This window comes from Helicoverpa armigera, chromosome 19 (genome assembly GCF_030705265.1).
Source record: "Helicoverpa armigera isolate CAAS_96S chromosome 19, ASM3070526v1, whole genome shotgun sequence".
In the NCBI taxonomy this organism is placed as follows: Eukaryota; Metazoa; Arthropoda; class Insecta; order Lepidoptera; family Noctuidae; genus Helicoverpa; species Helicoverpa armigera.
The window spans coordinates 3,994,262-5,147,694 of NC_087138.1; the positions used below are offsets into that span (position 1 = coordinate 3,994,262).

Below are 1,153,433 nucleotides of genomic sequence, written 5' to 3' on the forward strand. Positions count from 1 at the left end.
GATAAGGAGGCTAATGAAGGTCTAGTAGTAGACAAAACGGCTAAAGAATCACCGGCTGATGACAAACAGGCTAAAAAAGAACCGGCTGATGATAAAACTGCTAGAGAAGAGACGGCTGATGATAAAACGGCTAAAAAAGAGACGGCTGATAATAAAACAACTAAGAAAGAATTATCACCAGAGAAAAGAGCTAAGAAAGAACCAGTAGCCGAAGAAGAGGCTGAATCTAAAACAACTGAGGCTGAAATTACAGAAAATTCTAGTAAAAGTGCTAAAACAACGCCTGGCCCAGCCAGTTCTGCAAAACCTATGGGTTTCGCTGGCAATATCCTTGCACCAGTTATGGGTACGTTAATTTTTCGAGTTCCGAACCTAAAAGGAAAGACGGAACCCTATCACTGTCCGTCTGTCATTGGACTCGATTGTATCTCATGGACCCGATAGTTAAAATTTCCACTTATGAAGTATTGTTGTTATTGCTATAGCAATAATACTGAAAAAAACGTACGATTTTTCGGACTATTACTATTCGAATTCAGTACATGCTAGGTTTTACCAATGTGGACTTGTAAATATTGGTTTTAGGAATAAAACAATGATGAATCAATTTATCGTCATTTGTTTTAAGTAACCATTAGTCAAAAACATTTACTAACTTTTTAACATTTCTTAACATTGTAACAATTTAAATGATTTTTTATTTCGAAGTTGTATTAATAAAAGTATTGGGGATGTAGATGTGGAGGTAAAACCTAGCTTGTATTGAATTGAAATGGTAGAAGTCCGAAAAAATCGTAACTTTTTAATACATTCTTGCATTTACTAACTCATGTCGGTAAATCTTAGGATTAACCATAGTTCGGGTTTTTACAGTAACATATACATATAATATGCCGAGCAGCCGAAAATCGATCTCAGTGGCGTGCACTTGGAGAGGCCTATGTCCAGCAGTGGACTGCGATAGGCTGATGATGATGATGATGATGATGATACATATAATAGACTAGCTTCTGCCAGCGGTTTCACCCGCATCCCGTGGGAACTACTTCCCGTACCGGGATAAAAAGTAGCCTATAGCCTTCCTCGATAAATGGGCTATCTAACACTGAAATAAATTTTCAAATCGGACCAGTAGTTCCATTAGCGCGTTCAAACAAACAAACAAACTCTTCAGCTTTATATTAGTATAGATAAACAGTAGGTACCGATCCCTTCGTGGACGAACCAGACTCGCACTTGGCCAGTTTTTTTTTGTGTCGGTTTGAGCATCATGTCAGTGAATTATATAAAATAAATATAAATATACAGGTAATAATTTGTTTATCGTGCATATTTTGAGTACATTTTAATGGTAGCTATTGCTCAATCACGTTTCGATAAAAAATCAAGTAGGCAGGTTATCGCTGAAATTGAGTTGTTACAGGATAGTATGTAGCTATACATTTTTTACAGTAAATAGCCTCCGTTTATATACTTTTTATTTATTTTTATATACTACATTTATTTCCATTTATTGGAATGTAACCTTTTTCAATATTTTCTTTTACTATAGTTATCGGCACGAATCTTGAGCTCTCACCTTCACCTGCGCAGAAGTAATTTATTGGGTCCCTTTTGTGGTATGAAGTGAGGCGCGGGGGCGGGCTAAAGCGATGATTGGCCCGCAGTGCATCGCGTCATAGCCGTCACTCGGGATTGGTTCTTTGCTAATAAATCACTTCTGCGCAGATGTAGGTCAGAGCTCAAGATTCGTGCCGATAACTATACTGCTGTACCAACAACAGGTTTGATGTACCTGTTATTAGAAATGCAACAGAAATAAAAATCACATGTAGGTAGGTACTTACTTATTAGTATTTAGTATCTCTATGTATGTTTGTGTGTGAGCGATTATCTCAAGTTAGGCATAACTCATTTTGGTGCGGTTTTCAGAATAGTATTTGTCAGACTTTGGAGAAGGATGTAGGTATATTTAATTACCTTAATATTAATTACCGAAGTGGATTTTAACTTTTTACTTTCGGATTTTTTACATGCATATTGCATTTATTAACCGACTTCCCAAAAAGGAGGAGGTTCTCAATTCGTCTTGATTTTGTTTTATTATTTTTTATTTTATGTATGTTCATTGATTACTCGAAGACGCGTGGACTGAATTGCAAAATTCTTTTTTTGTTTTTTGATTTGATGATTCATTTTATTTTTTATAGAAAAATAAGGTGTATGTGATTTCATGCGTCGTATGTTAAACCGTATTTTATTATCTTATATTGTATATTTTTCCTGCAGCCGCTCGAGCAAGAATTGAAGAAATCATGCACAGAGGCGTAAATGGAGCCAAAGGTTTTGCTGATGGAACCTACACCCTTTTTAAGGATTCCGTCCAAAACTTCTTCTAATCATAATTTTCTTTAAAATATTATTAAGTTTTTTAGAAGCTATCTATCTGTAATAAAAAATCAAAGGATTTTTTGAAAAATAAAAAAAAAATATTTGATGTTGAATTAAAGGAGATGTTTCAAATCCAGCCCACTATATATATAGTTCCTCGAAAAACCAGAAAAATCGAAGGAATTCGGGAAAAATACATATAAAATGCTAAAATGCACACTTTTCTTGTAATATTCAATTTGTTATTTAGTATATAATGAGTTTTATTGACTTTGGTTATGGCGTCTCAACAGTTTAGATACTCACTTGTCAAAAAAATTACACTAAACAATCGATTTGACAATGAAACAAATAAATATGTCAAGTGTCATTAATCAACAGCTTACGACGAACTGCTCACGGGCACCTATGTGAAATCTTGGTTTTAACGACTTTATGTGTGTTTCAAAAGGTTTTAATGACTACAGTATGTTAGTATCACCAAAAGGGTAGGTCAAGCAAGCGTAAGATTGTATTCTTAATTTGAATTTTGGAGAATTGCTAAGAAACTGTTTAAAGACTCTTCATGACCAATTCCTGCTAGAAAGTTCGTCGATGTATTAAAGAGTTTTGGATGTGTTTTTCAGAAAACTAAGAATGCAGTTTTAATAAGTGATTAATGCACGTTTCTGTTACATTAACACATTTTTGAAAAACTGTGCACCTTTGATAAAATTTTCATCTGTACCTACTAGTAGGTCTACATATGTATATTGATGATTCATGGCAATGTCAAGAGCTCCGGTATTTTGGTGTAAACTGTTTAGATATCGGACCCGATCGGTTTAAAATATCCCGATTGCATAAATGAACACGATTTAAAGGAGTATCGGTACTTTGGGCTGCGACAAAAAACAATTTTTCAGTTGGTGATGCCGATCACAACTCGTCTCCTATGTCTGCAAATTTACCTGATGATGATGATGTCCTCCTAGCCGATTATCGGCTACGGCGGCTGTTCTCATATAAGGAGATTAGCCAACTACGCAAGACATATTATAGTGCACGAGCATTTGCGCAGACACAGGTGCACTCCCTATTCCTTCACTCTCATAACCCGATGGGACGGCAATCCGACACGACCGGTAAGAGATCAGGCACAGGACCGACATTTACGTGCTCTCCGATGCACGGGTGTATCAATCACCAGCTTCCAGGCTCCGGGCTGCTTTGTGAAAGTCTTCTAAAACCCACAAAGCGATTTCGGCCCGACTCGGGAATCGAACCCGAGACCTCGTGCTCAGCAGCCGCACTTGCGACAGCTAGACCAACGAGGCAGTACTTACCTAATTGTGTCATTGAAAACTGTTTTAAATATTTTTCTCCATTTTGTACAAAGAGCAGGCCGGGCCTCCATACACAAACTGAAGAAATTTGACAGATTGCAATAGCTTGATTTGCTGGCGTTTGTACAATGAGAAACAAGTTACTTGAAAAAAATAAATATTATAATGAATAATGGCAATGATTTGAACTAAGGTTTAATTGCAAGTAGGTAAACCTACACTCCAAACTTTTCCAACTTTTCTATGTTAGGTTAAAAAAATATTCAACATATTCGGTTAGATATTATTTGTACCAAAAATAAATACATTTTTAACTGTCAGTTTATTCGTTTTCACACCTATCCTGGCAATTTAGGTTAGTTTATGTTAGGGCATGCAATTTCGGTAAAACAAAAATTACCGGTAAAAATTCGGTAATAAAAATATTTTTACCGGTAAACCGGTAAAACGGTAATTTTTGTATTTTTTTTAAAATGCGATATTATAACAATAAGATTGGGTAGTCTTAAAGCAAAAACGAATTAAATATGCAAAGTATAAGGTGCTAAACGTTTTTTGTGACGTGGGCCGTAACAAAAAACATGTCAGTACCATCCGCACGCGATGTCGCCGACAAAATGCGATGGTATGGTACGGACATGTAAAAAGGAGTGACACCTGAGGACATCGGCAGTGGGAATGTGATACTCAATCTCAATATACCCGGTCAAAGGCGCAAAGGCAGGCCGAAACCATGGTGGTTGAGTGTCGTAATGAATGACATAAAAATCTGCGAACTCGAAGAGGAAGATATCTATTCAGGAGGATAGAGCGTAGTGGAAGAAGGAAGATACGGAAAGCCGACCCCGTCACAAGACGGGATAAACGCTAAGAATTACCGTAAAAAATATATTTTTCATTGAAGTGAAAGCCCTTTTTTATGGTAAATCATCAAATGACAGACTCTTTCTGTCTAAAACCTATGTTTTTTAGTAGGCGTTTTATGGACCAGGGTCGCGGTAACACTTTCGAACAATCCCGCGGCCCCGGCAGGCCTTGGCCCTGCTGGGCCCCACTGGGTTTGCTGACATCTCCCTGAGGAGCCCGTGGAACAACGTGCGCCGCTGACACGGGTCTGTTGTCTATGCAGACGGTGGAACCATGAGCCACCCGAACTCACCGCCCACAGACCGACGCCTATGGTGGCCGGGAGTCGTCTCTCGACCCTTGGCGCCCGTGGTGTCTTCCTGGTCCACTACAGCGGCTGGGATGAGAGGTGCTACTCGCCGTCTCCTTCTCAAGCATGACTGCTTCGCAGAAGGAGGCGACGGCTTCCCATTCCCTCTAGCTCCGGAGCATGGCTTGAACCAGGGAAGGACGCGAAAGGTCGCCGCTGCCTATTCCCTCGACGACAACACGGCGGTACCCTTCCCAAGCAGTGCACACCTTGACTGTGTGCTCCACCGTGTCCTCAGAGCTGTCCGCATAGTGGTAAAGTAAAAGCCCTTGATCAGTAAGGTCATAGAGTAGGTAACATAAGCATTAACTACATTTGTACCCAGTATGAGCTGACAGCTACAGGAAAAACAGAATAACCGAATGAATACAATTTGTTTAGATTTTATAAATTAAGATGAGAATGAAGATTTGTATCTAACCTAGAGATAGTTAAGGAGCCACATAAGTTTACTTTCCTAAAAAACAGCAACTTTAACACTCTTACAATACGTAATGTATGCAACATTACATTATATTCAGGCTACATAACAAAGATTTGACGTTAAATGAAAAATTGCTATATTTTATCAGAAAAACGTAAAAACCGGTAAATTACCGGTTTCATATTATTTTTACCGGTAATTTAAAACTCGCAAAAATGGGCGATTTACCGGTAAAAACGAAACCGGTTAACCGGTATTGCATGCCCTAGTTTATGTTGAATAATCATCGGCACGAATGTTGAGCGCTGACCTTCACCTGCGCAGAAGTAATTTGTTGGGTCCCTTTTGTGATGAAGTGAGGCGCGGGGGCGGGCTAAAGCGGTGATTGGCCCGCAGCGCATTTTTGCTAATAAATCACTTCTGCGCAGGTGAAGATCAGCGCTCAAGATTCGTGCCGATGTTTCTATGCAATAATTATTTTCTCACGTTATGTTCGTAACAGTCTGATATGATAGAACTTTGATAGAAATTGTAAGTAACCCGACGCTTACTTACATCGTTATTTTACGCAATTATATATTTTGTTTTTTATTATTATTATTATTTTCGTTTATTTACATATTGGTTACATTTTTAAATATTAAATAAAAATATAATGAAATAGGGGGCCACCGATTTCGGGCACAGGGTCCAAGGTTAGGGACCCAGAGACAGAAACTTCCCCACAATACGCGCCATATCTATTCTGAACCAATTCCAAGGGATTGATGAGCCTCATGAGGTATTCGTCGAGGCTTTTGGCTATTAAACCATTGGCCATAACGACAATCGGCACAATAACAGCCGTGTCGACATTCCACATGGCGACAACCTCGTGCGCTAAATCGAGATACTTCATTTGTTTCTCATTCTCAGCTTTCACGAAGTTCTCGTCATGCGAAACGGCGACATCGACCATCGGCTAATCGATCTATCACCACTACATCAGGCTTACTAGCTACAATAGTCCTGTCAGTGCTATTTCACCGTTAGCCAAACGAGTAGACCAGATATAACATGTCTGATAGATTCACCCGGATGGTGACATGCCCGACATAAATATGTCAACCGTTCCGAAGTTAGTCAGGATAACTTCATCCATTAATTACACATACAAACCCTTCGGTTTCTCCAAATAGGTCACCAAATCGTAGCCAGGATACGGACGCTCTGAAGTCTACATCGGCACACATTTTAGCAGCAATAGTCCAATAGCAGAAGGAAGAAGAAGAGTCCAAAACCTGTCGTCCTGGCAAACGAGAGATCAGAGCAGTATAGACGTGGACCCACTCCAGAACCTTTATATTAAGCTTACTTTGAGAACTTAATAAGACCATTATTTGTACTGTGAGACACCTATTCCTACTGACGCATCTTAAAAAAAAATGAAATTCAATTAAGTATCAAGCCCATCATGGTTATCCCAAAGCATTAGGGCCACCATAAAACGTTAATAAATATCATAAAATGTGCATGGTGTTGAACGAATATTTTTCGTTTAACATCCCCCTATCTTATCTCAGCCACCATTTTAGCGCAAGTGTGAGTATCTCGAAACACGATCACTATGAACAGGGGTGCAAAACTTTAGGACGTGTGATGGTTAAATATAAGGTAGTAAGTGGTTATTTGAACCGATAAACAATATCAATAGATCATCATCTACCTAGACTTTTCTCAACTACGAGTCGGCTTCCAGTCTGTTTGTTGAGCGCTTTCATTGAGCGCCTGTCCGTCTGACGTCCTCAACCCAGTTACCCGGACAACCCAATACCCTGTAGTAAGACTAGTTGACAGACTTTCTGGCTTCTAGTTAACCGTAACGACTGCCAAAAGCGTTCAAATGTTGTCGGCACCAACCAACTTACTGTGCCTTTCGAAACATGAAATACATAGTGATAGCGACAAATCGCGACTTATTGCTCACATTCAGTAAATTATGACTATGTTTTACTAACCATTTTTCGTAGCAATATCATTGAAATGAAAAGCCCTGGCCCAGAGCGAAGGTTATGATGTCAAGTATCCAGAGATAGAAAATAACCATGAAAGTTTTTTTTTATAAGTCTAGTTCATTTTGAAATATAATTTACAGGTTTAAAATTAAATAAAAATTTTCACTGAATCTGAAAGGCTAACAATGTGTTCATCGATTTTACTTTAGTAATAAACATGTGTTCATTAAACGACTTCCCCCCTTACTTATAAAAATCTCTAATCACCTTCTAAGCAACATTTTAACTAATCACTACTTAAAGCCTCAAGTAGTGATTAAATGTTAGTTAAGACATGCTTAAGCAACGTTTATAAGTAAGAATTTTCTTAAACAGCCCTTAAGTATTACTTATTATTTAATTCACGTTTATAAGTAAGGCTGATAGTCTTTAAATTACATACATTATTTTGAGGTTAAAAAATAGTAAAAGTTAATTAGTTACAGCCTTTTTATCGTCCCACTGCTGGGCCGCGGCCTCCTCTCACACGGAGAAGGATTGGGTATTAATCACCACTCTTGCTATCCAGGTTTGCTCGAGATGTTTTCCTTCACCTTTTTATCAGCCATTGGTGTTCAAAACATAGGTACTTAGAAAGTACATTAAAACTTAGAAAAGTTGTATTGGTACTTGACTGGAATCGAACCCACACACTCATCGTGAGACCGTGAGACTACAAAAAGCTTCAAAATCTATGTAAAGTGAGATTACCTGTACTTAGGGCTGCCATCTCGAATTTCGCCAAACCCGGACAAAGATTTAAAAAACCCGGACATTTGACGTAAATCGCATTTTTCCCCGGACGTAAGCGTTTTGTATCATAATGCCGATAAGTACGGAAATACAGTAAGGTGCTTTCTTACATGAAAAGTGTCCTAGTTTTCCCCGGACGCTTCTTGAAAACCCGCCCGGACGTCCCCCGGACGGGGTCAAAACGAGGACAAATCCGGGGAAACCCGGACGGATGGCAGCCCTACCTGTACTGAAAATACGAAAAGATCTTTGTCTGCCTGCTTGTCGGTTAACAAAATAAAAAATGTGGTAAATAAAAACGTTAACTGGAAAAGGTAAGTACTTACCTAATAAAATCCACACAATGACCCCCAAATGATGTAATCAAGACCGATTAGATGCAAAATTCTCTTCCATCCAATCCGTGTCCATCAAAATCCGTTTTTCTCAAAACTTAAAAGTCGAACGTTAAGTTTAGTGTTATTAGAATCATCTAAGTTGGAACATCCGAGAATCACCGACTCCAAAATATATATCTAAACATAGCACAAATACCTACATGTACATTGAGTATTGAAGCTTCCTTGCATTGTATCAAAGGCAAGTAATATCTCTAACAGCTTCCCCATTATATTATTGAAGCTAATATTAGCAATGTCGATTCAGTAATCGTAATCGTGATTATAGACCGTAATGTGTCAATTGATGCTTCTGAACTATCTTTGGGTCAAAACTACTCAAATATATACTAGTTATTTGTCAGTGTTTCAATCGAGTCCCGCGGAAATATTATCCCGTAGCTGGACATACCTCTACTTCTATCTGTACCTGGACTAAAGATAATGCCTTTATTTTTGCATTTGTTTACTTACAAAAGGTTGTAGGTACAGTTTGGGCAACATTTCGAGTACATATCTAACACCTTTTCGAGTCTTACTTATTAGCAAAAAGTCGCGTAAATTAAAAAAAACGGATAATAGTCTATTTAAGGATTAGCAGCCTAAGGGAAAATATTGCTTAGAGCATCAAGTTACATTTACGTAAACTTAACAGTTAAAGTTTGTAAATTAAACATTGAATGAGCGCTAGAGCCCAGACTTTTTCTAAGGGCACAGGCTTATTCTCATATAGAGAAGTGATGAGCGTTAAGTGTCTCTCTGAACGCGAATTTCAGACTGAATAAGGTTTTATCATGACGCTTTCCTTCACCGTCACTATAAAACAATATAATACTCCACAACTGAAGATAATTTTAAAAAAATCTACTCAATGGTAGCTTCAACTACGCCGTACCATCATAGGAAAAAGTTTAAACCTATCTACAGATAAGATACTTAAAATAACAAAGAATTTGTAAACTTGAATGTAATTAAAATTAGAAAGAACTCAGATCCCGCAGTCAAACAGTATAAACGGTTTTGTAGGGCAAAAGAGAATGAGTGTTTTGGGTTACCTCTCCTCTAGCATTAAGTGATACATCAATGGAAATATTATTTTTTGTAGAGTACTTTCTTTAATTGAGGCTAATGTCATTTGTTAGTTTTAAGGGAGACATGTTTAATGAAATAATAACTACGTCTAAAATCTGCACGAAGTTCAGTGGGAGGTATATTAATAAGAAATGTTACATTTGGAAAGTCCTTTCGAACGATATGACTCATTCATTACTACAGAAGTGATTTATTACCTTGAAAGCACCTATCGGTAATATAATCTCACTTAAACTCTAGCTTCTAAAATACAAAAAAAAAAACAACAACATGAAATGTTGCGCTTAATAAGACCTTACGAATGATATATAGGAGAGTTGCCTATATTGTAGCAGTTAACAAACTTCATAAGCTGTCACAAAAACTATTTAATTTTGAAGGAATATATAACTAGAAATAAAATATTAGCAATAATTTCGTATTGAAAGAAAATGAGGAATTTCAAATAAAATATTAAAATTGAAGTTTTTAAAAAAAGTCTCAAAAAGTACAATTTAGGAAACCGGTTTCTTTAATTGTACCATAGGTTTCCTAAATTGTTCTCAATATTCTAAATGAGATTAAAGTGATTCTTATTAACTAAAAGTAAAAACACGTTTATGAAAACTATTATTCAAATAGATGTAGATTCAACTGACAACACCGCCATCTACACATTCGAAGACGCAACTTTCATCAACTATCCTGCATCGCACATGCAGTGTTCGCGCGCACTGTGAACACAGATAGATCACCCCGACAATAACTGCCGGGCAGTAGCCCACCGGACAAAAACACCTGTCCGGTCGGAGGATCCTCCCTTTACTGCGAGGTGTGATGAGCTTTACTCTCTGCTCTCATACCTCCACATAGATTTGAATATTCATTATGTAGTTAATAAAATAAAATATTAAAAAGTGTTTGGAATGAAATTATTATTTTTCGATTTATTTTTCAAACAATCTAAGGCCTTTTTTAAGTCATCTTGTGTCTTCTTATAGTACTTTTTATCTTCTCCAGACGTCCGAAAACATTTCAATCTAGTACACGTAAATAGTTCATACATATGTTACAGCCAAAGTAACAAATCACGATATTAAATATATATTATCTAGCTATTATTTACAATGTCTACTCAATTTAGATAAAGTGATAATCACCCATAATTAATCACATTACATAGCAATTTTATATAAAAGGTATCTTCAAAGACTTGGATAATGTAATAAAACAAGCAGGTAAAGATTATATTTTTCATGTTAACTAACTAAAGTGTCTGGTTGCCGACCTTAATATACTTCGAAAAAGGCTAGCCCAGTTATAGTTAGCCCAGTGCAGGGCACGCCACAATACCGGCGAAAAGTCCCCTTTTTGGGTTGTATCTCGAGCCACAGTACGGGCGCCTCGGAGGACACGGTGAACCACACAGTCCAGGTATGCCCTGCCTGGGGTGCACCGCCATGTCCTCGTCGAGGCAATCGGCAGCGGTGACATCTCGTGCCCGGCCCTGGTTCAAGCCATGGTCCGGGGTGAGAGGTAATTTGAGAAAGGTAATGGGATGCCGTCGTGTCCTTCTACGAAGCAGACATGTTAGCGAAGTGCGAAGTTCACACCTCTCATCCCAGCTACTGCCATGGATGTGGAAGACACCACAGGCGCCGGGTGTCGAGAGACGACTCCCGGCCACCGTAGACGTGGGCCTGTGGGTGGTGAGTGCGGGTGGCTTATCGTCCTTCCATCTCCGTTTCAGTCACACAGAGAGTCTAATAACACTCTCTCACGCTGCTAACCCGCAGCGAGAGGAGTCATTTGATGATTTATCATAAAAAATATATAATAAGAATTAGTTAGTAGTAAGTTAGTTATACCATATTTATTACTTTGGCTAACTTTGAACAGCTACCATGAATGATATCCAGATAAAGCAATTAATTTATCATATTGTCTAGTCAATTTGGGTATTATATATAATGACCAGTCATTATGTATAATATCTATTTAATCACTATAGCTGTTACACATACACAATAATTGTACCGGTGCATTTTATTGGTAGGTAAGGTCACTAATATGCCTACTTTCCAAAAACATACATTAGTTGCAGTGTACTTACCGTTGCTACAAGAAATCCTTAGGTAAACACCCATAAAATAATACTAGAAAAAAATATTCTTGTTTACTACAATTTACTCTGTTGTGTTATCGAATCCAAAATAACAGCGGTTGCGTCAGTTTGGAAGTACTGCTTTTTAGTGATACCAATTTAAAAATAAACATTACAGTTTAGTAGATTTTGAGGTGGTACAATTTACGAGCCGGTCCAATTTATGCAACTCGACCCTACTTACCACTAGAGGGAGAGCAGACCAACATCCAAACATTCTGCCTATTCTCCTTTAACTATTTGTGTGTAATATCATGTCAATATAAATAAATAAACTAGAAATACAGCGCAGTACCATAATTGCAACGCAAATTGAATGAGAATTGACATTATCTATTGAACAATGCAATAAGCCAAACATTTTGATTATTCGCTCCCAAATTTCGACGAAGCTTATCTAGAATATTAGGTGAGTATCTAAACTGCTAATAATACTGTGGATATTGTCTAAATATTTGAAAGTGTACCGGAGTTATCAGTTGGAAACGTGCCAACGTTAAACTACTGCAAAATCATCTTGCAGATATTAATGGAGTTTCAATAAACGTACAAGTCGATATTACAAGTTAAGTGCGAAATGAGAATACATTATGTTATTGTATTATAATTATTTATAAGAAACTCATAAAGTTGAGTAAGTCTTGAAGATATTACAAACTGCTTTCATAGTTTCAGCTTGTCTATATGAAAATTTTTACAGAAATATGTTCAGTACAATTTGAGGGTACTGGATTGCTGATTTTCACATTAGAACCAAAAGGCGGTCAGTTTGAAAAATCGTGACAAGAAATCGTCACATATTTTTATCTGATTCTGTCGGAAGGTGATTACAATTTTAAGCTTTGAAGAAACGAAAGCATACTACTTTACGTTACTGTTTCAGTAATTAATCAAGATTAATTTTTCTTTAATTAAATACATTTTGAACACCACAAACCAAAGAAAACAAGAATCATAATAAAATACCTACAAACAGTCTTAAAACGTGGTTTTTTATCAAAGCGAACGGCCAGACTGTCTCACTGAGCTTTGACGATACGTTCCGGCTTATTTTGCCGGACACACTTTAATTAGTTAAAAGCTACTCTCTGAAATTGTTGAGACATACACTAATACTGTTAAATATAAAGGAAACATTAGTAGGAAATGGAGAGAGCCGCGTTTGTGACTGCTTTCTGATCTTTAGCGATAAAGGGTGTTGCATTAACCAGTGATACACTCGTTTTTTTTTGTAATGAAACTTTATGTAGGATTTATATTAAGTACGTTTGGTTTAACAGATACTATTTTTAACCGACTTCCCAAAAAGTAGGAGGTTCTCAATTCGTCGAGATCTTTTTTTTAAATGTATGTTCACCGATTACTCGAAGACGCCTGTACCAATTTCAAAAATTATTTTTTGTGTGACAAGGTTTATCTTCCAAGTGGTCCCATAATCATCAGGTCAGGATCTGATGATGGAAACCCTGAGAAATCGAGGGCAATTTTCGAAAATTGTAGGCATACGCAGGGTAAACTTGTCACTGAGGCGTATGTCTGATAAAACTATGCAATGGTGAAAGTTTGGAGCTGATCTGATGATGGAGACCCGAGAAGGTCGAGGGAACTCGACAACTGAATGTGTAAACTACCTCGTGTTTGGGCTTATATTAATTATATTGATGAGAACGTTCTACTTATGCGGATAGTGACAACTATGCTTGTCACTGAAAAGCTAAAAATAAAAAACTTTTTACAAAAAAATAAAATAGACTCGACCCGAAAGAAAGCAAAAAAAAACTATTCTTAGGTGCATCGGACTAGAAGTCAGTGTCTAATGGACGTACCTAAAGTTTATTTCGCCACTAACTTCTAGGCCGATGCACCTAAGAATAGTTTTTTTTTGCTTTTCAGTGTTTTTGGGAGTCGGTTTTATGTTTTTGAAAAAAGTTTTTTATACTCTTGAGTATATATTTGGTTTAGTGGTACACACGCAAACAAGTATGGTTCATCCACTTTCTTGAAATAAAACATCAGTTACTGATGACGGGAATACTGATTGACATATGGCGTCACGTGGAAGTGCTCGTGGTTCAGTCAAAGCCGCGATCATAAAGCTTAGCAACGCTTAGCATGGTCGGTCCGTAGTAGGGTGACCATCTTGTCAAAACGAGATCTTCCGTGTTTTAGATAGCATGATAACTGTAGGTCGCGGCTGTCATTTAAACATATTTGGCAGTCGTTACGGGTTGTTAGAAGAAATAAAGTCTGACAACCAGTCTTAGCAAGGTTTATTGGGTTGCTCGGATAACTGAGTTGAGGAGGTCAGATAAGCAGTCACTCCTTGTAAAATACTGGTACCTAATCAACTGCATCTGGTTGGACTGAAAGCCAACCTCAAACCCAAAGCCAGTAGGAAAGGCTGGGCCGATGATGAGAATCTACAATTAGAGCTATACCTATGTCTATAGGTACCTAGTAGGTAGTATTCCAGTTACGCACGCTCAAAATTTGACTTGCACAAATTTGAAATATGACGCTCAAATGAAAAGAAAAACGTGTACAGAATTCAACGAATACGTAATACGTCACGAATAAATGATTTGATTTGATTTGATCGAAAATTACAAACAATATAATTAAGTACGAAAAATAGCTATCGTGTTCTCACATTTTATCAGCAAAACAAACCGTAAAAACAATTAAAGTTGACACGAAATTGAAAGTAAGAATAAATTGAGTTAGTTACATAGTTTACCATAACGTAATGTAAATTACTTACCTACTTCTGAACGCCCGTGACTTCGCCCCTATCAAGGAGATAAAAAAGTAGCTTATCTCCATCTCCTGTGTCCTATCTATCCCCGTGAGAAATTTTATCAAAATCTGTTATACCGTTAATGAGAATTTGTAAAAAACTAACGCACGTTCTTTAATATTGCTAGCTTTCAGGTGCGTTTTCACTCTCGTCTCAAGGGTTCTTTCTACGAGGGCACTTGAATCATATAAGTCTAGCTACAAAAGACTGTACATAAAAGCTATGTTCCTGCCAAGTTTTATCAACATCCGTTCAGTAGTTGTTTCACAGGATTTGTATACAGAGTAATAAATCCACACAGACATAGATACATATCACATACATAATAACGTAGAAGGATTAAAGAATTGTCTGAAACACACATGTGTTAGAGATTTACCCACAGATTAAAGTTGCTCTGGTACAAATTAGTTAGCCAAACCCGGTTATAAATGATATCCGGATAATTCCGCGATGATTATACCTAATGACGGATAAGGGAGAGGATTAGAATAAAATATTAATTGACTTATGTTAAATAACGACGACCTCTATGGCGCAATGGTCACCAAGCCGGACTGCCGGACCTGAGGTCCCGGGTTCGATTCCCGGTTCGGTCGACATTTGTGTGATGAGCATGCTTGTTGGCCGTGGTCTGGGTGTTACAATATGTATTCATAAATATGTATATATGTAACTATTTATGTAGTTTATCAGTTGTGTTAGCACCCATAACACAAGTTAATTAATAACTTACCATGGGGCTAACCGACCGTGTGTGAAAAGGTGTCACGACATATTAATGATGAAACTCGTTGGTTTCGTATATATTGTGTGTCATATTATGTATTTAGGTATATTGTACTTTATCAATTCTAATAATCAAACAAACATAAAATACGGGTGAGCGGGGGACGAAGAACGTTACTAGCTCCGCCCTCATACGCCATCTTTGGAACCAGTCCATTTTTTTATAACTAAAATAAAGACTAATCTTTAACAGATTCGTCTTGATTTGAAAAGTAACGCGAACGCCTTGTTAATTCTAATAACTGGTCATGCCTACCGTGCGTTAATTGACCTACAAGAAGGCGCCTGACCTACTGTCTTATGGCATCTCCATTCATCTTTCTATCTTCCGTGGTTACCTCCGTGGCAATCCATTTATTAGCTTGTAGCATGGAGTAGCTTGCCATGGGGCTAACCAAAGATCTGGTCCCGATATAAGAAAAATCTATAGGTATTTTAAAACGTATTTAAAAACATAAACATCCGCTTTTCTTGAAATAATCCTTTATTTTGAAAATGTTATATGAAAATTATTAATAAAAAGTAGAATACGAACGTAGTTACGTTTACGTTGTCGGATCACTATCATAGAAGTGGCAAAATTAATGTAGGTAGGTATCAATCATCAAAACAAGTAGGCACCAACTGATTTCGAAAACAAACAAACGGGCATCTATCCACTAGCACTCGGTTAATACCCACATCCAAACAATCAAAGGAAAGTTTCGCACAGAAGAAAGTAAATAGGCGACCTCATTGGAAAGTTAGCTAGTTAGCACCAAAATAGGGATCGCTGGCCAGCCAATATAACAAAGTTTCCACTTGTTATTTATCTAATTCTTGGTGGGCTAAAGCTTTGTGAGCATCGCTTTCAGTGTAACGACGGCCTAAACTGAGTTTGTTTTCCCATTTTGTGAAGAAAAATTAAATTGTGGGATTCTCGTTTGAGACGAACGTGTTAATGTTTGCTCTATAAATAATTGAGGATATTTAATTAATAGGTACGATTGTATATTTGCCCGCGACTTCGTTCGTATGGAATAGTGACTTCCGGCATATTTTTGGTTTGACCAATAGATGGCGCTATATGTCCGGAATATTTTTTTTTTTTTTTTTTAAATAAAAACTATCCTATGTCCTTTCTCAAGTTCCAAACTATGTCTGTACCAAATTTCACACAAATCGGTTCAGTAGTTTAGGCGTGAAGAAAAGACAGACAGACAGACAGACAGACAGAGTTACTTTCACATTTATAATATTAGTTAGGTTAATGTTGTGGACAAACACATTTAACGTTTAAACGTAGGTACCTATTAAACTAATTTGATAAAACTAATCAAACGTTAAATGTTTGTCTTTAATGAAGATTAAGGCACAAACAAAAAAATCGGCCAAGAGCATGTCTGGCCACGCTCAGTGTAGGGTTTCGTAGACTGCCTCGTTGGTCTAGTGGTCGCAAGCGCGGCTGCTGTGCTCGAGGTCTCGGGTTCGAAATCGCTTGGTGGGTTTTCTTAAACTTTCACAGAGCAGCCTTTAGTCTGGAAGTTGGTGATTAATGATGGGTTTTAGTCAGTAAGACTCTGACACGCCTTCATGTTGCTAACCCACACCGGAAGGGTCATTTGATAATTTCCCATCAAATAAAAAAAAGAAAGCGTTTGGGCCCCTCAGGTTGGGCAGGAGTTGCTTGAAGGCAGCGCCTGCCTCCTCCAGTTTGAGGCCGTAATGTGATGTTCAAACATTGTGTGATTTTTTCATATTTTCAAAGTCCAATAGCAGCCTGGAGGTTAATTGTAGAAGATTCTTGTAGTAGTAAAAAATCTTTAAGACATTATTCTCTACGAGAATCTACTATTTTTTTACTCTGGCCGGCACTTTAATTTTTGGGTACAAAATGTTCGAGACTTGAATGTTCTCCTTTTTAAGTTCAGTCTTGGTCCAACTAATAATGCCAAATGAGTAGGTCAAAACGGGAATAGCGTAGGTGTTGATTGCTTTAATAGTATGTCTGGCATGTAGTTGGGTATTAAGTACTGATTTAAGTCTATGTTTAAATTGTTGTATTAGTTTATTTTTAACTTCTTATTATTATATTTCAATAAATTATCCATCTGTTGATTTTTTTACTAGAAATAAGTAGAAACAAATAACCGAAATTTTATGTCAAATCTATCTCTAGCATGCAAAACAATAGATAGATACGTAGGTTATTGAAAAGCAGAGTTAGCGTTTATCAATAAAATCAAACAGCCATTCGATTATAACAAGATATACTTTACCCTCTAGTCTAGCCAGTCTGCCCAACATTTACCCTGGAATATTTCTAGACAAATAAGACTGTATTTTTCAAAAAGGCCGTGGTGTAGAGGCTACAGTTATTAGGTATGCTGTCGGCGGCCAGGAGGGCCCGCCATTTTTCCTCATAAAATATAAATTCCTCTTATATAAGTTTGAGTGATCTTCCTGTGGTAATACGTAATTTTACGACGAAAGTTTTCTTAGGTGCCGTGTTCTGACTTGGCTATTTCGTCTGCGTAGGAGGTTATTTGCTGGTTTTCTGAGTATGGTTGATAACCTTTTTTTTCTATGGGATTGTCAGTTTTGAGGCTGTTTGAATTTCATATACGCTCACTTCAGTTTGTATGTTTATTTGTTTGAACGCGGTAATCTCAGGAATTAGGAACTTACTGCACCGATTTGAAGAATATGTCAGTGTTAGATAATCCCATTTACGATAATTTTTATCCAGGTACGCGGAGTACCTAGTTGCCACGGGATGGGTGTGTATGCGCTGGTGGTAGCTGATTTTATTAGTAACGTTTTCCCGCGGTTTCACCCGCGTCCCGTGGGAGCTACTGCCCGTACCGGGATAAAATATAGCCTATGTTACTCGCAGATAATGTAGCTTTCTAATGGAGAAAGAATATTTAAAATCGGTTCAGTAATTTTTGAGTTTATGCATTACAACCAAACAAACAAACAAAGTTTACCTCTTTATAATATTAGTATAGATATAAATTAAAGTGAAAGATCCCTATGGATATGGACCTTACGGTAAAATTCGAAACCTTAATGGGTTCTGCTAAAAAAATACTAAGTACTATTAATTGTTTTTGTTTAATTATTATAAACACTTATTGCCCATAGTATCTCATTTTTATCCGGCTTCAGAATTACCTAAGCCTTTCAAGATACCCGGTTAAAGCAGCCTATTATGAACAGTCACTAAGCTGGCCCCAGTTCGCTAATATAGCATACTTACTAAGGTTCCGATGGGTTACTTCATAACTCGTGATTTGGTTCGCTTAATGGGCTTACTTCAATGTGTTTCGTGAAGTACGCGCATCAGTGAGTGACGTCGGTGGTCTTACCACCTAGTTGTAATATATAATAATTATTTGCTATATTTTTATCCCGGTGCGGGCAGTAGCTCCCACGGGACGCGGGTGAAACCGCGGGAAAACGGCTAGTAGGTATATTATAAAACGGTTATAAAAATCTGTAGCAAATAGCTCTTGGGGTAGACACCAACCATACATCAATACATAATTATGATTGTTACAGCCTAGCATCAAACTGAAAGCCTCCAAATTCCTGTCACGCTAACTTCCCGAACACTGCGATTAAAATAAAATAAAAATGTTTAAAAAATTCTAGAAGTTTCGCGTCGAGGATTTCAAGTTAATGCCCAACTTCTGCCATGGGAGGCTTACAGAGGTAAACTTGGAACGTTTCGAAAGCTCGACTTTATTCAATAGCATACTTTTGGACTATTTGATATTTAAAGGCTTAGGTAGGGAAGTGTAGGTAGGTGAGTTGTGGTTTTAGTTAATCGTCGTTTACATTGTAATTTTTCTCGACAATACACTTCGCGCGCGTGCACACTGCAGTCTTTTCAGGCTTTTGGAGGCCAGTGGAGTTGTTTATTTTTTTAGTTGTGAATTTGATCAAAGTTTTTGGTTTGACATCGGAAAAATGCCTGATCGTTGCTACGTGTTTACTTCCATTCATTTTTATACTGATTTATGAGCCCAAAACAACTATGGCCGACTAAAACTTTGTAGAGCGCGTGCGCTCTTGTAAGAAGCAGTCTATCGTCATCTTTTTAATGTGGAGGTTAACAACAATACTTCTGTTCAGCCTTTTTCTATTTTTTCAGTTAGAAAATTGCAACTTTGATAAGTATGAAAACCGGAAATAGGAACTACTTATGGGCCAAAAGAGTAAGTCTGAAGTTTAGCTAAAAGATCAAACATACGAGTTGCTAGTATTTTTTTAAAGAATAGTATTAAACATTTTTGACGACATATTACTGCATCGCCCATACTGTACCAGCCCACCAAAAGCCGAAACATCAATACATTTGTGAATACACAAGAGGTTTTTCCACTACTTTTTTATCGTTTTCCCCAGTAGGTTTTTTGTCGTTTTTCCCCGTATTTTTGGAGTATTTTCATGTTTTTCGTCGGTGCTAAGCATCGTGAGGCTGACAGCCGTTATCTGTGCCTTGTTCAGTATATTGCGCGACAGACTTGCCAACTTGTCATTTTGTAATAGTGTTGCAACTGAGTTTATAGTGTTAGTTTTCATTTGCTGTAAATAATTTTATTGGTCTGTTTATTTATCGGTTTGTCGTGTTTTGGTGTCAAGTTAGCGCAGGTAAATTATTTTATATTGCGATTGGAACCTGAGTACGGTAGCTAAAACTTAATCAATATTTTTTTAAGAGTGGAGAGGAGGAAAGTTTTATGGGTGGGTAATCCACGGTAGTCCGGTCAAATTAGGCAAAAAAATGAGTATGAAGTTACAACAAGCTGAAAATTGGTGAGATCGTTTAAAATATAATCTATACATATATTAAAATGATAGGAAAGTCAAAACTGTACATTGAATATTTTTTTTAAAGAATACTTGGGGGGTGATCTATTATCGATTCTGACCCCAAATATATAGTTTTTAGAATTTTTGTCTGTTTGTCTGTATGTTTGGTCTCACTGAACTCGAAAAGTACTGCATAGATTTAAATCAAATTTTGCATGAATATTACCTGGGGGCCGGTTCAACATATAGGGTATATATTATCACGCTATCACCTACGGGGGATGAGCAATGAACGATTACTTCTGTTAACATTTCTGTAGCAGCGTGCACAGTAATAACAAATATTTCAATATTGAACTTATACAAGTTGATCGACCTATTATCAATCTTTACACAGAAAATAACGCTTTTATAAGTAACTTGGGAGAAAAATTTAATTTTATGAAATTGTTTAGGCAAGGTTAAAGTGGTTCCATCTATGTTATATAATATAAAATACATACAATTTGACAAAGCAGCGAGGTGGAAAATAACATGTATTAATTACCATTTAAATTCATAGATGGAGTTGTACATTTTCCGTAATTCACCATATTGTAACTCTGGGTGTAATTTTTCCATAGATATTTTAATAGTATTTGTCAGTTTGCCGTGCCTCATCAAAATCTCGCTATAATTGTTATCTTGATGCAAGGAAAATTGATAATACTAAGCCAAATCTAAAACAATGCCATCTAAATGGCTTTTTGAATATTAACGTCAAAAATTTCACGGAACCATTAAAGTTATAGATGGAGTTGTGTATTTTTTAATAAATAAATTAAGCTGGGGTTTTGTTATTTTAGCTAATCTTCCAGAAATGTGGTGGCCTAAAAGCAACTTTATCTTTGAATGAGTACTTTTGAGTAGACTTTCAATAAATTGTATTGTGGTGAAAAACATGTAACGCATAAGGATCGTAGATGAAAGGAGGAAGATTGATCTCTCGCCAGGGCTGCTGAGTATGAAGCAAGGCTCCTGTAGCTTGAGAAACAAGCCCAGACAAAGGGCAGATTAAAGAAATGGACCTTCTCGATTTAATACCATACGCACGTTAAATACTTTATCGCCTTCGGAAACGTACAAAATAACGCGTCGCATGCCAGAGAAATATGTATATTTTCATTCAACTTCTGATTTATCAAAAAAACGCCTTTTAAATAACTATGTTGGATATCATTCAGTTACATAGACACAATTGCTGGCAAACGTGTTTTGGCCAATTGTGTCCCGCCTGGGTAGAGCGCCGCCGTGTCTCCGTGGCGGCAATTGGCGCGGCGACCTCGCGGTGGCCGGTAGTCGAGAGACGACTCCCGGCCACCGTTGACGTGGGTTCGTGGATGGTGAGTTTGGGTGGTTCGTCGTCCCCACCAGGGCCAAAACCTACTGGGGCTGCGACATTGTTTGAAAGAGTTACCGATGATCTGGTATCGGTGATACTAAGAACTTTAGAAGGAACATGGTGGGTTTTAGTCAGTGTGAGTCTGACACTCCTTCACGCTGCACCTACAGCCAGACCAGTCATCTTCAGTAAAGTGAATGTGGTCATCTTTATTACGTATTTACCAACTCATAGTGATCATCATGCTATGTCATAATGTTATGTCCGAAATTGAAATACGTAGTACAAAAATTTTGTTCAAGTACTTTCTTTCAGCCGTATTCTGAAAAAAATGCAAAGTGACGTTGTTTTACAGCACTTTCAAATGGCCCATACGAACCGAACCGATAATCTGCTAATAAGAAAGCGCTGTTAACCGTGCAAAAATTACCATTGATGACGTAGATATAACCAACCTATTAGCAAGATTTGAGTGGGTGACATTAAAACAAATGTTTGGCATAGTTTCAGCAATGTTTGCGAGTTCGATGGCAGCATTTGCAATAATTCAAACGACGGGCCTGACCTATCTCGGTGAGAACATTAGCTAATACAGTTATGTTAATGTGCTTGTCTGTGTGACTGATAGGCCATGGCTTTTGAGACCATTTGGGTAGCATTTCATGGGTATAGGGAACTAGCAAACTTTGGAGAAAAAGCAGGTGCTAACTAATTCGTTTTAGTTGACTTGTTGAGTTCTTCAGTATTTCGAAAGGTACGATCAATTGGTGGGTCCCGGTTGTCATTTGAACATCTTTGGCATTGGTTATGGGTAGCCAGAAGCCAGAAAAAATAACAACCAGTCTCTGGTTGCCTGGGCAACTTTATAGAAGAGGTCAGATAAACAGTCGCAAAACACTGGAACTCATCCGGTTAGACTGGAAGCCGCACCCAATGGGCAGAGGCACAAATTCATCTGCTTAGATGAACTTGTTTATTGTTAATTTTATCTTAAACTTAACTAACTAATGGCCCGATTTGAAAAATTCAGTGTGCGGAGTATTTCTGACGAGAGTAAAATACGCTGGGGGAAGCTGGTCGTAATATGACGTGTTTGTTAAGGTTTACAAGGTACAAACGAAACACAAACCCAGACCGGACTAGTATTTAGCTAGTGCTGCCGTCCGTCCGGGTTTCCCCGTATTGGTCCGAGTTTGCCGTCCGGGGGCCGTCCTTGCGGGGTTTCAAAACACGGACACTTTTCATACAGTTAAGGAAGCACCTCATTGCATTTAAGTATATGGTACCTAATAGCAAATGGATTAACAATAAGGTTTGTTTATTTTACATTTTTTCGGACTCGTAGGGGGAAAAAATGCAATTTATGCCAAATGTCCTGGTTTTTTATTGTTAGTCCGGGTTTGGCGAAATTCGAGATGTCAGCCCTATCTTCAGCTCAAGTCAAAATGGTCAGTTTAGACAAGTAAATGCAAATAGTGATTTAAATTGTTAACTTGTGGTTACTGCATTATTCAGTTGTCTGTCCAGCTAAATTTAACTTGTACTAACCTACGGTGGATTTCTATATCAGCTTTTCTATCTATCAATTGATTGCGACTAGATATTAACTTTTGACGTTGGTTTCGTATAAATTACGATAAATCGGCCTATTTAGACATAAAAATAGTGATCAATGTTTACAAATAAAGCATTCTGATTCAAATAACAATAATTCCCGGACTGCTAAATATTAGTGGAGAGCTTGGGTTTACCATTACAAATAAGGTTTTAAAAGTCCCCATCGATCCCATGTGTGCTTCAAAATTTATTCAAGGTCAAAAGTCAACATTTCAGGTTCTTTGTTTTTTTTTTTAAGTGTATTATAAGGGTATTTCTTCTTTTATACGAGCCCAGTCTTTACATATATACAAACTATTTTCTATTTTTTCAATCTCAATTCCGCATAGATATAAATCGAATACTTTTTAATAGAAAAAACACCCTGAAAATATCCACAACACGCACGCGCACCGAGGTGATTATGGGATAATTTCTTCAGCTGGCTTTGGTTCAGCAATGTACATTTGCCTATGACGACAACGCTAGCAGATCTTTTCAGTTGCAAGCTTCTCATCTGTATGCATTTTGTAGAAAACTTTCAGGATCCTCCGCTCTTATGCTGGTAATTATAAGACAATAGAAAATTGACTGTGGCATCAACTGTGTTAGCTTCTACTTCCATCTATGGAATTGTAATAAATATAGAACAAACACAATCAATAAATCGAAGCAAATGCGAGATATCGTCCACAGAAATACATGTACAACTGAGAACCTCCTTTTTGGACTTGCATCACAAAAACAACGAGTAGTAATAATATAACAATGCATATACGTTGGGAATGATTCAACAAAACTGTGCTACGAGGAAAATCACTTAGCTCATGACAAATAGTGGCGCACTGACATGCTTTTAAGATATATTATCATATGGCTCAGGATTGGGGTGGCGTGTTTAAATAATGATGCAGTGGAGAGGTTCGTTACTTATACTTCGTTCTACTACAGCTTTATAGCATTCCTAGATAAATGGACTATCAACAGTGAAGAGATATCACAGCGGTATAGTACTTCCTGGGATTAGCGCTATAATATTGGTACATGTACATTGACTAAATCGTAGGTTTTTCGTCCTAGACCCACCCATTTTTACCGGTAGTACAAATGTAAGTATGTCGTAAAATAACTGTTTACATTGAAAAGTGTACGAAAAACAATGTTTTAAAACAGTGTGCAAAATGATTTTTAAATTAAGTTGGTAAATATTTGTGTTTATTATTATTACCTTAACCTTAGCATCTCTAAAATAAACAATAGTATGCGACTTTACACAACAGTGCAACATAAATGTGTCAGTTGGTCAATGCGTCAGTGGACTTGTTTTTAATGCACCCATCTGTATTCTGATGTCATTACACTTGGTGCGCGTTAAATGTATCCGCTGTCGGTTATCATGTTCACCATTTAGAAAGACGCCTATGCTTGCATAGCACCATGTAGAACAAAATGTTGAGCGGAGATGTTACAACGAAAAATCTCCTAAGAAAGTATCGTCGCCGACATGCGGTTGTTCGGGGGATGAGGAATATTGCTGGCTCCGACGTTCTTCACTTTGTCCTATTCGTATCCGAAAATCGTTAGTTTACTTGTTTTGGTTACGGCCACAGTACGCATTCGACCTAGAAGAGGGTTCCTGACCTATGGCATCTCCGCTTCCTCCGTGCATTGCACTGTTTAGTGGCCATATCCTAATGGCGGAGGCTCGGATGGATGGATGGCCAATTTGCAATATTAATTTAATATTATTGCTTGAGTCGTCAGTATCCCTCTGGAAAGAGAATCCTTTTGGGTAGAGTGAATTTGTTTAGTTTATTAAATAGGTACGTATTTTGGAGTGATGACTTGCGCAAGACGGCTGGCAGGAGCTGGATGCGAGCAGCCGAAAATCGATCTCAGTGGCGTGCACTTGGAGAGGCCTATATCCAGCAGTGGACAGCGATAGGTTGATGATGGACGTATTTTGAGATTTAGCAGTCAAACTTAATATATGCCTAAATACTATGTCACCTCTGACCTCGATCTTTCATCATTTACTGTTCTATTCTTTTAACACACTTTCCAAAAAGGAGTAGTTTCTCAATTCGCATGTTTTTAGGGCTCCGTACCCAAAGAGTAAAACGGGACCCTATTGTTTTCGCTCCTCTATCCGTCCGTCCTCAGGCTGTATCTCATGAACCGTGATAGTTAGAGAGTTGAAATTTTCACAGATGTATTTCTGTTGCCGGTACAATAACAAACTGAAATCTAGAATAAAATAAATATTTTATGGGCCTCCCATACAAGAAACGTGATTTTTTTGCAAATTTTTGCTCGTAAAAATAATGGTACGGAACCCTTCGTGCGCGAATCCGACTCGCACTTGGCCGGTTTTTTATTCTTGTTGCCGCCAATGTAGCTTATCTACAAAACAAACAGACGAAAGCATTTCAATTAACCCTATCATTATAAGTTACTCTTAATATCTTGAATACCTTGTTAAAATTGAGTGCGAATAATTATCTTCTGCAGCCTAATAAAATTTACATATAGCACACACAATTACTTTAATGTCTACGAGGCCGCGGCCTAGCACCGAGCTCTGTATCGTAGACCGATCGTAGCCAATGTTTACGATATTGGTTTGCGTTTGCGACGCTTTGCTATGTGCATTACATCAGCTGTTATACGTATAAGCATAGTTATGTACTTTGTATTCAAAACCGTTTGAGATAAAGTTGTGGTAAGCCAATGAGAAGACAATTTCATCATGTCATGCCTTCCATATGAGGTCAAATTGTAAATCTATGATCTATAAGTACAGCCATTTTTTATCTCTCTTCTCCTACAGACGTCTCCTTAGAAAGTGTTTTTTAATTGAAAAATATATATTTAATAAAATTTTACTTACATCTTGATTATGATTGCCATGTCAGATTTAGGTATCGGATACGACGAATTGAGAGAAATTGTTAATTATTTTACAATAATGAAATCTGCAACGGTATTCAGCGTAAAAATTACTTTATTAATAGGACTTTATTAAAACTGGTTGACCTGCATGTATGTATGTAGCATCATGAAAATTGGTAGTTGTATATAGTTCTAATGATAATACAATAATATGCTACTATGTACCTGCTTCATCATTTAAGATGTGAACCAAGACTTACTTATTAAGCCGAGTCCAGACATGTATCATTTGCCCGATCCGATCACCGTATCGTATCAATCACTTGTATCATGTTGTGGACGCCTCCGATTTGCTACGTATGACGGACAAAAACCGACAAGACATGGGCCGTATCATAACGGCGTATCGAGATCGCGTATCATTAGGTACCCATCCACAAATGCGATCATGATAAGCGTCGACATGGTTGGTCGTCGTGAAATGCGGCTGTTCACATGTAGGGAGATCAGCCAGCTGCGCAGGACATTATAGTGCACGAGCATTTGCGCAGACACAGGTGCACTCTCTATTCCTTCACTCTCTTTGCCCAGTGGGACCGCAATCTAACACAACCAGAGAGAGATATATAGTCGGCGTACGATAATTATTTTGCCATATCCTACATTTAAATTACATAGATGATTAATATAAATTAGGAATAATGATGGACCAAGAATACTGCCTTGCGGTACTCAAAACCTTTTAGATTTTTCATCGTTACTGGTTAATTTCTTTTTGCAGCCAGATTGCCATCTATAGCCTAATTAATCTTCAAGAATTTCTAATGTGGAATGAACTTAATCAATAACTCAATTGTCTGTACCCACCCAAAAGAAAAGGCTTAGTAGAAATTTTAACAAAACAATTTAAAATACATTTACAATGCAACACTTTCAACAATTAAAAGTACGCGGGGGATACTGGGCAATTGGAACAAACTCAAAATATATGTGCTTTGGAAAACCATTGCAACTGTTCTGGAAAACCCTTCGTGTTTACAAGGAGTCCTTTCACGGGTCTTGCCACATCAAATGGGCACAAAATGTGTTAACGAATGCCCTTTGTGAGGTGTCTGAAATACGGGCGAATTCACGAAGTCTGTTTATCTTTTTCTTACAACAAAAGCGATCAGAATCACACGTACATATATTAGGTGACAAGGGAGTATATCTGTATTTTGCATGTTCACTCACGAACTGCTGAACCGATTCTGGTATAATTAGGCCGTAACTAGAATACGCAGTACCAATCTAGAATCTCTACTATGCGAAATTATTGAAATGATCGAGTTAGTCCAACGAACATACCTTCGTGCTATGCAATTTAGATGTTTTAGGAAGAAAAAGTCATACCAATCGCTTCTGAAACAATATGACCTGCTTACCGTTATAAAAATATAAAAGATTAGCTGATTTTGATATAATGTGATAGTTAAATATTAAGCGTAGGTAACTTTAATCGAGAGGCTAGTGCTTAAAATTTCAATTTTATATGAGTAACAAGTGAGTAGTGTTTTGGATGTTGCATTTTCTTTCTATTTGTCGTTATTGTGAAAGAGTATATAAAATATATTATTCGAATATATGTGAATCGTATTTATTCTCATTTTGACTGAGGTAATCCTTGTTTATGGATTGTGTGTTACCTTGAGTGATATAAATTAATATTTAAGTAACTTTATAGTAGTGTATATGGTCGCAAGTAGCTTTTGTATGTTGTTAAACTATTTAATAATTTTGTAACAACTTTTATACACTCTTTTTATTCTTCCCTAGCACCCTTAGAAAATTGATAAAAATACCAAAAATATATTTACGAATATTCGCTAACGGTAAGGGTTAATCCAAAGTTTGAATTGTATGATTCATTTCTAAGGAGATAGAGTTGCTGACGTCCTTCCACTTCCACCTATGTATTAATTTATTATGCAACTTAAGGAAATCTTATCTATTGTTCTAAATCTTGAAATGTTTATTTTACCTAAAATATTTACACTTAAAATTGTACCTATTAAATATTTTTCAATTTCTCTATTATGAGTAACATTAACTATGTACTTCAATACTATATTGCCTATCCAATAAGATTATTGATACTACAATAGTACAAGTTAGGTTTAAAACATTAGGTTTATAATTTTACTGATAAATAACACGCATTTATTGACTACCTACCTACTTTCTGCAGGGTTTGTGATCTGTGTTTGTAACTTTTACAGTTTACTAGTCCAATGTTAATTATATTTTAAGATTTTAAGACATCCCTCAAATCTTGTTTAAAAATGCTTGTACCTAGTGTAATGGCAGTTAAAATAATTTTACTATATGAATTGAGACCTAGTGATTATTGTTAATTCTTCCTCCTACTCCTAACATATAATCACATGTCACATTAGTGCTTAGTCGTCGAGGCGTAGCTGGATATTCTATGGGACCAAACTCTTTCGACTGGATGTGGTGGAACCCGGAGCGTAGAGCGAATATTTAATCCCTGGGAGTGTGTTTACGTCCCATTGGTTACGCCTTTGTCCTATTACATATTATCCACATGTTACCGACTCAATCGATACCTTCCTTCTGCGCCTTCAAAGTTTTATCTATTGACTGACATATGAGTGATAATTATTGTGCTTGTGCTTTTAATGTACCAAGTTACATGTTTTTAATTTAAGATTTATCAAGCAAAATAAAAAAAGAAACATTACACATTACATACAATGCTTCGGTATGGCTTAAAAAATGGAGTAACTGCTCCCGTTTTCCCAACATTTCCCTTCACTGCTCTGCTCCCATTGATTGAACCTGCCCAGGAGTATGAAGAATAAATGTACCAAGTTTCGTTAAAATCCGTCAAGTAGTTTTTGTTTCCATAACGAACATACAGACAGACTGACAAAAATTTTACTGATTGCATTTTTGGCATCAGTATTGATCACTAATCACCCCCTGATAGTTATTTTGGAAATATATTTAATGTTCAGAATGAGTTCATTATGATAGAGCAATTTCATATTATCACAAAAAAATAGGTTATGTTATGTATTACTAGCTTTTGCATGCGGCTTCACTCCCGTCAACTGACTTTTCTACTTTACCCTATTTTTTTTCATAAGAACCTTCTCCTGACAATAATATACACAACAAAAAAAGAATTAGCCAAATTGGTCCAGGCGTTGTTGAGTTATGCGCTTACCAACACATTTTGCGATTCATTTTTATATTATAGATTTACATCAAGAAACATAAAAAAACAAGGTACACCAACATTATACAAGCCAATAGTAATAACCCATAAATCCCAGTAGTTGGAGGGTTTGCCTGATGATAAAATTAAGTGGTGATAAAACTCCTGAGTTTGACCCCTACCCATTGCACTAGTGACATGAATGACTCCAAATACGATTAAGCACTGACTTTATCTACTTGAAGAGGCTTCCCAGTTATGTGCAACCTTTATAACTGGCAAAGATTAATAATAATAAAAACTATTTTTAGGTGCATTTTTCTTTTTTTTTTTCGGCCATGGCGACTGGTATTTGCGCATACATAGGCACGCATGTGTGTATCAATCACCAAATTCCAGACTACGGTCTGCTTTGTGAAAGTTTCTAAAACCTACAAAGCTATCTCGGCCCGGGAATCGAACTCGGGACCTCTTGCACAACGAGAGGGACCAACGAGGTATTTAGAATAATGATAATATGGATCTAAAATTCTAGACAACTGTCAAACTTTAGTTCATGACCGGCATATTCGGCAAGCCTGGACGCAGCCTTACATGGGGCGATTGCCTTCTAGACATTCTGGCTTTTTTTTTGACGTTTATGCCGCTTTGCGTTAAGTATCTATCAAGGATGAGCAAAATATTTTGAGACCAGTTTCATAAGATTTATTGACGTTGATATTCACAAAGAAACCACAGTTTAGCCGATCAAGTGGCTGATGCCTTGTTTGACACACTCGGCATCTGTGAAGCACATATTGTGGGACCCTGGATCGTTGCCGCCACAAAGACATATGCTGCAGGGCTGGTTCGGGTTGTGGATGAAGGTACCTTTGGGGCATGCGGCATTACCTGCAAAATGTAACGAGGCATCACTAATATAAAGATCAAGCAATCAATCATTTATTTATTTACGTACATTTCATCGTCATTATAATAAAAGTGTTTTTTTTTCCTATTTTATTAAGTTAGATATCAGTATATCTTCAGAAAGCCCTGGGGCCGTATGTTCCAAAACTTTGAAAATATTGGTAGTGCTTCAAATAGAACCACTTATATTTTCGCCATGTATGTCTGTCCATCCGTCCGTACGTCCGAGCTTGATCTCAGTGACCATTAGAACTAGACAGCTGTTTGCTACCAATATGCATATCAATAACGCCGGCAAATGGTAGGATACAAAATATGCAAAAGAATGTTTTATCAGGGTATCCGTATCATCCTTTTCTCGAAGCCTTTCGCGGCTATTTCACCCCTCTGTATCATCCATGTGGACAAAGCTAGGAGTTTAGGTTTTCGATGACCAAGAGTAAGTTGACGACCTCGATGGCGCAATGGTCACCATGCCGGACTGCCGAACTTGAGGTCCCGGGTTCGATCCCCGGTTCGGTCAACATTTGTGTGATGAGCATGCTTGTTGACCGTGGTCTGGGTGTTACAATATGTATTCATAAATATGTATATGTGTAGCTATATGTAGTTTATCAGTTGTGTTAGCACCCATAACACAAGTTAATTAATAACTTACCATGGGGCTAACCGACCGTGTGTGAAAAAGGTGTCCGACATAAAAAAAAAAAAGTAGTAAAACAAACTCAGTCTCAAAATTACGAGACATTTGAATAAATAGTTTACGAGTTTTGTCACTCACTGACTCACTCACTGATCATCGAAAATCTAAGCAAACCTAAAACCTTCGGCACCAAGGTAGGTACATCATCATCCTCCTCCGAGCCTTTTCCCAATCATGTTGGGGTCGGCTTCCAGTCTAACCGGATTCAGCTGAGTACCAGTGCTTTACAAGAAGCGGCTGCCTATCTGACCTCCTCAACCCAGTTACCCGGGCAACCCGGTACCCCTTGGTTAGACTGGTGTCAGACCTACTGGCTTCTGACTACCCGTAACGACTGCCAAGGATGTTCAATGACACACAGTTACTGGTGTCTAAGATATACCTTCTTAGAAAGTACATACAAAGTTAGAAAAGTTGTATTGGTACTTGCCCGACCTGGGATCGAACCCGCGCCCTCATACTTGAGAGGTTGGTTCTTTACCCACTAGGCCACCACGACTTTTTGGCACCAAGATAGGTACATAAAAAGGGAAAATTATAAAAACCTTAATAACTTGTATACTTTAGTAAATAATAGGAAACAAATTTATATTTGCGGTTTTTCAAGAACATTGTATATGAATGTTTGATTGCATTGATAAGTTTGTTCTTTATTTATGTTCAAAATGTTACTATTTGTTTTATTGTTATATAATGTGGTATATTGTTATTATGTATTAAATATACTGTTAGCTGCCAGTAGTTACAAAGAGGGCAGCAGAGACGAGCGACCATAGACACCTCGCCATTCAGCCCATTGACATATAATTCTAAGCTCGATGATTCAGCCGTGCATCTATGCTTGGAAGATTCTTTTTTCGAACGTCATTGTGACAAGACATGTTATCGTTTGACAGAATAAGATTTTGCCGCGTTCTTGACTAATCTTAGTTGATTTTCATGTTTAAACTATTTCTTGTAATTTCCTCGTTAAACAAACCTGCTTCTGGTTTTTAAGATCAGAAGTGGGATAGTCTCACTCCCACTATAAAGTTTTTGATTTCAGTTTCAGATTCATTGGCACTTTTACTAAGTACGACGCGGTGTAAGGATATCCGCCATTTCTGAAGTTTTTGCCGTTCTATTTTATTTTGTAATGGATTGCAGTGCTTTGCAATCTACGCAACGGTATATTCAAGATGCTTTGAGGTCAGGTGATCTGTTCTATTGTTTTGATTACACATCGGAAGTAATTATGCTCTTAGCTGTATTAAGTGGAAAAATGTGTAATAATGTACCAACCATTGGTATTGTCACCTATGAGTATTCTGTGTAGCAAAAGCTGAAGTTAACTACACGTAACTTATCAATCCGCAATGGCAGTTGTGTTTTCAGCGTTGCTAACACATGATTAGTAATAATGATATTTCTGAGACATAGTTTCAAAGTTATGCCTTGAATTTATTTCTTTGAGAGCGAAAAGCTTTCCAGATTTGACGAAAGATTTTGATGGTCAGAAGTGGCCGAACGAAATGTATGTCGTAAGTGCTTGTTCGCAGACTTATTCACGAGAATGTGTAACGGCCGTGTCGTGGCCCAAGCGCTTCTGTACTGGTGCTGCTGATTGCGGCACGAGTGCTGCTCTGCCGGTGCTCCTGGTCGCGGCACGAGCGCTGCTGTGCTGGTGCTCCTGCTGGTTCTATTGGCTTATGCCTTCCGAATAGTCTGAGCCTCTGGCTTATGGCTTCCGTATAGTCTGAGCCTCTGGCTTATGGCTTCCGTATAGTCTGAGCCTCTGGCTTATGGCTTCCGAATAGTCTGAGCCTCTGGCTTATGGCTTCCGTATAGTCTGAGCCTCTGGCTTATGGCTTCCGTATAGTCTGAGCCTCTGGCTTATGGCTTCCGAATAGTCTGAGCCTCTGGCTTATGGCTTCCGAATAGTCTGAGCCTCTGGCTTATGGCTTCCGTATAGTCTGAGCCTCTGGCTTATGGCTTCCGTATAGTCTGAACAACTGGCTTGACTATGACTTGCCTTGACCATGATTTCCGTATATTTTGAGCCCCTGGCTTGACTATGACTTGATTTGACTATGACTTCCGTATAGTTCGAGTATTTGTTCTTGATAACATATTTCTTGCGCTTGAGTGCACGCTTGCACCCACGGTATAACTAATAAGTAGAAGTAATCATATTTCTTCTTACAACTAGTATATGTTTCAGCCTTACACTCCAAACCAGGTTAATAATTTACATGATTTCTTTGTATGTTGTGTGTTTATATGTGTACAACTAATATGTGTTTCAGCCTTACACTCGACACACTTACACTGGGTGGTATGCCAGTGTTCTGTTATTAATTTTGTACCTGTTATTTGATTTAAAGTTGACGTTATTTATTTTCGAGTCACTGGGTGGTATACCAGTGTTCTGTTATTAATTTTGTATCTGTTATTTGATTTAAAGTTGATGTTATTTATTTGCGAGTCACTGATTGGTATACCAGTGTTCTGTTATTAATTTTGTACCTCTTATTTGATTTAAACTTGATGTTATTTATTTTTCTTTGTTTAAATGGATCAGTACTTTGTTTGAGGTTTGTAAAACCTCCAATAATTTTTATTCCGAAAGTGTCATGTGCTCAAAAAAACCGATGTTGACCACGAAAACCAATCAAGATTTAAATATGACGAAATTGAGCCAGATCCAACTCGCTTATTGAATGTGCAGGTGTTCCGAGACTCAACCAGGCTCACCCAGATCCTGCCGAGGACGTCAGGGTGTCAGGAGAGGCCGTGTTAGCTGCCAGTAGTTACAAAGAGGGCAGCAGAGACGAGCGACCATAGACACCTCGCCATTCAGCCCATTGACATATAATTCTAAGCTCGATGATTCAGCCGTGCATCTATGCTTGGAAGATTCTTTTTTCGAACGTCATTGTGACAAGACATGTTATCGTTTGACAGAATAAGATTTTGCCGCGTTCTTGACTAATCTTAGTTGATTTTCATGTTTAAACTATTTCTTGTAATTTCCTCGTTAAACAAACCTGCTTCTGGTTTTTAAGAATACATATATATAAATAAAAAAGGTAGGTTAAAATGAAATGAATAATGATAAAATCTTTCATATTAATGTTCCATGCTCGCTCGATAGATGGCGTTGTCCTGGTCTAAATCCCGCTATGGTTTCGTTAGTAAAGTAGTACTTTAAAAAGTTATAAATAGGTAAATGTTGTGAATTAAATGCGATTTATATAACGTACGAGTTTTGTATTGTATATCTGAAAAGGAAAGGATACCTAATGTTTATGTTTATCAGAAATTTAAAATTTACGTAAGTACCTATTCGTGTGTACACACACACAAAAGCACAACCTAAATTTGTCATTATTTACATATTCTTTTCTCATGTATTTGAACCAAACTGAAAACTCAATACCTACAAGCGAGTACTGGTGTAAGTCTTTTATATATTTTTGGTTATAAATCGACTTTTTCTATATTTTTGGTGTAACTCTTCCTAATGATTCCTAAAATGTGGAAATGCCAATAAATTATATTTTTCGTTACAAACCTACATAACATTGTCGTTTATGAAACTGGTGTAGGTAGATTCAGTTAAAACACGTGGCCTTAATGGTGTCCACATCCGATTTCGGCCACAGCGGCTGCTCCCATATAAGGAGATCAGCCAGCTGCGCAAGACATATTATAGTGCACAAGCAGCATTTGCACTTACACAAGTGAACTCATTATTCCTTCACTCTCATAGCCCGATGGGACGGAAAATCCGACACGACCGGAGAGAGATCAGGAGCTGGGCCGACATTAACGTTCTCTCCGATGCACGGGTGAATCAATCACCAACTTCCAGACTACGGGCTGCTTTTGTGAAGGTTCCTAAAATGCACAAAGCGATTTCGGTCCGGCCCGGGAATCGAACCCGAGACTTCAAGCACAGCAGTCTCGCTTGAGACCACTATACCAACGAGGTAGTTCACAGCACTTGGCCTTAGGATAAGATGAAATAAGTCGTTACGGTTGTGAGCAGCAGCAAGTCGGGTTGTCCAGTCTGCAGTACTGTCAGTGCAATGTGTCATAGTGCAGATCTTTCGGCCGTGCAGACATATGCAAGTGTTGCAAGCACCGCCGGAAGGGACTTCCTCATAATCAACGCAAGTCCCGAGTTGCCGCTCTGGACTCGCTACAGCACGTGAAGTTGACCCTCCTTGGAATTGTGCTGCGAAAATGACAAAATAACGTGAATGAAAAATTTTACTAAATTGTGGTCTCTAAATTCAAATTAAAATCAGCGGCAATAACTAACAAAGTCACTTTCGTTAGTAACGATATAGTAATCTGTGCTTTCGTAAGCAGAGCAAGCTTTTATGTACCGATTCCATGACCCCATGCACATTCCCTATTAGTGCAGAGCACTTCGCCGTGGTCACAAATGCATATATAGGGGCACCGGGGATCATTGTGCTCATTCTTATACATTTCCCCTTCTTGGCACTTTTTTTCTTTTTTAACCCTCAAGTCCGCAAAAGATTCAAACTTATCTGAAGACAGAAAATTATTAGTATTTTTTTAAATTGTAATTCAAAGTAGGCCTAGATGTCGTACCTGCAAACAAACACAAACCTACGTATCCAATCTAATGTTAAACATACTCTAGTATTTGTTTATTTATTTCACATTAGTTAATGTCATGGCGATAGGTTAAGTTACTGCCAAGTCCTATTCTAGAACAATATTATTCTAAATGAAGTTCATGTCGCCGCTACTTGAAGAAGTACTTACCTTCAGCATTGGGCAGGCAAGGTCTTGACGTGCAGAACTCCTGGCCGCCTTGACATATGCAGAAGTTACAACTATCAGCCAAGTAATATTTGTGTCCTTCGACACATCTGCCAGATCGTCCTTTAACTGAATATAAAAAAAAACACTCAAAAAAAATGAGTTTGTATGTTAAGATGACATTTTACTGGTGGTCCGGCCCGGCTGTACTTCTTTGTTTTGAACTGCAAAACCCTCAGATGACCACTATCGCTGCGGGTGAAACAGGGAATAGGAGTGTAAGACTTGTGCCCAACTTTGTTCCTTCTGGACCCTTTTGATTTCTAGATCATACAATATCTATCGGGAATTGTATAAGCGGTGAGCGCCGGTTGCATCTGGCAAAATAAACACAGCAGTAACCTCGAGATAACGAGCAACTGGTTTGACGTAGTTGAGGAGGTTATATAAACAGGAGCTCCATTCTTAACACCGATACTCAGATGCGCCTCAATATAATTGCAAAAAAAGACAGAAAAATTTGACTTACTTTTGAAAATGGAGCAATCAATGTCCGTACAAAAGTATCTCTTTTGAAAACAAATACAGTAATTGCATTCATCTAGTGTTAATCTATGTCCTAAATCGCAATATCTCGTTTCAAGAGCTGAAATTTGCAAAAAAATACCTCTGAAGTAGTGTCAAAATTATTTCAAAAATACGTGTGGCACTCGGGGACTGCCGCGGTAAAGCTATTGCATAGCATTCTGTATCAACTTATGCAATTATAATAATTTATTTTTTATTTTACAAGTACAGCCGTTTACTGTTGTAGATAAATACACCTATATACTTTCTCACAAACAGCTGATTATGTATTTGTCCGATTTCGGAGCGGCTCGTCTCGATTCGGGCGAGTTCCGTAAAGTCGTACAATACGTCTAATCGCACGACACACAGCGCCGTGTCGAAGTCTGCCGAACTGACACGACGTTAGACGATGCACGGCCTTCAAGCCACACCTCCGTGCCCGTCCGGAGTGGGGAGCGTGAGGTTTTTTCGTTACGGAATTTCTGGATTTGGTCCCCGCGCTCAAGACCTGCGATAGAAGCTATGCAATAGCTTAAAAGTGTGTAGGTACGTCTTTCAGTAATTTTTTACTTATCTTAAGAGTATCCCTCTTAATACCGACGTAAAGACGCACGCCGCAAACTAAACAGTCAACCGACGGTTGGTATGATGGTTGGAACAAAATATTTTTAGGGTGCGTCTACACGGTGCACGTAGCTGCAGCAAGTTAACATGCTCAAGTGACAAAAGCACGCGGCTGAGTATTTTGCTTTGGTACACGCGCGAGACGCTGGACCCGCACTTTTTAAAATGCATGTAACCTGTGCATTGTGTGCATGTGCCTAAACATGCACAAGCTACTTGTACCGTGTAGATACACCCTTAAAGAAAATTGATTTCAATCAAAGTCTTCAGTCGGTCTGATACCGGCCAAGTACCTGCCTGATCGCTGTGTTACTTGCGTAATATTATACTATTCATTTCCATACTGCTTTATGAGTCCCAACAAACTGTCGGCTGACTTAAAGTTTGCAATGTGCGGGTACTCTTTCTCCGACTTATAAATTGCATTGAAAAAAATACACACGTTAATACTAGTAATACCTACATACACTATTTGTACTCGTACACTGTACTCTAAAAAAATTAAAAAAAACCTGCCATTAGAAATAGATCAATATACAATTTGCTAAGATAACACCGTCCGTCGCGTGAAGGTATTATTCGGTATCTAAGCAAGGTTCCATTTTTGTAGGTGACGCCCGGACAAAAGTTACTAAAGTACCCCTCAAAAAAGATAATTGAATTAGAAAATCATATGGCCTACGGTTCAGGGGTTCTCGTCTTAAAGTTAATGAATAAACCAATACATATGCAGGATTGCATTTTATTCAGTGCGCTGGCAACTTATAGTTAAATAAGTTTTATAGATTTTTCAATAAAAACTGTACATTACATTTTAAAATAAACTAAACCTATATTTATCTACATAAAAAAAGGAAACTTAAAACTAATAAAGCGCCTCGAAAAATTTATCCTCATCGCTGATTATTAGTTTTTTAGATACTTATATGTTTATTTGTGTTCTAGTAGAAAATAAAAAAAAAATAAAAAACTAAAGAACACGCTAGTAATGTATTGTCATCAGAACTTAGTGCGGGTGCTTTCATCCTAATCCAAGACCGGGAAGTGGGTCAAACTAAAACATCAAGATTTTCTTACATACATAGTTACAAGTGAAGCTAATATAAACGTGTTAAAAATAGTTATTGATAGCAAAAGATAATTAATTTGTTACCGATTGTATGGCCACAGTCGTTGGCATCTTCGAAATTATACTAATGAATAAGCCAATACAATTACCTGGATAGGACCATAACAAAAAAGATAAATAAAAAGTTACAGATCAAAGTAAGCTAATCCGGGGCAAAAAAAAAGTGTTGATAGCGGAAACAGTATTAAAGGGAGAGAAAAAAAAATAAAACAAAAAAGTAATAATGGTTCTGTGAGGTGGGTGTGTGTGAGTGTGTGTGTGTGATAGATGGTGAGAATGTGGATTAAGTGAGGGTGTGTTTGTAAGTAAGAATGATTGTGAGCGTAGTATATAACAACTAAAATATGAATTATATATTACTGTCCATAATGAAAATTCAGTCCTTTAGATTGAAATAGCTTCCCATCAAAATATTTTCCGTCTTGCGATGGTCGAGTTTCAGAAGATATTCTCGTAAGGCAGATTTGAACTGATAATTAGTGGAATGAAATTTTTTTAAATTCTTTATTAAGCTGGTTGTACATTTTCGAACTGTTGAAATGGCAGCACCTTTTAGCGGAAAAAGTTTTACACGATTGTTGGGGAAAGACTATGTGTGACTCTGCCAGTAGGCTCTGATAGTGGGCGCACAGAGTGTTTGCGGATCATGGACTGGAAAATATACAACTGTCTTACTGTCAGAACTTTTGATTCAGCATAAAGCTGTATTGTTGAATATCTCCGCGGGCGATAGAGAAAAATCTTCAATACATCTTTTTGCGCTCGCTCTAGTCGTAAGAAGACGTTTTCCGTAGCACCACCACAGGCTTGAATGCACTACGCTAAAATCGATTGGCATAAAGCAAAAGACACGACTTTTAGTATGTCCGTATCAGTAGAATTACGTAGTTTTTTGAAAACGTAAATGAGCTTACGAGTTCTGCTCACAAGTGTGTCCGAGGTGTTTATACCAGTTTAGATATTGATCGATATGAACGCCTAAATACTTAACAGTTTGTGACTTAGCGATGGCAGGGCACTCACAGAAATTCGTGGACTAGCATGATTGAGCTTTAAGAGTATAGGATGCCGATGGACTAAGATTTGATTTAATGGCAAACGGTATGTAAAATGTTTAACTTACGTTCACCGTTAGTAAATTGTTACGCATCCATTCCATAACACACGTAAGCGCCTTTTCTGCGTTTTGGTAGCACTGGGCCCAGTCATTTCCGTCAACTGATAGGGAGGTGTCGTCTGCGTGAGAAGTTATTTTACAGCTATTGCAGCGTTGATATATATCAGGAAAAGTGTAGGGCCCAGATTACTACCTTGTGGAACGCCGTAGCCATAATAGGACGCACATCGCTTTCGTTCTGTTCGAGTCTAACGACTTGTGTTCGTCCTCTCAAGTAGTCACGAAACATTTCCAACACTAGACCCCGGATTCCAATGCTCTCCATTTTTTTCAGTAATTCAAGGCTCAGAGACGGTGTCGAAGGCCTTAGATAAATCAATAAAGATGCGTAGACATTTTTGTTTGTTATCAAGAGTCCTCACAGCATTTTCAGTCAATGCTAAAACTGCATCCTCAGTACTCATTCCTCTGCGAAACCCAAATTGGTTAGGATAATATCCAACATATTATGTTGAGGAAGGAGAGAAGACTCTTGTTTAGAACTCGTTCAAGGATCTTTGACATAGCGGGTAGAACCGAGATAGATCTATAATTGTTGACATCATCTCTGTGTCCGGATTTAGGAATAGGGTGAACCACTACTCGTTTAAAGACCGCTGGAAATAGACCTAATGAAATGGGCAGATTGCATACGTGCGTAATGATGGGGACCAGTACTGTCCTGGTGGCCCTAATCACGTTAAACGGGATGCCATCCCAGCCTGTAGCAGAATCGGGCTTCAGGGCGAAAATTAGGCCTTCGACGTCCATTTCTGTGGTTTCTAGGAGAACCATAGAATTGGTTGATTTTGAAGACATGACAGTGGGTGAAGGGGATGTAGTCTTTATTTTAGCTGCAAGATTTTTACCGATACCAACAAAGTAGTCATTAACTATGTTAAGCGAGAGACGTGGACAATCAGAAAGATGTAACAGTTCGACCGGGGGAGTGATGTTAGAACTGATATCAGCCACTTTTTTAATTATGTCCCAGGTTGCTTTTACATTAGTTTTAGCTTTAGAAAATTGTTCTTTCTCGTACGAGGGTTTTAGTTTTTTTAAATAATTTGTTGCAGTGATTGCGGTAGCGGTTATATGTGATTCCCAACATTTCGTTATTACTGCATTTTTTTTTTTAATTTGGCGTTCATGCGGTCACGGTTTCGTATAACCTTAATAGACCAGGCGTGATCCAGGGCTTAAGAGTTCTTTGTTTTTTGGGTATTTTATATTCGTATGTGTTGGCCTAAATTATGGTAGAGAGATTACCTACTAACTCTTCTGAGGCACTATCAGCATCTGTCCTACATATTTAGGATGGGGTCCAGTCAAAGCCTTTAATGGTTTCTTTAGCTGCATCATAATTTAATTTGTACTTGGTAAAAGGGAGGTTACGATCCTTGTTAGCTTGCAAAAATTGTAATAAGGGTTTATGGTCTGCGACGGACGATTCAATGACAATTGCTGAAAAGTTAGTTTTTAGAAGAATATGGTCAATACAGTTTGAAACACGCGTGGGTGTGCCGGAAGTAGACCATGTGCGGCGGCACAGGTGAGATACTCGTCTGAGTTGGTGTCATTGTTGTTGTTCTTGATGTCAATATTGATATCGCCGATCAAGACAACAGATTGGGTGGGGTGTGTGAGAATTTTATCCAAACGTTGGTTACGATTCTATAAGAAGGAGAACGATACATAGCAACGATTGAGATAAACTCTATGGTACAGATAAGACAGTTTGTGTAGGCGAAATTAGGTTCTTTTGCATCATGTTTTATAGAAGATTTGATATAAATAGCACATCCATCATTTTGTTTAAAAGTTTAATTAGTGTGGTAAGAGGTATAACCGTCCAGAGTAGGTAGTTGAGATATTTTGCTCAGCCAACACTCAGATAGGACAATAACGTTGCAGTTAAATCATCGAAATTTTTTTGAATGCTCCTGATATTTAGATGAAGTACCTTTAACCCTCTGATAGGGTGAGTGATATACCGCAAACACGCCTCGGGTGGACATTTATATGATTTGGCAACACTGAGTGAGTCTAGGTTATTGGGGATGCGCCTTTAGAGGGAGATTGGACATGAAAGGATAGATAAAACTAATAACAGTAAATTAATAAGAAATTCGCTATGTGTATAGTTATGAACCGCTCATGTGTTAGATAAGGAAAAGATTTACGTGAGTAGTTGTGTGTGAGATCTTGAACCTATTCTAAAAAGTACACAAAAATCATAAAATAAACTTAGTATTGTTATGACTTTACAAAGTCATTGATTCACTTCCATATGACGCAGCATTTGTTCCGATTTTACGAGTATCTGTTTGTCGCCTTAATTTTTTCGTAGAAAAACATTCTCATTAGTGGTCCAGCAGAAACTAAATTGTTTTAGAAGAATAGCTTTCTTGTACTCGGAGGAAGATACTCGGCAGCAGATTGGGCAGCGATCGCCAGCGATACCAAGGATATGCATACTTAGTCGTTCTTCTTTATTTGCTTTCTTATTGAAATTTCGAACTGATGTGAGGAGTTCGAGTTTAGTCTGTACGCTGAACTCAGTAACTATCGGTCTGGTAGATCCCGATTTTGCAGGGAGGCTGTAAATGTCCCGTATGTGCATGGAATTTGTGGGTAAGTTTACTGCAGTTCCAATTTTGCTAACGATATTAGTTAATTCTGACAAAGTTTCTTTTTCTTTTGAGGGAGGGACATTGCGGATCTCAATAGTGGATGAACGCGAAGATACCTGAAGATCTTGAATTTAAGCTTCCATTGTTTGAATGCTATCTTCAGAAGCGGTTCTATTTTTTTTTAACATCTCCATTTGTTTCTTACTGATAAAACTAACAGTCTTCTCAGTCTCCATATTTGATTTCTGAAAATGCCTCTACATTTTGAGATTTTAACTCAGCGATATCGGAAGCCAGTTTCATCATAGAAGAAGCCTGGCCATCCAGTATATTTTTAAAATGGGACTCCTGTTCACTTTTCCATTTATTAAGCAATAGCATCTTCCAGTGGTTTCACCCGCATCCCGTGGGAACCTCGGCACGAACCCGGATAAAAAGTAGCCGACAACGTCCATAAATGGGCTGTCTAACCTAGTAGTTCCTGAGATTAGCGCGTTCAAGCATGCAAAGAAACAAACAAACTCTTCAGCTTTACAATATTAGTATAGATTTGGAAAACCACATGTTTGAAGCCCTGTAGTTCGCTTAGAGATGGTGTCTCCGCTTGAGGCGATAATGACTCGTCTTGAGCACGTTTGTATCTGGAAGATATATTTTCATTTCCGTGTGGGCTACTGGATAGTGAATGCGTTATGTCTGAGTCCAAGGATACTTGCACTAAGTTCTTGTTAGTCGCCGGCGGGGATCGCTGCACGCGTGACATTATCTACGCTGAGACGTCGACCGTAAACTTTAGTGGATAGGTGCGAATACTATCTCGAGCGAGGCGTCCCAAGGTCACGGTCGGTGCAAGCGCAGATGTCCGAGCGCGATGGCAATTATGGCCACTCTCTTAGCCCGGCCGCAGACATTCGGTTTCCGGATTCAGTTTCCTGATCAGGAATTCTGATTCGGAAACCGAAATTTTTCATACAAAATGTTCACAAGAGTGCACACGTTCTTACTTTTTCCGGACGGAAAAAACCTGACATTCGGTTTAAAATTTTCTCCGTGCGTTCGGGTACTCAGAACGGAATAAAACCTAATGACGTCATTCCGAACGCAGCGCTTGCGAACAATTTGGTTCGACCGCCGCACACATACGGAAATTTTCATTCAGAATCAAGGTAGCCCTATTCCGAATAGACGTGTATCAGAGCATTCAGAGCCCGCCTGTGACTTGCTTTTTTATTTCTGTATCAAATATTATTTAAAAAAAATCCTTTATATTTAACAATTAACAAACGTATACATATTTGCATAAATAAACACCTTGTTGTCGCTCCTCTGTCCGTCCGTCTGTTGCTGTATCTCATGAACCGTGATAGTTAGAGAGCTGAAATTTTCACAGATGATGTATTTCTGTTGCCGTTATAACAAAAACAGAAAACTATAATAAAATAAATATTTCGAGGGGCTCCCATACAACTAACGTGCTTTTTTTGCTCGATATCTATAAATATATATATGTATAGAATATTACTTTTTACACGCTTTTTATTAGCTTCACCTGTATGTTTGTAGGTTTGTTTGTAACCGACTTCTTTGGGCGCGATTTTGACCCACTTTAAACGGCCAGATTTCTTTCAAACTTTGTAGATGTATTGAGGACCGACGACAATACACTAATTTGACATTTGAATAGCTGCCAGTTGGTCCCATAGTCATCAGGTCAGGATCTGATGATGGAAACCCTGAGAAATCGAGGGCAACCTTCAAAAGTTGTAGGCATATATAGGGTAAAAACTTGATACTCAGGTGTACGCCTAAAAGCACTATTCAACTGTGAAGATTTATAGCTGACCTGATGATGGAGACCAGAGAGGGTCGAGGGAACTCGACAACTGAATATGTAAAATACCTCATTTGGACTTATATTCTTTGTATTGATGAGAACTTCCCACTTGTATGGATAGTGACAACTATTCGTATCACTGAAAAGCTTTAAATAAAAAACTTTTTTACAAAAAAAATAAACCGACTTCCCAAAACACTAAAAAGCAAAAAAATACTAATTTTAGGTGCATCGGCCTAGAAGTAGGTGGCAAAATTAACTTAGTAACATCCTTCAGACACCGACTTCTAGGCTTTTCAATTTGCAAAATATGATTTTTGTTAATTTATATAATTTTCATCTATAGTCGATAAGGTAAGGAAATTAATTAAAATTTTCTAGAATTTTTCTCTACAGTCGATAAGGCAGGACTCGATGTTAATTTTTATTTCCAATAATTATCTTTAGCCGTTTTCTCTAATATTAATTTTTTTTTGTATACTAAAGATAATTTTAATTCTACAAAACAAATAATAGTTTTAAAACAAACTAAAAAGTAGAAAATAAAAAATAGTTAAAAAACACGCTTTTTAATAGAAAACCGAACTAAAAAATAGAAAATAAATTTTAATGAATTTAAATTAAGAAAATAGTGTTAAAAATTTCAATGAATATAAATTAATAATAGTGTGAATACAAAAAAAAAATATTTAAAAAAGCCAAGTCCGACTCGCACTTGGCCGTTTTTTTTTTATTTCTCTTTTACCTACGCCTTTATGAAGTTCAAAGTTCAAAGGATTTAATGGACTTTCTATAATACTTAAATAATTCTTCTGGGTATGCTCGTAATTTAGCTCTTTTAACATAGAATTGACTTTCGGATAATCTTTGAGCATTCGACGGGTGTACCTGTTTAGTGTGTTTTTGTTTAGCGCCAGTAAAAGTGCAACCGCAATCAATTCGTCATAGTCCATGATGTTGTGCTTTCAATATAGTTCCTCTTTACATACTGACCATGCAAATTCCGAATGAAAACCGGAACGTGTGCGCTAGTGTCACGGAATCCCGAATCTGAATTCCTGATCAGGAAACCGTATCCGGAAACCGAATGTGTGCTTCCAGGCTTAGTCTAGCACGGAGGCGTGGCCGGCCGGGCGAGCGCGACGGTATGGAAATTAAGATGACAAATATTACTTTATTGTTTATAGGGAAACTAAACTCAATAACTTTGCCCTGACGGTTTATAGTCGTGTGAGCACTTTTAACTTTTTATTAAAATCGGCGACACGTCCACTCTCGGCAACGATCACGGGCGAAGAAGCAATCAGAAAGAAGTTGATTTTAGGGCGGATAAAAATATGAAAAGAAAAATATTTATTAATGATGCAGATATGTTCTGTTATTGATTCTGAACTACCAGTTTTTTTTGCGCACTGCTTAAAATTCATTCTCAGTAATATTATAATATTATTATCTGTACCTTATTATAAATATTGTGCATGCTTGTAAGTGACATATTTACACTGTAAACACATACGTATGAAACTAAGCAACTATACTTTGTTTTGTAAATATTTTGTTGGTTTGCCTGAATAAATAAATTCGTGTATAAAACTTGGCAGTCGGGTGAAAAAATCTTACTTAATAATAAATTAGGCGATTTACTTGCCACTAGCTACTAAACGCGGTTTCGCCCGCATTCAGGGGCTATTTCTTCCCGTAACCGGACAAAGTAGTAGCTTTCCAAAAAATATGTAATTTTTATAAGTAGTTAAGTACTTTCGTAGCTTTTGGGGTACAAAGAAACCATCAAAAATGGTTCATTTTATCTAAAGAAGTATCGTACCTTGACAAGTTTTTGGATCCAAGTTTCTATCTTTTGGACAGTCTGAAAAAAAAACCAAAAAGACCATCATATAGAATTATAATATTATTGAACAGACTTGTAGTTTTTATTTCGATTGTATAGTTTCTGTTCTCTGTGGGGTGGTGCTGGCGGTGTCCTTAGACATCTCCAACGCATTCAACACCGTTCCCTGGAGTTGTATGCGAGAGGCTCTCAAATGGCATCGCGTGCCTCCCTGCCTCCGAAGTACGGTAGGTCGAAGGGGAAATTAGGGTTTAAAGTAATTGACCCTATAGACTTAATATCATTTAATTTAAACGTTTTATTACGCAATATTTTTAGTGTGTTACTGCGTAACTTAATCCTCAAGCCTGCCTCTCAAATTATGAAATACCAAGATATTTTGAGTTGACTTACCTGAGACGATGTTACACTTAATATCTGGGTTACAAAGATATTTTTTAAGTTTAAAAGGACGGCAATAACACCGATGACATGTACCCAATCTAAATTGATGTCCTAAAGGGCATTTTCTATCGACGGGAGCTGAAAGGAGCATAAAAAGTGTGGCTATATAGTATGACAGTGATCTTCCGCGGTTTTTAGCGTCAGCCATCCTCCTAGCCTTTTTCCCAAACTATGTTGGGGTCGGCTTCCAGCGGCGTCTCATACAAAATATATTATGTACATTTGAAATAAAAAATACAACTATTGGATCTGTATTAATGAAGCTTCAGTACACTTGTTTTATATTCAGAAATTCATTGCCGCATTAATGTGCATTTCACAAAGCGCATCACCCTTGGTCGTGGTCTCCCTGAATCAATATACGTAGTTTGTCGGTGACGGATCCCTCGTTACGACGCTCAGTCCTGGATTGCCAAGCTGATAACGCTCAATGTGGTCGTGTGGCTCTGTTACTGTCACGAAATTTGTCATAAGCCACACGACATGCGTCAACAGCTACGTAGTACAGGATCGAGTAACAATAGTAATGGCGTCCAAGGCCTATTTTGTCACGACGGCCATTCATTAGCTTGCTGCGTGGGACTATTTTAGTGCACAAGCATTTACACAGACACAGATGCACTACCAATTCTTTCGCTCTCATAGCCCGGCCTGAAGTAAAAATATTAACATCTTACTCTTCTTATACTTGTCAGGAACACAATGAATATTATCTGTACAAAACCAGACGTGGAGATGGCAGAAACAGCTGTTACATGAATCTATCATATGCCACCTTCCATTTTTACATCTTCGTGCATCTTTGATAACTGAAAACAAAGGGGATATAATAAAACGAGCGATTAAAAAAACGCTTTGCGACTGGTGATGACATACTGTATTAATAACTTGAGCGGTATGAATTTGAGTAAGGGAAAAATTAACTAAACTAACAACGAATATTGATTAATAATAAAATCCAGAACGAGCTTACAAAAAGTGAATTGTGATAAATCCATTTCATATATTAAAATTTTATCCGAGCGACTACATTATAAAGTGAGCGACTGGAAATACAGAGAGGGCGACTTCATTAAGATAAAATCGATTTTTCTAAGTGAGGTTATACATAACGTACTACTAAATAGTTCACTTTGAGCAAAGTTTTGTAAGCTGCTTTGTTAATGATTATTGGTTCCTGATATTCTGTTTTAAGATGGCAGAATTTTGAAAAAGAATCACTGCAAAACCGCCGAAGCTGCGGTGGTGAGCGTGAAAACCATCTGCGACGATAAGCTCGCATGGGACCGCCGGAGCCCCGCAGCGCCGGAGCCGTGACAGAAGCCATGCTTGCTGCATGTTGCATTGTGCTTCCATGCTGCATGCCTGCTTGCATGCTTTGCTTCAATCCCTTCCCTCGCTCCGCTATCCCCCGCTTACCCCTTGAAATCTTAATTATACATTTCCGATTACTATTTAGGAAATGTATAGATTTCCTAGGAAATTTGTCTAATGTAATTTATTTCACACATTTTGTATTCGAAACACTTCATTTAAGATGCCGCTTAGTATAAAAAATACATTTGCCAAATATTGAAAAAAATGCAGGACGTAACGTTGACACTCAAACAAATATTACGTCGCTCAAATATTATGAACCTGCTCATTTTGTATTTTAAGTAACTCAAATTAATGTTTGTAAGATACTATTCTGTTGATTTTTCGTCACTTACAGTCAGTCGCTCACTTAGTAATTATACAACCCAAATTAATTAATTTTGACACTTAAAATTGTAATTCACAGTCACTCGTTTAATTGCTATCCAAAAAAAAGGAGTTAAAACTGTCAGGTTTCAAATTCTTACGTTTAAAAAATAGCTGGAACTAAAAGACTAGAACTGTTTCCGTACTAATTATAAGTAATTATTTTTTCCAAAATCTCTGTCTCCTACAGAACATCTCGTACAGTGTTAAAATATAGCCAGCGCAAGCTGGCCCAATCTAACAAACTTTAATAGATTCTTAACTTTATCTCTAAAGGCTAAGGTTTAACCGTTTAATAATGGTGGTCTGTATATTGAACCCACCATCTTTTGCAATAATGATTTATCTCTATAGCAAATTCCATTCATTTACATTTGATTTACATTAGAATACACTCTCACCCATGCTCGGCTAACCCTTTTGATGCTAGAAACATACTATAATCATTAAAACCCTTTGGAATACACGTAAAGTCCAAAAAACTAGGATTTCGCATAGGTGCCCGCTTTTTTGCAAAAGAGTGTATATTCAATGTACAGAATTCACCACTCTACAGATTTATAATAAGTATAGATTTACTAAACAGTAGATAATACACGGTGTTGATTTGTATTTGTGCCATACTTCAGGAGGAGGACATAAAATCGTAAATAATCGATTGGAATTTCAGTAGACGGGAAATAGCTAATATGCACTGCTATTTTTGGCATTGTAATGTCGGAGTATTTCAGAAGTAATCCAATTTTATGAATGAAAATTGTGAATAATCGTTGCGTATGCTTTGTGTTTGCGTTTGTGCGAGGGCGCAGCACGGTTTTAAGGCCAGTAACACACGCGTCAAGTTTAAATACAGCTAGATGACATTGACGGAATTCCGAAAAAAAAAAAATTACGTACCAATTTTTTTGTTGATTTGGGTGGAGAATCATTAGCATAATTACGTCCTTGAATATGGCACGGATGCAAATCAACAGCTTGTATAAAAACAATTTATTATTAGTAGAGGTATTTTATTACGATTAAGGTATTGTAAAAATATCATTCCATAAAAAACCCTTCTTTCTTAGAAATCGGATAAAAAAAAATCTTACCTAAAAATACAGGATTTCCATTTTCATCATACTCTGGGGGTAGCTTCATTGATGTTTTGGACGTTGTTGATTTATATGGTCTAGTAGGTGGGTTCTTACATTTATGACATGGTGTCCTAGATGGTTTAGTAGATGGTGGAGTAGATGGTTTCTTAGGTGATTTTGTACATGGTTTAGTCGATGGTTGAGTAGTTGGTTTAGTAGATGGTTTCTTAGGTGATTTTGTACATGGTGGAGTACATGGTTTAGGAGTTGGTTTAGTAAATGGTTTTGTACATGGTGGAGTACATGGTTTAGGAGTTGGTTTAGTAGATCGTTTTGTACATGGTGGAGTACATGGTTTAGGAGTTGGTTTAGTAGATCGTTTTGTACATGGTGGAGTACATGGTTTAGGAGTTGGTTTAGTAAATGGTTTTGTACATGGTGGAGTACATGGTTTAGGAGTTGGTTTAGTAGATCGTTTTGTACATGGTGGAGTACATGGTTTAGGAGTTGGTTTAGTAAATGGTTTTGTACATGGTGGAGTACATGGTTTAGGAGTTGGTTTAGTAGATCGTTTTGTACATGGTGGAGTACATGGTTTAGGAGTTGGTTTAGTAGATCGTTTTGTACATGGTGGAGTACATGGTTTAGGAGTTGGTTTAGTAGATCGTTTTGTACATGGTGGAGTACATGGTTTAGGAGTTGGTTTAGTAGATGGTTTCTTAGATGGTTTTGTACATGGTGGAGTACATGGTTTAGGAGTTGGTTTAGTAGATGGTTTCTTAGGTGATTTTGTACATGGTGGAGTACATGGTTTAGGAGTTGGTTTAGTAGATGGTTTCTTAGGTGATTTTGTACATGGAGGAGTACATGGTGGAGTAGATGGGTCTGTACATGGTGGAGTACATGGTGGAGTTGATGGGTCTGTACATGGTGGCGTAGATTGTTCTGTACATGGTGGAGTTGATGGGTCTGTACATGGTGGCGAAGATGGCGTACAAGATGGTGGGATAGATGGTGGGTTATATGGTGGGATAGATGGTGGGATAGATGGTGGGATAGATGGTGGGATAGATGGTGGGATAGATGGTGGGATAGATGGTGGGATAGATGGTGGGATAGATGGTCGTTTAGTCGGTATCGTAGGTGGTAACTCAGGTTCCCTGGTTTCACAATATCTTAGACACGCCCACTTCGTGCAGCCGTGACAGAAGCAATGAGTGCACTCATCCAACCGAAGTTTGTCTCCTTCATTGCAATCTTTGATATATAATACTGAAAGAAAAAAAAAGTTATATCTATATAGGAGTACCGCTAAGTATAAAGTATCCTACTTTATATAGGGGTTTTATACCAATTTATTAATTATACCAATTAAAAGATTAAAGTAATTAAACGTAATATAAACTACATATTTTCAATGTTTTTTTTTTTTGTATTGGCCATTATTTTATTGACAGGTAACGAAAATCTTTCAGAGTCTCTGTTCAGTTCTTTGCTGTTGATTAAGAGACGAGCTACGTAGAACATTTATTTTATTACCATAACAATGTTTATGTACCTAGCTAAAACAACCTATATGGGTGCACTGTAGTACATAACCTTAAAAAACAAAACTGGTTATAACTTTTACTACCAAAGTTTAAGTAAGAATTTACAAAGGGCTTGTCTATCATATTAAATTACCCACCAATTAAAACAAAAAAATATCACAAAACACGAAATTTTATTAGCGGTAAGGAAGTTCCGTACGAGCCTGCCGTTCGCCTTTAAAATATGAATTATGTGAAGTTAGGTTTGACTTGATTACCCCAGTTTTTTAAATTTATAGTTTATTTAAGCACATGTTGCGTAAGAAAAACGCAATTTCTTTTACTTCTCACACTGGGGTACAATAAGTTACACGGAGGTATTCTTTTTACAATCTCATATCTTAATTGAGTGTAGGTAGTTATAAGGTTATGAAGGAAAGGCTTATACATACAGTCTTCATCTGTGACTTGGTAAGCTCCCCTAGCATTTTGAGGATCATGCAATTCTGGACACCGTCTTCCCATGCACATCCAGTAATGAGCTATGCATTTGCAACGTGCACATCTTTCATATTTTACAGCCCACAGGTCACATTTAGAATTTACTCTCAAAGAATCTGAAAATAAAAATATCATCATCTGCCTCGCTTGTTCCCAACTATGTTGGGGTCTACTGCCTACCTGACCTCCTCAACCCTGGGCGACCCGATACCCTTTCTTTATATTCCGATAATTTACCAATAGCATGGAATATAGCGCTTAAAAAGCCTTTTAATTGATATATGACTCATAAATAGAGGTGGGGTACATTATCTTTCAGACATATTACTTATATGTATATGGTAGTTTTCATTTGGCTAACGGTGAATATTTGCACAGACATAACCAAGTGGGCAAGATTATCCACCAGCAGCTTGCTCTGCAATACAACCTTGTAGACCTTGAGGTACTGTACTACAAGTATGCGCCCGACCCAGTTCTCGAAAAGAACCGTATCACGTTGTACTGGGATCGATCTATCATCACTGACAGCACTATTGTAGCCAATAAGCCTGATATAGCGGTGGTAGATCGATTAGCGCGCCGCGCGATGATAGTCGATGTCGCCGTTCCGCATGACGAGAACCTCGTGAAAGCTGAGAAAGAGAAACAAATAAAATATCTCGACTTAGCGCACGAGGTTGTCGCCATGTGGACACGGCCGTTATTGTGCCGATTGTCGTTACGGCCAATGGTCTAATAGCCAAGAGCCTCGATCAACACCTCATGAGGCTCTCGTTAGGCAGCTGGATCAAGGGACTGATTCAGAAGGTAGTACTCCTTGATACGGCGCGTATTGTGAGGAGGTTTCTGTCTCTGGGACCCTACCCACAGGTACCTTGGACCCTGTGCCCGGTATCGGTGGCAACATATATTTTGTATTTTTAAATGTTTTTTATTTTATATTAAATATTTAAAAATGTAATTTATATGTTTAACAATAATTAAATGATAATTAGAGATATAATGTGTTGTTTGAAAATAAGTTTATTTTTCAGTTTAGATCTAATATTTAAGTTATGCGCATCAGCGCACCAAAATGATGGACGTTTGTCAGTGATAACCCTATGTATGAAACCTAATAAATGCACATAACGTCTTGATTCCATATTAAGCAATCCTTTTGCATTTATGATAGGAGCTATATGTGAGACCTTCTCGGTTCTCTGTAGCAAAACCGAATGCAAGCAATTTGAATATTTTTAAGCTATTGCATAGCTTCTATCGCAGGCCTTGAGCGCGGGGACCAAATCCAGAAATTCCGTAACGAAAAAACCTCACGCTCCCCACTCCGACGGGCACGGAGGTGTGGCTTGAAGGCCGTGCATCGTCTAACGTCGTGTCAGTTCGGCAGTCTTCGACACGACGCTGTGTGTCACACGTTTCGAAATTTCAATTATGTTTCGACATTTTTATGTTTTTTTTTTCATTTCGTTGTAAAATAAATAATTATAATTGCATAAGTTGATACAGAATGCTATGCAATAGCTTTACCGCGGCAGTCCCCGAGTGCCACACGTATTTTTTTTTTTTGTCTCAAAAATCAAAAATCAAAAATCGTTTATTCAAACTTGGCTGCAAGACAGCACTTTTTGAACGTCAGGAATTAACAATAGACAGCCCCCAAAACGCCCACCCTTCACCACTTCCTATGTGTTTTTGCTGGGAAGAAGAAGTGGCGCAACAAACTCCCCAGCAACACATGTCTGTCTGTAGGTTAGAAGAACCTTAAACAATGTTTCATATGTACATTTGTATACAATGTAATTTGTATTCCACAATAGAGGACAATATGCAATATTGACACAAAATTACAGTAAAGTCTTTTGAAGTATCCTAGTATACATTCACAACATCACAGCAATTGAATGATGAGAGCACCAATAAATCAGATAGTAGTTTCCTTACGTCTTCAGAGAGGAATTCCCGAATAAAATGCATTCCGCACTAAGTTATTGAAATGGTCTGAAAAGCGGAGTTCATTGTCCATAAGCGGACCTAAGTTTTTAGTCATTCTTACCCTTTCGAGCTCCTCTCCGCTCACAAAAATTGGTTCGTATAGATTTTCAGCAGTATTTATTTGGTGTTTCGTGCCGATTATCATGCATTTGATTTTCGATGCTTTGAGTACCAGAGTGTTATTTTGAGACCAGTCGACGATTCCATCTAAATCTTTCGTGATATTTTCTATAGCATAATTTATTTCTGAAGGCATACATGATTTATATATTTGAGTATGGTCTGCATATATGTACCTCGGTGGACTTTACAGTATTGCAGGTTGCAGGGTCTTTGGTAAGTCTTTGTGAAGTTTCTAAAACCTACAAAGTGATTAGGGCCCGACCTGGGAATCGAACCCGAGACTTCGTGCCGCGCTTGCGAAATTTAGACCAATGGAGCAGTAAATTCAACTATAAGTAGATTAGTATTGTGGAGGTATGAGAGCAGAAAGTAAAGCTCATCGTACCTCGCAGTAAAGGGAGGATCCTCCGACCGGACAGGAGTTTTGTCCGGTGGTCTACTGCCCGATCTATGTGTATTCATTGTGCGCGCGAACACTGCATGTGCGATGCAGGTTAGTTGCGTCTCCGAATGTGTAGACGGCGGTGTTGTGAGTTGTAGTAGTTTTTAGATTCTAAGTTGTAGATGGCGGTGTGAGTTCTAGTACCGCTACAGTATATAAAGATAGAGAAATGAAAAAATATTTTTATAAAAAATAAAACCAACTCCCAAAAACATTGAAAAGAAAAAAAAATACTATTTTTAGGTGCACAGGCCTAGAACTCAGTGTCTTATAGATGTACTTAAGTTCATTTTGCCTATTTAGCTATTTTTTAACTCTCCAAAAGAAAACCTCCCATTCAAGTCTGAATAATAACGCGCTTGAAATATTTTATTTTCATAAAACTTCTCTCCTGGATTTATGCATCAAAAATTCACCTGTTACTTAATATTCATTAGTTTTACCTACCTGGTATATTTCGGTAGTTGTTTGCGAATTTTCTTAAATTGTCAGTAAAGTTGGATGCCCATATGTTTTCATCGTAGATAACCTCACTAACTGTAGCCTGAAATATTTTAGAAAACAATAGAAACATTGGTTCTTCATGTTTACGATTTGTCAATAATCGATACGAATACGAGTTGTAACTAAAAATATCAAGCTGTTGTAACTATATATATAATTATCTTACAGTGGTAAAAAAATATAATTATCTTACACATATTATCAGGCACAGTACTCTCAACATGATTACCAAAAGACCGAACGTTTACTGGTACTTAATATTCTTAGGATTGTGTTTTATATGGAACTGATTAAAAAGTTAAAAATTAATTGAAATACAATTTTGCTTGTCACATTATAATATCGTACTTTTGAAGGTGTTTATAATTTTTTTTTATGATTATTATTTTTATCGCATATTTCAGGAAGATTGGCGGTTTATGTATTGTTAGACGGGAAACTCAGGGAAAGTTTTGAAAATCATTTTTTCACTTAAAACACTGTATTGGGTTATTGAATTAGAATCATTACGCTGGACTTGGAATGAACTAGAAATTACAGACAGAGGCTAAAATTAGGAATCTGGAAGATGACTGAATGAAAGAGAGAGATTGCCTAGCTAGTGGCAAAAGTGCTGATGAGGCACTTTTGTCACTAAGAGGGGTTACTTAAATGCGGATTTTTAAAGAGTTTGACAATTTAAGGAAGCTCTGACTTGTCATCGTGGTGTAGCAGTCGTGCGTATTCCACCTGCGCAACAGAGAAGCGAGTCGAAGCCTTAACATCCAGTGGCGAGGTGTAGCTATCAGGCATTGCAAGCTACCAAAATATCTATTTTTTTGTAGGTTTGCTACTGGAAATTATCCATGGAAAAATGATTGGGTAAGAATAATAAGGAATTGTAGAGGTCAAGAAGGTTAGGGTTACCATACGATGTACTTATTTTAGTATTTTCTTTTGTGATGGTAAGTGGCCTCACTTAAGTGTAAAGGTCAATTTTCAATTTCATTTTCACCTGTATTTTAAATTAATTTTATTACTAGAGGTACTTTACATTTCATTTTTACTTTGAAATTAAATCACCCAAACGCGCATTGTTTTCTTTTTCTAAAATCTACCTCCATATTTATTGCACGTACTTTTCCATTCTGATAAAACAAAAAACTGAAACTACGCCGGCGCGGGCGTACCAGCCGTGTTAGAGCCTAATGGACTGGTACGTGACGATGGAAAGAGGCCTGATGGTATGACGTTGTTGCCATGGAAGTTGGGTAGGCCCTTGGTGTGGGATGCAACGTGCGTCGACACCCTGGCGCCATCGCATCTTCCCTGCACGGCAGGTCATGCTGGTGCGGCTGCTGCTTCTGCAGAGACCACCAAGCGGTGCAAGTATTGGGAACTATACTTTTGAGCCGTTTGGGGTCGAAACGCTCGGACCATGGGGCCCGAGTTCGCGGTTACTTTACAAGGACCGCAGTTATAATAAAGTAGCTATCTAAATTATATACTTCTTTCATGGGATATTGTGTCAAATGTTAGAATAAACTACCATACAATATTCTGGAACTGAATGACATGAGGTTTAGAACTCATATAAGAGCTACAAGATGCTTGGAAACATCCTGGTCCTGCTCTAGTAAGGACATACTGACATCGAATTAATTACCAAATTAAAATTACACCAGGCATCACCTGCACGACGAGAGAGACCAACGAGGCAGTAGCAGAGGCTTTTAGAATAATGATAGAACAGATCTAAACAACTGTCAAACTTTAGTTCACGACCGGCATATTCGGCAAGTCTGGACGCAGCCTTACATGGGGCGACTGCCTTCTAGACATTCTGGCTTCCATATTTTTTTGACATTTATGCCGCTTTGCATTAAGTATCTATCAGGGATGAGCAAAATATTTTGAGACCAGTTTCATAAGATTTATTGACGTTGATATTCACAAAGAAACCACAGTTTAGCCGATCAAGGGGCTGATGACTTGTTTGACACACTCGGCATCTGTGAAGCACATATTGTGGGACCCTGGATCGTTGCCGCCACAAAGACATATGCTGCAGGGCTGGTTCGGGTTGTGGATGAAGGTACCTTTGAGACATGCGGCATTACCTGCAAAATGTAACGTGGCATCATTAATATAAAGATCAAGCAATCAATCATTTATTTATTTACGTACATTTCATCGTCATTATAATAAAAGTGATTTTTTTCCTATTTTATTAAGTTAGATATCAGTATATCTTCAGAAAGCCCTGGGGCCGTATGTTCCAAAACTTTGAAAATATTGGTAGTGCTTCAAATAGAACCACTTATAGTTTCGCCATGTCTGTCTGTCCATCCGTCCGTACGTCCGAGCTTGATCTCAGTGACCATTAGAACTAGACAGCTGTTTGCCACCAATATGCATATCAATAACGCCGGCAAGTGGTAGGGTACAAAATAGGGTCTTTCGTCATCTCGACACACTTAACAAAACTCAAAATTTTAACATTTATGATAAATGTTAAAATTTTGAGTTTCACCAACTGAACATATGATATGATAAATGTTAAAATTTTGACATTTATCATATATGATAAATGTTAAAATTTTGAGTTTCACCAACTGAACACATTCGTGGTGAGTTAAGTGTGTCGAGATGACGAACGACCCCATAATATGGAAAAGAATGTTTTATCAAGGTACGTCCGCTAACTGGGGAATGTTTTTTTTTTTCATTCCAACCCTAAAGAGTGATATATGTATGTATTGTTGGACAGGTATTTAAAATAAATAGGAGTTTACTCAAATGTTGATCATGTTTATGTTTTCGGAAATAATGTAAGGCTTATAATTATTTTGGGCTACTTCGCGCTGTTAAGATTTTTCTGAGTTTATGGGGATGGAATAGGTATAAGTTATAATCGGGAAACTACGGAATCCTACACTGAGCGTGGCCCGACACGCTCTTGGCGTGTATTTTCATTATACTGAAGTTTTACTTAATGTGATCTGAAATAAAGTATAAATTGATCATAAGAAATACTCGCAGCGTGAGTGTGATATCGTACAACACTTTTAATTAAATCTTTAATTGCAAACAAGTCTTTGTATTAGTAGATATCGCCTTTTTCCCAAAAAGGCTATATATAGCTACATGTTGTGCATAACAAGAAAGAAAAATTAAATGTGATTTATATTACTTACGAGTTTAAAGGCAGAATTCCGTGGATAGCGGCTACGACAGCCGCGCGCGGCTTACGACAGTCGTCGGCCGCGCGCGACAATAGTCAACATATGAAAATGTATGGCGCCGCTGCCGAGGCCAGCGACAGTCGCGCGCGGCCGACGAATTTCGTGAGCCGCGCGCGGCCGTATGCATCTCAACATGGTCTAGCGCTTAATAACATCTATAGAATTTTAGTAAAACCAGAATTGAATTGTTTTTTATTTAGTCGGCAAAACTTCCTTTTGTTTTCATTACAATACAAATGCTTTTGAATCAGTATTGGGTAGTATCCTTCATCATTTCTACTTTTTAAAAATAGGGTCGATTGGTAACCTATTTTCATAATACAGCCACAGCAATACGTCATCCTCTTCTTCTTCAAGGATATCAATTAGCACTTCGACTAGAGGGAACGGACGAACAAAATCTACTAATCTCAACACAATGCCGCGCGCGGCTTACGAAATTCGTCGGCCGCGCGCGACTGTCGCTGACCTCGGCAGCGGCGCCATACATTTTCATATGTTGACTATTGTCGCGCGCGGCCGACGACTGTCGTCAGCCGCGCGCGGCTGCGTAAGCCGCGACCCACGGAATTCTACCTTTATATTGTATATCTGCAAAGGAAAGGATAATGTTTATATTTATCAGAAAACGTACCCACGTATGTGTACACACACACAACCACAACCTATATTTGTCATTATTTAGGGTGGAGTTTATTTATTATTAAGATATTGTAAAAAGTTTTTAGTAAATAAAAAGTATACAGGAATGAATTTTATCCAGTGCGCAAACTTTGTCAACTTATAGTTAAATAAGTTTTAAAGATACGTATATTTATATTTTGTCGTGGTTTAGTACAAAAAAGAAAAGTTATTGATATCGAAAGATGTTTATTTTGTAACCGATTGTACGTTCACCATTTTAATAGTTTAAATTGATTTAATACAAAAAATATAAACAAAATTTTTAATGCTGATTACGCGCCAAGAATGTTCAGGGTTACCGCTAGAAAATAAAAAAAGCAAAATAAAAAATTATTTATGTTGTTTATGTTTTAAGAATAAATTAATGCGATTGTTATTAATTTGTTGACTTACAATTGTTAAAATAAGATAAAAATATAACTGATTCAATAATATTTTATTTTTAGTTTTGTATAAAGATAAGTAGTTTAAGTTTGTATATATGTATAGTATGCACATAAAAGTGATTCAATTGTTTTTTTGGGAAGACAAAACTGTTGATCATAACATTTTTTTATGCTGGCAAGGTGTTAGAAAGAGACAAACGGCCTCCGTTCTAACTATCCATCTCGGCTCGGATTTGCCTCTGTGTATTATGCAACCAATTTAGTGCCTTTACCTTATTGCGTTGGAATAGAGTTCATTTTCGTAAATATATATTTTGAGCGTGCGCAATCTTGTTTAGTATATTACATCTATGAGTATTGCACACGATATTCTAAATTCAAATCACTTTGCCGCTCTAGAGGATAAAAACGGCTTTTGCGCTCAGATATCAAAGGGTAAAACTACTCTTTCCGAGATGGTGGGATGAAAAATATATTTCTCGCTTGCTTCGTTATAAACCTACATAACATTATCCTTTATGAAACTGGTATAGCCGATTTCGGCCACTGGAGATCAGCCAGCTGCTCAAGACATATTATAGTGCACAAGCAGCATTTGCGCTGATACAAGTGCACTCATTATTCCTTCACTCTCATAGCCCGATGGGACGGAAAATCCGACACGACCGGAGAGAGATCAGGTGCTGGGCCGACATTAACGTTCTCTCCGATGCACGGGTGAATCAATCACCAACTTCCAGACTACGGGCTGCTTTTGTGAAGGTTCCTAAAATGCACAAAGCGATTTCGGCCCGGCCCGGGAATCGAACCCCGGACTTCAAGCACAGCAGTCTCGCTTGCGACCACTATACCAACGAGGTAGTTCACAGCACTTGGCCTTAGGATATGATGAAATAAGTTGTTACGGTTGTGAGCAGCAGCAAGTCGGGTTGTCCAGTCTGCAGTACTGTCAGTGCAATGTGTCATAGTGCAGATCTTTCGGCCGTGCAGACATATGCAAGTGTTGCAAGCACCGCCGGAAGGGAGTTCCTCATAATCAATGCAAGTCTCGAGTTGCCGACTCGCTACAGCACGTGAAGTTGACCCTCCTTGGAGTTGTGCTGCGAAAATGACAAAATAACGTGAATGAAAAATTTTACTAAATTGTAGTCTCTAAATTCAAATTAAAATCAGCGGCAATAACTAACAAAGTCACTTTCGTTAGTAACGATTTAGTAATCAGTGCAAAGTCAAATCATTTATTTCATTTATTTTAGGCCTTCACAAGCACTTATGAACGTCAAAAAAAATATAAATAAAGTTGATTCTAGTTGCCCATTCCAAAAGTAGCTTCCTATGGAGAAGAACGGGCAAGAAACTCCATGGTTACTCTTTTAAAAATAATAGGTATTACAGTTTGTATGTATTGATACATACTATAATAACATGCGAAGATCATGCAGAATCACAATAGACAAAGAATATGAGAATAGAAAAAAGATTAAAATGCTGCATGGTGTTCACATTTACAAATGTTTATATTTTTGTACAAAGTTACAAACAAACAATCAAAAGAAGAACACAATTTTACTAGCGGGTGTAATTTTAAATTCGCAATTTGATACTGTCAGTGCGTCCTATGGAGCAGGACCAGCATGTTTCCAAGCATTTTTATCTTGAATATAATCTTCTAATTTATAATATGCTTTTTTACAGAGTGTGGCTTTTATATGAGTGCTTTCGTATGCAGAGCAAGCTTTTATGTACCTATTCCATGACCACCCCATGCTCATTCCCTATTAGTGCAGAGCACTTCGTCGTGATCTCAAATTCATATATAGGGGCACCGGGGATCATCATGCTCATTCTTATACATTTCCCCTTCTTTGCGCTTTTTCTCTTTTTTTTTTAATCCTCACGCAAAAGATTCGAAGTCATCTGAAAACAGTTTTTCAATGAAGTTCATGTCGCCGCTACTTGAAGAAGTACTTACCATCAGCATTGGGCAGGCAAGGTCTTGACGTGCAGAACTCCTGGCCGCCTTGACATATGCAGAAGTTACAACCATCAGCCAAGTAATATTTGTGTCCTTCGACACATCTGCCAGATCGTCCTGTAACTGAATATAAAAAGATACACAAGAAAATGAGCTTGCATGTTAAGATGACATTTTACTGGTGGTCCGCCCCGGCTGTAGGTACTTCTTTGGTTTGAGCTGCAAAACCCTCAGATGACCACTCTCGCTGCGGGTGCAGTGAATAGGAGTGTAAGACTTGTGCTCAACTTTGGTCATTCAGCTCCATACTTAACACCGATACTCAGATGTATCCGTTTAGACTCGAAGCTGACCTCAACAAAATTGCAAAAACCGGCCAAGTGCGAGTCGGACTCGCGCAGGTACGGTACTCGCCCGGTAAGGAACCCATTTATAAAAAAACGGGAAAAAAGTCACGTTTGCTGTATGGGAGTCTCCCGAAATATTTATTAATATTTTTATTTATTTATAATTAATATTTATCAACATGTGTGGTTATAGCGTCAACAAAAGTACATCATATGTAAAAATTTCAACTCCCTTACTGTCACGGTTCATGAGATACAGCCTGGTGACAGACGGACGGACGGGCGAAAGGACAGAGGAGCGAAAACAATAGGGTCCCGTTTTACCCTTTGGGTACGGAACTCTAAAAAGGGACAGAGGAATTAGACTTACTTTTGGCACTGGAGCATTCGATTTGCGTACATGTATATACTTTGCCAGAATTGCAAACGCAATAATTGCATGCATCTAGTCTTAATCTGTCTGCAAACTCGCAAGATTTCGTTTTGACAGCTGAAATTGGCAAAAAATACCTCTGAAGAAATGTCAAAATTATTTTAAAGGTGTACGTCTTTCAGACATATGTATTAACTTAGATTATGGGTCCGTTCAGACATAAGACTCCGGCTCGGAGAGGAGAGAAAATCGAGTACTTAGTATTTGTAGTAAGGTTTATTTTTGAATGTGCACTGAATGAATGAAATGAATGAAATTTATTTATTTGCTAGAATATAGGTACATTATGACATAGTTGATACAATAAAAAAAATTTAGTCTCACTATATTCGACTTCGAATATAGTTAAATATTTCGAATTTAGTCATGCAAATATTTTAAGTTTTATAATCTAGTAGCTAAGTTTAAAGTACAATAAATATATTTCTCCTCTTGGTAGGTGCTCTTTGACTGTATAAAAACATTTTTCAATAAGCCAATTTCTGAGGGACTTCTGAAATTTTCTCTGTGACTGTACTGTATGTGTGCGTCTTCTTAAAATGTTTGCACAGACAGACATGATCATACCCGACCGATTTGGTATCGTTAAGACTTTTGATGGCTTTAACTACTTCTGTCGGTGTGCAAGGTTTAAAAAATATGTAAGAGTTCATGTTTTCAACACTGTTTTTTTGTTGCATTGCATTTGGTACCGTTTTTTGAAGTATTAAGTGTAGTAAAGTACTCATTAAAGATATCTGATATATAATATGCATTTGGATCATTTAGGTACAATCTTATTATTTTCGTTTTTATAAAGGGGAAACAAAGAGAACATAAAAATGGTGTCATAAAAGACATTGAATGCATTATTACTATCGATCTCATCGTACACATCAGATCAATTGAGACAAACAGTTAATGAGTTTCCGAACATTTTCGTCGTGACAACATTTTTTTAGTACGTACCAGTATTTAAGTCTATTTGTTTCTGTTGAAGTTGAGAACTTTAGTACTTGACACGTGTTATGATCTGATAACCGATGATTATGAATTTTGTTTGAAGTGTTTTTAATATTACTATAAATGTGATCAATGCATGACTTCAGTCTGGTTGGGGAATCGATGTGTGATATGATATAAGATTGTAATTAGAAAGTATATTTTTAGTTATATTGTACCTATGTTGTATCAATATTTACATCATCATCATCAGTTTGTATCAATGTTTACATCGCCTGCTATAATGATTCTTTTCTTTTTATTTCTGTAGGTTAGTTTGTGTAAAAGTAGGTAAACAGTAAGCGATTAGTGGAGTCCACTCGTGACCAAAGGGCTGGCCTATACTTCGGCCAAAGGATATGCATTGCCGTCCAGCGTGGCTAGCAGCTAGCCTTTTGGGCACGATCCTAGCTGACAGCGATGCGGATGAATATTTTGATGCTTAGTTTTAATATTTCCCTATCAAAAGTAGGGTTAATTTTTCAAATAATTTAGTTGCGTTTACATTTGGGATTGTATAAACACAAATAATTTAACAATACAGCAAGGGTATATTATCAACCACGCAGCATCCGAAACAAATTTTAATTGGTGTCATATCCAAATTTTTACGCAGTAGGATGATACATACGTCTCCACGCTTTTGATTTCCCCTAGAAAAATTATTCTCTAATTTAAAGGTTTCAGAAACACAAATATTGTCAATTCTTCAATACTTCATTCTAGAAGGCTAAGTTTGTTCAGTACTCTGGCGATATCCTGATGAAAGACACTAATAACATCGAATTTTCTTTTTTTATTATTGCCGAAAAAATGTTTCTGTTTTGTTTTTGACTACGTTATTTACTGATTTAGCAGACAGGGGTCCTACCATTTGGCGCCGAGGATGTTAATAGTAGGTAATTATTTTATCCCATGACTAATAAATAAATACTTACTGATCAAATTAGTCATACAATAACCATAAAACTCAGAAACAGAGTTAAATAAAGTCAAAGCAAAGTGTAAAATGGAACGTTTTCAAGGATGATTTGGATGCGTTCAAAATATTATGTTATGCAATAGAAAAATAATATTTATTTATTTCATTTCTATACATAGTCAGGTCAAAAATTAACTTTAATTGTTCTTTGTATTGTTTTGTTTTAATCGATTTCAAAACATGACATTTGCCTAAACAACAGTATTTTATCGAAGTTGTTTGAAATGGTTTCGCATCACTACTACAACTATCAGTTGAAACGTCATAGGGATCATCATTCGGCATGCGAACTGTAGCTATTTCCCGCGGTTTCGCCCGCATCCAGGGGCTATTTCTTCTCTAGCCAACAAAAAATGATTTTTAAAAAGTAGTTCAATACTTTTGTAGTTTTAGGGTACAAAAAACCATCAAAAATGTTTCATTTTGTTTACAGAAGTATGCGTACCTTGACAAACTTTTGGAAACCAGTATTTATCTTTTGAACAGTCTGAAAAAAGAAAAAAAAACAAATTATTGAACAGACTTGTAGTTTTTATTTCAACTGTATACTTTCTGTTCTCTATTTATTTGAGGTCTGCACCGCGCCGGGCATGCGTGTTGGTGAGCGCAGCGTGGGAATGTTTTAGCTTCCAAGATGTTGCTGCTCAACTCCGAGCAAGGGACTTATTTTACTAAGTGTTGTTTGGTGTTTATACCGCTATCAGCACCCCGGGCAGGTAAGCTGGGTAACAAAAATCATCAAATGACCCCTCCCGCTGTGGGTTAGCAACGGTGAGGCAGTGTCAGACTTTTACGGACTAAAAACCATCCATTTATGTACCAGGGCCGCGGTATCTCTTTCGAACAATCCCGCATTGCCGGCAGGCCTTGGCTCTGCTGGGCCCGATGGGGTTTGCAGACGACACGGGTTTGTTGTTTAAGCAGACGGAGGCACGATGAGCCTCCCGAACTCACCGCTAACACACCCACTCCTGGCCGGGAGTAATCTCGCGACGCCCGGCGCCCGTCTACCTGATGGACGAGAAGAGGTGCGAACTCTCAGTCGTTCCGCCGTCTCCTTCTCAAGCATGACTGCTTCGCAGAAGGAGGCGACGGCATCCCATTCCTTCTCGCCCCAGATCATGGCCTGAACCAGGGCCGTCCGGCCAGAGGTCGCCGCTGCCAATTGCCTCGACGAGGACACGGCGGTGCCCCTCCCACGCAATGCGCATGCAGGTGCGCACAGTCCAGACTGTGTGGTCCACCGTGTCCTTAGGGCTGTCTGCTCAGCGGTGACACCCGGGCGCCACCTGCGTCCTGCGGCAGGTGAGGGCGCCGTAACTCCTCCCGAGCCACTCCTCAAAGAGGAGACTTTCCGCCACTATGGTGGCGTGCATTCCAAGGCCCATGAAAGCACATTGCCTCGGAATGTGCAAAGCCAACTCCAGCCCCAGCAGCTGGATCCTCTCTTTTACTGTCGCAGTCCCACGCGTTATTATGTCGGCCGCGTCCTGGTGCGACCTCCCTTGTGCCAGTACCAGCGTGTAGTCAGTGTAGCACAGTACGCTGACGCCGCTAGGGAGGTCGGCGCACAACACTCCGTAGCCGATGTTCGGTGCAAAAGCGGCCCCAGAACATTTCCCTGTTTTGACTGGGGTATATTATGACGAACCAATCCAACAGATAGACTGGTACACATTCAAACGTGACTATTCAAGCGCTAACTTACTAAAATTTAAAGTGTGCATGGAAGTGATCAAGTTTACAGATGTATTCGAAACAAAGAGTGCCGAACAAGCGTTTGCTTTATTCCACAACGAATTTAAATTGTTCTATGACCTGTGCTTTCTGTATATTATTCTGTATATTCCTGTGCTTTTATATATAATTGATAAATACCAAAGATATAAAAAATAAATAAATAGTCAATAAACGGAAAATAAAGATAAAAGAATAACAATATAACGATAGTAGTCAATGAGCCAGTCAGAGGCAGAGCTTGGGTTCTGGGCGGAGACGTCAAATCGGATGTACCGGTGATCAGAATAGACGCTCTCCTCGAAGCGCCAGACGATGACACAAAGAAGCAAAGCCGGGCTGGCGAACGATGTGAAGATGTCCACCACAGACCCGCCCTGCATCCGTACACATGTGGGGACGCCCACTTGACGTGTTATGCCCAGGGGAGCTCGCACAGGGAAGCGACGTTGATAGCCACGGCTGCTTCACAAGAAGAAGACCACAGTGTGTCATAGCACCCGAAGTGCGCCAGGATACCACATCATGGTCAGCGGCCCGGATAGCTGTCGAGTCCACCATTAAGTATCTAACGGATAAAGCGGGGTGCTACCCCGCACCGTGCACCTCACTACCCCGTGCATGTGATGAGGCCAGCACCAGTTGGGAATTTGGAAGCTCACGGCCCCGCGTTGTGCGATATTGCGCAACTTAATACCTAGTAATAGTAGCCTGCCTCTCAAATTATAAAATACCAAGATATTTGACTTACCTGTGACGGTAACACAGTTTATTTCCCGCTTACAGGTATATGAACCGTCAAGATGCATGCAATAACACCGATGACATGCACCCACTCTAAATTGTTGTCCTAAAGGGCATTCTGTTTCAATTTGAGCTGAAAGTAGGATAAAAAGTGTGGCTTTTAAAAATATGGTATGATCGTCTGGCAAAAAAAAACAGAAACCACAGTGAAAGACTAAAACATTATTTCAATTTTTTTTTTTCAAAAATTTTTTCATTAGTAAACAGAAGAAAAATGTTGGACTTCACATTTCTCCACACGCTTTTCCCTTTACCTCATGATTTTTTATTCAAGTTCGAAAAAATTATGTAGGTAAAACTAAATAAATGAACACGTGTTTCAGGATTTTTTTTTTATTGAAAATTGTAATAAAAAAATACACTTTTCATTTTTGGATCAAATTGAGCACAAAATTACTTTTTACATTTGGATCACATTTGGTTCATTAAGCAGAAAATCAACATTAAAAAATAAATAAAAAACCGGCTAAGTGCGAGTCAGACTCGCACACGAAGGGTTCCGTACCATTATTTAAAAAACGGACAAAAATCACGTTTATTGTATGGGAGCCCCCCATTTTATTCTACTTGTCAGATTTGTTTTTATAGCGGCAACAGAAATACATCTTCTGTGAAAATTTCAACTCTCTATCACGGTTCATGAGATACAGCCTGGTGACAGACGGACGGACAGAGGAGCGAAAATCCCCGCCATGGGACTTGGACGGGAAAGCCCTCGCGTCACTCTATATATGGTGCGAGGTTGCGGTGGGGCGGGGCGAGCGCCTCGTGCCTCGGCAAGTTGCGGAATGGGAGCAGCGACTTGCGCGACCCACGGCAGGGCACGCCGCTGAAGGAGTGGCTCGAGAGACGCCACGGCCTCAGCTTCCGGCTGACAGAGGTTCTTACCGGACATGGGTGTTTCGGAAGGTTCCTGTGTCGCATAGGCCGGGAAACCACGACCGAATGCCACCTTTGTGGCATCTGCAGCGAGGACTCGGCGCTGCACACGTTGGTGGAGTGCCCAGCATGGGCAACGCAGCGCCGTGACCTAGCGGCAGCAGTAGATGCTGCGGGAAGTCTTTCGCTGCCGGCTGTCGTGTCCTGCATGGTCGGCAGCGAAGAAGGGTGGAACGCCGTCTCCTCCTTTTGTGAGGATGTAATGGTTTTTTGTCTGCCAATTAGGACGACGCCTAACATAGGCTTTATTTTATCCCGGTACGGGTAGTAGTTACCACGGGACGCGGGTGAAACCGCGGGAAAACGGCTAGTACATATAAAAGAAAGTCGTGTTAGTTACTCCACTTATGACTCAAGAACGGCTAAACCGGTTTAGCTGAAAATTGGCAGGGAAGTAGATTAAAGCCAGGAGAAGGACATAGGAGTTTTTGTCACCATCCGGCTATGGGAAGCGGTTATCTCGGGACGCGGGTGAAGCTAGTAAAAAATATAACTATCGGATCTGTATTACTTTAGTTGTAGTTGTCAGTGAGGGTTAAAGCCCTAAAAGTAAATTTGTTTTATATTCAGAAATTCATTGCGACGTACATTCATGAGGTTAGATACCAGCCAGCATAAATATGCATTTCACAAGGCGTATCACCCGTGGCCGGGTATCGCCTTCCCTGAATACGTAGTTTGTCGGTAAGTACTCTGGATCCCTCGCTCAGTCCTGGATTGCCAAGCTGATAACGCTCACTTTGGTCGTGTGGCTCTGTCACCGTCACGAAATTTGACATAAGCCACACGACATGCGGCAACAGCTACGTAGTACAAGATCGAGTAACAATAGTAATGGCGTCCAAGGCCTATTTTGTCACGACGGCCATTCATTAGCTTGCTGCGTGGGACTGTTTTAGTGCACAAGCATTTACACAGACACAGATGCACTACCAATTCCTTCGCTCTCTTAGCCCGGTCTGAAGTAAAAATAGGAATATCTTACGCTTCTTATTCTTGTCAGGAACACAATGAATATTATCTGTACAATGCCAGAATTTCCGCGCGCAGAAACACGCGTTACATGAATCTTTTACATAATAGTCTTTATGTTTACATAGTTGTGAATTTTTGATAGCTGAAAACAAAGAAGTTAAAACTGTCAGGTTTCAAATTCTTACATAAAATAACTGGAACTAAAAGACTAGAACTGTTTCCGTAAGGATTAATAAGTTATTCTAAAAACTTCATTCTAAACTTCGCATCTGAATCCGCCGTGAGTTTCCTTCCGTGAGACTTCTGTATTTACTAAAAATTAGATATATAAAAACAATGTATTATTAATAGAGGTATTTTATTACGATTACTGTTACTGTTACAGCCTTTTTATCGTCCCACTGCTGGGCTCAGGCCTCCTCTCACACGGAGAAGGATTGAGCATTAATCACCACGCTTGCTCAATGCGGGTTGGTGATTTCAGACTTTATAGTCCAGGTTTCCTCAAGATGTTTTCCTTCACCTTTTTATCAGCCATTGGTGTCTAAGTATACTTAGAAAGTACATACAAACTTAGAAAAGTTGCATTGGTACTTGCCTGACCCTGGAATCGAACATACACCCTCATACTCGAAAGGTTGATTCTTTACCCACTAGGCCACCACGACTAAGGTACTGCAAAAATATAATTGCAGAAAAACCCCTTCTTTCTTAGCAGTCGGATAAAAAAATCTTACGTAAAAATACAGGATTTCCATTTTCATCATACTCTGGGGGTAGCTTCATTGGGTTCTTACATATATGACATGGTGTCCTAGATGGTTTAGTAGTTGGTTTAGTAGATGGTTTCTTAGGTGATTTTGTACATGGAGGAGTACATGGTGGAGTAGATGGGTCTGTACATGGTGGAGTACATGGTGGAGTTGATGGGTCTGTACATGGTGGCGTAGATTGTTCTGTACATGGTGGAGTTGATGGGTCTGTACATGGTGGCGTAGATGGCGTACAAGATGGTGGGATAGATGGTGGGATAGGTGGTGGGATAGATGGTGGGATAGATGGTGGGATAGATGGTGGGATAGATGGTGGGATAGATGGTGGGATAGATGGTGGGATAGATGGTCGTTTAGTCGGTATCGTAGGTGGTAACTCAGGTTCCCTGGTTTCACAATATCTTAGACACGCCCACTTCGTGCAGCCGTGACAGAAGCAATAAGTGCACTCATCCAACTGAAGTTTGTCTCCTTCATTGCAATCTTTGATATATAATACTGAAAGAAAAAAAAAGTTATATCTATATAGGAGTACCGCTAAGTATAAAGTATCCTACTTTATATAGGGGTTTTATACCAATTTATTAATTATACCAATTAAAAGATTAAAGTAATTAAACGTAATATAAACTACATATTTTCACCATCAATGTTTTTTTTTTGTATTGGCCATTATTTTATTGACAGGTAACGAAAATCTTTCAGAGTCTCTGTTCAGTTTTTTGCTGTTGATTAAGAGACCAGCTACGTAGAACATTTATTTTATTACCATAACAATGTTTATGTACCTAGCTAAAACAACCTATATGGGTGCACTGTAGTACATAACCTTAAGAAACAAAACTGGTTATAACTTTTACTACCAAAGTTTAAGTAAGAATTTACAAAGGGCTTGTCTATCATATTAAATTACCCACCAATTAAAACAAAAAAATATCACAAAACACGAAATTTTATTAGCGGTAAGGAAGTTCCATACGAGCCTGCCGTTCGCCTTTAAAATATGAATTATGTGAAGTTAGGTTTGATTTGATTACCCCAGTTTTTTAAATTTATAGTTTATTTAAGCACATGTTGCGTAAGAAAAACGCAATTTCTTTTACTTCTCACACTGGGGTACAATAACTTACACGGAGGTATTCTTTTTACAATCTCATATCTTAATTGAGTGTAGGTAGTTATAAGGTTATGAAGGAAAGGCTTATACATACAGTCTTCATCTGTGACTTGGTAAGCTCCCCTAGCATTTTGAGGATCATGCAATTCTGGACACCGTCTTCCCATGCACATCCAGTAATGAGCTATGCATTTGCAACGTGCACATCTTTCATATTTTACAGCCCACAGGTCACATTTAGAATTTACTCTCAAAGAATCTGAAAATAAAAATATTATCATCTGCCTCGCTTGTTCCCAACTATGTTGGGGTCTACTACCTACCTGACCTCCTCAACCCTGGGCGACCCGATACCCTTTCTTTATATTCCGATAATTTACCAATACACAACATATAATTTACCAATTGTTCTGTTCTCTTCTTAAGATGGAAAATAGCGCTTAAAAAGCCTTTTAATTGATATATGACTCATAAATGGAGGTGGGGTACATTATCTTTCAGACATATTACTTATATGTATATGGTAGTTTTCATTTGGCTAACGGTGAATATTTGCACAGACATAACCAAGTGGGCAAGATTATCCACCAGCAGCTTGCTCTGCAATACAACCTTGTAGACCTTGAGGTACTGTACTACAAGTATGCGCCCGACCCAGTTCTCGAAAAGAACCGTATCACGTTGTACTGGGATCGATCTATCATCACTGACAGCACTATTGTAGCCAATAAGCCTGATATAGCGGTGGTAGATCGATTAGCGCGCCGCGCGATGATAGTCGATGTCGCCGTTCCGCATGACGAGAACCTCGTGAAAGCTGAGAAAGAGAAACAAATAAAATATCTCGACTTAGCGCACGAGGTTGTCGCCATGTGGACACGGCCGTTATTGTGCCGATTGTCGTTACGGCCAATGGTCTAATAGCCAAGAGCCTCGATCAACACCTCATGAGGCTCTCGTTAGGCAGCTGGATCAAGGGACTGATTCAGAAGGCAGTACTCCTTGATACGGCGCGTATTGTGAGGAGGTTTCTGTCTCTGGGACCCTAACCACAGGTACCTTGGACCCTGTGCCCGGTATCGGTGGCAACATATATTTTGTATTTTTAAATGTTTTTTATTTTATATTAAATATTTAAAAATGTAATTTATATGTTTAACAATAATTAAATGATAATTAGAGATATAATGTGTTGTTTGAAAATACAGCTTATAATTGATATTTATCAAGTATTTTTCTGTCTTTCCAAAACCAAATGTTTACACTTGTTTTTAAAATTGAATGCGTTTTTAATATTTTTAAAAGGTGTGGCAATATTATTCCATATTTTCGATGCTGCATATTTGAAGCTACCCATTATCCCTGTGTTCTGTGGTATAATAAGTTTATTTTTCAGTTTAGATCTAATATTTAAGTTATGCGCATCAGCGCACCAAAATGATGGACGTTTATCAGTGATAACCCTATGTATGAAACCTAATAAATGCACATGACGTCTTGATTCCATATTAAGCAATCCTTTTGCATTTATGATAGGAGCTATATGTGAGACTTTCTTGGTTCTCTGTAGCAAAACCGAATGCAAGCAATTTGAATATTTTTAAGCTATTGCATAGCTTCTATCGCAGGCCTTGAGCGCGGGGACCAAATCCAGAAATTCCGTAACGAAAAAACCTCACGCTCCCCACTCCGACGGGCACGGAGGTGTGGCTTGAAGGCCGTGCATCGTCTAACGTCGTGTCAGTTCGGCAGTCTTCGACACGACGCTGTGTGTCACACGTTTCGAAATTTCAATTATGTTTCGACATTTTTATGTTTTTTTTTTTCATTTCGTTGTAAAATAAATAATTATAATTGCATAAGTTGATACAGAATGCTATGCAATAGCTTTACCGCGGCAGTCCCCGAGTGCCACACGTATTTTTTTTTTATCTTTTGAAGTATCCTAGTATACATTCACAACATCACAGCAATTGAATGATGAGAGCACCAATAAATCAGATAGTAGTTTCGTTACGTCTTCAGAGAGGAATTCCCGAATAAAATGCATTCCGCACTAAGTTATTGAAATGGTCTGAAAAGCGGAGTTCATTGTCCATAAGCGGACCTAAGTTTTTAGTAATTCTTACCCTTTCGAGCTCCTCTCCGCTCACAAAAATTGGTTCGTATAGATTTTCAGCAGTATTTATTTGGTGTTTCGTGCCGATTATCATGCATTTGATTTTCGATGCTTTGAGTACCAGAGTGTTATTTTGAGACCAGTCGACGATTCCATCTAAATCTTTCGTGATATTTTCTATAGCATAATTTATTTCTGAAGGCATACATGATTTATATATTTGAGTATGGTCTGCATATATGTACCTCGGTGGACTTTACAGTATTGCAGGTTGCAGGGTCTTTGGTAAGTCGGCTTTGTGAAGTTTCTAAAACCTACAAAGTGATTAGGGCCCGACCTGGGAATCGAACCCGAGACTTCGTGCCGCGCTTGCGAAATTTAGACCAATGGAGCAGTAAATTCAACTATAAGTAGATTAGTATTGTGGAGGTATGAGAGCAGAAAGTAAAGCTCATCGTACCTCGCGATAAAGGGAGGATCCTCCGACCGGACAGGAGTTTTGTCCGGTGGTCTACTGCCCGATCTATGTGTATTCATTGTGCGCGCGAACACTGCATGTGCGATGCAGGTTAGTTGCGTCTCCGAATGTGTAGACGGCGGTGTTGTGAGTTGTAGTAGTTTTTAGATTCTAAGTTGTAGATGGCGGTGTGAGTTCTAGTACCGCTACAGTATATAAAGATAGAGAAATGAAAAAATATTTTTATAAAAAATAAATCCAACTCCCAAAAACATTGAAAAGAAAAAAAAACTATTTTTAGGTGCACAGGCCTAGAATTCAGTGTCTTATAGATGTACTTAAGTTCATTTTGCCTATTTAGCTATTTTTTAATTCTCCAAAAGAAAACCTCCCATTCAAGTCTGAATAATAACGCGCTTGAAATATTTTATTTTCATAAAACTTTTAAAAATTAAAACTTCTCTCCTGGATTTATGCATCAAAAATTCACCTGTTACTTAATATTCATTAGTTTTACCTACCTGGTATATTTCGGTAGTTGTTTGCGAATTTTCTTAAATTGTCAGTAAAGTTGGATGCCCATATGTTTTCATCGTAGATAACCTCACTAACTGCAGCCTGAAATATTTTAGAAAACAATAGAAAAATTGGTTCTTCATGTTTACGATTTGTCAATAATCAACAAAATGTAGGGTAGCTGTTGTAACTAAAAATATCAAGACGAGCAATACCTTAGTCTGCCCGTGACCATGGATGCTGTAAAGGATCCGAAACGTCGGGTTTAAATAATATTAATATAACCGCGATAACATCCGCAAAAGAAGTTTATTTAAATGTCTAATATTCGTGTAAGTAGCAAAAATTCACTATAAACCAAGCCAAAAATACTCGTTTTGTTGTATGAGACCCTTAAAATGTAATTATAGTTATTTCGGTCAGTATTTGCTGTTAAAGCGGCAACAGAAGTACATCATATGAGATACAGTTTACTAGCAGGTGGAAGGACAGACAAGTGGCGGAATCTAGTAATACCTACCTAGTTATATCGCTAGTATATATTTACTGTAGTGATCCATATCGCAGTCCGAGTCTAAAGTTTCGGAGCGGCCAAGACGTTAAACTGCGTCTGCGCCTGTCTTTGTTTCAGTTTCACTGCTGTGAGCATTTTTGCCATACAGAAAGGGGTTTTCTCTTGAATTCCTTTTCATTCCTTAACCAATGAAACCGTTGAAAACACATTCTGGTAACCATTGATTTTGAAACTACCACTTGTAATGCTTCTTTAACTACCTATGTTATATATTAATGATGGCGTTTTAGTCGATCACCTGCCACAGCGGCTGTTCTCTTATAAGGAGGTCAGCCAGTTGCGCAGGACATATTATAGTGCACCAGCTTTGCGGATACACAAGGTCCACTCCCAATTATTTTACCTCATAGCCCGATAGCCTATATATATAATTATCTTACAGTGGTAAAAAAATATAATTATCTTACACATATTATCAGGCACAGTACTCTCAACATGATTACCAAAAGACCGAACGTTTACTGGTACTTAATATTCTTACGATTGACGTTTTATATGGAACTGATTAAAAAGTTAAAAATTAATTGAAATTCAATTTTGCTTGTCACATTATAATATCGTACTTTTGAAGGTGTTTATAATTATTTTTTTATGATTATTATTTTTATCGCATATTTCAGGAAGATTAGCGGTTTCTGTGTCTGTTAAGAGCGCTATTACAAAATCGAATTGCTCAGTTGTAGGTAAATTAGACGATAGCCGGCAGCACTTGCGCATGTGTGCGTCTAGTGAAATACGCAACGCACGCCTGCGGACCGCCACGCGGCACAAACAAACTTGAGACTTTGCCACTTTTTTCCGAAATAATTTATTGTTTTTATAGTTTATGAAATACTAGCTTTCCGCCCGCGGCTTCGCCCGCGTGGAATTCGGTTATATTGCGGTATAAATCACAACTATAAGAAAACTTCTCATTCCCACGGAAAAATCTAAGAAGCGCGATGTAACGCTGGATACGATTAGTTGTTAAACCAAAACTGAATGGTACACTATATTATACGTTTTCCCTTGTGGAGCAAAATCATGCAGATTTTGGGCACTGGAAACCCGGGAACACGCTAAATAGAGCTGACCATGCGAAAAACAATGTTTTTCTAAGTGTACTCCAGCAACCCTTAGAGTTTGGCCTTGTGCTTTATTAATGGTCATTGCTAATGAAACCCTTATAGGAAATTGTAGTCTTTTAAATTGAAATGGGAGGTCTGTTGGAATAATCGGAATCCGAGGAATGAGTACACTTTCACCCTTTGCTGCGCCAGTTAAAATAGTGGCTGTAATAATGTTCCGCCCAAGCTGAGTGACACGCAGCCTGGTACCATTACACAGTCTAGGGGCATCGAGATTACGCAAGAGCATCACCGGAACACCTACTTTTAGTTTTAATTTAAGAGAAGGCACCCCAGATAATTCCAAAGAATTTAAAAACTCCACAGGATATGAGGCACTATGTTCTGTTTCTATCACTGTGTCTACAAATAAATATTCAGTATTTTCTCCCATAACTTCATTCAAAATATTTTCATTTATTATTTTAGTGACCGTTTCATTTTTTGGTGCTAATATTGCGCGTTCGCAGAGCCATTGATCATCATTTATATGACCGTGTAAGTCAGTATAAACTTTTGCTACCAACTCCGATTCGCTGCCCACAACATTACAAAACTCTTCCGTTAAAGTTATCATTCCCTCTGCATCTACTGTCATTTTAAACGACACACAGCGCCATCTACAATCCATCCATCAAGCAAACAATATTTTTGTTTTCCCTCGGGAATATCTATTTTTTCGGGATAAAAAGTACCCTATTATTTAATCCGGACTTCTAGCTTTACGTCTGCAAAATTTCAAAGCAATCGGTTCAGTAGTTACGGCGTCAAAGCGGAACAAACAAGCAAACAAACAAACTCACTTTCCGATTTATAATATTAGTAAGGATTATTTGTACCGATGAATTTTATAACCTAGAATAGCTCGATTGAGTTACAATAAACAAGTAATCGTTTACAATTTTTAAATTATTTAATCGACAACCAAACTTTTCACCATGTTTATCAATTACAAGTAATTGATTTATAAAAAAACTAAAATCTATAATTCGTCTTCCATGTATTGTATCTTCATTTTCCTGCAACAATGAAAACTAGGAATGTAGATAGTTTATTAAAACAAATATGTCACGTATACCTTTTGCGGGTGACAAAAAATACTTACCATATTATTTGTACTGGTATTCAATTGAGTCTGATAGGTAGTCTGAATTAAATATGCTTTCATTATCCTGCAAGAATCAAAGAAGTCCAATTACATTATTATGCAACAGCGAAACTAACGACGATGACATTTACGTACATATTTCTTTATAACCAACATCAAAAAAAGAGAACCCAATCTATAACATTTTCAAATTAGAATATCATGGCCTAATACTTATGTATATTACATTTCAATCAGATCATTATAACTAATAAATAAAATAAAACTCACTAGTATCAAAACGTGTTAGATGCGTAGGTTGCGCTATATTTTTCGAACTCCGGCGAGTTTACGCGGCGCAACAGCGAGCGATACGTCCCTCCTCGGTAAGCGCCTGGCGCTGACTAAAGTTGAACACCGCGCGTCACAAGATTTATATTGATTTTTGCATTGCAAAAAAAAATTATTTTAAAATATTGTTTTACTTTTAAATAGACCAATTTTTTTTTTCAAGCTTTATAACAATACCACCTTAATTATTAAATGTTTTTTATTTGAATTTGGATTATACTTTCATAGATAAAAATATAGTTTCGTACGGAAAATTGTCAGTAACTCTCAGTTTTATAGAATTATTTTTGATGTAATACTGTATGAATTGTAATAAATTGATTTAAGCACTTCCAAGTACAAGATATAGTTGTATCTTGAACATTTTTGTAAATGGTTAAATTGCTATATCCTCGGAGTACCGAAGCATCAAAAGATACCCAAAAGCAACATTTTATGAAACATCCTTTGCAGAGACAAAGATTTTACTGATGTACGTGGACAAATTAAAATATTTATTTAATACACTTTCAAGATAAATGATCAAACTTTCTGAATCTTAATTTTGTTTTTTTATTGTGACTCTATCCAAAGCATCAAAACTCGTATAAAACGTTTAAATTCGCGAAAATTTGTGATAGCCCTCTTAAGGCGACGAATTGGTCAACAATAATTCCATAACCGGCACGCGCATCTAAGGCGCCAAAAGGGGTCGGAGCGTCTGAGCGGGGCGATCATAACAATACGCGCGCTAGCTTATAACTAAAAGTCGTAAGCGACAAAATGGTTTTGTAATTTTATTATTTAGAAATGATAATTTGATAAAAAATCCTTCTACAATTTTAAAGAGTACCTATGTATGTATACAGGGTTACTGGTAAGACTTTTGACTAATAATGAAAATTTATACGTGTACCTAGACGACTGATCTTGAAATTCGATTATCTTGAAACGGGTTAACTTTTGCCCAGTGTATCCCATGGTCAAATTTGTCCGTATTGACCTATAATATCACCTCATGAAAGGATGCGGTCTACTTACCAGTAACCCTGTATATAAAATATTAGTTTGTATGGTACCTACCCTACGTGCGCGAATCCGACTCGCACTTGGCCGGTTTTTTTTGGGAAGGCGGTTAAAGAATACGTTATGTATAAAAAAAAAAAACATTTCTAACATATTGTACGGTATACCAAAAATCCTCAGATCTGTCTGGGAATTTCCGGCATCAAATGATTAGATATAAGAATATGGTATCAAATGATAAGATTGCTGCAATAAAACCGTCGCAACTTTCAAGTCTTCACGTATCTATGTACGTAGCCTCGCCCTTATCGGCCCGAGGCTGAAACAGAAGCTGCCATGTTCGATAAAATATTCATAATACTTAACAAGATAATGATGCACGCCAGTCAGGAATTTATCGGAGAATTTGCTGCAGTTTAAAGATGCTCCGATTAATATTGATTGAAAAAGTCTAGTCAAGATTTTCAAGACTTCCTCAAGAATTTTGTAATAGAGGTATATATATATATAGTTTGCTGTTGGTTTTCATGTAAAACATTTAGTATGATATGAAGTTTTTCCCTATGCCTATCAAAATAACTATTGTCATAGATGGGTAATATCAAAAAATTTTGTACAGTCACTAAAATGAAACAAAATTGAATGTCATTACAAAAATGAAGAGTGTTATAAAAAGGAAACAAAAAGGAACTACTAATAAGACAATTTCAGAGTGAACAAACAAAACACATAAGGTTGCGTGATCAATCACAAGATTCTTTGATATAATTTTTTTAATCTTCTCCAGTCTCTTCTTTTGTTTTGTTGAGTTTCTGGTATCTTAAATCTATACTTATAATAAATCTGTGGAGAGGCCAATTCTGTACATTGAATATATTTCCAAAAAAAACTATCAGGGGGTGATTAGTGATTGATACTGATGCCAAAAATGCAATCAGTAAATTGTTAAAATTTAATAACAAAAATGACATAAATCTTGGACGAAGGTTTAATATTAAGTAATTTATATATTTCTTTATTATAATATGCTACGAATTTTATTTTATATATCTACAATAGTGTAGGTCTACATATCATAACTCGTTTTATATTATTTTTGCACAATTTTGACAGAACCTACCCGGGACATATTTTCTGGATGTACAAAAAATGTTGATATTACCCAATAACAAAAAAAATACTACATCTACCTAACGTACAATATCTAAGCTCTGTAATAGAAAATAATTACTAAAATCCAACTATGCCATACAAAGTTAGATCCTGAGCACTTGCGCCTACACGTAAATCAATTACGAAGAGCAATGTAAAATAGTTGACAATATTGCCTAGAACTATGTGGGGAAATTATATCAGGGCAATAACTGAGTATAACTCTGAAATAACGTGGATACCGAGTGTTGGAGAGGGGAACGCCGTATCGAATTGAGGACAGAAGGCCGGTCCCGATATTATACATAGATAGAGATGAGAATTTGATATTACTTGAATGGGGCTATTTTCAGCTGATGCCTAGATGCAAGGGATTCACAAGAATATTAAGAATCCAATAAATAACAAAAAAAAATATTTAGCTTTAAGTTTACTTTGTTAAAATTCAATGATATTTTTTTTTGCTGTGTGACCTCCTGGCACCGAAGCTTTATCCGCCCTTCCCTAGATGGCGCTGATCCAGGTATGCTGCGTCAAGGAACTGGGCGTCATATCTTATCAACGTCATATAATTTTGAGGTGGTATTACGAGACGTACCTACTTCACATCAACAAATAAAAAAAAGACGAAACAGGGAATCAAAATGAAATAAAAGCACAAAAGAAGTCATTCAGATTCTTATCCGTAAGTCCCAAGAAATTTTGAAATCTATTAATGCAGAAATCTGTGACTTTATTAAACCATGACAAAGATTGATAAATGGCTCGGCGCAATGTATTTTTCTAGCTTTTAGCTTTTTAGCTGTTTTTAGCATTTTAACAAAGGCCCAGTAACGTACCTAGTAGGTACCTACAACTTGTTTAATTCTCAGAACTGTTTTTTAGTTCTGAAAAAGAAAACCTCACATCTCAGAAAATCCTCCAATAGGGTAGTTTCCTAAAAAATTAGTCCGTCTTGTAGATTGTCCAAAATTAAGCGATACGTATTTTTTCTTTTTTAAATTGGATCAGAACTTGTTAAGATATAGCGTGTTAAAGTTGAGTGTGACGTCACAAGTTGCTACAATTTTCAGGACACTGTGACGTAAAAGGCCCCCACTCCTAATTTTTGAAGTGTATTATCTTTGTCATTTTATGTTTAATTAAAAAAAGAAAAAATACGTATCCAATATTTTTTGATTATCTAAAAAGCGGACTAAATATTATTTCATTATTTCGACCCTGGACACTACCCTATTTATAAGGATACTTTAAAAAACAAAGTTTTAAAGTTATCAGATTTGTGTACTATGATACTTCTGTTCAACTTATCTCGTGGCATGTGCTGACGATATTGCATATTTCCCCGTTACATTGCCTAATATCTACGTACGTTGATATCTGCGTTAGATAATAGTATTTTGGCTTTGGTTTAATTAGCTTTTGGGTAGTATGAATTTTGAAGGCATTTAAAAGTGAGCTCTCCATTTATGATAAGATTCCGATTGTAACACCATGTGGCAATAGGTACTCGTGTGTTTATGATATTGAATTTGTAGATCTTCTCTTCAGCACATTCAGAGTAATTTCTTGTCCAAGCAATTATTCTGTGGAATGCACTGCCTGTATCTATCAGGCCCGCTCAGTCTCTTGCTGTTTTCAACTCTCTCAACTTTGTTTAAATATATTTATATTCTTGTCTCCCATCCAACTTTCCTTAAATATGTGTATGTATTGTTTATTGGTTTATATTTGTACGCCCACTACCCGTAAACTATCTCTTTACAAATCAACCCCATCCATCTAAAGCTTGTCTGGAAGAGATTGCTTTAGGCGACAAGACCGCCTATTGTACTCACACATATACGTTTGTTACGTCCTTGTCCATATTTGGTGTACAATAAAGAATATTCTATTCTATTCTCTATCTGAAACATTAGAATCGATATCATTTCCCATAAAAGGACTTAACTTATATAAAGCGTCGCAATGACCTGTATATTTTCCTCACTTTTCTACTAGAGGTAAACGTAAAATCTTCTACCATCTTCCGTCACGCCATATTTTCTTCAAAAAAAACATTCAATCAACAAATTCCCTCAATCTGTGTTACTCAAAAAACTCTATCAATATCGTATCCATCTCGACTGAACGACGTGTTTCGTCCATCGATCAGGGGAAAGAGTAGAACTAACTTGTCAGATTGGAGCGTGATCACTCAATGCCCCCATTACATGGGACTATCAGTCAACTGGAGGGAAGGTTCCATTGAACCAAGTTACGGGATTTATTAGAAGCGTTTTCAATAACCTACATATATGATGGTTACTCAATGAGTAATCCCGACTGTTCTAATACAGCTTGTCGTTTTCATATGCCTTTTTTCCAATAGGTAAGTGCAATAGAAAAATCTGTGACACTATTACTATCTATTATAAAGCTGAAATTTTGTGTGTATGTCATGGCTGTATATTTGTAGATACCCCGACTGAGCGATGATGTATCAATTACGTATCATACATCAAAATAACATTATATAATGACCTGACCTACCTTTTTGAATACTCATTAATTGTGAATACTCATTGGCACCGGCCGGCTGGTTTGACAGCTACGTTCTAGAAGGCAAGGCTTGTCGAATTAGTCGGTTTTCGTTCGTAGTGAGATTATTGTATTATTTGTTTGTTTTAATATTTTGTTTCTCCTACACTACTTTCATCTGGGTGCGAGACGTAGTTCCCTATATAGGCTCAAGTTTAAAACCGCTTACTAAGCTTTTAAGTTTTTATACTGAAGAGTTTATCATTCAGTGGTCCTTTGGACCTGTGCGCATATTTATTAGTGTGAATGAATAGAAGTTAACTGCATAAGAAAATTATAAATTGTTGACTGCTTCATTGCTTGTAAGTTCAAAACTGGAGTAAAGTAACAAGACAGCTGCGTCTCACAATGGACACAGTCCCGCATAACTCAGTGCTCAGATGAAGATAGATCGCGACGAGACGCGTGGTCACCCTGTCCGCGCGCAGTTAGCCCTACTTCTACAGTGATCGATGTCTTCGCTGTTATGCTAGCCTGGTACTTTCGGCTCATCTGTGATCTGTTATAAATTTCAATCTCAAGATCACTTGAGATTGTATAACAGATCACAGAACACTTTATGGGCTGTTCGAAAAGTGCAGTTTTTTTCTTTTGTTCCCAAAAACCAATGAAAATTTTTAGTTATGCTTTTGTTATTCCTAATATAAGTTAAATCAATATGACTGTTAAGCTAACCTTTTTTATAGCGGATCCTATGAATATAGAAATACACTCTTCCAGGGCACTCATCCACATTCTGAAAACTGGTGCTAGTTTTGGGTTGAAAAAACGAAAATACTGACAAGAAACAGGTTCTGTAAGACTTGATTAACATTCTTAGAACACAATGTCTTTGGATACCTAAATTAAGTTATGACTTACACATATTTGTAACGTTATCTCGTTACCAATGGAATTATTCAGAGCACGGCCTCTTTGAGGCGTGATTTAATTTCAGTTCTGTTACATAGTTACAACCATAGAACGCATGCTAAAATGTTTATTCTAATTATTGATTTACTCATGTTTTGCGGGAAAACCATATTTTCTAGGCTATTGGAATATTCATAATATATTCTAGGTATCTATGTATTTCAAAATTTTCTTATTTATTTCATTTGCAAACAAATTGTCAATTGATCGAACACTTGTGTGTAAACACTTAATCGATTAGGATTGTGGCTACCTCAATCCTAACCGATTAAGTTCGTCATCAATCAACTTGTGACCAACGACTTAATGGGATAGAACAAATCAATAGTATCGTATAATAATGCCTGATTACGAAAGGCCCACGCAGAAATCATTTAAGTCATTTTGTTTGCTCGTTTTGAAAAGTAGGAGTGTCAGCAATAAATACTCAGAAATTCTCACCTTTCAAGCAACGCCACCTTTCGCACTAATGAGTACTTTTATTTTTCTTGAAATTGAACCTAATTAGCCTTAAACACAGCAAGTTATTTCAGAGTTGCAAAAAAAAAGAAATCATGTGCAATATTAGACACTTAAATTCGTTTAACTTTGGAAATACTTCAGAATAACTAGGTTTAACAAAACCAGGTCTTGTTGAAGTCAGATAGCATTCTCGATACACTTATACCCAGGCAGTTACTCTCAACCGTTAGTAGGAAAGTTAACCACAGCTTAGAGGATAAAAGGTTAGGCGGGATATAAAAGGCCATTGAGGGCTTACCTAAAAATAGATCAGTACTTTATTTCTACTTCGGATTATCTTTCGTATTTTAAAGAAATATTTTTACATTTATGTCATAGCGTATTTCAGTATTCGTATTTCATTTAAAAGTACCTACTTAGGTTTTTGTATTTTTTCCTGGCCAAGTTGATAAACTAATATGGCCTACAACTTTGACGGTAGGTATTTATGGGTAGGCAGAAACTAGAACGTCCAATCACACTACCAAGCAGATCAGATTTTTGAGCAAGTCTTTTTTTATATATTTATTTACTAGCTTCTGCCAGCGACTTCGTCCGCGTTAGATTCAGACTTTGTGCAAAGAGAGGAAGAAATAATAAATACCAGCTTATCCAATTATCTAAATATATGTATACTACTACTTCACCTAAAAAGAAATAAAATATAAACTATTAATAATTTGTAATTTGAACAAATATCTACCTAAACATTACCAAAATAACTAATAGGTAGTTTCTTTTTTGTAAAATATCAATAAAAGAAAGTTAAAAATAAATTATTTAAAACCTAAAAGTCGCTCTGATAAGCAAGGTTTGTTAATATAAATTATTGTCGGTCAATAAGGTTAAGCCAAATACCTATTGTATGAAGCTCGCGCAGCCAACGCGCCGCGAGCCGCGTCGAGCTCGGCGAACGTTGCACAAAAATGATCCTTATTTGATTCAGTATTTACGCGCGATGGCTTATTACCTTATTTCATGTATAACTTTGGTGTTTCTTTACCGATTTATATGATTCTTTTTGTATTGAATAGGTAATAATGTTAACTTTTTTTAATAAGTGTCAGTAAGAGTGTTATAAATGTAATACTAGACAAATGTAGTCAGAAAGCTCCGAACTTCTAAGCTATCGAGAGATAAACGTGTTATTCTGAGCCAACCATAAAAGATAGACATATACTGTCATAGTATATTTTTTACATAATTTTAAAGAGTACATTTCCGTCATACATGGTTTCTGTGTAGCTTTAACCATTAAGGCTGCACACGCGACGGAAGCTTGAAAAATGGAGTAACTTCTCCCGTTTTCTCAACATTTACCTTCACTGATCTGCTCCTTTTGATCGTAGCGTGATTAAAAGTGCCCAGGAGTACGAAGAATCATTGTACCAAGTTTTGTTGAAATCCGTCAAGTAGTTTTTGTTTCCATAACGAACATACAGACAGACAGACAGACAGACAAAAATTTTACTGATTGCATTTTTGGCATCAGTATCGATTACTAATCACCCCCTTATAGTTTTTTTGGAAATATATTCAATGTACAGAATTGACCTCTACAGATTTAGGTATTATAAGTAGGTACCTATAGATTTAAAAACATACACACTACCATTACAGTTAAATACCAATTCGATAGTGGTGTCCACAATACCTGAACATACAAAAATAACAAAATTTAACTTAAATCTAACACCAAAAACAAAACAAAACAAAACTGGAAATCAAAATAACTATACAAAAATCATAATAAATTAACACTAAATTTACAACAAAATAATACAATAAAACCTCCTAATAACTATAACTAATAATACCTATTTAACAATACTATTGCAAATTCCCTCAGATTGCACGAAAACAAATCTATCCTCGCATGCACCTCATTTATGTAAGTCTGATAGGTTGCATCCTGTTACACTAGAAGCTGACCACAATATAGTTGTAGCTAGGCAGATGGTAATCATTTGGGTTTAAGGGAACTACTTCCTATATCTTTTTAAGTAATCTAGAATATTGTTGTATAGCTATATCACATAACTTTTCCGAGGAAACCTCTATACTCATGCCGGCAAGCTACTACCCATGAAAATTAACAAAAAGAGATAACTTTTGCAACCACCTCTGATGGTTTGGTACTAAATTGGTACTTTCGAACAATCTATTTTGTTAATAATCCCACATCACTACAACCGCTAAAAGTTTTCGAAAGTTCGTTTTACAAAAGCATTCATTAATTTGGGATCCAATTAACAATATAAATTATCCGTTGGAGTTAGTCATTTTATTTAAGTTCGGCCTTTTCTTTTAAAATTTTTTATCCAAGTGTTTGTTTTAAATCACTAAATTCTTTCGAAATATGTTTGTAGGTACCATATTTCGAAAGAATTTAATAACAATAGCAATGTAGCATTTGCAATGTCACAAAATCAAATCCTATTCGAAAACAAACGAAAATCTCCGATAGGAACGCAAAAAATGCATAAAATATTCAAATAAAATTCCGTAGCAACATTTACAAAAAACCTTTGCGAAATATGATGTGCGAAAAACTATTGGTAGTACGAATATGGTGACAAAAGGCAACTTCTCATGAACAAATGTATTCAAGGGGACCATTTTAGAGGCAGTCCCCCACATATGTCATAGACAGTGGCCCCCGGGGGACAAGGTAGAAAAAGCTCAATGTTGCAGATATGTTCACATTATTGCTGTGAATCTCCATTAGTTCAGACGATACGGTTTTTATTGTTTATAAAATTTAACTAGCTTCTGCCAGTGACTTCGTCCGCGTTAGATTCGGACTTCGTGCAAAGAGAGGAAGGAATAATAAACACCAGACTATCCAATTATCTAAAACTATGCATAGGTACCTACTACTACTTTACCTAAATAGAAATAAAATGTAAACTATTAATAATTTGTAATTTGAACGAATATTTGAACCATGCCAAAATAACAAATGGTCTACCTATTTTATAAAATAACAATAAAAGAAAATAAATTATTTAAAGTCAACAATAAAATTATTGTCGGTCAATAATATTATAATCACGTAATAATGTAAACTTTTTTAAATTAGTGTGGGTGAGAGTATTATAAACGTAATTGTAGACAAAATATAATCAGAAAGCTCCGAGTGCTAAGCTATTGAGAGTTAAACGTGTTATTTCGAGCCAACCATAAAAGATAGACATAAATACAGTCACGGTATATTTTTTACATTACTTTAAGGAGAACATTTCCGTCATACATGGTTTCTGTGTAGCTTTAACCATTAAGGCTGCACACGCGACGAAAGCATAAAAAATGGAGTAACTTCTCCCGTTTTTCCAACATTTACCTTCACTGCTCTGCTCCTTTTGATCGTAGCGTGAGTATCCTATAACCTGCCCAGGAGTATGAAGAATCATTGTACCAAGTTTCGTTGAAATCCGTCAAGTAGTTTTTATTTCCATAACGAACGTACAGACAGACAGACAGACAAAAATTTTACTGATTGCATTTTTGGCATCAGTATCGATCACTAATCACCCCCTAATATTATTTTGGAAATGTATTCAATGTACAGAATTGACCTCTCTACAGATTTATTATTAGATTATATACCAGACAAAATTAAAGATGATGATAGAATGGGGCTCAATAGTACCTATAAACTAAACGTGTGGCTAAGGATATTATTACAAAGAAGCCTGCTTTATAATATCCTGAGTCTGAAACGATAAACGTTCCGATGGAACGTGAATGAAAAATACACAGACACGATTCAGAGGTAATTTTTATATTTTAACATGTTGATGCGTACTTAAGTTCAAATTTCGCAGAAACTAGCATGCTTTATAAAATGTGTGACTATGTAACAGTGACCAAACCGATTGTTGGCCAAAGCGGCTGGTCTCTCTAAGGAGATAAGCCACACACGTTTACAGAAATAAATGATCGTGACTATTATGATTATTCTATGACTATTTAAATGACAAAACCGTCCAATAGTGGACATGTATCACTCAAGTCCCTAATACATAATGGATAACGGGCCCGGCTAGTTTCAATAAAAGGATTTTTTGTATTCTCCGCTCGCGACGATATTGTAACATTTCTGCGCCAAATTTATTCCTTTTTTACACAAATCATATTTTTAAATGACATATTCATGATGTGAATTGAGTATTGTATGAAGACTCATACTTAGATGGACTTATGGACCGAAGTTAAGTGGGTGTTTGCTATTCGTACTCTGTAGTAACCTTTTTTATTTCATCAAAATGGGATGGGTATTATTATTTTAGCAGAACAGTATTCAATAGTCATATCTCGTTTTTTACGCAAAAAGTGAATATAAATGTCATCCTCATCCTCCGAGCCTTTTTCCCAACCATGTTGGGGTCGGCTTCCAGGTATTAGTGTACTTGTATAAAAAGTGCATTATATAATAGTGCATAGACTTAGCGCACTTACTTAGTTTTTTTTTTCTTTTTCTGGCTACATTTTTTTGTTCATCGTTTCAGTAGGTATCTAATTTTCCCTGTAAAATCTTAGGTATACGAAATACCAAATAAACAATTGACCTTTTATGAAAAAAGTATATAAACAAACCGTTCAGTATATTTTGATATCTGCTAACTAACTCAGCATATTCAAAAAACCCTACCAATCTCATAAAATGCGATTAGACACGAGATCGACCCTAATGGCCTTACTACCAAAACTTAAACCCCTGTTTTACACTTGTCTTAAAAAAAATTGGCTGCAAAATGAACCATATGTCAACGTCATAATTTGTCATTTTTTTAGACAAGTCTTAGACTGACGTTTAAAAGTTTTTGTGACGCATTATATTTTTTATTTCACCTTAAAGTTTAGCCACATTAAAATAATTGCCTAGAAGCTGAGTTAACATCCGACCACACTACTGGAGCGAGAGTTCAGTGGAACAAGTAGAACAGTCGGCGCCGCTACTGCCTGATCTGAAATGCAAACCGCGACCCAAAGAATCTCATTAGCAGACGGGACCACGCTACCTTGTCCAAAGGCGTATTCTGGATATCAACGCCTTACGCCCCACTGAACCGACAAAATAAACGTCAGTTTTCTTAAAACAACCGTTTAGGCTGAATTTTTGTAGGACAAACAATCGAACCGATTTCTTGTTGGACGTTATGACAAGGATTTTCTGACCGATTTGTTGTATATATTGTAAAATGTATGTCGTTGCACTATTTCTTATAAGTGTGTTAAATTTTTCTCCTACAAAAAATCTGTAACCGATTAATTTATCGGTCATGAGCGGGCATACTAACTATTAATTATCAGTTCGTATGAGATTGTGACTCAGTTAATTTAATAAGAAACTTATTAATAAAAACTCTCTCTATTTATCGTTTTTTTTTTATTTATTGTTGAATTTTCAGTTGAAAGTGGCTCCGTACACCTTAGAACGTTTGATGGGTGTTTAATTTAGTTCCATTTTTTGTTATATCATTTAAAACAATGAGCACTACAACTGTTATTGAACCATTTGTTTTTCACGTGCCCATAGTGTAATCATAAATATGCCAAAAAAAAGAAATAATCAAATCCAGAATAAGAGCTAGTTGTCCGCCGCACAGTGAAGACATGGCGTCTTTGCATTCGTACCAGCCAGCTCATTGGAAAATCACTCCCACCGACTGAATACTGAACAACCAGCACAATATCTGCGAATCTCTGTATTAAATCTCATATAGCCACATAGCACTTTGAGAATTTAACTCAGTGGATACGCCATTGCAGCTAAAGCGGGACGGAACAGAGAAGTTTTTATTTCTTCGTTCAGGGATACTACTGAGTAGAGGAGACGAGATCTTTGAATTACGAAATTCTATTGGTTGATTTACAAGTTCTGTTTTCCGCTCCATTTTGGTGAAATCTGGACCCAAGAGAGGCTTCTTACATACTCATACATAAATGTACCTAGACGTGTGCGTCGATGCCTAATTTTACTTACGTACTTGAGCAAATGACAAGATTAACACGAATTGAAATTGATACGATGTGCCTAATCGAAAATGCAAGCTACCAATAAGTTTTTGTTATGCTGCCTCGCTCAAATTATTAATTTTTCGCCGGTGATTTGCATCGTCTCTTCTGCCGAAAAACGTCCACTGCTGTACAAAGATCTCCCTCAAGATTCGTCACTTTGCTCGATCTTCAGTAATCCGCATTTACAGCTTCCGATTCGTAAGCCAAGATCGATCTTGGCTACATCGTCTGTCCGTCCAGTGCAGTGGGGGCCGTCGGTATCTCATGACCGTTCCATTTCTTTAAATGCTCTAGGACATAGCCGTATAGCCGCTAACATACTGTTCATATAGAGTGGGATTGTGTTCGCAATGCCATATGAATATTGGATATCTATGCAACTGGATATATCTAGGTACGTATTTATTGAATGGTTTAATATTCGGAATTTGGATTTCTTTGAAATCGTTTTTGTAGTGCTTTTTGTTTATTTTACAATGGTATTCTGATATCTGAAATTGGTATGGTATGCAACCAGTGGTAGAATTTTCTGACCTATTTTATTAATGTTGGACTATAATTTCATATTATACTAACTACTAAAAAGAACACACTCTGCTTCAATTCACTTGCTACAATTAATGAGTATCCATATAACTGGCATGTACTTATGTGAAAAAAACAATTATTTCTAGAAACTAGGTAGGTAAGTACCTACATAAGAAGGTAAATCGCATTTCTACTAAAAATGTGACGCAACGGAAAATCCTTTGTAGATCCGAATTTTATTCTCCATTCATACATCACATTTGTAGCACAAAAAATGTTTTCTAAAGCGTCCATCAAAATGATTTCCTTGTAACAACATTAATCGGACAAGCCATTCAAAAAACACGGACAATTTTGTACAGAGCCTGTCGGACCGTACCCACATCAAGAGCACAATAAGCGCGCGAAGCATTGTCGCCATTTTGGAAAAAAGCGCGCCAAATCGTATTGTAACAAACAATCAAATGTATTTCGAATTCGCTTTATAGGTGTATATTTTTAAATGTGTTAAATGATCATCATACATGATCATTCTAAATACGCACTTTAATTTTGCAAACACCCAAAACACAATAACGCTAGAAAATTTCAAAATATTACTGACTAACGAAGATACAAAGTAATGCAATGCACCTTGACCATGCACGTCTTTTAGGAGTTCCGGTGTAATTCTGGAAATTATTTTGACGCAAGTAAGCGAGAATCTGAAATGGAAAAAATACAAACAAATGAGAACTTACTTGATTGGTTACTCTAGGACAATGAACACGTGCTTGGTAAGGTTGGGCCTCAGTTGTTTGTCTGACTTCGACTGCATTATATCGTCAACAAACTGCATTCTGTTCATCATACTAAGTTCCAGCATGGCCCGAATATCCAAGTACTTAAAGTTCATCCTACACCTCTCTATTTTGACTCTCCTCAGCTATTTTATCAAGGACCAAAAACCTGCAAGAATTGTGAAGAAAATTGGAAGATACATTCCAGATATAAAACATATATTAATGTGGACTAGAGTTCCTGGGATAGAAGAAGATGGACAAAGATATTTCATAAGCCATGGATGTGAATATATTAACTGTTACTTTACGACAAACAGAAGTCTTTTTCCTGATCTTAGATACTTTGATGCTATTGTGTTCAATGTCCAAGATGTTAGTCGTGAAACTAAAGATCTGCCGAAAGTGAGGAGCATAGTTCAGAAGTTCATATTTGCAGCAAACGATTCTTCTGATAACTATCCAGTTTGTAGTCCTGTTTATGAAGAATATTTCAATTGGACGTGGACATACAAGTAAGATGTTTTAGTTTCCGTGGGTTTTTAAAAAGCTCTAAGTGCCAATTTTGTTATAAAATTATAATTTAAGATACTGATCAATATTATACATTAAGAAATGAACCTGTAAGTAAAGTGAAGGTGAAGAATGTTTGATTTTTACAGTAGGTAGATAGTCAGTTATCATACCGGCAAAATAAAGAATCATCATGTCTAAAAAAAATAACCACGAAACGTTATCTTCTTCTCCAGACCCGACTCTTCAATCCCGTACAAATTCATCACCGTCTACAACATCGACAATCACGAACTTGGCCATGACCTACACTGGAACTACAACATGGATCCAGTCACTAACCAGTTCAAGACTTCGCTATCTTCGAAATCTTTAGCTGCTGCCATTTACCTGGATAAATGCACCACGAACAGCAAAAGGGAATACTTTTTGTCAAACTTGCGACACTATCTTAATGCTTACAACCTAACCATCGATGTATATGGCCCTTGTGGTGATTTTAAATGTGGAAGAACCAGCTTGAAGCCCTGCTTCTATAGAATAAGGACCACTTACTACTTTTACTTGGCCCTAGAAGATTCTATAGCGACTGATTATATTACAAAGTCTGTGCTGTTTGCGTATGACAACAATGCTGTGCCTGTAGTGCTCGGTGGAGCTCAGTATCACAGGTATTTGATATTTTTTTTTCAATTCCTTACCTATCTAGGTACGTATGTAAAATTTGTAAGTTTGTATGTAGGGGGTAATTTTTGGAACCTCTGGTCGGATTTCCAAAATTCTTTCACTGATAGATAGCTGCAAAGGTCATGAGTGCCAAACGCTATATTTTATCCCGTTACGGGCAATGGTTCTCACGGGACGAGGGTAATACCGCGGGAAAACGCCTAGTTAGAAATATATTGAGATGCCTTCTTTGGAGTTTAGTATTCTTGTAATGTTCTTGTTACTCTTTATTTATTTTTTATTTTTATTTATTTATTTATTTATTATGTTAAAACGGTTTACACACCAATTACATTAACATAAAACCCTTAAGGCGTTCTTTTGAACTTTGTGGATTCTTGTTGATAAATGACTGATTGATGTTTGTAAATATAATCCTTTGTCTTCACAGATACCTACCCCCAGACTCCTACTTAGACGGCACACAACTTGGTGAAGAGATACTAGCGAAAGTAATGTACGAGGCCATTCATAACAAAACTAAATACTACGATTTCTTCAAATGGAAGAACCACTACAGCATCAAGGAATCTGAAGTACTTAACGCTTGTCCTCTATGTGAGTTCCTGAACAATGAAGGCTGGTTGAAAACAGGAGAAAGTTACCTGTACTTCAGAAAATGGTGGAACCCATTCTTTGCTGAAAGATGCGGCCTCGATAAAAGATATGTCGTACTGTAACGAGTAGAGCAGAGAATTCGATGCAAGATATTGTTGATATCTTGTGACAATTAAACTATTCTTTTATTTAGGCTTGGTCAACTGGGATTTGAACCCCCACGGCAACTTTCCGACCGTTGTTTGTAACCCAAGTGATGCTATTCAAATCAGTGTACGCTCCGGTGGTGAGAACATTGTGTACGTGCATCTATAGGCAAAATGTTCTGGAATTTGTAGCTCACATCACATCACATCATCAGCCTATCGCAGTCCACTGCTGGACATAGGCCTCTCCAAGTGCACGCCACTGAGATCGATTTTTGGCTTCTCGCATCCAGCTCCTGCCAGCCGTCTTGCGCAAGTCATCACTCCACCGTGCCTGAGGACGTCCTACACTACGTTTGCCGAGGCGCGGTCTCCACTCTAGAACTCGTTTACCCCAACGGTTATCGGTTCTTCGGCTAATATGGCCAGCCCACTGCCACTTCAGCTTGCTGATTCGGTAGGCTATGTCGATGACCTTGGTTCTCTGACGGATTACCTCATTTCTGATGCGATCCCTCAGAGAAACGCCGAGCATAGCTCTTTCCATAGCCCGCTGAGCGACTTTAAACTTGTGGACCAGCCGTACCGTCAGTGTCCACGTTTCGGCTCCGTAAGTCATGACAGGTAGGACGCACTGATTGAAGACTTTTGTCTTTAGGCACTGTGGAATCGACGATGTTAGGACTCGACGTAGCTTCCCAAATGCAGCCCAACCCAACTGAATTCTCCTATTCACCTCGTCCTCAAAGTTGTTTCTACCTAACTGCAATGTCTGCCCGAGGTATACATATTTCCGAACAACTTCGAGAACGGCGCCGTGTATCGCAATCGGTTCCGGTAGAACATGTTCATTGAACATGACCTTGGTTTTGTCCAAGTTCATCCGTAGGCCGATGCGTAGAAGATTCAGCCAGGTCGTTAAGCATCTGTTGTAGGTCCTGCAGCGTTTCCGCCATGATGACGATATCGTCAGCAAATCTCAAGTGAGAGATGTGTTCGCCATTGATGTTGATGCCGCGTCCTTTCCAGTTCAGCGTCTTGAACATATCCTCCATTGCATTAGTGAACAGTTTCGGGGAAATAACATCCCCTTGTCTCACTCCTCGATGCAACGGTATGGGCCTTGTTTGCTGATTCTGTACTTGGACGGACATTGTAGCGGCTTCGTAGAGACATCTCATCACTTGGATGTATCGCCAATCTACTTGACAACGCTGCAGGGACTCCAGAACAGACCAGATTTCAACCGAGTCAAAGGCCTTCTCATAGTCCACAAATGCTAGACACAGGGGCTGATTATACTCTTCGGTCTTCTGTATAATCTGCCGCACTGTGTGGATGTGGTCTATGGTGCCGTATCCGCTCCGAAACCCAGCCTGCTCCGGTGGTTGGAATTCGTCGAGTCTTCGCGCAAGTCGGTTCGTGATCACTCTTGAGAACAGCTTATAGACGTGGCTTAGGAGGGAAATGGGTCGATAGTTCTTCAACTGGGTTTTGTCTCCCTTTTGAAGAACAGGACGACAACACTCCTACTCCACGCCTCTGGAGTTCTCCTTCAAACAGGACGGCATTAAAAGCTTCTGGAGCTCCCCAGTACGGGCTTACCTCCTGCTTTTAAAAGCTCTGTTGTAATGCCATCCTCGCCAGGGCTTTTCCATTTTGAGCTGTCTCAGAGCGATCTCGATTTCGCCACTGCTGACTTCTGGCAGGTCTTCGGTGAAATGGCGTGTTAATGTGGCTCTAGAATCCTCATTTCCGGGATCAGGTCGAGATGCATGCGATGCGTATAACCGGCCATAGAAATTTTCCACTTCCGAAAGGACTGCCGGCACCGAAGAAACGACTTCTCCACTTGTTGTGGTCAGCTTCGTCAAGTGGCTTCTTCCAAGAGATTGTACGAACACCTTTGACCCCGATTTAGCTCAATTGCTCTTTCAATGGCAAGAGTATTGAGTACCGGAGGTCGCGTCGTACGTGCTTGTTGATCTCTTGGTTTAGAGCCCGCTGAGCTGACGAAGTGACAGGCGGGTTTTCACGTCGTTTCTTCATAAGCCCTAATGTCTCTTCCGAAAGCTTTGATTTCTTGCCCTTACGCTGCATGTTACAGAATCTCGAACCTTCCTCCCTGAGGATCCGAACCACATATTCGTGGTTCTGGTTAACGTCTGTTGTGGTTTCCACGGCGGCAAATCGGTTCTCCAAATTTGACTGGAACGTTTCGGATCCTGTCATGGTTTGGAGCAGTGTTAGTCGGAGCCTGGCCTTCATCAGACGGAAACGTTCGGCCTTGAAGTTGATATTCAGAGAGCCTCGGACAAGTCGGTGATCGCTACCGGTATTAAACCTATTGATCACGGAGACGTCTCTGAATATGTGCTTCTTGTTCGTCATGATGAAGTCAATCTCATTTTTAGTCATAGTGTCGGGGCTTTGCCACGTCCACTTCCTTTGGGGCTGCTTTTTGAAAAAGGAGTTCATCAAAAAGAGCCCCTCGCGTTCGAGGAAGTTGACGAGCATTTGCCCCCTATGATTCCTGCTTCCAAATCCATGGGATCCTACTGCCGATTCGCCGCAAGTCTGTACTCCCACTTTAGCGTTAAAGTCCCCCATGACAACGGTGTAATGGGTCTTTGTAGTGAAGTGGAGGGCCCTTGATATATCATCAAACATATCCTCCACTTCATCGTCTGAATGTGTCGAGGTCGGTGCGTACACTTGCACTACCTTGAGGCTATACCTGTCGGTGAGCTTTATGATAAGGTACGCTACCCTGTTCGACACACTAGACACCTCCACAACGTTATCAGCTAGGGACTTATTAACCAGAAACCCAACGCCACCTTGGGATTGGAATTTGTAGCTGCACATTACTTATTCTTAAGAGCGTGTACGCTCGGCGCGCGATGTCAACTTTAGGTAATTCAACGCAAAAAACCGCGCAGACTAGCGTCGCGGCTGTGTGCGTGCCTATCATACTTCACGTATAGTCACACAAACCATTTTGATCCTTTCGAGTGAAATTGGTAGAACAAAACTTATATTATTTAGTAAATAGTTAATAGCGGGAAAATAGTGTAAGTCTATGGATGTCTAAAATATAAAAGCATGAAAATAAGTCGTTAATACTTACACTCTTTTGCAAAAAAATCGGTCACCTATGAAAACCTTGGTTTTGAGGACTTTCTGTATATTACATACAATTTTCAACAGTACTAAATAGTCGACTGATGATTAATGACAATGTTAAGAGTTTCTGTATTTTAACCGATTTCAAAAAAAGAAAGGAGGAGGTTTCAATTAGATTGTTTTGTGATTGTTCTCGATTTCTCAAAGACGCCTGGACCGATTTGAAAAATTGATTGTTTATATGCATGGTCCAGTCCATCCAGACCGAAAAATTGTGGTCAAATAACAACAATTGCCGGAAAGCCAAATATTGGTGAAGAGCTTGGGTTTACCATTGCAAATAAAGTTTTAAGTTATCTATCCTATATGCTTCAAAAGTTATTCGAGATCAAAAGTCAAAATTTGGGTACATCCAAAATGAAAAAAAAAAGTTATCGTTCGATTGGTAACAGACATCTGCAATAAGTGATTTCTAGCCTAAGGAGTCCGCCATATTGGATATAGAATCATACATTGTCATTAAAACTGAACATTCAAACAAAATTTCAACTCAATCGATAAAAAAAATATGCTTCAAAATTGAGCTTTAAATAAAATAGTAATGTATCAAGATTTGTTGGTCGCGCTTGAAATGTACTCTATTCTCGGTATCCACGGCAGAGGTTATTCACCCTACGCGATGTGACGGAGCGACACGTCCTCTCTCTGTGAAGCCTTGCGGCGGTCTGGTTTGAGTTGACTCGCGTGCAGCGTTTTATAGTAGTTTTTAAATAATTTATAAAAAAATAAAAACGAGAGATTAAATTAAAATATAAAGTTTATGTTTTAAAGAAAGAGTTATATTACTATAGAAAATAATTGTTATATTAAATTAAGTAAGATAGATAGGTAAAAAAAGCATTTGAAATTCACAATTTTTCACATTGTTAAAATATTTTTTTCTGAAAGATAGAGACCTAAATCAAAAAATGTTTTCAACTAACTATAGGCATGGGGATTTCGTCTATGAGTAAAAAAATAAATATGATTAGGTTTGCCACTGTTTTCACATGAATTTAAGCTTCGAAATAGACGCTGAACGGGAATTTTATAAAACATCTGTTACGTTATAGGGGTTTTAAGTATTTAAACTACACAAATTGAAATTTATGTTCAATTAACTATATAGACAGTGAAATTACCTTGCGTTATTAAAAAATAACATAGTTATAGGATAAGTAGTTAGTGAGAAACAGTGGTTTGAAAAGTACCATTTTAGGCCAAATGGCGCGCGGTTGACGTACACGCTCTTAAGGCGCTTCCCCGAGCAAAACGCAGCGGAAGCCGTTTATTGTACTGGTTTTTGAAGTCAACTTTTGTCTAAAACAAATTCCAACTAATAAAAAATACATAAAATTTGTAGACATTCTTGACTCTTGAATGGTATTTTTTTTTTAGTTTTAAGCAGAATAATGTCTAATTATAGGGTCACAACAAAACCACTGAAATGAGAAATAATCACTAATAAGATGCATCTCTTCGTAAAGTAACTATTATTTTTATTTGCTACCTAAACTAATATATAGGTAATTTAATAACGAACATTATGGTAATTTTATTTTTTTCAAAACACGAACATTTTATTTTATAAACATTTTAATCCAAAATATGAGCGTTCTCGCTACTCGCTACGTATTTCTTGCGCCGAGTTTGTATGGCGCAGAGGCTCAAGGTCATTTGCTCAGGGTACCGTCTTAAGGCTGAAATTAGCTTCTCCATAAATCCTTCAGCTGAATCTGACTTCTGCAATCTACAAACACACAATATGAAAACTATCAAAACAAACACGTATGTATTTCAAAAAATAAAACCAGATCTCCTTTTACAACAGTACAAACGTACAAAATTATCGCCAACAATAACGACATCGAAAGCCGACCGGCCAAATTCACATACACAAACATGGATTAAAGAGTTTAAATTATTTTAAGAGATTAAAACGCATGATAAAACAGTGTACCCGTTGTCGACACTCCGGTCCAATGTTAATTTAACTTTAAATCCTGTTTTTAAGCAGATTGCTCTCGCACCCATATTGTATTTATCGTTCTTAACACATTAAACAGGTTCCCAGTTTGTTCGTAAATTATGTTTTGGTAAAGTTTTTGTTTTGTGGATTAAATAGTTAGGCAATTTTGATTGGATTTTCATATTTACTTGTGGATATAATGCTCTTGGGCGTGTTATTTTTTATAATTATAAGTGCATGAGGATATTGTATCTAGTCAAGCCATACTGACGCTACAGATAAGAAAATGTTCTCCAATTACCTATTTCCTACTAGCACCCTCACCAGGGCAATTAACTAATAACAAACACGTCTATGTATCTACTACAAAATCTTTCTATAAAAGTAACAACGTTAAAAGAAATATAATGTAGGTATATATTCTTTGTAAGAATTATTGAATAACAGACTATTTTTATCTACCTATTCATCCGTCGCCAAAGAACAAAATAAGCTAGGTATAAACACATTTCAAGTTCAAAATGACAAACGAGCAGACCATAAAACCCCATCAACAAAATAGTTTGAAACAAACCTGCAAATAAGTAACGGGGATCCAAAGCCGTCGGCAGACTTTATATTAAGTCTATAAGTCAGAAAAGTTGCCAGTTTACTTGAACCACCCTGAGATAAGCCAGTGGGGAATTCCACCACATTTTTAATGAACCGTCGGACTCTTTGGCACTAAGAAATTGTTTTCTGAACGCTTTGAAAGTAGTTGGTGTTTTGTTGGGGGTTTAAAAAGTTCGGTTCTATCTTGGAGCTTTGTTTTCGAAGTTTAAAAAGGCTTTATTAGGTATTTATTTGAGGGAGATAAAAAAAATGAAAAGGCACATTTATTCACAAAAATCAATTTTCATACAAACATTATTACTTCTACCAAACTGCATGACAGTTTGACGGTAGACGTAGCTCCCATGTCATCATGATTTTTAATATAATAAGATTTTACACTTTTTCACTTAATTATAAATATTAATAATAAATCATATAGCTAAACATGCAAATTAGATTCTGTTATATTTTGACGCACAATATCCAGAAGGTATTTAAACAGTTTATTTTTGAATGATGCTTTGGTAAGACAGCTCTTTTCTATGTCTGAAGGAAGGCTATTGATAAATGACGGACGGAACAAGGTACTTTCTACACCGGCCCCCTAAACTAATTATTACCCGTGATGAAAGGTGGTTGCAAAAATATTTTCGGTATGCGCTCTCTGACTCAAAATTCTACGTCCTCGATTAGATTTCGTCTTTGGCCTATCTGGTGGCATGCTAAGTTTCAAACTAACGCTACATATGACTATCCGTCAGTAGCACAAAGCTCCATTAAAGCTAATACTTCTTTAAATCTATTGCTGACTCTTTCTTTGTTGACCATATAAAAAGTGTTAGCAATATATAATGAAGCTTTAATTTTAATGGAGTTTTGTGCAACTGACGGTAAGCTAAGGGTCAATTCACACTGAAAGAGCAGCGGCCGGCAGCGGCCGTAAGAGCACGGAAAATGTAAGAGCGCGGCGCGATGCGGCGCCGCGCGGCGCCGCGCGGCCCGCCGCGCTCACGCTCAATCCCTTGCAATTACGGCCGCTGCCGGCCGCTGCCGGCCGCTGCTCTTTCAGTGTGAATTGACCCTTATGGTCTCTGCACACAGCGGGCGCGGCGCGGCGGGACGGGACGGCGACGCGACGCTGAGCAGTTGTAATGTACTAGATATTACGGAGGCCGCCACACAGAGCCGTCCCGCTCGACGAGACGCGACGCGACGATCTAGTACATTGTGTCCCGCCGCGCCGCGCCCGCTGTGTGCAGAGACCATAAGTCTATCCATACCTACAAACGTCATTCCTTCACCTTCATAACTGATTTCTCCTACATCTTTAAAACATATTCTCTAATCAAACTTATCCTTACAATATCAACTTCCGATCATTAAATCTCACTGAAGTCGACATAGGTAATTAATGAGAACATCTTAAATCGTTTTGGTTAAATCTGAGCTCACCCGAGATAATAACGCGAACGCATCCACATTATTAATTCCTGCACATCCAAAACACTTAATTACTATGCTAAACGCTTCCTCGGAACAGAGAAGAGTTTTTGTCCTCCACAATCTACATTTCTAATCACAGCACCCGAAGTGCTAATAAATTCAGCTATAGAGCATATTAAACCGGTTAAGATGTTATGTAAGATAGAAATAATTTAGCATTCAGCCTTTATAGTTATCTATGTATATTGAATTTCATAACACGCACTAAGACGACCCACTGACCCGTATGCCGAATTAAAAAAAGTCCGTCTTTTACTTAGATAAACCTAAAATAATTGACACGATTTTTTCTATAGGTACTTACAATAAATTTGTGACAAAAGAAGTGTGCGACTGCCTCGTTGGTCTAGTGGTCGCAAGCGCGGCTGCTGTGCCAGAGGTCTCAGGTTCGATTCCCGGCTCGGGCCGAAATCGATTTGTAGGTATCGCTTTCACAAAGCAGCCCGTAGTCTGGAAGTTGGTGTAGGAGTAAAGGAATAGGGAATGCACCTGTGTCTGCGCAAATGCTTGTGCACTATAATATGTCCTGCGCAGCTGGCTGATCTCCTTAGAACATCCTCCTTGAGAACAGCCGCCGTGGCCGAAATCGGCCGTGGACGCAATTAATAAATCTGTAGAGAGGTCAATTATGTACATAGAATATATTTCCAAAATAACTATTAGGGGGTGATTAGTGATCGATAGGTACTGATGCCAAAAATGCAATCAAAGTAAAATTTTTGTCTGTCTGTCTATATGTTCGTTATGGAAACGAAAACTACTTGACGGATTTCAACAAAACTTGGTACAATGATTCTTCGTACTCCTGGGCACTTTTAATCACGTAGCGTGATTAAAAGTGCCCAGGAGTCAGGAATCAATAGGAGCCAGAGCAGTGAAGGTAAATGTTAGGAAAACGGGAGAAATTACTCCATTTCTTATGCTTCAGTCGCGTGTGCAGCCTTAATGGTTAAAGCTACACAGAAACAATGTATGACGGAAATATTCTCCTTAAAATTATGTAAAAAATATACCATGACAGTATATATCTATCTTTTATGGTTGGCTCACAATAACACGTTTAACTCTCGATTCGTTTAGCCTCTCTTTGCACAAAGTCCAAAACTAACGCGGACGAAGTCGCTGAAAGAAGGTAGTCTCTAATAAAAAACATAATAACGAAGACGCAACATGATTATAGCTATCGGCACGAATCTGAGCTCTGACCTTCACCTGCGCAGAAGTAATTTATTGGGTCCCTTTTGTGGTATGAAGTGAGGCGCGGGGGCGGGCTAAAGCAGTGATTGGCCCGCAGTGCATCGCCTCATAGCCGTCACTCGGGATTGGTTCTTTGCTAATAAATCACTTTTGAGAGCTCAAGATTCGTGCCGATAACTATAATTTTTGTGTTACGACAATCATTGAAAGTCAATATTTTCCATAAAAGTGACGCCAAATTTTTAAGCAGTATCGTTATTAAATTGATAGGTATACCTGCTTAGGTAAGTTAGAATTTTCTGAGGCATAGAAAATTATCGAAATTTCAACGAAGCATAAGTGATTTTCGTAAAATAATATTTCATCCTAAAAAAAGCTTAATATTATTGGATCAAGTCGAATTGGTCTGTTGCTTGGCATAAAACGCTGCAAAATACATAGGCCTCGAACAAAGAACTTTTACTTATAACATCGAAGAACATGGAATTGAATGACATCACTCTCATTGTGATACGTTCCGATACGAATCAAATACGTGGCCCTTTACTCGAGATCAATTAAACATATGTAGGTATTCACATACCTCCTTCTACGTATAACTTTAAAAGCTGACAAGTATCGGCCACGGCTCAAACATTATTCTAATTACTGTGACAGCAAGAATTTTAAGTTTAAGTACAACTTACAACTTAAAGATAAGCAACGTTTGAGTATCGGACGGATGCGCCCAGCACACTTTTTTTGTGTTGGATCCGGTCTTGACCATATGGAACAAAAATTAATTTGGTAAACACTTAAACAGTCAACAATGATGGAATCCGCAAATACACAAACGGTTGTCCGTTCAGCACGAACACATACGTAATCTGAGTTATCTATGCGTACCTACATCCATTTAACACAATGCAATTGTAAAGCTGTTTAACTTCCTAACAAATGCACTAAACTCCGTTTAAGCCAACAACTTCAACATTCAAACTATAAGTAAATTCGCCGGGGTAATTCAACTGAATCGGATTGGAACGACCAACGATCATAAGTCCACACTTCCCGCTCCATACTCTCTATTAGTTAAATATTGTGGTTAACAATTAAAGCATTAGTGTTTCCGCAGATTTCGGAGTTTGAACCCGTTTGTTATTCAAGTTTGAATATAAAATCCAGTAGTTTAACATAGTAGAGAACTACCTCAATTGAGTCGGTTGGTGGTTGTTCATAAGTTCGTGATTAATAATAATAATCCAGTTGCCCCTTTCTTGCAAACGCGACTAGTTCCCGCTAATTGAGCTGACGAGAGTGGCGAGTCTCGTCTCGACCTGCCATTTTAGGAGTAGGCATGCCTTTTAACAGTTTAAACACATGTCAAAATAAATAATCATGTAGGTAGGTATCTAAGTAGCTAAATGAAATTCTGTAACTAAATGAAACTATACCTACTTACAAATAAGAAAATATAAGCGGATACCAAGGTGTAAATAGATGTTTCTTTATATGTTATGCCATATTCAAAATACCTCCTTAAGTATTTTGCTTATAGCCGTAAAACTTCATAAAAGGCGTTGTCAACTTGCCATAATTTTCAAAAATATCAAAAAGCAAAAATCAACGCAAAGATCTATTTCCGATAGACTCCTGTTCAGGAAAGGGTCATAAACAAACTTGGGTTTCAAAAATAAAAATAAAATCAAAGTCGTATTTTGTTTGGTTCGAATCAGCATTTATTTTGAGAAACATAAAATAATTATAATAAAAATATTCTCAGAGATCAAAGCTTTGATTTTAATTAGTTTTTCAATATTTTAATTTATAACTGTCCACAGAAAAGACTTCACAATCAACAGAAAAGACAAAAGTTGTAATTTGTCTAAATAATTCTAAACTAAATAAAAGAGTTTTATTAAAATTACAACAATCTGGCTGTATTAATCATCTTCACATAAAAAATGTCATAAAATAAACAATCCTCTCGTTTTGAAAAAATAATGAATTTATGTCCACAGAAGGGATTTATTTTCGGTTGACTTAAATCAAACATAATGTCAACCAAACTGAACGTAAAATAATATAGAAATAAACATAATGAGACATATCATATTGTTTTATTCGTCATCGCCACTATCAGTGTAGGGATCGACAAAAGGTTTTTGAGACTGCTTAGGTCGTACAATGAAGTCGCCTTCGCTGCTGCTGTCTGTGGGCAATGGATGACGATAGCGAGGTGTAAAAATAACATCAGAGTCATCAGAGTCTGAAAGGAACTTGGATCTCTCATCCTGCAGAGGTAAAGACACGTCTGAATCATCAGAGTCTGGCAGGAAACCAAATCTTTTACAGGGACGTGATGGGACATTATGAGAAGTACCTCCATCAGGTGTAATCTGATCTGACCTATAAGTTATTGTAGAAGCATTAGCCGTGTCTTCACTTCTCGGAGAAACGTTCCTTGCGTCAGCCATACTCAAGGGACTATGCGTTTGTGTATTATTGGACGGAACCTTTATCTGGCCAATTTCAAAATGCGGGCAAACAGCATTAGATGCACAAGACAGACAACTAAGCCTTCGGGCATGTAAAATATTTGGATCATTTTGATTCCAAGAAAGTTGATGTATCTTAAATGTCCCTTTATAAGCTTTCATCGCATTTTTATCTACTATTTCTTGAATGTCTTCAATATTTGGATCCCCAATTCCGTAGATCTCAATTCCTTTACAGTTCTCTTTAGACATAACATAAGTGAGTCATAGTCAGACACATCTTTGCCCATCGCAACCGAACTGTCGCACAGCCTTTTATGCAGCCACCTACTCCGTCTGGAGCACCTTTGCCATGCCCTTTTCGCTATAGTGCCAAACAATATCGGTCACGTCATTTAATTCTCGACTAATGAATTTAACAATTAAAAGAAACATAGTTTTGTTTCGGTATTGGGTCGTTGGGCCGTCACTCAAAATATGTAGTTCTGTTAAATTTGGACTGAGTTCTTTAATTCGCTGTAGAATTGGTTTAAGGTGGGCACAGATCATAACAGGATCATGGCGTAAATTTTTTGAAATAGAACACATGGATGTAGTTTGGAAACCATTATTCGGAAATTCTGCCGCGCTATAATAAACGCAAGTATGAAGAGACAATTGAGGCTTCGAGCCACCAAAATGAGCCGACTGAACCTCAGCACTATACTTACAATTATAGTTTTCGGAAAAGTCTACATGCAACAAGCCTTTGGTAGACGTTAATTGTTGTTTAAATGTTTGTATTGATCTCATTTGATGAATCATATTAGCTACATGTTGCATGAATACTGGTAAATTTAAATGTAATAACTTCACTAGCGCACCTATCGTAGTTTTAACAGTTTCTTTAACACATTTCTTGCACTTTTTCTGTACACCTTTGATAACTACATCCACGTCTTTTGTAACCCATCTATCATAAGTTATATAATCGTTTTCGGCAAAGTTATTAAAATCAATTTTCTTATAAAGACAGCTCTGACACTCTCTCTCTAAACATTTAGGAGTCAGTGTATTATTACAACACAATGCCTTAGCGGCATCGGATGCAGATCCGTAAGAAACAACTTTCGATTTTTGAAGTGATCGAATTATGTGATCATTATTTTCGTGTAACGTACAGAGACACGTGTTTCTTGAAGCTGCTTTTGGAAACAGAACCCAAAAAGGTCTATATCTCCTAAAAGTCTGATATGAAATATTAAATCCTGTTTTGAGTTTAAATATTATGTGTAAGTTTAAAAGTGTGTCATTTAGTAAACGAATTTGCCTTTTGCTTTTTCCTAGTTATTGTTTCATTTTACCTGCAGTTAATCTACTATATTCGTCATTTATTAAAAAATCATGCACAGCTTTTCTTATATCCGTTTTCAAGACTTTATTTCTAGAACTCGACTTCGATGCTTTCTGTTTTCTTTCTTCTAGTCTTCGTATTCTCATTCTATACTTTTTAATTACCTTCCCCATCTGAAACACCTTTTTCTTTAAAGCCTCATTTTCAGCTTTTCTTGCTCTTTTATTTCGGGCAGCTACTGCACGTCCAGATTCAACTCGCGAGTGAGGAAGACGGACTTGCCGGTGGAGTATTTTCTTGTATAAGTGATTCAGTAGCTTTTCGCATCTTTAATAATTGTCGCCGTTTCTTCGATTTTTCGCGCCACATTTTTCTTATTTGCCGCTGTTGCCTCGGTGTAAACTGATCAATTGTTTTAATATCTCCTCTATCCTTTTTCTTATGGTATCTTTCTCTATCTTGTTTGCGTATCTCTTCAACAGCAGCTTCAGTTAACTTAGCCCGAGCTCGACGCATACTTAATTTTTTTTGTTCACGCCGTCTCATCTTTTTTTCTTCATCAGTAAGATTCTTTAGTGTATTTTTTCTAGGCATTTTAATTTACTGAAACAATGACAATGAACCATGTACCCACACCAAGCCAAGCATTAAAAAAGACATAACACGTAAATGCAACACAATATTGGTAAAAAAGTCCCATAATAAACATGACAATAAATATATTATACATGGCATAATATCCTATGCAAAGTAACAAAAACAAATGCTCTAGCTGTTCAACACATAATTTGTTTGCAAAAAGCAAGTTTTAGTCTTAATAGATGTCACTTCTGTGGACACAGTCTTTTCCGTGTCAATGTCCACAGAAAAGTCTACGTCCACAGAAGTGACTGTCTACGGAAAAGTTTGTCCACGGATGAGAAAATCAATCAAATCAAGCGTAAAAACACGTCAAAATTTTAGGTTAGAATTTAAAAAGCAATGCTTGTAAAAATGGCGTCCCATAACAATTGATGTTAATAGATTTCCATAATATTTGATAAAACACTTACCGTGGTATCGAAGTCACAGAAAAGTCGCAATGATCTTTTATATTATACTGAAATAATCTTTGATTTAAGCAATTTTTGTTTTTTAATTGACGGAGCGCATGCAGACCGAAACCAAGGTATCTTAAACTGACAGCGATTGAAATGTTACCAGTTCAAATAAACAATTTAGGCTGCGTTCCAAATATTGAGAATTCAAACATTGTATATATTATGACCACGGAAAGAGTCGCGGACCTAATAACAAATTGTTCATGTATCATAATTTGAAGAAATTTTATTTAAATATTGTATAACAGTGGAAAAATGGATTTTGATTATATTAATAACGGTTAAAAGAGGTGATGTATTAGTATTTGTAAATTATTACATTTTAATTTTGATCATGAAGTTTGAAACCGCGTTTGGAAACGGTCCACGGAGGGGTACAAAAAGGATGTTTATATTTTAATATTTTTAAAACTAATAATTAAAATGTAAAAATTACCTGGTAAATTAATGGTGTACACTCATATTAAATAACTGTAAGTATAAATATGGTTGATTTACATTGTTTTAGTTAAGTTTGAGTCAACGCACACATAATTTTAATGTTCTGTTTATGACCCGAAAAAGCAATTTCAAATTACCTATGCAAAAACTCGCAATACTACTACTAAGTATATTTCAGAGAAAAATTAAAGAGCCGTACAAAGTCAAGGAGGCAATCTAACTTGCTCACAGACAGAACTGGCAACTAATTTACCTAGGCAAACGTAGCCTTGGCTTGCGTTAGCAAAGCGGATTGCTTTTTCACAACTATTTCATTTTAAACTCGAGAAAATTTACCTACGCTCATTCCTTTGCTTCTATCTTCAACTTGATAATAGGATTGATTTCGTTTTCTTTTTATATCTTTATTTAGGTAGTTCATTTTCCTGAGTATTAGAAACAGAGTTTTTCAAGATTTGAATAGGCTTTGACAATGTTTCGTGGCTAACCAATGCCTTTTTCATGCCAGCTGTTGTTTTTTTTTTTTAATCCTTTGCCATCGTTACCAATTTGAAAACTTTAGGTAGGTACTTCTGTAAAAGGGAAAATAGATTAAAATGATAGTTAGGTCAGGCGAAGGCGATCCGGCCAGTACTCGACGACTGGCTCGGGAGAAGGCACGGTTCCCTGTCATTCAGGGTGACGCAGGTACTGTCGGGGCATGGGTGCTTCGGCAAGTTCCTGTGTCGCTTAGACAGGGAGCCGGACGCTCGGTGTCACCACTGCGTCCATGGCGGGGAGGACACGGCGCAACACACGCTCGCTGAGTGTGTAGCTTGGGAGGAGCAGCGCCGTGTCCTCACAAACGAAATCGGAGACGATCTGTCGCTGCCGGCTGTGGTGCGGACGATGGTCGGCGGTGCAGAGTCGTGGGACGCGGTGTTTCGTTTTGCAAGGAAGTGATGTCGCAGAAGGAATCTGCGGAACGGGAGAGGGAAATTTTGACTCCCTTCCCCGGTCGCAGAAGGCGCACCGGGCGCAGGAGAAGGGCGGACAACGCCCTCTTCCGCCTCCCATGAATGGGTTCAAGGGCGAGGGACTTGGGGAAGTTCCCGCCCCTACTCAGTGGACCCGAGGCAGTGGCACGCGCGTGTGTCGGCGCGTGCCCCTGAGGCGATGCACGGGGTAGGCGAACACCTCACTTACCCCGTGCAAGAGACGAGGCCCTTGCGAGGGCCGGCACTAGTGTGGGGCTGCGGAAGAATCTGGATTCCCGCGGCCCCGCGCACACGTGCAAGGAGGACACAAGGGGGTTTTAGCCGGTATGAGTCCGGCATACCACTCCGCCTCTCCCCAGGCGGAGGAAGTCCATGAGGATTTCCCCCTCCCAAAAAAAAAGGCGAAGAACTATTATGTAATCTGTGGTTAGATGTTTTACTCGAACTTCTCCAAACAATGAATAGTCTAGTTATCTAAAAGTGATATCACAAAAGTTAATGACCTAATTTACCTAATACATAATATGTAAAATGCGCTAGTAATTGTTAAACTGATACTGGTACCCAGTTGCATCTGGCTAGATTGGAAGCCGACCCCAACATGGGAAAAGGCTCGGGAGATGATGAAATAATGCAAACGTAAAATGCGCTCTTTCTTGTCGACTTGTGTCGATAAAAGGAGATTCCGACAAATTGAGAACGTCCACCGTTAGTTAATTGGGTACCTAGTACGATTTACTATACCTACCTCTGTACCATAAGAAGATTTTTAGGAAGGCAAGGTTTGTACTTTGTACTCATTACTCACTGTACATATAAGGGCTTACCTCAGTACTAGCAATTAGTCTATCTGGTTTCATTCCTTTGCCCTTATCTCAAGCATGGTCTGAGCATGCCTTCCTGTGACATTCTATCTTTCCTATTTCTGGGTTCCATAAATATCTAATCTAAAATTATCGAAACTAAAATAATAATGGAAGTCATCAAAGCGTCCGTATCTTGGCTATGCTTCGGTGACTTATTTGGAGAAACCGAAGGGTTTGTATGTGCAATTATGGACGAAGTTATCCTTACGAATAACTACCGGAGAATATCATGAGAGACGGGACGGTTGACATATGTCGGGCATGTCACTATCCGGGGCCCCGATTCTCCTAATTTTACTTAAGCAACATACTATTCATGTTCGACTCGATTCGACTGAGATCCAATCCCGACTCGATTACGATTGAAGCGTATGTGGCATTCCGCTATTTTTTCTTTGAAATAAACGTTTTTATCCTTTTCTGTCATTCAATAATGAATCATTTTGTCTGCAAATGATTTACGATTGCAAAATGATTGTACAGCAAACTACCGTATAGACCAAAATCACCAAAATAGCAGACCAATCGCACACCAATCAAATGTCAATCGAATACGATTGGTCTTTTATTAGTAGCAGAATGCCCGATATGGTTAAAACGGCTATTGCGATCATATTGCGATTCGATTTCTATTAGATTTTGACATTATTAACTTAGGAGAATCGGGCCCCGGGTGAGTCTATCAGACATATTATTTCTGGTTGTTCTCGTTTGGCTAACGGTGAATATTTGCACAGACATAACCAAGTGGCCAAGATCATCCACCAGCAGCTTGCTCTGCAGTTCAAACTTGTAGATCTTGAGGTACCGTACTACAAGTATGCGCCCGACCCAGTTCTCGAAAACGACCATATCACGTTGTACTGGTGTACCATACATACACATACATGTCAGTACCATATAGATAGTAGATACCCAGTAGTTATTGGCTGCAATAGTCCTGTCAGTGATGATTCATCACTGACAGGACTATTGCAGCCAATAAGCCTGATATAGTGGTGATAGATCGATTAGCGCGCCGCGCGATGATAGTCGATGTCGCCGTTCTGCATGACGAGAACCTCGTGAAAGCTGAGAAAGAGAAACAAATAAAGTATCTTGACTTAGCGCACGAGGTTGTCGCCATGTGGAATGTCGACACGGCTGTCATTGTGCCGATTGTCGTTACGGCCAATGGTCTAATAGCCAAGAGCCTCGACCAACACCTCAGGAGGCTCTCGTTAGGCGGCTGGATCAAGGGACTGATTCAGAAGGCAGTAGGTACTCCTTGATACGGCGCGTATTGTGAGGAGGTTTCTGTCTCTGGGACCCTAACTACCGGTACCTTGGACCCTATCCATAAAATAGGTTGCCCGATATCGGTGGCAACCTATTTTTAATTTACATTTTTAAATGTTTTTTTTTTTATATTTAATATTTAAAAATGAAAAATAACAACATGGAAGTCAAACCAGAGGCTCTAGACTGCTCTTATTGGTTTTTATTAAGTTTCTGGGTTTCAAAATTTCTTTTTTGTTGTAGTATTTTTATTATGTGAGAAAAACTACAATAATTATGAACTTAAAAATTAAAGTCCATTGGTGTCCAAATGTATTCGATAATAAACGAGTAACGAAACGTGTTTATAAAGATTTTTTTGACAACCACCAAATTGACAAGTGAATGAAAACATCTGTTGAATTTCGTAAAAAAATAGCGAAAACATCGTAAATAGTCTAACAAAATAATAACAGCTAACATAAAAATCCTGATGCGCAGTTTTCGTTTGAAATATTCGCGTAGAAAATCGAAAATATCGTCGTACCTTTGTTGTAAAAGTTAGGTTATATGTTGTTATGACTCAAGGTGATTGTGTTCAATGATTTGGCCGTTTTTCATGCCGTGCCTTTGAGTAGGTAGCCTTATATGGGTTAAAGCAATTACTGCTTTTTGCCTCAGTCAGTTTGTGTTAAGATTTTGCCATGAGTGACCGCGAGGGACCTAGTGGCTCGGGCACCCAGGGATCTGATAAAGGAGAGAATAATACACGAACCTCGGCACAGCCGATGCCCACCGCTGCTTCAAGGTTTGTCCCTACTAGTCCCTAGTTTACCTCATACCAATTTAAATGGAACTTTAAGATATTTTATTCCTAAATTGTTTTTTTTTTCTTTCTTTCCTTATGTATACCAATCAAAAACGCTTGGAAAACGCTTTTGAGTTTTCGTTTCTGATAGGTAATATTATTTAAAACGCAATTGCTTTGTTCTAAAACATGTTTCAAGTCTAATGAAAAGTAAAGCCAATCCAAACTAATATTATAAATGCGAAAGTAACTCTGTCTGTCTGTCTGTCTGTCTGTCTGTCTTTCTGTCTGTCTGTCTGTCTGTCTTTTCTTCACGCCTAAACTAATGAACCGATTTATGTGAAATTTGGTACAGACATAGTTTGAAACTTGAGAAAGGACATAGGATAGTTTTTATTACAAAAAAAAAATACAAAAAAAATTATTCCGGACATATAGCGCCATCTATTGGTCAAATCAAAAATCTGCTGGTAGTCACTATTCCACGCGAACGAAGTTGCGGGCAAAAGCTAGTCCCTAATAAATATAATATAATCATTTTATATTGTGTATAATAAATTTACCATGACTCATGTATAACTGACAACACAATCAAAAATAGATTTTACATACTTCATTATATCAGGTTGTGTTATTGTTTACTTATAAAGTCAAATATTTTCTGATTAAACAAAGTTTCTTTGTTTGTATAAAAAATATCTATATTTCAAATATAGATCTTTCTCATATCCATTGGTTTTTAATATGTGCACACTAATCATTTAATCAAATTTATTAAGTAGTAATATGTATTTCAAACAAAAGAAAGAATATCAACTTCAAAATCCATAAACAAACCATAGATATATTTATTTTTCATGTAAGCTTATGAAAATGATGTATTAGACAGGTTTGTACACAATATCCATGGCTATAGTTTTAATACTTTTTTACAGTTACTATGCCAGTGAACCTATACAGTTTAGAGTTAGAGGTTCAACAATTACTGGGGCCTCTCCGCCCAAGTTTGTGACCCTGGAAGACATTATGAAGGCTGCCCATGGAATGCAGAACATGGCTTTGGCCCACGAAATCGCTGTTGACCAGGACTTTAAGTTGGAACCTTTTGAACCACCAGATAATAGGTAAACTTTATTTTGTTTAATATTAAAATGACTAAATTAGGATAGTTTGTTAAATTACTATAGAACTCTTTGTGTCAGAAAAAGATAAAAAATCTTTTCATTCTTTTTAAGTTGTAGTTGTTGATCATGGCACTGCACCATGACCTAAATGCAACAACAGTATTTCTGAATAACTATGATTATTTTAATCGAATCGAGAAGTTGTGGTGGCCTAGTGGTCAAAGAACCAACCTCTCGAGTATGAGGGCGCGGGTTTGATTCCAGGTCAGGCAAGTACCAATGCAACTTTTCTAAGTTTGTATGTACTTTCTAAGTATATCTTAGACACCATTGGCTGTGTTTCGGATGGCACGTTAAACTGTAGGTCCCGGCTGTCATTGAACATCCTTGGCAGTCGTTACGGGTAGTCAGAAGCCAGTAAGTCTGACACCAGTCTAACCAAAGGGTATCGGGTTGCCCAGGTAACTGGGTTGAGGAGGTCAGATAGGCAGTCGCTTCTTGTAAAGCACTGGTACTCAGCTGAATCCGGTTAGACTGGAAGCCGACCCCAACATAGTTTGGGAAAAGGCTCGGAGGATGATGATGATTTATTTATGTAAAATAAAATGTACCTAAGTCACAAAATGACTTGCACAATATTCACTACCTCATATGTAAACCTACTTTATCAGAAGGGCATCTATACTTCCTCTAGGCTGAGAAATAACTTCCTAATTATCTTTCTGCCTTTTTCATTAAATTGTTTACATGGAATAATGGAATAGTGAGCTGTTTAATAAATAGTATCTCAGATCTAACTTATCATCTATTTGCTATCTCACCAGAGTAAAAAGACAAGCTTCTTATATAATAATAAATAAACTATTATTATTAGCGTGAAGCGTTTATGGAATCTTTACTCTTTTTAGACAAATCGCTACCCGCTTTCTTTCATCAAACTAAATTTCCGAATTACTTTTTATTTTTTTGTGCCTCCTTAAAGCGTGTTTTTTAAACTATTATTTTTATTTCATACTTTTTAGTCATATTCAAACTTAAAATAAGCCGCCATTTTGAATTTAGGTCACTTGGTTATTTTTATCGTATTTTTGACATCAAACCCATATCATGGGGGTGCATTTCAAATAGCCGGTCCGCCATCTTGGACGTCTGCCGTATTGGATTTGAGACATGTGACTATTTTTATCGTATTCCTGACAGCCAACCTTTTCATTCGATACCCATATCATAGGGGTGCGTTCTAAACAGCAAGTCCGCCATATTGGATTTGTAATTACGTTTCTTAGTTAATCATGCATTGCCATCAGAACTCAGAATGTATGCAAAATTTCATTCTAATCGAAGACCGGGAAGTGGGTCAAATTAAGATTCAAAGATTTTCTTACTTAGTTGCATACATTATACAGGTCAACCTAAGAAAAGCGTGCTAAAAATTCTTCACATTGTTTAACGGTGCACTCCTTTTCCAGCTATCAGAAATTAGTAAAAGAGACAATGCACAAGGCATACTTTGATATACTGAGAGAGCAGCTCAACTCAGAGCCACCGGAGTATAAGCAGGCACTTGTACTACTGGAAGATGTTAAACAGGTATGGTTATATTGAACAAGAACAATAGAAGTCTTTAAGACTTGAACTACCAACATAAAAGTGCTTATGTGGCTTGTTGGATACCAGGATACCAATAAAAAAAGAATGGTCTATTCTATTAAATCTTGGGCAATTTTCTAGAAAGAAAAACTAAAATGGAAAGATACTCATAAATTCCCTAAGCAAAAAAACCACCGCAACTATAGGCTAAATTCAAGCTAAATATTATAAAACAAACAAAATAACATTACCGTTGTGCGACTATTACAGTTCTTCTTAATTATTGCATGTTCTGAAATCCAACCCACATTATGTAACATTTGGCATACATCCAGTGCATAGCAGTGAATTTTATTTTTGTTACATTCATATTTTTAAATGTTTTCATTCCTTGTTTTTTTTTATTATTTAGAAAAGAAATAGTTTCTGGAAATTCATTTTAGTTGTTATTTATTCGAATTCAAAGGCAATATAAAATAGAAACATGGTTAAGTATCAGAAGGCCACTATTTTAGGTTTTGGCATTTTAATAGAGATTCCTGAAAAACCTAATGTTTTGTCTTATTATGCCTAACTTTCATAAGCATTTATTTAGAATTTTGTACTGGAATTGTCCACCGAAAATTGTTTGAGTATTAACTGTTAAACTATAATATATTATAATTTATAAAACATATGTGCTAAATTTCATTGATATTTGATAAAATCTCTAGTTTTTCCAGTCTTTTTTTATCAGTCAAGTGTTCAACAGAAAGCAGATAATACCCCCACCCTTGACACTTACAAAAAATACTCGTCAATTTCTAATAGAGGTCAAAATTACAGGGTCTATTCGCAATCCTTCTCCCCCGGCACACAAGGATCCGCGAAATGATAGAAGAGGTACTAGACTCAGACTTTATCAGACAACAGGCTGAGAACAATAGCCTGGACTTCCATAAATACGCTAGCTTTGTTATCGATCTCATGGCAAAGTTGGCTGCGCCTGCCAGAGATGAAATTATACAAAATATAACTACGCTCACTGATACGGTAAGTTTTATGCATCTCTAGTATAGTCCCGGTACTGTATGACTCCCGCCACCGTACGGCGTACCGGCGTGGGTCTGTGGGCTGTGAGTCCGGGTGGCTCATCGTTCCTCCGTCTGTATAGACAGCAGACCCGTGTCGGCGGCGCGCGTTGTTCCACGCGCTCCTCAAAGAGATGTCAGCAACCCCAGCGGGGCCCAGTAGGTCCAAGGCCTACCTGGGCTGCGGGATTGTTCGAAAGTGTTACCGCGGCCCTGGTAGGTACATAAAAAGCCTACAAAAGAACACGATGGATTTTTAGTCAGTAAAAGTCTGACACTCCCTCACCGCTGCTTACCCACAGCTTGAGGGGTCATTTGATGATTTTTGCCATCGTTAAAAAGGGGGTATTTTGTTGCTCGGGTAACTGGGTTGAGGAGGTAAGGTAGGTAGTCTCTCCTTGTAAAACACTGGTACTGCATCCGGTTAGACTGGAAGCTGACCCCAACATAGTTGGGAAAAGGCTCGGGAGATGATTATGACTAAGTAATATTTTAAAGAGGTAAAATTTGTAAGTTCGTATGTAGGGGGTAATCTTTGGAACCGCTGGTCGGATTTCCAATATTCTTTCTCTGATAGATAGCTATAATGTTCCTGAGTGCCATAAGCTATATTTTATCCCGGTATCGGCACTAGTTGCCACGGGACGCGGGTAAATCCGCGGGAAAACGGCTAGTAATGTATAAAATACTTTCAATTCCAGGTGGATGTTTTCCGAGCCATACTAGAAACGCTAGAAATCTTGAAGTTGGACCTCGCAAACACACTTATCGCTATGATCAGACCTCACGTGCAACAGGAAAGCGTACAATATGAGAGAGCCAAGTTCGATGAGTTGCTTAAAGTTTCTGAAGGTATTTTTCATCATCATAATCACTTTATTGTCCCAAGGCAGAGGCCTCTTTTCATATAGATTAGGAACGAGCTTTAAACACCATACTCGACTAACCCGTTGTATGCCGGAGCACAGATATAATAGATTTTTACTGTCTTTGCGGCTAAGGCGGATTGGCGACTTGAGACTTTCACAAATGATGTTTGAACTAAGAATCCTTGTTACTTTCCCTCTATAATGTAAAAAGAAGTATATTATAACTTAATTCTTTCTACACAGATGGTCTTCAATACACCAGAGAGTGGCTGAAGCGCCACATAGACGTGGAAGGGTTAAGTCTTCCGGTCACTGACAAAAACATCATCAGAAATGTGACCGCTCAGACTTTAGCTAAGGCTTACCTCGAATTACTGGAGTGGGATACTTCTAAGAATTATCCGGAGGTAACGAATATAATATTTGTAGCTGTTCAATTAAACAGCTAGCCCTTTGACTGAACAACGACATTCAATCACACGTACATGCGTCGTTTAGCTGACTTGTTGAATGTAACGTCCAGCATTAAAACTAGATGGCGCCTACCCAATTGGTTTATTCAACACTAGCTTCTGCCAGCGGTTTCACCCGCATCCCGTGGAAACCTCTGCACGAACCCGGATAAAAAGTAGCTTATAGCCTTCCTCGATAAATGGGCTATCTAACACTGAAAGAATTTTTCAAATCGGTCCAGTTGTTCCTGAGATTAGCGCGTTCAAACAAACAAACAAACTCTTCAGCTTTATAATATTAGTATAGATTACACATAATGCAGCTGGTTACAAGGTTATTAAGGTTTTTTCAACCCAACTTCCCTTCGGTAACTCTACCGGACTAAACTTACGTTTAAAAACTATATTATATCTTGAAATAATCAACAACACCGGCTACTAGTAACAAAGGCCGATAGGTACGATAAAATGTTAAAATAAAATGTTTTATTCCATATAAAGTCTAATATTCTCATTCAATAAAAAAATATAGTCAACTAACTACCGGTCGCGGCTTCGCCCGCGTGGTCTGTTATTTTTTATCAGCCTATGTGTTAATCCAGGGTATCACCTATCTACATACTTCAACCAAAGCGCTGATTTTGCGTGAAAGAATAACAAAGATGCATACATTCTCACAAACTTTTACATGTATAATATTAGTAGGATAAAGATGTGGTATATGTGTTCCAGACAGTGTCCCTAGACGCGCCGCGGTTCGCGGAGCTGGGCACGCAGGTGTTCCGCGTGGGCTGCGGCGCCGCGCTGCTGCTGGCCAGCCCCGCCTGCGGCGACCACAGCACCGCCGCCGCCCACAAGCAGACCCTCAAAGACAAGATCCTCATCCTCATCGACAACACTACCAATGATATGTGAGATCCATTCTCTTAGCCATCATCCTCCGAGCCTTCTTCCAAACTATGTTGGGGTCGGCTTCCAGTCTAACCGGATGTAGCTCTGTACTAGTGTGCCACAAGGAGCGACTGCCTAACCCAATACCCCGTGGTTAGACTGGTGTCAGACTTACTGGCGTCAGTAACGACTGCCAAGGGTGTTCAATGATAGCCGGGACCCACAGATTAACGTGCCATCCAAAACACAGTCGTTGGTGTCTATGATATACTTAGAAAGTACATACAAACTTAGAAAAGTTGCATTGGTACTTGCCTGACCTGGAATTGAACCCGCGCACTCATACTTGAGAGGTTGGTTCTTTACCCACCAGGCCACCATCCCTACCTAAGTAAAACTTCGAGATCCATTCTCTTATCCTTTACCTAAGTAAAACTCGACCCTACTATTGAGACTTCGTTGTCCGTCCGTCCGTCAGTAGTAGGCTGTATTTTCTTATCGACTATTGTTTAGCTGTTTTTTTGAAGTGTTTTCGAGCTGGATTGGTGTTTTCTTTTTGTGACTCAGTAAAACTGTTTGACAAAACTTCTGCTTTTGACGTGACAACGTCTTATAAATTGGTTTGCCGGGTGACACTTCAAGAAACTGCGTTACGCTCCGCTCACGCTATGCGCTCACAATGAGAGCGAGTGGGAGGCACGCGTCTCTTCCACTCGGGCATGGTTAGCCCGCCTAAGAGCGAGAGAGACAGACATAAAAAGTGAAAGGCACGCGTCCCTTCCACTCGGGCATGGTTAGCCCGCCTAAGAGCGAGAGAGACAGACATAAAAAGTGAAAGGCACGCGTCCCTTCCACTCGGGCACAGTTAGCCCGCCTAAGAGCGAGAGAGACTCAAAGTCGTTGTCACGTAAAACTTTCGCCCGTATACCGACTTTACAGGCAACCAATTTTTTTTAACTTCCAGTAACGTTTGTCAAAATATAGCAAACTAGCTGTTTCACCCGTGTCTCGTACCTGGATAAAATCTAGCCTGTGGTCAGTGTCTACTGAACCGATTTGAAAAATTCTTTCAGTGTTAGATAGCCCATTTTTTGGGGAATACTATGGGCTACTTTACCGATACAACCTACCTTAGTTGCTAGTCCCAAATAACTACCCGGAAGTCATATTTTTCCTTTGTCATTACAGAGAACTGAAATCAGTATTGCCATCGGTAGCCGAAGAAATAATTCTGGTGACAGAACAACTGTTAGAGAAGCTCAGTCAGTCCCCTCTGACAGCTGAAACTAAGGAGATCATCAGGACTCAGATACTGTCGCTTGGTGACCCTGAACATAGGGTCCGGGAGATTGTTCGTGAGTATACTATTAAAATTACTCTTATGTACTTTTTATAGTTCTTATAAACTCAATGGCTGTCTTCAAATTAATTCCAAGCATAAGTACAATGGTGATATAAGTGGTTTCTGCGTAGCGACTAGCGCAATATTTTGTGACGACAAAAAGTTTAGCGAGAACTATAAGATTTTAAAAAGCCTAAAAAAATTCAAGTGCAAACAAAACAGTAGAAGTACCCAAGTGCACTCCATAAAATCTCGTCTCTTTATGTTAACAAAATATATTTTTCTTTACAGGCCAACGAGTGCTTGAATTTCTAAAAACAATCCTAGTTTGCGGTGGGGGTTCCCGACAAATTCCCGTTGGACTATCGGCTTTAGCAAGAGAGCTGACTGCAGTGTCTGGCACGTTACTACGTTACGTCATGCATAATAAGGCTGTGTTCACATCACACTACATGGATATTGTAGCTGAGGAGCTCAGTAGAAGCTAAGTTATCCCTTTTTAGTTAATAGTGTTAATGGTCAAAAATATCGATATTTTTTTTTTGGTATCCCCCTAGTTTTTTTTTCAGTGAAAGTATGTGTTAACAAAAATCTTTTTCGTGATTTGTACACTGAAGTAAATAAATGATTTAATTGATTACAATTTCTATGATGAATTTTAAAAAAATATATAAAGAAACGAGATTACTATTCGATAATTTAATTACAAGAAAAAAAATTGTGATGTGAATTACTTTGAAGATCAATTTTGTACTCATCTATGATAATGCATTTTAACCAACCATTAACATGCTTCCTAATATTTTTATAAGATTATAGGAACAGTATTTTGCTATTTAAAATTAACAATAATTGAACATAAAACGTAACAAAATGATTATATTTCAGATACTTCCTTATACTTCTTGATAATAATCTTTCAAAATGATCTTTTGTATTTCCAAAATAAAATTGTAGCATGTACTCTGATTATATTCTCGATGTATGAAGCTGTAGAAAGACGTTTACGTATTGGGTTTTATGATTATACAGAAGTGATGTGGCTTTGATCGATTGTAAAATCTTAATTTAATTTATTACCTCAGTACCCTACACAAGCTGTGTTTGCAACGAGTTTATAGCTTAATTTTATAAGAAAAAAACTATGCAAGCTTTTAACTTCAAAAAAAAAAGTGCGTGTGTGTTTTATTTGTGATATGAACACAGTACCCATATTTTCAAGAACAATTCACCATTCCCAAAATTTGATGTTTAGTCAGAAATTATTGCATCATTAATCGCTAAACATCATTATTTCTCGGTTCTACTTCTCTAGACTTCTAAAGAGACTGAATGAACCTTAGTTTAGAATGTACTGTTGAAATCAGATTGTTATAATAAAAAAAAATCATGATGACTGGTGTCCGCCTAAACCACATAATACAATTAAAATCAAATTTAAAAAAATGCAAATTCTTTAAACAATGATTTTAACGAATGATCACCTAGTCATTGTAAAGGTGCTTAAAATAAAATTTTAAAGTTTAAGACTTATACATAATAATAACTAGAACAAGTAGAATTTGAGCCCACTGGTAAACAATATACATACATATTTGGTACTAGCAGATGCCAGAGGTTACGGCCGTGTCCGACGGGAACATCTTCCCGTACTCGGATAAAGCCTACCAATAGCGCAGCTTTCTATAGATAAAACAGTTTTTGAATTGACTTTGCTATAGTTATCGGCACGGATATTGAGTCCTGACCTTCACCTGCGCAGAAGCGATTTATTGGTTTATTGCCTTATATGTATAGTGCGCAAACCGATCCCCACTCTTCCTCCGAGAGCCCAATATCCGTGCCGGTAACTATACATTTTATTCTGGCGCTTAGTTCCTTCGGGACGCAGCTGGAAGTTAGAAAGGTATTTCTTTTTCCTAGTTATATTTGACCGACAATCGGACTATATATGTAAGCAATGTTAATTACTACTGGGGTAGATGATCGAATATTGTGAAAATAAAGTTGAAATTTGAAATGGGATATCCCAAAATAATTATGTATACAAAATTGTAGTATTTTTGAATGCAATTAAATATTAAGATAGCAAATTGTGTATTTTCACGTGTTTTATTTTAATGGTATTTTTAAAGTTATGAAATTATCTTGAGTTTGCTTAAGATTTTACATACAGAAGAATACAGGTGGTCCTACTCAGGCAAGTGAAATAAAAAAAACGTTTATTTCAGGTAAGAAACCCATAATAACAAAAGAATTAAGAAAACAATTCAAATTAATTAACAGAATTACATTAATATAATAACAACACTGTTAATGTTCATTAGACAATTAAATTAATGTATTACTTTAAACTGCGAAAAATGTACTGTCAAGATGTCGGATTTGTTGTTCCGATATAATATACATATTTATTTGTTGTATTTTTATGTAATCAAGTGAATGTTGCACTAATAAAACTAAACATGAAGAAAATATTTGTTTGATTTTCGACTGTTTTCCCTACGTTAAGGTCAGTGGCGGATTTACCAATAGGCCAAGTAGGCCAGTGCCTAGAGCGGCAGATTTAGAGGGGCGGCAAAATTTAGCAAATTTTTGTTTTTTCAACAGATTTATTTTATATTTATTAATAGAATTATTATAGTGTACACAATCCATATTGTCTGTCACCATTAACTGATTGTTAACATGTTATATTTCGATAGAAATTGTTTGTACTGTTTTTAAACTGTTAAGTGTAAAAAAAAATATTTAACAAAAACAATGTTTACTGACCACTGATTATTTTGTCTGTGTTCATATAGTTAAGGTATTTTTAAGTCATGCCTTTCCCCACCTTATGATTAATACCTGCTGCTGTTTTGACCCCCGACGCAAAAAGAGGGGTGTTATAAGTTTGACATGTCTGATGAAAATCGATTGAGCCGTTTAAAAGTTACAGAGTTTTAAACAACACAACGCTTTAAAGTCGGGGGTTTTTTGTTTTGCCTGTCGAATAAACTTATTAGGCAATATTGTAGCGTGGGGGGGGGCAGGGGGCAAATGCCCCGGGACGCACGATTTAGGGGGCGGCAAAATTAAACCATAATTTTTACTTAAAATAGATAAGTAGATTAGCAATAAAATTTCAGAAAAAGCCGCCCGCTTTGGTCATGTCCTGTCAATTTTCGGGTTCACCCTTTGCATCCCAAAAAAAATTCGCGCTCGCTACGCTCGCGGCTCCATGTCAAATTTCTGGATTTAGCTTTGTTTAATTGTTGAGGCACTCAATACCGAAAAAAAAAATTTCGCTCTCGTCCCTTATGGCTTTTTCTTCAGTTTGGCTTTTTATGATGTTTACCTCATAATAACTCTAAGGAAAAAATCGCGCTCCCTTCGCTCGCGGCTTCTTTTGCACTTAATTTCTGTGCATATCTTACTTTTTGACTTTGCTTTGTTAATTTACAGTGGTTTTTATTTATTTCGTGTCCTTAGACCTTAGACTACAATATTTTCGCGCTCGCTTGGCTCGCGCTCCTTACATGGAATGTGTCTTCTACGTTGACTATCAACATCTTTTACTAAATTTAAACATTGTTATAGATATTTAAGTTCGTTAGTTTGGGTTACTCATAAACTTTTCTAAGCACTTTGATATACATATTAATCACAATCTTTCAATACATAGGCGCCACTTAGGTAATGAATGCACAAGGGCGCTACACAATCTTAAGCTACATAAGAGACGCCTTTGGCTCCAATTACTTTTTCAGACCATAAACTATAAAAATTTCGCGCTCGCTGCGCTTGCGCCTATTTACATTTGCTTATTTCCTCTATCATCGCGCCAGCGAGCGCACTAAAATATAAATCAAAATCTGTTCAGTTTATCGGTTGTAGTGGTATTGTTAATGACAATTGTTAACCTGAAAACCAGATTCCCACAGTAGCGGAGTAACGGGGGGGGGGGGTCCGCCCCGGGTGCCACATCTCGGGGGGTGCCATCTCGGTCGGCACATATCTGCATGACCAGGATGGCGCGGGCAGAAGGGACAAGTCACTGAGGGTGCCATTCTAATCTGGGAAGCCTAGGTTCACTACCATTTACTGCGCGATATTCAAATTTTAAACAAAACTACAACAGTGCGTGTGCGAGACATCGAGCTGGTCACCCCTCTCAGTTCGACTGTCACCCTTCTCTTTTTGCTTTAATCTTATTACTGAAATTAATTCCTCAAAGTTAGAAAAAAAAACCGCTCGCTTCGCTCGCGGATTTCTCTTCTTTTCTAATTTGTTCTGTGCTTACTTTTTGACTCCGCAATCTAGCAAAAAGAAAGCACCGAAGTGGCAAAAAAACTGACTTTTTAATTTGTGCTTAATTCTGAGTTAAATTAGAGAGTCCTCGAAAAAAAATACTTTACAGTGGATTTCCAAGCTATTTAGACGCTATTCGTAAGCGGACGTGGAGGACTTTTGTGTGTCAAATACTCAAAAATTTCGCGCTCTCTGCGCTCGCGCCTTACACTTTACAGTAGTTTCCTCTGAAGTCTATCTCATATCTTTTCGCGTTCCAAAAATCAAAAATTTCGAGCTCGCTTCGCTCGCGACTTCTTCACTTGACAATGCTCTTTTCAAACTTTTTTGGTTAATTTTTTGTTAAAAAAACTCAAAAATTTCGCGCTCGGTACTTTTGAAATGATTCTGTATATTTTTTACTACGTGATTATATATAATAAGATATATTTTAGCGTTTTTTTTTTTTTGGGGAGGGGAGGAGAGGGTGCTCAATAACTAGTTCGCCCCGGGTGCCACCCGATGCTACGCCGCCACTGGATTCCCACAACCAGGCCCGCCGTAAGCGGGCGTGCAGCGCGTGCACCGCACGCGGGCGGCACATCCTAGGGGGCGGCAAATCGAGCGACTTATCACGTCATATTAAAAAAAAAAAAACAATATCTTTTTACCAATTATTTGATTTCAATATTTCCGAACACAGCAATAGCGTTAAGAATATTACTTACACTGCCGGTTTCAGTTACATCTGTTGATCATTTTCAAAATTAAAAATTATTACAAACGATTTAAGATCAACAATTGGCGTAGCGTGGGGGGAGAGAGCAGGGGGGGCAAATGCCCTGGGCGGCACTATTTAGGGGGCGGCAAAATTAACCCATACGGCAAAATTAAAACATAATTACGTAATAAAAATATTTTTACTAAAAATAGATGAGTAGATTAGCAATAAAATTTCAGAAAAACCGCTTTGGTCGTCCCCTATCAATTTTGACGGGTTCATCCTTTGCATCCCCAAAAAAATTCGCGCTAGCTGCGCTCGCGCCTCCATGTCAGATATCGCAGTCAGTAGCGGTTTTAGGGTAGGGCGCGGTTGGGCGACGGCCCAGGGCGCCGGATATAAGGGGCGCCGCAGGCGCCCCCAACCAATCCTTGATCAGAATGTTACTCCTATTTTTGTTTTAAATTTCATCAAAGATTGCAATTTACAAGAACTGTATCCAAATGAATGGAGAGCATCAGGGCCATCTTAACCTATGGTGCAGCGTGTGCGAATAACCCGGGCGCCGCGGGCTCAGGGGCGCCCAAGGCGAATTTGTGTTTAATTCGGCGTTAAATTTGAGAAATTATCGAAGAAACACTACTTTTATGTCCCAAAACTCAAAAATTTTCGCGCTCGCTTCGCTCGCGGTTTCCTTACTTTACGCTTCAATTTTTTATCACATATAGCTACTTTTAATGTCCCAATACTCAAGAAAATTCGCGCTCCCTTCGCTCGTGGCTTCTTCAGTTCACAGTCGCTTTTAACTATATATGTTTAGGACTTTTAGTGATCCAAAACTCAAAAATTTTCGGGCTTGCTTCACTTTACAGTTGTTTTTATTTTTCAAGATTTTTTTAGTCTACCCTAGCAAAAAGGGAGCGTCGTTTTTAAGTTCTCTTATTAATAAGAAAGTAACTTCTAGTTTCCATATGAACTTTCTTATTTACGGTACTACTTTAAGTCCCAAAATTTTAATACATAGGCGCCATCATCAACAAAGTACGTTTGGGCAAAATTAAAATATATTAAATATAATTTAAGTAATTTTTGTTTTGAGTTCTAAAATATTACAAAAAATTTCGCGCTCGCTTCGCTCGCGCAATCAGAAGACACATTCACGTGTTTTTGCATTCACCAACCAGCAACCGCTGGTTGAGTTAAAACCGGCACTGATCGCAATTTATCTTTGTTTAATTGTTGAGGCCTTCAATTCCGAAAAATCATTTTTCGCGCACGTCCGTTATAGCTTTTTGTTCACTTTGGCTTTTTATGGTATGTTTACTTCATGAAAACTCTAAGGAAAAAATCGCGCTCGCTTCGCTCGCGGCTTCATGTACATTTGCACTTCATTTCTGTGCATATCTTACTTTTTGACTTTGCTTTGTTAATTTACAGTGGTTTTTATTTGTTTTGTGTCCTTAGACTAAATAAATTTCGCGCTCGCTTCGCTCGCGCTTCCTTACATATGAAATGTGTATCATGCGTTGATTTTTTCAACGGGAAACCCACAAAAAACCATTAATAACATATTTTACTGAAATTAAACATTGCTTATTGATGTTTAACATTGATAATTTAAGTTACCCATAATCTGTTCTAAGCACTTTGATATACATTATGTTGTTACCTACCCATTAATCACAATCTTTCAAAACATAGGGGCCACTTGGGTAATGATTGCACTGCATTGATGCCCTAAGCAATTGCTTAGTCTGCTTATGGGCTAACCCAGGACTTCTTAGGTTACTCTAATGCCCGGTTTACACTTTGTTAAGTTAACACTGCAGGTGATTAGTGCAGGTGTTTAGTAATCAAGGTGTGAACGGAAGCGTAAAGTGATTAGTGTTAAGTGATACGTGCGATTAGTACTTATTGATTAGTGCGAGTGAATAGAATCGAGGTCTATTTTTGTTGTTAAGTGACTACCCCCTCTCAACTTTTCTACTACCCTCTCTCGCAATTTGCCTGTACTAATCAGTGTGTAAATACGTGTGTGTTAAGTGCGCAGTGTCAAGTTCAAAGCGAAAATGGAGTGGACGGAACAACATACTTTAAAATTCGTACAAGAATACATAAAGTTTGAATGCCTATACAATGTAAAGTGCGCAGAATTTAAAAACAAAGAGAGATGCGGCCCTATTGAAACTGAGTGAAGCGATGGGAATTCCCGATTTCAAAATTGAGTTCATTTTCTATATCAGATACCACAACAGATACAATCTCCTTAATTATTTGTCTCAATATTAGGCTCTGTTCATCTTCCATTTCTAGAGACACTATGCACAACGGACAGTGCCACTATGAGCTTCTTCCTAAACACTGTGTAAACGGAGATGGAAAAGACTACTTAACACTTGAGACTTATCGCGTAAAGTTAACGCTTAACACTTATCACTTCACACTTCGCAAAGTGTAAACCGGCCTTAAGACTTGAGCATTTCAAGTAAATAAAAAGTTATGTGTAATATATGTTATGTACCTATTGCAATATTTATGTATCCAAAAGGAAGTGCGTTTTCTGCAATCAGAGCGGTGCATGTACATATTTTTTTCTGTTGGACAAGTAAAATGGATATGAATGGGCAGGTGGGTCCGGACCCCCTGGACCCCCCCCCCCCTATATATTTTTTGACAAAACCCAGTATAATATGTAGTCGTAGGGCGGCATAATCGGTTTTGCACGCGGGCGAACAAACAGCTAGCGGCGGGCCTGCCCACAACCTTTTAAGGGCTGCATGTGCCAATACATAATTGTACCCAAAACTTGGGGGCGCCAAAATTGTCTCCTGCCCCGGGTGGAGGATAGCCACGCTACGCCACTGTTGTTAGGTTTAGGTTTAGGTCAACATTAAACCCTTCAGTACATAGCGGGTTGCAAAAATAATCTAGTAACTGACAGAAATATCATTAAGTTTACAGTCATACTAATAACGGGATAAACTAACGTATTGAATTTCAAAAGTCAGTAGGGGCGGCATAAATTGAATGGCCTACTAGCGGCAAATTTGCAAATCCGCCACTGGTTAAGGTGATCTTCACACTGCCCCGCATCACGCTGCATCTTGCGTGTCGACGCACCTACGCGCGTTCCTGCGGGAGTGCAGATCTGCATCATCGTGCGGGTTTTTCGCGCACTCACGCGCGTAGGTGCGTTTAGTACATTAACGCACGGCGGCTTCTATTTTCAAATATACACGTCACGCCCATTCAAAATCACGCGCGACACTGCGGGATTCAGTGTGCCGTGTGCGTTCGCGCAGCGGAATGTTGTTGAATTTAAAGATTTTAATTATGCAGATAATTAGTGTAAGACGTCCTATAATTGTGTATGGTAAATAAAAATTTGTGTATGCAGCCATTGTGGAGAAATTCACCAAAAACAGATTCCGCTGGGCGAACGTTGGCGAACGTTGTCCTGGCGGAACTTTTTTTAACCCATAAACTTTAGAAGAAAAGAGATGTGTCCGAAAATTAGTGTGTATTTGTGTATAATTGATTATGTATGAATGAAATCAGTGCATGCATAAACTTCGAAGAAATTCAAGTTTCCGCTACGCGAACGTTTGGCCATTAGCTAGTTTTCATATAAAGCGCTTACATAGAGAGCTGTAGATTTTTACATACGTTGTTTTGAATTTGTTTATATTTGTTTAAAAAACAGATTTAGAAAAAGTCGTAGGGTTTAAAAGATAAAAATATAAACGTAAAATACACTTATTAGGTCTTAGTTCTTAAAGTATGCAGTTTGGGGTCTAGATTTTGACGTTTACACAAACCTTGTAAGTGTCTCCAACATGTTGCCAAGTATCAATGATGTTCCGTTAGTAATTAAAAAGTTATAGGATATTTTACCATGAACAGATCACTGTTTACAAAGCAGTCGAATATCACGACGTTCTAAAGGAATTGCATGGTAAAATGTATGCCAATAATTAGTTTAATCGTTCAACTATTCACTTGCAAAATTTCATGTCATTAAATTCAGTAATTAAAGAAAGACAATTATAATACTGACGGAGCATCGAAACCCTACATAATCCGACCAAGTTCGGATAGCTACAAAAAAGCGGCCGTGTCATTGTCTAAGCAACGTTCTTAACTTGGTAGGTTAGTATTTATTAATATGGTACAGTTGCGTACACAAGCGTTAGGAAAAAATAAAACAATTGTATTTCTGGATTGTAAATATTTTTTTAATAATAATGCCACTATCTACGATAGAAATAAATCTTCAATTAACAAGTACTTCTCTATTTATAATTGTCTTTCTTTAATTACTGAATTTAATGACATGAAATTTTGCAAGTGAATAGTTGAACGATTAAACTAATTATTGGCATACATTTTACCATGCAATTCCTTTAGAACGTCGTGATATTCGACTGCTTTGTAAACAGTGATCTATTCATGATAAAATATCCTATAACTTTTTAATTACTAACGGAACATCATTGATACTTGGCAACATGTTGGAGACACTTACAAGGTTTGTGTAAACGTGAAAATCTAGACCCCAAACTGCATACTTTAAGAACTAAGACCTAAAAAGTGTATTTTACGTTTATATTTTTATCTTTTAAACCCTACAACTTTTTCTAAATCTGTTTTTTAAACAAATATAAACAAATTCAAAACAACGTGTGTGAAAATCTACAGCTCTCTACGTAAGCGCTTTATATGAAAACTAGCTAATGGCCAAACGTTCGCGTAGCGGAAACCTGAATTTCTTCGAAGTTTATGCATGCACTGATTTCATTCATACATAATCAATTATACACAAATACACACTAATTTTCGGACACATCTCTTTTCTTCTAAAGTCTATGGGTTAAAAAAAGTTCCGCCAGGACAACGTTCGCCAACGTTCGCCCAGCGGAATCTGTTTTTGGTGAATTTCTCCACAATGGCTGCATACACAAATTTTTATTTACCATACACAATTATAGGACGTCTTACACTAATTATCTGCATAATTAAAATCTTTAAATTCAACAACATTCCGCTGCGCGAACGCACACCAGTGTGCCATACCTTGCGTCTCGCCCCGCACCTACGCGCGGGGGCGCGTGATCCGCATGAACGCGCGTGGATGCATTTTCAGTGTGTTGGACTATGCGTGTTTTCCATACAAACGGAGATATTTACAAGCAACGGAAGAAAACGCATCCACGCACTACGCTGCATCATGCGGGGCAGTGTGATAATCGCCTATGCCCTAAGCTTTAGTGCCGTGGGACCTTAAATTACTGCAGTTACATTTTTCTCAAAAACTGGCTATTGTAATATTTGCGCAAAATTCTGCGCAACATGAATGAATTAATGGGATCAACAAAAAAACTATAAATTTTATTCTTATATTTTTATTACACTTTACAGATAAGCAAGTGATCGTGGGAACACATAGTAGTGACAGATGTTGTGGGTTCAGTCTGAGCCGCTGTGCCGTGACGAAGCGCTCGACGCCGACCCGCTGCGGCTTCGGGAGCCCTGCAAATTACACGATAATTATATGAGAAATCATTGTAATATAATAACTAAAGGCCTTAAAGGTCCCTAAAGCCTTCGAAACTAAAGAACAGATTTAAAAATGAGAACAAAGGTTTCATTTATTTACATATTTACAATACATATAAAATACTTACTATCTTAAAACAAAAAAAACTGCGGAAAATTCAATTTTTAACCGACTTCCCAAAAAGCAGAGGTTCTCAATTCGACCGTATTTTTTTCTTGTTTTTTTTTTTTTAAATTTAGCAATGAACAATAAATTTGTCTTTTGCCAATGTTGATTTGATCACAAATCAAATCAAGAAGGTATCGTCTAGGAGCACGTTTGGCTATATCAGTTGCTAAAAACTCATTAAAAAATGGCATAATCAGGGAACCTGACTACTTAAATTGGCAAAACCGCGTAAAGAAAAAGAAAACAAATTGATTTATCTAACTCACCCTTCTAGATCCACTACCAGACCTACTCCTGGACCTATCAGAACCGCTTCCAGACCCTGACTTCCTTCTAGAGCTAGCTCGAGAGGATGCCTTGGAGCCTGAGGCTTTGGATGACGCCCTTGAAGCTCTCGACGAGGCCCTTGATGAGCGCTTGCTGGCTCGCGATGAAGCCCGTGAACTTGCCCTTGAACTGGCTCTGGAGCCCTGGAATTTAAAATCATCATATTTTACTGTAAAGAACAATACAAATATGAATGCGGTCTTATCGCTACAACCTAATTTCTTGTAGGCAATCTTTGGATGAAAATGTCTACTTGCCAATTAAAATAAATTATTCTGTTTGTTATGCGAGACGCATTATAATATCGTGCTTTTAGAGTTAGTGAGACTCTTGCGATATTTCAATAAATGGCATGATGATCATTTACGCCGTTAGTTAATCACTTTAAAATAATTGCGTTACAAAGTATTTAATCCCTACTAATATTATAAATGCGAAATTAACTGTCTGTCTGTATGTTGCGCTTTCACGTGTAAACCACTGAACTGATTTTAGAGTTGACCTTGAGAAAGAACAGGATAGTTGGTGTGCGTTCGCGCAGCGGAATGTTGTTGAATTTAAAGATTTTAATTATGCAGATAATTAGTGTAAGACTTTCTATAATTGTGTATGGTAAATAAAAATTTGTGTATGCAGCCATTGTGGAGAAATTCACCAAAAACAGATTCCGCTGGGCAACGTTGTCCTGGCGGAACTTTTTTTAATCCATAGACTTTAGAAGAAAAGAGATGTGTCCAAAAATTATACTTTATATATATATATATATACACTTTATAAAAGTATATACTATATACTTTTTTATAGCTATCCGAACTTGGTCGGATTATGTAGGTTTTCGATGCTTCGTCAGTATTATAATTGTCTTTCTTTAATGACATGAAATTTTGCAAGTGTATAGTTGAATGATTAAACTAATTATTGGCATACATTTTACCATGCAATTCCTTTAGTTAGAACGTCGTGATATTCGACTGCTTTGCAAACAGTGATCTATTCATGGTAAATTATCCTATAACTTTTTAATTACTAACAGAACATCATTGATACTTGGCAACATGTTGCAGACACTTACAAGGTTTGTGTAAACGTGAAAATCTAGACCCCAAACTGCATACTTTAAGAACTAAGACCTAATAAGTGTATTTTACATTTATATTTTTATCTTCTAAACCCTACGACTTTTTCTAATTCTGTTTTTTAAACAAATATAAACAAATTCAAAACAACGTATGTAAAAATCTACAGCTCTCTATGTAAGCGCTTTATATGAAAACTAGCTAATGACCAAACGTTCGCGTAGCGGAAACTTGAATTTCTCCGAAGTTTATGCATGCACTGATTTCATTCATACATAAATAATTATACACAAATATACACTAATTTTTGGACACATCTCTTGTCTTCTAAAGTCTATGGATTAAAAAAAGTTCTGCCAGGACAACGTTGCCCAGCGGAATCTGTTTTTGAATTTCTCCACAATGGCTGCATACACAATTTTTTATTTACCATACACAATTATAGAAAGTCTTACACTAATTATCTGCATAATTAAAATCTTTAAATTCAACAACATTCCGCTGCGCGAACGAACACGGATAGTTGTTATTCCGGACTTTTGAAGAATTCTGTTGGAAACGCGATATAACCGAACTCTACTGTATTTAATTTAAATACTAATAGCCTTACTACAAAAACTTAAATGCCTGTTTTACACTTGTCTAAAAATATTGTGGCTGGAAAATTAACCATATGTCAACGTCATCAGGGGTTTAAATTTTTGTAGTAAGGCCAAAAGTATTTAATTTTAAACATCATTTTTTTCGAATTGGTAGCAATTAACGTGACTGGGATCTTCCAGACAACGTTCGTTTTCTATCAAACTCTACATTCTTAAGCCATACAATCCGATACGTACCTTCCCACTGCCCTTAGAACTAGGTCTGGACCGTCCACTAGCCGAGCTGGCGCGGGAACCCTTCCCGCTGCGAGAACTGGCGCGGGAAGAAGCTCGCGATGACGCACGCGATCCAGACTTAGAGCGAGAACGAGATCTAGATCTGCCGGAACCGGATCTAATAATAAATAAAAGAAAATCATTTACTAAGTATTAAAAAAAATATGTAACAAACTAATTTTATAGTTCACACACTTATTAATATTCGCCCGGGCTGAATGCAATTTCATTGAACTGTTTTGGCAGTTTGTTACCTTGATTTTGAGTTAGGGCTCAAAATAATCACGTTTGTCTCCAAATATCACCATAATACATTTTAATATTTTAAAAGACGAAAGATTTGATCGCTTGTTTGAATCAAATCGGTGAAAAGTCTCGGAACAGCTAAACTGTTATAATCACTTACCTGGCTGATCCAGAGCGTGCAGATCCCGAACGTGATCTAGACTTCCTAGAGCCCGACCCAGACCGGGATCGACTTCTAGACTTCGACTTGGACTTCGATCTAGAGCGAGAACCGGATCTTGATCGCGACTTGGAACCCTTTGATCGGTCTGAGCCATGTGGCGATTTCGAACCAGACTTTGAACGAGATCGGGATCTGAAAAATCATAATTAAACATGAAATTAAATGACCTGAAATGAAATGAATGAGCTTAATGAGTTAATCGATTTATTAAAGACTTTCTGAGACTCGGCTTTCATTTGAGAGTGAAGGAATTGTGAGTGCACCTGTGTCTAAATGTTAGTGCACTATAATATGTCCTGCGCAGCTGGCTGATCTGTTTATAAATATTAGGAAAAATATCTAGCGTTAATTCTTCGAGACAATAAATCGAGGTTAGGCGGCTTTATGTTTGATTTATACCCTCGCTGCATACCTATGCATGAAAATAGTAGACCATCCTGCACAGGCCTAGATTCATTCTCTCGCGAAATTAACGCTATATATGTATTATGTATATTTCCTAAAATTTTATGTCATAGATTTCCACAAAGTTACGACCGATTCCAAAATTGATGTCCTTATACGAGAGCCGCCGTGGACGAAAATCAGTCCGGACTCCACAATAATTGTGGAGAATTCAAAGTTAGCCAATTGAATCACACAATAGAAAATTGTTTCTAAATGATCTACTGCATGCAAGAAATAACTATACTCTATCCACGGAAGCAAGAGCTAAAGGTAAACAAAGAATGACACTTTTTCAAGATGGCGGTATAACCCGACCGATGACAAAATCACAGATACTGCGGACATTTTACACAAAAATGAGACGTTTTGTCATCGGTCGGGTTATACCGCCATCTTGAAAAAGTGTCATTCTTTGTTTACCTTTTAACTCTTGCTTCCGTGGATAGAGTATAGCTCAGAGTGGGATCAAAGCTTCTGACTAACAAATAATACCATACCTTTCTTTATCACCATTCTGTTCTTGTTTATCATCATCATCGTCGTCATCATCTTCCTCTTCTTCTTCATCTTCCTCCTGAAAGAGAGACGGGTTTAATCACTACAAAGTAAAAAACAAAGTCCATTTGTACGCTTCAATCTTGAAAACTACGCAGCCGATTTTCATGCGTTTTTTTTATATCAGATAGTGTTTCAAGAGGATGGTTTATATGTATAATAACATCCATTAAATATCCCGAAGCCGGGCGGGTCGCTAGTTAACAATAATTTATGGAACAAGGTCAAGCAGTGTCATAAAATTGTAGGCCCAAAGATCTGTTCTTATTCCTTGATATAAACCATTTCATAATTTTATATTAATTCTGTATTATGGGTTAGTTTATAGTTGCACTTAAGACAAGTCCTTATCTTAAAAAATCTAATGGCGGATTTCCGTAACCTATTTAACTTGCTTGATTGCAATTAGACTTACTTGCAGCGGGCAAAATAACAGATATCCTAACTAATATTATAAATGTGAAAGTAACTCTGTCTGTCTGTCTGTCTGTCTTTTCTTCACGCCTAAACTACTGAACCGATTTGTGTGAAATTTGGTACAGACATAGTTTGGAACTTGAGAAAGGACATAGGATAGTTTTTATTTCAAAAAAAAAAAAAAAAAGTTTATTCCGGACATATAGCGCCATCTATTGGTCAAACCAAAAATATGCCGGAAGTCACTATATCATGCGAACGAAGTCGCGGGCAAAAGCTAGTTAGATTATATGTTATGGATATAAGCAGTAGGATGTGAAAGAGAGCAATTTAGTCAAAATCTATCACATAAAGGAGAGTACTTTTTACAAAAAACGTGGTGATAATCATGATTTGTCACCTGAGGCGGTTCAAGCTGCTTCTCTCTGAGCCTTAACATGCGATGTTCGGCCGCGCTGAGCGGGCGGTGCGTGACGACGAGCCGCGTCAGCGCCTGCGCGGCCGCCCCGGCGCGGGCGCGGCGCTTCGACAGCCGCACGCGAGTCTCCAGCTCGTTGTAGTACACGCAGTGGTTGCGGACAACCTGCAAACAAACAACCAGACAAATTAAACAAAGGAATGCCAATTGTTCGATTACAAATAGTTTGTAAAATGTGAAATGTTTAGAAGACCATACTACAGTCGACTCTCGTTAATTCAAACCTGCGATAATTCGAACCTCTCTTTAATTCAAAGTTATCACGAGTTCCCTACAAAATCTCTTTATATTTCGAACTAAATCAATACATTTTTATCCTCTTGGTAATTCAAAGAAAAAAATCATTGCTATATAACAAAATGACGCGTTATTTCGAATTCCTAGGCGTCCAATACTCGACAATTCAAAGTTGCAGAGAGAAAGAGGCGGAAAGATTCTAAGTCAGGAGTCAGAGAGCAGTCTGAGCAGCAGCAGTCTGCTTTGACGCAAATCAGTATGACAGAGTTGTTTCGAAAGATTAATTAATTCGCATTATGGATACATGTAGTTATGTATACCTTCCTACACAAATGTGTCTTGAAACTTTTGACATTGTTATAGAATATAACAATAATAAACATTACATTATTAAATAATAATGAATCAACACTTAATAATTCGAAGTTTTATTTATTTTCTCTCACAAATTTCAAACCATTTAATATTTCAAAAACTCGATAATTCGTAATATTTTAGGAGTACCTCCAGTTTCGAATTAACGAGAGTCGACTGTATATGTATACCTATATCACATTATGGGTTGACAGTGTGATTAACCTTTTTTTATTTTAGAGTAAATAACCCATGGAGAAAGGAAACATTGCGGAGAAATCGTAAAGAAGGTAGGTCAGGCGCCTTTTTGTAGGTCAATTCAACGGTGGGTGTGATCAGTTACTAGAACCCATGAGGCATTCGGGTTCCTCGTTAAATCAAAACGATTCTGACAAACAAAGATTGGTCTTGATTGATTGGTGACTCGATTTTGGAAATAATGGGCCAGTTTTAAAGGCTAGGCCACCGCATTACTCCGCACCCCACTGGCGACCACACGAGCAGTGCGTCGTCGCAATGTTCTTACGGCGCCGCTGCGGCACAGCTTGGCTTGGCTAGCCCAGTTGACGACAGTCTACAATTAACATCTGAGCGGCGCCGCTGCAGCACCGCACTGCTTGCACCCGTCTCCGCGTCTACCTCGCGCCTGCAGTGCGGCGCCCTATTTATTTAGTATTTTTGTGACCTGATTCTAAGGAAGGCCTGTAACTAGCTCTGTAGTAACGTTAACTGTCAACTCCGAACTCACAATTTGGCACGCTACTTTCTTAGGAATCTTTCGTTATTATATCTCCACAGAATAATGTAATAAAATTGAATAAACATAAAGTAAGATCAAACTTACCAAGAAATAGTTCTCCTCGTAACCCTTAGAAGCCTTACTCTTGACGTTCCAATTGTATTCTCTAGCCATCTTATACTCGTATGTATCTCCGTCCATATACAGTATGCTCTCTGCAATGTCCCGGCGACGTTTCTGTATAGTTTCCTCAGTGGGCAGACAGTAGGCCACAAACTGTTCTCCACTTTCGTCCATCACACCTCTGAAGGACGATAAATATGTGTTTGTTAATGTGATGGATAATAAAAATTTTTGAAATGTTTATAAATTGCGATTGCCCATGTTTAAACAAATCATACGAATCTGTAAATAGTGCTGTGAACTAATTCTCTTACCAGGCCTACTGCATAGATAATGTTAAAAAATATACATTTCAGAAACCTAAAATCTATTTAAGAGCTTAGCTTACAAAAAACCGGCCAAGTGCGAGTCGGACTCGTGCACAACGGGTTCCGTACCATTATTTATAAAACAGACAAAAAAATCACGTTTGTTGTATGGGAGCCCCCTCCAAAATATTTCTTTTAGGCTTATTATTTTCCGAGTGACTAATAACTTAAAAGTCGACAAATGTTGGCAACCAATAAAATAACTTGCCAGCGATTAAATATTTTCTATAATAATATTTAATAGTTCTTAAAAAGTTTTGATAGTTTGGGAATTTGAACCTGCCTTAGAAGTAATAAATCAATCGACGATTAATCAATCAACTATCAAGAAACTCACCGAATCATAGCCTGTGACATAGCTTCAATCTGTCCAGCAATATTCTTATCCGTAGGTGCGGGATCGGAGTCAAATATGACCTGAGCACACGGGTACTTCCACATGTCAAAGTCGGGGAATACTTCCATGATCTCCACGGGAGTAACTCCTGGTTTACTGTAGTGTTTCTCTATAGGTTTCTTATTGTCCTCGAATGTCTTTTCAATTGCCTTGATTTGACTTTCACGGTCCATGTAAAGTGTCTCCTCACTGAAGATTTTCTTGACATTGTAACCGACCTTTGCTTCAACCTGAAATTATCATTGTTGTTATAATATCTCTTAAATTAAATATATCTTAATTCTTGAATGATGTTCAGCTTTTGAAAGTTTTGAAAGCTGTTTGTTGTAGGGTGCTGTTACTACACTATTAACAACTAATGTCTTTTTTAATCCATTAGCTGATTAAAATTAGCTTTCCATTATAATTATGTACCTACTACCTGAAAATTACAAGAACAAATTATATTTATACATACTATAATACCATAATGCATTCATGTCATAAAGAAAATACTATCATGAAAATCATAATGAAGGCAACACAGCTTGTATGTACAAAGAATATGTTGTGTTTTGAAGTTGTCTTGATGTGACTTGATACAAACCTTCTCCATAGACTGAGGCTGGAACCTAGTCTGTTCCGTAGAGATATACTCGGAGCGGCGCAACCATGACACATTCTTAGCATGGTGCCGCGACCTCTTCGAGTCCTGGGGCGTGAGGATGTCATCTTCAAGTAATTTCTCGTCAGCCGGATCTAATATGGCATTACCATCGCCCTGGTATATATCCCGGTTAATTAGGTCTATGTGAACTCCCAAATCGTGCTCAGTAAGCACTTCATACCGGTAGTTCTTTTCCAAAGAGGTCGGATTATATTGAATGAATCGTGTCGATGGAAATGGATATGTTATAAATTTTAAGTCAAAGGGTATATCTGGAAGTGTGTTGCAGTACTTCACGCGTGTCACAAGCTCCGATCTACAAGGAATATCAGAATCAATAATTATTTGTAGTCTACAAAACGCTTTTTAATAGTAGAAACGTTAACGCACTAACCTTCTTTCCCCTGTCCTCTGTGGACGTTTTTCTCTTTCGGGCTCATTTGTTTGAACGGTAGGTGGCATTTTCACGACCTAATTATTCACTTAATTACTTTAGCATTTCAGAAACATTCGATTATCAAAAATATTAAAAATCTGGAACCATTTCAACTATAAAATTACAACAAACAACGCGACGACTTTATTTTCCCGTAATGACAGTTAACTGACTGAATGAATGAATGAACGATTCACACAAGTTGACAATGACAGTTATGTTTCCGGATTGCCATAAACAAAAATAGAATAGAATAGTTATGTTTTTCTTGTTGGCAAACCCAAAACATTTTTGGGTTCCACTACAAATACTATAATCCCTATCTCAATTGGTTCCACAGTGTTCAAGAAATGGTTCACAGGAATATCCGCCGTTCGGCAGTAATGCACGGGTAAATGGATCGCGCTGGCAACCGATACTGCCGTTGGCCACAGCCGGCTCTGGCAATCACGGCGCACGTTTTTCTTGGACTGAACTTGTAGGAGTATTTTTATACGTATGTTCGCATTAACCACTATCTCGTTTTTGGCCTCACTTGGAGCTTTGCGTGTTGCGTGGAAGTGATAGGTTAGTAAATCTTTTGCCTTTCAAACCAGGAATTTACAAAAAAAATCGCGCTCTCTCCACTCGTGCCTGGGGCACGATTCTGCTATTTTGCTTAAGCGATACACATCCGACTGAGATCCAATCCCGACTCAATTACGATTGAAGCGTATGTGGCATTCCACTATTTTTTCTTTTAAATAAACGTTTTTATCCGTTTCTGTAATTCAATAATAAATCATTATTATCTGCAAATGATTTACGATTGCAGCATGATTGTAGAGCAGATTACCGTATGAACCAAATGGGAGACCAATCGCAAACCAATCGTTGGAATACGATTGGTCTTATATACCTAAGTAGCAGAATGCCCGCTAAGTTTAAAACTGCTATTTCGATTACATTTTGACATTATTAACTCAGCAGAATCGGGCCCCTGCTACTTCACTTCATCTAAACCCATTTTTCAGTGTTTTCCACACTAATTCCTACTAAATTCATAGCGGCCACCAGCACTGGGTTTTAGTGCGAAAGCCTGCCTATCTGTAAGATTGTTTGAAAGAGTTTCCGCAGCCTCATCCTAGTAGACCTCGAACACGAAGGGTTCCATTCCATTCATTTAGAAAAGAATAGGTACTATCTTCATTCTTTAGCTTCGTCTACCTACGGCATCTTTCACACATTTGATCATTTCTAATAAAGTCAATTTTCTAAATGTCATTATTGCAAATACAGAACCCTAACCTCCGAAAAGAACTTGGCCAGTTTTTCTTTTTCGTCTGTAATCATTGTTGGTCACAACCACCCTGCTGATTAATTTAATTTATTAAAGTTTTACTGGAATAACTTACGAAAAAACTGTTTGAAAAGATTTTCGAAGTGAAAGTTGATGTCACAGTCATTTTTCTCCCGTTTTTATGTAAAAATGCATGGACGCATGAAAAAAAAACATCCGGAAGTGGTAAACTTCAACTTGCCAGTTTCATTCGTTTTCGTTCTTGATAACTTCATTTCATTCGCCGTCATTTCAAGTCACTGTGGTCACTCATTCGCCGTATTCCGTCGCCATCTTTCTTTTCGCAACTTTTGTCGGCAGTAAGGTACGTTATTGTATTGGAATATTTCGCTAAATAAAACGAAATTGTGATTAAAAAGTCGTCAGACCCCTACCGCATTGTTTTTGCGAATCGTTTTACGTTCCGTAAGTGGTAATATTTTTTTAAATGTGCAAGAACAAAGTCGGCCATGTGGTCGGCCAAAATGGTTTTTCAACGTACTACGCATTATGTTTTACATCGAAAATCATAAAGTATGCTTTGTAGAAAGGTCGTTTAAGTAGTTTAATGCTATTTGGTGCGATAGTGTTGTATTAGAATATTGATTGTAAAAGTATTTGTCGGAAGCCGGTACGGTAACCAACGTGGCGCGAACGGCGTTATGCTAACATAGTGGTTTTGTTTTAGATATAAACATGGGTACAGTGGAGCGCGCCGGAGATGACCACACTTCTGAAGTGGAGTCTGGAGAAGAGGAAGAAATTGTCGGGGGTGGTGAGCTGGCCCAGCACTTCATGAAAAGGTATGTCTATGTATAGGTTAGCCTTGCCCTCACTGTCAATGACAGCCACATGTTGACATTATCAATAGTTTTAACCTTTAGAAACGTTTAATCTCTATTTGCCATGCTACTATTTAATTTTAAATATGCTCATTATTCAAGAAATTTTAAACACAAGTTTTGCCCTTTCACATAATTTATGTGCTCATGTAGCAAGATTAATATAATCTGACATATTGACAAGACCAATGTCACATTTTCTAATTTATTCTAAAATAAATCAATCAGGAATATAGTCCAAACTAGTCAAGGAAAATATATTTTCAACATGTGTCAATTTTATATACCAAAATTATTACACAAGATTTTATTGATTTATTGGAGACCATGAGCTGTGTATAAATTGTCATGTCAATGTTCTCTGTCATGAAAGTTCCGGCATGCCATGTCCCATAATAGTTTAATTCTCATTAAAAATGTTCATTGCATGGTGGGACCTAAATTTATGGTTGATGAATCACCATGCTCAAATAGAACAGTCATAAACTGCTGGAAAAACCCATCAGTTTGATTAAAGTTTTTCTACACCAATTCAATAAAGAAGAGTCTTATTATTAATTAGTTTTTACTTCAATCATCATTCTCCGAGCCTTTTTCCCAAACTACGTTGAGGTCGGCTTCCAGTCTAACCGGATGTAGCTGAGTACCAGTGCTTTACAAGGAGCGACTGCCCTATCTGACCTCCTCAACCCAGTTACCCGGGCAACCCAATACCCCTTGGTTAGACTGGTGTCAGACTTCCTGGCTTCTGACTACCCGTAATGACTGCCAAGGATGTTCAATGACAGCCGGGACCTACAGTTTAACGTGCCATCCGAAACACAGTCATTGGCGTCTAAGATATACTTAGAAAGTACATACAAACTTAGAAAAGTTTTTACTTCAAATGCATGCAAACATTCCGTAATTTTGAGGTATCCGCTTCTACCTATTGTGGGTAGCACAGTACTCAAGGCCTTTTGGCTAGGTATTAGTACACAAATTAAATACACATGGGAATAAACCAAACAAAAACTTAAACAGGACCTTTCAAATCATTCCACCTAACCGCAACCATTATCTATGATTACCTACTTGGACTCAGATCTACTAATTCAAGGAGTATGTACAAAAAGGCGCGATTCGAGATTACGGTTCATTGAACTAATGAGTCATTTCACGCTCTACTTGATCAATAAATGTTCAGTCATAGCTGACGGAATTTATATACGCGGCGCGGTTAGGTTTAACCAAGCATAAATCTTAGTGCATCTGAAAGTCTACGGCAGGTGTATTATAGTTCTGCCAGGGCTACGGGACTGTTCGAAAGAGTCACCGCTTCCCTGGTACATAAAAGGCCTAAACCCACAGCGGGAGGGGTCTTTGATGATTTTTGCCGTCGTAAAAAAGAAACAACATAGGTGTATTATAGTAGTCTCCACACGTGGTTATGAATGTAAAACCAATCTACCATGGCCTACTTGAAATTCCCTATAATTGCTAATCTATCATTATTCATTATCTATTTATTTCAAACAGTGTAGCTTTCCAAAGGATTTTTTTTTTCAAGTTTATCATGGAGCCACTGGGGTTAGTACCCACAAAGAAGCAATAAAAATTCCCTTTATACCTAATATTAATTTCCGTCAAGAGAAGTCATGCATATGACACGAGAAAGCCTATGCCTAGATGTGACGATGATCTGCTGTCCCAAAATAACTGAGCGTGGGCTTCCCTTAAAAGCGTTACTATAATCAATTGTGCGAAATTTTTGTTTCCATAATTCTCACATACTAAACATGAGAAGCAACAGGATTTTTTTAAACAACTTTCAGATATTATTTCTATCTAATTAAATCTGTTTTTCATCGTATTTTGTTACACCACCTGAAATATTCTATTGAATAGAATAGAATCATTTATTTACCCAAAGATGTGTACACAGGCATGCGCGTAGGATAAATAATACGATTAAAGGTATAAAAGTTGTTTGCCACTTGTCATGGCATTTAATTTAACAATTTCGGAGATTCATATGTCGGCTGATTATTTTATGTTATAATCATCGGCAAGGATATTGAGCCCTGACCTTCACTTGCGCAGAAGTGATTTATTGCCTTAAGTGTACAGTGCGCAAAGCGATCCCCACCCTTCCGCCGAGAGCTCATTATCCGTGCCGATAACTATAGCATTTCAACAAATATGTTTTAATTAAATAATATTGATATTTCCCCTCACAAAATGTTTTATCATGACTAGGCACTACTTCCTTTTTTTCGGTTGCCTTACTATCATTTCATTTAATGCGAAAAAAATGCAATCGATCGGCTTAAAAGTAAAATTAATAGTTCTTCCATTGTAGTCTCGTCCATTAAAATATGTATTGTTAGTCAATTCAAAGACTCGTTTGTTCAGACTTCTTGGCCTTAGTAATATCGCCGTCCATTAGTTTGCCAATTTCGCACCCTTTTTGCACGAACACTTCCATTATAGAGAAACCTTCATTCCGAAGGGCATATTACAAGACAAATTGCTACTAACCAAGGTACCTACAATGTCTTTTAATGGCTACGACGCAGTACGAGTCATGTTCCAAACGAATACATTGCATTAATATGTTATGTGATGCGCACTTAATAAGCCATTTCCCTCCGTTCTTACGACTCGGGATGTTGGGCAGCTGTTACTTGTATTTCATTCTTTTATTTGCGCATAGGATGTCATTAAAGCAATTGTACCTTTTAAAACTTAAAAAAAAAAAAACTAAAAACTTGAGAATTTCCGCCGAATCTATTTTCTAATCGAATATTGAACGAATGTCAAGATTCGCAGATTGAATGAACAATGAACCCTCAATAGTTAATAAGTTTCGGACGGAAGTTAAACCGAACCTCCGTCGAATGTATCGATGAACGCAGGAAGCAGACTCATACGTATGAATATGCAAAAAGCCGGTTATTCTCTGCTCTCCGGTCCTTCACACTGACTCAGTAAAAGGTTTACAAAAACTAAAATAACTGCCTCTCGCTGACTTCCGTATAATGTAGATAGATAGGTTGGTATGCATCCGACGACTAATGTTTCTACACTAAATGATTTCATTATCAACTCGTTAGAAAATATTACGCACATCTACAAAACGTGTTCATTTTCCACTTGTTCAACTAGAAAACAAAGATACATTAAACCAGTTACAAAAAAATCGCACTATATAATAGGAAGCAGATATTTAATCTACTGATCTTAATGTCTAATTAATTTATTTTTGCACTCACATGAAGCAATCGCTACACGAAGATATTTTGCGAGATAACATCAATTGTAACGCCAAACGTGTCGGTTTTTACATCGACAAAAAATGAAATCACGACTGTGCTGCGCATAACATGCCTATATACAATGTCTACAGTAGCGAAAGTCTGTCTGCAGATCGAAAGCTTTTAAACTATAGCTGCGTACACTGTTATATCTTTGCGTAGATTTTGAATAAAAATATTACGGGCAGCAGAGGCCATGCCTTAAGGATATATTTTAATTGTGATATTCTCAGGTTTTTATCAAAAGGTCAAAAACGGAGATTTCTTGAAGTCGGAGAGCCCTGAGGGTGTGTTGACCGCTTAGTGGGTGGCTAATCGACCTTCTTGGACGATGCAACCGGTTTTTTTCTTTTCGCGCAGATTAATCACGGCACTTGTCATTTACAAGGCTTCATTTTATTCTAAAGCTAGGAATTACATCAACCAGCGTGATCTACATCGGTATTTTAATTGTTTTTGCTCTGAAATACTTTAAACGTTTTGCAGCTCAGTCGTCTCGGAGTAATTGAGCGCAATCATTTCATGTTTTCTTTTTAAACACGATCAAACAATGCTCTCGTAAAATAGAATAGATTAATGTTGAAGAGATTGTGGACATTTTTAAAAGAATTCGTCTATTGTGATAAAAATTTCCAAATACATACTTAGCCCACAACCAGCACATTGACATACCTATGCTGAAAGGCTGAACGTCATTGTCGTCGTTTAAATGATCAGAGAGGTCGTCATTTATCTCGAAGACATGTTTACATTATCACTGTTGGTGATAGTCGATTAATTGATTGGAAGATTATACTAAACGACCTCTGGTGATTGATGATACCACTGGTAGCAGATTAATGGTAACTGTAAGCTTTTAATTAAACATACAGTACTGATGTATGGTGGGTTAGCCCTATTAGTTAGCTACGCACGATGTAGAAATTATATCATCATTTTGCCATATTTTCCCTTAGAACCAAGAAATATTTTTCGGACAGAATTTCTATATTCGAACGGAGTACCAAACGCGTAGTATAGCAATAAAAAGCTGGCAGTAACAAGCGAAGGTCGTTCTTCTCGTATAAACTAATAAACCCTCGGATCAGGTACCTGTCTACATCACTGGAATATTTATACTTGGTACACTGATGCTCACAATCATGTTTATTTGGTTACGCAACGAGACTATTTCAGGAAATTTGGAACGCTACTGTAAATCTACTGCGTATCTTCACGCCGGTAACATGAAATCTGGTGTTTTTTTGTCGTCAAACGTAAATTAGGTTGTTCCTTGTTGAAACGATTAAGATTTTTCACGTGGGGGATAATAATTTCGTATCTTTTATTTATACTCTATTTATTACTGAATTCAATGCCGGTAAAGGCACCGTTAATGTATAGTAGGTCAATCAATTCTTTCATGACTATGCACAACTCAGTTTCCAAGAAATAGGCCAACTGAAGGATTTCCAACGTTTATATATTTGTATTTTAATCTGCATCAAGTTTATTATGCCATAGCTTCTCAGAATGACGTACCAATCTGTAAGTATTTGTAGGCAAGTTTACAGTATTATGAAAAAAAAAACCTGTGATAGTTTGTAAAGCGCGTCTAAGGCCGGCAATAGGCGAACCGTTTGAAGCAGTCACGGACGGACGGAAAGCTGACTCCTCCTTTTCGGGAAGTCTGTTACTAAGAAGTTGGTAAAATGTTATGAAATAGTTTCGATTGTCAACAGCGGCATCACCCGCAATGAGATGCTAGCAGCCATCACGAACCGCATCCACGTGGAGGCCATGGCGTCCCTGCCGCCCAACGTGCGCCGACGCATCCGCGCCCTGCGCACTCTGCAGAAGGAGTTCGTCGACATCGAGGCCAAGTTCTACAGCGAAGTGCATGCGCTTGAGTGCAAGTACGAGAAGCTGTATAAGCCTCTGTTTGAAAAGGTAGCACATGTTCTTGATAATACCCTTGCACTGCCTAGAACGGTCATTATAGTATACCAGCTTCACAGGCTTTAAGATGTAAGAAACTTGAAAGAAGTGTCTTCGTGCTGATACTGTCCACGAAACGTACACTAAATGTTTTTATGAGCCGGCTAAGGCTTATTAAAGTTTCTCTTTTAATTTACATAAGTGATAGTGTTCATTAAATTGTTCAATGGTGCATTGGACATTGCAAAAAGAATATGCCTCTAGTGACGAATACTCTATCACAATTTATTATAAGTACTTAACACAAGTACGCAATAACGTGAATGCGATGGTAATTTGATTACGTTAGTGATAAGGGAAATTCATTATGAAGAGGGTTCTAATAATATATCCCTAAATCGATATTTCGAAACGTCTCTACTGGAACGTATTTAAAGTTTAGCCAAATGGGACTACACCTACATTTATTAATAAAGTCGGCATTCAGACAAAAAATAATATTTTCCATACTGCAAGCGGAATTGAATCAAAACCTTGTCTTGGCGGTATTTCGCCAAAGTAATTTAATCTTATAACAAAAGCATATTTTTTACATATTTTGTTGACAGCGTGCTCTAGTTGTGAATGGTGGCTATGAACCCACTGACGAAGAGTGCTTGAACCCGTGGCGCGATGAAAATGAAGAGGAAGAGTTGGCACGAGCGGTACAGAGCGCGGCCATCACTGACGGCACGGATGATAAGAAACCGGCTGACGAGAAACCTGCCGAGTTAGTACTTTACTTTTCAAACACCAGCCATTTAACCATAACGATAATCAAGCCAATTTTACGACTGGTTATAGTTAAATGGTGCAGATTTCAGCTTGTAGAAGGAAAAAATACCAATGCTTTTAATGATGACTTATACACACCAAGAATTGAAGAATCATGATAAGATTTACATGCATCACCAACTGAGGATTTACAAAAATCTGTCTACACATATGCCTGTGTTCCTACTGTGTCTTACTAAGGTATGGTTTCAGACCACCGATGGACCCCAATGTTAAGGGCATCCCAGACTTCTGGTACACCATATTCAAGAATGTTTCAATGCTCTGCGAGATGATGCAGGAACATGATGAGCCTATTCTTAAGTGCTTGCAGGATATTAAAGGTAAGACAACATCACTATAATTTTTTACAGTTTTTTCTAAATATAAAATTTTATGATGACATTCCAACACCCAATAACTGAAGAAATCATGATTGATTTGTTTAACATGCATCACCAACTGAGGAAAACTCTTCAAAATCAAAAATATCTGTTTTCCAAACACACCTGACTTATGGGCCATTTTCCAGTGCAAATGCATGAGGACCCCATTGGTTTCACCCTGGAATTCCACTTCGCGCCTAACGACTACTTCACAAACACCATCCTGACCAAGGAGTACTCTATGAAGTGCAAGCCCGATGAGGAAAACCCACTCGAGTTTGAGGGACCAGAGATTTACTCTTGCAAGGTATGCATCATTTTTTAAAATTACGTGTTTGTTAACAATTGTCACCGTAAAAAGCTTGATAGTTATTTTTTCCCAGTTTTACTCTGGCACTGTGAGTATGAATTTGGTCGGAATTTGATTCCCATTATTATTATGTTCTGTTTTACGTGAATAAGTCCCAAGCATGAGGTGTCAGTTCATAAAGTGTGCGCTGCTTACGTTATTTAGTTGTTGTTTGATAACAAGTTCATCATCACTTATGCTCTGATTATGCAACAAGAAAATATCATGCACTCCTAGCACTGCCCAATATGGCTCAACCTAAGAAAGGCTTTACTTCAAGGATAATATTTCACGTGAAACAGAATGTGAATCTTTACCCCTACCATGATGTACTCTGCAAAAAATATTAACTTTCAGTCCTAGCTTGCAAAGATGTTGAAGCTTCTTCTTCGTCTTCTCGGTTCACGCTTCTCTGGTTAGGGGTAAGGTTAACAGCTAAATAGAAAACCGCTTTGTCCCGCTGCTTATTACGCTGGATCAGTACCGTCAGCAACGACTCCTCATGCTCATCACCTCGCAGGTATGCTCAACACAGGCCCAAACCATGCATCACGCTATTTTACTACTTTGCACTTGGTTTCTGCCAATTTCAAATTTTGGTGCAAAAGATTGCGCGTCTACACTATGTTAGACGTACTTACGCGAAGGTGACTTGTGGATGACTAGTAGTTTTGTTCCCAGAAAATCTAATATTTAGCCACACTGCGCTGATATGATATGCTGTAGTGAAGAAGTACTTGCTATAAATCTACTAGGTGAAGCGGAAGTTGAAGATGATTTTTACACAATGTATAAAATCTCGAATTATGCACCGTATTTTCGCGTCTCCGTCCTGGGCACCAAATAACTCATACCCATATTTGACAGGGTTGCGAGATCAACTGGAAGAAAGGCAAGAACGTGACAGTGAAAACGATAAAAAAGAAGCAGAAGCATAAGTCCCGCGGTTCCGTCCGCACCGTCACCAAGTCCGTGCAGGCGGACTCGTTCTTCAACTTCTTCTCCCCGCCCACCATGCCCGATGACCCCAACTCTACTCTCGCCTCTGATATTCAGGTAATTGCCATTTCATTTACTCACACACAAGTACTTTCCTGTGCAAAATCACTTCAGGTCCATATTATAATCTACACTCTGACATGATACCTTCTTGAAAACTGATAGGAGTTGATAAATGTGCAGCCTGAATACTAATAAGAAGTGAATAATATGAAGGTTGAAGATAGTGAAAACACAATATGTAACATAAAGTTAGTTTTGCGCTGTAACTATACTCTGTTTTTTAATCTCGTAGACTAAACTGACATTACGAGTGTTCTTAGTTTATTGCAAATTCTTAAATAGTGATGTGGCACGACCGAAACTTAGCGTTAATAAAATCAAGTATCGTTTTTTTACAATAAGTCATCCTGAAATAATAGGCTTATTCTTGATGATTACGCATGGCATTGCGTGGTCAGATGTCCCAGGCAGTTTGTAGCACGTCGTGCAGCCGTGTGTACGCGTACGTGACTTGCAAATATAAAACTTTGAATGAATCTTAAATTCTTCTATTATTATAGATAAAAAGTTACGATTCAACAAACCGGTATCGTAAGTACAATTAGTACAACACTGTACAAAAAAGCTAGCAACATTATTTGCAACAGACATTTTTCAAGTGTCAATTTAGTCTACAAGATTAAAAAACAGACTATAGATTTAATAAAAAATATGGCCTCAAAAGTCAACAATTTGGAAGTGGGGAAACCTTCTGTCATGTTTTAGGTGGTCTGTCATATTCTTCTTTAATTAAAGGAAGCCTTCATAAATGTACAAATATTTTGAAGATTTTGCAATTAGTTATCATGATAAGTTTATACCCCCAAGCTATATCTAAGATATTACTTCAAAATGTCTCTAACAAGCGTAAAAAATGTGTAATTTCGAGCAGGCGCTGCTAACAGCTGACTTCGAGATCGGTCACTATATTCGCGAGCGCGTGGTGTCTCGCGCCGTGCTGCTGTACACCGGCGAGGGGCTCGACGATGACGACGATGATGATTACGAAGAAGAGGTCAGTACGATGCCGCATTAACACACTCACGTCCTACGTGACAGATTGAAGCGATGCGAAAACAACAAATAGCCGATTTCTTTTGATATATCACGTAATTCGCTTAGAATCTTCGCATCGCGTCGATAGCTTACTAACACTTTGCAGTTACACTTGATTCTACATACTTACATTGATGTCGTGTGACGTTGTAGCAAAATAAAATCAATTGTTACTGCATCGTTGTTGGTTATTCGGATGCTGGTGTTTTACGGAAGTTCCACGCTAGAGGGCCGAATTTTTTAATGTATTGTCCTAAAAATGTACTCATTTGATAAGACAATTTTCAATACTGTTGACAGTTTGTTTTCCTCAAAAGGAGCGAGTGTAGCCTGAGTTTCACCAATGTCATAAATTGGACTCGCTTAAATCTCAATTTTAAATGTTCAAGGTATTATTTTTATTGTTTTAGGATGAAGACCATTTATTCCATATCTTCTTACGTTTATGTCATCAGTTCAATATGACCATGTTGTAATGGTTCCCATAGCTGTCATCTAATAACTTGCCATTTTACAATAAGTCTATAGGTTGTATTTTGTTTTTTATACTTGGTTTTTCGGGGTGTCATGTGGTTGAGTGCCCTGATATTCTAGCATTGTGCTTCCGTGAAAAGCCTTAAAAATGTCTCGAGATATGCTTGAAATCAGGCAGTTTAGTAGATAGTGATGTGCATCTCAATGTATGGGATGGATGGTTCCAGGGCAGTAGATCAATCAGAACTATGCAGTAACTTATTAAAAATAAGAAAACACTCACATAACAGGCTAACCGTTGCTTGTAAGTAGAATAAGATAATTTGAAGGTGTATTTCTGATTGAACTATGGCCAGAACAAACACGGCGATGAACAATTCGTCAGTACTCAACGCGCTTATCTGCATAACTTCAAGAACAGTGAATTCTACAGCCATCTAGCATTTCCACAAGGTGTTAGTTTGAATATATTGCATGGTAGAACCTTTTAATTGCTTGCTTAGCTAATGTAGCACCGGATGTGCTATGGGTTGATTTTTGCCTCCTCCCCACTCCCCGCATATCAGACGAAGGTACAGTATGTGTGAGTACCCCGCTCCCGAATGTATAGTTAGTAGTGGCGTCTGCATAAATCTTCCACGGGTAACAGAGTATACAGTATCTACGTCTGGTGGGTGTTGGCTGGTGGCTGCACAAACAAAAGCGATATATTTGTTTTCAGGAGGATTCTTCGTACTTTGACGAAGACTCGGGGACGGAGGAAGTGTCCGACGTGGAGGATTGATGCAAGTCGATTGTCCGACCGCCCCCTAGCGTTATATAATCCGTCAGTGGCAGCTGTTCGCGCGGCCGTGCCACGACCTCCGCGTGCTTTACTCTTGTCGCGACCATATCAGCCCATATCTCTTTTAAATTGTACCAAAAATCGATTCGCCAGGCGAACCGTGATACCACAATACTCCTGCGCCGCGTCGGGTTATTGTCCTATAAATCGGTAGTATTTGTACGCTAGAATATTGTTATTAATATAAACTTGTCGCTATCCACACGTCCGTTCTATGCATGGTTTATCCCTTGGCTAGATAAATATGTTTTAGAGTAGATTTTTGTACGGAGGCCCCGAGGGCCGCCGTAGTCTGATGCGAGAAGTGTGAGGTGCCTTCATTATCCATGTATAATGCATGTTAACTTGTTAGATGTCTGTTGCGACAACTATTTTGCATTTCTAGTTTAGTTATACATTACTCGTTTTTATTTATTATACAGTAATTATAGTGTGTATTTTTGTTTACGAATTTTACTTATTCGTTTGAGTACTTTGAAATTTCATGTGATATTACTATTCTCTAAGGCTATATTTAATGTTTCCTATTGATTGAAATTGAAGTACTGTCATTCCATTGAGACGCTAGTAGATCCTCGCACCGGGCGCAACACCGCTCTGCCCAGGAATTGAATTCGCTGAATCTCTTTTTAGTGCCAAAATGCATTTTTACATCATCACTTGAACATCGCCAGCTGTGATCTATCCGATATTTAAATAATATATATTTTAATACTGATTTGACAATAGTTAGGTCGGATAATAGATGTATATTTTTTATTTATGTAATCTTCTATTGAAGTTAGCATAATAATGTCAATGTATAGCAGCTCGTCAGGTAGTTTTTATATATCGGTAATGGCTTTATGTTTTTGGCATGATGTCGTAATGATGACATTAAAATTGTATGCTTTGTACTCGAGTGTGTTTTATTTATGTTATCCTTATTATTTGCATGCGAATTGTGCGAGTTTGTCGAGTATGCAGATGGTTGCAGAATTCACGTTCAATGTTATGTAAGGTAACGTCGCCGAGGCTGGTGTTTGTAATATGTGTTGACGTTGTTGGCGTTGCCAGGAGGAGGAGGAATGCTCCACGGAAGAAAGCGAAGACGAGGAGCCTGCGCCGCGGAGGCGAGGCAAGAAGCCCATCAAGGCTGGCATGGAGGACCCGGCCGAGTGCAAGCAGCAGTAACCGCGCCGCACGGCCTCCATACCGAGAGTATGTTTGGTGCTGAATATCTACTTACCCTTCACTACATTCGACCGCTCTAGCTGTTAACTTTGTTCTCGCGAGGACATTCACTAGCCAATAATTTAAACCATTTGTTTTGAAACTGGGTCTTTTGTAGTGAGAGGCAATGTTCCATCAGTTCTATACTAAGAATTGTATTTAAATATACCTTCATAATCAATTTCGTATACGTGTTCATTAAGAGGCAACACTGTCTTTTAACTAAATAAATTGATAAATTGATTTGTGTGATGTTGTGCTGCTTTTCCGAAGACATAATGCCGTAATAGCATAAATGATCAGTCGCGTCAGACTATAGCCGCACACAAATGCAGTAAATTATAAAGCAGTGACTGATATCTAGTATAGGATGCTTCTTAGAAAAAGGAACAAAATTTCGACTGAGTAACCTCGCAAGCCGTATCTTCCTTCACATTCCTTATTTCGTGTCAGAACACAACAAAAGTAATGGAATGTTTCTTGAGGCAGCCTTCGAAACGGTGACGATGAAATTTTATGCTTTCGTTAAACAATTTCAACTACAGTTTAAGCGCCGTGTAGTGACTAGAGCGCCCAATTTTTGTGTAGTTCTCTGTTGTCGCCCCCGCTTCGAAGCTTGGGCCCAATTGAATACTCCGCCTTGAGTTCACTGTCGTTTATTATTAATTTGTCCATTGTTTTAGCATGTTTAACAGTTGGTGCTTGAGGCACGATAGCTAGGCTAGTACGAGACTTGTGATTTGTTAACACGTGTTGGAATTAACGGTCTATGAGACAGTAATTAATTAATCTTAAAATAATGTTATTTTGTATTTGTGTAATGCGCCGAAAAGCGGCCGTGTTGCCAGGTTTATAAGGACTTCACAATGCAAATTATTATGTTATAGGTGTAATTGTTATGTTGTTACAATTAACTTCGGCGTGATTGTAAAGCTATTTGAAACAAGTGGTTATTTTTTATGAACGGTATAGCGTTATGCTCGCGTTGCGTACACCAGCTATAGGGTATTTGTACACATAACATTTTTAAATAAATTTCATAATGAAACTAGTTTTTTATTTTCTTCAGACCTTTCCTTTTGTGTGCGTTCGCGCAGCGGAATGTTGTTGAATTTAAAGATTTTAATTATGCAGATAATTAGTGTATGACGTCCTATAATTGTGTATGGTAAATAAAAATTTGTGTATGCAGCCATTGTGGAGAAATTCACCAAAAACGGATTCCGCTGGGCGAACGTTGGCGAACGTTGTCCTGGCGGAACTTTTTTTAATCCATAGACTTTAGAAGAAAAGAGATGTGTCCGAAAATTAGTGTGTATTTGTGTATAATTGATTATGTATGAATGAAATTAGTGCATGCATAAACTTCGGAGAAATTCAAGTTTCCGCTACGCGAACGTTTGGCCATTAGCTAGTTTTCATATAAAGCGCTTACATAGAGAGCTGTAGATTTTTCCATACGTTGTTTTGAATTTGTTTATATTTGTTCAAAAAACAGATTTAGAAAAAGTCGTAGGGTTTAAAAGATAAAAATATAAACGTAAAATACACTTATTAGGTCTTAGTTCTTAAAGTATGCAGTTTGGGGTCTAGATTTTCACGTTTACACAAACCTTGTAAGTGTCTCCAACATGTTGCCAAGTATCAATGATGTTCCATTAGTAATTAAAAAGTTATAGGATATTTTAACATGAACAGATCACTGTTAATAAAGCAGTCGAATATCACGACGTTCTAAAGGAATTGCATGGTAAAATGTATGCCAATAATTAGTTTAATCATTCAACTATTCACTTGCAAAATTTCATGTCATTAAATTCAGTAATTAAAGAAAAACAATTAAAATATCGAAACCCTATATAATCCGACCAAGTTCGGATTGCTACTAAAAAGCGGCCGTGCCATATGTCTAAGCAACGTTCTTTACTTGGTAGGTTAGTATTTATTAATATGTTACAGTTGCGAACACAAGCGTTAGGAAAAAATAAAACAATTGTATTTCTTGATTTAAAAATATTCTTTTAATAATAATGCCACTTCTACGATAAAAATAAATCTTCAATTAACAAGTACTTCTCTATTTAGATATCCGTGTACAAAAATATTTTTATTATTATTACTTACATAAATTACTTGACGTGATTAAAAATAACGTTAATAAACGTTACGTATTTTAACTAAAATGTCGTAGATAGTGGCATTATTATTTAAAAAATATTTTTCATTCAAGAAATGCAATTGTTTTATTTTTTCCTAACGCTTGTGTACGCAACTGTACCATATTAATAAATATACTAACCTTCCAAGTTAAGAACGTTGCTTAGACATATGGCACGGCCGCTTTTTTGTACCTATCCGAACTTGGTCGGATTATGTAGGGTTTCGATGCTCCGTCAGTATTATAATTGTCTTTCTTTAATTACTGAATTTAATGACATGAAATTTTGCAAGTGAATAGTTGAATGATTAAACTAATTATTGGCATACATTTTACCATGCAATTACTTTAGAACGTCGTGATACTCGACTGCTTTGTAAACAGTGATCTGTTCATGGTAAAATATCCTATAACTTTTTAATTACTAACGGAATATCATTGATACTTGGCAACATGTTGGAGACACTTACAAGGTTTGTGTAAACGTGAAAATCTAGACCCCAAACTGCATACTTTAAGAACTAAGACCTAATAAGTGTATTTTACGTTTATATTTTTATCTTTTAAACCCTACGACTTTTTCTAAATCTGTTTTTTAAACAAATATAAACAAATTCAAAACAACGTACGTAAAAATCTACAGCTCTCTACGTAAGCGCTTTATATGAAAACTAGCTAATGGCCAAACGTTCGCGTAGCGGAAACTTGAATTTCTCCGAAGTTTATGCATGCACTGATTTCATTCATACATAATCAATTATACACAAATACACACTAATTTTCGGACACATCTCTTTTCTTCTAAAGTGTATGGATTATAAAAAGTTCCGCCAGGACAACGTTTGCCAACGTTCGCCCAGCGGAATCTGTTTTTGGTAAATTTCTCCACAATGGCTGCATGCACAAATTTTTATTTACCATACACAATTATAGGACGTCTTACACTAATTATCTGCATAATTAAAATCTTTAAATTCAACAACATTCCGCTGCGCGAACGCACACTTCCTTTTCTATGGGACGATGTACACGCATGTAACATTTGGACCGATATTAGTATTAGGCGTGTTTTGGAACAAATGGAAGTGGTACCTCCACGTAAACCAAGGATTGTTCAAAACGTGAATGCTTTGCTAAGCCCAACTTCACAGAATGGCAACTCATCGAAACTATCGAACACTTATCGATGTCGACCGCGCCAAAGAGCATAGTACACTGGCTCTGATCGTAAGGGCCGGCGCCCACTGCCGGTGTGGCACAGCAGGTTGTGCAGTGGCATTCCGCGACATGCAGTGGTATCCCGCGGCGTGCAGTGGCACGCCGTGGCATCCACCTGAAAGCCCAGTCACTGGCATTCATCAGTCTTGCGCCCTGCGCCCCACCGAAATGCTATAGGTACAAGTTTCAACCTTATTTCAAACTAGCTTTTGCCCGCGACTTCGTTCGCGTGGAATAGTAACTTCCGGCATATTTGTGTGCGTTCGCGCAGCGGAATGTTGTTGAATTTAAAGATTTTAATTATGCAGATAATTAGTGTATGACGTCCTATAATTGTGTATGGTAAATAAAAATTTGTGTATGCAGCCATTGTGGAGAAATTCACCAAAAACAGATTCCGCTGGGCGAACGTTGGCGAACGTTGTCCTGGCGGAACTTTTTTTAATCCATAGACTTTAGAAGAAAAGAGATGTGTCCAAAAATTAGTGTGTATTTGTGTATAATTGATTATGTATGAATGAAATCAGTGCATGCATTAACTTCGGAGAAATTCAAGTTTCCGCTACGCGAACGTTTGGCCATTAGCTAGTTTTCATATAAAGCGCTTACATAGAGAGCTGTAGATTTTTACATACGTTGTTTTGAATTTGTTTATATTTGTTTAAAAAACAGATTTAGAAAAAGTCGTAGGGTTTAAAAGATAAAAATATAAACGTAAAATACACTTATTAGGTCTTAGTTCTTAAAGTATGCAGTTTGGGGTCTAGATTTTCACGTTTACACAAACCTTGTAAGTGTCTCCAACATGTTGCCAAGTATCAATGATGTTCCGTTCAGTGGCGGATTTACCAATAGGCCAAGTAGGCCAGTGCCTAGAGCGGCAGATTTAGAGGGGCGGCAAAATTAGCAATTTTTTTTACAGATTTTTTTTATAATTGAGTATATGAGTACACAATCCATATTTAAATAGACGATTAATAAACGCAAAATTAATAAACTGTAATATACATATACTTAGGTACTTACGTGATCATGAATTTTAAAATATTCTAATAGCGTTTCAATAAAAATAAAATAAAAAATCCGCTCGCTTCGCTCGTGGTTTCGCGGCTTTTTTCATCATTCCTGGTTTGTTCTGCGCTCTTTGAGTCCTCAATTTAACAAAAAGTTAAAGCACCGAAGTAGTAAAAACAACTGACGCGTGGAGGACTTTTGTGTCCAAAACTCGAAAAATTTCGCGCTCGCTGCGCTCTCAGTTTTTTCACTTTACACTGGTTTTTTTCAAACTTGTTTGAGTATTTTTGTGTTCCAAGACTCAAAAAATTTCGCGCTCGCTGCGCTCGCGCCTTTCACTTGACAGTGGCTGTTTTCTGATTTCTTTAGGTATTATTGCGTCCCAAACATCAAAAATTTCGCGCTCGCTACGCTCGCGGCTTCTTCTCTTTACAGTGCTTTTTTTCCACTCTTGTTTGGGTAGGTATTTTTGTGTACCAAAACTAAAAAAAAATTCGCGCTCGCTTCGCTCGCGACTTTTTCACTTTACAATGGGGGGCTGCACAATAGGTAGTCCGCCCCGGGTGGCACCCGATGCTACGTCGCCACTGCATCATAGCACCCGAACGAATGAACCGATTTCAATTTAGTTTTTTTTTAGTGTATGATGAAAATCGATTGAGCCGTTTAAAAGTTACAGAGGTTTTACGCTTCAAAGTCGCTGTCATATAAACTTGTTAACATTAAACTCTTCGGTACATACATAGAGGCTTGCAAAAATAATCTAGTAACTGACAGAAATATCATTAAGTTCACAATCATTAGAGGCGGCAAAAATTGAATGGCCTACTAGCGGCAAGTTTGTAAATCCGCCACTGGTTCCGTTAGTAATTAAAAAGTTATAGGATATTTTATCATGATATATGATGAATAGATCACTGTTTACAAAGCAGTCGAATATCACGACGTTCTAAAGGAATTGCATGGTAAAATGTATGCCAATAATTAGTTTAATCATTCAACTATTCACTTGCAAAATTTCATGTCATTAAATTCAGTAATTAAAGAAAGACAATTATAATACTGACGGAGCATCGAAAACCTACATAATCCGACCAAGTTCGGATAGCTACAAAAAAGCGGCCGTGCCATATGTCTAAGCAACGTTCTTAACTTGGAAGGTTAGTATAATTATTAATATGGTACAGTTGCGTACACAAGCGTTAGGAAAAAAATAAACAATGCTTCTTGAATGAAAAATATTTCTTTAATAATAATGCCACTATCTACGATAAAAATAAATCTTCAATTAACAAGTACTTCTCTATTTAAATATCCGTGTACAAAAATATTTTTACTATCGTTACTTACATAAATTACTTAACTAGGTGATTAAAAATAACTTTAATAAACGTTACGTATTTTAACTAAAATGTCGTAGCTAGTGGCGTTATTATTAAAAAAATATCATTTTTCATTCAAGAAATGCAATTGTTTTATTTGTTCCTAACGCTTGTGTACGCAACTGTACCATATTAATAATTATACTAACCTTCCAAGTTAAGAACGTTGCTTAGACATATGGCACGGCCGCTTTTTTGTAGCTATCCGAACTTGGTCGGATTATGTAGGTTTTCGATGCTCCGTCAGTATTATAATTGTCTTTCTTTAATTACTGAATTTAATGACATGAAATTTTGCAAGTGAATAGTTGAATGATTAAACTAATTATTGGCATACATTTTACCATGCAATTCCTTTAGAACGTCGTGATATTCGACTGCTTTGTAAACAGTGATCTATTCATCATATATCATGATAAAATATCCTATAACTTTTTAATTACTAACGGAACATCATTGATACTTGGCAACATGTTGGAGACACTTACAAGGTTTGTGTAAACGTGAAAATCTAGACCCCAAACTGCATACTTTAAGAACTAAGACCTAATAAGTGTATTTTACGTTTATATTTTTATCTTTTAAACCCTACGACTTTTTCTAAATCTGTTTTTTAAACAAATATAAACAAATTCAAAACAACGTATGTAAAAATCTACAGCTCTCTATGTAAGCGCTTTATATGAAAACTAGCTAATGGCCAAACGTTCGCGTAGCGGAAACTTGAATTTCTCCGAAGTTAATGCATGCACTGATTTCATTCATACATAATCAATTATACACAAATACACACTAATTTTTGGACACATCTCTTTTCTTCTAAAGTCTATGGATTAAAAAAAGTTCCGCCAGGACAACGTTCGCCAACGTTCGCCCAGCGCAATCTGTTTTTGGTGAATTTCTCCACAATGGCTGCATACACAAATTTTTATTTACCATACACAATTATAGGACGTCATACACTAATTATCTGCATAATTAAAATCTTTAAATTCAACAACATTCCGCTGCGCGAACGCACACGGCATATTTTTGGTTTGACCAATAGATGGCGCTATATGTCCGGAATATATTTTTTTTAATAAAAACTATCCTATGTCCTTTCTCAAGTTCCAAACTATGTATGTACCAAATTTCACACAAATCGGTTCAGTAGTTTAGGCGAGAAAAGACAGACAGAGTTACTTTCACATTTAGGGTCAATTCCCACTGAAAGAGCAGCGGCCCGTAAGAGCACGGAAAATGTAAGAGCGCCGCGCGGCCCGCCGCGCTCGCGCTCAATCCCTTGCAATTACGGCCGCTGCCGGCCGCTGCTCTTTCAGTGGGAATTGACCCTTATAATATTAGTTAGGATAACTAGCAATCATAATTCCTCGACCCCTTAGGGTCAATTCCCACTGAAAGAGCAGCGGCCGTAAGAGCACGGACAATGTAAGAGCCGCGCGCCGCGCTCGGCCGTGCCGCGCTCGCGCTCAATCACTTGCATTTACGGCCGCTGCCGGCCGCTGCTCTTTCAGTGGGGATTGACCCTAAGTGTCCCATACGTCTCGCGAGATGCACTGGAGCGCCGCGGCATCCCGTGGAATGAAAAGCAAGACACGTCATGCCACCGCATCCTGGGGTGTGCGTTCGCGCAGCGGAATGTTGTTGAATTTAAAGATTTTAATTATGCAGATAACACTAGTTTACAAAATCAAACTTTTTGCCTGTTGCCGTGGATTTAATGGCTGGTAAAATTCACTTATGTTTAGTTTTTATTAATTCTACCCGCAATTTTTTTTTTTAGCTCTACTTTACTTGTTATTGACTTTCTCATTTCTGAGAATTTTTTAGTCGCTTAATTACGTATTTTATTGTGTTTATACAAATATGTGAAGTTTTTACAACATGAGTAGTTCAAGGAGACGTTGTTTAAATAACCCAAACCATGTTTGTTACTTATGTGGAGAATATGTGTTTGAGATGTGTAGAAATGTCATATCAGAGATGCTTAAAAATACAAATTTTTATATTTTGGAATGTTGTTGGATAAAAATGACAAATCTTGGGCTCCTGATTGTGTTTGTAAATCGTGCGTTGAATACATAAGATTACGGACAAGTGGTAAAAGAAGTTCTTTTAAACTTAAAACACCAACTATTTGGAAAGGATCGAAAAATCATCTCGGCGACTCTTACTTTTGTAGCGTGAAAATAAACAGCTTAAACACCAAAAATCGAGCTAAATGGCAAAACCGAAGTAGTACATGTGTTCAGCGTCCAGTGCAGCATTCACCTGAACTTTCAGAGAATAAAAAATATATTGAATTTTGAAAATATATAATGAAAATTATGTTGAACTTGTCGAAGACCTGCTTTAACAATTAAGAGATATGGGATGCAATAAGAGCATAAAACTTTACTTCCTCTTCAGTCATCTGGACAGATTTCCGGAAAATTTAAGAGATATGAGCGAAGAGCAGGGGGAGCGTATGCATCAAGATTTACGTGTCATGGAAGAACGTTATCAGGGTTTCTGGGATGTAAATATGATGTCTGACTATTGCTGGTCTCTGATACGCCATTTCCCAAAGTCTACACATAAGAGAAGAGCTTTAAAGCGAAGTTTTTTGGGACTTAACAATTAATATAATTTTTAAACAAATATTCTTTAAGGTAAATACATGTTTTTTCTCTTTAAACCGCACTTAGCTGAAACTTAAAAACTAGAGCTGATAAAAAAAAACTACTAATAGTTTTAAATATGGTTAAATATGAGTAGTCAACCACAGCTTAAAAATCCCGGCAACAAATGTACTGTAAACTAGTGTAATTAGTGTATGACGTCCTATAATTGTGTATGGTAAAAAAAAAATTGTGTATGCAGCCATTGTGGAGAAATTCACCAAAAACTGATTCCGCTGGGCGAACGTTGTCCTGGCGGAACTTTTTTTAATCCATAGACTTTAGAAGAAAAGAGATGTGTCCAAAAATTTGTGTGTATTTGTGTATAATTATTTATGTATGAATGAAATCAGTGCATGCATAAACTTCGGAGAAATTAAATTTTCCGCTAGGCGAACGTTTGGCCATTAGCTAGTTTTCATATGAAGCGCTTACATAGAGAGCAGAGTGCCTAGTGCGAGTTTTGCAAGTTAACTTTCTCGATGCGTAAATTATCATACAACTTAATTACGTAGTATTCATTTTTGACTTATTTATTTCATGAAGGCTGTCATCGGCACTTGGTCGTACTATAAACGCGCTCACTTGCGAAATAGTAAACGTCATTATCCGGAAAAATGAATGAACGTTCTATATTCTAATCTTGTGATGTAGCATACGACTCTTTACTTCAGCCAAGTTATAATTACCTACGTATCGAGCGCGTAAACTTACAAAACTCGGAATCAGCACTCTGTAGATTTTTACATACGTTGTTTTGAACTTATTTATATTTGTTAAAAAACAGATTTAGAAAAAGTCGTAGGGTTTAGAAGATAAAAATATAAACGTAAAATACACTTATTAGGTCTTAGTAAGCAGTTTGGGGTCTAGATTTTCACGTTTACACAAACCTTGTAAGTGTCTGCAACATGTTGCCAAGTATCAATGATGTTCCGTTAGTAATCAAAAAGTTATAGGATAATTTACCATGAATAGATCACTGTTTACAAAGCAGTCGAATATCACGACGTTCTAAAGGAATTGCATGGTAAAATGTATGCCAATAATTAGTTTAATCATTCAACTATTCACTTGCAAAATTTCATGTCATTGAATTCAGTAATTAAAGAAAGACAATTATAATACTGACGAAGCATTGAAAACCTACACAATCCGACCAAATTCGGATAGCTACAAAAAAGCGGCCGTGCCATATATCTAAAAAACGTTCTTAACTTGGAAGGTTAGTATTTATTAATATGGTACAGTTGCGTACACAAGCGGATTCTAAATTGTCATTCTATCTAGAATCTAAAATCTGGACCCCAAACTGCTTACCTACTTTAAGAACTAAGACCTAATAAGTGTATTTTACGTGTATATTTTTATCTTTTAAACCCTACGACTTTTTCTAAATCTGTTTTTAAACAAATATAAACAAATTCAAAACAACGTATGTAAAGATCTACAGCTCTCTATGTAAGCGATTTATATGAAAATTAGCTAATAGCCAAACGTTCGCGTAGCGGAAAATTGATTTTCTCCTAAGTTTATGCATGCACTGATTTCATTCATTCATAAATAATTATACACAAATACACACTAATCTTTGGACACATCTCTTTTCTTCTAAAGTATATGGATTAAAAAAAGTTCCGCCAGGACAACGTTCGTCCAGCGGAATCAGTTTTTGGTGAATTTCTCCACAATGGCTGCATACACAATTTTTTTTTACCATACACAATTATAGGACCGTCATACTACACTAATTATCTGCATAATTAAAATCTTTAAATTCAACAACATTCCGCTGCGCGAACGCACACCACCCTGCGGCATGTCGCGGCATCGTGGTATTCAAATAAAGTAACATAAATTCTAAACTCATTGAAATAAGATTCAAAATAACTTAATTAGTATTAAAATCCTTTGCCGTGCCACGCCGCCTTGTGGCTCAATATACAATGAAGTTGTGAATGGTTCCTTAAAAAAATTGGTAGAAAATTATAGATGGCGTTGTACTGCGTGACTGGAACTGGACCTTTGCCAAAATGCCAAGGTAAAAAACATTGCGCCGAGCCCTTTAAGAAAGTTGGATTTCTGGACAAATTGTTTTCAAATTCTCTCAGAAATATTCGGTTAATAATCTGACTGACTTCTTTTCTCCTTTTATTCCCTATTTTCATTTCTTTAGTTTGTTGATGACAAGAGAGATTGTAACAACCTAAACGTATTTAAAAGGAAACTTAGGAATTATGTATGCACACTAATGTAAACCTAGATATTATAACTGAAGGTGTAGATAATTAATTTAATAGTAAGTACTTTGTATCTCATTATAAGTGAACTGTATGTAAGTTCTTATGAGAAATAAATATCTTTAAACCGAAGTACGTTACGGTATATTCCTTGTGCTGTGACAAATTTCACAACTTCCAATGGGTCGATTTAGTCCAGTCCAGTTTCCCAACGGTTTTTAGTCTGTGTAATCTGGGCTGCGGCCCTAGGGAGAGTTTCCCCCTAACCCGGAATAGAGAAAAATCTAAGGATAATTTTTAAGGTTTTTTATGGCAAACTCGGTAACGGAACCCCAGAAGAAAAACCCGCAACTTTTAAATTACACACAGAGCAGTTGTAAAGTGCTATAATTATTAAGGTAGAATATGCATTACTATATAAAATTGTTCTTATTTCGTAAGCCTTTTTTCTTTAATTTCGTTACACGAATGGGGTGAATAGACACAGCCATAATGGTGATTAGTTACGGAAGAGGGGTGATTAGCCATGATTATGTCAGGGCTATCACAGTTTATTTCCACCTGGTAAGTGCATGAATAAAACACAACTTTGTAATATCAATTTATTAACTTTCAATGATTGTAACAATTTATTTATCACGATTTGTCTTTACAACGCGATCAGATCTGGGGTCTACAAAATATACATTTCGTGAAAAATCTCATCCATTTTATGGCTTCCAACTTTATGTAAGGCAAGTTTGTGACCTAAAGAAAACCTATGGGCAGATATAATCATTACGCATTATCTAAATAGATATTCCTTCGTCATAAAGTTCAAAGCCATAAAACAAATCTTGAAAATTAACTAAATAATTAAAAATATGTCTAAAATTCATGCCGAAAACAAGTGTAACTAGGCGTTTCTGTAACCACTTGTTAATTACTCAACTTTTGTACTCAACATCTGCATTACACAATTAATTTCATTAAGTACGAATTTCTTAACATTTCACTACGGAGACAACTGGGAAATCACACTACAATATTTACGTATAGCCTTAGTTGAACTATGATACTGTTTTGTTGACTGTTATTGGCGTAAAATGGAGCGTATTATAGATTTACAGTAAAAGTTACAACTATTTTTATGTCTTAGAAATACGATTTTTATGTCTTAGATAGGCAATTACTGATCTTCATGATACTGAATTGTGGGCGTAACCATACATGAGACTGTATTTCCTATAGGCAAGGTTGCGTCATCTAAATTGCTGTTACACGTGTGAGAACATTTAACTAACATAAGGCTCTAAGACAATTTACGCCAATTTACTTTAAGGCCAGGAGCTTAACACGTTAACGATTTAGTACAAAACCACATAGAAACGAACAGAATATTAAAAATTCATACAAAAATTTGAGCCATGCGGTGATCAGTCTGAGAACTTTCATTTAGCACCAAGTTGCCTTACAAATAACTCTATACATATAGCTAAAGGTCGATAATATCGCTATCATAATTACGCAAAAAAAGGGAATGATGCGATATGGTAAAGTCGTGTTAATAGTAACTTATACTGCGATTAGTTATTTTATTCTAGCAAATGATTTACAAACGCGGCGTTTCGGGAAATTTTGACAGTTTTTAGGTTAAAACAACGAAGAGAATTAAGAAATTCTGCATAAATTACGTATATCTTCCCACTAGCTATGACAATTGTTAATAAATAAATAAAAACTAGTTATTTTCCGAAACGCCGCAACACTATAATAATCACAACATAACTGAGCGCTCATTTCACTAGTCGACAGGCCAAGTCAATTCAGATAAAACGAACATATAACTAACTTCTATATGTAAATGTGCATTATACAATGTATGTGGAAGACATGATCATGACACTGGTAATATTGTAAAAGTTCTAATTCACAACAAAGGATCAAAAAGCAAAGAAACACACATTAGGCAGTCATCAGTTTAAAAATAAACAATTTAATACGAAAACAATATAAAAATAAAGTGAAATTATATTGTAACACAATGATCTTTAAAAAATAAGTAGAATATGTTTGCACAAAATTCGGGCTCCCAGCCTGACTTCGTAATAACAAAAATAAAATAATTGGTTATTTACAACCTGTATTCGAAAATCGTTAAAAAAAAACAGGATTGGAGATTTGATGGAAGAAAATGATTGCAGAAGACAACATTCCAAAATTGGACAAAATATTAAACTGTCTTTACACAATATACTTGTAAATATGATTATAGAGAAAAAAAAACTAATCATTAGTGTATATGTCACGGGAAAATAACAAGATCCGTAAGTTTATAAATTTACTAGGACGTTTATAAACTTTCGTAAGATTCTAAACGGGAGATAAATTGTAATATTTTACGTCCACATTTTCGTAAATTTATAAACTTACTGAACTCACTCGTAAAATAATAAGTAAGCAGTAACCAAACGCTACGCGCGATCTGATTGGTAGCCAACCAATCAGATCGCGCGTAGCGTTTGGTTACTTCTCCTTCCTCGCGGCCGCCCTATGGAGACAAGCATTGCCACTATGAACATAGACCAATCAGAGAGCAGTGTGTTATTTTTCGTATTTCAAAGATCGTATATTTAAAAGAGTTTCTGTGATTGGTCGAACCATATAAAATCTTACGAATAGATAATCGTTAGTTTATAAATTTACCGTATGACGTCGGAAATTGATAAATTTACGAAAATGTGGACCTAATATATTACAATTTATCTCCCGTTTAGAATCTTACGAAAGTTTATAAACTTCCTAGTAAATTTATAAACTTACGGATCTTGTTATTTTCCGGCGACATATATATGAAAAGTGCGCAGTCGAAAATTAACATACGAAATTAATGTCTTTCATACCTCTTTACTATTATGATGAATAATTTAGATATATATCATATTATCAATATTTACTAACTTACATTATAGGCATAGTTTATTGTACAAACACGCAAAATTACAGATTTCATGTAATATCAGGCCATTTTTAATGAAATAATCTCTTTCTATAGAGTTGGGCAATACTGAAAATACTGGTATTAATTGTTGGCAACACTTTTGCAAAGAAATATAAAATCTATTGAAAATTGACACGTAAAATTATCAGTAGTTTCTGAATTACATTAAAATAAACATAATTACTACAATTCAATCTGATAGTCTACCAAAGGGTTGATAATTAATTTTAAGTACATACATATATAGATACAAAATTTATGTACGAATAAAAACTACTACTAAACGTGTAGTCACACTGGCAAACGTGCAAATTAATATTTTAGGGGGAAAATCAAACTGAATTACAACCGAGGTTTCATTCACAGCTGGGACGAAGCGCGCTGTCACACCATTTTACTCAAATAAACACCACAGATTAGGCCGGACTTAGATAATGCTGTAGTTATTTCATGTTTGAAGGTACTTGTACTTAAAACTGATTTTTCTAAGTGATTTCTTATAGAACGAGATAGATCGCCTGAGTAGCAAATGATTTAGACAAGTCTGATACAATTGTTATTTTTTATTGAGCTGTCATCAGTGGAAAAATAAAGGAAAAATCCTTTTCGATTTTAGTTGACATTTGTTTAAAACTTGCATTATCTAAGGGATAGCATATCTGTGATGGTGACTGTAATTGACATTATGAGGTAATTATTATATTATTTCATTATTTCTTACTGGCCTTTTCCACGTTTTTGGCTTTACAATTGACTTCGTACTAAAGTTACTTTTCACTAGGCCGAATAATAAATTAGTTTCCTATGCCATACAATAAGTTCATATTGTGTCAACATTTAAAAAATTGCAGTTTATGACATTTTATTCTGTTGTCTATGTTATAAAGTATGTAATGTTGCCACAATATGGAGCTGTCTTTTTCCTAATAATTTTATGGGAAGCCCAACTTATATTGTAATTTATTGCCAAAATAGTTACCATTTTTACACTCTTTTTCTATTAGTACATGTAGAAACTTCAATGAAGGTTTGTTTCGTTCCCTTACATTTTCCTTGCTCAAGAGACATCAGATTATATACCTTACCTTGTACATTTGTTGTACTAATGGCCAGTTTCAACGGTTACTGATAAAGTCTCTGATACTATAAGGAACTTATCTGACAGATATAACTTTAGTTTCACAGGTCTTGAATAGCTTACATCTGGCAGAAATTATAAGCAGGCGTTATCTGGGTGATATCATTAACTATCAGATAACCACGGAGGTAGAAAAGAGGAGCGGAGATACCATAAGGATAGTAGGCCTTCTTTTAGGTCAAGTAACGTACAGTAGCCGTTATTGGAACTAACGAGATATTCGGGTGCGTTGTCTAGTGAAAACGAATCTTTCAAAGACTGGTCTTTATTGACTGGTGATTTTATTTTGAATATAATGGTAGGTGCCAAAGAAGGTTTGTAAGCGTGGAGCTGGTAACGTTTCTCGTCCCCCGAACACCCGCATTTTGGCGCGCTACTTTCTTAGGAGATTATGCGTTATGACATCTCCGCTAGTCATTTCTAACTGACATTTTATCGGTAACGAATGAAACCGGGCCTAGATATTGAGACGCTTCGTTCAGCCGTGGCTAGTGTTGTCCGTTAGGGGGTCTCGTGGGGGTCACGCGGGGGTCTTCGCTTTCTTACCGAATGGGAGGTGGATGCGACGCTTGCGAGGCTTCGGGAGGCCTTCGTCGTCCATTAGTGACGAGTCTGTTGACTCTTCCTCGGGAGGTGTGTTGCTTGAAGGGGTTGGGGTGTCTGATAAACGACATTTGATTAATCAGTTTATTTATTTAATACTTCTGCACATTCTGTAGAAGGGCGGACTTAACGCCTTAGGCGTTTTCTCCCAGTTTACCTTTGGGTGGTGGAGAAATAGCAGTAGTAGGTGCAAAGGTTATATGATATTTAGTGTACAAAAAATATATATATAATAGACTTACATATAATAATACATAAACATAATGTACATACATACATATTACAATTGCCAGGAGAGACAAATAAATAATTAACAAAAAAAAATATCTACGGTAGCGACTCTGCCAATTTCCTGTGTTTATATTTTTGGGCAAAAATTTTGTGATGACCATTATTTTAAAACATTAATGAATTTGAATGTATTATTAATTTTCATATATTTTTTTTATGTTATTGAATTAAGAACATATATTATAGAAGTTTCAGTATTTATTTAAAGAATTGGTTTGTGAGAAAAAGGTTTGGTCTAAGCAGTGGCGAGCCTAGGGTTTCAAAATAACGCATGCCCAATAAAATGTTAACCGATTTCAAAAAAGAAAGTTCAGTTTTCGACTGAGTATGTACTATGCAGTATTTTTTCATAAACTACTGGTTAGGTTAGGTTCCAATAACAATCCAACTAGTTTTATACACTTATCTATTAAATTTTGGTTTACGCGATTTATTAGTCTGAGAAATACACAGATCAGGCGTCGGTTTTAATGAAGAAATTAACTGTTTTTTCTTAGCTAAGTATTTTACCTTATCTTCGCCAATCAAAACTTGGACGCATAATAAATCCTCACAAGGTACAATTACCTCCACTGTAAGTCACCAAAACGAATATTTCACTGAGCAAATCTAAGAATACACACAATTTTTTTTTAACACAAACAACTTTTCTCTATCAAAGAAATAAAAATGAAGTGAGTTGCACTCGGGTGTCAAAAACTTAACAGAGTGCTTAGTGCGAGTTTTCGTGAATTTATTTACGAGAGAGATTTAAGATTTGTATGGAACAAAAACAGCTCCGCCTGGTGTCAAAAATTGGAACCTAAAGTAGCGAGTGCCAGTTTACAAATTTTCGAAATCGAATCGCTCGGACTCTCAAGTGAACGTGACAGGCACGGGATTGGTTTATTTCTGCCGTGATGCGAGTGCGAGATTCAGATTTTGACAGATCGAATAGTAAATAAATACAAACGCGATCGAATTTAACCAAAAAGTTCTCACGAAGATTTTTGTGGTGAAAGTGAAGTGAGGAGATATTCGTATATCAACAATTAAGTTTTTATTTAGTGAAAATAATACAAAAAATATGGCAGGACGCTTTTTCTTTGCTCGGAGGATGTTTGCGGCCGCAAAGGCCCAAGATGAACGCAACAAAAGCGCCAGAATTGGGAAAAGGGCTTGCGCATTTTTTAATTCGTTAGTTCACCTCACGGAGACGCAATTTAGACATAGATGTAGATTGTCCAAGAAGATTTTTAAGTTCTTGTGCAGTTAACTGAGACAAAGCACAAATCTAAAATCCACTCTACGTGTTTCCTTGGAACATAAGGTACCTATTTATCAGTTCATATAAGTTACAATATCAATTTCCAAAACAAAACTAGGTATGTATACGATTGAAGACACTTTCTCCTTCTTTTATTTGCAGGTGCTTACCGCTTTATTCTTTTTTGCCACTGGATCCTATCAAAGGCCAATTAGAGAAGCAAAGCACGTATCCCAAAAAATGTGCAGTGTGTATTTAGAACAAGTAACTGAGGTTCTGACTCATAGAAATATATAAGCTTCACTAGCACTCCAGGTGCTAGACAAGAACTTGTCTTCATTTTAAATTAATTAATTTAAAACAACTGAAAACTTTTTTCGGGCGTCGCGTCAAACATAAACAAAACATCCAAACAATAACCCCACAAATTTTGAAAGACAGTCGTCCCATACGATTACATGCTAAAATGACGTCTTTCTAAATTTGGTAGGTTTATCCCACCAAGCGAACGGAACACCAACCTAACAAAAATGATCATCGCTATTCGCCGTGAGGAAACGTGATGCGAGTAATTTGCGAGATGGCAACTCGCACTCGCTTAAATATTGCATTCGGTTCGTTTGAAGTTGACTCGCTAAACTCGACAGTGAAGTCATTCGCAAAATTTTGTTCAACTCGCACTAGGCACTCAGTTGACAAAAGCTCACGACTCGCACCGACGTCACGCGCATGCACGACTTTAATCTGCCATACTGAGCGACTTGTAGTCTCGCGCAGCCGCGAACTCGTATACGGCACATCGCTTTAAGTGTGAAAGTGACGGAGATAGTATTTGAAAGCCCGGTAAAAGCCGGTGCGAGTAAGCGAGATAGCATTGATACAAATGCGAGTGTGTGTGTTGTGTCACTGTGTGGGTGACGTGGAATAGATAGATACTTTGTGTTGTTTTGATGAGAATTAAGCGCGCGAACTTTTAAATTGTTCGCGTTTGATATTGATTCTTTATTGAGTCTATTGAGCATTTTAGCAAGGCATGCCATGCTTTTGGGCTCGTATGATAGCGCCACTGGGTCTAAGACAAAAATATTTTTATATAGAATAGACCAAACTTCGTTTAAGCAACGAGACATAACATCGGCTGCCTAAAAACCCTATTTACACGCACAGGGGCGTACGCACTTAGATATAACTTCGCAGGGCAACAAAGATATTTACCTTCAGCAAGAGTTTTCTGCTTAGTGAAAGCGTTCCTGGGAGGCGGGCGGGGGTCGTCGCTCGCCAGCGCCACCACGTCCGAGCTGCGCGAGCGCGCCATGGCGGGCGGCGGCGCGCGGCGGGGCGGCGGCAGCGGGGCGCCCGCCCCACCCGCCCCACCCGCCCCGCGCAGCGACGCGCGCAGCTGCGGCTGCGACAGTGACGTCACCGCGCGGGGAAACTCCGTCGCGCGGGGGCTCTCCTCGCCGGTCCAGTTCACGCTACCACAAAACTTATTATATTGCCAAGGAAGAAAAAAAGTTTTTATGTACTTCGTTTTTTGCAATGTTTTTGTTTTTTTGTAAATTCAGTTATTAGTTAAGGTGTTGAATTTGTTGTATGTTTTGAATTTATGTCATTGAAGTGGATCTGTTGAAAAATAATAATCAAATTAAGAACAATTTCTTAAAAAAAACTTTACTTTCAAATGGTTTTGATAAAACTTCACCTAAATTGAAATAATATAAATCGATTTAAGGCAAGAGGTACCTATAATCTACTTATGTCAATCACCGATACCAAAATAAACTAATGGTCAAACAAAGTACCAAATACAATTATTTGTATTACATTGACACAACATGATGTAACGAAAACTCAACTTCTGTGAATGTTTTTTTGAGGCATAAAATTGTTGAAAGAATAGTTACTTATCCCCTCCTAATATAAAGTGGACTTGTTCCTTGGCCCTGTCGTCGGCAGTGCTGCGCAGGTCGGAGTACGAGGCCCTGGCGCCGCGTCGGTCGTCCTGTCTGCGTTCCCGCGCCTCTTGCGCTAAACGCTCCTCCAGTTGTAATCTACACATTTTGTACCACTTAGCATATTGGATTTGGGACATCCTCATTCTGTAACCTTAATATCCTTATTTTGTAACCTTTTCAACATGGAATGACCGGTTTTTTTTGGACTGATATATTTGTTAAGAATTGTTTTCTTAAAGAATATTTTTGAATTATTCGTACCTATAGATTTATTTATAAAAACAATATCATATTAGGGGCCGTTCAAATATTACGTAAGCAGATTTATTACAATTATTTACCCACCCATACCCGAAAATCCCCCCATCTAGCAAAAGTAAGCAATGCTTTTACCCCCTCCCCCCATGCTTACGTAAACATTTTTAATTTTTTTATATATTATAACTAGCCCGCAACTTCGTCTGCGTGGGCAATATAGAATTTTATATAGCCTATGGAATGTCACTTTCACAAAGGATCACCAAAGTAAAGAAAGTTCTCGCGCACGTAGCCACAAAGATAGAAAGATGCACTCATAGATATCGTAACTCGTAACACGTGCTCTGAAATGCGACAGGATGGATTGACATATTAGTTGGTTGTCAAATCTAATGTCAAATATTATTAACTTAAGATTTATAATTTAATTTCTGACAAAACTTGAGATTTATCTTTCGATTTCTATATAGTCTTATTAAAAAAATAATCGGACAGATTAACAACTGAAGTTAGTTAAAATTGAGTTACTCGAAGCCGACCACTATTTATGTACTATGTATTTTGAGACTATGCAATTTTGTCGCATTTGTTGAGTTTCAGAACGCGATATTAGATCCTCCAACGCGCACGCGAATTTGAACTTTATGCAGAGGTAATAAATTACAAATTAACTCTCCATTTTATTTGGAAAATGTTTGTATGGGAAAAATGCTGTTTTGAAGATTTTCCCGGCAATTATTAGAATTTTTCTCACCTTTTAAACCTTCCCTGGACCTCTACAAACATTTTAAAACCAAAATCAGCTCAATCGGCCCAGCCGTTCTCGAGTTTTAGTGAGACTAACGAACAGCAATTCATTTTTATATATAAGAAGAAGATTATAGGTAATGTATCCGAACAAAACAATAGGGTATTTTAGTCTAGATGAGAAAAAAAATAAAAGTGTATTACAATGATTGTTTAGAGGAAAAGCAATCGGGAAATGTTAGTTTCACTTCGTAAGGTACATAAATATATTTTTTATTGCAGTTTAAAGTTTTTAGGTTTTTTTATCTGTCTTTGAACACTACGAAATGTCGCCGCCATGCTAATGACGTCATTACGGTAGTAAACAAAAGTGTATAACCTCTAAATATTATCCACATTTCCCAAAGTATTGATTCTTGAAGTAGTTAACCTATCATTAAAGAGTATATTTCATTAGATAGGTAATGTTAATACAGTTACTTACATCAAAGTGATCTTCACAAAAGTATAAACGAGATTTATCTGATAACAGTCCGGGATCTCGTCTCGCAACTTTTAACCAAGTGTTTCTCATATTTATATCCACTGGTACTTGAATCCATAATTTGTCTGGTGTTTTTACACTAGTGTTCTCACATTCAGAAACAACACACCAACGATACGGAGCATAATTACTCATTATTAAAATGTTCAATACATATCAAAATATGTATTACTGACAGCTGTAGTTTGTTTTCTAACGTAATGACGTCATGACCAAAAAACAATCATGGCGTCCGTTGTGTGCCGCGTTTTCGCGAAATACGCGCGAAATTTGAAATTATGATAAAACAATTAATTTATATTCGTACATAACGTGAGAAAAAAAAATATTTTTAATTTTTTAGAGATATATTAAGACTAGAGAATTTATTTAAGATATATTTCAAAAATGCATGTAATACCCTATTCACTGACAGAAGAAATTCTGACAAGTGAACAGAGCGCGGTAATTCCCCGAATCGATTCTAAAGCGAGTGCCTAAACGTGTATATTTGCGGGAATCCCCGAAAATGCGCTACGATTTCAAGCATAGACAATGTGAGGGTTGCCATTCGTGTAAAAAAGTAAATAACTATCGATGACGTAATCATCATCTGTACTCCCCTACCCATGCCCATGTCATCCAAAATAAGCAAAACAAATACGCCCCCACCCCCTATAGTGAGTAATACTTGAACGGCCCCTGAAGTCCCGTGCTATTATCCAGTAAGACTTACAAATAAAAGAGGTACAAAATACACGTAGTAGTTACATTCGAGTTTTATAATGTAGTTAACTTTATAACTTACCTAGCCTCAGCGAGTCTAAGGTCTAGGGGGTAATGTGGGGCATCCGCTTCGCTGCCCGAGGAATCTTCCCGCCACATGAAGTTATCAGCCACTGAAACCATTAAACAATCCTAAAAAATAATTCCTTACAAAGCTATAAAGCAAGCAAATATTCACCCACTCGCCATTTTTCACCATGTTTTTTTTTATTCAAAGCATGATATATCGTTGAAAGCATGTATGAAATAATATAACGAAAAAATCTACTTTATAAAGCATATATTGATACATAACAATCTCTTACCTGTAAAGTGCCAAAGAATAAAAATGTTGCCATGAAAAACACTGATAAAGCGTAACTAGTATAATCTAAACTTTAAATCCTTGCAACACTGATGGAAGCCGGGAAGGGTTTGGCGGCAAAATAAAACAAAATCACAATCGTCAAAAGCTTTCAAACGTGCATAGAGTATCATGTCATTTGTTGAAAATCGACTAAAATAATCTACTAAATATGTCAAGCCGGGTTACAATACAAGCAGTATGTTTAAGCCAATTACAAATATTTTGTCACTAAAAAGCATATTCGATAAAATTTTTAATTGCCGTAACCGAAACCTTTTTAATTTTTCTTACATATTCAATTTTGTCGTCATTAAGTGACTTTTTTCTTGCGTGCGAAGAAGTTGCTGCAAGCTATAAACTATAATGATACTACATAATTTATGTGATATTAGTTAACAAACATGCATAGGGATAGAAAAGTGAAAGAAAAACCCACACCGATAGTTGAATATTATGTACAAAAATTATAACATCTATTACTTCATACATGCTTTACTTATCTGCGGAACTTTCTAGAAAAAACTTTTTTTTTATACAAGATTAAGTTGTTTTCTTCAGCCTGAAAGCTTCCTACCGATTGTGACGCAAAAATTTCAAAAAAATACGATTTATTAAATCAAATACATACATAAAACTGTTACTTAGAAACTAAGAATAATAAATAACAATGTTTTTTAAACTTATTATTAATGTCATCGTTATGAAACATTTAAGATCAATCAGGAACTCGACTAACAAATCGACTGTATATAACGATTTATCGTATAAACATATCCATAGAAGATGAACTAAGTTTTACTTTTATTAAATGGATCATTATTTTAACGAATTATGCTGTCTTTAATAGTTATTAATCTGCCTACGTTATACTACAATAAACATTTCGATGGGAGAATCGATGCTCATAATAAGTTAGTTTTTTATATAGTATTATATATTATTAATTTAAGTAAATTACAAAACGATATTTTATTACATTTGAAAATCGATACAAATAATCGTTTTGTTTAAGTACAACACTAACAATGTCTGCTAAGTTAAAAGGAATATAATTTGAGCACAGTATAGCTACTTCAATTTTAGGTAACTTCGAAGTTATTACTTTATAAGCAAGTTACTTGTTTATAACTAGTAAATATTATCACATCGCTTTATTATAAAAAAAACGCAGATTTTGAAAAATTCTCATTTTGTACATTTGTTTTGAACAAGCAAATTATAAGTAGCTCTATAATATTTTTACTATTATAAATGCATTTTGTTTAAGAAATGCTAACAGTTTGAATATTAGGAATAGTAAAAAAACGCCAAAAAAATGGTTAAAAATTGCTGCTGCCAAAGACGTTAAATAAATACTCTTTTCTATTCTACTGTCTATGATCTTCGCTTTTGAGGGGATACTGGCAACCCTAAGTTATCAAATGTGGACAGACGAAGACGTATCTTGGAACCAATCATTTTCCAGCTTAGATTTGTACTTTTTTGCATTGTAAGTCATTGTAAAAAAGCCATTCAGTAATACTGAGTTTAAAACATGAATTATTCTGAAATGATTAGTAAATAAAAACAATTTATTTGAGATTCAACCAGGACTATTTAAACATTTGTATTGGCTAAATAAAAAAAAACTTACAAAGCAAGATTTCTAAATTGTTGCTTAATTAATTAATGCAAAAGAAAATATTTATAAGATGCTCTTTTGTTACCTTTTGTAAATGAAAATGTACTCTACGTGACAGCGGGCTCGATCGATTCAATCGATTAAATTAAGAACTGATAATCGATACTTGTCTTTTTCGGTGATAAATTCGTAATTTTGTTGCGATAAGTCTTTTTTCGAAAGCAGAGCAAATGTAAAACCAATTACACATCGAAGTAGATGCATTTATATTGTTCAAAATGTGTTTTCAGTAAGGTTATTTATTATTATTTTTATCGCTGTCGCTTTTTAGATACAGGATACTGTAGGGTGGGTGTTACAGGTGTTGTTGTTATGTTATCGATAGATCACCACACTACGCGAAGACTATAGAAGCGATGAGCCATAAAGTAATAAAGAAATATAATATCTAGCTTCGATGTTAGACTGAAACTAGTGCTTAGATCAACTCGAATCTGCAGTATTCTATACACAGTAAAATACATTTATCAAGCATTATACCATTGTTTTATTTTTTTATGACAAGCTCCTATAGACCTACACTTAAATCTCCTGTACACTTAGATGTACTCCTGTACACGTACACTTAGATACAAAATTACCAACCATTATTAATAAACTGGGATTAAAATTACACCAAGGAATAAGAAAGGAATAACCGTAGATTTTCAGGCTGAACGCAGACGTCAGACTTTTTGTAGGACAAATAATCGGACCGATTTTTTGTAGCAAGTTTGTACTAGGATTTTCTGACCGACTTTTTGTATGACGTGTGCGTTGCTCTACCGATATCAGTGTTTTTATCTGCTCCTACAAAATATCGGTCACCGATTAGGTACCGGACGTGAGCGGGCATCCTAATCGGTTTAAACTTGGATTAACTTTACTGCGTGTTAATAATAAATGGGCGAGATTTGACAGATATAACAATATAAATGCACCTACTTTGAATCATTTAAGTAATTCACTCGACATGTTCGTGGAATAGCGACATTTCGTCGTAGTTCTTACCTGAGCCGCATATGGACGCATCGTCGCCGATACTCAGGTCATCCTGAGAACTGCTGATGCGACCTGCAAGTTAAGGGTTGGTTAATCACTACATGGTATAAAACAAAGTAGCCCTTTCTGTCCCTACGTCCCGTTCCCTTTGTACGCTTAAATCTTCAAAATTACGCAACCGATTTTCATGCGATTTTTTTGATAGATAGAGTTATGAAAGACGAAGGTTTATGTGTATAATAACAAACATTAAATTGTGGGGAAATACTGCTATCCCGTGCGAAGCCGGAGCGGGTTACCAATACACGTATAATTTAAGTACAGTCTTACTGTCTACAATAGTAAGTCATTTTGCAGTAAGCTTGTGTATATAAGCAAATACATAGTTCCATTACAAAAAGAAAGTCATGTACGCAGAATAAAAAAAAAACTATCTTCATTATTTCTACCCTCCATGTTTCGGAAGGTACAGGCCCTGTCCATCGTTTGAAAATCTTCGTTTGGCAGTTAATACGGGTAGTTAGAAGCCAGAAAATCTGACAACCAGTTGGCATACTTTATCCCAGCAAAAAGTCATAGGAAGTGGTGAAGGGGAGGGAGTGCTGATTTATCAGCCTATTTTGAATAAAGTTTGTGGAACACAGGTAGGCGGTTGCGCCATGTTAAACACTGGTACTGGTACATCAAGTTAGACTGGATGCCGACCAAAACATAATAGGCGCGAAGAGAGGGTCAAATTTTTTGATTAGTCAGCATTTTAGTTTGCCATTTTGTATTGGACTCGTATTTTTTATTTCAACAAAACTATAAATTCAATATTTATTAATATATAACACGAGCTCACCCCACACCCAAACTAACAGTTTGGCACGTCACGTCTTATAAAATTTGTACTTAGAAGTGACGTAATATGTGAGGTATCTTCGTTGTTATTTTTTTGTGAGAGAAAATAAATAATGTGTAACATATGTGTGCATTACAAAAAAAAAGTCGTGGTGGCCTAGTGGGCAAAGAACCAACCTCTCGAGCATGAGCATGTTCGATTCCAGCTCAGGCAAGTACCAATGCAACTTTTCTAAGTTTGTATGTACTTTCTAAGTATATCTTAGACGCCAATGACTGTGTTTCGGATGGCACGTTAAACTGTAGGTCCCGGCTGTCATTGAACATCCTTGGCAGTCGTTACGGGTAGTCAGAAGCCATTAAGTCTGACACCAGTCTAACCAAGGGGTATTGGGTTGCCCGGTTAACTGGGTTGAGGGGGTCAGATAGGGCAGTCGCTCCGTGTAAAGCACTGGTACTCAGCTACATCCGGTTAGACTGGAAGCCGACCCCAACGTAGTTTGGGAAAAAAGGCTCGGAGGATGATATGTGTGCATTACTTAAAGGTTATCTAAAAGACGGATTAATTACTTTTTTAACTCATCTTGCCTCCCGGGAAAAGGTTAGTTAGATGAGTCGTGGTATTAGGGGTTAAAGTATGAAATTGCCGTTTTATTCTAGTAGGTTTTTGAATTGCCATAGAGTCTTCATGGTTTGAGGTTTTCGAATGGAACTTTTTTCACGTGGTTTCTGTGATGTTCTTCTTTTAAAAAATGTGGAACATTTGATTATCGATGTTCAATTGTTTTTGTTATTCAACTTAAACAAGAAAGATGGATACTGCGAAAATTTGAGTAATTTTTGAATATGAGTTCCGACGCGGGATTGAACGGCAGAAACAGCCCGCAATATCAATGCTGCATTTGAAGAGGTGTCTGCTAAAGAACGCGCCGTGCGATTTTGGATTAAACGCTTTCGTGGTGGAAACTTCGACTTGAAGAACGAGCCATGAGAAAGACCGCCTGACAGGTGATTAACGAGAAATTAAGAGAGACGGTGAACGCCGATCCTAGTCAAACTACCCAGATACCCAGCCGAACACCGAATAATTTTGAAAAAATTAGCAGTAAAACAGCCACGACTCATGAATCGACCTTCACCGCTATTGCTCCATGACAACGCGAGGCCTCATACAGCAAAATAAACCGTTTTAACTCTTCAGGAACTGCAGTTGGAAACTATTCGTCTTCCTCCATATTCGCCAGACCTTGCTCTAACGGACGACCATTTTTTTTTTGTGATTTGGACAATTATCTACGTCACAACAAGTTTCTTCCCAGGAGGCGGAACAAAATTCTTTCACACTGTTTGTGCAGTCTAGATCCTCAGAGTTCTATCGTAAAGGCATAAATGACCTTCTTATTAGATGACCGCAATGTATAGATAATAATGGCAACTATTTTGATTAAACAAGTTTGTTAAAAATTTAAAAAAAATACAATTTAGGTTTTCAGTACAAATCGGCAATTTCATACTTTAACCCCTATTATTTACCTCGTCCCGTTGGTCGGCCATTAGCATTCCTATAGAGTGCAGTCTCTAGGTACTGAAGACCATTGTTATTGATGATATTGAAGCCGCATAAACGTTCAATCTGTTTCCATCTATGCATGCGTTCCTGGAACATAAGGCAAATATTACTGCAGGTTGTTCGAAAGAGATACCGCGGCCCTGGCACATAAAAGGCCTATGACGGAACACGACGGTTTTTAGTCAGTAAGAGTCTGACACTCCCTCTCCGCTGCTAACCCACAGCGGGAGGGGTCATTTGATGATTTTTGACGTCGTTAAAAAAAAGGCGCAAATATTAGTAAAATGGCAACACACATTTCATAATGAGAAGTTTTCTTTTTGAGAAGTTAAAAAAAGCATTGCACCCCTTTGAGCCGAGACCCAAGAAATTCAGACTTCTGGACAAATTGTGCCCAAAAATAAAAAACAGCTTTTGGGTCAGTTGACGGTTGTGGTGGCCCAGTGGGTAAAGAGCTGATCTCTCGAGTATCAGGACGCGGGTTCGATTCCAGGTCCGGCAAGTACCAATGCAACTTTTCTTAGTTTTTATATACCTTTATAAGTATATCTTAGACACCAATGACTGTGTTTCGGCCACCAATGACGTTAAACTGTAGGTCTCGGCTGTCATTGAAAATCCTTAGCAGTCGTTACGGGTAATCAGGAGCCAGTAAGTCTGACGCCAGTCTAAAGAAGGCGAATCGGGTTGCCAGGGTAACTGGGTTGAGGAGGTCAGATCGGCATTTGCTCCTTGTAAAACACTGGTACTCAGCTGAATCCAGTTAACTGGAAGCTGACCCCAAGTCCCCAATATGGTTGGGAATTGGTTCGGGAGATGATGATGATGGGTCAGTTGAAGCATTAAGTAAATATTACCTGTAACTCCTGGGTGACTTCGTTGAGCGCAGTCCTGGCCTCGACGATGGAGCGGTCCACGTCGTCGATGGACTTGCCGTGCGTCGACACAAACGCGCCCACCAGGCTAGACCGCTTCTTGCGGAGCTTCTCGCACTGTAGTTGTATACAAATAAAAATTATAATACTGATTAATCTATACTAGTCCTATAAATCTGAAGATTTTGTTTCTTTGTTTGTAATGGATGGTACAAACAAGCGTTTATCACTCAAAAACTACTGATACGATTTTAAAGATTCATTCACCATTAGGGCTACGTTTTCTGCGAGTAACAGACTATATCTTATCCCGTTACGGGCAGTAGTTCCCACGGAATGCGGGTGAAACCGCTGGCAGAAGGAAGCTAGCAGTAGATATAAACAAAAGAGAATTGATAGAATATCTCCTGCCTACACCAAGAGAAACTATTAATATTAGGTAGGTACATTATATTGTGGGTTTGATATGGACTGACAAAATATTCAAAATCTCAGCGGGCCACTATCTCAATTGCTGGTCCCAATGTACTATAGAATAGAATGTATTTATTTGTTAAACATAGGTATTGACGAAATAAAGATCTTATTGTACCTACATATGTAAAACTTATGTTTTGTCATTACGACGTACAAATGCAGTAGAGAAAAAAAAAACTTAACATTAAATTGACATAAAACAATTAAATCATCAGAAAACAAAATAAACAACAATAAATACAATTCACAGAGACATATCATTCACATATTATTCCATCTCATCACCATATATCTGTTAATTTGGTCGCTAGAGATAGGATTACATAAAGTATATGTGATAGGATTTAATGTCACACCCCATTAAATCCTATCACATATACGACGTAGGTACGACACACCCGATATAAAAGTCGTGTTAGTAACACATTTTATAACTGAAAAGAAAGGCCGTTTAAGTTGAAAATTAGAGGGGAGATCGCTTAGACCCGGGCAAAGGACATAGGATAGTTTTTGTCACCATCCGGCTACGGGAAACAGTCATATCGGGACGGGCAGAAGCTAGTATTAGTATAAATATTAAGGATAAGTATTTGTGCAGATACTGACTGCTTCTCTCGCCTGCTGTAACTGCAAGTCTGCCTGCTGTTTCTTGCGTAAATACGATCTGTTTTCCACTTCATGTGTCAGTTGCAACCATTGTTGTAAGCCGGGCGGGGGTGCCCAGCATCTGTCTTCCAACTCGCCCTCCGCGCGACGGAGCTCTGCTCGTAACATCTGACAAGGTAACAATATTTATGACAGTTGCTACAAAAGGACAAAAAAGTAATTAGTTCGTCTTTTAACCCTAAAATAATGAACACGTATTTATTCTTTTCTCTCAAAATAACAAAGAAGATAGAGCACGATTTAATTTTGTGTTATGTCACTTTTGAGTACAAATTTTAAATAGAGGTGACGTTACGAGCCCCCTCTGTCAATCTTTGTTGCGTTATATGTTAATAAATATTAAATGTGTTATAAATACTTGTCTATCTAAATGTGGACTACATGTCAATCTAAATGCGGACTAATTAGTAACTTTATTTTTAACATTATTTGGTACGCCGCTTCCGCTGATACTGTATACCTACAAAACAATGTTGAAAGGTTCTTCTAACCTACAGGCAGACATGTGTTGCTGGGGCGATTGTTACGTCACTTCTTCTTCCCAGTAAAAACTCATAGGAAGTGGTAAAAGGTGGGCGTTTTGGGTGTTGTCTTTTTAAAATGACGTTTAAAATATGCAGCTTTGTAGTCAGGTTTGAATAAATTAGTTTGAGTTTTGTGTAACCGTGCGAGTAAGATGTGCTATGATTACCCAATAACTAGAGACTTATTTGTCAATGCCTGGGGATTAATTAAGTCATGGACGGCACTCATTAAAGACAAACAGTGCAGACGACTTGAGTAGCAGACCACATCAGATCTTGGATATTTATCTTACCTTATAATGTCTAGTCAACACGAGCTTATTAAACAAAATGTCGGCTTGTTTTTCTTCAACTAGCTGAAACTTAGTCCAGTTGACTAACAAGAACCCGTTGAGCTTCTAGCCGAGTATTGAAAGCTAGATAAATATTTTGAGTTTAAAAGTGACATAAAAACATGTTTGTTAGGCAAACTGAAATCCTCAAGTCATCACATTAGCGCACTTACCACAATAATTGTACACCGTTTTGTGCGAAAATAACACTTAATGGTTGTATTTCTACAAATCAACAGCTTCTTGACAATAAATGCGGTATTTAGTTTTTATATTGAGGATTTATATTTATATTTTTTTTTGTTGCTGAAAACTTTTTACGGAGTTTTTAAATCTTAATGGATTTGATGTAAAAAAGGTGGTATTCGTCTCTGAAGGTGGTGTTATATGCGTTTTCATCTTTCATATTACAATAAACACTGCCACATCCATAATACAAACTAACTGTTACAAACGTTTTATTTCATGAAATAATACTATACTAATCGAGGAAATAAGCCTTCTCAGATTTTTGTTCAGGGTATAGCAGATTTTGAAAAACGTCCACCCCAATATGGATGATGAGAATTTCCCTGCAATAATATGGGTTACAAAATGTAAAGAATATAGTGACGTACCTCAATCTCAGCTTTGAGCTGTGTGACTTCAAGGTCTGATGATGCAGAGTTCAGTAGCGGCGTGTCACCTGCCTCTCTTAGCTTCTTCTCCAAATTCTTCTTTTCTGTCGTCACGTTCTCCTGGAAAATGTTTAAGCTTTCGTGGAATATTCAAATAGAAGCTATCTTAACAAACATGTAAGAAATAATGTAGGTAATTAAATAATGTAACTCTCAAAGAATCTTAAAAATCGTTTGTAGATGACATCATCTTATTGCAGAAAATTGTTTTTAAAATGCAGAGGACATTTTACGAATCATTATTACCTTCAAGTCAAACTCAAAAAATAATATATTTCAGTAAAGTTAACTCACACGTTGTTAGCGCCATATTTTTGCCAATTAGTAATTTCAAATGAGAGACAAATAAGGTTGTGGTAAAGAGATTAGTTAACGGTGTTACGTCACCCCGTTGTTAGAGCGCTAAGTGTTTAAGTTGTTGTGACTGAGATGGAATGAGTTCCGTACTGTCTCGGCATACGATATGATGCATCACGACGTAGAATTAGAAAAAAAACCTTTGTAATGTTGGAGAATATTTCAATAATTTTGTTTGTTTGTTTGAACGCGCTAATCTCAGGAACTAATGATGCAATTTAAAAAAATATTTCAGTGTTAGATAGCCCATTTATCGACGAAGGCTATAGGCTACTTTTTATCCGGGGTCATGCAGAGGTTCCCACGAGATGCGAGTGAAACCGCTGGCAGAAGCTAGTCATAAATAAAAATTGAGTTTCTAACCTGTTCCAAACGTGCTTTCTCTAATTCCTTCTGCATATCGTTGAGTGCCATCTCCGCCTTCCGAAGCTGTTCCATATCCCGCAGCATTCGCTGGACTTGGTGACGGCTGGCGCGACCGGCGCGCAGGGCCGCCCATCCGCCCACGACCGCCAGCAGGAGCAGGGATGCGAGGAGCCAGTCCTTCCATCTACTGCCTTCTGGAGATACAACCATGGGATTTAGAATTTGATAAGGGTAAGTGAAGTAATGGTTTCTCGTTGGCCAGAAATGAGGATAGATGGCAGAGATACCTAGCCTACTTACTTGCAGACATAATCATCATCTTCCGAGCCTTTTACCCAAGCATGTTGGGGTCGGATTCCAGTAATAAAGTCTAACCGGATTCAGCTGAGTACCAGTGCTATACAAGAAGCGACTGCCTATCTGACCTCCTCAACCCAGTTACCCGGGCAACCCGCCGGCGTCAGACTTACTGGCTTCTGACTACCCGTAACGACTGCCAAGGATGTTCAATGACAGCCGGGACCTACAGTTTAACGTGCCATCCGAAACACAGTCAATGGTGTCTAAGTTATACTTGCAAAGAGACATAATGATTGAAAAAAAATATATCTTCAAAAACACTGAAAGGGCATAAAATTACATGGTGTTAGAAGTCCGGTCTCCAAGTTGCTGATGCTGCGTTAATTTTGCCACGTAATTTTATTTCTGGTCATACCAATGATACTGCTTTGTTCTTAAAATTTTGATCCAGATAGATTCTTAAGAAATATAGGTCGATAACCGACCCTTTTTCAAGTTCGTCAAAACAAGGAAAGATATTCCTTATTTTTCTTTAGCAGAGCGACAAAACTGGAAACACGACGGCATAAATATATTGCGTTGTAGTTTCTGTAGCTACATAGCACAAAGTTTTAGACGAATGTAACTGATATGCGGTAACTTTATATTTATTATCAGGACCGGTAAATGAATTAACTTGTTATCTAGTACAATCAAGGTTTTATGCGCTAATAAAGACAATTGAGTGAGTATTTTAGTTCACAAAATTATTCATTGACGTGTCTGTAACCCGAGAATGAAAAGAGAAACTATCCGTAGGTAGTTTTTAAGGGTTCCATACTTAAAGGGTAAAACGGGACCCTAAACCCTATAGTACCCTATTGTTTTCGCTCCTCTATCCGTCCGTCCGTCTGTCACCAGGCTGTATCTCATGAACCGTGATATTTAGAGAGCTGAAATTTTTACAGATGATGTATTTTTGTTGCCGCTGTAACAACAAACACTGAAAACTAGAATCAAATAAATATTTTTTGGAGCTCTCATACAACAAACGTGATATTTTTGTCCGTTTTATAAATAACTAGCTTCTGCCAGCGGTTTCACCCGCATCCCGTGGGAACTACTTCCCGAACCGGGATATAAAGTAGCCTATAGTCTTCCTCGATAAATGGGCTATCTAACACTGAAAGAAATTTTTCAAATCGGAACAGTAGTTCCTGAGATTAGCGCGTTCAAACAAACAAACTCTTCAGCTTTATAATATTATAGTATAGATAGTACGGAGTCTTCGTGCGCGAGTCCGACTCGCACTTGGCCGGTTTTTATTTTTCTGCCTTTTACGATGAAGCGATTTGGATATGATCCTTTGTTACAGTTATTTACTACAGTTTTTATACGGGCATATCAAGGACCCCGAAACATTTAGTTTAAGCTGAAGTAAAGTTTTACGTTTATGTTCGTGTAGGTGTAGGATATGAAACCATTAAAAAGCCTTTGAAAAAAGGTCGTAACCACAAAAGTGGACAAACTTAGTTAATTCTGGTCCACAAGCAGCCGTATAAATGCGTCCGTGATGCAAGCTACAAATTAATCAACGCGATTGGAGATGACGCGTGACATCTTAACACTATCTAACTTACAAATCATGCGTAATTAACTAGAATTGAGTATTACGTGTGCGAATGACATTAGTGTAGAGTCCTTTTTTACCGGCTTCAGTAAAAAAGGCAAATACATACAAGAACAGACATTACATAATTTGTTCTTTGATGACGAAAGATCCGTTTTAGGGTTCTGTAGTTAAAAAAAGGGTTTCTATAAGAACACAAATAGACATTAAATGTTGTAGTTGATTTTTTTTTGCGAAATAGTATAAATTTTAGTTAATCTGTTGCAATTGATCCACAACTCTTCTATAACGGACATAGGTACTTATTAGGGTCATGTCCACAGGTGCTCGGTCAAAGTTATATTTTTACCAAACATTCGTAGGAACAACCTAATAAAATAAGGGTCATTACTAAAGTCGTGAGATGGCTACGTTATCAACGCCGGAGAATTACAGGCCAGAGGTCACCAGTTAATCTGAGGTAATCATAGTAAACATTCAACATTATTTTCCTGCGAGAAATACTGAAAAATGTTGAAATGAGGTAAATTGACAGCAATTTCAAAATGGAAAAAAAACTTCACGCTTATGAATTCGCTAGGATTCCCCGCATAAGATGTTTTTTTTACTTGCATACCGTTTTTTACGTACGATTATTTAAATTTTGGACAGATCAAACACGTATTTTTTGTTTTACAATTATGTAATTGCAATTTTATTTTATGAATTTATTTAAATCAGGCATCTAAGGCCTATAGAAAAATAAAAAAAAACCATAAATATTATAACATTAAATTAAACACGGCGTCGGTGTCAATGAATCGCATGAAGATTTTGAGATAGTAAACGAGACTATCTGAATACTATAGAGAGACGTTCAAAATATGTATGAAAATAAGGCAATTAACAAATGTAATTAACTTAATACATATCTTTACACGGTTACATCGACCTCGGTGACGAACCTTACTTGTGACCTCATGCCTAGTGCATACCTAACACTTTGACAGAACTAGCAATAATTTTTCATCATTGAAATCTGTATATTTGTTTGTGAGCTACGACGCCAAATACAAATGTCGATAGCTAACATATTTTCCATCAAGGATTAAAAAAGGCAATTATGACATTCAGTACAGATTATGTTAATATGTTTTGGAACCTACGGAACCCTATAACTTGTATTTTTTTTTATCGAGGACATTGACCTATTGGCCTTGAGTAATCTTGGTTGCTGATTTGCTTTTATTTTGACGAATAAATAATGTTAGCCATGTAAATAAAAGACGTACCTCCGAGTATAATAAATGCACTTGAATACCAATACTGTAAACGCAATTGTAGTTAATTTGCAACAGAAATGTGGTCATTGTTAAATTTCTTTTTTATTATACTCGGTACATAATACACAATGTCTACTTACTTGTTTCTGCTTATTTTTTTCATTGCTTACCTACATATGGTTTATATCTAGCGCCACTAGTTGACAAAGCGAGCTACTTAAGTTTTTTTACAGTGCTCAACATACTATTTGTTGTTTTGCTTCCTGAATGACAGAAATTTTACAGGACTTGTATGAGGCTAGTGTATAAATTCTATCACTAATAGGCAAGCAAATAGGTATAATAATGGGAACGGACTTTACAGGACCGTAATTTAAAATAATATATTAACTATCTCAGACTTCAAGTCACAGAACGAAATGAAAGTCATCACTGTCAGTACTAGAACCAATAATACTCAATCTGTTTGTCATAAAATCCATCATAATAATGGCATTGTATATTTTCAATTAGAGTTAAAAAAAGTAGAATAACAATTCAGTAATAAATTATCCTGTTAGAAAACCAATGCCAATAATATATTAAGAGGTTAAAAGCAGGTCAAGAATATTGATATTACATAGATATTTACGGTTTTACCATCATCATTTAAATCCACATAACGCCCACTAAACAACAAGTACACAGCATACGATGCACACACTGCAATCCAGGTCTCAAACATTTATTATCACATAACTGATAGCAATAACACCACTTTCTATCACAAATATATCATCATCATTCACTCACACTAGTGAAGTAAATCACACGATATTAGATTCCACAGTTCCGATATTATCACTAATAAAATAATAGTTATTTTTGCACGTGTCTGTGATTAAATACTCGTATTTATAAAACTGTTCCACTATGTCACAGCTACCGATCACAAAAGTCAAGTTTGAATGAAGCTAAATCGTTCTCGTAAACTGTGATGTAATGCGAGTGCCACCATAATTTCATTGAACGTGAGACATACACCTGTATCATCTACCTAGCCTTTTTTTCCAAATATTTGGTCGGTTTGTTTTACAAGGAGCGACTGTCTAGACAGTTACTCGGGAACCCAATACGCTAGGTAAGACTAGTAGTCAGACTTACTGGCTTCTGACAATCCGAATTCGAATTCTGACTATCGAATGTTACCTGTATATTAATAAAAAAAATATTCGTTTGTTATTTGACACGAATTTATAAGTAGATGCTTCTGGTTTTCCCATAAAGCAAATTTTGCAGAGCCGTCGCGATACGCTTGCCTTTTGGACACAAATGATATCATGGAAACTTGAACGACTAAATACGATAAAGTCATAGCATAAAATATTTAATTTTCACACTTCCCACATATTGTAGATTTTTAAACAATGCCGTGTTTTATAAACGCTTCTATGACGATGGTTCAGTAAGAGGTGCAAAATAGATTTGATTGATAAGCACATGTGTTTGTGTTGGAAGATGGTTATTTAAACCTACAAATCAAATTAAAAAAAGTATAGTAAAATATTACATTCATCCACGAATCTAGCATCAATTTCTAAGTATAAACAAAATGATTCAATTCGCCTTCCAAGAGGTTATTAATTATAAAAATAGAAATACAGTGTGCAAACATCGCAAAAAACAATACAACACTACTCCTCATAGACGAGTGGGCAGTAATCAAGGATACGACGAGGGCAAAGCTCAACATAATTTAGGCCGTCAGTTATGAGACAGTCTCAGTAGGAACTAAAGGTTTGGTGACTCTACTAATAACACGTTACAAGTAGTAATAACTTGCGGTCTGACATTACGTTTCATGCATACTAGTGATGTGAACCATGGGATGGCGTTCAATTTATTTTTATTGTTATGGTAGTGACAAAAGTGTAACTACTAACAGATGAGTGTTAGGAGATTACCGAGAATAACTATCGTATATTGAGTGGGAGATCGAAAATCATCAGTAATTTATTATTTGCATACGTTTTGTAATATTAACAAACAATTATCTGACTCGTCATCAATGGTATTCACAATTTTATTATGCAAAAGTCTATACATAGTACAAAATGTCCATTGTTAAAAGACAAGTGGTGTAAACCTCTAAGTTTTTTAAAAATGGCTACAAAAACATGTTCAGGTTGAATTTACGAGTCGCACGACTAAAGGTTCTATTCCAAACTGGGCTAATTCAATTTCATGGACACTCTACAGCATGAAACAAGGAAAATTATCATTAAAATATAATTAAATTAATTGCAAGTCGTAAATAACTGAACAAACCTAGTTTCTGCTAATCATCAGTTACTGTTAATTGAATAATTGAATAATTTTGGCATATACTATTAATAAGTACTGACATGAGTCGCATTCTATCAAAGTCAAAGCTCTTTAATCTGTGTTCATAGGTTACAAAGGTGTTAGTACAAAATATTGAGTTTTACTATGCCCTGCTCGTAGAGCATACAAATATAGTTAGTACCTAAACTAGGTAAAATCTGTGTAGTTACTTACATTAACCATTACAATATGTTGAGTAAACACTACAATTAACACTGCGTTCTGTAGTCCTAAAGCTATGAGGAAGATTTGAAGTAACTAAACCAATAAAAATGAATATTGACGGAATCTATTTTTATACAGACTATCAATTTTCAATGGCGAGGTTGAGGACATGTATGTTGTATACTTAAAGGGTTTGTATCACAGAATCTGCATTTTTGATCAAGGCAATATCAAGTCTCATTTTCGCAAGAAAAAGGACTTTAACAGCCAGTTTCTTCATCAAACGTTAAAGCCAAAGTAATGTCATAAAGTAAAAGTAACGGTCAAATTAGTTTTTTCAAGGCTAAAGTGACAGTAAAACTAATAGATAAAACAAATTTGACCGTTACTTTTACTTTATGACATCACTTTGGCTTTTACTTTTGATGAAGAAATTGGCTGTAAGTGATTAAATGTACCTAACTATTCACCTTACATACTGCAGGCCACGTCAATCTCATCATCAGAAAACATTTTGCACTCCACTAAAATGGTGTGCAAAATGTTGTTTGTCTCAACACAGCAAAATAGACCGAAACAGACAGTCTCAACACATTTAACTTATAAAATGCATAGAAAATAATCACTCGTCAATCGCGAAACGAATACGGCAGCTCATTGGAAATTTCAAAGGAAACCAACAAAAAGTACAAACAATAGTAATGATATTACGGAACAATACGTTGCAATCACACGACCCGTTCATGAACACGTAACAATTCGATTTTTAACTTACTGCATCATCCGTGAATTTATAATTTTATGGTACGCTTCCATTTTTATGTATTATCCACTTTATAACAAGACACACATTTATCGAGGTTTTAAATAAGAGAAAACAGGAAATTCCTGCATGTATCGAGGAAAGTTAGGTCGCCCTACTAGGATTGCTACGGTATTTTTTGTCATAATACTAGCTCGTATTGTGATAGATTTTATACCGAATGACTTTCAGTATGATGATGATGATTTCTATATAGGTATTTAGATTGCCCCAATTTTTTTAAGGAAAACTTGATGATTTACGTATAAAAAAACTTTTTACAAAAAAAATAAAACCGACTCCCAAAAACACTGAAAAGCAAAAAAAAAACTACTCTTACTAAACTATTCTTAGGTGCATCGGCCTATTAGTCAGTGTCTAATGGATGTTCCTGAGTTTATACGCCACCGACTTCCTTCATACACATCAGACGTACACCTCATTGTCAAGTTTTTAACCTATGTACTCCTACAATTTTCGAAAGTTGCCCTAGATTTCTCAAGGTTTCCATCATCAGATCCTGACCTGGTGATTATGGGACCACCTAGAAGGTATACCCTATCCAACAAAAAAAAATTGCAAATCGGTCCAGGCGTCTTCGAGTATTGGAAGTCGGTTAAAAATACAGATATACTGTCAAAATTATTAATGACTGAATTTAAATGAATTGATCATACTAATAACAGCAAGCAGCTGATTTCTATACACATTGAATATCAAAACGGTAAGCACTTAATGCAAATATAGTCGTCAAGTCGTCACGCGTGAACAAAACGTTATTAAAAGCCTACGGTAACAATGGAGAACCATTAGTTACACAATAAATCATTTCAGTTTTTCTGACGGGACAATAGTTACTAGATAAAAAATTATTAGCAGCGTAAATCCAAGATTAATAATGGAATATTGGGAACTGAAATTAGGTATTTTACTGAGAGGAAAAAAAATGTTAAAAACTATTCCATCTCTCTCAATAAATTCTCCTTGAAGATTAATTGCTAAGGATAGTCTTGGTGCTCATTCTCTCTGAATGAAAATTAAATACGACGATGAACATACTTCGAGGTAGCTTATACAATAAAATCCTTGATGATCAAAGAAACTTCAGACAGAGAAGAAAAAATAACGCAGACACACTGCGACAACCCCAAATGAAATAAGGATAAGGGCGGCAGAATGATGATAATAAATGAATCTCCTATCCATTTTGAACATCCAAATACTCTTGCGATCAGACACGAGACCAATCGTCACGTATGAACCAAACCTTATCAGTACCATAACAATAGCCGCAGATCTATTATCGGGCACATAATGAAACGTTTTTTGCACTATGCTCTATGCCTGACCTTCAACGAGCCAGTGGTGAGATCTCATTTATTTTTATGGTGGATTTATTAATGGTATGGGTCTGTGAGGTTTGTATTTCGAACTGTAATTTTTTATGTGGCTGTAGTACATGATTGGATCATTCAAATAACCCAACTATTGTTTGTTTGGTCAAATTAAGGACTGTGGAAGAAAAATAAGCTGACATGCTGCATAGTCCCAAAATAAAATGAAGAAGAATGAAGTAGAAGAATGATGAATTAAATATATCTCCACCTTGTATGTTCAAGGATTTATCTTTTGTGCAGGTGTTGTATTTCATGATTAAGAGCGTATTACACTCGGTGAGAATTGAACCACATATTTCGTGACTCAGCATGCTAGTATGCCGCCCTTTATCATAATATTATGTCCCTTGGACCTGGATGAAACTATCTAGTTCGCTGTATATTTTGCTAGTCAGAATGAGGTGAAGATGTGAAACAGTTCTTAGCATTTTTTTATACAGAATACTTCTACAACACACACGGAAGGAGGTTTTTCGTCTTCCCTAAAAAAATTTTTTTTTTTTGAGTTAACCCTCTTTAGATTTAGATGTGGGACTTGTTAAATCGTTTTCTAATACTCATCGAGTATTATCGAAAAGGTTCAAGATTCCAAGCTTTATTGTGTAATTAGCAAATAACGTACCTAAGCCCACATGCGAATGAATTCGTATATCTGTCATATCCAAAATTAAACTCTGTATCATAGTACAAACTAGCTATTATATGCGATCATTCTTTTCCTTTTTCACATTAAAAAACCATTAAGCAGAATCATTGCCAGTAAAAAAATCTCGAAGTGGAAAAACATTTTGTTGTACAAACACTGTCCGGCTAAATATTAATTTTGTTTTTATGATTCCCTCGTTACTAGAATTAAGTGGCTCAAGTAAATATGACGGTAAAAAAACTGCTTCCTACGCTTAAAATTGTCAAAACAGTACTGTAGCCTTATTCGCTAACTCCACTGACAGCTCGCAGATATCATCAATTGGTAAAGTGTACATTAGTAAATTGTCAAACGGCTATTTTCTTATTCGCTAACGCCAGTTACCAAATAAGATGACGTCATCAGGCTGATATCCACCATGACTCATTTTGACAGCTGTTTCTGTATCGATAAACGTTATATTGCGATTCCGTAAGCCCAGTGGACATAATGGATAATGGATAAAAAAATAGAGCTGTCAAATTGTCATCGTAGTTTTGGCGTCAGCAACCGTGTAACGATATCCACCGATATCCACTTCATGCTATACAGAATACCAATGTTTTGAACTTATCGGTTGACATCAAAGTTCCGATGACAACTGAGGCCAGTTGACATCTGAGAATTCGAAAGTTAGCGAATAAGCCAGCTGAATAGGTTCAAGCAAGTATCAACTGCGCGTTTGAATAAGCCTCTATACGCGTAACTGTTAATTAAAGATGAATGTTTAAAGTAGAAAAACGAGACAAAATATGTTGCCACATTGGGCAAAATAGAAACAGGCTTGCGATGAGTCATTGATTTTGAATATGATTACGTATAATTAAATTATATGAAACATGGTTCTATATATAACTTGGCGGGGCTTTTCTCAGTACTGCGAATGAAGGTATACAGGGTTAAGTTTTCTTGCTAGTTCCTTCCTAGTCGAGTGTTGTCAGGCTTTTTATGTACAGGGACTGCTAGGTTGTTCGAAAGAGTTACCTCGAAAGCTCTAGAGAGAACGCTGCGGGTGCAGAGTAAGGGACATTTGATGATTTCATATGCTAAGTACCCAAGCAAAAAAGATTGTGAAGGCCGATATATTGCTCAGAAATCACAGTAAGGCGAAACCAGGGTACATAACTAGTATAAACCATGTATACAACGTAATATAAGTCAAGCTCAACGGGTTCAAGTACTTACAAATGAAATAAATAAGAGGAGGCTACTAGTACAACCGGTTCCCATTATATCTAGTTTTAGCGATGTCTGAGATAAGATATACTTAACCGGTTTACTTGTAAACATTATTAAATGAGCGTGTCGAGTCCTAATTATGTTTTTGATTTTCTTAGGATGAGTTGCATCATTTTACACATTTTCAGTTGTCTAATCATCGATTTGACCAGTGGGCGGCTAGTATACGGTCATGATTTGGTTATTGTTATAGTTAAACTTCCACCCGCGGCTTCACCCGCGTCCCGAGATAACTGCTTCCCGTAGCCGGATGGTGACATAAACTATCATATGTCCTTCTTTCGGGTCTAAGCTATCTCCTCTAATTTTCAACTTAAGCGGTCAAGCCGTTCACGCGTGTTTTTTTTATACGTAAAGAGGTCTACACACCAAAGCCGCTGACCCGGCGGCACAGCCCGGCGGCTTCAGAATGTCCAAGCCGAACGACTTTGCCGGCGGCACGACTGCCGCGGCATGTGGTGTTCTAGTAATATATCAAATACTCTATGAAAGCCGGCGGGCAACTGACTGAGTGAGTGGAGAGGGATGCCGTCGGCATAGGCATGCTGCCCCGCCGGCTTGCCCGCGCGGGCGCAAGCCGGCGGCATGATTGTACAAAATACGGCCGGCTGGTTGGGCCGCCGGGCTGTGCCGCCGGCTACAGCGGCTTTGGTGTGTAGACACCATTATCTATATAGATGGTGCAACTGAGGTCTTAGTATCGGTTGAAACATCTGGTGGTGGTAAAAAGTCTCGGTTTCCTGGTGGTTTGCTTTAACTAGCCAAGTATGAGTGTTCGATCTGTTCTACTCCAGGTCAGGCAAGTACCAAGGAGCTTTTCCAAGTTATTTGTACTTTCGAAGTGTATCTTGGACACCGATGACTGAATAAAGATGAAGGAAAACGTCTCGATGTACTCTGGACTATACTGTCTGAAATCACCAATCCTTGTTAAGCAAACGTGGTGAATAACACTCAAATTCCTTTAAGTGTGAGAGGAGGTCTGTGCCCAGCAATGGAACAATCTTCTTCTTATCGAGTAAGCCGCAGGTTATCAACTAGCAAGCATTGGTGTCAGTCTACTTAAATCCGCCTGATGGCCTCTGACGTGGAATTGTAACAACGACTACTACTCATTACTTCATCGGGGACGCCAGCGCCGCGTGGTCTGCGTCAGGATCCCTGTCACAACTCTCCAATCCTCTCGAAATACATATAGAGAGTTGCTACCTAATTGCTACCAGCTACCATTAGTTGCTACCCTCGTGGTTTTGAAGATATTCAGCATCCAAAGGTGACAGCCATTCTGATATCAGGAACTCATTTTTTTAATATCTTTTTATCCACGTAATCGATGTGGTCCAAAATTTAATTCTGGAGGGTAGCAATTAGGTAGCAACTCTGGGTGAAAAAAAAACAATACTTTTGCGCCGTTTCTTCACACTGGGAAAAGTGACAGCCATCCTGATATCAGAATGGCTGTCACCTTTGGATGCTGAATATCTTCAGAACCACGAGGGTAGCAATTGGTAGCAACTAATGGTAGCTGGTAGCAATTAGGTAGCTCTATATGTATTTCAAGAATGAGTTGTGACGGCGGTCCTGATGCAAACGCCGCGTGTCCTCCCAGGTACGCGGGTGTAACACCGCCAACTTCCAGACTCCGGGATGCTTTGTGAAAGTTTCCTAGCCCACAAAGCGATTTTGCCCCGACCCGGGAATGGAATAATAAAAAGACTGTTGATGAGAGTAGATCTTATGAACATGTGACCTTGAGTTGACATTGGAAAGTTTCCTTGAATTTGGAACGTTGTCATGGTACATTTACATTGCCACCAATTTTTTTTCATACATATGCGTATGTTTACATCAAAGTAATTTGTTGATGTGAATCTTTTCAGAATGATAAAATGCTGGTTTATTCATCTTCGCTATTTCTATTAATTAATATCAACAAATTATTTTGATGTAAACATACGCAGATAATTTTTTCGTTGATTGGTTTTAATGCACCCACAGACTCGTTTAAGATGTTGTAATATCCTCTTCGGAGTAAAAAAATCTCAGTGCAATATTTGTCTAATTAGGTAGCTAATTTACATGAGGGCTAGAATTATAATTCCGTGTTCATACAATATGAAGTTTTATACTGTAACGACCGCAGAAGATTAACAGGTGTGGCAACACAGAAAGGAACTTTTTGTGTTGCCATATGTAGGTAAGTAAGTATGTAAATTAGAGCTGTTGTGATTACATATCGAGTCTAGCATAGACTTTCAAGTGACCCTAGCTAAAGTGATCACGTACCTTGGTGCATGTAGTAGATAGATATAGAAAGCGAAAAAGGCTGTCAACATTCAGTGTTAAAATATACATGACTAGCTGTTTCCCTACGGCTTCACTCGCGTCTCGGGGGAACGGCTCTCCGTACTCAGACAAAAAACCTCTAGTTTGTGTTACTCGGGGATACCATAGCTTTCTAATAATGAAGGATGTTTACAAATTGAAATGTTTGTTTATTTGAACACACTAATCTCAGGAACTACTGGACCGATTTGCAAAAACCTTTCAATGTTGGATTATTATCGTTAATGTTATCGAGGAAGGCTATACGCTACCTTTATCCGGATGGGCGGATCCCATGATACCCGGGTAAAACCGGAGCGGAAGCTATTAATTTTTTTTTATCTCAGTATACGAATATCCAAGAATTGCACATTACCTTTAGGGGGTCCGAAGAGGACGACATCCATTGCTTTGAGTGCCAACTTCTGTTTGTGGATAGGGTCTTTGATGCCCAACACGTTGCTAAGATACTGCATGTTGTTTACTGCCAATCTGTTGAATAAAACAATACATATATTAGTTACTAATTATTAGTCCGATGAAGTACTAATAAAATTAGTATTTTAAGGACTAATAATAATTAGTACTTCATAGGTCTCGAATAAGCTAATACATCCATTCTAAATCCTGCCTAGCCTTTTCCCAATTATGTTGGGTTCGGCTTCAAGTCTGATGCAGCTGAGTACCAGTGTTTTGGAGCCAATGTCCTCCTAAACCTAGTTTCTCGGGTATCCTGATTTCATTGGTAAGACTGGTTGTCAAACTTAGCTTCTCGACGTAACGACTGTCAAATGTTCAAACGATAGCCTGGACCAACTAATTTAATGGCTTCTGAAACACGGGGAAATTCGTCACGCAAGATAGTCACCAAAGGACTGACCGTACCAAGCGTAGCTTAATTTTATGATTGATCGATTTCATTTATCAGTACATATTATTTTAAATAGCGTTATATACAAGTTATATATGCATCCAGAAAGATGGGCCACTACTCGCCCAGTGGACACCACAGAATGGACGCCGCAGGCGGGATAGGCCCCGGAAGAGACGGCGTGACGAGCTAGACGCCTATCTTCGAGACTGGTGGACTCGGTCGAAAGATCGCGAAGTGTGGAAGCAAGATGGGGAGGCCTTTGCCCAGCAGTGGGACATTATAAATAATATATATAAGCCTGTATGGTTTATAGATAGACGCTTAGATTCTGATATTAGTATCGTCAAGCACTCGAGAGAGATTTGTTTCAAGTGCATAGTTTCACGAACGGCACTCCAGTACTCTGACTCAATAGGTATTGATAAGCGAATAAATATTGCTTGATCGAATTTTCGACACTGATTTATGGCTGATTAAAGTTTATATAAAAAAAAAACAAAACAAATGCAAATATGATTTTTTTAATATTTCTGAGGCAGAACACGTTAATGTGCCAGGGATAGAATACGGGTAGTCAAATGCCAGGTCTGACAACCAGTCTTACCAAAGGGAATCGGGTTGTCTGGTCCACTGGATTGTGGAATTCAGATAGCAGACGCTCCATCTCAACGACTGGTACTCAGCTGCATCCAGTTACACTGGAAGCGGATCCCAACATAGTTGGCAAAATGCTACGCAGATGATATTGTGACAACTCTGCACAGCATGATTTGAGCTGCCTTGGTGGAATTATCTCATAGTTATTACCGCGGAGCACAGAAAGATGAGCGGAGATGTCATAAGGCAGGTAGATCAGACGCCTTTTTGTAGGACGAATATTTACGGCGGGTATGACCAAAACTATAAGTTACAAATAAATAACGAGACGTTAATGTTCTTTGAGACATCAACAATATTTTGTTTTATAAAAAATGGGCGGGGTCTAAAGAAGGATTATAAGGGCAAAGATTGTAACGTTCCTCGCCCCCTGAACGCTCGCATTTTGGCGTGCTACTTTCTTAGGAGATTTTCTGTTATAGCATCTCCGTTAGTAATTTTGTTTTCCATGGTTATTACCTAGGCAAGGTAGCTCCAGTGACTTTGTGCTGCAGAAACAAGGTCTTGTATTGAGGCAGGTCTACGGACTGCGACAGCCATTCCACAGTCTGTTCTACTGTCCAGTTGTGCACCTGAAATAAAACATAAAACATTGAAAATAATATTAGCATGCTGGATAGCTATGAGCTGAGATTTCAATTTCTGAACCATAAAAGTGTTCAAGTGTTGCAGTATCCTATATGTGGGGGCTTGTTATTAGCAATGTGTTAAACTATTGTTACTATCTTTTCGTGTTATTAGACTGTAAGCCTTTCTAGAATAAATAAATGTTTGACGGTATGAACTATAACATTATATATATCTATAATTTCACGGATTTATATGAAACTTGTCAGTAATACATCAGAATAACATTACAACTTTTTCTCTAGGTTTGTGAAGTAGTTCCGCGGTGCGGTCGTGAAACAGCGGGAAACATCTCATCTTGGTATAAAAACCATCTGCTAAATTCTTGACTTTTTCAAACCCTACAGGTTCAACCTATTTCAATTTAGACACTGCAGGAATGTCATACTGACCTCAGATCGTAGCCAAGCTTCCCAAAGCTCCTTAACAGAAATGTGCATATCATCATTGTGGTGGAAGGCACGCTGACGCTTCTCGTACCCGCTGTCGTACTGCAACTCCTCACGGAGGAACTGGAAATGAGACAAATCTTGGTTAAAGTCTAGAGTTAAGTTTCTAAGAAAACTCAATGGTGATTCACAGATAAATCAGACCACAAGTAATGATCGTTTCACGAAGAAGTCCCACAGACGCAGCGCTAGTGTCTATGCGATAGCTCAGTAAATACGTACAAAAATATATGGTTCTACAATTTCCCGCGGGACTTCTATCGTAAAATGGACTTTACGCGGCCTACTTATACCCCAATCACACCTCTCAACATCCCCCGAGCTTTTTCCCAACTATGTTGGGGTGGGCTTCCAATCTAACCGGATTCCGCTGAGTACCAGTGTTTTAAAAGGAGCGACTGCCTATCTGACTACCTCAACCCAGTTAACCCAAGCAACCCTAGGATACCCCTTGGTTAGACTGGCGTCAGACTTGCTGGCTTCTGACTACCCGTAACGACTGCCAAGGATGTTAATTGACAGCCGGGACCTACAGTTTAACGTGCCATCCGAAACTCAGTCATTGGTGTTCAAGATTTACTTAGAAAGTTCATACAAAAGTTGCATTGGTGCTTGCCTGACCTAGAATGGAACCCACGCACTCGTCGTTGAGGTTGGTTCTTTACCCACTAGGCCACCATGACTTTTTAACACCAATCACACTTCTGCCGGCTTATTCCAATTCTCCCGTGACGACAAAAAGTTTGGTGAGAACTGTACCACATAGTAACAGTATAGATAGTCTTATCAATGCACAAAGCTGTATTACTGTTTTGATCGGTGGTCTGTTTATGTTCTAAAATTTTTTTGGTACTCCGACCAAAAGCCAAATTAACATCATTTATTTGTATTAGAGAACTTTTCAGGTAGAAGCATTTAGAGTACAGTCAGAAGTTATTGGCAAACTGTTTTACAGGTTCCACCTGGCATCTGATCTTTCATCGGTGCGAAAGGTAAGTAGGTACCTATATCCTTATCTCCGTACAGTGAACTTTGAAACGAATTAATATTACTATCCCTATTCTAGCACCACAGACCAGCATCTACCTAATCAAGTAGAAGGCAGGTCCTTTCTTCCATAATAGAAGCCCAATTCACATTCAATTATATTAACGCGAATATAAGACATATGTATAAATAAAACCACTTTTACGGATTTCTCGCGGTTAATGTTAAAAACATAATTTAATCCCGACGTTTCGGATCTTTTACAGCATCCTTGGTCACGGGTAGACTCGTGTTGAAAGAGTAGTTTTATTTAAAAGATGGATAGGTTATTGCAATCGGCATTTAAACCAAGTGAACTTACATCATCACTCTCGCTAAGGTCTACGTTTCCGTTGGCATCATCATCGAGCTGCCTGTGCAGCTGCGTGATGGCTTCGAGGCCGGCACGATCCTGCAGGCACGCGGGCTCATTGTGGCAAGCCTCGAACAGAACTGGAAACAAATATACGGAACTGTTAGAAAGCTGTGAATGTTCTAGCAGAAGATAGACGATAGAAATCATTGAAATGGGTTTTTGAAAGATTGCTTTTAGATGTTTTGTGATTATTCCCTCGGTTGGTAAAGCCATAGTTTCTTAGAAGTCTTATTTCGTCAGAAAATCGGTGGTCAAATTAAAACCTGTAATGATGGAAAACATAAAACTTCTCTAACAGGACACGTGAAGACGTGACAAGATCAGCCTTTGTAGATAAAATAATAGTCTACGTATTGTCAAGGAAAAGTTAGATATTTAGATAACGTAACAATAAACGAGGTGGCCTATTCTCTAGAATATTTCCTGTATTTAAATGTTGCTGAAGATTACAATGTATGAAGCAGTATCTAGCGAATTGAATGAGTCTCCTATAGTGTCTAGAGTTTTAAATGAACTGGCATATAATCAATAAAGAAGTATAATTTTCTAAAGATACAGATAAAAACAAAATTGAAAGCACAACATAATACCGATACTAATTAATCGATATCTATCAATAAAATCAAATAGATATTCAAGTTCAATAACTAAATTCCTATGCATTGACCATTACGTCTAGCCAACGACCTCATATTCCGGATCGAACGAATTACAAACGATGTTTGCAAGGTATTTCCCAAATCACCCATCGAATGTTCAGGCAGGGTAAGCACTAAAATTAGGTATCTAAATAATGATCAGATAATATAAGAAATCTGAGGTGTACAGGTAAGCAATGATATCATTATAATGCGTGCTAGAATACAATCTGTGCAAGTATTTACTAAATCAAAAGTGTAAAGTAAAAAAGTATAAAATTGTATAAAGGGTGGTTTTTAACCTAAAATAGCGAGTCAAATTTGGCGTAGCAGCCGGGCTTTGGGAAGCAGTGGATGTGGGTTGCTGAAGAGCGAGAAAAGTGGGGAACCTTAGGGCAGACCTTTGCCCAGCAGTGGACGTATTTCGGCTGACAAGGAGACGACGACGTTTTTGGTGTTCACCAACTGATACACATTTTTAATGAGATTCATATCCTTAATAGTTAATTATATATTTTCAAAAACCTACGCTGGTGACACAAACATCATTATCTTTTTCAAAACTAATCTTGCAATAATATTGGGACAAGAAAGTACAATTTCTTTAGTAAGATCAACGCCCCCAGAATTTCTGTTAACGGAATGTTTTGTTATTTACATAAATATTCCTACAAGAGCATTAGAATTTGATGCATAGAACTATTAGTATGTGGGTTAATTTAAGAAACTATTTACTAATTGCTATTTGATTATTTATTGGGATACTATACAAAAGCAAGTTTACCGACATAGGTACTGATTTATCTTATCTAGAAAAAATAAGATGATATAAAATTAAAGTAAATATGTTAGAGACTATTGCAATAATGAAACTATTCTTATCAACAAAATCGCAGACAGTGATACTAAATATAGAAGCTTTAAATAACATTGAACTCTTGCAATTCCTGAAACTTTTCTACTAGCATTTTAGGTATCGCACGAAAAGCAAACAAGAAAGTAGATCGTTGACGACAAAGAATTAGTTGTTGGGCAACAATTACAATTAAGAATAACCAGCATATAGGTCAACGTCATCTGCTGAATTAATAAAGAAGACTTTGAGAAACACGATGGTAAGCTTTTTTTGGCTTGCCGAAAGGCACAAGACACCCGAGTTGCTTTACGTTTTGATAGAAATATGCAGACAAATAATGATAAATATAACATGTGCAGATTAAGCACAGATGAAATAATCATTGTGATACAGTTATAGAGTCATAAATGTGCCGTGAGGGCTTAGATAACAATATACTACCTAACGATCATTTCGCTACGATATATAATAAGCTTGCCGTGAATAATTTGAACCATTCAGTTTAAATGCTCGTGCGACTATGGCGAAAACCGTGATATTATAAACGCGTTAGACACCATAGTGGGATAAAAACAGTAACCAGTAATAATAAACTGAACAAAAAGAGCATGTAGTTGAAACAAGCAATGTAAAGCGAGTACATCAGACCTGTACCTGTGAGAAAAAATAATTACTTCGAAGATGGTGACTTTGACCCGAAACCAGTCGTTTCCAAGGTATGGTCATAAAGTATGAATAAGAATCCTCTTTTTAGACTCGATACAGAATGGTTGCTATGCAAAATTGAGCTGCAGAGAAAATGAATCGAGTGATCGTAGTTGACGTACTAAACGAATTAAAAGGGGCAAAAACAGCCAAAAACGATGGAATTTTAATATCAAACCAAATAGAACAAAGTTTAATTCAGTAGCAATAAAAAAGGAAACATGTTTAAATATAGCCTTTTTATCAGTCAACGCGTAGGTTACGCTTATTCAATTATCTAGACCAGAGCCAGCCGGGGTCGCAAGCAATGGCTTCATCGCCAAACAGTAAACGCGATAAAACACGAACTATTTGATCGGCCTGAATGTGGAAATACTAGGAACGAAATAACAACTGGATCGTATTTACTAGGTTTAATTAAATTTATTTATTAAATAATAATAAAGTAGATAATTTTTGACATGGAAAAGTAGGTCTGAGCTCTTAAGTTCAATGACTGACTAACAGACACGTTAGACTTTAATACTGATGATAAGAAAATTAAAATTATTATTCCTATTTCTAGACATGAGAGAATCGAAAATAAAGAAAACTTTTTTTGGAAACTTAAATCATTCTAAAAAATAAACAACCGAAAATACAGTCGAGCTCCATTCTGAAACGATCAGATGTTAATGAAAGAAACTCAAATTAATTCAAATATCGTAAAATTAAAATACACGACCAGACACTTAATCAGTTCAGTAATCGTATTACAACTACGTATTATAATAAAGCTGTAATAAATGTTTCCGTCAACATCAATGGAAGCGATTCGGATCATTTATTTCTCATCATCTTGTACTATAGGCGTCAATCAACGATTTGATGGCACCACGTGGTTCGGCTAAGAATAGTCCACTCTACTTCCCATCACGGCTGTCGTAACAGCTGCTTATTAACGAGCTTAGGTGTTTCTTACGTAAACTGGACCGTGCTAGTAGGACAGGAAACCTTATAAGCGAAAATGGTGAAAGGGTCTTTCTTGGTTCAAAGGTCTCTGTTTCATTTAACGCTGAGACGAAACAAGCATAGAATATATTTTTTATTCATCAATCATCTACGGTCGGTAGAAAATACTAATACATAAATCATATATCACACCCAATGCCCATGACATTTGATTCCGGAAATTCGGAATATATTTCATTTGGATTACATTACAGACTGGTGTCGGTTTATTAATGCATTATAACATTTCCACATGATGAACTTGAATGTCGTTAAACAGTGTTATAATTCTTACTTTTTTTCATGTTATTTCCATATTGTCTTTCTGTAAGGTAAGACCCTCCTGTTTCTCTCAGGCACGCTATTCGTGCTCTGAATCAAACCAAAGCTAGAACAAATATGCCTTGTACATACAAGGCGCTAAGCACACACATCGTACTTACCTAAACAGTTAGTACTTATTTTAACGTCATTACGTCATCTCCGTTTAACTAGCACTTCGGCCACTTACAAGTACATGACCGGCCGTTAAATCTACCATTAACATTAGCATTGTTTTAACAGAAGCAGATTCAAAGTTGTTAAGCCGTTAATGATGACTTTATAGCTGAGATTACTACTGAAGTAAAACAAACAACGTTTTCTCACTAAGAACATCTTTGTCATGTTATGTTAGTAACACGAGTATAGATATGTCTACTTTAGTATCTTCCTAACAACACGTAATCTTTAAGGTATTAGAGGAAGGTTTTTTGCTATTACAAATACATATATCAAAACATATAAAAAAACGAATTACCTATTGACCTTTGTAACATTGGGAGTTAACAAAATTGGAATTTAACATTTTCCGCTAAGTTGACACGAAAATCTAAACAAACCTTGGAGCATATGAGGCCAACCGAGGTTAAAATTCTAGTCACAGTAATTTGGAGAAGACCAGGAAAATGCGAAATCATACTCAATGTAAAAACCCAAAACAAGGCTCTTTTGTTAGCTTTTTATTGATCGGTGTATTTATCAAAGTCCAACCACCGAGGATTGCTTCAGAAAATCTGAGGTTAAAATACATTTCCAAGAATTTCTTAACAGCAATGACAGCAACCATCGAATCAAATTAACTCCTAATGTTTAGGAGTTAAATTAGAAGATTCGATTATAACATCAAAATCTGCTGCATAGTATTCAAATATTGAAATTGCTTTATGTACGTGCGATGCCTACTCTAAAAACGAAGCCTACCGTAACAGAAATGTGATCCCCTGCATCTCAGTATAAAAACAATTTATATATCACGATGTCATAACAACAGAAGACGTGAATGAAGCAATCAATTCTACTAGCGATGTCCAACAAAGCAACGCATCCAGCCATTTAACTCCCCTTTTATTAAGATCAATTGATGTTGTGACGCAAACAGATCTTGTGCAAACACACAATTGTAAGCAATAGGAAAGGATTTAAAATGTAGTCACCGTTAGGGAAATTCCAATCGTACAAGCTAATATGCAGTTCTAGAAAGTTCTATGCATAGAATTCGGTTTTTTCTCTTCAATGTTCTTAGAGGTGGAGAGTGGAATAAATGGCTTTAATGAAGTTTTGCAAGTTTTTATGCTACAGTCCGAAATGCCTGAAAATGTTTGATCGATTTGAAGAACATTCTGGGTTTAATGATAAGATAAGAATTCTCCGTCTTTTCAAGTGGCTATGCAAAATATAAAAACTACGCTTAACAACATGTACTACAAGCAAAAATTGTTACGCTACGTTAAGAACGGTACCTAATAGTCATAAAACTTTAACTGCTTTACACAAAATAAGAAGCGAATCTAAATAAATGCATTAAAAATATTTTACGCTCATTAAACTCTTGAGGTATCCCTGGCATCTAAGGACTCTATTGTGTGGGTCATAAGGACCATACTGGTATCAAGAGATGTTCGTCATGATAAATAACAAAAGATATTGAGACATTGACCGTACGTTTTTACTGCAATATGTCTGTAAAGAGAATCTAGGTTGCATCTGTTGCAGTTAAGGTTGGCAAGTTATAATCAACAGAAGCGCTTGAGAGAAGAAAAATACAGGACAAAAGAATAAATATATTCTACACAAGCTACGATAGTTAGAAAAACTACGTAAGCAACAGCCGTTTGCCCGTACTTCGTTGCCTGGGATAAAAAAAAAACAAAAAGCCGATGGCTTCACTGCTAAGCCAAACTCCAGACGGATACATCCAATTAAAAAGGATTAAGACAATCTTGTTGAAATTGAAGCCCATATCAGATGGACGTGTCCGAAACCCTGGTGAGATTTCCAATAGGCCAAGATTAATCTTAAAGAAGCCAAAGCGGCTTACTATTGTTTATGAAACTTCTGACTTCATCTATTTTATACTTAATACATATTATAAAGCTAGTTTTTAATGCGCTAATCTCAGAAACCACTGGTCCGATTTGAAAAATTATTTCAGTGTTAGATAGCTCGTTTATCGAGGAAATATATAGGCTACTTTTTATAGCTCTAAAAAGCAACAAATTTGTAGTGATTTTGTTTATTTTACCTTTACTTTTATCTTATAATCCATGCCAGCTTATGGTGAAGCTAGCATTGTTGACGATTTCTCGAAATCGGCAAAAGCAAAAAAAATGATTATTTGGCAACTAATAGGGTAGTTTCCTAAAAAATAATAATTAGTCCGTCTTGTAGATTGTCCAAAATTAAGCGATACGTATTTTTTCTTTTTTAAATTGGATCAGAACTTGTTAAGATATAGCGTGTTAAAGTTGAGTGTGACGTCACAAGTTGCTACAATTTTCAGGAGACTGTGACGTAAAAGGCCCCCACTCCTAATTTTTGAAGCGTATTATCTTTGTCATTTTATGTTTAATTAAAAAAAGAAAAAATACGTATCCAATATTTTTTGATTATCTAAAAAGCGGACTAAATATTATTTCATTATTTCGACCCTGGAAACTACCCTAATTTTTGAGTTTTTTTTTTAATTTTTGCCCATTTTGTACTGCCAGCTTTTTAGAGCTACTTTTTATCAGGGTTCGTGCAGAAGTTCCCACGGGATGCGGGTGAAACCGCTGGCAGAAGCTAGTAATCAATATGATAAAGCACAATACTATCAATCAGGTCACATACCGTGACGTTTTCAATTGGGTGGTGAAAGACAGGCTAAATGGAGCTATGTATCGTCGTTAATAGATTCATAAACACAATGATAAACAACTGTAATATCTGAGCGATATAGAATTTATTGTAGTCTTGAACTTTATCTATTCTTGATGCGATTCTGACGATCTTTAATCTCTATCAAGTAAACTAGCAGTTTCATAAACATGAATGATTTAATGGATATCTATTTTCATGGATTGTTTATTTACTGTTACTTAGTATGTGTCTGATTTACGATCATTACCATATTGACGCGACGAGTATTCTCTAACTGACTTTCAGCTTCATATCTGCATGGAAACACAGTTACATTTATTTATGTCTCTAATTAAAATTCATGTTTTCTTGTGTGGTCTGTACCTAAGTATAGATGACCTTCGTGCCTCTTTTGTAAGTGTCGTTGGCAAGGATAATCTACGTTAACTGAATGTCATTCACCTATCGACTCATTTTAGCAGAACAATGAAAGGATTTCGAAGTATCAGATTACATCACATTATATCGTTATGATATACACATTTTCGTCATTCTGATGACCCTATATTACAAATAGTCAATGCAAAATGCAATAGCGTTCCCATAAGACGACCCACTGACCCATGATAATATGCAGGGTCTTTATTATAGCCAAATAAACAATCGCATATCAACGTCGATATAACTGTGTAAGTATCTATAGGTGCCTACTTTATATGTGTAAGAACACAGTCGCCCATTATTATTACCATCTCATTTCCTTTTCAGCACAAGATCATCGTTTGTTTAAAATATACAAGACCTCCTTGACTTACAGTAGATCTAATCGTGGGTTTGTCCTTATTATTTACACAATAATAACGTAAATAGATGCCCGAAAACGAGAGGCGAGAGCAATGTCATGTATGGCCGTTTATTTTTATTCTAAAACTGACTTCCCAAAACGGAGAAGGTTCTAAATTCGTCGGAATCTCTTTATATTTTTATTATGGAATGATCCGAAATTAGAAAAAGAAATTCACACAGACTTCGTCTTAGTTTTAAGCAGGTAATTTTCGCAAATCGCCGCCATCTCCATAAATCACGTACAAAGATACAATAACCGCATTAACATTTACGAGAAAATGAAACATCTCCGATGTAAACAAGGAATCCATATCACTTGGCACAATTCTAGCCGCTATGCTAATAAAATAAACAAGGTGGGCAATTCAAATACACGTACTGAGTTCAACAAACCGACACAATAAACGTTTGCACTGGAATATTATGATTTATAAATAGGATTCATTTCAGCGGATGATCAACGATTTTGAGCGTGTTCGTTTTGAGAGCCTGATTCTTATTTATTTTCCTACAACTTCAGAATTACGATGTTATATCTAAGTATAGTACAGATTTGTCCAATCAATGAACTCACCGCGTAGAAAATGTCTCTTCATCTGAATCTGGTCAACAAACGCTCCCAAATACACAACTTACAATTTTATGAACTTCGTATCCAAGCAGGATAACATTGTGAGGAAGATATAAAGAACAGTTACATCAAACATTGATATTGTTTAGAAAGTGTTCACGAGGCATGAATCTGACTCACAAGTTTTATCTTAGAACAATGACTCGCCTTCAGGCAGGAGGCAACTTTCGCCACGTGCACTGAGTAGTTATTGGATCCACGTAGGCATTGTACTTATTTTAAATTGTTCATTCTTTCGACCACACTCCGTTTGGCAACTAAGCAACTCCAATACCGCGTACCGTGGTGCCGCTTAATAACAAGGGAGCTTTTCATTTAATGTGCCAGTCATTTAAGAACCACAAATTAACAAGTCGAACCAAGTAGCCGTGAGATTGTGAAACTACTTTAAGGTAGGTAGGTAGGTAATTGTAAATTCACACCATACTCGTTGAAACCAATCTATAGATGTAAGATTCCTCCCCGCTTATATACGAATATCATCGTATAGTTCGCACCAGTTAACTTTGTCAATAGTAGCAACCTTCGGACCAGTAAAGCTTCTCGACAGATCGGCAAACGAATGCGCAAGGAATCAAATGGCCCACTTTAAATACGTATGCAAAGTTAAAATGCTGCAAGACTTTAAATGAGTTATGCCCAATTCGTCATTTTAGTGATTTGGCATCCATAAAAAACGTGTCTCAGTTTGTCATTCCATAAAATATTTTATTTTGCTTAGTCTCAATTCGTCATCCGTACTTTATTTTGTAAAAAGTACTGTCAACATGAAAAGCTTTACAATATTGTAATTATGTTTTTTTTTATTTATGTTGGTTATGTTTTTTCTGAATATGGACGCTATTAATAAAATCGCGATTTCAACGGCGTCACACAACACACGGCCAAAACCAAAATGCCAGGATCGCATAACTTACGGGAGTATAGCAGTCAAGAGTGTCAGGATTTTACGTTTTATAAATATATTTATTTTCTTGTTTGTGAATATGATATGAGGGCGCGGGTTCGATCCCAGGTCAGGCAAGTACCAATGCAACTTTTCTAAGTTTGTATGTACTTTCTAAGTATATCTTAGACACCATTGACTGTGTTTCGGATGGCACGTTAAACTGTAGGTCCCGGCTGTCATTGAACATCCTTGGCAGTCGTTACGGGTAGTCAGAAGCCAGTAAGTCTGACACCAGTCTAACCAAGGGGTATCGGGTTGCCCGGGTAACTGGGTTGAGGAGGTCAGATAGGCAGTCGCTTCTTGTAAAGCACTGGTACTCAGCTGAATCCGGTTAGACTGGAAGCCGACCCTAACATGATTGGGAAAAAGGCTCGGAGGATGAATATTTTTATGTATACAATCTCTTTGCTAGTTATGGGCTCCTGGTACTTTTGTTACCGGTACAAAAAGTATCGAGTCACATTTTGGGTTTATAAAATGCCCATGTTGTTTTACAGCCTTACTTATAAAAATCAACTAATCATCTTCTATAAGCATTGTTTTAACTAATTATTACTTAAAGCCTTAAGTAGTGATTACATTTTTAATACACAAACGTTGCTTAACATATCTTAACTTATGAACGGATAATGATATAAAACATACTAATTTCTCAGCACTACCTGAATGTTGGTAGCTTAAAAAAATATTTGTCATCAAAACGTTGTGTAATGGCAACAATGGCATCCGTAAAATATACAATTAAAAAGTTGAGCTGTCAATAAACCGGAAATGAAAAATCTGTCTGTCACTAGGCTGTATCTCATGAACTGTGATAGTTGGAAGAGTTGAAATTTTCACAGATGATGTATTTCTGTTGCCGCTATAACAACAAATACTGAAAACTAGAATAAAATAAATATTTTGGGGGGCTCCCACACAACAAACGTGTTTTTTTGCACGATAGGTATCGATAACGGCAACAGGTAGATAGATGCTTGAAATATTCACAGAATACCTATATGGAGTTTCAGTCCATTATGGTCTTCGATATATTCATTAAAAACAGGTGTGGTTGTATGTATGACGTATCTGTTAAACTTGTCTGGTCAAGGTCAGGTCATATTGAGTTCGGTCACTGATTTTAAAACTTTATTTGTTACGAAAAAATCTTGCTGATCATCACGATATCGATGCAAAATCGTTGCCCCTTTCTCAACTACTATAATAGAGAAAGGGGAAACGATTATTTACTATGTAATATTTATTTATTGGTTTGCCAACAGAAGCTACACAATTATATTATCTACCAATCTATTTATTTTATTTAAACAATGACTACCAATCTATTTTTATCCAGCTGAATTTAATGCAATTTCAGTAAAAGAACAATAGATCAGATACGTAAATAAGTACAATAATAAGCGATGGATTGTACGCGATAAAAATGAGGAAAAACCTGTTACATGGATATAAAAACATGTATTTGTTTCTATCATTAAGCTAGCAGTTATTTTAGCCTATCCATTTGTAGTCTGTTCATAAACAAATATGAAGGTGAAGGTCATGCTGAAAATCATGCAATTTTAAGCAAAAATAATGTAATTAGTACCTAACTAATCAAAAGATTTAATGAAACTAACCTTGAAGAATAAAAAACAAATTAATTAATTCATTTGTTATGGTTTTTTAGGTACTAGAGGTATTTAGAGTTGGTCTTATTCAAAAATTGCTCCTATTGCTCCTGTTTTGTTAGAAGTACCTAATAGACGAAGTAATTATTTGGTAATATATCTGTGCTTAGCTACTCAAAAATATATTAACTGTAACATGCTTTAATAAATATTACAGTTGACTTCACAATTTTGCGACTATAAGCATCAATTACCAGTCAGTCAACCAGACGGCTACGCTTCGCCACTTTTTGACTCCCGATGAAAAAATATGTGTTATGGGTTTTATAAGGAGTTATACACACGGTGTTATAAGTTTGACGTTTCTGCTTTATATTAAAACTACTTTACTTTAACTGCCACAATAATTTAGAATAATAATGTTGATGGATAATAGTATTGTATTATGTAAGTACATACAGGCATTAAATGCCTAATGTTCTTGTGTCCCAGTCCCAACATGTTCCACAATATTGTTCGTAGCTTTGAACCGTATACAATACATGTAGGTAGGTAACACCCGTAAAATCTTGTGGAAAGCAAATGAATGTTATGAATGCTTCCAAACAACGAGTTTAGCAATTACCCATCTGCATAAAACACAAACAAATATTCTGCAACTATACGAGTTATTTGTGTATTGTTTTTTTATTTGTGTATCGTCGTGATCAATTTCAGGCGATACAATCAAATCATGATTTAATAAAACGGAACTGGAAATAAATAAACATAGAGAGATGTTTTATTACATTGTAAACCAATAAAACAGCATCATAAACCACGTACATACTTTGTTTTTCTTATCGAAAAAAGTGTATTGCAGTCTCTTAATTGGGAGACGGCATAAAAATCCCGAGAGTTTTCCGCACCCACTCTTTCATTTCTACAATAAACATGAATAAAACACATTACACTTCCAAGGAACACCTGGAAAGTCCCCAAAAGACTAAGAAAGTTTTATCCAAGCCAAAATCTATAAACGAAAACTGTCGTACACAGAAAATACGTCAGAAAAAGTACGATTAGCATCGCAGTCGCAACTCGTAATGGGTAGACGGTAGATACTGATTTAGCAATGGAATTAATCAAGCAATCGGTCGCTCGGTGCCAACAGATGTTTACGTTCATGCTTGTGAACGCCCTTAAAACATTATTAATTTCGCCCGCACTTCCTAATGAGTTGGGCAGAGAAACAAATGAATGTGGCCTTTTCTGTACAATCTATTTTGGAGTGTATAGTGCAAGATATCAAAACAATAGGACTAGATAAGTACTGATGCAACATGAAACCACCTATTAGTGATCGTTAATTGATAGTCATTAGAGAATCTGTAAACGGTTATTGAAAGACATGAACAGATCGCAGAGCCAGAATATTCAACGATACTAGCTTCGTATTAATCGTGAACTTCAATCTGGAAAGATCGATTTATTAATCGCATTTGCTTAAATACATTTAAGATTAATGTGCCATTTCCTGTAAGTAGATACTACGTTACTGTTCTGACCGCAATTGATGCTTGAAGCAACACCTGCTTGAAACAATCGTTACAAAGTGCAATCCATAAAAGTAGGTACGTTAGGATTAAGCCATTATCATTATCTAGTTCATGGCTAATACATGATATGGCCTATGACTCAATAATAGGAGTAAGGACGTATTGCAGACTTATACGACCTTTAATTACAGATAGCAAACCATATACTTCCGATACGATAAAAGTTTAGATCGTGACAACATTATACCGCTTGACTTATTAATTCATGATCGTCATCAGCCTTTTTCGAAAAAGGCTCGGAGAATGATCAGCCTTTTTGTCGTCCTTCTGCTGGGCACAGGCCTCCTCTCACATGGAGAAGGATAAAATCCATGATGATCATCATCATCAAAATAATCCTCTCTATTGGATGCAAGCACATCTTCTTACAGACAATTGCCACTTGCCTGTGCATGCATTTACGATCAGCATCAGAAATGTTTTTTTTAAAAGCGGTTAATAGTCGATTGTTTTTATTATCTGTCTGTTCTGTTTAGATTGATTTATTCTTTATTTGATAAAGGCTGTTTTATCTTTTGGATTGGCCAAAATTTATTTTACGTCCGGTCCTTAAACCGGATCTCCAAAGGTGATGCATGGTATGGTCCCAGATTGAGGGATTTTTCCTTTCGAATTTGATGTTGACTAAACAAATTAGTTCTTACGGAATAGGTAGGCAATTGCCGTTTTTGGCCTACAAGTATAGTCATGGTAGTCACTCATATACTTTCTTAACAGTAAATACATAAAGCAACATTTCTACCAGTGACTCGAAGTGCCAAAGCAATTTCACCTAGGTTCTATTACGTATCATTTCGTAAGTCAGGTACAATCTATGGCACCGCGTGTACGCTGCTGTGTTCTAAAATAAGATGAAAACACGCATCGACCGATGTTCGTCTGCCATTGATATCGGAGTATTTTGATGACTCATGCAATGTCTGTTGGTAACTGTCTGGTCTCACGTGCTAAACAGTTTCAGATGACTACTAATCTTGGCTGGATACTGAATAATGCGAAAGTAACTATGTCTGTCTTCACGCCAAAACTATTTATGTAATTTGATACACAGATAGTGTATACCCTGAGAAAGGACATAGGCTACTTTCTATCTAGGTGCGGGAAGTAGTTTCCTCAGGACGCAGGTGGATCTCTATCTCTGGGAATCAGCTAGTAGGAGATTAAAACTATACTCATAAATATGTTGTAAAACACAGAAGCACCTAAAAATTATAAAATAATTGACCATAATAAGGTAAAACTTTTGTTAACACCATGTTTTCCTCCTTATCTCACAGTTCATGTGGTTCAACAAATAATGATACTTGCATGCAATCTGATAAGCCCACATAGATGTTTGCCTTTGGCGGCCAGATTATGAAAGTATTAAAGTATTAAGCTCCAGACTGGATTTAGGTAATGGCATGGGTAATTACTGCAGCTGTATTCTATTAAATGAAACTATTAGTGGAAAATTTAAATTTGAGTTTATTCCTTCAAGTTGATTGCATTGAAGCAAATTATAAAAACCTTAACTAGTTACTTTCCCTGTCACAGATCATACTTTAAATCACTGTCTGATTCTTGTCAACTTTATCACCAGCATTTAACTTAAACATATTAACATATAAGATCTCTATAGTAGCTCCTCCGTGTGAGAGGAGGCCTGTGCCCAGCAGTAGGATGATAAAAGGCTGTAACAAACTAACCTATAGCTCCATGGATACTAGATATTTTTGAATGAGCAGCCTGAACATTACAAATCATTACATGAACATCTATGGGACGTATTAGACTTCCTAAGATGGCAATGTGTGCAAACAAAAACAAATGACAATTAGTATAGTGAATCTTTATTTGTAATGGCCAGTTTGTGTGGTCCAAGTAACCTGATACCTTATTTCATACGTTGGTCAGCCACAAATATTTTGGTCTATATATTTCATCCTCTTTTATTTCAATAGAATGTTTTACCCAATATCATTTTGGTGAAACATTTATATATTTGGTGAGTATTATAGTAGTGGACAATGGAGATTGGGCAAGAATGTATGAAGTTTGGTCCAAATGTCCACCTCGAACGAGACCTATAATAGTCCACTTGATTTAGAGTAACTTTTACTAAGAAAGTAAAAAAAAACAATGCCAAAAAAAAGTTATAGCCAAAAATGTATTCTTAATTTTCGGTAGTTTTTGTATGTTATCATTATTATTTTTTATTTTATTCCACTTCCATTTCGGCACTTTATCTTAAACTAAGATGAGTAAGACACAATTGCATATAAACAGCCCATTTTTTTTGCCCGATTGATGTACGAATCACTAACCAATTGAGGCGCCAGAAGTGCTTGAATATACTCAGCGGTTCCTGGATCTAAGAAAGTTCGATGTAACTGGTGGTGTCTTCTCTCTGATAATTAACAATTCTATTTTGTCAGAAGTTACAAAAAGTACGAAAATCGAACATCACGAAAAGTAATTGAAAAAATCTATAAAATGTTTTATTTGATTTTGCTATAACTTTTTTCTGGCATTATATATTTTTTTTTACTTTCATAATAAAAAATGTTCTATACTTAACGGGCTATCTAGCTATATAGGTCTCGTTTGTGGTGGACATTTGGACCGGAGTCGCCCATTGTCCTTTGTATATGATTTATTAAAAGTTAATTATTAATTGAAACCAAGTTTAGCTACAAGTAAAATATTTCATTGATTTGTAACATTGTATTTCAATTTTGAACTTGTTTCAATTGTGCAGTCTGTATCTAACGAAAAAACAGCTGTTATGCTATTTAGTTTTCAGTACTTATTATTACATTAGTACACACAGGTGTTAATTTCTAATTTGAGGAAGGCATAATGTCACTAATTCTATTTCTACGTAAATCAAAAAATACCCCAGTCAAGTCAGTAAGTCAACAAGGAAAACCTACAATTTTTCTATTTTAAATTCTGTGGACCAATCTCATTAGCACCTGAATGATATAGAAACATCAGACGTCACAATGTAATTGAGGAATTTCCCACTTTCTGTATACATATATATGTTGATATAGACACAGTTTTTGCACAGCTTTGGTATCAAAAATTACAGGTTGTGTAATTAATTTGTACACTCATACTGAAAAAGCTGTGATTTCTATTAAAAGTACATATCCTTACAGATAACTACTTTATTTAAATTGTAATAAAAAAAAAAACTAGGTCATATGTTCATATAAAACAAGGGGTCTGTTGGAACTTAAGGAGAAATTATATTCTAGAATTTTCTCAAAAACCTTACATTTTAAGCTACTTGACAACAACATAGAAGACAATTTGTAATAATTTATTTCGTGTTATGACCTAAACACGCAAACATGTGGTCAGGCATTACTCTTGCGTCCACCATAACTGCCAAACTGCTTAACATTAAGTATGCACAATAAAAGTACAATACCAGCGGTCTACGGAAAACATCTGGTGTTGTCATACAACTGCTAGAGAAAATTAGACTGTAATACTGAGAGTTAAGGTTCAAATTGTTGTTTTAAAATCGTGGCTTGTATTTGGTAATGTAAACACATAGACAAGGATCTTAAATTAATTAATTTATGGTTACAGTATGGGTGAGATTGATGTTTTTGGTATAATTGTGATAAAATATTTTTTAATCTGTTTTGTTACATTTTATAATGTTCAAAAAATATTAGGTACATGTCAATGAAAAATAGAGTGAATAATTAATTATAAGTTTGCAGTATATTATCAAAGGCCTATTTATTGGGTCAATGATGGACACAGCTTTTTTGTATCATATAAAGTTTTAGAATTGTTTGTCCTATTGTTCTAGAACAGTCTAAAGATTCAAAATAATACTTCTTTGAAATTAATGTCTTATTGCCATAAATTCAAGTCATTATGTACAAAAAAAGAAAATATTATGGAATCAAGAGCTAATAATGTTCAAATGCATATTAAGAACTTCTGTGTTGGAAATAACTTTTTAATGTTCTTATTAACTTTTCATTGAAATAAATAAATAATCAGCTGCTATAGAACTAAAATTAATTATCACTGTCTCATAAAAGTCGAATTCAAGTAACAAAATACAGTCAATACATCTCGAATATCCTAATTCGAAATGTAAATTAAGCCGCGAATTGCTACTAGATTATAAATTACCAAGTTTTCTAACAGCAAATGCATAAAAATGAATTATTGGCATGTATTCTAGTAATTACGAATTGTTTCAGGCATGACTCGACTGAAGGACGTCAACAGGTGTCATGAGAAGTCAGAAAAAATGCTCGTATTCAGGGTCGACAGAACTTACTCTGTTCGTTTGATGCTGCGACCGCGGAGTCGCTCATAAACGACCCGCTGCGCACCACGGGGCCCCACTGCTGCCTTCTGCCACTATCCCTGGTCTCTGTCCTCTCCACATCATCCGCTTTACACAGATGAAAAGCAAATACGCACCAATATAACACGAAACCGATACGCATCGTGATCTCACAATGACACTAATGCATTAACCGCACATAAAAATACAAAACCACTTCAGTTACACCGCACTCTATACACATTCTAAAATAATATGCAGACAAAATGGTTTATAGTTTATAAGGCCACATCACAAGTTCAATGAAAAAAACATAAAAGCTAAGCTACGATTTTTTTATCACAGAAAGAAAAACTAGCGAGGTCGAAAAACTTTGACATATGTTTTTGATGTGTGGCAACATTTGCAGGAAACTATTTGTTTATGTCAAACTGTTAGTCGATTATTCTACTATTGTCAATGACTTTTGCACTAGTCCACACAAAAAATGAACGCACCCATATTATTTACCAAAATATGTCAAATGACCTTGCCAGTTTGTAAACAATACCTTGAAGAGCAACTTTTGATACAAATTATCTAATTTCCTTGTTGTTATTTCACATATCGTCATAGCATAATATTATACTCGTGTTTTAATTGAGTTATGTGCTAGAATTCGCAAATATGAACATCGATTTTGAAGCCATGGCTGTTTTGGAGGAGGAATCACAGAACGTGAGTATCTAATATTTTCCTTTGTTACGCTTGTTTACTACGCTATTATGTTCTATTTATGATCTCTGATCATATTTTATTCTCCAAACAAGTGGTGTTTGTGGCAGTGTGATGGTAATTAGAAAATTTTCTTAATATTTTATTTCCGTACATATTGGCGTGGTAGTGTTGTGACATGACAAGAATTTGTAAAATCAATTTTTGTGTAAGATTGTCTCTATTGCACAACAAGATGTTGGGTTTCGTCATGTGTGAGATGGCTATCATGATAAATGATGGTTGGTGTCACTATTTGATGCAAAAAAAACGGAGAAATCTAATGTAATGTAGGTAGAAAACAGCAATATGTTTTGTTATCAGCTGTTTACTATAAACATGTGGAGTGGGTTATTATGACATGTTACATGTCTACCACATAGCTGGCATTGTTGCTGTTAATACAGTACCAAGGTCACCATTTCATTTACACACACATTGGTAATATGATATCCAAAATATCATCAGTATAGACCAAACTCAATTTATTAATGATCCTATTATTAATTCTGAGAAACACTAGGTATATGAAATAAAGGTTGTTCCTACTTTTAGTGACACATTGTGTTTCCTATCAATTTGTATGAGTTGCTTGATAGTTAAAAATAGTTATCAGCATAATTAACATTTCATGCATTTGGCATTTGACCCAAAATGTCTGACACACTTAGATTATATTTGCACATGAAATTACTCTTAATTATCTTTAAATATTGCTATCTACAAATATTTTCCAATTTCTAGAAATATCAGTATCTAATGACCCCCATGTTTTCATGAAATAACTCAGAATATAGTAGAATATAGTAGAATATAGTCTAGCCATACCGCCGTCCACTAGCTAATCAATAAACAGTCTTCTCCTATTAAGTTGCCAAAATATGCAATGAGTACCTATCAATAGTGCAAGCTCAAATCAGACATATGACGGTCTACTAACCACCATGAATATAATATATAGATATTTGAATCAAAAAAGGTTTAGGCTGGATTTAGTTAAAAATGTGATAACAAAGAAATCAACAATTAAGATATGATTTTGGCACTAGTAACGCCATCTAGTATGGCATTTCGTAAGCTCATGTTGCCAGTTAATAGTTCGACTATGTGTTTGTAGATGGCGCTGTATGTCATTATAAATCAGTTTCGCCTCTCTGCAATTTATCAATCGGATGAGGCTTCAGTATGGCACAAACTGATAATATTTATGGATACTCTGTGAGAATTACTCTTATCCCATGAAATATTAACCACGGCCTTAATCGATCAGTCTAGTTCAGATTCAGAAGCCTGGGATATCTGCAGACTGCAATGTGGTTGGGTTACTCTTTGAATCTAAGTACCTATCCGCATGTTGGTCTTAGTGTTATTCTATGGAACTGAGATTTCTCTCTTGCAAGGGCTTTCCATCCTTAGTTGCTGTCCTAGTCACGATACATTCACTGTAAGCTAATCTTAATCATCGGATATAACTATTCATCATCATCCTCCGAGCCTTTTCCCAATCATGTTGAGGTCGGCTTCCAGTCTCATCGGATTCAGCTGAGTACCAGTGTTTTACAAGAAGCGACTGCCTATCTGACCTCCTCAACCCAGTTACCCGGGCAACCGGTTTTGAAATTCAGCAGTTTATTTTCCTTTGTAGGCACCTTGTGTGCTCACACACGCACCTTGTATACCTACTCGTCTTTTCTTACTTCGAGTAACTACGTATATGTGCAAGGGCTTACCAAGTTCTGGAGCTTTTGCCAAACCGGCTAGGTATTTTTTGCTGAATTTTATTTCAACTCTTGCGATGTACGATTACACCGAAAGTACTGCAGCTATTCTACTATTGTTTTGTTAACAATTTTGAATGTTTGCCCTAGTTATTTTGAAGTTAATCTGATACACCTCCATGAGTCAGCCTAATGTGGGTGATATTGATGCGTTAAGTGAAGAACACAACAAATTAATTATTTTGGCAATATCGAAACTTACTGAATCGAAAATTCCCGTCATGAGGTTAAAGCGGGTTTCTCCACAATTTCCCTTGAGCCTGCTGTCCAGTGGCCAAGTTTTTCGCTATGAAATTGCCATTCCAGGACGAGAATATGGTGCTTACCAGCTTGTTCTAATACAGAAAAGGTTGTACCCAAAGATTTACCGTCATATATCCATAATTTATTTGTATAGTTAAACTACCTCATTCTGAGAGTCTGGGTTTCGAATTTCTATCATTTCAAGGGCCTCATTCCAAGAGGGGATTCGTCATTCCCCTTTCATAGACGCACCTAAGCAAACAGGGTCCTGCGAAACACATTGTTTGTCACACATTGCGTCGTCTGTGTATCCCCTGCTTAACGTCAACGGCCTACCAGATAAGATAATAGTGTAATCTCTCTGCAGTACTGCATTACTTACCTACCTCTTTGCACTTAATAACGTTACTTGCATTACTGTCCTTGTGTTCTGAATTTTATTTTGCAAGCAATTGCAGTTTCTGTGGTTTGGAGAAATTTACCATATCTGTAAGTGTTCAAATGTGGTTTTGAAGCGTTTCGACCTATCAGTCTGGGGTATTAACTATAGGAGGTATGGGATTAAAAGAAATAATATACTAATTTGATATTGAAATATTTATTCTATACTTTAAATGGTACTTGGAAGCAATACGTCCGTCTAACAAGATCCCGTGACGCAGTGTGTGTAGAGTTAAATAAACAGTAGATTGTTCAGATAGAACAAAGAACAATGTTATCGAAAGTTAGGGGTATTAGTTTTTGCTTTATATAATCCAACACGCCCCCTCAAAAATTAATCCCTAACTTTTAGTCATTCGTTAGTTTACTATACAGTATCTAGTCTACAATTCAACATTACAAAGTGAATACCAACTTATAAATACGACGTAACATATTATACTTCCAAGTAAGGTCTGGGACAACTGTACAATAATGGTCCAACATTTGCTGCACAGGATCAGGGAAAACCCAGAAAAACCTGATCAGACCATTTCATAATGAAATTGTACTTAAATTAAAACTTATTCTATACCCAATCCTTTTCTCAGTCTTATAAAAGACACGACTGGTAAAGGTTTTGTCAACAAGTCTGCCAACTGGTTACCTGTGGAAATATAATTTAATTTTATTACATTTTTCTCAACTTGTTCTCTAGAGAAATGATATTTTATATCTATGTGTTTGGACCTTTTATGACTTGTTGGATTATTAGCTATGCTAATACATCCGTTATTATCTTCATATAAAATAATGGGCTTATTAATTTTAAGTTTATGCTTTCTGCCAGAGACTTAAGCCATAATGCTTCTTTAACAGCTTCATATAAAGCCATATATTCGGATTCAGTAGACGAGACCGCTACTGATGTTTGTCTCTTTGTACACCATGTAATTGTATTTTGATCAAATAATTTAAACACATATCCAGTAGTGCTTTTCCTATCATTACAATCGTGGCCACCCCAATCTGAGTCGACATATCCACTTAGGATGTTATTGTAATTATTTCTTGTATATGTTAACTTCAAATCAATTGTGCCTTTGATATATCTTAAAACTCGCTTTAAGCATAACCACAATTCTTTATTGTTCTTATTTGTGTACCGACTTAAAATATTTACGCATGTACTTAAGTCCGGACGCGTACAAAGCATAATGTACATTAAACAACCGATCAGGTGACGGCATGGTGCGTCACACTTCTTATCAGCGTTAAGAGCTTCATAGTTTAATTTAAGCTCCATCGGTGTGTTTATAGGATTGCAATCACTCATATTAAATTTATTCAAAACGGTTTTAATGTAAGCACTTTGGTCTAAAGTAATTTTATCATGGTGTCTCTCTATTTTAATGCCCAAAATAATTTGATATCGTGTAAGTCGGTCATTTCGAATTTAGTCATTAAATATGCTTTGAAATTATTCATTGTTTGCAAATCTGCACATGCTATAACTAAATCATCGACGTACAAGATTACGTAAATATTTTAGAAATGTCTCCTTTACCTTTCATATATATACACCTATCTACTGGGGAGTTCTGAAAACCTATTTCTTTGAGACATTGTTCAAATGTTTCGTACCAACATCTAGCTGATTGTTTTAAGCCATAAAGAGCTTTGTTTAATTTGCATACGTAATTATCTTTACATTTTACACCTTCAGGAACTTTCATGTAGATTTCTTCCTTTAGTGTACCATTTAGAAATGCTGTTTTACATCCATATGATGAATCAGTAAATTATATTGATTTGCGTAGCTAATTAAGAATCTAAAGCTTGCTATTCTAGCAACTGGTGCAAATGTTTCATTATAATCACTAAGATATTCTTGACTGAAACCTCTAGCGACAAGACGTGCCTTATATCTTGAAGGTTGACCTGAAACGTCATTTTAATAGTGAATATCCATTTACAGTCTACAATATTTTTATTTAATGGTTTTGGTACTAATGTCCATGTATTATTTTTCTTAAGAGAATTGAGTTCTTCTCTGACTGCTTTTTCCCACTGATTCCTATCGTTCAGAGATTTAATTTCATTTAATGATTTTGGTATATTACTTGTGATGGATAACGCACTATAGACATCATAGTCATTTTCATTATATGATTTACGCGAACATGTTTTCAGTCTTTCACTTCTTCGTAAATTTAAAAATTCATCAGGTTTATCCTGATTTTTGTGTTTCAAACTACTCTCAGATTCATTTTCAGGTTCATTCGGTATTTCATGACTACCGATTTTTCGAATTTTACTTGTACTGCATTCATCAGATTGAGAGCTATCTGATTTAGGGCCAGAACTATGAGACTTATAAGACACTGATTTTGTTACGGAGTCATTATCAGTTTCGTCTTGGGAATATGTATTATTACTCCGTTCAGGTCGTAATGAAGGCCTAGATTCGATAAAATTAGTCTCATCAATTACAACGTCCCTTACAGTTTCATATTTTCGAATTCTGTATTCCAAACTTTATAACCATTGGGTTCATAACCTACCAGTATTCCTTTCCACGACCTATTGTCAAATTTGTTTTACTGGTTTTATTATGAACATATACAGTTGAACCGAAAACTCTGAGATTTTTAACGCTTGGTTTCCTATCATGCCACATCTCGTATGGTGTCTTTGATTGACTTAAAGCTTTCGTAGGCGTAATATTTATTAAATAAACTGCAGTTAAAACTGCATTTCCCCAAAACGTTTTGATGCTTTAGTGCCATTTAACATAGCACGAGCTTTTTCTGTTATTGTGCGAACCATACGTTCTGCAACACCATTTAACTGTGGGGTCCTAGGAACTGTTAAATGATAGCTTATGCCTCTTTCTCTACAGTAGTTTTTCATTTCGGTGGATAAGTATTCACCACCGTTATCACTATAAAGATTTACTACTTTGAAATTGAATTTAGCCTCACTTTTAGCGACATAGTCTTTAAAAGCTGTAAACACTTCTGATTTGTAAGTTAACATATACACCACACAATAATGTGTGTATTCATCAACAAATAAAACAAAATAATTTCTGTTATCTATTGTTGGAGGTGTTATAGGACCACAAACATCTGAATGCACAATAAACAGAGGGCGTTTAATGTAACTTTTGTCTTTAACTTTATTAAAAGGCAGGCGAGTCTGCTTCCCATTTATGCATGCTTCACACAACTTATCATTTGGAGTTACGGTATTTATTTCATCTAAGTCATCAATCATATTATGACATTTTAACTGCAGGAATTTAGTTTTACTTATATGTCCTAGGCGTTGATGCCATAATTCATATTTATTTTCATTAACATAACATGCTTGGGAAGCGGATTCCCCTTTTATTACTGGTATTTTAAACTCTAGAACTATAAGATTATTCAATGTCTTACCTTTCATGATGATTTTACCTTCCTTTGTAATTTGTGTGCCTTTGTCATCAAATATTATGGTGAATCCTGCTTGCTGCATCTTTGATACCGATATTAAATTATATGGTACTTCGGCACAGAACAATACATTTGTAAGTATTCCTTGCACTCCTGTTTGACTGATAAGATTTATGTTTCCCCTTTTAGTTGCTGAAATAAATGTATTGTTTTTAGCTACTGAAATTTTTAAAGGAGGATTTAAACATTCAAACGATGTGAAGAGATCATCTCTATTTGTGATGTGATCAGACGCTCCTGAATCTAATAGGAATTTAATTGTCGAGTGGTCTTTTCATAATGGTATGCGCTTGTCATGAACGCAAATCCTGAAAAAGAAGAATTCGAGGTCGTTCCCTCTTGCAGGGCAATAGTTTGGACTTGTCTTGTCCTTTCTGGGGCATTGTTTTGTATATTTGTCTGTCTTTTGAAATAGAAACAATCCTGTTTCTTGTGTCCTTTGCGTCCACAGTAATGACATTTCACAAATTTTTGTTTGTTTGTTTTCTTGAATGTTGTATTCTTCAAATAGTTTTGTTTTGTGCGATTGTATCTGTTTTTATTATATTTTTCTTCAACATGGAGTATCTTTAAACTGGTATCACGACTCTCGTTTTTTAATTTTACTTCGTGATCTAATAGTCTAGTTTTTACAAAACCGAGAGTGATATTTTCTTCAGATAGTGTCTCAATTGCAGTGATAACGCCATCATATGTATTCGGGAGAGTAAGTAATAAATGAGCTACTTTGTCCGTTTCCTCTAATTTAGCTCCAGCAGCTGATAATTCTGTCAGCAGATCGTCAAATGTTGAGAAGTGTTTGATCAAGGGTATATCGGCTTTTAATTTTAATCCCAATAATTGTTTTCTCAGCGCTAATTGAGTTGCTACACTTTTCCTTTCATAGATCGCGTCAAAATGTTTAAAAACTGCTTGAGCAGTCCCATTTTCATTAATATAATTAAGATATGAGTCCGCCAAATATTCGACTATAATACTTTTGGCTGCCTTATTATTCTTTTCCCACTCAGCGGATCGCGTTCCAGGAATTTCTTCGTCAATAACACTGAGCAAGTTTAACTCTGAAAGCAGTGTACGAATTCTAAATTTCCATACACTGTACTTTTCTCCATTAAAAGGCTTAATGTTTCTTTTCACTTTTTCCATTGTCACAACTTTATTTTTATTTACAACTATGCACTTTACTGTCACTACGCACTACTGAATGTTCTCACTACTAAATGTCCTTTTTCGCACTGGGCCCATAACCTATAGGAGGTATGGGATTAAAAGAAATAATATACTAATTTGATATTGAAATATTTATTCTATACTTTAAATGGTACTTGGAAGCAATACGTCCGTCTAACAAGATCCCGTGACGCAGTGTGTGTAGAGTTAAATAAACAGTAGATTGTTCAGATAGAACAAAGAACAATGTTATCGAAAGTTAGGGGTATTAGTTTTTGCTTTATATAATCCAACATTAACTTTCTTTGCTGTGTTCTCAGTAGTAGTCACGAAATGCTCTGTTAGCAGGTTTTAAATACATACTTTGATGAGATAATGTACGGCAGTTTATTATTCGATTGCTTGGTTGTTATTGTTTAAACAGAAATCGATCCTCCACATCTGCGCAGATTGCAACTATTATTATTTCAGGGCCATGTGATGTGTGTGTTTACTATACCTTAAGGATAAAGGAATCGAGAGCGTTCCTCCAGATAACTCTATATAAACGCGATATTGTGAGTGCAAAATCGATAGTAAATAATTTTAAAAAATCGTATAAGTGCTTGGGATTTTTATGGGAGATCATCATATGATCCCTCCCGCTGTGGGTCAGCGTGGGAGTGTCAAGACTTACTGACTAAAACCGACCATGTTCCTTCTGAAGCCCTTTATGTACCAGGGTTATGGGTAACTCTGTTTGTGATGATGTAGCTTTAAGTCTAGACGAACCTAGGTAGGGCATACATCGTGCGTTACTTAGGTCTGTGTACACTCTAAAGTCTAGACTGACTCAATGCAATCTACTCAGTACTAATATTTATTAAATAAATTATATATATTAAATAATTATTATTATGGGACTCCCGACAGACTACTAAAAAGATCCAGAAAAATACTGTTTGAACTACCCTGTTAACCTAACATGAATTGATAAACCCAGTATGAATTTTTTTTTGCTAAATTATTATTATATCACAGTAAAAACCGCGTCTAAATATTGGCTTCTAGAAATAATGAAACTACCAAGCAAGAACATTACACTGTTTTCAACAAAAACTCGCATATTTCCTGCAAGTGTTTTTTGAAAGCAATTTCTTTCAGTGGCTTAGCCGTGAAAAAGTGATTGTTGCTTAGATTAATAGTTAAATAATTAAGGAGACAGCTGGAGCATCAGTTTCGATAGACAGGCCTTTTTGTTAAGAGAATAGCCTACTACCTACATACTAGTTATTGCCACTTATATACAGCTGAGAAATCCTTTAAGAAAAACCAAATGAGTGAACAAATGCACCTCTTAATCTTCAGCTGCATTTGCGCCCACAGAACTTATCGTTCAGATCTGAGTACAAGTATAATATACAGTATAGTACAGTAATATGTAGTTTAGAACGTTATTACATTGATCTAAAGGAAAATTGTATGCACCTGGATTGCGTTTTAGCTCATCGTCCTTCATGGTTGACCTAGGTTAGTTTCTGCGTAGTTACGATCAAGAAACGCAGTACTCATTACGCAGTAACGTTTTCTCAAGTCGCAATGGACCAACATAAATTTCTTTCGTAGGTGTTAATGATACGGTAAGAATTCGGGCTTTCTGTAAAATGTCTAGAAGTAAAAATAGTTCGTTCACGCTTCCGGCATGGCTCAAAATATTTATGTATGGATTAAAATAGGTTAAGTTTGAGACGTTAAAAATATTAGCTTGTGGTTTCTTACGTAATTGAAGTAATAAGGACTGAAGCAAATATGAAAGATGGAAGGGTGTGGCTGCCCTATGTGTAGGATGCACTTTTATGTTCGTGATATTGATCTGTACGCGAGAGATAAAATATTTCGTATTCAGTCCTACATCCAGAATAGAGTAGTTCGATATTCAAGCGCATGTCTGATGGAAATGGGTCTCCAATTAGTGCGCTGCGTTATTGAATCCTGCCTCGATGCACCTAGCCCGGCCAGTTCCCCTTCGGCTACCGGTGTAACTGCTTGTCAAAATGTTGCCTAAATTCCTTTGGTTTTTGCTAAATTATTAAACTTTCGGTTAATATCTATTGTTTTTGAATGAGAGAACGGGGACGAAAGCGGCTCAGGAAAAAAACTGTAAGTTGTTTTTTGAAATTTGATATCTTGTACGAGTAGCTAAGTCGAGCGTGGACAATGAAATTCTTCCAGAATGCATAGTCAGCAGTCAGCAGTATTATTGGAAGAAGCATTAATCTCTATTAGTGTCGCGACACAGCGCTGTAGTAAGTACGTCTTTATATTGCACTCACTGTTACCGAGTGCAGCCAAACGATAAGGTCACTTTGTCCAAGGTGGGGAGGGCTACAATACGAGCCGTTGCGACACGTCTCGTCCGCTGCTTGTGCGACTCGTTGTAGTCTGTCTGTCTGTACCGATACATTGGCGATTTAAAAAGTTATTTTTTAAAATAAGAAGAGTCAACCCGCTCGGTCGTTCCCACTGCGCAACGCGACGCGACGCAGCCAGTGTGCGTTGAGGCAGTCGCTAGGGCGGACACCGGCACTCCGACATTCACTATAAATCGTGAGTAACGAAACATTTCTTAACAGATTCTTGTGAGAAAAATTATCTAGATTATGTTTTTATTTACACCGGTATGATAAAATTGTGTGCATGTAGTGTTTAGAGTGGTTGATGATGTAGTATTTTAGGTTAGGATCTGACAGTTACTACGCCGCACAAAATGAACATCGTTTGACGCGAACGAACGACGCAGTTCGCTTGGTATCGGCCGGCCTTTTGTTGCTAACTGGGAAACAAAACTAACTGCGTATTATATATGTGCAATAAAGTTGCCGATAACTTATAACATGGTAATATTATAACTAATTGTTCAATTCTATATTCTGAGCTTCTAGGTCATGGTTTGTTTGAATGAATATAAACGACGAAGTTAGTACTTATGTGTTGAAGTGCGTGTAAATAGAAAGTTATCGGTATCACTTATAATATACAGCACAAAGTACTCCAAATTTTAGTGTTGTTTGTTTCGTGAAATGTACAAAATATTTATGCAATCATTTACATTTGTTTATCAACATTGTATAAATGAGATAACAAAACAAGTGGAGTAGTAACATTGACCAAGTTTAATCTATAGCCCCACAGATATATGTAGAAAATAGATAGATTTTTTGCCTTTATTTAATTCTGTAATTAATTAATGACACATATTGAAGAATTTAGCACTTATCGAATCCTCCCATTCCTCAATCAAAGACAAGTTATATCTGTTTGCAATGTTTAACCACATTGATTTTTAAAACGCAATAACTTCAACAAACTGTTTCTAATAATAGGTAGCAAGTACTTAGTGTTAAACTGCGATGGTTCTTGAGAATATTACAATTATTATTTAAACAACAATTCAATACAACATTATCTTCTAGTATTATTGTAAGGTGTAGGTCTTTCTTTGTTTTAAATGAATCACTTGGATATTTTGATAGTGGTAAGGTACTGGAGAAATGTAACACCATTCTGCCACATTTCTGCGACCACGTAGAGTTCTGGCACCTTATTTTATTTTTTTGGTGGGAAACCATCAAATGACCCCTGCTGCTGTGGGTTGGCAGCGCGAGGGAGTGTCAGACTCTTACTGACTAAAACCTACCATGTTCCTTCTTAAGCCCTTTATGCACCAGGACCGCTGTAATTATTTCGAACAATCCCGCAGCTCCGATTTCTGGTAGTCGAGGTTTCAGTTTAAAGGTATTTTGGAAGCCAGCATTCTATTCATAGGCATATTAGAGCTTTGTGCATTGTCTCCGGGATAGCAACGGGTCTGTTAAGGGTTTGTTATTTTAAATGCTTATAAGCCCTTACTGCTAACATGGTAGGTCTTGTTTCGTAGTTTCTTTCACCTAGCCTGTTTTTCCTGAACAAAGGCTCTGAATTTATCATTTTACTTTAAAGATTGTTTTCCATGTCTACCATTGAACTTCCTTCTCCTTTAAAGTAGGTACGCTATATTTTAACAAGAATAATACTCATTTGCGGGTTTGATTTTATCAGCTGTTAATGTGTGCGGAGTGCAGATGTTGTAAAGTTCCCGGGAATAGCATTTATTGTATTCTCACTTAGCAACAATCTGTAGTCATGTCAGTTAACGCGGGCACTCTCGTAATCTATTGCCCTTTATGCGCACATGTTTTATTATAACTATAATTTAACTGCAGTTTATTGTACCGCAATCTATCAAATTTCTTCAATACATTTTCAACCTTATCACAATAGCTGAAGATTAATGTTCGATTGGCAAAATTGGACAGATTCGGGTAGGTTGACCTGCTGGCGTCTGCACTTCAGAGGAGACTTTTACTGTCTTTGTGAAAGCTTCTTAAGTTGGTCTTGTATGAATAAACTCTTTTGTTTATACTTTGAAACATGAAATTAACAATTTAAAATATTAGGGCAAAGCAAAAGGCAAAGAATTAACATTTTAAATTACGACAATTAATTATAGTCATAAATACTTTGTTACCAGTTGGGGCAAGTTTCGAAAATGCTGTTTTTTGACATTTACTGCAACATACTTGCATTATGTATCATATGGTAAAAGTTACACCTTTGATTACAATTGTAGAATGTACATTGTATTCATAAATTACTACTGAATACACTTTAATAATTGTAATGTTTTATGTATTTTGGTACAGTCATAGTTTTTTTTACCTTCACTAAAATATTAATTGGTTCACACTCACACACTGATGCTACAGATTAGGTACCTTAATAGTTAGGTTCTTCTGACACCCGCAACTCCTATTAGGTCTAGTCTAAGAGCAGTGTCAGGCACTGGCTGTCAGGCATAATGCTGCACTGGACCTACATATTTGGCACACACATTTTTTTAATGTATTTTTCCCCCTTTTTGTGATTGTCATTTGATACAACACTAACGTTTTATCTTTCCTTCTTTCTGTCGTTATTCGGAATTGCACTTATTGCTTACTCTATTTACAGGTCATTTTCACATGATTTCAAAGTCTTTCAGGCCACAGAGCTATTAAGTTTACAACGCAAAAACAATAATTAATTTCAAAATGAAACCAATGTTTACAACAGTAAGTAGTTACGTAGACATATTTTTGACTCACCACTTTTAACTACCTCAAAAATCACCAAAGGCCCCTACTGCTGAGGGTTAGCGGCGGAGAGGGAGTGTCAGACTCTTACTGACTAAAAACCGTCGTGTTACGTCGTAGGCCTTTTATGTACCAGGGCCGCGGCAATCCCGACTCACCACTTTGACCTTTGCAGAGTTAATATAAATTTTACTTTAAAGTGCACTTACAATGTTATTTGTATGTTAAATTATAACATTGCAAAAAAAATCTCCCCGTTACGAAATGTTAATTTAAATGACCTTGAAACACCCTATTCGTAACGCTTTTTTGCCCTTGAATCATTTGTTTGTCGAGTCATCTAACGCCCAAGGGAATGCCCTTCCACGAGGGTTCGCAACAGTGTTGAACTTCGCGTTTTTATGTTTTCACGGTCACGTTTAGTTGAGGGTGACTTAAGTACACTGTTGGTATGGACTATTAATGTTATTTGCGCCAAAAAATGGCGAATACCTTGTTTTTCTGCTATTAGGTTTCAGTTGAAATATGACCGAAGTTGGTCTTCTATTATTGTTATGGGTGAGATAGCTATATCATAAATTCTATGAATGTAGTGTCACAAAACTGAACTTGCTCATTATTTAAACTTTACATTGGTTTGCTCTCTAATATAAATATCCCCTTTTAAATGCAGGTGTTACTTTCTCTCACCTTTAGCATAATGGACAGATAGTATGCAGTACCTGCATTTGCAAACTTTTACTGAGATCCTACGCATACATATTTTCAGTAGTCTTGTGTTTGTAATTAGTCAATTTGGTAGATTTTTCTGTTCTAGTAGCTCATTCAGTCAGTAACTCAGTATTGATGCTCCAGCATTTTGTTCATCATAACACAATTAATGGATCGTTTTCTTAATCTTCCCCTATTTTCACCTCAGACGTGAGTATAGAGCCTTGCTTGATGTTATGAAAACATTCTTGGAAAGGTAACTTTAAAGCGAAATGAATGTCCGCCATCAAAATCCCATTACACTGGCGCCGTTCTACCTGTGCATAGTACACGCAAGATGCATGGTGTCCGTGACAGTATTGATTTTCAATTTTCCAAATGGCTGCGACGCTCCATCGGCATCGTTAAATAAAAATGCGCGCAATTTCGACCTCAAAGTCCGATACAATGCTGCACTCAACCTCACACACGATACTCCCTTTAATTCCATCTCCATTGCGTTTTTGGTACACTATTGAATTAAAAAATTAAGTGCCAAAAAGACGATGGATGGAGATTTTAAGATTGTCAACATTTTTATTGTTTGTTAGTGTTCGAGTATTGCGATTGAGATCAGCGAGCCCACTGCGCAGTTAAAATATTTTCAATCTAGATGACGTCATTGATTTTTTCATAACTGCGACACACGTGGGTTTAGGCATTTTAGTTATTTGCTTACGTTTTAAAAAATGTGGAGTATTATTTTTCGAGGTAATGCTGCTTTATGTATGGAAGGTGTTACTTGCGATTTTTAAAACTGCAACAATTTGATCACGTGTTTTTTGGATAGACGCTAAGTTTTGTTTGCCAATATATTTATCGTGAGTCGTCTCTCTCGCGACATATGAAAGGTGCAGAATGCGTTTTATGATATGAACTGATAAGCAAGCAATCAATTGTCAGCCTATCGCATTCCACTGGTGGTCGAGGACCTCTTAGAAATCATATTTATTTACAGACGATATGCTAAGTCTTTTTTATTTACTTATAGTACGTCATGTCGTATTTAGAGCTTTCTGGAAACAAGGCTTTCTGAAGATTTTAAGACACGAAGTAAAGTGGAAATCTCAAATTCAGAGACTGATATTATATCTCTTAATTTTATTTGCTTAGTAGGTACGTATTCGCTAAAGATCACATTAAGTGCAGACTTTCCAACTCCCCTTCCAAACAAAGGAAACCAAACAAACAAACGAATTTGATCTCTATCTTTATACCAATTAAATGACTATTGCTGAGATCATATCCCCTTTTGAAAGACACCCCTGTCTAGACAGCAAAAATATTTAACAATATACCCATCTGGCGATCTAACCCTGCCTGCGCCGGTGTCTGCCTACAAACTCGTATAGGTAACCGGTTTTGCGCCAGACGTCTAGGGTACGCCTCATCCCCCTCTGCGTCCGAAATAGCATTTCAGGATGCAGTATTGATCGTCGGACCGGAGAGTCGGGCGGCTGCAGCGGGGGGGTTAGCCCGGGATCTGCGCCTGACAAAGAGAAATGCAGCCCCATTAAAATTATTAGTTTGATTTGAGCGCTCGTGTTGGCTGGATGTGTGGCTCTTAGTTTTTAGTTTAAAGTGTTTTATTTCTTTTTTTTTCATGTAGGTAAGTGCGTTTTTGATTTGATTTAGGTACTGGTAGCTTTTAATAATTTTCAAGTCCCCAAGATTACATTGATTGGTTTTTTAAACACGCGTTTTGTATTAAGAGCCTCATAGTTTGTTTTATAGTTTAAATATGATAACGGTCGATATATTTAGTTGCGGCTCTTTGATTAAAATGTATTTCATATCTCTTTTATCATGTTACCTGTGCCAAAATTATATTACTTTGTTGTAAAGGTGTATTCACATTTAACTCTCCGCTTTGAATGTGTATGCTACAGAACATTGCACTTATGCTCGTATATTTTATGATCAGTAACGTGAACTGCACTTATCCTCATAAATTCTCTAGTTCTTGTGATCTGCCAAGTGCAGTTGCATTTTGTACTAGCTTTAGCCCTCGGCTCTGCTTATGTTCGATTACTCGCGAATAGTGTGTACCTACTGTCACTGTAATATTTTTTTGAAGCAGTTTCGCACTTTCAGAGATTTTCGCCGAAACATACGCTTATTTAAAACGATTATTCGTCACGACGTCTTATAGCTGAGATGATGATGAAGACGTAACTTAACGAGGTACCTATCGGGTGATAATTTACATCAGAATACTCCGTTGCAAAAAAATAGAGTCACTTACAAACGTTATTCACGTCTATTTGCCTTAAGAAAATCCACTTTATTTTATAAAGTGATGGTCCAGCGGTGACGGCCTCGACTCTCGATGCGTAGTTCGTCGGTTCGAAGTAGGAACGACGCGAGAGAATTGCGCAATTTTGCGCAATTTCCGACTGCGTTGTGCACTTCTTCGTCGTTGCTTTAAACCGATAAAGGAAAACGTTGGAAACTGGAATATTCTAGAATATGAAAGGTCGTAAATAATTGAAGTTTAACTCGAGTTGTTGTTGATAGTTATTATGCTTGAATTCATCTGACTTCTTATTTTACCGAAGCGTCCGTTTATATTTCGTGTCCTTTATGAATCCTTAGTTAGACACATTAATAAATAGTTCCTATTCCTATAGGCATATTTTCAGCAATATGACTTAACATTATAACAAAATACTAACAAGAGTCCGTCTTATTTGTCCTTCGTTGCTGCTCACCGCTGACCTCATGCAACCCCCTTCTAGAATGTTCGGTGTCAAATGCATAAACTGCACTTACATCCTTATTGAAGATCATTCTAAATAACTTCCTACTATGTTTATAGGATGAAAATGATTCTAGGTTTTGTGTTGCCTTTATTGCCTGGCGGATAATTTATCTTATTCGTTTGTCTGTTTGTTTTCAAAGCTAAACTACTGATCTGATTTTGTCGGCTTGGGAGATAGATCGAAACCAATTGAAAGCTATGATAATCTATATCGTAAGTGCATGGATTAGTCAAGATAAGAGTAAAACCGAGCGGACCAACGAAGTTCTAACTTCTATATGTATTTGACAACTGATCAACAACTGATCAAAAATAACTCAACATAAACTGTTTTCCGTGCACTAAATTGCGTTTATGGCACCGCATCTCCCCGCACGCAGTGGAAACGTGCTTCTTAAAACAATTACCCCCATTCAGTACTGTCACGGTACTAAACAGTAAGGTTATTGTTTACTCCTTCACGCAAATTTGAGTCTTATCTCATTACTATACGACCTAAATTTACGGGGACACTGCAGCAATTGAAGTATGTGTTTCCTGTTGGATTATATAAAGCAAAAACTAATACCCCTAACTTTCGATAACATTGTTCTTTGTTCTATCTGAACAATCTACTGTTTATTTAACTCTACACACACTGCGTCACGGGATCTTGTTAGACGGACGTATTGCTTCCAAGTACCATTTAAAGTATAGAATAAATATTTCAATATCAAATTAGTATATTATTTCTTTTAATCCCATACCTCCTATAGGTTATGGGCCCAGTGCGAAAAAGGACATTTAGTAGTGAGAACATTCAGTAGTGCGTAGTGACAGTAAAGTGCATAGTTGTAAATAAAAATAAAGTTGTGACAATGGAAAAAGTGAAAAGAAACATTAAGCCTTTTAATGGAGAAAAGTACAGTGTATGGAAATTTAGAATTCGTACACTGCTTTCAGAGTTAAACTTGCTCAGTGTTATTGACGAAGAAATTCCTGGAACGCGATCCGCTGAGTGGGAAAAGAATAATAAGGCAGCCAAAAGTATTATAGTCGAATATTTGGCGGACTCATATCTTAATTATATTAATGAAAATGGGACTGCTCAAGCAGTTTTAAACATTTTGACGCGATCTATGAAAGGAAAAGTGTAGCAACTCAATTAGCGCTGAGAAAACAATTATTGGGATTAAAATTAAAAGCCGATATACCCTTGATCAAACACTTCTCAACATTTGACGATCTGCTGACAGAATTATCAGCTGCTGGAGCTAAATTAGAGGAAACGGACAAAGTAGCTCATTTATTACTTACTCTCCCGAATACATATGATGGCGTTATCACTGCAATTGAGACACTATCTGAAGAAAATATCACTCTCGGTTTTGTAAAACTAGACTATTAGATCACGAAGTAAAATTAAAAACGAGAGTCGTGATACCAGTTTAAAGATACTCCATGTTGAAGAAAAATATAATAAAACAGATACAATCGCACAAAACAAAACTATTTGAAGAATACAACATTCAAGAAAACAAACAAACAAAAATTTGTGAAATGTCATTACTGTGGACGCAAAGGACACAAGAAACAGGATTGTTTCTATTTCAAAAGACAGACAAATATACAAAACAATGCCCCAGAAAGGACAAGACAAGTCCAAACTATTGCCCTGCAAGAGGGAACGACCTCGAATTCTTCTTTTTCAGGATTTGCGTTCATGACAAGCGCATACCATTATGAAAAGACCACTCGACAATTAAATTCCTATTAGATTCAGGAGCGTCTGATCACATCACAAATAGAGATGATCTCTTCACATCGTTTGAATGTTTAAATCCTCCTTTAAAATTTCAGTAGCTAAAACAATACATTTATTTCAGCAACTAAAAGGGGAAACATAAATCTTATCAGTCAAACAGGAGTGCAAGGAATACTTACAAATGTATTGTTCTGTGCCGAAGTACCATATAATTTAATATCGGTATCAAAGATGCAGCAAGCAGGATTCACCATAATATTTGATGACAAAGGCACACAAATTACAAAGGAAGGTAAAATCATCATGAAAGGTAAGACATTGAATAATCTTATAGTTCTAGAGTTTAAAATACCAGTAATAAAAGGGGAATCCGCTTCCCAAGCATGTTATGTTAATGAAAATAAATATGAATTATGGCATCAACGCCTAGGACATATAAGTAAAACTAAATTCCTGCAGTTAAAATGTCATAATATGATTGATGACTTAGATGAAATAAATACCGTAACTCCAAATGATAAGTTGTGTGAAGCATGCATAAATGGGAAGCAGACTCGCCTGCCTTTTAATAAAGTTAAAGACAAAAGTTACATTAAACGCCCTCTGTTTATTGTGCATTCAGATGTTTGTGGTCCTATAACACCTCCAACAATAGATAACAGAAATTATTTTGTTTTATTTGTTGATGAATACACACATTATTGTGTGGTGTATATGTTAACTTACAAATCAGAAGTGTTTACAGCTTTTAAAGACTATGTCGCTAAAAGTGAGGCTAAATTCAATTTCAAAGTAGTAAATCTTTATAGTGATAACGGTGGTGAATACTTATCCACCGAAATGAAAAACTACTGTAGAGAAAGAGGCATAAGCTATCATTTAACAGTTCCTAGGACCCCACAGTTAAATGGTGTTGCAGAACGTATGGTTCGCACAATAACAGAAAAAGCTCGTGCTATGTTAAATGGCACTAAAGCATCAAAACGTTTTGGGGAAATGCAGTTTTAACTGCAGTTTATTTAATAAATATTACGCCTACGAAAGCTTTAAGTCAATCAAAGACACCATACGAGATGTGGCATGATAGGAAACCAAGCGTTAAAAATCTCAGAGTTTTCGGTTCAACTGTATATGTTCATAATAAAACCAGTAAAACAAATTTGACAATAGGTCGTGGAAAGGAATACTGGTAGGTTATGAACCCAATGGTTATAAAGTTTGGAATACAGAATTCGAAAAATATGAAACTGTAAGGGACGTTGTAATTGATGAGACTAATTTTATCGAATCTAGGCCTTCATTACGACCTGAACGGAGTAATAATACATATTCCCAAGACGAAACTGATAATGACTCCGTAACAAAATCAGTGTCTTATAAGTCTCATAGTTCTGGCCCTAAATCAGATAGCTCTCAATCTGATGAATGCAGTACAAGTAAAATTCGAAAAATCGGTAGTCATGAAATACCGAATGAACCTGAAAATGAATCTGAGAGTAGTTTGAAACACAAAAATCAGGATAAACCTGATGAATTTTTAAATTTACGAAGAAGTGAAAGACTGAAAACATGTTCGCGTAAATCATATAATGAAAATGACTATGATGTCTATAGTGCGTTATCCATCACAAGTAATATACCAAAATCATTAAATGAAATTAAATCTCTGAACGATAGGAATCAGTGGGAAAAAGCAGTCAGAGAAGAACTCAATTCTCTTAAGAAAAATAATACATGGACATTAGTACCAAAACCATTAAATAAAAATATTGTAGACTGTAAATGGATATTCACTATTAAAAATGACGTTTCAGGTCAACCTTCAAGATATAAGGCACGTCTTGTCGCTAGAGGTTTCAGTCAAGAATATCTTAGTGATTATAATGAAACATTTGCACCAGTTGCTAGAATAGCAAGCTTTAGATTCTTAATTAGCTACGCAAATCAATATAATTTACTGATTCATCATATGGATGTAAAACAGCATTTCTAAATGGTACACTAAAGGAAGAAATCTACATGAAAGTTCCTGAAGGTGTAAAATGTAAAGATAATTACGTATGCAAATTAAACAAAGCTCTTTATGGCTTAAAACAATCAGCTAGATGTTGGTACGAAACATTTGAACAATGTCTCAAAGAAATAGGTTTTCAGAACTCCCCAGTAGATAGGTGTATATATATGAAAGGTAAAGGAGACATTTCTAAAATATTTACGTAATCTTGTACGTCGATGATTTAGTTATAGCATGTGCAGATTTGCAAACAATGAATAATTTCAAAGCATATTTAATGACTAAATTCGAAATGACCGACTTACACGATATCAAATTATTTTGGGCATTAAAATAGAGAGACACCATGATAAAATTACTTTAGACCAAAGTGCTTACATTAAAACCGTTTTGAATAAATTTAATATGAGTGATTGCAATCCTATAAACACACCGATGGAGCTTAAATTAAACTATGAAGCTCTTAACGCTGATAAGAAGTGTGACGCACCATGCCGTCACCTGATCGGTTGTTTAATGTACATTATGCTTTGTACGCGTCCGGACTTAAGTACATGCGTAAATATTTTAAGTCGGTACACAAATAAGAACAATAAAGAATTGTGGTTATGCTTAAAGCGAGTTTTAAGATATATCAAAGGCACAATTGATTTGAAGTTAACATATACAAGAAATAATTACAATAACATCCTAAGTGGATATGTCGACTCAGATTGGGGTGGCCACGATTGTAATGATAGGAAAAGCACTACTGGATATGTGTTTAAATTATTTGATCAAAATACAATTACATGGTGTACAAAGAGACAAACATCAGTAGCGGTCTCGTCTACTGAATCCGAATATATGGCTTTATATGAAGCTGTTAAAGAAGCATTATGGCTTAAGTCTCTGGCAGAAAGCATAAACTTAAAATTAATAAGCCCATTATTTTATATGAAGATAATAACGGATGTATTAGCATAGCTAATAATCCAACAAGTCATAAAAGGTCCAAACACATAGATATAAAATATCATTTCTCTAGAGAACAAGTTGAGAAAAATGTAATAAAATTAAATTATATTTCCACAGGTAACCAGTTGGCAGACTTGTTGACAAAACCTTTACCAGTCGTGTCTTTTATAAGACTGAGAAAAGGATTGGGTATAGAATAAGTTTTAATTTAAGTACAATTTCATTATGAAATGGTCTGATCAGGTTTTTCTGGGTTTTCCCTGATCCTGTGCAGCAAATGTTGGACCATTATTGTACAGTTGTCCCAGACCTTACTTGGAAGTATAATATGTTACGTCGTATTTATAAGTTGGTATTCACTTTGTAATGTTGAATTGTAGACTAGATACTGTATAGTAAACTAACGAATGACTAAAAGTTAGGGATTAATTTTTGAGGGGGCGTGTTGGATTATATAAAGCAAAAACTAATACCCCTAACTTTCGATAACATTGTTCTTTGTTCTATCTGAACAATCTACTGTTTATTTAACTCTACACACACTGCGTCACGGGATCTTGTTAGACGGACGTATTGCTTCCAAGTACCATTTAAAGTATAGAATAAATATTTCAATATCAAATTAGTATATTATTTCTTTTAATCCCATACCTCCTATATTTCCAATGAGGTTTTAGTGTCAACGAACCGGCAGACATTGTGGATAGACGCTCGCCTTGGTTTTTTTCTTGTGTACAAAAGTTGTGCGAATTATTCGATACTACGCAGTTATGTCACGATTTCTGGAATTGTTTACGTTTTGCGCACATGTCGCTTACACTCCTTTAGTTTCCAGTTAAAAAGTTTTAAAAGTAAAGGGCCGTCAAGGTCTTCCTGCGCGTACGGCGTAATAACACTTATAACCAATGAATCCGGGTCGCATCTTAATTGCGGTAAAACGAATTTGTTTTTAAATAAAGTCCTAGCTGCTTTGAAATTGATTTTAATGAATTACCATAATAATCGGGATAATAATAATCGGGACACCTTTACACACACGGTCGGTTAGCCCCATGGTAAGTTATTAATTAACTTGTGTTATGGGTGCTAACACAACTGATAGACTACATATAGCTACATATATACATATTTATAAATACATATTGTAACACCCAGACCACGGCCAACAAACATGCTTATCACACAAATGTTGACCGAACCGGGAATCGAACCCGGGACCTCAGGTTCGGCTGTCCGGCATGGTGACCATTGCGCCACCGAGGTCGTCAAAACCATGGTATGACAATAATATTGATTATAAATTCACTTAAAGTGCGTGCATTTTCACTATTGAAAACAAATGTAAGAATTGATCGTCTCAAATAGATGTGGTATTTCTACGATAAGTGTCGAAATCAAGATTTATGAGATTCGAATAATTAAACTATATTTCACTTACCTCCCCACTCAGAGACATTTAATGATTACTTAAGCCATTCCTGACTGAAGGATTTGTATGACATTCCGTCACTAAGGAGTGACTTAAGTAATCATTGTCTCTGAGTGGGGAGGTGAGTCACAGTAAGAACCGACTGTAAGTTCGGCGCTACCTCTAAGTAACACGTTATATTTTCCATAGAGAAGTAGACAAACAAGCTTTGGCTTAGCTTTGGCTGTCATTACACTAAATGACTTGCCAAGCAAATTACGTATAATTTACCCATGAAATTATTATTTAAACATCCGCTCAGCTGTTGTTAACTAATTCGTGTTACGTGCACATTCAAATGAGAATGGTGTTTCGGTGTTTGTATTGTAATGAGATCTTTTTTGTACACTTTCGTGCAGGAACATGTACGTAGTTATTTTTTTTTTATATGGAAGTTACAAATTGTTGCATTATATCTGCTTTCTTTATGCAATACCAGATGAACGATACAAGGGAACTTCAGCTCGTACCCGGATAAAATATAGCCTAGGTTAGCTTTCGGGTATAGTGTAGCTTTTCAACAGTGAAATAATATTTCAAATCGGTTGTGGTTTCAGAACTTTTAGGGTACAAACAAACGAACAAAGTAATGCTTAATCTCTATTATACTTGTAAATAACATGTAGACCTACAGAAACAAAATTATAAATAGAACAAGTAAGATTCTCATAACACAAATTGTAACAAGAATCCAGTTAGTTTTCATTTCAAACAATAATGTACTAGGATTCTGGTGATTTATTTTATTAATTGAATCTTTAAAATACATTTATACACAAACTTACTATTCTGCCTCTAATACTATATTAAATACTAGCCGTTTTTCCCGCGTCCCGTGGGAGCTACTGCCCGCACCGGGATAAAATAAAGCCTATGTTACTCGCAGATAATATAGCTTTCTAATGGTGAAAGAATATTTAAAATCGGTCCAGTCGTTTTTGAGTTTATCCATTACAACCAAACAAACAAAGTTTTCCTCTTTATAATATTAGTATAGATACATATATACTATATTAACAATAATTATTTTGCTATATTGCCAAAACTACGCTTTGAAGAAACACATATTCACAAACCCGTGGCGTATAGTCTTAAACACACACATTGACATATCCACAAATTGTATGACACATGAGATGTCTTGTCACTGTAGAGGTAGACAAAACCACAATCCCACTATTCAAATCTACGTATCTAGCACGGGAAAATTTCAGCAATAGGTACTTACCCATCTATAAATAGTACTGGGTATATGAATGAGACATATTTAATTTAAACGTAATATGTACCTACTTACCTATACGTGTATCTAAAGCTGCCATTTGCTGTCTGTGATTTGAACATGTTTGGCAGTCGTTACGAGTAGTCAGAAGCCAGTAAGTCTAACGACCAGTCATACCTAGGAGTATTGGGTTGCCTGGGTTCTCTTGAGGAGGTCAGATAGGCAGTTGTTCCTTGTACAACATTGGTACGGTACACCACAGCTGCATTCGGTTCGACTGGCGGCCGACCCCAACATAGTTGCTTAGAAGGCTCGGCAAATGATGATGTTTCTAGTACGGAAAAAATTCAGCAATAGGTACCTACCTATCTATTAATAGTATTGGGTATGGGTATATGAATGGGACATATTTAGACGTAATGCTTGCCTATATGTGTTAGTGAAACCGAGATCATTGTCGCAGTCACTGCCAAGTTTAACGCAGTATGTCTGTTAACGAATGTTTTGTAATCGATTTGAACTCATTTATATTTTATCGATAGCTGTAATTGGTTGGTGTTTGTTGGTTGTTTTTTATGCTGGCTGAAAAAATAAAACAAAACTGATACTGATCATCTAGTTCGCAAACGAGTGTTGTTATTTCGCCTAGCCCTTTTGGTTTCTTGAAGTAAGTTTGTCTGGTTTTATTTCCAGGAGTCGCTGGGTGGCGGAGTGTACGGGTCGGTGGGCGCGTCGGGTGCGGAGGGAGGGGAGCGGCGCGAGGGAGGCAAGCGCGGGCGCAGGCCCGGCCGCAAGGCGCAGATCGACAAACAGGACATGAAGGCTAAGCTGGGTAAGGATCTATTGTTTACATGATTTAACGTTACGTTACAGCCTTTTTATCGTCCCACTGCTGGGCACAGGCCTCCTCTCACACGGAGAAGGATTGAGCGTTAATCACCACGCTTGCTCAATGCGGGTTGGTGATTTCAGACTTCATGGTCCAGGTTTCCTCAAGATGTTTTCCTTCGCCTTTTTATCAGCCACTGAAAGAAAAGTTGCATTGGTACTTGCCTGACCCGGAATCGAACCCGCGCCCTCATACTTGAGAGGTTGGTTCTTTGCCCACTAGGCCACCACGACTTTGCGTGTCTGATAATGGGATTAAAAACAGGGGATTTTCATCCTATAGTAGGTACTTGGATCTAGTCCATTTTCTCAATATCGCAAGTTATTAACCAACGCAATGCAGATTGTACGTATACATTATTTGTTAAAAGAATAGAAAAGAAATGAGGCACATAAATACATCTTTTTGCGAAATACAAAAATTATTTTGCGGCACTTAGGCTGCACAATAGGTAACACAAAAGTCGTCAGGTGGCTGACTTTGGACAGGCAAAAGAAACTAGACAAGAATTGAAAATAAGTTGTTCTACTGCTCTAAATTCGTTTCGTAATCCAAATGGGAATATCCAAAACAAAAATATCGAAATAACAAGTCATTATCTTAGTTAGTTATCTCGGCTTTGCTATCTATTGTAACGAGGTAGAGATTAATTTAATATGCTTTATGTTTTATAATTGCTAAGGAATCATAGTGTTTCTCCTTCGTATTACCATGTTGTGACATCATTTACACTTCTTATTATAAGCCCTCATTTAACAAATCTTTAGACAAATATGAAAAGTGTAATTTACCTCCAATTTGGTAAAACAGACCTTAGTAAATTAAAAAAAAATGTAATACTTATACAAGAAACTGCAATCCAAAGATTGCACATCTAACCATAGAAGCCGTTCCAAGTGTAGCATGACAGAGTGTCAGACTTACTGACAAAAACCGCCATATTGCTACAGCGATATAACTACAGTTTGTGTTCTAATATTTATAGAATAAATAAATAGAGTACATTTTAGGAATTATTCACGTACTCGAGCAGCTACATTAAATCCATATAAGCCTAACGTGTCCTCATCATGTTCAAGCAGAGCGCAGCAGACAGTCGGCGCGGGAATGTCGGGCGCGCAAGAAGCTGCGGTACCAATACCTGGAAGAGCTCGTAGCTGATCGGGAAAGGTCTGTCCTGGCGCTCAGAAAGGAATTGGATAAGGTTTGTACGTGATACTTGTTCTTTGTTCATGTTACACGAGTTGCTAAGCAGTTTTCGACCTCATGTGCTCTGGGTATGGACAAATCCCAGCTTGTCGTATGCCTTAGGCCAGCAATGCATGTTGTATTGGCTGTGACGACGAAAAAACTCTTGGTGTGATTAGGTAACTTGCGTGAGTGGAACTGAAACACACCATGCTTGTGAGAACAAGCCCTTTCCCAATGTTGAGGTCGGCTTCCAGCAACCGGTTGCTGAGTAGGCCAGTGTTTTTGAACAGACTACCTATCTGACCTCAACCTACTTTACTCCTTGGTAAGACTGGTCGTCCGAGTGTCTGACTTCTTACTATTAACGCCTGCCAAGGATGTTCAAATGACTGCCGGGCCCCCATGACTTCCGAAACACCAAGGAACTCATCATGACCGATGCACCACATAATAAACTAACTTCATAATCTGAAACATGTTTCCTCCATTTCCAGTATTACAAGTGGAATTTGGAGCTAGACCAGGGCAGGATGCCGGAAGGTCTGGAAGCCGTACTCCAAGAGATGGGGATCGTCAAGCAGGAGGAGAGTAAATCCTTTCTATCATAGCTTTTTTATGTAAATACCACGTAACTTAACTCTAAGGGATGAAGAAACGAAGATTCGCATTGTTCTGGTGTTCACCGTACGTTTCAGTTTAGTAATTCTTCAATATTATCAAGATGAAAGCAAAAATTGGATTCAAAACTTCAATAATTGTGGAAAAATTATACGGTCAAAAACTATATGAATAAGTCCGTTACAACGTTGATACAACCATTAAAACTCGAAAAGAAAAAAAAATTATCAAAACCAATCTCATCAAAATTTGAAAACTATGCCAGATTTAAAATCAGAAAAAAACTTCAAGCAATCAAGATAGGCATAACGAGGACAAGCCGCAATACTTCGACAATGGCGTTAGACCTAGTCTTATGGGTTTACTTGAGCTTTTAATACCATCGCATCCATCTCATAACTGTCTGAAGCGGTACACAGAATGCCTAAAAATTGAGCACTTATTCTTCTCAATACATTAAAAGTCAAACCAGTTCGAATACTAATTTTATCCCTTCTCTGTACCGCTCGACTTCAGGACTTAATCCAAAGAGATTAAAGCTCAATTTTGCTTGTTTAGACTCTGTTCTGCACCTGGTTTTTGCTACTACAACCCGCTGCATCTTGTCCACATTTTGCTTCGTCTACGCAGAGCTAGAATTTTCAATATTATATCTGTATGTAAAAAAATGTAAAATGTAACCTATCCAATAATAACGTTGAATATATAAACAGTAAATAAATGTTTTTTACAAGCAATCAAAGGATCAGCGTCATGGGGATAAAATGCAGAGTTTTTCTTTTAGTCTTTGCTGTCTGCAGAGCTAAGCTTAGCCATATATACCAACATATATAACTGGTTGAACGGAACAGTTGGGGCCTTGTTTGTTTTTCAAATTACAGTACTCTATCACCAGAACGTTTCAACTTTTCTACCGTTTTCTCATATCATAAACAGAAATTCAGCCATGGGGTTAAAATGCAAAGATTTCTAAAAAGATCATGGAGCTTTCTGCATAGTTTAACTGAAATAAGCAAACTTAATTATATTACTGATTGAACGGTATATTAAAAATCTTGAGCTGTTTCACATATAAGTACTTATAAAATACCTGTACGCCACGCTATCAAATTTTCTTTGTACCGATCAATCATCAGGACTTTTGAAAGATGGACAGTCAGTCAGGCAGACGTGGCTGATGTCTATGATATGTAAGAAAACAATTACTGTACATCTTCGGGATTGTAACTAGCGTCAAAGGGGGAAAAATGCAGAGTTTTCTACCAAGTTCTGGGAAATTGCTGCAGAGTTAAGCTGAGCTAGACAGTGTTATTTACTTAAATAACTGTTTAAATAGTACAGGAAGAGTTGTGAACATGTTTCTAAATAAAGTACAATGTTACCAGTACGCTACTGTTTAAACTTTTCTTTTTACCTTTTAATACAAGGGCTAATATTCATAATCTCTTTAGCTCAACTTGGCTCAGTTTGATTACCTTCCGCTTTTTCAGTTTGGGTGTAGGTCAGTGCCCCAGCCTAGTCTCTCTTAAATATTTTTTTTCTCCATGTCACTCATCCTTTTTGCATACATTTTGTCTTTTTACGTCCATACATTTTTACTGGAATTGAAAATATATTAGATGGCATATTTTTGTGTTTGGAATGCTTATAAAAGATACTTAGGTGAACATGATGATAGTGTGAATCGAAAGAAATTGGCTAATTAAGTATTTTGTTAAATTAGTAACGTAGGTTTCAAAAACACAATTTGATTTGTTGTTCGGCCAAAATAGTTTAACGATTATATTTTATTCGTTTGCAAAATTTCCAAAGTTTGAACGGTTATGTTTTTGGTTATTTTAGATTTTATAATATTTTCATATAGTTATAAACACTGCGTCATAGTTCGAAATCGAATTTATAAGGCATAAAATGTCGATTTAGTTTTTATTATGTCGTGATTATTTTGGTAAGAGCTAAGGAAAGGTGTGTTTGCGTAACTTTGAATATAATTATTTTTCTATAGATATTTTTAGGCGACTATTTTTATATGGCTGTATCCTAAATATTAACATTAAGGGGAGGTCCTTTTAAGAAGTGTATATATTAATCCTTTGCAATGTTGGAATTGTTTAAAAGTTGTTATATAAAGCGTGTTTGATTTATTTTTTTTGGTGATCTTGGTTTTAGGATGTACAATTCTTTTTAATAGTTTTTAGGTGTTGAAAGTTTGAACAATTATTTTTAATTTAAGTTTTATTGTCTTGCGTTTATAATAAAAAAAAACGAATACAGTCAACAACTTTCATAGTAAGCGAAGAAACCCAGGACATCTCTTGATCTAAGAAAAATATTATATTATTTTTTTACTTTAACTGAATGCATGAAACGTTTATTTTCCAAACATTTTAATTTAAAGTACGATTGTGATTAGGCTAGAAGCCTTAGTTAATAAGATAGGCTTATAATACGCGTTACGAATATAGTGTAAGGTCAAATAAATTGAGAGGAACTCGAACACAGGATATACCTATAGATGGGTTTTAATTGATAAGATGTTTTAGAATTAATAGGTTTATAATTAAGATATTTTGTTTGGAGTTAACGTAATTTTTATTTTTACCTTTTATGAATCCACGATCGATTACAATAATTACGTAGAATAAATAAATCAAAATAATGCCTGAAGAAGGTTTTAGCAATAAGGAATATATTAAGGTCTTAATTTTAACTCAACATTTTTCGTTTATTATTGAGGAACTCGCAGACAGGATATAAATAAAATATTCTTTTAAATATTAAGATAATTAATCAGGTTAAAAAAAACATACCGATCGTACAGACGTAATTAAATTTTTGTGTCCTAAAATCAGATTAGAATTAGGAGTTAAAATAATAAATTAGTACCTAACTAGAGTCGTGAGTGGGAATGTTGTGTGAAATAAAGTGAGTGAGTGAGAAGGAGAAAGAAAGAGAGTATGTGTGCGTTTGCAAAATTTAAGATTAAAATTCTAAATGTGAGTTTGCACTAAATAGGCTTGAACATACATTGTAACTGTTCAATCAGGGTTGAAAGTGGTGAAATCACGCTCCTATTTCCAAAAGGTTCAATATTTCGAATTGATTCACCTACATTGCTATTAACAGTACTTGGAGCATTCCAATTCTACCCGACTTTTGATTCGAACATAGGACCACTTTTTAAACAGTCAAGTATATAATTACCTACAAACACAGCAGGAACGTTTTATACCGCCATGAAAGAATTTAGAATAAGAAAAACATGTAAGAACCTGATAATTAATAATGTTTGTCTAAATTGAACGAAAAATGTTGCTAAATCAAAAAACAGCAACTTAATTACTCAAGAACGGATGAGCCCGTTTTGATGAAAGTGTAAGTATCTAAGTCATTAAATACCTTTGGCTAACAAGTTTTCAACTAAAAAAAAAACCGCATCCAAATCAGTTCATCCGTTTAAGAGCTATTCGGTATCACAGATAGACTCACGTAGCGGTGGAACCCATGTGTCAAATTAATAACACCCCACTTTTTCGTTGATGGTTAAAAATAATGATATAGCGTTTTTCTGTTTGCAAAAAATCAGACATACATTCTTTTTGAAAATCTTAGACACACACACAAAATAAAAAACTTTCTACAGACCAGTTTCAAGACATGTTGAGGTTTTTTGGTGCAAACTCACATCAACAGAGTATGATAAGTACCTAAATTCGAAAAAGTAATTTTGGCTGTGTGTATGAAATATATTCTAAAGCTTGTTTCAACAAAGAGTAAAATAAAAGGTTGTGCGTACTTTTATAGAAACAATAATTGTTTTAAAAATATATTTTATTCAAAATTAACCGTTCTATATAATATTTTCATAATTTTAATATAAATAATTAAAAAGCTGGTTTTCATTACCTACGTGTTAATGATAGTTTTGTGTTATGCCAACCTTTTTATGCAATTTTCTCATCGATTATCCTTGCTTTTTCATCTGCAAAGGTCAATTTATCATTATAAATTACGACTATGGTAAATATATCTATAAAAGTACGCACACTAACAAAATATGATTAGCACATAGAGCCTTATAATTTTACGGTCACTTTTACCTAGTAAATAGTTTGTTTAATCATTTTATTTAAGCATTATGGTTAAAGTCGTAAACGGCTACTCGTCAAGTGAGTGATAAAATCATAGAGTTTTTACTTTACACGCCAAAACAAGATGGCGTCTTATTATTACCCAGTCTTTACACTTTTAAGTGGCTTCCGTGAAAATTACGTAACTTACGTAAATTGTTCTAAGAAACTACTGTTAGCGACTAACGCAAGGGTGTTATAATTTTAAATTTATCGTAAGTTACGTGAGAAAAACTTACTAGTGTATAGCCGGCCTTATGTATGCTGAGAGTTGTACATAAATAACAGATTTAATACGTAGATGCTGTACAATTTAGGTTGAGTTCGCATTTTTATATAATTATAATTTTACAGTTAAAATTATACATTTTATTCGATTATTCGGAGTCCACGCACAGCTTAGAGCTCAATAAATAAAATATGTACATTTGAATAATTAAGTAAAATTAAGATTATAATATAAAAAATAGGAATCTGGTTAAAAAAAGCCGTAACTCAAATCACTGAAATAACACATGGAAATCTAAATTTTAGTTTATTACATATTTTATTTTTAGTGGGTATATAATACCATTTAAAATATTATATTTAGGTTTTGTTTATTTTTACGAAATCACACTCTTTACCGGTCAATTATTAGTTTTAATTTGATTTAGTTTTCGATAAATATAATTTGAAGTGGCTGAATAGTCTTATCCTAGTACGCTTTTATTTTATAATCTATGTATTCAATCAGGAATGGGCTCGACTTATATAAATTATTGTTGAAATGTAATTTACAGCTTTTTATGCCACAAAAAAGTACCGAGGATAGTGTGCACTAGATTTAGAACAATAACTTTGTGCTACACCATGGTTTATACCTAAGTACTAAAGCCGGTACTTTCTAGGACCACGTTTTGCAATAATGTGGATTCAGTTTTATCTCCCAAGTTGATGTCTAGTCTACACTGCTTCCAATAAAGTGGGGCTACTAACATTTACCTCTATATGAAAATCAAAACATGGAACTATTTTTAGACCCAAACAACATAAAAATATAGAATCACCGAGATAACTATAATAACTTCAAACTGAAATAAAACTTAACTGAAGTAAATAATAGTCGGTACTTAATAAAATTGCACTTTTTTTCAACAAGTTACATGCTTATTTTCTTATATTATTATGAGAAAAGTCAAAAGTTTTGGTGTCTTGACAAAGAGTATTTAATTTGATGCATTCTATTTCTCACATTTTCTTTTTGTATAAAAATAGGGATCTGAGCTCATTCCTGATGAATTGGTGAATAATTTAGTTTACTACTTTAATATGTCGGCAATCCGCCTTAGGTTTATATATTATATCTTAGTTTTCATAACACATACAAATTACTTCCATTGGTCATCTGCGAACAATTTAATTCGTTTCTTAGTTTTATGCATCCTAAGTAAGATTCTATTAAGAAAATATCTTTAAGTTCATACAACTATTAAAAAACGCAACAGATTCTAAAATAATTTTTAAATATCATAACGAAATATTTTAAGTTAGGTAAAACCGTTTTTTATTTAGGGTTGTGCAAAAACATTTTTATTTTATTTTACATATATCAAGATTCATTCTGTAGTTACTTTTAATCAAAACATTTCTGTCCAACAAAACGTTGCACTGTGGTTCAAACAGAGTGATTTGCAAAATCGAAATGAAAAAAAAAAATACTTCATACAACCAAAAGGAAATCCACCTCAATTAGGTTATAAGAATTCTCATACACGATATACAAAATACAGTCAAAAATTTCCAAAATAAAATGAAAATCCGATAGTACAGTTTCGACAAAATAAATTCTAAAAAAGTTTCAAAATTAGCAAAACAGCGATAATTGAGCGATGAACATATACATTATATGTTATGTTATATTATGTTTCTTCAAATAACAATTTGTTTATCAAAGTATTTATTGTAACTGGTGCAGAACCGTTTAACAATATATGCCATTCAAAACATTCAAAATCATCATCATATTATTATTTTATTTTTGTCAAAATTTTAGTTTATGTATTCATCATCATCATCAAATTATTATCAAGTGTATAAATCTTTATTTATTAAAAAAACTACATTATTACTCGATTTATAATTAAAATATGTTTTGATTCGTTTTAAGTATTGTGTTTTATTTTATTTTTCCACATGTTTATAATAATATGTTGCGCAATAACAGGCGGTAGATTATTTGTTATTTAAACTAGTTAGGTCCTTACTAATAAATTACTATTTTACAGAAACCCGGAGATAAATTAAAATTAATTTTTCCATCTAAAGAATAGGGTTGAATATTGTTCAACGGAGAACCTCTTAATGTAGCTAATACTATCTTTGAATTTGGACTCATTTCAAATAACACAACATGAAAACTGATATTTTCAAGGCTGTAGGAAGAATATCGTGTATGGGACTTACTAATAAGAATTATCATAAGCTAGCATAAGTACATACTATAAGTTTCATTATACAAAGTGTGTCAAACCCAATCAGATGACAATACTGGATTATATACCTACGTCGATTAACACAAAGAAAAACTTAAAGGAAATTCTTTTTCGAACAAAGTAAATCAAATAATAATACCTATGCGCTAAACCAATTTTAATGAGTCAATCATTCACACAACGGTATTTTCCTTTGAACACTGTCAGGTGCGCAGATCATTCGGTACCTATTATACTTTTTCTCTGCTTTACACATGATATAAGTAATAAATTATGAAAACAAAAAAAAATCTTCTGGCCACCGCTGAACGGATTAAGTCAAAATTTTTCCAATACGGTAGTTTCAAAGGAGTCAAATTCATTACTTTTACTGAACTGTCAAAAACGGTAACTTTCTATGCAATTTGCATAAAAAAGTGTATTATGCGGTCACAGATTTTTCACATCAAACTCGTACTTATTAAGATTATACCTAATATCAATATAAAAATAAATCAATTATTCTATCAAAACGATAAATGAAACAGTAGCGGCGTAAGGGGGGGGCGGAGGGGGCGGTCCGCCCCGGGTGCCACGTCTCGGGGGGTGCCATCTTGGTCGGCACTTATCTGCATGACCAGGATGGCGCGGGCAGAAGGGACAAGTCACTAAGGGTGCCATTCTAATCTGCGAAGCCTAGGCTCACTATCATTATCATTTACTGCGCGATATTCAAATTTAAACAGAACTACAACACTGCACGTGCGAGACATCGAGGTGGTCACCCCTCTCAGTCCGACTGTCACCCTTCTCTTGTATTTTTGCTTTTATCTGATTACTTAAATTATTTCCTCAAAGTATTGAAAAAATATTCTGCGCTTACTTTTTGAGTCCTCAATCTAACAAAAAGTTAGTTTCTTTTAATTAGTGCTCAATTCTGAGCTAAATTAGAAAGTCCTCAAAAATAACAATTAAAAAAATCACTTTACAGTAGATATTTCTAAGCTATTTAGACGCTATTTGTAAGCGAAGGTGGGACCCTTGTGACCCCAATCTCAAAAAATTTTGAGCTTGCTACGCTCGCAGCTGCTTCACTTTCCGGTCGTTTTTTCTTCAAACTTGCTTGAGTACTTTTGTGTTCCAAACCTCAAAAATTTCGCGCTCGCTGCGCTCGCGCCTTACACTTTGCAATACATTTCTTTACAAATCTTTTTGCGTCCCAAATTTCAAAAATTGCGCGCTCGCTACGCTCACGTCTTCTTTACTTTAAAGTGCTTTTTTCAAACAAGTTTGGCTACTTTTGTGTTAAAAATCTCAAAAATTTCGCGCTCGCTGCGCTCGCCCCTTACACTCTACAGTAGCCTTCCCTTCATTCTTTATTTACTTATCTTTTTACGTCCCAAAAATCTAAAATTTCACGCTCGCTGCGCTCGCAGCTTCCTCACACACTCGGTTATTCAGTGTTTTTTCAAACTTGTTTGGGTACTTTAGTGTTAATTCAGTATGATTTTTTTTACTACGTGATTATATTTTGTCGTTTTTTTGGGGTTTGCTCAATAAAAGTCGCCCCGGGTGCCACCCGATGCTACGCCGCCACTGAAATGAAAGTAATATTAACAAATGAATTTGACCACGTATTTTATGTTTGACCTAGGTAACTACCTACCCAATTCAATTTCATAGAATTCAATGTAATAGAACATCATCAATACTAATATTATAAAGTTGAACAGTTTGTTTGTTTGAACGCGCTAATCTCAGGAACTATTGGTTTGATTTGAAAAATTCTTTCAGTGGTAGATAGCCCTATGGAATAAGCTATAACTTTTTATCCGTGCAGAGGTTCCCACAGGAAACTGCTGGCAGAAGTTAGTAGAGTATACTTTATGTGATTAGGTTTGACACACCCGATATACGGCTGCATTATAACCAGGTAGATCTCATCAACTTCAAAACCAACCGCTAATATTATCTTACCTATAAAATAACTAATTAGAATTATCGAAGTATACCTGTATTTAATAAAAACTAAGGAGTTTGGGAATAATGAAATAAATGGGAACGTTTAGAGTAATTGGCGTAAAACACAAGCAATACTGTATATAAAAATGCTAAGATGTAACCGCCAAATTACAATAGATAGATGTAATAAATAAATAGCATATAAGACAGGCGTAAGTCATTAGGTACATAGGTGTTTGTCGTGTTCATTCATAAAATTCCATTAAATTCATGGTTTACCATTTTCAATTATCTTGTTAGAGCTACAAAACCGGCAATTAATATTGCGATTTAGCATTACCAGCTGTGAAAATTTTACATAAGCAAACAAAATAAACGCTATATCTGAAAATAAGTGAAAATCAAACAAAAAATATCTAATATTAATGAAAACTATATAGTTTCATTAAGTAGGTCCGCACCTTTAGACTATTGTATTAAAGCTACAAGCAATATTTGCAAGCAATCTAATTTCTTATTAAATAAATTAAAGATGATGTTTCATTTAATTAAAAAATGATTATGTAATACTTCTTATGAAAAAAAAAACAATACTAAACTTAATCTTCATCATCATAAGCAATTAATAACAGGGATCAAATCATCAAAAAAATGTAAAGCAAATCAATGTTACTTATATATTTAATTAAAACAATAGGAACTTTGGGCCTTTGTCGCTTACATCAATAGTGACTGAATTATGAACCAAATTAATAACTGATCAATATTTAACATAAGTATATAAGATCTACTGCTGTTTAACTAAATAAGTCCTTGTAGATTGAGGCATTAGTTTCTACCAATAATATAAATCATTTACTAAGAAAACAATTTTTTTTTTCTTAAAAATCGACTTCAATAATATACTTAAAACTTTCCCCTAAGTGTGACAAATACTATGCTGAAAATCACATTAAAATCGGCTCACCCAAACGTGAGATAATCGCGCACAGACTTACATACTTTGAGGTCAAACTGAGAACCTCCATTTGAAGTCGGTTAAACGTGTGTTATTGTGTTGAATTTTGTAGCTCCAACTCAACATTGAAAAACCATTGATCTCACCTTCGATTCGTATGAAATTCATGACTTTTTCATAATCATATTGACAATTAATTTCTTCATTAAAAATCTTCATAAAACTTCAAATCAGTTTAAAAGTAGATTAAGTAAGTCTGTAAATATAATAAGCGCGTTAAAACGACAAAATTGGGATGAAAGAAACTACATAGTGTAATATTTAAGTCCTTATATCTATGGTTAGTTTTAGAGAATAGTCTACCAAATTACATTTATTTAGATTTATAAGAAAACTGTTCCATCGTTGCCTATATGTTAGGATTATGTTAGTTTAAGTCAGACTTTCGTATATATTTCATAAATATCTATATTTTTAATTGGGCCACATAAAGGACTATAGAAGTAAAGACATGTGTCAAGATGTTACTTAATAGAAATGAAAGGTGCTAAATTTCGGATATATATATAATATCGTTTACAAACACAAAATTGCAATTATTATCAGACCTGATTATATAACCAGGTTTCATTTCAAAATTATGTAACTAACCACGCCAAATAAAATAAAAATTTGAATGGCTGAAATGATTTTTAAAATAAAAATTCCTTTCCTTTTATGCCATTCATTCTAAACAGCTCGTGAACACTCAAGGCAAAATCCTAACTAGTACATGTTTGCCACGATATAGCCAAGTGACTGAACATTTAAAGCCATTATCATATACCTAGGTACGTCATGAGAACTAATGAAATCAAATTAAATAGCATTTATTCAAAGTAACCAAAATTATATAGATAAACCCAAACCGCCCATCGTTCACCGTGTCCTATGTCTTGTTACTGGGAAGAATAAGTGATAACCTCTCTTTCCAAACCTAAATTAGTTCCTTAAGTTTGCATAGAGAACATAAGGCACTCGTTTTTAGGTTGACCGTTTCCTAAAGGGCAAATAAAACATATTTCCTGCGACAACATAGCGTTGCGATCTTTTGACACGCAAACGTATTGAAAAATAGCCACGACCAATTCGAGAACGTCAATTTTTTTAAGTCCCTTTAAAAACCGTATGTCCTTTTTGTAGCCCAAATATAAAAATAAGTTCCATTTTATTATTGAAATCTAGTTTTAAATTCATTCGTGCAAATTACAGTGGGAGTTGTCGTCAATTTGTTCCAATGCGCAGTATATTTTTTAAGTTTAATTTACCTAAATCAGCATAACTTAGGTTAGTTCGGATTAATAACGTAAGAGGTCGTCTAAAAATGTTCTACTAGTTTGTAAGTTTGTGTGTTAGTGATAAAACAGTCAACAGCATAGCCTTAATGTTTTTTGTTAGTACTTAAGTTCAGTTGAGTTATTGGTGAAGCAGTTTCTTCTTCTTAACATATTATTATTCTTCTAACTGCGTCCATAGGAATGTCAGAAATCTCTTTTTAATGCATAGGTATATCATTCAAGGAACTTTCACTAATTAGGAGTATCACAAGTATGAAACTTAATACCCCTTTAGTACACCCAATGATTGAGTTGATTTTCTATTGTTTCATAACTACCGACCATACGAGAAGTTAAGTTTTAAGTTACTTTATGTTTATGGGCAGACATTCAAATACACAACACCAATATGTATTTACAGGAAAAAGAAATGATGAATACCGTTTTAACTAGATGAAGTCGCGATGTAACCAAAACTAGGATGTTTGGTCTTCTGGGGAGGTCTTTATTCAGAAATGGACAACGTAAAAGGCATATGATGATGAAGAAATAAAAAACCAGGCATAAAAACGAATACAAGTACATATGCCATTACTGAAACATCGGATTATATGAATTTGCATATTACATATCAAATTTGCAACTGCATAACATGATTTTAATATTTAGAAACTGTGTTTGGAAAACCTCGTTAGTAGGCGGTATCGTTTCAATTGGACATTTGAAACTTTTCACTATTAATAGTTGGAATAATAGCTTAATCTATACAGTTAAAATACCGCATATTCACTTGGTTTTCGCTACCTATTCAGGCACTAAGTAACATCGATAATACCGATAGATAGGTTTTGTAACATCAGGTGAAATAATAAGTAGGTGTTTAAATAATAAGGAGAACGTGGGAGTATTTATAAAACGGACAAAAAAATCACGTTTGTTGCATGGGAGCCCCCAAAATATTTATTTAATTCCAGTTTTCAGTATTTGTTGTTATAGCGGCAGCAAAAATACATCATCTGTGAAAATTTCAACTCTCTAACTATCACGGTACATGAGATACAGCCTGATGACAGACGGACGGACGGACGAACAGAGGAGCGAAAACAATAGGGTCCCGTTTTTAATATTCAATATACTGACTGATAATCATCAACATGAAAATATATCTACTCAGGACATCAACATACCTCAATCCGTCAAATCTCTTCAATACATTTTTAACCTTATCACAATTGTGGAAGGTTAATGTTTGATTGCTTCAATTTGACATATTCGAAACAGAAATTTGATAGAATCAAAGTATATGGTTTATTTTTGAAATGTCAATAATTATGAATTAATAAACGCAAACAATAAAAAACAACAAATTAATAATGTTACCGGAAGTATCTTATACATATAAAAATGAATTGCTGGTCGTTAGTATCACTAAAACTCGAGAATGGCCGAACCGATTTGGCTTATTTTGGTTTTAAAATGTTTGTAGAGGTCTAGGGAAGGTTAAAGGATAAGAAGTTTGTTGGGTCAGCTATTCACTGATATTAAGTTTTTCGAAACTGCTTCACCTGCTTTTTGCTTTATTTTTGTAAACAATTGTTTGTACTCATACAAAAACGAGAGATTGCTGGTCCTATAAGAATTTATTTACGCCATATTCTTATCATTTCTCCAAATAATAACATAAAACATAATTACATATATTATTCCGTATGTATTGTATATGTATTCCGGGTATTTTTTCATTAATTAAGTGAAAGTTATTTATAGTTAACCCTTTGTAGGTCGGAGCGCAGATATACGCGAGACACAATTAATTTTCTATTATTTTATAATCAGCGATAAACAAGCAGCTAAATATGTAGCCAGAAAAAGTAATAAGTTTAAGTTATCGTTTGGAATAATTTTCCAAGATTATATGGATTGTGATTTTTAGGTCGTATTTTATTTAAGACTATTTTATAGCGAGTTAAACTAGGTGTCGCGTAAGGACAATCAATTTAATTAAGTAAATAGTAATCATACTTACCTTTATTAATACTAACTTTCAAATATAGATTAAGAAATAAGTCTTTTTGTATATGAATGTGCAAGATCAATAGTATTTTTTGCTTTGATTAATTGAACTTAATTACGAGTAGGTATTACATATTTATGTTGTGAAATCATTATGATATCATAGAAAATCAAAATCATTAAAGGTCACTTCAAAATCACATCATCTTTACATAAACATCTTCATTCTTAAATATATTTATAGCCAGAAAACCCGAGCAAATATTAAAAATAACATCAATATAAAAGTAGATACTTTTCGTTAAATCCTAAAACGTCCACTTTTGGACTAAGACCTCCCCCTAACTTTGAGGAGATTTGTCCATACTCACCGCACTGAGCAAGTTGGTTTAAAATGTTACTGATGAAATAAACAAAAGGGATTCTGTTCTTACTAGGCCACAACGAACACAATTTTAAACATATTTTATAATTTATCTATTCATTCTAATACATTGTCATTATATTATATTGTAAATTATTGTATACACTTCATAACTTGCACATTTCATGATCATAAACACATGTTCTTCCAAATATTAATTTTCATAACTCATACTTAGTAAATAAGTTATCATAAGAAAAATAAAACGGTTCAATGGCCGTCAAACATTATTAATTAAGTTAAGATTAAGTTAAAATAAGTTGGTGTAAATAACCGGGTATACCCGAATTGTGGTGAAAGAATTGAAATAGTTAAGTTGAGACGAAGCGTCTTAGGTTTAAGTTAATTTTAAGATTCATAAGTCATCCAAACCCAGTGATAGTTAAGGAAAATGATAAAATGAAAAATTAATAAGTAAGGTTAAAGTCTAACTTAAGCGACTAAAACTAAAATAAGTGTGTGAAACCGGCAATATGCAATTCAATAGAAATAGGTTAATTTACAAAAGAACAAATTAATATTAATTAAACTTAAGTTTATAAAGCTACAACTTGACGAGGCGGAACTTTTTCTACGAAAGATTCTTATATTATATTTTCATAGGATCTCTTTGTTTTTCCGACTATGAATCCAACATGGTAATGCGGTCAGCTATCCTCATTTTTCTTCTCCACTTTATCTTCGACATCGCTCTCGGAAACCACTCTTGACACTTCTTCACCACTACATCCTCCCATCTCGTTTTAGCGGCATTATCTATTTATTTTGTTTAAAAACAAAATTTAATGTTGCAAAAGATTATATAACGGAGTACCAGAAGTGGTTAGAATCTTTTGGTACGCTTGCATCTTGTCAGGATATTAAATAATACCACATTAGTCATTCACGTATGTCGTATACATATATAATATAATCGTTTCAGTACTTCAATAATCACAATGGTTACATTAAATCGGTTGATATCTTTTGAAGATCACACCGCTAAAGATAAGCCCCATCGACGTTGTTACCACACGTCACCATGACGACCACAAACAAGCAACCAGCTAGAATATACAAATACTCGACATAAACATAGTCGAGTCGATATCTAATACATAATCTTCACCCGGGTGATATAAAATTATCGAACGAAAAATTTATGATTTTTAACTAAGTAATATTTGAACAGTAAGCAGACAATCTTTGTCTATAGTTCTAACTAGTGGACATGATTCTAACTTTGAATCAAATTTGCAAAAAATAAAATTACCTACAGTTAATAACTTTTGAAACTAGTGTTTTGATCAAAGCTAAGAAAGGTGCCAGAAGTATTGCTTGAACCTAAGAATAATGTTTATATCCTAATGATATAACATGTAACATTTTGGCATAAAGTGCTAGATAATGTTCAATACTCTTAGTACTTCTTCTAACTTGGTTAAAACATTTAAAGGCCCTGAGGGTACGTATCAAATTTTGTGTTGTTTGATTCAGGCTTAGAACAATAACTTTAATCGTAAAACTACAACCAAAATAATGATTATTAACGGAGATTCATGTTCCCAATCAATTAATCTTATTTATTTCCCAATGAGGCGACCTTTTTATGATAACCATCCTTCTTAATAGACTCTCAACGCACTCTCTCCCTCTCACTCTCTCCCGCTGAAGGTGCAGCGAGAGGGAGTGTCAAACTCTTACTAACTAGAACAAGTCATTCCTTATATACCAGAAGTAACACCTGTTCACTTTTCACTTGAACGCTTCCAGGTTTTAGTTATCAGGAAATGCAAAACAGCGAATTATATTTTATTCACCCGCGTTTTAGATAAGTGCTTCCCGTAGCCGTATTTTAACCAAATAATATCCTTCTCGCGTGTTTAAGCTGACTCCTCTCTTACGCTCAGCTTAAACGGTTCAGCCATTCTTGAGTTAGAACAGTGTAAACTAACACGACTTTCTTTACCTACTTAGTTTTCTTGCGTTTGAGTAATGATGGTGACTTTCGATGTGTTTTCATAACTGTACGATGTATTTATTACACCCTTTGAAATGCATCACTCTATATGGTATGTTGTTGGCAATTACACCTAAGCATACACATAATTTTTCCATTCAAAACCTTTTTGGCAGTTTTACTTTTAAAGCGTGACAAACAAGCTAAAAATCAGCCTTTTTAATCGTCGTCATGTCAGCCGGAAGACATCCGCTCCTGGACATAGGCCTCCCCCGAGGTTCGCCACTTCGTTCTCTGTCTTCAGCAACCGCATCCACTTCTTCCCGGCCACCTTGGCCAAATCGCCCGCTTTTTAAATATACATGACAATACTCTTACAATATTGTAAATAGTAGTATAGTAATAGTCCCTCGCCTCGTTTCGTTGTAGCACTTTTTATTTTTATTTTTCAATTAAATTATCTATATTTCCGCCGATTGGAAAATATATTTATTCAATAGTGATGTTGATAATTTTGACTATTAATGCCAATGAGTAATAAACCGGGAATTGGTAAAGGTATCATGAATAAAATATAGTAAACCTTCAGTGCCAATTTGTAAAATTAATTATGTTAACTTGTAATGTAAAACCCAGAATGCTTTACTACCGTAACGACTGCCAAGGATATTCAATAACAGCCGGGACCTACAGTTTAATGTGCCCTCAGTAACACAGTCACTGGTGTCCAAGGTATACTAAGAAAGTACATACAAACGTAGAGAATTAACATTGGTACTTGCCTGACAAGGAATCGAACCCATACACTCGTACTGAGAGGTTGGTGCTTTACTCACTGGGCCACCACGACTTTTTTCAAGTGTGATTGTTATTTCGAATTTGAATCTTTATTCCTTTTATATTTTTGCTTTGAATAAATAGCCTGTGAGAAATGAGGTCCTGATTTAATGAAAGTCTATAATTTTACATGTACCTATGCAATGTTTCGAATGAATAATCATAGGCAAATCATTCGCCATGTGTTAATATCTTGTAGATTACTAATCAACACTTGTGATTATAATGCTAAATCATAATATTGTATAGTTATAGGCACGAATCTTGAGCCTTGACCTTCATTTGCGCAGAAGTGATTTATTACCAAAGAACCAATCCCGAGTGACGGCTATGACGCGATGCACTGCGGGCCAATCACCGCTTTAGCCCGCCCCACGCGCTTCACTTCATACCACAAAAGGGACCCAATAAATTACTTCTGCGCAGGTGAAGGTCAGCGCTCAAGATTCGTGCCGATGGTTATACTATTTCTTTTGATTTTCATAGGATAGACATTTTCCTTAATAATGATTTTGCTATCTACTTAATATTTATGTTGTCATTTTTATTTATAACATACTTAACTATATAGTTATGGTCCCAGACAATTTTATATCTCTTTTCATTTCAAAATATATGTCTTATATGGTTTTAAATATCGGCGGAAATATTGGTAAATTTATAAATGTTTTCTAAAATAGTTTTTTTTTTAATAATATAACACAACCTGGCGGGCTGAAAGTTCTAAATTAGGATAAGTGATAAAATTATTTAATGTGATAAGAAGCACTAGGAATTAAACGCACTGTGTATTTGATTAGTATTTAAATATTATTATTAGGTTTGGTTAGGAATAACAGCAATTCATGCAAGATTGGATGATTAGAGTTATAAGGAAATCGAGCACGCCTGAATTCAATGGAATCTTCTAAAGAAGTAAAATCATTCAGCAATTTATTTATGAAATATGGTCAAAAATGAACATCTTCAACGCCTTTCATTGAAAACATAAAACAGTTAAAATAACATTGAATATATTCCATAAAACATATTAATTTTTATGTGAAAAACACTCGTACTGAAAGATCTTATCACGTGAGCTGCAGGTTCAATGTCCTAACGAGCTCTAGTGCCATAGTTTACTCCATTCGGCATGACGGCCTCAGAAGCTGGCTTTGCGTGACAAAATCTAAAATTGTTTATTCAAATTAGGCTGAAAAACAACAGCAAGTTACACTGTCGTACAAAAAAAAACAACATCTCATCTCAATATTATCTCATAATAATATAGTCGCAATATAAATTGTAGACCCCAGGCTTGTTTGTGAAAGTTTCAAAAAATCCACATTGCGATTTAGGCCAGAGCCAGATATCGAACCCACAATTGCATACATTTACTGTAAAAATCTTGTTCATAGCGTTATTTCCTAATGTGGGAGATTTTATTGAATTCATAGATTAATTTAAGTTAGTACTACGTATTTTTGAATGGAGACGCGTTCGAGGCGAAAATGTAGGAATCTAATTAAGTTCCGTAAGATTAAGTACCTGTAGTTGATTACCTGAATAAGCGTATGTGAAAACCGGAGTTGGAAGTTATGCCATTAATGTAAGTTTCATTTAAGCAAGCTTGATTGAAATGTGTGTTTAGATGAATGAATAAAGGTGCGTTGAAGGAGCTAGCTGCCGACTGCAAATGCTGACTGCACTATTAGTATCAGAATGAAAATGTGTGTTAAAAATAAAAATAACTGTGTGTGTGTTTCGGATAGATTAGGATTTAAATTCGTTGTTCCATATTACTTGAATATCCGATGCCAGTATGTATATTTATGTATATAAATATCTACTACTATGTAAGTAATGTTTATACGTTTCACTCGTATGTACCTAAGGAACTAATTCACGCACCCGGATAAAAGTTCTCCGTATCCAGGGTCTTATGTAACAATCGCATCTAAATTGATACAACTGTTTGTCGTGTGTAAACGAACAATCAGAAAGTATCTATTAAATAAGTTAGATATATGCTTAGTATGTATGTAATTATATGCACGACAGAAAATAATCCTTTCATAAGTATGTGTTAATATTCATATAAAAATATTTAGTAATAATAAGTTTATTGAATGACGACACTAAAAACTGCATTTCTGTGGAAAAATCACACTTTATAGGAAAACAAATTTTGTTTTTATCTATGGTTTAATTAAATGCTGCATAGCACATCATTTAAAAAATGAAAATCATAAACTTTGTGTTGTAACGGTATATAAATGCACCTAACATACGAGGTGCAACATAAAATTGCTCAATCACTGCATACGCCACGCGTGCCGACAAATTAACAAAATATTTTAATGGTATAAACAAAATTAATATTGGTCAGTGGAAAACTTTCAAAGAAAAGGTCTTACTTTATCCGAGTATATATTTTCAGATAACTGCTATTTGATTAAAAATCTTAAAATATATTTTCAACTTCTAAAAGGGTCACTCCCCCCTAGTTTTAACAGCGATACTATAGGCTTTCTTTTAATGATTTTACTTAATAGACACCCCGTTGCCTGAGAAAGGCAAATTAATGTTAATATTAGGATAATATATTATTTTATGTCGAGGATACTTCCCAATAAACAGCCGAAATAAATTCTTTTATAAGAAACCTTATTTTAATTTTCATTGTCTATTGTATTTTTAGTCTATGTCGACGTTTTCCTATTTCAAACTATATAATTATTGGTCTGCCATTATGGCTCATGTCCCTTCATTATTGGCAGCCATATTGGAAAATCAATGATGCCCTTTTTCACGTATGTAATAAACTATAAGTATGTACGTACTTGTATTAATAAAAAGTAACTTTTAATTTCCAAACTATATTCTAAGAAACAATTTAATGGAACATGTTTAGCGAGTAAGTACAGATGTGAATTTAATTCAATAACAATTAATTTTGTAAACCTCTTACACTTTCGCGAAATTCAAAGTTTTCGGATGTTCAAAACTCCTCGAACTTATTTTGTTACTATGTTACATACTTTATAACTGTGTAAAATTACTAGATTTTACTAGACTATGATGTATTTTCGAATTTTACATATACATATAACGGTCTCCTGTAGTGATACTTTTTTAATTGAACCAAACCTATTAACCTTCGCGTTAAGTTTTATTACAAATTATATAATGTTTTGTGCCATGGGGAATCAATGTGTATTTTATGGTTTTGTACAACAAAATTGTGTGTTGGTGTTTTTTTGTCATTAAATTAATTTTAATTTAATGTGTTTTTTATTTAGTTTACCTATAGTCGTTAAAACCTTGCAAAGGAATTTCAGAGAAAGACCGTAAAGAGTTTTAACCAGATTTTTCCAGAAGATTCTGTTTTATGAAACCTTTGAAATGAATATATTTAATTTACGTTGATATTCTTAACTTTTGAAAAGTTTAATCATTTTTTTTCTTTTAGTACGAATGAAAGAATCTAACGAAATTTCTTCGTAGTTAAACTTGAATTTCTCAAGAATTCTTCAAATATGTATCGTTGTAGACCATTTTCTAAGAAAATGCTTTGTCCAGAGAATTGGAAATCAAATAACATAAAGGCGCAATTTAATTCAAATTCTCTTATTGGTAGAATTCTCGGAACAGACAGACATACTTCTATATTCCACGTGCGAGTTTCAAGGATTTCCCAACTTAACCGTCCTCAAGTGAACAAGAAGTGTACATATGAGTACCTATAGATTTTAACAAACTATATTAAAATCAATCTCAAGTTTTAACTTATATATACAAACCTACACATTTTATAGACTTATGTAACGTTTTGATTCCAAATACTATATCCTCTAAACCGCTTTTTGGATTCATCCCGCAACGAAGGTCATCATAAGGACATAAAACTTAGGTTTAAGATTAGGTCCATTCCAGTTTTTTGACTGAACCATATACTACTTACGTGATTATCTGTATAAAAATTGAGATTTGATAAAATTGTTATAACAATACATAATCTTAACAGCATTTAGAGTCTCGTTTATCGGCCAATTTTGGAAGTGGACGTAATTTCCCTTCAGTATTACCCGTCCTTAACGATCGACGATTGAAATACTTTCAGGTAGTTATGCAAGGGCCATTTATACTGTTGACTTGGTGAACATTTATCTATTCTTAATACTAGCCGTTTCACGCGGTTTCATCCGCGTCCCGTGGAAAGTACTACCCGTGCTGGGATGAAAGTATTACCCGTGCTGTGGGATGAAATACAGTCTACGTTACTCTGGTATAGTGTAGCTTTCCAACAGTGAAATAATTGTACAAATCGGTTCAGTAGTTTCGGAGCTTTTAGGATAAACAAGGAAATTATTCATCTTTATTAGTATAGCTGAAGAATTTGTTTATTTGTGGGCACTAATCTCTAAAAATTTGAAAGATTATTTCAGCAGTTATGTTCCGGCAATTTAATCAATAGAAAGCCGTCGTGAATTTCATGAAATATATACGTACTATACGCTCGTAATTCTAAATTTGCCTTGCCGAATAGTAAAGATAATTCTGTACTTCAACGTTTAGTTGGAATAACTTATACTCACTATTTCATATTACTTACCTACCTACGATATTTTAATCCTATCTACTAATATTATAAACTAGCGACCCGCTCCGGCTTCGCACGAGTTAACAGTATTTCGGCACTATTAAATGTATGTTATCTGTACTAATATTATAAAGCTGAAGAGTTTGTTTGTTTGTTTGAACGCGCTAATCTCCGAAACTACTGATCCGATTTGAAAATTTTTTTCGGTGTTAGATAGCTCATTTATTGAGGAAGGCGGCTACTTTTTATCCGGGTTCGTGCAGAGGTTCCCACGGGATGCGGGTGAAACCGCTGGCAGAAGCTAGTTATACATATAAACCTTCCTCTTTAATCACTCTATCTATTTAAAAAAACCGCATGAATATCGGTTGCGTAGTTTTGAAGATTTAAGCGTACAAAGAGACAAGGGGACAGAAGAACCGACTTTGTTTTATACCAAGTATGTAGTGATGCGTTAGTTTTTATATGAATGTTTATTCCTCTTTCACACGGAACGACTATTGAATGGATTTCGATCAAACTTCACGGCTTCTATATTTCTATATAGCTTAGGTACATAGAAAAGGCTCTGGTGCGTGAGTTCCCTCAGGAAGCGGGAGACATTGCAGACGAAAGCTAGTGTACTAATAACTTTTACTTGTCATATTAAGTTTATAGTTTAGGTTCCATGCGTAATAGCCTATTAAAATGTCATAATCCGATTACATTTTCTAATAAATTATATTTTCTAACAATCACGAACCCTTTCGAACGAAAATCCTTTTATCATAGGAACATATTTATTAAGCCTATGATGGCTCGTAAATTATTTATTGGCTTAAATAGAAGTTTTTAATTGCTTGCTTTGTCAACTTAATGGCTTTCAAACACTTTCAAAGCGAATTGATGGAGCTTCAATATTGGATCAATGATAATTTTGTCATAATTAAAATGTTAGGCTGTAATTTGGTCCTGCTTTTCTAGGAAATTAATTTTGTATTCACTTTCGAATCATTTTTTAAGTCCTGCTTATAACGTGTAGGTAAGTTAAGTAGGTATATATTTTATTACTTAATGGCACCTAATTAGCTGGTTTTATTGGTACCTTAAAAGGCGAAATATATGAAATATTCTTTATTTTTTTATGAATAAATCGATACCTCCCACGTAAGTTGTTGTAACCCACAATATGCATGTTTTACGTTTTTTAAACCAAACCGCCTATTTTTGCCTATATATGCGTTAAGAGTAAAAAAAAAAAATTAATTTTTTTTTTAAGTATATTTACCAGACGTATTAAGTTGTATCATTATTACAACGGCGGCGTGTAACATTGTATCTACCTCCGCAACGGTTTACGCGGGCGAGAGCGCGGGGTGCGTTGCGCGCTCGCGCCGCGTATGTATGACATGCGACAGTTCACGCCGGACTTCATAAAGCGTGGAGGTCGCGCGCCTATGATCGTCGATTTTTACGTAATTCATAATTTATAACGATATTTTAGAATTTTGTAGTTTTATAACGACAACAACCTAAACTGTTTTAAAGATTACTTACAACAACTTACGTCGCTTAGAAGATACCAAATCAGCGTTGTATAATCACATACAACACTTTACGTTGTTGAATAATAACAAATTATATGTGAAGTAATACATACAACAGTTTACGTCTGAATTACATGCACAAATAATTATTGGATGTTGACATAGTATATTTTACGTTGCGAAGATATTTCTTTTTTTAATGACATACAACAATATAGGTAAAGGGCTATTGAAGGACACCGTGGATTTTAGTCAGTACAAGTCTGACAGTCCCTCCCGCTCTGCTCTGGATGCTTTTGATGATTTTACCACGCTCTAAAAAGTTTTGATTTAAAGTTCTGATGATCATGGGCCGAATTTAGTTCACACATTTTATTACAGATTCTCCGTTGCCAGTTACTTTTAATGAATCTGAGATGAATGATATCAGATGTTGACATTTTTGAAAATCTGGAGATAACAAACACTACAAATTCTAATGACTCCGTAATTCTTGAAACAGCTCATCCTTCACCTACCTGTAGCATTAATCATTTGGACTATGATTGTGACAATAACTTCTGCCCGTACTACATAGAAAAAGAAAATTCATCAGTGTTGGATATTGTACCTCAACTATCACCAACATATGCAAGTAGCTGTTCAACTCCACAAGCAAATAGTCCACTGTCCGTAATATCAAATAGTCCGTAATCTATAAACTTGATGGATCTTTGTAACAGTGGGCTTATCCCAGCTACATATCATGACTTCTTCAGGAGTCTGCCAGTTGTGGTAGCAACGCATTCCGATAGTGAAACTTCTGATTCGGAGTAGTAGAGTTTCTTAAGTTTTGTATTATTCTACCAGACCTCGAGACTATAGAGTCCCGGATTTTTGGGAGGCGAACGTGGGGCCGAAGCCAACACGCTGAAGCCCTTTTGAGACAACTTTAATGAAATGGTGACACAAAACCGACGATTATCCCTGTATACACTATATAAATGTACCCAAGGACAATCCCCGGATCTATGCTAAACTATTGCTAACTATGGATGAAAACTACTTGGGCTATTGTGATGGGATGCTAATGGACTGGGAATGGGGATAACTATGGGAACTATGGCACCTGCCGATAACAATGCAATAAATACACGTAAAAATGTCAGGTGGAGACTCGCCACCTCACTTACTGGGCCCTCGGGAATCAGTCGCTAAATCGCAACAAGAGGGCAACAGGTATTATTATTATCTTGTATGTCTCTACTCGACCGCGGGACTACAGAGTCCCGGATTTTCGGAAGGCGAACGTGGGGCCGAAGCCAACACGCTGAAGCCCTTTTGAGACAACTTTAATGAAATGGCGACACAAAACCGACTATTATCCCTGTATACACTATAAGAACATACCCAAAGACAATCCCCGGTTCCGTGCTAAACTATTGCTGAATATGGAATAAAACTACTAGGGCTATTGCGATGGGATGCTAATGTAATGGACTGGGAATGGGGATAACTATGGGAACTATGGCACCTGCCGTTAACAATGTTTGTATACGTAAAAATGGCAGGTGGAGACTCGCCAACTCACTTACTGGGCCCCCGGGAATCAGTCGCTAAATCGCAACAAGAGGGCAAAAGGTACATGAGCGGCTGAAGGGTGAGGATACCTCGGCGGACTTTAAACGCAGATCACGCGCTCCCTGTGGGTCCAGCATCACCGGCCCACTCGCCACTTACCAAGAGGCACTTACCCTCCGAGCAGAGCTGCTAACCCTGCTCTAGCGACTCCACTCTGACCGGAAGATGAAGGCAAGCCAAGAGGCGGGAGGCCTATCCCCGTCATGCTTCACTCCGGCAGGCCGGAGATGGGGGACAGTATACTCTCCATGAAGCATTCGGATATATAGCCCCGCGGGGTCTTTAATACTTCGTTTTCAATTATTTTTTTACTGTTTAAAGACTGTTGTGACAGGAGGTATCACACAGTATTTCATCGATACCTTATTTCTTTTTATGCTTAAGTAACTTTAACGTAATATAGGTATCAAAGTTTTAATAAATAAAAGACTGGAATAATTAATCTTACTAATAATATAATTAACCTAGAACCTTGATTGTTATTTGATCTCAGAAGAAAGTGTTTTTTTTAGATTTTTTAATTATGTTGAATTGTTACTATTTCAGAGTTACTTTAGAGAATAATAATTTTTATTTTAATAATAAATAACATCCTATGTAAAAATGGTTTTTTACTAAGCCCTAATTATATGGAACTACACATACTGCCACAAAATATTAAATTTATATCAACGTACACTATAGTATTTAGCACATACAGTTAAATGCAAATATTGTTTTCCGCTGTAAATGGTTGTAAGTATCCTGTACAACATTTATGTAAGGTAACACTACAGTCTAGAATGTTGTATGAACAAAATCTCAAAAACTACAACTATTAAACAAAAAAATCGTAGGCAAACATTGAAAGCACTTTAAAATATATGTGTATGCAAAATTTGAAAAGAATATATTGAAGCAAGACTATTTGACGCGAGTGTCAATCTTTAAAACTCCGTAGTGTAAAATTACAATTTTGAAGATACAACAACTTACGTGGGAGGTATCGAAATATTGACAATAATACAATAAGACGGTAAAAACAACAATACATTAGCAGTATCTAGTGAATAAGGATCAAATACAGACAGGTATATGTACTTAACTGTACGTTTAAGACGTACTTAACTAAGTCTAGGTAATTTCGTGCTTGAAGTTATTTTATGTAGAAGGTAACATATTTATATTAGGAATAACATGCTTATCCTATCATAACATCGCTAAATATCTAGATACTTGTTAATAAAAAACGTGATATTAATTAAGAAATGGCGCTGTTAAAAGGAAAAGAAAGTACAGACAAAAAAAGAACAAGCAACAAAAAGACAAATGATTTGTCAGGACAGAAGAAATGAGAAAAAATATGCTTCACCCACGCGAAACTGTGACAGATTTCCAGCACTAATTCGCGCGCAAATTTTCCTGATAATGTGACTTCTATATTTATACGATAAATGATGATAAAGACTTTTTATTAGTAATGGATAAACTCAAAAACTACTGGACGGTTTTTTTTAATATTTCACTATTGGAAACCTACACTCTTCCCGGGTAACATGGGCTATATTTTATCCCGGTACGGGTAGTAGTTCCCACGGGATGCGGCTGAAACTGACGGAAAATGGCTAGTGTTCAATAAAAATACAAAGATACTTGTTGACTTAACGAGTTGTAGAAGTTGTATCAAGCTTATACCTTAAACATTTACGGTAACTACATTTATATAAAGCTAGGTCTACACCTCTTGGTTTCTACTGTTTACTTAACATCTCCTGAAAGGTGAAGCGCCTTTAAAGCCGGTCTTGTAGACAGTTAAAACAGATCTAAACGGGCTGTAAAGTTCTTTGAACTAGGATAGTTTAAGGTATGTTTATCTTAACTATCATTATTTTGAGAGTTATCTATCACAAAGTAAAACAGACTTTTGACTTGTTTTGTATTAGTTTTTTGTAATAAAATCAATTAGTTCTTCCTTTTTAGTGTACGTAATTACGTCTATTTACGACCTTTTTCAAGACAGTGTTAACTGGTGCCAACTACCAGATGTGCCCATAGAGAAAACTCAATTCAAAATCAGGAGCTTACTTCTACATACCCATAGACAAAATGAGTTTGCAATACGTCTTCTAAACAACCAAATTCTATTGCGTAGATAAATAGATACCTACAGCTTTACAAACAGAATTTATTGCAATTTTCCTGCTCCTGTTTCCAAAAAGGGTTAAGTACATATTAACCCTGACTTTACCCTCAAAGGTGAGCACTTGAACCTCATAACCCGAGGCTTCCAACGGCTTATTTTAAGGTGCCTTTTGTATCAACATTGTGAAAGCTACCGCAAACAAAAGAATTATCTAACGGCCCTTCCCAATATTCTATCTATGTGTTATTTTGCTTTTGAGAGATACCTACCTGCCTCGTTGGTCTAGCGGTCGCAAGCGCGGCTGCTGTGCTCGAGGTCTCGGGTTCGATTCCCGGGTCGGGCGGAAATCGCTTTGTGGGTTCTCTTAAATTTTCCTTGGACGCCATTGTTACTAGAGATAGGAATCTGACATTACTTGTATCTGGTACCTACTTAAGCAAAAGAACAGATAGTTGGACATAATGTTGGGGATTGTTAGTTATTAATTATTTTGAATATGCACAAAGCTTTGTCACAGACAAGTAAACATTTAAATATTCACACATAATATGAAACAATGCCTATATTCGTCGCCAAAATATACGCGTCGACAAAAGCGTAATTTTAAAGCATTTTGTGAAATTATTCGAGCGTTTAGGTAAATCCACTTGTTTTGCTGTGTTCTTTGATCTTAATAAATTCCTACGATCATTTTACTTTAAAATAGGGTCGTTTGGTAGGTACTTTTTGCAATAGGATTAATCTGGGGTATATAGGCAGGTTTTATATTAAGTTTTTCGTAGTTTAATAAGGGTTCAATAGATGCATGCCACCTTTACCTATCAAGTTAGGTACTAACGATTAATTGATTAAGAACACTTTTTGCTTAGGTTTAATTAAGTAACCGTGAAAGTGTTTTATTATTTTTCTCGTACGGATTCCATATAGCTTGGCTGCTCATCAAATTACATTTATTATTGAGTTTTACACACCCTTTGTATTTATATACTTAGCTATTGTAGCCTGTTTATATTTTATTGAGGTCGTCCTAGTCTTCGATCGACGCGGTTCCTAGCGCGCCACGCGCTACAGTACAAACAAATCAAAAAATGTTTTCTCGTTATTATACGAGTATAGATTTTTCAATATTTATTTAATTGAATTACCTAATTCTTTCTCAGCATCATTTACGACCTGGAAGGACCTAGTACGGAATTCTTCAAGAAAGTAAAGAATGTGGATGTCTCGGAATGTCATTATTAGTACTTCTAGTCAAGAGAAAATCAGACCCTACTCCGCGTTGAAATATTGGTATTTATCTTGTAATTCCGCTAGAAAACTGTATAAATGTACCTTAATAGGAAAAGGCGAGAACTTACGGTATTTACTGTTCCCAGTCTTTGAAAAAATAATTTTTCAAAGGTCTTCCAAGCTTTATACGGTTGTTGGAGACACAATGGGCCGAGGTGGAGGCAAATCATCCATCAGGTAGATGCAACCCTACTGCCGACCACGATCCTCAGGTGAGGCCGACCACCGCCGGAGCGTTGTAGAAGTTTATATATTTATTTTATGAAATCCGATAAAAACTTTTATACGAACATAGATCACGCTTTTAAATTAAATATTAATGATAGGATGCTTTCTGTCTAGTGATATATTATTTAGTTTATTATTTATAATTATTTAGTTTATTTCCTTCACCTTGCTTTTATGTAAATAAATAGGTATTAAATGGACACTAGCCAAACCTACCACACGATAAAATTTGGTTGCCATAAAAAATTAGGAATAAGCAGAAAGAACCAAATATCTCGTATTCACCGAAAATTAAATTATAAACGTGCGTGAAGCCTTGTTTTAAAATATGTATATTTACAGTCGGGCTATAAAACGCTATCAAATTCTTCAATAAAAGCCTAAACAAAACACAACAGGCAATTGGTAATCCTTTTTATTGCCTGTTTTCGCTACATACTAGAAATGGTGTCAAATAAAAATACTGTGTTAAATTGGAGGCACATTTTCTGAGCTATTCTCTTGAGCTTAGAAGAAAAATCTTGGCTAAGGTTTTATGTAACTGTTATTTTTTATCGCGATATGAACGATGAAGACAAATAATATTTCATGCCTCAATGATTTCGGGAAAATAATTTTTATGATTACTACAACTATGTTACTCATTGCAACCTGTGTTTTGTATTTATTTTGTTATATTGGTTAACTGTTCTTATTTTTATACTTTTATATGTATTCCATTTTTAAACTTAAGTTCTACGATTTCTGTAATTGACTTTTAAAATCGTATAAGGCCGCCTTCACATTACGTCGCAAACGGTGCACATCAGCGGATGCCTTCTCATTACAACTGAACTGAACTGTACTGAGAGTGCTATTGACATTACCAAATAAATCACTAGTTAAATTATCAAGCCCTGATTATAATGTATTATTAGGTCCTTTCAACCCACACGAGGGAAGGGTTTCATTCAAATTCAGTATAGACCTCAATAGGTTCTGAATATCGGGCTCAGATGTAGGGCCCTATCCCATAATGATAATATTATTATAATATTAAATGTATGAATGCCGGATATTTCTTCAATCAATCCGTTTTGTGAATAACACGTCTATATATAAGACTGGGGTGCAAAGCCTTTTGTCCGTCTTTGGGCTGGTTCGTCAAAATTCATTGTTTGAATTCCAATTTGAGGAAGGTTAGGATCAAAATAGAAATTCGTCGCTTACAATATACCTATCAACACACTGAAAGCTTGAAATTATCTCTATCAAGGTACTAAGATCGCTATATCTACAAAAATCTAATATTTTCTTACTTAGATGTCTACTTTTGTCAAAAGACCAGTAAGGAAATAAAGTTAAAGATAGGACATTGGTTAAAGTAATAAGTGTTATCCAATCGTTTAAAAAGAATATTATTTTCTGTAGGTAAATATGAGGTGTCATGGAGTAGCAAGGTTTGAGGTCAAGTTCCTAGTATGCAAAATAACAGATAGAAAGGACATTGGAACAGCCTTAATGCCTGTAGCACACCTCCGCTGCGAAACCCAAAGTGCGAAACCGCCATAGTTTCGCTGTGAGTTGTGAGTTGTTGGGCGGTGAAACAATAGCGAAATTCCCCGCTCTAACGTACAAAACTGACTATGACGTTGTCTCTTTCTAACATGATTTCGCTCATTTGCATCTACATCCGTCTACATCTCCGCCCGTTGTCCGCCAGGGCGGAGATGTAGACGGCGCAACAAATGAGCGAATCTCACGTTAACGTATTTCGGTATTCTTCACTGGCGGTTTCTGCAGCAGGTGTGCTACAGGCATAAGTGAATACTTGTCAAGTCTGATATAATATAAAAGTCAAGGTCACTATAATACATCATTTTTGCTGTCCTTGAAAAATGCCACAAAAAGTCATGAAATCTGCTTAAAAGGAAATTCAGTTATAAAACAAAAAGGCCTTGCCGTCACCTCGGCTCTGTGTTCCAAAGTGGAAGCGAAATACATTAGCCCAACTTTCTCGACCAAAACAGATCCTTTTGATATCAAGACTTTAAGTCCCTTTGCGTTTTTTTAAGGTTTAGAATAAATAAAATTACTATCTCTCATAGTTTTATGAGTACCTAGTAAATAATCTTAACAGGTGACCCTATAAGAAATGGCTGGTTTTGCTTTTGGATGGTACGTTTTTGACATAGCCTCATAGAAACGTCAGAGTTACTGCTCGTAAGTGAAACGAATCGTAGCATGTCTTTAGGTAGATAACGAGCATAGTGACAATCGTGGTGTGGTCAGTATTTTTAAATCTGAACGTAGCTTATTACTACATTATATTTACGTAGTCCGAACATAAAAAACATACAGAAACATAAGAACGACCGTTAAGTTTCAATTAAAAAAATATATTCACTGATACATGATTAAAGTTATCAAAGTTGCAATTCATATCGTACTTACTGTACCTCTTTAAGTCGTACTCGGTCAAATATACCTACTCTTAAGTTTTAAAATATTCAACATTTACGTTTAATATTTAAAATTGCACAAGTACTTACAGATTCAGTTGAAATCAAAGTTTTTATTTACACTTTATTTTATGATGGCTAAAGTACTTGAAGACAAATTGAAACACTTTAAATACAAATACAGAAAGCATAAAACATGATTATTGATTTCTTAGCATTGTTAAGTTGGTTTCAAATAATTTAACTTTTTGCAGGTACCTACTCAGATTATTTTATATTTTGTATGTCTCTACCAGACCTCGGGACTATAGAGTCCCGGATTTTTGGGAGGCGAACGTGGGGCCGAAGCCAACACGCTGAAGCCCTTTTGAGACAATTTTAATGAAATGGTGCCACAAAACCGACGATTATCCCTGTATACACTATAGAAAGGTACCCAAGGACAATCCTCGGTTCTGTGCTAAACTATTGCTAACTATGGATGAAAACTACTTGAGCTATTGTGATGGGATGCTAATGGACTAGGAATGGGGAAAGTACGGGAACTATGGCACCTGCCGATAACAATGTAATAAATACACGTAAAAATGGCAGGTGGAGACTCGCCACCTCACTTACTGGGCCCCCGGGAATCAGTCACTGAATAGCAACACGTGGGCAACAGGTACATGAGCGGCTGAAGGGTGAGGATACCTCGGCGGACTTTAAACGCAGATCACGCGCTCCCTGTGGGTCCAGCATCACCGGCCCACTCGCCACTTACCACGAGGTACCTACCCTCCGAGCGGGCTGCTAGCCCTACTCTAGCGACTCCACTCTGACCGGCCGATAAAGGCAAACCAAGAGGCGGAATACCTATCCCCCGTCATGCTTCACTCCGGCAGGCCGGAGATGGGGGACAGTATATTCTCCCTAGAGCACTCGGATATATGTATATAGCCCCGCGGGGTCGCTACTCCCCGTCATCCGCCTCAGATGCCCTGCGGGGCTTATTTTATATTATTATTATGAGAATATTTCATATAGCTTTTATTCATAGAATATTTCTTTATCATGGCCTCCCCAGGTTAGCGTCAACCATCCTGGTTGACTGCCCGCCTTCTTCAAATCCTTCGAAATCAAATTTCAAATCATGAGAATGGTTCGGTTATCATTAAGTATAGTAAATGGTGCAATTCACAGTAAGCCTTGTCTGCTCCGAATAAGGTAAAATAAACACCACAACTAACAACCTTCAATATCACGTACTTTTCTACTCAGTGTTGCCACCTTAAATAAATACTGTGTTTACCTAAAAGTTTTGAGGCTAAGAAAAGTTTTCTATGTGAGAAGAATAATTCGAATAAAGTTTTAGAATGCCTGACGTCATCCAACTTCTTTATTATGTTAGTGAAAGAAAGTTCAGTAGGTTTTTGCCAATAGATACGGATTTCCTGGGTGACTTCAGGTTTTAGTAAAACTTACGTTTCATTGAAAACTCAGGTTTGATTCAAAAGATACAATATTGAAAATGTGGGATCGTAGTCAATTCAAAATCCCTACTAATGTAATAGTTGCAAAATAATGTTTTTTTATAGTAAGCATGTATCTCACAGACGATTCAAGGCTTTTTTTCGGAGGGTATAAAGTAGTTCATATAATAATAAATAATCATTGTTTAAAACCTCCTTCTATTTCGAAGGTTTCGGAAGAAAGTTAGCATATTGCTTTCAAATTGTAATAAATTAATATTCATAATTACCCTAAATAATACCTACAGTTGTCATATTTACTTAAGTATAGAAATGGTGTGAGTGGAAGCGGTACTTATATTCGTTAAACTTTAAGTATACTTATGTATGTAATTCCGACAATTCAGATAGAGACATTTAATATTGAAATACTTTCGCGACTTTGCGAAACATTTTCGCAGAAATTCACTATAAGTATATTGTGATTGAATATGCTCGGAAACCATTTTTATGACTTCCATTCATGATTCTGGGTATTTTATTTTCTATTTTGGATCAATAGAGGCGCAGTTGTATCTTGAATATGAAAAAAATACAAAAATTGCTTTGGTTATAGAATAAATCTTTGTAGGTGGGGGCCATTAAGATTGGGTATTGAAATATAGTGTGGGCCGTAGGCGTAAGATAGACGTCATACGTAAGGTAGATATATTATTACGTACCTACAATTTGCGAAGTGCGAGCCATCTGTCAAGGCACTCGACTTATTCGGGCTCTAGTGCCAGCCTTGTAAAGTATGTACTAGGATGTAAATGATTTATGAGTTGTAATCACCGGATTTAATCTTAGCTGCTGCCCTTATCCCAATTTAATTTGGTGTACTGCTGAAACGTAATTTCTCCTTTTTCTACACTTCTGTGTCTGACTTTAGAGAAAGTCTGACAGAAAGAGAGAGGAGCCTGTTGACGCAACGTTCGTAACGTTCGTAACATACATATAAATTAATAGCTTTAAAATTAGTTGAGTAGTGAAAAATAAAAATTAACCAAGTTCTTATTTACATATGGACTTGTTAATGTTACAAATTTTATCAATGTATGTTGACAAGTTGTACAGATATTTTTGTTGAAAGATCATTTTAAGAGGCAAGTTTACAAATTTTTTGTATCGAGAAAAGTTTTCGAGAACGTGTTTTGAAATTTACAGGGTTCTCAGAAATATATTCAAGATTAATATATTTTTTTTTCGCCGCCAAAAACTGTGTAAGTAGATTTGGCCAAAAAATTGTCTGGGACAAGCTAATTTGGGCATGCAGCGCCTTAACACAGTCGTTTCATATTAAGCAACGGGGTTAAAAACTTCGATGGTCACTTCTATTGGTGTTACATACCTACTTGAAAAAATGTTTTACAAAAAACTAAACCCATCATCAATAAGTTAACCTATAACTTTCTGCTAACTCTGACAAATACCTTTTTTTTTTTTGTTGTCGCTGGGCTAAAAATGCTATTACGCATCCCCTTCCCGTCGGGGGACGGGAGAGGGGTATGTGGGACTCCCCGGTTAAATCGTTTCCGGTATACCCACTAAAAAGGCCCAGCGGCACTCCGACCTCGCCTGAGTGGAGGGGGTCTGGGAATCTATGGCGTCCAGTCCCCCACCGGCGATTGCCCGCCTTACGGCAGGCCCCTCATACCTCCCCCTAGTAGGGAAGGGTCCTTATAATGGCCGGAGCGCAGGGGTCGATCCTTGTGATGCAGGCGGTGGCACCCCCGTGCCTGTCGCCCGCTGATCACCCCCCGGGGCGGATGGGGACGGACATCGTGTTTGTCGTCTTCTGCCCCTTCTTCGTCTGCGAAGCGGCACCGCGAGAGGGTCGTTCTCCCGCATGCGCTCCGCCGCTTCCTTCTGTGACATAATGTCCTCACAGAAGGAGGCTACCGCTTCCCATGCCTCCTCACTTCCCAGCATGGCGGCAATCACGCTGGGAAGCGAGAGGTCGTTTCCGACCACTGTCATCAGGGCGCGGCGGGGTTCAGCCCACGATGAGCACACCTGAAGTGTGTGCTCTGCTGTATCCACCGTGGCTTCGCAGTGGTGACACTGTGGAGTCTCCTCCCTCCCAATCCGGTGCAGGTACGATCCGAAGCAGCCATGCCCGGACAGTACCTGCACCAGACGCATCGAAAGGCACCCATGCCGCCGATCGAGCCATCCGTTCAGGACAGGCCCAACGGCATCCAGCGTCCAGCGCCCGTACGTTGCCGAGGCAAGGTCTTCGGCCCAGTGCAGAGTTATTGCCTCCCTTGCCTCCTCACGCACCTCTTCCTTTTCTATCGGGTCTGGGCGCCGGTTTAGCGCCTTCTGCGCCACCGTCCAGTCGTACACTCTGGCGAGCACCCATGCCTCGAGCTCCCAGGGAGGGGTTCCCGCCAGAACGCACGCCGCCGCGAAGCTCACCGTGCGATACGCTCTCGCCACCCGCTGTGCAATGGCCCTTTGTGGCCTGCGGATGGCAGCGGCGTTCACTCGACTGGACAATGAGTCTGCCCAGATTGGGGCCCCGTACAGTGCCATACTTTTGAGTATGCCGGCGTATAGACGCCGGCATTGGTCGCCGGGCCTCCCGATGTTTGGGAGGAGCCATGAGAGGGCGCCCGCGGTCCTCATCAGGCGCGTCGACAAGCCGCTGAAGTGTGCTCTGAAGCGCCACCTACTGTCTAGGACTATGCCCAGATATTTCATCTGAGGCTGTACCTCAATGCGGACACCCTCCACATGGATATGAGCGTCGGGCGGTTGGTGCTGCCGAGACCCATGGAAGAACACGGCCTCGGTCTTGTGCAGCGCCACCGTCAGCCCTAGGCGGGAGATTCTGTCCACCACTTGAGAACCGCCCGCCGAGGCCAAGCTGGCCGCCTCTCCAAAATTTCTCCCTCGGGCAGTCAGAAGGGTGTCGTCTGCATAGCAGATGACAGAAGTGCCACGGGGGAGGATGCCCCTCAAAAGCCAGTCGAATCCGATGTTCCAAAGGAGTGGCCCTAGAACAGAACCCTGCGGGACACCGGACTCGACGACGTAACGTCGGAGCTGGCCCGTACTTGTCCACAAGGATGACTGTACGGTCCCTTAAGTAGTCAGCCAAAAGTCCCCGCAGATACGGGGGCACCCCATGGAAGCGGAGGGCCTCCAGTATGGTGGAGTGAGGAATTGAGTTGAAGGCGTTGGCTATGTCGAATGACACAGCCAGCAGTCCATCTCCTGCATCCATCGCCTCCCTCACCTGGCCCTTGAGTCGGGACAGGGCATCAATTGTCGAACGTTCAGCTCGAAAACCAAACTGAGCGTCCGCTAGATCTGGGCCAGTTGTGCTCAGATGCCTGGTGATACGGGCAGCGAGGATCCTCTCGAACATTTTACCGACCTCATCCAGTAAAACGATGGGTCGGTATGCCGATGGGGAGTCCACCGGCCGCCCTTCCTTCCGAAGAAGGCACAACTGGCCCTCCTTCCATGGCTTTGGGAACCTCTCACACGTCAGGCACGCACTGAAGAGGTCCCGAAACCTTTCTCCCATCTGGGAGGCGGTGATGGCCACCACCTTTGCGGGAACGCCGTCTGGACCTGGGGCCGTCTTTTTCCCCCTGAGGCAGAAAACTGCCTTCTCCACCTCGTCCTCCGTAACCGGCGGGACCTCCTCGGCCGATGGAGCCGCACCCTGCGGGGCGTTCATCACGGGTGGAGTGAAGTTGTCCCTGCGCGGAAACAGGGACTGAACAACCCCATCCAGTAACGACGGCTCGAGGGTCTCGGCAACTGGGGGACCGTACGGGCGCAATTTGTTGCGTGCCGCCTTGTAGGGCCTCCCAAAGGGATCCATGTCCAGACCCTCAAGCATCTCCGCCCTCGCGCGATCCTGGGCTGTGCCCATTTGAGCCGTCAATGTTGACTTGGCCTCTATGTAGGCTGCATAGAGGCGGTCCTCGTTGTCGAGGTCGCGAAGGCGCCGCCGCCTGCTTCTTGTGTAGGCCCGCCTGGCTGCCACACAGGCGGCCCGTAGATCCCCCAACTCCTCCGACCACCAATAGACGGCGCGCCTAGGAGGCGGATGATGAGACAGAGGCATGCTAGAGTTGCACACCTCGGTCAGGGAGACCCTTAAATGGGCCGCTGTGGCGTCCACATCCCGGACTACTACAGGAGGGGACAGCCAGTCCTGGACGAAAGCCGCCTCTGTAGCGGCCTCCCGATCTAGGCGGGAGAGCGCCCACCGTGGGAAGTGCGACCGACCCTCCTGGGTCCCCTGGGAGCCTGGGGTGGAAACATCAAACCGCACGTATCGGTGGTCTGACAGCGTCTCCACCAGCTCCACCCGCCAGTCCACTACACAGGCCGCCAAAGAAGGGGAGGCAAAGGCGAGGTCCACGATGGAGCCCCCCTGCTGCCGCACGCAGGTGTGAACTGTTCCCCTATTCAGCAGGGACAGACCGGACGACAAGGCCCAGGCTTCCACCTCTCGTCCTCGGGCATTTGTGGCTGGGTTACCCCATATCAAAGATTTCGCATTGAAGTCGCCCATGATCAACACCCGGCGCTGCACCACTCCACTTGCCACCCTGGCGAGGACCTCTAGAAAGTCCTCGAAGTCCGTGAGAGGGCGGTTTGGGGAGAAGTACACCCCTATAAGGGCTATGTCACCCCACGCGGCGGCCACGTATCCCGATCCCCTCTCTAAGAGCGAGAGGGGAGGGGAATCCGTAGAAGACCGCGCCACCAATGCAACCGAGCCGTTGTCGTCTCCCAGCCAGCTGCCAGGGACAGAGTACGGCTCAGCGACAACCGCCACATCCACCAACCACTCCGCAAAGGTTTGGACCAGCAGGCTCTGGGCTGCTCTGCAGTGGTTGATGTTGGCTTGAAGGACACGTCGTCGATGCCCAGCCATCAGTCGGTGTTCATCGCGCATCCCTCGGTGACCGGCACTGGAACTGAAGTTTCAGTGGCGGCGGCAGCGGCAGGCCGCACCGGTGCCTGCGGTTTGCCCTTCTTTGGTGGCGGTCGGCATTCCCTGCCCGCCATCACGTGGTTAGCTGGACGACCACTGGCAGCGCATACTGCGCAATGCGTGTTGGCAGCCTCGCAGGTGGCCACCCTGTGCCCCTCTTTTCCGCAGCGGAAGCATAGTTCCCCACGCTCGGCAGTGGACGGGCAGAGAGCCCGGGTGTGCCCGATGCCGAGGCACTTGAAACAGCGCATAGGTGCATCCTCAAGCACTCGGACCCCACCCGAGCTAAGCCCGACCGGGAGGCGACCCTTAGCCAGAACCGCCTTGGCAACTACGACCGGGCACTCTAATCTCATAGTGCCCATGCCCTTACGGCCTGGTCTAATGGCTCGGCCCTTGACGGATGCGACGGGGCAGCCCCCCGCCGCCGCAACCGCTGCCACCACCTCCTCTTGCGTGACCGAATCGTCGAGGTCGGTCACCTCAAGAGCCACACACTTGACGGCTCTCACGACCTTAGCCGTATCCGAGATAGCCTCTCGGAGCTTCGTCGCGAAGAGGTCCGCCTTGGTGCCGCGTTGGGCTCCCGAGAACTCGAAGATTCGGGCCCCTGTTTGGGTTTTTCGACACGTGACCCTGCCAGCTCCGAGTTCCGCAGGGTCGACGTTTGTACGAGCCCGCCGCAACACGGACTCATAAGTCTCCCCTAGTTCCGCTGCCTCTGGGGTCAATGTCACTAACACGGCTGCAGTTCTTGGAGGAGGAGCGAGCTTCCTCCTCTTGTCCGCTGAAACTGCAGGCTTGGCTGCAGGGGGCTCAGGAGCCGACTTTTTCCCTTTCTGTTTCCTTGGTACCACCTTGATCCAAGGCTGGTTGGAAGGGGTGGTGGAGGGCAGCATTGGGTCTTCCCTCACTGGTTCGGGAGGAACCGTCGGAGCAGTCGGGGCCGGTGACGTCTTCTTGCCCTTTCCTTTGCCCTTGGTGGTCTTTAGCACCTGGGGCATAGCCTGGGCTGGAGCCGTTGAGGGCCCTGGTGCGATGGGCATCCGTCCGGGTGCCTTATCTGCCGCGAGTGGAGGGCGTAGTCGCTTCTCCGGCAGGAGCCGGTCCTCGATGCCGGCGAGACAGGCCCTGGTGAAGGCCCTCTCCTCCATGACTACCTTGCGGATAATATCCTCAAGGATGGAGGAGGGAGGCATAGGTCCTGGACCTTCCGACATCCCCTCGGGCCGAGACGTGGGCTCAGCAACGCGCGCGTGCAGCGCGGACACCTCTTTCTGCAGGCGATCCACCTTCGCCTGCAGTTGCCGCGTCTCCTCGGAGGTGGTGCGCTGCGCCAATTCCTTAACAATGCCGAGCAAGCTCGCTGCCCGGCATTTCAGGGCCTTCTGTAAGGTCCCCTTCAAGTTGGAGGACTTGGAGGCCACCTCGTAGATCTCCATCTGATCTTCCAGAGCCATGCGCTCCATTTCCTCCACTGTGTGGTCCGCGTAGAGGACACTGGAGGCGCCGTGGCTGGCCTTGGCTCTGCATCTTCGCGCCGGCTGTTCCTCCAAGTCGGCTTGTAAAACCGCCCGCTTCGCCGGCTTCTCAGCTGCGTCTGATGAGCCTTCGGAGCCGCGCTTGAGGAAGGCCCTCTTCCTCGTCTGGCGGGTTGTAACGCCGCTCGTTTCACTTATATGTGACTCCGTGTCGGACAAATCGGTCGACACGATGTCACTATCCCTCAAGAGGCTGGCCGCGGATGTTGCGCGGCTGGTCTCTGATGCCGAAACATCTCGAGCCATGGTTTGGCCCTGAAAAGGGCCTTTGGGTTGGCCCTGAGAAGGGCCTTTGGGGAGACAGCGCCCGGAGGCGGCCCTCGAATGGCGTGGCATTGCCACCGACAATATCGAAACACAGGACAAATACCTACTATACTGAAAATCGCTACTGCTGAAAGAAGCAGGTTTTTATAACATCTAGCTCTATACAATAATTCATCATTTCCCGAGCCTTTTCCCAACTATGTTGAGGTCGGCTTCCATTCTAACCGGAAGCAGCTGAGTATCAGCGCTGTACAAGGAGCGACTGCCTATCTGACCTCTTCAACCCACTTATCAGGGCAACCCGATACCCCTTGGTTAGACTGGTGTCAGACTTACTGGCTTCTGACTACCCGTAACGACTGCCAAGGATGTTCAAATGACAGCCGGGACCTACGGATTAACGTGCCATCCGAACTACTTAAACAACTGTTTTCTTATAAAATAGAACTCGGCAGTTCATAGTAAACTGTCGTTTATGTCGTTGGTGAACTTTCGCCTCAAGCTTTTAAGGTTCAGCCTTGACACTAACATTTCCAGGCAGAAATTAAGGATGAAACAAAAAGCAGTATGATTGATAGAGATGAAGTATTATGTAAGTACATCATTCATAATGCAGGCTATTGGCAATTTGGCCTACTTACGTGATTGATGCCCGTATTTACCTACTTACTATTGCAAATAGGACGAGGTCGGGGTAATAAACTATAGGTTAGTGTATGTTCTGACGGATTGTCAACAAATATGGATACCCTTTGGGATGGGGTTGATTAAATTTCGATATTGCTTGGTAATATTGATATATGTAGGTGCATGTATGTACAGTGAATTCAATATAGAAACAGGATATCTATTATCTTTATATCTATAACTAGCTGTTTTCCCGCGGTTTCATAAAGTAAAATATGACCTATGTTAAGCGGGGAAAGTGTAGCTTCCCAACAGTGACAGAATATTTAAATTCGGTTGTCATATTAGTATAGAATATGGATGAGAATTAATGAGCACTATGTGCGAGTCCAACTAGCACTGGGCCGGTACTTTTTTTTTAGGGTTCCGTACCCAAAGGGTAAACAATATTTTGGGGGGCTCCCATACAACAAACGTGATTGTTTTGCTAATTTTTTTTCGATTTCGATAAATGTATAGGTATAGAATATTAGTTTGCATAATACGGAACCCTTCGTGAGCGAGTGCGACTTGCACTTGGCCGGTTTTTTTATAAAAAAATCTACAAAATATCTACTACTAATATTATCTACTACTAAATACTAATTTATCCTAAGAAAGTGTTACTGAAGAACTGTATAAATCTTAATCGGAACCTTTCAATTCCAGGGAGAACTCAGTTAGTCTCAGCAATTCAATTGAGACTAAATGTCGCATTTAAATCCAATTCCTACTATTTTAAACGCGAATGAAGTAGGTGGGAGGTTGATTTGTTTCTCTAACTAATATTTCCTGTATTATTTAAAAAACCCTAGTAGGTTAGTCATGGTGGCCTAGTGAGCAAAGAACCAACCTCTCGAGTATGAGGGCGCGGGTTCGATTCCAGGTCAGGCAAGTACCAATGCAACTTTTCTAAGTTTGCATGTACTTTCTTAGTTTATCTTAGACACCATTGGCTGTGTTTCGGATGGCACGTTAAACTGTAGGTCCCGGCTGTCATTGAACATCCTTGGCAGTCGTTACGGGTAGTTAGAAGCCAGTAAGTCTGACACCAGTCTAACCAAGGGGTATCGGGTTGCCCGGGTAACTGGGTTGAGGAGGTCAGATAGGCAGTCACTTCTTGTAAAGCACTGGTACTCAGCTGAATCCGGTTAGACTGGAAGCTGACCCCAACATAGTTGGGAAAAGGCTCGGAGGATGATGATATTTAAAAAACCCGCCAAGTGCGAGTCGGAATCGCGCACGAAGTGTTTCGAAAATTAGCAAAAAATCACGTTTTTTGTATGGGAGCCCCCCAAAATATTTATTTTATTCTAGTTTTCAGTATTTGTTGTTATAGCGGCAACAGAAATACATTTTCTGTGAAAAAATCAACTCTCTAACTATCACGGTCCATGAGATAGAGCCTGGTGACAAACGGACGGACAGATGAGCGAAAACAATAGGGTCCCGTGTTACCCTTCGGGTACGGAACCCTAAAAAATAGGCCTTATAAAGCTACATTTCCATAAGAAGGTAAATGACTAAGTATTGAAAAAAAAACAATCTAATAAAACCGTCTTAGATAAGGATTGAATAATATAATTTATTACCAAAATTAATTTAAGCAATTGAGTTCCACAAGGAAGGAATATTTTTATGTGATTTGTATTCTTGAAGGAGATCAGCTGCCAGAATTCGAAATTCTGAACCCCGTATACGACAGTCGCGCGCTTTAATATACCCAATGTGCTGAAATGTTTGTTTGAGCGCGCTAATCTCAGAAGCTACAGTATCGATTTGAAAAATTCTGTTATTGTCAGGTAGCCCATTAATTGAAGAAAGCTATAGGTAACTTAGTATTCGGATGCGCGTATTACTTCCCAAGGGATGCTTGTGAAGAGCTTGATGCTTGTGAATTTGTGAAACCGCGGGAAGATAGTCAAAGGCTGTTTTCAAAGCAAACTAAGTGTCAGCCGCCGTATGTGAGCGAAAGTTACGGAACTTCTGTATTTCCCTACATATTCACTTTTTCGTTCACATCTAACCGACGATACGTTACGAGTTATATGCATAGACGCTCCAGTCTGTAATACTAGGGTTGTCAGCGTCTCTATTGCCTACATTAAAATATCGCCTCCTAAAGGCTATATTACACAGTCCGTTGGACTTTTATCTCCGTTCCCAACTTTACGGACAAACAAAATGATGCCTAAATAAACGAAACCTTATGATGTATATTTAGGCTTCAAAGCATTAAATAGTTTCAGTTGGTACCTAACGTGCCCAGGAGTTCAAGAAGATATAACAAATAATAATGTAGGCGTAGCGACATGTTTATAATATTAGGTACATTTACATAGGTAGCTCTAGAAAGCTGGAAAACGGATTTTTGAGTTGATTGAAAAAATACTCTCAATTTCAGACAAAATAGGTAGCTACAAAATCAAAATCAAAATCAAAAGTCATTTATTCAAAGTAGGCTGAAAATCAGCACTTTTTGAACGTCAAATCTACAAAAGACAGCCCCCAAAACGCCCGCCCTTCACCACTTCCTATGTGTTTTTGCTGGGAAGAAGAAGTGGTGGAACAAACTCCCCAGCAACACAATTCTGTCTGTATGGTTTGAAGAACCGTATACAAAAAAATAAATAAAAATATCACTCAAAATTATACACATAAATTTGTATAAAAAAAAAGCAAGTAAACATGTAATCATGTTAGCTAGTACACACCTTACCCATACCTATTGCTCAAGCAGCTACAAAAAAAAAATAATATATATATAATGTGTAAAAAAAAACAAAAAAAAGAGAGTACATAAGGCCTCCATTCAGTGAAAATAGGTATAGTTTTTGGGCGTACCTACCGACATGTGAAACACGACGTGTTTTTATATAAATAAAAAAAATAAAAAAATTAAACAAATTTACAACATAAACAATGAAAACGGTGAACTAGGACTACTGTTCAAATCAAAAGTCATACACATTATATTACGGGTCAAGAAATATGTAGTCAGCAAGACGACCTGGTACCACAAGCAGCACCCGTTCACGAGCATAACGCGAGGATCAGCCATCGCCCCCCTCGCACATTTTTGAGGGAGGGAGGCAACCCGACCACCGACGCTACCGCAAGCAATACCGTCTAAGGGAGCATGACGACTTGCAACCACATAACAAGAAAACAGTTAATACTAATAGATTCACAGTCGCTAGTAAACCATTTACAAAATTGCGAAACAACCCATCGTGAAAACAGTACGATGGTGGTAATCTGTCAGAATACATACAAAAATGGAAAATGTCACGTATAAAATTAAAATAAATCACATCAACTATCAATGATAACTCTTGAAGCTGTCCGGTGTTTAACATGAGGACCAACTACTCTTATCGTTTAAGTAATCATTAACAGTATAGTAGGCTTTCTTCGACAGAATAGATTTGACTTGGACCTTAAATTTATCAAATGGCAATTCTAATAACGACTGAGGAAGTTTATTATAAAATCGTATACCTAGCCCCTTAAATGTTCCATGCACCTTGTGAAGCCTGTGAATGGGTACGCACAGTTTATGCTTGTTCCTAGTGTTGATACTGTGGACATCACTTTTCTTAGTGTACAGATGAATATTCTGTCTAATATATAGTATGTTGGCAAGGATGAATTGAGATGCCACAGTAAGGATACCTATTTCTTTGAAAAGCTCCCTTAAGGAATGCTTGCTACCTAGCTGATATATTGCACGAACGGCTCGTTTCTGTAGTACGAAAATGTTTTCGATATCTGCAGCTTTGCCCCACAGTAGAATACCATAGGACATAACGCAATGAAAGTAACTAAAATAGACTAGGCGAGCTGTATCTACGTCAGTGAATTGTCTTACTTTTCTGACGGCGTAGGCAGCAGAACTAAGCCTTCCCGCGAGGCTGGATATATGCGAGCCCCACTGTAGCTTTGCATCAACTGTTATTCCCAGAAACACTGTTGACTTCACAGTTTCAAGAACTTCATTATTTAGGATAATATTAGGTCCTAAGTGTTTCACATTAGGCAAAGTGAACTTAACACATTTAGTTTTTTTAGCATTAAGAACTAAATTATTTGTTGTAAACCAGTGCGTAACTAAGGAGAGTGCACTATTCACGTCATCAAATTGCTCTCTATTCCTATCAACTTTGAAAATGAGAGATGTATCGTCTGCAAATAATACTATATCACATATATTTTTCAAATGGAACGGTAAATCATTTATATATACTAAGAATAAGAAAGGACCTAAAATAGAACCCTGCGGCACGCCTAATTGAACTGGTAGGCCTGAAGATTTGACACCGTTGATGTCTACGCATTGCAATCTATTATTTAAATATGATTCTATGACGTTTAAAGCTCCGTTTTGAACGCCGTAATAACGTAACTTGCGTAAAAGTGTGTCATGTTGAACGCAATCAAAAGCTTTGGAGAGGTCGCAAAAGACCCCTATTGCGTTTTGAGAGTTTTCCCATGCATTAAAAATATGTTTTAAAAGAGCAACACCAGCATCAGTGGTCGAACGACCCCGAGTAAAGCCATATTGTTCACTATGGAGGAGGTAATTTACATTAAAATAACTGAGCAACTGCTTGAGTATTAACTTTTCAAATATTTTACTAAACGCAGGTAGAATTGAAATTGGTCTAAAATTACCAATATCCGACTTGGTTCCTGATTTAAACAAGGGAACGACTTTACTTTGTTTCATGAGGTCGGGAAATACACCAGCATCAACGCATTAGACACAACCATACTCGTAAATAGTTTTAGATACATAAAAGAAAGTCGTGTTAGTTACACTACTTATAACTCAATATTGGCTGAACCGTTAAAGCTGAAAATTAAAGGGGAAGTAGCTTGGACTCCGGAAAAAGGACACAGGATAGGATTTTTGTAACTCCGGTCACGGGAGTTATCTCGGGAGAACGCTGGTGAAACCGCAGGAGGAATCTAGTTTATGATACGAATACCTCTATTATTAGATGTGTGATCTCTCTGTGCCCAAAGTCAAGAAATAAAGGAAAATAACTACAAACATATGGAAATGTAACACAATATCGTAAAGGAATCTTGTTATATTTGACTACACGAGTCATAAGATATAAATGTAATAATAGCATGTCTGAAATACTTCCGTATCTGAATGAATATTTAATCAAATAAGGAATATTTAACTAATAGGCATATTTCCTTAAATGTTTCCTCTTTGTGATGGCAGACAACAGTTGCTCGCAACTCTTTATTTGATATCTCAAGCAATTTACCATCTCCACATAGGTACCTACGTAGCTTTTAAAGAAAAGCTTAAAAAAAGAATTAAAAGTATCCTAGAAAAAAAATGTCATTATTCAAACTACGAAATAGTTCCTAAGTATCTAAAGTAAAAAAATTGTGATAAGCAAAGTTTCGGAATACCTACTGTGTAAAATATATAAACGTACGTATTTTCTGATTTAAGGAAAGGTCGTTGAACTGACTGACTTATTGCCTATTCTGGTTCCTATAAAAACATATTGCTCTATTATATTGACATATGAGGTTATAAACAAAATTCTATCGAGGGAAAGTCGTTTGCAAAACTAAGTAAATGAAGAATATTTGGAAGTAAAAACGGTGAAAATAGCAAAGCTCATTTCTGGTATCCCTAAGGAATTATTTTAGGCATAGGTACGCACAAAATAATTTACCTTCATACCTTTTAATAAGTAGGTACCTATTTGAAAATATAGATGGTGAATATCAAAAACACGTTTTCCCAAACAAAAGGAAGACAGACTACTTTGAATTCCACTAAAGGTGATGCATATGTAAATGTTCTTGCACGTACGACAGTAGCTTTGTAGCTGTTAGCTCTAAGAAATGTCTGGAATACTATAACAACTTACCTCTTGTCGTCACCTGTCCAGACCGAAGGTTTCTTGATCCCAAAACACTTTAAAGTTAATTCCGTCTAAGAGTACGCCCACATTACAAAGTAAACACGGCAAGATGGTTGGCAATTTTTAAAAGAAAATTTTGATTCCAATCAAAGTAAAACGACTTACGGATGTTATCGCAATTATATTAATATTACGTTTCGGATCCTTTACAGAATCCATCGTCACGGGTAGACTAAGGTGTTGGTCGTCTTGATATTATAGAACAGTTACAAACAGCTACCCTACATTTTGTTGATTATTGACAATCCGATTCACGCAGAACGAGCTCACTGTATCCGCCATACCTATGTAGTCGACTAAATATCTGGTCGTTGTAATGTGCGTTTTACCATTAATCTTCAAACTGATTTATGTGCCCAAACAAACTCAGTCGACTAAAAGTTGCGTGTGCGGCTATTCTAACAATGTTTGAAAATGAAAAAACGGCATTATTTAACAGTGTATTGTACATATAAGAAAATTTACATTTATATATCAAAATTAGTAGCTAAGTTTAAGTTACAACTAAGTTTTACAGAGCGTTGTTAATTTATTTACTTCGCTAATTTTATTCAAGTGTATTTACAATGAGGAATTTTTTACATTTATATTTGAACATTATCATTTTCTAGGTGTACAACATTTAACATATCTATCAATTACCTATTTAGGTACCCAAAGGATAAAATATAACAACTATAGAAATTTAATATTAAAGTTTAAAGCTTCACATAAACAGATTTTTTTTTATAAAAATCACACCAGAGGAGTCTAATTATTATAATCTCTGGCCTTCCTCAAAAATAAATATAGATTCATCCTACTAATATTATAAACACGAAAGTTTGTATGTATGGATGTATGGATGTATGGATGTTTGTTACTCTTTCACGCAAAAACTACTGAATGGATTTTAATGAAACTTTACAATAATATAGCTTATACATCAGAATAACACATAGGCTACAATTTGTAAACATATTGTTCGAAATACTAAACCTGCGCAGACGAAGTCGCGGGCACCAGCTAGTATGATATAAAAAACACACAATATCACATCCAAAGTATTATTGTAGACTGAATTTCACTTTTTTTTTTAAATTTCAATGTTTCTCAAAAATTAATTGAAGATATCATTTTTTTAAATATTGGTGACAAAAGTTGTAGACAGATATATACACATGGACAATAAATTATGTAGGCATTACTATGTAGGTCGCTTCATTGTCTTAAGGCCAGAGACGAGACACGCAAAGAGCATTAAAACTAAGTAGTAAACCAACATCAAAAAGTGCTTATTAAAAGTTTTCCAACTAAAGTTACGCTACCAATGTAAGCACAAAATTTTCTAATGATAAGTAGGTTTGTTACTTAAGAGTAACACATTGCAGACTTTCAGTCGGCCGATAGTTTGATCGGGGGCTTGATAAGACCGGTATAAGACCGGCAAAAATCACGATTTTATCTTAAAAATAAAGTTCCTTGCATCGGGCCAACTGTTGGCCGACTATTTAGTCTGCAATGTGGCTAAATCTTATTTATTTATGTACTTTTTCAATATGTACGCAAAATATTGAAGAAATAAGACTCGGTTTTCGTAAAATAGGTTGTGGGCTCAGCTGTGCCTACATTCTATTTGGACCGTAATTTTTGAAAGAAAGCACTTTTTTTTTCGTTTTTTTTCTTATATTCCTCTCTACGTTCCTTTGTCACTGTTTATGTACTTAAGTAACATTTAAAAAAAAATTACATATTAATCTTATATTAACTTCAGCTTACTACGCACAAATTAGTTAGAAATACCGACATTAGCTTATAAGTTATGTTAAAATATCTATACAACACTGGATATACAAACGTAAAATACATCATCTTACTTATTACCATGGAGAACAAAATGACAAGCGGAGGTACCATAATGGAAATCTCCTTCTTACTTTCTTAAGTAGCGCGCCAAAATGCGGGTGTGCGGGGGACGAAGAACGTTACTGTCTTCGCCCCTACACATCTTCTTTGGACCCGCCAATTTACGTGTACCGAAAACCCGAACACTCATAACTGGTCAGATCCTTCCTACCTGCATTATGACGTCTTCGTTCATCTTTCCTTACTCCGTGCGTATTACTGCTACACGCGAAAAATAAATATATAAGCTTCTCATATTATTATACAAATCCCTGAATATATTTATCTGTAAGAAATACGTTTTATATATAAAACAGTCTTAAGGAAAGGTTAGGTTAGTTTAGTATATCTGCTTAAGATCTTAGCTTTAAATGTAATATTATTTTAACGTAATTCAGCTCAGTTATAAGTTACTCTTTCTGTAAGCTTATTCCACCATCTGCTACTGGCGTTTTATTTCTTAAGTTATTTAATTAAGTTGTATTTTCATTCAAGATCGTGATCATTTCGGCACTGTTGCAGTTTTTAACTGTAGTCTTATTTTGAACTCAATATAATTCATATCATATACTTACATTATGATAATGAATACTAGAAAGTAATTAATTTACGCATAACTTGGTTCAAATTTAACAATTCTACATACAGTTTTTTTAATAATTAATTTTCACGGCCGCTGTAATTTCAAGCAAAGTGATAGGATTAAACAAATAATTTCCATTATGTTGGAATCTTCTAAAGCTTTTGTGATTAATTAACAAGTTATCAATAATTTAGTAAGCAAACAAAAATGTTTATACAACGACTGAACAGTTATAAAAGTCTGAAGAAATATTTAATTAACATTGTTACAGAGTTCTTAATTGAAATGTTCTCAAAGGAATACCTATTTTTTGTAATTATAGCCTTCTCAAATAATTTACGAGACCAATCTATTATTAATCATAGGAATATATTTTACGACATATGGTAAAACCAGATATTTATCATCCTTACAAAACACTGGCATTAATTGACCTTTGCTGTTTTTACCAAAATATTTCGCAGCTGAAAATACTAAAGGAATACAGAATATACAGAAAGGACTCCTAACAAGCATAAATGAATCAGTTTCTCTCTGATTTAACTAGCTTATACTTACCTACAAATCCCAAAATTCGTTAAAACCTGCACACTTTTCTTTACGATAAACGTGTCTCAGCATTCGATACTGCATTCACCCAATGAAGAAATATGTCAATAGTTATTTATTTACACGCTAATACAAAAGTAGATTTTTCCTTACATTTTTCATCAACACCCAGAACCTGAGGATTTTTACAAAAACAGGTTCAAGTTTTCGAATAACTTTTGAAAACGGGTTCTTCGCAATCTCTGTCTTCACTAACACAGTAAGGTGATGGATCTTTTACGAAATCGACTTTGCTAATAAATGATATTCTCGATTCTCGTTTTATACTGGTCGAGTTGACGCTGGGTAGGGTCGTGACCTCCCGGCAGATCGTGTGATCCAAATTGATGATGCGTGAGTCTCTCCGACCACGGACCTTCCTGCAGAGTAGCGTCTCTTGGAAAGCGATGCGGTATCTGGAACAAATGGCTTTGCTTACTAAAATATTGTACAGATAAAATGATACACTTATTGTGTCGAGTCGTAATGTCTAATGGCTTTTAAAAGAATGGTTTAAACAGAGCACCAGTAAAAACAATACCTATTTTTCATATCTTTGTCTACGTTTCCAAAAAAATGAGAATAGCCATAACTATTTGACTATTGTATAAGTAAAAAAATAAGTAGCTCTTGTAGTCTTTTGCTCTGAAAACACAAAGGGTTCCAAACCATTTAATTTTTAAACGTTGACACAATGCCCCAGATTGCAACTAGCTGTAGTTAAAAAAAAAAACTTTTAAGTTATGTAGTAGTTTCACCACTAGGGCCCAGGTCCTGTTAGTTTTCATAACACCCTTCATTAATAAAATAGGAAGGAAAAAGGTTATGATTATGCGTGCAAAGTTTAATTAACACACTAATATTTTATTTAAACGCTATTAGACTGGCCAAAACACACATAGGGTTTCAGCAAACGTAATTAAACTTTATTGCAAAAGTGAATGTTTTCATTTCACACTTTCATGGAGTCCCAGTTTCAATTATGACAAGAAGTAGCTTTAACTTTAAGAGGATGTAATACAGTAGGTATCGTTTATGTTATTCATTAGTAGAATTTTGTATTTACTTGGAAGATAACATTTACTGTCTTTTTTCTCTTTCTTTACCTAACATTTTTTGTTGAACCTGAAAATGGTTAGAACTTTAGGCAGAGCTTTGCTTTAATAATATTTTCTTCAGATTTAAGTATATTTGTTAAGCCGGTGAAATCGTTCCGGATTATAATATTTAACTAACCGTACTTTAACAGATTCCGGTTACGTGGTGAATAAGAAATGTTTTTGATAATAATTTTACGAGACCTAGTTCCTTTTGCTTCTTCTAGTATAGTCTTAGTACATCCATATAAGTCAATGAAACCATGATGTCCGTAGGTACTTGTGCTCGGAATTTAGTTTCAGACGGCCAATAAGTTTGGCAAATGATTTAAATAGAACAAACTTCTATTTTTATTAACCAACTAGCTTCTGCCAGCGGTTTCACCCGCATCCCGTGGGAACTACTTCCCGTACCGGGATAAAAAGTAGCCTATAGTCTTCCTCGATAAATGGGCTATCTAACACTGAAATAAATTTTCAAATCGGACCAGTAGTTCCTGAGATTAGCGCACTCAAACAAACTCTTCAGCTTTATAATATTAGTATAGATTCCAGCTAATTCGTTTTGCGTATAACATAAAGGTGAATGTGGGAGTGAAGGATTTGAGAAACATTTTTATTTTATCCACGAAGCTCTGAAATGTAAAGATATGTTAATTAATATTGTTTAAGTAATTAATATTTCTTTGATGTACAAAATACAGTAGGTGAAAAAACCATAGTTTTAAGTAAATTAGTCACGTAGGTTTAAGAAACAAGGGCTCCTCGACCTTTGAACCAGCACCCCTTTGTCAGTTATCTTGTAATTCCTGAAGTCAAAAGGTCAGTTCAACCTTAACAATCCCGGCGCCCCAAATACTCTTTGTAAAGCTTTTTTTGTAAAGAAAACTATCGATTTGATTAAAACCATTTTTATTTTTGACCTAAGCCTGAAATTTATTGTTCCGTAACCTAAATTTTTTGGAGAAAAGAATACAATACATTGTAACCTTGATTTTTATTTTGGTCACACTTTAGACATGAAAAAAATGTTCTCGCTTGTTTCCCACACGGGTTTTTGTACTTCTATGCTACCTCTATAATATTTAAGAATATTTCTACGTAATATAAGAGGATTTTTTGTTTCTTTGTTAAAGTTTCAAAACTACAGAACCAATTTGAAACACTATTTCGCTGTAGAGAAGTTACATTTTCCCAGAGTGACATAAGACTTTACATTATCAAAGTTGGGGAAGTATTTTACACGGGACGTGCGTGAAACCAATACAAGGTGTTGATTTGCATCTGTGCAATATTTCAGGAGGATGACATAAAATACGTAAAAAATATGAATGATGTTGTGTATGCTTTGTGTTTGAGCATATGTGTGAGTGCGCAGCACGGTTTTAAGGCCAGTAACACACGCGCAGAGTTTAAATACGGCTAGGTGACATTGGCGGATTTTCGAAAAAAAATATTTAAAAAAATTACGTACCAATTTTTTATTGGTTTGGTTTAAGAATCATTAGCATAATTACGTCCTTGGATGCAAATCAACAGCTTTCATAATAGAGGTCGTATAATATTGGCTTCATGTAAGTTTTGAGCTTGACCACAAAAGGCGAATGTCGTGACGAGCTGTGACGTCAAATATCGTCACCCCTTTCTGCTTGACGGGGCGTTAACACCAAAAATAAACGAACTCTACCCACGCTTGTCTTGATTTTTCTAGCTTCGTTAAATCTCGTCAAGTCTGACAAGCATTTATTAAGGTAAACGCGGGTGAAGTCGTCATGCCCCAATAGTCGTCAATTAATCTTAAAACTTTTATTATTATTTTCTACTGAACTTAAAATGGGGCGGTTTATATATCAACATATTCTTGATAATATAATGCACAATTTAAATAACAATACGGGGTTTTAACAGTCACGGCTTCTAAGATATGTTATTTCAAACGTGTGTGCCCTAACAAAATCGTTTTTTCGTGAAGTTCAGCTGTCAAAAGTGAAACTCAGCACGTGGTTTTGTGTTTTGATTTACATAACTCCAGTGGGGTCTGTGGTATGTTTCTTTGTTCAATTAGATAGTTAAGTTTATTTGCTAGCGATGTAATATGCAATTTGGAATACTTTTAACATAGAAGATATATTTTTTTAATGTGACATCTATTGGTACTTCAAAACTCCCATTTGACCCAAAACCCGTCAATTTTACAATTATTATGACAACTACTGGGCCATGCTCAAAAGTTGCACCTAAACTCGTCATAATGAGGATATTTTGTGTTTTACAGTACAAAATGCGAATAAATGGCTAATATCGGGTTTTTACAAAATTGATAACTGTCTAGAACAAACATATTTAAGGTTAAGATTACATTTGTTCATAAAACTGCGTTTCTTTTAAGCTTTTTCTTAGGGGTAAATTTTACTCTGCTGGTTCTAGATGCACGTACACAGTTATGTTATTCGATTCAATTAATATGTTTCTTAATGGTTAAATCCCCTGTTTTCTATAAGTAAGCACTTTCTACGAGTGTTTTTTTAGGTATATATTGGCCGCTGTAGGCCTCCGCCATTCGATTAAGATCTACCGCTTTGGGTACAAGTAGGTCTAGCACTAGCCTTTGTTTCTACTACGCTTGGATTACAATTTGTGGCAAACAAAAATTGACTTTTCTTACACTATGCTTTTTGTTCGAAATAACTGCATTTCGTTATGCGTATTGTACCGCGTCTTCCTAGCGTGCCGTAATAGCGCCTGTATAAAAATTATGTCATTCAACTAGTTTTGACGCAAAAATATCAAAATCAGATTTAAAACTAAGATGACATAGCTTCCATCGCTGTCACTTCTTTGCTTGTCGTATTCGATATTGATGGGTAAAGGGTAATCTTAAGTAAGATTTTTTATTTAAAATTGTCTGTATTTAGTGATTGCATGATCGTAATTTTGATAGCAGATCATGACTGAAAGAAACTACAAACAAGAGGGCCTTTTAAAATTCATAAAAGCTGTAAATCAAGGGCCCACACACAACATCAGATGCAGCAAAAAAATTTAAAACGCCCTTTTAAGACAACTTTAATGAAATGGTGACACAAAACCGACGATTATCCCTGTATATACTATAGAAATGAACCCAAGGACAATCTCCGGTTCTGTGCTAAAGTATTGCTAACTATGGAGGAAAACTACTTGGGCTATTGCGTTGCGAGGGATGTTGATTGGATATAGGAAACTATAGGAACTATGGCACCTGGAAAAAAGTCGTGGTGGCCTGGTGGGCCAAGAATCAACCTCTCAAGTATGAGGGCGCGGGTTCGATTCCAGGTCAGGCAAGTACCAACGCAACTTTTCTAAGTTTGTATGTACTTTCTAAGTACATACAAACATACATTACATATTAGTTTTAAGTTGTACATATAAGTTTATTTTTAATTTTTAAAATTAATGTAAATATTATGTAAATGTTAAAATGAGGTTACTTTCTAAGTATATCCTGCAATGACACCAATGACTGTGTTTCGGATGGCACGTTAAACTGTAGGTCCCGGCTATCCTTGAACATCCTTGGCAGTCGTTACGGGTAGTCAAAAGTCAGTAAATCTCACACCAGTCTAACCAAGGGGTATTGGGTTGCCTGGGTAACTGGGTTGAGGAGGCTGGATAGGCAGTCGCTTCTTGTAAAGTACTGGTACTCGGCTGAATCCGGTTAGACTGGAAGCCGACCCCAACATAGTTGGGAAAAAAGGCTCGGAGGATGATGATGATGAGGAACTATGGCACCTGCCGATGACAATGTATAAAATACATGTTAAAATGGCAGGTGGAGACTCGCCACCTCACTTACTGGGCTCCCGGGAATCAGTTGCTAAATCGCAACAAGAGGGCAACAGGTACATGAGCGGCTGAAGGGTGAGGATACCTCGGCGGACTTTAAACGCAGATCACGCGCTCCCTGTGGGTCCAGCATGACCGGCCCACTCGCCACTTACCACGAGGCACCTACCCTCCGAGCAGGGCTGCTAACCCTGCTCTAGCGACTCCACTCTGGTCGGCCAATGAAGGCAAGCCAAGAGGCGGGAGACCTTCACTCCAGCAGGCCGGAGATGGGGGACAGTATACTCTCCCCGGAGCACTCGGATATATAGTCCCGCGGGGTCGCTACTCCCCGTCATCCACCTCAGATGCCCTGTGGGGCTTATTAGGTATTATTATTATTGACTGTGAACGGTTAGTTGTACCTAATCATATTTTATTTTTTGATTGATACCTTTAGACAGTAGACAGTTTAAACTGTTTATAGAGATTTTTGCAAATGGTACTTAGCATGCGCTAAGTAGTTCAGAAGTTTTGATGAATGACAACCTTACCTACATATCTATGAATGTTAGTAATTATTTCGCGATAAGCTATATAAATGAATGTGGCTTTTATTTTTTATGAATACTAATTATTTTATTTTACAATTTAAATATTTTAAAAGTAATTATTTTACTCGTGCTACATATGCACATGACTGCATCGTTATTATGATTAAAAAATATAACATACTAGCTTCTGCCAGCGGTTTCACCCGCATCCCGTGGGAACTACTTCCCGTACCGGGATAAAAATTAGCCTATAGCCTTCCTCGATACATGGGCTATCTAACACTGAAAGAAATATTCAAATCGGACCAGTAGTTCCTGAGATTAGCGCGTTCAAACAAACAAACTCTTCAGCTTTATAATATTAGTATAGTTATCGGCACGAATCTTGAGCTCTGACCTACTCCTGCGCAGAAATATTTATTGGGTCCCTTTTGTGGTATGAAGTGAGGCGCGAGGACGGGCTAAAGCGGTGATTGGCCCGCAGTGCACTGCGTCATAGCGGTCACTCGGGATTGGTTCTTTGCTAATAAATCACTTCTGCGCAGATGTAGGTCAGAGCTCAAAATTCGTGCCGATAACTATATAGATATTTTATACATAGACTGGTTTTGTGATTCCAAGCGTTTGATAGATAGGAATATAAATTAAAATGCAACCATGTATTGCCAACCTGCTATTCTAAATAGGAATTTGGTTTTTTATCTATCTACCTACCTGATGTTTCAAAAGCACAAGTATGCTTAACAAATTCAAGCACAAAAAAAATGTACATAACTTGAACCTTATGTTCAAGAGCAGAGAGTTTACATTAGCATTAAAAGTTGACGAGTACTGGGATAATTTGACGAGTATCCGTACAAATCAGACGACTATTGGTACAAATCGCCCTTTTTTTACTTTTGCCTTAATAAGTATATAAACCCATCAAAATGATTAAAAAAACATTAGTTAATTAGAATAATGAATAAATACTCTATCACGTCATGCAAAAATTGTCATTTTCTATTGAATATTTAACACACAGTAGCGCTTCAAAGTCAGTGATTTCCGAAATCCGACGACTATTGGTACGTTTACCTTATATGCTGGCATGCCTCTGATTTTCCCAGTTTTCATTGAAAGCCCTTTTGCATTAATTCAATTAACTAAGCTCGTCTCAGTCACTGATATTGCCTTTGTTAAAGTATTTAAAGTTATTCGTACAATTTTGGAACAATGCTCTGAATATTCTACCTCTATAATATTATCAATATTTTTAACATTTTTGGGTCTGTAGGTAACTGAATTTGCTTGAGTGAATACGCTTGTCTTTTGGAATTATGACGTAATTTGCAGGTAATGGAACAAAAAAAGGCTTGTAAAATGATTTTAGCATAATGTTTACGGGCTTAGTCTATAAGTAAAATTCCATCATCTATGATGTAACATAGTCGTAAATAAGTCTTTTTTCGTGAAACGAAGCGAAAAGTCGATTTGTTTACTACTCACGTGTGTGTCATTTTGAATATTTCAACCGAGGTTTTAAAAGCAAGACTACATTACGTACTTGCGTTTGCCGTACGTACATACCTATACTTAATATATACCTAACTTATAATTGTTTTTTATTTATTTTATACAATATACACACTATATTTACAAACTTAAACTACTTATCTTATACAATACTAAAAAAAAATATACTATATACAAAATATATATAAACATATACAAGCTGTTGATTTGCATCCGTGCCATATTCAAGGACGTAATTATGCTAATGATTCTCCACCCAAATCAACAAAAAAATTGGTACGTAATTTTTTTTTTCGGAATTCCGTCAATTTCATCTAGCTGTATTTAAACTAGGCGCGTGTGTTACTGGCCTTAAAACCGTGCTGCTCCCTCACACAAACGCAAACACAAAGCATACGCAACGATTATTCATCATTCATAAAATTGGATTACTTCTGAAATACTACGACATTACAATGACAAAAAAGCAGTGCATATTAGTTATTTCCCGTCAACTGTAATTCCAATCGATTATTTACGTATTTTATGTCCTCCTCCTGAAGTATGGCACAAATGCAAATCAACACCATGTATAAAAGAACATCGATCGGGCGTCGAAGGTACCGACATATCGGTAGATGAAGGGTAACATTTAAACATAAATCAGTCTAGACGCAGTGTTAATTACTAGGCCTAAATCATCCAATCTAGCTAAATCTCTAGCACTAACTTCATTAACATTGCCTGTCTCTGACTCGATTAACTCAGTATGCCGGTTAGGACGATTAAGTTTCTGTAGTTAATCACTCGTCAGTATTATAACTATAGGAATATGTTAAACTTAAATTCAACATTTAATATTCATTCATTAATTTCATTTGTTCGATTAAGTATGTCTTCCATAATTCCAAATCTATATTGAACATAATGGCGTCCAAGCCCGATTTCTGCCACGGGGTGCGGCTGTTCTCATATAAAGACATATTACTTATAGTGCACAAGCATTTGCGCAGACACAGGTGCACGCTCATAGCTCGAATTGACAGCAATCAGAGAGATCACTGAAACATTGAAAATATCGCTTAACTATGGCAATCTAATTCTGGGTGTAAGTATTCCTGGAAAGTGTAATACAAGTACACCCTTTTTGTGCGATGTATTAAAAACTTAAACTTGCAGAAAAAAAAGTTACTCTTGAGACCCTTGAGAGATTTACACGAAAATAGTAAGTAGGGAGTGACCTAATTTCCAAAAGTATGGTTCTTAAAGGAGGTATATTATTATATCAACATTTATGTGAATTTGTTACACACTTTATATAAATTCCGTGGACATCGAAGAGAAATATTACAATGAACAACATAATTTGATAGTTATTTAGTGTTGGTCTACCAAAGTCCTATTTAAACTTGTAGGCAAAGGAATTTGTTTGGTTTAATTGAAGAATTAGGTCCCATTTATAGAGATCACACGGACAGTTTGAGGTCAAAATTTATAACGTTAATTCAACATTGGAATACAGGCCAAGCACGTTTTTCGTTTGTGCTTCATATATTCATATTTTAAATATCAAGAAATCATTTATTGTTTGGTTTTATTATAAAGTACTTACTTTCGTCGTATACACATTACTTTATTTTAAGAAACGTTATTTGTTATGCATATGTACGTTATTTATATGTTGTAGGTATGTTCCGAAAACACACATGTTTCATTACCTAGATCATCTTCCCACTTTGGACAGACACTGAGACTATCTACTAAAGCGAACATTATGTCCAAAAAAGTTTCTCCTTGTTTTACACTTACTGACAGATTGTATCGTAAAAACTTATGCCCATAATGTCTCGAAAACCGGAACTTTTTTCTTTACGCAGCCGTCTAGCTAGTGAATGTATCATTTATCTTTGTTTTTGCCACAAAATTTCAAGGTAAACTGGCCGACAAAATATTGTGGTCCCCAAGTTACTCGTATTTCTCAAGGTTGAAAGAAAAACTGAATAACTTATGTAAACTATATGTAGTACATTTTGTACGAGAAAAGTGCGAAATATTCTTTTAGTCGAGAGTATGTAAATGTAAATATTTATCCTCGATATAGGCTTTATAATTCAATGTATTCAGCCTTGCAAACCCTTTAGCGTTATTTCTCGTATTCAATTTGAATTTTATTAATATTTCTACAAAGAAAAAAAGAACAAAGTGTAATTGACTCTCTCGAGGCGTAATTATTTTTGTGTTTTGTCATTTTATCTTATAGGTATGTTTACAAACATTCGTTATACGTGTCAGGAGAAGTCCGGAAAACTTCAATTGTCCCTTGTGGGAATAAAACTTGATAAGGATGCGTGATCAATTTGTCAGCCATTGCGAAAGTAATGCCGACTCAGTGTTTGTGAATCACAATGACCAGATTTAATCTATACTTGCCTAATATTTTTTTGCCTAAAGGCGCTTCAGGAACTATTGGATGGATTTGAAAAATAATATCAGTGTTGGAGTGAATATTTATTAATTTTTCAAGATAATGGTGATGTACCAATTTAGTGTTAGATGACTCATATGCGGTATGTATGTATAAACTGAATTTTTTACCTCTAATTGTAAAGAGTTATTTCAAAACACAAATTACAAAATACCGAAGCTCTCAAAAAATCAACATTGAGCCGACAGATATTACTAAATTGTTCAACTTTCATTAATATTCCTGTGACGTGAGTATTTTTAATTAAAATATTATTCGCGGTTTACTCGCCAGGTATTGTTGTTACTATGTAGATTTTGCGAAGTTATATTCAAATACATATTGCAATAACTATTGCTATGCCTTGAACTGAATCAGTGATTTGTTCTTGAGAACTTTCAACTACTACAAACATTATATTAATAAGTTGTTTTCCATGTTAAATATAATTTTTACCTTCTAAAAGTGTCTCATGTGGCTAAACCATTCCAGTACTTTATTAACCAAGTTACTAGGTTACTTCATAACTGTACTAGGTGCTACGAGATATGTAGCTACGCAGACTACTACGATAACGCTACGTGTCTCGTAGCCACTAAGTAGATGTAATGTAGCCTGCGTAACTAAAAAACTTTGCACTATATATTACGAAGTTCGTGTCAAGGTACCCTAGAATTACTGTACTGATTATAATAATACTTACGTAGTAAAAAGCTTTAGTAATTTACTATATTTTAAGAGTTCAGTGGACAGTTTCTAAGTTATTTTGTTTGCGGTTTATGCAGTTGAAAATAGTTGATATATCGCGGACAAAAAGTACTCAGACACCATAGTTCAGTGAACATATTAAGATTTTTTTACATTCAAATGACATAACTCCGCAGCTAAATGCGTTAAGTTTCAGAATTATAGATAAAGTTTCTCAATTTACGCTGGCTAGTTAGTATTATAGATGTTTTACTTATTTTATATTATGTCTTAGTTCTTGTATTAATGATACACGGTTCACTTTTTTCTGTTCAATTTGTAAGAAGCTAATAAATCGAGTCAATTGTCATTATGTCATAAAAGTCAATAATTTAATGTCTGTTTCCGTGAATAACTTCGTCATTCAGCAAAAGTTAATTGTTTTGGTCAATCGTCGAGTTACAAGCTTACAAAATATTAAGTAAGTACTTAATATTAATACATAGGTATATACTTTGTATATCTTTGTGAGCCAGCTAATTGTGTTTATTCAATTAGAAATTCAATAATAAAGTTATAAATTAAATAAAGTTATCATAATCAAGTGTATTCAATAAAAACTTTTTCGTCAATTTGTTATAAATAACTATTCGTTATTTGTTGTGTCTCTAAAATATGAGATATATAGATACAGAAAATATCTTGATTGGAAGCAACTACAAATCATAGAATAAAATAAAAAAAAGTTAAAGTTTCTTTGAAGGTTGATTACAATGCGAGTCAAGAAAGATTTAAAGTTATTTGCAATCAAAGTATCAATGAAAAATCTGTATTTGCTTTGTATTTATTTGAAGTATTGATTACAAAAGTATTGTATTTTTATTTACTTGCTAGATTTGTGACATGAATGTATTTGACTCTGATTACTTGATCAAACAACGTCTTATACACATACAATATGAAGCTTTTCGAAAAATGTTCAGCTATTGCTATTCTAAGCTAACATTTATCATCCAAGCTTTAATCGTGATGTAATAAAGGCTCTCAAATTATTTCTTGACAAAACGAGTTACGTAAAATCTTTTTAGTACATATTATGTTCAAAAAACAAAGGCAAGACGTCTACCGGCTTAAATCTAAAATAATTTAGTAATCCTTAAAATCCGTCAGCCTATTAGATGTAAAATGTATTCTTTAACCCGCTAAAGTTATTCTAGAAAAACATCAAAGTCCGCAATCTTTCTGTAAACTCAATAGGCTTAATAAATATTGGATGCTCGTGCTCTCAACTAACGTAACACAATTTATTATGAACAGTTACAAACTAAGTTTGTGCCGTTCTTGCTCAGATTTAGTTTTTCCAACTAGATCAGATTATGTCCATTCAAAGGGGAGTAATGAGGCTCAATAAGTAGGATAAGTTTGCCAATAGATAAGAATAGTTGATAACTGGGATTTTTTTTGTATCTTATGATGATATAAAATTAAGAGTTTATTCAGGAAACAAAAATTAGGCGTTTATCTCGAAAACTCAAACGTTACTTAACTTTAAGTGTTAGTTACTTACTTAAAAGTTTCTCAGAAGCTAAGTGTAACAGAGATAGGATAATGTTTCAGCCTCAATCACTAATGGGTGAGTCCATCATACACAAACGTTAGACTAAAACATATTTCACATAACGAATCAACCGACAACAAAGGTGACACGCATATTTCATTTTAATAACAGCTGAAAATGCTATTTTTTTCCAACAATTTGTCACAGATTATTATTATGAAATACTATTGCTACGCGAAATAAATGATGTTCGTGAAAATTCATTCTTTTGACGAAAACCCTCATAGTGGAGTCTATGTAATGCCGTAATAGTGTATCTTTTGATAGGTATAAAGGACCTAAGTAATGGTCGATCCTTTGATCTTCTTATCGTTTATATTTGGATTAAATTTTGGTAATGCTATATTTTTATTTTTTCAGGATTGAAATTCAATTGAATTGCTAAGTTTAGACATATATGTATGTTATCGATTTATTTATGACTAAACAGTAAACATGTATTCGTGGTTTCGTCTGTGTCAATATGGAACTTGGATCAAATAGAACCTACATATCTTTTTATTGCGTCTTTTTCCATGTAAAATTTCATTTACACTATAAAACAAAACAAACAAACGAATGTATTTGTGATATTAGTTATGCTAATATTGTGTGCAGACAATTTCTAAATACTAAAATACTTTTCAATGCGGGAGTTAATTAGTATTTTCATTTAATATAACTGGCACCGACATCTGGGCCTCGCAATTAAATTTAATTTGAAAAGCAATTATAAATATTGCCTTCTTAATTATTATTCAGAATTTAAGGTAAAAAGGTGTGAACAGCAATAGGTAATAAAATAATTTATAATATATTTTATTAACGAATCGTAAATTTACAGAATGTTCATTACAGTTCTTATGAGAAAGACAATCAAAGTTATATAAATAACTAACTGAAGTAAGAACATAGAAAGGTACCTAATACTTTGAGCTCCTCATTGTCAGTCTCAAAATCTAGTTTAAAATAATTTAAGCGTCGCGCTTCGAACTTTCGGAACTTACAATAGTACTAGGTTCTCGTTAAACTTTCATACTACTGTCCAAAAGTTATAATATTGAATATGAAATATGAAAACTACGTCAATGTGTCTTTATGTTATGAGAGCAAAATCGGATTGAAAACTGTTCATTTTTAACATTACAATATTTTTGGTTATTTACACCCGCTTAGACTAGAAGCCGACCGAAAAATATAGTTGGGAAAAGCCTCGGAGGATGATGAATATTTTCGGTTATTTAAAAGAATCTCTGATCTGAGTGCGTTTTTAACTTTGTAACGGTCGGTTATAGTTTACAACATCATAATGAAAGCATATTTATTGCTACTTAAAATCACAGTGAATAGGGTCTGTATTGATGTCGTCATTAAAATGAGTGTAGTAACATAGAAACCTCTTTTATGTAGAATGGTGGGGTTTGACAATAGATTTAAGCTTCAGACGCAAACAAATAACAAATGAATTAAGTGTAAGTGACAATAAAAAAGAAAATCAAACGTCTGCTCGAGTGACGACAGATTAACTGGACTTTTATCTTTAAACGGATTTCCAATATCCACGGGTACTTGATACTTTAATATCATTTCACCTTAGAGTAATAAAGGATAGATTAATACAGAAAATTCAATTATTTTCAAAATCTTCATCTACCGATTTACTGGCCAAAGTGATTTACATTATAATTGAACATCGTGATAAAAGGGAAAACAAAGCAAAAATCATTAGTAACTAAATAAATCTTTACGGCAAAATTGCCTTAAACTCTTCGTTGAACGCGAAAAGCAATCAACGGAACTAATTATAGGACAAATAGAATTAACAAATGCTATTGGAAACTGTGAAGTAAACAGAAACTTTAGCAATACAGAACTAGCTGTTTCAAGTGGTTTCACTCGCGCCCCGAGGTAATTCATAAAAAGTAGCCCATAGCTGCTGTCTTGTCATCTAGAGCTACAAACAAACTTTCGTATGTAATAAAAATATTATTAGCAAGCATAGTTGACCGACCTCTTTTCCTGATAATATTAAACTTGGAACTTAATCCGTACTTGAATGAAGGTTAACTATAAATATACGAGTACCACTGACCACTGGTCGTTAAGTTAAGCCTAAGTATTAGAATTGTTTACTTAATCCAGGGTTAAAACTTTCAAACGATTACATTACTATTTTCCGTGCTAACGTTAGGCTAGTTGAATATAAGGTAATCGCCTAAATTATGTCATAACTTTGGGAAATGGGCAGTTTAGGTCCGCCAAGCTCAGAGACTGATAGTTTAATGGTACTAAGTACCTTGGGATTTGTTTGCATAGTAAATTATGTATTCTACAAGCTTAAATTTAATTTTTGCCTAGATTTGCAAGAAGTGGGTTATATTCCTTTACCTAATTTAATTTTCATATAGATACATATTTAGCGCTTATTTTTTCTGTACATACTTATAAAGTAAGTCGCTCATAAGAATTGTTCAAAAAAGTCCAAACTGATTCAGAATAAAAACTTAATAATCCAAGATTGATGGCGTGCTCAGAAAAGGGATCAGATACTTTTTCACACAATAAGGGTCATATGTAACATCGGATTGTGGTTAGCTATCCAATAGGACAAGTTGGATAAATACGATATAATAAAAACTTGGAAAACTGCAATCGCTTTGAAATCAAATAAAATCTGTTTTGAAACCTACAGTTGGTTTAAAAGACAGCTAGATAGGATTAATTGCAGAGCCATAAATTCTTTAGTTAGAAATGGTTAGAAACTTGCTATTCTGTTCGACATTTAGTATGTTACAATGCCGCGCTGGCCCAATAACTTTACTGGAACATTTTATGTGACAGCAAATAAAGAAGAGTATTTTAACTTCGACCAATGTCATTAGTTAATGTGATACAGCTGCTATTGGTTTTCACTAAATTAAGAATTAAAGAATTTTATCCAATCTTCTTAGGAAATATATCCATCCGCTCCATGTAAAACACCGATAGCCGGCTGTATTGGAAATCAACTCTAATATGATTGGAAGTAGGCTATGCATATGATGTAATCCTCTTGGATAAGAGATAACCTTGGATAAGTTACCAGTTATCATAATCATCATTCATGAGGTTAGATTCAATAATCACATTCTGAAAAAACTAGGCATCAATATTTTCTAACACTATTTCTCACTTTTTTCGTGCGTTATAGATATATCATCGATATATGTACTTAGTTTTGCTGTGTAACTACCTACTTTGTAGACCAAAAAGTTGGATCTTTTATAGTCTTATCAAAAATATACGAGGAACTAACTCACTTACTTTATAACATGAAATATCACTTTGATACAAAAAGATTTATAAAAATGCTGGTTTATTAAACCTTATTCGTATTTCCGACTTTGTAAGATTTAAATATTCCGAGCGAAAAATAATTATATTTGACATTTTAGTAGACAATAAGGCGACCGAGCCAAATTAATCTGAGCCGAATTGTTTGTTCGTAGACTCAAATAAAATCAGATACCGTCAACAATATTACAGAATTCCGTTGATGAGAATTTTCAAAATGGAAATATTATGTCCGTTTTGAATAGTTTATTGTTAAACATTTCTAATTGAAACACGAAATAGACAAGATAGGGTATGTTTTTAGGCTAGGAAAAAAAGGTAACAAATTAAGGTGAACAAACACTGGCTTAGAGTCTAATTAACCTTACCTACTGTCGTAATTCAAGCGTTTCACAAACGTTTAGATTTACAACCAACAAAATCTGAGCTTACTTAATGTAAAATTCTAGTGAACTACATAAGTATTACATGTCTGCTTTTAGCAGAGCTGTTAGATGAAAGCATGTTAAACGCCTAATTTAGTGTGACTAACTAAACCACACCATTCGATGTAAGAACATAGCAACTGGCACGTATGCCTAGCTTTTCCACGCCATTAACAAAATGTGGAATTTTATGTACATAAATTGTACGTCGTTTGAAGTTTGTTAGTAACGGAAGATGGTGTTGATTTTTGTGAAACTTTGTTTAGTATAATGGCGAAATTGTTTCAAGTAAACAGTTAATAAATTCATAAGCTTTTAATGTTACAGAGGATCGTAAATTGTGAAGCGTAGCGTCGTTACGAGCGCACGTGTTTATAGAGTAGGTACCTTAAACAAATTATTGCCTGCTACAGCGTGTATGTATAATTTGTAACGTTTCATAGATTGCACGAATATTTTAGTTTAAAGGTGACGAATAAGCTTTCATAAAATGTTGGGTCTTTAAGATTGCAGATTATTATATAAAAAGTTTAATTAACAAAACCTCCTTAAGAAACCAACTACACAGACCAATTTATGGATTTATTGACGGTGTAGTGCCTCGGAAAAGAACTTGATGAATTTGAGTAGACTCGACCTAGTTTTAAAAGACTTAGACAGTGTCTAATGAAGTTGTAGAACTATTTCTTGAAGCAAACTCAGATCACAAGCTACCGACATCTTTGTCAAGCAAGCTGAGATAAGCTAAGAGATTGATTGAAGATAGTTTTTGTGAAGAGATAAGTCGGATTTCTTGGGACACAGATAAACTATCGTCTCGGTTTTTGTTCCCAGACTGTATAAGCTTGCTATGTCTAGGTAAATACTGTTAGCTATAGAACCAAGCATTTAAGTTCTTGTTTGCAAGAAGAGAACCTTTCGTTTGAAATGAGGTTAAAGTTGAAATTACGTAAATATCATTTCCCTTCATGCAATAGGTACTTTGTTTTTTTTTACGAATTTAAAATACTGCAATACACATGAAAATGTAGGTAATCAAATTGAGTAGCGGACAGTTGTCGTTGCATCTAAGTAGTGCTACATATTGAAAGAAAACGACTCCTCCATGACTTTCTTTGTCACAAAGTATTTGCCTGGACCATGTCGACTTGCCCATCGACTATTATTAGTTACTAGAAAGAGTCCACTTTTAAACGTAAACCTAGGTACAAAGGAAAATTTTCTGTGTGTAATTTATAAGTCGCATCTATCTTTCGTAAACGTTATTTGTTCTGATGTTAAAACCTTGGTGACGGATTGCGTCTAGAAATAATAAGGCTTATTCACTGTCTTCAGAGTAAATTCTCTGAGAGCCGAATAAATAAGTTGTGAAAATGATTCATTTTTGTGTACAAACAGCGAGAGAATCCACTCTAAGCTAGCTGTAAATCAACATCTCTACACTTGTATATAAGAGGCACTTACGTAGTATTGTGATAATATGTAATTATACTTACGTGCTCTTAGTTCTAAGTTTATTTCAAACATATTGCATATACATGTAGGTACAGACTGGGCAACTTTTGCAAGCATATCTTTACTTAAAAAGACGTAGGTACTTTACAAATACGTGGACTACGTAAGCAAAATAAATATAAAGTTTACAGCATCGGTAGTCCTACAAAATATAATACAGTTTCTACGTTTTTACCATAGATATTAGAAGAAAAGAGATAGTCAAGATCCTCTATGTATAACAATGGCAAAAATAACTTTCCATGCAAAGCTGTCATGTTTAAATCCACTGAACCGAAAATGATGTGTATGGAAATATCTATGAGGAAGCACATAATGTTAACAACTTAGCGCTCATTGCAGACTAAACAGTCAGCCGACAGTTGACAAGAAGGCTGTTTAAAAAAATTCAGTTGGTAAAACCAACGAAAAAAGTCATCTTCATCCTGATTTATGACCCTAGACCAATTATCGACCGACTAAAAGTGTGGGTACTCCTAAACTGTTTAACATACCGCTCCATTTAAAATAACATCACTTTTATTAGTCACTAGCTTCTGCCAGCGGTTTCACCCGCATCCCGTGGGAACTACTTCCCGTACCGGGATAAAAAGTAGCCTATAGCCATTCTCGATAAATGGGCTATCTAACACTGAAAGAAATTTTCAAATCGGACCAGTAGTTCCTGAGATTAGCGCGTTAAAACAAACAAACAAACTCTTCAGCTTTATAATATTAGTATAGATAATGCATTTCCCGGAAGCCATTTTATCAGTTTTAATGAAACTAAAGGGAACAAAGTGAATAACGCATGTTTTCAACTTGTAACTAGCATGAATTGTGTCGAAAGTTACGGCACTATTCGCTAATAAACGGTAACAACTCGTGTAACTAACACAGTTATTAGTTTTAATAAAAACAGTTTAGAACGCGCATACTGCCTGCAGGCTTTTCAGTCGGCCGCCTGGATGCCGGTGGTAGGGATTTTTTTTATTGATAGGGTAAAGGCGGGATAGATGCTGCAGTGGGATAGATGCCCCATTTTTAAAAAACCTAACTTCCCATGCTCGCGATTAAGAAACAACCGTTTAACTAGAAGCCACAAGCACCCCGCACCTAAATTAGCCAAGCGCCATCGAGGGGTGAGGTCGCGTTTCGCTCGTGTGTGAATTCATCTCCGCGGCGAACTTGCAGCGAGCGTAAAATTTTTAAAGGTGAGTATTTGCTGTTGTATAACTTTATAAGTAGATATTAATGTGGGAATGTATCCGAATATCTGATTGATTGAGTGAAAGTGTTTTAGATGTGTATCCGAACGATGAGAGTGAGATGATGAACGAGAGGGCATGAAAGGGAACGAACGAGAGAGTACTTTGCGTGCATTATGCTTTACGATGGTTTTTTACGACGACACGATTGATTGAAGACGATGTTAATTAAGATTAAGAATAGTTTTAAAGGATTTTGATTGTTGTAAAAGCTGCTAAATAAACGATAAGAAGATTTCCGAGCCGTTTCGCTGTTTTTATCCCTACAAATTGTGGGGGCTCGTCCGGGATACGCAAAATCGGCGAGCGGCGGCGTGCAGGAGCACGTGTCCGACGTTGGAGAAGAAGACCCGTTACAGGATAGCGCGAGCGCGGCAGCGGCGGAGCGCCTGCGGCGTTGAACGTGGAAAGTATAATACGTAGCCAGGAGTACGATTTTACGACGTTTATGATGCCAAGAAACCGAAGTAAGAGTCAATCGTATGACGACGAAGATTGCGGCGTACTCGATCGGCCAGCGCGTGCTACATTTAATTACGCGGAAGATGTTATAAGGAAGTTCGACGGCAGGGACAGGGCATATCCTGTAACAAAGTGGATTCAAGATATAGACGACAATGGTGATATCTTTGAATGGTCGCAGACACAAAGATTGCTGGTGGCGCGGCGTTCATTGACTGGAACGGCTGCGTTATGGCTGAGCTCAGAAAAAACTTTCAAGTGCTGGGAATCGCTCAAGCTAGCTATCTCCAAAGAATTTCCAGACGCGATCGACGCAAAAACTATCCATGAGATGATGAGTGCTAGAAAGAAGAGGCCGAATGAGTCATGCATCGATTATATGTTCGCCATGAAGGAGCTTGGGAAAAGAGGGAAAATGGCGGACTACGTAGCCATTAAATACATCATTGATGGTATACGGGACAACGAAATCAATAAAATAATGTTGTACGGCATTACCACATACTCAGAGTTGAAAGAGAAGCTTAAAATATATGAGATGATCAAGGAGAAGACCCGTTATACCGAAAAAGGAAAAGATAGTAGTAATATTCGCAAGGAAGAAGTTTCATCATACAGATACAGGTGCTACGACTGTGGGGAGAAAAATCATCGGAGTGAAAATTGTCCGCACAGAAATCTAGGGAAAAAGTGTTTCCGATGCAATGGGTTTGGACATATTTCCCCAAATTGCCCTGTGAACTCAAAATCATCATCACCGGCTGCACCGGTCACATCTTCCGGGTCCGGTACCAGTGCGGAAACATTACGAACACAGTCGAAGCGGACATTCGTCGCAACAGCTCTAGGCAGTGCAGAGATCGACGATCGAGATTATGAGGTTGGCAACACTGACCTTGCGGCGATTGGCCGACAACATGACATGGCGGACGGAAAGTGTCATGGCGGCGATGTTGACGTTTTGGATGTAAACAAACCTGGAATTTTTACAAAACCAGTGAAAAGTGTAAAAATGCTGTGCGGGAATATAACAGATGCGTTAGTCGATTCGGGGAGCGATGTAAATTTAATAAGATTGGACTTCTACAAAGAAATAGGGTCTCCCGCGTGTGATAGTGAGTGTGTAATAACTCTTACCGGCTTAGGACTTTCTAAAATCAAACCAATTGGACAATTCCGGACAAGTATTGAGATCGATGGATACACGTACCGTGATGTTATATTCTATGTTATACCCAATGAAACTATTCCATTCAAAGTGTTAATTGGTCACGAATTTCTACAAAATGTCATTACGGTTATGAAAGGCGGATCTGTATGGATGAAACCTAATGATTGGTTGCGTGATGTGGATTGTTGTGCGTGTTCTGTTGATGTTGTAGGTCATGTGATGGACCAGAACGTGAGAGAAGAAGTAGCCAGGTTAGTAGAATCTTACAAGCCACAGCAAACTAAGGAGGCGCCTATCGAGTTAAAGATCATACTGAAGGATGACATACCTGTCGCTCAACGTCCTCGGCGCATCGCACCCCGAGAGCAGGCAGAGGTAGACAAGCAGATTAGAGAATGGTTGGACCAGGGAATAATTCGGGTAAGTTTTTCCGAATATGCAAGCCCGCTTGTCTTAGTAAGAAAGAAAGATGGTAGTTTGCGAGTATGTGTTGACTATAGGTTGATTAACAAGAAGATGGTTAAAGATGAATACCCGCTACCCATCATAGATGAACATATTGATAAGCTGGCTGCTGCGAGGGTGTTTAGCGCCCTAGACCTTAAGAATGGATTTTTCCACCTGAGAGTTAGCGAGGAATCTATAAAGTATACCTCCTTTGTTACTATGACGGCTCAGTATGAATTTTTAAGAGCTCCGTTTGGCCTATCCATATGTCCCAAGGTTTTCACCCGTTTTATCTCAATAATATTCAGGGATCTGATTACTAGAGGTGTTGTTGTAATATTCATAGACGATTTGTTAATTCCAGCATTAACAGAGGCACAAGCTGTCGAGAGGTTGCAAGAGGTGTTGCAAGTTGCTATGGAGTATGGACTAGAAATAAACTGGTCAAAGTCACAGCTGCTGGTGCGGAAAGTGGAGTACCTTGGCCATGTAATCGAAGGTGGAGCAGTTACGCCATCGCCAGGAAAGACCGAGGCGGTCCTAAAATTTCCTGAGCCCAGAAATGAGAAGCAACTGCTCAGTTTCTTGGGACTTTGTTCATATTTTAGAAAGTATATTCAAAACTTTGCTACTATAGCCAAACCTCTCACAGATTTGTTAAGAAAAGACAGAAAATTTGAGTTTCATGATGAACATAGATTGGCATTCAACACTCTGAAGAATAAATTGGCAAGTAAACCTGTTTTAAAATTTATGATTCAAAAGCACCCACTGAGCTGCATACTGATGCATCTTGTGTGGCATATGCGGCTATACTACTACAGAAAGACGTTAAAGGTGATCTCCATCCTGTATATTATATGAGCAAGCGAACTACTGATGCTGAAAGCAGATACACAAGCTATGAGTTAGAAGCCTTGGCTATCATCGAAGGAATAAAAAAGTTCAGACACTACCTTTATGGAAACCATTTTAAAATAGTTACTGACTGCAAGGCATTTCAGATGACATTAAATAAAAAGGATTTGGCAACATCACCCAGGGTAGCAAGATGGATTTTATTTCTGCAAGATTATGATTTTACTATTGAGCATCGTGAGGGATCAAGAATGAAACATACAGATGCACTGAGCCGAAACCCATATATTGCAACCATATTTTCAGACTTGCATAGTTCATTGAGACGTGCACAAGAGACTGACACTGGACTGAAGGCCATTAAGAATATACTGGAAGAAGGAAAACCATATAATGATTTTTATTTGCATGATGGATTGTTATGTAGAGGAAAGGAAAGATGCTTGGTTATACCACAAAGGATGGAGGTGGAAATAATCAAGAGAGCACATGATAATGGTCATTTCTCAAAGAAAAAAACTATTGAATTGATAAGTAAGGACTATTTCATAACTCACCTGGATAAGAAAGTTGAAGAGTATATAGCTAACTGTATCCCATGTCTCCTTGCTTCACGAAAAGAAGGTAAACAAGAAGGATATTTGAACCCCATAGAAAAGGTGATACACCCTACATACTCTGCACATTGACCATATAGGACCACTTACCGAAACTCGCAAACAATATAATTACATACTCACAGTTGTTGATGGATTCACTAAGTTTGTGTGGCTGTTTCCCACAAAGAGTACAACCACTCAAGAAGTATTGAGGAAGCTGGAAATACATCAACAGGTGTTTGGTAATCCTGCAAGGATTATCTCTGACAGGGGTACTGCCTTTACGAGCAATGATTTCGCTGAGTATTGTAAGCAAGAGGGAATAGAGCATGTTAAAATAACCACCGGAGTTCAAGAGGGAATGGTCAAGTGGAGAGGGTGCATCGGACAATCATCGGGGTCTTGACAAAATTATCAGTGGAACAACCTACGTTGTGGTATAAGTTGGTGAGTAGGGTGCAAAGAGCACTCAACAGCACATATCACAGAAGTATCAATAATACACCTTTCCAATTGCTTCTTGGAACGAAGATGAGAAGGAAGGAAGATGTTGAAATATTAGATTTATTAAAACAAGAAGAAAGGGAAAGTTTCATTGAGGATAGGGAAGAATTAAGAAAGAGTGCCAAGCAACAGATTCTAAAGATTCAAGAGGAAAACAGAAGAAATTACAACAAGAAGAGAAAGCCAAGCAGAAAGTATGAAGAAGGTGGACTTGTTGCTGTGAAGAGAACTCAATTTGGAACAGGCCTTAAACTCAAGCCAAAGTTTTTGGGACCTTACAAGGTGGTGAAGGTAAAGAGAAATGATAGGTATGATGTAGAGAAGGCTGACTCACGAGCGGAGGGTCCTCACAGAACTACAGCATCAGCAGACCATATGAAACCATGGCCTGACTATATGAGTGACACAGAGTGAAATATAAGGGCATTACTTACCTTTGATTTCATAGTATGGAAGGATGAATGACCTATAACCGTAATGTTCTGTTACCAGTGTATGTACTTAGTATACTTACCATTCATGTTTGATTGTTGTAAACAACCTTGTACCTAGTGTGGTGTAAACAATATTGTTAGAAATGTATTGCTGTTATAATTGTAACCATTGGCACTGTCTCATGTCTCAGTAGTTATCATAAGGCTTAAACTATGTTCAAGCAGTAGTTAAAAGATTTAAAGTATGTAACTGTAACCTTTAAGATTTATTTTCATGTGCTTAGTCTGAGGACAGACTAAGAGCAGGACGGCCGGATGTGGGAATGTATCCGAATATCTGATTGATTGAGTGAAAGTGTTTTAGATGTGTATCCGAACGATGAGAGTGAGATGATGAACGAGAGGGCATGAAAGGGAACGAACGAGAGAGTACTTTGCGTGCATTATGCTTTACGATGGTTTTTTACGACGACACGATTGATTGAAGACGATGTTAATTAAGATTAAGAATAGTTTTAAAGGATTTTGATTGTTGTAAAAGCTGCTAAATAAACGATAAGAAGATTTCCGAGCCGTTTCGCTGTTTTTATCCCTACATTAATTCCATCAATTTTTTTATTACGTATGTATATTGTTTCATGAAGGTTTCATTTTGATGCAAATAGTTGCTCTATTTTATTTATTTATTTTAAAAAACTACTAGGGCATCTAACCCTGTCAAAAAGGATAGTTGCCCTGATTTTTTACGGTATAGGTGCCCCTAGGGCCATACACCACGTGTACCCTGAATGTATCATAAGTGCTTTGAATATATATTTTTTATATATTTTTCATGTGTTTATGTATAGGTATTTACACTTTTTATTGATTACGAATGATTTACAGTTCAAACAGTGAAGATGAAGACAATTCACCTGAGAACAAAGTTAAGGAATAGAAAACTAAAGGTTTGCCGGTGAAGAAGACTAAAAGAGATGGACAGGATGAGCCTAAAGATACAAATAAAAATAACTGCATAGAATGCTTTGAAAACTATGAACAAACAAAGTCTAAATCCGATTGGATTCAATGTGTAATGTGTCAGTGCTGGTTACATGAAACCTGTATACTTTTCAGAATTTTTTGCTCGAGATGTAGAAAACCCAAAGCACTGTCCGGTTAAATATTATGATGCTAAGTATATTGTGTTATTTTAGTTTTTAAGAAAGAATGATTTTTATGATTTTGCATGTTGAAACTAAATAATTAATATTTTATAATAAGGGTTTAAAATATAAAATACATCATTTTTGTTGAATAAATACTTTTATAATTTTATTGTGTTAATTTTAATTAATCTGATAATAAATATAAAAGATTTAAAAAACTGCAAAATACTTTTCATTTCAAATAAATTAAAGTAAAAAAATATATAAATATTATTAATATAATATGCTTAAACAGTATGAAGGGCATCTATCCCGCACCGTAGGCATCTATCCTCGCTAGTATTTTCAAGGTGGGGCAACTATCCATAGGGGTAGGCATCTATCCCCAAAAATGGAGGTCTACAAAAAGCTAAAATCTGCAAAACGTGTAGTATATAGGTCCAAAAAGACAAATCACAAATAAACATAAAGGATTAAACTAGTTACATTCATAGGTGTTATTAATGTAGAACCAATATTTATTAAATTATAAGCATTTTTCAAAAAGTGGGGCATCTATCCCGCCTTTACCCTACCGCAAAAATACCAGAGTGCTGATTCCGAGTTTTGTAAGTTTACGCGCTCGATACGTAATTATAACTTGGCTAAAGTAAAGAGTCGTATGCTACATCACATGATTAGAATATAGCACGTTCATTCATTTTTTTCGGATAATGACGTTTACTATTTCGCAAGTGAGCGCGTTTATAGTACGACCAAATGCCGATGACAGCCTTTATGAAATAAACATGTCAAAAATGAATACTACGTAATTAAGTTGTATGATAATTTACGCATCGAAAAAGTTTACTTGCAAAACTCGCACTAGGCACTGACCATTGTTACCTGTGTACTTCCATTCATCAACTATCCCAAATCAACTATCGGCCGACTAAAAGTTTGTAGTGTGCGCATGCTCTTAGTTTTAATAAAAACAGTTTAGTGAAACTATGAGAAAGCTTACATATTTCAGTAATATTCCATAACATACGTGGAACAATATTACCTAATTAAGTTGCCGGTATTCTGAGTGTTATTATTACGGAAGTTTGTTCATTCATCCTTATTTGGGTAGTAGTATAGAAAGTTTTAATGGAAGGTATTTTTTACTCTTTACAATCAACCGTGTGGTGACAGCTTATTATCACATTAGAAGCCGTTGCTTTTTTAAACAGTAAATATTATACATATAGGTGCTCTTGCTTATGTTTTGGCATTGTTTTGACGAGTATCAAGACCTAAGTCTCCACAAAATCATCATCATCTGCCCAGTCTTTTCCAGACTATGTTGGGGTCAGCTTTATCCACGGACCGACTGCGCCGGGCATTGTTTAGGGGTGCATCTACACAGAGCATGTAACTGGAGCAAGTGATAAGAGAATGCGAGTGGGTATTTTGCTTTGGTACCTGCACGAGTCGCTGGATCCACACGTTTTTAACATGCATGTGCCTCAACATGCGCGAGCTACTTGCACCGTGTAGATGCACCTTAATATAAAAAGAGACAGTGTGCAGCCTTCACAAGTACATACACAAGTTGCATAGGTGTACCCACGTAAAAGCAGTTTGCATGAAACGTACGTATTCTACGTTAGACACACCTTTGCTAGTTTACTCAAAGCGACGTTGATGTAGAACTAATATTTGCTTTGACATTTTATTTGTGTAGACTTCATCGATATGACGAAGAAAAACAGGGATCTATGTAGGTACGTATTTATTTCATAAAAAAATATTGAGAGCAGAAATCTAATGTTGTTTCTATAGTATTATCATCTTTAAAGATTAATGCTGAAAATTAAGTTTAAGTCAAGATTAAGTCTGACAAATACTACGCTGAAAAATGCATCAAAATCAAAACCGACGTGAGATGATCGCGTCTTAACACACATTGGTCAAACTGAAAACCTCCGTTTTTCAACTCGATTAAAAATTACGTGATTTACCTAATAACATTTTTGGAACAGTTTCTGTGCATCATTGTGAAAACAGAGTATTCGTAGGTTCATTATTAGATTTGTTGCATTGTTTTCATAGAACAATTGTGACAGAGTTAGGTACATATTCTTATACCGTGTTTTGTTTCTTTTGTACATTATTTATAGTGAGTATTTCTTGTGGTAACTTCGAAATAATTGACATTTACTGTCGGTGAGAACGGTAATAAAAGTCACGTTTTAGGTATTCTGTTTTAAGAAAAACAATAATAAAACCTAACCCGAGAGATAGCAAGTTTTATATTTTCTTCAAATGTAATAAAAGTAAAAAAAATACATAAACGATGATACACGTATGTACAATTTTGTCTGTTTATTTGTAATCGTGTATACTTATAATCTTTATTTCTTTTATATCTTTATAGCTTTTTGTCAACTACAAATCAATGAATACTTTTTCCTATTATCAGTTTCTTATCATGTCATTTTGAGCATGTCAATCAAAGATTAGATATATTTTAACGAAATAGGTAAGTACATTTAATTGCTATACGAAAATCACAAAAGCCTCGTAGTTGGTATTCAACTGACAAAAAGGAAATACGCTACATTTTTTCCGTCCGCGTAAATGTTCCCTAGGGACAAAAATATGGATATCGACCTATAAAGGAATAGTTATGTTTTAGTACAGAACATAGCTTTCCTTTTATTAAAGGTCGATGGCTGCTGTGCCCTGATAGACTGACAAGGATATACTCTGGGTGTCAAGTTAATGTGTGGCCCACTTGTCTATTAATGGTCTAGTGTCAGAGCATATTAGTCGCCTTGCTATAATGAAGGTAGGAAAGATTAAGTGTGTTTCTGTAAATGATATGGTTGGATTATCCTGTAGCTATATGTATCTATGAGCAATCGTGTGTTCAGAAAAACAGACAAGAGTTAAAAAGGTTGATAATGATGTGGTGGAAATAAGTTAATGTTCCTACTGTAGGTACTAAATAAAGCTTTTTGTTAAACATCTTGTCTATCCTGAAGTTAATAAAAGTAACGGCTGAATACTCAAACGTCACTCAACTATAATTAACTGCTCGAACATCTTTCTATTTCTGTCATTGTTTAAGGGATATTATAAATTGCATATCAAATAAATAATCGCCTATCAATAAATACTCATCATTTATATTCTTTTTTACATCAAATAACTTACTTCACTACAAATAAACTAAATGTTTAACAAAACTCAAACTGCAGATAATTCGAAATTATATATCAATATGACATTACTTTTTTCTTATAATGCAATACAGTTAAATTTATTCTTGTACAAAAATACTACATACAAGCATTAAATACTGACTGCACAGCAAATTTTCCATATTTCATAGCAAAATAACTATCCCAGTCGCATATTAACCAATAAGTACAACAAAACCTCTTCATCATATTTGTCTTAATTTTCAAGAAGCCATGCTCGGCAAATTTTATGATTATTATAACAAAAAAATCCTGTCACATTGCATTATTTCTAAAAGCAGAACAAATTAAGTGAAAAATTGAAGCTAGTAACGAAAACGAATCGCTGCAAAACCGACTCCACGTAGTCTTGTTTGCCCTACCCCTAGAGTGCAATTCAAAACCGCGTAGGCGCGGAGGGGCGAGGCGGCCTGCGAGCTGAGGCGCAGGTAGTTTTAACGCTCGCCGACGCGGCTGAGGCTGGCCGGCAGAGCCGGCCAGTAAGCCGAAGCCGAAGCCGAAACCATCTGCGACGATAAGCTCGCATGGGACCGCCGGAGCCCCGAAGCGCCGGAGCCGTGACAGAAGCCATGCTTGCATGCTGCATGTTGCATGCTTACTTCCATGTTGCATGTCTGCTTACATGCTGCATGCCTGCTTGCATGCTTCAGGCTTGTTTGCATGCTTCTTACAGGAAAATAAAAATTCCAAAACTATACCAAAAGATGATTCTGACTATAAACATTCTGAAATATGATAGTTCTGCCTTTTAATGACTACTTATATGAAATGTATGCCAAAAGGAAGTACTGACAATGACTAAAAAGTGCCTATTGGGCAAACAAGGAAGCGTGGACGCTTATTAATAATTCAATAAATGACAATTTTGTATTTAATTTTATATTTTTTTGCTGATCTCATTATGTGGTAATTAATAAAAAAAAGATGACTGTGACTAATAAAATGCTGTTTTATTCAGAAAAACTGCTGTAAGTAATATAAAAATAGAAGCTATATTTAAAAGAAAAAGAGTTTACATGTTTAATGTGCATTAAGATTGTTAGCTGTGCATTGATGAAAAAGCTTTTGCTTTTGGAAAAATCGCTGTACGCTGCGAAAATAAATTGTAGTGTGTTTAGTGATATTTTGAGTTGAATATTTTGCTGTGCAATCAGTAATTTTGATGGGAATTCGGAATCTTATTGCATGGAAAAAGGATATTTTTTGATTTGCGTTTAAATACTACCCATTGTTTAATAATTGCTGCGACAGACCGACTTTTTAGTACCTAGGATAGGACTTAGATTAGTAACATTTTAGTATTTCGAAGTTAATGATTCAGATGACATTTTCCATGGTGATTGAATAAACAGGATCTACTATAATCATCCTCCGAGCCTTTTTCCCAACTATGTTGGGGTCGGCTTCCAGTCTAACCGGATGTAGCTGGGTACCAGTGCTTTACAAGGAGCGACAGCCCTATCTGACCCCCTCAACCCAGTTACCCAGGCAACCCAATACCCCTAACTAGCTACCCATATTATTGTATACACCTATTTGAGCATTACTATCCCAATACCCAGGCTTTATGACATTATTATAGTAAAGCAAGGGAGCTATAACCACTTACGAGAAACATCAAATAGACTGCCAGACGTTCAATTAAATTTTCAATTAATATAATTGTTATTTGCTTGGCACAATCACGATAATACTCTGTTATTTGTTTCTGAAATTATGAGTATTGATATAGTATTTTCTATGCAGTAAACATTTGTATAACAACGCAACTAAAGTCTATTTGTCTTTTCTGATTTTACTTAAGAATTTCTAGAAATAAAAAATGCAATTGTAAGTACATACCTACATCAAGTTATATGCTCAAACATTTCATTGAAAAATACCATTCATACTGTAGGTATACCCACATAAGAAAGACGACGTAACTTTTGCGTTAAACTACCCGAGCAAATCCTTCTTTAAAAGGAAAATATTTATTTTTTTGAAGGAACACCATTTGCTTTAGATCCACGGCTACTTTTTCCTAAACTCACACTCGCTTGACGGCCCAATAGAGAAATGCCGCTCAATTTTGAGGACTGCTCCGATCTTATTCTATGTACGTTACACTAACATACGTTTTGTGTGATTCTGCATTCGAAAGTAAGGTTAGATCATTAGGTATTTACCTATGTAAAGTAATTGTGTTTTATAACTATCCATTTTCTCGCAGTTTCACCCCTATCCCGTGGAAACTACTGCCCGTTCCGGGATAAAAATATAGCCTATGGCACTCAGAAACATTGTAGCTATCTATCTGTGAAATATTTTTCTATATCCGAAAAGCGGTTCCAAAGATTACAACCTACATACAAACTTACAAAACCTCTTTATAATATTATAACGTATAGATAAAAGAAAACGGTCTCACCTGCCACTCATAACATTGTACAGTATAGGGTTGACGGTGGCCGACACGTAGTACAGGGCTCCAGCCACGTTAAACAGGTGCTCATTGATGACATGGAACTGCGGTAGACTGTACCCGTAGATGAAGAACAGGCGCTGAATGTGGAACGGCGCCCAGCATACGAAGAATGCTATCACTACTGCAGCTGTGAACAAATTCATATGTCAGATATAATATGTATGTATAGTATTTTAATACTAGCTTAATTTGGAGTTTGTTTTAGTCGCCTAAATTGTTGTCGAGTGACAGGGGAAAATGGAAGAGAATGACATATTGCGCCGACCCCAATTAAAATTGGGAACAGGGCAGGAGAAAGAAGAAGTTGTTGTCGCCTAAATACAATTTCTTCTTAATTTTTGTTCGGTATATGTTGTTCTTTTTAAGTATGATTTGGACACCAATGGCTGATAAAAAGGTGAAGGAAAACATCTTGAGGAAACCTGGACTATAAAGTCTGAAACCACCAACCCGCTTTGAGTAAGCGTGGTGATGAATGCTCAATCCTTCTCCGTGTGAGAGGAGGCCGCAGCCCAGCAGTGGGACGATAAAAGGGCTGTAACAATGTCGTTCGAAAAATGTAGTGTAAGGTTTTATACGATAACTTTTTCAGCGCGCCGTCATTTAGGCAAATGTCTTTTTCTCATGTCGGCTTTATAATATGTAAGTATAGCGACGATGATTACGTGAGTAAAGTTTCTGCAAAGTTTTATTATTTTAGTGTAGTTAATTATAACTCTTTCGGTTTTTTATACATGTGGTGATATTTATATTTTTATATGTACATGTGATTGTACAATAGGCACTTTCACCTTTAAACTTTTAGTTTCTATATTATCTAGACCGAACGAAAAGTTAATTCATAATAGAGGAATTTTATGCTGAAACTTTTTTTATACGTTAAATAAGAATCTTTTTTTTCATCTTTACTAACATAAAATACGAAATATTTCTTTGAATACTAAATACTTAACTATTAAACGTTAGTAGTAGTTAGTAGAGACTGATGATATTCCCTACCTAAGACCTACCTCAAATACCTTAGGGTCAAATATGTTGCAAAATTTGTTGCAAAAAATATGTTTTAAAAGTAGAGAATACTTATAGGTACTCGTAGCTTCAAAAATTAAATACCTACCCTTCGAGCATTTGGCTGGAACGTAACTTAGCAACCTGCTACATTTTTTACTATTACAAGCCTTTTACTCCTTAGATATACAGTCTTCAGTGTCATTTAACCATTACTTACGTAGGTAGATTTTGTACTAACATAACATTATTTTCGAATTTTATATTATTTTACATAACATAGAACTACAATGGTTACAAGGGTCAACGACCAGATGAATACTTGTCTCTGTGGCAACAACCGTTATTAAAAAGTGTCCCAAAACCGTTTAGTAAAATGAGGTTACTGAACTAGAAAAAATAAGAAAATAGAAAACTTTGTTTTTAGGTACAAAATTGTGTTAAAGTCAGCGTTGTCTTTAGAATTAATTAAACCCTTTAACCTAACCGCACACTACAGACTAAACAGTCAGCCGATTTTTGGCCGATTTTTTTTTTTTAAAGAAACTCCATGGGTACTTATATCAAATGAATTTAATCAAAGTTGTTAGTCGGTCTGCAACCGGACCTGATCTTAGTTACGTGACAACTTCCATACCATAGATTTATGAGCCCAAACCAACTATAAGCCGACTAATAGTTTGTAGATTACTTACAGATATATTGACTGTAAGGAAAAATATATCAATGTACTCAGTATGAAAGAGTAGAATAAGCAAAAGGGCAAAAGCAAAGTACTTGGTCAAAAAAATATGTTTACCTATGCACGACCATCCCAGGGTGTATGACGGGTGACATTGAGTTTCCTCATGTAAAATATAAATCCATGAATCTTAGGTGATTCTTGTCAAAATATCTATCATAGCACCTTTCTTTTTTCTGTGATAAAGTTTTGAAGTTTTTTACAAGAAAGTCGATGCATTAATACATATTTCTGTAAAAAAGCTTTTTTTAAAAGCTATTTTTTTAGTTTAAATCGCACGCGATCGATCGCAAGAGATTAATAAAGTGGCAGCTATCTTAGCAATTTTAATTAAAATTCGTTGTTTTAATAAAAGTAAAAAGTGCAAACTTCTAGCAATCACCGCAAATGTATTGTAAATCATTTGATCCATTTTATACGCTAAGCATTAGTAATTCTGTAAAAGTTGCTGAAACTTTGAGAGCTTAATCCGGGGGATTTCGTCCTACAACTTTATTTGAAAGCAATAAAAAAGGGTAAGGGTAGAATTTATTTGAAAATAACTTATTAATGAGTTTGGAAACTATTGGAAGGTAAATTAAGTAAAACATTTGAGTTCCTCTATTCACGTACGTACATTTTGTATAAAAAAACACAGTCAATTTGATTAGTCAGAATAAAATCGATAGTATTTTTGTCTATTTTTCGAAACATTACTTACATAAAAACAGCCTACATTTTCTATGGATACGAGTAGAGGAAAGTGTCCCAAATCTTTTGATTCTCTTCACAAATGCTATCACAGAGATATGAAACACAAAGGCTATGTGAAGCTGCGCATCTCAAAGCCCTTTGATCTCTCCTCTGCATTATGCTATCGGTGACGGTTCAAAGATCAATTTACACATCACTATGGCGTCTACCTGCCTGCCAATATTGGTTAATCTTGACACTAATATTATAAATAAATGAACAGTATAAAATAATAATGTGTATTTGTAAAATTATTTCAGTGTTAGATACACCTTACAGGCTACTTTTAATCTGGCTGCGCGAATTATTTGTCTTGAGACTCGAGTAAAACAGCATGTAGAAGCTAGTGTCCACATATTATGATTTAAAAAAATACTACAAGCTTATTGAAAACCTCTATCGTCGAACTCGGTTAAAATGCCCTGCGTCACGTCTGCTTATGTTTTATTTTATTTTATTTAAAAAAAAAGTACTGCCACATCACAAACTACTTTTTAGTTTATGGCATGTGACAATAATGTATGTTGCTTATGTTTGTATGTATCTTCGCGATAGACTGAAAATCTGTCAGAGCGGTTTTCCTTTATATATAGTGGGAAATGTGAGGAAAGTTCGAATATATAATTTATGGCCATACAAAGCCGGGACAGGAGCTAGTCAATATCAAACGATTGATATGTAATTAGTACAGCTATGGCATTACGGAGAACAATGTCTGCTATGGGGAGATTATGGCTGTCTATCCAAACTTGGGTAATCAATTAATGTCAGTCATTTAACGATGTAGGTTTAAAGTATCTTTAAATGCGGTAAGTATTTGAATAAACGTACTTTAATTAAAATCGGAATCTAAACAAAGTACTTATTAATATTAGTTTTTATGTGATTACATAAATACCTACCTAGTTTTAAAACTTTTTGTGATAGTTTCCTATCTATAAATAGACGAACATAGCCATTACATGCAATGAGTATAACAAACAGCATTGAAAACAAAGTTAAATCGACCCAGCAAACGGAACAAAATAATTAATCAGACAATTTCCAAATTCAATCATGCATTCACAAATTAAATTAGCAAAACAGATAATGGCAACAACGATTGCCCATCGAAGACAATATGTTTATAACAATTACATCCAACGTTTGCAAAGCTTTGGCCAATGTTGTACAATTGAGTGCCTTTGTATCGAATCAGTGAATTGTCTTTGATCTTTGCTCAATTACATCATGTAGATAGATATTCGTTGATTTTTCAATTATAACGCTTTTGATTAGATTGAATATAGGCCTTTCTAGTGAAGTGAAATCAATTATGTCGTTTGTAAATGATGAAAGTTGTATCAAATAAAATTTCTATTTTGTATGTTGAATTGTTGACTCCACATATTTTTGTAACATAAAAACAAAAGTTGGAATTCTGTTTGCTGTTTTAATACCTTTTGAATGCCCGGGATATTCGAGGCTGTTTATTCAAGTTAGGAGAAAGAGCTGGTTCTCTACTCCCTAGCTCCCTAGCGCCCTCACTAGCTTTTTTTTTTTTTTTTTTAACGACGTCAAAAATCATCAAATGACCCCTTCCGCTATGGGTTAGCAGCGGAGAGGGAGTGTCAGACTCTTACTGACTAAAAACCGTCGTGTTCCGTCATGGGCCTTTTATGTACCAGGGCCGCGGTATCTCTTTCGAACAACCCGCAGCCCCGGCAGGCCAGCCTGCTGGGCCGCTGGGGTTGCTGACATCTCTTTGAGGAGCGCGTGGAACAACGCGCGCCGTCGACACGGGTCTGTCGTCTAGAAAGACAGAGGGTCGATGAGCCACCCGAACTCACCGCCCACAGACCCACGCCTACGGTGGCCGGGAGTCATCTCGCGACACCCGGCGCCCATGGTGTCTACCTGGTCCAGCGCGGCGGCCGGGATGAGAGGTGCGAACTCTCTGGCGTTCCGCCTCCTCCTTCTCGAGCATGACCGCTTCGCAGAAGGAGGCGACGGCATCCCATTCCCTCTCGCCCCGGACCATGGGCCGGACGCGAGAGGTCGCCGCCGCCCAAAGCCTCGACGAGGACCCGGCGGTGCCCCTCCCATGCGGGGCACTCCTGGACTGTGTGGTCCACCGTGTCCTCGGGGGCGCCCTCACTAGCTTTCTGACGTGGTTTGATTGCCCTCAATGGAACACGAAAAAAATATTATATGAAAAAACGGCAAAAAAAGGAAACGCACAACGAAATGGAATTCGTAAAGAAAATCAGTATTGACTGAATCTCAAAATTCCTTGACCCAATTATGAGACCTTTTATTTTCTTAAAAACTGGGGAAGAATGCGGAACAAAATGTAAATAAAGAGTATTAAAGAGATTTTTTCTTTTAATGTATTTTGGGCTTACTAACTTACATATGTATTTAAATCATATTTTGGAACTCTGAAAGTAGCTGCAATTCGGTAATTCTTAAGTGGAAAATTAAACCGTTACCAATTTCTGCCTCTAAATCAGACTAGAATACACATACTGCATTCATTTTATAGCCAAATAGAAGAACCTTAATGTTGACCGATTGCTCCTCCCCTGATACACATTGAATGACGAAAGCATGAAAAGGAGAAACCTCTAACAACATTTGTTACCCTCACCATTGTCAGAATAACACCAAACTTATAGTGCAAGTCATTTGTGCAATCAACAAAGGGGATAGGTATGAAAGGAACATAAAACCTTTCATTATGTCAACGCCAAGAATATCCATTAGATATTAAGAGCGTGTACGTCAACCGCGCGCCATTTGGCCTAAAATGGTACTTTTCAAACCACTGTTTCTCAGTAACTACTTATCCTATAACTATGTTATTTTTTAATAACGCAAGGTAATTTCACTGTCTATATAGTTAATTGAACATAAATTTCAATTTGTGTAGTTTAAATACTTAAAACCCCTATAACGTAACAGATGTTTTATAAAATTCCCGTTCAGCGTCTATTTCGAAGCTTAAATTCATGTGAAAACAGTGGCAAATCTAATCATATTTATTTTTTTACTCATAGACGAAATCCCCATGCCTATAGTTAGTTGAAAACATTTTTTGATTTAGGTCTCTATCTTTCAGAAAAAAATATTTTAACAATGTGAAAAATTGTGAATTTCAAATGCTTTTTTTAACTATCTATCTTACTTAATTTAATATAACAATTATTTACTATAGTAATATAACTCTTTCTTTAAAACATAAACTTTATATTATAATTTAATCTCTCGTTTTTATTTTTTTATAAATTATTTAAAAACTACTATAAAACGCTGCACGCGAGTCAACTCAAACCAGACCGCCGCAAGGCTTCACAGAGAGAGGACGTGTCGCTCCGTCACATCGCGTAGGGTGAATAACCTCTGCCATGGCTACCGAGAATAGAGTACATTTCAAGCGCGACCAACAAATCTTGATACATTACTATTTTATTTAAAGCTCAATTTTGAAGCATATTTTTTTTATCGATTGAGTTTAAATTTTGTTTCAATGTTCAGTTTTAATGACAATGTATGATTCTATATCCAATATGGCAGTATACCCAAGATGGAGAAAAAAATGTTTTTAATGCATTCCTACGATATGGGTATCAAATGAAAGGGCTTGCTATGAATAACTCGAAAAAAAATGTGTCGCGAGTCTAAATCCAATATGGCGGACTTCTTAGGCTAGAAATCACTTATTGTCTGTTACCAATCGAGCTATAATATTTTTTTTTCATTTTGGACGCACCCAAATTTTGACTTTTGATCTCGAATAACTTTTGAAGCATATAGGATAGATAACTTAAAACTTTATTTGCAATGGTAAACCCAAGCTCTTCACCAACATTTGGCTTTCCGGCAATTGTTGTTATTTGACCACAATTTTTCGGTCTGGATGGACTGGACCATTCATATAAACAATCAATTTTTCAAATCGGTCCAGGCGTCTTTGAGAAATCGAGAACAATCACAAAACAATCTAATTGAAGCCTCCTCCTTTCTTTTTTTGAAATCGGTTAAAATACAGAAACTCTTAACATTGTCATTAATCATCAGTCGACTATTTAGTACTGTTGAAAATTGTATGTTTAATTATTAACCAAGGTTTTCATAGGTGCCCGATTTTTTTGCAAAAGAGTGTAAGTATTAACGACTTATTTTCATGCTTTTATATTTTAGACATCCATACACTTAGACTATTTTCCCGCTATTAACTATTTACTAAATAATATATTTTTTGTTCTACCAATTTCACTCGAAAGGATCAAAATGGTTTGTGTGACTATACGTGAAGTATGATAGGCACGCACACAGCCGCGACGCTAGTCTGCGCGGTTTTTTGCGTTGAATTACCTAAAGTTGACATCGCGCGCCGAGCGTACACGCTCTTAATGGCGTATATTTTGACAGCTCTCAGGCCGCGTGTTTTTGAAGATTTTAGATTTTCTTTGTGTTAAAAGTATATTTAAGACGAAATGTGAGCTTTAAATATATTATTAAACTACATTTTAGCAATGTATCTTTTTTAAAAGCTATATTAATTAAAGGCAGTGTTGAATATCTTGTTAGAACGACTCCTTAACGGCCAGTGTATTATATGATGTGTTGAGGTCAAATCATCTTGAAAGATAAGTCATGTAGCAGTGGCCATTTATAATAAATGAGTACGCTTTGTAAATCTTAGTAATTTGATGACAGAGGAAATAATAATAAGATTCCTTTATGTGCTTGTCATAAAGGAATATTATTTCCTCTACCTGCTTTTGACTAGACGTAAATATTTTATTCTATCGTCGGTAAGTTAAAATCATTGTACCTAAATTGCGATTTAGTGTGTATTTCTCGAGACAATTTTAAAAATGTCAGTAGAATTATTATCAAAGATGAAAAAAACCTAAATAATAATGAATTGCAGTTTAATAAAGGGATAATTTTGAAAAATGAAAATGAGCTATAATAGATAAGCATAACAATTAAAATATGCAATATTTACGATCGCTGAAATGTTCAGGGATTTCAATTTTATCAAAAAATTAATACTTTTCAGATACGAGCGTCATTCCCGTGAATTTTGTACACAGTTTAATTTTCTCCAGCGGCGATAAAAAGTGATATAATGACGGCAATATTTTACTGCACAAAAGAAAATAGCTAAACTGTGTATTCAGTTACGCTGTTTAGGAAAATTATAGGAGCCAATAATTAAATCTTTTATGCAAAGGTTTTTGGTAGATAACGTTTCGCTTTAGAAGTCTACAAAAAACAAAAACTTTTTAGATATTTCAAAGGTTTCCTCTTTTCACGGTTCAAAGTAAAGAATTACGAAAGTGTACATAGTATTTCAGCATTTTTGCACGACTGCTCACAAAGGGGAGGTTTATGTTTTTGGTAACCTATTTGGTAATTTAAGGAGTTCAGAATGGTTATAAATAATGTTATAAAAAAGTAACCTGAAAGTAATACAACGAATTCTCTGAAAAACAATGTTTTGGTGATATTTTCGCGAACAATCTGGGCTAAGGGTTTGTTTAACAATTTGATAAAAACACATAAATCAAAGTTCGGTCGAAACGTACCCACAAACTGAAAGTTTTCAATAGATTAAACTCTCTCTTATCTGGGTTTTGTGGAAGGCGACAGACATCGTATTTATATTGACATTTTGCAATTAGGTACCTATTACGGAAAATTCTTGTATATTTTTGTTTGCTCTCCTACTACCTACTCTTCAGGCTTTGTATTTTTACCTGACCCATTTTTTGGGAAAATATAAGATTACCTAGTGGGTTCATTAGCCCTTTTATACATTAGAACAAAAAATAAAGAATCCAATAATAAAGGGTTTCATTACATTAATTCAGGTAAATTATTATCTCAAAACGGTCTCGTCACCAAAATGAGGTCCCTATTATTTTACAAATATTTCCCTTGTGAAAATAAAATTGTTTCAAACTGCCCGTTGGTGTTCCTGAATTAAAAAGGTCAGTTATTCACCCTTTCAAAAATGTAATGGTCGTTGCGGATGAATATTTATTTGAATTGATATAAAAATACAGGCAGAATCATTTTAATGGGCGTAATAATTTATATACTGCGGATATCAAATATCAAAGAAAATGTATAACGAGTTATTGTAAACCAAAAGTAAACAGGTTTTATCGAAGAGAGAACTTTCATCGTAACATAAACAGAGGCATGAGTTATTCATTCATTTATTTTGAATTGGGAGTAAAAGCAGTGTAAAAGAACATTGGTAGTAAAAGCGATTTGTCCTAACAATAAAATATCTGACCAGCGGTACCTTGTGGTTCATCTGCTTCCCGAGGAAACTACATCCCGCATTTGGATAAAAAGTAGCCTGTCCATTCTAGACTATCTGTGTATCAAACATTTACATCGGTTCAAGAGTTTTGACTTGAAATATATGTCTGGACACCTTTTTCACACACGGTCGGTTAGCCCCATGGTAAGTTATTAATTAACTTGTGTTATGGGTGCTAACACAACTGATAAACTACATATAGCTACACATATACATATTTATAAATACATATTGTAACACCCAGACCACGGCCAACAAGCATGCTCATCACACAAATGTCGACCGAACCGGGAATCGAACCCGGGACCTCAGATTCGGCAGTCCGGCTTGGTGACCATTGCGCCATAGAGGTCGTCATATGCAGTTACTTTCGCATTTACAATATTAGGAAAGGATTGACACACCTTATTGCTGACAGTTCATAAAATTAGGTTGATAGTTAATAAATTGTAACTACAAACCTAAGATTTCCACCATATCGATGAACAGAAATAATTTGAACTGGTAATTGTGACGGGCCTCTACAATCGCTACAGAGATTTATAACTGGACGCCGTCGGCTGAAGATTTACGATCACCATTTCAGGCTTCACAGTGATTTTCTAATCTCGTTGGACATGAAACTAGATTACTCAAACCTAATTAAATACACTACTAAACTTTTAAAGGACGATTTTAGACTAGGGGCAGCTTGACTAGGGAACATATTTGTATGTCATTTAATTACGGATAACCTGAGCCTTTTATTAAATTAGTAACAAACTAGCCAGCTGATTGATCTGCGTCCCGTGGAAACTATTTTGCGCATCCAGGCCAAATTGAATTTAGGCTAATTTCGTTCGCCGTCCGTGACAATAAGGGTTACAATTTAACACTGGAATAATTTTTCATACCGAAGAAGTTGTTCAAACAAATAAAGTCAATAGCTATTTATTTGGTAAATGTATATAGGATAAGAAATGCGCAATTTCAACGTAAGTCTGAAATAAAAAGAAATTCTGTAGATTGTAATTGAACTAACTAAGCACATACTAGATTAATTTATGAACGTGTATCTTCTATTTGCCCTCTATTGGGCTGTATTTTATTTTCAAAGTTAGTACCTAGGGATTTTCTTAGATGTCTGTACTTTATTGTTAGCGCACGTAACTAATATTGTAAATTAACCAAAGCATAAATTATGTGGGTTAATGTAGGTCAGTATTTTTTACTATTTGTTACTTTTAACCAGGAACTTCTAGACTTTCATGTCTGCAGTATACACTAAGAATCCATCAATAGTTTGTTAAAAAAAATGCTAATAGAAATCATTATAAAAGTGTATAGGCATAATGTTTCTTAAAACAAAGTAAGTGCTTTAATTTCTGTATGTCTGATTAAAACACAAACAATACGGCAACCAATTAGGGAAGCTACTATGCGTAAAAAGAAATTTGCCTACTTGTTTATTAGGGCAAAGACATATTTTTAATAAACCAAGCTTCTAAAGCTTACCTTCGCATACTCGATGAAAGCAAAGTGAGAAATAGCTGCCTTAATAAGGTTTTGGTTACCGAACGTTAAAGTCAGGGATATAATTCGTGTGCAGAATATCAAGTCAAAGACATTTAATTAAATATTCTATTGACGCCCACTGTTCCTTTGTGTAATCTATATTTTATTCTTTGTAAAATATTTTCAAGATTAAGTCTGGTTACGGTTTGGTGAATAGATATTATAGTATCTTTAAAAACTTTAATTGAGTTACAATTTGGAATAAAAAATTATTTAAGTTTTCTATTATTATATTCTTTCGAATTTCTATAATTATTTCAAAGAAATCTTCCCCTCCGTGATTTTTTAGAACCTCATAATTATATTGAAATCAACGTTAACTAGCCTATATTAGAATGTTTCCAAAACGTATTTATTTGACAGTCATGTCACTTCCTACGCAGGAAACGTTGATTAAAACTTTTAAACCTTCATCAAAGTCAGTCAAAATCATCAAAGGGCAGCAAAGTCCAAATATTACCTGTTACCTCTAAACTATCAAAGTAGTTGATTGATGTATTTTCTACAATACACAGTCTTACCAACATTCGTAGGTATCACAACTTCAGCCGTCTTCGCTCTGTTAGTTTCTTTCAAGATCACCCAGCCTAAATACACGATACCCTTTCATTTGACGAAAGTTCCATCGAGCAAAACAATTATTATTACTTTAATTAAGTAATATATTCATTACAGCTTGATTGTATTGCTGAGATTAACGAAGCTTGTTATTATAATCCGCTTCACTTGTTTTATTTTATAACTTGATAACTAGATTTATTTTCTTACATTGATTACAATAAATATTTGCCAGTTTGCTATTAAATATCTGAAGATTTAGGTTTTAACATAAAATGGATTTATCATATAGTATATATAACTTTAACTATATACACAGTTTCAAAAGGTTGTATGTTGCTCAAATTCAAGTTAAATTTATTTTTGGTGTCCTTTGCTGAAGCACACCAACATTCTATCTACTAAAGATGAAAGAAGTCAGTAAGCAGCAAAGCTACAAAATCTTTAATATATAAAAAGTCCACAATCGTCTCAGTGTTTCAATTTTGGCCTCTAATACCTTCAACCTCAATTGCCATTGCAAGATGAAGATTTAAAAAGCCGAATTATAAGCCATTTTCCTCCCGCCTATCCACTAATATATACAAATAGTGTCTCCAGCAATTTATCTCATTTCAAACAGATAGAGATAAGCCTTATTACCCTTCTATTTCATCTACAGCAGTGCTCCAAGCTGTCTGTTGTCAAGTATTCTTTTTATCGTTGGTGAATATTCATTTATCACGTTTTTTTCTGTCAAGCCCGCCCTTTTCATTCAACAGAAACACCGCTTAACAATTGCTTCAGTAAATTGTATAGGAAGATAAATATTTTATTCTAGATTTTTTCAGCAAGTTATCATGCAAAAGTAAACCAGCATTTTTTTAGACGGCCGATAAGTAGTTTGATTGGGCTTTGAAATAAGTATGGAGATGAATGTTCGTACATAACAAAAAACAGGTAACCGACTGGTATGAAATAGACCAATTTTTTTTAGGTAACTGGTAATCAACCAGAGTCCTGCCTGTGAACTAAACTGTCCGACTGTAAATGTTAATAAATATTACTCTCTATTGTCTTCTAGATTTTTGCAGTACTAAAAACATGTCCCGTCTTGCAGTGACCTTGAGGCCCTATGAAGTGCCAGAGAAGTTATCATTTGCATAGTTTAGTATATAAAACCCTTTTAGAGAACGTTACGATGATAATGGGGTACTTGTGTTGTCGCTAAGATATCATTTTTAGAGACTTGTTTTTAGGCATACAATAGGTTTAGTAGTATCTATCTACATAAGATATCCTTGGGTACTTAGAATAGGATTTTTCTACGAAATCACGATATAGAATGTCACTATATCCACGAGTAACGATAAATATGGGCGTCCGGGCAGAAAGCTCTGATAGAAGGCTAAAAAATGGCCCATCTTTTAACGAAGTTATGATCTTCCAAAATAGAGCGTATATATTATATTGATATAAGCCTTACCCCTGGTCTCTCTGGCATCATGAAGACATGACTTATGTATTTCAGGGCACTTGATCGTGAGGTTATTCGTTTTTTAGAGCGTTACATAACAAATTGCAAGACACACTGTTAGACATCTTCCTGTGCCCATCAGGGTCCATAAATGAGACTGTCATTTTATATTTTCCACCTAATGTACTAACCTAACGCGAGTATGTACCAAACTATTTATTTCTTTGAAAACTTCTCGTTAAAGGGGTTATATGTCAATAAAGAATCATGACGATGGATCATGAGTCATGTGCACCTGTCGGTAGTTTTGACCATATAGTCTATCGAGGTCATGTCCACATGGAAGTGTCGCTAGTCTTTCAAAATTAGCCAACCACCCCGTAGGAATGTCATAAAGCCGTGTTCGATAACGAGAAATGAAACAATTCAATAAAAATACAGCATATATATACGTACATTATGTTATGTATTCTCATTTAAATAACAGATAGGATTGAACAAAACAAGTTACCGCTTACCGGTCAAATCGAGATTTACAATACCAATTTCTAAATTGAATACCGAATGAAATGGGTTCAATCAGTTAACACAAATATATGAGTGCTATGAGGTATAATGGGAATCCATACGGCATTATAATTGTCAATTTTCGAGAGACTATAAACTATTGTTTGTATGTTTGAATAGCATTGTAAACATTTGTAGAATATACGGGGATTTGGATGAGTAAGTCCTTTTTACATTGGTAATAAGATCCATGTTTGTTTTACATTCCATAGTTAATCATTTTTGTTATTGTTTAAGAAACTCATATCTAGAAAGTCAATAGTTACTTAACAACGTAAATACAAAGAAAATCTTTTACAGTTTATATTTAGAAGAATATTTATCTAATTAAAAAGTGATCCCTGACATTAGTCATATGCTGGTTTTTCGCGAAAGGTATTCAGATATTTTTAAGTCTGTAACTAGGCTGAGTACTATTTCCATCCACGGCCCGGTGACTATTAATACTGAGGCTGTTAGCAAATCCACATTATACTTAATGAGGTATAAAGCCCGGGGTGCGAGTGTCTAATTTTGAATTTCCATGTACAATAAACACATTATCCGACTTGAATCGAAATTGGGACGAAACGCTTTTCATCACCCTACAAAGGTGTCCAATTTTTTTGTTGCGAAAATTATGCTGCTCTTGGTATAACTAGAAAAGGCTAGATAGCAGTTACGTAAAAAATTGCCCCTATTAAGAGTAAATTAAAACGCAACGTAGATAGAAGTCACAAAGCCATACCCTTGGCAAATTTTCAAAATGCATAGTAGTTTCATTCTTTAAAGAAAAACCTATTTCCTCTCAGTAGGTAATTGATATCTCGTAAGTGTTCTAAGAGAGGAAACACAAGGAACAAGATGTTACACTGTGGGTTGTAAATGTCGGCACGGTTCAAGTAACGTCCGAAGTTTGCAACTGCTCGAACTTTCTCGAATATATTGGAAATGTCACCTAGAAGTTAACCCTGCCACTGGCGCTAGACTAGAAAACTAATATGGAAGAAAATCGACGAATGCTAAGATAGAATAGACAGGTGCTGGGAATATGAAAGTGCCTGTTTAAAATGATAGTCTAGTAAGGTAGAAACTTTTAACACTATTTCAGAGCCATTTTTCAAGCTAAGTAAAATTTCTTCGTTACTACATATAGGTAGGTACGTATGTCTTGTATGATATAATAATATAGCTATGTGATATGAGACACAATCTAAAATAGTGATATGAAGAGAACCGATGTACAAAAGTAAAATCGAGCGAATGAAAGAAAAACAAATTAGCACATAAGATGGCTACCTTTGTAAATTAAAATAAATACAAGTAGTATTCCTGAAGAAAACTTTAGGAACCGCTGCGTTCTAATGAACATATGATGAATAACGTGGGTACAGGGAAATTTTCCTGCATTTACAAGATGACTTGCGCTGTGAGCTTAAGTTACTTTTAAAGAGTTATGTTTCACCGTGATTTCGTGTGAATTTCAATCGTTTGCACGTACGATCGTTAGCCGATTCGAATAACTCAGATTGAATTATTATTTTGGCAAGGGCTTTCGCAAAAAGGCGAGCGAAACCATACGGAGTTTGTCACAAAACATATACGGAAATATATGGCCATTTGTTATGAATATTCGGAAGTTTAAAAAAAACAATAGGTAGGTACTGTGTACACATTGGCAACACGCTTTCACTAACTGACCCTCTCCGAAGAAAATTTTCAAACAATTGCCAAAGATTTTTTAGGTCACGAATGACAAAAAATAATATTTTGCGCGGAAGCTCGCAAAGTGGCTATAAATGTGCCAATTTTAAATTAAGGAGGTGGCCTTTTGTCGCTTTCAGATCATTAACTTTTTTACAGAAAACTTTGGCCTAAAGTATAAAGGTGAGGAAGCAAGATTAAGGTCCTGCAAAATATAAATTTAGGCTCAGAATATTACTCGGCAGAAATAGTACCCACTCAGTGGTGTTTCTAAATTCTAGCTTAGCGTCACAGTTAGTTTAATGTTACCAGTTAAGCGTGGTTTTATTCAGATAAAACATAAGTCATAGCACAGAGGGTTATTAAACTCTCCAGTAGTCTATTTTAATTAATTTTGAAATGGTTCAGTAACCCTGTAATTAATCCTTACAGAAAACTGAAGTTTATTTTTCTGTGGTAACGCACAAACAACTTAGGTGGTAATCCCAATAGATTCGTTCTGTACAGTTTTATAAATAACTTTCATTATAAGCTCTTGGTTTGTTTATTTCCGAAATCCCTTACTTACAACAGTCCCCTAACTCGGACTTCCAAGGTCCACAGTTACACGTGTTTAGTTCACGTAATTACCTACTTCTGTTTTATTATGTACGTATATTACACGCACATCCTGCTAATTGTTATAAATGAGACGCTTGGCGTGTCAGAATTTATTGATAAAACAATATAATAAATTGTTAGGCCAGGTGGAATATCTTAAGCCTACGTACTCTAGGGTATTTCGAAACCCTACCAAGTTGTAGGCGTACGCTAGATGTTTGTTAAATTTATTGTTTTCACAACAAGTATTTCGTCAAATAACAAGTCCTCATACGAATGTTACACTAGCAAAAATACTCCCGTAAGCGAGCAATCACCATGTTTCATAATAATCTTATTCTACAACAGCGGGAGCGTACTTCAAACTTTGGATTAGCATTTAAAAGTCTTTGCATATTTTCTTGCACAAATGAAGTTGCTAAGAATAGACTACATTGTTTCGCTAGCTGAGTTTAGTTATAGTCACAATAGTGTCAGATAATGTACAAAACCTAAGGCCGAATGTATCGACAAATTAAAATGTAACATTAGTCCACAAACATTAATTTAGTTTTTAAGATGCAGAAAAAATGGTGTCGAGAAATACTGAAAGATGCTTCAGTTAAAATGACCAAAAGAAAATGAAGAGCACTTTAAGATGAATGAGGTGTTTCTCTGAATCTTGGCATCGTAGAGAAATTCTGTGGCCAGATTTCGATTCAGTGTCAAAAAATAAAATGACAAGAAACAATGGGTCTTATCCGGGTAGCACAATGCTGTTGACTGGTAAATTTAAGGCTTCCTATAGCTAGACGCCGCATGAACTATAGGGGGTCATTTGAAGGTCGAGCACAATAGCATGCCATGAAGAAAGCATGACAAGCAATGGCCTGATGATGATGTTGAACTTACCAAGCATTCTGATGATAGCCTTCCTGGATTTCGCCTGTCGTGTCTCACCATGCACGTGTCCATTCAGCAAGCCAATCTTCGTTTTCTCCATAACTCGAGTCGACCTGTGTACAAAAGAATACGCAATTTTCAGTTTTAATCTAGCGCCATGTCATTCAACTAATCAACTTGGAATTTTCCAATTAATACTTCAAGATTAGTTCTGATTGTTTTTAACTAGCTTTGTAGTGTGACTGCACTCAAATACTGAAGCTTTTGATTTAAGTTTCTTTTTATTTGCGCAATTCTTTCAGAGATTCGGTACCTATAATGGATAAAGGTGCGTTTAGATCAATCGAACCAAGAACAAGAACATTTTGTTCATCATCCATCCATCCATCATCATCCTCTTTAAAAGAATTTGAGAACTGACGGTAACATTCAAACTTTATCTTTTCACAAGTCTCTACCGGCAGCCTTACGTTATCTTTTACACTAAATGAAAAGTATTTATGTAATTAAAATATATATCTGGAACACTTCCAGTATTTTGTTCTAGTTACAAGTAGGTACGTACAAAGTTTATTAATCCAATAAACGCCTTCATTCTCGTATATATGCATGTACGTGGTACCGGTTGTTTTCCTTCGTTATTGCCTCCTTCGCGCACCGAGATAAAAAGTAAAAACAAATCCCACAAATACATATACATAAGTATTATATACTATACCCAGAATTTGAATCTGGGTTAGCACAAAAGTCTTCATATAATCCATCAACAGTAAAAAGTAAAAATAAATCTTTATCTTTTCATTCTTCTTAACCGACGGTAAATAGTCCCATATCCCTTTCGTTTGTTGAGTGAATCATTTGAAAAGCGTAAACATCCTGTCTTCGATTGAACTAAAAAATCACTCAATAGAAACCTTTTATGAATAGTTCTATATTTATAAAATCAAACATTACATGCATGGCCGATAGGGCGATGGCCTAGGGCCCCCACAAGAAGGAGAATAAATGTAATAACTTGCTTAGAAATACGTTAAGTATTTAAAGTTAAAAATAGTAATTTTTCACACTTCTCAGCAAGATTAAAGCTTTATCACAGTTGATTTTTAACTTGTAAGTTCGAGGAAAATGCTATCACACATACATAATTTTCCTCCGTAAAAACACCTTTGCCTTGATGCCCCAGGCCCCCTGCTCCTCCAAATCCGTCTCTGGTTACATTGATTAATGCTTAAAAGAAAAAGTACGCGCCACCGATAAAGGGAAATATATTTTAAAAGAGGTTATATTAAAACCAGTTGAATGGGTTTCAATACCGTATACCTATTGGTATTTGAGTACGTTCAAAGCATGTTAAGTATGCAGTGAATAGGAAATACTTTTTATGATGTTTTGCTCACGTATTGCATTTACGTGATGTCTTCAGATATGGAAATAAATATAAGGTACGAAAACATAAATATTGGTAGGGAAAAAAAGAGTTTCCTTTTTAACAACCTGCTCAAAATGTGTGGTCTTTAAATTAGATATTTTTGCATACACAGACAGAAAATATTACGTGGTTAATGCAGCGTGCTTTCTACACTAATAACTGTAGAAATGCTTCATAAAAAGAAATGGTGTGTCAATAACATTGCTGTCGAAAAACGCGTTTAGTTTGAAAAATCCAAAAGATTATCGAGAGGGTTCAATCACAATAAAGAGTGACCATTAATAAAAGTTTTAGTGACATTCCTCGCCCGTCTAACGCCCACATACTCAGTGTATAAAAGAAAAACTCGCATCGATTTCGCTATCAGATATTTTAACAATCATGGTCACCCTTTGCTTTTTCTTTACAACTTTTTGCTCTCCATAGTTTTGCCCTTCTCGCACCCAGATATGCGTAAAAGAAATCTATAAGCTATGCTGATGTTTAAGCTATAATGATATTACTTTTCATAAAAATAGGTTCCTAAGTTTTTGCGTGAAAGAATAACCAAACAATCTATCAAAAATTTTACGTTTATAATAACGGTAACATTATTAGCCGATTTATTGCCCCAGTGCTAGGAGGTGCCTTCTTATTCAGAGAAGACACGAGCATTGACAATCACATATCTCGGCGTATTCGTGATATCAGTCATCTTTTACTGGTTTCCACCAGCCGGTCTACCCACGTTCCTACACCCGAAGAAACTGTAGCTTACAAGCCTTCTTCGATAAATGGGCTACCTATCGGTGGATGTATTTTTCAAATTGGAATCATACTTTCTGAGCTTCAAAATATAAGTAAGTATAGATGAGTCCTTTATGACTCAAGATATTTTCCTCCTCAGTTACTCAGTAAGCGACCTAGATCCTAAAACTTAGGTTCACACATTATGGCTGTCTGTCGCTTCTGAACAAAAGCTGGTTAAACAGAATTACTTGTCATCAATATAATTTGATTGATTGATTTACTATGATTGATGATATAGCTTCCTTTGTCATTCAAGGATGGAGGGTCAATAAGGGCCTAATATCAATGTGTTCGTGCTAAATGGAAATAGGTTTACATAGATATTAACTAGTGTGCTGGTTTGTTTTCAAGCCAGGCAAGTGATAATTTCAATTTTATAGGTCATATTTTTGAGGTGACCTGGCCTTTAAAGTCTGAAATCGCTAATCCGTCTTGAGGAACCTTGGGAACCATGTGACGAGGCTTGTGCCCTGCAGAATAAAATGGTGATTATCTACTCTGGTTTAACAGTTATTAATGTGTTTTTATAAGAGTAACATTGCTTCTAGTCTAGACTGCAGATGTAATTCAATGTCGATACAAAATTGGCGTAGGGAAATAAAGTTCCTTGCAAGGTCACAAAATATAATCCTGGTGATCTGTCAAAGCGACTTGCTGACACTTCAAGTGACCCAAAGGCTGGTTTTTATTTTGGTCAAAAATTAAGCATTGCCATCCAACGTGGCAATGCTGCCAGCCTCTTGGGTACACTCCCGGTGGGTAGCGATGAGGAGTTTTTTGATGCCATTTTATAATTGTTTTTAGTGTATATAAGTTAGTTGTATGTTGTATATATGTTTATTATTAAGATAAGATATTGTAAAAAGTTATTTGTAAATAAACATCCTGGTGACAGCTTCTTAACATTTAGGCATTTTCCTTTTTACCCATACTCCAATTTATAATTTATTCTTATTAATTGTATGTCCCTTTCGTCTAACGGTCACCGGAGCTTCCGGGCTACCTTCATAAAGATTTTTGGTTAACGCAATGTTATTGGGCTTTTCAATTACGATTTCGCAGTACTACTCTGGATTTGCGCCGTACCACGCCATAGGATCAACCCCCATTAAGTGGGTCTTAAAAGTAATTGGCTAAACGTTGTTGTAATACTTATGTAACTTGTAAACGTGACTGTCCTACCAAAACTTTTGTTGCTACGAATTTTTTTCACAATACAGATTCCATAATTTTCCAACTTTTTCTTCTTGTCCCAGCTCTTTTATATCGTTGCTCAGGAAATCGAGACGTTTCTGAAATTACTTTTGAAGCTTTGATTTAGGTTTGTGAAACGTGAAATTACTATGAAACGGTCCAGAAAATAACCACGGTCAATTCAGAACGAATAGAAGTTGGACATTTTTATATTCAATAGGGTCCTAAATCGTGATTTCTATGTATTCGTGTTGTGAAGAGACTTATTTTGTTACATTTGTATCTCAAATTCGTGCGAATATGAAAAATTATACCAAACGCTACTTCTACTCGACTTTTGCACTTACGTACTTAATATATCCAGAACTCATAAAAATACGCATTAGTAGAACTAAATATATCACACGCCTTTAACCTCACGCTGGTCTATAAATAGATCTTCATTACTGTTATTTGTACAAAAATATAAGGTTCAGCAAACAGTATATTTTCCGATAAAACACCTCATCACAATCTCCAATCTATCTCGTAATAACATGTGACCGGTCATTATGTCCCGACCCGATCGCCACAAAATATCGGATATTAATCACTATCTGACGATATTTTTCCATAAGGTCAATGAACTATGTCGTGGTGGCCTAGTGGGTAAATAGCTAACGTCTCTAGTATGAGGGTGTGGGTTCGATTCCAATTCAGGCAGGTAGCTATGCAACTTTTCTAAGTTTGTATAGTACATACAATTCTAAGTATATCTTGGACACCAATGGCTGATAAAAAGGTGAAGGAAATCATCTCGAGGAAACCTGGACTATTAAGTCTGAAATCACCAACCAGCATTGAGCAAGCGTGGTGATTAATGCTCAATCTTTCGCCGTGTGAGAGGAGGCCCGTGCCCAGCAGTGGAACGATAAAAAGGCAGACAGAACAGACAATGAACGATATTAAAGATATTTAAGCTCGTTATAAAAAGCTTCAGATTCATGAAAGGAATGAATGCACAAACAAGTGAATGATCTATTAGATTTAAATTGACATTTTATTTCTCATCGTAAAAAACTTGTTCTATTGTGTAGGAAACTTAACCTTGGTGGGCAGACTTTAGTTGCATTTAAGAAAACTTTAAAGGCACTTGAAGATATCTGGTATTGTTAACAGCACAGTTTTCAAGCAATGAGAAGGAAAGATAAGGTTAATTTCTGTTTTTAATTACATAGAACAATAGCATACACATCCGCCACATAAAAGTTGGTATATAGTCATTGTTTTAAAGCATTTAAGGTCTTATAGGTACATGTTTGTTATCCTTAGAAGGGTTCTTAAGCTAGGTTGTGTAGGTAGCTTAGTACCTGCGCGTATGAATTACGACACAAATCTCGGAGAAATTAGGTCTAGGGGACCTTTAAACATGTACCGGAGACTTGTCAAATTCTAACATAATTTTGGGTACCTGAATACGTAGACTCCGCCCGAGGTTAAATCTACAAAGTACCGCATATTCTACAACTGTGCATAGTTTATATGTTTTCATTTTCATTGTGAAACCAACCAATAATGTAGTTAGGCACAGTTAATTGTCTCGTGTAAACGTTAAATTGAGCGCTCTAACGCACCATCCATGCCTAAGCTATCATTATTATGCAATCCTACTTAGTAATGCATCTATCGGGAATAAACTTATTAAACTAATAAATTGAAAGTACCAATTTGTTGGACGGATTCTCCTTGATGTGTTCGATGAAATATAAGGTTTTCAAGAAGTTAATTTATCAAAAGTAAAATTATGCTTTTCATAGATGGTTTGTTATCGACTTTTCATAAATAATCTAGTACCTAAGTAGTAGGTTGTTGTGACCAAATTCGATTTAGGGACCATCACTCAATATGGTCATAAATAAGGAAAAAATCGAGCAATAAAAATGAGTTTCGATTGACAAGTATCGACAAAAAGTTCTTTAATTCAATAACCGAATGCGTGCGAGCGTTTTATTTTAATTATTGCAAATAATTCGGTCCCAATATGAGACTATTGTGTACAATCTCAATTTGCATCAGACTCAATTTAATTAGATAATCAGTGGAAATTCCCCAGCATACGATTAAGGCGACATTGACCTCCACAAAGGCATGAGATTACTTGAGGAATGTCTCAAAAGGATTTTGAAATGCATTTGGTTTAGAAGGGGAATCCGACTGTCTGTCATGCGAGTAGGTACAACGTATGTAGTGTTCTACAGACGACATCATATCAAGCTAATAAAACCTGTCAAATGTTAATAGATTTTCAACTTTATCCCCAAATTATAAGCTTCACTGTTGATTGGGAAAATTTTACAGTTTGTACTAGATTGATGTGCAAGTATCTATACGCAAGTGTTGCAAGTTACAAAATTGAATTGGTTAGGTCTCTCTACCTCGTGGGAGTTATCTGCCCACACGCGACTTTGCAAACTTTATTAATGAATTTGGTGTTAGCCACATATGTGCTTATCTTTGTTTGAATATAGTAAACAGAAACAGACTCATAATAAAAGTAATACGCAATTAAGCTTGCTTTTTATTAATTGCAATAATCCGCTTAAAATTATAGAGCCGTTTTATTTCAATACGGCAAAATTGAAAAAATTGCTTAGCCAAAGCTATTTTGATCCTAATTATCTTTTTATTGCAGGCTTTAATCTTTTATTAGGGTTCCTTTTCATAGTGCGGGACCTATCCTAATGACTTCTTACGTAAGGTGGAACGTCAAAAAAGGCCTGTTCCGCTAAGCACGGGGGGGTGTCGGAATCACTTACAAGAACATCAAGATCCCGCCTTACATAATAAACGTAAGTAACGAACTCTAATGGGATGACTCGACAAAGTGAACTTCGGAAAATCAGCCCTTAGCCTTGAAAAATCAGAAAATATAGTACGTGGAATTATAAATATCGTGTAATCTTTTTCTTTTAACACCTTCAACAGCTCCTGGGTTTATTAACAGGGTTACTTAATATATTTTTGGGGCAAAGGTTTTTGTTCCTGATCCGACCCTTCTTTGCACGAATTAATTAATGTTTTACCGATTCTAAGCGTTGGAGAACTTTACAAAATGTTTTGTTTGTATTTATGTAGAACAATCGTGGCACTTTTCAGTAATAACAAATTGTTTTAGAACCGCTGTATTCGATCTGAAAGTTCTGAAACGTAACGCTAAGGAAGTGTCTAGAAAGTTGATAATATACCTGGATTTTTTTTTTTTCGTACAGTTATGTTCCTTAGTTTTGCAAACCATTGTTACCGTTAATAGGTATTAACACTTTTGCACTACATATTTATATATTTATTTAGGTACACAAATCAGCGCTCTCTACAGTTATGGAAATAAAAATAGACTAGGTAAATAGAGTTACAAGCGGTGAAACCTTAATCAAAATACGAGTAAACAAGATCAATAATTCTTATTTTGGTTTAGTTGGTATAACTTCCCTGGAGATACCAAAAATAAATCCTTCCTTAGATTGAAATACAAATAACGAAAACTTTATTGATGACGTCTTCAAGAAATTTTTCCTTATTTACACATTATAAACTTTTTTATGTAATTTTTCCAATTTGGGAAATTGTCGGTATTAAATAAAGTTTGCGATTTACAAATCACATTTTATTACATTTTTAGCTATGTGCACCCGCTTGTTCAACTAACAGCTGCTTAAAACGACAAGTTAATAAGTTTTATTGCCACAACTTTGCCTGAATAAATAAATGTTCCAGTGTAATAAAAATGTTACTAACTTATTGGAATAAAATATAGATTATAAAACTGACAATTTAACTCATGGATTATTCAAATGGACTTTGAAAAGAATATTCTGTTAAGTTTTACTAAATGTACAGCTAAATGCTGACATTGTCTGCAATAGAAAAGAACTCGTTAGTTGGGTTTATTCAATTTAAATAATATCCCTAGAGCAAAAATACTAGCTATTCTACATTTAATTATACAATCCTTCTATTCTATGTTCAGATACAAAGTAAAAATCCATAGAAAAAAAAATTGCCACAATAAGAACCGCAAATGCAGTCAATTCAATGCAGTCAATTCAAAAAATCATTATTGATCATCACTTAATAATTCGAAGTTTTATTTATTTTCTCTCACAAACGAACCATTTAATATTTCAAAAACTCGATAATTCGTAATATTTTAAGAGTCCCTCGAGTTTCGAATTAACGAGAGTCGACTGTACAACCAACTTTACTGGTCAATAACTCAGACCATTCCAATCTTATTCCTTATTAATATCGTAGGTGGTAACAAATAAACACACCATCTGCAGGTCGCTAAATATATTGGCTTTTTCCGTTGCCCGAGAAATGTGCTATACAAAAATCTATATATATGCTGAAGTTATTTTTTGCTTGAACACGCTAATTTCAGGAAGTAATGTCTGATTTGATTTATTTCAGTGTTGGATAGCTCATTTATCGTGCGTGAAATAGTTCTCACTTTACATAGGTGAAACTGCTGGCAGCTTGTATACTTGTGAAAACGATTCCACAATTCGTGAATCTAGTGTTATCCGACAATGACAAATTATGAAATTCGTAGTACAATGACCTTTCTCTGAAGTGGTGTTTTGGTGGCTAACCTGTTATTCGCGTAATGGAAGAATGATGTTGAACTCCCAGTGTAAATGTTAGTGGGTCGTTAGTGATGAACTATGTTGTAATTATGTTCCTTTATTATGTGTTATAAGTTATAACTGCTTTAATTAAAAGCTCTCGTATATTGTAGGCTATAAGTCGGTGCCTCATAGTGTTCAATGTACAAAATAGTCTCAAGAAAACGTGCCATTTTTATTAATTAAGCTAAATAAAAATCGCAATCCCCATTGAGCCAGCGTAGACCCTCGTTCTACAGGCACTGTGCCAAGTAAAGAGTCTTTTAAAAATTATTTCACATTCAGGCTAAGAAAAAAAGGTTTGAATAGGTACCTATCTAAAATCTGAGCACAAACCATTGTAATTTTTTACCGGTTTTCGTAGCATAAATAAATAATGAAGCAGGTATGAGGTAAAAGAAATGTTCTTAAGTCTTTTCACGACCTGGTAATGAAGAATCATCTGTAGGGGTTTTACGGTAGCTCAAGTATCAACTAGGAATATAAGGAATGTTGTTTTGTATGTTATTTGTAACGGAGTTTGTATGTTTTATAGTGCTCGTAGATGTGACAAATGACGGTAAGATAAAATTCGGGTCCATTAGGAGGAAGGAGTTAAACAGGATTCGTTTGTTTAAAGTTGTGAGTGATCGTAAATAAAAAATAAATTAACTACTTTTCGTATTGTGACTGGATCAGTATCAAATAGGTTTTTTCAATATAATGTACAGTTACTAAAATAAAGATTTGGATAGAAAAAAGTTACGTAGTCCTTCGAATGCTTGATGATTTTTATTTCCCAAATCTTTACTTTTCTTAAGGAACCGTGAGGTACCTACAGTGGAAAACTATCTCTGTATATCTTTAGATTTTATTAAATACTAGCTGACCCCGCGAACTTCGTATCGTTTAAACCTTCCCTGCACCTTTACAAACATTTTAAAACCAAAATAAGCTAAATCGGTCCAGTCACTCTCGAGTTTTACTCAGACTAACGAACAGCAATTCAATATTATATATAAGATAGTTGGATTTAGGAACTACATCTACGATGATGATTTAGGAACATTCTACATTACATTCGTCGATGTCACGCAAATTGGACAAAGATTTGGGACTAGTCGTCATAGAAAACATTTTTTGTCTTCTCAAGACCTACACGATGGCACTATAATCAACACTGTTGGACAGGGTACCAAAAACCCCATCGTCCTTTGTGAAAAATATATGTAAAACTTTTTAATGTACATAAGGGAGCATTTGGAGTAAGTATATAAGGGAATCTAGGGGGTTAGTACATAAGGGTGTATATGGGGAACTAACATAACGGATTACTTATATGACGACAGTACATAAGAGGGAGTATATGAGGTAATACGGGGGGAATACGGGGTAAGTACATAAGGGAGTAGATAAGGGAGTATATGTACTTACTCCATAGACTCCCTTATGTACTTACAATTCATTTTAATTAGTATTCTCAAAAAACATAATAATAATTATATAGTTTAGCAATTTTAAGCAAATAAATGTTTCTTTTTTTCTTTCTATATAAGTGACGTATATATTAATGACGAAGATCTACTCACACGACAATTAAAATGTGCGAGAATTAGAACACCTTATGAGACAGTCATAACAAACAACGGAAATTCTCCCTTGAAAACTGACAGCTGTCAACTGGTCAAAACATTCGATAATATTGTATGAAAACGAAAAATGACTCGTGTCGCTAAACCTGCTTGGGCTGCGGGTTGTTCGAAAGAGGTACCGCGGCCCTAGCACATAAGGCCTACGACGGAACACGACGGCTTTTAGTCAGTAAGAGTCTGACACTCCCTCACCGCTGCTAACCCACAGCGGGAGGGGTCATTTGATGATTTTTTACGTCGTTAAAAAAAAAAAAAAACCTGCTCAATGGATTAGGTTATTTTTCTACAATTCGCTATAGAATATCACGACACACCCGATATAAGTACGTGCGTACTAGAAATTAAGGCTACATTAAATAGTGTAAAATGTATTAAATAAACTTTGCGTCAACAGTTTCCATTATTAAGCATTAATATCTGAATGTTTACTGTTCAGTTGACGTCATTAAAACTCATTAGGAACCGACAAATTATCTCACGGACAAATAAATAATATGGGTGGATAAACGCATTACCAACTTTCTTTATATGTATCTATATTCCACACATTTTCTATAAACAAAAGGTAGGTATGGCTTATCCACCTCAATTCGCAGCCTACCAAAGGATCAAAGATACTTATACCAAATTGAAAAAAGAGGAAAAATATGTAAAAAAATACTAACAATGTGTACCTTATATGATACCCCATCCTGGCGTATAGACAGAGTATGAGAACAGCTGGCACGAAGAAGAAGAAGATACTGCTAAGTTCTAGCAGAGGAGATGGTGCCATGAGAGCACAGAATGCAGACTCCAATGATATGTTGCCAGAATCTGCAAAAAGAAATGAAAATTTAAGTAACACAGCAGAAATTTGCAGTATCCTCTCTATATGTGTTCAGATTTTACCGATGTTCTAAGCTAAGGGGTAAATGAACTTCTATAGTTAGGACACAGGTCAAACGATGAACAGTAATTTACAAGCACAAGCTGTTAAAATTATATCCAGGGACACCTGTTTGCTCAATATGGTAGGTACGTTATATTAGCGCAAACTCAAAGAAACGAGTACTTATCTATTCTAATATTATAAAGAGGAAAACTTTGTTTGTTCGTTTGTTTGGTTGTAATTAATAAACTCAAAAACTACTGGACCGATTTTAAATATTCTTTCACCATTAGAAAGCCATTAGAGCTACTGCCCGTTGCGGGCATTTTAAATATTCTTTCACCATTAGAAAGCTATATTATCTGCGAGTAACATAGGTTATATTTTATCAAGGTGCGGGCAGTAGCTCCCATGGGACGCGGTAATTATAATTTACTAGCCGTTTTTTCCGCGGTTTCACCCGCGTCCCGTGGGAGCTACTGCCCGCACCTTGATAAAATATAACCTATGTTACTCGCAGATAATATAGCTTTCTAATGGTGAAAGAATATTTAAAATCGGTCCAGTAGTTTTTGAGTTTATCCATTACAACCAAACAAACAAACAAAGTTTTCCTCTTTATAATATTAGTACCTATAGAAGAAGTAAATTATAAATTCAGTGAGAACCAATTTAGAGTAAACCTTAATCCAAAGTAAAACATAGATGTATTTAAGTTTCTACTTTACGAACAAGTTACATTATGTGTGTCCAAGATACGTAGGTGAATGTAACTCGGTTATAGTTCGGTAACGTCCCACGTATATCGTGAATTTGTGTATCTAACGGAAACGTAGCTTTTTCGCAGTTATTTTTAGTTTTCGATTTATTCCTAGGTGCCTCGGAAAATATGGTGACAGAATCAAAACAGTGTAGTACGATGTATAAAATTGGAGAAGTTAGGTAACTACCTACTAATAATATTTTTTTTATATTAGGTATAAAGCTGAATAGTTTGTTTCCTATTTATACGAGTGTGAGCTTAGTCACATTAAGCTTCACAATAAAACACTTTATGACATCAAACGCACATCACACAGGTATGAATATGTACTTAAGAACTAAACGACACTTCATAAATATGTTCACATTTTTATATAGCATCACAGCTTCTATATTGCAACGTACTGAATAATATTTCACATTAATGCGACGCTTCTAACGATCTCGATGAAAATATATGATGTACAGTAAAATAAGGCGAGCTTTCAACTTTTTTCTTCAAAGCTCTGAACTCGTGTTGTGAAAAATGCAAAAGGAAGATTAAACGCGACACATAGAAGAAGAAAAGTTGTGCTCGAAATACTTTTGCTTCATGGAAAAAGCCAGTAGCATATAAAAGATTTTTTTATCAGTGGTCACACTTTTTAAAGGTTATTTTTTATGTTTGTCACGCGCTAACGGATGGATAAGGAAGGAAGCTGACAGCCTTAATTAACAAAAAAGCTTTTTATCCCGATAAAATGAAAGTCTTCCTAGAACGTGAGCAAATAGATCGCACGCGGACGAAATCACGGCCCGAAACTAACTAGTTCCAAATCCGAAGAAAAACTTTACGAAAATCATTTAGTCCGTTCTGCAGTAGTTCTATAGAAGTACCTCTATTCAATTCCAAAGCACCTAGAATACTTAATTAAACTGTCAACATGCTGACAAGCTGTAATTTTTAACCCAGCGTGTGACATGAAGTTATCCCGGATTTTCGTGACAATATTTCTCTTCACCAAGATTTCAAGACTGACGTATATTAGTGACGAAGATCTACTCACATGACATTTATTACATTACGGTACGGTTACATATATGTATACATATATATACCTACATAAGGTACATAAAATATAGTGTCTGTGGTTTTTCGTGATACACAGTGTCAGCTGTTCTTGTGCTTTCAACTTTTTATTCTGTATTTACGTTTACGATGATATTCCTAACTTTATACCCACATCAAATATTAACAACGCCACCGCTTGGGTAAGAAACAACGTTCTGCTGATTTAGCAACGGGCGCATTAGAATTACTTATTTCCCTTATTACAGCTACTAATATAAGCCATGACATGCCGTCATTGAACAGTCCTTGTCCATGGCATTGTCAGTGATTGTCTTTGGCAGTCGTTACGGGTAGTCAGAAGCCAGTAAGTCTGACACCAGTCTCACTAAGGGGTATTGGGTTGCCCTGGTAACTGGGTTGAGGAGGTAATATAAGCAGTCGCTCCTTGTAAAGCATTGGTACTCAGTTGCATCCGGTTAGACTGGAAGCCGACTCCAACATAGTTGGGAAAAGGCTCGGGAGATGATAAGCCATGACATTCTACATAAACTGCTGAGCAAATTAGTAAAGAGTTGTTTTCACCGTGTAACAGGCCCAAGTCAATAATATAGGTACATAAGTTAAGTTGTATCACTATTGCACCGCATTTTGATAATTAAGGGACAAGCTGTGCGACGAGCCCAGCGCTTGATTAATCCACCACTGGTTTATGGTTTAATCCATTCCTGTCACACCATACATCATGCTACAACTCGTGAAACATTATGAACAACTGTTTTAGCTTAGCTTAGCTTAGCATAGCATAATGTTCAGTCGTGTTGTGTACACTAATGTTTAGGTACTCTGGGACAAAGTTATTTTGCGTCCATTAGACTGAAGCTACTAAAAGAACAACAAAATTATGTTATTAGCAGGGTAGGCTTTATGTTGAACAACGTAAATTTTTAAGCCGACACTTTTGTTTGTAATGGTTAAGTGCCCTACGTTATATCGGGTTCAGCTTTTAGCGACCGATTTTGTAAAGTCAAAATGGGGTTTGGTTTTAATAAAATTGGGTTTCTTGAATTTACAATTATTAAAGTCGTTAAAATGTGATATGGTAATTTTTGTTTGTAAAAACAGTGAATATTTTTTGTGCAATTATATTTTATTCCTAGCTGTGATCTCGATTTTTTCAAAAGACCTTATTTCGACGCGATATTACGAGACAAGTATTTTTTGACGAGTATTTTAAAAAAAGAATTTAAGCTGGATAATTTGAAAAGGCTGAAAAAGGCTTATATGTATAGAACAGAAAATTACACTTTTTTACACGCTTTTTATTTCGTAAAAAATTTAGAAACATTTGAGTTAAATTCATGTCACTTTGTACGTCAAAGATTACACGTAAATAATTGTGCCTCCCTTGGAAACAAAGCTTAGTGGGCAGTACTTAAATACGGTGGATAACTGCGCCATACTAAGCTGCGTACCTTGATCTATTTGAGGGTTCCAGACATACCTAACATAACATTCAAATTAATGATGTTCAGGACGAGGAAATTAATAAAAGCCTATTAACAAAGAGCTCATCCGAAATTGCGGACAGAACGAATCATACATAATAATGTATGACCCCTTACGAAAACTATACCTATTTGGATCAAAACGGCTTCACGATTTCATCCAACTTAGGTACACTAGCTAGAGAACTACATTAACAATATAAATTATAACAAATGAATATCAAATTCCTGTTTAAAATTTCTTAGTTGAAATGGTTGTTGTTTATGCATAATGGTGATCGTTATAACTCAGATCCCGAGGCTGTTAGAGGCCAACTTTCAAGTTTGGAGGAACTAGCTATACTAATCGGATTTGCAGGGGCTTCTACTAGGGACCAAGGCTAATAAATTGTCTGTTTATATTTATTACACGGGTAGAATTTAAATTGATTTTCTTACAAGGATTTCGTAAGTTAAACTGAGGCTTAGGAAAGGTATAATCTTGAAAATAGCTGTATTTTTTATTTATTTAGGTATGCTTTAGTTTAGCCACATGCGTAGCTATTTGATAATAAATGTTACATGGGTCGTCACAAGAAAAAAGTATGCAATAAAAACAAACCTTTTCTGTCTCGCACAGGAATCTCAGTTCAAACGTCGGTTGAAATGTTATTGGGGCTTTTTCCTTTCTTTTTTTTTTTGCTTCTTCTTCTTTCGTGTTGATGACGTGTCATATATTGAGACTACACTACGCCAGCCCAATATGCCGCCACGACGAGAGCACGACCGGATGCGCTCATCAGGTCCAATGGCATTTTTTTTGCTGTACATCCTATTATGTTTTAGATACAAATGTTGGAATTTACCTACCTACAGTTTTCCACTTAAGGCCGGTAAGCAACATCTTAATTAATTCGTTGTTAAAGTTTTTGGAAGCTGTTCAGACAGTTTGAGCAAATGATTGATTGGTCATATGATATCGTAATTGACCCGGCTTGTTTGAAGTTAATTTAAATTCTAAGGCTGCAATCCTAAAATGGGGGGGTTAAATCATAGAATATATGTATAAATACTTAACCTTAGCAAGTTACGAATACCTTTATCTATATACTATCATTAAAAGCTGAAGAGTTTGTTCGCTTGAACTCGCTAATCTCAGAAACTACTCGCCCGATTTGAGGACTTTAGAATTTCGATTATTTTTTATGTAGTGTTAAGTAAACCCTAGTAATGTTAAAAAAATGGGTTTAATAAACACCTATCTTATTGCGTTTCATAACATTCACTTTACAAAATATTAAACGTTGGTATACCTACATAGCAAAGCATACATAACGAACCACATCAATAAGCTTTTTTGTCGCGAAATGACAGCTTTTCCCATAAAAAGGTAAATTACCTGTCAGGCTGTCCAAACCCCATTTTAAGTTAGTTTAGTTAAGGATGACGTTATATTTTGTATTCGAAAAAGCTATCGAAAGGACGGTTTTCATAAAAAAATGAAGTAAACATAATCATAGTCAACTGTTTAACAGTGTTTATACAAATTGACAGCCTATTTGTAAGTCCTCACGATAAAAAGCCTAATAAAACACTGAATATTTACCTAAATCGCGGCTGAAAAACGACGACTGAAGATCATTATGTTAAAATTGAAACTTTTTGGTGTCGAAATATTGTTGGTAAAAAATTACATTAGGCAACACATTACCATTAATTAACATTTGTAAAAAAAGAAATGTTTTCATGAATAACATTTTTCAAAGAAGATGCGAGTATCTTTTGTGTGAAGTCAGTGAAGAGTGACAGTCCCTTAGGATTTTATTGTGAAAGTCAAAACAGTCACACGCTCACTACCATTCGTTTTGGTTTGTAAACTTTCAGTTTACTAGTTACGCTTTACATTAACTTTGCAACTTTAAATAAAAGCACAACTTTCAGATAACAACGAAAGGCAATTTGTTTTAGTCACGCGATAAGGCATCGCATCGTAAATATGTATGTAAGAAATCTTGTTTCTTGAATGATAATAGTATTTATTTGTGTTAATGTAAGTAAGTATGCTCATGTCTCGAGGTAGTTATACTTTGTAAACCAAGGTAAAATATATCCAAGATGCTATTCTGGTGTACAAGTTACACATTGCTGCAGTTACCCGTAAAACTGCGTATACAACATGTAACTTAATTAACGCACATCCTGAAATTAGTTTGTTCAGAATCGTTTACTGAATCGATTTTTATCATTTTTAATATAGGTATTTTTTATCCCAAAAATAATTAAAACTACGGAAATTATTGTCATACTAACCCTGTACATTAAAAACAAATTCAAATAGACCGTAACTCAAAGTAATAAGACTTGTACCGTGTATTGTCGGCTTTTTCGTCGAGTCGCGGGGCGATATTTGCGTGCGTAGAAGTATGACCAAAAAGTTCTCCAAGAATTGGTATAACTAATTTAGTAAATAACAATGCATATACATGTTAAATTAAAAATTCAGTGTATGTATTATGATTATAACATAATATTCTAATTGGGGTGTTTGAGGGTGTGCGTTAATTACGTTACATGTTGTATATAATATTGGATAACCAAATACGTTATTTTTCAATTACCTGCCTAATCTCGTATAAGTATATCTTGTATCAACCATTGACGGTCGCACGGAATAAACTTTAACCCATTGTATGTCGGACCGCCGATTTATGCGAGAGACAATAAAATTGTTTTTCTATTGTTTTATAATAAGCGGCATACAAACAGTTAAACAAGATTAATCTACGAATACCAATAAGTTATTTAAACTATGAACTGATTATTTGTTATAACTTTTATACTAGTATCTCTGCCTCTAATCTAAATGTCGATGAATCTAATAGACTAATTTAAGTTATTCTAGTCTAAGCCGTGTCAAAGTCGATAACCTTATACGAACTTCGGTTGATTGATTGATTATAAACTTTTGTTTTTGACGCGAACAGCAATCAGTTTAAACAAAATTCAACTCTTAAGTTTATCAAATACTTAGCACCACAAAATAAACGGAAAAGTTCTATTGTGAAAAAATAATAAGAGGAAAGCATGTAGATGCCTATAGATTTGTTAATATCACCCTTGACATGTTAATTTTTTTTAAATTGGAACGTAGAGATCCTATGTCCGTATTTCATTTCCTATCATATTTAAAAAGTTCAGATAAAACTGTAATTTAGAAAAATGGAAGTTTAGTATTACAACTTAATTTTCAACATCAACTTTCAATTTTCAGATAAATGACTGTTGAATAAGCTAATAAATTTATTTGAACATGAGAACAATGAGGAACAATGTCTCAAATAGGGAGGAAAAGCTCGACATCCTTTATTCTATCCTACTCTAATGGCACCCTTGATAAATTCCAGTGACACGAAACTATTCATTTGGTCTGTCGTTAATTAAAATGTCGAGTAAGCTATTAATATTACAAAAGAGTGAAATGTTTGTTCAAAAGGTTAAAATATTACCCTTTAGATATTTTCATCTCATACGAGATGTTGTCTGTGGTTTGCGGTCACACCCGGATTAAAGTAGCCTGTCCTTTCTCAGGCCCTAGACTACCTATGGTACTAAAGTTCATTTAATATATAGATAGACAGTTACTTCTACATTTATAACGTATTTCAATAAAATCACTTCCCTATTTTTGTTACTGTTACGTAATAAATTGATATTCGTTTTCACGGAGCATGAAGTAGCAAGCATTGGTGCCAATCAAAAAGAGAGCCTATATATTCGAACTTTGGTGTGTCAACGCCTCAATTCTGACTTCGTGCGTGTTTGAAGCATGGCATACCTGTAGGTATGGGGTTGCGGCTAACCACAGCGTTTCACGACATGCTTCAGTATAAAGCCAGCTTAATAACCCTTATTACAGGAATGTGTGTCAAAGGGAGTCGGAATTGTCAGTTCTATGTACGAATGAATACTAAACACGTGTTTCTTAGCCCTGTCAATTTAGATAAAATGGTGCTCAAAATATAACATTAATTCGCATAGCTGAATGGTGGAGAAATTGAATTCACCATTATAAATAAAATAATCATCATCAGCCTTTTTATCGTCCCATTGCTGGGTACATGCCTATGTAAGGAAGACGACCCCAACATAGTTGGGAAAAAGGCTCGGAGGATGAGGATGGATCTGGGTACATTCCTCCTCTCACACGGAGAACGATTGAGTAATCACCACGCTCGCTCAATGCGGGTTGGTGATTTCAAACTTAATAGTCCAGGTTTCCTCGAGAGAGATCTTTAATCAGTCATTGGTGTCTAAGATATACTTAGAAAGTACATACAAACTTAGAAAAGTACATTGTAGAGAAGTCTATTGTATAGGTACCTAAATATAATATTGAATGAAAGTCAATTTTAACTGACTAAGCTATCTGTGTAAATGTACTTACATGTAGTCTTACAAACCCTGTGTTGATTACATTTATTTATCAAGTAACATACTTAATTTGTGTTTCATATTGCCTTTCACGAAATACGATTGGAGTACCAATTCTGTAAAGCAATCTAGAACTTGATTTAGATATAAATCAGAAACGCAACTAGCATTGCGTTTGTAATCTTCATTCAGATTTTCAAAATGGATTAATCACAGTATATGCTGAGTATCGATACGTGCTTATATTTTGAATCGAAATTGTGAACAATTTTTATCAGATAATTGATATAAAAATAAATATAGGTATTAAGAGGGGCGAGAAGCTTTCGAAAAAATTAAATCATTTTTATTATTAATCGTAAATTGAACCATATTCTTAACGAAAGCTTCTTGAGATAACCTTCAATTATAGATTTAGATTTAAGTTTAGACAGAGTATAATAAGATTACTTATAATCTCATAGAATTAAAATATTTTTTTTAAAAATAAGTAAAGTAAAAATAAGTGGTTAATGGCTAATCGTTTTCATTAACATTTTTTTGATATGATTAGATTAGCAAATGGCTTTTAACGCATTATCATTCATTGAATATATGAGTATTGTTTAATTAAAAAGTGCATACGACAACGCCAGGGAAAAGCGTTGACTGAGTCTTATCAAGTTGCAAACGTGAATTTGACCAATACTTATTTATTGTTTGTATTATTTATAGAACCGAATATATATGATTGGTGCTTGACGAAATAAATAATAAATGAGACAAATATTTAGACCCAAATCACATGACGTGTTAAATAGGTATACTATACAAAAGCCTGTCAAATAATATTGACAACTTGTATAATACGGTTCGTCTTATCGAGTTACACAAATTAACTTAGTATATTAAAGGCAATCTTGAATTCATATCTACTGTTTATTTCAATTTATGTGTTTGCCTGAAATTACATTTTATCTCCCTATCACAATCTATCAGCCCCCGTGGTGTACGATCGCGGCGTGAAATAAGAGCAAACTCGTAAACATTTATATATCACGTTTGCTTGGGAAATATTATATTAGAAAGTATGTGAATATTACAAATATTACGCAAGCTACATATATCGAATATCTAAATCTCTTTTGCAATCATATTCGTTCGGGCATTCACAAGTGAAAATAGGCATATAATTCAGTTTTATGAATTTTAGAAGTAATGAATTAGTAAGAAGTTCCACAAGTTTTCCTTGCTTAGTTCAAATGCGGTTGTGTGTCTTTTCAGTTTTCAATGAACCTTTTCAACGAGAATATAAACGAGTTTTGTCAAAATACAGATGCCTCTATAAGGCAAAGGATAAAGTAACAAATAAGACATAATAAACTTGTATTTGTGAAACAGTTGACGACACATTTGTATTCTTATCACATGTCCAAAACAAAGAAAGGTCACATTTGGACAAATCACTATAAGCTTTCCGATCCATTACTGGGATTATCTTCCCTTGACACAGTTCTACTAGGTATCGTCTCACATCGTAATTTTTCTAACCCAGACATTTGTTTTTTCGACTGTTATATGCAGATAAGTTGGTGTTCTTACAGTAAAATGTTGACAAACAAATGTACTGAAATGATAAATGTATGTGTTTATATGAAAAACACGTTCTCAAGTTATTCCTCTGTGTCAAATTTATGTGATAACCTCTTCAGTTCTCAGGCAATCTTATAGAAATAAACATTATTTATTTTTGCAAAACTATAGTTCGGCCGCTCAGAGAATGCGTTTCTGACACATCGCGATTGAACTGACGACGTAACTTTGTAATGGCGTTGCAGTACGATAAAAATATTTTTGCTGGTTGTTTATCGTTTTAACAATTGTTGAGCATTAAAACAACATTATTATATCAATAATAATCAATGAATGTTGTAATTTTGTGCCAAATTGAGTGTCAAATAACTTGGTAAACAATATTTTTCTAAATCTATACTGCGCTATTACAAGGTTATGTCAGCGCTTTATATTTGTAGTGCTGTGCTAAAAATAACAGGCAAGTAGCTGTTCTGGTTGATGGTTCTTATACAGTTATACTTATAATATAAAATAATACGTTTTGTTTTTCTTTTTAAGAATTTGAAAATAATGGACTATAGGATAACTTTTATGAAATATAAAAATAAAACTATGATCAAACTGAACGCGCGAAAGAAAGTAGCATTTTTATATTTAGGTTGAAAATGGTAACCCCAAATGGCATCATGGGCCGTCATTTTGTGACGCTAAATAGTCATTTGTTGTCGTTTCGTGCGCTAAGACTAAGTGCCCTGCCTCATTAGGACGCCAATGGCGACGTCGCCGGCTACGTATCCAAGCAGTTAGTATTGAAATGTATGGAACCTAACTCACTTGGCGACGGTTTGAAAACGTCGCCAAATTGGAGGCGTGGCCACGAGCTACAGTTCCCTATGTGGCTTCTGGCTACCGTGGCAACTTGGCGACGTGGCCACAGTAGCCACTATAATGTACACGGTAAAGCGCACCTCCCTCACACAGTCGCCAATGTGGTCGCCAGTCAGCTTGCAATTTCTTGAGCGACGACGTAAACAATTGACTGTCGAGACGCCATGGCCACTCGACTTGGCGACATTTGGATGCCAGAAGTAGCCAGACCTGTACCGCTGGCGACGTCGCCATGGCGTCCCAGTGAGGTAGAGCTCTAAAAACCTGATTTTGGAAGATTTTGACCGAGATATCAGGATTGATTCTGTTATTGATAATACCTAATATACACGTAATATACACGTAGGCGAAGATGATGATGAAGACACCACCTCCTCAAGCGAATCGGAGTCTGATTAACATTCTGTACGCACATTCAATTCAATGTACTTACTTTATTGCATAGAAATACAGATTGTAACTTTGTAACAAAGAATAAATAAAACGATTTTATTATATGAATATTACCTTTTTTTGGTTTCCACTTAAATAACTAAAATATAAATTTTAAATTATTTCGCCAATTTAAAACGAAAATAATCTTAAAATAATGCGGCGGTTTATTTTGGGGGAACGGTAACGAACTCAGTGTTATGTTGTGCCCATCACTAGTCCTGACTAACTGACAGGTGTCAGGAACGCATTCTCTGAACGGCCGAACTATAGATGTCATGAGAAATTGTAGTTTATTGTTGTTTTACAGATTTTTCGAAATTAGAATAATACTCAAACTGGCTGAATAAAATATTCAGTTATGCTAGAATTCGAGATAATTTGGTGGGCCATGTCTTATTATGTAGATAAATGTTAAGACATATATTTAAACTGTCGGTACCAAATTATGTAATGGCTTTACTTACACGAATTTCTACATTCTAAAGGCTAGAGGAATAATCTTGGAGTTGAAAATTTTGTTCTGTAAGTGTGCAGATATGTAAATTGTATGCTAATACATAATATGCAAAACCGTGCCGCTTAGAGTTTCAAAAGACAATTGTGGAAAACGGAAGCGATTTCCCTACACACTGAGTCTTTAAAAGTTATGCAAACCTTATACCTTTTACGTTTTAAGAGACTTTCCAAATGTATAATCTTTTTATTAATCTAAAAATAAAAATCGAAAAAGTTCAAACCGGCTTCTACAGTCGCCTAATCAGTATTTCTTCTTGTTTCAAGCTTAGAAGCTGTTTTTGACAATCACTCATATTTTTGTAACAACAAAACATATTTTTAGGTGTATTTGAAAGACAAATATTTGATATACTTCAGAAAATAAAAACAATACAATTGAACCATAAATACATTTTCGAAAAATAGGTTTTGTAAGTACAGAATAGGTACTAGCTCAAAATCAGTTAAATACAACCCGCTCTTTTTGTATAATGACAAACTACAGTTCGGTTTGTTTAATGGCTCTGGCTATTATGATTTCCTCACCTCCTGGCCTTCGAAGAAGATTTCATTCAATGTTCGTGCTTGAAAATATTTTCAAGAGATTAGGGGCAAATAATTTAAAGAGTTGACAATATGGCTGCGGTGAAAACTTTTGATGAAATACTTTTATTTTTTGTTATATAGGTATATTGTAATACCATTTCCTTTATGGGATTTTCGGCTTATTCCTCATTAATCATAAAAATAATAATTTGAATCAAGATACCTAATAAATAAAATATAAACAAAATTCAACATTTCAAGCGTAGGATGCAGCTAACTTTCCGGAACGCAAACTTTTGTTTGCACTTTGTTTCCAATTTATATTCGGCTTACATTCAGATTCTCGCCCACATTCGAAATGAAAGGTATATTATTAAGGTATATTATCGTTATCTCACCTCGTTACCTGAGGTTTTCGGATAAAACACAAGTTCGAGAACTCAAACTGAATTATGTTGTCCATTTTAGTTTATTCCGCAAGGAATTCCTTGAATATCTGGATAAAGCTGTTATTAAAGACCGTGAACAATCTCGGACTTTCAGTCCAACTTAATGATAAATTAGTAAAATTATGCTTTAATCCGCTGCGCTCATAGAGCACTGTTTATTATCTTTTTCATCAAATTTTAAAGTAGGTGATAAACTAATTAATATTAGAGACTAATCTCTTAGAGAAGTGTTACCTGTTAGATAAATTGGACCACTTTTTCAGGCATGATTTTCCTGAAGCTGTTACGGCGAACAATTACCTACATACGCAAATGCCAAATCAGGATTTTAGTTCCGCTACCAACGAGAAACTCAGTGAACCGTTAAAAATATGATTTTCCATACTTTATACTGAAATGCCAACACTACAGACAGTGTCACTTTGAGGTAACCTTAACTGTAAGCTCGTAATTAATGAGGACAATATTTCCAAGCGTAGGTAATTGTTGGGCACTTAGTTTAGTTTCAACGCTTACCGTATTACGAAATATTATGATAGAGAGACCTAGGGAAATTTTATGTACCTATTAAGTTTCATAATTTTGTTATTATATTTGCATACCAACGATTACTGGCTATTTGCCATGTGAGACGGTAAGTACTATAATTACGTCAGGATAAAAAGAAGGTACCATAGGTAGACATTGTTTTATGAAATAATAAAAAATCAATTAGAGTTACTTTCACATGCAAGGACTAGATTTCGCCAACGTCCTTTAAATACAAAATACTTCCTTGGCGCACCCCCGATAAAAGTATACCTACTTAATTGACAAATGGGCTATCTAACACTTAGGTATTATTTTTTCAGTTCAGACCTGTGGTTCCTGATATTAGTGTGTGTAAACAATTCTTCACCTTTATAAGTAATATTAGTGTTATCTGTCTTGTAAACATTAGGTATTACTTATATTTCAGAAAATACAAATCGTATTTTTTTTCTCATTGTTAGATTGATTATGTGTCATTGAAGATCGAGTGTCTAAACCGCCTTGATTAATATAATTTTGTAAAATCCACATCATAATAGCTACCACGATTTATCTTTGTCAAAACTTTCACCTTTTTCTTTGCTCCGTTTTTCAATACTAAATACGTGATACGTTTTACTGAGGTAATTTAGTTAATTAATTATATTATGCTGGTTTCTCCGTGGAATAAAGTCCCGGTCCTGAATACATTTTATTTCAAACAATGAGCTGTTATATTTTAACGCCGTTGTTACACAAGACTCGAATAAATCACCGGAGACATTAGAGCAGTTTGTTGTGCATTCTTTGTACTTTATAAGGCTCTCACAATATTTTTAAAGCGAAGATTTAAATAAAGCTTTAAGCCTTGTTTGTTGTGTAATTATACGATTAGGTCACTGTGGCTTGAATAAAATATGGAGAAATTATTGATGTTCATGACATTAGTAACACTTTTGTATTGTAATATTTTATCTCGATTATCATGATGACAACAATGCTTTCGGATCCGGTTACCGATGTATCGTAACATTATAATTATTGATTTTTCTTCAATAAATACGATATTTTCCGTCCAAAATAAATACGTTTATTGAAGAATCCCGTCGTATTTCAAGAAGAGTAGACCTAACATGCTTGTAAAGAGGACATCATTTAAAAAACACAGAAAGCTACCGATACTATCCATGGTAAATAAAATATAAGACACATATCCCATGAGGCAGTAACTACGGAACACCTGCGACGATCCCTACTTACTTGTTTCTCTTTCACTTCGTCCAGAAACAGATTCGTAAATCAGAAGCACGCACGGGTTACGAGCGTCTGACCTTTTAAAAGGACATATAGGCCGAAGTTTACCGCCTAACATAAACGTCAGTTTTCTTAAAACAAGTGTTAATATTCAGGTTAAAGAATCGTGCGTTAATTTATAAACATTTTTTATATTGCTTAACATGGCTGCCATAGAATGAAATAGAGTGCTCGTCAAGAGCTTTCATATGATACCTACAGGTTTTATCACTGTTGAGCGATTTTGAAGTGTGTAGATTCAGTGTTCATACAAAAGTGCCCATACTCGTTTTCGAAGTAAACAGTTGTTTTAAGAATAACGGACGTTTATGTTGTCGGTGAACTTTGGCCTAAAACGACACTAATAATCTCTGTGTATGTGCTTCTTGTGCGGTCCCCAGGGCTTTATAATAAAATATAGGTGTACTTTATGAAGCTGCTAGCTGTTTCTCTCAGTTTTACCAGGATCCTAAGGGAGCTATTTTACCCACCTGGTGTATCTGCATATGTAATTTAATTTCTTAATGGTTTAACTGTTTGGTCGACTCAAGTTACACGGAAACTAACGAATGAAGGGTATTTGGGATACTGTCCTATTGTTAACTTTGACGTAGGTGATATGGTAAGCCTATTTTTTTATTTTTGTTTGAACAAATTGATTTCCTGCATAAATTGTATCATTGTACCATACCTACAATTTATTGTCTACAAGTCAATCACCAGCTTTATTTGCTTTACAGATCGCAATAAAACCCATACAATTTCAGGATGCATTTATTTACAAGTGCATTTCATTGCTATATCCATCATCAGATTACATATAGATCGGACGTGTCGATTCTATTTCATTCATCGGTCTGTGCCGGCGCGTGTAATACAAACATCTCAAGTGAAAACATTAATTCTATCGCAATTATTATAGTTCTATAGTAATCTAGTTAACGGTTATTCTGATTTTGGGTGAAGGTCGGGTATCTTTGAAGGAACGTGCTGTAAAGTTTTAGTGAGGGCAACATTGTATTGAAGGTGTATCATCGGTTTAAGTATAAAGCTGGAGAGTTTGTTTGTTTGAATGCGCTGATATCAGAAAACACAGTGTAAGATCTGTCTTTGTTCTTTTCACCCGAGTTCGCCATGAAGCTCCCATGGTACGCGGGTAAAGGTAGCGTACAAAAAAAAATTGTGTCATCTTTTTCACAATTTTCTAGAATATACCGTTCGGATGACATATAGGCAGCTAATATTATTTACGATCGCTGGTTTTCTTAATATATTGTATATCTCGATGGTCTCAGCTTTCACACCAAATTAATGATCTCACCTAATAAGTTTGATCGAATGAAACTGCTTAACTCAATCCGAAAACAAAACCTCTTACAAGTTTTTTTTTTTTACTTTGACATTACAGGCTTCACTTTTCTTTCTTAATACTTTGAAGTTCTAAGAAGCGTTTAATTCAATATTTCGCTTTTTTCGCTTTAAGTTTTATCCACGAGACTTAATCCGCAGAAAAAAATATATATATACCTAAGTAGGTACCAATGGGTCAAATTACTTGAAAAAGTCTGGTGAATATCAATTCTTCATCTAAAGTCAACCGAGTAAATCAGTATTCAACCAAATCACTGACTAAGGTCAAAGTTAGGATGCGAACATTCTGTCTTGAAACACAATACTTACATAGAAACCTAACATATTGTTATATCCTAAAACAAACAGAACCAGAGAATATAACACATGTAGTTTATTTAGTTAGTAGCTATAATCTTATTTATATCCGTCACAATTAACACATATTGTCTAGACAAAGAAATTATTCGGGAGATCGCCTTTAGTGTCAATACAGTTCCAGAAAGTAAACATTTTAACGAAACAAATAGACAGATTACCTACAACAAATAAAAAAAACAATTAGTTCATCTCTTTTACTGTGTCTTTATAAAGATATTGTTGACTGTTTACCTAAACTTAAGGTTATACCTTGTCTGAAAATTATCAGTATCGAAGTTATGTCGCCTTGAGCAACTTATATCAAGTGTAAATCTATTAGACAAAAGGAAATTTCCAAAGCCTAGCCTACTCTCAGACCTCTTTTTCTGGAAAAGAGGATGTAACAATGTTTTAAAGTAATTATTGTCGTTTTCAGAAACTATAATTGCCTTAGGATGCATTCAGACCAAATGAACAGGGAAATAAATATAGGACACGGGTATTTTTTTCACAAAATTTTATATAAACATATTTTGATAAATTGATCATTCTTTCGTTATTATTTAGATTTTTAGAAGTGGAGATAGAATGAAAAACACAAAAAATATCCTAACGCTTGGTACGTTTCCTACAAGTAAATAAGAGCGGCCCAACGAGGTCTTATGAGACCTGGTACGTTTTCTACAAGTCGAAATCGGGACCTAACATAAAATCAGCAGCTGTTTTTCTTAATACATTCCACTCTTGAAAACGTGAAAGGAATATACTCAAATAACACACCCTCGTTTTTGTGGGCAGTCGTGTAAAAACCTCTTTGATTTTTCTACTTACGGTGCCTTTTCATCTGTGTATACAAATAGGAATACTCCTAAATATTGATAGGTAAACATGTACATAAACAGTTGGCGATGGACCGCTGGCCAGCAGCCAAAGTCGTGTGTGGTATTATATTAAACTCCTTTGTTAGACACAGAAAGGGTTTTGGCAAATATTCTCACTGTAATGATATTTCTCATTTTTATTTGGTACATTGTTGTGGGTTTATTTGTTAGGATTCGGCAATCGGACTGTCCGTCCATCTGCCAGTCTGTCATAGGGTTGTATCGTTTGAACCGTAATGATAGACTTGACATTTGCTTTGAGTGATGTGGATCAACTTATGTACTACTAGCTGTTGCCCGCGACTTCGTACGCGGATCCTGTCCCTTATGCCAGCGACTACGGGGTCAGCAAAATCAAAGATCTAAATAGTCTGATATTGAATTTTAAGGGACCGAAGAGAAACGTTCTATATACTTAATTTTTGTACTTTAACAGCAAAAGCACAGCAGACTAAACAAAACGCTGAGAACTGAACCGCAATAGACGTGACCATAGGGATAAAAGTAGTGATTCTAATTAGTCCGCATTTGTGTGTGGCAAAAATATTACACAAGTATTATTACGTAAAAAAACATTAAATAGATGACAAAGTCGTGGTGACTTAGTGGAAGTCGTGGTGGTTTAGTGGGTAGAGAACCAATCTCTCAAGTATGAGCGTGCGTCTTTGATTCCAGGTCTGGCAAGTGCCTGCCAATGCAACTTTTCTAAGTTCATTCATATGTACTTTCTACGTATATTTTGGATACCAATTACCGTCATTTGGAGGGGATGTTAAACTGTAGGTTCCGGCTGTCATTGAACATTCTTGGCATTCTATAGTCCCGAGGTCTGGAAGAGACATACAATATAATAATGAGATATAACGCAACAAAGTCAGAGAGTGGGGGCTCGTGACGCCACGTCTAGGTATGTAAAATTTGTACTAAGCAGTGAATTCAAGCGTTGTTGTATCTTCGTTATTATTTGTTTGTGAGAGAGAGAAAAGAAAAATACGTGTCTAAAAGACGGACTAATTACTTTTTTGATTCACCATACCTATTTCATAACATTCATTTCTATTCATTTCAAGTGTTGTATTGCTCCTGAAGTTCCACATCAGGTGTTCCAGATTTTCGATGTTTATGCGTCAATAGAGAGTGCATCAGATTGAACCACTTTTGCTAAAACGTCATATCTTCATATGCTATAGTCTAGCTGGGCTCCTGGAGTTCCACATCAGGTGTAGGTGTGGTTCAATTTTTATAAGTCAACAGAGAGTGCTTATCAGATTGAACAACTTTTGCTAAAACGTCATACCTCTATATGCTATAGTCTAGCTGGGCCCCTGGAGTTCCACATCAGGTGTTTTAGATCTTCAATTTGTGTAAGTCAATAGTAAGTGCTTATCAAATTGAACAACTTTTGCTAAAACGTCATACCTGTATATGGTATAGAGAAGCTGGGCTCTTGGGGTTCCACATCAGGTGTTCCAGATCTTAAAATTTATTATCTCAGCTGAAAATGCTCATCACATGAAACAATTTTTGCCATGGCACCATTTTTGTATCTCTAATAGTTTTGTTGGTCTGTAGGAGTTCTGCATCAGGTCTTCAAGTTTCGAAGATAAATTATAGCCTATATGTTGACCAGGCTTAATACTGATACAACAAAGAAAAAATCATTGAAATCCGTTCAGTAGTTCGGAAGATTAGCGTGTACAAATCTAAGAAGATGTATACAAACTTTCATCCCCTATTTTATCCCCTTAGGGATGGAATTTATCAAAATCCTTTCTTAAGGGTTGCCTACGCCATAGTAGCTTTATGCATGCAAAGTCTCAGTCCGATCGGTTTAAAATTGACAAAGTTTCATACAAACTTTCATCCCCTATTTTATCCCCTTGGGGGTAGAATTCAAAATCCTTTCTTAGCGGATGCCTACGTCATAACATCTACCTGCATGCCAAATTTCAGCCCGATCCATCCAGTGGTTTCAGCTGTGCGTTGATAGATCACTATGTCAGTCAGTCACCTTTGAGTTTTATATATTTAGATGTCAGTACCTAAATATATAAAAATATTGAAGTGTTAAATAAATACTGTTAAGAAATATTTTCCCAGCAAAGGATGACTTTACATAGGATAAACCTGTTCTCCAGAGAGAACTCCAAATTAGTTGGAAAATCTTCAGTAATTGAAAAGCATTTATTGAAAAGTGATCGAGAAGCATCGATATGCAATTACAAAGCTGTGCTGTGCTCGTATAAAACTTAAACTACAAAAATGCGAGTTCACACAATCTTGGGTATTCTATTCCAACTTGCAAGTGTCTGGACTAATTTTATACAATGTGTCGGAAAACGAGCACAAATAATAACTAGAAAAAAGGTATTCTTTATTAAGGCACAGTCGTCATCTTTTCTTAAAGAAAACCTTAATGTCTGATTTCCAGTAAAGGTTAATCCGGTCCTGAAATTCGGTATTCACTTACAACTAGATACAAATTGGGATTTACTAACTGAATCAAGCTACATAGGAATTTTTCCTTAGCTTTCTTTAGTGCCAGAAAAATGTGTAGGTCTATAAACGGTCCCTAAACAGACCAAATTACTTAACAGGGATCGGATTACAAGTTACTGGGTAGTCTATTTGCATTAAGATCATCTGTCTGTTTACTAGTCTAACCCATTTTCGGGACCTGTGCCAGCTTAGATATGTGCACACATGTATATTATTTACTCTAACAGCCAGTTTTTTCATCAAAAGTTAAAGCCAAAGTAAAAGTCAAAGTAATGTCTAAAGTAAAAGTAACGGTTAAATTCAATTTTTCTATGAATTTTGCTGTCACTTTAGCCTTGAAAAAACGAATTTGACCGTTACCTTTACTTTAGACATTACTTTAACTTTTGATGAAGAAACTGGCCGTAAGAGAGTATAAATTAGATTTGTCATATATTTTGAATGAAGTTCCAAATTCGTTAATTAATCTGAATGCCTCTGAACCTCTGAAGTTCTTGTAAAAAATGCATCTCAGATTAGACTCAAATATACTATACTTTTAATAGAATAACTTTGAGGCAGCAAGAATTTTCCAAACTCTTCACAAATTGTCAGCATATTTCAGTCGTTAACCAGGCGTGCAAAATTGGGTGTATAATGTATCTCACAAATAACCCACTTCAATTCTCTGTCACTTCTAGATAGCTGTTTTACCGCCTTAAGGCTTTCAGCCCCTTATTATGCCACTTCGTTGATTTTAAGTATGTGAATACGCGACTCGGAAATTACCCTTTATATGATAAAAAGCCTACTTTATGTCCGTCTCACAAAATGGACTGTAAAAAATATGTTAACATTACCATAGACTAATACATTACTCTACAAAATAATTTCTATATTCGTAAGTTACAATGTTATGATATCTACTTTATAACAATATACTTTTTCAATACTTTATTAAATAGTGTAAAATTGAATTTTTCTAACGAAATAATTGGCCACGTTCGTAGTTCTCATAGAATATTCCAGACCTATTTTAGAAAAATAAAATAGAAAAAGGACAGAGTGGTGTCTGGCTACTTATGCAAATGCTAATGTAGGCCTAGCTGAAACTAAAAGGTGCTAACTAAAGCCTATCTAAATAGATATAAACGGTAAATGGTTAAAGAACCCTAGTTGAATTTAGTGTAGACAAGATGGAATTTATCTCTGACTAGCAATTTTACAAGGTGGTTGTTCCATATTTATTTCATACAATATATCTTAACTCAAACTTAGATAATTAATGTAATTTACTTACACGTTCACACAGATCCCCTCTTTTTTCAACCCTTGGAATATAATTTGAAGTAGGCGTAAAAAAAAATTTGGAAGAAAATACAATCAATACGCAAAGAATTTCCCCATCAATACACACATACATATTCTATCAGAAAAAAAGGAAAAACAAGACAACTTTAGGGAAAATCCTTTCTTATTTCCGAAAAAAACCATTACGTTAGTATTGATATCCGACACCTGGTCTGATTGAATGAAAGTTCCACGGTCTGAAGTATACTGAATAGGGCTTTAAGATGTTCGATGTTTCAACGTATTTTCCTTCAAAGATAGAAAGTAAGTTCTTGAAAAACACAGTTCGTTTCTAGACTTATTCCTACAAGAATTATTTTATGTTAGTCAATGTTGCTGGGCTATTAAGCTAACACACAGAACACTGAGCTTAGGTAAGTACCAGATAAATTTTCTTCACTTATCTTAAACTTTACTGGCCAGAGCGGTTTCTCGTAGGAGATTAGGCTGCTACGCAGGACGTACCTACTATAGAACACAAGCGCACACGCAGATACAGGTGATCTTACTATTGGTGGGACAGCACATGGGGAGCACCCATCAACCTATAAGACTATGAGACCAACCGCCTAACGTGCTCTCCGAGGTACGGGTTTGTGAAAGCCCGAAAGAAAATACTACGGAAATCTATGCTCTTCTTCTCTCTCTCGGGTATCTAAATAAATAGGCCAAGAAGAATTTACAGGTCTTAATGAAGTCGTTCCTAAATAAACATTAAGGGCCTTACTACAAAAACTTTAAACCCTGTTTTACACTTGTCTAATAAAATTTTGGCAGCAAAATGAACCATATGTCAACGTCATAATTTGACATTTTTTTAGACAAGGCATAAACTGACGTTTAAAAGTTTTTGTGGTAAGACGGTAAATATTCGTAGTAAAAATCTGTGATAACATAATTACTGACACAAAATTAATATAGGCACACTTTTCAGTACAATTATTGTCTTAAGCTTAACAATTTACATTGAATATTTAACAAACTTTCTGCTTAAGGAACGTCGTTGGTCTTAAATTATCCTTTTCTCAGTTCATTTAACTATAACAACTTCTAAATTTATATGCGCATAAATAATTTTAATCCCGTTGTTGTATAGTTTAAATATGATTATAAAAGTATATTAAGTGAAAAAAATATTCTAATTAACACGTTCAAAGATATTAAGAGCCACGGTTTTTGTTTTAAGTTATAACTGGGGTTTATTTTTAAACATATGATTATCACGAAGGATTACAATATGGAACATATTATGGACTTATTTTATTGAAACTAAATGAGATAACTGTGCATTTGTGTGCCAGAACAATATCTAGCAAAACAAACAAAATACGTCCGAGCGCTGCGGGCAATATTTACATGAACCAATTTCAGCCATTTTACAGGCGTTTCGTGGAAATTAATAAAACCCTTTGTCGCTATCCCCTGTTGATCTTCTGAAAGCTGAAATGCATAAAACGGATATAATATGTCTCCCTAGATAAATATCAGTTTTAATAATGTAGGTAATGAACATTTCCACTATGCGGTATTTTGCAGTGGATTAAATTATGATTTTACGAAGAATGAAATGAATTTTCATTTTTATATGGTTACAAAATATCCATGTCATTGTTCAATATATCCGTCCGAAATATTCAGGTAATTAAACGCGAGAGAAACACATAGGAATTCCAATATCTCGGTCCACCGATAAAGCAATTTATGGCGGACCAATGAAATAACAGTAAACAAAAGAACAGCAAAAATGTGGCTTATGGAGGACCTCCATAAATTGTCCAATAATCTGTATTTTAAGGGGAAAAACTCGCTACATCCGCCGCGAGTAAAAACCTGGGATTTTGATTTAATCTGGCGTTTTCACCTGATATTACGTAAAATGGGTTTCAAAATCTACTGTATAAAAGGCGTTAATTAAATGGGGCTTTCAACAGCAACATTTTAGTGATAATAATAGATTTATGTCTGTAAGCAATTTTCCCCGGAGGCGAAAAACCTTTCCGGTCCGCTTTTTTCATATTCATATTTTGTGTTAAAAAAATACAACTGCTCATAATTAATTCGTTGCTTGCCATAATTTGACTGGTTTCATTTCCGTACCTTATAAAATTAGGACAACGGCCTGTGTTATGTACCTACTTAATTATTCATCTAATCTTAACAATTCAAATAATAAGAGGGAAATATTAAAACTAAGTAGGTATCAAAATATTCATCCGCATCGCTGTCAGCCGGGATCGTGCCCAAAAGACCTACCTACCTAAGTAAAGAAATAAAATAAACTCGTTATTGTTGTTAATATAGACTAAAATTAATGCCGAAACAGCTTTAGAGCAGATATATTACAGATAAACAATGAGATAACCTGATTTCTCACTGTAAACATCTTGAAACAAACAACCACAATACAAACTACTACATACAGTACGTAATCTTAACTTCTCAACTTACTTGGAGGATAATCCCTGTAGCTTATTTCGCTGTAAACAGCAAAGGGCGAAGCGCACACTATCGAAATGATCCACAGTATGAGAATAATCCTTGAAGCCCTGGTCAGGCCAGCCATGGTGTACAAGTGGAGAGGATGACATATAGCCAGGTATCTCTCCAGAGAAAACGCTGATATTGTCAACACTGAGACGTATGTGGCCCTGGAACAAAAAATATGTTAATAAATACATTTGCAGCACGTTATTCAAATTAAGGAGTGTTTAAATGAACCGAGTAAACGTTCGTTCAGTCTCCACCTATCATTTTTTGTTCTGAAATATTAACGAAAGAATTCGATAGGCAAAGATGAGAAAAATGCTAAAACAGCAAGGTAGTTTATTTGTTCAGTTAAAACACAACCTTATGACAAAATTCAGTATAGATTACTAAATTCAGAAAGATAAAACCAGTTCCAAAGAACGACAAAGCTTCTAGGATTGCGATATTTTTTCCGAGAAAAAAATACTCTAAGAAAAACATTTTCACAATAGGTACCCTTTTGGATCGATTTTGTGTCTCAAAATAAAGATAGATCAAAAAGTAGGTTAGCATATACCTAGTTAAATTATGCTATTATCGCGTCAAGGATGACACAGCCCTTGATGGAAGGTGAATAAGCTCTTTCATTTTTGGAGCCTGTTAGCTTCACGGTAAGTTTTATTTTTCTTGTTTACATTCTGTAGGTATTAATTTTCCACCTATCTACATTATTAGATTCTATCCGATTATTTTAGAAATTCGTCGTTCCTCTTAATGTGTCCTTTATGTCTGTCTATCTAAAACTATGGGACCGATTTAAATGAAATTATGTTTACAGATAGTTAAGATTTTGTGGATGTTTTTTTTTTCGAGTGCAGGAATGAGTTCCTTTAAGACGTGGGTGAAACGGCAAGGAAATGCTAGTTGTAATTAAAATTACTTTACACCTGTTGGTATTAGAATAATTTGGTATTAGAACGCTGACTGATCATCCCTGAAAAGAAATTCCAAGACTAATCCAGAGGTCTCTTATAAATACCCAAGATTAAACATTTGTACCCGTTGTCTTACTTCTTTTAGAACAATTACCATTATTTTCCATCATTGGAAAGGTCATTGTCACTGTCGCTTTATTGTCACAAAAATACGTCGTACTTTAAATTAATCTTGCGAATATATTCGTGGTATTATATACATTGTATTGAATTTGAAAAGGAGACATCATTAGATATATGTAGGTAAGTATCTCTCGGGCGGTAATGAAAAAACGCGTAGGTTTAATAATAGGTAGGTATGTCGACTTATATGTACAATTATATTTCTCATATTTGATAGAAGTGTCAGTAGCTTCGCTGTTGGAATGGTACGACTTAAACTTAATACTCTTTACTTATGTTTATGATGAACTCTAAATTCAAGATGCCTGAAACGAATTTTACAACCAGCTAAATAAACAGTCCGTTCCTCGTAAAAGCAAAAGATTAAGTTTCAAACAACACGTACCAAAGCTAAGATCTGAAACTGTCTCATTATATTCAGATTCCAAAGCAAAATATGCTATAAAGATATTATTTTAGATCGTTAAGCTCTGAATTTCATTTAGATTACGCTAACATTTTAGATGTCACAGCCACGTGCAAAATATTTGACTGTTTCGTATAAAACATTAAAAGATTTTGTTCAAACATGCCAAAGTCATCGACAACGTAGGTACGAGTTAATTATGCGTTTTAATCGAGGAATTGTGAAGAAAATTGCCCGTGAATTTGCGCAAAGTGGATACAGAATTTTGCACGTGAATGTAATTTTTCCTCTTTAGCCGTCCACGTCAGTCGGTTGCCCACATCACTCAGGGACGTAACACATTAGGGACGCATATAAATCCTCGGTACATAATGATGTATCACATAACGCCGGTCCTAATATTCTATCTATCTGTTGTTTTGTTTACCAGAGATAGGAATCACATGACATTAGTTCCATAAAACACTGGTACTCAGCTGCATCCGGTTAGACTGGAAGCCAACCCCAAACAAATTTGGAAAAGGCACGGGAGATAATGAGTTCCATATTTGTAATATTAAATTCCTATCTTTAGATAGAATATTGGGAAAGGTCGTTAAAGAACCCTACTTACCTACAGTTAGTTTGTGGAAGAGGAGAATTTATGATGCTAGGGTTAAAGTATTTATATTTTACTAAGTACGGTGACTGTCAGCATGTCGATTCTATAAAATATCACAACTCACTTCGACATCACTCTCACTTCGACTTCGATCTAAAGGTAGAATTCCGTGGACGCGACAATAGTCAACCTATGAAAATGTATGGCACCGTTGTCGAGGCCCGTGACAGTCGCGCGCGGCCGACGAATTTCGTAAGCTGCTCGCGGCATTGTCAAAAATTTAATTCTGGTTTTACTAAAATTCTATAGATGTTATTAAGCGCTAGACCATGTTGAGAAGCGTACGGCCGCGAGCGGCTCACGAAATTCATCGTCCGCGCGCGACTGTCGCAGCCCTCGGCAGCGGTGCCATACATTTTCATAGGTTGACTTTTGTCGCGCGCGGCTGCGACAATCGCGACCCACGGAATTCTACCTTAAAGTTTCGTGATTGACATTGTCAAACTACACTAGCGCTTCACTATCGAGCGTGTTGACAAGTTGAACTAAATCAAAGTCGAGATTTTGACAGATCTGTCAAAATCTGTCTATCTATAGGGAGGTAGGGAGAGATGGGCAGTTGGGAGACATGATCAAATCAGAATAAAGGGGGTCCTTTTATTCTGATTTCTGATCATAGTTTTGTTTTTATTGGGTAGTTTACGTTACCGACTGGTAACGGTGTTCATCCATAGACTATCTGTCATTTCTGTGAGTTGTCAAGAACAAACACTCGTAAAAGTACTTAAATATTTTGTTGCGGTTTCGGATCGTTATAAAGAGAAAACTAATGAAAGGTATGTGTATTTTCTATTATTAATTATTGATTGTCAAAATCTCCAGTTACAATTATAGTAAGTCGATGCAATCCACACCTATTATACCTTTAGAAGAGAGTACTACAGCAATAGTTAATGGGCCCCACGTTTTATTTTAGTCTAATATGACCGGGACCACCTACGTAGGTTGACAGGTAAGTAACTATTTTTATTTTCTAGTTTTCAGTGCACATAAGATAAAACCGTTTAACTTAAAAGTTTTTTACCGATTTTTTTCATAAACTAAGTCAAAGTGTCCAATGCTCCCTATGGTAGGGAGGCTTGGACATACCATGTAATGTATAATTTGTAAATTTTTGCTCTTCTTCGTCAGTGAAAATTTGTGAGGTTATAAATCTGCGCGAAAAATCCTTTATAGAATCTTGTTTCAGGTACCGTTGCCAACTTGATCTAGAGACTATTATATTTAAAATAGTGTTTAAATAAAGTTCTAAGTGTTTTAAAGTGATTAAGTGCCTACCTTTAACGATGGCTAGAATGTTTTGCTTAAATCTTTATTAGAAGAAGCTCATGCTTTAGATAATTTAGAAAAGCGTCAACAATCTGCTAGAATTCGTAGTTTATCTTTATTAACTCGCGATGATGACTATGTGAGCATATATAGATTGTCAAAGGAGCTAATTGACCAACTGGAGTCTGATTTACTGCCCTGATAAAGCCCACAAAACGTCGAGGCAAAGGACTTACAACTCGTGTAAAAGTAAGTATTGACACAGTTTATAGTTGAAAAATTGTAATCAAGCACACAAAATAAGAAAAACACTTAGTTCTTAATAAGGAGTATTCCCTTTATGTGGTTTCCGCCAGCTGATATGTTTTCAAAAGACTCTGTACTTCAGTTATAATATTGGTATTCTCTTAAGCATGAAAATAACCAAATTGGTCTCAATTTTGTTTTCACTAAATCCAGATAAAGTAGGTATTACATTTTTTATTGATTTATTGTTTCACAGATACTATGTACTTTATCATTCTTGGCTAGTGGCGGTTACCAGAAGGTTATTAAAGAGGGCATCAGAACTTATTTATCGCAACCGTCTGCATCTCGTTGCATAAATGAAGTAGTGGAAGCTCTGAACAATCCGGCCGTAGTAAAAAATATATAAGGTTTCCTCAAAATCAGCAAGAAAGGCAAATTGGCGCTGTCAGTATTTTTTCGTAGGGTAAGCATAGATTATATTCACAGCACGAATTTAGAGATTTCTGTTTATTTTATACTTAAAAGCTGCCTCAAATTCCTTACAATAACAAATTATAACTAAAACATCATATTTAGCTAAAATTCTGTGTCAAAACTGATAAAATTAAAACTGATTAATCTCGGTTGACATTTTGTCGAGTGGAGAAGTCACTAGCACAGCATTGGTCGATGTCGAGCTCACTTCACTTCGCAAGTGATTAGGTGATGTTTACAGAATGCAAAATCAAGGTCGTTCTGAATCGAATGCGAAGTGAGAGTGAATAGCGAAGTGAAATGCGAGTTGTTGTTCGAATTTTATAGAATCGACGTGCAGGCAGGCCTTGGCCCTGTTGCGCCCGCTGGGGTTGCTGACAGTATTCTACTTGTGTAGCCCTTTCATTTGATACCCATATTGAGGGGCTGTGCCATTTTGTGCCGGCGGCCATATTGGATTTAATTAAAGGTGTATACAAAATTTCAGACCAATCGGTTGACAGGAAGAGGGTGAAATTTGAATTACTAAATTTGATCCAAGAATAAATAATAAAACAAACGGGGTGAGCTAAATAAAACCGTTTAAATATCTCGTAATGTTGAAACTGATTGTAATTTTTAGGAAAGCTCTTTCATTATATCTAGCCGAATATAAGAAATGGCAATAAAAGTTGATAATGATCTGTAAAATCTGATTTTTTATGCAATAAATTGTGAAAAAGTGCCCATCCCTCCCCTACCTCCCCTAAAGTATGAAATGACATTACGAATCGAAGTGAAATGCGAGTTGTTGATCGAGTTTTATAGAATCCCAGTACAGAGTGCTTAGTGCGAGTTTTCGTGAATTTTTTTACGGACTCACATGAGAGCGCGTATACTAAGATTTGTATGGAACAAAAACAGCTCCACCTAGTGTCAAAAATTGGAACCTGTTTTTGTTCCATACAAACAGTGTTGCCAACAGTTGTAGAAGCTTACCACCAGAGTCAACTTTTAAAACCACCAGAAAACCACTAACAAAAATTTATCCCACACTTAAAATCACCAAATTCACCACTAAAAAAATATTGTTTATATTTTATTGTAACCTAAAACAATTTAATCATCCAAAGATGTAACTCGGCAACGATAGAAAATTAAAACAGACAAAGCATTACATCTGTTTAGCAATTCATCCGACCCGATCCGAATCCTTCACAAATTATAATCGGCGTAGTAGTTTCACAAATTGTTTAGTTACGCATTTGACCAATGAATGAGTACTTAATATAACCACCCAAAACAAAAATGTGAAAGACTGCCAAGTTCGATAATATGGGAATGCTTCGCCTATAAAAGAAGTGAGATCTGAATAAGTACCAAGTTCCATACACATACCTCAGTTAAAAATAGTTACTTTTTAATGATGTTACTTGGCAAGTTTTCATACACCTTGTTATAAACCTACTAAACGCAATGAATCAAGTATTTAATTTTCTATTAAAACTTGCCAAGTAATCATCATTAAAAAGTAACTATTTTTAACTGAGGTATGTGTATGGAACTTGGTACTTATTCAGATCTCACTTCTTTTATAGGCGAAGCATTCCCATATTATCGAACTTGGCAGTCTTTCACATTTTTGTTTTGGGTGGGATTTCATTTATTTTTATAAGGTTGTTTATTTTATTTTTTTCTTATGATGAAGTTAGTTAAAGAAATGTCTCATTTATACTATTTTTTAGATTTTTTAATATGCACTATGTTTCTTACAAAGAAATGAACTAGATTAACTAAATGGACTAGATTTACCAACTGACTGACATGACATGTTATCATATATTATGTTCGTGGATCAAAGTTACACATTCGTTATTTTCGAAACTGATTCACACTTGGCCGTTTTCAGATTTTTACTTTACTTTGACTAAATACAAACCTTTGTACCATTCGAAGATATATTATATAAATATAGATAAATTTAGTTCGTTTTAGTTCCTTACGGGTATAAATTTACACCGGGTATAAAACACCTTCATTATTTTGAAACCGACTCACACTTGGCCATTTTCAGATTTTTTCCTTTACCTTGACATAAAGACCTACCTCCATGCCAAATTTCAAGTCAATACGACCATTGGAAGTGGTCTAGGTTTTTGATGAGTGAGTCAGTGAATAAGTGAATCAGTGTATAGTAAAAATAGCGATTTTCTGACGTCAATATCTCAAGACCTACAATAGGTATATTAATGAAATTTTGTATTTTAGATAAGTGAGGGGGTCTCAACAGATGCTAGAAATTTGATATGCGTAAATAAAATAGATTTTGAGTTACAGGGGGGTCGAATTTGGCCCGAAATGGTTCGTGTAATATAACCCACGGCCGGTGTGTCGCTTTTTTTGCTCGAACTTGGCGGACACACTGCCGTGTGTCTAGATTATATAGTAGTCGTTCACCTTTTTGTTTTGTAGATGCTTTTTTGACATTCCGTGAGACTTCAAATCTCCATAGTAACTCCTTAAAGTTGTACCACAAAACTTACATTTCGCTACTTGACCCGCAGTACTTTCAACATTTCGCCACTAAATAGGGGACTTAAACCACCAGTATTAGTGGAAAATCCACTAAGTTGGCAACACTGCATACAAATCTTAGTATACGCGCTCTCATGTGAGTCCGTAAAAAAATTCACGAAAACTCGCACTAAGCACTCAGGTTAGGGTTTATCTTTATTGTTTAGGAAAGACACGTACGTAGGTAACGGATGGACAATGCTGGTTGCCCATAACCGAATGTACATTAAGATAAATATAGCTCTTTATTGTTATAACGTCTGCAAAATACGAGGAAATTCTCGCTACAGGACGGGATTTATAGAATATTTGGATGTTTTTATATGATAAGGGTTTGTAAAACAAAAGTAAGTCAGCTAAATTTTAACTTGATGATGGTAAAATTTACTTTAATAAGCTTCCCTGTATCTACAGGGAAGTATGCAGGAATAATATAAGTATAATTATACAAAATTCCCGGTATGGCGTAATGTGAAGTTTGTCACAGAAACTTGAAGAAATGTGGAACTGGAATTAAAGTTTTGAAATTGGGTCATTATTATATCCGTATAAAATAGTATAGGATAGGAACCTTACGTATTGAAATACATTCTGAAGCCAGTTGGATATATTTTGGCAGAAAATTATGTAATTTGTTCCAAAACAGCAAAAAAAAAACATTTTCTTGTTCACAAACTTAATTTTTCAGTCCCCGCGGAATAAAACGGGCTTGACATACGAAATGTAGCAAAAGTTCAGAGTAGGGTTTCCGAGAAATTGTACCGTTGAATTTTTGTACAAAATCCTCAATACTATTCTTAGTTTTTAAAATACTATCGTTGTTTTCGTAAAATATTGTCCAGTTTATATCGTTCTAGCTCCCAGCTTCGCTCTTACATCAATGTCAGCGATATGCAGAAATGTAATAAAGTCTGTGGGTTTTCATACTAAATAAGCATGTACTTACAGTAAATGTGGTGCATTATAATAACTATTTATCTTTAATATGGTATTAATTTCTAAAGTAAATATTAATTTAGTTACCTTAAATGTAGTGAGCACATCATTGTCTACCCAAAATAAAGCATGATCTGATCACCATATTGCTTTTCTATAACAATGAATTCGCAACGGTATTCAATCGACTTCAGGCTATGATTTTAACTTTAATTAAAATCGATTATTTTACCAAATAACTTCCAAGTTCTTTGGCAGTTCTTGGGTTGATTTGAACAAAACGTCTGTCCCACTGCGACGCTATTGAATCAGTAGAAAAACTTTCTTCGAACACAAATCGAACTTGATTTTGTTTCTTTTCAAATAAGAGAAACTTTCTTTTTACATTTCGTTTTGGCATTGGATTTAGCTATAAGTACATTTTTGTGCTATTAGGAATCGCACTTCGGAAAAATCTGTTTTGCCGAATTCGAGGTGGTTGTAAACAAAGGCAAAGTAAACACAGTCGCGATTTTTAATCAAAGGCTTTAGTAGAGGTCTGTGTGACATAACATACCCTATTTATTTATTGTTTTTGAACCTACGACTTCAGAGTTACATTAATTTTAGAAATGATGACAATGTTATTATTCCGCGTTACATCCAAATTTTCCTTAGATAATGTAATAGAAAATAATTTATTGTTATTTTCTGATTCAGAGACGCGTCTATTACGCTTTCATTCATTTGACCTTCTTATAGATATTAATTTCTTGCGACGAATTCTAAATGGGCAGTCATTTTTCCTTTGTAATAATCCGTGATAATAATATTATAAATACTACTAAATAAAAATATTATCCTAATGATCACAGCTCTCTCTATGAGATGAAGTCATTAATTTGTAGTCTAGACCTTAATTCATGAAGCAAATTAACGAGAGAAGGAACTATTATATGCGACGTCTAATTAGGCTCATTTTCACCTACGGCAAAAGCGACAATTTTTCGTAAAACAATTGTTTACTTTGAAAATTGGTCGTAAAAAGTCATAGTAAACAGTTGTTTTAAGAAAACTGACTTCTGTGTTATCAGTTGTTCCTAAATAAATTAAAAGAGGCCCGAGAGAACCGTGATTTGTCGTAATCATTAAAAAAAGAAGATTAGATATACAAAGTTGTACATTGTTTAATTATGATGTTATATATGTTTATATGTATATATATGTATATATATATATGTTTATAATTTTAATAAATGTATAATTTTTAGATTTGCAGCTGATGCTCAGGTAATAAATGAGAACAGACGAATGATTTACAATATGCCTGTCCAAACATCACTTATATCTTTTTTTTCTTGTTTCAGGCGCGAATCCTTTATTTCTCTGGGGAAGTAAGTGATATCGGTTCTGTCACTTTTACGTATTTTTCTAACAATTCGATTTTAGATGCGAAATAAAAAAAATGTGACGTAGGTAGGTGAAATACTTTTATTTATTTTTTGGATTCTAACAGCGTTTTCACACCAACGTATTTTTCGCTTGCTTGTTCCGAGTACCAAACACAGTTCAAACAGCAAACAATTGACAACTACCGATTCGAAAGATGACGCTTCTCGGAATGTGTCACAAGTAGAAAACCCGAGAGCGCGCGACATAATCCGCTAATATGAAAGCGCTCTTAAAGGCCTTATAGAATTGTTTCAGTAACAACTTTCAAGGTCATCTGGAAACCTAGGGTAGGTCACTCGGTTATTGTGGCCCTGGCAAAACACGAGCTTTCTAATAAGTACGAACTTTATATTAATTTTGTTACTAATGCATGTATAAAGTAAAGCAATCCTTGTGAAGTTTTGGAACTAGGTTATGCTGTAACTTTCAGGTTGCGACAAAAAAGGAGTTGGCTACAATTAATTAAAATCCGTCAACGGGTTTAAAAGTTATGAACGTTTTAAATGAAACGGTGAAAGATTTTGTTTTTTTACACTTTCCTTGATTCATTTCATTTCATCCGCATAACTTTTAAAAAATTACCCAACCACAGTTTTGTAGACCCAACCACAGTTTTGCAGATACATTTAGTATTCATGAAAATTTCAAATTTAATTGATATTACTATCAAATATTTACTTATCAGGAAACCAATGTGACATTGGTTAATTAAATTAATTTGTCAATTATTTGCGTTCGTTTTTAGGTCATATTCGTTTCTAGGTCATTATGTTAATTATAGAGGAAAAGCAAACATTTGCATATATTTTGGACGTTGTATAATGAGGGTAATAAATAAAATTATTTTCTAATTAAAGCCTAACGGTGCTCGTTAATTTCCTAATTAGGGATTTGAAACAGATAATGGAACATGTTGGTATTTATAGCCTGCCTACCTAACGCCAAATAAATAAAAAAATTGTAGTAGAATTTACACTGAATGAGGAATGAAAGTTTTTATAAGTATTTTAAATATTATTTTTAATTAATAATATTCCGTGATACGCGTAGGGGGACAAGGGTATCTACTCTATCTACATATCTACCTACACATAGGATTTATCTTTTAAAGTAGAAGTTTCACTCAGAATTGCTTCAAGAGAAACACTTAGTTTCTTTTTTATTTTTCTAGAGATATTATTCGTATCTAATAACATTAGTATAAGACCTATCTAAACATTTAAAACTTGAAAGAGAAATTTGGAAGCTTTATAAGAGTTGGTTACTTAAACAAAGTCCTGAAATTAATATCCCAAAGATTATCTTTGGAAATTAGAGTAAAGATTTTAAGTATTTCCAAGAATAAGAAATTATTACATCTTATAATATTTTTTGTATGTAAGACCTATCAAGATAGTTAAGAGTCTACTCAAAAGGGCTTACCGACCCTAAGCTAACCGACTTCAAGAAAAGGAGTTTCTCAGTTTGAACTATACGAATGTACGCTGTGATGGTTTTTTCAGCATTGTACTTGTCAGACAGACAAATGTTCTCCTAAAGATTTCAGGTAGGTACATTAAGCATCCTTCGTCATCTTAGAAACAATTTAGACGTTGTTAATACTTACGCTTCGGAGATAAGAGCCCTCAATTTGCAGAAGACGATCCCCAAACTGTACGGGTATTGATGCCAGTACACTGATAAATCATTTGGAAGACCTGGAACAAGAGATACATTACTGTTAGAAAGTTAAATTATCTGCGGCTTGGTGTAATTTTAATCTTAGAATAAGGTGCGTGACGGGGTCCCACATCAAAGAAAATTGCTAATGTATCATGAATGCAAAAGTAACTCTGCCTGTCCAAAACTACTGAAGCGATTTTAATAAGGTACACAGATATTCAAGAAGCCTGAGAAACGACATAGGCGCTTATTATCCGGGTAGGTACAGAAAGTAATTCCCTCGGAAAGTGATTAAACCTGTAAGACCAGCTAGTATTATAATGAAGAAAATATCGATAGCAGCTGGCACCGCGGTACCTTAGTTAAACTTAATTTCTGAGACTAAATTCAAAATTCAATCTAATCCTTACATCAGTCACAAAATAATTAGTTATTGACATACGCTCACGTTAGGTTACTCTCAAACTTAGCTTAACATCTTACATCTTAGGCTCAGCCAATAATAATTGGCTAAAAGACGCATCGCCCCTATAAGAATTTGCTTTAAAATCTTTAAATTTCAAAAACATTCTTCATTTTTCCATCTCACGAAGCTACCCAATTAGGACGAAGCCAGCTTTTAGATAAGTCTTAGCTTTTCAATGCTAGATAACAAAGTAGAACCTAACATACACCCCAATTACTCTTACAAAACATCATGAGTATAACAAGCTCTTTATAACATCTAATTTCAAAGAAAAAGGCCAGTACAAGGTCTAAAGTTAGCTAGCTAAATGCATCCTATATTTTCCCGGCAGAAACTGTTATTACGAGACACAGTAACGAGCATGTATAATATAATATTATGGTGTTTGTATGTGGTTATTGCTTTTGCACATGGTTTTAGTACACCATTTAGGAGCGGCTCCTAAAACGCCATAAATATAACGCAAGGTTAAATACGTTGTTAGGAACACTCGGTGTTATGCTGTTCGATTATTGTGCAACGACGCCAACTATTCGTTTTAGGGTTCCGTACACAAAGGGTAAATCGGAATATCAGACTTGCCTATCCGTATGTCTGTCTGCCGATCACAGAACGTATTTCTGTTGCTGGTATAACAAAATAATGCTGCAAACTAGAATAATATTTTAAGGTGCATGCTCCCATAAAACAAACGTGATTTTTTACAATTTTAATGGTAGGTACAGAACCAATCATATGCGAGTTCAACTCGCCCTTGGGCGGTTTTCTTTTTTAAAACATAAATAAAAACAGTGCAGGCCACTTGTGTCTTTTATCGACCACGTGCAGGAAAATATGCTTTAAATTTTATAAGTATATCGATTTTACTATAAACTGGACACCACTAATGTGAAACTTTTTGTTGTATCCGCAACGAAAAAGTGTTAATTTATAAGTAGAAACTAAGACTTTTCATAGTAAAAATAAAGTGACAAAAAGCCTAGTAAAACATGTAAGTATTTGCGTTCACGTTATTACCACTTAATTTCTTCCTGAGTATGTACTTACTTAAACTCCTGTGGTGATACATTATGTTACTACATCGTTACTACGATACTTAAACCACATTATAACTCCAATAGGTACGACAATATCCTACTAATTTTGGTCATGAAAAAGGATATTTATATTGTACGTATAGAAATGATAAATTAGATTTTTTCATCTCAAGAACTGATTCATCCCAATACTTAAGACAGTGAAAGCGAAACTGCTAATAAATTACTGAAAGTTCTAAAACATGAGGGTTCATCACTTGGACACTTAAACTCTGGTCACGTCACCTAACACTGAGGTTGCGAAACAATGGCAACAACACATTAAAATTACTTAACGCTACGAAATTCATCACTAGTGGTGTGCCAACTCCGTAAGTTATCACGATAAAATGTTCCATCGATTGTTAAAAACCTATCTGTCATAATTGAGATAGAATTTTGACATTATCGTCGTACAAATAAAAAAAAGGTAAGGTTACATGAATCCGCAGTCAGATATTCCAAATTCCAGTTATCATGTAAAAGCTTAAGTAAACCAAAAACAGCATAATAATTAAGTTTTAATTAGGAATATCTTGTTCTGTGGAAGTTCTTAACATGTTTTTCAATTCCAATGTCTATGTCAATATCAAACTTACTTCATCTCTAGAATATTATTTCTTAGTATTTCGTAAGCAAAAACTTTTAATTGCCTGCGTAAATTCCGAGGAATTTTAACCACACTACGAAATATCTTCGCTGTAAGTAATGTCTTCAACAATTAATTAATCTTAAACGAAAATTATAAATTAGCTACAGCTCACCTATTCCCTGAATTTCTATTGTTCTATAATTTATACTATAGTAAACCTTCTGAATTCTTAGGGGTAATTTCCAGATTTAGATCATTCTTTATAAATAGAAAGTCACGTTATTTGGATTGTCGTAGGTTATAGCTGATCCTAGTTACCTCGGAACTCGTGTAGTAGTGTATTTTACGAAACAGCTAGTATTTAACCTGCGACGCGAACAAGGAATGTGTCAAATTACAAAAAAAGATCATCGTTTCGAATATCGATAGACGTTCGCAACACGCCACATCCCTAGTGGCTAGTCAATAAAGATTACCGGACCCTACTAACAAATTGATTACCTCTAAGGGTTACACTTACCCTCTGCAACATCATACGGGTTGATAGTGATTCGAACATTTATACGGATCAATGAATAACAATTTATCCAAGACACTCATGAATGTCAGACAATTCTAACTCAAAGTCTAAATAAAATATCCAAATAGCATATCGAAACACTAGGTAAAATAAGATTTATTTAGGTCTGCTTTACTACTTTAATAAAATGTTATGGGTAACTTCAATTTCGTGGGTCCTTGGAAATCTCAAAAGGAGATCTAGGTATACACAATTTACACATGATGACACCGTGGTTTCTTAGCGAATTCCGTAGCGGAATCCCGTTCAGGCGGACGATTTTCGCATTGAAAGGTTCTCATGTATTTCAAAGAAGTTATAAAAACAAGAGATCAATCGATTAGTATGAATCGTCAAAGACAGACATAAGATACAATATCTTGGTTGGTAGAACCACTTCAATTTCACCAATACTTTAAAATATAACTTGCATTAGGTATGTTTTATACCTACGGCTCATTTCCATACACGATAAAATGTGAAAGTCATAACTTTACCAGTAAATTAGCCAGCACTCTTTCACCCCCGGTATCAAACAACGTCACAAACACAAGCTCAACAAGTTGTATGAGCAAAATTAAGCCCAAAAACAAACTTTATAGAATCAGACATTGTTTGTTGAAAACAACACGACTTTGAAGTACCTAACACGAGGATAAACGATGAAAAGATAAAAGATTAAAACTTAAATGGAAAAGAAATTCCATTGAGAAAAATAACGACTTTCAAACTTCGCAATAGACTGAAAACCTTTTACGAAATAAAGGTAAGGTAAGGTGTCGTAAATTGCTTATTATTGATTTCAAATTTTCAAACTATACAATAATAAATAGGTACCTAACTATTCAGGCCGGTTGGACTGCACCTTAACATAGTTAAAAAAAAACGCCTTTGTCATATTGACTTCTATTTTGTTCTGTAGCTGTACGTAAGTAGGTATTGCTAATTTTACATAATACTATATATAAATGTAACTCTGTCCTTTCGGAAACTACTAATGTACCTAAGGACACAACTGGCCTTGAGCCTGAGGCTACTTTGTATTCAGGTGCGAGAAGTAGGTAGTTCCTTTGGGAAGCAGATGGAACCACGAAACCTACTTTATAATTTACAATATTATACAATTAATTATCATCATCTAGCCGAGCCTTTTCGTAACTGTGTTGGGGTCGGCTTCCAGTCTAACTGGATGCAGATGAGTAGGTACCAGTATTTGACCCAATACCCATAGATGAGAGTGGAATATGTACCTCTATTATACAATTAAATTTACAGTACGTATTAGCTCCTATGAACAATATTGTTGAAAACTCCAATTTGCTCCAATTTTGTTGAAAACCGTACCTAATTAAAATCGGTTGGCATTCATAAAAATTCATTTTATCAAAAGAAGCCTGAAATACATAATTCAACCTGACCGCATGAAGTCAATTTTGATGTAAGATATTAATAAAATGAAGCCCACAGTAAGACGCTGGCAGTTTAAAAATAAATTCTTTCATAAGTAAAAGTACATCATTTCGTAGAGGTCCAAAAATAAAAATGTAAACCCAGTTTGTTCTATAAATAAAAAGCTGTACTGTAAGAAATGTTGTTTTTTTTTTCTGAAAGGACCTAAAATGTATAAGTTGGTTATTTAAAAAAAGTTAAACAAATTCATGTTCCTAAGCAGATTCATTATTACAGAGGTCAATTTTATTATATTTTACTAGTTATTTTAAACCGAAATTATAAGCTTAAATAATATTAGAAGATCTTAATTGGATCATTCATTTCGCAGCATCAAAGTTGATTAAAATTGCGGTCAAACTAATAGTGTTCAATTTATATTTCCTTTCTAAAAACTAAATTCATTAATCTCGGTTTTGGGCTGTTATGAATAAGTAACCAGACATTCGTTACTTATGAATATTACATAACGAAAATGGAAAGACAGATTTCGATGTTAGGTACCTACTTTAATGCAAATTAACTTGGATCTTCCCTACCCTAGTTACTTCGCTCATTATAATATGACATTCGATGAGTACTCGTTTAACCCTTCAAGCTGAGATTCCTCATTCCACGAATTCGACGAATTCCCAATATCCTAAAATATGAGTAATATTTTGTTGCTATAGTAATAATAGTTTTCTGAGTAATAACTTCAGAGTAATTCTGAAATCTCAAAAAATCATACCTATAATCTTCGACTGCCCAATTTCAAGAGCATTTTTTCTCAACTATGTTGGGGTCGGTTTCCAGTCTAATCGGTCGCAGCTGCGTACCAGCGTTTTACAAGGAGCGACTGCCTATCTGACCTACTCAACCCAGTTACTCGGCAACCCAACAAATACTCTTTAGTAAGACTGGTCCATCATATTCATCATTTTATGAAATGTGTTGCCATATCTAATTGCCTTCACTTATATGCTAGCACTATGGTCGTAATTACCTCGCTACGTATCAATCAGTAGAGCCTATAATCTTTTTTTTTTTGTCTTTTTTCGTTAGCCTGCCGAGCTTCTGTTAATTAATTGGATCGGATTTCTGAATTGGATTGCCTATCCATTCACTTATTACGTGTGATATGTTCTGAGCCATCTGTCAACTACATTTACGATACTTCACTTATGATAGTTATTTTATGACCTACACTTTACCAAAATTATTGTTTTTGTTTATGGACACACATCTGTGGCCACAAATATGTACACTAACAAGTAACAGGTATTAAGTCTCATTTTTAATAAATAATTTTGTATCAATTTAGATTTTATCCGGTTTTTGTATCAATATAACTTCAATACCGAAGCTGGACCATGTTTCAGCTTTCTTTTACGTCTACAACTTTAACACAAAAAACATCAATTGATCCATTCGATTTATATTAAATCCGATTAATAGTATTTTTGTTATACTTTCAAAAGAACATTGGCACTTTAATTTCAGAGTTTTGGACTTATCATGTACAACCGGACACCACAAATATATTTTATTAAACATTAATTGCTTGACCCCAACTAAGCTGGGAAAAGGCTAGACCAATAATTTTCTAGAAATCACACATGCGTATTATGTAAATAACTACATGTAGGTACCTAGAAATCTCATCTACAAACAACCCTTTATCTTTACCTGTACCCCACTTAACGTTTTACATTAATTACAAAGATTAGCCTACACCTGCGTAAAACATGACCGTTTTTGGGCGGTTGGTTAAAGTTAAGCTTGTTTAGACATTCCTAGAAAACATTATTGTATCTACCGTGAAGTTAAAGAAATGGCTTGCAAATACTGTCTCGTACGCGACAATTGAATTTGATGGAAAAGGAATAGGAATTGAAGGTCGGAGAGTAATTCGGTATATTTATATAGGGCATTATTTCGTTCGTAGCCTGGATTTTTGTTCTATTAATGGCGGTAAGCCTGTCCAGAGTATCCACTCTTATAAAATTACTGGTGAAAAATGGTTTATATAACTCTAGACGAGAAAAAACGTGATATTATGTTATAATGGAACTTGGAAATTGCGATAATCTCCCTTTAAATATTCCCTGCCTTTACCTATAATAAAACCTTATGCAAGAGGGGAGGTTTGTTTATGGTTACTACGCTCTATGTAAAAGAATAGTTAGTAATGAAGCTTTCTGGCGCCAGTGACGTTTCTAGACGCTACCTTCACTTGCGTATGGCATATAAACTGGGGCCCGATTCTGCTAATTTTACTCAAGCGACATACGATTCATATCCGACTGAGATCCAATCCCGACTCAATTACGATTGAAACGTATGTGGCATTCCGTTTTTTTTTCTTGCTGCCGCTGGTTTGATAAATGTCTAACTATCATGGTCCTAAAGATCTACTAGTTAGGTAAGCTATGTCATGAAAAATGATTTTCTAATACTCTGCAAGTACCTACATTCATACTTTTAGAAATCGCTCTTCGTCTTTATTTGAGTGTTAAATCTAAAAAAATCAAGAATTAATACCTCAAAAATCTATTGGTTAAAGTAGGAATTTATAATGGAGAAAAGAAATAAGTTACGTTAGTTTAACGGGTTCGATTACCACGTCGTTAAGCGAAGACATAACTCTGTACAATGGGCTAATTTATAGTTAGGTTCTAGGTATTGTTAATCAAACCCACTATCATTTTCAGGTATACAATATTTCTAGAGCGAGTTCAAAGACCTAACATAGGACCAAGTATCCCTAAATAGTATAAATCTTGACATATTTCAGGTATCCAAAACTAACGGGTTTGGGAAATGATCCATATTATAGCCCCTTGGGCGATGTTGACACGGATTTCTGCTACCCAGATCGGCACTTACATAGAACTATATATATATTCTATCTGAGCCGAATTTATGAATCCCCAATGAGTCCTTGTAAATGGGGGTGGATCGGTGTAATTTAAATTCATTAGCTCGGTTCACTTTATACATTGCTACCTTCCTTCTATGTCCTATACAATATTTCCTAGACACTTGAGTAGATACATACCTGCATCTACACTGGGCATGCCCAAAATGATCAGTTACGACTCAACCAACGAGGCGTTCTTTAGCACATCTCGAGTCGATTTTTGGTATACCTAAGAAAAATGGGCTTGTTCCATAGGAAGCGTATATCGATAAAGTAACGTTCCTCATTAATGCGATTAATGCTCAATCCTTCTCCGTGAGAGAGGAGGCCTGTGCCCAGCAGTGGGACGATAAATAGGCTGTAACTAACTAACGTTCCTCGTCCCCTGAACACCCGCAATTCGGTGCGCTACTTAGATTTTCCGTTATGGCATCTCCGCTAGTAATTTTGTTTTCTATGGTATGTACCTATCTACCTTACAAGCTACTGATCGTTCGCAAAAGGATTTGTTCAGGCTGCTATTGTACCTAACCTATTCACATTTAGGTAGAAATTGGAACCACCTGTCATCTGGCTGGCAATGTAACTTCAACGAATAAGAAGAAAATAGGTAATAACAGAACCTGAGAGGCACTTAACTAAAGCGGCATCCACGATTGTTACCAAGTCGCAGCCTTTGTTAAAAAAACACTAGAGGCAGTCAGGTGAAATTGAAAGAATCTTACGCAAAGATTCTTTACGTGATTTAAACCTTACTCGATAAAATAAAGAAAAAGTAATGGTAAAAGTAGGCGATATTCGTTTTTATACATGAAAAAAATGTAACAGCGTCTTCACACCAGCTTTCTTTTCGCTCGGATTGTACGGCCAGTACCTACATTATTGACAATTTAACTACCGATGATGTCTATATTGAAATCGCACGTAGGTATACGTTCGATTTCTTTTTCGGTGTGAAGTCACTGTAGAAAGCACTTGAAGATTACATTGCTTTACTCAATAAATTAAGAGAATGGTGGCTGTAGCAGTAATCAATCAAATCAAACAGATTCGAGGAAAATAAACACCTTCGTTCAAAATGGATGATAAAACTGATTTCAGTCATAAATCATACAATTTTGTATGTTTTGGTTCATGTTCCTGCGAAAAGATGTAGCGTAAGCAATATGCAACGTAGGTTAATTTTGATTTTAATGCAGTCATTATACATTTTCAAACGGACCAATCCGCATTGAGCAAGGGATTAACGCTCAATAATTCTGTGTAAGAGGAAATCTGTGCCCAGCAGTGGGACGAAAAAAGGCTAAAGACGGGTACCTACTTACCTATATAATTTCGCAGATTTTTAAACATGTGTCTTATGTCAAATTTACATTTCATCTTCATCAGTTAAGATGCAACCTTTTATAGTACATCGTTTAAATTAAAACATAGTCAGAAGTAGAAAAAAAATATTAATTAAAATTATAAAGAACAAAATATACATTCCATTTGCAATTTTTTACAATTCGAACATCTGTACTACTCTTCAAATTGACTACGGGCAAAACTCTTCAAAATGATTAACTATTTATTATAATTTAATCCATATAGGCACAGTTACTCACCAAACAAAAGAAGCAACAGATCACTAACAGCCAAACTGAAAAGATAATAATTAGTCGCCGTATGCAAGCCCGGGTGCTTCACTATCACCACACAAACGCACGCATTGCCGATCACACCAGTCAGGAATATTACCACTAAAATAACACTAATGGGTACTATTTCCTTCAAAGGTAAACGTCTAGACCCCATCAACCACCATAGCATTTCTTCCTCACTACAATCGAAATGCGACAAATTATTGCACCGATTAAAAAAATCGTCATAAGTCTCGTTCCCACGCAAAAATAATTTTGATTCCATTTTTGAAATCGCTCTTTATAAAAACTATTTTAGAAAAGAAAAAAAAACACTAATTGTCTACTTTTTATTCACTAAATATTGTTCTTATTTTATTTATTGTAATTTATAGTTATTTGTAAACATACGTTTACTATCATCGTAGGTACAGAATGATATTACGAAAAGTTGGTATTATTCTAACCCACAGAGAACATGTCCGATTCAACCGGATTCTCGCGCGCACTGATACAGCTGTACTGAAACTTCCAGGATAGAGAACCGTATCTAGAGAAGAATATATGCATTTATATTTTGCTTAGGTATCCAGATTTTGGATAGCATCTCGAAAAAAAAGAAAATAACGGAAAAGCTTAGGAAAAGTATAATTAATAATCGATTAATTATTATGATTGGTTTCCATTTTTATCAGCATTTTTCTTATATTTTTTATTATAATCCTGTAGAGGATTTGAATAGTATATAAGGTTAAGAGTAATTATTTTATAGTATTTTAAGCAATTTCCAATTTTATTTCTTTAAATAAAAAATTCTTTACGTTTTTTATTTCAAATCTCGCGCTTTTATTTTCCCGCTACACGTTCTCGACGTCACAAATAATAGAGGTGCGCCACCAGTTTAGTCGATTTATCTGCCATTTTAGTCTATGTCATCATTCCCAAGCCGATTTTTTTTTTTATCTGTGAAGTTTCCGCCGCGCCCGCAAACTTTCACAGATAACAAACGTCAAACATTAGGATTTTCGAGAAATAAAATCAATAAAATAGTGAAAATGAAATCCGTGGCAATGTTTTCGCTATAAATAACGTTAAAATCGTAACGGCCTTAGCAGGCATAAAGCCACGAAGCATTTATTATGTCTTCTCAACTCAACGACGAAATTGCGGACATAGCTATGACAAGCACTGAAGCAGATTCTTCGCAAACACACGGGCACGAAGGTAAATAAACAATTTGCAATTATATAATAACAACAAACAATTTCTTATATAGTAAATTACAGCCGGTAAGTAATAGTAATTTTTCGAATATCTCATGTTCAATTACGGTGTGCAACTTGTAGAAGCTTCATCTATCTACAATAACTTCTGGTAACATATTTGTAAATTTTAAAACAGGGTTTCTACATTTTGATTCTAAACTTAATCTTTAGAACCTTTCTGTAGCTACAGCAGTCATGTTGCTCCCTTAAAATACACTTAATTAGAACATTGTATACCAATTTACAGAGTTGTTAAAATTCTTATGTTTTAGCCACATCAAGTGTAAATGCCGACGATGCGTCCTCAAGCAATGCTGCCACTCCAGCTGGCAGTGAAGGCCAGGCCTCCAGGCAGTCAAACCTTCAACGCATACAACAGAGGAAGCAACAAGTCTACAACTGGCCGCATAATAAGAAGTTACTCAAACTGGCCATTTACTCGGAATGCCAGGTAACTTGTTGTTTGAAACCGATTGTTCTGGAAATCATACAATTTTGAAGTGCCTTTTGTCCTAGATTTCAAATTTAGTAAATGTATTTTTAAAAACATTTATATACTTATTGTTGTTGCAAATAAAACTACCAATGATTTACCTTTGACCCGGATTTGTTATGTTCTAAAAACCTAAATTAATTTTGCATAAATGAGCATAAACACTGTTGAAGTAACAATAACAAGTAACACATGTCACATGATTTAGTTAGTTACAGCCTATTTATCGTCACACGCTTTTTTGCTGCAATTCTCGTATTTTATCAATTTTACAATCCAACATTGATTGCAAGCTGTGATTAATTCTAATGAATTCAACAGAATTTTATTTTGTTTAAACTTCCAAAAATGAAATCTTACCCCATCCATTTCTCAATCAGACACCAGACTGCTCATGTAATGGCTGGAAGACACCTGCTCCTCAGCAGACAGTGAAAGGAAACCCCCGGGCAGACAACCAGCCTCTAGCCAGCTTCAATGATCCTTGTCGGAATTGCACCCATGTATTAGGTTTGTATTTTTAATAAATGTTTATTACTTGCAAAAGAAGTATGGCATGTTTTGTGTATAGGTTACTGTAAAAGCTCAAACTACAGTAAATCTTAATATTTAGAGTAAGTCTTAGTATTTACTGTCATGAGTTTGTTAAAGTAAGAATTTCTAAAAATGGGGCTATGGCTCCATTAGTCGTAAAAAGTAGAGTTCTTACTTACATATTGCTCGAATAGCAATTGCAAGTCTTGCTGTATGGTTAATACAGTGACCTTTTGCTATAAAGTTTGACTTTTGACAAAAAGGCCCAAATTAAATAAACTGATTTCACTTTGACTGTTTCCCAATTTCATGATCCATTAAAAGCAGTCACTACAATAATAATAGTAAGCCTTTATTTCAGATTTTTTACAAATTATTGTTTACAAAATGTTTGTTTTATTTCAATTTTAAATAGTATCGCTTAATTCAGAGTGCCTTCTAGCAAAGGCCTCCTCCAGCTCGATTCCCGGGTCAGCCCAAAATCGCTTTGTGGGTTTTCTTAAATCTTTCACAAAGTAGTCTGGAAGTTGGTGATTGATTCACCCGTGCATCGGAGAGCACGTAAATGTCGGTCCTGCGCCTGATCTCTTTCCGGTCGTGTCGGATTGCCATCCCATCGGGTTATGAGAGTGAAGGAATAGGGAGTGCATCTGTGTCTGCGCAAATGCTCGTGGACTATAATATGTCCTGCGCAGCTGGCTGATCTCCTTAAATGAGAACAGCCGCCGTGGGCGAAATCGGCCGTGGACGCCATTATCCATCCAGACAAGCTCTTCTCCAGAAAAGCAGTCACTATAAGAAATGTGAACATTTCCAGAGAAACATGTGACCCAACTGCAAGGGCTGCCAGTGGCGGAGGTGAACCGACTTCTCGGAGCAGTGGTCGATGTGGAGAACATCTTCATGTCCATGCACAGGGAGGATGACCATGATACCAAGCGGGTTTACTACTATTTGTTTAAGGTAATTACTGCTTTTATTAACCTTTACGTTACAATTTGTATGAAAAATATGAAATATGACGCCACTGATTTTTCATATCAACAGAAAAATACACTAATGTACAGTAAACTGTACAGTACAGTACAGTAAACTGTTCATTAGTTAAATTTAATATATTTTTTTCCATCAAAACATTAAATGAAAGTGTTATATTTTAAGATACTTTGCCAAATCAATATGGTAAAGTATTTTATTTTGGACCTAGTACTAATTGACCCAAGATTTGAAGACCCTATTGTTGGTTATTCAATAGACTAGTTGATTATTATTATTGTAAACAACAAGACTTGTTGATAATTGTAGACAACTATCACTTTTGTTTTGTTCTAAGATGTGAAAAGGGTCCAGGGGTAAAAAATTAAAAAATTGGTATTGGCAAAGAGGTATTGGGTTGCCCGGTTAACTGGGTCGAGGAGGTTAGGCAGGGCAGTCGCTTCTTGTAAAGCACTGGTACTCAGCTACATCCGGTTAGACTGGAAGCCGACCCCAACATAGTTGGGAAAAAGGGTTGGACGATGGATGATGTGAAAAAGGTCCAGCAAACACTGACATTTTTGTCAATGATCAATTATACAAGAAATCTATTTTACAATTGTTAAGAAAGAATAATACAACAACAAAAAACACCACACTAATATACTTGTTTCTTTCTAATTTTTTGTCAATTTAAAATATATTTACATGATAGGTCTTCCCCACAGATACTCCGCAAATGCATCCTCACTCGATCCCACCCCCGTATCGAGGGGCCCTTAGGCCAGCCTCCCTTCGAGCGTCCCTCCATAGCGAAGGCCATCACTAACTTCGTGCTGTACAAGTTTAACACCTTACCGCAGAGGGAATGGCAAACCATGTACGACTTGGCAAAGATGTTCCTCCATTGTTTCAACCATTGGAACTTTGAGACGCCCAGCGTTAGGAAGTTGGTAAGTTTGTTTAGAAATTGTATCTAAAGAAATGTTATAAAAAACATTGAAGGCTCCAAAAGTACTAAACTGATTTGAAAAATTATTATAATTAAATATTTTATCATATATTTAGAGGGGGGATTTATCTATACCTAATGTAATATTTGTTTTTAATTTAATTTCAGCAAGTATCAAATCCTGAAGACATATCTGCATATCAAATCAACTACACAAGGTACGATTTTGCATTTAGCGCTTTTAAGTATCAATCATTGATTTCTCCGGATATTCCTATTGGCAGTAAAAAGCGATTGATATCACAAAAATTCTCATGTCACCTGTCAAATTAAGTAAAACAAATTGTAAATCTATAAAAGTTGAACTTAGAGACTTTTCTCCTTATTATAGTAATCACCAGATCTCCGAGTCAATGAGAGTTTTCAAATGCCAAAATTTTTTCATACAAACTTGTAACAATTCCACTCCATTTATTCTTCTCTATCCAAGATATATATAAACAAGATAAAACCACTACGTTACTTACTTTAATTATTTCTTAGAACAAAAATGTGAAAATTGGTGTACCTAATAAAGTATATCATCTATCTACTATCTCTCTAAATCTGTTATACCAACTTCCAGATGGCTAGTATTCTGCCACGTGCCCGCGTTCTGCGATTCCCTCCCGCATTACGACACTTCCCTGGTCTTCGGGAGGACGTTACTCCGCGCAGTCTTCAAGTCTGTGTGCCGACAGCTCATGGACAAGTGCCATTCTGAGAGGGACAGGATGCCGCCTGAGAAGAGGGTATGTGGATAAGTTCTTGTAGAGTACACCATGTTAAACTTAACCTCTCATACTTAAAGTATGAGTGAGTATAACTTTTCTAAGTTTGTATTTACTTTCTAAGTATATGATCTTATTAACTGTGTTTAAGAGGGCATGCTAAACTGTAGGTCCTTGCTGTCATTTAACATTATAAAACGACGTTATGTGTAGTCAGAAGCTAGTAAGTCTGACAACCAGTCTTGCCAAGAGGTATTAGGTTACCCGGGTTGAGGAGACCTGACAGGCAGTCGCTCCGATAAAAACCTGGTACTCAACTGTATACGGTTAGACTGGAAGCTGACCCCAATATAGGTGGGAAAAGGGCTTGGGAAAGGGAATGTTAAACTTTGAGATTTATTTATTTGGATACTATGACTATTAAATGAAAGATGCGTCAACCAAGGAGTGTATAGGAGTTCAATCGAATAAGTACTATTTCCAGGTGCTAGTTCTGACACATTTCCCGCGGTTCCTGGCATTGCTTGAAGAGGAGATATTCAGCGCCAACTCTCCCATCTGGGATCCCGAGTTCAAGCAGATCCCGCCCAACCACCTGCAAGCCATATTCGATAATAAGAACCGTGAGTAAAAACATTATTGAACTAACCTAACCTAATCTTCGATAAATTATAGATTGCCGACTTATCGAGGAAATCTATTTTTATCCGGATGCATGAAACTGCAGACAGAAACTATGTAGTAATATATGTTCAATGATGAATTACGGTCTTGTTACATTTTATGACGTAACCACTAAAAAGCAGACCTAATCGCCGAATTCGTTTTTGCGATCATTTTTTTTATAAATTCAGAAAAAAACTACAACCCAATAATATTTATGATGTTTTTACATTTAACATTGTAACAGAATTAATATTTTTTATGTCAAGCATGTTGTTTATTTGTTATCAGCGGGTAGACGAGGCGAGTTCGAGCGTGTTACAGCTTCAGGCGATAGCAAAGATGGTTTCACTACAGTTACTCTGTCTTCAGGTAAGTTTCGTAATAAAATTGTGATAGTATGTTTTCTTTGTCGTCAAATGTTTCTCTATTCATTGATTGAACCTGATCTTTACCATCCTGACTCAAATAATAAATGCTAAAGTTATTCTTGTGACTGTCGAGCTTACACGCCCAAAACGACTATCTTGGGGATTCTCTAATTTGGAATGATTATTTAATAACTCAACTTTTCAGTCCATTAACGATATTGATTTTCGGAAGAGTCGAGTTTTTGAATAATACGAAATCCTAATAGGGATATAGCTAAAAATTTGTTGAGTTATAAAAGCTCCGAAATTGTACCTCAGTCTTTTGAACAGATTTGAAAAAAATGCTGCACTGTTAGGAAGCTAGCTACTCTATCCTCAAATGACAGCTAGTTTACGATATTTTATACTTAATTAACATCTTCTTTATTACAAATACAGGTACAATAAAAACGGAAGGTGGCAAGCGAAGTAACGAGTCGTCAATCGGCACAGCGGCTAAACGTCGACGTATCGCCGACGACAGCGCGGACGACGTGAGCGAGAGAACTGTGGCCGACATCGTGGCCACCATCACCGACCCTAACTATATGTGCGGACCTGATGTAAGCAGAGTACACAGATATATTGTAATATATCGGGTGTGTCGTTCATAATCACATTAAATGAAATGCGCTAATATACTGGTTTATATATGTCGATTAACACAAAGAAAAAAACTTAAAAATAAAAAAATGAATTTTTCAAACAGAGTAAGTAGAATTAAGATGTGCGAAAATTAGAACACCATATAAAATTCAGTCATTACAAACAAACAACTGAAATTCTCCCTTGAAAACTGACAGCTGTCAACTGATCAAAACTTTCGATACTCCTAGCTTTATCTCTATTTTACACATGATGTTGTAAATTATAAAAACGAAAAATGACTCCTGTGGCTAAACCACTGAATGGATTAGGTTATTTCTTTTACAATTCGCCATAGAATATCATAAAGTATATGCGACAGAATTTAATGTGATTGTGAACGACACATCCGATATACACTATACATATTGCTCGTGACCTTTTGGGCAAAGTAATACAAACATATTTAATTTCAATTTGTTTATTGTTATTGCCATTTAACTTAAATAAACTAAATATTAAACCACTTAACTTAACCACTAAACCAAAACATGATATAAAAACCAAAAATCAGTTCCTAAAACAGTATTTCGTCTTTTACCATCCAACTTCGATACAAATTTCTCTTCAAAACCTAACAATTGAAACATGTAATGGTTAAATTTCCTCAACATTACGATACACATAAATACATTCTCAAGTTGAAAACCTTTTTTCCAAACAGGTTGAAAACAGCGCCATGAAAAACGAGATCAGGCTTTAGTTATTTATAAATATAATTATTATGTACTGTACATTTCAGGCTTTATTCCAAATGCAAGCTCCCCGCGACGAGGCGGCCAAGTTGGAGGAACAACGCAAGCTGATCGAGTTCCATGTCATCGGCAACTCACTCACCGGACCTGTTAATAAACAGACCATGCTGTGGCTTATAGGTAACATCTATACTTATATTATAAAGAAGGAAATTTTGTATTTTTTGTAATGGATAAACTTAAAAACTCCTGGACCGATTTTAAACATTATTTCACTGTTAGCCTTTATTTTATCCCGGTCCGGGCAGTAGTTCCCACGGGACGCTGCTGAAACCGCGGGAAAAGGGCTAGTACTTAATAAATATCCATTTAACAAGTTAATAGTGTTGTAATAAAAACAATATGGCGTCGCCCCAACAACTCGTATAAAAAATCCGTCTTAATACGAATTTATTATTTCCAGGTCTTCACAACGTATTTTCTCATCAGTTGCCGGAGATGACCAAAGAGTATATTTCTCAACTAGTTTTCGATCCGTAAGTTTCAATGTTCTTAAATCACGACATCTTGCATTATTAATAAGCACCATGTTAAATTTGTACTTGTTTTTTTTTCAGTAAGCACAAAACGTTAGCTCTCATCAAGGAAGGCAGGCCTATTGGCGGGATTTGCTTCAGAACTTTCAGTGCACAGGTATGTTTCATATATTAAGCTTGCTGTATTTGGTTGCATACAAGATAGTGCAACTGTTTTATAAGATGATGATGAGTGAGATATTTTAGGGTTTCTGCGCGGTGGCTTTACAAGACAATTGTTTATTGATTACTGCTAAATTACGGCTCCTTAACACAAAAAAATATGTTATGCTGATGCAGAAGCTATATATTACTGTCAAGTTCTATCAAAATCCTTTCGTTCATTCAAGTACAATGGAGAAACATACATCCAAACCCACATTCATTCACTATTATAACATAAAAGTATGTCTATTTTTATTTCATTGAGCTGTGGTAATATTTTTTTTTTTTTAGTATTAATATATAATTGTTAGCAAATATTTACATTAATTTCAAAAAGTTAAAATAAACTTATATATACATATATACAACTTTAATAAATTAAATAAATGAATAATAAGCTTAACATAAAATAATTAAAATATGAACATTTCAGGGTTTCAGCGAGATAGTGTTCTGCGCGGTGACGTCTAACGAGCAGGTGAAGGGCTACGGCACCCACCTCATGAACCACCTGAAGGACTACCACATCCGCAACAACATACTGCACTTCTTGACCTTCGCTGACGAATTCGCCATCGGTTAGTATTCGCTGCTATCTATAATATAAAAATGAATCGCAAAATGTGTTGGTGAGCGCATAACTCAACAACGCCTAGACCAATTTGGCTAATTCTTTTTTTGTTGTGTTTTTTATTGTCAGGAGAAGGTTCTTATGAAAAAAGAAAATAGGGTAAAGTAGAGAAGTCAGTTGACGGGAGCGAAGCCGCGGGCAAAAGCTAGTTTAGAATAAGTATAGTTATCGGCACGGATATTGAGCTCTCGGCGGAAGAGTGGGGATCGCTTTGCGCACTGTACACACAAGGAAATAAACCAATAATCACTTCCGCGCAGGTGAAGGTCAGGGCTCAATATCCTTGCCTATGATTATATATTTCAATTGGTCAAAGTATTTTGATTGATATGATATTTGAATAATTTATCACATTAGACTACTTTTGAAATTAGCAATGTACATCGCGCAGAAATGTTTTTTGGAAAAGTTTTGTGATTCCTGAGCAGTTGAGTAGACCATTTTCTTATTCTGATGCTAATGAACAAAATAACATCAGCTTTTTGTATGTATTTTTTCGTTAAATACTTGCTCTGATAATGATGTTTCAACATATTTACTCGATAATTTTGCGTTGTGAGGAAAACTTTAGTCAAAAATTGGATGGATATAGCGAAAGATGACAGCGGAAACCATGCATGGCTTTTCTGAAAGTCGATGTAGTTATAAATAATGTTATTTGTGCGATGGCGGCAGATAAATATGGAAGTATATAAGTGCAGTAGATGAAAAAAAACCAAACTGAGTCCCTAGTGCGAGTTTTGCAAGTTAATTTTTTCGATGCGAAGATTATCATACCATTGAATCACGTAACACTTATCTTAGAATTGTTTATTTAATCAAGACTGTCATCGGTACTTGGTCGTTTTACACTTGAGCTCACTTTTGCGAGTGTAAGCATTATTAACCGGCAAAATGGATGACGATGTAATATCTAAACCATAGTATACGTCTTTTTATTTCAATAGACTTATAATTACGTATGAACAGTATAATGAGCAGTCTGTTCCCTCGCTCGGCAGGCTACTTCAAGAAGCAGGGCTTCAGCAAGGACATCAAGCTGCCGCGGGCGATGTTCCAGGGCTACATCAAGGACTACGAGGGCGCCACGCTCATGCACTGCGAGCTCAACCCGCGCATCGTCTACACCATGTTCACCAGCGTCATACGCAGGCAGAAGGAGGTATATCCCTACATACTATAAAACAAAGTCGCTTTATCTGTCTATGTCCCTTTGTACGCTTAAATGTTCAAAACTACGCAACCGATTTACATGCGGTTTTTTTATCAGATAGACGGTTTCAAGAGGAAGGTTTATATGTATAATAACACCCATTAAATAGTGAAGAAATATTGTTATCCCGCGCGAAGCTAGGGCGGGTCGCTAGTTCATAAATAAAATAAACTGCCTTACTACAAAAACTTAAACATATCTTCAACACTTGTCTTAAAAAAAGTGTGGCTGCAAAACGAACTTTATTTAAACGTCATCATCTGACATTTTTTAAGACAAGTGTTCAAACAGACGTTTAAAAGTTTTTGTGGTACGACGGTAAAAGTATAATTTAAATCATTGTGAGGAAACTAAGGCCCGAGTCACACCGGATGAATTACAATAATAACCGAAACATGCTCAGTTTTCAAATAGCCAATTTGACTCTGGTCGGCGATCACACCTAAATATGAGATTTTTGGTATTAGAAATATCTTTACAAAATTATTTCAATTGAAGTGAATCTATTGTTATCGTAAATTTATTTTTCTAATACTATAAATTCGTTTTCAGATTGTCAAAAAGCTGATTGATATGCGACAAAAAGACGTCAGAAAAATTCATCCTGGATTAACGTGTTTCAAAGAAGGCGTAAGTAATACATTAATTAAACTATTAACTTTTGCTTTTCATGCTTTTCACCATAATTACAAAGTATAATATAAGTATAGGCAATATCACTACATAATATTAAACAAGACTGTATCCCTATTTCCCGTTATAGGCAACCGATTTTCATGCGATTGTTTTATAGATAGAGTGATTAAAGAGGAAGGTTTATATGTACAACCAGATTCCGCCCGCGGCTTTGCTCGCGTCAAGTTCGGTTATATCGCGTTTCCAAGAGAACTCTTCAAAAGTCCGGGATAAAAACTATTCTATGTTCTTTCTCAATGTCAACACTATCTCTATACCAAATTTTATAACAGTCAGTTCAGTGGTTTAGAAGTCAAAGCGTAACAGACAGATAGAGTTACTTTTGCATTTATAATATTAGTAGAGATAACATACATTACATATGGGGAAGTTATCCCGTGCGAAGGCGGGGCCCTAGTAACCTATAATCTCAAGCGCAATATGTTATAGTGTTGAAGGCCTTTTTGTCAAAACATTCCCGATTATTATAGAGGGCGACGACCCGAAGGATATCTTATTCAACCAGAATTAATTTACATATATGACGGCGCCACCGTCGATGTGTCAACCGTCGATCTGTCACCGGTGGAGCTTATATAAAGCGGCGCGTGCACGACTCGGGTCATTCGTTCGCCGACCGTTGCCGAGTGCACACCGAACACAAATTCCTGATAAATAATTGTAGTGTAATACTGTGTTAATTGGAATAAACCAAGTGATTGTGTGAGAACCCCTTTGTTTTATTTAACGATGTCGGATCCTGACGCCGACATATACATTGTCGTGACGCCCTCAGGTCCGCAGCATCCCCATGGAGTGCATCCCGGGGCTCCGCGACACGGGCTGGCGCTCCGCCCCGCGCGGCGCCGAGCCCGAGCCGGAGCCCGACCCCGCCAGCCTCAGGAACATACTGCATGCGGTAACTATGCTCTTACATACGTCGCTACTATACTTCAATCTGGTAACTGTGCTGTTACAAAAAATACGCTTTTACGATATATCAAAGTTCTCGAAAACCTCGTTCCGTAACTAAATTCGTCACACAAATCCGCAAATATGGTTTTCCATAAACATTGAATATAACTTATGTTACTCTTAGATAATTTTGTAACCCCACAATGAAATATATTTTCAAATCTGAGCAGGATGATTGTATTGCGCAAGGTATACATTTTTTTTTTGTAAATTTTTAGGTAAAGAACCACGCAGCCGCTTGGCCTTTCTTGAAGCCAGTGGACAAATCTGAAGTACCAGATTACTATGATCACATCAAATATCCCATGGGTAAGTCACTATAAAATCTCGTAGTATGAAGTATAAGAAACATATTCTGCTTTTCTATCCTGGAATATAGTTCCTTTTATGAAAATAAATCATACCACAGTAAATTTATCATTTCTAGCTACTAGATATTAAGTTGTCTATTGTTATTATTCGTTTATGCATCATTGGATGATGTATTATTGTTGCCGATATAACAACAAATACTGAAAACTAGAATTAAATAAATATTTTGGGGGGCTCCCATACAACAAACGTATTTTTCTTGTCCGTTTTATAAATAATGGTACGGAACCCTTCGAACGCGAGTCCGACTCGCAATTGGCCGGTTTTTTTAAGTCTTAAGGAATTCAAGCAGACAAACAGTCTCTTCAAGCTTTTATAATATAAGTATAGAAAGAACATTTGACTTACAGTATATTTGTTGTTTCAGATCTGCGCACGATGGGCGAGCGTCTGAAGGCGCGGTACTACGTGTCCAAGCGACTGTTCATAGCCGACATGACCAGGATATTCACCAACTGTCGCCTCTACAACTCGCCTGATACTGATTATTACAGGTAAAACACAATCATCACTATATCATTTGATTATTCATTTGACCCGCGTCTCAGGGGGACTTCTTCCCGTGCCGAGAAAATACTGTTTTCAAAATAAGGATGGACGAGAAGTAGGCTTCATGAAAGTCCTAGATTCATTGCAAAAAAAGTTATCGTTGAAGTCAAAGTCAAAGTCAAAGTCAAAATCATTTATTAAAATAGGCTAATACGATTAGCACTTTTTAACGTCAAAATTTTACATGAATGACAGCACCCCCAAAACGCCCCCCTTTCACCACTTCCTAGTGTTATGGCTGGAAAGAAGAAGCGGTGAAGAACAAACTTCCCAGCAACACAGCTGTCTATTACAATTTAATTATTATTAATTTATTTTACAATTATACAATTCAATTTCAATTTCATCAATTATTAATTTAAAACACCGAAAAATACAAAATAAAATAAAGCACTTTTATTCCACTTCAGAGTTGAAATATCTGATAGTATAATCGACTATCGGTAAAATTGACCCTGAATGGGGAATATAATACTTAATAATACTTATCCATTTTCCGTCGAGTAATTGAAAATTTATCAAATTCTAGTACTCTTATTTTAAACCGACTTCAGGGCAAAGCAGGCTCTCTAACTAACGTGTATGTACGTTTGTCTCATGTGATTATCTCATATTTGTTGTACTGATTTTGATGCCGTTTTTCAGAACAGTATTTCTCAAACTTAGGAGAATGTTTTAGTATATTATTCCTAATGCAACTCTACTTTTGTTCCCATCAGATGCGCGAACACTTTAGAGAAGTACTTCCATACTAAGATGAAGGAGGCTGGCCTGTGGGACAAATGATCGGAGTTCAACTTCGACGCGTTCTTCGCGATCGAGGTCCACACCCCACGCACAGATACACAACTCGAGTAAATAACAACATTATATTTGGTCGTATACAGAAAGAAATCTGGGGCCCGATTCTCCTAAGTTAATAATGTCAAAATTGAATAGAAATTGAATCGCAATTAGCAGTTTTAACCATATCGGGCATACTAAACCAATCGTATTCCAACGACATTCGATTGGTCTGCTATTTTGGTGATTTTGGCCTGTACGGTAGTTTGCTCTACAATCATATTACAATCGTAAATCATTTGCAGGCAAAATAATATATTATCAATTGACAGAAAAGGATAAAAACGTTTATTTCAAAGAAAAAAATGCCGAATGCCACATACGCTTCAATCGTAATTGAGTCGTGATTGGATCTCAGTCTAATGTGAATTGTATGTCGCTTAAGCAAAATTAGGAGGATCGGGCGCCTGCTAGCCGTCGCCACCTACCCGCACTTATCGACGCTGGTCTATTCTGGCAACAGTTACATAAAGCAAGTAGATTAAAGCAACGTAAAGCAAATGTAACTGTTGCAGAATGGACCAGAGTCGATAAGCGCGGGTAGACCGGCTACCATTTTTTTTTTCTATATATGGCCTTTATCAAAAAAGAATATTTGCATATTCATACTATTTTATTTTATTGAAAAAGGAACTCCAACAAAGGACACACATTACATGCATTATTATAAAAAGTTATTTGAAGATTTCTGGTCCTTCAGTTATAGGAGAACTCTGGATTATTACATTCGATTGTATCGCTCGTATTTTTCTTCAAATAGTCGTCGCTCGTATAACCGAACGAATTATCGCGCCGAAAATGAAAGCGCTCTTGCAATATCGCAGAAATAACTTCGTCGAACCTGATGTTTACTTTATGGATACAATAGTAGAAGTATGTAGAATCAAAATTATCTATTGTGTAGCAAATCCAGCTATCTTTAATCTCAATGTCTGATGTTGATATAAGCATGCATGGTAATAATAAAATCTGGCAAAGGACAGAATAGTTTTTTGTCGTGTTGAGGAAAATAATCACCCAATAGTGAAACTTATATACTTACTGTGCACATTGTAGCATAATTTTAATTCTCTCGGTGTTTTACAGTAGTTATTGCTCTTGTAAACATATCTTTTCGAAACTAAATAAATGTCTAATAATACCATCTTTGCCTCAAAACATGTGTTTATTCAACCATTATTATTTGCTCAAATGTTAAAATACTTTTAATGGTAATGAGGAACGGTTATAATGAATTATTTTTGTATTGTAATAACTGGCTTAATGTAATTTTAAAAGTCGGTTTAATAAAATTTTATTACAGCTATTATCTCAATTTTCTAAGTGTTATATTATATATTAGTGGCTCTTCATTAAATGCTGTTAGAAATCACTAAAATATAAAATAAGGTGTTATCATCCAATTATAGTGTTTAGCAATATAAATTATGTTGAGCAAAGTAAATCCCGCCCTTACATTTATTATTTATAACTCTGATTGGTTATATAATATTTTGCAATAAATTCTATCACCTTTCCCAAAGTCCAATAATTAGGAAGTAAACAATCTTTTTATATTTTGCACAAAGAAATAGAGCGTAAAATAATTTACTTAGTTCACAAATTCACATGAATATGTTCATGTGCTACCGACCAATGTAATGTATCTATTTGATGAAAGACTTTCCTGCAGTGCTTTCAGTGAATGTCACTGAAAATTTGCTTATTATGTGGATCATAAATATCATTGGTTGATAGTACTACCTTTTCCTACTGATATGATATCATAGAATTTAGATAAGTTCCTTACTAAGTAAGATGTAGTAAATAATGAAAAGCTTTGTAAATAATAAGACTGATAAGTTTTTTGTTTAACGAAACAGCGAAATATCGCAATTATGTTATTTTAAACGAGTGTATATTGTATATAGTTGTTTGTATTTTATCTCAAAATGTTTTTTTTTTTGGCTTTTGTCTGGTTTCTGTCTAATTGTTATTTTAAAAATATTACAGTTGTGTTGTACCATTTAACTATGACGATCAAACCATAAGCAGCCGTATACTTGCCGAGCATTGGTCACATCGGCGATTTGACGACCGAAAATGGTTTGGTAATTTTTCTGGTTAAATTGTGCAATTCACAGTATAAATGTGATCAATAGCTAATATATTGGCAATGTTAAGATGAAGATTTTTATGTGGAAATCATAAACTTGTATGTTCAGTAGGAACATGTTTAGTTATTTTTGTGCAGCACTTTTGTTGCTTACGGTACCTTTAGTAAATTGTACTTTACTAGTTTCAAATTTATTTATTTTTTTTTTTTAAATGAGTCTTAATAATTTATTTATTCATATATACAAATAACTTTTTACAATAACTTAATAATAAATATATTATGTATTAAATATTTTTATTTATAGTAAGTGTATATATTAGGTAATAAGTTAGTTGTATGTTGTATATATATGTTTCAAATTAATTGTCTGTAGATAAATATTAAATGAACTTTTACCCCATAGGTATATTATTTAAAAAATGTGAAATAAGTGTAACCTTTTGAATTATAAGCCATTTTTAGGCGATATTAGCGTTCGAAGGATTCATATTCAAAGTGTATTTCAATTTTACGAATTCAGAATAGAAATTGTTTCCCGTTATGATACTATAATATCTGGTAAATCGGATTTATCGTTCATATAAAGCTATATAATAGTGAATTTTTAATAATCTAAGTTTTAAAAACTCTAAGTGTATTGTCAAATCAATAGAATAATGGTAATAGATAAAATGTCGATTTGAGATCTTTCTCCGTAGTTTTAAAGTCACATAATAAAGGTTTAAACAGTCGTTTGTGTGTTACAAAGTATCGTAGTTGTTGAATTCACTATTGATCTGGTTTAATACTTTCATGTTAATAATGTATTGGCGTTTCTGTGTCATTTTAGAAGTCAATAAAGTATTTTTTTTCTCTCATATCTTTGCTTTTTTTATAAAGGAATAATTCCTGCTTTCTAGTGAAGATTTAAGCAGACGTGCCATAGTCGTACGCCAGTTTTAAAATACAGTCATTGTTTCGTTTCCATAAAGAAAACAAAACGTAATTTAACAAAATCAATTTAGTTTCATACTTGTTGTTCTGGTATCCTGCGGGAGCAGTATCGAAACGCCAATCTGTTGGTTGTTCATGTACGCACATTGACCAATCAGAATCGGGCATGACTCGCGCGAAGCTCGTTCGAGTCACCGATGCCGGCAAGCGCTCAGTTACTAACTGACAGTTAGTCGTGAAAAAAAAAAAAAACAAAATCACGCGCGCGAACACGACAATATCGCTGCTCATCAACCTAAACCAACAAAACCGACTGCAACTCCTAGTTTTTGGTGTGAAATCATCTCAACCAGCAGACCAAAGCATCCCGGGATCAAACGGATTGGAAGCTCAACGGCCAGTGCAGGTCGCAGCCCGGATTCGCAAGGTATGTGCGTGCATTGTATCTTTGCTGTTACCTGTACAGGAATTACTCGAACAACAAGTGTTTTATCGTAAGACCAAGATCTGGTCTCCCCAGAGTAGTACCACGCACCGAAATTACATTTCGGCCGGTGCAAGTTGCTACAGTCATATACATACATATAGTCGTAAAGAAGTAATAAAAAGACAAATATCAATACTGTATTGGTTTTTATTTCAACACATTTATGTTGACACGTTGTTTGCGTCGAACACTCGAAATTGAACAAGAATGGGAATGTAAACATCTTTACACAAATTTCATCTGTTATTATTAAAAAGTACATACCAGTCTCCTTGTTGTATATAAAAATCCAATGGATTTAAGTACCTTCTGTCTACATACATAATGTTCGTACATAATAACTTAAATGCTTACTTAAAATACCTTAAAGTAAAATATTTTTTTCTTTAATTAAGATAAAGACAGTTTGAACGAATTAAGTCGCTTTTAAATACAATTTTGGGTGAACACAATACTTTTGATTACGAGAAATTGTCACGATACCATTCACCGAGCCTATCTCTCATTTATACAAGGTACTTTTAACTTGAAAAAAGTTTGGAACTTGCATAATATCTGAATTCTGAAATTCCTAGGTCATCAAGTTCACCAGAATTTCAGAATCTATAAAACAAACAGCTCCAATTCAAATTAAAACCTCGTATTTCTAATTATATCAAACTATTTAATCATAAATAACTGTATTTAAAAGCGAAATAGATTTAATTCAGACTAGATTTTATTAACTACATACTTTCGGAGTCACGAAATTAGTGTTTATATAATGTTAACAAAAGTTTCACAAACATTGCACCTGTGGGAAGTAGGCACGCCAAATATGTATATTATAACGTTCCGAAGAACTTTAGACAAGTAGTCCACGCGTTTAGTACAAATGGACATTAAGCTCTCTATGCACCAAACCCGGCGACCTATATATTGACACAATCCGGCGACCCTTGATATTATCATGATAATAGCGGTCGCTGACGCTGTCAAATCGCCACAATGTGTTGACAGGTCGCCGGCTTTAGCGTGTAGTAGGTTTTTTGCAAATTCGGTTGCGTTATGGCCCCCTTTACACATCAATATGATTATAAGTCTTTCATGTAAGTTACTGAACATTTATAGCTTAAAATATTATTCACATGGCCGACAAATGTGGAAAACTTACTTCTAAATCATAAACTTATAAGCAGCCCATACAATAGACGTTTTAGTAGAAAGTTAACACTGCTGTATTCTAACACTTGTCTACACGTATACTTGTTATGGCTCGATACAGTGTCACAATAGAGCAGGCGAGGCAGTACCAACTGTATTTGTTAGTTATTATCATATGGACGGATACCCTTAATCCCAAAACGCGAGTTACAATTACAAAACTAAGGGCCACCACAACGACTACATTAGTCACACTTGATGAAAGTTTCTGCACGGTTAACATAGGATACAATTAACTTATGAGATCACGAACCAATCAAAAACAATATTAAGTACAACGATTGATTGATTTAAAAAACAAATGTTTGTTTAATGATTTTACAAAAGTGTGGATAGGTCACAAGCGTTAGGAAGAACACTTATTTCGTTGACTAGGCGGAGTTGCGGTGAATATCCAAAAGTCCAAATATCCATATACGCTATGGTCCTTAATTACGAAAAATATCACTTGTCATCCACGTCACTGGAGGTTCGGATTGTCTAACAGTTGAGTATTTAGGGATATGAACACATACACTGAGCGTATCACTGACGTTCACTCGCGGGTAGTTGAGCTGGCGCCGCTCGTCTCCGCCCGCGACGACTCCGCGCGCGGGGAGCCCGACGCAGACGATGTGCACGATCTGGAACAAAAAATGTTAATAGTTAATCTTTGATATTTACTTCGTGTTCAAATCCAGAATACTTCATCCAAAATGCTCTCTCTAATATTTATATAGACTTCAGAAGCTTACTAAAATCCGAAGTGCGCGCTTTTATTTGTGTGTTTGTCTGCATACAGGCATGCCTAGTTTTAGTTCATTTTGGTCCTTGGTGGGAATAAATAATGATCTATCACTAACAACATTACCTGTTGTTGTGTGTGTGCCTGGGCGCGTCGCGGGCGAGTGACGGCACGAGCTCGTCGGGCGACGACGCGCGGCTGCTGCGCTCGCTGCCCGCCTCCTCGTACGAGTTGTCGCTCGTCAACTGAAACACAAGCATTGGGTTAAGGCCTTTATATAGTAGACGCAATTGTAGACAAGATGAACTTGAATTAACACGGTCAGGAAACTATGCATTATAAATGATTGCAAAGGTTTTAATATTACTTATAAATACGTTTCTATTTAACTAGAGTAAGCTATACTGGCTACAATTAAAAAACTAAGACATGTAATGTTTCAATGTATTTTATGATCACGTTGTAATATTCATTCAAAACAAACTGGGCGACCTTACTCGACGGAACCATGCTTGGGTCGCCGACTTTGGCAAATAGAAAACACAGAAAAAAAAATCCGTGTAGATGAAGAAAGGTTAATAAATGAATACATAAAGCTCTACAATATAGATCAGTGGTTCTTAACCGGTGGTCCGCGGACCACTGGTGGTCCCTGGAGGCATTCCAAGTGGTCCGCGAAGCTTAGATTCGCGACTTTCCTATACGTTATCTAACTTCATTTTTATCGACTTATAATTGCGAGCGGGGGTTTTCGCATTGACGTACATCGGATGTGTCGTACCTAGTCCCCCCATTCATGAAAATGTATGTTTGGGCTACATTTTACGTAATTTTGGTTTTGAGTCTTAAAAAATAATTAAAATTTCGCGCTCGCTTCGCTCGCGTATTCAGAAACTGTATACCCTTACTTTTGCATTTGTTAGCAAACAAAAAGTTAAGTACGTTTGGGCAAAATTTTACGTAATATTTGGTTGAAGTCCGATAAAAATTTCGCGCTCGCTTTGCTCGCGTATTCAGAAACTGTATGCCCTTATTTTGCCATTTGTCAACAAACAAAAAGTTAAGTACGTTTGGGCTACATTTCACGTAATATTTTCTTAAGTCCGATAAAAATTTCGCGCTCGCTTCGCTCGCGCATTTGGAAGCTACATAGGCAACTTTTTATTTATTTGCATTTGCATACTTACACAACTGCCGCCATGCGTTTAGCTTTGAGTAGAACTGACCCAAAAATTCAGATTTTTTTTTGATAAATAATAAAAAAATGAGTGCTAATTTAGGTAAACCGATGAGGTGGTCCCCGGCAAGACCAACTTTAGTTAAAGTGGTCCCTCATGTCAAAAAGGTTAAGAACCACTGATATAGATATTAGCCACGCATACACATATAAATACAAAGTATGTATAACATTTACGAGTGTGAGCGGGTGCCGGTTCCGCGCCGGCGACAGCGCGCGGCTGCGAGCCTCTTCCACCTCCAGCTGCAGGATGCTCTCCTGGCTGCCCGTGAACTGGGGACAAACATACAACATTATTAACTCCTATACATAACCTATAAATATGGAAAACATTATGGACAGTCAAAAAAGATTATTCAAGCTAGACACTAGGTATACGCATGCACACCTTAAGCATGCAAAACATTACATAATATGTAGGTATAAAAAACCAAGTGTATTCTCGTGAATAGTTTCAAAGTATCAATTAAAAACAAGCAAAGCCGTTTGTTGTATGGGACCATTCTAAAATGAACAACGACTATAGAAATATATCATCTGTAAAAATTTCAACCGTCTATCTGTCATTGATCATGAGATATAGCCTGGTGACAAATGGACGATCGATGCATTTAAAACAAAATGTAAACATATTTTTATTCGATTATTAAATCAATTGAAGCACAATACCTACTTCCTAATGAATTGGGCTTCAATGAATTGCAATATCTCAATCAATCGATATTACACTTTAGTTTTCATCGCAGACCGGCGCTTTTGACGTCATACCGATATGATAATGCCTTAATCTATGACTACTTACATCTGTGACAATTATATTGATTACTGTACCACAATGTTACAAGATAAAAATCTAAGCAGTCATTCAAGGAAAATATAAATGTAATGTCCTATTGAATGACAGTGTAGATACAAAAGCCCGTCATAATTCGAGCGTCATGTGACGGCGACTTTATTAAATGCACCATGGTAACATTCAACATCGGCGGCCCGGGGCGCCGGATTGGGCAAATAAGGTGGTCGCCGCGATTGTCAGATAAAGTTAGTACGCTAAAATACAATAGCAACCCTCGGTCTACAATACCCATATTCTACATCAAACGTAATATAATATCTAGCAGATTGCGTTAAGTCGTCCAGTGATTTTTTAAAGTTTTAAACATCGGCATCCTTCTATTACTATTGTTTATACGTTAATGTGTTTGTGACTCTTCGAAGTTAAAACGACTAGTACTGATCCAAGTGCAGTTCATGTCAATTATAAATAACATTTATATAAACTTACCACAAATCCGTAGTACTTGAGTATGTCCATCTTGCACATGGGACAAGTACGGTGCTCCAACAACCACGGATCTATGCAGTTCTTGTGGAAGTCGTGCCTGAAAACATACATTATATATTGTCCTATTTATTTTATTATTTATAGCTTCTGCCAGCGGTTTCACCCGCATCCCGTGGAAAGCTCTGCGCGAATCCGAATAAAAGTAGCCTATAGCCTTCCTTGATAAAGGGGTTATGTAACACTGAAATAATTTTTCAAATCGGACCAGTAGTTCCTGATTATCGCGTTCAAACAAACAAACAAATTCTTCAGCTTTATAATACATATAGTATAGATTTACGTCATATCATCTGCCTACCCTTTTCCCAACTATGTTGGCGTCGGCTTCCAGTCTAACCCGATGTAGCTGAGTTACCAGTTTTACATAAAGCGACTATAGTAACTATGGGCTTGAATATATACTATGCAGGTGCTAATTGGAATAATAACATTAACATTTATTTGTAAAAAAACTTCAAATTAATTATAATGCAAATCTAATCGGATTTTTATTTTAGTAGGTGTACATAATATTATAGTTAAGATATGCATCGTGTTACTTATCAGTGTTTGGCTAATATTACAATTATTATGCAATACTGAAATTTTAATTTATTTTTTCCCAGCGGTCCGGTACGTGCATCGCTACGTATAAATGAAGAACCGCTGAACAGATTTTTTAAAATTACAACGTTAAGTGATAGTAGTTATTATACAGTGTGTCGTACATCACAATAAATTAAATACTGGTTAATATATGTCGATTTGAACATAAAAAAAAAGAAAAAAATAGAATATGTAAAAAAAAGGTTTTTTTTAAACAAAGTAAATATAATAAAAATGTGCGAGAATTAGAACACCATATAAGAGTCAGTCAAACAACGAAAAATGACTCCTGTGGCTAAACCACTGAATGGATTAGGTAATTTTTTTACAATTCGCCGTAGAATATCAAAAAGTTTAAGTGATAGGATTTAATGTGATTAGGTACTACACACCCGATATACATAATATATAAATAGTTGTTTTACTAACCTACAAGGAAGAGATCTGAGTGTTTCAGACACTTTGTAAGGTTCTATACAGATGGCGCAACATTCGCCGTCGCCTTGCACTTCCTGAAAACAATAAAAATACATTTATTATTTATACAAAATATTACAACATAATACAAGAATAAACAAGCTATAAAATGTTGCAACTTCTTATTGTTTTATTTTTATGTTTGTCCCAGAATAACTTGCAAACATAATTTAATATATGTCGGTACATTAAAATGTTAATTCATTAGTGTTTTATAGGAAAATGTCTAATTGTAATTGTGTTTGAGTACATATATATTGGGCACCAATGACTGAAGGAAAAAATCTCGAGGAAACCTGGACTATAATGTCTGAAATCACAAAACCCGCATTGAGCAAGCGTGGTGATTAACGCTCAATCCTTCTCCGTGTGAGAGGAGGCCGCAGCCCAGCAGTGGGACGACAAAAAGGCTGATGATGATGGATACATATAACATATGGATACACGAGTATAAGTTGTTACATACCCTATCCTCAGTCTTTAAACTCTTAACAGGTATTTTGGACAACGCCTTCTTCGCTGCACAACATAGACGTTTCTGTAATTAAAAATAAGAAAATCAATTGAGTAATTTATCATAAAAATAGACTGACGTCTCACGATTCGAGGATCTAATTACGACCGTGAACAACGACTTTCTGAAAGTCAAAGTAAAAAGGACAAATCTAATTAGTAAATTGAACATCGTGACGTACATTCTTAAAAACCTATTGATTCATTTCAAACGTTATGATTTGTATCCCATACATCACGTATTTTCTAAAACTTCACTATTTTTACTGATATAAAGCTGATTTATAGTATTTTTATATAAAGTTGACTTTGTCCATTCTCGGGCTCTAACTACACTATCTCCGTGCCTTATTTAAATTTCTTGAAGGCCTGAAAAGCACAGTTCTTTCGCATTTATAATATAAGTAAGAATTGAAAATTATTTATGTTGAGTTTTCATTCTAAATTATTTATTTATTTAGGGTGCATCTTCACGGTGCATGGAGCTGGAGCAAGTCAAAATGCGCAAGTGACAAGAGCACGCGGGTGGGTATTTTGCTTTGGAGCGCGAGTCGCTGGACCCGCAGTTTTTAAAATGCATGTAACCTGCGCATATGCCTCAACATACGCAAGCGTAGATGCACCCTTAGTTTATGAGTGTAACTTACAGAGAGTCTGTCTTTGGCGTGTATGTATCGGAAGCGTTGTATGTAGTAGAAGACGAGCCACGCCAGCGAGATCACCATCAGCACTATGAAGGATATCGACACGAACAGCACAGACGTCCTGCGGGAACAGAGATAAACATTCATTAATATAGTGATTAATATGAATAATGAAGTCATTTGTATTGTTTTTTTTTTATGATACTGCAATGACAATATTTTTATATTTTTCGTCAAACCGACTCAAAATAAAAAATTACGGTGTCTTCGAAATCCTCTCGAGATACCATGCATCGATAAAAAACGAAAGAATAGCATACCATTTAAAAACTTGAACACTCAATATAATTAATCTACCATTTAAGTTTATAATATTTTTTCTTTTGTATAAAATCTTATGATATTTTATTTTAGTGCATGTGTCAAAATTATCATATTTTAGGTATTATTTTACTGTTTATACGACGTCACACTTCATGTATTCAGGTTGTAGTACATTACATAAGTTATTAATAAAGTAAAAGAAAAACTAGATTTGATGATGTAATGTTGAGAATTGCATGTGACATGCGAACATAACAATATCTTCGTGTAATTATAATTATTAATAACCTGTGCGTCAGTTAGTGGTACTTTTAAATGCTAAGTATGGTCATAAGTATAAGTGCATAAGCTACTTTAATACTTCTTTGTTCATCTGCCTACCAATTTTCCAACTATGTTGGGTCGGTTTCTTGTCTTGACGGATGCAACTGAGTACCTGTGGCTTCTTTGTTAACAAAGAATTATTAGCTACTCGTGTAAACTCGATTGACGGAAAGAACTCAAATTGAAGTAAGCAAAAAGCTATTAATATTGTTCAAAGAAATTGATGACATAAAATTCTAATTGTAGGTAACAAGTACTTATAATGATGAAAATAGAGACAAATTCAATAGAATACAGAAAGTCAAGCAAACCCTGTATTATACAGCTAGGCCATAAAATAGATTATCACTTCGATTCTACAGATATTTGGCTCCGAATGCCAAAAAAAAACACATTTTTTTAAAATAACGGACCTATAAGTAACACATCCTTTTTGGAACATCAAACCTTTTGCCATCAACCAATCTAGGACTTACATTGCTTTCATACCTGTCATTTATAATCTTTAAACAGGCAGCAGGGAACATGTAGGTAATAATTTATATTGTTCTAAATAAAGACTCAAATGTATGTTTGTTTATTTTGGAATTGGCAACCGCTTCTGTCATCACATGCATTCTACATACGAAATGCTATTACAGCTGACCAGTTTATCTTGACCTCTGATGCAGAATTGGTATAAATAAAACCTCCTTTTGATGACGAATTCAGTGGGTTTCTGAAGGTCATGTTAAACTGGATGGAATACGTTCCGAAACTGGACCAATTGGGATGATTGCTATTTATAAAGATGACTATGTATAAGATATTAATTATTCTGCTTTTACATATTATGAATATTGAATATCTGACGTCAAATAGATATGGTTTAAGTGCATCAACCTGCTAACTTACACGTGGCAATCATTGATTCTGATTGCAGAAGGCTGTCCGAGTATTTAAATACCTGACGATAGTCCGGTCAACATATTTGCGTAAATAGGTACTGAGTTACATTGTTGCAAAGATTTTTAATAGCGAACACAACGTTTTGGTACCTATAAATTCTTTGTGCCCCTTTTTTTATTTGCAAAATAACTTTTTTTCTGGAATGGAAGGTATGTTTTGTATGGAAAATATGTCAATCCGCCATATTTAGGTCTACTCTACAGGTCTATAGAAATTAGCTGATGATTGAAAAATTGGCGCTCAATTAAATAACATTATCTGAAAAATAATTTAATACATAATGTTACGTTTATGAAGTAATCTTTACATTAAGTAATTAGTAACTCGAATTTGGGAAATCCCCTATTAACCGAATTTATCTCTTAATAAATTTGACTTAGAGTCTAAAGTATGAAATGGCTGAAAAATAAATTTGATTATAGAAGACATGATAATCCGAATCATTGATAAAATAGATAGTTATAATCTGTTTATCTCTAAAGATATTATATTTATAGATAGTATACTATCTGTTGACGGATTATCATATTACGCAGCAAAATATTGGCAAAATCATACATTAAAACAACGTAAAACAAGACAGTCCTATCGTGATCAGCAATTTTTGTAGATGGATCGAAAAAATCCACGTAATACTTATTCAATGAGAAATTCTGCCTTGTTTCTCAACTGCGAAAATATGTACTGTCAATATCTATACCACATAGAAACGTTGGGCGTCAAGCGGTCTCAGTTTAACAATCAGTGTGCAACAGCATCAATTCTTTGCTTTATGTGATGAAGTATAAACTTCTTTAACAGCACAGTGCTGTAGAATAGACCTATAACCACCGCGATCTGTCTAGACTTCCCAACTACGTTGGGACCTCAACCCAGTTACCCACGCGACGCAATAACCCCTGGTAAGACTGGTTATCAAACTTACTAGCTTCTAGACTACCCGTGACAACTGCCCAAGATGTTGAAATATCTGCCGGGACCCATCGATTTAATACGCCTTCCGATTAACGGAAGAACTCTTCACGACAATAATATGACTAATAATTAAGTTGCTACGTACTTATTAATGTTGTTGCTGACGTGAGCGAAGGTCCTCCCCTTGATGATGCCAATCATGACCCTGGTGCCGTTGTCCACCAGGCGCACGATCTCCTCGCCTTTCCATTTGTATGTGAACACCGCGCTTATGTTACCTGGAAAAGGAAAATATGCCTTTAGAACGTAACACAGATATATTTATGTTTGAAGATATGGACAGGACATATCCGCGCAATCTAGTAAAGACTTCCTCATCGATAAATGGACTATTTAACAATGAAATATTCTTTCGATAAAGACGTTCCTGAGTTTAAATAAACTCAGCAGCTTTATAATATTCGTTTTTGGATCCCATTTTCTGGCTTTATTTAGGATGGAAAATCCTCATGTGCTCTTAAGTACGACGAAACTCGTCTTTGCTTTGCAGAGCAAGCGAAAAATAGTTGCATCGATAAAATTCGCATGCATCATGTCACCGAACCAAAATAAACAAATCTTGCTTATCATCATACAGTTGAAAAACCATTGTGCAATCTTCCGTTTTTTTAACAAAATAGCATCGTAAGCAAGATAGTACAGCTTTGTTATCTAATTTATCAGAAGATAGGTGATATAATTATACTGGCGTTCTGCATGATCATTGCTTGTCTGTCTGTCTTCCACCTTAGAAGTGAGATTTGTGTTCAAATTCACAAAGATACTCATGTTTTTTAACTGTGTACCTATTGATATTTCTAACTTTAATAATATTGTTTTTAAAACTTTCGAAAGACGAAGATTAAATACAATAGTTTGGCTTTGGAAGTACGAGAATGGGACATTTGCGGTAAGTGGATATTTTAAAATTAATATCGAGTTTTCAAGTGTAAGTGGTAAAAGGTAGCAAGAAAAATGTCTATAATTGTGAACGGATGTTTAAACAACTGTCGGATTATTGTATGCCAATGATTTTTACAATAACAAGCTATCAGACGACCTCACAACTGTTGTTCAAATAATTTTCATTTTATACCTACATTGTCTTAAATTCGTCAGTAGACAAGAAATATTTTTTTGAAGTGCAGACTGCTAACAAAAAGGGGTTATGTCAAATATGTTACGAAATATCACTTCTGAACCGTGGAAAAAACCGCCCACAATAAATAATCTACGCTAATAAAGTGATAACTATAAAGATTTTCTTGACATCATTTTGGTACTCCGAAGTAAGCCAAAAACAAATGACTACACAATGGGTCCAATTGCTAACTTCAGAGTTACAAAGTTATTTGAGGAGATATATAAGTTACTAGCCGTTTTCCCGCGGTTTCACCCGCGTCCCGTGGGAGCTACTGCCCGCACCGGGATAAAATATAGCCTATGTTATTCGCAGATAATATAGCTTTCTAATGGTGAAAGAATATTTAAAATCGGTCCAGTAGTTTTTGAGTTTATCCGTTACAACCAAACAAACAAAGTTTTCCACTTTATAATATTAGTATAGATTAGTATAAGTATAGATTTTTCAAGGGTAACGTAGGAACGTGTGCGTCCAAGCTAAGACGGTTACCAGGGGATCATAAACAAACAATAGTAGGTTCTTTCTAGGTAATACAGCTTTGCAACTTGCGCAGTGCACTAATGTGATCAAGTCGGGTTTCACAGTCAAGGCGAACACGTCACTTAGGATTATACAATAATACTCTTTACTGTAAAAATAGACATCTAAGCCGTTTAGGGTTGAAATTTATATGCTTAAGCGTGTTATTTCTTAACTATGTAGTTTAAACTCGCCGTTTTGCCTGGAACTTCTTCACGCATGATACAAACTAGCCTGCCATGGTAACTGAGTAATCTACCATTTAAAGATGATACAAACAATATTATTTAAATTATCATGCGTATAGGTCAAAACCCCCAAATCTGCCAGTCATAATAATTTGTTTAAAAAATTAACGCATAACGTTTTGTTTGTTTGCATACCTACGCGCTTGTTTTGTTTTGACATGATATGTCAAAGTGATAATAATTCAATTGGTGTAGGAAATAGAATTTGGAAAACTCGCTCGCACTTATGACCAGTCAAGCTCGTCATAATGATTCGTCATTGTAGGACATCGTACGCAAGGTAGATATACAATTATCATTGATAGAATAGAAGCCCAAGAAATTGTTTCTATTGCATTTACACCTGTCACCTCATCCAATATAATGACGTCATTCGAATTCATCTAGGATTTCTCGGGATCCTCCGATTCGAAAGCTTCGGTTAATTATGCGAACTCCTCATATGATTTCCTCAGAATAATTCCAAAATTCGTTTGTGTTGTGGTCGGATAAATATTCATCCACCTTAGTTGCCACTTATAAGATGCAATAATTACACTTAAATGAGTCAATGCAAGTCCTATTAAATTGTTTGACGTTAGTTATAATCACACTCGAGTCTAGCATTTGTTTACAAAACTATACTTCCTTCTAAGATGTTTCAAGTGCTAATTAAAAACAAGAAATATAAAGAAAACAAAGTGAGCTACTGAGTTACTTCTGTTAAATTAACGAACAAGAAACTTCGTTCTTTGAAAGACAATTAATTAAAAATAACTTTTACGGGATTTTCGTTTAGTTCCTTAATTAAAAGTTCAGTGTCATGGCGGGGTTTGAGATTCCAAGATTAAAATTAACATCAGCGGTTGTTTTTTCATTCATCATAATCCTTTTTTGAGATATTCGAAATTGTTTTTTATGCAATATCATAAAGATAAGGAATCGATAACGATAATTCGATGTAGGAATGAACAGGTGATAAAAATTTCGACTTCGATCTTACTAAACTTCCTCGAGAAACAATTTAAAAATATTAAAATAAACATAGGCTTTGTTCCGAAAAAGACCAGACAACTAATAAACCTAAACATATTATTATCATGGGAAATTATACTCTATTTCCTTACAATTTCGGTTCAAATTTGACTGATGACGAATTGTAAAATTCCAGGTGATTTGAGCTACACATAATGTTGCCACACCTTTGCACAAACTTGTTGAAATCTTATCAAAGTGCGATATAAAATTTATCGCCGCTAAATAAGCAATACTTATTGTATCCTGCGACAGTTCTTATCGTGGCCGTCTCTATTTGCAGAGTGGGTTTCACGAACCCACAAACCCATCGTAGACAGAAAACAGAAAAGTATATAATCTACTGGCTGTCCCCGCGGTTCCAGCTGCGTCGGGACGCACCACTTCCTGCATCCGGATACAAATAGCCTAAAATCCTAGATGTCCTTTCTCAGGCTCTAGGCTAGCACTGTACCAAATTTCATTGAAATTGGTTCCGTAGATAATTCTAGCGTGACAGTGCAAGAGACAGAGTTACTTTCGCGTTTACAGAATTAGTAGATTAGAATCGTATTGATCGTAATTTTATTATTGTCGTAGTAATCTAGTAAAGTTTACAATGACGAAAGAGGAACGATCAATACACCTTTCGACAATGGTCACTTCGTTAATTATGTATCACCATTTACCAGTACCGAATTCTGACTCGACATACAAATGCCATTTAGTTGCTAGTTCCCACCATCCAATACTTCCCTGTAATAATGTTAATTATATTAATAAACTCGCGTTTAATTAAATAAGACACGCATCTAAGGTCACGTTATGGTAGGACAAAAGTCAACTTGTATAAGGTATAACCTCGAAAAACCAGTAACTTAAGCCTTAAAGTAAAAAAAACTTTGGCATTTAAATATTCTAAGTATGTCTGTATGATAATTAATATCTGAAAATAATTTACCCAGTACCAAAAAAAAACAAATGTTCGTAAGTAATGACACAAATGACAAGCAACATTCATAACACGAAATGACTCATCCAATAGCCGTTAACACACATTCACAAATAAAAAAAATATTAAACTTAATCTAGAATTATCTAAATACATACTTCTTGTAAATATATTATGTAGATTGATTTTATTTTGTACCTATATCCAATCGATTTCATAATCTGTGCTACGTCACTAGTCGTCATTATGCTGGCAACATTGAACTTGGCTATCAAGTATTATCAAGGCTATCTTCCCGCGCGGTACCTGTTCTGTTAGTTAGAGAGAGACTTCGTGACAGTCTCACGTGCGCAGTTATGTGATATTCATTTGTTATTGTTTTTACGCGATTTCAAACACCTTAGGTACGTAATAGACTTATTAATTAGTAGATATTTCGTAAAAATTGTTCTTTTATATGTTGTTGCGTACAGATGTAAAAGCGAGTAGTTTTTTTTTTGCTGTGTAAATATATAATTACGGCGTGCCTATAAGTTGCCTTGAATGGGTGTATTCTCTTTTCCGACCGAGTGTTTTCCTGTTATTTTGAACTTTAAGTGAACAGTTTACATTTCTGGTGACAATGAAATATTATTGCTTAATTAATCAAGTGTTCTTCAATGAGACTGGATTAGTTGAAAACTCGTTTCCAAAATCTTATTCAAATATGTGCTTTAATAAGGCATAATACATTAAGTGAACATCTGTGCCACAGAAATTAAGTCGTTTGCGTCAAGCGTTAAGTTATAGCATTTATACATGTGTGCGAATGAACTATTTAGCTTCAATTTTTATGAATTAACACGAATTGATCACACAAAAGACTCATTCCATCGAATGATCACTCTCAATATGTATAAAAATATATACGACCTAGGAGACGTTAATAACTTTAACGTGTTCATAATTATTTACTCGACGTAAATAAGGTCAATCTATAATGAGACGTAACTTCGAACCCAACAAATCTAACAATATAAAAATAGAACATCGCCCACTTTGATTTTCTTTATGTTTTAATGGCATCCAACTGGTTTTGAGTCCGCATAACATTACCCGTTCACTGAACATTATAATTTGAACGTGGATGAAATTATTACTAACCTCTTTTTTTCTTCTTAGTTGTGATTACAAATCATAAAAGTGTGATGAACTTTATGTTCTGACGTCTTTGCCAGACGTCATAACATAAAACTGTAACAGTAACAGGTTTGTAATAATAATTCCCAGCTTACCACGGACTCATAGTAAATTGGTCTACTAACTTGATTTGACGCTTGGCCATCTACCATTTCACCAGTCTGATAAGAACTTTCTTTCAAAATATAAAAAAGAACGAAATTAAATAGTGTTACAAATGGTAGAAAAGCAGTACCTATTATGGGTAACTTTTTTGATTTTTTTGTTAATATTTTCAGGAGGGCAATAAAGATGGATGATATACCGGATATACCGGAAGAAGCGAAATGCATAGTGGAGACGAAAGAAGGTCCAGTTTGCGGATACTCAGAACCGACCGATGAAGGTATTTGTTATAGGTTTAAAAGTATACCTTACGCTAAACCTCCACTAGGCAACTTACGGTTCTTGGTAAGTTCTTCAGAATTGTTTAAAACTTATTAACTTAAATAATGCACCAATATTTACATTAATCTCAATACTGAGTCTGTACCATAAAGTTTGAAGAAATTGTCCTGGTATCTGGAATCAAAGCAATTATCAAATGTACGAAGTCTAGACCAGACGAAAACATTATTAATCAGCGCTATTTATACATTTAATATGTTATGTGTACTGAAATTTCATCATATTAAGTAATCAATTCTTAATCTGATAAAGTGCACTTTGCAAGCCATTTTCTTTAGTTGTATAAATAAACATTTTTATAGCTTGTTTCATTATTAATAATGTATTCTGGTTTAATTTCAGCCACCATCTCCAGTTTTACCATGGACCGAAGTTCTAGACTGCACGAAAGACGCACCCTTGCCTCCTACATTTTCAATGAGCCAAAATCGCGTAACGGGATCTGAAGACTGTCTATACATAGAACTTTCCACACCAAACTTAAAGCCTGATAAACCCATATCAGTAATGTTCTGGATCGGAGGTTTTGGCTACAGCTGTATTATAGATAACATTTTTGATACATCGCTAATAACGGACCAGAATATTGTATTCGTAAGATGTGGCTACAGAACCGGGGCATTAGGATTTCTATCTATTACCGACTACGCAGCGCCAGGGAACTGCGGACTTAAAGATATAGTCATGGCTCTGAAATGGGTGCAAAGGAATATTAGCTTCTTCGGCGGCGACCCACACAATGTCACAATTTTCGGAAGTTCATCAGGAGGAGCCGCCGCTAACTTCATGATGTTATCACCAATGGCCACAGGACTGTTCCACAAAACGATAATACAAAGCGCATGTGCATTAAATAATTGGTCTCTGTCTAAGAATCCATCAGCAACTGCTATAGAACTGGCTAAAAAATTCGGCATTGAGAAATCATCAAAAACAGAAGTAATTGAAGAGCTTCGACACGTAGCACTAGATGACCTATTAACAGGATTTCAGAACTGTCGGTTTGTTTTAACTGATGGAACTGATAAGGATATCATTGACACAGTGTTCAAGCCATGTATTGAAGTAGACTTAGAAGGACAAGCCTCATTCATCACAAAAAGTCCACTTGCAATTCTGAAATCTGGTAGGTTCAATAAAGTGCCCTGTATTATTGGTAGCAATAACGTAGAAGGAGCACTATTACAACACGTCGTAAAAGACTTTTATTCTAATTTCGAAACGTTTAATGCAAACGTCAGGCTACTTGTACCAAAGGAATTAGCGAGAACAGATAAACTATCAGAGAATATAGGACATCAGTTGTTAAAGTTTTACTTGGATGGTGAAACGCATTTGAGGGAGGATACGATGCCACAATTCTTACAAATAATAAGTGATTATTATTTTTCATATTATGTAAATAAGACTGTAAGACTGCTATGTGAGACAACGTCATCATGCCCGGTGTACTATTATATCATCAACTACGCTGGGGAGTGGTCAGTGCCGAAGCAGTACAATTTCTTCAACTCAACCGGCCATTCATCTGAACTGCCATTCTTATTCCGTATTAAAATGCCTGAATTATGCAAAGGCAGTCGAGATTCTAGGGTAACAAGAAGAAGAGTTATCAAAATGTGGACTAATTTCGCTAAATTCGGGTAAGCTCTTACAGCATATAAAAAACCACAACTGTATATTTGGATGTTTTCGATTTTAATGTTATCTTTTTCTGTTTACAGTAATCCGACACCTGATGAGGATGACCCACTATTGTCGATAACTTGGGACCCCGTCGAGAACAAAGATAGGCTGAATTACCTCAGTATAGGATCGGAATTAACGAAGGGCAGGAATCCCTTCCAAGCACGAATGAAGTTTTGGGATGATCTCCACAAAGAACACGCGTTTCTTAGAGCACTTGTGTATTTCAACGATTCTGGATACTCCAACTAACGTTATTTCTAAGTTAAGATAGTTAAGTTTTGTTTCTCGAACATCTTCGTGGACAGTGATGTAAACGAATTTATTGTTTTTATTGTGTCTCTTGAATTGGATCTTATAAGAAATTACGAGTACCTTCTTTGTTAGAATTAAATATCTTGTTAGAGAAAATTGTTTAATTTATTTCGGGCCAGTCCGAGTACTAAACTGATTAATGATCGATCTTTACATTATGCCATTCAGCTATAATCATATTGCAACTGAGACTAAGGTCTCTAATGTAGGTATAGTCTTTCTTTCGTCTTGATAAACCAATTCAATGTATCTTTAAAAAATCTTATTCCAATTCAGACATAAGCTAGAAGTACCCAATTAATAAAGGGCCAAGGGTTCCATACTATTGTTGAAGTGAGTTAAACTCTATCATCTAAGCCCAGATTGCAAAAGCATATAATAAACGGCAGATATAAAACAATCTCCTAGCCCTCAGTACATACAAGCAGCACACGTAAGAGGTATTAAAATAACTGATTGTTGTCGGTTAAGGCTGAACAATGCGAAGGGACTGACCCGTCGGCCTTGCGCCAACCATAACTGTAGCGATACTTGTGAACTGAGACGCTTCGACCAGCTATATGTATTGCAGCTAACAATACTGATGAAATATTATGGAAATAAGTATGAGAAAGTATGGGAAATCACAATTACATTCTTGATATACAAACTTATGAAGGAACAGTGGAGGTGCGATTTGAAAACATTAAGGTTTGGCATAAAGGTTAGACAATTATTATTGTCTTATCTAGGGATACTGGGTTGAGGAGACCAGATAGGCAGTTGTTGCAAAACACTGGTACTCAGCTGCATTCGGTTAGACTGGAAGCCGATCCCAACATGATTGTGCAAAGGGTAGACGGATGATGATGAAGGAGAATCAAACATACAGCGTGAATGATGGCCGCAATTCAATCAATGAAAGAACAAATATAGGCTATATTACTGATTGTGAGATTTTGTTTAAGTACTTTTACTTTTGCTTATTGTATTGATAACCATTTGGAAAATAAAAGTCCCTAAGACTTTTAGAATCTTGAATTATATTGCTTCTAGTTCAATAGGTTTTCTCTATCAATTTATTGATTTCGTCTAGCGTTGTTATTCATCTGGTTGTACTAGAATATGATTGACCAAGATATTTGGAACTAGCCGTTATTAATGGCACGTGTAGCGATTGAATTAATTTCGCACAAAGGGCGTTGGTTTCAATTGAATTGTTGTCTGGAGAACAAATTGTTGGAGTTATTGCACTCAGCAGATGGAATGGAACGATTAATATTATGAAGCATAAAGACTTTTATCTCGATCTTAATTCAGAGAAATATGGAAGAAGAAGACATTTTGAGACAAATATAAATTGAAGGGAAGGTTGATGACGACTTATATAAGGTTAATCTTCTATGTATCTTCTAAAAATATGTAGTTAGGACTCATATCAACTCTACTGTAGAGTAGTATTAGTTGACCTAGTTCATGTGTAGAAAAATGTACTTGGAAATTTCTAGAAGCTACAGAACAAAACGTTGTTGACTAATTTGGTAGCAATATCTATGACTGTATTGGTGGTTACCTACGTATCATGAAGTGTGGTCCTCGATGTAAAGGTCCATTTGGACTTACTGGATAAAATGGAAATAGATCGCTGAACCTAATTAATTACAAAAAAGCGAGGAATTCTGTAGAGCGTTGTGCGTAGGAGTTGATAGATTGAACTTCAATTGGTAAACGTTTAGCAATAAATTAATTTAACAGACTCCTACGATTTTAGTTAATAGTATTTATTTACTGAGCCGAGTGGGGCGATGCGGAGAAGTTTTTAGTCGTCATGTCACCTAGAGGTATAATCTAAAGAAGCAATTTAAGAATTTCCAATTTAGAAAGAAAATGTGACAAAATTAATGTTGGATCATTTAAGATCATGTAAGCTTCTAGTATTATTTTAATGGCTGAAAGAATAAACAGAAAAATAAGAACCATATAGAAAACAGGTAAGAGCAAAAGCTGGCGACTTCTCAGAGTTGCAAGTTTTATATAATAACGAAGGTCTGACTGACCTTTATGGACTTTTGGGCTAGATAAATTGATTAACTCGTAATAAAAAAATACTAGAAAATATCAAGATAAAAATAAAAAAAACAACCAGACATATGTCCAAAATGACACTGCCAATATCTATAACCAGAAATACAAAATAACAGAATTTATGACCATTGTCAGTACAACGTGAAGGGTACTCGATATACCGCATTCATTTCTTTTACAGCGCTATAAATTATACAAGTCGACAAAGTATGGCCGTGTAGGCATACACGTTGATCTCCTTGAGAAAATTATACGGATCCCGTAAAAGTTACGACTGACACGCATATGGCCCAAGTTCACCGACAAAATAAACGTTTACACAATGCATATCGTTTATTTTGTTAAATGATCAAATGTCATCGGAATATTTAATTTCCTATCCTAAATTATCTATTGTGAATAGGGCTGCCAGCTCAAATTTCGGCAAACCCGGACAAACATTTAAAAAACCCGAACATTTGGCGTAAATCGCATTTTTCCCCGAACGAGTACAATTTTTTTTTTTACAAAATAGTATTAGGTACTTTGTAATCCATTTACTATTAACATATACTTAAATTCAATGGGGTGTTTCCTTACATGAAAAGTGTCCGGGTTTTCCCCGGACACTTCTTGAAACCCCGCCCGGACGGCCCCCGGACGGCCTCCAAATGAGGACAAATCCGGGGAAACGGATGGCAGCCCTAATTGTGAACAACCAAGGTACGAGTATGTCAGCTGATTGTGTCAAACAAAGAGCCTTTACATTTGGTCCAGTAAATAGTTTTAGTTGGGTCTCCGTTAATATCCTTGATTAATTAAAAAATACAAAACTCTTATTATTTTTCATAAAAATAAAATTCATTTAAAAAATAGTTTCATATTTCATAACCGGCTAAGATACACTGGTCCTATTGAACGTAACTATACAATTCTTCCGGGGTTACATATGAATACAATAGTTCATGATAACATGAGGATAAATTAATTAAAATTATCTCTCGTGAAGTACTTTGTTGTTCACTTAATATTAATTAATTTACTAACTCATAATTTTCTCTTTAAACGTTATCATTGAATTGTTGAATAATCTCTTCAAGGAAGTTTCCTCGAGTGGTTTGACGGGTAGTTGCCTTTTTACTGCTTTTCTACCTAATATAATGAAGTTGAACAGTTTGTTTCGATTTGAAAAATTCTTGCAAGTTAAGTAGCCCATTTATCAAGAAAAGACATAGGTCAATTTCTATCCGGGTGCGCTGTGTTTTTTACCCGGGTGAAACCTTGTGCAGAAAGAAGCTAGTAGAAGTATATACAAGATGCAACTTGGCCCTCTAACGAGGTAATGCCGCCTGCCTCTTGGGTACGCTCACAGACGACAGCGATGAATAGAATAGGTCTTTATTTGGGGATGAATTTTTGACGCGTTTTAGTTATAGTATTTTTTTGTATTAATAATTAATATCTACATATGTAAAGATGCAACTTACGTCCATTATCAGTAGACAGTTTCATCTTCTCCAATAATGTGGTGTCGCGATCGTTGTAGATGAGGACAGCCGTCGCGTTTGCACGCCATGCATTTTGCACCTGAAACGGAACGAAAATGATTTATTAGTGAAATTTAAAAGTAGTTCAGAAAATTTTAAAGTATTTTGGGGGTTTTGAAACCGTTAAGAGAAGTTACGTAAAGAGATTAAAGAAAATTACGTGTGGTCCGTTGCACAACAAATAATGTGTGGTTGGTGTGTGGTTTCTAGAGAAACGCGGGCCGAGTTTTCCAAATCGCAAGGTCCCAATTATGAAACAACCATGACTTGAATCAAAGTTTTTTTTATTAGATGCAGTCAGATTATTAGGTCTCTTCAAGGAACTTGGTACTGGGTTCACAATATCAATAAATATCTAACAAAGCAAAGCCAATACGCAAATGTACCTACTGATTAGCGCTCATTCCTTCTCTGTGTGAGGAGCCCCGTGCCCAGTAGGTCAATAAAAAGGCTAATGATTAACAAAACACAATCAAGTACATACACTCCATTTACAAAACAATAATGTGACGACTTCCCAGTAGTCACAACACAAGAAAACCCTAACGAACATAGTTTATCATCTCGTACATTTACCCTATATTTTGTACAACTAATTGGATCATAGCTGGTCCGACCAGTTGATTTCCTGCAACCTTTCACTGGTAACCGGGACGAATTGATATTGTTGCTTCTAAACCTGTCTGTATTAATATAATGTAAAGCGTATTAGGTAATACTGCAAGTATTATGTTGGACAATCTCTTTAGTGTATCGAAACTATTTTCATACTTATATGAAGCTCTTAAATTGTAATGAATATTAGGATCATTTAGGATCATCATTTGAATCTGCTATCCCGAGTGTCCATAAAAGATTTCTAATTTCTTCTTATATTTGCCCTGTTCTCAATTTTTGCGCTTCCATTCCTCATTGCCTTCCTGGCTTAGTAAAATACATACATTAGGTTATTCCGAAGACCACCTACGGTAAGTAATAATGCTTATTTTTCTCAGTTATATTAAAACCATTCATATGGGATTTTGTTATTTCTCTTGATCTTAAACATATCCTTTAATATTTATGGCGTGTGTCTCCCAAGCAAAAAAAAAAAAACAATTCCGCTAATTTACAAAAACTCATGATTGACGTACTACTGAACTTTGGTCAAACGCAATTTGGCAGCAACATATTATATTATCATATGCCACCAAACAGAAACATTAATCTTAATTTAGCAAGGAAGTTATAAAGTTATCTCAACATTACAAAATGTTATCATTGTGTATGTTAGGTAATAAGAGATTTGATAACGAATACTTTAATTTTAATTAGTGCACGAAATTATTTGTTTCCTCTCTCCTGACGCAGGTGCTCTTTCCTTTTTATCAATTCGGTATTTCTCAGCACGTATATATTACTGTAAGCGGTGTTTCCCGTGCATTGGGTAGCACGTAAATGTTGGTCCTGCGCCTGATCTATCTCTGGTCGTGACGGATTGCCGTCCCATTGGGCTATCGAGAGTGAAGGAATAGTAAGTGCACCTGTGTCTGCGCAAATGCTTGTGCACTATAATAATATGTCCTGTGCAGTTGGCTGATCTCCTTATATGAGAACAGCCGCCGTGGCCGATTATAATCGGCTAGGAGGACATCATCATCATCATAATTTCTATGCATAGCAGCAGTAAGAAGACCCACGTACCTGGAAATAGGCTTGTTTCCTACAACATTCACCCCGCGAATGATCAGTTTGTATCCAATGGATACAGCTACTCACAATTAACTTTTTACTGCATGCTATCGGCGCATCTTAGCCGATGAGATAACTCTTAGAATTGAGCGGGATCCAATAATTATTACGGTACACCGACTTTTTATTTGCATTTTAATCATACATTGGTGCAACTATTGCAACAAGAAATTATCGCACTTTGAATTAAAGATAGTTATCTCTAACTAAGAGTACCCGCACATTGCAAACTTTTAGTAGGCCGATAGTTTGTTTGAGCTCATAAATGAGTATGAAGATGAATGGTTAGAACCACATTATATAGATCAGGTATCTATCTAGCCGGTATCAGACCGACTGAAAACTTTGGTTAGAATCAAGATTTACTAGTAAAAAAGTTTTGACAACCTTCGGATCAATTGTCGGCCGACTATTCTGTCTGCGGTAGGGTACATACAAGATAGTTATCTCTGAACTAGAACAATGAGACTTTCGAAGGCGAGGCGAAACGTCAAAGTTATGTGACGTCAACTAGAATTATTGTATCAAGGATCAAGGAAGCAACAACTTTATCTGACCCTACTTTCATATTACAAAGCCGTTTTCACACGCAATTCGCTATACTATGATAAAAATACAATAAAGGGTAATATCTATACTTAATAAATGCTATGTACTAGTTGACATTCATATAATAAGTCGAAATAATCCTCAAAAAATCCTGTTATCATTATATTAGGGTCTACAAGTCGCGACACTTCATATACAGCTATATTTTGCAGGCAATATCAAATGTTATCGTGCTGTCTATAGACCTTATCAGACAGATGTATGCGAAAATAATCCCACAACCTTATCCCCTGATAAAGGAGTTTATTTGTTTTTAGGGTTCCGTATATTCAAATGGTAAAACGGTACGGAAATTGCTAAAGGGGTCTACACACCAAAGCCGCTGACCCGGCGGCACAGCCCGGCGGCACGACTGCCGCGGCATGTGGTGTTCTAGTAATTGTCAAATACTCTATGAAAGCCGGCGGCATGATTGTACAAAATACGGTCGGCGGGTTGGGCCGCCGGGCTGTGCCGCCGGGTCAGCGGCTTTGGTGTGTAGATACCTTAAGACTTCGCCGTCTGTTTGTCGGTGACCAGGCGTTCTTGAAATGTGCTATAGGTAATTTGGATAGTTGAATTTTCACATCTGATGCATTTCCACCCAAACATGGCTTTTAGCTTATTTTGAAATATTCGCAAGATTTTGAGAATACTTTAAAAGTAAATAATTGTTTCAAAATAATATTTGGGGGCTTCTATTCTACCGACATGATTTATGGTCATTTTATAGAAATGGCACGGAACCCTTTGCACGGAAGACCGACTCGCCATTTTTAGCCGATTTTAAATTATTTATAGAGATTTCGTCATAATGCCTATAATATATTATTATATTCGACAATCCCTTAAAGTATTCGTCATCCAACTTAAAAATTTATCTTAAAGCGGATGATGAAACTGATTTATTTCTGCTATCTTTTGAGTCACACATATAATTTTAAACAGATCTCAAAGTGGTGCCATTTTGATAAAGTTAAGTAACATTCGATACGTCACTAAAATGAGACAAGCTGGTGTTCGTAAACTGATAAGGCTGGCTTATGTCAGATTCACTAAAATTAATCCATATGTTCTGAGAAAGTCTTAGCTACTTAATCGGTACCTAAATATTGCATGTTTGATTTTCCAAGCTTCAAGGTGACCGTCTTTTGTTTAGGGGATTAAGCTGCATACCGAATATTGTAAATAAGTCACATATCTGGAACTATACGATATACTAACAAGACTTTAAACATGACAACACCAAGGTACGAGCATTGTACGGTCCTTATACTTACAATGACGTATGAATGATGCCCTTACGAAAGCGGATGAGCCAAACTCGTGTGTACATAGGTATTGTCTTTGTATGCGTAAGCTCGGGAGCTCTCAGTAGTGGTCGAATCCCTGACTCATACGAGACAATGTACATGTACATACAGGGTGTGTCGTTCAAAATCACATTAAATCCTAGCGCATATACTTTATGATGTTCTATGGTGAATTGTAAAAAAAATTACCTAATCCATTCAGTGGTTTCTTTAACCACAGGAGTCATTTTTCGTTTTTATAATTTACAACATCATGTATAAGCAGAGATAAAGTTAGGAGTGTCGAATGTTTTGATCAGTTGACAGCTGACAGTTTTCAAGGGAGAATTTCAGTTGTTTGTAATGACTGACTTTTATATGGTGTTCTAATTTTCGTACATTTTTATTATATTTAAGTACTTTGTTAGATCTTTTTTATATTTACATATTTTTCTCTTTTCTTTGTGTTAATGTGTATTAACCAGTATAAAAAGTCGTGGTGGCCTAGTGGGTAAAGGACCAACCTCTCAAGTATGAGGGCGCGGGTTCGATCCCAGGTCAGGCAAGTACCAATGCAACTTTTCTAAGTTTGTATGTACTTTCTAAGTATATCTTAGACACCATTGACTGTGTTTCGGATGGCACGTTAAACTGTAGGTCCCGGCTGTCATTGAACATCCTTGGCAGTCGTTACGGGTAGTCAGAAGCCAGTAAGTCTGACACCAGTCTAACCAAGGGGTATCGGGTTGCCCGGGTAACTGGGTTGAGGAGGTCAGATAGGCAGTCGCTTCTTGTAAAGCACTGGTACTCAGCTGAATCCGGTTAGACTGGAAGCCGACCTCAGCATGATTGGGAAAAGGCTCGGAGGATGATGATGGTTAACCAGTATATTAACGCATTTCATTTAATGTGATTGTGAACGACACACCCGATATAAACACGCACACAAGTATTGCTCATCCGCTTACTTGAAATAACAGCTGTATATAACTACAACATCCTTCGTAAGTAAACACAAGTTGTCTCACATTACTAATGACTGTAAAGTCAATACCAGATCAAATGTAGGTACAATCAGTCTAGACTAGACTGTATTTGATACTCTACCTAGACGATATAATGAAGGTGTCACTACCAGGGGACCCGACTCAACGGTAACATAAGAACTAGAATATTAGTGATATACGCGACAACTTGGCAATAGTACATAAATCTAGTGTATTAACTAGCTTTTGTGCAAGGTGTTCCCCGGATTATGGCAACGTCAGTAACAGCCTTTTGCATTTGTTTAAGAATTTCCTACATCAGATCATGTATGTGGCTTAGGCGATAAACTTATATTTTAGTGCCTACACTCGTCTTGTTCAGTTCATTTTTGAGACATATACCTATGTACTGAATTTGTTTAGGATTAAAAATGAAGGAAATTATCTCAAGATTGACTCTTAAACATGAAATAATTTTAGTTCCTAACGAGCTTCAGTGATATTTGAAACTAATATGCATTACTGCATGGTACCTACAGCGCTAACGAGTACTGCAGCATTTCAACTAATTGCATTAGCATCAGTGAAGACCCGCCTTCCTTAGCCACCCATACATCTTTATTTATTATTAACACGCTTATATTACCTTCACTTGTGACTATGTACAATGTAAGAAAATCTTGGAATCTTAATTTGACCCACCCAGTCTCCGATTAGGATGAAAGCACACGCCCTGAATTCTGATGACAGTAAATGACTAGCTTAGGAACGTCATTAAAAATCCAATATGGCGGCCTCCCCAAGACGCCACTGGCTGAATCAAATTCAAAAACGTGTTTTTTTAACTATTATTTTATATCTACTGGCTACTAATTAATCTGCCATGCTTTTCCAAATATGGATTTTTGAAACTGTTAAGCCTTTCACTGCGATCGTCTAGTTATGTAAAAGTTATACTTCTTATGTAACTTCTAGACGTGATTTGACTTTTATTGCAGCAATAGAGCATCGACCAGATTTTGACATAAATAAAAACTAACATGACCTAAGATTTGCATAAGCGTAAGCAGATTGCCATGACTATAAGATCGACTACGCGAAAATCCGAAAACAAAGCAGGTCCAAGCTTTAGAAAATATGGTTTCTGTTTTTAATAGTAGATGGATTCAAAACATGATACCATAAGCCCGCTTAGCTTTGAAGAACAATCTTCAAGTATCCCACACAAAAATAAACTTCTTATAGGTGCGCCTAAAATCACATACGCCCTACACACTGACCACATTTTTTTTAAAGTTCCAGAAGAAAAAATATTGGCAAGGGAAAAGCAACCTCAAAATCATCTAACTTTGATTCTAAAATTGCAGCACACTGACCAGATTTTCTTTCAGGATTAAAACACCTAAAAAAAAATTGACAAAGGAAAAAGAACCTTAAAACCATCTTACCTTGATTTCAAAATTGCAGCTGCCTCTTCTAATGACCGCGACCCAAGGCTCGGTGGGCAGAGGGTCGTTTGGCGCAGAGGCTGATAGTAACGGCCAAGTGCACCCCGTGTGATCCCTCTCTCCTCCCGCACCTTTCGCGCGAACGTGAACTGCGATCCCGCGGGAAGACCCGATGAAACCCTCGCCGTATTTACCCGACTGTAAAGAAGGATACTGGTTTCATTATAATGCAGTTATAAGGTGTTAAATAATGGTGAAAAGTAAAGACTTTCGGAAGAAACGGCATGTCAATTCTAGACCCAGATTAAGAAACAGCCTTGATCAAACGGATCACTTAAAAATATCTGACTAGGTAAGTAATGTTGCTTAACAATTTAAGGACGTCATACGATACATTGGGCTGTATTTTTTTGCAAATAGGGCCTGATTTTAAGCTTCTACCAATACAATTCAAAATGGCGATGCATACCTGAATCGAATTGTTATTCATCGCCATTAATTAATACATAACCCAGCACATTAGGCTGCCTTGAGGCGCGGCCATCTGGCTGGCAGCAAGCCAAAGCTAGCCTATAAATTAGCCTAGCTCATGAGATCTTACGAGGCCCAGCAACTTACGTTTGTTTGTTTGTTTGCAAACATGACTGAAACATGGAGTTTGAGTTTTGCGTGCCTTTGTAGTGTGATATGTGGTGGCGTTTATGAAGTACAGTTACGGTAATTAACCGTATATCATTGTAACGTACTCCTGTGGTAAGAGCTAGGATAATATTTGTTCTTTTGACAAGCCACACAAAGTTACAGCTTTCCAAGAAGCGTTAGAGAGACAAAAATAATAACAGGAATGTTTCAGGTTGTATAATACCTTTCTTGAATCATAATTGAATTATTGCTATTATAAGCGGTTTATTTGTAGGTACTTTCAAGATTTACTTTGAAGAGGTACTCGGGACGTGTGTAGAACAATTTCATATCGAGACTTTTCCAAGAAAATAATATTGTTACAACTGTGAATCGACTAAAAATCAATCATTATGTGTGGGCGTGATGGATCGCTTACATTTCTTAGATTGCCATTTATTCCTGTAAGAAATTGGTATTTGGCATATTGAGTACACTTCACAAACTGTATCGAATTGGGTACTGTAGAGGTTTTATATGAATGTGTTTAAAGATGATACTGGTCGCACAGATGAATACTGAACAAAAAGGAAAGTAGGATTTTTACATTGACTTGCCATCGATGTGAGCACATAAACTTCAAGAAATTCCATATTAGAAGATTTAAGTAAAACCCCAAGGTGACAGAAGCAGAAGCATGCTACACGCTACAGTATAGTATAATAGTTACTAAATCTTGGAGAGGCCTATGTCCAGCAGTGGACTGCGATAGGCTGATGATGATGATGATGAAATCTCGACTGTCATATACTAAAAAGTGTGCTAAAATGTTTTCCTCAAGTTAATCCACGCTTTATTAATTATATTACTAAATTGTTTATTGTTTGAAGCTACTAGATTAGTTCTTTAAGTGCTCGTGCACTCTATGTTATTTAGATCATGATAACGTTAATTATCTGTACGTATAACTACTGAATGTTGTAGCGTCATGAAATTGTTTGTCAATTACAATAACATAGTTTTATCAAGTTTACTAACGAAACGATATTGTATGTACATGAATTATTCGGCCTTGTTTATTATTAATTTCTTTGCGATAAAGTCAGCTTATCTAGTTGATTGATATTGAACATTCATTGCATCTTTTGTGTCGATATTTTAATAGTTACATGATGTTATATATGTATGTATCTATGCTTAATGTAATTATATCCGGCATAATCGCATATACTAGAAACTTCGCCGGCGTGAAGTAGGTACATATGATAAAGCTGAAGATTGCTTGTATTTTTTCTTGAACGTCCAAACTCAGGGAATGAAGGACAAATTTGAAAAAAAAAACATACCGGCCGAATTTCTCAATTCGGCCGGTATGTTTTTTTTTGGGAAGTCGGTTAAAAAAAGAATCGGTGTTAGATAGCTCATTTATAAAACAAGGCTGTAGGCTCATTATCCGGGTGCATAGAGTAGCTCCTACGAGACGCGAGTGAAACCGCTGGCGGAAGCTGGTCAGCAAATATATAATTTTTTTTAACTAAATTTTTGGTACCATTTTTATTGTTCATTTTTCAAGTTCTTAGCGGTCGCATTAGGGTAAACCCTGTAATGAAAGTTTGAGGTGTTTTTAAATAAATAAAACAACCGGTTCCTAATTATTCTCCCATTAAGACCTATTACACATTCTGCGTCTAACGACAGTCGAAGTCAGTCAACTAGAACCGCATGTCTTCGATATCAGAAGCCAATTTACGGACTGCAGAACTTGTGCAGCGCATAGATAGTGGTTAATTACAAACTTGGCACTGGCACGGAAACTAATTAGCGCTAATTATACAGTTCTATAAAGGACAGGGTACCTTCGTGACTTGAATACTTCAAGTTGAAACTGTCTAGAAAAGGGAAATTGGTATTTTCTTTAGTTGGGGGAAAATATCAATCAATATACTGAAGGGTTTTCCCCGTCATGGTGAAGGTAGAATGTTAGGTATTATCGTCTTTAAGGCTGGTTGTGGGAAATTCTTATTTCTTTACTAATGTGTCTTTAACACTAATTAAACACCGATTATTATCTAACATCTCACGCTGAAATAGCCGAACAGTTTTTCAAACGGATGTGATGATGCTGTCGTTGTAATTGAACCTCCGAATCCGAATCTTAAGAGGACGAATTGGAATTTTTGGCGCCAAGGATGTCAATTTTTCTCAGTAAATACAAAACGGATCAAAATACAACTTGGTGACCTGAAAGTTCATGATATAAACCTTATTTTGTTAGTTGTAGAAACACGATTAGGTAACTTTTATAACAGAGAAAAATATATCAAACATACCTCTTTTTAAAAAGAGATTCACATATTATGGGCAAACGGCACCGATTAAAGCCTCTTAACTTTTTTAGTAGTTGAGTATATACATACTCTTTAAAATTGTAGAAGGATATTTTATCAAATTATCATTTCTAAATAATAAAATTACAAAACCATTTTGTCGCTTACGACTTTTAGTTATAAGCTAGCGCGCGTATTGTTATCCTCGCCCCGCTCAGACGCTCCGACCCCTTTTGGTGCCTTAGATGCGCGTGCCGGTTATGGAATTATTGTTGACCAATTCCTCGCCTTAAGCCATTTCAACATCGTTAACCAACTTTTTTCAGTACCTCCATAATTGCTAGTGCGGCTAAAAATAGATCAAAAACAAAACGAAACCTGATATTTATATCCGAAACCTTCGTTATGTAGATACGAGGATTATCAAATTAATTAACTGTAGCAAACGTGTATTGTAATTGGTATGACGTAAAACAAAAATTAATAACAACTGGTTAATTTTTTATCTTACATGAAAACCTTTTATTTATTTTTAGCAACGACCGTTTGGCAGTAATGTTTCCTTTGTTTATTTTGACGAAAATTAATAAAGTTTATGAAATTGTAATATCGTTACCTCACGACGCTGATATTAGGTACCTATTAGTATGCTAATTGCTTTTATCTTTTAAGTCTTAAGTTTTATATTGAATAATCACTTTAGTTTCAAGCTGGACAACAGAAAGGTACAATACTTATCTTCTTTTAGAACACGCTGATTACAAAGATGGGTATCTATCTTACCTATATCGATTATTATAAGTTGTCCGAGTCACTTTTATCGAATTATTATATATTCCCAAATATTCGACTTATCAATGAATATCTGGTGTGATTGAGTTACTAAAATTGCGAAAAATATAATTCATTAATATGTTGAAAAATATAAGCAAGCATTTTTCAAGTGACTTTGCCCAAATACATCGCAAATAGTGGCAGATGTAACATTTATTGCTATCCACGAAAACTAAATGAACTATTAGCTGGTCTTTTGAGGTCAAATCATACTAATTTCCTAATCAATTCACTCAAGCAAACTTGTACTATAAAAAGCAATAGTTTATACATGTTCTGACGGTTGCAATCAACTGACTGATACGCGTAGGCTGTACCAGTTGTACTAGTTTCCAGGATATCGTTGCAAAGGTGACCACGGTCCGAGTGGGTGTCGGGACTGATTGGACCGCATTCATTACGGAAGGTTCGAGAACTCGCCTTGATTGGCGGTTGTTTTGTTAATTGTTTCATTATTTTAGGGATGTATTCATAGATTGAATGGGTGCTAATTAGTACGATTCTGTAACTTTGATTAGATACATAGATGATTGGCATTTGTTGTTTTTTCATCACATAAAGCCGTATTTTTATTATTAACTGCTACCAATTTTAGCTTATTTATAAACATAGACTATAAGAAATTATTAGCTAATTAGCTATCATACGAATTTGAACTATGATATGTAAGGTTTAACTGCCTGAATATTATTCAATTCGATACACCGGATATGCTAGTGACGTAACCGATAGTCGCGTATTATGTCGATAACGATTATAGCAATATCGAATAGAAAATAGTAAGCGCACAAGTAGAGTATAAGCCATTGATTACGTTCGAGTAACTCGAGCGAGACGGAAAGGAAGTGTGAAATTAGATAAACTGCAAATGTGAGCATTAAGTAATAGTAAAAGTATCAATCTGCACCTAATCTACCAGTCTTTAAAATTTATCATGTTTGCTAGTTCTTAAAAATAATTTAACAAGAAAATTATTATCAACTCAATATTAATTCGTTCGCGACAGAAAATTAACAAAAAAAACGCAACGAAAAGTTACAGAGGCTAGGAATTCATAGATTATACACAGCCAGTTTAATATAATTTAATTTCAATAATAAATGAAAGATCTGATTCATATTAAATTACAAGTAAAATAAAGCGACAATATCAAACAAAACGAAACTGAAGGTTATTGACCTTGTAATCAGCTGCAATATTCAATTGATAAAATGAGATCAATCCTTATTACCTCGTGATTTTATATAACCTTAACTTTATAACTTAAACTTGAATTCTACTTCAAATTCGTGTTTCAGAAGGCACGTTAAGTTGGTAGATCCCGACTGTCATTTGAACATCTTTGGCATTCGTTACGGGCAGTCAGTAGCCAGAAAAACTGTATGGTTAAACTGGAAGCCTACCCCAACATAGATTGGAGTTGAGAAAAGGCTATTCTGATGAAGACTTCATCTCTATTTTCTGGAACAAATTACTCCATGTCAAAACCTACCATCACAGCCAAATATTAAAATCGGCTAAGGCACTTTCAGAACTAATCGAACAAACGAACAAGCCTACATTCACATTAATTATTAAGGATTCCTTTAACAGAACTGTCCTGTGTATCTCAAAGCTAGTTTATCGCGTGACATCGCCTGTCCTCTGGGACTAGAGACAATACTAAAAGCTACACGATTCCCTAGAGAGAAGCTTATTGTACAACTTCCTTGTTCCAGCTAAAAATACGTACTTTTTACACATAAAACAAAAGAGAATGTTCTAAATAAGGCCAGTTGTTTGGGGAATAAATAAATGAGTTTTTTTTTATATATAAAACTGTTTTGTTGGCCTTTTTTTATCTGGGCTAGTATGTTTGGAAGTATATTCTGGAATTCGAATTAGTTAGATAAAAACAGATTAAGTTATTTTTAAGTAAATTGAAATGTACTTACATTAAATTACAATAGAAGAATTTTTATTGGTTTGTTTATCGAATTCGTATAGGTATATATTTTTTTGGTTTGTTGTTGTTATAATATTTTTGCAACTTCATTGTATTTAATATTGCCGAGTTTAATATAATGTTCTGTGATTAACCTCATTTAACGATTTCCTCAAGGTGATTGACCTTTAAATGAATAATTCTGGCCCTATATAAATAACATTAACATTTCAACTCAAATCTTAACCAATTTCTATTGAACAACTGACGTTTCACGGTCCTACTTAATTAAGTCCATGACAAATCTATTATAAAATCGTTCAATACCTTAATACTTAGGTATCGATTGTAAACCGGTTTATAATCGAATACACAATTACTAATACAGATCAAGGCTATGTTTTTGTGTCAATCACATCACTATTGAGTCAGTGCGCTTAGCATTATAACAATAATATGTTATCGCGGCACGTATTGTGAGGAGGTTTCTGTCTCTGGGACCCTAACCACCGGTACCTTGGACCCTGTGCCCGATATCGCTGGCAACCTTTTTTTTATATTTTTAAATGTTTTTTTTTTTTATATTTAATATTTAAAAATGTAATAAATACGTGCAAGAATAAATAAATGAAAAAAAAATGTTATCGTAGTGAAACGAAAATAAGTAACAGTAAAGAAATAATTACAAATTAATTATCAGCGCGACTATTTTATTGTGACATTGAGATAATTAAATATGAATAAAAGTAATAGATAAACAAATAAAAATGTTTTTTATTTTTAATTTACAAGTACAATCAACAATACAATTAGTTATAATAAATAAATAATGTTTATTACGAGATTTATTCAAGATTGGGATGCTGACCCTAACATAGTCCGGAAAATCCTAGGCAAGTAAAGAATGAAACGGTTAAAGGGTTGAAAGGAAAGTAATGAAGAACCAAATACTAACCACCACTTCTATTGATCGCGTGAAGAAGAAAAATCTCAAAAACTAAGCAGTTGATGACGACTTATAACTACTGATAAGAGTCACGATTTAAGACTCCGATCAATGTTTTAATTGGTTAATCGATACGAAAATAACAATTAAGGATATTACCTTGTTAATTTGATAACACGATTTACGACTCTTTAATTGTATGTTGTTTTTTATTTCAATTCTTTTCTTTTTTCAGCTTTTACGATAAATTAATGGCTTAACTTCCGCGGTATGTAAAGTCCGGTTTTGGATAAGAACCAAAGATAAGTAAATAATAAAAGAGTATTAACAACCTATTTGTATTGAGAATTCATTCCAGGTAAAACATTATGTGCCAGCATGTCGTTTTAAATTAACTTTTGGCTACAAAGTGTTCTATTTTCAAACAATGTTTGTTCCTATCTGAAATGCATAGCAACGGTTTTTAAATAATCTTTGTTTTTGTTTATTTTAGATACAATTACCGACGATATTTCTTATTTTTCTATCCAAGGTAAGTTTTTATTAAAAAATAGATAAAATGGAAATTCACTCTTAAATAAAGTAACAGTTTTTTGATTACATTTATAATGAGTTACATAACTTAAATCCTTGTAAATCTATACAGGTTTTGTTATTCTTAGAGCTGGCATATTTATAGAATACATATTAGTTATATAATAATGCAAATATGTTATATAACAGAGTGACCTCTTGTAAATACGCATATTTATATACAAACTGATTAAATAGGCTACTTATATATGTTTATGATATTGTTGTAAATAAACTATTTTCAGATTCGTGACACTAGCGAAAAATACTGCAAAGAAAATGGTGTCTGACGCCATTACGAGTGAAAACGTCAAATATGCAACCATTTGTTTTGATCCGGACAATTCTTCGCGAAATTTCAGAGGAAATGACGTTATTTGGCTGAGATCTGAAGAAATTCTGTCGTAGGAATGTTGGCTGTGATTTTCACGTTATTATCGTTAAATCAACAAAGTGTAAACGTATAATTTTTCTACATTATTTTGCACTTATGTTATAGTTATCAGCTATAACATTTAAGTGCAATGTACATAATAATGTGCTCATTATGTTTTCATGACATAATTTTGTCTCATGGAACGTGGTGTATATAGGAGGTATGGGATTAAAAGAAATAATATACTAATTTGATATTGAAATATTTATTCTATACTTTAAATGGTACTTGGAAGCAATACGTCCGTCTAACAAGATCCCGTGACGCAGTGTGTGTAGAGTTAAATAAACAGTAGATTGTTCAGATAGAACAAAGAACAATGTTATCGAAAGTTAGGGGTATTAGTTTTTGCTTTATATAATCCAACACGCCCCCTCAAAAATTAATCCCTAACTTTTAGTCATTCGTTAGTTTACTATACAGTATCTAGTCTACAATTCAACATTACAAAGTGAATACCAACTTATAAATACGACGTAACATATTATACTTCCAAGTAAGGTCTGGGACAACTGTACAATAATGGTCCAACATTTGCTGCACAGGATCAGGGAAAACCCAGAAAAACCTGATCAGACCATTTCATAATGAAATTGTACTTAAATTAAAACTTATTCTATACCCAATCCTTTTCTCAGTCTTATAAAAGACACGACTGGTAAAGGTTTTGTCAACAAGTCTGCCAACTGGTTACCTGTGGAAATATAATTTAATTTTATTACATTTTTCTCAACTTGTTCTCTAGAGAAATGATATTTTATATCTATGTGTTTGGACCTTTTATGACTTGTTGGATTATTAGCTATGCTAATACATCCGTTATTATCTTCATATAAAATAATGGGCTTATTAATTTTTAAGTTTATGCTTTCTGCCAGAGACTTAAGCCATAATGCTTCTTTAACAGCTTCATATAAAGCCATATATTCGGATTCAGTAGACGAGACCGCTACTGATGTTTGTCTCTTTGTACACCATGTAATTGTATTTTGATCAAATAATTTAAACACATATCCAGTAGTGCTTTTCCTATCATTACAATCGTGGCCACCCCAATCTGAGTCGACATATCCACTTAGGATGTTATTGTAATTATTTCTTGTATATGTTAACTTCAAATCAATTGTGCCTTTGATATATCTTAAAACTCGCTTTAAGCATAACCACAATTCTTTATTGTTCTTATTTGTGTACCGACTTAAAATATTTACGTATGTACTTAAGTCCGGACGCGTACAAAGCATAATGTACATTAAACAACCGATCAGGTGACGGCATGGTGCGTCACACTTCTTATCAGCGTTAAGAGCTTCATAGTTTAATTTAAGCTCCATCGGTGTGTTTATAGGATTGCAATCACTCATATTAAATTTATTCAAAACGGTTTTAATGTAAGCACTTTGGTCTAAAGTAATTTTATCATGGTGTCTCTCTATTTTAATGCCCAAAATAATTTGATATCGTGTAAGTCGGTCATTTCGAATTTAGTCATTAAATATGCTTTGAAATTATTCATTGTTTGCAAATCTGCACATGCTATAACTAAATCATCGACGTACAAGATTACGTAAATATTTTTAGAAATGTCTCCTTTACCTTTCATATATATACACCTATCTACTGGGGAGTTCTGAAAACCTATTTCTTTGAGACATTGTTCAAATGTTTCGTACCAACATCTAGCTGATTGTTTTAAGCCATAAAGAGCTTTGTTTAATTTGCATACGTAATTATCTTTACATTTTACACCTTCAGGAACTTTCATGTAGATTTCTTCCTTTAGTGTACCATTTAGAAATGCTGTTTTTACATCCATATGATGAATCAGTAAATTATATTGATTTGCGTAGCTAATTAAGAATCTAAAGCTTGCTATTCTAGCAACTGGTGCAAATGTTTCATTATAATCACTAAGATATTCTTGACTGAAACCTCTAGCGACAAGACGTGCCTTATATCTTGAAGGTTGACCTGAAACGTCATTTTTAATAGTGAATATCCATTTACAGTCTACAATATTTTTATTTAATGGTTTTGGTACTAATGTCCATGTATTATTTTTCTTAAGAGAATTGAGTTCTTCTCTGACTGCTTTTTCCCACTGATTCCTATCGTTCAGAGATTTAATTTCATTTAATGATTTTGGTATATTACTTGTGATGGATAACGCACTATAAACATCATAGTCATTTTCATTATATGATTTACGCGAACATGTTTTCAGTCTTTCACTTCTTCGTAAATTTAAAAATTCATCAGGTTTATCCTGATTTTTGTGTTTCAAACTACTCTCAGATTCATTTTCAGGTTCATTCGGTATTTCATGACTACCGATTTTTCGAATTTTACTTGTACTGCATTCATCAGATTGAGAGCTATCTGATTTAGGGCCAGAACTATGAGACTTATAAGACACTGATTTTGTTACGGAGTCATTATCAGTTTCGTCTTGGGAATATGTATTATTACTCCGTTCAGGTCGTAATGAAGGCCTAGATTCGATAAAATTAGTCTCATCAATTACAACGTCCCTTACAGTTTCATATTTTTCGAATTCTGTATTCCAAACTTTATAACCATTGGGTTCATAACCTACCAGTATTCCTTTCCACGACCTATTGTCAAATTTGTTTTTACTGGTTTTATTATGAACATATACAGTTGAACCGAAAACTCTGAGATTTTTAACGCTTGGTTTCCTATCATGCCACATCTCGTATGGTGTCTTTGATTGACTTAAAGCTTTCGTAGGCGTAATATTTATTAAATAAACTGCAGTTAAAACTGCATTTCCCCAAAAACGTTTTGATGCTTTAGTGCCATTTAACATAGCACGAGCTTTTTCTGTTATTGTGCGAACCATACGTTCTGCAACACCATTTAACTGTGGGGTCCTAGGAACTGTTAAATGATAGCTTATGCCTCTTTCTCTACAGTAGTTTTTCATTTCGGTGGATAAGTATTCACCACCGTTATCACTATAAAGATTTACTACTTTGAAATTGAATTTAGCCTCACTTTTAGCGACATAGTCTTTAAAAGCTGTAAACACTTCTGATTTGTAAGTTAACATATACACCACACAATAATGTGTGTATTCATCAACAAATAAAACAAAATAATTTCTGTTATCTATTGTTGGAGGTGTTATAGGACCACAAACATCTGAATGCACAATAAACAGAGGGCGTTTAATGTAACTTTTGTCTTTAACTTTATTAAAAGGCAGGCGAGTCTGCTTCCCATTTATGCATGCTTCACACAACTTATCATTTGGAGTTACGGTATTTATTTCATCTAAGTCATCAATCATATTATGACATTTTAACTGCAGGAATTTAGTTTTACTTATATGTCCTAGGCGTTGATGCCATAATTCATATTTATTTTCATTAACATAACATGCTTGGGAAGCGGATTCCCCTTTATTACTGGTATTTTAAACTCTAGAACTATAAGATTATTCAATGTCTTACCTTTCATGATGATTTTACCTTCCTTTGTAATTTGTGTGCCTTTGTCATCAAATATTATGGTGAATCCTGCTTGCTGCATCTTTGATACCGATATTAAATTATATGGTACTTCGGCACAGAACAATACATTTGTAAGTATTCCTTGCACTCCTGTTTGACTGATAAGATTTATGTTTCCCCTTTTAGTTGCTGAAATAAATGTATTGTTTTTAGCTACTGAAATTTTTAAAGGAGGATTTAAACATTCAAACGATGTGAAGAGATCATCTCTATTTGTGATGTGATCAGACGCTCCTGAATCTAATAGGAATTTAATTGTCGAGTGGTCTTTTTCATAATGGTATGCGCTTGTCATGAACGCAAATCCTGAAAAAGAAGAATTCGAGGTCGTTCCCTCTTGCAGGGCAATAGTTTGGACTTGTCTTGTCCTTTCTGGGGCATTGTTTTGTATATTTGTCTGTCTTTTGAAATAGAAACAATCCTGTTTCTTGTGTCCTTTGCGTCCACAGTAATGACATTTCACAAATTTTTGTTTGTTTGTTTTCTTGAATGTTGTATTCTTCAAATAGTTTTGTTTTGTGCGATTGTATCTGTTTTTATTATATTTTTCTTCAACATGGAGTATCTTTAAACTGGTATCACGACTCTCGTTTTTTAATTTTACTTCGTGATCTAATAGTCTAGTTTTACAAAACCGAGAGTGATATTTTCTTCAGATAGTGTCTCAATTGCAGTGATAACGCCATCATATGTATTCGGGAGAGTAAGTAATAAATGAGCTACTTTGTCCGTTTCCTCTAATTTAGCTCCAGCAGCTGATAATTCTGTCAGCAGATCGTCAAATGTTGAGAAGTGTTTGATCAAGGGTATATCGGCTTTTAATTTTAATCCCAATAATTGTTTTCTCAGCGCTAATTGAGTTGCTACACTTTTCCTTTCATAGATCGCGTCAAAATGTTTAAAAACTGCTTGAGCAGTCCCATTTTCATTAATATAATTAAGATATGAGTCCGCCAAATATTCGACTATAATACTTTTGGCTGCCTTATTATTCTTTTCCCACTCAGCGGATCGCGTTCCAGGAATTTCTTCGTCAATAACACTGAGCAAGTTTAACTCTGAAAGCAGTGTACGAATTCTAAATTTCCATACACTGTACTTTTCTCCATTAAAAGGCTTAATGTTTCTTTTCACTTTTTCCATTGTCACAACTTTATTTTTATTTACAACTATGCACTTTACTGTCACTACGCACTACTGAATGTTCTCACTACTAAATGTCCTTTTTTCGCACTGGGCCCATAACCTATAGGAGGTATGGGATTAAAAGAAATAATATACTAATTTGATATTGAAATATTTATTCTATACTTTAAATGGTACTTGGAAGCAATACGTCCGTCTAACAAGATCCCGTGACGCAGTGTGTGTAGAGTTAAATAAACAGTAGATTGTTCAGATAGAACAAAGAACAATGTTATCGAAAGTTAGGGGTATTAGTTTTTGCTTTATATAATCCAACAGTGTAAAGGTCGACTGTTGATCGTCAACGCTTGAGTTTTAATTCCCAGGTAAGGAAAGTGAACTTCTGTGCCATAAATAATTTCTTACTAGCATGGACATCGAATTTCTTAGAAAAGACATGAAAGTTTGTACTATAGCTGGCTGGTACAAACGACAACACATCAAACTTTTTGTTTCAGCTGAGGAAAATGCCTGGCGCATACACACACCGCCCGGGGAGACGGTGAGGTTATGTGGGGCTTGCACCCACTAAAAACCTCAGCTTTTGTGCCGTCTTCTGCCTTTTATAGGGGGGCCACGAGGACCAAAGACGACTTTCGTGACCTCTCGGCTGTTCGCCTCCATCTACACAACACATCAACCTACCTCAACCTGTCAAATATTCTTCAATCAATTTTGAACTTTATCACAATAGTTGAAGGTTAATGTTCGATTACTAAAATTTGACAGATCCGGAAAGGTTGACCTGTTGGCGTCTGTTCATTTCTTACTTATGAAATAATGTACTGTGATATCAGGTAAGGTATGAGAAATGTGTAATTAACTCATAAACCTATTTACGAGCACATTATCTGCTGAATCATATTTATAAGATACTAAAACTAATATTTATGACAAATACTTAACTCTTTATTTAATGACGATTACTTGAGTAATGTTCCTCGAAAAAGGGAAATTACAAACTGATAACTTGTCCATGTTAGGACTTTTGTTTTTAAATAATTCCAAATTGCTCCACGTTTATGTAAACATAAATACATAAAAACTATTAAAATCTAGACATTTCCATTTCTCTTAAGTTTTTAATGAAATAAACTTAATTTTCATAACAAGATTATGACATTACACCAATTAAAGCATTCCAAACGTAATTAATTTGGCAAAGCAAATATTTACTGTTCAATTTATTAAGTAATTAGCTACATTGTAAAGCTAATGAATTTCACCTGAACCCGGCCGTACCGACCGTAATTATTAATTGCTGTCACAATTAACTGTTTTTGATCGTAATAAGTATTTCCTTGAACGAGAATTATGATTTAATCAGTTGTATCAGTAATTAAACGGTTACTAGGTAAACTCGTTTGTTTCTCTATACTAGTCTATACCGATAAAAAGATCAAATCTTTTTGAGAACATTTTTGGAATACTTTTACTGACACATAAAACTTGTACTCATGCACATAATTATACACGTATTTGATATTGAGGATATTTCTAAAGACACCCAGAAACTATCGTCCTTATGGATACCATGTGAAGTATGGATAAAAGTATTAGCTTATGTGGGTGATACCTGTTTACGGAAGCGCCAAGTATCATATTTCAATACGTATAATGTTCCACGTTACGAAGAAAGCGAAAATAGCCATCACCAACAGAGACTAGACACAAAATACAACGATATGAACTGATATTCTTTTTGATATAAATAACTTAATTCAGGTGTTTTCAGGTTCTTATGTGACTTAAATACGTCAATTTTTGCAAAACCGCTGAGAACTATGGGAGGACCTCAGATAGCCCTAAATCCTCAGTAGACAGGTTGTACCTCCATAACAAAGAAAAACAAGTGAAGTCTGTTTACTTCAATCAGAAGTGACACAGGTCTCACAAACCTTGGGTTCTGATGTTTATTCAACAGGCACCACGCCGCATCCGCGATACCATAACCAAATTTAAAATTCAGACGGACCCAGAATATCTTATGAAATATTGTAGCTGACTGTTAAATAAAGCAACAGCTGATTAAGTTTGATTACACATACAGATCCAAAGAACTATTGATGGGAAATCATCAAGTGACATCTCCCGCTGTGGGTTCAGCAGCGTGAGGGAGTGTCAGACTGTTACTGACTAAAACCCATCATGTTCCTTCTTAGGCCTTTTATGTACCAGGGCCGCGGTAACTCTTTCGAACAATCCCGCAGCCCCGGCAGGCCTTGGCCCTGCTGGGCCCCGCTGGGGTTGCTGACATCTCTTTGAGGAGCACGTGGAACAACGCGCGCCGCCGACACGGGTCTGCTGTCTATACAGACGGAGGAACGATGAGCCACCCGAAACCCTTCGGGTAAATCTCAAATGTATATTGGTATCAGTTGTTTGAATAGGCTGTCTACTCTATACATTTGCAGTAAGTATATTATTTAGTCATTAATATCTGAATCTATCTAACGAGTAATCAAATATCATAATACTTACATATGAAAGTGAGTCATACTTTATCTTTCCTTCGTCCGTGGTCATTGCTTCAACAGAGATATTTATCTAATGCGGAATCATGTATAGTAATAAACAATACTGTAAATTACAACTGGTTTTATGTTATTAATTTATTATTTTACCTAGTGAAGGTAGGTTAAGTCTTCTAGCACTAGATATTATGTACCTATCTGATTATGACTCCCTATTTCAGGAGGTTCAACATTAAAAAAATCGCAGAAAATCTAAACAAATCAAGAAGAAATACCGTCCATACCAACTTTAGATGGTCGGTCTTTAGAGTCTAGGAGACAGTTAATAAATAAAATATTTTGAAAGGTACAATATATCCCATTGTCACATAGACGTTTTATAACAGCAATACTGGTAAAACAGCACATAATGATAAACAGTCACTTAGATAAGCACTGTTGATTATAATCTGACTGGTGACATTAACTCGAATGACGATATTGAATATAGATTAGAAATTGCAACAGTTTTCGTGATAAATAGGATTGATTGCGTTTGAATATAAATACTTTAATCGTTCAGAAATCACTATCTATGTTAGAGGCTCAGAGGGCAACTTACTATGTTAGAGCACAAAATATTACTTAAAATAACAGACACTTCCTAATTTCAGTAATAGGACGTCGACTGTTAAACATAGATTTCTCCCACAAATTTTCAAAAGGGTTGGAAACCAGTGTCCAGTGTAATTTGCAGGTACTTATTTAGAGCATCTTAGAAGATGGTAATCCACTGGTCGATATAAACTTCCCAAGATTTGTAATTTATCGCCTAGTCCTCAGCTTGACAAACCAACTTTTGCCTGCAGCGTTTGGCAGATCGTCATTTGTTCCTCACACATACCATTTCACCTTAACGACTCTAATGACAAGATTATTATTTTAAGGGCTAACATCTTTATATTTCAAATTTCAATACGAGACGAAATAATCTTCCTATTTTTTAAGTAAAAGACATATGGGAAAATACTGGTTCTCGGTTATTTAAGATGCGCGTTGCACAAATGGAGATCAACCCCGTTGATAAGTAGCCCTACAAAGAAATACAGAAGAAACTTGTTTAACGGTTATTTATAAGGTCGAGGCTTATAATATATTCTGCACACGAAAACCATTAAAGCTATACTTTATCTCACTAATGGTGGAAACACTTTAGTTTGTATCATGGAAGTTTGTTGCTGTTTTTATCCTAGAAAGTTCTGAATGAATTTGATTGAATCTTAGCACTCAGGCTTGTAACACAGAACGATCTCAAAATTATGTCACGTTAACTATCTTGATTTCGTCTGTGACCTTGTATATGTATATCTTGAAGTAACTACGCCTCCAAGGTACCTCCGTCCTTGCATTCATAATTTCCTTGCCAAATTACATCTCAGTCGGTTCACCCGTTTTGATGGAAAGCATATCAAACAAAGTCACTCCACCTTTTATCGACACGGGATCTTCGATACCCTTTAAAGTTTAAAGAATGAACTTGTACCTTTTACAACGACGATCTATCAACTGTTTAGCTACGCATCAAAGATTTATAATGTAAAATTTATAAGCGTATGCTATCTAATTATCCTCAATATAACCTTAAAGGTAGAATTCCGTGGGTCGCGGCTTACGCAGCCGCGCGCGGCTTACGACAGTCGTCGGCCGCGCGCGACAATAGTCAACCTATGAAAATGTATGGCGCCGCTGCCGAGGCTCGCGACAGTCGCGCGCGGCCGACGAATTTCGTAAGCCGCGCGCGACATTGTGTTGAAATTAGTAGATTTTGTTCGTCCGTTCCCTCTAGTCGAAGTGCTAATTGATATCCTTGAAGAAGAAGAGAATGACGTATTGCTGTGGCTGTATTATGAAAATAGATTACCGATCGACCCTATTTTTAAAAAGTAGAAATGATGAAGGATACTACCCAATACTGATTCAAAAGCATTTGTATTGTAATGAAAACAAAAGGAAGTTTTGCCGACTAAATAAAAAACAATTCAATTCTGGTTTTACTAAAATTATATAGATGTTACTAAGCGCTAGACCATGTTGAGATGCATACGGCCGCGCGCGGCTTACGAAATTCGTCGGCCGCGCGCGACTGTCGCGGACCTCGGCAACGGTGCCATACATTTTCATAGGTTGAATATTGTCGCGCGCGGCCGACGACTGTCGTAAGCCACGCGCGGCTGTCGTAGCCGCTATCCACGGAATTCTACCTTTATAAGTAGTGACTTGCTCACACTGAATGCTAGATTATCTCACGACCTGAAAGTGAATCGATGTGTAATGCCCTTATCCGTCAATTTGTTTTATGCTCATTTATCGGACAAGCCTTTGTTTGCAGAATAATAATGTTGTATGAATTTATTGAAGGCCTTTAGGACTAATTCCGTATGAAAAATAAATAAATGTGAATATTGGTGTTTCTCAAGCTAAACAAAAGAAGGCATCTTCAGTAAAGAATTCCAGGACCTCATATGACACATATGACAATCACCTGCCTAGCCTTTTCGCAGGTTAAGATCTAAAGTCTAACCCAAAAACTATAAAACTATGTACGTAGCTTATGATCTAACCAATTGCAGGACCAGCGTTTTTTGTTCCTCTATAGGCACGGCTAACAAAATTTTTAAATGGTTCTCACGATAGAATAAACGTGATAGATTGATTTTATCGATATGAACCATCTCAACAGAAAACATTTGTTCAATATAAAAACCTAAATGAAATAATAATAATGTAAGTACCTACTCTTAATTAAGGAACAATCTTTATATGCTGTTCAGAAATATTCTTCTCAAAGTGCTGTCAGTTTTCAGTAAACGTTTCCTTTTACAATAATAAACGCATACGACCTAAGACAAAATAACGTTCCAACATATTCAGTTAAACTGTTGGTCATCTCGGCCATACATTACGTATTGTCTTGCCGTACGAACGTTCACCGTGATCGTAATGTCAAATAGACAATGTTTCTGCTTCCTTATTTGGTCTATGGATAGACAAACGTATAGTTAATAAACTTGTCTATGCTTTGTTTAAACTAAAATTCTGATTTAAGGACATAAAAATATGATGGGTATAATCATCAGCACGAATCTTGAGCGCTCACCTTCACCTGCGCAGAAGTAATTTCTTGGGTCTCTTTTGTGGTATGAAGTGAGGCGCGGGGGCGGGCTAAAGCTGTGATTGGCCCGCAGCGCATCGCGTCATAGCCGTCACTCGGGATTGGTTCTTTGTTAATAAATCACGTCTGCGCAGATGAAGGTCAGCGCTCAAGATTCGTGCCGATGATTCTAAAGTTTGTTGACTTGTATGATGATTTGTAACTCATCATTTGGATATAATTTTATTTCATCAACAGGGGAGAAAAACACTAAAGAAATAGGACCTTCCATAACCTCTTGTGGAAATGGGTCAAGAAAATCATTTACTCGCAAGGCAAATTCTGACAGCTCTATGCCAATAAATAGGTAGATATTAATAGGTACCATGTCTTGACAAGATATAAAGTTAGAACGTTAAGATATTATTAACTGTGATTGATAAATGCGTATAAATTAGAGAAAAAAAATGTCCTCGATAGATAAAGTGGTATTTATTTGATAAAAAATATAATATCTAACGACTGTGTGCAATAGTGAAAGTCAGTGTCTTTCAAGTTCTTATTGGAGTATTTATTTTTTGCACATTCAAGCAATTTATCAAAGCATATTTCACCTTTAAGGTTTCTATCATATTTCCTAATGCTAAACCGAGTACATTGCTACTAACTATTGCAGACAAAATACTTTTGTCCTTAGGTACTTGGCAGAAATGAGTACTAGGTATATCCGGAAATGCTTCTGACCTAAATGATATATTCAAAGAAAATGCTTCATATTCTTGAAAGTACTTACCTAAGTTATTTTTGTAACACAATAAGGATACTTTATGATTAGTAAGTACTGCACATTTAATCAGTATGAATCATAAACCAAAGATGTATGTCTAAGTAGCGACAACTGTGGCATGCACTCCAAAAGGACCACGCATGCAATTTTGGGACCTAAATTACGCTAAATAAGGTTCACATTACCATCACATGTAACTTTGTTATGAAATGCGTATGAGACGCTACGTATGAATCAGGTACCCGTTTGTTATTTTTAATGGGAACAATACAAATTTTGGTATTTGGTGAGCAATAAATACGCCGGTTTTAAATTCGTAGCTACTAAAGAATGTCTCGAAGACCTCAAAGGATCTTTAAGTCTCACTTTAAAAGTCTTCTGATGCAGTAATTTACGTAAGTATATAGAAGAATGTTTCAGCTATTTTTAAAATTGAGCATAATTGAGCATTTCGGTATTCCGCCGTTAGGTACATAAATCTTTGATTTAAACAAATGAAAGCGTAACCTTTACAGTAACAGCGTTTTCACATTAGCTGATTTTCCTCTTGATTTTTCCAACAGACATCGTTTCGTACGGGCTCTATATGGCTAATATGAGCCACAAAAACAATTGACGACTGCTTTGCCGCTCCAAAAGTCTGCTAGTTTTCCTAAGCGCTCCAAAAGTCTGCCAGTCTGAAAGCGCTGTGAAAGCCATAGGATAGTTTATCCTGGTGCTTGTAACAGTTTCAAAGCAAAATAACCGGCCATGTAACCAAACGTGCCAAACTGCTGGTTACGGCATAAACAACCGTGATATAACCTTACCGTTCGATATAGCGGTGTTTTCAGAAAGTCTTTGTTCAGCGGCTATTATGTATTTATTGTTTGACTGAAACCGTCGCCATTATGACTAATAGCAGGTACTTTTCGGACCTTTTTCTTAAACAATACGAAAGCAAGTACTTTGATAATTGAACAGTTTAGTAAGGTAGCTTCCGTCCGCATCCCATCAGAACAATTTCGCAGATCCAAATGAAACCCAAGCCATATTTAATATATATGATCTATCCACAAGCTATCCAACACTGAATTATTTTTTCAAAAATGACCTGAGATAAATGTTCAAACAAACTATTCATTCAGCAATATTCAGCATTTAGCACAGATTTTACGTTAGCTAACATTAAATATGCAGCTAAGTATTAATAAATGGAGTGAAAACGGAATAATTAAATTAAGTGTTAAGTCCTTTCCAAATGAAGACGAATGTAATTGGATTACAAGGTCTCAAATTAATTTTAATTAGTGCGTTTTAAATGTAATCTACTGAAGACCTTAGCTGTCGTTATAGAATTTTCTGGAACTGCATTAAAATTTAACTTCATGAAGGTCCAATATTTATATAAATTGAAGTTCAAATGACTCATAAAAATATAATAACGCCTACATTCCGATTCGATTGCAATCCAATCTTGCAAAAGGGCAAAAAAAATACTGCCGAAGAAAATTGATTTACGACCTACCCCTTTATTTCCCTAAGGAAGCGTACTAAATTAGAATTTCGATTTAATACTGAAAATAGCACAGCAGCGCACCCACTCTATCTGTCGCTGAAATGCAAACAAGATTTCAGGTTCCATCATCACGTATTTTACACAGATTTCCAAAAATAGAGGTCATCTTTTTATTTTCTTGCTGGAGGAAAGTATTTTTGAATTACTAGAATAGATATTGACAGCACAAACTTTTGCCGTCTACGAATAAATATGTATAATGCTTACTTTATTGGAATATTCTAAAATTAGAACCAAGTAAAAAGCGAGGGCACATAGGCCAATGTTACGCAAATGACTGTCAACTATGAGCTATTTTGGTATTTACTTAAAATAACTTATTGTTTTGTACAACCGTTTAACATTTATTAGGTAGCCCAGAAACGTAAAATGGCACCGGAACGGATCGGAACAAATTGTAACTCGCGTGCCGCGTTAGTTTGTTCCGATTCTAAAATAGCATTTACTTTCAAATATTCACGCATTTTAAATCTTTTAGGAAGTGAATAGTACTTTAATATTGACTTTAATGTAAATTATGCAATCTACGTAATGTTTTTCTTATTTCATTTTACCAATTGGCAATGGACAAAGCCAGTTTCCACGGTTGATACAACAGACTTGAAACAAAATTATTTTCACAATTCTTTGCACTTATTTTTTCTCGAACTCTTCGATTAAATTACTTATTAAAGGAAAAATCACATTCAAGCAGAGTATTGAAGAGGCAGTTACTGGATTTCCCTCCTTAAATCAAATTCGTAATAATTTTCCTGATCACGGAAATAAACCTAAATGAACGATTTGACAAGACAATAATGATCTTCGTGTCCATTTTTGTTGTAAATACCCTATTATTTTTCCTTTGTCGATATTAATTCAACATCGCTTCAATCGTGTCCTTAAATTTACTTCCTTAAGACCCATCAATCATTTGCTTTGTTTCGTCTCATCATAGCTCTTGTTTTATTTCCACAATGTTCTTATAATATGGTAAAGTCTTGAGATTGTAAACAATGGTGGTTAACAATAACAGTATAAAAGGCAATGGACCTATGCCCTGTTTAAGTTTAGTAATAACAAAGACTAAACTATATTTATTTTATTTCGACACCTATTATAACAAATATGTAATTCAGTTGCAGTTTTTTGAAAAACTGAGAAATAAACTGGAATGCTCTTTCGACTTAAGTTTATGACAAAAACATTTCTTTACGCAATTGAATGCAACTATAATTTCTAAATGACACAGAACATTTTTCCTTCATTGGTCCTTAGTTCCACGATCTCATTTTGCAGTCAACAATTAGTTTTACGTATTTTTTTATTCTTTTGTCACACATACGTCATGCCATTACCATCAAACAATAAGATTTTCTTACCGAAATCTTATCTTCTTATTGAAAATCACGTGCCTGATCATTCGTCTCATACAAGACACTGTCAGATACAGTTGCTCCAATTTTCGGACAAAAAGACACCTCCTGACATTTCATAAAGCCCTGGTACTTCGACTCGACACTTCAATCGGTTATCAGCAAGTAATAAGTTGAAACAATGATGTGATGTAACAAGGCCTGCCGAAGTGGGGGAGGGGTGTAACAATCAACTGGTGGACATAACAATATACAATGAGTTTCGACATAACAGCTACTGTTAAAACGCATGCATAATTGTAATTACTGCTACTCGTGTGTGATAACTGAAACGGTTATTTACTGGTGATGTGGTCAATTGAAAAAGGTGAGGTTATGTACGGGTGTTTGATTTAAGTCTAGTTTAATGTTATAAAATAGTTACTACGCTCCTAGTCCCATGGAAATGGGGAATACTTGGAAAAAGTTAATCTTAACACGTATTAATATTAAAGCTATTCCTACGTGGATGATTTTATAATGCGCGGTGACCTACTTGTGTCTTTTGGAGCGAATGTGCCCTTTTAGTAGGGGAGGCCTAGAAGGGATTTCGGGATTTACTCAAGCGCGGCAGATTAGTATATAGGGAGGTACCTATTACCCCATTTAACACCTCCACCAAATATAAGCCCTGTATATGCAGCCGCGCGTCTAGAATAAAGGATCAGATTAGTAAAAAAAAAATTATCATCTGACATTCTCCAGCGCGTCAGATTAAGATAGGGTAGGTTAGTTATATGCTAAAAAGTGTATATTCCACTAATCTGACAATTTGCGATTGACGATAAGAAGTAGGAAGGTTACAAACTTGTAAAAAAAAAACGTCATCTTGACTTTCTCGAGCGCAGCTATTTTTTTTTTTATTTTGAAGGGAGTAATTCAACGTTCACGAAAAATATAAAATCTGACGATTCCCGTAAGCCGAAGTAAGGAAAATTAATCGATAAAGTTTAAAGCGTGCAGCTACGTGATGCCGGTATTCTTCTCCCAAGTTTCTATTCCTCTCTCTCTTTTTTCAATTCAATTCATTTGCAATAAGTGTTAGTACATTTTGGGTCTTAAATAATCTATACTAATATTATAAAGCTGAAGAGTTTTTTTGTTTGAAATCGCTAATCTCAGGAAGTTACTGGTCATGGTATGCAGATATATTTTGTTTTTAACGAAGACGATTCATTTTATTTTATACTTTTGTTAAATACGTGTGCCTTCCAGTTGCATTGTTTGTCTATCGTGATACCGAGAAATGCCGTTTCGTATACTTCGCCTTTTTATACAGGTCGTGGTGGCCTAGTCATCCGGTTAACATTGGCTCTACTCTGCATAACGTGGTTCACAAATTACGCGCGTAGTGTCGCTTCATCAATGAAAGCAACTGCTACCTCTTTCTATCTGTTCTGCAAGAGTGGCAACGCGCAACTCTACTGGATGGTTTTAAACTAATAAATTAAGTCAAATTTATACGTATTTTTTTTTGTATGAAAATAGCTGGGAAAAAGGCTAGGCAGAGTATTTAGATTTTAGATTTATCTATGTGTATTAAATTGAATAAAAATAGTTTTTGTAAGATTTACGCGTAGATTATTTCCGTCAAGCCATGTTATTATAGATTCTATTGTATTGTTTATGACACATGTATATTTATCAATGTCATTATAATTAAATGTAATTATTATAGAAATGTATGTAATGTATGAGCAGATTGGTACACTCCGCTAATAGTAATGTCATATATATCATTGTATGTGCCTTCTTATCGAGAACAACCTTTATTATAACAGCTTTGTTGAAATGTTTGTCCGTTCTGAGATATAGATCAAAAAGTGTGTAAAAGTTGATAGTACTTAGAAGACATACTCGTAGTAGCACTTAGATATTCCTTTAAAACTTGAGATATCAATGGATTATTTAGTTTTAACTTTTACACACTTTTTGATCTATATCTCAGGACGGGCAAACGTCAACAAAGCTGTCATATTAAAGGTTGTTCTAGATAAAAAGGCCTATACAATGATATGTATGACATTGCTATTGGTGGAGTGTACCAGGTTCCGTATATTTGTGTCCATTGTCCTTTATGTTTTTCATACTTATTTGCTTATAAATAAAAGTTTTGTACTTCAAAGAATAGGTACATACTGGTTTATTTACTTGCAATTTTTTCAGTTCTTCAATTTGTTAAAAGGTTTGCAAAATAACTTTCCATTGTCAGATTAAGCGAATTCCTCCAGATAATCGTCAGATTATAAGATGATTACGTTAAGGGTACATAAATGAACCATATATATCTTAATCTGACGCGCTCGAGTATTTCAAAATGGCGATTTTTTTTTGCAATTTCAAGTAATGGCCACGAGTTTAGGTCACGTCGAAATCGTCAGATTATTGCATAAGAGCCTTCGTTTTGGTTCACTTAACACCCCTTTCGATAATCTGACGCGCTCGATAAAATTTTTTTTTTTCCCATTTTTAACCCTTACCTACTACCACCCCCACCATGGAAACAGTCAGATTAATATACGTATGTATTCAAAATGACGTAGGACGTGCATGCTACTAATATCTGACGCGCTCGAGTATGTCCATGCAACTGTTTTTTTTTACATTTTTGAAAGTTTATAGCCGCTCCACCCACCGATGAAAGTGTGTGTATGTCAGGACATTTTTTTCTTCTTATCATCTAAGCTTCGCAATCTAATAGGTCTCATTGACGCTCGAGTCACTCCCGATTTAGCACTCTCGCCTCCCCTACTATTTACATTACAAACTTAACTTCGCAGTCTGAATTATACATGACTAAAATCCCTTTGAAGCTTAATTAAAATTAATTCACGGTATATAATTATAGGGATGTTATTTGAAACCTTAGAGAAAACATTTCCATTCAAAAAGGTCGGAGTCCTAATTATTCGGCCAGTGGAAAGCATTGAAATGTGAAAGCCAAGTTCGTGAATAAGTTTGATGGACGAGTAAAATTTTGGAGTTATTGAAAGCAACGTACCGAAACCTTATACAGATGGATGTTTACTTTATTGTTTATAATTAGGGTTCCAGGAAATTATTTGAAATAGCGGTCGTGTCCGAGAAGCTACAATTTTGTTTCAATAATACAAAACATTCAAACAACTGCCTTAGAAACAAGAGCTTTTTCACTATTACTTTGGTCTGAAACTTAAAACCAGACATGCATATTTATCCACATTACTGCGCATCGTGAATTTTAAAATTTAACATGTCTTCCTAACTTTACACCCATTTGTTAAATACGGTACTTTTATTAGAAGTGCAAATAAACTTCTAAATATCGGCGTAATAGCAGATGTCACCTTATTAAAACCAGCAGGTATAGTATATTAACTCTATGACGTAGAATATAAGCTAATTGTAAGATAAATATATCTTCTCCTGAAGGGGTCTTTAACGTAAATTTTTTGGCACGCCTTCTTTATAAAAACGTAAAAAGGTGTTAGTTGGAAAAACATTTATCAATATTGTGGGTTCCAACCTGTAAACCTTATGTAAAACTAAATAATATTTTATTCGGGACCATTTTAAAATGCGAGTGAAACTACAAAAACAAGTAAAAAAGTATATTATATACTAATATACTTTTTACAAAGAAGTATATCACTTTTCTGCCTATAGAGCGTCACTCCAAAATTCGCATTCTAATTATATCTGTAAATAACGATGCAGATGCGTAGTTGTTAAGCCAGATTGCATGTCATTCCGCACTTAAAAATGGATGCATTCCAGAAGACAACTCGTGCGCATTGATTTTTTTACACGCTTTTTATTAGCTTCACCTGTATGTTTGTATGTTTGTATGTTTGTTTGTAACCGACTTCTTTGGGCGCGATTTTGACCCACTTTAAACGGCCAGATTTCGTTCAAACTTTGTAGATTTATTGAGGACCGATGACAATACACTAATTTGATAAAATTATTCCATTTTAACCGACTTCCCAAAAAGGAGGAGGTTACACATACACATCGATTACTCCGAGGTTTATAGACCGATTTACGTGATTCTTTTTTTGTTCGACTTGGGATAGCTGCCAGTTGGTCCCATATTCATCAGGTCAGGATCTGATGATGGTAACCCTGAGAAATCGAGGGCAACCTTCAAAACTTGTAGGCATACATAGGGTAAAAACTTGACACTTAGGTGTACGCCTAAAAGCACTATTCAACTGTGAAGATTTGGAGCTGACCTGATGATGGAGACCAGAGAAGGTCGAGGGAACTCGACAACTGAATATGTAAACTACCTCGTGTTTGGGCTTAAATTATTTGTATTGACAAGACCTTTGCAACAGTGAAGGTTTGGAGCTGACCTGATGATGGAGACCAGAGAAAATGGAGGGAACTCGACAACTGAATATGTAAACTACCTCGTGTTTGGGCTTAAATTATTCGTATTGACAAGACCTATGTAACAGTGAAGGTTTGGAGCTGACCTGATGATGGAGACCAGAGAAAGTCAAGGGAACTCGACAACTGAATATGTCAAATACCTCGTTTGGACTTATATTCTTTGTATTGATGAGAACTTCCCACTTGTATGGATAGTGACAACTATTCGTATCACTGAAAAGCTTTAAATAAATAACCTTTTTACAAAAAAAATAAACCGAGTTCCCAAAACACTAAAAAGCAAAAAATAAACTAATTTTAGGTGCATCGGCCTAGAAGTCGGTGGCAAAATTAACTTAGTAACATCCATTAGACACCGACTTCTAGGCTTTTCAATTTGCAAAATATGATCTTTGTTAATTTATATAATTTTCATCTATAGTCGATAAGGTAAGAAAATTAATTAAAATTTTCTAGAATTTTTCTCTACAGTCGATAAGGCAGGACTCGATGTTAATCTTTGTTTCCAATAATTATCTTTAGCCGTTTTCTCTAATATTGACAAATTTTTGTATACTTAAGAGAATTTTAATTCTACAAAACAAATAATAGTTTGAAAACAAACTAAAAAGTAGAAAATAAATAATAGTTTAAAAAAACTAAAAAACACGCTTTTTATAGAAAAACGAACTAAAAAATAGGAAATAAATTTAAATGAATTTAAATTAAGAAAACAGTGTTAAAAATTTCAATGAATAGAAATTAATAATAGTGTGAATACAAAAAAAATATTTAAAAAAAGCGTGGGGTGCTTTTTAAGATATTATCGAAATGAAAATCACTGTACTCATATCTGTCAATAAAATATTTATAACTATTGACACCATGCACCCCACGCTTTATTTTAAATATTTTTGTTTGTATTCACACTATTATTAATTTATATTCATTGAAATTTTTAACACTGTTTTCTTAATTTAAATTCATTTAAATTTATTTCCTATTTTTTAGTTCGTTTTTCTATAAAAAGCGTGTTTTTTAGTTTTTTTAAACTATTATTTATTTTAAACGCTCGACGTTAGGCCGGCAATACACGGACCGCTTGAAGCAGTCAGGGGCAACAGCTTCAAGCTGCGACCACCCGAATCAGTCGCAACTGCTCGAGCGGTGCTCGTGTATGTGCGTCCATAGAACTCTGCAGTTCACTGTGCAGTCGCAGCTTGAAGCTGTCGTCCCTGACTGCTACAAGCGGTCCGTAAATTGCCGGCCTAACTGTTGTCAAGTAATTCAGCTTTGCTATGAGCGTGATTTGGGTCAGTATTTTGCTTTATCACAACTGTAAACAACGCGAGCGGTGTTTACGCGGATAACTGTTACTTATCTACGTTTTAATCTTTGCCAGTTAAGGAGTTTATCGTTTTGGCAGACCTTACGAGGGGAGGTCAATAAGTTCGCGGAATGGAGGGGTTGGCGGGGATAAATTTACCCGTCCAGGTAGGCACTAGATAAGCACCTCATTAAGAGTATATATACCAAGTTTGAACCTAATCGGGTCATTAACTTTTGAGTTATCGACCTGCAAACGACTAAATCGGGAAGAAGTCAGCCAGTATGGAGAAAATTGAACACCGTTTGCCGTTATTAAATTCCTTACCAAGCAAGGAAAATCCGCTCAGACGATTTTTCAAGAGCTGTTAGCAGATAAAGCGGACGCTGCTCCTGGTAAAACCATGGTTTACAAGTGGCATGGTCTTTTCAAACAAACAAGGGAGTCCATTGAAGACGACCGCCCCTCCGGACGGCCAATTGAGGCCAACACACCAGAAATCGTCGAAAAAGTAGAATAACTTGTATTGGGACTATTACGGGACAGTACTACGGTTCTTTGCTGGAAAGATTGAAAGAAGCCATTAAGGAAAAAAGAAGAGGAAAACTGTCAAAAGGTGTGCTCCTTTTGCACGACAATGCACCCGTCCACACGTGCCATGTTGCGACGGCTGCCATTCACCGATGCTGCTTTGAACAATTAAACCACCCACCATACAGTCTAGACTTGGCCCCCAGTGACTATTATTTATTTCCAAAAATGAAGAAAGAGCTGCGTGGAAAGAAATTTGACGACGATGAAGAAGTCAAGTTGGCGATTTCGGCCTATTTTGACGCCAAAGACAAATCATTTTTTTTCGATGCTATAAACAAGCTATTTGAGAGATTCGAAAAATGTATTAGGGTTAAAAGAGAATATATTGAAAAGGAAAAATAATTTGGTGTTTAATTTCAACCTCCTTCGCTCTCATTCCGCGAACTTATTGACCTCCCCTCGTATAGGCTGTTTAGAATTTGTAGGCGTGTTTTGGGTTTTTTTGATTATGATAATTAACAATGGCAATATATGATGCTAGCCGATAAATTGCCGATATCATTCATATGGTCCTAGATGACGTAAAATTTCAAATATACGGCAATACAAATACCACCTCAAAATTAATTAAATACCAGCTACGCAATTTTCTCAAATTATCTCTGACACTTAAAAACACGAGACACTTTTCCCTGATAATAAACCGCTTACACACTGAAACCCACGCTACGAACACATGTAGCCTTAGTCTTTGTGTAATTAATTACATTAATAACGATAATAATTAAAGCCATCTGCGTTATCAGGAAAAGAAAGCAAAACAATGTGCGTCAGATCTGATCTGCGAAATCGGTTCAATAGTCTCGGCCACTTGGCTAGCCTTCGCAAAATTACGTCAATGCAAATTATATGCATTTTTACATCACAAGTGCGCAATTGAAACCTTATCTATGCAAATTGTTAACTTGTGTCATTAGTATTTTCAGTCGATAGAAAGAAATAAGAATTGGGTTTTGTCAGACAGGCTATCACTCCTTGTAAAGCACTGGTACTCAGCTGCATACGGTTAGACTGGAAGCCGACCCCAACATAGTTGGGAAAAGGTTAGAGAGATGAGTATGAATTGGGCTCGTATTGGCCTGACGATCGTGAAGCGAGTTTCCTGCATATTAATTTATTATAATTACCTAATCATAAAAATCCTACATGGCCTACAGACATAATTAATTAGGAATTAGTTCAAAGTTCAAAAACTTTCCCATAAAAACATTTTTCTAGAAGAAAACTAGCATACAAATAGGAGTTAAAACCTGTTGTATAAAATAAAAACAAAACACGGTTAAAGGTGTGCAGCTATTAATATGCCATAACAATCTCTGAATAAATTGATCATGTTATTTTGACCAAAAATAGTAAATACCGGTTTAACTTTAGCAAAGAACATATTGTATGACAAGCTACCTGTTTTCCGCGGTTCACCCGCGTCTCGTGGAAACTGCTTCCTATATTTAACTGGATAAAATATAACCTATGTCATCCAGGGACAGCGTATTTATCACAGTGAAAGAATTTTTTCAAATCTGTTCAGCAGTTTACGATTTCAGTATAGAACTCTAGATGGTACTTACAGATTGCTAGAATAATCTGTGATCACCTTGGTTTTTTATAGTTTCCTATGAGAAGTGAATAAATTGCAATTATTATGACAATAACCTATTTCATGGAATGTGTAATACTGTGACTATTGGCGACGTGATACAAGTCATAAATTATTATGAATCACATATAGGTAGTCAGATTACAATTTATAAATGATATGATGAAATTGATTTGGTCTTATTCTCTCTTTCATTCTGTGTTCACGACACTACTGAAGCTACTCTTCACAGACCTAGTTTAAGAACACATTATTTTGGGATAACCACAATAAGATGCTAGAAGTTTAGAAGCCTTGTAAGCCTCACAAGCACTCACAACACATATGTCAGGAATAATGGAAAGGGCGATAGTTAATTAACGATGAGACTTATTTAAAAGGACATTGAAAATACTCGTAGGAAAACATTTCACGACTGAATTCAACAAGTGACGTACAAACAATAAGTACTTGAGTTTCAATACAAAGAGAACTTCACGATTTGACTTATCGCAAACGATAAGAGACATAACCTAATTCTGTCGTCAAATCTTTTGAAAAAGCGAAGACAAAGGTCACTCACCTCTGATGTCTCAGTGTACTCCTCTCCATGTTCGTCCTTATACGTGATGTTGATGTTGGCCACTGTGTACGTGTCACTGATGAACCGATCGTCCGTGGGCCCGTACCGCACAGACTCCAGCTCGCTGCCAGGGGTGTGACAACCCACCAGGGCCACCACCCACCCCAGCGCAGCCAAGTGAGACCACAATCCACGCATTTTCACCAAACTATAACAATGTTCCACCACACGCAGCTATGCTTACTCGACCCGTATAACACACTCGCCTAACGGTCGATATGTTTTTAAACATTGGCGAGCGAAACGATATCAGTCGTACACCAGCACTTGAACACGTCTCGGTAGATCCACGACCGTCTACGGTGTGACGTTAAATGAAAACTCGACAAGACTTTATCAGCGCCGCTATCGGTTAACGAAAACAGACGCAATGGATTTAGTTAAGAACACGATAACGTTATCATTCGCGACTTTTAGCACAACACTAGCTTCCTTTGGGAACTCTTTGGTGACACTAAAGTTCTGTTGTTCTGTGGCGTTCCACTTTCAAACGTCGACGTTCTTCTTTTAGTTGGCAAAGGTCAGGATAGTTTCGGCCAGTAATGCCGCATTATCTTTCGTTAGCTGTTGTTGTGGAAGTCGACTGCTGCCCCATAACCGGCGAGGAACTTCACAGCATCAGGCAGCTGGAACAATGGAAACATGACGTCAGGATCATAGTAAAATAGTAATTCGGTTTATGGTCACGTAGGCAGCAGAGGCGGTGATTTCAATTACTTTGCTTTTATAGGCTACGTACACATGATAAGACGATGCTTATGTTTAAATTATTGTGTAACTGTGTACAATTAAATTTTACAGTTTGCCAAGAGAACCCGGTGAGGCGTACGGAGAATGTACTTAGATCTAGACTTTTCTTTATTACGAAACGTCGCTTTGGTAATGATAATCATTGTTTTGTGGCATGTTTTGTTTATCCTTATCAAAGGCATTGATAATAATATTGTTTGATGTTTGAACACGATCATTCAGACAGGAATTATCTTTTATCATATTTTTAAGGATAACAATTGTCTCGAAGTTGCTGCGAGTTTTAACACATGTCATAATTTAATTTCGAATTTATGATTCGTGCTACGATAAAAAGGACGATTGAATTAATGAATACATGCTATATACAAACAAAAATATAAAGAATTAAGACTAAACAATGATAAATAATACAGGTCATATACGTAAGTACCCACTTAACTTCCACGTTGATAAACTATCTTCCTTGTTTAAGTCAACAAGAATATCAATTGTTGATTAACGCCCAAAGAAACGAACCATATTATAAATAGCGTTCTTTATTATTATCAAAACAAACGGTGACTGGACTTACATATACATATAACGAGCGTGGATAAACGAACACTCTCATTGTTATTTCTTAAATGCACATAATAATGAACCTAAGAACATTTCTTTTACATTTAAAAACTTAAATATTGAAGAATTGTAGCTGCCCTTATAATGCCATAAATAACAACCATTTTTTTTTATCTGGTTCTCTTTTCAAAATAATAACAAACAATACGTTGGCTTTTCACGTTCCTTATTCAAAAAAAAGATTTTTCATGACATTCTAAAACTTTTTTGTTCTCGACCTTCTCAATGACAATTTTCAACAAAAACCGTTGAAGATAAGTGGGTCAAAAGGACATTTTATTTATACGTAAAACCTGTAGAACAACTTCTAAAATAAAATCCCGTATTGAGAGATAGTATGGCTGATAATATCGTAGACCGATACTCAATAGGTATGTAAAGATATTTATTTAATTTATGAGGTCATTGACATCGTGACCACAACGTTAAAAGTATTGACAAATGAATCATGGGAGATAGTATTGTTTTTCATTGTTATTGTAATAAAAGAAGGGATGTATGCTTACACGCAACACTGTTTTATAAATAAATAACAAAATATCCTGGCGGATGAAGGTAAATATCACTGACCGGACCTGGCTAGCCTTGATCTCAGAAATTGTAATCTTTTTCATACATACGAGTATCTTCACGGTTATAAGCAAGATATTTTTGTTTTTATTTTGGCTTGAGACTGTAGTACTATCTATGGTTCTTTCAAAGGAGATTGGTTTAAATAAAAGTAGTGATATGAAAAATATTCCTTACCATTTCCAGAAATTAATGATTTTACTTAGTCCTACAAATAAGGGTCTAGTAGGCTTTGTGGAACAATATTGAGGTCAATAACATTGTTAACAAGGAATAGTGGAGCTCTTGAACTTCAGAGCAAGTTCAATGCTACTTCCATAGTAAAGTGAGTCCACAAGGGTGGTATTACACTCATCAGAAATCTTGGTCCAATTTATACATATGGCTCGATAAAAACATTTTCATTGGATTGTCTACGTATTAATTGCGGTCAATTTAATTATTTAATATTTAAAGGGATCTCGGTATTTCTACACAGCTGATACAGATGGACAGCTCATCAGCCTACCTCAATCTGTCAAAATTCTTCAATAGATTTTCAACTTTATCACAATAGTGGAAGGTCAATGTTCGATTGTCAAAATTTGACAGAATCGGGGCTGGCGTCTGTACATTTGATAAAATCAAGTCGTCTTAGTGTAGTAAGTGTAACACTACCCTAAGGGAACTTAGGATTTATAGCCCAAGGCAGGGCATAGGTAATTACAAAAAGCCTGCCATTGGCCAAATGCCAGGACATTGCACGGTGAGAAGGTGGGGCAGGTCATTCCACCTCGGCTTTTATGAACTTAGGAATCATTTGAGAGCTTAATTTGATTGGCTGCGTAATTTTTGAGGGCACTTAATTGATTTATTCGTAGTAAAGCTATTAGTTTTAAGTGGTATAAATTATAGTGTTTTTGGTAGTTGATTTGATTAAGTTGTAAGAGTTATGGGAATACTGTGTTAGCTTCTAGAAGATTTAAGCTTGAAGCATTACTTACCCAACATGTTGCTTGGGTTCAAAGTTTTGTAGACTTACTCTGAATGATCGTTAGGTCAAAGTTCTAGTATCGAATACCTATGTAAGTCAATATAATTAAGTTTATAACTGATTTAAAATTTAATCAGAAAATATTTAACAACAAAGTCGAAACGCGTTATTATTTTGTATAAGTTCAACTACCCGTTATAATTTTAATGAAAAACTTTTGTCAACTTATACAAAATTCAGCAGCTGTTTAGCAATTATTTGAACAGACCGCTAAACAAATATTTTTTACTTGTATTATAATTTGTTTGCGTTTTCCACGCACATTTCATTTCGGTCTAAAGATCAAGTGTGTTGTGATTACGTCAGAAACAGAATAAATGGCGCAGAGGTATTAATTTAAACAATTTTCTCTACAAAGATATAATCATCGGCAAGGATATTGAGCCCTGACCTTCACCTGCGCGGAAGTGATTTATTGGTTTATTGCCTTAAGTGTACAGTGCGCAAAGCGATCCCCACTCTTCCGCCGAGAGCTCATTATCCGTGCCGATAACTATACGGTTAAAACCTATAGTATTATATGTAGATATTTTGTGTAGGTCAAGTTGTTTTCTGTCCCCACATAGTCTTCATCATTGGTTAAATGTTTGTCAAATGGTTGTATAGATAGTTCAACTCAGATTTGCGCGCGGCCCTATGTGTGCGTCGGCTTGTAAATATACAACTTTCATTCGTGTGACAGTGACGTCGTCCGAGCATGACGTGTTCTTATCACTTTTTCTTATGGGTACAGTCGTTTACGAAAATACTAGTTATTCGCGGAGAAATTATTAAGGAGTCAGATAAAGCGTTTCAAAAAATAAAACGACATTCAAAGCTTTTTATTATTAAATATAGTTTTTCATTATTTTTTCATACGTCTTTTCAAATTGACATTGACAGTATCTAAGAATTGAATACTCCTTAAGTACATATTTTTAGCTCGGGTTACGTGGACAATAAATAAAAGTGTGGACTAAGAATGTAAAAAGAGGTATAATCTAGTATAATAATGTAAACAAAATGTGTGGGGAATTTTAAAAAGTTATATTGCTTCGCATAATGTCGACCAAAATAACAAAATAATGAAACTCATAAATGAACGTTTAAGTCAAATTGATGAAGGGATGTGGCGTAATACTTGTCGACATGTAGAAAAGAAAAAAGAAGAATACTATAGACATTTTGACATTGGAGTCAGAATTTATAGGTAATTCTCCTTGGAGAGTAGCGAATCCGAAAATTCATCATTTGATTTTTCAAATAGCGATTCATAATCATTATAAATAAATAAACATTAAATTACTTAATAACTGTTTTTCTTTAAACCCCCGTATACAACCCCTAAATAACTGTATTGTACCCGACTGTACCTCTTGTCACGCACACAAAGTTACTGTATATGTACAAGGGTTACCCACACATAAGGCCGCGCGCACAACTGAGTTGAACTTACTATACTTGGGAACTTTTAGCTGATATATCTCAAGAAGATATTAGGTATACTTTTAATGGTAATTTTGTTGTTGTCTAGCCTAAAAGATAGCAAAAGTAACATAGTATTATATCGTCATCGTCCGAGTACAGTGTCCCCAATTGAGCACACCAAGCAGGTGCTAATTTAGTAACATTTTTTGTTGCATTTTGTTATATTTGGGAAAGTTTAACCCCTTTATCTCCTTGTAAGAAAGTCATTAAATGATAAAATTGCACAATAATCAATTTATTTTTTAACAACACTGAAACAGTGCGAACACAAAATATTAAATTTTATGAGAGTATTCACATTACTGATAACCTCGATAACTCGATAAGAATAAATTTTAGTTTCACTGTGAATTGCATTTGAACGATAACTTATATTGACGTTATGCTTGACTTATATTGAAAACATGTATTTTCGCCATCCATCACTCAAAAGACGAGACTTATTCAATTTAAAAAGAAAAAAATTGCTGTACAAAAATCCTTCAGAATCAATACAATAAAGGAAAAAGCACCCTACTCCCAAATTCTAAGTAGTATACATACATATACATTAACCTAAAAAAAGAAACATAAAACATTATCGCTCGCTTTCCGCTTCTATAAAAAAAAAACTTTGTAGCAAATCGCTCGTGAAAATGCTATAAATTTTCTATTCTGAAGTAAAAAGTAAAAAGGCTAAAGGAAGAGTTAGTTAGGTTGAAGCTAAAACCAGGCAGATATGTATTTTGTTATCAATATATCTAGCACAAGATAACGCTCTGACGAGTAGCTTAGAAGCCTATTTTTTAGTATTCCCGCAGGGAAAAACGGGCCCTTTTACTAAATAACTACTTTTAATTCACATTATGTTTGAAAACGTATTTTTTGGCAGTTTTCGTGTGCTAGCCCGACTCGCACTTGGCTGGTTTTTTAATTCCCAGAAACGGGTAAAAGGAATCGCGGAACACACTTTATGTCAGAATACATTCATTGAGCGAAGTGATTCACGGAAATTGTGGGATGCAGGAGCTTTGAAAGTGAAGACATTTTTATAGTAGCCTGTTATATAGGTCTTAAAATAAAGTACTTTGGTACATTTTACGTATTTTTAGGAGGACAACATCCGTCTTAGAAATAAAAAACAACATGAAGCAGATATGTTGAAAATCTACTTTCTTTATTACAGTTCTTAAGACTCAGGTCATATTTATCTATAAGTAAATAAATGAAGTTATTTTATCTACTATCCAGTTCTTCCCCATTTAAATGATTACTTATCCAGAACAAATACATAAGAAACCTATTTAATCCCCAAAAATGAACTTCTGGTTATTAAAGTAATAAATTCAATGTCAAAGTAAAACCTTCCTGGTGATTACGTAATACGTAAGTTGTTACAAAAGAGAAATAATCTCTTTTTTCTCTTATTTGCAAAGAATTTATTTAATGATGTTATGTAAATTATTTCAGAGGCTTAGAGACGGAAAGAACTTTATCTTTTTCCTTTATTTGTACAAAAGATAAAAGAAATAAGATTGTTTTATTAGTCATTAACTACCGTGTAATTGTTTTGGCGTTTTTTGGTTTCGGACAGAGGTTCCCAAACTGCGGGCCGCGAAACATTTTTTTTTATATGAAGTACTACTTAAGCCTATTTCTTTTAAATAACGTACAATAAGTAGCTAGAATAGAAATATGGTACATATTTGTATAAAAAGGAAATAGTAAAAGCATACTAGAAAAACAATAACACTGGTCAACAGTGTTTTATCACAAAGGCAAAGAAAACGTGATTTCTTGTAAACATTTTTCACACTCAATAGAAATCCAATACACAAAATTTCTTTAGGAGGCCGGGATTTTGAAATATAGGTATATTAATGTAAATGTTAGTGTAATTAATAACTTCCCTGTCCCGTGAATCATATCTGATACACTCCGATGGTGTAATGTGTCTGCTTCGTGGACATAAGGGTTAAATGTTGCGAGACTAAGATTGGAAGAATTGGGAACCTCTGATTACAGCTAATCGATCTCGCTATTAGCTGTAAATCGTCTTTTTGGCTCATTGCTTCTCAGTAATAGTTTTCTTTTTAATTAAGGACGTTGAAATAACAGTTAGTTGCAGTCAATGACTCTCTATTAGTCGTAGTTACTACTACTACTTATTTCGTTGTATGTATGTAAGCAATTGACCATAATTTAACATTCTAGTGTCGCAACCACTGACTGTATTATGGGTATGTCACTTAAGTTCTGTAAGTTATTTTTATCAAATTTTCAACTTTGACAAACAATGGTTCTAAACCTTGCTTATGTTAAGAGTTACATACTAAAGTTGTTTGTTGTCATTTCAGCTTCTAGTTTCAGCTAAAATGCTATGTAAATATTTGTAATACCCTATGTACTTGGTAGAACTTTATATACTTATCAGGCAATCGATTATTCCATTTAATTAATTTAAAAGTCAAAGTTTGTGCTTCAGCTGATAATAATTTCAGAGTTTTGTGTACTTTATCCTCCCTCATAAGGGAGAAGAAAAACATTAATTAAATTTAAGTATGTATAACAAACAATATTTTAAGGGTGACATAAATGATTATTAATTTATTTTCTAATTAAGAAGCTTGTGTAGCTACATATGTTACCGATTACACAAAAGTATTTATGCAGATATAGTACCAAAATTTATCAGTGTTAACCTCGAAGATATAATGCTTTTTTATCTTTTATTTTCAGTTTTTTTTTGTAACGACGTCAAAAATCATCAAATGAGGGTCCCGCTGTGGGTTAGCAGTGGTGAGTGTCGGACTCTAAACTGACTAAAAACCGTCGCGTCGTGTTCCGTCGTAGGTCTTTTATGTACCAGGGCCGCGGTAACTCTTTCGAACAATCCCGCAGCCCATGCTTTTTTATCTAATCTTGTTAAAAACAAAAGTGTATCGGAAACTGTGTCACGCATGTTTGTATATTATCTCATTATTAGGTGAACGACTCCACGTCAATGCGAATGACCTTTCAGCAGTTTTACTGCACACAGTTATATCGGAAGAATAACTTTGTGCAAATTGTGATAGAACATTCTGGATTTAGTTAATATTTTCAGGTAATTTTAGAGTCCTTAACAAAGGTTGTTTGCGTAAATTACAGTCTTTAGTACCTTTAAAGTTTCTTGTGTAATCAAATGTCAGTAAATAGATAAAACTTTGAGCAAGACCGATTAAGGTTCCCGTGTCTGAAATCCAAAAATAGCACTAATAATTTCAACATCCAAAAATACGTATCTAAATTTCGCTCATTAAGATCTTTCATATACAATGAAATATCAAAGTCCAGTTAAAAACATAGGTAAGTACCAAACTTATCGAGTCTACAAGACTTACATAATGCAAGTTCTTAGTTCACCTTCTAACATATTCTTGTTAAATGGATTCCGTACTCCTGTACTAGGAGGTTGTTATCAAAACGCTCCTATGTTATTATAATATAAGTACTTACTACGATATTTATCCAACTGCAAGTTATAATTGTCATAGTGGCTTAGCAGACTGAACAGAAAGTTGAAAGAACTATGATTCACATAAGTAATTCTAATAAAACATAATAAAGGCCAATAACAAAACGCAAATACCAAAAACTAAACGGTTCTCCGAAAATCGCTTTCACAATGTTCTCTTTTCAAATTAAACAAAAACGCAAAAGGAAAACAAAAGATATTAAAAAAAGTTTGCGTTTAAACGAATACAAATGAAAAGCTTAAGACTTTTTATATATTTCTGTTAATGAAAAGAAATGAGGCCGTATAAAAATCTCAGAAACCCATCGTGTAGTTTATTACCCCCAAAAGAAGAAAACGTCTCTTAGTCCTTAAATTTGACTGTATTATTTAAAACATATTGGTTCGACCAATCCAATTAAGAGAATTAATTAAAGAGCTTTTGAAAAAATAATAGAAATGTCTACAGTTCATCAAGCATGAATCTTATTGGTCTGCTATCTGTCTGACCTAGAATGATTTCCCAGGGTTACTCCAGGGTGACCCAATGTCTCCCCATGGGAACAAACCAAATGGTATACACGGAAGTTTGGCAAGGTTGTACGATGACCGTGACAGAATGTCCTCCAAGAAGGTATCTCAAGGGTATTGGTGCTCTTTAGAATCGATAACTTACTTAACTCTCTGCTAAGGAATTTTCGGTAGGCTAGGTACTTATCATGCGGGCATATAAAGTGGGTTCTTCTTCTAAAAACATCCAGTTGTTAACACTGTTTCAAAAAAATCTAATTCAATTTGTGTTAATGGTAGTTCCATACAATAGCATTTTGCTAATTTTGTGTAAAAATATTGTTTGCTTCATAAACTTCATGAGAGCCTAATGAATAATACAAAAAAAAGTATTAGTAACAAAATTATACGCAAACAAAGTTACAATACACCCTTGCTTCGTTGTCCGAAAAGGGGTGAAAGGGGGTGAGGCGGAACACGGAAGCTCATAATGGTATATGACAAGGTTGTGACCGTGACTTACTGTAGCCTCGTCGGTTGAAGTCCAGGGGTAATGGTATCATAAAGGGGAGAATTATACTGCTTATTATCTTACGAACTGATGGCAAAATGTACAGGCATTGATAAACAATAATTGGGAAGATATTGAAGCAAGAATCATCATCATCCTGCCTGTTACATGAATCTATCTTGCGTGATATGAGGTAGGTGCCAATATGTTCATTCTCTTACATATCTCTATCAACCGTCATCTCATTATACACTCAATTTCTACCCATATCATAGTCTGACCTATATTTGTTGCCAGAATATGCCGAAGTGAAATGACAGCCAAATCGATAAAAGCTCGAAGAACTCTGAGATGTATACTTAACCTAATTTCATATTAAGATGCAGACATTTGGAAAGTAGGTAATTATCACATTTGCACCCAAAAAAACTATCACAACAACTCACCAAAATTCCTCAAAATATCCCATAATCAAACAGCATTTAAGCATTATATAATAACAACAAATGTTACCCCGGTCGATAGCAAGGGGTCGGTCGCCATCGCGTGACTGCGCTCGATCATGAACTTCGTTCGAAGGCTGCCCTGAACCTGGTCGGTAATGGGCCCGCTGACATTGGGCCTCCCTGCGACCATGGGCCATGGGTATTATGGACTTTTACGCCCCAGCTGTTGTAGTGTGGGGTGTTTTTTTAGTGCACGGTAAATGCATGCGATTGGTATGGTTATTAAACATGTTTTAATAGTGTAGGGGTCTTTTAGTTTTAAGATATAGGACGGTGTAATAGATGTTATATTTATTGGCCCAGTAAATTTAATTCTAGAATTTATTTCATGAAACGAAATAAAAAAATAAGAGGTAAGAAATCTGAATACGTAATTGTAATTACATTCTGGGAAGATAATTATAATTTACCTGAAATATTAATGTTACAGAATATTATCTAAAATGTTGTACAGTAAAAATTCTGAATTCCAAGATGAAAGCCGAATCTTTGTGTGGTCTCATTAAAATTACGATGAAATTGATACTTAAACTTAATTAACCAAATAATTTGGGTACTTGGAAAAATATGCAATAAACATACGAACATTATTTCATCTGACGTTTTCAGACACTTTATTTTATTTATGTATAAACTTGTTTTATTTGTCTTTGTCATTAGTGGCCAAGGTCATAAGTTAAAGGTGCTAATTAGAAATAGCTGACGAGACAGAAGTTAAAGTTCACCTTTTTGTATTTTGTTATTAGAGTGAGTGATGTTGATGATAATCACTCTTGTTTTAAAACAATTTTAATGTATAAAAATATGTTAGGATGACTAGTTCTAGTTACACGGTGCAACACACCCGAAATAGTTCCTCAATAGGCCAGAAAAATCGCACAGACAATGGAGAAAATACTGAAGAATTTTCTTCAAAACCATTAAGCTTCTGAAGGTTGCTACCGGTCTTCGAATTTCCCCATTAATTCGTACCATCAGTTCACTTCCTTGTGGCAGGTTTTTGCTTCACCAGCCAATCACATCGAGAAATGGAGCGAACTCATAATTGACCACTTTTTTCTAAACGACGCTTCAATGAGTTCCGTATTGAAAAGAGAATTATTATGACTCTGTTGCCATGGTGATGTCAATTGTTTAACTTCATTATTTTTAATGGCCGATACCTTGTAGTTATTGTCAAGGGCGCAGCTTCTATTAAAAAGGTACTAAAGTTTATTAATTGATTCCATTTTTTAAGGGCTCGACTTTGAAGGTGACATTTTAGCGTCGTAATTTCAATATTTGAGTAATTTACTTTCTAAAATGAATTAGTATTTTCTTATCCTAAGATGCAGGTGTAAATGCAGACGACGAATTTACGCCAATTTTCGACCTAGACCCACTAAACACTTCCCAAAATTAGTTTTCAGTAACCTCGAGACATCTGGTTCTAGAGGTATATTTAATTAGTTTTCTTACTTCTGAGTGTTTTGGGGAGGTCGGATAATGTATTTTATTTTTAAAACAACCCACGAGCGCGTGACATTACAATAATAACAAAACATATTTACGCAACAGTGCATTTGCGCGCACTATCTGCCATCAACAACGTACGCGCAGTAGGCTCTTTCTTTATAAGTGCTAAATGTATCCAAGAGTTCGAACCGACCTCGTAGAACCAGTTGTTTGTATTCTATAGGTCAGGGCGGCTGCTCCCTGGGTCATGGATACGATGATCGGTTTTCACAATTCTATTGTTTGAAAATAAAACTTTTTAAATACTGTTGTTCAGTGCAAATGAAGACAAAATGAATACTTGACGTCTTTATTTAGATTAGTCGGTTTGCGTATGTTTGGTTGAACGGCCTTATTGTATTTAAATGTTGGATTTTAGGTGCTAATGTGATGATTCAGACTGCTTTTGTTTTTCTATTATGTTAACTGGTTTAAACGGGATTTATTTGCTACGTTTTAGTTTACTTACATAATGTTAGACTGTTCCGTAGACTGTTCTAATTACTCATCGACAAACTTGGATTCAACTATTTTTGGTTCAGACAGTCAGGGTTTATAATTTACCATATGGGCTTTATCCCTCTATATAGGTATGGAGGAAGCTCCTCACTAATTTGCAGGATTAAGTGAGGACAAAGTTAAGTCAGCACACCGCAAATTTTTAGTCAGCAGATAGTTCGGACTCTTAGCCAGGTCTTTAAGTCAGTATGTAAATGAATGACTCCCATTAGGACTATCAGGATATTCGGACGGTATACCAGACTGACTAAACATTTGATTGGATCCAAGATAACCTTAATAAATTGTCAGCCAACAATCAGCGGACAGTGTATGGGGGCTATTAAGGTTCTACAAATGAGACTTCTTAGCGCCCGCGACAAGCATGGCTTACCTTGATCTATCGACCCGTATGGCCGTTACTAACCCACAAACTCCCACAAGGTAAATAGAAGACGTAACGCCTAAAATAACACTATTTTATGTGTGCAAATAAACTACGCCATAATAAGTCATTTACGCTTTAAATAGGCAATTAAAATATAAGGTAGCGCGAATGTATATAGGGTTATATGTATGTGTATGCTTTACCGCAAAGGGCCCCGAAGAACAATAACTATGTTTACCTATATATGTATCTGTGTCTAACACACACTAAGGTTAAGTTAACACACACTAATACACACCACATGACTTCACTATATTTATGCTTAGATAGGTACTATTTGTTTTTTTTTTCATTGAATAGAATCAATAATTCTATGGCACGCTATTAGGTACCTTATATGCAAAAGAGAAATAAATATACGGTACTCGATAATAATGCTTTTATTTTCTGATGGACTTCAGCACTTAGTGGATTAATTAACTTCATTACGATCTATATGTTAGGTTTTTACGCGTTAATGTTCCTATAAAGCCTCCTACATAAAAACATTATGACACCTATGTCTTTATTTAAGACATACGTAAAAATCTCTTCTATATTCGTTTAGGTATCCATGCATCTAAGGCCTCTTAAAACCATGTTCTAAATAAACATAAGCATTTCAAATGCTCTAAAACGACCCCAAACATTATTTAGTACCTATCTTACTTAAATGAGAGAGCTGAAGACCTATGAGTATCATTTAAGTAGCGAGAAGAACGTACCCATCATGTAACTGTACTACCTCATGTCATAATAACCAGACAGTTTAATAACTAACAACGTGAATAAATTATCGTGAGATTTCCTTTGAACCAATTGTCGTCATTGTTACAGAAATCTAGATTAACATTATAATAAGCACTGCGTACGGGAATCTATCGGAAGATCAGACCAATTAATGTCCGAACAATGGTTATGACGCCTTTTGTACTAACAACACTGCGGCGCGTCAATGCAGTTGTGCAATAGTTAGGAAATGTGTGCAGATTTTTTTTTAAACTGATGTTAAAACGCTCGTGAAAATTGAGTCACCAATAGGTAATAACATAATCTATAAGTTCTATTATTATGAAACTACATAGTTTGTTTCTTTTGTGCTTAAACGCACTAATCTATTGCGACTCAAGTCCGGTTTAAAAAATATTTCAGTGTTGGATCGCTCATTTATGAAAGAAGGCTGTGAGCTATAAGTACTTAATTTAATCTTATTATCCGAGAGTTCTCACGGGCTGTAGACGAAACCGCTGGCGGAAGCTAGTAAAATAGTAGTCTAATAGTAAAATAAAACATGGCTTTTAATCTCAAAAACAAACCGTTAATTAATAAAAAAAAAACAACAAATAAATAATATTTGCTAAACTTTTAAAAGTAGAACAGTATAATATCTAAGACTTTCTCTCCAGCCAGTCAACAGCCGTATTAAAACCTCTTTAGTAAATCTTAAAGTCATTTACATAAATAAACATAATACACAACTCTGGCCTGAGATTCTGACCTTTGGTCTAACCTGCTTGCATTATGATTATTAGTCTCAATTTATATTCTGTGCCGATTGAAGATTTATTGAGATAAATAGTTATGCAATGGTCTTGTTGCCAGATGAATTTTAAGTTAATGATAAAGGGTGAAATATTTATTGATGATTTTAAGTCTTTTAAGATTTTAAGTTCTTGTCAGTTTATGTGAAAATAAGGGCACCTTAAAAAATAAGCTGATTGGGTCCACAATAATTAATTAGTTTGATAGTCTTCGACTAATCCTAGCTTATTTAGATTCTACTTTAATAGTTAGATCTTTTTCAGCAAAATGTAAATATTCTAGTTTCGAAACCAATTTGCTGTACACTCTTGTTAACGTTCAATAAAAACAAATTGTGTGTTTGTCTGTGACTAAACACATTTGTTGTTACATTAACATCACATGTTATTTGAATAGCAAATCAATGCTATTGTTGGTTACAGTTTTAAATTATACACACCGAAACAAAGTGTATTGGACACATGTTTTAAAACACTGACTGGAACTTTGAACTGATTATTGTACAAGTAAAAGTAACTTTGTCTGTCTGTCTCTTTGTTTATGTTTTCACTTTTTAAACAGCTGAACCGACAGAAGTTTTGGTAGTGGCATTAATATTAATAACGCGTAACTAATGCCAAAATTTTTTATGCTTAACTAATGCTAAAAACTTTTATAATGCCTAAAGTTAGAAGATGGACTTGTTTGATAACAACTTGTTTAGCTACTTCCCTGCGTATATAACTAGGACAAAGCATCATCAAACTTGACAAACTTCAACATAGAATATTCTATTAAGTTCTACATAAGTAGTACAGCGTGTCGTAGGCGTCAGTTGAGTAATATCTCAAGTGTCACAAAACGAAGGTTTGCTCAGCTTATAACGTTAACTAGCCAAGGTTTAAACTATCAACTCATGAGATAATTGCTCTATTGTACGAGTTGCGTTGATTCCTGGCTTTAACGCGTTTGCACAAGGCCTATATCGACACTTGTGTGTAAACTCCCACGGTGAACATAAATATAGATGTCAACTGTTATATACTTGTTATTTATTATATAGAAGTTGCTAGGATTATCTCATTATTGTATTTATCGCCCGAGAGTAAAGAGTGGTAAAGATGTTTGCATTTATCTTTCTTAAACGTTATTAAACTTGTATGTGACATGCTATCATCATTTCCCGAGCCTTTTCCTAACTATTGTATAAAGCATGCTAAGTGTATGTTACTAAAATTGTATCTTTTGAAGAATTTCATGAATTTCTGATAAACCTACAATATCGTGTCAGATAGGTAAATAACAAGTTTGTAAAGGAGTAAACAAAACTCCTTTTATCCCAAAATAAATCGGCAAAGCCGGTTCAAATTCAATCACGATATCTAAGAAATTCGTACTGAAGGTACAAAACAGGAAAATAAACTTATCATTCAATACATATTTCTGTTATTCATGAGCCAACTGTGAAAAATACGGAATTTCAAAGGTTTGGTATTCTATACGATGCAGAGTTTTCAAGATGAAGACTTGCATTTTAAACATAATAAGGTTGCAGCGGCCATATTGTTCATGGAAATAAAAATGAATGGTATGAATAACTTATAATCACAGGATGGATATACATAGACTAGCTCGTGCCAGCGGTTTCACCCGCATCCCGTGGGAACTACTTCCCGTACCGGGATAAAAAGTAGCCTATAGCCTTCCTCGATAAATGGGCTATCTAATACTGAAAGAATTTTTCAAATCGGACCAGTAGTTCCTGAGATTAGCGCGTTCAAACAAACAAACTCTTCAGCTTTATAATATATATTATAATTATATATATTTCAGCCATGTATGTCTCACGTGAGATTTTAGGATAGTTTACATAGCTAAACTACAAGGAAGTATTAATATGTTAGGAAGCAATCGTTAATGAGCACGCGAATATGTCCTCATAAATCTATTGAATAGTTTGTTAATGACTTTATTTGGGAAGTGATGATGTCATTCCACGTGCCTTCCGAATGATGCCGGAACTTGTATTATTGTTGTTTAAATATCAATATTACTCTACGCTTAAAAATATCACGAAATACTAGTGATGAAAAAATTATATGGTCCATGCAAAACTCGCACTTTTTTCTGAGTGTCAGTTTGCCCATTTATCGTTGCACAAAGTACTTCCTTAGGAACGCAGATGGTTTCACTGGTGGAAGCTAGTCGCTTCAAACCCATAGCAGCCTGAACAATGTTAGATATTCTTCCCGTAGTCCTAGCTTTACAGATGCGACACATACCTACTTTATTCAATACCAATTTCAGTCACAAAAACTTCAAGCTCCTGTGAACTACAATAGCAGTTAAACAATGCCCATCCTACCGTCCTAGTTAAACTATGGTTTGCGCCCCACTGAGATACGGATGTTCACCAATCTTATCTGTTGATACCCACCCATGTGTGTTTGTTTAGCTGTTTCAACGATGACATATGTTTGGCCTGTAGGTATAGGATAGAGGGAAGATAAAGACAACTGGCTGTATTTAAAACGCAGCTGTAACTTACCAACTTCAAAAAAGATTAAGAAAATCTAAAATAATGGCAAATCATTGCTAAAAGGTTTTCGTTAACCTCTAAAGAAATATGCAATATGTTTTATCGTCTGTACCTAGAATTTCATCTCAAGTTCATTGCCTTACCAAAGCATTGTTTACGCTAGCCACAGAAACTAAGATGTTTTTGTTTACAAAGCTTTTACATGAATCAACCAAAAAAACAACAGGAGATTTATGACTAAGTGTTGCTTTAATTTATTACTGAGCCAAGAAAGGCTATGTTTTTATTCAGGTGTACTAAAAAATATGATGAATCCAAGAGGTGTACTTATCAACACACATTTAATTTTAGCAGACATTATACTTTTACCGTAACATTCTTAATTCTGCACTGTTTTACAAATCATCTACTAAAGTCTAATTAATTAATGCAGAAAATGCAAATAGTATTAACAAACTGCTTATATTTAAACTCAATGTTGGCAGCCAAATAAATGAAAGCTAGTAATAAGATATGTTTGAGTTATTGCTCACGTTTAGATCATAATAAAACTTGATACTTATAACCTTTAGCCCTAAGCACTATCATACAAGACTAAGCAGAAACGAAAGTCGAGCAACTCGATATCCTATTGTCTACCACCTTCAGATTCTCCAGAGTAATGTGCATAATACATGTAATTGAAACCTTTGCTTTCTAAACGAACAGTACTGTCACTTAATACTTTATATTATACTAGCTTCTGCCAGCGGTTTCACCCGTATCCCGTGGAAACCTCTGCACGAACCCGGATAAAAAGTATAGCCTATAGCCTTCCTCGATAAATGGGCTATCTAACACTGAAAGAATTTTTCAAATCGGACCAGTAGTTCCTGAGATTAGCGCGTACAAACAAACAAACAAACTCTTCAGCTTTATAATATTAGTATAGACTAGCAACCCGCCCCGGCTTCGCACGGGTGCAATACTTGCTTGCAATGCATATAAACCTTCCTCTTCAATCACTTATCTATTAAAAAGACCGGATCAAAATCCTTTGCGTAGTTTTGAAGATTAAAGCTTACATAGTGACAGAGAAAGCGACTTTTTTTGTTTTATACTATATAGTGACATATATTATACACGCGGGTTCACCAGCGTCCCGTGCCTAGATAAAATATAGCTTTTCACCCGAGCACATTGTAGCTTCCCAACTGTGTCAGAATTTTTCAAATCGGTTTAGTAGTTTCAAGCCTTCTTTGTGATCACAGTTGTTGATTGAACAGGCAAACAAATAAATGTTTTCCCCCTTATTAATATGATGATATTAGTAATAATGTACGGGTACATGTAGATTCCTTTCTCACGGGAGCAAAGGGCTTTCAATGTCGCTGTGTCGACATTTCGATATCGACTGCAAAATGTTCTGTCAGAGTCGACAAATTCTTCGTACATTTTATAGCCTCAAAGAATTTCTCTCGGTGATAACCCTATGACTGCAGTAGGGTTATCACTCGCCCGTTTAATTTGTTATTTATCGTATTCAACTGTTTTCTTGTTACCACTCCTTGTTAATTTACTGGTTATCGATTCTTGATAGTGTCGTTTTTTATTTCAATTAATAGATGCAGTTTTTAATTAGGAACTGTTTGTAAGAGGAGCTTTTTTTAGCATTCTGAGTCATAAAGGCGAGTCACCCGTTTAGGGTTACTCGCTTAGCTATAGTCTGACCAGACTTGCAAGGGTCATTGCCCTTTTGTGTCATAAACTATAGAAGATAAAACTGTCACTTGGTATTCAGCAACAACAAATTGGTAAAGATATACCAATATGTATGATGTATAAAGTCATCGGATAACATAATAAAGAAACATTGAATGTTATTTGTTTATATTGGCAATTAAATGTACAGTAATGACTCAACAAAGTAATTAAAAACAGTTGCTTGACCAATAAACCCTAGTGGTTATAATGCATGCACATAATCTTGTAGACAAGCGTGTAAGCGGGCTCTCTAGTACAACCAAGGAGTCTTGATACATGGCGAAATGCAACTTGCAACTTCGAACTACAATGTACATATTAAAAAAAAATATGTACTTGGCAATTATTATTAAAAAAATATGTACTTGGTAATAATTGTATTGGCAAAAATCAATAATGATGATAATGACGCGAAGAATAAAGAAGTAGTTAGGCCGTCTGCATTTTATTAAAAACAATGGGCAAGTATATTTGTAATCTTAATTTTTATTGTAAATTATTTGTAGTTCAGTAAATATCAAGTGAATCAATTTCATGAATTTAAGCTAGATACAAAGTATTAGAGCTGAAGTAGGATCTGTTGGCCCATAGGTTCTTCCATTACATTAAAATTTTCGTTTATGTTTTGCTGATCTAAAATATTGAGCACTTACTTTAATAAGTACTTTTATTTGTCGTTGTAACAAAACAGTCTTAAAATGTCAAGATATACTGGTCACTTTGCTTTTACGTGTCCATATTTTAATACATTATACCAGTTCACACTATACTGATCAATAAAACATTGCCTTACGTATAAATATTCTGATGAGTTTAGAAACTATACCAGTTACTTATTTGCAAGATGTGCAAAGGAGGACAGAGGAAACATTTGGACGCAGATCAATTTCAAAAAACAAAACTTGTTTTTCTTAAAAAAAAAAATGAAAACAATTTTAGATTTCAAAGCGAAGTATCCAATAATGCATGGACTCAAAAATACTCTTCTTTTTCTTGGAACAAATAAAATATTGTATTTATCACTACGACCTTATTTGTTGGTTATAAACAAAAGGAACAATTCCAAAGTGAATGGTGTTGTCAGTACATTTTACTCATAACTCGAGAGTGGAATTCACGAAAACAAATCAAATGCATTTGTAAACGGCACATGCTTTGTTTCACAAATATCAGTTCGGAATCTAAATAACGCACATTTCGTACAAAATGCAGATATAACTGTGGTTTGTTTGTTGAGGATCTGCCACCCTGAAAAGCTTTTTTTATAGATTTAAGAGTATTTTTCTATTTACTAAGGTTATTATTGTTATTGATCTTCTGTAACCAATGGGATCCTAAGCTGATTTTTAAGACCTTTTTCTAATTTTAAGCTATATCTATACTAATATTATAAAGCTGAAGAGTTTGTTAGTTTGAACGCGCTAATCTCAGGAAGAATTGTTCAAATCCGACCAGTAGGGTCCGATTTGAACAATTCTTTCGGTGTTAGATAGCCCATTTATCGAGGAAGGCTACTTTACCCGGGTTCGTGCAGAGGTTCCCACGGGATGCGGGTGAAACCGCTGGCAGAAGCTAGTAATTTATATTTATGTCATCTTGAATCTTTCTCACGAGAAACAAAGGACTACTCGTTTTAGGAGAATCCATTTATGTCATTTGGACAAAGTTTATGGAAATAGGTACATTGTTTTATTGGTATTTGTAATGATTGATTAGTAACACGCAACAAGGTAAATTTCTCGAAAACAAAATAACTTCACTGATCGAACTATGACCCGGAACACTCATGCGCATAACAACAGAAAGAAGCTTAAGAGGACGAATTGGAATTTTTGGCGCCAAGGATGTCAATTTTTCTCAGTAAATACAAAACGGATCAAAATACAACTTGGTTACCTGAAAGTTCATGATATAAGCCTTATTTTGTTAGTTGTAGAAACATGATTAGGTAACTTTTATAACAGAGAAAAATATATCAAACATACCTCTTTTTAAAAAGAGATTCACATATTATGGGCAAACGGGACCGATTTAAGCCTCTTAACTTTTTTAGTAATTGAGTATATACATACTCTTTAAAATGGTAGTAGGAATTTTTATTAAATTATCATTTCTAAATATTAAAATTACAAAACCATTTTGTCGCTTACGACTTTTAGTTATAAGCTAGCGCGCGTATTGTTATCCTCGCCCCGCTCAGACGCTCCGACCCCTTTTGGCGCCTTAGAAGCGCGTGCCGGTTATGGAATTATTGTTGACCACTTCCTCGCCTTAATTAACAAAAACGGATTGAAATGGCAGCAAGCTATAAAAATTCTAACACTAAAATCCTACATTGCTGTTCGGTCGAGGAAGCCTACGTTCAGCAATATACGGCAATTGACCAATATGAAATCCTCCTTAAGTAATTGTCACGACAAAATAACCAAGTCCTCAAAGAAAGTGCAAAATTCGCTGAAGTCGCTTTTGCATTTGAGATTTTGTTTGTGTTTATACTTTTGTAGCTCATTATACATTATGACATAACAGGTGCTATATTCTGAAGTGCTCAGCTAGCAACAGTTTTTCAATAGTGATTAGCATCGATGAACAATGTATTAACATATATTTAGTCTTTGTTCAAAACACCGATGAGTCATGCGCCGCTAAATTGCGTTTGTGCGCTTATGCCCTTATCCCCTATGTAATCGTAAATGTGATGGTTGGAGAATCTGCGGGTAGTTATTTCAATGGAGGTACTTTCAATATGGTCCCTTTTGTTTTAACGGAGATATTCTTTGAAACTTTTTACTACTAAACTTTTGACTAAATTACAAGTGAAGCTAATAAAAGCCTATTTATAAGAGTCTGTCGCCCTAGAAGACGCGTTAAATAAGGAACATAGATGAAGTTAAGTCAGTTATTAAGATAGTGACAGTCCCTCCAAAGCCTGAGCCTCTATGCGGGTGTTTGATGATTTCCTACCTCCCAAAAATAGGGAGTTATCATCTGTTTAAATCTTGCGAGATTCGGTCGGGATTGAAAAAAATATGTACCTACCAATGTTGAATAGACTGCATTGTTTTCAGAGTCGGTATAAATGTTGATTAATAAAGACTACATTTGAAATGGATACCTCAGATACATCCTGTTATAATCAATTATTGTAAACCGTTACATAAAAAGTCCTACAAAAACGACTGACTTTTTCAATCTTTGATTCGATAAAACAAATGCCAACTGCGATCCATCTTGCAATACTCTGCAATAGGTATAATGTCCGATCGTTTTTGTTTTTCTTAATCCCATAGCATTACGGAACCAAACAACTATGACGTAGTTACCAAAAACAAAATAAGCCAAACAAAGTAAGTTGGCAACAACAATTATTTTGTTTTTTATTCGTACCAGTCGAATACCGATTTGAATTATTTCAAGGTCTGCATGTAATTCTCAATTCACATGATAAAGACGTCTGACGATATTGTTGTCTTTTTGTCCGATTTGTGAAGGAAAACCTTCGAGTTTTACCTTTGAGGGAAAAAATACGTAAGAACGCAATACTTGAGCGTCAATGTGTATTAATTATCAATTATCATTGTATACCTACGTATATGGTGACTGAATCATAAGAATTAAGTACCTCATGGAATGATATGGTTAAAACAATAAAAGTGATCAATCATTGACATAAAATACAGGTGCACTAAAATTCGCATTTGCGTTTTTTCGTAGGTGCAATCCGAATCTTAAAATCTGTGAAAATAGGACTCAATCGCATTTCATACAAATATGTAGTGGGTAGATATAAATGCTTATTACCGACACAAGCCCCGATTTTATATACCTACTACCCGCTTCTCGAGTAGATTTGATTAACAAATGTTGCATTCATAAATTGCATTTATCATTGCAATTATTATTTATGAATCCAAAATAGATACATATTTAAGTTTGTCTGTTGTCTACTTAATAACTGAACAAATAATTAGTATTCGTTGCGTACACCAAAATAAGCATCAGCATACATTAGTCATGTCAAAATTTGATTTAAATCATTATTCACCCACTGAATATTAATACAAGTCAATCTAAAAATAAAGTGTTAATACAATACCTATGGGCTAATACTTTATTCTTATACATTGTATAGTTACAATAATTTCCTACACAAGACGGAACAGTTACTTTAAAGTGGGGAAATATAAACTAATTACCTATACTTATTAACCCATGAATATCTATGGTGTAGCACATAATTGCAGGTAACTAGGAAGATCCTTGAGGTCAGTAGGAAGCAACTACAAATCGTTTCGACATAGACACATAGGTAAATGCATCTACCTCATGCACACAACTCCATGAAATTACCACAAGCTAAAAGAAGCTGTAAAACAACGCAATAAAGTTGATTTTTCGATAAGATGGTTGAACTTTTATAGATGTACATACGGACATACATAAACGCCTATGTGGGCACGATACAAATGTGTGAACTTGATCGTTTATATGCAAATATTGTATACGGAAAAGTTTATAATAACATATACCTACTGATTTCATCTGTAAATATATATTAATTTAAATAAATTATGTTTTTTAGGGTTCAGTCACGTATTGATGGGACCTTGCCGGGTGATATTTAGTTCTACTGCAAATTTTTGAATTGTGAAATTGAGAGACTCATATACCTTAGAAGAAAGGTGTAATTGTTCAAAAGAGTTACCGGGAAAAAGGAACACGGTGGGTTTTACTCAGTAAGAGTCTGACACTTCTTCACATGCTACACCCTAGGAAGGGGTCATTTGACAATTTACCGTGAGAAAAGGTATTCTGGAACAAGCTAGCCTTTAAGAAACCTTGGATTTCCAAACAGATCCCCACTAAACAAGCATGTTATCTCGATATCTCAGCGTTCACCATGATGGCGCAACACTAGCTCAGCCAAGTGAACCGTTAGGCCCTTAAGACCATTCATCCACAAGTACCAGAACACTTTGTAAGTCCATAAAACGCGCTCATATTAGGTCAAGCGCGTGTAAAGAGGATTTCGTAAGCTCGTGGCTAGTCCAAATCTCTTTGACTTGGCCTTTTTCTCAGAAAGTCCGTATTTATACGTTTTATCGCACAGTTTACGTGGCTCGCCTATGAATATGTTCGTAGATTTGAAAGTTAGTCTGTCTGTACTTATGCATATTGAGATACAAATGAACTGTAAGTGCCTAAAAGCACACCAATCAACATTTATTAGAAACAGTTCCTTAAGTGAGTAAACATACTTATGTTCGTTTTTACTCTTCCTAAGCTTTGCATCAAAATTCTAGCTTCAGAATCATCACCATATTTTGTTAAGGTTTGGTTTGTAATATCGCTTTAATAACATTTATCTATTTATTCTTTAGCAAGTACTATTTTTTAAGACACGATTGCAGCTAGTACATTTATAAATAACAGTCTATAAAAAGATGTAAACGTTTTGGATAAGCATCGAAGGTCCAAACCACTCGCAGTTGAAAGCGACAGTCCGGACCGGTTTGTAACTATTGCACCGACCGCGGCGAATGGGAGAATCAAAAGCTTCACAACTGTATTCAAAATATATATTGAGGAATGCTGGGAGACTCTTGTATCTCCAGTAATGATTGTAAGAAAATTAATTGATCGGGTGTCGATAACTTCTGTTAAAATTAGTAGCTAACACGCAATCCTGTTTTTTGAAATATTTTGTATATATATATATATATATATATGAATAAAAATTACCCTTTTGAAAGAGCACTTATAAGTTTTCGCATTGATATCTCACAAAAAAAACTACGTATTAACGAAAAACTAATACCCAAATATTAGATCGAAAAATAACATTAAAGATGTTATTAAGAACCTCTTTGTTCTAGCAAAAGTAATTCGGAGAAATTAATTAAGAGTTTCGTGAAAGCCGCAGTAACCTGTCCCAGACGTCTACTAACCCCACATCAAGCCTAACCGAAGGTTTTTAGGGTTAAGTAGGTACCGAAAGGGTAAAATGGAACCCTAAGACTTAAACACTGCTGTCCGTCCGTCGGTCTTCTGCCAGTAGGCTGTGTCTCATGGACCGTAAGAGTATGATGGATAAAATATTCAACGATGACGTATATCTCTTGCTGCTATAACAAAAAATACTGAAAAGTAGAGTAATATTAATATTCTACCTTACTGTTACTGTTACAGCCTTTTTATCGTCCCACTGCTGGGCACAGGCCTCCTCTTACATGGAGAAGGATTGAGCATAATCACCACGCTTGCTCAATGCGGGTTGGTGATTTCAGACTTTATAATCCAGGTTTCCTCAAGATGTTTTCCTTCACCTTTTTATCAGCCATTGGTGTCTAAGTATACTTAGTACGTAGAAAGTTACGTAGAAAGTACATACAAACTTAGAAAAGTTGCATTGGTACTTGCCTGACCCTGGAATCGAACCCACACCCTCATACTCGAAAGGTTGGTTCTTTACCCACTAGGCCACCACGACTTATATATAAAATATTCTACCTACACCCTTACAATAAATGTGATTTTATGGCCGTTTTGTGGATAATGGTACGGAACCCTTCGAGCGCAAATCCGACTCGCTCTTGGCCGATTTTTTATTTACACATCAATTCACTCACTATTAAGTATGAAGCTGACATTTCTAATTTCTTCATTAATTAATTTCGTTGTTAATGAGAATAGAGTTAGAATAAACTTAATTAAATCTCAACCTAACGATCGTTTTAATCGAAATTTAATGGATTACGTGATCCTTTTGAAAATGGCTCTTAAATCGTGCGAATAATAAGTAAACTAAATGAATTATTTAATAATATTTTTGCTCCCTATTCACACGTTTTCAAAGTTCAACAATCATTGCGCATCTTGGTGATGACATTTCACATGACCGCATGCGTTCAGTAGTTTTTAAGTTTATCGCGTATAGACAGACAGGTAGACAAATAGACAGATTTTGATTACCAATATGTTATTAAGATAAAAACTGTGTCTCTATTAATAAAGACCATGGCATCAGCCCTGAACTATCAAACCACACGCTATCAAAAGAAAAAACAAATGAGTGTCATAGAAATTACCGTTGTAATACGTGCATATAATTGTTAGCAGTGTGCATTGATTACAATTGATGCAAATTACTAATTACGTAATTATAACCAATCAACTTTATGATGTAATCGGAAAGGTGAAGACAACGCTTTTGTTACACAAGTTTTATAGCTTGTTTGTTAATGCAAATGTTTTTACGAACTTCCTAAAAAGAGTAGAAAAGTTTATGTTTTTTTGTTTTTGTTGAAACAGGACTTTCCTACAAATATTTTTTTTTGTAATTCAATATGTCAGATTAAGTAAGACAATTGGTGACAATATTAAAGACTTATGTTCTGAGTTTTGATATTTTCGGTTTCAAAAATGAAACATACTTACCTAATATTATGCATAAGTTTACAACTATAATTACAAAATTTATAAGCAAACCAAACAAGTTAATTTGACATTTAAAGAAATGTCAAATTTATGCTCAAAATATTTTTTGGATTATTTTTTATTTTTGTAAAAAATGTATGCCTGCTTATATCATAATCAATTTAATCATGTGTATTGTTAAATTCACTAATTCCGTAGAAATAATTTATTTGGTCTAGTCCTGTCTTTAAATACATTCATTATGATAATCGAGTCACACAAATAAATTAAAAAACAATATGATGATAATTTTAACGTGAACGTGACATTCTACATAGAATAATTTTGAAAACAAAATGCAAAACAAAAACGCAAATGCTCTTTTTTGTCTAGGCCATATTATCGTAGGTAACAAAACAAAAAAAAAATAGCAAATAGCGTCAATGTTCTCAATAATTCCTGTAGCCAGTTTTGTCATTTGATGATGACAACATGAATTTCACATGAAGACAACTTCCCTTAAGGAAGGTTCATAGGTATATGACGGAAAATGCGTCAAGCGTATCGTAAGTGTATGATCGAAGCACTAACGCATCATCGGTAAGGTGTGAATGCTTGAATGTTTTTTACCTATATTTTGTCTGTTTTGGCGTTACGTGACCGATAATACGCGACTTACGTTCGTCAGATATGAATCTTGTCTAATTGAAATCTATTTATTGTAGATGGGAGTTTTAATTTCGATTCTCTACAAGTCATCATCATCTCCCGAGCCTTTCCCCAACTATGTTGGGATCGGCTTCCAGTCTAACCGGATGAAGCTGAGTACCAGCGCTTTCGGCGGGTTGTTCGAAAGAGATACCGCGGCCCTGGCACATAAAAGGCCTATGACGGAACACGACGGTTTTTAGTCATTTGATGATTTTTGACGTCGTTAAAAAAAAAAAGTACCAGCGCTTTACAAGGAGCGACTACCTATCAGACCTCATTTTTTAGATTGTCTACGAGTATGCTAAAAAATATCCTCACAAACCAATAAAATACTTGCCGTAATAAACTTCAACGTTTAAAAACTTTAATTGGTACATTTTACTCGTGTACAGCAAAACATTAAATATTACCACGATAACAAGCACTCGTTCGAAATGTTACATATTAAATTGTTTGCTCGTGAAAATGTAATAAAACGCTTTTAATATGCGTGCCAACAGCTAACGAGTACGTATGATACATTATATCTGAATTACATAACGCCCTTGAATGAAAATCCGTGGAATACCATTAAGTTAAACATTTAGAATACCTCCATACTGCAGACTAAACAGTCGGCCGACAGTTACCCGATGGTTATTAAAAAATATATTTAAAAGTCTTGATTCCAATCAAGGTAATAACCGACTAAATACTTGAGCTTTGTAATGTGCGTACTGCGATTCACATTCATCCTGATTTATGAGCCTAAAAACCTACAGGGCAACTAAAAGTTTTTCGTGAGCGTATACTTTTAAGGAATGAGGATGCATATCACGCGATCCCATAAACCTTACAATACCTTGACCGAATTAAAGGTGTTTACTTTCACAGGGAACATTAATTAAAATTAAATTAAAGGTCGCGCTTGTGCGTGTTTCGGAGGCAGTAAAGTTTTGAGAGAGGTGTGAAGTCGTTTTATGTCGGGTGCTGACTTTCTTCGAATTAACAAAAGGTAAGAAAGTTGATGATAATTAAGAAAAGTATGTAAACCTTGAGATAGATTTCGGAGTCCAAAAAACTTTAATACTCAAGGAATATAATGATAGCGCAATTAAAACTACCTTTTTCGTGCAATACTTGAATGCGAAAAAAATTACAGCATAACGGCTCATTAAAAGAAAACCCCAAACACTAGAAAGTATCTAGTTACATCACTAAAACTGTAGCACAATTAAAATAGTTCGCAATCAACAGCTAGGAAGGAAATTATTTAATCAAAGGAAATGTTTCTAGCAATACGAACGCATCCTTTCCGAAACTTGTTTACAGTTTCTAACAACGAAAATACCAGTCGCGATAGCGTGTTCTGTATCAATAAAGTACATTGAGTTATTACTCTTGTTTAGGAAACTAGATCGAAATTCAGTTGCTATTTATATGCCTAACTGTGCTAAGACTTTTGAGAAACTGGTACAGCAGTCAGCACTGGTTTTGGGATTTGCTAAATTCTAGAACGGTTGGTGTCTGTAATTGCCTCTCTAGGTTGAAAAGTATTGAAAGTTAGGTGGGAAAAATCTAGGTCTTGTAGATTAATGGCTGAGCATAACATTAATCAGTCATCAATCACTTTCAGGTGTGCCTACCTCCTCAAAATAAGCTTGGAAAATCCACGGTAATCTACAAGTCATTTGACTCAGGTATCGTTTAGAGTCAGCAATAACTAATCGCTTGCAATTTTTATATCGTCTATTCTTCTTCTTCTTTCGTGTCGATGACATGGCATTCAGAGAATCTACACTTTGCCAGCCCAATATACCGCCACAGCAAGAGCATCGTCTATATACCACCGATGTTTTTCTGGTAATGACTCATTATTGAGTACACCCTATTTCTAATTCGATCAAATACCACAGCACATGTAAACCATACTTGAATAGACAAGGCATATTTACATTTCTTAGCCCGGATATAAAACAGAGGTTACAACTCTTTGTCTGCACAGCCTTCGCGAAGGTCAAACCTTTACCATGCCTTCGACAGAATGCAAGTCAAACCCTGTCAAGTTCAGAAACTAATAGAGTACGCGAGGTCGCGTGAGGTCGATACCACAAAGACGACGGAATCACGTACTTTGATAACCGCTGCTACCGATGTTTAGGAATTTGACGGATAGGGCTGTTCACTATGCAGTATGGTACTGTCAATGTCATGTCAAAATTGAATAATGTCATTTAGAAATGTGGTTGCCGTGGTATGGGTATGTGATATCGAGGAATGTGTTGTAAGGAAGGTTTTAAGCAATGTGAATAGATGTAAAGGAAGTGGACAAATGATGGATGGACTGCAAAAGCTGAGAAGTTGCTGGAAAGAAGGATAACGACGACATTATTTTGTTTTTAAATGTGACTGACCTCTTTGAGTTTTAGTCGTCGTAAGGGACCCTTGAGTAGGTATAAAGGTTCGACGCCCTGGCCAGACAAGCTGTTATTGGCCTTTACATCGGGGATTTGGTAGCAGCACCCTAGAGTCTAGAATTCAATCAAAAGACTCGCCCCTATTTTGCATGACTTGTAAACATAAAAATGTGCAATATTATTGTGTTTTGCAGAAATTCGTTTTGGCTGTCTCAGGGAATCGACGAGGGAACACGACAAAAGCAGCAATGTTTTTTTTATGTTTTTATTACTTTAAGTGTATTAACATATGTATGTGCAGATCAATCATCCTAAGACTTGATTGATTACTTGAATCATTGTGACAAATTGCCGTACTAATTTCCACATCCAATCAAAATGGAATGGCATAAATTAAGAGCTCGACGCTCATGTTCGATTCCCACAAAAAGAAGCAAAATCTTGTTTTATTATGGTCAATTAATTGGTAAGTTTGTACAACCCTACTAGAGGTATATTCATTGTTACGTAATGTTTCAGTAACACTAGGAAACAATCGTAACACGAGTCGACCCGAGTCAATCACGTAACATTGATAATTGATACACATAATAACGCAATGTCACGAATGTGATTTAACATTTAACCAACTGTTGTGATAAGAGGTTGTGTTCAGTAGCTCGTATTTTGATGAATGTGCTGTTAAGAGTCGGTGGTATAGTAATAGATATTTCGACATTCGATATCCTGGTATCGATACCTATGTTTTTCGGATAATCATCATCTTCACGTATCAGCCAATTTCGTCCACTACTCAACGTAATTTCTAATAATGTTTTCACGTCATATTCCTTATGTTTATGTGTACTTATATATTCTTTTTTTCAAATTCTCAAATTTATCTTCTGCTTGATATCAAGGAGCTGTGTATAAAATTGCAACTCGGAATCCGTTTAGTTTCATTAAATTCGTCTCACAGAAATCGTCGCTCGCTTCAGAGGTAAAGTGAAATAGGTCTTGTATTTTTCTTAGGTCGAATACCTCTCGTAAAAAAGTATAATGAACCCAACGCCCTTTCAAGGGTTATTTCTGAAATGCAGTAAAAGCATCTCGTAAATAATTCCTGTAATGGCTTGCATTGCAAAAAGGGTTGGTTGGTTATGCCAGAGTTACGCGTTTTAATGATCCAAATACTTTTTAAGATCTGAATCATTCGTCCGTATTGCTGAACGTAAGAGGTTGAATATTTTACATTCATATAAACAGACCTAATGATAAATCTTGTAGTGACTGAGACGAGCTACGAATTATATTTCATGACAGGTCAAAAGTAGGAATATAGGTTACTTCATATTTTTGATAGACAAGCGCAGACTAAGATTTAAACTTTTAATTTCAGTTAAAAAATAAATAAAAACTAATGGATTATTTATTAAGAAAAACTTGTATTTAACGTTTGTACAATGACGTCAAGATAAGCACGAATAACCACGAGGAATCTCAAGTCGAACGCTTAACTAAAGCTTACGTCACAAAGTAAAATCTATTATAACTTGCAGAAAATACATAGTTACTTATGAAGAACCGTTCATCACTTTAAATGAAATAACTTCTTCAACTGGTTACTTGGAACTGGGAACGGTACTTAAGTATCAGACGTTACTTGGAAACCTATCATGAACTTGACAGAATTATCGGTTGACCCTTAGAATACCAACACACTGCAAACTTTAAGTCGGCCGATAGTTTGTTTGGGCTCATAAATCAGCATGGAGATGAATGGTACATTGTAAAGATCAGATATTTAGCGGGCAGCTTTGATTGGTATCAAGATTTTCTTTTATAAAAACAATATCCAATCGGGTACATCGGGTCAACTGTCGGCCGACTTTTATCTACAGATGCGCGTGTACTCTATGAGTAAGCGTGTTCTGAATCTTGATGTAGAGGGAGATCAAGATGCTAAAGTTATCAACATTACAGGAAAGCCTTTGAATTAAATCTTCGTTGATTAACGGTCAATAATTGTGAATGGCTCTGTATGATAAAAGGCCCTTCAATAACAGTTATTAAAATCTGGTTTAACATAAATTATGTTGACGGCTCTAAAGGTTCTTACAAAATTGTTATCTTGCTTTTACCAAGGAAAAGGTTTATACCATATTCCGTGAAACTGGCCGTAATTTTCCGACAGAGTCTAAAGTATTCGAAGCTACCAATATGCTACCAATAGATGCTGATTATTTCTTCTGAACAAAAAGTTTTACATATAAATGGTCATGGTTTAAATGAGACAGATTATATCTGGTATTTCGATTAGTCTTATAAGCCTGTTAGCATTTATTGCTTTCGTGGTATGAGCCAGCAGGTTTTATTTAAGTACTAATAAATCATCTGTTAATGTCGACTGTTTATGCAATGCACGATACACGCTCAATCAGAGATATGACGATTTGTATGATAATTATAGAGGACATCATTAAGTCTTCTTTGAAGTGGTATTGTGAATTTGAATTCTGTGTGCGTTATTTCTGTGTTATAATAACCTAGCCGTCGATGAAGTCAAATCTAGACTTCTACAAAGTTTTCTCAAATACCAGCCTGTTGCATCTTCATTAGTAGTCCTTATTTCAAAGGGATATTAGAAGCAATTGCGCGTTATTGTGGCTATAGTACCAAATACAAGTAATAAAACAAGTCGTTTCACGCATTCTCCTATACCCTGAATTTGCCATTTAAAAACATAAACATAGAAATTACATAGGTATCGAATTGAAATGTCATATTCATACATGTTCTACGTTCCCACTCGCATTTGCGATTTCAGAAAAATATCTTACCTAACTGAATCCTGCAGATATGTGAACGAAAGACAATTAATATGTAATGTGGAAACGAGTTTGCAGACAGAATGTGCTCTAATTTTAGCTTCCAAAAGGTTCCCAGCTTGAAACAGGTAACATTTTCTGACCATCTCAATTGTACCATACTGGAAATTTTATATTTATGATTCAGGCGACTGCGTATATTTCAATTAATTAACATAATGTTTCAAATCCTTATTTTTCAAAAATTCGTGGGAATATATACGTCCATTAGCAATATTCTGTCACATTAATTGTATAACGTTGTAAGTGTCGCTTCGCATCACTCGATGTCAATTTCGCACTCAATTCATATCTAGATCTACGCATTGCACCAATAATGCTATCAGCTGTATGCCGATAACGTTCACAATTAAAGCGAGGACTTGTAAACTACAAGTACTTACCAATTTATGTATTTCACGACGATAAGAAAAACATAAGTGCAGTTTTTTTTAAAGCCTCGCTAACCACTACCTTATCGAGCTCAGCTTAATGATTACCAAACGGTCACAAAAAGCTAATATCAAATCCCACCTAGATAGGTATCTGTACACTTGCATCAGTTGCACCATAGGCTTTAATATGGAGCATTAACCTGCACTCAATTTTAGACCCAAACCAAACAGCATTTAAGTCTAAAATAGGGCAGGAGATAACATCGGCCTAAAATAAACGAACGCAGTTGAATTGCATCACACATCGTGTTACTATGTAACTGGTGTATGTACATAATACTTAACAGCGCTGTTAATTCAAGGATTTTGGTTCGAGTGGTTCCCATTAGGTTATGAACTAGCACTTGTGTGTACGTACTGGAGAATAGATAATGGAGTCGAGTAGCTTTTTAATTTGGTATGCAGTATACTGTTGTAAGTGGAGGATACCTGGGAGATACTGTTGGATTATATAAAGCAAAAACTAATACCCCTAACTTTCGATAACATTGTTCTTTGTTCTATCTGAACAATCTACTGTTTATTTAACTCTACACACACTGCGTCACGGGATCTTGTTAGACGGACGTATTGCTTCCAAGTACCATTTAAAGTATAGAATAAATATTTCAATATCAAATTAGTATATTATTTCTTTTAATCCCATACCTCCTATAGGTTATGGGCCCAGTGCGAAAAAGGACATTTAGTAGTGAGAACATTCAGTAGTGCGTAGTGACAGTAAAGTGCATAGTTGTAAATAAAAATAAAGTTGTGACAATGGAAAAAGTGAAAAGAAACATTAAGCCTTTTAATGGAGAAAAGTACAGTGTATGGAAATTTAGAATTCGTACACTGCTTTCAGAGTTAAACTTGCTCAGTGTTATTGACGAAGAAATTCCTGGAACGCGATCCGCTGAGTGGGAAAAGAATAATAAGGCAGCCAAAAGTATTATAGTCGAATATTTGGCGGACTCATATCTTAATTATATTAATGAAAATGGGACTGCTCAAGCAGTTTTAAACATTTTGACGCGATCTATGAAAGGAAAAGTGTAGCAACTCAATTAGCGCTGAGAAAACAATTATTGGGATTAAAATTAAAAGCCGATATACCCTTGATCAAACACTTCTCAACATTTGACGATCTGCTGACAGAATTATCAGCTGCTGGAGCTAAATTAGAGGAAACGGACAAAGTAGCTCATTTATTACTTACTCTCCCGAATACATATGATGGCGTTATCACTGCAATTGAGACACTATCTGAAGAAAATATCACTCTCGGTTTTGTAAAACTAGACTATTAGATCACGAAGTAAAATTAAAAACGAGAGTCGTGATACCAGTTTAAAGATACTCCATGTTGAAGAAAAATATAATAAAACAGATACAATCGCACAAAACAAAACTATTTGAAGAATACAACATTCAAGAAAACAAACAAACAAAAATTTGTGAAATGTCATTACTGTGGACGCAAAGGACACAAGAAACAGGATTGTTTCTATTTCAAAAGACAGACAAATATACAAAACAATGCCCCAGAAAGGACAAGACAAGTCCAAACTATTGCCCTGCAAGAGGGAACGACCTCGAATTCTTCTTTTTCAGGATTTGCGTTCATGACAAGCGCATACCATTATGAAAAAGACCACTCGACAATTAAATTCCTATTAGATTCAGGAGCGTCTGATCACATCACAAATAGAGATGATCTCTTCACATCGTTTGAATGTTTAAATCCTCCTTTAAAAATTTCAGTAGCTAAAAACAATACATTTATTTCAGCAACTAAAAGGGGAAACATAAATCTTATCAGTCAAACAGGAGTGCAAGGAATACTTACAAATGTATTGTTCTGTGCCGAAGTACCATATAATTTAATATCGGTATCAAAGATGCAGCAAGCAGGATTCACCATAATATTTGATGACAAAGGCACACAAATTACAAAGGAAGGTAAAATCATCATGAAAGGTAAGACATTGAATAATCTTATAGTTCTAGAGTTTAAAATACCAGTAATAAAAGGGAATCCGCTTCCCAAGCATGTTATGTTAATGAAAATAAATATGAATTATGGCATCAACGCCTAGGACATATAAGTAAAACTAAATTCCTGCAGTTAAAATGTCATAATATGATTGATGACTTAGATGAAATAAATACCGTAACTCCAAATGATAAGTTGTGTGAAGCATGCATAAATGGGAAGCAGACTCGCCTGCCTTTTAATAAAGTTAAAGACAAAAGTTACATTAAACGCCCTCTGTTTATTGTGCATTCAGATGTTTGTGGTCCTATAACACCTCCAACAATAGATAACAGAAATTATTTTGTTTTATTTGTTGATGAATACACACATTATTGTGTGGTGTATATGTTAACTTACAAATCAGAAGTGTTTACAGCTTTTAAAGACTATGTCGCTAAAAGTGAGGCTAAATTCAATTTCAAAGTAGTAAATCTTTATAGTGATAACGGTGGTGAATACTTATCCACCGAAATGAAAAACTACTGTAGAGAAAGAGGCATAAGCTATCATTTAACAGTTCCTAGGACCCCACAGTTAAATGGTGTTGCAGAACGTATGGTTCGCACAATAACAGAAAAAGCTCGTGCTATGTTAAATGGCACTAAAGCATCAAAACGTTTTGGGGAAATGCAGTTTTAACTGCAGTTTATTTAATAAATATTACGCCTACGAAAGCTTTAAGTCAATCAAAGACACCATACGAGATGTGGCATGATAGGAAACCAAGCGTTAAAAATCTCAGAGTTTTCGGTTCAACTGTATATGTTCATAATAAAACCAGTAAAACAAATTTGACAATAGGTCGTGGAAAGGAATACTGGTAGGTTATGAACCCAATGGTTATAAAGTTTGGAATACAGAATTCGAAAAATATGAAACTGTAAGGGACGTTGTAATTGATGAGACTAATTTTATCGAATCTAGGCCTTCATTACGACCTGAACGGAGTAATAATACATATTCCCAAGACGAAACTGATAATGACTCCGTAACAAAATCAGTGTCTTATAAGTCTCATAGTTCTGGCCCTAAATCAGATAGCTCTCAATCTGATGAATGCAGTACAAGTAAAATTCGAAAAATCGGTAGTCATGAAATACCGAATGAACCTGAAAATGAATCTGAGAGTAGTTTGAAACACAAAAATCAGGATAAACCTGATGAATTTTTAAATTTACGAAGAAGTGAAAGACTGAAAACATGTTCGCGTAAATCATATAATGAAAATGACTATGATGTCTATAGTGCGTTATCCATCACAAGTAATATACCAAAATCATTAAATGAAATTAAATCTCTGAACGATAGGAATCAGTGGAAAAAGCAGTCAGAGAAGAACTCAATTCTCTTAAGAAAAATAATACATGGACATTAGTACCAAAACCATTAAATAAAAATATTGTAGACTGTAAATGGATATTCACTATTAAAAATGACGTTTCAGGTCAACCTTCAAGATATAAGGCACGTCTTGTCGCTAGAGGTTTCAGTCAAGAATATCTTAGTGATTATAATGAAACATTTGCACCAGTTGCTAGAATAGCAAGCTTTAGATTCTTAATTAGCTACGCAAATCAATATAATTTACTGATTCATCATATGGATGTAAAACAGCATTTCTAAATGGTACACTAAAGGAAGAAATCTACATGAAAGTTCCTGAAGGTGTAAAATGTAAAGATAATTACGTATGCAAATTAAACAAAGCTCTTTATGGCTTAAAACAATCAGCTAGATGTTGGTACGAAACATTTGAACAATGTCTCAAAGAAATAGGTTTTCAGAACTCCCCAGTAGATAGGTGTATATATATGAAAGGTAAAGGAGACATTTCTAAAAATATTTACGTAATCTTGTACGTCGATGATTTAGTTATAGCATGTGCAGATTTGCAAACAATGAATAATTTCAAAGCATATTTAATGACTAAATTCGAAATGACCGACTTACACGATATCAAATTATTTTGGGCATTAAAATAGAGAGACACCATGATAAAATTACTTTAGACCAAAGTGCTTACATTAAAACCGTTTTGAATAAATTTAATATGAGTGATTGCAATCCTATAAACACACCGATGGAGCTTAAATTAAACTATGAAGCTCTTAACGCTGATAAGAAGTGTGACGCACCATGCCGTCACCTGATCGGTTGTTTAATGTACATTATGCTTTGTACGCGTCCGGACTTAAGTACATGCGTAAATATTTTAAGTCGGTACACAAATAAGAACAATAAAGAATTGTGGTTATGCTTAAAGCGAGTTTTAAGATATATCAAAGGCACAATTGATTTGAAGTTAACATATACAAGAAATAATTACAATAACATCCTAAGTGGATATGTCGACTCAGATTGGGGTGGCCACGATTGTAATGATAGGAAAAGCACTACTGGATATGTGTTTAAATTATTTGATCAAAATACAATTACATGGTGTACAAAGAGACAAACATCAGTAGCGGTCTCGTCTACTGAATCCGAATATATGGCTTTATATGAAGCTGTTAAAGAAGCATTATGGCTTAAGTCTCTGGCAGAAAGCATAAACTTAAAAATTAATAAGCCCATTATTTTATATGAAGATAATAACGGATGTATTAGCATAGCTAATAATCCAACAAGTCATAAAAGGTCCAAACACATAGATATAAAATATCATTTCTCTAGAGAACAAGTTGAGAAAAATGTAATAAAATTAAATTATATTTCCACAGGTAACCAGTTGGCAGACTTGTTGACAAAACCTTTACCAGTCGTGTCTTTTATAAGACTGAGAAAAGGATTGGGTATAGAATAAGTTTTAATTTAAGTACAATTTCATTATGAAATGGTCTGATCAGGTTTTTCTGGGTTTCCCTGATCCTGTGCAGCAAATGTTGGACCATTATTGTACAGTTGTCCCAGACCTTACTTGGAAGTATAATATGTTACGTCGTATTTATAAGTTGGTATTCACTTTGTAATGTTGAATTGTAGACTAGATACTGTATAGTAAACTAACGAATGACTAAAAGTTAGGGATTAATTTTTGAGGGGGCGTGTTGGATTATATAAAGCAAAAACTAATACCCCTAACTTTCGATAACATTGTTCTTTGTTCTATCTGAACAATCTACTGTTTATTTAACTCTACACACACTGCGTCACGGGATCTTGTTAGACGGACGTATTGCTTCCAAGTACCATTTAAAGTATAGAATAAATATTTCAATATCAAATTAGTATATTATTTCTTTTAATCCCATACCTCCTATAGATACCAATAGTTATTCCAGTCACATGTGCTACCTACTTAATTATCGCAAATACATAGTCTGCTGTGAAAACAGGTAAAAATATTAAAATCTAGCAATTGACACACATGAAAATTGTATGCAATCATTGTATATTTTCATTAAATCTGAATAAAATATAACAGAGATGAAAAATTACAAACACGATTAATATTTCTATATAAAAACTCGGGAAATTAAACAATACGATGCTGTCACTGTCTACCTTGACACTCCTTTAACATAAGCATATTGCTATAGGTACCTCATAGACGTGTCATATTTACTAAAATGACGATTTAGATAGAAATTGTACTACGCAGTCTGGCTGCGTGCGTCTAGGCTGGCCAAGCTCGATAAGTAGCCTAGCTGTCTATTGCGATATTGACGAACCATGACGTTTGAGCGTATATGGAATTAATGATGCATGCACGATGCATGTGTAGACCTACCTTGGTATCGTGATTCAGAGCTAGTTAATATTGAGCCTACAAAAGACAAAGCGTCAATATATACAGTAACCACTTTATTTGGAATGTGAAATATGCCAGGTTTTCATCCAGGTGAAGCTCATAAAGGCCCATGACTTTTTTTCGTGAGTCTTTTCGAGATGCTAGATGTACCTAATGACCCAATTCCTACACTCCTAATATTCCCACAAACTCAGTTTTCCCCATGGTAAAGTGAACATGGTTTCGTAGTGTTGATATAGCAACATTACATCAGATGTCACAAGTCCCCACGGTCAGTGAGTCATGGCCATTGGTGAGAAATTATGCAATGAATAGGTGAAATACCTACATATAAGTGAAACGAAATTTTTTACCTATAACGAAATATTAGAAACGATATAGTTTGGACATCATAGAGAAGAGCATGGACAGAGAGTAGATTACTGACGAGAATTCGTTTCCAACCAAGGCAATTAAATAATTAGTACGTATCACTCGATAGACAGCATCTGCTAATCACAGATGATCTCCTGAACTCGCCATTACTAGTCAATCTAGTAATTAAAGCCATATCATGTAGCATTGGCTGTAATTGGATACGAATGCTCCAAAATGGATTCCTTTTAAAACTTCAAAGACATTATACTATACTTTGATTATATATATGTCTAGATGTAGCGTCGAGTGCGCGCAAGCGTGGAAAAAAATGTCAATGTACTGTTCATCGACATTAGCTTTCCTGTCAATCAGAACAGATCGTGCCGCTTAACTGTCAAAACGTATTTCGCGCGCTAACTAAAATACAAATAACAGAGGTAAAATGACGACATGTGCAATTAAAGTCTGCTGGAATTATAAAGGAAGGCTAAAAAGTGCCAATAACATCACCTTTCATCGGTAACTGACCCAGAAAATAAATATTTGTTTTTTGTAATTATGTTTATTAAATCACGCCATATTGTATCAGTGTTGCCAGTTTCTGTTTTTCATTTTCCCAACTTCACGTGTTTATGTTATGTATAAAGGATATTTTTTTAAGCACTGCGCAAAAAAATAATAGGTATAATTTCTATTTTTATTGCTCGGATAGACATTTTCTGATTCTCCAAAATATTATCTATTATTGTTTGATTAGTAAATTATGGTCATCGACGTAACATATATTTTTTTTAATTCCAAGTAATCCTATTGTTAGGAGTCAGACCGCATTAAAAAAGCCGCGGAGATGCGATGTGGACACCAGCAAAAAATACCGTAGTGTGTTCTGATCACTTCCACAGCAAGGAGATGAGTACTGTCGACAAGATAGGGCGCCGAAGACTTACAAAAGGAGCAGTGCCAAGCAAGGTTCAATTTTCTATAAAGTTATAGTTAAACCGAATAACACTATGTATACAAACTTATTTAATTAGTCTATTTTTTTTCAATATTTATGGGAGAATCGTAGAAGCTGGTATCATTATTTACGTCAACGCTCAGTGTAAAATGACATCTACACGCACACATGCATAACAATTTTGTCTCTGCTTCTTTGTTGGGATTGTATGGTGACACTCCATCTAGACATATATATAATCAAAGATACTATATTACGGTTTCCGTATTTTAAGCAACGGATAAATGTACACACAATCTACCGTTACTTATACAGCTTCCTAAATGGCAAGTGCAAAACAAAATCAAATAAAACAGCAAGCGATTTGTGTGTTGGCGCTCCCACACATCATTTGGCTAACCATGGCCCATCAGTTATCGGCACGACCAGCGTTTCTTGACTACCTAATATATTTATCACGAGAGATGTGACATCCACTCTAAATGCTGTCGGAATCTTATTAGACACAAGGCTAGGCCACTGTAACAAACATCAATAATACTATGTCATTCACGTCTATTTTGAAACGGCATAATATTACACAGTTGCTTTAACCAATTATGCAGGTTAGCTCATCTTTAGATGTCGTAAAACAGAAGGGCATCAAGGCAGGTAGTTCGGATAACCTGTCATCTTTCGATAGCCGTATAGTTTCCATAAGGTCGATTTTTGTTTAGAGCGCATGTTGCGGCAGGTCATTGCACTAAAGATTTCTCAGCATGGAGAGAGATATTAACACGACAATATGGACACGCCTAAAGAGTGCACGGCCACTAGGCCAGTTCTTTTAAGCTAACCAGGCCGAGGTATAGAAACGCTAGGAATAATAATTTCACGAACTACGTGTGCTGCTAAACCTCTACAAGAACGATCGTGAACTACAAAGCAAACAGATAACAAGCCAGTTAATAGTCTGAGCGAATACAACGCAGGATTGTGTAATCCGTACGCTCCACCTGTCATGTCTATCCTTTAATCTTTGCTAATACTAGCCAGAACGCTTGCGAGATACTGTAGATACATTTCGATGTTGTCCTAGTTTTAGGAGGATTGTTGAAACTATTTGATCTATGAATATAGGAACTGGTGTAGGACTAGTTTCTAGCCACATCGATGTGCACTATGTATCTGGAAAATACCGTTGCAACTTCATGGAACTGAGGCACAAATATGATCACTATTCACTTTCAAAACTATCGGGTAGACTTGCAAGCGAAAACATTGTTAGAATCCATTCGGCAATTCCAAAGATACCTCCTACAACAACAACAACATTTTTAGGTAGCAAGGTGTCCCAATTTTTGCTGCCTTCTATCACACTGATTGGTGCACTGCACGGCCAGTTTTTTTTTTTTTTTATAGGATACCTATACTGATGTTCTAAGAAATATATGGTGCTCATGTTCCTTTAATCATAGAACTTGTGCTGGCATTGTTTGGCACTTAAACTCGACGACGGTTTGCCAACATGCTATCTGGCGCCTGTGGCGTCGCGGTCAAAATGCACTATGTAATGTATCACCTTCTACATCACAGACATGAGGTAATGACCTAGTCAATGCTAAAATGTAGGACCATCTTGTATGCTTTATGTGGAAGAAGACTGGAAGGCAAAAGGAAAAGCTGAAGTTGTTGTTTTTCTGTCCCTCACAACTTTAGGTGCTTTGTATTCCAACTGCCCAGAAAATTATAAATGCAACGTAAGGAAGGTAACTTTATTATTTAGATCATAACTGTAAGCATTCATTAAACGGAGTTCGTAGCAGACAAGATAATTCCAAACCTCCTTTGAGACTAACAAATGAAACGCTTTGTGCACTTGCGTGCAAAATAGGGAGACACGTCATTGTACAATTATATTGTTACACGCTTTTCTTGTATATTGAATGCGACGCTTATTATGGAAACTGTGGTGTGTAATCAGTATTCTACAGCTTCAATAACGATAACTGGTCAACATTAAGCGAAGTGCTAAATATTGTAATGGGCAGTAACGTTCAATAACTTGCCTATAAGCGATCCATATTTTTACATTATTATCCATAAATAAGGTAAATTTCATTTAGATCCAACAGACACGTGTAAACGAGTCTACAAGTAACTTCTGATTCGATCTGCACAATTATTGAACAGTTACAAAACATCGAAATCATAATTAGCGTCATCAAACATGAAGTCACGCATCTAATTACAGAATTAGGGCTGTTCTTGAACTAATTTTGCCAGACACATATAGCTGCCAATTACTGCCGACCACGAAGGGCCAGACCTAGCATGTGGCAAGTAAAAATTTGTTGTGAATACCACATATTGTGCTCTCCCCGGCGAATGAAAAAAAATACCCCACGCTGAGCTTGGAATTGTGTCTCATCTGCCTGTAATAAAGTTATCGGTTATTCTTGTACGGATAACAGTTCAAAAGGTCATGCTAAATTGGAGTAAAATGTTCAAGACATTAATGACTAAGGGTCGAGTTTTGTTAAAAAGAAATCTCTTTTTGCGAGGAGGTAATTCTTTTGAAAGGCACTCGATAAATAACAATAATGATCCAAGACTAACAGAAATTCAAGAACTTGAAGATGAAAAGGAACACAAAAGAGCAGCTCATTGAACGAATAAAAAGAATCGCTAACCCTTTACATAAAGACTTTGATGTACAAGACAAGATAATGACGTTACATAATAGGAAGCGTTATAAACAACCCTCGATTTGGATATCAATACAATACAAAGAGCCTTTTTAGGGAGCCTCGCAAGGCCAGACATGTATGTGGTGTACATATACCTGGCCTTCAAGTATCTGTTGATTCTATTTAAGAGGGAGACTTTAAGACCTCTCCAAAACACTTTAAATTTTTTGACGATAACGTCCTAAGCATTGGCTAAGGAATGAGCCATATAGGTATGGCGTCAGAATTAATGCAATTGCTCAAACTTGATTACCCTACACGAATACACTGAAGTAATAGCAACAGCGTCTCACATGTCCAAATATCCTTTCAAGTTAATTAAACAGCAATTTCTAAATGTATCAAACAGTTGCATTGTGGAAGTTTAGCAGTAGATGGAGTAATTAGCATTCCTGAAATTACATTAAGGCAGAATGCTACGCTCGTACGTCGCATAAAACAAGCCAACTGTTGTGAGAGTGTGAAAATAAGTGCTTTGCTCATTAGGGCCTCGCATATGGTAGAAAATTACTGTTGCTACAGAGACATATTTTACCCAAGCACATTTTAAATATTCTCGACTTTAAAAAAGAATTTCTGATGATAAACAAATTGGGAGTGATAGAATGCTTCGTCGAAACAACGGACGATTCGATCATCACGGGCAATTTATTAGGATAAACTAACATCTGTCCAAATGTTTAGACGTGCAAGCAATCAGCAACAACTCAGATTGACGAAGCATCACGAATGGAACAATCGTTGCAAATTAAAATTCAGATTGAAAGCTGTGTAGCGTGGCCGTTGGCAGACGACAGGCGTGTGTCATGCCAAATGGTTCATTTGGACTTTTGATTTGAACCTTGCGAGCTCGACTATGTGGCTGCATAGCGGCATGGCCTATATTTTTAAATGTCCTTATTCCGTCGCATTTTTACTAATAGAAGGTACGTATGTAATCTTTTATGTAAAGCAAGATTACTACTGCAGAATCGTAATACTTAATGGCTTGTTCTGTATTGTTGTTGTCATTTCGAGTGCCGATTGGAAAAGTGCCATCGCAATATAAGAAAACTGTCTCATTAGGACTTTCTTGTTTGTATTCTTTCTTTCAAGGTCGTGACATTCATGGCTCTCACCTTGTACTATCAAGAGGTAGGCGGGAGTGGAGTCTCGATGTCTCAGATGGCATGACTACGCATTTGCGTTAAAGTACCTCATTTATTTGCCAATGTTTACAGCAATCTTGGCACACCTTTTATATGAAAAAAGGGTGTTCTACATCTCCATGGAATAACTACGCAATTGAAATTTATATTTATACCTTTGTTTGCAAGAGCGATGATAGCCACGTCAATAGGATATCTCAATATTTTTTTCTTGATAACATTTTAAACTTTTTATATTATCGTCTATGTATGCGAATTGTTTATTGCCGCTTTGAAGTAGTGCAATGATAACGTGTCAGTTTTAATTTGTTCAATCACAAGACCATTATGGAGGTTGAGAAGCCTAACCTGTGCCCTTGTCTCTCATGCCAATTTGTGGGAATATAATTCAGTGTAATATCGATATTAATACTGCCCATGGAATATTAATGAACGAAAGCAATTATATTCAATTTTATTTTACAAGGTGCTTTACCTTCGTGAGTAAATATAAAAGAAATACAAGAAATAACTACTCATCGTCCATATTTTTATACGTCACTTAGCGATGACAGTTGAAAGCACTTAAGATCAATATTTATTTCAGATAGTGGGCAACTACTCAATATTCCATTTAAGTATCGTCACCGAGGTCATGGTGCTTCCGTACCGCCATATTAGTTTATTTATAGACCTCATCGCAGGAAGTCAACTCAAAAACGGTTTCTTAATCTTATGCCATGCGCGACCGAACGGAACTCGCCAATGCTTCCTATTGTTACCAACATTTTAAATGGCTCATTCGATTTTCAAACAATTGTGTTTTTTTTCTTATTTGATTACGAGGTGATTGAGCAATTCATTTTTGAACTAAGAAGAATGCACGCAAGTGTAAAGTATAACTTCATCTATATTAAATGTATCTGGCTGAAGTATAATCAGGTCTACATAAATACATAATCCAAACATCTCAATTCAAGTATAAACAACAAGAATATGTATTAGCAATTGAAAACAAAAGGGGAATACATAAAATATTCATGTTCAGTGATATTGCGAACAGCGAATGGAGACCGCCCGGTATCATGTTATTCTCGCAGTTTTGCTTTTGTTTTTTTACTCTTGTTTTTTCCGACGTTCTTATCGACGTCCGAAACTGAAATGAAAAGTTGAAATTTTAATGAGACATTCACTTTATTAAAATTCACTGAAGAGCGACCAGCTGAATCATTGTATGAATCAGTGACCGGATGTGTACGTATGAATTATAGATTTCTAGAATCGAATATGGGTCAAACAGTTACAATTTATACGTGGCTATTTTACGTTTCGTAAATAAAATGCAAGCACCGCACTTTGTTGATGTTTGTGGTATCGAGATTGGAATACAGAACATATTTCGGTCAACCGATTTAGATCATTGCGGTGTCATTCACCCCGTTCGGATACACTGAATCCATTGACCTGTATATAAGATAAAGCTTAAAACTGGGCTCGAGCCAGTTTATTGCGACATTATCGGATATCGAGCAACTGCCGCAGCTTCCATGCGGTTATCGGCAATAAAGCAGGAGGATATTGAACGGCCATTAAATAGGTAGCATCGGAAGTATTCGAAGGTAAACTCAATTAAAACTGATCTACGAGTTACAACAATAAAACATTTTATGAAGGAAAATTTTCATAAAGGGATAAGCAGGAAGATAGGCTTTCTTCCTTAAATTAAAAAATAAATTCGTCAGTTATTGAGTTTTATTTTTATCAGTAGACACTAGATACCCACCAGGATCACTAAATAAATATCCTGTGACCTTCTCCGACTCGTGGTCGTTACCAATTTCATCAAATCGGATACGCCGCTTAACCGTGAAAACTTAATAGACAGCAGTTTCATTTAGCGTCCAAGGTTAAGTTGTTTAAAGTAATAACTTAGGAAATACCAACAATTCTCTTCAATTTCAATTTCAAAGATGTCTGAATTTCGATAGAAAAGCGTAATTGCTTGCCAGAAGGGTGCTCCAAGTCTTCAGTCTTAATAGAATTAATTGGAAAACCCGGTGAACATTGAACAGGTCCTACTTTTGATAACCTCTCATCCGAGTTCTGGTCGGAACAAGGAAATTCTTTGACAGAATATTTATTGCTTATTGAAAACTCGGCCTCCAATATAAGGCTATTTGAATTAAGGTCCTCTGTATCGTACCTTTTTAACTTCTTCATGAAATTATCCATTGTTAACAGGATAATTTTTTCACACTTCGTATCTAAAAGGAAACTGTGTGTTATGTTAATGATCTTCAACTATTCTTAGAGCACGATGTACCATGCAGTGAAGACATAGGAAGCGGTAGAGAATACGAGAAATGTGCGTCAACGAATTCCCAACAAGTGTCGACAAAGTATGACAATTAGGGAATACGTGAGCCGTATGAACAAGCTTATCAGACAACTGTGCGAATGCCAAAAGAGTGCCAACTTAGTTATTCCGTGAACCGGCTGATTCGTAAGCATGCTCCACGTACATGACATTAATCAAATCAGAGCACGAGGAATCCCCAGCAATGCTCACATGTCACACGATACATAAATCTCATTACAATATAAAAGCTTCTCTCAGCACTGTTTGCTGAATATGTTTTGATTTTTATTATTTGATCTTATCTACTCTAAAAGAAGCCAAATCCACTCATTCTGTGAATACAAATAACGATTCAGAACGCCGTGCCGGTGCCTTGCGAAGTGTCACGTAAAAAAATCACAAGATTTTATTACAACTTGATACTTAACTAGACCTTGTCGCCAGACTGCAACTGTTTAATATCGTAGTTACCCATGAAACAGTCTCCTCTAACATAACAATGTAATAACAACGGATGCATTAATTACTCTATTAATATTTAACGATGAAACGCATTGTCTTCAAGACTGCATCCTTAGATAATAAAGAGTCCAGCGATCCGCGCGCGAGTATGATACACAAATATGGCGAATGCAACATGGCCGCCAGTAGCGGGGATTGCGTTGGGATTGCATTATCCATATTCGATACGAGGTGTGCCGTATACGTGACCAGCAACATGTTTTTAATCACGATACCTTGATTGCTAATGTCTCTACATCTTAGGAAAGTCTAAGACACGCAAGAATATCAATGAATACTCAGAACTCTATCTTATAAGGTCGAAGTCGTGATAAAACAATGACATACAACGTACTCTATCAAATTATACGATATTTGTGTGCGTATTCATCATGCTGTATGACGTTAAGCCGAGGATTAAATCAGCTGGACAGCCACGGTAATCCAATTTAACTAAACATGTGCTACAATGTGATAATCTGACTGGCCACGAGTCACCGCGCTTGAGGGCGAAATGCCAAGTAAATATAACCATACACATAAATATGGGCATTCTGGATCTGGATGTGACAAACTTACAAGACTGAGCTCAAAAGCTATTACAATTCAGAGTATTTACATTTGTTTTTTTTTTTCTTTTTGTTCTATAGCGACTGCAAACTGGATTCAAACGTGTCCTGCAGGCAAAAAAGCCCAGTCTAGTAGGAGTCGCTTTGGAGCCAATGAACTTCAACAATCGACACACTTATCCAGTAGACAGAACTTATCAAATAAATTATTCTCTGAATAAATACCCGCATCTGCGTGTGGTCGGTTCGTAGGTATTTTTAATTCAATAAAAATATATTCTCGACCAGACTGTAGGTCGGGCAACGCACTCTGCGGGGGTGTTATTAATACTATTAATGAGGTGTGTTCCAGCTTTTTGTTTTGTCAACTATTTTATTTTATGCGTCATTTCCGGGACCGGTATCTTGCTTGATCTCTAACATTAAACTTTTCTATTGCCTCAATGAATTGTTCCTGATTAACTAAGAAATATTTGCGGATGTCATTACAATAGCTCCTTTCTTTCCAAAGAGGTTAAACCACAGTACGAGTGAGTCATACTATACGTCGGAAGGTATGCGGTTTTAACCGACATTGACCGCAGTTAAGGCCACCTTTTGTGGGGTCAGTTGAAAGCCTGTAATGAGCTGTAATTGCCTCCTAGGCTACTGCATTGTGCTGACACCATACCGTATCGACTCATTGACTTCAAAGACATAATTTTAATAATTGAAACACGTATTTTAGTAATGCACATGAAGTCTCAAGTCTATCCGGATGATTTTAGCATTTTTGTGCCAGAAACGAATATTAAAAATAAAAACTCTTCGAAGAACAAAGGACGTTTGTAAGTTAAATTTTCCGCGCAATAGAGTAACTTCTCATCATGCTCATTCGTCCAAATAAAACAACGACTTTTACAACTGCCGAGGGAACTGGATCACGCTTCATTACTCCAAAGGCACAGTTCTTTCCACTGAAGATGAGCCATGCTGTCTAGGTATCAATGTGGTAGATTCAGAGTAGTGGTACTCGATTTTCAAAGCATAGCTACCGTAACTCGAGCGGAACAATCCTATTGGCGGAAATCAGACGCTTCCATAGCAACAGCTCTTAGCACATCTCTAGTGGTACCGCAACTAATTCTGTTAAAAGGAACCAAGCATCGGAACTGTTTGATGAACCTCACCAACCGGGAGTTCCCATCGATACCTAATTAATGGCCTTACACTAACCGAACTTCAATTACACTGGTCAACAAATTATAATTTTTTTTTTGGTGCAAAGGTGAAATATACAATTTCTTGTAGGATATTAGATACGTAATCGAAGTCCAGAACATAAAGTTGCACTAGCACGCAGGGATTTAGAGATATACCCCTCCTAAAGTACCAAAAACGCGTTTTTTTATGAAATTTGATGTCATTTTTTGGGGACAGCAGAATTTTATAGGAATTTCTAACTAAAGCATCATATAGTACTACTTTCCCCGCATTAACCCCATTTTAATTTATATTTTTGCGAGTTTTATTTCCCGATATATACCATTTTATAACTAAAGTGGAGTTTTTTCATACTAACAGGCCAAATGAAATATAGGGAAGATCGAACTATCGTAGCTGTATACGTATTTCATGAAAATTTAAACTCTTAACGTTGGAAATAAAAATGAATTTCAATCGGGAAGAGTGGTACTATATAATGCTATAGATAGAAACAAAAAAAACTATTTTGCTGTACTTCAAAAAAATCGTCAAATATCGTTAAAATCGCGTTTTTGGTACTTTAGGAGGGGTATATCTCTAAATCCCTACGTGCTAGTGCAACTCTATGTTCTGGACTTCGATTACGTATCTAATATCCTACAAGAAATTGTATATTTCACCTTTGCACCAAAAATGCTGTTGACCTGTGTTATCGTATTTAGTGACAAAAAGTTAATTGAATGCCTGAGAAAAAGTTCGCGGAAGAATCGTGGAAACTACCGTTTAGTGTAACAGGTGTACTAACTAGCTTCGAAGTAAACACAATAATGAACCGATTATTACCAATCGACTAATGAAAACGATTATGAGTTCGTATCGGTGAATTGAATTAATCGATTAAAGAATAATTTTCATAGTTGGTTAAAAAACAAACGAGAAGTTTATTCAGCTGCCTAATATTCATTAAACCATCGATTGATAGGGTCATGGCTCATTTGTTTGGATAATAAAATAATTGCTATTTAATCACTACGACATTTTGATATCGGCGTAGTGACATAACCGTATTATTTCTCTAGCATTCAATCAGTTAAAGGGCCGACAAGCGGAGATATTTACAACAGTTTATCGCGGGGATAGGCGAGAGTAAATATTGATTAACCAATAAACCGTATGATTGTTATAAATTATGATATGATATTAACACAATTACAGTGCATGCGTGAGTCAAGAATGTTCTTTTGAAACCGGAAAATTATATTGTTTTCTCTTTGTCTTAGCAGGGGTTTCCTAGTGTGAGCATTTGAGCTACTTACCTACCCATATTTCAATGCACATTGCGTCAAAATAATGAGAAAAAAACAAAATAGGAGTTTATAGATTGAAGTGATGGTGCGTTTCGTTTGTCAATGGAACCGAAAAAAATAGAACATGTTCGGTTTCCAAAAAAGAAATAAATATACTAAAGTGTGGCGTGTGTGTGTTTGATTTTAAACGTGCATAAACTAGGCATCAAGTTAATTGGACGGATTCCAAAATAGGCTAATTAGGTTATCTAGACAGTTATTAACCTAGTTATTTCGTTTTGACTGTAGCCATTTATAGTCATCCAATTAGTACAGATTAGAAAATAATTATGTTTTGACCTAGGGAAGGGTGGTTTTTGGGGGCTGTCTTTTGTTTTGATGTTCGAAACGTGCTGATTTATCAGCCCAATTTGAATACACGTTTTCGAGTTTGACTTTAGCTTTTAAAAACTCGTATAGTCACGTCGCGCTTGTTAATGTTTGGTTTATTTGGGCTTCATAAAAACATCTGGATTATCCACACAAATCTCGTACATGTGGTGACCCTTATAAAAAAACGTGCCAAGTTAACGATTTGTTTAAAAACCACGGCGGAAGTCTGATTTACGGGTACAAATATGGTCCATTTGTGTACTTTGTTTTTTAGAACAGTTGTTGAATATTAGGTTTAGGACTAACTAGGTATAGGCTACGCACAGAAAAGTTTACGCTGTAGCTGTAGCTGTATTCTTTTTATCGTGGATATTTTTAGTGCTGGACCTCGACTGAATAAAATACGATTGGATTTAATGTTATTAATAAGTAGGTCCTATTCTCTAGCTATAACAGAGCCTGTTTTTTTTTTTTGCAGTTGCATGTTTTTGTGTCTTCCCATATTCACGTTTCGACCTAGCTGGGTAGGTAACTCATCTACCCTCTTATTCTACCCATTTAATAACTAAACAGTTTTATCGATCCTATTCACTTTCCATAGAGGTATCTCTATGCCTAAACGGGTACTTAATATGCAACATTTTATCATTGGAAGGGTAAAGTGTATCAATCGGGAATTGATATACTTATCTAGCCATCAGAAAGTGCAGTGTATAGGTAGGTAGGTACCTATAAGATGATTTTTTAATTAAATAGGTCTGTACTTATATATTTTGCAGTGATTGTAAATACAGTAATATTTATTTATTGGTAAATAGTAAATAAAGTATTAGGACGACATTAAATTAATTTACGTTATAAAATACGTAGGTAGGTACCCACTATACCAACATGTTGCATTATGAAGCAAATTTTTTTTCATGTCGTGGGCGATTGAAATAGATAAAGATAAGTACTTCTAGGTATGTGATGTATAAATGGTCATAGAACTAATTACCTACTTACTATAACTATTAACTACATATACAAACTTGTCGTAAAACTACGCTAATGAAGAACTTGACGTACCTATTTGTACGGATTATGTTATTCAAATTACACTCCGATTTAGTTAAATGTACGGTTACGGTAAAATGCAATTCTATTACTAACAGAATACTATTAGCAAAGTGTGGCATAGTCCAATGTTTACAAATTCTGGCTACCAACGTTTGAAAAACAAAGAACGCTACACGAAAGCACAACTCACTTTAATCAACAATTTCACGTCGACTAACAAGCTAGAACTGAAAAGTATTTACCTAAATGTTCATAAAAGCATAACATACTTACAATATGAAGCATACTATGCCCAGACAGCTGTTGAATTCCCTTCTCTCCGATATCCCCCAACGCCGAACGAAAACACAACACTGATGTTTATTTAGTCTATTTCAAACAAGCTTCAACACCCCGTTTAATTACTTCATTATCATAATCAACATTTCGACGCACTAATAGCTGTAATGAAATCAAAACAATTACATTCAGGGGTACTGTATTTATTTTTGTCGACTGTTAGAACTGCGAACGCACAGTTGTCACGATAGCGACGTAACATACGTCTCGCTCGCTCTCTCTCTTCTCAGAACGAACTATTTTATTGTGTTGAAAATTTTATCCGTGTTTCTTCAAATGAATGAACGAAAAGGAAGGAAATCAGTTTGTGACCGAATGATACTGGCAAAATAGATTGGTTGTATGAACGAGAGTGAACTAAATATTGAAATGTTGCCAAGGAAAAATATGTAAAACACAACCAGATGATTTCAGTCTATGGTTTTAAGAATATTTTAAAAAGAAATACAGCTTCCTTTTGCTTCTTTGATTGAAAATAAAATTTATTTTCTTATCTAAGTTCTTGTGAATTATCGTTTGAAAATAAATTTAAAGTTTAAGGGCAGCACTGAAAGTTTCCTGCTGAGCTATTACAGTGGAATTTTTTTCTTCTTTGTTGTATTAAATTATTTTTCAAGTGAACATGAATCGCCATTATAATTTTAGTTTTTCTTTTTCTAAATCCATAGGTAATTTCTTATTTTGACAGCTATGGTTTTGTAACGAACAAAATTTTTTGTGGCAACATTAATCTTCCGTCCATTTTCATTTCGCAAACTTAAAAAAACGACGACGAAAAAGAAAAAGGCATTTCTTTTTGTCGGTTATAATATTGCTTGTTGCTGGATAATGTGAGCTTATTATCGTTTATGTTGTTTAGTTTTAATACATTAAGTTTTATCAAGAGGACACAGCAAACACATCTTGGTAACGGTAAGTTTCCTGACATTTGATTGGATTTGTTTGTAAAGTGAGAAAGTGACCGTTTGTCGGGCGTTCTCAGTCGGCGGAGATGCGATCTAATTTCACATCTCGGTGTAAAACGGGCACGGCTATAAATGAACCGGCTCGTAATTAACTATTTGTTCCGCAATATTGGCCAGGTAGCCATTAGTATATTGGAAAGCAGGTGTCGTTGAATCGGTTGAATCACCGTTTCTTACGTATTAACGTATTTTGTGCTTCGCTAAATTGATCGTAGTTGTCTAAGTTGTTCGCCTACGCTTTAAGAAAGTTGATACACAATAGCTCCACGTTATTTACTAATTAGTTGTGCATTGCATGTTGTATGAGTCAGTTAGTATTCATTGGAATTGTAATTCTACAGTATGTATGTTACATGGCATTGTTTACCATGTATTGTTCCTCGAATGTCGATAACGCAGCTAGATGGTTGAGGTTTTATATAATGATCTTCCATATACCCTTATTCAGTAAGAAACATACCTTCATGGCCTTGGTAGGGAACTGCAATCTTGTACCTAAAGGTCAAACGTAAATTGTAAGTTATGCACATGTAATTGTATTCAGGGCTAACATGAACACTGTAAAGGAAACATGTCTATAATGGTCACTAACCCACATATGGTCTTTGTTACTGATACCCTCATGTTCAGAAAAATCACTGCCTTCTGTTTAAAAAACCTTGTCATAATACAAATGGTGATTCATTATTTAGTTTCAGTCTGCTTTAAGAGGAGTGTGTCAGTGTAAATTAATATTTAACCGAGGTATGGGCACTACTATTATAAGTAGTAACTTTGACCATTATGTGTGTCTGTCTATAGCAGTGTAGCTCTTTAACGGATGCTCGGATACAAGAGCAAATTCAAAATAAATATTACTATCTATACTTAGTGAACTACTTTAATGTAAATTACTTCTTTAAAAAGGATATTAACTACATAATATTGACTACAGAATCAATGCATATACCTTCATCAAATAAGAGAATATTACTTGTATAAAATTTAAGATAAATATATACATTACAAATTTTTCTAATTTGTTAACAGTTTTGAATCAAAATTTGACTCGCTAACACAAAAATGGAGGATGAGAATGAATATAAGAAATTGCCGACAGAAGAGAAATGTGTACACAAGTTATGGAAGGCTAGGGTAGCTGGTTACGAGGAGGCCATCAAGCTATTCAACCAGATTGACGATGAGAAGTCCCCGGAGTGGAACAAATACTTGGGACTGATCAAAAAGTTTGTCACCGACAGCAATGCCGTGGCTCAGGAGAAAGGTATGTGTAACAAATTCTGTTTGTTTACATGTTTAATGAATCATTATGTATGGAATTTTAAGTCTTATTATCTACTACCGGTAATTGCACTCAAACAAGATGATTTGTTTTCTTTATTGGAATTTAAGATAAAAATGTTGTATTTTTCATGAAAGGGGTCAGTTGTTTGGAGTTCTTCCGATGTCTTAAAGCCAGTTCTCATTTATTAGGCTGACATTTAATGCTCTTCCTCATAAATACACAGCTGATATTAACAAAATGATTAAATTAGGATTCTTACAATTTCTAGAGAAAAATACAATGTGTATCCTGGAACCTGAGACCTTTTAAACAAAGATTGGATTGTTGACAATCCCCACGCCCATTTAATGGTCTAGCCTTTTGGCAATAAGCCAATTTCTAGGTTCAATGGCAACTGAAAGTTTCTTGCTAGATACCATTTGCTGGAACCTCTCGACTATAAGGAAATAGGATATTACTATGCAGACACATAAACATCCATGACAAAACTCTATGCCCCAGCTATAAATAAAATTAATAGGAAGCACAATTGCGTGCTAAACAAACAAATGCTATTCTATTTTGGCAACTACAGCCAAAACATTATCACATGTAATGTTGTAAATGTTACTGTGAAAATTAAGAAAACTTGAGATGGAAAAATCTCATAAAATTCGTTTACTTTCAAATAGGCTTGTTTATGTAAATTAGTTATATAATTCAGCTGTTACTGACCTGCTTATCATTTTAATTATTCGAAGATTTGGCCAGGTAACTTCATTAATAGTTTCTGTTTATTGGGTTGTGTCAAGGTCAGGTAAACCATATTTTAGAATTTAAGCACATAATTTGAATGTAAGTGATGGCGTAAGTTACTTTAGACTGTTTACAATCTTGGCGCCATATCTCATAAAGGCTATAATCGCTTGGCGGTAATCACACAAACAGTCGAAACCAATTTCAGAAGGCATGCCTGAAGTTTTATGAGTTATGACCAACTGAGTCACTATTCCTTTTTATTATCTTAGAAGTAACTCCAAAGTATAGAACTGTCTTGTGGTAGGTATACTATTCTGTGTGAAGCCACATTTCGTTTTGTCTGTAAATAATTATATATCTGCTGATTCTTAAGACATACTTTATATGAACCTAATGTCAAAATTCAGTCTACTATATGTACTGTTTTATCTGCTATGTTTTCTTTAATTTGTTTCTCCATTGCAATTTATGGAAAAGACAGAACTATGGTTGATCCTCAAGTCAACAGCATGGTGGACTAGCCTGAGAGTCTGGATAATTAATATGAAAATACTTGATTACACTCAATTGAGGGTGTCTGACTTCAAGAGTTATTGCTTCCTGAAGCTGTTAGTTGATACTGAATATCTTTATACTTAGCTGTCTGCCTTGAAATATACCTTGGCTTAGCCTACGTAAGTCGCAAGTGCAATAGTCGAGGTATTTAATATTCTAGACTGCATTTGCATCTAGTTTGAATTGGACGATGATACGCGTGCTGTGTATATGTAAAACCGGGAGTTATTTTAGTATTCTTATCTTTTCTAATGGTTCTATTTACTTGAACAAAGACATTTTAATTCTTATTAATTGTTTCCTGACTGTTTTTGTCTTTAGATGACTATAAAGACCAATAAAACGAACTCTGGAATGGATTGTCAGATTTTTAGAAATTATAGAAACTACTTTGACTATGATAAAGTTATTTTATTCGTGGAAATACATGTCAATAAAAAAATAAAGCTTTCCAAGAATGAATCGATTTCTCGTCCATGACATTGATCACCATTTCAAATGTAGCATCTCATTCGTACCGTTTTAAATCGTTCATGCATTCTATTGTATGACTGTACCGATTCGCTCATACATGTAACCAAACCATAACAAAATGGTTGCAATTTACAACTGCTTTTATCGGGAACAAAGACCCGGTTAATCATGAGATGACGTTCATTACTTCTCATAAAACATGATTCTTGTTTTGGTCGAAGCTGTAGGGCTATTTACAACTTTAGTTTTGATTAAGCTTCGTGTAATAGGGAGTAAAGCGATTGTCTGTCAGATCTTCGACGTACGCTTCGGCTAGAGGTTTATCCTGGGTTCCACCTGCATCGTTAAGGAACCACTTCACGCACCCCAAAAAGTAGCTCTGAAAGAATTTTCCAAAACGTCCAGTAGTTCCTGAAATTAGCGAACTCTTCAGACTTTTATAATAATTCTTATACATTTTACTGAACCAAAACTTATTGGTAAAAGGTATATCACATCTTTTTATCTCGTAATATCATCGAAGATATTGAATTTCCAATCGTTCGTCTCGACGTTTCGTTGCGAATTACAACTTTCTAATAATCAAAGTTCTAATATTTCACTTTATGCAATTCACTGGTAGAATTCAGATTTAAATAAGTCTTGGAACTGTAGAACTACTTTCTATTTGACCGTAAAAGTTCATTATCTTCAGTCATCATCGTCTCGGCGGAATCATGAGTCATTTAAAGTTATAATCCAATTAAAGCTTGTTCTGAACTCTTGACGTTTTCGTAATTATGTTTTATTACAAGGTTTCTTTGTCACATGTAGTATCACATGGTTTGTCGTATTGTATGGCATCACACTGTCACACGTGAGGTAGCCAAACGCCGGTAAATACGTGAATGGGGTTTAATACTTGATCCTGTTACTGTCGAAGCGTGACTTTCATGAGTTTAACCTTTATCTACATCTAATTTGGTTGGCTGTATAGTTATTTTTACCACTATGTTAGTGAGCTTATTCCTTTGCGCCTTTATATAAGTAGCTACTGACTATCGAGTCGAATTCAATTGTTGAAGTGTCTTAATCAAGCACTTTGTTAAAGGAATTGATTGAAGGGTTTGATCTTAATTAAGACAATACTCCAGACTATAGGGTGACGTCAAAGGAATATTATTTACGCCGTAGTTAGAGAGAGGGGTTTTAATCACTACTTTATTGGTACTCTTGAAAGTAAATTTACTTTCAAGCCTCTCAATAATGTAAAACTTTTCTACAAGAGCTATTCTCATGTTGGGAAAACACAGAATATATTTTCATTGCGAAATAAACTGCAGTCTGCTGTCGATTGATGCCGCGAATTCGGCGTTACCGACTGGAATGCAGCATAATAATAGCATTTTAACTGCAACACAGACTGGGTACTAGAAACAAGACATATTCACAAACATTTTGGCATATCCACGATGTTTTAGCGCGAATTCCTTACCCACCAGTTACATTAGTCTAAACTAGGCTGTTTCCATTAGTAACAAAACAATCACAGTTAAAAAAAAATGCCGATCGATGTTTTTTTTTTTCATTGTTTGTGCGTCGTTTGTCGCTACATTACAACTAAAGGTCATTGACCGATAAATATTTTCACGGAAACCCTTTTAAAGTCACGCTATCTAACCCTAGAGTTCTACAGAATATTTTATCGATTCTTTTAATGTGATGCGGGTCGATAATATTAATTTATTTGGTAAGATATCTTTGATCAATCTAAGATGTTACGACGATGATTAGATGTTTAATCTTTCGTCTAGAAAGTTGTCATTATGTCTAGATTCTAGTCTACGTCTGACGGGCTAACTGGCGACAAAACCTGCGTTTTAAAAATTGACAGTCAAGACGACGATAAAAACATAAAGAAATAAATTGCAGTAAATAGTCTATCGATCTTTTTAAACGTATTCCCAACACTTGTCTAACAAATTGTGACCTTACAGGCGCAGCCTAAGATAGTTATGCTAACTACTACCGCCTTGGAAAGTGCAAATCTATCACTCAGGCCTTATTGCACCGATAACATAACCGCCAGATTAAAAAAAAAAAATATGTTTGCTATGAATTTCCGCGCAGAATGTGTAAGGTAAACAATTGTTTTAAGAAAAACGGACGTTTTTGTTGTCTGTGAACTTAGGCCTCAGTATAATATATAGTATTTAATGCTACAGGTAGTGCCTTGGCATTTATTGTGATCCTGATTAACCGGTCACTCTTGATTATACAGGCATGCAATTTTATCATGATGTATGATGTAGATGCGTATGTATTGTAAAATATTAATAAAGGATTAATTTGGAGGCCACAGCCTTTTCATCAGGTTTCTTCATTATTCAATCATTGATCAATCTGTGGAATACACCAAACCGACTCCTGTAAACCCTATTTCATAAACCTTAAATTATTAACACTTCCTTCTCTCTATATATACGAGGCCTCCATTTTAGTAAAATCCAACATCAGTTCATACGTCACATTAAAAAGTAGTAGACTTCAAAATACATTATCCAATAAGACACATCACACTGCAGTATACGGTAACAGTTTGTATGAGTATTAAAATTTACAATAAACTTCCCACAGAAATTAAGAACCTAAAATCTGTTACCATATTTAAAAGGAAACTTAAAGATTTCCTTATTCAAAAAGCGTATTACTCTGTAAAAGAGTTTCTCGAAGAAAAATAATAATATAATGAGAAATGAATGTAATGTAAACAATGTGATATGTTCAGCTAGATTATAAGACTAGAAATTAAGATATATATACATATATAGTATGATCTCACTAAAGGAGATCATCCATTTCGTACCCAAAACTGAAAGTGCCGGCCAGAGTAAAAAAATAATATATTCTTGTAGAGAATAATGCCCTGAACATTTTTTACTTTTACAAGAATCGTCTACAATTAACCCCCTGGCTGCTATTTGACTTTGAAAAAACCAAAAAATCCCACAATGTTTGGAGCATTGCATTGCGGCCCCAAACTGGAGAAGGCAACCGCTGCTTTCAAAGGACTTCTACCCAACCTGGGAAGTCATCAAATGACTCCCCTCTCGCTGTGGGGAAGTCAGACTCCTACTGACTAAAACCCATCATGGGGTAGCCAGAGCCGCGGTAATTCTTTCGACTCATTCGATTCTTTAGACTGCCTCGGTGGTTTAGTGGTTGCAAGCGCGGCTGCTGTGCTCGAGGTCTCGGGTTGGATTCCTGGGTCGGGCCGAAATCACTTTGTGGGTTTTCTTAAACTTTCACAAAGCAGCCCCAGCCAGTCTGGAAGTTGGTGATTGATTCACCCGTGCATCGGAGAGCACGTAAATGTCGATCCTGCGTCAGATCTCTCTCCGTTCGTGTCGGTTTGCCGTCCCATCGGGTTATTACTTTCAACTCAAATAGCAGTCTGGGGGTTAACCGAAGATGTTTCTTATATTAGTAAAAATATCTTCAGGACATCCTCGACAAGAATCGTACGATATTTTTAGCGGGGACAAAGCCTATTGGGGCTGCGGGATTGTTCGAAAGAATTACCGCGATCCTGGTTTCCCCATGATGGGTTTTAATCAGTAAGTGTCTGACTTCCCCACAGCCCAAGTCATTTGATGACTTCCCAGGTTGGGCAAGAGTCCTTTGAAGCCAGCGTAGTGTTGCAAAAAAACCGTTTTTTTTCTAGTGTGAAAAAAAACCTTGAAAAAAAACCAGATAAAAAACTGTTTTTTTTCTGGGCCTTGTTTTTTTTCAAGAGTATAATAACTCTAAAATTGTTAGGGCATTTACCGTTAAAGATTAATACTTAAGGTTACATAATAGAGTCTTATGCCCGTTTTCACCAACAACCTCTTACCGTTTCCCTATCTAAAAGCTACTTTTAATAAGGACCCCTCCCAATTTGACACCTACCTAAATTCATTTTCACCACACTTGTACATGGATCCCTTAAGTAAGTGACAGATTACTAGTTCTACAAACGATAATGCAAAGTCGATATTTTATCGATAAAATGATTTTTCTCTACTTCTTAAGAAATAAACGTCTATCGAGTGTATATTACTAAAGCCTGTGAGTTTTTTTTCTTGTGATGTTATTTTAATTTAACTTAAACTACATTACGCTATGTTTTATGCAATAAAACAGTAAAGAGGTTTTCTATAGGTGAATTTTTACCTATGTCATTCGCGCGTTTGTCAAATTGACTGATGTGTATGTGTACATAGAGTGAGGTTAATTTTGGGTTTATTATTGTTGAATAGATAAGTTTATTTTGGCAGAGAAGAGAAAACGAGGATAAACCTTTCTTGCAGAAGAAAAAGACAAGCTAGTGAAATTGCTGACGTCTCATAGAGACACAATATTAAACAAAAAACGGATGGGACCACGAACGAAGCCAAAAACAAAGCTTGGATCCAGTCACAAATAGTTTTAATGCGATAGGAACCGTTTACAGGTAAATGTGAATAATATCTGTGTATAATAATATAAGATATTGCCGTTCAACTGTGTTCCTTGTATTACTGTCGACTTCATTGTATTTTTGTTCTCCATGAGTTGATGGATTTAAGTATGGGGTTAAAATTATATATTTATTTAGTTTCAGGTGGTGCGAGAAATTGGAAAGACGTGTAAAAACATGCTGCGCCCAGCCCACCTCAAATTGAATTGGTGCAGGAGGATGATGATAATGTTTGGTACATCATATGAGGACTAATATTAAAATATTTGTTTACTATCTTTGTTTTAATTTATATATTTTATTATGTTCAATATTAGCCTACTTCTTACCTCCAGAGGGTATCCCCTATCACCTAGGAGATAGGCTCCTCCATATTCACCATTTTCGAATCATTGGTATCTACTGCAGTTTTGGTATTTAAGGCCAATTCAAACCTGAGCGATATTCACTGCCGCTGTGGGTAGAAGTACATACCGCGCGGCAGCAGCGGCATACGTCCCGAACATCAACAGTAATATTATCGCATACCCACTGGGTTTTCTCTGTCGCAGGTGGTAGCGAATACCTCTTAGGTCTGAACAGTCATATTACCGCATACCCACAGGGTTTTCTCTGCCGTAGACGGTAGCGAATACCGCTTAGGTCTGAATAGGCCTATAGATGTCCCGGCCACCGCGAAACTACATCAGTGATTACCAGATTTGCATCTATTATGGTCTGTATATTTATGGACATGCAGGACTACCTATTTTTGAATAATTCAGCGACATCACGACCTAGCAAGTGCATTCATAGCAAGTGATAACCTATAATCTATATTCTATATCTATATTAATATTATAAAGAGGAAAATGTTTGTTTGTTTGGTTGTAATGGATAAACTCAAAAACTACTGGACCGATTTTAAATATTATTTCACCATTAGAAAGCTATATTATCTGCGAGTAACATAGGCTATATTTTATCCCGGTGCGGGCAGTAGCTCCCACGGGACGCGGGTGAAACCGCGGGAAAACGGCTAGTATTATAAAAAAGTCATGATCATCGTACTTATTTCTCAGTCATCTGCTCTTTCACGTAAGATAGGTACGTGGTCTTCTAATGATTATTATTTTACATATCCACAACCTCCACAGCTTCTTAACTTTCTAAAAGTTTACGTTTCATTTTTTTTTTGTATTTTTTTGCTTTTTAAACTTGGTATTTTTGGTGTTACATAACATATAAAGGTACATTTCACTATCCACGGTTCAAAATATGTTTGTATTCTGTAATGATAATGATAGGGGTTGTTTAAGCAGGCATCAATCGGGCCCCCAAGTTGAAGTCAAATTTTAAAGTTATAATTTGACACCTAGGCTTTGGTGAAAATGAAATTCTTATTAAGTGTTCCGTAAATGCTCCCTAAATTTAGGTATTCGTTGGTGAAAACGGGCATTAGGTTTATTCTTGAATCTACGGTACTTTTCTGATAAAACAGAACCAAATTTCATGAAAATATTGGCAACATTCATTGATAATTAACTCAACGAAAGGGAAATTTTGAAAATTGAACTAAAAAGTAGGCTAGAAAAAAAACCAAATTTAGAAAAAAAACAACGATGCAAAGTTTTTTTTCATGTTTTTTTTCAATAAAGTGAAAAAAAACAAATCGTTTTTTTTCATTTTACATCACTAAGCCAGCGGCTGCCTTCTCCAGTTTGGGGCCGTTATGTAATGCTCCAAACATTGTGAGATTTTTTGGTATATTCAAAGTCAAATAGCAGCCGGGGGGTTAATTTTAGACGATTCTTGTAATAGTAAAAAATCTTCAGGGCATTATTCTCTACAAGAATCTACTATTTTTTTCTTTTGGCCGGCACTTTCATTTTTGGGTACAAATTGTTCGAGACTTGAATGATCTCCTTTAGTTCTGTAATAGTAATTAGTTTTATTTATAAGTAGTAACATAGTAATCTAATGTTAATGTATATATATATATATATGTTAATAAATTGCAATGCCTTAACGGGCAACTAAGTCCTAAGTACGTACCTAGTTATAAGATCCTTTTATGCCACTTAGTTCGCAATAAAGATTTTGAATTTGAATTTGAATTATTCTTATACATATTCTTAATTTGTGACCAGTCTTGAATAACTCTTGGTTTATATTTTTCGACCTTCGCCCCAACATTGAATCTAAATATATCCAAGTATACCCACGTCTTTTTAAACCCTTAGGGAATGCAATCAGTCATATGCGTATCCCTGAGGTGATATAAGCTACTTTTATTCCGAAGATTTTCTTTTCCGTAACACCGTTCACTATAACCCTACGAATCGACAATTAACTGCATAAATCAAGCTAGTTTCATTCTATTAAAAATATGGAATTAAATTATTTATTTAATGCTTTCTCTCTCCAGGTCTGGAGGCCGCCTTAGTGTTCGTGGAGAACTGCGGCCACGCCGGCAAGACGACCGGGGAGGTGATGTCAGGTATCGTTGCCAAGTGCATCGCCGCCCCCAGGACTAAGACTAAGGACATTGCTCTACAGGTCAGTGCGTTACGTTTGTAGGTCAACTCGATCCGATCGGGGTATAGAGATGCTACTATTCAATGTTCTTTCGTTATAAACATCTTTCTTTTCTGTATGTTCAGAAAATTCCATTCATCTTTTGGTCGACCATTTTAATGTAGAGGTTGTCTTCATACAATGGTCAATAACCTGGGTCAAACATACACGTATACTTACCCACAATATCATCCTGTAATTGAGCCAATCGGAACACTCTCTATTTAACGAATAATATGACCAATAACTTTCTGAACGTCACTCAAGCATACCAATGAAAGAAAACACTCGGTTCCGTTTACAGTCACAATACAATATTCATCATTCCAAATTCTTATAATTTGTTATATCAAGCTGTGGTTTACTTGGCCTGGTTTTATTAAGAACAATCTGTAACCCGGTCATGTTACATTGAATAAAATAAGTCATTGACCCCCGATTAAATGACGAATGTATAGTTTTCGAAAGGCATTATTAATGTCGTTTATGATTCAAGTAAATGCATTTTTATTGATCAGCAACGTCAGAATAAATGTACCGGTCATTTTAATTTTAATGTAAATAAGGAAAAAGGAACTTATTCATTGGTATTTCACTTGAATAAATAATAAAGCTGTTAACAAACTCGGTTCTGAAAATTTTGTTAATCGTGTCGGGACTATGATGATATCATTGATTCTTAAACCTGTTGCTCAATTGTTTAGGGAAAAATCGCATGTAATGTCACAACAAAGGAACTTATGTAGGTCACGCATGATTGATGTGCAATATAACAAAATAGCAAAGTAATAACACATATCGAAAGAAAGAATATTTTAACCCAACATAGCGATGCTGACATGATACCTAAGTGTTAAAATAACAAAGAAATACATACATTGTTTTATTTATTTAGGTGTCCTATAATCTCACAGTAGTAAAACCCATTAACTTATTCACAGATAACCCTAATGTACATAGAAATAGAGAAACACGAGATTGTAGAGGAAGAACTGATCAAAGGCATGGAACAGAAGAACCCTAAAGTTGTAGCCGCCTGTGTATCAGCCCTGCACACATCACTGAAACAGTTTGGCAACAAAGTGATAGCCATCAAACCTATGGTGAAGAAAATACCTATACTGCTGTCAGACAGAGACAAGGGTGTCCGAGATGAGATGAAGGCGCTTGTTATTGAAATGCACAGGTAAGTTTTGTTTTAATTTTAGCATTCAATATGTGCCTAGCCTTTTCCCAAAATTGTTGGTTCCCAAAATAACCATTTTGGGAACCAACAATTTTCCATTCTTTGCTGGATGTAGCTGTGTACATGGAGTGACTGCCTATCTGACCTCTTCAACCCAGATACCCCTAAGTAAGAATGCTTAAGATATTCAAATATCTGTCGAACCGTACCAATTTGACGTGACTCCTGAAATACAGAGGAACATATTGTATATGGCACATGGAGATGGTTTATGCCACAAGATATTATTTTCGTTAGCAACACATCTGCAATGCTTTCAACATTTACCTACCAGATGTTCATCAATCAATCGGCCATATTTCGTCAATCTATCAATACATGCTTTATAAGGGTCTCTTCACTCATACACCAATAAGTTATCATATCTTACAAAAGCATTATAATGATTGACATTGATACAAACCAATACGCCTTTGTTCAGGATGTGTAAATGTCAAATATTATCATTGACCCAATTTATCTTACAAAAGACGTAAAAGTAAGTTTTACAACTTTACATCGTGATGACAGTGAATTTATTGAGTTAACAAGATACTTGTGAACACAAACAAAGCATTCTTTACACAATAAATAAAGTATTGTATAAATACTAACTTTTGACCTCATATTTGGCCATGGTTTATCATACCTTTCATACTTTGTTATATTTTATTGGTGAAAATGTGCAAGTTAACTCTCTGGTCTCCATATTCCTTCTGGAGCCCTCCATGTACCAGGGCCGGCCTTGGTAACTCTTACGAACAATCCCGCAACCCCAGCACCAATAAGAACACTTAACTTTACCTCAATACTATAAGTACAAAAACAATATAAGTGATTGGATTTCACAGATGGATAGGAGGAGCCATAGAGCCTCACATAGCATCTCTCCAAGCAGTGATACAGCAGGAATTGAGAGAATCCTTCAGCTCTGGTGGTGGCGCCGCCCAGCCTACCCGCTACCTCAGGTCGCAGCAGAACAGAGTGCGGGACACACCCGCCGCTGACTGCGCTGATGGTGAGTATCTTATTATCTGCTTAGCCTTTTCCCAACAATGTTGGGGGGTCGAAGTCTCACCAGCTGCGGCTGAGTCTGCTACTCAATAGAATAGGAACTCAGATGCCCCTTCATTCTAATGGTGGAACTACTCGGCATACCCATTTCATGCCAACCGCGTTCATTGTGTTATCCATAAACATTGCAAATTGTAAGAAGAAAAATACCGTTTGGTTAATAATGAATGGAAGTAATTTTGAATTTTTCAAATCGTCTTTAAGTATATGATAAACTTATATGCCTTGACGGAAAACGTCATCACGCTTTTATGAACAATCCTATTATTCTACAGGCGCAGCCGAAGATGACGACGCCGAAGCAGGCGCCGGTGACTCCGGAGAAATGGACCCTTACGATCTACTGGACCCAGTAGAGATCCTATCGAAACTGCCGAAGGACTTCTACGATAAACTGGAAGCTAAGAAGTGGCAGGAAAGGAAAGAGGCTCTCGACGCCTTGGAGAATTTGTTGAAGTCCGCCCCCAAACTTGAACCGGGAGATTACGCTGATTTGGTCAGAGCTTTGAAAAAGGTATTCTATTTCAACAATATTCTTATGATATTGTAGGAAGTAAATTATGCCAGAGAAAGTAGTATGTTACGACTTGTACATGTATGATGTTCTGATCCATTCATCTTTGAAGGATTTTATTTCATATCTTCGCAGCTAGTTCGTGTCTTCTGCAAGGCCTATCCTTAACTTTTTTATTTCACATATTCTAAACTATCAAGCTTTACAAATCAATATTCAAAACTATCATGTGTAAGATATTCAACTCCACCAATTGCTGCCACAATAATCAATGCACTAATTCTTCCCAAAAAAATCATGACACAGTACCATACCTACTTTTCTTCCAGGTGATATCAAAAGACACAAACGTGATGTTAGTCGCGTTAGGCGGTCGTCTCCTCGGCATGGTCGCTACAGGGCTTCGCAACAAATTCTCTCCTTACGCTTGCGCCTGTGTGCAAGCCATACTCGAGAAGTTTAAAGAGAAGAAGACTAATGTGGTGACGGCCTTGAGAGAAGCTATTGATGCTATTTATCCTTGTGTAAGTTGGAATTTAATATATGATGCTATATTGTTCAATTCTCAATTTAATGCAATTGAACTGCAAATGGAAACCAAATAAGTGGCGCCGACCCAAATAACTTGCAAACTGGGCAAGAAGAAGTTCCTTATACTCAATCTGAATAGTCCTACCTCTTACAAAGTCCTTAGTGCCCGTAACTAGTTAAAACAGTGGTTCCCAAACTTATTTTGTCTAATGCCCACTTTGAGAATAAATATTTTTTTAGCGCCCCCATTTTTTAGGGTTCCGTACCCTAAGGGTAAAACGGGACCCTATTGTTTTCGCTCCTCTGTCCGTCCGAGCGTCCGTCCGTCTGTCACCAGGCGGTATCTCATGAACCGTGATAGTTAGAGAGTTGAAATTTTCACAGATGATGTATTCAGTGCCGGTTTTAACTCTACCAGCGCCCTAGGCAAGATTTCTATGTCGCCTTCCAACTGCAGTTCAAACCCATACGAAAAACAGAGACACATGCAGTTACCGAATGCGCGAATTTTTTTGTTATAGTTAACAAGTCAAAGCAAAAATTACGTAAATTGTAGCCCAATCGTACATAAGTTATTGCTGGTTGGTGAATGTAAAAATATGGGAACATAGCTTCTGATTGCGCGAGCGAAGCGAGCGTGAAAATTTTTGTTATATCTTAGAACTCAAAACAAAAATTAATTAAAATGTAGCCCAAACATTTTAATTAATTGTTGTTATGTTTTATTATGTATTAAATTTTTGGGACTTAAAGTAGTACCGTAAATAAGAAAGTTCATATGGAAACTAGAAGTTACTTTCTTATTAATAAAAGGACTTAAAAACGACGCTACCTTTTTGCTAGGGGAGACTAAAAATTAAAACAACTAAAGTGAAGCAAACCCGAAAATTTTTGAGTTTTGGAACACTAAAAGTCCTAAATATATATATAATAAAAGGCAACTGTGAATTTTTTTGAGTAATGAGACATTAAAAGTAGCTATATGTGATTAAAAAATCAAGTGTAAAGTAAAGAAACCGCGAGCGCGAAAATTGTTGAGTTTTGGGACATAAAAGTAGTGTTTGTTCGAGAATTTCTCAAATTTAACGCGGATTTAAACACAAATTAAAAGAAACCCTGACTGGATCGACAGTCAGCTGCTACATAACGCCCCCATTTTCTTTCTGGGTCTCTTACCGCCCCCCTTGAGACCTGCAGCGCCCACAAGGGGGCGTTATCGCCCACTTTGGGAAAGACTGAGTTAAAAGATTACTATGTACGAAATACCCAATTTGTGAAAAAGAGCATAACCATGCATAAAAGTTTAGTCTTCCCCGAGATTTTCACATGTAAGCCATATCAGCTTTTATCAAACTTAAATGTCGTCAGGAGGCATCTGGCGAAATAATATGTAATTATCCTCGAAGTTCAGCACTCCAATATTATAATAATTACAATTTACAAAAAAATAAATATCATTTACTTATGTGTTTATTCCACAGACGAACCTTGAAGCGATAATGGAAGACATGCTAGCTGCCTTCGACAATAAGAACCCGTCGATAAAAGCGGAGAGTTCCCTCTTCCTCGCGCGAGCGCTGTGTCACACACAGCCGTCGGCTTTCGGCAAGAAGCTCGTCAAAGCTTATGTCGCTGGACTGCTTAAGTTGTTGGAGAGTGCTGGTAAGTTGTATATTTGTAGAACAGTATTATTATCTGATTTTAATACGGCATTTATGCGGCGATTGAAGCTGGGTCAGTTCGCTAGTTTACCACTTTACTGTGCACACAAAAGTTTGTTCTGGTCTACTCACTATAGGAAACAGTAAAAAGTTGTTTGCGAACATTTCTAAAATGTCTGCGAAATTGCAATTTTTGTGCACAAACACCCTCTGCGAACCACTTTTTGTGAGAGCAATTTTGGTGGAATCTACCATAAGAAAATGAAAAATAGTAAAAGCTAGTCAGTTAGTTTTTTATTCCATATGTTTTGTAACCATAAAATTGAAATAAGGGTCATAAGTTAACTCCATTACTTTCTCTGCCTTCCCCAGACCCAGCAGTCCGTGACGCGGCAGCAGAAGCCCTAGGCACGGCCACAAAACTGGTTGGTGAAAAGAACATCGCGCCCCACATCGGCAAGCTGGACAACCTGAAGGAACAGAAGATCAAAGAGTTCGCAGACAAGGTACGGGCCCTGGTACGGACCCTGGTTAGTGCATGCAATGATGAGGTCTTAGTACTAGACTGTATTTAGTACGGTAGTACCCCTCGCATTGCGTGGATGCTCGGACCAGACTAGCTAGCTGGCTTCTGCCTGCGGTTTCACCCGTTTAAAGTAGCCTATGTCTTATTCTAATGTATTTATAAACTATACTGCTGCCAAGTATCATCAAAATCCATTTGGTAGTTTTTGCAGTAAGCACTTATACCAAGCAATACGAACTTTATAAATAAAATGGCAAAATCAAGGTCACCGGGAAGCAGTGAATATGGGTCGCTGAAAACCGCGCAAAGTAACAAAGAAGCCTCTTTCCAGTAGTCATCTTTCAGCTAAAATAAAAACATAAGAGTAAAATGGCTACTTCTGTAGCCAACAAACCCTTTTATTTTTTTTATGTAAATTTCCCCAAATATATTTATATATATCGCAATTACTCTATGTGCGATTGTTTTCTAGGCTGTAATACAAGTGAAAGTGGCGGCACCTAAGAAAGAGACGAAAGCTAAACCCACACCTTCGCCGTCGGGTAAAGGCGACGCCAAGCCTACTGCTGGCTCTTCAAACCCGAAACCAGTTAGACGACCTAATTCTGGTAAGCTAACCTTCAGTTTATTTGTCAGTCTTTTATTTAGTAAATATGTTACCTAACCACCAATAAGGGGTTAGGGGAAGAGGTAATACTGTGGATTTCAATAACCGTTCTATACGCTTTATATAAATTTCAATATCTAATCGCGCAGAACAACAGATAGACCTGCCCAGTGGACCGATTCTCTATCGTACTAGCAATCTTCAGAACAGAAACCTTACATATTTATGGACCTGTATGCCTCGTTATAAACTTTCTTATGTACTTGTATACTTATGTCTTTTCTATGTACATCCTTATTTATAATACTTCCCTATGCATTCCACGACTTACGTACTGCCTTGAATACACCTTTGTGTACTTCATAATATACTTTCTTATGTACTTCTTTAAATACCTCCTAAAGTTATTCTTTATGTACAGTATATAATTTAATGAGATATATTTTCCCCAGCTAAAGTCCCAGCTAAGAAAGCGCCGGCATCCCGTGTGCAGCCGAGTCCGCCGCGAGAACAGGAACTCTCACAAGAGGAAGTTGATGCTAAAGCCGAGATGTTGTTCCCTGGTGATGTTGTGTCAGGTATGTTGTAAATTTATTCAAATGTAACAAACACAGTCTAATCATATCAAAAATAATTTACTCATATTAGGTTGAAGAACAGCATTTTCGAACGTCTCCTTGCATTTTCTTTTTGGAAGAATTATGGGTGTAGAAAATGGAAATTATCAACTTCTTTCCATATCCACTGACCTGATAAATTAACAACATTTTAACATACTAATGGAATTATTTTATCATATTTGTTAGAGTTGTCTTACTTAAACTCTGTTTTTGGTCATCAACATCAACCAACGCTCATAAAATACTTAGTTCTTTACAATATCATAATCTTCCCCCAGGTCTCGGCGACAGCAACTGGAAGAGCCGTCTATCCGCCGTCCAATCCTTCCACTCGACCGTACAGAGCTTGTCATCGGGCGACGCCACGTCACAAGTGCTGTATCGCACGCTGAACAAGAAGCCAGGGTTGAAAGACACCAATGTACAGGTGCTGAAGGCACGGCTGGAAGCCTGCAAGTATATTACTGAGAACTTCCCTGTTTCTACGTAAGTTTGGTTTATTTACTCAATACTCCTTCTAGCCATATTCTTTATTGGCAATCCAATTTTCATATGTTATTCGGAAGTATTCTGTAGTGAAATATGGACCCTATAGTGCACAGCTTAGCATTATGTATGTGTATCTTTATCTGTTCGAGAGGAGACCTGTGCCCAGCAGTTGGACGATAAAAGGCTGAGGAAGATTATGATCATTATAAGTAGTAGTCTGTTTTATATTTGTCCAGCCTTCTTATACGGATCACTTTTGAAAATCGACCATGAAATACTAATATATTTTGGTTATTAAGACCAAGAACATCGAATTATTTAAACAGCATAAATTAAAATCACCCTTTTCTCAACAGGACAGCATCCGACTTTGTTCTCCAAGACGTAGTAACAAAACTGGGTGAAGCATCCTGCTCAGCTATCTGTGCTGACTGCCTAACGTCCTTGGCTGAGGCCTGCGGTTTGGAGCATGTCCTCAATGAAGGACTGACATATGCTATGGACTCGCAGAAGAACCCTAAAGTACAGTCTGAGATGTTTAACTGGATGGCCAATGCGATTAAGGAGTTTGGTTTCAAGTAAGTTTTGTGCACTGTTATGTGTATTTTTAGACTGGTATAAACTCATTTGTTCTTTACTTAAAAAGGGTTAAATCAAGTTTTCCGAAATTCTGCTGTAAATCATGCTTTAGTTTGTTAAACATCAGCAGTGTTGAATGAGATTATGTACTATGAAGTTTTAGTTCAATAAAAAATTTACCTGTGATTGCAAAAACTGTATTTGCTATATCTTCAATGATATCCAAATAATATTTTATTCCTACTCAACAACATTAAAACTTCTTTATTACAGCATGAACATAAAATCAATAATCGCTCACTGCAAGAAAGCCCTAACAGCCACAAACCCGAACGTTCGGACTTCAGCAGTGAATTTCTTGGGCATACTGTCTCTATACGTGGGTCCTTCGTTGATCAACCACTTTGACAGCGAGAAGCCGGCCACTAAACAGCTGATCAGCTTGGAGCTGGATAAACATGCTAATAGCTCTCCGCCTACTCCTACCAGGCAGATTGGTACTGTTAGTAAGGTAAGAATAAACCATTTAAACCATTTATTTAGCCACACATACAGTAATTGAAAAATAACACAAAGTATACAAGAAAAAAAAGAACCAGTGTGGCAAGGGTATATCTCAGTATATGCTGTGCTGGGCACAGCCCTGATTTTCAGATATGACCCCTGACCATCTTTGAAATTAAAACGGTACAATTTACACGCACACGAAATTATATAACAATAAAAAAAAAAACTTAAAAAAACACTAATAATACACATTGAAGTTGTTTTTCAATATAAAAAAATCTAAATAGCATTTTGAGAAAGAGGGTTTCATATAAAGCTATAGGCTATTTGATGAAGACTATTCTAACTCTTTTGGTCGACTTTTCGGTCTTTCGCCACATAGAAAATATTAGAAAACTCTTTTTCTTTACTTTAAAGTGTTCCTGATTGTAAATTCACATTTTACTAAGTCGTCACTGCCGGATAAAGACGACCACTGATTAAAGATTAAAGGCCTCAACCAAGTTAAGGGATGTGCCTATACTCACAGCACTGGACATGCTTGTTGGTGTTCTTTACTAAGTTTCTTTTATTATTTGACCTTGCAGTCTGCCAGCAAGGCGTCGGTGGGCGAGGACATAGAGGAGGCATTCGAGGATGCGGCGGAGGAGGAGGCGGCGCCGGCGGAGGACTCGCGGCCGCGCACCGACATCGCGCCGCTCGTCACCGACGCGCTCATCGCTGAGATCAACGACAAGAACTGGAAGGTTACTGTATATGCTGTATATGCATGCTTGACCCAATCTACCAGCAAGGCACCATCATCATCATCAGCCATTTTTATCATCTTTTCATTTAGGATTTCTGAATTAAGCAGAATTAAATTTTACAGACACTTGCCGTCTTACCACAGAAACTTTTAAACGTCAGTTTAACATTTATCTAAAAAAATGTCAGATTATGACGTTGAAATAAGGTACATTTTGTAGCTACACTTTTTTTTAGACAAGTGTTTGACACATGCTTAAGATTTTGTAGCAAGGCCAATAAAGTTTAACCATATACAATAACAACAACAAAAGTCTTAACAACTATGTAATATTGTTTTTATTTCAGTCTCCGAGTAGCACAGTATTTCGCTAAAGCAAACCGACTTTTGTTTCATGCCCTTTACCCAATATGTATTTAAAGCTAAAAAAAAAACTTTCGTTTCACACAGGTCCGCAACGAAGCCCTAGATAAGGTCAAGGCCCTAATCACGAACTCTGCCCCAATAAAGCCGTCACTAGGCGAGTTACCCGCAGCGCTATCAGCTCGACTGTTGGACTCCAACTCGAAACTAGCCCAGATCGCGCTGCAAATATGTGAAGCGCTAGCTACGGCTATGGGTAGTAGGTGTAAGACGCATGTCAGGACTTTCTTCCCGGCGTTTTTCCAAGGTAATTAATTATAGCAATTTAGGGCTTATGTAAAAAAATAAAACAAAATTGTTTAAAGTCTGAATTATAAAAACTTGGTCTCAAATAACTAAGTCCACATTTTATTATATGAAAATATCGTCGTTATATCTGACAGAGGTAACAACCACATACAGCCAGCATATCTCGAAATTAACCCTTATGCCAGGTCTAATGACACACAACACACAAACAACACCAAAGTCAGTTTTCTTAAAATAACTATATACTTTCACGTTTAATTTACAAAGTATACTGCCACGGCGACTTTTGTGCTGGTTTACATGTTGTCAGCGAAAATAGGCCAAGTTTTTCTGCCCTTATCAATAGTGATCACCATGCAATTTCACCCTAACACGCTCAATTTTTCCGTTTTAGCATTTGGCGACAGCAAGCAGTGGATCCGCACCTCAGCAGTGTCGTGTGTAGAGACGTGGTGCCGCGAGGCGGGACCTCAAGCTCCTCTAGAAGGCGAGATGCTGTTCGACGCTCTCAAGTCCGGCAGTCCATTGTTGAGAGCTACGTTACTGCAGTGGCTGGCTGAACATCTGCCTAATGGTAAGCGAATAAATTGTCCATGAAATGTATAAGGTTTGGTCAGCGTTTGCATGTAACATGATTACATGTCCATACCACGATAAGGTGTGCTACAAAGAGTGTGTTAAATATGAATGTGGAAGGATGAGAGGTAGAGGTAAGAACCATAGAGTTTCTTGCCCATTATGGAAATGGAATGGGCAACCAGAATCAAACTTACCTATATTTTTGACGTTTCTTAGTGCCTGCATAGGCCGAAAATAAATAAAATGATTCGACTTTGACTTTGGACATGAATAAGAAAAGAGTGGATGTTAGTATGACATCTGACAAAGAGAAATAGAAGAAAAATATCGTGCCAAAAAGGATGGATAAGAAAAAGTATGTTTTATAATTATGTGTTATTTACCTCGCAGTGGCACCAAAGTCGTTCCCTCGCGAGGAGCTGGCGGTGTGCGTGCCGCTGCTGTACGCGGGCGTGGAGGACCGCGCCGCCGACGTGCGCAAGGCGGCCGCCGACTGCGTGCTGCCCTTCATGCTGCACCTCGGCGTCGACGCCATGCACCGACAACTCGAGAAGCTTAAGGTACTCGTCATCTGCCTAACCTTACTTATTTATTTTTATACTTTACTAGCTTCTGTCAACGGTTTCACCCACATCCCGTAGGAACCACGGCACGAACCCGGATAAAAAGTAGCCTATAGCCTTCCTCGATAAATGGGCTATCTAACACTGAAATAATTTTTCAAATCGGACCAGTAGTTCCTGAGATTAGCGCGTTCAAAAAAAACAAACAAACTCTTTAGCTTTATAATATTAGTATAGATTGGCGGACTTAATGCCGCGAGGCCTTTTCCTAACTATGTAGAGGTCAGCTTCCAGACAAACTGCCTATCTGCCCCCTCAACCGACAGATCATAAGCTAAGTGTTATAATCAATCTCTTAATCTACTCAACCAGTGACATTAACTAATTTTCTCATGTTCTCACCAGCCCGGCTCCAAAACCGTAGTCCAAGCGGCATTAGATAAGGCTCGACCGAATCTACCCGTGCAGCCGTTACCGCCTTCTAAAGGGAAGAAGGACGAGCCTCGCGGCGTCAAGTCCGCCGGCGCTCTGAAGAAGGAAGCTGAGAAGAAGGGCGTCGCTGTCAAGGGCAAGGTGAGTTGGAGAATAAAACAATATATCATGATCATCATCATCATCTCAGCCATAGGACGTCCACTGCTGAACATAGGCCTCCCCCTTAGATCTCCACAGATACCTGTATCCAGCGTCTTTCGGCGACCTTTATAAGGTCGTCTGCCCATCTTGTTGGTGGATGTCCTACGCTGCGCTTGCTAAACAATATATACGCGGACAAATTAAGAACCTACTTGCAAATGTAGCTAAGTTTATGTTAAAGATGAGAAAGCCAAAAGATACAGAGGATTTTTTTTTTATTCCGACTCGTCCGAGTCGTTAGAGTATGTTTTTATCTAGCTGCATAATCTGCTTTGAAATATAGGAAATTAGTCCATATTAACTTTAATCTTATTTATCACTCACATCTAAAGAGATCTGCTTGAGAAACTGATACATATTTGTTCACTAGGCACCAGCGAAATCGGCTTCCGCATCAAATCGTGGCAAGAAAGACGATGAAGACTGCTCCCCTCTACTTCCGAACAACAACGCTAAAAACCAGCGCATTATAGATGACCAGAAACTAAAAGGTTAGCCTACAAATACAATACAACCTTATTTAGCCGACCTTTTTAGTTATTCTTCATGTACCGTTTAATTTTCTTCATAAAACATACGTTTCTGCTGCGACGAGGATTGCTGTTGAAAGATCGACTTTTAAATGTAAAGGTATTTAGTTGATTTAGTTTGTTTATATTTGATGGTATTGCGAACGGTATGTATTTGAGCTGTGGTAGTTTAGAAAGTGAAAATGTAAGTTTTGTAAAAGTCTGTAAAATTGTTGCGTGGTCTCCGGTACTGCATAAATGTGGCTGGTAAGTCTTAGTGGTCGTTTGTTTGCATGGGAGATTTATTTCTGTATATGAAACTTCTGTAATGAAAACGATTGAACCACTTTTCTTTACATGTAATAAACGTCAGAATAATAAAGTATATAAATGTATTTTTTTGTTGTTAGTATTGAAATGGAACTTCACAACTCCCCGCGAGGAATTCTTTGAACTTCTGAAAGAGCAGATGGCGACCGCTGGACTGAATAAACAGCTGATCGCCAACATGTTTCATAATGACTTCAGGTAAATTGCAATTAATTGTAATTAACATTCTTTACTTAAATTGGAAGCCTGTTTTCCGTGTCTTCTCGTAATTTAATCATATTAAAAATATGTACCTATAAAAATTAAGTATTCTTCTAATATGTATTTATATGCAAACTACGGAATTTTCACTATATTTACGCGAAAATGTTCACTATCTTAATTGAAATAAAGTCCACAATCAGTTCTATACTAACACACCCACTTCATATTGCAAATTCCATTTGAGAAACCTTTACTTTCAAATAATTCATCATTATGTATTTTTTCCACAGATACCATCTAAAAGCAATAGAATCTCTCTCAGAAGACTTACATGAGAACGGCCAAGCTTTGATGGCCAATCTTGACCTGGTCCTCAAATGGTTGACCCTGAGGTTCTTCGACACCAACCCATCGGTCATTCTCAAGGGTTTGGAGTACCTGTCTATAGTGTTCACACATCTGATGGACAGTGATTATACCATGCCTGAGTATGAGGCCAACTGCTTTATACCTTATCTTGTTCTTAAGGTAAGTAACGTTTTTTATTTTATTAAGAAGAAGAAAAAGATTGCCCAGATACTTAGATGAAACTTGCGTTATTATTAAGCGTTTTGCACAAGAAGCAACTGTTTCAGCAACTGGCAATAAGCTTTTATTAAATTATCAAATGGATGTAGGCAATTCTATTTGCCCCTCAAGAATTTTTTTTAGATGCCTTTCCAAAAATTGCCTCTGCTAAAGAGATGGATAAGGCGCCTCATAACATGAATAATGATTATTTATTTATTTTATTTAAAATACTTTTTGCACATTGTACAACGGCGGACTACCAGTCTACCTTATATGAAATTCTATCCACTCTTATTCTATATTATATGAAATTCTATCCAGTTACTTTACGGGATACTATAATAAAACAACCAAATATGCATTATGAAAACGTGAATAAGTTACACAAGTGTATAATTCTAACTGATTAGAAAGCAATGTGAATAATACTGAAGATATTAATTTTAGATATAGATGTGAATAGTAATTTCCGATAAATGTTATCAACTTATCATTGGCATTGATATGTATTTATTCTGCATAATTATCATAACTATCATATGTTGATAAACCTTTCAAGTGTTACTTATATATCCTATCATATTATTATTGTTTTCAAAAGAAACTCCTTTCCTTTAATATTTTTAGTGAAGGAAAAAAAATAGTTATATTATTTTTTTTGTATTGTTTAGGTGGGTGATCCCAAAGATACAGTTCGTAACGGCGTGAAAGCTCTGTTCAAACAAATATGTGTGGTGTATTCCGTCACCAAGCTGTTCGGGTATTTAATGGAAGGATTGAAGTCTAAGAATGCGAGACAACGTGCTGGTAAGTTCATTTTCGTTTACATAATTTATGTATGTATAGTAAAATGTTTGTCTGTTTTATCAACTTACATGTTATGATATATAATCTTGACATTTGGCAAAAAATGAATTTGATTTCTATTTAGCTTAATTTATTAATTGATATGGTAAAAATAATGTCTTATGAGACCCAATTTCAACAACAATATAATCGTCAGTTTCCCATGAATGAATATGAAGATGGTATTTCACGATCAATTTTCAATATGTTACGGTGAACTTGACAAGTAGCACCTTTGTTGACATTTTCTCTAGTGTGTAATTTGGCACACAGCTTGCTGCCATAAGACTTAATTTTGCCCAAATACTAGACTATTTCAAAGCTTCCAAGATTGGAACAATCTAGAAATATTCTTCTAAACACTTTATTCCCCCCACAGAATGTCTAGAGTGCATAGGGCACTTGCTAGAAACCTACGGTTCGACGGTAATGGGCAGCGGTGGCGGCGGCGCGCTGAAGGAGCTGGCGCGGCACATCGGCGACAGGGACAACGCCGTCCGGTCCGCCGCGCTCAACTGTGTCGCTTCTGCCTACTTCTTAGAGGGGGAGAAGGTCTATAAGATGATTGGACAGGTGATTATCATAGATATATAGTATTGTAGAGCACATTAGACACTTGCTAGAGACGTACGGTTCGACGGCAATGTAAAAATATATTTGACTTTGGGAAAAATCTATATGAGATAAATTGCGATTTCAGAATAGTGTTTATTTGGCCACCAGCACCAGTATGCTGGTTTTTATGTACCTTTAACGAGTTGCTTATTTAGCACAAAATGTGAGAATTTAATTAAACAATGGTAGGAAATATACGGTCACAGAAATAACCCTTGCCTCGCCCCTTTGGATTCCAATTCTTTACAATAATCTTTTCTTACAGATATCCGACAAGGATCTATCGTTACTGGAAGAGCGTATCAAGCGTGCCGGCAAGTCGCGCAGTGCCGAGTCCAGGCGCTCTATGCTTGTGCCGCTGTCTGCGTCCGGACGCCCCATACAAATACAGCAAGAGGTATGTAAAATTCCTATAATTAAAGATTATCATCATATTTATTTAACCATTTATGTACACAGTAAACACATAAAAGAACTAGAAGTAAAATAAAATAGTACACAGTTAGGGTAAAGGCGGGATAGATGCCCCACTTTTTGAAATATGCTTATAATTTAATAAATATTGGTTCTACATTAATAACACCTATGAATATAACTAGTTTAATCCTTTATGTTTATTTGTGATTTGTCTTTTTGGACCTATATACTACACGTTTTGCAGATTTTAGCTTTTTGTAGACCTCAATTTTTGGGGATAGATGCCTACCCCTATGGATAGATGCCCCACATTGAAAATTCTAGCGAGGATAGATGCCTACGGTGTGGGATAGATGCCCTTCATACTATATAAGTATATTATATTAATAATATTTACATATTTTTTGACTTAAATTCATTTGAAATGAAATGTATTTTGCAGTTTTTAAAATCTTTTTATATTCATTATCAGATTAATTAAAATTAACACAATAAAATTCTAAAAGTATTTGATCAACAAAAATAATGTATTTTATATTTTAAACCCTTATTAAGTTTCAACATGCAAAATTTTAAAAATCATTCTTTCAAAAACTAAAATAACACAATATACTTAGCATCATAATGTTTAACCGGACAGTGAAAAGTGTACAGGTTTCATGTAACCAGCACTGACACTTTACACATTGAATCCAGTCGGATTTAGGGTTTGGTTGTTCATAGTTTTCAAAGCATTCTATGCAGTTATTTTTATTTGTATCTTAAGGCTCATCCTGTCCATTTTCTTTTAGTCTTTTTCACCGGCAAACCTTTAGTTTTCTTTCCCTTAACTATGTTCTTAGGTGAATTGTCTTCATCTTCACTGTTTGAACTGCAAATCATTCGTAATCAATAAAAAGTATACACAACCTATACATAAACACATGAAAAATATTTAAAAAAACACAAAAATATATTAAAAATATATATTCAAAGCACTTATAATACATTCAGGGTACACGTGGTGTATGGAGGATGCCCCTAGGGGCACCTATACCGTAAAAAATCAGGGCAACTATCCTTTTTGACAGGGTTAGATGCCCTAGTATTTTTTAAAATAAATAAATACAATAGAGCAACTATTTACATCAAAATGTATACTTCATGAAACAATATACATACGTGATAAAAAATTTGATGGAATTAATATCTACTTATAAAGTTATACAACAGCAAATACTCACCTTTAAAAATTTTACGCTCGCTGTAAGTTCGCCGCGGAGATGAATTCACACACGAGCGAAACGCGACCTCACCCCTCGATGGCGCGTGGCTAATTTAGGTGCGGGGTGCTTGTGGCTTCTAATTAAACGGTTGTTTCTTAATCGCGAGCATGGGAAGTTAGGTTTTTTAAAAATGGGGCATCTATCCCACTGCGGCATCTATCCCGCCTTTACCCTACTGCTTATTTCTAATGGAATCTCTTCCAGCAGACAGCATATATTATGTTCGACTATTGCGTCAGTAACTGCTGCGAATTTATGAAAATGATACGAAAAAAAAAAATGGTCACATTACATGCCCGAAAACTTGCCAATATTTTTTGACAAAATCCTTTTCTTTGTTCGGGAAAGTCCTCCCGTTGTAAAGATCTCTTGGACACAAATTAACATTATAATAAAGTAGCTAACGACAAATGCTAAACCTCAATAAACATATATCACATGATTGTTTATATTTGTGTAAATGTACAGGAACCGGAGCCGCCTCGGCGCGTGATATCAGTAGACTCGGTGCCGGCGGAGTATGAAGAGGAAGAGGAGGAACAACTTCCCCCGCCTGCACCAATGCCAGTGTAAATAAACCTCATTATTTTACTATGTATTAACTAATGCTAGCTGGTTACCGTAGTTTCATTAAAACCCAGGAAATATGTTATGACCCTCCTAAAGTTTCGTAGAGACAAACACAATATGGTCGAAATTCAGCATGCACTGTGGTCTGTGAAGGTCAGTCTTTCCGGTGTGTTTCCAAGTCTTATTTTGTGGTTTTGACAGTTTCAAACGATTGTACTGCAAAGTGGCAAAGCTTTCGTTTAAAATCTTGTAAAATCGTCGGCCATGTAATTGGTCCATGGTACTGTGTGTTTAATCCACTATAGACGTCAACGTCGCCCACTTTAAATGCAAGCATATTCATCATAGATATTTAGTAGAACTTTGTCTTTAGAATGTATTTTTTTTTTTCTATCCTAATCAAATCTTTTCCAACAGCGCCCCACCAGAACCGCGGGTCATCACAGGACCATTCGGTCTGGACCCGGAGCTAATAGCGCAACTGGATGCGGCAGTTCCCGTGCTACGTCAGCCCGACGTGGCAGAAATAGATCTCAAGTTCCTCGACGAGCCCATCCCTACCAGTGGGGTGAGGCCACAGATGTCGCATACGCAGACGCCTATTAGATCTAGGTAAGAATTTGTGATAGTAAGTCTTACCAAGTTACTGGTTGGTCCAATTTCCACGCACAGAAATAATTAATTTTACAAAAATCTATTTTAATCGATGTAGCCGTTTTACTGCAGAAGTATGTTCAACAAACTAAGTAAAGGTGACTGGAGTTTGACGTGCAGTTTGACTCACTATATTTATTGTAGATTTAAATCATTGTTTCTGGTATTTAAGAAAATATATTACTTGAAGTTACTCGGAAATTGGCAGTAGTATTTCCGAAACTAAATGTATCTCACACTACGCTTCTTAACACTCATGCGGTCATGCCCTTGCCGCGATTTGTATGGGCAAATCTCCGTGTCATGCTGGGAAGAAGCAGTCCAGTGGACATTTAACGGTTGTGAAGGCATTTAGGTCAATTTACCGTACTAATTGGATAGATTATACTTTAATGTACACCAAGAAAATTTACAACACAGGACATCACAACACACAAAGAACAGTACAATCGGCGGTCTTATCGCTAAATAGCGATTTCTTCCAGACAACCTTTGGATGGAGTTTATCTGGAGAATACCTTGAAAATGGGTAGTTTATATGTATTTTTATATATTAAATGTCTTGCTCGGAGATGGGCACCAGGTTTTCCTAAGCTAAAAGTATCCCAAACTGTTGTCACCAACACACATGCCTAGCGCGGTGAGTGTGGACAAGTGTCAGTCAGTAGTCCAGCAGTGGACGTTTAGGTCAATTTATTGTACTAATTGTTATATTATTTGCATGATTCCAGCATGGTAGGCATGTCGCCGCCGCGGGCGCCGGCGCCGCACCCGCTGGTGGCGCCGCAGCCGCACTCGCTGGCGCCGCACGTGGACGACTCGCAGCTCGCCGACACCATACACTCCATCGCCAGCCCCGACCTCAATGTGAGTGTGCTACCAACTCTACATTTCTATAACTTATCTATCTACAGATGAGCTTACTGCTAATAGGAATTTGACATTATTATTGTGGCTTGAATGTCGTAAGGAAATTAACGGACAAGTGGATTATTGAAATCTGCAGTAAGTGGATGCGACCAGTGATAGTCGTCGTCGAGGTCAAACAGCTAACTCCAAATTCGAAAAGATATGTCTTACGATCAAGTAGCCATGTTGTCTACTACCATTAGGTTGAGATAAATTTGAATGCTATCTAAAAACGAGGTCGACGTAACAGTTTATTAGAAAAGTGATCCTTCAGCCTTAGTGACTATATTGTCATCACGGGATCGGTTGCCAAACTGCATGCCTACTATGTACACTTCATAATCCATCAATGTTTTACTTGCCATCACCACTTCTCAAACATTGTATCTCTCAATACACAACAATTTTTATTTATTCCAGGCTGCAATTCGTGCGTTATCCCTGATCTCAGGCGCTCTAGTGTCGGGTCGGGGTGGGGCGCTGGCCCCACATGAGGCTCGACTCATCAGCGCTATAGCGGCACAAGTACGGCGCCTGAGGTCCGCGCCGCCGCATGAAGCTACGCCAGCCTACAAGTGCCTAGCTAGCGCTCTTACTACTGTGAGTAATATCTTTTAATAAGTTGTGCACGATATACTAAGATCAGATGTAATGTATAACTTTCTGCAGTGATACATGTTTTATTGTTATAAACGTGAAAATCTTGTGTATGGTTATTTGCTCCTCTTTTATGCAAAAAACATTTAAAAAAAAATACATATATACGTCCAAGGCTGATTTCGGCTACGGCGGCTGTTCTCATATAAGGAGATCAGCCAGCTGCGCCAGACATTATAATACACGAGCATTTGCACAGACACAACTGCAAAAAGATGTTTTATGAAAGACATTATCCGGGTGCAGGAATTATTTCCTTTGGGATGCGGATGCAACCACTGGCGATAGCTAGTAAGATGTATACGAGAAAAAAAATGCTGTTTTTGTTTATACATTCCAAAAGTTTCTAATGTCCTATATTTGAACTGACTTATGGAAGACGAATATCTGAAAATCATCTTTGTCCCCAGTTCTACGAGACAGCGGGCTGTGGGTCCCACGTAGGCGAAGCAGCACTATGTTCTCTCCTAGGCGAGTTGCTTCGAGTGCTGGGTGCCGGCGCAGGCGCGGGCAGCGGGCCCGACGCGGAGAAACTCGTGCGCATACTCAACAACGTGTGTGTCAGGGTGCTCGAGCACTCGCCTAGGACTCCTCTGTTATGGTAAGTTTGTATTTGTGCTTGTAGCAAAAAAAAATGTTGTAGGCCAGTTTCAGCAGCTACGGCCAGGTTGTCTCTCATAGTCGGTCAGATACTTATTTGACGGATAAACTATAACTTATGGATTCACAAGCAATATGTGAAAGAAATGATAAGCAGTCTTTATCTGGCAGATGGCATTAAGTATCAGATAGCAAATTGTACATTTATTTCTATTATGTTTTCTTGTCGTGTTTTTATGTGTACATAAACTATTAAAAAATAAATAAATGGCTAACTGACTTTATATGCTGTTTTTTGATGTCGATTGAAAAGAACTACTCTTTCACTTTTCACAGTTGGTCAATCAGAAAAAGGCGTTGTCCAAGACCCTTAAAAAATATTCCTATATTTAAATATAAAACCGGCCAAGTGCGAGTCGGACTCGTGCACGAAGGGTTCCGTAAATTACAGTTAAATCAACCTATCTCAAAAACTATAAGAGATACTTTGATCAAACCAAAAATCGTTGAAAGAGTTAATTAGCATGCATCACCTCTATTTTTTTTAGAATTTTATACCCCGTAGTTATAAAAATAGAGGGGGGGGGACATACTTTTTACGACTTTGAGAGCTGATATCTCAAAAACCGTTCACTTTAAGAAAAATGTTTTTTAGAAAACTTTATATCATTTTAAAAGACCTTTCCATTGATACCCCACACGGGTATGTACATCGAAAAAAAAAAATTCATCCCTCAGTTACATGTATGGGGGGCCCCACCCCCAATTCTTTTTTTTACTATTTAGTGTCATATTTTTGTAGCGGTTCATACAACACATATTCCCATCAAATTTCATCACTGTAGTACTTATAGTTTCCGAGTAAATCGGCTGTGACAGACGGACAGACGGACAGACGGACAGACGGACATGACGAAACTATAAGGGTTCCGTTTTTGCCATTTTGGCTACGGAACCCTAAAAAGTACATATAATACCACCTGTGTCCTTCTTCCACAGCGCAATAGTATCTCTTCTCCACGAGTCCATCGGGGTATCAGACCCAGCCTACCCCCGCTACCAGGACCTGCTCCTCAAGTGTTTCTGGAAGACCCTCAAGATGATAGCCTCGTGGGACGCCAACTCCATAGACTACGACGCGGTCCTCTACAGAATACATCTCTTCTATAAGGCATACCCTAATAGCTATTGGAAGAAGAACCCAGATATTAGCGATACGCCTTACAGGTAAATAAAAAATCTTAGAACAGACAGAATCTTCTTAATTCTGGACAGAAAATGATTTTAACAATCAAACAACTTCTGTAAATTCGCAAAGAAATCTATAATTTTATGTCTACATCTGACGCCATTTTGAAGACCGTTATAGACGGTCACGCGTGGCCTTCGTTTTATCTTATACTATTATAAAAGGTGATTGTATTTTTACTGGATCTAGAATCAGTCTTTAATGTGTGCTGTGTCGCGTATACTACGCCGCCATCGCAAAATAAAAACGTAAACAATAAAAAGGCTAGGTATATATTTAACTATGTTTATAATGACTTCATTTGAAATACATGATTACACAAGCAATGTCTTCATGTTACAGGACAGTGAAGACGCTGGTGCATACTCTAGTCAAGATGAAGGGTGGCTCCATCACAAACCATCTCACACAAATACCAGATGTCAACGAGTCTGACTTGTATCCCTATCTACTCAAAGTACTCAAGGTAAATATCAATTTCATATAATATAAATGTGTTCTTCCAAGAATTCTACTTTTATCTCGAATTTATTAAAGAAATCGAAAAGAGAAAGAAAAAAAAAACATGAAGCTACTGACAACAAAATATCTATTCTTGTAAAATGAAGTGGCTTTTAAGAGATAAAAAATAAGGAAATATTAGAACTGTAAAAAATATGATGTTGCGAATATGTGCAATGTCTATTCGAGTAATATATTTTATACTTATTTCTTAACCTTAAAAGACTTGAATTTATCTACTGTTAATTTTTTATATAGCTGTAAGTCTTGCAAAGTTTAATACACTTTGCAAGACTTACAGCTATATAAAAAATTAACAGTAAATAAATAATTAAGAGTTGTTTGATCTATAAAAATATGATGCGAATACGTGTGATGTGGGTCCATTTGAATTTTTTTTTTTTAATTAACTGTAAAAAGCTCAAAGGACCATGAGACAAATTGGGCTCATTGTCCAACAGAGTTATAGCATATGCCGTTGTGAGGGTTTTTGTTTGTACTAAAATTGTTACTATGGGCACTACCTTCAATTCCATGGCAAAAAAAAGATATGCACCTAAATAGGTTTTGTAGAAAAAGACGATTGTTAGGAGTCGTAGTGCGCTTAATTCGCAGGATTTATATTATTAACCGACTTCTTAAAAAGGAGGAGGTTCTCAATTCGTCAAGATCTTTTTTTTTTCTTTTTTTTGTATGTTCACCGATTACTCGAAGACTCCTAGACCGATTTGGCTATTAAGAGGAAGGATATAGTCAAGACATGTTCGTGCACGTTCATATTACGTATACATTCTGGTTAACAGAAACGAAATGTGTCGAGATGCCATCGCTCAGTATTACTGCTCGTGTCTAATAGGTAGACGCACAGTAGGAAGTTGTGCTCATATCATTTCAATAATATGATATCTAGGGTTAGGCAGGCAAGCACAATTTAATCCACCGGCAGGATATTTAGATGACATTATTATTGATATTGATTGAAATGTTAACAAAAATATTTTTAACTGATAGCAGCTGTTTTTTTTTTCATGTATACATTAAACCTGGAATTAAAACTAGTTAAAGACGTTCAATAACAAAACCTACAATGCCATAACAGCACAACTTTTTGCAGAATATTAGTTCATTTATGGTCGGAGAAAAATATTTATAGCAAAATAACCCCATGGATTCTTCGCAAAAATGAGTTTAAATCTTTATATTTAGTGCTTTACAAGTATATTCAAAGTGGTCTCATCTCTGTTGGTGGGTGAGCCCAGGCTTCATATTTTTGCCCATGGTCCTTTACCTATTTATTTTTCTTTCCAGCAACTAAAACTGGACGAGAAGAAAGAGAACACATCAGACGCACTGAACGGCGGTTCAGTCCTAGCGTCAGTGCCGCCGAACAACGCGGCGCTGGGCGCCGGCCGCCTGCCCCGCGCCGTGCACGAGGAGCTCGCCAGCATACTGAAGAGAATCGGCACCAAGGACCACAACAAGGACGCACTGTCGCAGCTATATGATCTTAGGGTATGTGTCATAGTAATAGCCACGGCAGCCGTTTTCATACAAGGAGATTAACCAGCTGCGCAGGACATGTACACAAGCATTTGCGCAAACACAGGAGCCAATCTCTATTCCTTCACTCTCATAGCCTGATGGGACGGGTAATCGGACACGATGGTAGAAAGATTAGGAGCAGGACCGGCATTAACGTGCTCTTCGATACACGAGTTTGTCAATCATTAACTTTCTGACTATAGACTGCTTTGTGAAAGTTAAAGAAAAAAAACTAAACTAAAACCCACAAAGCGAACCCCAAAACAAACACTTCACCTTTTACAATATTGGCATTGACATAATTTGTTGTATTGTCTACCATCAGGAGCGTCACCCAGAGGTGGACATCTGGACGTTCATGCAGGGCTCGTCGTTCTACTTCCGCAACTACGTGGAGCGAGGCCTGCGCGAAGTCGCCGACCAGAGGAAGCTCGCCTCCATGCCTATTTACAAGCACGACTACAAGTCTGAGAACATCGGTACGTTATTAAACATAGACATATTATATAGCCTATCTATGTACATATACAGCTTAAAGTAAACAAATAAATAAAAATCAAGTACATATTACGACTTGAAAACTATGACCTTTCGCAGTATGAGCCTTTTCCCAACAACTGGAAGGCAACAACATTCCAGTCTAAGCAGATGTGGCCGAGTATCAGTATTTTTTAGTATAAAGAAAGAACCTTATGTTTGTGTCGTTTGTTTCAGATATAAGTAATGAAAACGACGAAAAATCACACGTGATATTCTTGGAGAGACTTAGAGCTTTGCAGGTTTGTTACAATTACATAGTTTTTATTTCCTTCCTATCATCTGCCGAGCATTTTCCCAACGGGGTGTTGGGGCCGACTTCCTTACCGACCGGCGTCGGGGTTTTGGGACTTAACATTTTTACCCTTTTTTAGATAAAACTTTCTAGATCCTTTTGCTTTCCACAATAGTATTTATCACTAAATATTTCAATTGCAGGCCAAAGCGGGTCTTAAGACTGAGTCATCACCGTCGTCACAGCCGCGCACACCTATCGGCGACAACCGAACACTCGTCGACTCCATCAACGAGAACACACTGCCCAGGACACACAGCATCGACCCACAACTTGATGTAAATATACATAATATCATTTTATTTGGTAATGAATAATAAGTCTAGGACATAGGTCTGTGAATTACATTACGCTGACGGTTGTTCCCAATACTGATTATAGAAGTGCTGTGCACGCCTATAAGTGACGAATTCACCGCAACGCCATTCAATATAACTTAATACCTAATGTAATGTGTTAGCGAATAAGTCGTTGGTGTGTCAATAAATAAATAAATAAATACTCATTCTATCTGTTGATTTACTTACTAGAAATGTACTTTTTACATCACATACAACATACAAGTAATGTTCCTAAAATTCCTGCTAAACAATAATGGCCGTAAGATGTAGACCACAAAATACTCAAAGTTTGCTAGATTTTTACATTCTGTCACTGAAATTTGCGTAGACAGACATCATGCTTGAGCTGTGGTTATTGAGGGGTGTTTCAGTACTTGGTCGTTATTCTGTTTACATAAGCTTGTTCATACTGTACAATGTTCTTATTTCTTTACAGCTGCACACAACACAAGCCCTATCCCAACGCAACGAAGCAGAAGTGGACGCGCTGCGCCTCAAGCTGCAACAAATAAAGAGCTCTTCCAAAAGATAGGCTGCCCCCCAACACAATAGCCACGGATTTGTAGCTCTCTCTTACGCCATCGATATATAGCACGTTGCCACTACACTAGAGTAACGAACTTAGTCGATTCCCAAATCACTCGACCCATTTAGTCGATTACAATTCTCGACTAAAATCGATTTCAAATTCATCGACTAAAAACTAAATTAGCCTTCACTTTCGCGTCTACACTGCTTATTTTTATTTATGTAAATTGACTATTCGGCTTGCCTGAAATAACTCGAAATTTTAATCTCATTTGTTTGTCATGTAGTTTAAGACTAAAGGCCTATGCGTGTTGCGACGTTCGAAGCCCTTACTGAGAGTTAAACATGACAATATAGTAATCAGTATAGCCTGCACAGGGTATTACGCTTCGTGAATATACTTGTGTCTTGGTAAGGGTTATGTTCACTTGGTTAGGATAAAATTTCGTCTTTCATTAAACCTTCTTGTGTGCTAAATCGATGTTTGATAGATTTATGGAGTTTAGAAGCTAGATGTAATTTACAGTGGTGAAACAGTTGCTGGTTTTAGGATGGCTGTGGTATTTTAAACACTAGTCTATTGCAGTAAGTACGAAAAGCGATTTCTTTTCTTTATTACAAAATAATATTGAGAATGCGTTTTTCAAAACATATACTTTCATCGAAAGCCAGTGCACAGCGAGTGAATTCATTGACCATATAATTAATTGAAAGGAATATTGAATCTAGGCAACTGATTGACCTACTGTAAGTAATTTCTAGCACCAACAGATCAAAATGTATCTGTTTTAAATTGATATAAAGTTATAACGAAGTGCGATTGCATTTGCAGTGTTGGTCGGCAACAAATGTATAACTTGAAATGATTTCCCTTCTATAGTTTTTCTTGATAGTCAATTCACAATTGTTGCTGACTAGCCGCGAATTTTGTGAGTAAAACAGTGAGATATTTGATGTTAAATTAAACGTATACCGTGTAAGACTAGAGGCTATATTATGCACTCTGATATGATGAACTAAAAACGTAATAAGTATAACTGGAAAATAAAATTAACATGGTTTCAATATTGATATAATAATTACCCTAAATCTGTGCTACTAATTTAGTCTCGGCCAACTGTAGGCACTTAGGAAACGGTTTTAACTATAGTAAATGAAGCTCACAGATGTTTTCACGGTGTGTCTCATTCGCACTCATTGTTGCACTTTGCGGAGTAGTGAGGAAATGGAGTGAACAAAAACATTAAATTCTGTAGTCATTGTGTTCCACAGAAGTTGGTGGAGTCCTCTAGCCACCAAATGAAGCATCCATTTGCTCACTCATCTGTGTCGCACTTTTAAACAAATCATGTATTTTGTATTGTAAGCAGTCGTGCCCCATTCACGTCTCATACATACATAATGGCATTAGTTATGTACTCATTATTATACAATAGAAGCAAACCAAGCATCCTTATTTCAAAGACTTGTTTTGCTGTACATAAAACATATTTTTTCAACGTTAGCCTACCGGAATATAAAGTTTAATTAAGTCTTATGGTACTAACATCTGTGGTGTAGAAAATTAAAAATGCCAGTGTATAAACGAAATTATATAAACAACATAAAATGTTAGTGTTTTACAATGGAATTGTAGTAGCCATGTAAAGCGATAAACGTAATCCTTAGCCAATCAAAACAATAATCATTGTTTAAATAATAAATGATATTAAATAGCCTTTAGCGAGAGCATTGACCCTAGTTTTGTATCTATGATTGTTCAATGTAGTTTTCATTTAATTTGAAAACTATTATTGATGTATATATCATGTATTACTAATAATGTTTTGTATGTTAATTTTTATGTATTTTTTATTGAATTCGTGTTGAGTTTTGGTTGTCTGTGTTTGAAGACTGTTTTAAGTGATTGCGATATGATTTAGCAATACTTGTTTTGGGTGGGATAAACGGTTGATGGACGATTAGTATAACTATTTACAATGAAATATAATTCAAGCCATTCGTAAAAGTCGATATTTACTCGATGATCGATTTTATCTGGGTGTTGACATTTAAAATGTAAACTGGCTAGTTAGTTCAGAAACCGTTTGTTCCACTATTTGATGTTGTGTTTACTCAATAATTTGTGTTGAAGAGGTGTGTTGAGTTTAGTTACAGATGCGCGACCAGTCGTCATCCAGTAGGTTTGTTAGAAAACTTGTAAGAGCTGAGATGAGGCCATAATATTAATATATTTTAATACCCCCACGTTTCATATAACCCGCTGAGATTGTAATCTATACATTCCTCCCAGTATTGGATTTTTGTACAAAATTATAAGCCATTTTCATCAAACTATTTATCGAACATTGTGTTCATTCAGTCACTCATTCATTCATTTTTGTTTTTTTATTTCCATTTTTATGGCAATCCAAAGTATTTTTCTGCCTTTGGATTCCGAGTAGTCTTTATAAAAAATCATGATTGAACTGAATATCGGGCCTTTTGAAAAGATATTACACGAAAAGGTGTTCAAGAGTTTTTAAACGTTAGTTTTCATTGTTGATTGACATTGTCTGTGGTAAGCGTTTGAGGTAGTTTCAGAATATAATTTTAATAAAAACAATGTACTCGATATGTTTAAACAAATATTCGATTCGCTTATAGTTAAGCAACTCACTCTTTTTACGATTCCTATTAAACTTACTCTACAGAAAATGTACCCCCTAGATTTGTTTTACATTTAATTTTCTTCGATACATATTCTTTATTTCAATTCGGTAAATTAGGTTAATTTCTATTATTGTCTTTAGTATAAACATTCGCTTTTTAAACATGACTTCATATTGATTATTGTGAGCATTTATTGTATTATGTAAATTAATGTTTAAATCATGATGTAATATTAATAATAAAGTTCATACAACACTGAAAATGTTTTTCAATCTATAAATATTAAAATGAATCCCTATATCCCTTTGTCACGCGAAACGCGTGAACGGCTGTACCGATATAGCTGAAAATTAGAGGGTTGGCAGCTTCGACCCAGGAGAAGGATATAGTTTTTGTTCACAATTCGTCTACCGGAAGCAATTATCTCGGGACGCACGTGAAACCGCCCGCGCCGGCGACGTAAGCTAGTATAGTTAAAAACCAATTTTGGTGTTCAGCAAAATAAGAAATTACCGGCAAAACCAGGACGATGCCACTGAACAAGACCATCATTTCTTTTTTTTTGCACTGGAAGATGAATACCACTAAAACTATTGATCGCCCAAAATTCTTGACCCCATTCATTTCCGTTCTCTGTCGAGGTGCGCATGGAATAAGAATGCGTAACCGATTCGCAGAAGGACCTGACGTCTTTACACTTTCCTAAAGTATTACTCTAATCTTTGCGATTGTGATGAGTTTACCCGCAACTTACCGCCCACACAACCGTGCTACTCGATATCTGTGGCCACTCTCGTGGCGGCTGAGCCGTGAACATCTCCGTCTGACGCTCTGCTACCTCATTCGTTAGTCTGCTCTGCAATCCATCAGATAGATGGATAATGTAATGGGACCATTTGGGACGAGACACTCCCAAAAAATAATTGTTGAAATCGGTTGATAAACGTTGGAGTTAAGTTTGAATAAACAAAAAAGAACCTCCTCCTTTTTGGAAAATCGTTAAAAACAGATCCTGACAGCCTCATCGAAATGCAGCTGAAAGTCATGAGAGGAAAGCTTCAGGATTCCCTTAGAAGGAATTTCTTTACGACATTTTGTTGCAAATGCTGTTTCTAGATTATAAATAAGTTCATATTGACCATATTGTTCATATTTTTTATATACGGAAAATACCTCGCCTTGTACTTTACGCGAAATCTCGTTTACCACGAAAAAGTAAAATTTCACTCTATGGTCTAAAATAGACAAGTGATCAACCAATCAAACGGTGGGGCGGACGAAACGAAATGAAAGTCCGCCACATGTCCGCCATATCTACTACATCTTCTTTCTAATAGTGACGTTCATATCATAGATAATACACTATATAGAGATATTATTTTGTGTTAGATAGCGTTATTGTGTAGATATTCGTTGTATAATTTAATTATTTTTTTAGTTTATCTAATACGCGGTGAGTAAAGTGTGCAATCTGGATTTGACATATTGATAGTTTTTAATTTGGAACTTGTTTGTCCGCGCCGTGCTTTACGTATTGTCAAAATGGAAAAATCTTAGTTTTAGCGTAACTACAGCCTTATTGTATGTGTTATTTATAAATTGGATCCACTACACTACACTCGTGACGTATTTTGTAGCGTTTAACGGTGCCTATTGAGTAATACGATTTTTTTTGGTGTCGGCATTATTAGACGGTATACCCAATATTTCACAGACCCTCGACGGCGGATAGCACCATGGAGTCCCCACGGAAATTCAACGATTGCTATTTTTACTATTACTCCACATGCACGAAGGTAAGAAAATATTCCTGCTATATCTAATGTAACTCCAAATGTCATATTGTTTATATTCTGAGGCTGATAAAAATCATGGAAGCTAACGTGCTGTGCAGTTTCATTCAATATTTTATGGTTAGAATGTTTTATTGACATTTGAAAGTCTATCAAATATTGTTAAAGTGATAACATAGTTGAAGAATCAAATTTTATTATGAAACAACTGAGTAAGAAGAATTACAATGATGACCTTTTGTATAAGATGGCTAAATATGTCATTAGATAGTAAGATGTTTAGGGAACATATCACAACTTTTTGTGAATAATTTGTAACAAAGGAAGAAGCATGGTCCATCCATCTGAGATAAATTTTGTATCAACATTAGACTTGAATTGATGCATGAATGAAGAAAGGAGTACCCTTGACCATCACTTTCTACTAAATTCAACAAAATCAAGCACAGAAGTCGTTCACCGAAATTTCAAAATTAGTTTCTTATAGCAACAATAGTCACACATTAAATAGTCCAGTAGTAAATATCAAATTACATGTGGTCACATTGGAATTTAATCTTGCAAAATTAAATGGTACAAAGTGCTCAATAAAGTGTATATTCTCATTGTTGAATAGGGAGACAACTGTGTATTCCGCCATGAACCGTCAGCGCTGGGCTGCGAGACGATGTGCACAGCTTGGCAGCAGGGCAAGTGCCTGGATAAACGCTGCAAACTACGTCACATGGAACTGAGGGTATGAGCCAAAATCTATACATTTGAAGACACCATGCTACTTGTAATGATGTCTGATAGAGGAATACCTATATAAGGCGAAGACATGCTGCGCTTATCCCCAATTAAATATTGGGATAAGGACAAGAGGAGGATGATGATCGATGAGACATGTGGCGACATAACAATTTGTTGGATTTCATTTCCATCAGGACTTGTAATCCAAAGTTGATAATTTTATACATGGCAATAAGGAGTTAATTTTGGGGTGGGGTTTATTTTCCTTCATTTATTATATACATATTTATATACTTTCAATCAGAATATATTGGAAAATAAAGTAGAAGAAAATTACAAAAATTTGTTTTACATGCAATGTTTAGTTTAACTTTATTTGAATGAAGCATAGGTACCTCATAAGATTTTTTGGCAAAACGTTTCATACAGCTGTGCAAATACTATTATTTGTTTATCAACAGCCACTTCAGTAACTTTATTAGAAATTAAACCTAACTGATATCAATTATTACAGTTTTTTTCCTTATTCAGATATTTTGGGGAAGTCCTGGGTGAATGAAACTGAAATCATGTCACAGTTTTCATTGATATAATTTAAGATGTAATCAAGATATCTTAAACTGAGGTAATATTATAGATTTTGTGATAAAAGTTTTACTTATCACAAACCTACTACTAAAAATGACTATGTTTTATCCAAATTATTAATTTTTGATTGATTTTAAATTGTAAACCTTTTTCGTAATACAAACATTGAACTTCATATTACCGGTCAGTAGTCCAGTAAGGCAAGTTATCGTAATATCATTAAACTCGTGAGATATGCACAAATTGTCGAAGATAACGATTACATTATGTCAAGCATTTCTTTATCAAACATTCTTGGGATTAAATTAGTCGTCGTACTTTGAAATGATGGAGAAATTAATTATCATGGTGACGTACGCATGAGGCTGAATCTACATGTTTGAATGGGTATTTTTATGTGTTTTGCTAGAACGAGGTTTTATCAGTTTACAAGCCTGCAAGCGAGATTACAATAACGTACGGTAGTTCTGTTGATATATTTTTAACGATGCATTCACGACCTTGAGTAGGCGGTAAGCTTTGCGATTTTAGATGTCAAAAGAATCTTATGAAATAAGAAACAATATTTATTGCTTTGCCCACGAGTTTTTGTCTGACGTGGGTATGGTTGTTTCCACAGCACTTTTATGCTTGTCCAGTAGTTTTTCTTGCCTTTAATTTAACGTGACGAATTTTCTAGAAAAACCGCAAGCAGATCCCATGCTACTGGGAGAACCAGCCGGGCGGGTGTCGCAAGATCCACTGTCCGTTCATGCACAAGAACCCGGACGCGCGCACGGACGGTATCGCGCCCAGTCAGCCGGCGCCGCCCCAACCCGTGAGACAACAAATACATTACACGCAATACACGGTGCCTTTTTAACTAGATAACTGGGAAAACTTTCACTGGTGATACTCCTCTAACTTAAACTTCAGATAAATGTGGGTCTTTCCTACTTTTTCGTGACGTTTATCGTTGGGTCGATGACGGTTTCCTTTCGCATCTTATCATGCGATAACCTTACATCATAATTAATATGTAATAATCATACTAATCATCAATGAATTCTAATGAACCTCAACAATTTCAAAGAATTTGGAATAAGAATATACTTACAAGCTGCAAGAATATAAATGATACAGTTTAACTCATACCTATACGGATTTTTCATCACATCAAAGTGGGAACACCCTTGTGTTAAGAAAACTACGTTCAAATCTTTCGTCAGCTTATACCAAACTTTCGAATTAGTATAGGAAAATGATTTTTCTCGTGAGATGCCAGTATCACCCTTGAAAGTTTTCCTGGCTATTAAAAGGGCATGGTGTATAACTGATCAAAATTACACACTAACATTTTTGCTTCTTTATTAACTTTTTGGTAAATTCATTTTCATTACCCTTTGTAACAATATTAATAGAATCTGCCACTTAAAAGTTTGTCATTCATTAGTAAATAATCATTTGAAAGTATCAATTCCATTGTAAATACTAATTGCGATCCCATATTTAGAATAAAGTCTTTCACTTTAATCACCCATTAATTATCATGTTAAAGTTAACAATTAGATAATTTTGAAGTTTGAATCATACTACACACATATTCATGATAGCTTGTAGTCCTCATAGTGACATGTCGGTCGGGTATTAACGCAGGCTTGTAACCAATACCAGCAAGTGGCGAACGCGGTGAGCGTGCCGGAGCCGGTCGCCGAGCAGCCGCCCATGGGCGGGGTGGCGCCGCCCGTGCCTGCGCCCGCGCCCGTGCCCTTGCTGTGGCAGCAACAGCGCCAAGGTACGATATATACATATCGAACATAGAATAATATTACATCTACTATTGTATCTACCTAATTATGTAATTAAATTTAGTAGTGCCTTCTTTTGCTGTACCCTAACAGGGTCCATAATATGTACCTAGCTTTACGCCCCTTGTAACATGATGGTATGCAAATAAATATGACTATGAATTCGTTCTTTATTACCACGCTTATATTAGCTTCATTTTTAACTATGTATGAAAATCTTGGAATCTTACTTTGACCTACTTCCCGGTCTTCGACTAGGATGAAATTTTGCTGAGTTCTGATGACAATATAGATAGACAAGTTTAGTGGTCTATCTAAGAAACGCCATTATTGAATCCCCCTTATGGCAGACGTGCTAAAAGTGTGTTTTTTAGTTATTTAAACTATTATTTTTATACTGATTTCCTTCTAAATACGTGTGTCGTCGTGTGTCGAGCGTGTCTTCGTTATATATTTAGTACTGCGGTTTTTTTTTTAAATTGGGAAGACTTCGAAACTAACCATTTTCAGGGTAATTCAGGGTCCTTAATCTCAGTTTATCTACGAATTTTCTTCTCAATTGATTGACTGCTTATAGTTGGTATGATGTTACGATGATTGGGGAATAAAAGGTTCAGTTTTGGGGTAGTGACAGTCGTGCCGTATTTACAAATTTTATTAAGAATAAAATTTACTAGAACCGGCCAGTCTCATGACCCGCCCTGCTGTCTAGCTTACGCCTAAACGAGACAGTCCAAGCATTTCAAATCCATAAAAACCCACGGCCAATCGTTAGAAGTTTATGATGTGCGGAGTTACTGCCTCTAGGGGAAAACCTACTGATATAATGTTATCACATTATATGTACATTTATGTTTTTTTTCCATTCATAGTTTTCACTTAATATGTTATTTATGTCACGTCATGTGAAGATTGCACGCGATTTTTTTCGATCTTTGAATTTGATAACACAGCTAAATATCAGATAGTACACTTCCATGTAACATAGATTGAAAAGAAAATGTAAACACATACTTGTGTGCTTAAACATCACTATAATAGTGTTTCATTGATAAAATGACTTAATATTTTTTGATATACCCAGTAGAATACTAAATAGAAAAGTCTAAATATATCTTGTTACTAAGTGCCTCGTGATTGTCTAACGATGTTAATTTTGAATATTACCGGATATTTTTGTCAAATATTATGCGCTGTTCGACACTTATCATAATTAACTAGGAAACTCGTTTGTAACGACTACGGCTGTCCTCCACAAATGATCACGCAATCCTCGAATGATTAATTCTGAAATCATTCGCATTCGGGTTTTGTGTGTTCATTCAATAAAATCTATGATATTTTAAATTATTCTGTATAAGCATGGTAAATATAAGCCGAAAATTATCATAGTTGAAATAAACACAAATTTTTGAAAGACCACCCGTACAGAAGAGTTGGTTTTTTTTACGATAATAAGAATTCATGTTAGTCTTACTAACGTGTCAGGCAGGCTGTCAAATATCACTGCGTTACATCCTGTGAGAGTAGAAACCAACCCTCGGAAAAAGAGGAGTCGTTTTGATAGTTGCCTGTTTCACCTAACTTCATGTCACTTCATTTTATCACGAGATTTCGATTTTCGCCCACCACTTCTTCAGGGTCCCTAAGGAACTGTTCCGTATCTGAGTCAAGAAGTAGCATATTATCTCCAGGGTTTAAAACTCCTTCACCTATCTTTATGTCAAAGTTAATCTCAATTAGTTCAGCCGCGAAATCGGCAGAAAACAAAATCACTTTTCCATTTATAAGGATAAAAAATTAAGTGCAATGTTTTCCCCCAGCAGTGGTGCTGGACTCCGCCATCCTAGGCGTGCTGCCAGCTTCCAGCGAGCTCCTGTCCGGGCGGCGCGTGCTGCCGCCGCACGCGCACGAGCAGCCCGCCAACCCCTACGCGCCCATGCCCGTCGACCCTCTCGTTGTCAACTTCGAAGAAGGTATGCGCCTCTACTGAAACTACATGTACTAAGCCCCCACCAGACGATTTGAGAGCTCGATCACCAGCTACCAACATCACCAACCTCACAGCTAAACTCTAGAAGATTCCAGACAACACAACCGCCCCGACTGGACCTATGGTTGTGTTAGAAGCTATATGAAGTTTTGTTGCTTCGGAATAAGTTCCATTTCAAGCAATTTTTATTACGGTACATCTATGTTGGTGTATGAAACTAGAGGTGTAGTTTAGTTGGTTTGGGCCGGTCCTTGAATGAATAAAAATTGTATAGGAATTTGTGATGTGTCTTGAATGAGCTACGATTGAAATTAGGGTTGCTGCCTTCTAAGCAATGGTTGTGCAACTTTAGAAAAAGTGAATATTTTATAGAAGTAAACTGTTTCTGTAAAAATGAAGAGACGGGCTACGGTTGTCTTGATATACTACCATTAGTGATGATGTGGTACGACATGGAATTTTCTAGAATTGGAACTCGCGTCATTGATGGGGCAGTAGACTTGTGAACCAACAATGATGTCGAGTGACGAGCTGCGATAGCAAACAGAACTCTCAAATTGTATGATTGGGGCTTACGGCTCGATTTGCTATTACTGATTTGAAAAGCCATCAAAATAAGTATAAGCTTGGACTAAATTTGGACCAGTGATGTAAGATAAACGTAAGGAAAAAGTGGGTAGAGCTATTTGATGGTGAATTGTTTCCTAGCATATTGTTATGTAATATGAATATTCTCCATATGTGGCATTGTACTTTACAATTTTCTATTTAAGAGCACTTGATAAAGATTGCAAGCAAGTTTTATGCGTCATGATTTTATGTGATAGAAAAAGCAATCGTAATAAATGTATAATTTTGATATGCAAGTTGGAAAGTGATCGACTAGGTATATGATATATACGCGATATGATGGACACTTTGGATTTGTTTGAAGAAATGTAATTTTGATGTCTTTCCAAATGATGTTTGAAGCGAATCTTGTAGCCAAAAGTAAAATTAATAATACTATGTACTAATGCACTTGAGTTTTCAATAGACATTTAGAGATATTATGCTCGTAATATCACGGCTCGCAGACACTACGTCTAATGTTTGAGCCAACCGCTTACTGGCGATGTGATTGTAACATTAGTTCGCTGTCCATTGAAGAGTGCGCGCGGTACGTCGACACACGACTAGTGTTAACGGCACTATGTTTAGTTCTCTCTAACACTGCCTATACATATTATTCCTATTCTACTTGAAGACTTGATAATTAATTCTTGAGGATATTGTTCCTTTTACGCGGAAAATCGCAGTTTGTGTTGTTACGACGACACGCTTCAACGGACAGCGAGCCTGACATACATTATTATAATAATAATAATTCGGTAGTTGAAAACTCTGTCATTGTCATGTTATGGGCGGTGTGCGTAGGGTTAAGCATTAACTATGTTAAAATTCAAACGCTCATTGATTATTTTGTTTTCTAAATATAACACTATGCTTTATGTATACTATGGCACTGCTGACTAGAACTCGTCAAATTCATGGTCGAAAGTCGCATTGAAAGGGTTCCAATATTATGTTTAGAATTCAACCCTTTGTTGTGCCAATATTACATATTTATCTAAAAAAAAAACTACGTAGAAAAGTGTTAGATTTATTACTTAAAAAAATATATATATTTATTTTATTCACATGTTATTGGTTAAGAATTTTTTCCTACGTTTATTGTCGCTAGCGAAGTGGGAATTTATTGTTTATATATTTTTACGCGAGTTGTTCACAACTTGCCGCTTTATTAATTTTAACTTTTGTAGAAAGAAAATACATTTGTTTTGTTCGCCCAGTTCGCGACGCGACATTTAACACCTGTTTATGGAAGGTATTATTATTGTTTTTATTTCGCCAATAGTCAATTAATATAGTATTTATTGTATAGTTATAGTTGGATTCAGTTTCGCAATTTTTGTATTCAATATTATTGTGGTGGGAGTGGATTTAAACAGTTCGGGCGTTACATTAGAAACTGGATCCAAAACTAATTTAACGAAATACAATATTGTTTTTTTATGTTGCCGGAAGAGGCGGCTTTTTGGTTGACTCTAACTTAGACAATGTTTAGCTGTTTTTTTATACCATAGACAATGATTAAACAAAGTGAGATTATATTTGACTCACGAAGAATTTATGATAGCTCTCTTCTCACAGTTTATTAAAGAAATAATATGGAGAAAAAGCGACGTTGGTATTTTTGTATGTGCAATAAATTAGAGAATATAATCTCTTTCATATCTTAGCTAATTAGATTCATTAATATCTCTCGCTTTTTCATTTACTGTAACGTTATATAACAATTTATATCACATAGATAGACAGTTACAGTCATATTTTAAGAAAAAAACATCCAATTTTCTCTCAAAATATCACTGCAATACTTTTTTTAAATAGATGTTGATATAATCTTTGTCTATGATAGAAAAGTACATAATAAATAGGTTTAATAACATATAAAATACAAATAAAAATATATATACACGATTATTGTAACTCATTAAATATAGGTGAAAAAAAAAGAAAAAAAAAACAGCTTTATGCCTTTAAATTGTTTGTATGTTAGTATGTAGGATGTTTTAAGGGGCTTTGGCAGTTTATAAAGGTACCCACTGCTACCTGCCCCCAATACTTTATATATTCGCACCGTGAGATTTAGATAGAGCTAATAAAAGTAAAAAAAAATGTATCTCTAGGTATACACAGCGGGAAACACAGTCTGATAAGTTGCATGGATTATGACGCTGTGCTTTCCGTAAACAAAAAAAAAAATCGTGCTTAAGATCATACTACCAATTTAGAAAGATTTTAAAAAGATAAGCTAACTAAAAGATCATTCGATTGCTTAGCGGTCTTTGGTAACGTCTGGGTAACGCTTCCGATTATAGCACTTCGTATGTTTATTACGCGATTACTCAAATATTTGTTGTGCAAAACGATCTGGCAAAAGGATTTAATTTCTTATATTTTTTGCACTGAGAGTAAAGTTCCTATATTTATTACAAAATCGCAAATGTGTGAGCAGGACAACTTAATAAAAAAAATGAATCGGTTCGCGTTATGGTCCATGGTACGCCTAGTCATTATTTATGTATAAAACTATTTATCAATATTTAAAATAACATAGTCTCGATTGGTGGGGATAGATTAAGTCGGAGGTTTCTTATATTACTTTAACATGCTCAGTTTTTACATACACAGTTTATTTTTCAAATTTCTTGTTGTTCGCTTAAAATTGATTAAAAATTATTTTAAGTTTTATGTAAATTAGCGGAAAAGTGTACTGAAAAGTTTTAGGGATATAATTTTAGAATGAATTAGTACAAAGGGTGGTTGCTTACAGAGGCAGCTGTTGAAAAAAAAAAGAAATTGGTTTCTCTTGTAACTGTAGCAATACATTTTATATTTAGTATAATGTTGTAGTCTTGTCTCTTTTTATACTAATAAACTATTTATTTACCTCTAGATTAATTGTTGGAATGTTAATGTTTTATGTTAGACAGTTAAATTTCTGTCATACGGATAGCGCTCGAGTCTTTGTGAAATGTATTGCGATTGTGGAACGAATCACTGCCTATGTGTTGACTTTATATTGCATAATCTTCATTCTTTCAACTATTTTATACGATTATGGAAAAAGACTTGAATAGTAAGACATTATATATTAAGTGATTCGCAGTGTCGTACGACATTTCATAATGACGTCAGCATAGACTACTATGTTTTGACTAACCGATTTTGTTGAATGTGGAGCGCTTTCATTTAATATTTTAAGTCTACGCTGATTGTAATGAATTGCGGACGGAGGGAGGGATTGAATAGGAATTAACGTGTTGTCGAGGTCAAACTTGTAATCCACATTTGATCACGATCGGTTAAATCCGAATGATTTTTCTAAGATTTGTATATGTGTGAGAAAGTGAGGTAATTGTAATGAAATTAGTAATGCAGCACATTTGATAGTTACGCGTTGTGTTCCATGACATTTCGGTAGCGGAAGGAATGTGACTAATGTTCGTCGCCATGTCGCCTGCCGCGGTGTTGCCAGGTCGCGCCGCGGTGTTGCCAACTGTCGCGAGTGCCTACTGATAGTTTCTTGTTTCAAATAATACGGGGTTGTTGTTATGTTAATCTTAGTCTTATTTTATAATAAGAATTTCAAAATATGTTTATTATTAGTAACGCGTGTCTAGTACCTTTCATTTAAGCTAATTAATATTCAAACTGATATAGGAACTCGTAACGGAACAGAATTATACTTTGGCTTTGTTTAATCAAATTGTGTTTAATATACCAACGAGTAAATAAAAATGTTTCGTAATATGATTTTTGTAATTATTTTTGACCGCCCACCCTTCGAGAGTCGCTTTCAGATAGACGTGACGAGAACACACCGCGAACGTTGCCGACGGGTCGCATCAAAATTAATTACGAAAATCATTTCGAAAGTTTGGATATTCGCGTCCGACTAAGCGGTTCGTTCGTGTGTTCTTGCAGAGTCGGATAATGAAAGCGCACCCTCGTCCACGCCCACTAAGACCGCGTCGCCCGACCGCGCCAACAGAGTCGCGCGGAGCAAGTCGCACGAGCTGTTGCTCCTAGAGAGGATACAGGCCGAGGCCGCCGCCTTCTACAGCTACGAGCCCGCCGACCCCGAGCGCAAGCCGCGCGTCTGTCTGCAGGCCAAGTACGAGCGCGTCTCGCTCGACGAGCTGGCCGGCAAGCCCAGCGACAAGCGCCCCGACCTCGACTTCAAGGTGCTCTCCCTCGACGAAATCAGAGCGCGGAAAAAAAATGAAACCATCATACACACCAAACCCATCACACTCAACCTCAGCAGAAAAAGAAAGCTATCTACACACGAAACTATTACAACGTCGGGCAACAAAATACTCAAAGTTGTTAGGAGTAACTCTATTGTTTATAAGAAACTCGATCAAAATGTTCCCGCGGCTTCTAACCAAAGTAAAGTTGATCAGAAAGCTGCAGATAATGCTAATGAAAGGAAACGTACACTATCAGAACAGAGTGATATCTATGAGATACAAGAAGATGAATTGGTCGACAATTGTTTTGAATTTAAACGAATAAAGCTAATGGAACAAACATCCAAGCCTAGGCTAATAAGAAACAGGCTGTCTAGCTTAAATAAAAGTTCAGACGAACCAAAGTACGATGATCTAGACTTTAATAAAACAGACAACGATTCTGACCCAGAAGTACAAATTGTTAGCGTAGAACTAAATGAGATTAATTCTGTAGACTTAGATAAGGTAGATTCTGATAGTGAAATAATAGATGTAGAAACAACTAGACTAGGTGATTCTATAGAAGTTGTTGATCTTAGTGAAGATCAAGACGAAAGTGATATTACTGCGTCAGATCTCGATTTAGACTTGAGTAAAAATGTTCCTGATGTTGTAGCCAGTTGTCACAAACAAATGAATAGACTAGACAACTCAGATAAAAATATTTTGAACGATATCGACAGTCTGTTGAATGACGAGTTATGATTCTCATTGTTTTAGTAAGTAGGTGTTAAAGTTTAAGTGAAGATGTTCGTACAAAGGTTTCCTGTTTATTATGCATCAGCAATAGGTATGTTAGGTTTATCAAAGATCTACAGTAAGTAGTTAATTATTAATTGACAAGCAATACGTATGTGACTTACTTTTACTTAGGAGAACTACAAAGTATTGAATTTGTTTTCATACTGTAAACTGTTAAAAGCTTTAATTGATTTATTTGAGATATTACAATGATTTTGCTAGAGGGTGTCGTTTTATTGAAATTTTAATTTGATGATTTGAAATAAGTTCATTTAGTGAACATAGATGGCGCTAGTCAAATAAAACAAACAAATACTTTGATCCAAAAGTGTATTCATATAATGTTATTAAAACGTTTCATCGACATCACACAATTATTCACATTATTTATAATTAATACATATACACATTAAAAACTAATTGTAAATTCGAAATTAACACTTCGAGGTTGTTGCAAGCTAGTGTTGTAACTAATATTGATCCTGACATTCAAAAATATAAACTTTCTAATTTTGTTATTTACTTAAAGTAACATTAGATCGCAATAAATGCCAATTTTGTAAAAAAAAACTTAAAAAGTATTTTGCTAATATGATAAATAACCAAAGTGTTCAAGGTATTTAATAACCATCTTACCTGCGCGCATATTAAGAACATTTTACAATGGGATAATCACAATTAACAATTACACGAAAGTAACTATTTACACTTCTGCACTTATCACTAACAAGCCCTGTTTCTCATAAAAAAATCTTAATTTAAATCGCTACAATAAGGTTAATAATTTTAATATCAAAGGATATTAAATTAGTCCTTCACGCATTTACGGAGAACAGGCAGTAGATTCATCTATTGTTTCAATAAATAGAAAAGTTACTACACAATATTCAGCCACATCTGTCAGAATTTACTATATTTGTGAAACGAACGTTATCTCAGCATTGTTAATTAAACATTTACAACAGATATTCACAATTAAATACTTATTTAATTCTAATCTTAGCTAACTACCTAGTTTTGTTAATAAAATATTTTTTAACACTTACATCAAGTTATTAAATTATTTCATTCAAAGTTACAAGCTAGGACACAACATTACATGTGCATCGATAACGGTAACATACAAATCAATGAAAGATTTATCATTATAATATTTTGAATGAAATATTCTAATTATTTTAATACAATTTGAGCCTATGTTTGTGCTCCGAGTCCTGTTTTGTGGCATTTAGTGGATATGTTAATTCTTTATACTATACGTGTTACAGTTGTCACTAATCTCAGGTTACAAATTAAAATATTACCGTTAATTTAAAAAATATATCTATAAAACAGACATTGAGTAAATTAACAAAAAACTTCTTCACTATAAATAGGCATGTGCATCAATCACTTGTGAAAAGATTTCCTTATATCTAGTTTTATCACTGTTATTTTAAAGAAATTGATTTTTCATACAATTTATTTAAGCGACACATTTTGCAGCATGAAAAAGCGATTTTGGAAAAAGAGACAGCTAGTTTCACATATAGGCATAGCTGACTCTCTTCCTCAATGGAATCTGTGGAACTTTAACATACTACACTATGGGCTTTGCAAAGACTAAAATCTTGTCCGCAGTCATTTTGTGAAGACGTATCTATGTATTTACAACCTATTTTTGTGTTCGCAAATTATGTAAAATAACTCCAAAAGTAAGATAAGATTGTTCATGATTATACATCGGTATAAAGAAATACATACTATCTGATCGTTATTGGACCATTTTGAAATTGGGCTATATGTAGTAAGCCAGAATCCTTTATGAACCCTTGTCGCTATACCAACCATATTAAAAATTAACGGATAATTAGGATGAGCTGGTAAAAAGTAGTTGGCTTACTGTTACAGCCTTTTTATCGTCCCACTGCTGGGCACAAGCCTCCTCTCACACGGAGAAGGATTGAGCTTTAATCACCACGCTTGCTCAATGCGGGTTGGTGATTTCAGACTTTATAGTCCAGGTTTCCTCAAGATGTTTTCCTTCACCTTTTTATCAGCCATTGGTGTCTAAGATTACTTAGAAAGTACATACAAACTTAGAAAAGTTGCATTGGTACTTGCCTGACCTGGAATCGAACCCACACCCTCATACTCGAGAGGTTGGTGCTTTACCCACTAGGCCACCACGACTCTTTCTCTCTCTCATTCTCTTTTATTTAACCAATATGAAGAACGTCTTAAGAAAGTCGTGAGATACTAGTCCCTTCCCCTTTAATTCAGACACAATATCTTCGTCTATTTTGTAGTATCCCTGAGCGAAGAAACTCTATTGGTTGTTTAAAATATTTGCCACTTCGCTTTCGCCCCTGGCTGGACCTTTAATTTATAGGCCACATTCCACAGGGATCGTCAGGTTTAACAATAAACATCCTTCTAGGCTGAAAAAGTTCTGGCTACTAAAACCTCAATTCCCAAAATGGCCGCCCCTCCCATCAGATAGCAGTAGCATGTGAGTACAGTTGTGTGCTCGGCTAGTTCCACCAGGGTCACTGGAGCCGCGACCAGTATTGCTGCGTGTCTTGTCCCGGCACTGCGAGGGGCACTGACACTCCTGTGCCTAGGAGACCTCCTAGCTCTGGAAGTGAGAAGGATTTGTTTGTAGATTTCGGTGTAAACATGATCAAACAAGATCCGCTATGTTAACCGACGGTGAATTATTATGGCTGTCTTTTGTAACTCTAATTTTACCAGTGGTGTCAAAGTTTTGATAGATAACCCAAGACTGAAGAACCCTGGCTTTGTCTGACCAAAGCTCTTTCAACGATTTTTACGCCATATTGGCCTATGCACAAATAATTGCTCGTTAGGGATTTATAATTCGTCAATACTTTATGCACAGTTAGTTTCACCACTTTATTTAATTACCTGGTGGCGGCGACGCGGGCTCATGCTGGTACCCGTGATGGTTGACGTAAGGATGCGGGGGCTGCCGGTACCCCAGCTCGTAGCGCGGGTACCCGAGGAAGCCGCTCTTGCACAGCTCGGCCTCAGTCGTGTCGCATACGGGCGTCTCCGGTACCATGCCGCCGCCGTAACCCATGGGGGTTAGCGGGCTGGAAGAGGAAATGTTAGCATAAATACAGCAATGGAGAAAGCAGAGATTAACGCCATTGAATGTCGTGTTTGAATAGCGGATTATAAGGCCCAGACTCCAATTCAATTCAATATATGTAGGTATAATAATTTCAGGTGAAGGAGAGTGGAGAAGTTTTTAATCAACCAATATTTTTTCCGCTCAGGAATGACTGAGGAGAGGAGATGTTTGAAGACCGAAATTATTGGTGGTTTAAAAACTTATCCCCTTTGATGTAGTCTGGGTCTAAGTTTTTGGTCATTTATTTATTTATTTTACTTAATAGTTTATGTACACAGAACACACGGGCCCGATTCTCCTAATTTTACTTAAGCGACGTACCTACTATTCACATTCGACTGCCATCGACTCGATTACGATTGAAGCGTATGTGGCATTCCGCTATTTTTTCTTTGAAATAAACGTTTTTATTCCTTTCTGTCATTCAATAATGAATCATTTTGTCTGCAAATGATTTACGAGCACTATTGCAATATGATTGTAGAGCAAACTACCGTATAGACAAAAATCATCAAAATCGCAAACCAATCGAATGTCGTTGGAATACGATTGGTCTTATATTAGTAGCAGAATGCCCGATATAGTTAAAACTGCTATTGCGATCATATTGCGATTCGATTTCTATTCAATTTCGACATTATTAACTTAGGAGAATCGGGCCCCAGGTCGTCAATTTGTTGGGTGTTTACCTAGGTCATAAGTGCAATTTGACACTTACCTGTAAGTATCAACATTGAGCGGCGGCTGGTACGGCTGGTGAGCAGGATGCGCGGGATGCGTGGGATGCGCGGGATGCGTGGGCGGGGCGGGATGCGCGGGAGCATGGGGCCCCGCACTGTACCCGCACTCGGGGCTGCGTCGCTGCGACCTGATCTTCTCCTCGCGCCGCCACTTCGCGCGCCGATTCGAGAACCACACCTTAACGTCGGGTTAAGTTAACACGGCGGGACGCTACCCGCTAGTTGGGGCAATTAGGATCGTTACAAGGCTTTCAGACTTGTTGCTGATACTAATTCGGTAATTATGTAAGTTGGCTGTTACGAATTTTTGGATAAAACTTAGGAAGGATTTAGGTACCTAGAGGAAATATGTAATGTAAAAGCATCACTAAATGGAAAAGGAATTTCTAAGTTCGTAAACCTTAAAAGTTAAGGATCATCGGAAAGTTAACGAAAGTTCTTTAGATCTAACTAATGTTAGTGCATTTACGACAGGATTTCAGTTTATATAGTATTAATTATATGAACCAGTGCTTCTTTTGTTGCAATATTACACCATGAAATAACTTAGCACGTAGTAGGTACATTCCTATATCTCACATCAAATCATTCAACCGAACGCATGCCATGTAGGTATACCATCGATGTTAATGTAACACATAGCCATATGCCTAATTAGTTAACGCAAATGCGTGTACCTATTAGATCAAGAATGTGATGATACGGATACCTAATATGTATGTATATAGTACAATAATGGATGTAGAAACTCACCTGTATTCTAGCTTCGGGCAGCCCTATTTTGGCGGCAAGTCTCTCGCGAGCGAAAACGTCTGGATAGTGAGTTCTTTCAAATTCTGTAAAAATACAAATTATCATCATCATCGACGTATCTACCTCCTCACTCACTGCTAGATTATTTTCAATCAGAAAATATTTTCACAATGCTAAAAGGGAAATTCGCTATGCCAGACGTACCGATTTTTTTAAAGGGCCTCTATATTCATAACGTCGTGCTTTACGAAATGGGATGATTTTATGGTATGCTTGCCAGTACATAAAAATAGAGACACGAAGTATACACGACAGCATGAGCGATTCACATAATACGATCCAAGGTAATTTCCCCTGCGTATGACGCAAAAAGCTTATTCGTTACATAGCGATACAGGCCGGCCGTCGCTGCCGGATTATTCGAAGGAGCTACCGCAGCCCTGGTATACAAAAGGCTCGAGCTCCAGGAGAAACAAAAGTGGGGTTTAGTCAGTAAAAAGTGAAAATCATCACTAAGACATTCACTCCCGTTATACCCACAGTTCTTATCCCCAGGAAAAACCTCCATTATCATTTGCTAAATTAATAAAAGTCCTACCTCTCTCCAAGCTATCAATCTGCTCATTAGTGAAGCTGGTGCGGTTCCTCTGCAGCTTGCGCTTGAGCCGGAGCCGCGCCGCGTCATCATCAGCCCCGCTGGAGCCGGCGTTTGAGTTGTCTCCGGAGCCCGTCTCGTCTGAGTGCAGTCCTTCCAGGCCTTCTAGTGGCTCCTCGTCTGGGAACAAAAGTTGGCAATGAAATATTTGGCTACCGCAAGTACCTACTGCCTTCCACAAAAACACATCAATAGCAGTTCAGCTTGCACCATAATCGATTGCTATTAAAAGTACGCTGTCTCCTTTCCATGTGTCACACGCACATGAATAAATGTATTTTCTTTCTTTTCTTTCTTTCTTTCTTTCTTTCTGTATCTGTTTTAATAGGACTGAAAGCTGTTGGAGCGAAATTGGAAACATGAATGCACAACTGATTTACTTCATGTTACACACATGTAGGTAATGTCTTTGCCCCTTGGAGGTAAGTTCCCATAAAATACAGGTGTTGAGATTTTAAATATAGTACTCAAAATAGAAAGATTTCTATTCAACGGAGTTTCCCCGATATAAAAAAAGGCAACTTCCATTTTCAGGGTTACAAACCTCATAATCACCTCGCGATATTTCAAAGTCGAGCATGTCTTGGCTTCGGAATTTATTTGTGGGAAATGAAAGGAAATACCTATCAAGAAAGTTTTCCTAAATATCTCAAGATTTTTCAAGGAAGTTTTCTTCGAAAGAATGTGCAACGCGGGGTTATAATACCAGCAAAAATCGGCATTTTATCGGAATGTGCACTTCGAGAATGTCCTAGATTTTCAATCATCTGAACCCCTTCGGTAGCGTAGAACCTTTTTTGAGAAACTGATTTCGACGGACTATTTCTCGAAAGTAAGCAACAATACTTAACCTGTAATTAAGTTGCACTAACAATAATTGCCTTTTTAACTACCTAAACGTAGAATAGACTAAAAAATCCAATTGTTGAACCGAATTGACCCTAGGAATATACATAGGTTCCTAGTCATTTCACAAGTTCAGTTAGCTTGACATTTTCGAATATTTCGTAACTTTTCTGACACACGTACAATATTTCAATTTAGCATTTTGCCATTCCACGACAATCATATCAATTTAATTTCATTAATAAACGGCAAAATCCGTTTCCCCCAACGTTAGCACACAAAAGCGTCTAAAACCCGCCACATCTATAAACCGTTTACCCAGTGGCGGATTAAGAGTATCCGAGGCCCTAAGCACAGAGCCTGTGTAGACCCCCTATTACTCAAATGGAAATAGAAGGTTGAAGAAATTGACCGAGCGAAGCGAGCGTGATGCACATGTAGTTTCAAATGCGCGAGCGAAGCGAGCGCGAAATTTTTTTCGGACTCGTACGGAGGTAAAATTTATCCCAAACGTACTTAATTTTTTGTTTGTTTACAAATGCAAAAACGAAGGCACATAGTTTCTGAATACGCGAGCGAAGCGAGCGAAAATTTTAATTATTTTTATTATAGACTCAGAACCAATATTACGTACAATGTAGCCCAAACGTACTTAACTTTTAATTTGTTGGCAAATGTAAAAACGAGGACATATAGTTTTTGAAAACGCGAGCGAAGCGAGTGGGAAATCTTGATTATGTTTTAAGACTCACAACTAAAATTTCGTAAAAGGGCTACATTTCAAACCTTCATTTCTTTCTGTTGGACAAGTAAGATGGATAACGTAAGATCGATAACAACGTCCGCGGACTTAACCGGTGGTCCGCGGACCACTTGGAATGCCTCCAGGCACCACCAGCCCACCACCACCAGGACCACTGATCTAAAGCATCCAAAATTTTCGGATATGTTTGTTATATTGCACTCGTAGTTACAGCGTGAGCTTCCCAACGACTGTACGATAGCGACTTCGGAACGCTATCGTTGCCTATTAATTCTTTGCCCAACGATGAGTAGAAGCCGAAAAAAAATTGTATAACAACTGAACAATTGAAAAAAAAAAATTACTGCGATCGTACAACAATCAACAGCACTGCGACCAATCAAGTTTAGAGGCGGGGGTGTATGAAGGGTCACTCCCGAACTGCTCGCGCCTTGTGATTTCGGACATATTGTGGATGAATCTCGATAAAATGTAGGTATAAAATGAAACGCCAGATGGAGGCCCCTGGAGAACAGGGGCCCCAAGCACGTGCTTGTTGTGCTTATAGGGTTAATCCGCCACTGCGTTTACCAGAATTACAAGTTTCTAAGAAACTCACGCTTAACCAAGCCAAGTTGTGGCCAAACTGAACAGACAAGTTAAATTCGGTATACAAGCCGATACCGCGGATTTATTCGACTTCCGATGTTAATCTCGGACTAAGTCGTAAATTTGCGTTATCCTCAAACTTAGGCGGTGAGAGATTCAATTATGTAAGCCTGATTAAAAGTTTGAATAATAACTGTTTGCGTTTGAGGTTTTGGTTTCGCTGGTTTTAGGGGGACATTTTTGATTTTAACTTGATGTAGGGATTGTGTTAATGGAAGTCGAATATGAGAATAACATAATGACTCTCTAACTATCACGGTTCATGATATACATCTTAGTCACTAACAAAAGATAAATCTTCTTAATAGGGTACCTAAAACAATAAAAACAGTTCGTTGATCCAAAGATTACAAAAACATAAAATTTCTCCTACGCAAATCTAGTACATACATATAAACAATTAACTGCCGCTAGGCGACAAAAATCCTAAAAATAAACAATAATTCCATTCTGAAATCTAGACATAATTTATCAATGAGATAAGGCGATATCTCGTAATGTCCCCGCAGTAGGTAATCCGTTAGGAAGCGTCCGCGCCCTGAGTTCTACTGCGACTGAAAATATTGACGCGAGAACAATATTTGCTGAAGAATATTTTTCTACGAACATTTGGGCAATGAAATACTGTTTAATGTAAAGACTGTTACTGTAAGAATTTTGATTTGCTAATCCGTAGCACTGACTACGACTTTTTGCTACGAATCTCGTAAAAGTCGGAAAATTACGACTTTTTGCTGCATTTTTAAAGATTTTTTTTGTCATCCAGTCAGCTGGCTAGATAGTGGGCCTGCATGCTAACAGTGTACTAAGTATATTTATTTATAGTGTACTAAGTTATTTGGTGAAATCATCATGGATGCCATCAAATAAATGGATTCACGAAAAGGTCTGATAAATATAAAGTTTCGGGTGCTACTGTTATAGAAGTTGAAACCACTTGATTCTACACACATAAATTACATCAGCCCCGTGTATTCCACACGCATATTATTTAACCCCCAATAATTACAAACAAACACCACTCGGAAAGTTTACAGACATCTAAATCCCGCGGTATCGCCGGTCTAGATAACATAAACTATTTTAGGACCGAATAAATTATGCTCAAGTGTCAAAATCTCGCCGTTGCCGTCTACCGGGATGGGGGGTGAGGGATGCGAGGGGTGGGAGGCGGCGGGGGATGAGGGGAGGCCGTAACGGAGGCGTTCATGCAGAAACTGACGATAACGTAGCCCGGCCTACCACGTAACCCAGAGATAACACTATCGCACTTTAAAAATGTATGCCCAATAATGGTGACGGTTTTGACAAGGCACACTTTAGTTTGGCAAACGCCAAGGGTCACACCTGCAGATAACAGTATAAATTTTCCAAATTAGAATTAACGAGTTGAAATTTTCAATTCTTATCGCTAAAGGGTTGTGACTTGAATGAAATTTGAATTATTCTAAGTGATTTTACTGGTCTAGAATGAGTAATAAAGTTAGCTTTAGCTTTGTTGTTAGAAGCCTGTCAGAGCTGTCTTGTTCAGATCTTTTGGAGATTAAGTTTGAGTTAATATCTACGTAAATAACTTAAATTTACTTTAGATAAGACAAACTGAAATATTTACAAAGTAAAGTCTAAAATTGTTAGTAAATTTTAAAGTTGAAACGACGGTGAAATCAAAAACCACCAAATAGTTATTTTCTGACTTCTACGAATTTCGTAGCAAAATTCGTAGATAGTGCTACGTCGTAGCAAGAATACATTACTACTTTTTTGAGATTCGGCTTTATTTTATAAATCTAGTCACCATCATATTACTAGCAGATGACCATTTTTAGTAAGAACTATTCAAAAACATATTATTTAATTGCAATTTTCCTATAACAAGAAGTATAAGTTTTCAAGTTACGATCAAAATTTCTTCTGCATATTACGAACTATAAACATGACCATACAGTAGCCGATTCTCCCTATAATCAAGTGCGAGGTGAAGTGACAGTGAGAGTGAGTTCTCATAGTGAGGGCACTCGGGCCGCTCGAGTGTTTTTACAGCGCGCCCGCGACAGGAGTATGTGTGCTCAAATCTGCGCATGTTATGACGATCCACGGCGAAATGTGACGCTTTTTTACGTAAAATAACAAGGTTTTTATGTAACGTAGGTCATAGGTATATGTCTTCTAAAATGTAATTTCAACGTGACTGTAAATAACACAGGACAATGGAGACATACTTTAGGAAAATAATTACAGTGCAAGAAAAAAACCGGCAAAATTTTAGTATCCATATGTTTTTAGATACCCACTTAATTAGAGAATATCTTAGAGAATATAATTCTCTCATAAAGAATGAGTTGAGTGTTTTTACAGCGCGCCCACGAAAGGAGTTTGTGTGCTCCAATCTGCGCATGTTATGACGATCCAAGACAAAATGCTCTGCTTTTCTACGTGAAATAACAAGGTTTTTAAGATACATGTGTAGGTCGTAGTTAATACAGGAATAAATTTAAAGCTGTGCAAAAAAAAACTGTGGTCCTTCATTAACAGAACATATCTGCATCATCAGTATCTTTTTTTCATTTTTTTATCCGCCCTCAAATCAGAAATATGGATTTAGTATCCATATTTCTTCTATTCTTACGCGCCACATTTTTTCTGAGTATGTAGTTTTTATACTACGTTGGTAGGTACGTATACTATAAAATGTAATAATGCCAATCAAACGTGTTCTAAATAAACCAAAAAGACAAGACTAATGTTAGAGAGATATCTTACTCATGACACCCTCGGAATATTTTTTTGGGAAATACAAACATGAGATTTCAAGGAAAAATTAAACACTGCTAAATTGTATCTTTTAGGTGGATAAGTGGTATATTGATATTAAAATAGAAAATCTAAATTCTCCGAGTTGAAATCACACGTAGGTAAATCAGATCAAGATGCAAATATCTTGATCTGAAATCGAACCTTACACATATTTTCGTTGACATACTTATCGCAGTTTTTAGTAACTTGTAAAAATGTATTACTCTACTCTACTCTACTACTAGACTTTCATCTAGTATCTAGTACAGTAATATATCTCCTCCGTTACTTCCGATTTTCCGTTATGTAGATTCTGGATATATGTTTTAGAAAACAGAAACTTGTAAAACAACACGTACTTCGCCATACCTAGGTAGGAGTCATTTTAAAAGAACCTACTGCGAAATAATGAATTAATGAATATTTCAAAAGCGTTGACGTTACCTCTGTAGCGAATGAGGAAAACTCACAACATTTACATAAAATTGTTTTGAATAAATCATTTTCTAGCTTTAAGCTTGTTTAGGGATGTCCCACGACACATTTCAAGCCTACATATTTTTAGTTCCTATTTATTTCCTAACTTAATTTCTCGTAAGTATTTTAAACGATTAAATATTTTTCAGAACAAATAAATAAATAAGAATTACTTTTCATTTTAATCACAACATCACACTGCTCATTTCTCGACCGCAGCGAACATGACACTTCGAAATACGATGACAGCGTTTCGATCCAACTTTCCCACCCCTTATTACAAGGCTATAAAGTCGAAATTCGGGTATAAAAAGTGTTCTGGGGTAAAATGTATCAGGAGCCATCTGTCAGGACAAGGACATTAATGTTTCATGAAGTCTGTATGTGTAGATCGGTATCAGATAATAGACACGGCTGTGTCTCTATTTACTGTCAGTCAATGTCGTTTCGGAACGAAATGTTGCGAATTAATGCGAGATGGGAATGTTTTTCTGATGTTGAATTAGCTTTAGGGTTGGGCTGTTGATTTTGGTTCGTGGTTTTGAATTTGTTGTAGTGAGTGAGAAAGGTGTGACTATGCCGACAGTGAAGGTTTTTATAACGAGAATAATATTGACAATTCGAAAGAGTTTACATTGGAATGTGAGGTCCTCACAGTATTTATAAAGTTTTCAATAATATATTCTGATAATGTACATATCAGAAATCAGGCTATTGAAGAAAGATAAGTTTCTGATTTATATACCGTGGCGCTCGTCTTACCATCCCCCTTAGATGTAACAAGAAAATATTTCCATGGAAAAATAAAGCGAACAATACATGGCTACCCTATTTCCCGCCGTGACGGGCAAGATGGCGGGCCTAGCCATAAACAAAACGGTCGCGGTGTTGCCTTATCGCAAAAATGTTGTCTATGACGTGTATTTGAGTTGCGACTCCCTCGAGGCACGGGAGCTGCGATGTTTAGATAGATAGATACTATTGTAGTTCTTCATTTACTTGATTAGATTTCGGTTTTGGGTGTTTGATTTGTTTTAATGTTGTTAACGAATTGGTTAGTCTTTTTTGGTGTGACTTTGTAGCGAAGCTTTTAACCTATAAGCAAAACTATGATTGCACTTTTCATTCATCATTGAGCTATGAATTATGTTTGCAACACACTTTTAAGAATTACTGTTTTCTGACTAATGTGAGCCGTGATCGTGGCTTTTCGACCTAGGTTACTAGACAATAGGATAGCTACAGGAACCTGTAGTCTAATGACGGGTATCTACCGCGAACGAAATACTAATAATTTACTCGATTTTACAGGCGTCAAGAGTTAAGAGACCAAAATGCCTCCAATTCTTACGACATCATATTCAACTACGCCAAATGGATGCTCTTTGAATAGAAATGTAAATTGCCGGTTGTACAACTGAACATTTGAAAGTTAAATACCCCACAATTAAATTTGAAAGCACATAATATTTCCGGTGCTCAGCTATGAATGAATAAGGACGTATCGCTAGTCTAGTCACGTGGCGGCCATTTTGTCGGAAAACGGCGGGAAAAGGGCTCGCGACGCTTCACTGCGCACAGGTGGGACCGCCGTCGATGCGATACGACGGTATATTCTATTAAGTATTTATTTATTTAAATTAATGTATCATCAGGACGTTAAGTATGGTGTTTTGTTTTAAAAAACCTTGGGAGTTTTGTTTTGTATCTTTTCCAGAGAGAGATTGGTAGGCTTTTCGCTTATTTTAGGGACTGGCTTTAAGTCTCACTTTTAAATCCCTGCTGAACATGCCTATGCGAAATCTCACTAATATAATACAACAATCTTATATGAGAGTAACTTTTGTTACTCATTCTCAGATGCTTAAATATGCATCAGAACAATTTATTAGCTACTTTTTGTCCGAATTCGGGAATTAGCTACCATAGTAATCTAAGGGATTCTAAAGAGTAGGCTAATGATTATCGAGATCAGGGAGCGCGTTTGTGCTAGACTATTATGAAGAGGCCTTCCGAAATTTTAGTGGCTTGAAGAATGTTCGAATGCATATTTACTTTTGAATGTAGATATATCACTCTTAGCCGATACTTGAGTTTCGTGAAGGACTGAAATTTTTTCACATTCAATTTTTACAAAAATATGCAGTTTATAAGTATTAAATCAAATACATCTTTGTTTTAACCCAAACATCGTCAAACACCCGCAAAATCGCTTAAACCTTTCAAACCCGGTTAATCCCGGTATCCCTCGAAATCCGCGGCTACATATCATAACCACACACATATTAGTAAGCACGTATTATATGTCATCTGAGTGTATGTATGTAACCACATCGTTCACACAGCAATAATTATATGTTGTGTTTGTGTGGGTGGGGCGAATGGGCGGCGCGGTACAACCCCCGCCCTCTACTTTTTATTTATTATATCTTTTTTTTTCTCTCCATTGTTTTCACAGTAATGAGGTCTGGGTATTGTGGCGAAGGTTTTATTTTTGTGTGAAGCTATCTGGCTGGAAAGACAGGTGTCTTTGGTTGCAAATGGTGGGCCGCTCGTTAGCGTTGAAATATGGAAATGTTAATACGTAAATGCTTTTTATTGTTTTACTTTATTTTTGTTCGCGGTAGATATGTTAATGCGAAACTATTTTCACTGTTCAAATAAATAAAAAAATAACAAACTTGCTACTTCATTGACTTAAAACTATCGTAAAATCCAACATAAGTTTTATCCATTAAATAATCACGAAATAAAAATCATCACATAAGTCGATGGTCTAATATTCAGATAGTCAATGTAACTTAAGCATCAAACCGAAAAGAAGATGTAAAACTAAGTCTAATTTACTTAACCTACCTAAGACGTATTTATTTACGAATGACGATTTGACGTATCTAAAATTAAATCCTTATACATACATACATATGAACTATCTACTATTAAAAAAGTTAATGATGAATCGAATTCGATGTATGTAGATGCAAACTTATCTACACTTAGGTACCACCTTCAAAGGCCGATCGATCTCCTGACTGACCGTCGTAGTATAAATATCTATTTAACCTACCTCACAAGATATACCTAAGTATCTAGTACCTACCTAGCTATCTACATATAGTATTCCAAAGACAAAGCTCTAAGGCCTTTACAATTGCAATATGTTAGCTTTCAAACCAGTCTTCATCTAGGAATAACTTCACTCAATTCAGTTCAATCAGATGTTTCAAAAAGATTTCTATAACCACTAAAACAAAGAAACACAAAACTGAATACCTCTAATAACCTCCAATTAAAAAGGACATCACAACCAAGCCAAAACCAAACCCATAACCGTAATTCGGTAACCAGTCTTCAAATCGTTTACGTTTCAACTGCGACCAAACAAACCACGATCAGCTCACGCTTACCCAAGCGCGAGAGCCTAAAAACGTTGTACACTACACATACATACATACACATAGTACACATACATCCCCTCAAAGTACGTAACTGTAAATTAACATGTATAATTACACAGATATGGGCACGGAGCCATGGAGGACAAAATGAATAGCGGAGGTGCAACGGATGGGGCTGCGGGATTGTTCGAAAGAGTTACCGCGGCCCTACTTCAAAGGGCTTCAGAAGGAACATGATGTTTTAGTCAGTAAGAGTCTCATTTAATGACTTCCCAAAAAAAAAAAAATTGCCATAACGGATACTTTCCTAAGAAAATAGCGCGCCAAATGCGGTAGACGAGGAACGTTACTGTCTACGCTCAAAGCCTTCCTTGGATCCGACACTTTTTCTATAATACCAAAAATCGTTGACAGATGTCTCAAAGAACCCAAACGCCTCCATAATTCACTCGTAATGTTGGTTATGCCCACAGTTCCCGGCACTTAACTTGGCAAGAATCGTTACATGTAAGCAGGTCCTATACTTTCCAAGCAGACATACAAATAGATGCTAGCAATAACCATATAATAATGCACGAGCAATAAAAGGACCACTTTTTTGTATCATTGTACAATGTCCAAGCTGAAACTTATTAAAGAACCAAAATCCTTGCCAACTTCTGTGCTGACTCTATCTGACCTAGATGAAGGCGCGTGACCTACCTACATGTCATCTCTGCTCACATTTCCCTACTCCATGGCACGGTGGTATGGAACCCTTTACCGTTTACATGTTTTAATCCTGTTTCATGCGTTATTGGCGTCGGTTTGAGCCCTTTGTGTGGGACGCTCGCGAACCTATGGTGCGTGCTTATGTAATTAGAGGGGATTTCTACAGGCTGTATGTAGTGCTTTTTGTGTGGGTAATGCCTATTTTTGGGTTTTGCAGGTGGCTAGAGTACCTGGTAGGTATATTGTCTATGTTAGTAGGTGCTGTAGGCAAGTGAGCGTGCGTAGCCGAATAACATATTTTGTCATATTTTATCGACACATTTCTTATATTTAGCACTACAATATGATGTTATTGCAATAACAAGACTAAACATTGCATGATACAATAAAAATAATTGTAATAACTTTTTATTTTTGTATTTAATTTTAAAACCCATAAAAAATGTATTTACTTTGCAGATATTATTTTGGAAAACGTGTAGGTACCTAAGTGTCAGTGTCCTATCGATGGACTATCCAAATGTTCGCAAAGATTTTTTTAATGCAGAATTCAGATTTTCTAGTTGGTTTTTAATTCGAAAAAAAAAATTACCACAAGTATAGAATGTTACTCGGAACCCTGAAGTTTCTAAAAAGACAAATAAATAAATGACAAAAGTGATTGCCAATAACAAAATATGATACCATTTTAACAACATATAAAATCGACAATATTATTAAGCATCTCATAAACATCGCACCCTTATCCGACACACGAGTTACAGAAGGGGTTGTTAAATGAAGGCGAATTTAATTGGTATTTTGTCGGGACGGTCCCAAGTAGGGACGGATCGTCGGATCTATCCGGCCGTGGTCGTCTCATGTGCACTAATCTGTTGCGGATTTGTTTTTGGTCTGTCTGTCATGTACGGTCGCTTTGTGGGTTGTCTATGGATTAATGTAAGGTGGAGTGTAAAACTTTGTGGTTGTTTTTGGTTTGGGATTAGGGCTTGAATTGAGTGTGTTATTAAATGCAGACATATTTTTAGCAATCAAAATAGATATTAGGTATATAATTTTCCCTACTTGATAATCGTGTCTTGCATGTTTATTTGGATCCTGAAGTAAATTCGTAAGCCTGAATAGCTCTCAGCATTAGGTACGATACTACATCTATGTAAATCAGTTCAGTTAATTATTTTGTTCGTAATAAGTAGTTTAACCTACCTACTTACCATTTGAGTTGAAAATTGAAACGTTACCAAATAATAGACCATACATATTTTTAGTTTCGGAAAGCAAAATCTTTGATTAAAATGCAGTACCTACTTTCCTTCTATAACATTTTCGTATGACAATATTGTTCTAGTATGAAGTCGTGGTGGCCTAGTGGGTAAAGGACCAACCTCTCAAGTATGAGGGCGCGGGTTCGATCCCAGGTCAGGCAAGTACCAATGCAAGTTTTTCTAAGTTTGTATGTACTTTCTAAGTATATCTTAGACACCATTGACTGTGTTTTGGATGGCACGTTAAACTGTAGGTCCCGGCTGTCATTGAACATCCTTGGCAGTCGTTACGGGTAGTCAGAAGCCAGTAAGTCTAACACCAGTCTAACACCAGTCTAACCAAGGGGTATCGGGTTGCCCGGGTAACTGGGTTGAGGAGGTCAGATAGGCAGTCGCTTCTTGTAAAGCACTGGTACTCAGCTGAATCCGGTTAGACTGGAAGCCGACCCCAACATGATTGGGAAAAGGCTCGGAGGAGGATGAATATTGTTCTGGTATGTACGAGCATGGAAGGCAGAGTTAACATCGTTGAATACATACTACCTTATTAACATACATTTTTTTTTTGTTTGTCTTTTGGATACAGAACATCCTATACCTATTTGAAATATTGAAACTTTACTACATACATCAATATACACAGATGACTAAATCAAAATTAAGGCTTCCTTGCCATCGCATAACAACTCTCTTGAACTTAACCCAGGGTACTTACATTATAATTTTAGTAATACTTACATTATACTTAGTCCAAAAAACATAAGATTGATATAGTAATGTAGAATCCTACCTAGACAAAGAAAGTTTACTAAGTAGCAAAAGCATCTACTACAAATCTTCTTCAACGATTTTTAATTCAGGCCTACGTCGCAATCCAAATCCCCCTTCCTAAGTACTATTCAATGCTAGAACGTCTTAATTTAATTCACTAACCATACCTACATTTCATATTACACTTTCATCTCAAAATACAGCTAAACCTCTTCATATACAAATGAATTCACCAGACACCCGAAACAGACCCTCACATATATCTCAAAAGATATTTTAACCCTAAGACGAACCGAAATAGAAGGGCTATATGTACTAGGTTTGCATGTAAGCTTATATGCGGCAGATCAAAGGGTTGGGCGCGCTTCGCTTTGAACTCGCCGACATACCGCGGCAAGCATATGAGGCTATGTAGTATGTGGTACATAAGCGTCTGTTTTGATACCATTTAGGGTTATTAATGTTGATTGTGAATTGTGTGTGTATAATGTTCGTTTGATCGGATTATTAAATCAATGTTTTGTGATATACCGTCAGTTGCACTAAGCTTAAAGTTAAAGCTTCTTTAAATCTATTGCTTACTCTTTCTTTGTCAACAAGATAAAAAGTGTCAGCTATACATAGATTTAATGAAGCTTTTACTTTAATGGAGCTTTGTGCAACTGACGGATAGTGTGGAGGAACGTCGGTAGCATTTTTTTCCCATGGAGGCTTTGATGGGCCACCTGTTTATTATTTCTTTGGTGATAAAACAATATATAATTATGGTTAACTACTCAGTCACGTTTCAATTTTCGAAACTTGCCCGCTAGTAAAAATATTGGTCTCGAATGGTGAGTTAATCTATGTAGGTATTACGAACAAATTAATTAACTGAACTTATTAACATAGATGTAGTGTCGTAATGCTGAAAGCTATTCAGGCTTACGAATTTCCTTCAGGATCGTAAAACATACGAAACACGATTATTTATTTTATTTTGAAGGAAAATCTTAAATTCCATAAATTTATGATAAAGAAATGGGGGTTTTCCCAGAATTTCAAAGAAAAATATACACTAAAAGAGTTTATAAATGGATCTTTCAAATAAGATTCTTCAGATATCTGTCCGTCCGTCTCAAATAATAGCTTTGGTGGCTGGGGCATTGACTCGCAATCATAATCCGACGACCACTACGAACTATTGTATCTAACTATGTACTTATACATATATACTTAGGAACCCACCTTCATAAATATATTTATCGAAAAAAAGGCATTAAGGTTCCGTAGGTAGAATATGACTCGAACTATAATAGAAAATGCTGTCTCCACAAAAATAAGAAGGTAAGTTTAGCAAAAGTTGGCAAAACCACGGACGAAAGTTCCCAATCCAACAAATGACGACCGTAAATAACCGACAATCCCCCGCAACCACAAAAACGTTAAGGACAATAACTTACGTGTCCAATAAATAAATATTCAACACCAAGGCCATACATCTCACTAATTTACTACTACAGAGCCCCATAATAACCATTTATTCACGGGACCCCGCGAATAAATATCTAGCGACATTTTTCTTCCCTTATCTTAAGAGTCCAGACTGGCCGCTATCCTTTTCATCCCCACCTTAAGTCGTATATATCTATCCCCTTTCCTCATTTTATCACGGACCTTTTCACCCCCTTTTATTCAGTACGTTTTATTTAGTTTTCGCCCCTTAATGGATTTATTCAGCGGCAAGTCCTTTGACCTTGCTTGTTTGTGAAAATCTTATTTGTTAGAAAGTAGGTGATATATATTGGTCTTTTCGTCTAAGAAGTGTCAATGTCTTTATAAATGTTGGTCTAGAAGACTCTTTGGCTGAAGAAGTTTGGGAGATAAAGCCATATACATAGTTATTAGTATAGCCTACCCAAGGTTTGTGCGATTGTCTGTAGACCATGTTAAATGTGGTACCTACTATAAAATTTTGAAAACGTGTATGGAAAAACACTCCAGTTCGATATTCTCTGATTTTCACCGCGGCTTACGTGGAAACTACCTCCTGCAGCCGTATGAAAAGTAGGCTATGTCTTTTCTCAGGCATTAGACTGTGTACCGAAAATTCAAATCGGTTCAGTAGTTTTGCACGGCAGAGACACAGTATAAAACTCGCATTTAGAATTCTAGTAAGGACTTAAAACAATTCATGACACAATCAATCCATCTCACAATAAATAATGACTTCTACTACAAAACAGATAACTGATTCAATAAACAAACGAAAGTGTCCACGAAATGGCTTAAACATACACCATTACGGCTTCATGGGGTCATCATTGCACCACACGTCATAAATAAGGGGGTCTAGCGAGGGGTCGCAAATGACATTTGTTATACTGCTTATCACCGAAGAGATTTCGCTATGATACTTAATATGACATGATTGTTTTGAACTACCACTTAATTATTATGCAGTTGGGGACTAAAGTAGTTGTAAATATACTAATGTTATAAAGCTGAAGAGTCTGTGTATCTACGAAGGACAAAATATTGGACCAGCTATCGAGTCCGCTTTGAAAAATTCTTTTAGTTTTTGTTTATCAATGGTTTTAGGCAATGCCTGAGGACTTTTTATCCAGATGAGTTAAGTAGTTACCACAGTTATGAAAATCATAGCGGCAAATGAAAACACGACTGGAATATGCATTATTACAAAAGTATTGTAAAATATTAGAATATTTTTTCTAGTTAGAAAATAAAAAAAACATATACGTTCTAATAAGATTGGCCTATAAAAGTTGCAGAATCAATGAAAATAGCGTAACATACAAAAAACAGCACTAGAATCTCTTCTTAGAATTCCATTTACAAACGAGCCAGTATCAAAACGATTTGCCTAAAACAATAGATAAATTAGTGAACTGTTACAAAGTTACAAAGGTGTCAAGGGTGAGTCGGATTAGGCAAAGCTTTGTTACTCTGTACTGTAGCATAAAGTCTTTGCCCAAGTATTGCCCGGGGCATCACTTTGCCAATTATTTGCTAGTGGCATACCTACGAACCGTTGCTGGTAAATGGTTTTTCAAAGGGATTGTAGTAACAAAGTGCCGGTATACTCAATTTAATAGGTCTCAAACAAACATAAAAAATATAAACATGAATTGAGAACCTCCTCGTTTTTTATGCAGTAGGTTAAAAAATGTAACAAATTTGAAAAATTGAAAATTATAAGTAATAACCACGAAGTTAGGTTAGAGCGTTTGTTTCATAAAAAACACGATACTGAGGTGTAAGAACTTTGCCTAAAGAATGTAGTAGATAGTACTAGTAGGTTTAGACCCCATAAGAAACGAATACAATTTTGTTGTAATCAATACTAAACATAACACTAACATATTATCTGGAGTACCTACTTTAAATCGACACCTCCGAAAGAACATTCCGAATCAATCAATTGATTTATCAATCATTTAGAAACCTTGTCACGTCACCAACTGCATCATTCTAGAACTTTACTAGAATATCACACCTATCAATCATATTCTACATTGACATAAAAAACCTCTAACCGCAACTTTTGCTTTAGTAATTCAATATCCCAGAAACAAATAACTAAATTGTTTAATAATTCTGATGATGCCTTCCGTGAAGGTGTCAGGGTATCAGCCGATCGGCCGTGACATGGCCGGTGGGCTGGTTATCGGCTATCAGCTTACTTTGCCGCCACTTTCACGCTGTGTGAGTAACGATTGGTGACAGTGGCACTTTCCTATTGTACTTCTAATAGTATCTTATGAGATTGGTATGTAAATAGATGAGTTGGTTATATGCTAAGTCACAATGCTGAAAAATGATTTTCACTTATAGCCAAATACGGCAATACATTTTTATGAAAATTCTTTACACAAAGCGTCGGCTTTCGCTACAAAATAACATCATCGTTCTTTTGTTTAAGACATCGCACAAATCGCTTTATATCTAATTGGTTGTCGAGAATCGAAATTAAAAATTCCATATCTCTAAAAGCTGCTGCTATGTGGGTATACCAGAAAAATTCTCAAAGCTACCTAATTGGATACAGAGTACAGACCACTACAAAGGGGGATGTTTCAGATAAAAATGAAAATTAAATCTTCCAGGCGGATGGGCAGAGTAATGTTTTTGACGGTGCCGTAGGCGGGCTGGTCCCCGCAGCCCGCGTGCCACCCCCTCGCCCCACACTAGGGGAGCCGCAAATCGACTATCAAAATGCTGGTGAAAAAGTTTTGTTGCGTTGTTCTCTGTGTGACCGGCCGCCGCACGCTTCCCTATGGCGCGATTTTATTTTTTCTGTTAATTTGCTGTCGGTAGCCGAGGTGTGCATATATTATGCGCTTTATGTGTACTCGTATGTTTGGTTTTGGTAACGTTGCGCTGTGCACTTCATTTGCTGTTATTGATTTATGCATAACGTCTGCTGTGTGTTTACGTAGTTTTTGGTTTAAAACGTTTGTGTAAATTACTTTGACTGACTTCAGAAGTCATGTACTTATGTAGGTACATCTTGGTAGATATCTTATTCAGAGTACACCTAAACCTGAACAAGCTATGGGTTCATCAAAACAAAATTAAAAGAAACAAAAAAAGTCATTCATATCGTAGCGCGATAAAAGGTATGAAAACCGAACCTATTCTATTCTATTTTTGTATATGGCAATCCGTGTCGATGTCAACTTCGACGATTCTGCCAATGACAAGTGGGATGAGAAGCAAGAAGTGCTTTTAATTAAAAAAATATATATATATATATTGATTTAAGATGGTGCTGTGGCCGATCTTGTGTAAGTTAATGTGTTGGTATTTACAAACCCCTTTCAGTATACCTGCATCATAGACAAGAAAATCCACTTACTTTTTTTCATCGCCGTCATGTCTCCTCCGTTGCAGCTGATAGCCTGAGGTCCTGGGCTCAGACTATGTAGCTGGTAGGGCGGAGTCCTAGCGTCGATCTGCGCGGGCCAGGGGGCTCTCGGCCACGCCGGGGTGGCGCCTGGAGCCCCCAGGAGTCGGAGCCGCTCGTACACAGGTGTTGAGCAGTCGGGAGATGGTTGCTGGTTGTTCGCTTTCTCCTTTTGGGCTGCTAGGTTGCGGAGCACCCGGTTGATGGAGGATACCTGTAATATAAAGGTTGTTAGGTTGTCTGTTTTTTGGTTTTGGTAAAGGAAGAGCGTAAATTTTGTACAACCCATTTAGAAAAATTGGCGTAGCTGATGTATCTTAAGTTAGAAGTACCTGATTGAGTATTTAATGAAAATATATATAATATCTAGTATTGCTGCTGTTGCATTGTTTCTTGTTAAAAATGAAAGTTAGAAATCCAAGCCATGTACCGTTTAAAAAAAATGTTTGTTAAAACCTTCTTCGTAACCTGATCGGACCTTACACCACCAAACTACCCAGAAGAAAAAAATGACCCATTTCTGAACATCGATCAAATTCCCAGAAATCACTTGGATTAATGAGAAAGGTCGAGGTTTGATCACAAAATAAGGATAAAACCTATTGGCTGTATGCGAGCGCCTGTGCCATGATACCCGTGTTTATAATAAAAGCCAGTGATGACACGCGATCGGAAGGGCGTGATCTAAAATTGATTATAAAGAATCATACTGTTTTTTGGTGTTTGGAATATAAAACAGGATTTTATAAATGGCTTCGTCAATAAATAAAAATTATGAACTTAAACGTACATAGTGTAATTTTGCGTAAAAAGTTTTTCTTCCTTTCTATCGTTCCTTCATAGGTTGTAAGTTCCGAAACCACTGGAATCAATTTGGATCTTTGATACTAGAAGATCTATGCTAGAATGATTTTTTTTGCATGTTTTTCCCTAAAATAGGTACTGAAATAATGATGGACTAGACATCGACCCTAAAAGGCGCGTGACCGCTCTAAAAAGGCTGGCGCGATGACCTGGATGCCCTTAGACCGGATTGGAAAAATAAAAACACGGCGAAAGAGGTTTGCAAGGTATTCTAATTTTGTCTAGCCATGGCATAGTTAGGGTTGAAAATAAGTAGAATAAGGAGCCAGGAAAATTTTAAATAAGGACAGTAAGCTACAATTACGTAGACTTATTGTCGTATTAGAAGAGTCGTATTGGTATTACGTTGAAAAAGCTTTCATTAGCCTTCATATTGCATCCAAAATTAACCCGAGCAGCCAAAATCTAGCTTTCTTTTCCCAGCCCACCCAAATTCCCAAAAATATGTAACAAAACCGAATATCAGCTCGCCAACTGTCACCGCGGCATATGACGCCACGTAGTAACTTAGACGTAGGGCAGGAAGGCAAGGTAAGACGATAGACGGTAACCTGAGACACGACCCGCGGTGGTCCGAGCACCGCCGTGACTGGCATATGACGGAATGCCCGATGGACCGAGAAAGCGCGCCACGTTTGAAAAACGAACGCTGTTTTTGTTTTTATTATTTTTTTATTCGCGTCTATGATTAGTGTTGTTGACAGTTCGAATGTTGAATTGTTGTAGCGTGTATTTAGATGAGGTTGGTATCGATTCAGTAAAAAAACTTAGCTCTATCAATATAAAAGTGACCTATGGTATTCAAACAAAAAAATATCATTTGAAACGAAACATAATCTCTGTGTCTCGTCTATTCAATGTTTAACCTAAAAAAGTAACAATTATTCCATTTATCATAAAGATGTATTAAAACTTTTAGAAAGATTTATTCGATCAGAAAAGTATAACGAGACGCATAATTAAAAGTCAAACGGCTGACGTCTACGAAATTAAATAATAAGAAAATAAAAATAACTAGAAAGGGTTGAAGTTTTCTTACAAATGAAATGGAAATTTTTAACAAGACGTTTGCGAAGAAAGCACGCTTTGAAAGAATCAATGATTCGAGCCAATTAGATACTTATTTGTTTGTTATTCTGCTTATTAATTGGCAACAGAGATTATGCTTCGTTTGTTGTAAAATAGAGAAAAATAATTAATAAATGATTCGGGAGAATAACAAAAGAAGTCTCGTTTGTAATATTATTTTCAATATAAAACTTTGAAAGGACGGCTCACGATGCACTCAATGTGAAAATGGAAAATTATGCATATAGAAAATTCGCTACATCACGCTAACACATCTTAACTATCCGCACAAAATATTTTTAAAGGTATAATAATTTTACAAACAGCGCTTATTACTTCAATATTTCCCAGTCAAAAACAAAACCCCATAACAGGATTTCATTACGCATACACATACCTATATAAATAAGTGACCCGTTGGGAAAGTGTGACCATGTGTGAAAACCGTCTGCGCTGTCCGTTTATATAAAAAAAAAACAAACTGCGCAAAGTACAAACGTGTAAACAGTCCCTTAATGCGAATCACACACACCGATTGACTTGTTTCGACGATTGTACTCGACTAATACACCAATTAGTAAATAACCCTTTTAGTAAATATGTTTATACCTCTATGTGGCCACGAATTAATTTTCTTTAGACTTCACTTAGACAATGTGCCATCGACAATGCGTGCTCATTTCATTCGAATAGTTCTAAATGCAGTTTTTATGGTTAGGAATCTTGTTTATGGTAAATTAGTTTTATTGAGTTCGGTTTTTGAGTTTTGGGATTAATGTCCGCTTATGTGTTTAATCTTTTCTAATGCCAGTTAAGGGTAAATTGTCCCACGTTATTAACGATGTTTTACTTGATACCTGTTCGTAGGTCTTTTAAACTGTTACGGCACCTACAAGATTCTTGATTTTCACTTTCAAAAAAACCTTGCCATAGAATAATGCCTTTTGGAGTAACTCATAGTATTTGATTGGTTTTCTGTGCGATTTAAAAGTAAATACTTAAAGTAACATTTAAAATTATCTAGCCAGTATTTTTGGAAGTTTTCTATTTCCACAAAATATAAAAAGAAGGAAATCAAACCGCCAATCAGAGCGTTTCGCGGCGATACAACGCGTCGCATTCTGAATACAAAATAAATTACATTAGAACGTTCCGTGTCGCGTTGGTACCTATCAAACGGCACAGTAAAAAGTATGAAAGGTGCCCCCTAAATACCGGGTGAGGTGAAGCGCGAAAATTATCTTATATTTGCTCAGACGCCGTGAACGTAGGGCGAGAATACTTTTCAATAAGCTTAGAGAGCGTTTTTTTTATTTAGCGAGACCCATCTTGTAAAGCGCGGAGCGTTGTGTAAAACGGAACGCGCAAATAGAGGGTTCCCTGTTGATCGATTCGATTTCTCTGATTGCTGCATAAGTTTTTTATTAACGGTAATATGATTTCTTGTTTAAAGTTTTTATGCTCTTAAATCTTGCTTCTTATTAGACTACAGAGATAATTTTTAGTTTAGGCACTAGGCATTAGTTAAATTGAGCATAGGTAACAATTAATTGTAAAACATTGATTTTACTCCGAGTCTAGTTTAGGACTGTTGCTTTTTAAGTTTCTACTTAGTACCTATTAATATGTATTTTTTAAATAATTTTTGTTTTATTTAAAAACTTTGGAAACAACACACAAGAATAAAATAGCATTTGATATCAACCTGACGACTACTAATTACATCACAAAACAAAAAAAAAAAAAAATCCAAAGAGTTTCTCCATTCGAAGCTCGTTTACTCCACTCACAATTTTAATGTGCAAAAATAAAAAGCGGTGCATTACTCGGGTATTGTTGGGTACAGAAGGGTCGTCTACAAAGGACAACCTGCTGTGTCTATTGTGAGCCAAAGGCGGCACTTTGCCAGTCAATATTTTGGGTGAGTCACTGACTCCACTCCACAGAAAGGCTCCTTGACATCGCGTTTCGTTTCGCGGACTAAGCGAACAAATGCGCACCTCTATTCCTCTATTCGCGGCATTGATTATGCCCTTTTGTCTTTTGCACTTTTTATGCGTGGTAATCGAAATTTTTGAAATTGGAGTGCATATTTTTTGTTTTTGTGTATCGTGCTGCTCTATTTTGCGTAGGGAATATGGATTAGAAATGATTAAATGAATATTGATTTTTTACTTGCTGTTTATACTTTTACTTGCATTTAAGAATATTCGACAATAGTTCTTGTAGAGAAGGAACACGTTTTCTTTACATAAGATATTCACCAGCCATTTTAATATTGCAGTAATGGGCAATGACGTCCGGAGTGTTCGCAAAAGTTTTAATAGAGACTAAAAATAAATACACAATACTTGCAACGCTCTACTAAAGTCAACTGAATTCACAAAATCTTTTGTCGCTCTATAACTCAAATAATTGCAAATAAAAGTGACCCATTAATAAATTAAACAAGAATGTGCGAAACTACAATTAAATTCATCAATCAACAAAAGATTTGCAGGACAAGAAAGCGAACGCACACCGCCCCGTAGAAACCACGACACCGCCTCCCATTGCTTAGAAAAAAAAAAACTTTCCCGCCCATACGAGATGACAGCTCAAGTCAAAACTGCAGTTAATTCGAGAGATTCCCACGATTCGAAATTTAAATTAAATTGTCGTACTATTGTGCCAAAGAAATAGGTCAATAACGTAAGGAGTTCATAAATGGCATTGTTTGATTGAGACTTATAGGAGTTATAGGCAGTTTGTCAATACGTCTGCGCTTTGTGGCGCGGTGGGGGGCGGCTGTTGGCACTCAATAATGCTTCGTATTAACTTAAGGCGATGTGATCGACCTACAATAGTGTATTCTGAATCGTTTGAGGGTGAAATGATATGCAGAGATTTATTATTAGTTCTCATAGGTGGGGTGATCGTGTATTGTTTGCCACTAAATTGAAATACGTATTGACCTTTACGGTGTTACGTCTCAATATTTTGGGAGATTTCCAACTTCATCGATTACGATGAATAGCTGGAGCAATCTGACACTTGATTAGAGACGTTAGCCAGGCGGTATTGATGATTAAGTTCATTGTTCGCCCTTACAATAGTTAACAATGTTCAATAAATACAATAAAGTTCAATGCTCTATAAACAAAGTTAAATCAACATCGGACAACAGGTAAATCAAGTGACCAAACATCGTATTCACGGTACGCAAGCATCAGTCGAAGCATACAAACTCCTTGTTATAGCCTACATTCGTAAATAAGTGTGATTTTCCCGCGTTTTCCCGTCATGGCGGCAGGACGCGATTTTCCACTAGATATGTTGGCAGAATAATAAAATCCCGACAAAAATACTTCGGACCGTTCTCGTTGGCGTAAAATTGATTATTGATTTATGTGTATATTATATTTTTGTGAAGATACGGGTGTCGCCTTGTCAGTTTTGGTCGCCATGAAATAATAGGGAATGGCGTGTGACGAAATAATTTCTTTGGTGATAAAAATATATAGATACGATAACAATTAACTAGATAGGGTACGTAATTGAATATAAATCATATATTTTCTTTAATCTGACCGTTCAATTTTCCTTTTCATACATACCAAGTATGTGACGTAAATGTAGTATGTAATTTAAAAGTATAATTACTTTAATTAAGCGAAAACATTTGTTCTTGTGCATCCTTAACAAACGGTATTTCAGAGAAAGAACAAAACATATCTAAAAATAAATAATTGGCTTTAAACACTTCCCTTAACAACGTAAAGAATAGTGTTAAGTGTGAAATATGGCAAAATAATGAAGAGAAAACATACTAGGGTCAATATAATTAAAAACTGAAATCTTTGTGAACCAACCAAATGGCAAAAGTCAATTGTGTTTACTTGGTGAACCGGCTTCTTGTCGATAATAATGATTTTAATGACAATAATAGTCGGAATTATTATTATTAAAATAATATAATAGTGTATTATTAAAGTCGGCACGGGGATGAACGCTCGAATGAATCAGAATGACAACTTTGCAACGGTTTTTTTTCTTTTAAGTTACAGTTTTTATTTTTTCGTTTTGTGTTATTGAATTGAAACACACATAGGTAGGAAATATTGTAAACTTTTGTTTGATAATACGAACCAGAAGTCAGCCGTAACAAGATTAGCTTTCACTACAAAAAATTAAAGTCTGATTCTGAAAAATTCGTATTGAAAAGTTCGTATTGAAGACTTTCTTTTTGAAATGTGTTTTTGTCTTGTTTCAGGCATTTACAGGTTTTTAAACATGCATCTTTGTTCCTTATACGATAACATTAACATAGATAAAAGAAAAGCCCGATGAATTGGGAACCTCCTCCTTTTTGGGAAGTCGGTTAGAAATAAAACGATTCAGTATGCCAATTACACCAGACCAGAATCAAAAGCGCAACTTGCACCCGACAACACAACAAGTTAACATTAATAGGTATATTAAAACCAATAATTCCGAACACCGCAAACCCCACACGAAGACCGCATTAAACAAACAATAATTACATACAACTGACACTATAAAATCAAAATTGTACAGTCAGCACAAAAAGTTGTTGAAAAAGAATTTAAAAAAATCAAGCTAGGCATTTTGAGTAATCGTTAAACATACATAAAGCTTATATATAAAAAAAAAACAAAGATACCGATGAATTGAGAACCTCGTCCTTTTTTGGAAGTCGGTTAAAAATATTTTTCAGAACAGCTAAACACCATGTCATCGATAAATTAACCAGAGAAACTTTTTTATCTACTTTTGTTGAAGTAGAAGAATATATGTATGTCCCTTCATGGCTAAGCTCACCGACAAAATAAACTTCAATTTACCTAAAACAACTGTTTCCTATGAAATTTCACCTACATTTCACAACAAACAGTTCTTAAAAAAAACTAAACTTTAAGTTATTAGTGAACTCAGACCTATATTAAACCACTTTTGAAAATTTTGATTTGCACTTTTACTTTTGATACTAACTGTACAATCACTACCAAAAAAATCTGATTACTATTCACAAGATATAATATCTCGATAGTTCAGTTATTACATTTAATACCCCTCGGAACAACTAAACGCGACAAGGACATCGTTTAGCGCACAAAGGGACGGCGCATAAAATTATAATAAATATCATTGGGGATGAAACGGGACACTGCTGGACTGCAGATGTAGGGATTACATAAGGTAAGGATTTGATGGGATTTGTCCTATTCTGATGTTAGTGTTGGTGGTTGTAATTGGGGATTATTAGATTGGTCAAGATTGTGCAATTCGGGACAGTAACTTTTGTATTTGTAAAATCTCTCTAAGCTACTCAAATGCTATAAAATCATTGATTTTTATATCAATGTTAAATAGGTTATTCTGACCCACATCCTATAAGACTGAAAGCTCATTGGGGATGAAACGGGACACTGCTGGACTGCAGCTGTAGGGATGCCATAAGGTAAGAATTTGATGGGATTTGTCCTATTTTGATGTTGGTTTTCGTGGTTGTAATTGAGAATTATTCGATTTGTTAATATATTATGGTGCAATTCAGAGTTAAGACGGAAGTTTTTGAATTTGCAAAATATATTTTCACTACTCAAACGCTATAAATATCATAGCTGTTGTATACGATATGTTACAAATTGTTTATTATAAGCTACATCTAGTTAGACTGGAAGCTAACCCCGACATAGTCGGGAAAGGAAAAGGCTGGGTGGGAAAGGTGGGAGATGATGGTAAAAAGACTTCTCAGATAGAAACAAAACTGTCCCACTCACCACGGTAATTGAAGACACCACAATCCAGTGACACTGGCAAACAAAGGTGACAACACATCATGTCATTTGGACATACTGGGGCTATTAGAAGTGGGTCTTAAGCTGCAAAGATTATACCTAACATTTTATCGCAACTACGGCAAAATTGCCCAAATAAAAACCAAAAGAGAGCTGTCCCACTCACTACGGTAATTAAAGACACCACAATCCAGTGACACTGGCAAACAAAGGTGACAACACATCATGTCATTTAGACATACTGGGGCTATTAGAAGTGGGTCTTAAGCTGCAAAGACTATACCTAACATTTTATCGCAACTACGGCAAAATTGCCCAAATAAAAACCAAAAGAGAGCTGTCCCACTCACTACGGTAATTAAAGACACCACAATCCAGTGACACTGGCAAACAAAGGTGACAACACATCATGTCATTTGGACATACAGGGGCTATTAGAAGTGGGTCTTTTAGTGTCTGGGGGTAATAAGTCATAACTCACATTCGCTGGGGTGGCAATCACTATGAATTTTGATTTACATCGCAACGTATTATTGTCGCTTGAGTGACGATTTCGCGTTGTCAACAGTTTTTCTACGGTAAGGGGACGCGTTGACATCTGTGAAATTATTGGTAAATGTTTAAAATTTTTGTGTTTGAGTGTTGGTTTCTTGTGTTGTGTTAGTTTTCTTTGAAGTTAACTTAATTTTCTTGACAGTTTAACAAATACAAGAATTGGCTTAACCCGTGTTATGCCGAAGCGCAGATATACACGAGACACAATTGAATTTCTATTGTTTTATAATTAGCAACATACAATCAGTTAAAGAGTAGAAATGGGAATATCGTCGAAGGCTTATGTTTATGTTAAGCTATCACATAATATATCTATGTATACGTAATCCTTCAGTAAGTAATGTTTTATTCAAGTAGAGAAATCTAGAACAGTATACACCTGATTGTTAAGCACACAGCCACACAGTTTCGTTAATGTCCATTTAAAATTATAACCAAAACCACAATAATCTGCGGTTGACGTACCTTTTGAAACAATCGTAATTCCGGCTTCACCTAAACACAATACCCGTTTGGAATGCTAATCTAGATTGTCTAATGAATGGCCGATCCCGCGGCTTCCAATACCGCTGGCCGCAATAACGAGCCGCCCAGTGGCCGATGGTCAGCCGTACGGCCGATATTGAACGCTTTGCGGCCGAGTAAATCAGCTAGCCGTGGTCATACGATGTTTGCCTAAAGATTGTAATTGGTGGGGAAATTAGAGTTGAATGTGATTAGTGTTTCGGTTGCTATTAATGTAAGGGTTTTTAGATATGGTTGTATCTGAAAGGATTAGTTATAAGGATAAAGATATTATTTATACTCGCATAAATATTTGTTCATTAATTCTGTCAAAACACAGATATGTATGTAAGTTACTTTGCATTTTCTTGAATATAAGTAGCCTAGCAATATTTCTTGACATTTGATTAGCTAGTAATAATGCTGATAGCTGTCTTAAATAAATAAAATGTCAACCTTTTAAAAAGATTTTCTACTTAACACAAATACCTAAGTTAATATTGAAACTGTAATTAAACGATTAGAAGTACATATGTAGTTGCTTGCATCTCTATTTAGTTCACCAAAAACGTATAAAAAAACATCATTAACAACATCCACTTAATATTCATACCCCATGCACTGGGATTAAAATTAAAACTGCGTAAAACTCAGAGCATATGTGTGAGTCCGACAGCCGGGGCTCACCCCACCGTGAAGAAATAAGATTTTAACTAAACGACTACACTTGTTTAGCCCGTTAGTTGTCGAGCCAAACTGTTTAGCCATTTCATAAACAAATCGTGTTTCCATTGATTTGATAATGTACATTTGTACTGTACTGATTGGCGCGTCCGATTGTAGGGATTTTGCGCGGATTTGGTTTTCAACTGTAGTTTCATTTACATTCGTATTAAGTCAGCTGAAAGCTGTTGGCAGCTGTTTTCAGTATTGAGTGATATTGAAATATGATCATGTTCTCTTATTTTAAACAATTAATTTTTTTTTTTATGGGAAATCTTTAAATGATCCGCTGTAGGCTAGCAGCGTGAGGGAGTGTTAGACTCTTACTGACTAAAACCCATCATGTTCCTTCTTAAGCCCTTGATGTACCAGGGTCGCGGTAACTCTTTCGAACAATCTACTTATTTTGAAGCCATCTCAATTTTATGACAAACTATTATTACAAAGATGGCTTTTAATTAACTAAGTCCTTTATAATGCGGTTATCATATAACACCAGATGATCCATTTGTCTTTTTAGGTCTCCCAAGACATTCACCAACAACTCTAGAGGTAATTATTCGACCTCCATCATCTCAACATCAGAAGCATCTTGTGCGACAAGTGAAAACAAATTAAATTCCGTGAAGACGCTAATGTCGGTTATCAAAGAAAGCCTAAACATCTGATTATGAGTATCGCGTTTGATGTGCAGCCACCCGAGAGCGCTCTAAGAATGCCTTGTGGAGAACTCTCACTGGCTTAAACTTACAATTTTGATTTTATGTAGATTTATATAGGCTTTGTTTGTGTACGACATGGCTTTAAAGTTGACTAGTGAAATTGAACGTTCAATTGTTTCTAAAAGTGTGTAGTGAAAGTAAGATGCAAACTTTTTCGTGAGACTGTACCCTAAACGCAATTATATAATATTTACTACTTATTATATAACGGCCGAAGGTGTGTAAGGATAGGTATATGTATGTAAGTTTGTTACTCTCACGCAAATCTGCTTAATGGATTTTATTGAAACTTGGCTGTGATGTTTAGAATAGGTCTACCTATAGGTTACTTTTATCCATGTGACAGGAAGTGAAGTGAAGTGGTGCCGAAGCTAGTGAAGTCTAATGCTAAAACTTCATCTCTAGTAAAACGCTGTACATAGACATTATTCTCAACTGTTCAGATTTATATTTATAAAAACTTTTACACAAAATCAACAAAACGAATAGCTTACACCATAAAATACCTGTTCCAAAATATCGGAACGGTACTTAATATTCATTAAATACTCGGAACACCGAATATCAGTCTCCCTTGCACTAATCGCTTAATACTCTGGAACAGGGCAATATGTCGGAACAAGTTGTATCTTATCTAATATCTGTGATGTTATCGCTATTTAATATTGCTACTGATCATGGGATTTTGGGTACTGATTGCAGAATAAGCTCTGTGCCAACGGCATTATTTGTCATTTAAGAGGACGAATTGGAATTTTTGGCGCCAAGGATGTCAATTTTTCTCAGTAAATACAAAACGGATCAAAATACAACTTGGTTACCTGAAAGTTCATGATATAAGCCTTATTTTGTTAGTTGTAGAAACATGATTAGGTAACTTTTATAACAGAGAAAAATATATCAAACATACCTCTTTTTAAAAAGAGATTCACATATTATGGGCAAACGGGACCGATTTAAGCCTCTTAACTTTTTTAGTAGTTGAGTATATACATACTCTTTAAAATGGTAGTAGGAATTTTTATTAAATTATCATTTCTAAATATTAAAATTACAAAACCATTTTGTCGCTTACGACTTTTAGTTATAAGCTAGCGCGCGTATTGTTATCCTCGCCCCGCTCAGACGCTCCGACCCCTTTTGGCGCCTTAGATGCGCGTGCCGGTTATGGAATTATTGTTGACCACTTCCTCGCCTTAAGTACCTTTCAGAACATTTCCTCAACCTTTGTCATTTCTCTTTTGTATTTACATACATGTAAAGTTATTTAAGGTTGTATGTTGTAACTATGTAAATAGTTCTTATTTATTGTTATAAAAATAACATAGAGATATTTTACTGACAAATATGTAAAAGGAAACTTCAGAATTGTTTTCATGTATATCTGTTGGTCACGCTTTCGACGCTTTTGCATTGGGTTTCTCTTAGTAAGTTAATGCTTACTCCATAACTAAAATATTCCGAAAAAATTACCCAACTACTCAATCATTGCCAATTCTTTGATAAATCCTTTTTTTCTTTGCATATTAAATTAATATCTACTTTCTCTACTAATAAGTGGTAATGCTATCTGTACTGCGGTATCTATGCTTGGGATCAGCATCACTCTACCGAACCGGACCGCCAGCGATGGGATTTTGTGCTAATACACAAACCTACTAATGTGTGTGTGTAGATATGTATAACGTATATGTACAAATATGTATATTTGGTTTACTGTTGTATTTTAGTATGAAGATTTAGTTGTACAAGAGAGGTGGAAGAAACCGGAGAGCTAACTCTATTACAATAAAGAGGAAACATTTTTTTTGTTTCTTTGTACTCTAAAGAAACTATTGAACAGATTTGAAAAATTCTTTTACTGTTGGAAAGCTACAGACTTCCTGAGAAACATATTTTATATTTTATCCCAATAAAGGCAGTAGTTCCAACGGGACGCGGGTGAACCCCGGGAAAAAGGTCAGTTATGAATAATAAGAAAAATGTGATTTAAAAGGTCTTTTTATATTAATCATACTTATACCTATATATTATTTAACATACTAAAAATCAATTTCAAAAACAATTTCCCATACATACCAAAACCCTCCGAAAATTACACACAATAAAACACTTTGCAACACTAAAATTGTGAAGCAATAATAATAAGAGGAGGATAATATAAAAATTGCATATCCCGGCTTTGCTCGCACGTGGCGACTCGATTCCAAACGATACTTATCTCGCTCCGATACTCACCCTATACGAGCGAAGCTAGCGAGCGAAGTCGGCGAGCGAAGCCGGCGAGCTAACAACGTCAATAATTTTCGGCCCACTGTACTTTGGGAAGAATTTTGTATTTTTTTTTTTCGGATATATTGACCCAATTATTTTGATGTGTTAGTGTGTTGGGAATGTTAGTTTATAGGTTAAAAATGTGAGGAATTTTGTGTTAATGGAATAGATTGAATTCTAAACATCAGTTGCTGAATTAACTGTTGATGTATGACTGTTGTTAAAATGCGTTGTTTTGTTTTAAATTGGTATGTTTTGAATTTAACAATCGACAATCGGTTTTGGTGTAAAATAATCTTTCAGAGATAAGTTACCTACTGCTAATACAGTATCGACGAGTACGATGATAATATGAAAATAATTATCTCTGTTTAATATCTTTGTAAAGGAAAACTTATTTGAAACGATCTCAAAAAGTAATAGGGTAAATATAGTCAGTTTTCTATTTATGATTTTTAAAATCGCCAAAATATTAAAGAAACCAAAATGAAAAACGGAAAAAAAACTTAAAAAAATTCCCACTTTATTTATACCCACATATTGAAATGAGAAATTCCTAATAAATAGGCACTTAATACCTCATATTGGTATCACACGTGTTGCGCAGCGGGGGGTGTGAGGGGGATGAGGCGAGGGGGGGTGCTATTACATTATATTGAGTACAAACCTGGTAATTAACTCGTTGAAGGGGTACTAATATGTCGGGCTTGAATCTTTGTGAGAAAGGTACGTGGGTGGTAGGTTTTGGTAGAAATGTTCTAAGTCTGTGGTGTAAGTATTTGGTAGAAATCGTTTGTAAGTCCTAGGTAGAATTGGTTAGGTTTTGTGTGTGATAAAATGAGATCATTTCTTTATCGAAAAAAAAACAAAAGAAATATAAACAGCCGATATAGTCAATTCGGTTTTCCTCGTTTCTCAAACGTAACTAAAATCTATACTTTGTAGTCTATAAGTATCTATACTTATACATAAATAGGTTTTCTTAAAAGTCATAGCTCTGTAAAGAATACCTCATTTTCTTAGGTATGTCATTTCTAACTGTCCTCAAAAAGTTGTACTGATAGTCAATGTCACTTAGGTACATAACGATTGAACAAGTATTTCAAAACAAAACACTAAATATTGTAACTTATACTTGCAAATGCGATTTACAATACTAATATGTTTAGTTTGGGGTACCATGATACCCCAAAGGTATTCTGCAAGTGACAACAATATTAGCAGCGCAGGACAGACAGACAACCGACATTTCTATTTATTTGCTCTTCCGATTACACACTCAACATCAATATAAGCCTTAAATCCTTTGAATTGTGGTATTAATTTCCCTCCAACACTTCTTAGTTTTAAGTAACTTTTATATAAAAAATTTACACACAAAAATCTACCTTAACATGCTTAAATAAAAACTCTTTTTGCTTATCATTGACTGTGACTTTACTATTCATCTCCCACCAAACAGAAATGAACCTTAACTCAACGTTTTAAAGTGTATATTCGCTTGGTTCGTTAAGTATAGGGTGGATGTGACTATCATCGGCCACATGCATGTCACGTGCACGGCACGCGTCATCTCAGATAATCTCCTTTGCCGGACTGCTTTTGTTACAATTTGTTGCCGCGCCGATATATTCCCGGCCCCCTGAGATCCGAATCTCCAGATATGAGCCGTAATGATATTTTAAATCAGTGTTCTGAACGAGCTATTTATTGAGTTTGTTATGGTGTGGAAATTGGAACTTGTATGTGGATTTTAATGGATAGATTGTGTTTAGTTTTTTTATTTATGTAAAAACGTACAGACCTATGTGAAGATGTATTATATTATTTACGATTATACCAGAATTCAATAATAATTTATAACTTGTAGGTACAATTAAACATAAACTATTTTTGAAATTGCAGAGCATTGAAAATAAAAGCATCACATTAAATACGATGATTAAACTTTATTTCAACAGCCAACCATTTATTTGAAATATGAATCATTAAACCAAAAGTCGACATTAACAGCAAAAAATCACAATGTCCATGTCACTGATGTTAAAGTGACAAGAAAATATCGCGATACAATGAAATAAAGTTGTCATCCCCAGTTAAAGGGCCCGGGAGCGTGCTAAATGCATTAATTTGGCCTGGATTTAGTGGCCCGGAAGTGATTTGCTACGGGAACGCATGCTCGACGCGATATGACCCTGTGACGACAATTGACCCTCTCACCACATTATTTCACAACAATAAATAAAAATAGACTTTATTAACTAAAGTATAAGATGCAGTTTTAAAGTGCAACGTAGAATTAATAGCAGCATGAATGTTAACAAGGTTTAGTAACGCAACATTTTTTGTCGAGGGTCGTTACTGCAAAGACTTAGCGATAGTTACAGACCTTTTGTTAGCTTAAGCTCTTTATAATACGAACATATTTTTCCATATCGATCGCACTTAACAACGCAAAGTTTTAACGAACTAGAATATTAATAATTTAAAGCAGTGTTCACCTTTCTCGTCGGGTTAATAAAACGCGACGGTTCGCCACCGAATCGATCTCTTGACGTTAATATATTCAGCGGGTAAGCACCTCTTAAGCAATCCACGTAAACACAATATAACCCGATATTCGATAAATACGAAGACATCAGACGCCCTCGTACGCCGTATTATGCCTACCTGGCTATACATATATTCACGATCCTTAACGGTACCCTCTGATAACTTAAAGACTTTATCCCCTGTTCTGGAATTTTTACGGCAACAAAAGCCTTCATATTTTCTTTATTCATGTCGTGTCAAAATCGCCCCGTCTTCCCCCTTTTATAGATGGTAGAAAAAAGAGATAGCTCGCCAACTCTTTCGCTCTCATTAAAAATATGTATTTCCGTCTCAGGATTTCCCCTCTGTTTCGGTTTTTATGTTTTTCTCGATATTCCTTCGGTGAGAGTACTTAATGTGCTTTCATTTTTTCTTAAAACCGTCACCAACAGGATGATTGCGCGAATATCTTAATTAATTTATGTTAAGTATTCGAGAGGGCGACATTTGTAGCTAAAGGGTGTTGTAAGTAGTCTTGGTCCTGGTCGTAAAATGACAGAGTAATTTTTGCGAGTTTCTCGGTTATTACTGTATCTTTTGCGCTACGTTAACTTTTATAGCGTCTTTATGTTTTTGTAGCTTTTTTATAACTATGAAAGAGTTAGGTAAATGGCTGGTTAGCATTCATGACAGTATTTCGCTCTTAACATTCACTTGATAAAGCAAAATATTTAATGACTGAGAGCCACATAAAATGATGTACTTACAGCAAAGATTTTTTAGCTAGGTATATCAAATCAAAGGAACTTCTGAATACAGTAGGTACAATATTGTAAATAAATAAAATACAGGTATGTAAAAAAAAAATGGGTACTTGCGGGAAAAATATAAAATTTTAAGCGCACAGTTTTTAACTAGGTATTCAATTTTTACCACCAAAACAGTGATAAAAAATATATAATTTTACATATTTTCCAGTAAAGAACAGCCTCTATAACGGAAGACGTATCGACGTCTAAAGGATGTCCCAGTAGGGAGCGTCCCCGTATTCAAAAAAGGGAAAAAAATGAAGAAAAAAAGTTATAACGTCATATTGTTTTGCCACCAAGTGGTGGGGACTTGGGGGGAAGGGAGTCCTGTATAGTGCCGGGGAAAGATAAGGCGTTATAGCACCCTGTATATAGCAGCCAAGCTGGGGTGGTGCATACCCCATTGTATTTTACGAGGCGCCCTTTCGTATTTTTCATACTTTCTGAAAGGCGTTTCGGTAAAGTGTAACTGTTCGTCTGTCTGATCTCGATATTTTTGGTACGGTTGCGTGGAGGTGTTTATAAAAATTTTTAGGTGTGCAGTTTTTATCTTTAGGGATTCAAACTTCAGTGGAAAGTTCTTGTGTTATGTTTATATAATTTTTCAGTTACCAAATCAGCTTTACACAGAGTAGCTATACTTAATATTCTGTACCTATAGCTTTCTGTCTCAATTTTTCTTAGAATTATACACCATAAAAAAATGTTCGCCAATAGTTATAATAAAAGATTCCTCTTTACTTATTTCTATAAAAACCTTTACTAAATATAAAACAGTGTAGGTACCTACACCTTAAAGAATAGATTTCAAGGCGATCGCGGGATGTGGATGGATTCAAGCTGCCTAAGACCTTGACAGTTGGCGCTCGTTAATTAGGTTCCCACCTATTCCACCATTTATACCCACATTAGTGGAAAATATGGGCTCATAAAATAATAATAATCAAAAAGTCACTCACACTAGGTATATTATCAGACGTGCAGACTCCTTCACTGAGCAGGCGGTCTCTGATCTCCCACGCGAAGATGGAGGGACACTCCCGCTTGTACTGGGCTATCTTGCTGACCACCTCGGCGGTGGCCACGCGAGGCTTTGAGCCCCCGATCGCTCGGGGTCTAATAGACCCCGTCTCGTAGTACCTGTAATGGGGAAAATTGATAATTTGTTTGTCAAAAGGATATTACGCGCCTTGGTAGTCGGGTAAAAAAGTAGTGAAAGAGTTTCAATTGAAATACTAATATCAGAGGATAAAAGTTCAGAACTTTCCGATTTGTCGTATAAGAAACTAGCGACACGCTCCGGCTTCGCACGAGATAACAGTACTTCCCCACTATTTAATGTATGTATGCATATAAACCTTCCTCTTAACCTCTATCTATTAAAAAAAGGGTGCTAATTAAACAGGCTTTTTTTTAATATCATTATTCGCCCCCATAAATGTATGTTGCCTTCTAAATTACTAAGTCAGCCACAATTAACGAGCATCTAAGTAATACTATCTTAGCCACTCGTTATCTTCTTAGTAAACCACTCTAAATACAACTCAGCATGATGGTTATTTTTTAGCATCTAAATTTGTAGCATGCATTCTAACAGTAAACTTCTAAAATACTATTAAATGACATCATAAAATATATTTAATAAGCTTCTAATTTTTTAACTCAGTACGTTTAAAATGTAAGCAAGCAACATGCAGCGAGCATCGCTTCTGTCACGGCTCCGGTGCTGCTGGGCTCCGGCGGTCCCATGCGAGCTTATCGTCGCAGATGGTTTTCACGCTCACCACCGCAGCTTCGGCTTGCTGGCCGAGAGCCGGCCAGCCTCAGCCGCGACGGCGAGCGTTGAAACTACCTGCGCCTCAGCTCGCAAGCCGCCTCGCCCCTCCGCGCCTACGCGCGGTATTTATAAATTGCACTCTAGGGGTAGGGCAGACAAGACTACGTGGAGTCGGTTTTGCAGCGATTCGTTTTCGTCACTAACTTCAATTTTTAATACAATGTTTTTTAATTGAAGGTTGTAAATGGCAATATACTAAAAATGATGCCGAGTTAGTAAATTAGATGACAATGTATAAATAAGAAGGACAAGTCAGAATAATTGATGATCTTTACTTGAAGCTTTCTATAGAATATTTAGTTGGCGTTGTAAAAAAGACGAATTAGTTTATTAGAGGCTATGTCATTTCCCCGTTGCTTAGTTATAAAATTAGAACTTTAATCATGTGTTCAATGAATAATTTTGTGGCTACACTTATAATTTCCCTTAAAAAAATCGGTCGCGTAGTTTTGAAGATTTACAATATAATGGGATTTATCAAATCAAATCTCATGATATACTCATGATACTTAATGGGTGTGTGCCAATTTGTGCATATTTTCTGTAGTCTTACTAAGAAGTTACATATATGCTTGCATAAGGATGAAGTACTCTGTAGAATTTATCAAACTAAAAAACAGCTCATAAATGTTTTACTAGCTCGTGTATCGACGTCATCGACATTATATATACTTTGATAACGTGGTAGTTCTTGTATACCTATTCTAAGTGAAAAGTACAGTTTAGGTCACTTTTTAAGGATGTTTAAGGATTTCCCCTGGATGTTTGAGGATCATTTTGCGCAGACACTGCGGTTGACATGACTTAACTATTCCTAATGTTGTTATTTATGTAGTGTGGGTTACAGAATAACTTGTAAGCTTTAGAGACGGGAATAACGTTACTTGTTTTCAGTTGGTCATGCCGTGGTAACTAAAAAAATATGCCTTCCAATTAAATTTGAGATCGGCGCAGGATATGTTCTTCTTCCATACCCTTCTATATGCCATCATCTCGCATACATCATCACACGAGTCCTTTCGCATCTATTCTAACCGGATGCATCTGAGTGTTTTAGAAGGAGCGACTGCCTATCTGAACTCCTCAACCCAGTTACCCGGGCAACCCCTGGTAAGACTGGTGTCAGACTGGTTTCTGACTACTAGTAACGACTGCCAAATGTTCACTGACAGTCGTCATGTACCATTCTTCCTAGCCATGTCGACATTTTTGTCACAACTTAAGCTGGCAGAATACAGGTGAAACAGCGAGTAAAAGTTAGTATGATAAGTCCTAGTACCCTTCACTAGGGGGTGGCCAGACTGAGGTATCGGGTTGCGAGTGCCCGGTGTCAGGTTCGATGCCAGGTAAGTGCACTTTTTATTCGCTTTGCACGACAGCTGTCGCGCGTTTTATATTGCGGTAGTGAAGACTTTTAATTTTGTTTTTTGGTAGTGGAAGTGTTATTCATATCAGTTTTTTTTCGACTTTATTGATATTGATGTCCGGAGTAGTAGGCTTGTTTTGGTAAATATGACGTCAATCGTTTATGCTACCAGCTAGTATATATTTTGTGAGTTGGTTAGATGTTTTTTATGAGTGCCACAGCTCTTACGAGAATAAAAAAGTTGTCATTTGACATAATATATTATGGCTAGCTTCCACTAGCTGATTGTGGTGGGAACTACTCCGTGGAAACTGATAAAAAGTAGCCTTAACATTCCTCGATTAATGGGCTTTCTAACACCGAAATATTTTTTCTAATCGATCCAGTAGTTCCTGTGGTTAGCTCGTTTAAGCAAACAAACTCTATAATAAAAAAATAAAAAGAACTTTATAATATAAGTGTAAACAATGCATCTTATTTTGATATTCAATGAGAAAATTAAAGAACTCCACAAAACATTTCCCTATTTCCTTTTCCACCTTCAACCTACCTCCACATCTAAACGCTCAACCACAACGGTATCTACATATAAATACTGAACGAACTATAAACTATAACAACTATGCGAGGTATGCTGTAAGGAACACCTTCGGCAACTGGTCGTGACCGCAAGCTAGCCAGAGATCAACCACAACCTAGGAAAGAACTGTTCTCTATGGATATAGAGTAGGTATGTAAAGAGGTTTAGTTTGTATTGAATGAGGTTTGAAAATGGAAGAGTGTCGTAACGGAAAAAATAGGACTATCGTCCGAAATGAGAACCTTATCCTTTCTGGGAAGTTTGTTAAAAAATGCAAGTAAACGAGGCATGAAGATGTTTACTTACTGTTGTCGGGATAAGTTAAAATAATGGAGACGATTTTGAATGTTAGCTTGAACGCGCTAATTTTAGAAGCCTCTGAACCAATTTGAAAAATGTACATTGCTTTCAAATGTACACTTGAAAATTGTTGTCTTGAACATAAAAAAATTGAATTCCAAATTCTGTTTTTTTGAGGTAAACTTACTTGAAATGAATAAGATTATATTATGACAAATTCAGTTATGAATATCCCTAATGTTCGCCTCATAACATCTTACCACAACGGACGACCCGGAAGGAGTTAATAGCGCGGTTGTGGCTAGGAGTTCCATAGGTTAAAGTGACAGAGTGGAAAACATGTAAGGCAGGACACCTCTAAATAATATGAAAATAAATATAATATATAATATAAAATATAATGTTCCTGGAATTTTCTTTGCTTTGCTTTGGGTTTATTCGCAATATAGTAACGATTATAACTGCTAAATTGTCGGTCTATTTATTTAATACTATACTCTATCCACGGAAGCAAGAGCTAAAAGGTAAACAAAGAATGACACTTTTTCAAGATGGCGGTATAACCCGACCGATGACAAAATCACAGATACTGCGAACATTTTACACAAAAATGTGACGTTTTCAGTAGTTTCTCCCGGTTTCACCCCGTTCGCGAGGATAATACTTCCCGTGCCTGGATTAAATCACCAAATGGAAACATTATGATTTGGGAATTTGGTTTTTTTCATAATAATATATTTAAATAAAGACTACCCACATTTTTGGAAAAGACAACATACTACATTATCCTGAATTTATGTTAGATTCCAACCTTGTTGTTTACGCAAAATATCTACAGACTGTTTCAACCGGCCCCATGGATCAACCATGACTGGTTGACAAGGTGACGGGCGGGTAACTTGAGAACTATTATCTAGCTAACGTCAAGCGTTTTTTTGGTCTATGACTTTGCGGTTACATGTCCGTATTTAATTAAAAATAATTATTTATGTTACCCGTTGCATTGGATATCGGATTTATTTGTATTGAGGTGTTTTTTTGCAGAGACATATTTTGTGTAGCGTATGGGTTTAAAGCAAAACAAGTTGGTATTGGAGTTAATTTTCCTAGCACTCGGTGTTGTATAAAACACGACTTATGAGGCAAATAGCGATTGGTTCAGACTTGTGTCTTGCTTTTGATTATTTAGAACTAGATTTATTACCCGTATATAAGAGCAAACCCTACACACAGTATATACACTGATTGTGTGCTAGCTACAAAACGACCCTTAAGATTTCTGAAAAGGTTGAAACTAGTTCTTTCAGCCTGACTAAAAAGACTAAACTCATCTTCTTAATCCCAGATTATACTGTACGTACATGGCATTCCATGAACAAATACTTAGCTTCTGTCGCTAAATGGGCAACCCTTACAAGGTTTCTAATATACAACATAACTGATTATACAGACCTGCCGAGGATCTTGGAGACGCAGCCGTTGGAGACCTGGAGGATGCGGCTGATGTCGCAGGGCCGCGCCCCCGAGTGCGCCAGCTCCACGATCTTCTGCCGCGTGGAGTCTGGCAGCGGCCTCCCTCCTACAAACACCCCGCCGAGCTGGTTAACACCGCTGTGACCTGCCGCACCAGACCACTTCTTACTCCAATTAATCACGCGTCTTGACCACGTGATGGGCTCTTGGCCTTGCAAATTTTTATAGGTACTGTTCTATTTTCTACTTGGATGTTTCACTACGATGTTACCAGCTTTTAGGTTTGGGAACTTCCCTAGATTAGGGAAGAGCACTTATATATGATGGCACTACAACAAATCAAGGCTCTCAAGCGTGAGATTGCGCTTGAAGACAGTTCAAGAAATATAAAGTGCAATCAGGTGCTTCTCACATGTGTTATTTTTACTGTCTATATTCTAGGAATATCACAAAAGGTGGGATTGTAGATTTTTCAAAAGTTTCTTCAAAACTTTAAATTGCTTATAAAAAATACTGAAACTATAAATGTATACACTGTACTTTGCAGTAGAGGCAGTATTTCAATCATCTCTAGATCTGGTTTGCGCCAGAACCAAGTTTACGAAGTCTTTTTATAAACCAGCTTAATAAACATTAAAACCATTTTCCAGCAAAATAACATTTTACAAATCACATTTACAACATTCTTTGAAAGTCCACTCTCTACTGCTCAGCACATAAACCTTAACGTACAAAGAAGAAGCCATGGCAGTCACCATTACCTTTACCTTTGTGCGCCAGGTCGTCCATGCGGTCCAGCAGGTTGCCGTCGGGAGGCCAGGGGCTGATGGCTGGAAGCTGCTGCGCCGGCAGCATCGTGTATACCCCGTACTCTTCTATGGTGACGACCTGGGAGAAGGATACGTGGGTGATAGGTTAAGGTGTGTTGGTGATGAAGTATTTTACCTCTTTTCTTTTTGTTTGATAGGTTAAGCAGTCGCCATCGTTCAGCGGAAATGTTAATTAAGAAATCTATTTTTTTTTTCCAATAAAAGGTGTTCGTTTATTAATTTATTTATTATTCAAAAACTATACATTATAGTTTAAAATAAACTAAATCTATATTTACATTTAAAAAATTAAAATTTAAACTATTAAGCGCGTCGAAAATTTGATCCTTATCGCTGTGAAATCTTAAAAGGTTAGACGGATCATAGAATCTTGTCAAAGGTCACAAGAAAAGTGATGTAAATAGTGTCAAAACCACTTGGAAAAACAAATATAAACAAGGCTACAAGCGAATGTACTTGTTTAGGTTTTTCTCCTTAACCAAAGATTTATTTTCGAGCGTTTTAGCTTAAATGCCAGATTCCAAAACCAGCCAATGCGACGGCTGATCTGATGATTAATATACGTGCTAAGTGCTTTCCTACACAAATAAGTTATTGAATGATACGACGAAAACACATATCCTAAACTAAAACAACCATACAGGCCTGAATTGTAGTCGAAACACAGAGTGGAAATAACACTGTTTTTTTCAATATTTCAGAAAGCAGTACCTATTAGTAACTATATATGTTCAAAAGCCTGCACATGCTTATAATAACTAGGTATAGATACATTTAATGTGTGTGACTGAGAAAAAGACTGCACGATAATTCAACTGCACAACGGAAACCGCAAAGAAAAGCTTAATAGCTAACATGTAAAAAAAACTGAGAGCAAACAACCCTTAGCCTAAGGCTCAAATTCACCGACAACATAAACGTCAGATTTCTTTAAACAACTCAGTTTTCACATTCAATTTTCAAAGTACCTAAACGTTATTTCACGAAATTGTATATTACCGTAGTAGATGGACCTTAGCAGTCGTAGTAAATATTTAGGCTCTTCCCACCACAGTCTCAAAACACCCTCCAAGTCCCGTGGGTAAGAGGTGATTATAAGATTATCAGAGGGGAGGGTTGTGGGCATGGAACATCCTACAGTGACGGTATATGCCGTCACCATTCTTCTGCCAAGCGTGAAGATTAAGTTGATATAGAGGGTCTGCTAGCATTGTGTAACGTGAATTTTGGGAAAATATTCGGGCATTTCTGAATTCTTTAATACTCAAAAAGAAACTTTATGATATTCATTTGGTAAAGCATCTTAAAATTCCATGAAAAAAAGATTTTTGTTTTTCATTGTTCGTATGAGGAAAATAACTATACAGCTTGATGTGAAAAATCTGTGACATCATAGTCTGCACTTGCGTACAAATTGTATAGAAATTAACCGTTTTTCACAGTTCTTCAGTGTTGAATTTTAATAGTTGTCAAATACCGTCCCTATAGGTAACAGGTAAGCTAGCTTCAGTAATAGCTGATGAAAACCATTTATAAACATGTTGTAGAAATTAATTGTAATGGAAAAAAAATATACAATCAACACATCCATATAACAAATCAGTAACTATAAAATTAATGTAAGTACCTAGTTGATGATGAGAAGTAAATTGATGGATTGATAGATCCAACTAGTAGGTAGTTGAACCATAAAGAAATTGTTTTATATACATTCGAGGAGAGTAACTTTCAGTATATTAAAACGTCATTTGTGAGAGTAACTGATTTATTGAAGACACTTCGAGATGAATTTCAATAATTTTTCAGCAGAAATAGTTCGATTGTGATGATATTTAAATGTCGTCTGAAATATTTCGGCAATTGTTACGAATAAATATGTACCTAATGCCTTTTTGCTAATATGTAGGTAAATAATCATCGTATCGTTTTGCCATGGTCAGGCTTATAGCCAATGAAGATCAAAGATAGAAAGATCGGCATTCGAGTGATTTAGTGAAGCCAAAAAATAAATAAGTACATCAATTGGATGTTTTTTTCACGTGTGCGTAAATATGTGATCGATATTTTTTTAAAACATAAATGCATATTTTTCGAAATATCGCGGGTTTTGTTCTTTGCGTTTGATAAATACGGGCCTGCTGCAAGCCTCTTGTAGGAATGTTCGTTTTTGGCTCATACCACTTGTAGTAATTTGTCAGGCATTGCCAATCTATCCAACGGTAGTGGGAAAATCTACGAGATCAGTATTTTATTTGTATTTTGCATCAACAGAACATAGCCATATGGGTAAGTATATAATAACTAAAATAACAAATAAATGCTTGATTCTCGATTGTTTTTAACTCAAGTGTCGCGTCGTACCTACCTCTAGGTTTTACTCGCTAGGATCTTCTAACCCCCGGATAAAAAGATGAAAGACTTTTCAAATCGGACCAATACATATATGTGGTTCCTTATAGATTTTTGCGATCAAGCAAATCTTTAGCGTTATGATTTTAGCATTCATTTAAAATTGGTCTTATTGAAAGATCGAGTAGCTGAAATAAACGTGTCTACATATCATTTAATAGGTTATACAGGGTTTGTGCTATACTGACTAAATCTGCCTCTCTCAGCAAACAAAGGTGACAATCATTCGAGTAAACGAATCAGTATTTTATATATTTGTTCCTTTGTTTGGACATTTTTGAATGTGGTAAATGATCGCCAAACTTAATTCGAGATTATTTTACACAGGCAGAACTGCGGCCATACAGTGGTTTAACCATAAAACGTATTTATCAATAATTAATTTTCATTTAACCGTTCATGTTATTTGCGTTACACAATTAAAAATGCAATTACCTCGTTACCTTACCTGAGAAACGATGTGTACACCTTTACACTTGTTTTTAAATACAATATTATTATACTGTGTTATTAATTTAAATAATTGTGAAACTCGTGCTCAAAGTGTAGTCGAACAGAACCATGATTTTAATGTATTGGTGGACGGCTTATATTCATTGTATAAGGATTCATTTCAAAATGGTTATTTTATAAGATTTTTTAAAAGCAAGGTGATGAGTATGAATGTTGATGGGTATTGTAGGAGGGGCCGACCAAAGAAACGTAGGATGGATTGTGTGAAAGTCGACATGGCTAGAAAGAATGTTACTTGTGAGATGACGGCAGTTAAAAGAGTATAGACGAAGAAACATGCTGCGCCGACTCCAAATTGGGATAAGTGCAGGAGGATAAGGATAATTGAATAAGATTTTTTAAAATTTGATTTAGGTCTTAAGTCAATTGGCTTTTCTAAATTTGAAATTAGTACTTAATAATAGGTACTAATATGTACTAATGTTACAGGCAAAGTATACCAGACGCGAAGAATGTTAATAAATGATAAATCTTATGCGTTGCACGTAAAAAAACTTAAAGAAGTCAATGGATTGAAAAGGCACAATCTAAAAGTCGAAGGAATGGGTTTGCGCAGTCATCCAATAGTCTACATAAATAATCCGGTTGAATCTGCCGTGCCTAACGCCTATCTAACCATAGACCAATTCAAAAATGCTATGATCCATAAAGCTGAAGATAAGAAAAAAGAATTTAATAATGAATTCATCCACAAGAACCAAAAAACTGAGAAACCTAAAAAAGAAGTTAAAAAAGTTAAACACAGAGCTAAAGCTACAACAAAAGCCCACTCTGAGCGTAGTCCGAAATTTGTTCGCAGTCAACTAAAAAAGAGTCCTAACAGAAAAAATCCTACTAAACCAATAACAAAAAAAAGGACTGCTAGAAAATTGACTGCTAGAAAACTGACTACTAGAAAGCTGAATGCTAGAAAACTGACTACTAGAAAAATGACTGCAAGAGAACTGACTACTAGAAAACTGATTAGTAGAAAACTGACTACTAAAAAACCGACTACTAGAAAACTGACTGCTAGAAAACAGACTACTAGAAAACTGACTACTATTAAAAAGATCCAGAAAGTCGTCAATAAAGTAAAACAAGTGATTAATATTCCTATTAAGTCTACAACTGAAAAACCTACACAAGGATCAACAACCGCATCCCTAGTACAAAATAAAACAGCTAGCTTAGTTACAAAAGCTACTGTTCAAAATAATCATGTAAATGTAACTAATGAAATATTAGCAACTAAAACGACAATTTTGCGACAAAATGTTACTGACGCAAAATTTGAAACGAAATCTGTTACTGAAATACTAACAAATGTTACTGAAATACCACCAAATGTTACTGAAATACCAACAAATGTTACTGAAGAACCGACGATTGTTACTGAAACACCGATTGTTACTGATACAATAACAACAGTTACCGAACCGAGTACAACTGAGACGACAACAGTGAAGACTAAAAGAACTAAACAAGCAGTAAGTAATCTTGAGACAACTTTTTGATGGTGAAGGGTTTATACATCCCCAGGAAAGCTTTGAGAGGTTTTGATCAGGTATTGCACGGGTAAATCTGCAGAAAACTGTTGGTTTGGTAGGTTTTCGAGTCAGAATGTCATAGAGGCTTGTAGATTCATTTCAACGGTGTAACTAATCTTTACCTTTTCAACTCTGTTTGGAAAGCGAGTTTAGGTGTGGGTCTCTGCTGCCTCTTAAATTGTGGATCTTTGAGGATAGTAATAATGGCTTCGGGGGTTGCTCCTTCTCAGGAGATCAGCCAGATGTGCAGCACATATTACAGTGCACAAGCATTTGTGCGAACACAAGTGCACAGGGTGCACTCTCAATTCCCTCACTCTCATGGTCCGATGGGACGGCAATCCGACGTGACCGTAGAAAAATCAGACGTAGGACCGACTTCTACGTTTTCTCCGATGCATGGGTGCATCATTCAGAACTTCTAAACTCCGGGCTGCTTGGTGAAAGTATCTTTAAACGCATAAGCGATTTCGGTAATTGATCCCAGACCCCGTGAACAGCAGTCGGGCTATGCCAACTAATAGACCAACGATGCTGTCAATATTTTGTTACTTTGATCATTAGTTAAAGTTAGTAGATAGTAATTAGATATAGGTAATCTTAAGCCAGTAAGTCTAACCAACCCTACCAGGGAGAGAAATCGAGTTGTGGAATTGATATAGGTGGTATTCAGGTGTGGGTAAATTAAAAGCTTATTCCAAGTTAGTTGGGATAAGACTAGGCAGGTGATAAGATTGAGTTATTTTATCGTGCAATGTTCTTCATAAGGGAGAAAGCGTACAGCATATATTCTTAAGAACTGAATAATTTGCATCTGAAAGACGTTTTTTTAAAACCAAAACCTAAATCACTTTGTAGATGGTCTCATTGCATTGTTAACGATAGCATTCAGTGGTTATTGGTCAATAGTTTTTGTAGCTATTTTCACTATTATTTGTTTTTTTCAGAGACCATACGTGTTCATGGGAGGCAGCTAAAAGCTTTATTATTTTATATCACCGGCTCCAATTTATAAATAAGGATAAGGGGCTTTTTTAGAATAAATTAATTACTTAATATTTTAATGATGTAATCAATTCCTATAAGAATTATTGATTCTTATAATTATGAATTTAACTTTACTGAAACTATGAATAAAGTCATGAAATTGAAAAGGTTTCGAAACTGTAATACCTATTTCGTGTGGAAGATGCTTTAGAGAAATTGTTTAAAAGTTAATAAAATGGATTTAATTAAGTTAAATAAATAGTGTAATATCTTACCTTAAATTACTTCCTACAAATAATCCAAGTTATTGCACGAGCAATAACTGAAACTATCTTCAACTGGCCGCTTCTAACATCACTAAAGAATTTTCAAAAAGTTCACAGCATTAAGGCTTCACGCTGGCAGAATACACGTAATGCCTTTGCACCTTCGCGTGTCTGTCAACACACAATAATATTTCCCGCCAAACGAGACGTCAAACTGTCAAACGCGCGGACATTGCGCCTCTACTTGTGAAAGGCGCCAATTCACTGATTACAAAATCTCACGTGGACCTCCAATGCTTGTCTATACCTTTATAACTATGAAGGGCCATTGAAACGGCTCTATTGCCATAAGCCCGGGGCAAACAGAGACGGCGATACGGGAGAGTGTCAACACCCATTGTAAGCCGCTTACTGCTATTAGGATTGCTCATTTGTGCGAAAGAGACGCACAGATTTATATTGTGTAGCTTTAATTCACGCTCCGCCCATTCGTCATTTAACCCCCACCAGTGGTGGGGTGAACTTGGGCAGTTTTAAATTATCTATTATAATAAAATTATTTCGCGAAATAAGGGGTTGGTTATGTTAATGATGTGTTTAATTTATGTCGATATCTTAACTTTGACTGCTTTGGCAGTTATGAGTGGCATATTCGACAGATAACTTGGTGCAGAAAAGTTTGTGTAGCTACACATTATTTCGATTTGAGATGAATTTTGTTGTTATTTAAGACTTAATTTAACATTTAATTAATAATATGGAAAATAAAATTCATTAAAACAGAGTATTTCAAGAGGACTCTTATTTCATCCTGTCTAGTTTTTCGTTATACATATTTAAAGTTACAGTTATAGATAAATCGGCATGTAGCTACCTATAAAACATGGATTAGATTGTATTTTTTTTGTACTAGGGATGTCCATACTCCTGAAAATTATAGTTGATTTTATCGATACACGTGCACGGTGACCTTTATCTTACAACGGACTTAAACCAAATAGTAAAAAGTCCAGATACATTTTTTCATTTTTTTTTAGTCTTTTATTTTAAGAACATGTAATGGAACCCTTTAATAAATAACCGATCTCCCTCCTGCAACCGACAAAAAGGCTTTCGCGTCCAATTTTCCATCTCTTTTCATCGTGCACTCGTCATTTCTGGTACAACTGTAGGAAAAGATTCAATTGAAAATGCACCTTAAGTTTGTCGTATAGAGTTGATTTTCTTTTGTATGACGTGTTGTAAGCTTCTGTCAACATTTGCGGTCGGGTTTCGGTTATCTCCCCCGCACAAAATTGTTAGTCACACAAACATTATCTTTGACCAATGGCACGTAACCACGGGCCATTTTCAGCCAATCGATGCTCTTAAAATTTTCGTTTTCGCGCGCTTCCCAATTTGAAATTTGTTTTGTTCCATTTTTGAAATTGAAACGGTACCTTTTTGTGGGGTGTTTGTGTGTTGTTTTTATGATTTTCGATATTTAATTCCTTTGTTTATTTGAAAGAGGTTTTATTTAACATTTCTTTAACGTCAATTGCATAATTTTGATATAAATAATAAGTAATGTAATTTATAGTTTAAAATGACTTTTACAAGCTTCTCTATCCTACCCAAAAAGCAGATCATCCAATCCGCCAGAGATAGCCACGCGAAACATACATACCTACACACATACAGGTACCTATGTCAAAATGAGAACCTCCATTTTTGAACTCGGTAAAAAATCCTTCTCCATATTATACCTGGTTAAATTCTTAATACAAAAAAAAATATTCCAACAACAAACATGTTTCTACCTATGCACTATCATAAGCCCTTTTCCTCCCAAAATTCATTATAATAAAACAAATAAGCCAAAATAATCGATTGGTTACTGATCAAGGTCGGCGCAGTCCCGTCCGAGCTAAGATTGTTTTCATGCAAGTGCTCACGTCCTCTTTACTGCTCAATTTGCCGTGCTACCTACAATAAGGCAAGTTCGCGCTCACTTAGTGTGGAAAACGAACTTTGTAAGGAGTCTTTTCTTTGGAAAATTATCTTTGAAATGTAAAGGATAAGAATGTGTTTATTTTGTGAGATGCATTCTGGAAACGTGGTTTAATTTTCGTCATAGGATCAGGCTTCGAACTGGGGGAAGCTTTTGGATAACCTTTTTAAGACTTCCTAGAGATTAAGAAAGTGAATAAAAAAAAGTACTGGCCAAAAAAATATCGGGATGTTCAACATTGCTTTATAATCTTTTTAATTACTTTCGTACTAGTACATAAGTAAATACAGAATTTTACAATATATAATATTGTTTAAAAAAGAATCTTCGAGAAATCCTACTAATACATTAAATTCCTTCTCCACGCTATAGTGGGTTAAACGCAGCGTGTACGCAATTGCCCAGCTATGTCGGGCGAGGCGTCGCGGTTACCACTGTGACTGTACGCGACGACGACCAGTTGTTACGCTGTGTGGTATACACGGTTGGTAGTCTTGCAATGGAGCAGTAACTTTCTTTTTTACCTACATATAAGATTAGTTAAGTATAAGTTTAGAAGTCTCTCTCCACGTTACTCTGGGTTAAACGCAGCGTGTACGCAATTGCCCAGCTATGTCGGGCGAGGCGTCGCGGTTACCACTGAGACTGTACGCGACTTCCGACCAGTTGTTACGCTGTGTGGTCTTAAAGAACAAACTTTCTTTATGTTACGCTTACTTATTGAATTATTTGATTATGACGGACGTTTTGAGCATGGTATCTGCTTACGGCCAAGAATCGATGAAATCGATGTTATCGAAACCATTTTGGAGAGTGTGTGAACAAAATTAAGTACTTACTGTAACACTGCTAGTGTTATTTTGAATATAAGTAGTCATTGCGATGACAAGATCAAAGGCAATGCTTTTCACATCACTTTGGTTCACTATTATTGCATGACGATTTTCATAGGTGACCTACCTATGTGCCGTCGGCGTCGTATGGGCTTGAGACCTTGGGATATCGATTCTCGTTTGTTAAACTTCCGTGTAAATAAGTTTAATGTTCGAAGATATGAAGTAATGCATATAGAACAAAGTATTTCCATCCGAATTATCATCAACACCTTTATTTAATACTCGTTCACATACCTCTCTAAAAACACGCCATATGTAACCAGATCTACCGTCAAAGTTATCCAGTAGCAATCAGTCGATTAGAAACGAAAGTAGGTACTTAATAGAATCTATCTATACTAAACTTATATTATACATAGAGCTGAAGAATTTGTATGTTTATTTAATTGATTTAACGCGATAATTTCCGTGACAATTGTTTCTGCGTTAGATAATCCGATTAATCGAGGAAAGCTTTGTAATGTACAAGTTGTAATGCACAAGGGACACAAGGGAAAATATCGAATAACATTTATGTAATGGACTGTAATTGAATTATCATCATATTATGGATCTTTCATTGATGTGGAACAGTTTGAAAGATATACCACTGCCTTAGAACACGAGGGGCGAAGTATACGACATTGGTTCTAGTATTTTTTTATCGGTAATGGCCCGAAACTCTCTTCTCCTCTTCACCTACAATGTCACTGGTAATTTGACGATTTGCTTCATACCATAGACTTAAGACATTTTATCGAAATCAATCGAACAAAGTCTTTTAGTTCTACTTTTTTATACAACTCTATTTTGTGTTCTTAATTACCTTATTTTCAAATAATAATTACTAAATTATTTACCATCACCTAACCCAACAATGCACGTACGCATTAAAACAATGGTTGCATACAAACGCATCTAGTGCACTTCCCGTACACGAACGCATGCAATTATTATGCAAATGCCGACGCCACGCTTAACTATCGGGTAGCAATGTTAATTGCGTTTTGTGAACTTTTGAGGGATTGGAAAAACGAAGAATTTTAAAATAGGAAAAGAGCTGGTAGTCATGTTTTACGGGTATTTGTGGTTACCATAAAAAAGTTCTTTACTCGTCTATAATAGGTACACTAACAGGCAGGCGAGTAGTAGAACTTAACCCTTTGTATGTCGGAGCGCAGAAATACGCGAGACACAATACATTGATTTTCTATTGTTTTATAATTAGCGACATACAAGCAGTTCACTTTTATATTATTAAAGATTTAAAGTTAGTTGTCAGCTGGGTCTGAAGTTCTGTGTTAGGGTATTATCAGTAGTAAGTTTTCAACTTTCTCATATAACTAGTTAAAAAGCTTACCAGCTCTCCAGCTAAAATGTCAAATGCTAGAGGGTTGAGGCGTAGGTAGTTTTATCCACATAGATGACACACTTTTAAGACACATTTTGAAGGTTTAATCAAAGCTGTATTGCATGTTGGTATTCCATTACACTTTTTTTGTATGTCTCTAACTATTTGCTTTGATGCAGTGTAGGGTATGAAATTGAAAGTATTAACGTCAGCATTTCCTTTTGCCTGGTATCTTCCGCCATCCGTTAAGTATACCTTGTTACCTATACTTAAGTTGAACATACATTGTGCAGGCAAAATAATTGACACTAAATTCCGCATCTTACCAACCTATGACGATTTTCTTGGTCTTCAAATGCATCCAAGTGCACAGTCTCACACCATTGTATCACATCAAAAATGCATGCGATAAACAAGATAAGCAAAAAAAGCGTGTAAAAATCGAGTCAGCCAGCATCAACGTGACCCCATCTCTTTGGCAATGCAGTGTAACTAGACATAGGCAGCTATCTGTGCATCGCAGTGTAGATATGCAACTAATTACGTTAATTGCAGTACGTCATACCGGCGTTAACAGGAAAACGTACTTAGGTATGTATGTTAAGGGAGTACCTATAGAGAACGATAGACGTGACAGATAGGTACAGGAAAATGGTATAGTATCTACTATTTCGTGTAGTGGCTTAGTTTGTGTTGATTGAGGTCCTTACTCAGGTATTTTATAGTACATCTTATTGGATCATAATTCTTAGAGGAAAATAGACAACCAACTGGTTGGAAACTGGCTGGAAAAAGTTATTACCTATACAGAACGATAGATTCAAGTACCTTAAAGATATAATATCTACTATTTCGAATATGTTTCCAAAGTTTATGCTGATTGCGGTACTTACTCAGGTATTTTATAGTAAATCTTAAATGAATACTTATTGGAAAATGAAAAATGTAGAAAAAGTATTGGGCCTCTGAGATAACATAAAGTCAGAGGTATAGTAAATAAGCATCATCAAAAACGTAGGAACCCAGATTACAAAAAAGTTAGTATGGAGGTACTTCAGTTCAAACAAAAAGAAACTGATCTTTGTAATATTGAAACATGAAACGGAATGGTGGCGCTATCTACTGGATTATTCAAAGCGAGTTTGAAGTCCAAGCTTCTACTTTTCGTACACTTTCCGTACTCTCCGGTGACTGTGCTGCCATCTATGTTCTTAATTATAAAACTAAGTGTAAACTACCCCTCAATAGATGGCGCTACTAATATCAACGCGACGAAATTGGGTTCCGAAGCTAGATGCAGTAATTTTGTGTTGAAGACTTGTCGCGTAGCGTTCATGTTAGTTGTAATACCCCTCAAGAGATGGCGCTGTAATCAAATATGCAATGGATTTTGATAAATAATTAATTTAATTGGTTTTAGGTCTTTTTTTTATTTCATGCATTACAGTTAAACATTAATGAGTAGGCTTATTAATTTTCAGTGTTTTAATGAAGGTGAAAAACTAGGAATTAGAAATCACCATATTTAATTACTAAAGAAATATACTTTTATACATTTTTAAATGTTCTTTTTATCATTAAGAAAAATATTGAAATAGTATAGGTATAGTATAATAGCTATTGTTCCCGTAACATAAAAGGATGATAAAGATTAGAGAATACGTTAGGATAGAAAACTAATATAAGCTCGTCTGCCAGCAGGGTGCGAGCTAATTAAAGCTATTAATTAAGGACGTATGGTTTTTATATAGCACATGCATTTTAATATAAACATGTGATGTCTAAGATAATTATGATCAGACAAGGTTAATCTATTTTTATCACACTGATATTGTAAACATGACACTTTGCACAAATCTGGATGGATGTTAATTACTCTTTTACACAAAAACTTCTGAACGGATTTTGATAAAAGTTTAGACTAGAGAAGGTATTTAGCTTTTAGGTACATTTTATGATTGGCTTTTTATCTAGGTGCTAGAGGAATTAAGTTTCCTCAAGATAGGACAGAGGTTAAACAAAGCCGCAGGCAACATTTAAGTAGATAGTTAAAAATATACCTACAACTGATATTTGATAAAAATACCTTAGATTCAATGCGCACTAAATTACTTAACGTTGCTAATAAAACTATAATTACGTAGGTAACTGTGTACGAAAATAGTGTATTTATTAATACCAAGAATCTAAATGTTAAGTATTGTAGGACACCCACGTTCAACCCTAAAAGAAGGTATACAAGTAAGCCCAAATAGAATAGAAAAAAAGCTTAAACATTTCCTGGGCTAAAAATACATAATTTCACTCTTTAAAATCTGAAAACTGCTGATTTATTCGGCGCCATTTTTAACTGACTTCAAAAAAGGTGGGTCTCAATTTGACCCGGTTTGTTTGTATATATGCATGTGCGTTAATTTTTCACGTGTTTTTCACGTTGTCAAGCGGTTTCCAGTAAAGTATATGTCAGAATTAGGAGAAGGTTGTAGGCATATTTATTGGAAAAATATTTTTTTACGAGTAATTACCAGTTTTCAGGTACCTAAGCACGCAATCAAAAAATGTTTTGCTTTTACATCATCTTTCTTACCCCTCATCTCTTATAAAGCTTAATACACAACTTACCTAGAAACATACTAGTATTTCCGTGGTAAAGGGGTGCACTTTCAAAATAAACGCATGCAGGATCAACGACGAAACTGAATTAATAGTAATTTCCGCTCGCTTTTAACATGCTCTCTATACTGTGTTGTGTACTATGTATGTTGTGTTCTCGACTTTAAGTTGTGTGCTTGTGTATGTTACGTGTGTAACTTGTTATAACGTTACGTTGTAACAAAGTTTTAGGTTTATTGATGAATGCCTTGTTCTTTTAAACATGAAAAAAAAATGTTTACGAACATTCGACGGTTATTCTTTGAGGCTTATTAAAAACTGTAAGTTATTTTTATATGAATTGAGAGTTTATTGATGTATGCATAGTATATTAAGTCGTTGCTAAGTGGCTAATAATTATGAACCTGTAGATCTAAATGTATAGATTTTTAGTTTCATTCACAGATAGGAATCGAAATGGTTAAGTTTTATCTAATGCTATTCCAAGAGATTTAAATAACAAGTTATTCTTTTGTTTTCTTTTCTAAAGTTGATTTTACATGAAAGAAAATAGACTTTTAAATATATTTTTTCGTTAAATCTGTATTCGTTATTATTTAATTCGGATCACGACCATCAAAGTTTTTAAAGGTGGATACGCAATCGGACGGAATATTAAGTAACAATATTTAATTACGACAATTAGTTTTTTTACGTTTCATGAATTTTGATGAAGTAATTCAATAAATGAAGCTCGTTTTCCTTGAGGTTTCGTTAAACTGCCTATAAATAAATCTGTTAAGTGATACTTATTAATAAAAGGGAAGAAGTTAAAATCTAAATTGGACCAGCGCAGCAGGTACTTTTGTGATGTTATTGTGTGATGTTTGAATAAACAAATATTAGGGTTTGATAAAATTTAGGATGCAGGAAGATGAAATGTAGACAAGTTACACAAAGGGCTTAAAATAGAATTCAAAGTCAAAGGTTTTCATTTCATATCTTGACCTATTACAGGTACTTAAGAAATTAAATGTTTTCAATGTACCTATGTTCGATTATACATACGTTTAAAAAAAATTAAAATGCTACCTAATTACATATCCATTGCGTGAACTTTTCAGTAGACCAAAATAAAAAAAAGAGATAGAAGAATAAAAAAAGAAGATAAAAAAAAGGATCACTACAGAAGTCATAATAAGTAAGTGAATTCACAAAGCATGAATTATTTACAGTTGCGCTTAGCACGCGCCGACTAAATTGAAACTGAGTGCCGGATGTTATACGTGATCATATTAACTTTCGATGCAATACGAAATAATTTTGATACTTGTCAAAAAATTAAGTTGATTGATTTATTTATTTTTAATACCACGGTTCGATGCAAAATTATAGTAATAAATGAAGGATACAATCAGAACGATAAAGTAATAATTTAAAACAGTACCAAAAAAAAGAATTGTGTGTGGGAAAATCATATTTGAATGAAAAGTGGTAGTCTTTTTGAATCCTGAAATTTTTAATTTTGATGATAACTGCTACAATGCGGGACTGTTATTGGATTAGTTTAGGCTAAATAGTAATTCATTCAGCCGTTGTCGAAAGTATGAGTTTTAGATTTGTATTTAAGGAACTTAAAACGTACCTAAGATGATAGGTTTAAAGCATTAAGTATTCAATTAATAACTCTAGTCTTCGTGGCGGATAAGTATCTATAATTGAAGTTAAGCTTCAGAAAAGTACTTCCAAAATCTTAATTTATCTGTATAGGTAACGTATAAACACAAAGACTTCCAGACCGATTTTAAAAATTCTGTCACCTCTAGAATACTTTATTGTCCCGAATGCGAGTGAAATGGATCTAAAATTGTAAAATTGCTCAAGTATCAAAACAACATCATCCTACTACACAAACATTCGACAGACATTTTGTTTATCGGAGTTTTGAATAAAAAATCAAGATTCATGATGAGTGCGTGGTGTAAGTTGAACTAGAGTAGGCCATTACTTAGTGCGAATTGTTATATATGTTGCTGACACCTACACTAAGCTCGGTAAAGGCGTATCCAACACTTGAATGTTAAGTACTTACACCCTTTTTTGTTTGCGAACTTACTTTTGGATTTAGGATTTACATATTTAGCTGACATTTGGTACCTAACTTTTTGTCCTCCATGGTACATACGTACTGTTGTTTATGGTTTGTATGCTTTCGTGGGTTAGTAACAGCCGCACGAGTTGTTCAAAGTTAAGGTTAAGACATGCTTGGTGCGATAGATTCATGGATGGGTGACCATCTTGTCACGATGAGTTCCTCTGAGTTTTAAAAGACACGTTAAATTAATGGGCTGTCATTTGAATATCTTTGAAATTTTCGGAAAACATTCGTTGCGGAAAATGACAGGACGATAGTCAAAAACCTTACTTTTGACTACGACAACCAGCCTTACTATGGGAAGCGGGAAGCACGGGTAACTGGGTTGGAGAGGTCTGATAGGCAGTCACTCCATATAAAATACTGGTACTCAGTTACGTCTAGTTGTACTGGAAGCCGACCCCAAGGTCTCTGGGAAAAGGTTACACATATGATGATTCATAGAGATAGTTACACCTTCCTTTTTCATAACACTTGTACAACATATTCAAGAATAGTTTTGATACGAAAACCCGGCCCTTCACTGTAGTTCGGCGATGCATGAATGTATCTATTAGTTTGAGTATAATTAAATCATGCCCCTTATTACAGGGTTGGCAGTCGTGGTCCACTAAGTTATATTTTATAGTGATTTTGTATGGTGGAAGTTGAAATTAATTTACAGGTCCCTCGTTTTGATATTTTTTTGTTGGAATGTACTTAGATGATTTTTTGTAGTTGCAAGAAAGTTTGTCGGAAAGTAGGTTTCATAATTTGTAGTGCAGACACAAAGCATAGCATAGCAGACACAAGCATATATAAATATAACAGTTCTTTACTATTAAACTACCTTGTATAGTTATTATGCTACATTTCCTTACTATTAAAGCACCTTGTATTTCAACAAAAAATATCATATAAGCTGTTGGATAATATCGAATTCATTATAAAATAAAAGAGAGTAAAGTTATTTCTTAGGTTATCTGCTACGCCAGCGTAGTCAAACTTTGCTACACTGAAGTAATTTTATTCCCATTCACGAGCAACCCTATTGAATTTTGTAAACCGGTTTCAACCTGTGTACTGAAATCAAGACGGTTTACATATCGAAACAATGCACGATGTAAACCTTAGTTATAATTATTTACCTCGTAGTAAAATTAAAGCCTAAAATCGATGTTCTTAGAGGAAACTCGGTCAGAAATAGCAAATATTATTGTTTTAGCAAGGTTAAGTTAACGGCAGCTAATGTATAACGATGTTGTATGGTTAATATTAATAGAATACTTCATGGTATTTTCACTATTATCTAGTAGTTTTCAAGATAAATTAAAATACATACAACATTGAATAAGGCAGACTATCGGTTCGGACAAGCATTTTGTATGTGGAGTCTCACCTACAATTAATTAATTTTAAAAAATGCACATTACACACATAGCTTACCTTTAACTAGAAAAAAAAACATATTTATTATGGCTATTTTTTATTCGGGTATCTTCAGTATGAAATTCTTCTAAATACGAAAAGGAACATATGGTTAAGACAATAAAACAAAGAAAAAAATCTCTTTACGAACAAGAACCACTCACTTATGAAAATTAAACCCCCGAGTTTTACAGGGAACATGCTTCAGGAACATTTTACAAAGATTGATCAAAACATGAAATGTAAAATGTTATGTTAACATCAAATATGTATGGCTCAAATAGGATTTAATGTATTAAAGAAACGTAAGTATGAAATGTACGTAAATACAAGAGTGATTATTTGTTGACACGTGCATTGCAATCCTGATTTTTTTGACCGTTTTTGAAGTAGTGTTGAGAGTATTTAGTCGGAAATCTAATCAAACTGTTTAGTCGATTTGATACCGGCTGGATTCCTGTTTGTTGTAATGGGCGCACTACCACTCAGACCCGTAAAAATAAATTAAATAACAGTAGCTTTAAATAACAAACTACATAAGATGATCAGCTGTACTCGTATTAGGAGCTGTGTATGTATTATGTAGAGCATAAATCCAGTAGAAGTCACTACAGATTGTAACTATAGAAACAGCTAGTTCATTTTCCTACATTCATTTCATATCGGTGATGTGATGACACAAAAAAAAACAATTGAAAGTTTTAAAAAGGTTCCATCGAGATATTTTTTCTATCATAAAACCTTAATGTTGACCCTTTACGATACATATTCATGGAGATAAAGCAAAGCTGTGAACAAGGATTGTTGTAAGGCGAGGGCGACCAAGACGGGGCGAAACGTAAATGAATTATCTTTAAACACTGCGGACGTGATTCCGCTACCATCACTCGCAAGGGTGCTCAAAGTTTTCTGTTTCAATTGATGTAATTTTTAAATGGAGAAAAGTCTCTGTTTTTTTTATTCATGTGGCCTATATCTTGGACCTAACCTCTCTTATTTTATATGGGCAATGTAGACAGAATAAATCGTTCGAACTGTCTGTAAATTTTTTATCCACATAATACTATTGTGAATCTCTCTGCCTTATGGATGTTATTTTGGTAAAGCTTTTTTAGAAAATAATATATTTTTTCCAAATGGAGGTTCTTGTAAAGCCTATGAATGTACACACACAGTCCCTTTGACAAATCCTCATTTTTCTTATCAATTCCTTAAAAACGTTTTGTAGTACTAATATTTCATAACGGAAATATGCATACGGTAAAATATACATAGTTAATTGCTAACAAATACTTCGGTATGCATCAAGGTTGCTAATGCTTGCAATAATAAAAATATTTGCGCTGTCTCAGCAAAATATTGTTCTACAATATTGTTACAAGTTGCATCATTTATTAATTAGATCGATATCCGTTCAGACGTATCATCAATTAATTCAAATCAGTAATTATTATTGATCCATTGAAGTAAAAAGTACAAGTGGTTTAAAGAGTCCGTATTTTTATAATAGGTGTTTGCATACCACTTTATCATTATCGAAATAAAATCAGTTGGTGATATTAAATAATATTTATATAAAAAAAAAACTATTTTATAAGCAATAAAAAATGTGTTTTAAACATCGTGAATCTTTGTTCTACATAATTTTGATTTGAATAATTAATTTTTCTAAAAACATTTTTTATAAAAAAGTCTCCTACTTATATTACGTAATCCCAACAGTGACGTCACAATATTCACCTACCACTATTGTAACCCGGGCACAAAGTTTGAGTACCACCGGCGCTTCGGTGTCGGGGCCTATATAAACTGTGGATACGGATCAGAGCACAGCATTCAACGTGCAACAGGTGAATGAGGTGAGTCTACATGTGTTTACTATTTTTTTTTTGTATCTTTTTGAAATATAGAAAATTATATATAAAATAGGAAAAAGTATAAAAATATTTTTTGTACCTATTGAAATAATTATTTCAGTGATTTCTTTGCTTTTTGTGAGTTTAAAATTTAGAAAAATATTACTTTAGTGATAAAGAAAAACTCATTCCTTTAGTAAAAAAAAAAGATTTGTAACTTAACATAGAATATGTAAATTACAATTGGTTTCTCAAGAAAGGTCTTGATATATCTGAAACTGTATCCTTAAAATATAAAATTAATTAAAATGGGAATAGTTTCAGACACCATGGCACCTGTATTTTTCTTTCATATCTAATACATATTAAACAAATAAGTACGTATAAAAAATATAACATCAAATAAAAGCATTTTAATTTGCACGTGCTGACTTTAACGAACGCACGATACTTATCTACTAACATCCTTTTATTAAAAGAAAAGAGCTAAGCAAGCAAATAATATTCCTATAAGAATTAATATCTGTGCCAACCTATTAGTAAACCATCGACCGACCTCATTATATGAGACGTTTAAGTTAATACTAAGTTAAATAGTGTTCACAACTGAAGCCAGTTCAGAAAAGAGTTAGTTTCATTATTATATTCTTGCATTTTTTTAATAAGCCTGGTTTCTACCTGGTAAATGTAAGAAGTCAGACTAAAAGTCGTACAATCAGTCAAAAATTTGTTGGTGTCTCCATTTTCAATAAATAAATGCTTAGTAAATAGGTATTTACAAGTTTTTTTTAATATATTGGCACTTCAACAGCTTAACATTAAGATAATTTCTTTATTGTAGTTGATAGCAGGAATATTTTTAAGATTATCCAACTCATACCATTTGCAATCAGAATACACCTGCAGTAATCATATTCCTTTTCCGAAGCATTCAAAAGTATTTTTTTTGGTGTCCCACATTTAAAAAAATCCATTTAGATTTTTACCAATTTGCAGAAAAATTCTGGCATTAAGGCTTGTAAGGTAATTAAACCTGCAGGTCTCTCGATAAAAAAAAACGTAGGAAAAGTTAACGTCACATTTCCTCTTATAACACTACTTAAAAGATTACACGCATTTAAATAAACACCCATATCCAGTACTTGCCTGAAATTACCTGAAACAGGTACAAAACATAACTTCAAGTAAAGGGCTAGTCAGTTACGAACTAATTACCCAAGTACTTGTCCCGGACAGTAACGTGAATCACTCAAGCTATGTTACTTGTTACTTAGCAGTTAACTTGTTCACAATGCTTTGTGTTATTCATCTATTTATTTTTGCAAAATTATATAGATTTCTTTAAAAAATATAAAAGGAGTATTTACAATAGAACTAAAAACTTACTACTAATAATAATTTAAAAACAAACAACACGTAGTCGTATATTGTCATCAGAACTCAGAGCGTGTGCAAAATTTCATCCTAATCTAACCGAGAAGTAGGTCAAATTAAGATTCCAAGATTTTCTTACATACATAGTTACAAGTGAAGCTAATATAAGCTTGTTTAAAAGAGTCAAAAAATTCCACCCCATCAACCCTGCCGTCTTGGGAGTACCTATAACTTTGTTCTATGCTTGAATTACATGTGACCTACAGGTAAATTTTACTTGGGGTATCTCATTTCATGGTATTTCGTTCTAGTCAGTTAGCAGGTTTAACAAGTTTGTCATGTTTTCCGAAATTCCGAAATTCAATTACATAATCAAGTTACGTCTGTAAAAAGAAAAATACAGATAATTTCGTTTATAACATTTGGGATTATAAAATATCCAAAACACAGCCAACGCTGCGCTGTAATTAAAAACTTGAATTTCAATATTTTAATCAAATTCATTTTATTTCAAACCTCATTCATAGAAAACCAGACGTTAAACTATTCATGCAACTGAAAACTTAAACTTTCAACTTCATGTTATTTAAATCCTTCTTTTTCATATTTTGATGAACGTAAAAGGAATGTTTTAAGTTACTTTCTGTATAAGATGTTCAGAATTAGACTTGAAAATAACATAGATATTATCTACAATTAAACACGTTTTTCATTACTAAAGAAATTATAATTTTCAATTGATTTCTTTACATGACCTGGTACTTGGCCCAATTCTGTAAAGAGCTTGGAAAAGGTGTGATGTCACTTAGTACTGACATACTTTTATGACGTCATTTGTTATATATCTTTGGCTGAAAAGACAACAGTCATCCTTGTATGTACATAACTACCTCGCTGTTACATATCTTGCAATTTTAAATCCAGTAGCTTCCAGTAAACTTGTGTATCAAAATAATTGATATAACTGATTACCATTTACCTGACTGACAGACAATGGACTCTAACTATATAGGACCCTAGAATAGCAAAGAGATTCTTGGTGTATCATTAACTAAGGATGAAGTAAGAATTCTCCGTACCCAATTAATTATTTGATTATATGCACAACTCTTACCATCAAGCTGAAATCATACTTCGTTAAGTACCACAAACTACGAAACAAAAAAATGCGACCTGATTTTTACGCATTCATAAATGTCATGTCGAGTGACGAATCAAAGGCAATATGTAGGAACAATATTAGTATGACTATAGTCACATCTACCTACCACTTTAATAAAGAGTCGTCTGTTTATTGCATGCTGTTTACTACTGAGAAGAAAAGGCTTGAATTTGCGTGTTTTTCCCTCATAAGACATTTAATTAGTGCTTCAAAATACAGCTCAAAAACACTGCGGTTTCTTCATAAGTGCCAAAGCAAAGTTCGAAATAAAATCACAAGAGGAGCACCTCATTATTATGTAAACCTTCATAACTTAGATTTTCCTTACCCGTAAGTTAAGATGAAGATTAAAGGTTAACCCAACGGTACATTATAACCTGTTGAAAGTTTAAACATGTGATTAAGATCAAATCGGGATTAGCTACGTGTATTTAACTCTGTGTGGGATGCTGCGGGAATCTCGACTGTTTTAACGAATGTTCTAGGTATTTCGTGTTGGATTACTGAATATTTGGTAGCTGCTTTTAGGTCGGAGGAAATGGGAAAGTTTGAACTAGAAGGAAATTATTAGTGAGTCTTTCAGTAGGAATAGTAAAATGATATGGAATAGTAATGTGTATCGGATTGGTTGTAAGACGAACCTAATGAAGTATTGGGTTCGCTTCTCAGTTTGCATAGTAGACCAATTGATAAAGATTGTAAAACCTTTTGTTATTGTTTTGACAATAATAGATAGACAAAACGTTTATTAACCAAAAAAGAAATACTTGTCACATTAATAGCTTGTGGTGAACTATATTTCTTCTATCGTTCACCCCTGCTTGCTGATACGTCTTTTTAATTAGTGTATGTTTTGTTTTAGCAAATATTAACAATGCAGCCTTCAATGAGGATCATCGTCTCCATGGCTCTGCTGGCCTCTGCCCTCGCCAGCGCCTATCGTAAGTAACTTTATGTTTCTTATATATCTTTTTATAATTTATTAACAATAATATTTAATTTCAATGGGTATGGATTAAAAACCGACAAAAAATCCCCCTCAATGCTGCCGACTGAGAGCGTGCCCAAGAGGCTGGCAGCATTGCTACGCTTATCCTTTGTTCAAGACAATAGCCAACATTTGGTCACAATAGCTTTAATCAACTAATAATTGTTTGAATATAACAAAGTCATGAATATCACAAGTTCATATCATAAATAACGTCACAAACATGACATAAAAATAAATACCAACAAAAGATGTGTTCTTTGAAACCGACTGATTGAAAAGATTGGTAGAAACCATGAAAATACTTTCCGAACTGTGATGGTTTAGAAATCACTTCAAAAGTTTTACGTCGCGTGGGGTTCAAACGGTGGGAACACAAATCGTTAGGGTAGGGCTACATTGGAAGAAGAAAGCTCAACTATTTCGATATAATATGAATCACGAATTACTAAATATTCGCTAGTATAAATAATTTATTTACTGTTAATACATAGTTTATCAGTAAGATGCAAAATATATTTGTTTCATTTTTTAATTAATATTTGCAAACAGTTGATTCCAAAGATTCCAAGGCAAACAGATCGTACTTAAAGAAGTAGAGGTAGCGATTTTACCAATTTTTTTAATGGCTCATCTCGTCATGTTAGTAAACTAATGTAGCACAAGCCTTATTTCCACAGATTAGACAAAATCAAAAGGGTTATCCTATTTAGGTTTTCTCATTCACCCTAATCAGTGATCTGTGATATTGTTGCTTAATGTACATAAAGAAAAATAAAAAGGAAAATTTTAACCACAGCAGTTGTTCCGTCTTTGGGTATTTGCACACACTTTTGCACAAGCATTTGCGCAGACACAGGTGTCCTCACTATTCCTTCACTCTCATAGCCCGATGGGACGGCAATCCGACACGACCGGAGAGAGATCAGGCGCAGGACCGACATTAACATACAAGGGTGTATCAATCAGTAACTTGGAGAGTCCGGGCTGACCGATTTTGGCTGGACCCAGTGCTCGAACCTGAGACCCCGTGCACAACTGTTGCGCTTTACGACTACTAGACCAACAATTGGTAATAACCAGGCCATGTAAATACAGTATTGGCACTATATATAAAACTACTTATGTAAGAATATGAATGGAAGTTTTATCAGCTATTTTCAGCTTCCATTCTCCATTAATATCAATTTACTGAAGGAAATGGCTTATTTTGAAGCTGAGAGGCGTAATGTAGGCTGCTTGATATTGCCTTTGCAACATTATTATTGACGTTTAGCACTTAAAATATTTTCGTAAACCTTATAATATACAAAATATTACACTGCCTGTAGCTAGTCTTTAGGAAAAAGCTTGAAAGGGAACGTTGGGGTTTTGAGTTAGAGTTTAATTTATTTTCGGTTTTATCTAAAAAATGGCTGTCAGAAGTGTCATGTCATTTAATACTTAATGTTAACTTAATGAATCTAATGTCATAAACTAGAACATTAAAATATGGATGCGTTAAAAATTAGTACATCTTAAAATATTTGTAATCTCTGCTCTTTACAACTTGATATTATCTGCAAGTATCATTATCATGCCCTTTTAGTATTTCACCCTACTCTTTACCCTACCCTATGACCTTAGACTGAGCTATAGCCCTTCATGGTCAATTATAACCTATAACACGTGTAAAACAAATAAATTCCCCTTTATCTTTACTTGCAACGACTCGACGTGGGTGAAACCGTTCAGCTTACCCCAAAGCAAAGGTTTACCCGAGATGTTTCAGGAATTATCGACGAACACGTTAATATTGTACCGCTGTGCATACCAAATGAATAACTGATGGGAGGTATTAGTATTACTGCTGTCCCAATATTTTATCTATGAGTTAATTTGCATACTAGGGATAGAGTTTTGACATTAAGGGGGCTAATGTCGAATTCCTGTCTCCAGTAAGTTAAATAACAGATCTAGATAGAGTATTGGGAATGGCCATTAAAATACTCTCCTATGCGGGAATAGGTTTTGGAGTTTTTTATTGTCTTATGGTACTTCCAGCAGTTTCGAGTTCGAGTAGGTCCGTTCACGATGACAGAAAGTAAAAAAAGTATAATAAGCCTTACTTGATAAAGGCTAGCGAACACTATCAAATCTTTCTTCATTTTATTCAAGCGCCTTACTGCATAAAAAAAAAAAAAAAAACAAAACCAAATTCGTTTATTCAAACTTGGTTGCAAAACAGCACTTTTCCAACGTCAGTAATTTACAAAAGACAGCCTCCAAGACGTCCACCCTTCACCATTTTCTATGTAATTATAATATGTTTAATTCTAAGAATAGTGTAAATCTCAACAAATATCCTTCAATACAGCGACAAATAACTATATTAACATGATCAGAATTACCGCATATTAAGTTATAATACTAAACTATATTATGGTTAATTAACTATCGTCAGAATTCGAACTTGGATTATATTAAACTTGTTTATAACTTTGTTAAAATATACACGTCTATCTAATAAGCAATAATAATAGCTCAAATATATTATTAACTTTCGTCACAAGATAGTAAAATTGATGGATTTTCAAACCATACTTATACTATTAAAGATAAACGAATTTTTGTTTTTCTTTTGTTTACTACGCCTCACGCTATATCAGCTGAACCAATTTGACGAAATGTTTTAAAATATATAAGCGGTCGAATTGATTACCTTCTCCTTACCGGAAAGTCGGTTAAAAATCCAGTGTTCTACGTTTTCTGACGGTTATAGGCATTTTATATCTGGAAGATTGAGATGGGTGATTAAAGATTAATATGGGAAAGGTTAGCTTAATGTTGCCTAAAGTACTACTTTACAAAAAGTTGCTGGGAAAAGATATAAAGTTGCAGAACTAAACTAGTCTACAACAATCACTATCTATGAATACTGACTTATGCTCAAAGTAGAACTTAGGTACACAGACAAAGTCGCGAGCAGAACCAGTCTAGATTTAACTAATCATTATCTATGAAAACTAACAGCTGTCAATTCTAAAAACTTTTTCTCCACTCAAAGCCGCTTTTCAAACTGGCTGGATAGAATTCACTATGGCTTCAGCTAAACAAATGTTAGGCTGTATTCATTGGCTGAGTTCATATCGATCGCGGTTGTCTAAAAACTGATAGAGATCTAGGTTGGATATAAGTATAGACTAACAAAAGTTAGTATAATTCGGCTTAAAGTAACTAATCCACATGCAAATTCACGGGTAGAACTAGTCTAGATTCAACCAATCATAAAAGCTGTCACCTGTCAGATGTCAACATTAAAAACTTTTTCTCCACTCAAAGCGGCTTTTCAAACTGGCTGGATAGAATTCACTATGGCTTCAGCTAAACAAATGTTAGGCTGTGTTCATTGTTACATCGATCGCGCTTGTCTAAAAACTGATAGAGATCTATGTTGCGGATAAGTATGTATAGATTAATATGAAAAATAAATTAGTATCATTCTGCCCAAAGTAGAACTACTAGGTACACACACAGACAAAGTCGCGAGCAGAACTAATCTAGACTAAACCAATCATTATCTATGAAAACTGACAGCTGTCAATGCTAAAAACTTTTTCTCCATTCAAAGCGGCTTTTCAAACTGGCTGGATAGAATTCACTATGGCTTCATCTAAACAAATGTTAGGCTGTATTCATTGGCTGAGTTCATATCGATCGCGCTTGTCTAAAAACTGATAGAGATCTATGTTGGGATTTGTTGAGCTATTTGTGGATTCTTGGAGTGCAAGCGATCCATCAGTCAATTTGGTAGAAGCACTTACTGCGAGTGAAAATAGAATGCTGGGGCGTTTTTTGAACTAATGTAACCTTCTTTTGTAGGCTTTGAAAGTATTGGTACAAAGATGTTTAGTTTTTTTATTAATATTCGGCTTTGATCTTTGATGAACAGTATGAAAGATTTTTATTTTATTATACAGCGAAAATATTTTGATACAATTATAGACTCATGTGTGTCATACTTGTGTCTGTAAATTATTTTAATTCGGTATTCCTATTAAGCTTTGCATTTTATTGTCACCTGGCACAATGCCGTTGTCGACATCAATTGCATCCATACATTTAACAGCTACTGAAGCATACAGATAGGTTTGAAGATTACAATTCCCTTGAGAACAAATCTATGCCTACAAACTCGAATCTATAAACCACGTAACCACACACTACTCTAAACTCAATAACTTTCGAACTATAACTCAAAATGTTCCCATAACTACATACTTACACCTCTCTGTGCTTGCCCACAGACAGTAGCGCCAAGCTGCGGCGAGACGGGGTACTAAACTTATACCCGTTCCCTAGAGTCGGCCGAGCATCGCGCAACACATGGCAACTGCCACTCAATGACTTATATCTTGGTAAGTAAACATAGACTGGTGAAAAAATGTCTCGGTTTTTTAATTACTTAATATTTTGTTAGAATTGTAGCTTATTCTTGCAACTTATTGTTGCAACTTTTGTTCTTCTTGGCAAATCGCGTCGGCAGCGACAACTGACATTTGCTTGTAAATTAGAAACCTAGCCTTTTCCAAACATTTTAGATTTGACAGATGTGTGCCTGAATACAGCGAGCGCACACAACCAATTTTCAATGCCCTTATTACGGTCCTCTTTTATAAGTATGTTCCTCTTACTTTGTTCTTCTCCATTTCCAGATGTAGTAAAGATAAGTACTCATTAATCGCCAATACTACATACCTTGAACATACACTTTAATTTTTTCTACAAACCAGACTTAGAATTCCTCAAAAATACTACCACAAGTTTTGTTTTTGTAATTCTACATCTCCCTCTAGAATACGAGCCATCAGCCGAGAAGCGCCAACTGTACGCGTTCCCGCGGGTCGGTCGCAGCGACCTGTCACTGTCGCGCCCCGACTCGCACGAGTTCCAACCAATGGCAGTGAGGCGCACTGAGAGTCCCGGCATGTGGTTTGGACCCAGGCTTGGCAGGTCCTTCAAGAGTGATGATGATGGTAAGGATCTATTTTGAAACCTCCATTCACCGTTAGAACTCCTCATTCGACTCCATGATAAGCTATCCTCTTTATCAAACCTCTTTTTTCCATAAACACTCCTATTCACCTCCATCAGCATCTACCGACTGTATTTGGATCAGCATTCAATCTAACCGAATTCAGTAGATTATTAGTGTTTTACATGGAACGATTGCCTGTCTGATTTCCTCAACCCAGTTACCGAAGCTACCCTATACCCTTACGGGTATTGCCGGTGTTAATGGGCGGTAATAATTTTGACTATTAGGTGATGCATCCAGATCTGACTGCTTGTTTGTCCCCTATCACCTGCATACTACAACATAACCAGCGAAAGCGAAATGACCTTGTTTTTGTCCACAGAAATCATCATCCAAAACGAGAACACTGACCACAGCGAGCCCGAACAGACGGAACCCGTTCACGAAGACAGGAGGAAGAGACAGACCCTCAACTAAACCGCTTGCACACCGACGATTCAACGCTAAGGCTCAGCGCATATCCTGCGACCAATAGATGGATACACATCACGATTCATTTTCACCAGAAAGGGCTCCTTCATTTGTTTTTACGATGATGGTACAATGTAAAAAAACTGTGAGAGAAATAGTATTGCAGTATGCGCTGACTCTTAACCATAGATTAATTTAATATTACGAGTAGATACGACACACGTTAGACACCGCCGAATCGCCAACAAAATAAAATTGTTTTATTATGGCATCAATTATTACTGTTAATTGTATTTACTTGTAAATCGACCGTCAACGTTATTGTAAGAAATATATGTAAGTATGAATGTATCTAGTAGAATAAATAAAATGTTTAATTAAGTAGCCATTGCCAAAGTTATTTCTTAGGCTGGGCGGGTTTTATTATTCCGTTAAATACATAAAACCGTGAAATAATTTTGGCAATTTATTATAAATTATATGAAAATTGTTTATAAAGTTCTAATTTATTGAAATAAAGATCAGTCCAAAATTTTATTTTGTTTCATTCATAGTTAAATATTATTTTCTTGAATCAGTATGCCTACATGCAACTCGGTCTCCTTTTAAATATAACAATTAAGTAAAATCCCATACTTAAAAACAAAAACAAACTAAGAAAAACAACATAATTTACATAAAAAAAACAAGTTTCCCCTGAATTAATCATCCCCAACAAAAATATAAACATCTATTTTAAACGACACGCAATTCCAAGCTTTCTTAAAATACGTTTCATTTCATTTCAATTATTAATAATATTATATTAATAATAGATGATAATAAACTCTCGAGGGATAAGCCCGCCGCGAGGTGCGGACAGCAAATTAAATAAAACCTACTTTTCTCTCTCGAAAAAAAATGGTCATTTGAGTGAATTTTTTAATATGAAAAATGTTCTATAAATATGGACAACGAGATTGTTTAGAGGAAATGGGGATTATGGAAACGCGGTGGCTGTATTTTTTTTTGTTTTTTCTTTTTTTTTTAATGGTCTGGTATTGTTGTGCTACACGTGTTGTAGAAATGCTTGGTAGTTTTCATGGTTTTAAAAGAAATTATAAAAAGTTGGGTTGTTTGTTTGTCGTTTCTGATGACAACTTTTAGTTAGTGGATAAAGATCTTGGAAAAATAAGTTTAGTTTGAAAATATTACTGTAAAGTGTGAGTTTTTATCGCAAAAAAAATATTTTTTTTTGCGTTTCTGAGTGAACAATTTTTTAAGATTTTTTGTTGATCATACGAAAAATAAACGAAACCTAAATAAAGTTTTTAATATATACTTCCACAACTTATCTATTGATATCCCATTACACATGTCTGAGCTGTTTTTCCCAAACATTATGATACCTAGTTAAAGCCATAATAGTCAGGTTGGCTGCAATACTTTAATGGCTTATACATTCGTAGCTGCTACGACGCTACGAGCTACGTGCTACGTGCTACGATTATGCAAAATGCTACGACAACAGATGTTTACCTTGCTACGCATACATTATAATAATCCTTTATACATAGATATAGCTTTGTATAGCTGTTGATATATTTAATCGATTTAAAGTTATACTATAAAACTGAAGAGTTGAATGCGCTAGTTTCAGGAACCACTGGGCCAAATTGCAAAAATCTTTTAGAGTAAGATGTGTGTAGAGGAAGTAATTCCCATGGGTTGCGGGTGGAACCTAGTAGGATGAAAACAATGAAAATGTTGTCTGTGATAGACTAAAACAATAGTTCTAGGGTATACGTTTACCACACACTAGAGAAAAATCTTTTCTTGACAATCCCAAAAAATACATATAACTATTGATAGCAATATAATACGTTTTATATTTTGGTTATATAAATAGCAATAACCGATACAAAAATAGGTACCTACATCAGTGTAAAAATAACACAAATTCCCTTACCAATTTTGATCAATAAAAAGTTATTTGAGAACAGTATTCAGGGAACAATGACCGCAGATATAAACGTGTGAACACTGCACATACATATAAACAAACAGATATTATAAAGTGTATTGTATTTAATGTACATTGAGGTGCCCACAATACTGTATTTGTTCTCTGCATAACGGATCATCTGTCTACAATGGTTGTGGAGCTCCATTGTCAGCGATTTTAAAAGAATTATTAGAGAAATAAAAATAAATTGCGAATGTAACAAAAAAAAACAGAATCTAATTAAAGATGAAAAAACATTCTATTTATTTTTATTATATTTGTATTATACAGTTTATATTTTTTAAGTAACTATCACTTAAAAAATATAAACTGTAAGGGTAAAGTATTGAGTTCATTGCAGCTGATTTAATTTTTTTTTGACATGTGGTATTACATTAATTCAATTCTTTAATATTAATTCAATTAGCTACAACATGACCTTTTTATGAGCAAATGGGTAGCTTGAAAAAAAGTTTTTCTATTCTATTCTATGGGGCTGAAACTTAGGGCGAGACTGGAATGGGATAGTTCCTATCTTGTAATTAGGACAAACAACGCGAAACAGCCCCAAAATACAAACTTTTGACTTTACAATACAACTAAATCTTACACAATTCACTCTCTGACGTCATCCACAACGGATGACGTCACTCAACCCTCTCCCACTGGCTCCCCACACCAAGTTTTACTAAATAAGTAACAGTCAAACATCGAGCCGTGTGCGCGGTGCAATACGAGGGCTTTCGCGACCTGCCCGGATTACGAGGTGCAGCCCGTGGTCGCGTGGTCGCGCCCCCATTCTGTACTGTGGAAACTGTGGTTCTATCATTAACTGATTTTATGGAGAACTAGATATTACCTGCAATTTTGTCTGAGCTGTTTTGCACCGGATCAAAGGGAGCCTATCTCCGTTTCTAGGGAACCATCTATCGTCATACATAGCCAGTTGTCGTCCACTGCTGAACATAGGTATCTCCCAATGAGCGACCACACTGTTGGCGACTTTCTTCAATTATCTCCGTGCCTCATTACAGCTCGATCGGTTAAGCTGTTTCATCGTGAAAGCGTAGTAGTCACACAAACCCACTTTGCCTTTCACTGGCCCGTGGATCACAGATCAAACGGGAATACATGGATCAAGGTTTTGTTAAAACAGTTTTCTTTTCAAATAGTTTTATTTTTATTTACTTTTATTTAAGGTTTAAAAATTACTTTGTAGCTTTAATTATACTTATGTATGACTTATTATTACAGTAACATTGACTTATAAAACAAATTAAAACTATGGCAGTGCTCTTCAAAAGTCCAGCTTTAAAATACATATTTATTTTCTAAAAAAAAAAAAAACATACCGGCCGAATTGATAACCTCTTCCTTCTTGGGAAGTCGGTTAAAAATGGTTACTTTTACTAAGAGTTTTTCACAATTGCCTTCAAATATAAACTGTCATTTGGCCAACAGTTTATTCTGCAGTATTCGGGGTACATATCAATCTATCTAATTTTTTGTGGGATTCTACTGTTTCCATTAACTAAATTTCATCTAACAAAGTTATCTTTATTTATAACTTACATTTCCTACCTTACTCATACCTACATACATTAGCACTACAATTATTTCTTATCTATCCATCAACGGTAAAAATACAAACACACAGCCAACGCCACGAAGAAGGCTGATGCCGTAGTGGAATTCAAGGAGTCAGCACTGTTGCAGTGATCAGTAAAGCATTGGCAGACAGTCTCGAGGTGGTCTCGGTTGTCGGCGCGGTAACAATCTTTCTCGTGTCGCACCCAGCCGCAGCCGCGGGTCACTCGAAGCTCTGAGTCCTTGTGGGGATGGTAGACTGGGGAAAGAAAGAAAGAAAGAAGCTTCAAGTTTGGTTTCAAATCATTGGGAGATATCATTAGGAATCGTTTGTACCTAATTTTTAAGTAAGTATATCTTGGACACAAATGACTTTAAACATAGCGTGGGGCACGTAAAACTATAAGTCCCGGCTGTGATTTAACATCGTTTGCAGTCGTCACGGGTAGTTAGAAGCCAGTAAGTCTGACAAAAAGTTGGGTAACTGGGTTGAGGTCAGATAGGCGGTCGCTCCTTGTAAAACACTGGTACTTAGCTGGATCTAGTTAGATTGGAAGCCGACCCCAACATAGTTGGGAAAAGGCCCAGGCCTAAGACTGAGCCCTTAGAAGAAGGCCCTTAAAACCGAGAAGAATAGTGATTTTTGGGGAGACCATTTTACATGCTTTAATAAATACAAGTCATGTATAAAAATATCTTACTGCATTAAAAATAAAGAAATACTAACTGGTTTGCACAATCTTTCTGCAGAAGAACGCGTACTCATTGACTCTAGGCACGGCTGTATCGCAGTTGATGATCGGTATGATGCGTCCGCGCATCTCGTCATCGAACTGAGTGGGGTCAATGCACGCTGAGTTGTTGGCACTGTTGCAGTAGAAGCAGTAGATTGCTGTGGCTGAAAATAAAAAAATAATAGAAGTTATTAGTTAGCTATACCTCTATATAAAAGAAAGTTGTGTTAGTTACACATGTATAACTCAAGAATGGCTGAACTATTTAAGCAGAAAATTAGACCCGGGAGAAGGACAAAGGAGTTTTTGTCACCATCCGGGACGCGTAAAAATAAAATATTAAAAACAAAAATTGTACGTTGTAAAGTTTTGTCTGAATTATGAAGTTTCCAAACTTGTGCTACATAGTGCAACTATAGCATAGCAATGTAGATAAATATAGTATCGACAAGTATAATAAGTATAGATTTTCAAAAATAGATTTCTAAATCATTTGTCAATTATCACGTAGTTGTGTTGAGTGTTGATATTATATTTGTTAGCTTTTCTCGGTTCTTAAAGTACGTCACAAATTGATTATTAAAAAAAAACAACTTACATTTGTACACCATAGATAACAATATCGTTATTGATAACAACACTGTATTTGGAGACATGGTGGTATCTGAAACAAAAATACACAATGTATCAGTACTATTTATTTTACATTTATCTGTACGAATATTTTCTAAGCTTAAGTTGGACGCCACGATATAGTAAGCATAATCATCGTGCCTGCATGACTTGAAAATGAAAATTGCTAGACATAAAAATTGGAAAATATTGTAAGATGTACCTACATAAGTATTAGAATAGATTCTGCCCATAAAAGGACGACCCACTTATAGAGCATTTTTTGAAATAGATAAGTGTAAAAATAACAAATCATAACAAAATCTGCGTCTAATCAGAAGAGGCGTAAGAACTATTCTCACAACACCTCAGGCTATAAGACAGCTTAGAAAGAATCATGGCCACACCTAATTGCTTTCTTTTTACACAAAAATAAACATAAAGCATAAATAATAAGACTCATCCACCCTTTTAGCCTCATTCTCATTGTAAAGCCGGAAGCCATTATAAGATACTCTGTAATGGACTTAAGTTGTATCAAATAATTTAAACCGCATTTTGTAAGAATTAAACTTGACATAAAGGGGAGGATTTAATGGTTAAAGACTGTAGTCTTACTTGTTTCATAATATTTCTTTAATACTAAACCCAACCTGTTATTATAATACAAAAGAATCGTTTAAAGGTCTGTTAAGCCTTGTAACCGTTAAATTGTAACACACGCATATACATATATTTTATTACATCACAGTACTTCAAATATTCACGTCGAATAAAAAAATTAAATCCAAAAACATACTCACAATTTAATCAAAATCTTGTGTTTAAGTTATTTTAATTTAAAAAATAACGGGGTCACCACAATACGACACGCTACTTCACTGGTAGCCGATAATAACTGAGCAAGTTCCAATACTTTATATTACATAATTATATGTGTGGATGTCTCATTGTTTGTGTACTGCGATCTAATAATCTTGGTCCTTGGAAAGCTAATGTTTTTAATACTGCAATTTTTAAATATAAAAATTAACTATCATCTAATTTGAAAATGGCCAGACCAGTTAAGTTAGGTTTCATAATAATTTCGTACCCACCAAATAAGAAACCTTGTATTTACACAAAGTAAAAGTAAAAAAACATAATTTCAAATAGGCCTATAACATCTCATTCGTGATTTAAAGCTAGCTGCACGGTTCCAAATAGTGGGTTTCATGGAGAAGAACCGGCAAGAAACTCCATAGACACTCTTTTTTAAAAAAGAAGAAGAATGATATAACAGTTTTGTAGCCGCGTATCTCTTGCTTAGACATGGAATCTTGACAGCAACCACATCTGCAGTCTTCACACAATTATCTTGAGGTCGGCTTCTAGTCTAACCAGATGCCGCTGAGTACCATGTTTTACATGGAGCGACTATTTGAGCCCATCAACCTAGTTAAGCAGGCAACATACTTGCATTTTGGTAACACTGGTGTCAGACTACTGGTTTCTGACTACCCGTAACGACTGACAAAGATGTTCAATGACATCCGGGACCTACAGTTTAATGTGCCTTTTGTTAAGAGTGTTCGTCGGACTTTCTGCTTATGAAACAAAATTCATAGATCGCGTATAGGATGTTATTTAATGCGGAAATAAAAATATAAAAATAATATAACGATTAAGTCTTATTGTTAGCTATTAGACCACATTTGTTTGTCAAATTCGTGAGTCTGTTGAATGAACTTATCTGTGGTTCGCTGACCCCTGACTTGTGGTATCAGAGTATAAGTGAATTTACTTATATTGTACATATGTTTACTTACGTATAGCTGCAGACATTTTTGGCTCTATTATATTATGATAAATTAAATAAGATAGCATTGATTTTTAACAAATTACGTATGTATTTTTATTATTTCTGAAAGTAAATCCTAAAATGTGAAATGAGTCTTTTTATATGAAGGTATCGTAAATATGTAAATATCTATGTAACTAAATCAAATAAAAATATAATGTGTCTATAATTAATACTACATATTTCGATCTTTCACAATAGCCTTATGATGTCAAAATTTGTAAAGTATGGACGCATATGCAATAAACTCGTATGGAAGATATGATACCTACCATTTTTCGCGGCAACGACATTTACCATGAAAAGAAAAACAAACTTTAGTATCATATCACACTACAGCCCAATTTCCACAGTTAATCAAGGGACAAGACCTAAACTATTCTCCAAAATGACTAGGTACCCTGAACTTCCCATTTCTTAAAGCGCGTTTACATAGTCCGTATGCAAACAGTGTTGTAGCGACATTAACTTAACCGAGAATAGTGCAAACAACTTCACTGTAATGACGTTTTGTTTACTCGTATAGTGTGAACACTGGTTCACAGTGAACATTTAGCTTTATGGTCAAAAAGTTGCCTCAATTATTGACAGAAATAATAAATTAACACGTACATTATATTATAATGCCGAAGCGTTTGTATATTAATTTGCTTGAGCTCGATAATCTCAGGAACTACATATTTACTAGACTTTGAAAAATTCTTTCATTTATAAATGAAACAACGAATACTGTGTCAATGCCTAATAACACGCATAAAAGCCGTTATTGTTGCATATTAAGAGTCACAAAGTGTAACCGCGTTATCGAGGTAGTATCTATAACAATAATTACTCGTATACAAACCTAATGTATGTATGTTCACCTGCCTGCTTTTAATCTGCGGTTAAGCGCTAATTAATACTATTAGTTGTTATGTTAGTAGCTTCATGAACGAATTTTATACAAAATTGTGTCCTTAGTCATTGTATAAACTAAGGTAAATATTGTAGCCATGGTTTATTCTGTAGGGGGTTATTTGTCTACTTCTATGAAATCTAAACTAATATTTTAAAGCTGAAGAGTTTGTTTGTTTGAACGGAACTGCTGGTCCGATTTCAAAAAATATTTCAGTTCGAAAAATGTTTCAATTACGGGATGCGGGTGAAACCGCTGGCAGAAGCTCGTTGGCAATTGATAAAGGCTCTTTCAAGTTGCACTGATAGTGTCGCACGATGCGTTTGTCGTATCGGTCGTATTTGTCGGTCCCTAACACATGCCTATGCAAATTAATCTTTATACACTACAAATGTCGTTTATTGTTTTACCTCTTTATGTATACCGAATAATTGAGTTTAAGTTCCATGCAGTAAGGGAACGGACTATACATAGATGTAGTAACAATCCTTTAGTCTTGAAACACGATCCTTGACTTTGCAGGGTTTCAGGACTTTGCACTTTCTATTGCGTTAGTCTTGATACTTGATGAAACATTATTCAATTTTTGTAGCATTTATTTGTGTAATTTGTATTAATATAGAATACAGCTATTGATGAATCATATCGAAATTACTTTTCTTGTATGGGGTATAACACCAAAATAGCACAACTAATCAAATGAGCAGTTTTTTATTAAGTTCAGAAGGAAATTTAAAATGGGTTTTAATTAATTCCATATTTTTCTTGGTGTTTATTGTCGTAAGAAAAATATGTAAGTAGCCTTTCAGCGTATTAAAAGCAATTTAGGAAACTTGTGACTTAACCAGGTCGTCCTTTTTTAAATTATTTTTTACAAAGTGACATTGCTATTTCTAAATCATCATCGATACTTACCTAGCTACTGTCGGTACTACCTTACTGTCGGTAACATCAAACACAATAATTAAATAAACTTGGATATTCAATCAACTGCTTTGAAGTCAATTTTTACGACATCAACAGATTAATGAAAATGCCTGGTTAAACGTGTCCCAATTTTTTTCAACTCTTTCCCGGATATTTTTGGGGATTGAGATTTTTCGCCTTTTGATCTGGGTATTTTTATTTTTGTATAAAGTTAATGATCTGTTTAATTAATGTTTTTAGCTGTTGATGACGTTGAATATTGATATACCTGTCAAGTTGTTAATAGGGTGTTCCAGGAAGAAATCCAGACCGTCTAACTGTATGGCAAGTTATCATGACTTTATTTTATGTTGAAAGGTAATGAAGTATTTTTATACATAAGAAACTTTTCTATGCCCACGATGGATTGAACTCGAAAAACTTTTAACATACCTCGACATTGATATTGAAAAAGTCAGATTGTTTCCCACCATTTCATATGCGTATGAAAATATCGTATTGATTGGCAATAAAAAATACCTATAAATAAACCTGTAAGTGCTTGTCGAAACTTGAAAACGAAAACAAAGATATGTAACTCTTCAATTCGCCGAAGGCTTTTCAGGAATATTTCCATTAGAAGTTTTTTAACAACTAAAGAAAACAGTGAATCTATTATTCTTTGAAAAACTTTTTCCAGATTACCATCGAATGTCAAATGTACCCTTTTACGATATTCAAAAAGAAAATTCAACCACATAGGTCAAAATGAATTTGAAAAAGAAAATAGGCTTGGCTTGTGTATATTTTTTCAAAATCGTAAGCCTAATTGTCAAAATATGAAGGTCTAATGGGTTTGTTGTTAACGTAGGTCGAGATTTTATTTTTTAATTAAAACATGGTTAGTCCTGTTGTTTTTATAAGAAGAATAATTATTATTTTTATGAGTAAAATGTTTATGGGTTTGTCAAAAATTTGACAAAAATGGTTAAAAAACAGTTTAGATGGGCACCTAACCCTTTTTAAAATATGTTTGTATCCATTTTATTTAATCGTTTTTCTAAGATTAAACACCAATCTAAACTAAACTATTTAAACCTTTTCAATTCAATTGGTCAGCGAACCGATTTGTTGACACATATTGCTTACTGAGGACGTAGTACAGGGTTACACCTTTACATTACACGACACTTCAGTATTAAGACAAAGATCTTAAACTACCTATATGAAGAGCTATCGATTTTACTAAACAATAACATATTATCATGACATAGAATCACGTGAAAGCGTAGGCAGGAATGTAACAAACACCCACATTTATATTACCTTTACGTAGTAGTTATGTTATATTATCAACATTTAATAACTCGCCCACTTATATCTATACTAATATTATAAAGCTAAAGAGTTTGTTTGTTTGTTTGTTTGAACGCGAGAAAATTTCTTTCAGTGTTAGATAGCCCATTTATCGAGGAAGGCTATAGGCTACTTTTTATCCCGGTACGGGAAGTAGTTCCCACGGGATGCGGGTAAAACCGCTGGCAGAAGCTAGTTTTAAATAAGTTCTACTATTGCAATGTTAAATAGGTAAACCGATATATATTGTTATTTATTTTACAGATGTAATGAGACTAATAAGGTATATTGGCCAAGTGGTTAAAACACCTAACTCTCAAATACTATTGTACAGTCAACGTCAGGTGAGTGGTAACAGTTTTATAGGAGAATCGTACTTATTACTATTGAGTTAAGGTGCATGACAGTTACCACTGATGTGCGGTCTACTGTACGTACCTATTCGATTTCCAGATCAGGTAACCAATAGAAATAAGAAGGTAACCTACCTTCTTATTCTACCTTTTTATTATATACGTCCGGATATATTTTTAGGTGATCTGAAGAAGGTTATAGTGTACCTAGTTAATGAATAGTATAAGACTATACTTTATTATTTAAACCTTAGACATCCCAACCAGTAGGTACCTACTCATATACTTTAAACGCTAGCCTAGTAATCCTATCCAACAAACTGTAACATGCATATAAATTGAGCCATTAATATTATCTAGGCAAAGACCACAAAGTGTGGCGTTAATTGGCAACACCAATCAAGGGGTGTACCGTTAAATGTTGGCAATACTGTTAAGTGCATACTGCATGGTAATGCGGAGAAATATTGATGGCTTGTCACCGCATATGCTAGGTTTTGCGGTGGGTTTGCTTGTGGAATTGAAAATGTTTAAAGGTTTTTTTACGACAGACAGTTTTGTAACATATACGAATTATTGTAAGTACATAGTTTACCTATAGTTTTATTATTCCCAGATTTTCATGCACTCTAGCTTTTAAAACCGTAGGTGATAATCTCTAGGATTAGTCAGTGGGTATTTTTTTAATAATTTGCTTGACCTTAAATATTTGTAGTTTGTAATTTTTCATAAGTAGTCCCAAAAATACTTTCATTATTCGTTTTTATATGTAGCTCCTATATGTACCTCATGCACAAACATTCTGACGAACAGTGCAATTACTCCCATATTCACTAATAGCATTTGTACCAATTAATACAAGTACCATAATACCATTAGTATTGGAGTCTCAACAACCCTCCATTCTCCATTTCTTGCTTACATTTGCACAGAAGAACTAGGTCAATTTCACCACCTTTCCGTACCAATCAAATAAATATGTTCGAATACCATAAAAACAAAATAAACGAAATAAACAGCATCCCCAATAATTTATCTGTCGAAGAAAACCTATATTTTCGTGATTATTATTTAAAAGATTTCAAGTACATAAGTCCCGATGTGGTGAATTTGAATAAGAATAAGATTATTAATAAGGATATGGAGAAAACCGTGATTAATGAAGAGTTGAGAAGTAAGTCTATGCCTGAGAAGTGGATTAGCGAAGTTATGAAGGGTCTGAAGCAGTTCTTCTATCAAGGATCTCTTCACGGAGTCAAGTAAGTATAATTTGCCTTATGATACAACACGATGTATCCTGATCTTAGAAATTAATTTAGAAGTTGCCTCCCTCATGTAACTAGAACCCCTTACCATTTGTAATGGAGCTATATAAATAGCCATGATTTTAAGCTTTTCACCACGAACCTAATCGTTCATATCGTGTAAGAATTGTTTATAAACTAATGTTGCTAGTCTAAAAGGCTCGTCAATATTCAGGCCACGATCAAACAATAATTCCTCTCTATATGATATCTGATTATCTGAATTAAATATCTGATATTATTATGTGAACCTATCTTCTTAGATAGCTTTAAATAAAATAAATAAATCGTTTATTACTTAACTTTGTACATAATTTAACTAAATTCATTTTTGCTTAATTCTTAATTATAAATTAGAGGTATAGAAAAAGAACCCCCTTTCACCAGATACATCTTCGAGCCTTCATTCGGCAGCAAAGAGAAAGCCACATGGGTCATCATAATGTTTATCAGCATCTTCATCTGCGCCGTGGTCATCATCCAGCTGTTCTGCAAGTGGACCTCCACACCTTTCGTCAATGTTATAGACTCCATGCCCACTCCTATATGGGCTGTTCCGTTTCCAACCGTGGTGATCTGCCCTCATCTTCATGTGAAGATGTCTTATGCTAATGTTACGGAACTTGAAGGGTAAGAGTGCGTCTAAGTTTGGTTCTCTTTAAGTGAATTATAATACTTGTTTTCTTAAAAAGATTTCCACGAATGTTATATTGGTTGGTAACCATTATTTTTTTCTGATTGTAATAAGCGACCTCTATAATTTGCAATAATCGAATGCCTTACACGTGAATCGACTTTAAAAAAAAAGATACCTTATCAACTGTCTCCTTTCATAACCTAAAGGTTACTCGTTCTAAGTACATTACATAAAAGAAAACACAGTTTCAATTACAACCTATTCCTGCTTCCTACCATTAATCAAAAGAAATTGCAAAAGTCTAGAACGGTGCAGATTGCATTAGAATTTTCCTAGGATCAAAATGCTATTTTTAAAGGAAGCGACTGTAATATGGTTTCTTGTTTAGATTGGAAGAATTCTTCGCTGCGATGGTTTGTCCAAGGATGACGAACGAGATAAAGTATCGGGAGACCCGTTTAGATGACTCCCAGTTTCACATGCTTACCGAATTCGTTGTAAAGGTATTGTTTTTTAAATTAAATAATTCCATGGTTCATAAAAAAATACTTCATTGAATGATGGAAAAGCTATAGGTATGTGTAAATATAGACCAATCAACATAAAGCTACTATATTGACCTTGACCTTGGGGGTATCTCGCAGTTTCTATGTGGAAAAACATTTACTCAAGTTGCAGTGCAGAACCTATGTATTGTTTTGTTGTTGTGAAATAAGGATGCGTCTACACGGTGCATGTATAGTTACCGGCACGGATATTGGGCTCTCGGCGGAAGAGTGGGGATCGCTTTGCGCACCCGTACGCATAAGGCAATAAGGCAGTAAATCGCTTCTGCGCAGGTGAAGGTAATGGCTCGATATCCGTGCCGATAACTGTAGCTGGAGCAAGTTAACATGCGCAATGTATGGTAACCTGCGCATGTTCCTCAATATGCGCAAGCTACATGCACCATGTAGATGCACCCTAAGCTTAAATTATTGCTCATAAACAACAGCTTTACATTTATTTCTGTTCTTCAGGGAGCCCCTACATGCCCCGAAGTGGTGAAGGCCTGCAACTGGCCAGCATTGCATGACACCAAATGGGAGATGGACAAGTGCTGCGAGCTGTTCCAGCCGATATACACCAACTATGGCCTTTGCTTCGCGTTTAACAGCCTACCCCTCAATGCTATGTAAGGGGGTCGTATATTATTTGAGTTACCGCGGCCCTGGTACAGTGTTACCGCGGCCCTGATACATAAAAGGCCTACGACGAAACACGACGGATTTTTAGTCAGTTAAAATCTGACACTCCCTCACCGCTGCTAGCCCACAGTAGGAGGGGTCATTTGTTGATTTTTGCCGTCATTAAAAAAGGGGGTCTTATATTTCTGGTTAATATGACCAGTGCACAATGTAAACCATCTTGAATACTTCCAGGAACAACGACACACTAGCTTGGCATAGAACCTTTGACGAGAATGCCGAGGCAGTGGAGTTGCAATGGGGTCTGGACATCGGGTACCCGAAGGTGTTCCCTCCAGACCTGACGATGAAACCACTGAGGGTCATGGCGTCTGGAGAAGCCAATGGCTTGGGAGTTGAGCTCTTTCTTAATAATTCTGAACATCAGTACGCTTGTGAAGGGAAAAGCTTGGGATTTACAGTTAGTATACTTCATGAATAACAAGACACTAAGCATTAACTAGAATTGAAGAAGACGCGAATTATTAGGAGTTTCTCGGCAGCATTATATTGTTTATGTTAGCCTTTCCTGCCTCTTTTCCAGATCCTGATCAGTTCTCCAACCGACCATGTCTACACGAGTACAGTCCTCCGCCTCCCAATGGACAGGATGACCACCATCGAAGTCACCCCTCTTACTTACAAGACCGACTTCTCTCTCCGCTCTCTCGCCCCTTACAGAAGGCAGTGCTTCTTCCAGAGCGAGAAGAGTTTGCAGTATTATGAGTTCTATACAGATAGCAACTGCAAGCATGATCTGTTGGTGCAGGAGGCGAGGAAGAAGTGTGATTGTGTGCTTTTTAACTGGCCTAGTAAGTGGACCAGTGTAACTTTCTCTCTTATTAAATGACGCTCGTCCTAGTGTGAAAAAAAACTTATATTTCAACATATTCTAGCAGGTACGAAGTGATTTTTTGGCAAAGATTTGGCCACCTCGACAGACGCTAGATTTTATAACTGTTTTATGTTCCCGATTATTGAGGGGATAAAAACGGCAAACGTAGTTATCGCTCATCAAACTTTTGACCGATCAAAAATTCCATGATATCTTCATAAAACCATAGTAAAATACTGGGTTCAAAGTCCTTTTAAAACAGAAAAAAAGTGAACATAATCTCTGCAAATGAAAAATATTAATATTTCAGGGAAATTCATCTGGGAGCCTGTCTGTACTACGAAGGATGACTACAATTGCATTAGCAGCGTTGAAGGTTTGTTCAGAAATTATTAAATACCCAAAGGTTCCACTTGTTTATTTAAAAGCCATTTGAGACCTCCGAATGCACGATGTAAATGAGAATGTAACTTTAAAATAATTAATGTTTCTTTATTTTGGGTGTAAGTTAAAATAATAAATCTAAATAAATGCCTATATAAGGTTTTTCTACGAGACTCGCTCACAGTGAAGATCTTTTCAAAGACCTAGGATGCTATCACAACACTGACTTAGTTGTCTTGAAGATCATTGAACGATAAGGTCTTAAGCCCCATTCCCTCCCACCAACATGCACTGAGCAAGCGTGGTTATTAGCGCGATTCTTCTCTGTATGAGGGGAGGTAACCAGCAGTGTATTGACAAAAAGGCTGATAATTATGAACCTCATTTCCAGCAAAAGTAGAAGAACAGCTAATCTACGCGTACTACGCAGAGAGCGAAGACGAGCGCGGTACTCAGCAAGAGTCCAAGTCTTGTCACCCATCGTGCAATGACGTCATCTACGCCAGTCAGGTGTTCTACTCCGATCTGACGAAAGACATGGAGACCAGCTCGCATAAGTGGAGTCAGTTGAGGCTGTAAGTATGATGATACAGTCTTCCGCTTATGGTTTCACTCACGAATATAGAAAGCTACTCCCTGTTCATGTATTAAAAGTGGCCTATAGTTATCAGTGGCGAGGGGTGGTTTAATGAAATAGGGAAGCCGCAGCAAAAAAAAAAACTGGGGGGGGAGTACTCAGGGATGGGGGGGAGAGGTAATGGAGGTAATTTCTCAGTCCACCTTTTAGCACTGACTGAGAGACTGATAGTTTGAACATGTTTTCTCGAGGAATTCGGCAGATTATTAATATCTATAAAACTTTATTATCTTTAGTTAGGTATATTAACTACTAGAATCTGAGAAAAGTTGGCACTAGAATCAATACATTTTAAGTATTTAATTTACAACGGCCTGTTAGCCATTCATATTTATCGTAGGTATATGTTTCATAAATCCGTCAGGACGTTAGTAATTTTAATATTGACGTAATATAGGTAGGTAATTCACCCGTACGGCGTGCCCGAGTTTTAAAACACGTTTTTATTCTCAAAACTTAACCTTGAAAAATAGGTTCCTTCCTAAAGTAAATAATCTGTCGGAAAACAATCTAATGCGATAAATGCTATCCTAGTCAAGTTTTAAAAGTAGGTACACTAAAAAGAAACCTGATGCAAAAAAACGTATCAAAATGACTCATTTCAACCACTACACACACTGTACTTGGACTGAGTACCAGGTCACAGTGCGATCGCGAGGATTAGTAGGGAGTAATGATACTGCCAACTACTATGAATACAAAAAAACTTATTTATTATAAATTCCCAAGTAGGGTCATTAAATCGCGGAGAATCTTAACACCGCGATTCAGGATTTGCATAAAAATGCACAACGCCATCTATGTTGACGTAATGTAACTAAAACACTTTAACATAAAATATTGTACACACACGAACTATGTTATTTCCAAATGATACAATAAATTCAGTTAAGTAATACAAAGAAAAAATTGTTAATGGTATTATCTAAAACAAAATAAGAACTATGAGAGTGAATTTGTCTGATTTGTTTGTTTACATATTTGAGAAAGCGCTGCCACTCGCGCGTAGACAGATATAGCTACTTTACTCTTGACGCGTTCTTTCTCGTTCACTCGCGAGTTTTGATTGGTGGAAGCCGCTCCGTGAGCCGGGTTACCGCTCGCCCATAGTTTGCGAACATCGCGTGGCGCGGCGTGGATGACGTCACGCAAGCGTAGTTTTGTATGGACGAGGAAGCCGCGGCTTGTTTAGTAGGAGCAAAATGTTTCAAGTAATTTATAGACAATTTTTTTACGGTGGTAGGCGTTTTGTTATACCTACATATTTAAATTGTGTGGTTTAAATGATTATATTAATTATATCTATACCTATATTATAACTTATACCTATGCTTCTTTCTTGAAATTCGAAAGGGAAGCCGATGGGAATCGGCTTATAGGGACGCCTCGCCACTGATAGTTATTCTGGTAGGTTTTCCTTTCCTCAAAATTCATTCGGCAGTTTTTGGTTGAAAGAAGATTTTAGCTTTTGCGTGAAATACCTGTTACTTAGTATAGGTTAAGTAGACATTTACCTATGTAAAATAACGTTCATTGTTCGCAGACCACTTGCAAGTGGTCTTCTTTGACAACGATGGAGGAATTATATTATTAGTCCTTCCTTACGCAATTGAGAAATAATAATAAGTTAATTAATTTCCCCTAATTTTATTTTACACAGCGGAGAAGTAACGCAGATCAACGTCCACTTCTACGACGATATGTTCCTCGGCCAGCATCGTCATGCGCAATATGACGATTATTATTTCATTGGTGAGTATACTGTAGTGGCCTTGTGGTAACGACTGCCTCTCAAGTACGAGAGGACTCATTTGATTTCTGGTTAAGTAACAATGCATCTTTTGAAAGTTCCATTTAGCATGTAATTTATTATGGTTCAACTTGGACTTCCAACTCTGAAATCGTCTGTCCACCTTGAGCCATATGGTTATGATTACTGTCCCACGTTGAATATACTAATTATATCACGCTCCCATGAGCTTGTGTTGCACCTGCATCCTCCTCCTCCTTCCCGCACATGGTTAAAAAGTAGACTGTGTTATTCTGTTGTGTCTCAGTCTGAGCTATGTAAGGTGACGATTAAGTATTCATTTCTTGGTTTCTCATACAGGTGCAATCGGTGGTCTTCTCAGCTTGTTTCTGGGCTTCAGCATCATCAGCGTGGCAGAACTAATCTACTTTGTATTGCTCAAACCTGTTTATGTTATTTTTAGGGAGTTAAATCAAAATTAGCACGCATATCCTTTGTTTTGGTTTGTTCACAAATAAAGTTTGGTCCATGAATGTTGTTTTTTAATTATTTTAAACTGTTTCTGTATTGTTATCTTCAAAGCAATCTATTTATGTCTTCTATACAATATCAATACCTACTCCATGCGTTCAAATTAACACTCTCATCTTCGTTCATGCTAATATACTTACTTCATACGAGCATACCTTAATATGTCAGTGAATAATGAACAACGAAAATGGAGAAATAGTAAAAATAAACTTGAATAGCTTTGATTGCTTTAGCAATTAGGGGCAGAGATTAAATTCGCATACCCCTGGGGTAGTCGTACAATTCACTTTATATACTTTCAATAATTGTTTGCATTATTGTTTGCTTTGCATTATTTCTATCTACATACCTGATTTTTTGTCATGAAACGATGTCCATAAGTTAAGGTATCTTATGTAAGGGTAAAGATGAAGTCACTGAAATCTTAAACATATTTTATCACAGCTGGATATAGGCATATATCTACTCATCTAATCTAAGAGACGGCCATAGTCTTGTTTCGTTATTTCTGAGATAACACAACTTGCAATGTGAATTTTTAACTCACAAAAGAGAGGATGAATTCCAACCAAACTATTTAGGTACAATCCGTTATTTAGGGACAATCCGAAAAAAAAAACATAAAAATAACATCCAACTTAATGTCACGATCTGACATCAATTGATTCAAAACATAACCTAAGGAAACATCTACATCTGACCACACAAGAGTTCATAAAAAATCAGCATGTTCGCTGAGCCCAGCTACCTTGGGTCCTTTGGACTGGAAGACCTAAGGCTCCTAAATGACAAACTGAATGCCGAGGTAGTTGAGCGAGTGAACGATACACAGGAGCTGGTGATGCTCAACAACTTCGCGCACGAGAGCAACGAGTTTCAGTTCAAGAAGTGCTTGCAAGAGAGGTTGGTAGCTAATTTTGACCCTTAAGGAAGAAATAGGTGAGGTAGCTTTGGTTTAGATTGTGCGTGTAGATTTTTAAAATTGCAAGGTACACCATATTGATGGTTCGAAAGTGTTCCCGCGGCCTTGGTACCTAAAAGACCCACGAAGGAACATGATGCGTTTTAGTCAGTAAGAGTTTGCCACTCCCTCACCACTGCTAACCCACAGCGGGAGGAATTATTTGATGATTTCCCAAAAAAAGGTATACCATATTACACAATCCTACCGTCATCATTATCCAGGATATCAGACATCGCGTCCTGGCGCTGGGTGCTGGAAGACCTGACGAAGCGGCTGTCAGAAGCATCGGCTACTCTCGAGTATGAACTGAATGCTTTACACGTGGTCGTCACCAGGCTGAAGAATGAAATAGAAGTACATTCGCAAGACAGGAGTAGACCTGGAGTCCTGAGTCCGCTGTCCGATAGCGTTGAAGATGCTATCTTGCAGGTTAAGCTAAATAATCTTAATTCTCTTAGAAAGCAATGACGGTTGACTAAGTAGTCACGGTCTGTGGTGCTGTCATGACACCAGTAGGTACCTGTTTATAGGAACAATTAAGGCATTGGTATTGGTACAATTTGGAGTCTTCGTTATATAAGTTCTTCTGGAAGTTTTTTTTAGACTACTGTTTTAGTGAACTCACCTGCCTCGCACTGCTACACGCCATTTTTTTAAACGTTTTTCAAAGTGCTCCGATTCAGTCTAAACAAATAAAATATTGCAGGAATTTGAATTCCTCCGCGAGCAAAAGAAGAGTTTCGAGAAGATGACAAAAGTTGTAGAGGTGCAGATTGCTGCTATTGATAAGACCAAGAAGAGGATAGCAGCAGATATCCTGCAAAAAGATCAGGCGCTGACCGTGGAGGAAGGTTGTGGGAAGATCACTTGTGCGATGCCAAGTAAATGCGAATGTGTACCAAAGCGAAGTAAAAAAAAGAGAAAGTACGTAAACGAACCTGGTCAAAGATATACATATTATGTACTAGAGGTACCTATATCTATACATGATGTCCTCCTACTCGATTACCGGCTACGGCAGCTGTTCTCATGTAAGGAGATTAGCCAACAGCGCAGGATATATTAGTGCACAAGCAGTGATAAGCATTTGCGCAGACACAGGTGCACTCACTATTCCTTCACTCTCATAGCCCGATGGGACGATGTATATATAATTCTAATATCGCATTATCTACCTAATTAACCACCTAATCATGTTTGTTATTTCGTTATGTAGGGCATCACCAGTCACCCGCTGGGAGAGGCGCTGCGTTATGTTGAAGACGGCTGGTCTGCGGGCCCTCAGTAACGCCATTATTGCTAGACAACAGGTAATTCTCTTTAGCTTTAAAAGCTACCAATATGATTTGCAGTTAATTCAAAATATTGTACCTAATTGTTCACATTAAAGGCTCCAGCAGACCGGATGCGTATGCGTAACCACGCGCGTAGTCACGCGCGTAGTTACGGCGTAACCATGAGTTGTAATGTATGGAATGGAGACAGGCCACACCGCTTGCGTAACGACGCGCGTGTCTACGTTACGCAAGCGGTGTGGCCTGTCTCATACATTTCCATACATTACAACTCATGGTTACGCCGTAACTACGCGCGTGACTACGCGCGTGGTTACGCATACGCATCCGGTCTGCTCGAGCCTTTAGTAGGTAAATAACAGTAGCTTATTCATCACACCATTCCTCAATCTCACTAATATTGAAAACGCGATGCCTGCTGTTTATCCTGAAAATTTTAAATGGAACGTAAATCTAGTCTTCCAGTAGGATGACTCCTGCACCTGTTACTTAGCCACAGGATCCTCAATAAGACCGAAATGGTTTAACAAACCTCCTTATTGACCAGGTGCGTGGAGCGAGGGTTCACCTCTCCATAACCGCGCAAGCATACGGTGCAAGAGTAGACGCGGCGCTACGAAGACGTTTGAACTCAAATAAGGTGAAGTTGCAAGATATCTACTGGCAGAAAGAAGAGGTAAGGTTTTTTTTGTTAATACATGTAGGTACATAGTTATAACAACACAGTTGTAAAGTAGTGGTGGCCTAGTGGCTAAAGGACCAACCTCAAAGTATGAGGGCGCGGGTTCGATCCCAAGTCAGGCAAGTACCAATGCAACTTTTCTAAGTTTGTATGTACTTTCTAAGTAGGTATATTTAGACACCATTGATTTCGGATGGTACGTTAAACTGTAGGTCCCGGCTGTCATTGAATATCATTGGCAGTCGTTACGGGTAGTGGTACTCAGCTGAATCCGGTTAGACTGGAAGCCGACCCCAACATGGTTGGGAAAAGGCTCCGAGGAGGAGAAGGACGATGTACATAGTTATCATGCTACCGTTTAACTATTATTTTCGACCTGCACCTAGGTACTTATGTACCTACTTACCAATATTAACTAGATCGAAGGCTCTCATGACCTCCATGCATGATTTATAGAAGCTAGTGAAGAAAATACAAGGCGCCGTCTATCACATCGATCGTTAAGCCAATTTCATATTGTTAAATTTTTAATGAGCTCATAGTGCATTCATTGTTAACGTGCTAAAATTTCAACAAATATACTAACTTTTTACCATCTATTTAATGATGTCACGCAAATAAAAAAAATCACAATCCCCAATGTGTATAATTGAGGATCACACTAAGAACCTATTACAGCCAAAATCGGCTGACAATTGTAACTTATTATTATACCTCCCAGGCGATGCGCGACTACAAAGCTCTAGAAGAAGAATTGACAACAACAGAGCAGAATCTTCTAGAAACGATGGAACAAGAGCGTGTAGTTGAGGCAAGAATAGCTGACCGTTCTAAGCGGCCCCCTGGAGAATTCACCAGGGACGAGGTGGATAGGAAGCTAAGGGATGAGCTGGGAAGATTGAGGAACTTCACCAAACAGTTGAAAAACAACCATGATAGGATCATGTAAGTAGTATATCAGTTAATCATGACCATACAACAGATTTTGCAATCACGTTTCTTTTCATGAATTCAATCGTCAATTTTAGAGTATTCATTCATAGTTGAAGATCTACCTATCTTGAACCTCGAAGGCTAAGACAAAAATAATAATTTCTGTTCAGTAATCTGCAACACCACTTAACGGACTGTATGACACGAATCGACTGCTGTGCCGAAGACATCTTGCGTGTCCTTCGTTTAGACAACGATAGGGTCGCTCAAAGGCTTGGAGAGGACCCTACGGAATTGCCACCGCCACCTCCAGTCACTCCCACCATGACTATGACCGTGACACCGGCCAGTGACAGTGCAGAAAACCTGCCTCTAGAATGCGGATGCGATCCTGACTATGACGACTCGTGCCCAGAGACAGATGTGTACAATGACTCATCAACGAAAGCTCTCCTCGAAGCATCTTTGCAGTGCATTCAAGAAGAAGACGAAGACTACGATGAAGACTACCCTTTTGAAGATTAATTTATTAAAAAGCAAGTTCATGTGGTAGTCCTTTTAATTCTAAATCAAAACACAGTTCGAAAAAATGAGTTACGTAAATTAATTCCAATGCTTTCTATAAAAGCGACGATTGAGCATCAATTTAATTTTATCCGTCGTAGATTAGATTAAAAATTTCGCGTTTTCGATCATACCTAATTACCTACTTACTAATGACACTTACTGGGTTGCCAACTATTCGAATATAACGCTAGAAAAATTACGAGTCGTTTCAGTATTCATTTGATTGGTATGAAATAAAAACATTGTCCCTGTAAATTAAATGTAAGGATGTCTCTTTTTTAATAAAAAAAATACAATGGTTCTTTTAATCATATTTATTTTGAAAAAAATCTAATAACTAATTTAACAATATCACAAATAAAAAGTAATTGTCCCAATGAAAAAAATTAAAGTATCCAAAAACAATATTATACAGTGTTTTTATGTTGATATCTAAAAAAAATAAGATTCAGGACTCCATATTTTATTTTTTAACTAACAAAATAGAATAGATATTTCTTAGAATCATAATAAATTAAAATATTTTAGATTATTTACCTATTTTAATATAACAATGAATTGAATAAATATTTAGTAATGTTTTTATAGCACAGATCTATTTCCATATTTGTAATTGGATTATTATTTATGAATAAATATTACAGAGATATTATTTGTTTTATTAAATTATTTGCTACTGTTTTTATGGCAAAGCAGTTTCAGGTGCAAAGAAATAAAATGAAATAATTACAAGTGAACACAGGGTGGTGCAAAATATTGGGAATGCCAAAACAATTAAACTTAAAATATACAATGAAATGTCTAAATTCTGAAAAAAGGGAAACTTGTTGGTTACATATTAAATACTTGTATCTTATTATAATTAATCATCCCTAATTATTTATAAAAGATTTAGACTTTTCCCATTTTCATTATTTTAAACCCTTGTGTAAAAATGCCAAAAAATATTTTGAGTAGGAGACTAGAAAAGGTTGAAAATGAGAAAAATCCTTCATTCTTTTATAAATGAGCAAGTTTGCCAACAACGTCTAGTAACATTTCCAGTAAAATTACTTATTATTTAGATATTTTCTTTGTAGGATTACATATTTTTGGAGTAACATCAAAATAGAGAGGCTTTGCAATTTTTCTTTCTTTATTTTGATACCAAAGCATATGCCATTACAATAAATTTAAGAACTTGTTAGAATGGATTATTGAGATTAAATATCCCTTTGTATGCAAAAACGCATGGAACTTTTTATTATTAAGTCTAAAAATACTTTCTCTCAAGGCTATATTTTCAAGATTACAGGGAGGAAGTTCAAGTCTTTGAATAAATAAGAAAATGTGATAATATGTACATGGGGGTATTAATCTTTTAATATTAGACAGTAATATCATGTTTAGTGCAGCAATATACAGCTGGACAGCATTTGGAAAATAAGAAATTTAGTTTGCATATAATAATACAAGACTGAAATTCCAAGTTATGTTTCAGTATGCAGGCTTTTCAGATAATTGAAGAACATGTGGCTGTGTAAGTAAACGAGTTTCAATCTGATACACAAAGAGAAAGCAGTAACATTCCTTTTGTTTTAATATATCACTTTTAATTCTCACCAATCAATAAAATTAAATAAAGCAAATTGGTTCAAATATTATGTATTGATATATTTCAGTGAATTGTAACAAATCTTAATTATAATAAAACATGCTCTGTTTCAAATCAGCTAAATAATAAAAATGAAAAATTAACAGGAAATGGACAGAACTGAAAAATAATACTACTCATTGAACCCACTAGCCACGACGGTAACAACGGGGGGCGCTGTCCTATAATCCAAACTGGTTCAAGTGTGCATCACTGTTCACGTGGCTCTCAATGGTCAATGAGTTGCAAATTACCTCCACATGGCATTTGTTGCAGTACGCAAAATTCTCATGCTCAATTGTCAAGAAAGACTCAATAGAGACATCCTGATTCTCTATCAGATCTTCTATCTCTGAAAACCACTCCATATGCTGCTCATCATCATCTATGTGACTGAGAATGCTCTGAACTGTATTATCAATGTATGCATCGCACACTTTGCACCAAACCTCATCATCATTATCTACTGGGAATATGCCATTGAGGGGTTTTAAGCGCTCGGTAATGTTAGCCCGGTGATTGATGTGGTTGACATGCTCCTCGATGCTCAACAGGGAGCAGTTGACGCTGCTATTGCACACCTCGCAGAATACGTCGTCTTTCTCGCAAGACAAGTAGGCGTCTAACGTGATAAACTCACCGTCCACGAGGTCGTCCATCGCTGCCATCCAGTTCGCATGATCTTCGCTTTCGATGTGCTTCGTAACAGACTCGTCTTCCGACAGGTCTTGCTTGCAAGGCTTGCAGTGGAGATTGTCTTCGAGTAAACATATGCCGTTCTCGTTCATCAGCTCGATATTCTCTTTGTGTTTCGCACCATTCGTGTGCTGCTCAATACATTTACTCGCTTTTGGGATGTACACACCGCAAAATACGCAACGTACCCGCGTCTTCGAGCTAGCGACGATCCCATACAACAAACCTGTTTTCATTTTAACTTATTACAATTATTAGGTATGTTGATTATAATATTAGCGAAACTTTTAGCAGCGGATTACGGTTTAAAATGGGTAACTTGAAATTTCGCGAAATTTTTTGGGGATTGAGGTGACAGTTTGACAGGTGTTATTTTTAAGTTTTTTCGTTTGAGTTTGACAGGAAATCTATAATGAATGAAGAGGAAAGAATGAACAAAACAAAATATTGTGATAGGGCAACATTACTTACGAGTACGTAATGACGTAATGTTTTGTTGAGGAAAACAAAATTAAGACGATTCAAATATAATATTAACAAAATCCTTTTACACTGTTTTTAAATTAAAATGAACCTGAATGAAGTACCTATAATATTCTTACTTATACAATATTTATACATTTCCACAAAAATTGCAACATTTCTATCAGTGTCTAGGGAATCCCCTGTAAACTTGATAAGCGCGAGATAATAATGCAATACATTTATCTCTATCTTAATGAAAATCATACTTTTCATAGAATAATCTTGCCTTTGGATACTGGATTTAGAGTTCATTAAGATCATTATGTCACTGTTGGTTTATTTTGTTCTTGTTTGTACATCTTTACCATTTTACAAGTTAAATAAATAAACTCTTTATTGCTGAACCAATTTGAATCATCGGAAGGAAAAGTTGTGATGATAACCTTTCCCAACGCGAAGTCTTCCCTAAAGATCTTTTTTGGGACAGTCCCTTTATGTAATGACTCACAGTAGTCACAGCATGTTTGTAGATGTTACTTTTAATTCCCACTAAAATACTACTATAATTACGATAGTTGTACAGAGAAAATTATAATCTAAAGCTAAAGGAAGTGTAGTAAAATAAAATCAGTTTTATAATTTTTTTTTTTTTAATTTCATGAGTCTTACAGTACAATATTTATAACTACATATGTATTTCTTAAATAAATGTAGGATATTTGTATCTTGTTTTTATTCAATATTTTTTATTAATTACATGCACTTTTTTTGTGCTGTTTGCCTTTGATGTGACTTGCCAAGTTATCAATATTACATGGAACTTCAATCTTACACTGTTTGCATAAAGCCTTGTCCTCTTTAGGGTCATACAAGAATTTTTCTATACTTATATTTTGGTTCCTAATCAATCGGTGAATTTTGGCAAGATTTTTGATGTGCACTGGATCTTCATCAACATGCTCAAATATGACTTCTATATAGTTCTCAAAGTAAACTTGACAGATTTTGCACCACAGATCTTCAGGGCTGTCTTCAACGGAGAATATTGCATTTGATGGTTGAACGGCTATAGCTCTTGCTCGTCTATGTCTTGCGGATTCAATGTGGGATTTAACTGACTCATAAGTGAAGTCCAGACAGCGGTCACAGGCTAAGCAGTTGACTGAAGACCCAATGTTGGAAATGGTCTCCGGTAGCAGGAGCAATCCTCCATCCTTTTCAATCAGCTTTTTCACAGAGCTCAGTGCATCTTTGTGTTGAAAGCTGTCTATGTGGTGTATGAAATCAGATGCATCTCCACCATGATTGCACAAACTGCATTTCATTTTGGCGCCATTCACAGTTATGTTATTTTGTACCATCAGTCTTTTCATGAACATTTTAGTGTGCTCTTTCTCGCTTAAATGTTCTTCAATGTAAATATTGCTGTCACGTATAAATATTTTACACAATCCGCATTTAGTTTTACCATTTTGGTCGACAACGATATCTGCGTGGTATGCCATTGTAGTATGTTTCACAGCACTCTCAAAAGCTAATTATGATGTAGAATACGTAAACACAATTAGATTAAGCTTTCAGTATTTTCCGAATTAAGTCTCAACACAATATAAATAAACAATTACTACGGAAATCAGAAAGAGAGAGAAACGACAAATTGAAGTCTTGGGAGGGAATGAATGAATAAATAACTCGAATGAAGTTCTTATCTCAGTGTGGACAGCTCTTCGAAGATTATTTTCATTTGTTTTTTTTTGCGCAGGAGCATACGATTTTATAACGCATATTGACATTGATCTGTTTTACTGTTTACATATTTATTTTGTTCGAAGATTAAAGTAAGCCTTTAAAAATTATATCCAAAGGTTTTACAAAATGATCTTATTATAGGGAAATATTAAAACTAAGTATTCATCCGCATCGCTGTCAGCTGGGATCGTGCCCAAAAGGCTGGCTGCATTGCCACGCTGGATGGCAATGCATATCCTTTGACCGAAGTATAGGCCAGCCCTTTGGTCACGAGTGGACTCCACTAATCGCTTACTAATTTCTCGAAAGAGTCTGTGGGCACTTGGGCCCCATGGTCCCAGGGTTTCAACCCCAAACGGCTCAAAAATGCAATTGCCGGTGAGGTTTACATATTTGTGCCGCTTGAGGTTTTCCGCGGCTGCAGCAGCTGCACCGACACAGCTCGCCGAACTGGGAAGGTGGGAAGGTGCAAGGGTGTCGACGCAGGTTGCGTCCCACACCAAAGACCTTCCCATCTTCCAAGGCATTATAGACATCCCGTCTGGTCTCTTGCCATCGTCGCGTGCCAAGCCTCTGGGTTCTAAAATGGTTTTGTTCGATATTAGATAAAATAAAACATTGAGTTCAAGTACTCGTGCTGGGATAAAAATAAATTATCCTCGTTGTCAGACTATGTTCACCAGCTGAATTATACATTTGTTGACATAAAATGTAATTAAAATACTGAAAAATGTTTTACTAAGTAACATGTATTGTTCCCAATTTTTGCTAAATGCACAAATACTAAATATTTTGTATGTATCTTAGTCTGTATGTATATGATCTGTATCATTGAATGAAGTAAAAAAAAAAAAAAACTTGTCAAACCTTGTCTATGAGTGCTGGAGATTTTATTTATTTATTTCGGCAAATTGAATTATTTCCGAAATTTTTATACAATTTAAGTGTTAGTAAATAAAATTAAAGATGTCACAAGATTCGGATACCGAAGCAGATATTGTAGAGGATGTGGCCGAACTAATGGATGGCTTATTAGTGAGTACAGAAACATGTTAATTTTACGATAATTTAGCCTCTTTTTTTACAAATATTTACTTATACAGCGGTTCTAAAATAATTATAAGTTATTTTTTAGTTATCTACAGCAAATAATACAACATAATTGTATTATAATGCCTTCTATAACACAAACGAACAATTTCTTTTCACAGAAGGAACTTCAAGATTTGTACTCATTTAGGGATTTATATTTCGAAAACCATCCTATCGAGATGGCTACGGAGAAGAATAAACGTGTGGAAGAAAAGAAAGATGTGCTGATTGAAAAATTTGAATCTATTGATGGTAAGAAACCTTATTTTGTTGTATCTTGTCTAACAAGTAATTACATTAGAGAGACCATGGTGAAAAAATATTCAGATACAATTATAGGAATTTAATCTAAGAATAAACTTGTTAACTAGTAACTTACATAATTTAAATATCAACCCATAACAGTAAAATGAATATGAAAGTTATGGTTACACATAACATAATTTGTTGTTCTTAACAATTAATAAATAAAACATTCCATTTTACGGACACCATAAAAATTTTCAGTAGAAACTCAGATCCCGTTTTCTCACCGAGCCCAGTTCCTGTACATGAAAGGCAGATGTTACAACATCAGTCCTACTTATGACGCTAGAGCGACTCAGTGCCTCAGCAAAGCAGTGAAATTAAATCCTCACCTCATAGATGCATGGAATGAACTCGGCGAGTGCTATTGGAAGAATATGAATGTTAAGGAGGCTAAAGCTAGCTTTGAGGGCGCATTGAAACATGTAAGTATAATTTTTTACTATTTCTAATATGCCTGACACACTTAATGTATATATTTACATAGTCAATAAAGTACAGTATAGTTAATTTTAGCTACAGCTTTCTTTAGGCCTAAAAAATACAGCCAATATCTTTCTAAAAAGATTATCAGCTGTCCACCATTATCCTTGCAATGCCTAGTCTTCAGATTGCAGTATTTAACAAAATATCAAAAGAAGCTGCTAAATGTGAACTTATTTATTCTAGGAACGCAACCGCCTATCCTTACGTTGCCTTTCAATAATATTGCGCCAAGAAAGTGGTGACAAAAAACGCACGGAGGCTCATCCCGCCATCTTGAAAAGTGTAGAACTAGCTAAAGAGGCTGTAGCCCAAGACATAAAGGATGGAGTATCATGGTCTGTGCTGGGAAATGCTTATCTGTGCCAGTTTTTCATGGTGGCCCAAGACCCGTCTACGTTGAAGCTTTGTATGAGCGCTTATAAGCAGGCATCATTGGATCCCATTGCTAAAGGACAACCAGATTTGTACTACAATAAGGGTATTGTAAGTATATGTTTATATTTTTTTTGGGAACTGCTTATGATGGATCATTTTATCAAGTAGAATGAGGTATTGATAACTACCTACATAGTTGGTCTGCCTTGTAATTGGAATAAAATTGGAGTAAACATGTATGTATGATTTGCCTTAACCAAAAGAGTTGATCAGCAGTCATCATCATCAGTCTTTTGTTGTACCACTGGGCACAGGCCTTCTCTCATACAGTTAGTGATCAACAACAATGCCTTCTTTTATATGTTAAGCTACAATAAACAGTTACAGAGTACACAAGTAAATAGTACTGAGAATAAGCAGATACAAACAGTTATGTAGTCACCTACATAACTTGTTAAATGTTTGTACCTGATTCTATATTGCAACTAATTACTGAAATGATCACACAATTATTATGACCATCTTTTTTGTGTCATTGCCTCTCTTTCCTCTTATATTTTAGTTCAAGCCTCATTCCTCTTTTACTTGAGTTTAACATGCTATATCTCATAACATTCCAGGCACTAAAATACTCCGAAGTATACGACGAGGCGCTACAGAACTTCGAGTACGCGAGCCGCCTAGACCCGCCGTGGCAGCCGCCGCAGCAGGAGCGAGCGAGACTGGTGACGTTCGTACACTCAGCTCATGCACTCGTCAAGAGTAGGGGCAAGTTGAAGAGTAAGAAGTTGGCGGGGATGGTGCAGGTATGGGTATTGAGGATTGATTTTTTAAATAGATTGAGAGAAGTCTTATTTAAATTTACTGTTCCAGGACGCTATGTAGGAAAAAGATTTAAAACATAAGAAACTTGTGCAGAAATTAACAATACTCTTCTAGCTTCTACATATAAGGATAGGTATTATGTTGATGAGCATTGTCGAAATGCGTACCAATTTTTAGTGGCATTGTCTGCCACGAGTCTTATAGTATGAGTTTCTCAGTTTTACTTAGGTACCCCTCAAATAATTTATCCGAAGTTAGCCATTTGCCTTGTACGTGAGCAGTAGTGTCTAATAATATAATTTTCATTGAGAAGTTACTAATACCATTTTGATAATAAGCAAAAAACATCTTTAAATCATATAATAAAATTATTTTTTCCAGAGTCTAGACAGAAAAATGCTAGGCGCCTACGGCGAAGGCCTGCACGCTTTCGCCGGGCGCCGCGAGGTGGCGCTAGAGTTGACACGTTTAGATGCCTTGCAAGAAGGTCCCAATGAAGCCAAGGTCATTCTGGGCAAGGTCGTCGGCTCAATACACAATGATAATGCTGTTCCTTTGTAAGTGTATTTAAAAACTACAAGGATTTATGGTAACACTAGGTTCTGCGATCGGTTTAAATACTTTTTAAGGTCGGCGCACCACTATACAGGATTGAATTTTAAGAAGTGCGCCAAAAAAAAAAAACTGGTGGTTCAAAATCAATAACAGAACATATCTGCATCATCAGTACTTTTTTTTTCATATTTTTTGTCCGCCCTAAAATCAGCAAAATATGGATAGGTACTAACTTATTAATCTTCCGCGCTTGGAGCAGCGCTCGCGTCAGTAAACGGGTTTCGCGTTGCCGCCGTGCCTACTATGACGACTGTGACCATACAATACCATCCATTATTACAAAATAAACATCTTTCGGCTATCAATCAATAACTATTTTTTTGTACTAAAACAACAAAATAAAAATATACGTATCTATAACAGTTATTTAACTATAAGTTGACAAAGTTTGCGCACTGAATAAAATTGATTCCTGTATAAAGTGGCCTTTCTCAATAAATAGCATAGCCAGCTAATAAAATCATTAAGTAATAAGTTAAATAAGTAATCAGTACTAAATAGGTGGTGTAGGTATAGTAGTGTGGGTCGTATGGAATATATTTTGTACCCTACTTGTTAATCTGTAAATATGACTTTTATTTTTGTAAATAACTAACAATTCATGATAGCTTGCCTGCTTTACCTATTTATTATCTGTTTATATTTTCTCTAATTTTCAAAAATATCTTGGTAAGTATGAAAATTATGAAAATAGTGAAGAATGTATTTTATGCTAGATTAATTTGCAATTATTTCTTCCCTTCTGCCATCTCATGACTCATTCCATTGAAAAAATATTACGTTTAGTACAAACATCATAGTTTGTAGGTATGTTAGTTCCAGAACAGAAAGTTATAAAGTGGAAAATAAAATTTGAGGTAAAAAAACACATTTAACCAGCCAAAAATTAATCTAATTTCTTTACTTAATATTGGCTACCGTGCTCCAGAGATTTCAACCTTATTAACTACAAGAACAAATTCGTTCTTTGTTACTTTCTGTTAATAATAAAAAGCACGTTTTCTTGTTGGAATGCTTGCCTCATCGATATGGACGTATAGTCTAACCGCTTGGAGCACGGCTCGCCCGGTCACTGAGAACTACTGCGCGAACGAAGGCGCGATACGACGGGTAGTGTGGTAGGTTCCTTATGTTTACATTTAAAAATATGTACCTATATATGTAAAGATTCTTAAAAAAGTTCAAGCGCTTACATTTCAAATAAGAATCCGAGAGATTGAAACTTCATAACTTTCAATATCATATATATTTTCTTCTTAAACAACAGCCTTTAAAAAATGGGGGTAAAAGCTTACCAAAGGGTATTTTGTTGCCTGGGTAACTGGGTTGAGGAGGTCAGTTAGGCAGTCACTCCTTGTAAAGCACTTGGTACTCAGCTGCATCCGGTTAGACTGGAAGCCGATCCTAACATAGTTGGAAATAAGTTCGGGAGATGATGAGTGCAATAACTTTCCCTTCTTAGTATTTAGAACGATAGACAATAGTGACATGTAAAGCTCGTCCCTGCTCCCTTTCATTAATTCATCCATTTTATTAATTAATTCACTGTATTATAATCCTACATTAAATTATATGTGTTAATATACCGATGGATCTGCCAAGGCAGTATCACCCGGACCTAGTGTCTAGTACTCTAGGGGGAATTACTCCACGTAACCAGATAAAAATATTTTCTCCATGAATGGGATATCTCAAAACTGAGAGATTTTTCAAATCGATGCGGTAGTTCCACCTATATGGCGTCCCAAAAAAAATCACTCGGCTTCATAAGTATAATCTAGCTATTTCCCGCCGGTATTACGCTCGTCCCGTGGAAACTACTTTCGTACCCGGAAAAAATAAAGCCAATGTGTCTCGGTGATAGTTAAGTTCCCAACAGTGAAATCATATTCAAATCGGTTCAATAGTCCGGGGCCTTCAGGGTACAAACATACAAATCTTTCCTCTTTATTATATTATTATAAATAACCCAATAATAATGTTTTTTCAGCACATTCGCTCTCGTAGACGCGAGTATGGAGTGCGTGCTAGTCACTGTATACAACTGGGCTGATGGTCGCGGCGCCATCATAGGAGATTGTGTTGCCATACCTGAACCGCTGATGAGGACGCATAAACACGAGTCGGAGGCTATGGTATGTTTAGTTTTTATTATTACAATAATATTTAAGAAAGACAGAAAATTGCCAATACCAGTGAACTGTCATATCATTAAAAAGGAGTCGAGAATACATTGTTTGTAACAGAGTGGCCTATAAAAATCTTTTTGATGTAATTGCACCAAAGGTTGGCATGGAAATGGAGTCAGAATTTCTAAATCTGATTATGACAAGAATAATTATATTAATTAAGAAGACCATGATGAGCATAGATAATTGATAGCAATATCAAAAGTTTCTTAAACCCAAATATCAAAAGTCATATTTTGAATGACTTTAATACAAGGGATGGCTCGTGAAATACTTATTTTTAAATTTCGTGCGATATTAAGTTTTTTTGATGGTCACCAAGGAATATTTTTGCAAAACTGTAAAGCAAACGTCCATAACAATTATTCCTATCACGTAGCATACAAATTAGTAAAGTGAAACTTCCTTAGACTACAAGCTATATTTTATAACACACGATTATTTATTTAAAAACGGTTCATTCAATCTGCCTTTTATCCACTATATTACAAAGCATTAACCAAAAACAAACCTTATATTTCAGACATACGACTTCAAATCGATTCGAGTGAACAACCCACTACTTCTACTAGTCAACGGCAAACGGGTTGCTCGCAACCAATTCGCTTGCACCCGGGTTACTAGCACTTATGAGATACATTGAGATTACCTATAAGGAAATATAGAGATCGAGGGAAGAGATAAGAGGTAGAATAAGAAGAAATGAGGAGAAGGTATGAAGAAGGAGTTTGGATAAAAAATAACTGCAATGTTTGGGACCCAGTGCCAAATGATTACCTTAGTTGGGGTAAGTTTCAAATTTAATTACGAAAGAAAGAATTTTGTAGGCAGTTTTATATTGATCATGTGATAATACGCGTGTAAGAGGCTGATATAAAGAGAGGTTACATGTTATTAGACCAAAATTCGAGTATATTTTATCTTCTCTCTATTTTTGGTGATATGAAGGTGACATGTAACTTCTATTTATTTCACCTAAGGGTTGAGACTTCATAAATAATGTAAAATTAATCTTATCGAGCTTCAAAAGAGAAGAGTATTTTATACAAAAATATTAATATGACTGATGATTAGAATGTATGATATAATTTGCAAATAAAATGTACTAGCTTGTTATAATAATGTTTGAGAAAAAAAAACTTTTACTAAGTATTCAGTCGATGTAATCGAATTTAGGGATTAGTATGAATCACGTTTAGATATAGAATTTTTACAGTACGAAATAAACATTAAAAACAGGAGATATGCGTAGAAGCATTCTTATAATAAAGATGAATTTTCTTGTTTTTGTTTTTTTTCTAAGAATTATAGCACTGCTTTGTCACAAAATTGCAGTGTATTCAAAGACATAATATTTATTATGATTCTTTAAAAAGTGGGTAAAAACTCAAAATGAGTACAGTATTTTTTTTTAACCGTAGTCAAAACGATGCAAGCATTTTATAGTGAAAACACTTGCTGGTGAGAACTGTGAAATTTTGTAAAAAGGAATGTGAAATCTCACAATTTTATTTAATGTCGAAATTACCTTTTAAGATCTCTTAATATAATAACTTTTATTTATTATAAGTATGCAACTATTTATAGAATGTATAGTTTATTTGTTCACTGATCAATTTTAAGTTTAATGCAAGCTAACTAGGATTCAAATCAGGCTTTTTCCATATTTATGACAATTTGTTGTACACTAAATTTGAACTTAAATAAAACGAATTCCGTAATTATATTGTTTTATTGTAATGAAATACTGGTATTTACAGTGTTCAGGTAGATCTTATTTAAGTAGTATTAAAAAAAGAAACGTATTACTTAGTTTTATATTTAAGTCTCAAAAAAGTAGAAAAATTGAAGTAATGGACAGGCCGATACAAACAATAGTGGCTATTAAACAATCACGTATTTTAACTTAAACAACATAAATGCCACAAAATGTATCATTAAATTGACTAAAAAGCATACAAATTAAACTAAGCATTTACTTCCCATAGTTGCAGATCATTTTCTACTACTTCAGCGTAACTGTCTGCTTTGCGTCTATCTTTGAACAAAGGCCTTAAGGTCTTAAGATTAAGGCCTATCAAGGCCCCTTGGTCCATTAAGTTATTTAATTTGTTGACTAAAACTGAATTGTAGTTTAGTCGTAAAAGACTTGGCCTTGAGTATAAGTACTGAACGTCCCGCAGATTCATTCTGGCCCAAGTTTCTATTGTCTTGTTGCCGCTGGCTACCTGGGTATCAAAAACATATTTTAAGTACAATATAAGACAAGTCGAAGCCGAAAATCGATCTCAGTGGCGTGCACTTGGAGAGACCTATGTCCAGCAGTGGACTGCGATAGGCTGATGATGATTATGTTGATGATAAGACAAGTCAGACAAGTTACTTGTTAGTTTCAGTTTAGGTGTGGCCTAATATAGTTCCCTGGGGAACCCTATTTCTATGACTGGGACATCTAGACTCCCAACTATTTGTGAGCTGTGTATTTAATTTCAGTAAATCATCATCATCATCATCATCAGCCTATCGCAGTCCACTGCTGGACATAGGCCTCTCCAAGTGCACGCCACTGAGATCTATTTTCGGCTGCTCGCATCCAGCTTCTGCCAGCCGTCTTGCGCAAGTCATCACTCCACCGTGCCTGAGGACGTCCTACACTACGTTTGCCGAGGCGTGGTCTCCACTCTAGAACTCGTTTACCCCAACGGTTATCGGTTCTTCGGCTAATATGGCCAGCCCACTGCCACTTCAGCTTGCTGATTCGGTAGGCTATGTCGATGACCTTGGTTCTCTGACGGATTACCTCATTCCTGATGCGATCCCTCAGAGAAACGCCGAGCATAGCTCTTTCCATAGCCCGCTGAGCGACTTTAAACTTGTGGACCAGCCGTACCGTCAGTGTCCACGTTTCGGCTCCGTAAGTCATGACAGGTAGGACGCACTGGTTGAAGACTTTTGTCTTTAGGCACTGTGGGATCGACGATGTTAGGACTCGACGTAGCTTCCCAAATGCAGCCCAACCCAACTGAATTCTCCTATTCACCTCGTCCTCAAAGTTGTTTCTACCTAACTGCAATGTCTGCCCGAGGTATACATATTTCCGAACAACTTCAAGAACGGCGCCGTGTATCGCAATCGGTTCCGGTAGAACATGTTCATTGAACATGACCTTGGTTTTGTCCAAGTTCATCCGTAGGCCGATGCGTAGAGAAGATTCAGCCAGGTCGTTCAGCATCTGTTGTAGGTCCTGCAGCGTTTCCGCCATGATGACGATATCGTCAGCAAATCTCAAGTGAGAGATGTGTTCGCCATTGATGTTGATGCCGCGTCCTTTCCATCAGTAAATCATGTCAGTAAAATACAGTATCTAGGATGAATGTAAGCCATCATTTCTCTTTTAAATCATAGATTTTCCTATTACTCTGGAGTGCTAAAGTTAGTCAAAGGCTTTGGCAAGTTCAGGGCTATTGGAAAATTAACGTCGAAATCTCTAATTCATACATATGACTGGGCAATAACATCTATTAACTTACCCTTATATCTCCAACTTGTTTGAGAAAATACGAGGAGAAATAAAAACGCAAATTGGCGTTATTTGCCCGTCCCGCATTCCGCATCGCAATGTATGAACGCAACATATCAAAACCACGCCTCTTGTATTTGAAAACCTGGAAAAATAATTTAAAAAACGTTAAATAAAATTTTTACGGTTAGTTACACTATTTAACTATAAATATAACCGGACCATTTCCAGTTGTCAAATGGCCGATCTTACTTATTCGTGGCAAGTACACGTTTGGTTATCGTTATAGTGAAATGGTGCAACTCATTCTTAGAGCTTTATGTTCTTCTTAAACATTATTATTTCAATACATACCTGGTAAATAACATTCCCAGTTACATAGGAATCTATATAATGCGTTCCATAACTCTTCATGAACCTCCTCACTTCAGCCGTATCTGTCATATTAAGTTCTTCTATAGCTCTCATAACGTACTCCTTAACTGCAACTCCTTCTAAATTACCCAGTTTAACAGATTTATGTACTTTAGTCAGTTTTATTAGTACGAAACAGCAATCCGGCTGGGGATCATATTCTATACCGAAAGTTCGCATTATTTCATCGTGAATCCAGTCTCCCATGAATGCTTTCCAGGGTTTGTCTGTTCTGTAAATTTTTAATAATTATTTAATTTTGCAGTAGTTTTAAATAGGCTTAGTTTTGAGAATAAGAGATTTCTAGTTGTTAGTTATTTTTAGCAGCTGTAGCATGTTCATACAATAGGCTTCATTTTGTCAATAGGATCGGTTACTTTATTTTCTATTTCCAAATTAATTCCTTTTGCGACGCTAGTACCATAAACTGGGGTTACGATTACTGGGGTAACGATTCCTTTACTATTTCTAATTATTCCTTACCTAATGTTTTAATATCGTATACGAATATTAGTCAAACACTCACCCTTCAATTTTGAAATGCTTGAAGTACGAATCGAGGAGATCTTCAAATGTTTCACATATCAACAGTTCTATGTTTGTAATGCCGTCTGCGTCACCTTTAATTTCTGTGCTGGTAACATTTTTGAATACTTTGATGTTTTTCTCGCTGAACGGAACTATGGGGTCAGACCCATATTCGCTCTCGTAGTCAGCTGATATTACTTGCGTGACTTGGGATAGATCACCATAGCTGGAAAGGGATAATGTATTTATTATTAGATTATCTCTCGGTTTTAACGCGCTTTTTGGGGAACTACTGCCGGTACCCGCATAAAATATAGCCTATGATACTTGGGGATAGTCTATGTTTCTCAATTGTGATTTTTTTTTATACTTGCGGAGCCTTTATACACACAAAGAAAACTTCATGAGTTTAGAAGTGTAGATTAATCGCCCTCCTATTAAGGGAACTGCTTAAGTAAATTAGCAAAATTAAACTGAAACTATTTATGACAACTTTAATTTCCCACTTATCTCCGTTTTCAGTAGCTAGACGTCTTAAAATGTCTTATCTGTTTTACTCATCATTGCTATTTTGAATAATGTGACAAAAACTAGCTGCTTTTAAACATAAACAGTCGTACCACAAAAACTTTTACACGTCCGTTTAACACTCGTCTAAAAAAAAGAGAGATTATGACGTTGGAATAAGGTCCATTTCGCAACCACACTTTTTTTAGACAAGTCTTCGACAGATGTTTAAGTTTTTGTAATAAGACCATCAATATTTATTACACTGTTTTTGTCACCAACATTTGAAAACACTTGCATAATAAACAAAAATACAAATATTATTGTATCATGTCATCTCAATCAATACGCTATGCGCTTTATTTACAACAATGCGACTTGAATTACATTTATTTACCAGCGTAAAGTGACACTTGATAAACACAGAGTAAAATACACGACACTTACTTCGCAAACACATCAATAGCATTTCCGATATTTAAACTGTATCCTAGATCCTCTTCACTGTAGCACAATACACTACTGAATAAAAGTAAAATAAAGTACAGGAACATATTAAAATTCATAATAAACTTATAAACCGCTTCACCGCGGCTATTAAACTGATTTTTTTTCACATTTTGCTAATAACGCCACAAAGTAAACATCGTATGAACTTGACCTATCAGATTAGTTGGTTGGGTTTTATCAGCGAACAGGGGTGACCAACCTTGTTGCGCGTGCGACTTCATGAGCGAATGTAGGTTGATTGTTTTTTAGTCAAGACATTGTTATAATTTTATTATGACGCTGTTAAAAATAGAATTGTAGTATTGTTTCGTACTCGCTAGTGCTAAAGCAATTTTCTGGACTTTCAGGCCAGGCAGCACGCACCCATGTTTTCTCTTAAGAATCGTTCGAGTTCGTTTTCTATTTTTCTATTAAAAATCATTCATAATATAAAGGAAGTTACAAGCCAAAAAAAACATTGCCTGTCAAAATAGGCCTGGTGTTTTGGTTGTAACTTGATAACTCCCTGAAATAATAATCTGTAGGTAAACGCAAGTAGGCTGCCGAAATAAGCTTGTTTCATTTGTAGCATTTACTGAAATAATAATAATTTAATCTTTGGGCCACATAAACGAAGCGATCAGATCAGAGTTTCTACTGCTATTTTCTCATCTTATAAAATAGTTTTTTTTTGTTCAAGTAATATACATACCTTTAAGTACCTACTCATTACTCGTTCTAACCAAAAGTGCTATATCTCTGATGCGTATGACAGCTCGCGGCTGCGCTTGCTGCAACAGATTGGCACGCATTTCCTGTTTGCAGAGCTTTATACCACTTTATAGTGAGTAACCGAGTCTTCCTACTACAAGAGTTTAGATAAATCATGCCTGACTCATTTATACTTTGAACAAGTGTATTTCCCAGTAAGCATGACGAACAATGGAAAATGTAATTTGTTTAAGACAAATTCTTGGTAAGGATAAAAATAACTCTTCGTCTTTTTTGTCGACATAATGTTGAACTCAATTTTGGAAATAAAATAAGGAGATAGACCGCAGACGAGGTAGACTCCGGAGAAATGGCGCGATGACCTAGACGCATACAACCCTGATTGGTGGGAGCCATCAAAGGATCGACAAGTGTGGAGACTAAGTAGGGAGGCCTTTGCTCAGCAGTGGGACAGTTCGGGCTAAGAAAAAAAAATACGGAGATTCATCATAATCATCATCTCAGCCATAGGACGTCCACTGCTGAACATAGGCCTCCCCCTTTGATCTCCACAGATACCTGTTGGAGGCGACCTGCATCCAGCGTCTTCCGGTGACCTTTATAAGGTCGTCTGTCCACCTCGTTGGTGGACGTCCTACGCTGCGCTTGCTAGTCCGTGGTCTCCACTCCAGCACTTTTCGGCCCCATCTGCCATCTGCTCTGCGGGAGCTCTAGGAGATTGCTAAGTGTCAAAACTGTTTGAACCACCATATTAAACCGTTGTACTGAGCGCAGATCCACGCGAGACTCAATTGATTTTCTATTGTTTTTACAACTGATGACATACAAGCAAAACATACAACAAAACTATATATTTTGAAGGAATTATACCAACACAAATTAATAAAAATAATCATATTTCTCTTCTTCTGCCATCATCATCGTCATCTCAATATTGATGTAAGAAAAAATTAGTCTAATGGGTCATGGATAACTTGATAATAGTTCTAATTGGAAACAATTAAATTATCGTTACTATGTCACACGAATAAATCGGTTTATTTATTAGAATTTCTTGTAATTGATCAATCTTTTATCTGTACTCAGAGTGTCCATTAATTTTCTTTCATCAAATATTCACTGTTAGTGACTGCCTATGTTTTTAGGATGCCTACTCTGTCAGGACTTAGGTGGTGTTTGTACTGTATTTCCATTAAAGTGATACGAAAGAATACTTATTATGAAGTAATTAGTCGACGAGTGCAAATGACGAATAGCCATTGTATTATGATAGCCATTTATGTATAATTCTTAGCAAATAGGTCAGTCACGAATATAGGTAAAAGGATCCTTAATACAGAGATTATACACATTAGGTACATTAGGCACCAACACACATAGGTGCAGGTACCTACTTTTGTAATTGCATATTTTATTATGCAATTAATTTACATGCATACCTACATATTCAATCATGTAAGTATATGACCCCAAACTACGTCAGTCGGAAAGTAGATTTTCCAACTCTGATAGATAATTACATGATTGTCTTCTGCACAATAGTCGGAAAGTTTTAAGTATTTTTGCTGTCTGAGATTGAAGCATAAGTTGGTATATTTTTAGTTATTAAGAGCTGCGGTCCAAAAACACTACTCAATAATCTTCATCTTGTGAATAAAATTGGTCAATAGCTACTAAAAATCAAGGTTGGTACAGACCGATCCATTCACGCGGCACGATAACCCCGCTTCACCTTTAGTGTGAATTAACCCTTATCTGACCGAACACTTGTGAATTCGGCTGTCTGTCTTAATAATAGCATTTATTCAAGACGTTTTTGCATTTATCTTAAAACAACTTTAATTTTAAGATGTTCTTTGTGTCAATGCGTAGAAGATTCAATTGGTGCAATGCATATAAACTTGTGATTAAAACTCGGCTAATAACTTTAAAATGGCTGATTTTAATTGCAAAACAAAATGCTTTTAACTACATTGCTCTAGAAGTCGGTGTTGATCATCATCTCCCTAGCCTTTTCCCTGTATTGGGATCATCGGCCTTTTCCCAACTATGTTGGGGTCGGGTTCCAGTCTAACTGGATGCAGGTGATGGTAGTGAAATGAACTCAGCTGGAACCAAATCTACTGAATATTACAATATGTATTGTATTTTTTTATGGGAAACATCAAATGACCTCCTCCCACTGTGGGTTAGCAGCGTGAGGGTCCGACACTCTTACTGACTAAAACCCATTATGCAGCCCTTTATGTACCAGGCCCGCGGTCTCTTTCGAATAATCCCGCAGCCCAACTGAATATAAGGTCTGGTTTTGATTCTCGGATCAGGGAGCAGTGTTCTTATATTATTTTTTGTTATAGAAGCTCTGTGACTTGACTTCTGTCTTGCAGACGGTATTGACTAGCGGTCTATTCAGAGGTCATTTACTTTCATCCTAAGACCCTGCTTAACCGTTTGAGATAGCCAGGCGTGAAATACCAATTTATCTTACTAAATTCCCCTGTATATCATTGTTTTGCCACTTCTACAATTTGCGTACAGCTCATTCTTACTAGGAATTGTTATCATTTATATAGTTGGTTCCTTGCCCTCTACGTAGGTGCTGAGTAACGAAAAGTTGCCAGGTTAAAAATAACCTGACTTAACAAAAAAGGTTTGTTCACTATGACCTCATTTTGCTAAGATAACGCAATTTGGGAGTTATTGTCTTAATATGAGATGAGGACTTGGGTTTTGAGATATACTTTATCCTACTAATATTATAAACGCGAAAGTTTGTATGGATGGATGGATGGATGTTTGTTACTCTTTCACGCAAAAACTACTGAATGGATTTTAATGAAACTTTACAATAATATAGCTTATACATCAGAATAACACATAGGCTACAATTTATAAACATATTGTTCGAAATACTAATCCTGCGCAGACGAAGTCGCGGGCACCAGCTAGTATAAATATAATAATGAAATTCATTGTGCATCAATTACTAGGAAATTATGGGTGTGTATATTAATTCCTTATGTACCGCCTATCGTAACTATAAATATTTGATTGAAACTACAACTTCAGTCACAAAATAACTTTATTTTTATCAAAATAAGAATATTTACACCACCTTAATGTTCTTAACTTATAAATTAACTACTTATTCGAAACTAAATGCATATAGTGTTTGATCCCGCTTTTGGCGACACCCATTATTGCACATTACAACTATATTTTATTGTCATTTAAAATTAAGCTTAATATCATAATGGACAGAATTCAATTCAAGTCTTTTCTGATGATTTCAATAAGAGCATAAAATGTTGTAAAGTAGATTCGACAGTAGCGCCTCTGTCGGTCGTTTTGTGTACTAGCGACTTAATAAATGCACACACTATATGTTTCAAAATGTGATAAAATAAGGATATGTTTTTTGACTTCTGGCGCAATTGTAATATTAAAATTAAAAAAAGTATTATATGAAAATTGCCTTGATAAATAACAATTTGAGTTTTGAAGAATATAAGGCACTTTGTAATTTAAAATGAACTATTTAGGTATGTACAAAAATATAACTACCGATGCAAAATCATTCGTATCTAGATTCATTTCACTCATTAATCATTATTTTGTTATTTCCACTACAATTTATATTTAAAACATTAATTAGTCACTCTGTCATAGATTCATTTCCATTTTATTGTACTTACTAACTATATTTTTTATTCAAAATCCACAATAAAATAAATATGTTCGTTGTATTCAAAAAGTTGCTACAAGCCACTTTTATGCATTGTTTCAATGTGATAATTCTAACTTAGGCCGTATCTTATTTGTGAACAAAGACCGGCTAATGTTAGTATTCTGCAACTTAATAGATCTTGTTTTAAGTTACGTCACAAAAATAACTATTAAACTAGATAATTAACTAAACTACGTCACATGTTACTTTCCCAAAGTTTTAAATAATTGTCTATGACTTCTTCGAACCATTTCTTTTTCTTGACGTCTTTGAATGCAGGGGATAATGTTTTTAATTCTAATTGCAATAAGGCTTCATTTCCTAGTAGCGTGTCTAGACTTCTTAGGAGCGATGGTTCTCCATGGAGCTTTAGTAAACTTGGGTAGGAGAAAATGTAGTAATGGACCCTTAGGCGTTTGGTCGCCCAGTTTTCCACTGTTTTGTTGCCACTGGCCACCTGAAAAAATAAAATATAACTATAGAACATGCTGTAAAGAAGAAACTCGATTGATCATGAATTTTGACAATGCTGTGACTGAAGAGTGATGTATGAATCAGGATGGATGAAAAGAAGATTCCGTGAAAATGAATTTATAGGGGAAACTTAGTTACAGATGGAAATTGCATTTTTCGGGTGGGTAAATAATGTTTGTGAATTTAGAAACCTAGGCTTTTCTCAATGTTGCAGCTGAGTTCCAGTGTTTTACAATGAGCGACTGCCTATTTGACCTCCTCAACCCAGTTACCCGGGCAACCTGATACCCCTTGGTAAGACTGGCGTCAGACTTACTGAGTTATGGTATGGTAGTGTTCATAATAAATTACCTTGATCTGGCCAATATGTTTTGCATGCCACGGCGAGAAGTAGCCTTCCAGCTCCTTAGCAGTTATATCAGCTACTCCTTTACTCTTTAACCTCTCTTTGATCATAGAGTATGCCGTTCTAGAGAACACAAACACCTGGAGTGAGAGCATAGACAAGATTCATGTTTTTGTTCGAATTTTAAAATTTGCGGCGTGTACTCCAGGGTTTGTCATGGAAGGACTGGTGTTCTCAACTTCTTTTCATTTCTTTCTTATTCTATTTATTTTTTTGGGGTATTCTCTCTCTTTGTAACTCTATTATTTTTCATAAAAAAGTCTTCAGTTTTGATTCAATTTTATTATGGTTTAATTACTGTATTTTTTTTGTACTTTGAATATGATTTTTAATTAGATTTTTATCATTATTATTGATTTCAAATTTTCATTTGTAAGCATGTATTTTTTTGTTTTGGTATATTGAATGATATACTTAGGTTTTTTTTTAATGGTATAATCTTTTCTCAGCATGTGCTTGTGAAATGTGATAATGAAAAATGATGATCAGAAACAGAGAAAGAGAGAGAATGCAGAAGTGATGACTTGGTATGCTCATGCGCATGACGATGATTTGCAATGATATATGAATGAAAAGAAGTTGTTAATTAATGCATAATGACATCCACGTGATTGTATGATGGCGTATGGATGGTTCATGCATTATTTAGCCTGATTCTATAGAGAGTGAAAACTTGACAATTTATTCAACAAAACCAGCCGAACTGGGAAATTCCTCCTTTTTTGGAGTTGGTTAAAAATGGCATTTATTCTTATTATTACAGGAAATACTGAACATTTTTGAATTGAGATATGCCATTATTAAAATGAATAGTGACTTTATTTATGAACATAGTGATAATATTCGATATCGTATCAAGTTTTCACTCCATAGAACCAGGTTTTGATGACACACAGTCCAAACCTTGACAGCGCCCACGTGTTCTGCGAAGAGCGGCGAGAAGAAGTTGTTCATCTCTGCCACAGGTATGTCAGAGATACCACGGGATTTCACACGCTCCTTGATACGGGAGTACACGCCGCGAGAGAACACAAATACCTGGTTTCAAATAGGAGGTTTTATTAAATAATTTTGTAAGTGAAATTGTATGGTATGAAGGATTTTTTTCCTTCTGGTATTACATAAAAAGATTAAGAGTGAGTTGCACCGTTTAACTATAACGATAACCAGTTCTGAAATTGCAGTCCATTGGTCAAGTCGGCGATTATGCCGTAACGTCGGCGTGGGTGTATGGTTGGGTTATAGTTAAGAGTTGAATGGTGCAATTCACATATAAGAACTAGGTTTTAGTTGCAAATAGTTTTAATTGAGTTTATTTAATTGTATGTATATCCTTGTGGCAAGGAAAGTAGACTCTAATAGACTCTGGTTTTCTATACAGAATGAAAACTTATAAGGAACAGAAATTATATTGTTTGCTTTTTATCTATATAGATGACTTGATTATTTTTAAGACCACACTTTTATTTTTAAGTTGAGAGGTAATATCACAATAGGTTTCTGATTCCAACAACATTTGAGGAAGTATATCTCAATTCTATAAGTATTGTTTTACCAGACCTCACATAATTTATCTATGACATAATGACAAACTCTGGCCACCTTTACAAAATATATAAATAAATAATCAAATGAAACTTCTCATATTCTTATAACCACGACCCTCACCTGATACAGCGAGTTCCCAGTGATATAGGACGCGATGTAGTGCGAGCCATACTTTCTGATGAAGTCGGCTATGGACGCCGTGTCGCCTATCGCCGCCTCCTGGATAGCATCGTATACTACGTCCTCAACCGCTATGTTCCCGGGAAGATCGCTTAGTTTTGCTGTCTCGCGGAATCTGGAATACGAGAGTTTGGGTTTGAGAATATTATATTTGATAATATCAGATCATCTACAACTACAAGCTGCTTAAGGTAAATGCAGGTCAACTGATAGAAAGAAACTCCACGATGCGGACACAAAAGTTAAACAATAACCGTCTTACCACAAAAACTATTAAACGTCAGTTTATGCCTTGTCTAAAAAAATGTCAAATTATGACGTTGACATATGGTTCATTTTGCAGCCAAAATTTTATTAGACAAGTGTAAAACAGGGGTTAAAGTTTTTGTAGTAAGGCCCTTATGGCCTTACTACAAAAACTTTAAACCCCTTAAGGCCCTTGTAAGGCCCTTATGGCCTTACTACAAAAACTTTAAACCCTGTTTTACACTTGTCTAATAAAATTTTGGCTGCAAAATGAACCATATGTCAACGTCATAATTTGACATTTTTTTAGACAAGGCATAAACTGACGTTTAAAAGTTTTTGTGGTAAGACGGTAAGTGTGTATCATATAGGGGACAGGGAAGTCATTATCAACATTCCAGAAACTAAAGAACTCATACAGTCGTTTAGGTTCATTTGTCAGCTCTTATGCTATTTAACTCTCTTTCAATTATAGCTTCCGGAATTTAGGAATGCTATGGTAAGACAAAGGTACCTTCGATATCTCAAAATAGATTGGTACAAGTACTACTGGAACCCACGACGAGACTGTTACTGTTACTTAACTTTTAGTAGATAGGTGTATTACCTGGAAACCCTGACGAGCACGTAGCAGTGGTCTCCATTGATGAAGGAGGAGTTGATGCCGAGGTTCCGCGCCATGATGTCCGTCGGCCAGCCGGCGGTGAACGCGCGCCATGGTCGCTCCAGTCTGCAAGATTATAAGGTGGTATTAATTTTATGTTTTCCTACTATGATGTAATATTTTTCCTTCTGCCCTGTTCCCGAGTTATTTGAAGTTAATTTGTTTTCTGCATTTGTTCCTCTCTGTCACTGTTCATACAGACAGCCTTTGCGTACTCATTCATGTTAGCTTTCAGACAATCAGTCCTAGTAATCAGTTAGTTAGTGGTTAGAGTTGAAGGAACATTATTTTATCAGAATTGGTTTCACGATGAGATTAAAAAAAATAAGTTTAAAAAGCTTCTTGAAAAGAAGTATTGCTGTCGCTACTTACCTCCTTTTAATTCAGAAGAAAAAAAGGTTCCGCGGTTGGAAAATTAAATCTGGACCAAATCAATAGATGCGAAATAATGATAAAAACAGGACTGCGTTTAGGACTCTTTCAGGACAATGATTTTACGCTCCATCCATTTTTAGATAACCTGGTGATAGTACCTACATTCGTATGTATTTGCGGACGTTAGAAGAAGCTATGATCAATAGGGTAGTTTCCAGGGTCGAAATAATGAAATAATATTTAGTCCGCTTTTTAGATAATCAAAAAATATTGGATACGTATTTTTTCTTTTTTTAATTAAACATAAAATGACAAAGATAATACACTTCAAAAATTAGGAGTGGGGGCCTTTTACGTCACAGTGTCCTGAAAATTGTAGCAACTTGTGACGTCACACTCAACTTTAACACGCTATATCTTAACAAGTTCTGATCCAATTTAAAAAAGAAAAAATACGTATCGCTTAATTTTGGACAATCTACAAGACGGACTAATTATTATTTTTTAGGAAACTAGCCTATTATGTCAATTGCTCTATAATAAGTAAGTATATCAGCAGGAAATTGCTACCTGCAGATCACATTAATTTGATAGAAAACCATGAGTCACGTCCATTAACAAAACATGCATTGATCCTTTCAACACGGCTCACTACTACCGCTGGTACGTAAACACTGACTTCACAAACTTTATCATGGCATCCGAGTCCCATACCTTTCAAAAGTAAAATCCCTAAAGTAAGCTTGGAGCAGCTGCTTCAGGTTATCGCAGAACTCCATATGGAAGTCTCCGTCGAACAGTGTCTTCGCGTGCCTGGGTGTTGGAGCGATGGAGAACTGTTCCACCTCGCGGAAGACGGAGACTGTTGGCTCTCTGAAGACCCAGCCTTCGGTGTCGTTCCGGGGCACCACCCGCATGCAGATGCTGAGGTAGCCATACCTGGAAGTGAGGAGTGGTTGATTTAGTGTCACCATTATGTGTTAGTGAAATCCGGAGATGTTTTAGCCCTCAATTAAAGGAATTATACACACGTCGGTGGCATACGTCGTAGATAGGTGTATTTCTCAGATCATTGCCCTCATAGACAAAACAACTTGACAATTATCTATTATTTTCTTAGAATTTATAATGACCCCCTATTTTGTATATTAGTACCTACCTATAAATGAATGTTATTATAAATGAAAGCCCAATAAAATCTGCCGAAACATATTAGGCGTGTGGCCTCACTCATTGGGTATAAGTCGTCATAAGACTTAGACATACTTCAATATTTAGTTAGCAAAATAAAATTTTACTCTAGCTTTTATTCCAAAACCGAGGACCGCTATCCCAAAACATCATACATATACTAGGTAAGCTTTTATTCCAAAAACAAGGACTCCTAGGTATTCCAAATATTCACCCTTATATATAGACGATTTAGTAACTTGCAGCCTTACCTCATAAATATATTGATCGCCTTGCCAAGCCCGAGCTCGGAGTCGAGTGTGGTGGCGGCGCCGCACAGTGCTACCGCCAGCAGCAGCACTGAGAGCATGCGCACCATCACACACGAACTGAACACCTGCAACAACCAGACGAACACATTGAAAGCTGTCCCGATGTCTTGGAGTAGCACCACAGTCATACACATTTGAAAGGAACATACAAAAAAAGCCATCCGAAGTGAGACTCTTTTTTTTTGTATTGCGTTCAATGCCTCACTAGGGAAAAAATGGTATGTGCATTTTTAGAATCATCTGATAAATATATGGAAATAAAACAGCTGTAGCCTATATATCTACCTAAATATACTGAGATACTGTCTACTTAAATTTGTCGGAACTGCCGTGGAGCTACTAGTGTACCTACCTAATTGTTAATTAAAATGATGTATCATCTTTTACAAAGAAGTGAGGCGTTTAATCGGTTTAATCTAATGTGTATCATGTCCACAATGATTAATTTCTTGGCGTGTATCCACGTTGGTCTTTGAAACTAGTTCCCTGAATTAGGTATGCTAGGACCCGGAATACCTAAATATGACGAACTTCTTTATGTTATTAAAGCATCTATAAACAATGGACGAAAACAGTTGCCACGATACAAACATCAGTTCATAAGTTCTCGCAAATAACTTTTCCACTCTAAAGTTAGCCACTAATGACTTTATGATAGTCAAAATGATCATGTCATCAAATGACTGATCCCAAAGCGACAGAGTTAGGCATTTGTTTTCAACTAAACCTATGTTTGTTAGTTCCATTCTATGCTAGTTATTTCCACTTATAAACATTGTCTAGCGTAACAATGCACACAATGTTAGAATATTGGCACATACCTACATATACATATACGAGCACGTGTAGTTTGTCGTATTTACGTACTGAGGAGGTTAAGGCCACGGAGTCACGACTGAATTTATTTATTGGCCAATAAACTCGCTGATATGTGACCTGTTTATGGTTGGTGTTGAAATTCATTGATGAATTAGGTAATGTCTTATTTATATAAAATGATATAAAAAAGTAGTAAAAGTTAAAAACTTAATGCTTAAAATAAGGTATATAAAGTAATAGAAGATAAAGTATATAATAATATAATAAATTTTAAATTGTTAGCCAACAGTACATCATTTTTAATAGGTACTAAAAATACAATAGAAAACCAGAAAATAAAACTAAAAATGTTTGTCAGAAGTGGGATTCGAACCCACGCCCTCAGAGAGGACCAGAACAACTCGAACCTGTTTGACAGGCAAGGGAACCTTGAGTCTGGCGCCTTAGACCGCTCGGCCATCCTGACACATGCGTAGTGTGTCGAAATTAGCGTTCGCGTTCACGGACGGCAAGTTTTACATGTGAAAACTAGATGGCGCTACGTTCACTAACATGTTAAGCATTGATGATATTCAGAATATTTTTTGTTGATTCAGAATTAATTTTGTTTATCAACAATATTTTGTTTTGCGGAAGCATAATTTTGTACGTGTCGTATTCATAATATATGTATCTGTTTACACTGTGGTTCAAGCAAAAAAGGTCTAGGTTCCAGGAAATAGGGAAATTCATGATTTTTCGAAAATTATATCCAGCCTCACTTTATGTACGGCATCAAATGTTCGGAAAATACCCACTATATAACTTAATAATAATAAAAGAGAATTTAAACGCTCATTACTTCCTGTGTGGGTGCGTTCAACCGTGACATTGTTACCTATATCGGTTAGCTGACAACGATTACATAATAGATAGCCATTGTTGATTACCGATTACGATTACCAGCGTCTTACTTTGATAAATAATTTATCAAGTTTTGTAGAAATTAGGTTAATGGTTAGATAGGCTTTTGAGTTGCTTATTTTTCACCAATTGAGAAAGAAATCTTGAATGCTAGCAAAACGATTAGACTGTATTTCTTCTTTTGAAAAAAGTCTTTCTTTAAGCATTCACAGGTACAAAGCCCGGGAAACAACCAGAACCTGCCTCCCTCTCTGACGTTCGCTTCGAACTTCACTATAGTCACAAAAACGACCGTATGCGCGAGGCGTTATGGCTAACTTCAGACTGGCAAACTTATTTGACGAGAACTGCAGAACAAATAAAAAATTGCTGTCATTGACACATCAGTTGTTCATTGTTACGTTTTTATTGACAAACAATTGAATGCGGTACAAGGAAGGTTAGTATTCCGCATTTTTTGAAATAACTGGGTCAAATGTAATTTGTAATGCAACTGGTTTATTTGCGTTCTTTACAAATAGATAGTTATTAGACGAATTATTGTAGGAAATGGACTTTGAAAAATATGTGAGTATAATTAAATATCTACTTAATTGTACCTACCTATTTCTAGGTAAATAATTGTATTTTATTCGCTTTATGATTTGATTGTAGTCAGATTAGGACATTATGTGTTATGAAATGAATAATTTCAACCTGGTTAGTTCCTGTCGAATTCAGCTAAAATTGTTGCTTTAGTTTTATTTTCTAAAGCTGGTAGGTAATTAATGTTCAGGAACTGTCCCTCATACCCTCATCATTCATTCCAAAGCGTTTTTACCACTTTTTCAATTAAAGTAAAAATATAAGAATGTGGTAAACAAGTATATTGTAAAATTCTAAAACGGCAGTTTCTAAACCCGAGCACGGTTTAGCAAATGGGAACTAAATAGATTAGCTTCGGCATAAATTAAAATCTGTGTACCTACCTACCAGGTGAGAGTGGTGCTTTGACATTAAAACCTTGCTGCCATTTTAAGATTAGCCTTCAAAACAGCGATAATATAAGTGCTTTAAATTAATCTTGAAGACTAATTATCGATTTATTGTCATTTTAGCCTTGGTTAGAATTTGTGAGTCATACTACTTTAAGGTATCAGTAAAGTTTTATAATTCTCAGACAAAAAGAAAGAGTCATTATTGCTGAAAACAATATGTTATGTTTTAGGGGCTACTAACATTAGCTAGTTTCAGATAACCAACTCAAAATCATCATCATACTCTTGCCGTTAACTTATGATAACGACAAATGACCGGGAAAGAATTATAGCTTAGTTTGAGTTAGAGTATGGTTAAAACCATGATACTTTTTGAGGGATCTGTTAAACGCTCAAAAAGGTCCATAAAAAATCTGAAAGTTTTATTTTTGATCGACGAAACTAGTTTTCAATAAAGATAAACCCAAACAGCGCGAATAGCCTGAACGGTACTTCATGCCTAGAACCTGTTACCCTAATAGGTGAGACCACTAGGTACGGTAACTAGCCCTTGACACGGATGACGGGAACAGCTAAATTATACTTGTGTAGCATCAATAACGGTGAGTCTACACGGTGCAAGTAGCTTGCGCATGTTGAGGCACATGCGCAGGTTACATGCATTTTAAAAACGTGCGCGTCCAGCGCCTCCCGCATGTCATCATCCTCCGAGCTTTTTTCCCAACCATGTTGGGGTCGGCTTCCAGTCTAACCGGATTCAGCTGAGTACCAGTGCTTTACAAGGAGCGACTGCCTATATGACCTCCTCAACCCAGTTACCCGGGCAACCCGATACCCCTTGGTAAGACTGGTGTCAGATTTACTGGCTTCTGACTACCCAGGACTGCCAAGGATGTTCAATGACAGCCGGGACTCACAGTTTAACGTGTCATCTAAAACACAGTCAATGGTGTCTAAGATATACTTAGAAAGTATGTACATACAAACTTAGAAAAGTTGCATTAGTACTTGCCTAACCTGGTATTTTCGCCCTCATACTTGAGAGGTTGGGTTCACCCACTAGACCACCACGACTCGCGCATGTACCAAAGCAAACTACCCATGCTTTTGTCACTTGCGCATGTTAACTTGCTCCAGCTACATGCACCGTGTAGACGCACCTTAACAGTGCAGTTGTTCGTGATGGTACTGCATCACGACACTGCAGTCGAAATGTGTCAGTGGTATTATGGCATGCTAGTTTTATATTAATATTTATATGGATTTTATAATTGGTAATTGATTTAAGTAATGAATTCAATGCTGTTGTTTGATCATTATCTGCTTTTAATTTGATTTATTTTACAGATTATATAGGCTTAGGTACTCCATTGTTTTGGCACCTTTAAATAGCTTTGTCTAATGTGTATCAAGATTAACCTCCTTTGCGAAGTAAATAAGGATCATGGAGTTTCTTGCCCGTTCTTCTCCATAGGACGTTACTTTTGGAATGGGCAAATAGAATCAACTCTATTTATATTTTTGGCGTTCATAAGTGCCTGTAAAGACCTTAATGAAATAAATGATTTGACTTTAACTTTAAGCTAAAATATTTCTTTAAATTGAACCAATAGTTCCTGAAATTACCACGTAACTCTTCAGCTTTATAATATTAGAAGGATTTTAATCTTTAAATCACCAATCCTAACTTAATTCAAAAGATGTTATAATCCTCCAATACCTATACTCCAAACTATAATGAAATCAAGTTTTTTTATCGAAGTGAATCGCAGAGGCAAGCGGCCATTAGATACGGCCTTGCCCCACGGCTGGCCTACTGAATTAGTGTCAATGTAAATTTATTGAATTAAATGTACGATCAAGATGTGTGCGTCTAGATTTTATAAGGAGATAACATTTGTGGTGAAGTTGCATCAAACGTTTGAGTGGTTTATGAGAAATGAAATTATGTTTGTCGGATTAAGGATATTAATAATTTGCATGGGTATTTTGTGAATTTTTAGGTGTTGGTCATATAAATCTTAATCAATCAATCAATCTTAATAATCTTATCCAATATCTATGGGCGTAGTTGTAGGGTACATTTTTTTTAAAGCTTTTGTTCAGCTTGCAATGTAGGTATTTATTAATTTTATGAATCTGTAGAAGTTATTTTTCGATGTAAAATTAAAGATTTGGTTAAATCCAGTTTCAAGTTTTAGATTTTACTCGTTTATAATAAAACAATTTAATTTTAAAAAAGATAGCTCATTTAGTGGAGAAACTTTTAATGATTAAACATATCCTTACCTAGATACAGCTCTGAATCTATTAGGTACTTAAAGTTTCTCAGATACATAATCCAGAAGGTACCTAACTGTGTAGGTGTGTTTAATTAATAACAATTTCGACATAAAGCTGTACATACTTAGTAATGCAATAAAATCTAAGGAGTGCTAGGTCTTAGTTCATTGTTAAACACTAGAATTACCTGTTTATCTATGTATTTGTCATTACAATGCTTCCGTTGCAAAATAAACATTTGTTCAATAACTATTATCTACTTATTCAATTAGCTTTTAGGGATATTTGTTTAACGACAATATAAAGGCATTTATGTTTTAAGTTATTGTTGAAATATGTATGTACATTATTTATGTAAATTATAAGTAAGTTTTATCTGCAATTCTACATAGTTGTTCAAGTACATACCTGACTACCATCATTTCAGCGAACACTAAATATCTGTGCTAATATAATAAGGAGGAAATATTTTGTTTGTTTGTACTGCAAAGGCCCCGACTCTACTGAAGCGGTTTGAAAGATTATTTCACTCCTGGGAAATTAGATTATATCCGAATATAGCCTAGGCCATATGTTATTAGGGCACGGTTTCCAATGGACACGGGAAACCAGCAAAAATATAATAGTAGTTCGATCCGCAACATACCCACTTACAAAATGTAGGACCCACTTAATTCCTTCCTTTCAACAAACTCACTCTAAATAAGTATCTTCCATAAAAGCTATAAAAACATAAACTTGCCTATCAATATTAAAAGCCAATCAAAACTCGATGCACTAATTAACCCATTTACTACATCTCGAGTGCACTTGATACCGAATTGCACTTGAGTCTGTAATGTTGCAATTCATATGAGATGGACGAATTTAGAATTAAATCGAAATGAATGTTAATGGATATAAGGAGAGAATCATGCTTCCTGTCTTTGTTAGTATACCTATGTAGATATTACCCAAAGGTTCGTATTAAAGTTAACAGTAGTTTTTTCGTATACAAGTTTAGGCTAACAAAAACAAATAAGTCGTTCTTAGGGAATTGTGTAAGTTTTTATAACAAGCTACCTAAATGTATCCTTGATCTCACTGATAAAAAGTTTAAGAATGTAGTTAAAAACATTTTGATTAAAAAGGCGTATTATAAAATTCAGGATTACATTAATGACAGTGATGCCTGGCGTTAAATTAATATTGTTTTTTCTTTTTCTTTTTCTCTGCACATGTGGCTTCCCCGGCGACCACGGGCACGGGAGTGCCTCCGCCCAGACCAGCCAAGCCCAAGCCAGCAAGACCCCAAATTGCATTATATAATAACTTGGTTACCCGATATATTTTTTTCTTTGAATTGTATAAATTATTTTTCCAGTAACGATTGTACTAAAATTATTTTGTATAATTTATTAATACATTTTTAGCTCAATTTGAATTGTATAACATTCTCAGGACTAGATAGAAAACTGTATGTTTGTAATTATTTTTATTTTCTTTTAAAAAGAGTGTCCATGGAGTTTCTTGCCGGTTCTTCTCCATGAGACCAACTCTTTGGAACCGTGCACCTAACTTTGACGTTTCGAAAGAGCTTTCATAGGCCTATTTGAAATAAAAAATTTTGAGTTTGAGTTCGTTTTGGTAGCGAGCTGCCGACTGCAACTGCCGACAGCAAAGAAGGGGGCTACCCCCTTCTAACAAGTTACCAGGAATGACACGACAACTTCAAATAACTTATTCTAAACTTGCTTGTATCGTGGCAATTCTAAAAGTTATCAAAATTCCCGGTAGTTGCGCCTTTATACTAGCGGATTTTGTCTTGGTTTTGCTACGCGCGACACATTCTGAGCGGAAAAACTAAATTTGACGCGTAATTCCAGATGTAATTTTTGTTGTAGTCAACACCCGTACGTCCGGAGCGTAGCCGCGCGGAAAATCCGCTGGTGTGTATGCTCTGTAACTGCCTGATTATTAAGGCGTAATAGTTTTTGTACCTATAAGTAATTTAAATATTAATTTTAGGATTCTATTCTAAATTCTAATCTGCCTGAGAATCATAATTGGTTTAGTCATACTTCGCAATATTGCAATACGATGTACTTACTTACTACCTATAAGCCAAACATAAGTATAGAAACTACTACACAATATATAGTACAATTCCGTACTTGTACAAGCTCGGGTAAACTTAGCATTCCTGCTGAGCGTATTTATAGCCGGGTACGACAACAAACGCAACTCTTGCGCATCTCAGTAGTGAGCGCAAAACAATTGAATGCAGAATAGAGTTCGTGGTAGGGTGATTCATAGAAAATTGTGTCTATAAGAATTGATATTTATTTAGCTTTATTTTGATAGTTAGTTTTATCAGATATTTAATAATTTAAACATTGCAACTTTGTCTTATAAGTGTGTAATGTAATGTGAATATAAGTTCAGTTAATTCCACGAGACGATAGCGGGTTGAGAACCTCCTACTTTTTGGATGTCACTTAAAAATATAAAAAAGTTGAGAAGTTTTTATTAACATCATAGAATATGTACTTATCAAGATAACCTGCTTGGTAAATGTAAATACGAAAGTAAATAACTCCAAAGGGTCTTAAATTAAATACATAAGCAGAACTTATAATACAGGAAGTGTTCCAGTAAAAGCAATCTAGATAGGTACTAGCTCAGTAAGTATTGCCCAACTATACTGGTCCACTATCATAATATAATACCTATATATCCCCAACACTTTCTAACAATTTATTAATAGGTTTATCAGTACTGTAATTAAGTGTTGAGTAATTGTAATAATAGTGGTAAATGATTTAATAAAGGACCGTTTTGTAAACTAAACTCCCTTTATTGCACGGTAGGTAAGGTTGGTTTTCAGACTTTCTTGCCTCAACTTTTGTGTGTTAGATACATTTAGGTTTGAGATATTAAGAAGCAATATCTTTTCATCCAATTTATAAGTATTTACTAACCCACCTATTTATTCAAGACTAAAAGTCGATTATGTATTTCATATATCATTGTCATATTGTAGGTACTCTATATGCTTATCAAACTTTACTATCTATTCTCTCTACTGAATCGATTTGAAAAATGATTTCACTGTTGTAAATCTAAAGTCTTCCTGAGTAACATGGGCTATATTTTATCAATGTACGGGCAGTAGTTTAGGTCAACGGGGGTGAAACCGACTAGTCTTGCAATAAAACAAAAAAGTATGTTTTTCGTAAGTTTTAGTTGTTTTGCTGATGTTACAAAGCACAGCCGGATTTAACGCGTTAACAGTTCAATCCTAATTGAATCCTATGTAAACACGCCATCTTAACGTAAACATAACACATGGGATAACTTTGTAAACATTGTTCTGCATTAGGTAAATAGAAGATAAGTTTCAATGGGGATATATTTTGTACAAAAGCTACGTCCAGTCTGTATTTTGTAGCTTGCCTCTGCATATTTTTTTTTCGCTGCTTATAAGCCTATCATCATCTGCCTAGTCCTTTCCCAACTATATTGGAGCCAGCTTCCAGCCTAACCAGATGCCCCTAACTATCAGTGTTTTACATGGAGCGACTGCCTATCTGGCCTCCTTGCTAAGAACATAATGAGCAGTAAATCTCCATGTGTACGATCGAGGGAAAATATAAACGATTCTTCAACTTTAGTGCATCTGAAATCACGAAACCATTTTATCTCCAAATAGATTCCTATGGTAAACTTGACATGTTATTACTTGTATATACATACCTAAGATGGTGACCAGTCATCAGATTCCATGAGATTGGTAATTAGATTTATTAAGCTTATCGTGGCTGCAGGTGTTCTTAATTAGTCATAATAGGAAAAACTATAATTGGACGGTATTGGTATGTTCTGTGAGTTGTTAACTGTGTTTACGTGATAATCAGATAATCAAACAAAGGTTTTATCTACTCCCATATTTTTGTAGAGTGATTGATTAGGTACAAAAATATGTAAAGGGAACAATACTTAAGGCACAAAAATGAGCCTCGATAAAATAGAATTAAGTAAGTTAGTTATGACTTTTTAAGACTCATAGAAGTTCTTACACCACACCAATAATGTGTACAATAGTTGTATGTGTAAATGTGTACAATAAACAAACTCACAAACAAACGGGAAAAGGATGTTTATCCTCATTCAATGTAATGGTTATTCACTACTTACCTATCATAATTTTTCATCTATAAATAGATAGTCATATTGCATAAAATTTACAACCAAATGGCATTTGCTCTTACCAACAACTACCAAAGCGGTGCAAGGAATGAATATGCAAGTAGGCATGCAAAATAAATGCACTCTCAATATAAATTGATTATATAGCGAATCTTAAGAAAATATTTATAAACTCGTTTCTGTAAGTACAACCGTGAATAAATAAATATGTACTTAGATTCAATGAAGATGGAAGCGTAATAAAATTGAATGTTAACTAAGTAATGGATAAATAATGGGTATCCTTGGCATTTGTTAAAAGATTATAGTTTAATTGTGATAACAATATAATTGTATGGTTTGTTTGTTTAAGAGTAAGTGAATGGAGGTTTCTTTGTTAAAGATTTTGTAAGAGTAAATTATTATTGCAAACTAGCGACCCACCCTGGCTGCACACTTGCATAAATCTATACTATCATGTACTAATATAATAAATGGGAAGTATTTTTTTGTTTGTGTGTTTGTACCATAGAGGCTCTGATACTTCTGAACCGATTTAAAAAAATATTCCACTGTTAAAAAGCTACACTCTTCCCGAGTAACATAGGCTATATTTTATCCGGGTACGGGCAGTACTTCGGATGGCATGCGGTTGGAACGGTCCTCTAAAATCCCTCTATCTGCGTCAAACCGTTCTAAAAATACATAGAGATGCAGTTTGATTTAGGAGCCTAATCAGAAATTGTAATCTTTAAACATTATTTGTATGGAATGGACACAAAAATTTACGAAATCACCAAATGTATTCGAAACATGTAGTACATAATAATTTCAAATATTTCGACTTAATCATAATACCTTACTAAGCATAGAAACTATTTAAATCACCGACAATTTGCTTGATTTACAGCACAATGGCTGATCGTTTAGTAAAGAGGTAATTTCGTATGCAAACAATTTCCCATATAAAGGCTATTCCAACGATTACAATTCCAAGTTTATAAGGATTGAACAATTTGGAGTCCCGACGCGTGAGTCATACGGTTTCCTGTTCAACCACAGAGAAATGAATTAATGGAGATGGCAGTATGGAAATATTTCTGTATTAAGTTTCTTGAAATCTAACAGTCAGATAAGTGTTGCTGGGATGTTTGTTGTGCCACTTCTTCTTCCCAGATTGCTGGGACTTTTAATTACCCCATATGTTATTGAACATATGGGGTAATTAAAAGCGGGGTTTTGCTGGCAGTCTCATTTCAAGGATTTCTTTTTTTAATACAAAACATATTAATTTAGCTTCCTTTAGACTAGTAAGATGATGAGTCACAAAACCATGATTGAACTGAACATACATTTTATAATTTACCTACATTTCTATAAGGATTTATACATATATTTTTTGAACTTGTGATAAGAACATGGTAGAGATTACTGACCAAAAGTGCAAATCAAGTCTTTACGAATAGGCACTCCATTTGCTCATTCCTCTTTGTTTATCCACCGCCGGTCATTGGTGCGTTCCTGCTCAAGTAATGGGCATCTTATAGTCTTATTAAACCCGCAGTTTATGCAGTCGGTATTGTTCGATTCACGATACTAAATTATAGTGCAAAGCTCTTTGAGAGAGTAAGCTTTACTACAAAAACTTAAACATCTGTTGAACACTTGTCTAAAAAAAATCAAATTCATCATCATCATCAGCCTATCGCAGTCCACTGCTGGACATAGGCCTCTCCAAGTGCACGCCATTGAGATCGATTTTCGGCTTCTCAAAAAAAAAAACAAATTATGACGTTGAAATAAGGTCCGTTTTGCAGCCACACTTTTAGACAAGTGTTCAACAGACGTTTAAAAGTTTTAGTGGTACGACGGTAAATGTCGCGGATGAATGGTTAAATTCACCATGGTTTAATTTATAATTCGTGTTTTGAATACTTGAGGAGAAATACGAGATTAATCAAAATATTTACTATGTAAGATTGTACTTGAGAGTAGTTTATTTATAAATTAATACCTACATTCAAGATGAGTAGTTAATGAGTTTTTGTTTATATTTTTTGAGAGTTTGTTTAATTTTCAGATTGGAATTTTGTTTACAGTCATGCTATTAAAATACTAGCACTTAGTAACAGCTACATTCAGTTACGGCCTTTCCCAATATTCTATCGATCTATTGATTTACTTACTAGAGATAGTTTTTACATGAATTCCTATTACAAATTCCTTCCTTTAGTCGATAAACAATAAAGATGAGAGGCAAGAGGTTGTGATAAGAGGCATGTAATTAGGAGGTGCAATAAGGATGGATGTAGAAAGATGGAGACGGAGAGAAAGACCTAAGAAAAGATGGATGGATTGTCTGAAAGATGACATGAATAGGAAGGCAGTGAGTGTCAGTATGACGATTGGTAGTAAGGAATGGAAGCGAAAGACATATTGAACCGACCCCAAATAAAATTGGGAACAGGGCAGGAAGAAGAAGAAGAAGAGACGGTAAGCACTAGCATCATTATAGGGGTAGGGACTTTTATAGGTCAACTACTGTGAAAGGCTCTCTAGGTAACTTTATAGGTAAGTCGAACCTATAGAGAACGAAAAATTAGGTAAGTAATTACCTAGATGATGACATCGGCTTTTTAACATAACTGACGTAAGTAATTATTTTTTGTAATAGGCACTGTAACTACAACAGCCTGCGAATTAGTTTGTTTGTCAGTCTCCCTTATGCGTAACTTTCCCTCGATCTCATAAATAAACAGTGGCTTGACGGTGTCTTGAATTAACTAACCGAAATTGCTTAACCGAGTTTACGTTGCATATCTGCACATAATTATCATTGAGGCAAAGTAAGTCTTCCTACATTGTGCAATTTTAGTACAGAATTAATATTGAAAATGTGTTATTTTTTTCAGACGCTTAATATCCGAAAATAGTAGGTTTTTTTGTATTATGTTCGGTTTGTACAGTCAGTTACAGAAATGAATATTACTTACAAATTATTCAAAATATATTTTATGTACCTACTTATGACACATACTTACTCTAAAGTGCATTATTTCGTCATAAAAATTAATAGGTAAGATAAGCAAACACTCTAATTTTTAGACAAATACTGAACCATTCATGCAAAGTTGAAGGATAACAATGAGAATACTACTTCGTACACAGACAATTAAAGATTGAATGTTACAAAGTCGAATAGTATCGAAATCGACCTTTGAATTTTTAAGACTAAACTGTATCTTGCAAAATATTGTATACTAGCCGTTTTCCCGCGGTTTCACCCGCGTCTCGTGGGAGCTACTGCCCGCACCGGGATAAAATATAGCTTACATTATTCGCAGATAATATAGCTTTCTAATGGTGAAAGAATATTTAAAATCGGTCCAGTAGTTTTTGAGTTTATCCATTACAACCAAACATACAAACAAACAAAGTTTTCCTCTTTATAATATTAGTATAGATTACGTTTCTGGCAAAAAGAACTTCTCTGCACAGAAAAGACAGTTCTATCGTACCATAGATATATTTTTTTCATATTTTTACAACAAGAACATTTACACAAGGTTTTATAACTGAGTTGTATTTTGTCTAACTATGGACTCTATTTTACGGGACTTGATCATATCTATCAACATTTTCCTCTATCTACAACTACCTTTAATCCTTCGGAGAAAGACATCTCGTTATATTGAAACAGCGATTCCCCGTATCCTTATCAGGCCAATTCCCATGGGAAGAGCTCACGTTACCCAATGTTAACCTACCAAGATAAGGAATGCTATGAAAACATAACTAGCTACATGAGAATCAATGTTTTGCCTAGATTCGTCATTCGACCATCAACTTTAATGATACTTTACAAACATACAACCGTTGAAGAATTTCGCTATGTGAACGAACAATGTAAACTTGTAGTGTAAACTAATGACAATGTTAAGTTCTATATTTTATAGTTTTGTTGGAAATTGGAAAATTTTTAGGGTATTTTCTCGTACCCAAAGTGTAAAACGGGACCCTATAAGCTTACGCGCACAATGGCCAACTGTTGACCCGGGCAGTCGGAAAAAAAAATCATTTTTAAATTGTGAATTCAATCACAGTTTTCAGGTGGTCTGATACCGGACAAATACCTTATCATTGTAACGTATGTACTTCCATTCATCTTCATACTGATTTGTGACTCAAACCAACTACCGGGCGACTAAGTTTATAGTATGCGGTACTGTTACAAGACTTCGCTGCCCGTCTATCTATACTGAAATCTAGGCTGAAATTTGTACAGATGACGAGTAAGAGTATTTGTTGTTATAGCTGCAAATAATGCATATCATCTTCGACAATTGCAACTATCCATCGGTACATGAGATACAGTGACTGGTGACAGACTGACGGACAGACGAACAGAGGGGCAGTCTTAGCATTAGGGTCCCGTTTTTCCTTTTTACCGTACATATTTTTTTGTAAATAACAAAAATAACATATACATAGGTTCTGAATTATAATAACTTTAGTAAATGCGTTATGTTTCATAGTTCATGACTGTATGTATATCGGTAAGTAGTTTTTCCGATCATTGAGCCGCCAAGGAATGCAACAAACGATTCTGCTTCAGTACATTGACTTATATAATAGTTATTTTTAACAATCTGTCTTCTAAAGTAGGTTGTTCTTACATAACGTCTCAAGGTTAGTTTGTACTTATTCTTGTCACCAAAGCCTCCTTTATTAACGCCTTAAAAATTTATTTTATACGTAACCTATGAAGTAAATCCTTATTTAAAGCAACCTGGGAAGAAAACTACTTTTTAAAAGTTCGTTGATGTAAAGCTAGTAAAAATAATGTGAAGTAATTTAAAAATGATATTGGAGACAACTGTTATTAAACTGTTCATAATTATAAATTCATTAATTAATCTTAACTCGATGGCTTAGAGACTTCGATAATCACAAACTTCTTCCAAAAACATCATCATTCGTGAGTACTTTTCGTCACAAGGACTTCTTTTCATATTTCACTGCAGTAACACAAACATCTAGCATTTAAAATCTTTCTACGCAACACAAAACCTCAGCTAGTCGCGGTCCCGAGGTCATTGGCCTTAACAATGAGCCTGATCGCCGATATCCTGTACTTTTACATTATAATTCCCCGACCGTCCCTTCAAAGTTCCATGTTTGACGCAACGCCTGGCTTGTAGCTTGAATAATTCCATATGCAATGATGTAACAGATAGCCATTTGTTTTTTTATTAAATGTCCTTTTTGAAGGACGTGTTTTTGTCTCCTTATTGGTGCATTTGTTATTCTGGTCGTATCCTCCTAGATTGACTTTGTTGTCTATGATTTACTGTCTGTGGGCATAGAATTTTCGATGACATTGGTGTTTTGAATTTTGAATATCTGTTGAATGAATTGCAAGCAACGGCCGACTTTACAAATCTCGATAGATCGATGAATTTTCTGCATTTTAGAGACCGTCTTCCAGTTCTATTCTTTATCCTTTATCTTTAATTTTTTAAAATATATTTTATATCTTTTAAGTTCTAAAGTATTACTTTTCTATTGTATTCTATGTTCTTTATGATTTAATATCATTGATGTCTGTCCCTGTGTTCAATAGATACCTATGTTAACACTCTTCATTAGCTTCGATTGTTTTATCCTTATTGTCATTATTGTATCCTTTAAGATGATCACTTTTATCTCTACAATAATATTCTCCACAAATCCGTATTCAATTCACTGACCTTTTTAAATCTGACCCCAGAATATTTTCTTTGGGCCGCGTGATGTTGCAAGCATGCATAAAGATGCGCACTTTGTCTCATATGCACTGACAAGGTCGCTATTGTAACCAGGTTAGTTGGCTTAAGAGGGACCAGTCTTTATGATTTGTTTGACAGTTTTGCAATAGTTGTGTTCAGTTGGATTTGGGTCAAAGCTGAACAAAGAATCACTTATTAGCAAAACGATTGTAAAATATTGTTTGAAAAAGATACCTAGTTACATATTTGAGCTCAAAGTTGCAAATAAATGTCACGAAATCTATCTTCTGGGTGGATGCACGACTTAGTTTATCATCATATCAATTTATTCTAGGTTTCTTGTCTGACTCGAAATGTAATCTTTCATAACGAGACCGGTCCGAGTTCCAATCAATGACTGGCCACATGATTATTTTTAAACTTGTAACGATCAACATTCATCTTGCAACGAATCATTTTTCATATTTATTTATGAGTGTTATAACATAAGTTTGATGTAGTATCGAATATATAATCTTGTATCTATTACAATGAGTGTGAAAATCATACATACATTATTACAAGTATTTTATAATACTCACGATGTATTTATAGAACTTTCGTCATTTGTTTCAACAATCCTTTACCTGTATTGTCTATCTTACTATTTTGTCCTAGTGCAAGTGTGTGTATTATGTAGTTTATGTTCATCACTAATTATTACTGATTTGACTATTCCGTGTGTTGATTGAAACTTAAAATGATTGATGCCTCTTTCTTCTTAGTTGTAACTAGAATATCTCAACATCCATCCATATGCTTACTTTAATTTCTAATATCTTTAAATGCTTGCCTAATGTTATCAATCATTTCCAAATTGAGTCTCAAGACTGATGTCACACTCAATATTGTTTATTTTTTCATCTAAAATCTTCATTCTCAGCAGTAGTTTTATCCACCCAAAGAAGCCAGACTATTAACAATACCCGTATCACTGTTAATAATTGTACACACACGATCATAATATTACCTTACTATATTACCGTATTAGTTCCACCAAGCAATTGTGATCCATGACTCATGAAGATGCGATGCAATATACACTTTATGTGAAATGTCCGAAGGTCGATGGTTGATTACCCATGTCAAGATTTTGGGAGAACTTTTCCCTAATATTCAAGGTTGTGGCATTGAATTCACGGTCTGTGATTTACTGGTGAAGTTCATTTTGCTTGGCTTATGTTTCTTCGATTTTATCATTGTACGATTAAATCATTGAAGTCAATACAAGAGGTGTCTAATAGATTAGTATATTTGTTTCAACTTATTAAAGATCTTTGAAAGTATAAATTGGGTCTGAAAATAGTTTTTGCAGAACCCTTTTTTGAAACTAGGCGTGAGCGTTGATATACCAGCTTTCTCATCAGTTCTTGGTTTTTGTCAAAAGTGTTTTCTAGCCATGTTTTCATTCATGTTTGATCAGTTGTGCCAACCAACAATGCAATAGTCTCTTTCGGTACTGCTTTAACAAACCTAATTGGACACAAAACAAAGGCTACTTTATTTCTGTTCCAATTATATTTGTATTGTTTTTTCTCTTAATTTAGTTTAAGGTCGTATATGCTGTTGACAGCAGGAAAGCGATAATTTCGCACGCCCTTATATTAACAATGGTGGCATAAGTTTCGTTTGTTTTCTCAGGCTTATTGACACTATTAAAGGTATTTAAGTATCTTATATTAAGCCATTTATTCATTGTTTTTATTATTCGGTCGTGCAGGTTGAGTTGATTTATTTATGTTGTATTTATTTTATTGTTTATTTATTAAACAGCTGTCGAAAACGCTGACAACTCAAACGATATTTGACAGTCATCATGTGGAAATTCAATAACATGCCTCATAAATGCGTTACCTAGTGTCATGTCGACTACAATGTCGTTTGGGAGGAACCAAACTTAATGTCGTTCGACGCTATGGACTTAGGCATGTAGGTTTATGCTTTCCAAATGCTTTCCAAATCCAAATGCTTCCAAAAGTTGGCTGATCTCCTTAGAGAGAACAACCGTCGTGGTCGACAATCGGTCTGGAGTTCTGGACGCATTTGTGCTCTTAAAACTGAAATTGGTACACTTTGACTAAAGTCCTACTTACTAGCTGACAAAGCATGAACTGCAAAAAGACGTCCATTAGATAATGATTATGTATCATCAAGCAAAAAAATCACAACTTAGCCTTAAACCAATTTGAAACCGCAAGAATGCAACCTTGCTAATCATTGCTCTACTCCACTTTCATTTGCAACCCATCCAAATTCGACCTTTATACTAGAGCTAAAATATAATAAAACAAAGGTGACCTTTTTGTGGGACTGTACAGTAAACTGCACATTATTGGTAACTGTCATGCACCTTAACTCAATAGTAATAAGTACGATTTTCCTATAAAACTGTTACCACTGACCTGAAGTTGACTGTACCTGCGCGAGCGCAGTGTGCTCTTGACATTTGTGACGATGTAAGCATGGCATTTGTGGGTTATGTTAGAATTTAGAATTGTTGTTGTGTTTTGCTTTTGTTTTGGTTGTAAATAGATATTGGATAAGGATGTTGTGTTATCTAATGTGCTAATAAGTTACTTTGAAAGATGTATATTTGGTTCATTATCTGCATAATGTTTCATATTTTCTACGACTTATGATGCCTACATTTTTTACTCCACTGTTTTGTCAATTTACATGGTGACAAATAAATAATGAAAGTTATAAGGAGAAAACGAAATCAATTAAGTGGTTAAAATTGCTAACAACCGGAGTTGATGAAGGTTGCTCTTTGTTTTAGGATTAATAATAGATTAATTAGTACAAACTTCCTGCATTTCTAAAATCGTTAATTTGACATATCTTATGTAGATTTTAAAAAGCAAAATACCAACCAACAACAAACAAGTCAGGCATTTGCATTCAAATTAATAATCATCTTCCACAAACACGAAAATAACAGTTTCTCTGTATTATTAGTAAAATTGACCTTCACATCAAGATTTCTCAATTTTCCGCTTTTTGCGTCACAATCCGTCATTTACGAATATTTTGCTATGTAATTAGTAGTCACCTTGAAATCAGTACAAATACGTTCAGCAAATACTTTAGAAGGAAGCATTGCGTTCTCGTCACGTTTCTTCGTCATTTCACGTTTGGATTATGTAAATATATCAATAATATCACGATTGTGATAGATCGAGGCTATTAAGCAAAAATATCCGGCCTCTAATTAATTTAAGGATTTAGAACATCGATTAGGAAACTCAATCCTAATTTGACAATGGGCGTAGTGAATCGCAACTTCCCAATTCACAAGTTGGTGCTAGGTGTGAATTACAAGAAGTTAAGTAACAAGGAGATAAAAATACTAAAAAAATAGATCATAGAATTGATATGACTAAAACAGAAGAACTAGCAGCATCTACCAACATTGTGAATGATGACAAAATTTCACATGATACGGCTATTGCAAACAAAATTGCAATTAAAGCTTTAATAAGTTTATTTAACCTTGCTCCAGCAAACGTGAAGTGAGAAACAAAGATTGCGTTACAGATTGTTGCTCTGATACGGTTATTAATAGGTGCTTAGAAGAATAATTGCTAATTCTCAAATATTATATAGGTGCTGAGGAGGTCAGATAAGTAGTAGCTCTATGTAAGACACACAAGTGTCTTCTCAGCTGTATCTGGTTTGACTGGAAGACGACCGTAACATAGTTGGGAAAAGGCTAGCCAAATGATGATATGCGGATATGATAGGTACTTAAGAGAAATAAGCATCTATATATATCGGGTGTGTCGTTCATAATCACATTAAATTAAATGCGTTACTATACTGGTTAATATATGTCGATTAACACAAAGATAAAAGAAAAATACGTAAAAATAAAAATATGTTTTTTTCAAACAAAGTAAATGGAATAAAAATGTGCAAAAATTAGAACACCATATAAAAGTCAGTCATTACAAACAACTGAAATTCTCCTTTGAAAACTGACAGCTGTCAACTGAGCAAAACATTCGATACTCCTAACTTTATCTCTGCTTTACACATGATGTTGTAAATTATAAAAACGAAAAATGACTCCTGTGGCTAAACCACTGAATGGATTAGGTTATTTTTTTTACAATTCGCCATAGAATATCATAAAGTATATGCGATATGATTTAATGTGATTGTGAACGACACACCCGATATAATTGCTTACCAACTATTTAGTGCACTAACGCAAACTTTATTACTTCTATTTTGAGGATCTATTAAGTGTGTTATTTGCATAGCAAGGCGAAGCCAGAAATAGTAGCAAATGGATGTTGAACTTGATCGTGAAAACATAACAGTTAAAGTCATTTAACTGGAAATACTGTTACCACAAGGCAGTCATCTATGTTATTACAATCATAATAAATGACCCATTAAACGAGCTTATATACTCCAAGAAAAAAAGGTCACACAGATGCAAGCCGATAAAAACTAGTGCATAACACAATAGCTTACACGTAATTCTCATGATTGTTTTAGAGCGCCGTGTGCGCAATTCTTATAATCTGTTGTACGAGTATAACCATTTGTTGCACCTGATCCAGGGTGGTGAAGCTGATAATATAATTTTAGCTTTCGTTTTTCGTCTTTCGGGAATCCAAATTGCATTTGTTTTTGGTTACCTATTCATGATAACTATCGAGATAGTTCGGCCCAAGTGTTTTTAACGGAACATCTCCCTTCTGGCTTTTTATAAGAACCTCTAATAGGTGTTTTTAAGTAAGAACTTAAGAAGGAAGAAAGTTTAGAATTTTCAAGTCAAGTTTTGAAATTGAGTTTCAGATAAATATGAGCCGATCTGGAGTCCCCCAAATACTCTTGTTTATTGTGTAATTTCGTACGTAAAGGATTTCGTTCGCATATTTTCAGTTATGCTGCATTTGGTAGGACCGTGTCACGCAACATCTGGCGACTGAGTTAATCGCTTCATTAATCGGTTCTCAACTCACTGTGAACTCGTTAATGTAACCAACTCTGTTTTTTGGTTGCTCAAACTTGGTAGCCAAATTGATAAAATCAGATCATTAAGTGCTACCGTTGTTAGGCAGATTTTATATAGCCTAGCTAGAAGATAAATTCAATGTCATGATAGAGGAACCTTTGGGACCGTTACTTTTCATAGTAAAATAAAAAATATTTCAATGGCCAAGTCACTGCAAGATGAATGACACTAATGAAATGGAAGTGAAAATATGAGACCCACGAAAATAGTATAAAAATTTACCAAATTAGGTTCGGTCAGGTAATGTAATGGCAAAGAACAATGGTAGAAGTATAATACTTAGTAATAAAATCACGTAGCCGTACAAAATGTAAGACGATAATTATATGGCACGCGTTATTTCTACAATAATTACAAGTATTGTATGGTGAATTTATACAAGCGTTTTATACGGTGACTGACATTTAATTAATGTCTGAGAAACTATTAAAGCATGATTAAAGTCACATTAAGGAATGCGTCTTTGTTTACGTTTCGTCTAGAGCTATTTTCTGACAATGCCAAAATGCTAGAACTTACAATTCCAAATAAGTAAAAGGATTATTGAGGAAATAGTGTATTGATGTCCAAAAGTAAACTGAAAACACTACGTGCTAACCAGAAAATGTACTAAGTAGATATTGAAAAACAATATATTTTACGTAAATCAATTCAGGATTCCAACAAATACACATTTTGGTGAAGTAATGGAAAACTACAAAGAACAAAAGACAAAACAGGAACAGAAAGAAATTGATCTGTTTACTGTAAAACATAAAGCGGAGACTCGATTGAACAATCAAGTAAGTAAGCAGACATATAAACATAAACACTAATTCCTTGACTCACATGTATTTTACCGACAACTTTAAAGGTTTGCAACATGTAGTATGTAAGGATTAGATCCCCACTAACAATATTATTAACAATCTATTTACTTCTACAAAGACAGTGATAAATTAAGCATTACATACAGATGTTATATCGAGTGCTGATAACTTGGATTCTTGGTTAATTGAGAAGATAAACAACAAATTATACATGAAATAACATGTATGGGTTTCTCCAATGGCAAAAGCTCAGAAAAATAAATCGTAGATTCAAAACGAGATCAAAGCCAGGCTCACTTTTTGAGCAACTCATTTCAAAACCGCTTTTAAACGGTGAAGGAAAACATCGTGAGGAAACCGGCTTGTCCTAGAACCAAAAACTGAGGACGTGTGAGGTATGCCAATTTGTGTACATGTGAGGTATATGTCCTCATGCCCTATTTTTATGACCCCTCCCGCTATGGGTGCAGCGTGACGAAGTATCAGACTCTTACTGACTAAAACCCGTCAAGTTCCTCTTTAAGTCCTTAATGTACCAGGGCTGCGGTAACTCTTTTGAACATTCCCACAGCCTCAGCAGACATGCGGCCCTCTCCCTTTGGAAGAAAAGAGACGTGCCTTCCAAAATCAAGAACATACAAGTGACTTAAAAACTATATGAAGATCTACCAATATTACAATACTACCTTATTGGTCCATTGGCATTGAATACGAGATGTGATTCCCTGATCCAATAACTGCTAATTTGATAACCAGCAGAAGCTTGGAACAAATGCTTGCAAATATAGGACATGTTACATTTTTAGGATCACCAACTACAAAACTGATCGGAAAAACAGTTACAATGTCACTATTTATATAACAACAGCCAAATAAAAACTTACGATTGTACGAACATTACGTTTGGCGCTAAAATATTAAGCAACAGTCACTGCGTGATAGTGAAAGGACCGAACGAAATCGATCTTGTTTGTATCTGGCCTAAAGTACGGACATAAGCGGAACAACTGGTTCAGATTTTGTAATATTCAATCAATTGGTGACGTCATAACTTGGGAAGTTAAAAAAGGTAGGTAGTACGCTGGTTGATTGGATTTTGAAGTTATTTTTGGTAAATAAGATGGGAGTTGGTAGTTTGATGATTTAGTTTCATAATGAGGTAATATATTTTTGGCTAGTGACGACCTAAATGATTCTTCAAAAGAAGTCAGAGCAGCAGTGGACCGCAATAGTAGTTAATGCCGAATTTGTAGCAGTGTGAAGTATCAGTAGTAATATATAATAAGAAACTAAGACAGATGATGAATTCCTTAACATTTAACAACTGGATGATTAAGAAATATTTATCAAATTGGTAAATGTAAATGTGTAAACTAGACTACATTGCTATTAAAAGAAATTCATCATCAATAAATATAGCACATAGTATGCTGCCTAACCCTTACATTGGAACAAAAAGGAGGGAAGTGATGATGATGAGGACAACGAAAGATTCGTAGCGTATGGATCACCGTAACAAAAATCTATCAGTATCTTCACAGAAACAAAACTCTTGTAATTTACACCTTAAACTATATGGAGCAATACTCAATGCAATAACGTCTAAATCGTGGGTAAACAGAACTCAGATACACATTAATGATGAAAATACTGCTCTAGTTTTTTGACCTGACATTGCTTGAACACAATGGGATTTTATGAGTGAGAAACACCGAGGAAATTGTGTTGTGTGGGATATACTGATACTATAGTATACTACAGTAGTTTTTTATTATTATGTGACAGACTTGAGATTGAACAGTACAAGATGGTTGTTGCATTGGAAAAGCGGCTCAAGCAGCTGCTGGGTTGAGGAGGTTAAATAGGCAGTCGCTCCTTATAAAGTACTAGTATGTAGGTACCCAGCTGCATCCGGCTAGACTGGAAGCCGACCCCAACATAGTTGGAAAAAAAGGCACGGCAGATGATGAATTGTATTGATTGTTTGATTTTTGCCTGTAAGTGCAGTGATTGTGACTAAATCGTCCTTTGAAAAACTCATCATCAAATCATTACTTTTAGATGTTATATTCGACTATGAAGTAGGTACCTAAGTCAAAATTATAAAAGTATGATCTGGGGGCACGGCAGTGCCCCAGACAAATCTCGATCAAAACGGGGACGGGTGGAATAATTGCGTAGAGAGACTTGGCTTGTTTTACATTTAATGTTTTTGGTGGGATGTTATTTACTTCGAAGATGAAAAAAAAGGTTTAATTAAGCAAGTTGAAAACATGCAACATTGTTCTGATAGACAACAATAATTAAAACATGATCATCTTGTAGAGATCTTCCACGAATATGATAATTTAACATAATTACTAGTTAGGTAGGATAAACAAGACGTCTTTCTTAAGGTCAGAGTGCTTATTAACTTGAAACATACTTCATTTGAATAAGCACGATGTTCTGAACACGTGATAACGGGTTCTAAGGTTTTATTAAAGCATTTGAATTTGCTGTTTAACGTAGAGATCCTACCACAAAACAGCTCCTACAAAATCCTTGCAAGTATTAATTATTACGAATGCGAAAGGAGCTCTTTTATCGCCTGTCTACCTGTCTGTTGAGCTTTTACGCCAAAACCACTGAGATTTAAATGCAGTTTGGTAAAGAGATTGTCCGGAGCCTGAAGAAGACACAGGCTCTTTTGACCCGTTCCAAGACAAGTCAAAGGTTTTGATTACACAAAGATCTATTAGAGGGTCTTACGGAACGTTAAAAGCTAGGTGTACGGTCTCAAGGAGTGGGTCTTCTGGAGAAGAACGTGATAGAAACTCCATCTATAGACTCTTTTAAAAAAGGGTTGTGGGAAGTGGTTCTCATGGAATACACGTGGAATTGTAGGGAATACATAGACACATTACACCGACATTCGTTAATCTTAGGTACTCAATTGACTTGTATCAAAAACATATCTGTTTTAGGTAATAATAATTCGTTATGTTTTTATTATGACATCACATCACCTACACTACTCTGGTAGTATTATAATACTCCAAGAAGGTGTTTCCAAGTTGTAAATACTGACTTTATGTAGTTTTCTATTCCTTGTTTAATATTTTTATGTTAAACATGACATCACTGTCACATCATTGATAATAATAAAAACACGTTCAATAGTCATTTAAAAATCAATCCTTTTTTTATAGCATTCATATAAAATATTATATTTTTTTCAAATCATCATTAGCATAAATCGTGATATAATTAACGTAAAACGTGATAGTTTTGACAGTCGTATTAAATCAACTATTCGCTGTGGTATCATGTTTAATTGTAAATTACTGTAAATGCGTGTATGATAAGGCCTCGTTAAGACTTAAGCTCTTTGCCTATTAAAATTCAGATACGCATTATCACCATAACATCATCATCCTCCGAGCCTTTTCCCAAGCATGTTGGGGTCGGCTTCCAGTCTAACCGGATATAGCTGAGTACCAGTGCTTAACAAGAAGCGACTGCCTAGCCTATCACCATAATATTCAGTACACAAATAATTCCTCCATCTAGTCAGTCTATATGTATCATCATCCTCCTGCCCTTACCCCAATTTTATTTGGGGTCGGCGCAGCATGTTTTCTCCTATATGTATGTGTTTAGGATAATCTCAAAACCGAGTACGGATTTTCATATTTTTTCCAGTTTCCAGTAAAATTTTGTTATATTCATGGTTGCTAATCAAAACTTTATTGGAATTAAAAAAGTACCTAAAGTAATTGAATAGATGATTGGACTAACTTTTTCTAGCGGCGAAGCCAACCTTGTAGGCAATTGTGTAATTTTTAATTTAGTTCGTTTTATTATAAGGAAATCACTAATAGCCTTTGATGCTACATTACGATGAGAGCTAGAAGGTCTATACCAAGGTAATTTAACAGGAAAGATTATTATATTGATGGAAATGGCTTTTATGGATAGCTTTTTATGAGCACTCAACGATTCGCGTAGTGTCATTCTTCCATTATCCAAAGAATAAAAGCCAAGGTATCCATTGGGTATAACTTCAGCTAAAAACCGCAAAAAGATGTACTGATTTGAATAAAAAAAGTTACGGGTCTTGCTAGTTGCTTGCTAGTTGCTACGGGATTGTACGAAAGAGTTACCGTGGCCCTGGGACATAAAGGGCTTAAGAAGGAACACGGTGGGTTTTAGTCAGTAAGAGTCTGATACTCCCTAACGCTGCACCCACAGCAAGAGGGGTCATTTGATGACTTTCCATTAAAAAGGCAATACCTACTTACTTACTGTTGTTGCGTGGTGATGACAACCATATTATTTCCCATAGTTTCGATCCAATAAATCTGTCCCTATGTGTATAGATAATAATTTACTAGAGCCCATCGTACAAACACATTTACGTCAGACTTGTCCTAGCCTTTAAGGAGAACGATTTATGTATCACATCAAATCTACCTGCCATTTATACTGACATTGAATTATTTTTACCTATATAAAAATGTTAATGTGACCTTGCTTGAACTTAGCGTTAGAACCTCGTGCTAAGTAACAGCCGGGTCGATTGATCAAGGTTAAGCTACACGAGCTGGGTTTGGTCGTGGATGGGTGACCACTGACCAGGTATTTCATAACGCAGTCATTAGTTTCTCTGAGAATATTAAGATAAGTTCATCAGTGATTAATATGTAAGACAGAATAACAAAGTATTTAAAACGATTTTCTTCAGAACAGATCGATTTTTTCTTAAAACTCACTAAAGCTGAAGAGTTTGTATGTTCGCATTTGAACGTGAACTCAGGGACTTCTTGTCCGATTTGGAAAATTATTTCACTGTTAGATAGCCCATTTATCGAAGAAGGTTATGGGGTACCATTTATCCGGACCCATGAAGTAGTTTCCACAGGACACAGGTGATGCCACTGGCAGAAGCTAGTGCACAGATAAATAAAAGATGTCAGTAGAATAATATGAATAAATCTTAAGTTTTTTCACACTACTATTATTAGACGTTAATTATAAGCCATTTTCCTTGCAATAAGTTGTTTGCCGGCAATTTAATTACGCAAACATCTGTTCTGTGGCTATTGTTGAAGAAATTTGCTAAACGTGATGAAATGATTCCTTGATGATGTCTGATGACATCCAATCACGTGGGATTATAAGGAAATATTGACGTTAAGGAAAAGGGTCTCTAAACATATAAGTATGACCATTTGACCAAATATTTGCAAAGATTCTCACGGGGTGTGTTCGCTCATTTCTGGCAAGCTAGTATAGATAATATCTTCAATTTTAGCTTGATATCGAAATAGAGGATGACAAAAAGATGAATTATGACATACTTAGAGGTAAACCTTCATATACTGCTAACTATTGCACCAAGATTCATGATTAAGTACATAATTTAAGTACCTAAGTACGCTTTATTCTGTAGATACTCCAATCATTCCCATACCTACATCTTTAACCACTCCTAGAACATCACTTCATTGAAAAAAGGTAGAAAACTGCAAATCAACAATATCGAAGTACCAAAAATATTATTTTATGTACCTATACCAAGCTAATTTATTCATGCAACTGTGCCTGAACGCACGAAGTAAATGTCACGAGCCCGTAGGTAATGCCAAGCGCACGCGCATCAAAGTGTATGAACATTACTCTGTGGTTGCCTGATTACTGATGTGGAAACAACCAGGTACTAGTACTTCACTTCCATTACATACTTCCTTTCTATGGTCTTGGATGGGATTTGTTATGGGAAACATTCTGTACTGTAGTTTGAAAAAAAAAGCTACTGAAGTAAGAGCAAACTCCTTTTAGGGAAGTCGATTAAAAGTATACATTTTGGTATCAATACTGATTTAAATTGTATATTTTTTTATGTAAATTGTTAGGGTTATTAACCATTGCAAAAATAACGCAACAATAAAATCATATTTTGTTACGTTAATAATAGTCCTAGAAATCAATATAACTGTTCTCTCAAAAAACTCTGTAGATGGGTAACAAGGCAATTCGACGTTGATCAAAAGATTTCCGACTTTTAAGTCTAATTTTATTTCAGTTATAAAAAGACTTAAGATCTTACGATTCGTTCGTATCGAATGACAGTGGTGTAACACTATTTTCAGTAGTCTACCAAAATAAAATGAAAAAACTTGACTGAACGCCTTTTAACTAATTAAAAGTTTTCGCATCAGCGCAATCGGTACCAATAAAATGCTATTTCAGTTTTTTATAGGCGTTTTAGGAACACAATTTCGAAATAGTTTTGGAGATTGTCACATAGAAACAGTGGTTCTATTTACTAGGCCACTTTATAATAGGAAGTACCAAGGAATTCACCATTTTAGATAATCTTTAGCGAGTTTTTGAATTTCTAAAGGTTATTCTAGTAGCACTTCTAGTAAATCGTAAGTGAACACAAGTGCCCAGCAAAAATAACAATTGATATTTAGCCCTTGTCAACCTACACCGTCGTATGGTGAGCCTAGGCATATTTGAAAACAATCTAGGCACCTATTGATAATAATATGACTTCAAACCTCTTCAAACGTGCTACTAGGACAAGGGTCGAGAGCTCGTTAGTATGCTCATACTTAAGGAAGATTATTTGTTATTTGAAAAATTGCACTGTAGCCTGCTGGGACTAGGAAATTATAAAGACCGCGGTCTTGGGACATGAAAGGCTCCCGATGGAACATAGTTGCTTACCTCATTTTTCACTTCACCCACAGTGGCATTTGATGATTTCACACTTCCAAACAAGTAAGTAAATAAGGAATCTGAGGGCACGGCAGTGCCCTCAGATTCATTAGAAGAACTACTTTCAAACACAAAGGGTAAAACGGGACCCTATTGTTTTCGCTCCTCTGTCCGTCTGTCCGTCCGCCCGTCCGTCCGTCTGTTACCAGCCCGTATCTCATGAACCGTGATAGTAAGAGAGTTGAATTTTTCACAGATGATATATTTCTGTTGCCGCTGTAACAACAAATACTGAAAACTAGAATGAAATAAATATTTTGGGGGGCTCCCATACAACAAACGTGACTTTTTTGCTCATTTTTGCTCGATATCAAAACTACAGGTATATGCGGTTGTATAAATAATGGTACGTAACCCTTGGAGCGCGAGTCCGACTCGTACTTGGCCGGTTTTACTGTGTAAGTAGTAAGCGTAAACAACGTGTTAATTTTCAGTAAGTATATGTAGGAACGAAATTATTTGCGTTCATAATAAGGATGTCAAATAAAACTACTAAGTAGTCCTCATTAATTACGTATGTTAGGGGTGTTTCCTATTTGTAAGTTTATTTTGGTTTGAGAGTTATTTTTATCTGCCCTTGACAGCACCCCTCTGTTTTGTACTATCATCATATTCAGTCTTTTTTATCGTCCCACGGCGGGATACAGTAGGTAATGTATTTAGCATAAATAATTAAAAATAAGCATAAATAAAAAAAGAATAATTTAATTTAGATATTATAACATCATCAACAAAAAAATAATAATTATGAAGTAGCACTGCAATCAAAAACCAGAAAAAATGCTGACATAAGTCAAAATAAATACAAACGCGAACAAAAAATACTTAGAAACGTGATCTTACCGCACAGTGGATCATAACCGGAACCACTAGACAAAAAATACGTGATACATCGTTGAAAAACACATTTTATTTTGGATTTTTATGCATTTGTTTTTTCAGCAATTAACTTGCTTACGCCAGTGGTTTCACCTGCATCCCACGGGAACTAAATTCATGCACTTTCTTCATTTCTCGATTAAAGGACTAAGACTGAAATATTTTTTTCAAATCAGTCCTGTAGTTTGTAAAATTAATGTGTTCAAACAAACACACTCTTCAACTTTATACTATTAATAGGTGTACAAGATTTCTAGACAGTAATTTATTACTGGGGTCTCCTAGTTAAGTTTAGGTATAATAGGATACCTACTAATATTTGCGGTTTGGATAAAAGGCCATAGTTCTATAACTTATAATAAAAGGTCAGTAACTAGTTATCCTTGGGCTTGCTAGATACTTTCATTGTTATTGTTTATCAATATTGGTATAAACTCCTTTCTCTAGTAAATTGAGGCAGTTCGACAAAACGTGTTATTATTGTTAATTTGTCTTTGAAGGTAATTTTAATTGTTTTTTTTTCTTTATGTATACTCTTAAGTTATTAAGGTCTTTATTTTTAAACTGTCGTTGTACTAATTATCTATAAAATGTTTAATATTTGTATTCTTATCTTAATGAAATCTTTTAAGAATTACAGGATGGGAGTCTAAGAATTAAAGAAGTCGTAAATTATCAATGAAAAAGCCTATCAACATGACTTTTGGTTTAGTAAAACAAGAGGCCAAAAACAAAAGTACAGTGATCCAACCTCTGGACACAACTGGACAGAAATATATATTTTTCTTAATGATTACAATTACACTCTCGCGCATCAACTACCACTAAACTTGACATAAGATTAACACGTAACACCTAACAGTATTACAATCAAGGACAATACCTTTCACTGTCATCGGATGGGTAGTCAAACGAACCAATTCCGAAGGCAAGGTCGCGACAGGTGCCAATTCGGTGCCTGATTCAGACAAGTGTAGGTGCAACTTGTCGCTAAATATTATCAAAGTAAACTTTCAAGTTATTGGAACTAGATTTAACGGTTTAAGGTCAAATTGTTGTTTGGGTACTATTGAAGAAAAATAGGTAGTTTATTGAGTGGAGACGAACGTATGAACGAATGACAATCTGTGGAAGGTTTCAGGTAGAAGTTAGAAGGATCAAACTAAAGGACTGGCAAGGGGAGGTAAATATTAATAAAACAAAATAAAGCTGCTGATGATGAACAGTTTGCTCAAGAAGAAAATATACATATAACAAGTCAGCAATAGGCCTTACCACTTAAGCTACCAAAACAAAACTCCAGTGATGATCTTGTTACAAAAAAGGGGATGACAGTATTTTAAGTATTTTAAAGTAAAGCTCTCTTACTGCACAGTGGAACGGTAATAGCAGAAAAAAACCTTAAAAAACTCGTAGCAAAGCTGGTCCTGCTACCCATACTCTTTAATATGGTCATGTATAAAACCTGTGCTTAAGCCGTTAAGATTCCAGAGCATGAAGAGGCGGGATTATATGGTACAAGGCCTAGTAGTAGTACAAAATGAACTTGCATACATATAAGATCGGTCGATAAAGTATGGTAAATAAGTTGCCAAAGGGACAGCAACAACCTATGCGGGAAAAAATTAATAGGTCCTGCTGGATGTATCGAAAATATACGTAGGTATGTTCAGAGGATTTTTCTATGAAGGTTTGCCTCATAAAAAGGTCAAGTGCATGAACACGTGATCAAAAATTACAAATTACCACAGACCAACCAAACTACATAGAATTACGCTCATAATTTCCCAGTAGCTACCAATTACTTCATAATTACCAACTACGTGGTTTACGCTGGAAATGTTTATTTTTTAATCTACATTCTAGTATAGAAATAGAGTCAGTGTTTCAACGCGTGGCAGTTGAGTCATATCAAACAATAGTTTCTGGTTTATTATTGCGAATAGTAAGTAACGTACCTATTGCAAATTGTTAGGGTATTGCTTCAGTAGACTGTCAGGTAGGTATTCTATAATGCAGGCTATTATAAAGTTCCGAATCACTGATCGTCATTTGAGGAAGCGAGGTAGTGTATCAATTCTTGACTGACAAAATTGGGGCAATTTCTTGTACTGAAGTGAAAAATTTCTGTTAGGTATATGTATCTACCAGGCCACATGACTATTGTGTCCCAGATTTGTAAGGCTAACGTGGGGCCAAAGCCCACGGAGTGTGAAGAAACTTTAATGATATGGTGACACCACTATTTTTTATTTATTTTCCACTATCAACTATTTTTGAAAACTGTTGGCTTTTTGGGTTTTCCAAAAGTCCATATAGGTCCAAATTACAGTACATAGCTGCAGTAAAACTGATCATGACTTGAAAATTCATCCGGTATCGTCTTTCCAAGTAACTTTGCTGGAGTCAGTTTCCAATTTAACGAGATATGAATGGGTATCCGACACCGTGATACCATTAGCTATATCCTCAGATTGCTGACACGCCATTAGTAAATGATTCATTAGTTCATCTTGCTACATGTCGAAGAGTCACCTTGAGATTATGCTCGACTTGGTTTACGAACATTTTCGATCTTAATTTGTCAATGTTCTAGATTGTTGCACTGATTCTACTTATAATGGTAAATTAGCGAAGTGATTAAGTGCGTTCTTCTAGTTTATTTGATTTTGCGAGTTTGATGTTAAGGATCGTTGTAAAATTTCTTTTGATTTTAAAATATGTGGAACACCCGCGTCCAGTAGGAACTACTCCTAGATCAAATGTAGCGAAGTAAATGTAAATATGGTCTTTCTCTATAAATGGGCTATTTAACACTGAAATACTTTTTCAAATCGGTCCAGCTGTAGTACTTAAGATAAGCGCGATAAAACTTTGAACTTTGCAGTTTTTCATGAAAATCAACCGCGATACCTTTACTCTTCACGACGCGACGTGATATTTTTTATTTGTTTTAATCTGAGATATAATGACAGTTGTTTGACTACAGCTGGGAAAAACCTAGTGTTAGGCGCACTGGGTATGTCATCACCGGAATAGTTTATGAAACTCGTTTATAACTTTACCTCCTTATCTTAATATTTGACCTGTAGATAAGTTGCGGATAGAAATGTTCAGAAGTGCAGATCATAATTCAGGGGAAAACCCTGAATCAGAAAACAGTATCAAGAAGAAGAAGAGCAATGTAATTTATTCTTATTATTTAACACGAGAACTACGGTCGTAGGCTGATTTCGATTTTAATTGTAATCCTTTCAAAAGGACATAGTTACTGTTACTGTTACAGCTTTTTTATCGACCCACTGCTGGGCTGTGGCCTCCTCTCACAGGGAGAGGGATTGAGCATTAATCACCACACTTGCTCAATGCGGGTTAGTGATTTACTATATTTTTATCAGCCTGTGTCCAAGATATACTTAGAAAATATCTACATACAAACTTAGAAAAGTTGCACTGATACTTGCCTGAACTGGAATCGAACCCACACCCTCATACTCGAGAGGTTGGTTCTTTACCCACTAGGCCACCACGACTTAAGGACATAGTAAATCCGGCCAATTAAAAGTGAGACTGGTTCTACAATCAAACAGTACCTTCTATAAATAAAAACCACTTTTATCCAAACATATTAATGACCAAGGCACTTGTGAATGTCAAACAGCTAAAACAAGTTTCGTTACCTTTGAATTATATAATGTACTACTAGATTACATATGATTATACCAACTGTTATTTAAAAGGTGACAAGAGAAATAGGTGGCTTTGAAACCTTGACCACAAAATGTCCAACATCGTATATACTTAATTTTCTATTACGTTAGTGACCTAGGGGATATATTATGCTCAATACAAATGAGGTCTTATTTAAAAAAGCTTTGAGTCACTTAACATATTCTAAGTAACAGAGTATCAGAATTATAAATGTTCATGGAAGAAGGTTGTCTACATTATGAAGGTTTCCTTAGTAAAAAAAAACATAACGTCACTGTCAAACTACAAATTTGAATTTCAAAAACCGAATTCTTTTAGGCCCCAAAACAAAAGAGGGTGAGAAACGCTCAAACTTTTTTTACATTCAAATGCGTGATTTGTATTCTTGTAAGCCAGCTTGACACAGCATGTCTTCTGCTTGTAAAACGCCTAATAAAATCCCTATTAATATTCAGACTACTGAGAAATCGCAATATTTACGCAACTGCAATCAAATTCGTAGCCTTTGCTGTTGGTAAATGCAGCGTGTCATTGTTTTTATTTTTATTAGTCCTTTGGTCCGTTGGCCTTCCAAGTAATCGCTGAAACTGAGGGGCAAAAGCTGTTATTTCTTTATTTTTAACAGAATTCCCAAAAAGATTTGCAATCTTACTTCCATTTTGACTTCAGCATACATATTGCTTTATTGGAGTCGCTTTAGGTGAACTTTCCTTGCAAATAAAGCTTTGTATTTTATTGATCTGTCCATCTAGATTAGAAAGACAGTCAGTTTCAAATGATCGTTGTAAGTGCGTTACAGACCCCAAAACGTTAAGTTAATAGGTCTATACGTTTCTAAAACAGTTGTTTCTCAGCCATTGATGTTTCTTGTCAATAGTCCATGCATGATTTAAGTTTGCTTTACGCGTGTTTACAAGTATGTTATGGTCATAAAAGTATTCTTATGTTTATGGAAACTATGTTGCAGCTTGAAAGTTCGTGTACATTTTTCTTAACTTTAACTTCTTGTCTTCATAGTCATGACAAATATTCTATAGATCCCTTCTAAACATCCAAAACGAATTTAAATACCAAGACCACTTCATGAACTTAATCCAAAATGATGTTCAGTTTTTGTCATCCCTTTCGATGTACCCAGCAAATTCTCAAGAACGTTTGCGGTCATAGTCGATCGAATAATGTCCTACAGTTATATCAAATGTGAGACTAATGCGTGTTTTTGTTGATATCCCACGAACATTACGAAACTTATGACCTTTAAGTTTTAATATTCGTTCATAATTACAAGATGCTTCGTCTACATTCACGATCAAAAGTTCTTCAAATTATACCTAGACTTTGAACTCTAGATTGTTTTATAAAAGGGATTTTTAGAGAAGGGAAATCATCAAAGCCCAAAAAATGTAGGTGCAGTAAAAGGCATGATAGACTTATGCTGATTAAATCCCATCTGTATTATTTCTAGAGCCCGTTCCAAACCAAAGTTTCAGGAATTCTTTCGTATTCGAAATTTTGGAATAAACTTGAGAAAAGTACCTATACCTACCTACATGTGGAAAAACGTGACTGTGCTAGGTACGTATGTAGTACTATGAATCTCAAATGACTCCTCATATCAAAATGTTATCTCGGCTAAGTTTAGTTTAATCAACTTAAAATTAGGACAACGACTTCTACTAATATGAGAAACGAGTTTAAACGTTTTAAAATTAACTTAGGATTCTAGTAATTTGATATCGATAAATAAATGACTTAAGTTTTAGATTACATCGAGTCTTGAAAGACTGCAAAATAGAACTACTTAAAGGAACATTGTGATAATTACACGGATAAAAGGAGACCACTAGAGTTAGAAAAAAATAAACTGTTTGACAGATAGAGGATGTAACACCAAAAATTGACAGCAAAGTTACCTAGGTTAAAAACAACGATCAAAGGTTGCCTATCAAGCCCTTAGCAAGATCATCAGCAACATTAGACAGCAACCCAGCAAAGAGAAAACCTATAGAGCTCCAACTTTACAACACAATCCCTTTTCTTAACTGCACTTACTCAATAATAAGCTTGTCAAACGGACAATCAATCATCACTGATTTTATGGAGCAACGGCAGACCAATTGACCTAAAATGGTCCTCCTCTCCTAAATTGGTCCTTCCGTCTGTCTGTAAGTACAAAGCCATTGGTTGTTGATCTTTTAACCCACATTGTTCGTAAATTTTTATCGTCGGATGTAAGGATCGGTTGTAAGTGACAAGAGTATTAAGGGACCTGATATGATCTGCGGTGGAAAGTTGGAAGTATGGAATTTGATGCGGGTATTTGTTTTTTTATTGATTTAGGTCTGTGCCTTTGTTTATATCATTTGGCCAACAAGAACAACAACAACAAGTAATAAATAAATCAAATATAATGTATCAGAACTCTCAAGTATAATACCTACGTAATACGAAGACCAATGGGCAAGAAAAAACAATAGCACAAAAAATTTAAAGGACCCAGTATAGAACCCTGTGGTACCCCCACACAATTTACTTAATTCTTAAAACCAATTCAAACATGTAACTTACCGAGTACTTAATTAACCATTCTATCGAAGTAAATGTTGCCGTATATCCCCACCAACTGAACTAGGCCCGTGTTAAACTAGCCTAGATAAAAGTATTTCAATAGTGCTAGTAACTAGACTATTGTCCAAGAAATTGCGTTACTTGGCCCACTTTTGAGGGAGATAACACGTGGTTAAGTTACATTAGGCCTTATTGCTTATCAGAACATCAGTTGTGAACTGGACGCAGATATGGAGTTAGTAGACAAACATGGTTGCTTGGTAGTGTCTCGGGTCTGACGGAAATTATGAACTTAGGATTTCACATTTAGATACAAAGAAACCTATACGCAAAAGGGTTTTACCACGCAAACTATGAAATACTTCATATATGAATGTTACTTGACTTGAGAAAAGATAAGAACAAAAAACGCCAATGAAACAATTTCAATAGAATTTTCATAAAATAATGGCAAAAGAATTTACGTAAACTGCATGCTAATTTCACGATTAATAACAGCTGAAATAACAAGAAAACGATCATCTTTCACAATTCACAAATCAATGAGTAGACAAAGAAAAATAAGATCCGTAGCTTAGATAAGTGGATGTTTCACAAACCATGGCTTATTTGGGAAATAATTCACGATTATTTTGTTCGTGACGGCGTTTGTCAAGAAATGTCGTGGGTCGGGGACACGATACCTTTCAATTTTACTTGGATTCCTTTCAATTGGGTTATAGATCTTGGTATTGTTGTGATAAGAACAATAGACGGGTCCCCTTTTAATATCATTAAAAAAAAAACCTCTATTTATCGTCACGGAACAACAGTAGTCTCAAACTAATAAAGACACAATTAAAAACAATTTATTGTTTCAACTGAAGTTATTCATTCATGTAATATATTACCACAAAATCTCAATTTGCTATAGGGTTTTCCTTTATGGTCAGCAAATAAATTGGATTAAACAAACTTTCCTGTGGGATTCCCGAAATACAAATGTATCAATGACACGTCATGTGCACCATCCAATATTTTAGCTTCTGATTCACAATCTTCATGAAGTATTATACTTCTCAGTAGATCTTCTAAAGCTTGAGATACACGCAAATTCCTTAACATTTGAACATTTACAAATATAAGCAATTTAGTATTATTATCTAAGTACTACAACGTCATCTCATGACCTATAGTGCGATGTTCGCAATTATCGTCAAATCTAGTCCATTCAAGTGTTCACATCAGTCAATTTTAGACCTTAACAGGTTAAAATTTAGGTTCATTTTCTACAGTTGTTTACTATGTTAGGCTGGGTCAGTAGATATGCACCGATGCAGTTATGCACCGTAAATTCTCGCAATTAAACCTTATCATCGTTAAAGACAGTATGACAGATATAATTAAGTTTGATAATAATATTAATTCCCAGAGCTGCACGTGTATCTTTCTAAGTATGTACTTAGTTTATTAGAAAGAAAACGTAGGTAATATTAGAATGAGAAGGTTTGCTATGGAGATGAGGTCACGGTGACGCTGGTGAACACACTCGGGTAATTTCTACAAAAGGCTTTAAAATGAGGAAAACTAAAAGGAAGACATTTATTTGTTTTCAATCTTTCCTTAAGGTTCTTCTCTTGAAGCTGAGTAACTTGCATCTAATACAGAACCTACCACACCGTTTACGAGTTTGATAATCTAAGGACATTATTTCAGACTATAAAAAAAGCCTTTAAGAACTCTAGAGGTCGATAAAAGAACGGTTGTCAGTGTCCGCACGAGTTTTGATTCTCCACAAAAAAATTATATATCATTTGCATCATTAGTTTTTAAAAGTACCTAATGATGATATTTTATTATTTAAATAAAATAAGATATTAGATTTAACCTTCAAGTTGATATTCAGAACTTTGATCTCACATTTAGAATATCGGCTTACGTAAGTTTTTATGAGCTGCATTATTTTTGACTAGTATTTAAAGAAAAACTACTTAAGGAATTTGACATTGAGAATCCTTAAATTGGAAATTCTCACAATCTAAACACATTACCTATTAAGTACCTAATATGAACAAGAATTTCAACAATTTATAGATCGGCATGTTCTTCTATGTAATTCAATATGTGTAAACGGAGCACACATAGGTGATGAAATTTAATACAAAAGGAGTATTAACCATCGGATACTAAAATATATCTATGTAGATGAAAATAAAAAGTTACACAAGGAGATGTTAAGCAAGGTGATGTGCCTAATGTTAAAAATCCTGAAGGCAAAAAGATTTAAAAGCATCAAAAATCACATAAGAACAGTTAAAATGATTGATGACAACCGAGTCCAAATAACACTTCTAAGAGATAATGTTAATAGTAAAACCATACAATGCGAGACAAAAGAAAACAAACAAAGCGTAAAAATATTGCTGCAAAATTCAAAGTCATTGCAGATCAGATAATAGTAAGTGCAGTTCATATAAAGAAACAAGCAAATAAAAGTATTACGATTGTCAAACATCTGCGAGAATGTTGTAATATTACGGAGCCGACGAAATTAAGTAATATCATTGACATCAAAGCAAATGTAATTGCTAGTGCCGAAGTGCAGGTATTGTGCCTCGAATATTTAAAGATTTATTTCTTTAATAGGTATATGAACTGAGATCCTGATTATCACACCGAGATTTTGAAAGAGTTTTCTTAAATCATTGTTAGTGGCTTTGTCTGTTTTAAATCTGAGGTATTGTATAAAAAAACACACAAATTTTCATTAGATAGTGGGAGCTCGTTCATGCACCTGGATAAAAAGTAGTTCCTAGATAATTGGGCTATCTCAATATATTGCGCGTTCAAAAAATCCCCAGTTTTATACTACTAATATAGATGAGATATTTTTTAGTTTTTTCTCTATCACGGATGACTTTATATATGTATATCTTTGACTATCAGATGAGCCATTAGCTTTTTTGAATCTTATTACAAAAAACATTAATTACCCTCAACTTCAAAAGCAGAGTCACGGAAGCGTAAACTTTTTGTATTATTTTAAATGTTAAGTGCTGTTTTTCTATCTTGTTTGGACTTCGGCAACTTGAACTCACTTGGATGTTCGACTTTTAAGTGTCTGCAAGGTTACCGACAAAAAGTTTGGATGCCTTCCCAAATGTGCTATGAGTTTCTATGTAAAAAGTTTCACGTGATACTTTTTTATAAAGCTCCAAATCTAGGTTTGTTATTTTCCATACATTGATCGCTAACTGGGTTAACACTGTTTTACATAACATTTCAATTGACATACAATCATTCGATGCACTACTTTTTATCATCGCATGTGATTTTTACATGTTCGTGTTAGTTCAAAATTATGTCTGTTCCTATAATTTTATTTATGTCATTTTTCTGTGTCACTGAATTGTTATAAAATAGAATATTTTTTATAACAGCTCTTTTAGGTTTGTCATTCTAAACTCTATCAATTAAATGTTAATTTATTTAAAAGAGTGCCTATGTAAGTCCCGTAACCCTCTAATTTGTATTATCTACAGTATCATTAATGTTTGATTGAATTTGAATAATTGCATTACGTTTGTTTTGCTAATTGCATGTAAATGTCAACGTACATAAAATTAAGTAACAGTCTTTTTTGTTAGTAGATTCCTGCTTATTTAGTATCGATTTAAGGGCATCAATTTCTGGTTTAAGGAACCAGCCTGGCAAGAGTTACTTCAAGTTTATACACTCTTTTGCAAAAAAAACGGGCACCTATGCGAAATCTTAGTTTTAAGGACTTTACGTGTATTTCAAATGGTTTTAATGATTGTAGTATGTTTCTAGCATCAAAAGAGTTAGCCGAGCATGCGTGAGAGTGTATTCTAAATTTGAATTTTGTACAATTGCTAAGAAATTGGTTAAACCTTGTTTTGGACTGGCAGAAATTTCGTCGGTGTTTTGAAAAGTTTTTGAAGTGATTTTCAGGAAAATGATAATGCAGTTTTAATTAATGATTAATGTACTTTTTTGTTAAATCAAAACATTTTTGAAAAACTATGCGTATCTGATAAAATTTTCACCTGCTCTAAATGGGCTATACTGATGATTGATGGCAATGTTAAGAGTTTCGGTATTTTAGTCTTAAGCGTTCTATTGTTTAGATATTGTACCCACGTGTTTTAAAATATCGCTTTTTTATAAATAAACACTATTTAGAATAGTATCACTACCTTTGGCTGCGACAAAACAAAATTAAAGTAAGCAGTGCCGATCACAACCCGTCTCCTATCGGACTTTGACATTTAAAAAATACCAAATTTTGAGATAAATGTTAAACTTAACCACATGAAAAATGATGAAGAGGGTTAAAGCTATCTAAAAAGTCAAATTATTGCCTCGTTGAAGCTCTCGATAACTCCATAGGTATCGGGTTACTAAACAACGATTTAGCTGAAAGGGAGTCAAGAATTCAAAATTATTGGCCAAACGTATGTTTCTTAAGAAATGAGCAGATAGCCAATTATTGTTATGATTTAAGCAGGAAAGTGCTGCAGATGCCGGAAAATCTCGGTGTAGGCAAGTTTATTTAATAAAATATCCGTGGGATGAAAACACGCTATTTGAACGCTCAGACTCATAGATCTTCAGAGGTCTACGGAGTTTCCCAAGAGACGAGGTTGTTTAAAAATCAGTAATTACGAGACCTTAAGACCTCGTGCTCACAGTCTATGCGCTATTTTCTGTATTTTGTAGTATTTCAAGACTTTTAAAAATGTCAAAGTCCTATAGGAGACGAGTTCTGATGGGCACTGCTTACTTTAAATTGGTTTTATCGCAGCCAAAGGTACTGATACTCTTCTAAATAGTGTTTATTTATGAAAAAGCGATTTTTTAAAACACGTGGGTACAATATCTAAACTATAGAAACGCTTTACGCTAAAATACTGAAACTCTTAATATTGCCATCAATCATCAGAATAGCCCATTTAGAGCAGGTGAAAATTTTATCAAATACGCATAGTTTTTAAAAAATGTTTTGATCTAACAAAAAAGTACATTAATCATTAATTAAAACTGCATTATCATTTTCCTGAAAATCAGTTCAAAAACTTTTCAAAACACCGACGAACTTTCTGCCAGCAATTAGTCCAAAACAAAGTTTAACCAATTTCTTAGCAATTGTACAAAATTCAAATTTAGAATACACTCTCACGCATGCTCGGCTAACTGTTTTGATGCTAGAAACATACTACAATCATTAAAACCCTTTGAAATACACGTAAAGTCCTTAAAACTAAGATTTCGCATAGGTGCCCGTTTTTTTTGCAAAAGAGTTTATTTATTCTTATTAGGCACGTATTATTCTCTTCAATATGGTAATTTTATGTCGTTAACCACAAAATTATTTTTACGAAATCCAATAAAGATTTCACAAGAACTCGATAATAATTCTTTTATTTATTTTTCCGAATCATTGGCACTGACCACACCAAGGTTATATGACCTTCATTATAGTTACCTGTTCACAAATATACGTTCAAGTTTCGAATGGAAAAAATATTATGAAGTTTCATGCCTGTTCTTATGGAATTCTTGTTTTTTTCCAACGCTGCAATCAATTTTGTGTAAAAGCCTATGAGATCAGCTAGAATCCTTCAATCAATGATTTGGTAGTTCCCAGAAAATTACTTATTCATCATTGTGAGGGACTCATTGGATAATTTAGTGGCTTTAGAGAGCATTGTGGTAGTTTGTCAATGGGCAATCAAGTTCAAATAGGTACGGCGTAATATGGAACAGGAAGTTTTGGCGAGATGAATCCAGAAAATAACTAGATCCTGTGTATGACGCATTAGGACATTACTGACTTAAGGTAACTGGACGTAGAGAATTGGCAAAGGTTACAATTCTAGTAAACAAGTTGATTTAAGAACATATTAGGTACGTACTGACTTGACGTACTTATAACATACAAAACTGAAGTAAAAAATGAAAATAAACAAGTTTCAGAAGATCAGATGTAATGAATGAATAACCTTCATAAGCATGGGAGTCAACAAGATAAAAAAGCGACTTCACAGCCGATCGATAATGATCTATGGAGCTCTTAATTTAATATCATGGTTACATTGACCGGAATGGTTGCAAGACGAGAAAAAGTTGCAAAACCTTACTTAGTGGTACAATGACAGTTTTGCAAGGGTGACTTGCACAGCGGACAAGGCCCAAAGTCAATGGATGACGACCAATGCTGTACTGCTTTTTAAAATAAAAATTGTGTAATCACCGTCTGCCGTTGTCGCCTCGATTGCAAATTTTATTGATTATTAATTTCATGGTTGTTTTTGGCAATTTTAAGGCTTTTGTAAGTAATGTTGTTTGGACGGAATTTAGTTCAAGTTTAGTTATTTGAAAAACCGTTGGTAATTGTATTTTTTGATCATGTAATCAAGATCTTGAAATATTGTTAATACCTACCTACCTAATTGAAAACTATATTATCGCCACTTACCATTACTGGGTTTTCTTGTCCTTTATTTCTTGTTCTTAATTGTTAATGTATTTTAAATTCCCTTTTGTAAACTGTTTGACATGAGTATTTGGCGGATTTCCCCACCTTTGTGAGTTTTCGTCATAAAAAGTCTCATTCACACCTCTGAGAAATAAATATGAGGGTATTTATGTGACTAAAAATAACTTTTAATTTAACTGACCTTGCAAAGTCCAATTACGAAGTCTAACTATATTTTTGAATTCTCTAACTAGATTGCTCAAAATGACTTAAGATTAAACTCATTGGATTATAATAAGAAAATATTGGCAAATAATTCACGAACGAAAAAACCTTAAAAACTGTAAGGCACATACACTATAACCGGACACGAATAACTAACGTCAACTTAACTCCAACTTGAAGCTGAACATAAACACAATGATAAAAAATAAAAAAAAACTTACCAGCTCTTAAATCCCATGAAATTTAGAAAATACAATTTCCTAGTACCATGTGCAGTAATGATAACATCCTTTCATAGGTACAACATTGGTTCATTCACAAAACAATAGGACACAGCAAGAATACCGCGAATTCACTATAATACTAACTTGAAAATCAAAAAAGAATCTAGAACTAACTGACTTGGTATTTTAAAATTGTTTTGGTTCAATCACTTTTGGATTTTCATACTTATTGTCATTGAAAAGTCTGGTTTATTTTGTTCGTTTTAACATGCCGGGTTCGCGGCGGTATTTTTAGAGTGCACTCGGCAATGCGTGTGATTCTATGGCGAGTCAGTGACTACTGGCGGGTGAAGCTTGCAACTACCTCGACTTGATGAACTGGTTGCGTTCTCGCGGGGAGTGTAAACAAATCGCAAGAGGTTAAAAGTATCCTGTTAAATCCTTAAATGGAGACGCAGCTATTTTTTCCAATGAAAATTAGCATCAATTTAACTAATTAGAATCGAAATACCAACTTATTTTAATTCTTATATAGTTTCTTCAAAGCCCTCTAGTGTTATAAATGTGAACTAAATGAACAGCGCCATCTGCTGACGTAGTGACGTACTACTCAGTGTCATGTAATTTTAAACGTTGCTGAGTCTTTGATAAACGCGGTAGATGGCGCTGTTATACAATTCCACACATATTTAGTTTAAAAAGTTTTGTAGTCTGTATATGATATCAACAAACATTGCTAGATGTCGCCTCATTCAAGTTTCGATAAAAATATATTTAAAAAGCCCTCTTTTTTGGAAAGTCGGTGTAAAAATAAAAATCAAGGTTGTAATGCCACCCAAACCCATATATTTATAATCAATATCCTTTAAACAAGCCAGTTCATTTTGATAGCGTCAATAGATTAATGAATAATAAACTTAAATATCATCAAAAAACCTTGTGCTCTTAGCCTACATTAAATTATTTTGTATGTAAATACTTAGTCACACTTCTAAATACTTTCCGTATATCCACTTCTTCCTTTATTACTGACCGGTGATCCGCTGCCTGTAGCGGCAGTACCTCCAATAATTCTGAATTTCGGACCTTCTCTCTCATCTCCACTTTCAGTGTCTTCTGCACTATCAGTTTCTTCTGAAGAATCATTCAAATCCCTCCTACTGGGAAGGATATCAATGAGGTTCAGTAATGACTTCATAACATCCTGTAGTGAAAGCGATGGAAACCTTCTTCCTGACTCTGTTGCATTTACGTTTGCTAATGACTCAGGTATATTTATGTCTAGATCGTTCTTTAACTCCGTATGTGTTTTAATAAGACCTGTATTCTGCGAGTGAGTTCTGCGTATTGACGGTGGTGTTTGGACTCCTGGGCCTTCGATGAGGATAGTTGGTTGCGCAGTTGCCAAAGCCTTGCTGGAAACTGCCGCACGTAAGTTAAGAGGAATTGGTTGATCTTTTCCAACAACATATGTATTGTAATCCACTGAATTTGTATCTGTTCTCATTGGTACTGTGTATGATGCTTTAACAATTAAAGAATAAGGTTTTGAAGAAGCCAAATTAGAGACTGGGTTTTTATTTCCATAGCTGTTTACGCCCAGTCCAGACATTAGTGGTGAATTGTGAGACTTTTCGAGCAAATAAGTTTTTCCTAAAGGGATAATGCCTAAAATTCGTGGCGGATATATAAACGCGACTAGTATACCCTCTAAATAAGGCAAATCTTTCGGAAGAAGAATAGGTTTTTGATACTTTTCTAATATTCGTTGATCAATTTTTTCTCCTATCAACAACGGCCGGAGCTCCAAATTACTCGCGTCTATGAGTGTTCCTTTAGAGTCTGTTATAATGCCGTCTTCATTGATAAAAATCTTGTTATCTGAGAATGTCTTCAGTACCAACTGTCTGAGAAATTTACCGTCGACAGATTGTATATCGTTTGGTAAATTTATGTTATGAAATCTCTTCATTTGTTGATTAAACCATACCTCGAAGGTCACGTAATAATTAGGTTTTTTTAATTCCTTTAGACCCTGAGGTGATTTCTGATCTCGACTTTTCTGGAGTGTGTACACAACATACTGATCTAGATCTCCATTAAGAGGCTTAGCCTCAAGTGTTTCTGAAAGAGGTTGTAAATCCCATTGACCTGGTTTCTCTAAAATGCCTGGGATAGCCTGAAGTTGACCAGTGGAGGATTGAATACTTTCCAGGATATCCTGAGAATTACTAGGATAGACTTGGTGAGAACCTGGCAAAGATTGAATATTTTCAAGTATACCTTGAGAAATTCCTGGAGAAGCTTGAAGGTAAACTGTTGAATACTGAACATTATCGCCCGGAGTATCCTGGGAAATGCTTGGATAAGCCTGCAGGTTGATAATCGAAGACTGAATATTATCCGGAGTATTCTCAGGATTTGTCAGATAGGCCTGAGCATAACCGGTCAAGGACTGAGCGCCTTCAGGGTAACCCTGAGAATTTTTAGGATAAGCCACAGGTTTATTTATTGAAATCTGAATATTTTCCGGGATATTTTCAGAATTTGTTAGGTAAGCCTGCGCGTAACCTGTTATCTGCTGAGTATTTTCGGGTAAACCTTGAGAATTTATTGGGTAAGCCTGTGGATATCCTGGAGAAGGGCTTACAACAGCCTGCGCATAGCCTGACGAAGATTGTTCTGGTAAAGCCTGACCTTGTTCATTTGGATAGTTCGTACTATCATATATCCAGTGTTGCGTGGATTCTGGACTGTAAGTATTGTCTTCCGTTGGGAAGTATATGTTCGTGTTTTCAGGGTACACATTTATACCATCTTGTGGGTAATTAGGATGTGCTGTAAGTTGTGCATTAGATATGGGGACACTACCATCAAGTGCGTATTCATTCCCTTTATTGTTGTTCAGTGGATTTAAATAGATATCATCAGTGATTGGCCGTAATACATGTTCTATAGCTCCCACATTTAGTCCAATAGGTAAAGAATGAGATAACTGAGGATCCAGAGCTTCATAACGATTGTTGTACACTTTTATCTTAGAAGGACTCCCGTTTATTAGTGAGTAAATATTATCTGGAGTTATATTGACTAATCCATCAGTGGGTTCGTAAATCAAATCTGGTATAAGCATTTGTTTTTCAGCACTTGGTGTGTACATTTTGATTTCGTTGGTCTTGTCGTTTATGTATAGGTATATGACTATACGTTGCAGACCATTGTCGTTGGGATCCAGCAATTGTTGGACTATTGGTATATCACCGTCTGGGAAGCAGATGCAGTTTTGGCCATCTGGTGAGCTGTTCATCTTTCTTGTGTTGGGTTGCCATGGCTTATCAGGTTTGTGGGCGTTGCTGGAAATGCAAGGGGTAAGAAGATTAATTGTTGTGATGAGGAAGTAAGTATACGATTGTAATGGGTTTTTGTATAATTACCTCAGATGTTGGTGTAGGCCGGCAGAAAAAAGAAATAGGAGTATCTGAAATAAGAGGATTTTCTGATTAGAATGAAATATTCGGTGCAAAAGTAACTTTACACTTTTATGGCAATGCGGTGGAATCAATTGTACTTTAGTGTAGTTAGTTTGACTTGAACTGTGACAACAGTTTACAGATTAAAATTAGCCAAATACTTAAGTATTTATAATAAAACTTAAAAATAAATTAACGTAGTTTTTTACCTTCAAGTACTTCATTGTGAGGAGTAAATAAATTTCGTTTCAAGAATTAGTTACATTTTATCTTCCCAACGCCACCACACACACAGTACTGAATGTGCCTAATTATCACACGCTTTTATATGTGGAAAAATAATTAGCACAAAAAATTGTGTTAATTTAATACATTTCTCCAATTTAGTGCAACTAATTATTTTATCGTTTCAGTGTGTTTACATATTCAGTGTATAATTGATTTAGTTAATTAGAAAATTGATTGTTATTATTCTGAAATTCATTAACTTGGTTTAATTATTTAAAAAATTAAGCGTATGTTTCGTCATCTATAAACCTACCCTTTTTCCCATTACGCGCATGTTTTATTTGTAAAACAATATTTTGTATATGAATTTTGATGAATACTGTGAAAAAATAGGTACATAATATCTACGTGGATGTATCTTGTGGCTTCCCAGAGAAAAAAATTGTAGGTATACTTTCTTGGACGTGATATCAAACGAGAAATCTTGAAACTTGCAACGAAGAATCTCACCTCTTCGTTCAAATAAAATTATCACTGGCACTAAACAACGAACACAATCAAACACAATGAATGATATACAAAAAAAGTCAATTGCAGATTGTCATACGTCAAAAATCAGCTGAAACAAAATTCTTCTAGTTCGACGGCCAAAATTCCTGCCCCTGTATAAACCTTTAGTTGGATGGTCTATTTGAGCACGTGAAATTGGCTAATTGTGGCTGCACAGCCACAATATAAAGAGTAAAGTTTTACAAAAAAATCAAGACACTAGAACATTGCCATCCAACAATGTTGATGCTGAACGGAGCGTGCCGAAAGCAGTCTATGCTACTAATGAGGAAGCTGTCCCCTAGGTATGGGTCCAGGTATGCGGACACCCAACACTATGCGGAAGGTCCCACCGATTATACGATCCCTGCTGGGATTCCCGGCTCAGGGGTAGGCAAGGGTGGCGGTGCTGGTGGGGCCGTCAGAGAGTCTGGCGGAGGACTGGGCAGGTATGGTGCAGCCCAGGAAGAAGGATACTTCCACCAACAACAGAGGGAACAAATCGAGAAACTCAAGGACAAGTTGAGGCGAGGCGAGGAGATCGGCTTCTCGCAGAAACCGAAAGAGGAATAGTTTTTACAGCCTATTTACTACAAGTTACAAATTATGTGAATTATTATTACATTATTGATTTAAATTGTTTTGCATTCTAATCAGGTGTTATTTTATCAGTTCAGTCGTATTTAATTAAAGTCAGTTTTACCAAAGCTGAGTTTTTTGTTATCCCAATATAAGGGCTTCAGTCCTTACATAACTAGGTAGTGTCGCAGCGCCGCTTCTGAACATAGCTTTGCGCTTGCGCCACGTCAAAAAAAAACTATTGTAGTACTCGAGGGTAATCTTGGGGTAATCAGTTCCTCGTGCTTTTTGAGTTTGGATAGACGTCTGTCGGGCATGAATCGTAATAAACTTATTGCTTATTGAATATTGATAGTAGTACCACGGGTAATTTTGTTTTACTACGAGAAGAAAATTTTAACTGTTCAGAAGACCTAAGTCGTTAGAAATTCTGGGTATGTCGTTATTACCGGAGCCATGCATAGCACTTGATAGGCGCCAGGGGTGACAATCTTAATAGTGGCAAACGAGAAAACGTATCATTATAGGTCTGCAAAATGAAGTGAGACAGTAAATACATTGAGGTCCTTACATGGAAGTGTCATTTTAATTTGGTAGTATTATAATGTAAGATATTAAAGAAACTGAAATATAGATGGCGTTATTTGTAATGACGATGATGCGCGATTGCGTAGTAGTTATGCTTAGGTGTGTAAGAGGGCGCTATCACATCTTTTATTGGTTCTACTCTTACCCTATCTTTTTTTTCAGCTAAAATAAAAAAATAAATAATAAAAATTTTGAGTTGCATATTGAAGCAATTACTAAAATTTAATGTTTATTATCAATTAGCCAGAAATAAAATAAAATTCAAGAATTTATTTTCTACTGGCAACATTAAATCCATTTTCTACATGCAACATTATGCAAAAATTGTCAATCAAACAAATTTGGCTGCCGGTTTGCGCTGAAGTGCTTTTCGGTGTCTTGTTTGTTTTTCCAGATTTTATCCCTATTAGTGCTTTATCCACCTAAGTCCGTTAAGTTGAGCCTCTGCTCCTTCGGCCGTGTCGATTTTGTGCTTGAGGTGATCGAAATCTTGTGAATTTTGTGCTTGAGATAGGACTCGTTGACCCGTTTTGTGATAATTAATATTTATCATGTCTAATAGAAAGTGTTGTGTTCCCGGATGTACAAATGGCTTAGGTAAGCATTTATCAACATCCTTAAAACAAATAGTCGTCATTTTGTCACGACTCCACTGAATTCTAACTTGTTACCTTTTTTCAGACACTACGGGGTATTTACATAAATTCCCTAATCCAGATAAGGATAGGCAGCTATTTAATACATGGGTCTTTCATATTGGTGGTGACATTTTGCAACTTGAAAATAACCATATTTTCAAATACCGCCGCGTCTGTAATGATCATTTCGAACCAAAATATTGGTGCCGGAATAACCGACTTGCCAAAGGAGCTGTACCTACAAAAAACATGCCAGGTTAGTTTTAGTAAAATACCCAAATTAAGGTACCTGTTTACCTTAAAGAGTACCTAAGTCTCAAATTTCTAGAGTTGATGTTAGAAAGAAATAAACAGTCATGTTATTTGAGTTTAAAGTAAACTTTCCAAATCACAAAATGAAAAGCTGCAGTAAGTCTAAAACATCTGAATAGAGATTTCTTTGGAGCCACAATTTCTGTATGTACGCAGTATGTCATACAAGAGTTTCTATATTACATTTCAAAATTTACTATATTTATAATTCATATTATTTTATCGTTGTTTACAGGATTATCTTGCTCGAAATTCAGCATTGAAAAAGAGCACTAAGACCTCTTCAGATTTCAGGACCGTCTACATCAAAAGGTATATTTTATCATATACATATAAACAAGCAATTCATTTTATACATACATACATACATTTACATTACGTATGTACTAGCTTCCACTTGCGGCTTCGTCCGCATGGTGTATTGATAAAAAGTGGCCTATGTCTTAATCCAGGGTATCACCTATCTACATACCAAATTTCAACCAAATCGGTCCAGCCATTTTTGAGTGAAGTTATTTCAAAGATCATTTATTCCTACAAATTAGGCTGAAATTGAGTAACTTGAATGTCACATTTACCAAAAATCCTTTGCTATTTTTAATTTGTTGTAATACTTAAATAGCACTGCATTACACAATTTTGGTACCCTCTTGACTGAATGAATAGGTAATGAATCATAGATCAAATGTTCCAAACATAATATGTGGTATCCATAACGTCTAGTTTTCAAGGTACATGTCAATTATGATTTCTACTACTCTCACTTAGGCATACAAAAAACCATTACCATGTCTGAAATAATTTACTTTTGTATTACTTTGTTTTGTTTAATACTTGTTTCTTTTCAATAATGTCAACATATTTGTGCATAATATGCACCCATGCGGACAGCATATAGTGTAATTGATAGATAGACACTAGCAATAAATGATGTAATAATAACATATACTAATCACTGAATATTATTATTTACAGAACCTGCGCATCTACATATACACTCACAAGGTTCAATTGAAGATGTACAAATGAAAGAGAATCTTGGTGAGTGATCCTACATACAAGCATTTAATCAGCAATTATTTTACACATATTCTGTCCTGGAACTCCTTCATGCGCCCGGATAAAATGTAGCCTCTCTCGATAAATGTGCTAATTTACCTTAAAATCATCTTAAATTGAATTATTTTTGTTGTTCCTGAGTTATAATTTTGCAAACAATTAAAGTAAACTAGCCTCTCTATAAACCTATCCCTTAAGACAAGAGTGATTGATGAAATACAGTTTGTTAAATTACATTTATATGTCATATGCATAAGTCCTAAAATGTTAACATCCTTATCACTACATAGTATAAAACAAAGTCGCTTTTTCTGTCATGTGTCATGTTGTATGTCCCTATGAACGCTCAAATCTTTAAAACTACGCAACGGATTTTGATGCGGTTTTTTGTAATAGGTAGAGTGATTCAAGAGGAAGGTTTTTATGTATAATAACATACATTAAATACTGGGGAAATACTGTTATCCCGTGCGAAGCCGGGGCGGGTCGCTAGTTGATATTATAAACTATATAAAAGAAAAAGTAACTTTGTCTAGTAGTGGGCTGGCTTTAATTAATTCAATATGATTCAAATAATGGTTACTCAATATGAACTGCTACATTCATGATGATGGTAATGATCATCAGCTTAATTGGTTTGTATATAATAGGCACACATTTCTTACCAAATATGTTAATGACCTTTCAGATCCTGTCACTTCAGAATCTCAGTCTGTACACAGTGATAGACAGCCTCATAGTGAAGAAGAAAATGTTGAGGTGGTGAAAGATCTTGGTAAGCAACACAATTGTAATCAAACTTAATAACTTCAAAGCTGAGTTTGCTTGTTACACTCACTATCATGGTTTATTAACTAGGTACTGATTTATAGATTTAATACATATTTCAATCATGGGATACTTTCACACACAACTAGCTTTGATGCTATCTCACTCATATGTACTCTTAAATTCTGCAATTTTTATTCATATGATTCTTATTATTTTTTCAGTGCATCGCAAAGTTAAATGTGTTAGTAAGAAGGCGGTAAAACAGGTTGCTGTTACGAAAACTGAGCGTGCTCTGTATCAGAAAATGCTGCAAGTTGGTGTGAAACTCAGCAAATGCCGTAGCAAGGTTAAAAAGCAGGCAATCAAGATCAAGGCCCTGCAAAATATTACTACAAACCCTCAATTTTTAGAAACTCTAGACAAAATGTCTAGCACATCAAAATTTTAACTTTGCTGCAGTTCAGGGAGCACAAAAGGAAAAAAAGGCCGGCGTTTCACATTAGAGGAAAAATTGTAGCTTTGACTATCCTCAAGCAAAGCCCAAAAGGATACAGATTCCTGAGGAAAATCTTTATCCTGCCATCACGCCAAATTTTAATAAAATTAATTAATATGGCAGATATAAATGCTGGTATCAATAAAAATTTGATGGCACAAATAAAAAAAGCCACACTTAAAATGAAACCAGAGCACAAATTATGTGTGGTTCTTTTGACGAAATGTCACTAAAACCGAATGTGGCATACAATGAAAGGAAGGACAGAGTGAGTGGGTTTGTAACCAATGGGCAAGAGACACTGCCTGAGTATGCAGATCATGCGCAGGTATTTATGATAAGAGGACTTATAAAAAATTATAAGCAACCCGTTGCATACACATTTTCTCAGTCTGCCACAAAGGGACCAGAACTGGCAAAACAATTAAAGGCTGTCATCACAGAACTACAAAATGCTGGTCTTAATGTGGTAGCAACAGTGTGCGACCAAGGAACAAATAATGTTAACTGCATTAAATTCTTGTTACAAGAAACAAGAGGTATTCTGTTAAGAAAATCAGAAGAACCTGAGGGAAATATTATTTTAATAAATAAACAGGAAATCATTCCCTTGTATGACCCACCTCACTTAATGAAATGTATAAGAAATAATTTAATAACGAAAAATCTACTATATAAAAAAGACAACAAAATGCTAATGGCAAAGTGGGAACACATAACTGCACTGCACCAAGAAAACCCAGGCTACAAAGGCATAAGACTGGTGCCAAAATTAACAGACTCCCACTGCATTCCCAGTAAAATTCCACGGATGAAAGTTAAATTTGCTACGCAACTATTCAGCCAAACTGTAGCATCAAATATGGGCTACCTAGCAGGTAAATAAACTTTATTACATAATGTTTTCACATTGCATTATTTTATCGATACTTATATATTATAAAGCTGAACCAATCCAATCACCAAGGTCGATCAGGTCTAATTTGAAATAATCTTTCACCGTTAGATAGCTCATTTATTGAGGAAGACTAAAAGTGACTTTTAATCTGGGTGCGCGAAGTAGCTTTCACGGGATGCGGTAGAACCGCGGGCGGAAGATTGTATAGTAAAAGTTTTCACAAATTAAAAACTGCTCCCAGTTCAGATTTAATAATAACAAGTTTCTTATTGATGACTAGATGCCATAGTAGCCAGTGTATCTGCCTGCCACAGGAGGTCGCGGGTTCGATTCCCGCATAAGTCAAACATTTATGTGTGTGGGTGTTTCTACATATGTACACTATGTTATGTTATTTATAAAATATTTATATTTATATAAGTTCATTTATTGGTTGTCTGCTGTACCCAAATTACAAGCAAGCAATGCTTTGTTTGGGACTAGATTGCGTTGTAAGAACGTGTGAGGAATATTTATTAATATTTTTTTCTTATTTTTGCAGAAAAGGAATAATCTCTCAAGATGCGCAAAATACAGCGGACGTCATCTTGTTTTTTGACAAACTTTTTGACTCCATTAACGGAAGCTTCGGGAAAAGGAAGCACAGTAAACCACTGCTGGGACCTGCGACGCCGAACTCAATACATCACAAAACATGGATGGAGGCAAAAATATTTTTAAAAAATATGAAATTTGTGAATGTAAAAACCTCGAATGTGGAGTATGTTCCCACCTTAAGTAACTGGGTATGGACACTAGAAGGAATAGAACTGCTTTTAAAAAATTGCTGCGAAGTACGGAGTGACATCGGTTTGGTTGCGGCATCTGAATCAGGATCCAATAGAAAATTTTTTTGGATCGATAAGGAGTCAAGGATGCCGCAACGTAAACCCTACTCCAGATGGATTTGAAGCAGCATTTAGCAGCCTTTTAATAAACAGCCTATCTAGTGTCCATGCCCCAGGGACAAATTGTGAGGCAGATAATTGCCACGCTTTGCATGAAGTTCTCATCACAAGCGGGGCCTGCAAAGAACAAATAAATTGTGAGCTCTCTGAGATTCCGGACATTGAATTTACAGCCCTTGAAGACAAAAGCGACCCCCGTATAATTGGGGGGCTACAATATGTTAGCGGTTATTTTATTAAAACCGCTAAGAAGAAAGTCTTCAAGGGTTGTAGTGAATGTAAAAAAAATTTAATGTCCGATCAGGAACACGATTATTTAAAATATAGAGAGTATGCTAATAAAAAATGGCTTTGCAGTCCCAGCGACTCTCTCTTAAATTGTGTTTCGAATCTGCAGGATATAAATTACACAATAATTAAAAAATGTTTGGAAAAAAAATATTTAAAAGATTTCATCAAAACATTAATATTTATACATTTGAAATTCGATTTCATAAAATGTGAAATTCATAAAGAAAAATTAATAGACTTTTTAATCAATATATCCTGCAGATTCTTTATTTACAATTACTGTAAAGATATTAATAAAATATTAATAAATAGGAGAGAGTGTGATGATGATACGGATTCCTATAAGCTAAAAGCGAAAAAATTATACATGAAATGTTTTAAAAGAAAAAAATAAATTATATTAAAGGTTATCAGTGTTTTATTTATTGAAAAACATCTTATAAATATTAAACAAAAAGAAACAAAAATCTACCTAGACCCAGTAACCACTGCTTTATGTAGCTATATGTATATATATTGACAAATAGTTTCTTAAACCTGCGTTCAGAAGGCGCCACTTGTCTTACTTAGTTTGGTAGTCGAGTTGGACCTCTATTTCATAATATAAAAAGTACTCTGTGATAGGCGCTCAGTTAATGACATGAGACTCCAAAACTAGTCCAAAACCACAAACACAAGACATTACAGAAACTTTTCTTAGGTATATGCCATATGCCGCAGACAGAGAAAAGTATTTACTCTGTGGACTAAAAGAAACTTTGATTCGAGATCTGTCACTTTTTGTGTGCCAAAACATGGCAAAAGATGGTTAGAACTTAAAATAGTTTTGGTTTGTGTTTGGTTATATAAATTGAGCAAAATGCACAATGTATTTTCTGTGTCCGTAAACTCCAACCGAATTCCAAAACACATAACACGTAACCTTCCATAACTGATATAGCAACAGGATGATGAGATTCTTTACTCAGATGTATCCTAAAATTCTACCTAACGGCTCAAACATAATGATGCATCCAGAGTGCTTGACTTTTGTCAGAGGAAGGTTAGTACCTTACGTGACATATAAAAGAAATTACGCACATAAATCTGACGGCGATAATCCTGAGAGAGGAACAAGAGAAGAAAATACTCAAGTGGCTATGCCTGGCTTCGTACATCCTGAATCTATGACAGAAGAAGGACTCCTCACGCAGAAAGTAAGGCAGCAGATTGAGGAACATAAAAAGAAGAAGGACAAACCGACTTTACGTAATCCTGAAGGCAGAGAATGAGAAGGCAATCTTGAACGCTGCTGGAATTTTTATTAATCCACATCACCCCAACAACGCCAACAAATTAAAAGTTCTACCTATTAATACGATGTTTTTTTCTTACGCTTATAAGATATATTATGATTCCTAGTTACAATAATAGCAATTTCTTCGAATTCGTCCACGTCTTTGCAATACACCTACACAGTGTGATATGTTGTTTTCTAAGTTGATGGTGTAAGTATAAGCGGCAGTTAGAAGAGAATAGCTGAGGTATAAAACGTCCTAAAAAATAGCCAGCCTTTTCAAACACTGTTGGTGTTGGCTTCCAGTCTTAATTGGACGTAACTGAGTCAGAAAATCAGTATGAGGAGAGCTAGGTCTGACAACAACCTTATCAAATCATACCGGGTCGTTCGGTTAACTGGATATCTGTATACGGCTAGACTGGAAACCGACCAAGATATGGTTTGGGAAAAGGCTAAGAAGACGCGGACGATATAAACCTTCTGTGATTATTTTGATACAACATAACTCTTTGAATACCAGAAAGTATTCCATAAACAATTATTAAATTCACGCAAAAACAAAATCAGTAAAACATGTCACCGTTTCATTTGTCAACCAAGGGAAAGTTAAACACCCCTCTTCTAGCGTAGGGGATAAAAATCTAAAAAAAACCTATAATATTTTAGATACAAAAATTCTTGTTACCAGCAAACCAAGATGGTGTTTTCAACAGCAATACTAAGAAATATACTTTACCCGAAGACCTACTTCCGATACCTCAACCATACTTCTTTGAAAGACTGTCCGGGTGAGATCCGACGGTTCAGGCCCCTTATTCCGGAAGAGGAAGACTTATGTGCCCGTGTCACCCGGTTTGGAAAGCCCCACTATTGCAGAATAATGTGTCGATCAACAGCTTTTATTAAGAACTCCTTGGTCCCTGTTCGGTTCAATCCAGAGCCTTCGATGCATCACCCGGCGTGTACAGACTTTAGCAGGACGAGACTTCATGCTTTGCCCTTAACGAAGAGTCCGGAACATCCCAGCACATGTGTGTCACCCTGGCGGCCGTTCGTAGGGGGTTCCCGCTGGTATGCTGACGAGAGAAACTCTGGGATGCGTTCGGTAAAAGATGCTGCGGGAAGATTGATGTCGTCAGATGTTGATGTGGTCGTTGTAACACATTGATTAACTCATCAGAATGATTTCAGAAAAATCGTAAAGTCAACTCTCAAGATATAGAACCAACTAAACAAAATTACATGAAAATCTCTTAGAGTAGTTCTTTTTCACAACAAATCAAGTTTTAGTTATTAAAATTTAAATACCTACAAAACAGACATTGTGAAAAAGAAACTACTTTAGTGCAGCATCTCGACCCTGAATTTAATTGGTTTTTATAAATGTTTTTACCTTTATACATCTTTTTTCTTGCAGCCATTTAAAGGCGGTATAAATTTCTATAAAATTGCAGCTGTTGTTTTATTCATTTGAACTTAAACTATAAGGCCTAACCTGTTCTCTTGTGTAGTACACTCCTTTTGCTAAATATCCATGATCATAACTGGCCTCTCACTTTCCAAACATTCCATTAGGTAAGTCACTAAACTATGGATAGTCAATTTTGATATGACTTTTTGTAAAATATATTGCGGCGACAATTACAATTATTTAACCAGTTGAATCATTACTTTAAGCAATATGAAAAGTCCTATCAAGTTGTTTACCTTTAGTCGCATGTATGTGCCTACTAAAAATGGAGGGTAGGTTTCCTGTCATATATAGGGCACATAGCCTAGGTATAAAAGAAACAGGCTCTTGATTGCGCCTTCATAATGAATAAGTAGTCACGTGTCCACATTCCGGTGAGGCTCGCGGAGTACAGATGAGCTGGTGTGCTCCTGACAGCTTGAAGACCTCACCACTGTCACTGCGCATATCGGGCAGGGACAGCAAAAAAAGTAGGTATGTAAGTATTTGCTTTAATAAATTAAATCCTATTAACTTAACTTATTAAAATATTTACATTAATTTTAAAAAGTTCATTCAATGTAAAAAAAATCTACAAAATAAATATGTAATTTTAATATCAAAATAATGTTTAATGAAAAAAAAAACAGGGATGCCTGTAGATGTTTTTGAACCTACACTCGCCTCTCCGGGATATTGAGGGGCATAGTTTCAAGTTTGTTTTCAGTTTTCAAATGAGCTGAAGAAGAAATATATCGTATATCATTATTTTTACTTAATCAACTTAGTGAAATAACTTTTTAATGTATTTGGCATTTATTCGCATCTGATTTTGCAAAATAGATGCTGGTGTATTCTTAGAAACGAAAAAAACATAACCCTCTTTCTAGCACAGTCAGATAAAACGCGATTCAGAAAATTAATTCATTTTAATTTCCCAAATCCCATATTTTTTTAATATTCCCAATTATCCCACTTAAACAACAATTTCCCTCAATAAAATTAAACCTACACTCTTACCCACTTAGTTTGCTAACGCTACCTGCGCACACGCAAGAGCACGGGAGCCTGACGAGCGCAGCAAGGGGCCAATCTCTGTTTGTGAAGATAATCTACTGTCTACCGCACAATGCGTCGTGTCAGTCCGACGCCGTCGGTAGGCCAGTGGATGTTACTTGCTTTTTAGGGTTCCGTACCCAAAGGGTAAAACGGGACCCTATTGTTTTCGCTCCTCTGTCCATTCGTCCGTCCGTCCGTCCGTCTGTCACCAGACTGTATCTCATTAACCGTGATAGTTAGAGAGCTGAAATTTTCACAGATGATGTATTTCTGTTGTCGCTATAACAACAAATACTGAAAACTAGAATAAAATAAATATTTTGTTTTTTATTTTTTGCTAATTTTTGCTCTGGTACGGAACCCTTCGTGAGCGAGTCCGACTCGCACTTGGCCGGTTTTTACTTTTGAAACTAAAAGTTAAGTTCGAGAGTTATTTGTGTGTATAGATATGAATTTGGTTGACTTTTGCTATCATGTTTAAGCAACTGTACATACAATTTTGTCTTTATCCGACTGTCCTTAATTGATGAAGGTTTTATTGGACAAATCTTTGCAAATAAGTAAGATGCCAATCTCTGTTTGTGAAGATAATCTACTGTCTGACGCACAATGCGCCGTGTCAGTCCGATGCGTCGGTAGGCCAGTGATGTTACTTGCTTTTTACTTTAGAAACTAAAAGTTAAGTTCGAAAGTTATCTGTGTGTGTTAAAGATATGATTTTGGTTAGCTTTTGCTAGCTTGGTTAATCAATTTTTGTATCTTCGCGTTTTTATCGTTTAAATACTATGTATTCCTATTGTAGGATTAAGAATTTAATTGACTGCACATCATATTAGTAGTAAGCCAAGCTGACAAACTCAGAACTTGCAAAAATAAGTACAACTATCTGTATACCTATAACTAATACCAATCTATAGGGACTTCCAATCTTAATGGCATTTTCCATAAGTTTTCAGAAGTTCCAATTACGTAGCATACATTAATATCTATTACATTTTGTTTTGCTTGATACTCTCGATTCAACTACAAACACTTGTACCTCTGTATTTAGCAAATTCTTCAAAAAGAAGCGTACCTTCTCGTAACACTTGCAACAAGGAAAACCATCTGGAACTAAGTAAGTACAGTAAGGTATCGATTACTTGTTAACAACAAGTACTTCATTTATTTCGCCTCTACAAAACTGGGAAACGGCAAATCAAAAGGCGATATTGAAAAGAGAGCGGCATCGGTGCGCGCGCGCATCAGACGGGCCGCCATCTTTGATTCGCCGCCTTGCCTTTGTGCGCTACCGAATGAGATGCACGAATAGGGCTGATGCTGGTTCGTTAGTGTTAGTTTTGGAGTTTGGTGTAACACCATGAACAGAATGTGGTACAAGCAAAGTATTTCCATGCAATTTTACTAAAGATCTTTGTCGATTTTGATGATTATGATTCCTATTTATACGTGACAAGGTAAATTAATACACCAAAGGAGAAAGTTTTATTGCATTCCAAAGGGATCAGGATAATGAAAGTCTTGGGGAAGCTTTTACAGGTGGATATAAGCAAATAAACTTCAGAAAGTCAAATAACCCTACCAAAGAACCACCTAGAAAATTAATATAGCTTTATAATATGAACGAATCCTATCAATCGAAAGACTGTTGACTGCCAAAGGTGCCAACCCTATAAATTCAGAAGCTATACAAGCATTCATTAAAAGATTTTCAATTGATAATTAAGCTTATGTTACATTGATACTTTCTACTTGTGCCTGAGCATCAAAGAAATTCTTTAGTCTGTAAAAAATCTTGATGAAACTCCTTTGTTGACAGACATTGATTTCGGCATTTGTATTGCGGTGTTAATATTAATATTAGCGAGTTTTTGTGTCAAGTTCTGTGCTGGTATTATGTTGATAGTAATTGTGGGTCTACTAATGTGGCATTTGGAAATGAATTAGGCATTGAAATTGAGGTATTAGTTTCTAAGGTGAGCTTGTATGTTCGCCTTGATGTGTGTTTCCTAATGTCTTCGTAATATATCCACGAAAACAAACTAAATTCCAGTGCTGATAAAATGTCTTTAAGAATTGTTTTTGAGCTCTGTAAAACTACGATTTATCAATATTTCATATTGTGCGAAAGAACTGCTTGATAGATTCAACATTATACAAAGATTCAACATTTCGAAAGTCCCTTAGGCACTCCAAGTTTTCTAAGCTCCAGGCTTGACAAGCCACCAGAATGACCACTAGAACTATTTTCCTCGATACAGCATCACCAGCAAGTCGGCAAAACACCATACAAGCTCAATACCTGTCGGCAGTATCACTCCCCAAGGGCCAATCTAAATCCATTCTATTAGCCGACAAGTGTGGAGGCCGACAATCGTTAGCGGCCCGTCTACAACCCACAATACGGATTGCAGATACACCAGGATAATCCCACAAAGCACCGAAACCTCCCAGGACGCGTGTTACACTGGTTTTTAAATTTTTGTTAGCAGGTAATTTATATTTGAAGGTATGAGATCTTAGATCTTTGATCGGTAATGTCTGATGGAGCTATCATTATTTTAGCAACTGTCTCGGAATTATCAATCAAAAATAGAGTTTCTGCCAGGTCTTCTCCACGTAATTATTGATTCTTGTACATAAAAACAAGAATGTCTGGTTCATCCTTGAACTCACAAATCGACCCATATTTCATGTCACCAATTTCATCAGGTTTGGCTGAACCTGTAAAAATATTATAATCTTTCATGGAGGGCCTGATTTAAACAATGGAGGCAGCAACGCTCAATTTAATGTCATCAAGTATATAAATAAATCAAAGAGAAGAGCCGAGGCTAATAAGTAGGTAGGGTTACTATAGTGTGAGTAACAGAAATAACAAAACCTATGTTACATACCTCGGACATCTCCAAACGACAAGTGACAATATACAGCACTAACATACACATACCCACTCAAGTAAAATCCACATTGTGTCCACTAAGAGGTATCACTCCAGAAAATCTCCACAACCATTGTGTGCATACAGCTGGACATTGATAACGCCCTCGTGAGCAAATCGATTGAGAACCAGTGATCGTGGCCGTTACTCGGAATTCGGTTTAACACCATCGATTATGGAATGAAGAGGTCAATCGAAGCGTGAGGTTGGATGGTTTAGAACAGATTTTAAAAGACAAGTTTTTCTAGCATTTCAAGAGCCATGGGTAGATACTAACTTTGAGTAGGTATAACTGGAAAAGAAAAATGGCAGTAACAAAAGTGGACCGATTTAGTTGAAACGAAGTTGTAGATTTAAATATATTGTTTTTTGTGCCAAGTAGTTTTCCTGAAGATCTGGGAAAAGCTAGTTTGCTGAAACTTCTAAGCCAAATGGATTTAAAGATTGTAACTCCATGCTTCCATTGCGTCTTAGTATATTGCCTCTAACAAATAATCTAAGAACAATTTATATTTTCTTCGGCTTTTCTGATTTGAGTATCGTTGATATTGCAAAGAAACTTAATAACCTTCTTTTTTCAAATTAAATCACTCCTACGCATTATTTGTCTACGGCTACACAATGAGCCTAATACGCCTTCCATATTCAAACGCACCAATGGTCACTTAGAATGCGGCGCCGTTTTTTTTTTTTAATTTGCGGCGAAGCAAAGGTAGTTTCGTATCGACAGCCTAGTAAGCTCTTAGAGGATTTAAATACAATTGTTGCATGTAATGGATATGCACTAGAGCATAAATGGTTTTGTATATTGGTGTTTGTTTGTGAAGCCGACACCTCAAAAACATTGTTCAAGTACTTTTTGTAAGTAAAAGTGACCGACGATGGTCGTTCGTCCAAGATAGGGTTTTTGTAATCTGTACTTGAATGCGCGGTTTTTATGATTTAATATTTAGCAGGATTCAATTATGCCATGAGATATTAGGTATTTTTTATCGATTAGTTACCACCGGTGCCGTTCAATTTCCCAAATCCTTGAAGAGCAAAATTGATTATTTTTAATATCCTCAGTCAATTCAGTTTAGCACTTCTATATGTATTGCAATGTTTCAACTCCATACAAATTAAAAGAACCACCTAAAAACATGCAAAACGAAACACATTCATACAGCCAACTCATACCTACTCCCAATGATGCTATCGATACATAAATCAAAAATAAAAACATGATAATCTTTATGTATTTTACGTTCGGACGTATCTTGGGAGCTTCCATTACACGGCCCAACGGTTCCTGACAGCTCTCAGTTCTAACAAAACCACAAACATATACTTACACTCCAAGAAATCATCAATCTTGAATGTCTTCTCTTATGTCCTTAGGTATAAGGTTGAAAATCCCATGGCAAGTGATGGAGGTAAGTGAAAAAGTAAAGTGGTGTAACAGGGGTCAATGCTGCTAGTTAACTTTAGCATTTTGATAACTGAATGTTTTGCTACCGTTTGCTTTGATTTAAGTATTACGTAATGCTTGATTGGATACGGTATTTTAATTAGTTGTATGTACTGCCGTAAATGGAGTTGTGTGCTCAGTGCGAGTAATGTAATCTTACGCTCTTATCAGGCTTGGATTTGCAGTCTTGACTATCTTAGTCTCTGCCCCTTCGATATAGTCATTCACAGTACTTATCACAATATTGTCAGCCGTTTTATTACTTCACATATCTGTTATTCTTACTTCTACAATATACCTACTCGTGAGAAATGTATGTCTCTTTTGTTACATCTATAGACTAGTGTGTTGAGGAAAACTTGGTCGTAATTTGTCCCCTTGATTCTTTGTTCTGTGAATAACTTGCATCGACCAAAAATAACGCTAATTCTCTGTACACAATAATGTTAATATTTTGATTAATATAAAAGTTTATTCGTCACCTGACCCGTGGTTGAAGAAGTTAATTTCCAGTGTGTAATAAAGTATGGGTGTCATCAATCATATCCCATGGATAGCTGTGTTATTATTGATAACTGCAATCTCAAAATGTATTTTATTATACCTACCTAAGTTTTGATTAAAATGTATAATATTCTATAAAATTCTTAATAGTTATCTGAACGAAAATTGCTGAAATCAATATAAAACAAAATAATCAGGTTGCATTACGTGAAACTGCGAGAAAAGAAACTCTAAATTCTATGTAACATATAAAAGGAATGTTTTGTAACTACGATCTTTCCCCAAAGATTGAATGCAACATCATCTAGACTAGATAGAGACCACCCAGAAGTACTAGGTAATTCTTTTGTAACTGTAAAAAATATTGCAAATCATCTAATGTTTCTAGAACACACTGATTTTGCTATTGATCAAGCAAAAAATATTAGTTTTTGAAGTTCTTATGATGATTTTGTCTACTTCTACTCCTAAAAGCAATTAATTCGATTCTGTATCGAAGACTTTTGTCAAGAATTCTTAGGCCATTGGTACACCAAGTTGATGCCGTCTTAACACGAATCTCTAAGCGACTTTCCTCATACCTACTTACTAATTCATAGTTTTGTACTCTATGCTTGCCTACAAGCATGCCCATAGATAGATTCTGCTGATCTTCTGATGATGATGGTAGGTCTGCTGGAAGAGATTTCTGTAAAAAAAAGCAGCACCTTTGTACTATTTTATGTTATTAATTCTTTTGTCGTGTGTCTTAACTGTGTAAATAATGGTTAAATAAATAAATCTGATAAAAATCTTCGGGTATCAATGGATGTGTGAAGGGGCCTAGTAATAAATAAAAACATTAGGCTAAAAAACAAAAAAAAAACACAATTATGATTTTCACTTCCAAACTGCGCAATAGTATTCCAATTTAATTGGCTACCAAAAAAGGGTGTAAGGTGTATGTAAAATTAATTGAATCACAATTTGACCTCTGCGCCTAACAGCGGGGGCTCGATATGAAAACGTGTGGTCAAATGATGAGTTGTAGGTATGTGGTATAATATAAACTAGGTATCACTGTATTATAAAGTTTACTGTTATAGGTGCTACTGGTTGCCAATTGAGAAAGAGTTGATGGATTTTTTTCGAATCTATGTTTCCTAAGAGCGTTCGTATAGGTACTGTAGATTAAACTGTCGACCTGATAGTTGATCAGATATAATAGTTGGTTGAGAGTGAATTTTTAGAAGATAAGTTATAATAGCATACAGTAATTTTATCAAAATTGCTTTGTATTTTATCTACTTTTTATATTTAATAGTTTAATTTTGCAAGCCTTATGGTAGTTAAATAATATAAGATCCACGTGTACCCATATTCACAAAAATAAATAAGTTTTAAATAATTTTGAAAGCAGTGTGCGGGGGACTTAAACTGCCAGTTTTTAATCTAAATTTTTTGTTTCTTTCAATTCTCATTACGCCAGAATTCATATAAAAATCAAAACTGGGGTTTTCCTTATTGCTTGATTAATAATGCAGCAGTATAGAAATGTCATATTCAGAAAGAAATTACCTGAACTTAAAGAGAATATCGAAGTCCCGTTATCAAGATTAGGATTATGATTACAAAAAGTGCCCAAAGATTAAAATCTTCAATCTCAAGAGGTAAAGGCTTCATTTTTTACCGCAAAACCCGTAAAAAGCAGCCAAATCATACAAATGCTGGCTTAAAAACTTACAAATAACTTAAGTCACAAGTTTTAAAATTAAATTCAAACTATTCTCAGAAACAAACTTCTATAATTTTCAAACAACTTAGCGATTTATAAACAACAAACAACTAATAGACCCGAAAACGGATTATCATAATGACATTTCTTTGTTACTATGTTTTGACAAACTAATGAAGGATTTCGAACAGGCAAAATTAGACCTTATATCTTTATAATAAGGGTTGGTGAGAGTGCATGATTATGATGTGTGGTTGAAAAGGGAGAGTTTTTCAAAAAAGGTGGATGCAAAAATTAACTTTTGGCCAATAAATTTTGACAAAGGCAAGTTAATATAGCATGTTTTGTAAGCTACTGGGCGGTCGATTACAAAAAATGTTATGATCTCATATTGACAATGGTTAGAAATTGGGATACTCTCCTGTCAAGTGATTTGACAATGGGGTAAAATAAAAGTTATGCAAAAACTTTGGTTAGATGGTTAGAGAAGCAAGAATTTGTGGGCGATATCGTTCAATTAAAAACACTGAGATGTTGACTGTTCTCGAAAGGATATTTTTGATAAGGGTGTTCTAAAAGTTAAGTTCGTTCTGGCTAAGAACTATGTATTCGAAGACGCTCAATATAATGGGACTATATTTTTATTTGTTAGTGTGACTCCTTTACATACAAATATACTGAAGAGAGAAGAGACTTTAATTAAACAGTGTTTTAAATTTTGATAAGTTTTCAACTAAGGACTGCCATTTGGATTTTAATTCCTGAAATAAAGAACAGGCATGGTAATGCACTATATTAATGTACATACATTTAGGGTAATAAATTCTATCTAACTTGATCCCACGTCAACAACATTTGTTAAAAGAATCAAAGTTTTAGTATAATATTTCTCTATTTTTCAGATCACCATGAAATATCAACTTCCCGTCAACAATCACGCTTATGACGTCATCCTACAGTTTAATGTGACAATTTAACCGCTGTCAGCCGAGCGATTGGTCAAGTGGGTCGGCTACGGTCGGGTAACTTTGGCGTCGGCGCCCGCGCAAACCGCCCTCGTATGTTACGTCTCTATTTGCTGAGGATTTTCAAATATTTATTATAATAAAAATATATATATATAATATATAAAGAATTTTTATTTCTTTCAGAGGCAAAGATAAATACATCGCAGGCAGTGTACTTTCACAGGCTTATATTGGCACAGGAATATGTCCAATTAACTAGATATGACTTAGATTATTATTTTTAAACTTAAATCTTTATACATATTTACACTTACATGTTTATTGATTTTAAGAGTATCGTTAGATCTTTATATGTATGAAATGACCTTAGCTAAACTGTATACTTGCAGTTGTGATGGCCGATTTCACGATCACAATTTCACGTTAGTGTATGTTACCAATAACATATTAGCAACAGTCCAGTACCGAGGATCTAATGTTACAGACTTAAATGAATCAACAGCATAGACCACAAAAAGCTCTTTGATATAATTAAACAAAATAATAATACTTTTTTTCTTCTCATAGTGACGTGCCACGAACCGCCGAAACATTTGGGTTTATCGATAGTGCGATAACGATTAATATAGAATTTCAGAGGATCCGCCGCTCTGACACCTTGCCTCATCGGCCGATCCATCATTTTGTAATTGTTGCTCAAACTTTTTTGTGAGGTGATTTAATTTGGGATTGACCATGGCAATTTAAAATAATGTTAAATGAACTAGATGAGTTAGTTGCTAGAAGCTTTGATTTCAGGAGAGTTGACGCAAAAATATTATTTTAACATATTGCTGTGGTAAGAAGTATATCTAATCTACTTAGTTTTAGAGCTCTCAATGGTTTGTTTCATACATTGTTGTGACAGCCGACTACGTTGTTTCCATCAACTTTTCACACGTTTCCTACTTAAATAGGTACAGCACCTATTTACTTTAAGAAGATAACCAGATAATTAAATCTTAAATTCGGAAATTTTAGTAAATAGCCACCTTTAGTATGTGATCGAGACACGTGGAAGAACTAAATGGTTTCAGGCGTCCTGCAGTAACTTTACAAAATAAATCATTCAATTGCAATCAAAAATTAATTTAATGAGGAAAAGTTTGACAGCCACTGTGTTAGCGGGCGGTCTCGCGACAGAGTCGTCGTCACTAATTATCGATACACGACGATTATTCCGAATAATTAGGCCTCACACACACATGCACACACCTACACACTGACCACGTGTTAGCTCGGCAAAGGTTATTTCTAAGAAAAGTTTAATTGAGATATACCGACTTTGTTTTTTACTAGAAATTCTAAAGATCAAGGAAAATCTATGTAGGTATTTTACATCCATGTTAAAAGTGGCAATGTGTATATTTTATGCATATAGTTGGTATGTACACTCTAAGTAGGTATATCTTGGACACCAATGACTGATCATAAGTAAAGGAAAACATTTCGATGGAACTTGGAGTCTAAAATCACCAACCCACATTGAGATTTACTTTATTTACGTGGTGACTAACGCTCAATCCTTATCTTTGTGAGAGGAGGCCGCAGCCCAGCAGTGGGACGACAAAAACGCTGATGATGATGATGATTGGTATTATGATACTCACATCTTGAGTAATTATTGAGGTAGGTACAATCAGCAGGAAAATATATTTCTAACTAAAACAATGTTTCAGCAATTTTCAGTCATAAGGTAAGTAAGATCTCCCTTCATCATCCTAAATAGAAATAAATATATTTTTACTGTAACCAAAAATAATCAAATCAAGAAAAAGGTAAAGTGACGATATTTGGCGTCCCACGTCTTATCTATATCATCTACTTTTTGTCATTGCGTGTACAAAACTTCAAGACAACCCCAAAGCTAATCACAACCCAAAGAGTACTTTACACCCTTTAAAATAAAGTTCATAATTTCATGTTTCAATTTCACCGTTCCTAAAATGCGCCTACAACTGAAAATGAACTTTAGGCAATTGGAGATAGGGTTGATTTTCTTTTGTTAGTTTCTGGCTTCGGGTGAAAATCAAAGATCGTTCCAAAACGTTGATCGGTCGACATTTTGACAATTCGATGCCCTAAGAAAGTGTCAGCTGTACTGAAGACCACCGGGCGGAGTCGCGCGCCAAAACGATGGGTTACAAGATATCGATAGTTTAATTTACAATTAGTAAGAAATGTTTTGAATGATCGATAGACGGTTTGTGAGAAATTAGGGACGGAACTGCTGTGGAATGTCTTTGTTTTGGTTTGAGGTATTTATTTGCTCACTCGCTGTTGAATAAGTCACCAGTTTGTCATAAAACATGATTTCTTTCTGTTTCTTTTCAGGACAATTATTTAAATCATAGGCTACTGTTAAATTAAATATTTCATAATTTTAACCTGTCTTTCGTAATAGTTCCCACAGGTGAAAATCGCTTAATGTTTGTAAAGGTTCCGCCTTGCAATAAAAATAATAAGAAGTTTACATTTGACGGAAGATGATACAATGCGTCGGTATCATAACAGAAACCGACCATACAATAACGTAATATTGTAACCAACCGATCAATGAACTTAAATACCTAAATAATTTCAGTACAAATAACTCCAACATAATAAAAACTCGATCTAACAAAGAGGCAAAGACGCCGCCGCGTAAGGCCGGTGTAAAAAAATAATCCGCCCCAAGTATCAAATAATAAACTTGGTAGCAAGTGAATTTTGGAGATCGGGTTGCGTTCCTGAACGCTATAAAAAAAAAAGATTAAAAAGTAAACTCATTTTTTAAGGTTCGTGTGTTCGAAATTCAAACATGACGTGTAACGTCAGCGGCCGACGAAAGAGGTCGGACGTTTTTACTTTCATCTAAAAGTTTTGTTATTTTTTTACTTAATATTATTCGTGTTACGTATTTTGATACATAATTTATGAGGATTTCTATAGCGTTTTTATTTCGTTAATTGGGTTGGTTACTATTATGCAATAGATAGTGGAAAATAAAGAAGATTGACGTTATCTCTCCGTTTTGGTTTAAGTTAAATACTCCTAATAATAAATAATGCAGGAGTCATTATATAAACTCTTCATATATGAATAAATAAAATGCTCAAAAGGCTCTTTAAAAGCGACCAAACTAAGTCTTTAAAACCTCTCATAAATCACGCGGACTTTTAGTTGGCCAAACTTTCAGGAAAACTTTTTCTTTCTGGCGTAAAACAACTCATACCGCAGTATTAACAAAAATCATAAAATGCTTCCACTTAATTATGCATTCATCGCGTCCGATGCACGAAATGAAATGCCCCACAACAGGTTATCGAGATAACAGACGATTAAAAATTATATCCAATATTCTTCAACGGTACATACACGATATGCGACCTTTGCGCTTTGATATTAAAAATTAAAATGTAACATTACTGGCTGTTAGATTGAGATGGAGATAAACTAACAGAAAAAAAAGTCGGGCTGTTTGAATATGGAACGTCACGTCAGTAACGTCAAATTGTGACAGTTTCCGCGCGGGCGAGCGTCAGTGAGGTTCTCCGATGATGCAGTGCGTTGCTCCCGGGTTCTTGGAAGTATCATCAGCACTTCTTTGGCGAATCAAATGTTTTTATGCGGCCAATTAAAGACAATTACACGCATTTCCCAGTATTTGGGTTTGCTGTCTTCAGCTTTTTGATTGAATAAATAGATATTTGCTTTGCTTGTTACATGTTAAAAAATAAACAAGTAAAATAAAAACAGCTGATATCTACGCACAAATGTGTAAATTCTGATAATGACTTATTTTAAACCTATCAGACTAATGAAGGCGACTATATTTTCAAGGCCCATCGTTAATAATATCTACTAATTAATAAATTGCAAACATTCCGTTTGCCATTGGGGTTAACCTAACTGAAAAAACCTTTCCCACATTGACCATAATCCCATAAACACCACATACTTACCCAAATACCCTTAGCTCGCACACAAAATCGGAACCCTGTCAATAAGACATCCATACCACCATGATTTTCTCATAATACTCGTCAAAAGTCCATTAGTCCGTAAATAATTATTTTGATAACATAATTCGTGTTTTCCGCCATTTGGCGCATTGTCCCTGCGATGCCTGTCTCGTGTCCTCGTCTAATCGAGCGTCCAACCGATTCTTAATTGATAATAATCGTTCGTATAACAACTCGATTGTTGGGCTAAGGAATTTACCGTATGTCGCCATGATTTTGAAGGCATCTGTTAGCAATATTTATTTGAGGTTCATGTTTAATAGTGCAGACAATATTGGAGTACAAAACATGTCAAATAATCTGTAGATATTCTATAAATAGATGGCTAAACGAGTTCAGATTTCAATCTGCAATCGATTTCAGGTTTGGCGGAATTCCAATTAGGCCAAGCTCGAGGTGGTTAAGAGTACAGCATTGGCATTAGTATATAGCCATGTTTTGCACTATTAGCATTAGTTATCATTTCTATGAAAATATGGCAGGCTTTAATACTTATTCCATCATGATAGTATTTGAAGGTTTTCAGTAATGCATCTGAAGAAAATATACCTACCTGGTGCAAAAATACAGCAACAGCTAATCAAGAGTTGTTATAAAACAAATGAAATACGTCTGAAATGCAAACATCTGTCACTATTTACTCTTTTTTTTACTAAAACATATTCTTGATACCAAAAAGGGTTGATTGGTTTACAACAAAGAGGTTGTATATAAAACACAATATAACCTAGCGGCTTGGAAGTTTTGTTGTGAGTCTGAAACAGTCCGCCTTCCCACACCGACTGTTTAAATTGAAAATATGGAATAACTTTGTAAACATCTTAGAGGTTTTTGTGTGCTGACCAATAAGTTTTGATACTTTTTTATAATTTGAGGGATTTTATGAGTATTAGGCTCCTTAAAGACTTTATTCACTGGTTTTATAAAAAACTACATGTTTCCCCACGATTTCCGATTCGCGTAACCAAATAAAAACTATCTTTTAGTTATCTCCAGTTCAGGAGAATTATTTTTAGACTTGCTTGATATCCAAAATGACGTATGTTGAAAGCTGAAGTTTGTTTTAAAACGTGCTCTATTCAGAAATTACTGATTAGTGTTCTTCAGTGTTACAAAACCCACTTAACAAGGAAGGCTAAAGTCTACTTTTAATTCAGGTACACAAAGAAGTTTCTATAAGGAAGACTTTAAAAATTAATGTTATCTTCGTGATATTTATATTATTTCTCACCAAGAATCAAGACCATTCGCTAGCACATTTCAACAGGAGCCCAATCCGTTGATGCGTGATAACAAAATTACGGCGGTTGGTTAAGTGAACTATGAAAATAGGATTTCTTTACCTCACCCCCTCCCCCCCTCCTTCACCTCTGCTGCCCCAGATGGTGGGGATTAGGAGATTATCAACAATTGATATAACAGACAAGGTTTATAATTATATTTTTGATTGTATCTGCTACTAGTATTTTTGAACTGCCTTATGCTTCACTATCCTCAAAGGCTCTGTCCGGACTTTGTCAGCGTAGTTTTGAATTGGTTGCACCAGGATAGACCAAGTAAATCATAAAAATCTGTGACAGGAAACAGTAACTATGTACTTACCAACATCCAACTGTCTGAAAAGAATGAAAATGGATGAATTAAGTAAATCATGAAAATCTGTGGCAGAAAACTGTGACTACTTACCTACCAATATCCAAATGTCTGAAAAGAATGAAAATATAGGTACCTACTTATTTACCTTTTTGGTTTAGGTCCTAGAAAGTGTAGTCTGCGTACGGTTTTGTAACACAAAATTTTCCTAATTTCAACCAGTCTTTGCTACACATGTTGCTTGAAATTGCAGGGTTCGTTTCAGCTTCAGTCTTAGTTAGACTGTTATTAATCCTATTAATAATCTTATGTACTAAAATACATGTTTTTGATGAAATGATGCCCCTTTCTACCACATATACCATGGGTTACATACGAGAAAAATATTGAAACCAGTCACCCATTAATTCCGTAGCTACAATATAAAGAAATACAAAGTTTTTTACTCCCACAACACAGAATAACGTTGTTTACAAACCAAACACTAGTTTGTCCAACAATGGCGGAGAGATTAACAAAATCGTTCGGTTTTGTTGCGCAAACGCATGTAATCGCCACAGACGCGCCGACACAAAGAGATGCTGACGTATGTTTTAAGTTTATTGTTGGCTATTGATAGTGATAGCAAAGGCTGTGGCTTTTTGCCGACTGTGTTATGTTGGTCTCTACAGTTCGGTAGCACAGTAAAAAGACGAATGTTTTTCCTAAGTGTACCAGGCATACCTGTATCCTGAAATTTCTCGCAGCACACAACACAAAAGTTGTATTTAGTATGTGTGGAGATTTGCTACCTACTCTTACGCAGAAGCTGCTGGATGACGTTCGATGAAACTTTGCAGTATTATACATATAGTATCAGAATTACATTTAGCGTATTTTTGCCAGGTTGCGTGAAGTATGACTCCTACACTCCTACAAAAGAAAAAGAAAATTTTGGTTTAAAAAGCATTTTGCATTATATTTTCGCATTATCACATAGGTATTTAACCTTTTAACAATATCTATCTATATCTATGCACCATGTTTGACGATACAACTTTCCGCCTCGCTACTTGCTTACGTATAGGAGCACCGTGCTGCTCCCCTCATCGCTGCCACTGTGGTGAGGCTGTCACCAGCCTCGGACACCACGGCCTGTCGTGCAGCCGCAGTGCGGGCCGTATTGCCCGGCATGCAAACATCAATGACATTATACGTCGAGCTCTTGTTGCCGTCGGGGTACCAGCTGTATTAGAACCAAACGGCTTGGCACGCGACGACGGTAAGACACCAGACGGCATGTCGTTATTCCCTTGGAAGATGGGTAGGCCTTTAGTATGGGACGCAACCTGTGTCGATACTCTTGCGCCATCACACCTTCCAAGTTCTGCGTGCTGTGCTGCTGCTGCTGCCGCTGCGGCTGCGGAGAACCTCAAGCGGCGGAAATATAGTGGCCTTATCGGAAACTATATTTTCGAACCGTTTGGGGTTGAAACCCTCGGGTCGTGGGGTCCGAATGCCCACATTCTATTTAAAGATCTCTCAAGGCGGCTGGTTGACGCTTCTCGTGACCAGAAGGCTGGCTATTACCTCGGACAAAGAATCAGCATGGCGATCCAACGAGGTAATGCTGCCAGCCTCTTGGGCACGCTCCCAGTTGACAGCGATGGGGACGAATTTTTTGACGCTTTTTAGTTGTTTGTTTTACTAGGATAGTTTTTGATTTTTATTGTAAATATGTATTGTAAATCTATGTAAATAAATATACAATATCTAGTATTTTTTCATCACTCGAAATAACTTTTCGTTCGAAAATGTCTATAAAGCGCCATCTCTGGGGCGGTAGCAAATTCAAGAGGGATGCACAGTCCTCCTCCCTCCCATTGTATCATCCCTCTGTTATTTTGCAAAGAGGGAAGTTATCTGAGGAGTACTATACTAGAAAATACTGCAGATGTCGCTAACAGTCACATTTGTGAATGTAAAAAAGGTTGGAGTTTGTGAATGGCACGTCCATACCTAAGCAATTACCAATGTATCTTTCTCTCTAATGATGTATATAGGTATTTGGAAGAATAGTATCTGGAAGAAATGCGAGTTAATTGTCTATTAATTACAACATTTCTTAAAATGCAGAACCATTGGATAATTTGTAGTAGAGTTTTATTTAAACAGAAAATTATGTAGTGTAGCATAGTAAAAATAGATTTATATTTATATAAAAATAGGTTAGTGATTTAAGTATACCTAGGTATCTTTTGACCCCTTCCTGTTTAACATTCATTCAAACTAAACTACAACTAAAAACTAGTCGTAAGATAGTGATATACACCAATAAAACAGAGATCCGATCATTAAACAGCAATTATAACAAAGGGACAGAAATAAAAATAAGTCGACACACACCGATAAATAGCCACCCCCCTTGCTTGGCTTACCGCGGGGCGAACCCCACGGAGTAGTAGTGGTGGGAAAGTGTTGGAAGCCAACGTTTGAATGTCGATAAAATTTTGTGTGATGCGATTGTGATCTTTATGGAATAGATCTTTTTTTCATTCGTTTAAGAGAAAGAAATTAAGAGATCTGCTGAAAACTGGTTTAACAAAGTCCTAATTATAGAATAAAATATGCGCTTTACTTGCATGCGCATTATAGCAGTTATTTGGTTAAAGAATTGCACTAAAATACTTAATTATTTTAATTGCAAAAGTTAACATACTCGTAGTCAATTTCAATGTTACACAGCCCAAACGAAGTCTATTAGTGTAGTTGTAAGATTTTTTTGATATTATTATTATGTAGGTAAGCACTCATTTTATGTAAAAAAAGACCTTGTGTTATGAGTTTTATTTATTTACTTATATTATTATTCGTTAGTATTTTTAAATACTGGCTCTTCAGTGACCAAAATATTTTATATGGGAATTTCAGGAACTTGCAGTTTATATTATTAGCTAATACTATAGAGCCAGTCTCTGTAGGAATACTGCAAGGAAAACTTTTTCAGAAATGCTGAATCCTAAAAATTTGTAATTAAAAAAACACTAAAATGATAACCTTTTTGTTTAAAGCGGCAACATCACTTACAATAATTAGTATAATTTTCAAAGGTATTTTTAAATAACATTCTTATTAGTCATGGCATTTTCAATTGTAAATAATGATTTCCCCGTAAACTGTAAAAAATATAATTAAGAGCTTAGGGTGTGCTTAATGCAATAAGGTCCATTTTGCTTTGAATCGCCTTCTACGGTTATCGACTGTGTCCCATCACTGTTTACGCGAGGGTCGATTCTGATCCCCGATACAATTACATTCTGTGTGTAGACTCGTTACTGCACAATCTTCTCAACACTCCTCTACTATTCTCTTGTTCCAACACTCCAAAATATACCTTAAACTGTATTAATAAAGTATAATTTACAGCAACAAAATCACCCCCTAAACTTTCACCTCTTTCAATAGGAGTTTAAACCTAAATACCTTGCGTAGGAAAGCTTTCACTTTTCAGGAATTATTTTAGACGTCGCACGATTAGTTTTGGACTTTAAGAGAATAGAAATAAGGGTGTTTTTTGCTGTGTTGTGGAGGTTTTTCCGAAGGCGGTAGGCTTAAAACTCTCGAAACCAATTCTGGAGGGTTTAAAGCCTTCAAACAATAGATGGAACAATTCGATATTTAGCCGATTATGAACGTTCGCTATAATGCTCTTAGGAAGGTGTGATTTTTGTTGCGAGCGCATTGAAATTCCGTTTTCATTTAGTTGGTAATGGATTTAGAAATTGTTTTCAGTGTATTGTTGAGTAAGTTTTAGAGCTTCGGCAGTTATTTTAAGTACTTAGTTAAATTAGAAAGAGGAAATATCTATTCATGGTGCTTTTGAAATTGTAAGTTAGATTTATTCAGGTCTTTCAGTGCTATAAGAGCTCAGGTTCTTTTGGTTAAAGTTATTGCGCAAAAATTTAATTATTTTGCTATTTATCAGTTTTTACAGAACGACTTTCAGAGCGTTCAAAAACAAAACAACTTCAGCTGGTTGACATCCCACACAACTTATTCGATAGCAACATGTTTCATATGAGTTACCTACCCTGGGTATATGCTGTTGTGTAGACTCTGTACCTACTAGTCTTACTAGTCAAGCAATGGTGGACCATGGCGGCTGTTTTCTTTCTTCTAGGGAGATCAGCTAGCTGCGTAAGGGCTTTTAAACTTTGAAAAATATCCAGAAACCTGCAGTTTCTTTCTTCTTCTGATTACTCTCCGTTACTGTAGGTGAGTGAGCCGTCAGCTGAACGATTTTTTTCCTGACTTGTGCTAGTTATTCCTTGTTCTTCTTTAATATGAATGCCCTCAAAGGTTTTTTTTTAGGTACATACCTACTTTTTGCTTGTTACTAAGTACCATTATTCACCCAAAATTGGGTTATTTTAGGTGGTTATCCACTATTCCTTTGCTAAGTACAAGCTGAATGTTGCAAAATAAAGCAAAATGATAATTATTATGTAATATTTTACTATTACACGTTGTCAATGCATGCAGTGCGCTGATACGCGACGGTTTACATTATTGTCGCGCGTCAAGCTAATTAAGCGGTGTGAATCGACCCTTATTTCTGACAACATAATTAAGTACACATTGTAGTGATTACTAGTGATGCCTAATTGGTTGTTACTACTTATTACAGTTATGCCTGAAATAGTAATCTTTAGTTTTCTTGGTAATTTCTGCAATTTTAATATTTCTTTCATGACAAGTATCTGTATTAGCTAGTGAAGAACAATAGGCAACATTTTTCTTGTACCAGATTTACGAAAATGTACTTACCATAAAACAAATAGGAATATGTATTTTTATACTTGCCTGTGAAAAAATACATATGTAGTTTAGGTACGGATGTTTCATTGAACCTTTAGAAATTGAGATGAAAATGACGGACCGATCTTAGTTTCTAAAATAATCTTTATGGAATCAGGCCACGCTGTGGTGAAATAACACCTGAATAAATTCACAAAACCCAAGAATCTACAACTACCAAGTACCTTCGCACATGTCAGTTCCTCTCAAATAGCAGTTGGTCAAGGGATCGCAGAGACGCGCGATGCAATCTGTATGACATTGTAATTGCACTGTACATCTGTACTGTCTGATAATGTACCTCGGTATGCACCTACAGGTAAGTAGGTGTTTATTTATTCCTAATTTCATCTGACCTTATAGACAAGACAGCGTTGTTTGAAGGTTTTGAGATTGATAGGTTTTGAAGTATTGATACTTACTTAGGTATTTTTGTTAAATATATTTTGTTTACAGCATATTTACAATATGAATGCAGGGTTGTTTGAATGAGTTACCCCGTACGTAAAGTGTTCCAGAAGAAACAAATATGGTTTAGTCACCAAAAGACTGACACTCCTTTTCGCTGCATCCACTGCGATGGGCGTTTCTGAGCACCTCTTCTGATACAAAGAAGGAAATTGCATTAATAAACATACTTGGTTAAAGGATTGGGTTAATTGAATGATCACACGGTTAGCGGTAAGTATCCCGAACTCTACGTTTTGAATGTTGAGGCACTAGGTAGTCTTGAATAAAGAAATGTGACCTTAGTAAATAATATAATAAAAATAACAAAGCCCACACGCAAAGACAAAAGACCCATTTATATTTCCCAACATTCTAACAAGAGTAATTGAAACTAGTTTCAAACATAAAGGCGCGTCTATAGTCTGCGCACACGCACGGCGCGCCGCGATTCGTATGACGCGGTAATTGTGTGCACTCACCCTTAGCTCGATGGCATTTGTTATTTAGGGGCTACATGTTGTTTAGTACTCATAGTGTTTGGAAAATAAGCGAGAATTGGTTTTTGTAGGTACATGATTTGCTTTTTCGCATTAATTTTTACTTACATTACCTACATACATTTTTATTATTAGTTAAAAGGCGACAATGGCCCATAGACACTTACCTTAAACCAGCCTAATTACCTACTAAATTTGTAAAATGTGTCGCTATGATTTTAATATCGTTGGCAGTCGTTAGGTAGGTACTGTTATTCAGAAGTCAGAAATTCAAAAACATCAGGAACATCAGAAACATCAGGTTATCCGGGTAACTGAGTAGGTCATATAGGCCATCCATGTAAAACACTGGCTTTATATTTTTCTGGGTTTATCTTGTGACATACAAAATGAATGCTTATATGACGTCAGATACACAATTGCTCTATCACAAATATTATCCTTTCTAAATTGAAGTTTCATCTTGAAAATGTAAATACACACTTTCAGTGTATTTTCCATAACAAAAACATAGTGAAGGAATTTTTCAATAGTATTACAACTTATTGTTTTCTAAAACTGATAAGTAACAATTTGTACTGTAGTATCTAGTTCAAGGAACTCCGTACAATATTCCTAGGACCGCTGAAATTCACAAGAATACCTACAATAAGAGGTCAGCATCTAAAAAATACAATAAAGTTTTGGATCAATTGTGTGTTAAACTATTTTATTGCGTGTTTTTGTCGATTTTGGTTTTTGTTATTTTACTAAAATATAAAATCCCGTGATTTATTTATCAGAATACACTAAATTATTTTTTTATATAATAAACATCATTAATAAACTAAAATAATTTTATTTTAACACAAAACACACATAATTACCAAGTGTAAATAAAAAAATAATCATACTTTTTTAACACTGGCACTATAAAACAATCCAGAAACATCCACATTTAAAAGAAAAATTCCTGTACACGGCCGCAAAATTCGATTTTCGAACGCGTTGCGTCGGGAAAACGCCGACGGGAGGTTGCCGACGGCCGGCGACTATCTCTCCCCTCCACCAATCGCAGAGTTGAGCCCGCCCCCCGCCGAACGAAACAGACGCATACGGGAAAACTACGAGAGAGACAAGGACAAAACACGTGCGTGTGTTTATACCGCGGCGGGGGAAATATGATGCATCGTGTTGTTTTAGTATCGGTTACTGTTCGATTTATTTATGTATTTCGTTTTTTGCAAGAGGTAAGGAGTGGATTAACTTGAAATTATGTATTCGACGCTTAACATGAACCAACTTACGGAAAACATAAGCTATAATTTTAAATTCGCCGCTTGCAGTTCTTTATTCGAAGTTGTAAAAGTATAAAGTTTTGAATATGGAATGGAATAAGAAAAACGTTTGAAATGTTATGAATAGAAGGCACGATAATGGCTTACAATAACTTTGCAAATACCTACTGAGAAATGAGAGTACTGACTCAAGGTGTGTTTGTGTGCGTTAGAAAATTTGTGTAACTGTGTGCGTTTTCACAGAAGGGGAAAGCTCGCCATACGCACATTTATAACTCCGCATTTTGAAAATGGAATGCCCTTTTAACTTTTACAATATGTATGATGGTATTTTTTATTTTCAAAAAATATCTGTGAAGTGCATGGCTGTTTTTATCTTTGATGTATTTTATTTAAAGTTTTTATGGTGCCATTTTGAAATGAAATAAGATGTCTATAGACTAACTTATGACATACTTTTTTGTTTCAGAGTTATTCTTGTGAATAAATAAGACAATCTCAATAAAAATCAACATATTCTTGAAAAAAAAATTTGTTAAAAAAGTAGAAATGATTTCTTACATGATTGTACCTTCTTACTTAAAACTTTAACTAAGTAGTTAAAACGTTATCCTTAAAATATAACCCAAACCGTGTGACTTCTCACCAAAAAACACAAACAACCAAAAAAACCGTTTATTAATGATATTCATAAAAATGGTTGAGTCAATTTAAATGATATTCCCCTAGTAATTATCACGGATACAACGTGGCTATGAATGCAGAGCCTCATTTACTTCTTGAAGGGTCCATATCATTAGCAAATACCATTGTTTTTTGGTTATGTAGCCCTGGTACATTAGGGTTCGTCTTAGTTATGTTTTTGAAGACGGAATAATGTTTGGAGTTGTTTTCGAAAAAGGCTGTGTTTTGTTTCCTTGATTCTTGTGTGTGTAAGGACATATGTGTGTACTGCACTTAGGTCTATAAAATGTACAAATAATTAAACATTCTAATGGTAAGAATTTCAAAAATAGGTTCTGTTGAACCAGAGATTATCCTGCACTATGTCAAAAACACACGAATTTTATCTCTCTATAATATCAGTAGTCAGTACCTGTAGATTTGAAGAACATAATATGTTATACTATAGGTAATGTTTCTGATTTCTCAGTAGTTAAGTTTAAACAGTAGGCTAATGATATTAAAGTTACTTTACTAGATAAAATAAGCTGAAATATCTTCTTCTTTCCTCCATACCTCTCCTTTGCGAAATCCTAAACTTTTGACTTTACGCTTCCTTCATTGCTTCTCTATTACCTACTCACTACATAAAGGTAGATAAAAAAATCAATTAATCTGATACAATACATATAGAACTCTACCAATAGACATTAAAACCCAATAACCCTTTAGATCGCGTCAAAAAGCGACATAAGTAAAGAACCGCAAAAAAACCGCGCGGTTTTGCGGAAGACACCGCGCGTCAAATTGACTGCATCCCCCGTCTAATCTGTAACCTATCGGTGAAAAGGATTCTCGTCCTTTTTTAACATTATATTGTGGTATAAGTCATAGAAGATAGCGATTTGTTAAAAAGTTCTAATGGTATTTTCTGTGAGTGAAATTGGATGAAAAGTGGTCTATTTAATACTGCAAGGGGCTTATTAAGCTGTAACACAACTAGTAATGCCCTTAGCAACTCTTCTCAATAATCATTTAATGCTAAATATGATGAAAACATCGTTCTGTCACAATCAATTTGATTCTGATGAATGGGACAAAGATTAGACATAAGAGTAAATTCATCCCAAATGCTTGAAATGCCTTCAAGCATTAGCTGTACCATTAGCTGTGTCCCCATTTTATATGTGAGTGCCAGGAATTAACAGTAACATTAAACAGTACTTTGACCCCAAAAATACTAACCACTTTATTACCAATACCAATAATCCTCTGCTCCGCTACATCTCCTGTCTTGATACCTCCTCCGAATCTATCGGCATGCACAAAGCATTCGTTACTTAAGCCGAGCACGGGATGTTGTGAGTCGCCACCGATGCGTGTAAGGTGCTGCAGCTGCCGACGATCGGCCTAGCCGCCTGATTTATGAGTTTTTGCCAATATACATCATTTGCGAACGAGATATTAGTTTTAGGGGCCTGGTTGGGTAAATAAAGATAGTGGGCGTAGCATTTTTTTTGCGTTCATTTGGGAAAGTAGCTCACGTGTCGTCAGAGATTTATTTTGGGATTTTTTCAACAAATTAATTAACTAATGAACTACTGATATTCAATGATATTGATATACAATCGAATCTGTTGTTTATATTATGAGTAACACGACATTAAAGTCCTTGAACTCCTTTATACGTCCCGTGGTCGTTATTTCGCACAAAGGTTCTATCGCCTTACAAACGCAATGTTACAAAACGCGCCCTAAGAACAATCCCTTACAAATGCGAAACTACAAAATAAGTCTATCGATGCGTAAATTAAGGATCCGACTCTATTCACGCAAGGTATGAGTGCAAATAAAAAAAAATTTAAAGAAAATGTTTAGCCCCACGTATCTAGATATCCCGCTGCGGTACCCCACATTGTTCTTAGACAAACACTTTCTTAGACAAACACTCGGCCGCGACTTCTATTGTCGAACACAACGATTTTAATGCTTGAATTAATATGAGTGGAACAAAATTTTTAATTTGGTCCCAACTTCCCAACTGGAGCATACGTTGAAGATTTGGCAAACATACTGTCAAAAAGGTACAGTTCGATACAAAAACACGAAGGCTGATAGCTGACCTTAAAAACGTGGTAAGTGAAAAAAAAAAGTGACGGCTCAATCAGTAACCAGCCGTGTCGAATACCATGACATGGTATCGCGAAATCTCACAATAAGTATGAGCAGCCGTGAAATTAGGCTGATATAAATTAGGGCTAAGTCATTCTTGTGCCGATGGCGTGACGATTGCCGCGTGTCCATTGTGAGTCGGCGGCGGCGTGTGAAACCGTTTTGTTGATTTTGCGAGTTACCACGTTTTGCGTTATGACAGTCGCCTTGTCAATTAATTGCGTGAGACTACTTACGTCGTTTGTTTTGGTGGCAATTTGGTTGTAATGGGAACTATTTTTAGATTTTCGTAGGGTTGAATGGGATGTATGCTGGAGTGATAAGTAACTGTGTTGATTGTAAACTCTTTTTAAAGTTTTGTGACTGTAGGTCATGAGCCTGTTACCAGTACCTGGGTATCTATTTATCTATTGAACAGGCAGGCCGTACATATTTCATGAAATAGAACTGTAAAAAAAATGTTTTTCAGTTCTGATGGCTTTGTAGGTATATCTTCAATTTTGTGTGTTGTTGTATTTACAGTAAGTACTAGGTATTGTGAAGATTGCAGACCTAAGGGAACTGTAACAGTGTGCCAAAATTAAGAAATGGGTTTTTGAGTATGAAATGTTCATTATTCTGGCACATTTTACCCAAATGTGAAGCATTATAGTGGACTGTGTCTATGTGACTGTGTATCTTCTTAGCTTTTTCTATAGAAGATGTTACCTGACTTTGTAACAGAATATAACTTTAAACCGAACTTTGGCTATAAATACATTCGTACATAAACAATGAAATATGACATAACGTTTTACTACAACCTCTTTTAGAAACTAGGTTCTATTTTAGTACCCCTTTGAGCTTAGCCAGCGGACTTTTTACGCTCCCCATTATAATAGGTCGTGAACATAAAGTTGTGGGTGATGGCAGGAGGGTAGTAAAATATTTTATCGCACTTTACGATCGTAACGTCTCAGTTACAATGGGTACGAAATGGTTAGCAGGTTTGATTGTCAAAAAGTTTCGGGAGTCTCAAGATAAAGATTTGACATAGAACTTTAAGTTTGCTTCTCCAAAAAGTTGCGTCAAATGCACTGATTGATATATGAAGAAAATTACCAGAGCCTTTATTATTTATGTTAGAGGCAATGGCACCAAACACCCACAACAAAGTTTTCCCAAAACTTTCTTCAACAACAAAAACTGAAAATCACTAGAAAACAAAACTGCATCCATTTGACTCCAAAATGAATTTTGGCATACTAGCACGTGATCACTTGCTGAACCACAATTATATTATAACTATATAGAAGAACAATAAGCGGGAAAAGCTAAGGACGGTGTTATACAGCAAGCTCGGAGCGACTGCCGCGGCCGTGGATGTGGGCGTTGGTAGACACGAGAGTGCGCGTGTGTGCGCGCGCGCTAGTGTGCGTCACCCACCCTAGGGTGAGCGCGAACAAGTCGGCACAACTCGTCCCCTGTAGGCCCCGCCCCTTGCGATGCTCACACGGCTGACTTGGAATCAGATGGCTTGGCCAGTCGCAAGCGAGCCGTGACATCGTGAACGGTTCGCAGCCTCCGAGCGTGCTCTCACTCAATACTTAGGGTATTCGATGATTACGCGCTACACTGGCCATCGGGTGCGTTTAGAAACTTGTCAAATTAAAGAATTCCGGTTATAAGATCACGCGTCGTCGCATCCGTATCAAGGACTGTGTAGTTTTTTTTAGTTTTCAGTGAATTTTGTGTTGCGGACTTTTGAGTGAGTTCATTGATGCTACTGTGAGGCTGATTCCTGATTTAGGTAGGTGATCATGTAATTATAAGCCTAGGCCAATTGTTGGTACAATCGTAACCTCTATATTACAACCTCTTCTGAAAGTTTATCTCTGCCGGTGACCAGTCACTGACTTGTTATTTTCTATAGAGGCTTTTCCGTCCGGAAGACTCTTTTGAACATTTGAACTATGCTGATGATTTATCGGTTGAAGTTTACATACTCTGCATTTAATTTAAGCATATAGAAAATATATTAAATAATGTTGTTCAAACTTCATAGTTTATCATCTATCTTTGCTGCAAATATTTGCTCAATATTAACTACAAGTAGGCCCACTTTCTGTGTCTATATTTTCATTTTACCAAAATATTACAAATGTCTAATAATACCATCTCAAGTTAAAGTATCTTTGTATCAAGAATATTAATTATTTTAAGTGTAAATAATATGACAGAGATGATAAAATAATGTAAAAGGACCTTGCCATCTTCTGCTGCGTTAGTACCTATCTAAATTATTAAACGGTAAAAAAAATATTCACAGAACAAGCATATACAATGACATGGTTAAAATATTACTTATTTTTAAACTGTCTTTTTATTATAATTTATCAAAACCTCAGAAGTTAAAATTTTTAATTTACATTAACTTAAAAAAAATGCAGACCTCAAATAAAAATTGTATCTTTGCCTTTTTTATCTAAAAATGAATTAATCTACCTGTATCCCATAGATGCCAAGCTTCCCCATGTAATCTGATATTTTTGTTTGGCCTTTCTCACCGACTTTTTCTAATGTAATAGAATCATTTAAACTCAAATTCATTGTAGGGATAATTTGTAATAGTAAACATTTGGTCCTATTGTTAGTTTTTATAGAAACATGATAGTTTTGGCCTACTATTTAAAAGATTAATTATTTGGCAGTTTGTAAAAAATCTTACAGTATAAAATTAATTTAGGTAATATTTGCAAACTACGGCCGAAAAACTCTGAAAAACTTGATAGAGAAAATTCACCTTGGAAACTGTAATACTTTTATAAATATTTATGAACATCGAAAATTATAACTGGTTCGGCTGCCTGAACTTATAACTTATTTATTTTATGCATCTTTTTTCAAAATTTTAAATAATTTTACATATTTTAAATTCATATTACACTTGACACAAAAATGGCAGCCATTAAAGAAAAAAAAATTCAAGAAAAGGCAAACAAATTCGAAATTCAAAAGTAAAATCTAAAAGTGCCAGTAACATGTTTGAAGTTGCCGTGTTACTGAAATACTCGTACTCTATTGTGTAAATAGTACTCTGTAAGTAGTGAGTCCAAATTGATAATTTCGTTAAATAGAGATGGGGCATTGTGAGAGCGAATAATTTCTGCGGTAACCGATACTTGGGTTACAATGGGTGACAGTGACGTGGGACCGGCTAGTTTTGATAAAGATGTTCCTTCTTTTGGTTGAAATATTTTTAAAGTGAGATAGACTAAGTTTAAAATTTTGGGAAATTTGGAATCGTATTAAGAAGTTATTAATTTGGGAAGATATTTAAATTAAGGTAAAAATTAAAACTCAATCTAAAATTCTTTAAGTTAGTTTTTTTTTGCGTTATTGTAAGAACTAAAAAATATTTAGGTACTGTTTTATTAATTTAAGAAACATGGGCGTTACATGTCACTGGCACAAAAAAACTTGTATTTTACCAAAGTCATAAAAATATTTACCGATACTCCCAAAAAAATCTTCATACACACACGGCTCGACGATATAACAGAAAAATCAATAAATCGCAACTTGTAAATCAATTCAAGCGTGCCGACAAAGTGAGTATTGCAAGAGTAGCTATTCAAATGTTACTGCTACTATTATTTATACTTGAAAAGCCATCGTTTCGAGTGTTGACATCCCTATTATATAATAACTCCGTAGGGTGTCGCGCTGTACTTTGACAATTTTTTTCCATGTATTAATGACATATTTTTAACAAAGAGAGACATAACCATTGATAGTTTCGCAAAGAATTCTCACATGCTGTCATTACACGGTGCTAAATGCAATTTTCGAGTTTGTTAATGTACCTTTGACATCTTAAGTTCGGTAATCGATTCGAAGGCCCCTTTTCTAAAAAAAAAAAATCACATGAAATGATCACTTAGTTACTTGTATTTTATTATTAAATTTTCCAACAAAATAAGCCTTAAAAAGTAATTTTCTGAAACAAAGAAACTAACTAACTAAAAAAATAAAAGCAAAAGCCTAAACAATATTAATAAACCTAAGCTGTAATGTTTAATAATCTCTTTAATACAGCCGACTCCCAGTGTTACGATTTCTAATTCTTATTAGGCAAAAAATAAATATAAAAAAAATAATCTTGAGAGGCTCAAAATAACACCTCCTTCGTCTCAATAGCATCCCTTTCATGATGAGACTTAATAAGGATTAAGATAAAGCCTTTTTTACAGTAAAAAGCTTTTGATGTATCTCCCTTATATCTCTTTTATTTGTTTTAAGGACATAATGTCCGTTTGAATTCAACGATGACATTTTAAAGAGAGTTTCGTTAATAAAATGATGATTAAATATGCGTCCACCTGTGCTAAATATGCTGGTATATTGGCTTCGTAATTTTATACATGTCCGGTTTTAATGTTATGGTCAGATCTTGTTTATGAGAGTTGTGTTTTTTAAGAAACTTTATTGCAATTTGAAAGTGCATATTGATTTAGACATTTACTCTTTAAAATTCCTAAAAGTTTAGCTATAAATCATCTCCTGAGATTATTTATTCACAAAATATTTACATTAATTGAAAATAAAATAAACTTATATATATATACAACTTAAAACTAATATAGGGCATCAAAAAATTGCTCCTCATCGCTGTCACTGGGTAATGTACCCAAAAGACTGGCAGCATTGCCACGTTGGATGGCAATGCTCAACCTCTGTGCGAAATAAAAGCCAGCCTTTGGGTCCCGGGAAGTGTCAACCAGGCGCTGGGAGATATCCCTGGCAAGAAGGTGGGCGCTCGGACCCCACGGCCCTAGAGTTTCAAAAAATTCACATGATAATTTTTTAAAGGAAGTTCTTTGCGTTACATTGGTAATCTAAGCTTCTTTAAAACTTAGCAAAGCCTTAAAGAACGTTCAACAAATAATTCTGTCAGATTACCTATATTAAAACTACAAGTATAACTGCAAGAATATGAACCACTAACTATTTTATAATACCGCTTGATACTAACTCCAAAACTTCTATCAAACGTAACTTACACTCATCAAGAGTATATTATAAAATAAAAATTAGCTCACAAATCACTTTGAAAGCCTCACAAGATATCTTTACAGCTGATGTTTTTATTTGTATTATTTTTGTCGGTGAGTCAGTTTTTTTGACCCACTGTGTAGGTGAGAATGCCTTATTCTGTTCGTCACAATGGTACGATTGATTTATCGTGCCGACGATACGTGGTAACCTACTGTTGTGTGGTTATCGAATCAAGCGGTAACGATAGCAAATGAAATTAAAATAATACGTATAATGTTTTAATGATGAAATTAAAGTAGTTTAAACGAAATAAATTAACACGCGATAAGGGGAAATTATCTTGGTAAGTCTTCCTTTACCTTTATGAAAGACGACGCTCAATAGAGCACACAAAATATGTGCCAGAACCACCGTAGAAGTATTAAGCTTAAAAACACATTCACGATTTATCAAATTAAATGATAAATCATCAATAAAATATCTCTCAGTTGCAAAGAAACACGGATATTCGATTAAAACTCGATAGCGAATTCACAGTAACTATATAATCAAACTACCGAGTTAAAACATGGAGTAAATGGCTCTACCAAATAATTGTTTTCTGAATAACTTAATTTATATCCTGTCTGTACCTGTCAGTTAGAAATCAATGTAACAAATCGGCGGGAGTGCGTTGCTGACCGTCCATACGGCGCAATGCACCGAGAGATTGTAATTTATTTCTATTCTGAGAGCCCTATAGACACCACGGCACCTTTGCCGGCATTCGGTAGCCTGCAGTACAAAAGCATAGTTATTGAAAACAACATTATTCAACATCCACACTATATCTATGAAAATATAAAGCAAATATACTTTTGCAATTTTCAACCAAATTATGACTACACATTTGCACAAATTGGCCCACTGTGCACCCAACGAAAAAATGTAATCCCAAAATTATAACGCAACATATAAGAATTCAAGAAATCTACAACATACAGACTTTAATTACAAGCCTTAGCTTCGTCATTTGAAAAAAAAAAACAACAAAAACAAAAAACAGAAAAAAAAACGCGATGCGAGTACGATGACACTCGAAAACTCAAAGAACGCATTAGGCATTGCGTTTTACAGTAAAAACTTTGCAGAACCACATCAATGTTAATTATGTACGTATACAGAAAGGCTGCTTTATTTTTAAAATGTAGTGAAAAGGAAGAGTCTTGCTTTGACGTTGCAAGTTAAGTCAGTAAGAGCACTCCACGAAATGGTATATGTTTTGTACGCGAATTTTGTAAGGCTCAACGCACGTGCGTGGCTGAGTGGTCGCTTTGATACGTCACTAGTTGTATTTTTTTATATACTTCAATAGCTTTTGGGAAAGAAAATGTCATTTGTCAAACTTGTGATGAATACGTCAATTTTTTTGACAGACACTTTTTTTTAATTTGACATCCGATGCCATCTTTGACAGAATGTAAAAGAGGTTGTACTCAACTTCTACATACGCACCTAAAAGTATTTTTAAATTCTTTTTTACATAAAGAAATTAAGAATGTTTCTCAAACATTTTCCAAACCACGAACTAATCTATTTTCCCTCACATTTGCTTTCGAATTTACAAATTGTAATCCCAGAAAAAAGTTAAATACGATTAGAAATGTGTTCGTTTGAGTAAAGTATAAGGCATTAGTAGCACCTGGGCCATCGCGGCTAAATCAAAGCTAAACCTAATGAGGTGTGCCTAGCCATCGGATCTTTAAAGTAACCTAGCAACTGAGCTGATCTTAAATGGATTTTTTTTCCTGGAAATGTAGGGTTTTATGGGTATTTGTAAGTGTAAATAGGAAGACTCTTTAGTTAGGAAAAGATCAGTTTATTTTAGTTTTACATTATAAACCGTTTATTTAAATAATAAATGTGACGTGGTAAGCATACCGGTGACGTTTCAAGTCGTAATTTCTCTTTCATATAAAAGTGAATTATTTATCTGATAAAAGCAAAGGGTAAAACTGTATTAGGAAAAACTATGTAAAAACTTAAAAGTTCATCTTCATTTTAATTTCCAAAACAAACAAAAAAATAAAGATAGCCCAATGTGTTCGATCACAACTAAGAACACAATCCCATCGTCACAATTACCGTAAAATCAAATTCGTGCAACCACAGAATAACACACAACTTATCGACATGCCGACATTATCTGCGGCATGCTAAGCTAGAATATAAAATCGTTGCCGACGACTTTATCCACGTTTAGAGTGCTTTGCATGCAGTCTACCCTCCTTTGACGTTACCAGACGGCCACTTACAACGAAAAAACTGTGTTTTTTTAACATTCCCCGACGTTTATATACTTTTTTTTTTTCAACTGAATTTTTTTAGACTGTATGTCTGAAAAGTTACGAATGAGATTCTATGCAGATGTTATTGTTAAGCTGAATTCTGTTTCAATAGTGATAGAAAGTTTAAAAGTAAATATTCGGATTCGAAGTTTATTTTTGATATGAAAAGTTTTTTTGGAAAGTTCGGCGATGACTTGTTTTTTTTGTTTGAATGCAAAAAAACTTTATCGAAGTGTTGTAAAATCTGATTTGAATCCACTTTTGTTACATCAATTTCAACGTGCCACAGTGCCCTTGCTTTTGCAGACCAAGGATAACTTTCCGCCGAAAAAAAATCAGAACCTCGCTAAAACCGACATACACGCAAACCAAAAATCGCTATTTACAACTAAAATAAAACCGGCAAACTTTCCCACTTCTTTCATAACTCCCCCTTCAAAAGTCAAGCAATCACAAACTCTTTAGCACACCACAGCCGTCTAATTAGGCTAATTAAAACAGTTTCCGAGTTACCAGTAACTGGACACCGCTAAGATAAAAGATTGAGTATAAAGGCACCGCCGATCTTAGCGAGAGATAACGCCTTCGATCGGTCGACGTGTATCATATTTGTTGTTCAAGCCCGGTATGGGAGTTTTGATGTATTTTTAACCGACTTCGAAAAAAAGAAGGAGGTTCTCAATTCGCCAGATTTGGAATGATATGTTCAAAAGTTCATACAGCAAAGGTAATTATGATCGGAAATCACGTCATGAAATTTTTTTGAGATATCACTATTTTTGAAGGGGAAAAGGGTGTTTGTTTTATATCAATCCAATCAAAATATGAAACTTTACCCAACTTATGAGGCACACCTATTCCTACCCAATATCAAAGAGGAGGTCTTTCTATTAGTGTCCAAACACACGCCAATACTCGGTGACTTTATATTAGTCGTGCCACTTTAGACCCTTGCTTTGACTAGGCTCAAAGTAAGAGTTCAATTTAGGCGACCCCAACCTCCTTTTGGCCATTGTACCTCCGAAGGGGAAAATATCAAAGTAAATTCATTCGATCGGTAGCTTGAAAAGATCAAATGCCAACTCCCAATACTTTACCTGTGACGATGTGACTCATGTAATACCAATAGTGGATTTGCCTATAAAGAGTTCGAGTATTCTCTTGAGATATATTTTTATCGAATTTTCATGTCATGTCTTACCTACTTACTTAGATTTTTATTTTCTTTATGATGTAGGCCTACTTAAATCAAGATCAATTTTTCGTTCATCCGAATAAATGTTACTTAATAAAATTGAATGTAAGTAAAATGCCTTAATTCGTGGATCAAAGAGACTGCTTTCTGGTACGCACATGAAAAATTTTGTTGACTGAAAACCTGTAAGCAGTACCTATATTCAGATTCAAACCAATACTTAGAGCTATTTATACTTCTATAATAAACGTCGTAGATATTAATAGCAGTTCTACTCAGGTCTAATAAAGAAGTGTTGTGAAATGTTTTAGCAATAAACCATAAATTACTACGTCAAACTTTTATCAATCGATCAATTGATCAGCGTAACAAGTACGAACAAATCGCATCGCAATTCTCTGAATAAAATCACGTTACACATTATGTAAGGAATCTCACATGGTCTAATCACCGACATCTCAGTCAAACAATAAAATGAAACAAAAACGTACGGGACGGACTACCGTTCGGAACTCGATGGGTGGCGCGCACACAATATCGCCGCATCTAACTTCATTACTACCATCTAACATCGATCATTATCGGCACTCACGAACCGACCGACTATTTGTACTATGCAACAATAGATGGCGCTTTCCAACTAACACACAATTCAGCAGCATCATCTACCAATTAGTATCTCCGCCCTCCCTCACTCGACCACAAAAAACTGCAAGTGAAAACGAGACGGAGTACGAAGGCTTCAAAGGAGCGTAATGACGAGCCTTGATTGTAATTGATGATGCGATTGTCTAATGTTGGATTGGGGTCAATAAATTTCTTTAAACGTGAATTTCTTTGTTCGCAGGTCACGAAGCAATGCCGCATAAGTTTTAAAGTTGGGTGCGCGTGCGCATTGTGGACATTCGTGGGTTTGACAGTAGTGGGGGTGTTAGGGGGTGTTTTGGGGGGTAGCGGGTGGTGTGGGGCGAAGTCTGCGGGGTGGCGCTGCACGGGGGGTGGGGGCGGCCGGCGCCGGCGCCCGCGCACGCCGCCACCACGCTGGTCGGCGGGCTGGTCGCGCCGCCGCGGGAGCCAACCACGGCGGCAGAGGCTTTCTGGAAGATGCCGCATAAGGGTACGTTGACATTGCCTTTCATTCATACTGAAAACGCACAGAAAATTAAGTCTAGCAGACATTTTCTCCAAACCACATACCTGCAATCTCCATTCAGTAATTCAGCGATATAAATAACCTCACCTTGTTTAAGATTAAAACTTTACCAAGACCTTACAAAATCTGAACAACGTAACACAAAAACCAAGCCAGTCTTTACTAGAGGTAAATAAACTTTATAACAAACTAGAATATCATAGCGATATGGAAGTCCATATCTTTTGTGAGCAATGCAAACTGGGAAACTTAGCCGTGATAACAAAGAGTGACGAAGTTTTCAAGTCAACGCTAAGTATCAATAAGTGTTAACTAGGTGCTTGTTTACTACAGTTAAGTTACAACTATACAAGTTACTACGTAAGAGCTAACTTAGCTTCCTAACTAAGAGACTTTGGATACGGTTTTGTTGGTACAACTAGTGGTTCTCGATTGAATCTCGTTTTGAATAGAAGTTTGTGGTACAATGTTTGTTCGAAGTTTTCTTTTCATACTTTTTATGGAGGTTTTTGAAAATGTGGAGTGAATATTCTCTATCTTTTACTTATCTGAGCTAGGATCTATCTCGCAAAACGCTCTTACGAACAATAATATTAATGGCGTATTCTACCACAAATGAAATACATAGTAAAATTAATACATATGTAGTTAGGTTTCTAATAATAGCCTTTGAGTACCTAACAAAACAGTTTTTCAGTAACTTATGCTTATAGGTAAATCAAAACAAATAGTAAATCAATAGGGATATTTCAGACCATTGCAATAATATTTACCCTTGCATAAGGGCACTTACATAAGGGCATTTTTTCTCCCTACATGTCATTAGCCTGTGCGTACACTGAAGACTACACCTGACCTATACGGTTGGTCTGATACTAAATACCTGATCCTTACTTCCATTCATCTTCATAGCCCATAGATTCATGAGCCCAAATCAACTAAAAGTCTGTCGACTAAAAGTTTGTAGTGTGTCCGCGCTCATACCCTGACAGCCACAAAACGGATTGATTTGAATTTTGAAAAAAATAAAATAAAATATACCTTCAAATTCCTTCACATGGCTCCAAAAAATGTTGTGAATCATCAGCAAAATCTCAAAATTACGTACTTTAAGTACTTAAAGTCGTTTGGAGCTCGGGGTTAGGATTTTATTATTTTTACAGAATTGTAATTTTTTTTGGGTTTGGACACGTTGGGAAAGAATTTGTGGAGTAGATGGGACCATGCCACAAGACCAATGTAAGCAGACCTCACGCCGACCAGCCGGACTTATCCACATGTAGACTTAATCAAATGCACCTAGTAGGTACCTATTACAAGTTAGTGCTCACACAGACGGTTTTGGTTCAAAGCTTATTAAGAGGGTTGAGTGGCCCTGTTTTATTTGATTTGTATTGTCTGAAGATGCACTTAGATGATTTGGATTGAAGAGTTAATATTTTAAATTCAAAAGTGAGTTTGTTACTCTTTTTTTGGAAAATTGCTAAAGCGATGGAAGATGTCCCCACACATCTGCATGCCATCATACTGCAGATATTGATTATTTTATGTAAATGATATATCATATTAGAGGAACATTTTACTAGCGATTTTATATTAACAAGTCAGACAAAATACACTCCATATGTCGTCAAAGAAATGCCCATATCAGGATCTTACACAAGTTAATTTTCACATAATACGTATTTATATCAACATTTACTTAGATAAAAAGATATAGGTAACTAAGTTAGATATATTTTGATATTTATCAACTAAATAAATTAATGTCGTGAATGATAAAAAAGGCATTAAAACTACTTAAATATACTTGCAGCTGCTCAGTTGTAAACAAGCGTTTTGCAGTGCTAAGTTAGCGCCGTCCCAAGTTACCAATTTGCAAGTTAAACTTAGCTGACCTAAGAATATACGATGCGGTAGTTCAGGGAAAAATGTTCTCTATCATAATAATTTTTTTTTTGTAGATATTGGTAATTCGTCTAGACTTGTGAAGGTTTTAAAACATTAACGTTTACATAGCGAAAAATATTCAAAATTTATTTAACATAATGATATCGACTTCGCTCGAACTAGCGTCGACTAGCAATAAAGCTTTCATTTTGCTGATATTCACGAGTAAAAAAAAGAAGCTGTACCTACCTAATTATTTGATTAGGTACCTTAAAAAAACGACTTACACACATGTTATTTGCATAAAGTATAAAGGCAAGTAAATGTTAAGCGCTGCGTTTTTCATATAAACCGCCATAGCTTCATACATAAAGCCACGTAAATTCTGTAATATACTTATTCAAACAATGTTCTGAGACATAGCTTCTCCATACATAAAATATCTATTTTAATTTTATTTCAGAGATAGGTACTCTGTTCGTCCTAACTACACTTGCAGTTATGTCTAAACACGCAAAACTGACTATCGAGTACAAAAATTGATACCACCACCGTATAGGTACATCCCTATCTTCAAGTGTTTTACCGCCAGCTCAGTCGATCCGACTTGTCAGACTAACTTTGCAAGCCGTTAAAGTTAATTAACCTTCCGTGGCAAATACGCTCGTGCATCGGTTACTTGCCTTTGTGTATCATCAAGTTTCAGTTCAGAGGTAAACACCACTGTAAATTACAACTAGAAGTCTTGAAGTTACAAAGTTGGACGAAGAAACTTTGAAAAGTATCGATAAGTTTTCGATAAGATTTTTTTGAATTGCTGACAACACTTTTTGACCAAAGAGTAGATTTCTTCGCGTTCTTACATGTCATGGAAAAAAATATAAAAACACACAGAAATGTTGACTATATACTTACATACATATATTTACTGTAATTTACACTGCTACTGCATTTTAAACAAACATACAATATGAATCAAAATCGCAGTAACTTTTTAACTATAGTTTCGTAAATTCTCGTTTAGTTTGTAAACCATAGATGATACTTCACCAATATTTTTTCTTCGTTCTCAGATCAGCAGGGAATCATTGAGACTGTCCATCTACGTATGTATTAATTTAAAATCTAAATCAGTTACATACATTACAAATTGATGGCAAACAGACCCTCATTGTTACAAAAACCACAAATCCTATAGATATACACACTCAAACTATTACTAAGTACAGTTAACTATGTTAGATTAATCAAACTCAAAATTAATTTATTTCCAGTAACTATGGAATCATATTAGCTACTTGCATTTACCTACAACCAACCTTTCGATTTACGTATATTCTTTACTCAAAACGTAGCAGACAAAACTGAAAAAAGCAACATTCAAAAATATAAACTTTTTCAATATTACAGTACCTCATAACCTTGGAAAAAATACATTACTTATTTCATCATTCAATACAAAACACTAGAGATTATGTCATGAAAAGTACATGCACCGTTATATCATGTATAAGTATACACGTCAATGTAGTCACGCATAATGTAAAGTTACTTTTAGTATATGGGCCCACTGTTGACATTTAGACGAAACTAAAGCACTAGATCTATCACGACCTGGAACTGAATAGAAAGTAGTTCCTCTAGAATGCAAGTGAAATTGCAACAGCTTTGCTCATAATTTCTAATATTATCTTATCTAGTAGATTATGATCCTTGTTGATTTCTCCCTTGCTAGTGCTGTTACCGATCTAATTATTGACTTCAATCACTATGTCGTGTAATATGTTGTCTGAAAATATTAAGTGGTTTGAAAAAGACTGCAGACCAAAATTGGATGCGACAAATATTAGAGGAAGTTTAACCCCTCTGCTCGACAAGATTTTGACATATGACCATACCGTTGATTCGGCGGGATATTTTGAATCGCGACATGGAAGTCAAAAATTTGTACTAACTTTCAACACATGAATTCTAAGTACGTAATGCCTGATTAGAAGTATTTTACCTATTACTTTAGAGCTCACTTATTTGACAACAACGTGCAAAGGTCAAATGGGGTCAGTTAGTTCAGAAAAATATAATAATTACGGTGTTTTTAGGTCTATCGAAAAGTTAGGCATTTCAAATTTGGTGAAAACTTACCAATAAATAATCGCATCACTTTCTCAAACACAACACAAACGTCATATTTATAACATTTTCAATCCATTGCAATACATTTCGTGCACTTATTTATGTTCAATAACTAAAAAATCAGCACATAAAATACACAATAAAAATGAACAATATTTACAAGATCAAAGTCACAGACAAGTAGAGTTTGGAATAGTTTTTTTTTTTTTTTCAATCATCGGTGTGTATTCGATACCTAAATCGGATATTTATTATAAATAATCGAATACAAATTTTATATATTTTTTTTAATAGCAACTTATTTCAATTTTATTTATTAATTTTAAATTATAGGTTCAATTTGTTTTTGTTGTTAAGAAAAAAGATATTTAAGTTTTATGAAAGTTTTTATATGTATTATTTATTTTGGTGTTGCGTCATTCGTAATAATTTTTAACTTTAATTGAATTTTTATTACCTATTACGGAATTTTAATTTATTCTTATAGATATTATTTCTGAACAATTCTAAGATTTTTGTTTCGGCGGAGGGTAAGCCTGCTCATAGAGGTATTTAGCCTACTTCAATCGATCTCAGTGGCGTGCACTTGGAGAGGCCTATGTCCAGCAGTGGACTGCGATAGGCTGATGATGATGATGATGATGAGGGTAAGCCTGGTGTTCTGAAATATAATGCAATTTGTAACTACCAAAGTAATGTACTTATTTGATGATGAGAAACAATAATAATAATTGATTGATTTTAAAGTCACCAAATATTTTAACCGAATCCCAAAAGGAGGTGGTTCTCAATTTGGATGTTTGTTTTTGGTCGAAAGGGTATATTCCCCATATTTGTTATTAGGTCCAGGATCTGATGATGGAAACCTTGAGAAATCGAGGGCAACTCTCGAAAATTGTAAGCATAGATAAGGTTATAACTTGACACTCAGATGTATGTCTGATAACACTATGAAACAGTAAAGGTTTGGAGCTGACCTGATGATGGAGACCAGAGAAGGTCGAGGGATCTCGACAACCGAACTTCTCTCGTCTCCATCTCCTTCACTGTTGCAGAGGCCTCGTAAATACGAATAATATAAGCACAAACACGAGAAAGTTTAAATATTCAGTTGTCGAGTTCCCTCGAACTTCACTGGTCTCCATCATCAGATCAGCTCAAAACCTTCACTGTTGAATAGTGCTACCAGGCAAACACCTGAGTGATAAGATTTCAACCTATGTATTTCTGCAACTTTCGAAAGTCGCCCTCAATTTCTCAAGGTTCCATTATCAGATCCTGACCTGATGATAACGGGACCACCTCGGAAGTATACGCTATCAAACAAAAAAAGAATCATTAAAATCGATAAATAAATGTCTGAGTAATCGCGTAACAAACATACAAAAAAAAACGGTCGAATTGAGAACCTCCGCTTTTTGGGAAGTCGGTTAAAAATAAGTCAGCGTCGGCCATCTTTCCATCTTGGACCAGCTTTCGATGAACAGCGAACTATTTGCCCTTTCAAACAATGAAATCGTCATAAAATTTTGCGATAACTACACCTAACTACGGCTCTCGTCAAATAGCTTTGCCGCTCAGTTAAAAAGTTGGAAGTAACGAATCGCCATTAAGTTTGGCAGGTCTACAGGAATCCTGCACATAAAACACCCGAAGAAATAAATAAGTCTTCATTTGCCGTCTTCAGAAACCCTAAAAACCGAAGATTTTTTTTATTCCGGCTACAACGTATTTTCTACCACTGATTTTCTAGCATTTTTTTCAAAATAAATTAAGTCATTTTACTTTTCCTAATTTATTTTCAGATTATGGAAAGTGCAATTTAGTAATATTATAATATAAAATTATTAAATCGATTCTTTATTTTAACGAATCGGATCATTCGATGCAAAACTTCTATCACCGTCGCCATCTTGTCTATGCGTCTTCAAATTTAAAAAAACAACTAATGTAAACAAACATGGCGAGTTCGATCAGAATTCCCGGTAATTACGATTGGATTTTAAAAAGGTATATTTCTAACGGGATGCTAAATATGAAAGGTTTGAATGCGTAAAAATAATTTAAATTTATTTAGTTATTTTATTTAGTACTCACAAATGTGGTTTGATTGGAAAGAAAATAAATATGAGCGTAAATAATTAGGAAAGTGTATGACTGATTCGCAGACCCCAATTGGGGTCTAAACCGAGCTTACGGTGACATTGATGTTCAGACCCCGATTGGGGTCCGCTACGGATTTGACGGTTAATTCCATAATGGACTTAAAATGTAAATCATTTTATTTTTCTCACACTTACAAGGTCTAGAAAACTCCGTAGATCTCAGATATTTTATTATCATTCTTAACTTCAGTATCAATGGTTTTTCTTCACATTTTTCTCGAGCGTCATTGAATTCTTGTCAAAGTCAACATGCATCTTTGAGAAAAAATCTGTCTGTCTGGCAATGAAGACGAATTAACGTAGTATACTTATGTATATTTATTGATTCTCCGCGTATACCACAAACACGTCTTGTCTCTGCATCTCAAAGATCTACTTAATCTTCATTTACATAGCCTACTAAAGGTAGAGTAACTTAGCAAGTTTGCAAGTCGTTAAACTTAACTGACCTTTTGGTAAATACGAGTTTACAGTTTACTGAAGCCGCTTTGTCGGGTAAATGTATATGTTTTGTTTGTTGCAACGTCTTTTGAGTCGCAATTACGGTTGTCTATGAGTTTCTGGACAGTGAGTTAAAGTGCAATACTGTCTGGAATAAGTTGTCTTTGCTTAATTTATATTATTTTATCATATATTTATATAATATACTTACAAAACACTTAACATTCACGTTATCGTTATACATCAAAGTTATCATTTAATATTCAACCTGAAATAGATTTGCCAACTCGAGTAGCAAAAGTACAACTATCAAAACAAGTCCCTAAACAGAATTTGGAAACTAAAATCGCGAACAGAACCTCACAATATACCTCAATCCATTAAAACCGGTGACTTGGCTAAAGCATAACAGAAATATAATTATGTTTCACCATAGCCAAGCCAAGCAAACGGAGCATGCGACAATTGTGTCACATTAAACGCCAGATAAAGACAAATAGACCGGAAAAACAGTTGTTGGAGAGGGATAAATAGACTTTTCTTTGTTGCTGCACTGTGGGAATTTTAATGATTGAGTACTCCGCTTCGGGCTGACTGTGTCCGATAGAACGCTTTGAATATTCAAATTTTGAATTTAGAATAGCTAGGATATTTCCTGGTCGTATTATGGCCTGTGTTGGTTGCTCCTAAATTATTACGTTTAAATCAAAATTTATTGGTGTTTTGATGAATGTTTAAATGAAAACAATTGAATTAATGGTGTTTGGATTTCGAACCAATCAGTTTCACACTATAAACTTTTAGTCGACCGACAGTTGGCCCGATGCATGGTAGGATAAAAAAAAAGAACATCATGAATTCAATCAAAGTTTTAGTCAGTCTGATATTGACCTAATACTCGATCGTTGTAATGTGCGTACTACCATTCATCTCCATAGGGCCAGGCCACAACAGTGCGTTGCGACGTCGCATCGCAAAAATCAACGACGCATATCATATTAATCGCATAGCTGTGCAATGTTGTTTTTGCGATGCGACGCCGCAACGCACTGTTGTGGCCTGGCCCATACCGATTTATGAGCCCTAACAAATTGTCGGCCGACTAAAAGTTTGCAGTGTACCTACTCTTAAATTGAATATTGAAATCTTGTTTATTGAAATGCACTTTACTCAAATACTCCATAATTTAACCAAAAATTAATTAAGTTAACACCTTGAAGATTACACCTTAGTAAAATAACGTTATTAGCTATATTTAAAACAACATTTTTATTTCAACACAGTCGGGTTACATAATCCTTGAAACTAAAGTTAAGACACTACTTAGCTGTTAAAATAGTTCTTAACTGTTCTCTCGATGACAATTTACAAAGAACAATGTTTCAGTCTTTTGTTTAAAGATATTAAAAATTTAAAACTATTGTTAATCAGTTTGGATTATGAATTTCTTTAAGTATTTAAGTAATTGTCATGTTTTTGACAATGAGCTTGCGTTTTTAAGATAAATCTGTTTTTGTTTCGTTTTTTGACTGATTAGATCGGTTTTGATTTGGATACGAAATACCGTTATGTTTAAGGTAGCAAAACGGGATATATTTTTATACAAAACTACTTAAGTAATAGAATTACTAATAAATTATTTGGTCATAAATATGAAACAGAACTACTTATATTATACTTAGAAATACGTTTATTTCTTTTTCAGCATAGAGTAGTAATTTTTAAGATTATTAAGTATATATTGCATTTTGTCAACTAGCAAAAACACTTCATCTTAAAAACTGCCTACACACTTAACTCTATACTAAAAGATACTCACATAACACCAGACAAAAACCACCCCTATTCCATTGACATAAGGTTGCTTTTCCCCAACCAACTAGACTATCTAGGGATAGCTTATAGACAACGATTGTCAATGACGGTTTTTTGTCACGCATTCACAAAACGGGGCGTGGTCCACGATACTCACTATAAATTAGGTATGTCATGAGGAAACAAAGCTGCATAGTTTGTGTATAGAAATTGATTTAGCAACATTTTTTTGCTATAAAAATTGAAAAAAAATATGATGGAAATTATTGATTATTTTTAGTAAAGAGAGATACTGGAGATAAAACTAAAAATATGATGTTTAGTAAACGACAAGTCAGCAAATAAACAATGCGAGAGTTATCATACAATGTATTTAAGATAGATTATTTAAAATGTTTTGAATACACAGAGTCCTTATTATACTGAAATTAAAAATCTATCATAGGTGCACACTTTCACATAGAAAGCTTCACAAAATGATTTAAAAACCCACTGTTCTTTTTAATCCTCTAGCACCAATCTCTGCACCAAACAGGTTTAACTTTAAGTAAATACTCTATGGTACCAGAAATTAATGCGATCCGTTCCAAATTCAAATCGTTTGACAAGCTTCAGCGCATCCAATATGGCGACTACACGTTTAGCGTACAATTATACCTCCCCTATAGATTTAAGCAATTCAAAAACAGATACAAAATAATAATAAGAAGGGTATTTAAGTGGGGGATGAGACCAGGTGTGCCGCAGACAGGGTTGCAACCCCTATGTACTGTCTGTATTTATGTAAAGTTTGATTAATGTTTAATTTCGACATTTTTATCTATTTAGCGACAGTTTTTGTGCTGCTTTAAGTAAATGTTAAGGGGATGTTTTGGTGTCATTTTGTTTGCTTTTTGTGTCACAAGTTATAAATTATTTAAAGTATATTTCACTAGAAATATATAATAATAATTCACTGATATCTCTTGTTATAACTTCATTTAACACGCGTCATAATTATCACCCAAACAAAAAAACACATTACCAATCTTAAAACAACTTACCTATTACACTCAATGCTACCATAGTTCACTTCCCATCCACAAAACTTACCACTAACAAATCTTCCCGTTACACCCCGAACGCATCCAGGACATAAAAGTCACATCCTGAAATTATCTGCAATAAAACCACTCACACAAGCACATATATGGATACATATACTACGTATACGTACCTTGGCACATACAAAAAACTAAAAAAAATAAATAACAACAACTATAAATGAAATTTATAGCGTCGCACCCATAAAAACGGGGATTAAAAATAAATCGCTCGAATAAATTGCACCTCTGAAATTAAAACAGTCCCTCACACGACATGCGTACTTGCGCCGACGGTGGGTGTGACAATAGGACACAGGGGGAGCGGTAGCGGGAGCGATTTTGGAATGTTGGAATTCGTAAAAGAAATATAGGTTTTAATAGGTACAGTTAATTATTCGTAGCAGTATTTTTTCAATGTAGAACGTAATCTCTCGAATTATTAGATCAATTTTAATAACAATAATTGATTTATTTTGTAAGTAGAAAGCTACGTTACTCATTTAACTCGACTATGACTATTGTTTACTAAAAACACAGTCATTGTTGACATCGTAGGTAAAAGATGATGTATAAATAAAACGAGATAACATTAGTTTAGCAAGTAAATTATTGTCTGATGCCAATGCCAGTGAATTCTTATAGAAGCGTAGAGCTAGAGACAAATCCTATTTTGGCTATTCGATTCTAAGATTTACCTCGTTGCACTACTGAACTGCCCAAATCTGACAAACTCATCTCCAAACTTCTCTTACAACGAGAACACTATCATATTTCAACTCACTCACACCAAAAAGCAACCACATTCCCCAAAACGCTACCGCTATCGCTCCCGTCTATGCCATAACCTCCTCACTCCGTAGGGTGGGCGTACGATTGTCCATTGTTCTTTTAACGCGCGCTTGTTAGAGCGGCGCGGCGGCAAGGTGAACGCCAGCGCGATTAACAACGACTACGCGCCAACTCGCCACTCGAAACGCACACTTAATTGGCGAACGACTTGCTTATTAATTTGTCCGCGGCTGCAAGTGGGTTTAGGTTCTGGTGAATTTTTTTTTTTGGCATGGAGCTAGCTTGACGAAAAAGTAGTTTTCATTCATACTACCTATTCGAATTCGAATAGACAGTCAAAATTGTTAACATAGGTATCTGTTGGTTTTGTTTGACGCCAGAAGCCTCCCAAATGTAATGTCATAAAATGAGGAAAACTTTCAACCAAAAGTTCATTGAACTCTTTCTGACATGCGTGTGATATTTCCTCAAATCGTTTATCCATCAATAAGAAAATCCCCAGAAAGAAAAAGAAAAACAAAAGGCACTCGCTCCGGATTCGATGCACGAACTGCGAAAATTATACACGAGGCGACCGCAAAAAATTGACGGGCCAAAACAATGAACTTAGAGGCCCCACCCTTTAGGGCCTTAATCAAGGGCCTGGCCCAAATTCGCCCACAAATTGCATCCAATTGTTCACTTTTTACTGCGTGTTTGTGAGGGGTGGATAAAAAAGAATTGTCAGACCAACGGTTGAGCTCATCCGACCTAATGCACTCCTATTGAAGACTATTGGCTTGTAAACAGTTCGCGTGGTTATAATTGTGGACGGACCAACCGTCTAATTTGGCGCACGATTAAAGGATCCATGTATTCATTATTTGGAGTAATTTTGTTAGTTGGATATGTAGGAAAGGCTGGAGCTGTAGGTTTTGACAAATCAATGACACAAAAGTTATTATCTAAAGATCTATCTGAAATGATCTTGCAAAACAGATTGCAATTAAAAAAAACTTTGCCGTCCACAATATCGAAACCCAAAAATGTCGAAGCCGAATAAAAAACCGTTTTAACGGTTCTAACAAACAATGAACTCGAAAATATCTTCGTATCTTTAAAGATTAGATAAAAATTGTGGTTTTCTATCGTACACCGCGAAACCCCTTTTTTTAATGAAGATACTTTTGGCAAAGCGGATTATTTTTTTAAACGGGTTATGTTTTTTACACCCTTTTTAGGGAAAGATGGCCGCGGTCTATAGTTGGAGCAGATTATTGTCTAAGAGATAATATCAAAGGATGTTTCTATACGTGAGGATACCACTTAAATAAAATTGAGGAAGCGTCAGAATTTGAAGTGGTGCAGATGTGAAGTTTCATTGTTGAGATCTAAAGATCTTTTTCATATTTGGGTACAAAGAGGATTCAATTTTATTAGCAATATCTATCTATCAAAATCTATTGTCTATCTAATCCAAAGTTTGTTAAGTCCACCAGGTAAATAACCTAAAATGATGATCGTAAATAAAATCATATACTTCATGGTCATAGATTTTACCTCATACTCTTCAAAACAGCGATTGCCATTTTTCTAATCATATATCATAACCGACCAAAACTGCAAAAGAAACCTTTTCATTATCATTTTCACTAACTCTACCAAAACTTCCAGATGAGCTGATGCATAGCGCGGCGATGGGGGGCGGAGCCCTATTCGGGTGCTCCTCAGCCGGTCACAGTGGCATCAACCAGCTGGGTGGAGTCTACGTCAACGGCAGGCCGCTGCCAGACTCCACGCGGCAGAAGATCGTGGAGCTGGCGCACTCGGGGGCGCGGCCCTGCGACATCAGCCGCATCCTCCAGGTCTCCAACGGCTGCGTCTCCAAGATCCTCGGCAGGTCTGTTGGTTTTGAGTTTGGATTTTATGGACTTGTTTGTGGTAATGTTAGTTAGTAGCATGTGTGTTTAACGAGCTATCTAATAATGCTATGTTGATTTCTTTGATTATTATTTTCTTTTTTAAGCTTACCAATATTACTTTACTGTAATCATCTTGTACTTTATTCACTTTATCAGCTTCACAAAAATCTAAAAATACTTTTACTCATCCAAATCTTAAATCTACATAATCGCTCTTTGGCAACTCGTTATAATAGGTCCTTTATATAAATTTCAAGGCCTTCAGAATTATCCCGAGATAGAAAATTGCTTCTATACAAAGAGCATCATCTATCATAAAGTCTGACACTACTGAATTACTTACAACCCACCAAATGACACTTTTCATTTAGAAAAGTCTTTATGATAAGAACATATTGCTTGAAATTCCTTACTTATTATCGCGAGCCTGTCAAATCGAAAAGAAAGACCTAATTCTTTGCAATTCCATTCATCCACCGTGTTACCAAGGAACAAGCACCCATAACAATTAAAACGAATACTATTACACGAATAAACGAATTATTTCACACAAAACCTATTGTAAGCCAACAAAAGTCAAAGAATCGATTATGTCTAAGTGCGATGGGGTCAAATTCTTACGCCACGCGTTAGCAAATTGATAGAATTCCCATAATACCGCCCAAGGAACCGCACAATGCTCCGACAAAACTGTCGTGGACAAAATTAAGGAATATTTCAATGACTTAATCAATACAATAGTTTGAGTTTGCATTCCCATAGTGTATTGTTTTTGTTGAATGGTTGACGTGTGCGCCGCGGGGATGCTAGCTGGGAATCGACATCGGGTGCCTGCGTTGGGGTGCCGGCTCTAATTTCGACGGCAATTTTATTGTTTGATTGCGATTTTATCTGGAGATCATGGAGGATTCCGGCCCTCCGATCGAGAGTGCTTATTGAAATGCCAGCAGTGGAGTATTCGTGTTAATCGTAATGGCATTGTTTTCGTAATGGTTTTAAATTACTGATTTGGTAAATCCCTTTAAAGCTATAACAGTTGTTGGAATACTCACTGTTTGCTCTACGCTTTCTAGTTCATGGAAATCGCAATGTTTAACGATTTTCATTTCTATATTTATCTTTCAGCCAGTGTCACACAAAACCAAGGCGTTTTAAACACACATACTCATTTCAATGGGAACCAAAAAAGTCAAAAGTCAATCGAACAATAAAAAAATGTAAAGACGTCAATCAAAGAACTAGACTCATTTTAATATAGGGTGTGCCTTTCAGGGCTGTCCCACGACCGCCCCTAAATAAAAATCAAAATAAAAACATTATTTTGCAGTAATTGGCACCCCTACTGTGGGAGACGGCTTGACGCCACTTCAAGAGATCTTATAGGAAAAATAAATTTGGCCCAGCGAACCCTATAATATCGCCCTGTGGGCACATGCTATTATTTTGTAATGTTTTGCTTGTTAAGATATTGGCGAAACAAGTTGTTTTTTGTGGGAAATATTTCGTATTGTTTGAATGATATTGGAGTTCTTGGTACCGAGATCTTTTTTTGTATTTTTTGACATACATTTTCATTAATTTGGCAGTTTTGGATACATACATACTTCCAATTTCTACTATATTATATTCGTTACGCTTCCTGATCTCATCAAGGCTCCCTCACTAATTATCCCAACTAACGGCTATCAGATCAACGTCATCCTGTCAATACTGACCAATACAACCAAAGACATTCGTTCTATAGGGACCTATTTCCTCGTTCAGCGTCACAACGGCTGCAAGTGCCTATATCGTTCTCACACACCCCTGGATATTCTTATCCTGCCAATTACTATAGAAAAGGGGTTGAAAAGTGTTCCTTAGAGCTCACAGAGAAAGGCAAGCGTAGCAGGACTCCTAATTAATGAGAATTCCTGCTGTTAATTCCCATTTTTGATCGCAATTCCCAGTGTTTTGGGAAACTTTTAGATTTCAGATATATGCGTCATGGGATGTCATATTAAAAATCCATATTTCATGATAAGATTTTTTAAAATAATTTCAATTATTGTTGAAGGGTTTGGATCCTGCAGAGATTCAAAATGTCCATTCAATATGCGTTTTTTTCTGCAACAAATCAAAATAACGTTTACGGACCTCCCCGTGGCATGTTTTCAATAGGGCGTACGTAACTCAGTTACTTTTGAATAACCACTTCAAAAACAATCTCTGATAAGTGGCCATTCGTTGCCCGGAGCCTATCTACATCTAATCTTCGACCCCTGATGTCATGCGCCACGGTTTTCCTCGCACTTGAGTGTCCATCGAATGGTGACAACGCTGTTGCAAATTGAATTGTACTGAGAACGAGCAATGGAATTGAAACAATGAATTAACATCGGTCTAGTGGCGGCGGTATTGTGGCCCAAGCGATACTGATTTCGATCAATTTATTATTGTTTGATGCAATAATTGCTCGGTTTGGCGACAATTTGTTTGCGATTTCTGTTCGTTTGTGGCCGGCAATTTAGTTACTTGATCAAAGTTTGGTTTTGGGTAGCGTTTTATTATTTTGTAATGAGTTGTCGAATATGTAATGGGGCGGCGAGATCGTTATTTATTCATTTGTTTTACAATTTATGTTACCTACGATACTGAGTTGCTCTGCTGAGTATAGAGAGAGCTTTTGCTTCTTCCACTATAATAAGTGTCCATGTACAGTTAGTTGGCATGACGTTTTTAATTTTCGTTTCTATTTTGACAAAAAAATTGTGTAGTTCAAAAAAATTGACACTCCAAATCCCCCCAAAAATACAATCTACCCCACCTACAGTTTACATGCCCTTTAATATTTACTAAAAGCACAACACATAATCAAAGTTCGTTCAACGTAAGGTTCTCAATTAAAAAGCAGTCACGGCCCTTCTTAAGCGCCCTTTACCAAATCCGCCCAAGGCGAGAGCGATCACAATCTGCGGGGCCTAATAACCCCGTAAATGTTTATTGACAATGCCTAAATAAACTTTATCGATGACAATTTCGATAATACTATGTTTGTTATTTGTTAGACTATTGTCTATTTGTAACGGTTTTTGAGCATGAGTGTTATATTTATTTTTCGTAGTTTCTTTTTTTGCTTAAATATTTGGCATGGTTTTTGCAATTTCTGTTGCTTCATCTGTGTCAACCTTAACGTTAACGACCGCGTAAATAACATGTACATTGGAAATACATAAATCTTCTTTTAATGCTACCACTAATTTTCATAGCTAACCACATAAAAGTAAAAAAAAATTAGTACATATGCAGGTGCCAATATTTCATCACCTAATTATTTCAAACCAGCATGATTACAACAAAGGTTCCAAACTGCTACTGAACATCTGACATCTCGATACATCGATAGCAACAACACATTCGAATCAAGATCCGAAATATCGACACATGTCTATCTCACAACAATGCTGCTTCAGACACATCCGATATCTATCCCACACATTTCAAACCATTTAAAACCTTACCCCTATTAAAATAAGGTACAACTTCCTCTAATGATCTCAGAGGACAATCAAACGGAATTTGGCAACGTTCTCTATAGGTACTTGAAGTTAAGGGGATGTAGGAGATTATGTTTGTAATTGTGTTTTAATAGTATTTCACTTGAATGGGGGATGTTCTGATAGTTTGTAGAAAATTGTTGGTTTGGTTGTTAAGTTGTGATGCATTTTGGTAGAGTGTTACGGATTATTTATGTAGCCTGACTTGACACTTCTATTCGTGTCTTTGAATGGAAAGTGTCACAAAATTACGTAGTTCTAATTTTTTTTTTAGATTTGTCTCGAAGCATAATTATGTCATAGGCCTTACATTTTCAAAGTTAACCCATAGGAACACAATACCATACAACACCACTAACCCAAGGCCACCACAAAACCACCCAACCTACCTTTGAGCAAAAAAGAACTAGCTCATTCGTCCTCTTCATCTTCCAAACTAAATTCAGCTTTGCACACAGATATTACGAAACGGGGTCCATTAAGCCCCGGGCGATTGGCGGCTCTAAGCCCAGGGTGGCTACGACCCCAGTTGTCCAGAAGATTGCTGACTACAAGAGGGAGTGCCCTTCGATCTTCGCCTGGGAGATCAGGGATCGTCTGCTGAGTGAAAACGTGTGCAATAACGACAATATACCTAGTGTGAGTATTGATTTGTTTTTCTTATATTTTAAGGCCAGGGACATAAGTACCTTTATTTTTTGAGCGACATCATTTCAGGATCGCGCTGTATAAGCAATCATCACTTAGGCGCCCAAACTCATGCGTTGCATTATCTACTGACTTCAATATAAAATGATCTTGAGATTAAAAACCATAGTGTGCATCAGTCCTTACTTGTAAAGTTCGGAGTATTGGTACAAACTTGGAGTCTTCAATCTTAGGACCCAGCAATGTTCTATGTTAATCTTTTCATTTCTAACTTAAGTTCTATGTATTCAACAAGCTATCATTGTAATTCAAGATCAGATACCGCAACTATTGCTAAAGTTAACCTAACTGTCTGGAGCAAACTTACTAGTACAATAGGTCAATACCAACATGTTCGTCTCCGTCTGTCTTGATAACTTGATACATAGACATAATAGATCGTCTACATAGAGAATATTCAAAACATATGCCTTGACACGTCAATCAAACTATGAGGATCCTACACAAGTAACTACAAAAGCCAATAACGTAAACGTCAAAATATTATCAGCAACACGATATATCTAATTGAATTCACAAAACATATGCTCAAGCACCCATTGTGCCGCCCATCAAAATAATCTGGACAAAGTTCGGTGACAATAATTCTCTTTTAATCCAATTTCGCAATTTTACATTTTAGGAGCATATGTTTCGGACGGACCCGGGACCATTGTCCGAAATCTTTTCAAGATGGACCACTGTGCTTACAAACGGTCCTTCTGTTATTGATGATGGCTTATAAAATTTTACTTCGGCATGTTTGATGCCGTTTTATTAGGTTTTTGTATGGACCCATACAAATACTGTCCCATTATACGGAGTTCATAAATTTTTCTATTCGATTCTGCTATTAGTTCTGTCAACTTTTATGTCAATAACAAATTGAATGTTGAATTGTGTTCGGGTAATATTGAGTGCTCATAGAAATGTAAAGAAAACCATTTTAAATGATGAACTATTAATCCCTGCGCGGCAATATTGGTGTAGTCCTCGAATGTGCGTAATTTTTTCTTCCTTTTTTAGGATATTGGTATCTGCTGCATGGTTTTAGTATTCCAAAGGTTAAAGTTTATTATACCTTTCGTCATTTAATACATACAAAACACACTCAATCTTATATCTCCTAAATAAATTCTAGTTCCCATAGCTTTTTATTCAGATAGACACACGCGTAACCAAACCAGATGTTTTATTTCACATAGCCTTAGACTATGAGGCTTTAAATCTAGGCCATGGCAATGCAAATAAAATAAAACTCCACAAGTTGCAATTACAACAACATCATAAAATCCATGTAAAGTAACGAGGCACGCCAGTATTCTACCCCACAATTAATGAGAGGAGTAAAAAAATTATAAAAACCACGGTTCTCTGCGAAAAATATCACGTACAAGATATAAAATAAAGCCATTGGTGATGTGACACGGCCGGTAATCGAACCTGACGGCTCCAACATCTGCCCGGCCAATCATGGCAAAAAATAACAAAGCGAACAATTTTTGTAATTTTTAGGGATCGCTCGTGGAAGAGCTTCTTCTATTCAAGAGTAAAAGTAAAAGTAGGTTTAATTAAAATGGAGAGTAAACTCATTCAGTTAGGATCTTTACATACAGTCAAACGATACAATAATAGTTTATAGCAGTATCTAACGACCTTTTCTCATCAAACAGTAGGTACAGTAAGTCAATAAAGAATGAGAAAAATAAGAAAACACATGTAAATACTTCTCTTCGATGAAAAAGAAACGAACTTTGCAACTATCAGCTAAAATTTAATCCCTAACGAACCCACAAGATACACCCAAAAATTCGTACAATTTTTTCAAGCACTCCAAACCAATTTTTCAGTTAATAATGTCAAAGTTCCATAATGTTTAGTGAATACGATGCGTGACACAAAGTAAACACTCGGTGACACAATAGCATACAAAAAATGTTTTGTTGCCCTTGAGTGTTGAGAATCAAAAATATTGGTTTTGTGGATATGTTACAATTATAAGGACGGGGATTTGTCATCGATGTGACATACTAAGTACAGATTTAAATTATCATCATCTGCCTAGCTTTTTCCCACTATGTTGAGGTCTGCTTCCAGTCTAACTGGATGCAGCTGAGAACCAGTGTGATTAAAACGATACAGATGTATGATACTTCAGCTGAAATAGAAACATATAACTTTAGGTCCGACAGTTACAGACTTATTGTCTTCATATAAACTCCAGAAATAAGGCTTCGAATTCTAAGTACATAAAGCCAGTCCGCTACATAAACCTCTACCTATAACTAATCATAAAAATACCTACATTATCCACCCTACGTAACAAGAGGACACAAAATCGAAATACCGAAAACCCCTAGAAGATTCGGCGCCAAAGGGGCTATTTTTATGACTGTCGTACCTACGCACTCGGCCCACTGGGCAAATAGGTGAAAGGGACCAGCCTATAGTCCACACACGTGTTAGAAGGGGACGAATATATGTCGTGCGTTCCGCTGCCTAGTCATAACGGTCGAATGGGCGTGATGTTTCTTACCAACTAAAAGCGGACAAAAATACGTGGAACAATCGATTAAGGCGCGCCGGCAGAACGGTGTAAGTGTAAAACTGTCAGAGAGGCTTATGTGATGTCGCCACCGCTTACCGCGTTCTTACTTGAATATGAAAGATATGTTAATATGTTACGGCATATACGATCATAGTATTTGCTAGTAATTGAGTCGTAGTTTTCATAAACATACTATATTTTTATCTATTTATAGAAAATCTTGGAAATTGAGAATTCTCAGAATATAAAATTCAGAATAAACAAACCCAAGAAAGATATCTAAATAAAACACTTATTTCTATTAAAGCTTCTAAACACTCAGGCTTACTACAAACATCAAATGAAGTAACTCAAAGCTACACACATTTTCGTTGCGTGTGGAAATCACTCAATCGCTGAAAACAAATTCCTAAAAGAGCGTCACATACGCCGCTTTTCTCCTAGGGCGCTATACAATAATTCCACGTTTACGCGTGAATGCACAGAATATTCGATATCTCTTTCACACTTGTGGTTATGCTGTAAGGATCTGCAGCGAGGTGTATCGCTGCCCTTGTCTCGCGGATTAACGTCAACTGCTTATGATGGCATAGGAATTGACGGTTTTAAGTCCACTGATATTTATGGTAATGTGAGGGAATTTTATACTAGGGTAAGGGAATTAAGTTGAGTATCTAGAAATAGTGATAATGTAAATTAATCCTTGAATTTGACATTATATAAGTATTTTTACAACCTTAGAAACAAATGATCACTCGAATCAAGAGAAAATAATGGGCTGAATACACGTATTTCACAGCATCTAAAATTCGATATCTTAGTGTGGTTAAAGACCAAAATTCAATGCAAAAACAAAAAAAAAAACTAAATTCCAAGATCTACAAAGATCGATTTGGAAGAACCGCAGAACACGAAAGCGGCAAACATAACCAATCAACAGTTGCGCCCAAGGACCGTTAAATACGATTTGGAGACACCTAATTTAAATTTAGAATTCATGAGCTCGATCGAGCGAGGCGCCCCGAGGAGGCTGATTCTGTCGAAGCGTTGAAACAAGAATGTTGCGAGGCTAGAGACGAATTTTTCACCGGAGAAAATGGTGGAAGAAATCTTAGCTAAAAAAATGCTTACAATGGTTAGACAGTACTGAGTACTGATATAGATGCAGAGTTTGTTTTCTTGACAAGTCCTAGAAAAATCTTTAATGATCTCTAAAAACTATATTAAAAAAAACATCATCAAAAGCCTAAGTTTATAAATAGATATATCTCCAAAATAAAACACAATGTAGCTCACGTCAGCATGGAAAATTTATTTATAAACTACCAAAGTTGTAGCTGTCAGAATTAGTCCTGAAACTTGACACCGCCGAAACGCTACTGTGAGGCATTTCGGAGGCTTCGTACGTATTATGTGGCGTATGAACGTTCTCGTTTTCGTTTACACGCAATACTCTTGTAATTGGAGACACCTTTTAGTTTAGTTTTGGTTAAAGTGTCGACGTGTTTACCTTTTTTAAGAGCATTAACAACTCTAATTAAGAGATATTTCACACTTATTATGTTAACAAAAATCTTGTTTAAACCACAATTATAGCGCCTGTTTCTCAACTAAGTTCAACAGCCAAAGAGTTATCCAAGAAACCGCTTAAGTGGCAGAGTCTAAGCTGTGGGAAAATCCAGCCAACCAGATAATCCCGAACACAGGGTTAGACGCAGCGATACTCGCGGCGAACTTGATAAGAAACAACTTAACTACAGCAAATGACACGATGTAACACAAAATATATTTTTAGAAATGGAAACTATAATTATCGACGATTACAATACGGTGTTTAAAACAGGGACAAAGCTCCCCACAGCCCTCTGTCACAGACTGTTGCTCTCGCTTACATCACGCTATGTGACATATTTGGTACTTTGACGCGCGTCCCTCAGGGGACTATATTTGGTCCTTTGATGAGTATCGAAGTAGTTTTGTATATTTTTGATACGTTATTATTGAACATGTAAATGTGAGTCAATGCAACAAAATATTTATTATGTTATATATTTTTTTCTATTGCCGTTAAGATTCGCAAGGCTATGATAAAGACGACTAGATTAGAATTTAATTCATTAAATTATCAAAACATTATCGATTCGTATAACATCCAAAAATTGAAGCGTACATTGCAAAAACTATCAATAGTTTGAACAACAAAAAGCCCACTTCAATCCAAATCACCGACAACAACTTAACATCTATAATGAACTGAGACAGACCGCCCCAATCTGTGCTCCCTAAGAGAATTGCAAAAAACGCCCCTACAACCGCACCCTACAATCGCTTTTCACCGGGGAATCGAACTCGGGTCTCCGCGGGTTAACTGTGTACGTTAAAATGTTTATAGATAATACTAATAGTAATTCTAGGGGATGAAGGCCCCTTCCTGTATGGGTATTTGTATTCATAGTAATGGTCTTTGTGAAGATACCTTTGGTATCGGATTGATGCTGAATGGTCATGGAAAAGTGGATAGATTAATGGTACAGGGATTTCCATTCAATGAGGATGTTTCTTTTGTACGTCTTTTTGGGGAGAAATCGTTTAGGTGATTAAGTATTACATGTAGGTCGCATTTCGGATTAGTATTTCGTAAATTATATTCTTCATTTTATACTTTCGCGTGACTGTGTGAACTAAATGAAATGTATTACGCCTCGGTTAAAAGATTAAACAATTACCAGGTTAACACGGCTGACAGCCTAGGGTGTGCCTTGACGTACTATTTTAGTATTAGGTACCTACTCGTGAACTCAATTTTGTAACAAAAAATCTTTTCTTATCAATACATCAACATCCATCTACAAAACTGTACAAAAATCACAAACAAATCAAGAAATCAGATCAAATACAAAACCATCGATATATGCTTGATCGATTGTAACGCCCAACAAATTCGATTAACCGCGTAAATGTCGATTTTCTAACATATTTTTTTTTGTGTCACGGACCACCAACGCCGGAGGATCTTAGCACTATCGTTCTCTGGATGATCTATTGCCTTGTTCGTGGTCAGGGTAATGAGGTGCAGTGAGCCAGCATAACTGAGGGCTGCCAACGAGGTTTTTGTCTAATTAGACGAATAATTGATTTAATTTGATAGTTGATATAAGGCGTATGAAAAAGCGTTAAAAGTGTTGCCGTGTCTTTAAAGTTTCCGTTGTATGTTTTAGGCGGTCAGAAATGATGGTCTGAAATCAACATATTAATTGTTTCATTTTGTAATTGTTCTTATATAACAAAACCTTTATGCAACAAAGTAATTGCTAAGAAAAGACATGGACCACCATCCTTGCATCCACGTCCACTCTCATAAACCAACATGACACTACAAATGATGAACGATTCTCACGTGAAATAAAATAATACCACATTTTAATGTTGGCGGCCCTGCCCGTGACACCTGTCAACTGTCATAGTGACGGGAGATCGCCCGCGTTCAGAAACGATCGCTAGACACTATCGCTCGTCGCGAAACTTGATATAATATGCTTGCTTTTAATTAGACGTTACGAGTTAGATGTTTATCTTAGTAATTATGGCCGGACATGTTAGTAATGTTGTTTGTTTTTACAAGTAGGTAATGGCCTTTTAAATCTAGATTATTTTGCTTAGCAATTCAAGTGATTTACTGTTCAAGAACACCTTGAATTGTAATTTATATCCCTCTTACGAAATTCACAAAAAACTGTTCCATTCACCTCAAAAATTTTATATATATAACAAATATATCAAAGCGATATTTCAACACAAAAATGCGTTTGCGCCGAGTTTGTCGCGGTGCGCACGCGCAGAGCCGCCTGTCACGAAGTTGAGCGGTGTCAGACGGATCGGGTTTCAGACCATGTACGGTAGTGGCGAGCTTATGGGCCCGCCAACTATTTCAATGTGTCGGAAATTAATTTTAATTTATTTTAAAGAGTTTTTTTTTCTTGTGTGATTTAGATTGTAGATAGTTGCATTTAGGACATATTTATTTATGTGAAGAAATAGTATTTGCGGGACCTATACTATTATCTACTAATATGTACCTATGTACCTAATATGACCTATAATATGTAGATATGAAATAGACTTTTGATAATGCATTTTTTCAATAAATCTTTCCTCAAAAACAAATCTTCGTCGCGATCAGCTGAACCTAATTAACTTGAGACTTAAAATATTTAAGTACCTACATATCTGTAACCAAAAAACATTTTATCGTCACACTTTAAAAGCTGTGCATATTTGAAAAAAAAACTCGTTTTAACCCCTGTACACACGGGCGGAGCACATTGCCGGTTGTCTAAAACTGCCGAAAGTTTTGGACCCTTTACACACATCGCTGGACACTAATTCGGTGCGCTCGACTCGAAAACGGCGTAAGTTGGAAACGTGTAAAAATAAAATTGTTTAGAAGTGATGATGAGAGATGGTTTATTGTGATTTTTTGTTGTTTATTTTTGCAATATTTTAGCATATTATAAATATTATTTTTTATCTTTTTACTTAATCTTATTTCTAATTATTTGTAAAATGTAGAAGACACACAGTTTTTTTTATTTTTTTTTATTTAAATTAACTTAAACTGAAACTTATTGTTCATGGTACGTAAAAGCACTTTTAAAGCACACTTAGAAATCTTAGAAAAAAAACCACTGAGGCAGGCGACCTATAGACCTATAGTACTATTAGATCCGACTAAACCCCGATCTTTAATTTTCAGGACGTTATAACACTCGCTAATGATTTCTTCAGATATTCAAATGTCTAACAAATTAATTACCCCTAACATCGGCTATCAAAACAGCCAATTAGCGAAACAAATTCTATAATATGTAGGTAGCTTAAAAACACAGCAGCTGCATTCAGCGTAGCGTATAAATTCAATAATATGGGAAAAAAACGATTAGGCGGGCGATTCTTCAAATAATGACAACTGAACAAATATTCTATAAAAAAGAAAACAGAAATAAATAGGTTAGTCTTGTTGAGACACGTGCCGGTTTTTTTATTTATTAACTATTTGTCGTAAAAAGTCGACTTTGGAAGTTCTTGGTTTTGGATTTTGCGTCATTGTGTCGAAAGTATTTTAAAATAGTTACATTTAAAAATATAAAAAATCACATAAAATCGGATAGTTAACTATTATTGTCATTAAAAAAATTTTGAAGCATTATTTTAATACTTCATGTATTTAAGTACATCAATCAAACAATCTCAATACGTTAGCAAATACTTATTACGTTGATTCCGTCATTAAATAAGCAGATATAAAATATATTTAAAAGTATCGATTAATTTACTCAGTACTGAGGAATAAATTATACCCAACCCATTCAATTTATATTTAGAACTGTCAGTTCCTAGCCACTTCAAACAAAATATCCACGTGGAAGGCAAAATAGAAAAAAAAATCCTTTAAAATTCTAATAGGAACGTACGCTCTTTAATCTTCCCGTGTACCCATCTGATTGGCCGCACGGCTGTCACGAACAGAATTCGCGTTTAAATGCACCGCTCCTATTGGTTAGGTCGGTGCTCGAAATTCAAAATGTTTTCGATATAATAGAGCCACTTTTTGTGCTAGCCTATTGGTACATTTGAATTTGGTAATTGGTTTTCAATCAGTCGATCAGTCTTAGTGGATGAGTGTGAGAACAATTTCTAATTTGACCTTTAACGATTTTGAACTGGATTTGTAGCGATAATTCTAATTAGTAATGCTACTCTTCCAATACATAATGAAACATTCAGCCCACACCGTTAAAAATGTAGGAAACTAAATTTTTAAGTTTCTGATACACGACATGCAAAATTTCAAAGAAAATAGATCAGTTTTTCCAGATTCTAAAACAGCTATAAATGATACCAGATTAACATACCCTGTGGGATTTTTAGGAAAAAAAATAGAGGCTTTTTCATATACACTGTATTTAAAGAAATATGTTAACCATATAAAACACCTTAAAAAATTATTTACCTACGTAAACCACATCCTATGGCCGACTTCTTTCACTTTTCCACAGTGTATCTCTTCATTTTTCATTGCACATCCATTTCCAAACTCACAACCATTTCCAATATGACCATACCGCGGCATAGCATAACGTCAATACATATAATATAACGTACCTACAATATGTGTATGGTTATCTACCGCGCTGGGTAGAGCATTATCTTCCATTAGTGGTACAAGGGATTAAATCAGACGTATAGCTTCCAATTTACTATGGTACTTATATTTTGTAATAGTTTTGCTTTTGGAGTTTATTATAATACAATACAGATAGTTTTCAAGTTTGTGGATTCCATTTTACCTGGTGAAAGTCCTGATCGGCATTTTTATTTCCATAACGTGTCTTTTCTCATAAGGATTCAGTCAAAGCCAGTAAGAAATTGATTTATATGTGGGAACGTCAGAAGGAGCCTCGCGGCGGTCATGGCTGTTACGTTGCATCTCGGGCGTTGCAACGCCCGGAATTCAAAAATAAAGGCACGCTTGTGTAGTCCACCGTTCCATTATTTGGTTTCCTAGCCATTTTATTCACAATCACACACAATCAGTAAGATGGAATTAGATTTCGAGCCAATAGGTTAGTATGTGCACAATTCAGTTGGCACCTGTCACCAGAATGACTGCTGCCATCACTCGTCGTGACACTTACTACTCTATTCGGGGTTACCCGCTCATAATTTTAATGTTATCAACGCGCCGACACGGCCGTCCTGCATTATCACACGTCCTCGTGTGTACCGTTTCATCTTACAGTCTACTCCGTTCGGTCACCCTGACCCCTCAAATAACTCCCTTTGCTCATGTTATACAACAACTTACAGTGGTTACAAGTTTGAAGTCCAAACGAAACAAAATGTTTCCCTAAAGTCACACATTTCCGTAAGTCAATGCCATACGGGCCATTTGCTGCCACACCGGTTAGTCATTACCACAGAGGCTAATCATTGCCACACAGGATACTTATTGCCACACAGGCTAGTCGTTGCCACATAGGCTAGTCGTTGCCACACAGGCTAGTCATGCCACACAGGCTAGTCATGCCACACAGGCTAGTCATGCCACACAGGCCAGTTATTGCCACACAGGCTAGTCGTTGCCACACAGGCTAGTCATTGCCACACAGGCTAGTCGTTGCCACACAGGCTAGTCATTGTCACACAGGCTAGTAGCTGTCACACAGGGTTCCCTTAGCCAAGCTATCAGACACATGTTACCAACTGTACCACGATGTATACGGGTCTCTTCCTGGTCACCCTGATGCCGTCACACAGGCCAACGAGTCTCTTCCAGGTCACCCCAATACCCATCATAGGTACAGCTTAAAACCAATAAAAACAACAGTACCGCAGACTTTACACAGGTCTCTTCTTGGTCACCCCGATGCCATCACGCAGGCCAATGGGTCTTTTTCAAGTCACCCCGATATCCGTCATTGGTACAACTTAGCGCCAAGTGTCACCAAAAATCTATCGTCTGATGCACATTCAATCAATCAATGACGCAAAAACTGATTTATTCTAACTTGAGGTTTTAATTTTTAACGCGATTGAAACTGCCTCAAGTTTACAAATGTCGTATGACAAATAACCTCAACATAAAGCAAAAATGGATCGATCTCACCGGTTGTCCACTCAAAGTGCGTGACGATGCGCACATCATACAGCGGCTTCACGCTCGCAGGCACCACGGAGATGCACGAGCACCGACACTCTAAACTCACGATGACACGTCAAGCTCCGCAGGCAGCTGGGATGCTCCATTCACGACCGTAATTTTGTCGCCATATTGCACAATAATCACCGTCATTGTTGAAACATGAAAATTAGATAAATTCGGTTAATTTTCTAGCATACCTTCGATAACAAGCTTGACTTGTAAAAAAAAAAAAAAAAATGGAAACCGATACCATTACCATGGTTACCACCGTGGTTACCATACTTATTCCTTCGCTGAAATTCTTTATAAATCTCCTTCTACAAACACCATTTTAAATAATCGACGTTCCATTTTTTTTTGAGTGTTTATTTAGCACTATAAGGATTGCAATTTTCACGTGGCAAATTCTCCCGAAACCAATCTGTTCACAAAATTCTTGTTCTACATAGACAGCTCCATGAACATTATGTTGCAGTACGAGATGTTTTCACACAGGATTCTTCCTTGTGTTAGCAGTATCGTATCAGACATAATTTTTTTTCGCTACTAGCGTTTTCAATTTTTTTGAGCACGTAGCAGGGCAATCCTGAACACATGTGGGCATTCGGATTACATCCCACTTCTGATGTGGGAACGTCAGAAGGAGCCTCGCGGCGGTCATGGCTGTTACGTTGCATCTCGGGCGTTGCAACGCCCGGAATTCAAAAATAAAGGCACGCTTGTGTAGTCCACCGTTCCATTATTTGGTTTCCTAGCCATTTTATTCACAATCACACACAATCAGTAAGATGGAATTAGATTTCGAGCCAATAGGTTAGTATGTGCACAATTCAGTTGGCACCTGTCACCAGAATGACTGCTGCCATCACTCGTCGTGACACTTACTACTCTATTCGGGGTTACCCGCTCATAATTTTAATGTTATCAACGCGCCGACATATATAAAAATAATATTGCTCACTGCATTTTTTTTATATTTTAAACTCATTGTAACGCCCATAAATCGTTTTCATTTAATTCATAATTAAACCCATCCTCTTCCGTATAATCAAAACGCCCTCCAAAATACTGAACATTGCCACGTCTTCTCTCACAAAGCCATTCATCTTCCATTCCAAATTTCGATTACGAACAAAATACCTAGCTGCAAAGAACAGCCTTACATTGTAATCGCCCCGACCGGTTTCCCGACCGTAGGGAAAAATACATTTCCCCGTTGCCAATGGCAACAAGAAAACAGATATTATACTTGGGGACGCCCCACCGATATAACTACCAGTACCACTGCTAAAATGGGCATACATAGAGTTTTATGCCTGTGTGGGTTAGGTTTTTACGCATGCGTAGTTTTCGGTGAAAGTAGATAGATATTGGGGTTTTTAGGCCCCCGGAGGTGCGGCGGTCAGGGGGAGGGAGCCCTAATCTGTGTCCCTTTGAGGCTCCCGATTGGAATTTAGTAATCATATTAGATTTTAAATTACACGTGTTAGGAAGTTAAAAGGGTGGGGTTGGAGGCGCAATTTATTTCCTATTAGATAGTTGTTTGGGATAGGGAAGTTATGTATCGCGTTATGTATGAGTGCCGTAGTTTCATTGATATGGATTCTGTCTAATGCTATGATAAGGGTTCCAATAGGGACTTATTGTTATTTCCTTCTCAGTAAAACATGACTTTGCACTGAAATAAAAATTGACCGATAAAATATTGGTAACCTCCAAGTCTTATTTAACCTTTAAGTACCGACGTGCGGTCTGAGAGGCCCCGGCAGATACTTGATTTGTTAGATTACCCTTTCCCCCGCACAATACCAATCCCCGCTTTTAAGTAGCTGTAAGTTTAGTGCCCATGTTGACGTTGGAACACGCAATGTTGTTGTCACATGCGTATTTGGTGAGTAATTACGTTTTGAAATTCCGACGCGGCCTCTCAGGCCTCACGTCGGTACTTACGTAAGTTTTTTGTTTTATTTTTTTGCTATAGTAAACTATTATTTTCACACATATTATGAACTATGGATACAACAGGGACTTCCCTTTAATAAGCAAAATAGTTGTGTGACAGATTTACAACAATCAAAGAGATCTCGGACATGTATAAATACACTGAATCCAAATAGTGATTGAGAGCTGGCTAGCGGATGAGGATTCCAGCGGATCAGAGGTAGACGACGTTGGCCAAGATTTTTGTCCAGAGCTGAGGAAGTCAAGACACGAAATACATGTCTGTCATGTAAACCTAAATTGAAAAGAAAATCAACTTATAAATGCTATTCGTGCAAAAAACACGTTTGTTTGCAGTGCGCGAAACAAGTATGCCCTGACTGTGTCTAGAATTGAAGGTGTAGTTGGACTGTGGACATTTTTTTTTCAGAAGGTTTATGTTCTTACAATTTTTTTTTTCTAAGAGTTATATTAGTCGTAAGTGAGAAATACTATTTGTTGTTATTCTGAGAGGAGTATTTTTTATGTTTTGGTTTTTTATAACGAATAGTCTGATTTTTCCCCAAAATTCAAGCCAAATATTATTGTAGTCTTATATTCAAAAAAATAATAAAGTTGACTACCTTTCTATATTTATTTATTTTCAAAACCCTTCATTTTTTGTCATAATGCAAGGACAAATAATTTAATTCATCACTTTCTTTAAAAAACTATATAATATACGCGGCCTCTCAGGCCTCACATCGGTACTAACGTTACAAAAAATGCACGTCGGTACTTAAAGGTTAAAAAATTGACGCAGTAACAGTCCCTTCAATGTAATGGAGAGTAAAACATTTCAGTGGTCATATTTAAAAAGTGTAAATAGGTACTACTACTATTAGTATGAGTTCTTGTTTTCGTGTAGCATGCCTAATGTAGGTACTCTATGATACAAAATATTTTCCCAATGAAAAACTTTGCTAAGATCATATCAACACTTAAGTAACTAACTTTCTCGATATATTTTAATACCTATAAGTTTCTATTTTAAAGACGTGCCATTCTAAATGTACAATCAAAACAGTTCTAACCAAATTCCTCCCTACAGGTTTCTTCCATCAACCGCGTCCTAAGAAACCTGGCTTCTCAAAAGGAGCAAGCAGCATCAGCCCAAAACGACAGCGTGTACGAAAAGCTAAGGATGTTCAACGGCCAAGCAGCCACTGGGTGGTGGTACCCTGGTCTACCGGCCGCACCTGCAGCCCCTGCGATACCTGCGCCTTTGCCCCCTCAGCTGAATAGGACGACCGCTGAGGAGCATAAACGAGGTTGGTTCTTATGTTTTTGGTAGTAAGGTTAAAAATTGTGTGTAGGTTGTTGAGGCTTGAAAAAGAGAGGACATTTTAAATCAAGTTAATTTCATGGCAGTCCGTGATTTATGAATGGGTGGCCTATAATTGTATTAGAGGTATGAAGTGTTTAGCGACTGTCCATCGATATGTTGGAAGATTTTTATATTTCAAAGCTCAGACTGAAAACTGGTATCCTCTTTCCCCTAACATTCGCTGTAATCCCACAGCGTAAAATATGTTGAAAACGTTTCCAAACAAACATTTTTCCATTAGCAAATCGCATTAAAAAAACTTCAGCTTTTGTCGACTCGATCGGATTAAACGTACAACAAACTATTCCATTCAATCGATAGTGAAAAACTATTGAAAAAATATATCTAGAAGTTTCAAAACACCAAAGCGTCAGGCGAACTAAAAATATGAATACCGCTTTTAGTTCCAAACGTTTGTACATAGTGCCCCTCTAGTGGAGCGTGATATGTATCGACCGGCACCTCTATATCGATATATCGATATGGCGTGACGTTCCACGACACTGCTAGATGTTCTTTTCCTATTTCGCTTTGACGCCGTGTCGCGACTCATGCCTTTGGGGACAACACGGATGGATAGGGCTGACACTTAAAGCAGATAAAGATCGATTAGTTCCTTACATAAGTCTGAAAATCGATAACTGCCCTTGAACTAGTATTTAATGAATTTTACAATTTTCCTGTTCTATTTTTACACCTACTTCTTCAGAAACTTTAAACCAAAAAAAACTAATTTAGCATGATATCTTTTCCGTGACTTACGAATAAGCTCAACAGTAATCCAATTACGCTATCAAGTATAATGCAAATTATCATAATTAAAACATCGGCTTCGTTTTAAATTGGACACGTTTTATCACCTTATGTCTGAGGCTAATTTCGATCCTACAGTCACAAACACGATATAAAGATTATCCTGTAATGCAAGGTGTGTGAATTTTTAATATTACACCACGCCCTACAGTTTGTCAGTCAATCGATCCATTTATAGTCAGTCATTTTTCAAATTCCATTCAATAGAGACGTACTAATTTGTATCAATAAGGCGCAAAGCTAAGACGCCAGGCATCGAAAGTCAAAGCTAACTCTAATTTCAACAGGGATTTAAGGACTAAATAGTATTAAACGAGCACTAGAATTTCATGAAACTCCTTTTCAAAGTCGCTGACGTCACAAAACAAGTGTCGCTGTGTTGCATAATTTTTTTCATCGTATTTAATAACCGTTGGAGCAGCCCTATAACCCCCTTTCTTACCCGGGTGGGGGCGGTACGTTGTTACCGCGTTTCTTCCTCAACACCTTACCACTGGGTTGTTGCGGCCCGCCAGATTATATGCCTCTTTTGTGTTTTATTTGTACTTATGTATTATGTATTTGTGTATGTATAAAAGTACATAGTTGTGTAAGTGTGAATGTATTAGTGTAATCTTGTTTGTGGTTGAGCTGTGCAGTTGTTTTCGGTGTTTGTAGGTAGGAATTGGGGTAACAGATTTCGTGGGTGGCAAATGTTGTGTTTGTTGAAGATGTTTTTGGAAAAATATGCTTTCAATTATCAAGCAATTCAATTAGCAAGGTTTATGACTGTAAAAAAATCTTAAAAATCAAGTACCATATTATCATTAAAAAGCCACATTCTAGTTTATGCCGTCACAATACGTGGTGGTATAATACGTGGTGGTTCTCTAATAATTCTTCGCAATACCATTAAATTCAAAGAACGGAAGGATATTGTGAACCTTTCTGTTGAGCGAGTAATTGAGATATCATGCGTTGAGCTTGAGCAGTTCATTGTAATGAGTGTATACAGGCCCCCATGTGCAACATATACAATTTTTGAAAAGCATCTGGAAGATGTATTATTCAAAATTTCTAATAATAATAAAACAGTTGTCGTCTGTGGAGACTTTAATATTAATATACTGGAAAATACTGCTATTGTTAATAATTTTATAACTCTATTTAAATCATACAACTTGTACAGTACATTTCTCGAGCCAACTAGAATAACTAGCACTAGTGCTACATGTATAGACAACATTTTCACAAACTTAAAACCTTTAAATAAACAAATTTTAAATGTGTTGGATTCTGATCACTCTGGTCAATTAGTTATTTTTCCTATGAAAACTAACAGAGGTCTGAGAAAAAATGTAAGTTTTATTCCTGTAAACAAACATCGCTTGGAACAATTTAAAAATAACTTGTTTGAAAAACTGCCTGAATTGCCCTATCATGATAATCCTGATCAAGCTTACAGCCTTTTATTCAACTTAATTGTGAATTTAAAAAAGTTTTTACTACTAAGTCCATATCTGTTTGTGATCAGGCAACATTTAGTGATTGGGCAACGCCGGGTATTTACAAAAGTAGACAGAAGTTGTTTGAATTATACTATGAAAGATCATTCAATCAAGATGAAACATTTAAACAGTACGTTAAAACTATTCAAAAATATTTAAACGAGCCTGTACCTCCGCAAAATCAGTACACATAAAACAGAAAATAAAAGCTTCTGGAAATAAAATAAAACCACCTGGAATATAATTAATTCAGAAATAGGCCGATCCACTGTACGGAATCGAGACTTTCACTTAAAATAAACAATGTAGACATTAAGTCAGACTCGGAGGTAGCATCTGAGTTTGAAAATTTTTCACCAATATCCCTATTTTAACAACCAGAACTCTGATGGCATCTTCCAGTTCGGCTCTTACAATATTAAAAAATTGTGTTGCGGAATGTGACAAAGGTTTTGAATTCACGGTTGTCAGCTCTAAGGACATTATTCAAGCGTATAAAGATCTCGATGTAAAAAAGACTGCTGACCTTTGGGGATTGTCAGTTCAGATAATCTCATCGATAATTGAAATAATTTCACCTTATTTAGCAACTGTGTTCAACTCTTGTGTTGCATCAGGTGTTTTCCTGACTTGATGAAACTTAGTAAAGTAATTCCATTGTTTAAATCTGGTAGTACAACCGATCCATCAAATTTTCGGCCAATTTCAATTTTACCCACTTTGAGTAAAATTTTTGAGAAGTTAATATTACGTCAATTGTTGAGCCATTTTAATAGAAACAACTTGTTGCACACTAAACAATTCGGATTTACCAAGGGTCGTTCTACTACGGATGCGGGCGTGGAATTGCTTAAAATATATTCGAGGCCTGGGAGGATTCGCAGGATGCGCTCGGTATTTTCTGCGACTTGTCCAAGGCTTTTGATTGCGTGCACCATGATATACTCATCAGGAAACTTCACCACTATGGTATCAAAACAAGGCTCTTGACCTTCTGACTTCTTATTTGCATAATAGAATTCAGAGGGTGGATGTCAATGGTAAGAGGTCTTCTGGATCTACGGTCACCATGGGGGTTCCACAGGGTTCAATTCTAGGCCCTTTTTTGTTTCTTATTTATATTAATGACCTCCCTTATCACGTAAGGGATAATCACAAGATTGTGTTGTTTGCCGATGATACTTCACTCGTTTTAAAATCAAGCGCCAACTCGACAATTTTGACGAAGTTAACAATGCACTCTCAAAGGTTGTTCATTGGTTTAATGTCAATAATCTTCTTTAAATGAATCTAAAACGAAGTTAATTAAATTCTCAACGCCTAACGTAAGGCAGTTACACACCAATGTACAACTAAATGGAGTAGAGTTGAAGCCTGTTGAGTCAACGGTATTTCTTGGTTTGACCGTTGATTCCAAACTCAATGGGGCCCACATATAGTTAAATTGTCAGGAAGGCTTAGTTCAGCCGCCTATGCTATTAAAAGATCCGACTTATCACCGATGTGGACACAGCCAGATTAGTTTATTTTAGTTACTTTCATAGTTCAATGACGTATGGGATTCTCCTTTGGGAAACTGTGCGGATGTTGAAACTATATTTATTCTACAGAAAAGAGCTGTTCGAGCCATTTATAATCTGGGCCCAAAAGTTTCTCTCAGAGAGAAATTCAAAGAAATAAACATTCTGACTGTTGCCTCTCAATATATTTTTGAAAATTTAATGTACGTTCGTAAAAACATTTCTAACTTTGTTCAAATGTCTGATGTTCATAGCATAAATACTAGGAATAAACATAATCTCGCTGTACATGCTACTCGCCTCCACAGAGTAAGCAACTCGTTCATGGGTCAATGTATACGCTTTTACAATAAACTTCCCAAAGCGGTTCGTGACTTACCTATCAGGAAATTTAAAAATCATATAAAATCCAAACTCTTGAAAAAGGATATTACAAAATATCTGATTATTTAAATGATAAAGAAGCTTGGGAATGAGCTGCTCGCTTAGTGAGTGATATCTTTTTAAATGCCTGTGTATTGTTACTTTTGACATTTAAATATTACTATCATCAGATAACTTTTATTAATGACATTCTTTTTATTGACATTTATATGTTATAATTGTATTTTTTTTTTTTTAATTTATTATTATTATTGTGAATGTGAGTATCGTGTATGCGAGCAACATTATATATTCTTATAACATAAATACTGTCTGGCGGGTTTGAGTAATTTTAAATGGCCTACGCAAATGTTCTGCAGATCTGGTATCGTCGTGTGACAGGTCGTTGAGCTCCCTAAGATATGGTTGAGCTACACGACGACTGATGCATGCGTGCCGTCTGTTGGGACTGGTCAGCTCCAGCCTGATGTGGCTCTTTCCTCAAAAGGCCATTCCAGACCGCGTACATGGTGACACTCACACATAATTATTTCATTTATAACATGTTTGGACTTTAAAAGAGACTATGACCCTTGAGTTTGTTTCGGCGTTTCTTCTCAGGGATCAGTCAGTTAGGAAATGCCGGCCTCAGCGTTCTTAAAATGACGTGTAAAAGTGATGTAATGTCCAACTTGCAAAATAAACAATTTCATTTCATTTCATTTCATTTCATTTCATTTCATTTCATTTCATTTCATTTCATTACAAAACTTAAAATCTCCCAGTCTTCCGAAATCCTCGTATAAAACTTAAACTACCCACAAACTGTGTTCAGTCACATCGTGCGTCGGATGCTAATAAACCCACTCAAGTGAGAGGTCTCCTTTCAAAAATGACCTGAAGATCACAGGTCAGCTGTGCGGATTAACCCCTTGACTCCACACTCCTTCAAAGTGAACCTCCGTTCTCTGAACCCTGGCGTTCAAGAGGAAAATCAGAAGTATTAGTTCGGATAGTTTAATTGTATATTGGATGTAGTTAAAGGGGTTGGATGAGCTGTTTCGGAGTATCAATGTCTTATAGTGTAATGTTAAAAATCTTTATCGCGAAGAAAAAAGCCACGTCTTAAGAAGTATTTTTGAGAATTTTGGGACAGAGTATCCAAGCTTTTGCAAAGTCGTCTTCCTTACTTAGGTATAGGTTTAAAAATTCCATAGATTTTTCTCGTATAAATGCTATGACATCTTTTACAACCGCAAGAAAATACCACAATTTCCCGACTACACTTCTGCATTCCCCCACACATTGCCAACTAAGTTTTCTTCATACTTTTCACGTGTGCGCGTTGTTTAGCCCACAGTACGTGACCCGAATAGTATCCCAGTTTGCACCGACGAGCCAGCAGAGAACTCCTAAGTACGTAAGGCTACACTTTTGTTTTGTCCTCTCACCGTTGGATCCAAGTTGGATCCAAATCGGCACAAGTTTTCGTCGACTTTGAGAATGGGATGATTGATAAAGGGTGTTATTGTGTGAGATTTTTGGGATTTTTAAAGTTTTTTGAGTCATTTTTTGCAGATAGGTAGATTGCATCACTTGTTTTGAAAAATGTTAGCTTCTGCCGTACGCATTTTGAGTAAAAGAAACAATTGCACAGCGTAATTGCAATTCTTCATAAAGTCAAAGTTCAAAAGCCATAAACAAATACATTCACAATAAAAAATATCTCCAGACTGCACATCCTTATCAAACTCAATCAAGTAATTAACACAATCAAACAAAGCGAAATCACAAAATTTTAATGACGGCATAAAATAACACATACACATACAAAGGCCAGACATCGCTGGGAACACTATAAAATGGCGAATGCTTTTTACACTTCAAATATTACTGTGTTGTGTATATTTGTGGAGGGTGGGCACGGCTTAATTAACTCCAGCAACGGCATTCAGTTTTATAAATTCGATTTTGAAAGGTGCTTTACTGAGCTGGAGTTGTACGAGTATCTGTAAGAAGAAGCGGCATTTTTAGCGCTTGATTTCATTTGACGGTTTTTGTACTGAATACTAGGGGAATGGGAATTTAGAGGGCAGCATATTTTGACGAAAAACTTCTAAACATAATCATTTTTGCTGCATATGAAGACACACACGAGCTCCTAAACTCTAAATTTTAATATCGCAATATCACATTTGATAGTAATAATTTTCATAGAGGAAGGGAGAACCCAAAAAGGTCGGACATAAAAACATCTATCTACATAGCAGATATACCGGAATATATTTTACCGGCGTATGTAAAGTACGGCCCAACCAATGCCAGTCCGAATATATACGAAGGGGCATTTTATTGCCCACGGCCTGTCGGCTACGGCACAAATATGTTTTTACCGAAATTACGAATCCCCATATGGTACAGAATTATTGTTATATATTAGTTTGTGGACTTGAAGGTTCTCTTTCCCCTGCCTTCATATCTACGTACCTTATATAAATGAAGATTTTGTTTTTCACGTCTGATAGTCCTGTGGATTTTCTTACAAAACATGTCTTCAATTAATGATGAAAAGAAGTTGTATAAAGTAATCACTAAAGAGATTTGGCGATTCGAGACGAACTAGACGATTCAACTCAACGATATGAATGGTACCACATGCCCACTGCCGCTGGTACATATCGCCCCACAACACATTTTTAATATTCGACGCACTGTTTTCCTCACGGTTCGGTAGCTTCGCCCAATGTTTCGGAAGTATACAAAATGGAAAAAAATATAAAAACGGCCGATGTATTTTCGCACAAAAAGCTCTCTCGCGAGTGTGATTGACGCTCGTTGTAACAGACTACATATCTACGTGTTGGAAATGCGACGTGTTTTGATGTGTTACGCGTTTTTTCCAATTTTGTAGGCACTGGCTCGGCTGTTACACTTTTTCCCGTTGATTTGGGAGTCAAATAGTGTGTTCGATACTATTCTATACAGTTCTACGGAATTGGTGTTCTTTTTGTTTAGTAAAAGTTACAATTGCTTTGATGCCGACATGCTTTTGCAATACCAAAAAGTTATAAAACAAATTCATTTATCAAAAAGTTATAAAACGATAACCTTCTCACAGTCCATAACTACAGTACTATACCTACCTATTATTTTTTTTTTAATATTTACTAAAAAAAATAATATAAAAAACTAAAACCATCAATTAGGTACTAATAGTAACTTCTAAAAAAACTGTAACAAAGTAAACAACAGTCGTGTGTGTCTAATCCAACGAACCACACAAAATTGACCAATATTTGTCCAGTGGAACATGGCACAAATAATTGGGCAAATTGTTTGTGTGTCGCTCTCTGATATACGAGTACACAATAGAATTAGCACAGTGGTGCCGAGACAAACACGCTGGCCACAATGGTTGGCGCTAATCAATCGCTAATATACTTGACGGTCTTCACATTATAATTGATTTGGGATCTTCATATTAATATTGTTATAGTAATTATGTAATACACCGAATGCGATTGTTTCGTCTATGTATAGGTACATATCAAGATTCAAGAGAATTAGAAAAAGATAAGCATCTTTGTAAATGCGGTTACTCTGGGGGCGTTAAGATTTTGCAATATTAATAAAAATACAACTGAAGTTTACATACTGAAAAGTTTACTGCAGATTCATTTAATCAAAAATCGGACACAAGAATACAACACAAAAAATCGACACCTCTGTTCGCAACGAACATTAAACTATGCACAAAACGGTCGACCGTTACTTTGTTTCACACAGCTTCGTCAATATCAAAACTGTCCGCGAAATATCAGTCGCGATAAAATTTGAACAATTTTTAAACGTACACAACAGATCCAGTTAGGTATGTTCGGGAACAAATATTTGCTAGTGGCGAACCAGTGACGCGATGCGGCTGTTGGCAAATCATTCGTGTTTATACTAGTTATACACGCAGTTTTACTCCATTCAATTTGTTTCGATCGCATTCTAAATTCGTTGGGTAAAAACAAAGACTATAAAACCACTTGACTGCGCATACAGTGCCCCGACGCTCGCCAAAAGTTAGTGATTTTGCGCGTACTATAAGGCTACGATCAGTACGATCCTTTAGTAGCGACCGTGAACTGACCAATAGTAGCCGCGGATTATGCCGCGTCCCCCCGCCCGCAGTGGTGAGTCGTGTTCTTAGAAGAAATTGGCGAGTGCGCTCTCTAGTGGTTATTTACTTTATGGGTAAAAACTATGATGGCCTTGCAATGTATGCAGCACTGTTTACTTGAATGGCGTATTCCAAAGAGTTGGAATTAATCTATGATACCAAAAACGAGGCTTTCGATTTTTTTTGGATCCTACAGTATTTTTTAATTTCCTACTAAATAAATAGTTCATTCGGTGGCTCGTTGATATTTTCGATATTTCATTTTGAAGATAATCCTGATTCCTTCAATCAAACTTTTTAGTCATTGTGGTAATGTGCGCCATTCGTTTCCATACTGATTTATGAGCCCGATCAAACTATCGACTAAAACTTTGCAAGGGACTAATACATAAAATTAAATACCCTTTAAAAGAGAAAAAGTCCCAGGTGTCACCTCGAACTCAATAAAACAAAAACTATCAATTTCAAACGAGTCGCTCAAAGTTGAGCACTCTTGAGGTCGTTAGTGTAAAACAATGGCTTTTTTATCCAGTTCCCAAAGTGGGTTCACATCAAGTGTAGTTACGTAATTGACTTTAACATGTAAAGTGTGCTCGTTGCTCGAAACACGTGTTACAGATTGTATTACATCGCAATTATGCGTTTAGTATCGTGAATCGCCCATTCAGTAGCGATTCGTTGCAATTAATCATTTTGTGAAATTATGAGGGGATATTTTGGACCGATTTGGGGTTTGTTTTAAACACTGGGTTATTATTGACAACACCATTTTAACAGAATGCGCTGTTAGATTAAAGTAAGACCTTTAATTAAACAATGTTTTGGACTAATAAAAGTACAACACACTTTAGTTAATCTATTACCCCTCAACCCTAAAGAAAATTACCCGAATTGCCCCCACTTGTACCAACAATAATAAAAACTAGACGTTATCAGCCCCACGCTAAGTAATTCAGATGGCCACGTCGAGGACATTTAGTGACCGGTTGATTACAAAACAAGCAAATCTATCTTGACGCCAGCTCTCCCCAGACGCTCGTACAATGTATCAGATAAACGGTACAATTGTCCCCATATGGGGTCATACATAATTGGTTATTATCATGTCTTCACTAGGGCGTGTAAGTTAAAGTATTGAGCATTAATTTGGCGATTTATTTAGATAAATGTATTATTTTATTTAGGGCGTTCTTTTATGTCATCTTAAAATTACTCGATACAAATTGAAATTGATCATTATTTCCCCAAATTGAAGATTCGTAGCTGGGTAACATGGTGAAAATAATAATTTGCTCTTGAAGTTCTTCAAATCGCTTTTTACCTCACCAAGGAACCTTGAAACAAGTCATTATGTATATTTCCACGTGGCAAAGTAAAGAAATGTATCCGAAGAATATTTATTCGCGGAAGCGTAGCGAATTAGGCGGATCGCGCCTTGTCCAGCCGCAAGAGCTTGTTCTCCGGGATACGGCGCAAGTTATACGCGGTAGCGATTAGAAACTTGATTTAATATACCTTTAGGTATAGTGAAAGAAGAATGTTAAGTTGTAATTTTATTAGCAAATACATACGCTAAAAAGGATTAGATCAGAGTACAGTAGAAGCTACGTAAATAACGAATTTTCCTAAATTACTGTTTGACTTAAACCAACACTTTATCTTTTCGTACCTATAACTAATACCTATCATTAGGTACTTGCGGTACATAGACGTGGTCAGATACAGTAAAGACCTGAATTTTTTTGAATGCTTCAATCTTGACAAACGGAACGAGATTATTTTTATCAATTTTGTTGTCCAATAATATCCTAAACAGGTTGTATAATGCCGGTGGTCGCTTGTCGCCGGGCCCGCGCGGTTGAGTGACAGTATCGATCTCACATAATCGCGCGCCGGCAATCGGCCCCCACCTACGGCCGTCGTGTTTCGCCCCGATAACTCCAATTCGCTTTATCTCCCCGACTGCCGACTTTCTTCACTCCCCTTTGTGCTTATTTTCTCCAATTTTTTTCCACCCCCACTTTTATTTCGTTCCTTTTCTTATTTTCTTACTACTATTATTTTCTCTTATGTATTTTTCGTGTTTCATCCCGCCCTTCGAGGCCTTTCTCTTGGATAGAGGAAGTTTTTTCTTCGATCATTTGTAGGTCGTTATTGGCGGAATTGTGGTTAAGTACCGTCGTCGACAGAATTGATTTTTTTAATGAATACCCTCCCCTTTATGTTCTCCGGGAAACGGTAATAAATAATGAAAATGTTGATTGTTGGCTTCGTGGTAATATCTGTGTGTGACAAAGGAATGTTTTCATTTATCATTGGCAAGTTATTGTTCTCTGAGAACATTTTTACCTTGTAGGTACACACTGTTCTACTGAATAATCATAGCAACACATTATATCCTTAAAATTCTTCTTACATCCAAACTTCAAACACCCATTAACGCACAAACTAAAATCGCTTCAAAATAAAACAAATCGCTCGTTTGTAAACACAATCTCATTAGAGGTGTCGTTGTCCTAAGGGCGGGCGCACACAAGCGACTGCGACGCGCGATCAATCAAAATTGTCAACCGATTGGAAAGCCCGCCACGTTTTGCTAGCGAATGTCGCACATCAATCATGTTTCAAGTGTGGCGTTTACACCGAGTGTGTTACAATTTTGTCGTTTTTGTATAACATTCGGGCGTGCACTTTTGTTTAGTTTTAGCCTAAATTCTGTATTGAATATCGAAGCCGTCAGACAGCAAAAATGTGTCGTGTTTTGACGCTGCTCTTATCTTTCTTTTTTTATTAAGATATCTCTGTGTGTGCCAGTTATTAATACCAAATGGCATTGCCAAAAGGTTCTGTTAAACCTTTGGTAGCATGATTAATGTAAGGCCCGGTTGTTCGTACGTTACGGTAAAGTTAAAGTTAAAATTTTACCGTTGTCATTTTTGACCACGGTTAATTTGACATTTTTGTTATGAAATTTTAACGTTAAACCACGCTTTTTGAATTTAAACCCTGTCAATTTTACTTTAACTACAATTTAACCCTAACCTTGACGTAACCGAGCTTCGAACAACCGGGCCTTAGTCGCCATATCTTAACTGAAAGTCACGCAATGTTAACTTCCATTACTTATATTAGCTACACGCCCAAACAACATCGGCGTATCATCAGAAAAATGTGACAGATTGCGTAACAGTGCGTCCATTGAACGGAATCAGTAACCCGTGCGCACATTACCGATCCGGGAATCGAGCCCCGGACTCAAGTGCTCCGACCATAAAGCAAATTAATCAATTAGCTGGAGGCATGTCGACAACATTACGAGTAACGTTTAATTTCGCTATCACCCTTACTTTGAGGGTAGTAAACAACCGGTGTAACTCGGTCCCTTCGTGGGGACAAATTGTTGGTACTGAGGGGTCAGGATGACTGGTTATAATGTAATTTTTCTGAGGGGTAATTTTGTGCAATACTGCTGACGCATTTGCTTGATAGTCGTCGAGTGCGACGTTTTGTAGAGCGCTTTGTTAATAGTTTATGATGAAGAGCCGGCTTCGCTTTGTATGTCAAACATTTTGTCGATGACTCCTGCGTTATTCAGTTTAGAGTCTAATAGCCGTGATGCAGTCTGCTTTTATATCAGGGGATGGCACAGGCTCAGCACAAACCATTTTTATTTTCTGCATATTTTCCTTACGTCTCCGTTTTCGATGTATGGATTGTGTCCTCTTTTACCTGATAAACCAACACATAGGTTTGTCATCTCGGACTCTTTTTGTAAGAAACTGTCCTATAAAACATTTTTCTAAGGTTCTTCAGGTATTAACCAATATGAATTCTCCAGCAGATCCCTTACAATCGGAGGCTGGGTCAGACGGCAATAGTGAACACGCGTCATCAGGAGACGAGGACTCGCAGATGAGGTTACGACTCAAGAGGAAGCTGCAGAGGAACCGAACATCCTTCACTAATGACCAGATAGATAGCCTTGAGAAAGGTAAGACGCTAGTTTGAATAATTACCAACTTTTTACTGAAGGAATGACTCGATAATATGGTGAACAGAGAAATATAATAGAGATCAAAATATTGCAGAAAACAATTAAGTTAATGGTGACAAAGTATGGCTGGACTCTGTCGAAATAAAAAACTAACCCCCTTACTTATAAAATCTCTAATCACCTTCTAAGCAACTGATCACTACTTAAAGTCTTAAGTAGTGATTAAATGTTAGTTAAGACATGCTTAAGCAACGTTTATAAGTAAGAATTTTCTTAAACAGCCCTTAAGTATTACTTATATTTAATTCACGTTTATAAGTAAGGGGGTTACTCTCTAAACTAGCTCATACATACTTAAAATACCTACCTTTCATTCCGGTGATACCGGCTTAATTTCCTTTCAGCCATACAACCAGAGTATCTACCGTCTATTTTAAAAGTCTGACCCTTCTATAATATTACTGTTTTGCTTATCAAAGATTCCATAATCTTCAGTTTCTCAAATCACAGCAACAAAAATTCCCCTTACAACCGTCGCAGTCACATTCACAAAATCGTTCCCTTCACCAGTCAATAAGTCCCTGGAGTCTTCATAAACCTATTTCCCAATGTCCTTTTCATCTTATTTATTGTTTGCTATAACACGGTTATTAGTAAGTAAATAAATATGGTCCCCCGATGTTTGCTCTCCTCTCGGACGGTGGCAGTGGGCCCAATTATTGATGTCACCATGTATTAATCTTACTTATTCTGTGTTTGTTTGTTTGTTTGCTTGTTCTCGTATCGTGTTGGTTTATTGCCTTAGTGATTGAGAGGTTATTTTTAGTTGAGCTTTAGATTTTTTGACTGCTGTTAAGTCAGGATTTGCTATTTGAAGATGAAAAGTGTCATTCGTCACTTTTGTGTAAAAAGCTTTCATTCATAATTTCATACCATTTCTGGGGTATTGGTTTTTGTAAATGACTAGATCAATAGTTATGTAAAAGAGCTGTCATTAATAATTGCAGAGTATTTCTGGGGTGATGTAAATTATTAAACGTCCCATATTTTTGCCACTAAAATGTGACATACTTACCTACCCACGTTCTTACCTTTTCAGTCGTTTTTTTTAGCTCTGTTTGTGATCCATTTTCTATGTAAATTATTATACTACCTATTTAAAATGTTGCTAATCATTCTTCTTGTTGTACAGAATTCGAGCGGACGCACTACCCGGATGTGTTCGCGCGGGAAAGATTGGCTGAAAAGATCGGATTGCCTGAGGCACGTATCCAGGTAAAATAAAATCCAGTTTACACCGCGGTAAGGTGGCTGTATCGATATGTCATCGTTAACACGTATTTTAAACTTCTTTGACTAACATTAGTTAAGAATTTAAAGCTTTACTAGTATTTTTCACGGATTTGATCTTCCTGTTTAATCACACTTTTTTGTGTGTGCTTAAGTTAAAAAAAAAACGAAAAACTTTTTTGTGACTATCACGAATGGATTTTAATAAAACGCAGTTTTGAACAGTTTTTATTTTTTATGTAGGGACGTAGCTTGTTCAATAAAAATCCAATATAATAATTTCATGTACGTACACCGTTCAAAAGGATTTATAAATAAAATCGGACAAGAGCTTTATTGGGGATGCGTTCATAAGGGCCTGTTTACACTGTCTGTTTGCGTAGCTACCCAGTATGTAGATGCGTCTTCAGTAAACATGTTAAAAAAACAAGGGTGGCTAACATTATAGCAGAGCATGTACTTATTACATAGCAAAAGTAAATATTTTGGGAAAACTACGCGGTAATATGCCCGACATTGTTTTTATTGTCTGAATTTTTCAACGAACCATGTTTGTTCTTCCCCGGGAATGTTTGTTTATCATTAATGCGGAGCAATTAATAAGAGTAATAAATATTACGTTAGTTAGTGTGATTTTTTGGTAATGTATTCCATTTTGGGGAAGGTAAATATTTTTTGGTGAATGAATTGGCGTTCAATGGTAATTCGTGCAATATTTTTCGGGAATGGAGTGATGAATAAATTAATTATGTGTTAATGTGATATTTCAATTATTTCGACGGATGTTTTATAAATTAAGCGAATGTAACGTACATACTTCGTAGAGCTAGGAAGGTGTTGAGCATTATAATAGGTGGGAGAAGAAGCATTTTTTTTTCTGAATGAAGCAAGAGTGTAAAAAATAGTTCAAATTCTAAAATGATTTTAGAACCCACACCCTTTTGAAATAATATAGGGTAAACAATGTTCTATTCCACTTAACGCGACGCACTTAGTGTTGCCAACAGTTTAAAAAGTCATTTATCAAAGTGTAGAAGTTGGCGCAAGTTTTAAAATGCTCTAATGTGATTTTGACTGCAAACCTTTTAAGTTTTCAACCTCTTTACTGTAATGTCATAAATCGAATTAGGATAAAGTGCTATTTTTGTAGCGTGTCATGCTGATATTAATTTGGATTTTAGGTCATTTGTTTTAATTATTAAAAGACGATCCCTAAATCTTTTACGTAAGTCACTGATTTCGGTGCAGATATTTTTGATATTACAATTTGAACACGACGCGTCGAAACAGTGAAATCATTCAAAATTCAAAGCACCTAAAAATAAACAGAAGTGCGAAAGTAAAAGAATATTAATTCGGAAGCAGACACAAAAAACTAAAACTTGAGTGAAACATGAAAAGTAGGAAAGTTCCAACGCCGGAGTTTTCTTGTTCTCTGTGCGAAAAAAGTAAAAAAAGCAAGATGGCGGTCGACATTGTTTTCAGCGGGAGTCGGGGCTAAGCTGTTACATTAACCTCTCGTCTCGGCCTTAGTTAACATTCGTGGGGGGCTATCACATAGCTCGTAGGGTCAACAAGTACTTGCCACTCTTGTATGTTGTATGTAGGTAGTTTTATACATATAGAGAATTTTGTAAGGAAGGTGAAAGTTTGGATGTAAAACTGTTGTTGTAAAAATAATTAATTGTGGTTTCTTTAGGTTACGAACAGATTTATGAATTGACTATTTATTGTCTTTCCTTTTATATAGTTTATTACTAAGTATCTAGTTTGTTTCTTACCAAAGATCGAAGCTGCACATACCATTAAGGATAGAAAAGCTTATTTCAGAACAGAAAGATGAATAATCTTACACCAAAACAGCGTAGTAGTTTTCCAAACGTACAAAACAGATACTCAGAAAATTCCATATTTCCAACATCAAAATAAATACGCGTCGAAGGCAATATCAGACGCGGAACACAGCCCTGTCCTAAGAATGCTCACTGCAAGCTTGATTGAACTCTAACTGTGTGGGATAAAGTCCTATTTTGGTTGCACAGTCAAAGAGCTAGGCTTTTAAGGAGTAGCGTGAACACAATTTGGAATTCGGCGAGACCCACGTGTTGCGGGTTCAAGGCTGTGTCAAACTGTACAGTTTACCGTGCGCCCATGATTATTTTGATAGAAGGATGAGATATTTCTTGATAAAGAGAGAAAATAGCTAAACATGTTGTTCTCCTTTAGCTTGGTTACAAAGAAGCTTCATCGGTCTACGAGTTCTTTAGGAAAATATGACTAGACAAATCTCTGTAGATATTCAAGATTCCTAATATTATATTGGTAGGCACATAGTTAAAAAAAAGATATTTCTATTTATCAGTTAACTAAACAGATATTTATATCTATAAACAAACAACTTTTTATTTTAAAACAATTTTTAATATCCATCAACAATAAAATATAAAGATGAGAATTATCCCGAATATTTTCCACGTGGCCACAGTTACAATAGCTGGGGTGTGTATCGATCCCAAGGCTTACAGGATGCGGGGGGTGCGTTTCCGGCCGCGGGGGGAGGGGCGGTGTTTTGAAAAATTGGCACCCATTGCCGCACAAACATTTTTACTATTAAAACAAGCCAAATTCAATTCTATTTCGTGAGCAATAAGGCGGAATTAGGAGCGTTGGGAAATCTTGAGTAAATGTAGGTAGAGATTTCGTGGTGTTAGAAATGTGTTCTGATTTATCTTGTTTCTACGTTTTTGTGCTGTTTGACTAATGCCCGTTTTGTGGGTTACGTACTGAATTCTTTAAAATGAACCTAATACTGAATATAAACTGTAAAAAAGAACATTAAAATATATAGCCCCTAACCTCTATGTAAATGAAATGCCGGTTAGCGTTTTGATAACACGTGTTAAAATAATTAATTAGCACCACAAAATCACATTACGCCCGACCAAAATAACAGTTACAGTGACAAATTAAAACAACACGTAATCATGACATTTCAATAACAAATCCTACATTAAAGCTTCCACAAAACAGGCCACTGCTACTAATTAGCTAACTTCACTAAAAACTAACTGCAATTAAAACAGTAACAACACGAGAACTAATAAATTAAAATAAACCATACCTACTGTATTAATAATGGCGCAATTCAAAAGCAAAAACAATTACGGCCCGTAACTCGTTGGTTGTGTAACCAAATTATGGGAAATCCCATTTGGTAAGGAACCCTCGGTAACTTTATTTCATCCCAACTATGAGGGTAGGAGAACAATTTGTAAAAGGCCACGGGAAATAGCTGAGAGGCGGGAAAAAGGCCTGTCATCGCTGTCATGGCGGCATATCTATAGATGGCGGGAAAAAATGAGGCACGTCACTATATTTTAGCGTGACGTTAGGCAAGGGACACAAGTCGGGAATGCCAGTTTTTGGGGTAAAAAAAGAAACATTGTCGTTTTGTGTTTTGACAAAAGTTTTAGCTCTTTGCTTTTCTTTTTGCCAGAAAAAACTATGTATAGAAAACTAAGGTTTTTTTACTTAGTTCGTGAGCTTGTGTATTTTAAGCTTTCCACTTTTAATTAAATTAATGTATCGTGGCTATGTAGGAAAATGTGTGTTTATGCTGCATTAACAATTATTTGTCATCATTATTTAACTGCGTGTCGATTACACTCATTATGAGTTGCATACAACTTATGTATGAACACCAACTATAGCCGTACATTATCAGATAATTTGGTAAAATATTTAAATTGTAAATTCTCGTAAAGCAAGCTTTTTCGTTAGTAAAACACCTGTGATATTTCGTTAATCTTTTTGTGTGAATAATTACACTGATATCATGATAAATACTGAAAATATAAACGAATACACTTTAAGCCAATCTACAGTCTTAACAACACAGGGGTTTTTGCGTAACAATCACCAGTGTACACCCGGCCTTTTCCAACCCCAGCCTTGGTCCGCGAGGGCCCCAATAAAATATTGTCGGCAACATTTTGCCGATCCTGTCGGAGACCGGAGCAATAATATTATGACGTATTGCCTCCACAAACTTTGAACGGCCTTTTTTCTGTGAAACCCGCTTATTTACGTTACTATTATTTTACGGGAAAAGTGGAAACCTTCACGGATTGCCACGAGAAAGAATTTTTTTTACTACACGTTAACCAACGGGCACAAATTCTACGTTCAAAATGATTTAAGCAATATGTGTGAACCTTTAACGTAATTCTAGCAACAAACCTACATTATGTAGATACATGAGAATTACATAGGTGTTACACTGTGCACAATAGTGGCAACTCTGCCCGCCTTCACAAAGCGCGGGAAGGCTTCGGCGCCATATTGTCGTCGCCATAGCTCCCGGCGGAAGTGGCGCGCACGTGAGGGCTACTTCCGGGGCCGCGTTCCGTTTCACGCAGTTCAATGTCACAATATAGTGTCCACGCTCCGTTTGTTTTAATTGTTTAGATGTTCAGTTACACTTGAATTTGTTTTGAAGTCTTGTTGTGCGGAGTTTATTGTTGATTCTTGTTTTACATTTTGCGTTAGTTAAGCGATTTATTGTGTGCGATCCTTTACTATCTCATTTTCTCATGATATAACACATCTTTAGGTATACATACTGCAATGAAGACTAAACATATAGACTTGTACTTAGGTCGAATTAGTCTTAGTAGAAAAATCAACCTGAAAAATATTCCGACTTGAAAGACACGAATCTTACACGAATTGGAATCTTATCCCAACCACATACTTCTTCATACCAGAATCTAACCCACTTTTCTCCAACAGGTCTGGTTCTCCAATCGTCGAGCAAAGTGGCGTCGCGAAGAGAAGCTTCGTAGTCAAAGACGCGATGCTCCCGCGGCTTCACCCCCCGCGCCTCCGACGCCGCGGCTGCCTCTCAACGGAGGCTTTAACTCTATGTACAGCCCCATCCCGCAACCTATTGCTACCATGGGCGAGTCTTATAGGTAAGGCAAACAAAATGTAGCTTGTAAAAGTGGTGGTACTTTTTAGTGTCGGGTGTGTCTTAATATGTGTGTGATGTTTTGTTATGTGAATAGGTATTACATATGTGGCTGTGTTAGCTAGATAAACGAATATATATAAAATTCGGGGGATTTTCTTGGTACTCAAAAGAATTGGGAGCCGTCTATGTAAAAGGGTGATAGCGCTCTTAGTTACTTCGTAGTAACAATAAATACATAAAAGACTTGATCGCCCTAAAAAATCAACCATTTATTACATTTAATGGGCGCACTAAAAGACAGGCAAACAAAAGACCCGTCTAATAAAACTATCTAAAATAAAATCTGTTCACATGAGTAAAACCTTTAAACGTACAGTATCGCCATCTATCATCGAGCAGCGACACTAATTAAATTGCGCGCGAAATCGAGCGGCAAAGGTCGCGCCTCCTTGCGTTTCCCGCCAATGCACCGAGACGCTACGAAGGTCGCCCGACTTTCCACCGATTGATTTTTAATAGTGAACTGCGAGTTTCAGCTTTCGTCCGCGAGCAAATTAACTTACCTAGTGAAATGAGAGACGTTTTATTTAGTTCTTTAGTTATATTAGCAGAAAAATACTTAAAGTATAGAGTCATAAACAATATTGTTTATTTTTATTGTGGAATGTATCTTATCATTCAGCCACAAATGTCAAATGACGAAAATTATTAACAAAACAGCCAAAAGCACAACATATCAATAGAATACAGCACGGTTACGTTTATTTTTATTTCCTCTTTATTTTGCCGTTTCAATATTTTTCACTGTATACGACATTGACAGTGCGCTTGGTTCCGACAGCGCGATGTCGGGTGGGCTGACTTCGTCGTGCCTGCAGCAGAGAGACGCTGGTTATCCGTACATGTTTGGCGACGTGCTGGGTAGTGGAGGCTACTCGAGAGCGCCGGCAGCTCATCAGCAGCATGCCGCGTATTCACAGCCTCAAGGAACCGCTGGCACTGGTGAGTTTGATTTACTTTGATATTCTGTTTTGTGATAAGGCGTTAACGTGAACAAAAGAGGTAACTTAAAATCCTCACCTCGAACCAAAAGTACATAGATAAGTATGTACATGGGTTCAAAGTTAGGTTACATTATGATTTCTGTGAACAAAATGAACAAAATGTATTAAACACATCTACAGTACTTACTCATCATAACTCTTAATTCCTGTCAGTAACGAAAACGTTACAAAATCCACGCAATCGGCACGAGAAGCTTTGCAAAATATTTACCAACTTCGTAATAAAATGTAGAAAAAAACCGCTGAGTCAAGAGCAAGGGGCGTCTCGCCCACAAGACCGCGACATGACGGGGGAAACAAAAAACGAGAAAAAGGAAAAAATAGGTATTCATGCTCCGATTGGATTTGCCGTTGTCTGTTCCTTACAAATAGCTTTTAAATTGATTTTGTTAATAGATAGTGGAAAAGCGAGAATATAAACGACATTGAATACAGGTTTCTAAATTAAACAACCAACCTAAACGTATCTAAACAACAAGAGCAAAAATGTATTATTCAGAAAAAGACTAAGCCGTGAGGGGCTGGCAATGCTATTGTTTTAAAAAGCCGTAACTTTTCCATTTGATATTATATATCACGCGGCGGACATTTTTAGCCGTAGGTGGCGGAAAGCGGTATGAATTATTGTTGTTTGGGGCGTTTCGCGGCATTGTTCGTCTGCCGAGTTTCCAGCACCAACCGCGAACAAAAGAGTTTTTCACAATTCAAAATGCACGCTCTCGTTTCATTTACTCTTTTGCGCTCTTTCGACGGGTGCATTTCCAGCTTCGTGCGGTATTAAATAATGCGGATTTGTTCTACTTTTCGCTTTTTGGCTCCGGTTCTTTTACGAATTCAGTGGGTATGAGGTATTTTTCATCTAGATCCGAGTACGAGATTTTTTCATGAAAATGCGTTGCATGAAATATTTTTTGGTAAAACAAAGATACTTTATAGAAAACCTGAATGATGAATGTGGAAGCTTTTAACGGTTTACATTTTAGTACTGTATTATCATACAAAGCGTGTATAAAATGGCGAGTTGAGGATCATAAACTAGAGGGCAGGGACACAAACCATTGAGTGAACTAAACGAGTCTCACAGGAGCTGTTTAGAGGCGATAATAACGTGTAATGAATGTAAACGGTGGTACCCCTTTACCAACGCCGGCGGAACGGAAAACTGTTATCGGGCAGCCACACGCGCGGGGGCGCTGCCGATCGAAATAAGGGCTTCATAAATCTAGACGCGCGACATATTCGTGATGTCATTTACAATCATTGTTATGTGATATTATGTAATTGGGGATTTTTTTGAGGGATCATAGATAATAAGTGAAACAAAAGCTTTGCTCTGATATGATAGATTTAACCCGGATTGCGGAGATTGAAGACTAATTTTGTAGGTATTACTATTTGGACACTCGTTACTAGTTGGAGAAATCATTCTTTTTGTGTCGTGTTTTGTAATTCTAATCTAATACGACGTAAATACATTCTAGGTAGTTCTAAACTACTACCAAACACTCATCTAAATAAACAGCTACAAACACATCAGCTACGTCAGAGTAGTGATTCGGCTAGCTTCATGACGGACGCGACGTCACATAATCGAGCCAGACCTACCGTGCACAGATAACGCGATTGTGTGTAATAAACGGAATGCAATCGGAATCCTATTAGACATATGGCCCGACCGATACTGATACATGACGTTAATAGGTTTCACGTTTGATTGTGTTAACATGTGCCGTCGATACGGACAACTTGATTGGTTGCGAATTGTCTCGTGAAATAGGAATTTTCGATTACGATTAGGATTGAGATGGGAAATAGCTATATTTATGAGGTATGTTCAATGATTAATTCACATTAGATTAGGTAAGCAGATGCCAATAAGAATTGGAACTTTCCAGAAATGTCTTGTAATATTCTTTATCTATCACTGATTAGAATACAGTTTATATGCTTATAGTTATGAGAACACAGTCCTAATGGAATTAGAAAATTCCATTGATCACTTTTTGCATAAAAGGGCCCTCAACATAATCTCGTCTAAAGCAGTCTTTATTAACCTTCTTATTTTTATTCTATAGGTGTGATATCAGCGGGGGTGAGCGTGCCTGTGCAAATACCATCGCAAGGGCCAGACCTCGCGTCAAACTACTGGGGACGGCTTCAGTGATCTCAGCTATTCGGGTTCCCGCATCGGCTTCTGTCGATGCCTGAGAACCCGACCAACATACCTGAGTCCCCATCTAGCGGCGAAATCGCGCACAACTACGCCGACGCGCACTTGTCTATGAACGCAGCTATCAACATGACGGCCGGACATGATGCCAACGTTTTGGCGGCAGATTTGCAAGAACAAAACAATTCAGTATCGTAAGTGTTTACAAGAGACTGTTAATGTACACCGTTCGTTTCACAAACCGATTTTATTTTCTTTGTAGTGAGATTTCATTTCAAATGGTGCAAGTTGTTTTCTTGTTTGTACAATAGTTTCGGATTACACCTTAATATTAAGAGGCAACTGATGATGTTCAAACTTAGTCGTAAGCCGTAAGACCGTACACGATGACATTGTGCTGTGCACTGCCGAACGAATTCTATTATTTAATTTATTATTTGCTTAAACATAACACTATGTATAAATAAATACGAAATATTAAACTAGGCATGTTTCATTGCGTACGGTCAATAAATAGTAAGCTAGTAAAACAATAGCGTGCAATTGTAAATATAGAACAGCGCCATCTATTGTCGAGTAGAGAAAGTTTCTATAATGGCAGCCGAGATGTGCTCGCCAGGAAATAAAATGTAAATTGTTTGTGCCAACGTTTGTAATAATCGAGTGTTATGCGCCCTTTGCGTGCACAACCCTTTCTATTTCTTTGATGTATGCAATAGGGGTGCGAAATGTTAATGCCATAGAGAAAAAACGTGGCAATGAGCTTCGTTATAGCGTTTGTTTCACACCCCTGCCTTCACCAACTTGTCATACAAACTAATCATGTTTGTTACTATTGTGATGATTCTTGTATAATATTGTTACTAAATAGATGTTGTACGTAATGTGTCAACTCAAGTTCATTAGCAAACCTTGAAACGAATTAATTTATTATTTATTGGTAAAATTTAAGGTCAATATTGCTGTGATTAAAATATAGATTTATAAGATTCCTTTGCCACCAAAATTTTGGACGAATTGTTAAAATTAACAGCACTGAAATTACTTACTGTACAAACCGGTATAGAGAAAATGAATAGGTCTACTTAACATTGTATTATTCTCACATTTCTTTCACATTGGTGCTGGTTAACAGCACAAACTATCATTTAATTACTACTTGATAAATATGTACATTTATAATATATATTTTCATTAAAAAATGCAATATGGACGTGGTAGAGGCGTTACGGTAACGTTGTATGTAATGTAATTTAGTTTGATTAAGTGTAAAATAAATTATTACTTGATATAAGTGCATATAGATTGAGGAGATTACAGTGAAATTTATTAATAAATATTGCATTAACCATTAGCATTTTTTTCTTTGACTCCCTAACGTCGTTTAGAATGACGAATGTGATACTTGAGTGTGTCTAATATCGCAACAATAGGCTAATAAAGACGCATACAATATTATTAATAACCGTTGCGCAAATGGCGGGAGATGCAACCTTATTTCATGCGCAAAAGTTGCCAGTGTTGCCACCCTAAAAATAGTGTGAGGGAAATTATTCCGTTAAGTATATTTGGGCGGTATATATTAATTTTGTGTCGGTTAACTTTGTATAGCTGCACCCCACACATTGGATGGGGGACCGTGACAATAGGATGGGATTAAACGTGTTGTATTTGAGGTATTATAGTGATCTAAACGCTGAGGGATCCTAATACAGTGCGAGGCGAAATTATTTTTAATTGCAGAATTGTTGACAAACATTTTTAAATAATGTTTACGTAGTCCCCTTTATGTCTGAGAAAAATTACATTTCCCTGGCATCAATTCTATCTATACAGTTTCTGTAAAAAATTGCTTTTATTATAATTTCCCATTAATCATAATGTAACTTTTTGTTCCAGATTTAAGCAGAAGCAAAGCAACATATTTCTTACATTTACAGCGTTACAATCACACACACAAGTTCGCCTCATCATTACAACAACTTTAAGCGATACACAACTTTCTCAATCATCTAAAGAATAATACAATACACATTTCACTTACTATTCTAAGCACAGCATACGCCAATCCGATAAAATCATCCCCTACATGCAATACAATGGTTTTCCATCAAAAACACGCTGACAACGCCCTCTGTCGACGCAACTGGAGATTATCAACGCTTATAATTGGTTTACATTTCGTTTGTCTGTCTGTCCGTCCCCTATCTATTATATTGATGGTGAATGCGTTTGATTTGAATGGCTAATCTTGTGGGCACTGGCGGTATTCTGTCAGCTGGGCTTTTGGAATCATCAATTCAATTATTATTAGTTATTTTGCTGTTTTAATTAATTGTGGCAGATTATAATATGACATATACATATGTAGTTTGTGTATGCAATTTTTCAATATAGCAGTGTTATTTTATCTCTAGTCATTTCGGTACAGTCATGAAACATAGGGCATTATATATAACTATGTTCTAACGTTAGAAGGTCCGTTATGAGAATGAAACGAGACAAATAAAAAATTAAACAAAAATGTATTAGCGTTAAATGGGAATGTTTACACTTCTAGTCCACACTTACACATAAAATCACAAGATATACAGTCTTACAATATGTCTGGTTATATCATGATATGTTTTAAATATAAGTTTATGTTTGCTACAGTAATAAATTATGGAATTGGAAGAAGAAATTTAAGCTTATATCATATTAATAAGAAGGCGATTAACTGTTCAATTTGATACAATATTAAGCCCTTTTAATCGTCGAATTAATATTTTAAGTATACTAAGATTACACTAGAGTACAGAGTATAAATGGAAGAGTATTTTTTCACATATCTAAATATCATAATTTTGATTTTTATGCATTTAAATTTTAATTAGAAAAATGGACGTTGAAGCGAGCATTGCAAGGCATTCTTAAGTAAATATATTAGCATATTTTGGTGTATTCACTAATGACTAATTATTCTTAGAAAAGTAGTTTTCATTTTCACATAACCAGTCCTAAAAAATATTCTTTAACCACTATTCGGAAAATTCAGTCTCTATGCCACATACAAATCAGTAACGTTTTTGAGACTGGTTACATGTAAATGAGAAACGCTTAAAAATACGCAAAAATGGCCGAACAGCGTAAAACTAGACATATAAAATGTAATAACAATGAAGTTAGTATATCTTTGGAAATATGGCCAGTACATACGATTAGAAGATTAGTGTCAAAACATAACCCTTCTTTGCAGTTGGGTCTTATAACTAAAAGTCTGTATATTCTGTGGGAAGCGGTTTTGTTCATGAGATCTTTTTTTGCAATTTACGTAAGTTCAAAAACTATTTTATGAGCAAAAAGAACAGTTTAGTAAGACTAGTTATGTCGGCCTATTTGATGGTAATACGTAACCCTAACTCACTCTATGCATAACTAAAGGCGACCCGCCAACACATGTCGGTGACTTCAGATCAAAAAACCATATCGGATAGAACTAGCAATACAAGGTTGGTACGATTCGAACGACTGTTTAGGTTCAGGTCGCCAGACTGAATCGTTAGGTCGCCAGACTGAATCGTCAAGTCGCCAGACAAAATCGTCAGGCTGCCAGACAAAACCGTCAGGGCCCCAGACAGAATCGTCAGGCGGCCAGACGAAATCGTAAGGTCGCTAGACTGAATCGTCAAGTTGTCAGACTAAGTTTTTAAGTCGCCAGAGTGAGTTATCGGTTCATCAGGTTGGTAGGAAGGTCGCCCGGTAAGTATGGCAACCATGTTAATATTACCTTTACTTATTCAATTGTGATACGTGTACCTAAGCTAGTAGAGCAGTACGTTCGTTCTGTGCTCTTCTAGCAGGTATTGTGGGTGTTGCTCGTTCACTGAAATATACAGAAATAACAATTAATTATTATTTATTATCAAGAAGACCTACCAACTTATTCTAAACCCCCCAAAAGATTGCAATGCTTTGATTGTGGGGTGAATATATCCTACTATCCTACTAATATTATAAACGCGAAAGTTTGTATGTATGGATGTATGGATGTTTGTTACTCTTTCACGCAAAAACTACTGAATGGATTTTAATGAAACTTTACAATAATATAGCTTATACATCAGAATAACACATAGGCTACAATTTGTAAACATATTGTTCGAAATACTAAACCTGCGCAGACGAAGTCGCGGGCACCAGCTAGTACAAAAATATTTTTACTTATATTTTAGGTAGTTGTAAACTACTTATATAAAAGATCATTCCAGTACTCTTCGAATTATTAATTAGATTGTAATACTTGTTAAGATCAAGTGCGCATACGCATATATACTGGACAATCGACAAAATGAGTCACAAGTATGTATTAGTCAACTCATTAAAGTCTTGTTTTCAACGAATGATAATGCTGATGAATTTTAATAAAAAATAGACATCATGGCTAACAACTTAATGCATTTATTGACTGAAAAAAATTGGTAACAGACGTATAGACGAACAACTAAGTTATTCTTATAAAGGTTTATTTTTGAGGTCCCTAAACTGTGTATTGTGCACACAGTTTAACTATACTTATGTAAACATAATACTAGCTTTCGCAAGCGGTTTCACCCGCGTCACGAGGGATCTACTTCCCGCAGGTGGTTAAGAATTAGACTAAATGTTATTCTGATGTGTAAGCTATACTTTTAACAATTTCATCAAAATCCATCACACATACGCCCTCACAAACTTTCTCATAAAAAAATAAGTAGGATGCTTAGAATTTCTCAATATACAATAAGGTTCCTTACCGTCTCATGAAGTATTCAACAGCACCATACATAGTAGGTTCCATGCTAGGCCGGACAATCCTTGGAGGTGGAGGGAAAGGAGGTCTGCCTCTGTTATACCAGTGCTGAAAAGTGAACCCCAGTGTGGCCAATATCACCCATATTAGTGTAACCGTGAAATCTGCAAAAGAAAAAAGGTTAGGTTAAGTTTTGTCTTTGGTTAGATTGAGGCCGAACTTCAACAGAAAAAAATTGCAAAATTACTAAATTTACGTAAGTTTTGCTTTTTTAAAGTAAACAGTTGTTTTAAGAAAAATGGACATTCATGTTGTCAGTGAATTTTGGCCTAAAAGTGTAAGATTTTAATATCTTTTGTATGTTGAAAATTGCGAGTTTACGGTAATTAAAATCTGTGCCATGACTAACATACACATAAATAACAAACTAAAATTAGTACAGGAAATAACAAGATTTATCCTGAAATATTTTTAACAGTTGTAGGTTGAAACTTATGTAATTTTAGTACCAGCATCAAATGTTATTTTTGTAGTTTGTCCTTTTAAAGAGTAACAGTGAAATAAAAAGTCATGTCCCTACTTGTTTAATTTTACTATTGCTTTTCCACTGAAAACCATGGGGTTTTATCCGGGTCCCGAGCGAGTACCTACTTGTGAAGTACACAAGTACTTACAACAAACGAACCTCTTTCTTTTTGGGAAGTCTATCAATATTATAGCCCATACCCGTATACCCAATCTATACCCAATTTGTTTCTTCAACAATTTAGTGAAACATTAAGAATGACGTTATCATCAATATATCGCCGACTCTCTCTCAATGTGACTGTTTTATTATGAAAACACTTAATAGTCATAAATAAGTAATTCACCTATTTATCGTTTGCCTGCTAATCTGTTATTGCGAAACGATTAACTGACCTAGGATTATTAGGAAAGTTATGCGTTAGCGCATGATTCAATAGGTAGGTACTCTAACATAGAGTAGACTGCTAAATTACTTTTGTGTATGTTAATAATATTTTACTGTCAAGGAAATACGAGTATGATAAAGATGGAAATTACTTAGAATTAACAATAGTTAATCAATTGGTAATCCCTCTCCTTAACCAGTGGTCCACGTAGCAACATGCCATAAGTAGGTACTACCACAATCGACTCTAGTAAATCGAAACTCGAGGTACCTTTATAGTATCAAATTATAAAAAAATCAAAATAGTGTAAAGTATGAAATATGAAACAGCGAATTATTGAATAAGTACTTATATCTACCTAAATATACTTTTACAGCCAGTTTCTTCATCAAAAGTTAAAGCCAAAGTAAAAGTCAAAGTAATGTCTAAAGTAAAAGTAACGGTCAAATTCAATTTTCCTATTAGTTTTGCTGTCACTTTAGCCTTGAAAAAACGAATTTGACCGTTACTTTTACTTTAGACATTACTTTAACTTTTACTTTTGATGAAGAAACTGGCCGTAAGTATAAAATATCAATGCAAACTGATAACATCGAATTGGTGACTGTTTAAGGTCTGAATTCAACTCAGACTCTTTACGCTGTAAAGCAGTGACAAAACCCAACAAAAGTACTTCTAAAAGAAAAAAAGAAAATTTCACAAGCTTACCTCTCCATTCAAAAGGCGACGGTGCAGCCAAAATGGCCTTATTAAAATTTGGCACAACAGCTCTTCTGAACACATTGATCAGTATGAACTTCATATGTGATCCCAAGTAGTAGTCGATCGATAGCACGGCTGCGTACGCGCCGAGGATGGCACAGCATAGAATGTTAGCTGCGTAGCTTACTGAAACTACGGCTAATGCTGTTAGCATTACTACTAGTACGAAGATGCTCCAGAAATTGAAGTCCATTTCTAAGTAGATTTGGTGACCTAAAATTCAATTTTTGGATTTAGAATTTTAGAACATCAATGGAAACTAATCAACACAAGTCTCTTTATTTTGGGGCCAAAAATCTGGTCATTCAGGTCGTTTCCGTGTAAGCACGTTCCTTTCACCGTTTATAAGCCAAAGTATAAAAGACAATAGGCAGGTGATAATTTATCAATCTTACTAAGTCCTAAAAAGAGGCATAACATGATGGTAGTAAAAGTTACTTCAGAGATAAAATGTTAACTGTATTATCCCTTTAAGACTCACCTGGCAATCTATAGTAGAATATCGCGGCTAACAAAAAGCCCAAGTTCAAGGAAGGCAGAAGTACCGCAAGCACAGGTATGCCGTACAGCCACCAGAACAACCACCATATTGCTCCGAAGAATACTCCAGATAACGCCGCTGCTCCTAGCAGAGCTAAAACATCACTTCCTGCTTTATCTTACCTTACCTTTTAAGGGACTTTGAAGTGAGAAATGGAAATACTAAAAATAACTTAAAAAAAAGAAAGGCAAAAAGAAAATTTCTAATGTCAAAAACTACCGTCCGTAAGCAAAATTCACCATTAGGTAATAGGAACCGGGCATAAGAGAACACTTTACAAAAACAATTTCTTGTTGATAGAAATTGGGAATAAGAGAACATTTTGAATCATCATTACACTTTGAGAAAGCACTTGAATGTATTTTTACTTCAATAACGTCTTTAAAAAGGACACCAGCATAAAGGTTACTTACCAGGTTTATCAATGGAAGCTATCAAAGCTATCAGTATATAAGTTATAATGACACCACTGAAGAATCCAGCTAGGAACATCTCAGTCTTAAAGAATCGATGTCCAAAGAAGCAGACGAACAAACCAACAAATAACAGTGTTGCACACATTATTTGTGATAGCCAGTCATCTGAAAAATATGCTAGAATAAAATATGATCCCATACCGGTTTTCAGGAAATAGCATACTGGGCACACAATTTTTGGAGATCAGCCTATCGTCATAGAAATTATTGAGATGCAGATACTCTTTATGCAGGGTCGAATTCGGAATAGGATCTATGAGTGAATAAAATAGATGAAGGATGTTTCGATCCAAACCCAGTGCTTTCGCAAATATAAGTAGCGGGTCGCAACTAACTTCCGAGCTCAGGTTGGCACCTGTGGCCCATACTCCTCACGCACCTACATGGCTGTTGATACCTACTTATAAATGGTTTACCTATACGCAGTGGCTAGAGCGTTGTTCTGAGCCACCATCAAGTTATATATGAACGAATATGGCTGGAAGCTACATCTACCTATTTCTGAAAAGAATGTACATATACAAACATACAACTCACCAATCATCTCGCATCCGTCTTCAATAACATCGGCACATCCGTAACTATGGTTCGGCACGTAGACGGAGTACCGTGTCTCATTCTTAAGGACCCGCGTAGCAACAACGGCGTAAACTGCACCCGTGCCGGGATATGTGCTCAACATACGCCGAGTTTCTGGCCAGGAACTCATTGGGAGCTTTGAGAAGAAGAATTTGTAATGATTACCATCATCATCAGCCTTTATAGTGCTACTGCTGAACACAGGCCCCCTCTCACACGGAGAGCGATTGAGCGTTTATTAGTGTTGCAAAAAACCGTTTTTTTTTCTAGTGTGAAAAAAAACCTTGAAAAAAAAACAGATAAAAAACTGTTTTTTTTTTTCTGGGCCTTGTTTTTTTCAAGAGTATAATAACTCTAAAATTGTTAGGGCATTTACCGTTAAAGATTAATACTTAAGATTACATAATAGGTCTTAGGTTTATTCTTGAATCTACTGTACTTTTCTGATAAAACAGAACCAAATTTCATGAAAATATTGGCAACAACCATTGATATTAACTCAACGAAAGGGAAATTTTGAAAATTGAACTAAAAAGTAGGTTAGAAAAAAAAAACAAATTTAGAAAAAAAACAACGATGCAAAGTTTTTTTTCATGTTTTTTTTCAATAAAGTGAAAAAAAAAACGATTTGTTTTTTTTTCATTTTACATCACTAGCGTTTATCACCACGCTTGCCAATGTCGGTTGGTGATTTTAAATCAGTGATTTCAGACTTTATAGTCCTATTTTCTCGAGGTTTCCCTGGCTACCACGACTTTTATAAGAGTCTACCTATAGACCAAAGACGTTGTTCCGGTCCACAAAGAAATTTCAGCAAAAACCAGCAGGGCCCACCAGGGTCATGGAATGCCGGTTCTGCTGGATTGTTCGAAAGAGTTAAAGCGGCCTGGTACGTTAAAGGCCTACGAAGGAACATGATAGGTTTTAGTCAGTAAGAGTCTGACACACTCCCTCACGCTACTAACCCACAGCGGGAGGAGTCATTAGATGACTTCCCATAAAAAAAGTCTTACTATATAAAAAGATGTGTATGAAAATAGAATGGATAAAGAGTAACAAGCAGTTGTGCTTGTTACTCTTTAACGCGCGCCAAAAACTCGGCGTTTGTTGAAACGCCGAGTTTTTGGACAGGAGCTCATCTGGATGCACAAAAACAAAAGTATTTAAAACTCTTTTTGAGAAATCTGTTACAATTATAGGTATAAACTTACCAGTTTTCCATACTTCTTAATATTCTTGAGAGTCATCATTTTCCTGATGCCATCAAAATAAGTGTCGGCATAGAAATTCAAGTCAGGCAAGTACATCATATAGAACTCCATACTATTTATGAGAGGAACAATACAATCTGGATCCATGGCTGGTGGTGCTGCATCGATGAAGATGTAGTCAGGGTAGGTGAATGTTCGAATGAACGGGGATATCGGAACTGGAAACTCCATGTTACAACCCCCTGGTATCGGATCTGGAAATTGGGTGATAAATAATGTTGTGTTTCGGTTTTTGGATTAAACAGGTTCTATTTAAGACTGAATTTGTTTTTTTTAAGATCTAAGAGTCGCAAGCTGAAAAGTTAGACCAGACTACATATAGGAAAAACTATTGTTTGTCATAAACTCGTTAGATATTAATGGTACACTCAGAGTAAACAAATTAAATATTTGACAAGACCTAGAGTTTTATGATTGTTTGAAAGTAATAAATTAATTCGTAACAAGTTGTTAGAGTGCAGCAACTTTAAATAAACATTTGATGACTCATTTCAGTTCATTGACGATGACCTCAATTGTTTTAAAAACAATGTTGGTTGTGTGTGAAAACAAATGTTTAGTTTATATCTTCCTTTGGCTACTTATGTGGCCCTTTAAGTATGTGTAACATGAGGAGTTATTATATCTATTAATATTTTAACTAAATTAAATAAGTAAAGAACTCATTGTAGGAAGTCAATGATTGGGAGCTTATTTTTTTTTCTTCTGTTTTCTGTCTATCACTTGTTTCCTCACAAAATGTGGAACACCATTCTAACAGACAATAATTTCATACATATTACTAAACAAAGAAGCATCATACCGAATTCCTCATATCCATGAACGGAAATAAACACTCGGGCAGTCAAGTTCTTATTAGGATTAACTACATGAAATGTTTTCACTGATTTGACGAAGCTGACCAATCCCAGATTTGTTCCAAATACTCCTTGTTCACCGCTCGTATCATTTGTGTACAAAGAAATATTCAACAAATGGCTATGAGCCTGGAAGACGATGAAGTTCAAACTTTTGTTAATGTCGCTAAAGTTAACTTGTATGTGCGACTCTCCGTTTAGTGTTACGAAAGCTCCATAAAGTTCCTTGTTGTCATATGTAAGTGTAGCATTCAATGGTATTGTTATGTTTGCATCTGAAACAATGAAAACAGTGATTGGTACTAATATTGAGACAATAAGTGGGTACATTTTGTCACACCAATATCATACATACGAAAGTTTGTGTGTACATTTGTTACTTCATAACACAAAAAGGGCTGAATTTATATGAAGTATATATCTTTCAGAACTTATGACCTTGTAGAAGAAAGTAGGTATTACCTTTTGCTTAAAGTGCCAGTAGAATCAAAATAATAAAAAAATTGCAAATCAATACCTTAGTATGAACCTTTTAAGTAGGTGGGTAGGTACTTTTAGAATTCCTAACCTACATATTTTTTCCTTGTGAAGGTTACGGCTAATAATTGGTATTTTAGAAGTAGAAGATTATATCAATAAAAAGTATTTACCTTGTGTCGCAACAGAAGCCGCAAAATAAAGTAGGAAAAATGCAACGAAATTAAACTTATGACCTAAACTAGACCACATTATCACTTGTCTAGCTTAATAACGTATTTACAAAAATATTATCGATGATTTAGATTACAATAACACGAAAAAGTTTTTGAAATACAAATAATTATGTGAAACAGCTGATCATCTTGTCACTGTCACGTTCTGTTCAATCAACGTATTAACACGAATTGGTAATGGTTAAGATGTTTAAGGACAATGAACCGCTATGATAATATATGACACAATAATATAAATTCACATTTTGTCCTATGCTATCACAATCGAAATTCCGGCGAGGAAAAACAAAAACAACTTCGCAAATCCAATGACGGTCAGTTGACAATGACAGAAAACAACAGCAGGAAACGACCGACGAATGAAGTTTTGAACGATAATACGACTGACCTATATTTGCTGACCGAACCTTAATAGCGGTGGCACAGATAAATAATATGGCTTCTTCAGCACCGCGTTTTTTGAAATAAGTAGAAATGAAATCGCTTTTCTTCGAAGTCTTTGCTTAGAATGGTTGAAAAGATTATTTTGTCATTTCAAACCAAATTTTACATTAACATAACAGTAGAAATAGCTTCTAAATAAAGTAAATTATGAGAGATTTCTACAAAACACAATGAAGTTTTTACACCCAATCAAAAACATATCGTTGCTGTCCTGGGAAAGAGGAAAAGTAGATTACTATTAGAATAAAAATATTAAAAGTACTTTATTATTTTAGGATGCAGACATACCCATAAAAAGTATAATTTAAGGCAGTTAAAATATCGTACATATGCATTTCTTTTACGGCTATTTGTTTTCTTTTATTCTACATCAGTAATTACTCACAAAGTTTATTAAAATTGTACCTATATTTTTTTTTGTGAAAACTAACACCTACTAAGTTCGCGAAAAAGTGTACAAAACTTACGATCTTAGTTTGAAAAAGTCGTAAACGCCCGTAAGGTGGTTTCGTTCTCGATATCGATTCCTTCGCAGGCCGCTAGAGCGCACTCACGTCAAAATTCTCAAATATGGCGGCGCGATCAATGAAGTTGTAATGTGTAGTGAGTGAAGTCTAGTGTAAAAATTGAAATGATTGATTTTGGTGTTGTTTTTGTGTGTGGCTGTTAACATTAATGGGCCATGGGAAGAGGCCAAGAGTTATTAAACGCCGCCCGCGAAGGCGACAAGCGGACAGTGGAAAAAATACTCGGTCAAATAACTAATATAAGTGGACCATTTACAAGGTGGGTCCTGATTCATGTTTTATTGTTTAACTAGTAGATTAATACTGTTTTACGTAATATAGACGTACTAGGCTGTAACAGGGCTCATACCTGCGTGTAAGTAGGTTCAAAAATGGTTTGCAAATTGTTATCTTTGTATCAACAATGGTGTATTGTTATCATGTAGTTTTTTTATAATGTTTACGTGCTTATCGTCATTCCATAACATGCCATGATTTTTTACTCACTATTTATAATCATTATGGCATGTTTAATGTCCATTGAGGCACTGCTGCAGGTCATCAGTTTGTAACTCAGATATTACTTTTTAATTGCCCAAGTAAATGGCAAAGAGATACCACTATGCACAGGTTTTTAATCTTAATATTTATTGCATCTCAATAAGGTTGATAATTGCATGTCAGTCATGTGTGATAGCATGGGTTGGGATTTGAAAGAATTATCTTTGATAACAATGTTTAATCTCTTAAGATATCTTGATATTTTATGGCAATACTATGAAACTAAATACTATGCCCTAACTAGGTATGTAAAAATATTGAATTTTAACAATGAGTAATAAACTATTTTTACAAATTTTGTCATACTAAAAATGAATGAACAAACTACTGATAAGGGTGCTCAGATAATTGGCTACTAATCTATCTAATACAATCATTACAATAATTAATTGATATGTTCTTGAAAACAAAAAAAAAACAATATGCTTACCCAAATATATTCCAGAAAAAATTAAGGCATCAAAATCAATAATATTTTTTTTTTTTTCTAAAAAGTTAAAACTGGGGAATTTATCATGTTTTACAAATAGCTAGGTATTATTACATACATAGGTTTGTTTTGATTTATAAAACATTAAGTATACCAATTTTCCTTGTAGCCTTATGTGAAGCTACAACATCATGAGTATTATTTTATTATTTGAATCTAGAAAATTATCTTGCATAAAAGAAAAATGTACATTATTTACTGGTATTACATGTTTGGTAACAAGTTTGGTAGAATGTGTACCAATTATTAATTTTCATTTTGAAGAAATAAAGAATTCAATTTTGTACAATACTCAGTGCTTACTATCACTTGACTGGTTCTATCGATATTCCTTACTTTTCTGGTATAAATTCTCATTCAAGAAAAATATGTATTATTTTTAATAATTCAGAAACTCACAAAAACTCTGTACAATATGTCTAGCCATTATTGGAGTCATTACCGCTGTAGGCATTTAACACTCATGGCATGAATTTAACTACAATATGACCTGTTGATTGCTGAGGGAATTTTTACTAATATAATTTATTTATTTATTTATTCAGACAAACCAACAAAATATTTACAAAACAGTATATGTAGTTGCTTAGTTTCATTTGTATAATATAATAAAGGGGACACATTTTTGTATTGTGTGTGTGTACTCTAAAGGCTCCCAAAAGTACTAAACAGATTTGAATAGCTACATTATTTCTGAGTAACATAGGCTACATTTTATCCTGGTATGGGAAAAAAGTTCCCCTAGGAAGCTGGTGAGACTGTGGAAGAAACAGCTATCCCTATTATAAGGTAGTTTCCATGTAAACGTTATGCATTATCTGCAAATGTTCCCGTCTTATCTAAACACATGAATGTAATTCGAAAAGTAAATCTGAGATATGAGCTATGATAATATTACATAAGTAATATGCTGAAGAAAGTATATTAGTTATGTATTAAATTAATTCTGCTAAACTTTTTAGTTAAATCAATAATTTTCAACATTATTCGTAGGACTTTGCTCTCTGGCCGTTCATGTCGGTATAAAATCATTCTATTTATATAACATATCCATGTAAAACTGGTTATTATGAACAGTCATAACATTATCAACAGTTATTTAGTTTTATTATTTCTATGTCTTAATTTAATGACTCATTGAACATGATGCAAGTTTACAAATAATGTTCAGTAAGACAATATTTCAGTTGTGTCTTGGAGTTTTTTCCCAAATATTATTTGAGTTTTAAAATTAGAGCACAGTTCCTTTAACCTGCAGTTCAGGGTCATAACAGACATTACCAGTTCTACTGTCTGCCATGATTGGGTTGCGAGTTGTATTGTACAAATTATCAGTTACAATCATGCATCATCCTCCGAGCCTCAACTATGTTGGGGTCAGCTTCCAGTACGTTTCATATGCAAGTAAGTTTGTTACTGTTTTGAATGCACTGTATATTGTCTAGAAAATATTTCAAACTCATGGTATAGAAACAGTAGAGATCTGTTTCCATGTTTATATTTTTATATTTAAAGAAAAGTAAAACAGTTTTAATTTTCAAATTCCTTCCCTATTTGTTGGTAGCCAATAGGCTATGAGTAGCCGATACAAATAAGCAACCAAGTTTTTCCTGTAAGTCTGGCTTACTAAAAATGTATAAAGTAACAGGTAAAATCTAGCCAGAAGTCACCCAAAATACCAAATGCTATGCAAACACATGAATGCCAAGTTAAACGATAAAATATTTACATTGAATGATAAGAGAAAAAGCTACATTTCTAGATAAGAGTCGGTATCTATACTCGCAAAATACCCTAATAATATTAAAAACAGATGTTTACTTTTCGTAATGTGATAGCTCCAGAGCTGATAATGTTTATCGTACAGGCGCCTATGTACAGACGCTAGCACATCATGCTATTAGATCCTGTAAAATTTCACTAATAGATTTTTAACTGTTTCTCAACAATTTTAAGGTTCAATATCGATTGGGAAAATTTTACGGATTGGAGTGGCTCTATGTGCTCTATAAGGTACTAAAGTTGCAAGTTTTAAACAATAGCTGGGTTGTTAATATATATGTATAGGTTCCCTTGTTGATGAGGAAGACGAGTCAAGATTTCAGTATTATTATCAACACGGTTTCTAAGAGAAAGGGGGTTTGATGACAGAGGTCACTGAACCAAAAGGCGTGACTTTTTTTGCTATTGCTATAGGTAACGAAAGTTGAATTTAGGGTAATTATTACGATCGTTAATTCTTAATGTCTTACAGGAAACACATCCAGCTGTTCGTCTTTAAGTTCCAAAATGATAAATGTGCAAGAATAAATAATCGAAAATCATCTTCGCTCAGTTATCTATTTAAGGAAGTAGGATAAGTCAAACCATTAAAGTGAAGTGTTTGGCGGTTGGCCAGACGCCAATCGATGTTTGAGAAACGTACATTGAACTTTTGTCTTACTGTCTGCCTATATCTAATGCTGGAGTTAGGGTTAACACAGTTAACATAACAAGAAAATTGCGAATTACTACGGACATATTTTTTACATCGTCAAAAATAGAGAATTCATTTTGATCAATTATTGGATCCTGGCTTAAGAACCTTTAAACTCGAACAGTTGTTTTCTTTACTGCAATAAAACACGGTACACCCCTACACTCAAATTCTTTGTATGCAAAACACTCGAACCGGATACTGCAATTTTGGCAAGCAATAAAAATGCGCTCGAAACTGCACTTAGAACATGTGCGAATTATCAAACAGATGTCTTACGTTCATGTTTTGCAATTCCTAGCAAGAGCTTCCTATAGTTAGACCAAAATTGACAATCACCGTTGTGCGACCTCGAAACAATAGCAAAAAAACTTCCAATTCGCTTGGTGAATTAAAATTGTATCATTAAATACCTTCCTTCATTTCAATAGCACATTGATCCACTATGATTATGATTATATTGTGTCGATCGAAGCTATGAAATGGAATATTGGTTTGGTAAGGGAAAAATCCATTGTGTAATACACAGCTTCCCTTGCACAGATCTGGGACAACCCTGTTGAAAGATAGTCGATACGTCTCGACTCGATAAAGCTCGGGAGTTTATATCTTTTACAACGAACATAATGTTGTCTGTATAGGATTTTGGCAAAACTTTTTCTCTTTAATTCTTCTTTGTTGTAAAAGCCAGAAACTTGCTTACACTTGTTGAATTAATCAACCTACATTTCTTAAAGCTACATTAGGTCTGTTTGTTCTCATCCCTTAACGTTATCTCTATCTTGTATACACCATGATCGTTTATGACTATTGAATGGATATTCACATGAAAGACTCCATACTGATCTTGGAATTTGAAAAGCGTGTCTCGTGTCTACTCCTAACCTTCGCAGTCAATCTGTTAGAACCAACTAAGGGAATTGGGGTCACAATCTTTAGTACGTAGGCGATGAACTGGCGACCTGTCACTTACTATTATCGTACCTAGTATTTTAACTCACAAGTTAATTTATATAGTACTTGTTTATAAACTTCTTTTAACTAAATGACTGGCTTGGCCTATGGTTCAGGGTACATTACCTGACTACATAACTAAAAAAATCGAGGATTTTTTAAGACAAGAGGAGTATTAATCAAGATGTAACATGACATTTTATTTATGATTGAAACTTTTACTTTCACTTACAGTTTGAGAAATATTCTTCAAGTTGGGAAAACCTGGGGATCAGACATAGCAATAGCAGCCAAGAGTGCAGTTTTACAATCGGAAAACCCTGAGGAACCTAATGGGTTTGTAAAAAATACAAAATAGTGTCAAAGCTTTGACAAACATGGACATTAATGGATGTCCAAAGCTGTGTATGGAGTTATTTGTGGCATACTCCAAGCTTCGTGAAAATTAAGAACACAAGAAAACGCTTTTAATCATTCAACATTCATCATCTGCCGATTCCGAAATATTTGGCTTTTGATGCTACTAATATCTTACCAAGAAATTTTTGAGCTCGCAATTAATATAAACGCCTACTGCTGCTGCTTATAATTTATGTGTCTTAAATGTGCTAACAAACAATTTTCGTTTATTCCATTAGGTAAGAATTTGTTTACTTGGACCCAGTCGAGTCCTTAACTTAAAGATATTCAATCGTAACAAGGAAAATGATTTTTCAGTAGGCGTAAACGACAATCGTTAGGATGACGAACTTGTGCGTGCAACTGGCAATTTAGATACCTGCCTAGCCTCAATTTGAATTACGCATCAATAAAGATTCAAGGCACCTTTTAATCAGATAATGGACTTATCACTTCGACCCAATTTCTTTAGTTACCATAAATCTTCGTAGGTTATAAATTGCAGCGAATGCCTTTTGAAGCTCGTAACGTAACATTAGCCACTATCCTCATTGTTGCCAAACAATTTTCAACCTTAAACGCTGTGCATAAAGTCTTATTTTTCGTAAACAAATTAGCAGGAAACTTGTTCAGTTTTATATTGTTTAAGATGGTTATTATCGTTAGAAGTGGGATTTGGAATCAGCTGTTTTGAATAGCCAAGTATGTCATAAAAATCTCGATCGTTTTCTTAAGGGATAATGTTTTCAGTCCATGCTAGCTAAAATTATAATGTAAAGTTTACGAAACTTTTTATATTGTGTTATTACATTTGATATAATAGATTCGTCAGTAATGTTACTTCATAAATCTTTGAGCCATTTCCCATCGAGTTCGTACAATGCTCGTTACGCTTTATAATTTTTCACGTGATCTGAATTTGTTTAATATGCTTTTAATGACTCAAACCTGGAAAGGCCCATTACTTTATTTTCCGAAATTGGTATTGTGTACGTACATACGATGTGTAATGAATATTATTTAAAACCATGATCAATGTTATATTCCCCGAAGTAAGGTTTTCTCCTGTCGGTTTTAAAATAAACTTGTATTGTCTTATTGAAGTCACGTATCTAAGCTCATGGCCCAAGCTTCATGTATTAAATATGACCACGTTTACAGTTTTTAAGTAAATTTTAACATTTAAATGGGAACTTCGTCCAACGACACGACCAAGACGTGATGTATATGTATTTTTTCACTTGATTTTTATGTGGATGATTTCATTCTTGTCTGTCTTTAAGGCTTCAAAAAGGGCTAACTAAATTGTAGGGTGTTTTATGATAAATGGTTCTATGTGTTACCTCTTTTGTGCAGATCATAGCAACAGCTAAAATCTTTTGGCTTTGGACTAATGAATATTCATACTGAATCAACGGATACGGTTTATATCTTCGAGGAAATGTACAAGATCTTTTGTATCAAGGAAATATTTTGACTGTTATAATTTATTATGTAATTAACGTAAGGTACTGCGGTGTATTTTTTGAAGGCCTTCGCCGTATTGTTGTTTTAATGTTCAGTGGCAGCAAGGTTTATAGATCGAAATAAAAAAGTCGTATGTGCCTATAAGTTGTTTCTTGACGTTGCACTTAACGATGCATAATAATACATAAGATCACTGACCTTGGCGGCAATTTGATTTTAAAAAGTAATAAGACAATGAGATTTTACCATGTAATATGTAAGTAGTAAAATAGAAGTGGCCATTAAAGTTTATAAAATATAAGCTCTGTACGGTGCAATTCTAGTACGTGTCACCAAACACGTAGTGCAGTACTAAATACCTATATTTTTAATTCAACCAATCCGCATGTATCTGGTGCTGGTGGTGGCGGTCATTAGTGCGATATCCTCATAAAGCATATTCAAATATTACCTAAAGCAGAAATTCGTTAATTTTTCATTCTGTGGTCAGTCAAAACAGCATTTAAATTGCGGATAAATTGTATGAAATTGAAACAGTTTCACAAAACCGTCACATAGTTAGCAAGATCCTCCTTTAATTAGAGCGGTGGCTCCAACGGCGAGTAACAGTTTATTCAAAAAAATACCGCAATAAAAAAAGTTCTTAGTGAAGCGACCTGTTCGTTGGTCCTATGATTCATTCACCGGTCTTTGGTTAGTCACTTTTCTGTCGCGGTTTCAACGCTCGCTTAGCTTTCTTGTAAATATTTTTAAATCAATATTGACCATGAGAGCGGAGTGATAAGTTTTTGGTGTCAAACAGTGACTTTAGTGAGCAGTGATGGGTTTGATGGCGGAAACTATGAAATTTAACCTTTTGCGTCGGTATAGTTCCGACCCAAATGTGTTTATCAGGGGTGTTTTGAAGAGGCTCAAGTTAGTATTGTTTAATTTAAGTTAATATTCTGTTTTAAGTTAATATATTGTTTAATATTCTGTTCTGGGTTTTCTCACGAGGTCATAATGGTGTCTTAATCAAACAGACCAAGTGTTATTTTTCAGTTCAATATTTTTGTAATTGTAGTTTTTGTATCTTTGGTATATTTTTCTAAGCTTAAAATGATCTATGAACTCATTTTGTCTGTAGAAATAGTAATATAATTAGGAGATATCGATAATTATGATTTGGAGATGAGCTATTGTTTAGTTAAATAATGCCAATTACTAAAGTTACTTAAACCAAAAGTTTTAATATTCCTCTAAAAATTATGTCCAATGATAATGAATTACACTCTGGAGAATCCAGTGATGCATCATTTTAAATAAACCTATACTATAACTCAACGCATTTCACCAATGCGGTTAAAGCTACATGTTAAAATACCTAATGGTTCTGTCTCCCTATTTCATGACGAGGAAAATCGGAATCCAATATGGATTCTACATAGGGAGCAAATATGGTTCGTCCGGGTAATAATATAGCCCATTGACCTGGTATGATAATTGCACAAAACCTATTATGGTTCTGGTCTATTGTCGAACATAGTAGGTGTCATTGTTTTTTACGGTTGGTTATGTCTCTTGATACATACCATTTGAATCGACCTTTCCTTTCCTTTGAATCGATATTTGTATGGTGCAATTGCATACAACGCTAAATCAGGCGTAGAAGGCGTAGTTTGGAGGAGCTTGTGATGGACGAAATGAATAGAAAAATATGACTTGCCGATAATTTTAACAAAAATCCCAAAAACATAAAAGAAGTCCACTAAGTGGATATCATGCTCAATTATTAACTAAATAGAACATTTAAAGTTACTGAGGACACCGGAACATTCTTAGTTTTCCTTCAAGGTGTCTATTAAAATAGTTCCTCTAGTGGTAAAGTATTCACATTAAATCATTAGTCGGTATGTTAGTAATTACGGCTTACTGTGTTACTTTATAATTCAATGCTGAATATGCTACATTTTGTTCATTACCTGTTTATTGTTTAGATGCGTCTGTCATACTTTAAGCGCGTCTTAATTTATTTTGTTTATTAAAAAGTTGTGTAGTGAAGTGTACAGTAATCCTAGTTTTATTTGAACGCTTAGTGTTGTGTGGAGTAATTAATTATTGTGCATATTTCACATCAGGTCTACCATTTTCCCCATTATTAGTTTGGGATATATCATTTCTATGCCCTCCGGTCAAAGTCCCAATCCATTTGTTGTATCCTGTGCTATACAATTTATTGTCCAGTTAAGCAGTTTCATTATAGTGGTTGATGATTAACTTTTAGTAATATCAACCTCGTTTGCAAGACTGGTGGATGATGCTGTTTACCATTCATGTCATTCAATACCTGCAATAGATATGGTCATGCATAGACATTTACAATAATTTACCTATTGAAGCAGGAAGTTATTAGAACAATACGTCCCAGTTTCGCGCCCGTCTAGTACTAGACAAGTCGACTTTATCATTCATTCCCCTCATTTTGCATTTCCTTGGTCCAATTCACATATCTAATCATGTATTATCTTATCGTACTTTGTTGTTGTAGCAATTTCACACAAACTCCATTGAAGTTAGTCCACACGCACCTCTTCGTTTCTAAATATGTGTTAAACATGTTATCCTTTCCTGCAAAGAGTGTCTTGTGTACATTTTCGTGACTCACGACGAGGTATTCCACATTTTAAGTTACATTAACAACGAGCGTCATTTCATTATTGTGTTTAACATGGCCGGTACTATTAGTGATAGTGAAAAAACAGTGCAGTGCTGCAATTATAAAAACGGTTTTGATTTAAATATAAGCGATGTTCGCTACAGTTTCCAAAGGAGTTGGGTTAAAACAAAGAAGTTTGGTAGCAGAGTCTTAGGGGCTAATAGGTGAGTGAACTTAGATTTAGAACGTAAAAAGTTTACCTAAAGATGGATTAGTCAAGATTGTGGTTTCTTTGCTGGAAAACTTCTGATATATTTTTTGTTGGTATCATTATTGTTTTTCTCAATTCCAAGTTGAACATAATGGGGCAAAATCTATCAATAATTGTGTTGGGTTTGTGACGTAGTTGATTGTGCCACTTAGTATGTTGTTGTTTATATTACCACTTACGATTGTATGATTCATAAAGGCTCTACTCGTATGATCATAACGGAATATATTGAGAACATTTTTTTGATAGGTCGTCAAGTTACAATGCGGTTGATTGTCAAGAGAAAGTTGTTTTTTTTTCTCTACAACTATCGTATAAAATCCCGATGAGCACATTCACTTTTGGTTTTGTTTAAGATTAATTTTACTGACCTAAAATTTTAGAGGCCATCACAAACAAAGAGTTTCTTGGCGTAAAAAAAATTAAGTATCAGTGTCATTTGGAGAAAGAGGCCGGCTTAAATTGGGTTTCCAATTATTTCTATCTCGATACTATTGCTAAAGTAGCTGATGATACGGTTCCGAATGGATTCACCAGTAAACAAAAAGAGAAGCGTTGTCATGGAGACAATTCTTCATCTAAGTTTGGTTTATAGTTTTTAGATGGCTTATGTTCTTGTAATGTTTATGCATCACACGGAAATAATAAAATTCTGTGAAAAGCCTAGCAGTCAGAAGCAGCAACTATCAGCTAACTGGATTCTCCGTAGTCAGTAAAAGAACGACGTAAAATAAAACTTGTATTATTATGTTTAACTTGGTCTGAACTGCGGTTGGCTTGTATTACTTGTTTTTCGTAGAAACCAATTATGTAAATGTATAATTCCTATATGGTGTCTATCGAATTTTTAATTCTGCGTACTTAGTAACATATTGTTTTAGATACATCAAATCTTAAATATCTTTTGGTTTTACAATGCTTCTTTAACTTACTATTTTCAATTTATCTATGACATACCTTCGTAAAACCTCAGCTACGCTTACTGTAATGCACCTAAACGTGAAGACGTGTGTGAATGTTCACTCCTGTAAATAATCTTCAGTTTGTTTAATGTCATGTCAACTGATTTGATTGGCAGTTGTTTCAGGAAGCAGACTTTTTGTTCTTAGACTTTTCGTGAAAATATTAGCAGTATTCTTTAGGAATCGTACTACAGTTTTACTATCTACTACCTCTTAATGTTGTGTATTGTAGACATACATGTCCTTATTGACTACTGAGTATTGATGTAGATACCGTGGCAAACTACTTCTTAGAAGAGATAATTAGTGAAAGCATTACTTACGTAAGTGATCCTTAGTCATTTGTTATCGGTTAATTAGTTATCCGTTATTTATAGTGTCGAGTGTCTCTGCAAGTTTGTGTTAATTGGGTATTTTCATTGATAGACGTCATCGGTTCTACGTCATTCATCCACGTTTTCGATTTTGAGCGATTTCTTAAAGCCCTATCTAAGTGGGTTTATCGAAATCTTTTGTTCGTGCTCTCAATTTAAGAGCTTTTTATAGTAAGGGCTGTTCTTGAAATTGATTTACAAATAATCTACTTCTATTTGTGAATTTTGACAGAAATTTCCCCCATTTTAAGAGATTCAAGTTATTACTACTCGTAAGATCCAATACTCATAAGGAAAATATGTAGAATCTCATCAGAACGTGATAATAATATGCTCAAATCAGAATAGGAATTCCGATCCCGCCATTATTAGTGGTCAAATCGATTTGAAAACTGGTTTCAACTGTCCGATGATTCAAGAAGGCTTTGATTCTCGGAATGGCCCCACATACGATCCTTTGGCGGCAACTCTTGACACGTAACTTCCGGTTCTCAGAATATCAATATATTAGTTTGCATGTCATCTCCATAGTTTTTAGAACGTGAACCTTCAATATGTGGTTCTACGGTCTGTTATTGGTTGAATGGTATTTGTATTTTTTTTTCGCATGGAAATGGGTTTTTACGCTGTCCTTGACATCGTTTTTTAATTTGCGCTTGTTGGGTGCGGGTTTTACATGGTTTAGTTGAATTAAATGCTTAATTAATTATGTTGGCTCGAAAATAGTGGTTCATAAGCTCATTATGAACATTTCAAATGCTCTAGGAAGTTTCACAGTGACCAGACTTGATCATTTCTTCAATATTTTCTGTCTGGGTCAATCCGGACAAAAAATCGTCATTACGTTATTTATAAGTAATAGCAGATGTAATGACCAGAGTTTTTCTAGTTCACATGACACAAAAACATTATAAAATGTTTGCGCAGCTATTACGCAAAATTGTACCGTTTGGTTTATTCTCATAATTGTTTATTTGGCACTCTAACGGTTGACCCGCAATGTTATATTAGTACCTACATAATTATGTACTTACATATGTATATGTACAGTCACGAGCAATAATATATATACATTGTCACATTTTCTAAAATATCTCAAATTCCACCATTCAAAAAGTATGTGTTCTATATTTTTTTCTAAATTATCTACATGTAATACTGTATCAAAACTGGGTATACATTGGTTTCATAGTAATATAAACGATACAAAATCACTAAAAAGTTTACACTTAAAATGTAATTTTGAATTATCCATGACAATTTCTATAACATATACACATGAAATGCCAGTTGTATACATATTATAGGAATTGTTATGGATACATTAAAATGATATTGAAAGTGTATACCTACTTTTTAGGGTTCCGTAGCCAAAATGGCAAAAACGGAACCCTTATAGTTTCGTCATGTCCGTCTGTCCGTCTGTCCGTCTGTCACAGCCGATTTACTCGGAAACTATAAGTACTACAGTGATGAAATTTGATGGGAATATGTGTTGTATGAACCGCTACAAAAATATGACACTAAATAGTAAAAAAAGAATTGGGGGTGGGGCCCCCCATACATGTAACTGAGGGATGAAATTTTTTTTTTCGATGTACATACCCGTGTGGGGTATCAATGGAAAGGTCTTTTAAAATGATATAAAGTTTTCTAAAAAACATTTTTCTTAAAGTGAACGGTTTTTGAGATATCAGCTCTCAAAGTCGTAAAAAGTATGTCCCCCCCCCTCTATTTTTATAACTACGGGGTATAAAATTCTAAAAAAAATAGAGGTGATGCATGCTAATTAACTCTTTCAACGATTTTTGGTTTGATCAAAGTATCTCTTATAGTTTTTGAGATAGGTTGATTTAACTGTAATTTACGGAACCCTTCGTGCACGAGTCCGACTCGCACTTGGCCGGTTTTTTTCTGTAATAATTACAGTTTTATAAATAAATAAGGGTTGGTTACTACAATAAAACAAAGGTATACAAAATCAGTCTTGTAATTCGTTACCAAACGGAATGATTATTATTAATTAAGCCAATCAAATATAATAATATCGTCGTATCGTCGTAGTATCATCGTGTCGGTGAAAATGGGCCTTAAATTAACTAAAATCTTGTGTAGCCCCCTTCAGCGTTTATAACATCTTGCAGCCTTTCCTGCATTGACGAAACCATATTGTAACATACATTATTGCCTCTAAAACTATCCCATATCTCATGGACGTGTCTGACCAAAGCTTCTCTGGTTCTCGCTTGGTTGCTGTCCCACTCTTGGACCATCAGCCCCCACAAATTCTCTATAGGGTTGAGGTCAGGGCTTTTAGGTGGCCACGGCAACGAATTCACGAAATTCCGGTTGCGACTGAACCAGGCTTGAGTGAATCGGGAATTATGGACACCTGAATTATCCTGCACAAAATCAATAGGCATCAGTTCAGGAAAGTAAACGTTCAGACTAGGAAGTAAAACTTCGTCTAAAATACTGGTATATTGCTCGCTATTCATTCGTCCACTAATCTCTGCCAATTCACCAGGTCCACTGGCTGACATCCAGCCCCAAACGCCGAAGCTTATCCGGCCACTTCTTCTAGATGGCAATATGTTCCTTTCTAAATAACGAGTGTTATTAGGCCGCCATAAAGATAAACGTCCATCAGCAGATGAAACAAACACTTTTCATCAGAAAAATGGCTCTGCTGAAGTCGTAGTTTAGGTATTCTCGAGCAAATTGTAGTCTCTGTTCCTTGTGTCGTGCAGATAATAGTGGTTTCGCGCCGGAACTCTGTGACGTAGGCCAGCTGTGCGTAGGCGACGTCGAATTGTCGAAGTTGATACGCAATGCGAAGATGAAATGTCCTGAATTCTCACAAATCCGTTACTGACCACACTGTTGACGATCTGCCTGTCCTGCGCCGCGGAAGTTTTTCGTGGACGACCACTACTTTTAAAACTAACAACGTCGCCGTTATCTTCCCACCGCTTGAGCCACAAATACACGGTTTTTCGCTGAAAAAAAAAGGCATCTAAGTAAATTGTTCTAATAACTGCGCAACGCGTGGCACCCTATACATAGATGTTTAAAACACAACAACAATAAATGCAAACTCACCGTAATTCCCAATTCATTTGCAATGTCTGTTACGGAAAGTCCCTGTTCTTTAAGAACAATAATTTTGTGTTTGTCATATGTAGAAATACGATAAGGCACGCTGTTCATTTTAAATTTATATATTACAATTAATATATCTAGCTCAGCCTCTTTCACACGGAACTCTTTCAAGAGTTATTATGTAAAGGGAAAATTTTATTGAGAGAAATTTGACAAGTCAAGTGACATATGAAAATATCTATACATATAATAAATCTGTAAAAAAACTGTGTCTGTACATTGAATATATTAAAAAAATAATAATTGGGTGGGGTTTAGAAACAGTAACGGAGCACAAATCCAAAAAAAAAATTCTGTCTGTTTGTCTGTATGTCTGTATGTCTGTATGTCTGTTTGTTTGTACACGCTAATCTTCCGAACTACTGAACGGATTTCAATGATTTTTTCTTTGTTGTATCAGTATTAAGCCTGGTCAACATATAGGCTATAATTTATCTTCGAAACTTGAAGACCTGATGCAGAACTCCAACAGACCAATAAAACTATAAGAGATACAAATATGGTGCCGTGGCAAAAATTGTTTCATTTGATGAGCATTTTCAGCTGAGATAATAAATTTTAAGATTTGGAACACCTGATGTGGAACCCCAAGAGCCCAGCTTCTCTGTACCATATACAAGTATGACGTGTTAGCAAAAGTTGTTCAATTTGATAAGCACTTTCTATTGACTTATACAAATTGAAGATCTAAAACACCTGATGTGGAACTCCAGGGGCCCAGCTAGACTATAGCATATAGAGGTATGACGTTTTAGCAAAAGTTGTTCAATCTGATAAGCACTCTCTATTGACGTATAAACATCGAAGATCTGGAACTCCAGGAGCCCTGTTAGACTATATGAAGCATATGAAGATATGACGTTTTAGCAAAAGTGGTTCAATCTGATAAGCACTCTCTTTTGACGTATAAACATCGAAGATCTGGAACATCTGATGAGCTTCAAGAGCAATACTACTTGAAATGTATAGAAATGAATGTTATGAAATAGGTATGGTGAATCAAAAAAAGTAATTAGTCAGTCTTTTAGATAACCCTAATATAATGGACACGCATTTTTCTTTTCTCTCTCTCACAAACCAAATAATAACGAAGATACAACACCGCTTGAATTTCGTGTTAAGTCACTGCTTAGTACAAATTTTACATACCTAGACGTGGCGTCACGAGCCCCCACTCTCCGACTTTGTTACGTTATATCTCATTATTATTTTGTATGTCTTTACAGAGTTCCGAATTTTTGGGAGGCAAACGTGGGGCCGAAGCCAACACGCTGAAGCCCTTTTGAGACAACTTTAATGAAATGGTGACACAAAACCGACGATTATCCCTTTATACACTATAGAAATGAACCCAAGGACAATCCCCGGTGGACGTCGTTAAAAAAAAGACAATCCCCGGTTCTGTGCTAAACTATTGCTAAGTATGGAGGACTATTGTGATGGGATGTTAGTGGATGACAATGTATTAGGTACATGTAAAAACGGCAGGTGGAGACTCGCCACCTCACTTACTGGGCCCCCGGGAACCAGTCACTGAATAGCAACAAGAGGGCAACAGGGACATGAGCATCTGAAGACTGCGACTTTAAACGCAGATTACGCGCTCCCTGTGCTTACCATGAGGCACCTACCCTCCGAGCATGGCTACTAATCCTGCTCTAGCGACTCCACTCTGGACGGCCAAGCCAAGCCAGAGGCGTGAGACCTACCCCCGTCATGGTTCACTCCGACCGGCCGGAGATGGGGGACAGTATACTCTCCCTGGAGAACTCAATATATATAGCCCCGCGGGGTCGCTACTCCCCGTCATCAGCCTCAGATGTCCTGCGGTGCCTATATCTCATTATTATTGTCGTTATTATCTCAAGAGCCTTTGTCCCAATTATGTTAGGGTCGACTTCCAGTCACGATGCAACTGAGTACCAATGTTTTACAAGGAGCGACTGCCTCTGACCTCCACAACCCGGCTACCCACTCAACCAAACACCCCTTGGTAAGACTTACTGGCTTCTGACTACCCATAATGACTGCCAAGAATGTTCAATGACAGTCGGAACCTACAGTTTAACATCCCCTCCAAATAACGGTCATTGGTATCCAAAATATACGTAGAAAGTACATACGAACTTAGAAAAGTTGCATTGGCAGGCACTTGCCAGACCTAGAATCAAAGACGCACGCTCATACTTGAGAGATTGGTTCTCTATCCACTAAACCACCATGAATTCCACTAAGTCACCACGACTTTGTCCATCTATTTAATGTTTTTTTACGTAATAATACGTGCAATATTTTTGCCACACACAACTTAAATGCGGACTAATTAGAATCACTACTTTTATCCCTATGGTCACGTCTATTGCGACTATTCAGATCTTTGATTTTGCTGACCCCGTAGTCGCTGGCATAAGGGACAGGATCCGCGTACGAAGTCGCGGGCAGAAGCTAGTTTGAAATATAAAAATAAATACTGTAACAGCCAGTACGATTAGATATTAGAACTCCTTCAACATCGAAGTCACTGGCAAACTGGTTTACTGTAAACATATTATTGAAATTTCCTTGGGTTCATTATTTTGTAACTAAAACATAATATTTTTTTTAGAAATCTGTTGTTAACGTAAATTTGATAAAAATGTGTAGTTAATTTTGATACAATTTAACGTTTACATATTTTTTGGACACAGTTAGCATACTTATTTTTGCGATTTTATGTCACTACATGAATTTAAATTTTAACGGCGTTTCCATGTTATTGCTCGTGACTGTACATGTGATGTTTTGTTTTTGTCCTCTTGTATTAAGCTTAATGGAGGTTTCATTAGTCTAGAGGTCGCATTTTTCTTTCTTTCATTTTCTGGAGGATAAACAGCAATAGATTTTAGACAGTTTATCATTTTCTTCTACGCCAAGATAGTGATACAGTCTGCCTATCATATCTATATTTAGTTGTCATAGTATTTGCTTCTGTTGCTATCCAGTTAACAAGTTCATGCAACCAAAACCACTGCCGGGTTTTTCCCTCACCTAAATCTTAACCCAAAAACGTTAAGCTTTCAAAGAAAAGAAACCACAACATTATGGTCTGTTTGGTAAAATGGCAAATTACATTGTTGACACATCCGACGCTATTCAGGACTTGTGCTACGGTAAAATGGTTCTTTGGTCTTAGTAATTACAGTCGGTTTTTGTTTGTATTTTTGATTTGAACTGTAGGTGCATCGTTCAACGACCGCACCTGGTATGGTCAAGGACGGAGAAATGAGGTTTTATTGGTCTTGTTCGCAAACCCTCGTATAATCAATGTTCGCTAAAGATAGAAAAGAATTATCATTCAGTTCTTCTTATTGAAGTGTCGATAAAATTATCTTATCGATTTGTTTTTAATAAAAATATGATCTTTTATATAGTGGGCGGGTGACTTAACACAGTTTTAACTGACCTGGTTTCCGCTAGGAAGAAGCGCCTGCTATATTTCACACGGAAATTACCTGACGTCACATTTGTGATGTCATGATGCAAAAAACCCGATTACGGAACATAGGGGTAATTTGATACTTGCGTTACGTAAGTCGCATCATAATTCATTCAATTTGAGAATAATTAGTATTACTTTAGTAATCAATAATCAACATATAATTAAATAGAACAGCTGGATTGTAATGATTGTATTTTTGTGCTAACCTTGTAACAACGCTATCTTTATACGCTATCACAGTTGTAATACATTCACTAATTTCGACTCCACTCTCGCGGCAGTCGTGGCCGAGCGGTTAAGGCGTCTGACTAGAAATCAGATTCCCTCTGGGAGCGTAGGTTCGAATCCTACCGACTGCGAATACTTTTTGTATTTATTTTGTTCTTGTTTGTTGCAGTTTACGAAGAGGGGCTGGTGTTAATGTGCAAGACGATAATGGTTATACACCACTTCATCAAGCATGTTTGAATGGTCACAGGTAAGTTTCTTACACTTTTTTTGTGGCCCTTTTTTTTAAATGTTGTCAAGCTATATCCTAAAATATCATAATAACATAAAATATGCTAGCTTTATTCTGACTGAAATATGTAAAAGTTTCATCATTGAAGTAATAATTTCACTGTTAACTGTGAATATCCCTGCTGAAACAGGAAAATTGTACCGAAAAGTCACTAATACTCAGCGTAATATGATTATTGGATTGTCAACCCACAAAAAGTGTTAATCCAATTTATTTATTCTTTATATGGCAAATTGGTAAAACTGTATTTCTGTTACATTTTTATGACCGTGCAGATTCCTCTGTTTTGCTCTATAATTTTATGAACACGTTCTTTTATATCATTATACCTATTTTCTCAGGTAGCTTATTTTATTAGTAGTCATGGGCGTAGCCACACTGGGGCAAGCTGGGGCACTTGCCCCACCCTGGGCCCTGGCTCTGACCTATAAGGTGTCTAATTAAACAATGTTTTTTTTTTACTAACCCTAACTAACAACATCAACAATCATATGTACTATCCGTAAGTTATTGCACAAAAAAATTGTCGACTTTGAAAAGAGCGCGATCAAAACAAAATACACGCTAGAGTTCCCGAACGTGCGCGGTGCACGCGTCATTTGAAAGCGAGCCGTATTCCCTAAAAGAATAGTTGCTATGTGGCGTAGCGAGCCTAGCCGTCCATCTAATCCAAAAAATAATGCATTGAAGGAGTCCATGTCCTGGTAGATGTGATCACCATTTCGGAAATGCAATTTTATCCTAGTGTAAAAACCGCGCTCGCTATTTTGCTTGCCCAGCCATGTACGACCTGTACAATAGAACGATCGTTTAGCACAGTGGTTCTTAACCGCTGGTCCGCGGACCACTGGTGGTCCCTGGAAGCATTCCGAGTGGTCCGCAAAGCTTAGCTGCGCGACGTTGCTATACGTTAGGTTAGGTTAGGTTTTTATCGACTTATCTATGCGAGCGAGGGGGTTTTCGTATGGACGTAAATCGGGTGTGTCGTACCGAGTCCCCCCATTCATGAAAATGTATATTTGGGCGACATTTTACGTAGTTTTTGGTTTTAAGTCTTAAAAAATAATTAAAATTTCGCGCTCGCTTCGCTCGCGTATTCAGAAGCTGTTTTATTTTTGTATTTGTCAAGAAACAAAAAGTACGTTTGAGCTAAATTTTACGTAATATTTGGTTTAAGTCCGATAAAAATTTCGAGCTCGCTTCGCTCGCATATTCAGAAACTATATGCCCTTATTTTTGCATTGGTCAACAAACAAAAAGTTAAGTATGTTTGGGCTAAATTTTATGTAATATTTGGTTAAGTCCGATAAAAATTTCGCGCTCGCTTCGCTCGCATATTCAGAAACTATATGCCCTTATTTTTGCATTGGTCAACAAACAAAACGTTAAGTATGTTTGGGCTAAATTTTATGTACTATTTGGTTAAGTCCAATAAAAATTTCGCGCTCGCTTCGCTCGCATATTCAGAAACTATATGCCCTTATTTTTGCATTTGTCAAACAACAAAAAATTAAGTACGTTTGGGCTAAATTTTACGTGGGTAATATTTGGTTTAAGTCCGATAAAAATTTCGCGCTCGCTTTGCTCCCGTATTCAGAAACTACATGCCCTTACTTTTGCCTTTTGTCCTGTGTGTGATTGTTTATTTTCTGTACCTGAAAATATTAATCTCTCAAATTAAGAGACAAAAAATCGGAGGGCCCCCGCACTTCCCCGGGGGATAGGTTGACTGCTGCCCCACCCTGAGCCCAAAGCTCGCTACGCCCATGTTAGTAGTAGATATATTGATATCAGGGAGGTCAGGGATAATAGCAAAGAATAGATTTCTACTAAGTTACCAATCAATAGAAGAGTTTCTGTCGTTCTTTTCCTCTTAATATTGTGCTGTGTGATATAAATGTATTAAATATTAATGGCTATGCTTATGATTTGTGACGCAAATTGGGTACACTAACGAAATGCCCCAACAGGAAAACTAGTCTATATCTCTAATATGAATCACTTACTGGTTCAAATGGTTTTACTCGTAAACAGGATACAATAATTAAAATTTTAAATATGACACTGATTTGGAAATGGTGTCATCCACGTAATATTCCCAATTGATAAAAATGAATTGAAAGTAGGCACTATTTTACCTCTTGCTATTTTACATAATTAATTTATTGTACCAAAAGTTTGTGCCTTTAAAAATATATGTCAAGGAAAATCTGGCTAGGTTTGATGACTCGCGTTTTACACATTACATGCACTATTACTTACTTCGAAAGTGTAAGGACAGTATCCTATACGTATATCGCAAAATGTGCCAATAAACCCGTGTCTTAGAGGTCTGTTTCACGAATATTGCTATAGGTTTACTTTACATTAGGCGCCAAAAATATAGATGCTACCTCGTTCAAGTTGGGTCTTTGAGGTCAGCGCAAAATTACTATATCTTCTACCAGTTCGTTTTAAGCAGTCAATATAAGTATCGGCCTCCCATAAAAGATATATTAATGAAATGATTTTAAAAGATGAATTTCTTCATTTTATGTTACACTGTTGCATCTATCATCATCATCATCATCATCAGCAGCCTATCGCAGTCTACTGCTGGACATAGGCTTCTCCAAGTGCACGCCACTGATATTGATTTTCGGCTTCTCGGATCCATCTCCTGCCAGCCGTTGCATCTCATCAGCATATTAACCCTACTCCTTTATTTATAGAGACATAGTCCGCGTCCTATTGGCAGCAGGGGCGTCACCATGCATGGTGGACAAGAAAGGCGCCACGCCTCTTCACCTGGCCGCGTTCAACGGTGACACAGAAGTCTGCTGGATGGTCCTCACTCACAAGAACCCTTCCGTTAACATCGATCAGCTGGTAAGTCTTTGCTAAAGCTTCTGGAACTTTCTGTATCTTTTGTAGGCAATAGAAGTGTATAAAATTGGACAGCGCAGCGGAGAGTAATACAGTTTTTGCGAATGTGTTCTTGTAAAAATGTCGAAGTTTTACTATGATCCAAAAAGGGAAGACAGTTGTAGATGTTTTACACCACGCAAACGCGCCCCCCATACTTGTGTAAATGCACATGAAAGACTATGTGCTTGTAGGTACATTTACATAATAATTAGGGCTGCTTTCATGAGATTAATCTATCAAGATCTAAGATGTTTAATCTATCAATCATTATTATTAAAATGTGAGCTCCAGCTGAGAGTCGAAATTCTACGTAAGTGTGTCCAAACTAATTTAAAATATCTGAGGTATACTACAACCATCTCCTATTTCTCGGCCTTGCGTTACTAAGTTCCAGAACATTCCAGGAATGTTGATTACGTCAGAGTTTAGTCCTTTACATATATAGGTACTTACTTATGTGTGTGGTTTTCAACACCCTACGCATACCTGCTTTGAAACATACCTGATTCAACCTGTGTTAGCTCAAGGCAACCTTGAATTATGGACTTACGAAAAACGTACGAAAGGGACAATATAATATAATACACTGAATAAATTGTGGATATTCCTCCTTGAACAGACTTTCGACTAGTTATGTATGGCCATTCTTTTGGTAGAAAACATTGTTGATAAACATAACTTTCCTCTAATATAAGAGACGTATAATGTTAAAACTTTCTGCCTTATGAATACTTATAAGTAAACAGTACAGTGCAAAATAAATGATTTGATTTGATTTGATAAGTAAACAGTAACATGATAAGAGATATATGTATGTATAAAAAAATTATACTATGTAACAATTTTTACCATCATCAGAGAATTGCAACATCGTATCTGAATCTTGTTTAAGGTTTTTGTAGAATATTCATGACTTTTGGAAATCTCAGAAGGAGCTGAAATACTTCAATAAAACAGTTGACAGTAAACTCTAAACAAATACAACAGCCTAAAATCTATCGCAATAATTTAATTGCTTGTACAACAATGCTTCAAGTACAATAACTAATAGTTGTTTAAATAGGACTAGCCTGGGAACTGGTGACTTACCTTACCGAGAACCGGTCAGTGCTGGGGCGTCGACATCTGAATACGGATAAGATATAGCCAAGTAAAAGGCCGTGTTGGACACGACTTGCAATAGTTTTGGCATTCCTGAAATGAATTTGCAGATGTTGGCATGTATACAGATATATTTTAATTTGGATCAGAAGTTCATGACTACTTTTCACAAACTCAACACTAAAAAAAATATCAATGGGTACAGTCAACTTCAGGTTAGTGGTAACAGTTTTATAGGAAAATCGTACTTATTACTATTGAGTTAAGATGCATGACAGCTACCACTGATTTGCAGTCTACCGTACCAGCCATACCCTACCTTTTTCTATGTTAGGTATTTGGGCATTCAAGGTTTATATTTCTGAATTTTTCAAGCACAAAGTCATTAATACCATGAATAGTTGATAAATTGGTTGTGTACCTATCATGTGTGTATAACATCTATTGATTACTGGAAAGCAATATGCTGGGGAGTTTGTTCCACCATTTCTGCATTTTTTGGACAATCTTTTGTAAAATCCTTCAAAAAGAGTTTTCAACCTACTTTGAATAATTGACTTCTTAACTTTTGTCTTATCATGCCATTTCTTTTTATTTATTTAGATACGTAGTAACACTGTATAGGTACTATAACTAATATAAATCCTTTTCCCTGACAGACATCAGCCCACGAAACAGCACTACTGATAGCAGCCCAGTTCGGCTTCGTGAATGTGGTGGCTCAACTGGTGTCTCTAGGCGCTGATGTGACCATCAAGAACAATAACGATGAAAGCCCTTTGGATCTCGCTGCTCAGTATGGCAGGTAAGATGTACAATATAATGATAATGGCGTCCACGGCCGATTTCAGCCACGGCGGCTGTTCTCATTTAAGGAGATCAGCCAGTTGCGCAGGACATATTATAGTGCACGAGCATTTGCGCAGACACAGGTGCACTCCCTAATAGGGACTCCCTATTCCTTTACTCTCATAACCCGATGGGACGGCAATTCGACACGACCGGAAAGAGATCAAGCGCAGGACCGACATTTACGTGCTCTCCGATGCACGGGTGAATCAACCACCAACTTCCAGAGTACGGGCTGCTTTGTACAATATAAATAAACATTTTTGAGTTTGAGTTTGTACCCGAAAATATCTTATGTATTGACCCTTAAACTTTCCTCCTAGGTTGGCGGTGGTACAGCACCTACTGAAAGTGCGTCCGCATTTAGTTGATCAGTACCGACACGCCAACTGCCGGGATGTGGTCTTCACAACAACACCATTGCACAGAGCCAGCAAAACCGGGAGAAAGTAAGTATATATCATACTAGTAAATCACCTCTTAAATAAAACGTGTAATTATGAACCTTAAAGTTAATAAAAATAAGTTAGAATTTCGATAATGCAAGTATCAAGATTAATCGCCTATAAAAAGAAACGTTTGCATTTTGAATTTATTCTACCAGTGTTCTCCATGACGTTATGAATGCACAAATAGGTACTATGTCTTGTTACTTAACTTTCGAATAGCTCCAAATTGTGTCGTCACTTGTTTTTAATACATTACATAAGAAAGTATTTACGATAATCGTCTCAAATATTAATCACCTCCTAGTACATGTAGTTATGAACCTTAAAGTTCATGGAAATAAGTCAGAATTTCAAGCGTGTAAAAAGAAACGTTTGCATTTTGAATTTATTCTACCAGTGTTCTACAATGACGTTTTGAATGCACAAATACTACCTACGTCTTCTTATTAATCTAACTATCAATAGCTCCAAGTTGTGTGTCGTCACTTGTTTTCAATCTATTACATAAGAAAGTATTAACAATAATCGTCTCAGCTGTTACATAGGTGTTATTTATGAATATTATGTTAATACGAAGGTGGCAATTGCTTCATATTCATATTCATTCGTTCGTTATAACGCATCGATAGCTTTCGCGCTTGTTTACGTACCCGCTGCCAAATAAAATGGATGCGGTATTTTTGTGCACACTGCTCATTTACCTACTTTCTTTTTACTATGAATATAAGAGGGTTCACAAGTACAATTATCTTTTTTGTATTTATTCCTTTATTTCAAGCAACTAGGGCCTATAAAAATACAAATACACTTATATCTTACATAACATTACTTATAAACTAATAAGACCATAAAATTATCCATATTAATATACATATGCAATACTATATAGTATCTATAAACACTTAAACATATTATAAATACATAACAAATATTCGTTGTGTTTAGCTGACTGGTGTCACGTAGCCGGCCACAAAACCGGCGGTACACAACTTTTCGGCCAGAATACTTCCTTGAGGACCTTCTATCAGAACATGCATTACGAACGAGTTAAAATTCGTGTTACAATACCAACAGATTCATATATTATGCGTTTGGGTCATAATGAATTCAATTGTTTTTCCTTATTCACCTGCCATTGTTATAAGCTCAGACAGCTAGACGCCCGTCACCTTTCCTTGATAGACCATACATGTTCCTCGAGTAAAAGAATACAGTTAGTAGTACCTAGTCCAATTTCTAGATACAAAGGTACCTACATCAATATCCTAGTTCAGAAATTGTTGTATTTTGAAAACACCTTCTATGAGACCTAAGCACTTAAACTTTATCAAAGTAAAGCAATTTAATTAGTTTGTAGTTATTATTTTAATTATTTTATGTTTAGTATTTTTATGGGCTCTACTTGCCTGAGATAAAGGAGGAAATAAAAATAAATATGCCTTATCGCCCTACTAGTACACTGTATATCAGTGTTCATATAACCCAGTGTGTCAATTTTGCGCGCCCTGTCGAAGGGTTAAATTGGCAACACGCGGCATGCGGTCCCCACCTTGTGGCTGCTGATTTGAAGGTTCTATGCTATGAGAAATAGCGATTTTGATGTTAAAGAAAAATCAAATGTTACTCCCTAATTTTTGTAAATTGGTAGCAAAGAATGATTGCTGAAATAATGGTGGTTTTAACAAATCGGCAGAGATGAAAGTTTAAGATCTCTGTTACCAAGCTTCAAGAAAAAAATTGAATTCGATCTTTTTATCGGGTGAGCTGCAGGTTTAATCACGTAGCAAGCCCTAGTGTCAGAGTTTTCTCAAATCTACCTGACGGCCTCTGGCGTGGAATATAGAATTCAATGTAGTAGATTTACTAAATACTTGAAACTGCGTCATGATTGAATGTTTTTCTCAAAGATCCAAGCATACCATTTATCCTACGTGTGTAAACTTCAACTTAACGCTCAAATCAATATGGAACTTGGTCTACGTGCGAATCCTTACACAATTGACACCGTTGTTTTGCGAATGGAAGCTATGCAAAACAATAACACAATAGGTACCGTCCCAATGTACGTACATATATATATAGGTACCTTCGCGGTCTTTTGAACATGGCCAGTGGTGAATTTTTGCGTTCAAAACCAAGAAAATTGACATTTCATTGAACCAATTTAGGGATTTGTTCAATTCACTAGATTTGTTTAGAGATAAAATTAAATTATAAATTAAAAAAAAACCCCGACCCAAAAAAAGTACGCAATAATTATGATAAAAGGTTAAAAACGCTAAACCCTATAAAAAGCAAAAAATAACTTTTAACACTACGTAAACTAAATTTTGTCGTGTCGGGGGACCGCTCTAATTCATTACTTTAAATACGTGTTTTTTTTTTTAAACGAATGTTGTAATTAGGTAAAAAGCGGTCCCCCGACACGTCAAAATTTAGTTTACGTAGTGTTAAAAGTTATTTTTGCTTTTATAGGGTTTTTTTAACCTTTATCATAATTATTGCGTACTTTTTGGGTCGGGGTTTTAATTTATAATTTAATTTTATTTCATGCTTTTTAAAGGAGCTCCTTAATTTTTCCTTCTTTCAGTTAATTTATTTTATCTTATGATGGGGTCGCTATTTGCGATCTCGGCCAAAGGAAGCTGTTTAACAATCCTCATGATAAACTGGCTCTGGGAGAATTGCACAGATTGAGAAACAATAAAGATTCACCTTTGGACATTCTAGATTTTCAGCAAAAATATAAATCGGTTTATCCGTTTAATTCCGGCATTCCAGGGTTTCATCCGCCACATCCCATTTCCAGCATCAGGTTCTCGTCAATCAGAAACATGAAGAGAACTCGTCAAGACAAATTCAACGAGCCCAAACTCGATGGGTTTACTAAAAGGCAGTTCAGGGTTACGTCTCCTACCTTCGTGCCCTAACAGCAGACCAGCTCAGTGGTTCCAAAAGACATTAGTGTTTCAAATTTCAGATCCCACATATACTTGCAAGTAAACTGAGCGTGTAACATTCCTATCACATCTAGCAAACGAGCTGATGACCTTGAAGACCTGAACCGATTTCCACCAAACATAGCTAAGAACACTCCCGACTGACATACCTTTTAAACAAAAAAAACCGCATTACAATCGGATCATCCGTTTGGGAGCTACGATGCCACATACACACACACACACACACACAGACACGTCAAACTTATAACACCCCGTCGTTTTTGCGTCGGGGGTTAAAAAGATAAAATCGTATTCGTATAATCGTTATTTTAACATCCTCCGTGATTTGTTCAAATCCCTTACGGAGTTGACCAAATCCCCGTTTTTATCATATCCCTGCGACAAATAAATAAAATAAATAAGTCAGGGCAAAGCAAGAAGGTATTTTTTTACTAATGAATAAGCAAAAGGATACCTAGTGGTGGTTAGTGCCCCCGATAATACATAATTATGTACGTTGTAAGTACGGTAGACCGCACATCAGTGGTAACTGTCATGCACCTTAACTCAATAGTAATAAGTACGATTTTCCTATAAAACTGTTACCACTGACCTGAAGTTGACTGTACGTACTTACATATATTTGCGGTTATGTCGCACAGTATGGCAAACCTTTGATATTGTTCGCTCGCTGCATTTGAAGTACAGTCAACTTCAGGTCAGTGGTAACAGTTTTATACGAAAATCGTACTTATTACTATTGAGTTAAGGTGCATGACAGTTACCACTGATGTGCGGTCTACTGTACCTACATAGGTATTATTACTGGACTAATACGAAATTATGATGATGAGTATTAATTATGACACAAGGTTTAATGGTGAGCTTGTTTTTAACTGACTTCCCTAAAAGGAGAAGGTTATCAATTATGAATTATTTTGAAGTATTCAAGTATGTTGAATCTTAGTCGTACTTGCTATTAGGTTCCCCTTCAGTATTTGTCTTCTTCTAATAAGGAAAAAACACAGATAATGTTCCATGAAAACTTCTAGAATTTAGGTACTATTTATTATTCCTATTATATAGTTACTTTAACTCCTTTTTTCTTTCGGTTTTCTTTCAGTTTAATAAACTAGTTTTAGCTAATATTTGCCATAGAAAATCGCTTTCGTTTATGACATACGACACTCAGACGACGTCTTTTAGACTTCTAAATATATTTAGTGAAATTATGCTGTATTAAAGTCGTTATAAAAGAGTTACTCTGTCCTAACATAATGTTCATATTTTATTTATTTACCTCATATGTAAAATATTGACACGTAGTTATGATTCAGAAGTTTCACTTTTGTGGCTAATATTTCGGTAATTTAGATTATGAAGTACACAACTCATGGTTTTAGCTCTGATTTGGATGGCCCATTTAAGAGCGTGTACGCTCGGCGCGCGATGTCAACTTTAGGTAATTCAACGCAAAAAACCGCGCAGACTAGCGTCGTGGCTGTGTGCGTGCCTATCATACTTCACGTATAGTCACACAAACCATTTTGATCCTTTCGAGTGAAATTGGTAGAACAAAAAATATATTATTTAGTAAATAGTTAATAGCGGGAAAATAGTGTAAGTCTATGGATGTCTAAAATATAAAAGCATGAAAATATGTCGTTAATACTTACACTCTTTTGCAAAAAAATCGGGCACCTATGAAAACCTTGGTTTTGAGGACTTTCTGTATATTACATACAATTTTCAACAGTACTAAATAGTCGACTGATGAATAATGACAATGTTAAGAGTTTCTGTATTTTAACCGATTTCAAAAAAAGAAAGGAGGAGGTTTCAATTAGATTGTTTTGTGATTGTTCTCAATTTGATTGTTCTCGATTTCTCAAAGACGCCTGGACCGATTTAAAAAATTTATTGTTTATACGAATGGTCCAGTCCATCCAGACCGAAAAATTGTGGTCAAATAACAACAATTGCCGGAAAGCCAAATATTGGTGAAGAGCTTGGGTTTACCATTGCAAATAAAGTTTTAAGTTATCTATCCTATATGCTTCAAAAGTTATTCGAGATCAAAAGTCAAAATTTGGGTACATCCAAAATGAAAAAAAAAAATTATAGCTCGATTGGTAACAGACATCTGCAATAAGTGATTTCTAGCCTAAGGAGTCCGCCATATTGGATTTAGACTCGCAACACATTTTTTTTCGAGTTATTCATAGCAAGCCCTTTCATTTGATACCCATATCGTAGGAATGCATTAAAAACATTTTTTTCTCCATCTTGGGTATACCGCCATATTGGATATAGAATCATACATTGTCATTAAAACTGAACATTCAAACAAAATTTCAACTCAATCGATAAAAAAAAATATGCTTCAAAATTGAGCTTTAAATAAAATAGTAATGTATCAAGATTTGTTGGTCGCGCTTGAAATGTACTCTATTCTCGGTATCCACGGCAGAGGTTATTCACCCTAAGCGATGTGACGGAGCGACACGTCCTCTCTCTGTGAAGCCTTGCGGCGGTCTGGTTTGAGTTGACTCGCGTGCAGCGTTTTATAGTACTTTTTAAATAATTTATAAAAAAATAAAAACGAGAGATTAAATTATAATATAAAGTTAATGTTTTAAAGAAAGAGTTATATTACTATAGTAAATAATTGTTATATTAAATTAAGTAAGATAGATAGGTAAAAAAAGCATTTGAAATTCTCAATTTTTCACATTGTTAAAATATTTTTTTCTGAAAGATAGAGACCTAAATCAAAAAATGTTTTCAACTAACTATAGGCATGGGGATTTCGTCTATGAGTAAAAAAATAAATATGATTAGATTTGCCACTGTTTTCACATGAATTTAAGCTTCGAAATAGACGCTGAACTGGAATTTTATAAAACATCTGTTACGTTATAGGGGTTTTAAGTATTTAAACTACACAAATTGAAATTTATGTTCAATTAACTATATAGACAGTGAAATTACCTTGCGTTATTAAACAATAACATAGTTATAGGATAAGTAGTTACTGAGAAACAGTGGTTTGAAAAGTACCATTTTAGGCCAAATGGCGCGCGGTTGACGTACACGCTCTTAACCCTTTAAAATTAATTTCAAACGCAAATTATTCATGCTTTTTGTTTGCAAAAATAAAAAATGCGTGCACTCGTTCAATTCATTTATACATAAATAAAAAATCAGTCGCTTTTGTTGGAAATTCTATGCGTCCAGTACTGGCTTCGTTAGCCCCATGAATATGAATGATTGGTTTATGAATGTCGATGTGTACCACATGAAATCTACGTGTTCTACTCGTATTCAATTACAATTTATAATATGCACGAATCGGAATATCGAATGGTTTTTGTCCTATTTTTAGTTGTAGTAAAATTCTTCGCTACGTCATTGATTAATCGATTTTACATCCAATCGACAATTGATATGGAAATTTTAATGGCAGTCTTCTTTGACCTTAATTATATGTACGTGCAAGTATTAACTGCAAGTCCGATTAGTCAACAGCATTAAAATCGTAAGAGACGTAATATACATTTTAGGCACCACACTGACTGTTTTCTGGTACGATTCCTTCTGTAAGCTAAACTGGTAAAAACGTGTCTGATTATGGCCCTAATCTAAACCAAACAATAGCAGTCCTTATATGCATGATAACAAAGTCTAATTTCCCCCCACCAGGGACGTGGTAACAGCCCTCATAGACGCCGGAATGGACCCCAACGTCCGAACTCACAGTGGAACTCCCCTACACGAAGCCGCTCGCTTCGGCAAACCCTCAGTGGTCCGCATACTCTTAAACAAAGGCGCAGACCTTCATGCTCAGGACTCGAACCGTAAAACCGTATATGACCTCCTCGCTGAGTACCCTGAAGAAGCGACAGTGAAAGTCAGGAAAGTCATACGAGGTATGTTCGAAGCAGGTATGTTGTCGCCCGATTCGCCTGGTGTTGACAGATTAAGCGCAAAATCGCAACTATTGCGTCGGTTTTAGAGTTGAAATTGCATTGCATTTGTGTGATTATGCTCGTAGAGATTTACTGTTACTTGAATAACATAATATTTAACACAAAATACTAATTTGTATCTTGTTGAAAACCAATTCACGTAAAATAGCAATGGCAATAGCAATCATGTTCTGAGAAAATTCATTCGACAATTTCATTGTGAAATGATTTCATAAATTAACAATCTTTTCTCAGTGACACGACGCCTTTGCTATTGAAAAAATAATTATATTATTGTAAAATACATAAAGTAAGTAATGCATTTCTTTCCTAAATGAAAGCAGAAATTCTTCTTCAGTTACATTTTTTTCTTGCTTTTCTAAATATAGTTTCTACTAAACCATGGTAGTCTGTTAGAGGATAGTCCTATAATGTAATTGCAATAGCATTTTAATTACTAAAATTAGCTCACAGGAAAATCCATTGTTTTGGTCCAACGCTGAAATTAATCAAACTGATGACTATGTATGAGGTTTTGTGATTAATTTATTAACATCGGGCTTTATATTGTTATTTATTACTTTATTATTTTAATTCTTAGCCTTCATTCTAATGAAAAAATATTTAAATTAGCGGTTATATGTCACTATTAGCACTTCTAAATAACAATTATATAAATTGATTTCGCAAAGTATGCCTATAGTTTATAAGATCCGGCGTTCGAATCGCAGGTCACAACCATGTAAATGCGCATTTCCTAGAATCTAAATAATATCAATTACGGATACGTCTACTTAACTTCTTCTAACACTAAAGTAAAATAGTAGTGGCATTGATAACAACTCTGTAGAATTCTATTGTTTTTCTTTTTCATGATTTTTTCCTTTAACCACTCCAATATCAATTACATGATGTACAATTTTGACAGAATATGAGAACCTCATGGGCAATTTTGACAGCGACAAAGAATTACCACCGTTCCCCGTACAAGACTACAGTCCCGACGCCGTAATGTGAGTTTTATTCCTATACTGTTAAAGCTGAAATTTGAATGTCATTGAAGTGATGATTTGTTTCGTAGTAACAAAGAGAAGTAAACAAATGGTATGCGAATGTATTGAAAGGGCAGTCAACTGAAATAGGACTGTTACGCATCAAATAATCATCTAAGTATAGGTTAGAGTAAAAATAGATTTAATGTACCTTTCAATTACCGAAAAACATGAGAATCTAAATGATAATTAAAGAGATACCATTTGTTTATTAATTGCAGTTTTAATGCACAAAATAAGAGAGTAATGTTGTTGTTGTAAACGTCCATTTGATGGCAAAAATAAAACAAATTAGCACATCAAATTCACGTAAAACAACCTTAATGCATTTTACGTACAGTCGTAAACAGAAAATCATTTTATACCAAAATTTAAGACAAGGTGAATGCACAATTCTGTTCCAAAATGAAGGTTTATGTCATTTCTGCTTACGACTGTACAAAACTACACAAGTACACAATTCATATAACATCTAAACTCATTACGCAAAAACCATTAACAGGGTGAGGGGTATCTTTCTTCTCTTATATATAACACGCACGATTTCTTTTTATTTAAATCTGTTCGTTGATTCGTAAACGCAGATCCGAGGTTACGAAGCGGGGTCGCAAAAGGTATAGCAATTACTCTAAAGAACACTCCCTGAAAACATCCAGTTTTAATTGGAGTGGCTCGTCTCAATTACGACATACGACGTGTCTCCTTTGATCTAAGATTGCTATCTTAGTACCTTGTTTCGTGTACAGTTTTTTTTGAATTATGGTAATTAAAATTTTTAGTGTAAATACGTATTATGGAGGATAATGTCGGAGGTATTGACTAATCGATTTTATCGGGTTCTATGTTAGCCTTTTGGATATGTGGATTGTTATAGCAATATCACTTGTAGGTACTTGTAAATGGGCGTTCTTTAAGTAAAATATTAGAAAATCTAGATAAACATAAAAACCCAAACAAAACCCATATTTTATTTACAAAGTAAAATACTCGCGTCGTAATAAAAATAATCACATGTTTTACAAAAGAATGGACTGTAAACAAAAACTTTGAATGCCGGTTGCTTCATTAAAATCTTCCGTGTCTTTGATTTTGTCTGCAAACAGCTAGGTGAGATGTTTGTGTGACACGAGAAAAATATCTCCCCGACGTCCTTTGATGGCGAGCTAAATACTTAAGGATAAGCGCTTTCAGCTTTAGGAAAATCGTGGACGCCACTACTAAAGGGATGAAATTTAAACCTAATGAAATCTCTAAAGAAAAATCTTTCAAATAGTTTCTGTAGGTCGTTTTTTTTTTACATTTACAAAGCGATTCCATATAAACTCAAACACGTATCAGAAATAACTATTTTAATTTACAGGTCTCCTTCTAGAACCAATATACCGACTGTTAAAATGCTTAGCCCTAAACTAAATGCTTCCCCAAATAATAACAATGATGAAAAAACTCAAAATCATTATGTGATTAATCCTGCTTATAATAAAACACCACCACCAGAGCAACGTTTAAAAGGATTACATGCCAAGCGATTGGTCAATAGCACTCACAATAACGGAGATGTAAGGGAAAGGAGTGAAAGCTTCGTCCTTAAAGCTAGAAGCAATAAACAACTTAAGATTTTAGGCACCGCCATCAAATCCGAAACCGCGTGTACCACCGAGTTGTTAGAAAATCAAAATCAACTTATTTCCGAATTTATGCTGAAGCGAAACATAGCGAAGTCCAGCCCTGATCCGCAAAGAAAAGAAACGAATGCTACTGTACACTTGGCACAAAACGATCACGGACCATTTGGTGAAAAAATTAGGCGATACACTATGGACCACCATCAGAAGAGCCCGGCTGTAGGGTCACCAGATGAGAGTGAATCCAATTCCAATACTCTAAAAAAGAAACCACAACCTTCGCCACGACCTATAGCTTATGTTTCAAAGTTTGTATCGGAGCCTGTTGACGACGAACCAGACTCCATATATGTAAATAATTGCGTTAAAGATGCAAATAATTGCGTTGAAGATAATATATACGAAAATGTTAATAGGAAATTGTCATATGACGATGAAGCGGATACTGACTGCAATCAGGTTAAATCCGACTACGTGGTTATGAAAGGCAGTGCCTCAGCGTTTCACAGAAGTGCAACAATAGGTGCTTTTATCAAACCTAAACCCGAGGTACATGTAAAACCACTATCAAATACTGAAATCAATCGTCAAGGTACGACAGTTTTGCCAGAGGACTACGTAACTATGAATTCTATTGGTGGAAACGGTAAATCATTGTCTGTCGAAGCTATTAAAACTGATCTCGTTCATACAAGAGGTGATTTAGGGTGCCTCTACGAACCTCTCGATTATTCATATATTTATGAATTAAACCCACGAACGTACCGTGGAAATTACCACCCTTTTATTAAGACAAAACAAAAAGCAAAACCAATGCCGTGTTATTGCCACGAAGATCCTGAAAGGGAAGCCAAAGTTCAAAGAAAGCTAAATGGTCAGCTTGGTGGTAGTCAACTAGTTTATTACAGCTGTGAGGATATTTATGTTTCCATGAAAAACAAGGACGATATTTATACTTCTTTAAATGACTTGTCCATATATGGTAATAAACAAATGGATGAGGTAGTTGACAACAGGGCGGACTACGAAGGAAGGGTCTTACACAAGTTCGAAGACGGGGACTTTAATGTACCAGATCAGGACAAAGCGGCGACAATGGACTCTAAAATGAGCTGTCTCTTAAAGAAAAAGCTAACTCAAGTAAAACAACTTCTTGCCGATTGGTAGAGTTAACACGATAGAATACGAATAACATACAACTTGTTTTATATATGTAATATTTACTTATTATTTAATATTTTCTTTCATTTCTTAATTTTATGTTTTCGTGCTTTTGGTGGTGGTAAACGGTGTTTTAACAAAAAATCATAACATCATGTTAAATTAAGTTAAACTTAGTTTTATGATTTATTTTATTTTATGTCGCTTTATGTGTTTTACAGGACAACGACAGAGACCCAGAAAAATACTAACAATAACGAAAGCTTTTTATCTCCATCATCATCGTCTCTAACCAAAAGTCACCCTCAAAGTTTTGTTAAAAAGCTTGCTTCAAAATGCTTGGGCCTGAAAGCCAAGTTTAATTCAGCTCCTAACATCTCTAACAATTCAGCGGAAGTCGATGTTAATAAATCTAAACAAACGGATAACAAAAGCAATTCAAACACCTTGCTTATTGGGAATAGTAAATTCTTTAAAATGTTGTCGAAAAAGGAGGAATCTGGTGAAATAGTATGTAATGATGAATTTGACACTATATCACTAGATCGTTTAGGTACACTCAACAGAGATTCTGCGGTAAACAGAAGTAATAGGAGCTGTCCTGGATTTAAAACATCTTTGCCTAATATATCGGAAAATAATGAACTCAGCGATTCGGAAAGTTCCATTCCCGACTCTGTGATAATAACAGAATTAGACTGTCACAAAAGTAACAAAGAATTAAACGTTAATGAAGCTGTTAATAATACAATGAAACTAAATATATTTGAACCCAGGGAAGCAAATAACAGACGATCAGTAACATCTGTCGTGTCTGCAGAATCTACTAATTTAGTGAATGAATGCTACGAGCCATATGAGTTTTCTAAAGCGAATACTGGTGGTAGTATCAAGAAATTATCCCTTCCAAAGCCTCCTCCGAGACCAACAGTAAGGGCTGGAACAAATAGTACTGAAAATATTTATGAAAACGTCGTTATGGAGATTAAAACTATACCGAAACCTGCTGCACGAATTCACATTCCAGTAAAACCACTCGATGAAGTTGAAAAGAAAGTTTTGTATGAAAATATATCAGTCATTCAGGATAAGAAACCAGAGCCCGTCAAACGAACTTTTATTTCGAAAAAACTCAGTCGTGAGAGTTTTGATGAAAAATCTTCTATTCATAGTAGATCTTCAAGCTTATCGTCGGATTCGATGATCGATGAAACTAATCTAGAGGATATTTTACTATCTGAAAAATCAAAGTCTTTTCGACCTCGTAAAGCTTCTTCTTATTCCACATCGAAATCTCAACTCTCCAGAGCTCAGTCAAATGCGTCAGATTCTTCAGATTTGACTGAGGCCAGTGCATTAGAAAATGTGGATTGTAGCGGTGATGCAGAAGAAACGCCTTTGTACTTGTCCATGACTGGGACCCTGCCAAATAAGAAAACAGATAGAGTTGGTAGTAAGAAAGTTCTGTTTAGACATAAAACGTTTACCAACATTGAAGTAGATAGAAATTCGGTGAAAGTTCGAGACTTACCCCAGTGGAACAATACGTTTTTGAAGGAAACTTTAGCTCATTATCATATAAGAGGTACTGGTCACTGCATCTATAATGCACCTACAGTCCAAGAGTTTATTTACATTTTCAACAGGGACACTCTTTATAGCGATGTGCCACCGTTTACTAAAGTTCCAAACGACAAACGAGACAGCTATTTTGAAACAGCTATTTGCTTTTGTAGGCCCAGACCCCGTAAATTTCACAGTAGTGCTGAAGATCTTTTAGATAAAACTAATCAAGCTGAAGATGGAAAAGTAAGCATTGATTTTGAAGCACTTAGAAACAGAAGTGAATTGGTATCTTCGTCATTTAAGTGTTACTGTGATTCAGGAGCCTGCACGTTACATTCAAACAGGCGTGATTCACCTATTGACTTAGTTGTTAAATTCTCTGCTATTAAAAAGAGTATTTCAACGCCAGATATAACATTAGATTCATCTCCTTATTCGACAGCATCCAAACCATACTTGCCGAAAAATAAGTCGGTGCCTAGCAACTTAGAAGAACCATATGCTGTAGTTAGTCTTGATGATATTATCGCGAGAAATTCAAATCAAAGTGACAAGAAAAATGAGTTAGAAAGCCCGGTTTACGCTACAATGTCTCACCCCTCTACTCTTTCATCGTCTTCGTCTGCACGTCCTTATTCAATAAAGGATATTGCAGAAGCGATATCATTAAACGATCATTCAACATCGACCGCCTCTACTCTATCTCACGCTTCTGGTTTGCACTTGCCTGTAAGGAAATCGAGCTCCTCGGAATATTCCGGTCAATGGTCACTTCACACCTGTAGTTCTAACGTCACTATCAAATCTGATGCGTCATTCAAGTCGTGTATGGAAGACTCTTCAGATGATTCGGATGATGGTACCTTGCATTCGGACGAGGAAGTTTCTGATGCAGAAACTGTGAAATCAGAAGTAAGCACAGCAAAAAGGCCGTGGGTTCACAGTGACTCTTTCAGATTTGGAAGTAATTCTAAACCTGAAATTGATGTTATCGTAGAGGAAAATACTTATGAGGATAAATCGGTTTCTTCTTCGAAATATGAAAGTGGTATCTGCTTAGAAGGATCTGAAAATTCGTCGTCTGAGTGCGAGGATGATAGTGGTATTCCGAGGGCCGATGCAGATGTGTCGCTTGATTGTGCTTCGCTTGAGCGGGAATCGGGATTGGTCGGGGGTGTTCGCAGCGGGTCGGGGCGACGGCGTTGGGACGAGACGGAGGGGACGAGCGAAGGCGATGCGCTGAGCGTGTCCAGTGCAGCCTCTAGCTGTGCGCCTCTACTTTTGGCGCACCATCACCACGAATACAGCAAAGTTTCGGTAAGGAACATTACATTATTTATAATTAAATTCAAACTCTTCTTTTTCAATACATTCGCTTCTATTTACTTCTTCACCTTTTACTTTGTCCCCCTTATAAACTAAAAAACTTTTTATTTTGTGACTTATTAGTAAAGCTCATCAAATCTTGTGCTGTCAATTATTTATTACATCAGAATCGTTAATGTTACCAATTCTTTTATATTTCCACTTATTCTACTCTGAACTCTTTATGTGCCAATCCTCTTTATTCCCAATCCTTTCAATTTTGAATCGACATTGAATAATTTGTACAATCACTACAAAGCGATTATTATTGATTGTTCGGACAAAATTAATGTGTAATGCTTTGCAAAAATCGAGTTTTATATCGATCATTAATAAATCGTTAAAAGCACTGAACTCGATAAGGACGAAAATTTTAAAGCAACTCGGGCATAACAATGGCCGTTCGTTAGTAAAGACAGGGACTAATTGATATATTTATCGCTTCGCTGTCATATGGACGAGTCTCTAATTGGCTGTGGGAAAAATACTTGTAATTAAACACAATCAATGGATTAATTCAGTTGTGAACGTATGTGCAACGCGATATTATAACGCATCTTTGTATTTTGTAATAAGGAACTGGATACTTGTTGTCTTTATTTTCACATAATTATGAAGACTTTATTTAATTAATATTTGTTGCCTGGTCAGTCTTCTTGAATTAATCAACCGCAGCTCACAGTCAGACCCTTACTTCGTTTTATATGCGATGAACTCTTAAGGTCCATTAAACACCAAATAAAATTCACCACATAATTAAACTGATTAGTGAAATCAATTTGAATAATGAATCCGAAACATGCATTTCGGTGTTGTTCGTAGTAATTACAAAAAACAACAGGTTTATAATTAATTAATGTTCTGTCCGATGACCTGTTGCACGATGCCATGGTTGGTGTCACGCGATGGCGGGAAATTATAAAAGTGAACAATGGCGCTCACGGTATGTTGTCACGATTTAATGTCAACATAAATGATGGTTACTTCTTCATTGGTCTTAAAGACTAGTTTTGCTAATCAAAGAAATATGGATTATATTTATAGATTTGGAATTGTGTTATTTTATGTATGTCTTTCTTTCTCTGATCTAAGACTTTTAAGCCAGACGACTGAATGATGTATGAATTTTCTTTTCCTTTTAAAGACCATAGGCGAGTTTCTTACGTTTTTAGGGGTTAAATCAGAATGAGTACTGACTAAGACAGCTGCTGTTGAGAGTCGCACAGGAATGACATCAGATTTTGAATGATATTGAGGACCGATAAACCGAGATATATAAAACCATCTTCTTATTTCCAATGCTTGTTCCAGTTAAGTAGGATACGATCAACTACTGCAGGAAATAGAAGAACGTCACCATTAACCCACATGCCAGAAATAAACCAAGATTACAAATCGTAATGACGTCTAAGTATTAAATAAAAACAAATAAAAAGCTCGTGAGAAAAGCGATTAACGTAACTGTGCCATGTGTTTGTTCGTCGGATGTTTGTACACCCAGACTGGTATAATTAATTAATTTACCAGAATTTAATAAGTTCTTCATCAATTATATTGCCTCTGAAACAGCATTTCTTTTCAATAATCTTTGAAAATAGGTCAAATCGAATATTTTTATAAATACAAAAGTCATGCTCAAAAATAAATAACTCATAAGGATAACAAAGAGCAGCTAGATGTTGAAACTACTGTCTTCTTTGCGTATTAAGTAATCAGCCTTTAAAGGCTGTAAAGGCAGTTCCTTATCATCTTATATCATCCTATCATTTTCGTAATTTATCTTGTCTACAGCATTCCGTCTAAACAGCCACTTATCTATATTTAGTTCCACATATGCTGCATTGTTCATAACTGGTACATCTCCTGTCGGCCACATGGCACGACCACGCGATGAGTTGACGCAAAGAAATTGGGCGGTCAGTCGCGCCGTCGCGTATCACAACGACGCCTGCGTTTGCTCCAACGCACTCGATTACAATCGAATCGAGATATTCGCGCTATCGATTAGGCATCGTGATCGTGGAAAATCGATTGTTGTGGTCTAGGTGCATAGTGGATGTGGTGTTTCAATGTGTGTTAGTGTGTGTGTGATCTGGAGAGCGCAGTGCTTGTGAATTCAATGTAAGTTGGAATATTTAGCTCATAGTCTATACTATAGACCAAGGAAACGTGTTGATAAAACAGTACATGCTATGACCGCTATTGGGATTGTGCAAATCTATTGTACCAATGAGGTTTACCACGGTGATGCGGCAGGCATGTTCATTCAATAAGTAAATAGCAGTGACAACGTAAATATAAATATAGAGGCAAATAAAACAAAGCACGATATAAATATTCGTTGTAAACACAGAACAGAGGTATCTAATAGATACTATACTGTAATAACACCATAAAACTTGTGTCAAGGGCCCTATAACCCAATTCCGATGTTTTGTAATTTCACATGTGGACAAAAATAACACATCGCAGACTATAAAGCAGATATTCAACTGTTTTATTCGTGTTTTTGTTGAAGAAATTGTTTCTTGATTAGAAACTACTACTTTGTCTAATAAAACGTTTGGTTTTGAGTTCTTAATACCTTCTTCTTCTTCTCTTGTGGTTTTTATCTGTCCGTGAGATATTTGTATTTCAATAATACCAATCAGTCTTAGCTTTCATAATATCTTTTAGGAGATGAATGCTTCTTTTTTATGATTTAATCAAATATGAGAGAGATTTCTTTTAGAATAAATGTTATCTAAGCTTTGCAAGTCATTTAAGTTTTGGCGTCAGGTAGTGACTTCTTTTTTATTTGGTACATAATAATCTAAGGCAGAACCCATATTCCACCAATTATGTTACGGCACTGTTGTGGAACTAAGTCCACCAGTTACCGTATTGAATATTCATACTCAAGTTGCATCTTGATGAACTAGAAGCTAACCCTAGGAAAAGGCTAGGCGGATGTTACCTACCCATCACCGCAACGAAACATCGTGACTTCATTAACATAATCATTAGCAGTCCCAAAATACAAGTCTGTGATGTAATTGCTACATGTTTTTGTGATCATTGATGCTGTTTTGCGGGCACGGAAATATCTCCCGTTTGGCCAGCGGCCAATGGAATGCTAGTTTACGCGGAAAACGCATTGACAGTTACGCCTAGGGAAATACCTGCAGGTGTTTATTGAAAATTAAATGTTGTTATAGTATTTCGTTTGTTTGGATTTAAACGATTTGTCAGTTGCGAATTTGATTGTCATTCAGTTTTGTTGTTGTCTTCGTCGCAAAAATGTCCATTGTATTGTTCCTTATTGACAATTTGAAATACGTAATATATTATAATCCGTCTCATCAAATACAATTTTAGCACCTTGTTATATATTAAAGTTTTTGATTATAACTATTGGACATCCCAATAAGAAATACTTGTTAGATTATTCATAATTGTTTCTCTTTAATCAAGTCATATTTTCCGCAATAATATTACTTGTGCTAGCACTATTTTGTTATATACCACTGATAGTTATTCCAAAACTAAAATAGAACCAAAACTTGGTCAGTAAGTCTATCAATTCGGAATTGTTTACGAAAGATAGCGTATTTTCATTGACGATAAATAGGTTACTGGTACTAAATGTTTGATCTAGAGACCTTGTCCCCTTTCAAATGCTACATTTAGTATGGTATTGCATATGCGTCATATGTTGTGAATATCTTTGCTTATCTTGTGAGAGTTTTCAGATCTGACTCATTGTTAGGATAAACAGTTGGAATTATTATTCGGGAAAGAGGTCATATTGTTGCTAATTAGTGTCCCAGAATGCTGATCATCTGCTAAAGCAATACTGAAATTATTTCTGCATTCTTTCTCGTAATAAGTAATTCATTTTTCCTTGACATTCCATCAGTGCAGATTTCTGAGAACCAACTCAATTTAAGATTCCAATCAACAATGAACGGTCAATTAATAAAACTATTTCTATCTATCATATTATAGTCGCCAGTTAATGATTGCAGCATCCACATGTGGTCAAACAGACGCATCTACAGCTTCGTACATTATTATACATGTAAACAGATACGAACGGATGATTTCATCTATGTGGGTTACGCGAACTCGTTACAGCTTTTACTAAAAATAATAAATAATATGTGCATCAGCATCTTATTTTATGTTCCTAAAATCCGTTGCATAAACAACGCTAATATATTTTCGAGTATGACGTGAAGAAAGCTGAAGAGTGAGCTTTTGTTAAAATGTTAATGTTATATCGATAGGGTCCATATGGACGCTTTATATACCTTCTGACAGATATGATACTTTTGTGTATATTCCTCAGGTTTTAAATAAATGTACCGTCCATTTAGCTCTCGTTCTTTGACCAGAGAACACGAGTTATGTCAATTAAGAATACATACTCGTATATCCTGATGAGGCTATCAAGATCTGCAAATTAATGTATTTTAGTTGTACGGCCTTGGCTGTTATTAGAAGTTATTAGTTTTTAAACACCGGCGGATCTTTGGATAAAACTTTTTTAACGTTGACCTGCTTTATTTCTGCTTTTCTGTTAATCGTTGTAATGAGTTTTCCTCTCAACGTTTTCTTATCAAAGATTTGCATGCTGCGCTTAGACCATTTCGAATTGCAGTATCGCAATTCTACAGTGTCCTATTTTTGATATCATCAGGTTTCTTTGATAGACTTTTCATCAAGACTAAGATAATGTATTTCAGTTATATGATCCTTAAGAAGTTATTTAAACTACCTTCATTCGTCATGGGCAACAAGCCCCATCGGTCACGGTCAATATCCCCCGTACAAATCAATGGTGTGTTCGGGCGCCAGATTAATCGTTGTCGCGCGTCTCATCGGTGCGCAAGCGCCGGCAATTTATATCAACCAGCCCTTTGATGTGAGCTGCACTTGAAACGGCAGTATTCCGAGAAATAAGCTTTGAAATTATATTGTTTGTATTGTTATGGGATCTTGTTGATTTTGGTACAGGTGGATATTGTCATTTTGAAGTGGTCATTCGTTTTTCCCAATGTAATATTCATTTGTTTTTGGCTTGATGACGTTAGATCATGTTGTATATGGATGCATCCCTATACAACTTCATTCAACGAAAATTGAAGAGACGATGTTCTCAATAAATCTCCATCAATATTTTTTATTGCTCCCATAATTAACATAATTGATCGCGACGTACGTCCGACAAAGCTTTCCGAGCAACATAAAATTACGTCCACGAAATTTCCTCGGTCGAATTCCCTTGTTCCGCGTAATTTATATGAAATTAATTGGCGTCAACAGTTACAATACAAGGTAGTGCCCACAAAATACTTCGCATATCACTCCCTAAAGGCTTTAGTATAGGAAACTATGAACAAGCATTTCCACAGAAATTAGGTTGGGTCACGTCAAATGCTGCATGGAAAGTAGTTCCTGAAATTGTTACGTAATATTTGAACATGCAAAGTTAATTATGATTAGGTGTGTTATTGTAAAGGGTTTTTTGTTAAACATGCTGAATAAAATACCGACCGCTTTAAGAAGCAGGAAAACAGACTCAAATTCTTAATTTAGCTATTCAGGGACTCTCCAAATCATAGGCTTTCTTATTTCTTTTACATTCACTCCGTTACTAAGTTATTTACCGTCATCAACGTATAAAAACGAAGCTGATCTAGTACTGTCTTTAAGTCCTTCTAGAATGTTCTCACGGAGCATTTCAGCAGTCTATAAAACCATTGCACCACTTTCTACAGAAGCCAAAATCGTAAATAGGCCGCGGCCCGCCAAAGAACAGACATTTACCATTTATACGTAAACATAAAGCGTTTTAAACACTGTTTACTGTTGGCCAGTCGTTTACTATTGCAATTAGTGAATTTGTAAACCGAAACGGGTTATAGGGCAGTTAAAACGCTGGTTTCACCAGTAATTTAATGACGGATTAAATGCATTGTCGCGTTTGTATTGTTAGAGTAAGCTGCAGTTAATTCCGTCGTGTTTTTGGTGTACGCAATGCTTGGGGATTTGGGCGGATTCGTGTAGGATTTCGATGTGAAATTCTTTCTTCAAATTGTGTTGGAATATTTTTCGTTATCATACTTAAGTATTGTGATTTATCTTCTAAAGTTTTATAGGAAACGAGAAATTGACAAATTGAGCTGTGTGATTAATAAAAAAAACTGTTATGTCTAAAAAGTGAATTAACTATATTTATTTCCTTGTAATTAGTACACAATTCACTTTACTATTCTGTTAGCTAATAGGCGTGATATCACAAAATATCATTGAACATTCAACATTCTTTGTAATCACCTCTAGCCTACATCTGTAGGCTAATAGGCTTTTATGTAGAAAATTGTCCATTCAGTGACCGGCTGCAACCAATTTACCCCTCATCCGCGGCCCAGGATTGAATTACTTGGGCCACTTGGGCCATGCAATACCGCCCAAGTGTTAAGAGATATCAGATTTGCTGTGAGAACGGTTTTAGTGGGACTTTATGTCTAGAAAGTATGTCAGTTCTTCGATAAAAGTGTGATATACCATACCTACAAAAATAAATGATTCGTTAATCTACCAAAAAATTCTATATTTTGGCAAATAATATATGCATCTATATTTTGAATTTTAACACAGCATTGCCCTTCATGCCAAATGCCAATAATTACTACTTTTCTAACAATATCCGTATAGGTATAGTTATAGGCTGATCATGTTTCTATACGGTCGCGCCCTCCCACTACTTGCGCCATCATACGATGTTATCCTCATCGCCATTCAAATTCCCTATTACTCAATTGCGGGCACTTATCTCGCTCCTCCGATGACAACGAGATGTAACAGAAATAGACGCCTATTTGATTGCTATTCTCGGAGATAGACAGCCTTCTAAATTGCTCATTAACGTTCATTTGTATCGCCTGTTTGGATCTAGGAATTCGACCGTTATTAGTTGTCTATGCGTATTGTTTGTACTGGTTATAAATATGAGAATAGTTTAGACAATATGTTTTTCATTTATTAAACGTCTGAAATTACAACTGGCTAATTTTATCGTTGTTTATATTTTTCTTCGGCAATTATTTGCTGTTTTCGAATCAGAAATGCGTAAGCGTAAGAGGAAAAGTTTGGGTATATTGTAGATTATTGGGTTTCCCTTAGTCGGGTTTTCGAAAGTAGAGAATATCATCGTATTTTTAGAAACTTGTGTCAAAATCCAAATTTATATAATAAATTATGACGACGACCTCAATTCTGGTATTTACCTGAACAGTTTCAAATAATAACCAACTTTCAAATCTAAAACAAAAACCAATCAAACGTTGACGTGTAGCAAAAAATTACAAAAATAAAAACAATCCCTCCTAGCCCACACACATCCTTCTCCCAAACGCACAGCCATGACCCCCACAAACCAAAACAACACCTGACCATAACAGAATCGTGTGTATTACAGCCCACCCCTCCCAAGAAACCTCCACGGAGGAACCTGTCAGTGTCCCCCACCCACGCCAACTCCCCTTCATCGGGGTACAGCTATGAGCTGAGGCCTCACGCAAGGAGTCAGGACGATTTGGACGACATACAGGTAACTTTCGCACAAGTACAAGGTGTACAAGTACAAACCTATAGATGGGCCCAATATGCCCAAATATAGACGTCAGTTTTCTTAAAACAACTGTTTACTATGAATTTTTATGTGCAATTTTAAGTAAACAGCTGATTTAAGATAAACGGACGTTTATGTTGACGGTAACCAGGGTTTTAGTCTTAGGCCCAAGTTCACTGAAGACATAAACGTCAGTTTTCTTAAAACAAAAGTTTACTATGAATTTTTGAGGTCAATTTTCAAAGTAAACAGTTGATTTAAGAAAATTGGTGAACTTGGGTGGTAGTCATTTGTAAGCTGGCTAAGGAGATCGGTAAGTGAGTAGTTGAAGAGCCTTGGTATAAAATATAATTGGATAGCAATAAGCTTGTAGGTAGCACTAAAGTATTGAAATAAATGTTCTGGTGCTTACTAAATTACGTTGGTAATGTAGCCTATAAAGAAATAGTTTTGGAATTTTATGACCAGGAAATCCGGATCGCATTGCACTTTTGAATAGCTGATAGAAACAATTGACTACAAAGTTTGATATTTTAAGTAGAATACGACAAACCATTGCCTTTTTGATGAGCCTTTTTAAACTGTAAATGCTCAAAGATTGCATAAAAATATCCCCCCTTATAGCAGAACCAAAGATTTGAACAATTCCATTGTACGGAGTACGACTAAATAATGAAGTCATGCGCAGTGCACAAGAATTTTAATGTGGAACGGTCAATGTTAATCAGATTTAAACAATGATATACAGTCACGTTTTCATATAAATAGTTATGTTATATGTATCAACACGTGTGCGCTATGGGAATGACCCTTAGTCAGAAATACACCATCGAGAGAAAGGCATCTAGAATAAAAAAGAGGTCCAAAGTAACTGATTAGATCCAAAATCTACCTAATTAAATCTACCAAGTAGAGAGATGTAGAGGCATGTATCGCAATAGCTTTTAGTGAATTATTTCTAAGGTAGAAAAAACAAAGTTTCCATTAAGAATAGCAGCTATTAGCCTAATACGCTAGATTATTTTTCCGACCCAAATATCGACCAATAGAATTGCACCATTCGACGTCACGTGGTACAACCTACATGGTATTATACTGATAATTTTTTTTGAATATTTTCTCTGGTCGTTGCTACGTCAAACTGACAGGTTGTGGCCGACATTTGGGACGGAAAAATAATCCCCCGAATACCACACGAGCTTCAAAATTATCTGGCATTTCCCTCAAGGTTCCCTGCAAACAAATAAAGTCGTCAAGTTTTTCAGGAAAAATCACTCGCGCTTCGCGCTCGTTATTTTTTAACCTGAAAAACTTGACTCCTTCATTTGTTTGCAACGAACCTATCGGAAAATACCCGATAATTTTGAAGCTCTTGTGGTATTATAAGTGAATATTTATTGTATTAGTACTAATTAGCTTGACCCTCTTCGTCGATTAGAAGAAATATAAAATATTCATGGGTACGCGTAGATAAAAGTTGTCTTGCAATAAATATATTAAGATAGTCAAGTCTTTGTTGCAGGGTGCTAAACACTACCTCAAACACGGTCGGTCGGTGGACCAATACGTCGACGGCAAACTATCCTACTCAGAATACGAGGAGAATCACAACTCTCCTAGAGTAGTCCCAGTTCCTAACCCTCGGCCAAGCCTCAAACACCGCTCACAACCAGTCGCTATCACGGCTATGTACGAAAACGTCGCCATAAAAGAACAAAACCCCAGAAGAAAACTCAGAAGGAACAACTTCGTACCCTCACAAGACAACTATGAACAGAGAATGAACGACAACAGAGTCAGAAAGTACTCAAACCAAGAGAAGTCTTCCTTAGAAAGTTTGTTAGACGATCAGTCGATGAACAGTCCGAGCGACTGTGAGCGGTATTATGAGGGGAAGAGGGCCTCTATTCCGTTGTCGCCGACGCATTACGAACAGCCACCGACCCCTGACCATCCGCCTCCTTCGGCCAAACAGGCTGAGAACTGCATACATGAAAGGATTCGGCCTTTGAGCCAGGTTAGTCCGCAATAGTACCGCTATTGTCTGTAGTACTTCTTGTTCTAGATTACGGCTTGTAGAAATGATACTGATTTCTATTTATCAATTTCGTTTATCAGATTAATAGTACTCATATCGGTTCTGAAAAGTCATTTCGTAGTATTTTGTTTTAGTAGAAAGATTATGTAGTCGCAAGTTTGTAAATAATTTAGTCATTAGATTTTTTTAAAGATATGAATTAACATCTTTGTACTGAAACAAAATACTTATCATTGCAATAAATAAAATATGTCTCATTCCTGTGACTAACACTTCGTTTATGTAACCACGAGAACTGTTAAGAGTACTTAAATTATCATTTCTATGACCTTAATTAATCGTTTCAAACTGTAACGTCTAATTATTTTCAACTACTATGTAGGTATCAGCACCCTTATTATTTTAACACAGCACAGAACACTGGCATTGCATGAGCATGTTAATAGAACTTTTCTTTATTAAAAAATAGTCATTGAAATTTATTTTGAAACATTTCAGCTTATTATGGAGGTTGTAGAAGAGATAAGAATTAGAAAAAAGTCCCAGGGTGATATTGTGAATAGCTGATGATAAAATTGTCAGAAAAAAGTTCTTGTTTAGCACCCTAGTCTTTGACCCTTATAAACTTACTTTAAGAAAAACGCGCATATCTACTCATACATCTCATTTTATTGTATTGAAAATGATATTTGCAAACAAGAGAGCGCGATTAGTCTAGTTCAATTGGGTCTATATTTTACTTATGGTGCTCCAAAAGTTATTTTTAAAAAGTATATTATAGTGTTGTCTGTAAATAGAATATTTTATTTTCTTAAGTATTTCCGTAAGGTGCTATTTTTTAGATATAAGCTAATATTTGAAATCGTTTTGTGGAATTTTCAGTTACGAAATAGTTTTTGGATGATTTTATACCCAATTAATATGCATTTGAAGAGTAGATATTTATTAAGTTGTATTAACTGTTGCAATTAAAAAATGAGCATTTACATAAGATGCATTTAAAGCTTTCTTGGGGTGTATTATTTTTATGTTTTGACTAAAACGAAGATCGAATCTATGTACCAATTTAAAGTGACTTAAAATGAATTGTAGTATAAAGTATGTGTCGTTCATAACTTTCATAAGAGTACATTGATTTGCTTTACATATTATAGTACATTAATGAATTTGAAAATTATTTTACATATCAACCGAATTTATGAAGCATTTACTTCGAAATGTTTTCACAAAACGATTTTATATTTTCTTGTACCTACAATTAAGTGTTATATTTTACCGACATGACAGTATATTCCGTACGTAGTAGTTGTAACGCTTATTTTTTAATTTTATTAATTGGAATTTGAGTATTATGAAATCGGAAAGACAATCAGACTGATATTATTATCCAAAATGTATCGGACGAAAATGTGAAATTATTTTTAGTTTAAGGGAATTTATTTAATTAAGGCTTTGTGTATTCGTTTAGATTTTTATTTAGTTTCGCAATAAAATTATATTTTATTTGAATATTTTTGTTTTTCTTTGGCCTATCTTTTTATGTTATTTTATTTTTATATTACTTTTTGTTTTGTTTTTAGTGCCTGTTGCCGTAAACCACGTTTGTATTATCACAGTATTTAAAATTGCACTTTTTGATGTTTTTACACCGTTATTTATTTCTTAGTTTGATTTCTTGAAAGCGCCTGAACGAATTTTATACGCAACACGTAGATATCTTAGAAGCTGCTCTTCACTTGATATTAAAATGAATCAACAAACGAACTGTTCCATACTTAATTATTTTATAAAACATACTTTTAATAATGTTATCAATATTTTTAATAACCGAAATTAATAGTAATTCATTGCTGATATTACATAATATTGTATGAAGTTATTGTAATACGCTGAAATAAGGCTTCTAAGTTCGCCTGCAAAGATTTTCATAGCAATAACGTAAGCCAATAGGTTGCATTGAAGTGTAGCGAGGCCGTAACTTAATATTTTACGCTGCTCAAAATTAAGGCAATGTTATGAATTTGATATTGTTACAGGGAATTTATGTTGCTACAGTTTTCGGCACGATATATTCATGCGTTATTCTTATAAGGCTTTAACGCCATTTTTGTACACGTGAAAAGATAAAAAAAGCAAAGTTAATTCATTTTATATAGGTATTTTAATTGTCTAAGAAGCAGATAAAGTTGAAGCTTCAATATCTTGTCCGGTTATTTCCTTGTCATTATGTCTTGCAGATATAAAACTCTTTTTTATTATATTTACCAATTAAATTTCCAGAAGAAGGTAATTTCAGCAAAATACTACTAGGAACTAGATAATTTTTAGTTTAAGTCTCCAAAGTTCGTATACAGTATACAGCATTATATTTACCAGCTTATTAAAGTTGTCAAGCTAATTGTACCTCCGTCGCGTTGACAAGCATATTGAGGCCACACTTCTGAACTGTATGCAAATTGCAGGAAACAAAATTACGTACAGACTCGATTCTAGACTTGCTAGGGAGTTCTTGATTCGCAATCTATGAATTAGGGGCGTGTTGGGTGATATCGAATTTCACTCAGAAAATATGTCAGTGCCTATTTCTTTAAGTTAACAATTGAAATTACGGCAATATAGTACATACCTACGATAAGTATGTACCTACTTATTTTGGTGTGTCGTATGTATATAGATTTGAGGTTGTAAGTGGAAAATATCTATAGGTAGCAAGAGATCAATACCTATAGATAGTACAATGTTGCTATGTTTCAATGTTCCATTTACTGAAATAGATTCTGAAATAATAATTGAGTTAACCTGAAACTCAAAAGAAAAAGAAAAATTAATGATTCGATAGCGTGATTCCACTGCGATAAAAACTGCAGTTTTGAGGTAAGTATAGACTGCATGATATGATTTTATTTGATTAGTTTTTTTATAGATAACGATCTCTAGTTATCTGGTCGATATATCTTGGAGAATGTTTGCAATAAAATGCACATTATCACATACTTTCAAGCACTGTATTTTCTTATAATATTTATGGACGCTATCGCCAAAATGCTACTTTGAAAACCGCACCCAATGATAGCATACATTAAATAAGGTCATTGATTAATGATTTAATATCGCCTTATTAGTACCTGAAACCAGTATACCACTTTCTTTACCTTATTTCTCTTTAATTAGAACGTTCCATCGCCGATTAAAAACGTAATCGAATTAACCGTATGTTCATTAATACACACACTTCTAATTAGATTAAATTCTCCGGAACTAGAACAAAACTACATTTTTATGAACTGTTAAGTTACTAATTAAAAGCTTTATTAGTTAGGTATTCTGTTACATGTCATAATTTGAAAACGTAAGCACTAATGTAACGTAAATACAAGAAACGTGAACCTAAATGGACACGAAAGTGATCCTCCAGGGTACAACTGAAAGACCAAACTAGCAAACAATAGAGCTGTATTTTACAAGGATATATTTAGACAGCTAAATCGTTACGTAAGTATAAAGAAACACAAGAAAAATCTTAAATAACCGACCAGAAGTTTAATCCCCCCTTGAAAGTAAGAACTGGTTCTCATATCCCATTTCTCCCACCAGGAATACAAGAGAAGATCAGTCCTTCGGGACAGTCAGACGGAGACTGAGGTGAACCTGCTCAGAGCTGCATCAGCGGCGTCGGTAGCCAGTGGAGCTACTGATAGGAGCGGCAATACTGACAACTGCGTCGAAGAGTACGTGTGTGATGTGCCTTTTGCTGGTAAGTGATTTTTTGTTATCTTTAGGATTATCCTGGGCTTATGCATCTGGTTCGTCATTTTATCAGCTGTTCGCGAGTGTCTTTCATGTTTCGAATTTAGATGGCCTTTGCCATGTTATCTGCGTAGCAAATTATATGATCCCTAGTCATAGAAATCAAGAACACAATTTAAAAAGTGATCGAGGATCTTGCAGGCACCAAGAAGAAGGAACTTCATCAACAGTCTGTTATTTTCAGATTATGCTGTTTTTTTAATCAGGCCTTTGTGGCCTGGTGTTATTGCCTATAAGTTTGACCTACCGATAGCTTTAATTGGTAGAATTAAATTATACTCATTTAGACTTTTGAAATGGTAGCCATCAGTCATCACGGTTCTAGGTATCTAACGATGAGCGCTGGCGAGATGCCCGAAGCCGGAACCTAAATGGCTTTCATCACATCTTTTCAACTTCAAATACCTGTTTTATTGTGCTATGAAATGGCACGCGTGTGATCTTTTATTGAGTCATGCGCGATATGTGTGTTCGTTTTGTTCAACATTTGGCTCTGGAAATAATCCGGAAGCGTCCGCTACAATAACTGTACACAACACGGCTTTATGGCGTGTTCTGACCATTGTTGATCGTTACCAGAAATAGCGAACATTGCGAAAATTACGTCGACAATTTTCACAAATTCTGTTCCACCACAATATTCCATTTGGACTCAAATCGCTTGTATTTCGGAGTTGATTGAGGAGGCAGTTGATCAATTTTGGACGCTGTCAAATTAATACACTCCATCGAAACCCAAACAAGACTGTATCCACAAAAAACCCGACTACCAATAACTTGAATTTCGATACAGTGAAGTGGAGTTTTTCGCGTTTTTCCCTATTTTTCGTTGTTTACAGTGCAAACAGCAGTGGCACGCACCACCAAGCTGGCAGACAGTAAACAGACGCATTGTTCACCACAGTACCGTACACTCAAACATTGCACGAACGCACTTGTTTGCACATGCAACTCCTTTTTTTGTCATTTTTCACTATAAACTTTTGTGGGAAGTTTTTGACAGCTGAATTTTGGCGTTAGAAAATACCTATGATTTATTTGAATATTTTTGGGTGAGAAAGTTTTTTAGAACCAGCCATGTGTATAAATCTCCGCACGTTGCAAAGGTGACTTGCCTCGCTTGACAATATTCACCTAAGGTTTGTAAGTAAAAACTCTGAAATCGAAACGACGCTTTTTATCATAACTTTTTATGCTAGGTCCATGGTGTGTTCTAAAAAGTATTCTAGTCTCTGTAAGTATGTGACCTAAATACTCTCAAATAGTATATTTACCATCGGCATAGGAAATAAATTATCACCTCATCCAGTCAACACACGCTCGATAATTGGCTAATAAAGGGCCATCATTGTAAGTTTATACAACTTTGTCACACTTCTGAGAGAAAATCGTGGTCGGCTTTCACGAAATTGATTATGCACTAAACGGTATTATGGCATAGAGGTGACCCTGCGGCTTTTTGTTCCCATGGTTATTATAGTACGTCTCTAGCTGGGACTGTTTCATTCGCCGTAACGGTACTTGGTATAGGTACGTGAATTAATATGGAATTACTGTAATAGGTGAAGTTGGATATAATGGATAGCTATGTAGATTTCTGTAAAGGGTCACCGTGGAATCCATCGTTTATTGAATTCGCAATATTTGTTGAACTTTTCTCATTGTAGTAAGGTATCAATATTATTCATCCATTCCTCTTCTTCATGTACAACGGTTGTTCCACGCAGTTCCTTACAAAAATCTACAAAACTTCTGTTTATAGTAGTTGATGAATACCACTTTGGGAAAATTTTATAATGATAAACCTTTAAGTTATAAGCAGCTGTATGTAAACAGTGTTTACAAGTCCAAAGCTAATTTATTACTTCATATCTAACTTAACCTTCAAAAACACCCGAATTCCATACAAACTGTCAAAGGTTTCGAAACCCATACCAGTATCCGTTGACTGATTACTATCGCCTCATTCCCATTGGTATGCATTTATAAATCGGCTTCTACGCCACGCAGGCAATTAGTTTTTTACTTACCAATCAATCTCTATCAAGACGAGCCGCTAATGGCAATAAATGTGCGTAATACGAGCCGTGGTTGGGCAACCGGATAGTTGCTTGGAAGTAGTAGCATGGTGTTGAAAATATGTAGTGGTCTTAGTTCAGGTGATTTAGTTCTATGGCGTGGTTTCAACTGTGTATTGGTGGAACTCCGCGAAAAAAAAAGCTAAGGGTTTTATTTTACGTGGGCCAATTACAGATACTTCTAAAACGTTAAGGCTAGGTTCCGAAAATGTTGTGTTGTGTAGAAGAACCATCTAAGCACTCCATGGATACCTACTCTTTTACCTTTTTTTGCTTTTTATTAATCAACGAATAATTAAAACGAAAGTATCAGCTTTGGATAACACACAAGACACATAAAAACGCCAGTCTTATAACAAAGTTCAATGTGATGAACATTTTTTGACCAATTTAAGTAATTATCCAAAATTTTGTACACGCCAAATAAAAACACGGTCCTCACCTAATAAAAATCATGTTTTTTCAGTTACTCATAATCACAGGGCTCTGGGCCACTTATTATGATTATATCTGACCTTTATATTATAATAACTTTCAATATAGGTGTTATATGAAAGGTAATTGATATAATTTGCGCCGATACCCCGGTCTGTGTTAGTTTGAACACGCGAGATCGTAATTGGTCTTTTAATGTTGAAAGGAGCAATTTTAGCTCACAAGGTACGATGTAGTGATCGAAGTATGTTAAGATTGTAAGATCTAGTCATGAAAGTTAGTGCAGTAATAGATCTGGTTTAGATACCCAAATGGCTTTCAACGTGTCTTAAATCTAGATACGAGACAAGTTTGCTCGTGAAAACTTAATGGAAGTTTGACTGAGCATAGGCGTTCGCATTTTCAGCCATTTTAGTGATGTTAAAGTACTGATAACTGAACTGTCCCTTTTTTGGCATCATCATATCTGTATATTGCCATCTTTTAGTGAATATAGAGCTCCCAAAAAAGCGCCATTCATTTCAGTTTCTCCTTGCAAGCTACCTTATTTATATGGTACCAAAGTTATGGTAGGAATGTTATGACGTGATAAGCAATTATGACCATTGATGTGGTTTCCCATTAAAATGTGTAGTTCGTTCGTTAAACAAGACTTAGAAATACATTCCTTCACGTGTTTCGCGGTTAGGTAACCATGATTGCAAGCATTCATTCTCGAAGTACAAGCTACTATGTTTTTTTACCATACTTGCAACGTTTCTTCAATTAATTTTAAAACGTACTTATCTACCTACTTTCTGTTTAACGAGTTTTTAAATTGTGCTGTTATAGTGCCCAATTATTTACGCTTCGAAATAATGAGATAGGCGTGATTAGCGTTTTAAAACCGTGTGAGCTCTAAAATGGCGCAAAAATAATTTCAGTCTCTCAACTCTTTAAATGACTGGAGTTCCTGTTTCTGATTTTGATACTCCGACTTGATATTTTAAAGCCGAAGAGTTGGTTTCTCAGGACCTCTGATTTAAAAAATATATAGTTTCTGATGGTACTGAAAGAATGTGTTACTGGGCTACTTTTGAACTAGTAGTTTCCATGAAACCCAACGTACCTTTTTGCTACTATGTACTAAGAAAATTTGGTAGACAGCCGATTAACAAAATAACAAAAACTGACTACCAATGTAACTTTCTATCTTAACCACTAATAGCATTTCTAACTAATCGTACCGTCATTTTACCATGCTTTGCTACAGTGGTAAGTGGTAACTTTATTACCATCTCTCGTGCCACCATTAGACAGGCGTCATTCATTTGGATGCGCGTGCGCGGGTAATATTACGAGAGGCAGTTCTTGCGCTGTTGGAGATTATTACAGTTATCGTGAGCCTTACAATGTATGGAGCTGTTGAAATGTGAGAATGGTGGATTGGTGGTTGGAATGTAGCTGGCTTTTGAGTAGAAATTCAAGCTGGTACTCTTCAAAGGAATGGACACGAGTGCCAATAAGTACTTTGGAGTAAGCGTTCTAAGGGGTTCCGTTAGCCATGTCAGATGAGTTAAAACTCCCACTTTAATTATCCTTATTTGTAACTTAAAAACACTTACTCGACGATCTTCGTAATATTTCTTAAAAGTACCTAAATATATCTTCAATCGTTCTTAATAAGAAATTATGTTCAGGACAACTAGTCTCGGAGACATCGAAGATCCTTAACTGTAGACAAATTTTCTTTTAAACATGAAAATCCTTTTATAATTGCTACTCTAGCTACTTAAGTAATAACTCAATAATCCACAAAGTATCATGCACAAAGTTTGCATAACAGTACCTAAGCCGTAACACCGCAATGCAACTTCCTCGTGCTGTTAATAAAACCTGATTAGCTGAACATCGGCTTACAACCGCAAATAACTTGTGGCTGCTGTTACATGATATGGTAGAACCTTGATATTTCAAGTACTATAGACAAGGAGGAAGGAAAGATAGCGGAGATGCTAAAAGGAAGGTAGGTCAGACACCTTGTAGGTCATTTAACGTACGATAGGTATGATCAGTTACTACAACTAACAAGGCTTTCGGGTCCCTTGTGAAACTAAACTGTCAAAGATTGGTCTTGATTGATTGGTGGTTTTACTTTGAAAATAATAGGCGGATTCCATAGATGGCGTGTAAGAGAGTTCCATATATGGAGCTCGTGCCCCGAACACCCACATTTTGGCGCGTTACTTTCTTAGGAGATTTTGCGTTATGATACCTCCGCTAGTCATTTTGTTCTCCATGGAGATGACATGGAGTGATAACACTTCAATCTCAACTTTATCTTTTTCTACAAGGTTTCCGATGGTCATTGTGATTGTTATGCTTCAACACGCAAGGCTATCATTTTCTTGGATTGTAAAACGAAATTACTTTTGTAGATTTTTCAACACCGCATTGAAATCTTGCCAGATATATGCTATACCTACTTGTAAAGACCAAGATTTCAGGAAATGTGAAGTTAGTTTTTTGGACACACAATGTTAGTTTATATGCTAAATTCTTAGTTTTTGTATTTTCAAATCACCTTTTAGTACTTTTGTTACTTTTCCAAGGTCATTTTCATCTGTTGCTACAAGTTTTATTGGAATGCATACGTCACAACGACTTTTCGACGTCGTCTTTATTTTCGACGAGCAAAAAACCAAAAAACATGCCGCCTATCTACATCAATAAATAAGAAGGGCAATGTCTCAATGTATAAAGACATAATTAAGCTGCTTACATGTAATTATGTTAACATCTGTCCAATATTCAGTTGTTGACCTATCGAAAATGTAACTGTTGATATATTCACCCTAATTACCACTATAATAAATGAACAATAAAGTCCAAAATACTGCACAGTTACACCACAAAACATTTTAATCCTAATTAAGTCACGTTTTTGAGGAAATTATAATACAGTTATTGCAGTTATATGCAAATGAATGTTATTATCAGGGAAAACAGGTAGTTGCATTAACTCACGAAAGTCGGCCTTAACGTGTGCAGTACAAACACGCAATATCCTTGCAACGTCGGCGCTAATAGAACGAAATAGTCAAATGGCAGAAGGCTCATTAAGACGAAAGCCGGCTGGGGACTGTTATAAATAGTTATCGCGACTCTGGTACACGAAAGGTACTAGAAGGAGTACTACCCACAACGAGAGGGGTATTTTGAACCTACCAAAAAAAGCATTATGTTATAATCAGTGGTCGGAATAGGTAGAGCTATTTTGGCTACTTGCGACATGAGGACATAACATGGATATGCCAAATATTTCCCGGAATCCCGGGAATTCTTGGAATTAAAAAAACATTGTTCAAGTAGTTTTTATAGGCATAAGTAGAAGTATTTTTGTTATTTGCTACATGCGGACATAACATAGATATGCCAAATATTTCCAAAAATTCCGGGAATTATCGAAATTAAAAAAAAAACAACTAAGTACTTTCTTTTGTCAGTGCTTAATTAGAACATTATATTTAAATGGATAATCCACTTTTATTAGTTTACTATAGTAAATAGGAGACATGGAATATAAATAAAATGCGATGATCGAGTTAGATATATTATTTAATTTTCAAAACAGTTGACATTACTGGTTGGTCTGTCTACAACGATATATAAATATACTTAACTAAAGTAGTAAGTAGCAAATAAATTACAAAATATGCATAAAGAACTTTGTACTATATCATTCGTAAAATGTAATTATGACATTTTCAGCATTAATAACGCCGTCGTATTGAAAACATTGATAGAGAGTAGGTATTTTCACGACTCGCAGTGACGTGAAGCCGTTTCCTTATGTTAATCTTTAACGATTAGTAACAAAACTTTACGATACACTTTCTATTCCTAGAAGCTCTTGACATGCTCGTAAATGAAAGACTTCACGCTACTGCGCGTGATGAAAATAATTAACTATTTTTTTATTAATTTAATCTTTTTATTAAATTATTCTAAACCGGTAGACGATGATGTTTCATCGTCTACCAGTCTTCGCTGAAAACCCATCACCATCTACGGAATTGAAATAAATGACCATCAGTTTTTCTATATTATCCATTTTAATGTATTTCTTTTACATCCATAATCCATTTATATATGGAAAATGAACGTTCGACATCTGTTGAGGTCATTGGAGCAAATTTGCATTTCAATAAAATTTGGTCATCTGTTTCATTTCTTACAATTTTTTCACTCCATTCTCGTAATATATCTATATCCGGATTTCTTTCTATAACTTTTTCAATTTTATTTTTAATATTTTCTGATGCACACTCATTTATACAAGTTCTGACTGTATCTAATATTAAAAATGAATCACTTAGCGTCAAGTGGTGCTTTTGTAATTCTTTTAAAGCAAACGGTATAACTGAAAAATATTCATCTATATATTGTAACTCGTTTTGTATGTTTTCTTTTGTAATATGTTTTCGCGTTTCGGATAGCTATTGCATCAGAGCTGCATAAATGAGACAAAACATCTTTTATTGCATCAAAATGTTTTGCGTAGTATGATGCTGCCTCCAACCAAGTACCCCACCTTGTAATAATTGGTTGTGGAGGTAGTGGTAAGTCAGGGTATTTTCTTTTAAAATGCGAACACGGCTTGGCGCTTTTAGAAATATTTTTTACATTTGATATCAAAATATCCACATCATTATATTCCATTCGAATTTGCTCAGAAACACGATGAAGTGCGTGAGCAAAACATGTTACATGTTTTAATTGTGGTAAATAGCATTTCAATTTTGCCCTGCAGATATCATATATGCTACACTATCAGTACATAGTATTAAAATATTATCAACTTTTTCTTCAAACGAGTTTTGCCATAGATTTTCAAGACACTGTATTACAAAGTTGGCAATGGTTTGTCCATTAACCACCTCTAACATCTTGCAGGCAATTAAATATGGCCGATTTGAGATATTCTCATGCAATGGTTTTATCAAAAAATGTACAATATTTCTACCTAAAAAATCTGTTGTCTCGTCTAATGATATCCACAATTTTTCAGTTTGATTTTTTCATAAATTGTTTTGATTTTGTTAGTAAAACTTTATCTAAATATACTTTTCGTAACAGCGACTCATCGGGTACTTTACGACTAGTACAAGTACAACAACAAACAGTACAGATATATTTCTGAAAAAACTCCTTGAATGCTGGATTTTTCATCTGCGACCAGGGAATATTGCACAGAACCAGAAACTTGATCAGGTCGGAATAAAATTCCTCCGGAGGCCGTTTAAACGTTCCCTTGTGCACGGCTCCTTCGACATGTCTATTGATGTTACATTTTTCGCCGTTATATGGCTCTCGCACTTCGAGCAATATATTGAACGACTAGCGTGGTCGTATAACAGCTCTGGATATTCGGATATCCACTTTTGTACTGTTTCTTCCTTGATATTTGGCATTTTTGGCTTTTCTTGTTTATCGCCCTAAAACAATAGTAAACAGTTAAAATCTTTCCAATAAATAGTCGAAATAAAAACGGTGTGAAAAATTCACGAAAAATTGTTCCACACACAGTTGCACAATTGCACAGTAAGTATGAGATACATAATTCAAATGCATTTTGTTAGCCGATTAAGACAATCAGATAGAACACTGTCAAGCTCATGTCCGAAAATATTTAGGTAAGAGCAGTCAATAGCCAATGAAAATGGTTATTGTGGGAAAACGCGGTACTTGAAGGGTGTGCGAGGGGAGGACTTAGTCCACCTTGTATTGTAATTGACTTAGCTTTTAACACAAGATTATATTAGAAAAAAGCGGTCAGGTGCGTGTCGGATCACCTACAAGGTGTAGGGTAGCGGAAGAGCACAATTTACGTAAACAAGTTCCCTGCTACTCAGGTCACTAACGAAAAATTCCACTTCAAACTTTTGTATATCAAAATTGGCTGTGACAAACAGACGGACAAGGCAAAACTATAAAGCTTCCTTTGGAACTTCGGAAGCCTGAAAAAATATGTATTTAGCAGAGGACAATTACTTTACTTTTTCACTAAATGTCCTTTGTAGATATTATAAAAATAAAAAACACTTACCCAAATGTGGTAGGTAAATCAAATAAACAGTTTCAAATGTATCCAGTCCGCAAAAAACAAATCAAAATTCGTAAATCCAAGCCAAAGTATTCGTGTTAGTAAGATTCCAGAAACCAGTTAACAAGCCAACGTCAAATAAAATAAGGAACACAATAAATCACACGTGCGCACTCTACAAGCCGAAACAAAGAGTGAGTGAAGCCCGCTGTACCTGTATTTGTATAAGTGAGACAGCTAATACTTTAGACGTTTTAAGATAGAAAGAGACAAAAAATAAGCGACGAAAACAGCGCTTACGACGGGTTGGCAACATGGAGCATAAACATATAATAATAAAAGAGAGATAAATTGGTTTGTTCTTGATGTATCGATAACTTAGTGTAGCAGGAGCTGGTCAGGAAAACTCGTAGACTGATTTGACAATTGTGTATTACATTAATTACAATAAATACGAAATAACAAAATGCGGCGTCACCGCCGTGGTAAAATGAAGCGCCGTCTCGCTCGCAGCGGCGCAGGCGAGCGCTCGTGCCCGCCGATCCCGCGCCCCTCCCGCTGCCCGCGTAAACCCGGCGCTAGCACTCCCCTCGCGCTCCCCCTCAGCCGTCGCGTACCTCCAGCCGGTGGCAGCGATATTATCTTTTTCTATTCTGTATTGTGTAGGCATTTAATATTTCCTTGTGCAGTAAAGTATATTTAGTATCGTTTCTAACAGTTTTACTTAATTAATTCATATTTCACGAAGCTACCTCTAACAACGTTCCAGGATCCCTGTGTGTGTTTATAAGTAAGTATATACTGTTTGGGTGCTCACCTACTACCTGCTCATAACTGCCCACTTACCCATATTAACTCACTTAAATCAATCGACAATTTCAAAATCCCGGGATTTCAGAGGCATGTCCATGTTAATATCAATGTTTGCGGTCATTCACCCCAAATAGCTCTACCTATTCCGACCACTGGTTATAATATATACGAGTTATATGCTCATTTGCTGCACACAAAACACATTTTGAATAGTTGCTAGACTTGTATTGCGATGTATAGTAACTAAGCTTTTATCCTGGTGAATAGGGATGCAACCCTATCCTTCTGCTTCAAAATCATGCCTTTTGGGTAACTCATGAAGGGATCACTTTCCTGATAAAGGGATTCAGGACAGAGAAACTGATATAATTACAACACTGACTTCACAATGACAGTGTTACTATCTGAAACTGTAGGCACGATTGATGAATTGCGTTGTTTACTCAAAAGTCTGTAAACCGTATGCTTGACCTTCTGACTCATATTTGTTTTGTGATAAAAAGCGACCATGCTCAGGCGCCGCCGGGACACAGGCGCCATCTGTTATCCTTTTTTATTTCCCCCCTTTTCATTCGTCTCGTCCAACGTTTATGTGCAAAAGGATATATTGTTATGTCTCTTTTTTAAACGTTAAATGTAACTGAAGGTTGGTTTACACAGAGGTTAATTTATTTCAGTTGAAAGTGGGTGAATTGTTCTATATGGGCGATTAAGTTGTTTTATTTATTGTTATGTGTTTTAGGTTTTGTTTTAATTTAATTGTTTTATTAAACAAACAATTTGTTCCATACATTCTGAAAAAAAAAACAACCAACTTTCAGAAAAGGATACGCCAGTCCATATTTGCTTGATTAAAATTCCTTAAGCCATTAATCATCCGAAAGACTGTTTGGACATCTGTAAACAGCTGTGAGATTAGCGATCACTGGCTCCTACATTAATTATGCAAATTCGACCATGTGACGTTGAGACATCTCGTGCGAAAGAAAAACGTGGTCGTTATCAGATGTGTGTGACCCCACGTGCTACACAGCGGCTACTGCTGAAAGCAATAAATAGGTCAATGACATTAAGCTAAAGTGGAAAAAATATGGAACTAAGTATATTTTGGAATGCCAATTTCATCGTTCATGTTTCAGAGTTCGCACCCTGTAAATTGGTAGATGTCTGTGACCACGAATTTACATACATGCGTAGGTTGAATCTAAGGAGTCATGCACTTGACTTTTGTGCAATTCATTTCGTCATTATACTGAAAATGGTGAAGGAAAATTTTATAAGGAAAGTTTCAATGACCCGGTTGTTAAGGCCCAGGGTTTCAAAGTCTGGTGATGACCATTATACCTCCTGAGATTAGCTCAAGGAGGTTGTTTCCATGTATGTGGAGGATGAGGAGGAACGACTACTGCGACTAGAAATTGAATTAATTTGTTCAATTTTTTAAAGAAGCCCTTTGCGTCCCTGTCACATAACCACAAAAGGCATTTAATATTAAAATGACACAAGAAACTTTTCACCTCAAAATATTTCACAAAGCAACTTGATCATCAAAACACAGTTTCTCTTCGCTAGCGGTTACGACAGTTACTTAGTAAGAGGCGTGACCGAGCCCTTTCTATTGTTGACACATAAGCTGCGCGTACGCTGCGGTTTGTTTGTCAAAACATCACGTGGTCAGCTGCTGATGAGGTTGGAGAAGTACCTTTTGTTGAGGAGCTCGTAAAATTTGAGTTATCAGGTGCTGGAATATATGAGTCGTTTTGTGGGTAGAAAGCTTCTGCTTGATTTGATTGTGGTGACATGCTTTCTAAGAATTTTTGTCATGGACCAGGAGAGTATTATCTTTATTCAATTTAAACTATTCAAATATGGTCAATAATTGACAGTCCTTTTAAAGAAATCTTACTTAACCATCTCTATGTTAACAACCATTTGGGGATCCTATAAAACTAGCCAGGATAAAATATATTTCATAGCACTAATTGCAGTTTTGCAAGTCTTTAGAATCGAGTCAAACAAATCACAAATTAAAGGCACAACTCCAATTTTGTACCCAATAATAATAGGGTTACTCCATCACCTGTAATAAGCAATTTACGCTTACCTATTGCGTGTTAGGCAGAATAATAAGCACATGATGATGTTTATTATATCGTAAACAAGTAAAAGACAAGAAATACGCGAATTCTGGTTTTACAGTGAACTATCACGTGCGTGACCTTTTTTCGAGTTTTGCTGTAACTGGCACCTGAAGCAAGTATAGTAAGTTCAACTCAGTCGTGCGCGCGGCCTTATGTGTGGGTAACCCTTGTACATATACAGTGACTTTGTGTGCGTGACAAGAGGTACAGTCGGGTACAATACAGTTATTTAGGGGTTATATGGGAGTGTGTGGTGTTTAAAGAAAAACAGTTATTACGTAATTTAATGTTTATTTATTTATAATGATTATGAATCGCTACTTGAAAAATCAAATGATGAATTTTCGGATTCGCTACTCTCCAAGATGAATTATAAATTCTGACTCCATGTCAAAATGTCTATAGTATTCTTCTTTTTTGTTTTGTACATGTCGACAAGTATTACCCCACATTCCTTCATCAATTTGACTTAAACGTTCATTTATGAGTTTCATTATTTCCGTCTTATTTTGGTCGACATTATGCGAAGCAATTTAATTTATTTTAATTCCCCACACATTTTGTTTACATTATTATACTAGATTATACCTCTTTTTACATTCTTAGTCCACACTTTTATTTATTGTCCGCGTACCCCCAGCCTGAAAATATGTAAGGAGTATTTAATTCATCTTAGATATTTCACCTTATTTATTTCTTAGATACTGTCAATGTCAATTTGAAAAGACGTATGAGAAAATAATGAAAAACTATATTTAATAATAAAAAGCTTTGAGTCGTGAATAACTAGTATTTTCGTAAACGACTGTACCCATAACAAAAAGCGATAAGAACACGTCATGCTCGGACGACGTCAGTGTCACACAAATGAAAGTAGTATATTTACAAGCCGACGCACACATAGGGCCGCGCGCAAATCTGAGTTGAACTATCTATACCTTGCCTATAATATTATATGTTATTTTATGTTAAATGTTTTTATCTTCAAAGAACGTTGTGTATAATTATGAGCTTGAAAATAGTACTTATTGACACTTATATTCTAAAATATATATTTTTCTCTAAAGTGGTCTCTAAGGTACACCATTCTCAACAATAGTTTTAGGACGATCAATGTCTAGAACTCATTTAATGAGCATTTGTATGTATTTTTGCATTGTTACCGTCATACAGTAAACCGATGATATAATAGGCACCCAGTAATAAAAAAAAGTTATAAAAAAACTCATAAAGGTTAAGGTTTGAAGTCGTGAGAAAAAAGACAATAAAAGTCGTTTTGAAAAGAATTATGCAGGTCACAGGTTAATTCGAAATGAACCGGTCTTTGTAGGAATTATAAGCTGTGCTTGCGTGTTATAGAGCAATCTTGATGGTAAACTTTTACATAATAGGAAAGTTGATATTGATGCATTTAAATCTCTCTCCATTCGATTCCCTTTTATCTCTGCTTAATTTTTACTAGCCGTTCCTATTCCAGTCAGCCATCTATCCAGTTATATCTTGTATGAAAACGCTGCAGGCAGAAAAGGAGACAGACTCACTTTCACATTAATAATATAGTAGGTAAGCATTTATGCACTGGATAATGAACAATATGAATTCCAATTTAGGTGCAGAATAATAACAAGAATTGCTGCATTTTAGCTGTGTACATTAAGTGTATCATTGCGTTGTTGCATTTTAGATTATAATAATTATAAAAAATGCATGTCTAATTGAATCGTCTAGACACAGTAATTTAGCTGACATTTATCTTTATAAAAATAAGGTCAAAGTCATACAATTATACAATTCGATAAGGTTCTCGATAAATTGTTAATAACCTGCAACAATACGAATGGCTGGAAATAGAATTAACTGAAAAAAACTAGACATGCCTTGATTTGTAATCGATCACGTCTTATTTTAATTATGCGTTCATTGTAAGTACAGGTAGGTGGTTTGCATTGCTGATTCTTTTTATTACGAACAATTCAAGCACAAGTCTTTACAATTCTTAAAAAGTAGAAACATGTCCTTTCAAGTAAATTAAGAAGTATACGAAATATGAATGGGAACACCTCAAATGCAATACATGATGGCAAAGAAATGGGAGCCTGAATTTCTGATAACAGGACAATATCAACATTTGGTGCGGTATCTCTACAATATGAAATGACTATCTCATTAATGAATTCACTGAATCAGAACATGGATTCCATATCCTGCAGTGAGAAAAATGGTAAGCCTTACATATTATTTAGGTCATGAATTAAGCACACTGCTCATAAATCTTCATTGATAACGTGATATTGATGACATACATGTACAATGCGCTGGCGCCGTATTATCACACGATTTAGATAAGATATACGTAATAATGTCAACATGGAACAACTTAGTAAGGACACTTTAAATAACATATTCATTTCAACACCTTTGACGGTAGAATGTTTATAATTGTTAATACTGACAAACTCAAGCAAAATAATCTGCTAGCTTTTGTTATTTTGTTGTAAGCTTTTACAAGTAATGATACCATCGATGAAACTAGCAAAAAAAAATGCTAAAAACCTCATCGACAAAGCCGACATTTGTCCCACAGTAAACGGTTTTGATGTCAAAATGTCAAAACGGTTAAAAATAAACTGTCGCCGCGACCTAGCGCAACGACTCACCGTTGTCGCCACGGCGAGACGGTTGTAGGGCAGAGACAGACCGAAAACAAAGTTGCAATGAAATGACTAAGGATGTATCAATGAATTGAGACAATACATAAAATATATATATGGATACATAAAAAGAAAGAGAAAGAGAGTACAAGGATCATGGCTTACTAACCAAAGAAAGAGATCTGGGTATAAGTCAATATTCATATTCACAAAAAATATTAATTCATTCCTAGTTACCACACTGAATATCGTTCTCAGAATTTGTATCTCAACGATAATTTCGTACAAATTGTTTCATTTTTCAACGTACATATTTTGACAGATGAAACACGTGGTGTTTTTAAATCTTTTGGCACTCATCATCAAATTATGAAGCAGTTTGTTTAAAATTAAGTGTGCGATTTAAAAAATAATGATATACCATAATACGAGACAGATACCAGATTGCCAGCCCTAATTTAAACCTAAACAAAGAAAATTTTGGCAGTAGTGAAACCACTACGGAAATAGACTTCGTTTATTAAGACACAAAGCTCATAATTCTTTGAATGAACGTTTTAACAATGGTAGACGTTAGTCCATATGCTGAACTTGTAGGAAACAGCGTTGGGCTAAGACTGGCAGGCAATATAAATATTTACGTTTGTTATGTTCTGTGCAATGTCAAATCTCTGAATAAAGATTTTGTAAGATGCAAGAAAAAACAATCAAGTTTATAATAAAAATAGCAGTTAAATCTTTGGACCAGGTTAAGTAGGTCAAGATGACTATGACGAGTACGCCTAACCTTCAAAAGAAGAACTACGTAAACAAATTCCCGTCATTGATGAATTTTCCCTAACACTACAAAAACCCATACCCAGACACTTTGCAGTAAACGCTTCTAAAACTTTAGCCACAACAAATGCGGCTACATTTGTCTGTAGTATGACGCAGCGTCGGCGTCGTCTCGTCGACGTCACGTCGGCCGTTAGTAGGCCGCTTCCGACAATACTTGGAGATTTGCCCCTTGCCCCGTTAATGAGTCATTGGCTTCAATTACCACCGGTTTTACTATCCCATTGTGTTCAATAGGTGTAGTGTGTGATTTTTTTTCACTTCTAATTTGATCTCTGCTTTATTTGGTTCATTCTTGGTTTCGTTTTTAGTACCATTAATTAGATCAGATAATATATTGTAAATTCTTGGTTTCAGCAGTTTTTGTTTTGTTTCCTTTACCATTTGAGACACATTCATTTTATACTTGTTCTCATAACTCCTCTTCAAATAAAGCATTTACTGCTTTATTATTTATTAGCTTAACTACAAAATACGCATTAACGCCCCCAGCGGGTACTATTTCATTACTCACGTCCAAGTCCTAAGCATATTTATGCATCGTGAATCTAACCAGTTTCTATTGGATATTGATACTGTTAAGCAATACGTCGATATAAATATGTTAGCGCTTTCCAACGAAGATTTTCTCTTAATACCACTGAATACTGATATTAAATTATCATTTATGTTGCCTGAGGCTGTAGTTAATGCTGTACTTCCATAAGATATTTCCTTGTTACGTTCTATAGTCATTTTAGCTGGCGCCTTCTCAGGAATTCAGTTTCTAATGCTATTATATTTTATATCGAGATTGTGTACGTATGCCTAAAGGTGATTTTGTTTTTCATTTTGTTATTCTCCTTGATTTTTTAAACTAAGGCAACGCATGGGCTACATGTCCACGCTGAAGATTATCCATAAGTATCTACCTATCATATTATACATCAACTTATATAAAATCTGTTGACAGTATAATGTTCTATTACCGTGTTGAGATGCAACGTTGTCGTGCATAAGTATGATAGATAGCTAACTTAGTGCCTACGGTAGCTTGAGTGAACCATCTCTCTTAATGACTTACTTTAACGGCTTGCGTAGGAGGATGCGTTTAAATGTCGCATTCATCAAAGTCTAATTGATAAGAAACCAGATTCCATTACGGAGAAATATAAATCGAAATTTTGATTTCGGTGCAACCCAAAATAACCATTTGGTACAGTCATATACAGTCATCTCCTAAATGGAGTTGACACCTACGAAATATACCCAAATTAAAGTCAGGTTTTAAAAAAATCCAAGAATGGTAGTAAAAAATACTATAATTATATCAGCAGCCTAATAAATGTCAGTCCACTTGACGGATTCGTAATTGGTCGCTTCGTCCTTAGCGTGCGCGGGCGCAGTGCGTTGACACCGCCACTGTTCCGTGTTATTGATCCAAATCGATCCGACACGATCCACGAAACTGACGAATATAGAACACTGGAAAGAATTGTGATGAATCGAGATTCTATTTTCGATCGATTTAAAATTTATGTGGGAGATAACATCCGTATATAGGTAGAACGAGTAGTTGATTTGCCTAATACAGAATTTGGATTAAGAACACAAATATCAAAACAATGTTATGTAGCTTGATTATAATTTAGTAGGTGTTGTATGGCCTTAGATGTTGAGATATCGAAAATAAACTATAGAAAAGGGCTGTTGTAAGCAAATAATTCGCTAATCCAAGTACTTACGATTACTTACGATTAGCTAATTCTCTTGGCAATAAAACCTTTGACCCAAAGTGATAGAATTTAATTCTCAACAGTCTATAATTACGTTACGGATAATTTTAATATCTAAACCAGTTTTTGTTTATAACTAACAAGTTGTCAGGTTTTTTACGTAATACTGTAATCGTATACTCACGTTCCTAAGGTTTCCTTACTTGAGGTAATTTGCTTTTTACTTTTATTTGATCTTTATAAATAGATCATTAATTAATTCTGCATACAAACTATAGCTACTAAGTTTATCGTCTTATAGTTATCCAAGAACTTTACCAGTTATTTTGTAACAATTTCAAACTCAAACGGTGGTCTTAAAGTTCTAAGCATCGTGGTATAAAAACAGCAGACTTTTACAATCGAAGCCCTTGGCCCTACAGTAGTCGTTACCTGCCCTACGTATTTACTAAAAATACATTAGTTTCACGGTGAATAAACACAGTCGAACCCTGCTAAACAAAATGTCCCGATGACTCTTTCAACTTAAGTAAAACGTAGGTCTTTTAAACTTAGTCGGGTTATCGTGCGCTGGCGCATGGGTCGGCGATTCCTCTTGTCAGTTGCTCTTGCGCATCGATCGACGCCGCTACACGCACATTTTCTTCGATTATTGATCGTTCAGATAGATCCTTTTTGTGATTTAGTGTAACCAGATCTAGATTTTAAAGTGAAATTGTTATTGAGTGCAGTTTGTATGAGTGATCATCGTTTATTTTAATTAAAGGTTTGTATTTTTTGTTACATTATCTAGTTTCACATTATAAAATCATTATCTTTATAGATAAATGTGATAGTGGTTTGGTTCACTTATTAATACGTTTTAGTTTTTGTAATATTTATCGAATCCTTGGTTTCTGTGTTACTTGAGTTTTAAACCTGTGATTCATTAGCCTGAATAGCAACAAAAATAAACAGAAATTGAGTCATCACAATATGAATGAATTCTCAAATGATCGCACAGTGTACTTTGTATTACATACTGATATTATTGTAAACATTGTTATCTCTTGCATTATGTACCAATGTATCTTTAATTTACATTGGATTTAATGCTCGTTATTTGATAATGACATTAATGAACTTGCTATCTGAGGTCAATTTAACAAGAGGTCTTTTGTTTACTTGTTTATCAATTTCTTTATTATGTACAATTCCTTTAAAAGTCTTAACATAAAACAGAGCTATAAGAGTCGATACAGTTTTAATAGAAAGCAATAATGAACCAAAAATTCTTGTTTCAAGAAAGTAGTCACGAAGACAAATGTATAATTTCTAGTGTCATTTGTAACAAGAGCAGTTAATTAAGGAAGTAAAATTAGCTGTCGTCATACTAATGACAACTATTAAAAATTCGTCTCTGGGACAGTCATTAATAATGTAGTTATTAAAAACGTGTTCTTCTCATAATTAATTACTGACTTTATATCAATTAGCATTATCATTATTCCCAGGCTCATTTAAGCGAGAAACTTATTCGTAGAAGAAATATTGTATCAAAATAAACAAGTCTGAATATTTAGAAAGACACGAACAACCTTCAACTTTGACTTCTTTGAATAAATCATCTACTTACATTCCTCTATATGCAGATATTATGCCGTTTACCTAAATTATGATACCTGCAACTTATGAAATTCACATTCATGATGTTTATTTATATTTTTCCTGTCCTTCTTTGGTTTTTAATAATAAATCTTGCGTACTTTAAATGTTGTTATTAAAGATATTTCAAGACTTTTAGAATCTTCAGTTATGTGTAAATATAAAACAATAGGAATGTTGTCTAAGGAACGTTTGGTCACGTAGAATAACGATAATCTTGGTATTATAATAACAAGGTAGAAAACAGTTCCCACTTTCTGACAAAATATCAGTAAATACGATAGCCTACTCTGTAATAGACTTAACGTAATATACATACATGACACTAAAATATCTTAGTTCGATGGGCCTTAGGGTATCATACCAAGATCCCGCGAAAGCGTATGCTGAGAAGATGGAAATGAAATCAATCCTGACCGCGCATCTTGAAGAGTTAAGTAGAAATTCCATCGTTTAATATAAGCAGGTGATGCTTGACAATGACCATGTCCCATTTAATGGAACAGAAATAAGCTTGCTACTTACTCTGATACAACGTGACAAAAGTAATAACGAAAGAGATTTTGAAGAAGGCAAACATTATAATAATCAACAAGGTCCTCTTGCTAATTTAGGGAAAGGATAAAAGCATTACTTTATTTCAAAAAGGCCTTTGTCAAAAGTAAATTCAAAAAATGAAACATTTAGATGCAGATCACATTTTTACCAAAACTTATGCAACACCGGACAGTGAGGTAGCTATACCAACAGTTAGTGACTAGTGACTCACTATTGGTTTTACTCGATGTTTTGTTAAGCACCGTACTGTACAAATGTTTGTTTAACCTGAGATAGGCAGCACATGGGTTCTAACAGCAGGTCATGTGAAGTACTTGATGGTAATCAAATCAACCACGCAATCGTACCTGTATGCCTTGATTATATTATTATCATTTTGATTAAAAATATTATTTCGTGCAACTCGAACTTTCTATCTGTATCTGTTAAACTAATAAGTGATCTAGTTTAACTGTCGTTTGCCATCTCGTAACCTGCACATGTAGGTACAGTACCCACCCACATCGCGTTGATGACGGCATTTGTTCCCAATCTGATAGGAGGCTATTATAGCGCCATTTATTAGACACGGGTCCATACCTACCGCTAACTTACCGCTTGTTATAGAAAAGCCTTGAGGAGACGCGATCTGAGCAACATCTTATCTGTAAGCAGGGCGAAATCGTGCCACAATTTCTACACCCTAGGCTGCTATTGTTCGGATGTTCTTTGTAACTTGACCGTTTACAAATGTTTGAATCCATTCGAGTAGTAATAGATCCTTAAGTGCACGTTAAACTGTGGCCAGCGCCAGTAATAACGATGGTTGTAAAGTTTTGGAAGCAAAGACGAAAGTAGTAAAAAGTATAACGTCTTGTGTATTTTCATTGTGCGTATAAAAAGAAATGTCTATTGATCTGTCTTGACGCCCGCGTTAATAGTTCTCGAAACCATTAGGCACGCTTTAAAGGCGACTTTTACTATTACAGGGAATCGTTTTAGACCGTTGCATTTATGAAACTTGGCCAAGTTTTGCAAACATTGTATTGTCTGCATTGTGCGTTTTAATTTCGAGGCTTATTGTAAACTGTTTGTAACTTGAAGTTTTACTGCCTTTAAAATCTTTAAAACAATAGACCACCAAACATATTAAATTTTAGCCAACAGTAATTTTCTTTTCATCCTTTAAGTAAAACTATCCATAAAATGTTTAACAAACTGCTCATATTCCTAGCAAGAACCGCAGCACTTGATGTCAACGCACCTTAAAACACGTTTGCACCAAAGATTGCAGGAGCGTGCACACAAAAAAGAAAAATAAATAAAATATACCTCGCGAGTAAAGTAAACCAGACCGTATCAGCTGGCTTTAACTCCGCTCCAGTTGAGGAAACAGAATGCAAAATAGTGTAGGAATGCTAGATAAATAAGGTGCTTATGCTCATGTTAGAATTATGGGAATGTAAGATGAACAGAGATAAGCTGCAAGAGAAATAGATGAAGTTTAAAAAGTGAAGTCTAGGGAAAAAGTAAAACTGACTGCAAAAGGTCATAACTGCCATAGAATAAAATAGATATAGGATAGAACACTCCATTTTATGGGTATCCACTCCAGCAGGTATTCAATCCTTATTGATTATTTTTAATGATCTTCAGCAACAGTGGGAGATTCTTAATTTTACAAACGAAAATATAATAAGTAAATTGAATACTAGCAATCAATTTTTCACTTAGCCTTGTTTCTGTTTTGTCTACATCATAAGTAATTTCCTACATCGTATCATAAACTGTAATTACAACTAGGGTTCGATTTAAAATAAATGATGTAGTAATCATGATCTCGTTAGCAAGCTACCGACCAGTTCCTTCAATCATGATATGAACCGCTTCTGGTTCTTGTTGTATAACCTCTTTGCCTCCTACAGTATCCAGACCAGGAGATACTGTTTAATATTTAACTGAAAATACATGCAAAACGTCAGCTTCGTGTGGTTCTTTTAAATCTACATCTTCAAGATTAATTTTAATTTATCACCCGTCGATATAAGTCAACGTTTCGAACGTCTTCCTGCATCTTATCTCGAATGCCGATAGTTTAATGTCAAAGCGAGCCATCTGGCGTTGCTCACAATCTTCCTATCCCCCATGAACGATCCCTTGTTAGCTGTTTTTATAGATTTATAACTGTTTCCGGCACTCGAGACCTTAGCCCGGATGGCAACGATATGATTCAAGAGGGCAGGTTCCGCATAGCAAAAAAATATAGAAAGATACAAGTAATATTTGATTTATGATAGGAAGAAGATAGGGGAAAGAGAAAAAATGTAACAAAAAGTGACATTGGGATTTTAAAAGTGAGAACAAATGTGTACTCTGTTGGGGGTGAAACTGTATACCGTATTTTTTCACGGTACTTACAGTTAGTGGTTAACAATTGTGGAGCAGGTAAAACGGCAGAAAATAAGAAACTCTGTAGTCAGATGTATCGTATCAGCTATCACCCGAAGGTTTGACTGGCAGATGTCAGGATTAGGTACTTTGTTTATTTTCAAACATGAAACCCAATACTTTTGTGAACATGGAAAAATAATACTGCGTAGCTAATAAATCTGTAGTTTTTTTTTGGCTGAACTGGCTACTTGAATTTCAAACATTCATAAGAAGAGACATGAATTTCCTGACATTTTATTATTCGTTCAGTCGCACACACATAATTAATTGAACAGGTTATTAATTGGGTATTAATTAACAGTCTTCAAGAAGAAATTATGTAAATAATTCTTTATGTTTGATCTTAATTATTGTGACCCAAATTGTCTTTAATTAAGAAGTAAATAAAGAGATAGTGGAAGAAATTACTAATTACCCATTGTTAAATGTTTCTTGGGAGTATCTTCGTAGTAAATACAGATTTATTTTATTATTGTATACTCATGTAAGTATGTTAATTACCAAAAGTATCACGACATGAATGATGATTGAATCATGAATGCTCTTCTGTTTGTGATGAAATGAATATAGTCATTAATGAACTTGCAATTTATGATGTTTATTCATAAGCAAAATAATCCGAAACTGGCTTTGATAAAATAGAATTTGGCTTTGTTATGTTATCCATCTTCTGACTAGTAAGAAGTGTGCATAAATTGTCTTTTATCTGCCAGAAGCAATAAATAAATTATAGCAACCTTAGAACAATTCAAAATGCAGGGAAGTTATAGCTCACGTACATATCTCGTCGTAATTAAATAAATGTGTGTTGTAATTTCATATAATTGCCGTAAATCAATAATTGACGATTTATGTTGTTATTGCAACATGTGTTTCAAGTAATGACTCTAGAAAAATCTGATTTATTCAATGATGGATGTTCAGTTGTAAATCAACGTCTTTCGCGCAAAATTCTTTTAGCCACATCAATCTTTTCATCAAGTATTATTAATTTTAGATTCATCTGTGTATTTTTTCTATCTTAATCGACTTTCTAGAGCACGTATTCTCATCTCACGTCTCAACTATTTTTATGTTTCGAAATGTTCCTGTCATATGATTCCTTTCTCACGATGCTATGTGGATTTCTAAATCGTCTAAGAAAATATTTCCGATGTGAATATGATTGCTAACGACAATTCGTATTATTGCCTTCTTCTGTCATTTCTCTCTTTTAAATATTTCCTTTACATTAGAATGTCTATATGTACAATGTTTTTGATTCAAACGATCTTGTCTCTGTTGACGTAGTAGAAGTTGCAGTGAACTTTCGTCAAAGCGATAGTTAATGACCCCAGCTTGTCGAGCAGATAAGGAGTAGATAAATGACCACGTGTGATGGTGTGGGTGTGGCCAACGACCACAAATTGCTTTATTAATAGCCATCGTCTGGGTTTAAGATTCTTGATTTTAATATGTAACAGTTAACTGGCTTCTGAGGAATTTTGCATTATTTTCAACACCGTACATAAGGATTTAAAATCTACAAGAAGCAAATCATCTTCCAATTTCTAATTTTATTTGCGAAAATAGACTTGAAAAATAAGACGTTAGTTGAGTTGAAAAGACTTTAATAGAAGATACTAAAGAATTTCTTCTACATCAAAGGAGGATACAATAAAATTATAAATATCAAACCCGAAACTTTTACACTTCCAAGATTTTGTGAATTCTCCAAATAATATGACTAAAACAAACAGCCATCGGCTTTGGAATCGGAAATTGGGTAAATATTTCTGAACATCTTAAGACCGCAGAGATAAATATCAACCTAGATTTTTGTTAGTCGATAAACTGGGTTCAGGTAGTAGATTCTGGGGCATCTGAGACTGAAATAGTATTTTGAACTAATATCGACCTGATTACGATTAAGAACGAGGTTCACGAATGCAGTAGTCATAAAGAAGACTATTCGGAAACTAGATATAAGATTCAAGAGCCTAAATATTATGAAGTAGAAAACTTATTAAGTATCGAATATTAAGATACAAATAACTTTATCCAAGTAAACTACGCGTTGCCTGCCTACATTTAAACTCCCCTATCGTTACGCACATGCATTTTGAACCAAGTAGCAAACCGTCATGTCTAACATACCATACTTATCTAAATTATCTCTCCGCAAGATAAGTAGCTACACAGCTTCGAAATATCAATATTTCCTAACACACTGATAAGCTACTACTAGCTGATGACGTAAGCTGGAACTACGCATCTTCAACTGTTATTATGGTGGCCATAAGTGAGGAGGAAATAATCAAGTGCTACCTACGTAATTGCATATGTTTCGTTTTTAACAAAGTCATGGCATTAACTCAGGTTGGTGGGAATTCCATAAATGATGTTGATAATTCGAAAATCCTGATGAGTTTCGCACTATGACAAATCGTTGACGCAATTTTGGGTTTAGAGGAAAGAGAAAGTGCTATGACAGTTCCGAGCGTAAATATTTTGGTGTTCCTTAGGTGTTAGATAATCCATAGTTATTCATATAAGCAGTAGCAAGAATTATGCCAAAATCAGTTCCCACATACTCAAACTTATCTTTTCAATAAGTATCATTAGCATCCTTTACTGCATGTCTTTCACAACGGTTCTCCATTGCACCACGCTTTATTGTACCTACGTGTATAGAATGAGGCAATACGTTGCAGGCTTTTATCAGTTTCGCCAGCGGATGCAAGCCAGGTAACGGGGCGGGATGTGCGCTGCAATTGTTGAAAAAGTGATACAATTTGCTTTGGACTTTTTTGTATGATGACATAGGAGAAAGAGCGGATGTATTTTTTGTGCAACCTGTTGGTTTGACTTCAGATTGTTGGATGTGGTTTTTCGTAGGATAAAACATTATGTCATAACTTCATCAAGTGTACATAAATTGTCTGCGTCATTAAGCCACTTAAATATTCACCTTTCGTGTCCACTTACAGAAATTACGTATTTTATTCAAACACTTCATGATGATCAAACAAGGTCACAAGGTCATCATGCACAAATAAAGTCATCATTTTCCCTGTACATTTCGTCATGTCATTACCAAAAACTGTGCAAAACTGTCCTTGATCCAATTTGCAACGCCATGGGTCACGATTCGTAGAACACAATATATAACAATCAACTTCATACGTATACATTACTCTTGATTTTATTGTTATTTGTGTTTCAGCTGTCATCTTTTAATGCCAGAATTGACAGGTCTGCTTTCCCCCCTTTTACATTATCATCTGAATTAAAGTACGCTATTGCTAAAACCAGCATGGGTCTCTTTATTTTGGTTGGATAACCTCCGACAGCCTGTACGTCGCATCAATGATATCATCTATGCAGGTCGTAACCTTCATTTTAATCTGGATCTGTCATGAGAGTCAAAGCTATGGCGAATTTAATTTGATAAGGTTGCTTATGTGGGATTACATTTGATTTTGACCTTGGTTGGATTACTATGGTTTGTTAGCTACTTTGGCTACTTTGTATGCTATAAATGTCGCTAGTGCCCACAACTATTGCAATATTAATGCCAGACTAAATTCTGAGTAAGTTTTAGCACCCATTGTCACTTTATTTTATACCATTACGAATCATAACTATTTTAATGTGCAAGTATTTTTTATTGTTCTCAGAATTGTTATTGTTGAGCAATTTCTTGCCTTTGGCTTACTTTATTTTAATATTTTATGTCATGCTTTATTCTCCTTGACAATTATGTTCTGCAATAACTTTCACCACTATAGTACACTTACCAGGTTCTCACAATTTAACGGATGCTTTGCAATTTAGTATCACTTTTCTAATGCCTTCGTTTCAATGTAAAAACTTAAGCAATTTATCTCCTTGTAATGTGCGATGCTATAAAGTTTTTATCCACATAAATTGCTTTATAAGCGCCATTAAATTTTAAATGACCATCATTTGTCTCCCTTCGTTAACTAGTCGAGTATTTACTTCAGTATCCTTTACTTACCACATTTCTTTATCAATGAAGTTTTAGACCCTATCACATAGACTGAAGGGTCGTTTTTCCTTGCACTTTGTCAATTTCTATTATGATTGTTAATTTCAGCAATGTAATCCTCTTGACAATTGCTTGATTACTACAATTAATCGCAATTGAAACGGAATTTTAACTTCCCGTTTCGACATATCAAAAATTGTTATCATCTGGCTTCTGTGTTTATATTATCCACGCTTCTGCTAAACTGTTATTTTGTATTATATTGCTATTGCTGTTTGTATGTCAGATATTATGCAAGTGTACGAGCTAAGATGCATTTGTTGGAGTTAACATATTGTAAATCTTGAGCAACAATGTTTCAACAAAGTATTTCCACGCCAAAAGTGGCTTTTGCGTGTTGCAACGAATTGCATTTGGGTCAAAACATACGAGGCCTATTTCTCACCAACTTTCCTTGTATTCCGATATTTAATATGAATTCAGTTGCGTTAAAATGCGTGTGTTTCTGCGAATTGACAGGAAGCGTACGAAACGATTGGACATCAACTTTCGTTCCAACGTTAACTCATTTGCGTGTTGCGTTCGCTCTAAATTTAGGACGACAAGCTGTTGCTAAACTATTTGATTTAATGAGTTTATCTGTATGAAAATACAGGATGTAATTACGACTTTTTATTAGGTTTATTTATCTTACTGACGCCTTTAATTCCATGTCTTTGGATCAGAAGAAATAATGAAATGGTTCTAGGTTTACGATTAAATAAACAAAATATTAGGTCCAAGAAAATATTCCTACTTCAGACGATCATATTACTAAAGCATTTCGCATCTGCATAATGTTACCAAATAAAACGTCTTCTAATACCAGTACTAACGATGTACATAAAAGATTCGCCAGGAAACTGACACTATTTATAAATTGATGCGATCTTTAAACTCGACACGTCATAATCGTACGTAACATCAAACGGTGGCTAACGTGTTTGTTCCTGGCACTTGGTATTCTGCAGCTTCATCTCAAATAAAACGATCTACTTAAAGGAATATGTCTGTATTCTCGAAAACAATTATGACTGTAATATTAATAAGGATAGACAGTTTAAAATCTTCTTGCGTATTTAAAATTCTGGACACATTGAACAGAGGAGACTTTCAAATTATCGATATGGAAAATAACTGGGAGGGAATGAGAGTAAAGAGTAGTTTCTCAAAGTGATCGTGTAGTCCACAAATCTTAAAAAAATATGGTTTTGTATCAAATTCAATAAAAGAAAAATTCGTAAAGAATGTTGAATCGGTTATTATGCAAATAGTGAATACGTGTAGCCATATTGACGCAACGATGGACGTGACGGCGTGCGCGGAACGTGCGTAAGCGCAATGCTAGGGAAGTGCGCTAATCATCGACTATTTATCGATTAGCTATACCGGTAGCTATACAGAGGCTACTTTTATTAGTATTTTCAGAACAAATTGTATGATGTAATTTCAATTAACGAGTCAAGAAAAATAACACATCTGTGAATTTTTGCAATTAGCATATTAAAATAGGTGTAGCTTTATTTACCTACCACGTAGGTAATAGTTTCCTTCTAATTATATCGGACAATTAACTTGTCATTGATTAACTGCCGTAAACGAAAACAACTTCGAATACCCTTGAGGATGCCCTACAAGGTTCAAAAGCTTGTTAGTTACTATTATTTAATTAAACATCAATTACCTATTGTATTGCCTACCTCTAATTGCGCACGTGGTCGATGCGAACAAAACTATGACGTCAGCATTTCAAATTGATGGAGTAGATCTTATCATACTGTCTGCTAATATTTTTGGTATGACCTTGCGTCCTTACGTGGTAGGCATTAAAACCTTTTTTATGCCATAGGCTTTGTTCTGTAATGGTGCTTTGTGGCCTAAATCAGGAAATCTGCCAGACGGAGTATCCTGTCTGGATTTTAAATGTGCTGATTTTAATAATGTTAAATATTGCGCAGTTATATGAGCAAAATATTGATTAGGAAATAAAATTAAAACTGTAATAAAAATTACATACTAATATGATTATGAAGATGTAATTGGCCCCAAATCAAGTACTACAACATTTAGCAACCATAAACCAATTACCAAAAAAGAAACACGACCGTTAAAGATAAATTAAATTTGGAACACGAGAAGGGAATAAAACTTACAGTGATCGTTAACACGCGACTTCGTTTCCATGACCGTGATACGAACATTTCTCCAAACCAGTTCCAATAAAATTAAAACAGACTATTGGACATTTAGGGGTCAAGTCCCGTTAGAGATCCTGTACAATTAAAAGGATTAAGACGAGTTTTTAAGGCCACAATGCTCTCAGCTTAAGCTGTTTATTTCGAGTGATTAGAAAGAATATGTCATTCAGTAGTAATCAGACAGGAAAAGAAAAAAGCCAGCAGAAAAAATACAAAACTTGGTACGGTTCAACTGGATTTAATCTACTCTGTAGTATGCTTTAAAACTCAAGAGGTTATTGCCAGTAAAACGAGGAGTTAACAGTAAAATATAACAGTCAAAATAATTCCCCATACTTGTGAACACAGCTTAACATCGAAAGGACCGTTGTCTTCAGTAGTTTTATTTCACTTTTTAAGTGAATTTGCATGTGGTGTTAATTTCGTTTGCATGTTGCCACGCAATTTACTTCTTTTTAATTTTTGCTGGCCCAAACAGCTGGGCTTCTCATTTATTTTATTGATGCAAGAAGGTCATGCTTTTGAATTGATGGCCGAGCAAGATATGTGTCAATGAACTTGTTTCTGAAGAGATGAGATTTCAAAAATATCATGTTTTACTTTGGGGAGAGAGAGTTCGAACTATTGTATTTTACAACAGATAGAATATCTAGCCATAAATGTCATATTATAATATCATAAATAAACTATCATAGAGAATAATACATTTGGTACCAAATATGGACCACCTGCATGCATATGCTTTGAAAAATATTTGTACCTGTCACTCTTAAGTGGAATCTAAGCACCATTTCTGACATAAGTGGTGACACCCACCGCGTGCCATGAAAAGTGTTCCTAATACCATTATTTATTAAAGTCGTAGTTTAAGGCGATTTCGATGTAAGCATGATTTTTATGAACCTCTGAACAATGATTGGATATTGTAAGCTCGCCCACTTATGTTGAATTGAGTACGTTATTTTGTAAAGTTTATTGTGAGTGATAAGATTATGTAGAAATTTTTGTCGGTGTAGTGGTTTTTTTTGTGGAGTTTAGAATATTTATTTGATATTTGAAGTTACTTTTTCCGTGAAACATCGAGAATGTCTGGAAAAATCCTGTTTAGTCTTAGGTATACATTTTTATTTTTTACAATATCGTCTTACAGTCTTACTTATAAACGTGAATTAAATAATAAGTTATACTTAAAAGGTGTTTAAGAAAAAATCTTACTTATGAACGTGGCTTAACTAAATCACTTGCTTAGCAATGTCTAAAATGAGCTGTCAAATTAAGTAGCCTGACACCCTTGTTTAACCCGCTAATTAGCAAAATGGCTGGATCTTTACCAGCTGATTTTTCATTTCCGGTTTATTGACAGCTCAACTTTTTAATTTTATATTTTATGGATGCCATTGTTGCCATTACACAACGTTTTGATGACAAATATTTTTTTAAGCTATCAACATTCAGGTAGTGCTGAGAAATTAGTATGTTTTTTATGTCATTATCTGTTCATTACTTAAGCAACGTTTATAGGTATAAAAAATATTAATCACTACTTAAGGCTTAAGTAGTAATTAGTTAAAACAATGCTTAGAAGATGATTACTTGATTTTTATAAGTAAGGCTGTTAATGTTTGACTTATTATGTTTATTTAAAAAAGTTTTCAGTGCCTATTCAGGAACGAGATATATCATATTTTCTTGTTAGGGCAATAATAAAACTTTCAAAGGCCGCATAATTGAAACTCTCTATATTTTTAGTTTTATCAGTTTATTATCTAAAAAGGGTTGGTGTTTCCACAAATTAAGCCATAAAATTCAGTTATATCAGTAAACATAAGTTTGGTTAGTTTTTGTGACCAGCTATTGCCCCCATCATGTGTCCCATCTCCCATTTAATGTCCCATATCCCACGTTTTGTTTACACAGAAGAATGTTTCACAAAAAATACGGTACACTTTACTGCCGTTTGTTTTTGTCCATTTTACGATTTTGGGAGCATTTGCTTTTGTAGATGGTTAAAATTTTTGAGGTTATTAAAATGTCATTAATATTTTTGAATGGGTTCTTATGGCGTATTATTTTAAAAATGATTTTTTGATAAGTACATTAGGATGCTTTTTTTGAAACACGAGTCAATGCTTTTACTTCATAGAATGAAAAACATAATTTTCATATATTTCGGATGCGTCTTCAAACATAGTCCGATATCACGCTACTTAAACCGAAACATACTAACACAAGAAGCCAGACGATTGCGTAAACCATCGACAAACAGTACCGTTCAGTGTCGCCAGACAAAATAAATACATCTCAACAACAGCCAACTAACGTGTACTAAGTATTGTAAAGGAAGCTACAAAAAATACCCACTTCCAGTCTAAATTTACATGTAATAGACACCCGACAATTTCACAAACCATAAGGGGATCATTTCTTAACCAAATTTAGATATACACAACCACTTTTCTTAGAACCCTGATCTCCTTACTAATTACTTGAACGTGAAGCTAACTTTTTACTTAAATCTGAAGGTCAATATATACTGGTTTCTTAAAACAGTGGTAGGATTTAGAAAACCGATTTGTCTGTCTGTCAACAGTAGGGATATTTAGCGTTTGCTCACGCGCAAGTATCTTTAGTTCTATATTTGAAACGTATTTATCTTGAGAGAAAAATCGATTGATATTTGGAAATATAATTGTAGTGTTCGGTTAAAAACTAATTTATTTCCAAGTGAGAAGAATGTACAATTATTAAATGAGACGGATGTTTCACGCGAGAAAGGAATATTTCATCATAAGACTTGAGAGAAATATTACAGTTAATATTTTATTGCTGCTATTCTTATTTGTAAGATAAAGCAGTGTGCAATGCCTGCATTATTGCATTTCCTTTTGTTTTATTTCACATGTAAACATTTTGTTTTATGACATGCATACAAATAAATAAGTCCAGGTATTATTTAGTAAAAGAAGAAATAAGTTCCTACATAGGTAATAAATATAAAAGACGGATATTATCCTTTTTTTGATTGTAAGTAAATAAACAAAGGGCCATGATTGGATCGGTGTCTGAATAAAACAGTAATACGTATGGAATCCATTTAATAAAAGCCACCCACATGATCCTTGATTGTCTAGCAAGGCTAAGACAATACGCGTCCATAAATCTAATTGAAGACCGATTCCAGTTTGTTTACATTATCATTCAATGGCAGCCATATTGGATTCAACAACCTATTAAAAACTTTTTGCTCAAAATCACAGATGATATAAAACTTTTTTAAGAATCGACCTTGAACGTGAGGGAATGACAGGATTTAAAATTTAAAATCCAATTTAAATTTAGAACTTGTGTTCCCGCGGCGCTTCACTAACGGCCGGTTTATATTTAGAACGTGTTCTATTCTCGAACAGTGAACTCTCGGCCGATGGCTTCTTATTGTTTTTGCTTGGTTAGGGGCTGCTCAGATATATGCAATAATTACGGTCCTAAGCTTGAAAAACTTTAGGGGAAAGATGCTATTGTTTCTTGTATTGTCTGAAGAACAATGGATTGTTAAAATGTACTGCGGAGTACGTTAGGTGCTTGTACAGAATGCATTTCACTTTACTCTCGGGGTTTTTGTTGTAGACTCTGAGTATGTTTTCTAAGATTTTGTTTCTTTAGTAAAACATTCTTATTAACATTTGTAGAGTTTATGTTGTGTCATTTCTTTCGCCTACCTACTATTTAAACCTTAGCAGTCATTTATTTCGTTTTCAAAAAGCTACCTACTAGACATGCCACATGTAATATGGTTGCATATGCATTCATTTATGACTTGGCATAAAAATGTTTTTTTTTTTCACATATGTTCATACATCTCTGCAAATGGTGTACACTCAGCCTATCTTTTAGGATATTTACGATTCTCACCAAGTTGTTAATACGTTTACTTGAACTAAATTATGACTGTTCGAGACACAGATTTACAGCAACTTACGCTCAATAAATACTCCAATGTGTATGTTTATTGAAATATTTAGTCTAAGTTCAACATTATGACTACTTATTGGATAGTTAACAGTTATTTAAGAAATATAATATTATGTATTTTCGATTTAAAGTCTTTGAGTTCTGAAATTCATTTTATGAAATACATACTTACCACATTACGCTTTTTTTATTTGTTTTGAATAAGTAACTCAAAAATATACGTTATTTTCTAATCACAAATTGACGGGGCTTATTTGTGACATTCAAGCTTAAATAGACAATGAAATCAGGATTTACTTTGTGTTTATTTTCAAATAAATAAAACAATCTGTAATAGGAACAAAGTAGGTAATCAAAAGTTGATTGGAAGTGTTAAAGAAAACAGGCAGTAGTTAGTTTGTTATCCTGCGTTACGGTTAGTTATGATAACAAACTCGTACGTTTGTTGTGACACCAATGTTTTAGTCGCCCAGATAGGTATAACCTACCTAACGTAGGTGCTTATAAACCCATTAACGTGTTGTTAAAATTTTTGTCGGAACATTAAAGGAAATATTTTTGTTTTGACAACTTAAAATTACTTGTATTTTATCTAAATGTATTCAATTTTATTTTTAACTGTTCAGAGGATTAGAAATAAATTATAGCCTTAGTAATTGTCAAAAAAAATAATTAGATTTTCTATTTTACTTTTATTAAGATTGTGACATGAATAAGTGAATCAAGCCACTACCATTGTAGATGTGATTTGTTTAATATTTTCTTTTATTTTAATTTTTCCTTTTTGTTTATTTCAAGGTTGATTCACCGAGTGACAAAAATGAGTGCGAATGAAATCTGACTAGTGAGTGATATTGTGTTACTTATGTTAGTTTTACTTTGTGAGAAGTTGTGTGTCAGAGAACCAAACATTCCGGACTACGTGCCGACCGAGGGGCAAATGGGTATGTTACCATTATTTAAAATTAAAAATACAAGTATGTAAAAAACCTTTTTTTTTGAGTTTGATCAGTGTCAGTCAGCATCTTAGTAGTTGTTAAAACCGACTCCCCAAATAAGAGGAGGCTATGAATGTAGAGTTCGATGTTTATCATTCTGAAAGTAAAGGATAGTGGTACTAAAGATATTGATGTTCCCTATTGTGAACGAAATTAAATTCTCTTATAGTTTTTTTGGATCGTCCTTAATTTCTTCTTCAGAGCTCAGGATATTCCTATCAAAACGACACAATAGGTCCCATTATATTTTTTCAAGATAAGGTCTTGGACCATTATGAACAAAATTAAATACCCATACAAAATCGAGAGCATTTCAGAATTATAAAGGCCATTTGTGTCAAGCTACATCGTGTCCAAAGGTGTAAAATTGTACGCCTATTGTTCGTGTCGCCAAAATTTTATACAATTAAATATGGACGTTAATCCTTGTAGATTTAAATCCTTTTTACAATGACACAAAAATTTTCCTGTTCAAAATCATATGGAAAAATTTACCTTCAAAATTATGCCATATGTAGTGATATTAAGATATATTTTTGTAAGGATGGAGTAGAGACAAAATAAATCCACAAAAATGGGCCCATTCAATTTAAAACCTTAATTTAAAGTTGTAAGATTTATATTTGTTTGTATTTTTTATATAACAGAAGCCCATATCTTCCATTGTGATCGTAGAACGTGAGGTGAATGTTTACTTTTCCCCATAAATCGCTTAAGGAAAGGTGTTCTTATGGCTACACGGCGTTATAGAACAATAAGATTTTAATCAACCTGATAATGCGGGCATGGTTTTTATAAGCCATCTAATTTATGGTGTTTTTTGGTGCTCCAAATAAATGCTGTAAGTAATAATTTTTCATGCCTTTATTTCTAAATCAGTTTAAGAATTTACCAGCATCGCACTTTTGTGAAAGTAAACTAAGTTTTTTATAATGATTCTATGGATTGATTTGTATTTCCACAAGTCTAAATAATTAGCTAAATAATTAATGTATCAACCAATATCGCTACCTAAGTATAAGTTTTCAGCATTACCTCTCCATTTCGAACTTTACGGCAGTAACAATACGTTATATAATTTTAAATGTTTTTCACAGCTCATTACGGGTGTTATAATTACTATATCTGCACAAATGAGTTGATAATGAAATTAGTCATGATTATTATTTCGTTGTCAAATTCTTGAGGTTAAACTAACAGTTTCCGCCTATGATTTTGATTTGATATCATTTTATCATCATTTTGATGTATTGACTTATATGGGGATTCAACTTAATATAGTGCTTTAATTGGTTTAATAGGTCCCGTATCGTTGATTAAATTAACGATCTCGGATCCATTTGGATTACTGGTAATATTTTCTCATTAATAGAAAAAAGGTAGCAGGAATAAAGTAAATTATACACTTCCCAAAATTGATGTAATTTTATATTTAATTCCATTCTGTAGGTTCACGCCCAAAATTCAGCTTGAAACATCCTAACATATCTTTTGAATAAATACTGACTGGGTCACGAACAGTGTCCATTATAATTCGAATGCAATTGTGAACTTCTTTGCAATCGTTTTTTTATGCAACTGCCTGCATTACCAGTGCAATTGTCAACATAGCCTTGAAAAGGTGCATCAGTATATCGAATACGTTTTGAATTGTGTATGACTCAAACCTACGTTAGTAGGTGCAACCACACAAATGTACCAATAAATTAAAATGGCTCTTAACAATCAACCGTGTTCGAGATTTGAATGTGTCGGAACCGGAAGTAGTAGGTACGTACCTGTGGCTTCCGGTCCTTCCGGTCCCTGAATGGAGTTCTGTGGGCCCTATGAAAGGGCTATTGTGGCCCTTCGGTTTTATTGGCGTTTTTATTACCGATATTTACATGGTTAATTTGGGTGTTATAGGGGCGTTAACCTTGTAGCTTATGTGTCAAACTATTGTATCATTGCCGCTTTTACTTGTGGAAATAAGTGACCTTATCACATAATTTCTCTAAAGAAAGTTTAGAGGTCCAAAAGTGTTATTATTGAGATACTTATGACTAATGTTATAAATGGTGTTTGATGTAGGTAGATAAATAGATACATTTTATCCAGGTGCTCGAAGTATGTGCCTTGAAACCCTAGATAACAGCTATTAATAATCAACAAAACCTTCAATTCCCACACATAGGTACAAAACCTTAATAAATATACCCTTGTGGACACATTACGATGTCCCACAAACACGCATAACGTGCTAACCATGGTGCTGTGTGCGGCTATGCGCGTGCGCTGCTAAACGTTACACAAACAATAACTTACGTTATGTGCTGTAATGTAGGAGATGTACTTTTGAAATTTGGAAATGTAGTTATGTACACAGATGTTTTATTGCAAAGACAATATGTATTTTAATAAGGTAGGTACTATCGTATGTTCAATGAACAACTAATAATCTTAAATTCAAATCATGTAGGCACAAAATTCATACAAAGTCCTACTTTAACACATAATTAGAACCGGTGCGTTCGAAACTTTGGTTTGTTTTATTCTCAACCTATCGTTACAATATGGGTTTTAGTGGTTATTCTCAGCTAAGGCAGTGTAAGGAAAATATATGTTCTGGCATGAATTTAATTATCTAATCTGTAGAAGCAGTTTTATTTAAATGAATTTAATGCCACCCAGGAGAGTTCTCATTTCAACCTATAAATTCATTGTAGAATTAGTACTTCTGTATGCGTTGAATATCCCAATAGCTTAAGAAGTAAGTAAAGTACTTCAATACTTTAGCTATTGACTCAAACAAACGTGCGTCGCTAAACGTTCACCAAACATGCGCACACGCAGATCATGAACAGATGATGGCTGGCTATGTGGGACGGACGGAAATTGTCTTATTTACATAAAGCAAGTGTTTGTGATTGCGTTTACTGAGAAATGTGGTGATTGATCAATTTTTGTACGTACCTATTGTACCTATATAAAACTGGACTTTCACTGACGAATAAATTAGACAATGTAAAGCAAAATATGATTAAAATGGAAGAAAACCTAACCTATGTTCTGTGTTCATGAGAAGCACCCTGCCTTATGACGACATTCCACTGTTATTGCTCGATCAAATAATTTTTACGTGTCGGAGCGCGTCTACTGCAATTTTGCAGTTTCGCAGACATTTCAGAAATATTCTCACGCTATTGATTACTGTTTGATAGAGCGATTAGACTAGCAGAAACATTTTTGTACGTCCCGCACACCGATATAGAAACTCGCCTTTAGAATAAAAAAACCACTCTTCGCGCACTCTTAAGGCACATAAGCCTGCTGCTATTTTATTTTTCTTGAAAAGTTTACCATCGAAAACTGCAGCTTTTACGTACCTATTTAAAGTTTAAGTGCAGTTGAGTGTAAATAAGTAGGTTCAAGTTTTTTTTAAGTGCCTTATTCTGTCACAATACATAATCCCTTTTAAAAATAATAATGCGAGAACAAAAGCGTTTATTTTGTAAGATCAGATAAGTTTAACTGTTCGTTAAGTACAAAAGACATTACTTTATGGCTTTGTTAACGGCATTGTGCTATGTAGGTTGTCGTACATAATATTTATTTTATAGTTTTAGACTTTACGAGTTACAGTCATTATGTATTTAACAATAAAGTAAAACAATAGGTAGGCCACAGTTTAAATATGTTGTCAGGCTTATTTTAATAATCGCGATTTTCCTAGGTTTTGCTCGCGTTTAGAGGAAACTACTTAGAGCATCCTGAGTAAAAGTAGCCTTTTTTCCTCAGTAGATCGGCTAACATTGCAAGATTTTTTTTCTTTCTGATTTCAACATACATTTAAATAGAAGTTTACATTACCTCTTTATAATGCTAGTTTTTTTAAACCTATTTACTTCAACATCATGTAAGATAAAATTTTATACACCTAAGGTTTCCCAAAATCATTGTCAGTTGTATGTACTACACTATTTAATGCACCTGATCTCTTCAATCAAATGCGTAGATATTATTTTTATTGGCATGACTCAACTTCTAAGAAAATAACGACAAGTGTGACCATGACATGTGACGTCATATCTATCGTTTGTACCTGTCGCATGCGTTCATAGGTAAATTAAAACAACAAGATTGTAATCAAACATAACACTGAATCAATTATTGAGGTTACAATGTTATTTTAAAATGATGACGTGTAGACTGATTGTCGGCCACGGGCGCCCTTAGGAGATTAAGCAGGACAGTATTAGATACATATAAGGCACAAGTATTTACGTAGACAGTGCTCTCTTTACTCCCTAACTTTCATAGCCCTACGGGACGGCGGTCTGACAAGATCGAATAGAGATCACGTACTCCAGGCAAAGGTATCACCACAAAGCTAATTCAGCGCGACCCTTGAATCGAACCCGAGACACCGTGCCCAGTGGTCATATTCATACAATTAATATGCATCTGTGCTATGGCTAGCCTAAGACCTCGAATGCACAGAAACCACAACATTATAATAATAACAAACTCCAAAGCCTCCAATAAATATAAACATGCAGTTGTGTAACAAATGTTAGAGCTAGCTGCAAGGTCAGCAGGTGCCGCGGGGGTCAGTGCATCGAGTGGGGCGCGTTGTACCACTGTCGCGTACGACACGAGATCTTCTACTGTCAATTGTTTCATGGAATCATAACAACGTTTGATAGAAACATACTTTGTGTAACATATCTTAGAGCTAAGAGCTAAGTCAGCAGTGCCATGCAAGCATCTCGGTTGGGGCGCGTTGTACCACTCTTTAAACTAGCACCTTGAGGTACCTCAGAAGTGGCGTATGGAACTGTTCAAATCCTAACAATGAAATTGGTCAACATAACCCAACGCTGTCTGATGAATGAGTGACACATACCAGGACTACTAAAATATCCACTTTTGAGGATGATCTAACAACTTTGGATTATTATTTATTATTGGTAATACCAAGTCAAGTTGTGGTCAGGTGACTGTCGTCCCATAAAATTAAAAATAAAGAAAAAAACAATCACCTTTAAGCCGACCCCAACCTATTTGTGTGGTCGTGCAAATAATGAATTTTACTCGGTATTTTTTTACTCTGCACGTTTTGGCTTTATTTAATACCCTACGTGACTAAGGTTTGTGGTTGCAGTTTCTTTCTTATAAATCCGAAGTTGAATGAGACATTTTATTTCAACAGTTATTACATTAGACTAAGTTAAACCACCCACGATTAACTTCTTTGTTTTGGATTTAGTGATTCCTTCAAAATCAAAAACCACTCCTCAAAATCACAAAGGACCCTAAAACTTAAAATTATTCCACAGATTATCTTCCCGTGGCCTGCACAAAATGGTACTTACCTGTACAAATAAACAAACTTTGCTATAAGACTCCTATGGAAACAAACACAGATCAAGTCATCGAACTCCCTTTGTCCACCCTTTATGGCCACCATAATATTTATTGCAAGGGTCCTTTGTATCACCTATTAATAACTCTTTGTGGCTATTCAAAATATTATTGTTTATTTGTTAAGGTCTGTGGTCTTAGCCTTCGCTTTTCTGGTGACTGGATGTTTGGTGTTTCGTCGTCTGTCGCAGTTTTCTTTGATGGTTTTGTTAGGAACTATATGTTGCGTGTGCGTGGTCGTTTAATTCAAATACCGCGCCTTTAAAGGCTCTGGAGGTTTCACGGATAGGATTTAGTCAAAAAAGGCGAGTCCAGAAGTAAAAAGATCAGCTTGTAACTTTATATACCAGAAGAAACCACACATTTTTTGGGAGCTGAATACAAACAAGTTGTGAAAGATTAAGCAAAAAACAACAATTGTTTGTTAACACAAATGTCAAGCAAAACATAGAATCACAGAAATTATATCAAAAATATGACCAATTCTAATCTCTACATTACATTTTTCAATATAAATATTAAATATATCTCATAAGCATCCAAATAAAATCCAACGCATTACATACCTAGATACCTACTATCAAATTATCACATGCCAACACTCGTCATGACCAAGGCTATTCGTTGAAACGAGAGCGGTTATCAAACATACAGGGTTAACGTCAGTGAGTAAGATCACTGAGTCATGAGGATCGCCCAGTGATTCACTGTTAGCTACCAGTGTTACTTGAAACTCGTCGAATTACTACTTAATAGAAAATTTATACATCTACGTATAAATTCTAGTCAATGATATGTATAACGGAGTAATAATTTGGCATCAAACAAAGACGTTCTTTGATTTGGGTATCGAAATTAAGAATTATTATCTTAGATACTTCAAATAAATCAAGGTTTCCGTCGATGACATATTCCATAGATGTTTGTTCTTATATTGGTAACGTTTAGATGTTTGGTTTACTTCAAATTCAACGTTTGGCCTCACCTGTATTCTGTATGTCTATTATGTCTGTTGATTAAAACTAATTTCTGATTTAACCGTTACTACAGTATTAATTTATTGATGCACGATTTCTGTAAAGGAAATTAATTGAGAGGACTGAAGTTCCAAGTTATATCGGTTGATACACTCCGATGATTTTCTATGATTCTTGTCGCATTTTCTGCACTGAGTGTTTTCCTCGATGACGTCATAGGAAATGGCTCGTTTTGAGAGGCAGCTGCATCTCATTACCGGCACGTGAACGTACTTATATGAGTAAACGGGATAGTTTAGTAGATATGTTTGTTCGTTGTACTTGTTAGGGATATTTCCTACAATGTAGTCGGGAAACGGTTTGGAGAAAATCCTCTATTCATGCCAAAATAGCTACAGAATATACCTGCTATCATGAAGCCAAACCTAAGCATTAGTTTTATTACTTTTTCACTGTTAGACGTAGGCTACTTTTTCTACACAGAAGGTTCGTCAATATGGTAGGTTTGCATTAGTCAATAGAGTTGCATATGCGATCATGACAATCTTATCGCGAAATCATATGACAATACAGATACAAATAAAAATTACGAAACTATGATTAATAACAACGCAAAAACATTTAGGTGTTATTTTCGTAATCGTATCATCTTCTTCCTGTCCTTTATCAGAACCGATTGCCGTTGACACTTTTCCTTTAATATATTTACACCTCATTAGCCTAAACATACATTTCTTGGAATTCTAGATTTGTGCACCACAATCAGACATTGTTGTAACTAATTTATTGATTTACATCATTCGTAAATATTAACAGAAGCTACTGATAAGGATTGCAATACGCCCCTATAGTCCCCTTATCATGTGACATCATTGCAACCTCGCGTCATACGATGACAATTTTACGAAAGTTATAATGGGTCATAGCAATATTTTGAGAATTGCATTTTCCCTTTTTTGGGTGTATTCATGTATGTATCATATTCTTTTTCGTTTTCCTTAATGGGAGTCAATTATAAGTCCGAAAGTTAGAAATAAGAAAAGTATATTTTGCAACATTTTTGTTACTTTTGAACACATTATCATTTGAACTGCTAATTCTAATTTAGAAAGGTAACAGACAAGATGCAAAAAATAGGGGATATTTTAGTGGATTTTTACCAATACAACACTCAGTCACAGAAATTAAACTAGTCAGTTTTATTACTTGACTTTTGTTTGCTTATTTTATAACAGTCAATGTCAATGTCAAATTTTAGACAAACAAATGACAAAATGTAAACACTGCGTGGGAGTTGCGTCTAGTCTTTGTTTATTTTATTTAGTCTAGGCATTCCATTTAGTTTCTAAATCCATTAGTTAACATCATTTTGTACATATTTACTGATCATACATAATTGTGATTGTAAATATGTGTTTATGTCATCATTTTAAATTAATGTTTTAAACCCACAAAGGTAGGTGTACATAGTATCCACTTAGATATAACTGCGCAATTTGATGTGTTTGCAATTTAATCATTTTGAATCATAAAAACTTTACTTTGTTTAATGTTCTGAGAAACATTTTTTATTGAATCTGAACAGCTCTTTTTTGTAATTGTCCGTCAAGAAAAATAATCTGTCATTTTGGCAATATAATTGAAAACATTCTTGCAATACGCAGTAGGTATTAATTGGCTTAAAGTTTACTGTAAGTAGGTATGTCTTAATTAATATCAAATGTGCCGTTATTTCCTCTAGTCTTATAACGAATTCAAATGTAACTTTATTGCAGTAGTCTATGTAGCTAAGAATGTATCTATGTAAACCCAAAAGTAAACTACAAAATGAAAACACGTGTCGACTTTTTCAAAATCAAAAAGTTAACTGACAAGAACTATCAAGTTTCACTATCCAAAATGATAGCTTAATTTTCTGATGCACGCCAAGTTAAATCGAACTTTATTCTTATAGTGATAAAGTGCATTAAAGAAAAGCATGAGTTTAATATTTGTTTTATAAAAAAGCTCCGTTTTGTAAGACGCACGGATAATGTTACCCCTTGTTTTAGGAACGGTATCTTCAACCTTTTTTTGTTAAAAAATGTGGGTGTTTCCTTTCATCGCATTTCTCGTTTATTTATCACTTTTTTATTTACGATTCAGATAACTTTATATAAATACTTTGTTATTATGTCTGGGATAAAAGTAACATCTTCTTTGAAAGATGAATTAATTGTTTAGATTAACACCATCAAAACTATCATCAAACTTTGACAATAGAGTGCTTTGAAATCAATTGATCGTTCTTTCAAATAATTTTACATCCAGAGTAGCTTTTCCAAAAACAAAAAATAAGAAGCAGGTGGACTAAAAATCATGTTTAATAAAGAAAATATTTACCACTAGAACTTCAAACAGCTTTGTCTAACTGTCAACAAGACCATCTTTGACAACCCTACACAGAATTTATGTAACCTTGGCATTGGGCACATGGCGGGTTTCAGTAACTCGAGTTTAATCTACAACATATGCTCGACTTTGTCGGTTGTATTTTGGGGTATTTCGGGGCTCGGTGATAGATGAACGGTAGATTTGAAAATAATGTGGGCGTTTTGGGGTATGTATCGATAAAGATTTTTGGTGTGAGCTGTACTAATATTATGAAGCTGAGCTTGTGTGTTTGTTTGATCACGTTTATCTCAGGAATTTCTGTTTCGTTAAAAAAAATATTCAATCATAGGCGTCCTTGTAATTGAAACATAAAGCATTTGATTGGCCGGCCCATGGCTTCTAATCCTGGAAATAAAGGTCTTAATTAATGGCAAGCAGGTTGTATTTTTACTTGAACAATCCGATGTATGTGGAGGTGTGATGGTTATGGGATACTTCTCTTCTTAATAAGAAAAACCATACAATCGAGAGAGCTAAAAACATACAACTAAAAACGATTTGAATTAATCAATTAATCAAAATAATTCTAATGGAAACAGATAATAGACTAGACTTTTATAGACCTTGAAAGTTTTTTGTAGCTCTTCTTAATTGTTCAATCAAAACAAGCCGATTATTCGACACTAATTACTCATTTCATTGCAATAGCCTCAAGGAATTGCGAAATAAAAATCTCCTTTGAATTCACTGACCATATTAATATCTTAACGCAACAACTTTCTACTCCAATTAAGATAAAATCTAAAACTAATGGTATCGCGTGATAGTAATAATTATAATTTATGATATCACCATATTTGAAGATATTTGATTACGATATAAACAACTTACTTATCTCTCACGTTGATCTAGCACATAAAAAAACGTTGAAATTAATTATTTTTGTGTTATCTCTAGCTATTTCTTAATTGCGAATGTGTTTTATTATTTAGTTCTTTATCTATCATGCATACGCTGTATAGTATATTTTTTCTTTGTAAATCATCATCATCGTCATCCCTAGGATGTTCTCGGCTCTTTGGTGTTTTAGTGAGCATTGGCTATTTTACCAACTTCAAAAAAGTCATAACAAGTTACGTTCAAAATTTTGAAACGACTGACTGTAACCATGTCATCCCGATTTGTCATCGTAATCTTCAGACGGCACTCCTTATCAAAACATGGTTGAGTCGGAATTCGCACTAACATACCTGAGATAAGGATCTTTCCCGTCCCTCACTCAAACAGCGCATTTTTCCTACAAATTCCAGATAGCCAGAATGTTATCGGGACTTGCATAACTTGACAAATATGGCGCGGTTCATTACTAAAATATTTCTCCAAGACCTTGTTAATTTTACTTTAAGATGACAGATAGAATGATTCGTTTGGTTATAGTAAAAACACATTCCAAAAGTTTAATTACTGCATTGAACCTCCTACTACCGGGGGCTAATTTACTGATGAGAACAGCTTAAAACAGCGAGTATTGTCAGAAGTCTTTTCTCTAGGCCTTTAATCTTGAACGTTCTTCAAAACTGATAATCAATTGAATATTGACATCTCTATAATTGTCATCAGGAAATAGGTGCACTACTACTAGTCAATCTAATTCGTCATCGATGTATGCATTACCTTTGTAAATATTTGCCTTCGCATTACCTGAAGGCGTCCCACGCTACGTTAAGTTTACCTATACTTGCTATACAAAACCATACGTCACAAAGTCAACAGTGTCGCTATTAGTCATACTTACAACGAAATAAATCATCAATAGTATATTATAGACACTGTATTATTCAAATCATTCCTCAGTTAGGTCCCCCATATCGTATAGAATCGTCCTCCAATTGTCTCCGAGCAAATTGATTCAGATTAATAAAGTACTGACGATAAGTGACGTCGTGTGTTATCAATATTGTTTCACTTGGTCGCTCCGACAGTTGCTCGAGCACCGGCTAACAGTACGATCGTCGTGACCATTTCCATCATCAGATACATCGCGAATTTCTTACAACTCCTCGAAACTTAAAAATTGTGGATTATTACCTATAGTGAAGTGGTTTTTAGTGTTGTGTGTAATAAATAGTGTATTTAGAAAGAAGTTGGAAGTGTAGGATCTTAAAATAAATCTGACTAATGAAGAGATGACGACGGTGCAGTCGAATGGAATGTTAAATGATTGCCATACTCATGGGAAATTGTGAGTTCATTGAGACTTTTTCAATTATTTCTAAAAATATACAATAATTTTAAAGTTTTTGTTCGTTTCTTATAAAGTGCAATGCATTAGTCATTGGCAACCAGGATATTAAAGTATTGTATGCAGTTAAGTTTTCCTTGAGTCACTGCGATTTCGTAAACGATATCACGTGATTACCTAGCTAGAGCTAAAATATTTTTTCGTTTATTTACACAGTTTTATATTCTGGTTATCAGCACTACAGGTATACTCGAACCATCTGAGATATTTGCATAATCTCAGATATCTTTAGCTATGTAGAGGTATCTAAGGGTAAAGTTAAAGGTAAAAATATGAAGTTAAGTTCCTATATGATGACAAAAGTTGATCCCGAAATGAGATTTTCATATAATATTTTAATTCAAAGCTGTCTTATTGTAAGTAATTTGTGGGACTAATTATGAATTGATAATGTGTCATTTATAAAGAATTCGGGTGTTTAGAAATAAGTTAATAACCAAAGTCACAATGATGTCATTCTCCATGGATTCCTTTTGTTTATCTTACATTTTATATTTTTTCTTTTCATAACATAAAACATGCTTTATTCAAAATGTGTCACACAGAGGTTTTTCAAACAATATGAATAATTAAGTGACTCTTGTTAATAACAACTGCATTGACCGACTTTGCCGTAACTGCTCAATTTTCATTCATTGAATTCGTCATAAGTAATTAGTTCTTAAAGTAAAATGTATTGTTGAAGCGTAGTTTTGGTCTGTTATTTATACAAGTGTTTTGATATTATTTTGTATTTTGCAATTTGATGTATACTTCATACATAAATTAAAGGTATATGCTGCTATCTTTTTTGTTTACAAAAAACACAAACATCCGAGTTGAGAACCTCCTCCTTTTTAGGAAGTCGGTTAAAAAATATAGCACCCAAGCACTCAGAGATTGTTCTACCTTTATACCTATTTTAGATAGGTTTTTCAATGTACCCTTAAAACGATGGTCACCAAGATAAATATTATTCTTAAAAGTATTCCAATAAAAAGAAAATAATAAATTATGCCGTCATATCGAAGCACTATTCTCATTACTATAAACTACTGGTTCACAACATGCGTGGGATTATAATCGGCTTATACTTTACATTCCTTGATTCTCATGAAAATGTAAAAACATTACAATCACATAACGGCCGTGTAATCTTCCTTTTCATCAAACTAAGCATAGATCACGACATGGAATATTAATAAATGGAGTGCGTATTTTGCATCTATGAACTATGAGATATTTGGGATATTATCAATATTTAACTGTCAAATTCTTATGAAACTATGAGCAGTCATCTGGCAAAAGGCTAAGCAGATGATGACTGATGAAACGATCCACACAAGTCAAATTTCCAAGAGGCGATAATTTAGTTAAAAGCCGTAACGGTAACTAAGGACATGTCAAGTGCTTACCAATATACGAGCCAAAGCAACACCTTTGCTTTGACTTTTCAATAATAGGCAACGACATTTTGACAAACAAAAAAGAACCTATTTGTATCCTCACAGATGAAAAAAAATTACAAACCATGTATCAATATTTTTAGGGACCCTTTATCAACGTAGTTTCGATTCCACATTAACCCTCCATTTCTTCCTGCTCCACGTTTCACACTGACGCCTCAAAGGGTCACAATAGGCATTGTTTTCGAACCCATTGTCTGGAGCTTGTCACTTTCATTTGCTACCTTTTAGTTGGCCAGACATGTCTACGTGTAAGTAAAGCTCGAACTAATGGGAGTAATAATTGGGGCCTATTGTGTGGTCTTGCCTTTACAAGGACCACACAAAACGCGTATCGTAGGTGGTTTATGGTAAATGGTGCTGATCATTTGAAAATTAATTACCCTGAATTTTGAACTTTTTGTACATTTGGTAGCCTAGTCAGATTATTTTAGTAGGTACAACGGTAACTGAGCAAAGACTAGATATTTTTTGTTGACTTGAAAAATAACTCTATTGCAAAACCCCTGTATTAGAAATGGCTCTCTTTACACCCAAAAGTGTTTATTTTTTAAGTAATTCTGGAATTCTCTAATTCTTCTTTTAAGAAATTGTTATATTTTCTCTTTCCTAATTTGGCAGATTGGACCGGATAATTGCTTCCATAACAAAACATTTTGCATATTGCTATAATGATGCAGTAAAACCAAAACAATTCATAGCAACCAAGCTCTATAATAATAAGCTTAAAATCGTTTTCACGCGTCCGCACTCAGAATAAATTGGCCTGAATTGCATGGCATGCGCATACGCCGGCCGTAGGTAAACATCGAGTGTCTGGATTATTTTACATTGTTCTATTAAGTGTAAATACTGGGCTTTGTTTTCAGTCTAGATACGTGCTGAAATAGCTTAGTACCTGTAGCGTGTTATTTGAGGACATAGGAATAAGATAGAGAATGCATTGGAAACGGCAGGAAAAGAAGGAGGAATAGGATTTCAGATGCAAATATGTAGTTTCTAAATAAGTTTAGTTTTTAACAAGTTTATAATAATTTTCTTTAACTGATCCAATCAACTACACACGTCAAGATACATAGGTACATACTTCGTTAAAATAATGCAACGCTAAATCAAAACATTGGTGTCAGACCCTGAACATGACAGCAACTTGTGTAGTTATCAATCAATCAACTCAAACTTATCAATCCACTTATAAATAGAGGCCACTATACCTACCAATAACAAACTAAGCACTACAAAACAAAACCTTCATTTAAATAAAGCATACCTTAAATTAAATGTAACTCCATTTAAACATACCTTCATTTAAATGTAGCACCCAAAATACCATTATTTCTATAACATACCATTGATAGAGGATAGGTGCTATAACAAACAAAAAAGTGTATAAATAAAAAGTGAAAACACGGCCGTATATCGGTGCCAAGGCTTAGCTAGTTATCAAAACAACCGGTCTATCTAGAGGCCGGCAATTGATAGACTACACTTGGTATGAGTATTCGTGTTATATATCGCCTTGTGTTGTATCTTTTAATGGAAATTGGGTATGAAATGCTTGGTAAAATATCGAGGGTATTTGGGTAGAGGATAAAATTAGGATGTTACAAATCATTTTCAGGTAACGCGCCTATATCGTCATTATAATTACGCATGAGTGAAAGAAGGAACATCTATTTCTAGATCAGGTTATTTTCAGCCAATATCAATAGATTGTTGGTAGGTATTGTTTGAAATCTATGGTTTTATTGGAATAGACGCTGTCTTAGCTTTTGGTATTAAAAGAGTTTTGAAGGCTTTTTATGGAGAGCTGAAATCGCTTGCCAATATACCACCTACATAACTTTTATCTATTAGGTACATTTAGGTACTTACAATATGTCTTCGCAATTTTACTCCAGTGTCGCAAACTGCGCAAACGCTTTTGTCTCCTGACAGGTTATTATCAATACATTACAAATAACTGTCTCCCCGTAACCCGGGACAGTGAGGCTGATAACTGTTACATCACAAGCAAGCACACAAACACACAGGCACATAAACACACAGGCACACAAACACACAAACTTAGTGCTCTTCGATCGCATAAATCTTTGTGTTGTGGGTCACAAGGAAATGTGTACAATTAGTTTCTATTGCGCTTATTTACTTTGCAGTGTTTTTGTGACGGTTTTGTTACAAAGTTATCAATAAGGTCCTTCCAACGAAGAAATATTTGACTTCAGTCATACAGGCCATAATTTAAATCTCGCACTTATGTACGTTTACGATCGTATCCATAATCTTATGCTGTGTCTTTCTTTGAGGTGTTTGTATCTCAGACTTCTTGAACTATCCCATAAATAAATATCTCTTCGTATAAACTAAATTATTATATGTAAGCAGAATTTCCCTTTAAAACCGTTTCAGCATCATAATTCATCAAGCTAACAAAACCTCTTTCGTTGTCCCCAGGCCTCTTCAAAGGCTCAACAACAACGCTAGACGGGATCGGACTGCGGCCGATGCCAGCAGAACGACCCAAGACGTTGAGAAAGCTGAAGTCAGTATACGACGCGTCCCCGACTGAGCCACCCCCACCACCTCCTACGAACTTAAGCAGCAATGGACAGGCTCCGGAGAGGAACGTCAACGGAGTGGAAGACGAAGTTAGGAGACGTAGTAATACTACCAGCTCGACGCAGAGTGGGGATAAGTCGCTCTCTATACTTAGTCCGTTTGATGAGCAGGTAAGACACTAATATTATTTTCCTTGACATATATTTGTATGTAATTTCCAACAGGCTAAATTAGCGTGAAGCATGCAGGGAGGAATATTCAAAAAAGGGATTTGAACTAGCCCTAATTTATATTGATCTCGTTACGAGGTTCCGCGAATTAATTCAAGATCGAAAATCTCAATGATTAGACGAAACATCCGAATATACAATACAATATGCTACGTTACCGTAATATGTGGTATTCTATTCCTATGCGTGACAAGACACAATAAATTTACCATTAGGTATTAGTCTTCATAATACTCGTATGAGGATATCCATACTGATTTATATGAAGATAAAAAAGAACCGGTCTTTATGATCGATAATATTGATTATATTACTAAGTCCTGCTAACATCAGTATAAAGATTGGTGATCAGTAATCATAATTATATTATGATGATGTTGTAAAAACCTCTTGTAGGTAACTTATTAACATAATCGGACTTTTACCACAGAGCATTACATACGTTAATCGTTCGAGATAGTCTTACAATAAGTTTCCTAAATAACTGTATACAAATAATTGCTAAAACGGTACCCCAAAGGTACTTAATTTTAATTAAAATCATTTGTATTCAATACTCATCGGATATTATTAACTTTACGCTTAGAAATTACAACATTTCTAGAAATTATGTTTCTACCGTGACTGCATATTGGTTTGGTTATTACGCATAGTTATTGCCTATTTCCTATATAAGTATTAATACACTTCTGGACACATCTATTGGCCCACCTTAGAGTTTAGGTTTCGATGGCTCCTTCCGAAATATAATTGCTAGATTGAACAAAAACTGTTGATGCAGTTTTAAACCTGATACATTTTACCTTCTTTTTCGATCGTATTGTTTTAAATTTGAATTCAGAATACCATACGACATGGAGCTACGCCTAACAAGTCGGATATGTGCCTCGTTAAAGGCAATTGATTTTTGAATAAAAAACATGTTTTATCAAATAAAGGTTTAATTTAATGACGTGTGTTGCCTCCATGGGCATCTACCACAGCTCTCATACGATTAGGCATAGAGTTATCAACCGCTCTATGAAGTTTTGAGGGATCATCTCCCATTCCTCTTCTATGGCAGTTTCAACTCCTGCATCGTCTGGGCAACTGGCTGACGAGCCCTAACACGTCTTTTTAGCTCGTCCCATATGTGCTCAATGGTGTTCATGTCTGGGCTTCTGGCTGGCCAGTCCATAACTGTGATATTCACATCCCGAAGATATTCCCTCACGATGCCGGCCGCATGGGCTCTTGCATTATCATGCATAAAAAGGAAATTTGGGCCCACATAGTCCGCGTATGGTATCACGTGAGGTCCTAAGCACTCACGAATGTACCTTTCAGCATTTAATGTTGGCAGCCGTGGTCCTGTAACAACCTCAAGTTGAGTTTTGCCGCTCGCGGATATACCGCCCCAGACAGTCCTTGAGCCACCGCCATAAGCAACCCTCTCTTCAAAGCAGCATTGTGCGAAACGCTCTCCCTTACGTCGGTAGACCTTCTTCCTTCCATCATTGCCATGTAACACAATTTTAGACTCATCAGAAAAGATAACACGGCTCCAATCTTGCTGTGTCCAATTTTAATGACTGCGTGCGAAATGAAGGCGCGCTGTTCGGTGGGCTCTCGTTAGTTTGGGCCCATTAGCTGGCTTGTGTGGTACCACAACGTGTTCTTTTAAACTTCTCCGAACAGTTCGAGCACTCACAGATACCTCGTGGAAGTCGCGAAGTTGTTTTTGTATCTCAATGGAGGCAAGGTGACGATTTCTCAAGCTGGTCGTCACGATGAATCTATCCTGCCTTTCAGTTGTGACCCGACATCGTGGCCTTCCTTGGTGACGAACAAAGCCGCCAGTCTCTAGGTACCTCCGATAAACATTTCGGACCGCAGATCGACTTAAATTAAGTTGAGCACTCACGTTTCTTTGGCTGTGTCTAGCCTGAATAAGTGCCACAGCTTGGGCGGCGACTTCAGGTGAAGTATCCATAGATTATTGAGAGAACCTCACCTTAATGTTAAGAATAAGTAATGTTTGTTGCAAAACCAAAGATATCAATCACTTTTTCAAGAATAAGTAACCAAGTAAACCAATAAAACCAAGTTTTCTTAGTAATCGATTGTTTGATATCAACAAGCAGGCTCCAAATTGTCTCTTGTTTCTTTAAATTCTGTATTCGAAATTCAAAAAAAGACTATTGAATGAAATTGTGAATGTGCAAGGATCAAAACTGCATAAAAACCTTTTGCTCGACCTAATATAAAAATTTAGCTAGGACCAAACGAAACTGAAAATACAAGGTGGGCCAATAGATGTGTCCAGAAGTGTATTAACTTAAATAGAATTAATTAACTTTGAGGTCAGATCTCTGCGGGTCAAATTAAATTACATCATTATGAAATCATGCGTGTTGACATTTGTATGTAAAAGAGATGTATTTTTAGTTTTGAAAACCTACTCTATCAATATTTATTTTTTATCACCTGTGTAAGACTTGATTGTCTAATTTTGAATTAATTTATTTAAATTAACTCCTTGGATGATCTTAAAGGCTTATATAATTTGAAAAAAAAAAACTTTTTAAAGAAAAAATGACTTCAACTAATAAACCTATAACCTCCTCTGAAGTCTTATATATACTATGCCGAAAACCGCATCAAAATCGGTTAATCCAAACGTGAGATAATCGCACACAAACATACAAACAGGTCAAACTAAAAACCTTATTTTTTAAATCAGTTTAAAAATAGAGGATATTTTTATGCACTTTTGTTTAAGACCTCAACAACAATGAAAAATTTTGAGTCTTTATCCTGTGCACTAACCAAGACTGCATTAAGTATTTTAAAATTGCACTTGAACCGTCACAGTAAAATGCTAAACAACATTAGGTACGTTGAACCACAGGTGTTTAGTCAAAGACATAATTTCCTTATTTCCTGTCTTTGTTAGATGCGTCAGTGTATTTCAAAAAACCTATTGTTATGCCAAATCGTATGGTTGTCTGTCTCGGTTCATGGGTTTTGGCGGTTGATAACTGCAGATGTTTCACTTATTTTATATGTATTTATAACCGTTTTTGTTTGTTTAAGAAAGTATGGAGTTTTGTTTATGCCTAGGAGTTCATGTTGCGCCCCCGCGTTAGTCATTGTCATAGTGGTTGACGGAATATAGGTACTTACCTGCAAAATTTTAGTTGTCCATTAGTATAGCTACTAGGTAACTGAAGTAGAACAAAAAAAATATTTATTACTTAATTATTTATTTTATAAAGATACTAGCTTCTGCCAGTGATAGTTCTTGGGATTAGCGCTATTAAACATTTATCCAAATAAACTCTTTAACTATACAATATTAGTATATGGAAGTAAATTGTGACGCAGTGTCAATAATTATTGAATGATGAATGTATGCATAATTCTACATATTTAACTTTGACCCTAAAACATAAAATACTGCAGCTGCTAGTAACATTGAAATTTTTCTCAAAGGCCAAAAATGTTAGATCATTGACATTTAACTAACGAAACATTGACATTAAACAGATAAGAATAATTAAGTGCTATTTTATTAATTAAAACCCATTTTTGTTCAAGGCCACTTACATATATTAGCGCAATGAAAAGATGATAACTTAGACGTAGCATAGTCGTAAAAATCGTCATTTGAAATGCAAATTCTTGTGATAACGTTTTGTTAAAATACACTAAAATATACATTTTGCATTTTAAGTATGCACTCATGTGTGTATCTCTCAATGTTCCTCGTTATTTATTCCTACAAGTTGTGTAGATACGCAATGGAAAAACTGCGTTTTGTTCAACATCAGTTCCTGTGTTAAAGTGTTTTCTTATCAGTGAATAGATTAAAGTAAGGTCGTTCTCGTTTCACATGGTTTTGAAGACAAGTTCTCATTTGAGCAGCATATTTTAATATAATAGGAATACCAGAATTTTTATTCAGCCAAGAATAAATAGATCTATCATGAACCTTTTCAAAGGTTTTGATGAATGACCTGAGTCATTGTTGCATTTAATATTAGATAATAATGCGGACTGTCATTGATGCCGACCCCAACATAGGCAGATGAAGACGTCTGCCTAGCGTTTTCCAAACTACCTCTATATTTTGCATTCATATGCAGGCTGTCTTTCTATAAAACATCAACATTTTCACACGAACAAGACCTTTAACTATAATTCCTTCATTTAAATACCTCAGTACCAAATACCCAATTACGAACAACGTATGCGGTATGCAAGCGTACGTGCGAGCCAACTGCTGGCGATCAAACAAAACCGAATCAGCTGTTCAAGCCAGTAATAAGTGTCAATTGACAATACGCCAGTTAATGACAAGACTAGCCAGGTGGTAAGACAGGTGATACTCTTGAACATGACACGTTATGGTTGCTATAGCGACTCGTAATCAGCTGTATGGAGGTATTAAGAGGATTAAATGCAAATTGACGATTATTTGTTCGAGAATATGGTGGTAGCATCTGTTGTTTTGATGTGGTCAAGTTCTTGGTTATGTGGTAGTTCTGTTAATGTTAATTGTTGTAATTCTTAGGAGTAGTTTGCATTTATTTTGTTGTTGGAGAGAAATAGGTGCCTTTGTATGCATTCGATGGGGCGAAGGTACAAGAATTGGATTCTGATCTTGTTTTTCTAGTTCCAAACTCTTCTACTTTACGTAATGTAATTTCTGCTAGAGTTTGTTGATTATCTTATTGTAAGTAGCGTAGGTACAACAAATTTTTTAAGGACCAGTCATTGTCCTCTAGCGAAAACACCTGCATAGCATTAAGTACGTCATGATCCTTAATCAACATACCTACTCGTATCACATTGATATACTAAAATCACCCCACTTAATCTTGCTCCCACAAAAAAAGTTTGGACAAAAACTGGTCACAAAAACTGTGTCATTAAATGCGGGTGATATTCAGTACCCACATATCGAGAGGAGACGTGGTCACATTACGTGCTCATCTTGATAATATAACGTGTGGGAAGAGAAGATATCCCACAGAGGTGTGATATGATTGAGATAGGTGTAAAAACTTGACTATAAAAGAAAGAAGAAAAGGTACAGCTGCATGCGCAGATCAAGACTAAACTGCTCTATACGCCGTCTATGCATTGGTTTCGAATCTCATTTCTTTTCTGGCTTACAGTTGGGTGATCATTCACTACAAATTCTGATAATCGTGGGTACTATAGCTAATCTTGTTGCTCTAAGACTCGTTGATGGGGTAAGATATACAAACAGTCCAAGTAAAAAACTGGTACTCAGCTTCGTGCTGCTAGACTGAAAGTCGACCCAGACATATCTGTGATAGCACTAGAGAGACACAACAACGTGAAACGAGATCATGCAAATGACCTGACTGCATAACACGTCTGACCTTTAAGCCACTTATCACCCATAGTAATTAGTAATTAGAAGACAAGGCGTGACCCTATAAAGTCAATGTGACTTCTGCCAATCTAATCTCAGTAAACCACTCCTCTTCAGCCATTGATTATTAGATAAGTGGTTTTCTAACATGCATTTTTCTGATATTTTGTATTAATGTCGATAACAATAAAGTCATTGCTACTAAGGTTATTCAAGGTGACGATATGGCTAAAACGAATTTCACTTGTATTATGGCATCAAGGAATAGTAAGAAATGTTGCGCCAAATAATAAATGATGATGTCTATAACAATCATATAGCAATAGATTAGATAGAGAATTTTGTCAAGAATTATAATATCAATGAAAAACGAAGTGTATTCTCTGTAGAATTATTTACTCTTGGTTTGTAAAGGCAGGCAGGTGTTACCCGAGGCAGATGTTGCACGGGAAAGCTCCCAAGCTCATATGATTGTGTTTGTTGATAATATCGAAGTGCCATTTCAGTTTTATATGGCAGTTTACTTTAGTTTATGCGTGTTTAAACGGTCGTTTCGTTTCAAGGTGTTTTGGTATCATTTGGACGTTTGGTATTAATATGAGCGTATGTTGTGTCGATTTTGATGTTGGTAGCTTGTGTAATTTCACTGGTATATATTCCTAATTAACAGACAGATGACAGAGGCATTTTTCCGTTATAGTAACTGCCTAGCTAGAGATATTCGAAATTGATTGGTAATTTTAGTAAAAGTTGTGAATATTCGATGAATAATGACACCTTTTTCAAAGAGCCGCTACTTAATAAACCTACGAATAACACCTGTAGAAACCGGATTAATGTTGACAGTATAATGGAGATTGATAGGCAACCATTGTACGCCAATTCTCACGCTAGACATAAAAAATAATATGATTTTTTCCATAAATACCTGGGAGTTTATGAGAAAAAACATAGATTGTATCAGCTGATGATGAAGCTAGGTGTATGACTACACGTGTTTAGATTCTAATCTAACGGTATTAAACATTTATAATGAGGCATTAACACTAGAATCTTCTTTATTATATTTTACTGGAATGCCGACGTATACATTCTCATATACTTTAATTTTTACCTACACATGACTACATTTTAGCAACTATGTATATCTAAATGTCATTAATCTCTTTCGTATCGAATTAATACTAATTCTAATTTAGATTGTTGTTAATAAACAGTTTTATCAGTAAGGTCACTTCTATTTGTAGTCATTCCAAATACGCCTGAATATAAAGTGTTCTTGTTTTCTCTCTCTTTTTTAATGAATGTTTTCTTGTTTCTAATATATTTTCTTTCTTTGTCCACAGGAGGAATGGGCAAAGATCTCAGAAATAATGGCATCGTTTGGCAGCAAGCTCGTGAGGGAATCCGTGTTTGTGTCAGAACTAGAACAGGAGTTCACTTCAAGACTTGGTCTGAGTTGCTCCGAGTCTAGTCTGAGTCCATCTGTGGCTTCGAATCTTGGACTTTGGCTGTCTGGCATGGGATTACATGATTATGAGACGCTGTTCTTAGAAAGTGGCTATGATGATATCGATTTTGTGGTAAGTTCTTATTTCAAGTTGATTCATTAAAAGTTGGAAAAGGAGGGGATCAAATATCTGATGTTAATGGTTCAGCTACTTAAATGAAACATTTGTTCCAGAACGGTATCCTAGACGAAAACGACCTCCGAGAAATGGGTATAGAAGAACACGATAGACAAAAAATACTAGAATCAGCTAAACAATTACCTCTTAAAATAACTGAAATAAGCAATAATCATAACAATAACAATATAAGTAAAAGCCAAAACGAATCTGTAGAAGAATGGCTAAGAAATATTAACTTAGAGCAATATAGTGATACTTTTAGAAAACATTTGTATGTAGATATGGATAGAGTGAAAAGAATTTGGGAAGTAGAACTGACTGCAGTACTGGAAATACAGAAGGCTGGACATAGGAAAAGGATTCTGGCATCAGTTTCTGGACAGCACAATGGACCGGCTAATCATATGGAAGATATCAATGCTGATCTCAATACTTTGGTAAGTCATATTCATGTATTCAATCTATTGCAATTTCCTACTAAAGAAATGGCACCTTCACAAGCATAGTTACGCCTATAACCACCATTCTACGCAAATGAAATGGGCACTTCAATAGAGATTTCCGTCGTATCAAAGACACTGCTAGTAATATTTATATCGACGTTTATGTCTCTCGATAAAATATCCTTTACATCGACAGGTACAATAAACAATAGCTTGGCATTATCATAATCACTACTTAGCGGATCATTACGATTTTATTTCATGCTAATAAAGCGATTAATCATTGATTTCGCGGAAATCAGCCCTTTGTCATAAGGTTTATCGATAATTATATCTTAAAACGTATCTTCTTCATTGGTAATTGATGCTTTATAACTGTCTTCGTCATTATTATTGTTAGCCTCAGAATCAAATATTTTCAATTTTTAAGTTAATTTTGGTTGGATCTAAATTCGATTTGTAATACAAATCACGTCGTGCAGTGTCAATTTCCTAGCGGAAACCAGTAGTCGCGATCGCGTCGGTGGCATCGACGCCTCGGTAGCACACCAGGTGCATACAAATATCGAGTAATCTATTTATCCAAAACTGTTGTAATTAACACGATTAAGCTATTATTAAGGTCGTCAAATCCGCTCTAGTAACATTACACGAAAGTTATGAGTTTCAAATAAAGTATTCTTAATAGTGTGACATCTATTTGGATTATCCTTAATGATGGCATATGTATGGATTTCTGTGAGAAAGTTATGTTTACATTATCTGATTTATCAATTGTTGAATCAATTTCTTTCTTCGTTTTTCTCTATGGGTATACCTACACTTGTCAGACGCACAGAGATAATTGGTTTTGTATTCGTCCATCCTATTCTATCTTTTACAATTTTATAGGCATCTATAAAATACATAATCCACATAAAACGATATAAAATAAATGATAATGCGTACTTAATAAGTGCTCATGGGACTCACGTGCATGGGTGTCAACACCGTGCATACTAATGCATGGTTTCCCATACTCCATGGTTGATCAATAGTTAGAGAAAGCGATTACAACACCGCCATAGTAAAGTTTTGATAAGCATGTTGTAAATATCACGTAACGGATTTTTGGAGACTTGACGAAGAATTCTAAGTAGATTGATGGTTTGGCTTGAACGACGAAACGAGGCAATGGTTTAAGCGTGGTATATTTTAATTGTGTGGTGAGAAAGTGGTCTGATTTTGTTAAAGGAGATGCAATGAAAGTGAAATTGGAGGTTTTAGTATAGTTTCAAGTTTTTCGCGATTCGATACAGTTTTAAAGCTGCATTGCTTATCAGCTGTTTACCATCCGCGTCCCAAAGATACTAGCTCCCGGATAAAATCCTCATTCAAATCAGTTTGGTAGTTCTGGTTTGAAATCGCGACAGACAGGCCGAGTTTGAAATTGCTCAGCTATACTTTTTTAACAAAACCTCTGCTCTTTAAAATACAACTAATAGAAACCCAGTCCATAAAACCCAAGAATCAAACCAAGTTACAAACAAATCAAACTCCAAGCAACACCAGGATGGCTCAATCTGAGCAATGAAGTGAGCAATTCGCTCAATCAAAAAGCTTGTAAAGAGGATATCCTTGCAATAAAGTGACAATTGTTGACGGCAGAGGGCGTTGCTATGTTGAACTCAATGGAATCGGTGGAGCGATTGATGGCAGGCGAAAGGGGCAGAGGTATGAGTATGTTCGTTGATATGGATCTTAATATGGATGCTGTCAAAAGGGGCTTAGAGTTTGAAAAAAAAAATTAATAAAAAGTTGTTAAACTAAACTTAGTAAAGCAATGGATAGTTTGGTCTTTTCATTAGCAAGGATGAAAAGTTATGTAGAGCTAGTGTATAAATTACTAGCGTGGGAACTACTACCCGCACCAGGATAAAATACAGCCTTTTACTTGGGCATAACGTTCCTTTCACAACAGTGAAAGAATTTTTCAAATCAGTTCAGTAGTTATAAATCCATCTTAGTTAAAAAAAAACTTTTATATTTTCCAAATAAATAATGTTGCCACAAAAGAAATTCAACTAAAATCGCTCAATAAAAATAAAAAAATACCATAAAATTATTAAGTATCGTATAAAGCTTAATACACAACGTAGGCAGGTGCACATAATTGTAAGGCGATTGGCAATTTATTTCGCGAGGATATCCTTAGCCTTAAGCGGTTTTATATTATATTACGTGCACACCTGCTGCACTGAGCTTTATAGCTTCCGATCGTGTGCTCTGGTTTTTTTTTAATGCAGTTTTTTTATATGAATTCAATTGCTATAAGATTTATTTGAGTGTGATATTATTGATAGTCATTTAGTCCAATGAAGCGTTTTTATTAATGGTGTCACTTTATGTTAATTGTATCTAAAGTGGCAAGAACTTTTAGCTTTGGAGAATTTAAAGAGCTTATTATGGGAATCAAATAGTTTTTTTTTCTTAGCCTGTACTGTCCCACTGCTGGGCAAAGGCTTCCCCATTTTGCCTCCACACCTCTCGATCTTTTGACACCTCCAACCAATCAGGGTTGTAGGCATCATTTTAAAAATATATGATATTTAATTAATCTTTCTATTCTAGACTGTGTAATACTAGCGTCCTGAGTTTAGGTACTAAATCGCGAAAATTAATCTACTAACAGAGTTCCCTTTAGACCTCAAAATTCAACAGTGTTCAACAGCTAACACATTGCAAATACAAAAAAAAAACTTAAACCCCCCACTTGCCCTCACAATCAAATACCCACCATCAATAGCATCCACCTTCATCCAAGACCTTTTTCCCATCAACACCTGCTAGGGTGTTACCTAGCTACCCCCCATTGCACGTGCGTGATCATAATTAACTGGCAGATGAGCAATTTAACTGAGATTAGCTAAGTTAATCTCGTCACATATAAATAAGGTTGGAGGGAGATTGGGTTTTAAATATGGTGTCGTTATGTAGTTAAAATCTTGATTGGTCTTTTTGAGTAGACGTGTGGATTTTGCTTCAAACTAGCTGCTTTGATTATGTACTAAGTTTTGTCGGTGTTTAACCCTCTTATTATAAAACGCGGTATCAAATAAGTATCGGCTTTTGTACTACCTTTAATCCACCTTTAAGTACGACCTTGAAAAAACGTTATTACAAAACGCAGTTTATCGCAAGTCCTATTACTATCTGTAGTACAAAAGATAAACCATCGAGCCCCCTAGTTTAACTGCAGTACTTAGTCGACAAACGTCAAATTCCGACATTATTTACTTTTGAGGTTATTTGTTTTGTGATGAAAAAAACGAAAGTGGATATAAATATGTGTGATTTGGAATACTTGGATGTGTTAGAATACTATTTAGAGTGTCCGGGGACCCAACAGAATGCGTCATCGACAAAATCTCTTCAAATTACCTGACGACAATTTTCGATATAAATATCGATTTACGTTTTTCGAAATAATAGTCAATTGAATGCATGATGATAATCCAGGATGATCCTATGATGCTCAACTGGGCTCGCCATAAAGTAAGTAGCCTTTACAGTGCAAGTAGGTTGCCAAAACATCCTAATTAATTGTATAAGAGTCAAAGTTTTTATTATGGATGTTTGTTTATGTTCCACGCATAAACTACGACATAGATTTTGATGAAACTCCGAAAATATATCAGATTATCATACAGTCTATTGTTTATTTACAGATTCAAGACTATTTTGGCGTTTTGCACGCCGTATCTCTGCCAGTAATATGCAATGTTTGGAAAAGACTGGAAGCTTGCTAAAATGTACAAAAATGCCTAAATGAGAAAGGGAACAAGATTGTGTGATGAAGAACAGTGTCCAACATGTATCAGTGCATTTGACTGTATAAATAGACATCGGAATAAAATATAATTTTCTACTTTTATGTTGTTTCAAATGTTTCATTTTCTTTTGGTAATTTAATGCACACGATATTCTGTGTGTAAGTTATTGTGCACTTAATTTTGAAGAGGTTCTAATTAGATGCACAACGTCTTATTTAATCATTTAAATCGGGATGAAAATAATCCAAATTATTTCTAACCTAAAAACAAAACATAACTCGGATACGCGCGCTGACGTTCCGTTATACGCGCAAACTCGATAGTTGTTTAAAAGAGAATAATTGGATCATGTATATCGTTAAAAGATACTAGAAATATAAAATTACCTTTAAATAATAAAAAGTAATATTTTCAACTGCAGAGAATTTTTTTTATTATCATAGTTATTTATTTTTCATCAAAATAGACTTAACAAAATAATGTAAAAAGGAACGGCGCATAGAAATCGGAACGATTGAAAGAATGATTTAAATATTTGTTGCTTATAATCTGTGGATATTATTTGAACCATAGACAAATCGAAGTACTTAACAGTCTTCTCTTAGTCTACGTTTTGTAATAAGGATGTCAAGACTATCGTAAGTACCGTAACAAACCAAGACGTCTTCAGTCGGGTTTAAACCACTACTTGCGGCAGTTTTTATAATAAGAGGGTTAAGAGTTTATTTTTATCCTAAACCTAGAAATGCATTCGCATTTTTCATGAATGCCTGATGTAACAGATACTAAAAAATTTGCGCTCGCAAAGACAAAATTATTTAATTAACTGCAGACTATCAACCTGCTAATTTAATAGGTCTTTCAATAATATTGCATAAATGAACACTTATGAGCATACTCGTCTAACAACGTATAAATATAAAAACATATAAACTCGCGTTATGGCATCTTTTTAACACAAAAGACAAACCTCAAAAAAAAACACAAACGCTGGACTTTTTATAGAAAAACCTTGTCAATAAAATCAATAAATAATATTTATTACAATACACATATACTAAAGAGCTGCTAAGTACCATCTAATTTTACACTAAAGGCTAGCACAGTCTACTTAGCATAGGTATTCAGCACATGGGTACTAACTCGCATAATATTAGCATGTCGTCCAGTTTACGATTTGCGAGCCTTAGGCTAGAATTTGAATTAGTTTTTAGGTATTTAGACCAGTTAGAACAGTTTGAAATGTGGGAAAGGCTTTTAGCCTAATTTTGGGGTAGTCACATTTTAAGTCAATCGAGACAGTTCTATGCATGGTACGTACCTATGCATAGAAAATGGTATATATGTATGCAGTATTATAAGAGTATGCAAAAGACCGTCTTATAACCCTAATTTCTACCTTTCCTATGTTCAGATTTTTCAAGATTTGTAAAAAATATATAGAGTTTCTTTTTTTTTTTTAAATAGTTAACCAGTTTATAATTGGATCAAAACCTACACTTATTATATTACGGGGTTTCCCTCATGGATCCAATCAGAAATCTTACTTTAAATGCACCAATTATTAAATCACATTAATATTAATCCATCTAAATATTCTCTCAACCACAGATTTTATAAAACCTCCCATTCACCACATACCTGTTCACATGCCTACAACATCCTATTCATCGTCAAGCGACGTTAATCCAGCAATTCAGCCTACTATGAGCCTACTATTTCAGTTCACATATTTGCTGTGCATTTTTTTTTTAATTTCACACTTGGCCAACCCTGTATAGGTAATTAGTGTTCAATTCGTCGTCTATTCAAGTCTGTCGGTGAGTGCCCTACTCGGAGGGAAATATACGGGAAATGTGAGCTTGCCCTAACTACGGGTGTTTTTGAGAAATATTTTTTATATAACATGGTTTTGAGTCGGTTTGATTTTGATGATGTAATTTATTGAAAAAACATAGGCTGTTCTACGGATAGAAAAGCACAATTTTTTTATTTTTTTTTTACTTTTCTTTTTTCTAGATCTGTTGCAAGTTGCAAGATTTTTTATTTTTACTAACACAACTTTAGGATAAGTTTTATTTGAATAAAACATATTTCAAGTTAGTGATTATTATCGTTTACTCAGGTCTCACTTCCCGCTGGCCAGCATTTGCAGGTATATTGTTTACGCCATATCTAAAGTTCACATCGGCATTTATTTTCGCCACCTAAATGACCTCCAGACTTGCCCACTTATTTTCTTTCCGGTCAATTAACTCGGAAAACCTCTAACTTATGAAGGTCAGAAGAAAAACAGTAGCCTGTATGCAAAAACAGTCGATATCTATATTATCTATATCTATTTAATATTGTTTTTATAACAATTGCAATCAAATACGGACCGCTTGGTGTTTTAATGATAGATAAAAATATAATTTGATATGATATCCAAATGACAATAGTTGGAGTCATATTTTTGTATGAATGGTGTGACATAAGTGTGCTAATTATGTACCTTATGATATTGATTTGTGATAAAGCCACCAAATTGATTGGTAGGTCAATCGAAATACTAAAGCAGAAAGATGATTCTACACCTACATAAAATAACATTTCGCTTTCGTTCAAGTTCTTTAGTAGTAGGTAATACACGTAACAAGCTAAGATATCCACTTGTTTTAACTCTATTTTGCTACTCATAACTTTCCCTAATACCATCGTGTGGATGCTAACAGCACACAACTTAGACTTGCACTAATAAAGTACTTACAATATTTTACTACTGTACAAACTAGATCATAACATTAGCATAAACTTTATTAAGTATTCCTAAACCGGTTCGTTGTCACTTCGAGAACTCACAGTAGGGTTACCGCAGCTCCATATTTTGCCATTCTATTCGGATTCACTCAGACGGAATACAGGCCCTTTCAAACCCGTCCGTAGTTTTTCACCGAATGACACCATCAAATCAGATGATTCAATTATTTACTTGTGTACTTTTCATTGCCTTAATTAAAATTTTACGCGTACTGACGATGTTTTTTTAATTTTTCCCCGTCGCGTTTTGTTTTGCACCTCTGAAGTGTGAATCTGTGCATGAGTGTCACTTTACGTTTTGTTGCGTATTGTTCTTTGTTGTTGTATTTTTTTATTTAATTAGGGCTCTTGAAGGGTGCTGTTTCGAGTGCGACGTCGTTTTTGTACAGAAAAAATGTCTGTGCAAATTAGAGCTGCAAAAAATATATCGACCATAAATCATAGTTTTATTCTAGTCTAGTCTAAGTAGCTGGTTTTTAATTTATAGTAACAAAACTTTTTCTTCTAGAAGAGCAACATACAGCAGCTGAAAGAAGAAATCAAAGAGAAGTTACCACCTTCAGAAAACTTAAAACCTGTGCCACCTCCCGTGGTACCAACCTTGGCGCCCCCTGGTGGCGAAACCTTAAAACGTAGCAAAAAGAACAGGCCTGCTCCTCAACCGCCAAGACCTTCGGACTTGGAGATCAGAGCACCTTCGGAATTGCTGGTCGGAGTGCCTGGAGCGCTGAAGACTCAGTGGAAGCATCAGCCATTTGTGCTGGTCACAGGGGCTGTGACTTATGTAGCTAATGTAAGTATTTTAGGAGCTTGCCTTTTTGGCAGCTACTATTCCTATATAATTAAGATTACCTTGGAAATAATTTGTAAGTATCCACAGTGAAACAATGATAAAATTAGCACAAAGCTGACATCACTTATTTACTTTGAACAAGCACTTATTTGTCCACATTATATTCATATATAACATAGCCGACCTTGAAGAGATGGATACAACTTCTGATCAATTTTTTTTGTTTGATACAGTACCTAGGATCAACCGTAGTGAAAGAGCTTCGAGGCACGGAGTCTACGAAGAAATCCATACAGAAGCTGAAGAAGTCTACCAAAGAACCGAGAGACTCCCCGGACATCATCCTCTCTATCAGCTATAGAGGCGTCAAGTTCCTAAACACTATTACCCGGGTGAGTAGAGTTGTCTTCACTTTAGGTGTTAAAGGTTTCCTTGCAATGGTGTACTTGAAATAGGAGCATAACTTTTAAGATTTAAGGGGTGTTAGACGAAGATATGTCTCGACATTCGACAGAAATTAGAATTGAATACTAGGTGATAAGGTATCCTTATTAGTATGAAATGCACTTTAGAAACTAAAAAAATGGTACCAATTAAAAAAAATGTGCTCATAAAAGCGGAAATGCCGTTTCTCCGAAAGGCAAATTGACCTTTATTTATTTTACCATTCATTCTTTTGACATCCACCGAGACGAAAAAGTTAAAAAATAAAACTATATCCCGCTGTCATTTTTCTCAACTACGATGCTCCCAAGTTTGTAGGTCCTTGGCGGCAAACTTTTGCGACTGTTAAAGGTCTTTGAGGGTCATCCGAGTGTAAGACGGCAAACATCCCGGGGTCCCTGACAAAGGGCTACCGTGGCCTCCCTAACTCTTGTCTGATTTTTAATTACGCTTCATTCTTCACACTTGATCGGACCGATGACCAATCTCTTCTTTGTGTTTCTTAAAAAAAGGATTGTTTTTTCTCTGTTCCCCTTTTTGTACAATGATTTTTTATGTTAGAACCCTTCACGGTTAGTTAAGTGGGATAATTAGTGTTTTTTTCAATGTTATGCTTGCGAAGCACGGCTGAAATTTAATTTGGACTTGTTTTTTTATATTAAAAATGAGTGAAATATTGTTCGGACAGAATTTGTAAAAATAGTCCAGCTTTTTATTAAAAAGTACCGATAAAACATTTTCGGCTGCTAGTGATAGTTACTGAATATTTTTTTGGAACAAGCATCGCTTTTAATTAGTCAGATTTCTTTTATCAACTCCCGTTTCGATGTACACTGAATTTTATATGTAACAGAATAGTTAAAGAAGTAAAAATCCACTTTTTATACTTTCCACATTACACTATGTCATTTTCGAAACAAATGTGGATATTGTTTTCTAGTTCGCTGATTACTTATACTTATTTTTTCTCCCTGCTCAGGAGTTGGTATGCGAGCACGAGATCCGCAACATCCATTGCGCGTGTCAGGACGCAGATGACCTGACTCACTTCGCCTACATCACTAAGGACCACACCAGCCGAAGCCATTACTGTCACGTCTTCAGAGTCGCTACCATGGTGAGCTAATTCATTCATATTGTCATTTTAGGTGTTATCTATGACAGACTTATTAGTCTGTGAGAATAGAACACAGGGTATCAGATTTTGGGATAATTTGTGTGCCTTAAATCGCCCCAAAGGTTCGCCGTATAATTTATTTTTGTTAACTTTTACTTCAAGATTTTGTTTAGCTTTAGGGATGTCTGTTTAAAGTTTAGACCATGTGAAATCTGAATGCAAATTAAACCAATCGTTTTGTTTAAACATGTGTGTCGAATGTAACCGTATAACTGTTTCTTTTCCAGGATCAAGCGACAGAAGTAATTCTGACACTCGGCGAGGCTTTCGAAGTAGCTTACCAAATGGCACTAAGGGAGCAATCGAACAGAACCAGAGTGACTCAATCCTTAGCTAAGACTCCAACTCACGACCCGATGACCACGTCTAACAAGGAGAAACCTAATGTCAACCACGGCAGATCACATTCCATAACCGAGATTAAGTTAAACGGACATCAGTTGAAGATCGCACCACTCCCTGCTTCGCTGTCTAATGAAGATTTTCAAGCAGCTACAAGGAACTCTGATGGCTCTAAAAGTCCTAGAACCCCACTCCTCAAGGCTCCCATAGCGTCTACCGAAGAATTGTGAAAGCAAAGGTATTGTTAACTATACTGTTTAAGATCAGTTTCGTAAATTGATATAGTAATAGTTGAAGTAAATTTTGAAGTTTTTGATGTTGATTAATTTGGCTAAAATGTTCATGGAATTGTCTTCCCGGAAGATAAGCTTCCTATTATAATGGAAATATTAAATGTAATAACGAAAATATAAAATAAATCGAAATGTCTCGTCTGCTATTGATCGTTTTCGAAATCGAGTCAGACATTTTGGATTTGTGTAAAAACCAAAAACTATTGTAAGTGTCTATAGCATGTTTTTTACTAACATTTTCTTTGGAAACGCAGTTGATAAATAAAATAAAGGAAGCTGAAAAATCTAGTTGAAATTAAACTTTTGCAATGTTTTTAATGATATTACTCGAATTTTGAATCGATATTTTAAACTAGGTTTGGAAATTAGTGTTAATTTAAGGTTGGCACACATTATTTGTTAGGTGTAATTGTTGTAAGGTACTAATAAAAACATAGCAATCAAAATATTGTTTTAAGTATTATTATGTGTTCATTTGGAATTGCTACAAGCGCGTTCGTTTATTCTTTAAGAAAAATAATATTTGCTAGTTTTTTATACATTGCGTATTTACTATTATTGTGCTATATGACGATATAATGTGTGGCAGCCTTTATTGGACCAGCTTCGAAATTACCAGAATTCGCTGGTTCAAGACTATTATAAAGGACTATTTGTATTTCAATTTGGACACTGCTTTTACGTACCATAACCTTATTTATATGAACTATTGTATAAAATAGTTAATTGAACAATTTTACTATTGAATAGTAAAATTCTAGGGGCTGTTATATTTATACATAGTAGGTTTTTATTGATTGTATATTTTTGTTTCTGTTAGTATTATGCGAATGTTAAGTGCAGCTGTGTAAATGTTTTCTCCAATGATGCGTTGAAATAAAGTTTTATGTTACTTGATGAAATTGTCGTTAGCTTTTGTTTAATTTTACGCGTTTTTGGAAAAATCATATTTGGATATTTGGGTAGGCCTAACTATATAATCTCGTTTAGCATAGTTACGTTACCATTTTCGGTGTCGTATGTTATTGTAATTGTACATAGTTTTAACTTAAGGGTTTCCATATATTATGAAGATGGGTTGTTAATATAAACACAATCTTATGACGAGAATAAAGCGAATACGCCTAAAATAACATATAGTACATAAAACATATCAAACTGATGTTACATGTTATTTAAAAGCCAGTTTAGCTAGATCTCTACTCTATATTGATTTACGAAGCAAAGTTTTGTGATTCGCTTGCATGTAGAGGCCTATTTAAAATGGTCGGCAGTTTGAAATTTAAAAATTGAGCTTCCGATGTTAATTTTGCAAATAGTTTTATCGAGTTAAAAAGTACATACAATAAACGTGTCTAAAAATGACGAAAAAAAAAATGTAATTTTGAAATAAATATTTTGATGTTTTCTTCAATTAAAGCAACTGTTTGCTCAAGCCAGTGGCGTTTTACAATTGTTTTAAAAAGTTCGCTAATTTTAAAATTGTACTCTCTTTTGTTATTTTCTATGACGTTGTATTCGTTGATGATTTGACGTTATAATGTATATTCTGACTTTAAATGTAATGTTAAATTATACAACATGACGTCAAATTATTAACCCTAAAAAGTCTGATTAATTGATTTGAGATTTGTGTAATCCATGTGATAAAAAAGTAAAAAATATACAAATAATTTTGGTTTTCTTTTATTTATTACCTTATGCTTTTAAATAATTTGTATGTATATGTGACACGGCTTTATAAATGTTAACGTTGAAGTTATATTGTCATATAGCTAGATATATCTATCGATGTTCGGTTTAATAATGTAGATTATATCAATATTTATATAATGATATAGTATAATATATAATAGCATATAATATAGCGATATAAAATGTGCCAAAATGCAATATTACAGGTAATGACGCCAATATACAAACCCCATGATATTTTCCCGTAAACTCTAAATCGCTCATTAGAAACACCAATTTTGTATCAAAATATTTTATTTTACATTTTTATTACATTTATTATAGCATTACCGTCCCCTTTATTGAAAATTATTAGTAAAAAGTTGCAAGTAGTTTTTTTACACACATTTTTTCATTTGATTTATACACATTTTTGAGTATATTGAAATATTTTTAAAATTTTGACGTAATATTTTAGAAGTAATAAGTAAAAATTATTGTTACCAACATTCATAGAATTACCTAAATGTGAGCAAGACGAATAATGCCGAAATAATGTAATTTAATTTTAATCACAACATTTAAAAATGAACCACGCAACAAGTTTTAGCTTGACATAGTTTAAATATATCACTGGATGTATACCAAAGAGTTATATATACCTACTTACTAGTAAAATAGATCACAACTCAGTAATTTAAAAACATATGTTATTATAAGTACCTGTATCGTTAAAGCATATTGAGAATATATAAAATCATCACTGCCGCAAAAACGAAGATTTCAGAGTAACGTAGAGCTTCTACTTTTGTAAATTTATATGTTCTTCAATGTACATACGAATCTGTTCATTAAAGTTCATTTAAATTCAGAGACAGTTCATTTAATTTCAGAGACAGTTCATTAAATTTTGAAGCTTTTTAAATGAACTCAGACGCTTCCTCAAATACCAAACTATATCTATGTATGGTAGAAGATTATTGGTTGTGTACTATTATTTATTTTAAATGTAGTATTACGAAAGTATATTGTAGTTCAGAACATTCGAATACTATTGTAAATACCTATCTATAACGATATTATATTCAAAATTCAATAAACAGTGAAATATATTTGGCTTGTTATTTAATTGTTTACCTAACATTTATTTATTTGCTTTATGCTAATAATTTTATTTTTTTTACCCTGTGACTCATCAAATTGCACCTAATTCGGTACCCACTGCTGCAAAAACTCTAAAGTAGGTAAGTTAATAAAAGGACAGCTTTATTTTTACAATCATGACATTAATAGTTTGAATTTAACTAAGTGCTTTTCATTCAGGCTTATAGCTGGACACATAAAAAGACCATGAAGCATTTTCTGAACTTGAATAACTACATTAAATTTTATGTACAAACAGAAATACCCAGATACAGTTAGGTATCTATTAATACACCATAATTAAAAAGGCATTCCATTTGATCAGTCTAGAAAAATACGTAAACAGATATACAACATGAAAATACAATGTAGGTACCTAGTAAAAAGGTGCTTCTTATTTCACTAGAAATTTTTTTCAGCAGACCCGTAGTTGGAGAGTTAGAGTAGGTACATAGACATAGACAGAATGTGTAATCAATAAAATTTTATACAATGTTATCATTATCATTTAGGTTGGAAACAAAGCAATGAACTTATGAAACTACACCAAATAGAGCGGTCACACCATACATACCTTATAACCACAAATACTAGAATATCCCAGTACATATATAAACTAGAATCAAATCCAGTGAAACATGCTAATGTATAGCAGAGCCTCGCCTCGAGGTAATTCCAATACACACTGATGGATTAGCACTTCGACTGATTGATTTGTACCTATGTGTATTTAGCTTTAGATATATCAAAATTGGAAATGCTAGGTATTGGAGTGTAGGCACTTATGATTACTGCTAGCATTTAATACCGAAGTAGCTATGTGAAATATCAAGCGTATTCCTCTTAAATCGATCACAATTTTCAGTAACGAAGGACCGTTGCAAATATATAGGTATTTGAATACATCTTTATTTAGCTTATCTACTTTGTTCAAAAATACAAAACCATACAACCTATAGGTACTTTTTTCTATTGCTGGCAATTTCCTCAATGGGAAATTCTTCTGAGACCACGATAAATAATTTTATTCTGCACTTAATTAAAAGTTGAAATCGTAAATGTCGGTAACTTAGATCACAATATTTTTCAGCCAAATACAGTTGGTAATCTTTGAACATTTCCCTAGTTACTTTTTCTTTTAATACTTTTAAAAACAAAACAAACAAAAAAAAAAACAAAATCATAACTCATTCGCACAGTAAAAGCAAAAACAACGAGTTTAATCCAATAATAAATTCTCTCCCGTTAGAAACGGCTATAAAAAACGGCTAATTATTTTTGCGCCATTAGCTTAGCCGAAAAAAGGTTGAATTTTAAGCGTCATTTATTAATCTTGGTTTGGCACGGTTCGGATACGGTCGATTAGTCGTGAGGGATGGATCGGTCCGATACTGGGCTGGGCCACGGCCGGACACTTTAGATCGAAGATAAATAGCTAGGTTGTGTTCGATAGTGCTTCGTCACCGTGTAAGGGCTTAATTTAATGTACGATTTTTATACCTACATATTTACAAATAGGACAGTATTAATCGTAGGAAAAGGTGCTGGGTGCCATTGCCGAATACTTCGAGATTCTGCATTACCATTGCGAGGATTTCTGTTTTATAAATAGGTAGGTAGTTAAAATCAGAAGCTCTGTGTTCAGAATCGCTTGTACAGGGTTCCTAATAATATAGACCAGGAAAATATTGAACTTAGTTAAAAAGTTTCTAAGTCTGCCCTAAATATTAAGAAAATGTACCTGCGTTCTCAATTTTCATGAGTTTTTTAAATAGTACATACTTAGGACTTCTATAGGACCTCCAAAAAACTACTGCATGACTTAGATGTGTGTACTTTTCCAGTTTATTGTCCTTTTCAGATTTTTTCAGAACATTTTCTCAGTAATATTTCCCTTGAGCACAAGCCTTTACAATGATTAGTACATGAACTAATGAGGCGTAACATCGATGTTCACAATCTCACCCCCAGCTAGTTAATTTGGGGATTATTAAAGGATTCTTAGCTGTTTGTTACACATTTTTACTTGAAGATTCTTGTTTTTATATGGGTTAAGTGTATTTTAACCTCGTAAGTAATTAGGTAATAATTATATCCTTCCTAATATTAAAATACGGACGCACTTATTCTAAATGTCTACTTGTCGCATTTACACGCCAAAACTATTAAAATGAATTTTGATACACAGATATTCTGGAGCCTAAGAAAGGAACTTTGGCTGCTTTTTATCCAGGTGTGACAAGCAGTTCTCTCAAGATGCGGGTGAAACCGCGGGAAATAGTTAGTTAGGTACTTATATAAAGTGTTCAATATTTGAACAAAACGCTTTCATTAACATTCATCTGTATGATTTGTAATCTAACTACAATATAATAATAAAGAATCACTTAACATCATGCAATAGTTTGGACCCCATCACGCGGGGGGTGAAATTGAAACGTCCTTGAGATAAGTGGAACATTTGTTACTAAATATTGTACAGTTCAAGAACACAAATGTTCAACTTTTATTTGGTGCATCTGTTTAGATGTAGTTAGGTTCCTGCCTACTGATTTACATTGAAGGACGATCTAAGCTGAAAAGTTTTATTTTAGCACTTGTATCAGAGGGACAAAAAAAATTACGCTACTTGCAGAAAGCCTGACGTAGAAGCAAGAATGATGAATAGAATTTGGCATGACAAGCTTAAATTCTAACATCAGATCACAATACCTCATATAAGCCTTTATCAACTTTTAACTAAACTAAAATTGGACTGTAGGTAATTTACGCCAGTTTTAAACAGTGTTTTAAAGCTACGCTTATCTAAAACCAATCCGCACATAAAACTTCCGATCGAAAAATCTTCCACTAAACCCGACCTTAATCTTGGAAAATTTAACATCAATTTTAAACCGACTAACCTGGCAGCCGACCGGGCGGTAAATTTCTCATCAGCCACGATCGGCTGTCGCATGATCACTCGATCAGTTACCGCATGATCAACTGATCAACTGATCGGCCGACTTCAACATGGCGGCGAACGTAATTGCACAGCAGATGGGCGATGCAATCTAAAGGCGTTTTAGTGCACCTTGCAAATGTTACGTAATAGTTCAGAGATGAGATTCTGATTGGTTCTATCACATAACTTGCGGTTGGAAATAGGTTATGAGGAAAAAGTTTGTTGTAAATGCATTTTTGTGTAGGTATTAGTACGGGTTTCTTGGTTTGCTTCTAGATTCGAAATTAGTATATGTGACATGTCACGCTTATTTCGTCCAAAAGCTTATCTAGAGCAGGTAACGTCTCAAGACTTTCAGCGGCTTCATAAAATATCACTGGACCGAAACACCTAAGTATATGAAGTGTCGAAACAAACAATTCACAAACCCATCATATTTAACGCTTTTCCGATTCACCTTCTTAAAATTTTCACCCCGATTCAAAATACAAAGAAAAAAAACCCCTAATTTTACCACACAAATAACATCACAACATTATATATAACAAACAAAAAAAACTAAAAGCATCTACAGACAAAGATTTGATTCGTACGACGCGCGTCGCTCGCACGTCTCGCTAATTGCCCACGCTGGCTGCGTCACGTAATTAGCTGGTAATGACTGCGACTGTGACTGTAAGGCTTAGAGGATTGACACGTATGGTAAAACTGGAAAATACTGGAATTTTTCCAAAGGTTTTCATATGGTTGGTGCTGGTTTTAGAAACGGTTGGGACTGGTTTTTGGTGGGTGCTATTTGGACTTACTAGGTTCTAGTTTCAATGAAGCAAGATTTAATGGGAGTCATAAATGCGGTAAAGACGTAGATATGTAATGAATGGTGGAAAATACTCATGTGACTAATATATCTATAAGTGTTTTGATTCCACAAATATATTTTGAAAGACCTTGCTAAATATAAATGATTTTATTACGAGTTTCACTTAACGCCTTTTGATTATGTCAAAAAACTATATCAGCATTTTAATTACACATTTCATTATAAATCCTTGTGACATCTTCATAAACTACGTAAGATGCCACCTGGCTTCTAATTCCCCACCCAAAAGCATCTCCTTATAATTATAATATATAACATGTTAATTATAATATTCTCAAATTGATGTACACCCCTAAGCCTCACGTATTGAGGTCGTATTAACGTAATTAAGTTTATTGCGACACCGAGAGGGTGAGAGGGGGTGAAGAAGGGTGAAAGGGGGAGAAAGCTCTTTGACTTTATATCTTGGAAATTGTATTACCTACTTAGGGTCTCACAAATTATATTTATGTGTGCCCGGATCTGTTTAACGTATGGTTTTTCGTGGGGTTGAAATAAATGTTTCTTGTTGGTTTTTATGGGGATAAAAGCATTTAAAGTATTGTGGGAAACCGGTGATGACTTGAAATTTTAATGTGTTCAATGTGTGACAATTAGAAATAGAAAATCAATGATATCGTTTGCTTTTGATAGTCTATATGCAGTTTACATATTATTGCACCTACCTTCATACTATTAATACGTTCCAATTACCCACCATTATCATCTGAAATCAATTACCAATCAAATCCATAACCAAATTAATAGGTACCTAAACACAATCACTCATATAATACCTACTATACATAGCTAAGTTATCGTAAACCATATTGTGAGTGGACAATAGAGAATAACTCTAACAATAGAGTACATAGTATATAAGGTACATAGACAATATTATTATGTAGTCGGCGCTACTGTGAACCATTCGTGTCCAATACTGCGTGAGGCACGTCCCGATCTTCTTTCGTTTTTAGCTTAGATATTTAGGTGGTGGATAAGAAATAGGATATTTTTTAAAGATAGAATAATATATGATAAGTTAATGTTGATCTCACAAGCCAGTTTCATAATTATTATTTATTTACCGAAGATGTTGAATGAAGAAATATATTTTTAATTATCTGATGAAATTCAATCTCACCCACACTAATCATTCTTTACCAGCGTCTTGCCTACTAAACTTATATGATTTATTTGATCTAAGATTTTTTTACTTTATACACAAAAGTTTTTATAATATTTTTTATAATTTTTTCTTATCCTCAAGCTATTTATCCATGACTCGATGAGATCTCCCGACCCCGCTGAATACAAACTGTGGTGATCTCAAATCTTATTCCAGGGATCAGCCGCGAGCCGTCGCCTGAATTCTTACAGGTTTCAGTAGGTAGATACTTATATAAAAGTATGTATGTTTACTACTCGAAAGTTTAAACATCAGAATACTTGTCTAGCTGTATATAAAGGGATCATTTCTGAAATCCGAGTATGCCGTGGCCCTGGTACACGAAAGATCTCATAAGGAACAGAGGTGGTTTTAAGTCAGTAATATTTTGAAACGGCCTGCTGCATCATTTGGCGTTATCATCCGAAAACAGCATTTTACGGTCTACATATAAAAAAATGAAAAGTTCTATACAGAAAAAATATGATTTAAAATAAAAATTATCAATTAACTAGACTCGTAGTTTCTATAAGGTTTATCCGACCAAATATATCAAGGTTAGGTAACCTCGAATATTCCAATATATCAGATACATATCCCATACCTGATTCAACAACAAACAGCACAAAACCGCTTGACTTGTCCCAGACAATCAAAAGGCCATATGTTAATGATCAATTCGCAAGCAAATCACAGTAATTAGGCACACGAGTATTGTTGCTAAACTCATCCATTATAGAACAATATGGCGTTGTTACTGTTTCACAGGTGATCGCATCTGCCTGTGTTCAGTTATGCGTTAGCGCGGGTTTGTGTCCTAATTGGAAGCCTGATGTTCAAAATGATGAAATTGTTTTTGTGTATGGATTTTGGATGGAGAGACAATTTTGTATAATATTCAGTTATTGGAAATTTAAAAAAGAGAGAATAGGCGCCTACCTAGCGTCCTTAACAAATATAAGATATTCCCATGGGCATCATGGCTCTAAGAGGACCATTCGTGAAAAACTGGTGCAGCACGAACTATTTTTACCTGAACTGAAGACTGACAAAGTAGAAGCTTACAAAAATTGTATAATTTGGACTATACACAGTTAATGAAAGCCTAAAGAGTTTTTCCATCCATAATTATCATTAAGTATTTCTCAGGGCAGCAGAAAGCACGTTATGCATTATACTTATCTTATTCACCTATACTTAAACTAAAATACCTACAAACTGATACATACATACCATATATTATCTTAGTAACCGGCAGGTACTACATATGTATATCGAACCTTTATACATAGGTAGTCTTTATGTAAGTAAAAAAGCGAGGGATCTTCACGGCCACACAATGTGACCACGCGCGCGGATTAAATTATATTTCTAAGCGAATATACCAAGATATTGTCCTCGAGGAAATTGTTTATGTGACTATAGAAACTCTGAAGTTTGGGTAAATGGAAGTTTATTTAAAAAATGATAATGTATTAGTCACATGTACCTAGTAGATTTTTAGTTCGTTCCTAGTCAAATAGAACGAAATAAAAAAGTAAAATAAAACTACGCCTGTTTCACCCGTTTTTGCATGATATTATCAACAGTGGTGATGTGTATTTATTCGTTGCATAAACATAAAGAAACTCATCATCTCTCGAGCCTTTACCCAACTATGTTGGGGCGGCTGCCAGTCTTACCGGATCCAGCTGAGTACCAGTGCTTTGTAAGTAGCGTAAACATAAAGAAAATAATCTCGAAATATAGAACAACACTATCCTCGATATGATTTAGTCACCAGTTAAGTAACTCATTAGTGTCAATTCCCGTTTTAAGATATGGTTAACCGTGAAAAAAAACTCTAAAAAAATACCTACTTCAATTCTTTCTTTCTACTGTTAAGTGCCTACTTCAGACCATTTTCCCTCAAGTCCACAGTGTACGTAACACTAAGGAAGGGCTGTTTAAGGAGAAATGAGGTTCTGATTAGGTGGACGCTTGATTTGTTCACAATCGCTTTACACTACACTGCGCAGTATTTCTTGTACGTGCCCTGAAAAAGATAAATATGTATCTGCGTATTATGAAGAATAGGTATTGTTAGAAAATGTGTTGTATTGTGGCTTGTATTTAATAAAAGCAGTATTGAACGGAATTTGCAGCTCAAATTATTTGATTGAAATGTATTTTCTATTAATTACATAAATGGTTTTGATAGCCTATGACTCTAAATAATGTTTTTAAATAAACTCATATTAAGCTCATATAGGAACGAATTCACTAACTATTTAATTAATAGTTAGCGGTAATTAGAAAGGACTTTTATCAAAAACACGGGACTTCAATATAAATAACTGTAAGACATTTAATATAATGATTTCTACGTAAATATTCTACAAAACCTTTTTCGTTAACGTTTTCTCGTATAAAATGCATCAAACGGCTACTGCGAAATTCTTCGACGTTCCTTTTTGTGAATTGTCACGTACGAGTATATTATGTGACTCTCCGTGCAGTTACATAAGTTGACTAGCTGTTGCCCGCAACTTCGTCTGCGTGGGCAATATAGAATAGTCAAAATACTACTTATCCCGTAGGAGCATTCTTTCACGTGACAGTATAATTAGGATTAGCACTTAGCAGTCGCATTACGTACTGATAGGTTCAAACTAATACATTTTACATCCTTCATCATACCTTATTTTATCACCCGTTTCATCATCCCTTATTTTATAACCCCCATCAGGGGGTTGAATGGGGGTTAAATTAATCAAAATCGTATTTAAGCGAACGTCATCATAAAATTCTGATTCGTCATCAGGACTTCTTCATAAAATCTAAGAAGATGTATACAAACTTTCATCCCCTATTTTATCCCCTTAGGGATGGAATTTATCAAAATCCTTTCTTAAGGGTTGCCTACGCCATAGTAGCTTTATGCATGCAAAGTCTCAGTCCGATCGGTTTAAAATTGACAAAGTTTCATACAAACTTTCATCCCCTATTTTATCCCCTTGGGGGTAGAATTGATCAAAATCCTTTCTTAGCGGATGCCTACGTCATAACATCTACCTGCATGCCAAATTTCAGCCCGATCCGTCCAGTGGTTTCAGCTGTGCGTTGATAGATCACTATGTCAGTCAGTCACCTTTGAGTTTTATATATTTAGATGTTCTATATGAAAAGCACACTCGAATATTGTTATTGAGGAAAACACATATTGTGAGAATTCACTGACATCTTTATTTGATAGTTATAGCATAGCAGAAGTATACATATATAGCATTACAACTATAACAGACATGATTTTACTTTTTCTGTTTATAATTGTAGCCAATCTACGTTTATGTGTTTAGAGCAGCCAATTTATTAAAAATACCTATTTAACTTACATAGTACGTCAACCTTATTTACCTTATTATATTCCCTGTGTCTTTTCTAATGAAAAATACTTATCAGTGTCAAATTATGTTAAGAGGTATTAAGTTCACATCCTTTCGATATGCAGTAGATCTTTTGACATGTACAAGGCACATACCTACAAAGGGTTGCAAGTAAATATAAAGCTAAGTGAAATGGCAAACGTACGATATCGGCGCGTCTCGACTCCGTCACGCAGCCGCCACGCCACCTCCACGCCCGTTACACGCCACACCGAACACCCGCGATTTCATCTTATGCACATTGATATAGAGCTGATAGTTTTATATGGTTTAAGTTGGATTTCTCTTAAGTCTGAGATTTCTTCGTCTACAAATCAATGAAGAAAGTGCTTATGGTAAGTCAAAATGTGACTAATTGCTTTGAGGCATAGTGCTACATAGAAAAACAGGCCTTATGAAACCAGTGGGTATCATTCATTCACACTCCCTGTAAGAATGGCGGGGGATATTAATATTGCTCCATAATGTAACAAATATAAAAGAACAATCATTTTGAAGTATATTTTAATATAATAATGTAATATCCATTGCACCTATGTAATAGCCATTTTACAGCCTTGCATCTATCTATCAATGGGGCTGAATTATGAAAATACACGCGTTTATAAGCAGGTAGTAAATTAAATATTTAGTTTTTAGGTGTCATCATCTCTATAAATCCCACAGAAGTGAGTAGATAGTGTTGGTCTCAGTCTCGTGTCAGTGCGGATCAGCTGAGCTACTTAACACGCCGCGAGATACGCTGCGTATGTCTTCACGAGATTCGCGTATCATCGCTATATTAGAAGGTACCTATAGTATGCTGTGGAATCAAATATACATCCGTAGCCTTAAAACTTCTCTAAACAAAATTGTCTAAGCAAACACGTATAGTACCTATGGATTGAGCCGGCTTCCAAGAATGGACGATAGGGATATTTTTGACTTAAAAAGACACACTTATATAATGTAATAAGCCACTGGTAATGTTAACTCTCATACGAATATTTCAACAAAATTATAACCTTTACCCAAAAGATTTCATTTTGAAGAAAATCCACGCAATCCTTTAACAAATCTCATAATACGATCTATGGTAGCGGGAGTGCGCGCGCGCATTGGGCCGTGAAGAGTCGACGACTCGCGAAGACGGTGACGTCGACCGAGAAATACCGAATACGTAAGTTGGGGGGCGTAGCTCGTAGCACGATGTAGCCGCGTAGCAAGTAGCTTCACTCGATGTTTTATTGGTTTTCTTGAAAGTATAATTTTTTGTTACTGAAGACTGAGACTGAGTATCTAAATTATTAAGTTTGCTACATTTACAATTTAGTAGTTATAATTGCATTAGATGCTGTGTGTAGAAATCATATTGAAAACATATTTCAATTATACTTAATGGTATTGATTTTGCAAATAGGTTAAAATCAACACTTTTATTCGTCCGATTATCTTTAAAAATAAGATAAAGTCGGTATTTCCTATCTGACTATCATGAGATTTTTCTACACAAAAAAAACTCAAGGGTCACAGTTCAAACATTCATTTCATTAACAATGCTTTTACATAATAACGTTCCGGCATCTCATTGATTTTTAAAGGAACGAAAATTCAATCACCCATTATTTCTTGTAGATGATACATAAAAATGTAGATGATACGTAATCGAACCCCAACCTCATCATACTTTCAACCACTGTACCTTAACAACAATAAAATCTGCAAATCGGAATAAATCGCATTTAATGCGCTATACAGAGTTCGTAATTATTAATACAGAAATATGCAAAGTTAGTTGTCTTCAGAGAATTCGACTTATTCCATAGAATTATAAAGTCAGATTGGACTCCTCCATATTCGCTGTGTGTTAATGAAATTTTGGATTTTGTTAATGTAATATAAATAATAATGAATGTAGATTTTATGAATTTGTGACTTATATTATTTTAATTTAATTTGGAATTCTGAAAGCTTCAGTTACAGATTACTAGTTTAGTTGATTCTTTTTGTATTGAAGGTTTTGGTATTAAACCTTCCAAACATAATGACGACAGTTATGTTGGTTAAAATATAAAAATATCGAATTATAAACAGTAATATTCTTTTATAATTTTTGAAGTAGTAATTAGAACTTTTTATTTGTCTTTTCTGTACAACAATTATTGCAATTCGTCAACTCCACGTCATTGACCACGAGACCGAAACGGGAAATTCAAAAATGAATTTCAATGATTCGATTTCAATTAATAAATCATATATCTAACCGGGATCCCATAACAATATTTTCAATACACCCAAACCCACTCGAATTCTAATCAACTAAAATACCAGAACCAAGACAAAAGGCCGAATTCCCATAAAAACTCCATAGCGTTCCCAATTTGTTGGTGAAGTAGTGCCTGCGATTGATCGACGTTGATTAATGTCTGTCCGACTGTCGGGCGATTAAAAAAAACTTTGTGTTTCAGTGGCACAGCCTGTGGGGTGGCAATGGAGCTGGTTTGTTTCCGTGTGTAAATGTAGGTAATTTTTGTAAAAATATAAAGAGTAAAGCAGTAATGTGTCGTTAGATATGGCATTGTTTTCTCGAAGATTTAGTAACAATAAGCAGTTGTCGAAGCACCATAACATGTAATATAATATTATCTATATATATATATATATATATCTATATAAATTAAAATGAATTGTTGTTCGTTAGTCTGATTAAAACTCGAGAACGGCTGGGCCGATTGAGGTAATTTTGGTTTTAAAATGTTTGTCGCAGTCCAGCGTAGGTCTAAACGGTGAGCAAATAAGGAAAAGACGGTACGAAGTTCGTCGGGTCAGCTAGTAGATAATATATTATTATCTATGCTATGTTAATATATTATTTACATTGTTTGTTGTAGCTACCCACTTAGCTGATAAGTCACATCTAACTCGGTCATTTAAACTTTTTTTGCGCTTCTTTCAATAGTTTTGTTTCTCAAGAGTCAAAGTCTATGATCCCACGACAACAATCTATTGCTAGTTGTTTAAATAATTTTATAATAAGTTGTTAAGCAGATTCTGTGAAAAAATACTGTTTAGTTTGTGAAAAAACAATGTTTTCAGCAGTTCGTCTCCACGCCACTCCTGTGCAAGCGACATTTGATTTCGGTGACATCTGGCGGAAGTAATGGATTTTTTCAGTTAGCTGAAGGTGAAAATTTAATCTATGATGATAAGTGACGACCGAAAAAAAGATTTTTCGGATATTCTTTGCGGATTTTGTACGCATTTCGCGGATAGGGTTCTGATTTTTCCGAATTTGCGTGTGGGCTGGCTTGTTAATAAAATCGTATGAATAATGTATTGAATTATCTACATGAGCATAACTTGTACTATGATAAATGTAAAAGTGATAACAGAAAATACTTTTTCGAATACCAGTTTATTAAAAAGAAAAGTTAGTTATTCGTTTTAAGTTTCCTTTTTTATGTAAATATAGATGTAGTATTCGTTAAGACAATGAACAGTTTGTGTAAATAAAAACAATCCGGCCGAAGTAATATATATAAAAAAATAAGAATAGCCAAAAACTGTTTGCCTTGATTTTATGCAAACATACATAAATGCATCTCTATTCCTGTCCAATATGTACAACAGTGCAAAAGCATACTATTATACACAAAGTATGCACAGTACATAAGTAGTACTGAAAATCAGTGCCTCCATTTCAATTAGAGAGCGTGTCAAGCTCGGTTCAAGTGACAAGACACAAGAAACTAAGTTATAGTTCAATTTGCAGACTATTTTGAGCGCACGCGTCATTGTTGTGTACCCCCCGGCAGGCTGGCGACGAGCATTCCGACTCGATTCTTGTGATCAATCGATATATTTCTCGATTATAGTATCGAGTGATTTTTGTTTCGTCTGTATATTGTAAAAGATATGACGTAAAATCCCTCCTTTTCGTAATTAAATTTTGCTCGTTATTAAGACATGAACATAACAGTTGCTAGTAACTGATATATCATAAGCGTTTTTTTAATTTTTGCTAGGAAAAAATTGATAAAACGTCTCCCACATTGGTTATAACACAAACTATTTAAATCCTACGGCAAAAACAATTGTAAAGTTGAAAAACATAAGGTGGCCGATTATTTGTGTCAACTTTTTAGAATATTTTTTACAATATTATCCTCTTTAGCCCAACAACGGACATACAATATTAATTTATGACAACTAATATGTGGTGATATCACATTAAACTGATAAATTATCGCTCCACTATCAGAATAGGATCCTACACAGTGAATCTTGAAACTTGCATCCCGCCCAGTTCTGCGTAATGTGCCCTAACTGCTGAAGTATTCGCTAACTGCTCTTTGATGACTTCGCTTCCAATTCTGTACTATGTTTGGAACTTGGAATAGAAGTTGGTAAAGTCTGTGGCTGAATACATTTTTGAAGATTGGAGTTGGAGGTCTTGTTTTCGCTTTTTTGGAAAGATAAAAATGTTTCATAAAAAATAAGCTGACTTCGCTTCGTTTTTGCATCCATGTAAAGCGTATCCGAAGGCTCATTTAATACTCTACTAGGCTCTTTCACTAACTTTAAAAATGGTGCCAATATAATATTTATGGAAATGCAAGAATAACGATTAATTTATTACGTTTGTCCTTTCTCCTGACAATTCTGAAAATCCTTCAATGCAGAATAAAATGAATGATCTAACTATTCCCAGTTTTATTATTTTTTACTTTAATAGTTGACTGAAATAAGTACTTATACTAACAGTGTTTTTACTAACACCCTAAAGCACTATCCTACATCAAGCCTGATCAAACCCAGCAAATAGGCCTAATATCCCCCAAACTTCCTTAGCCGATTAGACAGTTAACAAGCCTGAAACAAATGCGAACCTTCTTCAAGAGCCTCGCACTGAACTCATGCGCATTTAATAGAAACCCGAGGTTTTCAGGTCGACTGCAAGTTTCAGGTCGAACGAATAAGGTTCGTATATAAGGGACGAGGGAAGGAATTCTGAATTCAGTACGTAAGTTACCATCATGTTTGGTGTTTGATTTTAGTGAAAAAGTGTGTGGGAATGTGTGGTTTTGTGGTTTTTAGTGTGAATGTTTTTTGGTGAAAATGTGGCCATGATAAAAGGTGTCTTTGCAAGATATAGCTAACGAATACGGGCCCCGAACAAGTGATGCTCATAATGCATTTTAATATGTTTCGATATGTGTACCAACAACCGTACTATGGTGCGATTTATGCAAGAACAATTAATACTTGAGTACCAGATAAACAGTAAATGATTTGGGTAAGAATATTTAGGTATAACTCAAAACTATCCCCACAAACTTCAAACCAACATCAAAACTAACCAACAAATGCATTTCACTACCCAATGGACCAACATTAACTTAAACCATCTTCCTTTTCATTACATAATCATAAAACTCATTTCATTTCATCATTTACTCAACCTAGCTATACTATGCTTATACCGCGGGTTCTCTCCAACGGGGCAGACGTCCATTCATTGCGGGAGTCACGTAGGGTAATGTATATTCTAATATATTTGAACTGGGAACGACTTTTCGTGCCTACCGGCCCGTGCGGTCTGCGGTTGTGAGAGAGATGGGGTGCAGTCGATGTTGTAGTATCGATAGTGTTATGTAATAGTTGTTCTTCATTTTTTAAGTTAAGAGTTGATTTTTTTAATTAAGTCTTCATGAGGAAGAATTGCTTGCGGTTTTGATATTTGTTAATAACAGTTCGTAACATAATAGCGGATAAGGTGAACGTGATCACTGGTTGAGTTTTTGAGTTTTGAATATTTCCACTTGAGATAATTCTATCGTTATTATCTAACCAATTAATGAAATCATAATAATGTTATGTAAAGACTTAAAATCTAAGTAACTGCTAAGTATAAAACAGTAGATTTTCATTTGCCTTGCTTACCATCAAGTCGAGAAACGGGATTTAACATCAGGTTTGTCTGCAAAATTATCTATACTATGATATTAAACAATCTATCGACAGATAATTTCAATAACAATGTCACATCCCTAGCTCCCCGTATTTACTCCGCACCTCGCCAGTTCATCTTCATTTTTTATCTCTTTCAGCGGAAAAAGGGCAAAAAAGCAGGAAACCGCTCTAGTAATGAGTGTAAAAAAACTAAAGAAAAGATATTCTTGGTCGAAACGATACCTGTATTACTGTGCCCTACAAAACTCAGGATTTATGATACCCGTGCTTTGTTCATGATGATATTACTTAATGCGTGTTTTTTAAAGATGTCGCATCTATGTGTAAATCTTTTATGTTTACACCTTATGTATCTATATGAAAATGGGTGGGTGCCTGCCTTGGTCGGAATATCTACCTGAATCATAGAACAAACAAAGGCTCTTGTCTGGTACTTATTTAATACAACATTTTGGTTTTTAAATGACAAGCGGTAGGTAGGTACTTGGTATGTTCTTAAATAAGTACATCTAATCGTGAAGCAACAGAGATACTTGTGTTTGTCAGTAAATTATGTCACTCCTTCCCGCTGCATAGGGTTATTTGATGATTTTCCACCTCAAAAAAGGTGTATAAAATAAGTATCAAAGTACACCGAAGTTGATACCAACCAACAAGTTCCTATTTATCTTTTACTTTATTCCTTCTAATCAATAGATCAATTATTCCCAAAACATTTAGTTAAAACGTACAAAATAACAGACAACTAAAGCAATATCGAGGAACAAACACATAATTGAAGTGAGCGGTCCTCAATGTAAGACAATTGGAATCCTTCATTCGACGTGAATTGCTGTTCCCTTTTAACTAAATATCTTGTAAATTGGAGGGCAGAGGGTGACATCCCTTCGTTTAATATAAATATATAGGTAGGGATAGGGATTTATATGAAGTTGAGGGATGTGTGAAAATATGTCAAGATATTTGAATTTTATATTGTGTGAGGTAGATAGTATTTGTACCAATAGAGTACCTATAAAAGATTCAATAATTGTGCAACTAAAATACTAGCACATTTGGTTATAAAATAAGAATGTATAAAACAGGAAACTCATAGCGCGAAATAAGACTACGAATAGTTATATAATACTCTGTTTTCGTTATTTTAAAAACATCTCTTGTTTTTGTTACAGTTAGTTATCAGAAGTAAATAAGAAAACGTTTTGACATGTATGTTAATGTCTGTCTCATGTCTTCGCAATAATTTAATACAAAAACAAAACACTATTCGCGGAATTTAATGTATAAAATGTTCCCACTAATTAGTAACTACAAAACCAAAACAACAAATTATTGAATTCTAATGAGCTAATTACAAACAACCCTTAATTAATTTGCTAAAACAATTTTATTGCTGCAATTCCAATCACAGCACGGTCATCGGGCGATCCAATGAAATCGCCCATACCGTCCATTGGTTCGTAATCTAATAATAACACAATAAACTGTGTTATTTTAACACACAAATAACAACCAATAACACACAAATTAGATGTACATTTTGTTGGAAAATAATGATTATTACACAGGTCAGAAAACAGGGATTTGAGAATTAATTAAAACGTGTAACAGGGCGTGCTGATTTACGGCCGAGTCAGAACGTACGTCTGACATACCTGTATGCGTGATGTCACTTGAACATATATTACCTACGTTATTTAGATAGCTGCCTTGTGTGGAGGTTTCATGTTAGGTATTTGTGTTTCGGTGTATAGTAGTTTTAGTAATGGAAGAAGCTTTATTTGACTATTGATGGGAAATTTTGCTTAAAATCATGAAATTGGAAGAAAACATGAATCTCGCACACTCGTGATAACACCCTAGATACATAATGGTCACCATGCCGGGCTGCCGTACCTGAGGTCCCGGGTTCGATTCCCGGTTCGGTCGACATTTGTTGGCATTGAGCATGCTTGTTGGCCGTGGTCTGGGTGTTACAATATGTATATATGTAATTTACCAGTTGTATTAGCACCCATAACACAAGTTAATTAATAACTTAGCATGGGGCTAACCGACCGTGTGTGAAAAGGTGTCCCGATATAAGAATTTTTCAAAAAATTAGTTTATCGGCAATTTATCAGTATTAAGACAGCTAACAAATGCGTGTTGTACGTCTATAATAAAAGTTATTGTAATTTGTATTCATTACCGACTCCCACGACTATAAAATTGACCATCCTAGACCATTACCAAATTACCAACCAACAGACCCTCATCCACAGCTTCACCAACAGACAACCGAATACCTACCACTCAATCAATCACTGTACAATCGCGAACATATTACAACAATAACTTGAGTAATAAAGAGCGTTTTCCAATGTTCCCGACACATAGGCGGGGAACGCAAATCGACGGCTGCAGTCAACGACAACACATTTGTACGCAATGATTTATAGTAGCCTGTTATCGACACGCACAGCCTACCCTTCTCTTAAAATGGAGTCGATGGAATAGTGTCATGTGGAAAATAACTTGCGGTTAGGTTCGAGTATTTATTAGGAGTATTTTGTCAGTTTAATCGTGTTAAGTTTTTTGCAACATATACGGAGAATTTTTGTTATATATTGTACCCTTGGCTTAAAACGCAACATCTCTTAAGGCTGATTTACATTGAGTCAGTAACTGACGTCAGTGTAGGCGCCGAAAACTGACGCGTGCTATTTACACGAAGTCAGTGTAGTGTCAGTGTCTCGTCAGTAGTACTGTACTGACTTCAAATCAATTTACACGATGGCAGTGCCGGGTCAGCACTGACTTGTCAGTGGACTGACGTCAGTTACTGACTCAATGTAAATCAGCCATTAGTTAGTGTATGATTGTTAATGCAAAAGTACCTAACTGCTGGACCGATTAAAATGACATTTGTTATCACTCACAGTTTTGAGTCTGAAAAAGGATCAAAACAACTTTTTATCCAGGCCCCCAGGACTAGTAGGAACTGTTATGGAGTTTAAGTAGATACATGCAATCTCACCTCTTTGATATAACTATGAAGCTTATCATGGCTTCTTCTATAATAAACATATGTTACAAAATACTTTGACACAATAGTAGATCTAAACCCCAACTCGAAACTATCGACTCCACGACATCAGTTTCCCGTCTAAATCGCAATGTCCGTCAGTGCGTAAAGCCCCGCGCACCGCCGCGATTTTTTGTAAGAATTTCCGCCTCAATGCGCGTACGCTGTGCGCTGCGACTGATTAATCGCATATTGATTGGAACTGAAGGATACTGGGGTTAGTTGCCAATTCTTCCGAAAGTAGGTGAGCTAAGATTTATGAAGTTTCAAGGGTATTGTTTAAGACAAGGTCTTACCACTATATTACCTACCACCGGAAAGTAGGAACATAGATTGGAATTGGATTGTAAGAAAAAAGGCTTAAATACTGAACAAGCTTTTGTTGCATGTCTATGAAAATGAGATCCTGTCACAATTTTTATGCGTGTTTGCGATTTGAAGTTGTAATTGTAAGTTGCTTAGTGCTTCGTCCATTGAGAGTATCCGTTCATATACTATTCTCACAAATAGATACCTAACACAAAAGCATGTAAAAACGGTCAGTACAATTGCTAAAATTATTTGAAATCCTATTTTCAGACCAACAAACCATAAATCAAGCGTTTCACACACAACCATCATTCAAGCTAGCCAAAATCAAAACAGTACACATCTAAATATTTAACTAAAATTTCATTTAGCCGGAATGCGGCGCCGTTGACGCGGAAACGCGTCGGCGACACGCACGCATCCGCGTCAAACGCAACGGACGCGTCGCGCCTGAGAGCATGTGTGAGGGGGGCCCTTATATGTGTAGCTAGTTACGTTGTTGGTGAAGATTTTAGTTATTAGGTACAAATTGTAGATGTTTTTTCTGATTCTTTGTTTCGAATATTTTTTTGGATTGAAAACTTTCAAAGACTTTTTTAAATGCATGATTTTATACTAGGGTGTACCTAGATAGGTATGTACGTATTTACTTTTACTTATTGCTGGTCCCAAGTAACATATGTTTCAACAAAATAAATTATGCTTATAATCGAATAAGTACTTTTAACTTACACTTAACAAGGGTTGACTTACAATTTTCAAGTAAAACGAAAACATTTACATAGAATTTATACAAAATGAAGAGCACAAAATTATTTCAAACATCTTCAACCAATTCCCAGACACTATCTATACATCTCTATAGATATTTCTACATATATAACAAACCCAGGTACACATATAACATAGTTCCATCACGTCTTGAGGTCCAACCATGTGCGAAGTGACGCGACGCCGCAAACCGCCAATTTGACTCGCGAACGTGGTCAAAGATGGCGCCGTGTCACAATTTGCTGTTAGACTGACGATATTTGGTAAAGGAATGGTTTGATTGTACCGTAATTTGAGATAATCGATGGTTTATTGGGTGCCGTCGCTTGAACTTTCAGGGTAAAAGGCTCTCTGATTTATTTCTGGCAAGTTAATACACTAAGAAACTATTAGGTATCACCAATTCTTTAATTTACAAAAGGAATCTACGAAGATGTATCTTGAAGGTTACTATATCCTTCTACTTTATTATTATGAGGAGTTTTTTAACACATTTTACTTTTAGTGTACATAAATAGGTACCTCTTTTATATATTTTTTTTCGTATGAATTTGAAAATGATATAAGTAAGTATCTTTGTTGTAAATCTATGAAGTTAATGCAATGCTCCATTTTCCAATTCCCAACAGTTTTATTAGTTTTTGACTAATTTATTAAAACACCCAATGACCTGCTCAAACTACTCCTGTTTAACTAACGGTTATTCAGTTAATTAAAAGCACGCAGTTTACAAAATTGTGCCACCCGTCGGAAAACCTTCCCCGCACGTGATGTGGCAGAACCATATAGATATTAATACAAACTTACACTTTAATATAGTTCACTGAAGCATACGTAAGTAGCACAACATGCCAACATCTCGTTTGATGTTAAAATATTAATTTTCAGTTACAGCTAAACTTACAGTTTCTGATTTTAGTTGCGGGTACAAAGTTTCCATGTTTTGCGTTATTAGTTTGTGCTTAAGATTTTGATAAAAGCAAATACATATTAGTGAAATAAATACATAGTAGTGCAAATAAATACATTGATAAAAGCAAATATATACAGTATTTATATAATATTTGGTAGTATGTTTAGATATTAACTTGAAATACGCGGAAAAGCTGAAATTCAATGAATTCCATGACTTAATGAGATATACATATAACATATAAGTAGTAGAATGTACTGTTATTGATGAACTAAGCAAACTCTACTGAAATATTATGTAACTTTAAACTAAATTAATGTGCTACCATTCTTACATCATACTTCAGAAATCTACAAATTCTTTCAAATTGAAGGTGGGAGGTATGGTAAATAACTGCTTATTTATTTAAATAGTGACCATTATTTCAGTGCTACAATTAATTTTTTTTTGCATATCAATGTTTTTGAAGACCTGCATCAAAAACTCTTACTAGTGGACTTAAATTCTGAGGTCAAAATAAATACCAAAGCTTATGTTCCCACAATATTCCTCTCACAAACCATAGTATTTCACGGCAAACATACATATATAAGATTTGAAGGCATTACGGCACGTAGACTAGTTGGCGCGATCCCAAACGTTCCCAATCACGGCTCGCCACGCCCGACTGTTCACCCGCTTTCTGATAACTATTATATCGTACTGTAGTATTAAATTCGTCTATATGTAGGCATATATACAAATAATAGTAAGTCTGTCTGTCACAATTCGACGCTGAAACCACTGAACTGATTTCAAATGTCTGACCCTTAAAAAAGACATACTAAGTAATAGGCTAGTTTTTATTCGCGTGAGGGAAGGAATTCCTTCGGTATTCAATCACGCCTTCCACGCCCGACTGTTCAACCGCTTTCTGATAACTATTATATCGTACTGTAGTATTAAATTCGTCTTTATACAGGTATTTATATCTGTAGTAATATTATAAATAGTATATCTGTCTGTCGCGCTTTCACTACACGAAAAAACAAACCTGCAAAAATACGTAGGGTACTTTTTATCCGGGTGCGAGAAGAAGTTCCCAAGCACGCGAGTAAAACCATAAGTAGATTATAGGTAGGTGTATTACAGTAAACTAAGAATTATTATCATAGCTCTACCGTTACAAAAACACGTAGAGGAAGTGAAGCATATTTGGAATACCAGTTTGTTTTTTGAAAATAAATTGAAGGAGAAACGGGATAGCTCAATAAAAAATACATTAAATTATTGTCAAAATATTAAACTTTAATAATGAGAACAATCAAACATAAAAAATACCTGATATATTATCAAAATGCCTATCAAACCAAAAATACTCCAAAAACGTGATTTGACTTAGGGTGCAGATAATTTGGAATATAGTATTCCAAATTATATTCATTTTTTTTCTTTGAAAATTGCTAACATTTTTTCTTAGAAACTAATAGAATTCTAATATTTTTATAGTCATTGGCTCTTTACAAAAAAAGAAACTTACAAGAAAATAAAACCGACTTCCAAAAAAACTGAAAAGCAAAAAAAACACGGTATTCCAAATTAACAACACACCAACCTAACTTAAAACTGCATGTAAAATTTTTAATTCTAGAAATATTCACAAAATCATAGTAATATCTTAAACTACCAAGGTCACTCCGCAGTTAAAATAATTACAATAAAGATTTAGAGTATTACAGCAAATGATTACCACTTACGCATTCTTACCGAAAAAGTTTTCAAATCAGGCGTTTCGTTCTCTGGGGGCTGGTAGCCGAAATATCAAGATGGCGTCCTGTTTTTAATGCTGTATGGCTTTGTGTATAGTTCGACGTTATGTTTACGGCATAAAAACTCAGATGGCGTTTATATATATTTAGATATCGAAGTATTCCAAGTTACCTGCAGTATTCCAAATATGCTGCAGTTCCTCTACAAAGTTCTTGTAAAATTAAGAGGCAAAATTCCGATTTTTTACGCGGCTGTTTTAAGGTTCACTGTTTTTCCGTCACTCTTCACACAAAACTAATTAACCATACGAATAGTGAGTTCAATCAGCGAGAGATGTATTTTAAGCGACCATTTTAAAATGCACTAAAAACATTCCACTAACAAAAAACATACAAAAAACCATTCTAATTTAGTTTATTTGAACAGCAATATTTACACATCAGTCCGCACCAACAATTTTACATCATAGCTACACATCACAAAAACTCAAAACTCAAATCAACTAAAAGGCCGGACGTCACATTGCAATAATCCTGAACTGTTTTAAAAATATTTTTCCATGTTAGAAAAAAATATATTTTTCAAATATAAAATTCGTAGCCAGTGAAATCACGGGGCGGAAAAATCATGGGCTGGGTATGTTGTACCGACGTATGTACGGGTAGGCAAAATAAGGGTTATTTTTAAAGGGTTCCAGAGGGTAATGTGTGAGGTGTTTTTAGATTTTTCGTGTATCCGTTTTGTTGAAGGGTGAGGTTTTCTCCAACATATAGTTTTGTTAAACAGTGAAATTAGCCTTTCACATTCTCATTTTCAATAAAATAGAGGAGAATACTCGAAAAGCAATTTAAGCTTTATGAATCTGGTAACAATGCTTAAAACATTTTTTTTTCATTCACAATCATTTCAAAATTCTAATTCATCTTTCAATCCTCCGCCTTGTGAGAGGAGGCCTGTGCTCAGCAGTGGGACGATAAAAAAAGGCTGTAAAGTAACGAATACAACTTTCATGAAGGTGAATCCCTAAATACCTACTTTAACTAATTCTATAACACCAATATCTAACTATCCACGAACCACAGCAAAATCAATTCCAAGCAATTCTCTTATAAATAGGTATTTCTCAGCATTTCCATAGAGAGCGACGGGCGGCGTCGGGCGCATTGTATAGTGAACGTGCATCGGCTGCCGAATGAATCGCTGCCTGCATCTGTGATGTAGACCGGGGAACGGCGAGAGAAGGGTTCATATTATTTCATTGTTGGGGAAAAAAGGTTGGATTTAGAAGAGTAAAGGTTGCATTTGTTTTGGTGTGATGTTCTCTCATTGATTTTTAATGACATAGATGACTCTGAAAATTTTTATTACCTATTGAAAACTTTTAAAATTCACGTTAATCAATATGATTACATAATGTAGCAGGTAAAAACGAAAATCAAGTATGTAAAATAAATCGAATAACTAACAATTAAAATAAGGTTCTAAAAATAAACTTTACGGTACAATAGTGCAATTAAAAAACCTTAAAAATAAATGAGTCGGAAAATTATTCATTACGACACCATTTTCAGCACACATAAGAACATGTAACTTGTAGTTTTTTACCTATAATTTTCCCAAATGTTTCCAATTTTCTTTGACTGTTTGCCACTTCTATACAATTAGCGTATCTACAAGCAATCCGTTGACCACGACACGTGTTTCGTGGTGTCCTGCGTTCACAAGAGCCTACCCTTTGTACAGTGTAGTACAGACTGGCTTTTATAAACCGGGGGTAAGCAGAGCTTAGTAGCAGGTTAGGTACCTATTTAATGTTTTGTGTTTCTTGTTGTATGTTGATATGAAATATTGCAAATAAAAAATTTACATCGAATAAGGAAGTAACAGTGTTATCCAAGAAATTTCATTCTTTGCAGGAATGTATGACCGTAGTATTATGTACGTTTCCGACATTCAAAAACTGCATTTTGCTTTGCTATTAATTCCGATACCATCACACAAATTTTGTCTAATATTTTTTCATGTCATCACACAAACCCATCCTTGTCCCATATTTATAAAGAATATGATAGTATAAAGTAGCATCAATCCCTTTTAAAACTATCACTATTTCATTTATTCGTTTTCTGTTGCCATTTTTATCCTGACGTTTGTTTTCAATTTTGTCCTTCGACAAAAATACTCAAACACCTGAATACAGTAGGTAATTTGACCGCGGGCCACATCACAGTATTTAGTGGTAGCGAGCTCTCACAAGAGGCTTCCATTGTCCTAACATAGGCTTTTGTCAGATAACCCATAGGAACAAACACAGAGTTACAATAGAACACTATTTGAGTACCCCGTGCACTATTTGGCGGCCATTTTAAACCGTTAAAGGCAGAACGAGATTATATTAAGCCATTCCATTTTGAAACCCATAAAGATTACCGTTGGTTTGCTTGCTCCATTTATCGATTTATTGAATATGAGGAAGATTATTATTTGTTATGTATGAGTAATTTCAGCGAATACTGGAATCTGTACTAATATAATAAAGAGGAAACTTTTTTGTTTGTTTGTACCCTGAAGGCTCCGAAGTTTGAAATATTATTTCACTGTTTTAAAGCTATATTATTCCCGAGGAACATAGGCTATTTTTTCACCTGATAGTTGTTCTCATGGGAAGCGGATCAAACGGTGGGAAAACTGCTAGTTTACGACAAACTGTAAAACTTCTTGCTGCTGAGCCTTTTCCCAACTAGGCTAGCCACGAGCTCCTCAATAGAATACTATCATGTATATTTCTCTCTTAGAACGTAAAGTTATTAGATTATTAACATACCGTATAATTGAATATGCGTTGCCATCATAACCTCAAAATGATGACACATACAAAATGCATGAACCTCTTTAATTGGCTATTCTCAGTCCGGCACGAGTCAAATTATACATTCACGCCCCAAGCGGACCGCGGTGGACATAACTAGTGTAGCTTGATACAAAGCAAACATTAGTCCAGCCATGCATTATTGTCAAGCACAGGAGCTAACCGTACTATACAGGCCGTACCTTATATCTAAAACTCTAACAGAGCAATCACAACTCTATCTATTTTACCTTAAGGTTCTAATTCGGTTGTGTTTTGTTTGACATTTATAGTGTTTCCACACTGGTCGCTTTTGCACATGCATCGAGCTGGCAAGTTGTACGCGCCGATGGTTAGAGGCAGCTATGACAAAGATTGGAAGCAACCGTAGTTGGCTTTATTAATAACAGCACGTTTTCCGGCTGTGTGGATCGTTCACGCTCTGTGATGTAGTGGGAAAATGGATGATGTGTGAAGTCAATATTGAGGTTTAGATCGATTGGTTTTATTGCTACCAGAAGTTAGAATAAAGTCTCGATATATAATGGCGTTTCCTAGATTACATTACTACTTATTTTTTCACTTATACTTCCAATCGTTTCATCCGTTTTCATCCTTTACAAAATTGACAAATGAGTCACCTATATTACTACCGATTCTACAATATTACATCGACTAGTGAAATCTGAGGTTACTTTTGCACAACATCTTATGCCATCATCCACACAGATTTTATTACTGGAAAACTTTTATTCACCCATATTCTAGAACTTTAAACGTTTCTCTCTTACCTCTTGAGATACCTCTAAATCTACCACTACAGCAAAATCTACATTCAAAAACCGTTCTAGAACACCCGAACCCCAATCAATTCTAATTTTAAAAGCACACAGTTTCCTGGTGATCATTTTCCCATCGGCTGACCACGCTGCCTAGGCGATAAGGCGTGACCAGTGAGCTAGACGATTTGCGTTTACGCTTATTAGGCCTATTACACGGGCTTTGTACGGCCGTTGACTTTGTTAGGCCTTTTTTTAGATAGCCGGTGTAAAATGAGGATGGTTAAAGGAAGGATGCCGAAATATCCTGGTGGGATGGTGAAAATGTACAGTTTTTGTCAGTTTGAAAACGTGTTTTATGTCCAATAATAATAAATGTAAATATACGGGGCACCTTTTACACAGGGTCGGTTAACCCCATCGTTAGTTATCAATTAACTTATGTTATGTAAACTTAAAATAATCGCTGAAATTACAGCGATGATTTTGCTAAATCTCTCATTTTCACAGCCCTAAGAGTTTCTAAGATTTCCAAACGTCGACAAATAAACGTTTGAGTTTTAATTCCTATCACATTCAATCAATATCAACTATAAACTATGTAGTTATATGTAATAACTGGCAAGAACAAAATGAACATCAACTCCAAACACACGAAACTCACGAAAATCTTCTCCCATAACAGAATTAACACAGAGATATCGCGTTTTCAATACTGAATATTCAACATGTACTAACAGCGGTATCAACCCGTCAGCGCGCATACATAAATCCAATCAGCGGGTCGAAGAGACCGGCGGCGATGTTTATGCCGTGCTGTGTTTGTGAGCGTGCCGGGTGCAACGGTGCAATGCGTGGCGTTTGTAGGGTTGACTCGCGTCGGATGGAGTATAAGGCTGGTTGGGATTTTTGAATTTGGAGTCTTAGTTGGGTCTTTACTGGCTGTGGATTTTGTACCCCTCCTTAGTTTTGTACCTAAAGCGTAATAATATTACCCAATCAAAATTTTATACCGTCTTCTGAACTCGTGGGATCCACATTCTTTCTCTAGACTAAAAGCCATAATGTGAGAGGTTTCTTAACCTACCCGATGGTATCTTGTAGATTTAGACTGATATAATTGTTTTAATCATTAAAGTCGCTGGGAACCGAAGCATGTTGTTTTGCTTTTCCATGAAAACACAGAAGTTCACTGAAACTGACCTAGAACACGCATTTACGTTCTCTTTTTTCAATGAAAAGAATCCTTGAAGTATTTTTTCGTCTATGTAAAAGTCTTACTTCAATCCAAATACTAGCGTTCCAAAGGAGTTATGAAAAATAATAATCCATAATCTTCTGTTCCAAATTCAAAATATTCTGTCACCAGCCAGCCCTATAACAGAGGCAGGCAGCGTGGCGAAGTCATTAGCAGTAATGGCTGATCCACTCCCGGCAGGTTTAGTGCGGTTATCCGTATGTACTGCGCTTTACATATCCGCGGTATATATTGTGAGATTGAGGAGTACTCCAGATTTGACAAATGTACCTACTTGCTAGAAGTATAGTGTAAGGGAATTTCTTGAACTTGGTGTAAGGAGTTTAGTGCGGTTATCCGTATGTACTGCGCTTTACATATCCGCGGTATATACCATTGTGAGATTGAGGAGTACTCCAGATTTGACAAATGTACCTACTTGCTAGAAGTATAGTGTAAGGGAATTTCTTGAACTTGGTGTAAGGAGTTTAGTGCGGTTATCCGTATGTACTGCGCTTTACATATCCGCGGTATATACCATTGTGAGATTGAGGAGTACTCCAGATTTGCCAAATGTACCTACTTGCTGGAAGTATATTGTGGAGGATTTTCTTGAACTTGGTGTAAGGAGTTTTGTGCGGTTAACCGTATGTACTACGCCTTAAATATACGCGGTATATACCATTGTGAGATTGAGGAGTGCTTGAGATTTGCCAAATGTAATGTACTATAACTAATCGTACTTCATATTGTGTGAGGGATTTTCTTGAAATTGGTGTGTCGAAGTGTCGAAGTTTTTTAAAGATGCGTCAGTAAGGGTATGGTTACGGCTTGTATGTTCGATATCTAGGGCAATAATTTGGTTCATTCATAATTATTCCTATAATTACAAAGACATATTAATTTTTTTAAACTTAGGATTTACTTTTCCAAAAAAACTTATGTATAGGTACCTATTTTTGTTTACTTCGGCACAGCTATCATGAAATCAATTTCTAATCACATTATGTAAGTAATCACTCACGGGGATCAACATGCACTATACAAATATTTGCCTCACTGCAATATTTAGTAGCGCCATAATATTAGTTGTTGGTTTGTATGCAATAATAATATGATGGATTTTGCATACGACACCCAAAATAATGACAAAATATAGCTTTCTTTTGTTTTGGCTATCGGTAGTGTCGATAGCAAGAACTTAATCATACTCTGCTATAGTGTCTTACAAAATTATCTTAATCTATAATAAAAATAAGTTCGCCAAGATTTTTTTTTTCAATTTTACACACCGAATTTTTACATGTGAGAAAGGCATGGGTAAATAAATATTCGATCATATTTTTTCTGGAATCAGTGACCATTAACAAACTTTATCTCTAATATTGCATGGCCATAATTCATAATCCACAACCTAGCACACCACACCACAAAACCTATACCCAACATACATTCACAGGTACCTATATAAAATGAAAATTGCATCCCCACAGTAGCCATTACATTACCATTACCTGTAATGAGTCCGTATTGAATCCAACACAATGTGACCGCAGCGAGCACAATTACTGAAATTGCTTTCTGTATGCAAGTTTCATGTAATGTGATGATTTTCTTGTGTTTGTTTGTCTGTTTGTTTGTTTGTGTTAGTGTAAGTGTGGGTTTATTGATTGGTATTGTGATAGATGAGTGATAGGTTTTAGGTGTTAAGTTTTGGTTTTTGTTTTATTCCATTTTGGTTGATGGCAAGCGATTCGTCGATGCCAATTTCAACGATTCTGCCAATGTCAGGTATAAGATAAAAGAAAGCAAGTAATGTATGTATCCATGAAAGTTTCGGTGTGTTTATTCGGACCCTCTTCTTGAATAACCTTGATGTTACCTTCATAAAAATAATGTCAAATGAACCTCTAATAAAAAAATACCTAATTGTTATTGTGATTCGCTGCTTACCTACTAAATGCGGATTGAGACCGAAAAATTTTAGATTTCAAATTAAACTACTTTAACATAACGCAAATAAAACCGCAAACCATCTTTAACATATTTTCCTCTTAAACATAAGGAAAACAAAACCTATTTATCCTCAAAACTTAACTACGATATAAAATAACCGACTTCATACAATAGAAATGGATTTAAGAGGGACCAAATCTCCATATGGGTTGAACCCTCCTAACTCGACGGGGAGAGTTGGGTAACTCTACCCATAACCGTATTTCACTCGCATCATAAAAACTAAGAAACATTTTGCCGCAAAAGTATTATAATAAGATTCGTGGAGATACCTACCTAAATGTGGAAGCGGTTAGAAACTTTTTTTTGTTTATGTAGGGAGGATTTTGTATGCAGATGTTTTTAATGATTCGAGGTTATTATTCTGAAAAATACTATACCACTATAGTTTTTAAACGTTTTTTAAAGCTGGCAAAAAATACTTTATGTGAAATATTCGTATCTCTCGTGATTATGAAACTGCAATTTGCAAAAAATGCCATCGTTTGTATTTTGTCTGAAACATGTAATTAATACATTTTTCAACTTCTTCAGCCGTGGATATTGTTTGAGCTATATGTAATAGCAGTAAATATTACTCCTTAAACTCTAATAAAAATACTGAAACGAACCACCAAATAACTCATTCAAAAACACTACAAAGTAAGAACGTCACAAACTAAGAACGAAATTCAATTTGTATCGATGTTCCGTCTCAAAAGCCACCTTGTCCAAATAGTTTGAGAATTTTCACTTAATCCCCACCCGACCCCACGCATGCAAATCTCCCCACTCGCCCCTTTTACGATCGTTATAAAGAATGTAAGACGAATTCCTTAGGAGACTTCATGAATTATGTGCTTTTTATTCTTCTCCAGAATTGCGTGGTTTTAAAATGTAAGGGATATTTGGTAATGTTTAGACAGTTGTTATTATGGTTCTCGTTTACGTCATCATTGAACAATGTTTAGAAGTCGTTGGTGCGTTAGGGTAGTTCTCAATTCTCAATATACATACTTCTCATATATAGCGATTAAAACTTCAATAAACATTTCATTCAAAGATAAAATATTTCAAGACACAAACTAATAAAATCTTAAAATAATTGCCTATAGATATGTATGTTTTAACTTTTTTGTACTTATTATGGTCACTTATTACAAAGTTTATCTTTTTCTAAAACTGGGTGCCTACATAGCACAACCTGAAAATACGTTTTGTGATATGATTATAACACCGAAACGTCCGGAAGATTGAGTTGCATACAATATAAAGAGTGGAGTGTGAAATTCCAGTCAATCATGAAGAATGATTGACAGTTGCATTTCTTTTGCCAATCGTGTTTAATGACCTTTAGTATAAAATGCTTAATATTATGGCAGACTGATCCCTGATCGCAAATAATAAGAGCATATAATTTTATTTGTAGCTCCAAAAACAGTATGTAAATCAATAAGGTACACACGCGTAAAATCAAGGTAAACACAACATGAAAGTTATTTTCAATACAAAATGGAAACCGTATAAGTTTCCTCATATATTCACAGGGTGACATCAATTTGTGAGTCTACATCCAATCATAAATAACCTTCTCATTTACATAAGAACACTTTGTTAGACCTGACTCTATGTACAACAATGTCGTATTATATAAGCCAACTATCTTTAAGAAAAGTCGCCGTTGTCCTTCTCTAATTTATATACCTGAACTCTTCTTGCACATAGGGAAAATCAGCGGAGCGCGCCGATGGGCGGAGCTTGTAACGCAACCAATTTAAAAAGACCTTTGTAATATACAATGTTTCTCCTCTTGCACCAGTTTTACGTACAAGCCGGGAAGTGAGGCAGGTCAACTTAATCTGGATGTACTATATATCGCCTGAGTGCACATTGGCTGATTCAGACCACGCCTACATAGAAAATGCATTTCCAAGATTGCTATGCAGATGGTATATCGTAAGAATGGCGGATACGGAAAGTTTCGCGTTTCGGATTTAGAATTCGAACGTGCTAGTTTTTAGGCTAATGGTATGGCAGTACCTAGATCGCTGTGTAAGGCTAGAAAAAGGGCCATGCTTCTAGCAGTTTTTTGAAAACACGAACGTGTTGCTTTTATAGGAACTTGCTCCAATTTTGAGTCTTGACTTCAGAAGTTTTTGCCAGAGATATCGAATGATGATTTGCCATTCAAAATAAGTAGCATCTTTGCGTATCTCATGTCATATGATTAGGTACTATTATTATTATTGCGAATGACTTGGTTCTAGACTGATAACTTTTACGGATTTTTACTTTAACGAATATAAATAAAAAAAAATACTTTCCAAAGGATCCAATTTTTCATTTTCACCTTAACATACCTACATTTTGTATGTTAAACAAACCAGTGTAATTATAACATTTTTGGTTCCTACTTGCTAGCTACGTTTATAAATTCGACGTAAGCATACCATTAAAAAAATAACTCCCCAACCTTGACCTCTCCGTTTTACGGACCCCATCTTTACCGACAGGCCGAATAACCCGAAAGTTTTTCAGTTGAGAGATTACGGTCAGATTTACCAATAGTCAAATAACTTGCTTACCTGTTAATACTGACTGACTATTGTTATAGTTCGAAGCAGTTTTATTTAGAAGACGATGAAAAAGCATTTAGCGGAAAATTATCGGATCCATAGGAAAAGTCATGCATTATCATTATTCGCCTTCTCATAGACATCTAGTAGAATAGTACCTAGATAAATTGGCAATCAAGTGATTTTAGTGAAGCCAAAACTGAAATAGGTACATCAGTTGAGTGACTTTTTCATGTATGAGTAAATATATGTTGCATTGTAGTGTTATATGTAGTGGTCTTCACTTCAGTCTATGGGCCTACTACTGTCTTAATGTTTTGTTTGTTGCCTTTTTTCATGGTAAGTTACTATGTACTGCTACTTAACCGTGATAGCTTACTCATTAGTGCGAAATATTGGAATTTATGATAGGTGTTATTATCAGTTCGATTTACTATATATAGATATATCTTGAGATTTTTATGTAGTGCACATATGTAGTTTTTTTACATAGTTTTATCATTACAAAGTAGTGTAGTAGTCTCAAGAATTAAACCCCCAAAAGGCTTCAGAAAATGGCCAACACTTTAGCAACTGCAAAATTATTAATCAAAACAATGCATTGCAACATACATAAGTTAGCTACTTCAATAAGGGGCTTACTGGCGTGTGTAACGAAGTGTGCTCTCAAATCGCATCAGCTCGTCGTGCTGTGGTGCACATGTGTTCACCGGCTTATGAACTTAACTGCCCACTGTATGCGTTATTGTAATGTTGTATATTAATGGTGAAGATATTGTTTTAAACTAGGTTCTGATCGCGGTTTTCCGCGTCCGAAGAAAACTACTCCTCGCACATGGATAAAAAGAAGCTTATACGTAATAAAGTTATTACCTGTTACTGCCAACTTCTGCGTGAAGAAGTAGTTACCAAAATACCATGTGGATACCTTTTGCTGGTATTCAGAAACACACAGTCTGACTGTTTCGTGATACCCAATTACTGGGTTAGGTAAGGCAAATATCTAGTTGCTTTATGTAAAACATTGGTACTTATTACACGTAGGAAATTATATTAGATTGAACGCCGACGCTTAAGTAGTCGGAAAAGTTATGAGGGATGATGACTACAAGGTACTCGTAAGTATGCAAATGACCATCATAAAATTACGTATTACAATGTGTAATTAGTAATAACTCATTGTGATCTCAAGTTAGTTTAAGGCAATGACATAGTAATGATATCGATCTAGTTATCGAAGAATTGATGATAGAGTCATAATTGGTACGTAAGCTACTTTTAATCACGTGCAAGAAGTATTTTGTACTGGTCGTGGATGGCATCTCGTGTTAGAGCAGGTTTTAAAATAAGTCCAACTTTAACACATGCAAGATTAAAAACAGCTGAACTAACTCCAAATTTTTACTCCAAAAAACAACAAAGCATCGGCGGTTACGGACTTAATCAGACGAATAAAACCGCATATGTCGTATAATACCACAATTTTAATAACAATACCGATCTATACCACAATGCTCGCCGCCCGGGTTCGTTCGCTCCGATGATTTTCAATCCCGGTACAGCACATTTTACCCCCATTCTATTCACTTTTCAACGCTAGGAAATGAAAAGATTTTTTTTCTTGCTTAAGATTAGTTCTTGGTCCTCCGAATCGCGGTTTTTCTTTTATACCTTTTTTTCTTGTTGGCGAGACTGAGAATGTAGGTTATTACAGGTCTTGAGTGCTTTTAGTAATGTCTAGTTGGAATTGGTTTCTCATTTAAGTAAGACGCGAATGTCAATTTGAAGTAGGTACTATTATTAGGTATCCGTATTCCAATGGATTTTATAGTATTAAATCTTTCAAGCATAAAAATTAAGCTTAACAGAAATCTTCCAGAGTTTGTGAGTAGAGAAATCAATACTGTATTACAGTTATTTATTTATTTATTTAAGAAGTATGGAGGACTAACAGCTAAAAAACAGACAGGGAACAGTAAGTAAATCTGTTATGTGGATTAAATATAACTTGACAATCGACTCATCATCAATTTTATTTAACAGTCTTCTTCTTTTTCTTACCTACTTAGGTAACTACCTATGTTTTTTCAAGGAAGAAACATAGGCAAATACTAACTTTACTAAGTAATAAGTTATCCGTGATTTGAAAAACAGTCCAAATTAATTACATTTCCGAAGACATGTTTAAATATTTATAGGTACCTGACCAGAGTAAGGATTGTGATACTTACAAGCGATTGCATACAATAATTGACATACTTCGTAAATCATGTACTAAGTAATTTCTACAAAATGCATCGTTATAATGCATCTGCCTTTAAATTGGCATTACAAATAAACTTAAAATTTCTCGTGAAGGTCATTATGCAAAACTGCCAATGTAAAATAGTTTAAACCGGCCACGTGTCGCGTCGGAAACGGCCCGTTCTAACTGACGGACGGACGGACGTCATCTGTTACACACACGTATCCTACTTTATAATCTGAACTTAGAGGGGATTTAATGATTATGTTAGATTGTGTATTGAGTCTATTAAAGTTTTAGAAAATGTTGCCTTCGTTTTCATATTCACTTTATACCTAGGTTATAGCATATCAGAGGGATTATAGTTAAAAGGAATTCGCTTTTCATAAACTGTCAGCTGCATTATTCATGTTAGTCCAAAATACCATTTTTTTTGGTAGAAATTATATTCATAATAAGAACATTTTCATCTTACGCCGTCATAATATAACCTTTATTCCGCTTGCTCCTTTACCGATGTCTCTTTTTGCTTGGTAGTTAGTTAAGTTTATAGCTACTACTCAAGCAACATGTTCAACAGGCCTGTATCCAGCGTGCCTATGGCTGAAACATTGATAATGATCATTAAAATTCAAAATTACCAAAAACACATCTTCAAAAAAAGTTTTGCACATAAAAATTTTAAAGTTGAAAATAAATAGACGAAGTAGGGTACTTTGGACCCCTCGCCCACATCCGAATCGGCTGGCCTATTGTCATTTAAATCGGGGCGCACATCCCGACACTTTGCTACGGAAAATTTAAATAATAATCACACTGAATATTATGTGTTATTGTAGGTATTTTAAGAGGTTTTCCTTCGTGTCTTGTTTTTATGTACTTCTATGTTCATATATACATAGATTATTTCAAGGCTGAAAAGATATAGGTAAGGCAACCTTTTGCAAACGAGTAATATCACAATAATCTTTTTAAGTTCAGTAGGTATTCTTGAACAATTCTGAAGCTTAGCAAATGCAGTGTTGTCGTAAATACTTACTTACTCAGTGTATGATTTTCTTAGTGAACTACATGCTAGAAAAATATATTGACATTATATAAATAGTTATTGTGTTATGACTAAAAAGTTAAACAGACGTATGTCAGGTGTTTAAGAAAATGTGTGCGAATTTTCTTTAAACTTTCTTTAACTTTTGTGTAATACCACCGCTTATCATTACTGAGGCACAGAATCAGTCTAATAAAGTTGCAAAAATGCTTCATGTTGTTAATAAAATATTCAAAACAATAATTTCAAAGCCACTTTACAACATCACATAATCGTAAGCGATACGGCATTACTTTTATCACCATATTAATATTTATGGCCCTTTAAAATACAATAAAGTGTACAAAATGCACCCCTTCACAAAACTTAAGGGCGCAATTCAAAATATGTATTTTGTATCACTATGAATGATATGACACATTGAAGGCGTTACGAATTTATTATATTTACACCTACAAACTAAAAATTAAATCGCCAAATATTACCTTGACCCTTAACTCAATATATTCAAGGTTGATTTTTGTTTAAAAAATTGTTTTTCAATAGTAAAAAGTGGTATGTTTGATGTGTATTATATGTTATTGTGTTTTTAACACTTCGCCCCCGCCGGAGTGGGGTGCAACTTGGGGTAGTTTGCACCCTCGTTGATTAGTGTCCTTAATCTATGGGGGATTTTGGATGTTCACATACAAAAGTGATGCAAGTTATTTTTATACTGTTGTTAGCTAAGTGTGAAAAAAAGACAGTTTTTGAAAAGTCAAAAGTCGTCATTAGTGATTAATGAGCGCAATTCTTACACCGATAATGTTGTTACAATTCCAATGTAACAATGTCCATGGCACAAACTATATCACTGCATCATTCTAAAACACCACCAGGAAAAGGTTAAGCAAATAATAATGATGATGCATCATTCTAACAGAGAAAGAATTTACAATTTAGACCTATATATTTTCGATTTATAGACTGAAGAATGGCCCTAAATTTTCAACGTAGCAACTGAAGAGTAATTAAAACATATAAATAATCGAATTACAAAACCAAGTAATTACTTAATATCTATCCATAATCTAGTACGAAAAGTACTGTAGTAATCTATCCATAAACTAGTAAAAGTACTGTAGGTAGCTAATTTCTTCCATTTTCATCACCAACTCTCACATAACACCATTCAGTTATCCAATAATATTTCGTATGTTTATTTAACATCTTAAACTGATGTTTAATGAACTGCCCCTGTAAGCCTGTTGTGCAACATGTTCGTCTGTTTGTCTGTCTGTCTGTATGTCTGTAATGCTGGTCTTGTATTGTGTTTAGTGTAAATACTTGTTAGTCATGTGATAATCGGTTTAAATAATCAATCGTGTACTGTATGACATTTATTTAAACGAATATATTTAGTTAGACTTTTGTATTACTTATTTTGTTTAACTTGTTGTACTAGTTATTATTTATTTATGTATTTATTTATTGGTTTGTCTACAATTGTTACACATAAATTAACATTAGGTATACAAGCACATATGATTAAAAATAGCCTTTGTGTACAATATCACTTGACAAACACAACATTCAAAAAATAAGTACATGGATGACAAGTTTGATTACTCTTAATTATTAAAATATTATCATTCCTTTTAACAAATGGTTTTTCCTATTTTTATTACCTACACTTATGTTTTTCCTATTTTTATTACCTACACTAATATAGTTTACAAAGCCAGCATAATACCTAAAACTTATACTGTTATGTGCTGATCTTACGGACTTATACTGTATTATTGCCTGTTTAAAACTACAAATGAGTAACGAACTTGTCTTTAGTACGGTTTGAAAATTATTAATAATAATTATGCATTAACAAGGATTTATATTGTTTTCAGATTCGCCTGGACCCAGACTTGAAGATGACTTGGAGAGACACGATGACGTTGTACTTATAGTTTCTACGCATCAACAAGAAAATTTTAAAGTTAATTATTGTTACAAGTTCTCTATGTTCATTAACTTAATTTACTTGTATTCTAATGTAGGTTAGTCTTTACAGCGCCTTGGAGGACAATGATCAAAACATATTAATGTAGAGATACGATAATGTTCGATACAAATGCATCACTAAACACCATTAAATACTTCTGGGGACAATTAAATAGCTTTAACTATCCTTTTATTACTTTTCTTTATAGCCTCATTTCCTGTTCCAAAATATCGTGCGGATAACCCATAACATTACCAAAACTCACCGCTCTCATTAACCGCAAATATTTTCGGTAAAGCCGCTAAATTGCATTCGGATATATCCGCGAGACGTTCGGTTATGTCCGCGACATTAGGCCGGGAGGAAACGGTGCGCGCGCGCCGGAAGCTGAGCCCCATCTATTGTGATCTGACGTCACATCCGTACTGCAACTGCAAGGTAGTATATAGTGGCGGTTACTGGGTTAGAGTTTAAGTTGAAGTTGGAATTTTAATGTTACTAGACTGACTATAAAAAATATAGGTACAGTTTCAGTTTTTTTTCCTTTCAATATTTTTGTAGGTGCCAAATACCGGCTTAGAATATTAAATTAGTGACATCATCATCATCATCTCGGCCATAGGACGTCCTCTGCTGCACATAGGCCTCCCCCTTAGATCTCCACAGATACCCTGTTGGAGGCGACCTCATCCATTAATTAAGTGACATAATATTATCTGAATTATTATCGACTCTCTCTTCCGGAAAAAAAATGCTTTACAATCAACATCGATTGTCAAAAGGCCTGTCATATTGAAACATCATTAACAAAATTGATGCCCACACTTAACTAAAAATTACCACATCACAGTCATCCCCGTATCTATTCTTCAACTTAACAATACGATCTTAACTTTAGTCACAGTTAACGAAAAATTCGATTCATTCAATGAAATTGTAAAAACCGCGAATTTGACACGCACCGACCGCGTTGGAACCCAGGACAAGTGCAATAATGACGTCATTAGAAAAAAAACTTTTTAATAAAAATCAGTCCTAAGATCATAAACATAAGGTTGAAAATAAAATTGATGGGCAAAATGCTATATTTTGGAGTGTGTATGAATTTAAAAGTAATAATACGTCAGCGGTCCCTAATTTTTTTGGTTCTATCGTTGCGTATGTTACGGTTGTATGTTGATTTTGATGGTTAGGTACATTTGGTTGCCATTGTTTGTGACGATACGAGAAAAATACAAACCTAGCCATATTTATTGCTAGAAATATAGGCAGTATTGGAAATTTCTGATGCTATAATTCAAATACAAAGTAGTATGTATTCTGAAAATTGTAACCTTTTAACCTGCACTGAATTTAAGTAAGCATTTCTTGTAAATTTGTATTTCAATCTTGTCGGAACTAAAAATATAAATACGGATATCCAGGTCAATTTGTGCTGATAAAAGTTTAGGATTTTCAACTGAAAATTAAGCTATTTAATCAAGACAATTCCTAATCCATCGTGTCACAACGAAAACAGGGACCCCAACCAAATGGCTACACTCGCGTGAATTTAAATCTCGCCCCGGGCGTTAGGAAGCAGTGATTTGTGGTTATTTACCACACTTGTTAAGTTTCCATTTTCGCGATCAACTCGTGCGGAACCCGCGACGATTTCGATTCGAATTTCGTTTTTAATTTTCCAGAATAGGTCCCGCAAATGTACCTATTGTTGTGCACCTAAATAATGGAGTCCGATTACATACGCCGATGCGTTTGGATTTCGGATGCGAATATGGTCGGATTTCAATTTTTTTTACTTTTTATATTTTCGAGCTTCAGTTGTTTTGAATGTGGTTGCCGATGGGTCAATTATGTTCGTGTTCGCGTTTTGTAGTTGGTTGAATGATTTGGTCTGTAGTTTAATGTGGGAGTGTGATTTTAAATAATAGATTAGCTTCATTGTAAGTTGTCGGATTACTATAATTTTGCATATGAATAGTTTATTAAATGATTTCATTGCAGCGAGTGTCATTGCTTCATCAAATGAAGGTGATATGATAGGGTCAGTAGTTTAGCTTCTCAAGATTCGACAATGCAATGCAGTTATCTACGTAAGGCACTTGCAATTAAAATAATTCTGTAAAATTACATTAGGTAAGAAATTCAGCTAAATATAACACTAGCAAGGATTCAATCATAACAAAATAAACGGATTACGAAAACACTTAAAACTTTTCACTGTTCTGTTTATCAAACAACTTTACAACCCGTTCCTATAAACCTTATTAATTTGACAATCCCCTCAAAATTCAAATTCAAGTAGGTAATCTAATCAGTAAAATCGTGAATTTCGCAGTAAGAAAATCTGTTGAATTTTCCGTCGTTGGGGCAAAAACCCCTTTTGTCCAAACAAGTCGGTGGCAGAGCAAATGTCACCGGGTGAAAGGCTGTGACATCCTCATTGAAAATTCGGTTGGTATCCGCGCACGAAATACGCACTGGGTGGGAAAAACGGTTGTATGTACGGTACAGTTGTGTAATATACTCGCAGTTTCTTGAGCAAAGGAATAGGTATCAGAAGATGATAATAAAGAATATGTTTTATTTTAATTGGAAACGTACCTATTGCTACTTATTTATGTATCAAGGATCTCTTGTGTAGGTATATGTTATCACGTCAAAAGAAATAAACTATCCGTTAGGTATGTTGCTATGTTAGTTTAGTGGTCATTTTCATAACTATATGAAAATTAGATTGGCTTCAAGCTATTGCTTTCTGCAAGATCTTATCTCGTTACTTACCTACCAAGAATGTATTAAAAACAATAAGATTTATCTATCAAAATATAGCAAACGCGTCATTTTCTTCCCCCAGTGCGCGAATAAGTCAAATTTGCATAGCGCGCCCCAAGAAACCGGCAGACTTTAAATCTCGTAAATTTACTAAATCTAGGCTTGAACTGATTCTACGCTGGGCCCAGACGGCGCGCTGTGCCAAAGACTAACACATTGCAGACTGGACTATGGAATATAAGCCTAAAATTAAAGAATGTCTCAGTCGACTTTAAAAATAAAAATTCAAGATCTTATACTGCTGATACCTTCCAATAGGTTATTGCAAAAAATTGAAGACTAAAAATATTGCAACCCGTAAGTATTAGAACATCTTTGTTTCTTGCAAAAACTTTCAGCGTCCATTTGATCTTGAATTTGATTGCTGTTTTTGGCCCTTTAAGTGTTGGTAATATTACGAAAACAAGAATAGATTGATTAACGTCATCAAATGATGATGAATCAATTCGTTATCACGCAAACAAGAAAAAGTACCTATAGGCAAATATCAAACTATCATACAAAAACACACTTTCAAAATATTATTCTTTGTAATCCACCATTTTACCTGAATATTTGTTCTGTGTGGCGCTACACAAATTGATTCCTGAATTCGATTTGCTTTTGACGAGTGTTTCTACCAATAGTTTGTTGCTACTGTTTTGTTTTGTCATCATAAATTCACGAGATTTCCTCGTCTTCCGAGAAGTAATCTTGTCAACGTTGTCGGATACTTTAATTGGATTCTGTACCTTGAGTTTCTAGTTTAGGAATATTTCAGATAGTTGCTATAATGTTGTTAGTGCAAAAATTTTGTAGTTTGCTGTCCTGTATTTCAGTTTTTTTCTCACATTATTTTTCCTAATCTGAGCTGTCCTAACATTTCGTCTCTACACCTTTCGATATATTGATTCAAGAAATGTCGGGTCGACCTGGACCCTTTACAATAATTTCTCAATCACGACTATCTTAAGAGTTTATTATAGGTTTGTCAGAAATCTAAAAATGTTCATGTTTTAAGTTGATGTTTCTTAATAACGATTATTAAGAACACCTACACGAATAATAATGTTCTGCCGCAGTTTGAACATCGTATTTGTGCTAAAAATTCTTCATCGTACTTAAAACAATATCCCTTTACCTTTAATGAATTTCAGTACAAAAAAGAAAATAACACATCAATGCTCTTTACATGTCACGTAAGGCAAAATTAATTTGTGTATTTTTCATACTCGTATACAAATTCACGACCAAAAACCCATCGAAATTTCACTCTTAACTGTTAGAAAATAGAGTTGAATATTCTGTGGCAAAGTTAAAGGATTTGTTGGAGTCGTTTGAGTTTCTGAGTATCTCATATCAAAGCTTGTTGTTTTAAAATAACAAAGAAATGTCAGTATGTTTGTAACGTATGTGACTTGCTTGTTGGATTTTAATTTTTCAATGTTTTTTCATGTTTTGTTTTCGTCCTTTGTTCGTGTATCATTAATTTGGATGGGCTGGAGTGATGTCAGGTTTAATTGAAGATTTTATTTTTTATTTTTAGTGACGAAGAGTAAAGAATCTACCATGGAATGAAACATACCTACGTCGTTCACACATGCGTTAATTGTTATTACGACGCTTTGATTTTGAAGGTGTTTTATTAGTTAGCACTGTTTTAGAAAACTAAATTAAACTTCTCTATTCCCGTGGACTATTTTACTGTAGGTAATTCCAAATGAAACAAGATTTTTGACGATGAGGATGAATTTCAGAAAAGGTATATACTTAAACTGGACTGACCGCAAGAAAAACAGCAAGACTTATGTAAAAGAAATAGGTACCTACAACATTTATGTAAAAGAGTTCAACGTTAGTATAAGATTTTTTTTAAACTTCTGATTAGATTTTGATTAAAACTTCTTTCACTTAAAGTACCTACTGTTTACTTAAACTAAATAACTATAACTCAAAAATACTCACAAAAAAACTACATCCAAAAGAACTACGCAAGTAACTACCTACACAACACATAATAAAATATCCTAAGGCAAGGGACAATCAAACCATCGCCAAACGAGATCTAAATAAAAATCAAATTAAGAGGTACAGTTATTGCATAAAGGGACCCCAGCGAGCCCTTATTGCGTTAGCGAGGGACCCACTGCTAATTATAATCGCCTCTATATCTCTATTTGCTGTGAACTTATTTGAAGTTTTGTTGCTTGCTTTTTATCGTAGTTTTTTTGTGCTGTTAAATGTATGCAACTTGTTTTTTTTTTAATGAATTTAATTACTGTAGGTTTCTGTTCAATTATTTAATTTAAAAGTCGCAAAAAATACTGGTGAATATGATGAAAGTGGGTTGAATTTTCAGATCGTATAGGTATATTGTAAATTAAGGCTTTGTTTGTCAATACTGAATCTACTGTCTTGTGTACTGTACTGTGTAATCTCTGAATCTTTAAGACCAGTTTATATGATTGAATCTTTCGAGTTTATTTTTCCATATTAATTTCTTCACACACCTCCCTTACTGGTGCTGCCATCTAGCATTAAAAAAAGACAATAATACTAAAATAAACTGAACTTATAATCACCGTACAAAATATAAAATGCTAAACAATTTACATTGAACGTAATAAATGCAATATTTTGAAAAGGGAAAGATACCGATTTTATTTTATTTCCAGTTACTTGAAAAAACATCTCCAAAGAGCTTTAAACATTATTACAATAATACCCACTGAAAGTAAATAAATCAGTGGTACAAACCCCAAGGTTCACTATCAAAAAACGAAATGAACTTCATAGTGGCAGACCGCACACAAATCGTATTACCAAAAACGCATTGCGGCCCCATTCAAATATAATGAATTTATACACAAATTTGATGGTTTATATCGTACTCTACCTTGATTTGTTATAACTGGAAGAGAAATATTATATTGTTTTCTAAAGTGGGAATTATATTTAAGACTTTTTTATTGATTTATTTTGGCTTTTTTTTCTCAACATTTCATTATTTACTAGGTTTCGCCAGTTGTTTCCAGCATCACGTTTGAACTACTCGTGCACTTGGATAAAAAGTAGGCTACATATAATAGGCTTTCTCGATAATTGAGCTTTCTAGCACGGATATCGGACCAGTACCACTAACTGGGATTAGCGTGTCCCTGAGATAAAGACTATCAAACAACTCTTTAGCTCTATGTTATTAATTAAAGAATGCAAAAATATATATTTTGCAGCCCAAAATAACGTCATCACAGCCTTAAACTTCCACAGCTACACAGAAGCCTCTCTCAACACATCTTTAACTCTATTCCCACAAAAATACAACCAAGAAAACAATTCCTTCCAGCACTGCACCACAGATGGCCCAGTGGGTGGCAGGGAGAAGACAATGTGGAACTAGTAGTAATCAGTTTAGCGAACAATTTGCGTCTCCGTCGAACCGTGGAATATGCCGCGTAATCTGAGCGAGCCATCTGCATACATGTATTGTTTTTAAAGCCGAAGTATGATTGTTGGAGCTATTGCTATAGTTTTGAATTGGTGAAAGGTTTTTTATGTTTGGGTAGCCTTGTGCTATAGTTATTTGGTAGTTTTTTTTTTGTGTGGGATTGTTAGAGTTAATGGAAACTACAATGATTTGGTAATAATTGATTAACCATTGAATATCGTAATCTAATAATCATGAACATAAATTGAGGGTTTTACAAATAATATTCGGACAAATGACCAGTCTAGGAACATAAATCGAGGATAAGCGACTTCATAAAAACACTGGCAGGTACTCAGAGACTGAAAGCCAACCCCACTATAGTTTAGGAAAACCTAGGTAATCCTTAAAATATTTATTCGTAAAGCACATTGTAGGTAAGTGTTGAGGAGATTGAACAGCTTAGTTCATAACCATCTTAATTAAACATATCTCAACACAAATACGCACAGAAACCACCAACTACTTTTATGACAGATTTTTAAGAATTCAATATATCGAGACACAGCAGTCCACCCAAAGCTCAAACAATAAACCAACAGCTTAAACAGCTACATCACTTCTCATTACTGCCAACAAATCTCAAATAAACTCGTCATGTAACAATTGTGACGAATCGCGCCTGATCCGCGTCGCGTGCACGTCGCGTGCTCGTCGCGTGCACGCGATCGTGTCCGATGCAGGAACATCGTTAATTATGGCGAATAAGATGAGACGCACTTTCCTAGTTGTACGAAAAATTGTCGTGTAATTGGTCGCGTTTTGTAAATTATGGGAGGATTTATTGTTGTTTGGTTAATGGTAAGTGTGATGGTGTGTATCTGTCAGAGTCAGATACGTCGATTTAAGTTATCATCCTTTCGGAATCCACAGCCACAGTTTTACTGGACGTAGTGTAGAAATTGTTTGTAATCATAAAGTTTCGGTATAAATAATGTCGTGACTACAATACTTAGGTTTAAATGAAAGTTAAAAACCCCTAGAGCTCCTCCGTAATTCTGTCGTAATTTACAGACAGTTAGAAAAAGACTGAAACGCTTAGATTTATTTAGTTAGTATTTATAAGAATTGTAATGTAAATACTCGATAAAATATGATCCTGTATGTAAAACTAAAAGGTTTTGTCTAAGTATAGTTATTGCAAAAAAAAAATACCGTTTCAATAAACAGAAAAAAAAGATCAATCTCAACATAATAAAATTAAATATCCCTATTCTCTCATAAAAAAAAACAAACATTAATAACAACAATGATTTTATTATTCGTGTGAAATATCAAATAATATCGGCACGCGACTTTTAATGGGTTAATATGTGTATTAACGGACAAAGAACATAAAAAACCCTGCGCATGCGACTGGGTGACATTGATATCATAATCAAAATATGAAATGATATTTCGTGGGGTCTATTCGACCCTCGAGAGGGATTAGTAGCCCTAGTGTTTGTTTGTTTTTAATGATATTTTATTAAATTGATAGTTTAGTGTGTGCTTTTGGTATTATATGGTGAAATCTGATGTTAAGTTGATTTTTAATGTCAATGTAGGAATCATTGAAATGGAATTGGTTACTTGATATGTACTTTTTAAAATTATTTTCATCTTCAAATACTCTAGATGCTGAAGCTTCATCCGTTTCAAGAGCATTACTTAGAGATTACATCAGATAAAAAAATAAAGGATAGAAACCTCAAATTCCCACTGAACCGTACCTCTCCAAAAGCTCTTAAAAAACGTATCTTAAAACCACTGTCAGTACCAGACAATCCTTCAAAAATTTCCCAGTAAAATGTCTCACACATTACGTAGGACCCATCGTCACCCATTGTGAAGCCAGTCGCCACCAGACCACGGGGTTCGCACGAAAATACCCGATAAAAAACGAACAACGCCACGTGCCAAAGCATTATACGATAACCGTTGGGGGCGGTTTTATGAATTGGGGGTAACCCTAATTTTAGTTGATGTATGGTTCTTTGAAATTGAACTCTGTAGTAAAGACGGTAAGGTTGAATTTTGAATGTCGTGGTTGGGTAAGTAGTTGAGAAAATTGGTGGAGGAAATCCGACTTTGTGTTTTAAGAAATATGGTTGGAAATTGAGTGGGGATAGAATATGAGTTTTCATTACAGGGTTGTCAGAAGATTTCTCTATTTATTGGTGGGAAAGGCCGCGTGTCAGATCTAACACCAGTTTTAATATTTTAGGTCGCGTGCAAGCCACGCGTTGCGCTTTGGTAAAAAACTGGACGATAGTAATTCGCGTTTTATTGTCGCATTCTTCTTGTTAAATGTTATGGCGATTTTTTTGTCGCATTGTGCGATTTTTTTGCGGTCGGACGTTGGTCGCTGATGTCATTAGTCGCAAATTGACTGATTCGCAATAAAGAGTGAATGGGTTGTAATGAGTTCGGTTTTAACTAAGTTCCATTGAAATCGGCTTATATTATAAATTCTTCTTTACGAATATTTGGTGCAGTAGAGAACACGTTTCTCACGTTATTGTACCTATATGCCTTAGGTCACTTATTTACTTTGATCACTACGTGAGTAATTGCTATTTGTTCAATAAACCAACTAAGCTTACTATAAGTTTAAGTATATACGAAAGGAAATAATATTGAACAAATTTAAAAAGATGTGCAAATCATTTTCAAAGCTTGATATGAGTAGCGCCATCTATCCTATCTGTCCGCCAAAGAAGTTCCTTAGAAAGAAATATAGGTACTTTCAGCCTCTTCAGCGTTGAAAGATACCTACTGTTTATAATATTTTGAGTAATTACGATTGAAACATTCAAAAAGCTTACCGTGTTAGGGAAACTTATTTTTTAGTAATTTAAGAAAGATTTGTGTTTATTCCAGTAATCATAAGAAATCTTGATATTGTTCTCACTTAAATAAGTAGGTATTTACCTACTTACTGGTAATTTTCTATGATATCTAGTTAGTAATTCCCATAAAAACAAATACCTATTATAAGTGTTTAATTCTATTACGCATTGTTTTTGTGGTACTAGTGACTAGTGAGATCATTCAAACTTTTTCACAACTACACACAGACTTCGCGACACCCAAAATTGCAAACTTCGCTACACCCAACGCCATCTATGATCAACAAACAGCAACTATCGTAGAGGGTAACTAAAGGGCCTATTTCCGTCCACGTGGCCCCAACAATGCGATCCGAAGATGATATTATTCGATATAATACACATCATCGTTACGTCATAATAATATCCCCGGATTATTTACATTGACTACAGGAAATTGCCTTTTTTCGGCCCTTATAATATTATTGCGAATTGTGTAGACATTTTTTTTATTGTTAGATTGAGTCGCAAAATGGATGTTAGCAGTTAGTTTTAGATTTTGTTGTTGAGATAATTGAATGTCTGTAATGTAAAAAGTTAGAAAAAAAAGTAAATCTCCGTAGAAAATAGTAATGAAATCCTAACCGTCTTACCACAAGAACTCGTCTGTTGAACACCTGTCTAAAAAATTACAGATTATGACATCGAAATAAGATTCGTTTTGCAGCCACACTTTTTTTAGACAAGAAGTGTTCAGCAGATGTTTCAAATTTTGAAATAAACTACAGGACAAAAACCAATTCGTTAGTTGCTCAGTAAATTGTATTTACATTTTCGCTTAAAACTAAATCAAAACCTCATTCTTTTCACATGCACAAATAAAAGTAAAACAAAAAATAAAGAAAATAAACTATGTTCATACTGAATCCGTTTGTTCTAGGACTTCCAGTGGCATACCTGAAAATAAAACAAGATGTAATTAAGTATTCTATCTAGGTATTACCTACTGTTAATTTAATTGTAAGGTATGTGTATTTAAGGTAGTAATTTTTTGTAGTTGTAGCGAACGCTAACTCTGGCTGAAATGCTATCACGCATAAATAAACTGCTGAACCGATTTAGATCCTACTCCTACTATCTTACTCATATACTCAGATTATAATGTGAAATTTTGTAATAATGTATGGATGTATGTTTGTTTGTTATTCTTTCACGCAAAAATGGCTGGACCGATTTGGTTGAAATTTGGTATGAGATAGGTGATATCCTGGATTAACACATAGACTTTTTATCAATACCACTCGGGCAAAGCCGCGAGCGGAAGCTAGTAAAATTATTATTTGGTACCTACACAGTCTAATAGAGCCCAAAAAATGTTACCCGACTGCGGAACGTCTTCCTGGGACGTTCGTGAAGCTAAGCAACAAAAATGTCAGTAATTTTTACCTTAACTAGGCGTAGCCGGGCCTGGCTAGCTTGCGGCATCCACTGTTGTCCCAAATGCGTTGGATGTTATAGCGCCGGTGTTATGTCAGTGTGACTCTGGTGGTGGAAAGACAATAATAAATTAAATGCTTTGAAACAAAAAAATAATATAACGTTTACTGAATAAAATAGCGTATGATACAGTGGCGAATTTCATTATGTAAGTAGAGTTTACCTCAAACTCCCCAATAAAGATGTCGGAATCATCAGAAGGTGGAGCCTGGTCGATGTTGTCTACTGCCGTGATTTGAGGACCTGCGGAAATATACACCAAATTAATATTTAAAGTTGTGTAAAAACATGTGGGAGGGTAGCTTATGTAGAACCACTCAGAACCAGCGAAATTGCATATAGGTCCAATAGCATACAGGATACTTTTTATTCCCATTCAGGTGCGGGTAGTTACCTGGTGCAACTAGAAGCAAACTTATTTATAATTTTGACGTTCATAAGTGCTTGTAAAGGCCTACATGAAATAAATGATTTGATTTGATTTGATTTGACCTTGGGAAGCGAGTGAAACGGGCGGCAGCTAATTCTAATTTAAAGCAAAATACTGACTATAGAGAAGAAATAATTAGTAATTACCTAATGGTATGCATTCCATCGGTTCGAACAGGTCCATGGCGATGAGATCGAGCGGCGGAGACGGTGCCGGCGGTGGCAATGCACACGTTGAAGATATTCGGGTACCTTGAAGAAAAAAAGACGTGATTTTTCTATTTACCTTTTATAACAGATGGTATGAAAATTAAGTTGCCATATTGATTCTAACAGCAAATCAAACCCAGCCATTAATAACAATGCATTATGCAGCCTAAGTTTGGTCATTGTCTGCCACATATTATTTGGTCAGACATCCAAAAATAAAATGCTTCAAGGATCACTAGACATATTACAGAACTATAGGATACAATAGCTAAAAGGACAATTAAATACATTTTCTGTAAAAAAAATTGTGTAGTAATGTGACACTTATATACGAGTATGTTTTCCAATACTTAAAATAAATGCAAAACAAGTAATTACATAGCATTATGAGAATGACTATTCCCTATATGACATATTGAACACCAAGTCTCATTATGAACTCACCAGTCCTCAGTCCATCTTCGAAGCCACTGCAGGAGTCAAGTCGTCGCGGCTCCACACGGGTGATGGCGCCGGAGGGACCGGCGCGAGGGTCGTCACGAGTGGTGCAGGGTTCTACGTTTACTTCACCTACTGAAATAGAAGTTAGGTATTTAACACTCTATATGGAGAAATGAAGACATTCGTGTACTGGCACTTTGCCTTACTTTTGATGATATAAAGGGAAAGAAGGCAAAGGGGGTCAAGGAGGCATTGGAGAAAATGTTTGTTACAACTTCAAACAAAACCGTTATTGACACATAATGATGGTGAAGATGTTAGTTTCAACATATAGGTAAGCCTTGCTTATAAATTGTAATACTTGTAAATTTGGTCTAAAGCTATGATTTATATCACATAAAAGGAAACTGGCACTTGCATTTGGAAATTTTCTACATGTAGCAATTTATACAGAAATGCAATCTCAATATCTTATAGCATTCCACTTTCTCACACTGGAAGCTTCTTAGAAATATGTTTGGGCTAAAAGCAACTCACAATATGAAGAATGTGTATAACACCTACCATCAGCAGACAACGCAGTGTGGTAAGCATGGTGCGGTTCCTCCACGCTGAGGGTCAGTCTCCCGCCAGGCTTGATGCGAGGGACCACTGTCGCTACCACCGGCACTCGGATCTGAACCACTTACCATCAGCAGACAGAGCAGTGTGGTAAGCATGGTGCGGTTCCTCCACGCTGAGGGTCAGTCTCCCGCCAGGCTTGATGCGAGGGACCACTGTCGCTACCACCGGCACTCGGATCTGAACCACTTACCATCAGCAGACAGAGCAGTGTGGTAAGCATGGTGCGGTTCCTCCACGCTGAGGGTCAGTCTCCCGCCAGGCTTGATGCGAGGGACCACTGTCGCTACCACCGGCACTCGGATCTGAACCACTTACCATCAGCAGATAAAGCAGTGTGGTAAGCATGGTGCGGTTCCTCCACGCTGAGGGTCAGTCTCCCGCCAGGCTTGATGCGAGGGACCACTGTCGCTACCACCGGCACTCGGATCTGAACCACTTACCATCAGCAGACAGAGCAGTGTGGTAAGCATGGTGCGGTTCCTCCACGCTGAGGGTCAGTCTCCCGCCAGGCTTGATGCGAGGGACCACTGTCGCTACCACCGGCACTCGGATCTGAACCACTTACCATCAGCAGACAGAGCAGTGTGGTAAGCATGGTGCGGTTCCTCCACGCTGAGGGTCAGTCTCCCGCCAGGCTTGATGCGAGGGACCACTGTCGCTACCACCGGCACTCGGATCTGAACCACTTACCATCAGCGGATAAAGCAGTGTGGTAAGCATGGTGCGGTTCCTCCACGCTGAGGGTCAGTCTCCCGCCAGGCTTGATGCGAGGGACCACAGTCGCTACCACCGGCACTCGGATCTGAACCACTTACCATCAGCAGATAAAGCAGTGTGGTAAGCATGGTGCGGTTCCTCGACGCTGAGGGTCAGTCTCCCGCCAGGCTTGATGCGAGGGACCACAGTCGCTACCACCGGCACTCGGATCTGAACCACTTACCATCAGCGGATAAAGCAGTGTGGTAAGCATGGTGCGGTTCCTCGACGCTGAGGGTCAGTCTCCCGCCAGGCTTGATGCGAGGGACCACAGTCGCTACCACCGGCACTCGGATCTGAACCGCGCCATTTGGTTCTAAGCGAGGTTCTATGTCGCCATGCTGAGGAGAAAAATAAAGTTTAGTTTAGATCAAGATTTACCTATTAAAATCGTGAGCAATAGGTATGTCAAAATAAAGTATTGGTTGTTTTACGGAAGGTACGGAAATTAAAAATGCTTTTCACTAACCTGTGCAATGCCACCTTCTGCGTCATTCTTCAGGACAATTTTACCGCCCACTCTCAAATCTTCTGCTGTTGCTGGCACAAGCATCTGAAAGAAAAGTTATCTGTATAAAATTCAAACGTACATATGTAGGTATATTTCCCTACTAAAAACAAACCTAATTTCCAATATTTGAGGTTCCCAGTCCAGGTAAGTAGAAGCGTTTTCCAGATACGGATTTGGGATTTCGTATTTTTAGATAAAAGCTATAATGGTCAAAATAATAATCTTCATTGTTTTGCTTACCTGTTTACCACCTGGGAGCTTCGTATCAATAACCTTCACCAACACAGGAATACCATTATCAGGCTTCAGTAACGCAAATGGGGTCTGTCTTGTAGCCAACGCCACCCCCATATGATAGGTCTTAATGGGGTCTACTATGACCCCACTGCTCATAGACCCCCATGGGCCATCGTTCCAGATGTCCCCAGTTTCCAGGTAAGGTTTGGGAATTTCCCAGAGGTCTGGTTTTGGGTTCCAAGTTGAGGATGAAGGGCCTTCGACAGATGGGAGGTATGGACCCACTGAGGATGTTACTTCGCAGTGTTCCACTTGAGGTCTGAAAAGAAGTGTCTTTGATTTATTTGTGCGTAATGCAATATTACATAGGTATGTGTGGAAAAATATTTACATCCAACGGGCATGATTTTGGTAACAAGATTTTGGTTGCAGTTAACTGAATAAATGCAGCGTTAGTAATTGGGAGCAACTCATTAAAAGTTTACATGTTTCTTGACATCGCTTTCCAAGAGCAGCTTAAGAAGCAAGCAGCAAGTTAAGAAGGATCGACTTGACCACTCAGTTTCATGTTTTGGAAATTAAACAGTTTATAGCTTAGAGGAGCAGACATAATTACGTTCATTTTTATTATTGTGAAAGAAATATGAAGCAGAAAAAAATATTTTTCGCATTATTATTGATTTTAGGGCCTTACCTGGTAGAATCTGGTTGAGTTTCCGTAGCTGTACGAGTGATTCTTGGAGTAGTGGACCTGCCTCTAACATTAACGGGAGGACAGTTGTTATCATCGGGATGAGCCTTGTTTTTGTGGCAGACCAGGTTGGACTGTTGGTTGAATCCTTTCAGGCAGATGTTGCAACGGTAAGGACGTTCGTTGGTGTGTGTGAATAGATGGTTGCGGAGGTTGCCTGCAAGAATAAACATTATATTATAGCTATAAATGTTCTTGGCAATAAGTTACAAATATAGTAAAAAGTACATGAAAAATAATCAAGAAATAGGCACCAGAAAATAAATAATTATTTTTTAAGTTATTCTCTCTGTAAATCATTATCCTCCTCCTGCCTTTATTATAATTTGATTTGGGGCAGGCACAGAATTAGGATATTCACTACTATCTCTGTTAAAAGTCCAAAAACTCCTACAGGTTTTACACATCCTACGTGTACAGAGTTTACTTTTTTATCAGGTACGAGAATATACAGGAAGAAAGGAAAGGAAGGATAAGGATAGTAAGGTAACCTTTTTGATGGAATCCTTTGGGACAGATGTGGCACTTGTAAGGCTTCTCATCGGAGTGGGTCTTGCGGTGGGAGATCAGGGTGGACACGCGGTTGAACGTTTTGTTACATACCTGCGTAAGGAGTGTGGGTGAGGAAGTTGTTTTAAGTTTTATCCAGCCAAGAATGAGTTACTTCGATTACTCAAATTTTCCAGACATATTCATCACGGACGTTAATTAAGGAAACTAGCCGACGTAAGTTATTTAATGTAAGCATGTGAACCATGTGGCTTATGTGACATTTGATTCTAAGGATACAATACTTAAACGTAAATCGAGGATGGAGGACAGACATAAGTAGGTGATGTGAGGTGTGTGAACATGAGTACCTACATAATAATATGGTAGGTATCGACTTCACACATATTTCCTCTTCTACACTGGAATTTTGATAGCAAATGCCTACAGCGTCAGTTATTTCTATTTTACATCAATAAAAAACAACCATACCTCGCAAGCATAAGGCCTTTCAGCAGAATGTATAGCTCGATGCTGGCTGAGGGTAGACAGCTGTCTGAAGCTCTTCCCACAAGCTACACAGTGGAAGTTCCTCTCATCAGTGTGTGTGGGCAAGTGACGCATCAGAGTGTACTGGTGTTGGAACTCGCGGCTGCCTGGGAGGACAAGGTGGATTTCATTTCAACAAACGATTGACGATGAACTGTTGATTTGCTTACCAGAGTAGTACCAGAAGTAAAGTCAAATTCCTATCTCCAGTAACAAAAACGACAGATTGGCTATTGAAATGTGCAGTAAGTAGGTATAGAATTATGTTGAAAAAATAATAATTTAGTTATGTAAGTAATATAAAGGTACACTAAATTTGAGTTATGTGACTAGGGAAATAATCTGATGAATGAAATTCAGACGTTTATTACGAACGAATCAAACATCACTGCTGATGAAGTCCACCAGCCTCACTTTCTACGACAGCTCTCATAAAAAAGACAAAGATAAAGCTGATGGCTATGATAAAGGCAAGATGATGATAGTTAACGAGATCAAACCATAAAGATTTAGGAAGGTAAACTCACAAATGCCACATTCCCACAGCTTGACAGTTCGTCCATGCCTCTTGACGTACTTGACGTAGTGGAAACGGGAGCGAGGGTCTGCCTTGTCCACCTTGCATGTGCCAGGGCCCTTGCTTCTGTCTGTACCTATTTATTTGATAGCGAGGAAGTATATTGGTATTAAACTAGCAGTTTTATTTACAGATACACAGACTCTGGAGCCTATATAGAGAGAAGGACAAAGGTTACTTTTAAAAACCGCCCCTAAGACGACCCACTGACCAAAGGGTGCTGTATTTCACTCGGATCATAAGTAAAACCATGATCTGGTTACTTCTAAGTGTATTTTAATGAAACTTAGGTAGAATAGTGCCGTACCAGAATAAATTATTGGTTACTTCTATCCATGTGCGGGAAGTAGCTACCTCGAGATATGAGCATAACCGCCATAGCTAGTTTAAACATAATTTTACCTGGTCCAGCAACTGCCGTAGATGTAGAAGACACGAGATGAGGTTCGCCAAAGATTTTTTTACTGAAAGTGAGTCCGTTTCTATTGGTTGGCTGAAGAACCGCACTTGACGTATCAGCCTCCTATAACATGACAAACTAGTTTAAGATGCGAACAAGCTAACCTTTTACTAACAATTTTTAATACTACAGTAGCCAATAGTTATCCAACGAGAATTTTACCTACAGACAGACCACGAGGTATTCATAGGAAATTATGCTTATTCCTATTTCAAAATTTAACAAAACGAAAAAAAGTCAGCCTACCTTCATCTCACTTTTAAGCGCGGCATCCAGATCCTTGCCAAAAGTAGTTTGGCCAGTAGTGCCAAACCCTGGTTCGGAGACCAGAGACGCAATGTTGCCATCCTCCTCCGTCCATGCGAACCTTGCCTGTTGAGGTTCTAAGCCGTCCGAGAAGAAACCATCACGGAATAGACAGCGAGGAACGTCCAGCTAAAGGCAGGGTAGAATGCTTTTATGAGGATGTTTCAAATACATTGAGTAATAACTGTAAACCGAGCGAGTATTGTATGTATGGGTAAAGTAATCCTTACTTACAAACATAATAAATGCGACAGTAACCGTCTGTCTGTCTGTCGCGCTTTCACGTGTTATAAAATGCTGAGCTTCCATATGGAAGGTAGGTAACGATTTCATTATTCCTACATTACCTACCTACATAGGATGAATTTTATTATTTCTGATAGATGTCGATGTTACCACTACAAAGAAGTTACGGGAGCGACGGGAAACATGTTGGTAGATATTATAAACAGCGAGAATAAACATGCATTTAATTTGGCGGGAATGTTGCTGATAGGAATTTCTTTTGAGGTTTCTATGCGGGATACTAAATATATTTCGTGGTTGGTCCTATTTCTCTGATCTGAGTGGTCGGTGATGAAAATAAACAAATAATTGTCATTTCAATGATGAAAATGTCAATAAGACATTGGTTTGATGGTTAATTTGGCAGACAGCTAATCTGCCACTTTTATTGACAGGAATTGAAATGTCATTCATAAGCTGTCTTGCAAAGAAATGCGACCGACGTGGTCTTCCTCACGTCAACCCAATGAAATGTTCACCAAAATAAATCAATAAAATAGATTTTTACGTACATCATTTCTACCAGAATTCGATAGTAGCGGCTCGCCATTGAATCCCAATTCCTTCTTATCAAACTTGTCACTCAAACACACTTCACGTATGCTGCAACAATCATAGAAACGTGAAACAAAAATAAAACAAACTTAAAACAATTCAGCATGGCCGCGTTTCAACTATTTGTCGAAAAAAAAATCGAAGATCGCACCTTATTATCTCATCACCCGGTCGCATGAAACCACTCTCCGGCATTTCTTCTTTTATTTCTTCATCGGAAAACATCATTTATTTTTGCAATATTCAATTATTTTTAAGACAAAAAACAACACGACGTCAACGTCAAACAGTCTGTTTTTTCTCCACGAGATTTTTGTTTCTAGGACGATTCGTGTTCTTCATTTGAAAGTTTTATTTTTTTGTTTTTTTTTTTTTATAAGCGGCGAGTTGCAATTAAAATGGTTTGAGCTGTCAGTTGCAATGTGACCTCTTTTGAACTTTTTAAGGTTGTTGTCCTATCAAATCGAGAAGGCTATGCTTTTTTCCCGCGGATTTGCCCGCGTAATTTGAATAAATTGATAAACACAAGTACTTATACAAAAATGTATCCACGAAATGTTTAGATATGGATTTAAAACCTTGGCTCGTAATGAAAAATGAAACAAAATTGAATAAACAAGGAATGAAACTCGAAAGATAAACCAGGCAACATATCTTAGCTATTGTCCTACGTTTTCCATTCGCCATTCAGCAAGAGACTGGTCCACGAAAATGTAAGTAAATAAAATTATTCAGTGTATTTTCAAGTGGTTTGTTACAACGTCTAAGTGGTCTGCTCATTTCGCTGCGAGCCCACTCGAATGATTCAAGAATACTTGAAAACCAACTTAATGTTCACGAGAAGAAAAAATATATTATGAATAAAGAATAATTTTGTCTGACTCAAGAGGGCGAAAATATTGACTGCATTTGCTGCTAAGTTACTTATGCGATTGAATAAAAACTATGATCACGTGAGTATGTAAATACCTGCCTATCTTGTTGTTTTAGTAGTCCAACTTAAGTCTTTACGAACAAAAAAAAAATCCATCCTCCTTTTTTGTAATCGGTTAAAATGAAAAGTTAGGTATCAAAGTCACTTTACAGGTATTTAAAGAGATACGAATCTTACCCAAACAGACATACATACATGTAATCTACAAACATAAGTGTGTGATTGATTAATATAAACGTTAAGACGTTCACAGCCCGTTGGAAATGAAACCGACAGTCACAGGAATGTCTTTGATTGAGACTCCATGTGATTTGATTGAAATACCTCCCGGATTCCACGTGTCTGACTGTCTACTTAGCCACTTATGTGTTAACTTTACTAATTTATATTGGAAGATAAGTGGTATCTACTTAATATCAATAATTAAATTTTATCGAGCAAAGAAAAAATACCTGTATAAATAATTAAAATAAATGTTTATAAAACTAAAAAATCCAAGCTTTCAATTACTTTGTAAAATGCTGCAAAATATTTCAGAGCATCTTCAACTCTTTTCAAGCTCTTATAACGTTTACAAACAAAACTACCGTTTAATATTAATGTCGATAAATCAAGAGAAAAGAAGTTCGCATTACAAAACACTATTTTTTAATACGTGCTGGCAGTGCCATCTGTTATTTTGCAGAGTAAATTGACGCAAATACCGACACACTAGAAAAATTAAACAAAGCGCCATCTATATGTTCTTTTCAGAACTATGATCTGCCTTGTTAGAGGGCGACTTAATTTAGCGCCATCTATACATTTATTTGAGAACTACGTGTTTTGCCTTGTTACAACCATTTGAAAGGGACTCCCAGTTCTGTCGTTCCTTGCGGGAAGAGAATGTTAGCGCCACCTATGTCTATTTGCTAGAATCATAAGGGTTTGGCTTATACGTAACTTTTGCGTTTAGGGAACATGATGGTGCTAACTTAGAATAGTTTTCACGTTTCCCGCTAGAGAGCGCTAAAATAATTTTCAATTTTGGCTACGGAAATTAATTTGGATTATATCATGCGGGGCAGTGTGATAATCACGCGCGGCACTGCGGTTTCAGGTGATCTTCACACTGCCCCGCATCACGCTGCATCTTGCGTGTCGACGCACCTACGCGCGTTCCTGCGGGAGTGCAGATCTGCATCATCGTGCGGGTTTTTCACGCACTCACGCGCGTAGGTGCGTTTTGTAGATTCACGCACGGCGGCTTTCATCGAGTTCCATTTTCAAATATACACGTCACGCCCATTCAAAATCACGCGCGTCACTGCGGGATTCAGTGTGCCATACCTTGCGTCTCGCCCCGCACCTACGCGCGGGGGTGCGTGTTTCTCCGCATGTATGTGCGTGATCCGCATGAACGCGCGTGGATGCATTTTCAGTGTGTTGGACTATGCGTGTTTTCCATACAAACGGAGATATTTCCATACAACGGAAAATAACGCATCCACGCACTACGCTGCATCATGCGGGGCAGTGTGGTTGGTGATCTTCACACTGCCCCGCATCACGCTGCATCTTGCGTGTCGACGCACCTACGCGCGTTCCTGCGGGAGTGCAGATCTGCATCATCGTGCGGGTTTTTCACGCACTCACGCGCGTAGGTGCGTTTTGTAAATTCACGCACGGCGGCTTCCATTTTCAAATATACACGTCACGCCCATTCAAAATCACGCGCGTCACTGCGGGATCAGTGTGCCATACCTTGCGTTTCGCCCCGCACCTACGCGCGGGGGTGCGTGTTTCTCCGCATGTATGTGCGTGATCCGCATGAACGCGCGTAGATGCATCTTCAGTGTGTTGGACTATGCGTGTTTTCCATACAAACGGAGATATTTCCATACAACGGAAAAAAACGCATCCACGCACTACGCTGCATCATGCGGGGCAGTGTGATAATCGCCATAATCGCCTCAGTGTGCCATACCATGCGTCTCGCCCCACACCTACGCGCGGGGGTGCGTGTTTCTCCGCATGTATGTGCGTGATCCGCATGAACGCGCGTGGATGCATTTTCAGTGTGTTGGACTATGCGTGTTTTCCATACAAACGGAGATATTTCCATACAACGGAAAAAAACGCATCCACGCACTACGCTGCATCATGCGGGGCAGTGTGATAATCGCCTTTTATATTGCCTAGATTGAAATTGTCTTTCAACACAAATACAACATTGTTTAAATAGAATTTATTTTATTTTCAAACTAAGGTAGTCGTGGTTTATACTCGTTAGTTTTATTATATTACCTATTTAAGTAATTTACCTATAATAGTGGGAATGGTATTGTATCAAGGTTGTATCCATCGAATTTATTCATTTAATTTATTTATTTAATGTTTGTATCGGTTAAAACTTCTTTTTTTACTCTCGTAACTTTACTAGATCACATTGTTTCCAGGGTGCACGAGGTAAAACAAAGAAAAAATCAGCTAATCGTTTTCTTATTCAGAATTCAAGGGTTTTCAGTAAAAATCGTAACTAATTCGACGTTCGTTTTCACTGTTGTCATATCAAACATTTTTACGTACATTTGGACGACTATGTAAAAATCACCTGCCTAACCTTTTCCAAACTATGTTGAAGTTCAGCTGGTCGGCTTCCATTCTAGTCGGATGTCGCTGAGTAGATGCCTATTGCCTACCACTGTTTTACAGGGCGCGTCCGTCTGATCTCTACAACCAAGTTTCCTGGGTCCTCAGACAAGTTAAGCTTCTCGACAAGATTGTAAAAACAAAAATGCGCAAGGAGTCAAATTAGTTACTTTAGAAATGCTCAGACAGATAATGGAGCGAATCATTTGTAATTAGGGTGCAAAATGCCATAAAAACATGTACTTAGTTTAACATAGCCAACTATGTATCTCATTTAGTCACACGCTCGCATCATTCTTATTAAAACATCGAGGGAGCCACTCAATCTTACTCTATTTGACAGAACGCCTTGCCAATACCCGTTCTCTGATGCCTAACATAGATAGTAATATGCACAATCATTCTTGTACTGTATTTATGCTTGAATGCTTTTATTTACAATGGATTTTACTTTATTAATATCGTGTAACATGTATTTGTTGTGGGTATTTAATTGTTAATGTAAATGTGAAGTTGGTTGTCAAACGTTTTTGTTTGTGATATCTACAGTGTGATAAATCTGAAAATAAAGTCACTTCTTCTACGTTATTTTAGGTAGTAAAGTTGCATCTGCTTTACTTATCATCAGCCTTTATACTGTCCCACTACTGAGTACAGGCGTCCTCTCACACAGAGAAGGATTGAGCGGTAATTGCCTCGCTTGCTCAGGGCGGGTTGGTGATTTTGGAGTATACAGTCCAGGTAAGTCCACAGTTAATCTGTCATTTTGTATCCAAAATGTACTTAAAAAGTACATAATTAACTACTAACTTAGAAAAGTTGCATTGATACTTGCCTGACCTGGAATGGAAGACACACACTCATACTTGAGAGGTTGGTGCTTTACCCACTAGGCCACCATGTCTTCTATTATAAGTTCTGGTACGGGAAAATTCTCACAACAAGCTGCAGATTTATGATAGGTTGATCCTATTGGAACTCAAAGTGTGACCATTACTTCAATCACATCGACAAAATGACAATCTTTTCGTACTTTCCTATAATACTGCGATAGTTTCAGAACATCTTTCCCATAGGTTAGCTTCAATCGTTTGACAAATCAGAGCTGTATTGAACAAAATGCTTGTTGATGACGACACGGATCAATAATGCCTGTGATTGGTTCGCACGTGACGGTCGGTTACGTTGTTACACTGTATTGCATAGAAAATGGGACAGCGTACATGTAAAATATAAAATGTCAAATTGTGTAATGGAATAAAATGTTGATAAGAGGGATTTTAGATTTTTTCAAAATTAGAAAAAAAATAGGTTGTCAGTTTGACCTGTATGTATGTTTGTGCGCGATTATCACGTTTGGCATAACCAATTTTGACCTTGTTTTCAGACATAGGAGAAGATTTGGCTTATTATTGAAGTTGGGTTTATTTTTTAACCGACTCCAAAAGTAGAATATTCGCAGTTATTTCAAAAAAGTTTTTATTAATCGTTTATTAAAATTGATTTACAATAAATACCCATTAATTCATAATAATTATGTAGGTATTAGATCAACAATTCCGCAATTGGTGACGACAAACAGCCCACGATGACAGATTGTCACGAAAACCGTGTAACAGAATTGAATAATTGCCAGATTGTATTGAATGAACGCAGTAAATTATGTCAGCTACACTTACTATTTGTAATAGACTTAATTAAATCCTTAAATAGATTTACGAGCTTCGCAAGAAGATAGGCTCTGACACGCTTTAGATTATTCTAAGATAGCGGCTAGTTATCTCAATTTATAATATTTGTTAACTAACTGATTTCATATGTTAGTGTGAGGGGAATCAAATCGTTCTCACGGTTTTCAGTAAACCTTGCTTCTATAAGTAATCATATTATTGCAATCTTTTAGATCAATTTAAATGTTGGAAATAATCTTTTGTACCTAATAAACTAGTGCTATATTTACTGAACAGTACAATAACCGTGGTTTTTGTCATCAGCTTCTTGTATATTATGTTGCAAGCAAAATAAAATATAATTTGGCTTTATTTAAATACTTAAATGTATATAAATAATGTAGGTAGTTTTTAAATAGTGTTAAGTTCTTATCTGACTATAAGTCCTGTAAAGATAGCTTAAGGTGCTTTAAATAAAGAATTAATATTTCAAAATTCAATCCTTAATCGAAAAACAATGGATGGATCTTTTATTATGATCTGTAGAATCAATAAATTCTCTATTATCTATTAATTCTATATAATAATTAAAATTTTTGATACTTAGTTTTAATATTTCCCCTTTATTATTTATGTAAATGTGAAAAATCATTGTTGTGGCAATATTAAATAAATCTATTAATTTAAAAATATATGTGTGTTGCTACAATTTCATGCAAGCTAGTGTACAGATGATATTGTACGGCTATGAGAAAGCGTCACATCCATTATGTGCGGCTGACAATAATTCCGTGTCGTCGACAACACATTTTCTGGATTTGTCTCCGCTTGTCAGGGGATGGCTTTATGTGGTGTATTAGAAAGAAGATTTTGGCATACTATGTCCTCGTATGTACTATGGACTCTAAGAGATGTCACTTTATTCATCCAAATTACATGTGAATTTGTACTATAAGTTGGTAACTTGGTTGCTCAATGGTAGTGAGCTAAATCCCCACCCACTTTTCTATTTACTTGTTTTACCACTTCAGATAGATACCTAGGCAGTCCATTCATCGTGGTAGGCAGATTATTAGGCAAATTCTTATCCGGGTGCGTGAATTAGTTCCTACGTAATGCGGGTGAGACTGCTGACAGGAGCTAGATCTTGGTATAGTAGGTATGCGTTGGAAGTACATAGGTCTTGGTATAACAAAAAGTTTAACTGTCTCTATTTAAAAATACACGAGAGTAGTACACTAATCTAATTGAATACTGATAGTTGATCACTTCCCAATATTTAAACAAAAGCTTGTCACCATCACACATAACCCCACTCCTCAAACCAATCTAGTTAGGAAAATGCTAGTGATACGTTTCCAACACGATTACCGGACGATTACTATACGATTACGATTACGGTGCCACAATAGTGTCACGTCAACACGTAACCGCCACAATCTTTGCGAATACGTGCCGCCATGTTGTTTTGCCGCCAAATTGTTTAGGAGTATTTTGTAATGGGGTATAGTTGGGAGTGTGCCTGTGTTTTGTGGGATATGGTGTAATGTTGTTATTGTATTTTATATTAGCTAGGTGCATGCTTCTTGTATCAGGATAAAAAGGGTTTAAATCCTAAAAAGACTTTCAAGTCTTAAGATTTTTTATTTACCTACATCTGACCGGTAGTTTCGTACATTATCTAGTTGAATAACACAAACAAACACTTCAGCTATAGAAGATATGTTTGAACTAAAGGAACTCTAATTATATAGTAGGTACCTAAGTGAGCGTTTTGTATGGATAATCAAAATTTTATTTTAATAGGACAAAAATTCCATGGATTTAGTTTTAACTTAGATATTTCTCCCATCAAAACCTAAACTGGGTTTTTGATTGGCATCAAAATAAGTTTTAACAAACAACACTACTCAGTAATTATGAACTGTTTACCTACTTAGTCAATTTATTGCTATGCTGTACATATAGAGGTATGTTTACAAGCATTTCATTGTTCAAAAACGCGACCACACACACATTCCAATTTATGACTATAGCACACCAATTTCTTTTCGAACAAGCTACAAAAAAACACGAAACTCTAATAACATTAGCATAATAAGTTTGTACACAGAAATAATTAACCATCCATCCTATTGGGTTCACTATCAAATTACAGACGAAACGATCATTGAAAACTTTTCGTGATTAAAACAAATACTTTCTCTTGAGATCACGAGAAGCTAAAATTAAAAAAAAAACCGGCCAAGTTCGAGTTGGATTTGTGCACGAACGGTTCCGTACCATTATGTATAAAATAGGCAATTTTATAGTGGCAAGAATGGTAAGTCATCTGTGAAAATTTCAACTGTCTAACTATCACGATTCATGAGATACAGCCTGGTGACAGATAGAGAGCAAAGTCTTACCCCCGCACTCAGAGACATTTAATGATTAGGTACATAAGTCACTCCTTAGTGACAGATGCCCGTTTTCACCAACGAATACCTAAATTTAGGGAGCATTTACGGAACACTTAATAAGAATTTCATTTTCACCAAAGCCTAGGTGTCAATTTTAACCTAAAAATTTCACTTAAACTTGGGAGCCCGATTGATGCCTGCTTAAACAACCCCTATCATTATCATTACAGAATACAAACATATTTTGAACCGTTTCTGGCGATGGATAGTGAAATGTACCTTTATATGTTATGTAACACCAAAAATACCATGTTTAAAAACCAAAAAAAAAATGAAACGTAAACTTTTAGAAAGTTTAGAAGGTTGTGGATATGTAAAATAATAATCATTAGAAGACCACGTACCTATCTTACGTGAAAGAGCAGATGTCTGAGAAATAAGTACGATGATCATGACTTTTTTATAAGATTATAGGTTATCACTTGCTATGAATGCACTTGCTAGGTCGTGTTGTCGCTGAGTTATTAAAAAATAGGAAGTCCTGCATGTCCATAAATATACAGACCATAACAGATGCAAATCTGGTAATCACTGATGTAGTTTCGCCGTGGCCGGGACAACTATAGGCCTATTCAGACCTAAGCGGTATTCGCTACCGTCTACGGCAGAGAAAAACCTGTGGGTATGCGTTAATATTACTGTTGATGTTCGGGATGCATGCCGCTGCTGCCGCGGTATGTACTTCTACCCACAGCGGCAGTGGATATCGCTCAGGTCGCTCTAGCCGCGGTATAGTTATCGGCACGGATATTGAGCCCTGACCTTCACCTGCGCAGAAGCCATTTATTGGTTTATTGCCTTGCGTACAGTGCGCAAAGCGATCCCCACTCTTCCGCCGAGAGCTCAATATCCGTGCCGGTAACTATACTTGATACTAAATACCTGAGCGAAACCGGCGCGGTATCTACCTCTACCCACAGCGGCAGCGAATATCGCTCAGGTTTGAATAGGCCTTAAATACCAAAACTGCAGTAGATACCAATGATTCGAAAATGGTGAATATGGAGGAGCCTATCTCCTAGGTGATAGGGGATACCCTCTGGAGGTAAGAAGTAGGCTAACATTGAACATAATAAATTATGTAAATTAAAACAAAGATAGTAAACAAATATTTTAATATTAGTCCTCATATGATGTAAAAAACATTATCATCATCCTCCTGCACCAATTTAATTTGAGGGGCTGGGCGCAGCATGTTTTTACACGTCTTTCCAATTTCTCGCACCACCTGAAACTAAATAAATATATAATTTTAACCCCATACTTAAATCCATCAACTCATGGAGAACAAAAATACAATCAAGCCGACAGTAAAACAAGGAACACAGTTGTACGGCAATATCTTAATACACTATATTATTATACACAGATATTATTCACATTTACCTGTAAAGGGTTCCTGTCGCATTAAAACGATTTGTGACTGGATCCAAGCTTTGTTTTTGGCTTCGTTCGTGGTCCCATCCGTTTTTTGTTTAATATTGTGTCTCTATGAGACGTCATCAATTTCACTAACTTGTCTTTTTCTTCTGTAAGAAAGGTTTATCCTCGTTTTCTCTTCTCTGCCAAAATAAACTTATCTATTCAACAATAATAAACCCAAAATTAACCTCACTCTATGTACACATACACATCAGTCAATTTGACAAACGCGCGAATGACATAGGTAAAAATTCACCTATAGAAAACCTCTTTACTGTTTTATTGCATAAAACATAGCGTAATGTAGTTTAAGTTAAATTAAAATAACATCACAAGAAAAAAACTCACAGGCTTTAGTAATATATACTCGATAGACGTTTATTTCTTAAGAAGTAGAGAAAAATCATTTTATCGATAAAATATCGACTTTTCATTATCGTTTGTAGAACTAGTAATCTGTCACTTACTTAAGGGATCCATGTACAAGTGTGGTGAAAATGAATTTAGGTAGATGTCAAATTGGGAGGAGTCCTTACTAAAAGTAGCATTTAGATAGGGAAACGGTAAGAGGTTGTTGGTGAAAACGGGCAAGATTCTCACAGAAATTCTGCACTAAGGAACGGCTTAAGTAACCATGAAATGTCTCTGAGTGTGTCCATTAGTCATATGGTCTCCTTTTTACTTAAGTTTCGGTACCCTAAAAATTAACTAAAAACGTTAGTGAATTATTAATTTTATTTGTTGTAGCCGTTTGTAACAGGCATACGATTACATATGATCCGACTGCGCAGAGGGTTATTAAACATTATTCTAAGCGCGAGTTTTACAGACAATTTAGTAGAACAAATTATAAGAGGCGGTTTGAGTGAGTAGCGTATAGCGATTTTTTCCTCATTTGTCGTGAAATGAGTATTGTGTCTGTGGAGAATGGCCATAAGGTTGAAAATTCTTTGACAAAATTATTTTTATTAAGTTTTTGACTCAATTTAGAAGGTCCAATTTTATCTTTTTACAAAAATATTTACAGTTTGTAAATTCTTGGGTAAAGTTCAGTTTGTAAAAATATTTACACAATTATACATATAATTATAGTTTCACAATTTTTTGTCCAAATATATATATATGTGAAGAAGTTTTCACGGGACACGGGACTCAGTAGGCAGGAATAAAAGTGTATTTCAATAAAACATATTGTCAGTTATGTGCAAAATATTATTTTAATTCCTAATACCGAAATGGTTTTATTCCCACATCAACCCCGCTACCTCTCACGCCTCCCACCACACACTTACCACGGTGCGCATACGCAACTCAGCGGGGCGCGATCTCTGACAGTAACAGACACACGGTTAACCTTTAGATTGAGATGTGAACCATAATATAATAGCTTTGGCTTGTACATCATGCTTGGTCGTGACAATGGTCAGTGCCTTCTCTATGCGTTGGTTGGTCTATGGTTCCCAGACTGAGGATGTAATAAGATATTAAGTTTGCTGAAAGTAATATCTTTATGTCATAAGTCAAACGTCTTTTGTAGATAAATAATAAACAATAATAATCAAATGTACCTCATTTGACATTAATGACACGTTCTGTCAGGATTTTTTTGGCTTTTGCATCTAAAGATGGCTTCATGATGATATTTATAAGTAAGATAGAAACGCTTGGTACTGCACCCAAAGACGAATACAATACTGTTTTGAAGCTATAAACAAGGAAGATATCAAAACAAATCAGTCTTAAGCATTGCCTGGAAACATTTATTTTTATTGTTTTAATAGGTTTGGTATAAATAATTGTAAAAAAAAGAACTATGTGAACAGCACCTACAAAAATAACGTGCGAAGTGGTGCTGAACAAACTTCGAAGCAACATTTGCAGTGGCGGCCCTAGGGGTGTGCGAACTGTGCCTTCGCACAGGGCCTCGCGCTTGGGGGGGCCTCGCGCTACAATCCACACTAATATAAAAAATATATATTTAGTACAAGAAAAAAAAATGCATTTTTTCTTTATTTATAATTCATTCTGCGTTTACTTTTTGAGTTTTCAATTTAACAAAAAGTTGGAACACCAAAGTAACAAAAACAACTGGCTCTCGATCCAGTCACGGATTCTTTTTATTTGTGCTTAATTCCGAGTTTAATTTGAGTCCTTAAACAAACAATTTAAAAAAATTCGCGCTCGCTACGCTCGCGGCTGTTCAATTGTCAGTACGGTTCATTCTAACATGATTACAGTACTTTTATGTCCCAAAACTCAAAAATTTTCGCGCTCGCTGCGGTCGCGACTTCACTTTTTGCACTGTTGTTTGCTATACAAGTTTAGGTGCTTTAGTGACCCAGAGCTCAAAAATGTTTGCGCTCGCTTCGCTCGCGGGTGCTTTATTTTCCAATTCTTTTATTTTTTCTACCTTTTTTAGCCAAACCTAGAAGGTAGCGCCGCTTGTAAGTCCTTTTATTAACAAGAAAATAACTCCTAGCTCGCAACACAGACTTTTCACGTAGGACAAAGGGCCTCGCATAGACCTGTCGCACGTAGCCTCGCAACGGCTAGGGCCGCCGCTGAACATTTGTATCATGTTCTACATACAAAATTACGTACAGTACCTGCACAATACATGCACTCATAAATCACGATAACTATACCAAAAATAATTAAAAAGTAACAACCAAGTTATTACCGTAATCGAATTTCCTCGAAAAAAAAATCTCAATAAGACCATTTCTCAAAAATGAAAGTCAAAGTTTATATAAAAGTAACAAACAATAAGAAAACTTGTTTCGAGTTGATCTTGTAAAGGCTTGACCTAAATAATTAGACCAACCTGACATATAAATCATCTGACGAGAAGTATTTATGAAAAAACACAATCGGGTGGCCTGGTAAGGTTGTGTTCCAGTGATGGGAAAAAGCCATGCTGTGCTATAATATATAAATGTCTTTTAAGACGTTACATTTGTAAAGCTCAGTCGCTGTTAATAAAATTGTTTTTTTTTTGTTGTGATATTTTAAGTTCTTACAAGATTAACACTCAATAATTCTTTTCTGTGTGAGAGACCTGTGTCTAGAAGTGGGACGATAAAAAGGATGATCCTAATTTCAAGTTCTAAGTAAATAAAATGAAGGAATATAAAACAGTATAATTCAGAATAGTCCAGACAAATCTCAGAGACAAATCTGAGAAGAACAGAAAAGAAGGAATTTCAGGAATACGGTCAGCTTAAAAAATCTGAAAAATGCGCCCTGCACCTTATTTCATCGTAAATATAATTTATATCTTCGAAGCATATCTTTTCCTACACTACGTACCTAACGAAGTCAAGCAGGTGTCGTTAATTTAAGGCGCACAATGTATGTGCATTATAAATAATCACTTCATATTATACCTGGCAACACTGACGACGTTAACGCTAACGGTATTGCCAATTGTCTCTAGTTATGGCAATTTATGCTTCAAAAATTATGGCAACATTTTTTATGGGCTAAAATTATTTTCGCAGTGCTTTATTTTTTATGGAGATCTGCTTAATGTGACTAAAAATGCCTACATTGTTTTTTTTAATATCTGATCTTTCTCTTAGAATATACTGCCGATGAATGGGACACTAAAAACGCTATACTTTATAATTTACACTAATACTACTAGGACTGGGACTTCTTACCGTATAAAATATAGCCCATGTTCAGATCAGCTAGCTTCCTAAGAGTGAAAGAATTCGATTCAAACAAACAAAAAATCAAATCTTTCCTCTTTATATATTAGTATAGATTAAGCAAAAAGCAAAAATCTTTCCAAATTATTGCATTACTGGCTCAAAACTGAAAACCGAACCACAGTACCTAACCTTTTATACCATGTTCTAGCTCAATTAATTAACACCCACAACTTAATTAAATTCAACCAAAAATATTAGACCTTCAATGTTCAACCACACACCTAACTCACGATTTTCGCAGCAAATAAATAAGTCTTGTTCAAACATTTCACGTTTACAAGACATTTATAGGCACTTGCAAATAATTAGAGTAAATTTAATGGTGCTTTAGTAACGCCTTTTGCGTTAGTCTGAGTTCAGACAAATGTTATTGAATGAACTGAGAGCTTTTGTGGTAAGTGTACTAGTTGTTGTTAGCTTTGTGTACCTAGAGAAAAACAAATTATGCAATAACACAACATTGGGAAATAAAATATTTCATTACCTATATCGAACTTTTAATTATTATGGGACCTATAACCTATCTGAAAAGTTCTTATTTACCTACTCTACAAAAATATACACTACAGATTTTGTCTCCGCAATTTTTGTGTGTCATTATTCTACTTAAGTAATGGATTTTTCAAGCTTCTATGAAATGAAATGCTTGTATGAAAATTTTTAAAAAATCGGTACATTGTATATTTTTTTTATTCAGACACATTGTCATTAATTTCTCATTATAATTTATTCTTTACCACCTTATATCGACCCATTTACCTTCAAAAAAAGTCAGCCAACATACAAATCAATAAGGATCACGTTTTCCAATAGAGTTGTTCCAGTTAACTGTTTGGGCAAGTGTCAGTATCGACACATAGAGCTGTCCGTTGTCGATATAAATTATATCGCTAAGAGAAACTAATTGATCAAGTGTGCGGAATGCAAACTAAATGTGTTCATTATTTTGTAGCTGTTTACCATTTTAATGTGAGGTGATATGTTAATTTTGATATTTATTTGGACTACATGATTAATAAAACTGTATCATTAGTATTAGTTTTGTTTGTTGTCAAATTTTAATGTACCTACACACTACATATGTCTGTCTGCAGTATTTTTTAGGGCTTTTTAACACGTTTACATTCAAACTATCATACGTGTACCTACAGTCAAAACGAAATATGATGAAAAAATTTGCTGCGGTAAGACCATATTTTAATAATAACGGAAATTCTAACGCTGTGTTTTAGCATTGTGAGAGCCACCATATTTAGCTAATTATTTCATTAAGGCGTATTATTTCCCTATAACATTATTTACCTAGCTTACATAATCCACATACACAGGCAACAATTTAGCCGAACAAAATGCTGCAAGCGATCGTAAAGATGATGGTACATTAAAATCGCCTCCAACCGGAATATTTGTTTTAAAGTCGATAAATAAACGTAACGATGTCGATAACAACTCAAAATTACGACACAACTGTGTGTGCTCACACCCTAAATCAAGCGAAATTTAGACTTATGAAGGTTTAGATAGGGCCGCAAAAAATCTATGTACCTATATGACAAATACAAGTATATTATATTAAATAGACAGATGATGTTGTCGAAAATACCATGTCATTAAGTACTTCTGGAACATTGAATGGATAAAATAATAAAAAAACTGGGTTCTTAATAGAGTTTCATTTTTATCTGGCCACCAAAAATATTTTTGATCGTCCCAAACAGTCAGCACGGAGTCCCAACATGTTTATTTTTATTCTTTCAAATAATCCGTTATTCACATCACATGTTACCTACAATTAAATACTGATTTATAAGTAAAAGTATCAAGACATCTTACTCCTGAGTTGCTCAAATGCATTAAACTCCTCAAAAATCCGATATTCCATAATTATGAGACTTCAACCTCAAAATTGACATAATTCCTCTATAATAATCGCATTGTTTTACTCACCTCAGGAATTACACTATCTTGAACTACAGCTGCCGGCGCAACGTGAACACTGAAACTCGAACACTCGCTAATGATTGACACGTTAAATAATAAGTAGTTTGCACCGCTTCCTGACCTGAAACCGTTCTTGCATTATTTATTCTTAGGGCGATAAATAAAAATATAATAAACCTATTCACAAATGTCAGCTATCCCCACGGCAATGTCCATCATCTCCCGAGCCTTTTCCCAACTATGTTTATATATGTGTCGGCTTCTAGTCTAACCAAATGCAGCTGAGTACTATCTGGGTTGAGGAGTTCAGATAGGCAGTCGCTCTATGTAAAACACTAGTACCTACTCAGCAGCAGTCGGCGAGATTGGAAGCCGACCCCATCTTCATTGGAAAAAGCCTAGGTAGGTGGTGGTTCAGGACATAATTTTTAAAATATAATATTTGAGACCAATTTTAGTGATCTACCTAAGGTCTTTTAATAATTGCAATTAAATATAAGTTTTTAATAAACCAACAAATCCAAAACAAACACAAACAGTTACAAACTAAAAATGAAGTCTATGAACCGACCCAATTACGTACCTCCATCACACACCGCTACATTACAGCCCAACATGGTCACGTAATTGAATTTTCATCCCATACCTTTGAAAAGCATTCCCTACATACCTGTAATACCCGTAGCTAACTGTACTCGACTTTGTTGCTGTCGTTACTCCTAGCATAATTTAATATCCTACATTGTTGTGCAAAAACGAACAATACTCAAGTATATGACAAAGTCCTAGATCGTGAGATGTCATTTAAATGACGCTAATAAATTGTTTAAGTCGAGTCTTGGCTGTGAAATTGTTTCTCAAATGCGTTGTACAGTTAAGCTTTTCATTTTAGTTGTAGTTAACAATTATTGTTTTGTATTATGTTTCGCCGATTTGTACGCCTTTGTGAGGTGTGGGGTCGTGTGAACATTAATATTATGAGTAAGGGTCTCCTAAACTGTAATGTGATATACGTACTTGCAATGTATATGTCTATGTCTCTCATATGTCTATCGTTTCTTCTACCCATGTACTTTGTCATCTTTGTCAACTTTTCATGCTTTCATTTACTTATTTATTTACAAATGTTTGTACACACACATAATAAAGAAAGATGACAGGAAAGAAAGAATTTACAAAGGTAATGCTTATTTCTAAACTTTTATTTATTTATTTCTAATGCTTATTTACTGTTTCCGGTTCAAGTCTGCCGTCACAAAAAAACTATGCATTTTCTATGATTACATATACATAGTTATATTTCAATAAAATACTCCATAAATGTAGTAACCACCATATAGTATTTTTATATTTTCTCAAGATTTTTAGGCAAATTCCCTTCTATATTTACTTAACTCTACAGATGAAGGCGTTGTATGCAAATTAGAGTGGTGAAAGAGAACTTACGACACATGGATGGCTCACAAATACCTCTGTCTGTCTGCTCACCCTTATTGATTGGAAGGTAGTATAAAAAATCCAACACATAAGGCATGAATGCTTTATGATACTGGCCAGTGTTAGATGGATAGTTTTTTGTTTTGTGTTAGTTTTTGGTCGAGCAAATGCAGGTGTTATTTGTGCATAGATGAGCTTCAATTGTAAATTAATTTTAATTTATAAGATATGTTGATGCTTATTTGTCACCATGTTAATCCATTTGGACTTAGGGTCTATAAATAATTGGATGCATAACATTACAGTAATTCAAAGGTACAAAATTAATTAACCCCTCTGCTCGACAAGATTTTGACATATGACTTTACCGTTGATTCGGCGGGATATTTTGAATCGCGACATGGAAGTCAAAAATTTGTACTAACTTTCAACACATGAATTCTAAGTCCGTAATGCCTGATCAGAAGTATTTTAACTATAACTTTAGAGCTCACTTATTTGACAACAACGTGCAAAGGTCAAATGGGGTCAGTTAATTCAGAAAAAGATAATAATTACGGTGTTTTTAAGTCTATCGAAAAGTTAGGCATTTCAAATTTGGTGAAAACTTACCAATAAATAATCGCATCACTTTCTCAAACACAACACAAACGTCATATTTATAACATTTTCAATCCGTTGCAATATATTTCGTGCACTTATTTATGTTCAATAACTAAAAAATCTGCATATAAAATACACAATAAAAATGAACAATTTACAAGATCAAAGAGAAGTAGACTTTGGAATGGAGTATGTATTTTTTTTTTCAATCAGCGTCGTGCATTCGATACCTAAATCGGATATTTATTATAAATAATCGAATACCAATTTTATATATACATACCTATTTTTTAATAGCAACTTATTTCAATTTTATTTATTAATTTTAAATTATAGGTTCAATTTGTTTTTGTTGTTAAGAAAAAAGATATTTAAGTTTTATGAAAGTTTTTAGAGTCTGGCCAACGAAAGCTGACCACGAATTAATTTCTAAACTTTTAATATGGCAATATTTTAGGACTGTCAAAATTGTCCCATTGACGTTTCTTAAAAAGTCAGTTTGTTATTTTATTTCATCTTTTTTTCATTGGTTTTGTATAAAATAATGCCGAAAACAATCAAAAGTTCGACGAGAAAGCTTCTATTTACTATGATTGACAAATATAAAGACGTAAAAAGTGATTTGAATCAGAAATTTGCAGAGAAAATACGACGACTGGATTCAGTCATTTTACTTTTAGGTTAGTTTTTTGAATTTCCATTGAAACATCTTGATACTTTTGACTTATTTGCAAAAAACGCAATAGTTTTCACGGTGTATCTACTTTTCAGATAATATTAACGAGGACAACGACTACGAGGAAACAAAACTTACAATTGCGGAAACAGTAAAGAAATTGAAAACTCTCGAAAATAATGAAATGTTTGCGAGTGAAACACAGTACTTAGAAAAAAATCCATCAAATAAACGTTTTGTAATAACTTTTTCTTTAATTCATCCCTGTGGACTTCAATGCATGCAGAAGTTAAAAAATGGCTATGCTATGGCATTTTTTAATAATGTTGTTATAGTCCTAATGTTCTGATATGAAACACTGATATAAATATCGCTTATTAGTTTAGAATAATAATAAGTATCAACTCCGTTTAAGCAGCGTATAGCCGGGGCTGCCAGCTCTTGATTTTTTAAAATTGCCGCCTTTTTTCTTGGACAGCTTTCGTTGGCCAGACTCTAGCATTAAATTTTTATATGTATTATTTATTTTGGTGTTGCGTCATTCGTAATAATTTTTAACTTTAATTGAATTTTTATTACCTATTACGGAATTTTAATTTATTCTTATATTATTTCTCAACAATTCTAATAGACGATTTTTGTTTCGGCGGAGGGTAAGCCTGGTGTTCTGAAATATAATGCAATTTGTAACTACCAAAGTAATGTATGTCTGATAACACCATGAAACAGTAAAGGTTTGGAGCTGACCTGATGATGGAGACCAGAGAAGGTCGAGGGAACTCGACAACCGAACTTTTCTCGTCTCCATCTCCTTCACTGTTGCAGAGGCCTCGTAAATACGAATAATATAAGCACAAACACGAGAAAGTTTAAATATTCAGTTGTCGAGTTCCCTCGACCTTCACTGGCCTCCATCATCAGGTCAGCTCAAAGCCTTCACTGTTGAATAGTGCTACCAGGCAAACACCTGAGTGATAAGATTTCAACCTATGTATTTCTGCAACTTTCGAAAGTCGCCCTCGATTTCTCAAGGTTCCATCATCAGATCAATATAATATATGTAAGGCAAAACATAGAGTTATTTAGTAAAAAGAGTGACGTGCACAATTTCAATACTAGAAATAAACATAAATTAACCGCATCCAACTATCGATTGCATAAAGTGCACGGTTCGTTTGTGGGCCTTTGTATACGCATTTATAATAGAATCCCAGTTCATTTGCTAGAACCATAAAGTAAATAACCACTAGAGAGCGCACTCGCCAATTTCTTCTAAGAACACGACTCACCGCTGCGGGCGGGGGGACGCGACATAATCCGCGGCTACTATTGGTCAGTTCAAGGTCACTACTAAAGGATCGTACTGATCGTAGCCTTATAGTACGCGCAAAATCACTAAGTTTTGGCGAGCGTCGGGGCACTGTATGCGCAGTCAAGTGGTTTTATAGTCTTTGGCTAGAACTAACGGACAGTTCTTTTAAAATCAAAATTAAGGATATTCTGATTAAAAAGGCGTATTATAACATTAATGATTATTTCACAGATACACGCAGATGGCAGCTCTGAAGTGGACAACAAGTGTTTTTTATATATATATATATATTTTGTGACTAATATTGAATTGAATTGTATAATTGTAATTTAATTATAATTAAATTGTAATAGACAGCTGTGTTGCTGGGAAGTTTGTTCTTCACCACTTCTTCTTCCCAGCCATAACACTAGGAAGTGGTGAAAGGGGGGCGTTTTGGGGGTGCTGTCAGTTTGTATTTTTTTGACGTGAAAAAGTGCTAGAATCTAGCCTATTTTCAATAAACGATTTTGACTTTGACTTTGATCCTGACCTGATGATAATGGGACCACCTCGGAAGTATACGCTATCAAACAAAAAAAGAATCATCAAAATCGATAAATAAATGGCTGAGTAATCGCGTAACAAACATACAAAAAAAAAACGGTCGAATTGAGAACCTCCGCTTTTTGGGAAGTCGGTTAAAAATAAGTCGGCGGCGGCCATCTTTCCATCTTGGACCAGCTTTCGATCAACAGCGAACTATTTGCCCTTTCAAACAATAAAATCGTCATAAAATTTTGCGATAACTACACCTAACTACGGCTCTCGTCAAATAGCTTTGCCGCTCAGTTAAAAAGTTGGAAGTAACGAATCGCCATTAAGTTTGGCAGGTCTACAGGAATCCTGCAAATAAAACACCCGAAGAAATAAATAAGTCTTCATTTGCCGTCTTCAGAAACCCTAAAAACAACGTATTTTCTACCACTGATTTTCTAGCATTTTTTTTTTCAAAATAAATTAAGTCATTTTACTTTTCCTAATTTATTTTCAGATTATGGTAAGTATACAAAAGTGCAATTTAGTAATATTATAATATCAAATAATATAAAATTATTAAATCGATTCTTTATTTTAACGAATCGGATATTTTAATCATTCGATGCAAAACTTCTATCACCGTCGCCATCTTGTCTATGCGTCTTCAAATTTAAAAAAACAACTAATGTAAACAAACATGGCGAGTTCGATCAGAATTCCCGGTAATTACGATTGGATTTTAAAAAGGTATATTTCTAACGGGATGCTAAATATGAAAGGTTTGAATGCGTAAAAATAATTTAAATTTATTTAGTTATTTTATTTAGTACTTACAAATGTGGTTTGATTGGAAAGAAAATAAATATGAGCGTAAATAATTAGGAAAGCATATGACTGATTCGCAGACCCCAATTGGGGTCTAAACCGAGCTTACGGTGACATTGATGTTCAGACCCCGATTGGGGTCCGCTACGGATTTGACGGTTAATATTGAAAGATTGGTAACGCTGAATAGAAATGATAGTAGAGACAGCGTCTAAATATAAATAGACCAAGACTTAAAAATATAGAAAAATATTACCAGAGAAAAAAGCAAGAAGGCGAAGATGTTACAACACTCAAATGAAATAACAAAAAAACTTCAATTTCTTCATAAACTGCAATACTTTCACAACAATACCTATAAAGTTAATAATTCGCATAAGTAAATTCATCCCTGGCTTTTAAATTCTACCCCTTCAAAACAATAACGTCAGCTTATTGCAGTAACAGCTTATTTCCACGTGCACTGTCAATCTACCCTCAAGATCGAGACTGCGGAAATGCCTTGATAGAACTCTGATTGTGGTGGAAATGTACGAATCAGGACCTACCCCTGTCACAATGTCACTGCATTGCTATTTTGAAATTCAAATGGGTAATTTTTTAAATTCGATTTTGGAATAGAATTTTAGATTTAGAATGGTTAGATTTTATTCTAGTGGTGTGAAAAGGTTGGTTGTTCTTTTGTTTATGACTGTTGTACTTTTTTCACTGAGAAAAATGAAGTTGATTTCATACTCATGGTCAAAAAATATCAATAAAATCTTTCTACCCTGATGCTTAATTTAACACCTAATTACGACAACCAAATATAGAGGCATAGAGTTATGTAGAAAACTAGAAAAATCTATATTTGTATGTTTTCCTTTTCTTTCTACCTTTGTTCCCCGTTAACTTACTGTAGGCTCTTGTTCTACTGAACCCGGAATCAAAATCGCCTTGAAACAACAACACAAGCGAAAACAACTACAGTGGAATCTCGTAAATAACAGTATTAAATAAACACAACAAGACCTACTTATTGCTAAAAGCTAGTATATTACTAAACGGCTAGTCATTTGCATACAATATTCGTAATAATGCGTACTTGCAATGAAACTAGGTATAAGTAAGACTAGGGCGATTGTAATAAAGTTAGCAGTTAGGTTTGTTATGGGTAACTGTCAGTTTTGAAGTAATTCTTGATTGTAATGTTAGTAAAATATTATATTGACCAAATCCGTGTGAGATTGGTGGATTAAGGCGACGAATTGGTCAACAATAATTCCATAACCGGCACGCGTATCTAAGGCGCCAAAAGGGGTCGGAGCGTCTGAGCGGGGCGAGGATAACAATACGCGCGCTAGGTTATAACTAAAAGTCGTAAGCGACAAAATGGTTTTGTAATTTTATTATTTAGAAATGATAATTTGATAAAAATTCCTTCTACAGTTTTAAAGAGTATGTATATACTCAACTACTAAAAAAGTTAAGAGGCTTAAATCGGTCCCGTTTGCCCATAATATGTGAATCTCTTTTTAAAAAGAGGTATGTTTGATATATTTTTCTCTGTTATAAAAGTTACTTAATCATGTTTCTACGTCTAACAAAATAAGGTTTATATCATGAACTTTTAGGTAACCAAGTTGTATTTTGATCCGTTTTGTATTTACTGAGAAAAATTGAGATACTTGGCGCCAAGAATTCCAATTCGTCCTCTTAATATAAAGAGGCGATAATCATTCTCCTGGCTGAGTCGGTTACAAATGTAAGATACGTATGTTTAATTTATAAAGAAAGCTTAATATACATAGATAGGCTTCTATCTGCTTAAGTATCTAATAAGTAATGTAAAAATGACATAGGTTCCTTATTTTGTTCACAATTGATCATTTTCTTGTTTATCTGTAAAAATGCGTTATTTGTATTTTTAACTAATGTAACTAGAATTCCGCATGTAGACCGCATTCAATAAATCTTATCGACTTCCTTCACTCAATAACATACCTACAAACCAGCACATGCTACTCAAAAAACAATGACAGTAATTTCAAAACAAACAAACTAAAATACTACCCGTGTTACAAAATTATCATATAATTCTTAACCACTGTATGTTAGGCTGTAATTACACTGTAGGGCCCGATTACACCGAGAAAATAAACGTCCGTATCTAAAACAACTGTTTACTCTTGTTAGTTTAACACAAAAGATTAAGATTATACTAAAAACCTAAAACTAAAGTGTCAAAAAATTCGTCGCCATCGCTGTCGACTGGGAGTGTGCCCAAGAGGCTGGCAGCATTACCTCGTTGGATCGCCATGCTGATCCTTTATCCGAGGTATTAGCCAGCCTTTTGGTCACGAGAAGCGTCAACCAGCCGCATAGGAAGATCTATAAGTAGGATGTGGACATTTGGACCTGACCTGAGGGATTCAACCCCAAACTATTTAAAAAATATATAATACTAGCTTTCCGCCCGCGGCTTCGCCCGCGTGGAATTCGGTTCACCCCTCCCGCTGTGGGTTAGCAGCGGTGAGGGAGTGTCAGACTCTTACTGACTAAAATCGTCGTGTTCCGTCCTAGGCCTTTTATATACCAGGGCCGCGGTACCTCATTCGAACAACCCGCAGCCTCGGCTGGCCCTGGCGCTACTGGGCCCACTGATTTAAAAACACCTTAAGACTAATTCGCGGCGAACCTTAACACCGCGATACAGAAAAGCACAACGCCATCTATCGAGCTATCGGGAAGCTCGCGATTGAACAATGAGCTACAGGTTAAAGCGCGAGATATCATTGCACTTCTTACGTATCTTAAAAAAAACAACGCACCACGTTTTAAAAAGCTATCATTCCACTTCTTACGTATTTTAAAAACACATCGTTACCACGTTTTAAAAACACCCAGCGCCATCTATCGCATACCTCAAGAACTAAATAACTTAACTAATACTTATACCAATTAGTAATTCGTTGAATTATAGTTATTTCAGGATAAGTAGATGTAAAAAAAACAGTTAAGACGATAAAACAAATTGTACGTCATCCCTCGGGAATTCCTCATTTTCGAGGATTCATTATCGTATCATTTAGCTTCTAAATTTATATGTTCATATTCGTTTGCAATATATAAGTAGATGTAAAAAAAAACAGTTTAGACGATTAAACAAATTGTACATCAACCCTCGGGAATTCCTCATTTTCGGGGATTCATTATCGTATCATTTAGCTTCTAAATTTACATGTTTATATTCGTTTGCAATATATTACCTTGTTTTAAACGACACACAGCGCCATCTACAATCCATCCATCAAGCAAACAATATTTTTGTTTTCCCTCGGGAATATCTATTTTTTTCGGGATAAAAAGTACCCTATTATTTAATCCGGACTTCTAACTTTACGTCTGCAAAATTTCAAAGCAATCGGTTCAGTAGTTACGGCGTGAAAGCGGAACAAACAAACAAACAAACAAACTCACTTTCCGATTTATAATATTAGTAAGGATAAAATATAGTGTCCTTGTCTGTCCCCAAACTATTTAAAACTAAGCCTAAGTTAGTAAAAGAAAAACAAAGTTTAACAATTGTTTAAGAAACCTGACGTTTATACAGTCGGTGAACTTTGGCCTAAGTACCTGTATTACTAATCAAATGAACCGTTAACTCTGACGTTTGAAACATGTGATTCTGCCCTTATCATTACTGCGATCTGGCAGATATTAAACCATGGTATTAGTAGCAGAAAACAACGTCATCATGACGTCAGGGATTATTTGTTTGTTTGTTTTATAGGGTTGTTCCAATATTATATTAGTTCCAGTAGTATATTGTCTAGCTGGCTATAAAGATTTTTTATTTTTGCGTAATGTTCTGCCACCAGCCACCAAAATCAAAAAGTTATTTGTCCTTTAGGTGTCTGGCTACCTAACAGTAACTCAAAATTAATTTATGGACATATTATAAATGTTTTCTTGTTTTTATGTTACTACACCGTCTTCATTGGCATTTAATTTAATTTAATTAAACCATTGTGCGCATTAACTTTATTAATATCTATCGAATTCGCACCAGTATTTTATACACGCAGTTCGTATTAAATGTAGAAATAATAACCACAATAATGCTTTACAATACACATTAGTGTTGCCAGCGAGGATAAATCAGGAGAGACCACTTGCCAATGAAATAACGGAGCTCCGCCGTGCTGCGTTCACATCGCCGAGCCCACTTGACTAATCAAGCTGATTACGTTCCAGTAATCACTGTCTTGATTGTAATAAGATAAACCAATTAGATGCAATCAAAATGTAAGTATGCAATTATCAATTTAATTTTACATGATTAGGAAAGTTTCTTGTAGTTAAATAAATAATTTGTGAATTATCTTTTGAAAGAATATTTTATTTAATCTTGATTTATGTGTGAACGTTGTTAAAGCTTGTTCAGGAGATTATGGTAATCGGTATTAGTAGGTACTTCATCAATAATAGTGAACATGTATTTTATTGCAATAGTTTATGTAAATTCTGCTTACATAAGAAAATAAGACAAAGCTCCACTTTCGAACTCGCCTGTTCTCAATCAAGTTGACAGCGATGTAAACGCAGCACTCGCTTAAGTAACCCGGTCGATGATGAGGTAAGCTTAAGTTATTGTTAAGCTAATGCCCAGCACATGTGTCCTGGCTTAAGTTAGCAAAGCCGCTTAAGTATTGTCGGTTTTATCGATAAGTTGCCAACTTTAATGTGTGTTTTGACAACATTGTATAATATTTTGACGATATTTGCAACTTTATTTATTGTTATGAGAGTAGGATTATGAAGTTAAGTTTAGTAGTAATACAATGTAGGCAGCTAACTATTTGATTGTGAATTTTATTGTCTTTGTGATCTTAACCATTAAATTTTGATTACCTAAGTGTAATTTTGATTTTTAAATGGGTTTATCTATTCAGCTATAGTTAGTTATATAGGCCTATAATCGTAATACGAACATTAAAGTACGTAGGTTTTACAAGAGTCACAGGGCCATTCAATGGGCGGAATGGGTGACGTAAAGACCAAATTCTGTGTCACACTCTTGATACAGAACAAGATTTTCTATGATGTAAATAGACTGTATTAATTGAACCGAGTGAAATAATTTACTATATTCACTTAGTCTGAATGAGTTTGCGACGATGAAAACAAGCGCAAAAATGCCCTGTAAAAGCATGCAATATGTATCAATAATACTTTTTGTCACAATCGAGTCCCCTCATATCCGCTATAAAATTGCCGAAACAGGGCGGGGAAGGGAAATTGACAATATTTTGTATTTTGATTGACAAGTCGATTGATTGACAATATTTTGTGTTCCTCTCTGATTGACTAAATAAATCGATTGACTCGATTGTTGCGTTTATTGGAATCTGCTCGAGAGCTTTGTAATTACATCACTACCTATATTTTTATGTATTTTTTCCGCTATTTGTAACTCATTTTCTAACTTGATATATGTATACCTATAGGTAGATTCTAAATAGATAAGTTGATCATTGAGCAAGCTTATATAACTAACTGTTTAAGATAATGTATGATAATAAATTTTGCCTAATTCCACTAAGCATACCGACCTATAATTTTAAAGTTAGCAACACAGCATAAATAAATAATTACGTCACATTATAAACCATTTTATTGAAGAATGCGTTTATCACCTGCCAACAACGCCACCCGCGGTAGGCGCTATAATTAAAATAATTAAATTATAAATTATCGTCATTTTACGCTAAAACAATAACGCGTAATATTCGCATAAAAACTGGATGATATCCGAACAAACTAGTATTGTTATGTTCGAAACAACCACCATTGGCGTCGGGCCTGTCAATCTAATTATCGATGACAGGCAAAAACCGCCGTTTAGCTATATAATTGGCATTATTTTCTGTAATTTTCTCGCGTCCGATCATTGTACCTATCTGAACACCTGTTCCAAGTCTCCGTGGTCGATTATTTATCAATGGCGCTAGTGTTGCACTTACATTCATAAATATTGCGAGCGCGGGAAACAAAACAAAATGGCTGCCGGCTTACCGGCGACAACTAGAGAAGCAGGGTTGCCAGTATAAAAATAATTAATTATAATTATTAATCGCGGTCGTAATTTAATTAAACGTGGATTCTCCGATAAGGAAATTGCTGTTGTTAATGATCTGAAGTCCTCTTTACATAATTCATGAAGCGGAGATACTTAAGATTTATATGAGAATTTGTTAATTGTATATTTATGCTCGTTAAGGAAACATATACAAGCAAGACAACATGTGTTATACTGACAAAATAAAACCAAAGTCAGAACAATTTTCTTTAATGTTAAGTGCATCAGTTTTTTTTTCAAGTGCCTAGGTACATGTACAATTAAAAAAGTTGGGTCTTCTTAAAAATATCTTGAAGTACCTATACTTCAAGATATTTTTCTCACACTATTCTTTCTCTGCGTTCCAAAAACAAAGTGATCAAGCCTAATGATAGATCTAATGATCCACAAAGACGTTTGTTCAACCCTACCATCTAAGCGGCCAGCAATTAAAACAAGTTTAAAATCTCGTTTCTCTGACAAATTGCAATAAATAAGAATACTTAAATCTAAACTGCCAGTGGTTCAGACCTGGTACTCTCTACTTACACAATTTACACGCATTATCTAACAAAATCACCCTTATTTTAATCAACATAAGAGTGACAATACGATGGCAGGTTGAAGAGTAATGATAAACAGGTTTAGCGAAATGTAAATCGCTCTAAGGGAATTAAAAAGTTGATTTCATATGAAACTTTGATACCATGGTGGCAGCTATAAATGATATGGGAATGTTATGCTACCTGCGGCCATTCACCGTTGTCGCATTATCTTGTGAAAGAATGATGACTAGACTGTGCTGCTGTGTACCAACTAACTTACTGGATGTCCTATGACTCACTTTATAGCTTATGTAAAGCAGAATTACTTCAAATGTCAGGCTTTGCTTGAATCACTACGGGGTTTTCCATAACTTTATTTTGAGTTTCATAGGTTGAATAAGGAAAGAATAGTGTGCTATCTAAATACCTTGCTCATTTTATATCTTACACAGAACCTGTAGACTTACTAACATCAAAATTACACAAAATGACAAATTCAGAGGGTCCGTAATAAAACTAGCCCCAGGTCCCTTCAGTATCAATCATATGTACCTATAGTGGATAACTTTCTCCATAAGAGAAGCGATAGACCGTAAAAGAACTGTCATTTCGGTAACATAGATCTTGTAGACCTCTTTAGAACTATCATCGGGACCCATAACAATGGCTGCGCTTGCTGTAAGGTCAATCCAAAATAATTAAAAATTGAATCTCATGTTCACACATTTTATTCTTCAATGGCACAAAATGCATCATTACATTTGCATTCAGTATAAAAGATGCAACTACTTCAAGATAGTAACATACTATACAATGTACTACAGCTACTAAGTATAGTTTTACTACTAGAAATAACCCTGCCGATACGCAGTTAACTAAACTATTATCTAGCGAGTGTTCACTAGTAGGTACCTACTACCTGCGCGTGAGGCACTTTTGATTGAAGGAAATGACTTGTTAAATACTGTTTTATAGATTGACCAGTAGGTACGCTTAGGCAATGCTATTTTGTAATCTGCTAAAGTTCCTATTGAAAGAAAAATGTTGTGAATGGATTGCGAAATTGAAAAGTCAAGTTACGTGGGCATCTTTTAATAAGACGGTTCAATTCAGTGATTTCTTGGGAAATCGAATGATAAGTTATTAGTTCTAAGATATACCTATAGACGTGTTTTTGAGTATTCTGTTATAATTATATTATTGTGTTAAGAAAAGTTATTTCTCAAAAAGTTAAAGTTATGTCCTTTAAGTGCTGTCTAGAAGTTTTGTTTAATTTAATCAACAGTATCTTCGAGACTTTTAGCATACCAAAGAATCCATCTATAAACATCACCATTCAGGCGTTAATTCAATTTTGTAATACTTACATAATCATCCATTTTTAAAGGTATACCATAAAAATTATACCCGTAATTTAAAAGTAAAACACATCGGAATATGCTTTGCTACAGTTCTGATTCTTGTGCAATCTCCAAGCAAAACAAGTCCAAAGCTAAATTAAAAAGCAATAAAACAAAAGATGAAAACAACATAATACAATATACCACAGTACTATTGCACCGTTCATCACACTGAAGTTTCACATTAAGTGTTGTTATCGAAATAAATAATGTCAATTTGCATGAACCGTCACGCGATGGCAATCAACTTATAACAGTGGAATAAGTTAGAAAAAAACTGTGTCACCTGTGGAAGCTGGTACATTAATTGCAGACTGGCTGATAATCGGCCGATAGTTGGCCTTATAGAAGATGGCTAACTAATATTTTGAAAGTAATTGTGAATCCGATCGAACTTTTTAGTCGGTTTGATACTGGCCGTCGTAATGAGCGGACTATCATTTATAATCGTACTGATTTATGAGCCAGATCAGACTTTCAGTGTACAGAAGTTCTAAGTATGTAAAGTGGTAAGGAAGAGAGAGTATTGATCTGGCTCATCAATAGAATTTCAGTACTCATGTAGGTACACCATTCGAAGATAGTTTGACAGGCAGGCAGGCAGGCATTTGTTATGACAAAAAACATTGCCTGGCATTTGTTATATTCCTGTTATTGAAAATGCGTCAATATTATGACGTATTTATTAACCCATAAATTAATTTAATTTATAAATGACGACACAGATATATATCCGATTCTTTGTTCATAAAATATATTTGTAATGGCTTTGACGTATGTGAAATATTCTACGAATTTAAACAACCAAAACACTTTTGTATAGAAAACAGATTAAATTATGTTTGCGTCAATGATGAGACATAGTGCGTTAATGGCAATCAGATTGCGTTTTTGAAACGGGGCACCAACTTCTATCTGCGTACATTAATTTCAATAACAACTTAATGTGGTTAACCAATAATAAAAACGCCAAATACTTTATGATAATTTTTATATCCGATATATCATAAATTAACACTTTGACGCACACTTTAGAATACTCTAAATGAGAATGACGTAAAGAAAACAACGTATTATTATAACTGTCTCATAGCAGCTTATGACGCTACAAGTGTCAATGATTTATTTTAGTTTTTACATGTTACTGTTGTATTCTTAAAGACCGCTTATCAAGAGGTATCAGGTTGCCGTTTTATGGGAAATCATCAGGCCCTACTACGCTGAGCTCTGGCTACGGGAGTGATCCCGCAGTACTGCGGTGGTACTGATATTATCATCTGACTTTAACTAAACCGTTCTCTGTTCTTTTCAGAGGCGAGAGGAGATTTCCTTTGAGGACCTGGTCCGCCGTGATTCTTGTGAATTATCCCGCAGCCCCAGCTGTCAATCGGGTAAAGCCTAGGCAGGTAATCGTAATGTACATAGGTATTGCAAAACTACAAGATTCTTCAGAAAATATAGATGTCACGTAATCTAATGAAGTCTCTTATTTTTTTCAGGGTTTACCTCATAATACAGTGAAAACAGCACAGCTATGCAGAAGGAGAACACTTCAAAACCAAAGAACAACAAGGCTCCAGTTCATGATAAACATCGACCACTATAAGTTTATCCTATTGAATTCTAACCTATCAAAGACCTTCAATACAACATTTAAAGCTGAACAACAAACCATAAATAAACATTAGCACAACAATGCTATCCCCATTATCGCCATGGGACACATCGTTGATGACAGTGGGAGGTGCTGTCATTGCTGCGCAAGATTCTAAATGGAAGTACCAACGTACCTATGTCCTCTGGCGATTTGCAATACACCTGTGAATGTTTCAAAAGTCAAAGAGATATTGTTGTTCATGTAGTTAACTGGGAAAGTTTCTTGAAGACAGGTATGCTAATTGAACTGTCTTCAAGATAGAATTTGTTTATTTCCAAATTCGCCAAATTGTTTAGAAGCAGTGAGGAATAACGTATGTAAGGAAGAGTTAAGGAGAAAAATGAAAAACACCAAATCGAAATTAACAAAATTACTCAACATTGCATTAACACCACGACTATCTTTCTGCCTCATCAATTCAAGTCACATTGTCCGAAAAAAGGCAGCCGACGCGGAACTGTATCAAACCGTAAATAAATCAAATTGACCCCGAAGTCAGTTCGCTTTCGGCAAATTTCGACCATTATCGGTGCTGTACGGCAAAAAAGAGCAATTTGGGTCACGTTTTCGATGTTTTTTTTCTCTCTGAAGTCCCGTAAGAGCAGTGGGCTTGTTGTAATTGTTGCACTCATTGTTCTTTTGAGAGATAAAGCCGCAACAAGCTTTTGTGTTTAATTAAAATTTTGTTTCGCTCATGGGAATTTTCGCCGGTGCATAATGATATACTTTACGTACTTTTTGAAAGTTCAACGGTACTTATGGCGAGGTAATGGGCGTTTTAGACCTGTTTTCAACACTTAACCTCGCTGAGGGAAATTTCAAGGGTTAAGGCGGTGAAATGCAGTTACAATATCAACTGTCGATGTTTTTGAATTCGGTGGGATTTTTGTAACGTTTACCGTAGTTGCATTACTTACAAAAAATTCAAATAATAAAAGTAGAATGTTAGGGGATCGTCATATGCCTAACCATTGTTTGAAGCAGCTTCCAGTCTAACCGGATGCAGCTGAGTACCAGTGTTCTACATGGACGATAGGGGATGATACATCTTAATTGGAATACCGATAAAGAACACATTTCATTCCTATCTATCATAAGGACAAAAAGCCTTATAATTATTAAACATTTGTCTTTAAAATTGCCCTTTTTAGTTTCCTTCCGCACCACCAAGTATTTGGACCACCCAAAGTAATAATCAAGAACCATATCAATACTACCGAAATCAAGGCAGAATAATTGCACGACTAAGTTATAAGACTCGTTCACAATCGGCTCATTATAAAATTGATACAGAAACTGGTTCGGGTCCATAAGACTTCATTAAAATTTCCCGACAAATCATATATCTGGGCAGTGGACAAGTTGTGACGTAATTGTGGGCAGGACGGACGCCCGGGGCCTTCATGCCACGAACCGGGACACTGAGAAACTCTATGAATAAATTAGTTGGCATCTGTGTGGAAATTACCTATCTTTGCTAATAAATCTGTGGGTTGTTGGGGTTTTTCTTGGTGTAGTTGTGTGCAGCTAGTGTTTCCCCATAGCTTATATTATTTTATACTAGGTTTCACTCGCAACTTCGTCCGCGTTTTGAGGGAACTACATCCCGCACACGGAAAAACCTACGTCTTTAGGATACCACTTTAATTCTTCACACCAAACATTTCATTTGTTTAAGCTGTTTGAGCATGAAAGTGTAACAAACAAACTCAATTGTAGGTAATACATATGTGAATAAAAATAGTAATTAATGGAAAAAGCTAGGCAGATGATGATGAATGAGTAAGAATTAGTATTGCTATCTTTGGCCGCAATCTTCAGAGGAAGTTCTAAAGTCTGAAGCTATTACAAGCTGACGCTGGTTTCTTACAACAAAAGGCAAGATATACACATAACATGCTAGATGTGCCACGCGACTTCACCCAAAGGTTTTGAGAGCGTGCTTCCAATGATCATTACTCTTAGTAAACACAAATTAAAGACTCCATTAACAACTTTTTTACCAATGACCATTATGTCAATGTAACCAAACAGGAAATTAGCCAATTTATTCAGCCGGCTATAAATCTATTAGTCCTCTACGTATCAATCAATCAATCAGGTACCCACGCTAATTACTATCACTCAAAAACAAATTAACTAATAGGATAATGAGACAACATTACAAATCATTTTTCTATTTACTAAAACAAATTGTTTTCTCTAGTTCAGAGACGGTAGCTGGTGCAGTCGCTTGAGGCTGCGTCCGCGCAAGGCAATTACGAACGCAGCCGACCGCGCCCGAAGATGCCCGAGGCAGACCACATGATCGACGTTAATTGTTCCCGAGATATTAAAGCTATAGTAATTATCTTACAAGTTATTGTAAATTTTATAAAGTGAGAGGGATTTTTAATTCATTGCTACTGTTTGTTTTCATTTAGAGTAACCAGGTGTTAATTTCCGTTTTGAGAAATGGGTGCTTCGAGTGTTAGTGTTATGGAATTTTCATGGCTTGCTTCGGGTGCTGATTATTTTATTAACGGTAAATAGAAATATGACTCTTGTTGCGCTGTCTAGTTATTATGCACTTATTTCCGATAGCAGTTTCATCCGCGTCCCATGGAACAGGGCAGGCGATAGGCTCTTTATCCAGCTTATAGTATAGGGAGGAATAATTCTCACAGGAACCGGGTAAAAATATTTTGTGTTTGTAAAGTAAAGTTACAAAATAAAATTTAAGCACAAAATCTTGTTCAAATGTGATTATGAAAAACCTTCATAATTACGTTTTACAATTATTTCCAAAACACCAGCAGCACATAACAGGTACGCAAAAACGGTCAAAGAGATAGCGATCTAACATAAAAATACCTCATAAAGGTACTAATAAAAATAAAAACTCTGCCATAATAGAAAATGCACTATAAAATTACAATTGAAATAAAATGAAAATTGTCCTAGGTTCGCCGACACAGGGTGTTGTAAAAAACTCATTTTATTTGTCAGGGCGACAGTTATACCGTTTTCATAGTAGACGATTAAGTCTGAGATGCACTTTAAGGTACCGCCTCGAAGCACTATTTATAGTTTTATGGTGCATTTCGAAGCCAGGAGTTGGGGGCATTTTTGTGCGTACTTTGGTGTATTTTTGTGGACAGTGTTTTAATGCTGTGCTTATTTAGTAATGTATGTAAGTTTTACAATAGTATTGTATGAAACGATGTATTCTATAACATTTCAATAGTGATTTAAAAAAAAACAATTGATTACCTACCTATTTACCTAACTTAGGCTTCTCCTAAATAAGATGTAGTTGGTATTTAAAAATTAAATTATGTACTCAAAAAAAAATGTGTACTTTTTATGAATTTAATAAAGAATACCTAGTGCAGTAGCAGTCGTTATAATTTTAGAATGTTTTATTGTGTATGGCATAATATTTTACGATCAAGCTCCCGGCCTACACTAAATGCATTGTTAAACTTATAGTACTTACTAATTATCGATAAAATTTTCTTATTCATAGCATAAAAGTGACACGAAACCCTTTTATAAACTCGAGTAAGAATAAACTTTACGATTGTACAAGAATTTGTTCAGAATTATAATAACCAATGTCGTGTTAGTTGTTAAAGCCGTTTTATTGGCTTTTTACTTTATTATTTTATTTAAAACTAGCTGTTGCCCGCGACTTCGTCTGCGTGGGCAATTTGGAATTGTCAAAATACTACTTATGCCGTAGCGTAGGTGTATTCTTTTACATAACAATATAATTAGGATTACCACTTAGCAGCAGCACGGGTCAACGATGTGTGACTATTTATCTAAACAAAAGAAATAAAGTTTGTGACGTTGAGGAAATCTCTGGATCTAGTCAACCGATTTGGAAAATTATTACGTAATTCTCACATAAAACAAAGGTCTGACAAAGTTGTCATTTGTACATTTTCTGCAGCAGCTGCGACAAATCAGGAGCCAGAAAGTCTGTCAAACAGTTTTACTTACCACGGATAACGCGGTGTCTAGTTCACTGGGTTGAAGAGATCAGATAGGCACTCCAAGTAAACATTGGTACTCAAAAAGATTCGGTTTGACTGGAAGCCAACACCCACACAATTGAGGAATAGCTGGGTGGATGATGACTGAGTCATCAGGCAAGCGCATAGTTTCACTACTTGTATTTCGGGGATTTTCTGTGCACTCACTCACTATGTTGTGTTGGAATTCCACCGAAATGTTTGCATTAGTTCACGATCAGGTAAAGTATACGTCCGAGAGAGTAAGTCCAATTCGTGTGTTGGCACTTGATGCCTGCAGTTCTTCCAAGATTTTCAAAATGTACGCTCGCAATTTGTCATTTCTTGGTGGAGCCAGCAGATCAGAAGAAACATAAGTGCTGTGTATACTGTGCGCATAAAGTAAATAACCACTAGAGAGCGCACTCGCCAATTTCTTCTAAGAACACGACTCACCGCTGCGGGCGGGGGGACGCGACATAATCCGCGGCTACTATTGGTCAGTTCAAGTGGTCAAGTGGTTTTATAGTCTTTGACTGTGCGTCACTACTGCACAACGGTAAAATTTCGTCTTTATAAATAGCACAAACGTTTGCTCTCTTGCGGAGGACGTTTAAATACCATATTATGTGTCACACGTAGGTAAACAGGACAACAGTATATTATCATCGAACCGCTTTCAAAGATCTGATGAGCGAACAGACCAGAACTGACTTGATCGCCTCGAGAAAATCAGAGCTCTATGAAGCGATCATTCGCTTTGGTTCCTACTGTTATTGTGGTTTCTGAAAATGTATTCAATTAACCAACGATGAATATAATTCTTAGCCGGCCGACTCTTTTGACTTCTCGAAAATCATAACGTTGGTTTTTGTGCAATGCACAAACGGAAATTCGATATATTACACATTCGATATTCACACTTCTACAGAATTGTTATTGAAAGGTTTGACAACGGGCTATAGTAGCGTAGTTAAACTAATTGAAACAATTTTAGTGATCCTTCAATAAAGTAAGAGTTGGCAAATACGTGATGAAGATGACCTAATTCATTACTATTCTAATTTGTTCTTGTGGCACAAAACTCAAGTTAAGGTGGAGAAAAGGATTACCAAGCTCCCAAAGGCCTGGGCATGTGCAACACGTTGCATGGCATCCTGGAAAGTTACGTAATTCTCAGCCATCAGTTTGAGCAGCGTGAGGGAGTGTCAGGCTTTGGCCCTAGTGGGCTTCACAGGGGTTTGCTGAATCTCCTTGAGGGGCGCGTGAAATAACGGGTCTCCCAGAAGCCGGAAGGTCGATGACCCACTCAAAACTAATCGCTCACGCCTACGGTGGCCGGGAGTCGTCTCTCGACATCCGGCTTTCGTGGTGTCTTACCGCAGTGGCTGGGATGAGAGTTGGGAACTTTCAGTCGCTCCGCCGCCTCATTCTTTGTCATCCCATTTCTTCTCGCTCCAGATCATGGTTTAAACAGTGGTCGCACAGTCCGCACAGTGGTGACACGCGGGCGCCACCTCCATGAGATCAGAGTTGGGAATGTATGTTTGCACATTAATGTATGTTTGCACATTATTTGTAATAGAACATTTAGCAAAAACACGTTTGATAGTAATTCTGTCTTAGTAACTGAATAATATAAATGATATAAACGAAGCTATATAAAAGATGTTTTTTTAGACTCAGTCCGTGGGTCTGACTGTGACTGTTCGTAATTGTAAACGGTGTATTTGTGATATAATTCTTAGCTCGATGATTTGTGATCAGAAGTTGAAAGCAAGTATGTCTCTGGCCTGCGACGCGTAATTTGTACGTTTTCAGAACGAACGAACTCTTGTCTTCTGTTGACATCTCGTTGACGTATTGTGACAGGTAGTTATTCCCATTGATGTTAATTTTAGAAGTGACACAATGTTTTCGGTCGTATTTTGCCTACATTCTTCATTACTCAAAAAGTATATTAATAAGGACCTTCTATTTATATGTAAGTGAATTCAAAATAATGTAATATATTAAAACCAGGAACTTATTTTTAAGGATGTTTGAATATTAATTACAATGTTTTTTTTTTATAATAATAAAATCTTAGACTCCCAATGCACTTTTAGTGTGATGCATGTTTGTTATTGGATGAAATGAATGGATATTCATGTTTATGAGAGGTATAGCTTATATTATGTCAGAACAACATATGTAGAGTTTTTAAGAATGCGGGTAAGTTCATAATTTCTTCGGGACGTGGGTGCCGCTTCCCATGGGAACTACTGCCCGCACCGGGATAAAATATACCTTATGTTACTCGCAGATAATGTAGCTTTCTAATGGTGAAAGCGAAATGCGCTGATATTTCTTGTAGTGTTTTTATAGTAGCGAAATACACACGTTGTCATATATTTTTTTTTTGAAAGTAAGAACATACCATGACAAAGTGAAGTCTGTTTACATTGATATTTTACCTACTACCAGTTTTATGGCACATCTGTTTCCGCATGATTTTCTTCATCTATAATTTTAGGATATCATTTCTTTAAATTCAGTTTTTTGCTCAAGTTACTTATAAAAGCGTTATTTTCTGTGTAAAGATTGATAATAGGCCGATAAACTTACAAAGTTCAACATTCAAATATGTGTCATTATTGCACCCGCTCTTGCAGAAACGTTAACATAAATTATCATTCATTGCTCATCCCCCGTAGGTAATAGCGTGATAATATATATTCTATATGTTGAACCGGCCCCCTGGTAATATTCATGCAAAATTTGATTTAAATCTATGCAGTACTTTTCGAGTTCAGTGAGACCAAACATACAGACAAACAGACATACAGACAAACAGACAAACAGACAAAAATTCTAAAAACTATATATTTGGGTTCAGAATCGATAATAGATCACCCCCCAAGTATTCTTTTAAAAAAATATTCAATGTACAGTTTTGACTTTCCTATCATTTTATTATATGTATAGATAACATAGCTGATGACGTTTAGCGTACTTGCACACTACAAACTTTTAGTCGACCGACAGTTTTTCATACCCACCTACATATGTACATGTATGACAAAGATCAGATGTTAAGCCGGTATCAGGCCGACTGAAAACTTGATCGAAATCAAGAAATTCTTTAAAAAAATAAATACGCCAATTATCTGGTCAACTATCGGCCGACTGTTTAGTTTGCAGTGTGCTCTTAAAAATAAAGTAAAAGTTAATGAGAAATCTAACTCTAGAGCGAGCCTTGAGATTTTTTTAATCATTGCTTCGTGGAACGCTTTTTAGTGAGAAAAAAGTCTGTCTTTTTCTTGTTTCAGGTTTAATGGACAATGAACAACGAGTAACCTTTGTTCCTTGAGCTATAAAAAACTAATTCTTCTTGTTTTCGTAGGCGTTTTTCATTTACACTAAGGAATAGGAGATTGTTTTCCTAAATTGCTATAACTTACTTTAAACGTTTTATTCAAGCTTACAAACTATTATTAAGCTTTCAATAACATCCAAGACATAATTTTCTGACTGTAAGACATCACTACTTTGAAAAGAAACGATGGCGTCTATTGCGATATCAAAAAACACTGAACACATTTTCGTTCGGATTTCCCAAAAGAGCGATTCGTAAGGAAGGTTCAGGCTTGACCTGGTGGCCAGTGTCAAATAAAACAGTAGCCCCAAAACGCCCAAAGGCAAACTTAATACTGCAAGACAGACATACAAAGCTACAGACACAACATAACAAAACACTAGCAAAAAACAAAAACACAGAAACAAAACGTACCAACAAAGTAACACAATATAATAAAGAAATATTTCCTTTACAATCGCAAGGCGTATTCAATAAGGCCCACAATAAACTCCTGCGCACTACAATGGTAGCTTGGTAGTCGTCTTCACAATTTATGACTCGTCACTTAGACAATAAATAGTGATTTTCGCATTTCTACTGAAGACACGCACAGGTTTGGGACGTAAATTCCATTGGTTTTTATTACTTTTTAGATTTTAGTTCTGAGAAGTGAGGTGAAAGGTGAAGGAAAACTTCATGAGATCTCGAATTAAAAGTCTCGAACCGCCAACACATTGAGAAAATTAGGTGATTAATGCTCATTCCATCTTTGCATGAGAAGAGGCCCGTGCACTGTAGTATATTTTAATAAAAAGTCTAGTGGAGTGAATTTGGCGTTACAGGTGAAAGTATCATGAATTTTTCTTACGTATTATCGCTGAGATAGGGCTCTCAGATGGAACATCAGCTTTACTTTTAACCACCATCGGACTAACTAATGCTTAATTTTTCTCAATTTCGTGCTTTTGGCAGTCCCATTTCTTTAGCAGGAGCAAAACAATGTACCTTTATCTACACATACTTGGATACCATCATTTAATTATCTTAAAGACAAGCTGACACCATCAACACCAGCTTTGTCATGTTAATTACAGCTCACCAACCAACCATTTCAGTAATTAACCGACCAGTTTCTCAAAGAAATTCGATGATAAAAAACAACAACGCTAAGCGTGGCAGTTTACGTAGCATTGGCAGTGTCCCGCAAGACTTGTCTACTATTGTGCCGCATATAAGGTCTGGTGAAGCCTCTTGATATTTTTATACGAAGCTAGATTCCTTTGTCGACCGGCTAACTGTAGTCCTGAGTTCCGTGTCAGCTTTACTGGGAATGGATGGGTGATTTTATTCATTAGGTTGGCTTGAGGAGGTAGTAAGGGAGTTTGTGAAGAAATTGGGGGTCTAATAAGGATAGGTTCTATATTTTAACATCTAAAAACTGATATAACCAGTATAGGTAAATACATCAACTAAAAACTACAAATAATCGCAAAAACATGCTCCCCACTGTAGCAAAACAAAAACCGGAAAATATTGAATGTTATGGTGTGATTACATAAAGAATTGACAATATAGATAGTTTCTAAAAGGTCTGAAAAATCCGAAAAACTAAGATCTTCATACAACCAATGATATATGATGCTATAGAGTTGTACCACAAAAACATTGCGATTTCAACATAAGCTTCTTAAAATAGGTGCAGGTGGATATCAGACAAATCGAGAGTCCTTTTTCATAAAAATCATATCTTACGCCAATTCCTAACAATAACCATTATAAAATAGGCCCAGCAGATGTTAAAAAAATGTAGCAAAATATCAGAAACTTCAACGCATTTGCAAGCATCAAAAAAACAAATCGGACAAATCTATTTCTGCTAAACGATTCAAAAACCGTGCTTATCTCTCAAATATGCACAATATTACAACGTTTGTGGTTGCAGAACTAGGTTCGATAACAACTGCCGATGCATATTAACATGATAATGCATAGAGTGGTCAAAGAGTAAGTAGTCAACAGAGAATGCAGTACATTCAATTGTTTTAATTTGGTTTTAGGTAGATTTTGCTGCCACGCCGAAATGCTTAATTGCTCAATTCGAGGGCGTAGCATTGAAGTAGGTTGATGAGACTGAAGAAGTGTGTGATGATGAAGCCTGAACTCTATGTTCATCACTGTCTTGATAATCCGAAAATCGCAACTTACCTATAAACTAAAATTTATTAAAGGTGATCGTGACCTATTTCAGTACCATTTTCATTTTTGATTTTGTATGGCCAGAAGTCTAGAAATCACTTATGGCGTAAAAGTTGAAATTATCACGAGTAGCGACAAATGAATTTTCACTATCCCCTTGCCTTAATCTAAACTTTTATTTGGGACCAAAGCAGCAAATTCCGTTCCATAGTTCTGTGTCTTCTTTCCCAATTTCACGAGTTAAGTTAAGCATTCTCAAATCTCTGTAACAACTACTCTTATCCCAGCATCTTTGTATTATACGCTCTCTATCCAAAGGCATTTAATTCGCAAGAAGCGTTTATTAGAAGCTATAAGATACATTAGGGTACAATGTACTTATTAACAATGTAGGACATTCAGATGCGTTCGTATTAATAGCTTCCAGTTCTACGTTTTGGTTCGACACGCAATGGCTGTATGGATTTGGTAGCAATGCTAGCGGGGGATAGTGTGAGAACATTTTTCGAAAGTTGGTCAGTTTGAAAGTAGCTTAAGAAGTGGTTTAAGAGCCTTTAAATTGGTTATTTTTTTCAGTTTGTAGATATAAAGTCAATTGTATAGATAGCTGATAGCTTATAAAACAGCTACAATGAAGATTGGGCAGAAAATTTTTGGATGAGTACTGCGGCACTGAAACACGAAGAGTTCTAGAAGGAAAATAGATGGATTTTAGTCAGTAAGATTCTAACATTCCCTTCAGAAATAACTTCAATTATTAACTATAATGATTGAGACTTACGATGAAGAAAGTACCGATTAATTAATTGCAAAAACTAAATCGCTAGCAACATAAACCCAGCCTTAATCCATTTTGCCGGTGAGTGCTTAAGTCTTTAAGTCAAATGCGATTGTTCTCTTATTTATGATACTCATTTGCGTGGAATACTCAACTACGTAAAATAAGGAAGACCTTTAATTGACTAATTAATGATCCGATTGAAGAATTGTATCTGTCCTTAATGATTGCCTTTATTTAAATTGAAAGCCCCGCTTTCAATTAATTGTACAGTCAACTTAATAAGCTTAGAACCTGGTTATAAATATTGGTTTATTTAAAATTGATTATGTGCTTTTTAATTAAAGAGCTAGTTCGTGATTACGAAATTTAAATAGGAAATTAAATTAAACTGGACTGTGTGTGTGTGGTTTTAATTATTTTTAATTACACGAAGAGATCTGATGACCTTTGTTCAGGTCGATTTCTCACGACAATTTGGTAGAAAGGTGAAATAATACGTTAAAAGGTGGTTTTGTCAAAATGTAATTTATAATAGTTTACTGCTTGTAAGTGGTCTTTCTTTACTGCCATTGATGTCGTTTTTAATTAGTGCGTAATTTCGCAAATTAACTTAATTAATACATTTTACTAGCTGTTAAGTACTGCCAGACGTCTACTTGGATCAAGCGTGATGATAAATCATTTATTTTCTTTATGAGAAGTTTTTCTTTAACTACAAGCTAGCAAAGAAGGCGGATTATTATGATCTAAAATGTAATTTCTTATGTACAGAAAGGAAGGTTCCTAGCGATACGGGTCGATCGAGGATAAGGCTTGGCGCGGTCAATCCGTGGATGGAGGACCATTATCACGACGAGTTCCAGGTTTCAGAAGGTAGGTACATAAAATTAGAGGTAAAATTGGTATGGCAGTTGTTGTTACGTATTGCCGAATTAAAAGATATATGTAGTTGCGGAGACTGGCACAGTTAGGCTTCAAGGAATAAATCAGCTTGCTCCATCGTCTACGCAGGTCTAAAACATTATCATAAAACAACCAACAATGGTTGCGAACAACCATCATTCAATTACACAACTGCCTACCGTGTTATGTAAACCCTAGGAAATTAAACCTAGGACATAATATTAAGAGCTAGGCGAATAAATCAGTGTGTATATAATTAACTTTTAACATGTTGTACAACATAGAAATAGTTGGAATGTAACGATAACAACACTAAAGGATTTTGATGTCATAGTGGAAAGTTATGTCAGTAGTTTTGTTTCGCGCTCACGCACCAAAACTACTAGACTGGTTTCATTTAGATTTGGGTCAAATATAGTCTAGGGCCTGAGAAAGAATATTAGAGTGAACTTTTTACCTGGTTGCGGGAAATGATTCTCCCAGGATGTGAGTGATAACGTGAGAAACCCAGATAGATTTTAAGTGAAAATCGCATTGTTATTTTTCGTATACCTACATATTTGAATCTCTTTTATTTTTCTTAATAATAATCTTTTTCTAGGCAAAAGTAATTATTTTCATTTCATAATGAAAATCCAAACAAAACATGTTAATGTGTTTTTTTGAAATACCCAATACAACTATCAACTTCTTTTGTCAATACAAAAAGTTTTGGCAGAAAGTTTACCGCAGGCCGTTCACCACCCAACAGTTATAACAACTACACCTTCTGTTTGCCCGTTACCATGGCAACCGGCAAGAGGTGCGGCGTTGCAAAAGGCTCTGCACATAATGCAACTTAACTCCGGTGTTAATTCGCTAAGCCCCGCCGTATGACAGCGCTGCATGCCAAACTACAAAAGATATACTCGGATGACATGTTGGATTTGAATGGACAAGACTTTGATATTTATTTTTTGGAGGGAACATAATATTAATTTCCTTCTCAATCCTACTAAAACCACATTAAGACTTCCCCCAACCAACCACCAAAGGGTAAAACAACTGTATCTTCTGTTTTCCCGTTACCATGGCAACCGGCAACTGTAGTGACAACTACACCTTCTGTTTCCCCGTTACCATGGCAACCGGCAAGAGGTGCGGCGTTGCAAAAGGCTCTGCACATAATGCAACTTAACTCCGGTGTTAATTCGCTAAGCCCCGCCGTATGACAGCGCTGCATGCCAAACTACAAAAGATATACTCGGATGACGTATTGGAATTATACGGATAGGTCTTAAAGATTTATTTTTGGAAAGAATAAATGAATTTAAAAAGTGAAAAAATGCGTTAATCCTCGATTTTAGATGATTTTTTAATCATTTGAAGAATAAAGTAATTTAACATCTATTTTCTTTGCAAAAGCTGTCAAACATTAAACATATTCTTGAGATAATATCTAAAATAAAAATAAATCATCGGCAATAGAAAAATCGGCCTTAAATAAAACACTTTTCGGATCTGTAACATATCTTTATACTCATTTAACTGAAACTCAACGGTCAAATAGCTCAACAGTAAGGTCAAAAACCAATTGCAATTTGTTATTTAAACTTATTTGGTCTCAATTGTATGACTGAACATTATTTAACAAAGAATTGTGAGAAATTATCGAACTATATAAAAAATATATTATGATGCCCTAGCAACCGACTGAGCATTCATTTTTATGCAACAGAAACACTTTCGTTTCATTTTCGACCCTTCGTTTGATCGCGCTTGATTTGAACCACTCTTAAAAGTCTTATCCATACAAATCGTTGGTCAGAGCGACGTCCGTACGACGGGCTATAATAGTCTTGATATTTTCTTTATCTGAGACTCCTCAGTTCGCAGCGTCCGTATAGTATTACCAGTTTGCGGATTATTCGCAAATATTACTATACTAGTCGTGTTCTTAGTTTTCATACGCTTAAGGCCTGTGCATATTGTGTAGTCCCGTAATTTTTGCCGGGACTTTTGTATGCTATTGAAATTTAAATAAAACTACTTTTACGGATTTTATCGCGGTTATATTAATATTATTTAATCCCGACGTTTCGAGTCCGTGTAAAATCCGTAAAAGTAGTTTTATTTAAATGTCTAATATTCGCGTATGTGTCAGAAATCAATATGCTATTGAAAGTTATTGGTTGATGAATGAACTACAGTTTTGAAGATTTTTTTGTAAATAAAGCATAGGTATAGTAATGTAATTACGAACGAAATTATTGAGTTTTATTATGTTTCAGGTTAGTTTTAGATATCTGCTTAGATGTGGTGTTTTGTATGATAAGAATTATCCGTATTATCTATAATGATTCACATCTTAAATACTTTTAATACTTATAGCCTATAAATCGTAACATTACAGTTTTATTAGATAGATTTTTTGTCCATGACTTGCTTCATAGTACCTATAAGTCTCACTTGGTACATGAAAAATGTAGGGTCCCGCACTTTTCCCAGTCCCGGGATACCAGTCCTGTTCCCGGCTTTAATCCTCCACTTTGTCCGAGCGCATCACAAAGATACGGTTAAGTGTGCGATTTCATTTGTCCGTTTTATTATCATTTCAAATGCGCCTGCGTCCTTTGTATTTGTTTTAGCAATACATACCAATACAAACCTGCCGGGTTATTTTTACTTTAATAACAATTATTATGGGTTTTTTAGAATGTTTCTCGTAATGATAATCAATTTTGTTTGTTGATAGCTGGGCAGTGGGTATAGTGGGTAGGCTTTTAATGTAATCTACATCTTCGATCAAGAGTAGGTATTATTATTATGAAAATTAAAGATATTGATTAACCTTAAAAGTCTAATATTCGCGTAAGTGTCAGAAATCAATAATAATAAATTAAGTAAGAAATAATGTTACCTGTATGGAGAAAATATGCTGCGCCGACCCCAAATAAAATTGGAATAAGGGCAGGAGGATGATGATGATGAGTAAAATTGTCACAGTGGTTGGTTGATAGTTGATTTGGAAGGTAGGTAATCGTGAATGCAATTAAACTTTTTGTCTGTTTGATATTGGCCAAATATGTAATATGCGTAGCCGATGCCTACCGTTCATCTCCGTACTGATTTATGAACTCTACCAAACTATCGGCAGACTAAAAGATATGCGGGGGCTCTTAAATGAGTGAATCTACATCTTATTTACAACTAAACATTTCAAATATTAACCGTTAATACGCATTAATCACTTAACATAGTCAATTCAAACGCCGTTAATTGATAACTCAGGAAAGGAAATTAATATAGATATTGAAAATCCATAAATGTATGCTGATTAGCTATAGTATTTAATAATTAAGGTGTTCCGTTGAATCAATTGTGAGGGAAAACTTGTAGGCGTGAGGCTACCTACTGGTTTGGCTTATACTTACAATGTGGCAGATCTGATTAATTGCTAAAAGGTCATTATTGCGAGCTCTTGAATTAGTTATTAATATTGTAAAGCCATTGAATTCTACCATGTTCTCCATGATTCTCCCCATTGTCCATGTCAATTTTCAGAACAATCAGTACAGCCGTTTAAGCTTGTTTCGCATTTATAGATCATTAAAACCTTCTTATCAAGTCTCACACAACTAATTAAAATGCCTGAAATATTTCTGTTAATACGTTAAGCATTCAAAATTAAACCAACATATGAATATGCATAATACCATCGATTATTTATAAGGAAATACAATAATGATTAAAACAAAAATCTTATAACGGTTAGTCACGAAGATGCTCCTCAAACAAATCAGTTATTTTTTTTTGTTACACAATTACTAATTACGAAATTATTATTCATTATTATAACGCTGGTTATGAGAACATTAGTTTTTCTATACAATTATTATTATAGGACGGATCATTATACTTTTAATTAGACTCCCAGCTGTGTAGGTGATTGAAAAATCTTCAATGTTGTTTCAAGTTAATATATTGGTTTTGTCTGGTTATTTTAAACTATTCATTATTGTCTTAGCTTTAATTGTATGTATATTGTGTTTGTTTAAATGTGATTTGGGTAAATAAGTTGTCTGATGGTAATGCGTTTTTTGTTTATGATGTGGTATAAAATTGTAATGGAATATGTGGTTATTCTTGGATTTTATTGTGGTAAAGGTACAATAAAGTGTCGGTGTCATCATATAATAATCAGTTTACCTACGTTTTATCGCTGTTAGTGATAATTATATTTCTCTGTTTAAACTTAATTTTAATCGAGACAAGAGAAAGAGTCAATAGACTTAGCCATGTGCTAAAGAAATTGTTTATGTTTGAGCAATCTATACATTTAATTTATTAATTAAATAATTCTTACCTACCAATACTCGGACAAAATAAACACATCTGAACACAAATACCAATAAATAATCATACCACCAGCCATACATAATAATCCACGTCTGTTTCTAATACATTCCAAAGTTTATTCAATAGGGGTACCAAACAAGTAAAAATAAAACCCGCCATGCGAGCCATTTACAACAATACATTGCATTTCATCACGCGAACTTTTGCAACACAGTGTATATACATAAATAAATAAATGTAGCCGTGGTCGGCAGGTGGACTCACTGATTCTTCGCAGATAATTTGCCTAACTGGTTCTTAGTCTGACACTTTACTGTACTGTGGCACCTCTTCTTTGACGTCACTTTAACTCGTGCGTCCGCCATTGCGGCTCTCGTTACGGTTCGTTTTGCTGCTACTTAAGCTACATGCGCAATGTATGTGAGGTCTTTTGTTTTAGTTGGTGTGTGTGGTGTAAAGAATGACGTTGGATGGTCAGTAGCATCATTCAGCGTCCGGCTGATAACGCGACTCCTCATTGCGACAGTTAATTATTATGATTATGTATATGATTCAAAGAACAACAGGCAGGTTTTTATTTAAACGCCTTTGTCCTGTAATCGTTGGAAGCTATAACTTTTTGTTGGTTACTCTTTCCTTGTTGTTAATAGTTTGTGATCTTCATGAGATTGTGAGAGATATGCGGAGATCTTATTTCAGGTTGTTGAAAGACAGTTGTGCGTAATATTATTTTCTAGTTTTAGTAATCCAATGTGTATTTTCGTTTTTCTTTAAGTTTGCATTTAAATTAAACTGATTAAAGTTTTCAGTGTCTAATGAACATAGAAATAATTTGCTTTCAATGAAAAGTTCGAAAATCGATCTCAGTGGCGTGCACTTGGAGTGGCAGTGTACTGCGATAGGCTGATGATTATGAAAAGTTCAACAAATGAGTTCATATATAAAACATGTACTACCTATAAATGTATACCTGTTTATTCCTAGCTCTACAAAACATTTAGCACTAAACATTCTCATTGCAGCAATAAAATCCAAATCGATTCAAATAATCGATACCAATAAAACTCCACCCCCGAACATCTCAATCGATATCTAAACGGTAAGCAAACATCACGACTGCACATTACCGACGGGGCACTCGGGGCACAAGGCACAACGGGGCACAAAAACAATCGGCTATAGTTAACCGAGGGCAAGGGCACAATATTACCGGACAATGGCCAATTAACGCTGCACGCAATTAAATCAGACTGGACCTCAACAAAGACTCTTTGATGGGATGTTTATAGAGAGGATAATACCTACCTTTTAAATCTTTGTATGTTATAAATACTTATATATTGCCTTATTTTTCATGTATAAATAGTCACGTGACTAGCAGTGAGACAATGAATAGCTCAATGGTGATAATATTACTTACCCGGTTGTTTTGATTAAACTGTCAGTCCAGTCTACATCAATGGCCATATTTTTACATATCAAGAAAACCTTAAGTATGTAGACTTACCTTAAGTATAACAATCGTCGATGTCGAAATCCGACCACCGCTGCACGAAGATTTTCCTCAAGGTTCGCCACTTTGCTTGGTCTTCAGCAATCCGCATCGACTGTGATAAATTAAAACATAATTTTAACTGACAAAGACATCATGTCTCTTTTGGAGTATCTAAGCACAACGTCAGAAAAACATGATCAAAGGTTGTAGATGTAATGAATGATGATGAATGTAGTTGTAGATGTAGGTAATGGTGGTAGAATAAAATGTAGAGATTTCCATATTTATAAAGAAGGAGTTCTAAATTAAACACATAGTTCCTAAAAAGTTTTCTCTCAAGAATTCCTATAAAAAAGAACTCGTATCCCCAGCTCTATACACCTCCGTTCAATAGGTCGATAGTATCCGCCGCCCACACGTCCGCTCAGCGTATTGTTCAGTTCAATCCAGCAAGTTATTATTGCAGATAATACTTTATTTATAACGAACAACTTGAGAACAATCGGACGCGTCATGTACTGGTCGGTACAACGTGCTTCAGTGACGAGGGAGTATAGATGATGACAGTTAACTTGTTGTGAGAAGATCCTACTAATATTATAAATAAAGTTTGTGAGCATTTAGTATGTTATTCTTTCACGCAAAAACGACTTTACGGATTTTGTTGGTTTGTCGTCCGGTGATACCCTGGATTAACATAAGTATAGGCCACTTTTTATCAACACACAACGCGGACGAAGACGCTGGCGGAAGCTAGTATAAAATAGTATCATCTGCAAGGCTTGTTAAGTACTCGTAGTAAGGAGAATTTTGAAGTTTTGCGTAAAATGATTTAAAAAGATTAAAACAGAAAATAATTCGAAAAGTCTTCCAGTGTATAGCGATTTTTTTTATGTAGCGAAGAAAATATTTCAACTGTTACGAAGAACTCACTACACTATATTCTGTATTTTTTATATTTTTTGTAGAATTTTCAGATGATTTCAGTTATAACAGTAACAAGCAAGTTATGTAATTCATAAAGTAACTGTTTCATCAAGTACAAGAATTTTCCCTTTATTTTTCACAGAATCTTCTGACTATGGTACAATTATGACATCAAAAATCTCATAAAATTTCCAAAAAATATATATCTTCCTTGAATTATTATATCATCGCGGCACTTTCTTTGCAAGTTCTTTATAACTCGAAAGTAAAGTTTTATTGTTATATTCACACCCCAAGTTTACAATCATTTTTATTATGCAATTAAAATTCTGAAAACCAGTTGTTTTGAAAACAGAGCTTTAAAAAGTCATAATAAATCTACCGCGTAACGCGCTTTTGTCCCATGTCCTGAGGAAACGTCTTTCCCGCTCCTGGTTTAATTAAATAGTGACCTTAACGCTATACTGATGTAGCTATAAGCTGTGATACTCGTCGTCGTCGTCCTCCGAGCCTTTTTTCCAACTATGTTGGAGTCGACTTCCAGTCTAACCGGATGAAGCTGAGTACCAGTGCTTGACAAGGAGCGACTGCCCTATCAACCCAGTTAACCGGGCAACCCAATACCCCTTACCTAGACTGGTGTCAGACTTCTGGATTCTGACTAAGCTGTGATACTGTGATAAAGTTTAATTAAAACCCATCCAAACTTATTTTTTTATAATATCGTAATTGGAAGGGAGGCCACAAGCAACTTTTATATGGACGCGAAAAAATTGCTCGGGTCACGGGTGAAACAATGACAATGAGCAACTAGTACATATTATATCTTAAGCTACTTCATTACATAGGCATTGTACATACATTGTGGCTCTACACCGGTAGTGAACAAAGTCAATTAAGCGTTTAGAAAGTGCTAATAAACTTACCGTAGCAAAATAGATGTTCTATGTCCGGCCACTATAATTGCAAGAGTTGGAACTTTGTACCTGAGCTGCGTATTTTCAAACTATACTTTGATAAAGAAGTCTTGTTGTGAGAAATGTTTTGCGCATGGCCTCTGATGGATTAGTGAAAGAGGACGACCAAAGAAAGATTGGATGGATTGTGTGAAATTAAATATCATTAGAAAGAATGCTGCTTGTGAGAAGACGGCATGATCAATATGATCATGATAACTTTGAAGATATAGATAGAACTGGAGTTGAACAATACGGTATAACTTGTTGGATTTTTCCTTTTCTTTATGTTAAAAGTCATACCATTTTTTGTTCTTTTGCTAACAAAACCTTCGTAGCATGTAAAGTAATAATATAGACAACCCTATTTTGTCTTGATGAACCACTAATTAACCCTCCTTCCACTTCTACAAAAGGCAGGACATACTACTACTACAATTTATACCACCGTCACGAAGCTTTAACAAGTTAATAGTGAGAAAGTTGACCTTTTACTAGTTATTTGTGCTGGTCCCCGGATGGGTGCGCAAGAGCACTCAGATTGTATCGCAGATAAATGTTGATTTTGTTTCCTTAACTTTTAGATTGATGTTTGCAACTACTTAGGCCCAAGTTCATCGACAATATAAACGTTAGTTTGATTGAAATAGTTGTTTTAAGAAAAATAGACGAAATTATTTATTTTTATTTACTACCTCTTACTTGCATGTATTAAGCGATAGAAGTTGAACACATAATCATTTCAAAATACTTTTATACTAGCATTAGCCAGTTAAACCTAAGCGCAGCCGCACTTTGGGCTTTAGTCATAACAAATACTCATAGTAGCAAAACCTTTATAAAATCCCTACTTAAACTAGTAGTGAACATAAACTACATAGGCGCGCAATAGTAATTTCCCAACGGAAACGCGCTCTTATAACAATTATAATCTACTTTAAAATACCAATAGAGTTTATAATTAAATCATTTATTCAACAAACGTATTACTAAGCTACTCTTAAGGGTTGTGCCATTTCTAGAAACGGTATGATTATATCGACATCGCGGCTTCCACCGGAAGCTAGATAATATTTAATTGGCGTGAAAACTCAATAATTGGAGATAAAAATCAGCTGCGGAGCAAACCAATTATAGATGGCGGTGTAGTGGCGACCGCGGTCGTCGCTCAGTTGCTAGTGTTGTGCTAATAATGTGGATGTTTATCGATATGTTTTAATTTATTCAAAATGAATGTAATGTGGCTATTGTATTATAAAACGTACTCTACACGTAACAAGGGGTTGGTTTGTTTTACACATCGTGTACACTGTACGTATTATAATCAGAAACAAATATTTTTTTATGTTATTTCTACTATCGCAATCTATTATGCACTATTAACGACCACCCTTAACCAATCTTAATCAATGTAGCATTAATAAACAATTTTGAACATACTGTTAACCAATCATTCTTACTTGTGAATAATAATAAGAAGGAAAATTCGACAAAATACTATCGATAACAATCAACCATCGTTGCACATCACTAGACACGGCATGTGTGTATTCGGCGGCAGTACTAACAAGTCATTAGCCACTGTCACCGAGTACTGGCTACCGCGGCAGGCTAATTGTTCTCATTTCACCACCCAACAGATGAACGTCTGACTTTGTTGCATGATATGCAGATTTTAGGTAGTGGAAGAATTAAAAACAAAAGGAAAATAAGACTATGTTTTTTTTTTAATTTCTTAACTGTTTTATTATCTTTAAATTATATAAACCTGCCATATAATATGAAATAAAATAATGACTACAAAATAGAATCAAAAGAACACAAAATCGTTACTAATGGAATAAATCTGAGAGTTCTAATAGAAAGCTACGGAACTGATCGAAAGAAAAACTGTTGTAGAGTTAGCTTCAATTAGCCATAAAGTCTTATGAACTTAATTTTTCTTTGCTGGCTAAAAATGACATTTATGTACCTAGGTACCTACGCTGTATAATAATAATATAATCCACTCGTCTGTACTTATTGATCCAACAAAAACGAACAAAAACCCAAAAAATACCGAAATTCAAAAATTTAATCAGTGCTACAATTTCGAAAAACCGGTTTGGCACAAAAATCGGTATTTTATCGTAACGTTGTCCTCGGGTGACAGTGTTCGTCCAACGCGCAAAATATTCGCCGTCGTGTATCGATATGATCGCGCAAATGCACCGAATATCGAGCGAACATCTATAGAGGTACTATTGGTTCTCGATTGGAAAACTAAACTATATTAGTTTATTGTAGCAAAATAGTTGACAGTGTCCTGCACCGGGAGAATGAATGATTTTCACACTGGGCGTTCGAAGTTTCTTATGTATGATATCTGCCTCTTTAATACATAAAGTACTAGTAAATGTACCCGTAATTTTGTCTTCTTGGGTCCAAAATAGTGTCAATAAGTTATACACTTACGTACACAGTAGCTGATACCCATAGTTTATCCTCCTTTGTCTTGCTCAGGCGTGTAAAAAAGAGGCGCTTAAAAATATTCGGAGGGGCAACTTGGCCCTGTATTTGTAACTAAACTAATGAATAACGTTTACCTCATAAACTCTACTTTATGTCAATCCTAATATAATATTCCAATTTCAAACAGAAGTCATAAACAATGGACGCATACAAACAAATCGAGTCCCATTCGATTTATAATCGAAAACCCTAAGTATCGGATAAAACGTCGCCTAACATTCGAAGCTCGCGTGAACGATGCCATCGACTCGGTCCCGAATCGAATATATTATCTCGAGTGAAAGAATCCTCAGTCGCATAATTTGTACCAATATTCCTTGGAAATGCAAGCCGTGTGATATGGTAACCTGGCCGATTTAGATCCTTGAGAAATACAAAGACTTGCTTTTTGGATTCAGTTATATCTTTTATTATTTCGGAGTCGCTGCGAATAATACCTGTTACAAATTGAGGATATTTTAATTGACATTCATTTATTTTATGGATATCGTTTGCCTTCAATAGAATTGCTACTAGGTTGGCTACACGAAATATTTAATTAGATAATATTAAAGCTTAGTGTTAACAAACATTTATACAAATACAATACAAATACAAAATGTTTAACATGAACATTTTATTGACCAGTTAAGCTTCAAAAACTTATTTCGGTTTATTTTTTTTACCAGTATGAAACATGCAAAACATAGGGGTAGTAACATCCCTTCGTTACTACGACCTTTCTGTAGTTCACCATAGAATTAATAGATGGCGCCACCGTTAACTCCCGCGTTAAAATACTAACGGAATACTAGACTACTGTTTTATAAATCGAGTAACAGCATATTACACTACACTATTATATTTTAAAATGATGTGAAGTAAACACATTTTGTAATTTAAACGTTGTGAATACAAGGGGCAATAGCTACCGCGACTATAAAACTCGAGAAGAAAATCATCTTCTTCTATTGAAGCTAAATCTAATACCAAATAACCGCACAGATGAATAACGTCGCCATTAAAAGGGAAAAATATAAAAGAAGTAAACTTGCATAAAGCATAATCGGTGCATAAACTCCAATTCGATTTAATATTGTATGTAGAACACCACTATGCTCTTTTATGATTTCCTATTCCACACACTAAGTGCGTTTATTCATACAAAGCCTCAGTGCTTGCCGATTTCAATATCGATTCTTCGTATTCGTAAGAATCGATTCAAGTTTACGATTATGCATTCGATATTCAATCAAGGAATGGACAAAGGGTGTCTACGGGTGGCACTGTTCGGATTTGCCGACAAACTTACATTTGCATTTTTGTTATAATTTATCTATTCAATTTGTGCCGTGTGGGGTTGTAGTTAAGGAGGTTGGGCGTATTTAAAGGGTTTTTGCAGATGCAAATGTTAAGTTGGTTTTAAGTTTATTGCGATGTTTCCATAAAGCGCTATGTCAAAGCATCTCCGTTAGATGGGCTATAATGCGATGCATCAAGTACTTCTATGTAGTACAATAACGTTTATATTATAATTGCAAATGTCCATTGTTAGTTGGACGGCGTTTTCCTGGTACATTATCTAGGAGGCTCGCAGATTGATTGTCGTGGACGAGAATTTATTGTGGCTTAGTCTGAATATATCCTTATTTGCAATAAACTTTGGTATAACAATTGGCTTATTGTTCGCTGACCTGGTGCTAACGAGCTCAGCTCTCAATGGAAGGTATTTATTGTTAGACTTCCTTACTTTCCAACCTTGGTTGGGAAATTGTATGGTGTTATAGATGTATTCTTATTTAAGGGACATTCGTAAAAAAATGCTTTAGCCAACGTAAGTATAACGAAGTTGTTTCCAAAAAATTTTGTCAGACGAAGTGTTAAACATTTTACTATTTGTCTTCTCCATGGTAGTTACTTTTGATGGTGTCCAGTTTCCAAATTGCGATAAGGATTGAAATGGAAAATTTTTTTTAGAAAAAGTCAATCTAAATAGATAAATAGAAGCAAAATAACATTAACGCTCAAACATTGATGTCTGTCAGTCCGCCTTTTTAACTAGAAATGATCAAATAACAAACCACTGATTTGAACCAGGATTACCCAAGTTTAACCTCAAAAGCGTAATACTACTAAAAACTTAGAAATCATTAATATCGAATTTCAGAATCAAGATCAGTGCATCGATTTTATTTCTTTAACAAGTGAAAGGTAAATAAACTTCTTAACAGAATTACGCTATAAAAAGTCGATGTTTAAAGAAAGGTCATTGTGAATAAAATTCATTATTACATCAACACCTGGCTACTATGAAATCTAATCTTTTATCAACATTACGAAACAGATTCCATCTTTAATCTTTATCTTTATTCAAATCGGAATGCTTTTGAGACACCTTCGTATCTATATAAAGCATCAAAAAGTTTTTCATTGCTTGCTGCTTAACAAAAAACTTCTAAGTCCTGCTTATAGAACCAGCAATGGACTCAAAACTAATAAGTATGTAAGATTAAGTCCAAATAATACTCTTAATTTAAATGATAATTACGGTGAAAGCAGAACAGAATTTGAAACTGACTTATACAAAATCTTCAAGTATCTATGGCACGGCATTCTTATATCAATAGATTAGATTAAGTTTGTTGTAAGATTAATTATAAATGCAATTTAGAAGGTGTGTGTAAGAAGTATTCGGTTAAATTGGAAACAATTCCGATGCAAATTTGTGATATTAGATATTTGAAATAAAAGAAGGTTTAGATAGTTGATAGGACACCGCTGGGCTTAGTTTATTTATGAATGTTTATTAACCTATTGTCACCTTTACGTAACGTGGATAAGTTTCAAGTGTTATGGCTCGTTAGTGTTAAGTCTTTGTAGGTGTAGAATTATAGTTATGCAATTTGTAAGGCGTGAAGAGATAGATTTTACCATCACAATAATGCTTTTAGGGAAAAGGGCAGTAATATAAATACTGATATCTTACAACAAAGAAAAAAGTAGGTATAGATTGCAATTTTTTGAAAGAGCCAACATAGTTTGTAATGTTCAGTTTTATCTACATTGGGTATCATATTTTCTGAAGGTAAAGAAATAATAAGATACCTATGCAAAAAATCTCTATATAAAGTATATTACCTGAAATAATAGAATGTTTGTCAATAACCACGTAAGTACTCGTATGTATAAATCTTAATTAAAAATTCTCATATTTACATACAACCTTTATAATCTTTTGGTATTCACACGGTAATTCTCGCCTTACGCTTTCAATAAACATAATTCAAGCATTTCAAATTAAATTATCAAATATATTGTAAAACTATTCAAAGATTATAAAAAAATCGGTAAAAAAACTTTTAAGTCAAACGGTTTTATCTTATGTGCACTGAAAACTAGAAAATAAAAAAATAGTTACTTACCTGTCAACCTACGTAGGTGGTCTTGGTCATATTAGACTAAAATAAAAACGTGGGGCCCATTAACTGTTGCTGTAGTACTTTCTTCTAGAGGTATAATAGGTGTGGATTGCATCGACTTACTATAATCGTAACTGGAGATTTTGACAATCAATAATCAGCCGTAGCGGCTTCACCAGCGAACGCCGAGCTCATGATCTACCAAAGTATAAAGATATGCTTTGCCATAGGTAGGATTTCAGAGGGGCCCCACGTTTTTATTTTAGTCTAATATGACCAAGACCACCTACGTAGGTTGACAGGTAAGTAACTATTTTTTTATTTTCTAGTTTTCAGTGCACATAAGATAAAACCGTTTGACTTAAAAGTTTTTTTACCGATTTTTTTATTTTCTAGTTTTTAGTATTTAATGAAAATGCCTACCGAATATTCCTCATTGTATCTAATTCATTTAGTGCATCATTATTACACGGTCTCTTACCTGATAATTTATTACAATCTAATTTAAAAAAAAGTCATTTTTTTTTAACGACACCAAAAATCATCAAGTGACCCTCCCTGGGTCAGCAGCGGTAAGGAGTGCCAGACTCTTACTGACTAAAAATAGTTATGTTTCGTCGTAGGCCTTTTATGTACCAGGGCCACGGTAACTCTTTCGAACAATCCCGCAGCCCAGGCAGGCCTGGCGCCCTGTTGGGCCCTGCTGGGGTTGCTGACAGTATTCTACTTGTGTAGCCCTTTCATTTGATACCCATATTGAGGGAGTTGTGGAAAAATATGTAATCCGCCATTTTGTGCCAGCGGCCATATTAGATTTACAATGTTATTGATATTACTATATTGTATTGTCATCGGAATAAAAGGTGTATACAAAATTTCAGATTAATCGCTTGACAGGAAGAGGGTGTTTGAATTACTAAATTGGACCCAAGAATAAAACAAACGGGATGAGCTAAATAAAACCGTTTAAAAATTGTTATCAGCCATTTGGTAGCGGCGGCCATCTTAGATTTCAATTTTGCATAGTAAATTGTATTCTACTTGTTGAGACCTTTCATTTGATACCCATGTTGATGGGATTGATAAAACCTAAGTTATCCGCCATTTAGTAGAGGCCGCCATCTTGGATTTTAATTTTATATAGTACATTGTATTCTACTGGTTGAGCACTTTCATTTGATACCCACATTGACGGGATTGATAAAACCTACGTTATCCGCCATTTTGTACCGGCGGCCATCTTGGATTTGCAATGTTATTGATATTACTATATTGTATTGTCATCGGAAATAAAGGTGTGTACCAAATTTCAGATCAATCTGACTACAGGAAGGCACTGAAATTTCAATTTCTAAATTTGACCCAAGAATGAATAAATAAAACAAACGGGGTGAGCTAAATACAAACGGGGTAAGCTAAATAAAACCGTTTAATAAAACCGTTTAAAAACTACATGATCAATAACAACTCGGTTTCCTTTCATTTTACACTAAAGCTTATTAGATTAGATAACTTACACGCATACTTAAAATAATCAATACATTAATGAATATAATTAATGGGTTTATAACATGCTTTTCTTGTGAAAATTGTCGTGTTTGTGTAAGTATCGCCTTTTCTTTTGATAAAAGTCACGCTAGTCTGGTGATTATCAAGCAATAAATCTTGTATGGTCTCTGTCGTGACTATATTGCTTGTAACTAAAAATAATACGTACAGAATAATGTGACTAATAATATAAGTATGGAAAATCGTACATAGTTGTTGACAGTACATAGTACATACATAGTTCCTAAAAAAAAATCTCGGCTCACGGATATTAATCTATCAGTATCCCTACACTGTATTCTCTCTATTATATTTATATAACTACAGTTAGTAATATACTAATCGGATCAGACATTTTCCTACAAAATTGCTGCCCGCATTGATTTGGAATAATTAGAAATTATTATGTTTTTCAGTCAGGCGATTGAATTTTCCAAAAATTCATACAACAATTTCAAAAACATGCCCAAATAATATTTAAAACGTTTATCGTATTAACGTTAATTATGACCGAATATAGCGTGATTTACACGTGGGAAAATTTAACATAGCGCATGCAGCTGTTGCATCGTATTAGCATACATTAAAATACTTTGATATCTCATGTTGGGCCATCATTTTTTATTTGGCTCTTACGTGGTTTCGTGAAAGGCTGTTAACGAGGTAAATGCCTAATAAGATGATACTAAAAGTACTCACACACTGACAACTTTTAGTCGGTCGATAATTTTGTTTGGGCTCAAAAATCAGTATGAAGATATACGCACGTTAAAAAATAAGGTATGTGACAGGTATCCTGGACTGACTGAAAACTTTGATTGGAATTCACATTTTGTTTAAAAAATATTTTTTGGCAACGAGTCAACTGTCGGTCAACTGTGTTTAGTCTGCAATTTGCGGCTACTCTAAACTCGGTTAGGGGAATAATTACATGGAACGTTCATAAAGGACAATTCTATTCTTTGTATAGAAGTCGGGCTCAAGTGTTACCCATAGTAAATGCATAGTGTATTATATTCTGTTATATTAGGTCCCAGACCAAAGCATTTCGAAATCTATCCCAGGAGTCCTGAGAAAAACTGGTTTCTCTCTAATTCATATTAACATCAATTGAAATGAATTATATTAATTGTCAAAATATACGAGTTATAGTATACAACTTTTTTTAACCGACTTCCCAAAATGGAGGGTATTTTTAGTTCGTTTGTATTATTTTAACGTTTGTCCGTGCATAAATTCATCGTTTACAAACCGATTTAAAAAAATATTTTATTGTTCGAAACAGTTAACTTCCTAAATGGTTCCTTAAGATCCGGTCCAGGGCCTACAAAAATCGGGAGCAACTCTCGAAAATTGTAGGCACATATCGAGGAAAAACTTTTCATTCATGTCAGTTCAGTCATCGACAACCGTTGGGGTAAACGAGTTCTAGAGTGGAGACCACGCCTCGACAAACGTAGTGTAGGACGTCCTCATGCCTATCTTGTCATGACGAGTTCCTCCGTGACGAGCTACTCAATAAACTTAAACCATAAATTCAAGATAATAATAAATAAATAAATAATGTCTGGGAACCTTTTCACACACGGTCGGTTAGCCCCATGGTAAGTTATTAATTAACTTGGGTTATGGGTGCTAACACAACTGATAAACTACATATAGCTACACATATACATATTTATAAATACATATCGTAACACCCAGACCACGGCCAACAAGCATGCTCATCACACAAATGTCGACCGAACCGGGAATCGAACCCGGGACCTCAGATTCGGCAGTCCGGCTTGGTGACCATTGCGCCATAGAGGTCGTCAAAGACAAGATGGCTACCAAAATAAGATTACAGAATTACCCCAATAAACCCAATTTCTAATACACAGAAATAGTCAGTGGCGGATTTGCAAATTTGCCGCTAGTAGGCCATTCAATTTTTGCCGCCCCTACTGACTTTTGAAATTCAATACGTTAGTTTAATCCCGTTATTAGTATGATTGTAAACTTAATGATATTTCTGTCAGTTACTAGATCATTTTTGCAACCCGCTATGTACTGAAGACTTTAATGTTGACCTAACAACAGTGGCGTAGCGTGGCTATCCTCCACCCGGGGCAGGAGGCAAGCAATTTTGGCGCCCCCAAGTTTTGGGTACAATTATGTATTGGCACATGCAGCCCTTAAAAGGTTGTGGGAATCTGGTTTTCAGGTTAACAATTGTCATTAACAATACCACTACAACCGATAAAGTGAACAGATTTTGATTTATATTTTAGTGCGCTCGCTGGCGCGATGATAGAGGAAAGAAGCAAATGTAAATAGGCGCGAGCGAAGCGAGCGCGAAATTTTTCTAGTTTATGGTCCGAAAAAGTCATTGGAGCCAAAGGCGTCTCTTATGTAGCTTAAGCTTGTGTAGCGCCTTTGTGCATTCATGACCTAAGTTGCCCCTATGTATTGAAAGATTGTGATTAATATGTATATCAAAGTGCTTAGAAAAGTTTATGAGTAACCCAAACTAACGAACTTAAATATCTATAACAATGTTTAAATTTAGTAAAAGATGTTGATAGTCAACGTAGAAGACACATGCCATATGTAAGGAGCGCGAGCGAAGCAAGCGCGAAAATATTGTAGTCTAAGGCCTAAGGACACGAAATAAAAAAAAACCACTGTAAATTAACAAAGCAAAGTCAAAAAGTAAGATATGCATAGAAATTAAGTGCAAGTGTATAAGAAGCCGCGAGCGAAGGGAGCGCGATTTTTTCCTTAGAGTTATTATGAAGTAAACATATCATAAAAAGCCAAACTGAACAAAAAGCCATAAGGGACGTGCGCGAAAAATTTTTTTTCGGAATTGAGTGCCTCAACAATTAAACAAAGATAAATCCAGAAATATGACATGGAGCCGCGAGCGCAGCGAGCGCGAATTTTTTTGGGGATGCAAGGGGTGAACCCGAAAATTGACAGGACATGACCAAACCGGCGGCTTTTCCTGAAATTTTATTGCTAATCTACTTATCTATTTTAAGTAAAAAATATGGTTTAATTTTGCCGCCCCCTAAATCGTGCGTCCCAGGGCATTTGCCCCCTGCCCCTCCCCCCCCCCACGCTACAATACTGCCTAATAAGTTTATTCGACAGGCAAAACAAAAACCCCCGACTTCAAAGCGTAAAACCTCTGTAACTTTTAAACGGCTCAATCGATTTTCATCAGATATGTCTTAGAACACTCGCCCGTAAAACACATGTATTACAAAAAAAACGGTTCATTCGTACGGTTGCTGTAATGCAACAGACAGACAGACACGTCAAACTTATAACACACCTCTTTTTGCGTCGGGGGTCAAAAACAGCAGCATGTAATAATCATAAGGTGGGGAAAGGCATGACTTAAAAATACCTTCACTATGTGAACACAGACAAAATAATCAGTGGTCAGTAAACATTGTTTTTGTTAAATATTTTTTTTACACTTAACAGTTTAAAAACAATACAAACAATTTGTATTAAAATATAACATGTTAACAATCAGTTAATGGTGACAGACAATATGGATTGTGTACACTTATAATTATTTTAAAAACACTGTTAAAAAAAAAACAAAAATTTGCTAAATTTGCCGCCCCTCTAAATCTGCCGCTCTAGGCACTGGCCTACTTGGCCTATTGGTAAATCCGCCACTGGAAATAGTAAAAAAACGATATAAAATTACCATTTATTGTCCCTCATTTATGTGATTTCATTATTTTTTAGATGCTTTATAGAGCAAAACATCTAATTTAAATAACCTGTGAAGGTTTTTTTATTGAAAATTTTAGTACTATTGTAAATCTGATAAAGCGAAAATGTCTCTTATCTTCTGATCTAAGAAAAATAACGTTTTATTTTATACCATATTAAATTGTTTTGTATATTTATTTTGGTAGTCGAGGACTCCGCTATGAAGCGTCGTAGTAAATGGACCTGGAACTTTTTTTTTTAATAGTCTCATTATTGATGAGTTTCAATTTTTATGCCACTGAGTGTTTCTGTCCCCTATTTATAACACTATGAAAATTAACGAAAGACAATTAATTCACCTATTATACGGCATTTTTTAAATTTATGTTCTGACATTACCTACATATCAAAAGGTCCCTAATTGTCATTCATTCATTTCGTTTTGAATAAAATGCTGCATTTAAGTCATGTGGCAGGTATTAGGTAATCTGAAATTTTCATCTCATAAATAACTTTGTAAACGCTCAGATAAAATATTTTAAGTATGTACTATCCTTCTGAAGATACCCGTTCAATCTTCTTCAGTGATTGATGACCGAAAGAACGAATGGATGACCGAATGAAATCGATTTAGTGAGCAATGACGGTCATTTGCATATGTATAGAGATGGCGATGGGACTCTTTTATAAAAGTTGGTGTATTTTACTTTTGTGTAGAAATAGCTTTTTAAAGTGTGGCTTCTGGGGTCTGCTGGATCTTACAGGAGATAATGTTTAGAAAAGGTTATATTTTTATTCAAATTACCTTGCCTGTGAATCTCAGGTTTGTTTTTAGAATTCGTAAAATAGTCTATAGAAAATGGAAATTGATTCTAGGAATTCGAAAAAGAAAATCTAGGGTTATTACCTAGATTTAAATATTGACTTTATCACTTAAATTGTAATGTGCTTTGTATTGTCAAACAAAGTACATTAAAAAAAAAAATGTTCTAAGCAACAAGAAAACCTTCATTAGAAATAGCCACATTATTATGAAGAGTAAAATCCCCACGTATCAGCTTGCAAATAAAGCGAAAGCATTATAGACATAACATGAGAAATAGGAGCCAAATAACAGATCTACAATTCATTGTTCAAACGATAGGTTTGAATGCACCATAATATTGAAGCGCCCCTGGCGGACTTATGACGAACTAATGATCGCTTTCTAACGTGTACGATTTATGAGGATATGCCTTTTATTTTTACCTCTATATTTCCGAGCTGAACAGTGGCTTGTCTTAGTGCTGATAGACGCTCTTCAGGTTTTGCAGTTTATGAGAAATTGGATGCTTTTGATTTTGATATGAAAATCTATTTAAACTACTAGGTGTTAAGCGAGAGTGTAGGATCATAAGCACGAGATTTTATATTAAGTTAAGGGAGTGTGCAGTAGCAGCAATCTGTAAGTAGATAAGTTACTTCTACCGAAGAATATTTCTCTCAAACGGTGTCACAACTGATCACTTATGTTTACAAAAGCACCAAGTATCTGGCACTTATCTACTAGCCACGATTGACGGATTATAATCATCACCGGCTTTTTTTATAATGTCACTGCTGGGCACAGGTCTCCTCGCACACAGAGAAGGATTGTGCGTTAATCACCATGTTTGCTCAACCTGGGGTGGCTACACGGATGTTAGCACGATAAGTTTTATTCATTTAATTCTGCATAAATAACTAAAATCCTCTCAAATCTTTCGTCGGCCATCGATTGGCGCGTAATTCAGTCGCGTACAAAGTTAGAGCGTACAAACATGCAATCATAGACAGGTGGTGTGCGTAGACAATGGTCAGGCGCGTCACGCGCGTCCGGCAATTTTGCCGTATTACCGAGATTATAGCCGGTCAGCCGGTTCTGTTTGTTTATTGTGCTACAGATTTTGACAGGTTGCTGTGGAAATATAATATGAAATATATTCATTGGGGGTGTAGGGTACTCTTATTTTTCAGTACGCCCATAAATTTAAGTTCACACATGTTTAATTAGTGTACCTTTAAGCTTTAAGTAGCTAAATTTAATTTACCAAATATTTTAGCTCTCACTAAATGCTACATTAAAAAAAAACGAAACAGAACTGAAATCATTAGCAATAATTAAATTCATTTTGGTATACATCAAAGAACTATCTTGTTAAAAGATTGAATATAAAAGTTGTAGCTACAAATCTTTATGGTTTTTCACTCTTCTATAAATCCAATTTGGTTAAAGCTACAAAATTTCATTTACTGACGCGATCAATCTTAAAGTGTTCCCTTACTTCAAAATCGCCATTTAAGACCACAACCACACTACTTCATATCGAAGGACCAAATACACCAACAGCAGGAAAACCAGCCAACTAAATAAATAAAGACCAGCATCCACAGTTACACAATCCCGAATCAATTACCATCAACTAGGCTTCAACTATGAAATTGTATTAAAGAAAGTGTACAAGAAAACTCGTTGATAATTGCTAGCCACACTTGTGTCGGTTAAGCTGCGTCTACGCTAGGAGAGCCGAGCACGAGCGGAGCACGAGCCGAACACAATTCGTCTAGTGTGGACCAACTTACAAGCCTCTAACGAGCGCGCTGTGCGCTCGGCTGCGTTCCGCCTGTTGTCGATTTTTGACGAACACAAAGGGATTTGCTAACAGTGATCGTTGTAGGTTCGTTGTACGTCCACACTTGACGCCGCGAACGACAAGCCGAGAACGGCTCCACTTGTGCTTCGCTCGTGCTCGGTTCGTCTAGCGTAGACCCGCCCTTAGATGTTGTCTATGCCCAGGTACTAGTTGCTGGCGTTTCTTAACCGCGCCATCGGAATGAAACGAGTACTAGAGACACTTGTCTATTGACAATCTAATTGCCAACTCATATTTGTGTAAAGTTGTTTGGTTTAGTGTGTCGGGGATGTTTTGGTGTGACAATTGTTTTTGAGTTAAGTATTATATATGGCGTTTCAGTTTTGATCAACTGCACCACGGAAATGAAGATAATGAGTTAATTTATGTAATAAAACTATGTGTCAATAAGACCAAAAGTTTTATTATTTGTACTTTGATCTGATAAAGTACAGCTTATTCTGACTTACGTGTAATAAATTAAGGTGTCTCAATTTGAATAACTTTAACTAAATAACAGGAATAAATTAAAATGATTATGTTAACACTACTTTTCATCAAAATAATTATCAATAATGTTTCCATCGTGTTCCAGCAATAAAAAATAATTTAAAAAAATATAAATGAACAATAAATCCACCACATAGCAGTATAAACAGCTCTATATAAATACAAAATAATTTACAATGTACACGCAAGCAGCGATTATTGTGCGACCGGTCGCGTCTGACAAATACAGGATCCTGTTGTTACGCAATTTATTATTTTCCATACAATCGCGGTGCCTCAAGAAAATCACACAGTCAGAGCATTTTGTTCAAGGATGTCGCTGGGGCGCATTTTTTTGTATAGTGCTGAATTAATTTTGGTTTTAGTTTGTTGTGTTAGAAGTGGTTGTTTTTGTTTCATTATAATATACGCACATATTTGCATTGCTTTTTATTCTAGATTTAACATCTTGTAAGGATTTTTTTTTTTTATCTACAGTGTTTTTTTTAGTTGCTTGCATATACAGTATACGAAAATATACTACAGTAGATATAAATAGATTTGATTGTGATAAGGGTAACAATTTATTTCTTTTCGACTACCTTGACGACTTGAATTTTTTAAAGGCATAAAATGATAAAAAGGAAAATAAGTTCTGTTACGCTGCAGTATAACATAAACGTAACCATCCACGTCTTATCCTACTAATTATTTTATACTTATTATAAACAACCAATTGGGTCGTTTCAAGTATTATCATCTCTATAGATTTCCTCGTATGTTGTCGCTTGCAATAACTCGGAGGCAGCAGGAAGACTGGTGCCTCTTCGAGTAGATTATCACGTTGTTTAGACAATCACCTATTACTTGTAACGTGTGAGTGCAAGTTAAGGATTTAGAATAAAGGGTTTAGTCGTTTTTGATACGAAATATGTTTATAGGTGGTTGGAAGAAAATCCTACAATTTGTGTGATTGTTTAACTGTGTTGGAGTGTTATTTTTATGACTGGAATGCATGTAAACGAAATTGTACATAAAAAAGTGGTTGGTATTGATAGCTTGCTCCAAGGAGCACCTTTTGCAGATTAAGGAAATAAAAGCCTGTCTTGAAATAGGTGGACTTACTAACATTTACTTCCAGCAACTATGGAGTTTTGTAGTATCCAGCTTCTAAATCTTTTCCTCGATTGAGCTTAATGTCGTTCGGCAATTAAAAATATCTAGTGTGTTCATCTCTGCTTCACTTAGAGATAGTATCGATCACAAATCGATAACTAAACATCTAATCCCACATTTCAAAAGTAGGTATTATCATCTCTATACAATACCCAGAAGAGTTATTAAATGGTATTATCATCTCGGTGGGCTTCCAGCAAGTTGTCGCGCGGTTAGCCGGTTGTAAGGCCAACAGTAGTCCGTTGTTATTACCGTCCACAACGCGGAGGACTAAATCACTAGCAGAGGTGCCATAACAGGGGCTGCGGGATTGTTCGAAAGAGTTACCGCGGCCCTGGTTCATAAAAGGCCTACGACGGAACACGACGGTTTTTAGTCAGTAAAAGTGACACTCCCTCACTGCTGTTAACCCACAGCGAGGGCATTTGATGATTTTTGACGTCGTTAAAATAAAGGTGTCATAACGGAAAATCTACTAAGAAATCTTTAATTTAAGAGTCCATCTCTTGTCGGTGCAGCTCCTTCCATTGACGCCTATCTAGCGAAGAAAGCAGCTCGCCAAAATGCTGGTGTGCGGGGGACGAGGAACGTTCCTCTTTTCGACCTTAGATGCCGTCTTTGTACCCGATCATTTTTTATAATCGTTGACAGATGTCTCAAAGAACCCGAACGCCTCTTAGTTCACTCCTAACTGATTGTATTGGTCATGCCCACCTCACGTATTTGACCTAGACAAAGTCGTCTGACCTACCTGCATTATGGCATCTCCTATAATTTGTCCTTATTCCGTGTTCACATATACTGAGGTGCGTTGACTCCATTTAATAGTATATTGCGTATGACGGTGTGCTGGCTTACATGCGGCTTTCTAGGAAAATGCTTTAATTGAAAATCGGGTATGAACGGCATTTGATTCGGTTGAAATTGATATGTTGATCGCGGAAAAATTTTACCTGCTTTTTATGTAAGTGCGCTTTAGTTCAATTTCCAGTGATAAATGATTCGTTACGGACAGTTAGTTTTGACGGTAAGTAACAGAGTTTTCACTCCAGTAAATTTTCCGCGGTTTTCCGTGTGACATCGCTTTATTCGTAGGGTAGTTGTCTGTGGACGCCCGGCATAAAGAGTTATAAAACTGCAAAAGATGAACAACAAAATGTTATGTCTTCATCTATCCTTACTTACTATTTCTTGAGTGAAGTTACTAACCATGCTTAAATAGATGTAAAATATTTTCACAGGCAAAGAATAGTTGACATGCCAGCCAAATTCACAGCCATATTTCTAGACATGGCAAAGACGAGACGGTGAAAAACGTTGAAACAGAAGCTCAGCAAAACCTGACAGACCATCTCCATATAAACCGCACGCAATAAGGAAAAGATTGGCACATCTCGGCTCCCGTTGCAGCGCCCGTCTTACGTAATCACACTTATTATGTATGTATTAAGTTACGGCATAGCTTCAGATTAGCACATAAGTGACCAGTTATGTACTGGCTCATAGTTTTTGTTGACTGGGCCTCTACCATCAGTTTAAAGCATGTTTGTCGATACTTGACTTTTTTGATGGGAAATCATCAAATGACCCCTCCTTTTAGACTCTTATTACTAAAACCCACCAAGTACCTACTTACAGCCTTGAGCCCTTTGTACCTATATCAGGCAGGCCTAAACTCGATATCGACTTTATAATTTTTTTGTTTGGCCAATTTTAGTGCCGTAAGTGACCGCTAGAGGTACTGTAAAACTTGCCTTAAAAAATTTTCGTAGTCGATATCGACTATGCTATCGACAAATACTATTGCTTTTGAACTCATGGTACAGGTATCGGTAGTCATTTTAATGTAAACCTCCAATTATGCCTTAAATGCTTGATTTGGAAAGTGTAGTTTTTGTGGTGTTTAGTTACATGGGAAGTTAACTGGTTCGTAAGTGAAACTGAAATTATGTATAAAATTATGTATAAGCAAAAACTTAGGCAGGTAAAATTAATAAGCGTATCAAGATTAAAATAATTTTAACATTTAAAGTTGTTGAATTATGTAAAATGATAAAAGCATGCATAAGCCAATATTCAGCATTAAAGGTTCATATTGACACTGAAAGTTATATAAGTAATCAGATTGTATACATATGTATGTGTAAACAAAAATAAATAGGTTCGCATGGTAGTATATAGCTATTATGAGTTGTACGTATAATAACTTAAAATATCTCCCAACATAGAAAATACAGATTAAAAAAAAAAAAACAAAAGAACCTCAAACAAAGCCTGATGCACCATAATGTATGTTTACATTATTACGCGTAGCTGTCGTCTGAATTAAAGCAATCTGTTCTCAATGCGGGTAGTTACACATAATTCGAGCCCGACGTATAATCACCTGGCTTCGACGTAGAACACCATTAATATAATAGTATTCTATTATCAGCTTAGATTAGATTAATGCAGGATATGGTAGTCATTATCAGGAAAAAAATCTTAATGTAGGATAATATTTTTTCTAGAATAATTTATGGGAATTGATACCGATAAAGCTAGGCAATGTATTTTCATTCTAGAAAGGTTATTTACATACTTTTTTTGTAATATTGGCGTGTGCGATATGTTTAAATTAAATTACTTTTGGATGTTGATTAGGTACTTATCTGAATCAAACTGTGCACCCATTAAATACCCATTTATTTCTAGCATGCTTATGGTTTTATTTCTAGCAGTAAAACCTGTGCGATCCTAACAACTACTATAAATGTGAATTAAACAAACAAACTGAGAATTATTAACAATTTAATGGATGCACAAGGATGCATGATTATTAATAGAATACATTTAATTGAATATTATATTAGATATGATGACACGGAACACGATTTTTTTTCATATTCTTATCCAAATCTAATTATCCAAGAGAAGTTATGTCTACATCCTCATAGTTGGCTATCCGTAGGTGATTTTCTATTGAAAGCAATTTGCATACAAATGAATTCAGGCAGTTTAACTTTTAACAGTAACGGCTAACTTAATTGCCGGTTAGATCTTAATTTGGGAGAGATTGAAGGTTAGATAATAAAGCTTTCACGCTTGTCTTAAGTTAATAGAAAGGTATAGAATTTATCAACTTCTAATTATATGTACGCTGGATTGTTATGATAATAGTCAATGAAAAACTGGCATTTCAAGTCTGCCTATCTGTATGTTACTTTTTAACTGCACCAATTCTACTGAACCAATTTAAATGAAATTCGGTACAGAGATAGTGTAGAACCTAGCTGTGACACAGGCTACTTTTTTACTTTTTGATCGGTTGTGGGAAGTAATTCTTTCGGGTCGCGGATGGAACCGCGGGGAAATGTAAGCACTACCATTCATTCATCGTGATAATGATTTATAAGTCCGATCACACTATCGGCCGACAAAAAATTTGCAGAGCGCGAAGTAACCCAAACCATTTAAATATCAGTACCATAACAAAGCAACTGCACCTCTAACAAACCGTATTAGCTAAGTGATAACCGGTATCATAAATAAGAGGCATGTTAATGCCCTGTAAATATATTGAGGCGTTAAAACAGCCGCCAGCTCCCGGCTAACTAATAGTGCATGTGATTTACGTGCAGAGAAACTTGTGATAGAACTGCAATCTGCAACTGCAAATGAAGTGGTTGTGAAGAACCTTCACTTTGTATCGAGAACAATGGACGGGAATGATTTTTATGGAAAGAGGTTGTCAGAAGAAAGGATGAACAAATTACCTGGAAGATGATGTGACTGAGAAGTGTGTGAATACGACTGATAGAGTGAAATGGAAGTCGAAAAAAAATTGCGTTGAGTTCAGATAAATTGGGAACAGGGCATAAAAAAGAATAAGAATGGATAGAGGGGATGTAAAAGAGGAAGAACGGAGAAATTAAGGATCTTCCTCCCCTTATTCAATATCTACATACATTCTAAAGGAGCCATTTGTAGGTGGTGAAGGTGTGCATTGGTAGACCAAATCAAAAGTCAGATCCAGCCAGATCAAAAGTACTAATACTTTTGATAGTCCTGACTTCCCGTCAATAGTGTTTGATGTGGAAATCAGATAAGGCAAACCTATTGGCTTTAACAAAATCTAATCATCTAAGCATCTAAGCAATGTTAAACTACTTCAAGATAGTTTTTGCATAAACTGTTCTGTTTCTCTTTCACTATGTTATCAAGAGGAAATGATATAAGATCCGATATATTAAATTTATTAATCGTTAAATCACGATATGGTTCCACTTGTGGACCAATTGCTCCATACCTTTAGGCGATTGTTTTAGATTATCTGTGTGTAAATAACTGTTCTGATTGTCTTGGTTGTCTCACAGTAAAGGTTTACAGCCTTCTTTTGTGATCAGACACAATATTTTTTGTGGATTCACTCACCAATTTTACCAACACTATACAGTAGTCGTCTAAAAGAAAACTTTTGAAATTTTGGCTTTGCGATGACTACATTCAATTTTCAAGATATCATTTTTAAACACATAGGTACATTCAACTCGTAAACAGTGATAAATGCGACTGCTACAACCCTTAAGTCCTCATAAAAACCAGGTCCTTTTTATATTTGGCTTACAAAACCACATTAGTGCATCCCACAGACTCTTCGCTAATGTACTAAAAAAAACAACATTGCACACGCTATCTCTATCAGTAGAATCGGATATTAACACTACAGTACAAAAGAAACCCGTTTCAGGTACAAAAATAGATGGTCATTATGATTTTATAATTGGTATGGTAACCTGAGTCCTAGTGATGATAGCTAAGGCAATTAACGTAAATATAAGTTTTAATAACGATATTATAGAAGAAGTAGTAAAGTCTTGTGTAGAATAGATAATAGATATTTACAATCGTAAAGTAACTTTCCATAAAGTGAGTATTAGTTATTTAGATAGACCACTTATAGAGGACTTTAATGAAAGAAGGGATGTTAAGATAAAAATGAAATTGAAATTAAGAGGACCTAAATATTAAGTAGATATTATAAAATATCATGAACATAATACTAGTAATAATGACCTTTTTAACATCATTAATTACGAAAATTGTGTGTAGGTCGATAGTACCATAGTCTCGACAATACTGACAAAACCCAACTCCATAAACTCGTACCCTGTTTACAAAGTCTGTCACTATCAAAGTCGCTTAAGGCGTATAAAGATAACATTAAACGCAACTACTGGAAAACACGAACACGGACTTTAGAAACAACATAATAATCACAAGTGGCTCAATATACATTTTATCAATCTCCTACAATAGCCGGGAGAAATGTCGCAAGTACTCGCAACGCAGCTAAACGTTCCTAACTCGCAACAAAATCTAATAAACGCTCTGCTATGCAAATCAATCGGTTGCGCAAACGCACGCCTTTGTCAGTTTATAGACAATACAGGAAACTGTAGGGCTGCCAGCTTTAATTAAGACCGGGAAAATGGCGGATGTTTCTAGTTAATCGATTGGAATTATGAAACTTAAGTAGACTAGTGAGATCATTGGTTTTATTATAAGAAGGCTTGAGGCTGAACAGGTGCAAAATATAATAATGGATAGGCCGTGGATGCTTACAAACAATATAAAACTCCATCTCTCAGATTATAAATCTTTAGAGATAATGATAATTATTAAGTCCTTTATTGTTGAATTTTTCACCTTATTATAAACCTCGGTCAATAACCTGTCTCTAATGGTGGGAAGATTTTGAACAGCTACGCAATAATTGTAGAACCAAAGCTTCTGGATACATCAATCAAAATAGGAATGAGAACTTCAATTGTTGTACTAATAGAACTGTTAGACGCACGCCAATAAATAACAGATATTGATGACTCGATAGCGATCAAGTAGATGATTTGAAGCACATCAATAAAAAATACGCAATTAAATCTCAACATGTCGGTTCTTCAAAACCGGACGAGGCTAATATAAAATATCACACTCATCAAGATACGATACATAAAGAAACAAATTCTTCATAAGACCTCATATATCTTGCGTCATTAAAGAAAATCAGAAGCCAAGCCCTGGTTGTAAAGTATGTCAGAATGGACCAGATGGAAAGATAGTGAATGATTCTGAGCAAGTAATGCTACCAGGCAATAACTCAGTCGCTATTCTCCTTGCGGCTAAGAAACCATTTCGTGTTGATTCTATTGTAGAAATAAATTCTCGTATAACTCACTGTACAACCGCAGTAGCAGCAAAAACAAAAGGTGCAGAAGAACAATCGAAGGATGAATTTTGAGCTTTATGAGAAGAAATTGCTAAGGACGATAGAAATAGAACACTAACTGTGCAAAATGATAAACATCAAAATGACGGGTTGGATTCAGACAAGTGTAAGCTCAAATTGAATCAAGATAAGGTTGAATTTACAGTAGCTGAAAAAGTAATAAGAAGACAAGTAGATGAAACTGGTTGTAGTGTTAGTTGCTCGAGGCATCGTTTAGTATGAGAGTAGGGTCTGCAAATTTATGTGGCATTAGTTTTACACTCAAAACGTTGTGCTTTGTTGTGACGTTCACATAAATATTTTAATATAAATTATGATCGGGAGTGGTTGATTACGGAATGAGTCGCCATTACGCATGTAAATATTTTATTACTATGTTATCGATGAATTTATACAGTGGTTGTAAAATGTTCCCGTTTTGGACCAAGTTGTCGTTTATTCAGTATTAATATTGTCAGTCTCTAAATAAACATCAAATAGACTAAAATTACCATTTCGGTTCTAATTCTCGTTTGTCATTACACGAGTTTAGTTGTAAATAGATTCTAATGAAGTTAATAAATGAAATTCGGCGATTTCTATGTTGATATCCATGTTATGTTATTCGATAAATATTTGATATGTGTGTTAATTAAGATTATTATGCTACGGGACAAATATTATATTCATACGCTCGTTCTATGTACTGCTTGTGTTTGCCTCGTTCTATGTAATTTGTGTTTATTTAATAACTTTGTTGTGTGTAAATGTTAGGTTTAGTTAAAATAAAACAATAGCTATCTGTGAGTTTATTTTCCTGTTTTAACATTCAATTTAAATTATCGTGAATTCTATTTAATGCCTTTTAACGAACGAAAACATTTAACAAATCCAATTAAATCTTCTTTTACGTTTAATGAAGGATACCTCTTGCCTACCTATAAGTTAATTATTATTAAGTACTATTACACTATAATCATGTCTTAACAAGCAGTTATTACAATTAATACTAAAGGTAAGGATTGCGGCTGACATAATTATGAAGGGTCAAAGGTGGCACGATAAATTTAGGAAAGGTTGACGCTTGTAATAGCGTAGGCCCTTCTTGTTGAGACCTTATGATATTTTTGGACTATGCTTCGTAAAATAGTAATGCTAAGCTGGTTAAAATTACTTATTAAATAATTTTTATCATATGTAATTTTATCTTTGTTACCATATGTAAACTGATGGAAAATATTATAATCTAATGATGATGATAGGAGTGACAGACTTACTTAACGTCTAAAACCCACATTTACTTCTTTGCCCTGTTTGTACCAGGGTTGCGGTAACTCTTCAGAATGATCCTACAACCCCAAGCGTCTGGCCTAAGAGCCCTGCAGAAGCCTGTGATCTGACTATCATTTGGATCGATTAGGTATTGTAAAGAACAAAATTTCAAAGAAAAGGTGGTGTTCGCTCTATGTAAAGTGTTGATATTTACTTAATTGAATCCCTATAGATTTAAATGCAATCGGGGAAATGAAAAGTGCCTTTATCAAATTCCACAAATTAAAACTCGGAGTAATAATTCAATAACGACTCAAAATCTTGATGATGTCAAAATAACTGTTTGTTCAAAGTGAAGGTAAAATTAAAAAAGAAAACAAAGTTGAAAGTATTTTGCCGAAAATTGCGAACAATTTAAACACTTAAAAACATCATTGGATATTATCCGTAATTATTTGGCGAGCCGAGTCGCGGTAAGCGGCAGCACCTGTATATTTAGGGTTCCGTAGGACGCACCAAAACAGAACAACGGGACCCTATTACATAATGTAGATTACTCTATGCTTCTGTCTGTTACCAGGCTGTATCTCATGAACCGGGATAGTAAAACAGTTGCAATTTTCACAGATGATGACGTAATTTTGTATGTGTAATGTATTTTCCTGTAATAAATAGTGAAAACTAGAATAAAATAAAAATAACTCCCATAGAACAAACGAGGTTTATTATAATTCATTTGCAGTTTTCTAGATATCAGTACGGAATCCTTCAAACGCTCGCTCGACTTGCGTTTAGCCGGTTTTTAAATCTCGCAAATATGAGCGAGTCCATTACTCGAGAATAGGTAATTTACAACGTGTTACTATGTGTTTTCGAAACTTGCTCTAATTTGTAAGATTTTATTGCGTATGTTAATTTTACTATAGTTAAAATATGACTTGTTTTATAACACCAATTTGAATATCTATAAAAGAATTTCAGGTGAAATAGGTAAATGTTTTAAAAAGCCTGTGGAGACCCAAGACTTGCCTATTTTAGGTATTTCCGTCCTATTGAGTTATGAGATTGAAGAAATGGAATTTACATGTCTGTCTATGTACTTAAAAGTTTACCTGTATACCTAAAGACCTATCCCTTGATATCTTTTGATACTACTTACCTACATAAGTTGTCAAAAAGACTATTTATTTTAGTTTTTTAGCTGCTTTACAAAAACAGCTTAAAAAAATATCATAAATCAACCTTACATAAACAAAAAACGCTCACTCCAATCTTATTCTAAAACCTGTAGTAATACTTAATACTTTCCAACCATGGAGAACAAAATCATTGACAGAGATGTCATAATGAAAAATCTCCTAGGAAAGTAGCGCACCAAAATGTGGGTGTTCGGGGGACGAGCAATATACACGCCTTCTAGGGAACCCTATAATATTTTAAATTAAATCACCAATCAATCAAGACTTCATCATCATCTTTAACAGATTTGACCGAATCGTTTTGTTTTGAAAATAAACACAAACGCCTCGTTAATTCTAGTTACTGATCACGCCTACCGTACGCTACTTGACCTACAAGAAGGCGCCTGACCTACCTCCTTTATAGCATCTCCGCTATTTTTCCTTCCTCCGTGGTTGCAACAATTTGGCCAAATCGCCCGAGGTCCAGATACGAAATAACAATTATTTAGCAAATGTATTCAGATGATCGCCCTTTGTTTCATAATAATGAGGGGTTGTGTGCACGAATTTAAAACGCCATTACTTTTGTAATGTCCACTGTGAAAAATATATGATAGGTGTTTTGTTTTTTTTTTGTGATAAAATTGGGGTTATGATTGAGGTAAGTTTTGTAAATTAGTGAAGCTGTGATTTGAGCTGTGAGCGTGATTATGTTTACTTAACTTTAGCAACAATGTAGATGTAGGTAATAGGTCATATCGACATGCATTATTTAAAGCTCCTACTCGTATAAAGCAGGCTATTATTTATCAGTGATCCATCTAGAAATATAATAACAAACGGGAGTTATTCTCAATGTAGAAGCAGTTCATTCTTAGTGCTTAATAATAATTATTAATTACTAACACATGATAATAATATTCATTTGGAACTGGAAACTTCGTCATAAAATAAAGTTTGAACTTAATACCTATATGTATATTTCACATACCTATCGGTAATTAAAAGGTTCTTAATTATAAATTCTAGCTAATCTACATATAAGAAAACATTTAATGATTTAAACAATTTGTTTAAATTGATGATTATGTAATAGGGAAAAACTAGACAGGTTATAATTAAGATAATATTTAGGCAATATCCAGTTAATAAAGTATCTTAGATTGTAAATTGCAATTATAAAACAATATTGTAAAGAATTGTTTCATGTATCAGTAAAAGTATAAAAATAGGGTTATCGAAAAAGTTCTAATATTAATATAAACAAATCTGTGATTAGTCACTCTAGGCAATCAAAAATAAATATGAGAATGGCTATAAAATTAACAAATAAGATATTATTTATTACCCATTATAGCTAAAATATCTTCCTACACTTGTTTTCTATACAAATTCCTGACCACTTAAAATATGTTATCCAAAAGTAACGGTAAGCAAATGAACTCTCGCTTCATTGCGTGATATATGCGAATTTCAACACACTACCAATCAACAATTGTATGAGAATTTAGAACGTAGCTAGTCTAATATATTTCACGAATATTCCTACTAATTGGACAATGCATTCACATCGTGTACTCTAACATTTGTTAATTGTCACGAAACTAACAAACGAAGATCTACTGAATATTTAGAATATCCGCACACTGCGAAATAAACAGTCGGCCGACAGTAATTGTCAAAAAATATTTAAAATCGTGAATTCACTCAAAATTTTTTGCCAGTCTGATATCAGCCAAATACCTGATCGTTGTTATGTGCGTACTACCATTCATCTTCGTATTGATCTATGACTCTAAAACAAACTATCGGCTGACTGAAAGTTTGCAGCGTGCGAGTACTCTAAATATTAATTTGATTTTCGTTGACTATGTACTACTCTTATGGATTCTAATTTTGACATTAGACATGTTTTAAAAGTTCCGATTTTAGTTAGTGCCTTTAACATAGCTTGCCTTATAGAGCATTAATATTATGAGGACTCTTATAATGAAACACAATATTATATCTTTTATAGGTCGGTCTATGGGTTAAAGTTATGGGTAAACGACCATATGGGGATATTTATCACCGATTCTTTTAAACTTTGAGAGACATATTTACTATAATGTTACATTAAATAATGATATTATCATAATGAGAATTAATTTGATGATAGCGTTTATTTATTGATGAGAATATCGTGTTGTAATTTTATGTATATTGGGGAAATTGCTTGAATAATGTAGGTATTTGTTGTTAATTATGTGGTTTATTTAAACTGGAAGAGTGTTTTATTAGAGTCATCTTAGTATATTTATTTTGATAGCCTTTCAAAGAGCAGCTAAACTTTGGTCGTAGTAGTACAATTTGGAAGCCTGTTTCATAGGTATTTAACACGATTAATCACATAGGTACGGTAAACCGCACATTAGTGGTAACTGTCATGTACCTTAACTCAATGGTAATAGTACGATTTTCCTATAAAACTGTTACCACTGACCTGAAGTTGACTGTACTAGGTACCTACATGAATAATCGAATCGCCACACTAGGTACCGGAAGATTCGACACAAGAACGATATTTTGTAAATAGACTTCCCTTCACAATGCTGCATAGGTAGGTGTACATGTAGAACAAGTAAAATATCAATAGACCTCCACACATTATAAAAAAGTACATAAGTACATACAAAACGATTCATACCTTATCTCCCTTCAAATCCATCACACCACAACAAATTATCGACCATTAAATACCAAATTGAAGTCAACATTTTTGTTCACGAGGCCGAAAATTTCCAAAGATAATCTGTTTAATGTGTACGGCAATATCTTATAGAAGGCACGGTCAGCAAGTATGACTTGAATACAAATGTTGATTATGGTCGGGAAAAAGTAGTGGCCATTGTACAAGCCTCGGGCTAACTCCACTGAAGGAGTTGCCTCCGTGAAATGGTGAGAGGGACTCGGTAATGGATGGAGTCGACTTTGTACTTTTTATATGTAAGGTTCATATTTTTGTAGCCTCTCAACGTTTTAGCTGATGTTGATAATGGCAATCCTTTTTATAGTTGTTGCCCATAGTTTTTGCGAGCCAATTTTACTTAATTGTTATTCAAAAATTCAGAAAATTATCTATACGTTCTATTGCTTTGTACCAATCTGGGTATCCCTTTGGCAGCGGTAACGTAAATTTTTTACAAGTATATAAAAATACCAAAAAGGTTGTCCCTTTTCGAATATCTACTGCAAAAGTATTAGAAGAAGAAAACAAATGGAATTGAATCTAAAATATTGCTTACCTCGTACAAGTTACCTTATAAATAAGGTAAATTATAAATACCTTATAATACCTTATAAGCAAATAAAAAATATGAGCAGAACACCGACTCTACACCACCTCTGTCCATCTGTCGTCTCCTCGCTTTGGGCTTGCATTGTCCGTTCTACAAATGTGATCAAATTATAAAGAGTGGCGTTACCCCGCGGCGGTCCGGTGGTCGGAGGCGCGAATAATCGGAACACAGGCCACGTATTATAAATGTATTATCTGCACCAAGCCTTACACTGTATTGTGAGGCGATTTTTATGTTTTACATGTGTATCTTTATTATGAAGGGATGTTTATGTGAGATTTCTCTTAAAGCTTCTTTTGTCTTATAAAATGATGGTAAAAAAAATGTTGAGGCTTGTATATTCGCTCAAGAGTATCTACTTCATCCCAAACAACATTCGAATTTGCCGCTTTCTTTTTTTAATGAACCTTATACCTATGACTTATGATTAGCTGTAAGTATAAACACCTTTTTTTTCTTTCCAGATTTTTCTTCCCCACTTCGCTCCATCTTCAACGTCGCTTTCGAAAACCTGGCAAGAACTTCATATCATTCACCACTACTTCCCTCCATCATGATTTGGACCGGCTTCTAGATCTTGAACAGGAGACGGAAAGTTACAGCGTCAAGCCCCAAAAGCATAGTTTCGCAGTTTCTTCTTTACGTGGCCATGTTAGGTACCTTAGCCGGCTCTTGTTCACTTTATCTATCTAATAAGATTATGTTACGTTTACTAAGAATTGAAATACCTAGTTCCCTTGCCCAATAACGTAGGTACACCTGCCTATCTCCCAACTTCTCTAATATATGTAAAGCAATTAAACATACCGATATTCAATCGCATCATATATATTTAAAAAAAAAAACTAGCTGTCATTCTTCTTTTCTTTCATGATTCTTAATTGTGAAATTTGGTATGCACCGTAACTAATCAGAATCGTACGTATTAAATTATCAATAGGTAGCATACAAACAGACTAATTACAGCATTAATCACGAACTGTATGCCACCATTTCTAATAGTGTTGGGACACGGAACTGGAATCGATTTAATCGAATGAATCGGTAACGGTTAACTATAGGCAGATTCGAGAAAGCAGTCTATCTTATTAATATGGGTAGATTTATAGAGGCTGGTCAATGGATAGATAATCATAATTTTTAATGTGTAGTAAAATGAAAATCGTGTTTTGGCCCGAATTCACAGTGTGAGATAAACAATGCTTTTTTTATCGTCCTCTTATAAAAAAAAATGAATCCATTTATCTCTTGGTGGTGGATTTGGCTGGACCGATTCAGCTGAACATTAGAGGAGATGTAGCTTAGATCTGGGAAGAGGACTTGGGATTGGGAGTTTTGGTCACCATCCAGCTACGGGAAGCAGTGATATCTCTTGACGCGAGTGAAACTGCTGGCGGAAGCTAGTATCAAATAGATTTCGTCTCTGACACAACTTATCGATCTTAAAATTCCCAATCACCAATCACTCGATTCGCATTCCCATCACTAGCCAACAATTTCCCATAGCTGCGCAATAAATTGTATAATTTAACCGCTGAGATATAGCTGCATGGGAACGTTCGGAAGCTGCATTAATATGCAGTTTGATAGCTCATGTGGAACCGCTATTATGCACCGGTATTGTATCTGTTAATATTGTGACCGAGGTAAGGTTGGACGTGGTTTTTCGCTTAATTATGTGCAGAAGGTCCCGAGTTCTAAAAGGATTATTTGCCTTTAGTTTAGCCACAGATTACTATAATAGCTTTGGGTCCTGGTAAAAAAGTAAGTCTCTATTATAAATACGAAAGTAAGTCACCAAGTTACTTATTAGGCTACAACCTGAAGAAAAACGGAAAATGTAGCTAAATAAAAAATTATATTAGGGTTTTTTTTAATCGACTAAATTTTTTGCCACTTTAGGTAGTGATTCGAGATAATATATGTAGGTACTATTTGATAAAGAACCAGCAATGTATAGAATCCTGAAAATATGTCGTACCTGTATTTTTTTAATGAAAAATCATCAAATTACCCCTTCCGTTATCGTATCTGTAGTGTTAAAACCACAATAATATCACTCATATTCGTCCAAAAGAATAAAGTTAAACTTAAGTAAAAATTAACAAGAGATTACGCCTGTCGACGCGAGCGCAAGTCGTATGGTTTTGAAAACGGTTATCGGTCGGGTAAGTAACATCTCACTGTAATGTTGGAACTACAAACCGCGGTAATAGAAAATTTATGTTTAGGCAGATTATTTGAGTATGTGTGTTTGCTTGAAATCGTTAATCTTAGGATCTACTACAGCCCATTTATCGAAGAAGGGTATACAATACTTTTTGTGTAAGTAACGGGCTCGAAACCCCTGGCGGAAGCTAAATATCTATATCTACCTATGTACATATATTTCTTTATACTGAAACTCTACATTCTCTATACAATAATAAAGAGGAGGTGTTTTTGTTTCGTTGGTACTCTACTGAACTGATTTGAAAAATTCTTAAACTGTTGGAAAGCTACACTCATCTCGAGTAACTATTCTATATTTTATTCAGCAGTAGTTCCCATAGGACGTGGGTGAAAAAGCGGGAAAAAGTCTAGTACCTACCATATAAAATTGTGTGTCTATTTATTGCAAACCAAACACCTTTACAATTTTTGCATTTGCATTTAAAAAAAAAATACAAATACTCCAAAGATTTCAACCTCGACCTGCGTTTAACATTCGCAATCACGCAATCCACACACATCTTACAGCAGTCGGTCGAACTTTCCCACTGTCAGCTGAGCTTTAATCTCGGCGCAACTGACAATGATGTATTGTGCGCAGGAGTCAAAGGTTCGATACTATTAACATTTTATAATTTGTTTATCCGCTTGCTGTGGCATGTTGGCTTGTGTGAATGTTGGGCCAATGTTGGTTTGGTCTTTTTTGTGTCCGGGTATGTTTGAAGATTTGTAAGGTACCTGTTGTTTTATTCAGCTGCGCTGAAAAGAGGCTTTATAAGAAATGTTCTCAATATGTATAAGATTATGATTTATAAACGAATTATAAACAAACATCGCTTCAACATGGCGACTCCTCTAGGACCGTCCTAGTAGTTAATTCATTAAGTCAACAAAAATAAAAATAATTTAAGTACAATGGACATAATAAAAATTATTGTTAAAAAAAATATGTTACCCATGGCTATCTTATTAATGTCCTTTATTTAAATGTGACGCATCATCTAAATCTACATTTTAAACTCGTTATCCACCGTCCAACCTTGGCCCCAACATTGGTGCCAACAAGAGATTCACGGAACAACAATCAATTTGTCAATCCGATACAAACGTACCTATCTATTATTTGTATATCTATTTATACGGAACCTTAGACGTTTTGACATCACATTACAACACTCTTATAGTAATTTATACAATACTAATAGCAAAGTACGTTCTTCGCTACGTATAAAGTCAACCATTTTTTTACAAACATGTGATAAATGAAGAACCGATTTTTTGAAAACTTCACATAAACTATTTACTAAATAGTCCGAACAAAGCCTCAACATTTAATTTGGATAGGTGAGACCGTTCTTGAGTTACAAAAACAACGAAAAGTGACATTAATATTTATATAGGTAAGTATGTGTAGATTAGGAAAATACCTTATTTTAATACAAATAAGTTATGCTGTAGATTTGTTATAATTTTGTGAATCATGTTTTTAAGCAAGATTTCTTTGAAATGAACTGACTAACCGAATGTTTTGTAAGTTTAGTCTTTGTTCTTTTAAATTGTGAATAAAGATTCTTTAGATCCGGGATATTGTTGAGTCGTCATTTTGTATTGTTTAGTATGAATGGATAATTTAGGTAGGTACTCATTGGTTTTATTGGGTTTTGGTCTTAAAAGGAAACTGGCAATAGTGAATTATTACCTGGTTTTAAACAATACTACGATGATAGATATGGGGTTTTTGTGTAAAAGATTATAGGTATAAATAGGTATTTCACTTGAAGCTTTTAGCTTTAGTCACATGATAATATGGAAGTTTTTTCCGTACTTATACGAATTATTACAACATAATTTAAATAAATTACGAAACCTTATTAATCTGCCATCGAAGTAGCGCTAACTAAACAAAATCTTTTAACGATATATACAAAAATTTGAAAAAAATTACATTAAAAAATAGTAATGCTACCCCTAATTAATGCAGTCCACTATACAAAACAAAACCAGCGCAATAACTCACAGGATTACAACAGTAGCGTACACTACAGTGCATCTAAATAGTTAGTAGAAGCACTATTGACAGCGCTAAACTGCTGGTCGACAAAGCGCCTAAGGCGGATAGTAATACAGCAACCAATATGGCGCCTGTTCTATGGTAAACGCTAAGTGGCTTTTGGAAAATTTATTTATAGAACCTCGTTGATATTCATCAGAACATTAGGTACATTTATGTTTAACTGTCATTTAAAAAAATAATGTTCCATTCATATGAAATAGTCTATTATTTATTTGTATTCGTGATGTCATCGACTGACTACTAAATAATACTAATACATAAGGCAACGCGTTCTGATTTTCCTGTAGTCTAAATCATTCATATTATTAAAGTTCAAATCGTTTCTTTCTTTGACGTTCCATAGGTATAGATGTATCAGTAAATAAAATTGCACAGATCAAATCAAGAAATTATTTCTGGAGTCTAACCAGTAATTGAAAGAGCAATCAATAATTATTACATACAAACTTACACTCACTTCTCTTAACAACACCAGCGTAGAACGAAATGTTCACCCACCTTATAATTGTAACTCCTACCGCGGTACCCAACATAACTATATATTAATCAATAAAAAACTATCGAGAGCTTCATTAACCGATTGCTCAGAAGCAAACTATACATTAATATCGATAAAACACCTCATTACCATCAGAGCGTCCATTGGTACATACCTACATTTATAACTTGAAACAGTAGCAATACATGATACATAAGTATTGTAGCAACCATTTATAATACTTCAGACCATTTAATAAAGATATCAGACGGCGGCGTACATGAAACGGTGAACGAAACAAAAAATAATCGATCTAGAATCGATATGAGATCGAGAGCTTAATCGATTCAGTAAAACAATTTAATCGAGCGACATGCGAGTTGCAGATGCAGATGAGTTTCTCACATTTGTGCTTGTCTGTGTTTTAGATGTGTGTAGTTACTTAGTTGCGTACAAGAAGTTAATGTACATTCTAAATGATCTTTCGTACCAATAAGAATAATATAAAAGTTAAAAAAAATAGCTTTCAAAAATATGAGAATGCCTTCAATGATGAGGCTTGTAGATCTTATATGCTTTCAAAAATATTATAATTTTCCTAAAATTATCTTTCACTCGCTTTTATATTAATCTCTGTTAAAAAACATCGTGAACCAAAAATATACCCACGATTAATTTAATCGAATTTTCAATTTACAAACCGATTTCCAAACGCCATTACGCACTAACCGCCATCTTCCATTATTATGATGAACGCCATCTATCGGGCGATAAGATCAACAGATCACGTCGAGACGCCTGGCGGACGGTAGCTCCCTCGCGTTTAATTGGCCACCAATATTTATTGTTGAAATGAACATATCACGGTAGGATGGGGACATAACTCAAGAGCTTCTGTACATCGTGATTCTCCATTTTGTATCGGAGTGTGCGATAAGTGGGACTAAAAGGGGTATGGAGTCGACGTTTTGTTATATTTTTGATGTTGAATTGAACTTAAAACATATTAAAGAAAGGTACAATATAACCTACAGGCATTCAAAACTTAACTTACAAACAAAACTTTTCAGACAACAAGATAGGCCAATTAAGTCAAACTAAAAAACAGTAGGTATCTAAAGCACTTTCATTTGAGAATTATATATATTTTCCATATGTGTAATATTCTGTGAATAAACATAGTCTTACTTACAAGATAGGATTTAAAACTAGTTACACGAGTATCTATTTCAGTATGAAAATTGCAGAACAATGTGACACAACACAAAACGAACACCGTTATTGTTAGCTCAAAAAATATACACACAAACCCTACTCCACCACAGCACAGAGCCAGGAGATAGCAATTTAACGAACCGGCATCACAGCAACGTCTTCATTTATTCAATAAGAAACAAAAACAAAACGAAGCGAACGGATTACAATATCAATTTAGGAAAGTGAATCGAGTGATTTATTGTTATGTTCCATGTAAATATTACCTGGGATCTGACCGTGTACGTTTTGTTGACGCTAATTACTGCTTCGATATTATGCGGCTCAAATAAGTCGTACATCACTAGTTGACAGATTATGTCATATTTAGTACTTAATGGTTGGGTCTATGGTTAAAAAAATGTTGTTTTACTATGGATAGAGTTGTTACAGAAATAGACGATTTATTGTGATTGTGACGTTCGTTTGAGGACCTGTTTTCTTTGTACATATTTTAGTCCTTGTTTATTGTGCGGGCTGTTCTCTTACATGGTTCTAGTTGCAGTCCACATTCCTGTGTTCTCTGATTATTGGTAGGACTAGTTTGATCTCAAGGAAATGTTGTATTTTTAATCAGTGTAGTAAAAACTTAAATTGAATCCTCCATAAAAGAAAGCCAAATATAATTTATATAATATAAATTATTAATTTTCGGGAAATTCATATATACAGCAAAGGCTGCAATTTAATAGTGAGTTTCTAAAGCACATTATTATACACATTAATATAATGCGAGACAGATTGTCTGGAAATAGCGGTTCTTATTTCACATAAAATTTTAAACATTTTACAGGACATTTACCTGTTTAAAATAGCTACAAAACTTTTTGTAAATATACTACGTACATACTTATTTATAACTTTGTCTGTTTATCATAATTTATTTATACAAAAGTACATACAAATAAAGTACATAATAGACAAAAGTAGTAAGTTTTTTTTCTTATGTATTTTACAAAAACTGTATGGCGAAATTAATGATGTCTTAAATTAATATAGTAAAAGAAGATATTTTATAAAGCTAGCGAAGCCGTGAAGAGAAAATGAGCCTTTTGCAAAAAAAGCCAAATCTTTTAACCAGTTTAGCAACATTTGTATTAATAATCTTCTAAATAACGCATTTTATGATACAAGGTCGAGATGCAAATCTCAAAATGACAGTCCACTCGTGCCAATCACTTGATTATTTAAATTTAGCATATCTTTATCTATTTTGCATAATTTATTTTCTTTTTTAATTTTATATTTGTAAAACAAAATAGGACTTTTTTCGACAAATTCTAATGAATTTTTTGCCATCTGTATCGAAATACGTCGAGCCATTTTTATTAGGTAGTTAAACAATGTGTCGTTGAACTTTATATAGTTTTACAATTATCATAAAACAGATAGTTATGATTGGTATCAATTTAGTTTTTTTTTAGATTTTATTTCAACATCTGGCTAAATATAAAAAAACTATAAAATTAAAATACGAATTTTAAACAATACGTCTAGAAAGGTCGTCTTGCATAAGTTTATTTTAAAAATGTCTAAAATAGATCTAGACTATTATTTTAATAGGTGTGACAAAAAATAAACTGTTTTATTTTTAAGACATTTTGTCTCATTTTTATTGTTATTTGTATTTTGAATGTTTGATAAGACTTGTCACAATAAATAAAACAATTTTATTCATTTATTTAGATGTGTTTTGATTTAATTCAGCAAACCTTTCAAAATATATGTCCGGTTATATTTTTTTCATTCAATATACAAAACCCAAAGCGATAATAAACCATAATTTATTTTCAATTCAAAAATAGGCAGTTTATCCACCCGTCTCACCCTTAAAGCTAAATAGCTGAATAATAAAAAAAAACATGTATAAAGATTGACCTATGCGATTATGCCAACATCCATTTTTTTCCAAGAGTATGTGACCTGTGCCAAACCACTAGTTTAAAAAAATCCTTCATGTCAAATAAAAACTCCTACTTCTATGCACAAATTCACCTATACATACACTAACCTAAGAGCCCCATTGTTTTAACATTACGTTTGAAGATCCAATCAGTACCACAAACAATTTGCTTTACTTCAATAGAACACAGAGTAGCGGAGTCAGTGCGTCAATGGCTTGTGATTGAAACTACTTACATCATTTTTATCCGAATAAAGATTCTTTAAAAATCTTCTTAAAAGTGAGCCAAACCACTAGCTTAGAAAAAAAACTTGCTGTGAATGCGTGTATGTGCGAATGTGTAAAAGCATGTATTCACAAATTCAGCACCATTGTTTTAACATTAAGTTTGAAGCATCAATCAGGCAGTCAAACAATTTGCTTCCATTCTCAACAGACTTGAAACAAGTGTCCTCGAATGCGCCTCATTTGACAGATCTCTTATCAAAATGACCTACATCATCATTTCTATGCGAATAAAAAATCTTATTTAAATCCCTAAAATAGCCCAAAACTGTTAGAAAAAAACCTAAAAATAATATTGATGTACCAATCAGTCAGGCAAACAATTTGCTTGACCTCAACAGGACACAGAGTAGCGGAGTCAGTGCATCAATGGCGTGTGATTGAAACTATTTTTGTGCGCCAGTGTTAGTTGCTGTACTAGCTACTGGTTGTTGTGTGGTGTAGGTGGTAGACTGTGGCTTTTTTGTTAATTAAATTTTTGGTTTTACTTATTTCGTACCTATTTAGGTTTTGTGTCCGATTTGGCTAGACGGCTGTTTCTGCTAAAACATTTTTGGTTTCAATAGAAAACTTTCTTAAACACGTGTCAATGTCTGTTTATTTGTTTATGTAATAACGTTTTTTTTTTCCTATCTGCAAGTAATATATTACAGTGGACCAAAATACCGCCTGTCAACCTACATAAAAATAAATCATTTTTTATCGATAGCATGTACCGAAATTGTCTTCAAACATCAGCAGCTTAAATATTTATAAAGTTTTTTCGTTATTTACTTTAAAAAAAATTGCAGTACCTAAGTAGTTTTGATGCTAATATTAGGTATGATAAAATATCTTGACTTACTAATTACCTAGGTACTTATTTTCCTAATTTTATCATCACCTTGACATCCACACCCAAACCTCAGTCAGCATTGCCACATTTAATCCTTCACCCAAAAACCAAGTCTCTCACATCTTGCACCACACAGCGAAACAACTAACAAGTACTCTGTCATCACATGGAGCAGGTTGCCGGTATGCGGGTCGTTGCTCCGACGCACGCGTTTGGAAATCCGCGACATTTCACCAGCCTAGCCTCCGAATCTAATTGGTGAAGACCTAGTAACTGGACTGGTGTTGCGAAATTTGTCAAGCTCAAAATATTTGGGCTTTTAACTGCAGATGGATCGACAGGGATAAACTGTCTGAATAAGGTAGGTATGTCAGTACAACGGATGATGGAAAGGAATGGAAACGGAGAAAATATTACGCAGATTAGTATTTGGGACGGTTGGTAGACGAAGACTGTTAACTGTTACTGTTTTATTTGAGGTAGATTTGGCTCTTATTTACGACATCTTAATAGCTAGCCATCGATAGGATCTTTAAAATAAAATATTTCAAAAATGAACCAGGACTAAATTCAGATAGATACCTACAAAAATATAACAGTCCTACTGCATGCACCGGGCAATTATCGCGTGCATGCACCGGGCAATCGCCACCATTTAAAACCGTCCAAAACATTTGATACCCAAAACAATACATTTGGACAATGCACTTTATTTAAAAGGTTTCGATCAAGCGGCTTCCTTTAAAAACTTGCTATATCTGGTTGCAACTCACGAATGCAATCAACGCTCACGACACGGGGATGGGCTAAAAGATAAAAGATAAATAAAAGGCAACATATAAAAGGATAAAAAGTGAGTCTTAAAAATAAAGACACGCAAAATAAGAATAATAAAGTTGCGTAAGAGACGCGTTGGATCGGATTTGCATTTTCGGCTACCGCGGGGTAGGGCGTGTTCACTGCAGCCATTTATTAAAGACCTTTTAAAATGTGTTATTATTTTTTCGATTGCAACACTTTAACAGAGAATTAAAGAACTAAAGAAAAAGAGGTTTGATGCAGCACTTGGGTTAGCAGATTACACGAATCACAACATTCGTTTGTTTTATAAACTGAATCCTATCTTGAGTCATATTTTCACAAAGAAAGGAGAAGACACAAAATGTCATTCCTTTGGTCAAAAATTGCAATATTTTGTATTTTAAATATAATCTACCAATATTTTATTTTAAATCTTTGTGTAGTTCTTGAGATCGGCACTTTCTAACAAACTTTTCGGAAAAAGATTATGATAGATCACAGAAGATAGACGTAAAAAATCAATCTACACTTAAACCTCTAGAACACTGTGAATACACACTTACACCCGTAGTTCAACCTTACCAAGTCGTAATAAACTGTACCTACATATATACCACCTGTACTAAAACTTTATACGTTTTGACATCTCGGAATAAGGACCTACATAGTTACATTGTTGCTTTCTTGATTATGTTGTCTCGAGTTTCATTGTAACGTAGTGAATAGCTTAGTAGGGCTGTTGATATCTTCCTTGGAGGGCTGATTTGTGATGTTTTTTTGTATGTAGTGCGTTATGTGTCCGATAGATGGTGCTTATGCAATTGATTTAAATTTTTTTAGCTGTCATTTATTGGTTTTATTTAAATATCAGAATCTCCTAGGCGTTTCCTAAGTATGTACCAGTATTTTGCAAGGAGGTACTGCCCATTTGACTTCCTCAACCCAGTTACCCGCGCAACGCAATGACGCTTGGTAAGACTGGTATCAGACTTACGGGTTTCTGACTACTTGTAACGACTGCCAAGGATGTTAAATGACAGAATCTATTTGTGGAAAAATATGTTTTCCAAAAGCTTTTTAAATTGCTAGGATATGAAGATGTTTATAAATAGTGATGATGAATATCAAATATCCCGAACCACAAAACATTAATATTTTGAAAAATGATTCCGTTTGCTAATAGATGTTGCAAAACCAGTTGAAATCGAGTATACAAGCTTAACCATCAGGTGTTTTGCATTATTTTATTGTCTAACATTTCCGACTTGGTAAAAGCCACCTTAAGATTAGGCAGCATAAGGTTTATTTTTCTATGGTGGTTTTCTAGACATATTTACAGCATATCAGAGGAGATAACCAGAGTATTTGCATAGTAGCCTCTGTAGATGCGGTTACGATTTTAGTTACCATTGATGTTCCATGTCGATATAGAGGTACGACAAGAATGTATCGATGCTCACGTTGTAAGAAAAATTAACTGTTTTATAATAAATACGAAATCTATTTCAGTGTATTCTTTATTATTTTATTTGGTAAACCTGACTTATAACAAAAATAATATAAAGGTCAGCGCTCCTGATATTTTTCATATGTATTGCTGGACTTATTAAAAAAATGGTTCCATGCGTCTGAAACAGTAATAAACCCATAAATATTGCTTGTGTTAATCTTTGTATTAGGGATTTTGATATTAAAAACAACGATACGTATTTTTTCCCTTTGCTTTTCCCCTCAGTAGCACTCCAAATTCCTGTAAGACTCACCATTAAAAACAATGTATCTACATAGATTCCCTACAAAGTATTTTCAGCTTTGTTTTTTCGTTCCCCCTTTACATTTTCCCATGGGTTTGTTATGGTCTGATATGCTCATTAGCAAGTGCACGACTGTTTCCTTTATCCGAAGTCTGAGTCCTATATGGTGTTTATCTAACTCGGGAAACTACTTTTAGGGAAACTGGGTTGGGACTGTATAGAGATATCACTGCAGGTGGACTTTGGTGGTTAAAATGTTGAAGGTGTGAATTTGATCTTTCACATATCTGGATGTGTATCAGTACCATGTTAAGTAAAGCTAAAAATATTTTTTTTTATTTGTTTCAATGCAGTAATCTCAGAATCTACAGATTTTTGTAAAATCTTTCAGTGTTAGCCATTTATTTGGGCAGGTTTATGCTTCTTTTTATCCGGGCGTGCGGAGTTGTTCCCACGGAAAAGGGTTGAGAATGCTAGCGGAAGCTAGTGTCTATCATATTAGATTTCACGAGTTTATTCGCCATCTTTCAGCATTTATTTGCTAATAGTGCCGACCATAACCTCAGCAGTAGCTTTAGACACAGACTCGGCAATAATATACAGTAGGACACTCACTAATCAACACACCTCTTGAAATAAAGCCTTCAAACAAAAACACAACCTGACCAGTCCTACTTCTAACCTAACAATGTCCATTGAGAACCCAACAATTCTAATCTATCCGCTTCATTAGCACTATCAAAATAAATACGTCAGTCGATATCCGACGGCAACACGACTTAGTTTATCACTTATCTCAAGGTAGTAGAGTGTTAAATCGCAGTGATTATTTTGATTGCACCAGTGGCTGTCCTCTTAGGAATCTGGTGTGGTTTAATTGCTTTCTGCGGGATCTGTTTGCGTGATCGCTGGTCGCCGTCGCCATTAGTAACTGACTTGAGGCGAGGAGTAACCCTTTGTCTCTTTGCTAGTGATGGGACGGTAGCTGTCGATTGTTTTTTGATATTTTGAGATCGTCGTTTGTCACTATTGGCATGAATGTTCGTGATAATTGGCTAATGACGGCCAAGCTCTTCGCAATGCAAAGTTGTAGGAGCTAGATTTAGTTCTTTATTTTATGTCTTTGCAAAAAATATGACATCATTTTAGCAGATTCAGAATCCTAAAAAAAAACACGTGCACACAAAATTATGTGTAGGTATAGAATTTAGGCTAGCGTTCAAAGCTTTTAGTAGTTTCAAAAAAGCGTAATTTTTACAAAACATCTAAATGCTTATCTAACGACATAACTCAAGTTTAATCGAGTTGAGTCGATATTTAAATCAACTGAACGGTTTAAAACCAGTATCTGATCCCATCACTACGGCTGGTATTTAGAAGGCGACTTTTTTCATTGTTGCTAAAAGCTGTCGCATGTATGTATTTGTTATTGTCAGAGTTAAGTATGTGTGAATTTATTTATATTTATTTATTTATATGTGAACGCAGCCTTTAACTGTTAGCCTTTAACGCTTTGTGAATTCATTGAACAGTTGGTGTTATTTTTTTATTATGGATGTTAATTAATTGTACCTGTGGTTTGAAGTAGTTTAAACGAATTTAGTTTACATCTGTGATGGTTTTCAGTCTCATTATTGGCTTCTAATGAAATAATGAATTTATCTCTAATGATGTTAATATTGCTTCATAAAGAATTTTTTTTGAATTATCAACAGATTTACATAACAATGAAATCATTTTACCACGAAAATTTTCAATGGTATTAAAGTCAAGAAAACTAATCAGTCGCAAAACATTCTTAGAAAAAATCCTAACGACTGGAAAATAAGCTTGAACCGAATACACTAAGACATCTTACCCTCCTATAAATTAAGCAACAATAATCGCCATTTCGTTTCGTCGTAAATATGGTAATACAAAGGACGTAACTACGTCCCCTGGGAGGAACTGGGGAACTGGGACCAGGGGATAGATCACGGAGCAAGGAAGGATAGCGGAGGTGCCATAATGAAGGTAGGTCAGGCGCCTCCTTGTAGGCCAAGCAACGGACGGTATGCATGATCAGTTACTTGAACTAGTGAGACCTTTTCAAAATCGTCAAAGATTTGTCTTGATTGATTGGTAATTTTATTTTGAAAATAATGGTCCGAATTATTTTTCAAATAAAATTCCATAGAAGGAGTGTAAGGGAGAAGTTAAGTATGCATTTTGGTTGTACACTTTCTTAGGAGATTTGGGTTATGACATCTCCGCTTGTAATTTTGTTCTCCATGGGACGGATGAAGCCAGGGGACTGATGGGAACAGGGGACATAGAGACAATGGGACGAAATTACAACCGGCCAATTGAGCTGCTTGTAAACTTGATCCCCTCTATTGTTTCCGCACTTGATATGGTAGGAGGAATGTGCAGTTTTGATACTTGGATTTGAATAAGTTTTTTTTTTGTATATTTTTCTGACATGTGATTATGTAGATAAAGAAAGTTGTCTACGGCTATTGTAAAATGTCAAGCGTAAAAAAAATAAGTTTAAAAAAATTTCAATCATAGTTTTGCTCTTGACGTCTAAACTAGTTACAGTACCATACTGATTAAAATACAGCACTTTTGTGACTGTATTTTGTACTGTAATTTCTGCCACTAAAGCTGTAGCTGTAAACTTAACCTATAACAAAAAGTGGGGCGGCGACAAATATAACAACAATAATATTGGCCGACATTCCCATTTCATACTAACATAAATACCTAATTCACTTTCTATTAATACCATGAAATCCTATACTTAACTAAAGATAATTTTAACGATGTTTAGTGGTGTTAAGTATATCTTCATTACTTACTCAATAGTTTATAGCACTACAGAACACAACGGGTAAACCTAACTTTCACCGGCTATAGTGTTCATCCTATCAGTAATTACAAAACAGATTTAGATACACGCCAGCACTTAATTACGTTGTTTACCATATTATAAAATTAAGACATAAATTACTCAGTTAATAGCAACACTATAAATTGTTAACCTCTCATAAAACCGGACTTTCTATGCGGAAATTCTCATGGAACAATATTGAAAATACCGGAGCGACGAGTGATCATCAATTATGTTCTCTTCCTTGACACCTTTTATTATTTATCTTATATTCTGTACAATAACATTTTGGTTATGTAAACACTGAGTTTGTTGTTAAAACTGTCTTTAGTACGGTAGACTGCACATCAGTGGTAACTGTCATGCACCTTAACTCAATAGTAATAAGTACAATTTTCCTATAAAACTGTTACCACTGACCTGAAGTTGACTGTATTCGGTTATGTAAAGACGCTGTTAGGTAACTCTTTGTTAGAATTAGAATGGTTGAAGCCATGTGAAGTGCTGTTTATCAAAACGTGGGATGTTTGGATTTATTGGATGTTTCAATGCTTATATTATATTTATAGTGTCAGCAGGCTATCTAAATAAATGAAGTTTTATTAACACGTTGATTACAATAGTCGAATTTTGTTCTGAACATTTTGAGTTGTAGAAATGAAATGACCCGTTGGTATATTATTTATTATTTTACATTGAACATATAAACAACATGAAGAATTAAGAACATCCACATGATGATGTTAGACTCCTTTCTGCTTGGTAAACGAAGTATATGAAAAAGGTAGTGACAGCAGATACCTAGAAGCGGGCTGCCCAAGACCAGGATAATTGGCGCTCATTACAGACGGCTCACATACTCCAATATATGTACAGCAATTGACTGATAATGATGAAAGTTGATCATATTATCAAATAACTTATCCAAAACAATGTAACGTGCAAACATTTTTTTTTGCTTTCAAACGTTATTTTTTCCCCTAAAGTATCAAGACCTATCAACCTCACTACATAGGTGCGACACAACTCGTCAATTTGTTCGCGTCAACGCGCCTCTATTTAGCCGCGCATTTGTTCCGTGTGATACGCGCTTTATTTTTTTATTGGCTTCATAGATCTATTTGTTGCACTTAATATGACGTGTTAGCTAACTCGGTACACTTGTAATATGAATGAAAACATGAGTTAGGTAGGTAAGTAAGGATGCAATTAGATGACAAGTTTCTTTGCTAATTGGTCTTGGAAATCGCTGTTTTGTAGGTGCTACCTGAGAAAATATTATCATAAATAACACTATGCTAAATTAAAGAATTTAGTAATTTTGAGAATCTTTCAAATGCTATCGTGATATGTATTATTGTCTTGGTTTGTTTAGCATTTCAATTGTCAACAACTAGAATGCATAGTAGGGATCTTAATCTTAACAGTACTTTTGGTCAAGTTCTCTTTTACGCAGTTGCGAAACAGTTTTCACGATCACCCAAACATAAGCAAAGAATGAAAATGGCCACTATTGATGTAGATGCCTGTAAGCAATTCACCAAAGATTAGTTGGCCACATAATTCCAAACACAAATCAAAATAATACCGTATCTAAACCAAACCAGTGATCAAGTAAAACGCTTAATGCGTTTCATAACAGCGCCTCCTACATTATTAACCACTAGCCGTTTTCCCGCGGTTTCACTCGTGTCACGTGAAAACTACTGCTCGTACGAGGATAAAATATAGCCTATGCTAAGTGGGAAGAGTGCAGCTTTCCAACAATGAAAGATTTTTTTTAATCGGTTCAGTAGTTTTTGCATTACAAACAAACAGAAATACAATGTTTTTCTCTTTTAATAATACTAGACGTTTTTCCGCGGTTTCACCCACGTCCCGTGAGATCTGCTGCCCAACCTGGGATAAAACATGGTCTATAGTATTCAGGAACATTGTAGCTATTTATCAATGGAAGAATTTAGGAAATCCGACCAGCGGTTCCAAAGATAAACCCCTACATACAAACTTACATACTTCTTTATAATATTAGTATTATAGATTAAGACTGTCCACTACTTGAGCCTCGTCACTATAATCCTGGATTGCTTCAGATCCAGTTCTTAGTCCTAGGTATTGCGTTGTGTCGTCAATTCGTTACGGCTAGGATTAGCCATTCCTAAGATTATTAATTATCTCTATAAGTATAAGTGGTGTGGTTGGTATTTTATTTGATTTGAAATTATTGTAGTGTATGTCTTATGGTTTGTGATGATTTGATTTGTACATTATTCTGTCACTACATTATTAGGATATTATAGTGCAGAAACTTTCACGTAATTTGACTTGAGTATGATCGGTGTAATAAACGCATTCTAAACCAATAGATATTCTAATAATTTATTTCGGATATAAGTACGTACATGTATATGTTATGGGCCAAGTGATAAATTGGGCAGTATACATAATGCCCGGTCATTATGAATAATGCCCAATATGAGAGTGCAATTTGATAATAATTATTCAAATAATCAAATTGACCGGGCACTATTCATATTGCCCGTGACCTTTTGGGCAAAGTAATACAAACATATTTAATTTCATTTTTGTTATTGTTATTGACATTTAACTTAAAATAAACTAAATGTTAAACCACTTAAATAATCAGCCTCATGATTTGGATTAATTATGACGGACTTCTGCCTTAAAAATCCACTAGTTTTTGCATTTAAAAGTTAAGGAAAGTCATATTAAAAATATAAAATAAGATATAATTAAATTTAAAACAAAAAAACAACATATCTTTGTTTTATACAAATGACTTATTATTATAAAACAAAATAAACTAAAGTTTAAGCGATCAGACTCATTATTTGGCATAATTAACATTTGATTACTTTTATTTAGAGAAGCTAAATAAAAGTCACATAGAAAATATAATTAAAATAGGGTGCTATTTAAACAGGCTTTAAATAGCACCCTAGGTTTATTTAATATCATTACTCGCCCCCAAAAATTTATGTTGCCTTCTAAATTACTAAGTCAGCCACAATTAAATTTGTAGCATGCTAAACTTAAGTAAACTTCTGAAATACTATTAAATGACATCATAAAATATATTTATTTAGCTTCATTTTTTTTTACTCAGTACGTGTAAAATATAACACATCCCATATCAATTGACAGAGCATGGAAGTAAGCATGCAACATGCAGCAAGCATGGCTTCTGTCACGGCTCCGGCGGTCCCATGCGAGCTTATCGTCGCAGATGGTTTTCACGCTCACCACCGCAGCTTCGGCTTGCTGACCGGCTCTGCCGGCTCAGCCGCGGCGGCGAGCGCTTCAACTACCTGCGCCTCAGCTCGCAGGCCGCCTCGCCCCTCGGCGCCTACGCGGTTTTGAATTGCACTCTAGGGGTAGGGCAGACAAGACTACGTGGAGTCGGTTTTGCAGCGATTCGTTTTCGTCACTAAGTTCAGTTTTTAATACAATGTTTTGAATCCAAATTAAATTCTACCATAAAAAAAACGAGCCAAGAAAAAAATGAAATCAAGAAAAACGACGCCGAGTTAGTAAATTAGATGACAATTGTCCAATTAATAATTTTGTGGCTAGACTTATAATTTCCCATTAAAATAGAACATATAATTTAAAACAATAATCATAAAATGTGTAGCAAGTAACAGGATTTATTTATTAGAACAACTGCCACCCTCGCACCGCATAAAATATAGCTTTATTATCAAATTGCCCAACTATCATGTAGCAATATAATAATGCCCGTGCAATGTGATAAATAATGAAGTTAAGATAGTTATTAATCACTTGGCCCGATAAAGCTAGACATTATTCATAATGCTCGGGCATTATAAATAATGCCCGAATTAATCACATGGTCCATAACATATATACCAAACTCAACATAGTTGGGAAAAGGCTCGGACGATGAGGATAATGATATTTACATTTTAATATTGTTAATAGGCGCCAGAACCTCATAATTTATTTAAGATTATTAATTACTGTAAAACTATTTCCCCCCAAATAAACAACAGCCGAAACCAAAAAAAAATCTCATTAAAAAGCAAAACAGAGAGCACAAAAGGTACACACGTCACAAACCGGCGCACAGTCATGGAAATTCTTCGACAGCTAACGAGAGTTCATTAGCTGCAAAAAGAATACAAAAATGCTTTCACAAACACCTCATACGTCCCAATCAGAGCCACATCAGCGCTAAAAGAAACGTCTCCGCAACAAATCACTGACAACCCTGTGTTAGTTTGTTAGACATACGGTTAAGAAGTTTGGGCAACTTTTAAGAATAATTTTTGAGAAAAAATTGCAGTCATTAAGAGCATTCTTGCTAGACAATGGTCATAATTCGATTAGTATAGTATATCAGATTTTTTTTATGAGAAAAATCCTGGTGAGCTTCGAAAGTTAATTGCATCTATTTATTTATATGCACAGTTACACACAAAACACAGACAAGAATAAAAGTAGATAAAAAAATTACAAAGGCATAGCTTATTTCAAAAGAAATCTCTTCCAGCAGGCCCGATATGGGAGAGTTTAAATAAAAAAGAGATAGAGATAGACTGTGTATAATGAAAAGAAGATATAACCAATACATAATCACTAACATAAACTACTTAAATAATGTATCTAATAATTCTATTTAAAAAAATTTGAAATACTATTCATACCACCTGTATCAGTCTAAAGGCAGCTCAAACGTTAACATTTAGTTTAGTTACCGCACATACAAAAGAAAAATTCTAAATAATGCCATTACAAACACAAAATAATTGTCAACAGACCATACATGTATGCTACTTAATGCCGTTGAGATGACTTAATCCATTCTAAAAGCCACAAAGATGCATCATATTAATATTATTAATACATAAGCCGGACCAGTGCGTCGGCCTTTTTATCTAGTAATTGAATCAGGTTCCTGAAGGATGCGCATCATATTATAAAATAGATCCAAGAGCGGATATAAGTATATTTCTAGCTTTATTTGTTAAAATGTCTTTAACGCTGACATTATTACATTGGCATCAGGATTGTCTTGTAATAATTATTTATTTTATTTGCCCGCAATTATGCAAATATAAAAAATATAGTTAAAGTAAAGTGTGAACAGGCAATTTATGTAAAAAGTAGAGTGAAAATATTAATTTGGCACTCACTTATAAAGTTTGCGATACACTTCACAAATAATTTAATTTGGAAAATCTCACCATCATTTCCCAAAATTAATTTCCAAATTTACTCGCCAACTCTCAAGCACGTATGTCCGCACCATGTAAAACAACGCGACACCCAATTAAGGGGGGTTGAAGAGCAAATTTTTCACTACACCGACAACCCTATAAGGCTTTACTCGCGCCCGTCAAAGTACTTCCCTTGCAGTTATACAAACGCCGATCAAGTGTACATTCTTAACACTCCTACCGCTGTATAAGGCACCGCTTCTTAAATTAGTACGAGCAATTGTGAACACAGCAAGCCTTGTTGCCTTACGATTGTCAATCGAATTTATCATGTTGTTAAACGTATGCTGGTTAAATAGTGTTTATTCGTGTGTGGAGTTCGATTCATTTAGGTGAGGTAATTGTAGTTAGGTGTTGAATGGGTTTTGGGATAGGATTTGGTCTGTTATTTGTTTGTTGCCTAAAACTCTTCAAAAGTGTGTAGTAGAAGAGCTTTTTGATCAGTAGGCTTAATATTTTCCGGTATAATTGTCATATCCTACTCTTTATGATATTTCATTTGGCTATAGGTAGACATTCATTACATGGTCATTTTTTTTATGTTATGAATTAAAATACATAATTAATGGCACTTTTTAAATAATAAAAATATTACTCATGTATTAATAAATGCAATCTCTATCTGCATATTCTACCTATTTACTCTAGAGGTATATTCTGAACATTCAATACAAAGTATTGATCCCATATTAGTGCTTTGTCCGTATACACATCTTTAGACATTCTTTCGGACAAGATCCTCCCATTTACAAAACAGTAAAGAATACTTGAATAGCCCAACACCCAGCAAACATACAACTGAATTGAATAATTGTCCGTACATAATATAGGCTAGCTTAAACTTATCCATGCATAGGGAGCCTACTACAATCAGATAAGGTTCCAAATAAGGAGTAGTGACTTCTACAGATGTAACTCTGTGTTCCCACACTTCTTTCGCACGGTTACAATTGGAAATCGAATGGTAAAGCCACGGGGCGACTAGACAAATGAGGCAATTCGAAAGTGTATCATTTAAATAGAAAACTAGATTGTATGACACGTTGAACGCTAGAGTTTCCATCTTTGAAGTTATTTTTAGGACTTGTAGTATCATCGGAACTTGTGGGAATACGATGCGCATTCTAGGTCTGTGGTAATTCAATTAATGTGGACTTTTTATGTGTTGCGACTTGTAGTGTGATGGTGTTTGCTTCGGTTCTGTGAAAATGATGAGTACGTCGTTTAAATTAAATGCGGTATATTGCTTCTTTTGGTAGATAGGAAAAGTAATAGGTACCTATCGATATAGCATGAACCCGTGTATGATCATCCTCACTCACAACATTCCTTAATCTAGAATTAAGAAAGAAAGTAATCAAACAACAATTTAAAACCATATAAATAACTTTCGCAGTCTAAACTTTAAATTTTCTCAATCAGCTTTAACACCTTTACTAACGATCATTTCTGTATGTGTTTTTTCTGTATTTTTTTTTTACAGATTATTAGCGTTGTGTGGAGTAAACCAACGTGTTTGAACTGAAATGCTAAATCATATCAAATCAGGACATTCCCCAATAACCGCAAATCTTGTCCCCCCTAGCAGTTAACAGCTACACCTACTAATAACTCCGCACAGAAATTGCGACTCATATGAACGATATATCCTTTTAAACGCCTGTAATACTTAACGATAGTATCTCGAGGTGTGCCGGAGAAATTATTTAGATGTTTGCTTTTCCTGCTAAGACCGCTTTTCGTTACATGTGAAGTGATTATAACAAGATTTTGCAGTAGCTTGTGACTTAATTGGGTTTATTAAAATGGTAGTTACAGGGTTTATTGTAAGGGGTGAAAAATCTGTCTATCGACATGGTTGTGTTTCTTCTGGTAGTCGTTTGTTATTATTGTAGTAGTTGAGATCGAAAGATTGTGTTAGTCCGGTGTGTGAATGTAGAATTTCTTTTCATCATCATCTCAGCCATAGGACGTCCACTGCTGAACATAGGCCTTCCCCCTTAGATCGCCCCTTAGAATTTCTTTTGCGTTAGTAAAAAAAATCGACAAAACGATAGTATCTCAAGGTGTGCCGGAGAAATTATTTAGATGTTTGCTTTTCCTGCTAAGACCGCTTTTCGATAGATGTGAGGTAATTATAACAAGATTTTGCTGTAGCTTGTGACTTAATTGGGTTTATTAAAATGGTAGTTACAGGCTTTATTGTATGGTAAGGGGTGCAGTGGTAAACAATGTATCAATCGACATGGCTTTGTTTATTTTTGTAATCTTTTCTTAGTGTAAGATCAGAAGATGTGTTAGTCCGGTGTGTGAACTGCCGGGGCTACGGGATTGTTCGAAAGAGTTACCGCGGCCCTGGTACATACAAGGCCTACGACGGAACACGACGGTTTTTAGTCAGTAAGAGTCTGACACTCCCTCACCGCTGCTAACCCACAGCGGGAGGAGTCATTTGATGATTTTTGACGTCGTTAAAAAAAAAATATATATAAAAAGAATTTCTTTTGCGTTAGTAAAAAATCGACAAAACGATAGTATCTCGAGGTGTGCCGGAGAAATTATTTAGATGTTTGCTTTTCCTGCTAAGACCGCTTTTCGTTACATGTGAGGTAATTATAACAAGATTTTGCAGTAGCTTGAAGATTAGTTGGTGTGTCTTAATTGGGTTTGTTAAAATGGCAGTTACAGGTTTTATTGTGTGGATCATTTAAAGGGTGTAGCAACCGCTGTGGTTTTTCTTCTTCTTGAAGTCTCTCAACAATCGTTGTGTAGACTTTTCATAGATTTTGCGTCGGTCAAGGATAAGCAGCAAGTGTGCTATCATTTCTGTGTTCAGGATATACCAGATTTTAAAAATTACATCTAAAAGTCGATTAATTTAAGGCCCCATAAAAGGTTCTACTGAGAAAAAACCACTCAAGGCTTTTAGTTATTGTAATTTTTACTGAATTAGAATTGTGTGCTGCTTTTCAATCAAATTATAAAAGGAGAGTCTTACAAGTCCTACAAGTTTTCATTCCAAAAGACTAATCATCGACGTAGTAACATCCGAAGCTCCACTTAAACATAATAAATAATGTATAAACACACTAATGAGGCCCGTGGTCTCCAACCCGTCTACCGAACGTTTAGGATGAAGTATTATGGCAATAAAGAATGCAGCTCAAATGCATCACCTATGTTTGGATAGCGGATACATGGCCTTATAAAGAAGGTTTCTATTGGATTATGATGAAATTAAATGGAGCTAGTAGTGAGTAATCCTTGCCAAACATTTGAGGCTGTTTATTGAGTGTAGACTTTAAAATTAAACATGTGGTTCCACTTTGATTATGTTTATTTCTTTCTTACCTCTAAATATGGATGAATATTTCCTGAATTATGTTTAGCTATGTCCTTTCTTAGGTAAGTTTTATCTGTCTTAAATAGCTCGCATACTAACTACTTACATACTTACATTTTATTATGTTTAAAAAGACATCATCCCCTTGCCCTTATCCCAATTTAATATGGGATCGGCGGACTCTTCTATTTGCCATCATCACACAAATCTCGGTTCTTATTGTGTTTGCCCTATTAGATGAATATAGGGTACAAACCAAGTACCCTACCTAAAGACGTAATGTGTATGTCAATTTACCTAATAAATATCTAAATACACACCAACCGGTAATTAAAACGCAACCAATAAATCTTAGCCTATAAAGCGATCAGAATCTAATCAGAAACAAGCCCTCAATTTCCCACAATCATTTACATTTGCACCACATCCATAACATGCGCAGACGCAGCGGAAAATACCGTCACCGATGAATGATATCGTGGTAACATTGGATATGACTTCCTTACTCCACGCCTTCGCTGACGAGCTATTGAGATACAACTTTCATAATATAGACTAGGTTTAGTCTGCGGTTTTGCCTGCCTGTAATTGCCAAAATAAAAGCATTGTATAATTCGTCTAGGCTTTTCTCGGCTTTTTAGATCAATAATGATGATGAATTTTATTGTAACCTTCACAGCTAATCCTAACTAATATTATAAATGTGAAAGTAACTCTGTCTGTCTGTCTGTCTTTTCTTCACGCCTAAACTACTGAACCGATTTGTGTGAAATTTGGTACAGACATAGTTTGGAACTTGAGAAAGGACATAGGATAGTTTTTATTTCAAAAAAAAAAAAAAATATTCCGGACATATATTATATATATATATAATATGCCGGAAGTCACTATTCCATGCGAACGAAGTCGCGGGCAAAAGCTAGTTAAGCTATAAAACACAAATTTGATATTTTTCAGCTCATTTTACAGTTGAAAGGACTTATTAAGAATTTCTAAGTTCTTAAGTTTTTGATTATCCCGACAATAATCAAACGATTCTTTAAATAGCTCAAGGGAACAAATGAAGAGCGCTGCGGGATTATTCGAAAGTGTTACTGCGGCCCTGGTATATAAAGGGCTCCAGAAAGAACATGGGGAGTTTTAGCTAAAAAGGGTTTGACACTCCTTCACGCTGCACCCACAGCGGGAGAGGCCATTTGATGATTTCCCACTAAAAAGGGGACGAATTAAGCTACTAAATGCACACGAGAACGCATTACAAACAAACACAAAATCAAATCAACTACACACACTAGTATGTATCACATAGTTTATGATACGCGCTCGTATGTGCTTTACGCACAATGTTCCTACATTAGTCATTGGAACTTTCTAGAACGGTGAACAGCGATTTAGTACGTTCGTGCTTTATGTGAGGGCAAGTCTGTCCTGTTTCTAGTGGAAGCTAGTGTATGTCAGCGGTTTGAGTTGGCGGTATCGTATGTCAAATTGAGGATGAAAGTGTAGAGTTGTAAACCATAGATTGGTAGTGGTTCTTGTAAATGGTTGGTATTTTAGATCTTATGGAAAACTTAGAAAAAATACTAATCCTTACTACTGTTTAATTATTTTTTGCTACGCTATTATGCTAAAATGGACGGTTTCACCAATTTGGAGGAAATTAAGCTCAGAAGAGTGACCGATGGTACCTTGTAGATGGAGATGGGCTAAATTATATTGTCCATGTATTTTTGTTTGATTGGTATTTAAATAATAATGTAGAGCTTGATGGGATAATCATTTATTTCAAAATCGCATGAGCCTAAGTTGTGATCATAATTACCCCTGATTTAAGGCTCAATAGACATCCACAAATCAAAGACACTTCAACAGAACTCTTCATCTAATTTACAACTTCACCTTCATAAATAGATTAACGATAAATTCTCATAACCTTTATACGCATCCGTAATAATTTATAGGTGCTAAAAACATCAACTTAGACATCAAAATACCCATATTCGGATTTCAAACTATTAGAAAGTTCAGCATACGAACCAGAGATTTAATACAGGAGTTTTAAATGATATGCCAGCATCACATGTCAGGAGTTGGCATCACCGTTGCATGGTAAATTCGTGAAATAATAGACGTGGCATATGTAAATAGAGGCGGATCTACATACATCGATCTCCGACGATGCCCGATACTGGGAAAGGGGCACGACATTGCGTTTTCCATTGATGTCGGATTTGCTTCATGTGAGTTACGACACGGCTTTCATTGGTACAATAGTCTATTCTATTTTCAATTGTGACATTGTCGATGCCGATGTCAGAACATATGTAAATAGGTAGATTTGCTTATATTAACCAACTTTTTTAGATTGGAATTGTAGGTAGTGCAGTTAATGTCCGAGTTAAAATATCACGGACAGATTTTGGTTTGAATCATAAAGACGTGATTTCATGTAAAATGTGAAAAACTACTAAAAGCTCATTAATTTATATTTTCATAAAAGTTTCTGCATTCATGAAAAATGATTATATAAAGCCGTTTAATTAACTGTCAACTCACGGCTAGGACTTTAACCGCCTGTGTCGACAACATTGGACAACCACCCCAAAGTAGTCTAGATGTGGGAATGTCCTGAGAGAGATCTTCTCAACTGTTTTGAATACAGCACGCCGGTGGCCGGCGAGACACAGTTTTTGTTCTAACCACCTTAATTTGGTTTTGTCTTTGTTTCTAGTTTAGTTGGGTAGATGAAAGTTACGTACCTTGTCATAATGAAGATGTTGGTTTCCTGAAATGGAAATTGGGTTTGTTATTAAACTGGATCTTATAATATAAGTTCAATTCATTTTTGATTCGATTAATATATAAGTACGAGCTTCCGCCAATTGTTCCATACTACTCTGAGCACTCGGGTAAAAAGACTTTCTCAATAATCAAAGTCTAACGCTACATCTAATACTTAAACCCTTCAGCTTTTGAATGTTATTATCAATAAAAAATAATTCAGATTCTGTCATGAATTTTTTGAATGATTTTATGTAAAATTCTTATTTTTAAGTTATTTAATCAATCATGTGAAAAATATTGTACATCATAATTTAATTTTGTGCAACTGCCTAACTACCACAAATAATTTAAACCCAGTATGATAAAACTTACTCTTATTTTCAGATCAGCAAGTAACATCAGATGTAGCTGTCATAATAACTCGTTTCGGCATTCTTATAAAATGCGAACTGCATATATTTTGTACGGGAGATTGACACTTTTGATCAACGGGAGTGTCATAACACGCACCGTGAACATTTTGGGAGGCACGTTTTGACAACATTGAATAAGACTTATGCATTTCTTTTATGTCGCGGTGCAAGTTTGTAAGCAGTTGTTTTTGGTAATGTCTGAGAGTAAAATTAAAATTAATAGTTTGAATGTTTAATTTTTTTTAGCTTAAGCAAACTAAAGGGTGAGTTATTATTGTTATTACAAGAATAAAATAAGATAAAGGTAGAAATAATTAGTAGAAAGTTTTTTTTTTAATTCAGTTAATTACCTATTTTCAAAACAATTAGCGGAGCAAAAATAAAATTCCAATATTATGTACTTACCTAAATACCAACCTACTACGTACAAAAAAAAATCAGCCTACCAGCTACTTACAAAAGCACGCCCAAACACAGGACTTTCGGCGTCTCAAAGATCTTACGATAACACTTGAATAATTGTTTCATTAATAAATTGCTTCTTTAATAAAGGTAAAGGAGTTATGTGGAAACGTTCAATAAATAAACACCGCTGTAGATGCGATCTTTTGAAAAAAATGATCATTACCTACTCGACATTTGGACTGCGTACAACGGAGAACAATGTTTTGGTGGATTTTTTGGAGATGTTAATACCGCACAGAGTACTTTATGGCACAGAGGAACGATTTGATAGGAGTTGATCAGGATAGTTGGTGTGTCATGCATAGCTTAAATGTTAACATTAGTTTTAATACTAAATATTAGAAGCAAATGAATATTAAATGATTCATTTTAAATTGTCTTTTACTAAATAAAAAAAAACTGTAAAATTTCTCTGCAAAACATGTCTTTCTTTAGTGAACTGTTTCTGTTCTGTAATGAACTGTGGTGTTTACCTTTAAGTGAGTGTTACACTTGAATTTTATTTGTTAAGAGTTATAAGTATGCATCAGTGTAAACATTCGTTGGTGAAAATAACGTAGAGAAAAAATCCGTTTGTTGCAAAACTACTTCTAAACATTCACACCTCACACAAAATTATTTTCTTATTATTCCAACGATGTCACACCAAAATCTTCTACAAACACACTAACAACAACTCTATAAAATCCTGTTCAACCAAACCATCAGTACTTGCGAATGCTTTGAATTTTTACCTCGAATATTTCCAAAGATATTAATTACGGTCTTTACCGGCCATACGATAGATTTCTTAAGATATTTAGATACGTGTTCTTAATGGCATCTATAAGCGGCAAAGTCGACGAAATACCCATAGGAAACACATTTTTTTCCTTTTAATAACATAATTAAAGTTTCTGTACAGCCAGTTTAGATTGAACCCCGATTTTTGTAATTCTAGCTAAGCAAAGAGGTGTCAGTTCTTTTGTTTTTGAATGTTTCGAAAATGCATTTCAAATTAGGAATTTTTCGACATATAGATAAAGTTAACGAATGGTGTGTTTTTGTAAGTTTTTGAAATTGTTTATATGGGTTTGAACAGTGCTTTTAATGCAGTGTTAAAATAAACTTTAAAATATTATGAGTCTGACGCGTGTAGTAGAAAATTCCAGTTACCATATAGGCATATAAAATCTTCCCAGCGAGAAATAATAATACCATAAATGATCATAGAAAATTTAAAATTATTTCGTGTTGCAAACTCAAAAGCTATCAACACGAGCGCAAATAAACCCTATCGTAAATAATAAATTCAAAGCTATTATTAAAAAATAATCATAATAAACAAGTATTATTGGATCATTAAGATTCTTCTGAGCGTACCGAGCTAACTACAGTCATAGAAAGTTAATTATTATCTAAGACAGAAGCTGCAGCCTAGACTCGTTCTTGGGACAAAATAATAAATAATTCCAGTTATATAACAGGTTTCATTAAGACAGCAGTAAATCAGGCTACCTGAGATGCGCCGTGCAACCGTATAGCAACATTATGACGTAGTGTCTGCAGAAAAAATATAGTCACAATGACTTTTAGCTTGTGTTCAAACCAAACTGAATGTCAGCCGCCGAATGTGAGCGAATGATACGCAGTTTATTGTATTTCCATACATATTCACTTTTGCGTTCGCATCTAACCGACGATACGTTATGCGTAACATGCATGACTGATATTCGGCGTCTGACGGTCAGTTTGGTTTGAAAGTAGCCTTACCCTGCACAAAAGTAAATATATTTTATATTGTATTAGTTTTAGAGAAGACAGTTATCCCTTTAATACTAAGGAGAATCGTATTGATTATTGACTTTTTATAAAATTAAAATAAAATTATTAAATTGAAAAAAAAAAATTACTGTGAGCTGACACATCCAAAATTTAGTATTTATCTATAGTTTTCTTACGCTTGTCATTACCGTACTTAAAATTTACAAGAAGCTCGAAAATTTTCCCAAGAATAACTGAACACTTTGCAAATTGTTTCAACCGACCCCTTTTAAACTCAAACTTTGGTTATTGCTACAATTAGTTCCCGTAAAATATTCCCTCTGTGGCTAAAATTCACTGCTAAGTACACGAACAGCTCATTATTATAATAATCTTTAAGAACCCTTTGACTTGGAATAATACAATTTTAATGTTAACATTTTGCGACCGAAGTTTTATTTATCGGTTGAATTTTTAAAACAATTTTACTAACACCATTATATGTATATTTAACAATACATACTAACGAGCATAATAAAGTACCAGCATTTCTGTGTGGTTTTACCCACGTCCCGAGGAAACCACTTCTCGCACCCGAGTAAAAAGTAGCCTGAGTGTGTCCTGTCTCAATCTCTAAAGTAAACCTTAGGCCGTGTATGTAGTTGGCTTATTATATTTCTTTGCCGCACTTACTTTTGGCGTGTATGCTCAGTGAACAGACAGAGTTAGCGTCCCATTTATAATACAAGTACCTACATATTAGTAAGACTAATAAAAACAGGATCAGTTAAATGAAAAAATATTCGCAACATTATTCTGCGTACTCTACAAAGCGTCTAATCTTTTTAGCTATTTGTGTTGGCTGGCGAGTGGAAACGGTTATTAAAAGAGTACACCTTCAAGCCTTATCCCTGAGGCATCGGCAGAGGATGTGCTATCGTTTTGTTTTAAACCTCATGAAACTCCTCATTATGTGGTGTTTTTCTAATCATATATTGCGTAAGAGTTTGTGATGTAAGCCTTAAAAATTATGTAGACTGGTTGGCAGTGTGAGGTATTTATGACCTAATATAATGGGCTTTATTTACGCATAGTTGCATAGTAGTATAGTGAGTTGGTAGCCAGCTGAGAGGTCTGATTGTTACTGGCTGTTTAAACTGTTACAGTTTCATTTTCATGGAGACGTTGACACTAAAAATCATTAATGTGTGTGTTAAAGTAAAAATAAATAGTTGGGCAGATATTTAAATAAATATCAAGAATGGTTATATTTGTTATTTTTCAAACAAATACAATACTGAAGAATTCAACATTTAACCAAATTATTATTATTAGTCAACATTTCACCATAATCCATTCTTAATTAATAAATCTTTAGCATAACCAACCAATTAGTCAAGACAACATACTGCCAAAGAATGAAATATCGCGTAGACCGAGACGGAACACAATAAATAACAAAATCACGAGGCCTATTCGACCTCGCGTGCTCCTGTCGTTTGACCCTGGATAAAGGGTTAATCTTCTAAGGGGTTGCCCTATAAATCATGTTACGTTTTGAGTTAGTAGGGTTGGCGAGGAGAAGAAATAATTTTGGTTAAAGTATTGAACAGAAAGTGATGATAAAAACATGGTATTGTGGTTTTCAAGTAGGTATATCGTTTCAATTAAAAATATTTTTAAGTGTCGTGTAATCCTTTTTGTTTTACCTGTTTTTATTTATTACGAAACTTTTAAAAATCTGCAAATGGAGCAAATCTGCATTTTAACGTAAAGTAAGTAACTTATAATTTGTCATTTACTTTGAAGTTATAATTTGAGATGCAAGAAATTGCTAGGCATAGCTAGCCTCCTCACCTCACCTCCATCCTTTCATAGAATTTCATTCCACCACAATTCCTCTAAAACAATTAACCCGACAATGCTCGCTGCACCAAAAAACAACAACCAAGAGTCAACCCTAAAATAGCAGTATAATAACTCATTCAGTTGACACAGATGGCGCTGGTGTACATCAAAATGGCTGCAGATTACTGTCGCACATGATTTATTCCCATCAACTAAGTATTTGTATGCAAATCTTTATAGCTCCCGTGTTTAAGTCTTCATAGAATCCTCCTTTTTTAAGCCATAAAATATTTTTCTTGTACATCGGTCTGTGAGTGAGCGGAATTTTTAGTTTTCAATAATTATTTTATTTAAATTTTTTAATGAATTATTATTGAGAGGTAACGGTGTAAGTTGTTATTTTAATGGGTTTTTATTTTATTGAAATTATTGCATATTTTTCTGCATAATGAAACAATCATGATAACAATCTTAAAAAGGAATTCTACCGATCTATTTTTGATTCCATATTATACCATTTCATGTAGTACAGAAATCTTTAACTGCATAGTTGTAATAAGAGAAAAGAAAGAAGATGTAGCTCAATGAAAGAATAACTCAGTTTCATTGCACACACAAAAGAGGTATGAAAGTTTTGTCAGCAGGAAAATAATATTCTTACAATAGTTTAGACACAATGCAATTTATTACACTCAGAGCTAAACCATTTTCACGTTGTAGCTAAGTAATGTAATAGGTATATTATGGGTTCACTAGATGGACGGACGAACTGGCCAAGGTCGCAGAGAAGCAGTGGAAGCAAATATAATATTAAGGGTTAAGCGCAATGAAAGTGACACACTGCACGAAATTAAATACAACACAATTGTCTGTCACCGGGTGTCATTCATAATCAACTGGTGTTTATAATCCCCAATGAGCGCTAAAGCACTCAACAAAAGCGTTGTTACAAAGTGCACAAAAAATCAAATCATTGAAAAATTCCATTGAACAGTACAAAATACATTATGCACCCAACTCATTTAATATTCCGTATATCAAACCGGGGTCGTTTCGACGCAATAATTCATAAATTGAGCCGATTAATTGATATAGCAGCGAAGGGTTAAACCCTCCCGCCGGAGTGGCGTTTGTTTTGACAAATATATCGCGATGTATTTGAGGGTTAGGTAATGGATTGATATGATGGTATTTAGTACTAATTGTTGGTATTGTGTTACATTGTTTTTTGGGATCTCTTCTGTAGGATACTTTTAATGAAGATTTCGGTTGGTTTTCTTGTGTTTGACTAGGCTTGCACTTAATCAGAAACTTTTGCAAAATCTACAAATTATCATTATTTAATTTTAAAGTATGTAGATGAATACTCTAATGTTTTACATGGAGTAACTGTCTGTCTGACTTCCTCAAGGCAACTTAGATTTAAGCAATACGATAGGCCCTGGTTATCAATCTGTAATATATATCAGATAAGTTGAATAATTAAATTAAGTATCCAATTAGCAAATCTGCAACTCGAGATGTCTGTACAGTTATCTGCGAATATTCCTTAAAGAATCAAGAAGCTTATAAACCCACAGTAGACAATAGATTGCAAGGATTCTCACTATACCATATCCTCATCTAACAATAACCAGCATTTTTCTACTCATACATACATATAAAATATAGTAAAAAGTACTCCATATAAATATTTATACATGTCCCTCTGTACCTATTCGGTGTAACTGATGTGTCCATCGTTATACTGTGGGCGGTGATTACGCTAATCACCAGTCGTTTCACTAATAACCACAACGAGACAGCTACTGGTTTGTTTTATTTTATGTCTAGCTACCGCAGTTGCTAGGTGAAATATTTTTGTTGCAGCGTTGGTAGGGTTAGAATATAATTGAATGTCACTTTACTATGTGCAGTAGAAAGTATTACGTTATTTTTAATACATCTGTGGACAATCGTATATCGTTATGAATGCCCTTGTTATACATAATAATTATGTCATCTTTTAATTATTATATTTTGTTAATAATCTACAGTACTTTGTTTTTATTTACGCCGAAGCGCCGTGATATAAATAAGAATATACCTATAGACTCTATTACATGATTTTTGAATCTTCGACTCCTACTATTACATTTTGAAAGGTTTTGAGCCAAACAATATCTATTGACAAGTCGATTAAAAATTAAGCCTTACTTAATTGAGAGACAGTCTCTATTTAAAAATTTTATGTTCCAACATACTTTCCCATAAGATTTATCGCATAGATTTCTAGACGCCAACCAAGGCTCTATCTCCCGCCATTTCCAATTTCATAGTTAATCGAAGTAACTTGTCTTTCTGGATTACATCACTAGTTTTTCATCTTAATGAGGAAGCCATCTTCCATACTCCATTATTTCCAGGCTATTTAAATAAGCCTCTTTAATGGGTCCCTTAAATAAATCTTTTATTATCTGCCTAGCCTTTTCCCTACTTTGTTGGAATTGGCTTCCAGTCTAATCAGATGCAGCTGAATACCAGTGTTTTACAAGGACTGCCACTGCGACTGCCTATCTGACCTAAGTACTCAATCCGGGCAACCCAATATCCCTTGGTAAGACTGGTTGTCAGACTTACTTGCTTCCGAGTCCCCGAAACGACTGCCAGAGATGTTTAAAGGACAACCGGGGCATACAGTTTATCGTGCATTTTGTAACACGGTAGAACTCGATATGACAATATAGTCGCCCATCCACACACCAACCTTGCCAAGCGTTGCTTAACCTTATGATAGATCCGCAGCTTTGACTTTACTACGAGTTCTTCCCCTTAAACAAGTCTTTACAGAATAATTAAACAGTACACTTTGTTATAATGAAAACTGAATTAAAACAAGCAAATTACACATAATGCTATCTAATGTATTTCGAATGGGGTCATAGAATCGCTGTTTAATAATGCATTTCATTACCGAAGGGTGGATAAATTGCTCAAGCATTCTCAACTTTATTCTTGTTTCATTATGGTCGGTTTTCCATTGTTGTTTGTGATTAAATTCCCATGATAGATGGCTCGTCTTTTGCCATGTGCCACGTCGATTTAATTTGATTGTAAATGTTTGAAATCTTACCTGCTCACAGTGTAATTTATAAATATGTCATGTCTGCCCTGACAAATGGCGTAACTGATTTATTTATTAGTTAGTATACAATGTATGTTTGTTTTGTTGTTTTATTGTTTTACTCTTATTTATTGGTGACCTTTAGATGGGCTTTTTATTTGTTTAGTGTTGTGCTTTCTTAATTTATGTCGTGAGTTTATGTTATTGATGTAAATTGATTTTGTTTAACCAAAGTCGCCAAAAAATTTAAAAAAAATAGTTACGCAAAGACTTAAAATGTGTTAAAAAGTTTTATTCTTAAACCAGCTGCTTTCGGCAGTTATACTCCCATGGAAGAATTTCCATACCCGGATAAAATAAGCTTATATCACCCGGGAATGGTGTAGCTTTCCAAAAGTAAAATAAGTTCAGTATTTTCGGAGCCTTAAGAGTAACAAGTCCACCTTACAATATTCATATACATTTAACACCTATTACGAAAAGACTCAACCATTACCTCACACCGCCAAATACATCCAACAAGTCCTAGATAAAATACCTCTAAAATATGTATGTCTAAACTCTTAAATCTACACGTTGAAACAGTCATCCATCACTAGGTCTGATTAGTTCGTACTGTTTTGGAGAACGGCTCACTATTATTTCACCTTACATAGGCTGGGTGCCTTCACTGGTTGAATATAATGATACGGTCGCTTTAGTCGCCGTAGAACTACAAAAGTTTAGAAGTGACAAAATGTTACTGTTTCTGTTACTGCCTTTTTACTGTCCCACTGCTAGGCACAGGCCTCCTCTCACACGGAGAAGGATTGAGCGTTAATCAACAACAAAAGAAAAGTTGAGTGACAAAATGATTAAAATTAAAATTGTATAGGGCAGTTATTCAGTTTAAATTGAAATTAATATGCATGAGGTTAAAATTATATAGGACTTTTTTATTTTAATTAAGTAATAATAAAGTCAAGAAAAAACGCTAATTCAATTAATCTAGACTGATTATAAAATCAGATTAATGTCCATTTTATGAGCACGCTAAAAGCTATGATTGGATCGGTTGCCAAATTAATGCTTAGCATAAATCTTATAAATAGATACCTAAGTTACTTTACATAATTAAAATGAGCAAAATTATAATCTAATAAGACTTATAATCGTAACGTTAAAAGTAATTATTCCATTAAAAATATCAATTTGCTCAAACGCACCTATAAAATACCTTCATAAATTCGCCAATTCTATCGAATTTCAAATACAACGGCATTCACGTTGTACGTAACCAATCAGGAAACGCTCACATGTCAATCACCAATTACAGCGCATTTTGTCCCGCGTCACTCGCCGCCGACCAATCGGCGCACTGAATTTAAATCATTGTTTGGAATCCGATTCGAGTAGCGCGGACCTTTTGATTCACAAAGTTGGTAGACTTTACTGGGAGAAGACGTGGTAATAGTACTATTGTTTTAGAAATGTGTATTGGAAATTCGTTTTTATTTATTTACTTTTTGTTAGATACTTAGGTACCATAGAAGGGTACTGATGGGAAATTTAAATGGCTTAGAAAATAGTTTTTAATGCTTTATTTTGCGTAATACACACAAAAACTATCCTATACATACCTCATTAGATTTGGGCACAGAAATAATATATAATAAAATAAATTAAATTACGTATCAAATAATTACTCTAATTCCCGTCAAACAAACCTTATCCAAAAGGAACTTTCAATCACAAAGCAGCAAAATCACAGGAAATTTCAATAAGCCAAAATTACAACACACAGTCTAATTACATTAACTTTCAAACACAAGACATATTCATTACTAAAATATTCTAACACTTCATACAGAATAAGGCAGTATTTACACAAACTACATACAGCAATGGCTAATTAATTTCCTGCCTAAGAAAGTGAATTCTTTAAGGCTGAGTGCAGAACGTCGCGTATTCACTCATACGCAGGTTTAAGAGAAGTGTGTGGGAAAAATTATTTAATGGCGTGCCAGCACAGTTGTAAAGAGCAAGGTGATTTTATATGTTAGATTTTCTGAAAGGTAAAAGATAAATGTATGTAGTTGAATATTTACTCAAAATAATTATTAGCTTGTTTTAATTAGTTTGATATTAGAAAAAAGAGCTAAGAATTAGTCTTATTTCTATATGTAATTACTTAAAGTGAATTATGTCAGTAGGAATAATTTAATTCAAAGACGAGCACAAAGGTATGTGTAAAGCTACGTGCTGAGAAATGCTAAAGATTTGAATCTGCAAATAATACTCCAATGCAACATTATTAAAAAACAATTGACACCTACTATCTAAACCTCCCTTTACACACCACACCCGTACGTTATTCCTAACAAGAACGACACTGCCTAATACAAATGTTAATATGTATATAACTGGGCTAAGCTTCCTTCGTCAACTCTAAATAAGACTACAAGTAAGTTTTTTGAATAAAATTGCCTATAACAATGTGTAAATGTCGATCAATTTGGCAACTATTTCAATGCGCACCTAGTTTAAGAAGTTTTTAATATTAAATACTTACCTCTTATTTTAAGTTGGTATGTAGGTGACAATATAAATATTAACTACTGTTTAGATACATAATTTAATTTCCTTTTATGCTGTTTTGGTTCCAGTATATTCTTTATCAATAATCATGAGATACAAAGCCAGCAGTTTTGGTCCTAATAAATAATAATTTAAATTAACAATTTTGACCTTTTAATGACAACTGTGACCAATTTAAAGTGACTTCCAAAATACGAGAAACTGGTCATGATAGATAGTCACTGGTCACCCATCCACGGACCAACCTGTGGTACCTACTTAATACGTTTCATAAAACGAATAAACTCTAAAATAACTGTACTAGCAACGAATACTAAGAAATGTCACATACAAACAAACCAACAAATCAAAAGATTTTCACACATAAAACATGTTGAATTCGTAACATCATTTAAAATACGTTTTCTCACGTTAGTCTCGACTATATTTTACCAACACCTCTTGTACGGTTGGTATTATAATAAATTTCGTTCGGAATCAATTCGTATGGTGATAATGAAATCAGAAACGACATACATCAGCTGTTGGGTGCACGCAACGACCTTCGATCCTCGTAAGTTTTCTGGTGTTTAAGTTTTGACGGTAGGATGAGGTTATGTTGGTGAGCGATAGCGATTTTAGTTATCGCTAACGCTTGTGATTTCTGATTGGTCAGTATGATATTGGTAAGTATTGGTAAGTATGGCTGTTAATACATACTTATTATGTTTTTGGGCACTTAGAGTGATTTCTTATAGCTGGAAATAAATTAGTACAAGTACAAAATGTTCCGAATCCCGACATTAAAGTGAAACTATGTAATGCGTAGATATGGTTATAATTGCAATCAAGAAATGAATTCAGCATTCATTATATTAACATTAAAAATAAACCATGAAATATAACACAATATACAAATTAATATGTAGTCATATAGCTATGTTAAAAGACGATACGAAAAGACTAGAGCGTAAAGTACATCCAATTTTCTTTCCCACTCCGCTTCTCTGTAACCCCACCTTTATGTCAAAAGTCATCAGATATACGTCACAGCACGAATTTTATCACAATTCTTATCACATTTAATGGTTGTTTGAATGCCTCAATAAATTTATTGCGCTATCCGTATCAATTTTAATGCATTACCTATGATTTAGTGCTTCGATGCCACGCAATATTGTAGAGAATTAATTGAATTCATTCAATAAAGCTGTAAAATTAATCAATATTGAACTTCGTACGTGTTGGTAAGCAATAATTATTGGAGTGGGAAATCATTGGTGTAATTTCATCTTTCGTGAGTTCGGTGGAGGAAGTGGAGTGTTGTATAATTAATGTGAAAAGCACAATTATGTACATTTTGTTAACTTGTGCTTTTTTGATGTAGTTCATGAAAAATGTGTGAAAATTATTATGTAAAGTTCAGAACATGCTTGCTAGGAACCTACACACAAGCTGTTGAAACATGCACCGCGGTAACTGCTTACCGCACCCGGGTAAAAAGTACTTGCACGTTATTCTGATGATTTAAGGTAAATGAAAATCATTCTAGAAGTTTTTGCGTAAAAAAGTAACAAACATGTACCCATCCAAACATTAACGTTTATTACATTACTGTGAAAAATCCGAAAGTAATTCTGTCTATATGTTGAGGATTAACGGAATTGTCGATAAGAGACCACTTTTTATTACGTGTAGAAATTCCCTTAGTTAGTATGTATGTATGTAGGTAGGTACTTATAGTAAAATAATAAAATGGCAAAAGCGCATCTATAAACTGACACACAGTGGGTGACGACCTGATTTAAAATGAGACTTTCTAAGAAACCTTAATTGATTTAAATACAAGCAAAGAGTTCAGTTATGATGAGAAGAATATTAAAACTATTTTCTCAGTATCTTTGCTTTACCGGCCTACGCGTACTTTTGAGTATCAGCATTTAATTTACTCGGAAATTCTTACTGCTAATGTTGTACTTCCTCAATTATAGATTTTTAAAGCTTTCTGAGTATTAATTATGTGAATTTAAGTTATTTGATAGGTGGATTTACCTATGCTTATTTTACACTAAGTTTTGTACAAATATTTTAATTATCTAGTATTAGATGTATGGGATGTAGGTAAGTATGACGCAAACTATGATATGTGCAGTCATTCACACTACCAGACTGTCTGGCTAATAAGTTGTTTCAGCATAAATATTTTGGAACAAAGTTATACCTACTTCTAGTTGCATAATCGTATAATATTTTTGTAAAGTCCCCTTTCTTCCTTGTACCTCTATATAGGTTTAAAAAAAACGTCGCGACGTCTTAGTAGTATGAGTCCCGTATAGCCTCTAGGTACGGAACTCAAAAAAACAAAAGGGTTTAAGTAAGACGCGGTTTGTGGTCTTGCATTTACTGCGTAAACGTCTAGATTACTGCAGATCTAGGGGACTATACAATATCACACAAATCATCATCATCCTCTTGTCTGCAGTATATTTTATTTTTCCATACTCTTATCTGCCGTCATCACACAAGTAACATTACATATACATCTAAAAATAAATACACAGTTTCATAAAGAGAAAGATTCGTTAATTTGCCTAATAAACCGTGTGAATCGGAAACTGTCAAGCAGTAAGCTTATAATCTATGTCTGTATTATGTATAGTCGTGTTCAAACGAGTAGCGTTTGTTGTAACTTGTCTCACGACACTGTAGCTTTATATTTATGTGAGATAAACGAAGATTACTGTCTGTTTTGTAAAATAATAGGTGGCTTTACTTTTTAGGAACATAATATGCTTGCATTGACGATAAGAGATGCAAGAGATTTTTTTAAGAAAAGAACTATACTTAGACTTTTATAACAGAAGCTTACACGCCTTTTTATTGAGCTTCTTTCATGCCTGAGAAGCCAGGGGTCCAATATATTTTGAAGAAAATGACAGGTAGATACCGATGTTCAGGAAGTATGTGATGGGCGAAGTCAAGTATAGAAGTAAAGACATTGCTGATAATGTACCTACATCGTAGTGTCCTAGTGATTGAGACTCCTGCCTCTACCTCAGCTGTGGCCAATGAAAACTGCACTCTTTTTACAGCAAGCTTGAAGGAGAAAAATTATTTGTTGCTTTTAAGGAGGAAATACTACAAAGAAAATCAGGAAAACTTGAAAAACTTTGCCTTTCTTCTAAATCTGTTCTTACACAATCACCTTACATTCAATAAACTTTCTCTCTCCTAAAAAACAATGATTACACAAGGAACCAGCTAACTGTCGTGCACAACACCTCATTAACTTATATTTCAACTCACGAATTCGTCTAGATAATAACTCGGTCGATACGTTGCTCACAAAAAATGTTGACGCGAAATAGGGTTGCCAAGAAGGACGCGTGATCGCTTGTAATTGGCCTAGACTGATGGATGAGACGACCGCTCCTCATTACAGAAAAACCAACATACGTAACACACCCTAACAAATCAATTTTTAACTCTAAACCCTTGCAATAAAGACCATTTGTTGCTAGAACAGCGTATGATTAAAGTGGTTGACGTAGAGAAACAGTCAGTAATTATTGGCAGCCCTGGAAGGTATCTGTTACAAACAGGATCTAGTTAATTTTGCGCTTTAACTATATAAGTATTTATTGAATTAAATGTATTTATACTTGCTAATATAAATTAGATTTGATTTCATGTTTATGTGGGAATTTTTGCAATATCTATTGCAATCCTTTTCAGTGAACTGGATTTGTAAATGAAAGATGTTGCAACAGTTCAGAGAAATCATTTCTATGCTAACAGCACTAAACTTTACGAAGTAATTATATTCTTCGGAGAAAGCTGGGTTTTTACATGTATTCTCAGAATGTGAATTAAGCTGTGAATAATGAGAGAATATAAAGAATTTAACTACATACTTTGCGATGTCCCAAATTGTAGAAAAGAAAAGCAGAAAATCCAAGATTAAGAAATTGAAAGTCAAACACTACACTATTCAAGTGTATATTGACCGGAAAAAACCACCACGAGCCCCCAATAATCCAAACTACCAATTCACCGATCCCATCCATCCCATCTTAAACACGCTAAATGCACATCTGAACATCGCATTGTCACACAAATGTCGGTCCCCCAACCACGAACAATCCAAAGCATTATTCAGTGTAGGCGATCTGTCAACGGCTTAATGGCACCGAAACAATTTCTCAACAAAAAAGGAGGAAACACACGTCCCTACACGCCACTTCCGTTTGCCTTCGACAACAAAAAAAGTAACAAAACTCAGTACGAAAAGAAAATCTTGATACTTTTAGGTGTTTTACCCTACATTTCCTTCACACGCGAATTTCAACCTTACGCTTTAAAAATAGGATTGGTTTTTCCGTGGGAGGTGGTTGTCGGTTACGATAAGTGCCACTATAAAGGAAACCATTATTTTCCAGGGGTTATACTGAAGGCATTTGTATTGCGAATTTGAAGAAGTTCGACAGTTTGTTTTCGAGTGCATTTCGTCATTAATCAATGTTTTGTTCCCGTTTGGCGGGAGTTTCGCGAACTTTTATATTTTGTGTTTTACCTGCTTTCTGTGGGAGTTGTCGCTTTGACAGTTTTCCCTTTGTAATTGATTGTTTGGTATAATTCTGGGTTTTATTTGTGCTCGTTTCTTTATGGAAGGATTTTTTATTGTTGTGAGTTTACGTGGAATCATGTCTATTAAGTTGGTATACACTGATCTTATGCTAGGGAAATATTAAAACTAAGTATCAAAATATTCATCCGCATCGCTGTCAGCTGGGATCGTGCCCAAAAGGCTGGCTGCATTGCCACGCTGGATGGCAGTTGGTTTTATTTCTCTTTCCTTTTGTTGTTACATTTTCACGCCGATCCCTCCTTTATTTATTTTGGTACACTTGGTTAACAAGTATAACCTACTTAAGAAAATAAACTGTATAGAAGAAAATCTCACTCCAGCAGTTTTTCACATACTCTTCACGCGTCTTGCCAACTTTTACAAAGGCCACAAACTACCAAAAAATTCACTATCAAAACTTTACTCATCAATGTAAAACGTCGTAGAAACAGCAAAAACTATCCGCTATCCGTAGTTATTACATGGACACGGCAGCTTTGAGCTGAATCCACCGGGTGGTATTGAGAGATTTTCTATATCCGCCAGCTTTCCTTTATGCTACGTGCAATTTTATCCGGCGGTGCCGTTATGAACTTGCGCAGAAAGACTTAGAGTGGACCTGATGATGTTTTTTGAGAATAGAGAATTGAAGATGAACACGAAGAGGAAGATGTCTAGGATAGAGCGAAGTGGAAGAAGAAGATACAGAAAGCGGACCCCGTTACAAGACGGGATAAACGCTAAGAAGAAGAAGAAGAGAGTTGAAGATGGAAGGCATTTTGGTGATGTAGTGGTCAGAACTGCTAAATGTAAGACTGACGTAATGATAATAATATCTGCCGGGGCTGCGAGATTGTTCGAAAGAGATACCGCGGCCCTGGTACATAAAAGGCCTACGACGGAACACGATGGTTTTTAGTCAGTAAGAGTCTGACACTCCCTCACCACTGCTAAACAACATCGGGCGGGGTCATTTCATAATTTTTGACGTCGTTAAAAAAAAGTTAATGATAATATTGAGATTTTCCTGCGGGAAATTCAGAAGCTTTGTTGCAGCAGTTTTGATAGTTAAATTGCTGATGAGATGCCATCTAATCGTTCTTAAAGTTAATGCTTTCTATTAAGGTGTATGAAGCTGCATTGTTAACACTGCATTGAACAGTAATTCTAAATAGAATTATTACATTTAATTAAATTAATTAAGATTTTGTACTTGTAGGTATTTGAAATTAATAAGTGATTACATTAATTCTAGTTGAAACATATATTCAGAATTATTTAGTCTTAATCAATGTTCAAGTAAAATCAACGGGTAATTTAGAGTTCCATTACAACGAATTGGACTTAAAAATAGTTCTTAGGCGTATCCTTCCTAGTCTACCGTGTGATCGGACATCATTTTCTTGGTTCCTTTAAGAAAATGCAGCTGACTGGGAGTCTCTGTATAAGTTCATCTATTAGTATACTCTTATTTTTATTAATATCCGAAGCAGGTACCCTATTTTGGCTCTTTGATAGCAAGCCGGCCTGTGACTTTGAGCCAATCGCGAAGATGACTTTATGCTGTACCTATTACTTATTGATTTATATTGAGATGAACTTACCTAGTTATTAATTCTAGCATTATATTTTCTTTTTTTCTTTCATTGTTGGCAATGTTGAAATGTATCGAATATTAGATGAAAAATAATTGGCTCTATGGACCGGTTTATGTTAATTTATGTACATTATCAGTGTGTACATTAATCATTAACTTAAATTAAAAATATGTAGTAATATACAACCAACAACATATTATTAAAATAATAACAAGGAATTCAGAAAAAAATAAACAGTAGGATACAGAACTCACATTAATTACCATCAAAAAAGCCTTAACATCCTCAAACAGGTCCCTAACACACAAGTACTTAAAACTACACTACACCAAAGCCTAATTGATTGAAAGCGTTTCTACAAAATTTAAGAACATTTTCCTCAAACTGATATCTAAATAAAAATCTAACAAGCAGTCCTAGAGATCACATTTAGTGCCTAGAGACCGATAAATTGAGAAATGTACACCGAACTGCGAAGCGTGGGACGTCCAATTTAACATGATACTCTCTAGCGAATATTTTTTCCCTCCAAGATATTATTAGGAAGAAGATAATTTAATTAAAGTACGAGATTTTTTATGTAGGTAGTGATTGGTGTTATTAGTTTGTTGAAGTTAAGATACTTTTCTGAGAATGATCGTTTTTAAAAGGAATGTAATTTTCAGTGCATCTTTTAAGATACTTTTTACATTGTATGTTTACAAATGCAGATACATAGATTCGACTTTAACGAAGTCGTATAAGAATACTTTTTTTAATAACATATATTAGAGGTATTCTAATATTGTAGATTCGTTAATTCTATGTTATAATTATTTCAAATATGCAAGAGCTGCTTGTAGAAACATTACTAGTTTTTGACTACTAAATTCAAACTAACTGTAATACCATATTATTTTTTAAAAGAGTAACCATGGAGTTTCTTGCCCGTTCTTCTCCATAGCAAGCTACTTTTGGAAAGTGCAACTAGAATCAAACTTAGTTATAATTTTGACGTTCATAAGTGCTTATAAAGGCCTAAATTAAATAAATGATATGACTTTGACTTTGAAACATTGATCTTTATTTACATCTACTAAAACAAAAAAAAAAAATACAAATAAACATTTTTCCCCAACATCTTCAGCCACATAACTCCAACAATTTGAAGGGCTGTCACTAAAGTACTACTAAATATGGTAACTATCTACATAGAGGCATCGTCAAAAAGTATTTGGTTACTTACAAGAACTACCGCGCGATGGTAATCTACGAAATCTATGTGAATACAAGCTCTAGTGTATGGTTTTGTGTGGACAACATTGTAATGTGAGAAGGTTCGTACTTTATTATTGGATTATACGGGAGGGATTTGCGACGAGCGTGTTGGATGAGGAATGCTATTGAAAGTATGTAAGTACCTATGATACCTACATAGTGTATAAAATCGTGTGTGAGTGCTTTTATCTAGTAATGTTTTTGTCGTTTCAGTAACATACCATTAAGTTAGAGGTAACGTCGTTTTTACTTAAATAATATTCCTTGATTTTGCTTCCACTTCCACGGGTGCGTGGTTGACATCTCAAATATCAAGATTCTTGTCAACTGTTTGAGTTCATGAACTTAGTTTTGGGGATGAGTCCCCCAATACTAAGAAAGTCGTTACACGATTATAATTTGGTCCTCTTATCATTTTGGAATTGGTCCTTCGATAGTTGCTGTCGATTTCTTCATCTTTAACTTCCATAACTTCTAACAAGCTCACCAAAACATTCCCCCGTAAACCCTCAGCTAGAACAACGCGTAACTCCGTACCAAACACCTATAAATCGACAGTTACTCCATATTAATTAGTTCGCGTGTTCCCATCGCTACCGTACGCCCGCTGAGATTTACACCCACAGCAAAAGATATTTAAATTTATTTATGAAAAATGTACCCATTTATATAGTAGATGTGTTTGCGTGTACACTTGTTTTGTTTTCATAAACAGTCGCGCGTTCCTTCTTGTTTATTTTATTTGTTGGATGTTGAATTGTAGGCTTTGTTCTCTTAGAATGGATCATAAAATACAGTTGATTTTGAGGATAACAATCTACAGTATATTATGTTGAAGATTTCTTGTTTAAGGTACTTACCTAATTCTTTATTGAGCTTGAAAATCTGAAAAACCTTTTAAGATTTTTTGGATTAAATAATTAAATGTAAGATGTCTAATAAAAAAATGTAGTTCAGTAATTATCTGAGTCAGTAGGTACAGAAATTCAATTTATTAATGCAATCACAAATTATTATTTACCGTTTTATTTCAACATGACAATGTTTCTTGAACTTTTATTATTTTTATGATGCGTAAAAAGGGACAAATTGCATTTTCAATAACTTTGATTACGGGAAAATTATGTCTGCCATCTTCATCATCGTTGTCCGTATAAACATTCATGAAAACATTAATTGTATCGGCGACTGGTCAAGTCAATTCCACGTATATATTTCATTCTAATGGTATGTATATTTGCATACATGCAAGGAACAGTGTACTAGAAGGATTTTATCGTCGCGTGATTTCAAACAGCTACTGTAAAGTTAATACATCTCACTGTCTTGTTTGTTTTTGTTTTAAATCTCTTACTGTCTTGTTTTGTCTTTTGTTTTTGTTTGAAAGAGTGAAATGAGACGACTATTTATTGATTAAGTGGTTATCGAAGTTTGGTCTGTCCTTTATTGATCCTAATTTGTTGTCATATTTTTTGGTATTCTTTGACTGGACAATAACAGGTATTCATTACTTAAGAATAGTTTTTGAGACTGACTACCTACTTCATTAAATGCTCAGAACCGTTTAATCAATCTATTCATTTTCTTTCTGAAATCATCTCTTCCATAATATATTTTGGTGTAAAGTCTATGTTACAATACGCTTAGAAAATAATGTGCCTAATCAAAGTGTTAGAAATAATGCAATGCAAAGTTGAGCTCCAAATCTGTAGCACAAAATATTTCATTACCAGTGTCTTATCTATACTTAGATATCAAGTATACTTGAAAAGCACTTACTAACACTATGTCGATGTCGAGATAAAATCTAGATCGATCTACTAACAATTTCTCTTAGTGAATAATTACTTTGCGCGGTCCGTTGTTCTTTATCCTGGACTGTTGGATAGTAATTATAATTTACTGTAGTACTGGGTTAGGAAATACACCTATATTCTTCTTTGTAAATAAATAAAGTTGTTGTTTCTTTATATATCTATAGATTTACTGACAAAATTACTCCGTATTATCTCAATTAGACCCCAATACACAATTTTAATGTTTGACTTTAGGTCATTTGCATTATTGAAAGCTCTTTATAGTTTTATTTGGTATGGTTACAAAGATTGTTTTTAGTATCAATGTACCTAGGTGAAATAACTAATAGTACACCTTAGGTTCCATATCAGTTGGGAATCGAAGGTTTTCCAAGATTAGAAAAAAATGTTTTCATCTTATTAGTGTCTTTTTTATCGAATAATCCTAAGTTTATTCAAGTGATGCGTACGTAGGTCCTTTATTTTAAATTCCACACAACAAGAACTATCATAGTCCCGTATTTCATACAACAGGGACCACATGAGAGGGCAACTTAAATAAATAAATATATTGGCAATGGTTATAAATAACTAAGACTTGGTGTTTATGTTAATTAGAGTAGCCGATGCCACTGTAGCGAGAAGAAACGGCGAATGATACCGCCCGATTAACGTAGTTAAATTAATTGTTAAACTGTACTGACTAAGTAGCTGTAGTTAAGACCAAATCTAATCGAGTAAATGTTTTACTAATTGATTTACTAATTGCATGTGTTTTAACGGTTCAAATTAATGTTAACTCGTCTTTTGAGGTACTTATTGTACTTAATTTGATTGCATTTTCTAATAATTATGTCATGAAAACTATATGTAATTATAGGTATCTTCTGAAAATATAATGATGTTCGTTGATGATGAAAATGAAAATGACCAACGAAAATGAACATGAAAAAAAACCTTCTTCTTGTCGCCTTTGAGTTATTTTGCCTGTCTTCATCAGTAGTTAACTGCAATTGTACTTATAGGTATGTATGTAAGTTCATTGAATAAGTATGATACGATGCAAATATATACAAACATTTACTTTAGAATCTCGTTCCGATGATGATTTACAACGCTGAACTAAGAATTTTATTCGTGTTTGGACATCATAAATCTACCGAACATTTTCCCTCCCATATCAATACTATATTTAACACATTAATTAGTCTCATTAGCATACTACAAAGCCAATGTTCGGTAGTAATTAAATTTTAAGATAGATTTTACGATAGTGTCTACATAAACTCTTAAAAAGAGAAATTTAAAAATTCACACGATCATAAATTTTAAGTTTTCGATAAATTGTCGACCTTATCACCGTTAACATAAAGAAGAAATAACATTTACATTTTATTTCCTAATATTTAAACTAAACTTTATATTAATTGAAAATCGCTGTTTTTTTCTCACATTTTATTAAGGCAAAAATGGAGTTCATCGTTCTATCCTTATTTTGTTGATCAGTACCTACAATATATACCTGAAAAGGCTCCTGTAATTTGAACTAAAAACACATAATTAGGCCAGAATAAAACAAAAAATGACAGTAATTGTAACAAACCACAATAGATCCTTGGTTGCCTTAACCACTAATTAACTAAACCCACTTCAGTGCAATCGTTCAGAGAACACCGAGGCTAAATCTCCCGACCTCTAGCAAGACTAATGTTTGCGCCCGGCCCTGCTCGTCGCATTGTGCTTTATTTGTACTCGCTTAATGTATACAATCTCTAATTACACGCAACGCCTTCTATCGTTTAGGGCTGCCAGATCTTGCTAGATTTAGATTTAGCATTACGAACTTTGATCCTGTAGTTTATTGCTTGAGTACAAACAACGCAAGTTGAGTTGATAAATTGCGTGTGTGATATTTAAAACTTTAATGGGCATATCGTGTTATATCGATTTAATAAGGTACTAATTTTGCCATCGTATTTAAGAGGCGATCTCACATCAATCGATGTAAGAATCATTTGCTAAATAAAATATGCAGAAAATAAAGCATAATTTCTGTCATAGTGATAAACATTGATAATTTCATCTTATCAGAGTGATATAGTAATATAATGTTAATAAGTTTTGATGTTTCGATCTTTGTTACCCTTTCACACAGGAACTAAGTAACGGATTTTGATGAAACTGGACAATAATATAGCTGACATATAGGTAAATGCTTTTTATTCGCCCATGAGAAGAAATTCTCTAAGATATTTATAAATAATCATAGGTACCCATGTATTTATGTTATTAAATTACACTTACAAGATTTAAGAAGGAAATAACAAGAACATATACAAATAACAGTAAAGAGGACCGAATCCAATAAATATTAGAGGTGTTAATTTTCTTGTTTTCTCACACTACGTTCTGATAAGTAGGGACTCATAAATGTAATATGCAAATTAGCTACTACACTCTATGGGAGATAAGTAGGACATAGGTTAGGCTAATAAATTGACACTGGGAGATAATGCTGGCTAATGAGTGTGTGTGAATCTAATGGATCTTAAGTTTATTAGTACGTAGCTTCCACCAGCTGCTTAACCTGCATTCTTAAGGGACCGATTTCCTGCACCCGGATAAAAAGTATGTTATTCTGTTGCTTAAGCTATATTACTGCCAAGCTTCATCAAAATCCGTCGAGGCGTTTAGAAAATGAGCAAAAAAATCTTAAATTTTATTCTCGTTTTCGGTAAGTATTTGTTGTTATAGCGGCAACTGAAATACATCATCTGTGAAAATTTCATCTCTCTATCACGGTTCATGAGATACAGCCTGGTGACAGACGGCCGGACGGACGGACGGACAAAGGAGCGAAAACAATAGGGTTCCGTTTTACCTTTTGGGTACGGAACCCTAAAAATAGAAGACTGTTCTAATGTAAATCAAATCAGAGTTGGTCCTTTCGACCCTGCAAAAGGACCAATTTCCTTAGCAAGGGGATTCCTTCGAGAATGCAACAATTTTATACCAAATCTTTGTTTATCCACTTCTTTATTTAACCATGGTAAACCCTGGCGAATAAAGATTACCAACGTTGCTAGTCTTAGAAATCAATTGGAAAGTCTCACGGGTAACGTCGGAACATTATGTTGAAAACCGGATCGCTGATGCTTGTGGCGGAATTAATAACTGTTGTGACCTTGAGTGGACTGATTCCCATGGAAATGTACTGACCAGTATATTATAATATTTGGGATTTTTGATGGCAGTTGCAGGAACGAAGAATCTTTATATAAAAATGGCTTGAATTTTGATCACTTTTTACAATTGGACAACTCTCATTGACATGAGGTCAGCGTTGACAACGTCAGCGTTAATAAATAAAACTGTTAATGAACTGCGAATTTAAAGGAATTATGAAAAACGTATTTAAAGAACAAAAATTAATTTAAGAAAAACCAACGTTTACGAGTACCTATGCTGTCCGCAAAAATGGGCCTTAAAGTCTCTTCGTAAAAATTTTCTTTCTACATATTTGGTACCTGCGATATTATTTATTATATTTGCCATGCCCAATTACGTCTCGATATAGTTGATTAGATCTTTACTGTAGCTTTCATTTTCTGTCAGTCATTACTACAATCCTATACTTAATACAACAATTCAGATCCAAAGTATCAACCCTAAAACCTTAACGCCTAGGCGTTAGAAGTTGAGTCCTGGTGTTGTCCCCTAATTAGGCGTACTTAGGTGTTGGAATCCATGTCCCCATTCTATTCTGGAACGAGTTGCAGATGCTTTTGTTGAATTAAATGCTGGAAGTACCATTTGTTGGTCCAGGGTCAGAACGCGTACGAGGGTCAAATCGTAAGCTTGTTCGCAATTAGGAGATGGCTGGGAATAGGCGCGCTTGCACGCAGTGATTGTAATGTGTTCCTTCGTGAATTTGTTATTCTGGTGGAACTGTAAAATCGTGGAAGTTAATTCCTTGGTTTATCGAAGGATAGGTGCTCCTTTTGGTTTGGGATATTCTGTATAGATCTTAGTTAGTATTTACGTATGCTTTCAGAAAATAAATCTTAATTTTTTTTGTCAAGTATACGCTGTGAAAATGGCATTTTACAGAACGCCCGAACCAAAGTTATAATTACCCAAGATGTCACTTATATATGTAGGTATATATGGCGCTAGCATACCTATTCATAGTATTCATATTTATATTGTTTATTGCTTCCAATATGTGAGGTGGAAAAATAAAATAGTTGTCACAATAACGGACCCTGATGGGCACAACAAGCGAGCATCATACACATAAGGCAAACGGACTTTTTCACTTCACATAATTAATAAATAATTCTAATGTGAATAATATCAAGATACTGGGTGGCATTAACCAAGCAAATATTATAATCGCAAATATAAATATCAGGAACATAAAAGGTTGTGAACAATCAACCTTTCCTAGATAACATGTTCATGTAAGAAGCTTCAAGCCTATAAATATGGGTTCGTGCTCTATGTAAATGAGCTTAAGTTATTATGACGGAGGGAGGAAAAATAGCGGAGATGCGAGAAAGGTAGGTCAGGTGCCTTCTTGTAGGTCAAGGAACGTACGGTAGGCGTGATCAGTGGCTAGAACTGACGAGACTTTCGGGTTCCTTGTCAATTCAAAACCAATCTGTCAAAGATTAGTGATTTTGTTTTGAAAATAATGGGCGAGTCCCATATAGAAGGCGTGAAAGGACGGAGCTAGTAACGTTCCTCGTCTCCTGAACACCCGCATTTTGGCGTTCTACTTTCTTAGTCGATTTTGCGTTTTGACATCTCCGGTACTCATTTGTTCTCCATGCTTATTATCAACAGTTTTACATATTAGGAGAAGCAACATGGAAGCGGATTGTAAACATGTTCCGTTGCAAGATCTGATAAAAACTTGAGTTAAGTGGATGTACTTAGTTATTATATTGCGTAGGTCTTAACTAGTGGTTCGTCTTTTGTCTTTATCGGTGTGTCTATCTGATGAGCTTTATGTTGAATGAGAATATCGTAGGACAAATGTAAGTATTATAAATATTATGTGCTCTTCATTTTATTCCTTGCAACATCTACTTCAGATTTCTTCGTTTTGGGAATGACACAGTGTTCAGAAATATGTTGGGGCACTTTTAAAGTTGATTGCGGTAAACCTAAAATAAACCTGATTGACTATGGGTGTCATGTAGTTTCTACATGAAGAGGGATAGATCAATGTATTTATTTTGTGGATAGACAAACTGATGTGGTAGTTGGACTTAACGCTTAGTGATGCTTAAAGTAGTACGTTTAATTGTGCCTCAGTGCTTTTAGGATAACTATTTATAAGATTGAATCCTTTTACAGGAATGTGATTTTCAGAGTTTTATGAATATCATGACAACCTACTACTTTAAATCTAAGGATGAACCTATCGAGGTGGCTATTCGCAGCAAAGATGCAGAAATAATTACGTCACGCTCATTAGCATAAAATGCAAATTATATTAAATGGTCAATGAAATATTACAAATTAACGAATAAGACGTAATTGCCAAATAGAAAAATGATTTCACCGATAAAAACCGACGAATACCGAACGTCTACGAGTTGAATTACCACGAATTAGAACGTCGACTCGTGCGCAGAAGAGCGTGACGGAATTTTTTATGTTCTATTGTTTTTCAAATGGCGTTCGCTGATTGGCCAAGAGAAGTATGGGAGGCGCGTTCTGACACTTCATTGGCTGAGACGAAATGAATGCGAAATAGTGATGGCTGTCCGATTGGTGACAAGACGTATTGTTGAATAAATTAATGTTAGCAATAGTTTTATCGTAACCAGTTATTTTAATTGTTGTGTTCCAGTTATATTAATGGTGTGGTTAAGTTTACAGTTAGTCATCTTGTTTGTTTGTATGTACCTAAATCTGAGTGATTAATGTGTGAACTTGCAATTTCTTAAATTCAATTTGATAACTTGCTCATCTTTTATAAGTTGCCTTGATTAACTTTTCCTGTTTGAATTAAGTGGTCGATTTCTTTGTATTTAATTACAGAATGCCTACTTAATGATGAAGTAGGATGTAGTTTAAGTTGCCTTTCTAAAACTCCATAAAAACTGTGACAGGTAAGTATCTACATATGAAACTAAGCCAAAAGGTTTTAATTGACTGCGGTTTTACCTAATTGGGAACTGATTTAATTAATATCCTTTCAACATCAATTACTAAGTTTCAACAATTCTGCCTTTTGGGGTATTAACCAGGATTTAAATACTGCTTTAATTGACGTTAATGACAATTAATGCAATACGTAAATTAATGAATAGCGATTAAAGTAAGTTGTCCATTTCGGAAATTATAATCTCGTAAGTATTAGGAATAGAAAACACAATGCCACAAAAAATAGAAAGTTATCTAGTATCTACTGCAACTACAAAATTTTTTGAACCTAGGTAAGTACATCAATTATTTACGAAAATGATGATAGAACAAACCATTATTTTTCCGATCGGCAGTAGGCAACCTACTCATCCTTACTATAAAGATTAGAAGGTAATGTCACAACAAAGTTGAATACAGAATAAAAATAAACACACACACGCCATCTATAACTGTACCTGCCTTTAAACGTCTCCCATTAAGCTTCGCGAACTCTAAAAACCCCATATATCAAACGACTGCTGAAACGTAGCGTATCAAACTACAAAATAATAACACGGCTGTTAAGTAGTAACTCACAGACAGACATACATACAGCCGAGTAGGCTTCGTGTTTGTCCGTCCGTAGCTGTCAATATATCATGTGACCGCTAGGCATTAGCATTCGGTAGGGTTGGCAGCTGACCTGTTCGAAGGTCAGTGGTTGTTGGTGCGTCCTTATTTTGGAATCGATGATTAAGCGGTAGAAACAGTAATTTTCTTATGCTTCTGCAGAACTAAGAATAATTATATTGTTTCTACCTTAATAAAACTTTCTGTAGCACAAAACACAATTTTAAATGTTTACTATTAGGCATCCACTTCGTCATTAGTAGGATTATGAGCTTATTTTGGACTCCTGTTCCTCCTGACTCCTGTTAAATTATGGACGTACCTAAAGGTTAAGACTTGTTCAATATTTGAGCTGAGATCTAGATGAAACAAAGTAGTTATTTCAGTTAGGTAGGTACTATCTAGGTATTTACTTTTGTATTGTGATAGTCAAAAAACTACAACACAAAAGTTAATAGAATCTCTAATTGATGCATAATTACTTTACTTGATAGAGCACTGCATTTTCCGCATCTAAACAATCTTGCACAAATAATTTGCCTTCCATTGAGCATACGTCTAGGTTCTACATCAAACAGAAACACAGCATAGTAGCCAACCCTACACCGCGCGCGGTCTCGAAGCGGCCATCTTTTATTTAATATCCATGCGCCCGCGCACGTGGGAACATGCGTGAGAAATTATACGCGTATGATGCGCGTGATTGTGATTGAACGGCGCTGTGCTAGGTCTGTGGGGGGACAGTAGCGGGGAACGGTTATATGCTAAAAATTACTAAGTTTATAAATTATAACAGGTACCTACGAATTTTTGCTGTACAATTGAACTTATAAAATAAATGTGAACACACTTGCAGAAGCAATTAAGAACAGGAAAATGTTTTTTTTGCTTTCTTTAGAAAAAACTCAGAAAAGATATCGAAAAGGAAAAATATATCTCATCGTCAAGACCAATTAAAGTACATCCTGATTGCTACAGAGGATTCCGTGATGGAAAGTCCCATAGCACCATACCTGTCCAAAGTGGATGATAAAAAGAGTCTGAATCTATTGTTTATAGCACAGTAGAAAATGATTTTATTATTCCACTCAACCCAACAATTTATTAAAACACAAGAAAACATAAACCTTCTCCACACATCCCGTTGCAACCATACATCACCTCTAACAGTACATTATAATTGATTTCTGTTTAACCACGGAAGAAAGTGAGTTTCACGTAACATATCCAAGTAATAATTAGCATGTTAGGTACAATCTTACATCGCATTGTAGGTGTGTTCGAACCACGAGGCTAGCTAACATGACCTTACACAATCTTGTAATTATTGACAATTCAATTTCGAACATTATCTGATCCACTCGCCCGGGGGTTTAATTTCAAACGGTAATTAATAGAATGGACAAATTGTGTGCCGTGTTGAAATTAATTTTGCACTGTTTTGTTTGGAGGTAATTTGTAATTGCTTTGTTCTTGTAATGTTGTTGATTTTACGCTGGTTAGATGGTTTATTAAGATTTGTGTTTGCTTTAAAATTGGTTGTAAAATTTATTCTATTCAATAAGTATCTGAAAATGCTCCTAATACCGAATACAAAGACTATGTTGATTGAGGTCAACTACCTACTTAAAGCGTTGCATAAAAGTGTCCCAAAATAATGTTACAAAATCATCATCTCAAAGCCTTTTTGACATTACATTCGTCACAAAATAAAACAAAAGAAACTCACCATGTAGGTATTTACTTCTAGAAATTACCGCTAATATTTCTGCAACAAAGAAACAACAATACATAATCTATCTGGAAGCGCATCCATCAAGCTCTGAACCCAGGCGCGTCGATTAGCCGCGCGTACGTGAGAGACAGCTATGCACCATCCAGCTACCCTAACTAACATCATTGGTACGTCTTGAATACTAAGCTTTGCTCTAAGATATCACCTACTTGGAGCAGCTAACAAGATGTCCAGGAATCTGGATACGATGGAATTTAGATGTAAAAGGATGGGTAAGAAAAAAATGCGCGGATTCATGTAACAACCAATGTATCTTAAGTTTATTTGTTTGCTTGCTCGTAAAAGCGCCTGTACTAGTTTAAGGGACATTAAGTAGGGATATAAATGACAAAATTGAGATGATTGAGAGAAGGATATTTTTATCCGGACCAAATGTAGATTGTTTGGCAGGACGGGCTAAGCATAACAGCAGATAAAATATACCACTAGACGTATATTTTGACATTCTTTTTTAATGTTAATTTATTTGGTAATATACAGTCAATGATGTTCCATTCACAAGAAAACAAGTCTATTAGCCACCTATCTAATCCAAAACAGAAACTATCACACTACAATTTCCGTAACCAATTTTTCAAAATACCTCTCTGATTGCTTCAATTAATCGCCACCCAATTTATAAAACTTTTATTAATATATTCATAAAGATGTGCTTTAAACTAAAGGCTGCTAAATGGCTTAATGGTGATAAGAACATTCATCACCGTTCCGAAGTAACGTGTTCTTGCGAGCTAATCACCGGAGCAGTGACTGATCACCGATGCGTTCGCGCATCCGACGGTCGGTCTAGACGGTGTAATTATTTTATTTATGTTACAAATAGTTTCCTTTATGAGCGTGACATTGGATGGTGTATTTATTGGACTTTATTATGCTGTAGTATGGTTAATGGTCTAATCGTTAAGGAAGTTCGAGTGTTTGAGAGATGTGTATTAGAAATCTGCGTGGGATTTTTTGTTGAGCGAATAAAAATAAAAATTCTAATATGGATTTTTTTATACACTTTATGACGCGGATAATCTCGTTCGTAACTGTCAAGTAACATCTATATTTTACACGGTACATAGATATACGTATATACGATAAAGTAATTTTGATTCTAAGAAGTTCAGGCTTCTGTCAACCATAAGTATCCCAGGTCTTAATGGTTTGTCTACATTATGGATTCACCTGTGTTGATATGAAAAGATTGCCGATCTTTATATTAACACGGCAGTCAAAGCTCTCATGCTTTACGAAAAACAAAATCAACAGTGTCAAAAACATTTAACTCCAACACAGACCCTATACTTAATAGTCAGCCAACTCTGTCACCTACCGTTAGGTACAATGTTGAAGCTGAAATTGTATTGTAAGTTTGTAAGTAACATAATCGGCAGTACTAAGGCTGGTAATACACGGACCGCTTGAAGCAGTCAGGGGCGACAGCTTCAAGCTGTCGACTGCACAGTGAATTGCAGAGTTCTATGGACGCACATACTTACACGAATCGCTCGAGCAGTTGCAACTTATTCGGGTCGACAGCTTACTGACTTCTTCAAGCGGTCCTTTTAACTGCCTCGTTGGTCTAGCTGTTGCAAGCACGACTGCTGAGTACGAGGTCTCAGGTTCGATTCGAGAGACGGGCTGAAATCGCTTGGTGGTTTTTCGAAACTTTCACGAGGTAGACCGGAGCCTGGAAGTTGGTGATTGATACACCCGTGCATCGGAGAGCACGTAAATGTCCTGCACCCGATCCCTCTCCGGTCGGATCCGACACGGATTGCCGTCCCATCGGGCGCAGAGAGTGAAGGAATAGTGAGTGCACTCGTGTATGCGCAAATGCTTGTGCACTATAATATGTCCTGCGCAGTTGGCTAATCCTTGCATGAGAACAGCCGCTGTAGCCGATAATCGGCTAGGAGGACATCACATGAAGCGGTCCGTGTATTGCCGGCCTAAGTAACAATGAATGAAGTTTGCGCGGGCGTCGCTCCGGGCTGCGCGCGCACCTGTAGCCCAAGTGCACGCGATGTGCGCCGGTGTGCACAGTAGGTGCTTTAATTTTTTTTTGTAAGTAAAGATTTTTTTTTGGAAAGTTCTAATAAAAGTAAAATTACTTTTCATGATGACGATTTTAAATAGTGTGATTATACATATATAGGTACATAATGTAGATGAGAATGATGATCATGAAACTTAGGGTTAATATAAAAATACAGGCTCATTTCTGTAAACGACGAGGTGCTATATGATTTCGTTTATAAGATTTTCATAGCGTACTTATTCCTATGTAGATTCCTTCAGATCTGCTTAACATCGCGGAGTCATGAAGAGAAAGTTTTAACTAAAATTATTGCTAAATAATTTATAATGCACACTACGTTTCCCTACAATTATTTTTTAAAATAAAGAATTAAAGTTAAAACTTATTTTCTAGTTTTTCCATTGAGGTTTAACGGATATAATCAATTTATTATTTTAGTTTGTATTCGTAAAATCTCCAAGAAAATTCTCCAGCCAATATACCCTCTCATATGCACAAGCCCTAACTCTCGGTGCGCGTCGCCTGTGATTACCTGCGAACGGCCTCCGTTTAAACGATTCCCTTTTAAAAAACTGGACGTTCCTGTTTCGAGAACCAGCGCCATTATTCCCGTTCCTTCCTCGTTTTGAATTTGGAACGGACAATGCACGGTTTTTCGCGGGCAATTGTTTTTTTTTTTTGATATAATGGCTACCGATGTCCCAGGTGTTGCTAGTTTAGGTATATATCTATTTAATTGAACTCTTTTTACTCTGTCATTGAAAGATTTTATTCGATTATAGTTTAGTGTAACTATCTCGAGATGACAGTGACTTTCTCTAAAAGTATTTTGTAGCGAAAGACTGATTTATTTTATTGGCACTAATTTAACATACTACTAGAGAACGTGGCATCTATAAGTTAGCTGTCAATTTTTCGTTTACAAATACGTCGAAAATCACAATTTGCACCTGGCAACTTTGCAATACTTATGATGGCCTATGGTCCCAATACAAGGCTTTGTAAAAAAGTCACTTAAGCGAAGACCAGTAGTCTGTAAGGCCTCTTTTGTCGAACTCTGCGGTTTCCAAATAAGGTGCATGGAAACAATTCGTCGTGGTTCCCTTCCAATTTATTTGATTTTTTTCTTATTTACATCTTTGGCAAATTGGGAAAATTGCGGCGACGAAAAGATGGCAAATTTTTTAAAGTGGCATTGTTCGGTTGCGTGCTTCCGTAAAAAACTTGACTTATTTATGTTGGCAACTAATTAGGTAACTAATTTGGAGTACTTAATGGTATTCCAGTTATTGTTATTTACAGTAGTGTTTAAGTCATTGGTGCAGGATATTTAACTGCTGTTGTAGGTAGTACATTTAAAAGATAATTTAAATAAGTAGAAACGATTATGAGCAGACCCCGTTTCGGAAGATAAGTAGTGCTAAGTACCTATCTATCATCAGCCTAGCCTTTACCCAACTATGCTGGGGTCGGCTTCCAGTCTAAGCAGATGCAGCTGAGTGCCAGTATTTGAGTGTAAGGAGCGACTGCTAATCTGACCTCCTCAACCTAGTTACCCGGGCAACCCATATCGATAGGTTAGACTGAGTGTCAGTTTTACTGGCTTCAGACTACCCGTAATGACTCCTAAGTATCATTGTAGCATATTTCATAATCTGCCTAAGTCTATCCTACCTAAGAGACCACACTCCTCAAAACCCATAAAAACAAAACATTTACAAACAAACCACAAAATCAACCACAATATTACAACAGGAGCTAATTTCACGACGCACAAACATCGACGTACCACGATAAGAATCGCGAACGATTTTTCATAAACAATAGCCATTTTAATATAGGAAAAAAGTCGAAGAGTATAGGCTATTGATAATGCAAAAAATGCAATAATAAATTACCGGGCGGTGTGGTATAAGCAGCGATTTGCTTCGGGCGACTGAGAGAGCTACCAGTGTGTTACAAAGAGGTACGAACAAAAAGTATGAGTTAAGTCGCTTGGTTGGTAGAACGGTGGGTTCCGTGCGTAATTTGAATGGAATGACAGAACAGTTGATTTTTTAGGTTGTTTCATCTGTAATGACTGCTTATCTGTGTCATATTGGAATACTTAGTGTATGATGATGTAGAAAGCTGCTAAGGCAAATTTAGTGAAAATTGTATTTGAATATCGCTTAAAAATGTAAGTAGGTAGGTATGTTTAAAACACTCGGCCAATGCAAAACTTTACTTGGTGGTCGAACTTTTGGACGTTCTAATAAAACACTTCAACAAGATCAAAGCCACAATCAAAATAACCACAAAGTGAAGAACTTTGCTTTTGCAAAGAATAAAAAAAATACCGAAATGAATCAACTTCTGCTCTCATTCAAAGGATCCCTATAAAAACCAAGTAAAAAATAATACACTTAATATCAAAGAAGGTGTACTTCGTTAATGCATTCGCCTTGAGGCCCGTCAGTCCACTGAACATTGTTTTCTGGAATGCGATTTTAAAAAGTTATCGTCCTTTTTTTCTTTACTTACCTTTTTTTATTTCGCCGAATCCGTTCGAGATATTTTCGGGTCGAATTCAAATGACATAATTAGAGCTTTATTAGCGTACTGAATTTTAATTTTTGCGAGTTGTTTGCATTTTTTGGTGTTGTTTATTTTATTTTGGCATACCTATCTTCTTAATCACGAATTCACTTCTACACACCGCAGATGCTAATTCTAAAAGCGCATTCAACTTCCTTCTCAATTCTCCTCAACAACAAAAAAAACAACAGTAAAATTATAATCTTTCCCGACGTGCAAATAATCGTCTCGTACGTTAAATAATTGCATTGTTTCTCATAGGCACACAATTAGCTGACTAGTGGCCGGGACACACCGGGGTCGCGACTGCGATTTGTCGCGAGTCGCGAGTAACGAGCAACAATGCGCGCGTTTCGGTCGCGGCCCCCCGTCGCCTCGCATTTGTATCGAGATGTTCTTGTGGCATACTGGGATGGGATTGTTTGTTAAGCTTTTGTTTTTGTTGGAATTTTTGGTCGTCTCATTAACAGGTTTCAATGACCTATTAACGTGTGTCTGATTTTGATAGGAATGTGGTATGGCTAATGAAATATCAAAATTCTGTTTTTAATAAGTATGTACCCAAATTAACAAATAGATACATAGGTGTTATTGAAATCCGTGGTAAGTGAAGTTACATTGAATGATTGGCTTATAGATGAGTGAATTTTCAAGGGACATTTTCTTTCCCCATTAAGCTGTTAAACTGGTAATTAGTTCAAAAAGTGCTAAAGTTGATATTTTATAAGTTCTATCAAACCTGCAGTGTCCTTTTGTCAACATCTCATTTATTACCTATCAAAAATGCTATCTACCATCTATATACTTTTCACGCTTCCCCCAAATAAAGTATTTAATAAATTCTATTCCCTCCCAATGTGTCACTATCCGTTAGGCAGGTTGCACCACGTCCTCGTTAGACTTAACTAGGCAACAAACTATCGGTTATCCATAACAGTTATTGTGTTATTCTTTTGACAAATGCCTCGAACACTCCTCGTTAATACGAGACCCGATACCTGACGATTATTTGTCTTTTCACTCTTTGTTTTCTGCTAGTATTGTTGGCCATTTTATTTCTTTGAACTGTGATTGGATTTCATTCGTGTTCATGTTCCGTTAGTGGTTATTAAGGCTGCTGATTTTGCTGTTTGTGTGAGTCCTAGTAATAGGTATTGTCAGTCAATGATTTTGGAGTATAAAGAGTTTTTATTTAGTGCCCTAACAGGGTCCATAATTATACTGAAGCTTTAATAAGCCTTGTATACCATCCGTAGCACACATTATGGAATGCAAATAAATGAATATGAATATGAGTACTTTGAATGAATTCATCATCTTGATTGATATTATGATTGGCAGAGTGACATGTGCAGTTTAGAGAGATGAAGATTTTCAATAATTAAATCAATTAATTTAACTGAAAAGTAAAACGATATTGAAACAGAAATACACAATGAAAAATTGTTCGCTCCTACAGAATGGCTCCAAGCCGGCAGAGAAATCTCTATAGCCATGTATCCTTATCTGATCCAATATTTTAGCGTAAATATCAAAGAAACAAAAGCTACCATATAATATTACCCACATTACACATATAACTTATTGTCTACACGTCCTATAAACTATTCGTTCGGAATCTTCCGACTTTCCGATTCGACTGATCGGCCGATCGTCTGATCATCCGATCAGGATTCAAATTACATGGTACAGTGATGTTATTATCAGTGCGTTGCAAGTGCGATCACGTGCGATGCGATGCGATCGAACGATCTGATCGCATTGTGGCGCCAATGAATAGATCGTCCACCTCTATTGTACGTTAATGTATCGGGACAACAGTTTGGGGGACATACGGGGGTGATGCTTGGAGAATATTTAAACGTACATAAGATACCTATGTATAACTACAGTTTAAGGATTCATAGTCACCACTATGTTGTTTTTTCTTCTTGTTAGCTGACAATGGCCAATATGTGATAAAGAGGTTGACAATACCTACTTGTTCTGTTTTCTTTGGATTTTTTCTTTGCTCAAAGCAATGTAAAAATTGTCTTCGCAAGATCGTTTAGAAACTACAGGAGACCGGAGTGCTCGAAGGTAATTTTCATCCTCGTCACTTTAAATCAAAGCCTAACCACTCAAATAACATTGACCATCCATTTGACCCGTGTGTCCGTGGGCAAGTCGCCTCACAAGAATGGTGATGCAGCTTCAACAGGAAGCCTTCAGCTTTTGTTCTCCGCACGAAATGATAAAAACGTCAAGCAAAGCCGCGCGGCCAGCATTGTTTTGCAACCGGTTTTTTGTTTTCTTCATTGTCCTTTATTGTACCTCGCGGTGGCCACCGGCCATCTTATAAAATATTATAAGAAAATCTTTTTTGCAATTAAAACAATGTTGCATGTTATGAATATTGTCTCAAATTGATTTTTTGTACTGCGAATAATATAAAGTCGTTACGTTTCTTTATTTCCAAAGAGCTCATGAATCAACTTGAAATTTAATGTGGGTAATAAAATATTTTATTTTGTTACCGTATTAATTTTGTCGTGAAAGGTTTCAATACTTGAAGTTCCTAAAATTGATTTTGTTGCAACGCCTGCTGTTTATTTAGACAATGAAAGTTTTACGACATTGTAAATTAAAATCTTCGAAACACTTAAAATTACAGTAGTTACCTAAAGTTTTATAAGCAGAAAATAATAAAATGTGAAGTCATAAGGAGCACGAAACCTTTCCTCGAAAAAGCTGTTTCGATTTAAAAAGAGTTTTGTTGAGAACCTAAACAACAATCAAATGGATCCAAATATGTACCTAGTATATAATTTCTGCACATGATAAATACCGGAAAATACCGTTCTATAGGTACTACGAAACTCCGTTTCAAACGGTTAATACTTTTACTGATTTTAATTATATTTTATACTGTTATCAGCTTATTTTTGTTCAGTAAATGCAGAGATTTACAACTCAATCGGCTCATCAATTTTATTGCCAAAGTGTGAAAAGCTAAGTAAATATTTGTCATCGATAATTTTGAGTTATCAGATATTTTCCAGAGCTTCTAGAAGTCTCCTATAATATTCTAGAAGGAAAACCTGAACTCCTTCCCCATATAAGCGACAATACAGCACCTGCAGAGACTGCGGGTGCAGCTGATTGCGGCATTGTGCCGTTCACAATAACCCGAAACGAAAATGTAAGAAAATTTGACGTAAGAAGTAGTTATGGAATATTTTCTAGAAGATACTAGAATATTCTAGAAGGAGAAACGGAACCCCTTCCTCGTATATAATATGCGACAATACGGCACATGAAGAGACTGCGGGTGCAGCTGATTGCGGCATTGTGAAGCTCACAATAACTCGAAACGAAAATGTAAGAAAATGTGACGTAAGAAGTAGTTATGGAATATTTTCTAGAAGATACTAGAATATTCTAGAAGGAAAAAACGGAACCCCTTCCTCGTATATAATATGCGACAATACGGCACATGCAGAGACTGCGGGTGCAGCTGATTGCGGCATTGTGAAGCTCACAATAACTCGAAACGAAAATGTAAGAAAATGTGACGTAAGAAGTAGTTATGGAATATTTTATAGACACTCTAGAAGTCTCCAAGAATATTCTAGAAGGAAAAACGGAACCCCTTCCTCGTATATGCGACAATACAGCACCTGCAGAGACTGCGGGTGCAGCTGATTGCGGCATTGTGCCGCTCACAATAACTCGATTAGAGTCGGACGGCACCGGACGTAGTGCCGACCGAACTAGTGTGGACATGCTAGGAATCTAAAACCTTTGAAAATTAGAGGTAAGAAGATATTTAAAGTTCGAGATTGCATTTCGTCCTCAAGTGTATTCTTATATAAAACTGTAGGTTGCTGTTAGGTGAGCCCATCATCATAAAAAAGACTAAAATTCTAGACAAAACCTAAATACATAACTTTGACTATGGAATGGTTTTGAGAGTGTAGAATAAAATGACAACATTACTTGAAGGAATGACATGTGAAGAATATTATCAACACAGAATATCCATCAAGTGAAATTGTGATTATATTCCAGAGGAACAAACCAGGTATAATTAAATCTCACTATATACCCATAACAGAGCATTCAGAAAATACACGTGATATATTTGCAAGTGCCCTTCAAGTGAATTCCACTTGCACTTCCTAGAACAGAATTTCATAAACGAACCACATCCACAAGTTTCAACCCCCGTACTACCCCCAATTAGGTGAGCACGGAGCTACCGAGCACAAAGGCAAAGATAATGGTCAGTTAACTTAGTTCGGAAGATAGTTCACTTAGAGCCAACTTAACTTTATCAAGTTGCAATTAAGTTCGCCCGCTTAATTGAATATTCTCACGGCCCATATCACAATTACGACCTCGTGAACTAGACAGTATCGATCGGGACTTTCAAAGTGGACGTTTGGACCTATGTTTTTGGGAGATGCATTTTTAGAACAATTTTCGTTTGTGGAATACACAGGTTCATTTTGGGATTTGACTAAATTAGTGCAGATCCTTATTAGCTTTAATCCTCTTATTATTTTTCATTTGTTGTTTGTCTTATCCGTCTTCTTATTTTTCATTTGTTACGTAAAGTCAGACACAACAATAAATTAAGCTTGAGATTGGTGGATCTACATAATCTTGCACAATGATATGAACTTGATAACAAAATAGGCTTAAAGCTTATAAAATCCTTTGTTGAAGAGAATAAAAAAATCTTTGTTTTTGTGCAAAAGCGATTATAATAAAAAAGTAATTTAAGATGAAAAGTGAAACCGTATGTATAATGTATGTAAACGCTTTAATTTGAGCCATATCTTGACCTTCATTGAATAATGAAATTTATGCTTTAAAAGATTAAAACGTTTTAAACATAATTGTAGTTTACAACCATGTCAAGTAATAAAGTAATGAATTTAACTATATTCATGGTAATTTGTAGCTGCATTGCGCCCGCGCATCCGATCAGCAATTTGATGAATGTCGATAGTCTTCTTTTTAAAAATAGGTCTTAATTTAAGAACGGTACGGATGAGGAATAATCTATAGGCTGTATTTTAAACTTATTGTAGTAACTTGCATGGTGTTAAAAAGGACAAAAGAAGGTATAATAATTAAGGTAAATGATGTTATGTGGTTATAATGTGGAAAAGATAGCTGAAAAACCTTAAGTACATAAAAATCTGTTGTGCTATTTACAAGAGACCATGAATCATCATGAATTTTGGAGATGCACTCTATGTTTTAATATTAATTTTGCTATTTAATATTAAGCTAGAGCACAACATTTCTTGTAAAAAATGGATTTACTCAAAGATTTCTAAAGTAACAAACTTCCCAGCAATTTTTAAGTATTTAAAACAGCAGATATTAAAAACATAACAGACACTCCAATAGATTTACCCCATATAAAATAAGCAAACCTACAATTGAACCACCATAATTGGCTAATGTCTGTCACTTTTGAGTCAACATATCAACGAGATGGTACATGAATAGTGAGCAATTATCCTTTTGCGAATAAGGAGTATTTTTCCCAGACGCCCACCAAGCACTAAGTACATGCCAATCTGTCAGGTTATCTGTCCCCTCGTAGTAGATAATATGCAACAAATTGGCACTATTGCCCCGTGTAAGCATTTAACTGAAAAGCCGCATCGATAAGGGCTTGCTCTAATTTGTGGGAGCTAGCGATTTTGAAGTGGTCTTCTTGATTTCCATAATTTTGGGGATACCGTGACATTTTTTAACTTTCTACTGGGGTTTAACATTTTATGTGGTGTAGCTAGTAGGTATTTCATTTCCAATGAGCTGTGAAAATCAGTGTCAAAAGAAAGCCTAAATATAATTTTAAAAATGTAGATCAAATTGATGTCATAATCGAAATACTGGCAACTAAGAAAAGTTACCGTCACGAAAAGAAAAAAAAAATACAATTTTGAATTTAGAATAACTTCAAATAATCATTTGTCTAAGTCTGGTCCAAGTTACTTTCTGATAGGCTTTATTGCCAAACTAGTCTAGATAATGTACCTTAGTTCTAAGTATAGACCTCCTAGAATGTCCTGAGCCTACTCCCATTAAGGGCTGCCCTTAACCGCTCTTACTTAGCTTATCGTACCTTTCAATTGTTCGGTAAAACACTAAAAGCCAACCGATTACCACCGCTAAGGACTTCTGAAAAAAAGACCTGTACTTTACAACTTAATGTATAGAAAACACATACTATGTTGCAGGAGTTATCTGTTATTTATATGATAAATTTGTTCTTGTTTATTTTGAAGTCCATTAAAGAGTGATATGATATACATATTCCAGTATATAAGATTGTCAGTCTAACCTTTTTCATGACTCGTATATAAAAGACAACAAATGCAGAAATACACGTTTAATTACACAATATAACTGCACAAAATCACTGTGTAAGTTCGTTTTATATACCTTCAAAATGTATTATTTTTGTTGAGGAACTAAATACATATGTGAATATTACGTGGTTTTTAAATTCTCAAAACAGATGTGTAGGTAATTTCTGATGCACATATACGTACATAAAACCCATATAAACTATTAAACCGTTAATAAAATATAACTCTGAATGAGTCGAGACATTTCGGAAATGAAAAAAAAGATTAACACAAACACATAATAATTTTCCCCATATCTGAAATCACAACTGTATCAACGGCCACAGTAATCCGATTGCCTATCTAGGATAAACCTAGGATAAGTGTAAAAATAACTTAGTAGTAAGTAATCAGCATCCTCTTATCTCTTGCATGGTCGAAGGAGGACGCGAGAGAGCGTTGGTCGCCGCTACACCTGTTCGTCAGCCCTTTAAGCTTGCCGCGACCATTGTCAAACTTTGTCGCTAATAAAAGTGGCATGGATTCGATATGTAGGAGTGGAGTTTTAAAAATTACAGATAGTTATTTTGTTAAAATGACATTCAAAATAAATGGAAGTGTTCATTTTTTCAAAAAAGCCATAAGGCACAGGATAACCTGTTCATGTAATTTCAGCACACTTCTTCTGATCATCACATCACAAATTTTCAGTAAAGTCTTGAAAAATAATAACTTAGATTTCTTCTACTTCATTTCATTATTGGTTTTAAAAACCATCATATCACGATGGTGTTAAAACTCTATGTTTATAAAAAAAAACTTCGAATAAAATAACTTTCTTTTTTACAAAATTATATTACAGCCAGCTCCACAGTTTTCCCACAGAGCTTTTAATCAATTAAAGCGTAGCGGCAACCCTGTATAAAACACATGACATCCATATCTGTACGCTGACGGATCGCCGGTCGCTGCGACAAAGGATAGTGTGAACGACCTTTATAAGAGCCCTATCTAATCTTTTGTTACGTTTTAATAAAGTTTTGGAGTTTTGGACCTTTGTATCATTGATATTAATTATTGGGATTTGATGGTAGGTATTTTTTTGGTTTTGCTTAAAGTATTTGAAAATCTAGTTTCCATGCAGATTGGCGCAAACTAAATGATAAAAAAATAGCACGAAAAGCCTACACTCTAAATAAATATAACTACAAACAAGATCAGCAATGAACACGTTTAGTTTTCAGAAGAATTATTGTCAACATAACGAAAACGATTAGAAGTACACAAAACAGATATATAAGCAAAAATAATACAGCACTTTTTATGATTTATTTACTTTCAGAGAATATAAAAAAATGCTATTGTATGTATGTACACCAATGTTAATCCAGCAAAAGACTACCAACGAAGCAACTTTAAGACGATGAGAAATTACCCACCTCTTACTGAGATCGAAGTAAGGCAGATAATGCACTAGGCGTCTAAATTGCTAGTCAAACGTGTTAACTAATTCGCTGCAACCCGGCTTTAGAACAATTTGAGCCGAGATTCAAGTAGCTTCGATATCGGAAATTTACTGTAGTATTGGTACTTAGATACCTACTACTTTATTTAGTTGCGTAATATTTTAAGGTTCATTTGGGAGGTAATAAAAGATGGTTTATGCTTTTGGATATTAGTATGTAACTTAGCAAACTACCTTTGTCTTTTGGTAAAAATATGGAGCCTGCATTTTTGGGGGAACAGTTCGTGTTTTTTTTTTTTTACTAGCACGCCCTATTTTTACATAAATAAAATGGCTACAAATTCTATTAATATACGAAGGTAGTTTTTTACCTTCCACTATCACCAATTTCTGGACAAACCCCCAATTTGCGTAGGTACAACTTGCTCCATTATGGATTTTTGTATTTCGATTTCAAAAATTCGGTTCAAAAAGCAATTTGTAAGAAAGCTGAATAGCGGTTGCATCTGACAACCACATAAAAAGGTTGGCATGAAGGTATGAGGACAACCAAACACGCTTAGTTTTTTCACTTTAATATAAAATGCCCATGTAGGAAGCATTCCTTATCAACTCTTAATGACCAACTAATTGATTTCAAAAGTTCACCTCATTTGTATCAATTAATTCCAATTTCGAGACAAACATCTTTAAAATAAAGACATTTTTAATTTTCATTCAATAATTATGTTTTCAATTAAAACTTAATTACAATCATAATCGTCGAAGATACTCGACAATTCAACAATAAAATTCAGTCTTTACATTGACAACAATGTATTCGAAAAATTCATAAGTGAACAAAAAAAAACATATCAAGCAATAAACACTAAAACATTATAAGGCTGGTTGAAATTTTATACGACGAAAAAAAAAACGAAAAAAAAGAGAAAAACAAAGATGGTGGACAAAAGTTTTTTGAAAAAATAAAAAAGGAAGAAAAATCTAATCTCAGCTGTCATCGGGAATAAAAATAAGGTAGAATATGAAGTTGGGGTCTAATGAGACAAAGGGTTAATGAGAATAACAATGGCTGGGCAGTAAACTATTGGATTTATTTACGTTGGACAGGCTGGACGATGATCTGATAACGCGGCAAATGTGAAGTTAAGGTGAAGTTGCTGCTGGTTTGTGATATTTTAATTTTTGAAGCTTTTCAAATTATTTGTTGTAAATGAAAATAATTATTTTTATGTTATTTATTCATATTTATGTAATTACGGAGAATAGAATCTATTTTGAAAAATATAGCGAATAAAAAAAATGTTATGCAAAAAGAAATAAAACCATTACTAATTAGTTATTTGTTATTTTATAAATATAAAATAACCGAATTTAATGGACTGGATTGGAAGTTAAAGCAATATAGATCTCGCTCTATGCATAACAAAAATTCCATTCTTGAATATATCCACAATTTCAAAAATATTTACAAGAATTTAATTAAAAACTGAACAAAATGCAACCCTACTTCCCCTTAACGGATCACCGTAGCGTCGGCCGCAATGATCAAATTTCGTTTTTATTGTTAATCCCGGTCACTAAATGAGCAACCACATATTGAGTTCAAACAACCACATCGCCTCAAAAAAGAACAACACTTAATATTCCCGGATTCCGGGATTCGAGGCCGCGGCGTTTTGAGGCATTTTATATTAAAATTTTATTCTCATCTGTGTTGTGGTTTTGTTAAAATACCAGTGTGCAAGGTGTTTGTGTTTTTTTTTGTTTGTTGTTTGCAAAGAATAGGTGCTTGGAAAGATTTAAGTGAGCCTAGATTTTGTTTGTTTGAAGATGTTATCGGATACATTAAGGGATCAAGGATAGATTAAACAAATATGAATTAATAATTTTCAGATTAAAAAATCTTACTATTCGATAAACGTCTTTCGCGATTTGAAGCCTAAACAACTGAATGAATTAAAATAAAATTTGGAGGACAGATTTTTAGCCTAGGGAATGCGAAAATAGGCTATATTTTACAAAACAGTAAAACAGTAGGTAGTAGGTATCCATACCATAGAGGTAGACCGAGGAAAAGATGGATTGATTGCCTGAAAGAGGACATCAAGCAGAAGGGAGTGGATGTAAGTATGACGTTTGACAGAGAGGAATGGAAGAAAAAGACATGTTGCGCCGACCCCAAATGACTTGGGAACAGGGCAGGAAGATGATGAAGATCATGAGATAGCAACCGTACCTATACAATAATTTATAAACATATGCTTGATAGAATATTCAGAAACAATATTCTAATGAATACAAGAAGCTATCAATTAATAGCTTCGTCACAATTTGTATGTAAATGAATGTACTAATGAATGCATTGTATATAAAATATTACAAATTGTTAATATACCTGTCTAGAATAATATTGTGATGGCTTGTTAGAAGTTCTTTGTTGATAAGTAATTTGTTTAATATTGTTTTATAGTCTTTTAACTAATTCATCGTTGCAGGTATAGGTACCTCTCTATATAAAATCGTTTTCATTGAGATTAAAATAATTCCTATTAATTGGTATTTATTTGTTATTTTGCCCTTTAGTACCTATTCATGGTGGTCTTTCAGAATTTTAAAAATATATAGGTACGAGTTTTATTGCAATGATCAGAGATACCAAGATAGACGAACGGTTAATTAATACTAAAATAAAATAGAAAAGTCATTACCCCATAATAATAAATTTTAATTGGTTAATATTTGCTATAATTTTTCAGAATAAGATCTTTCATTTTCAAAAAATATCGGAACAATTGATCAAGCCGAAAACTTACCAAAATCCCATCATCCTAACAGGTCCATAATATATGCGTTACATGCGGTCCGCGGGCGAATCTGTTTGTCCATTTGTCACAAGCAATCGAAACCATTAGCGGTAATTACTGGCCTTGCTCACTTATCGACGCTATAAAATGAACGCCCAGTGTGGGTTAAGTTAATAGATGACGCGGTTAAGGACGCTTTGAAACAGGTTTTTTGAGGTGAAAAAAGTAAATGGCAAACATCATCTAACAAGCAAGAAAACATTCAATAACAAAAAAAAACCTACCCTATATTTGCAGCGGAAGTATCATATTTTTTTGATTAAAACCCATCTATGTTACTTCATAAACCCTGTGTGTATCAGGGTCGTACTAACTCTTCAAATCATACAATCCTTAAACATGTCGGGGTTCGGCCCTCGCATAATTTGATGGCTACTATTTGAGATGCTCTTGTAAAAAAAACTTGACACAAATCGTCAGCAATGCATAATTTTGCTCCCCAAAGAAGGAACTCATAGTCTATCTTGAAAAACTTATAGGGTATCTGACACAAAGCCTATTTGGTCATGATATCCTCCTTACCCATATCAAAAAAAAATGAAGACATCACACATTTGAATAGTGTAAACTTACTTTAAGAAGTTGTCCAACAGTTTACCATTCAACAATGTAACAAACACAACAAAAAACTACCACTTTGCAACAACTGGCTTTAACATACAAAAAAAAAACTCAAAATATCATCAAAAAAAGGCCTGAATGACATTGATAAAGAAGTTAAAACGACGTCATATTGGCAACGTATGTGATACATCATGCATATGCCATGCATCTTCATACATTGCTGAGCATGAGTCCTTGTCATATGAGTGTACTAAATCATTCAATATCGAAGACAATGCGCGGGAGTGCGTCCAAAGTAGAAGAAGCAGGTGTAATTGTACATTTTTGGTTTAATGTTTAATTTAAGATAATACTCGTATTCTTCCCAAAGTACTCCAATGTGCCAATTCTATCCTGATTTCGATGGCAAATTCTCGTATTATTTTGACCGACACAAAAGGTATTCGTAACATTTTTTCAATCGACAGCTGGTCAGCAACGACGACGAGTGATGAATCTGTGAAAAACTGGAAGGAAAATTTGAACGCAAACTAGCATCGACACAGATGCACACAATAAACAAAGTAAGTATGAAGTATGCAAACTTTCAAGCTGCACTATCTGGTCTTTCACCAGATTATTACATAAAATCGCGCGAATAACATCAAGACATCATCGAAAAAGTATTAAGTATAAGAATATTCTTAATTGACGCCAAAAATAGACATGCCTTTATCTTGGTCACCAATATGTTACAGGCTACATCAGCTGACTGGATGAACCAAATTGTAAACACCTAGCAACTAACAAACAAACCTCACTATACTCATTGCATCACAAGCCCACTGTGAAGGACCCACAAAAACAAAAGCGTGATGCACAAGATAACCATAATATAAATAGTTATAATAAAATAGTGGTCATAATGTCTATGTAGTAGCAATGCTATCCTAAAAGTGTTAAGTACAGGAAGATTCATATTGTCCCCAAACTGGGAATGACTTTATCATGGGCACCAATTTATCATAGGTTTAGATATAAAATTGCAAATGTCTAATAATGCCTAACCTAACCACGGATTAAGCAAAGATGAGCGGAGATACCATTGTCCAAAGAAGGCGAATAATGACGAAAACAGTAACGTTCCTCGCACTCGCATTTTGGTGCACTACTTTCTTAGGTGATTTTCCGTTATGGCTTCTCCGCTAGTCATTTGGTTCTCCATGCATAAAACTCTCTGCTTGGAAGTACCCACAAAAACAAAAGCGTGATGCACAAGATAATAAGAAGCGCGAGCACATACACTGACGTGTGCAGGTGACGGTACAATGTGATGTTGTATTTCACTACTACATTATGTTCACAAGACCTACGTTGTCCACTTATGTTCGGGTTCGGTGGTAGTTACATGGAGGTGGATTTGTTAGGGATTTTAATGATATTAAAGATGGTAGATCCCTCCAGATTCTTTGGAAGACAATGAGTTACCTACGTCTGATGGATGATGATGATTTTGTGAGGTTTAGGAGTAGTCTAGTAATGAAAAGATAGAAAGGAAAGTACTTATTTTATTGGAATTTCGGAAGTCCATCCTCTACTTACAACTAATAATGGCATCATTGTAGACTGAGGTCAATATGAAATAGGTAAAAATTAGATGAACGATAGAAAGATGGCAGAAAACGATAGATTCAGCAATGGCTCATAGTTTCAAAAGTGGGAATGCATACTGTAACAGAACTTTTCATAGCCAAATGAACCACCACATGCATATATTCTCACCACCATACAAACCGCGCTTAACCTCGCTCATTGTGGCGGCATTATCCATTGAAAGGGCTACCTATTGTTATTTCACTTTAATATAAAACAATACGCGAACCTTTTACATTGACTGTGATCTTTTATTTGCCCTGCCTCCCTTTGTGGTGCCGCCGCGGTGTTTTTTATCTCTCGCAACTCATTAAACGGGCGACGTTTTTGTATGTCAATGTTCATTGAGTATTTTTATTGTGTGGACTTAGATGGATATTCCATTCATTCATAGTTGATTGTTCATGGGGCTAGAGTAGCGAAATGGCGGAGTAGTTTCGTATGTGGGTTGATTTTCTTTTGTTTTTGATGTCTCCTTTGTATGAGGACATAGCATGGGTTATGACAGAATTAAGATGTGATGGAAATGATATAGAAAGGCTAGATAATAATCTTTGTAAAAGATCGCAACTGCTTTCAGTTCTTTAGAATTTATCAAGCAGATAAATGCATTTTCAAATTAGTTGGACATGCTAATTGAGACGACTCATGTTCTGTAACAATTACTACGAGTATATTGCCATTTACTTAACTAAAAAAATTTAACCTTTCCATACAATACAAGGGGACTCATTACAAAAATCTTCATATCTGAATCTCTCTACATTTCCATCCACCTTCAATTGATCCCTCTACACACAACACAAGACTAAAACAATCTTATTACTTGTATGCAAATATCTTCAGCAATAACATATACTAGGTCCTCGATTGCTTTCTATCTTCGTATGTAACTTAATACATTGCAAAACGAACAAACAGTCGTAGTAATATTGTCTTATCGTCGTTTGTGACGGTAACTTTAACAAAAGACAATTGTTTTGAGATAGGCAGATGTTTTTGCTGTGTCTTTAATGCTGGTTTGGTGATGGGCTAATGGCTCATGGTTAGGTAAATGATGGGTGAGCAGAAGTGGAGTAAGTTGTTCGCAAAAGAGTGCTGGCTGCTTGAATATGGCATAGATATGATCAGAACACGTAATTATAAGGTAAATGAATTAGTTTCTGATATTCTCGTTCTATCCACGAAAGAAAAGATAGAGAAGTATGAGAACCCTAAAAATTGGTTGGTAGAGAAGCTGATTCTATATTATTGTATTAATGAATAATCTCTTATTGTTTACTATTATTAGCTTATATCAGTCCAGTGATAGATGGTAGTTATTTAGTTCTTCGGTTCGTCCTTAGTTACTTGAGGTATAAGTAGTAAGTATATCCTTAATGACCGGCTTAAATACAAGAGAAATAAAGAGTTGAAAGAGTCTAAAACTTCCATCAACTTCTTTTAATTAGTCCTCTATTGTAAAGCCGAGGACTCAAAAATGATTTCAAAACCCCAACTAAACTGCAATTGACTTTCACATAAATGTATTTCATTATTAATAATAACGCTAATAAAAAATCAAGAACAATTTTACAGCATCGTAAATAAATTGGTGTTTTAATCATTAAAGTGGTTACCGGCCACAATATATAGTCCAAAGATAGTATTATAAAAGCTAATACAAAGGTTTATCAGCTGGGTAACAAACGTCGACCAATAAACCGAACGATGAACCGACTCGGTAGTAACGTGTATGAGAAATGTCGACGCGTTCGTGGACATACGTAGAGGAGGTAAAACCACCAACTAAATTTTCGATGCACTTTTGTAGTTTTAAGCTGTATATAATTATAAGGTTCGTGTTTTGTTAGGTTTGTGTTAATGGAAATATGTGTACATTGTGAAATTAAAATAACTAACTATAAAACATTGAATCCATAAAATTAATACAGCGTTGTAATTTTGGTCATTTACTGACCAAACGGTGTAAAAAGAGTTAAAAGCCTGTCACCTCGTTGAGTACAAAAATAAAACGAAGATAGTAATGGTCCACTTAAACACCATTCATTAAATGAAGCATTTTGTACCCTAATTTAAAGAATTATTTTTGAGAAGAAATGAAATATTGAGACCAGCACAAATTATTTTCCAAGCTGCACTAATATAAAGTATTTTGTTCAATGAGTTTAACTTGTAAATTACAGAATTCTTGCAGCCTCCTCTTCAGCAGAAAGTAACTCCTACTAACACTAATTTTAAAACATTGATTCCACTATCAACAAGAAATCAATCACACTCAATCAACTTGTCACACCATCGTACCACAGCTCTATATAAACACAAAACCTTCTGAAGTAAGCCGCCCGACGTGTTGCCGATAATATGGGGACAAATACAAATTGATAAACAAAAAGAAACACATTAACGTACGTACACACATATATTATAACACATATGTATGTACGGATAGACTCTCAGACTAAAAATATATTTAATGGATGAGAGAACATTTACAACTTTTATAGGGTTTTATGCAGTTTCTTTGAGAGTTGTGTAAATGTACCATTCAGTATGTGCGGTACCTACACGTTATAGCATAGTTGGGGTATGTTTACAATCATCATCATCATCATCATCAGTCTATCGCAGTCCACTGCTGGACATAGGCCTCTCCAAGTGCACGCCACTGAGATCGATTTTCGGCTTCATATTTACAATACTTTTACATAAATGAAAAATGAACATTTCAAGAGCACGCATTTTTGACTGACCTTAGGGGAGGCCTTTATCCATCAGTGTAGCTTTTAGGTTGTAACGACAACAACATTTACCAGTTTTATATTTTCTAGAAGATTAAAGCACTTAATTAAAAACAATCCCATTTCAGATTATTCAATCGAAGAATAAAGTTTACGAAACAACACAACCCAGAAATACCTCTAACTTAAATACCTAACTGCCAGCAACAAAACAGCCATTAAAACAAGTGTTGCAACACAAAATAATAATGCAAGTAAATACTATTACAAAAATCATCTATCACCCAGTTGGTACATGACTGCTAAATGCTTCCAGGCGCCAAGGAGCCCATTGTACGAGCACAGATGGACGGATCAATGGTACCCCTAACTAGCTGAGCCGTGAAAATGTACAAATAGCCGCCGGACATCGGAATTCGATTCTAAGGTAGTTCTACTGTCATGTAAACGATACTTACTTGCTAATTGGTGGCAGAAACCACTTTTTCTAGCAAGAAATTGTGTAGCAAAAAGTTTTGTACGACAAGATAAAATTTTAACGCAGTGTATTCATTTTAAGATAAATTAATTCGAGTAAGAACAAAAACAATATTAATAGCAATTAAAAGGTATGTCTAATACCTAATTTAATAATTCCAAATTATATATGATAACAAAAACAAAATAAGTTTTTGTTTTGCACACAAAAAGTACGTCATCATTCCAATTTGCAAGGCAAAAAATCCGTCTGGCTAAAAACTTTTTGTAGTGGAAACATACTAATAAAACAATAACGTTTATTTTCGTACGTAACGTGAAAAAGGCTATAAATAAAATAGACCATAAAATCAGAAATAGTATCATTTAAATAGTTGCAGACACTGATAGTTAAGCAATGGATACGCTTAATATCTGGTCATGAGTGAATGGAGTTTGCGTACAAAAAGTTCCGTATATTACGCATTGCAAAACGTTCGTTCTTTTTGGGTACTTTTATCCTGAAGATGTTCCCCTTAGAAGCTTTTAGTCTACTCTTGAAATGTATAATTAAATTATGTATATTTAACCCATAATATACTTGGGTAGATTGAGGCGAAGACGTTAGACAATAAATAGTACTTATAAGTTCAACTAGAATCAAACTTAGTTATATTTTTGACGTTCATAAGTGCTTGTAAA

At 35.7% G+C, this 1,153,433-nt stretch overlaps 31 protein-coding genes, 3 long non-coding RNA genes and 2 other non-coding genes across 85 annotated transcripts in view; 21 read left to right on the forward strand and 15 right to left on the reverse strand.

Annotated features, from left to right (window-relative positions):
* The window catches only part of LOC110376327 (uncharacterized), a 4,262-nt gene extending 791 nt beyond the window's left edge, over window positions 1-3,471 (forward strand). Inside the window, exons 2-3 of the mRNA XM_021334768.3 lie at window positions 1-346; window positions 2,290-3,471. The exon at window positions 1-346 is cut by the window's left edge and continues 69 nt beyond it. Of these exons, the coding sequence (XP_021190443.3) occupies window positions 1-346; window positions 2,290-2,399 (456 nt within the window). The 3' untranslated portion in view covers window positions 2,400-3,471. The remainder of the gene's footprint in view (window positions 347-2,289) is intronic.
* Window positions 3,472-35,209: 31,738 nt separating this feature from the next.
* Window positions 35,210-54,044, reverse strand: LOC110376343 (mucin-2). Its single transcript, XM_064039563.1, has 10 exons — window positions 53,972-54,044; window positions 53,722-53,818; window positions 50,663-50,827; window positions 48,697-49,953; window positions 46,540-46,671; window positions 45,812-45,940; window positions 45,395-45,436; window positions 36,153-36,269; window positions 35,627-35,752; window positions 35,210-35,385 (listed from the first exon to the last, which is right to left on the reverse strand). The coding sequence occupies exons 1-10, from the start codon at window positions 53,999-54,001 to the stop codon at window positions 35,210-35,212; spliced, it is 2,271 nt and encodes a 756-aa protein (XP_063895633.1). The 5' UTR covers window positions 54,002-54,044.
* Window positions 54,045-55,638: 1,594 nt separating this feature from the next.
* Window positions 55,639-72,323, reverse strand: LOC126054728 (kielin/chordin-like protein). Its single transcript, XM_064039519.1, has 10 exons — window positions 72,233-72,323; window positions 69,230-69,394; window positions 67,983-68,516; window positions 67,256-67,387; window positions 65,279-65,404; window positions 63,236-63,277; window positions 60,765-60,884; window positions 60,045-60,170; window positions 58,978-59,172; window positions 55,639-55,877 (listed from the first exon to the last, which is right to left on the reverse strand). The coding sequence occupies exons 2-10, from the start codon at window positions 69,306-69,308 to the stop codon at window positions 55,726-55,728; spliced, it is 1,506 nt and encodes a 501-aa protein (XP_063895589.1). The 5' UTR covers window positions 69,309-69,394; window positions 72,233-72,323; the 3' UTR covers window positions 55,639-55,725.
* A 16,876-nt stretch (window positions 72,324-89,199) lies between these two features.
* On the forward strand, window positions 89,200-90,745 carry LOC135118240 (alpha-(1,3)-fucosyltransferase C-like). Its single transcript, XM_064039564.1, has 3 exons — window positions 89,200-89,231; window positions 89,576-90,010; window positions 90,457-90,745. Exons 1-3 carry the CDS (start codon window positions 89,200-89,202, stop codon window positions 90,743-90,745), a joined length of 756 nt encoding a protein of 251 aa, XP_063895634.1.
* A 17,259-nt stretch (window positions 90,746-108,004) lies between these two features.
* Window positions 108,005-117,896, forward strand: LOC110372963 (T-complex protein 11-like protein 1). The gene is made up of 9 exons (XM_021330014.3): window positions 108,005-108,456; window positions 109,392-109,580; window positions 111,050-111,170; window positions 111,996-112,202; window positions 112,942-113,092; window positions 113,353-113,516; window positions 114,294-114,472; window positions 115,641-115,807; window positions 116,086-117,896. The coding sequence occupies exons 1-9, from the start codon at window positions 108,353-108,355 to the stop codon at window positions 116,280-116,282; spliced, it is 1,479 nt and encodes a 492-aa protein (XP_021185689.3). The 5' UTR covers window positions 108,005-108,352; the 3' UTR covers window positions 116,283-117,896.
* Window positions 117,897-126,169: 8,273 nt separating this feature from the next.
* On the reverse strand, window positions 126,170-134,645 carry Atms (antimeros). The gene is made up of 10 exons (XM_021330015.3): window positions 134,418-134,645; window positions 133,964-134,339; window positions 133,318-133,607; window positions 132,595-132,793; window positions 131,082-131,264; window positions 130,207-130,283; window positions 129,200-129,394; window positions 128,755-128,911; window positions 126,779-126,982; window positions 126,170-126,316 (listed from the first exon to the last, which is right to left on the reverse strand). The coding sequence occupies exons 1-10, from the start codon at window positions 134,483-134,485 to the stop codon at window positions 126,254-126,256; spliced, it is 1,812 nt and encodes a 603-aa protein (XP_021185690.1). The 5' UTR covers window positions 134,486-134,645; the 3' UTR covers window positions 126,170-126,253.
* A 1,296-nt stretch (window positions 134,646-135,941) lies between these two features.
* Window positions 135,942-149,055, forward strand: LOC110372984 (nucleosome assembly protein 1-like 1). 3 transcript variants are annotated; one of them, XM_021330041.3, is made up of 9 exons: window positions 135,942-136,102; window positions 136,466-136,580; window positions 141,637-141,844; window positions 142,441-142,601; window positions 142,859-142,989; window positions 143,178-143,338; window positions 144,248-144,436; window positions 145,314-145,436; window positions 146,673-147,691. In XM_021330041.3, the coding sequence occupies exons 2-9, from the start codon at window positions 136,474-136,476 to the stop codon at window positions 146,733-146,735; spliced, it is 1,143 nt and encodes a 380-aa protein (XP_021185716.1). In that variant the 5' UTR covers window positions 135,942-136,102; window positions 136,466-136,473; the 3' UTR covers window positions 146,736-147,691. The 3 variants fall into 3 exon arrangements, with proteins under 3 accessions (XP_021185716.1, XP_021185714.1, XP_021185715.1); XM_021330039.3 differs by lacking the exon at window positions 146,673-147,691 and adding an exon at window positions 147,852-149,055 and having other exon boundaries at window positions 135,943-136,102; XM_021330040.3 differs by lacking the exon at window positions 146,673-147,691 and adding an exon at window positions 147,852-149,055 and having other exon boundaries at window positions 136,057-136,203.
* Window positions 149,056-163,058: 14,003 nt separating this feature from the next.
* On the reverse strand, window positions 163,059-211,718 carry LOC110372971 (stromal interaction molecule homolog). Of its 4 annotated transcripts, none has more exons than XM_049841310.2 (15): window positions 211,344-211,718; window positions 195,008-195,138; window positions 193,603-193,722; window positions 193,043-193,155; window positions 191,429-191,544; window positions 178,902-179,095; window positions 178,122-178,241; window positions 176,589-176,756; window positions 175,488-175,622; window positions 174,594-174,717; window positions 172,227-172,289; window positions 169,232-169,322; window positions 166,845-166,991; window positions 166,156-166,415; window positions 163,059-163,460 (listed from the first exon to the last, which is right to left on the reverse strand). In XM_049841310.2, exons 1-15 carry the CDS (start codon window positions 211,513-211,515, stop codon window positions 163,321-163,323), a joined length of 2,094 nt encoding a protein of 697 aa, XP_049697267.2. In that variant the 5' UTR covers window positions 211,516-211,718; the 3' UTR covers window positions 163,059-163,320. The 4 variants fall into 4 exon arrangements, with proteins under 4 accessions (XP_049697267.2, XP_049697266.2, XP_049697268.1 ...); XM_049841309.2 differs by having other exon boundaries at window positions 178,902-179,098; XM_049841311.2 differs by lacking the exon at window positions 163,059-163,460 and having other exon boundaries at window positions 166,396-166,426; window positions 178,902-179,098; window positions 211,344-211,716.
* Window positions 211,719-211,867: 149 nt separating this feature from the next.
* LOC110372956 (REPTOR-binding partner) lies at window positions 211,868-244,258 on the forward strand. 5 transcript variants are annotated; one of them, XM_064039408.1, is made up of 4 exons: window positions 211,868-212,069; window positions 235,976-236,114; window positions 237,251-237,379; window positions 237,857-244,258. In XM_064039408.1, exons 1-4 carry the CDS (start codon window positions 212,019-212,021, stop codon window positions 237,952-237,954), a joined length of 417 nt encoding a protein of 138 aa, XP_063895478.1. In that variant the 5' UTR covers window positions 211,868-212,018; the 3' UTR covers window positions 237,955-244,258. The 5 variants fall into 5 exon arrangements, with proteins under 5 accessions (XP_063895478.1, XP_063895476.1, XP_049697340.1 ...); XM_064039406.1 differs by having other exon boundaries at window positions 237,251-237,375; XM_049841383.2 differs by having other exon boundaries at window positions 237,254-237,379.
* Window positions 244,259-283,138: 38,880 nt separating this feature from the next.
* On the reverse strand, window positions 283,139-384,699 carry LOC110372982 (neuropeptides capa receptor). 2 transcript variants are annotated; one of them, XM_021330037.3, is made up of 7 exons: window positions 384,182-384,699; window positions 375,475-375,565; window positions 364,754-364,953; window positions 341,792-341,933; window positions 331,420-331,523; window positions 315,247-315,430; window positions 283,139-286,182 (listed from the first exon to the last, which is right to left on the reverse strand). In XM_021330037.3, exons 1-7 carry the CDS (start codon window positions 384,480-384,482, stop codon window positions 285,927-285,929), a joined length of 1,278 nt encoding a protein of 425 aa, XP_021185712.3. In that variant the 5' UTR covers window positions 384,483-384,699; the 3' UTR covers window positions 283,139-285,926. The 2 variants fall into 2 exon arrangements, with proteins under 2 accessions (XP_021185712.3, XP_021185711.3); XM_021330036.3 differs by having other exon boundaries at window positions 341,783-341,933.
* Window positions 303,967-307,571, forward strand: LOC135118196 (uncharacterized). 2 transcript variants are annotated; one of them, XM_064039476.1, is made up of 2 exons: window positions 303,967-306,036; window positions 306,428-306,568. In XM_064039476.1, the coding sequence occupies exons 1-2, from the start codon at window positions 304,432-304,434 to the stop codon at window positions 306,431-306,433; spliced, it is 1,611 nt and encodes a 536-aa protein (XP_063895546.1). In that variant the 5' UTR covers window positions 303,967-304,431; the 3' UTR covers window positions 306,434-306,568. The 2 variants fall into 2 exon arrangements, with proteins under 2 accessions (XP_063895546.1, XP_063895545.1); XM_064039475.1 differs by having other exon boundaries at window positions 303,967-307,571.
* A 467-nt stretch (window positions 384,700-385,166) lies between the features above and the next one.
* LOC110372952 (histone acetyltransferase KAT2A) lies at window positions 385,167-398,796 on the forward strand. Its single transcript, XM_064039410.1, has 20 exons — window positions 385,167-385,420; window positions 385,734-385,912; window positions 386,335-386,464; window positions 387,306-387,451; window positions 388,192-388,416; window positions 388,584-388,633; window positions 389,041-389,206; window positions 389,670-389,808; window positions 390,140-390,220; window positions 390,658-390,821; window positions 391,646-391,778; window positions 392,062-392,134; window positions 392,216-392,291; window positions 392,772-392,916; window positions 393,971-394,131; window positions 394,735-394,812; window positions 395,654-395,776; window positions 396,051-396,141; window positions 396,572-396,698; window positions 397,473-398,796. Exons 1-20 carry the CDS (start codon window positions 385,336-385,338, stop codon window positions 397,537-397,539), a joined length of 2,439 nt encoding a protein of 812 aa, XP_063895480.1. The 5' UTR covers window positions 385,167-385,335; the 3' UTR covers window positions 397,540-398,796.
* Window positions 398,797-401,243: 2,447 nt separating this feature from the next.
* On the reverse strand, window positions 401,244-872,132 carry LOC110372955 (E3 ubiquitin-protein ligase goliath). Of its 5 annotated transcripts, none has more exons than XM_021330002.3 (13): window positions 872,123-872,132; window positions 507,785-508,066; window positions 457,672-458,357; window positions 427,511-427,708; window positions 421,406-421,505; window positions 410,499-410,631; window positions 407,846-407,963; window positions 407,152-407,223; window positions 406,638-406,720; window positions 405,564-405,660; window positions 404,456-404,551; window positions 403,168-403,286; window positions 401,244-402,940 (listed from the first exon to the last, which is right to left on the reverse strand). In XM_021330002.3, exons 3-13 carry the CDS (start codon window positions 457,867-457,869, stop codon window positions 402,853-402,855), a joined length of 1,302 nt encoding a protein of 433 aa, XP_021185677.1. In that variant the 5' UTR covers window positions 457,870-458,357; window positions 507,785-508,066; window positions 872,123-872,132; the 3' UTR covers window positions 401,244-402,852. The 5 variants fall into 5 exon arrangements, with proteins under 5 accessions (XP_021185677.1, XP_021185676.1, XP_021185675.1 ...); XM_021330001.3 differs by having other exon boundaries at window positions 404,450-404,551; XM_021330000.3 differs by having other exon boundaries at window positions 427,511-427,723.
* Window positions 411,108-417,971, forward strand: LOC110372954 (juvenile hormone esterase). Of its 3 annotated transcripts, none has more exons than XM_021329994.3 (4): window positions 411,108-411,302; window positions 415,706-415,877; window positions 416,217-417,517; window positions 417,599-417,971. In XM_021329994.3, the coding sequence occupies exons 1-4, from the start codon at window positions 411,289-411,291 to the stop codon at window positions 417,810-417,812; spliced, it is 1,701 nt and encodes a 566-aa protein (XP_021185669.2). In that variant the 5' UTR covers window positions 411,108-411,288; the 3' UTR covers window positions 417,813-417,971. The 3 variants fall into 3 exon arrangements, with proteins under 3 accessions (XP_021185669.2, XP_021185670.2, XP_021185671.2); XM_021329995.3 differs by lacking the exon at window positions 411,108-411,302 and adding an exon at window positions 414,493-414,652; XM_021329996.3 differs by lacking the exon at window positions 411,108-411,302 and adding an exon at window positions 414,513-414,652 and having other exon boundaries at window positions 415,706-415,812.
* Window positions 508,540-546,487, forward strand: LOC110372986 (protein mini spindles). 5 transcript variants are annotated; one of them, XM_064039588.1, is made up of 38 exons: window positions 508,540-508,762; window positions 509,845-510,079; window positions 518,755-518,885; window positions 519,845-520,089; window positions 520,980-521,146; window positions 521,478-521,716; window positions 522,046-522,240; window positions 523,729-523,909; window positions 524,281-524,414; window positions 524,907-525,042; window positions 525,494-525,619; window positions 525,940-526,147; window positions 526,507-526,728; window positions 527,003-527,240; window positions 527,824-527,982; window positions 528,435-528,654; window positions 529,051-529,230; window positions 529,626-529,795; window positions 530,204-530,371; window positions 530,805-530,925; window positions 531,354-531,471; window positions 531,768-532,005; window positions 532,719-532,854; window positions 533,273-533,466; window positions 533,774-533,905; window positions 535,659-535,759; window positions 536,178-536,372; window positions 537,146-537,160; window positions 537,203-537,281; window positions 537,744-537,923; window positions 538,391-538,581; window positions 539,580-539,807; window positions 540,172-540,295; window positions 541,639-541,842; window positions 542,198-542,351; window positions 542,587-542,651; window positions 542,848-542,982; window positions 543,482-546,487. In XM_064039588.1, exons 2-38 carry the CDS (start codon window positions 509,878-509,880, stop codon window positions 543,575-543,577), a joined length of 6,027 nt encoding a protein of 2,008 aa, XP_063895658.1. In that variant the 5' UTR covers window positions 508,540-508,762; window positions 509,845-509,877; the 3' UTR covers window positions 543,578-546,487. The 5 variants fall into 5 exon arrangements, with proteins under 5 accessions (XP_063895658.1, XP_021185717.3, XP_021185718.3 ...); XM_021330042.3 differs by having other exon boundaries at window positions 537,146-537,281; XM_021330043.3 differs by lacking the exon at window positions 508,540-508,762 and adding an exon at window positions 508,785-508,932 and having other exon boundaries at window positions 537,146-537,281.
* LOC135118223 (uncharacterized) lies at window positions 515,963-516,623 on the forward strand. Its single transcript, XR_010277439.1, has 2 exons — window positions 515,963-516,341; window positions 516,486-516,623. It is a non-coding gene; the product is annotated as an uncharacterized LOC135118223 (long non-coding RNA).
* Window positions 547,592-558,926, forward strand: LOC110372988 (uncharacterized). Of its 7 annotated transcripts, none has more exons than XM_021330047.3 (7): window positions 547,592-547,678; window positions 547,940-548,021; window positions 548,635-548,754; window positions 550,018-550,188; window positions 550,974-551,112; window positions 552,949-553,101; window positions 557,652-558,926. In XM_021330047.3, exons 2-7 carry the CDS (start codon window positions 547,962-547,964, stop codon window positions 558,665-558,667), a joined length of 1,659 nt encoding a protein of 552 aa, XP_021185722.1. In that variant the 5' UTR covers window positions 547,592-547,678; window positions 547,940-547,961; the 3' UTR covers window positions 558,668-558,926. The 7 variants fall into 7 exon arrangements, with proteins under 7 accessions (XP_021185722.1, XP_021185723.1, XP_021185724.1 ...); XM_021330048.3 differs by having other exon boundaries at window positions 552,952-553,101; XM_021330049.3 differs by having other exon boundaries at window positions 550,992-551,112.
* On the reverse strand, window positions 560,596-609,209 carry LOC110372992 (paired box protein Pax-6). Of its 5 annotated transcripts, none has more exons than XM_049841326.2 (10): window positions 608,517-609,209; window positions 602,735-602,861; window positions 601,953-602,118; window positions 597,377-597,557; window positions 580,518-580,779; window positions 563,931-564,107; window positions 563,333-563,415; window positions 562,558-562,730; window positions 561,611-561,798; window positions 560,596-561,320 (listed from the first exon to the last, which is right to left on the reverse strand). In XM_049841326.2, the coding sequence occupies exons 2-10, from the start codon at window positions 602,826-602,828 to the stop codon at window positions 561,232-561,234; spliced, it is 1,413 nt and encodes a 470-aa protein (XP_049697283.1). In that variant the 5' UTR covers window positions 602,829-602,861; window positions 608,517-609,209; the 3' UTR covers window positions 560,596-561,231. The 5 variants fall into 5 exon arrangements, with proteins under 5 accessions (XP_049697283.1, XP_049697282.1, XP_021185738.1 ...); XM_049841325.2 differs by having other exon boundaries at window positions 562,558-562,757; window positions 608,517-609,208; XM_021330063.3 differs by having other exon boundaries at window positions 562,558-562,757; window positions 602,741-602,861; window positions 608,517-609,207.
* Window positions 605,671-608,505, forward strand: LOC135118167 (uncharacterized). Its single transcript, XM_064039413.1, has 3 exons — window positions 605,671-605,833; window positions 606,155-607,194; window positions 608,202-608,505. The coding sequence occupies exons 1-3, from the start codon at window positions 605,671-605,673 to the stop codon at window positions 608,229-608,231; spliced, it is 1,233 nt and encodes a 410-aa protein (XP_063895483.1). The 3' UTR covers window positions 608,232-608,505.
* On the forward strand, window positions 620,582-630,279 carry LOC110372974 (CAPA peptides). The gene is made up of 5 exons (XM_021330025.3): window positions 620,582-620,736; window positions 624,132-624,210; window positions 628,544-628,654; window positions 629,093-629,272; window positions 629,657-630,279. The coding sequence occupies exons 2-5, from the start codon at window positions 624,144-624,146 to the stop codon at window positions 629,749-629,751; spliced, it is 453 nt and encodes a 150-aa protein (XP_021185700.3). The 5' UTR covers window positions 620,582-620,736; window positions 624,132-624,143; the 3' UTR covers window positions 629,752-630,279.
* On the reverse strand, window positions 633,123-635,576 carry LOC110372977 (uncharacterized). Its single transcript, XM_021330028.3, has 4 exons — window positions 635,466-635,576; window positions 634,649-634,714; window positions 634,044-634,214; window positions 633,123-633,575 (listed from the first exon to the last, which is right to left on the reverse strand). Exons 2-4 carry the CDS (start codon window positions 634,704-634,706, stop codon window positions 633,361-633,363), a joined length of 444 nt encoding a protein of 147 aa, XP_021185703.2. The 5' UTR covers window positions 634,707-634,714; window positions 635,466-635,576; the 3' UTR covers window positions 633,123-633,360.
* On the forward strand, window positions 641,153-647,267 carry LOC110372959 (pickpocket protein 28). Its single transcript, XM_021330008.3, has 10 exons — window positions 641,153-641,271; window positions 641,704-641,946; window positions 642,342-642,456; window positions 642,973-643,127; window positions 643,375-643,600; window positions 643,724-643,991; window positions 644,325-644,390; window positions 644,790-644,973; window positions 646,696-646,787; window positions 647,146-647,267. The coding sequence occupies exons 1-10, from the start codon at window positions 641,153-641,155 to the stop codon at window positions 647,265-647,267; spliced, it is 1,590 nt and encodes a 529-aa protein (XP_021185683.2).
* On the forward strand, window positions 647,974-652,202 carry LOC110372981 (uncharacterized). Its single transcript, XM_064039472.1, has 7 exons — window positions 647,974-648,219; window positions 648,502-648,709; window positions 648,987-649,204; window positions 649,497-649,590; window positions 650,123-650,251; window positions 650,979-651,202; window positions 651,361-652,202. Exons 1-7 carry the CDS (start codon window positions 648,044-648,046, stop codon window positions 651,713-651,715), a joined length of 1,404 nt encoding a protein of 467 aa, XP_063895542.1. The 5' UTR covers window positions 647,974-648,043; the 3' UTR covers window positions 651,716-652,202.
* Window positions 653,386-654,494, reverse strand: LOC110372980 (uncharacterized). The gene has a single exon (XM_021330034.3). It carries the CDS (start codon window positions 654,320-654,322, stop codon window positions 653,573-653,575), a length of 750 nt encoding a protein of 249 aa, XP_021185709.1. The 5' UTR covers window positions 654,323-654,494; the 3' UTR covers window positions 653,386-653,572.
* Window positions 657,152-663,910, forward strand: LOC110372978 (tetratricopeptide repeat protein 5). Of its 4 annotated transcripts, none has more exons than XM_064039451.1 (9): window positions 657,152-657,335; window positions 657,512-657,644; window positions 657,900-658,123; window positions 658,368-658,667; window positions 659,180-659,365; window positions 659,766-659,941; window positions 661,040-661,117; window positions 661,990-662,134; window positions 662,712-663,910. In XM_064039451.1, the coding sequence occupies exons 1-9, from the start codon at window positions 657,267-657,269 to the stop codon at window positions 662,829-662,831; spliced, it is 1,431 nt and encodes a 476-aa protein (XP_063895521.1). In that variant the 5' UTR covers window positions 657,152-657,266; the 3' UTR covers window positions 662,832-663,910. The 4 variants fall into 4 exon arrangements, with proteins under 4 accessions (XP_063895521.1, XP_063895523.1, XP_063895524.1 ...); XM_064039453.1 differs by having other exon boundaries at window positions 657,903-658,123; XM_064039454.1 differs by lacking the exon at window positions 661,040-661,117.
* On the reverse strand, window positions 663,907-667,883 carry LOC110372979 (torso-like protein). Its single transcript, XM_021330033.3, has 5 exons — window positions 667,605-667,883; window positions 666,649-666,876; window positions 666,063-666,354; window positions 665,719-665,853; window positions 663,907-664,416 (listed from the first exon to the last, which is right to left on the reverse strand). The coding sequence occupies exons 1-5, from the start codon at window positions 667,721-667,723 to the stop codon at window positions 664,156-664,158; spliced, it is 1,035 nt and encodes a 344-aa protein (XP_021185708.3). The 5' UTR covers window positions 667,724-667,883; the 3' UTR covers window positions 663,907-664,155.
* On the reverse strand, window positions 671,443-719,503 carry LOC110372975 (torso-like protein). Of its 3 annotated transcripts, XM_064039466.1 has the most exons (8): window positions 719,145-719,503; window positions 677,441-677,565; window positions 676,713-676,937; window positions 675,567-675,689; window positions 674,654-674,828; window positions 673,889-674,023; window positions 672,931-673,065; window positions 671,443-672,562 (listed from the first exon to the last, which is right to left on the reverse strand). In XM_064039466.1, the coding sequence occupies exons 2-8, from the start codon at window positions 677,545-677,547 to the stop codon at window positions 672,302-672,304; spliced, it is 1,161 nt and encodes a 386-aa protein (XP_063895536.1). In that variant the 5' UTR covers window positions 677,548-677,565; window positions 719,145-719,503; the 3' UTR covers window positions 671,443-672,301. The 3 variants fall into 3 exon arrangements, with proteins under 3 accessions (XP_063895536.1, XP_021185702.1, XP_021185701.1); XM_021330027.3 differs by lacking the exon at window positions 673,889-674,023; XM_021330026.3 differs by lacking the exon at window positions 672,931-673,065 and having other exon boundaries at window positions 719,145-719,499.
* Window positions 678,672-678,785, reverse strand: Trnal-caa (transfer RNA leucine (anticodon CAA)). The gene is made up of 2 exons: window positions 678,748-678,785; window positions 678,672-678,716 (listed from the first exon to the last, which is right to left on the reverse strand). It is a non-coding gene; the product is annotated as a tRNA-Leu (tRNA).
* LOC110372991 (uncharacterized) lies at window positions 719,982-722,909 on the reverse strand. Its single transcript, XM_021330062.3, has 3 exons — window positions 722,827-722,909; window positions 722,582-722,625; window positions 719,982-722,500 (listed from the first exon to the last, which is right to left on the reverse strand). Exons 1-3 carry the CDS (start codon window positions 722,839-722,841, stop codon window positions 720,139-720,141), a joined length of 2,421 nt encoding a protein of 806 aa, XP_021185737.3. The 5' UTR covers window positions 722,842-722,909; the 3' UTR covers window positions 719,982-720,138.
* On the forward strand, window positions 758,362-819,775 carry LOC110372990 (paired box protein Pax-6). Of its 7 annotated transcripts, none has more exons than XM_049841336.2 (10): window positions 758,362-758,658; window positions 766,276-766,545; window positions 778,553-778,778; window positions 782,783-782,975; window positions 796,305-796,524; window positions 808,770-808,922; window positions 810,118-810,200; window positions 815,007-815,188; window positions 816,011-816,189; window positions 818,327-819,775. In XM_049841336.2, the coding sequence occupies exons 2-10, from the start codon at window positions 766,533-766,535 to the stop codon at window positions 818,413-818,415; spliced, it is 1,338 nt and encodes a 445-aa protein (XP_049697293.1). In that variant the 5' UTR covers window positions 758,362-758,658; window positions 766,276-766,532; the 3' UTR covers window positions 818,416-819,775. The 7 variants fall into 7 exon arrangements, with proteins under 7 accessions (XP_049697293.1, XP_049697291.1, XP_021185730.1 ...); XM_049841334.2 differs by lacking the exon at window positions 758,362-758,658 and adding an exon at window positions 769,545-769,577 and having other exon boundaries at window positions 766,423-766,545; window positions 808,773-808,922; XM_021330055.3 differs by lacking the exon at window positions 758,362-758,658 and adding an exon at window positions 769,545-769,577 and having other exon boundaries at window positions 766,424-766,545.
* On the reverse strand, window positions 820,928-829,651 carry LOC110372994 (transmembrane 7 superfamily member 3). Its single transcript, XM_064039412.1, has 9 exons — window positions 829,243-829,651; window positions 828,538-828,867; window positions 827,676-827,929; window positions 826,423-826,600; window positions 825,823-825,990; window positions 825,350-825,502; window positions 824,815-825,081; window positions 823,197-823,356; window positions 820,928-822,286 (listed from the first exon to the last, which is right to left on the reverse strand). Exons 1-9 carry the CDS (start codon window positions 829,319-829,321, stop codon window positions 822,220-822,222), a joined length of 1,656 nt encoding a protein of 551 aa, XP_063895482.1. The 5' UTR covers window positions 829,322-829,651; the 3' UTR covers window positions 820,928-822,219.
* On the forward strand, window positions 830,256-947,116 carry LOC110372993 (uncharacterized). Of its 8 annotated transcripts, none has more exons than XM_021330064.3 (19): window positions 830,256-830,535; window positions 834,971-835,072; window positions 847,882-847,962; window positions 850,716-850,872; window positions 852,672-852,817; window positions 853,185-853,310; window positions 859,955-860,196; window positions 861,149-861,233; window positions 864,280-866,941; window positions 874,455-874,586; window positions 876,130-876,624; window positions 880,240-880,399; window positions 927,989-928,263; window positions 935,056-935,292; window positions 935,394-935,777; window positions 942,903-943,187; window positions 943,421-943,579; window positions 944,611-944,748; window positions 945,036-947,116. In XM_021330064.3, the coding sequence occupies exons 1-19, from the start codon at window positions 830,432-830,434 to the stop codon at window positions 945,378-945,380; spliced, it is 6,315 nt and encodes a 2,104-aa protein (XP_021185739.3). In that variant the 5' UTR covers window positions 830,256-830,431; the 3' UTR covers window positions 945,381-947,116. The 8 variants fall into 8 exon arrangements, with proteins under 8 accessions (XP_021185739.3, XP_021185740.3, XP_021185741.3 ...); XM_021330065.3 differs by having other exon boundaries at window positions 942,906-943,187; XM_021330066.3 differs by having other exon boundaries at window positions 859,955-860,181.
* Trnas-aga (transfer RNA serine (anticodon AGA)) lies at window positions 847,762-847,843 on the forward strand. The gene has a single exon. It is a non-coding gene; the product is annotated as a tRNA-Ser (tRNA).
* Window positions 938,853-939,694, forward strand: LOC135118168 (uncharacterized). The gene is made up of 2 exons (XR_010277403.1): window positions 938,853-939,317; window positions 939,491-939,694. It is a non-coding gene; the product is annotated as an uncharacterized LOC135118168 (long non-coding RNA).
* A 47,566-nt stretch (window positions 947,117-994,682) lies between the features above and the next one.
* Window positions 994,683-1,002,239, reverse strand: LOC110372958 (uncharacterized). Its single transcript, XM_064039565.1, has 17 exons — window positions 1,002,063-1,002,239; window positions 1,001,869-1,001,959; window positions 1,001,012-1,001,200; window positions 1,000,708-1,000,828; window positions 1,000,256-1,000,381; window positions 999,672-999,835; window positions 999,182-999,293; window positions 998,634-998,847; window positions 997,943-998,258; window positions 997,657-997,744; window positions 997,376-997,507; window positions 997,126-997,245; window positions 996,876-996,995; window positions 996,626-996,745; window positions 995,308-995,412; window positions 994,895-994,974; window positions 994,683-994,776 (listed from the first exon to the last, which is right to left on the reverse strand). The coding sequence occupies exons 1-17, from the start codon at window positions 1,002,137-1,002,139 to the stop codon at window positions 994,747-994,749; spliced, it is 2,205 nt and encodes a 734-aa protein (XP_063895635.1). The 5' UTR covers window positions 1,002,140-1,002,239; the 3' UTR covers window positions 994,683-994,746.
* A 16,896-nt stretch (window positions 1,002,240-1,019,135) lies between these two features.
* Window positions 1,019,136-1,019,648, forward strand: LOC135118192 (uncharacterized). Its single transcript, XR_010277418.1, has 2 exons — window positions 1,019,136-1,019,407; window positions 1,019,499-1,019,648. It is a non-coding gene; the product is annotated as an uncharacterized LOC135118192 (long non-coding RNA).
* The last annotated feature ends 133,785 nt before the right edge of the window (window positions 1,019,649-1,153,433 follow it).

Coding starts and splice junctions, on each gene's coding strand:
- LOC110372981 (XM_064039472.1), top strand. CDS start 648,044: ATGTTCGCTGAGCCCAGCTACCTTGGGTCCTTTGGACTGGAAGACCTA. Junction 649,205..649,496: donor CGAAGTAAAAAAAAGAGAAA/GTACGTAAACGA, acceptor TTCGTTATGTAG/GGCATCACCAGTCACCCGCT. Junction 650,252..650,978: donor TCTACTGGCAGAAAGAAGAG/GTAAGGTTTTTT, acceptor TATACCTCCCAG/GCGATGCGCGACTACAAAGC.
- LOC110372959 (XM_021330008.3), top strand. CDS start 641,153: ATGGAGAAAACCGTGATTAATGAAGAGTTGAGAAGTAAGTCTATGCCT. Junction 642,457..642,972: donor TTACCGAATTCGTTGTAAAG/GTATTGTTTTTT, acceptor TCTGTTCTTCAG/GGAGCCCCTACATGCCCCGA. Junction 644,974..646,695: donor AAGTGGAGTCAGTTGAGGCT/GTAAGTATGATG, acceptor TATTTTACACAG/CGGAGAAGTAACGCAGATCA.
- LOC135118167 (XM_064039413.1), top strand. CDS start 605,671: ATGTGTACACCTTTACACTTGTTTTTAAATACAATATTATTATACTGT. Junction 605,834..606,154: donor TAAGGATTCATTTCAAAATG/GTTATTTTATAA, acceptor CTAATGTTACAG/GCAAAGTATACCAGACGCGA. Junction 607,195..608,201: donor CTAAAAGAACTAAACAAGCA/GTAAGTAATCTT, acceptor TGTTTTTTTCAG/AGACCATACGTGTTCATGGG.
- Atms (XM_021330015.3), bottom strand. CDS start 134,485: ATGCCACCTACCGTTCAAACAAATGAGCCCGAAAGAGAAAAACGTCCA. Junction 131,265..132,594: donor ACGAGGAGAACTATTTCTTG/GTAAGTTTGATC, acceptor GTTTGTTTGCAG/GTTGTCCGCAACCACTGCGT. Junction 130,284..131,081: donor AGCAGCTTGAACCGCCTCAG/GTGACAAATCAT, acceptor TCTCTCTTTCAG/GAGGAAGATGAAGAAGAAGA.
- LOC110372958 (XM_064039565.1), bottom strand. CDS start 1,002,139: ATGATGTTTTCCGATGAAGAAATAAAAGAAGAAATGCCGGAGAGTGGT. Junction 999,294..999,671: donor AAAGGCCTTATGCTTGCGAG/GTATGGTTGTTT, acceptor CTCCTTACGCAG/GTATGTAACAAAACGTTCAA. Junction 997,246..997,375: donor CACTGCTTTATCCGCTGATG/GTAAGTGGTTCA, acceptor GCTGATGGTAAG/TGGTTCAGATCCGAGTGCCG.
- LOC110372977 (XM_021330028.3), bottom strand. CDS start 634,706: ATGTCTCCAAATACAGTGTTGTTATCAATAACGATATTGTTATCTATG. Junction 634,215..634,648: donor GTTATCTATGGTGTACAAAT/GTAAGTTGTTTT, acceptor TTTTATTTTCAG/CCACAGCAATCTACTGCTTC. Junction 633,576..634,043: donor CAGAAAGATTGTGCAAACCA/GTTAGTATTTCT, acceptor TTCTTTCCCCAG/TCTACCATCCCCACAAGGAC.
- LOC110372978 (XM_064039451.1), top strand. CDS start 657,267: ATGTCACAAGATTCGGATACCGAAGCAGATATTGTAGAGGATGTGGCC. Junction 658,668..659,179: donor TGTACTACAATAAGGGTATT/GTAAGTATATGT, acceptor ATAACATTCCAG/GCACTAAAATACTCCGAAGT. Junction 662,135..662,711: donor AACACGAGTCGGAGGCTATG/GTATGTTTAGTT, acceptor CTTATATTTCAG/ACATACGACTTCAAATCGAT.
- LOC110372955 (XM_021329998.3), bottom strand. CDS start 457,869: ATGCGTGGATTGTGGTCTCACTTGGCTGCGCTGGGGTGGGTGGTGGCC. Junction 404,552..405,563: donor TCAAGTACTACGGATTTGTG/GTAAGTTTATAT, acceptor GTTTGTCCCCAG/TTCACGGGCAGCCAGGAGAG. Junction 403,287..404,449: donor ACCCGCTCACACTCGTAAAT/GTTATACATACT, acceptor CTTGTGTTTCAG/TTGACGAGCGACAACTCGTA.
- LOC110372963 (XM_021330014.3), top strand. CDS start 108,353: ATGAGTGACCGCGAGGGACCTAGTGGCTCGGGCACCCAGGGATCTGAT. Junction 109,581..111,049: donor TTTGAACCACCAGATAATAG/GTAAACTTTATT, acceptor CTCCTTTTCCAG/CTATCAGAAATTAGTAAAAG. Junction 113,093..113,352: donor GTTGCTTAAAGTTTCTGAAG/GTATTTTTCATC, acceptor CTTTCTACACAG/ATGGTCTTCAATACACCAGA.
- LOC110372990 (XM_021330055.3), top strand. Junction 769,578..778,552: donor CATTGAGACTGTCCATCTAC/GTATGTATTAAT, acceptor CAAAACTTCCAG/ATGAGCTGATGCATAGCGCG. Junction 816,190..818,326: donor TCAAGGAACCGCTGGCACTG/GTGAGTTTGATT, acceptor TTTATTCTATAG/GTGTGATATCAGCGGGGGTG.
- LOC110372974 (XM_021330025.3), top strand. CDS start 624,144: ATGCAGCCTTCAATGAGGATCATCGTCTCCATGGCTCTGCTGGCCTCT. Junction 624,211..628,543: donor TGCCCTCGCCAGCGCCTATC/GTAAGTAACTTT, acceptor GCTTGCCCACAG/ACAGTAGCGCCAAGCTGCGG. Junction 629,273..629,656: donor CTTCAAGAGTGATGATGATG/GTAAGGATCTAT, acceptor TTTTGTCCACAG/AAATCATCATCCAAAACGAG.
- LOC135118240 (XM_064039564.1), top strand. CDS start 89,200: ATGTTAGTCGTGAAACTAAAGATCTGCCGAAA. Junction 89,232..89,575: donor AAACTAAAGATCTGCCGAAA/GTGAGGAGCATA, acceptor CTTCTTCTCCAG/ACCCGACTCTTCAATCCCGT. Junction 90,011..90,456: donor GGTGGAGCTCAGTATCACAG/GTATTTGATATT, acceptor TTGTCTTCACAG/ATACCTACCCCCAGACTCCT.
- LOC110372971 (XM_049841309.2), bottom strand. CDS start 211,515: ATGCGTATCGGTTTCGTGTTATATTGGTGCGTATTTGCTTTTCATCTG. Junction 179,099..191,428: donor CCTCTTCGGACCCCCTAAAG/GTAATGTGCAAT, acceptor TTGTATCTCCAG/AAGGCAGTAGATGGAAGGAC. Junction 166,992..169,231: donor CTTAGACTCGCTGAGGCTAG/GTAAGTTATAAA, acceptor CAAAATGTGTAG/ATTACAACTGGAGGAGCGTT.
- LOC110372975 (XM_064039466.1), bottom strand. CDS start 677,547: ATGGTGCGCATGCTCTCAGTGCTGCTGCTGGCGGTAGCACTGTGCGGC. Junction 674,829..675,566: donor GTGCTCGTCAGGGTTTCCAG/GTAATACACCTA, acceptor CTCGTATTCCAG/ATTCCGCGAGACAGCAAAAC. Junction 672,563..672,930: donor AACATATTGGCCAGATCAAG/GTAATTTATTAT, acceptor TTATTTTTTCAG/GTGGCCAGTGGCAACAAAAC.
- LOC110372984 (XM_021330039.3), top strand. CDS start 136,474: ATGGGTACAGTGGAGCGCGCCGGAGATGACCACACTTCTGAAGTGGAG. Junction 143,339..144,247: donor CAGAGATTTACTCTTGCAAG/GTATGCATCATT, acceptor CATATTTGACAG/GGTTGCGAGATCAACTGGAA. Junction 145,437..147,851: donor ATGATGATTACGAAGAAGAG/GTCAGTACGATG, acceptor TGGCGTTGCCAG/GAGGAGGAGGAATGCTCCAC.
- LOC110372993 (XM_021330064.3), top strand. CDS start 830,432: ATGGGAAGAGGCCAAGAGTTATTAAACGCCGCCCGCGAAGGCGACAAG. Junction 861,234..864,279: donor TACAGTCCCGACGCCGTAAT/GTGAGTTTTATT, acceptor TGTGTTTTACAG/GACAACGACAGAGACCCAGA. Junction 935,778..942,902: donor ATGCTGATCTCAATACTTTG/GTAAGTCATATT, acceptor TTTTTCTTCTAG/AAGAGCAACATACAGCAGCT.
- LOC110372992 (XM_049841325.2), bottom strand. CDS start 602,828: ATGCTGCCGGCGCAGCAGCTTCCAGCCATCAGCCCCTGGCCTCCCGAC. Junction 602,119..602,734: donor CCTGGCGCACAAAGGTAAAG/GTAATGGTGACT, acceptor CTGGTGCGGCAG/GTCACAGCGGTGTTAACCAG. Junction 562,758..563,332: donor TGCCCGAAGCTAGAATACAG/GTGAGTTTCTAC, acceptor CCCGACGTTAAG/GTGTGGTTCTCGAATCGGCG.
- LOC135118196 (XM_064039475.1), top strand. CDS start 304,432: ATGATGCCAAGAAACCGAAGTAAGAGTCAATCGTATGACGACGAAGAT.
- LOC110372956 (XM_064039406.1), top strand. CDS start 212,019: ATGAACATCGATTTTGAAGCCATGGCTGTTTTGGAGGAGGAATCACAG. Junction 236,115..237,250: donor GGACATGAAGGCTAAGCTGG/GTAAGGATCTAT, acceptor ATCATGTTCAAG/CAGAGCGCAGCAGACAGTCG. Junction 237,376..237,856: donor TCAGAAAGGAATTGGATAAG/GTTTGTACGTGA, acceptor CTCCATTTCCAG/TATTACAAGTGGAATTTGGA.
- LOC110376343 (XM_064039563.1), bottom strand. CDS start 54,001: ATGTTGAGAGTACTGTGCCTGATAATATGT. Junction 35,753..36,152: donor TGATTGCTCCATTTTCAAAA/GTAAGTCAAATT, acceptor TTTTATATTCAG/TTAAAGGACGATCTGGCAGA. Junction 35,386..35,626: donor TTGCCTGCCCAATGCTGAAG/GTAAGTACTTCT, acceptor TTCTGTCTTCAG/ATAAGTTTGAATCTTTTGCG.
- LOC110372988 (XM_021330047.3), top strand. CDS start 547,962: ATGGAGTCCCCACGGAAATTCAACGATTGCTATTTTTACTATTACTCC. Junction 548,755..550,017: donor TACGTCACATGGAACTGAGG/GTATGAGCCAAA, acceptor CGAATTTTCTAG/AAAAACCGCAAGCAGATCCC. Junction 550,189..550,973: donor TACATTACACGCAATACACG/GTGCCTTTTTAA, acceptor GTATTAACGCAG/GCTTGTAACCAATACCAGCA.
- LOC110372982 (XM_021330036.3), bottom strand. CDS start 384,482: ATGGAATCAAAATTATTTTTGCGTGGGAACGAGACTTATGACGATTTT. Junction 331,524..341,782: donor TATCATATAAGGTACACATT/GTTAGTATTTTT, acceptor TTTTGTACACAG/GTCGACTCGAGTTATGGAGA. Junction 315,431..331,419: donor GGCTATCATCAGAATGCTTG/GTAAGTTCAACA, acceptor ATTTGTTCACAG/CTGCAGTAGTGATAGCATTC.
- LOC110372994 (XM_064039412.1), bottom strand. CDS start 829,321: ATGTGGTCTAGTTTAGGTCATAAGTTTAATTTCGTTGCATTTTTCCTA. Junction 825,991..826,422: donor AGACGGATGCGAGATGATTG/GTGAGTTGTATG, acceptor CATATTTTTCAG/ATGACTGGCTATCACAAATA. Junction 823,357..824,814: donor GTCGCCTTTTGAATGGAGAG/GTAAGCTTGTGA, acceptor TTTCTTTTGCAG/ATTTCACGGTTACACTAATA.
- LOC126054728 (XM_064039519.1), bottom strand. CDS start 69,308: ATGTGCATGGGAAGACGGTGTCCAGAATTGCATGATCCTCAAAATGCT. Junction 68,517..69,229: donor CCAAGTCACAGATGAAGACT/GTATGTATAAGC, acceptor TTTTTCTTTCAG/TATTATATATCAAAGATTGC. Junction 60,171..60,764: donor CGAATGCTCCAGTGCCAAAA/GTAAGTCTAATT, acceptor TTTTATATTCAG/TTACAGGACGATCTGGCAGA.
- LOC110372979 (XM_021330033.3), bottom strand. CDS start 667,723: ATGAATTTTAATATGTTCCTGTACTTTATTTTACTTTTATTCAGTAGT. Junction 666,355..666,648: donor AAGCATTTCAAAATTGAAGG/GTGAGTGTTTGA, acceptor AAAAATTTACAG/AACAGACAAACCCTGGAAAG. Junction 665,854..666,062: donor CTGGGAATGTTATTTACCAG/GTATGTATTGAA, acceptor TTATTTTTCCAG/GTTTTCAAATACAAGAGGCG.
- LOC110372991 (XM_021330062.3), bottom strand. Junction 722,501..722,581: donor GGCCTACACCAACATCTGAG/GTAATTATACAA, acceptor TTGCATTTCCAG/CAACGCCCACAAACCTGATA.
- LOC110372986 (XM_021330042.3), top strand. CDS start 509,878: ATGGAGGATGAGAATGAATATAAGAAATTGCCGACAGAAGAGAAATGT. Junction 529,231..529,625: donor GGCTGAACATCTGCCTAATG/GTAAGCGAATAA, acceptor TTTACCTCGCAG/TGGCACCAAAGTCGTTCCCT. Junction 537,282..537,743: donor TCGCCAGCCCCGACCTCAAT/GTGAGTGTGCTA, acceptor TATTTATTCCAG/GCTGCAATTCGTGCGTTATC.
- LOC110372952 (XM_064039410.1), top strand. CDS start 385,336: ATGTCTTCTCAACTCAACGACGAAATTGCGGACATAGCTATGACAAGC. Junction 388,417..388,583: donor CGCCCAGCGTTAGGAAGTTG/GTAAGTTTGTTT, acceptor ATTTAATTTCAG/CAAGTATCAAATCCTGAAGA. Junction 392,135..392,215: donor TCTCAACTAGTTTTCGATCC/GTAAGTTTCAAT, acceptor TTTTTTTTTCAG/TAAGCACAAAACGTTAGCTC.
- LOC110372980 (XM_021330034.3), bottom strand. CDS start 654,322: ATGAAAACAGGTTTGTTGTATGGGATCGTCGCTAGCTCGAAGACGCGG.
- LOC110372954 (XM_021329994.3), top strand. Junction 415,878..416,216: donor TAGGCAACTTACGGTTCTTG/GTAAGTTCTTCA, acceptor GTTTAATTTCAG/CCACCATCTCCAGTTTTACC. Junction 417,518..417,598: donor ACTAATTTCGCTAAATTCGG/GTAAGCTCTTAC, acceptor TTCTGTTTACAG/TAATCCGACACCTGATGAGG.